Raw genomic sequence first — 1,029,491 nt, forward strand, 5'->3', positions numbered from 1 at the left:
CAAGCTGATGTCTCCTAATTCCCTCGTCTATATTTCACAACTGACATTAAAGTGGTAATCCTTTCTTGTGGGGAAAAAGGCCTTCTTCCCAGTTGTGTCTTACAGAGTTCCTATAAATTCCAATTAAGGTTACAGGCTCCCTTGTGATTTTGGGAAATTTATGATGCACCCTAGTGACTCTAGCACTCGGATGGTTATGGTCATAGTTCTTTCTGCTCCTTCCTGCAAATCTACTCTTGTCCAGCTAATTGTCTAGATAGGGAAACACATATACCCCCAAATTTGCAAAGCTATGCATCGACCACAGCTAAACAGTGAAAACACTCACAAAGGTGATGAAAGGCCAAAAGGGCGAGACAAATTACTGGTAGTGGTGTTTCTCTAATATAAATAGGAGATACTTCTCTTAACTTGAATATATCACGCTGTGAGTATGTGCATGCTTAAGTGCAGAGTACAGAACCAGTCTCTATCAGGGATGTAAGGTATTAAAGTTGCCTAGAGAAACCATTAGAATCTTTCCCAAAATAGAAATTGTTCAAAAACCTTAAGGCTAGGATGGGACAAAATCTCCCCCCCATCTTTTTTTATCACCAAAGTTACTCAGAATAAAATCCCTGCCTTCTTATCTCTGATGGAATGGGTTGAAATACATTAGCATCTAAGAGGACCAATAGTTTCTTGGAATTTCCTAATGGTGAGAGTTTGGTCAAGAGAAATGCAGTGAGTAATATGGAGGAAATTTGAATAGATGAAGTTTGTACCTAACACTGACCATTTTTAAAGCACAACAGTCAGAGATGCCAAGGGATTTGCAAACAAATCTCTGCCTTCCTCCTGCTGGTAGGCAAGGACAGTGGAATACTGGCTTTGTTTGCCTGGAGCCAGTCAAAACACTGTCCCCACTTTTGGCTGGAGAGTAGACTGTGCAAGATCCCTGTTATACCTGCCTGGAATGAGGAGGAAGAAGATAGCTAGACCTTTAGGTTCTCCTTTGCTCCCAACTCATATACTTCATAGAGGCAGGGCTGCTATTAGACATACTGAGGCCCAAGGCAGAAATTTGGTGGAGGCCCCCAAAGCTAGCTTTTAGGATGCCCTTTTTTTTTCAACCTGTGGAATGGAGGCCCAGAGCAATTGCTCTGCCTGGAGAAAGAGGCAGCTGCGTTGGAGGTGAGCTGGAAGAGGGACCTAAGAGTCTCACAGCTCACCGTTATAAAAGAAGCTGCCTCTGTAACTATCTCCAAAGATATTCTCGCCATGACAAGGCACAGCAATAAGGGTTTCCTGAACATCATATCTGAGTTTGAAAGTCTGCTGCCGTGTTTCTCATTTACTGACCCATAACGAGCTGTTAAGAACCTATGAGTGGAATAAAGATATCATTTTGAACCAAAAGCATCCATGGTCTGGCCCTTTCTGCCTTGGGGCAGGCAAGTCTTTGAAGTCGTGGGTCTTTTACAACCAGATTCGACCACCACACTCATTGCACAACAGAGTGGTGAGGAAGTTGCTGCGTCTCAACTCCAGGGGCTTTCTGGACGCTATGCATGGAGCCCTCCTTGTGCTCTGGGTGCAAGGAAGGAGTCTCCCACACTCATCTGTATATCTTATGAATGAGCACTTTCAGAGCTTCTTTGGGAGGGTCAAGGAATTGGAGGATAATCAATGTTTTTGCCCTGGAATCTTCTCTCTCAAAGATAAACAGAATGGCCATCACCATTTCCTATATAAATTCAAAGGAGAGGTCTTCAGGTGGTGAATTTAGACGTTCATGGTGAGGAATAGAACTACTGCTAAGCAAGCAGAGTTATCTTCTTCAGTGAACTCTGAGTAAAGGATTCCAAGGGAGTGGTCTTGGTCTGAGTTTAGCAGAGGTATACCTTGGCTGAATGCATCTAGACACCAAAGTCCTCCTGTGTCTCTTGGTGAAGCTTCCTCCCCAGTACACTGGAGATTGACAGCAAGGTGGTAGACATTGACTCTAAGACCCTTCAAGGTGTCAGCACAGAGTCTCTTCCAGGCACAATAGTGATCTCAGTCTTTGGCAACACTGAATCTGAGGCACCGCATGGTCAAATACTTGTGCCATTAGGGGAGTATTGATGGGCTGGTCACAAGTCCTCTGAGCCTGTCATCTTGTCATCTGCGCGTCACTTCAAGGGTACAGGAGTACTTGGTATCTCGATGCTCCCTAAGTCTCTGCCTTACAACACAAGTCCTTGGTGTCGATGAGGAAGAGGATGAATCTTCTCTCTTCTTTGGGTGGAACTCAGTTGATGGCCTGTCCTGGTGTGTATTTTTGACACAATGTCAAAGAATGATTATTCGCTCTCAGTATTTGGTGCATCTCCTGGACCCTTCAAGACTGATACCTCTGATGCAGACATTAATGAATCGGACTTAGACACATCAAATATTTCTTACATATTCTTCATGGCCAAGAATTCCTCTTTTTGTCATCTGAGAACACAAATGGCATTGAGAAAGTTCATGACTGGGCCCAAGGCACTGCAAGCACCAATTATATGTATTCACTCCAGATATGGTCTTTAATATATATAGATTAGAAATCTTTTATGTAAATATACAATAAAGCATTCACAAGGAAAGGAAGGCATGACATCAATAACAAATGAAGCAATAAAAATTGTCATACCATTCAATTTTTTTTAAAGCTGTGAGAAAAAGCCACAGAAAAATGAAATAACTCAAATTTTAAGAAGGCTCAACTGGGACACCCCAAGTTTCAAAAGGGGCCTGACTGAGTGGACACAGAAAAAAAAAAGACCCCCCCCCCCCCCCCCCACTGTCAAAAATCCTAACTAGGATACTTACAGGAAAAAGTTAAATTTGAAAGAGGTCTTCATAACATTGAAGGATGAAAAGGTTTGTCAAGTTTAGATCACAAGAAGAGTACAGCAGGAGATGTCCGTTAAGATCCATAGATAAAACAAGACTGAGGAGGTCCAGCAGAATAATGTGTTGTGAACGATATGCATGCATGAAACCGATTCATAAAAGCTTCTAGACTAATTTAAACTTTAGAGGCTTCTTTGCCTGGGCTTTGTCAGATGAAATTACCTATCCTTAAGGTTTGTCCTTGGAGGAAACATAGCACACCTATGAAACACCGATTTGCAGAAGTGATTCTCAATCTTTAGTCTGGGGCACAACTAGCCAATCAGGTTTTTAGGATTTCCACAACAAAAAAACCATGAGATAGATTTGAATGCACTGGCTGTATTGTACGCAAATCTCATGCACATTTATTATGGATATCCTAAAAATCTGTCTGGTTGGGTGTGCCCCAAAGACAGGGGATGAGAACCACTGATTTAGAGTATAAGCAAAGTCTATGCATTATGGGCAAATTCAGAAATGGCACTCAAAATTAGGCATCAGGAAAAGTCCACACCAAGCATTATTCTATAAAGGGCAGCTCTGGAGCTCAGCACCCTCTATAGAACAGGATTTAGAACGGATTCCTGTGACCAACTTTGGGCAAGAGGACTTTCACCTGCAGGAACCTGGTGTGTAAACCCTGGGGCACAAGTCCAGTATTCTTTAACACTGCACTTAAATTTTTGGAACACTCATGCCCCTCCCATGGCCACACCCCTTTTGGGTTGCGTGAGAGACCATTTGGACATTATAGAATAGTGTGCAAGTCAAAATTAGTGCCAATTGTCAGTAATTGATTGATAATTTATTATTTTGCACATGCATCGGCCCTGGGTGACCGTATACTGCCCTGCAATGGCAAACGTAAGCAAGTGCCTATCTTTATTGAAGCACTTGCTTACGTTTGCCATTGCAGGGCAGTATATCTGCGGGTATATGTAGGAACCTTATTGAGTGTATGAAATTCATGTATTTAAAATAGGAGATAACAGATTTACAAATAAAAACAAAGCCTAGGAAGACCTAACTTTACCTGTTTATTGATCTTTAGTTGTTGGCCATGGAAACATTCACCATACACATACAGAACTCTACTTTCTCATTTGTATTATTCCAATTTGATTTATTCTGGGATTAGCATTAAATTGTAGAGAAAGCTTCAATTATTGCAAAATACAACAGCCAGGATGATTTTCAGATCGTAAAATGTTACCACTGTTGATAAAGCTTCACTGGCTTCAAGCGCAAGCTCAAGCCATTTTTAAAGTCACTTGCCTGATATTTAAGGCTTGGCATCTGAGAAACTGATTTGATTGTTAGGCTGTTCATCTTATGCCTAAACCTTTCATTTATCATATCTTGGGCTTATTAAACTTTCCTTCAGTTAAGGGTAAACATATACATTTTAAATGACCTTTAGAGAGTTCTTCCTCTTACCAAGCCACATACATTTGGAATATCTTGCCACTGGAAATTAAACAGCAGTCATCCCACCTTTCTTTTTGCAATCATTTAAAAACTTTTTTTTTATTTTTTAATATTTGACCTAGGAAAATGTTAATTGTAAAACTGTTCTTAATTATTTTAATTCTTCAATGATTGTTTTGATCATTTTATTGTAAACTGCTTTGAAACCTTTTTGGGAATAAGCAGGTGAAAAATGCACAAGATTAGATTAGCCTAGATTATTATCTGAGCAACATTGTTTTAATGCAAACCAGGCAATGTGAAGCAATCAGAGGAGACCCAGTCTCATGTTCTTGAAATAATTGGTTTCTTGTCATTTGTAATGCATTAAAAAAAATCAATGCATATTAGCACACAATTGTCTGAAGGAAACAAATGTTAAACAGAGTGAGTCTCACACCACACAGATTTGTTCTTATAAAAAAATAAAGAGGTATCAAATCCTTGCTGGCTTTGAGTTAAAATCATAGGCTGCAGCACAGAGTTCATAAAACCAGTGCATCACAACCATACCACGAAATAAGACCCTGATGAGTATTTCTTCATTTTCGTCATACCACTGTCATATCATGATATCTGAACATTTTGGTAGTGGCAAGCTAAAAAGAAAGGAGACGTGTGTTAGTGGTATGTACATATATGTATGTATAAATTATCTTAGCATTCAGTGCATTTATATCCAGGATCCTCTAGGAACAGACCCAGTCTTGCTAAGAAATAGAACATTAAGTCATTTTGGGCCCTGTTTACTAAGCAGCGCTAAGAGTTTTTAGTGTGTGTTGAATAGCATGCGTTAAATGCTAAGTCACCCTTAGGAACATATGGGCAACTCTAGTGCATGCTAATTCTAGCACGCGCTAAAAACGCTAGTGCGGATTAGTAAACCGAGCCCTCTGTAAGACCAGAAGTGGATCAGGGCAAAGCATTTTTCCTTCTAAACAAGTTTTGTGATGCTCTACTTCTGAAGCACTTTTTTTTTTTATTTCAAATTATTTTTATTGTGATTATAAACATAGCAAGAACGAAGCAGCAAGATATAGGTACATTAATCAGATATCATTATAGAAAATATATATACGTTATACAGAAAAGCTGCAATATAAACATGATAATTTATCATATGCAGAGGAACCAACAATGGGAACTATGAAGGAAACTAACAAGGGACGAGAAGAAACCCCCAGAATAAAGTTCAGATAATCAAGTGAGGGAAATATCTCAATCCACTAATTCCCAAATGGAAGATGAAATTTAATGTGGACAAATGCAAAGTGATGCACAGTGGGAATAATAAATCACAGGTATCTGATTCTAGCGTCCACTTTAAGAGTCAACACTCAAGAAAAAGATCTAGGTGTCATTGTAGACAATATGCTAAAATCTTCTGTTCAGTGTATGGTGGCAGCCAAAAAAGCAAACAGGATGCTAGGAATTATTAGGAGAGGGATGCATGCAAAATAATACCAAAAATATTACAATGCCTCTGTATCACTCCATGGTGCAACCTCACTTTGAGTATTGTGTTCAATTCTGGTCGATGTATCTCAAAAAAGAAATAGCAGAATTAGAAAAGGTTCAAAGAAGGGTGACCAAAATGATAGAGGGGATGGAACTGCTCCCATATGAGGAAAGGCTAAAGAGATTAGGGCTCTTCAGCTTGGAAGAGAGATGGCTGAAGGGGGATATGATTGAGGTCTACAAAATCCTGAGTGGTGTGGAGTGGGTGGAGGTGAATCGATTTTTCACAAATTCAAAAAGTAGAAAGACCAGGGGACACTCAATGAAATTGCATGGAAATACTTTTAAAACAAATAGGAGGAAATATTTTTTTTACTCAAAGAATAGTTAAGCTTTGGAACTCGTTGCTGGAGGATGAGGTAACTGCAGTTATTGTATCTGGGTTTGAAAAATATTTGTACAAATTCCTGGAGGAAAAGCCCATAGTCTGTTACTGAGATGGGCAAGTCAGTTTTACAGCAAGAAGAGATATCTGATAGGCTCTATAGAAAACAGAGAACTGAGGTAGCCCCACCCAATACAGTGTAGGAACCATCATGCATGCAAAACTAGGAATGTTTTGCAGTTAAAAGGTAAGGCTGAGCTTCTGCGTGCTTGGCATGCAGGCTTTATTGGATGTCATCACCCATCTGTGCCGACATCCTAGTCTGCTTTTAAGACAACAAATACTTGTATTGCTATCTGCAGAATTAACATGCAGTAATTACTGGGCTACTGCATTGTCCTTATTTATTTTCTTCTATAGTGGTCTGTTAAATCAAAGATACTAGCTTTAAAAAAATACCAAGAACATGCCTTTTCAACTGTCAGTTCAACACTAAAGTACCTTTGCTGGAATGTAGGGGTTGGAACAGGCCTTAAGAACAGGTGCTTATATATAAGATGTTGTATAAATTATTTTCCCTTCCTTGTTCTACCCCGCTATATACTGGCTGCAACTATTACTTTGTAATTCCTGTCCCTGCGCAGCAATATTAGAGTTCAGATGTTAAAATCTCTTCTTAATGTGAACACAGCTACAAGCACCTCTACTTTGGCCAAATAAGGCTAGCATTGTCTGAAGCCTGGTATCTTAACAGCAGCCTGATTTTTATACTCCTATGGGAACACTTTTTTTTTTTTTTTTTTTACTCTTTCCAACCTAAAGGATCTTGGAAGAAATTATACACAAGGTAGAGAAGGTCCATCTGCCTACCTGTCTGAGGCAAAACACCACTCCAAAAACTTAATGAAACAGGACCAAAGTTGATGTGATGAAAAATCTGGGCATCACATATCAAGTAAAAAAAAAAAAAAGAGCCACAACAGACCTGGGGATTCAGAGAAATAAGCTTTCTCCAAGGACAAGCAGGCATAATATTCCCACATACAGTTGATGTCATCCGCAGAGCCCGGTGCGAACACTGCGAAGTGCACCATCACTTTAAATCTTTGACGCACTGACTCCATCACACGTGTGGGTGCCTTCCCAATAGAGTACAGGACCAGCAGTCTTTCACTTTTTGAGAAGAGAGCCTGTGTTTTTCTACCTCTCAGAGCGAAAACATTTGTCTTTTTGGTGCATTCCCTGTTTCAGGATACTTATTCTTTATATTTTACCTTTTTCCATAATTATTTCCCAAAGTTTACTTGGGGTTTTTTTCTGTATTTTTTTCGATTTCTGGCCCAAGGAGCCTGAGTCCTTTTCATACCCAGAAAAGCATCAACCTTTTTTGGGTATACAACTACTTGAGTTTCCCGGGCCACAGAGACTTTTGACTTAGCACTGGCCGTTTTTCTCTCCATGTCATTGAGGGTGCCAAGTGGCTTTAAGAAATGTACTCAATGGAATAGGACTATTTCAGGCACAGAACCCCATAATTAGTATTTTCAGTGCCTAGGTCGAGAGCACAGCGACATTAATTGTAACCTTTGCCAGTGCATACAAGCAAGGACCCTTTAAGCCCGCAAAGTTCAGTGTGAAAAACGTTTTGGTTCTGCATCGACATCAGCAGCTGCACTGAGCATGGCAGGGGACTCTGTACTCGACATGGAACAGGCACTGGCATCGACAGCAGGTGCACACATGCAACACCGAGAGAGTGCTCCATTGGACTCGGTGCTGTGAATGCGTAAGGACCCTACATCCTCATCATCAGGGCTGTGTGCATCGAGCGACCTGCAGCACAAGAAGCATCACCATTGTTCTTCCTCCAGGCACTCAGCCTATACTAAACACTGAAAAAACACATTGTCTTATCCTCTCTTCCCCACATAATAATTATAAACCCACAACCCTAAACACTCCTGATCATTCTCTTCCTATTTCTGATAGCCTCAAAATTTTAGGTGTTACAATTGATCGCCATCTTGCTCCCAATCCAGGAATGCATTACCTTCAAAATTTGCTCATTGGTCCACAAGATTATCTACGGTGAAACTCCAGGATATATGGTTGACTTGATAGATCTTCCAACCAGAAATAGAACTAGTGCTTCACGTACCTATTTGAACCTCCACTATCCGAGCTGCATAGGACTCAGATATAAATTAACCTATGCATCCAATTTCTCCTATTTAGGCACACAAATGTGGAATGCACTACCAAAGAATGTGAAAATGATTTACGACCATCTTAACTTCAGGAGATCATTAAAGACTTACCTGTTTTGCAAGGCCTATCCCACTGACCCTACTTAAATGCTTCAACTCTGCAACATAACATAACCTTAGATCGTATTGGACATTATATATTCCTTATTATCGTTGACCCTTATTGTACTTTATACCCTAACCTTACCTCTATTTCAATCTATATTTGTTTACCCCTACCAGACTTGGTGTTTGCCTTTACGGTATTTTGCAAGCCACATTGAGCCTGCTAATGGGTGGGAAAATGTGGGATACAAATAAACAAACAAACAAATAAATAAATAAAATACTTCCCCTACATCAACACCCTCAATGCAGGGGAAGCATCCATGCAGCAGTGACCGCTCTCCTCTCCAACTTGTTTCTCAAGAGTCTTTGAGGTCTTCCATATCTCCTACACCTGCCCAGGCTATAATGCAGGCTGAGTCCACAACGCTTTCTCAGCCAGTACAGACACCCACTCTACATGAGGAAATCCAGGCTATGCTCAAAGAGGAGTCTCTACAGGCTTACAGGGTGCTTGCACCCACATCTGCCTAGTCCTTTAATACATGGGAGAGTCACTTGCAAGGTCCCGCACACTGGCTAGAAGTTGACCATCCAGTATGGTACAAACCCAACCGATACATCCATTGACATCACCAGAGAAGCTTTCTCCAACATTGGAGACTCATCTGCCTTGAGGCAGAGCAGTACTTTGAAGAGTTAGACTCAGATCTCCCCTGGGAGGCAGAACAGGACCTCTCAGATGAGGAGTCCTATGGCATTCAATCTGATCTTTCTCCGCCACACCTCAGGAGGTGCAAGTCTCCTCCAGAAAGTATATCCTTTTCAGGTTTTGTCCGTGAAATGGCTCAAGCTATACCTTTTAAACTGGAAACCTCATTCAGATATTTTTGAAGTTCTAGATTAAGACTCTTCACCTAGGGAGGTGGTGGTCAAAAAAGCAAACAGGATGCTAGGAATTATTAAGAAAGGTATGGTGAACAAGACCGAAAATAAGTACATAAGTAATGCCACACTGGGAAAAGACCAAGGGTCCATCGAGCCCAGCATCCTGTCCACGACAGCGGCCAATCCAGGCCAAGGGCACCTGGCAAGCTTCCCAAACGTACAAACATTCTATACATGTTAATCCTGGAATTGTGGATTTTTCCCCAAGTCTATTTAGTAGTGGTTTATGGACTTGTCCTTTAGGAAACCGTCCAACCCCTTTTTAAACTCTGCTAAGCTAACCGCCTTCACCACGTTCTCCGGCAACGAATTCCAGAGTTTAATTATGCGTTGGGTGAAGAAAATTTTTCTCTAATTTGTTTTAAATTTACTACACTGTAGTTTCATCGCATGCCCCCTAGTCCTAGTATTTTTGGAAAGTGTGAACAGACGTTTCACATCCATCTGTTTCACTCCATTCATTATTTTATCATGTCTCCCCTCAGCCATCTCTTCTCCAAGCTGAAAAGCCCTAGCCTCCTTAGTCTTTCTTCATAGGGAAGTCGTCCCATCCCCGCTATCATTTTAGTCGTTATTTGCTGCACCTTTTCCAATTCTACTATATCTTTCTTGAGATGCGGCAACCAGAATTAAACACAATACTCAAGGTGCGGTCACACCATGGAGTGATACAACAGCATTATAACATCCTCACACCTGTTTTCCATACCTTTCCTAATAATACCCAACATTCTATTCGCTTTCCTAGAAGCAGCAGCACACTGAGCAGGTTTCAGAGTATTATCGACGACGACACCCAGATCCCTTTCTTGGTCTGTAACTCCTAACGTGGAACCTTGCATGACATAGCTATAATTCGGGTTCTTTTTTCCCCACATGCATCACCTTGCACTTGCTCACATTAAACGTCATCTGCCATTTAGCCGCCCAGTCTCGTAAGGTCCTTCTGTAATTTTTCACAATCCTGTCACGAGTTAACGACTTTGAATAACTGTGTCGTCACCAAATTTAATTACCTCACTAGTTACTCCCATCTCTAAATCATTTATAAATATATTAAAAAGCAGCAGTCCTAGCACAGACCCCTGAGGAACCCCACTAACTACCCTTCTCCATTGTGAATACTGCCCATTTAACCCCACTTCTGTTTCCTATCCTACAATGTCTCTGTATCGCTCGATGGAGCAACCTCACACCTTGAGTACTCTGCTCAGTTCTGGTCACCATCTCTCAAAAATTATATAGCAGAATTAGAAAAGGTTCAAAGAAGAGTAACCACAATGATAAAGGAGATGAGCTCCTCTAATATAAGGAAAGGCAAAAGAGGTTAGGGCTCTTCAGCTTGGAAAAGAGACGAATGAGGGGAGATATGATGGAGGTCTACAAAATCCTGAATGATGTAGAACATGTAGAAGTAAACCAATTTTTTACTCATTCCAAAAGTACAAAGACTAAGGGACACTCAAGGAAGTTGCTTGGAAATACTTTTAAAACAAATAAGAGGAAATATTTTTTCACTCAAAGAAAAGATAAGCTCTGGAACTCTTTGCCGGAGGATGTAGTAACAGTGGTTTGTGTATCTGAGTTTAGAAAAGGTTTGGAGAGGTTTCTGGAGGAAAAGTCTATAGTCTGCTACAGACAGACAAGGGGAAGCAGCTGCTTGCCCTGGGATTGGTAGCATGGAGTGTTGCCATGATTTGGGTTTCTGCCAGGTACTTGTGACCTGGCTTGGCCATGTTTGGAAAACAGGATACTGGGCTAGATGGACCACTGGTCTGGCCCAGTATGGTTACTCATGTTCTTATTACTGGCTCCCTCCATTCTATTTTTTTTTGTTACATTTGTACCCCGCACTTTCCCACTCATGGCAGGCTCAATGCAGCTTAAATGGGGCAATGGAGGGTTAAGAGACTTGCCCAGAGTCACAAGGAACTGCCTGTGCCTGAAGTGGGAATCAAACTCAGTTCCCCAGGACCAAAGTCCACCACCCTAACCACTAGGCCACTCCTCATACTCTACTAAAAAAAACTGGCAGACTCTACTAAACAGTTCACATTGTGTCAAGGTAATGTATAGGATTCAGAAATGTACAGGGCTTGAGAAAACACAGGTCTCATGCTTCTGCTCCTCCAGGTAGAGAAGCGAGAACAGACTCGTTTGGAACTTTCCAAGCATCAATGCTAACCAACCTCATAGTAGATCATCAACTTTATTCCACAATTTACTTAAAATCTCTCATACAAAGTACTCTTATTCTTTGTGGAATTAATTCTTTTCATTTGATAAACAAGAGGAGTTCCATAAGCTACCCAGAAAGCTTCTCGACTGTCAAATATTTCACAAGGCAGGCCTTCGATGTCTCTTCACATATCTCCACCTTAGCAGTAGCAATGGGACTATTTTCCTGGCTTGGGGTCTCTGACCTTGAATCTGCAAGGAGTGTTTAGTGACAAAGTTGAGCAGGTGGCAGATCTATTAAAAAAACACACAGATACGATAAACACTGTCCAGGCCTCAAACTTCTACCATTACTTCTGCTAGAAGATTTCCAGAAGGATATCGACGCTCAAACTACTATATATCTAAGCAATGTTCCACACCTACTCGTCCTTCACCTCAGAGGGTTACAGCCCAAATGCCCATGTCCAAGATGAGCAATGGGGTCAAAAATCCAATGCCCTGTCTACTCCTTCCTAGAGAGCATTGCCACAATACAGTTTTCCGTGCCAACTGACCCACCTGTCAGAGTCTCAGTCTCTTTCAACAGAGGCAGCCTCTCATAACCTCCGACCGGTGGGTGTTACACAACATTCAGTATGGCTACGCTCTGCATTGCCAAAAAAGACCCCCCCCCCCCCCCGACCACCCATTAAGAGAGTCTCGCTTCAAAACCCTCCAAAATGAAATTATTTCAGGAGGAGCTCTCAGCCCTCCATTGACAAAATAGAACTAGTTCCTCCGCTGGACAGGGGTCAAGGGTTCTACTCCAGATTTTTCTAATTCCAAAAAAAACAGGGGAGTATGTTCAATTCTAGATCTGCAAGACCTGAACAAATTTCTCCTCAAGGAGAAGTTTTGCATGGTATCTCTGGGGTCACTACTTCCCATGATACAACTTAACGATTGGCTTTGCTTGCTAGACCTCAAGGAAACACACACACACATACCTACCTATTCTACCTGCACACAAAGTTTCTCTGATTCTGCTGTGCAGCTCTGCACTATCATTACAAGATCTTGCAGTTTGGCTTGGCCTCGGCTCGAGCCTTCCCGAAGTGTCTAGTAGTGGTGACTGCAATGCTTCGAAGGTGGGGCACACTTGTCTTCCCCTACTTGGACGATTGGTTAATCAAAGCGGCCTCTCAGGAGTCTGCAACATTTCCATATAATCAGCGGTAAGACTCTAGAATTCCTCAGATTTGTCATCAACTACCCCAAATCACATCTTCAGTCAGTACAGACCTGACAGTTCATAGGGCCTCTCCATGATACAGCCCAATGTCGAGTATTCCTTCATCAACCGAAGGCGACCAATATATTACATCTCACAACTCGGGTATTCAAGTTAACTCATATCTACTCGTCAGATGCTCCGCCTTCTCGGTCACATGACTTCAATAGTCCATATCTGTTCGAAAAGGCATATCCTAATGATCCAACTTAATCACCTGAATCCAGCGACTCAAGTAAACCCAGGCTTGTTTTGAACTTAGTGAACTTTATATAACTTCCCTCTCTATATTTCCTATTGTGTCTGTACATATCTATTTCATTTGTAATACATTGCTCTATATTTGTTTATTGACCAGAGGAGGCTTTCGCCCCACGGCGCTATGTAAGCCACATTGAGCCTGCAAATAGGTGGGAAAATGTGGGGAACAAATGTAATATATATATATATATATATATATATATATATATATATATATATATATATCTACTATAATAAAATGCACCCTCAACGTTCTGAGGACACTGACGTCACTGCAGGCACTCAGACACCGGTTCATAAGTTCATGGTGGTGAAGCCAGAACACTCACCATGTCTCCATGCCCCGCCCTCGCGTCACATGTGATGACGTTGAGGGCGGAACATGTACACAACCACGCAAACCCTACTCCTCCCCTTCCAACGAATCGCAGCCGCCGAGGACGTGCCCATCACCCTGCCCCTTTTATGCCATCGTTCCGCCCCTTTAACGCTAGCACCCGCCCCCAGTCGCCCCCTCTTCCCCCCCATCACCTCCCCTCCCCTCCCCTTACGCTACTATCCCTGGTGGTCTAGAGGTACCTGTTCGCTCGGGGCAGGAAAGAAAGAGCCCCCGCTTTCCTGCCCGGAGCGCTGCTGCTAGCTGCTCTGCTGCATCCTCTGTGAGTTGGGCTCTCCGCGTTTCAAAATGGCCACCAAGAGTTGAAGCAGCCTCGCGAGATTTCAACTCTCGCGGCCATTTTGAAACGCCGAGAGCCAGACTCGCACAGGATGCAGCAGGGCAGCTACCAGCAGCGCTACGGGCAGGAAAGAGGGTTCTCTTTCTTTCCTGCCCTGAGCGAACAGGTACCTCTACACCACCACGGATACTAGCGTAAGGGGAGGGGAAGGGAGTCCCGTGTCCGCTAGCGCCTGTTTCATAACACGCAGAAACGGGCCTTTTTTACTAATATAAACACCATTGGCTAGTCTTCATTTCCGGATTCTTCCTTGGGCACTCTCCTCTCAATGGTCCCAAGTCAAATTCAAATTACTCCATAGCTACACCACTCTCTGAAAGTGGTGGATGGTGTCCCACAATCTCAACCGAGGACTTACGTTCCAAACTCCTCCACATAAAAGTCCTCACCACAGATGCTTTGATGACTTTTGGGGAGAACTCCTAGATGGTCTCCACACACAGGGTTCTTGGTCCCTGCACTAGCAACGACATCTCAACCTCCTGGAATTGTGAGCTGTTTGGAACACACTGAAAACCTTTGATAACCATATTCTCAATCAGGTAATATTAATTCAAACAGACAAACAAGTAGCAATGTATTACCTGAATAGGGAGGAACTGGGTTTTACCTCCTCTGTTGACAAGCAATCCAGATTTGGTCAAATTCTCGAAACATCTTTATAACTAGCCGGCAAACAGAATACTGTAGCAAACTGAGCAGGGTCCTTCAACCTCATGAATGGTCCCTGAACACCTCAGTCACTTGTTAAATATTCCAACAGTGGGAGACCCCAATGATAGACCTCTTTGCTTTTTCTCAGAACAAGCTTCGCAACTTCTATTCCAGACTCTACACTCCCAACCGTGTAGCTCCAGATGCCTTCTTGCTCCACTGGGGAATGGATCTTCTATGGGCCTTTCCTCCCACTGCCTCTCAAACTGCGTAGAGATCAAGGAACTATAATTCTAATTGCTTTCTATTGACCTTGTCAAATCTGGTTCCCTCTTCTCCTAGCATTGATGCCCAGGGGACTCCTTTTCCAATCCTAACACAGAAAGAGGTATCCCTCCTTCATCCTCACTCTCTGGCTCGGTACCTGATGACAGATTTCTGTTCATACATTCCTCACTCACTCTCTCAGATATTTCTTGCCTCTAGGGAACCTTCCACAAGAAAATGTTACCATTTAAAGTGGAAAAGATTCGCTCTCTGGTGTTCAGCTACAGTGGTGGAAATAAGTATTTGATCCCTTGCTGATTTTGTAAGTTTGCCCACTGACAAAGACATGAGCAGCCCATAATTGAAGGGTAGGTTATTGGTAACAGTGAGAGATAGCACATCACAAATTAAATCCGGAAAATCACATTGTGGAAAGTATATGAATTTATTTGCATTCTGCAGAGGGAAATAAGTATTTGATCCCCCACCAACCAGTAAGAGATCTGGCCCCTACAGACCAGGTAGATGCTCCAAATCAACTCGTTACCTGCATGACAGACAGCTGTCGGCAATGGTCACCTGTATGAAAGACACCTGTCTACAGACTCAGTGAATCAGTCAGACTCTAACCTCTACAAAATGGCCAAGAGCAAGGAGCTGTCTAAGGATGTCAGGGACAAGATCATACACCTGCACAAGGCTGGAATGGGCTACAAAACCATCAGTAAGACGCTGGGCGAGAAGGAGACAACTGTTGGTGCCATAGTAAGAAAATGGAAGAAGTACAAAATGACTGTCAATCGACAAAGATCTGGGGCTCCACGCAAAATCTCACCTCGTGGGGTATCCTTGATCATGAGGAAGGTTAGAAATCAGCCTACAACTACAAGGGGGGAACTTGTCAATGATCTCAAGGCAGCTGGGACCACTGTCACCACGAAAACCATTGGTAACACATTACGACATAACGGATTGCAATCCTGCAGTGCCCGCAAGGTCCCCCTGCTCCGGAAGGCACATGTGACGGCCCGTCTGAAGTTTGCCAGTGAACACCTGGATGATGCCGAGAGTGATTGGGAGAAGGTGCTGTGGTCAGATGAGACAAAAATTGAGCTCTTTGGCATGAACTCAACTCGCCGTGTTTGGAGGAAGAGAAATGCTGCCTATGACCCAAAGAACACCGTCCCCACTGTCAAGCATGGAGGTGGACATGTTATGTTTTGGGGGTGTTTCTCTGCTAAGGGCACAGAACTACTTCACCGCATCAATGGGAGAATGGATGGGGCCATGTACCGTACAATTCTGAGTGACAACCTCCTTCCCTCCGCCAGGGCCTTAAAAATGGGTCGTGGCTGGGTCTTCCAGCACGACAATGACCCAAAACATACAGCCAAGGCAACAAAGGAGTGGCTCAGGAAGAAGCACATTAGGGTCATGGAGTGGCCTAGCCAGTCACCAGACCTTAATCCCATTGAAAACTTATGGAGGGAGCTGAAGCTGCGAGTTGCCAAGCGACAGCCCAGAACTCTTAATGATTTAGAGATGATCTGCAAAGAGAAGTGGACCAAAATTCCTCCTGACATGTGTGCAAACCTCATCATCAACTACAGAAGACGTCTGACCGCTGTGCTTGCCAACAAGGGTTTTGCCACCAAGTATTAGGTCTTGTTTGCCAGAGGGATTAAATACTTATTTCCCTCTGCAGAATGCAAATAAATTCATATACTTTCCACAATGTGATTTTCCGGATTTAATTTGTGATGTGCTATCTCTCACTGTTACCAATAACCTACCCTTCAATTATGGGCTGCTCATGTCTTTGTCAGTGGGCAAACTTACAAAATCAGCAAGGGATCAAATACTTATTTCCACCACTGTAGGTCACTCAACCCTACTACAAGCTCTCTACCTACCCTTATGGAGTACCTCCTCCATCTCTCAGATTCTGATCTCAAAACTAACTCAGAGTGCATTTGAACATCTTCAGTGCTTTTCATTTCTGAGGATGTTGATAATAGTGAGATTCATGAAAGATTTATTTCATAACAAACCTCCTACCAAACCTCCGGTGGCACGGGATCTCAATATCATTCTCACTGAAACCTCCAATTGACCACTTTGTTCTTATTCTCTCAAGTTCTTCATATATAAGGTGGTATTTTTAATAGCTTACTTCTGCCAGAAGAGTCAGTACGTTTCACACTCTTGTGGCGGACCCATCTTACACCAGGTTCTACCATGACAGGGTTTGTCCTCCGAACCCACTCAAAATTCCTACCTAAAATGATTTCTGAGTTCTATCTAAACCAATCCATTATAATACCCGTCTTCTTCCCTAAACGTACTCTCATCCTGGAGAAGCAGCACTGCATACCTTAATCTGCAAGCGTGCTCTAGCATACTACCTAGAACGAACAAAACCTCACTGAAAGTCCTTGCAGCTTTTTGTATCCTTTGACCCTAACAAGTTGGAAATTCCCATCACCAAACATACAATCTCTAGTTGACTAGCTATCTCCTCTACACGTGTACACAGGCTGAACTGATCCTCTATAGCCAGTCACCGCTCACAATGTGAGAGATATGGCAGCTTCAGAAGCCCATTTCCGCTCTGCCTCTATTCAAGACACTTGCAATGTGGCTATGAGATCTTCTATCCACAGCTTCACTGCTCACTGTTTTAAGCAGCATTCTAGGCAGGATAGCCAGTTTGGACAAGCAGTCCTGCAAAATCTTTTTACTACTTAAAATCCAAATCTGCCTTCCATTTCATCATCTCCTTAGTTACAGAATAGATGTTTATTATGAGTCTGGTAGCCAGTGAGTCCCATGTGTGAGAATATTCTGCCTGCTTGTCCTCAGAGAAAGCTAAGATCATCCAACAGCTGCCAGCTCTGGCCACTACTCCCCACTGCCCAGTAAAAGTCTCAATCTTCATTAAGCCTGTTCCATTCTTCCTGTGATGCATTCCTGCCCTCAATCTGTCATCAAGCTAAACTTCTAAGTTGTACTGCTACAAGAGGGAATGGTAGGAGGGAAAGTGTGTCTGCTTTAGCTTGAGGTGGTCTATGGAGAACCCCCATTATAGGTAAGCAACCATGCTTTCTCCATAGACAGAGAAATGCTTATATTAATATTCTTTATGGGAAGCAACCAATTAAAAGAATTACAGGTGGATGAAGGATGATCTATCATGCAAAAAGGTTAAAGAACAGTTTGACCATTCGATCTGGAACATGTGTCCAGACAATAATGTTTGGTTAAGTATGCAGAGAAGTCCACGTGGCTGCCCTGCAAATACAAATCTCAGCAATAGGGGCAAACCTGATATTTACTTGCAATGTCCATTAGGAATGAACACCAATTTCACTTGGAGTAAGGATGATTGTTGGCAACAAAAGGGAATAGAACCAGGCAAAGACGCATTCCAAACCACTTGATTTTAACCTGTGCATTACTGGCTCTAACAAAAAATTATTTCAGGTTCCAAAGTATTTATTATTAGCAGGTGAAGGACACAGACATGGGGACAACAATGGCTCTAGATCTGGCTAATTTATATGTTGGGAATTTTAAGCAAGAACATATAGAATCCAACTCTTTCTCTGGCCATATTAAGATATCTCAGAGATACATTGATGATATCTTCATCTTATGGCAAGGAGATTCTGACACTCTTATACTATTTCATGAGTGGCTCAACACAAGCGACTCCAATTTGAAGTTCATTTTTTGGATCTCACCATTACCAAGAACAACTATTTTTTTTTAAACAACTATATACAGGAAACCAACGGATAGGAACGCATTTTTACAGTTTTCAAGTTACCATAATCAGAGTCTGAAAAACAATTTGCCACGTTGTCATTTTCTTCAATTATGTCATATAGGTTCTAATTTTGATGACTTCAATGATCAAGCTAAGATCATGAGTGAAAAATTTCTTACAATGGGTTATCCATTCAAACATGTTCAAGCAGGATATATTAAGGCCTTGGAGGAAGATAGAGACACATTTCTTCAGCAAGCTACCATCCGAGGCACACCAGATATAGTGTGCACTTTCAGATATTTTTTTTCTTGCTAAACACATACAACATTCTATTCGGTGACATTGGCATATCTTAGAAGGTTTGAATGCTTCAAAAGTAAGATCATTGCTTATGCAAGGAACAAGAACCTGAAGGAATATTTGGTTCCATCAACATTACCTGAAGTTATCACACCATCCTCCGATCCCATTCTAGGGCATCGTAGATGTGGACGATGCAGCGTTTGCAGCCTAAAAATATCTGTCTTCGTTCATCCCAAGACTCAAGTATTATTTGCAGCATACCCTGGACTGTAATACTTCTTCTGTTATTTACATCATTCAATGTCCCTGTTCACTACTCTATATTGGTAAAACAATAAGAACTATCAAAACAAGGCTCATTGAGCTTTGTAATTGCATCAACAGAAAAACAGAAAGTGCACCTTTAGTTTGTCATTGGTATGAAACGAAACATACCACTGCAGATCTGAAATTTCTTATATTTAAAACCTTTAAACAGAATTGGAGAAGAGGGAATATGGACAATATCCTCCTTTGAGAGGAACAAAAATCTATCTTTGATTTAAACACTCTTATCCCCAAAGGGTTAAACAGTGAAATAGATTTTCATCCCTTTCTGTAATAATACACATATTAGATCTCCATTCTCAACACCTTTGAGATATATTTTCCAACATCCTCATCTACGAGGAATAAATAAATCAATTTTGATTAAAATACTGTCAACCTCTCATGATCAAACAGTGAAATAGATTTTCATCGTGTTCTGTGACACCACCACACGTTATTTTTTTTCAGGAGAATTTATCCAGTCATGATTAACATTCTCAATATCTTTAGTATATTTTAAGTTTATCATATCTCTTAAAGTTTGGTGTATTTAGCTTCATTAAGTATGCATATGGGCACAACAAACTTTTTTTTGAGTTGTTTTACAACACATTTTTCATGGCATATGTCTATCAGATATATATACTCTTGCTTATTGTGTAATTGTATTCTATCCCTAAGTTTATTATATTATATATAAACATTTTTACTAAAAACATTTGTTTTATGTTTGCCTTTTTTGTTGAGCTCCAAGACAAAATTTTATGAATTTTTGTTTTACTATATCACATTTGTTACTCAATTTTGACATCCATATTAAGTATGTCATTCTGATCCTGATACATATACTTTTCACCCCTTCTTCTGATGGAATACATCTTTACACGTGGTCCTTATCCATTATTTACATTGTAAATGGGACACTTCTTGATTATAGTTTAAACACTTAAGACTTTTTAGCGTTCCTTTAAAAGTACATTGAAAACAGCAGTTTCTCTTTTGAAATATATGTACATCTTTTGGTCCATTAATCTACATTAACTGCACATGTCATACCATCATGTGATGCCACTTTGTACTTTCTTTTTTCAATTGTATGGTGCACATTAAGTTTTGTCATTCAAGCTGTGCATATTTCGAATATATATTTTTTTTCATCTCACTACAGACGCAAGTGTTTATCTTATTTTATCATGTGGTCAGTTTTATTGCTTTGTTTAGTTTGTATTACGTTACTGCTCACAATGAGGAAATGACATCATTGTCTCTATATGTCATTTTTGGCACCATTCTATACTTTAAAAAGGCGATATCCCGACCACAATTCATTTTCATTTGATTCAACAGCTACACGACCAGAGGACATACAGATTTTTCATTACTTATCCACGGTCTTTTTCAAGGATCATATAGAGGTTTATTTATTTTACTTTTAGCCGCTTCGGTTTCTTTATGCTTCAGTGTATATTTCACATTATTGGAGGTCCATACATATTTTTGCATTTGTAGCTTTTTTATTTCAACAGAAGACACGGTCTTTTAGTGTTTGCCATGTGATAGGGTAGATATATTATTATTTGGATTTTTGTTTTTAGTTTATTGTAGCCTCATCACAAACTTTCATGTTGCCTTTATAATGCCTTTTCGCTTTTTGGATCGGCAAGCACTTTGTCTTTTGATATCAGTTTTTCTTTCCGATACTTATATGTTCGCTGTGTATGGGATACTTTTTGATTTACAGCTCACATATTCTTAAGGTTTTTGTAGTGCTCCCTTTAAAAGTGCATTGAGAACAGTATTTTATCTTTTTTTTTTTTTTAATATAAATATATGTATTGCTGTTGGTCCATTTATCTGTATAATTGTGAGTCATGCTACTGTTTGATGCCACTCTGTATTTTTTCATGGGGTTCATCACTTGTGTTTTGCATATTCTGAATATCCTTTTAATTTATATTTTACATCTAGTTCTAGTATTTATTTCTCCCCATTGGCGCAAGAGGTTACCTCATTTTACTGTATAGTCAGTTTTATTACTTCGTTTAGTTTTTATTACACTACTGGTCATAATGAGGAAATGAAATTTTGATACATCATTTTTGGTGATTTTGGAGACAATTTATACTTTCAAAAGGAGATACCCTAAGCACAATTTATTTCTACTTTGCTCATTAGTCACATGATTAGAGTACACACAGTTCTTCTATCCATAATCTATGGTCTTTTTCAAGGTAAGACCATATAGAAGTTTCTTACTACACTTGCGGCCGTCAGTTTCTCTATGCTTCTGTATACATTATCAAAGGTTTACACATAACTTTGTATTTGGAGCCCTTTTGTTTTAATGGAAGACTGGGTCTCGCAGCGTTTACTGTGTGATGAGGCACATATTTTATCATTTGGACTCTGTTTAGTCAATTATAGCTTTATCCTTACTTTTATACTGTATTTGAAATGCATTTTTGTTTTGTTTTTTAGATCAGATAGCTCTTCCTGTCTTTTGATATCAGCTTTCCCTTCTGACAGCATTTTTGTTTTTACTTGTAATTATTTTAAGTTTCGTTATTAATGTCACTTTTGCAAGACTTATTTAGACCACTTATGATCAGCATTCTGTTTATAATGAGGTATCGTCTGACCACAGCAATATAACCCTCTGCACGTTATTTCCATTCTTTCCAAGTATTACACGTTATATATATATATATATATATATATATGAGGCATAGAGGGTTTTAAACCAATATATGCAGAGTGCACAATTTGTATTGCCAATTACTCATAGAGCTGAATTGTTTACTATCAGGCTTATTTTCGAAAGTGATCGCCAGCGATCTTCCGACATAAATCGGGAGATGGCCGGCGATCTCGCAAAAGCAGCAAAATTGGTATAATCGAAAGCTGCTTTTTTGACACCATCGCCGCTTTCCCGTCGCCACGCCGGTGAAAGTTCAAGGGGGCGTGTCGAAGGCGAAGCAAAGGCATGGGCGGGCATGGCTACCAGATGGTCGGCTTTTGCGGATAATGGAAAAAAAAGCGGCATTAATCAGTATTTTGCCGCTTTTACTTGGTCCTTTTATTTTCACGACCAAGCTTCAAAAAGGTGCCCGAACTGACCAGATGACCACCGAAGGGAATGGGGGATGACCTCCCCGTACTCCCCCAGTGGTCACCAACCCCCTCCCACACTAAAACAATAAAAATAAAAACCTTTTTTGCCAGCCTCTATGCCAGCCTCAAATGTCATACCCAGCTCCCTGGAACAGTTTATGTTGGTTGCAGTGGACTTCAGGCAGGTGGACCCAGGCCCACCCCCTCCTACCTGTTACACTTGTGGTGGTAAGTGTTGAGCCCTCCAAACCCCCCCCCAAAACCCACTCTACCCACATGTAGGTGCCCCCCTTCACCCATAAGGACTATGGCAGTGGTGTAGAGTTGTGGGGAGTGGGTTTTGGGGGGGGGGGGATTTGGGGGGGCTCAGCACCCAAGGGAAGGGAGCTATGCACCTGGGAGGTATTTGTATATATTTTTTTTTTATTTTTAGAAGTGCCCCCTAGGGTGTCCGGTTGGCGTCCTGGCATGTCAGGGGGACCAGTGCACTAAAAATGCTGGATCCTCCCACGACCAAATGCCTTGGATGTCACCAGGTTGGAGATCACTGGCATTTTTTTCCATTATCGCTGAAAAAAAAAAAAAACGGCCATCTCAAACCCGGAGAACTCTGGCATTTGGCCGGGCTAAACTGTATTATTGAAAAAAAAGATGGCCGGCCATCTTTTTCGATAATACGGTTCCGGCCAGCTGTAGCACCGCGGGCGATCTATATTAGCCCTCTCCTCAAGTCACTTCACTGGCTTTCTATTCGTTTCCGCATAGTCTTGCCTGCCCGCTGCCGGTGCTGACCCTCCCCCGCTGCCGGATCTCTCTTCAAAATGGCCACCCAGACTTACAAGGGCGGCCTCCAAGACTTCAGCAGAAGTCTTGGCAGCCATTTTGAAGAGCAATCCTGTAGCGGGGGAGGGTCAGCGCCGGCAGGCAAGACTGGGGATCTTTCCTGCCTGCTCCGAAGAATTTGCTGGACAACCTGGGTGGCTGGAGGGGGGGCAGGGGAGAGAAGAGAGTCACTGGACATGGGTGGAGGGGGGGTCAGGAGGAGAGGAGGGTCCGCTGGACATGGGTGGCTGGAGGGGGGGCAAGGGGAGGAGGGTCGCTCAGCGGGGGAGGATCAGCGCCGGCAGCGGGCAGGCAAGACTGGGGATCTTTCCTGCCTGCCCCGAATTCACTGGACAACCAGGGACCGGGTGGTTGCCTTCTTCAGGTGCTCGGGGGAGGGGGGGGAGAGGACAGCTGGCTCGCCCTCAAGAACTGGCTCGCACCCGACATCCAGATCCACAACTTGAGGGCCTCCTTCCGCACCCTGCTGCACCGCCACTGCCCCAACCTAATGTGGGTACCGACTGAGAAAGGGAAGGGGAATTGCTGTAAGAGTGAACCCCACACGGGGAAGTGGGGTAGGGCTGTGGCACCTCTGCTCTGATCGACTCCAAGCATCTTTCCCCCAAATAGTAGTAGTAGTAGTAAATACTGACCAAGTTCTGAGATGTGAGGGGGGTGGGAGGGGGTCCTGAGACAAAGAGGGGAGGGAGGGGGGGTCTTGCGATGCGAGGGGGAGGGGGTAGGGGTGAGGAGGCCAGGGGAGAATGCAGAGTTGATGCACATGTGGGGGGGGGGGGGGGGGGGAGAGCAACGGACAGAGGAGAATTGCTGCACCACCATGGATGGAAGAGGCAGGGAAGAGATGCTGCACATGGATGCAGCACAGAGGACGTTTGCTGCATATGGATGAATGCAGGGGACAGAGCATAATTGGTGCACATGGGACACACACTCACTCACTCTCTCACTCCTAACATTTCCCTTAAAAACAAATTGCCATTAGAGGACAACCTTGCTAGCGCCTGTTTCATTTCTTTCAAAAACGGGCCTTTTTTTACTAGTTTGTTATAAATGGGTACAGCAAAGAAATGCAGATATAGGTCTAAACTTACAAAACATTTTCCCCCATAGATGCAAAAAAACAGAATTCAAATATGGACACTTGTTTTATTTTTTAATCTTTCCTGCTACAGAACTCAACTGCATCCAATTTAAAAAACATTCTGGAGTAGGGTTTCTCAAACCTGACTCCAGAATTAGCCAATTTCCTACTATATTCATAATAAATATGCAAATGTTTGCATGTACAGGTTCCAATGTATGCAAACTTCTTATGCATATTTAATGTGAACATGCTGGCTGTTAACTTGACATATTTTGGAAGCTCTGCTCTAGAGGATTAAAAGACCAAGTTAGAATAAATATATCATTTAAGCCCTATTAAGCTGCACTCTAGGGCTGAATGGTTACTACTGTATATAATTTTCAGAGCCAGAGTTCCTACACAGGATGCAATTAAGAACCGACAGTTACTTCACTTACTGCTGTTGCACCCTGGGTTGTGTAATAGCAAAAGGGACAGAGAAAGAAATGTCTAAACCTAGAAAGAGACAGATTAGACAAAGAGGACAAGAAAAGCTTAGGGTTCCTTTTACTAAGCCACGGTAGCGATTCCCACATGGCAAATGCAATGAAGCCTATAGGAATTGAAGCGGCTTCATCGCATTTGCCATGTCAGGAATCACTGCCATGGCTTAGTAAAAGGAACCCTTAATTAGTACTAGACAAGATACAGCAAGTTAGGCCACACAAACCTCTGCTTCACATAACAGTGCTGGGAATTTTTCTTGTAGTATGCTTTATTTTAAAAGTAGTAGTGAAGTGTTTCACAAAATGCAAAATCTTATTACAAATAGTACACCTTTAATCTGAAAACAGTTCAAATACATAAAAATCCAGGAAATTCATTAGTACAAATTCTTCTGCCATAGTTAACAAAATCACCAAATTTCTCTGTGTGAATTTGTTTTCAATACACAAAATATGAAGTTGATATTAAAAAGCATCCCCAAAAATAATTCTGGGGGATCTTCTCATATTTAACTACCACTCAGTCCTTCCTTACAACAAAATGGGATAAGACCTCAAAACAGTAAAATGCCCACAATTTTCTGTGCATTTACAGAAACTCAAACATTGCTTCAGTAAAGTTATTGTTCTACCTTGCTTCCTCAAAGTTGAAGCTTTCCCTTTTTTCTTTTCCAGTGGAAGGCTAGTACAGAGACCCATCCGGTTCATGCTACAAGTTCATGCTACAAGTTGCTGCTATGGCAGAAAAAAAAAAAAATCTAAATTGCTGGATAAAACCAAGAAGGTTAGATTGCGAACAGGAAACGACACGAGCCTATCTAGCCCATCATGCGGGCTGAAGCCAGTAAGGCGGAGCTTGACACAGTTTTAAGTTCACCCAAAACAATGGCAGATGCTATTGAAAAAATAAGACTGCCGATGTGTGGTCCATTTCTAAACAGTTTAAAGCTGTTCCAGCTGGATAGGCAGTGCCTTAAAGTGGAGGAGAAGGGATTTTTTTTGACAGCTCTTTTATTTATTTCAAAGCTTCCTATACCTAGATCACGAACAGCATGAACGCCACAGAATCCTGGGCATCAGTCTTCAAGCTGAAACTGAACAGGGAAAAAACAAACACAAGGCCTCATACTGTCATCCCCACACAATACTGAACACTTCACAACCATCAACACCTTGGGCTCATCTCTCCCAATCTCAGACAACCTGAAAATCCTAGGAATCACCATATACACCGTGACATATCACTTGAAAACCAGGCCAAAGCCACTACAAAGAAAATGTTCCACACAATGTGGAAACTAAATACTTTCCAAGAAATATATTCTGTAACATGAACCAAACTATGGTTCTGGCCCACGTGGATTATTGCAATGGAATCTACGTGGGGTGCAAGGACAAAATCTTACAGAAACTATAAACAGCCTAACCAGACTACTGTATAATAATAAATGAACAGAAAATGAACTAATTTTTTGTCACCAAATTAATCCCAAATACCTAACGAGCCTACCTGACCCAATTATCCCAAACACTTAACGTTCTTGCCTGAGACAAATATAAAAACACATAAAGCCTGTCATAGTCAAGACATCTGTTAATCTGATAGGTTTGTTCACTTTGTTTTGGGTGTACAGAGATGACAGCTGCGAAGGGAAGGCGGGGCTTAACCGGCTTCAACTTTTTGACGCCATGCCGTCTCCTGTTTTCTATCTAACCTTCTTGGATAAAACTGCCAAAAAATGAAATTGCAATTTCACTGCGCCTAAACAACCTTTGTCATTTACATTTAACCATGAGTTACATAAAAGTGAACCTATGCAGTTAACAAAAGGAAAAACAAGGCTAGTCAGTCTTCAAAACTATTGTTACTATTGAAAAGGCAAATGTAGGATTGAGAATTGTCAGTACATCTTTGTAAGCTGGTATTCTTTCAAAGACTGGTTTAAAGCTATTATCGTTTGACTGCTGTGAAATTAAGAGAGCAAGCCTTAATCCTTCTTACTCTACATTTAAAAAGAAAACACATCTATAACAAAAACAAACAAACAAAAAAAAAACCTTGCACAACACTAATGACTCATGCACGCAACAGCTAACTCCAGCTTGGCTAAAACCTCAGCTCTGTTACAAAGTTTCATACTAGTTTCATTTCCAAGCAAATCCCTGCCCCCACCCCCCCTTAAAAAAGGTGTATCCCCTCACTGATTATGTTTAATTTTAGGCTTCACATGCCAAAAGTTTTACATTTACTAAATCAGTGAGTTTGAAGTGGCATATGAAAGCTATTGTTACTTCTGTAAAGTGTAACCCACCCCAAACTTATTTAGGCCAGCTATCCTACATGAGATGCTATTTCAGAAGATTGCCTTTACATTAACAGTACTAAGCCAATAAATCAGCTCAAGAAAACAAACATTTTCACATTAACAGTTAAAGATTATTTTGCCTTGAAGCCTAAAATTTAGTATAGAGCCACATTTAGACATTATATAATTTCAAATGCACATCTTAATTTTTTACATTAATAGAACAATAACCGTTAAGCACAGGGTACAATCAAATACTTACAAAAACTGAAGACCAAATGCCAAGCTCTGTATCATATTCCAAAGTGGACAGAACAAGCAAAGTTTAACCGATTAAGATAACTACCACCAGGTACAGCAAAAAAGAAATATTGAAAATGCACTTAGCACTGAAGAGAGCAAGAGAAAAATGAAATGCACCTGGGTGGGAACCTTTCTAAAAACGACCATGCTTTAGATACTACTTCCTTCTTTTAGACTGTGATAATTCCACCAACAACAAACAGGGGATTACAAAGGCAACTGCTGCAAACAAACTGACATAACCTAGGTAAGCTTCTGAGATGTCAGACATTTGCAAAACTGGTCTGTTGTACAATTGTATTTTAATAAATGTGGAATCATAATAGAACATTTGATAAAAATAAATATTGAATTACTTCACACATCATGATAATCAAAGTCCATAATAAGTTTTATGATGCTCTGAGTACAGTAGAGGCTGCTTGAGGACAGATGTAAAAGCAGTGAGAATAAAAAAAATTCCATCAATGTTGTACTTTACAGATTATCATAATGTTTTACAAGAATAACAGGCACCAGAAATTTCAAAATCTACAAATAGGTATAAAGTCTATTACAAAAAAGGCACCAAGTTTAATGAAATTCTCACATCAACAGAAGGTAAGAGGTATGTGAAACCAGATATTCACAATTTGTTTAGAAATATCAATAAGCCCTAATTACTCTGATCAAAAATTCATAAGATGATAATGTTTGGGAAGGCTAAACTACAAACCTTCCTTTTGCTATATCTATAGTAAAATTAATTGAAATGCTGAAGAATCATCAATATTTCAAAACTATTACTAGCATTCTGACAAGGTATACTGTGGTCAAACATCAACCACAACAAGAACTTGTTACATTAGAAAGAGGACTAAAGTGAAAAAGGTCTGAGCAATTCAATTGGATAGTATACAAACGGAGACAAACTGCAGTACCGTATTTGGAATAAATATCCATTCATTATAGAGGTTTTTTGATTCACATTTTAAGTAATTCTAGCACAGGAAGCTTTACGAACACTCCTGGATAACTTACTGGTTACTTCATACCATCCTCTAGCACCATAACAGTTTAGTATTTTAATTGCATTATTTTCATACAGGTTTTTTTTTATATGATAGGCTGTATTATACATGAATGTTGATAATGTTTAATTATTGATTTGCAGTACAATATAAACCATGGTGGTATAACACATTGAATGGAATATATAAAAATGGTAGAAATCAGTTTCTCACTTCTCCCTTCTAAAAGGCTTTCTAGGTGAGATGTACAATGTCACTAGGGAGCTATCACCAAATCAGTCATGCCTGTATCTTTTCAACAGATCTTTTTACTAGTTGCATGCTTTTCACAACTTGATTTGCTGATCAAACCAACATTTTCCTGCCCAATTCCCTCCTTGATGCCAGAAAACATTTTGCTATCCAGCATTACAAATTTTGATTCTGGTATCAACACAGTAAACATGGGAAGGGGTAACTGAAAAAAAAATGTATAAGCATGACTAACAATATATAGTGGGGTGAACAGTAACTAGCTAGGACTCTTTGGAATACTACTGAATCGCAAAAAGCCTGCTGGAAACTACGCAGATGTCCCTCTTCCTATCTGCTATCATTTAAATTGGTTTTCGGATACCTGGAATATCTTAAGCTACCATCTACCTAAAGTAAAATCAAACATTTTTATGAACTACATCAAAAGCTCCATATTTGGAGGATTATATCAGACTAATACAGTGCTAAACATTTTGGGACCTCACACTGCTCAGCAGCTTAGACTAGTTTCAATTCAGAAATTTCTATTAGCTCCATCTAATTTGCTTACGAAGAGCACTGAAGGTTAAACAATGTGAAATTGATTTGTAATTAAGCAGGTCAAAAAGAGTCTATGTACAGTTCGCCAGGTATAAAGTTACAGACTTAACATAGTGTTTGAAGTCAGATAGTATGATTTGACAAAAGAACACGAAGACAACCAGAATTAAACATTTGATCTACACAATTGAGCCATCCTTGCTTTGAGCTGGAATCATCACTGGGATAGCTCCCATTCGACTTAGATTAGGAGCAGCTACCTTTGCTGGCGTCTGACTGGGAGGTCTTTCCAACTCTTCATTTAGTACTTTGTTGTACAATGCCTTGGTATATCCTTCCATATTAGAGGGAGACACTGAACCCAGAGAGGAGTGATTGCTGCCAATGTAACTGTGAGCTGTTGAAGTACGGCTCTTTGGGGGAGCCACATCTTCTCTGAAATGCAATTCAAAAACAAAATCAGATTAAGTATTGGGGGAGAAAAAAGCCTTAACACTATTAATGAAATAACTTCATCTAAATATGTATATTTTGGAACAGACATTTAAATGCCACCAGGGTACAAAAGTATAGGAGTTAGGACTCTCAATTAATAGGAAGCTCTGAAACAAGGTGGGAGGGAGAGTCATCGCAGAATGAGTAGAAAAGGGAGTACACTCAGGAATAATCTTAGGAAATAATTTTTTTTATAAAACAAGTGGTGGATATATGAAACTTCTCAGTGGGAAAACATTAATCTGTTGTCCACAAAAAAGTACAATTTAAGAAGTTTTGCATTTTTGTCTGAAAAGTTAATATTTCAAAGTTGTACAAGTTTCAATATTATCCTGAGATGATTAAGAAACTGTGATATATCCAAACTAGGTGGAGCAATGGTATCCATAGCCCCTTCATCATTATGTGTTTGTCTGGTTCTCCTTGGAATATAATAAAGATTATCTACAGTGAAATTGTCCACCTGTGGATATAACAGTATTTCTTTAGTTTTTTTTTTTTTTTAAGAATTCCAAGGGTGCCAGATTATGGCGCACATTTTCAAAGCCGATGGGATGACTCAAAATGTCCAAAAATCTGTCCATGTACCCAAATTTTCCAAATCATTATTTTCGAAAGGCAGAATTTGGACATCCTACAAGGGATGTCCAACAGTGATAATCAAATCGGAAGAAAAAGGGCATCCAAAGTTAGACCTGTTCAATCACATCCAGGGTATAAAAAGGTGCCCCGATTGGTGTATCTGACCACTGAAGGAATTAAGAAAGCAATTTTCAACCTTTTTCATCTCATGGCACACTTACAAGGTGCAAAAATTGTCAAGGCACGCCACCAGAATCTAACCCATACCCGCCCGTCCCCGCTAAGATCCATTCCATCCCTGCAAATAATGTCCTCCATCCCCACCCATACCTGTAACCTTCAGTAGTAGTTATTTCATTTACTTATGCTACTGAAATACATTAGCGCACCAATATACCTGCTACTGGGAAACTGGAGCAGGAAAGATTGTTATAGCTTTACCAGACTCCATCTACCAGAAGAATCCTTCACCTCAGTTGCAGATGCAACATGACTCTCACCTGATAAAAAATAGGGGAACTGCAAAAAACATGCAGACAAAATTGAAAGCAGAGATACCGACTCTACATGTTGTGCAACACCAGAAAAATAGAAAAATGCATGTCCTCCTGTACCGAGCAAAATAAAGCAGACAGATATAAATTCTCAACACATGCATAATTCAATCACTAACTGAAAATAAAATCATTATTCCTACCATTGTGGTCTGGTATTATTATTCCAATCATCTTGTTCCCAATCTTTGATCTGCTTTCTTCTGTCTGTGCTCTTAATTCTGTTTCCAGGGCCCTCCTTTCCATTTGCAATTTCTTCTCACCTCCTGCCCTATGTCTGTTTGGCATTGATCTTTCACATTCAAGTTTTCATCAATTTCTCTGCCCTCTTCTCAAATCTATCTGTTTTCCCTTTCTCTTCCCTTCATGTGCAGTTTCCTCTCCACCTCTCTTCCCTTATGTGCAGCATGTCTCCCCGCCTTCTCTTCTCATTATGTGCAGCATGTCTCCCCTCTTTCCTTATACGTGCAAAATTTCACTCATTTTCCGCTGTGGTATTCTCTCCTCCTCCTTTCCCTGCAGGTCCTGGAAGCTCTCTACTTCTCCCTGCCCCCCCCCCCCCCCCCCCCCACCAAGTCCAGCACCTCTTTCCCTCTCTCTTCTCTGTCTTCCATGCCCAACACCTCTCTCCCTCCCCTGGATGCCCTCCCTCCTGGCCCCCACGAAGAACCTCTCTCCCTCTTTGACCCCTTGTGTCAGTCTTCAAAATTATTTCCCAGGTTTGCGTTTCCATTTCTTCTCGCTTCTCTTTCTTCTTTCCTTCTCTACAGCTATCTGACACTGATCTGTTTTTTTTTCTACTTTTTCTCTTCTCTGCCTTTATAATTACTTATTTGATTTTACCCTAATTCTCTCTCTCACCCTCTTTGTAGTCTTCTCCTTTTTACTTTTAATCTGCCTACCGTTTTTTAAAATCTCCCTCCTCATCCCCTCTCCAGCATTCTCCTTGTTCCCTTAGTCTCGAGGTCTAGTCCTCCATTTCATAGTAACATAGTAGATCACCAGCAGATAAAGACCTGAACAATCATCCAGTCCTGCTCAATATGCTCTGTGCATTCCTCTCAATCCTCACCTACCCTGCACCTCATCTCCTCTCGGCTCAGCTCCATACCCTGTCTCTCCGTTCTTCTCTTGCCTCCACACTATGCTTTTAATTTCTTACTCTCTACCTCACTCATACTGCCTCTTGTAACCAGGCGCCCCTCTTGTGCAGCCAAGGATAGAACAATCTCCTCCAGCCACAGGCTCCCGGGTACAATGAAGAAATAGATGTCCACCAGCAACTTTCAATCTTAAGGACTTTTATTCCATGCAGGTTTCTAGTACACAGTTCCAACAGCAGCATAGCACATACCAGGATTCAATACAGGCTTTCAGGCTTCAGTCTGGGCTCTTTATCCAGTGCACAATAAACAGTAATTCAATTCCCAATACAAACAGTTATTTCAGTTCATCATCACAGTTCAGTCACCAAGCAGCAGTTTCTACCTTCTATCCTCTTTACCTTCAGGAGAGTTCAATATTTTAGGGACTCCTTCTACCCAAGGGTTTTCCCTTGCATCAGCTTCACAGTGAATTCAATACTTTTGGGACTTCCTCTCACCCAAGGAATTTCAGCCCGCTTCAGTACTTTAGGGACCTCCTGCCCAAGGGTTTTCAGCCTGCAACTCCTTCTCCTCCTTCTGCTTCTCTCTCCTGAACTGAACTCCACTCCTGGGACTCCTTCCCACCTGCCTAATCAATCCCTGGCCTCAGCTACCACCACCAATCATTCTCCTTCTATTAGCTTCCCCACACCCATACCAGCTGAGTTGAGCATTAAACTAATGAGACCAATGATGAGCTCCTGCCCACAGGGTTTCCTAACTCTCTTTCCGCCTAGTGGCAGCCGCTCTACACAACCTGCCAGCTTACACCCATGTCTTCCCAGATTGCAGCTAGGAGTCCAGTCCGGGTTCTTCATCTCCCCCTCTGGACCTCCTGCCTGCAATGCCTTCTGGGACTTGTATTTCAGACTGAAACTGCCTTAACCCAACTATCCTGGAGGTGACTTTATCACACTCTCTTTCACCACCTTTTTAATCCCATTTCCACTTCCACTCAATCCTTTCAGAGATCTATCATCCCCTTCCTCCAATATCCCTCCTCATGACCCCCATCCCTTTTCAATGCCTCTCATCCTCTCTCCTGTCTACCAGGTCATTTACATGTCTCGGCCTCCCCCCTCCCCCACAGTTCATCCCCTCTCTTACACCCCCTCCCATTTCACACCCTCTCTCTTACCATCCCATCATTTCACACCCTCACTCTTACCAATTATGCCAGATCCTCATTATTCCCTCAAGTCTCTCTCCATCTCTCTCCCCCCCACAAAAACACTCAACTCAATCCCTAGTTCCCAGTCATTGTCCTCCGATTCCCTAGCCCTCCCATCTTCTGCTCTTTCCAGGGTCTCCAGTCCTTTTGACATTTTTTCTCTCTCCATGTTCACCATCATTCCCTCTGCATCCTGTTCTCTATAGCACCTGCCTACTGTGTCCCCACTCCTCCATGTCCCTGCCCCTTCTACTGCCCAGCTCTTTCCCCTCATACCAAGGACAGGCATCTATGTTGATTTTTTTCTGTTCTCTGTTCCATCTAGCGACTTTCCCCACTCTTCCCTCCTGTTCACCTGCCTTCCAACCTTAGCATCTCTCTCTCCTTTCCTCCCATTAATCCAGCCTCTCCCCCACTGTTTTATCCAATCTCTCTCATCTCCAGGTCACCTCCCCCTCTCCAGCATCTCTCTCCTTCCCTCCTCGTCAGGCATATTTGTTTCCCTGCCCATCCTGTACTTTTCTGCTCAGCTGATGGACAACATTTTTCTCCACTCTCCCCCTAAGTTCAAGCATCTTCCACCTATGCAGCCCCCCCCCCTCCCAGAACCAGTATCTTCTATCCTTGCCCTCTCCCTTCCCCGGCATCTTCCACCCAACTGACACCCCCAACCCCAGAGCAGGCCAGCATCTTCCACTTGTACCCGCACCTCCCCGAACCATATTTCACCCTTGCCCCCCCCCCCACCCTGAATTGGCATCTTACACCTGGGCTCCACCAAGAACCAGGCACCTTGCACCACACACGCACCGCCCAAGGTCCAGCAACTATTTCTATGCCTCTCTTCCTCTCCATGACGCTTCTCCACGACGCTCTTCCAACTTTCTTGTTCCGTACAAGCACCATCAGCAATCCAGGAAGGCCCCTCCCTGAAGCTGTTTTCTGCAGCTTCCGCCTATATGGGAACAGGAAGTTGCGTCAGAGGAGGTGGGAGCTGCAGAAAGAAAGCTTCCAAGATCGGCCTGCCTTGATTGCCGACACTGCTGGTAATGAATGAGAAGGCTTAAAGAGTGCTGGGGGAGGAGGAAATGAAGGTAAAATTATGTATCATACCTGATAATTTTCTTTCCATTAATCATAGCTGATCAATCCATAGACTGGTGGGTTGTGTCCATCTACCAGCAGGTGGAGATAGAGAGCAAAGCTTTTGCCTCCCTATATGTGGTCATGTGCTGCCGGAAACTCCTCAGTATGTCGATATCCAAGCTCCATCCGCAGGACTCAGCACTTAGAGAATTACACCCACAAAGGGACACTCTGCCCAGCTCACCACCGCCGAAACAGGGGAGGGGAATTAACCCAGCTCATCCCCACACCAGTGGGGGAGGGGAATCCGTCCAGCTCATCCCCGCGGAGCGGGGGAGGGACACCACCCCGCCGATGCGGGGGGATCTGGCTTATCCTGCAACCTCAACCGCGGGAGGAGCTGACTGACCCTAACACCGCCGAAGCGGGAGGGGTACAAAGCTGCCCTACAGCCGCACAAAGCGGGAGGGAGCGCCGGCAGAATTTATGTCTCAATCCAGCCCCGAAAAACGGAGGGGAGAGGAATGCAGCAGCTCACTGTAACACAAACTCGTCTCAACTCTTGAAGAATCCAATTGAAAAAACTTGAACACGAAGTCCTCCTGAACAGGAACTGAAGACTAAATTTGAATCTAAAATGCAACCAGAATATAAACAGTACAGATATCTGGGAGGGGCTATGGATTGATCAGCTATGATTAATGGAAAGAAAATTATCAGGTATGATACATAATTTTACCTTCCATATCATCATGCTGATCAATCCATAGACTGGTGGGATGTACCAAAGCAGTACTCACCCAGGGCGGGACATTGAAATCCCTGACCGCAACACTGAAGCTCCAAACCGGGCCTCCGCCCGAGCAGCCACAGTCAAGCGGTAATGCCTGGAGAAGGTATGGGCCGATGCCCAAGTTGCCGCCTTGCAAATTTCTTCCAAGGAGACGGACCCGGCCTCTGCCATCGAGGCCGCCTGAGCTCTAGTGGAGTGAGCCTTCAGCTGGATAGGCGGCACCTTCCCCGCGGCCACATAAGCCGCTGCAATGGCTTCCTTGACCCATCTTGCCACTGTAGGCTTAGCAGCCTGCAGACCCTTACGAGGACCTGCAAACAGGACAAACAGATGATCCGATTTCCGGAAATCATTGGTCACTTCCAAGTATCTGATGATGACTCGTCTCACATCCAGATATTTGAGAGCAGAGAATTCCTCTGGGTAGTCCTCCCTATGAAAGGAAGGGAGACAGAGCTGCTGATTCACATGGAAGCGAGAAACAATCTTGGGCAGGAAGGAAGGCACTGTGCGAATAGTCACTCCTGCCTCAGTGAACTGCAGAAAAGGCTCTCGACATGAGAGTGCCTGGAGCTCGGAAACTCTTCTGGCTGAAGTGATAGCCACCAAAAAGACTGCTTTCAACGTCAGGTCTTTCAGAGATGCCCTCAACAAGGGTTCAAAAGGCGGCTTCTGCAAGGCTCTTAGCACCAGGTTGAGATTCCACACAGGCACCACTGAGCGCAGAGGAGGGCGCAGGTGATTAACTCCCTTGAGAAAACGTACCACATCTGGCTGCGAACCCAGGGAAGCACCCTTCAGGTGGCCCCTGAAACAAGCCAGAGCCGCTACCTGGACTTTAAGGGAACTGAGCGACAGGCCTTTCTCCAGACCTTCTTGCAGGAACGCCAGCACTGAAGAAATTGGAGCAGTGAAGGGAGAAAGTGAGCCTGCTTCACACCACGCTGCAAAGGTACGCCAAACCCTGGCGTAAGCAGTAGAAGTAGAGCGCTTCCTCGCTCTCAGCATAGTGGCGATGACCTTGTCTGAGAAGCCCTTCTTCCTCAGACGCTGCCGCTCAATAGCCAGGCCGTAAGACCAAAGGGGGAGGGATCCTCCATCACCACAGGACCCTGATGCAACAGGCCCTGCTCCACTGGCAGCCGCAGAGGGTCGTCCATGAGAGCCTGATCAAGACCGCATACCAGGGACGTCTGGGCCAGTCTGGACCCACCAGGATTATCCGGCCCGGATGCTTTGCCACCCGGTCTAGCACCCTGCCCAACATGGGCCAGGGCGGGAACACATAGAGAAGCTCTTGTGTCGGCCACTGTTGGAGAAGAGCATCTACTCCCAGAGATCGAGGGTCCCGTCCTCTGCTGAAAAAGCGCGGCACTTGGCAATTGGCCGATGACGCCATCAGATCTATGCTCGGCTGGCCCCAGCGCTTCGTGATGTCCAAGAACGCCTGAGCCGATAACTGCCACTCTCCAGGATCCAAGGTATGGCGACTGAGAAAGTCCGCCTTGACATTCATGACTCCGGCAATGTGGGCCGCTGACAGCTGTTCCAGGTTCGCTTCCGCCCACTGGCATAGATTCATGGCTTCCTTGGCTAGAGGGGCGCTCTTGGTACCTCCCTGGCGGTTGACATAGGCCACAGCCGTGGCATTGTCCGACAGGACCCGTACTGGCTTCAACGCCAGTACCGGAACTCCAAAAGCGCCAACCGAATGGCTCTGAGTTCCAGGAGGTTGATAGACCACTTTGCCTCTGCAGGAGACCAGAGCCCCTGCGCTGTCCTTCCCATGCAGTGGGCTCCCCAGCCCGTCAAAGAGGCGTCCGTCGTGACGACAATCCACTCCGGGGTCACAAGAGGCATCCCTGCAGACAACTTGTCTGTCTTCAGTCACCAGCTCAGCGCCTTGCGCACTGCTGGGTCCAAGGGAAGGCGCACAGCATAATCCTCCGACACCGGAGTCCAGCGCTGCAGCAGAGAGTGTTGTAGTGGTCTCATATGAGCCCTGGCCCAGGGCACTACTTCCATCGTGGCCGTCATAGAGCCCAACAGCTGCACATAGTCCCAAGCCCGAAGAGGAGAGGCTACTAGGAACTGGTCCACCTGAGCCTGAAGTTTGACAATCCGATTGTCCGGCAGGAACACTCTGCCCACTTGGGTGTCGAATCGAACTCCCAGATACTCCAGGGACTGAGTCGGGCGCAGCTGGCTTTTCTCCCAGTTGATGATCCACCCCAGGGAGCTCAAAAGAGCAATCACCCAGTCCACAGCTTTGCCGCACTCTGCATAAGAGGGGACTCGGATCAACCAGTCGTCCAGATAAGGATGGACTTGTACTCCTTCCTTTCGCAGGAAGGCCGCGATGACCACCATTACTTTGGAGAAGGTACGCGGAGCAGTAGCCAACCCGAACGGGAGGGCTCTGAACTGGAAGTGTCGGCCCAGGACTGCAAAACGCAGAAAGCGTTGATGAGGAGGCCAGATGGGAATATGCAAGTACGCTTACTTGATGTCCAAGGATGCCAGGAACTCCCCTGCCTTCACTGCCGCTATAACAGAGCGGAGAGTCTCCATGCGAAAGTGCCGAACTTTCAAGGCCCGATTGACCCCTTTGAGGTCGAGGATAGGCCGTACAGAACCTCCTTTCTTTGGTACCACAAAGTAAATGGAGTAACGTCCCTTGCCAAGCTGATTTTCTGGCACCGGAACGACCGCGCCCAGGCGGATCAGATTGTCCAAGGTCTGCTGCACTGCCACAGCTTTGACCGGAGACTTGCAGGGAGAGAGTACAAACCCGTCTCTTAAGGGTCGGCAGAATTCTAGCTTGTAGCCGTCTCTGATGACTTCCAGCACCCAAGCGTCTGAAGTTACCCTGGTCCACTCGCCCAGAAACGAGGACAGCCGTCCTCCAATCTGCACTGGGCCATGGACCAGGACCCCGTCATTGGGTACGAGACCCTGGGGGAGGACCGGAGGGCGCACCTCCGGGACGGCGGTCTCTGCGAAAGGAATGCTGCTTGGGGGGAGAAGTTCCTCTTGAAGGAAGAGGGGGCAGAGGAGCCCGACTTGCCCGGGCGATACCGACGGGCTTCCTGAAACCGTCCTCTGGAGATACCGGGGCGAGCACTGGCCCAAGACCTGACCTCTGGTAACCTCTTGCCCTTAGACGTGCCGAGATCGGTCACAATTTTGTCCAGCTCGACCCCAAAGAGCAGCTTGCCTTTAAAAGGCAACTTAGCCAGGCGGGACTTAGAGGCGTGGTCCGCAGACCAATGTTTCAGCCAAAGCCACCGCCGCGCAGAGACTGTCTGAGCCATACCTTTAGCCAAGGCTCTCAAGACATCATACAGTAAATCTGCCAAATAAGCCAAGCCCGATTCCAGGGCCGGCCAATCAGCCCTCAAGGAAGGATCCGAGGGGGAAGCCCGCTGCACAATCGTCAGGCACGCCCTGGCCATGTAGGAGCCGCAAACTGAGGCCTGCAAACTTAAGGCAGCCGCCTCGAAGGACGACCTTAAGGCCGCCTCCAATCTTCTGTCTTGGGCGTCCTTTAGGGCCATGCCACCTTCCACCGGCAACGCCGTTTTCTTAGTCACCGCAGTGATTAAAGAATCCACGGTAGGCCAAAGAAAGGCCTCCCGTTCACTTTCAGGCAAAGGATAGAGGCGGGACATAGCCCTAGCCACTTTGAGGCTCGCTTCCGGGACATCCCATTGAGCCGAAATTAAGGTGTGCATGGCATCATGCACGTGGAAGGTTCTAGGCGGGCGCTTCGTCCCCAGCATAATTGCGGAGCCAACAGGGGCTGAGGGAGAGACGTCCTCTAGAGAGGAAATCTTCAAAATGCTCATGGCCTGCACTAACAGGTTGGGCAAATCCTCTGAGCGAAAGATCCGCGCTGCAGAGGGGTCATCCGCTCCATCCGAGCGGGAATCCGTCTCCTCCAAGGAATCCCCAAAGGACCGTTGGGAGAACTCAGATATGCTGCCCCCATCTACATCAGAGGAAACAGAGTCCTCCAAGGCCTGGGAATCCACCCGAGGGCGTTTACTTCCGGGGGCCTCAACCCCTTTATCGGACAAGGGAGAAGGGACAGCGTTTTGCATAAGGAAGGCCTAATGCAGCAGCAAAATAAACTCTGGGGAGAAACCCCCCAGACTGTGCACTTCAGCAGCCTGGGCCCACAGCCCTAGACGCACCCTCAACCGGCGCTCGCAAGAGCGGGGGAGCAATATGCTGCGCATCCAAGATGGCGTCCGGCGCGACACTCCACGAAGGAGCCGCGCGGGAAGAACGGCGCTTAACTTTAGCCGCTTTTTTGCCGTCGCCCAAATCAAGGGCGGCCATGGCATTAACGTCTTCCAGCTCAAGGGCGGCCCAAGAAGAAGCCGTCCGAGCAGAGTGGCCGGCCAAGATGGCGGAGGCGAGCAGCGGGGGATGGGCGTTTATGGCGGGAAAAACCGCCGCACCGGAGGAAGACCCGGGACACTGACCGGCCTCCGAACTGACACCCAACAAGGGCGAATCAGACTTTAAGACCCCCGCATCCCCGCTAGAAGCGCACACGCGGTCCGGGGAGCGATTCTTCGCGCCCTCGCCCTCCGACGCCATAGGCCACGTGGAGATCGATCGGGGAACCCCCTGCCCGCTATAAAAAGGTAAAAATTACCTGCTTCTCGCTCCGAGCTGTAACGACCTGGTGTCCCAGTGAGTAGCTGCAATAAACGTTTAAATAAACGTCGAAATAAACGCCCTTAAGGATGCCCAAAAATTTTTTTTTTTTTAACGGAGCCAGCGGGAGGGGGGAGAAAAGGAGGGACCTGGCGCCACCAGGTTTGCACTTGCTCAAGAAGAGCCCTCAACCCCAGGTACTCAACAAAACCTAAAAATTAGGCTTGGAGACCTAGCCAGAGCTGCTGCTGTGTGTGACCACCACCTGCTGAGATAGAGAACATACTGAGGAGTTTCCGGCAGCACATGACCACATATAGGGAGGCAAAAGGATTGCTCTCTATCTCCACCTGCTGGTAGACAGACACAACCCACCAGTCTATGGATTGATCAGCATGATGATATGGAATAATAAGTTGGCAGACCTTGGTGGTGGTGGGGGCACGGGTGAAAGATGTCAGGTCAGGCGGTGGGGGGCTTGCGGCATGAGTGGGAGATGCAGTATATTTCTGTAAATGGGATCCTCATGGGATCCCTGTGACACACCTGGGAAGCAGCCACAGTACACTGGTTGAAAAATGCTGGATTAAGGCATGACCCTTCCTTAATCCCTCAGTGGTTACTGTCCCCCTCCCTCACCCCTGAAAGCGACACCAGAAAAGGAAAATAGGCCCCCTGACATCATCAGGTATTATACGCATTCTGAACACAGCAGCAAGCAGGTCTGGAGGACAGGCCAGTGGTCAGTGCAGTGGACTGCAAATCAGGGGACCCAGGTTCAAATCCCACCTCAAATTCTATTTTACCTTTAATTGTGAGTCCTCTACTGTACCTAAGTATTAAGAACACCTGCAAGCCTGAGATGGTTAAAGTCAGGTAAAAGTAGGCATTTCCGTGTCTCTGGAGGGCTCACCATTTAAAATAAGAGTTGCAGTGCAATATAAACCTGGGTGCCCTGGATTAAAGTCCACTGCACTGACCACCAGGCTGGCCCTCTGCTCTGCAGGGACATGTGTGTGGCCATTTTGGAAAATGGCTGCCAAACGTTCTTGTCCCTGTTTTTTTGGCATTCATAATTTGGAGACTATTTTGGAAAATGGCTGCGAGATGGACTTTTTTTTTTTTACATTATGAGTGGGACATCCCAATTCTAAATGAACATTCTTTTGAAAATGCCCCTCAATATGTTTTAGGAAAATTAAGATAATGCAAATTTTTAGCATGCACTGAATTTTCTAGCCATCACAACCTATTATGTATCACTAAAGAATCCTTAGCAACCAAAGCAGCTGCAGCAGCCTGCAAAGTATTAACTTGTAGTTCTTAGAAACTCGAGATTTATTTATTTATATTTGTTGCATTTGTATCCCACATTTTCCCACCTATTTGCAGGCTCAATGTGGCTTACAATGTTCCGTTATGGCATTCGCCATTCCAGAGTAAAGATATAGTTGGTGTTACATAGAGAATAGAATGACATAATAGAATTAAGCAAACAGGCATAGAAAGAACCAGTCAAGATGTAGGGTAAGTGGTGATGTGTTACAGTTACAATTATTGATCATTGTGGTATGTCTTGTTGAAGAGATAGGTCTTCAGGGATTTATGAAAGTTGATTAGTTCATAAATTGTTTTTAAGTTACGTGGCAATGCATTCCACAACTGTGTGCTCATGTAGGAAAAGCTGGACGCGTGTGTTAGTCTGTATTTTAGTCCTTTGCAGCTGGGGAAGTGTAGGTTAAGGAATGTGCAGGCTGATCTTTTAGCATTTCTGGGTGGCAAGTCAATAAGGTCTAACATGTAGGCCGGGGCATCTCCGTGGATGATTTTATGAACTAGAGTGCAGATCTTGAACGCGATACGTTCTTTAAGTGGAAGCCAGTGTAGCTTTTCTCTTAGGGGTTTAGCGCTTTTGTATTTTGTTTTTCCAAATATGAATCTGGCTGCAGTGTTCTGGGCTGTTTAAGTTTCTTGATGATTTGTTCTTTACAGCCGACAGAGTGCATTGCAGTAATCTAGGTGACTCAGTACCATTGATTGTACCAGGTTGCGAAAAATGGCCCTTGGGAAGAAAGGTTTTACTCTTAAGATCTATCATCCTCCTATCCTGATAGCATCTTAACGTTTTTTTTTTTTTCAGAAAAACCACATAGCTAAAAGGTTAGGGCGGTGGTGGCCTGAGACAAGAGAATGACACGGGGATAGGGACAGAGCCTGTGGGGTGGGGATGGGGACAAGCTTTCCCTATCCCCGTTGTCACTCTCTAAAAGCATGAGACTAGCCTTAAACAGGCTGTTCCAACTAGATCAGCATCTATAAAAAGATGTAAAAACAAACATCTTTGGCAACGGAATTCAATGATAAAAAAAAAACTGCTGAAGCTGCTTTTGGGTTTAAATGAAGCACAGTTAAATGGTATTGCTTGTGTCTTGTCTGCCTTTGAGGTAGCAACAAGAGTGTTCTGCTGATCAGATTCCTACCATCTGCAACGCCCATCCATCACATGCCCAGTTGTCGTCTCCAACATTCTCATCTGCAAATCTGTAAGAATTTTGTGAATAGCACTACCATGCTTTCCAGAGGGGCGAGGAAGGAAAGAGGAATTTAATTAGAGGATGCCCCACATTTCTGTGCTGAGCTCATCCTACTCCAAAGGAAATTGAATGGTTGCAGGTATTTCCCATACAAAAATCAGCGAAGTAGGTGGAGGCTCTCCTTTTCTGGAGCAAATGGGTTGAACGAAAACCAGTGGACTCCTCCTGTTCAGTGAAATCCACTGATCTGTAGAGGGACACCCAGAAGCAAACCAGACTCCATGCCAGAAAAATATTCTGGAGAAGTCAGAATATGGACCTGGCTGGCAGACAAGATCTCTATGAAGACATCTGTTTTAATTTGGGGGGGGGGGGGGGGGGGGGAGAGACATCTACACCTCCACGCAGACTGATGAACATGTGCAACTTCCTGCTTGAGCTACCTAGATATGAGCCGATGCACCTCCATGTATTGCCACTAATATGAGACTACAGACAGTACATTGGTATCTAAAATGTGTTGTACTAGAGCTGGCTTTAGTGGCAATGCCAAGGCAAGGAATTGAGGCAGGCACCAGCACAACAGCCTCGTCTCCAAATCCTCCTTAAGGAAGATAGTGTAGCCCACAGAAGGTATAGTATTGATTTCTTGGGTCACCTCAGAGGATGACAAACTAACTTATCTTGAATTAAGTTTTATAAAGTGAATGCTACATACCTGTAGAAGGGATTCTCCGAGGACAGCAGGCTGATTGTTCTCACTGATGGGTGACGTCCACGGCAGCCCCTCCAATCGGAGACTTCACTAGCAAAGGCCTTTGCTAGCTCTCGTGCGCCCATGCGCACCGCGTATGCGCGGCCGTCTTCCCGCCCGAACCGGCTCGTGTTCGTCAGTCCCGTATATAGCACGACAAAGACAAGGGAAGACAACTCCAAAGGAGAGGCGGGCGGGTTTGTGAGAACAATCAGCCTGCTGTCCTCGGAGAATACCTTCTACAGGTATGTAGCATTCGCTTTCTCCGAGGACAAGCAGGCTGCTTGTTCTCACTGATGGGGTATCCCTAGCCCCCAGGCTCACTCAAAACAACAAACATGGTCAATTGGGCCTCGCAATGGCGAGGACATAACTGAGATTGACCTAAAAACTTATCCAACTAACAGAGAGTGTAGCCTGGAACAGAATAAAACATGGGCCTAGGGGGGTGGAGTTGGATTCTAAACCCTGAACAGATTCTGAAGCACTGACTGCCCAAACTGTCACGTCGGGTATCCTGCTGCAGGCAGTAATGAGATGTGAATGTGTGGACAGATGACCACGTCGCAGCTTTGCAGATCTCTTCAATAGTGGCTGACTTCAAGTGGGCCACTGACGCAGCCATGGCTCTGACATTGTGAGCCGTGACATGACCCTCAAGAGCCAGCCCAGCCTGGGCGTAAGTGAAGGAAATGCAATCTGCTAGCCAATTGGATATGGTGCGTTTCCCCACAGCCACTCCCCTCCTGTTGGGATCAAAAGAAAAACAATTGGGCGGACTGTCTGTTGGGCTGTGTCCGCTCCAGATAGAAGGCCAATGCTCTTTTGCACTCCAATGTGTGCAGCTGACGTTCAGCAGGGCAGGAATGAGGACGGGGAAAAAATGTTGGCAAGACAATTGACTGGTTCAGATGGAACTCTGACACTACCTTCGGCAAGAACTTAGGGTGAGTGCGGAGGTCTACTCTATTATGATGAAATCTGGTGTAAGGGGCCTGGGCTACCAGGGCCTGAAGCTCACTGACTCTATGAGCTGAAGTAACTGCCACCAAGAAAATGACCTTCCAGGTCAAGTACTTCAGATGGCAGGAGTTCAGTGGCTCAAAAGGAGGTTTCATCAGCTGGGTGAGAACAACATTGAGATCCCATGACACTGTAGGAGGTTTGACGGGGGGCTTTGACAAAAGCAAACCTCTCATGAAGCGAACAACTAAAGGCTGTCCTGAGATCGGCTTACCTTCCACACGGTAATGGTATGCACTGATTGCGCTAAGGTGAACCCTTACAGAGTTGGTCTTGAGACCAGACTCAGACAAGTGCAGAAGGTAGTCAAGCAGGGTCTGTGTAGGACAAGAGCGAGGATCTAAGGCCTTGCTGTCACACCAGACGGCAAACCTCCTCCATAAAAAGAAGTAACTCATCTTAGTGGAATCTTTTCTGGAAGCAAGACACGGGAGACACCCTCTGACAGACCCAAAGAGGCAAAGTCTACGCTCTCAACATCCAGGCCGTGAGAGCCAGAGACTGGAGGTTGGGATGCAGAAGCGCCCCTTCGTCCTGTGTGATGAGGGTCGGAAAAACACTCCAATCTCCACGGTTCTTCGGAGGACAACTCCAGAAGAAGAGGGAACCAGATCTGACGCGGCCAAAAGGGAGCTATCAGAATCATGGTGCCCCGGTCTTGTTTGAGTTTCAACAAAGTCTTCCCCACCAGAGGTATGGGAGGATAAGCATACAGCAGACCTTCCCCCTAATCCAGGAGGAAGGCATCCGATGCCAGTCGACCGTGGGCCTGAAGTCTGGAACAGAACTGAGGGACCTTGTGGTTGGCTCGAGATGCGAAGAGATCTACCAAGGGGGTGCCCCACACTTGGAAGATCTGGCGCACTACACCGGAATTGAGCGACCACTCGTGAGGTTGCATAATCCTGCTCAACCTGTCGGCCAGACTATTGTTTACGCCTGCCAGATATGTGGCTTGGAGCCACATGCTGTAACGGCGAGCCCAGAGCCACATGCTGACGGCTTCCTGACACAGGGGGCGAGATCCGGTGCCCCCCTGCTGGTTGATGTAATACATGGCAACCTGGTTGTCTGTCTGAATTTGGATAATTTGATGGGACAGCCGATCTCTGAAAGCCTTCAGAGCGTTCCAGACCGCTCGTAACTCCGGGAGATTGATCTGCAGATCACGTTCCTGGAGGGACCAGCTTCCTTGGGTGTGAAGTCCATCGACATGAGCTCCCCACCCCAGGAGAGACGCATCCGTAGTCAGCACCTTTTGTGGCTGAGGAATTTGGAAGGGGCGTCCCAGAGTCAAATTGGCCCAAATCGTCCACCAGCAAAGGGATTTGAGAAAACTCGTGGACAGGTGGATCACGTCCTCTAGATCCCCAGCAGCCTGAAACCACTGGGAAGCTAGGGTCCATTGAGCAGATCGCATGTGAAGACGAGCCATGGGAGTCACATGGACTGTGGAGGCCATGTGGCTAAGCAATCTCAACATCTGCCGAGCTGTGATCTGCTGGGACGCTCACACCCGGGAGACGGACAGCAGATTGTTGGCCCTTGTCTCCGGGAGATAGGCACAAGCCGTCCGAGAATCCAGCAGAGCTCCAATGAATTCGAGTCTCTGTACTGGGAGAAGGTGGGACTTTGGGTAATTTATCACAAACCCTAGTAGCTCCAGGAGTCGAATAGTCATCTGCATGGACTGTAGAGCTCCTGCCTCGGAAGTGTTCTTCACCAGCCAATCGTCAAGATAAGGGAACACGTGCACTCCGAGCCTGCGAAGCGCTGCTGCTACCACAGCTAGGCACTTCGTGAACACTCTGGGCGCAGAGGCGAGCCCAAAGGGTAGCACACAGTACTGGAAGTGACGTGATCCCAGACGAAATCGAAGATACTGTCTGTGAGCTGGCAGTATCGGGATGTGTGTATAAGCATCCTTTAAGTCCAGAGAGCATAGCCAATCATTTTGCTGAATCATGGGAAGAAGGGTGCCCAGGGAAAGCATCCTGAACTTTTCCTTGACCAGATATTTGTTCAGGGCCCTTAGGTCTAGGATGGGACACATCCCCCCTTTTTTCTTTTCCACAAGGAAGTACCTGGAATAGAATCCCAGCCCTTCTTGCCCCGGTGGCATGGGCTCGACCGCATTGGCACTGAGAAGGGCGGAGAGTTCCTCTGCAAGTACCTGCGTGTGCTGGAAGCTGAAGGACTGAGCTCCCGGTGGACAATTTGGAGGCATGGCGGCCAAATTGAGAGTGTATCCTTGCCGGACTATTTGGAGAACCCACTGGTCGGAGGTTATGAGAGGTCACCTTTGGTGAAAAACTTTCAACCTCGCCTCGACCGGCAGATCGTCCGGCACGGACACTTTGACATCGGCTATGCTCTGCTGGAGCCAGTCAAAAGCTCGCCCCCTGCTTTTGCTGGGGAGCTGTGGGGCCTTGCCGAGGTGCACGCTGCTGACGAGAGCGAGCGCGCTGGGGCTTAGCCTGGGCCGCAGGCTGTCGAGAGGGAGGATTGTACCTACGCTTACCAGAAGAGTAGGGAACAGCCTTCCTTCCCCCATAAAAATGTCTACCTGAAGAGGTAGATGCTGAAGGCTGCCGGCGGGAGAATTTGTCGAAAGCGTTATCCCGCTGGTGGAGCTGCTCTACCACCTGTTCGACTTTTTCTCCAAAAATGTTGTCCGCTCGGCAAGGGGAGTCCGCAATCCGCTGCTGGATTCTATTCTCTAGGTCAGAGGCACGCAGCCATGAGAGTCTGCGCATCACCACACCTTGAGCAGCGGCCCTGGACGCAACATCAAAGGAATCATATACCCCTCTGGCCAGGAATTTTCTGCACGCCTTCAGCTGCCTGACCACCTCTTGAAACGGCTTGGCTTGCTCAGAAGGGAGCTTGTCCACCAAGCCCGCCAACTGCCGCACATTGTTCCACATGTGGATGCTCGTGTAGAGCTGGGTAGGACTGAATCTTGGCCACGAGCATAGAAGATTGGTAGGCCTTCCTCCCAAAGGAGTCTAAGGTTCTAGAGTCCTTGCCCGGGGGCGCCGAAGCATGCTCCCTAGAACTCTTAGCCTTCTTTACGGCCAGATCCACCACACCAGAGTCGTGAGGCAACTGACTGCGCATCAGCTCTGGGTCCCCATGGATCCGATACTGGGATTCGACCTTCTTGGGAATGTGGGGGTTAGAGGCTTGGTCCAGTTCGCCAGCAATGTCTTTTTTAGGACATGATGCATGGGTACTGTGGACGCTTCCTTAGGTGGAGAAGGATATTCCAGGAGCTCAAACATTTCAGCCCTGGGCTCATCCTCCACAACCACCGGGAAGGGGATGGCCGTAGACATCTCCCGGACAAAGGCCGCGAAAGACAGACTCTCGGGAGGAGAAAGCTGCCTTTCAGGGGAGGGAGTGGGATCAGAAGGAAGGCCATCAGACTCCTCGTCAGAGAAATATCTGATGTCCTCCTCCTCCTCCCACGAGGCCTCACCATCGGTATCAGACACAAGTTCATGAACCTGTGTCTGAAGCCGTGCCCGACTCGACTCTGTGGAAACGCCGAGAGGTAGACTCCCTCGCTAGCACCGGCGAAGCTCCCTCCACCGACGTCGTCGGGGAGTCTTCCTGGGAGGCGGCCGCAACCGGTATCAATGTCGGAGACCTCACCCCGGGCAAAGGGCCAGCCGTCGCCTCGCTCGGTGGTACCGGTGGCGCAAGCACCCCCGGTACCGGAGGAGAAGGGCGCAACAGCTCTCCCAGAATCTCTGGAAGAACGGCCCGGAGACTCTCGTGCAGAGCGGCTGTAGAGAAAGACTGGGAAGGCGATGCAGGCGTCGAGGTCAGAGTCTGTTCCGGGCTGTCCAAGGTGGAGCGCATCGACACCTCCTGAACAGAGGGTGAACGATCCTCCCGGTGCCGATGCCTACTGGGTGCCGACTCCCTCGGCGACCCAGAGCTCTCGGTACCGAGGCGGGAAGGAGACCGGTGTCGATGCTTCTTTGATTTCTTCAAACGAAGCATGTCACCGGAGCTTCCCGGTACTGAGGAGGAGGACGTAAAATCCAACAGTCTCTTCCTCGGGGCCGAGGCAGGTCGCAGGAGCCCTCAGGGCAGGAGGAGACCCACCCGAAGGCTCACCGTCACCAGCAGGGGAATGGACAGCCCTCACCTGCACTCCAGTCGAAGCACCACCGTCCGACGACATCAGCAACAGTGGAGGTCCCGGTACCACCGACGTCGACGCAGCCTTCCGATGTCTCGGTACTGACGATGCAGAGGGTCGAAGCCTCAATGCCGTCGATGCCGAGGTCGAAGACTTCAATGCTGTCGAAGTCGATGCACTCGATACGTCCTGTGCTGTTGTCGACGAAGAGCCCGAGAACAAAACGTTCCACTGGGCCAATCTCGCTACCTGAGTCCTCTTTTGTAAAAGAGCACAAAGACTGCAGGGCCTGCGGGCGGTGCCCAGCCCCCAGACACTGAAGACACGAAGCGTGCCTATCAGTGAGCGAGATTACCCGGGCGCACTGGGTGCACTTCTTGAAGCCGCTGGGAGACTTCGATGACATGGGTGGAAAAATCACGCCGGCGAAATCAAAATTCGCGATGATGACGAAAGGCACCAAAAATAAGGGAGAGAAAACCCGTACCGAGGCCAAAAAGACTGATCCCGAAAAGCGAAAGGAAACTTACGCTGGGGGAAAAGCTGGACACATGGGAAGGGACAAGACCAAAAGGTCTCTCCTTTTTTTTTTTTTTTTTTTAGCGAAATGAATACGCGCGAGGGTCAACTTGAGGGGCATGAAACGGCGGCAAAACACGACTGTCCCGAGCGCGGACAAAAGAAGACTGACGAACACGAGCCGGTTCGGGCGGGAAGACGGCCGCGCATTCACGCGCGAGAGCTAGCAAAGGCCTTTGCTAGTGAAGTTTCCGATTGGAAGGGCTGCCGTGGACGTCACCCATCAGTGAGAACAAGCAGCCTGCTTGTCCTCGGAGAAAATCCATTACATAAACACTCAAGTTGCAAAATTCATCTTATACATATGTATACTGATGCTGCTTTTTTGGCATTTTCTGATGTATGTGGCATCAAATAGACATGTTTCTTTAGTAGCATTATATTTATTTTATAAAGGTCCAGCATCAACCGAGCCTTTAATACTGGCATAGTTTTAAACAGATGAATTTATATATGTTTTCCCACCTAACACACTTATACAAAGTTATCCTCTACATCTAGATGTTCTACTTCACAAAGATTCCCCACCCCCCCCACCCCCCAAAGAAAAAAAAAACTATGCAGAAAATGGACTTTACCGGATCTCATGCGGTACTTCTTTTTCATATTTTTTCTCCTTCTGCTTTCTACAGCAGCAAAAGATGATGACACCCAGCAAGACCAGACCCAGCAGGGTTCCTATCACAGCGCCAGCAATTGCACCAGCTGTGTTCGAGGCTGAAATTGCAGAATGACATTAATTTTAAAATTACAAAGGCTCAGCAAGTTGGTAAAATACACATCTATAGAAGTTCTCTATTGATAAATATTTTATGTAAATAAAAGTGTCAAGACTTAAAATCTGTCTAGATAGTATTGTATTTTTTTCAATGCAATACCAGTCATTCCTTCCAATTAAGGGTCCTAATGAACTTTGTGAATGTCTAATTCTCTTTTCATAAGAAAGATAAAATTAATCCTTACCTGACAATTTTCCTTTCCATTAGTCCCAACAGATCAATCCAGGGACGAATTGGTTATGTCCCTCTACCAGCAAGTGGAGATAGAGAGAACTTCAGAGGTTTGCTATATGTGGACCTGTGCAGCTACCTTAACCTCAGTATTGTTGTTACCAAAGCACTGGGAGAAGAAAAAGAAAATCAACATGTACGCCTCTATAAAGCCTTTGTAGGCTCCTCCTCCACTGTTACAGTGGGAGTGAACTACCGGAGTGGTGAATTGCAGCATGCTGGTTCTCCTCCCCCCCCCCTTTTTTTTGTGATTTACAACAAAGAACAAATGACGGAATTTATGGACAAGAAACAGGAAGAAACAGCCCCTAATCAACAGGGAAAACTACTCAGCCAAGAGCAACAAAGGGTGGGCCTCTGGATTGATCTGTTGGGACTAATGGAAAGAAAATTAATCAGGCAAGAACTAATTTTACCTTCCATAGCGTCCCGCAGATCAATCCAGAGACGAGTGGGATGTACCAAAGTAGTCCCCAAGTAGGGTGGGATCTCCAAGACAGGCTAAGGCTTGACTGCCAATGCCGGACACCGAGACAGGGGCAGGAGGAGACATGAGACCCCAAGAAGACTAGTCATCTCAAAATGGAGCAAAAGCTCCCTTTAGGGCTAAGAAAAAAGGGACACCAACTAGAGTCATGAGAAAGGAGGCAGACCCAGCCACCAGACGTAATAAAAGTCTCTGCAACTAGAGACCTCAAGCCAAATGAACGAGAAAGGGTGACACCCAGCGACTAAGGAAGTCCCAAACTCCTGAGACGGAACCACCATACATCTTCAAATTGTGGAAGAAAGCCCAGCTTCCGACAGCCAAAGAAGTTGCATTGTCCTGTAAATGACAAAGCTTCGACAGCCAATGTAAGAGCAAAGCCCAGGAAGGCTCAAGAGCCAGAGACCGATCCAGCTGGAATGACAGCAGCGACAACTGCTGTGCTAACCTGTATAAGGCCAGGCACAGTGGCCAGAACTGCGGAGCAGGACAGTTAGAGAAGGCATCATGCTCGAGAGCTGGAGAAAATACCTGGCTCACAGCCAGAAAGATTAAAAGTCATCAGTCAACTATCTCGAATGGAGAGAGAGAACTCACAGCCCTACTTTCCATGAGGAGACCAAGACCCAACATCCAATACTAGAACCACAGCCATAGATGGCTTCTAGTGCAACATCCAGCAAGAAGTCTAGGCTTGCCTGCCAGAGACAGAGCTAGGCTCGACAGCCAACACTGGAGCTAGGCTCAAAAGGAAAAAGGGAGCTTAGTTCACTGCTAGAGAAAGAGGCAGGCTTGAGCAACAGAGACATATTCTGGCTAGACTGGTACAGACTGAACCAGGCCTGACCTCCAGAAACAGGGAAGGACTGAGAACTAGAAGCAGAGCTGGACTCCCAGGAATCAGATCAATTTGCAACCTGCCGAAACGGACCAGGTACCACCTGGAACAGCTGAGCAAGCTCAACCCTGGAATGGATTAATGGTCAGTCTCCAGAGCTGGAAGTACAGAAGCCTCCTGAGACACGGAGCCAGGCTCATTGCTCAAGACGGAACCAGGCTATGTGCTCCAAACAGAGCGAAGAGTGGCAGCCAAGGACAGAAGGAGATATACAGCTGTGAGCAGACTCGGTCCAGTAGCCATAGATGGTAAAGCCTCAGCATCCAGCACCAGAGAAAGGGCTGGCCGGAACACAGCCAGGCCCGACATCCAAAGACGGAGCAAGCCTCCACGTCGAAAGGCGAGCAAGACAGATCAACCTTGGCACACTGCAGGGAAATGAGAAACTGATAGGGCTCCCATGCCACCAAAAACAATGTTGCCACATAAAGTGGCGAACAAGGAAGCTGGCCACCTTCACAATACAGCCCCCCCAGCAAGCTACAGGAGGAGTAAACTCATCTGTAACATACCAGGAAGCTTCCAAGAAGCAGCCTACCAGCAAGTCAGCAAATGCCACTACAGGGATGCTCCACACTAGGACAAAGTATACTGCCAGTCCAAAGCCTGCAAGGTTCAGGCACTCATCATATAGAATGTACTGCTGGTACACAGGGAACCAAGATGCTGCCAACTGCAGCTACAGGAATGCTACCATGCATTCCTAAAGATGCTATAATTCCAAGGTGTAAATTACGTTGCTAGACCAGAGTCCTCCAAAGGTTGGCACTCTCAGCCCACAAAATGCTGGAACCACATGGGTACCAAGATACTGTTCCAAAAAGGAGAGAAAAAGAGAGCTGTCAAAACCCAATGTAAGAGACAGGGCAGTAAGCTTAAAGCCACCAGAAGACCTTATGGATAACATAGGAAGACATGCCAATACCCAATATCCCGCAAAGTAAAGAAGAGAGAGAGAGAGAGAGAGAGAGAGAGAGAGAGAGAGAGAGAGAGAGAGAGAAAAGACAGATGTAACTGTTCACTGAGAAAAAATACCCACTGACCCAACACCACAATCTCTCCCACAGCATGGCTGACACCCTGCTGTGCCATCCATGAGCCGGAAACCGGTAATGATCTCATGGACACTGCATGTGGAACTAATGTGGCAAATTCCACAGCACTGAAGAAAAAACACTGCCCGCAGAGCCAGCCAGGAACAGGGTAACGCAGCACCCCTAGACAGGGAATGCCAAAAATCCTATTTCCACCATCTAATCAGTCGCCACTGCGCAGGCAGACTTGTCCCTGAAAGGCAGGAGGAACAAAAAAAAAAAGGCGGGACCTATTACAGAATAAGCATACAGGCCATGGCTCAAAGTCATCAAGCCCCAACCAGAGGGTAAAAAAAGGACACCTGAATAAGCACGGGAACCAGATATCTGTCGCAGAGTGCCACAGCGTCCCTGCAACTATTGAGCTGGAGGGACATCAGTGAAGAATAGCATCTTATAGAAATGGAGCCGAAGCATGCGAAAAAACAAAAAGATGGTGGTTGTTAGCGAATGACAGCCACGGAGCCCGCCAAACAAAAGCAAGCTCCCCCCACCAACTGGCATGGCAGTCTCTCCCAGACCAGCACATCAAATTGTCCAACTAAAATGCAACCTTGAACCACATGCGGTGATAAGGAACCACACTGGCAGCGCAGCTCACCATAAATCAGAGATGGAGGAAGGTCAAATGGCACTCCCCAGGAGAACAGTGCACTGTTGCTAAAAAAAAAAAAAAAAATATTGAGCACCACCGAAGCGAGGCAGGGGAATTGGAAGCTCGCCTGCCCACACTCCCATAGTCTCAACCCTGTTCCAAAAGGACAAAAAAAAAAAAAAAAAAAAAAAGATATGGCACAATAGGCGCAAAATGACCGCCAGGAAGGAGGCCCGCCTAAGAACCGCCATGACCCCTCCCGTTGGTCCAGGGGAAGAGGCTGGGGTCTAAAGAAGCAGGAAATGCGTAGGGAGCAGTCCCAAACTGCTGCACCAGTAAGCCAGGAAAAGAGTCAAGGGCACTGACTGTAGGAGAAGCCATAGAAAGCTAGTGCCTGCATTCAAAGCTTCCAGGCACCCAGACAAGCACTTGATAACTTTCCCTTTGTTTTTTTTTTTTCTTGTGAGGCAGGAGAGCACACAACCAGGGTCTATGTAGAGCACAGTCAGAATGGCACCAGACAGGAGGGCACAGGAGGAGACGGGGGGAGGGGAGGGACCTGGCTCCACCAGGCGTACCCCTAACAGGCAGCCAAATAAGGCTAAGACCCCCAGTTCAACTAGGTCTGAGAGAACAGACTAGGAGCAAATCAATCCTCAGAGCTGTACAAGATATGTCCATCCACCTGCTGAGAGGTTAAGGTAGCTGTACATGTCCACATATAGCAAACCTCTAAAGTTCTCTATCTCCACAAACTGGTAGAGGGACATAACTCACTCGTCTCTGGATTGATCTGTGGGACGCTATGGAAACATATCAAGATGTAAAGTTTTTCCCTACAAAAACTAAATAGCATATTTAGCTACTAAAATCTCAATGGTTGCCAAAATTCTTCATACAGAATCAGAAATATTTACAGGATGTGGCAATTTTTTTGCAGTTCTCAGCAACTGCTATGTAAAATTTCTCAATGAAATTCATAATTAGGGCCCTTGTTTACAAAGGCACGCTAACTGGGTAGACTCCCATAGGAATATTATGGGCATCTACACAGTTACTGCGCGTGCTAATTTTTAGCATGTGCTAAAAACGCTATAGCACCTTTGTAAACAACATTTAATCATCATAAGTTATGTTGATGTTACTGACATGTTAGTGTTACTACCTAGTGATTTGAACGTTAAAATCATTCAAGCTAAAACAGAGTAAAATAACATCATTCAAATAACACAATTAACAATGTGTCAGAATGTTGCAGTATCTGAATTCTCAAAGCATCCACTCCGAGCTTTAACAAAGGCCGTCAGTCATTTTAGGAAGTTAACAGTCTTGTCGATTGGTCCCTGTGGCAAGCTGTCCCAGATAATCTGCAGTGCTTCCTTGCCTATGACTGTCATTCAGATCTGAGTGCTTTTAAAGAAATTATCTGTAGATCATATCAAATACAGCTTTTTTTTTTTTCCAAATGGTAGTTTACATTGCAAGATACTTCGTATTGAAAAGCAAAACATCTAATATTCCATAATCAGTAAAGCGAGGTTACTTACCTGTAGCAGGTATTCTCTGAGGACAGCAGGCTGATTGTTCTCACTGATGGTAACATCCGACGGCAGCCCCATCTGGAAATCTTCCTAGCAACAAAGCTTGCTAGAGCCCTCGCGCGCACACCGCGCATGCGCGGCCATCTTCCCACCCATCGCAAGCGTGCCGGCTTAGTCAATTTACAAAGCAAAGACAAGGGAAGAGACAACTCCAAAGGGGAGGTGGGAGGGTTTGTGAGAACAATCAGCCTGCTGTCCTCGGAGAATACCTGCAACAGGTAAGTAACCTCACTTTCTCCGAGGATAAGCAGGCTGCTTGTTCTCACTGATGGGGTATCCCTAGCCCCCAGGCTCACTCAAAACAACAAAGGGTCAATTGGGCCTCGCAACGGCGAGGACATAACAAGAATTGATCTACGAAGAAACAACTGAGAGTGCAGCCTGGAACAGAATAAAAATGGGCCTAGGGGGTTGGAGTTGGATTCTAAACCCCAAACAGATTCTGCAGCACCGACTGCCCGAACCGACTGTCGCGTTGGGTATCCTGCTGAAGGAAGTAATGAGATGTGAATGTGTGGACTGATGACCACGTCGCAGCCTTGCAAATCTCTTGACAGTGGCGGACTTCAAGTGGGCCACTGACGCTGCCATGGCTCGAACACTATGAGCAGTAACATGACCCTCAAGAGTCAGCACAGCTTGGGCTTAAGTGAAGGAAATGCAATCAGCTAGCCAATTGGAAATGGTGCGTTTCCCGACAGCCACTCCCCTTCTGTTGGGATCAAAAGAAACAAACAATTGGGCGGACTGTCTGTTGGGCTGTGTCCGCTCCAGATAGAAGGCCAATGCTCTTTTGCACTCCAATGTGTGCAGCTGACGTTCAACAGGGCAGGAATGAGGACGGGGAAAAAATGTTGGCAAGACAATTGACTGGATCAGATGGAACTCAGACACCACCTTTGGCAAGAACTTAGGGTGAGTGCGAAGGACTACTCTGTTATGATGAAATTTGGTATATGGAGCATGAGCCACCAAGGCTTGAAGCTCACTGACTCTACGAGCTGAAGTAACAGCCACCAAGAAAATGACCTTCCAGGTCAAGTATTTCAGTTGGCAGGAATTCAGTGGCTCACAAGGAGGTTTAATCAGCTGGGTGAGAATGACATTGAGATCCCATGACACTGGTGGAGGTCTGACAGGGGGCTTCGACAAAAGCAAACCTCTCATGAAGCGAACAACTAAAGGCTGTCCTGAGATAGGCTTACCTTCCACACGGTAATGATAAGCACTGATTGCACTAAGATGAACTCTTACTGAGTTGGTCTTGAGACCAGACTCTGACAAGTGCAGAAGGTATTCAAGCAGGGTCTGTGTAGGACAACAGCGAGGATCTAGAGCCTTGCTGTCACACCAGATGGCAAACCTCCTCCACTTAAAAGAGTAACACCTCTTCGTGGAATCTTTTCTGGAAGCAAGACTCGGGAGACACCCTCAGAAAGACCCAAGGAGGCGAAGTCTACGCTCTCAACATCCAGGCCATGAGAGCCAGGGACCGGAGGTTGGGATGCAGAAGCGCCCCCTCGTTCTGGGTGATGAGGGTTGGAAAACACTCCAATCCCCACGGTTCTTCAGAGGACAACTCCAGAAGAAGAGGGAACCAAATCTGACGCGGCCAGAAGGGAGCGATCAGAATCATGGTGCCGCGATCCTGCTTGAGTTTCAGCAAAGTCTTCCCCACTAAAGGTATGGGAGGATATGCATACAGGAGGCCCTTCCCCCAGTGGAGGAGAAAGGCATCTGACGCTAGTCTGCCGTGGCCCTGAAGTCTGGAACAGAACTGAGGGACCTTGTGATTGATCTGAGTGGCAAAGAGATCCACCAAGGGTGTGCCCCACGCTTGGAAAATCTGGCCTACCACTCTCGAGTTGAGTGACCACTCATGAGGTTGCATTATCCTGCTCAACCTGTCGGCCAAACTGTTGTTTCTCCAAGCAACATATCTGGCAGGCGTAAACATGCCGTACCGGCGAGCCCAAAGCCACATCTGTACGGCTTCCTGACACAGGGGGTGAGATCCAGTAAACACCTGCTTGCTGATGTAATACATGGCAACCTGATTGTCTGAATTTGAATAATTTGATTGGCCAGCCGATCTCTGAAAGCCCTTAGCGCGTTCCAGACCGCTCGCAACTCCAGGAGGTTGATCTGAAGAACTGTTTCCTGGAGAGACTAACTTCCTTGAGTGTGAAGCCTATCGACATGGGTTCCCCACCCCAGAAGGGACGCATCCGTTGTCAGCACTTTTTGTGGCTGAGGAACTTGGAAGGGGCGTCCCAAGGTCAAATTGGATCCAATTGTCCACCAATGCAGGGAATTGTGGAAAAACTGTGGACAGCTGGATTGCGTCCTCTAGATCCCCCGCAGCTTGATACCACTGGGAAGCTAGGGTCCATTGAGCTGAACTCATGTGAAGACGGGCCATGCGAGTCTCATGGAGGCCATATGGCCTAGGAGTCTCAACATCTACCGAGCTGTGATCTGCTGAGACACTCTGACCCTGGAAACGAGGGACAGAAGATTTTCTGCCCTCACCTCGGGAAGGTAGGCATGAGCCATCTTTGAGTCCAGCAGAGCTCCTATGAATTCTAGTTGCTGAACTGGAAGAAGGTGGGATTTTGGGTAATTTATAACAAACCCTAGTAGCTCCAAGAGTTGAATAGTCATTTGCATGGACTGTAGAGCTCCTGCCTTCAAAGTGTTCTTCACCAGCCAATCGTCGAGATAAGGGAACAAATGCACTCCCAGTCTGCGTAGCGACGCTGCTACAACTGCCAGGCATTTTGTAAATACCCTGGGCGCAGAAGCGAGCCCAAAGGGTAGCACACAATACTGAAAGTGCTGTGTTCCCAGTCGGAATCGAAGATACTGTCTGAGCTGGCAGTACTGGGATGTGTGTATAAGCATTCTTTAAGTCCAGAGAACATAGCCAATCGTTTTCCTGAATCATGGGAAGAAGGGTGCCCAGCGAAAGCATCCTGAACTTTTTTCGGACTAGATATTTGTTCAGGGCCCTTAGGTCTAGGATGGGACACATCCCCCCCCCCCCCTGTTTTCTTTTGCACAAGGAAGTACCTGGAACAGAATACCAGCCCTTCTTGCCCCGGTGGAACGGGCTCGACCGCATTGGCGCTGAGAAGGGCGGATAGTTCCTCTGCAAGTACCTGCCTGTGCTGGGAGCTGAAGGACTGAGCTGCCGGTGGACAATTTGGAGGTTTTGATATCAAATGGAGGGAGTATCATAGCCGGACTATTTGGAGAACCCACCGATCAGAAGTTACGAGAGGCCACCTTTGGTGACAAAAATTTTAATCTCCCTCTGACCAGCAGATCGTCCGGCACAAACACATTTATAGCGGCTATGCTCGCCTGGAGCCAGTCAAAAGCCCATCCCTTGCTTTTGCTGGGGGAGTTGCAGGGGCCTGTTGAGGCGCACGCTGTTCACATAAACGAGCGCGCTGGGGCTTAGTCTGAGCAGGCTGTCAGGAAGGTGGATTGTACCTATGTTTATTGTAAGTGTAGGGAGCATTCCTCCTTCCCCCGTAAAACCGTCTACCTGATGAGGTAGATGCTGAAGGCACCTGGTGGGAGAGCTTGACGAGGGCGGTTTCCCGCTGGTGGAGCTGCTCTACCACTTGCTCGACCTTCTCACCGAAAATGTTATCCCCCCGGCAAGGAGCGTCCGCAATCCGCTGCTGGACTCGATTCTCCAGGTCAGAGGCACTCAGCCATGAGAGTCTGCGCATCACTATACCTTGAGCAGCTGCCCTGGTCGCAACATCAAAAGAGTCGTAAGCACCCCTGGATAGGAATTTACAACACGCCTTCAGTTGCCTGACCACCTCCTGAAAAGGCTTGGCCTGTTCCGAAGAGAGCTTATCGACCAAGTCCGCCAGTTGCTTCACATTATTCCGCATGTTGATGCTCTTGTAGAGCTGGTACGACAGGATCTTGGACACGAGCATAGCGGAATGATAGGCTTTCCTCTCCAAAAGAGTCCAGAGTCCTAGACTCCCGCCCCGGTGGCCCCCGAGGCGTAATCCCTAGAACTCTTGGCCCTCTTGAGAGCGGAATCCACAACCGCAGAGTCATGAGACAACTGGGTCTTCATCAACTCCAGGTCCCCGTGAATCCAATACTGGGACTCTGCCTTCTTGGCAATGGTGGGATTAGTTAACGGTTTCATCCAGTTCGCCATCAATGTCTGCTTAAGGACATTATGAAGAGGAACGGTGGATGACTCCTTAGGTGGCGAAGGATAGTCAAGGACTGCGAAAATATCGGCCCTGGGCTCATCCTCAGTTACCACAGGGAAGGGAATGGCCGTAGACATTTCCCGCACAAAGGAAGAGAATGAAACTCTCCGGGGGAGAAAGCTTTCTCTCTGGCAAAGGAGTAGGATCAGAAGGGAGACCACAAGAATCCTCGTCAGAGAAATATCTTGGGTCCTCCTCTGCCTCCCACTCGGTATCGGACACTAGTTCCCTGACTGCAGTCTGAAGCAGGGCCCGTCTCGATGCCGAGGAGCGATGTCCTCGATGATGGTGTCGAGAAGTGGACTCCCGCGCCGTCGGCGATGAAGCTCCCTCCATCGATGGGGAATCAACTTGGGTGGCAGCCGAGTCGAAGACCTCACCACAGGCGTGGAGCCAGCCGCCGCATCTATCGACGGTACCGATGATGCAAGCACCACCGGTACCGGAACAGACGGTCACAGCAGCCCTTCCAGAATCCCTGGAAGAATGGCTCGGAGGCGCTCATCTAGAGTGTCTGTCGAGCAAGGCTGTGGAATCGGTACAGGAGATGGAGCCAGAATCTGTCTGGGGCAAGGAGGCGGATCGGGCTGTCCAGAGAGGGGCGAATCGACACCTCCTGTATGGAGAGTGAGCGGTCCTCCTGGCGTCGACGCGTTACGGGTGCCAAATCTTTCGGCACCCCGGAGCTCTCAGTACCGTGACGGGAAGGCGACCGATGATGATGCTTCTTCGCCTTCGCTCGAAGCACGTATCTGTACCCCCCCCCGGTACCGACGAGGACATGGAATCCAAACGTCTCCTCGGGGTCGGGTCCAAAAGAGGTCGGTTCCGGTGGGCCTGCACCGCAGGAACCCCCGAGGCAGGGAGACCCACTCGATGGCTCACTGCTGCCAGCGTGGGATGGTCTCTGGACAGCCATTACCTGCGCTCCTGACGTCGATGCACTCTCCGGTGCCGACATCGACACCACCGCCGCCGATCTCGGTGCCGACGCCGAAGGACCGGGCAAAGCTCAGAACAGGCGTTCCCACTGAGCTAATCTTGACGCCTGTGTCCGCTTTTTGAGGCTAAGACACAATAATGTACAGGCGTCAGGGCGATGACCAGCCCCAAGGCACTGAATACACGAAGCGTGTGGGTCAGTGACTGAGATTGCCCGGCTACACCGAGTGCACTTCTTGAAGCCACTGGCAATCCTTGATGTCATCGACGGAAAAATAGCGGCAGCGAAATCAAAACCCGCGATGGTGCCAAAAAGGGCACAAAAAAAAGGGGAAAAACCCCGTACGGGCGGCCAAAAGGGCCAAACACGAAAACGAAAGAAAACTTACAAGGATAAACTAAGAGATAAAGGAAAGTAAGTTTTTGAAGTTTGTTTTTGTTTTTTGAAAAAGAAGAGGTCAACACGAGCTGACCCGAAGAAAAAAACGAAAAAATTGGCGAAACGCTGAAGCGTTGACAAGGGCTCTCTTCTGTGGGGCGCAGAGCAACCGAAAAACAGCCGCTCTGACCGTGGAAAAAAAAGAGACTAAGCCGGCACGCTCGCGACGGGCGGGAAGATGGCCGCGCATGCGTGGTGCATGCACGTGGGCTCTAGCAAGCTTTGCTGCTAGGAAGATTTCCAGACCTGGGGCTGCCGTCGGATGTCACCCATCAGTGAGAACAAGCAGCCTGCTTGTCCTCGGAGAATTATTTTTTCTTCAAACCATTTGAGAAAATGTCATGTTGTAAAACATTTAACTTAATTTCATCAAAAACAAGCCTCAACTACCCAAGAGAAAGTGGTAGACTTTTTAACAAACCCTACAGTGGGTTATAATATCCTTGGCTTCCCTCATTGACCAGAAAAAACAGAAATGGAGAACTCCCAGTAGGGAGAAAAAGCCAGTCTATTAATCAGTTTTACAGTGTAAACATCTTTGAACATGTGAAAACTGCTGGGCAGTCAAGCTAAAAAAAAAAAAAAAATCTAACTTCACCATGTTTAAAGACATTCCATTTCACTCAGTACATAAATGTAGATAGCAACAACAAATGACTGGAAAATTTCATGTTGAAATTCCATGCGGTTGCTGAGAATATAGAAAAAAAAAAAAAAAAAACTAAGAGTGGTACTTTTTTTTTTGGCCTCACCCTGTACACATACTGAAAAAGGGTCATTTTGCTTCTGGTACTGGGGAGTGACCTTGGCATTCTTAGAGTTGCAGGATGTGCTCAGATAAGGAAGATTCTCTCAGTGCTTCTCAAAACTTTCAGTGTGATGCAATATTTGAGCACCACAGAAGGACTTTTGAGTTCTGACTTACCAACTCATAAATCACCTGCTAGGAAATCAGGGTCATCTCCTGGAGGCTCAAAATAGCAGCAAATACTATATTTGTATTTTTTGCTTATTTACAATAAAGATTGGAAACTTAAAATACATTTTTTTTTTTAAAGTTGAAGCGAGATTTGAACCTAGGTCCCTTGGTTTACACTCCACTGCAGTAATCACTAGGCGGCTCCTCTACTTTGCATGGACGTTTGTATGGTCATTTTCAAAGAATGCTGCCAGATAGACATCCATGTCCCTTACTCCCCCATGAAAACCAACATACCCGTTTTAGGGTGTTCATAAGATATGCATTACTTTCACATTAGTCACATTTTTGTTTGCTATGGTTGTTTATATACTACTGTGGAGGTAGAGGTTGTTAGATTTAAAACAGGCATGCTATATATGGTACAGAGCCACAACAGCTTATCATCTATAATGGTATCCAGGAATGCTTCATCTGCTGCTAGACTCAGCCATAGAATATAGCCTGGTGGACACTTTCTTGGAACTACAGAGAAGCAACTACATCTGGTTTTGCTTCCAAAGGATATATAACAAAAGCAGAGCTGGTTCCGTTCATTTTCTCCATGGTAAAACTCAGCAGTAAATTTAAGGCAATAAGGTTGACAGTAGGGGGTTACGTTTAATATTTTCCCACATTTCGCTGCCTTTACGGTAAAACTACTTTCAATCTTACCTCTCATACATAATTTAAAAACAAAACAAAACAAAAAAAAAACATACTCGGTAGGGAGGGAAAGGGTGGGGATATATTACATTTTGGGGGAGGGAAGTAAAAAAAAATGGTGACCTACTGTTGTAATCTGTTTTGCCTCATCTTTCAAGACAATTTTCTTTGATGTTTCGTGATGTATGCTTACCTGTTTTTTTGTATTGATGATGTTCACCAATAAAAAAAAAGGTTTAAATAAAAAATAAAAAAAACAAATACTTACGGGGAACAACATTCAGAACTAAAGAACACTCATCGTGGCCTACTCTGTTCTGAACTGAACATCTGTAAGTGCCCGAGTACTCCTGAGAAGCATTCTTCATAGTAAGGACACCGATGCTTGAATCTAAGTAGTGAAGGAAAAAAATAATATGTTCATGTAGACTAATATGCTCATTTTCAAAGCACGTCTCAAAAGGCTGAAATGTCCAAATCCTGATTTTGCAAAGGCAGAATAGGTCATCGAACACTGCAGTATGTCCAAATAGCAAAAGGCCATGTTTTGAGTGGGACAAGGGAGGGTCAAACCCAGATGTCCAACAGCGATTACCAAAGGGGAAGAAACGTCCATATCTAAAAAGGACATAACTTATTTAGACCTGGTGTTTGGCACATTCAGGTTACAGAAAGGATCTGTGGTTGAGCAGCTGTCAACTGGCGGGATTAAGGTACAACACCTCTTTAATGCCTCAATGGTTGCTGCCCCCACCTCTTCCCTGAAAGTGAAACCGGAAGAGGATACCAGGTTCTATGACAGTTTCAGGTACGGGCATTCTTAACAGAGCAGGAACCAGGTCTGAGGAGTAACCTAGTAATTACTGCAGTGGACTGTAAACCAAGGGACCCAGGTTCAATCCCACTTCAACTTTAATGCAATGGTTCTATATACTATATTTGTATTTTTTTGCTTATTTACAATAAAGATTGGAAACTTGAAATACAATTTTTTTTTTTTTTAAGTTGAAGAGGGATTTGAACCTAGGTCCACTCCACTGCAGTAATCACTAGGCTGCTCCTCTACTTTGCATGGACGTTTGTATGGTCATTTTTAAAGAATGCTGCCAGATAGACGTCCATGTCCCTTACTCCCCCATTCATAATTTGGATGTTCCAGTTTGTAAAATGGATGTTCATGATAGACATTTCCAGCATATGGATGTGTCTCGCATATTTTCAAGCAGGAAATCTTGATGTATTTCCTGTTCACAAATACTTGCGAGATGGACATTTGTTTGGGACAGCACTATTCTGACTTGGATGACCTTTCAAAAATGCCCCTCCACATGTTTTTGAATTTAGGCAAAAATACTAGGTCATTCAAATATAGAACTTAGAACTATGTATAAAAGGGCCAATGTTCAACTGCAGGGGGAAGTACATGTGCACAGGAAGTGGCAGAAGTCCTCGGAGTTTGGCTAGGTCAGAGGAGGGAAAGGATAAACTATATTTAAAAAAAAAAAAAAAAGTAACTATTTCAAAAGAAAAGGTACCAGCAAAAAAGGTCTGCAGGCACTTTCCCTTTTAAAGTTGTCTCAGACAGAAAGCATGCACATATATGCCCTTTGAAAACTGGCGCAAAGCCCATGGGTAAAAAGGACCTGCAGACACTGCATCATTGTGGACAGTTTTGAAAACTGCCTTCTTATGTTTCTGTAGTAACTTGTATCAAATCAGGCTCTTACTGAACTCAAAAGCATCCATGCAGTCACCCACAAGGCAACTGTTCTGGCACTGTATGTCCGCTGTGAGAACCACATGAAAAATTCTGAGTAGATATGTATACATTGAACAATGCCATTACTACCATTCCCTAATCCAGCTGCATAAAGAGGGACATAAATGATTTAACATTTAAATACATTTACCTGGGTAGCAGTACCTGCTACTTGGATAAGTGCCACTGACTGAGGCCAACCACCGATTTTCAGTAGCATTATCTAAATGAAGCCGCTGAAAATCATTGCAGACTGCCCCAGCACTATGAGAACAGTGCTGGGGTGGTCTGTAGCTAGAGCAAGGTAAGCCGTAATTATCCAACAAAAAGGCTGTGCTAATGTTATTCAGCTAGCTATCTGGATAGTAGGCTGAATATCTTCACTATCCAGATAGCGCTGGCACTGACATCCTATCCAGATACTGGAGATGAATATCTGGATTTATTTGAACCATGGTGGTGAAGAGAAGAAAGACAATACAAAGAGGAGGCACCAAATCATAGAAAGTTAACATAGAACATACAAAGCAACTGGAAGATAAAAAGCAATTTTAACTCCTAAACCTAGAGCTTCAACTGTCCCCTATCCCTGATATGTCCTGTCTGTCCTAACCCTTATCCCTTACTTGTCCTGTCATAATTAGATTGTAAGCTCTATTGAGCAGGGACTGTCTCTCCATGTTAAAGTGTGACGCACTGCGTACATCCGGTAGCGCTATAGAAATAAGTAGTAGTAGTAATTATCTTTTTGTACAATGCTTTGAATGAATTTCTTCAAAAAGGCAGTAAATAAATCCTAATAAATAAGTGTCCTAAACAAATAATATTGTATTTATTTGTTGCATTTGTATCCCACATTATCCCACCTTTTTGCAGGCTCAATGTGGCTTACAATACATCATGGATAGTGGGAAAGAGAAAAGAGTAGATATTTGGTGTTACAGAAGGATTTGGGTTATATGGTAGTGGAATACCTGATAGTAAGATAACAAAAGGCATTATTAACATTTCTGGATACATGTGGGAGTTTCACATTTTGGTCTTTGTGGTATATCTTGTCGAAGAAATGGGTCTTTAGTAGTTTACAGAAGCTGGTCAGTTCAGAGGTCACTTTTAGGTTGAGTGGCAATGCGTTCCATAATTGCGTGCTCATATAGGAAAAGGTTGATGCATGCATTAATTTGTATTTTAGGCCTTTGCAGTTGGGGAAATAAATTAAGGAATGTGCGAGATGATTTTTTAGCATTCCTGAGTGGTAGGTCTATCAGGTCTGACATGTAGGCTGGGGCATCGCCATGGATGATTTTATGTACTAGGGTACATATTTTGAACGTGATGCGCTCTTTGAGTGGGAGCCAGTGTAGCTTGTCTCGTAGGGGTTTTGCACTTTCGTATTTTGATTTTCCAAATATGAGTCTGGCTGCCGTGTTCTGGGCTGTTTGGAGTTTTTTTGAGTTTTGCTCTTTGCAGCCAGCGTAGAGTGAGTTGCAGTAATCTAGATGACTGAGTACTAATGATTGTACCAGATTACGGAAAACAGTCATATAGTAACATAGTAGATGACGGCAGAAAAAGACCTGCATGGTCCATCCAGTCTGCCCAAGATAAACTCATATGTGTATACCTTACCTTGAATTTGTACCTGTCTTTTTCAGGGCACAGACCATATAAGTCTGCCCAGCAGTATTTCCCGCCTCCCAACCACCAGTCCCGCCTCCCATCACCGGCTCTGGTACAGACCGTATAAGTCTGCCCTCCCCTATCCTAGCCTCTCAACCACCAACCCCTCTTCCCCCCACCTGCTCCGCCACCCAATTTCAGCTAAGCTTCTGAGGATCCATTCCTTCTGCAAAGGATTCCTTTATGCATATCCCACGCATGTTTGAATTCCGTTACCGTTTTCATCTCCACCACCTCCCGCGAGAGGGCATTCCAAGCGTCCACCACCCTCTCTGTGAAAAAATACTTCCTGACATCTTTCCTGAGTCTGCCCCCCTTCAATCTCATTTCATGTCCTCTCGTTCTACTGCCTTCCCATCTCCGGAAAAGATTGGTTTGCGGATTAATACCTTTCAAATATTTGAACGTCTGTATCATATCACCCCTGTTCCTCCTTTCCTCCAGGGTATACATGTTCAGGTCAGCAAGTCTCTCTTCATACTTCTTGGAACGCAAATCCCATACCATTCTCGTAGCTTTTCTTTGCACTGCTTCCATTTTTTTTTTTTAACATCCTTCGCAAGGTACGGCCTCCAAAACTGAACACAATACTCCAGGTGGGGCCTCACCAACGTCTTTATACAGGGGCATTAAAACCTCCTTTCTTCTGCTGGTCACTCCTCTCTCTATACAGCCTAGCACTCTTCTAGCTATGGCCACCGCCTTGTCGCACCGTTTCGTCGCCTTCAGGTCCTCAGATACTATCACCCCAAGATCCCTCTCCCCGTCCGTGCCTATCAGACTCTCCCCGCCTAACACATACGTCTCCCTTGGATTTCTACTCCCTAAGTGCATCACTTTGCATTTCTTCGCATTGAATTTTAATTGCCAAACGTTAGACCATTCTTCTAGCTTCTTCAGATCTTTTTTTCATGTTTTCCACTCCCTCTGGGGTGTCCACTCTGTTGCCAATTGGTCATCAGCTCATACCTTCTCACAACATTACCGCTTGGATGTGGCTTGGGAAGAATGGTCTTACTGTTTTTAATTTCCACATTGAATGGAACATCTTTTTGGTTGTGTTTTTCGTGTGATTCTCAAGTGTTAGGTGCCGATCAATGGTAACTCCAAGAATTTTCAGTGTTTCCGAAATTGGTAGATTTAATTTTGGTGTGTTGATGGTGGGTAAATTTGCTCGTGTTGAGTATTAGACATGGTAAAATTATGTATCATACCTGATAATTTTCTTTCCCTTAATCATAGCCGATCAATCCATAGACTGGTGGGTTGTGTCCATCTACCAGCAGGTGGAGATAGAGAGCAATCTTTTGCCTCCCTATATGTGGTCATGTGCTGCCGGAAATTCCCCAGTATGTCGATATCAAAGCTCCATCCACAGGACTCAGCACTTAGAGAATTACACCCACAAAGAGACACTCTGCCCAGCTCACCACCACCGAAGCGGGGGAGGGGAAATATTCCAGCGCACCACCGCCGGGGCGGTGGGCGGGAAACCACACCTGCCGATGCGGGGGGAACTGGCTTATCCTGCTACCGCAACTGCGGGAGGAGCTGGCTTACCCTAACACCGCCGAAGCGGAAGGGATACAAAGCAACCCTACAGCCGCCCGAAGCGGGAGGGAGCGCCGGCATAATTTAGTTATCAATCCAGCCACCGCCGAAACGGGGGGAGAAGAAGCAGCAGCTCACTGTAACACAAAATCGTCTCAACTCGAAGAGACTTCAATTGGAAGAACTTGAACACGAAGTCCTCATGAACAGGAAATGAAGACTGAACTTGAACCTGAAATATAACCATAACACAAACAATACAGATATCTGGGAGGGGCTATGGATTGATCGGCTATGATTAAGGGAAAGAAAATTATCAGGTATGATACATAATTTTACCTTCCCTATCATCAAGCCGATCAATCCATAGACTGGTGGGATGTACCGAAGCAGTACTCACCCAGGGCGGGACATGGAAATCCCTGAACGTAACACTGAAGCCCCAAACTGGGCCTCGGCCCGAGCAGCCACATCCAAGCGGTAATGTCGTGAGAAGGTATGAGCCGACGACCAAGTAGCCGCTCTGCAAATCTCTTCCAAGGAGACAGATCTGGACTCCGCCATCGAGGCTGCTTGTGCTCTAGTACAGTGTGCCTTCAGCTGAATAGGCGGAATCTTCCCTGCTGCCACATAAGCTGCCGCGATCGACTCCTTGACCCAACGTGCCACCGTAGGCTTAGATGCCTGCAGACCCTTACGAGGGCCTGCGAACAGCACGAACAGGTGATCCGACTTCCGGAAATCATTGGTCACTTCCAAGTATCTGATGATGACCCGTCTAACATCCAGGTATTTGAGTGCAGGGTACTCCTCTGGGTAATCCTCCCTACGAAAGGAGGGTAGGTCAAGCTGCTGATTCACATGGAATCGAGAAACAGTCTTGGGCAGGAAGGAAGGCACTGGGCGAATCGATACTCCTGCTTCAGTGAATCGCAGGAACGGCTCTCTACACGAGAGCGCCTGGAGCTCGGAAACTCTTCTGGCTGATGTGATAGCCACCAGGAAGACCACTTTTTTTTTTTTTTTTAATTCTTTATTTATCCTTTTAAACATTTTACAAGCGTTTATACTTGAACAAGAAAAACAGATTAATTTGGTTTACAAAGGAAATTTCTTACAAGAAGTTAAAAGAAAAAACATCTTATCTTAGACCACCATAACGGGGGGAGTATGCCGATAACTCGGAAGAGATTACAAAAAAATAGTAAATAATAAAGTAAGGCTTAACGGATATTACCACTGTAAATCTTCATTACTTTCCCTAGGATTAATACTAATTGGCTTCAAACAGCTTTCATAATATTTTTTTGTGCGATAAATTGTTTTAAATGATCCGGTACAAAGAAAACATATTTTACATCCAAATATTTTATAATGCATTTACACGGATAGTTTAAATTAAAGGAGGCCCCCAATGTCAAAACAGCAGGTCGTAACAGCAAAAATTCCTTTCTTTTTATTTGTGTAACTTTAGTGACGTCTGGGAAAACCCAGATTTTTCCCCCATAAAAAGGGTTTTGCAAATTTCTTAAAGCCAGTTTTCTCACCAGCTCCAAGTCCTGTTGAAACACAAATGATTCCAAAAGGGTTTGCCTATCGGATATAGAGGTCAAAGAGGTTTCCAAAAGTTCTGAAACATTTAAATCACTTTGCGGAATCTGTGGCTCATTGTTTGTTCTTTTTGATGGTAAATAATAAATTTTATTCAAAGGTGGAATATTATCAGAGGTAAACTTTAAGTTTTCCACCAAATATCTTTTAAAAATATCCATAGGTGAATACACTGATATCCTTGGGAAATTTAACAATCGAAGATTCAATCTTCGGTTGAAATTTTCAAAGTATTCAAGCCTATTGTGAATTAGTGTATTGTCCTGTATCAGCTTGACAGTTGTTTCTTTCATTTTGGTGGAATCAATATTCAAAAGATTTATTTGCTCATTGACCTCAGTTTTCATTGTAGTAAATGCAGTATTTAAAGTCTGTACCTTTTCAGTCAGTAGGTCAATCTTGCTAGTTGAAGTCCTCACCGTATTATCCAAACGTTGGAGCACCTCCCATATCGTCTCCAGCGTTACCTTTGCATTCGAGGCCTTAGATGTTATAGGTCTCTCCTGTAGAGCAATTATGCCCTCTGGCTCAGATGGCAGGGAAGCCCCGGCAAACGAACCGACTTTCTGGCCCAACGGTGGGGCGCTTACTCCGACTTCCGGTAGCGGCAATCCACCCTCGAAGTCGAGCGTCGCCGGTTGCAAAGGAGGAAAAAGAGTTGGAGGAGACAACGACGTGTCTATACCCAAGATTTTGGCGTCTCCTACCGCCGTAATATCAGCAGGACCTCCAATCTGCCGAACAGTGGAATGTCGCATCAGGAACTGGTCAAGCTTCTGCTGGACGGGCGTTGATGTTAGCCCCGACTGGGCCGCCGGTCTAACGGTCCCCTTTCTCTTAGTATGCGGCATCTTATAGGTATGAAGAAGAAAAATCTTTAAAACGAAAAACCCCAAGAGTAGTTTCGATCTCCAGCAGCGTGAGCTAGTCACCGATGCAGACAGATGGTACCGCCGCCATCTTGCTCCGCCCCCCACCCTGTGTTAGGACAATTTTGACTTTGAAAGAGTCAGGCTTAGCTGCCTCGCTCTCTCCGACAAAGCACTGCCTTACAAGTACAAAATAAACCATAACACAGAACCCAGGAAGACCACTTTCAACGTCAGATCCTTCAGCGATGCCCTTGGCAAGGGCTCGAAGGGTGGCTTCTGCAAGGTCCGCAGCACCAGATTGAGATTCCACGTAGGCACTATCGAGTGAAGAGGGGGGCGCAGGTGATTAACTCCTTTGAGAAAGCGTACCACATCTGGCTGTGAAGCCAGGGAAGCCCCCTTCAGGCGACACCTGAAGCAGGCTAGAGCCGCCACCTGGACTTTCAGCGAACTGAGCGACAGGCCTTTCTCCAGTCCCTCTTGCAGGAACGCCAACACTGAAGATATTGGAGCAGTGAAGGGCGATACAGAGGCTGCCTCGCACCACGACGCAAAGGTACGCCAAACCCTGGCGTAAGTGGCAGAAGTAGAGCGCTTCCTCGCTCTCAGCATAGTGGCGATGACCCTGTCTGAGAAGCCCTTCTTTCTCAGCCGCTTCCGCTCAAGAGCCAGGCCGCAAGACCAAAGGGGGAGGGATCCTCCATCACCACGGGACCCTGATGTAAGAGGCCCCGCTCCGCTGGCAGCCGCAGAGGGCCGCCCACCGAGAGTCTGACTAAGTCCGCATACCAGGGACGTCTGGGCCAATCCGGCCCCACCAGGATCACCCGGGCCCGGATGCTTTGCCACCCGGCCTAGCACCCTGCCCATCATGGGCCAGGGCGGGAACACGTAGAGAAGCTCCTGTGCCGGCCACTGCTGGAGAAGAGCATCGACTCCCAGAGATCAAGGGTCCCGTCCTCTGCTGAAAAAACGCGGCACTTGGCAATTGGCCGAGGATGCCATCAGATCCAGGCTCAGCCGGCCCCAGCGTTTCGTGATGTCCAAGAACGCCCGAGCAGACAGTTGCCACTCTCCAGGATCCAAGGTATGGCGACTGAGGAAGTCCGCCTTGACGCTCATGACTCCCGCAATGTGGGCCGCCGACAGCTGTTCCAGATTCGCTTCCACCCACAGGCATAGCTTCATGGCCTCCTGGCTAGAGGGGCGCTCCTGGTACCTCCCTGGCGATTGACATAGGCCACAGCTGTGGCATTGTCCGACAGGACCCATACAGGCCTCAGCACCAGTGCCGGGAGAAACTCTAGAAGCGCCAACCGAATGGCTCGGAGTTCCAGGAGGTTGATGGACCATTTTGTCTCTGCAGGGGACCAGAGCCCCTGCGCTGTCCGTCCCAGGCAGTGGGCTCCCCAGCCCATCAAGCAGGCGTCCGTCGTGACGACAACCCATTCTGGGGTCGTAAGAGGCATTCCTGCAGACAGCTTGCCTGGCCTCAGCCACCAGCTCAGCGCCTTCCGCACCGCTGGATCCAAAGGAAGGCGTACGGCGTAGTCCTCCGAGACTGGAGTCCACCGCCGCAGAACAGAGTACTGTAGTGGTCTCATATGAGCCCTGGCCCAGGGCACTACCTCCATTGTGGCCGTCATGGAGCCCAACAGCTGCACATAGCCCCAAGCCCGAAGAGTAGAGGAGGCTAGGAACTGGTCCACCTGTCGAATCGAACCCCCAGGTACTCCAGGGACTGAGTCGGGCGCAGCTGGCTTTTCTCCCAGTTGATGACCCATCCCAGGGAGCTCAGAAGAGCAGTGACCCTCTGTCTGTAGCTCTCCCGCACTCCGCGTAGGAAGGGGCTCGGATCAGCCAGTTGTCCAGATAGGGATGGACTTGCACTTCCTACTTGCGGAGGTAGGCCGCGATGACCACCATTACTTTGGAGAAGGTCCGCGGAGCCGTAGCCAACCCGAACGGGAGGGCTCTGAACTGGAAGTGTCGGCCCAGCACTGCAAAGCGCAGAAAGCGCTGATGAGGCCTATGTCAAATCGCCAGGGAGGTACCAGGAGCGCCCCCCTAGCCAGGGAGGCCATGAAGTTATGCCAGTGGGCAGAGGCGAATCTGGACCAGCTGTCAGCGGCTCACATTGCGGGAGTCCCGAATGTCGAGGCGGACTTTCTCAGTCGCCATACCTTGGATCCCAGAGAGTGGCAACTGTCTGGGTGTTCTTGGAGATCACGAAGCGCTGGGGCATGCCGACATTGGATCTGATGGCGACCTCGGCCAATTGCCAAGTGCTGCGGTTCTTCAGCAGAGGACGGGACCCTCGATCTCTGGGGGTCGATGCTCTTCTCCAGCAGTGGCCAGTACAGGAGCTTCTCTACGTGTTTCGCCTTGGCCTATGCTGGGCAGAATTCTCGGCCGGGTGGCGAAACACCCAGGCCGGGTGGTCCTGATGGGTCCAGACTGGAGGCGCCCTTGGTATGCGGACCTGATCCGGCTTTCCGTAGACAATCCTCTGCGGCTTCCAGCGGAGCGGGGCCTCTTACATCAGGGTCCCGTGGTGATGGAGGATCCTTCCCCCTTTGGTCTTACGGCCTGGCTCTTGAGTGGAAGTGGCTGAAGAAGAGCTTCTCGGACAAGGTCATCGCCACTATGCTGAGAGCACGGAAGCGCTCTACTTCTACTATGCCAGGGTATGGAGTACCTTTGTATCATGGTGCGAGGCAGGATCCCTGTCGCCCTTCACGGCGCCAATTGCTTCAGTGTTGGCGTTCCTGCAAGAAGGTCTGGAGAAAGGCCTGTCGCTCAGCTCTCTTAAGGTCCAGGTAGCGGCTCTAGCTTGCTTCAGGAGTCACCTGAAGGGTGCTTCCCTGGCTTCTCAGCCAGATGTGGTGCGTTTTCTCAAAGGGGTTATCACCTATGCCCTCCTCTGCACTCGATAGTGCCTACGTGGAATCTCAATCTGGTGCTGCGGGCCTTGCAGAAGCTGCCCTTTGAGCCATTATCGCGGCTGTCTCTGAAGGACCTGACGTTGAAAGCGGTCTTTGTGGTGGCAATTGCATCAGCCAGGAGGGTTTCCAAGCTCCAGGCGCTCTCGTGTAGAGAGCCGTTCCTGCGGTTCACGGAGGCAGGAGTGTCTATTCGCCCAGTGCCTTCCTTCCTGCCCAAGATTGTTTCTCGCTTCCTTGTGAAACAGCAGCTTTGTCTACCCTCCTTCCGTAGGGAGGTTTATCCAGAGGAGTATCGTGCTCTCAAATGCCTGGATGTTAGACGGGTTAACATCAGATACTTGGAAGTGACCAACGATTTCCGGAAGTTGGATCACCTGTTCGTGCTGTTCGCGGGCCCCCGTAGGGGTCTGCAGGCATCTAAACCTACCGTGGCACGTTGGGTCAAGGAAACGATTGCGGCGGCTTATGTGGCCGCAGGGAAGGGGCCGCCTATCCAGCTGAAGGCTCATTCTACTAGAGCACAGGCGGCTTCGATGGCAGAGTCCAAGTCTGTTTCCTTGGAGGAGATTTGCAGATCGCCGACTTGGGCGTCAGCTCATATCTTCTTACGGCATTATCGCTTGGACGTGGCAGCACGGGCCGAGGCCCAGTTTGGAGCTTCAGTGTTGCGTTCTGGGATTTCCATGTCCCGCCCTGGGTGAGTACTGCTTGGGTACATCCCACCAGTCTATGGATTGATCTGCTTGATGATATGGAAGGTAAAATTATGTATCATACCTGATAATTTTCTTTCCATTAATCATAGCAGATCAATCCATAGTCCCTCACAGATATCTGTACTATTTGTTCTAGTTCAGTTATATTTCAGGTTCAAGTTTAGACTTCAGTTCCTGTTCAGGAGGACTTCGAGTTTAAGTTCTTCCACTTGGATTTCCCTGGAGTTGGGACGACTTTGTGTTACAGTGAGCTGCTGCTGCTTCTTCCCCCCCCCCCCCCCCCCCCCCCCCGTCTTGGCGAATGGTTAAGGTTTCTGACAGGGCAGCTCTGTTGGTATGCCAGTGTCTCCTACCCTTGCAGGCAGCAAGTTGCAGCTTTGTGATGTCTTTGATACGACCTTTGCAGAACTATATACACCTCCTGTTCTTGCCCTGCCACCAAATTGCTATGCCATAGTTCCTCCTCTGCTTTCATGTAAACTGCCACTTTAGTTTAATGATATGATATGCTGAGTTACATTTAGAATGTCTAAGCAACATCTAGCCTCTCCTTCTGCCATTAAGGTCTTGCAGTTCTTTCTTTGGCATCTTAGAATATGTAGCACCTGTAGTCAGCACTGGCACTGCTTGTGTAGAGAACCATAAATTGCTATATATGCAAAAGAGCTTTTGTCTTTATTTTTAGGTAAGGTTGTAATTTTATTTAAAAGGGCAGAGTTCCATGAAGTCCTAAATAGTCAAGGAAAATACTAGAGTGTTTGACATCAGTTGTCCAAAGATATAAAAGGTAAATATCAAAGTTATAAAAAATAATAATAATTACACTTTATTTGCATAAATAATATAACACATGAAGCATGGTGGCTTGCCAGAAGTCCAAAGTTGTTGCTTTATAACAAGTCTGTCTGCTTTTAGTACATCATTGTCATACCATATATGATAGCCGACGTTTTTCAGTGTGATGCCTGCCTCATGGGCCTTATAAAAGCTTAGTCTCATAATGAGACCAGTGCAGCATGCCATAAGCCAAAGAAGAACCAAAGAAACCCTATAAAATGACAAGTATAAAAAAAAAGAAAATAAAAATAAGGTGTTCACCAAACTGACCATATACATTACCACCAGATTCACTCTCAAAAATGCATATGTCAATTGCTGAACAGAAAAGCAGTGTTTCAGATGGAGAAAAAAATTATATATACAATTCATGCCAAATTAATTAGGCTGCCTGAAAGTGCAAGTGTCACAGTATACCCATTTATTAAACACATACAGACAGATGATTATTGATCATTTTGATAGTTCTGGAGGTGACTTTATGAGCAGGTGTGTTATTTGCCAAAGTTTTCTAATTTGTCATTTTAGCATATCCATTGTTTTTAGCTCCGTTTATGCAAATCTTTTATATAAAACTTTTCAGAGGCTGTTATGCAGAAGAGATTAGCATATGCATTTTCTGAGACTGTATCTGGTGGTAATGTATATGGTCACCTTAGCTATTTTTAGTTTTACTTTTTGAATTGGTTTTATTTTGTTTATTTTTGTTCATTCTGTAGGGTTTATTTGCTTCTCCTGTGGTATATGGTGTACTGCCATGATGCTATAATACCGAGCTTTTACAATGCCTTTGAAACAAGCATCATACCGAAATATGTTGTACAACGTAATAACTGTCCATAGTCAATTATCTTATGTGGCAGCCCCATTTGGACAAATGATTTAAAGTGTGTAACGATCTACATCCCATTCAAACAAGACCTAAAAGAAATTTCCAACATCAACCAAAGTCTACATATCATGCACTCTTGGGCGGATGCCTTTAAGTTAAAACTCAATGCAGAAAAAACCCATTCCCTATCATCAAGCCGATCAATCCATAGGCTGGTGGGTTGTGTCCATCTACCAGCAGGTGGAGAGAGAGAGCAATCTTTTGCCTCCCTATATGTGGTCATGTGTTGCCGGAAATTCCCCAGTATGTTCTCTATCTCAGCAGGTGTGTGGTCACACAGCAGCAGCTCTGGCTAGGTCTCCAAGCCTAATTGTTTAGGTTTTGTTGAGTACCTGGGGTTGAGGGCTCTTCGTGAGCAAGTGCAAACCTGGTGGTGCCAGGTCCCTCCTTTTCTCCCCCCTCCTGCTGGCTCCGTTAAAAAAAAAAAAAAATTTTAAACGTTCAAAAAGGACGTCCATTTGCAGCTGCTCACTGGAACAAGTCGTCGCTGCTCGGAGCAAGAAGCAGGTAATTTTTACCTTTTATTAGCGGGCAGGGGGTTCCCCGAACGGTCTCCACGTGGCTATGGCCTCGGATGGCAAGGGCGCGAAAAGACGCTCCCCGGAGCGCGTTTGCGCGCCTAGCGGGGGGCTCGCAGGTAGTCGCCCTTTTTGGGCGCCCTTTCGGACCCGGGAGAGTTCACCGGTTTTTTCTCCGGCGCGCCGGCCTTTCCCGCCTTAGGCGCCCATCCCCTGCTGGCCGCCCTTCCGGTCGTGACCGGCCACGCGGCTCGGTCGGCTTCTTCTTGTGCCGCCCTTGAGATGGGAGACGTTAACAGCTTGGTCGCCCTTGAATCGGGCGACAGTAAGAAGTCGGCGAAATTAAAACACCCTTCTTCCCGCGCGGCTCCTTCTCGGAGTTTCATGCCGGATGCCATTTTGGACGCGCAACACACCTCCCCCGCTACTGGGAGCGCAGATGGAGGGCGCCTCTAGGGCCGCGGCACAGGCTGCAGAAATGCACAGACTGGGGGGTTTCTCCCCTGAGTTCATTTTGCTGCTGCATCAGGCCTTTCTTATGCAGAACACTGCCCCTGCTCACCCCTCTGATCGGGGTGATGAGGCCTCTATGCTTAAGCGCCCTAGGGTGGATCTTCCACCCTCGGGGGACTCGGTCTCCTCGGATGTGGATGACGGCAGCGTGTCTGAGTTCTCCCAGAGATCCTTAGCGGAATCTATGGAGGAGACTGATCCTCGCTCGGATGGAGCGGACAACCCCTCTGCAGCGCGGCTTTTTCGCTCAGAGGATTTGCCCAATCTGCTTGTGCAGGCCATGAGCATTTTGAAGATTGCCTCTCCGGAGGAAGGCTCTCTCTCAGCCTCTACTGGCTCCGCCATTATGCTGGGAACGAAGCGCCCGCCTAGAACCTTCCACGTTCATGAAGCCATGCAGACCTTAATTTCAGCACAATGGGATGCCCCTGAGGCGAGCCTGAAAGTAGCCAGGGCTATGTCCCATCTGTACCCCTTACCTGAGGGGGAACGGGAAGCCTTTGTCTGGCCCACGGTAGATTCCTTAATCACTGCTGTGACTAAGAAAACGGTGCTGCCGGTGGAAGGTGGCACTGCCCTGAAGGACGCCCAGGACAGGAGAATGGAGGCGGCCTTAAGGTCATTCTTTGAGGCGGCCGCTCTGAGTTTGCAAGCCTCGGTTTGCGGCTCCTACGTTTTCAAGAAGCCTGTCGGTATCGCCCGGGCAAGTCGGGCTCCTCCTCCTCCTTCAAGCAGAGGTTCTCCCTGAAGCAGCATTCCTTTCACAGCGACCGCCACTCAGGAGGTTCTTCCTCCAGTCCTCCCCCAGGATCTCGTACCCGACGGGGCCCTGGTCCACTTGCCCAGAAAATAGAACAGCCTTCCTCCTATCTGCTCTGGGCCATGGACCAGGGCCCCGTCGTTGGGTACGAGATCCTGGGGGAGGACCGGAGGAAGAACCTCCTGAGCGGCGGTTGCTGCGAAAGGAATGCTGCTTCAGGGAGAACCTCTGCTTGAAGGAGGAGGAGGAGCCCGACTTGCCCGGGCGATACCGACGGGCTTCTTGAAAACGGCCCTTAGAGGAACCAGGGCGAGCACTGCTGGCCCTTGCCTTGACCTCCGGCAACCTCTTGCCTTTAGAACTGCCAAGATCCGTCACAATCTTGTCCAGCTCATCCCCAAAGAGCAGCTTGCCCTTAAAAGGCAATTTGATTAAGCGGGATTTGGAGGCATGGTCAGCTGACCAATGCTTAAGCCATAGCCATCAACGGGCAGAGACTGTCTGAGACATACCTTTAGCCGAGGCTCTCAAAACATCATACAGCAAGTCTGCCAAGTAAGCCAAGCCCGACTCCAGGACTGGCCAATCCGCCCTCAAGGAAGGATCCGAGGGGGAGGCCCGCTGCACCACCATCAGGCATGCCCTGGCCACATAGAAGTCGCAAACCAAGGCCTGCAAACTCAAGGCTGCCGCTTCAAAGGCTAACTTTAAGGCCGCTTCCAATTTCCTGTCCTGTGAATCCTTAAGGGTAGAGCCACCTTCCACCGGCAAAGCCGTCTTTTTTGTCACAGCAGTGATTAGAGAGTCCACTCCCGGCCAGCGCAAGACCTCCTGTTCACCCTCTGGCAGAGGGTACAGACGAGTCATGGCCCTGGCTACCGAGGCTTGCCTCAGGAGAATCCCATTGAGCCGAAATTAGAGTTCATATGGCTTCATGGATGTGGAAGGTCCTGGAAGGGCGCTTGGTTCCCAAAATAATAGCGGAACCCGCCAAGGTTGAAGGACGGCCTTCCTCCGGAGAGGAAATACTCAAGATGCTCATAGCCTGAACTAACAGGTTAGGCAATTCCTGTGAGCGAAAAAGCCGCGCTGCAGAAGGGTCATCTCCCCCATCAGGGCGAGGATCAGCCTCCTCCAAAGAATCCCCAAGGGACCTTTGGGAGAACTCAGAAACGCTGTCCTCATCTACATCAGAGGAGACAGAGTCCCCCAAGACCTGAAGATCTACCCGAGGGCGCTTGATCAGGGAAGCCTCTTCCCCCATATCTGACAGGGGAGCAGGAGCAGCGTTTTGCAGTTGAAAGGCCTGATGCAGCAACAAAATAAACTTGGGAGAGAAACCCCCGTTTGTGCACGTCTGCAACCTGGGCCACAGCCCTAGAGGAACTCTCAACCTCCACTCCATAGAGCGGGGGAGAGGCGTGCTGCGTATCCAAAATGGTGTCCGGCGCATCACTCCATGAAGGAGCCACACGGGAAGCATGGCGCTTAAACTTCGCCATCTTCTTACTGCCACCCAACTCAAAGGCGGCCATACCAGAAGCCGTCCGAGCTGCATGGGCGGCCGACGTTGGAAGGGCAGACATTGGGGGATGGGCACCTAAGGCGGGAAAGGCTGCCGACGCCCCTGCGGAGGAAAAACCGGTTAAATCAGCAAAGTCTGGAAGGGCGCCCAAAAAAGGCTTCTCTGCCTCCGATCCCCGCACCTCCCCACTAGCCGCGCAATCGCGGTCCGGGGAGCGATTTTTCGCGCCCTTACCATCCGACGCCATGATCCACGAGGGAAACGTTCGGGGAACCTCCTGCCTGCTAGGAAAAGGTAAAATTACCTGCTTCTTGCTCCGAGCTGCAACGAGTTGTGTCCAAGTGAGCAGCTGCAAGTAAAATCTTTTCTGCTTCAAGATTAAGTTGTTTTTTTTTAACGGAGCCAGCGGGAGGGGGGAGAAAAGGAGGGACCTGGCACCACCAGGTTTGCACTTGCTCACGAAGAGCCCTCAACCCCAGGTACTCAACAAAGCCTAAGTAAATAGGCGTGGACACCAACCCAGAGCTGCTGCGTGACCACACACCTGCTAGATAGAGAGAATACTGGATTTCCTGGTATCACATGACCACATATACAGAGGCAAAAGATTGCTCTCTATCTTCACCTGCTGGTAGATGGACACAGCCCACCAGTCTATGGATTGATCTGCCCACCTTGCTTTATTGGTTCAGATGCTAATTCTCTCTCATGTGGACTACAGCAATGTGCAGTATTGGGGTTTGTTATTCAAGTTAATGAATAAACTCCAACTTATTCAAAACAACGCTGCTTGGTTGATCTACAGATTAAAGAAATTTGATACGGTCACTTCATTCCTTTCGGCACTGCATTGGCTTCCAATACGTAAGAGGGTTATATTTAAATCAATTTGTTTACTATTTCAAGTTATACATGGATTTACTTCAGAGGTGTTGATTAATATTAAAGACTCTTTTTTGTCACTCTGAATATGGTTCTCTGTTATTTTGCCCTCCTAGCTCTAAGTTTACAGGTTTCTTGTTTATTACAATCTTGCTATCCTGCACATCAAGTAGTATATCTATGCAACTTACAATTCTAAACGCCCCCCCCCCCCCAAAAAAAAAAAAGGAAGAGGAGAAAAGCATGGGGAAAATAGCAGGAGGGAGAAAACTACAATAAATGATAGGAAAGATGGGGTTTCAGAAGGGACAGGGGAAGGATGGCAAGTCTATACTGGCCAGCAGGCCCATCCCACACAGACAGTCGTGAGAGAGTATAAAAGCATCCTCGAAAAGGAAAGTTTTGAGATCCATTTTGAAATATTTTTTGAGGAAGTTTGTGATCTAAGGTAAAGGGGCATAGCATTCCATAAGGTGGGGCCTGCAACTGAAAAACATAATTGTGTGTAGAACGAATGATATGGCAGAAAGAAGGCTGGTAAGTCTCACGTTGGTGGTAGGAAAAATAATGGAGTCGCTGCTGAAAGAAAGGATAGTTAACTTTCTAGAAGACAACGGGTTACAGGCCCCGAGGCAACATGGCAGATGTGATCTACTTGGATTTCAGCAAAGCCTTTGATACGGTCCCCCACAGAAGACTAGTGAATAAGCTGAAAGGGCTGAACTTAGGACCGAAAGTGGAACTGGATAGAAAACTGGTTGACCAACAGGTGGCAGAGGGTGGTGGTAAATGGAATCCGCTCAGAGGAAAGGATGGTGAGCAGTGGGATTCCTCAGGGGTCAGTGCTGGGGCCCATTTTGTTTAATATATTTGTGAGAGATATTGCTGAAGGGTTGGAAGGAAAGGTTTGCCTTTTTGCGGATGACACGAAGATGGCCAATAGAGTGGATACCCTGGAGGGAGTAGAAACGATGAGAATGGATCTCCAAAATGGTCGAGGGTCTGGCCAGTTAACATTTAATCCCAAGAAGCGCAGAGTGATGCATTTGGGGTGTAGAAACCCAAAAGAGAGATACCAAATAGGAGGGGAGAGATTAGCACACTCGACTCGGGAAAGAGACCTTAGGGTGTTGGTGTCAGACAATATGAAGGTGAAGAAACAATATGACAAGGCGATGGCTGTGGCTAGAAGGATGCTAGGCTGCATAGAGAGGGGTATAACCAGCAGAAGAAAGGAGGTGTTGATGCCCCTCTACAGGTCGTTGGTGAGGCCCCACTTGGAGTATTGTGTTCAGTTTCGGAGGCCATATCTGGCTAAAGATGTAGAAAGACTGGAAGCGGTGCAAAGAAAAGCTATGAAAATGGTATGGGATTTGCGTTGCAAACCGTACAAGGAGAGACTTGCCGACCTGAACATTTATACCTTGGAGAAAAGGAGAAACAGGGGTGACATGATACAGACATTCAAATATTTGAAAGGTATTAATCCGCATACGAACCTTTTCCGGAGACGGAAAGCTGGTAGAACTAGAGGACATGAATTGAGGTTGCGGGAGGCAGACTCAGGAGTAATGTCAGGAAGTATTTTTTCACGGAGAGGGTGGTAGATACGTGGAATGCCCTCTCGCGGGAGGTGGTGGAGATGAAAACAGAAATGGAATTCAAACATGTGTGGGATAAACACAAAGGAATCCTGTTTAGAAGGAATGGATCTATGGAATCTTAGCGGACATTGGGTGGTGACGTCGGTATTTGGAGAATACAACCGGTGCAGGGCGAACTTCTATGGTCAGTGCCCTGAGAAAAGCAGGGACAAATCAAACTCGGATATACATATAAAGTATTACATACCATGTAAAATGAGTTTATCTTGTTGGGCAGACTGGATGGACCATTCAGGTCTTTATCTGCCGTCATTTACTATGTTACTATAAGGCACAACCAGAAGATGTTGGGATGAACGAAGTGCATAAGAGGGATTGTATGGAGACAGAGCATATGCCAAAAAGGAAGGAGATTTGGAATTTTTAATTTTGAATACAAGGAGAATTTTATAGGTGACTATGTGCTACTGGTAAAGCGAAGGTATTTATCTGTAGCAGGTATTCTCCGAGGACAGCAGGCTGATTGTTCTCACATGTGGGTTGACGTACACATCGGCAAAGGAATCAGCATTTTGCCAGCAAAATAAAGTTTTGCTAGAGTCCAACTTCCGCAAACTACTGAAGACTCATCTCTTCAATTAGGCATACCACACAGACCGACTGTGAATCCTTCAGTAAGGCATACCACACAGACCAACGACTGTGAATCCTTCAGTAAGGCATACCACACAGACCAACGACTGTGAATCCTTCAGTAAGGCATACCACACAGACCAACGACTGTGAATCCTTCAATAAGGCATACCACACAGACCACGACTGTGAATCCTCTATATAGATCCAGAATTGTTTTATATTATCTGCTTGTTATTCTAATTCCATGCTTTTTCATTACCATGTTACCAAGATCCTTCTGTAACTACTAAAAGCTATTTCTTATATACCTCCATTATTTATGATAATTGTAAGCCACATTGAGCCTGCAAAGAGGTGGGAAAATGTGGGATACAAATGCAATAAAGTTTAATCAAAAAGCATAGAAGCAAACAAACAACAACTTCAAAGGGGAGGTGGGCTGGTTTGTGAGAACAATCAGCCTGCTTGTTCTCACATGTGGGGTATCCCTAGCACCCAGGCTCACTCAAAACAATGAACATTGGTCAATTGGGCCTCGCACCGGCGAGGACATAACATAGATTGACCTGAAACCATAAACAACTAACAGAGTGCAGCCTGGAACAGAACAAAAATGGGTCTAGGGGGGTGGAGTTGGATTCTAAACCCTGAACAGATTCTGCAGCACTGACTGCCCAAACCGACTGTCGCGTCGGGTATCCTGCTGAAGGCAGTAGTGAGATGTGAATGTGTGGACTGATGACCACGTCGTAGCCTTGCAAATCTCCTCAATGGAGGCTGACTTTAAGTGACCCACTGACGCATGGCTCTAACATTATGAGCCGTGACACGGCCCTCTAAAGACAGCCCAGCTTGGGCATAAGTGAAGGCAATGCAATCTGCTAGCCAATTGGAGATTGTGCGTTTTCCGATGGCGACTCCCCTCCTGTTGGGATCGAAAGAAACAAACAAACAAACAACTGGGCGAACTGTCTGAAGGGCTTCGTCCGCTCCACGTAAAAGGCCAATGCTCTCTTGCAGTCCAAGGTATGCAAACTGCTTTCGCCAGGGCGGGTATGAGGACAGGGAAAGAATGTTGGCAAGACAATTGACTGGTTCAGATGGAACTCTGACACACCTTCGGCGGGAACTTAGGATGCGTGCTGAGGACTACTCTGTTATGATGAAATTTGGTATATGGAGCATGAGCCACCAAGGCTTGAAGCTCACTGACTCTTTGAGCTGAACTAACAGCCACCAAGAAAACGACCTTCCAGGTCAAGTACTTCAGATGGCAGGAATTCAGTAGCTCAAAAGGAGCTTTCATCAGTTGGGTGAGAATGACGTTGAGATCCCATGACACTGGTGAAGGTCTGACCGGAGGCTTTGACAAAAGCAAAACAACAACTAAAGGTTGTCCTGAGATAGGCTTATCCTCTACACGGCGATAAGAACTAATCGCACTGAGGTGAACTCTCACGGAGTTGGTCTTGAGACCAGACTCTGACAAGTGTAGAAGGTATTCAAGCAGGGTCTGTGTAGGAGAAGAAGATCTAGGGCCTTGCTGTCACACCAGACGGCAAACCTCCTCCATTTGAAAAAGTAACACCTCTTTGTGGAATCTTTCCTGGAAGCAAGCAAGACACGGGAGACACCCTCCGAAAGGCCTAAAGAGGCAACTTCTAAGTTCTCAACATCCAGGCCGTGAGAGCCAGAGACTGGAGGTTGGGATGTAGAAGCAACCCCTCGTTCTGGGTGATGAAGGTTGGAAAACACTCCAATCTCCACGGTTCTTCGGAGGACAACTCCAGAAGAAGAGGAAACCAGATCTCAGGGGGCCAGAAAGGTGCAATCAGAATCATGGTTCCGCGGTCTTGCCTGAGTTTCAGCAGAGCTTTCCCTACTAGAGGTATGGGAGGATACGCATACAGAAGGGCCTGTTCCCCAATGTAGGAGGGAAGGCATCTGACGCTAGTCTGTCATGGGCCTGAAGCCTGGTACAGAACTGAGGGACTTTGTGATTTGAGTGGCAAAAAGATCCACCGAGGGGGTGCCCCACGCTCGGAAGATCTTGTGGACAACGCCCATGTTTAGCGACCACTCGTGAGGTTGCATGATCCTGCTCAACCTATCGGCCAGACTGTTATTTATGCCTGCCAGATACGTACCTTGGAGAAACATGCCGTGACTGCACGCCCAAAGCCACATCCGGACGGCTTCCTGACACAGAGGGAGAGATCCGGCGCCCCCCTGCTTGTTGGTGTAATACATAGCAACCTGATTGTCTGTCTGAATTAGAATGATTTGGTTGGACAGTCGATCTCTGAAAGCCGTGAGACCGTTCCAGATCACTCGCAATTCCAGGAGGTTGATCTGAAGACCTTTTTCCTGAAAGGACCAAGCTCCTTGAGTGTGAAGTCCATCTGCATGGGCTCCCCACCCCAGGGGAGATGAATCCGTCGTCAGCACTTTTTGTGGCTCAGGAATTTGGAATGGATGTCCCGAGGTCAAATTGGATCGAATGGTCCATCACTGAAGGGAACTGCAAAAATCGGCGGAGAGATGGATCACATCCTCTATATTTCCTGCATAGCAGTAGGCCTCGAGACAGGTGGAGACCCACTCAATGTCTCACTGCTCCCAGCGCAATGTGGTCGTTCGACAGCCATTACCTGCGCTCTCGAAGTTGATGCTTCCTTCGACGTCGCCGACCTCGGTACCGATGTCGATGCCGACATCAAAGGACCGGGCTGATCAGCAAAAACTTTTTCCCGTTGAGCCTCCCAAGACACTTGGGTCTGTTTTTTCATTAAAGGACACAGCTTACAAGCAGCTGGAAGGTGATCGGGAGCAAGGCACTGGAGACATCACGAGTGGGGGGTCAGTACCCGAGATGGTCCGGTTACAGCGTGCACAACGCTTGAAGCCGCTGGGTGTCCTCGATGACATGGACAGAAAAATGGTGGCTGCGAAATTAAAAGACTCGATGCCAATAAAAAGGCACAAAAAGGAAACAAAATCCGGCCGCGGTGAAAAAAGAAGGAAACAAAACTCCAATAGTAAAAAACTAAAGAAAATAAGGGAGAATAAACTACTTCTATAATTCTAATTTTTTTTTTTTTAAGTTTGTGAAAACAAGAAAAAAAAAAAAAAAGTGAAGAAGCGAAAAACGCCGCAAAACGTCTCCTGAGCCAAAAAGGAACACAGCTTAACACCGTGTCTCTTCAGACGCGGATAAAAAGAAACTGCCTATGTCACGCTCATGCCAGAAGCCGTTCGCGCATGCGCAGTATGCTCTGCCCGCGTACCGGAGCGTTCTAGAGAGTTCTTTGTCTTGCTCTACAAATTTTGCTGGTCTCCTGGGCCGTTGCAGACGATGACCCAATCGCGAGAACAAGCAGCCTGCTAGTCCTCGGAGAATAAACAAATCAGAGTACGGTAAAATTAGGTCTTACCTGATAATTTTCTTTCCTTTAGCTGCACAAGATGAATCCAGTAACTGGTGGGTTGTGTCTGTCTACCAGCAGGTGGAGACAGAGAACTAAACTGTAGCGAGTGATACTGGATGACCAGCCCCTCCATTAGCTAGTATATCTATCTCCAGCAGATGGTGGACGGCTCTTCACCAGCTCCTGGATGGCGAGTTTGTCTCTATCTGTTGAAGAGGGGTGTGGGTGGAAATGCCTGGTAGGGATTGCCCCTTAATGCTTAAAGGGAGACAGTGTGGGTAGCAAGGTTTTTGATCTCTCACATTTCTCTGCAGTTTCTTCAACTTAGTGGCTGGATACAGAAGCACCATGGCTAGGTTCCTTCTGCTTTGTGTTTGATATCCTTGGAAAGTCCCAGGATGGGCTTTTGGTGTGGCAGTACACAGACAGGGTTGAGTGCCCCCTCCTCTGAGGTCTGGTAGGCCTAGCGTTCACTGGCTGGGACTAGTGGATATTAATACAGCTCACGCAGCGCAGAGGAAGATGGTTTTAGCAGACCTACTTGGAACCTAGCAGCCTTCAACCACAGGACAACTCATGCGTCAGGCATTCTAGAGGTTAAGTGAACTAAGGCAGACCAACGGTATAGATTATGCAGAGCAGATTTGTTTTCTTGTTGTGTCCCCCCTACCCCCACCGCCGATCATGGTGGGTTGAAACTTAAGCAACTGGGTACGGTACCATTCAGACTCCTCCCCTCTGGCAGGGAATTGGACTGGACTGGTTCCCTCTATGCTACCCTTCTCAGGAGTCCTGTGCTCAGAAGCTGAGGCGTGCCCTTCTCATGTTTCATAGATGATTTTATTTCAAAAGACGTTTACTAATCGGTAATGGCTAAGATTTGCAGCCCTGGATAGTATGACACCCTTGCTCTATATTCCTGTGCTCCTTAAAAAAAAAACAAAAAACCTGATGTTCTTTTCTATTTTAAGTTTTAAATTTGTACACCACCCTGTTATGCTCTGCAGCAAGAGCAGTATATTAACGTTTATTAAACCTAAACCTAAGGATATTGTGATAATGATTCTTGGAGTTTGGGCTCTGATAGAGGCTCCAACTCTGTTTGCTTTTGGAATTCCCTTTTAAAAATTCCAGACTCCGTTCCTTTTATCTTGCTGCACCTCACACCTGGAATAAAATTCCCGAGCCTGTATGTCTAGCCCCCTCTTTGGCCGTTTTCATGTCCAAACTTAAAGCCCACCTCTTTACCACTGCTTTTGACTCCTAACCACTGCTCACTTGCCCTGTCCTTTTATCCTCACCTCTTTATTCCCTTACCCTTAATTGTTCTGTCTCCTCTCTTATCTAAATTGTAAGCTCTTTGAGCAGGGACTGTCTTTTTGTGTATGGTGTACAGTGCTGCGTATGCCTTGTAGTGCTATAGAAATGATAAGTAGTAGTAGTAGTAATCTACCTGTTGTTGCTGAAGCAGGAAGCTTCCGGGTGCCAGTGAGTTTCTCCCAGGTGTATGTTAAAGGAAATGTGCCTTCTTTAGATGCACACATCAGTTTAAGGTCCCTTCCAATCTCTTGTGCTCCATCAATGTGACACTTTGTCTGTGCTGGCTTAACTAATATAAAAAAAATTGCATTCGAGAATTAATTTCATTAATACAAAGCAATAATCACAGACTTTTGTTGTGTAATAGTTCATTTCCATGAAAATCTTTGCACTGGGATAGCACACTAAATTAAACTGTTTAAATTTTTATGACCAGTATTCTTTTGATACTGAAACTGCAGAAAACTGCCCCCATTTTTTTAAACTAAAAATTTCTAAACTCTGCATTTTGACTTATCACTACATACTACAGCAGTTTTTGTATACTGTGCATCTATCCAAAGATAATGGATTTAAATAAAACTATGTTGGTTTTACTTTAGCTGATGCTTACTCAGCACTTTCAGCGTGATCTTCCTTGACTTCATGCTTGGCGGTTTTCTTACTCTACATTCATATACGCCAGCATCTGTGGACTTCAAATTCAAAATCTCCACTGAAGCATCACCAGATGTGGGATCTGTAGAGGTGAAGAATGCTCGACCTTTGAATTGTCCATCCTGGGGATAAGTCTGATCATTAGAAAACAGAAGTATCTGAAAGAGAAAGGGCAAAGTTTTTTTTTCCTTTTTTTCTAGGCAACTATTAAACTTGATACACATGGAACTAACCAGTTCTCATGTCCCTACTACCAAGTATTTGCAGAGTGCATTAATTAAATGCAGCTTCTTCCCACTTGATACAGCCTTTTTGAAATATTAATTTTTGGGAAACAAAGCTATTCCATAGAATGCAAAGTCTTCTATCTCTCTATATAATAATTTGTCCACCTGCACCCTTGGGTGGCTGGCTGGCTGGGTTCATAACAGCATGCAAATGAGCTTACATCTGCTCGACTTCAGCATTCTGAGGGAAGGAAAGGAAAGGGAAGGCTGGAGGCGACGCGAGCAGAGCCTGCTACTTTCACTGCCGCTGCTGCGACCTGAGGTAAAATTAACGTTGTAAAGGCAGGGTGGCAGGAAGTAAAAGAGGGCTGTTGCGGGAGACGAGGGCAGGCAGGTGAGGGCCAGGGTTGAACGCGACCTTGGGTGATTAAAGGGGAGCAGGTGGGGGCTGGGGCGAGTCACTGGACATGGATGGGATGAGAAGGGAGAATCACTGGACATGGAGGGGAGGGCAGGGGAGAGAGGTGAAATCGCTTAGACGAGAGTCACCGGACATGGATGGGATGGGAGGGCAGAGGAGAAATCGCTTAGACAATAGCCTTCCTAAGGCCCGTTTCATTGTTCGCGAAACGGGCTTTTCTGCTGGTATGACCATAATTCTGTAATCTGGCAGAACCTTACTGCTTAATACCATCCATTCTCCTTTCTTAGCAACAGATAAAAAGGATTAAAAACAAAAACAAACATCCAACAATAAAGCAGTCTTGAAAAATGTACAAGCAACATAACATACAGCTTATTAGCTAAGGTTTTCAATAGGTTGGAAATAAGCTTCTTGCATCCCTAATAAGCAGGATGTAAAATACAGTCTTGTTGGGCAGATTGGATGGACCATATAGGTCTTTATCTGCTGTCATTTACTATGTTACAGGTGATATTTATGAATGATTTGTAAAACTGGAGGGGTCAGGGTCAGAGAAAGGTGACAGGGATAAGCATTTGGCTATTTATTTTTAAGTGTTCCTACGAAATAAGTTATGAATGCAATGGAAAGTTATTTTGTAAGCCTGGTAGCTAGTGAGTCCCATATGTGAGAATATTATGCATGCTTGTCCTTGGAGAAAGCTAAGCTACTTACCTGTATAGCAGGTGTTTTCCAAGGGTAGCAGGCATATATTCACCCAGCTCCTGAACCAAATTGCTGAGGCCATTCCAAAAAGAGAAATGTGCCTCAAAGGGGTAACCCGACCACGCAGGCCTTGGAAGTGACAACCGCCACACACGCCCACAGCCAGAACTGATGCCTCGCGGAGAGCGTCAATGACATGCCTGTGGCTGAACCACTAAGAATGATGTACACAGTGGTCATCAGACAGGCTAAGCCCGCCTCCATCCAGGCAGCCCGGGGACTGCCCTGGGAAAAGGGACCGCTGATGACACTGTAAACAGGTCTGTGCCACCAAAGGGCCAAAAATAGAAGCCTGCAGCTCAAAACAGTCACCTCAAGGTGCACTGCAAAGCCCATTTCAGCTTCCTATCTAGCAGATCCCTCAAGGCAAGGCCGCCAACCACCGGGAGAGTATTGTAGGTGACTGCAGACACAGAGCCCAACTTAGGTAAGGGAACATCTCCTCCTTCTGGCACCAGAGAAAAAAAGAACGAGCCACGGTCCTCCTAAACTGTAGGCCTGTGTCAGACGCACTCCACACTGCGGCAAGCAGAACTTGAATGCCCAGGTGAATGGGGGAAACACCCTGAACGGACCCCTGAGGCCCTTCATAAGGCTAGCCGCCTGACTACCTTCCGGAAACTCCCCAAGGGAGCAGGGCAATTGCCTCTGAAATCAGGGGAGCCACCTCCTAGCAGCCCAACTGCAGCGAAATCCGAGACTAAGTCGCAATGCCCTGGGAACAGGCAGGGAGATCCCCCATCTCCTCTCTTTCTCGCCGGAACTGCCAGGCCCGCTGGAGAAGAGGCTCCTAGCCCCAGCCCAAGGCTTTGTGGTCCTGACGAAGGCTCCCCCTCCCCCCCCGTGAAGGGACCCCGACCGACACAGCCGGCAGCGAGGGAGCTTCACTTCTGCAGAAAAACAAAATGGCCGCCATTCCCACCTCTTTCTGAGGCGACGCGCCGAGGCCCTGCATCGGGGACCAAAGTCAAAAGAAAAGTGCTGCTGTGACCGAGCGTGCCCTGTATGTGCGAGCCCTGAATCAGCTCCTCCACTCGAAAACCGGACTGCACACTGTGCAGCGGTCCAAGAAGGAACACCGCCCACTGCTCCTAGCAGCCCGATGACGGGCAGCAGGTCGCACTCTAAGCGGGGGATGCCATGGCCAGGGACTGCCGCTGCGTGGGAAAACATGTGTGCACCGCGCTACCCACCCGATTAATTTTTTTATAGAATCAGATGATTAGGCAGTTTCTGTCTTAGGAGGAATCACAGTCTGATTGTCAGCCAAAGACCTAAAAGAAGCAGTAGTGAGATTTGCACCAGGCTCCCCTGGTTCTCACTCCACTGATCAAATCACTAAAATTGCTCCTCCACTTCCTCCATGTTTTTTTTTTTGTAGCACCGACACGCTGTGCTCCCATCGATGTCCCAAGGCCTGAAGCACAGCAAAAAGGACCCACCACCCTGGGTCGACGCTACCCGGGGACACAGTCACCACCCCACCCCCACCCCCCGCCACAGCAGGGCACGGCAGCAGCACCGGCCTGCCAGACTCACTGTGTTGTCTGTGGCGACTCATCTTCTGAGCAGACTGGTTGCTGAGCAGGCTCTCACACAGAAGAAAAAAAAGAGGGACAAGGCGCAGAACACCCCAGGGGGAAGGCATGACAGGGACCCAGCACCACCAGGTGCTGCTCAACTGCTCACTCTGCTCAACTGGGAACCAGTTGACCAACTGGACCAGGAGCAAGGCCTCATAACAAGAGACAGAGGAAAGTCTGCCCATCTACCTGCTGGAGATAGAAGATACTGAGGAGCTGAGCTGCTAGCAGGGAGCTATGTAGTGGTGCTCAGTTCTGTATTTTCTATCTCCACTTGCTGGTCGATGGACATAACTACCCACTCGTCCTGGAATAGTGGGAATGAAAGTAATGGAAATACTCATTACTGAAGGTGCCCTCCGGTCCCACCCCCCCCAACAGAAGAACCTGGAGGCTTCAGGCAGCATTGGCTCACAACACTCACCCTTCCAAACTGCCTTTCTGCTTAGTTTTGTTTTTTGTTAGAGAGGAAGGCAACCTGATAGAGGAGGCGGAAGCCAGGAACAGGGAGGGGGAGAGACAGGGCCTAGCACAACTGGGGGTTCCTTGGAGCAGGGCAGCACAGTCACAAAACCCCCAACTCAATTGTACTCGGGTCAGGAGACAGAGGCTAAACAGATAAATTCAAGAATTGTCGTCTGACACGTTTCCCACCAGCTGAGATAAAGGAAATACTGAGATGACACCACACACCAAGGCTTAGGGTACAGTAAAACTGTTTACTGGTGGATGGGCATGACCCACAAGTCCTGGATTGATCTGTTGCTACGCTAACCAAATTCCCATTTAGAACAAAAAAACAAACAAACAAAAAAAAACATAGTACTAGCAGAACTAAACCTTGCCTATGGGAATAAACGTTAATAGAAAGCTGTTAAAACTTACTGGTTGTTCAAGACCACCAGATGGCGAAAAGGTCCAATCAATACCGAGCTGACCTGTATCGGCAGGTGAAACAGTGAACTGGCAAGCCAAAGTAACTCGTTCCCCTTGAGAGCTTTCAAGCACAGTGTCCTCAGTTGGATTTAACTCTAGTGCTCCTGCTGGGCCTGTAAAATAAGACAAAAACTTGGAGTGTTTTTGTTTTGTTTTTTTAAAGAAAATCAATAAAAAAAAAAAAATCAATAATAAAAAAAAGTTTAGTCACATGGACACACAAAAACATACACTACATAAGTTAATACACAGTCTGAGCTTGATTGATTGCGCATTGTAGTAGGTTGAATATCAGTACAGCTAACGCTCCCATGGTTTCCCACTGTATGACACAATCACAGTTTTTCTCAGTTGAGATGGTTTATCATCGAACAAATATCTGAACTTATCAAGGTGACGGAGCTTTCTAATTTTGTTATGTGAACAGTATTGGCTCTAACTTCAAGCTGTTCAACCAAGTGGTTAAAACAGTGCATATTTTCTAGCAAAAGTGCTGGTACTCAAATGCCAGGCCACCCTTCAGGGGGTGGGGTGATCACTAAGGGACCCACCCCACAATAGCCAGGCCCCCTGCAACCAGTCACAGAATCTATGACAAGGCAGAATTGGTGTGTAGAGCTTGAGATCTTTCATTAAAACTTGGGGACCATGGGTCAATTTTTGCAGACAATGGAAAAGGTGCCGGTACTCAGTACCCCCAAGTACCGCCTCAAAAAAAGCCCTGGGTTTAAATGAATGCATTGACTGAACATAAGAATAGCCATACTGGGTCAGACCAATGGTCTAGCTAGCCCAGTATCTTGCTTCTAGCAGTGACAACCCAGTTCACAAGTACCTGCCAGAAATCCAATTAGTAGAAACATTCCATGCTACTAATTCCGGGGCAAGCAGGTTTGACAGTGCTCGTTTCTTATTTTCTTCATTCGGATCCTCTTTCAATTCTTTGAAGGATGTTCTTTTGGCTCTAAAAGCCTCTTTCACTTCACTTTTTAATCGAACTGGCTGTCATTTGCTCTTCTTTCCACCCTTGTTAATAAGTGGAATACATCTGGTCTGGGCTTCCAAAAGGAGAAATTAGATCTTACCTGCTAATTTGCTTTCCTTTAGTCCCTCTGGGCCAGCCCAGAATGACTTATGGGTTGTGCACGCCTTCTAACAGGTGGAGACTGACACTTAGCAAATTGTAGAATGCTTCTCAGCTGCATAACTGATAGGTTCTAAATACCGAGTTGCAATTTTTTTTTTTTACTTATGTTTATTCAACATCTCAGGTACATCATCGAGCCTCAGGCTCTAAACACATTACAACTTGTCTTTTCTGAGCATTTTCTTTCCAAGCAATTTTTTTTATTTGCATTTATAATATACAAAGTCAGAAATACAACTTTGAAAGGAAATAAAGTTAAATGTGCCAATTAACATCATTAACCATCATAAAGAAACACATTAAGGAAATAAAAATGAAAACTTGCTAACAGCACAAGCTAGACATTAGTTAAATAGGAACAAACATAACAGTTAGTCCACAAGTTAAGAGGGGGGAGCTAAGGAAAGCTCCATGAGGAAATGGAGAAAACAAGGATCAATATAGGAAAAAGAGCAGTACCCTGCAGATAAACATAAAATAACCCACCATCTAGGATACACTTGAAGCTACAGAAACCCCCTCACCACCATCCAACAAGAACAATAATTGGGCAAGTTCACAGAAAATATATCTTTTTCCCTTCATAGGTATCAAAACATTTACAATGAAACCACAACTGAAAAACTGCCCCTAACGAAAGCGTAACTTGTCTATATGGCTCTCTCTTAAGTTGCATCCATCTTGATATTCTTAAGCCTAAAGTAAAGTCGTAACCCCATCTCCTTATCCTGTAAAAAAAAAAAAAAAAAGTAGCACTTCCAGATACTTCTACTTGTGATGATGCTTAATACTCACAAAAAAAGTTCAAATCCTTCCCATCACTTTCTAATTCAGGTGCAATACATTTAACAAACAGTAAATCTTCTGAATAGGAGGAATACTAGTGGCTGGTATTGTCAAAAATTGTTATCAGGAAATTTTTTTAAGAGAGTTCCTGTGGAGCCAACAATCTAGAAACTGGAAAATTAAAAAAAAACTTAAATTCAAACTTATTTTGGTTCTCCAAATTCTTAGTCTCTCTCAAAAATAAATGTTGCGCCACTATATTCTTAACTTCAAAGAGGATTTTTCCATCTGCTCTAACCTGGAAGAGTGCTGTTGAACCAGTATCTCAAGGGTATGCAGCTTAGTTGATGAATTTAAAGGAACAGTCACAAAATTTACACATGCCAAGTAAAGGTTCTCCATAGCTGAACACAGGGTCTCCATAGGTACTGTCATTGGTTTCTTCAGTGGCTTGAGGGGGTGGGGGAGTCCTATGGCCAGAATCTCCTTGGCTCTCCTGTTGCTCCACGCTCTCACCATTGCAGGCTCACCACTGCCCCCCGGCTTGCCAAACGTCTCATGATGCCGGCACCGACACTGCCAACACTCTGGGTCTTAACTGCAAGGCCAGCCGCAACTCACTGGAAACATTTCCAGGACCCTCCAATTCATGAACTAAGGACACCGACAGCAAACCTGGACAAGGAAAGGGGGAACAAGGTCCTCCAGGGCTCAGTGAAATATCGCCGTCCAAGCCAGGCTCTTCCTCAAGCCCGGCAGTGGATGCAGTCAGAACTGTGGGGGTGGTAAACAATGCCATTACCGTCTGATAAGGAGATGAAGTCACAGGAACAGTTGGAGAGAAAACCCTCCTCTTCTCAGAGGCATAGGAAAGCAAAAATTAAGTAAATCAAGAAAAGAAAAAAAAAAACACACCAAGAAAGCAGGAGCCCTCATCTACACGTCCTGCTCAAACGCCATCTTGGTTCCAATTCCAATCCATTTTAGAGCGATTTGTAGTGCACGTACTGCCTCAGATGAAGTTGGAACAAAACGGGAAAATTAGGTTCTTACCTTGGTAAATTTCTTTCCTTTAGTCACAGCAGATGAATCCATTAACTGATGGGTTGTATCCGCCTACCAGCAGGTGGAGATAGAGAACACTGAAAAACCATAGTGCCTCTTGGATGGCTAGCCCCCAACTGCCTTCAGTATTTGAGATTTCCAAAGCAGAGTGAACCATAAAGGTATAGTAACACAAACTTTCCTCACAGCGAACAAACGCCCCAGAACAGGAGCAACAAAGGAGGGACGATCTCAACCTCCTGTAGTAGAACAGCATGTAGAAATTCTGAGAACTGTTTTCCAACTTCTCCCAATGCGATTTATATCTGCATGAAAGATCTGAACAAAAAAAACAAAGTCAGACAGGGAGGAATCATGGATTCATCTGCTGTGACTAAAGGAAAGAAAATTACCAAGGTAAGAACCTAATTTCCCCTTCCTTGTCATCAGCAGCAGATCAATCCATTAACTGATGGGATGTAGAAAAACAATCCCTACTTAGGGTGGGAACAGGCCACACCACGAGCCAATACTTGAGCTCCAAAAATAGCATCCTGCTTCACTGCAACATCCAGCCTGTAATGCCGGGCAAAAGAGAGCTGAGAAGCCCAAGTAGCCGCACTACATATCTCTTGAAGAGAGAGTGCACCCTTTTCAGCCCAAAAGAAGGAAATCGCTCTCGTGGAATGCGCCTCAAACGCTTCAGGCGGAGACCGACCTGAAAGCAGATACGCAGAAAAAATGACTTCCTTGAGCCAACGGGCTATGCTGGACCTCCACGCCGAGGACCTGACAACAAGACAAAAAGGTGATCAGAAGTCCTAAAGTCATTTGACATCTGAAGATACTGCAACAGCGCTCTGCGGACATCCAAAAGATGTAACTGCCCAAAGGAGTCTGGAAACTCTTCCCTAGAAAAGGAAGGAAGGAAGAAAAAATAGGCTGGTTCAGGTGAAACGCTGAAACCACTTTAGGCAGGAAGGAAGGCACCGTACGTACCGTCACTCCGGACTCCGAGAATTGGAGAAAGGAGTCCTGACAGGACAGTGCCTGCAGTTCAGACACGCGTCTAGCCGATGTAATGGCCACCAAAAAGACTGTCTTGAGAGTCACATCCTTCTCCGAAGCTCGCTTAAGCGGCTCGAAGGGCGAACACTGGAGAGCCTTCAACACCAGCCCCAGGTTCCAGGCTGGACAGGGCAACCGGACAGGAGGACGGAGCCAAAGCACCCCTAGGAAATTGGGCAATGTCCGGATGAGCAGCCACGGACAAGCCAGCGACTTTCCCTCGACAGCATGATAATGCTGCCACTTGCACCCGCAGGGAATTGTAAGCCGGGCCTTTTTGTAAGCCCTCCTGCAAAAAGTCCAGCACTGTCGAGACTGTAGCCCGCGTGGGTGTGATCGCCTTTGAAACACCCCACGCCTCAAATTTGCGCCAGATCCGAGCATAAGCTGCGGAGGTGGACCACTTGCGGGCCTGCAAGACAGTGGAGATGACCTTGTTAGAGTAGCCCTTGTCTCTCAATTGCGCCCTCTCAATAGCCAGGCCGTAAGACCAAATCGGCAGGGGTCCTCCATAGACACCGGAACAGGTTCGGCACTATGGGGCAAATGCACCGGAGCGTCCACCAACATCCAGCGGAGATCCACGGACGCCTTGGCCAATCTGGAGCGATGATAATCACCAGACCTCGGTGCTGACGAATCCACAGTAGGACTCGCCCTATCAAGGGCCAAGGAGGGAACACATATAGGAGGCCCGAGGGCCAGGGTTGAGCCAGAGCATCCAACCCCGCCGAGTGAGGATATAGTAACATAGTAACATAGTAGATGACGGCAGAAAAAGACCTGCACGGTCCATCCAGTCTGCCCAACAAGATAAACTCACATGTGAAACTTTTTGTGTATACCTTACCTTGATTTATACCTGTCCTTTTCAGGGCACAGACCGTATAAGTCTGCCCAGCACTATCCCCGCCTCCCAACCACCAGCCCCGCCTCCCACCACCAGTTCTGGCACAGACCGTATAAGTCTGCCCAACACTATCCCCGCCTCCCAACCACTGGCTCTGGCACAGACCGTATAAGTCTGCCCAGCACCATCTCCACCTCCCGCCACCGGCTCTGCCACCCAATCTCGGCTAAGCTCCTTAGGATCCATTCCTTCTGGATTCCTTTATGTTTATCCCACGCATGTTTGAATTCCGTTACCGTTTACACCACTTCCCACGGGAGGGCATTCCAAGCATCCACTACTCTCTCCGTGAAAAAATACTTCCTGACATTTTTCTTGAGTCTGCCCCCCTTCAATCTCATTTCATGTCCTCTCGTTCTACTGCCTTCGCATCTCTGGAAAAGGTTCGTTTGCAGATTAATACCTTTCAAATATTTGAACGTCTGTATCATATCACCCGTTTCTCCTTTCCTCCAGAGCATACATGTTCATACGTCTTGTAACGCAAATCCCATACCATTCCCGTAGCTTTTCTTTGCACCGCTTCAATCCTTTTTACATCCTTAACAAGATACGGCCTCCAAAACTGAACACAATACTCCAGGTGGGGCCTCACCAACGACTTATACAGGGGCATCAACACCCCCTTTCCTCTGCTGGTCACACCTCTCTCTATACAGCCTAACAACCTTCTAGCTACGGCCACCGCCTTGTCACTGTTTCGTCGCCTTCAAATCCTCAGATACTATCACCCCAAGATTCCTCTCCCCATCCGTACCTATCAGACTCTCCCCGCCTAACACATACGTCTCCCGTGGATTTCTACTCCCTAAGTGCATCACTTTGCATTTCTTCGCATTGAATTTTAATTGCCAAACCTTAGACCATTCTTCTAGCTTCCGTAGGTCCTTTTTCATGTTTTCCACTCCCTCCGGGGTGTCCACTCTGTTACAGATCTTAGTATCATCCGCAAATAGGCAAACTTTACCTTCTAACCCTTCGGCAATGTCACTCACAAATGAACGGATCTCTCCTTCTGCTGAAAAAGCGAGGTACTTTGGCGTTTGAACTCGACACCATTAGATCCATTCCAGGAGTCCCCCATTTGGCACAAATCTGAAGAAAAACTTCTGCCAGTTCCCATTCCGCCGGGTCGATTTGGTGCCTGCTGAGAAAATTGGCTTGCACGTTGCTCTGACCTGCTATGTGGGCAGCCGACAAAAGCTACAGGTGTAGCTTGGCCCAGTGGCAAATCTGTGCGGCCTCCGCAGCCAGGGCCCTGCACTGAGTGCCTCCCTGACGATTTATGTATGCCACCACTGTCGTGTTGTCTGACTGAACCCGGACAGCAAGCCCCTTCAGAGTCTTTTGAAAGGCCATTAGAGCCTGAAATATTGCTCTCAGTTCCAAGCGATTGATGGACCACCCCCGCTTCCACAGGTGTCCACAGACCCTGAGCATAGCTTCCCTGGCAATGCGCTCCCCAGCTGACAAGGCTGACATCTGTTATCACCAGGCACCAAGAAGGAAGCGCAAGAGGCATTCCTTAGCGCAGCATCCTGTCGGAGAGCCACCACTCCAGACTGAGCTGGGCCGCAGGGAGCAACGTTAGTCTGCGCTGATATTCCTGGGACATTGGAGACCATTGTTGAAGCAGGGCAATCTGCAGAGGCCTCCATATGCGCTCTCGCCCAAGGAACCACCTCCAAGGTGGCCGTCATCGACCCCAGTAGCTGGACAAAGTCTCAAGCTCGCGGGCAAGGCATCCGCAGGAGCAGACGAACCTGATTCTGAAGCTTGCACCGCCTTTGGTCAGGGAGAAAGACAAACCCGAGGCCGTGTCAAACCGGACCCCCAAATACTCGAGAGATTGAGAGGGAGTCGGGTGATTTTTGGGTATATTGACCACCCAGCCTAGCGCCTGCAGGACTGTCACCACTCTGGCCGTGGCAAGACGACTTTCGGTTGCTGAATCCGCTCTGATGAGCCAGTCGTCGAGATAAGGGTGAACTCTGATACCCTCTCGCCTGAGACAGGCAGCTACAACCACCATTACCTTGGAAAAGGTACAGGGAGCTGTGGCTAGGCCGAAAGGCAAGGCCTAAAACTGGAAATGCTTTCCCAACACCGTAAACTGGAGGAACCGCTGGTGTGGCCAGATAGGAATGTGCAAATAAGTTTCTTTTAGGTCCAGAGACGCGAGAAACTCTCCTGGCTGTACCACCGCAATGACAGAGGGCAGGGTTTCTATGTGGAAATGTCGTACTCTGAGAGCCTCGTTGACTCTCCGTAAGTCAAGGATCTGTCTGAAAGACCCGCCTTTTCGAGGCACAATAAAATTAATGGAATAGCGGCCGCAGCCGCGTTCAGCAGGAGGCACTGGGATCACCGCCCCGAGGTGCAGCAAGACTGGTAAGGTCTCCCCTACCGCCGCCCGTTTTACAGCAGTGCCGCATCGGGACTCCAAAAACACGTCTCTCACCGGGCACCGAATTCCAGTCCTTCTCTGAACAGGTCCAAGACCCACTGATCTGAGGTAATCTTGGTCCACTCCTCTAGAAAGAGGAAAAGACGTCCTCCCATTGCAGGCAATGAGGAGTGGACCGGCGTCCCATCATTGTGGAGGACGCCCCTGATCTCCTAGTCTTAAATTGGCCCCTGCGGAACGTTTGTCCGAGTGAAAGGAGTTCCTCTGCTGAAAATGGGCACGTTGAGAAAACCCAGCAGAGCACCCCGGGCGATACCTGCGAGCTTCATGGAAGCGAGGTCTGGAAGAGGAGGTAAACACAGAACCCTTGGAACAAGGCCTCGGCCTATCCTCAGGTAACCTCTGGGGTTTAGATTCCCCCAGGTCTTTCACAATCTTCTCCAATTCCTATCCAAATAACAGGATGCCCCGAAAGGGTAGCCTCACCAGCCTTTGCTTAGAAGCCATGTCAGCCACCCAATGCCGTAGTCAAATAAGGCGGCGGGCGGACACCACCACAGACATCTGTTTAGCCGAAACTCTGACCAGATATAAAGTGCGTCAGCCAAAAATGATAGGGCCGACTCCATCCGCGGGGCAACCTCAGAAAGGGGGCCTGCACCAGCGGCGGGCTGTTCGACCGCCTGCTGTAGCCAGAAAATACATGCCCGGGCTGCATAGGAACTGCAAATAGACGCCCTCAAGGCAAGGCCCGCAATTTCAAAGGACCGCTTCAACGCGGACTCCAGCCACCGGTCCTGCATGTCCTTCAAAGTGACCCCTCCCTCTACTGGGAGGGTGGTCTGTCATCACCGTGACTAATGCATCCCCAAAGGGGCCAAGTGCTCCTCACGCAGAGGGTAAAGCTGACCCATAGCCCTGGCCACTTTCAAAGGCCCATCGGGGTCAGACCACTGAGCTGAAATAAGCTCTTGGATGGAGTCATGCACAGGAAAGGCCCGAGTAGGCTTCTTAGTACTCGCCATCCTAAGATTAACAGAGGAGGCGTTGCCTTCAGCAGGATCATCAATCGAGAGGGCCTGCAAGGCATCAGAAATGAGAGCTGGCAGCTCGTCACGGTGGAAAATCCGGACCGCATTGGGATCATCCAAATCCAGTGGCAAACATGCACCCTCCTATGGATCATCCGTCCCTGAGGGCCTGTCAGATCTCTCAGACTCTCCACAGCCCGACCACCGGGGGGGGGGGGGGGGGGGAACGATATGCGCCACTTTCAGACAGGAAATTTACCCATCTATGTTTAGTGTGTTTCCAACGCTCGGGGAAGGAAATAACTTCTGAAGTCATCCCCGGGGCATCAACACCCAGAGGGAAGCCAGGAGGCAACGCAGTGTCAGACACCTGCGGCAGAGCTCTTTTCAGCATAAAAGCCTTAAGCATTAAAAGCACAAACTCAGGGGAGAAAAACTCACCCTGACCTTCCACCTCCGAATTAGGAGAAACGGATGTAGAAGCTCCTCTGGCAGCCTCTAAATGAGGCGTCCCCCTGCACTCAGACTCCTCCGCAACTGCGAGGGTCGAGACATGCGGTGCTTCCAAAATGGTGCCCACTGCCAGCTCCATCGAGCGGGAAGAAACATCGCTCAGCATGCTCATACTATCGTGAGCGTCTAAGGAGCACGTTTTACACAGCCCCGTTGCTGATTTGCGTTTACCACAACGGGAGTAGCGCTTAACTCCTTCAGCAGCCATCGCCCGACAGGATGGGAATACAGCAATAAAATGGCAGCTTCGCGCCAAAACTTACCCCGATCGGAACGGCATCCGCGGGACCTCCCCGGAGGACCTGGGCACCACTCTCACTACTACTACTACTTAACATTTCTAGAGCGCTACTAGCACCTCAAAGGACCAAGTCAACGAGCTCCGGCCAAGCCGCACAGAACCAGAATCACTGGGAAAAGCCTCAGAACAGCCACACAGTAAAAGCGCGCGCTCTTTTTTTTTTTTTTTTACGCTGTGAGGAAAGTTGGAGGCAGGCAGCGACAGAGGGACTGCGGGAGGCGGGGGGAATGGGTAAGGCAGGGAAAGGGCAAACCTATATGCCTTCAAAGTGGGCACCACCAGCCACAACACCCCTGCTCAACTGGCAAAGCACAGGAGCCACCCCAGGCAGTCTGAAATCCAGGAGCTGATCCAGCTACGTCCACACCTGCTGAGAGATAGAGAAATACTCAAGGCAGTTGGTTTTTCAGTGTTCTCTATCTCCATCTGCTGGTAGGCGGATACAACCCATCAGTTAATGGATTCATCTGCTGCTGATGACAAGGAACATTCACTTCAGGTTAACTTGAGTGCCTCATCTTCATCTAAGTGTTGTCTACAAATTGATGTGAATTTACTGACTTGATAATTTCAGCATCATTTAGGTCATAAGTGCTGTGGGGCAAGTTTCTTCACATTCATTGTCCTTGAGTATCTACATAAGTTATTTTAAACTTCTCATCTATTCAACATCAGGTTTTCCCCAACTCTCCTGAAAAACCTTTCAAAATCGCTGCTGTCATTTGAATCATATACATCATATGCTGCTCGGCCAAATGTCTCCTAAAGTTCTGTCATCCAGCGATGGCTTATTGTTTTGGAACTTATTAAACTCCACGTGTCAGCACCAATGTAAAAGAAGTCTTTTATAGATAGAATTCTCAGAAGTCTGAAACAGATTCATTGTTGTCCAACACGTGTATCACCAGCACTGCTTAAATATGGAAATGACTCCTTGGTCCAATGGTTGGATCCAGAAGGTTGTAATTTTGGGCAGATATTCAACCCTAACTTTGCCATTTCAGAATATCAGATTTTCAAGTGATGCGGTGGGTAGGACAATTATCCATGAGCAGTATTGACTTCCCTTCCAGATGCCTAGCCTGCAAATGTTTTCAAACAAAAGGAACAAAATCATTCTAGAACCAGTCCTGGAAAATTTTAAATCATCCACAAATTTCTGGAACCAATATACAAAAAAGGTAATGATTTCATGATAACACAATGACATTTTTGGCATTTCCCAATGCACAGGAGGTGTAAGTTTGTGGCTGCCTGTTGCATTGACACAGAACAAGATGGTCAACCACTTGCTTATATCCTTCTTTGTGGTCATCTTTCAACACTAGTGTTTTATCTAGCAACATTTTATAGAATATTTTGGTGTCATCAGCATTGTAGACCTGTCTTTTCGTGTAACTCCCAACCTCAAAACTTTCAGTTTCTGTTGGTAGGATCGAGCAGCTTGCTCATCTGATATTTTTTTGCCCGCAATCTCTACTTGAGATATCCTGTGCCTTCACTGCCATCTCCATAGCCAACCATCTTTGAATTGACTGGACTCACCATTCAGCTCTCAGTTGAAATTCTCTGCTTGCATGCATATCATACACCCAGAGACTGGAATGCCTTTTTGTTGTTGTTGCTGCTGTTGCATGAACCACATAAACAGAGCAGAATCCAAAATACTGCACGTTTTCGTTTCGCATTCTTTGTTGATTTTGTGCAGGTAATCCGTGGTCTCTGGTCGATTTTTCAAACATCTGCGCAAAGCTGATTCTGCAACATCAATGTCTCTGGAGACGTTTGCTTGCGTTTCACCATCATCAATGCACTGTATTGCTCTTAGTTTCTCTTCCAATGTATACAATTTTCACTTCGATGAACTACCTACCATTTTCAAGAGCTATGAGCTGGAACTGTGCATCTGTCACGTGAGCTGAAGTGCGCATCAACAATGAAAGCTGGAACCATGTGTCAACCATGTATTTTATACTTACCTTGTACAGTGTAATCTAGCAATATAATCTAGTAAAAGATACACAAGTTCCTGGAGCCATACTTGCTACTGCGTTGTAACCAAACTCGCATTATAACATACTTGCTACCATGTTATAACTGAACTCACATTATAACGGTGCATGTTATGACGAGGGTACAGTGTATTTACAAGAATGCAATATAACCAAAAATGAAGACAATTAGGATTAATTGTGTAGAAGATAAAATTAGTCCTCACCTGATAATTTTCATTCTATTAGTCCCATTACAATCCAAAGAATTATGGGTTATGTCCCTCTGCCAGCAGGTGGCGATAGAGAGAACTTCAGAAGTTTACTATATGTCAGTAGTTCCCAAACCAGGTCCTGAAGGCACCCAAGCCAGTCAGGTTTTCAGAATATCCACAATGAATATTCATGAGATATATTTGCATGCAGTGGAGGTAGTGCGTGCATTCTGGAAGAAAATGCTACCCCCGTAATGGCGGATTCTGTACCATAGAGTGGCCAGCCGAAGATATTGCCTCCCTCAGCCAATGGTCACTGCGGCTCTCAAAACCAGATCTCCTTCCTTGCGACCAGCATGAAGACAGAATGAGGCTATGCCAGAAGTCATTTCTGCTCAGCAGGTCAGAAATCCGATGATCCCACTGCAGTTTCAATGTTTCGTAAGGAGGTGTCACCTTCCTGTATACTTAAAGCTCTCCAGGCTCTGAATATGTCTTCTTCTGATCCTCCCCCAGCTGCATCTGCTGATCTTAAAATGGTGAGCACTATGTTTCAGTCTTTTCCAGTGCACATGGGATATGCAGGAAGTAATTTCTGCTCAGTGGGTCACCCCAGAGACATTGCCCTGCTACACCAGCATCTGCTAATCTAAAAATGGTGAGCCAGCGTGGCTTTGAAAGCTCCATTACCTTCCTGAGGTCCTAAGCAAAGCGTGAAACAAAGATTTGACCAATGGAACTCACTGGTTACTTCCCAATGCTATGTTATGTTCCGCTAAGTTCAAAAGAGATCTAAGTGGATTACAAACAGTAAGTCCTTCTTCAGGAGAATTTACAATTGCGTATCTAATACATTGAAACTAAAAATTCTCACCAATTGCACACCTCAAATATTACAGTTGCATACCTAATATATTGAAACTTAAAGGCATCTCTCTCATCAACATATAGTCAAATACTAAAAAACATCTTTCTCAAACAAAAAAGACTAACGCTTTCCTGAAGGAATAGTATTGTTATTCTTTGAATTTCTAAAGGCAGTCCATTCCAAAGCCTGATGTAAAAAGGAATGCTCTAGCACGGATTTCTTCTGAACACCCTTAAAAGACACAGGCAGCCAACGTAGTTCCTTCAACAGTGGGGATGCTCTTTCATACTTTCCCAGGCTGTAAATCAATCTTGCTGCTGTATTCTGCAGAAATTGAATTTTTTTTGTAAAAGATTTTTAGTAAGATCCCCAAAAAGCGAGTTACAATAATTAAGTATGGAATCAGAATTGCCTGTGCCACTGTTCTAAAGTTATCCAGGTGTAATTTAGATCGAATTGCTTTCAGCTGCCGTAATCGGGAAATTTCACATGTGGTTCAAAAGTTAAGCCTGAATCAACTATGACTCCCAACTCTTGGGAGTGTGTTATGTCTGGGAACGTGAGCCCTTGTGCCCTGACTGAGCATGGCGAAGATGGAGTGACACCGCACTTGGTCAGACAGCCAGACAACCCCTAGCTTCACCTGGGAAGCGACCGCCGTTCCCTGGGAGTTGAGCCCCCAGGTGCTGGCGGCCACCAGGACTTCCAGAACCGGCGGGGTTGCACGGCCACTGACCCGACAGGCAGGGAGAGCAGACACCATCCAGGAGTAAAGGAATAAGCAGCGCAGCAAATAGTCAGAGAAACAGTCCGAGGTCTAGGCAGGCAGCAACACAGCGCGTAGTCAGGCAACAATCCAGGGTCTGGTACACAGGAATCACAGGAAAAAAGATAGCCGGCTGTAGAACACAGACGTAGACCACGACCTCTAAGCACTAGAAGCCGAAGCATGGAAGAACTGGTGGCAGGGCTTTAAATAGTGTAGGAATTAGGCTCAAACATGTGCAGCTGTTCCAAGATGGCTGCCCCATCAGAGGAGATGCTCTACGCCCAAATATGGGCTTCCTTCCTGAAACTGCCCAACTTCAAGATGGCTGCCATAACCCGAGTCGCCCATCTCCAAGATGGCCACCGCATCCTCGAATGCCCATACCCTGCGCAAGCAGGCTGCACCTCTGGAGGAGTGTAACAGAGTGGTCCTCATTTATTCTTTGCTTCGGTCTTCACCGAGAAAGACGTGGAAAAATTATGTCTTACCTGATAATTCTCTTTCCTTTAGTCCTACCAGATCAGTCCAGACCAATGGATTATGTCCATCCACCAGCAGAAGGAGACAGAGAAAAAATAGTTCCAAGTAATTTGCCCCCTAAAGGGTATCGTGCATCCTGAATGGTCAGTATTTCAAATAGCCAAGCAATGGTGAACATGACATCTATAGCACTTTCGGTATCCTTTGCCATAATCAGGGAACCCACTGGGCCTGAGCTGCAACATGTAGTGTGGCTCGTATCCAACTGACAGAAATTTTGTGGAGTTAGGAAATCCATGCAGACCTGTAAAATGAAGAGTGGCTTATACTCAACTGACATGGATTATTTCACTGAGACAGGAGATGTGGCTTGAGCCATAGCCTGTAGTGTCGCTTATACAGCTATTTCACAGAGACAGGAGATGTGGCTTGAGCCATAGCCTGTAGTGTCGCTTATACAGCTATTTCACAGAGACAGGAGATGTGGCTTGAGCCATAGCCTGTAGTGTCGCTTATACAGCTATTTCACAGAGACAGGAGATGTGGCTTGAGCCATAGCCTGTAGTGTCGCTTATACAGCTATTTCACAGAGACAGGAGATATGGCTTGAGCCATAGCCTGTAGTGTCGCTTATACAGCTATTTCAGAGACAGGAGATATGGCTTGAGCCATAGCCTGTAGTGTCGCTTATACAGCTATTTCACAGAGACAGGAGATATAGCTTGAGCCATAGCCTGTAGTGTCGCTTATACAGCTATTTCACAGAGACAGGAGATATGGCTTGAACTATAACTTGTAGTGTGGAGCCAAAACTTGTAGTGTGGCTCGTACTCAACTGACCTACAGATAGCTCACTGAGACAGGAGACAGATGACCTAAGAACACTCAATATTGTAAATCCAAGAAATGACCTCCACACACAATATAAATCAAGGAAAAAACAAAGAGGGACGGCTTCTGGACTGGTCTGATAGGACTAAAGGAAAGAAAATTATCAGGTAAGACATAATTTTTCCTTCCTTTTCATCTCTACCAGACAAGTCCAGATAAATGGGATGTAGCAAAGCAGTCCTCCAAATAGGGTGGGACTATCAGAGAAAAGTGGACATGTTATAGAGAAACTAAGCCAGGAACCTTGATGGCCAAGACCACTGTGAGCCAAAATGAGAATGTGTAGGGCAGGAAAACCACAGCAATCCTGGAACGGTGGGCTCTGCCCAGAGACAGAGTAGAGATGCCGCCCATGCAAGCAGCACACTCCTGGTGCCTCCTTGCCTGTTCTCAGTGCGCTGTTGCACTGTCTGAGAGAACATGCACCGGATGACTCCGTAGAAGAACTAGAAACTCCCAGAGCACTAAGCAAATAGCCCGCAGCTCCAGCCAGTTGATGGACCAAGTTGTCTCTGTTAATATGGGACATGCTGGACATGAACCATAGAACAGGCCTTGACATGAAGCCTGATAAGTTGTATGCTGAGCTAGGCCTCAAAAAGGTCAAAAGTTCAGTCATTGAGAAGCAAGTTACCAAGTGTGACGTGTTTTCTTCTAAGTGCTTGCAAAGCAAGCTAAGAGAGGAACTGAAGACAATCTGCCTAGCAACAGAAATATGATTTACTAGTAAAAAAGGCCCGTTTCGACACAAATAAAATGGGAGCTAGCAAGGTTTTCCTCGGCTCCCCTGCAGCCACCCGTGTCCAGCGACCCTCCTCTCTCCCCTGCCTCCCCTCCAGTCACCCATGTCCAGCGACCCTCCTCTCTTCCCTGCCCCCCCCCCCTCCAGCCACCCATGTCCAGCGACCCTCCTCTGGACATGGATCAGCTGTGAGGCATGTTTTTTTTTTTTCCTCCCAGGTTCTGAAGTTGACATCATAATGGCTACGGTGATGTCAGCCTGATCTACAGAGCCATCCTAACCAACTCGGAATGAGCCACGGTCCCAGGCAAGTCAGAACGTTGGAGGTGAGAATTATTATAGAGGATAGCCTTTATGTTGATAGTAAGGGGAAATTTTGGGTAGCTACAATTTAGTAATCCACAGATGGTCAGAGAGAAAACAGAACTATGGTTACTGGAATATGTTGCAAGTGTGAATGACCTTGGTTATGACCGTAATGACCATAATGTTAAGCAAGATTACTGTAAATGTGAAATTATAAGTTTTCAGTAAATGAGTGCTGATAATTGCTGATAACATAGAAAATCACTAATTGCACAAGAATTTTGTATCTATGATGAGAAGACATATGATTAGTATCTATGATTAAAAAGCATGTGATCTGAGAGGTATAAAAGTAACAGTTGTAATCTGCAATAGCTAGAGAAGCAATGACAGTGGAAACACTCTTTGCGGCCCGGTTACACTCTCATATGAGAATTGCTTATGGACCATATCAATTGACTTTACTGATTAATTGTATGCTGATTCTTAGATCGGAAAGTTTTAATAAATGCTTATTCTAATATTATACTAGCCTTCTGTGTCTGTCTCTCCTTTTTTTTATAACATTTAAAATATTGCACTAGCTGGAATGTTAGATACTTCTGGTTAGATAAGATTTATATTTGTATATGTTGAAGAAGAGTAGACAGACTAATCCTACAAATTTACATCTCCACTGGGCACCAGGTCCCCTGGGCCATCTGGTTGAGGCAATGAGGCCCCCCAACCTGACAGGCATGCATCTGTTGTCACAACCATCCAGTCTGAGTCGTTAGAGGAACACCCTTGTGTAGGTTCTCATGGATGAACCGCCAGTGGATCGCTGCATTGAGGCGTGAAGTCCTCCGAGAAGGGAGAACACTGACTGAGCAGGTACAGCTGAAGTGGTCACATACGACTTCTTGTCCACACAACCACATCCAGGGTGGACACCATTGATCCCAACACCTGCCCGTGGTGTCGGATTCTGAAGTAAACTGCGTAATTAGCTATGCAGCCATAGACTGTGAGCTGGCGGTAGGGACACTGTCCCTGCCCGAGTATCAAATGAGATGCCCAGGTACTCCAGAGACTGAGAAAGATGCAGGTGGCATTTGGGAAAATTGATCACCCAGCCGAGCAACTGAAGATTGACCACCTGGTCTGTTGCCTGAAGACTCTGCTTGTAAGACGACGCCCAAATGAGCCAATCGTTCAAGTAGGTTTCCATGCAAAAATGGCAAATCCGCAAAGCCTTGTTTACGTACTCGAGGTCCAGAACAGGACAGAGCACCACCCTTTTTGGGTAGTATGAAGTATATTGAGTAATGGACTTCTCCAAATTCCGACGAGGGTACTGGGCGAACTGCCCCTAGTTGCTGCAAGTCTTCCAGCGGTTTCCCGAACCGCCTTCACTTTGGCAGGGCACCTCCAGGAAAAAAAAAAAAAATAAAAATAAATCAGCCAATGGGCATGCGAATTTGAGCTAGTAGCCGTTCCGGATGACCTCCAAAACCCATTCATCGGAAGTTACCCTGGTCCATTCCCTTAAGAATTGAGACAGCCATCCCCCGATAACCAGTAGGGGATGGACCAGGGCCCCATCATTGGGAAGATCTAATCGCGGGCTGTGTGCTGGAGACTAAGGCCGTGGAACAGCGTTAACTGCAAAAAGCTGTAGTTTCTGTGAAAAATGAGACTTCTGGAAGGATCAGGCATGTCCAGGGCAGTAGCACCTTGTCTCCCTTAACCACGAGTGGGACATTCCTGCCCGCGAGACCGCCTTGGGTTTATCTTCTGGCAGACGCTGCTCTTTGGAGTCACCCAGCACTTTAACAATCTTTTCTAGATCTTCTCCGAAGAGAAATTTCCCCCAGAATGGCAGCCTTGCCAGGCGGGATTTGGAGGCTACATCCGCCACCCAATGCCGCTACCATATCTAACGTCACGCCGTGACTGCCAGCAAAACCTCTTTGGCTGACATTCGCAGCAGATCATAACGAAGATCCACCAAGTATGCCAGCCCAGATTCCAGTACCGCCAAAAAGCTAATAAGCTCCTCTGTTGAGGCGGCTTTCTGAACCCATGACAGGCACACACGGGCCGCATACTATCCACACACTGAAGCCTGGAGACAGTGCTGCCACCTCAAACAAAAGCTTGAGGGAGGAATCCAGCTTCCAGTCCTATGGGTTCTTAAGAACCGTACCACCCTCTATTGGCAATGTGGTCTTTTTGATGACCGCTGTAATCAAACAAACAAACAAAAAAAAAAAAATCAACTGTGGGCAGTTTGAGGGACTCCAAGTCCACTGCCGGGAATAAACAGAGGCGCCCCATCACCCGTGCCACCTTTAAACCACTGTCCAACGTGTCCCACTGTACTGAAATGAGGACTCATTGCCTCATGAATATGAAAAGATCTGGAGGAGCATTTCGTCGCGGACATGATGGGGATGGTGCCAGGAAAGAGCATCCTCTGAACCTGACGAGTTGTCAAGGTCCAAAACTTCCACTCGAGGGTGCTTGGGCATGAGAGGCTGAGAAGAGGAGGAAGGCGGCCCTGGAGGAGAGGGCAGGGAATCAGCACCCTGAGGACCTCCTGCCCATTTTTAAAAGAAGGCTTTGTGCATTAAAAGCACAAATTCCGGTCAGAAAGGAATATCCTCGGTCCCAGAATCCCCCAAGGAATCCTCTCTGCAGCCGGGGTCTGAATTTGCTGAAGCCTGCTCTGTAGGAGGCTGCCCCGGTGCCACATGCGGGGCCAAGCGTGGCGTGACAGCAAAGATGGCGCCCACTGGTGCCCGCGGCAGGGACTGCCGAGACGCCTGTCAAAACATGACCCGGCATTTCACTACAGTCCCCTGACTGAACAGAACCCAGAGTGAGTAGTTTGTCCAGTGTGCCCTGCCACACACGATTCGCATTCCCCAGATGCTGCTCTCTAGCTCCCACACTGGGAGCAGCATTTCACAGATTCAGATGGAGCAGACATAAGGCCGACTGGTACTACCCGAACAAGTAGCCCCTGGTGATCCTCAGTCTGCTTTTTTTTTTTCTCAAAATTCTCCCTGTGAGCTTACCTCAGCACAGCTGCTGAGACTGCTGGCTCAGACAGACCAGGGCACCCAGCCCAAGAAAGGCAGAGGGGATGTTGGGGGGAGGAAGGAAAGGAGAGGCCCGGCTCCACCAGGTGTACACCAATATCCCAAACCAGGGAACCTCAACCTCTATCCAGGCTCAACTGGGTCCAAATGAAGCGCCAGGACCAGATCAATCCAGGGCTGCACAGCTATGACCCTTCACCTGCTAGACAGAAATAACACCGAGATTGAGCTGGCTGCACATGACCACATATAGCAAACCTCTGAAGTTCTCTATCACCACCTGCTAGTAGTGGGACATAACCAGTGGTGTGCTGGAGCAGGCTCTCACAGGCTTGCAAGAGCCGGTTGTTAAGTTTTTAAGAATTTTGGGAGCCGGTTGTTAAAGTAGGGCCCTCCATGGCTACTTTAACAACTGGCTCCCAAACTTTGGGCTTGGCCCCCCTGCTGAATTATCTTTTACTTTGCTGGTGGGGATGCTGAGCCCTGCCAGCCAAGTAAATAGACTACTGCTGCTCCCCGTTCCTTGTTTCCAGCATGCTGCTCAGAGCAAGACATTGGGAGTGGTGGCAGTCCATTTATTGGCTGCCAGCAAAGGTATGCCTAGCGTGCCCGCACGAAGGGAGGGAGGAGAGAGAGGCAAGTGTTGCTCCCCCCCCCCCCCCCCCTGGCCACCCCTGGCCCTTCCAACTGCAGAGCTGGTTATGTCCAGAGAAAGAGCCTGTTAAAAATTTACCAGCACACCCCTGGACATAACCCATAAGTCTCTGGACTGATCTGTGGGACACTATGGAAGTTGGCATTTACACATGTAATTGGCACATAAATATTACCACCCCACCTTATAGATTAGGGGAGATATGGTATACAGTATGGATGTAAAGAGGATTTATAATGTACTTAATACAGCAATTTAGTAAAATTTTTAATTTTGTGGTGCCCAATTCCCCAGAGAGTATATAAATGTTTCTCTGAGGTAGGGCTGTCATTTTCTTTGATCCATGGCAGTGCCTGAATCTTCTCACTGCAAATTACTCTTAACATGAAAACTATGCTGTAGGTCTCAAATCACATCCAGATAAAAAACTTGAAACTACAATTAAATCACATTTTCAAACTATTATCTAAAGGATTTCTGAATAAAGCTAGCATTGTTCTGTAATGTTTCAAAGGCTTCAAACTAGACAAATAACAATACAAAAAGTTTTCACTGTTAAGCAGTATTCACAGGCTTTGGTTACAATTCTCAAAATTGGCATGAACTTTAAACCAAAATTTTTTTTTTTAAGCAGTGAACAATTCTTTGCAGATTAAGAAGCAATGTTTACATTAATTTAAATACATTGCAGGAAGGATTACTTATCTCTAGCTTCATTGCTACTGAGAGACCAGACCATTCAACTACACTGTTTAACATTGTGTGATCAGAGTTGCTATTTCTTAGACTGCACCAGTGCTCTATTTGAAGCATGTATTTTACAATTTATTACACTTTTGACTTGGAGAAAGTTGCTCACTAATACACAACTCAATATGCATTGATAACATTTAATACTACTAAATTAATAATTTGTGTTAGTGTAATCCATTCTGCAACCTGACATGCAAGTCCACAATTATTTAAGCTTGCTTAAGTATGACTCAATACAGTGGTGGGGGCTTAACTTCCAAGAATAGGCATTTTTACACGTTTCACATCCTAAGACATCTGAATAATTTGCTTATATTTATTTGTTAGACAATATTATTCTGTCATATAGCTATATAACATGTTTCATCTCTGAATAATTAACACATATGTGTTGTAAACAATAAAAATATCACTTCAACAAGAAACAGCCAGTCATCTAAATGAAGGTGACTTCTGTGCTACTGAAGATGCACTTTACCTTTAATTTTACAGCAAAATCTATGCAAACTAGAAATGGCTTTTAAGACTATTAGTACATATTTAGTGGCTGTAGTTTGTCCTCTGATATTTGTTTCAGCACAAGGGTTATGGACTGTTAGATATTATTCAATGATTTAAGACGATGCTTTCTGGCCATCGTGCAAAAGATTAAAACAAAACAAAAAAAGTTGCTGAAGTTTCTTACGTGTATATACTGCTTAGAACATTACACTGACGTTACATAATGTTTAACATAAAACAATTTTTATTGAAGAAATAACAGCGCAACAATCTTAAAAGAATTCTCAATTTGCTCCATCCCCATCCCCTTTTAACCAATTGCTATCAGCTGTACCAGCGAAAGTACCAAACTGCTAGTTATAAATTACTCTTTCGGGAAGCTCGTCCTGCACACTAAACAGAAACACTATAGGATTATCTACTCGTTTGATCAAATGACGTCATTCGTCTGATGTATAATTTTCCTCTCGGTGCCTAGAGATTACCAGGGCAGCACATTACTATTTAGTTTTACAAGTATTATTTCATAATAAATATTTGAGGTAGCGTAGATTTAAACTCAGTATCTCCAAAGGTAAAACCCAATGGCTTGCACAAAATCCAAAAGTCATACTAATAATTCTTTGTTTTCTTTGTTGGAAGAAAGACTGCAATGGAAAAGAGCCTCACTGCTATGGCAGACTCATCCAGATGCCCTCTCTAGAATACAAACGCCGTTCAAAGTTGCAAGTTTTTAATCCCATGTCCCTCCCCCGCTTCATCCTCTTGCATTTACGAGAAACAAACTCCACAGATACAAAAAAAAAACAAAAACCCATACATCGACAATCTCAAAGTCTGAACGAGTCAAGCACCCCACCGCTTTTTACTAGAGGCAGAAAAGCGCTTTAAACGTTAACACAAAAGGAAGGTTACAAAAATAAACATTTTTAGTGTGACTGATCACGGAGATCTCTTGCTCCGAAAGCTTTATGGTGGTGGAGAGAAGGATCAGGTTCAGAAACGAGCCAGGGGAAGAGAGAAAATGGGCTTTAAATAACCAGAAAGAAAGAGACAAAACCGAGGCAGGAGAGGTAAATTCTCTCCCCCTCCCCCCAACTCACACAACAATGAGTGAGAAATCCACACACGAAAAAAAAGAAAAGAATTTAGGTGCATCCCTTCATTCTTCCTCCCTCACACCCTGGGACAAGGAAATGAAATGAAATAAAGCGGTCTCCCTCCCTCTTCCAAAGAACACATAGGGCCTCGCCCCACAGTGGCCCGAAGAAGCACTCCCCATCCCCGCCTCCCACCACTCACTTTGGCAAAGCAGCAGCGCTACAGTCACGGAGACCCAGGTGATTGCATCCATAGCGAGCACACTCCCCGCGGACACAGAACCGAGAACTGGGCATAAAGCGCCCTGCGGACCGACGCTGAGAAAAAGCGACGACTACCAGCAGCAGCACCTCACACAACGGTCAGTGCCTTTCGCAGAGCTCGTGCCGTGCCAGCCAGCAGGTGAACGGCTACGTCACTTCCGGCTGCCTTTGTAGTGCCCTGGTCGGCTCTGCTGCTCCGCCTTTACAATTCTCCGTCCCTGCTCGCCTCTCACCCTTCACCTCGCCTCCCTCACTCTCTTTCTCCCTTATCGAAGACGCCACCGAAGATAAATTACCCCCCTCCCATCATAGGGAACTTTCAGATAAACAGCATGTGGCCTCGGACTCGCACAGGGTGAGGAAGGACTAAAATTTCATAATAGGAAAGGGGGTGAGCTAAGGCATAAACTTACTCTCTCCCTGCCAAATAATATTTGTAAGTCTGCCCTCTTTGACAGAGTTAGCAACTTTTTTAACTCAGTAAACTGACTTAAGTTCTTTTGTGGCTAAAGTGTTATTTTATTTATATTGCTTTTCCCAAAATTCCTCTGATAGGAGATTTTTGCAATACAAATTTATCATCATGGGTCTCCTGCTTTTAGAAAGATATTAGCGGTCTGCAAGTATTCACTTGTGTCAAAAAGCCAAACTTCATCATATTGTGGCTTTGAAAGCATATTTCAAGCCTTACTTTTATTATTATTAGAAAACATTTTTAAAATCCAGAGGTGCTATCACAAATTTCTGGTTGAGCTCTGTGAAGTTGATTACTTTCCCCTGCCCTATTCTGGTTAACCCAAACTTTGCCACCACTGGTAGGCTTCATTAATTATTCCTGAGATAAAATCTTTATTATACAGATGGCCATTGATCTTGTATGTTTCCATCTTCTCAACAAGTGGCCCTTTGGATTCTTTCCCGATTGTCATGGTCAATTTAGTGAATGGTCAAAGTGATCATTTTTCTGCTACTAGGTCTTTTGGTAGCCAAATTCAGTATAATAGGGATACCCCCCCCCCCCCCCCTGCTATTTCCTGCTCTGTTTCAAGGAGGTTTAATTGATAGGAGATAGCATCATGTGACAAGGCTGAAGCCATCTTCACCCAAGGAGGTTTAATTGTTTCCCTATGCAGCTGCTGCCATTTTGATACACAAAAAATACATTACTTTGTATGGCGGCAAGTTCCATCTACTGGCTTCAGGCCAGATAATGGGCCAAGCACGCTCCTGCCATCTCCTGTAAATTAAACATCCTTGCTCTGTTTTACCCCATATCTTTGATGGCCCCCTGGTCTGTGCTGGAGGAAATGTGGGCAATGGGGTACCTATTACTATATACAATGTAGCTTATATTGTGATTGACTGGTATCTGCTAAGTATGAAACAATTCAAGACCTATGTGGTGGGAATGTCTATTTCTCCAGGAGTATTGGGATAAAGTGTTGAATATGATAAGGGAGATTTTAGGGGTCCAAGTGATTAAAGACTACAAATGTATACTCAATAGCCTAGGGCAGGGTAGATCTGAAAAAAGAGCAAAAGGTGATTGATTTCTGTATGGTTGCATCAAGGCTAAGGTAGCCAGATGCTGGAAACCACAATATGTCTTCACTTGGAGAAGTGGTCTGCAAATTAGATGATATTTCTAAAATGGCTAGGTTTACCTTGTTCCTATCAAAAGAAGTGCTGCTCCATTTATTCATTTGATATATTGTTTGCAACATCACAATTAGTGTGCTACCATAATGCATCACATATGACATAATATAGTTGATAAAAATATCAAGCATAATACATCAAGCAATATATTAATTGATACAGTGAACAATAAGATGGGTGCATGTAGCATTTGTTCATAGGAGTTTGTATTTCAAAATATATATATATGAATCCTTGCAGGATCTTGATTAGTCCAGTATTCTCTTGTGTTCATGACCATACAAGTTAGACCATTTAGTTGCAGCATCCTCCTCTCAAGGGTTGCTTCAGTGGTACAGCCTGCTCCTTAGAGAGTGGTGTGGTTCCAGTGTTGGACAGTACTGAGGTTTTACACACCCCTTTGCTTGCCATTTATTCAAGGGTGGAGAATGTACCACACACTCGGGAGTTCCAATTCTTACATCAAAAAATAGCCCCCTACTACTATGATCTTCTGCCCCTGCTTAGGTTGTTTGCAGTCAATTAAGGGTTAGCTGTTATAGTAATTCAATCCAAATTCAATTCAAAGTTGGTCTTATATACCGCTAAAATTCCCATTAAGTGTTCAGTGTGGTTTACAAACAGTTGGAAGACATCAGTTAGAGACAGACTTTAGGAAATCGCATAGAGGGTTGAGAGAGGTGATAACAGAGGGATTAGATGGGGTAGGTAGCTGATGAGAGGATTTATAGCTTGATGCTGTGAAGGAAGATCAGGGAGGGGTTTTTGGGAAAAGAAATGTTTTCAGCTCCCTCCTAAAGCTGAGGTAGATGTTGTCTGTTTTAATGTCAATTGGAAGTAGGTTCCAGATTGAGGTACCGGCTACAGAGAATAGCGAGTTGAAGGTCTTATGGAATCTGAAGCCCTTGAATGCCAGAGAGGATAGGAATAATTGCTCTCTGTCGCTTGGACTGGACCAGATGTAGTGGTGTTATACTAATCAGCAGGCTTGATGCTATGTAGGATCTGAAAGATAATGCAGGCAGCTTTGAACTTAATTCTGTCCACTACAGGGAGCCAGTGTAGTTTAGTAAGGTAAGCAGAGACACTGTACTGTCTGTTTAGTCTGAAAATGTGTCTTGCCACAGTGGGTTCTGCTATTTGAAGTTTCCTTAGGTAGTGTGATCTAATGCCGAGGAAAAGAATGTTACAGTAGACAATGTGTGGCAAGACCAACATTTGGACCAGGAGCGTGAAAGCATTCTGGTTGAACTGTGACCTTATTAGTCGGAGCTGTCTCATTTTGAACAGGGTCACTTTCCAGAGATGGTTAATGTGGGAGGAGAATGTCAGTGATGTCAAGATGTATGCTAAGCACTCTGGCCTCGAACTTGACCGTGAGTACTGTGTCTTCGCCTACTGAAACTGAAGGAGGTATCCTGACTCCAGGATTTCAGAACCATAGGATTTTGTTTTTTTTGTGGATTAAGTTTTAATTTATTTGTCAAGGCCCAATCTTAAATGGTGTTGAAACCCTTTGTGATGGATTGGGTGTGGTCTTGTTCTTGATTTTGTAGTATGCAAGAACAGTAGAATGTCGTCGGTATAGGACAGTAAGAGTTCACCGAGACCCAGATATAGAGAGCCCAATGAGGACATAAAGAAGTTGAAAAGAATGGGTGAGAGAGGAGAGCCCTGTGGTACTTCGCATCCCGGGATCCAGTATTGTGAGATGTGTTGGTTTTACTTGACAGAGTAACTCCTTTTGGTTAGGAACTCGCTGAACCATTTGAAGACAGGGTCAGATATGCCTATTTGATCGAGCCACTCAAGCAACATGGTGTGATCAACAGCATCAAAAGCTGCAGAATGTCAAATTAGAGAAGAACTACCTGGCCTCCCCTACAGAGATGTTGTCTGATGTATGTGGTCATGGTGTGCAGTAGGGTTTCCATGCTGTGTGCAGTTCTAACTCTGAATTCTGACTGGTGTAGTATTGAAAATCTTTTTATATATGTAGTAAATTGCCTGCTGAGATAGGTTTCTAAGATCTTAATGAACAGGGGTATGCTAGCTACTGGCCAGTAGTTCGCAGTCAGGGATGTGTCTAGGCCAGAGCCCTTCAGCAAGGGGGGTGAGGACTATTTTACCCATATCTGGAGGGAGAGAGTCAATCCCTAAGAGATCATTGAGTCTAGCGGTCAGCCATTGAATGACCTCAGTAGGGATGAATGAGAATAGGGAAGTGGGGCAGTAGTCGATGAGCGAGATCATTTTAGCAGAAGGGATTTCACTTCTTTCTGTGATAGTGGATGAAAGGAAGACCAGGATAGGTCTGACAAGGTCCCCTGTCTGGAGCATGTATTGGATTTTGGGTGAGAGTTCAAAGTCGGTTTCAAATATATGCTTGGAGTTGCCTTGGACATGTCGGCTCTAATTAGATTGATCTTGCTGGTGAAGTAATCTGCTAATTCGTGGGAGGTTGGAGTAGGTTGCTGATAATTGGGGGTGGACTTGGTATTTGTTAAGTTTCTTACTAGGGCAAACAACTTGTTGTTGTCAGTGCTCCCCTGACCTACCAGGCTGCTGTAGTAGTTTCATTTGGCAGCTGTTACCTTCAATTTGTACTGCCGGAAATTGTGTTGCCAATTTGCTCTGTCTTCAAGCATTCATCTTTTTCTTCATTGTTTCTCTGAGTGTCGACATTCTCGCTTCAGTCCTTGGTATAACAGAATGATTTGACAGTGCAGGGTTGGGTTCCGGGGTGGGAGGGCGATAGTGGCTTTTAACTCTGACCAGAAGCAGGTTGGAATTATTTTGCCTTTAGTGATTATCAGTTTGCTAGGTTTGTGTTTAGGGATGTTTGAGAGACAAACATTAATAGTGAAGTCGAGTTGGAAGTGGTCTGACCAGGGAATGGCTTGCCATTTGCATGAGTCTATCAGACTACTGAGGTAGGAAGCTATATGGAGGGGCATAATCGAACAGGGTGGGAGGGGGTTAGTGACCACTGGGGGAGTAAGGGGAGGTCATCCCCAATTCCCTCCGGTGGTCATCTGGTCAGTTCAGGCACCTTTCTGAGGCTTGGTCGCAAGAAAAAATGGACCAAGTAAAGTCGGCCAAGTGCTTGTCAGGGACGCCCTTCTTTTTTCCATTATCGGCCGAGGATGCCCATTTGTTAAGCACGCCCTAGTCCCACCTTTGCTATGCTTCCAACACGCCCCTGTGAACTTTGGTCGTCCCCGCAACGGAAAGCAGTTGAGGGCGCCCAAAATTGGCTTTCGATTATGCCTGGGAGAAGGATGCCCATCTCCCGATTTGTGTCAAAAGATGGGCGCTGTTCTCTTTCGAAAGTAAGCCTGAAAGTCAAGTATATGACCATGCTCATGGGTTGCGCAATTGGAGAGCAGTTTGAGGTTGCTTGTGTCCAGAAATGATTTAAAGTTCCTGACCGCAGCGTCATCATCATTCGCTAGATGTAGGTTTAGGTTGCCTAGTGTTTTTGAGAATTGGGTGAGTGTGAACAAAATAGTCTCCGTTAGGAGGTCTTCTGTTCTATGCCAAGAGCCTGGAGGATGGTACAAGAGGAGAAGCCCAATCTGGACTGCAAGGTTTGAGTCATCATTGAATTTGCATAGCATGTACTCCAGATCAGGCGATTTTTGCAAAGAGACTAGGGTGACCCATAGGAAAGAAGAAGAAAGGAGGAGAAAAAAAACCCTGAAAAACAAAATGTACTGCAAAAACTTGCTGTCTTCTTAAATTGTAGCTGCATCAATTCCTAACCTGTTATTAATTCTGTCAGGGTTTGCTGGTCCACAGAGCTTCAGGTTGATGTCAGGCAGGTTTGTTCAGGCTAGGGAAACCGTATGACAGGGTTTCCCTGGTCATGTCCTCCTGTCGGGCATCCGGGTGGTTTTCTTAATTGTTACTGTTCTTCCAGGTTTCTGGCAAAGCAATGCTCAGTCATAGACATACATGTACACACGAGTAGAGGTCACAGTCGTGGTCACCTGATCTACTGGCATGTGCGTGTGGCTAAATCAGCTTGTGCAGCAAAGATCCTCATGCACGCCAGCAGCCATAGTCAAGAACAAAGAGAGGAGGTCGGTGTTGCATTGGACTTCAGCCAGGTCTCAGGAAAGTCTGTCATCACAAGTCCTAGTCCTCCTGTTGTTCTGTCACTTGTCACCTGCTGCAACACACACACCAGCAAAGGTAGCAACCGTATTATTTTTTGTGTCCTCTTTTTTGTCTCAACAAATATGGTAACCCTAGTTCAGGCCGTCCAAGAAAGCCTTAGCCACCACTTTATTCATTAATGTCACCATCTAGAGGGGCATGCATGCTACACAAGTAGCTTAGCTAGGAAGGACAGGGCAAATCTTACTTCCCTCCGATGCAGCTCAGTACAGTAAGGCGATAACTCTTTTCTTTGTGCAGCTAAGTGGGCAGGAAAACATTAAACAACAAAGGTTTTTCATCCTCATATTCCAAATACCCCTGTTTTCGGTGTGCTTTTAGTATGTGCTCTTTATCCATCCAATTCATGTATCATGTGATAGCCATGCAGGATCTGTTATCTCCATTTCCTTTTGCTCTAATTCTATGTTCTCTTTCACAGTGAAATGCAGTATAATACAGTCTCGATTATCCAATCTTCATTAATCCGACAATCTGGCATATCAGACAGACCTAAGGCGGTTTTATGACAGAAGACAGCATGAGCCTATCTGGCCCATTCGTAGGCTGAAGCTACTGTGTGACCCCAAATATTTGAAGTGTGAGGTTTCTCTTCCTGTTTTCCGGCTTCACACACTGTGAGGAAGCCATGTTTTTGATCTGAGATCGTGCTTCTCTGCAAGCAAACTTTGTAGTGCAACTGATATTTCTTCATGCACCCCTCATCTGAGTTAAGAAGCATGAGGCTTCTCTTCCATTAAGTTGAGACCCTGCTTTACAGCATGGCAGGGGTGTAGCCATGGGTGGGCCCAAGTGGGCCCAGGCCCACCCATTTCCACCTAAGACCCACCCAAAAATAGTGGATCGCAATCGCAACTGTAGTTGTGGCTGAGCTGAATCTTCTTTTCCCTCCCTTACCCCCACTGCAAAGCATGTAGTTTAAGGGCGCCGGCCGGTAGCAATTCACAGAGAACCACTCCGGAGCCTTCCCTCTGTGGGTGAGATGAATCTTCTTTTCCCTCCCTCACCCCTGCCGCAAAGCGTCTAGTTTAAATTAAGTTATATTCTAGGTATATACTCAATAATTGGTTGCAATTTGTATAGCATACAATCTCTTCAACAATCGATGTGTTTAAATTATCAATCTTTATTAAATGTTTAAATCAAATTATAATGTCATCTATATTTTAAAACCTTTTCACACAAACCACCAATCACATCTCACTCTTACTCCCATTCACACTAAACAAAATAGCTTCATCTCTATTAAACATTCTAAAAATCAAATACAATTCTTATATTCATGTTCCTCTAAAGTCATCACCTGAAGCTACAATTCAATAGTCACTCTTCTTCAGGCCACGGTCCGTTTTCCCAAAAGGGTTAACAATTTAATTTTCAAGTTATCATCCACACTTCTTATAAGTCAGAAATCATATCTGCTCATGTACTCCAATTAATCTTCAGTATATGAAGATTAATATGCTTTATACTTCTTCCAAAGTCAGTTTCAAAATTTACTCCTCTTGAGACACCAGACTATAGCTCTAGGAGCTAATCCACTTCCTTATTCTTCTGTTATTTTTCACTTCCTTACATCAGATCGATACTAACTCGAGGATCACATGATAATCTCACCACTTCAATCAGTAAACTTTAACTTGATAGTGTTTTTTTTCTGTTGCAGTAATATATCCATCTCACCATCCAGACCCTACACGTACGTGTTTCGCTCCGTAGAGCATCTTCAGGGGTCATATATTATAAATGAACAGCAATACATAATTATCTATCTTATCCCTTACTTATACATTTAAAAATACAAACATCATCATGCCTTCCGGCTACCTCAGGTTGTTGGGCACTCGAACATCAGTTGCTAATGAAGGTAACATATCATAGTAACATAGTAGATGACGGCAGAAAAAGACCTACACGGTCCATCCAGTCTGCCCAACAAGATAAACTCATATGTGCTACTTTTTGTGTATACCTTGATTTGTACCTGTCCTCTTCAGGGCACAGACCGTATAAGTCTGCCCAGCACTATCCCCGCCTCCCACCACGCCTAAGAAGGACACCCACGCATGCTTACAGCTAACAACAGGATCTCAGTATTTAAACACCATCAATTATATGCTGAGCCACTCTATTTCTTTATTAAGGCCATTAGGAATCACTGTGTTCCACCTGAATATTAGGCATTGTTCTTTTCTCAATAACATTAAAAGGACATTACCTCCTCTTTCAGATTGTACTTGAGTCAATACTACAAAATGTAACTCATCTATATTGTGTTCCTTTAATTGCCAATGAGACACTATGGGGGCTTCTGTGCGACCAGTACGTAGATTGCTCAAATGTTGGGCAATCCGTTTTAATTTTCCGTGTGGTCTGGCCTATATGCCAAAAAACACACGGACACTGAATCCCTTAGACACAATTCATTGTGTTGCAATCTGTGTATCCCATTATATATATATTTTTTTATTTGTACCCTGCGCTTTCCCACTCATGGCAGTCTCAATGTGACTTAGGTACTTATTTGTACCTGGGGCAATGGAGGGTTAAGTGACTTGCCCAGAGTCACAAGGAGCAGCCTGTGCCTTCAGTGGGAATCAAACCCAGTTCCCCAGGACCAAAGTCCACCACTCTAACCACTAGGCCACTCCTCCTGCTCATTAGTATATGGGATAATAATTTCTTGAACTTGCAATGCATATTTACAATATACATAATGATTGCACACATCATGACCATAACCCTCTGAACTATTCTGTTGTATTGTATTTCTATTTGGATTCAAATGTTCCCCCAAATTAACTCCTCGAGAAAAAGCAAATCTTGGGGTGTTTTTAAACATATGTATGCCCAAAATTGACATACATACGACAGAGACTCGGTTTCCAGCGTCGTTTATGTTTTCAGTAGCAGATGGATTTGAAGCGCCCTTCCTGAAGCAGCCACAAGGTTGGTGAAACAAGGCGCTCTTGTTGGAGGGTCGGCGTTTTTTTGTCGGATGAATAATTTTTGTAAGGCTCCGGAGCCTTTGGGGGATTTTTGATTGCCAGCATTTTCAACAAGATAACAATACAGGTTTCTTTGGAAGCTTCCTTGCTGGGATTAAGCTAAGTAAAAAAGTTTTCATTTGTATACTTGGCAAGTGGGTTACTAAGAGGCTCATTTTCAAAGCACTTAGCCTCCCAAAGTTCCATAGAAACCTATGGAACTTAGCCTCCCAAAGTGCTTTGAAAATATGCCTATCTGTTTACTAGGCAAGAGTGGGTAGGTTTAGGTTTACCCTTGCTGTTTTAGTTCTCTTGTTGTTTTGGGGTTTTTTTTTTTCTCCCGAGGGGTCTCCTTATAGGTAGTCTGTTTCTGGGCTGGGGTCTGTTTGGGTTAGTTTGGTTTTTGGTGTTCCTTTGATAGATTTTTATAAGAGGGAAAGAGAGTTTTTCATCCCACGCGATTTTCTCATACAAAATGAGTTTTTGCGCCTGGGCTTTTTTTCTCTTTTTCCTCCTTAGTAGGAACCTATGATAGTAACCTACTCCTGTGTATACAAGGTGTGGTGTGTACTTCGGTATGGTCCCTTGTTTGGAGGTTTGAGGTTCCATTTGCTAGATAAGTTCTGCAAAGCTTGGAGTCTTCTCCATTATTTTAAAGGGACACCTTCAAACTAACTATATTTGTATATCAAAATAATTAACTCTGCCATATCCTTCAGGAACTTTACTTTCAATGCTGATAAAGGTAGCATGTCAAGTAACTTTTCAATCATCTGCACCGCCTCCCCTTGTGGGATGTTGGTGTATAAAGCCGTGACATCTAATGTTACTAAACAAATTTGGGCATCATCCGGCATTCGTATTTGTTGTAATAACTCTAATAAATGGCCCAAATCTCGTACGTATGATTTTATATTTCGTAAACATGGATGGAGGTGAAAGTCAAGATACTGAGAGTGAGGCTCAAACAGTGATTCACACCCCGATACTATCGGGCGGCCCGGGTTTTTTTTAAAGATTTTTATGAATTTTTGGGGTGAAATAAATCACCGGTATTTTAGGGTACTGCTTGAATAAATACTGAAATTCACGGATAGCTTCAGAAGATGGAATTATTTCTTTCTTTAATAACATATACACCTGTTGTTGAAAGTGTTTAGCAGGATCTTCATGTAGTAACCTATAAAATGTTGTATCCCCCAACTGTTCTTGAGCTAAGGTGCAGTTAAGGGCTCACGTGCTAATGTGAAAATTAGCACAAGGCCATTATTGCAAAAATGGAAAATGTGGCCATTTTACAGCCATGCTAAAAGTGGCCTCAATGCATGGGAACCCCATGCGCTAGTCATAGTGCAGGCCATGTTTTAGCATAGCTTAGTAAAAGGACCCTTGGACCCCTTAAGAAAAAAAGTTTTTAAAGGTACCTTCTAACAGAAGTTGGGCCGAGTACTTTCTCTCCAGCGCCTCCGTAGCTCCTGAGCTCCCAAGGGGCCCCTTCGGGCATGCACCTCTGGTTATACGCCTGCAACCGCTCGCCACAAAAGCGTCTGGTTTAAATGGAAAGAGAGCAGCACAATAAGATAACATCAGACGCCACCCTTTAGCCAATGGATCTCTCAGGCAAACCTCCCAGATGCAGTACTTTGGATCTCAGATAATCTCTCTCACTGCTTCCTATAATACTAATTTAAAAGGGGTTGGGGGAGAAGGATATGATGTGAAAAAATGTCACTTTGTTTCTCCCCGCCCCCCCCCCCCCCCCCACACACACACACTTAGATATTTCTGTCTAGAGATGCCACTGGCTAGGGGGGAGAGAGATTTGGAGGAGGGACTAAGGAGGATGAGTAGCTGGAAGAAGGGATTGAAAGGGTAGACAGATACTGGTGGGAAGTGCTGGAGAGAGAGAGAGGCTGATGAAGAAGAATGGTGGGGGTGGGGGAGAGTGGGAGAGAGAGGTGAGGTGGGGCTTGGTGTGGAAGAGAAAGAAAAAGATTAAAGAATAAAGACTTGGGGAGAGGAATAAGACTGGTAGGGACAGGATGGTGGTTCCTAAACCTTTTGGGTGTTAGAAAGGGGTCCAAAAAGTTGGGAACCCCTGGTTTAGGTGACACAGCAGACAAATGACTGGCACTGAACTGAAATATAAAAGAAAGGAATGATTACCCTGAGGAAAATTGAACAGGAAAGAGTTGGGTGTGGTTGCTGACACATAATTATCAAAACAGTCAGTCCAGTGTGTGCAACAGTGCTTAATAAAGTGAATCAGATGCTGGAGGCATCAAAAAGAGACCTTGATTTAAAGCAATGTATTCTGTTCCTTTACAAAGCAATTTGATTTAGGGGAAAGGATTTGATATATCACCTTTCTGTAGTTACAATCAAAGTGGTTTATGTATTATATACAAGTACTTATTTTGTACCTGGGGCAATAGAGGGTTAATTGAGTTATCCAGAGTCACAGGGAGCTGCAGTAGGAATTGAACCTAGTTCTCCTGGTTCTTAGACTGCTGCACTAACCACTAGGCTACTCCTCTACTCCATTTAAAAGTAATTTATAATCTACTGACCCTGCTGTGCAGAACACCAACTTCTGGGTATCAGGCAATGTGGACATGGGATAGGACTTGTAAGAACTCTTACAAGGGCGGCCTCCAAGACTACAGCAGAAGTCTCGCGAGTCCGCCATTGGAAGTCTCGGCGGCCATTTTGAACAGCCATCCAGCAGCGGGGGAGGGTCAGCGACAGCAGCGGGCAGGCAGGAGCGGGGATCTTTCCTGCCTGCCACGAAGAATTCGCTACACAACCTGGGTGGCTGGAGGGGAGGCAGGTGAGAGAGCAGGGTCGTTGGACATGGGTGGCTGGAGGGGGGGCAGGGGGAGAGCGAGGGGGTGAGGGGGGTCCTGAGACCAGAGAGGTGGGAGTGGAAAGGGGTCCTCAGACCATAAAGGGGGGAAGGGGTCCTGAGAGAGGGGGTGGGGGCACACACTCACTCACTGTCTCTCACATACACTGTCTATCACACTATCTCTCTGTCACACACACAGACACTCTGTCTCTCACACACACTCTCACACAAACGCACACACACACACTCTGTCTCTCATGCTCTCTCTTACACACACACTCCATTTCTCACACAAACACTCTCTCAAACATACACTCAGAGGAAAACCTTGCTAGCGCCTGTTTCATTTCTGACAGAAACAGGCCTTTTTTACTAGTAGTATATAACTGTAAGAAGGCATTAATAGGGGAGGGGAATGGGTGAGGCTGACATTTTTGCACTTGACTTTCAGAATAGTGTCATTTACACACATAACTGTCGCACTTAGGTGCTAACATTTATGCCAGCCATAGACTTGTGTAAATGTTAACATGTAAAAGGGAATGGGATTATATTGCCTTCCTGTGGTACCTGGGGCAGTGGAAGGTTAAGAGACTTGCCCAGAGTCATAAGGAGCTGCAGTGTGAATCAAAACTCGGTTCCCCTGTTTCTCAGGCAGCTGTATTAACCACTAGGCTACTCCTCCACTCCATGTAGGGGTGTTGATACCAACTTATGCTAGTATTCTGTATTTTGCCAAAAATATAAAAAGAACAAAAAAAAAATGTCCATACAAAAATTAGTGAAAACTCACAAAAACACAGTAGGTAATCAACACTTCTCTAAGAATATATGTGCCTATCACACTCAACAACAAAACAAATTATTTGTTAAGCTGTTTTTTTATTTTGATTATTCACGAAAGGAGGGAAAAAGGCCTCTGCTGACAAGACTACTCATCTGCAGTGAAAGCACAGCATAGTTATTTATTTATTTGGATTTTGGTCGCATCTTTTTCAGTAGTAGGTCAAGGTGAGCTATATTCAGGTACACTGGGATATGAGAAGTTAAAGCAGATTTAAAAGCTCTCCCTGGGTAGAATTGAATTTGATGGTGATGTGCCTATTGAAAAATGAAAATATGATTCTTTATGAAGTTTCAAATGTTTTGGAAGATTATTAATATTTGGAGGTTTTGGGCCAATGATTGGTCCTTCCTGGGATCAAGATCCCGCAGTTTCAGGTTGACTGAAGAATATGATTGCACAAAAGTAATGTGCTCATTTCACTGCAGATGCCTTTTTTTTTCCTTTTATGAATAATTAAAATAAAAAAATAGCCTAACAAGTAAAGAAACACATGCAAACATTTTTTGGTTGTTGTTGAGCATGATAGGCACATATATTGTAAACCCCCAGGGGCACTCATGTGGGCTGAGGCCCTCTAGTGGCTCTTGTCCCAGCTCACCTGTTCTCCACTAGGCCTCACTAGCCCTTGGCTTTACAGCAGCAAGTCAGAAGCTTGCAAGCACCAACCTCAATAGCCTGGGCTCCTTTCTCACTCAGGGTGACTGCTGGGCCATGCCTTCCTCCTACTGGAAATCCTTTCCCGTTATGTCCACCATGCCCCGGTCACTCCTCTGGTTCACGGACAGTGACCCACCGCACTTCCCCTGGGACTATAACTCGGATTCTCCAGCCTTCACCAATATGCAAATGAGGCAGTCATCAAGTGCAAATTCAATTTACTAGTACTTGGCTTCAGTCTTGTAGGAACAACTTCTTTACAAATATTACTCTCTTACAAGTTGCCTCTACTGAGCCCACTCCCTTGGGTAGACCTGGGTCTCAGTTTAAACAGCCTCCACCCCGGGACAGGACTTTCTTCATTCACCACAACTTTACCGTCCTGTTCTCCACCCTACGGCTGTTAGTCCATTTCACATAAGTCATAAGTCCATCAATAACATAGCCTGGGAAGTATCTTCACTTTCCCCTGCTGTCCTCAGCCCTCAGTCAGTCCAGGTCCCTCCATCTCCTCCTCCAGGCAATCTCCTCCAGCAAGCTTCAGGCTCTCCAGCTTCCTATCTCTTCGGTAGGTACTGTTTAAATAGGGCTGATAATAGGCAGTGGTGTGCTGGAGCCGGCTCGCAAGAGCCGGTTGTTAATCTTTCTACCGACTTGCGAGCCGGTTGTTAAATATTGCGAGCCGGTTCTGGCTCTCCTCCCTCCCTCCAGATCTGGTTCCTCACCGACTCCTTGTTCTTTTAATTTTTCGGGGCAGGCAGTCTTGCCTGCCCGCTGCCAGCTGCCAATTCGTGCTTTAAAAATGGCCGCCGAGACTTCCAGAGGCGGCCTCGCGAGACTTCTGCTGAAGTCTCTGCGGCTATTTTGAAATGCGAATCGGCAGCGGGGGAGAGTCAGCGCTGGCAGCGGGCAGGCAAGACTGCCTGCCCCAAAGAATTAGAAGGACAAGGAGTCGGTGAGGGACCGGATCCGGAGGGAGGAGAATTCGCTGACAACTTGGGAGGGGGTGGCAGGGGAGAGAAGGGAGTTGCTGGGCATGGGTGGAGGGAGGGGAGAGAACTAAGGGTTGCGCTGGGTATGGGTGCATGCAGGGCAGGGGAGAGGAGGGTCACTGTTGGACATGGGTAGATGGAGGGCAGGGGAAAGGAGGGTCACTGGGTATGGGTGCATGCAGGGGAGAGGAGAGGAGGGTCACTGCTGGACATGGGTGGATGGAGGGCAGGGGAGAGGAAGGTCACTGCTGGATATGGGTGGATGAGGGCAGGGGAGAGGAAGGTCACTGCTGGACATGGGTGGATGGAGGGCAGGGGAGAGGAGGGGAGAGAGAAGAAATGCTGGGCATGGATGGAGGAGAGGGAAGAGTGAGGAAGGAGATGATTTGAGGGGAAAGGAAGAGAGGAGAAAAACTGCACATGGATGAAGAAAATAGGCAGAAGCTGAGGACCAGGAAGAAGAAAGGAGGAAAGGAAAGAAATAAATGGAAAGGAAGCCCTGGAAACGGAGTTAAGAGGACAGATAGCAGCAGAATCGGATACTGGGCCAGCATGATCAGAAAAACAGTCACCAGACAACAAAGGTAGAAAAAAATCCTGGGCCCCTCCTCCTAGTTCTGGAAGAGTCCAGGACCTTCTGGGTGCCTTCTCTTAAAGGAGGATCCTCTGCTACAGGTACTCCCTGGTCCCCATGTTCAGTCCTTGGCTGGAGCTCCCTCTACTGCCCCCCTCAGGTCATTACCCTGATGTCCAATGGGAGCTCCCTCTAGGGACCATATCCTGGTATTTCCCCTGTTTCTGGTAGGAGAGCGCCCTCTGGCGGCCTCCTCAGGGTAGGGCAACCACTGTGTTTATCACAATATTCTTAGAGGATTGTTGATTTCCCACTGTGTTTTATTTATTTTATTTTGTTACATTTGTACCCCGCGCTTTCCCACTCATGGCAGGCTCAATGCGGCTTACATATTGTATACAGATACTTATTTGTACCTGGGGCAATGAAGAGTTAAGTGACTTGCCCAGAGTCACAAAGAGCTGCCTGTGCCTGAAGTGGGAATCAAACTCAGCTCCTCAGTTCCCCAGGACCAAAGTCCACCACCCTAACCATTACAGAATATGCTCATGGCCCACATAGAGTGGGTGCCTAAATTGTGGTGCCCAATCATAGAATTGCCCCCTAAAGGGCTGGATTTTGGTTCCTATTTTATATGTGTCTATGCTGCTTTTAATATTAAAATGAGTATTAAAATATTAATATGAGTATTAAAACATACTGAAGTATCTCTACAACTTTTAAAGATTTGATATGATAGAGTAAGAAGGACAGCTTATATAAAATGTATGCTTTAAGATTTGGACTAATGGTGATTTATGGCTCAGATATACTCGGTGTAAATTGCTATGGTCACTGAGTCAAGCCTTCTGAAGGAGATATATGTTGAAGGGGATTGAGAATACTCCTTTGGATTTTGAGACAACAGTGCTGATAACTTGGAACTGCATTTATAAAATGGGCATCTTTTTTTGACTGCTCATTTAAGCATTGTGTTACATAATCAAGCCCAAAGTGATTTTTTAAAGTTTATTAAGACTTGATATATATCGCACAATCTAAGGGCCCTGTATATGAAGATACACTAGTGTTTTTAGTGCAAGCCAAAACTTAGCGTGTTCTAACCATGTGGATGCCCATAATATTCCTATGGGTGTCTACATGTTAGCACACACTGATTTTTTAGCATGTACTAAAAATGATAGCATGCCTTTGTAAACAAGGCCCTAATTCAGGTTTAAGCAGTTTACACACAATAAACTGAGATAAAAGATTGTAACACCAATATTAAAAGAAATAGAAACAGTTAAAAATACCAATCATACAGAACAAAACATTATGTTGAATAATATTTATTACTGTGCAAGAAGCATTACAACTGTGAAACTTGATATACTTCAGGTACAATATCTGACCTGCTTGTAAGAAAGAGCTGAACGGGATAGACAAGTTCCTTTAACCACATACGAAATGACAAGGAAATTCATATATTTACTTAGGGTCGCATATGGCAGCAGTAGCCAAATATTCTCTAGTCGGATCATATTACACTTAAAAACATTTCGACATTATTTTCTTTGTGAAAATCAGGCAGTTAAATAGTTAAAAAAAAAAGTACAAGGGTTAATTTGCCAATGTCAATCAACAAGGAAATGTACTCAGTATCATGTACTTTGCAAACAGTTATAGCTTGGTTACGGACATGGTAGAAACTTCATTCACACCTGAAGTTATATTGGCTGTTCTTATCACTGGTCCAAGAAAAGACATTTTTTGGTTAATTATTAATTTGCGTGTAACCAAAACAAGTTAAGTTAAAGCTACAGTATTAGCAAATACCTTTCCTTTTTTAAAGAAAACCTTGCACAGGCAAACGGGGAACAAATTTAAATGGAAAAAATATTTTATATTGAGATTCCACCTAATTTGTCTTATTTATTTATTTATTGCATTTGTATCCCACATTTTCCCACCTATTTGCGGGTTCAGTGTGGCTTACAATACTTTGTGAAGGATGGAAATACAGTGTTACAGTACGATTATGGGTTACATTGTGAGGAGTTATAGGAAGACATAGTCAAGTCAAAATTCGTTAGGGCATGGAAACCATGTGAAGTTATAGTGGGGAAAAGATAAGGCGATAGATCAGATTCAAAAGAACATAGAGTATAACATTTTATTTGTGGGTGGAGTATGAAGTGTGGTGACAATACGGGTAAGAGAAGTTCAGAAGGGAGTGTATTGATGCATTTCTATTAGTATGTATGGACTTCATGTGTTTTGATCCTTGCAATAAATTTTCTCGAAGGGATGAGTCTTCAATTGTTTGCGGAAGTCGGTTAATTCGTAGATCATTTTCAGGTTGCGTGGTAGTGTATTCCAGAACTGCGTGCTCATATAGGAGAAGGTTGATGCATGCAGTACTTTGTATTTTATGCCTTTGCAATTAGGGAAGTGGAGATTGAGGAAAGTTCTGGATGATCTTTTAGCGTTTCTGGGTGGCAGGTCTATTAAGTCAGACATGTATGCAGGAGCTTCACCGTGGATGATTTTGTGAACCAAGGTGCATACCTTAAAGGTGATACGTTCCTTGAGTGGGAGCCAGTGTAGTTTCTCACACAAGGGTTTTGCGCTTTCGTATTTTGGTTTTCCGAAAATGAGTCTGGCTGCTGTATTCTGGGCTGTTTGAAGTTTCCTCAGTATTTGTTCTTTGCAGCCTACGTATAGTGAGTTGCAATAGTCTAGGTGGCTGAGTACGAGTGATTGCACTAGGCTGCGGAATACGGACCTTGGGAAGAATGGTTTTATTCTTTTCAGTTTCCACATGGAGTAAAACATCTTTTTGGTTGTGTTATTCGCGTGAGTCTCCAGTGTTAGGTGGCGGTCAATAGTGACTCCGAGGATTTTTAAAGTTTCAGCGATTGGCAGATTTAGTTTAGGTGTGTTGATAGCGGTAAATTTGTTCGTGTTGTATTGGGAGGTAAGTACAAGGCATTGAGTTTTCTCTGCGTTCAGTTTCAGTCAGAATGCATCTGCCCAGGTATTCATGATGTATAGGCTTTGGTTGATTTCATTGGAGATTTCATTAATGTCTTGTTTGAAAGGGAGTCATCATTAAGTTGAAGATGGTTGGCGAGAGGGGGGGATCCCTGCGGCACTCCACATTCAGGTGTCCATGCGGTAGACGTCCATGCTCCTTTATCAATACTAGGACTAGGGGGCATGCGATGAAGCTACAAAGTAGTAAATTTAAAGCAAATCTGAGAAAATATTTCTTCACTCAATGTGTAATTATACTCTGGAATTCGTTGCCAGAGAATGTGGTAAAGACGGTTACTTAGCAGAGTTTAAAAAAAGGTTTGGACGGCTTCCTAAAGGAAAAGTCCATAGACCATTATTAAAACGAACTTGGGGAAAATCCACTGCTTATTTCTGGGATATGCAGCATAAAATGTATTGAGCTTTTTTGGGATCTTGCCAGGTATTTGTGACCTAGATTGGCCACTGTTGGAAACAGGATGCTTGGCTTGATGGACCTTTGGTCTGTCCCAGTATGGCAATACTTATGTAAGACTGCCATGTTTAATTTTCATTAAAGAAGGCAGGGGCATCAAAATCTTTTATCCTTGCTCTGCATAAGTCCTTTGAAGGACCTGAGGTGGCAGTCAGCTCTGTGTTCTTGATTGCTTCCTTCCTTTCATTGCACATTTTGGAAGCTTATTGAACCAAGGATCTGACTTTCCCTGTACTTCTATACCTGCTCTCCTACCTCTGCTGCCCTCAGCTTGTTGTGTAGATGTAGTAGACTGGAAGCAAAGTATATTTTATAGAGAGGATAAGAGCCATAACAATCAAATACACTGGGTATGTAAGGAATATTAAATGGTGTGCTTCCAGTGCCAGCTTAATTATTAGGTAAGACTAGGCAGTTGCCTAGGTCAGCACCTTCTAGGCAGTAGTAAAGGGCAGCTGCAGTCAAAGCAAGACAATAGATCCTGACAGCCACACAAACAGCTTTTCAAAATTGCCCTCATTGAAGATACATTTACGAGACAGCACCTGGCCACGGAAGGAACATGGGCAAGTATATTGTGTCTATTTTATGAAGGCCACATAATGCACCAGTTTACCTTTTATACAAATGCCTACCAAAATCAGTTGCAGAAAGTTACACTTGTTCCAAGAGCGGAGTAATTTTGTTCATGTATGTGCTAGAAAGAATCAACTTAAGTGCTAATCTCATCCCTACTCTACCCATTCTCAGTCCTCAGGAATGCCAATGTATATAACACATGAAAGTAGGCACTATATTATAAGGGACTTGAGCATTTAAAACTGTATTTTACATGCTCACGTGGGCTTGTATAAAATTACACGGGGTATAGAGGTTCAAAGGTTCATATTTATTTGATATACCACCCTTAAAGGAATATCCAAGCGGTTTATAACAAAAACAATAAAATTAATAAAGGACAAATAAAGGAGAGAGGGGATATGAATACAACAAAAGAGGCCTAGGTTACAGTGAATCATTTAATAGCATTAGAAGGGAAGGGTAGGAAAGTAATACCTAAGACACAAAAGGTAGGGAGGAAATGAAGCAGCAAAACATAAACAAAGTGAAGGGTGTCTCCCAGGGCTACTGGCAGCAATATTACTAATAAAAGGCCAGCTCAGCTAAAATAAAAGCATCAGTTGCTAGGATCAAATACTTTGGCAAAATAATGGACCTTCAGATGGATTTTAAAAGTCTTAAAAGAGGGTTCCGGTCTCAATGTCAGAGAAGTGGAATTCCAGAGGGAAGGGGTAACCACTGAAAAACAAGTTGTTCTGATGAGATGAGAGCGAACCTGAAGATGTGTAGGAACAGCCATAAGGTGTCATTGAGATGAGCGTAAAATATGGAGTGTAGGGAATAAGCAATCTGTAAAGAAAGTGGGGCAAACCTGAATGAAAGATTTGATGGGTCAGAGTAAGCATTTTAAATGTGGCATTAGATGGGCAGCCAGTGTTCTGATTTTAGTAAGGGTGTAACAGTGTCACATCTTTTTTGCCCCATGAAATAATTTAACTGATGTATTTTGAATTCATTCAAGTCAGCAGATTCAATATAATGGAAGACCATGAAAGAGAGAACGGCAATAATCAAGACGGAGATTACTAATGAAAGGACCAGCAAACAAAAGGAGCTAACATCAAAACAATGAACGAGTTGCATGAATCTGTTTTAAGATTTAAAAAAAAGATTTCTGTACAAGAGCATAAATATGATTAGAAAACATGAGGAGGCTGTCAAATATAATGTTTAATATTTTTATGTTTTTCTTCAATGGGATAGTTAGTCCATAGAGTCCCTTTTACAAAGGCATGCTGAAAAATGGCCTGCAGTAGTGTAGACACGTGTTTTGGGTGCGTTCAGAATCATTTTTCAGTTCACATGTAAAAAAAGCCTTTTTAAATTTTTGACGAAAATGGATGTGCGACAAAATGAAAATTGCCACGCGCCTGTTTTGGGTCTGAGACCTTACCACCAGCCATTGACCTAGCGGTAAAGTCTCACACGGTAACCGGGCGGTAATGACCTATTCGCGTCAAATGCCACTTGGTGCGCGTCCAAAAAGAAAAATTATTTTTTTGACGCGCATATCGGACACATTCAAAAAATGAAATAACCACAAGAGCCACTTGGTAGCTGGGTGGTAACTCCGTTTTGGTGCACGTTGGGCGCGCGTAGACGCTTAAGCGGCTTAGTAAAAGAGGTCCCTAAAAGAAAGAAGATGTGGTAAATTAGAAGAACCAAACAATGGAAACAATATAGAAACAGTTTTGGAAACATAGAGTTTCAGGGTTTTTAGCACAAAGCCAGTCTACAACTTTATGCAGTTTTGCTGATATCTCATCAATATATTGTGCTGCACAAAACTCTAAAAATGAAGCTGAACATCATCTGCATATATATAAAATGTAATTCCCTAATGTTTGAATAAAAGCACCAATGGTGAAAGAAAGATATTGAAAATAATTAGACCCAATAGAGAGCCTTGTGGAAATCTACAACTGAGATGGATAGTATCAGAAAAGTATTTGACCATTGGACCTGAAAAGTTCTATCCTTAAGACAGGATTTAAACTAGGAGAGAACATTCACCGTAATCCCTAAAATTTCTAAGTGCCAAAGAAGGGCATCAAGTTTTGAATTAAGATCTAAAGAGACTAGGAGAACTTCTCTTCCACCGTCTAAATTATGGTGAATGAAATCAGAAAGCGCCAAAAGAATATGTTCCATACATAAGTGCCGACGAAAACCTGTCTTGTCTTACATAGGTGTAGTGCATTAGTTTTATCAGGGAAAACCTGAAGCAGATGCGTAAGAATTTTTTCTGTAACCTTAAATAAGAAAGGGAGCTGTGTGACAGGACGGTGGTTTAGAGGGTCAGAAGAATTACATGGGGAAAAATGGTGGCAAGTTTCCATATAGTAGGGAAGGTTCCAGTGGAAAGACTAGTAACAATTATGTAAGGAATATAGGCTATGAAGGATGTAACAAGTAGTAGTTTTAGAAAGTATAATATTTAAACATGCCATCCAACTGTGTGTTTTTACAGGATTATTCTGGGAGGGGTGATGTGATAATCATAACTGTTTAATTTATGAACATCTTGGGGGCAGGTGCTCAGAGGCTTGAAAAATAATTGAGGGTGCCACAAGATTGAAGGTTTACCTAGGATACTGAATACCCTTGTACAAGCCCTATGCCTACTAGGTAATGAAGGAGCTCTCTTAAACATTTAGGTCAGTATTATGTTTATCAGTAGCCACTAAACCTGTGAGGGGGAAGTTGTCAAGCTGCGTTAGGGCAATAACCTGCATTATGTGCCCCTTAACATGATTTAAAGGGCTCTAATGCAGGTTATCTTGCCCATTGCAATGTTAGTTATGTCACCATAAGGTAGGGGGTAATTTTACTATACTGGACATATCAGGCATTGAAGTCGTGACCCAATATGATTAGGCTGCATCTTAAAGGCTGCATGGTACTGTCCCTTGGTCATCACCCCTACCCCTCCAATCATCGCTCCATCATCTCCCTGATCTGAATCTCAACTCCCCCAATCCAAAGTCCCAATTTCTAAAAGACCACACGACCTCCATGGGCCCACTGGAAAATCCCTGGTGGTGAGGTGGGCCCCTAGGCAGGAACAATCCCCCGTCACTCTTGCCCCTGCCAATGTCTTCTGACAAAATGGCAAGCCCTAGCAGTAGTCTCACAGTACTAGCACTAAGGGCAATCTTTCCTTATATGGGGCTTCGGATTGGGGGGGGGGGGGTTGGGGTGATGATCAGGGGTGGGAGGGAGAGCACTGTGGCCCCTTTAAAATATGGCCAGAGAGCATTGGGCTGCCATTTTACCATGGTAGTCTTCAACCTACAGTACTAAGATACCACAGTTTGGTGACTCCCATGGTATATCAAGGTCTGATAAAAGCTTGTCTTTAACCACACCTTGATAACTTTCCCCCAAAGTGCCTTATCCATGAATTTTCAGCAGCAGTATTCATGTAGTGCAGCTGAAAATTCTTACATACCATTTCATCACTATGCAGATAGTGCAGGAGCAGCACAACTTCATTCCACCCAACTGTATGGATAGTCAGTGATATTCAGCTGCATCTGCATAACTAAGCATATTAATTTAGGCCAACAAACAGATTTACCTAAACGTAACTGCTTAGCTACATGGATAATGGCTGAATATCACTTCTAAAACAAAAAATTGGTGCTGAACGATATACTATATTGAGCATTCCAGGATCAGTGCCGTTCCCTCACTGTGTCCCACCCTCGCAGAAATAAGCAGTTACATCAGAGGGCAGGAAACAGCGAGGGAAGGGCCGATGCGACAAAGCGATTTGCTTCTTTTACACGCAGAGCAAACGCAAGGTACTGTGCTGGGCCGCCGCTTCACAGATTTTTTTTTTAAAGGCTGGGTGCCGGGTGGCAGGAGAAGAGGGTCGTCTGTCGACAGAGCTGGTAGGCAGGTGGGGACTACGGTGCAGGGGAGCACCCTCCCCACTTGTTGACACCCAGGGTGAACCGCCCCCACCACCCCGCCCTTGGTACGCCACTGAAATACGTTAAAAAGCAGCAGTCTCAGCACAGACATAACTTTGTGTCATCAGCAAATTTAATTAGCTCACTAGTTACTCCCATCTCTAGGTCATTTATAAATATGTTAAAAAGCAGCGGTCCCAGCACAGACCCATGGGGAACCCCAATATCTACCCTTCTCCATTGAGAATACTGACCATTTAACCCTACTGTCTGTTTTCTATCTTTTAACCAGTTTTTAAACCACAATAGGACACTACCTCCTATCCCATGATTCTCCAATTTCCTCTGGAGTCTTTCATGAGGTGCTTTGTCAAATGCCTTTTGAAAATCCAGATACACAATATCGACTGGTTCACCTTTGTCCACATGTTTGTTCACCCCTTCAAGGAAATGTAATAGATTGGTAAGGCAAGATTTCCCTTCATTATATCCATGTTGGCTATTGTCTCATTAATCCATGCTTTTGAATTTGCTCAGTAATTTTGTTTTTATAATAGTCTCTGCTATTTTGTCTGGCACCGTCGTGAGGCTCACCAGTCTATAATTCCCAGATCTCCTCTGGAACCTTTTTTAAAAATCGGCGTTACATTGGGCACCCTCCAATCTTCCAGAACCATGCTTGAATTTAAAGATAAACTACATACTACTAACAATAGTTCTGCAAGTTCATTTTTCAATTCTATCAGTACTCGGGGATGAATACCATTCGGTCCAGAAGATTTGCTACTTTTCAATTTGTGAAATTACACTATCACATCCTCCAGGTGTACAGAGATAGAACCCAGCCACACCTCCTAAAGGGAGGCTGGGCACAACCGGGCCGATGGCCTGCGAGGACAGGGAGGGAGGGGGAGGGGAGGGCGCAGGGAAAGATAGAAAGGGAGATAAGCAGGCAAAAGGTTAATGCGAGGAAGGGGAGGGGAGGGGAGGGGCGGAGAGAAAGGAAAGGGAAATGAAGGGAAGGGGGAGTTTCTTTGGAATCGGGACAGCAAGGAGAGAGCAGCGCTGACGCCAGGGGGTACACAGCAACATAGCAGTAACAGTACTAACTGAGAGGCTGATAACGAGGTCAGAAAGACCTCTTGCAAAGTGATAAGCATAAGCAACAGTAGGGCTGCATAGTGGCAGCAGGAAAATGTGGACAGCGTGTCTCCTGGCTTAGGCAGCCGGGGGGCCAGAACGCTGTTTTTGATATTATGGGTGGGCATCCTTAAGCGGGATGCACCAGGAGTCTACGGGTGCTGGTAATTGGCACAGGGGACGCACAGGCTGCTTGGGCGGCAACCTGTGGGCCATACTAAGCATTTGTGAAACCCAAAGCTGTGCACCCCAAGTTATTAAGAGATGATAAAATGAAGTTATGTGGTTGTAACAATAATTATGTTGTAATATGTTATAATGTTGTTTTGAATTGTAATGTAAAACGTTCCTGACTGCAGCCAAAATAAATCCAACCTTCTTTAAGATGCTTAGTGTACATGTTCTAACTTGTTAAACTGTTATTAAGTCAATGGTACTTAATTTCCTTTTTTATTGTTATATCCAAATTAATAAAAATGATTGAACAAAAAAAAAAAAAGATGCTTTTTGGTGTGGTGTTTGCGAGCGAGGCGGAGCAAGTGCCGAGTGCACGAGTTGTGAGATTTTGTTCAGTTTCTCTGACTCATCAGCTCTGAATACTATTTCTGACACCTATATGTCTCCTAAATCTTCCTCAGTGAAGACCAAAGCAAAGATTTCATTTAATCTTTCCGCTATGCTTTGTCTTCCCTGAGTGTCCCATTTACCCCTCAGTCATCTAGCGGTCCAACCGATTCTTTTGCCAGCTTCTTACTTTTAATATACCTAAAATAAATTTTACTATATGTTTTTGCCTCCAACACAATCCTTTATTTCAAAGTCCCTCTTTGCCTTCCTTATCAGCGCTTTGCATTTGACTTGCCATTCCTTATTTTGTTTCTTATTATTTTTTACGACCAAGGCAAATAAGGTGCAAGGATATTGGGCACTCTAGGTGGACCTTCAGCCTTACACATCCCAAATGAACTTTTAGGCCCCTAATCTGTTCTCCCCCCTCTCAGGACATCATTCTTTTAATGATTAAACTTTGTTGTGTGTGTATGTCACACACATAACTCACAATTGCCTACCCTTCCTGCAGATAAAAGTACACATTGATGGTTCTTTGAGTCTGTGTGACTGTCAGGATCTATTGTTTTACTTTGACTGGAGCTGCTCTTTGCTGCCTCCGCTTCCCCAGAAGCTGCAGCCCTAGGCAACCACCTAGTCTTGCCTAATAGTTAAGCCAGCCCTGGACATTTCACACCTGGTTGGACACTGTCCAGCAGCTACCTGTCACATAAAAGAAACTGATTTCAGGCACTTGTATTTAATTGACAGAGAAAGCTGAATGGAATAAAAATAAACAAAAAAAAAAAAGAAAGGCAAAATTGAAAAGGAAAAAATACAGTTCCCACAAGCAAGTTATTTTTGTATGTGTTCCTTTTCCTGTTTCATCATTGTTGGTTTCTGCTGTGCTGATCATTTATTGCATTTGTATCCCACATTTTCTCACCTCTTTGCAGGCTCAATGTGGCTTACAATACATCATGAATAGTGGAAAGATAAAAGAAAATATACATTTAGTATTATAGAAGGGTTTAGAGTAACATGATAACTAAAAACATGATGGTAGTTTAACAAGCAAATGTTGTAAGGCAATTCTGGATATACGTTTAGGAGTTCATATTTGTTGATCTTTGTGGTGTGCCTTGTTGAAGAGATGTGTCTTCAGTAGTTTGCAGAAGTTAGTTAGTTCATCGATCGTTTTTAAGTTGCGTGGCAGTGCGTTCCAGAATTGTGTGCTCAGGTAGGAGAAGGTTGACGCATGCGTTAGTTTGTATTTTAACTTGCTGAATTGAAACCATGTTTCTTTTGCTGTCTTTATGCTACAACTAAGTGAGAAAATGACCAGAACAAGATGGATTTCTCCCCTACAGAAACATGCACACAAGTTCTGATTATGTGTCTATGGAAAAACTCCTCTTTCAGCTTCTCTCATGCAGTCCTCCTGTCTCTCCTCTTTTAATGGTATCTGTACCATGCTCACTCCTTGCAGACTGGCAGGTTTTCACTTCTTAAACTCCATTTTTGCTCCCATAGTAACGTCTTCCAGATTCTCTCATGAAGATCAATAACACCAACAAAAGGAGAAAGGAGACTTGGACAAGTTAATATTTTGAGGAAAACAGTACTGATGGGCAGTAAGAGCTCCTGATTCTTGCTAGGAACTACTGCTCCCTTACTGTAATGTTGCTTTGCTGCTTCCTTAATCATCACAGTAAAAGAGCTGACTCTTTGCATATTTCTGGTTGTTTTCTTTAAGCTTCCTCCTCATTATTCTTTGCCAAGTGTATGATTCCTCAACCTTTGATTAAGTGTTTATGAGGTAAACATAGGTAAGCATTACTCAATTTGACCTTATCACCACAATGAGGGAAGAAGAAAGCAGCAGAATAGAGCCTAAGTGCAGTGTGACCCAGCTGGGCTGTTGGTTTTGCCTCTTTACACTGGTGTCTTGCTACTGGAGCTCCCTAACCATAAGAACTTTTCCCAGCAAAGTAATTCATCCAACAATTACAGTTTTGAGAAATTGCCTTACTGGTTTATTTGGGAGGCTGCCATTTGCACTGAATCAAAACTGAAATGAACGACTCTGCAAAGACAATAAAACAACCTTAATTATAGGTTGACGTGAACTAACCACACTGAAATGCCTGACCACAGAGATGTGTACAGTCCTGTACAGACTTTGGCAGTAAACATATCTTTTTTATCTCTCTTAAAATAAGTTCTTTACTCCAGGAATTATATGACACCGTGATAAAGCTACTTATGACAGCTACTGGTGTTAATATATCACTTGTTTATAAAGATGTGGTTTTGGTGGGCTAGTGTTTTCAGTGCATGCTAAAAATAAGTGTGCGCTAAATGCTAGAGACACCCATATATTCTAGCGTTTAATATGTGCTAATCATTAGCGTGTGCTAAAAACGCTAGTGCACCTTTGTAAAAGACACCCTGTGTTTCCATTTTTAAACATTGGAGGGATATCAATGTTTATAGGGATATTAATATTGAGGCTTGATAAATATCAGCAGGTTTTTTCTTAAGAGTTGATATATGTTTTGAGTTAGTTCTCTGACTTTTCCTATTTCACGGATCACCTCTCATTATCTAAAATCTCTACTACTATTTTAGGGGCCCTTTTACAAAGTCACGGTAGAGCTACCACAGCAGTGGTGCGTGGCAAATCAGCCCTACCACTGGTCTACTGCAAGAGCCCAGTGATGACTCTGGTGTGTACTGCATGCCATTTCCGGTGGTCGTAATTTTTTTTTCGTTGGGGCTTATGCGATGGTAATCGGGCAGCGCCGCATGCTGTCCAGTTGCTGCTAGGTTAGTGCAGAAGCCCTTACTGCCTCCTAAATAGGAGATGGAAATGGATACCCCATGAAATTGCCACACGGCAAGTGCTTAACTTACCTCATGGCCATTTCCTTTTTTAAAAAAAATCCTTTTACCCGATGCTGTAAAAGGGAGCCTCAGTGCGCAGCTTGATAAAAGGACCCCTTATATTATTAATATTTTCTTTGAACCTAGTTTTTCCTTTTGAATGGAGAATTTCATTTCAAGATGTATTATCAGGCTTATTTTCGAAAGAGAAGGGCGCCCATCTTTCGACACAAATTGGAAGATGGGCGTCCTTCTCCCAGGGTCGCCCAAATCGGCATAATCGAAAGCCGATTTTGGGCGTCCTCAACTACTTTCTGTTGCGGGGACGACCAAAGTTCCCGGGGGCGTGTCGGAAGCATAGCGAAGGCGGGACTGGGGCGCGCCTAACACATGGGCGTCCTTGACCGATAATGGAAAAAAGAAGGGCGACTACTTGGTCCATTTTTTTTACAACCAAGCCTCAAAAAGATGCCCGAACTGACAAGATGACCACCAGAGGGAATCGGGGATGACCTCCCCTTACTCCCTCAGTGGTCACCAACCCCCTCCCACCCTAAAAAAACTTTTAAAATATTTTTTGCCAGCCTCAGATGTCATACCTAGCTCCATCACAGCAGTATGCAGGTCCCTGGAGCAGTTTTAGTTGGTGCAGTGCACTTCAGGTAGGCGGACCCAGGCACACCCCTCCCACCTGTTACACTTGTGGTGGTAAATGTGAGCCCTCCAAAACCCACCAGAAACCCACTGTACCCACATCTAGGTGCCCCCCTTCACCCGTAAGGGCTATGGTAGTGGTGTACAGTTGTGGGTCGTGGATTTTGGGGGGGGATTTGGGGGGCTCAGAACCCAAGGTAAGGGAGCTATGTATCTGGGAGCAATTTATGAAGTCCACTGCAGTGCCCCCTAGGGTGCCCGGTTGGTGTCCTGGCATGTCAGGGGGACCAGTGCACTACGAATGCTGGCTCTTCCCATGACCAAAGGGCTTGCATTTGGTAGTTTCTGAGATGGGCGTCCTTGGTTTCCTTTATCACCAAAAATCAAAAACGACCAAGTCTAGGGACGACCATCTCTAAGGACGACCTAAATTTCAGGAATCGGGCATCCCCGACCGTATTATCGAAAAGAAAGATGGACGTCCATCTTGTTTCAATAATACAGGTTTCCCCGCCCCTCCATCGGGACGTTTTGCTAGGACGTCCTCAGCAAAACCTGGGCGTCCCTTTCGATTATGCCCCTCTATGCCAGCTAACTGCTTTTACCACATCCTCTGATAGTCCATTCCAGAGCTTAATTATGTTTTTACTCTCATGATTGTATAGATGTCTGTCATATCTTCCCTCATCTGCCCCTTCTTCAAGCTTAAGAACCCTAGCCTCTTTAGCCTTTTCGCATAGGGGAGATGTTTCTTTCCCTTTATCATTTTGGTTGTCCTTCTCTGTACCTCTTCTAATTCCCCTGTATCTTTTTTGAGATGTGGTCAGCAGAATTGTACAAAATACTCATGTTGTGGTCACGCAAAGTTAAAAGTAGAGAGCCATGAAGCAATGGCTCAAGTGAGTCAGTAGTTACAAATGCTAGGCAGGGTCATAAACAAGCTGGAAACAATGTCAAGCTTGGAATAGTTGGATGCCTGTTTCAGTGCAAGACAGGGCGAAGTATTTCAGCATACAACGGAGAGGGTCAAAGTACATAGCACATGCAGTCCAGAAAGAAGCACAAAGGTATCTCAAGAATGAAACAGGTGTGTTTTATTAAAGACCCGACACAAGCCATGTTTCAGCGTAACTAATGCCTGCCTCAGGGGTCAATTCTACCAAGCAACACTGAGTGCATGAGTTTTAGCTCAAAATGTAGTGGTGTAAACACAGTAAAAATCCACTCTGAAGGACAAAGAAATGCCTGATGCGGAGCAAAATGCCAAGAAACTGCGCCAGGTATTTATTTGTTTTTTCTTCAGAGCGGACTTTTACTGTGTTTATGCCACTACATTTTGAGCTATGCTACATTTTTCAGATGTGCATATCGGACATGCACCAAAAATAAAATTACCGCAAGAAGCACGTGGTAGTTGGGGCGGTAACTCCATTTTGGTGCGCGTAGACGCTTACACGGCTTAGTAAAAGGGCCCCTAGAATTCAATAGATGCAGGAGAGCAGTGCCAGCATTGCTTGGTAGCTGCACATTCTGAATCTCATCAAGGACATGGACCTAGAGACACCAGACAAGGTTGTGCTCAAGTCCAAGTTCTTTATTTCTTGATATACTGCATATCAAAGAATTTATATCTAAGCGGTTTACAGTCCAATACTATAATATTAAAGTTAAAATGAACATAAATTAAAACAGAAATAAGTTATATAATCTAGTAGAGGAAATAATAGGGATAGAATTGCTTCAACTGTGTAGCCAAATCTGAAATCTGCCGTTACCTGCACCCTCTGCTACAGATAAGTGTCTAGTGCTTAAAGACTTTTTAAATAAACATGTTTTAAGACCTATCTTGAATTTATGATGTTAACATCAGGCCCATTATGCTAAAAATAGTAGAACGGATTGTATCAAATACTATGTGGCAAAAAGGAACCTCCAAAAGTCTTTGTTGACTTGAGTGAAGGGTTCTAGTAGATGAATATGGTATTAAGAGCCTAAACAAAAATAGCAATAAACCAGCAGTTTGGATTTTGTACATCAACATTAGGATTTTATTTGAGATCCACAGGGAAATTAAAACCTGCTTTTTCAAACTTAGGTTCAACATCTATTTACTACCTCTGCGCTTAGAATTCTCATTCACTCTTTAGTAATTCCCCATCTAGACTATTTCAATTCTTTACTTTATGGTTCTAAATCCCAAGATCTTCACAGACTACAATTAGTTCAGAACTCAGCTGTACGTTTACTCACTAATTCCTGTAAAACTGATCATGGTACATCATTGCTTTATTCTGATGATTGGCTTCCACTTTCCCATCGTATCATTTATAAAGTGCTCTTATTGACAGAGAAAATTTACCATTCTGGACTAGCTCTTTATCTCTCTCGTTGTCTAATACCATATGTACCAGCAAGATCCCTACATTCATCACAGCATAGTCATCTCCGTCTACTGACTCATCAACAAATCTGTTTGGAGACACAGAAGCTCATTGTCAAAGCACATAGACTTAAAATTTTCAGTGTCAATGGACCTTTTTCTGGAATATGCTTCTTTTGCACCATCATCTGGAATCCTGTCACAATTTAAAGTGGAATTAAAAACATTTTTACTTTCAGATGCATACAACAATTGTTAGTACCACAAATTACAATATGTAAGAGTACACAGTAGCTAGGAATCTGTTGTTCCTCCCCTTAATCTTATCTATTCTATTCTATTGCTATTCCTATATCTCCTTCTTTACTGCTCTTTATTTGTCCTATTAGTTTTAGAGTTCTTTCAGAACTTTTATTTTAATTTTAAATTGTAAACCACCTAGATGATTATCGATGTGCGGTATATAACATTTTTATAACATTTGGAAACCAGTGTTTCTATCTGAGTACATGGGTAACATGATATATATATATTTTTTTGCCCCCAGAATTAGTTTCACTGCAGTATTCTGTGTTAATTGTAGTCTTCTGGTAGCAAGCTGATGAAAAACTTGAAACAAAGAATTACAATAATCCATATGTCCTAGAACAACAACTTGAAGCAATGTACATAAGAATTTATGATCAAAGAAGGAACAGACTGAGCAAAGTTTCCTTAATTTGTTTTCTAGTATGATACCTAAGATTCTCAATGAACTGACAATCTGATCATTCATACCTGAGATAATGAGAGGAGTAGGCAATGTAACTTCTCCTGTTTGAGTAAACATCAATGTTCTAGTTTTTTCTGGATTAAGTTTCAACCTGTGCTGGTGTAGCCATTCAGTAACCTTGTTAAGTTTTTCATTTTTTTTTATTAATGCAATGATCTGTGGAGAAATAGATTCCATGGCAACCACAACTGAACGTTGTCTGTGTAGACGAAAGAGGTGACATCAAGTGCCTGTATTAGAGATGCTAAAGGAGCCACAAATATGTTAAACAGAAGGACTGCCAAGACTGATCTCTGAGGGACACCACAGGAACTAGCATAGGATGGAGAAGTGGAATTATTCTAGAATGTAATATTAATCCTAGCAGAAAGATAGGCATGGAACCATGTCAGAAATGTTCCTTGCACTCTTATGTTTTGCAGCCATTTCTAGTAGAGTATGATCCATGAGACCAAAGACTGCAATATGATCCAATGATATTAAGGGGCCCTTTTACTAAGTCGCGTAAGCGTCTACACGTGCCCAACGCGTGCCAAAATGGCGTTACCGCCCAGCTACTATGTGGCTCTTGTGGTAATTTAATTTTGGGCGCGTGTCCGCTATGCGAATTCGGAAAAATAATTTTTAGTTTTGGATGTGTGTATCGGACGCACACCAAGTGGCATTTGACACATATAGGTCATTACCGCCCAGTTACCGTGTGAGTCTTTACCGCTAGGTCAATGGCTGGCAGTAAGGTCTCAGACCCAAAATGGACATGCACCAATTTTGATTTTGCCGCACATCCATTTTCGTCAACATTTTTTTAAAGGCATTTTTGCAGGCGCACTGAAAAATGGATCTGTGCATGCCCAAATCACGTGCCTACACTACCGCAGGCCATTTTTCAGCACACCTTAGTAAAAGGACCCCTTAGAATCTAAATTAGTTCAAATGAAAGTTGTGATGCCCAAGAGAGTAGTTTCTGTACAGTGATAAGCTCAAAGGCAAGTTTGGTTTGGATGTGTATAACATTTGTGCATTCTAAATAATTAGTAAGTTGATTGGCAACAGTACTTTCAGTGGTTATGGATACAAATGGCAAATTTGCTATTGGAGAATAATTTGTAATGTCAACTGGACCTTTTGATTTATCTTTCATTCTGGTACCTCTCCCAGTTCAAGTGAAGATCATACTATGAAAAAACAAAATCAACTTTTTTTAAAGTACTTGTGAAGGTAGAGGATTGTGAGGGGCACTAGACAAATAAAGCGTCTTTATGAATTGTTGAGTAGTTATATTGTAGGATTGTAGGACTCTTAAATGAGGTAAACATTCTGTGAGAAGCCCCTATGAGAGATGTTCTATAGGAATCCTGTGAAGAACATGATAATTGCGATAAGGAAATATATTGGGTCACATTAATAACAGACTATAATGTCTTGATATTACGTTCAAAATAGGAAAACAAACTGTTTGCAGAAGGAAGATGATTGAAAGATATTTTCACTGGAATATTAGTAAGTGAATGAAGAATTTAGCAGAGCTTGAAGCAGAAGAAATCTGTTCTGAATAATATATTTGTTTAATCGATTTTAGTGTGGTCCTATATATATGTGCTTGGGCCAGTATTTAGCTGGCAGCAGTCAGCGTTTTTTAAAGGCTGCCCATTGTTGGCTACACTGGAACTTATGCGGGTGCCGGCCAATATTCAACCAAGGCCTGCATAAGATAGTTATGTGGGCCCCAGCTGAATATTGCTGGCACCTGCATGACTTTTAAAATCCTTTTATTAGCCCTCCAAGTCACCTCCTGCCTCCATGAAAGAGTGCCCCTCCTGTTCTGCATCCCCCAGCTCGCTACATTAAGAACCCCTCCTACCCCCTCAGAATGGCCCCCACCCAGAACATCCTCCCAATCTCCTCAGTCTTGATAGGTCCCTTGGGCCTACTCAGATCCCTGGTGGTCAAGTGGGGGCAATGAGGCCAGGAATGAACCCCACTTGCTCCTGTCCCTAGCAGCAGCATTCTCAAAATGGCTGTCACAACCTCTTGTTCTACTGGGGGAAGGGGAAATGGAAGAAGGAGGCTGTTTGGGGGAGCGGCAGGGGGCTTGAAGGGCTCAAGAAAAGGATTTGAAAGTTATGCAGATGCTGGCCAATATTCAGTGTCAGTACCTGCATAGCTAACTGGCTGAATTTAGGACAGCTTTTGAGTTGTCCTGAATTTGCCTGGTTATCTATACAGGTGCCAGTACCCTCATAACTGTCGACTCCTCCCCAATACCGTCTCCTGTACCTTCCCTGCCTGACCTGCCCATTTTCTACATGTGCAGTCAGTGCTATTGTTCTGCGGTACTGCCCGGTTAAGTGCTGCTGAATATCAGTGGTTGGGCGTCTCTCCTGCCCACTTAAATCGCTTTCAATATTGGGCAGGCTATTTGTAAGTGTGCATAGGGTTTGGCTTTTATTCTACAGTCACTCCTTATGACTCGGCTGAGTTTTAAAAAGAGACAATTCAAGAGTGTACCATGGTCTCCATTCGTACACTTGCACTGTATTATTTTCACTGGGGCAACTATATCCAAAATGGTTTGTAAAGAACTGTGCCAAGTATACATTTTTTCTTCCAGAGATAAGCTAGAAAAATCCTTAAGGTTCATAATTTTTAGCATAGCCTAATGATTTTGATGTAATGGAATGTATATGTCACGGTTGTGCCCTGGTTTCAGGCTCTCAGTCATCTCGCCCCCCTGGTGGCCAGGCCTGGTGGCTGCATTGGATTGTCTGTGTGCTGTTTCCTGTTCCAGACTTCAGCCCAGTCCAGTCCGGATCTTCCGGCCTGCCAGACTTGCTTGTCTTGTTTGAGCCTGCACAGCACCTGTAGCTGCCTGGTGATTGCTGCAGCTGAATCTCAGCTGCTGCTGGGCTTATTAGCCATTTGGAAACTCTCTGCTTGGCCTTTGCATCGCCTAAGGCCCTGGCTTGTTGGTGCTTGTTGCACTTCTGCCTAGCTTGGTTTTTATTTTAGTTCCTTGTCTGATGCTAGTTAGTCTGTGTGTAGTTTAGCTTAGGGTTTGTTTGTTTCCTAGACTTGTTCCTTGTCTGTCTTTTGTGTTTAGTTTCTGTTTGTCTGTGTTTCTTGTTCAGTGGCTGCTTGGCAGCTTTCAGTTCTGTCTCTTATCTATCAGTGTTTTTCCCTGTTTCAGTGGCTGCTTGCAGCTTTCGGTTCTGTCTCTTGTCTACCAGTGTTTGTTCCCTGTTTCAGTGGCTGCTTGCAGCTTTCAGTTCTGTCCCTTGTCTGTCTGAGAGTCCTAGTCTAGTATTCTGCCTAGCCTCCCTGTGTGTTCTAGTCCCTGTGTGTATCCTGCTGGTATCCAGTTTCGGCTCTGTCCGGTAAGTCCTGCCAGCCACCTGCACTCAGGGGCTCAACTCCTGAGGAACGGTGGTCAAGCGCAGGTGAAGTCTCTGCCTGTCCCAGCTTGTTTGCCTCTGCTGCAACTCCAGTCCGGGGTTCCAGTCCTGTTCTGCCTAGTCTCCGGTGTGGGGTCGTTTTGCCTGCCATTGCTGCTCCTCGGCAGTGGCCCAAGGGCTCACGATCCTAGTTCCTGTGTTTTGGAAAACATGACAGTATATCCCTTATATGGTAATCATTTTCCCCCAGATTCTATATAGCGCACCTAGAGATCTGCGTTGAAATCCAAGCATATTCTATAACAATACGTGTAACTTAATTGGCTTAACAAGCTAATCAGCATTGATAACAGCTCTTAACAAGCAATAAGGAGCACTAATTGGCAATAATTACAATTACGCGCACAACTCGCTAAGTGCATTCTGTAACGCAGTGCGCCTAACTTCTAACACGTGCAGGGAAAAAGGGGCATGGTTATAGGTGGGGAAATGGGCGTTTCTTGGGTGTTCCAAAATTTACATGTGTAGTTATAGGTATGGCCCTGTGCGCCTAAATCTACGCACTGGGATTTATGCCAAGTTTTCGTTGGTGTAAATGAAGGTGCGTAGTTTTTGAAAAACTGTATAATCAGATTGCCTTCTTAGATCAATAGGTAATTCATTCCAGTGTCTAGCTGCCAAATAAGCAAATGTGATGTATACACAGAAGAAACAAATCTTCTCAAGAGTAAGGAATGTAGGACAAAACAGCAATGATGACTCAAAAAGTAATGGATGACGCTCCAGAGGAAAATTGTTTATTAAAGGTGAAAAAGACTCAACACAGCTGTGTTTTGGCTGACTAGGCCTGCATCAGGAGTCTCTTGTGTTCACTAAGATCATCCACTAAGTATATTTATCGCCATCAGTATAATGATGCAACAGGTTACATAAGTTTTGCCATTCTAGGAAAGACCAAAGGTCCATCAAGCCCAGAATCCTGTTTCCAACAGTGGCCAATCCAGGTCACAAGTACCTGGCAAGATCCCAAAAAGTACAAAACATTTTATACTGCTTATTCCAGAAATAGTGGATTTTCCCCAAGTCCTTTAATAATGGTTTATGGACTTTTCCTTTAGGAAGCCGTCCAAACTTTTTAAAACTCCGCTGAGCTAACCGCCTTTACCACATTCTCTGGCAACGAATTCCAGAGTTTAATTACACGTTGAGTGAAGAAACTTTTTCTCCAATTCATTTTCAATTTGCTACATTGTAGCTTCATCGCATGCCCCCTAGTCCTAGTATTTTTGGAAAGCGTAAACAGATGCTTCACATCCACCCGTTCAACTCCACTCATAATTTTATAGACCTCTATCATATCTCCCCTCAGCCGCCTTTTCTCCATGCTGAAGAGCCCTAGGCGCTTTAGCCTTTCCTCATAGGGAAGTCATCCCATCCCCTTTATCATTTTCGTCGCCCTTCTCTGCACCTTTTCTAATTCCACTATATCTTTTTTGAGATGTGGTGACCAGAATTGAATACAATATTCAAGGTGCGGTCGCACCATGGAGCAATACAAAGGCATTATAACATCCTCATTTTTGTTTTTTATTCCTTTCCTAATAATACCTAACATTCTATTTGCTTTCTTAGCTGCAGCAGCACACTGAGCAGAAGGTTTCAACGTATCATCAACAACGACCCTAGATCCCTTTCTTGGTCTGTGACTCAACGTGGAACCTTGCATGACAGCTATAATTTGGGTTCCTCTTTCCCATATGCATCACTTTGCACTTGGTCACATTAAACATCATCTGCCATTTAGACGCCCAGTCTCCCAGTCTCGTAAGGTCCTCTTGTAATTTTTCACAATCCTCCCACGATTTAACGACTTTAAATAACTTTGTGTCATCAGCAAATTTAATTAGCTCACTAGTTACTCCCATCTCTAGGTCATTTATAAAAATGTTAAAAAGCAGCGGTCCCAGCACAGACCCCTGGGGAACCCCAATATCTACCCTTCTCCATTGAGAATACTGACCATTTAACCCTACTCTCTGTTTTCTATCTTTTAACCAGTTTTTAAACCAGAATAGGACACTACCTCCTATCCCATGATTCTCCAATTTCCTCTGGAGTCTTTCATGAGGTACTTTGTCAAATGCCTTTTGAAAATCCAGATACACAATATCGACTGGTTCACCTTTGTCCACATGTTTGTTCACCCCTTCAAGGAAATATAATAGATTGGTAAGGCAAGATTTCCCTTCATTATATCCATGTTGGCTTTGTCTCATTAATTCATGCTTTTGAATATGCTCAGTAATTTTGTTCTTTATAATAGTCTCTACCATTTTGCCCGGCACCAACGTCACACTCACCGGTCTGTAATTTCCCGAATCTCCTCTGGAACCTTTTTAAAAAATCAGCGTTACATTGGCCACCCTCCAATCTTCCGGTACCACACTCGATTTTAAGGATAAATTACATATTACTAACAATAGCTCCGCAAGCTCACTTTTCAGTTCTATCAGTACTCTGGGATGAATACCATCCGGTCCAGGAGATTTCCTACTCTTCAATTTGTAGAACTGCCCCATTACATCCTCCAGTACTGGCCTTCCGACAACCACCCAACTTATCACACAAGCTAATCAGAAGTAAACTTCCATCACAGACTGAAAAGGAACAGAAGGGCACACGTCCCTGTAATTTATCCAGTTGCAAACTATGCCAAAATATTTCACAGGACCCCACAGTTACCCACAAAGGAAAGATATTCAACATAAAGGGATCTTTCACTTGCTCATCTTCCAATGTGGTATATATCATTCAGTGTAAAAAATGTAACGAAGGATGCTATATTGGAGAAACAGGCCAGATGCTTAAGACAAGATTCAATTTGCATAGACATCACATGAACAATACAGCCATTAGGGCCCCCACCCCGGTGGGACAGCACTTCACAGAACCAGGACACTGTACCAGTGATTTCACAGTGAGAATACTGAAAGGTAACTTTAAAACCATACAAGAACGTAAGACCTTTGAAGTCAGAATGATTGAATATTTTAACACCCAACAGAAAGGACTTAACAAGGACCTGGGGTTCCTAGCCCATTATAAACCATAAAGTTGTATGTCTCTGTTGATCACCCCACCCCTCACCTACCCACACCCATCCTGTTAGAATATCAATGATATGCTTTGATGTCCCCATGCATACCTCCGACCCACCCCCATCCTCCCACCCTGTCAGACTGTCATAGTAATGCTTGAATGTTTTCACTTATATACACTGTCAGCTAGCACATTTGCTTATTTCCGATCTGACGAAGAAGGGCAACCTTCGAAAGCTAATCAAGAAATGTATTAAGTTATGTCCAATAAAAAAGGTATCTTATTTTCTTTTCCATGTTTTATTTTGTTTGATTTCTATTGATAACCTTAAGAGTGGACTAACACGGCTACCACACTCCTCCCTTCTCTGAGAAAGAAACTCTATTGAAAGTCTGGAGGGGAGGCCTGTTTTAATTTAGAAACCTCTGAATCAGTAAGCCATGTTTTAGTGAGGCATAGAGTATCAAGGCAATTGTCCAGGATGAGATTCTTAATATAGCAGGCTTTGCTGTAAATAGCATGGACATTGATAAGACCTATAAGAAGTGAAGAGTAGTGAGGTGTTTTGTGATAACATGATGAATTGTTGAGGAGAAGCAAAGGGGTCCTTTTACTAAGGTGTGCTGAAAAATGGCTTGCAGTAGTGTAGGCATGGGTTTTGGGCACGCGGCAGTCCATTTTTCAGCACAGCTGTAAAAAAGCCCTTTTTTCATATTTTTGCTGAAAATGGACGTGCGGCAAAATGAAAATTGCCGCACGTCCATTTGGGTCTGAGACCTTACCGCTAGCCACTGACCTAGCAGTGAAGTCTAAAACGGTAACCGGGCAGTAATGACCTATATGTGCCAAATGCCACAGCACACATAGCTGACACACACCAGAAAATAAAAAATATTTTTCAGGCGTGCATAGCAGATGCGCGCCAAAAATGAAGTTACCACAAGGGCCACGTGGTAGCTGTGCAGTAACTCCATTTTGTCACATGGTGGGCGTGCGTAGATGCTTGGGCGGCTTAGTAAAAGGGCCCCAAAGATCAAATTAGGCTTCCAAGATGGTATGTTTAAACAACGTCTTCATCTGGGAAGGGGGGGGGGGGAGATTTTTTCCAGCTCAAAAATAGGGGCTGGTAAAAATCTGCATGAAGCACCCTTTATACAATAGCACATAGGACTACATTCTATATATGTTGCCTGAAAATTCCGTGTGGAAAAAAATACACCTAGGCATATTCTGTAAAGTATGCCTACATTTATAGAATAGGCTTAAATTTCCACGCAGTATATAAAGTATCGTCAAGCACCTCTCCACACAACCAATTGTAGTTGCAGCCATTTATGCCATGTTTTACTTGGCGTAAATTCTAATGCCTAAATTAGGCACAGAGTGGGTGCATTCTGTAATAACATGCACAGAGTTTAGAAACGCCTATGCCCTGCCCATGGCCTCGTCCCCTTTCCAACTTTGTGACCTAGAATTTAGGTGCACCACGTTAGCTCATATACTTGGCGAGTTGTGCATGTAAATCTTAATTAATTGATTTATTTGTAGCATTTATACCCCGCTCTTTCCCGCTCAATAGCAGGTTCAGTGCGGCTTACAGAGTATGGTACAAAGTATCACAGAGACAGTGCAAAGTATGTTACAATGTATCACAGAGGTAATACAAAGTATGGTACAATGTATCACAGAGATAACACAGCTATATAGAGTGGGACAATAGTAAAAGATGTGGGGAAAGAATTGGAGTGTTGGGTAGTACTGGTGGTGTGGTCTAGGTTCGAGGATTAAATTGGGTCATTTGGGTAGGCTTGTATGAAGAGGTAAGTCTTCAGCAGCTTTCAGAAGGGTTAGGTGTTCATTGGTTTTTCGGATATGTCTAGGTAAGGCGTTCCAGAGTTGGCTGCCTATAACAGAGAAGTTGGATGCGTATCATGATTTGCCAAAAATGAGTCTGGCTGCTGTGTTTTGGCCGGTTTGGAGTTTTTTCATGATTTGGGCTTTGCAACCGATGAAGATGTTGTTGCAGTAGTTGGCATGGGTAAGTACTGTGGATTGTGCTAGATTGCGGAAAGTTTTCTGTGGGAGGAATGGTTTAACTCTTTTCAGAATCCACATCAGGTTGAACATCTTCTTCGTCGTGGCTTTTGCATGAGTTTCTAAAGTTAGGTGTTTGTCTAATGTTACTCCTAGGATTTTTAGTTTGTCAGATATTGGGATTGTAACGTCAGGGGTGTTCAGGGTGGTTGGGAGCAGAGTATAATGTTGTGATGAAAGGATTAGGCACTGAGTTTTTTCTTTGTTCAATTTCATCTTGAAGGCGTTGGCCCAGGAAGCTAGGATGTTCATGGCAGTGATTATTTTCTTCGAGATTTCTGTAAGGTTGGATTGGAAGGGGAGGAATATTGTGACGTCATCAGCGTAGATGAAGGGATTTAGGCCAGACTTGGATAGGGATTTGGCCAGAGGGATCATCATGAGGTTAAAGAGGATCGGGGAAAGGGGTGAGCCTTGGGGGACTCCGCATTTTGATGGCCACGCAGGCAATATTGATGAGGTTGATTTGACCTGGTAAGATCTGGAGGTGATAAAACTTTTTATCCACTTAATGATGTTTCCGCCGATCCCTAGTCTGTCCAGTAGTTTTGTAAGAATATCATGGTCTACCATGTCAAATGCGCTGGATAGGTCGAACTGCAATAGAAGTATTTTGTTACCAATTGAAATTTCTTGTTTGAATTGGATACCAGGATAAGTAATACTGTTTCTGTGTTGTGTGCAGTTCGAAAGCCCGATTGTGATTCATGTAGTATGGAGAACTTTTGTATAAATTCGTTAAGTTGGGAGGTCACTCTTTTCCGTCAATTTGGTCAGAAGAGGGATGGAGGCTACAGGTCGATTAGTTGGTGATGTCATTCGCTGGTTTCTTGGGGTTTTTCGGTATTGGTGTGAGTAGAATATTGCCGTGTTCGGCGGGGAAGGAGCCTTGTTGGAGTAGGAAATTTAAAGTGGATGGTGAGATCTGTAATGAATCGTTCTGGGGCGTTTTTCATAAGATAGTTGGGGCAAGGATCTAGGTGGCAGTGAGACTTGGAGAGTTTGGATAGTGCTGAGGAGACTTCTTTGGTGTTGAGGGGGGCGAAATTTGTCCAAAAGCGATCTGCTGGGATCTCTTCAGAGTCTGGGTCCAGTTCGTCAAGGAAAATGTCAATATTGGTGTCATCATGGGGAATTGAGTTGCCAATGCCTCAAGGCTGCCGCGCTTTTTTTTTTTTTTTTTTTAAACATTTCTCGTCCTTAGCGCCGTTAGCGCTTCTTCTTTTTGTAGCGCCGGCCCTGCTGCTCAACAGGAAAAGCAGCAGTGGCCAGCAATGGGTGCTGGCGCTGGCGCTGGGCGGGCCTGGACTGAAATTGGGTGGTGGGTGGTGGGTGGTGGGTGGTGGGTGGTGGGTGGGCCCACCCGTAGCTACGCCCCTGGTGTAGTATGTTCTCTTGGCTCGTTTTTTTTTTGTTACATTTGTACCCCGCGCTTTCCCACTCATGGCAGGCTCAATGCGGCTTACATGGGGCAATGGAGGGTTAAGTGACTTGCCCAGAGTCACAAGGAGCTGCCTGTGCCTGAAGTGGGAATCAAACTCAGTTCCTCAGTTCCCGAGGACCAAAGCCCACCACCCTAACCACTAGGCCATTCCTCCACTCTTATGTCATTCTTATATTTCTTTTGTGTTTGTTTCCACACTTTCAAGGTGATATCATCTTTTGATTTGTTCCAGGTTTTTTCAAGTTTCCTGGTTTCTTTTTTCAGTTTTTTTAGTTCTTCGTTGAACCATGGAGAGGATTTTTTCTTTATGTTTAGGGTTTTGGAGTGTAGCGGAGCAATTTCATCTAGAATGAGTTTGCATCTGTGGTCCCAATCTGCAAGGAAGTGGTTTGAGTTTGGGTCTATCGACCAATTGTTGTTGTAGACAAGTTTCCAGAAGGTTTCCTTTTCGATTCGTCCTCTGGTTTTAATTGTTGTGGGTTCCTGTGGTTTGGGTTGATCTTTTTTCCGCCAGTGTACTAATAGGGTAGCTTTGTGGTGTTCGGACCAGGGAGAGGCAACCCAGTGGATGTCTGATAGTAGGATGTTTTGATCTGTAGAATGTTTGTGTGTGATGATATCAAGTGACTGGCCTTTATTATGTGTACCGTGTTTCCCCGAAAAAAAGACATCCTCCGAAAATAAGACCTAGTAGCGATTTTGCTACATTTGTAAATATAAGGCCTCCCCCCCCCCCCCCCCGAAAATAAGACCTAGCAAACTTTTTTTTTGCAGCAGGGCCGCCGAGAGCCGGACAAGACCGCCCCCGCCCCCCCACCCGAGGTGGCCCCCCCACCTGAGGTGGCCCCCCCACCTGAGGTCGCTGGGCCCCCCCTCCACCCGCCCTCCGTCACTCTGGAACTAACTTTAAACTCCTTTCACCTTCGCAACGCAAGTTCCCAGCAGCAAGCAGCAGCAAGGCAGACCTCTCCTTCCTTCCATGCCCCGCCCTCGCCTGACGTTACGGTACGTCAGGCGAGGGCGGGGCATGGAAGGAAGGAGAGGTCTGCCCTGCTGCTGCTTGCTGCTGGGAACTTGCGTTGCGAAGGTGAAAGGAGTTTAAGGTTAGTTCCGGAGTGACGGAGGGCGGGTGGAGGGTGCGGGGTGACCTCGGGTGGGGGGGCGACCACGATCCCAGAAAAATAAGACATCCCCCCCCAAAATAAGACCTAGTGCTTTTTGGCGAGGATAAATTAATATAAGACAGTGTCTTATATTCGGGGAAACACGGTAGGTACTATCGGAGGAAGGTTGAAATCACATAGTTGGAGGAAGTCTATTCAATGACAACTAGTGCTGATAATTGCTTGTTAACATCCAATTAACAGCACTGATTAGCTAATTAACCAATTAAGTTACATGCATTTTTATAGAATACACTTCAGTTTCTGTGTGGAAATTAAGGCACTGTATATAGAATCACACAACGAAGGCGCCGGAGTCGACCGGCGCTGAAGAGGACTCTTCGGCTGGCGGGGATTGGGGACCCCCGCCAGCAAACAAGGTACCTGATGATGCGGCGGCGGGGCAGGGGACAGGTGGCAGCGGGGGGGGGGGGGTCAAATTTAGAGGGGCCAGGGTATAATCTGTGGGTGCCCATGCCCCCGTGGCCCCATGTAGCTACGCCCCTGGTGTCAATTAACTCTAATGCTAATAATTGGTTGTTAGCACCCAGTTATCTAATTAGTTTACTTGCCCATTTGGGATCCGCACTGAAATTTGGTCATCCAGCTTTTGGCGACCCATATAGAATCCGAGGACTGGTGCAAACTCGTAACATATTCAGCTTCCCCTTTTTTTTTTCTAACCATTGCCCTTAGTGTTATGATTATTGCAAAGTGGCCCACGGCATCATTACCTCTCTTTCTCAGCTTGGGGCCCTTTTACTAAGCAGCGGTAAGCCCACCAGTCTGGACCTACTGCTGGCCCAACACAGGCACTAGTGGTAGTTGCACCCCCAGCGCGTGGCATTTTCAGCACTAGCAAAAATATTCAAAAAATATTTCCGCAGGGGGCTACCGATGGGCTAGTGCGGGAGCCCTTACTGCCACCTCAGTGGCTGGCAGTAAGTGCTCCCTGCCGCATGGTCACGAGGTAAGAGCAATCTTACCACATGGCCATGTTTTTTTATGGCCTTTTTACTCGCTGCAGTAAAAAGGGCCTCAGTGTATGGCAAAAATGGCCCCCACCGCTAGCGCAGGGCCCTTTATACTGCAGCTTAGAAACTGGCCCCTTTCTGAATTAACTGCTCCATGAAGCTGTTATTTATTTCAACTAGAGACAGCCTTAATCCTTTTAATGCTTAGTTATATGTAGATAGTCACAAACTGCGCTTAATCAAAGTTCTCTTCTAAATATTTATAATGCACTTGAGATAAATGCACAATTATTATAGATGTATTAATTATATGTGAAGAGATTTTAATTATATATTCAACCCATAATGTAGTTATACACTTGGCATATAGCCAAAAAAAAGTGATGTGCTGCAAATTCTGCTAGGTGGAATCTGATAAAGATGGTGTACTTAAAAAATTTGATTATAGCATATTTAATAATCTGAAATGCAGATTCTGAATGACAGAGGAATAGTAGGTTTCACTGATCAGCGTAAAGCTCATTTAAGGATTTCTCCAGCCTCTTCAGTCAGCATATCTTATAATTCTTTTTCACTTTTTTCATTTTTGGTGTATACTAGATCCATAGTAGCCTCAGTGCACACTTCAAAATTAGGCATAGTAGTAAAAACTAGTTGGCCTATCCAGTCTGCCCAGTTATTCTGGTCTATACTTCTAAAGATGCATTCCAGCTGCCAGCCAAACAGACTGATCATAGGAAATCATTCTCTGTTCAAGTCAGTTCTTCTTATCTTCTGATAATTGATCAAACGTCCTTCTTAAAAGGCCCAATATTATCCCAAGAATCAACAAAAATCCATGGGTAAGTAAATGATGCATTTGCAAACCAGGAATTCATAGCTTGCTGTAAATATTAGCCTCAAAGTTAACTATATACCTCTGTTTTAACTTTGGAGACACTGTGATTTAGAGACCCCTTTGCTCTAGGACCCTTCCTTCCTTCCTGGGACAAAGAGCCATGAACGAAGATACCCTAAGACAGGGTTTTGGGGCATCCAGAGACAGGGACCTTCTGCCCTGAGCACTCCAAGCCAGGACACATCTGTTTTAGGCACCTCAATACAAGAAAGCCTTTAGAACAGTCAGCCCCTAATGTACCTGCTCGCCCTAAGGAACCAGTAATACTTACCTGATTCAGGGAAGCACCCTCCTGGGTTCCATTACTCCACCACCATCTTGGAAAATGTTTGTGGTTTGGCTGTTATCAGTGCACCTGCCCTTGTCAGCCACATTATTGGTAGCAGAAGAAGAAGAACCTAGGAGGACACTTTGCCAAACCAGGGGCCCCCGCGTAAGCGTCTATGCGCATCCAATGCACGCCAAAATGGAGTTACCGCCCGACTATCGCATGGCTCTTGTGGTAATTTCAGTTTTGGTGCGCATCCGAAAAATATTTTTTATTTTTGGATGCGCGCCAAGTGGCATTTGACGCGCATAGGTCATTACCACCCAGATTCTTTACCAGTAGGTCAATGGCTGGCGGTAAGGTCTCAGACCCAAAATAGACGTGCGGCAATTTTCATTTTGCCACATGTCCATTTTCGGCAAAAAGAAAAGAGGCCTTTTTTACAGGCATACTGAAAAATGGATTGCCTCGCACCCAAAACCCGTGCCTACACTACCGCAAACCATTTTTCAGTGGGCTTTTTTAAAAGGACCCCCCAAGTAAATATTGCTGTTCCTTCAAGGTAAGCTAGTTCTTTGGTCACTTTCTGGTCAGAGATTCCCCCTGTGCTGAGGTGCTCAAGCCAAGACTACCCTTCTCTATGGGGCTTAGGCCAGGGCTACCATAGGGTCTGGGTGCAGTGGGAATTCCATGCTGATGTTTAAAAAAAAAAAAATGTCTTATTGACATCCATTGAAATCAATAGGAACTTAAAACTTGACTTCATCTTCAGAGGTTTTATTTCACCTCCAGTGGTTAAAGAAAGTTTCAGAGCTATCAAGGAAGTAATTCCATATGCAGGGCATCAGCATTAATTTCTACGGTAACTGTGCTAAGATTAGGGTAATAGTTTACTTTCAGTTTAGCACAATTTTTTTAATGCACTACAGTCCTTGCTACTGCAGAACTAAGGGGTCCTTTTACTAAGGCGCGCAGGCCTACGCGCGTCCAACGCATGCCAAAGTGGAACTACCGCCGGGCAGTAATTCCATTTTGTATGCGCGTCGAAAAGACGCAGTAGAAAATATTTTCTATTTTCTACCGTGTGGTGCTTACCCGGCGGTAATCAGTAGTTTACGTGCGCTGGCCGCTTATCACCTGGTTAGTGCGTGAGGCCTTACCGCTAAGTCAATGGGCGGCAGTAAGATCTCAGGCCAAAAATGGACATGCTCTAGTTTTAATTTTACCACACGTCCATTTTTAGCCACAAAAAAAATGCCTTTTTCCAGGTGCACTGAAAAAATGACCTGCACGCGTACAAAACATGTGCCTACACCAGCGCAGGCCACTTTTCGGCGTGCCTTAGTAAAAGAGCCACTAATTGTAGTGCACAAAAATCAGTGCTAAACTGGAAGTAAACAGTTGCACTAATACATTTGGCCTTGGTTTGATAGAAATCAGAAGAGACAAAGCACCCCCTAGTGTCTGCTAGCTAAATATAAGAATAAACATCTATTAAAATAGCATTTCAACACACAGCTGCTTAGAGAGAGAGCCATTAACAAAATATTGTCCAGAATACTGTAAAATATAATAAAACTAGTAAAAAAGGCCCGTTTCTGACACAAATGAAACGGGCACTAGCAAGGTTTTCCTCGGCTCCCCTGCAGCCACCCATGTCCAGCGACCCTCCTCTCCCCCTGCAGCCACCCATGTCCAGCGACCCTCCTCTCCCCCTGCACCCACTGCAGCCACCTATGCCCAGCGAACCTCCTCTCTCCCCTGCCCCCCTCCTGCCACCCATGTCCAGCGACCCTCCTCTCCCCTTGCACCCACTGCAGCCACCCATATCCAGCGAACCTCCTCTCTCCCCTGCTCCCCTCCTGCCACCCATGTTCAGTGTCCCTCCTCTCTCCCCTGCCTCCCCTGCAGCCACCCATGTCCAGCGACCCTCCTCTCTCCCCTGCCCCCCCTCCAGCCACCCATGTCCAGCGACCCTCCTCTGGACATGGATCAGCTGTGAGGCATGTTCCCCCCCCCCCCGGGTTCTGAAGTTGACATCATAATGGCTACGGTGATGTCAGCCTGATCTACGGAGCCTAGCAGACCAACTTGGAATGAGCCACGGTCCCAGGCAAGTCAGAACGTTGGAGGTGAGAATTATTATATAGGATGTCTGATCTGTATATAATTTGCTATGATCGTCTGCTGATTACAGTCCAATAATGATATTTTCATTGGATTTTTGGGTGATTTACTGGTTGATTTTGTTGTCTGAGGGGCCCTTTTTCTAAGCCATGGTAGGGCTAATGCACGGGTAGCGAGCACCAAATTGACACTACTGCCGGGGTTAGCTCCAAAGTTGGTGCGTGCTGTTTCCCCCAGTAGAAAATAATTTTCTATTTTCTACCACAAGGGGGCGTACCCATCTGTAATTGTCAGTACAGTCACATTAATACGTGCTGCCTTATTAGTACACGAGTAGCACATGATCCCTTTCCACCAAGTAAATAGGTGGCATTAAAGGCTCAGATAGTAAATAGCTGTGCGCTACTTTTCATATTAGCGCACAGCCATTTACTGCCCCATTAAAAAAAGGTCTTTTTTTCCAGCCATGGTAAAAAATGTCCCAGCACATGCTAATTTCACTTGTTCAATCTAGTGCAGGCCACTTTTTACCGCAGCTTAGTAAAAGAGCCCCTTTGAATCTACTCTCAGTATCATACCAAAAATTGCCCCTTAATCTTAATTGAATATGAAATGTAATTAAAATGTATTTCTTATATGACAGATAATGATGGAAATGTTCTTTATGTTTTATATGGGCAAGCACAGATCACATACACGACCTTATTCTATAAAGGTTATGCTCCAAAATAGATTGTGCTCGTAATTTAGGAGCATAAATTTAGGAGTATAACCTTTATGGAATAAGGCCCACAGTACTCTGAACAATGCCTCATATCTGTACAGGCAAAAGTACTTGTGCAGTGTAACAGTGTTGTACTTTTACCCACTTTGAAACCTGCACATGATCTTATTCTGTTGTTGTGAAAAGGGAGGTTACCAGGGGTGAAGGAAGCTATAGAGAATGACTCTATCCACATGATTGCTTTTTATACTCTTATCATTTACCCTTACAGTAGCATAATCTATAATACAATATGTTAACGTGAAATACTAAAAAATGTGATATAATATGGGGAGCAATTTTCAAACTGCCAGTATTGGATGAATTCTGTGGATACTTTCTATTACATGTGTTTTACCCTCACTAAGGGCCCTGTTTACTAAGCCACGCTATAGCCATGCTATAGGCACGCTAGTCTTTTTAGCACATGCTAAAAATTAGTGTGCGATAGCGTTAGATACATCCATAGGAATATATGGGTGTCTCTAGCATTTAGCACATGCTAATTTTAGCATTCACTAAAAACACTAGCACACCTTCATAATCAGGGCCCTAAATGACTTTGGAGATCTTTTACAAAGGCGCAGGAGGGCTAACGCATGGGTAGCACGTGCCCAATCAGCACTACCACTGGGGTAGCGCTTGTGCCTGGCAGTAATTCTGAGTTTGGCATGCGCGGTAGAAAATAATAATGTTGGAGCATGCTGCATGGTTACCACACAGATGGTGCGGGAGCCCTTACTGCAAGGTCAATGGCTGCAATTGATCTAATGGTAAGGTAAATAGGCCCGCGCTAGTTGTATTATTAGCGCACACCCATTTTCCGGCCCATTAAAAATATTCTTTTTCCCAGCCATGGTAAAAAATGGCCCAGTACACGCCTAAAAGACATGCCCACACTACTGCAGGCCACTTTTTACCACGGCTTTGTAAAAGGACCCCTCTGAATTTTCCTAGTACCTTTCCAAAGATTAAATATCAATTGGTCGATATTCAGCAGGAATTAACTGGGCAGGAGCAACTCTATTTGGTTAACTCCTGCTGGCTGAGTCTGGGGGAGATATTCATAGCACTTAAGACATAAGCATCGCCACACTGGGACAGACCAAAGGTCCATCTAGCCCAGCACCCTGTCTCCGACAATGTCCAATCCAGGTCACAATCACCCGACAAGATCCACGGAGCAAGCATTTTGTACTGCTTGTCCCAGGAATAGTGGATTTTTCCCTACGTCCATTTAATAACATTCTATGGCCTTTTCCTTCAGGAAACCAAAACTTTCTTAAACTCTGCTAAGCTAACCGCCTTAACCACATTCTCCGGCAATGAATTCCAGAGTGCCACTGAATGTCTGCACAGTAGTGTCCGGTTAGTATCGGAGCAGAGCAAAGGTGGAGCATGGAGTTATCCAGGCACCTCCAGTATTTAGTGCAAGTACCTGAATAACTATCCAGACAGGTTGGCCTGTCCAGAAAGGGTGGTAGAGGCGTGGAATAGGCTCCCGGTGGAGGTGGTGGAGTCGAGGACTGTTCCAGAATTTAAAAAGGCATGGGGATAAGCATGTGGGATCGCTTAGGAACAGGAAGAATTAGGGGTTACAGAGGATGGGCAGACTGGATGGGTCATATGGCCTTTATCTGCCGTCATGTTTCTATGTTTCTAAATAGTTATCTGGGTATTTATTTACGGTTCATTTCTACCCCACATTTTCCCACAAATGCAGACACAATGTGGCTTCCATGAATTACAAAAGTGAAGAGATACAGCACATGAGTTTAGCAGTAGAATAAGGATAAAACGTTAACAGCAATTAGGATGACTAAACAGCAGAGTCACTAATGGAATACACTTGTTCAAAAAGGTACGTTTTCAGCAGCTTCTTGAAAAGAGGGTGGTCAGCTTGCGACTTTAGGTACAGGGGAAGAGCGTTCCAGGTCTTCGGGCTGGAGTAGTGGAAAGTGGAAGCAAAAAGAAGCTTGTATTTAACACCCCGGCAAGATGGATAATGGAATTGTAAAAAGGTGCGTGCTGTAGTGATGGCATTTCTAGGTGGGAGATCTATTAGAGGAATCATATGTTCCGGAGCTAAGCCATAGATTATTTTATGTGTCAAAGTACAGAAATTGAATGCAATTCGTTCTCTCACAGGTAGCCAGTGTAGGTTGAAACGTAGGGGCTGCGCAGAAACCCAGCGCGGCTTGCCCAAGATGAGTCTTGCAGCAGTATTCTGGGCAGTCTGGAATTTCCTCAGTAGATGTTCCTGGCAGCCTGCATAAATCCCACTGCAGTAGTCCAGGTGAGACAGAACTAGCCAGTGCACGAGAGTGCGGAAGAGCTCTCTGGTGAGACAAAACCTAACACGCCGCAGCCTCCACATAGCATAGAACATCCATTTGGTGACCACTTGCACTTGCGGATCCAGGTGCAAGTGAGGGTCCAGTTCAACACCCAGAAGTTTAAGGCTCTGTGAAATAGGGAGGGTCTGGTCTTTAATGACAAGGGAGCTGGTGGAAAATCTGGCATGGACGGATGAAAGCACAAGACACTGAGTTTTGTCTTTGTTGATCTTAAACCGGAATACCTCGGCCCAACGTTCCAAGACAGAAAAACTCACTTCGATCAGATCTGTGATTTCATCTAATGAGGTATGGAAGGGGATGGAGATGGTTATGTCATCTGCGTAGATAAATGGTTTCAGGCCTAGGTTTGCTAGTGCGGTGGCAAGGGGAAACAGCATGGTATTGAATAGCGTTGGAGAAAGGGGCGAACCTTGGGGAACCCCACAAGAAGCTTTCCAAGGTGCAGAATGATCTGGAGTGCCAAATATTAGTAGTACTTTATTTTCTGTTTCCTCGAACTTAACAACTAAACCTGCAGCTAAGGAGAAGGAATTTGATTCCTTCAGCTGAGTTTGGTTCTTTATTTTCATTCTAAAATTGCTGCTTGTAGATCATCATTTATTATACCACAATTGCAGAAAATTGAGACATTCAATACCTCCTTTGGAAACTGAAATCTTCCAGACAGAATTCCTTCCAAATTCCAACGTTATTTTCTTTAACACAGTTTCTTAGCACTGTGGGATCCTTTTACTAAGGTGCTCTGAAAAATGGCCTGCGGTAGTGTAGATGAGTGTTTTGGGCGCGCATACAATCATTTTTCAGCGCACCTGCAAAAAATGCCTTTTTAACATTTTTGCTGTAAATGGACATGTGGCAAAATGAAAATTGCCGCGCATCCATTTTGGGTCTGAGACCTTTCCACCAGCCATTGACCTAGCGGTAAAGTCTCACACTGTAACCGGGTGGTAATAACCTACGTTTGTCAAATGCTACTTGGCGCATGGCCAATACACACGTCCGAAAGGACGTGCGTATCAGATGTGCCAAAAATGAAATTGCCGCAAGAGCCATACGGTAGCTGGGTGGTAACTCCATTTTGGCGTGCATTGGGCGCACATAGATGCTTACGCGGCTTAGTAAAAGGGCCCCTATGAATCTAGTTCACTTGATTCTGTGTCTTCTAAATGGTTAAAAAAATTCTTCACTGTGTCTATTTCCATTTGTCCATATGATGATGTTCAATAATTTATCATTGGGTACGATCCCATTACGTTGGATAAAGTCTAACGTACGACCACTTTTGTTAAAAGCAACACTTGATCCTTTGATATTCGCAAATTGTAGACCTTCATTGTATTTGAGTATTCTCTCTAAGGAGCCCTTTTTCAAAGCTGTGGGAGGGCTAACGTGCAGGTAGTGAGCGCCAAATTGGCACGACCGCCGGAGTAGCGTGTGCTCCCGGCGATAATTCTGAGTTTGGTGCGTGCCAAATCCTGCGGTAGAAAATATTTTTCTATTTTCCTGGCGGTAATCGGCAGTGTGGCCACATTGGCGCACGCTGCATGGTTACCATGCGGGAAGCGTGTGAGCCCTTACCACTAAGTCAACGGTAAGAGCTCAGGCTGTAAATAGACGCGCTCAAGTTTTAATTTTTGCCCACACCCATTTCCTGGCCCATTGAAAAATGACTTTTTTCCCAGCCTTGGTAAAATGTGGCCCAGCATGCGCCCAAAAGACGTGCCCACACAGACCACTTTGTACCATGGCTTTGTAAAAGGACCCCTAAATTAACAGAAAAAGTGGTATTCCTTCAATTGACAACTTTTGTTGCACATAATCTTATTCGTCACCTTCGACAGTCAGGTTTTAGGTCAACGAAACAATGATTACATCAATATTGAATGAAGTCCATGCTATTTTAGACAAAAGGAATTTAAGTCTAGCTGTTTTGTTATATTTAACCCACAACAATCCTTACTGTATTTTCAATTATATATATTTAACCTTTTAAATTTTAGTGGACCATTGTGCTCAGGAGAACCATTATGTTTTGCTCATCTAGATCAGGACAAATGGTCTGAAAAATACAAATCGACAGACAAGCGAAACATAGCTATGTTGGTAAAGGGTTCTCCTGAGCACAGCATAGTAGTTCTTTGCGTAATTACTTCCAATGATGATTCCAAAAAGGATGTGAGGTCCATACCATCTCCAGCTTGGTCTGGAGGAATATTATCAGGAAATTTCCCCGTGACCAGCAAATACTGGGCTCGAGTTATAGGTGGTAAAGAGTCACCTGACATCCCCAGGATTTCAATCAAATATTTCTTAACCATGTCCATTGGTGAAATCAAGGGCGACCTGGGAAAGTTGAGCAGTCTCAAATTATGTCTCCTACCTTGATTTTCCAAATACTCCAACTGGCGATATGTAAAATTCTTTTCCTTAATTGAAACTGTACTCAACAACTCCAACATCTGAATTTTATTCTCCAAAGAATTTATTTTAGAAGATTGCTGGGCGGTTTCCTGTGCTTGGAGAAGAGCAGCCTCAGATAAATGTTTAGTATTTTTCAAAGTCAGATTTTTTAAAGAAGTATGCATATCAGATGTAAGGTCCCAAAGTGACTCCAATGTCACAACGGTAGGTTTGACAAAAACCCGAGTAGTTACATCAGGAGTAGTAGAACTAGATATCTGGTAAGGAGTACTCACAGTTTGTTGAGGTAAAATTTGTTCTGCACTTTGTATTATCTCCTGACCAAACATCAAATCCTTGGCTGCCTTGGAAGCGTGCCCTCCCTGCTCACCTGGTTCATAATGGCCGGGGTCAGGACATACCATGGCAGCATTACTTCCTGGTTGTGGTGGTGCCATTCGTAAGACAGGGCTTAAAGAAGCCCCACCTACACTGCTAACCGACGCAAGGGTGTCGGTTCCAATAGAAGGAGAAGACGCCTGAATGGGTCCGGCAGAAATTCCATATCTGTCGAGGGTCATCTGCATCAGAGCCTGGGTTACAGTGGGGGTTGAGGGAAACTCCTGCACCTTCCCTCTCCTCTTCCCCATAACTGAGGCACAAGGAGCCGCTTCAGTGAGTGACTCGCGGTAGGGTCTGGAAGCTGCCGGTGTGACTAACCGTCACTGCGCCATCTTGGATCTCATCCAGAAGAGTGAGTCTTATGAGAACTACTAGTATGATGTTGGGATTTTTTGCTTAATTTCGATCTATCCTTCTGATTAATATTGGACTCATTTAATTAACAATTGAAGTCAGTATATTTAACAGCAGTATTTGATCTTTTAGGTCATTTTTTGTTGCTAAGGGGCCCTTTTACTAAGCTGCGCCGATAAATGGACTGCGCTAGTGTAGGCACGCGCAGATCCATTTTTCAGCATGCCTATAATAAAGGCCTTTTTAAAATTTTTGCTGAAAATGGACATGCGGCAAAATAAAAATTGGCGCTTGTCCATTTTGAGTCTGAGCCCTTCCACCAACCACTGACTTAGTGGTAAGGTCTTGCATGTTAACCATGCGGTAATCATCTACGTGCGTAGAACGATGATTACTACCCAGTTTCTGCCACACCCCAGCATGCGTGTCAAACATGAAATTACCGCAAGGGCTACACGGTAGCTGGGCGGTAATTCCAAATTGGCTCGCATTGGGTGCGTGTAGGCGCCTATGTGGCTTAGTAAAAGGGCCCATCAGACATTTATCTATTTTTTAAAATAGATCATTCTACAGTTTCAATGTTTCATTCAATATTCCCAGAACTGAGGAGGCACTCTGTGAAGACACAGATACGAAAAGCTCTGTACATCGTGCACATACAGTACACAACTCTAGAAGACTTTGTTTACTTTTTTCTTTCAGCCACCTATCTGGTGGGACTAATGTCCTGCTGTGTTAATATCCAGTTGATACAGGTAAACAACTTGACTTTTTCTTCAACACTTTATTTTCATAATTCCTCTGAAAAGGGGAACTAAGGGGCCCTTTTACTAAGCCTTGTAGGTGCCTATGAGGCTCATTTTCAAAGCACTTAGCCTCCCAAAGTTCCATAGAAACCTATGGAACATAGCCTCCCAAAGTGCTTTGAAAATATGCCTCCATGTGTGCCCAAAACGTGCCAATTTAGAGTTACCACCCAGCTACCGCATGGCCCGTTCGGTAGTATAATTTTTTTACGTGTGCCCGCTACGCAAGTCAGAAAATATATTTTATTTTCTGGTGCGTGGCGAAAATCAGTTGGTAACTCCGACTTGACGCATGTAGGCAATTACCGCACGGTTAACATGAGAGACCTCACCGCTAAGTCAATGGCTGGCGGTAAGGTCTCAGACCCAAAATGGGTGCACAGCAATTTTTATTTTGCCGCACGTCCATTTTCGGCAAAAATTTTTAAAAGGCATTTTTTGCAGGCACGCTGAAAAATAGATCGCGCGCCCAAAACTCACGTCTACATTACCGCAGGCACTTTTCAGGTCACTTTAGTAAAAGGACCCCTAAGCACTCATGATTTGATCCCACTACTAGATAGGTAGGATGAAGTGATTTTGATCTAAAATATACCCCAGTTTCTGGGGAAAGCCGGGACAAAGTCTGCAGCCCTGTGCAAGATCAGAAGAAAGCTGCATAGGGGTTTCAGAATAAGTTCATGGCCTCACAGCTTACAATGAATATATATACATTTTTGGCGGGGGGGGGGGGGGGGATCAGAATATAAAATAGGGGGAAATTGTGAATGAAGCTCATGGCACCATATTCCATCCATGGTTCTGATTGAACTACAAGTTCAAATAAACAGGGGAAAATTGCTGTTCAGCAAAAAGAGAAATGGAGGGCTATTAAATAAAACCAGGACTGGGCCAACCTGTTTATTTTGGAGTCCAATTTCCCAATGAAAGCACTTATTACTAACACAGTGAAATCTCTATTTTTAAAATTGTGGTTGCTTTGCCGACTGAAACCATTCTTAAATCCTGACAACGTTTATGCAGTCTTTCAAATGATGACCATTTCCCACTTTGACTTCTGCAATACTCTCTCTGTTGTTGTCTAATGTTCTTTTCAGATTACAAAAAATGCTGCAGCTTGAGTATGACTGGGGCCAATTGTAATACCTCTATTAAGAACTTTACATTGGTCACCTATTGCCTTTCATATAACATTTTAAATATTTAGAATTAGTTTATCAGTCACTATCCAGTGAAGCTCCCATTCCCATTGCTGTGTTATTAAAATTATTATCCACCTAGAGCACTACGCTCAGAGAACAGATGCTTTTTGGATGTCCCATCACATTTTCAAGTGGTCCTTTTAGTAAGCTGCAGCAAAACATGGCCTGCAGTAGTGTGGGCGCATGTTTTTGGCGCACGCTAGTCCAGTTTTTGCCACATCTGGAAAAAGGGGCTTTTTTTTCAATGTGCCGGGAAAGCCTGCGGTAGAATTGAAATCAGCGTGCGCCTATTTACAGCCTGAGCCCTTAATGCCACCCATCTAGCGGTAAGGGCTTACGCGCTACACATGCAGTGACCGGTCAGCGTGCACCAACTGTCGATTAAAGTCGGAAATGCCGCATGTGGTAGAAAAAAAAAATTATCCCGGCAGTATGGGCATATGCATACATGTCAGACCTTACTGATTTACCACCTAGGAATGCTAAAAGATCAGCACGCACATTCTTGAGACTTCACTTCCCTAGCTGTAAAGGTCTAAAATACAAACTAGTACATGCGTCCTGCTTTTCTTACATTGGCACGCAGTTGTGGAATGCATTACCACTTGATCTGAAAAATATTCACGACCTTATCAACTTTCAAAAATCATTAAAGACTTTCCTTTTTAACAAGACTTACCATAATAGGATCTCTAGCACATCACTATTTACTTGATAACCTGTCTATTTCCTGATTTATTGAATTGATTATATCCATTATGTTACACTTGTTCTTTATGTAACCAATTGTTTATCTGCTCTTGATTGGCGCTTGTTATGATGTATTATTATAAGCCACATTGAGTCTGCAAATAGGTGGGAAAATGTGGGATACAAATGCAACAAATAAATAAATAAATGTGAAATTACTACTGGGGGGGGGGGGGGGGGGGATACTGCGCTAGCCTGGTAGTAGTCTCATTTTGGTGTGTGCTGCACGTGCATAGAGCCTACCACACCTTTGTAAAAGGGCTCCCAAGTGTGGTTATGTGAAACCTGGGGTCATATTTTTTCAGTGATAGTTCCTACCTTGTGGAGCCCAATACTGACTGAGCTATGTTTAAGGGTCCTTTTACTAAGGTGCGCTGAAAAATGGCTTGCGGTAGAGTATCAGATCATACTCTTCAGGTGTTCAAAACAATCTGTAAATATAGCGTGCCTTAGATGTAAAATTTTTCACAGCTTATATAAACATTCTATCCCATCTATCAATTGACCTCAGCGATGTTCATTGCCACCTACAAATAACTTATGTAGCAATGCTAATAACATCCATCATCTTCATAGGTCAGCTTCAACATTTTCAGCTTTTTAAATTCTTCAATATAAATTTTTGCGGTAGAGTAGGCATGGGTTTTGGGTGTGCTCCTGTAACAAAGCCCTTTTAAAATTTTTGCTGAAAATGGATGTGCGGCAAAATGAAAATTGCCGCGGGTCCAGTTTGGGTCTGAGACCTTACCACCAGCCATTGACTAGAGGTAAAGTCTCACATGGTAACAAGGCGGTGATGACCTACAAGCGCCAAATGCCACTTGGCGTGCGTAGCTGATGCGCGCCAGAAAACAGAAAATATTTTTAGTGGACGTGCACCAAAAATGAAATTACCATACAGGCCATGCAGTAGCCATGCAATAATTCCATTTTGGCACATGTTGGGCACACGTAGACGCTTACGCGGCTTAGTAAAAGGACCCCTTAATGTCTAACATATTCGATTTTAGAAAACACTATAAAACATTTCTTCTCCACTGTTTAATTAGTTACAGACAGCTAGAGGATTGATAAATATTTCTTAATAATGATAGAATGATATTTAGCTCACTGTAAGTCAAGTCTGGATAACTCAAGCTAAGCTTTAGTGAAACACCCCCCAGAGTGTCTGAAGATTAATGGATATCTCAATTTATTATTAGCCTATGGCTGTCCTTGTATATATCATTGTGATGGTCTTTATACTTGTTTTATTTCATGATTTGTTTTTAACTTTGGTTTTACATTTAAAGTTTCATGTTGATCATGTCTTAACATTTTCTTTAATATCGTCATGTCATTTTCATATTTTGGATATGTGTATTCCCTTGTAAGCTGCACTTTTCTAAGTGCTCTGGGAATTCTATAGAGGGGAAAATACTTAGCTTACTCTCCCTAATTGGGGATCCCTGTCTCTGCTACTATATGATATATATCTATCTATCTATCTATCATATAGTATCATATAGTAGCAGAGACAGGGATCCCCAATTAGGGAGAGTAAGCTAAGTATTTTCCCCTCTATAGAATTCCCGGAGCACTTAGAAAAGCTGGGTCAAAGCAGCAGGCCTCATAAGTATAATGCTCAAGAGCAGGGAAGGAATACCTACAAATGGGTACCCATAAAGGATCGTGAGAATTTTTCATCCTGGGGAAGGGGTAGGAGGAGCAATACAGGCCAATAAGAAACCATGACCAAAAGGTCCAATCGGGGAAGGCTAGACTAAGAGGTAAAGTTTATAAGGGCCATCTACCCTGGATTCATTATCTTCCAATGAGCTGTTGTGTAAGCATGCCTCTCTGGAGAGGCACGCTTATACAACAGCTCTTTGGAAGATAATGAATATTATCATATAAGGAGTTCCTGAAGAAGATATTCGAAACCCTGCAGAGTCGGACCTGTTATTACTTTACTCTGAAGGATACAATCAGTCAGCAGTTAAGAATCAAGTTGGGACGATTGGAGTGAGGTCCAATGAGACCTATATTGTTGGATTACGTCTTGTTGAAAGAAATAAGTTACGGAGACATCACAGCTGACATAGAGGATACGGAGGTCAGCTCTTCCCAATAATTTAGGAGGCAGTGGATCATTGACAAGGATTGTACCCATTGAGGATTCTCCTGACTACATATATGCTAAGTGCCTTTTTGATTACTTGGCTCTGTAGTAATCTTAATAGCCAGCAATACTATAGATGTTCTCAAACATCTGACTTCCTAACAAACTAGCATAACTTGCTAGGTAGATCTAGCTTATTGTATCACAGTTTCAAATTAGGTGCTGCTTCATTTTTCTGTGACCTAAAGTATGACATTATCCGTAGCCTAAACATGAAAGGCAGCCAACATGCTGAAGCCCCAGGAGATGGGAAATAATTGTTTAAATAAATAAAGCACTGCTAGACAGCAAAGCAGCTTAATAGAGCACAATGACTCACTCTGCTTGAAGAAGCAGCATTGAAAATGGAGCAACTGTCTGACCAATATTCAAAGCGAGTTAACTGACTAGAAACAGCTGCCAACTGGTTAACCTGCTTGGTCGTGGCTATCCAGTCATTTTCAGCAGCACTTAAGCAGTCATCCTCACTGAAAATGACCGATTAGCGATGAACTTATAGCCAGTGGCAGAGTGCGGTCAGGTCCCGATATTCAGACCTAACTGTCCAAGTTTAGCGCATAAATAGCTGTCCTGTCTTTATGTACTAATCTATGACCAGTTACGTCTGAATATTAACTGGTCATGTGCTAGCAGGCTTTAAACAAAACTGGAAATTCACCTCTGAAGCCCACACAAGGTCAAACACTGAATTTGTGATTTTAGCGTCAGTGGTGGAAAAAAACGCTATTTGCCGCCGGCTGAATATCAGCTGGTTTGTATTACAGAGTCATGCAAGTGCAACTTTAGTCGACTTGAATGAGTGTAAATATGAGCAGCAGTGGCAATCAAGGCTTCAACCCTAGGAAGACAAAGAAATACAAATTAACAGTGTGTATGCATTTAATAAATAAATGACATAGAAATGAATAATGCAGCAACAGCAAGATGTGCAGGTCAGTTTTATTTAGACTTGCTATCCTTTTAGCTAGTAGTTGTAATACTCCCTGTTGCCACTGGGGTGTGCCAGCTCTCCAGATATGGCTCATGGCAGGTGTTCTTCAGGCTGGGAAATGCTTTTGTTTTTGATGAGGAGTGAAGGTCTTAAAAGCATCCTTTCTTTGGTGTTGGGGCTCTGCTAGATGTTCTCTTCTTGTAAAAATGCCCTAGTTTTGGACACAAACAGCATACTAATGGGTGTGAGACTCATAAAAATAAAAGCAAGTAATGCTGCTCTCCATTTTCAAAGCAGCACCATTAACAAACATATTCTCTATGAAATTTCAGTTAAATAAAATTGCTAGATAACAGTTCTAGTTGGAATCTTCCCCATTTATTGTCTTGTATATTGCTTGGTTGTCTTGTGTCCTGTTTTGGGTTTATACCTAGGTTTCCTTCCTCATTGTCTTTGATATTGTTTCCTTTTTATATTTTTCGTTTGGAACATGTGGAAATAAGGGTTAGCTTCCAAGCTGTAGGTGGTACCTTTTTATTGGACTAACATAACGTATCTTTGACAATCTTTTCAGAGTTATTATTCTTTCATCATTGGGTCAGTGAAGAAACAACGCAGTAACACTGGGTTTAAATAATAGAAACTCTCCTAGGTCTTAGGTTGTCTGCATATGTTAGTACAGTTCAGTGAATGGGTGTGTGTTGGGGAGGATGAGGGATAGAAAGAGGTGATGAGATAGTAACATTTTACAGTTCAAAGGTCCTATGTTTGATAATGGTTGAGAAAGCCAATGTCCCTATTGAGTCCTTTTGTCTTAGGGGTCCTTTTACTTATCCGCAGTAGCATTTTTAGCTCGTGGTAGTAATTAGCTAGCAATAAATGCTGAGACGTCCATAGGAATATAATGGGCATCTTGGCGTTTACTGCCAGCTGATTTTTACCATGAGTTAAAAACGCTACAGCGGCTTAGAAAAAGACCCCCTTAGTCTCAAAATCTTTGAAGATTCTAATTTTGAAAGTTTTCTATTCCTGTGTGCTCCTGAAGTCTCCATGAAGAACCTTTATTGTGAGGTCATTAAGGGAGTGATTTTCTTTTGAGAAATGTTCACCTGCTGAGCTGTATTTCTGTTCTTTTCTGTAATAGTTTGTTATGTCAATGAAGATCAATATCGGGCTCATTTTCGAAAGAGAAGGACGTCCATCTTTCAACACAAATCGGAACGTCCTTCTCACAGAAACGTCCAAATCGATATAATCGAAACCCGATTTTGGACGTCTCCAACTGCAGTCAGTCGCAAGGACGTCCAAATTTCAAGGGGGCATGAAGGCATAGCAAAGGCAGGACTTGGGCGTGCCTAACACTTGGACGTCTTTGACCCATAATCGAAAAAAGCAAGGACGTCCCTGATGAACACTTGAACGTTTTCACCCGGATGTGTTTTTATTACGACTAAGGCACAAAAAGATGCCCGAAATGACCAGATGACCACAGGGGAGAATTGGGGATGACCTGCCATTACTCCCCCAGTATTCACTAACCCCCTCCCACCCTCAAAAAAACATCTTTAAAAATATGTCATGCCAGCCTCAGATGTCATACTCAGATCCATGACAGCGCATGCAGGTCCCAGGAGCAGTTTTAGTGGGTACTGTAGTGCACTTCAGACACGCAGACGCAGGCCCATACCCCCCTACCTGTTACATTTGTGGAGGAAACAGCGAGCTCTCCAACACCCACCACAAATCCACTATACCCATATATATAGGTGCCCCCCTTCACCCGTAAGGGCTATGGTAGTGGTGTACAGTTGTGGGTAGTGGGTTTTGAGGGGCTCAGCACATAAGGTAAGGGAGCTATGTTCCTGGGAGCATTTTATGATGTCCAATGCAGTGCCCCCTAGGGTGCCCAGTTGGTGTCCTGGCATGTCAGGGGGCCCAGTGCATTACAAATGCTGGCTCCCCCCATGTCCAAATGGCTTGCATTTGGACGTTTTGACATGGATGTCTTTGGTTTCGAAAATTGCCAAAAGAAAGACATCCGTGTCTAGGGACGTCCAAATTTAAGGATTGGACGTCTGATGGTATTTTCAAAACGAAAGATGGACGTCCATCTTTTTTTGAAAATACGGATTTCCCCACCCCTGGATTTGGACATTTTGCAAAGACGTCCAAATTGCAACTTGGATGTTTCTTTCGAAAATGCCCCTCCATGTGTCCTTAACGCCAAGAATCTTGGTGCTTGGTGCAACATATATAATGACATTTCCTTCTCAATGTCATGTGTTATATCTTGGTAAGAACTATTTTTTCTTTGAACCCAAACAACTGTTGAGTGTTTTGGGTGGCTCAAGAAGGAACAGTAGCTTTGATGGAAGTTGGTGGCATGTAGCTAGCTGCAGTATCAATGCCTCTATCAGCTCTCTGTTATAATGTTATTTCTGATATTATTAGTGCTAGATAGAAATTGTCTAGTTATTTCCTTGGTTTCCCCAGTATCATGGGCTAAAAGTTGTATTTTTGTTTTTTCTTTTCTTTGTATTATTACAGATTTTTTTGATAAAGTTATTTATTTGATTGTTATATAAATTATTTCTTAAATAAAAAAATTAACTTGTTTCTCCAAGGTAGCATCCCTCTTCACATTTTTTGCATTTTATCATATATCCTATATTCATAGAGAATCATGAATGTGAGCATTTTAATTTTGAATGTCTTTCCCATGTGAGTACCTGTGATATGTGCTGGTATAATTTGCAATGTGGTATCTTGCAAGGTTTTGTGATATTTTCTTCTATTTCAGATTCTCTTTGGAGTTTACTCCTTATAAGGTTGTTTCAGGTTATGTGGTTGGTGGAAGGTTAGAATTGGGAGGTGGGAACTATTTCTTTGAAAAATTCATCTTCCAGAAATAGGAGTTGAGGATCTTTTATAATTTTCTTTAGGTTTTCTGGTTCTGGATTATATGTTATTATACAAGCAACTCATGTTCCATGGTTTTCCTTTCCTTGTAGGTTCTAGGTGTTTTTAGTGAGGATACAGTTTCCTTGGAAATGATTTTGGGGTGATAGCCCTTTTGTTTAAAGAATTCTGTATATCTTTATTCCTATACAGATCAAATTTGGTGGGATCTTGTAGTTTAGCTGTATGTAATGCATTTTTTATGTGTGGAGGATGGAAACTGGAGCTAGGAAGGTAGTTACATCTGTCAGCTGGTTTCCTGTGTACTGATGTTTGAAATAGAGTGTTGTAGCCTAACGTAAAGTTTAATGTCAGCAAATAAACTGTGATTCAAATTCATATCAATTATATTTTGAGATACAAGTAACAAGGTATTGTTTTTAATCAAGATCCTGGTCTCACAATGCTGTGGCCAAAGGCTGCAATATTTGGCTCTTGCTATGAAATAACTGGGTATCCAGGGCTGGTGCAAGAATATTAGGTGCCTTAGGTAAACCTTCAGCCTTGCTCTATACCCGCTTCCCCACCAACGTGCTCTCCAACCTACCCAATCCCTGAATACCCCTCTTCCTGATCCAATCCCTTTGTTTTCACTCTCCGCATTCCCCCAGTTCATTCCCTTTGTCTTTAATGTCTCCCTGTCCAACTGGTCCCTGAGTTTCCACATTCTCTCCCAATCCCAAACTCCCTCGTCTTTTCCTGAGTCTTCAATCCTCCATTGCCATTTATTTATTTATTTCTGCATTTGTACCGCACCAGTGGCGTAGCCAGATCTGACATTTTGGGCGGGCCCAGAGCTAATATGGGTGGGCACTATGGGCCTAATATTCAAAATTATTTAACCAGCCAGGAACAGCTCCTGGCCAGTTAAATAGCATTTTAGCACATAATCATGGATATTCAGCAGGAGATAACCGTCGTCTCCTGCTGAATATCCACGTTTAGCAGCTAGCCACTAACTGGCTATCCACCTTATAATTGAAAGAGAAAAACGCCTAGATTTCGACCCAAATCGGGAGATAGACGTTTATCTCACAAAAACGAATAAATCGGTATAATAGAAAGCCGATTTTGGACGTTTTCAACTGCACTCCATCGCGGAAGTGTACAAAGTTGACGGGGCGTGTCGGAGGCATGGCGAAGGTAGAACTAGGGCGTGGTTATCGGCCGAGGAGAGATGGGCGCCTTTCGCCGATAATGGAAAAAAAGTATGCGTTTGTAGCTAGAATTTAGGGCACTTTTCCTGGACCCTGTTTTTTCACGAATAAGGCCCCAAAAAGTGCCCTAAATGACCAGATTACCACCAGAGGGAATCGGGGATGACCTCCCCTGACTTTCCCAGTGGTCACTAACCCCCTCTCACCACAAAAAATGATGTTTCACAACTTTTTATTTTCACCCTCAAATGTCATACCCACCAGTAGTATGCAGGTCCCTGGAGCAGTTGTTAGGGGGTGCAGTGGACTTCAGGCAGGTGGACCCAGGCCCATCCCCCCCTACCTGTTACAATTGTGCTGCTTAATGCTTAGTCGTCCAACCCCCCCAAACCCACTGTACTCACATGTAGGTGCCCCCCTTCACCCCTTAGGGCTATAGTAATGGTGTAGACTTGTGGGCAGTGGGTTTGAGGGGGATTTGGGGGGCTCAACACACAAGGGAAGGGTGCTATGCACCTGGGAGCTCTTTTACCTTTTTTTTTGTTTTTCTAAAAGTGCCCCCTAGGGTGCCCGGTTAGTGTCCTGGCATGTGAGGGGGACCAGTGCACTACGAATCCTGGCCCCTCCCACGAACAAATGCCTTGGACTTATTCGTTTTTGAGCTGGGCGCTTTCATTTTCCATTATCACTGAAAAACAAAAACGCCCAGCTCACAAATTGTCGAAAATACGGTTCGGTCCGCCCCTTCACAGACCCGTTCTCGGAGATAAATGCCCAAGGAGATAGACGTTTTCGTTCAATTATGCCCCTCTATATCATGCAATATAGTTGGCTAGGCACGGGTATTCAGTGCCAAACCAAGTATGTTTAGCGGTTAGGCCGCATAAATAGCAGGCCTATCTTTAATCGCTAAGCACTTAATGGGTTAGCACTGAATATTGACTTAACTAGTTAAGTTGCCACAGTCAAAAATGAAACTGGATATTCTATGCCAGATGCCGGAAATGGCTGGAATTGAATATCTGGGTTTAACACTGAAGATCAGGGGGTCTGTATATAGGTATGTTTCTTGGGATAGTACTAAATAATGCCTTAGAGTACACGTGATGACGGATTTCTAAATAAATAATCTGCCCAAAAACTGTCCTGCATCAACATAAACCACATACATACTTAATGGAAACACTGACATTTTAAAATATAATTACATTATCCCATAACTTAAACTTGACCAGTCTACTATAATGAAAATACCCTGCAAAATAATTATAGCAATGGCACATATCCTTCAAACTTTGCTTTATAGCAAATGTTCATGTTGATGGCGCACTGAAATTTGCAGTCTGTGGCAGAACTAAAAAAAAGCCCAAATATAATTTATTTTCTTTTTTTAAAAGGGAAGTAAGGGAATATAAACTGCTCTCAACAGAATTTACTTTCATTTCAATATCAATTCATTTACACATGTTAATAAATTTACATTTTTCACAAATGTTAACCTTAGTCTACACTTCAACACATCAAAAACTGCATGAAGCAAAGCCCAGATTTCTCACTGATGAAATAAGCAAAATCACACTGTCAACATCAAGATTTTTTTCCCCACCTATTGTGGAATCTGTAGCATACAAAACGTTTCCTCTTACAGCTTTCCATAGGAAAAATATATTCAAATTCTGGGAGCACCTCAATAATAGCAACACAAAGTTCCTTCACTGCCAGATACTGAAGTAACACTAAATCCTGCGAAGAAGCTTCTCAGAGCCTATGCTGCAAACCTTAACAACAACAATTCTGAACTCACAAATACCAATGACAGTATCTTTAAAAAGGAAGCAGTGAATATAAACAACAGCGCCAGACAAGTCAGACTGATATAGATCCCGACACTAACCACATGCCAGCAGAATCTATCAGTCACATGCAGAACACAGATCAACCCTGATCAATTACAGAATACAGGACCAAAATTTTGAAATTATCCCTACCCTCCCCCCCCATTCATCCCTGTAGCCTAACATCAGCCCTACCCTTCCCTTACGCCCTCCATCCATATAACCCAGCATCAGCTCTAACCTTTCCTACCCCCACCCCTCCCTATAACTAGTGCCAGCCCTACCCTATCCCGTACCCCATTGTCCGGCATCAACCCTACTCTTCCCTACCCCATCCCCCACCCAGAAACACACTAGCATTAAACGCTTTTTTTTTTTAACATCCTGGATACTGCACAGCCCATCTCCACCCAAAAACCCACAATGTATTAAATGCAAAACTTTATTTTTTAACCTGGGCAATGCAGACAGAGCCCATCCCCACTCAAAAGACCACCAGCATTACACAAAACAACTTTTACCTGGGTTTGAGCTTCCCTGCAGAGGTCTACCAATACCACCCCTGATGAGGCCCAAGATCACCTGGTGCAAAGTGCAGCCTGGAGAGGAGGCCCAACAAGATCACCAAGCTGATTCCTACACTGCGCCCGATTTCTCCAGCACTGCTTACCGCTCCGATTTTGCCCTTTGCAGCAGCAGGTTTTCACCAGCCCACAGTCCTGGAGTTCAATGCTGTGCTTAGTTATGACAGCTTGGAGGGAGACCGGTTGACACGGGGTCACTAGGCAGGCATCAGCATCATCCCACTGCACTGCAGAATTGACCGCAAGCTAGGGATGGCGGATCCTGACGTACGCGGCGCTGCACGGCCGCGGCCATGTCATCTGCCGAAGCAGGTCCCGGTTGACCCGCCCCAATGCCTGACTCCCAATGCCAACGGACTTCCAGTAAAGAATAAAGATAGGACTCGGAGGCGCTGCGGGAGAGCTGCTGCTGTGCTGCTTGTTTGCTGGACCGACTCCCAGAGGCTGCCTTGCACGTCTGCATGTGATGTGACTGCAGCTGTGATTGGCGGTCAAAGAAACTGGGTGGGCTTTAGCTGAGTTTGGGTGGGCTAGGCCCACCCGTAGCTACGCCCCTGTACCGCACATTTTCCAATCAAGTTGTTGATTCAATATGGCTTACGGTTTACTTTGGTTGAACACGTTACATTTCCATTTGGAATAGGCACGTGCCATTTTCAGTTTCTTTTAGTGATCAAGCATCATGGTTAGTGATCAAGCATCAGGTTAGTTATGTGGGTTCATCGAAGAAGAATTTTCTGAAACAGTTGGCTTTCAGGTGCTTTAGGAAGGTTATGCAGTCATTTTTATGTTAGGACTTTCAGTAATGCGTTCCATATCTTGGGGCAAATGTATGTGAAGCTGGTGGAGTATGGAGATTTGTATTTTAGGCCTTGGCATCTGGGAAAGTGTAGAGTAAGGTAGGTTCTTGCACTTTTTATTGTTTTGCACTTAGATAGATCTATTAGGCTTGTCGTGTATTCCTGTGCAAGACCAAAGATTATTCTATAGGCTAGAGTGCACATCTTGAAAGACGTATGTGCTTTGATGGGTAGCCAGTGTAGGTTTTAGAGCAGTGGTTTTACACTTTCTAATCGATTCTTGACGAATTTTAGTCTTGCAGCTGTATTTTGTGCTGTTTGCAGTTTCTTTAATAATTGTTCCTTGCATCAGGGATAAATTCCATTACAGTAGTCAGCGTGGGCGAGGACCATGGATTGGACTAGAATGCAGAATACATCTCTCGGAAAGTAGTTCTTTATGCATTCAGTTTTCATATGGCTTGGAAACTTTTTTTATAGTGTTTGATATTTGTTTTTTGAAGGATAGGTTGTGATCTATGGTGACTCCTAAGATTTTTAGGTTGTCAGTTATTGAGAGGGATGTGACCATGAATTGATGGGAAATTATTGGTATTGTGAGGTGATGTGAGTATCAGGCAGTGTGTTTTTTCCTTGTTCAATTTAAGTTTCTATAGCAGGGATAAAGATGAGTTTATCTTCTCTTGATAGAACCTGGTAGTCAAGAAACCTAGGAGCCATTCGAGCACCTTCCTTCCAATGCCAATTTTGTCAAGTATTCTTTTGAGGATTGGTGGTCAAATTGTGGTAGGAGAATGTGCCATGTGTGATCTCCTTTTTGAGGTTGGCCAAAAATGGTGAATTTGTTGATGGATTTAGTTGGTTGGTTGCTATGCCTTCCATTATTTTAGTCGTTAAAGGTATGGGATGCGACTGGTCTGTAGTTCGAGAGATCACTGATGTTTTTTTTGGTGGCCTTCGGGATTGGTGTGAACATTATATTGCCTTTTTCCTTTGGGAAACGGCTTTCCTGAAACATGTAGTTCAGGTGTGAGGTGAGCTGGTCTATGAATCAGTCCAGGGCTGCTTTTAGTGTATGATTGAGAACTGTGTCTAACATGCAGCAGCTGAGGAGAATTTTCTTAACCTTTGTGCTACTGTCTTGTTTGTAAGTTATGTGAAGGTGGTCCACGTTCTGTCCGCTGGGGCTTCTTCTGTAGGGTGATTGAGTTCGTCTGTGTGAGGGTTTCTAAATTGGTGTTGTCTTGCGTTAGGTTTTTCCTTAGGTTGAGGATCTTCTCTTCAAAGAATCTGGCGAGTTTGTTTGCTGATGGCGGATCTTCGTGCGCTGTCATCAAAGGTTTAATGTTTATTAGATTATTGTATAATTGTTTTGGATCTTTGTAGTCTGAACCTATGTGTTTTGTATAGAATTTCATTCTAGCCTGTCTAATTTTGATTTTGTACCCGTTTTGTGCTTCCTTCCACGCAGTTTTGCTAGTTTCATTTTTGTATTTTGTCCATGCTCGTTCTAGTCTTCTGCAATGGGTTTTGGCCATCTTTAGTTCTTCATCATACCATAGTAGTGCTTTGCGCCTCTGTCTGGTTTTTGTTTTCATAGGGGCTACTGAGTCCAGTATGTTTGTGCTCTTTTTATTCCATTCTGATAGATATATTTCCGTGTTAGTTGTTGGTGACCATTGGTTTTTGTATATTGCTGTCCAGAATTTGGTTGCATCAATCTTTCCTCGTGATTTGTATGTTATTAGTGTTTGTATGGTATTAGTGTTTGTGTTGTTTGGGCTTTGTGTTCTTTCCAGTAAAGAGCCATGTCCTGCTTGAAGTGATTAAACCAGGGAATTTTCTGTCCATTTGTTTTTGTATTTTATGTTGTTTTATCTGTATTTTATTGTGAATGTTCTGCTGTAAACCGCTTAGTAGTTAAGCGGGGTATAAAATTTTTAAATAATAAAAAATAAATTTCAGGTTTTCTATTTTGAAATTGTTGTCTTGTGAGAATCTGTAGGCTAATAGGTCAATGGCATGGCCTTTGATGTGGGTTTTATTCACTAGCAGTCACTAGTATTCCCACAGTTCGAGGAATTTGTTGCATTCTTTGGAGCTGTCTATTGTCTGGTCATCCTATTAGTAGGGTATTGGGGTTCGCTATACATGTGTTTGAGATGAAATCCATGAAGGTTATTTGAGCTACTTTCCAATTTCCTGGGGATCTGTAGAGTAGGATGCAGCACCATTAATTATGTAGCATTGGGTAATGAGGCGATTTTCAGTTGCAATGTTATAAATTCTGCTATGGCTTCGGCCGTTAGAAAGGACCTGTAGATCACAGCAATTCCTCCGCCTGTTTTCCCATTTCTGGTCCAATGTAGGATTTTATAGCCTGGTGGGCATAGGTCCAGTATAATCGGGTCTTCTTTGTCATGGATCCATGTTTTGTTGAGGAAGGCCAAGTCTTCATCGGTTATCCAATCCTTTATTGTTTCTATTTGGTTTACCACCGATCTAGCATTAACATAGCCCCTATCACCCCTATTTCACCACTATCCCCATAGATTCTCCTACCTGCCCCCTGAGCTGCTCTCTCTTTCGTCTTTTCTTGTACATGCTCTCATACTCTAACCCTGAGGCTTCTGCTGCACGGGTACCTCTCCATCCTGTGTGTGTGAGAGAAGAGAAGCATTAGCTGCAGCACAAGGCGGTTTGAAGTGCCAGACCCAATCTCATATAGAGTCTGCTGTAAAGCCCCACAAGTGGCATCTGATGAGCATGGGGCATCAGTAGTGGCTCACCTTATGTCAGATTTATAGTGACGTGATCATTCACACCCCCTAGCCCATTAGGAAGCAGGTCAAGAAGCAGCCTGATAATGCTGGCACAAAGGTCTCCCAATTGTTTTCCCCCAAGTTGTTCATCTAATGGATAAGCTGATCCTGTGGGTATCCCATGGAAGATCAAGGGCATGTAAGGAGTGGAGGAATAGCCTAGTGGTTAGAGCACCAGTCTTGACATCCAGAGACAGCTGGTTCAAATCCCACTGCTACTCCTTGTGATCTTGGGAAAGTCACTTAACCCTCCATTGCCTCAGGTACAAAATTAGATTGTGAGCCCTCCAGGGACAGAGAAATACCCAGTGTACCTGAATATAACTCACCTTGAGCTTCTCGCACAATTTAAATTAAATAAAATTTAAAAAAACAGCAAACCAGTTTACACACACACACACACACACTGAAGGAAGAGAATGACACCACATCTGACTCTTCTAATCAGAGACTGAATCATAATTCAGGACCCAGGTGGCAGAGGAGGAGAAATGGGGTTACAGTCAGTCAGTAGGGAGAAGGGATGAAGAGGTGATTCATAGGTTTGTGAGAGAGAGGACAGGCATAGAGGGGATATGAGAAAAGAAATCCTCCCTTCATCCATCCTTGATCTTTATTTCCTCTTAGTCCTGGAGTGGAATAGAATATTTCTGTTTGTAGCCCTAAGAGTAATCTGGAGAATTCAGAAGCCTAGCTTTCAGGAGCTTTACCTGCTTTGGATCAAGCAGAAGCTGACGACCTGATGAAGGTAGTATAATTCCCAAAAGGTAGCCAAGAAGTGTTTTAAGTTAGTTCAACAAAAAGGTATCATCATTTTGTTACCCTTTATGTTCTCATATTTATGCAGCCTAACACGGTGGCCATGCTACTTTATGCAAAATGACAATACAAACTATTCGTGCTGCCCTACTCTGTCAGGTTTTGGTTCTAATTCTATTGACATCTACTCCTAACAAAATCCAGTCAAGGTCTCTATGAAGTTCAGTTTCCATCACTTGATCTGAGGAGTCCAGAAATCATTTATCGAAGACCAATATCAAATTAATTCAACCAAGAATTCTTTATATGTGTTCTACTAAGTGAACTGGATACAGTAGATTTGAATGCAAAAACCTCTATACTGTCACTATGGCATTCGAGTCTTTACCGTTATAGCTTACTGCAGCTAAACATGGCAAGGTGTCTTTTTACAGGTCCTTCTCCCTCGATTTGTGAATCATAAAAAAGTGTTTGGAAAATGGGAACTAATTGGAGGTACTTCTGTAAGGAGCTACCTAGTTTTAAGCAGCAAGAATGTGCGTAAATGCCAATATTCAAGTCACTTATACATGTATGTGGACACATGCATAAATGGCCCTTTTGTGGCTATACAGTATTCTGTAAGTATGCACCAAATCGCAATGGTGCATATGTCGCAGTTGGGCAATCACATTGGAGTAGTTTGGGTAGAGCATGGTGCACACATTATGGAGGGCATTCCATAAATGTTGTCCGAGATTTTGGCACCGGAAAAAAATCAGTGGAGAGCGCTATTCTATGAATGGTGCTCCGGGGTGAGTGCTGTTTATAGAATAGCGTTTAGAGCCCATTTCCACACCAAAATTGGAGCACCGATATTTACACCAGCTGAAATCTGGTATAAATGCTGGTGCCCAACTCCGGGCATTTTGGTGCAGAAATGGGGCTATTCTATAACCACATATTCAACTTTTAGGAATGCCCCTGCCACTTCCCTGGCCATGTCCCCTTGTGAGTTGCGTGCTAGAGGATTTAAGTGCACAGGGTTTATAGTATAGGGCATGAGGAGATGGATGCGCAAATTTCAATTATTGCCAATTAACTGCAATAATTGATGACATCGATTAATTGCAATTAATTCGCTCGTATACTAGTTAATTTTTCCATGGATCTTCGATCCATGTGCAAATTTCAGTGCCAAAATCCCAGGGTCATATATAGAATCCGGGGATATGTGCATAGATTCTGAAATCTTAAAATCTGTGCATGTTCTTTCAAACTCTAGATGAGAGTAGGGTTACCATATGGCTCCAGAAAAAGGAGGACCGATTGAGCCAGTCTGGGTTTTACTTCCATTCCTTTCAATGGAAGCAAAACCCAGACTGGATCAATGTGTCCTCCTTTTTCTCGAGCAAACAAAAAAAACCAACAAAAGTGGAGAAACTAGATCCGCTATGTGGATAAAAATAAAAAAAGTCCTTTTAACTTTCTTTTAATAAAGCATTTTGATTACTCGCCTCCATGGTGTCTTGGAAGTGTCATGTTGATCTCGCTACTTTTTTGCTGTTCTCCTTTTTCTAGAGCCATATGGTAACCCTAGGTGAGAACATTTACACCAGTTCTGTGGCTGGTGTAAATTTCGCCAACTGCAAAGAAGGCGCATATAAGGTGGCTTACGCTAGTGTACTATAAATGCAGTACCATAAATAAGCACCAAGGGCCAGATTCTATATATGGTGCCTAAAAAATCCATGTGGAAAACATTTCCGCCTAAGCATATTCTATATGTAAGTGTATTCTATAAACAGCTCCTAGATTTAGGCATGGTATGTAAAATAGGTTTAGTTGATATCCCAGCACCTCCATTTGCACCAGTGAAAATATGGCGCATAGATTTAGGCGCAGAGGGCCATATTCCATAACAAGGCACATAAATTTCAGAACACCCACGAAATGTCCATTTCCCCACCCATAACACACCCCTTTTCCCCTGCGCACATTGGAAGTTAGGTGCACTGCGTTACAGAATACGCTTAGGGAGTTGTGCGCATAAATTCTAATTATTGCCAATTAGTGCTCATTATTGCTTGTTAAGTGCTGTTATCAGTGCTGATTAGCTTAAACCAATTAAGTCACCTACATTGTTATAGAATACGCCTGGATTTTGACACGGATCTCTAGGTACGCTATATAGAATCTGGGGGCAAATACCCACATATGCAGTGCCATAGTGAGGGTGGCTGCCTCCCGGGGCGGTTCGCCGCTGCGCACCCCCCCCCCCCCCGGCGCCTTCCCCCCCCCCCCCCCCCCCCGAGTGCATTCTTACCAGTGGCGTAGGAGGGGGTGCGGGCGGGAGGGCCGGTCCGCCCTGAGTGCACGTCGCTGGGAGCTGCATCGGCTTCGCTGGTTCCCTGCTCTCTCTGCCCCGGGGCAGAGGGAGCAGGGAGCCAGCGGAGCCGACACCCTCCCAGCAGTGTGCACCTGGGGCGGACCGCCCCTCCCGCCCCCCCTTCCTACGCCACTGCACATATGTTACAGAATAGTAGCACATACGCTGGTAATAGGTGCCACAAATTAGCACTATTCTGTAACATATGCAGATGTGTATATGCAAGCAGGATGTACACAAGGGTGGTGCATAGGTGGGATCACCAGATTCGCTCGTAATTCACAGAATAGTGTAAGTCACTGCAACATGGCATCAACACTTAGGCCTGCCATTGACATGGTGTAAATGATTGTGGGTACTTATTGACGTTTATCTCCCTCCCTATTTTGTATCCTATAGTGGCACGTACCTGCATATTTGCTGTTGTAGAAAATCACTTGGTGCTGTTATTTCTGGTCCCCTTTGCAGAATTGTCTCCTATGCCATAATGGGGTGAATTCTATATATGGCCCTGAAAAAATTGGCGCAGAAAAAAGCGCTATGCTATAAACCATGCTTAAAGTTAGGTGTGGTTTATGGAGTGGTGCTTACGCCCGGACTCACACCTAACTTTAGGTTCAGACATTTGCGCCAACTGAAACGTGATACAAATGTATGCAGTTAAGTTGGCCATATATCTCCCATATTCTATAACAACACGCGTAAATGCTAGGAATGGCCCTGTTCCACCCATGACTCTCCCATTTTCATACCTCTTTTTTGTACTTGCGCATAAAATTTAGATGTGGATCCCACGCCTAAATTTATGCACATAAGTTCCAATTAAATCTAATTAGTGCCGTTAATTGTTAAAAAGCCAATTATTGGCACTAATTAGCTCATTCAATTAAATTGCTTGCAATTTTTGGAGAGTCTTAGGGGGAATGTGTATTTTTGTTTAAATATATTTACTGCTGTAATTGTCTATTGCCTATGTCCAAATTGTTGTATGCCACCTTGGGTGAATTTTTTAAAAAAGATGATAAATAAATCCTAATAAATATACTTAAATCCAACTAAATAAATAAATTATATAAAGAAAAGTAGATGTCTACTGTACTTTATAGAATAGGCTTCAAATAGGTGCTTTCTTAATGCCTAAATCTAGGTGCCCCTTATCAGGCGAGATTCAATTAATGGCACCCAAAGTTAGGTGCCAGGATGACCTGCGTTAAGCTAATATTCTGAACAGGGTGGTCTACACAGAGCATCCTTTATAGAATACTAGCTTAGTGTGCATTTCGTGTCTAATCTTGGGTAAGAACATATATGCCTGCAAAGGGCTGGTGAAAATGCTGGCACCCAATACTGGCAGTTAGATGCACAAATGCAGGCATTCTATAACATCGCACCTAATGTTTGGGAATGCCTCCGACCAGGGGCGTAGCCAGACTTCAGCGGGAGGGCGGTCCGGAGCCCGAGGTGAGGGGGCACATTTTAGCCCCCCGCCACTTTTGACCCTCCCCCCAGCGCCCCTCCCTTTTCGACCTCCCCTGCCCCCCGCCGCCGTCAGGTACCTGTGCTGGCGGGGGGTCCCCAATCCCCGCCAGCTGAAGTCCTTTCAGTGCTGGTCTCTGGGCCGGAGCGTTGCTGCAGCTGATCTGGATGGAAGGATTCTGTTTCTGTGTGAGTCATCCTGCACGTTCCTACGTGCAGTGCATGTAGGAACGTGCAGGATGTCAGGATGACTCACACAGAAACAGCAATTAACAAGCAATAGTGAGCACTAATTTGCAATAATTATAATTTATGTGCACAACTCACCAAGTGTACAGAAGTGTATTCTGTAATGAACTGCCCCTAAATTCTAATGTGTGCAGTTCAAAAGGGACATGGTTATAGGTGGAGAAATGGGCATTTTGTGGGCATTCCAAAATTTACATGCATGGTTATAGAATATGGCCGTTTGTGCATAAAGCTATGCACAGGGATTTACACCACATTTTTGTTGGTGTAAATGGAGGCACATAGTTTTAGGCTCTTGGATATCAACTAAGTGTATTCTATATACTGTGTCTAATGCCAGTTGGTGCTTATACAATACACTTAAGCACGTTTACCACGTAAATTTGTAGGCGCCATATATATTATCCCTGTGTTTTCCACTGTTCCATTCCCTGCCTGTCTCAATCTGAAACTGAGTCATCTTTGCACTGTATTTTTTCCTCTTGAATTATTGTAAGCCACATTGCGCCTGCCCATGTGGGAAAATGTGGGGTACAAATGCACCAAAATAAATAAATAAGTTTTAAGGTTCAGAGCAGATAACAATCTTAAAAGGGGATTATGCAATGTTAATAAAAACAGTGAATAAAATTATTGTAACAAAAATGTTCTAAGCAAATATGATTTCAAACATTTCCAGAACTGAAGATAGGAAGAACATAAACGGATTTCTTTTCCCTTCCCTTGTTCTCTGTCCCTCTCCCTGCTCTCCTATCACTGATTACTAAGATTTATTTCCACCCACGAAAAGGACTAAATAAATCAACCGATTGTCCAACCCATGCAGCATATGCAGAATTATGCAAGCACTCTGTGTGTGTGTCAGGGGCGTAGCTATGGGGAGCATGGGGGCCTGGGCCCCTGCAAATTTCATCCAGGCCCCTGGTTTGGCTGATGGGGGTCCCCAACCCCAGCCAGCCAAAGCCTTCTTCAGTATGGTCTCTGGTGCAGCTGTGTTCGCTGCCTGCCTCCTGCTCTTCTTTCTTCTTGCTCCTCCTGTGCATGCTGACGCTGGCGGGGGTTGGAGACCCCCGCCAGCAAAGGTATTTGTTTGTGAGGGGGATAGGTGAGGCAGTGGGGGGGGGGGGGGCGAGGAGGTGAGGTGAGATGAGGCATGGCGGTGGGGGGGGGGGAGAGGCAGGGCGGCACTCAAAATGTGCCCCAACCTTGGGCTCTGGCCCCCTCCCACCGTGAGGTCTGGCTACGCCCCTGGTGTGTGTGTGTGTATGTATGCATGTGTGCGTTCTTATTCAAATTACATAAGACTTCAGAAAATTAAAAAGCAAACAATTTCTCACTAAAACGGTCCTAGTTCAAGGGACCGTGGACGAGGACTGCATTTGATTTGAAAACCTAGTTCTAATATGGAGAGATCTTTGGTTTTTAGGTGCTTTATTTTGTTTCACTCCCACTCAGGCGTTTGTTATCTTTTCATAACAAAATTCTTGTCTCCTTTAGTGTCGCCTCTGTGAAGGCGCACAGTCCCACACTTGCTGGAAAAGACACTGTCCTGTTTCTTTGAGCAGGAAAATGCAAGAAATACTTGTCTTGACTCAGACTATTTCATTTTGCGTGGGCACGAATAGTAAGCATCTTCTCACTGGTATGTTATTTCTGGATAGATGCACTTTGTGATGTTTTTCTTTGGAGCTGGGGGAGGGAGAAACATATTTTCATTGTCTGTGGGCAGTTGCATGGATCTCCTGCCTGTGTGGTGTGCATGCTAATGAACAACTGGGAGCAAGCCAATAAATCCTTCTTATTGATACAAAATAGAAAAATATTGTTGTGAGCTCTGTACGCTGGCAAAATTTAAATCCTTTACAGACTACGCCCTGAAAGCATACTGTGCTTGTTCAGTTGGGATTTCAGATGGTGCTGAATAAATAAATAAAGAAGGTTTAATTGGTGTGTTCCATGCTGCATTCTTTGGTTAGTTGTTGGAAGGGAGCTAAGGAACAGAGCTATACAGACGTACGGTCACAAACAGATTATGCATCGAGAACTAGCTTACTGGCTCTGTCCATTGAATACATGTGTCTGTTTGAGCATCCTACTATTTGAGCAGTCCACATTCTTATTCATGGCATCGCTTCCTGCCAACCCTGCAAAGTCAGCCTCTCAGACATGGCCTACTAAAGAAGGGTTGTGATCCTCACATGACTTGATCAATATGCTGGGGGAAGATGTGTGCATGGTGTAGTAAGATGGTAATGCAAAGGGAAAAAGGAAACAACATTGAACAAACCAAACACAGCATATTACCTTATAGCAGCGATTGCCACTGTGTTTCACACATTGAGCTAATGTGTTTTAGTAGATTCCATACCTACCACTCAGTTTGTCTAGTGATTAAATAGATTAGAGGTTCCTGCTGTGAGGCTATGACACTCAATGAAATGATGAAGAGGATGAGAAAGTAAGCAAGAGGGAATGGATGGGGGGAGCAAGGACTAGGATGACTTCCCTCTAATGGAACCTGATCCCACAGGATGTGAGGGTAATAATTCTTCTCAGCTGTAGCACAACAATGGACAGCATGGCCCCACCCACAAGAAAATGCCGCCCTTTCTGAAAACAAGCAAGCAGAGGGGCTATTTTTCCGTTTACGTTAATCAAAGCTAAATAATGACTGCAATATTACAGGTATGTTTGCCCAGTCTCCAAAAGCTTCTCAGTGCTGAAATAATAGATTGTTAGATGCCAAAATGCAGGGTCACGTTCTGTTTACAGTTTTATGCACTGTGAAAATCTGGCAGAATCTGTGAATTAATTTTTCCTTTGTATCAGCAGAGTCTTGTAACAGCTATGTTTGCTGCCTTTTAAAGCAAGGGCTGGACATATTTGTCTAGTACATGATTTTAATTATATATTTTTAGTCTCAGACATTACTAGCTGGCACCATTTTTCTTCTCTTGATTTTAAATAGTAAAACTGTGAAAATGGAACTCTGAGCCTTTTCAAAGCTCTGAACAAGCTGCCATGGCAAACAGTCTGTTCTCAACTGAGACACGAAATTGCAAAACACAAGTATAAGGTATGGAACAAAGAGCTTTCCAGTAACTGGGAGCCTTAATAACCTCCAAATCACATTCAGATTACATTAAAAAGGAATAACCCTCTTCATGTCACTTCCTACTATATCATTGTACCCATGAGTTGATTCTAGGTGACACTAGGAATAGATGGTTTTAGTGTTAAACTAAGGTTGTATAATGATGGGTGTGCAAACCTAGTCTACCCCTCTCCACCACCACCACAACAACCAGTGTGACTGAGCAAAATAAAATAATATTATTATTCCAGAAGTTTTTTGGGAGTTGAGGCGATGAGGACAGGAATTTGAATCCCACAGAGAATTCTGCAAGAGAGGCATGCCACAGAAAGCTTTTAGGAAGAAAAAAAAAGAGATTTTAGATTGGCTATCTTGAAGACTGGATTAGGTCTCCACATCCCTTATGGTAGGGGTGTGCAACCATATTTCTCAAGGGCCACAAGCCGGTCAGGTTTTCAAGAATTCCACATCAAATATGTATGTGATTGATTTGCATGTACTGCTTCATTGTATGCAGATAGATCTCATGCATATTCATTGCAGAAATATTGTAAACCCAACTGGGTTTGGCCCTTGAGGACCACGGTTGCCCACTCCTGCCTTATGGGGTTGTATGTTCCAAAGACTGGCTTGATGAGTGGCAATAACTCAGGATAGTTTGCACTATGAAAGCTGAAGATCACAAGCTTAGGAAATTTTACTGTGACCACTGGTGGGCACACATTGTGGGTTTTTACTCAGAAGCCAGCTTAGTAGCTAAGCTTAGCATTCATACTGGAATGTTCTGGGCTTAGAAGTTGTAAGGCCAGCAACCATCAGATAAGACACCAAATCAAAAGTTAAGCTTGGGGATGTTTTTTAAATGTGTAAAGAAACTAGTCTGTTGCATAGATTTGGATTTGATTATTTTCTTTTTCCAAGGCAAACTTGAGTTAACAGTCTTACAGTCTAATTGTACCTGAGGTAATGGAGGAAGAAGCATGATAAGGTACATCAGTGGGAGAGGCAAGATTTGAATCCTGGCTTCATCTTGGTCTCGGCTTACTACTTGAACAATTAGACTGCACCTCCACATCCATCATGCAGCTGTATGACAAATAGATAGACTTGATGAGTGGAAGCAACCCAGGCCCTCCAGAAGCATCATGATTGCCACACAAAAGGCAAATTGCACCAGGCTGTTACTCCACAGTCATTTTATCTCATTTCTCAGGCACAGCACTCCATGGAGTCCAATGGAAATGGTTTTTCTGCTAATACACTAGATTGGTATGAAAATGTATGTTTGTAAGTAAATAATGAGAAGTGCAGTTTCAGTTGCATCATGCAGTCTCAGGCTCAAAACACATTGGGGTAAATCTTCAGCTGGCGGTGATGAGCAATTTTTTAACTGCCAACTTTATGCTTGGATAGTCCATGCCGGGGCCATATCTGGGCAATGGCACTGAATATCCGAGTACATGTGGATGGAAGACACTTATCCAGTCAAGGCCAATTTGACTGGTTACCTTATGTATTTAAGTGCTGAATATTGGCACTTAACCACATACGTCCTGACTCCACCCCCAGACAGCCCACAATATAGCCAGTTTTCGTTTAGGCAGTTAGAGGGGATATTTAGTGGGACTATCTAGTTAAGTGACTCTGAATATCCCTGGATTGCCCCGCATAAGCAATTTATCTGTTGCATTGCCTGGTTAAATCACCTTGACTATTGACCCCGTTATTCTGCTGCCAAAACGGATTGACTGGGCTTTAAATGAGTCAATAATCCACCATGTACCTTATCCCGCTGTTTTCCTTAATCTTTGCGTACTCACCTCGCACTTGGGTATGCTTGTAATTTCTTTTCTGCTGTCCTAAAATTGTGATGTCTGACTCTTTGTGTTTTTTGAAAATAGTAATAATTATCATTTTTTTAATAGCACTATCGGATGTGCACCATGCTATACTGCATTCAGGTACAGTGGTTCCCTACCCAAACAGCACATAATGGAAGTTGGTATATGAGGCAGGTGGCTTACCCAAGATCACAAGAAGCATCAGTGGCAGACACAGAATTGAAAACCTGAATTGCAGCCTACTGCTCTAAACACTAGGCCACTTCCTCTTCTGCATTTACAAGAATGTAGAGAGCATGTTAAGGTGGTACTGTATATATAAAAAGGTGCATGGCATGACACATGGAAAACCTTAAAGCCTCTTCCTTTTCTCTTTAATGGCAGACTGTGTTGAAAACTGCAGTGTTAAGATGAACCACACCTAGAGCAGTTCCAAATAATGTGTGAGGAATTGTTGCTAAACTAACCACATTTGCAAGTCCTAAACTGAGCCATATTTATTCAGCCTTTTTATCTCACAACTAATTTTTGGAAGTGCTAACAAAAGGACACCATTGCTCATGGTTTACGTGGAGGGGCATAATCGGAAGGGAAGCCCAAGTTTTGTTGAGGACGTCCTTGCAAAACGTCCCGATGGAGGGGCGGGGAAACCCGTATTATCGAAACAAGATGGACGTCCATCTTTCATTTCGATAATATGGTCGGGGACGCCCAAATCTTGAAATTTTGGTTGTCCTTAGAAATGGTCGTCCCTAGACTTGGTCGTTTCTGATTTTCGGTGATAATGGTAACCAAGGACACCTGTCTCAGAAATGACCAAATGCAAGCCCTTTGGTCATGGGAGGAGCCATCATTTGTAGTGCACTGGTCCCCCTGACATGCTAGTATACCAACCGGGTACATAGCTCCCTTGCCTTGTCTGCTGAGGCCCCCCAACCCCCCCCCCCCCTAAAACCCACTACCCTCAACTGTACACCACTACTATAGCCCTTATGGGTGAAGGGGGCACCTAGATGTGGGTACAGTGGGTTTCTGGTGGGTTTTGAAGGGCTCGTTGTTTCCTCCACAAATGTAACAGGTAGGGAGGGGGATGGGCCTGGGTCCGCCTGCCTGAAGTGCACTGCAGTACCCACTAAAACTGCTCCAGGTACCTGCATACTACTGTGATGGACCTGAGTATGACTTCTGAGGCTGGCAAAAAATATTTTGAAAGATGTTTTTTGAGGGTGAGAGGGGGTTAGTGACCATGGGGGGAGTAAGGGGACGTGATCCCTGATTCTCTCCGGTGGTCATCTGGTCATTTTGGCCACCTTTTTGTGGCTTGGTCATAAGAAAAACAGGACCAGGTAAAGTCATCTAAGTGCTCGTCAGGGACGCCCTTTTTTTCCATTATGAGTCGAGGACGTCCATGTGTTAGGCACGCCCAAGTCCCACCTTCGCTACACCTCCAATATGCCCCCTTGAACTTTGGCCATCCCTGTGACGGAAAGCAGTTGGGGATGTCCAAAATCAGGGGCGTGTCAAGATGGCGGCGTAGTCAGTCGGTCTGAAAAACGCTCTTGTTAAACTGGGGATTAAAATTGTTTTTCCCCAAGAGATTTCACAATATGCCGCATACGAAACGTAAGGGGATGGTGAGACAGGTGCCCCCCCCCTTCACAACCTCCTCACCTATCCAGCCGAGCATCGAGAGTTTTCTTACCGGGACCTCCCAAACACCGAGGGGAACGGATCCCATTGTGGAGATATCCAGAGAAGGGGAATCACCACGGGGAGAGGAAATTTCCCTCTCACCACCAACATTGTTATTCCCTCCATGCCCGGCTTCAACAGCAGCTCTAGAAGTGATCCAATCCGCTGCCGGAAGTGCAACGGGAGGGTTGCAAAGCGAGGGACTGGAGCTGCTGCAAAAGACACCGGAGAAAATTTCAGAGATAAATCTGGAGAAGATTTGGCTGATGCTGAATGAAAGAAACTTAACTCTACAAAAATCATCAGGTGAAGTAGTAGCTCTTAATACTAAATTTGAAGATTTTAAATTAATGCTGGATTCTGTTAAACAAGAGCTAGCATTAAAAGTTTCAAACTTACAAGATAATGTTGAAAAACTACAAGAATTTAAAAATACTGTGGTTAAAGATAATACTGATCTACGCCGAAAAATTGAACAGATGGAAAATTTCAATCGACGATTAAACTTTAGACTTCTGAATTTCCCTAAACTCCCAGGGAATACCTCAATGGAACTATTTAAGAGATATTTAAATGAAAATCTGAAAATACCGCTAGAAGCTATACCTCCAATTAATAAAATATACTATATTGCAAATCCCAGGAAGAAACAGGAAAAAACGAGCGAAGCAAGTGATATAAACCTTGATTTGAACAATTTAACAGCTTTATTGGAACAATCTTTAGATAATACAACAGAAAGAACTACTCTTATAGTTTCATTCGTATTTGAACAAAATGTTAATTCAGTAATGAAACTGTACTTTAAAAATGTTAATACCCTTTTTGGAGGAGAAAAAAGTGTGGATATATCCTGATGTAACAAAACAAACACAACAGAAAAGAAAAGTTTTCTAGCTACGAGGAAAAGGACAATGGAAGTGGGGGGGATCCTTTTTCTTAGCTTAGCCATGTAAATGTATAGTAAAGTTGGGAAATACGAAATGTGTTTTTCATTCACCAGATCAGCTAAAGTCATTCCTAGATATGAAACAACTGAAATAACATCTTAATTTATAAAGAAGGAGGTATACGCAGCATTGCCTTTAAAAACTAGTGTATAGTAATCTTCTCTTTTCATTCACCACCCCCAATATTGTGGTCTGAGAAAGTGTAACATATTTAGTTTGAAATTTAACATTAGCTGAAAATTTCTCTTTGTTTAATTCTTGAAGTGGGATTTCAACAGTTGTATTTAACTTAAGCTAATTGTAAAGAAATATTTTTCCTTTTTATTCTTTGAAATTCTTGGCTGTATTTCTTTGACAAGAAGAATTCTCGTTAAATATTTTGAAACAAATAAAAAAAAAGGGATGTCCAAAATCGGCTTTCGATTATACCGATTTGGACGACTCTGTGAGAAGGACGCCCATTTTCCGATTTGTGTTGAAAGATAGGCGTCCTTTTCTTTCGAAAATGAGCCTGATAGTCATTATTTATTCAGATGTAGTTATAACGGCAGTGTCCTTGAAGCTTGTACAAGCTTGTTGACCTCCAGCCAACACTTGCTTCTTGCTTACCCTTGCATTAGATTTGGCACGTTTTAATGTGGAAAGGAAATTGTGCCAGTACCAAAGGAAGGAAGTGGAAAAGTTGCATAACAGAAACACCATCCATCATGATCCGAGTGCAGTTGTGATCAACTATATAGAGGTAATGGGGGGCTGGTATCTTTTCCTCTGAGTTATTTACACTCGACAGTATTTAATTATGTTTTTTTATGTGACTCACTTGTGAAATGGGTACAATAGCACATTATACGTTCTAGGCTGAACTGTTCTTTAATTACAGTGTAGCAACCTTCAAGCAATCAATACCTCCCTTCCTTTGGGAAGCAACTTTTGATATTTATATCTCATAAATGAAAACCTGAATGAACATGACATTTAATAGTGCAGATCCCCCTCCCGCTGCAGTAGGGTTTTCAATGTAACTGAGATTTTGGAAATCGTTGACATTTCACGTTATCTGAAAATAATTTTCTGTGACTTATGTCTACACCATATTGTAAACATTTACATTATTTATATAGCAAACAATCAATGGTTTTGCTAATTTAATTTGTAAGTATCTCTGTTTCTTCCTCTCTCTTCCACTCTCTGAAACATTTGTGCAAGATGCTTAGCTTTGGCTAACCTATTTCTGGTTCCTGAGTTATACATCAAGCATAACAGGGATGATTCAGAGCAAGATAGGGTCAGAGGTGGGATAGAAGACAGAGTGGTGTAGGCTGTCTTCATCAGACACACATGAATTTCATTCAGGGTCATCTGAGTTTACTTTTCTTCTTGATTTTTTGTGGATAGGAGTGGAGTGGCAGAAAGGTGTGTCATTATTTTATCCAAATGAGTGAGAGCTGAAAAAGTCTTATTTTAAGCGACAATTAATTCTTAGGTTTGAGAAGAGATGTGATGATAAGAAGAAGCCCATGTGATCTCTAAAGCTCAAAACATCATCATCTTTAGATAATTTTCATATTGGTCCAGTAAAATAATTGTTTAACCTGCAAGGAATCTTTAGATAAATGTTTGGCTTTCAATGAAATCCTTTGTAAGCAGCTGTACGTTTTACTAGACCACCATAGAAAGTATTTATATGTGATGGCCATGAGCTCTTGAGACCATTTAATTCCTTATTTTCAGCTGTGACTTCTGTAGAGTGGTGCTTTGTTCACTGTGAAAAACCGTACACATTTTAGATAAACTGTTACTTTATTTAGAGACCGATATAACATTTTTGAACTGTTTAGCATTTTCAATAACAATTTTTTCAGCACTTCCTATACTTTTGAGCTGAATCTGCTTAGCACATGATCTGTGATTCTAGGTTGGCCAGGGCTGGAGATTCAATGCAGATAGCATTCACAGCCTCTGGAGGGGAGGGGGTCCTAGTCATTATACATCAACACCACCTTATTTGTAGGTACCAGGTCATAATGCACATCAGCAGAGTCTTGTATCAGCCCTCAGCCAAGGCCTGTTGTTGCAATGGTTGGGCTAGGTGAGTTGGAAGGGGATATAAAATGCACAGGGCGGAAAAAATTGCAGGGGAATTGTGAGCGAAGGCTAATGTTACCAGATCCCAGCTCAGGCCCAATTAAAAGAAGTAGTTAATAGAATAACATGTTTATTGCCAAATAACACTTGTTAAAAGGCAAAATCATATTTTACTTGCCCTTAATGCACCTTTTTGTAGTGCATAAAAAAAATCATTATTATGCAAAATTAATGCATTTAACTTTGCCTGCTGCATTATTCATAGAAAGTTCTCCCAGGGAGCCTCTTAAGGGGCTAGTTCCAAGGACAGATTGCATCCCCTGATTATTACCCTTCAGGCCCCAGCATGCCTTTTAGAAAAAACCCTCTACCTCCCAGTCTCCCCCTAGTAGCTACCAAGGGTTTTCCTGGTGGCTAGTGGGTGGGCAGAAGCGATCCTCAGGTGCTACTGCCTCATCATTTTCCAGGTTCAATATGGTGCTGCTCAACCCCTTATTTGGCAGTCTGACCCCTGGAGACTACTAGAGTTGTACTGAATAGCATATTTTACTATGTAGCTGAGTACGAATAATGAAAAATATTATTCGGCTGAATACGAATAATGGGCATTGAGATTTAACATAAAAAATAATAAAAGAAGCAACCTGAAATCAGAAATCATGTGTTTATGTCAGTAGGATTTAGCACAATAGAGCCCCGAATTATTTGTATTCAAATATATACTACTATTTGGCTGAATATGAATAATGTATTTGAGGTGGAATTGAATACGAATATTCAGTACAGCCCTAGCAATTACCGGTAGGAACTGATTGGCATCATTTTAAACTTAGGAACTGTTGAAGCAACTGCCCATCCACTAACCAACAGGGAAATATATGATAAGTGCAGCAGGGAATTGGAGGAGCAGTGGGAGGGAGAAGGGAAGGGAGTTGTCTAAGGAGGCTATTAGGGTAGTGGGTTCTTTATCTAAAAGAATTGTTGGGAAGGAGATTGCAATTGGGCTGTGTGTGGGTGAACAGTTGTGTTCAGGGAGGTGAGGAGTTATTTGATCAAACTGGCCCCTTTAAAAGATAGCAGGCCTGACTAAGGGGTTCTGCAAAATGGCCTGCGGTAGTGTAGCCGCATGTTTTGGGTGCACGCAGATCCATTTTTCAGCGTGCCTATAAAAAAGGCCTTTTTAAAATTTTTGTCGAAAATGGATGTTTGGCAAAATAAAAATTGCTGCACGTCCATTTTGGGTCTGAGACCTTACCGCCAGCCATTGACTTAGCAGTAAGGTCTCATGCAGTAACCGGGCAGTAATGACCTATGCGTGTCAAATGCCACGATGCACGTAGCTGACATGCTTCAGAAAATAAAACTTATTTTTCGGACACGTGTAGCGGGCGCGTGTCAAAAATGAAATTACCGCAAGAGCCACGCAGTAGCCGGGCGGTAACTCCAAATTGATGCACATTGGGCGCATGTAGGCGCCTACGCGGCTTAGTAAAAGGGCCTCTTAGGGCCTCAACAAAGAAGCCGGCAGATCCAGAGATAAAATCCACACAATGACTTTATCAAACCTGACTTGGTCCACGTTTCATACACACAGAGGTTGCTTTAGGGATACAAAACTAAAAATAACCATAAAAAATATATATACATAATACAATCAACAAAACAAAAAATATGCAAAGTGTGAAGGATCCAAATGGTGGAGTTGAGTGCACTTACAGCATTAAGAGAGACTTTTAAAACAGAATACATGCACATATATGGAATATATGAAATCATGCTTAAAAGAATTATTTTTATAAATATCCATGACATGTAATAGAAGAAAGAGAATAGTCTGTAATATGACAATTAGAAAAGCCAGGCATGTTTCAAAAAAACGTTCTTAAAGTATGTTAAAGGGCTATAGTGTGAAAACAATATAAAAAAGTGATTATAAAAAATGTAAGTGAAAGATAATTCTACATACCAACAGTTTAAAACAAGATGAACTGAGTTGAGCTTATTAAAGAAAAAAAATTGGAATGGTGATGATATAAATACAACCAGTTTGGTATAATGCTTTGCTATGAAATCTGATTCCCAATTTTCCATACACAGTATTTTGTTTGAAGCTGACTGTAATCTTTCTGTTTAAATCTCCTTGTCAGGAATGAGGCCCCAAATGGTAAAATAAACAATCTGTTGGATTGTTATGGATGGTATATTGGACTCAAATGACTTTGTCACATCTTAAGGCAAGCAGGCAAAGATTTCCTGCCTGATTTTCATTACAGTTAATTGTCTTTGTGCCTTTTCTAAGAATTGAAAGAGATTCCTACATGCCGCCATCTGAAATGCTGCTTCGAAAATCAGTGTGTAATTAGCATTAAAAACTTAATCAGACCTTTTGCTAACTATACTTCTTTCATGCTTTGAGGAGTCTGGCAAGAGCTGGCTTAGGCAGGGCTTCTCAGTTTTCAGGTCATTTTTTTCCCGTCAACCTGATTTACAGCTTGAACTGCAGCAAGGAATGAAAAGCTTATAACATGCAGTGGAAAAACCCATCTTCCAGACTGTGAAGCAGAGACACGTTGCCAGTATGCTGACTGACAGCAGAACCATTGGCAGCCTCAGAACCTCAACTCAGATAGGACAAACACTATTGAATTTACGTAAATTTAGGATTCTTAACATTACTGTCTTCAATGTACTTGAGTCTTCTAAGGGAAATCTAGGCTAGTGGCTTGCTGCTAACATGGTAAACGAACGTAGTTCAATTTTTAGAACTATTAACTTCTCAGTCTGTTGACAATGTTTGCTAGACTGCTGCTAATCAGGGCTTGCATAGCTGTCTCTGCCTGGTTCTGGTGGGATATGACACACTGAGGCAGGCTGGTTTGGCCTCCCTTGTATCCATTGCTCCGCTTTCTGTAGGAAAAGCAGAACTAGACATGCAGTGGGGGCAAAACCAGGATTGGGTCAACATTCAAAGGGTTAACATGAATTAGATGGCAACTGTACTATGTGCAGATTGCAAGGAATGCTGGCCCTTAAGATTTGATTTTATGAATACTTAAAGCATGATATTCAGTTGTGGTGATAAGTAGCTGGTAAGCTGCTTACAGCCGTGGGCCGAATTAACACCAGATATTCAATTGCAGGGCATGTCCAGCCTCCGGCATGGAATATCCAGGTTAGTGCAGCAACCTGGAAGTTAACCAGGCACCGGACAATATTGAGATCAGTGCCCAGTGGGTAGTTAGAACAGGGTTTTTGCTGGCATAACTTTATCCACTTAGGGGCCCTTTTACTAAGCCACGTAGGCACGTACACGCATCCTACATATGTCAGTTTTGAACTACCACCTGGCTACTGTATGGCAAGGGCGGTAATTCCATTTTCTACATGCACCCACTATGTGCCCCGGAAAATTTCTGCATGCGGCGCTAACTGGGCAGTAATTGGCATTGTACGTGGGCTGACGATTACCACTCAGTTAACGTGTGAGGCCTTACCGCTATGTCAATGGCTGGTGGTAAGGTCTCAGGCCCAAAATGGACACGTGCCAATTTACATTTGGCTGCACGTCCATTGTCGGCCAAAAAAAGGCCTTTTTTGCAGGTGCGCTGAAAAATACAGGCCATTTTTCAGCTCACCTTAGTAAAAAGGACCCATGAATTAACTGGTAAGAAGACAGAATAGTGCCTCTAACCAACTAAGTAGCCCCTGGACCACCCCTACCTAGCCAGTTAGGAAATTGCTGGTTAGAGCTGAGATTAAGCAGCATTACAAGGTTAAGTGACACTGAAGATCAGGAACCGGCCAGCTCAGAGAGGTTAAACCTGGCAGGAGCCTCTCCTGCCCAGTTAAACCCCTTGGAATATTGCTTCATATACATCTCTAGTGATTGAAACAGTGTTGATTATATAAAAATAACATATTGCAAATCCTAGCATGTCAAATGAACTGTTTTCTTTGGTGCTGTAGGGTGTCAGTCTTCTAATTTAGAAGCTACTACAGGATTCTAGTAGCTATATCAGTCCTGGAGAAAACTGGAATCTCTGTAAGTTGTGACAACCTTTTATTTCACCAGGAAAGTGTTGATGATGAGGTTATACTTGGGCTTTGGAAACCATGTAAATCGCTTTCTCAGTCAAATTTCTACGGATGTTGTTCCAAGAACAAATACTACTACTTGCAAGGACAGTACACAAGGGAGCTTTGAATTTGATTTTTCTTCGTTTATGGAAGTCATCAAGATAACAAACTCTTAGGAAATTATCACTTGTATGTTATGTATTATCACTTGTATATTATGTATTATCATTTTATTTACCCTAACTACCTGTTATTCTTGTACATTAATTGTAACAATATGCTGAACCTCTTACTCTGTTAATGGTGATGCCATTGCTATATAATGTAAGCCATATTGAGCCTGCAAATAGGTGGGAAAATGTGGGATACAAATGCAGCAAATAAATAAATAAATCATGGAAATAGTGAACGGGTAAGGCATAGTGTTCATTTTCTCAGCATGTTGTGGTACTGCAGGCCTTGCTTGATTTCATTTAGATGCTCCCTATGTTGCTAATTGATTAGCTATCTATTACAAATCTAAGTGAGAAGTCAAAAGCATAAGAAATGTGATACTGCACATTACATTCATTTAGAAATTTTTTTAAATCATTGATTGGAATTAGAAATTATCAGTGCTTTTTTTGTAGAAAAAAAGGTGCCAGTACTCATTATGGGCGGGGTCATCACATATGGCTCCACCCCTATGTGCAGATTTTCTCCTCTCTTCCTTTCCCCTCATCTCATCTCTCACTCTTCCCTTCCCTTCCTTCCATCCATGTCCAGCATTTCTTCTCTCTCCCTTCCCTCTCCTCCATCCATGTCCTGCAACCCTCCTCTCACCTTCCCCTCTCACCTGCCCCCCCTCCATCAACCCATGTCTAGCGATTCCCTTGGCTCCCCTGCCCCCCTCCAGCCATCCATACCCACCCAGCGATTCCCTTGGCTCCCCTGTCCCCCCTCCAGCCATCTATACCCACCCAGCAATTCCCTTGGCTCCCCTGTCCCCCCCTCCAGCCATCTATACCCACCCCGCAATTCCCTTCGCTCCCCTGTCCCCCCCTCCAGCCCTCCATACCCATCCCGCGATTCCCTTGGCTCCTCTGCCCCCCTCCAGCCATCTATACCCACCCCGCGATTCCCTTGGCTCCCCTGTCCCCCCTCCAGCCATCTATACCCACCCAGCGATTCCTTTGGCTCCCCTGTCCCCCCCCTCCGGCCCTCTATACCCACCCAGCGATTCCCTTGGCTCCCCTGTCCCTCCCTCTAGCCCTCCATACCCACCCCGTGATTCCCTTGGCTCCCCTGCCCCCCCCTCCAGCCATCTATACCCACCCAGCGATTCCCTTGGCTCCCCTGCCCCCCCCTCCAGCCATCTATACCCACCCAGCGATTCCCTTGGCTCCCCTGCCCCCCCTCCAGCCATCTATACCCACCCAGCAATTCCCTTGGCTCCCTGTCCCCCCCCCTCCAGCCATCTATACCCACCCCGCAACTCCCTTCGCTCCTCTGCCCCCCTTCCAGCCATCCCGTGATTCCCTTCGCTCCCCTGCCCCCACCAGCCATGCATCCCCACCCCGTGATTCCCTTCGCTCCCCTGCCCGGCATCTATACCCACTCCGCAATTCTCCTTGATCCCCTGCCTCCGTTGCAGCTGCCATAGTGAAAGGCCGTCAGCCTTCCCTTCGTTTCCTGTCATGTCCCGCCCTTGCACAATGACGTCAGAAGAAGGCGGGGCAGGGGAGCGGATGGGGGGGGGGGAAGGTGCCGGTACGCTGTACCGTTGCGTACCGGCACAAAAAAAGCACTGGAAATTATGCTAGCCATATGCCTTGATTTGAAGAAAAGAAAGGAGATCAAAAACTAAGCTTTGTTTTACATTTGAAAACAAAATGAGGCTTCATACAAAAACCTTTATTTCAAAAAGACTTTCTTAAAGAATATAGGAATCTTAAGCAAGTACAGTGTTCCATTTGCTAGATAATCATAGTTTAATAGTTCACCATCACTTGGGAATACATGCTGTAAACATGTTTCGATAGCAGTGATGGCTTTTTCTTTTAAACTGAACTTCTTAAATACATTGATGGAAGAAATATGAGGCTGTACATCTCTTCTACCTGAAAGCAATCCAGATCCTGAAAGCTCTCAAGCCCCTGGAGTCAGGATGTGGGATAGGATTTGCCATTAAATGTATTGGAATCTGGCCATCAAACACATGATCAAAACTCTTCAAGAGAACCACATAGAAAAATGCAGCTGAGACTCCAAAGCAGAAAACCCTTTAATTGCATTTATGGACCCTATTTTTTAAAGGGTTTCTCTTCATTCTGTGCTTGCGGCTAAACTGTTTAGAAAAGAGAGCCAGCAGAATGTCCCAAAGATTGAAGAAAGTCTTATTAATACATCTCCTGATGGCTGGATGTACGAGGCAAGGCAGGGGAACTTCATTGGGTCATCTGGCAACAAAAGGATGTTTCAGTTTTCTATTAAAAGTTGACATTTGCTATAAAACAAAAAGATAGACGCCTCAGGATTTTAAGTGGTTGTTAACGAAGCATATGTAGGTGGTATTTCTCAAGTCTTCCCTTCTGAAATATCTAAGTCTAATAAACTGCACCGTAGTATAAATCCCTGCAAATGGAAGAGAACAATCTGCCAGATTCTTTGTATTGCATGTAGCATTCCGTGCCTAAATCTAAACATTTTCCTTAACAATGCACATAACTTAATTGGCTTAAAAAGCCAATCAGTGTCGTTAACAAGCAATAATGAGCCCTAATTGGCAGTAGTTAGAATTTACACGCATATCTCACTAAGCATATTCTGTAACTCAGAGCACCTAAATTCTAATGTGCGGATCCAAAAGGGGCATGGCTATGGGCGGGGAAATGGACATTTTGTAGGCGTTCACAAATTTACACACATTGTTATAGAATATGACCCAGTATGCATAAATCTATGCACAGGGATTTACATCATATTTTCATTGGATGCATGTAGTTTTAGGTGCTGGCATATCAACGAGGCATATTCTATATATTGCACTTAAATCTTAGGTGAAAATTATTTCAATGCAGAATTTCCAGGCTCAATTTATAGAGTCCCTCGTGCACAATAAAAAATGTTAGCACGCCTATAGCGCAACTTAGTAAACAGGGCCCTTAGCTCCTAGTGTACCTGTATAGAATATAGTATAGTGTATAGTGTACCTGTATATGTAGGAGAGACACATTTATTAAAGCCATTTACAATAATCCTACCCTTACTCTACCAACTCAAAAACCCTCACAAAACACCAGGGGCCTGACATTAAGTCCGCAGCGGTAAGAGGCTTGTAAGCTGCTTACAGACGTGGGCTGAAATAACCCTGGATAATCAATGTCTGGGCATTTCCAGCTTTCGGTGTTAAATATCCCAGTATCTGCGGTCACCTGGAAGTTAACCGAACCGCAACTAGTACTCAGACCAGTGCCCAGTTTACTTGGAGGATAAAGTTAGAACAGCTTTTTAAAATCTTATCTGTGCCAAAAAATGTTGTAAGCTGTGTACACAGATAATTATTTTTATTGTTAATATTCATGTGTGATAGTATGAAAATATAGTAATGTTGTTGGATTTTTGAAATTCTTGGATATTTGGAATTATCTTCAGTTTATTTTGATCCAGTTTGGAGTAGGGTCATATTGGGGATTTTGGTGTAATAAATCCAGAATCTGGTTTTTGAAGCAGTGGTTTTCTCCATGTTTTGGAGTTTTTACACTGCTGTTTTTCCAGGTTCTGAGGAGCCAATGATGAGGTGTCCATTAAGGGTTGTTTAAAGGTTTATAACTTTCCACAGACAGTTGAAACTCTGTTAGTTTAAAAATTTCACTATTTCAAAATGACCTTTCCTAAATTGGTTCTTGGCAAACATTATATTAGGATTGTTTGATACTTTGCTATCCATTATTGAAATTTCTTATTCATTGATATGCATATGTCATCACATACACACATAATTGCCACTGAATTCTAGCTGGCTGCTTATAGAATTACACCTGTAGAGCATGGGCGTAGCCAGACAGCAGATTTTGGGTGGGCCTAGGCAAGAAGTGGGTGGGCACCAAGTGTTCTCCCCCTCCCACCCAAAAAATATCTCAGCTGGTGGAAAAATGCTTCTCTCCACCTTGGCAGTCTGCAGCAGGCAGGCGCTGAAAACTGAGAATGTGCAGGTGCCGGTATCGTGGAGAGTAACGTTTTCGTTACCATCAGGGGGGAAGTCTTCAGCTAGCAGACATTTGAGGCATATTTTCAAAGCACTTTGGGAGGCTAAGTTCCATAGGTTTCTATGGAACTTTGGGAGGCTAAGTGCTTTGAAAATGAGCCCAATTGGGATCCCCACCAGCTACTGCTAAATGTGTATTACTGTTGGGTGGGCCTGAGCCCTATGTGGGTGGGCCCTGGCCCACCCCAGCCCACCTGTGGCTACGCCACTGCTGTAGAGGGCAATTGTATAAGAAGGCACCTATTTTTAGATGCCAAGAATGTACCTCTTTAGGTGCCTACTTTTCTTTATAGAATACTAGCATAACTGGTTAAATACACACAAGCACTTACACCAGCCATAGAGCTGGTGTAAATGTTTGAACTACACTGGCTCCCAATCAAAGAACGTATTGCGTTCAAAATCTGCACCCTGGTTCATAAAATCATCTACGGCAATGCCCCGGGATACATGACAGACCTCATAGACCTACCAACCAGAAACACAACTAGATCAACATGAACATACCTAAATCACCACCCAAGCTGCAAAGGATTCAAATACAAATCAACCTACACATTCAGCTTCTCTTACATAAGCACGCAACTATGGAATGCATTACCAATCGCCATGAAAACAACATACGATCACCTAACCTTCCGGAAACTCCTAAAGACTAACCTGTTCAAAAAGGCATACCCCAACGATCCAGTCTAAATGCCTCAACCCCACAACACAACAATATAAAAGTTCGTACTGGACATAACCCAACTCTCCCTCCATCTTAAGCCCAATGTGTCTTTCACACTGATCATTACTCTGTCATAACCTCTACTGTACTATGTAAGCCACATTGAGCCTGCAAATAGGTGGGAAAATGTGGGATACAAATATAATAAATAAATAAACCTAGATTAGAGAAGTACACGAGCCTATGCAATTTTCAATCAGAGGTTCAAAGCCTTGTTTCATCCAGTTTCGATTGTTATAATGGACTACTTTTGGGGATTCATAAAACTCAAATATGAGCCATACAGGTGGCCCAAAATTCGGTTGCCAGGGTCAAAACTGGTTGTAATCGTTGTGAGCAAATTTCATCACTTTTAAGAAGACTACACTGCCTCCCTATCAAATACCGAATACAATTTACGATCATTTGTATGATTTCCAAAATAATAATGGGACAGGTTTCTAAGGTTTTAGCTGCAAAGCTCCATATATATCAGCCAATACGTTTACTGAGATCAGCAGATTAATATATATTAGATGTTCCATCACACCGTATGATAAAATGAAAAATTTCCGCTGAGACTGAGAAGGATTCGGGACATGGAAGAGTTTAAAAGAGAATTAAAAATTCTTCGCTTTGTACAGGCATATGAGGTGGCTGATTGACTTAAGTACATGCAAGTTTGTGTTTGGTACTGCAGTTACTGACTTTTATGGGTCATTTTTATATATTTAAAGCTCATATTTTTGTATGTATTATGTGATTTTTATATTATGAATATATGATCTGTGATCCATCTAGAACTTTTGGATTGTGCGGAATATAAAATAAATAAAATAAAGCTCACTCATGTGAACATCCACCTTCAAAGTATGCACCATGAAAGACTGGCACATACTTACAGAACAGCATGTAGCCAGATTATTGTGAATTATGTGCATACTTGCAGCCTAAATCTAGGTGGCGCCTTGATTTACCCCTGTAAAGCTTCAGAATTGCTCAATGCGTTATCCATTTTATTAGCTAAAGATAATTCCAAACCTGCTGTAATATCCCACAGAGATTCCATTGCCACTGCTGGTAGTTTCACCAACCCCAGAATATGCCAGGATAAAGTTGAGCCTATAGCTTTTGCTGTCTCAACACTAACACTGGATGTCTCCTTGGTTGCTTCTTTGGTTTCAGCGATGTACTGACTTGGATATCCTTATTCTGGATGTCCTTTCTTAAATGCTGATCCAGCCTTCCCGAGCCCATACGTCATGCGCCCTCCCTGCCCATCTTCAAGTCCTTACTCAAAGCCCATCTCTTCTCCCTTGCTTTTGGCGCATAACCACCTTCCCCACTCATGATACCTACACTGACTACATAGTTTGTAACCTTTAGATTGTAAGCTCTTTTGAGCAGGGACGGTCCTTCCCCATGTTAAACTTGTACAGCGCTGCGTAACCCTGGCAGCGCTATAGAAATGCTAAGTAGTAGTAGTAGTAGTGTCTTTATAAAATAACACCTAATTAGTTGCCTACTTGCCCTCTTAAACCAGGCATCTTCATAGAGGATTTGGGTTCAGATGTTATAGTTTAGCAATACGTTTATTGCATCCTTATTGTGCTTGTTTATTCCACCCTTCATCTGTGAAATGGATTTTGAAATTGAAAGCTTTTTTCCCAAGTGGAAATAAATACATGAAATCAAGAAAAATATTATGTAAGAAGCTGGAGCCGTGCATGGATTTTATTAGGGATAAACGACAGGCCTTGGAACTGATCCCTGGGTAATCACTCAGGATTTTATGCAGATAGGATGGCTCACTCCTTTCTTGTGCACTGTACTAATTCGGTTATATTTGATGAGACCTCCCAACAGCCCCAACTTTAACCTCATCAATCAACCATGGTGCCAAATCTGCTATTTTAGGAGTCTGATCTTAAGGGTGCCATTTACTGAATCCAGCTCTATGTGCAAATAGTGCACTGTCTTTAAGGAAACTGCATATAATAAGCTGGAGTCAGTAAACAGTGCTCAAAGAGGTCCTTTTACAATGGAGCAATAGTGCATTAAATATGCATGTGATAAATGCTAGAGACATCCATATTCCTATGGGCATCTCTAGCGTTTAGCGTGCATTAGCGCGTCTTTGTAAAAGGACCCCAAAATTTGGTGTCAGAAAAAAATCAGCGCTAAGCATGATCCTATAAAAGGTACATGCCTTTTATTGAATCATGTTTAGCGCCGATTCCCACCAAATGTACGCCTGCTGAAACCTGGTGTAAATGCTGGCACCCAAGTTAGGCACCCTGAAGCCATATTCTATAATTGCGCATGCAGCTTTTTGGAATGCCCCTGGCACACTCATGGCCATGCCACCTTTTGAGTTTTATGGTAGTAGAAGCAAGCACCATGTTGCACATGCAGATTTGAATGATTGCCAATTAACATCAATTATTGGTTGTTATCTATAGTTAAGGGCTTGCTACTCAATTAGTTTTCACAAGCATCTTGGGCACGCAAATCTGGGTGCCATATATAGAATCCAGGGGTATGTGTACATGGTGCTCATTCTTAACAACATTCATTTGAAACAAAAAAAAATTGTAAAAAACGAAATGAAACATTTCTGGGTGCCATCCCTGTTCTGGAGACCTCATTTTCAAAAGGGTATAAACAGGATGGAGTCACTCCAGAGGGAGGACACTAAAATGGTTTAAGAAACCATGGGACAAGTACAGAGAATCTTTGATAGAGAAGAAGGGATTGTAGAGCTTTGTTATGGGTAGGCCATATGGGTTTTTATCTGCTGTCCTCATCTATGTTTTCTATTTCTCTAAGTCATCATAATTTCAACAGTTTTCCATCTTAGAGCTGATGATGTAGAGTAGCAGGAATGGTAATACAGTAGGGCACAGGGGCGTAGCCAGACCTTACGGTGGGAGGGGGCCAGAGACCGAGGTTGGGGGCACTTTTTGAGTGCCGCCTCACCGCCCTGCCTACCTCGCTTCGCTTCGCCCCCCCCCCCCCCCCGCCACTGCCTCGCACCTCCTCACACCCCCCTCGCCTCGCAAATACCTTTTCTGGTGGGGTTCCCCAACCCCCACCAGTCGAAGCCTTCTTCAGGGCCCTTCTCTGGCGCAGCCACGTGCCTGACCTGCCCTGCTCTTCTTTCTTCTTGCTCCTCCTGTCCTGTGGACGCTGACACTCCTAGCAATAAAAAGGTTTGAACTACTGCTTGGTTGCAGCCTGGCTCAGTTTTGAGAGTCTATGAGATCAGGATTTGTGCAAGGGTATTGGACAACATAGTCAAAACTTCAGTCTTCCTCCCCTCCCCCAATAATTTTGAAAATGTAAATTGTACATTAGTACAAATACCAAATTCGTACTTTTTTGTGTGGATGGACATATCCACACAAATTTATCTGGACAATTATCATTATGGCAGCACATAGATAAATTTGTCGGCACACCCTTACCATGTCTCTGGTTCTCTCCCCCTTCAAGTCTAAGTAACTTTGTCCACACATCAATTTTTTAGGGACATAATTATCTGGACAAAGGGAACACAAGGGAAGGATAATACAATTCATACTTACTTTGGATCAGAGTTAAAGTTTTGTCCAGTTCTTAAATGTATCATTTTTACACAAAAGTTTGACCACAGAGGCTTTTGTTAGAGTTATTTTTCCATTATGTGTTTCCCATCTTGAAGCTGCAGAGAATTGAAGCCAGTGCTGTTCTGAAACTGCAGATGTTTCACTTTTTGACTAAAAATTAAATCTGGCTCAAAGATTTGGAAGTACTTCCAAAGTGCTTCTCCCTATTAAGATATTCAGTGGGTCAGGGCTATAACTGGGCTGAACCTTCTCCAAACTAGAGCTGAAAATTGTGCCATTTCTAATCCAAATGTAATCACTGGAAAGGATCCCTGAAAATCATGGAAAATAACAGGCCTCGATATAATCTGTGACTTTTTGGCATTTTTCGTTTGATTTTCAGTTTTCTTGTTTTTACTAACACAACCCTGCCCACTGGAAAATTTGGGAAAAGCCCAGTTTAGGGGATAGAATCAATATTATAATCATTGAGGGGTCCTTTTACTAAGCTGCGGTAAAAGGGGGCTTACACTAGCATCAGTGCATGTTTTTCACGTGCACTGAGGACCCCTTTTACCGAAGAGGGTAAAAGACTATATTTAAAAAAAAAGAAATGGCTGTGTTGTAAGTGAACCACTTGCCGAATGGCCATTTTGGGGGGGAGCACTTACCACCACCCATTGAGGTGGTGGTAAGGGCTCCACGCTAACCCGGCAGTAGGCACCGGTGCTACAAAAATAGAAAATACTTTTGTAGCACCAGAAATGGCATTGCTGGGGGTAGGAACTACAACCGGGCTCCTGCGGTAGCCCAGCAGTAGTTCTGGATTGGCACACGGCAAGCCCCTTGCCACACGCCAACAAAAGGCCCCTGAATGCATTCCCCCCCCCCCCCCCCCCAGCTCATAAGAGCATAAGAATAACCATACTGGGACAAACTGATGGGCCATCCAGCCCAGCATCCTGCTTCCAACAGTGGCCAGTCCAGGTATTACAAATACTTGGCAGTATCCTAAAGAGTAGCAAGATTCCATGCCACCAGTCCCAGGGAAAAGTAGTGGTTTTTCTCTTGTCTATCTTAATAGCAGTTTATAGACTTTTCCTCCAGGAACTTATAAGTACATAAGTAATGCCATACTGGGAAAAGACCAAGAGGCATATTTTCAAAGCACTTTGGGAGGCTAAGTTCCATAGGTTTCTATGGAACTTTGGGAGGCTAAGTGCTTTGAAAATGAGCCTGCAAGGGTCCATCGAGCCCAGCATCCTGTCCACGACAGCGGCCAATCCAGGCCAAGGGCACCTGGCAAGCTTCCCAAACGTACAAACATTCTATACATGTTATTCCTGGAATTGTGGATTTTTCCAAGTCTGTTTAGTAGCGGTTTATGGACTTGTCCTTTAGGAAACCGTCCAACCCCTTTTTATACTCAAAATGCTTCACATCCACCTGTTCCACTCCACTCATTATTTTATATACCTCTATCATGTCTCCCCTCAGCCGTCTCTTCTCCAAGCTGAATAGCCCTAGCCTCCTTAGTCTTTCTTCATAGGGAAGTCGTCCCATCCCCGCTATCATTTTAGTCGCCCTTCGCTGCACCTTTTCCAATTCTACTATATCTTTCTTGAGATGCGGCGACCAGAATTGAACACAATACTCAAGGTGCGGTCGCACCATGGAGCGATACAACGGCATTATAACATCCTCACACCTGTTTTCCATACCTTTCCTAATAATAACCAACATTCTATTCGCTTTCCTAGCCGCAGCAGCACACTGAGCAGAAGGTTTCAGTGTATTATCGACGACGACACCCAGATCCCTTTCTTGGTCCGTAACTCCTAACGTGGAACCTTGCATGACGTAGCTATAATTCGGGTTCTTTTTTCCCACATGCATCACCTTGCACTTGCTCACATTAAACGTCATCTGCCATTTAGCCGCCCAGTCTCCCAGTCTCGTAAGGTCCTCTTGTAATTTTTCACAATCCTGTCGCGATTTAACGACTTTGAATAACTTTGAGGCATATTTTCAAAGCACTTTGGGAGGCTAACTTCCATAGGTTTCTATGGAACTTTGGGAGGCTAAGTGCTTTGAAAATGAGCCTCAGAGTGTCATCAGCAAATTTAATTTCCTCGCTAGTTACTCCCATCTCTAAATCATTTATAAATATATTAAAAAGCAGCGGTTCTAGCACAGACCCCTGAAGAACCCCACTAACTACCCTTCTCCATTGTGAATACTGTCCAAACATTTTTTTTAAACATAGATACACTAACCCCCTAATTCTATAAAAGTCACTAAAAAGTATGTGTGCAAATTTGTACATGTGCCCAATTAGCACACACAATTTACTTGAATAACGAGCTAATTAGTGCCAATAATTGGCTTAACAAGCAATTATTGGCAGTAATTAGATTGAATTGGGATATACATGTATAAATTTAGGCATTGGATCTGTCTGCAAATTCAGAAAGAGGGCATGGAAACAGGAGGGTCATGGGTGGAACACAGGCATTCCTAACATTTACATATGTTGTTATAGAATGAGGAGGATACGCACCTAATGCAGGCGTGAACATTTGCACCATGTTTCAGTTGGTGCAAGTGGCTATGTCTAAAGTTAGGCTTGATTCCCAGGCATAAGCACTATTCTACAAACTGTGCCTAACTTTAAGCACGGCTTATAAAATAATGCTTTTTTTCAGCGCTGCCTTTTTTGGTGCCATATATAGAATTCACCCCTAAATGCTTGTATCACATCTAATCAAAGCACAAAGCAGCATAAGTAACTGAAAAGACCACATTGGAGAAGTGGCAGTTCGGAGATGGGAAGGGGTACGATTCTACTAAAAGGTTAAGAGACAAAGAAACAAATGGGGTTCACACTCTCCACAGGAACGGAACACAACAGTAAAGGGGTGGAAAGGACCCAAAATCAAATGATCAGTCAACCACACAAGGGTAAGATGCTCCAAAAGAACCCTTTATTCAGACCCAACACGGTCCGTGTTTCGGCTAGAACAGCCTTCTTCAGGGGTCAATCTATTGGTGTTCAATAATATATTGATTGATTGATTGATTGATTGATGGAGCATTTAGATATCTTGGCGAGCTTTTTGTATAATGTGCTGCCGGAACAAATGCCTAATTTTACCCTCTTTTATCTTAGAACTTCTAGTTCCAATTTTTCTTAGTAAAGTAGGACAATAAGCCCAGAAATGCAGTGAGGCTAAAAACAGGACTGACTCAGCCTACGCCTTATGACATGGAGTTTTTTTGGCAACTTTAGCAAGTATTGCTGCAAAGCTCCAGGCTAGCAATCCATAGCAAATCTTAAACTGGGTAAGGCAAGGGCTTAAAATGGATGAAACAGAGGTTTTAGGATAGCTGGAGGTAGTTATAGTAATATCCACCATGCAAAATGTAAAACTGATTCTAATGGCCTTATTCAGAAAAGGTTTTTCCACAGACACAGTATGGGAAAACATTCTGAGTTTTGTAGTCTCTTATTCATGTCTGGGATAATGAATGTCAAAGGCCATGGCCGTTTACAGAGGGCTGATGTCATTTCTTGGCTGGAAACAGCATCGGGAAGAAACTCCAGCTGAACATTTGCATTAAAAATGGCCAGGAAACAAAAGATTTGCTTGGAGATTGACTGTGATAGAATAGGAGTTTCTTGATTATCATTGTGGATGTATGCATGCCACACTCTTGCTGTAAGTAGGGCATTAACAATCATAAGGGCCTATAAAAAGGAAATGCAATAGAATACCTGTTATGCTTAGTGGTCAGGACCAAATAATGGGTATTTCCTATGTGCCACAAGATTTTTTTCCCATGTAGTCAGTCTTTGGATAAAAGGTGCTCTGTTTTACAAGAAGTATTCTGTCAATAATCTTCAAATTCAAGGATAGCTCAAGGCAATCTGCTGCTTGAGGTGAGTGATGAGATAGAGGGGGGTGGAGTGTGCCACTCAGTGCTCTAGTGATGGGGGGGGGGGGGGAGTTCCCTCAGAGTTTCAGTGGGTGATCTCTCTTCAGAGCTTTAGTCATGGATTGGTGTGTGGAGTGAATGGGTGGATATCTGGAGTAGAAGAGTTAGGGGCTAGGTTGTGTTGGACAAATGGAATGTGTGGGGTGTGTAGGGTGGTACCTGGGATAACAGTAGAGGTTATAGGGGGGTGTCTGGGGTGGAGGAGCAGCGTTGTATGTGTGTTGCAGGGGGGGGGGGGAGGTGGCACATACTGCACTTGTCTGTAGCAGTGTTGCTGCAGTGCCTCTTTATTTTGTTTTTAATGATCTCATCCAGCCCATCTGCAGGAGCAGTGCTTAAGCGAATCATCTTCTGCTCCTCTTTGCACCTGCTCTCACCCCTGACTGCCTTAATGATAGAACGGCTGCTGTTCAAATTAAACAGAGCAAATCATCACACACACTGCCTCCAAGTGACCTGCTTGGATAGGGTGCTGAATTGCACTTACCACCTTAAGCATAGCACTAAGAAATCTACATAGGTTGGTGAAAAATGATCAACATTATATATATGAGGGGGTACTTGGGGGTACTGAGTACCAGCACCTTTTCCACTGTCTGCTAAAATTGACCCATGGACTCCAAGCTTTAATGAAAGAGCTCAGGCTCTACACAACAATTCTGCCTTGTCATAGATTCTGTGACTGGTTGCAGGAGGCCTGGCTATTGTGGGTGGATTCCTCAGTGATCACCCCCACCCTTGAAGGGTGGCCTGACATTTGAGTACTGACATCTTTTTTGCTAGAAAAGATGCACTGTATACGAGTATATACCCAGTCAAGGGTGAAAGGATAAATATAGCATAGTCATTGCTAAGGATCAGTAATAATTACAATCAAACGCACATGATGAAGTAGAAAGGAAAGCATAAGTATTAACCTGCATGATTAATAGTTGAACAATAGCTGCAATGCTGAGAAAAAGTTGTCTTGTATTTTAGTACAGTTTATACTCAAAACATAATGTAAACCCCGATCATAGAGAATTTACAGTTACACCAATGGTAAGCTGCTCCAGGTTTGATGCAGCAAAGCAGCCCTACACAGTGACACTTCTACAACATGCTTGACAGTCAAGATGTTCTTATTTTGGAAGGTAGTGTTTGTTTATTGGCAAAGAAAATATTTGTTGCAACCAAAATGTTCAATTTTTGACTCATCTGCCCAGAGAACATTATTCCACAAGTCTTGTGGGTCTTCAGATGCTCTTTGGAAAACCTGAGGTAGGCAGCAATATTCCAGTCAATATTCAGCTAGTAATGGTCGGAGATTTTTTTAAATGTGATGACCATCACTGGCTGTTCAGTAGCCTGCCATAGCCAGGCACTGGCATTGAATATCAGGGTCTCACGGACATGTGCTGGCCACTGGAACTTATGGGGGCCCTACTTGATATTTAGCTGGAACCTGCTTAAGATAATTATGCAGGTCCTAGCTGAATATTTACTAGATCCGCATAAAGAGATCAGTAATTCTAAGCCCCCCTTGTGCCCCCCCCGAATAGAAGACTCCTTCACCCTCCTACCTGTAGGGCATCCCTGGGCCTACTTTACACTTCCTGGTGGTCTAGTGGGGTAGGATGGCAGGGATAAACCCCACTTGCTCCTGCCCCTGGTGGCTCCAGCTTTAAAATGGCCATGATGACCGCTAGCAATAGTCTTGTAGTATTACTGCTAGAGGTCAGCCTTCCAAATGTGCCATTGACCCTGTATCATTTTAAGGAAGCCCTCTTTGGACTGACTCTATCCCCCACCCCCAGTATTCAGCTGGCAGTGGTGAGCATTTTGTTGCCTGCCATTGGCGTTATTCCCAGATATTCGGCACTGAATATCCAGGGTTTTTTGAGCCGACCAATACATAGCCAGTTAAGTCAATATTCAGCCTCCCGCTGCATAAGCCAAACCACTTAAAGATAGGACTGCTGTTTATGCGGCCCAATTTGAGTGGTTTACTTATGTGGTGAGGGACTGAATACCAGCACTTAACATGACACCAATGAGTTAGATGCTAACTGGTCATTTTTACAGGATATGACTGGATAGCCGTGAACAAGCGATTTAACCAGGCGACAGCCATTTCCGGCAAGTTAAATCATTTTGAATATCAGTCGGTATCTTTTTCCAGATATTTTCTTCAGAAATGGACATAGTATTATAAATGAAGTCTCACCAATGCCCTGTAGAGAAGCAGTGTTACCTCCTTTTTTCTATGGCTTATACCCCTCTCTCTTCATCCTAACATCCCTTTGACTTTGGTCACCTCATTATCATTGACTTGCTATCTTTAGATTTTCAGTCATGATCACTACAAGATATTTCTCATGGTTGATGCACATTAGTAATGTTTCAGCATCCTATCATGTTCTTAAATGTGGTTTCTGGTCTTTAAGGGAATAATTTCAGAATAGCTTACCTAGGTTTGGAGGTCAAAAATTTGCCTTTTTAAAGCTTATTTTTATAAAGACATGTATGCATTTTGAGAATAATTCTATAAGAAGGCACCTAGAATTTGGCATGAGGAAAGTACCTATTTGAAGCCTATTCTATAAAGAATAGAATAAAGAAGATATGCAAATTTGGAGGACCAGGGAGTGAGAGAAATATCAATTTTGATCATTTACATCTGCTGTCTTTTGTCACGGCTTGGGGTAGGTGAGCCTTTGGGCTGCAGTCGGTTTTATGCTGCCTACCCAACCCGAAGGCTAGGCAGGCCCCAGCTGGTGGCAGGTGAGTCACATCCCGGCAAAGACCAGACCAGAGAGTAGCTCGTAAAAGAGCCCTTGGAGGCTGATCTGCAAAATATAGGCCAGGAATAGCTGTTAAAAGAGCCCTTGGGGGCACCCCGACAAGTCAGGGCGAAGAGTGGCTCTTAAGAGAGCCCTTTGGGGTTGACTGACAGAGTCAAAGCCAGGGAATAACTGGAACCAGGTTAAAGCCACAGTGGAAGACACAGACAGCAACAAGCCTGGGACAAGGCTGAAGGGACAGACTGGAACAAGGCTGAAGGCACGAACTGGACCAAGGCTGCAATTCACTCTAGATCAGGCAATGTGGTGGAGAACCGTGCTGGAGGAAGGCTTCTGCTGGCAGGGCTTGGGAACCCTTGCCAGCCAAACCAGAGGCCCCAAAGCCTTGTGTCTGCTCCTCCCCAGCCTCTAAGGGAGGCCCAGCACTGGATTTTTCTCTCTCCTGCTCCTTTCAGGAAGCGATCATCCGGGTCCTTTCAAGAGCAGGAGAGAGACAGACCCTGGCATCAGGCCCTCCTTGGAGGCCAGACCCATTGGAATCTTGCCTTCCCCCCCTCTCAACGGCCCTGTCTGGAAGCACTGTGGGCAGCAGAGCCAAATTTTCAATAGCTTCCTATCTACATTCACTTTTACTTTTAGATGGATATTTCATTTGCTATTTCTTTAGGTGTTGCCTTCAGATATCAAAATTCTGGTAAATCTTAAATCTCAGCCTCTCCAAATCAACAGTCTGGTGATACCGCTGGAGTATAGTACCAGCAAAGGTGTCCCCCTTTTGCTTTTTTGATATACTGCCACAAATTAAATGCCACCCTTCTGCTAAATGTGTCTTTCCATGTTCTTAATTTTTTTGTAGTACACTATGGGCTTCTTTTACAAAGCCACACTAGCAATTCCCATGCGGCAATTGAGAGGAAGCCCATAGGAATTGAATGGGCTTCCTCTCATTTGCCACACCAAGAATCGACAGTGCGGCTTTTCAAAAGAGGCCCTATGTTTTTGTAATTGATCAAAAGGCAGTATAAAAAGGTCATGAATAAACTAATCAAAGCTGAAGTACTGTAAGAATGGGGCCTTCCGAAATATGTCTATCCCTGAGAAGAAGAGGATAAATATCCCTAGCCTTTCCTCAGTTTTGTATCTTTCATGGCTCCCCTAGGTGCCCTGGCCTCTGCTCCCTAGGATTTCCAATGCAAAGTCCATCGACCATAATAACAACATAATCTCTTTATAAGGAATCCTTTCAGGGAATTTAAAATCATTAGTCATTTTGTGTGTGCCAGACCAGGACATCAAGGTGCAATGATATTATTGAGAATGAAGAAGCCTTTGCGACAATTGTTTCGGTGGTATTTTTTTTTTTTTTATGAGCTGGAAGTGTTTGGAATGCTTTCTCACTCTATGGAGATAAAGAATGTTGTCCCTCAATGTGGGCATTTTGATGCCAAAATTTGTCTGAATTTAAAACAGGGGCTTATGAGCTACATATCCCCTATACTTTATTCAGACATTTTCTGTGTGAGAGGGATTATTGTATTTTTAATTGCTATAAGAACATTTCAAAAATATAAGCAGCTCTGGGTGGCTGTGATTGTAAAAAAATGGCTGTTCTTCAGTGTCCTAAGCAGTGGCGTAGCCACAGGTGGGCCAGGGTGGGCCATTGCCCACCCACTTAGGGCTCAGGCCCACCCAACAATAGCACATTTAGCGGTAGCTGGTGGAGATCCCAAGCTCTGTCCGCTGAACACTTTCCCCTGATAGTAACAAAATTCTACTCTCCACAATACTGGCACCTGCGTATGCTCAGTTTTCAGCGCATACCTGCTGCAGACTGCCAGCTGAGATATTTTTTTGGGTGGGGTGGGGGGGGGGGGGGAGAACATTTGGTGCCCACCCACTTCTTACCTAGGCCCACCCAAAATCTGTTGTCTGGCTACACCCCTGGTCCTAAGCCTGAGATATGACTGCTTCAGTAGACAGCCACATAGGAGTATTTACACATATGTCTGTATCATATCTTCCTTGTCCCTTCTTTCCTCTAGGGTATGTATATTTAGGTCTCTTCTAATAGGTCTTCTGGTACAAACCCGATACCATTTTTGTTGCCTTGCTGTAAACTGCTTCAAATCTTTTTATATGCTTAGCAAAATATAGCCTCCAAAACTGAACACAGTACTCCAAGTGGGTCCTCACCAGTGACTTGTACAGGGGCATTAATATCTTCTTTCTTCTCCTGGTTATGCCTCTTTCTGTGCAGCCCATCCTCCTTCTGCCTTTGGTGCCACTGCCGTGTCACACTGTTTTTCCACCTCGAGTTTCTCGGTCATTATCATCCCGAGGTCCTTTCCCTGGTCTGTACGCATCAACCTCTCTCTTCCTACTGCATACAGCTCCTTTGGATTTCTACATCCAAAAGGCATCACTTTATATTTCTTCACATTAAAGCTTAACTATCAAGCATTAACCCATAATCGAAAAAAGCAGGGACGTCCATGATGAACACTTGGACGTTTTCATCTGGATGTATTTTTTTTTTTATAAATAAGGCACAAAAAGGTGCCCGAAATGACCAGATGACCACCAGAGAGAATCGGGGATGACCTCCCGTTACTCCCCCAGTGGTCACTAACCCCCTCCCACCCTCAAAAACATCTTTCAAAATATTTCGTGCCAGCCTCAGATGTCATACTCAGGTCCATGACAGCGCATGAAGGTCCCAGGAGCAGTTTTAGTGGGTACTACAGTACACTTCAGGCAGGCAGACCCAGGCCCATACCCCCCCTACCTGTTACATTTGTGGAGGAACAGTGAGCTCTACAAAACCCACCACAAACCCACTGTACCCACATCTTGGTGCCCCCCTTCACCCGTAAGGGCTTTGGTAGTGGTGTACAGTTGTGGGTAGTGGGTTTTGGGGGGCTCAGCACACAAGGTAAGGGAGCTATGTTCCTGGGAGCATTTTATGAAGTTCACTGCAGTGCCCCCTAGGGTGCCCGGTTGGTGCCCTGGCATGTCAGGGGGACCAGTGCACTAGAAATGCTGGCTCCTCTCACGTCCAAATGGCTTGCATTTGGACGTTTTTAACTTGAACGTCTTTGCTTTCGAAAATCGCCGAAAGTCAGAGACGTCCAAATCTAAAGATTTGGACATCCCTGACGGTATTTTCGAAACGAAAGATGGACGTCCATCTTTTTTTGAAAATACGGTTTTCCCCAGCCCTGGATCTGGACGTTTTATAAAGATGTCCAAATCGCAACTTGGACGTTTCTTTCGAAAATGCCCCTCTTTGTCTCATTAATCCATGCTTATGTATATGCTCTGTAATTTTGTTCTTTCTAAAGCACACAGTCCTGGAAAGCACTACCCATGGCGCTGAAAACCATAACCAATCTAACAAGCTTTCGCAAAGCCCTGAAAACACATCTCTTCAACAGAGCCTATAAAAGTCACCCTCAATGAAACAAATCATTCCTTAAACTACCCAAGTACACCTAAGACACCTCTCACACGACCTTACCTAACACCTTTCCATCTGAATTCCTCTTTCACCTCAGCCTATGATTGACTGTCTTTTCTTTTTTTTGTTTTTTGTCTTCAAATCATGTAACAACGTTTTCATTTCCATACTCTGTAAGCCACATTGAGCCTGCAAAAAGGTGGGAAAATGTGGGGTACAAATATAATAAATAAATAAATAATAATAGTCTCTACCATTTTTCTTGGCAGTTTTTGGGTGCCTTCTAAATATTCTGAGGTGTTTTTTTTAGTGCACATGGTGCAAAGATTCTACAGGCTGTATGAAGGACTGTGAAAGTAAGGAGGAAAAAAGTCAGATAAAGAGAATATTTCCATATAAGTATACTTTCTTCTTCTTTTGAGTTTCTGAACTTCCATCATTAGTTGTGAAGCAGCCTGAAAACCTTGACTGTCTCCAGGTACCAACAAGTTAAATTTATAATCAGTTTTATACCTTTCTAGCTGTTCCCAGTGGAAAATGTTGGATGTTCAGTGAAAAAAAAAATCTGTTCCAGTTAATTACATATAGCTTTAGCTGTAATTTGTAATTATACAAATTAAAAAAATGAATCCAGGTAGTTTTCAATACCACACTGAGTAGTAGGTTGCACAAGGGTCTGTTATCCTCCTCTAGTAAAAGGGATCATTTGTGGACTGAAAAGTAGGTTCATCCAGAGGTCACAGAGCACATGTAACTTGAGTAAATCAAGGCTATCATTTAAAAAATGAAAAGTACAGGAAGGGAAAGATTAACTTAAAACGTAAATACTTGTTAAACAAAGAAAACCTTGAAAACTTCACTTAATCTATTACTAAGACCAAAACCTTTGACTTAAATTGAATATCGTCCATAAAAAAATGTACCAGTCTGGTTGAATTACTAGAATCTCTTCAGCTTCGTTTTACAGACCATAACATTTGCAAGAGCATAAGAACATTAGACAAGCCATGCAGAGTGAGACCAAGGTTCATCGAGCCCAGCATCCTATCTCTGGCAAGTACCTGGCAGCTCACTTTGACAAGTCATCATTCCTCTATGATGCACTTTAATGTACACATAATCAATTAAAATTGCATTGGAGTAATGTATAAATAATCTGAACAGTATTAGGAAATGCTGCTGGAAACCAGAATAGAGGCATGGTCACAAAGAGGGGCATAATCAAACGGGGTGCCCAAGTTTTCCTGAGGACATCCTCGCAGGACGTCCCGCGAATGGGCAGGGAAACCCATATTATCGAAACAAGATGGGTGGCCATCTTTCATTTCGATAATACGGTCGGGGATGCCCAAATCTCAACATTTAGGTCGACCTTAGAGATGATCGTCTTTAGAGATGGTCGTCCCCGGTTTTTGGCGATAATAGAAACTGAGGACGCCCATCTCAGAAACAACCAAATCCAAGCCATTTGGTCGTGGAGGAGCCAGCATTCGTAGTGCACTGGTCCCCCTGACATGCCAGGACACCAACCGGGCACCCTAGGGGGCACTGCAGTGGACTTCAGGAAAAAGCTCCCAGGTGCATAGCTCCCTTACCTTGTGTGCTGAGCCCCCCAACCCCCCCCAAACCCACTCCCCACAACTGTACACCACTACCATAGCCCTTAGGGATGAAGGGGGCACCTACATGTGAGTACAGTGGGTTTGTGGTGGGTTTTGGAGGGCTCACATTTACCACCACAAGTGTAATAGGTAGGGGGGGATGGGTCTGGGTCCACCTGTCTGAAGTGCACTGCAGTACCCACTAAAACTGCTCCAGGGACCTGCATACTTCTGTCATGGAGCTGGGTATGATATTTGAGGCTGGAAAAATATTTTAACTTTTTTTTTGAGGGTGGGAGGGGGTTAGTGACCACTGAGAGAGTAGGGGGAGGTCATCCCTGATTCCCTCCAGTGGTCATCTGGTCATTTAGGGCACATTTTGTGGCTTGGTCATAAAAAAAAGGACCAAGTAAAGTCGTCCAAGTGTTCGCGAGGGACGTCCTTCTTTTTTCCATTATCGGCCGAGGATACCCATGTGTTAAGCACGCCCAGTGGTGTGCTGGAGCAGTTGTTAAACTTTCTACTGACTTGCAAGCCGGTTGTTAAAAATCGCGAGCTGGCTCTGGCTCTCCTCCCTCCTCCCTCCCTCCGGATCCGGTCCCTCACCGACTCCTGGCTTGTCCTTCTAATTCTTTGGGGCAGGCAATCTTGCCTGCCCGCTGCCAGCTGACTCTCCCCAGCTGCCGATTTGCGCTTTAAAAATGGCCACCGAGACTTCCAGAGGTGGCCTCGCGAGACTTCTGCTGAAGTCTCGGCGGCAATTTTGAAGCGCGAACCGGCAGTGGCGGAGAGTCAGCGCTAGCAGCAGGCAGGTATGACTGCCTGCCCTGAAGAATTAGAAGAACAAGGAGTCGGTGAGGGACCGGATCCAGAGGGAGGGAGGAGAATTCACTGAACAACTCGGGAGGGGGTGACAGGGGAGAGAAGGGAGTCGCTGGGCATGGGTGGATGGAGGAGAGAGAACTAAGGGTCATGCTGGGTATGGGTGCATGCATGCAGGGCAGGGGAGAGGAGGGTCACTGCTAGACATGGGTGGATGGAGGGCAGGGGAGAGGAGGGGAGAGAGAAGAAATGCTGGACATGGATGGAGGGGAGGGAAGAGTGAGGAAGGAGATGAGATGAGGGGAAAGGAAGAGAGGAGAAAAACTGCACATGGATGAAGAAAATAGGCAGAAGCTGAGGACCAGAAATGAAGACGAAAGGAGGAAAGGACAGAAATAAATGGAAAGGAAGCCCTGGAAACGGAGTTAAGAGGACAGATAGCAGCAGAATCGGATACTGGGCCAGCATGATCAGAAAAACATTCACCAGACAACAAAGGTAGAAAAAAATCATTTTATTTTCATTATTTATTTATTTATTCAATTTGTATCACACGTTTTCCCACCTCTTTGCAGGCTCAATGTGGCTTACAATACATCATGGATAGTGGAAGTAAGAAGAGAATAGATATTTGGTATTACAGAAGGATTTGGGCTGCATGGTAATAGAATACATGATAGAATATAACAAAAGGCATTATAAACATTTCTGGATATATGTGGGGAGTTTCACATGTGTTGATCTCTGTGGTATATCTTGTCAAAGAGATGGGTCTTTAGTGGTTTTCGGAAGTTGGTCAGTTCATAGTTTGCTTTTAGGTTGCGTGGCAGCACGTTCCAGAATTGCGTGCTCATATAGGAAAAGGTTGATGCGTGCATTAATTTGTATTTTAGACCTTTACAGTTGGGGAAATGGAGATTAAGGAATGTGCGAGATGATTTTTTAGCATTCCTGGGTGGTAGGTCTATCAGGTCTGACATGTAGGCTGGGGCATCACCATGGATGATTTTGTGAACTAGGGTACATACTTTAAACATGATGCGTTCTTTGAGTGGGAGCCAGTGTAGCTTCTCTCGTAGGTGTTTTGCACTTTCGTATTTTGGTTTTCTGACTATGAGTCTGGCTGCCGTGTTCTGGGTTGCAATAGTCTAGATGACTGTACTAGATTACGCAAGACGGTCCTTGGGAAGAATGGTCTTACTCTTTTTAATTTCCACATTGAATGGAACATCTTTTTGGTTGTGTTTTTCCCTTGATTTTCAAGTGTTAGATGCCGATCGATGGTAACTCCAAGGATTTTTAGGGTTTCCAAGATTGGTAGGTTTAGTTTTGGTGTATTGATGGTGGTAAATTTGTTTGTATTGTGTTGAGAGGTGAGTATTAGGCATTGGGTTTTTTCTGCATTAAGTTTCAACTGAAATGCATCTGCCCACGAGTGGCTGATGCATTTGGCTGATTTCGTTGAGAATTTCTTTTAAGTCTTGTTTGAATGGGATGTAGATCGTTACATCATCAGCCTATATGTATGGGTTGAGGTTTTGGTTTGATAGTAGCTTGGCCAAGGGTATCATCATTAGGTTGAAAATGGTTGGTGAAAGGGGGGATCCCTGTGGGACTCCACATTCAGGTGTCCATGTGGCTGATGTAATCGAATTTGATGTCACTTGATATGAGCGTGTGGTAAGGAATCCCTTAAACCAATTAAGAATGTTGCCTCCGATACCGAAGTATTCAAGGATGTGTAGTAAAATTCCATGATCAACCATGTCGAAGGCGCTTGACATATCGAATTGTAGTAGTAGTATGTTCTTGCCGGTTGCAATCATTTGTTTGAATTTAGTCATGAGCATAACTAGTACTGTTTCAGTACTGTGATTAGAAAGAAATCCTGACTGGGAGTCGTGTAGTATTGAGAACTTGTTTATATAGTCTGTGAGTTGTTTGGTCACTATCCCTTCTGTTATTTTGGTTATTAAGGGAATGGATGCTACTGGTCTGTAGTTGGTTAGTTCACTCGCATTTTTCTTTGCATCTTTGGGTATGGGGGTGAGTAGAATGTTTCCTTTCCCTTTGGGAAGAGTCCATTTTGTAGCATGAAATTCACATGTATCGTTAGGTCTGTTATAAATTGTTGAGGGGCCAATTTCATGAGGTTATTTGGGCATATATCTAGTTTGCAATGAGATTCGGCGAATCTTTTAAGCGTTTGGGCGATGAGTTCTTCCGGTAGCATCTCGAATTCAGTCCAAATCCTATCTGCTGGGTATACTTCAGGGTTTGGGTCTAGGCAGTCTAAGAGTGTAGTGTATTTGATGGGGCTGACAGGTATTATAAATCGTAGTTGCACGATTTTCTCTTTGAAGTACTTCGTGAGGTTGTCAGCTCCTGGTGTGTCTTTGCTGTTGTTCGTGACTGGTGTGGTGTTTAGTAGTTTATTCACGATTTGAAAGAGTTTGTTTGAGTCCTTGTAGTTTGGTCCAATTTCTGTTTTGTAGTATAGTCTTTTGGTTTGTCTTATGGTGTATTTATATTTTCTTCGGAGTTGTTTCCAAGCGTTAAGTATGGGATCACCTTTCTTTTTGTGTCGAAAGATGGGCGCCCTTCTCTTTCGAAAATAAGCCTGAAATTGTTCCAAAGTTTTTATAACATTCTACTGGATAATCATCCTGTAGCCGTTGGCTATTTTAAAGACGTTGACTTTCACAGGCTATATCTAACCCAAATATTCAGTGCCAGGGCCATGTCCGAGCACCAGCATTAAATATCCAGAACAGCCACTGACCTGGTAGTTATGCCGATGCCAATCAGTATTCGGTGCCAACACCCGTATAGCTAGGAGGGCCAAGCATAGGCGTAGTTTGACTGGTTCATTTGGGGGGCAAAGGATGGGGCAGAGCATATTAGCATATTCATTTGCATATATACATATGCAAATGATATGCTAATATGGAGGAAGGAAGGAAGGGAAAAAGAGCTGGCTTTTTTGGGGGAATAACCATAATGAATATGTATGAGATATCAAGCCAGCTCTTTCTCCTTTCCTTCCTTCTTTCCTCCTTACCCAGCACTCCCTCTTCCACTCCAGTAGTATTTCCCCACCCCCTTTCCCATACCATGCCAGTGTTGACCTTAGAAATGCATAAGCTCTATATGTAGATCCTTCAAGAGGTAGTGTGTCATGATTTAGGCTCTACACCCTTTCTGATGTTTTGGTGCCACCTCAGTAAAGCCAACACACAATCTCTCCACTGCAATACAGTATACACAAACTTGTGCAAAAACACACTCATAACCTTACTAAACCATAACAGCACTAATTCCAAGGACAGGACGAGCTGCAACCTTATGCGTGAAAAGGCAGAACTGTAATTACACCAGGCTCTAAAACACCAATACACTACCTCGTGAAAAACACATGACACAAGGAACTAGAAAGCAAAAAATATGAAGGCAAAATACTGAACTGGAAAGTTAACTAAAGAAGTCAGACTCAACATGCAGCAATACCAGAAAAATTGAAACTTACATGCAAAATTTCACAGATACACATTTCAAAAAGCTGACATATTCCAATTAATAAATTCTGAATAAAATACTTTTTTCTACCTTTGTTGTCTGATCATTTAGTTTTTCTATTCGCTTTGGTCCCAGTGTCTTCTGTTTTATGCAGTGTCTTCTTTCCATTTGATATCCCATTTAATAGATTCAAAATAAAATACTTTTTTGTACCTTTGTTGTCTGGACATTTTACTGTTCCATCATGCTGGTTCCAGTTTCCTTTTTTCCTGTCTTTCTGCTAATTCTCCTTCAACTGCTTGCTGTCCATTTGTATTTTCTCTTCTCTCCTGTCTTATTCCATTCCTTCACTACACCTACCTTTGACACATTATTTCTTTTTTAGCTGTTTCCTCTGTTTTTTTTTCTTTGCTGCCTCTCTGTTCACTTAAATTTCACCCTCGTCCTCATCCTTCTCCTTTTTAGTTTTCAGCTATCAAATTCCATTTCCTTCTCTCACCCACTAGCTGCCCCATTCCTCTTCTCAGTCCTTCCTCCAACCTTCCATTTCCTTTCATCTTTAATCAACTCTCCATTACCACATTTCTGCCCCCCCCCCCCCCATCATTATCATCCTCTCATTTGTTTCTTTCCCACCTCCCCTTTGGCCTCTCCCAAATAGTTCCACCATTTGCAGCATCTTCCTCCCTCCAACCTTCTAGCCCAGCACGCCTGCTCCCTTTCTCCCCTTGTAGCCTAATATCTCCCTGTCCCTTCCACACACACATCCACACCCCAGCATCTTCCAGCCCCCCCCCCCCTCCCTGTGGTCCAGCATTTCTTCCTCTCTCTCTCCCCTCCCTCCAATTGTCCAGCATTTCTCCCTCACTCCCTTCTGTCCCTGGATCCACAATCTCCCTCTTTTTCTCTTTCCCCTCTAATGTATATCTATCCCTCCCTCTCATCCATCCCCATGTACAACCTCTCTTCCCTCCTTCTTCTCTCCCACTGCCCACATCACTCTCAGTATCTCCCTTCCTTGCACCCTGGGCCCAACATCTATCTCTTTCGTTCTCTTCCTTCCCCTTTTAGCATCCCTCCCATCCCCATACAGCATCTCTCTCTGTCTCCCTCCCTCCCACTTCCATGTGCCAACATTTCCCCTTTTCTCTTGCTGTCCCTCCCTCCTCCTCCACATCCAGCATTATTTCTCCCTCTCTCTCCCCCATGCATCTCCCCCCACCAACATTCCCCACCTCTCTCGCTCACCTCTACCTAGCATTACCCCATCACCCCAACAGTGCTCCTGTGACTGTCTCTCCCTGCCACCAGCCAGCATGCTGCCTTGGTCTTCCCCGCCGGTGCTGCCTCGGTCCCTGACTCCCTGCAGCATTTTTGTCTTCACCCGTCCTGTACCCGTCGCCGTCAGCGCTGCCATTCATTCTCTCACAGGCAGCCTCGTTCCCGCTCCCCTTTGCCGCGTCCACTCCTCCGGCTCTCTCTGATGCACTTCCTGTTAAACAGGAAGTGCAAGTGCATCAGAGAGAGCCGGAGGAGTGGACGCGGCAAAGGGGAGCGGGAACGAGGCTGCCTGTGAGAGAATGAATGGCAGCGCTGACGGCGACGGGTACAGGACGGGTGAAGACAAAAATGCTGCAGGGAGTCAGGGACCGAGGCAGCGCCAGCGGGGAAGACACAATTAAGCCCCGCCAGTTCGCCGGTGCGACTTGTTTGGGGGGGGCAATGCCCCCCCTCGCCCCCCCCCAATCTACGCCCATGGGGCCAAGATAGGTCTGACTTTTGAGCTCTGCTTATAATCCTTGCTAGATTACAGTAGATGATGGCAGAAAAAGACCACATAACGCACAGAAGACCTCTTTTACCAAGCCACGCTAGCCGCTCCCGGTGCGGTAATGCCAACAAAGCCCATTCACTTTGAATGGGCTCTGTTGGCAATGCCACGTGGGAACTAATAGTGCAGCTTGATAAAAGACGCCCAGAGTTTGTTTATCAATAAGAAGGCTGTAACTAAAGTTTAAGTTTAGGGCCCTGTTTACAAAGGTGCACTAGTGTTTTTAGCATGCACTAAAATTAGCATGTACTAAACACTAGAGACACCCATATATTCCTATGAGTGTCTCTAGCGTTAGCGTGTGCTAGAAACGCTAGTGTGCCTATAACGTGGCTTAGTAAACAGGGCGCTAAGTTTAATGAAAGTCTTTATAAACTGCTTTTCAACAAGGCCAGCAGAGCAGTTTGCAATAATAAAGACAATACAACAATTGCATTGTACAGAAAATGATATGTGTATAGTAGAACAGTGACATAGCGTTCATTTTTATTCTTAATCAAATATATTGTGACATTTGTTAATTGGTAGTATGCCTGTAATTTTCTGATTTGGAAATGATTTTAACTACTGTTTTATCTTTTAGGGCTTCCTAACTATTAACTTCAATAGTATAATCAGGCTTGGAGGACAAAGAATAAAGAAATACTTTCTCTAATCTGGTAAGAACTATATTATATCAACACCTTTTAGAAAAGGATGCTAATAAATGCTAATGTTATTAGAATAGGGTTTATTGCTCTGTGAGCAGCTTATAAGCAAGAATACTGGAAACTTAGCAAAGAAAATATGATTAACCTTGCACCACCATTGAACTGCTGCTGAAATCATGTATTACTGACATATCTTTCCTTGTTCACTGCTCTTCTATATTCTCAGTTCCCAAGCCACTCTTTTCATGGGTACTCCAGAATTCTATTTTAGGTCCCAGTCTCTTCAATGTATTCCTCTCTCCAGTTGCTTTGTTAATTCAGGGGACCTTTTACTAAGGTGCGCTGAAAAATGGCCTGCGCTGGTGTAGATTATTATTATTATTAGCATTTGTATAGCGCTACCAGATGCACACAGCACTGAACACCTGACACAGAGAGACAGTCCCTGCTCAATAGAGCTTACAATCTAAAATAATACAGACAGACAAGACAAGACAATTAAGGGCGAGGGAAGTACTGGGTGAGAAGGAACAAGGGGGGGAGGCAAATGAGTAGTGGCTAGGAACAAAAAGCAGCAGTGAAAAGGTGGGTTTTCAGCATAGATTTGAAAACAGGTAGAGATGGAGCTAGACGTACAGGCTCAGGAAGTTTATTCCAGGCATAAGGTGCCGCGAGAGAAAAGGAACGAAGCCTGGCGCTAGCAGTGGAGGAGAAGGGGGACGACAAGAGAGATTTGTCCAGTGAGTGGAGGTCACAGGGAGGAATGTAGGGAGAGATGAGAGTGGAGTGGTAATGGGGAGCTGCAGAATGGATGCATTTAAAGGTCAGTAAGAGAAGTTTGAACTGTATATGGAAGTGGACAGGGAGCCAGTGAAGTGACTTGAGGAGTGGGCTAGTGTGGGTATAACGATTTTGGCAGAAAATAAGCCGTGCTGTAGATGTGTGTATTTGACACGCGCAGATCTATTTTTCAGCGGACCTGCAAAAAAGGCCTCTCTTTTTTTTTGGCTGAAAATGGACACGTGGTAAAATGAAAATTGGCGCGCATCCATTTTGGGCCTGAGACCTTACTACCATCCATTGACTTAGCAGTAAGGTTTCACGTGTTAACCGGGTGGCAATCGCCAGCGCACGTACAATGCCAATTACTGCCTGGTTAGCGCTGCGCACCGGAAAGTTTTCCGGCGTGCATAAAAAATGAAATGACCTCCCAGGCCATGCGGTAGCTGGGCGGTAGTTCAAAATTGATGCACGTAGGACGCGTGTATGCGCCTATGCAACTTAGTAAAAGGGCCCTTCAATCATTTAGATTCACCTTCTTTATTTACGCTGATTGATATACAGATTCTTACACCCTTGGACTCTCACCCACTTACACTGTGGCTGCAGATTTGGACAAGATTGCAGACTGGCTATGTGCAAACCAGATAAAACATATTCCCTCTAATCTGATGTAGTTATCTTTTCCACTGATTCCCCTCCCCTTCCTCTCTCTTAGCATTCATTGTGTGGTTAGTCCTCTTAAAGATTCTGAAAAAATTTTGGGGGGGGGTCATATTCAACAACACATTTTCCTTTTGCAAACAGATCTCTAACATCATTAGAAAGAGCTTCGTTACCCTGAGGCAGACGTGCTCCGTTTATCCAATGCTTGAACCTTCTTCCCTTAGGACCCTCCTTCTTGCCCTTGTCTCAAAAGTAGACTACTGTAATTCCCTAAATCATGGTCTGCTATGCACTCAAATTAGAAGACTACAGTTGGTCCAAAATACAGCCATTAACTACTGCAGTGATTTTCAACCTTTCATCTCACGGCACATATACAAAGTGCAAAAATTGTCAAGGCACATTCCTTCTAAGATCCATTCCATCCCACCCATCTCTGCAAGTAATCTCCTCCATGCCCACTCATACCTGTAACCTTCATAAGTAGTTATTTCATTTAATTATGCTACTGAAATACATTAGAGCAACCATATATAACTCCTACTGGGAAACTAGAACAAGATGCACTGTTTCAGATTCCTAAACAGACACCACAGGTCAGCAGCAGAATCCTTCACCTCAGCTGCAGATGTAAAACAGACACATCTGATACAAAATAGGGAACCGCAAAAAGCATGCAAAAACTGAAACCAGAGATACCAGACTGCATGTTGTGCAACACCAGAGAAATAGAAAGAAAAGCATATCCTCCTGTACTGTGCAAAATAAAGAAAACAGATATAACTTTCAGAAACTGATACATTCCAATCACTACATTATAATTAACAATCAAATATAAAACCAATAATTGAAAATAAGGTCATACCTTTTTGACTGTCTTTCAGAGGACAAACCACCTTTCTGGTCAGGTTCTACCCTGACCTGAGGAAGGAGGTTTTGGCCTCTGAAAGTGCTAGCTAACGAATGTATTTAGTCCAGTGAAAAGATATCACTTTATTTTCTGTTTTTTGCTTTATTTTAATTTATTAACCTTTAAAGTGGACTTATGTTGCTACAACACTACTTCATCCTAAATTTAAAATAACATTTTTTCTACCTTTGTTGTCTGGATATTTAATTTTTCTAATCGTGTAGGTCCCAGTCTCTGGTTACAGCTTTCCTGTCTTCTCTTAGCTGTCTTTCCAGGGTCTTGTCATGGCTCCGCTGTGGCCCCAGCCTCAACCCTGATGGACTTGCTGAAGCAGCCTGTATTGTGGCATCCTGTCAGTGTTCCACACCTGTGCACACCCTCATAGGGTGTGCACCCCACCGCAGCTCGCTGGATATAGGGCTAGCGGCTGGTTTTCAGGGGGTGTGCATCTGGGCATCATCAGGGGCCTGAGTGCTTTTAAGGGAGCTCAGTCCCGCCTTGAGTGCCTTCACATCTGGTTCCTGCTGGTTCTTGTTTTGCCAAGTCCAGCTTGTCTTCTGGTTCCTGCTTTGCCAAGTCCGCTTGTCTCCTGGTTCCTGCTTTGCCAAGTCTAGCTTGTCTCCTGGTTCCTGCTTTGACAAGTTCTGCTTGTGGCCTGGTTCCTGTCTTGTAAGCTCTTTGAGCAGGGACTGTCTTTCTTCTATGTTTGTCCAGCACTGCGTATGCCTTGTAGCGCTATAGAAATGCTAAATAGTAGTAGTAGTAGTTGTCAGGCCTAAATGTTCTAGGATAAAGGGCCCAGGTATGTGGACAGATCATTAGCGTTATCACATACATAAATATAGTCTGATTCTGCATTTTGGCTGTTCTAGTGGTAGAGATACTGCTGTACCTATGGAGAGAAAGATAAACAGTTTTACTTTCTAGCTGGAAAAATATTTCCTTACAAAGGTGAAGCAACTGTAGGCAAGACAGTGTTGAAAACAAAATTGGAAGCAAAGATGAAATGGTGAACTTGACTCATTATCTCTGCCAAAAATTTCAAGTGTGATGTATTCTTCTGAAAATTATTTTCTGCATGTAAATTTAAAAAAAGAAATTGTTGATGCAAGCTTTGCTGAATACTGAGGAATTTCCAAAACCTCATATTTTTCATGTTTCATACAGAAATTTTTCCTTTATAGTATAGAAGCCCTCAGTTTCTGCTTGCTAAAATCAGCTCAGCAGAGACCTCTAGTGATTCTACGAGGTAGTGACCTTTTGACTTAGAATGCTCACATCTATCTTCCCCTTGACTCTGCCGTCCCACAAGGTTCTACTCTTTCCCCCACCCTTTTCAACATCTTTCTAGCGCCACTTCTCACCCCTAATCAGGAGCATGGCTGTGTACTATTTTGCTATACAGATGATATACAGATCCTGTACTGTGTCGCCAACCCCACTTCGCCCCTACATTCTCTTAACACTTGTCTCAGTCAAGTCTCTCCATGGTTTAAAGCCAACTCTTTTTGAACACCACTAAATGTAAAGCCATTCTTTTCCCAAACCCAAATGTATCCTCTCCCCCCTTCCCCTTAGTCATAATCAGATGATTCCTTTCAAAGAATCGGTTAAAATACTCAGGGTCATCTTTGATTCAGAACTTACATTCACGTCACAGATCAATGCCATCTTCCATTCCTCATTTTTTGCCTTGTACTATATTTGCTCCCTCTGCCCCCTTCTGCTTGATCTGGTTATTTCATGTCTTGATTACTGTAATTCCCTCTATACTGATCTTCCCTTACACTCCTTGAAAAGACTTCATCTTATTCAACCTTCTGCTATTAAACTTCTTCACAGTGCACATCATTTTGATCATGTCATTTCCCTCCTTCGCTCTGAACATTGGCTCTCTGTTTCTGCCCGTATCAAATTCAACTTCTTCTGCTTGTCTTTAAGGGCTGCCTTCCTATAGCTTCAGCCTATATTACCAAACTACTGAGCCATATCTCATGGGAAACTGCCTTCAGCCACCTTAGTCCCAATTTATGGAATTCTCTTCCTCTTCACCTCAGGCCCCAAACATCACTTTCTACCTTTAAAACACTACTCAAAATTCATCTGTCTATTGATAGCTTTGGATCATATCCAACCTGACCACTCTGTGTTCCCTAAGTAGCATTCTCACCTGTTTCTCTTTCCCTGGTATCCCTCTACCCTCTTCTATAACTTCAGCTTTAGATTGCATAGTATCCTCATTGGGTTTTATGCAGTATATCACAAACGATGAATGAATGAATGAATAAATAAATAACTAGGAGGAGACACCCTTTGGGGGGATACTGTGTTGGTATAAATACTAACCCCAATGGGAGTAGCCTTGTCTTTGGCTCCTGCTCCCTGTCCATTGTACCGAGGCTTGACTCTTACCTCCCAGTCTAAATTTATACTGACTTAAATGAAGAGATCCTACCTGTACAGAAGTAAGGAAGAAAGAGTAATAATGTCAAGCCTGAAGAAACATGAGGGGACCAGAGGAAGGCCCTAGGAGAAGAAACTGGAGGACAGAGAACCTTAGTAGCAGTGTGCCCATCAGGAAAGGGACCACCTACAAGAACATTGTACCTGAAGGATCAGAGAGCCCTTCTACTGGATAGAGACTGACTTAGAAGCTCTCCTCTGGAGAATGGGTCAAAAGAGAATAAAGCTGTAAAGAACATCTTCCAAGAACCTTTACCAAAGCAGAGAGTTCATAAGGAAGCCTACTAAAGACTCTGAGTGTTAGAAATAAATGGGACAACTTCTGAGCATTAGCTATATACAGTCATGTAGTTTCAGTTTCATTCAAGTTTCAGAAATGCAACTTCTGGCCTGCACTGACTTATTGGATGAAAGGATAGTGCTGAGAGACTTGGATTACTGTGCCAACCAGCCTCCCAGCTCTTGCTGGTCCTGGCCCTGATCTCCCTACAAACTCTTAAATGTACTAAAAGTAACCCATGCTGATTGTCACCAGGCAAGCAAAGGTTACAATAATTTATGGCAAAGACATTTCTAGATTATGTAAAGCTTGTGTTATTTTGCAAAGCTTTTCGATAAAAAATATATATTTTTTATTTTTGCATGCTTTTTATCAAATTTTACACTCCAAAACTAAACTGAATGAAACAGAAACAATTATCAAGGAAAAAGAATAATTATTAAAGAAAACATGTCTCGTACTTTCACCCACTATTCAGGGTCAAGAAAAGGAGAATTTACAATTCAGGAAGTTAGAAAAACAAAAAGAAGAGTTGGGAGGTATCTGAGGCAAGCTGATTAAGCTAATTCAACTGGACTGCTCAACCAACAGTAACAGGATTTCCCCTAGCATTCAAAAATTCTATAAGTTGGCTTGGTTCCAAAAATATAAAATGCTTCCCACTATAATCAACAAAACAACTAAGGAAATCTCAGCAAAAAAATTCCCCTCCAAAGCTAGAACTCTCAGCTTTTAATGTGAAGAAATTCCTTCTTTCGGCCTGGGTCAAACAAGAAAGAACAGGAAAAATGCAAACAACAGATCCAAGAAACAACACCTTCAAATGTCTTAAGTAACAAATTGCGGTCTGGCTCACACATAAAAAATAACTAAAAGAGTAGATTTCCAGTAATTGGCTCCATATAACTTCCCAGGAACTCAGTCAGATTCAAAGTAACCAAGTGAGGCACTTGCTGGTTACTAACCTCTTCAGAATTATCTCCACAGTCAAAGATAAATAAATGGCTCTTGAAATAGGAAGAAGAATTTTGGCTGATAAACCCAACACTTCCCACAAGTATCTTTTCACCACAGACTCTAATGGTGACTTAGGGAAATTCAAAAATCTAAGATTATTCCTCCTAGATTGATTTTCTAAATATTCCAGTCTTTGTTGGATTGCATTCTGTTCTTTAACTTGATCCAAATTAAAATTCCTCGTTTTAGATAGCTGTGTTTCAACTTGTTCTAATCTGGAGGCTTGATGATCCTGTGAATGAGTCTGTAACACAAGCTGGGAGGAAATACCATCAAATTTCTTTGAAAACTGTGTAGACAATAGCTGATGGGAATTACTGAAACCTTGGAGAGCTTCCCAGAGTGTTTCCATGTTTATGACCGCAGGTCTCACCAAACCTCGTAAGGGACTAGGAGGACTCTGTGTTGCAACAGTCACTACAGGAGAGAGTGAGAAAAATTCTCCTGGGCACTAACTTCTCCGTTCTCAAGAGGGGAGAATGCCACCAGTGAAAACTTTTCCTCAGTTGCAGCTACTCTCTGGATGTCCGACCTCAGCCATACAATACTACTGCCACCAAAAACAGTTCTGGGTTTTGGGGGTGCCAGTCACATAATGGGGCTGAAAAATGCTCCTTCCAAAAATTTGGCTCTGCTGATCCTCCAGAGTCACCCTTACTCTTGGACACCAGTGCTCATAGTTAGAGCCCACAGTCCTCGAGTGTAGCCTGGACCACCTGGAGAGATGATTCAGACACTAAGTCTGGACCTTCCCTTTCCTCTTACCCATAATTTCCTATTCACAGCCTCTCGGTTGCAGATCTTGTTCATGCACTATCCTTCAAGATACCATCTTGAACCTCTCCCTTGCAATTGATTAATAGGCTAAAGAGGTTGAAGCTAAACATGCACTTTCTTTCTCTGTGAATAAAAATGCAGGGCCTGCTATTCAGCCCACGGTGGTTAGTGGTTTTTAAGCTGCTATTAGCCATGGGCTGAATTAAGATCAGATATTCATTGCCAAGCCATATCTGGGCCCCAGCATTGAATATCTAGGTAAGTGCAGTCACCCAGAAGTTAACCAGGCACCAGTCGAAAGACTGGTTCCCAGCCTTTTTGCTTTACTAACTTTGGGATCCTTTTAGAAAGGTGCGCTAGCATTTTTAGTGCGTGCTAAAAATAAGCACACGCTAAAAGTTAGAGTTGCGAATATATTTCTATGGGTGGCTCTAGCGTTTAGCACATGCTAATGATTAGCGTGCACTAAAACTACTAGCACACCTTTGTAAAAGGACCCTTTTATCTGCTTACTTAATTGGTTAGTAGACTCAAAATCACTGCTAACCACTTAAGTGCTAGCTCCACCCAAGCTCTGTTTAAGTGCAGCTGAAGATTAGTAGATAGATAGCTCACCAGGGTTTAATTGGTCAGGAGTCTCTCCTGCCTGGTTAAACCCTTTTGAATCAGGCCCACAGTTTCTGCATAAGCAAAAATAAATGTCTGAATGAACAAATCCACAAAAAGAAAAGTAAGAAACAGAAGCAACAAAACTGACATGAAAAAGAGAATTTTAAAAGCAAGTGAAGAAAGTCACTAGCAGCTCAGTGGATCTGACAGTAATTAAGTATTCTGTCTAAGTAAATGATGTCGACATTGGCCTAAGAGATCTATAGTGACATTCATTTGTACAAAGTGCAGAGAAAACAGACAGAAATGTAGCTGAAGTTCAACTAGACCTCAAATGGTGAATTATCATGTAAGACAATTCCAAGGAGTAAATGGGTTACCGGGCTATTAGAGTATAATGGAAAGAAAAAGGAATCAGATGTAACTTTCATTTGTTTTCATGTGCTCAATAATGTGGTTGCTGTGTTAGTCCACTTAAATACGTAAAAATAAAAGTCCATTATCAGGTTAGTGGTTATTCCACCATAATACATTTGTGACTAACTTTGAAGTTAAAGAAAGAAAGAAAATATAACTCTTGAAAACTAGTCACAAGCATCTTAAGTTATGAAAAAACTATCCTTCATGTATATCCCAGCTGTCCACTCTTATCTTGTAGCTTGTCTTATAATTGTATTGTATTGCCTTGTGTGTTTTATGTTATATGGTAATATTTTTATGTTGTTAATGATGTCTGTAATCAGATTTGTAAATCGCCATGATGAACTTCTTTTGTCAGAATGACAGTCAAGCAAATAATAATGGCCCAGTAGTCAGCATTATTTGAAGTGCTGACCATGGTGGATAGATTTGAGACTGAGTATCCAGCTTTGTAATGGGATAGGGGTAATGGGACACTGTCATACCGGGGTACAAATTATATCGTAGTGATAGGGTAGATCGAATTGATGGAGGAGTAGCATTGTATATTAATGAAAGCCTTGAATGAAATAGATTGAAAATTCTGCAGGAAACAAAACATCTTGGAATCACTATGGATTGAAATTCCATGTGTAAAGGGGAAAAGGACAGTGATAGGAGTGTACTACCGTCCACCTGGCCAGGATAAACAGACGGATGCAGAAATGTTAAAGGAAATTAGGGACGCAAACAAACTGGGCAACACAATAATAATGGGTGATTTCAATTACCCCGATATTGACTGGGTAAATGTAACATCAGGGCATGCTAGGGAGGTAAAATAGTGGAGCATATGATCTGGTGTAGGAGGTAATGGTGCTGGGACTGCTTGATAACAGTGATCATAATATGATCAGATTTGATATTAGCTTTGAAGTATACATAGGAAATCAAATACGTTAGCATTTAACTTTAAAAAAGGAGACTATGATAAAATGAGAAGAACGGTGAAAAATAAAATTAGAAGAGCGGCTGCGAGGGTCAAAAATTTACATCAGGTGTGGATGCTGTTCAAAAACACCATCCTGGAAGCCCAGGCCAAATATATTCCACGTACTAAAAAAGAGGACGGAAGACCAAACGACAGCCGGCATGGTTAAAAAGTGAGGCAAAGGAAGCTAATAGAGCTAAAAGAAAATCCTTCAGAAAATGGAAGAAGGAACTGACTGAAAATAATAAGAAACCGCATAAGAAATGTCAAGTCAAATGCAAAGTGCTGATAAGAATGCTAAGAGGGACTTCTAAAAAAAGATTGCGTTAGAGGCAAAAACACATAGTAAAATTTTTTTTTAGGTATATTAAAATCAGGAAGCCGGCAAAAGAATTGGTTGAACTAGATAACTGAGGGGTAAAAGGGGCGATCAGGGAAGACAAAACCATAGCGGAGAAATTAAATGAATTCTTTGCTTCAGTCTTCACCGAGGAAGATTTGGGAGAGATACCTGTGCCAGAAATGATATTTGAAGCTGACGAGTCGGAGAAACTGAATGAATTCTCTATAAACATGGAGGATGTAATGGGGCAGTTCTACAAATTGAAGAGTAGCAAATCTCCTGGACTGGATGGTATTCATCCCAGAGTACTAATAGAACTGAAAAATGAGTTTGCAAAGCTATTGTTAGTAATATGTAATTTATCCTTAAAATTGAGTGTGGTACCGGAAGATTGGAGGGTGTCCAATGTAACGCCGATTTTTTAAAAAGGTTCCAGACAAAGTCCGGGAAATTATAGACTGGTGAGTCTGACGTCGGTGCCAGGCAAAATGGTAGAGACTATTATAAAGTACAAAATTACAGAGCATATTCAAAAGCATGGATTAATGAGACAAAGACAACATGGATTTAGTGAAGGGAAATCTTGCCTCACCAATCTATTACATTTCTTTGAAGGGGTGAACAAACGTGGATAAAGGTGAGCCGGTTGATATTGATATTATCTGGATTTTCAGAAGGTGTTTGACAAAGTGCCTCATGAAAGACTCCAGAGGAAATTGGAGAGTCATGGGATAGGAGGTACTGTCCTATTGTGGATTAAAAATTGGTTAAAAGATAGAAAACAAAGAGTTAGGATTAAATGGTCTGTATTCTCAACGGAGAAAGGGTAGTTAGTGGGGTTCCACAGGGTTCTGTGCTAGGACTGCTGCTTTTTAACATATTTATAAATGATCTAGAGATGGGAGTAACTAGTGAGGTAATTAAATTTGCTGATGACACAAAGTTATTTAAAGTTGTTAAATCGCGGGAGGATTGTGAAAAATTAAAAGAGGACCTTACGAGACTGGGAGACTGGGCATCTAAATGGCAGATGTCTTTTAATGTGAGCAAGTGCAAAGTGATGCATGTGGGAAAGAGGAACCCGAATTATTGCTACGTCATGCATGGGTCCACGTTAGGAGTCACTGACCAAGAAAGGGATCTAGGTGTCATCATTGATGATACGTTGAAACCTTCCACTCAGTGTGCTGCTGTGGCTATGAAAGCAAATAGAATGTTAGGTATTATTAGGAAAGGAATGGAAAACAAAAATGAGGATATTATAATGCCTTTGTATCGCTCCATGGTGCGGCTGCACCTCAAATATTGTGTTCAATTATGGTCGCCGCATCTCAAAAAAGATATAGTGGAATTAGAAAAGATGAAGAGAAGGGCGACGAAAATGATAAAGGGGATGGGACGACTTCCCTATGAGGAAAGGTTAAAGCGCCTAGGGCTCTTCAGCTTGGAGAAAAGGCGGCTGAGGGGAGATATGATAGAGGTCTATAAAATGATGAGTGGAGCTGAATGGGTAGACGTGAAGCATCTGTTTACACCTTCCAAAAATACTAGGACTAGGGGGCATGCGATGAAGCTACAAAGTAGTAAATTCAAAACAAATTGAAGAAAATGTTTCTTCACTCAACGTGTAATGAAACTCTGGAATTCGTTGCCAAAGAATGTGGTAAAGGCGGTTAGCTTAGCAGAGTTTTAAAAAGGTTTGGACGGCTTCCTAAAGAAAAACGGACCACCCTGATACAAACTGGAGAGTGCTGTGGCAGTCTGTGCTTATATTCAGTGATCTTCTTCATAAAGTGTATACATAAATATGTATACTCTGGAAGAAAGGCAGGAGAGGACAGATATGATAGAGATGTTTAAATACCTACATGGCATAAATGCACAGGAGGCGAGTCTCTTCCAACTGAATGGAAGCTCTGCAACGAGGGTACATAGGATGAAGGTAAAAGGGGACAGACTCAGGAGTAACCTGAGGAAATACTTCTTCACAGAAAGGGTGGTGAATTCGTGTAACAGCCTCCCGGTGGAATTGGTGGAGATAAAAAACAATATCTAAATTCAAGAAAGTTTGGGACAAATACATAGGATCTCTAAGGGAGTGACAGGGAGAGTGGATGGCATGGACTGGCACATTGGATAGGTCATATGGTCTTTATCTGCCTGCATTTTTCTACGTTCTATGTTCCTTTCTGAAAAGGGGAATACACATTTATTTGTTATCTCCATCCTAGATCTGTTCAAAACATGCCCAGATCACACCCCTTGCCATATGCATGTTTTTGAATTTTAGACTTGTATATCCTGGCTTTGTAAAATCAGGATGTAGATGTGTATGCAATATACATGCCTAAATGCTGAGTTACACATGCCTAGAAAACAAATAAGGTACTTAGGTGTGAGCACTTATACCAGCCATAAAGCTGCTATAAGTAGTAGTGCCTAAATGCTGCAGATATTCACATAACTTATGTATTCTATAAGTTATGCTTATTAGTTTGATCCTCTGCCCATGCTCCAAGCTTTGCAAGTGTGTACAACCCCTTAATTATATGTGCTATATAAGTTACATGAATATTTACAGAATAGCCCTTAGGTGGAATTTTGGCAGTTAAGTGCATATACACACACATGCATAAATGCCATTATTCTAGAGGCCGACCAAATTTCAGTTTTGGTTTCTGTTATGGTGTCAGATTTGGCCCCAAATCCTCTTTCTGCCCGGTTTTGGTTTCAGCTGAAAGGCTATGTCCAGGGTTTTGGTTTTAGCTGAAACTGACTGTGTTGGTGGAAGCTGAAAATTTGTGCTTTGTCCTATTTGCCTCCCTCTTTTCCCCTCCCTTCCAAAAAGAATAAAAAAGCACATTGATGGTGCTGAATTGGAGGACTGTATGCTCTGAAAAATTACAATCAAGAGCAATACATTTCTCAAATTATCTTCTAATGTATAAACTTAATTTCATTGTAATGGTTCCCTACTAACACTTTAAGCTGACCAGTACTTGTGCTTGAAAACAATCACTAGAAATTCCTTTTTCACAGAATCTAGCTTCTGTACGTGACAAGTTTGATTAAAACACTGCATCTTCATCATTCCCAGAACACCAGAGAACACTGATGAAATCCACACAGTCACACAACTCAAGCCAAAGAAGTGGAAGTAGCCAACCAAAATGTTCAGGGTGACCAAAGTTTATTCTCCAAATTAAATCTTGAAAGAATAACCCAACAGCGGCCATGTTTTGAGAAATACAGTCTTCGTCGGGGGTATCTCTGAAAACAGCAAGCACTATGTTGTCATATTTGTGTTGTCAAAATAGTAGTCTTATTGAGGAAGTATTATGCCGTGCTGCACCTCAATAAGAATACTATTGTGACAACATGATTATGACAACATAGTGCTTGCTGTTTTCAGAGATACCCCCGACGAAGACTGTATTTGTCAAAACATGGCCGCTGTTGGGTTATTCTTTCAAGATTTAATTTGGAGAATAAACTTTGGTCACCCTGAACATTTTGGTTGGCTACTTCCACTTCTTTGGCTTGAGTTGTGTGACTGTGTGGATTTCATCAGTGTTCTCTGGTGTTCTGGGAATGATGAAGATGCAGTGTTTTAATCAAACTTGTCACGTACAGAAGCTAGATTCTGTGAAAAAGGAATTTCCAGTGATTGTTTTCAAGCACAAGTACTGGTCAGCTTAAAGTGTTAGTAGGGAACCATTACAATGAAATTAAGTTTATACATTAGAAGATAATTTGAGAAATGTATTGCTCTTGATTGTAATTTTTCAGAGCATACAGTCCTCCAATTCAGCACCATCAATGTGCTTTTTTATTCTGTATTAACATAGTAACATAGTAACTGACGGCAGTTAAAGACCTGTATGGTCCATCCAGTCTGCCCAACAAGATAAACTCATTAAACATGGTATGTGATACTTTATATGTATACCTGAGTTTAATTTGTTCTTGCCATTTTCAGGGCACTGACTGTAGAAGTATGCCCACTGTTCTTGTACTAAAAGTTCTGAAGCCCTTTAAAATTTACACTCTAGCCCATCCATATCTATTCAGTCACGATCAGGACACAGACCGTAGAAGTCTGCCCAGCACTAGTTTTGCTTCCCAGTTACCAGTGTTGCCACCCAATCTCCACTAAGATTCCATGGATCCATTCCTTCTAAACAGGATTCCTCCCACGCATGTTTGAATTCCATTACCATTTTCATCTCTACCATCTCCTGATCGTGCATCAGGCTGGTATAATGTCCACAGTGTAGGCCAGTGTCTGGATTCCTTTACCCTGTTTTAAAAAGAATCTATATCATGCTTGTCCTTAGTCAGTTTTATAATTAAATACAAAATGAGAAAATCTCAATGCTACTTTTTCTAGTGCACAATTTGAGTAAGCATAAAAAGCTGGTCATCATGATTTTATTTTACACATTCTAACAAAGTTTCTATCTCAGAGGATATTTAACTACAGGTGCATTGACTTGGGTACCTAACGTGCTAGACTTGTTGCAAAGTCCTTGTTAAAATGACTCTCCCAGATGTCAGCAGTGCTTGCAGTTCCTGGGACAGGAGGGTAATAATCTCCTGTCTGATTAGCAGAGAGCTCCCGACTGCAAGCTCTGACAACTCCCAGTGGGCCTCATTGGTTCACATTCACACAACCAAACTTTTCGATTTTGGTTTCAGCTGAAATCAGGTGATAAGTTTCAGCTGCAGCTTCAGTTTCAGCCGAAAGTATTTAGACAGTTTTGGTAACAGTTGTGGTTTCGGCTGAAACTGAAAAAAAGCAGTTTCAGTCGGCCTCTACATTATTCTGAACAATTATTCATGTAATTAGCACGTACATGTTAGCGCCTGTCATAGAATTTCCCCTAAGAAGTAAATGTGTGTTATTCTGTTAGTACATATTAGTATCTACCCCCCCCCCCCCCACACACACACACACACACCTCTGTATTCTAAATGAGAGCCTTCTAGTGGGAACCTGAGGTGCAAATAATGCATTACTGTATGCTGCTGTTTTGAGTGTGTTTTGTATGATCTGAAGCTGTGACAGCTCTAGTCAGCTGCAATACTCCTTCCCATGATACAGCATGGCATCCTCTACAGATCTGAATGAGGTTTGCTTCCATGTGCAAACTAGCTGGAAAGAATGTAGCACTATGAATCAGCCAACTGAGCTTCCAGCTTTTCTGCTCCCTCTTACTATTGCAGCAACAGAAATGCAATGTAGTGGGCCCAGATGGGACAAAGAAATGAAGCCTTGGATCAGAGGAAGCAAATCCCCCCCCCCCCCCCCCCATTTACAAAGCCGCACTAGCGGCTGCCAGTGCGGTAATGCCGACACAGCCCATTCTTTGAATGGGCTGTGTTGGCATTGCCACGCAGCTTTGTAAACTGGGAGGGGGGGGGGGTGTTATGTCCAATAATAAAATTTGTTTCCTTCGATCCAAGGCTCTGCTTCTTCCCATCTGGGCTCACTACACTGCATTTCTGCTGCTGTTTCATTTGTGCTGCTGTTTCCCTCTGGTCTGCTCTTCCCTCTTACTGCTAGACTTTAGTTTATATTAGTACCATTATTCCCCGGAGTTTGTGACCAAAATGATAAAGGGGATGGAACTCCTCCCATATGAGGAAAAGCTAAAAAGGTTAGGGCTCTTCAGATTGAAAAAGAGACGGCTGAGGGCAAATACTGTATGATTGAGGTCTATAAAATCCTGAGTGGTGTAGAACGAGTAGAAGTGAATCAATTTTTCACTCTTTCAAAAAGTACAAAGGCCAGGGGACACTTGATGAAATTACATGGAAGTGCTTTTAAAACAAATAGGAGGAAATATTTTTTCACTCAAAGAATAGTTAAGCTCTGGAACTCACTGCTAGAGGATGTAGTAACTGCAGTTAGCATATTTGGGTTTAAAAAAGACTTGGGCAAGTTCCTGGAGTAAAAGTCCATAGTCTGTTATTGAGATAGACATTGGGTAGCCACTGCTTGCCCCAGGATTGGTAGCATGGAATGTTGCTACTACTTGGGTTTCTTCCAGGTACTTGTGACCTGAATTAGCCACTGTTGGAAGCAGGATACTGGGTTAGATGGACCATTGGTCTGACCCAGTATGGCTATTCTAATGTTCTTATGAGTTCCACTGTAGTACTGAATTTTTTTTCCCTTTATGAAAGAGAATGCAGGGTTAGAGGTATCGTATGTGCTACTCATGGCAGCCCTGAGTCAGGAGGAGGTCCTCCTGTAGAAAGATGATAACAGTGAGGGAAATGGCAATTGGCTTGAATCATGGGGAAAGGAACTAACAGCAAATAGTGGGAAACATAGCTTAGCTTCATTCCATTGTTCAAATAAATCTCCAAGAAGTGAGCAGACGGAAGTAAAGCAGGTGTAAAAACAAAACATGACCTTAGTGACTTATTTGGGGGAACTGTAGCTTTGTTTTGGGTAGCTTTAATATGACTCCATATAGTTCATTTTGTCAGGGTCATTTCCCCTATGGTCCTGTGGAATATGCTGATAATACTTTGATATAAGTGTTACTGCACATAATGAAAACAATAAATATAATACATTCATCTTCTGGTACACCCAAGCAGTGCTAACTGCATATGTGCATGTTGTACTGAAGAATGAATGAAATTAAAAGGGAGGTTAGGCTTCCTCTTCCATCCTCAATAAAGTTGCATGAACTTGAACTTGAGCCAATAGGATGACTACAATTTTAGGAACCGTAATATCACTCAAGACTAGGAGTTCATAGTAATTGACCACAAATTAACGGCATATAACTATAGTAACCACAGTAAATAGATTTTGTAAACTAGGGGGCAATTCTCTAACTTGGTGCGACTCCAGTGAGGCGAGCCAATTCTGTAACAGCATCTGTGCTGCCAAGAATACTAAGAAGAGTCCCTTTAATCAGTCCAATATTATTGGATGCTCAGGATATTAAAGATCATTTTAATTGCAATCAATGTTCCTATTCTCCAAAATTCTATAAATGGTGCCTTAAGTTGTGCGCACTAATTTGGCTGCATGGCCAAATTGTGTGCCCGATTTAATTAACAAGCCAATCAGCACCAATAATTGGTACTTAACAACCAATTAGTGGCACTAATTGGCTTTAATTAGAGTTTACACGCACAACTTTCTAGGCATATTCTGTAATAGGGGTGTGCATAATTTCTGAAGTGTGCAGCCGAAAAGGGGGCATGGCCATGGGCAGGGAAATGGGCAGGTTGTGAACATTTCAAAAAACTATGCGCACTATTATGGAATATGCCCGATCTGCACCTAAGTTAGGTGCAGGTATTTAGGCCTGGTTTTAGGTGGCCTAAATGGGTGTGCCTAAATTTTAGTCACAAGAACTGCGCATGAGCATAGTCTATAAACTACGCCTAACCTTAAGTGTAGTTTACAAAATCGCACTAAGCGCGTGTTTTTTTGGCACTGATTTTTAAGGCACCATTTACAGAATTTGGTCCATTGTCAATATTCTGTGGTAACAGATAGGATTATAGATCCTAGTTCTGGTAAACTATTCATACTGAAATCATACACCAATTGCACTGCTCAACAGGTAGTATATGGTATTCTGTGCCCATGTGGGCTTTTGTATATTGGCCAAATGAGATGTAAAATCAAATTACATATAGCAGAGCATTTAAGTAATTTGAGAAATAATCATTGGGAGGCCCCATTAGTGCAGCATTGGACTGCTTTTAACCATTTAGCAGGGAATTTGCGGTTTGTAGATTTACTGCAGGTTCAGCTGCCACAGTTGGGGGGGGGAAGAAGGGAAAATTTCAACAATTTTGGTATTTAAGAACAAAGGTTAACTTATCAATGGAATACCATTTATCCTTATAGCCTGAATAAGGAAATAGAATTGGCAAGTGGTTCAGCAGGGACTAATAGGCTTGTTTAACAAAAAAGGGGGGGAATGCCTTGCATACCCAGGTACATCATGAGTTCCGCGCATGCTTTGTCGTCATTCAGTTTTGAGTGTGTGAGAGTGTGCCATGTTGGAAATCCCATTCCAGAGGTGCAATGAGGTAATAAATAGTGGAATTAATATAGTAGTAATTATTTTTGGTGAATAGTATTTGATGTGTACAAGTGTTCTTGTGAAAATTGTAGTTTTGGTTTTCTAATGGATGTATTTTGTATGTTGTAGTCTTGCCTGCTGATGATGCATCTTATGTGAAACATTGACCCATGTCAAGAGCAAGACAAATCAGATAAGGAAAATATTGTATTTGGAGAGATTGTTTGATTTTATTTCACACAATCACTATTCCTGCTGAGATATGAGATGGACATTCTTTATTATACTGATTGTATAAACTTCCATCAAAATGTTCACAGAGTATGTAGTTGTAGCACTACAGTGGTGCTTTTCATGCAGCGGGTTGTAGTATTTATGGGATTGGACAAGAATTTTGAAAAGCATATCCATTAAAGGTTATTTATTATTCAAAGATGCAGCAATCTCAATGTTTTGAATATTATGAGGATAAGGTTGCCAGAAATCCAGGACTGGCTTAAAATCTCCTTCCTGGAACTTGGAAGCTCTGGGGCTCCTCTGGAACCATGTAATAACGAGCCCCAAATCCAGTTACCAGGTATCACCCTTAAGCAGGGGTCATGACCGCCTCCAACCTGGAGGCTGTGAACACCATCTCTACATGATCCCCAGATTTAGCTGACTCAAGGAGGAAAAAGTCCAACAAGGGTTTATGATACAGGGTCCATCTGCATTTCCACAAAGCCAGCCAACCCACAGTTTTTAATAAGACCCTCTTTATTCTCCGTTTCCCTCACTGAGCATGTAGCCCCTTATAGGTCACCTTTTATATACCTACCGCAATGTCTATAACACACAAAGGAATGAACTGGAATGCAGAAGTCTTTACCTCTTCCTGATGCAATTCAGAGAAGCTTCTTTGGAGTGGAGAAGTAGGCTAATGGTTAGAGCAGCAGTCTGAAAACCAGGGAAGCCCAGTTCATATCCCATTGCAGCTATTTGTGAACTTAGGCAATTCACTTAGGGGCCCTTTTACTAAAGGGTTGCCATGTGGCAACCCAGTACTACCTCTGGCCTAATGAGAGTGCTGGCGGTAGTTTCACCCCCAAAGCAGCACTTTTACGGTGCTAGCAAAAATATTCAAAATTATTTCCGCAGGGGGTTACCCTTTGGTAATCGCTGCCTGGTTACTGCCTGGTTAGCATGGAGCCTTTACCGCCACCTCAATGGGTGGCGGTAAGTGCTCCCCCAAAATGGCCATGCTAAAGTGCGACCCTACCACACGGCCATTTCATTTTTGGTTATTTTCACCTGCTGTGGTAAAAGCGGCCCTGGCGAGCGACAAAAATGGCTGCCACCACTAGCGCAGGGCCCCTTTTACTGCTGCTTAGTAAAAGGGCCCTTTCACCCTCCGTTGCCTCAAGTACACATTTAGATTGTGAGCCATACAGGGACAAGAAAATAGCTACTGTACTTGACTATACCTCAGCTTAAGCAACAAATGTAAAAAGTATGAGCCAAATCCACATAAATGAAAACATATTAATGGTATTAATTATATATAATCCAGGGCATAAAGTAAAATGGAAAGCTAAATAATTCAAAGCTGTAAAGTCATACATAATCTCATGTGCATACAGTTTACTTCACTGAAAATCTTCTATCTAATCAATTATATCCATCCAATACTTTTAAGTGTCTATCTTGGAATAGAAATTACATTTATAGTATGTAGTTTCTTTTCACCCATAGAGGTTCCCTTTATACCTGAAGCATAATACATGCAGACAATTTTTTAATGCAAATTTGGAGTTTTGTAATCAGAAAGCAAGGATCATATTCTTGTTACTGCCCATTATAGTCTGACAAAGGAACCCGCGGAGACAGAATGAGAGAGCAATGCTTTCAAGGACAAATGAATAGTCAGTGAAAGAAAGCTCTCGACATTCCTAACTACTAGACCTTACCTCTCCTCTGCAATTTGGTTATTGACCCATATCTCCAAGTTAACCTTATCAAAAGTTAATGGAACTGGTTGTTTTCCTTCAGATAAATACTATTTACTGAGGAGCCATGGCACAAGATAAACATATACACATGGATTCTATGTAGTCGCCTAGCGTTCCACGCTGAAATCCAAGTGTATTCTATAACAACATGCGTAACTTAATCAGTATTGTTAAACAGCACTTAACAAGCAATAATGAGCACTAATTGGCAATAATTAGAATTTACGCGCAAAACTCCATAAGCATATTCTGTATCACACTGCACCCAAATTTTAATGTGTGCAAAAAGGGGCATGGTTATAGATGGGGAAATGGGTGTTTCATGGCCGTTCCAAAATTTACACACATTCTTACGGAATATGGCCCTTTGCATCTAAATCTATGAGCCAGGATTTATGCCACATTTTCGTTGGTGTAAATGGATGCGCATAGTGTGGTAGGATATCGACTAAGCATATTCTATATACTGTGCCTAAATCTAGGCAATGCTTCTAGAATACGCTTAGATGGAAATGTTTTCCATGCAGATTTTTTAAGCACCATATGTAGAATTTGGCCCATAATACCTGTGTGCAGGTTTACACAGTCACTGTATGGTACACATGCCTTAAATATTAATAAAATAATACCTGGCTCTTTTCTGTGTTTTATATGAGCAGATTAGAATTAATATAGTAAGCAGTTAGTTCTAACAATGTGCAAACTAAATTCATTGAGTAAAACAAGCATAGACTTTAACAAAATACCTAGCTGTAAAGCTTTTTACTTAATATCCTTTCAACCAATGAAAATATTTCTGTTTGTGTTAGAAAATAAGCCAAGTAGAAAGGTCATTATATTGTGTCTGCTGCTTTCAACTCTAATATGGGAGCCTCATTTATCAGTACAAGGAAAAATCAATACCCTTTAAATTACCCTGGATTCTGAGAATAAAGGGCTTTTACCTATCTACATGGAGGTGATTTAGACTGAGCATGCGGTACTATACAATATTGTTTTACTAAAGCCCTTAGGTTCACTTCAATACTTCTTAATTTTGTTGTTGAGACTTGGCCTATTTGGGAAACAAATGAACACTGAAGGTTATCATGGTTTCATGACAGCATTTAACTCTTTACTTCATCAACTGTCTCTGTTCTGTCAGTGAAACCTGTCTATAGTCTTTTCCTCCCATGATGGAAGACTAAATGAGGGGCTCATTTTCAAAACAAAAAAAAAACATCCAGAAACATCATAAAGAGGTAGATGGATGTTTTTCTCTCAAAAACATCCATGTTGCAATTTTTGAAACTCTGATTTTAGACATTTTTCTCCACAGTTCATCCAAACTTCAAAAGGGCGTGTTGGGGGCATGTTTTAGGTGGGACATGGACGGCACCAAAAGATAGAGGTTTTTCTACAGTAATGAAACAAAACAAAAATGTCTAGGGCCAAAATTAAGCCTTTTTGGCTAGACCTGTTTCAATCATGAATAAGTGACCAAAAGGTGCCCTAAATGACCAAATGACTACTGAAGGGATTAAGGCATAACCCCCTTACTCCCCAGTGGTCACAGACCCCCTCCCAGTCCCCTAAGATTTGTCAGTGACAGTACATACCAGGCTCTATGACAGCTTCAGATATAATGACCATTCTTTGAGCAGCAGAAAGGTCCCAAGGGTAGCCTAGTGGTCAGTGCAGTGGACTGTAGAGAATGGGGCACAGGCCCATATCCCACTCTAACTGGTACATGAGTGGTAGAACATGTGAGCCCTCTAAAACCCATTAAATATCTACAGTACCTATATATAGGTGACACCTGCAAGCTGAGAGCTATTGTAGTGGTGTACAGTGAGGTACAGTAGCTTTTTCTCTGTTACCATACAATATAAGGGGGTTATGGTGAGATGAATACCTGGGACCTTTTATATGAAGCCCACTGCAGTGCCCCCTGGACTGCCCCACTGCTCTGCTGGGATGTCTGTGTGGCCAATCTACTAAGAATGATGTCCCCCAGATATCCCAATGCTGGTTTTGGGGCATTTTTATGATTTTCAGTTTTATTTAATGGTATATATCTTCATATGGGAAGCTTTCAAATAAAAAAGCTAAAAATTAAATTTTAAATGAATTGGAGAAAATATTTCTTCGCGCAACGTGTAATTAAACTCTGGAACTCATTGCCAGAGAATGTAGTAAAAACAGTTAGCTTAGCGGGTTTTAAAAAGTTTGGATAGCTTCCTAAAAGAAAAGTCCATAAGCCATTATTAAAATGAACTTGGGTAAAATCCACTGCTTATTTCTAGGATAAGCAGCATAAAATGTATTGTACTGTTCTGGGATCTTGCCACTGTTGGAAACAGAATACTGGGCTTGATGGACTTTCGGCCTGTCCCAATATGGCAATATTTATGTACTTATTTAAAAAGAAAAACGCACATGTAGTCAAAAGCATTTCTCATTGTTAGTACATTTGATGATCAAGACAAAAGGTGGTCTCCCTATATTTGTTGTGCATCATGTGCACTTAATCTGAGATCTTGGATCTAGGGGCAGACTGATCATATGGGCAACCAAGCTGTACCTGAGGGCCCAGGAGCTGTAGGGAGCCCAGTGCTTCCCTCCCAAATAATAAAGCATCTCCTGTTCCTCCCAATTGGCTCCATACTCTCCTGTGTCACGGGATAGTATCTATTTGGGAAGCTGCATAAACAACAGCCACAAACCATGGCAGTACCTGTCAGTGTACTGATCCCCTCTGTACTCTTCTGAGGGTGGCCCAGACAGAAGAAAACGGTCATGGCCAGTCCCACCCCCAAGTGTGCATCAGAGGGGAGCAGGACCTGCTGAACTATGCAGATGAGTTTGTTAGTTGAAATCTGGGATGAGAAGGGGAGCACGGGGGGGGGGGGCAATGATCTTTACTGACTGGAGGCCCAGATCACTGTCAGTCCACTCCTGTTTGGATCAGAAGTTCACGGCCAACCATGCCATTTGCTGTCCCAATGTTAAGGAGACAGCAAATGGCATGGTTCTCCCACAGCTGAAGAAGACCCCCAATTCTTTACCTCAAAAGTCAAGCGGCTTCGATGTCAGGTGCTCTCTCTCCTTTAGGATCTCCACAGATGACCCCTGACAAACTAATAATCCCTTCTCTTCTCCTACCAACGAGGTCCTTAACCCACTCAACTCCCCAACAGCCCTTTCCTGTTCTGTCCCTGCAACTCCAATACCCACTGTCCCCTCCGTACCTGCTCAGCTTTGGGTATCATTTACATTGCCTAGCCTCACAAGAATCGTTAGTGTAGCACATTCCATGGTAACTTTTCCTTCTTAGTCTCTTTGGACATTTCATCAGCCTTCAACCTCATTTATCACGATGTTTTGCAGTTCAGCATACAGCGCTGTGGCAGTGTACAGCGCTGCATACATCTAGTAGTGCAATAGAAATGATAAGTAGTAGTAGTAGTAGAGTTAGGCATCACGGTACTGTATTATCATGGTTCAAATCATTACTTAAGTACCGTACCTTCACAAAGTTCGGTCTGGATCTCCCTCCTTTTCAACATCTTTCTGAGTCCCATAATGACACTAATAGAAGATCATGGTATCTATGCCTTCTGCTATGCTGATGATACTCTGCTTCTTCAGTACACCAATCCTGTCTCTCCTGATGTCTCTAGACCTGGTATTGTACTGGCTTCAGTTTTTACATGGCTCAATCAAGACCAGCTTATTCTCAACCCTACAAAAACCAAAGCCTGTTGATCACAGATAGTCCCTCTTTCCCCCATCCTTATCTTTAAGATTACTCGATACCCCCATTACATTAGTTCATCTCTTTAAATATCTTGGTATCAATTCATGACCAAGAACTTTCCTTCAACCAAAAGGTTAGCACTCTACTTACTTTCTCTCTCTCTCCAGCAATTTAGAATAGTTCATTCCTACCTGGATAAATCTTCACAAATGACCCATCTCTTCACCCTCCTCTTGTCACGCCTGGATTACTGTAACATGATTTATTCTGGTTTCCCACCATATGTCATTCAGCATCTCCAATCAGTTCAAAATACAGCTCTTCGGATCCTTTCTCATGCCTGCCTATTTGATCATGCCACACTCTTTCTTATCCACCATCACTGGCTTGCCATCACCTCCCATATTCAGTTTAAGATATTAACCTTTACTCATAAAGCTTTACATACAGGTATCCCTGCTTACCTCTCTACATTAATCACCTCTTATGTACCATCAATGATCAGTGACTCCACATTCCAACCTTACATTAGGCTCGATACGACTCCTCTAGAATTCAAGCATTTTATTGTACTGCTCCCTCTCTGCAACTCACTTCCAGCTGCAATACATTTGAAACCTTTCTATCCTAAGTTCAGATCTTTGAACACTTATTTATTTTTGCAAGCCTTTGGTACACAGGCAGGCAGTACTGAGACCTTGGGGGTCCACTGAATTCTGTAATCTCTTTCCTTCTGCTGACTGTAATTCTAATGTGTTCTGACTACCCTTAGCTGAATGCGTATATTGATGGAATGTAGTGCCTTACTAGTCTCTAAACTTTCAACTACCTGCTTTCCTATATTATAATGGCATTCATTTCCACCTACTCCTATATTTTTTTATGTTTCAACATTTTTTATTGATGGGTCAACCAAAGATATACAACCATTAAACTTCCAATACATTACATCAATTCTTCCAACATACATTGGTGTAAGCTATGTATAGTCTACCATCAACAAGTTTTCCATATTTTCTACCCCCCCCCCCCCCGTCCTCCCCTTTCCCCTTCCTCCCCCCCCCCAGCCCCATCAGGAACGGACTCACTTATAATCAGGTTATCTGGAAACAAATCACAAATGGTTGAGCAATAAACTTTTTCCTCATGGGCTCAGCCCTTGTATATATTGACCCCATATTTGCATGAAGATTTTTTTTCCGTTTTGGGTTGCCTCTCGCCTCTCTAGCTTCCCAGGTTGCCATTTCATGTATTTGGTTCCGCCAATGCCAATATGCAGGTGGATCCTGGGATATCCATTTTTGTACTATGGCCTTACGAGCTATCAGGCAGACCTTACGGCACCACAGCCTAGGTCCTTTCGCCTGTGAGTTAAACGCAGACTGTGTGTCCAGCACATAATGGTCCCATGTCCCCCCTGCCAGTCCCTGTACCGTTTTAATCAGGAAGCGTTGAATTTGCCTCCAGAATGCACGAATGCTCGGGCAAGCCCAAAAGGCATGAAATAATGTGGGAGCTACATTGTCATATTTAGCGCATTTCGCATCCCTGGTAGGATTCATATGTCCCCATTGTTGCCCGGAGATATAGGCTCGCATTGTCACTCTATATCCGCTCTCTCTGAGCCTCTCGTCTGTGGTGAGCTTCAGAATGCGTCTCAACGTAGCCTCGACATCCCAGTTCCTCAAGTGCCCCCTCGAGTCTTGTTCCCACTTGTGTTTAATGTATCCTAAGTCTTTGGTGGGGCCCCTTTTCTCCAGTGCACGTTTTACAATGGACACTGTCATTCCTACCATCTCCAGGGCCTGAAAAAAAGTTTGTATCTGAGTGCCAATTTTCGATCGTAGTGTCGTTTGGTTAAGGCTCAAAATGTAATGTTTGACTTGCACATATGCAAAGTAGTCCCCCCATGCGTTTCCTATCTTATTTTGTAAATCCTTGAATTTGATAATGTCCCCCTCTCTACTGAGCAAATGTTCCACCTTAGTGATTCCCTGCTTCTCCCACCTATCGCCTATATATTTTTTTTAATTCATACACTGCATTGCTACTGCTTTAGGAAAAGTGATACATTAAACCTAATAAACCATAAACCATGTTACAGACTGTTATTTCTGTCTGACAAATATTTTAGGCTTTTCTTCCAAAACCAAAATGTCAGTTTCATATCCTAATCTGCCATTGGTTTGAGACCAGTGCCACATGATGACAGTCTTCCTGTGCTGAAACCACCAGACAAGTATACCTTAGACATTGATGCTGACAAAGCCAAGATGAGTCACTGGGCTTTGACAGCGAAAATAATCCAGCTTTTCAGCCATCGCAATCAAACAAACCTCATCTAATAGCTCAATTTGAATGAAATGACTTGGACAGTGAAGCATGTATTTCAGTCAAACCTTACGTGACAGAAATATTGCAAAGTTATATTTTGATTCAGGGTTGTAAATTCTACTGGATTAACCCAAATCTGTTTTAGAAACAAATATTTTCCTGAGATTTGTTCTCCAGTGAAATTAGACGCATGGGCTAAAGCTTGGCAATTAAGCTTTAATGCAAAAAAAAAAAAATGCAGTGCAGAAATCGAAAAGAATTGAGGAGAAAGGCTGATGTGCACAGACCAGGAGAGGGACCTCAGGGTGATAGTGTATGAAGATCTCAAAGTGGCCAAAGCCAAAAGGATGCTAGGCTGCATAAAGAGAAGCATAACCAGCAGACGGGAAGAGGTGTCACCATGTTATATACATCACTGATGAGGCCCCACTTGGAGTACTGTGTTCAGTTTTGGAGGCCGTGTCTTACTAGGGATTTAAAAAGACTTGAAGTGCTTCAGAGGACTTTTAGCTTATTTGAAAACGTTTTATACTGCCTTACATCTTTGGTTAAAGGAAAATCAAACAGATGCTGATCAAAATGGTATGGAGTCTGCACCAAAAGATATATGAGAAAGGACTTGAAGACCTGAATATGTAATAACCTAGAGGAGAGGAGAGACAGAAGATATATGATACGGATGTTTAAATACTTGAAAACTATTAAAGAGCAAACAAATCTTTTTTCAAAGATGGAGAAGCTATAGAATTAGAGGGCATGAAATGAAGCGGCAAGGAGGTAAGCTACGAAGCGACAAAGGGTGGTAAGTACTTGGAACGCCCTCCCAGTGGAGGTGGTGGGGAGGAAATCGGTGATGGGATTCACAAAGGTGTGGGATAAACACAGAATACCTATCTAGCGAAAGGATGAGATCAAAACAACACAAATGACTTTCACGGTTCAAAAAAGACATAGAGGAGTGTAATGCAGCAGGTACAATCCTAAACAGAGGCAGGCAGAAGGTAAACTGCATATTCTGAACAGAGCAGCTGGTATGGCTCAAGCCAAAACTAGATGAGCCATGTTTCTCTTTACCTGTCATCTGTTACTACGTTACAATAATCAGCAATACAATTTATTATGACAAAAATAAAACATTTACATTAAAACAATATATAATAAAGTAAATCCCACCCTTATATTAATGACAGTCATAGCCCAGATTACATCCAATCTTTAAAAAACTTAATCTTAGAGCTTATTCATAAATAAAAGTCTTTCAAAGCTTACCTTCACTGACAAAAGCTGAAACAAACTTAGAAACTTCTTTCCTTTTCCTCTTTCTGTGGACTGACTCCTCCTCACAGCTTCTACTCCAGGATCATCCCTGCATCATCTGTGAAAAATCTTCCCTTCTTTACTCTATTCTCACAGTCAGGAACTAGAAATCTTTCTTCCCTTTTGCATCCAGAAATTTATCTGTCTGGCCTGCACCACATGAAATAAATAAATAAAACAAACTTAGGAGGGATATCTGAGTACAATAGGTACATTCCTGAAGCATAAATGGGCGAGTGGATTACTGCCCACTGGGACTCCAGTCAGTTAGGTACTTGACTCCTAATAGGACCTTGTATTGAGTAGATCACTCATTCCAATCCTGGAATGCTGGCCCTACCCAAGCAGATTTTCAGAACTAGAAACTCTCACCACCTACTCTGGGGACAACTTCATCCTGGGTCTCACACACCATAGGTATTATTAGGAAAGGAATGGAAAACAAAAATGAGGACGTTATAATGCCTCTGTATCGCTCCATGGTGCGACCACACCTCGAATATTGTGTTCAATTCTGGTCGCTGCATCTCAAAAAAGGTATAGTGGAATTAGAAAAGGTGCAAAGAAGGGCGACGAAAATGATAAAGGGGATGGGACAATTTCCCTATGAGGAAAGACTAAAGTGGCTAGGGCTCTTCAGCTTGGAGAAAAGGCGACTGAGGGGAGATAGATACAGGTCTTTAAAATAATGAATGGAGTTGAACAGGTAGACGTGAAGTGTCTGTTTACGCTTTCCAAAAATACTAGGACTAGGGGGCATGTGATGAAGCTACAATGTAGTAAATTTTAAAACGAATCAGAGAAAATGTTTCTTCACTCAACGTGTAATTAAACTCTGAAATTTGTTGTCAGAAAATGTGGTAAAGGCAGTTAGATTAGCAGAGTTTAAAAAAGATTTGGACAGCTTCCTAAAGGAAAAGTCCATAGACCATTATTAAATTAGACTTGGGGAAAATCCACTATTTCTGGGATAAGCAGTATAAAATGTTTTGTACTTTTTTGGGATCTTGCCAGGTATTTGTGACCTGGATTGGCCACTGTTGGAGACAGGATGCTGGGCTTGCTGGACCTTTGGTCTTTCCCAGTATGGGAATTTTCTTCCACTTTTCCTCTGCTCTGCCCAGTTTTATTTCCAGGGCCCAATCTCTCAAGGCCTACAGTTCTGAATTCTTGAACCTAGACCAGTTTGGTACGTTAAGGCCTGCCAACAAAAAGCCTGCATGCAATGAGGTAGGTAAGTCCAGGACTGGATCAACCCTGTTGGGCGAATCTGGATCTAGTTGGCAACCCTAGTGGTACCCTTGTAGCACAGAAACACATTCAGCTACCAAACACTGACTTAATAATTGAGGAACACATTATGACATCACTAAGGTATTTTAATGGTCCTCTGTGCTCTTTCTGGTTATTAGTGTTAATTATGACTATTGTAACACTGAGGAATTCTGTGGCTCACCAGTCTGTGCTGTGTGACTCCTTCCTACATCTCCCTGCCCCACTTACATTTGACATGCTGTTACAGATCTCCATATGTTTCTGTACTTTGTTATCAATTTTCAGGGTAGAGCTGAAGACTCTCTTTATCCCATAATGTATTCATGAAATCTTTACTACGCAGAATGTTAGGACTGTAGGTGTTATATTAAATGGATTACTTCCCATGGTTAGGCTACAAAGTACTTAAAGCAAACAAAATATGAAAATGCATACTTTTCAATAGCTAGCCAACAATTCAACGCCCAGATGTGATACAGTCATTGCTGACACACCAGTGAATATCCCTTATGCTCTGTAATAAACTGTACAAAAGGCCTTTGTTGCCTTATGTCTGAAAATATTGTTCTTCTTATCTATTCATAAGCATTCTACAGCAGAATCAGTTTGACAGATTTGTCTAGAATATAACATCAACCTCTTATTGTGGCTCCGGAAAAAGACTTGTTAAAAGATTAAAGGCTTTTTTTGTATTCCACTTTCTACCCTCATTGGCCAGAAACCCTGAGTTGCCATCAGCTTGTTTGCCTTAACAATGGAATGTTCTAATTTAAGTTATGAGCGGAGCAATCAGGCAGGTCACATCATACTTAAAAATCTTAGCAGAGGATGGTGCATTGCACTGATGCATCGAATAAACAAAGAATCTTTGTTATAGTTCAGAGCCTTGACTATAGATTTCAGTAACTTATGAAAAGCAGTTGCAATTTCGTCTTTATTTGCAACACCTAACCTTCATCTGTGGTTATGAATAAATTGTTTTATATAGTAATTAGTGCAGAAGTCTGCTAACGCTGTAGGTGTTGGTAAGGTTGTGATACCTCTTATTAGGCGCCATGAACTTTATTCCAAGTGTATGTCAACTGCCAAGAACACAAAAATCCTTTCAAATATGACTGTAAACACAGCAAATTAGAAATTGTAGCTCCTGTGACAGCTGTTTTATTAGTGGGAAAAGAAAGTGGATCACTAAAAGTTGAACTTAAAATGGTTTTATTAAAATAGCCCGATATAGCCACGTTTCGCCCATTTCAGGGGCTGCATCAGGAGATAAAACTGAAATATAGTATAAAACAGCTACAATTTGTGTAACTGTTAGAAGAATAACATATATATATAAAGTTGAAATTAAAACAATAAACATATATAAAATTGAAGATAATAAGAACTCAGATCTTAAATCACAAACATATTTAAAGGACTCAAATTTAGGTTTCTTAATGATGTAGCACTGAAACCATTCTGGCTTCTGTCCTCAGTGAATTACTGTCTCATTTAGCTAGTCATTTTGTTACTTTAGCAATATCACTTGATCTTTCTGCGGTGTTCACTCTTGCTTTCTCAACTCGATTCTCTGGGGGTTACCCAAACTGTCTTACATTGGTTTAAATCTTTTCTGTCGGGTTGTTCCTTTTGAGTTACTTTTAATCACTGCTCTTCTACTGAAAATTCTCTAACGTGGGGTCCACCAGGGTTCTGTACTCTCCCCTCTTCTCTTTAATAAGTTTACCTTAGAGAGAGGAAGTGACATCACGCTACTGAATGGAGCAGTGAGAACGAAGCTCCCGCTGATCAGCACTAAAAAAAGCATTTAAGTAGCGATCCTTACCCCTCCAATCGGCTGAAAAGCATAGCGACTGACTGGTGAATAAGAACGAAATCAAATGATGTCGCAAGCGAAGGCAAAACTGCCGGACCTAGCAGCGTTCTCATATCAGCAACAGAAAGGGAGAACGGAACAAAATGGCGCTCACAGCACGAGGGAAGAACATGAAAACACAGAGCGAGCACGCGAAGAGCCTTCAAATGAAAGAATGGAGGTAGAACCAGAAATATGGGCGAAGCTCTGCACATGGTTTCAAGAGATTAAAACGGACCTCAAAGAAGTGCGAAGGGACTTTGCCCAACTGAGCGCGGAGCTGCGAGGGGAAATAACTGAGCTAGGAAATCGAGTCCTGGAGGTAGAGAATGAGCAAGAGGAGCAGGGAGAAGCGATAAAAGCTATGGAGCAACAATTGGAAGAGAGGAAAAATGAAGCTAGATACCTCATAGACAAAGTGGAGGACCTAGAGAATAGAAGCAGACGCTCCAATATAAGAATTCGGGGGATACCTGAGGTACCTGAATTTAACAATTGTGAAGAGGTGGTGAGATCCATTGCAGCGCAATTATTATCTAATGAATCTGAATGCTATGATAAAACAACCATAAGCATTGAACGTGCCCATAGGGCATTGGGTGTACGAAGACAAAACCAGCCGAAAGATATAGTGGCATGCTTTACAAAATTTACAGTGAAAGAAGCAGTGATGAAGAAGGCAAGAGGGGCGGCCCCTATAACTTGGGAGAGCTACCCGATTGAATTATACCAGGACATATCAGCACTAACCCTTAAACGAAGGGGAGAACTCCGTCCGTTGACTGCACAGCTGAGAGACGAAGGAATATCATATAAATGGCAGTACCCATTTGCCCTAACCTTTTTTCAAGAGGGAAAGCAAAGGAGAGTGGCGTCAATTGAGGAAGCGCAGGAGTATCTGAAGCGAAGGGAGACGGCAGAGGATCCTCCACAAGATGGGCAAGGAGCGGTAGTCTGCCCACCAAAACCTAAATGGCAAAGGGTATCACAAGGCCGAGGGCGCCTCCGACGACAACTATCGGGCAAGCAAGTGCATTCACGAACGGGAAAATGAGATGGACAACAGAATGACTGGATGATCGATCACTGGAACAGGTTGGCAAAGTACTATATCAATAGGAGGGGAAGGAGAAGTCACTAGAGCGAGCTGTGAGACGGGAGATGACATCACTCCTCTCAGCTAGAGGCATGGGCCCAAAGGAGAATGGGTCATGCCCTTTGTGTGAAAGGGGGGGAAGGGGGGGGGGTCTAGAGGGGAGTATCTGGTGGTTGCTGACTAGGCTAGCTTATAGGGGAAAGAAATGTATAACATGTTTCAATGTGTGACATGGAATGTTAAGGGCCTCAATTCGCCCATTAAGCGTAAGCGCATATATACAGAACTGTTAAAAATGAAAGGTGATATAATTATGCTGCAAGAAACGCATGTAAAAAAATGTCATGAGAAAATGTTAGCCTACAAAAGATATCCAGTAATGTACCACGCTGCGAACAGGCAACATCATAAAAAGGGAGGAGTGTTGGTGGCCTTTTCAGATAAACTGCCATGGCGCATTATTAAAACAGTAGAAGATAAGGGAGGCAGATATCTTATGGTGATAGCCTCGCTGTATAATACTCAATATACATTTATGACAGTGTATGCACCCAATGAAGGGCAAGGTAAATTTATAGAAGAAATTGAAACAGTGATACAAGAAAACATGCAAGGCCAATTATTATTGGGTGGGGATTTCAATCTGACCCTGAACCCGATGATGGATAATTCAAAAGGGGAGGCGGGATATGCTAGAAAAGATAGAGAAAAGATCTCCAGTTTTATGCATAGATGGGGTCTAATAGACTTATGGAGGGTGTCACACATGCAGGAAAAAGACTATACATACTATTCAGCACCGCATAATTCATACTCAAGGATTGATCTCTGGCTTGGGGATGGGCTGGTGACCAGAGCTATAAAAAAAATATCAATAGGCATTCGTATATGGTCTGACCATGCTCCAGTCCAGCTGACTATTGGGAGTGGACACTCAGAGGGAGGTAGAAAGTACTGGAGGCTGGATGAAGCTCTATTACATGACCCAGAGACTGTGGGAAAGGTGGAACAATACATAAAAGATTACATTGAGATTAATGACGTGGCAGAAGTCCGCCCAGAGAGCCTTTGGGAGGGGTTAAAGGTGGTATTGAGAGGGCAGCTGATCTCCCTCAGGGCCCACTTAACTAAACAAAAAGCAGCCAAAGAGAGAGAACTTAGAAAGGGGATAGCCCAGCTAGAGCAGCAACATAAGGCGAAACCTGAAGATAAAAATCTCCAGAATGAACTTCATAAATATAAAATGCAGCTTAATGAGCTGCAGATGGCAGAAATGGCGAGTCAATTGCAACAAGTCCAACAGGAGCAATATGAGCTGGGGGATAAAGCAAGTAGATTGCTAGCAAACAAGCTGAAAAAGCAGATGACACGAAACCATATTCATAGTATTAAAACACAACAAGGCCAGGCAGTCACAGAAACAGGGGATATACAAGAGACATTCCATAATTTTTACACAAGCCTCTATAAATCAGAAGTGGACGCTACAGCTGGGGAGATAACTACATATTTACAGGGGGTAGAGCTACCACAATTGACACAGGGAGAAAGAGAGCGCTTATCGGAGCCAATAGGAATAGAAGAGATAAAGGAAGCAATTAAAAATTTACCACATGCCAAGGCTCCAGGGCCTGATGGGTATCCCGCAAGATTTTATAAGCTATATGCATCCCTGTTGGCCCCACTATTGTGGAGACTGTTTCTGGCGTATGATCAGACACAAGAGTTGCCCTATACATGGCAGCTGGCGGCAGTAACTCTTCTGCTTAAGCCGGGGAAGGACCCACAAGAATGTGGGTCATATAGACCTATCTCCCTACTAAATGTAGATTATAAAATATTTACAAAAATACTAGCCAGCAGACTGCAGGTGATGATGCCCAGACTGGTACATGAGGATCAAGTGGGATTTATTGCAGGGCGGCAGGCATATGACAATACTAGGTGCTTACAACATCTCATTCAGCAGGTCGGGGATGAACAGGTACCGGCAGTTGTTCTCTCGGTGGACGCGGAAAAGGCGTTCGACCGAGTAGAATGGCCTTTTCTCTTTGCGACACTTGAGAAGATTGGAGTGGGGGGGCGGTTTCTAAAATGGCTGCAGATCTTATATCAGGCTCCCCTGGCGATTTTGAAAGTAAATGGGTCTTATTCTGAGCCAATACATCTTAAGAGAGGTACTAGACAAGGATGTGCAGTGTCACCATTGCTGTTCGCACTAACAATGGAGCCATTAGCATGCACTATCAGAAGGGAGGAAGGAGTTAAGGGGATAATGCGTGGGAAAAGGGAACATAAACTAATGTTATTTGCAGACGACATCCTGATGACGCTGACAAGCCCAGATACTTCCATAAAGCAGGCTATAGAGATAATGAAACAATATGGGGCACAATCGGGCTTTAAGGTAAATATTAATAAAACAGAGATTCTAAATCTCACAGTACCGAAGCAGGAGGTAGTACGGCTTAAAGCTGAGCTCCCATTTATATGGGCCAATAAGTCTATAAGGTATCTCGGAATACAGATAACTCCTAAGTTGGAGGAATTGTATGAGGCCAATTATCCTCAGAAAGTGAAAGAACTATTTGATGAACTGGATAGATGGGAAGGTTTAAATATATCCTGGACGGGGCGCATTAATGCGATAAAAATGATTATTCTACCAAAGATCCTATATCTTTTTATGGCATTACCCATCCCTATCCCACAAAGCTTTTTCAAGCACTTAAACAGAAAATTGTTTGCTTTTATATGGCGGAAGAGACCACCGAGGGTGAAACGCAATATTATGTACCAACCAAAAGAGAGAGGAGGGATGGGAGTGCCTAACTTCCTATTATACTATCAGGCTGCCCAATTAAGAATTTTAGCCGATTGGCACCCGGCGGTTACCAAGAAATGGCTGCACTGGGAAAGAGCATGGATGGGAATGAGAGAAATAGGAGACATTCTATGGTCAACGGAAAAGGAGCTTGGGAGTTTTGGTAGAAGGGTACCCATAGGAATTAGGCACATTCTAACCACATGGCATCAAATTAGGAGGAAATGGTTTCCGGAAAGAAAATACTTTCACAAGACAGGAATAGGTAGGGCTCCTGGGTTTCCGCTTGGAGGGTCAGAAATTAGTTATAAACATTGGGCACGTGCAGGGCTCTACACTTTAGGTCAATTATGGGATGAGGACAAAATGGTAGACTTTCCAATATTGCAGGAGGAATACGGGCTGCAAGCCAGAGATCAAGTCTATTACTGTTGTATCCGTAATTATATCCTTAGCAAGGCACGAGAGGAGTTGGAACTGGGAAAAACATCTTTAGAAAATGCATTAGAGAAGGGCGGGGGCAAAGGGAGCATATCGCGTCTATATCTAGCTTTGTTAAGTCATACTGACCCCCAAACAATATATGTGAATAGATGGGAAACAGCATTGCAAACTACAATAACTAAAGAATGCTGGAAGAGAGGATATAGGTATCTCTTTAAACCATCTTTGGCTCAGAGTGCAATCGAGAATGGATATAAGATATATTACTGGTGGTATTATACGCCAGAAAGATTGCATCGTATATATCCAGAGGTATCGGCAGACTGTTGGCGAAATTGTGGAGAGAAGGGAACATTTATGCACATCTGGTGGGAATGTCCCAGAATAATGGAATACTGGAAGACAGTTATCTCAACAATTTCTAAAGTGATTCAGCAACCCTTCCCATGCAAGCCCGAAAATTGTTTGCTCCATATCAAACCGGGCTCAACGACGGGGGTACAGCATAAGCTGGCGACACAATATCTGGTCGCGGCAAAAATTGCTATAGCACGAAATTGGAAAAAACAACAGTCGCCGGATATGCAAAAAGTACTGCAGAGAGTGGACTTTCTGTATCAAATGGCCAAACTGACAGCTATCAGAAGAGGAAGAATGAGACTCTTTGGCAAATTATGGCAGTCCTATGAACAATTTAAAGAACAGCAAGAAGCACCACCATGATACGGGAGGGGGGGAGGGTGGAGGGGGAGGGTGGGACGGGAAGGTATAGGGATAGTTTCAGATGTTAGACAAGTAAATCAAGCATGATATGTAATGTTGTTTTATTATCTGTCTTTGTTTTGTAATATAAGATAAATCTATACCAATAAAAAAAAAAAAAAAAAGTGGAAAAAAAAAATAAGTTTACCTTATTCCCAGTTTCTCAGATTCTGCAGGATTTGTGACAATGACAGGACCTTCATAGACCAGGCTAGGGTTCCTCATTATTGGAAAGAGGTTACCCGATGGGAGTAGTTAAGAAGGATTTTTGAAGAGCAAAATATAATGACAGGGAATTGCTTTTATCACATGACAGAAATAAAGATCAACAAGATGAGGATGAAGTGGACACTTTTGTCCTCAGATATTCGAAGGGAGGGGAAGAGGTGGCAAGAATACTCAGGCGCAACTGGGACATTATGCAGACCCACAAACTGTTTAGCCAGCACCGGTTACATATAGCTTTTTCCAGAAATCGTAATTTAAAAGAACGTTTGAGCCCAGCAGATTTGCCTGTCAAGAGACACCCGAGGGACGTGACTGGTAGACATGTGAAATGTGTTAGATGTAGAATGTGTGACATTATGGATGAATGTGAGGAGTTTGTGAATCCTGTAGATCACAAGCAATATTGCCTCAAATCACACACCAATTGTCAATCCACTCACATGGTATACATATTAAGATGTCCATGTAACAAGCTATATGTTGGGAAGACGAAGAGAACCTTGCAAGTCCGTCTAGTAGAGCACAAATCATGCATATCTACCAACAAACTGGGAGCTCCTTTAGTTCTGCACTACAAAGAAACCAGCCACTCTTTCAATGATCTCTGTTGTTTCGTCATACAGCAGGTTGGACCCTCTTCTTGCAGAGGTGATCAAGATTGTAGATTGACACAATGTGAGCAGCGCTGGATACATGTCCTGCAATCCTTGGCACTACAGGGATTAAACTCCTCAGTGGAGTGGACTGAATTTCTTTAAATTAAATCGGACAGGGAAGAGAGTTAGTTGCCAGCGTGGATTAGTTTGTCCTCTCGGAGATATCGTACTGCATCAAGATCAGCTGATCGACGCACACCTCCTTAAAGTTAGTTTAAAAGAAGATGCCATTTTGAGTGGGCTGGTGGGTCCCGCTGTAGGAACACGAAACGAGACTGATAAGTAAGAGTGGTAGCGTGGTAAGGTCAAGCTGACAAAGTTGGTTTATGTTGAAATACCTTTGACTCAGTTTTGTCTTTTTCAGAAGCGTCTTGATTCCTCCCTTGAAAAAGCTGGTGGAGCGAAACAGGTCCCCGTCGGGAGTCATTTGAAGAGACGTTTGACAAGTATCAGTTAAGTCACATCACTTTTCTTATGCCTATAATGTTACCATAATCGGAGTACAAGAGGAGGTTTTTTTAGGTCTATGATGAGCTCAGCCTACATTGAGGGGCATAATCGAACGCAAATGCCCATCTCCATGGGCGTCTATCTCCGAGAACAGGTACGTGAAGGGGCGGGACAAACCGTATTTTCAAAAAAAATGAGCGTCCATCTTTTTTCTAATAATACGGTTTGTGCCAGCCAAATGCATCGGATTTGTGCAGATTTCAGCTGGGCGGTATCGTTTTTCAGCGATAATGGAAACCGAAGGCGCCCAGGTCAAAAATGAACAAATCCAAGGCATTGGGTCGTGGGAGGGGCCAGGATTCGTAGTGCACTGGTCCCCCCCCCCCCCCCCACATGGCAGGACACCAACCTGGCACCCTAGGGGGCACTTGTAACAATTAAAAAAAAGTTAACTACCTCTGAAGTCCATAGCTCCCTTCCCTTGGGTGCTGAGCCCCCAAATCTGCCCTAAAACCCACTCCCCACAACTCTACACCATTACCATAGCACTTATGGCTGAAGGGGGGCACCTAGATGTGGGTACAGTGGGTTTTGGGGGCGGTTTGGAGCGCTCCCATTTTCCACCACAAGTGTGACAGGTAGAGGGGGATGGGCTTGGGTCCACTTGCCTGAAGTCCACTGCACTCACTAACAACTGCTCCAGGGACCTGCATACTGCTGTGATGGAGCTGGGTATGACATTTGAGGCTGGCATACAGGCTGGAAAAAAAAAGTTTTTAAAGTTATTTTTTTGTGGGTGGGAGGGGGTTAGTGACCACTGGGGGAGTCAGGGGTGGTCATCCCCGATTCCCTCCGGTGCTCATCTGGTCATTTAGGGCACTTTTTGGGACTTGTTCGTGAAAAAAAAGGTCCAAAAAAGTAACCCAAATTCGCGCTAAAAACGCCTTTCATTTTTCGATTATCGGCCGAGGACGCCCATCTCTCCTCGGCTGATAAACACGCCCCAGTCCCGCCTTCACCACACCTCCGACACGCCCCCATCAACTTTGGCCGTTTCCACGACAGATTGCAATTGGAGACGCCCCAAATTGGCTTTCAATTATACCGATTTGGGCGCCCACGGGAAAAAGACGCCCATCTCCCGATTTGGGTCATATGGGCGTTTTTCTCTTTCGAAAATAAGGCGGATTGTGCCCTATGACTTATCAATGTGTCTTGGCATCTGGGTTTTTTCAGACCTTTTCCTCCTTGAACAAAAAAAACTAAATTATCGAGTAAGGAATTCTTTCAACACATGTGGAAGGTTACTTGCAGTTCTATATTTTCATTTACATCCAGTATTCTGCAAGGGGTTTTTGATACCATTTAACAAAAAATATGTCATAAAGGGGCCCTTTTACTAAGCTGCGCTAAACAGTGGCCTGTGGCATCAGTGCTGTGGGGATTTCCTGTGCACTAAGGCTGCATTTCCCGTGCGCTATGGCTATAAATGGCCACATTTCCCAGTTCTTCAATTAATGGCCATGTACTAATTTACCAATTAGCACATGGCCATTAGTGCATGAGCCCTTACTGACACCGATTTATTTGGTAGTAAGGGCTCCAATACTATCCATGTGCTAATCAGTTAGCCAGCGGCAATACAGCAGTGCTAAACAATTAGTGCTGGGCACACCTACTCTCCACTCCCAAACACCCCCCAATGCTATAAAATATTTTCTATTTTTTAGCGCGTAGGTAGTGCATGCTGAACACAAAAATACCACAGGATGCCTGAACGTGCCCCGTGGTAGTGGATTTTAACCTATAGTAATAACACATTAGTGCTTACTGCAGCTTAGTAAAAAGGATCCAAAATGGATTATATGACTCTCAATCAAAGCAGTGGCGTACTTAAGGCGGGGTGGTGGGGGCGGTCCGTCCCGGGTGCACGCTGCTGGAGGCGTGCAGAGAGCAGCCGTGTGGCTGTCGGCTCCGCTGGTTCCCTGCTCCCTCTGCCCCCGAAACAGGTTACTTCCTGTTCCGGAGCAGAGGGAGCAGGGAACCAGTGGAACCGACAGCCATGCGGCTGCTCCTAGCAGGTAAGAATGCACCGGGGGGGGGGGGGGGCTTGGGTGATACGCTGGGGGGGGGGGGGTCGTGCTGCACCCGGTGGGGGGGGGGGTGCACAGTGGCAATCTGCCCTGGGTGACAGCCGACCAAGGATTGCCATTGAATCAAAGGGCCCTGTTTACTAAGTTGCGCTATAGGTGCGCTAACATTTTTAGCGCATGCTAAAAATTAGCGCACGCTAATGCTAGAGACACCCATAGAAATATGAGTGTCACTAATTTTTAGTGCGCGCTAAAAATGCTTGCGCACCTTAGTAAACAGGGCCCAAGTCTTTAATGTTATCACTAATTGAGTCCTTTCTTAAATACAAAAATTCTATTAATGCAATCTAATCTGGCATTCATAATACCACTAATTCCTCTATGGGTCTGAAGCAGTGTACAGAAAAAAACATTATCTAAAATATACAATAAAGGTACGCACAAATAAATAAATACAGGTTATACAATGTATCCAAAAATACACAAAACCTATTTAAACTGAACTGGTACAAACTACACAAGTTACATAATGCAGCCACAAAATCTTTTAAACTGAATTTATAATCAAATAAAAAGGTTTTAATAAAAACAATTAAATAAGAAGGTTTGAAGATTCTTGCGAAATGACCGATGAAGCAGTAAATAAATCTATGGGGTTTACTGAAGGTTGTGAAGAGCTTGTGGGGGAGGTTATAAGATCGATGGGAGGTATACAGCTGAGGTCTTGTTCGGAGATAAGATTTAGTACCTGATCTAGATTTCCAGCTCCTATCTCGGAAGATTTTATTTATATCTCTTACAAAAATACTGCCCAATGGTCCCTATCGGATGTGGTCCCAGCAGGCCTAATAAAGGAAGGTAAGAAGGATTTAGCCTCTTTTTTGTTAAATATAGTGAATACTTCATTGTAGGAAGGAGTGTTTCCTAATAATTTACAGAATGCTGTAGTTTTGTTACATTCCTAAAGTTAAAACTGGTGTGCAATATGATGGGACCTAGATCTTTTCTTCCATTTGTAGGTGGCTCGATTGAGACTCAGTAATTGACAGATTATTTGGAGATGAATGGGAAAGCAGGCTTCTGAAAAGGGTATACTGCAGGGACAACTTTGGTGGCTCTGGTACACAAAAAGCATTAGGAGATACTCTTTGACCTAATGAAGAGAGGATAAATTCCAAAAGCTTGCAAAGATACATAAATTAATCCAATAAAACAGCATCGCCAACAGCTTGCTTGCTGACCTTCTTAAAATTTATTTTAAACATTTAGTTTCAAATAAGTTTTACAAAACCAGAACACTACATCAACGAGTTTAATTTGGATAAGAGGGAGGAAGGAGCCATTAATGCCTTGGATTTAATGGCAGCTTTTGGATACTGTTAACTAGGAGATTTTGTTGGCTAGATTGTAGTGTGGAACTTACTCCCCTTGCTAGGTTCAGCTCAGTTTTAATGGGCAGAACTCAGCAGGTGTACTGGCTTTGGCTGAGGTACAGAAGGATCTAATTTGTCACCCGTTTAGTTTCATGTATATTTGCAGACCGGCTAAGATGATTCAGGTTGCTGATCTATTATATTATATTCTCACATGATGTGTGGACTTGCATTTGAATCCCAGCCAAAATAAGGATCAAGTGGAGCTACTGCCTGCATTTCCATGTCTTTGTGCACACTTCAAATGAGCAGATTCACTCCAATCACCAATAAATTAGCAGAAAGATTTATTTCTCAGACAGTCACAGAACAAAATATACTGCAACAAAAAGAATTCCCAAGTCCTGGCATTTGAAAGAATAGTGCCCTTCACTCCCCTCCCCGTCTTTTCATGGATTTTTACAGGAAATCCTGAAGTCATTAAACAAGCAAAACTTCAGATTCTTAAGACAGGAAAAAGGAAAATAAAAATTATAGCTTCTGGCCAGCAGACAAAAAAAGAGAGAGTACTTCCCTTCAGAGTTCATTCAGTGCAATGTCTGCTTCAGTTACAGAGGGGGTCTTTTACTAAAGCTTAGCTTGAGTTATCTGCAGCAGGGCCCATTTTATTCCTATGAGCGCCGCTTCACATAATTCAAGCTTCACTTTAGTAAAAGACCCCCCCCCCCCCCCCCCAGAGTTTTTCAATCCATCCACAACAGTGTCTTTACCTTCTATACAAGAGTCCTTGGAGCTGAGGGAAGTTAGTCCTCCCCTTCCCCTCACATTTGCACCTGCTTATACCTCAGTGTATGGCTTTCACTTTTCCATTCCAGAAAAATTAAAAATCAGCTCTAGCATTCTCTTACTTCTTCCCTCCTCATCAATACTCGGGGGGTGGGGAGAAAGACAAGGAACAGGTTGGGAAGGCTTCCACTCACTGCAAACAATATACTACTACTAATAGCATTTATATACTTTAGTAGGTATATCTTCTGGCTTTCCTTAGCTACTGGGCTCAAACAAGAAGAGGAAAAAAATTCAAATTTCAGTAGCCAGTTTCCTCACAATCTATATTTGTGTCTTCATCTGGGTTGCTAGACATTTCCTCTCTGGTGTCTATTTTCATTCTCTCAAAGTCTTCCTCTATATGCTGGAGCAGGTGAACCAGAGTGCTCTTGGACATTTCACCGTTCTCTTTGCTGGGCTGCATCATGGACTGCTTATGAGCTCATTGGAATTCATTTACCGTGCCCTCTCCTTTGGTTGCTAGGAACTGCTAAATCAAAGTTTTCTACATTGGAGAAGAAACTGCACTCCCTTCAAGGATCACATCCTAGTTCCAACAACTGCCTATAGGGACTTGCTCCCAATTCCTCTTCCCTGAATCACAGGAATTGCTGATCTCATTGTTTACATCTCTCTGCCTTCTTGGGACATCCTGATTGGCATTGGCATTTTTTATATGATGTCTATGTAGATCATATGAAAAATGCCAATGCCAACCAGGATGTCACCTTTGTGAGACAGCACTTTAAAAAACCGGAACACTGCATCACTGATTTTATGGTAAGAATACTAAAAGGAAACTAAAACAATCCAGGAGCGTAAGACCTTTGAAGTCAAAATGATTAAATATTTTGACACCCACCAGACAGGACTTAACTAAGATCTGGATTTCTAACCCATTATAAACCATAAAATTCTATTGCTTTGTCACCTTCTTATCTACAATCCATCTCTCCCTGCCTCTCATCCACCCAGCTCCCCCTGTTTCTCACCTAACCCACCCCACCCTCTTCCTGTGAGACTGTCATTGGAATGCTTTTGTGTTTCACTTATATATACTAATATTTATCAACATTTGCTTATTTCTGATCTGAAAAAGAAGGGTTACCTTCGAAAACTAATCAAAAAATGTATTAAATTAGTCCAATAAAAAAGGTATCATCTCATTTTCTTTTCTTTGCTTTAATTTTATTTCTATTTATTACCTTTAAAAGCGGACTAACACAGCTACCACATTACTTTACTAAAGGTTTAAAATAAATTTTAAGATAGTCAACAAGGAAGCTATAGGCGATGCTGTTTTATTGGATTAATATATATATCTTTGCAAACTATTGGGAGTTATCCTTTCTTCATTACGTCAAAGAGTATCTCCTAGTGCTGTTTGAGAGGGTTTGTAATCCCCAGTTAGGTTGGGATTACTGAGAGAATAGGTCCCTAGAGAGTCACTGGAGGGAGTGACTGGGAGGTCCCTGGGTGGGAGGAGGCCCGGCCCAAGGGGAGTGTACAAGGAGAGGGATAGTGCCCTGCTCTGTAGAGTGAGAGCTCTGGAAGGAGTTTGGGAGAAAATAAAAAGGGAAGAGAAGAGCGGGAAAAGGTGTTTGGTTACTTGCAAGCCCCTGCCAAGTGATCCAAAGAAGAAGAAGGGGGATCCTGAAATGCCACATTTAAATTGGACTAGAAATAAGGACCAGTTGTTGCCCCACTTACAACAAGTGGCGAAGGACTCAGACCTTCGGTTGGATTGGGGAGTCTGGCTCGTAAGCAGGGTTCCAGGCAGGACGTAGTCTGCTCAAGGCTGGGGTGTCACCCTATGAGGTACACCTGTGAAAGGATGACAGCCATAAGGGACTGTGCCTGGAGGTAGCGGTGGAGAGGAGAACAGCCCTGGGGTTACATCTGATGAACTGGATAGGTATGAACAGAGGTGCTTGTGACTATGTGAATAGCCCTGACAAAAAGAAAAGAATCCCCTGTATATACACCCGAGAAGAAAGTGGTGTAGGTGTTTCTCCCGGAACAGCAGAAGCATGAGACTGGTTTCAATAAGTGTTTATATAAGTGACTGAAGTGGAGAATCATTGAAGTTGCAAACTGCCTGTTGCAAAAGTTAAAATAAAGTTGAGTTGTTAGTAGATCCTTCAGAGTGCAGTGTGGTTCCTGGACTGAAGAACTAAGTGGAACCCAGAACTGGACAAGTGTCTCCCCACCCCCCCAGATCGCTATTCTGGACTATTGACCCACTCCCAGCTCGACAGTAAGTGGACTGGAACTGATGTGTGTGGTAACAGTGGGCCGAGTGTGAGTGGAAACTGTGAAGTTTGTTTTGTGTGGCCCAGGGCCAAAGCCAGCACACAGGTGAAACCTGTTCCGAATGCTGACTTAACCATTAGATAGATTGCAGTCGTTGTTTTGAGAACCTGAGAAGGGAAGAAAAAAGAGACCAGGCAGCCTAAGCTAAGTTTATAAAATTCATAGCATTGATTACTCTGTGGAGGTTTTTGCTGATGATGATGGTCCTGCTCCTGTAAGACAGTTTACGAAGTCTAGGAGCTTCTCGAGGCTTTTCCTCCAGTAACGTTCTGTGTGCTGACTTGCATTTACAAAAAGAGAACCCCACATATTTATTGTGCAAACTTAATCAATTAAGCCAGTTAAGTGCATAGCAGTTTAAGATAGGCCTTCTATTTATGTAGCCTATTTTAACCGGTTTGGCGCTGAATATCTGCACCTAACCGGCTATGTCATGCAATACAGCTGGTTAGCAGCTAACCGTGAATATTCATCTAGAGATAATTGGTTATCTCCCACTGAATATTCACGGTTAAATAGTTTTGAATATCAGCCAGACTGTCCCCACAGGATAGCACTCTCTAGTGGTATACTCCTTTAGAAGGAAGGTTCCAAGGTTACAGATTTCTTGGTCCGAAATATTTTTCCACTTTCTCCAATGTAAAGAACAAAACAGGAGAGAAAAAAAATCCCACCTACTCTGGGGCATAGTTAAGTTTTATGAATATCCACTCTACTTTAATCAGTGAAAACAAAAACCAACATTGATTTGTGTTTTCAGAGCAGCTAGCCCCCACTGCTGCTCTAACCCAAAGTGTTCTGAAACACATTTCACAATTATAGTCCCCCTGCGAGCAGTGTGAAAAGGGGAAAAATGCAGGTATATTTCTCAGTTCTAACTAGTCCATAAGGCTTCCTGCTATAGGGTCGTACAGTTTATGTTTACGCTTATTACAATCTCGATACAGCATCTTTTTATACGTGTTCAAAATGATTTACAAATCCAATGCTAAAAAAAATAAAAAGATTTATATTAAAAAATAAAATCATTAAAGAGGGGTACAAAGAAGAGAAAGAAAAGAAAAAATAGTTATGGAACTGCAGAAATTTAAACAATCAACTACAAGGAAAAGAAAAAAAAATGTGTTTTTAACCGAGATTGGCTGCTTTTAAGTCCTGTACTCAGAGTACAGCTGCTCAAGCTTTGCTTTTCATCCATCTAGTCTGGGCTTTAGTCTCTCACTGGAGGTCAGGCACACAATCTCTGACATAGACTCCCCAGCTCCTCTAAGCCTAAAATGCCCAACCCAAATCAGTTCCTCATCAAGGCTGGCTTTAAACCTTGTACATTCTCTTTCCTCTCTATTGGATGTATGAGAGTACAAAGTATGGATCCGCCATCCACTGCGACATTCAACACACACTGTTGGAAAGCCTCACACATAGGCTGTCTTAAAAGAGAGAAAGAACCCTCAAGCAAAAACAGAATCTCTCTCAGTGTCTGCTTCCTGGAATTCTGTATCTTCTTCTTCTTCTGTATAGCTTCTGGACGGATCATATGCAGGCTGTGAATACATGCTCTCCTCCAGTTCCTTTGGATCATACAGGCCAAGCAGGATAACATTCTCAGCCACCATTTCCTTCTGCCTTCTTGGCTTTAACTCATACTGACTATATTCCCATGGAACTCTCCAGCCACACCCTCCACCTCTCTCTCTCTCTCTCTCTCTCTCCTCCCAAATTGGTAGTCATTACTCTTCTAGGATTGGGCCACAAGCTCCCTAAACCACAGGAGCCGGCTTTGTGGGTGCTGTGGGTGCTTGAGCACCCCCAATATTGAGGGAATTCCTTGTATGTATCCAGGTGTTCCCTCCACCTATTGTCTCTCCTGCCTGTTCCCTTTGTCACAATATACTTTAAAAATATTAAACACTGCACAAAGAGAGCAATTTCCAGAAATCATTAATTTGGTTATATGGCTGTCTATTTTCCTTAAAGGTAAAAGTACAGGCTTATGGTTCTTTGATTTTATGTGAACGATAAGGCCTTTTGTTTTACTTTGATTGCAGCTGCTATTTGCTGTCTTCTTAGGCAACACCTAGCCTGCTTTAATGTTTCAACAAAAGCCCTTTCAAATAGTACTAGGACTAGAAGACACTCCTTGAAGCTGATTGGTAGAAGGCTTAACACAAATTAACATAACATAGCAACACAATGGATCAATATGTAGGGTTACCAGGGCAGTGCCTGCATCGCAGTGCAGATTACTTTCTCCATATTTTTGTTGTTATTTTGGGCTGCTTGTTCGTGCCATGCAGTCAGGTTACTTTCTCCATACCTTTGTTTATGGGGTTTGTACCTGCCACACGGTACACGTTATTTTCTCCATGTCTTCTTAGGATAAACACAATAGTCATTTCACAGATGTACTTAAGGTGCTCTATTCTTGGTTTCCTTCCTCTTGCCCTTTAGGAATCGTCTGTGTTTATCCCACTCCTTTTTGAATTCCAGCACTGTTTTTGCATCCACCACCCCCTTCAGGAAGGCATTCCAGGCATTCTTTCTGTGAAGAAATATTTCATGAGGTTCATTTTGATTCTGCCTCCCTGTGGCCTCATATCATGCCCTCTAGTTCTAGAGCGTCCCCTTATTTGAAAAAGGCTTGTTTGTACTGTAGTACTTTTCAAATATTTATATTTCAATGATTTTTATTGACAACAAATGTAAATAAACCATAACATCTGAGTAACTGGTCCCACTTCTCCCTTGTTGTCATACGTTATATGTTATGATCCCCACCCTCTCCCCCCATCTCCCCCCTCCAGAGTCCGAAAAGTCCAAAAAGTCCTCCATTCTTCTCTTGTGATAAAACATCATAACTTCCTACCCCCCACCCCCTCCAATCCCTGTGTTTTCTAGTACATCTACTTGTCAAATATTTAAAAATCTATATCATCTTTCTTCTGGTCTTCCTCTACATATTTAGGATCTCCAGTCTTTTTTCATAGGTTTTCTGGTGGAAACCTCCTAACTATTTTGATCACCTTGTACCGACTCCAGCCTCTTTATGCCCTTAGCAAGTTACAGCCTCCAAAACTGTATTCTAAATGAGGCCTTATTAGTGTCTTGTACAGGGGCATTATCACCTCCTCCTTCTTGCTAGTTCTGTCTCCCTCTATGCAGCCTAGCATCCTTCCGCTTTGGACACTACCTTTTTACATTATTTTATCTCCTTAAGATCCTCAGACACTATCACTGAAGATTTTTGTCCTGGTCTGTGTACATCAGCCTCTCCCTCGCATACAACTCCAACTCCAACTGAAGTGCAACACACGGGACTTCTTTTCTTTAATGGTTAACTGCCAATTTTGACCAGTCTTCTAGTTTTTGTAGATCTCATTTTGCATAATCCCTCTGGGTTGTCCACTCTGTTACAGATTTTCCATTCTAACACTTCGGCAATATTGCTGACAAAGACATTGAACAGAGTCAGCCCCAGGAAGAAAGCATTTTTAAAAAACTCAACACAGAATTAAGCTATGTAATTCGTTGCCAGAAGATGTGGTCTATGCCCCTGGCATACTTGGGTTTAAAAGAGACTTGAACAAGTTCCTGTATGAAAGGTCCATAAATAATTATTAGAAATATAGAAACATGGAAAATGACAGCAGATAAAGACCATATCCAGTCTGCCCATCCATCTATATTAATTTCTATTATACATCAAAAATCCTCTTTGCTTGTTCCATGCTTTCTTGAATTCAGATACATCCTTATTCACTAGAAGGCTACTCCACACATCCATCACCCTTTCCGTAAAGAAGTATTTCCTTAGATTACTTCTGAGTCTATTCCCTTTCACTTTTAACCTATGACCCCCTCGTTCATTTCAAAGAGACCCACCTCCAGTGCATTCACATCATGGAGAAATTTAAACATCTCTATCGTATCTCCCCTCTCCTGCCTTTCTTCCAAGTATGCATGTTGAGGTCTTAAGTATGTTCCCATATGCTTTTTCTATACAAAAAAGTTAAAAAAAAACACTCTACCAATGTTGTTAAAGAGGGATATCACTTAGGGCTTTTTTTACTAAGCCACGCTAGCGATTCGCACCTGACAAATGAGAGGAAGCCCACAGGAATTGAATGGGCTTCCTCTCATTTACCGCACAGGAATCACTAGTGTGGCTTTGAAAAAAAGAAGCCCTTAATCCTTTAACCTTGTATTTTTACATTTTTAACCTTTTTTTGTTTGTCCAAAAATATTTTGTCCAAAACAAACTGTGTCTAACAATCAAGCAACATTAAACAGCACTTATTGCATTTATGCTGAGCAAATTTCTCATACCCAAAATAGACGCGCGGCAATTTTGATTTTGCTGCACATCCATTTTCGGCAAAAAAAGAGGTCTTTTTTACAGGTGTGCTAAAAAAAATGGATCGGCATGCACCCAAAACCCGCGCCTACACTACCACAAGCCATTTTTCAGCACGCCTTTGTAAAATGACCCCTTAGGAAACAGGATGCTAGGTTGTATGAATCTTTGGTCTGACTCAATATGGCAGTACGTATGTACTTATATATGACATACTGGCACCCTCCTTCCAATCCTGGCATGACCATCTCTTAAAGGACCCTAAAGCCCCATAAGAGCTCCCCCTCCCCACTCCATTTTAAAATGTTCTGGAGAACAGCGAGGCAACCCTCACCAATAGCACTTTGATTGCAGCTGCTATTTACTGTCTTCTTAGGCAACCACCTAGCCTGCTTAATGGTTCAACAAGCCCTTTCAAATAGTACTAGGACTAGGAGACACCCATAAATTTTAAAAAGGCACTGGCGCCTAAGCCCCATTCCTGGGCCTGAACATCCACCTCCTTTTACCACAAATTCCTCTTTGTTTGGAAAGTCCGAATCTTCCTCAGGTTTAACCCTAAATCTTTGTGCTCCTTAGAAGAAGGAAGGATCTCTACTTTCTCTTGCCTTGTTCATGCCATTTTTCAAAATGGTGATGGTTGATCCCAGGAGCTCCTATGCTTCACATATGAGAGACAAATGTGTAATCACAGAACAGTAAATTAGCCTACATATTTGAGAGTTTCTTGTGATCCCTGGGCCCCTCATCAGATGAGTTAAAAATTAAGCATGATAATATCTCCCTATATTAGAGGCAGGCAACTCCAGTCCTTCATTGCCATGAGCTGGTTGGTTTTTTTCAGGGCATGTACCCTGGGCGGTCAGTGACTCAGATGTTCGGGAAGGCTAAAGGGTGACGGGGCTGTGGCATGGTGATATGAGATGTGGTGGTCCAATTTAAAATCCTTGTGCATCACATTCAGCCTTGTGTCAGCAGTAAAGGCACAGTGGGTGCATTTTTGAACACAGCTACCTCTCTCCCCCCCACCTAGTAACTCTGTTACTGATGGTATTATACACACTGAACACTCCAGGTAGTTTTGTGCCAAAAAATACCAAAGTAATACACAGAAATAATACAACATATTAAACAAAACAATATTTACAGCATTCTGGAAATATATGAAGATGCTTTAACACTTGGTTCCCAGTCAGCCGTAGCTCCCAAGTCCAGCATCTTCCTGTTGGCCATGGGAACAGTGAGCTACATTGAGCTACAATTGTGAATGGCATGAGCTAAATTCAAATCCAAAATCTAGTATTAGGTATAATGTGAAGTAATACAAAACCTTAAAGTCACGCAGAACCAATAAAGCAAATATACCATACCATAATAAGACTTCCAGAAGTCACACAACAAGGGCCCAAATAGGAACAAGTAATGCTGTAAACGTATCAGGGGACACAAGAACATTAATATACTGTACCTACTAAACAAACTGGATTAGTACAGATTAATTCTACACAGACATTCAATACAAATGGCCTCTTTTACAAAAGCAGAACACAGATAGAACCTTACCAAGTATGGGACAACTAACTAAAAACTGAAAATAGAAATACGTACACAAAAATTAAACTGAAACCCTAAGAAGCTGGACTCTGCATACATTGTACCACAGAGAACTAGAAACAATGATGCATTTCCTTCTGTACTGTGCAAGATATAAAGATTGCAGATGTAAATTTTAAAACGTTTGCATTCCACTCACTGAATTAAAAATTTATACATAAAAATAAAACAAATAACAGAAAATAAGGTTATACTTTTTAATGGACTAATTTTTGATTAGTCTTCAGAAGTTTTGGCCTGTTATCGTTTTATATTTATTTATCAACTTTAATATAGACTAACACGGCTTCCACATTATTTCACCCTAAATTTAAAAATAAAATTCTTTTTTCTACCTTTGTTGCCTGGCCATTTAATTTTTCAAATTATAGGTGGCACTCTCTGGTTACTGTTTCCCTATCTTCTCTTAATTCGTTCCAGGGTTTCCTATCCATTTGTCATTTTTCTCTCTCCTCGTATCTTCTTCACCTCTTCCACATCCATCTCTGACATTGATATTTTCTATTCGACTTTCTTCTATTTTACTGTCTCTGTGTCCACTCAGATTTTATTCACGCTCAATTTACAGTCTTCAATCCACCTACAGCTTTCCATTTCTTTTCCTCAGCCAGGTCCTCCCATTCTGCTTCTCTTATTCCCTAGTCTTTCACTAACTGTTCCCTCTCTGCCTCTCTCTCTCTCTCTGCCCGTGCCCCAACCATAGATCTAATCTCTCTCTCTTTCTCTCTCTCTCTCTCCTCTCTTGTCCCCCCCCCCCCCCACTGCAGCCATCCAGGATCTCCTCTGTTTCTCTCTCTTTTGCCCCCACCCAACATTACCCCCCCCCCTCTCTCTCCCCCTGGCTCTACAACCAACATCACCTATCTCTCTCCACCCCTCATAGTGCTTTTCTCTTATGAGTCCCATCCCTCATCATCGTCCCATCTCATCCCTTCACTCACTGATACCTCTGTTGGGCCGCTGCCTGCCTGTGGTGGAAGAACAAATAGGAAAAGTGATCTGGAGGAAGAGAGAGATGAGAAAAGCTGGAAGTGGTGTGCACAGGGCTCTGGCCCTGCACATGATTTAATTTTCTTTGCAGCCTCCGAGTTGCAGAGACAATCACTGTTCCTAATTGTTATTGCCACAGCGGACTTGTGAAGGGTGAGGAAGTTAGTGTTTGGGGTTGGGATGGCTTAGCCTTCCCAAGTCTTGTATACAGGGCACATGTGGCATCCACAATGAATATATATGAAATATAATGGTGGCAATGCATGCAAATATTCAACAGGAATATACAACGTAGGCATCTTGAAAACCCAATCACTTGCAGAATTTGAAGATCAGATTTTCCTATCACTGCCCTATATAATAGTGATTTTCTTGTATATTCAGACATCACACTTACCCTATTTTGAATTGATCTAGTAGACAATAAAGTTGTAATAAAAAATTATGGGGTCAATATTCAAAGGCATTTACCAGGTAGGAGTGGCTCCTACCTAGTGTGGGTAAGAGGCATATTCAGCAGCACCGACCTGCTATATTTTCTGACCACCTAGGCACTATCCAGATGGTGCAAGGGTTGTCCGTGAATGGAGGTTTGGTGGTGCCAGAAATGAAACGGTTAGCAGTGATACTCTGCCCCACTCCTCAAATAACTAAGGGGGGGGGGAGGAAAGCTGTCGTAGGTGCTATTCAGATAAACTATCCTGCTAGTGGCTGAATATCACCACTATCCGGACAGTGCTGCCAGCTCACCGCTCTTTCCGGATATTCAGTAGCAGTAACTATCCAGGTAGTGCCTCTAAATATTCAGATTTTTTTTTTTGCTTGCACCGACTGGCATTTAAAATACATTGATTACTGCAGACAATAAGGGGGGGTGCATTATTTTCAGAACAGCATAAAATTTCAAATTAATGACAGTACCATACCTGATTTTATACCGTACCTGATTTTAGCCTAGCTTTTAGGGAATATGCCTGGAGTGCTGCTCAGCTTGGAAAAATGGGACAGCAGGGCAGGGTGAAGTTCCACTTTATGTCAGAAGAGTGCAGTAGTAACCAGATTTGGAAAATTGAGGCCATGTGTTCCCCGAACAGACTGTTAAGTGTACTTTACTGTTCCAGTGAACCGGATGTTTCAGGTGAAATTTACTTCCTGTTTCAACAAAGAAGAAAAAGGGATATTGGATTCAGATTCCCAGCTCCTGCAATGACACTTATGGTGGTGTATACTACAGAATTTATTGCACATATTTCTGTAATGTGCAATGTCACAAATTTTGTATCAAACATACTGCCTGAAAGAAAATCCAACAAGACACTTGCTTTTAAACCAGTTGGAGACAGGTGGAATACTTCTGTGGAATGAATGCATATCATTGCTTCTGCAGTTACTTAAAACTTGGCAAGAAACAGAACTTTCTGTATCCTGAAATTTGCGCTGTTCCTATATGAATGTGACATGTTTGCAGTTTGCATGGTGATTCATTATTCTCCCAGACTTTGTGTAAGAATACACGTACAAGGTCTCTGTATAATGTAAAAAAGGGCAACTCATGAGGAGAGGGAGAGAAACAGGTCCTGTAGCGCTTTCAAAACCAGTCCATTTATCTGTAAACATAATCGTCCCAATTCAGTTTATAAAAAAACATGAGATAAGCACATTTATAAAATCGGGCCCCCTCATCTACAAAATAACAAAATGCTACTCCAAGTGGGATTTCATAAAAATGTACACTTGGAACTGAATTTTAAAGTGTGCTCGGTTTATAAATATGTAAACCGCGTCATCTATAATTGGATGTCAAGTTAAAGGAGTTAAAGCAAACCTAAATTAGCTGCAGATGTAAGTTTGTATTGAGATGAAATAAGACTTTTGCTAACACGGTTTCAAAGATCAATTTATGCAGGTAGGATTATGTCTGAATCTATGTATGAAATGTTTAATCTTTGAAACATGTAGTTCATGATGCCTCTGATCCTTTACTTGGTGAATTTAGAATACTCTTAATTGAGGATAGAAAGTAAAAAAAAAAACAGATGTCCATATTTTGTGAATTATTTATTTTTAAAAAGAAAAAAAAAACCTTTCCATATTGTGTTTTAGCACCTTTTGAGTAAGGGATTTGGATTTAGCTGATGCCTTTCTCACTAGTTCAAGTAGAGTCCATTTTCAAGCCAAGAGCCACTGAGGTCAGAAGCATCCACAAATTGTTCCTGCCCAACCTACCTACCTGGGAGACCTACAGTAGGGGCCAAGGGTAAGGTTCTTAGGGTGGGAATATATTTGGAACATGGACTGTGGGTTGGGAAGTAGTTGGAAAATAGGATCAATTGTGGGGGGAGGGTTGATTAGGTGATTTGCAGGGGTGGGACATGATCTTTCCATGAATAATGCAGCTTGCAAAGCTTCAATGAAGTTGCATTATTCATTTTACATAATGAGCTGCTTTGCATGCATTTGAATGTATTACATCTCATTATTAGTTAATTAGCCCTAATAGCTTCCTTCACCTCACTTTTTAACCACGCCGGCTGTCTTTTGGACTTCCATCTTTCTTTTCTAATTCATGGAATATGTTTGGCCTGGGCTTCCAGGATGGTATTTTTGAATAGCATCCACGCCTGTTGTACAGTTTTTACCCTCTCAGTTGCCCCTCTAAGTTTTTTCTTAACCGTTCTTCTCATTTTATCATAGTCTCCTTTTTTAAAGTTAAACGCTAACGTATTTGACTTCCTATGTATAGTTACTTCAAAGCTAATTTCAAATCTGATCATATTATGATCACTGTTATCAAGCGGCCCCAGTACCATAATGTTCCTCACCAGATCATGCGCTCCACTAAGGACCAAGTCTAGAATTTTTCCTTCTCTCATCAGCTCCTGCACCTCATAAATAGCTGCCTTATCTTTATGTGCTAGCCCAGTGTCAGTTAACTATGAATATTGACTCAGGCATGCGCTAGCAGGCTGCCTGCACAGGGCCTGGCTTTGAATTTTTGGTTTTAGTGCTGGCGGCAGACAAAAAAACGCTGTCTGTCCGCCGCCAGCTGAATATCGGCTGGATTGACTTTAACTGATAGAGCACTGACAGCACTGTACAAACCAAAATGTTATCTATTCCCAATACTGATGTATACCTTCTTACAAGCGCAGCTGGTAGTTTTTCATCTAACTTCCTTTACAGACAGAGGCCTATCATTTCTGGTTCTTCAGGGCAAAACTCCTATTCTACTTGGGACCTCAGCAGAAGCATCTGCTGCCTTTATAAATACTTTGCTCCCTTTTGACCTAGCCAGGTCAGTATTGGAATGTAAGTCACTTTTGCCTGCTGGTAAATTCAGACTAAGACCATCTGACTTTCCTTGAAGTCCTATGTGAGGGAAGGAGGAATGGAATCATGACGGTAGAACAAATTATGGAGAGAATGGTTTCCTTGTGCTTAGATTTTTAACATATCTATTTATTTTTAAATGTATTTTTAACATGTGGTTTAATCCTTTTGCTTTGTCCATTGTTGTAATATAGTTGTGTCACCAACAGGACTGTGTGGTAGGGCATTCATCCCTGAAAACAGAAAAGAAGAGAAAACTGCTACAAATCAAGGCACAGAGCAAAAATGAAAGCAGGGAAGATTAATACAATTTCAACTCACGGGTAAATTGTATTGGTCCTCCCCTACTCCCCCCCCCCCCCCACGCTGTCTATTAAAATGTTCTATTACATATTGTGTCAACATTGTAAGTAGTATACTATGCCAAACTTTGTATTGTTATTTGAATATTTTTACTGCTGTATTTGTTTATTGCTAATGTTTGATTTATTCTTCCTATACACTACCTTGAGTGAATTCTTTCAAAACGGCGGTAAATAAATCCTAATAAATAAATAAATACATTTTTGCTCAGGGCATTCATCCCCGCCATTATCTCAAACTGTACAGATTCTCCATCTAAGCCAATGGTTCTCAACCCAGTCATCAGGACATACCTAGCAAGTCAGGTTTTCAGGATACCCAAAATGAATGTGCATGGGATAGATTTACATACAATGCATATTTTTCTCATTCCTATTCATTATGGGTATCCTGAAAACCTGACTGGTTGGGTGTGGCCTGAGAACTGGGTGGAGAGACCCTGATCTAAGCCAAGAAGGGACCATTTTCATTTTATAGCTCAGGCTAAACTTCCGCCTGTGTCTTGGCTAAAAGGCTAAAAGCAAAACAGAAGGAGGTGAGGAAGACGTTACTCTGTGGTTCCTTTTAGAATGGTTAGAATATTTTGGAGGAAATGTTTATTGGTGTGAATTAGCTCAGCAGAATTCTTACTGACCTCAGTCTATATTGGGATTCTCAACCCATTTCTTGGGATGCACCCATCCTGTCGGGTTTTCAGGATATCCAAAATGAATATCTATGAGTTAAAATTGCAGGCACTGCCTCCATTGTGTGGTGTGCCCCGACCTGAGGACTAAGTTGAGAACCCCTGGTCTACACTATACTTAAGGGTCCTTTTACTAAGCCCACCGCAGGTTTACCGCACGCCAATCTAGAGCTACTGTCAGCCGAACATGGGTGCCAGTGGTAGTTTCACCCTCAGTGTGCTACATTTTCAGTGCTAGCACAAATATTCAAAAAATATTTATGCTGCCTGGTTACCACCGGGTTAGCGTGGGAGCCCTGATCGCCACCTCAATGTGAGAGGAGGAGGAGTGACACTGGACCCTGCAGAAAGAGGTTGGAAGGAGAGAGAGGTATGCTGCCATGCAAGCCATTGGGGGGGGGGCAATTCCCCCCTCGTCCCCCCCAAACTATGGCCATGCTGAAAGGACAGAGCTGCACTAATTTCCAAGCTTGCCCTGGTTGCAGATTGGTTACTCAAGAATAAATTAAAATTGAACCTGAGAAAACCAGGGGCTTAATATTCTTGAGAAAAGATTCAGAAGCATTTATACACCCCATTACTATTGTAGGTGCCCCAGTACTCTTCATCACATCAAAACTTCTAGGTGTGATTATCAAATCAGACTTATTGATTAAAGTAGGCACCTGCTTTTCTTTATAGAACAGGCTCTCAGTAAGTGCCCTTTAACCTCCTAACTCTAGTTGACCCTTTATTTATTTATTTGGATTTTGCTCACACCTTTTTCAGTTGTAGTTCAAGGTGAGTTACATTCAGGTACACTGGGTATTTCCCTGTCCCTGGAGGGTTCACAATCTAATTTTGTACCTGAGGCAATAAGGATTATGTGACTTATCAAAGATCACAAGGAGCCCTCCATGTATGAAAATGAGCTTGCAGCTTTATCACTCTATACCATGGGTCCTCAACCCAGACCTGAGGACTCACCCAACTAGTCAGGTTTTCAGGATACCTACAATGAATGTGCATGAGATAAATTTGTATACACAGCCTCCACTGCATACACATCTATCTCATACATATTCATGGTGGGTATGCTGAAAACCTGACTAGCTAGGTGTGTCGTGAGAACTGGGTTGAGAGCCCCTGCTCTATAGGAACTGGACACATGAATACTCTATTTAAGGTGTGAGTATCCGTGATATTCATTTATTATATTTAAGTGTGTTTTTGTGTGTGTGCAGGCACATTCTGAACAGATCTGCATACCTCTTCTCAATTTTGTATTCTGTAGATTTCTCATGTCAGCAGAGTCTGTCTAGTACTCCACGTGTCAAGGAGATGGATTACATCTGCAGTGCCTGAATTTCTCTCCCTTATATAGATATATGTAAATATATAGATAAAGATATACACGTGCATGTTTAAGCTCATGGATAATAGATTTCTAGCCATTGCAGTGGAGCACATTCTGCATTAATGCCATGCATTTGGTGTAGAGATGACACCAAATGCTATTGTTTTGGGGATGAATATTTCCTGCCTCATACTCAATGCATGGCATTTCTAAACCTTTATTTATCCTTGGCAAAAGATTAGAATGGACATTAGACATCAAAGCTGTTCACTTTCGGAAATGTAGAGTACAGTTTGAACTGTCTGTTCTTTCTCATGTTATCCTTAATATAACCAATTATTTGTGACATAAAATGAAAAAGGGAAAATAAATAGATTAACGTACCACTCTTACTCTACCGGAAGCTGAAGGTTTGCAGTATCAAAGACACTATGAAGAACAATATAGTGCATTATAGTTTGTTTTTTCTGTGCCTATGTTGTTTGAAAGTTTTCCAATCTTGAAATGTCATAAAGATGATCACTAAGGGCCTGCATAAAGTTAATTCTTCCTTTTGCAAACAGAAACCTAGTCTTGCCCAACGGTCAGAAGTGTTGGCCAAGAGCCAGGATATCTGGGATTCTGTTCCTACTTCTCCCCATGATGCTCTCTGTGGTCCTGGGCAAAACATATCACCGCCCTTGCCTCAGATACCAACTTAGGCTCTCGTTTACTCACCTGCATTAATTTAAGTGCATTGTTAAGTTATTAGGCTTGCATTAATTTACATGTATTGTTAACGTGGTGGTAAATGGGAGCATTAGACATAGGCTCTCCTAAGTAGGAAAATACAGTACCGCCCCGTAACTCACCCTGAGCTCAGAGTTGGAAAGGTAAATAATCAAACCTATAAAAAATAGCTTACTACATGTTGCCAAAACTTAAGCCATGGGATTCTGTGAACCATTTTCATGGTGGCCATAATGTAAGATCAGCGTCTGGTTTGAAATATGCTTTTGTGCATGAACAGGAAAGCATTTGAGAAACGATGTGTAAAGATGAGGACATCATTTTGTTTGGCACTTTTCTACTAATTAAACTTTAAGTGGACGAGTAATCTAGTGATTAGAACAATGGCCTACAAACCAGGGAAAAACAAGCGGAAGAAATCCAGAAAGACCAGACTGAAACCACAGATGGTAAGAGCACCAAGGAAATTTTATTGGGACCCTACATGGTCTGTGTTTCGGCCAAAAAGGCCTTCTTCAGGGGTCTTCAAATTGACATATACGGGTGTTCCTCCAAAAATAATCACGAAATGAGACAATCACTGGTGCTGTCCGAACGGAACATAGACATTAGAGTCTGTGAAACCAGGGAAGCCAGGACTCAGATCCCACTTTCCCCACCAACAATTTTTTGGGGCAATTCTATAACAGGGTGTCCATATTTAGGCACCCAGAGAGCATATGGTAGCTGCCTATTCTATAAAGACAAGTAGGCACCTATTTTCCTGTAGAAAATACCAGAGTATCCTGTTAGCTGTTCATCTATGTGCGTAGATACAGTCACTTAATGGTAGCCCTAGAGCTGGTATAAGTGTTAGCACCTAAATGCTGTAGATATGCACATAACTTACACCGGCCGATATTCAGCACTATTTAACTGGCCAGGAATGGCTCCTGGCTAGTTAAATAGTGCTAAGCCGGTTAAGCGCTAATATTCAGCTCTAGATAGCTGGGTATCTCTGCTGAATATTAGCACTTAGCACTTATTCCCTAATTCTACAAAAGTCATGAAAAATTGTGCATGCAAATATAGGCGTACGCCTGATTTGTGTGTGCAATTTAATGGAATAACAAGCCAATTTGTGCCTGTAATTGGCTTTTTTTAGCAAGCAAATATTGTCACTAATTAGATTTAATTGGAACTTACGGTCAGCGCTGAATATTAACTTGGCCAGTTAAGTTTAAGCCAGCCAACTCCTACCTCCAGATATTCAATGCTGTTCACTGGAAATGGCCCGGCATTGAATAACTGGGCTCAGCGTCCATCGGAGCACTTAACCAGCCTGCCTCCCATGGGCCGAATATCAGCCAAATAGTGTTCTACAAGTCACACATGTGATTGTGAGCCCCGCCTACACTCTGACCTGGCCATGCTCACTTGAACACCTACCCTGCAAATATATGCTAAGCAGGCTATGCACTCCTTACAGGTTTGAACAAATTCCTGGAGAAAAAGTCCATAGTTGCTATTGAGGCAGACATGGGAAGCAACTGCCCGGGATTTGTAGTATGGAGCGTTGCCACGATTTGGGTTTCTGCCAGGTACTTGTGACCTGGCTTGGCCACTGTTTGGAAAACAGGATACTGGGCTAGATGGACTATTGGTCTGACCCAGCATGGCTACTCTTATGTTCTTATGAATAGCACTTTGGTGGCATATTTGCATTTATATGGGAAATGCTAGTATTCTAAATATTAATGCGCGTAATATGCATGTAAATGTTAGCACCTATTTTATAGACTTGACCTATTTGTGGCCTTCAGCAAGTCACTTTTCACCTTCCATTGCCTCAAATACAAACTTATAATCTCATGTATTGTTTGTATTACAGTACGTTATTCAATGAAAGTCCAAGTATTCTGTTTGAAGGCTGTTTCCTAAGGGCTAGATTTACTAAAATGCTGTACCGCATTAACATCATTAGAAAATTGGTCATGTTGTATACAATGAGCTCTGCAGTAAATAATGCACATTAATGCAGTAGAGCACTTTAGTAATCTGGTTCTAGTGGAGTAACAGTTGTTTTAAATGCTAGTCTTTTTACTACCACCCCAAATTACCCAAATTACTATGTACCAACCACCCACAATTTGAGGTAAGACTAAGGAAGGCCACGTATGAGAAAAGCAATTTAGTTTATTTTTTCCTAAGTACAAATACAATCAATAGTTTCTCATGGGAGAACAGCCGCTGCTACACATAAGTGTTCTCTGCCACTGTTTCTCCAAAGTAATGTTCTGATTCAACTGCTTATATATCCTTTATTTTCACATAGGTTTAACAAATTATCTTCTTGAAAGATCATTCTGTTTTCTTTCAATACCATCCGCTTTTTCTCTGTCATTAAACCACATATTTCTGTCTGTTGTAATTGCCCCTTTCCCACGCTTGCTTGCACGCAAGAATGTCTTATCAGATCATGAGTCTCCGGCTCACACAGCTTTTGCCTTTTTTCAAAGTGCACTTTCGCTCTGTTTCAAGGTGCACACCCATGCTCATTATCTACATAGTGCACCTATATATGGGTGCCGAGAAGGGCCAGATAGGTGTCTACTTATCTTTATAGAATATTAGCAGAACTGGGTATAACATGTATATGCACAGGTGTAAATACTTATGCCAACCATAGAGCATAAGTGTGCCTAAATGTTGGTGGTACATGCCAGGGCCGCCCTACTCAGGCCACAGCTGCCGCCACTCCTTACCTTCCTGCGTCTGCTCCTCCCTTGGTCTGTCACTCTCCTGTTCCCTTTGTGCTGGGACCCAGAATATCATGTTAACGCAATCACCCGAGTCCCGACATACAGGAGCAGGAGAAAGACAGACCGAGGGAGAAGAACCTTCTGCTTGCCTCGGGAAGCCTTGCCAGTGCCGGGCCTCCCTTGAAAGCCGGACCCAAGGAATCTTGTTCCCCCCTGCCTCCCCCACCTTCGGCGGCCCTGGTACGTGCATCACCTGAGTGAATGGACAACATGAAGAGGGATCTGCAAAAGTTAGAAGAATGGTCTAACATTTGGTAGTTAAAATTTAATGAGAAAAAAACACAGAGTGATGTGCTTGCAGAGTAGAAATCCAAGGGAGCCATATGTGCTAGGAGGTGAGAGGCTAATGTTTATACTTGTTTCACACTTGATATATTGCCTTTCTGTAGATACAGTCAAAGTGGTTTACATATATTATTTTGTGCAGGTACTCTCCTGTCTCTAATGGGCTCACAATCTAAGGTTATTTGTACCTGGGCAATGGAGAGTTAAGTGACTTGCCCAGGGTCACAAGGAGCTGCAACTAGAATTGAACCCAGTTCCCCAGGATCTCAACCCATTGCATAACCATTAGACTACTCCTCCACTCCTCCTATAATATTCACAGACAGGGAGAGGGACCTTGGGGTGATAGTGTCTGAGGATTTGAAGGTGACAAAACAGTGTGACAAGGTGGTGGCTGTATTCAGATGGCTGCTAGGCTACACAGAGAAAGGCATATAGAAAAGAGGTGTTGATGCCCCTGTTCAAGTCATGGGTGAGTCCCCATTTGAAGTATTATGTTCAGTTTTGGAAGCTGTATCTTGCTACGGATATAAAAAGGCTTGACGCAGTTCAGAGTAAGGTGACTTAAATGATATGGGGCTTGTGTCAAAAGATGTACGAAAAAAGACTGGAAGACCTGAATATATATACCCTAGAGGAAAGACAGGATAAGGGAGATATGAAACAGACGTTTATGTACTTGAAAGGTATTAATATAGAAACAAATCTTTTTCAGAGAAGGGGAAATGATAAAAGTAGAGAACATGAATTGCAAGAGTGTTCAGTGCCTGGACTGCCCTCCTGAGGGAGGTGGTGGAGACAAAAATGGTGACGGAATTCAAAAAGGTATGGGATTAACACAGAGGACCCCTAATTAGAAAATGTATGGTATCAAAAAACAAAACTTAAATGACCGAGTGTGTGTGATGTGTTGAGTGGTGCTTAGTTGGCGATTCTGGCCGTGAAGAACTAAGGCCAGTACTGGGCAGACAGCTGCGGTCTATGTCCCATATATGGAAAGACAGTTTAGGATGTGCTGGAGAGGGCTTCGACAGCAACTCCAGTAGTTGGAACGTGAGGACATTAGTAGTGAAAAGGATGTGGTGAACACTGCAGCTAGTACAACTGTTGTGTTCCTTGTTGGCGCCTCTGTATTTTAAGCCGTAGAAGAGAAAAACGAGTGGAAATACAATTTCAAGAGATCAAACCAAGAAAAGAGGTGAAATGCTCCGAAAAACTTTATTGAGGACCCAACACGGTCCGTGTTTCGGTTTTTTAAAACAGTGATGCATGCTGGAGTAATTAGTTACTTTGATTACTGCAAAGCGATCTATGTTGGCCTGCCTGAAAGGGTTATCATTCAGTAAAGGGTATGATACATACCTGTAGCAGTTGTTCTCCGAGGACAGCAGGCTGATTGTTCTCACGACTGGGTGACGTCCGCGGCAGCCCCCACCAACCGGAAAGAAGCTTCGCGGGACGGTCGGCACGCAGGGCACGCCCACCGCGCATGCGCGGCCGTCTTCCCGCCCGTGCGCGACCGCTCCCGCCAGTTGAATGACTAGCAAAAAGATGAAACACACAACTCCAAAGGGGAGGAGGGAGGGTAGGTGAGAACAATCAGCCTGCTGTCCTCGGAGAACAACTGCTACAGGTATGTATCATACCCTTTCTCCGAGGACAAGCAGGCTGCTTGTTCTCACGACTGGGGTATCCCTAGCTCTCAGGCTCACTCAAAACAAGAACCCAGGTCAATGGAACCTCGCAACGGCGAGGGTATAACAGAGATTGACCTACGAAGAACAACTAACTGAGAGTGCAGCCTGACCAGAATAAATTCGGGTCCTGGAGGGTGGAGTTGGATTTACACCCCAAACAGATTCTGCAGCACCGACTGCCCGAACCGACTGTCGCGTCGGGTATCCTGCTGGAGGCAGTAATGAGATGTGAATGTGTGGACAGATGACCACGTCGCAGCCTTGCAGATCTCTTCAATAGTGGCTGACTTCAAGTGGGCCACCGACGCTGCCATGGCTCTGACACTATGAGCCGTGACATGACCCTCAAGAGTCAGCCCAGCCTGGGCGTAAGTGAAGGAAATGCAATCTGCTAGCCAATTGGAGATGGTGCGTTTCCCGACAGCGACCCCTAGCCTGTTAGGGTCGAAAGAAATAAACAATTGGGCGGACTGTCTGTTGGGCTGTGTCCGCTCCAAGTAGAAGGCCAATGCTCTCTTGCAGTCCAATGTGTGCAACTGACGTTCAGCAGGGCGGGTATGCGGCCTGGGGAAGAATGTTGGCAAGACAATTGACTGGTTAAGATGGAACTCCGACACCACCTTCGGCAGGAACTTTGGGTGGGTGCGGAGCACTACTCTGTTGTGATGAAATTTGGTATATGGAGCATGAGCTACCAGGGCTTGAAGCTCACTGACCCTACGAGCTGAAGTAACTGCCACCAAGAAAATGACCTTCCAGGTCAAGTACTTCAGATGGCAGGTATTCAGTGACTCAAAAGGAGGTTTCATCAGCTGGGTGAGGACGACGTTGAGATCCCATGACACTGTAGGAGGCTTGATAGGGGGCTTTGACAAAAGCAAGCCTCTCATGAATCGAACTACTAAAGGCTCTCCAGAGATGGCTTTACCTTCCACACGATAATGGTAAGCACTAATCGCACTAAGGTGATTCCTTACTGAGTTGGTCTTGAGGCCAGACTCTGATAAGTGCAGAAGGTATTCAAGCAGGTTCTGTGCAGGGCAAGAACGAGGTTCTAGGGCCATGCTCTCACACCACACGACAAACCTCCTCCACTTGAAAAAGTAACTCTTTTTAGTGGAATCCTTCCTAGAGGCAAGCAGGACCCGGGAGACACCCTCAGACAGACCCAACGCAGTGAAGTCTACGCCCTCAACATCCAGGCCGTGAGAGCCAGAGACTGAAGGTTGGGGTGCAGCAACGCTCCGTCGTTCTGCGAAATGAGAGTCGGAAAACACTCCAATCTCCACGGTTCTTTGGAGGACAACTCCAGAAGAAGAGGGAACCAGATCTGACGGGCCCAAAAGGGCGCGATCAGAATCATGGTGCCGCGGTCTTGCTTGAGCTTCAGTAAGGTCTTCCCCACCAAAGGTATGGGAGGATAAGCATACAGGAGGCCGGTCCCCCAATGGAGGAGAAAGGCATCCGACGCTAGCCTGCCGTGTGCCTGAAGTCTGGAACAGAACAGAGGCAGCTTGTGGTTGGCCTGAGAGGCGAAAAGGTCCACCGAGGGGGTGCCCCACGCTCGGAAGATCTTGCGTACCACTCTGGCATGGAGCGACCACTCGTGCGGTTGCATGACTCTGCTCAGTCTGTCGGCCAGACTGTTGTTTACGCCTGCCAGGTATGTGGCTTGGAGGAGCATGCCGAACCGACACGCCCAACGCCACATCCCGACGGCCTCCTGGCACAGGGGGCGAGATCCGGTGCCCCCCTGCTTGTTGACGTAATACATTGCAACCTGATTGTCTGTCCGAATTTGGATAATTTGGCAGGACAGCCGATCTCTGAAAGCCTTCAGTGCGTTCCAGATCGCTCGGAGCTCCAGGAGGTTGATCTGCAGATCCTTTTCCTGGAGGGACCACAGACCCTGGGTGTGAAGCCCATCGACATGGGCTCCCCACCCCAGGCGAGATGCATCCGTCGTCAGCACTTTCGTGGGCTGCGGAATTTGGAATGGACGTCCCAGGGTCAAATTGGTCCGGATGGTCCACCAGAGCAGTGAAGTGCGGCAACTGGTGGAGAGGCGGATGACATCTTCTAGATTCCCGGTGGCTTGGAACCACTGGGAAGCTAGGGTCCATTGAGCAGATCTCATGTGAAGACGAGCCATGGGAGTCACATGAACTGTGGAGGCCATATGACCCAGAAGTCTCAACATCTGCCGAGCTGTGATCTGCTGAGACGCTCTGGTCTGCGAAGCCAGGGCCAAGAGATTGGTGGCCCTCGCTTCGGGAAGGTAGGCCTGAGCCGTCTGGGAATTCAGCAGCGCTCCTATGAATTCCAGGGACTGAGTTGGCTGGAGATGGGACTTTGGGTAATTTATCACAAACCCCAGCAGCTCCAGAAGTTGAATAGTGTACTGCATGGACCAGAGGGCTCCTGCCTCCGAGGTGTTCTTGACCAGCCAATCGTCGAGATATGGGAACACGTGCACTCCCAGCTTGCGTAGGTAGGCCGCTACCACCACGAGGCACTTTGTAAACACTCGTGGGGCAGAGGCGAGCCCAAAGGGCAGCACACAATACTGAAAGTGCCGTGCGCCCAGGCGGAATCTGAGATACTGTCTGTGAGCTGGCAGTATCGGGATGTGAGTGTATGCGTCCTTTAAATCCAGGGAACATAGCCAATCGTTTTTCTGAATCATTGGCAGAAGGGTGCCCAAGGAAAGCATCCTGAACTTTTCTTTGACCAGGAATTTGTTCAGGCCTCTCAGGTCTAGGATGGGACGCATCCCCCCTGTTTTCTTTTCCACAAGGAAGTACCTGGAATAGAATCCCTGCCCTTCCTGCCCGGGTGGTACGGGCTCGACCGCATTGGCGCTGAGAAGGGCGGAGAGTTCCTCTGCAAGTACCTGCTTGTGATGGGAGCTGAAAGACTGAGCTCCCGGAGGACAATTTGGAGGCAGGGAGGCCAAATTCAGGGCGTATCCGCACCGCACTATTTGGAGAACCCACTGGTCGGAGGTTATGAGAGGCCACCTTTGGTGAAAGAATTTTAACCTCCCTCCTACCGGCAGGTCGTCCGGTACGGACACTTGTAGGGCGGCTATGTTCCCATGGATCCAGTCAAAAGCCCGTCCCCGGCTTTTGCTGTGGAGGCGCAGGGGGCTGCTTAGGCGCACGCTGTTGACGAGAACAAGCGCGCTCGGACTGTCCCTGTGCCTGACGAGGCCTTCGGGCCGGCTGGTTGTACCTACGCTTTGCAAAAGAATAGGGTGCAGCCTGCCGGGCCCGGGAAAAACGCCCGCCCGTGGGGGCGGGTGCTGAAGGCGCCCGGTGGGAGAGCTTGTCGAGAGCGGTTTCCCGCTGATGCAGTTGGTCAACCATCTGCTCGACCTTCTCACCAAAAATGTTATCCCCCCGGCAAGGGACGTCAGCCAGTCTCTGCTGGGTGCGGTTGTCCAGGTCAGAGGCACGCAGCCATGAGAGCCTGCGCATCACTATACCTTGGGCCGCAGCACGAGATGCCACGTCACAGGTGTCAAAAATCCCCCTGGACAGGAACTTTCTGCACGCCTTCAGCTGCCTGACCACCTCCTGATAAGGCCTGGACTGCTCCGGCGGGAGCTTGTCGACCAGGTCCGCCAGCTGTTGCACATTGGTCCGCATGTGGATGCTCATATAGAGCAGGTAGGATTGGATGCGGGTCACGAGCATGGAGGATTGGTAGGCCTTCCTCCCAAACGAGTCCAGAGTGCGAGACTCCCGCCCCGGGGGCGCCGAGGCGGTATCCCTCGAACTCCGTGCCCTCTTGAGAGCAGAATCCACGACCGCTGAGTCATGGGGCAACTGGGGCCGCATGAGCTCTGGGTCAGAGTGGATCCTGTACTGGGACTCTGCTTTCTTGGGAATGGTGGGGTTAGTTAATGGTCGCACCCAGTTCCGAAGCAGCGTCTCCTTCAGGACATTGTGCAGCGGTACCGTGGAGGACTCTCTAGGTGGTGATGGATAGTCGAGGACCTCGAGCATCTCGGCCCTCGGCTCTTCCACAGAGACCACGGGAAAGGGAATGCTGATAGACATATCAAAGGAGGCAAAGGAGAGACTCTCAGGAGGTGAGAGCTTCCTCTCCGGTGACGGCGTGGGGTCCGAGGGAAGGCCCGTAGACTCCTCGGAGGAGAAATATCTCGGGTCCTCCTCTTCCCCCCACGAGTCCTCGTCCTCGGTATCGGACATTAGCTCATGTAGCTGAGTCCGGTACCGGGCCCGGCTCGACGTCGAGGCACCGAGGTCTCGGTGTCGTCGAGCGGTGGACTCCCGCGCCGGCGGGGACGGAGCTCCCTCCATCGACGTCGATGGGGACTCCACCTGCGTGGCGGTCGAGACCGGCACCGCAAGCGGCGGCGGTGTCGACAGCCCCGGCGCCGGGCTAGAGCTCGCCGGCGCCACAGTCATCGGCGCCGGGGGCGCAAGCACCCCCGACGCCGGCACAGCCTGGCGCATCAGCCCTTCCAGGATCCCCGGAAGGATGGCTCTGAGGCACTCGTCCAGGCCCGCTGCCGGGAAAGGCGGTGGGGCCGGTAAGGGTGTCGGTGCCAGAAGCTGTTGGGAGCCAGGAGACGGCACCGAGGTGCCGGAACCCCGACGCGTCGGTACCTCCACAACCGACGGAGACCTCTCCTCTCGATGATGACGCTTCGGCGTCGACTCCTCTTCAGGATGCACCGAGGGCGTCCGGTGACGGCGCTTCTTATCCTTTTTCCGATGCACGTCACCGGCGCCGGAGGGCATGGAGGAGGAGGAGGTCGATCCCCCTCGGTCTCGAGGTACCGGGTCAGACAGGGTTCGGTCCCGTGGCTCACGAGCTGAGGGAGTGACCGGGGCCGACTGCCCACGCGGCCTCTCAACCCCACTCTCACCGGCGGACCGGCGGGCCGACGGGACCTGTTCTCCTGGGGTCGCTGCCATCGGTGCCGATGTCTCGGGCATCGATACCGGTACCGAAGAACCGGCCTTCGATACCGATGCCGTCGAGGTCGACGTCGAGGGGCCGGCGCAAGTTCCAAAAAGACGGTCCCGCAGAACTTGCCTCGCAACCTGAGTCCGTTTCCGGAGACCGAGACACAAAGCACACGACTTGAGATTGTGCTCCGGCCCGAGGCACTGGAGGCACCAAGCATGGGTGTCGGTCTGCGAGATCGGCCGGCCGCAGCGACCACACTTTTTAAATCCACTCGGGACCTTCGAGGACATCGACGGAAAAATCGCGTCGGCGAAGTCAAAGTCGGCAATGGCTAAAATCACACCACGAAAAAATTAACCGACCGAGCGGCCGCTAGGCCGCAACGTGGCGTCCCCGCTAGAAGCGAGGGAAAAGGGGAGCGCGTGCTCCACACGCGCAAAATTCTTTTTTTTTTTTTTTTTTAACAATACAAAAGAAAAAGAAGGAAACCGAACGGTAATCCAAAAGCGACGATCCGCGTAAACGCGGTCGAAAAATCCGGCGGCTGAACAGAGAGAGAGGCAAACGCACAACTCTCTCCAGTCGCGGAAAAAAAGGAACTGGCGGGAGCGGTCGCGCACGGGCGGGAAGACGGCCGCGCATGCGCGGTGGGCGTGCCCTGCGTGCCGACCGTCCCGCGAAGCTTCTTTCCGGTTGGTGGGGGCTGCCGCGGACGTCACCCAGTCGTGAGAACAAGCAGCCTGCTTGTCCTCGGAGAACAGTTCATACAGAATTTAATGGCATAATGGCTAGGAGTTCCCACAAAGATAGGATTTTGCCAAATACTCTGGTCCCTATACTGGATTCCTTCAGAAACCAGAATTACATGTAATCTGTTCTGTATGGTCTTTTGGTCATTGCATGATACAGGGCCTGGGTATCTATAAAGAAAAATGAATAGGTATGTGCCCTCTTGGGCTTTGTGTTCTGGCGTGATATTGAATTAGATCATCTTTGGACTGAATGAATGTCGACTTGTTAGCATCAGGAAGCAAGTTTTTGGTGGAGCTGCTTCAGATTATTGAATAAATTGTCTAGAAAGCAGAAGCCTGACTTTGAGGATCAAAACAAGATCTTCTGCATAGCCATGCACACAGCTGAGCCACCGGGCTAACCTTACAATTAAACTGTTAAGGATAAAATGTATTTTTGGAAGCAGGTAAGTGCTTGACCTGGTACGTTCTTTTGGAATGTTTATGGTTTCATCCTTCTTATGTTACAGCTCTTATTATAACTTGGAGATTCACATAACAACTTTACCCTGCAGTTGGGAAAATGCTTGTATTCTGTATTCTAAATTAGTATCTTGCATGAGTCAGATGAACAGTCTATGTACTTTCAAAACCTTGGACTTGATCTCCTAGGAAAACCACTTGAAATAAGAGCATTCAGTAATAGCTTGTTGTAGTGCTGGATAATGCCCCAATGAAAGGGAAATCTCTTCATACTTTTATTATTTCCAACTGGCAATTGCTTGTAATTGCAATTGACAGTGATTGCTGCAGGGAGCATATCTTAACCCTATTTACCAAGTCATACATCTAGACGAGGTCTTAGAATACTTGGGGGGGGGGGGGGGGGGATAATTCTATAAAGTATGTGCTAACATTTAAGTGCTGATTATGCATGCAAATCATTAGAATAATGGCACTTACATGCTTATGTATATGTGTATATGCCAGAATTCCACTTAAGTGCTATTCTGTAAGTAAACACATTTCTTACACAGGGGCCCTTTTACTAAGTGTTGGTAAACACAACGTGGGCTTACCGCTCGCTATTCCAGAACTATATAGTTCCTACCTGCTGCGCATGTCATTCCGGCACTACAGCACCAGTATTTACCTGGCAGTAATCGGGAAGTGTTGTGCACTGCCTCGTTACTGCCAAGTTAGCGTGGGAGCCCTTACTGCCATCTCAATGGGTGGCGGTAAGTTTTCCTCCCTCCAAATGGCTGTGCAGCAAGTGGTTCACTTACCACACAGCCATTTCTTGCCCACAGAAGAAGACAACCTTTTACCCGCTGCATTAAAAGAGGATCTCAGCATGTGTCAAAAACACACACTGATGCTAGCGCAGGCCCCCATAGTGGGCTAGATTCTAAAAGAAATCGGTGCTGAAAAAACCCATTTCAGCAGTTTTTTAAAGCCTACATTTACATGCGGAGCACCTTTATTCTATAATTACACAAGTAACTCAAAACCACCCCCGATCTGCCCTAAAACGCCCATGACCCTCCCATTTCTGCATCCCTTTTATGGGCCATGCCTACATTTATGCACTTAAGTCCCAATTAAATTTAATTAGTGCCAATAATTGCTTGTTAAAAAGCCAATTATTGGCACTCATGGGCTCGTTATTCTACTAAATTGCAAGCGCAAATCAGGATTGTGCTTAAATTTGCACACACAATTTTTGGCGACTTTTGTAGAATTAGGGGGAGTGTGTATTTTACAGATTGGCATATACATAGTAAAAGTCTGGGCATAGTATGGGTGGGACTCACACTTAGGCAGGTAACTTAGGGGCCCTTTTACAAAGCAGGTGGTAAGCCCACTGCAAGCTTACCATGTAGCAATCCAGAACTACCACTGGCCAGAAATGCCATGCACTGGGGGTGGAACTACCGGTAGTTCCATCCCCAGTTCAGGCAATTCCGACACTAGCAGAAATATTTGAAAAATATTTCCCCAGGGGGTTACCTGGTGGTAATTGGGCAGCGCCGCATGCTAGCTGGTTACTGCCGGGTTAGCGCGTGAGCTGTTAACGTCACCTCAGTGGGGTGGAAGGAAGTGCTCCCCCTGCATGGCCATGCGGTAAGTGCAGTCTTATTGCATGACCATTTCTTTTTTAGGCCTTTTTACCCACTGTGGTAAAAAGGGCCTCAGCGTGTGGCAAAAACGGCCACCACCACTAGCTCAGGACCCGTTTTACCGCAGCTCAGTAAAAGGGCCCCATATAGAGTACTATAAGTTACAGCATTTAGGTGAAAACACTTATAACAGCTCTATGATGAATAAATGCTTGCACCTAAGTTATATAGAATCTTAAACTCTTGAAAGAGATACAAAAATCACTAAACTAAATAGCTCTTTCCCTTCTGTGAGATACAACCACGGGGCGAAGAAACACTATAACAAAGGTTATAGATGTCGACCCTCAGTATCATTAGAAACGACTAAGGCACTTCCAGTGCTTCATGTGATAACAGCAATTGCAGGACTCAATTAGAAATCCTACTCGCTGACACATTAGTCTTTGTTATTCACATCCCCAGGTTCCACTAAACAAAGTATGTCAAATCGCACTCTGTGATGTATAAATTAAAAACAATCAGTGTTCAAACAATACACCCAACTAAATAACAAAACATAGTGGAGGACTGGCCTAGTGGTTAGAGCACCAGTCTTGCAATCCAGAGGTGGCCAGTTCAAATCCCACTGCTACTCCTTGTGATCTTGGGCAAGTCACTTAACCCTCCATTGCCTCAGGTACAAACTTAGATTGTGAGCCCGCCTGGGACAGAGAAATATCCAGTGTACCTGAATGTAACTTACCTTGAGCTACTACTGAAAAAGGTGTGAGCAAAAATCTAAAATAAAAAAAATACAATATTCATATATAAATACTTGAATCAAATCAATAAATAAGCACATTTTAAAATTATTTATTTATTAGGATTTATTTACCGCCTTTTTGAAGTAATTCACTCAAGGCGGTGTACAGCAAGAATAAATCAAACATGAGCAAATAGCAATACAAAGTATGGCTTAGTATACTACTTACAATGTCAACACAAAACATAATAGAACATTTTAATTGACAGTGAAGGGTATAAGCAAAGATGGAAACATTTAGATAGGTAAGAGAGTAAGAAGAGTTAGAAAGTAAGGCAATTAATTTAAAGAAAGTTGCACATGAGTTCAGAGAGAAGGTAAAGCAAGTTATGATTTTTAGTGTACTGGACTGTTGTAATGTTGTGTACTTGGGCCTGTCTAATTTTTGTTTGCAGGAATTGCAAATGGTTCAGAACTCAGCTGCACAGCTGGTGTCTGGCCTTTCACTGTTTGATCATGTATCTCCTTTGTTGCGACAGCTGCGTTGGTTGCTAGTGACACAGAGGATTAAATTTAAGCTGCTACTGTTTGTCCATCAGGGACTATATCATGACTGTCCTTGTTATTTGCACACTATCCTCCAGCGGTATGTACCATCAAGGATATTGCATTCAGTGGACGCTTGTTTATTGTCAGCGCCAGATTTGAGGCATTTGCGTCTGCAAATGACTAGAACTGGTACCCCTTCTGTGGCCGGACCTTTGTCATGGAACAAGTTAAGTTTCCCTTGGCGCTGAAGTCTCAACAGAACATCACATCTTTCAAACTGATCTTGAAACGTCATCTCTTGGATCACCCTACTGACCTGTAACATCTTTTGGTATCTATGTTGCTGTATTCATGCTGTGCTAGTTCTAGTGTGACTGAGTAATTTGTATTTTAGATTGTGTATGTTAGGTTGTTACCTGCCTTGGACAAAGGCAGGTTATAAATAAATAAACATAATTAAACTGATACTTCAAAGGTATTTACCTATTTTATTAATACAGCTTTCTACGAAATTTATATTTGTTAGAAAGCAAAGTTGAAGAATATATGCCATTGTAGTAATTATTTTGCAGGATACTGTGATGTGTGCTGAGATGTTGACCATACACAATTCTACTATAATGGCAAAGTTATAGGAAAATGCTACTATATTTAAAAATGCCAGTGTTTCTAAAATTTCCATAAGTATGTTTAGGTTTTATGTTGATGCAGGACAGACTGTTTACTTACAAATCCATCATCGTAAACTCCATGACATTATTTAGGAGAAAACAAGAGTTACTCACACCTATATGCCTTGTGCCCTCCCATGTTAACTCTGGGCCCCCCAAAAAAACAAAAAATATTTGGTTACGCTACTGGTATACAAATGCTAGAAATCTAAAAAAAAAAGATGGGAGATGTAAAATATATAGCACTGAAGGAAGACGTAGACATAATTGGAAGGACAACAAATGGGACAATTTGATACCAAGCTACCAACTAATTGCAATGATAGATCAAATTGGTGGAGGAGTAGCACTATCCCTCGGATTCTATATAGCATGCCTAGAGATCCGTGCCATAATCCATAACTTAATTGGCTTAACAAGCTAATCAGTGTTGATAACAGCTCTTAACAATAATGAGCACTAATTGGCAATAATTAGAATTTACATGCACAACTCACCATCCGCATTCTGTAATGCAGTGTGCCTAAGTTCTAATGCATGCAGGCAAAAGGGGCATGATTATGGGCAAGGAAATGAACATTTCGTGGGTGTTCTGAAATTTATACACTGTGAACTGGTCACCCTTCCAAGACCTGGCCAGGGCTGACCCTGCTTAGCTTCCTTCACAAACTTTCACCAACACCAGGCTTCTTATAACCAAAGGTTTTATTAGTTGCCATTTAACATAATCTTCAGGGCTTATTTATTCTTTAACTCAAACATTTCTTCTTCAATTCAAACCGAACAAAAAGGCATTACTCAGGAGTCTTCTAATTAAACCCTTTCCAGACTTAAAGCAGTTCCTCAAACGTTCACAGTTCAGTCAAACAAAAGCATTTACTTTTCATTTAAAGACTTTCTCAGATGGTAGTGCAGCTGTCACCTTTTCAGCAGAGAGTTTCAAATGTCCACAGAGTTCAGCCAGTACCTTCAAGGGGATCCTCTTCTCTCTTCTCTTTCCTTTCCAAACTCAGGTAGGTATAAGGTGGTTAATTAGCTTCTCCACCCCTAACGGTTCTTCCCCTTACTTCCAGGCAGGATCTAGCCCATAACAACTTCCACCTGTTTCCACCCCAGGACTCTCCCTGGTCCTAGCAACCTCCACCTGGACATTCCCCCTACTGGCTCCCTCTAGTGACTCCTCAATAATGACATGGCCTCGACATTTTCCCCTCATTTCTATGGGACCAGCGCCCTCTAGTGGCGTATCCAGGATAGGACAGCCCCTTATTCTTCACAACACGTAGTTATAGGATATGGCCAAATGCGCCTAAATCTACACGCCAGGATTTACACCATGTTTTCACTGGTGTAAATGGAGGTGCATAGATTAAGGTACTGATATATCAACTAAGTATATTCTATATACCTTGCCTAAATGTAGGTGCCGCATATAGAATATGCTTAGTTGGCATTAATTTCTGTGCTGATTTTTAAGGCGCCATATATAGAATCTCCTCCTATATATTAAAGAGGTCATTGAGTCAAAAAAAAAAAAAAATTATGCAGGAAACAAAATGTATTGTAGAATCTTTCGGAATAGTAATTCAGAGTGTGAAGGAGAAGAGAATAGAAATGGGAGATTCCACAGCTTGCCTGGCCAGATGAACACATTATAAATTAGGGACATTGACTAATTTGGCAACACAGTTTGTCTCCCCATTGAAACTTCCTTAAGATGAACTGAATTGTTTTCCATGTGTTTTGAATTAAAGGTTGTGGAATATTTTGTTTTGTTGTGGGTTTTTTTTTTTTTACCAGTGATCAATAATCCAGAATGAGAAACTGTTAGCGGGTTTGTTGGTATTTTTTCACTGAGGTATTTTCTCCACAAATATTTTGAATGTTTTGATTTTACAGACTGTTTTAGTGGGTTCACGCATGTGGAAGCCCTCCAATACAAGTACTTTGAGCAGGTAACATAATTTGATTTCAATTACCCCAATATACTGTAGATTGAGTAAATGGCACATCGAGACATTCCAGGGAGGTAAAGTCTCTAGATGAAGTAAATGATAGCTTCCTGGAAGAGCTGATTCAGGAACCAACAAAGGGGGAGAAATTTTAGACCTTACAGAAATACAGAATTTGGTGAGAAATTTATATGACTGCTCTAAGTTTAATAAATTTGTTTGTATTGTAACTATATACCTCTCTTGATTTGTAGACTCCTGAAGCAGGCGTTTTTTCGCCGAAACATGGCTCCGTGTCAAGTGTTTTTTACTTTTATTCAATAAAACAGTTTGATTACTCACCCCCCCCCCCCCCCCAAGGTGTCTTGGGAGTGTCATGTTGATCTCACTACTCTTTTGCTGTTCCTCTATTTACTAGATATATCACATTTAGTGGAGTATCATCAAAGCGATTTACAAACTTTAAGGAGCTACAAAAGGAAATATATGGGTTCTTTTACTAATCTGCAGTAAAAAGTGGCCTTAGTGCATCCTTATGTGGGTCATTCCTGCACGCCATGCTATTAATATGTAACCTATCGCTAAAATTGTCCATAGTACCTGAGGATTGGAGGGTGGCCAATGTGATGCCGATTTTTAAAGAGTTCTAGGGATGATCCGGGAAATTGCAGACCGGTAAACCTGATGTCGGTTCCGGGCAAAATAGTGGAAACTATTTTAAAGAATAAAATTACAGAACACATAGACAAACATAGTTTAATGGGACAGAGCCAGCATGGATTCAGCCAAGGGAAGTCTTGCCTCACCAATTTGCTTCATTTCTTTGAAGTTATGAATAAACACATGGACAAAGGTGAGCCGGTTGATGTAGTGTATCTAGATTGATAAAGTTCCTCATGTGAAACTCCTGAGAAAATGAAAGAGTCATAGGATAGGAGGCAAGGTTCTGGTGTGGATTAGGAATTGGTTATTGGACAGAAAACAGAGAGAAGGGTTAAATGGTCATTTCTCTTAATAGAAGAGTGTGAACAGTGGAGTGCTGCAGAGATCTGTACTGAGACCGGTGCTATTTAACATATTTATAAATGATATGGAAATCGGAACGATGAGTGAGGTTGTTAAATTTGCAGATGACACAAAGCTATTCAAGGTTGTTAAAACACATGTGGACTGTGAAATATTGCACGAAGACATTAGGAAATTGGAAGACTGGACATCCAAATGGCATATGAAATTTAATGTGGACAAATGCAAAGTGTTGCACTTTGGAAAGAATAATCCAAATTGTAGTTACCTTAGGCTAGGGTCCACCTTGGGGGTCAGCACTCAAGAAAAGATTTAGGTGTCATTGTACATAATACACTGAAATCTTCTGCAAGTGTGCGGCGGCGGCCAAAAAAGCAAACAGGATGCTAGGAATTATTAGGAAAAGGATGATGAATAAGACTGAAAATATCACTCCATGGTGCGACCACACCTTGATTATTGCGTTCAGTTCTGGTTGCAGTATCTCAAAAAAGATATAGCGGAATTAGAAAAAGTTCAAAGAAGAGTGACCAAAATGATAAATGGGAGGAAACTCCACTCATATGAGGAAAGGCTAAAGAGGTTTGGGTTCTTCAGCTTGGAAAACAGACAGCTGAGGGGGGATATGATTAAGGTCTATAAAATCCTGAGTGGTGTAGAACGGGTAGAAGTGAATCGATTTTTCACTCTTTCAAAAAGCACAAAGACCAGGGGACACTCAATGAAATTACATGGAAATACATTTAAAACAAATGGAAATATTTTTTCACTAAAAGAATAGTTAAGCTCTGGAACTTGTTGCCGGAGGATATAGTAACAACGGTTAGCGTATCTGGGTTTAGAAAAGGTTTGGACAAGTTACTGGATGAAAAGTCTATAGTCTGTTATTGAGATAGACATGAGGGAAGCCACTGCTTGCCCCGGGATTGGTAGCATGGAATGTTGCTACTAACTGGGTTTCTGCCAGGTACATGTGACCTGGACTGGCCACTGTTGGAAACAGGATACTGGGCTAGATGGACCATTGGTCTGACCCAGTATGGCTATTCTTATGTCCTTATGTTCTTACATATGGAATCAAGGGGTTAATCAAATAAACAGTTTGATTGGTCAGCAAATCCTTAAAAACTGTTGTTAAAATCTTCTAATGAATTTTACATTTAGAAGGGTAATGTGATTAAATTTATACGTGTAACGGACAATCCTCATGGGTGGTATTTTGAGCTAATTGCCAACATTTCAATGAGTAAGCAGGTGCACGTGCTAACAGGGTATTACCATAGTCTAAAAATGTCTGATGACTGAAACATAAACCAGAGATAGAAGGTCCATATCCTCTAAATATGGATGTAGCACCAATTCCTCCATAAATAAAAGAAACAAGTTTTGACCACTGGTGAAATATGTAATTGAAATGTTAAGTGAGGATCAAAGGCAATACATAGGATTTATATAGAATTCTGTGGTAGCGTGGGTGGTGGTTGGGCATAGAACCTTCAAAGATACAGACACTCAAGAGGGTTGCAGGTAAAACAAAATACTTTATATTCAAAAGGGAAAACAAAGCCTGTTCCCTTCAAAGGGATAATGAATTGAGAATCCAAGTCTCTTTCAGTTCATGTAGTTTTATGTCCTTGTTTTGTCTTCATGATTAACTAAACTGTCTTTCTCTTCACAATTACTCAATCAGGCCTGGTTCTGGCCTAGCCTCGAGGATTAGAATTTCCTCAGATCAAAGGAAAAATTCCCTACCTTGGCAGTCTTCTGTTACTTCATACAAATATTGTGGAGGCATAGGCAGAAGACAGCTCCTACCTTCCCTGGAACTTTGGGCACTGCAACCCCACTTGGAACACCTTTGGAGGATCCCTTTCTCCATACTCATGGCCTCCTTGTTCTGTTCCCCCACTAGGGATTTTAACTTGCTCTCTGCCTGAGCCTCTCTCTCCTGACGCAGCAGTCTAGCTAACATTCCTTTAAGGTGGCCCGGTGAGGGAGTTCTCTTAAGGGGACTGAGTTTACCCCATCCACTCTCTCCTGAATTCATAAGTAGAACTGGTAAGCTTCAGCTTATGTTTAATAAGCCAATCTGCTCACACATTCAAACATTTATTTATTTTTGATAGAACAGATGACAAAAGATTGATATAACACACCAGTTAAATGCCATCTGCATAATAGTATGCACTGATCCCATGATCTTGTACAAGGGTAGCTAAAGGTCCTACAAAAATATTGAACAAAACTAGTATCAGAATTGATCAGAGATCACAGCTATGATCATCAGGAATCAAAAAGCATCACAAAAGAGTGATTGGTTAGAAAGAGTGAAACCACTTAAGAGTTTACATCAAGCATGGATGTTGTTTAAAAATATCCTCTTGGAAGCCCAGTCAAAAAAAGGTGGAAAGAAGGCCAAATGATTGCTAGCATAGTTAAAAGATGAGATAAAAGAGGCTATGACAGCCAAAAGAACATCTTGCAAAAATTGGAAAATGGATGCAAATGAAAAAAAGCACTGGCATATTAGATGCAAAAGGATTGATAAAGTAAGCAAAAAGAAAATGTGAAAAGAAGCTTGCCATAGAGGTAAAAACTCATAATAAAACTCTTTCAGGTAAATCTGAAGGAGTGTGTGAGGGAGTTGATTGGACCATTAGATGATCACGGAGTAAAAGAAGCACTCAGCGAGGACAAGGCCACCGCTAAGAGACTAAAAACCCCCATTTTATGTAGAACATTGAGATCAGATTTCAAATGTCCAGGGCAGGTTGTGCTCAATTTTACAGGAGAATCAAACTTCTGTGTACACTATTGATAGTTGATATGAAGCTTTGTTTGTGACATCTTCAATTTTAAATATTTTATTTTCCTCCAGGGCAATTATATGGGGATTATTTTCCAGTAACTGAGGCTACTTTATTGCATGGAATGAGGTTAGAAAATACAGTTTTGTTGGGTGACCTTAATTTGCATATAGATCAATTTGATGTTGATATGATCTCTATCCAAAATATAGAACAGGAAAAGTTCTCTACGATGACGAATCACAGAAGGCAAAAGTAGAGACTAATAGACGATTCACCACTGGAGACGTGAGTCCAACAGTCTTTATTATATCAGAGATAACGACCCGACACAGGCCGTGTTTCGACGCTAAAAAGCGTCTGCATCAGGGGTCAATAAATACACCAAGTAATGAATGCAAAACGAAGAGTCCTACTTATATATGTGTTGTCAACTCACTGATCACGTAGCACCAAACAGAATATGCTGGATCCAGCATATTCTGTTTGGTGCTACGTGATCAGTGAGTTGACAACACATATACAAGTAGGACTCTTCGTTTTGCATTCATTACTTGGTGTATTTATTGACCCCTGATGCAGACGCTTTTTAGCGTCGAAACACGGCCTGTGTCGGGTCGTTATCTCTGATATAATAAAGACTGTTGGACTCACGTCTCCAGTGGTGAATCGTCTATTAGTCTCTACTTTTGCCTTCTGTGATATGATCTCTATGACTTTCTATGTATTTTTATCACCATTAGGATGGTTCCAAGTGGTATGCAATTCTACGCATGCCCTTGGTCATACATTAGATTTGATAAGTGATTCTCTGAGTGTGAGTAATTACCATACTGTGGTTTAGACTTTTGTGTTTCCATTGATTATTGTAATTTTTTGCTATAGGGGCTCCATGCTATAGATTTGTACAAAATGCAGCTGCCCACTTAATTTCAAGGGTTTCTTGTAATTATCACATTTTCCCAGTGTTAATACAATTGCATTGGCTTCCCATTCAATTGAGGGTACATTTTAAACTTATGAATTTTATTTTTAAAGCTCTTTATGATGATACTCCTGTATGTATTGCTGCCTCCCTGAAGATTTACACACTGACTCAATCTTTGTGCTCTGCTGATAAATGCTTCCTTGATGCACATTAGATTGGAAGGATATACAGACTCTCTTTTCAAGGTTGCAGGCCCCACATTGTGGAATACACTGCCCCAGAGTTCACACTTGATGCAATCTTTGCTTACAGGAGTAGCCTAATGGTTACTGTTGTAGCCTGAGAGCCAGGGGAACTGGGTTCAATTCTCACTACAGCTCCTTGTGACTCTGGGCAAGTTCTTAACCCTCCATTGCCCCAGTACAAAACAAGTACCTGTATATAATATGTAAACCTGTTTGATTGTAACCACAGAAAGGTGGTATATCAAATCATCCCCTTAACCTCTCCCTTTACATTTTGAAGACAGTTTAAAGCACTTTTTCCCATCAAACCTTTTCCTGTGGATGATAGTGCAGGTTTTAAAATAATTATTTTAGCAGAGCCGTACGATTGTGGGTTGTTGATTGTTTTCTGTTTCACTTGTATGTATTTATATATTTTAATATGTAGTCATGTAATTTTAATTGTAGGTTTCTTTGTATGCCACCTAGTTTTGTAGATTGTGCAGTATAAAAGAAATTTGTAAATAAATAAGTAAAATATATGTTTTCAGTTGCAACTCCCTGTTTATGGAATAGTCTCTGGTTGACTTATCCCAGGAATAAATTATGGTGTGTTTTGTAAAATGATTAAAGCTTAGCTTTTCCCTACCTAGGCAGGATGCGATAGGTACTTGATGTTATCTTAGCATGAGAGTTAAGAATATATATTTTTTGTTATTGTTGTGGTTTCTTGTACTATATTATTATATTTTTATTTAGTACATCTCTTTTGGCAATCCTAGTGCTTCAAGAAGGCTCTCTATAAAAATGTCAAATAAATAAATAAATAAATACAAGAAATTGCTTTCCACATGTGCAATTAACTCCATCTATTTTTAAAAGATTTTCAGGCATGAGATCCAGCAAATTGAGTTTTAGTTTACTGAGGGGCCCTTTTACGAAGCTGCGTAGGTGCCTATGCATGCTCAACACATGTCAATTTGGAGTTACCGCCCAGCTATCATGAGGCCTGTGCAGTAATTTCATTTTTGATGTGCGTCCGCTATGCACCTCAGAAAATATATTTTATTTATTTTCTGGTGCATGGCAAAACACGAGCAGTAACTCTGACTGGACTTGATGCGCATAGGTGATTACCGCACGGTTAACATGAGAGACCTTACCGCTAAGTGAATGGCTGGCAGTAAGGTCTCAGATCCAAAACGGACATGCACCAATTTTTATTTTGCCGCACGTACATTTTTGGCAAAAATTTTAAAAAGGCCTTTTTTACAGGCACGCTGAAAAATGGATCTGCGCGCGCCCAAAACACGCACCTACACTAGTGCAGCCCATTTTTCAGCATGCCTTAGTAAAAGGACCCCTTAAATTTGGGGGCATAATATTGTTACAATTTTCTGTGTAGTCTGTATATCATTCCTGTGATATTCATTATTCTTTATTATAGCATTGTTTAATTTATTGCCAGTTTCATTATACTTTGGATCATTGAAATACAAACTGTTTCTGCTAGGTCGCTATAAATCCCATGTTTCACAGAAAGGCAACAAATTAGTCACATCATTCTGACATCTTCTGTAGGATAACCTTTTTATCACATCCAAATGATCTCATCATAATGTTGGAATGAACAGGATTTCATTTGCTAATGACTCAGAAAGTTGGGAAAAATGGATCTCTATGATATATTACTCTTCCTAACACTGAAAAATTCATATGGAAGACTTCTGGGCACTGATGTCTGTTTGAGGGTCTTTACTAAAGCGCGCTCACATTTTTGGTGCGCGCTAAAATTGTGGGCATGCTAAACATTAGAGACGCCAATGCATTCCTAAGAACGTCTCTAACGTTTAGTGCACACACAATTTTAGCGCATTCTAAAAACATGGGTGCACCTTAGTAAAAGACACCGCTATTGGTACAGCTCAAGCTGTTATAGTAGATGATGGCAGAAAAAGAACTGCACGGTCCATCCAGTCTGGCCAACAAGATAAACTCATATGTGCTACTTTTTGTGTATACCTGACCTTGATTTGTTTCTGCCATTTTCAGGGCACAGACCGTAGAAGTCTGCCCAGCACTAGCCCTGCCTCCCAACCACTAGCCCCGCCTCCCACCACTGGCATGACAAACCATGGAAGAAGATCAGAGAAAGCCATGTAGAAAATGAGAAGCATTATGATGACGATCAATGCTGGGAGTTATTTTTTAATGGCAAGGGTATGGGAGCTGTTGCAATAGTGATAAGGAGCTCTGAGTTTTCCCTTAAGGGCCCTTTTACTAAGCCACATAAATGTTTACACGCGTGGTTCTTGCAGTAATTTCATTTTTGGCGCGCGTCTGACACACGCATCTGAAAATTTTATTTTCAGGAGCGCGTATTGGACGCGCGCCAAATGGCATTTGACACGCATAGGTCATTACTGCCCAGTTACCGCGTGAGTCTTTACCATTAGGTCGATGGCTGGCGGTAAGTTCTCAGACCCAAAATGGGCGTGCGGCAATTTTCATTTTGCCGCATGTCCATTTTCAGCAAAAATGTAAAAAAGGCATTTTTTTACAGGTGCGCTGAAAAATGATTCTTCGCGTACCCAAAACACGCGTCTTCACTACTGCAGGCCATTTTTCAGTCATCTTTGTAAAAGGACACCTCAGTATCTGTTGTGCCTCTGAATGTTGGTCATGTTTTGAATAAATCGTTCCTTCCTTCTAAATTGCTTACAGAGCATGCACTTTTCAAGACTGGCAGGATTTGGACAGACCTGATGCTGTAAAAACTTTCACCAAGAATAGATGGGATTAAGGGGAACTATTCATTCTGTAATTTGTTATAAATGGAAACTGTCCCAGTTCATTGCCTTAATCCTGAGCTCAAACCAGATATTTTTGTTCACATGAAGCAATTCTGTGCCATCTTCTTTTAATCTTTGCCTCCTGCCCCAGCCTCTGCACAGCACTATCTGTAAGTTTATTTTTTCTACTTAACTTGTTTAAAAACTGCAACATTTACAATGACTGGATGCTGTGATAAGCTATTGGCCAGCCAAAGGGATTTAGTCCAAAAACAATATCTGTTTGTGTGATGAAGCCTTAGAATGTGAGAAATTGGGAAACATTTAACAGCTAAACGATTTTCTCTCTCTGTGTATGTGTATCTATTAATATTGTATGCCAGAACAGATGGACAGAGGTATCCTACTAAGAAAATCAATGTTAAGCTTTTAGGAAAAGAAGAAAGAATTTCACAGCATTTGAAAAGATCCGTATTTATAAATTCATGTCTGCAGTGTTTAATTTTTATTTTTATAGAAAAGGTCTTTCCTTATACTGTGCTAGAGGCTTTGTTAAGGAAAGTAAGTCACATTTATATCATTTTCTCAACAGAGAAAACCATTCCACTTTTGCCAGTCACACCAAGGTTATTTCTGGATTAATATCAGGCCTAATGCTTATTTCCCATACAAGAAGAGTTCATATGACAGAAGACATAGAACTGGTCGATCTTCTGTACTAATGTATCATAGGTTGATTTACTAGAAGCGAAACTCGGCCACAGTCAAGGCAACACATTGAATTGAATGGTGCTTGTTTAAGCAAAAAAATACTTGAGATTCATGTTGAGTTTCATAAGAGATGGAAACCAAGGGCCTCTTTTACTAAGCTGTGTAAGCGTCTACGCGCGCCCAACGTGCATCAAAATGAACTTACCATCTGACTACCGCGTGACTCTTGCGGTGTTTTCATTTTTGGTGCGCATCCGCTATGCACGTTTGAAAAATATTTTTTATTTTCTGGCACACATCCAGCATCTGACCGCATAGGTCGTTACTGCACAGATTCCTTACCGCTAGGTCTATGGCTGGTGGTAAGGTCAGACATTCAAAATGGACGTGCGGAAATTTTGATTTTTCTGCACGTCCATTTTTGGGGGGAAAAGGCATTTTTGGTATGTGCGCGCACCCAAAACCCACGCCTACACTACCGCACACCACTTTTTACCGTGGCTTAGTAAAAGGACCCCCTGGATTTGAGTGAGCATTTGGGGGCTAAGCTTCTTCATGACGTCAGTAGTGTTCGTCATTTAAAAGGATTACCAAACGTTGTTAGGAGCAGCAGGATTTATCATTTTCAGTCATCCACAGTTCACTGAGAAAATGGTTAAATACATGTTTGTTGGACTACTTTTTTGATTTTTCATAAATCTTGTGCTCTTTTGGTGAGAATCGCAGAGCGAAAAGAAAATCAGCAGAAATGAGTTACTGCATAGCCCTATCATATATTTGGTTTTGGTTAATCCAGCTTCCAACATGTGGTACATATGGATGTGAAGGACTAGCAGTGGGTGTTAATAACATTGTACTTTATAAAAAATAACGATTTTTATGACATCCAGTTTGTTTTCCACTAGTGGCATTCTCTTATGTGATATGTATTAAGTACAGGGTATTTACATAAAAGATTACACTATGTAAATATGTTTGAATTATTTTATGTTTAAGTATAAGTGAGAGTGGGATGTTTGACCACGGAAATTCAAATCCTGGAGACAAGAATCTTAAAAAGCTTGTTTATTGATGAAAAGACTCGACACAACTGTTGTGTTTCGGCCGTCAGGCCTGCATCAGGAGTCTTGCTCAATAACGTGTCGTTTATTGAGTCTCAGACGCCAGGAAGAACAGCTGATATGTGCAGTAGGTAGCACGTGATATGATGATCTGTTGTATTTTATGTTTATATTTAATTTCCTGTGATGAGGTTGTATAAGATCTTCAAAGCTAGCCAACTTTATCCCTGCAAACAGATAATCGGACAATTAAAGCTAAGTGACTACTTTCTTTGACCAAAGTGTGCACACTTAAGATTGAACAATACACAGAAACATAGGAATAGAGAGAAGAAAGATATAGGGAGTAAAAAAAAAGAATCTACTTACCCGATTGGAATCCTGTTGGAAGTTGTGTGCTTTTGAATCTGGAAGACAAAAAGGAGTAACAACGCATCATGTTCTTGACAAAAAAAACTCTATATTAACTGAATTAGTTTAGGTCAGTGTTTAATGAAAATAGTTATACTTATCTGAAACTGTTTCTATGATGTTATTTGGAGGGGCATAATCGAACGTCGCCGGTGAAATAGGTCGCCGGCAATCTATTTTGGCAGCGGCGCAACAGCTGGACGGAACCGTATTTTTTAAAAAGATGGCCGGCCATCTTTTTTTTCGATAATACGGTTTAGCCCGGCCAAATGCCAGAGTTCGCCGGGTTTGAGATCGCAGGTTTTGTTTTTCAGTGATAATGGAAAAAAATGCCGGCCATCTCAAACCCGGCGAAATCCAAGGCGTTTGGTCATGGGAGGTGCCAGCATTTGTCGTGCACTGGTCCCCCTGACATGCCAGGACACCAACCGGGCACCCTAGGGGGCACTTCTAAAAATGTTTTAAAAATACAAATAGCTCCCAGGTGCATAGCTCCCTTACCTTGGGTGCTGAGCCCCCCCAAATCCCCCCCAAACCCCACTCCCCACAACTCTACACCATTACCATAGCCCTTATGGGTGAAGGGGGGCACCTACATGTGGGTACAGTGGGTTTTGGTGGGGGGGGGGGGTTGGAGGGCTCAACACTTAGCACCACTAGTGTAACAGGTGGGGGGGGGGATGGACCTGGGTCTGCCTGCCTGAAGTGCACTGCACCCATTAAAAACTGCTCCAGGGACTTGCATACTGCTGTCAGGGAGCTGGGTATGACAGTTGAGGCTGGCATAGAGGCTGGCAAAAAAGTGTTTTATTTTTTTAGTGTGGGATGGGGTTGGTGACCACTGGGGGAATATGGAGAGGTCATCCCCCATTCCCTCCGGTGGTCATCTGGTCAATTGGGGCACTTTTTTGAGGCTTAGTCATGAAATTTAAAGGACCAAGTAAACCCGGCAAAATACTGATTAACGCCGCTTTTTTTTTAAATTATCCGCAAAGGCTGGCCATCTGGTAGCCACGCCCATGCCCGCCCATGTCCCGCCTTCGCTTGGCCACCAAAACACCCCCTTGAACTTTCGCCGGTGCAGCGACGGGAAAGCTGTGAGGTGTCAAAAACGCCGCTTTCAATTATACCGATTTCGCCGCTTTTGCAAGATCGCCGGCCATCTCCTGATTTATGTTGGAAGATCGCCGGCGATCACTTTCGAAAATAAGCCTGTTGTTGTCAGAATGCTAAAGTTCAGGAAGACAAATGTACAAATTGATATTTGTTTGGCTGAATAAGAATTATATTTTCTTGATTTTTTAATTATTAGTGTGATAATAAATAAATGTTTAATGTTAAGTTCCCTACATGGTGTCGAGTTTACTGGGAAACTCATTACCTCCGGCATTGACTTACCAATATCCATTTTCTTAAATTGTAATACCATCTCTCCAACATCAAGGGGCACACAAAACAAAAGCACTGAGTATGGATTACAGTGTGTTCTCATTATTCACGATGGTATGGTTCTTGGAAGACTTCGCGAACTGCAAAATTGCAAATACCGAACCATTGCCCCTATCAGAAAAAAGAGTTTAGGTTCCTGCTCTGGAAACCCTATAGGATTGGTAATTTGCAATTTCCTGGATGCTTGGTGGACATTCCCAGAAGCAAACACCAAAATGAGAAAAGCAAAAGTGAAAGCAAAGAAGACTGTTTTGAAACACACATATCCACGAATATGTCAACAATGTGGCACAAATAGCCCATAGTGGTCTCAAAGAACGTCACCACGGATAAGCAAAATCACGAAGACCAAAATTACAAATAGTGAGAACACACTGTTTATTGTACTGGCAAAATAGCAGTCTGAATAAAACAGAACCATTGGTGTAGCAAGGAATGAATGGACCCTGGGCAGAAAAATTAAGATTCCCCCCTCCCCCCATAACACTATCTCTCCCAAGGTAGTGGGGGGCAGGGGGGGAGTAGAGGAGAAAGCCCTTCAAAGCTGCAGTTAAATCCTGCAAAAAGCAAACACATTCCAGACCTATATAGAAAACCTGTCTTAGTAATAGAAATAGAAACTGAAATGTATATCAGAGATGCACATTTCCTAAAACTGACAGATTACAATTAATAAATTCAGAAAAAATACTTTTTTCAGCCTTTGTTGTTTCTCTTTTCTGCTTTTCTTAACTCTCTTTCCAAAGTATCCTGTCATTTTGATATTTCTTCTATCTCCGTCTTCTATTTTTCATCCCTATCCCCATCCTCCCCTCATATTCAGCACTTGCCCTCTCAGTGTCCCTATTCCTCCCTTGTGTCCAGCATCTCTTCTCTTGTCCCTGTCCCTCTGCTTATCCAATTTATTGCCTCTCTCTTCCCCTCCTTCCACACTTCCCACCCCAGGCACTGCCCCCAGGTCCCAGCATTTTTCTACCCCCTCCTCCCTTGGGGCACTCAATTCTCAACAAGCAGCCAGCAGAGGCAGTGAGGTAAACACGGCCTTTCCACTGCTGCATCCCACCTCTCTGATGTCATTTCCTGTAAGCCAGACATGGCAATGGAAAGGCTCTGGCAGCTGTTTACCTCACTGCCTCTGCCGGCTGCTTGTTTCAGATTTCAAGGGCCTGGGTGGGGACACTGGACCGGTTGCCAGTGCAAAAATAGGTGGTCCCCCTACTATTGGGCAGTCCTGGTCATTTCGTTGGGCTCGCTCAGTGGTAGCTACACCCCTGAACAGAACAACTTATACTTGGGGTTTTCAATAGGTGCTCCTCTTCATGTTAGTTTATTTTTTAAGTGCAAGTCATTATTATAACTACTGTCCATATGATCAATGCAATAATACAATTTATACATTTTTAATGCAAACGGAAAGCAGAGTATCCTTATCCTAATGCAAGCAGCTGATATTGTGCAACAACTGTATCACTAGGGTTTGAAATGGGTTTTGAAAATTCTGCTAAGCTGGGTACCTGATAGCAGTACTTGGTAGACAGTAACAAACTCATTAAATTAGCAATACTAGACAAGTATGAAATATTCACTACTGATTAATTCATTACCATGTTTTGCATAATGAAAAATATCAGGCATGAAACTAAAAACACATTTTATTTTATCAGTGTAGTGCTATCCTTCAGTTGCTACAGGATTGCTAAACAAAATTTTATCCTTTCAGGGGATGTTTATCGATATTTAACTGCACAGAATATAGGTATCTGTGCATAATAGTTTGCTATTGAAGATCACCCACACAGTTCTGTCTCTTCTAGGCTCTCAGCACTGAGAATGAAGGGAGAGGAGCAAAACTGGGATACTAGGGGAGTCTCTCCATTCTGTTGCAGCTTGGAGCTGGCTAGGGCCCTCGGAGGAGTCTGCCTCTTCTCTGTCAGCCAGACAGCAATGGTCCACTGCTTTTATTCATTACCCAGAATGTAAGGCACTAAATTTAACAAGGAACACACTCAGCGGGAATTTATTGGTCTTTTGCAGTGTGATTGCAAAGTGGGATATATGGATATAGATTCCAGTTACTGCTGACACCCAAATAAGGCGAACAAAGCCTGAGTCTGATTATTCATGGTCATATGTATGAGAAGGAAAAACAAACTAAGAAATGTATACATACACATTCATAGGTTCACTTCTATGGAAAAAATGACCAAAGCAAAATTTAAAAAAAAATCCAAATACATTGTAATAATATTACAAGATAGACACATCAGAACATGTAGTAGGCAATGCAAAGATATTCAGCACAAAGGCAGGCCAAGACAGGAACAATACATCAGAAATGATTCAGGTGAAGATAGATTGCATTCAAAGAGAAAATAACAAGCTGTGATCAAAATGTAGCTGATAAAGAACTGTTCGGTTATAGCGTATATAATCTCTGTCTGTCTGTCTGTCTCTCTCTGACAGACTGTGTCAGACTGATTGGCTGACTGCCTAGCATAGCATCTGAAATATTAGCATAACAGCTATTTTCTGGTGTAGCCAAACTTAGAATAGCATAGCATTCGTGATTAGTCCACTAATTGTGTCATATGTAACAAGATTTAATATTAGAGGTAGCACTTATTTATTTAAAAAAGCATTGCAAATACATTATTGCAACCAGTCTTGGGTTTCTATTGTATTTGTCTCAGGGGATCTGTTTGTTTACAGAAAATAATGGGCTGATCAATAAGGCATGGCTGTCTGGCTAGACATGGTCAAAAAATGCATCGTAAAATTGGATAGAATAGTGGTCATCATTACAAATCTTATATGCTATAAAGATGCTGAATAATATCAGTTTTGGAAATGTACATGTTAAATACAGGGCTCAATGTAAATAAAGAAAATATTAAACTATATTTTGGGAGAATTTCAGAAACTGTAAAGTGTGAACAGATATGTTTTTTGTGAGAACACCTCACACAGTAAGTGACTTGATTCCACCATTTTAACCAACAGAGAAAGGTGACCTATGCTGGAGAGGATGTAGGTGCTATGTAGTCAGACTGATTCTGTGCTTCCTGGCACACTCCTCCCTTCTATGTGGAGAAAACTGTGCCCTTGGCAAAAATAATATTATGCTATGTAGAGAAGAAATACCTGCAGCATACAGCTGATTCTGTGGGATTGCAATAAATTGGATTGGATTGGGTAGCCATGATTTGTGGGAGACAACTCCTTAGAGGATACTAACCGCACACAGAGGATAACAGTAAAACCACAGAGCAGAAAGGAAGAAAGCTTTCCTTAGCTTGCTGTTAAAAACATGGATTAGTGGCTCTGATCATTTTTATTTTCTTTTGCTTTCCCCTCCCTTTTCTTCAGTTTTGTGTCCTCATCATGGCCACTTCAGTTGTCCTGGACATGAGGTGGAAACTTTACGCCAGGACTTCCCAAACGTGTCCTGGAAACTCCACAGCTAATCAGGTTTTCAGAATATCCACAATGAATATGCATGACATACATTCACATACAATGGTGTATTGCCACACTGGGACTGACCAAAGGTCCATCAAGCCCAGCATCCTGTTTCCAACAATAGCCAATCCAGGTCTCAAATACCTGGCAAGATCCCAAAAAAGTATGAAACATTTTATGCTGCATATCCCAGAAATAAGCAGTGGATTTTCCCCAAGTCCATTTTAATAATGGTCTATGGACTTTTCCTTTAGGAAGCCATCCAGACCTTTTTAAACCCCGCTAAGCTAACCACCTTTACCACATTCTCTGGCAATGAATTCCAGAGTTTAATTACACATTGAGTGAAGAAAAGGTTTCTTCAATTCATATTAAATTTACTACTTTGTAGCTTTATTGCATGCCCCATAGTCCTAATATTTTTGGATATCTTAAAAATCTGACCCAGCATAGTTTTGGGAAGTCCTACATTAGGCTCACCATGCCTATGCCAGCAGGGATCCTCCTTCCTCCTGGGTCCGAGCACATCCTTTTATGTTATGCCTGTATAGTCTCATGCTTTAATATGCAGAGCTGGATCATTGGTAAATGGTAGTTTTAATGAGACAAAGGGTTTATTTTATTTTGAGTGGACCTTTTGGAAAATGGAGAAGAAAGTGACTTGCTAAGTCTAATTTTCTGGCTTTTATATCTAGGGCCGTTTACTAAGCTGCACTATAGGTGTGCTAGTGTTTTTAGTGTGCGCTAATGCTAGAGACACTCTTAGGAATATAGCACGCCTTACAGGGCCCCTAGAGTAAGAATGAGTACCCAGTGAAGAATAATAATTAAATTAAAATCTTATTCATATGTCACTATTCTGGGGCCTTTCTCCTTTTATTAAAATAAAACTTTTTTTGTAATTTTGTTGCATTGGAATGGCTTCTGGAATACGCAAGACTACAGATAATTGGATTGTAAAATCCATGTATTTGGAGATCATTGATGTGCCAAGGGGATAATCTGCTCTATTTATTGCTCTCAAAAGCCATGTAGAAAGTGCAAGTGTATTTGAAACAGAATAGATTAGATGGGTCTCCTAGGAGTTTTTATTCTGTCTGCAGATCATTGGAATGTTCGAAAACTATTTCAAGTGAATCAGAGTTGAAGGTGTGTAATCTTTAGAACAGTTGACTGCATAGAATCAATGTCTGGCAAAACATATCAGAAAGAACATTTTGCTATCTACATTAAGGGTAATTCTATTAGTGCCTAAAAAAAAAGGTTTCTGTGACACACAAGATCTGCGTATTTCACAGTATTTGGGCAAAACAGTTTGACATTCCACCATCAGAAATAATACTCTACAGCAGTATAGTGAGATGCTGTTTCACCATTGGATTTTCACTAAGAGTTATATTTTATAGCAATCAAGACCCCTAAAGCAGGTGATTCGCCAAAACACAGACCATATCCGGCCACTCAAACATCATTGTGATGCTGACACATTCCTAAATGTTCACTGTGCTTCTTTGGATAATTTGGTTTGGATTTTGTACTTTGGATTCCCTCTCTTCTTTCCTATTGTCTAAAGATAGGTACCAGTTGTGAATATAAATTACAGAATAATAGCACTCACATGCATGATTGGCACCACTAATTGGCATTTAAGCCTATAAGTTCTAGGCACTATTCTGTAACATACGTGCCAATGTCAACTAGTGCTTAAGTTCAAGGGGGGGTGTAAACATGGGCTGAGTTTGGGTGGGTCATGGGTGTGACTCTGGAATATGTGCGTAACTTCTAGTGTACTATAAGTTATAGGTGCTTCAGGGCACAGTTAGGTGCCAACAGTTACAACTGCCATTGACTTAGTGTAATTCAGCATTGGTGCGCTTAAAGTTAAGGTCCAACAGTTACACCAATATTCTATAATGGCGTCTTAGCACCAAGAAGCCATTATAGAATTGGCACTATGCGTATGGCATTGAGGTGCCTAAATCTGTGTGCCAATTTATAGAATTGCCACCATTATGCTTTCTGCAATTTTCCATGTAACATATTGGTTTGCATGATTATCCATGAGAGGCAAGCTCTACGGTATTATGATTAATTGATGAGTGGGTTGTGATTTGTGGAAGAAAATTAAAAACAATTGCGGGTGTTTTCTCAAAGGATCATCTTCCCGCATACAGCTCCACTTCATCCTGCCATGCCCCCTGGCTACTTCCCACTTTCAATTGTAAGGCAGCTTATTGGTGCTAGCTCTAGAAAGAGTGTGAGATCAAAGACATTGGGCAGATTTCTGAGATCTCCATATGGTCTGGTGCTTCCAGTCATGGGATAATGGGGTTATTACAGTCTTTCTCGATATATATATACTTCTCTCCAACTCAATCAACTATAGTTGTTTGTTGTTAAAACTGTGAATAAGCAAACATGGTTCAGAAACTGTGTACAATTATCTCATATACCTAGGACGAAGGAGATTTGAATATGTTTGAATTTAGAAACATTTTGCTAGAGTATTTGTATGGAGTTGAGGTAGTGAGAGCTGCCACTATGTGGTTTGTCTTTTTTAGAGGCCTGCATCTGGGAGGTGGAGTAGGGTGATCACATGTCTGACTCAAAGCTAGCACTACGCAATGTTCTACAAAGTTCTTTAATTTCCATGTAAGCACTTGTCTGGCTTCCCTGGGTAAATCTTCAGATCACTGGTATGATTTTTCTACTGATAGCCTTCAAGTATATTTTTCTTTGGATGGGGATCATGCTACCAGTCTCGTTAGAGTGTCCACTGCTGTAAAAGCCATAAATAAATGGATCATAGAAAAATGGCTGAAACTCAACAATATACAAATGGAAGTATTAAAATAGGGCTGCCAGGGTCAAGGCAATTGGCTTTGTTGTCATAGTTTGACGGTGTATCTGTGGCAGTGAAGGACCAAATTCAATATCTAAACATTCAGATTCATTTTGTATGGACAATCTAACATTTAGCAGATCTTGCTTTTCCTAGCTGTGACTCATTTAACACTTGCTGGAGAAGAAAATCTAGTTGATGCAAAATACCATATTGTGGAATATATAGCTGGAAGAAAGGATGACCCCTGTCTTGGCCATGTTACTCTGACTCCCTACCACATTTTGGATGCTTCATAAAGTGTTATACTTTGTTTTTAAGGCACTTAGACATTTCTGTGGTTGGGTATTAAAGCAGTGGCATTAACGAAAGGGAAACTTGTTATTGCTTCAGGCAAAGAGAGACTTTGAAAAGAAGGTCACCTTGGAAGCAAAAACACATAATAAAGACTTTTTTAGGTACATTAGAAGCAAGAAGCCAGTAAAAGAATCAGTTGGACCGTTAGATGCCCAAGGAATAAAAGGGGAACTCATGGAAGACAAGGCCACATCAACGAGACTAAGGGGCTCATTTTCAAAACAAAGAAAAGTCCAAAAAAGTCATAAGCTGGTAGATGGACATTTTTCTCTCAAAAACGTCCAAGTTGTGATGTTCGACACTCTGATTTTAGAAGTTTTTCTCCACAGTTTGTCCAAATTTCAAGGGGTTATGTTGGGAACGTATTTTATGCGGCACCTGGACGGGACATGAGTGGAACCAAAAGAGAGACCTTTTTCTGCAAAAATGAAAACGTCAAGGGACAAAATTAAGACTTTTGACTAGACTTGTTTTAATCATGTATGAGTGACCAAAAGGTGCCCTAATTGACCAAATGACCACTGGAGGGATTAAAGCTTACCCCCTCCCACACCCCTAAGATTTGACAGTACATACCAGGCTCTATGACAGCTTCAAATATGACCATTCTTGTTAAAGCAGCAGACAGGTCCCAGAAGTAGCCTAGTGGTCTGTGCAGTGGACTGTAGAGAAGGAAGCCTAGGCCCATATCCCACTCTAACTGGTACACTTGTACCAAAAACCACTAAATACCTACTGTACCTACATATAGGTTACACCTGCAAGCTTGAGGGCCATTGTAGTGGAATACAGTGAGGTACAGTAGGCTTTTCTCTGTTCCTGGAGAGCTCACCATACTATTTAAGGGGGTTATGTGGGTAGAGGGAGGGGACTGGGGGGGGGGCATGACTGACAGACAATGTCAAGATCATCGGCTACAGGGTCAATCACTGTATTCAGCTGCTTATTGCATCACATGACCTCGTAGTGCTGTTTGTGGTAGCGTGATGTCGATAAATTACTTGACAAAGGAAGTACGGGCCTGGTAGGGAGACGGGGGGGCTATAAAGCACAAGGCCCCTGGTCTGGATATGTAGCTGTACAAAGTATCAAAGGCCCAGTATGCAAGGTGTTGACATATGTTTCCGAAAATGTTCCCCACCAACTAGTTGGGTAGTTACACAAGGGGAGTCGGGGAGAGGGTGGGGAGGGGGGGAATGTTCAATATTGATGATAGTCGATGTTGGGATCGGATGTTATGTTCTTTATCATAGATGTATGGCAATGTAAAGGAGAGTCTTTTGTTATAGCATCAATAAAAAATGGTGGAAACACGAAGATAAGGGGGAGGGGGTGGGCGAGGGGAGAAAAGGTTTAAAAGATTGATGATAGACCTCAGCATTGTTAGGTGAGCTTGGGAAGATTTGTTGGAAGCATTTTGTGTATCCCAGGCCACGGTTGTGATAATCATTGTTTACCATCAATAAAAATGTTGAAACATAAGGGGGTTATGTGGTGAGATGTGTTCCTGGGACCTTTTATGTGAAGTCCATTGTAGTGCTCTCTAGACTGCCCCACTGCTCTGCTGGGATGTCTGTATGGCCAGCCTACTAAGAATGATGGCCCCCAGACATCCTAATGGCTGTTTTTTGGGCATTTTAATCTTTGACATTTTTTTCCAAAATGATCCCAAAAGAAAAATGCACTAAGCACAAAACAACTAGAAAAAGGCAATTTTCAAACAAGAAAGATAGAACTTCTTCAGGTTTGAAAATTATGTTCACCACACGATTTTTCGATGTTCTTAGCAAAGTGTCCGAAATCAGACTTGGATATTTTATCAAAAATATCCCTCCATTTGAATTCTTTGCTTCAGTCTTTACTGAGGAAGATGTAGGGGTGACACCTGTTTCTGAGGAACTAAAACAAATCTCTGTAAACCTGGAAGAATTAATGAGGCAATCTGACAAACTAAAGAGTAGCAAATCACCTGGTATACATCCCAGAGTACTGATGGAAATGAAAAATTAACTTACAGAGCTATTATTAGTAATATGTAATATATCTTTAAAATTGAGCTTGGTACCGGAAGATTGAAGAGTGGCCAATGTAATGTCAGGAAATTATAGATGGATGAGTCTGACATTGGTGCTAGGCAAAATGGTAGAGATTATTATAAAGAACAAAATTACTGAGTATATAAATAGGCATTGATTAATGGGACAAAGCCAATATGGGGTTTGACAATGGAAATCTTGCCTCACAAATCTGCTACAATTCTTTGAAGGGGTGAACAAGCATGTGGATAAAGGTGAGCCCTTCTTCCGCCAATTTAGTGAAAGGTTTAGTTTGTAGTGATTGGTCCATGGAGTTTCTGACCATTTAGTATCAGTTATTATTAGGTTTTGGTCTGTGGACAGTTTATAAGAGATGAGGTCAAGTGTGTGCCCTTTGGTGTGGGTTGCTTGCATGTGTGGCCATTTAAGGTCCCATAAGTGGAGGAATTCCTTGCATTCTTGAGCATTGGCAGAGTTTGGGTCTTCTAGGTGGAGGTTGATATCTCCTAGTATTAGTATGTTAGAATTGGATGCACAGGTGTTTGAGATGAAGTCCATGAAATTTGACTGGCTATCGTTCCAGTTGCCTGGTGATCTGTAAAATAAGATACAATTCAGGTGATCAAGCAGGGATTTGTTATGCATTCTGATTGAGGCAATTTCAAATTGGGGTGTTATGGATTCGGCAGTGGTTTTGGTTGTAAAGTGGGATCGATAGATTAGTGCTATGCTTCCGCCTCTCTCTTCTTTTCTGGTCCAGTGAGTAATTTTGTATCCTGGAGGGCATAGGTCAAGGATTATGGGGTCCTTTTGATCATGGATCCAGGTTTCGTTGATGAAGATTAGATCAAGGTTTCTGACGTGATCCAGTCAGTTACTGTTGTTTTATTTACGATGGATCTGGCGTTGATGTAACCTACTTGGATTTTTTGGTATGGGGCTTCTATGTTTAGGGTAGTGTGGATTTTTGTTAGTTGTCGTTTTTTTGTTTGTGTGTGTTTGGTTTGATCTTTCTTTCTGTTCTGTTGATGTTGTCCACGTGTTAATGTTATTCCTTTGTTATGGTTGTTGTCAGTTTGTTGAGGTGAGGGGTATTTGGCCAGTCTTTGGTGGTTACATAGTACTGGTATGATGTTATTTTCTGCGAGTGGGATGGATACTGTTAGATGGATCAGTAATAGAGAGTAGATAGCTAGGAGTATTTTGACGATGATCATTTTGGATACGTTCGGTTTGGCTGCTAGTAAGCCGTGTTCGAATGGGAGGGCGATAGTTTTGGGTGAGATTCGTTCTTTGGGTTGTCTCCATCAGCTACTTGCTACCACTGTAGGGAGTCGGTATCGTTGGGTATGCATTGGCACATCAGAACACTCCTGAGTTTCTTTCTTAGCTATGGCTTGTTTTATTGGGTTGGCACATATAGTTTACTCACAGTTAGATGTCTAAAATGGTTACTCCAGGGTGCAGAGGCTCCGTGGTTCTGAGTGCTGTCTGTATCTGGAGAGATATTGTAGTGCAGTCGGACAGTGTTCCTGTGAGTTGAGGTAGCTCGTGGTTGTGTGTATGGAGAGTGCAGTATCACATCCGGGGGATGCTGGATGTGTGGGTACCACAGATGCTGGCACTAAAACCAGTGGCGGGGGGTAGAGTCGGGGGTAGTTTGTGGCCCCAGGTCACCGTCATTCCTGTGTGCCGGGTTCCATTTACCCGACTCTGGGCCGCCTTCACCTCTCTATTGTCGTTGATCCCAGTGGCACCACCATCTTGGGCGGTTCACTCTGTGATCTGGCAAGCGGGAGGTCAGGCCAGCGCACGGCCAATGCCAGGTGGACCCACACGGCGACAGCGGGTCACTCTCCACGTGCACTGGACTTTGTGCGGGTGGGAGCGCCGCCCACTACTCCGCCGTCAGCTGCTCTGCCGTCCGCTCCTCCACTGCCCGCTACTCCGCCGTCCGTCGATGCAGAGCTTCTACCGGGCACGTCCTCACGATCAGGGCGTCATTGCTTTCCCAGCCTTTGCCCAGCTCCCTCCATCACGACCTGAATTAGGCCGGGCTGTGTCCGCTGTGTGGTCTCCTGTCTGGCGGGTGGGAGGTCGGGGCGGCGCACAGCCAGCGCCAGTTGGACCCATGCGGCACCCGATTCACCCATCCGGGAGCAGTCCAGGAGCCGTCCGATGCTCTGCCTGAGCTCACCCTCGGTAAGCAGGGCAGTGCCGTGGTTCTGGACAGGAGGGGCTACGGTTGGTACTTGTCGGGGGCGGTGGCTGCCCTCCTGGCAGGATGCCCGTGGAAGGACCCGAGCTCGACGGCGGCCTCCTCTCCGTCGAGGCGAGGCTGGTGGTCCAGCCGGACAGCAGTTGACCGTTGGTCCGTTGTCCACCGAGCCCATGAGAGCTGATCGATCCGCTCCTGGTCGTCAATAGGCTACCTCGGGCTGGCCAACAACCGGAATTCAGCCTGGACTCCAGCCGAGCCCGAGCAGATCTGCTGGCAGAATTCAGCCCAGGTCGCCGGAGCTAGCTGCTCGCCAACTCCTTAAACAGCGGCCATCTTAACAAAATATAAGAATCGTTTCATCCCCTTAATCATTTTAGTTGCCTATCTCTGTATCTGTTTTAATTCTACTACATCTTTTTCTTATATATTATAATGTAAACTTCCTTATTGTGCCTTTAGCTTGAAAGACAGTGTATCAAATTATTCATTAAACTACACTAAAGCTTTTCTCTCTCTTCTCTCCTTTTTATCCTTTTTCCCCTCCCCTCCCCACCTTATCTGCACTTTTTAATTATTCCCTTCCTGCAGGGGCCTAATTAGATTTTATATTTAGTGGAAAGTGCTCCCTACAACCCCATAGTACAATACTGTATGCCTTACTTTCCCTTAATCCAGCCTTTTGTTTCCCTCCTTTTTTCGGTAGGCTTTTTCCCACCCTCCCTAGTCATTTCCCCTCATCTACACCCCATCCCTTCACAGCTCCCCAACTCTCACTCCTCCACATCACGTGAGACTTCCCTTCACTGGCAGGCTCAGCATGCCTCATGGTAAGCTATTTTTTTGCTACGGTAAGCATGCGTTTGTGCTTACTGCAGCTTTGTCAAAGGACCCCTTAGACTGTTAGTTCTTTTGGGACAGGGAAATACCCAGAGAACCAAAATGTAACTCTCCTTGAACTACCACTGGAAAGACATGAGTCAAATACTAAGGGGCCCTTTTACTAAGCCATGGCAAAAAGTGACCTGCGGCAGTGCGCGCGCGTCTTTTAAGTGTGCGGCGGGCCAGTTTTTGCCACTTTGTAGAAAAAGGGTATTTTTAAGGGGTCGAAAAATGGATGTGCAGCAAAATAAAAACCAGCGCATGTCCATTTTCGGCCTAAGACCTTACCACTGCCCATTGATTTAGCAGTAAGGTCTTACACGCTACCCGGGCAGTAGGCATACAGAACACACCCACTGCCGTTTACCGCAAGGTAAGCACCATGCAGTAGAAAACAGAAAATATTTTCTACCGTTTGTTTTTGACATGCGCCAAATTCAGAATTACTGCCCGGGGCACGCGGTAGCCCGGCAGTAATGCTGATTTGGCAAGCGTTGGATGCATGTATGGCCTTATACGCCTTTGTAAAAGAGACCCTAAACAAATAAAAATGGACTGTGCACTGCAGTTGGACACATTTTCTGTGTGGATACCGTATGACGTTACTCAAAGCAGCTGTAAATGCAAATGGGCACTTTTTCCAGGATACACCTGTATTGCTATTCTAAAATATACGGGATGCACATACCTCTTGAAGGCCTGGCTTGAACATGCCTTCTTCAAATCTGTGCATGCCATTGGCCTATTCATCTAAGTAGGATCTTTTCTAAAATCACTACTTGTACATGAATAGCAGTTTATACTTGTAAATAATTCTTCTAAAACAGACTCCTTAGAACCAGATTTAGGACCGTTAATTGCAGGGTTGCAGAAGCAGTTCTGGTGCATGCGTTCTTGCTCAAGGTTCTCCCTGCAATGACTAGACCAGGTATGTTTTGGTGGGGGAGAAAAAAATCTCCAGGGAGTTACACAAATGAGTCATGGTTACAGGTCTCAGCCCTGGTTCTGACTGAGCTGGAAGTATAAAGGAGCAAGCAGAATCTGCCAAGTCCCAATTCTTCCCCCCCCCCCCCCCCCAAAAAAAAAAACAAAGAAAGAAAGAACGAGAAACCTGATATGGAATGTAATGGGGAGCTTTTCCCCTCCTGGACCATGGCCCTACCAAAACTCTGCTCAGTAACCAACACAATATAAACTACAGAGCTTGTGTGCCCCCTCCAACCCCCCACCCTCCAAAAAAGATCTGCTCCCCCACCACCGAGAAACCTTATATAAATATTGAAATTCCTTAGTGCAAGCAGAACCACCTTCATTGTCCTTCTCCGCGATATTTAGATCACTAACAGCAGGATTGTGCCTTTGCTGTTACATATATACTGCACAAGCCACGTTATCAGTATCTATTTCCATTTGGTGAAACTTGGCTAAAGCTATGGTGGGCTGGGAGCGGGGAGTTCACCCCATATGATGCACTGCGGCCTGCTGTGGCAGGGGAAGAACCAGCCACCAGCCACAATCGATCCTCCTCACAGCGAGCGGCAGAGGGGTTAAGAAGTTTTCATCTGTGACCCTGAAATTGAAGCCAGCCCTAGGTCATATTAACGTCCCAGTCACAGGAAAATGAACCTGTGAGACAGAATCTAATTATCTGCTAAACCGAAAGCTGGTCTCAGTTCAATAACTTACGACAGAGCTGGCAGCCAGATAGAGTGTTGCCATAGCAACACTGAAGGGGAAAAAAAAAATCTCCTGACTGCAGCAAGAGGAGACTGTAACCCTCAGTATGCTGCCACCGTCTGATCTCGACAAAAGCTGATGCTAAGTTAGAACTAAATGCTGCTAGAAACGTCTACCCCATTTAATGTCTCTGATCATTATGGACATGCAAAATGCAATTATAAAGGTGCGATGTGCTAAAATAAAAGGTAGCAGCTACTTAACTGTGGATTAATTTTAGAGTGAAGAATATCACAGTTCTGTCAGCTTTAACTGAGGCGTGTGGGTGCCTTCTGGTGTCTGCCTCATACTAGAACAAACACATTATATCTGTAAAGCGATCTCCCTCAAATTATTGGTTACAGCAGTGCTTCTCAACACCTGTCCTTGTGATCCCTTAAAATGTCTGCTTTTCAGAATAGTCCAGTATAAATATGCTTGAGATATATTTGGCCTGATTTCTACAATAATAAATATATATATATATATATATATATATATATATATATATTTTTTTTTTTTTTTTTTTAAACAGCAATATTTTGGCTACTCTAGCAACCAGACCTACCGGATGGAAGGGGAGGGAGGGAACCAATTAGTTAAATGAAATGGTGGTTGCCCTTTTATTTAAAAAAAAAAAAAAAGGTGGGGGGGGGGGGAAGGACTGAGCCAAAACTGATTTAATATAGTAATTGTAAGCTCTTTGAACAGGGACTGTCTTTGTATATGGTGTACAGCGCTGCGTATGCCTTGTAGTGCTATAGAAATCATAGTAGTAGTAGTAATTAACATTCAAAATAATTATAATATATATTTTATTTGTACTTTCAGTAGCATGTGTAATTTTTGGTCGCTCTTTTGTGCCAGGATCTCCTCTCTATTTCTAGCTTGGCTGCCTGCGATGAGTTCTTAGTACTTAGCACAGAGCCAGGTGGGCATTAGACCTTTCTTGCAGAGGCAGTCCACTATCCATTGTCCTGATTTGCTGTGAGATTACAGAGCACAGGTGCAAAGTATACATTAGAAATAGCTTTCAGGTTTAGAGCTCTACATCAACATTCTTGCTGTCTAGCTGCTTCTGTTCACTTGTTACCAGAGTCCTTGATGTAGAGCGTTTCTTGGTTTCTAACCATTTGCCAGCCCACTGTCAACCCTTCAATCTCTCTCAGACCTTTCTCCCTCCTCCTCCACCAACCAAGGAAGAAGGAAAGACAAGTGGTTCATTGTTGATGAAAAATGCAGCCAGTTTCTTCAAAGAAAGAGTACTGGTATCTAACAGCCTTTACATTACATACACAGAAATGGAAGTCTGTTGTTTAAGTGGTCAGTGGCATACCTAGCGTATTTGACACCCAGGCCAAGCATTTTTAACACCCCCTCCTCTATATGAAAATATTATTTTTAGTAATAATCCACGAGTCACACAACAAGGCTGTACCTAGGAAAGGCAGCATCTTAAACACTGCAGTGCGCACTAGAACATCAATACACCCATTGTAAAACTAAACAAGACATTAGTAAAAATGATCCTGCGAACAGAAAACCATGTCTTTTTCACAAATATAGAACACTGATACATCCTCACCAAGTATAGAATAAGTAACCACAAACTAAAATTAAACAACCCCCAAGAGGCCAGATTCCGCATACAATGCAACACCACAGAAACAGTGATGCATGTCCCCTAGTACTGTACAAAATATAAAGATAACAGACATAAATTTGAAAAACTGACAAATACCAATCACCACTTTACAAATTAACAAATAGAAATAAAACAAAAAATAGAAAATAAGATAATACAATTTTATTGGACTAATACATTTTTCAATTAGCTTTCAGAGACCAAAACCTCCTTCCTCAGGTCAGTGCAGTATACTGCTGTTACAGTCCTGTCCTAAGGATGGAGGTTTTGGTCTCTGAAAGCTAGTCAAAAATGTATTAAAATTAGTCCAACAAAAAGATCACCTTATTTTAAATTTCTATTTATCACCACAGCTACAATACTACTTTAAACCAAATAATTACATCTTTTTTTTATACCTTTGTTGTCTCTGGTTTCTGCTTTCCTCGTCTTCTCTTTCCTGTCTCCCTTCCATCCATTCAGCATCTCCTCTCTTTCTCTCTCCCTTTCATCCAGTGTCTGTCTGCTTTCTCTCCCCCCTTTCCATATGGTGTCTGCCAGCTTTCTCTTTCCCTTCCATCCACTGCCTGACTTTTCTTTCCCTTCTATCCAGCATGTGCCTCCCTCTCTCCATTTTACATGATGCATTCCAGCATCTCCCCCTCTCTCCATCTTTCTCTCTCCACTCTCTGTTCCCCATCCATATCCATCTTCTGCTTATCTCTATTTGACTTTTTTTCTCTCCGTGTCCACTGTCATTCTCTCTTACTCCCTCTCTCTCTCCTATCCATAACCTCCCCTCTGTGTCTCTGTCCCTATTCCCCCATGTTCAGCATTTGCTCTCTGTGTCCCCATCCCTTCCCTTGTTCTTCACCCTTCTTTCTCCCTCTCTCCTGCACTCCAAACTCAGGGCCAGTATCTCTCTCCCCTGCTTCATAGTACTGTATCTCGTTCTCCCCCTCCCCTGATCCAGCTTTTCCCCAATCTCCTCTCCCTCATGCATCCCACCTTTCTCTTCCCTCCCCTTCTTGCTTCCCTTAGATTTAGCATCACTCTCACTCCTTTCTCCACCCCTTTTTCCCAGTCCCCTGCCATTGCTTTCCTTCCTCTCTCCACCACCCATTCCCCTTAGGTCTGGTATCGCTGTCTCCACCCCCTCTTCCCCTTAGATGTGGCATCACATCACATCCTCCTCTCTCCACCCCCCCTTTCCCTTTGGGCTGGCTGGCTGGCTGGTTGGCAGGCATCGCTCCCCCACCCTGGACTAGTGTGGTATCGCTCTGCCCCTCCTCACTCCACGCCCACTCCGCTCCTGCATGCCTCCAAGCTTCCAGGCCAGCCAGCAGCGTCTCAGCAATGAAAGTGCTGCCTTCTGCCTGCCCTGGAAGCAACCTCTATACAGCTTCCCGTGTAGGCGGGACGTTGTCCAGAGAAGGCTTCCGGGGCTGGCCGAAAGCAGCGCTTACATTGCCGATGCTGCCAGAAGTCTCAAAGTTTAAAATCCTGCAGAGTTGGCCAGGCAAGGAGCAAGGAGGTGAGAGGAATACCGCACTAGTTGGGGATGGGGGTAGGACACCCATGCAGTGCAGCACCGCACTAGGGTGGAGGGGGGGGGGGGGAGACGGCAGCACTGCACCAGTCGGGGGGAGAGGAAGATATCCATGGCAGCACCCCCTCACAACCTGCACCCGGAGCAGTCCGCCCTCACCACGCCACTGAAAGTGGTTACCTGAATTTTCTTTTCACTGATACAAAATATAATCAGAATGGACTCTGTTTACAAAAGGCTTTCTCCCATTGTGTGGATAGGGAAATGTCTTTAAAAATTGAACTCTTTTTCATAATTAATGGATTTCTAACACTATGTAATATTCATGGCTTAATTTGTAGACAAAAAGGAAGTGGAACTGGGGGTGGGGCCAGGGCAGGAAGTGAACTTATTCCTACTTCCTTTGTGGATAAAAAGGGAACTGGTATGTGCATATACTTGGAAAATTCATATATTTAATTTAAAAAAATGTTATTAAAGAATATCACCCACAACAGTACAAATCTGCAACAAAATCAGTGCTTTTATCAACATTTACACATTTGATACCATAGTGCCTGAGAAATTTTTGGCAGCTGGGTGGCATAAAGGAGTAGTATCCTGCAATGGCAAAAGGAAGCAAATGTCTGTTTTTACTGAAGAATTTGCTTCTTTTTGCCATGAGGGCAGAGCAGCTGGATTGGGGGCAGAGGAATGCTTAAATTTCCACCGCACTGCATATTTCCCAAAACTAATATATTCCAGTTTATAAATTCAGAATAAAACCACTTTTTCCCTACCTTTGTTGTGTGGGCATTTTATTTTTCCAATCATGTTGTCCCAGTGAGCTTCCCTCTTCTGCTTTCCTGTCTGCCTTCTACCAATTTTCTCTATTTATGCTTTCTTCTCACTCCTCCTGTCTTCTTCTATTCCCTCACATCTGTCTCTGACATATTTATATTTCCTTTTTAGCTCTTTCCTCACTTTTTTTTGCCTTTCTGTCTAGTCAGATTTCATCCTCTTTCTCACCCACCAGTTCTCCAACTCCTTCTTTTTACTTTTCACATACCTATCAACTTTCCATCTCCTTCTCTCAGTCTCTAGCTCTACCATTTCCAATCTCAATTCCTCCCCATTCTCCTGTTCCCTTCTGTCACTCCTCATTACCACATTTTTACCCTCTGTACTCACCAGTCTCCTCTCACTCATCTCCTTGACAACCCCTCGTGACCTCTCCCACATGGTTCCAGCATGATCAGCATTTCCCTGCTATCCACCTTTGAAGCTCAGCACCTCGTCTCTCTCCTTCTATTCACCCCCCATACTGTTGTAACCCAACAGCTAATCTCGCTCTCCTCTCCGCTCCCACCCTTAGAGCCCATCTTCTCTCTCTCTACCCCTACTCTTGTAGCCAAACATCTTCCCTCTCCAACCCCTCCCCTGTATTTGTAGCATATCATCTCCCTGTCCCCTCTTCATTCCAAACCCCAACAGTGCAGCTTTTCTCTTTTCTGGCCAACAATGTAGCTTCTCCATTTTTCTATCTTCTTCCCCCCATAGTCAGCACCCCCTCTCTATCCCTTTCTTCTCCTTCCCTTCATAGTCCTTCCTCCCCATCTCCCATTCTTCTCCTCTCCCCCAATAGTCAGCATCTCTCCACTCCTTCCCACTTCATATCTAGAATCCTGCTGTCTCTTCCCTCCCCTTGTCCTCATTATGCCCTCCCCTCCCTGTCTAGCATTTTATCTCCCCCCTCCACCAGTGGTCCAAAATTTCTCCTTCCTCACCCCACCCATTGATCTAGCTTTTCTCCTTCTTCTTCCCTCCCCCCCCCCCCCCCACTGGTCCAGCTTTTCTCCTTCTTTCCTCCATCCACCGCTGGTCAAGCGTTTACTCATTCTTTACCTCCCACCTACCAATGTTCCAGCCTTTACTCCTTCTTTAGCCACCCTAACCCACCCACCAACCAACCAACCTTCTCCCTCACCCCAACCACGTGTCCAGCTTTTCTCCTTCTTTACCCCACCAACCAACCATTGGTCCAGTTTTGATCCTTCTCCCCCCCCCCCACACCCACCTTTGGTCCAGCTTTTCTCTTTCATTACCTCACCAACCAACCAATCATTGGTCCAGCTTTGCTCCTCCATCCATCCACCATTGGTTCAGCTTTTCTCCTTCTCCACCCTCCCCACCCACCAACCAACCATTGGTCCAGCTTTTCTCCTTCTGCCCCTCCCTAACCACCATTGGTCTAACATTTCTTCTCCTACCTACCTAATACCCACAACCCATCCACCATTGGTCCAGTTTTTCTTCTTCTCCCCCAACCCCACCCCATCCATCATTAGTCCATCTCTTCTGCCCCCCCCCATTGATCCTGCATTTCTTCTTCCCTCCCCCCACAGTCCAGTTTCTCTCCCTTTTTCTCCTTCTCTAATTCGCAATGGCATCCCTCCCCTCCCATATCTTTCCAAAGCTATCTTCTTGTTCTAGAGGTTACCGATGGCAAGCAGTGATTCACAATGTACTGCTTGTGCCAACATCAGAGCCTTCTGATTCAACTTCCTGTTTCTGCATAAGTGGGAAAGTCAGATGGAAGGCTCTGATGTTGGCACAAGTAGTGCATTGTGAATCACTGCTCACTGCCGGTAACCTCAAAAACAAGAAGGCAGCTTTGAAAAGGTATGAGGGAGAGAGGGATGCCATTGCACATTAAAGAAGGAGCAAAAGGGAGAGTAGATTGACTGCGGGAGGGGGGAGGGGAAGAAGCCATAGGTGGTGATGTCACTTCCTAAGCCCAATGAAGTGCTGGAATTGTGTTCCGCTCAGTTCCAGTACGAATTAAGCCCTGGTAATACTATCAAAAATCAGAACTAGAGAAACTGTAAAGTTTCAGCTGTCTAAGGTTAACAGCATGGTTACAGTAGAGGGTAGTGGTAGACTCCAAATTAAAGCTGTAGGTTTTGGCATTTAATTAAGAAGTCATGAGATACAGTAATTCAGATCAGTGGTTTCACAGTAAGATGCAGTTCATAAGTCATTTCCATGGCTATGATATCTCCTGTGTTACTTGGCAGGCTCCGGTCATACTGTAGCCAAAAGCACATGTTCCAGTGCTTGGGGTTTGCAGAATTTGGGAGCATAGCAGAGGTGGAATGCACAGCTGGATCAGGAAAAGAACATATTATCCAGACTATCAGCTAGACAGAAGACACTCATTCCCCTTGGATACAAGAGCGTGTTGCAATCTAAGTGCTCATTTTGTTTATGAACTTCATGGTGAAGTCATAGAAAAAAAGTGACATTCATAGGTACCCTGTTGATCAACTGGTAGGCTATTGGGCATGATTAGTCTTGATACATTTTTGTGGGATAGGAAATGTTGCAAGCAAAGATTGCCATAATCTTTTTTTTTTTAATTCTTACACAAGGCATACATATTTATGAACATTTGTAATTTTATATATATGCTTAGGAATTCCCTGAAGCCACTGGAAAATTCATGGCTTCATTTTGGGCGATATGTCTATGGTTTAACCATGCTACTTTTGACTAAGGCAATGGATGGAAGGAGATGGTGTTTCTGTAAATAGAATGAAACCAACCAGAGTAAAGGGTGCAGAGAAAATTCAAGAGACTCACTCAAAACACCTCTACTGCTGACCATCTTTGTTCTGACTGAAAAATGTCCAGGTAATAGGAAAATAGATATTGCATTCAAAAGAATAACATGAAACTATTTTTTCATCTTGTACAATACTCTCCCCCTTCACAGTTTAGAACAGATTATAGAATGGTTACTATCAGTTTGTAACACATTTAGTTTATTTTATCTTGAAATTATTGTAATGTTGGAGATGTTCCCAGTGGATCAGATGAATTTTCTTGTCTAGCACTCTTAAGGACCTTTTATTAAAGCTTAGCATGTGCTAAATGCTGTACATTCTATTTTATATATATGGGCCATATGGCACTTAGGACATGCTAATATGTGCTTGAGCCTTAGTAACAGGGCCCCTTAGAAACTTGGGATGATGCTGCGCTAGGCATTCTAATGGAGAAAGCAACCATTCAGTGAATGATAGGCTTTCCTTACTGGCTTAGCTAAGACAGCAGTTTTTATTTTTAACCTCAAAGGTAAAATATTTGGTAGGGAGCTATAGGGATGCAAGTTCAAATCCAGACATATCTAGCTGTAAAAATGAATGCACTCCACCAGCAATAGTGATACAATCAAACACAAGTTGAGTCTTCAAGCACAAAGCAGTGGCAGATATACACAAGTGGAAACATGGCCTGGAGTAGCCGAATGGTTAGTGCAGTGGGCTAAGAACCTGGGGAACTGGGTTCTATTCCCACTGCAGCGTCTTGTGACCCTGGGCAAGTCACTTAACCCTCCATTGCCCCACATACAAAAGCAGATTGTGAGCCAAATAGAGACAGAGAAGGTACATGCATGAAATACGCAAACTGCGTTGGTTGTACCACAGAAAGGCAGCATATCAAGTTCATGACCCTTTATGCACTTACTGTATATGGAAAATTGGAGGGGGTGGATTTCAGCTTAAGTTTTCCTCTGTTAAAAACAAAGTAATGCAAACCAGGAAAAAATGTTCTTCATGTCTCAAGACAACTGCCATATAACACAACTGATGACAAAATCCTGGTTTGAATGTGGATCTTTATAATTAATAAAAATGTTGTTTCAAATAGTTCCAACCACTGGTCATGACTTTGAACTAGGAATCAATGGCATGTATAGAGTTTTTCCACCTAGCCAGCATGTTGGCAATAAGCAGTTAATGGAAATATAGGGTGCTGGTTTGCTGCCGATTCTTACACATCACTGCAGAACTACAGATACAGATTGATTAAATCTACCCTTTGTTTCTAGGCTCTCACTGAAAGAAATAAAGAGCTTGCAGTTGTGCATTGCACAGCAGTCTTTCACTCGTTCTACTTAAATATAAAACAGTGGTATTTTTCACCTGCTCTATAACTATCAGGGCGTAGGTTGCAGCCACATTAGTATGAAGGATAAATATCAAAGCTTTGATTAATATATGGGAAAGCATATGAAATTCTCTTCAACCACTTAGAACATAGGTGCGTATGTGTGTGTGTCGGGGGGAGTATATATTTATGTGTATTGTATCTGTACATGTATGTTTGTCTGCTGGGATACAGATTACCTATATACCAGATCACCTCTCTCTGTGACTAGAGCTGCCTTCTCATTGGCTCGATCCTACACAGTAGTGTAGTCATGGGTGGGCCAGGGTGGAGACCCATCCACTTTGGGATCAGGCCCACCCAAAATTTTTGCCTTCTTACCATAGGCATCTGGTATAAGAGGCTTGGGGAAGTTAAGCTTCCCCAACCATGACCTTCCACTGTCATCCCAACTGCTGCCGCTGCTGATGCTTCTCCATACCAGGGGTGTAGCTAGGTGGGGCCATGGGGGCATGGGCCCCCACAGATTAAGCCCTGGCCTCCTCTACTTTGGATCCCCTTCCTGCCGCCAGGTACCTTTGCTGGTGGGGGTCCCCAACCCCCGCCAGCCAAAGTCTTCTTCAGCGCTGGTTGACTCTGTTTCTGACTCCTGACGTCCTGTGTGCACATCCTGCATGGGGCTACATACAGTAAAAGTACCTGGCAGCAGCAATGGGGGAGGGTTGGTGGTGGTGGTGGGGGGAGTCGGCAGCTGGGGGAGGCAGGCTAAACTGTGCCCCCTCACCTCGCGCTCTGGACCCCCCTCCCACCAAGGTCTGGCTACTCCCCTGCTCCATACCCACAGAAACAGTGGTAAGACAATCACCGGGCTGCAGTCTGCCAGTCTCCATGGATGTAGCTGCCATTCAAAAGTCACTCCTGATTCTACCTCTTTGACCCCCAGATCAAGGCAATTTTTACTAGAACTTCCTGTTCTCTGAAAAACTTGCTTCTTGTGGATTATTTATACCTGTGAGATATGTGAGTGCCTTTATCTTATTTCCCCTCTCCTATGCATATTTAGGGGTCCTTTTACCAAGCTGCGGGGAAAAAGGGCCCTGCGCTAGTGACGGGGGCCGTTTTCCCCACATGCCAAGGCCCTTTTTACCATAGCAGGTAAAAAGCCTCCAGACACACATGGCCATGTGGTAAAAGAACTCTTACCTCGTGGCCATATGACGGGGAGCCCTTACTGCCATCCACTGAGGTGGCGATTAGGGCTCCCGCGCTAACCCAGCTGTAACCGGGCAGTATGCGGCGATGCCCGATTACCACCGGCTTGCCATCGTGCAAGCCATGTCCAGGGGTTTTCTTTTTCCCCTAGAAATGGCGCATACTCAGGGCAGGACTACTGCCAGCAGCCACATTGGGCCGGCGGTAGTCCCAGAAGAGCGAGCGGCAAGCCTGCGTTGGTCTTACCGCCGCTCTGTAAAAGGGCCCCTTAGGTACTTAAATTTTATCTCATATAGTGCTGATAGCTGACTGGACTTGGTAAACTGGCCTAATGCAGTATATCACAGATATATTTATTGTCCCCTCAACTTCAAAAACAGGCATAAACTTGAAGGAGAATAAGAGTTATCTCAGGTGACAGGTTGCAAACAGTCCAAAATGGTCAGCAGATAGCGTGCACAACAATGTCAATTTATACATTTTGCTACTGTAACTAGAGGCAGAGCCAGGAAAGACGTGACTTTGATGAGTTGAATGAATACATATCAGTTACAAGGTTCAGATGCTTTTCTGTGTGTCTCGCAAGCAGCTCTAAACTATGTGAATATAAAAGGCACAGTTGGTTTCTGTAGTATGTCACTGTACTATTTTGCAGCAGCTCATTGCATCAGAAATCCTTTAAAAATATTTTCAAGTAATAATTTCAATCTACATACTCATCCCTCTGTTCTGAAAGATGGATTTCAGCAGTAAATGCTTTCATGTCATGCTATATACATATATACAGGAGTTCTTTCTTACCACATATTGTACTGTTAATTTAACTTTAATCCATATTTAATAAGAACATAAGAATAGCCATACTGGCTCAGACCAAAGGTCCATCTAGCCCAGTGTCCTGTTTACAACAGTGGCCAATCCAGGTCACAAGTACCTGGTAGAAACCCAAATAGTAACAACATTCCATGCTGCCAATCCCAGACTATGGACTTTTCCTCCAGGAACTTGTCTAAACCTCCAAACCTAACTAACTTTAAACTCTGATATGCTAACTACTGTCACTGCATCCTCTGGCAATAAGTTCCAGAGCTTAACTATTCTTTGAGTGAAAAATATTTCCTCCTATTTCTTTTAAAAGTATTTCCATGTAATTTCATTGAGCATCCCCTAGTCTTTGTACTTTTTGCAAGAGTAAAAAATTGATTCACTTTTACCCATTCTACACCACTCAAGATTTTGAAGACTTCAATCATCTCTCTCCTCAGCTGTCTTTTCCAAGCTGTAGAACCCTAACCTCTTCAGTCTTACCTCATATGAAAGGAGTTCCATCTCCTTTATCATTTTGGTCACTCTTCTTTGAACCTCTTCTAATTCCGCTGTATCTTTTTTGAGATATGGCGAGCAGACTTGAAGGCAATACTCAAGGTGAGGTCACACCATGGAGTGATACAGAGGCATTATATTCTTCTTATTATTATTTACCATCCCTTTTCTAATAATTCCTAGCATCCTGTTTACTTTTTTGGTTACCACCACACTCTGGGCAGAAGATTTCCGCATATTGTCTACAAGGTCAACTAGATCTTTTTCTTGGGTGCTGACTCCCAAGGTGGACCCTAGTATCAGGTAACTATGATTTGGATTATTCTTCCCAATGTGCTTTGCTTTAGTCCACATTAAATATGTTAAATAGCACTGGTCGCAGTACAGATCACTATGGCATTCCACTATTCATCCTCCTCCATTGAGAAAAATGGCCATTTAAACCTACCCTCTGTTTTCTGTCCAATAACTAATTCCTAATCCACAACAAGCATTGCCCTTTACTCTTTAATTTTCCCATTACTCTTTAATTTTCTTGGGAGTCTTTCATGAAGAACTTTGTCAAAAGCTTTCTAGATACAGTACATCAATCGGTTCTCCTTTATCGATATGTTTATTCACACCTCCAATGAAAAAAAAAGCAAATTTATGAGGCAAGACTTCCCTGGGCTGAATCCTTGCTGACTCTGCCCCATTGAACCATGTTTGTCTGTGTGTTCTATAAATTTATTCTTTATAATAGTTTACACTATTTTGCCTGGCACTGAAGTCAGGCTTACCAGTCTGTAATTTCCCAAACCACCCCTGGAACCCTTTTTAAAAAATCAGCATTACATTGGCCACCCTCCAATCTTCAGGTACTATGGACAGTTTTAACAAAAGGCTACAAATCACTAAAAACAGATCAGCAATTTCATGTTTGAATTCTTTCAGTACCCTAGGGTGCATGCCATTTGGTCCATGTAATTTACTGCTCTTTAATTTGTCAATTTGACTCAGTACGTCTCCCAGGTTCACCACGATTGCTTTCAGTTCCTCCGCATTGTCATCCTTGAAAACTATTTCTGGTACCTGTAGATCTCTTAGATTTTCTTCAGTAAAGACCAAGGCAAAGAATTCATTCAGTCTGTCCTTTATGGCTTTGTCCTCCCTGAGGGGCCCTTTTACAAAGGCGCAGGAGGGCCTACGCACGTACGGAACGTGCCAAGTCAGCACTACCACCCAGCATGCCAAATCCCACAGTAGAAAATACAGTACCTGGCAGTAAACAGCAGTTGGCGTGCGCTGCATGCTTACCGCAGGGGTAGCGCATGAGACCTTACTGCTAGGTCAATGGGTGGCAGTAAGGTCTCAGGCTGAAAATGGACACATTCTGGTTTCAATTTTAGTGCATGTTCATTTTCCAGCCCCTTTCCCTAGATGCAGAAAAAAATGGCCCAGGTAACGCTCAAAAGATGCCCTTACACTACCACAGGGCACTTTTTACCGTGGCTTAGTAAAAGGACCCCTGAGTGCTCCTTTTGCTCTTACAGGATCTACTGTCACGCAGACTCCCTCACAGGATTTCTGCTTCTGATGTACCTGAAAAAGTTGTTACTGTGAGTTTTTGCCTCTGCAGAAAGTTTCTGTTCATATTATCTTTTAGTCTTATTTATGAATACTTTGCATCTGACTTGCCAGTGTTTATGTTGCTTATTTTGTTCATTCGGGTCCATTTTCTAATCTTTGAAGGATGTTCTTTTGACTCTAATAGCCATTTTCATTTCACCTTTTAACCATGCTAGCTGTCGTTTGCTCTTCTTTCCAGCTTTGTAAATACGTGGAATACATCTGGTCTGGACTTCCAAGATGCTATTTTTAAACAACGTCCATGCCTTATTTAAAGTCCTAACCTTTGCAGCTGAAGCTTATAGGTGTTTTTTTTAAACTATTTTCCTCATTTTAATATAGTCATCCTTTTGAAAATTAAATGCTACTACAATAGATTTCCTTTGTGACTTCACTCCAGATATTAGCTCAAATTTGATCATGTTATGATCATGGTTTCCCAGCGGACTTTGGGCGTTTCTAAAACTGCATCAACCTTGACTAGTTACCTGTATTCATTTTCCTGATTTTATGTATTAGACAGTTCCCTTCTTGTTTTTGGCAAGACAGTATTTTCCTCTCTATTTTTATCTTTATTTTTTCATTACTGTTTGTTTTTTTCGTTGAGACAGTTTCCAGTTTCCCCCAATGGGTCTGTGCAGAAGCCATAGTCATTTTACAGTTTTGTTCCTTTGTCACCATCTGCAGTTTTGCCTTTTTGCACTTTGTCTGGTGGTTTGGTAGTTTTTTTGGTGAGATAGTCACCTTTTTTTGTTCCTTTTGTTTTCTGATGTGCCGGTTTCCAGTTCTTTCCTCACCCGGTCTGTGCAGTAGCCTTCACTGTCTGTAGTTTTGTTTCTCTGTTGTCACACTTCTCCTAACCCTGCTGGTTCTGGTTCCTCTGTCTTTTTGTAGCTCTGGTTTTCCATTTTATTAGCGCCCGGTCCATAGTTTCATGTGTTTTAGTTAGTTGTGTTGTTTTTTTCTCTTGTGCCTCCCTTTCTTTGCCATTTTCTACCAATGATCTTTGAGTAGTTTATATATTTTTTAACTTCATTTTCATTCTTACCATGACACGTTTGATATGTTCTTTTCGTACACTGGTGTATAAAGCTAATGTTGCCTGCAGTTTGTCATGCCATTATCGGGCTGTATTTTTACATTCACTACAGTCTTGCTTTCAATACTATGTAGTTTATTTCTAAATGGCACTTTGTCTTTGTCCCCTTCTTCTTTAGGAGTTTTATTAAGATACTTTCTGTCCATTTTCAAGTGGTACTCTGTCTCTAATCTCATTTCATTTGAGTTTTAGTTATTTGTGCCTCCAGTATGTATAGAGCTTCCATAGATTTCTTTAACTATCAGGTCATTTCTTTCAGACTCCATAGAATGTAGAGAAGTTTGACTTGTACACTATACAGGTACAGCTCTATGTAATCACACATAGGACTATTGACCCTTTGCTTATACTACATATTGTTCCCGGTTTTTACACTCATATGCTATTTTAAATAGTCTGCATATTCAATTTCACCCTAGATATATACATTTGTATTTTGTAGCATGGTTTCAACCTTGTACTTAAATTTATGCAGTCTCTATTTTTAATGAATTTAATCTTTGTAATCTCTTAGGATTACATTATATTTTATTAGTGTACTTTAATGGTCCTTACATTGAAATTATTTTCATCTTGTTTATGGGTTCTTTTTATGAGCCTTTACATACATTATATTTTATAAGCCTTATGTTAGATGCACGTAATTTATATATTTTTATGTTTATTTTTTACATTTGGTTTTATAATATTTCAGATTTTTTGAATTGGTTATAAAGTTTTTTGTAAGGTGTCATTATTATATTTATTTTTATCATTGGTTGCTTTTATATTAGTTGGTTAAGTATATGCTGTTCTGTATTATTTAGGGACTCCTGAGGCAGGCCCTTGCGGCCTAAACACAATTTGTGTCAAGTCCATTACATATTTTTGAATAAACCTCCAGATGTGAACTCTTTGAGTCCGTTGGATGTTTTTTCTACATCATCCTTTGTGTCACCTTTGCTGTATTTGCCTGCTTGTATTGACCTGTGCGGAGGTTTTTTGTTCTTCTGTGCTTGTTGATTCCCAGCGGACCCAACACCATTAATTCTTGTACTATGCCCTGCATTCCGCTATAGACTAGATCGAAAATAGCTTCCCCTCTTGTTGGTTTCTGGACCAGCTACTTCAGGCGGCAGTCATTATGTCTAGGAAATTTACCTCCCTAGCTCTCCCTGATGTAATATTTATCCAGTCAATATTGGGGTAATTGAAATCATCCATTATTATACTGTTGCCCAATTTGCCATCTTTCCTAATTTCATTAAACATTTCTTAAATCTGTCTGTTCTGACCTGGCGAATTATAGTGCAACTCTACCACTGTACTGCTTCCCTTCACACATGGAATTTCTATCTATACGGATTCCACTCTGCTATCTGTTTCATATAGAATGTTTATTTTGTTTGACTCAATTCCCCCTTTAACATATAGTGCAACCCCCCCCCCCTCCATTTTGATCCACTCTATCATTGTGATATAATTTGTACCCTATCCCATTGATTGTCCTCCTTCTACCAGGTCTCTGAGATGCGTATTATATCTACATAAGTACATAAGTAATGCCGCACTGGGACAGACAAGCCCAGCATACTGTTTCCAACAGTGGCCAATCCAGGTCATAAATACCTGGCAAGATCCCCAAAATGTTCAATACATTTTATGCTGCTTACAGTGGGGGAAATAAGTATTTGATCCCTTGCTGATTTTGTAAGTTTGCCCACTGACAAAGACATGAGCAGCCCATAATTGAAGGGTAGGTTATTGGTAACAGTGAGAGATAGCACATCACAAATTAAATCCGGAAAATCACATTGTGGAAAGTATATGAATTTATTTGCATTCTGCAGAGGGAAATAAGTATTTGATCCCCCACCAACCAGTAAGAGATCTGGCCCCTACAGACCAGGTAGATGCTCCAAATCAACTCGTTACCTGCATGACAGACAGCTGTCGGCAATGGTCACCTGTATGAAAGACACCTGTCCACAGACTCAGTGAATCAGTCAGACTCTAACCTCTACAAAATGGCCAAGAGCAAGGAGCTGTCTAAGGATGTCAGGGACAAGATCATACACCTGCACAAGGCTGGAATGGGCTACAAAACCATCAGTAAGACGCTGGGCGAGAAGGAGACAACTGTTGGTGCCATAGTAAGAAAATGGAAGAAGTACAAAATGACTGTCAATCGACAAAGATCTGGGGCTCCACGCAAAATCTCACCTCGTGGGGTATCCTTGATCATGAGGAAGGTTAGAAATCAGCCTACAACTACAAGGGGGGAACTTGTCAATGATCTCAAGGCAGCTGGGACCACTGTCACCACGAAAACCATTGGTAACACATTACGACATAACGGATTGCAATCCTGCAGTGCCCGCAAGGTCCCCCTGCTCCGGAAGGCACATGTGACGGCCCGTCTGAAGTTTGCCAGTGAACACCTGGATGATGCCGAGAGTGATTGGGAGAAGGTGATGTGGTCAGATGAGACAAAAATTGAGCTCTTTGGCATGAACTCAACTCGCCGTGTTTGGAGGAAGAGAAATGCTGCCTATGACCCAAAGAACACCGTCCCCACTGTCAAGCATGGAGGTGGAAATGTTATGTTTTGGGGGTGTTTCTCTGCTAAGGGCACAGGACTACTTCACCGCATCAATGGGAGAATGGATGGGGCCATGTACCGTACAATTCTGAGTGACAACCTCCTTCCCTCCGCCAGGGCCTTAAAAATGGGTCGTGGCTGGGTCTTCCAGCACGACAATGACCCAAAACACACAGCCAAGGCAACAAAGGAGTGGCTCAGGAAGAAGCACATTAGGGTCATGGAGTGGCCTAGCCAGTCACCAGACCTTAATCCCATTGAAAACTTATGGAGGGAGCTGAAGATGCGAGTTGCCAAGCGACAGCCCAGAACTCTTAATGATTTAGAGATGATCTGCAAAGAGGAGTGGACCAAAATTCCTCCTGACATGTGTGCAAACCTCATCATCAACTACAGAAGACGTCTGACCGCTGTGCTTGCCAACAAGGGTTTTGCCACCAAGTATTAGGTCTTGTTTGCCAGAGGGATTAAATACTTATTTCCCTCTGCAGAATGCAAATAAATTCATATACTTTCCACAATGTGATTTTCCGGATTTAATTTGTGATGTGCTATCTCTCACTGTTACCAATAACCTACCCTTCAATTATGGGCTGCTCATGTCTTTGTCAGTGGGCAAACTTACAAAATCAGCAAGGGATCAAATACTTATTTCCCCCACTGTATCCCAGAAATAAGCAGTGCATTTTCCCCAAGTCAATTTAATAATGGTCTATGGACTTTTCCTTTAGGAAGCCGTCCAGATCTTTTTTAAACCCCGCTAAGCTAACCGCCTTTTACCACATTCTCTGGCAACGAATTCCAGAATGTAATTACACATCGAGTGAACAAAGATCTTCTCCAATTCATTTTAAATCTACTACTTTGTAGCTTCATCGCATGCCCCCTAGTCCTAGTATTTTTGGAAAGAGTAAACAAACGATTCACGTCTACCCGTTCCACTCCAATCATTATTTTATAGACCTCTAACATATCTTCCCTCAGCCATCTTTTATCTAAGCTGAAGATCCCTATCCGCCTAGCAAACAAACCCTTTGAAGCTACCTCTTCATTTAGCGTTATATACTCTAACTCTTCCATCCTATTTTTTTTAGGCTTCTAGCATTGTGGTTTTTTTTTCTTGCATCTACAAGCTGCTTAGAAGTTGATGGGAATAATTTGCATCCTTTACTCTGCTCTCTATTCTATTCTGTGACTTCTATTATGCTTTTAACCTCGCAGTCAAATCGGATTACAAAGGCAAAGAGAAATCCCATCCAGATATAGTTCGCCATAAAATCAACAATCCAGTCATTTAAAAATTATCAACATATATCATCAAAAAATAATTACTTTAAAACAGAATTCTGAAGAGAAAATAAATTCATTTTTAGAGCCTTTTGAAAAAATGTTTACAGATAAAATGTTCCATATTTTAGCTCCTTGAAATGCAAATGAACATTCCCACGTAGACTTCAAATGCATATTCTTTAAGGATGTCAATTAATGTTTTTGAACTTCTTAAGTGATTTCTATGAGCTAGAAACAGAATTTCTGAATTTGCACCATACTCTTATAAACTAAACAGGCTACTAAATTGAGGGTCCCTTTTACAAAGCATTTTTATCGCATGGTAAAAATTAGTGTTTGCTAATTGTGCAGCATTTGCATGGTTAGAATGTGATCATTTTTAGCATGTGCTAAAAACGCTAGTGCACCTTTGTAAGAGACCCCCTGAATGCGAGATTCTAATCTCAACCAGTGTACGTTGTTCAAAAGAGGACTAACTTCACTAAACTTGCCTAATTTAAAAATAAACCTAGCAGATGTGTTCTGTAACAGCTTGAGTCTCCTCATTTGTTGTTTATTTATACTACAGTATAAAGAATTACAGTAGTCTAATAATGGCATTAGAATTACTTGAATTATTCGAAATCCACAAGGGCTCAAGGATGCTCTAATTGTTCTCAATTTCTGTAAATGAAAAATAATTTCCTTACTAAATTATTAATTTGAAATTCATAAGAGAACGTGGAGTCAAGAATTATGCCAAGCACTCTTGACTTAATATCAAATTTTAAGGATGTGCCTGATCAAAATACTATTATCTCTGAAGAAACCTTCTGCTGATCTCCAAACCTAACTAACTTTGTTTTTTGCATGTTAAGTTTGAGATAGTTAACTGAAGCCCAGTTCTCCACTGTCTTTATATGGGGCCCTGTTTACTAAGCCACACTAAGGGTGTGCTAGCATTTTTAGCACACACTAATGATTAGTACACGCTAAATACTAAGTCATCAATAGAAACATGGGCCCATAATGTTTTAACAATTAAAACGTACTTTCCAAAGAATTTTGTGCAAGACACAAGACGAAGATATCGTCAGCATATGATAATGAGAATATATTTAAAGATGGTAAATATCCACCCAGATGACTCATGTGGAGGGGCATAATCGAACGGGGCACCCAAGTTTTCATGAGGGTGTCCTTGCAGGACGGCCCCGCGAAGGGGCGGGGAAACCCATATTATCGAAACAAGATGGGTATCCATCTTTCGTTTCAATAATACGGTCGGGGATGCCCAAATCCAGTGGTGTTCCTAGGGGGGCTGGCACCCGGGGCGGATCGCCGATTCGCCCCACCCCCCGGGTGCAGCGCCCCCCCCGAAGCAGCGCGGACCCCCCCAGCGAAAGGACCCCCCCATGAAGGAACCCCCCCGCCAAGTGCACGCCGCCGGAGGGGGGGTGCCGCACGCGCCTGTCCTCCGTTGTTCCATGCTTCTTCTCTGCCCCGGAACAGGAATCCGGGGCAGAGAAGAAGCATGGAACAACGGAGGGCAGGCGTGCGTGGCACTCCCCCCCCCCCCGGCGGCGTGCACCTGGGGCGGACTGCACCCACCGCCCCCCTAGGAACGCCACTGCCCAAATCTCAACATTTAGGTCGACCTTAGAGATGGTCGACCTAAATGTTAGAGATGGTCGTCCCTGGTTTTCGGCGATAATGGAAACCGAGGACGCCCATCTCAAAAACGACCAAATCATTGCCCATTGGTCATGGGAGGAGCCAGAATTTGTAGTGCACTGGTCCCCCTGACATGCCAGGACACCAACCGGGCACCGTAGGGGGCACTGCAGTGGACTTCACAAATTGCTCCCAGGTGCTTAGCTCCCTTACCTTGGGTGCTAAGCCCCCCAAAACCCACTACCCACAACTGTACACCACTACCATAGCCCTACGGGGTGAAGGGGGTACCTACATGTGGGTACAGTGGGTTTTGGAGGGCTCACATTTACCTTGGGTGCTAAGCCCTCCAAAACCCACTACCCACAACTGTACACCACTACCATAGCCCTACGGGGTGAAGGGGGTACCTACATGTGGGTACAGTGGGTTTTGGGTGGGTTTTGGAGGGCTCACATTTACCACCACAAGTGTAACAGGTGGGGGGGATGGGCCTGGGTCCGCCTGGCTGAAGTGCACTGCACCCACTAAAACTGCTCCAGGGACCTGCATACTGCTGTCATGGAGCTGGGCATGACATTTGAGGCTGGCAAAAAATATAAAAATTTAGGGTGGGAGGGGGTTGGTGACAACTGGGGGAGTAAGGGGAGGTCATCCCCGATTCCCTCTGGTGGTCATCTGGTTAGTTCAGGCACCTTTTCACGGCTTGGTTGCAAGAAAAAATGGACCAAATAAAGTCGGCCAAGTGCTCATCAGGGATGCCCTTCTTTTTTCCATTATTGGCCGAGGATGCCCATCTTTTAATCACGCCCCAGTCCCGCCTTCGCTACGGTGCCAACACACCCCCGTGAACTTTGGATGTCCCCGTGACAGAAAGCAGTTGAGGACGCCCAAAATTGGCTTTCGATTATGCTGATTTGGGTGACCCTGAGAGAAGGACGCCCATCTCCCGATTTATGTCAGAAGATGGGTGCCCTTCTCTTTCGAAAATAAGCCTGATAGACATTCCATGACCAAAGTAATGGAAGGCATAACGGCCAACCAGTTAGTTGACTATATAAATAAATTCTCAATATTACACAACTCCCAATCAGGCTTCAGGCCTCATTAAGTGCACTAGATGTAATCTACTTGGATTTCAGCAAAGCCTTTGATATGGTCCCCTACAGAAGACTCGTGAATAAGCTGAAAGGGCTGAACTTAGGACCGAAAGTGGTGAACCGGATAAGAAACTGGTTGACTGACAGGTGGCAGAGGATGGTGGTAAATGGAATCCGCTCGGAGGAAAGGAAGGTGAACAGTGGAGTTCCTCAGGGGTTGGTGCTGGGGCCTATTCTGTATAATATATTTGTGAGAGATATTGCTGAAGGGTTGGAAGGAAATGTTTGCCTTTTTGTGGATGACACAAAGATAGCCAATAGAGTGGATACCCTGGAGAGAGTAGAAATGATGAGAAGGGATTTCCAAAAGTTAGAAGAATGGTCGAGGGACTGTCTGTTAAAATTTAATCAAAAGGGGATAATGAAAGAAAAATTTTGATTTTAAACACGATGCACTAATCACAGGGTGATATGGAGTATACTCAGACCGCACATCTATTCAGCCAAGATAAGTGAAGATAGTTATGTTTTTAAAATTATTTGAAGATTATCAGCATAAGACATAATCTATCTAGCTGAGTCAGCACAAGATATGTTATAACAGCTAAGCTTGGATAGGAAAGAAGGGTATGTGCTGTGATGTTTGGCGGCTGAGTACCTAATCCATAATACATGGTTGAAAAGGCACTACAGCATTACTGAGCACTGCAAGTTAAAAAATAAAAAATGATTGAATATATCGTTTTGATATACACTGGACATTCTGGTGTAATTGATATATATTATTAAAACAACCAACACCAGGTCATATTGATTGGATCCCTAATTGATAAACTGTTAGAATTTAATGCCAAGAAGTGCAGAGTGATGCATTTGGATGCAGAAACCTGAAAGAGAGATACCGAATAGGAGGGGAGAGATTAGTAAGCTCGACTCAGGAGAGACCTTGGGGTGTTGGTGTCCAAGGATCTGAAGGTGAAGAAACAATGTGACAAGGTGATGGCTGTGGCCAGAAGGATGCTAGGCTGCATAGAGAAGGGTATAACCAGTAGAAGAAAGGAGGTGTTGATGCCCCTTTACAAGTCGTTGGTGAGGCCCCACTTGGAGCATTGTGTTCAGTTTTGGAAGCTGTATCTTGCTAAAGATGTACAAAGACTGGAAGCAGTGCAAAGAAAAGCTAGGAAAATGGTATGGGTTTGCATTGCAAACCGTACGAGGAGAGACTTGCCGACCTGAACATGTATACCTTGGAGGAAAGGAGAAACAGGGGTGACATGATATAGATGTTCAAATATTTTTTGAAAGGTATTAATCCGCAAACAAACCTTTTCCAGAGATGGGAAGGTGGTAGAACTAGAGGACATGAATTGAGGTTGAAGGGGGGCAGACTCAGGAGTCATATCAGGAAGTATTTTTTCACGAAAAGGGTGGTAGATACGTGGAAGGGAGGTGGTGGAGATAAAAATGGTAATGGAATTTAAACGCGTGGGATAAGGGCAGGGAGCTTCCTGGTCCCTGCTCTTCCTCCTTCGCTGTTAAGATCCATTTTGGAGTTGAACTCTCCACTTGCGTATCTTGATATTAAACCTAGACCCCTGAGGCAGGCGTTGTTTACGCCGAAACACAGCCCATGTCGGGTCTTATCTCAAAAAAGGACTCCTGTTGTATTAGTCTTGAAGGCCCAATTGTGCTTTTTTTTCTTTGTATGCTTTTTGTGTATACTGTATTACCCTCTCTAGTTGCTTTGTGATTAATTTTAGATTTAAAATAATTAGCAAGCTTATTTACAGAAGGCTGTATTCTGAGTTCTGTCTTTGCAAATGAATTCTGTATATATTTTAAATAGTGTCTTAAGAAGAATTATCAGCTTCTTGTATTTTCCTCTAATGCCTTTTATACTTTCTAAAAGTTAAACACTTTAGGCTTTCTTTCATCATTGTTGAAACTTCTCTATTGGGATTCCCTAAATGTCCTGTTTCAATAGTATCATTAAAGGATAGTTGACACCTTCATATTAGGCAGGCAAGTGACCAGGCGATCCTCTTGTCCAACAGCAACCCAATCACCTACATGCCTAATGATCGAATCACCAATTACAACAGCTGTTCTAACCCTTCCATCCTGGGCAGAAGATCCTGGAGACATGTCCTTGGTGTAAGAGGATTTTGCATCCCCTGGTGGGCAGGTCCTGGCTACAAGATTACTTCCTACTTCACCAGGTTTCTAGGTGCTATATAATAAATATATACAACAAAAGATTAATCTCAAAAACAAAATGTGCTCATATATCCAAAAATAACATATGCAATTAAAATAAAAACTTTGAGATGACTAAGTGTGGGAGGTCTAAGTGCCTCTGAACAAAATCCAAGTTTTTCCAGCAACCTGTCAAACAATCAAGTCTTCCCTAAGTAACAAATATGACACATATAACTTAAGTTTAGCTGGCAAACTATTTCATAAGTGTAGTGTGGATCCAGAGATGTTTCTATAATAGAGGCCAATTTCAATTCTTTCACTAAACTTTGGCTAGTGGCTGATCAGACTACAAATTTCAATTTATTTAACAAATTTCTATCCCAGAATATCTATAAAAATCTAAGCATTATCAACAAACAATAATACAACTTAAAACATACTAAAACAAACAAGAGCCATCATAAATCTTTTAAAATAATAAAATGAAAAGATAAAGCAAAACAAAATAATTCAATGCACAAAGCTTGCTGGAACAGATACACTTTTAGTTGCTTTCTAAACAAAAGAATTGAAGTTGACTGCTTGAAATTTAAAGAAAGATTATTCCATAAAATTGGACCTCCAACTAAAAACATCTGAGCACAATCTACATCTAAACAGACTTGGTGAAAGGAAGGAATGCAATGCTCCTGTAGGACGATAAATTTTCAAACTGGATGCAATACTTAGAGGTTCATCATTACTGAGAGTCCTAAAAACTAATGTTAAAACCTTAAAAAATACCCTAGATAATGGGCAGCCAATGGAGGTCCTGTAATATAGGAGTTATGTGAGCAAAATGTGAAACACCTCAAATTATCCCAGCAGCTGTGTTTTGAAGCACTCTGGTATCTTGTCACAAACGAAAGCAAATGTTAGGACCAATATCATGTAAAATTTTAAAATGTTTAAAAAGTAATACTTAGGTCAGCAGAGGCAAAGTAATACTATTTAAAAAAAAAAGGCACAACTCTTGCCCATTGTTTACCCTCAGAATAGCCTCTGTTCTATAACAACTGAAGGCAGTTAAGTGACGTGGAGAGCATAATCGAATGGGGCGCCCAAGTATTCCTGAGTCTGTCCTCGCAGGATATCCCGCGAAGGGGCGGGGAAACCCATATTATCGAAACAAGATGGGCGGGCATCTTTCATTTCGATAATACGGTCAGGGACGCCCAAATCTCAACATTTAGGTCAACCTTAGACCTTGAAATGTAGCCTTCCCTCTGTGTGTGTGTGTGTGTGGGGGGGGGGGGGGCAGTTGAGGACGTCCATGCCTTTATTATGCCTCCGCTGACACACACATACCTCCTCCCCCCCCCCCCCCCACTGGGACGGCCAAATTTCAAGGGAGTGGAATAGAGGAGTGGAGGAGTGGCCTAGTGGTTAGAGCACTGGTCTTGCAATCCAGAGGTAGCCAGTTCAAATCCTACTACTGCCACTTGTGTTCCAAAATCCAAATAAATAAAGGGGGTGTCAGAGGCATAGCAAAGGCATGGACATCCTTCTCACAGGGACGGAGGCATAGCAAAGGACATCCTTCACCCATACTCCAAAACTTAAAGACAAAAGTTTTTTTTTTTCGGGGTGGGAGGTGGTTAGTGACCACTGGGGGAGTCAGGGGAGGTCATCCACGATTCCCTCCGGTGGTCATCTGGTCATTTAGGGCACATTTTTGTGGCTTGGTCGTAAAAGAAAAAGGACCAAGTAAAGTCGGCCAAGTGTTCGTCAGGGACACCCTTCTTTTTTCCATTATTGCTTGAGGACACCCATCTGTTAGGCATGCCCCAGTCCCGCCTTCACTACGCCTCCGACATAACCCCTGGAACTTTGGTCATCCCTGCAACGGGAAGCAGTTGGGGACGCCCAAAATCGGCTTTCAATTATGTTGATTTGGGCGACCCTGAGAGAAGGATGCCCATCTCCCGATTTGTGTCGAAAGATGGGCGCCCTTCTCTTTCAAAAATAAGCCTGATAGTAGAAAGTTGCAAAGGGACAGAAATTTCACACATCCTCAATGGAATCTAACTCATATCCACTCGTACCTGCTAAGATCCAGCCAATCTCCACCCATCCCACAATTAATCTCCTCTATTGCTACCTGTACCTGCAAGAGTCAACAATATTATTTACTTGCTCACAGCCCTCTTTATCCTCCCTACCCCAACAGCTTCCTGTGTTTTTTGGATGGTATTCACGATTTATAGAAACAGAGAAACATGATGGCAGATAAAGGCCAAATGGCTCATCCAGACTGCCCATCCTCTGTAACCCCTAACTCTTCCTTTTCCTAAACAATCCCATGTGCTTATCCCATGCCTTCTTAAATTCTGACACAGTTCTCGACTCCACAACCTCCTCTGGGAGGCCATTCCACGCTTCCATCACCTTTTCTGTGAAATAATACTTTCTTAGATTACTCCTAAGCCTATTCCCTCTTAACTTCATCGTATTCCCCCCTCGTTCCAGAGTTTTCCTTCAGTTGAAAAAGTCTCACTTCCTGTACACTAATGCCCTTGAGATATTTAAATGTCTTTATCATACCTCCTCTCTTCCTCCTCTCTTGCAGCGTATACATTTTGAGGTTCATAAACCTGTCCCTATATTTTTTGTGTTCAAGACTGCTCAACCAATGAGTGTTCCAAGCCTCAGTCTGGTGTTCTGGCTGCTTCTCTGGGCGTTCCAAGCCTGATTCTGGAGTCACCAGAAATTTTGACTACACTCCCACTGGAATCCCATGGCAACTTCTTCCATCCCCCTGGGAAACCTGCAATATCCATTCCTCTGCAGCTCACTACTTCTTAGACAGACCCAAGTCAAGAAAGATTACAGTAATCAAGATTGGGAAAGAGAGGCAGCATGAACTGCTTGTTTCAGATCAGAGTTTTTCAAACAGTACAGATGTTAACCATTCAAAAAACTAAAAAACATACTGTTATTTTAAAGAAAACAAATCCAGTTTGATTTTTGTTACCTAAGGTCAGCTATAAACTTTTCAGATAATGATGAAAATGAACCATTTTGGAAGCTTTCAAAATTATTTATAAAAAGACTCCTTCCAGGTAAGGTGCTGTTCCCTTTTGTGTTAGAAATACAGATACTCCCTAATTCTATAAATTTGCATGCCAAACTTCACACTTTGAGTGCAAAATTGCATGATAAGTGATAAAATGAGATCAGTTATGTATGTATCTCAATTGATGTTAACTAGCAATAATAGTATTCTATTAAATGTGGGGCAAAATCCATAGCCCACAACTGCAAGGGGGTGTAGACTGTTGATAGGCATGGATGAGTCAATGGCATTCCCAGGACTTGTGTGCACCTTATAGAATACATGCAATTACATGCTTAACTGCCTACAGCTAGATGTGAGCTCTTACTCCAGCCTTTGAACTGGCATAAGTGCTCACACCTGAAGTTAGGCACGTAAATGAAGACTTATGCTAGTACTAGCCGTTAAGCCCGTTAAAACAGGCGAGTATTGGTATGTTCTATTTTGATGTCTAACTCCTTCTCTCCCAGCTCCAAGGCCCCATTCCCTCCCCTCCCAGCTGCAAGGCCCCCGCCCTCCCTCCTTCCCTGCCAGCTCCAAGGCCCTCTGTCCCTCCCTCCCAGCTCCAAGGCCCCCCCCTCCTCCAAGGCTTCCCTCCGTCCCTCCCTCCCAGCTCCAAGGCCCCAGTCCCTCCCCCCTCCCAGCTCCAAGGCCCCCTGCCCTCCCTCCCAGGTCCAAGGCCCCATTCCCTCCCAGCTCCAAGGGCCCCCTCCATCCCTCCCTCCCAGCCAGGTCCAAGGCCCCCTCTGTCCATCCCTCCCAGCTCCAAGGCCCCCCTCCTTCTGACCTCCCATGTCCAGCATCTTCCCTCCTTCCCTGCCAGCTCCAAGGCCCTCTGTCCCTCCCAGCCAGCTCCAAGGCCCCCCTCTGTCCCTCCCTCCCAGCCAGCTCCAAGGCAATCGCTCCCAGCTCCAAGGCCCCCACACTTCCTCCCAGTTCCAAGGCCCCCCTCCGTCCCTCCCTCCCTCCCAGCCAGCTCCAAGGCCCCCCTCCCTCCATCCCTCCCAGCTCCAAGGCTCCCCTCCTTCTGAGACCTCCCATGTCCAGCATTTCTCCTGCCCTTCCCTCCCTCCCAAGGTCGCCGCCGCCCCCCCTCCACCCGGGCCAGGCCCTCTCCTCTCCATTAAACATACAGCGCCTCACCTCCGAAACCGCAGCAGGCAGATCACCTCCCATCAGCCTTCCTTCCCTGCCTGTGTCCCGCCCTCGTGTGACGTAACGTCGGCGAGGGTGGGACACAGGCAGGGAAGGCCGACAGGAGCTGATCTGCCTGCTGCGGTTTCGGCACTGTAAGTTCAATGGAGAAGAGAGGGCCCGGCCCGGGTGGAGGGGGGGCTGGTGGTGACCTCGGGGGGGGGGGGGGGGGGAGCAGTAGTGGCGACCTGGGGGGAGCGGTAGCAACTTTGGCGGTTCCCTCCCTCCCCTTCTGTGTGGTGCACACCTCAGCGCAGTTTACCTCTCTGTTCCATCATCACGTCTTGACGCGGGGGTTGGGACAGAGAGGGAAGTCTCTACTGCGCATTTGCAGGTGAGTTGGTCACTTGCCATTTATATGTTTGATTCTATGATGGCAAGTCCATGCAAAACTACTATTATAGAACTGGCACTTAGGACTAGATTCAGTAAATGGTGCCCAAATGTGGGTGCCAAAAATAAGGGCTGTTCTATAAATGGCGCTCCAAGTTGGACACTGTTTATAGCAGTGGTTCCCAAACCTGGTCCTGGTGGCACCCCAGTCAGTCAGGTTATCCACAATGAATATTCCTGAGAAAATTTTGCATGCTCTGGAGGCAGTGCATGCAAACCTCTCCATGAATATTCATTATGGACAGAGCTGGCGTTAGGGGTGGGGGCAAACAGGGCCGCTGCCCTGAGCCCTACAACTCCAGGGGGCCCTCACAGTCCATCATTTCTTCCTATTCTCGCCACCCCATCTAAGGTCTCTTTCCCTTCCCCTCACCTTCCTTGTCTAATTTAAATCATGTTTATGTTCACAGGAGGTTGCCAACATGGCAGTGATTCTGCTCTGGCAATGTTCCTCTGCACGTTCCACCCCTTCTGATGCAACTTCCTGTTTTCAGCTTGGGGGTAATGCAGCAGAGAAACAGCATTGGGACAGACGCAGGCAGCATATCAGAATTGCTTCCGCACTGGTGACCTCCAGGGAAAGTGAGATGAAGGAAAGGAGACCTTAGATGGTGTGAGAAGAAGGGGAAGAGATAGCAGACCAAAGGGGCCCCCTGGAGCTGTTTTAAAGTAGATGGGGAGGCTTTGAGAGATAGGGGGACTTACCATACAGTTTGGGGAAGGGATGGAGGAAGAATTGATGGGCCCAGTAACAGAGAGGAAGAGAGATGGTGGACAATGGGGTAGAAGGAAGAGAGAGAGAGAGAGAGATGTTGGACCCAGGGGTGGCCCAACCTCTGTGAATGCTTGATTTGTTCTGCATGTGTGAAAACTGAGCATGCATGGAGGGCCCAGCAGTGGTAGCAGCAGCTTGAGGATGTAGCCACTAGCTGGAGAGCGCTGGCTGCTGGACCAGAGGTGGTGGTCTTTAGCTGGCACATAGGACTACCATATGTCAGGTTTTACCTGGATAGGTCCTCTTTTTGAGGACACGGCGGGGCAATTGGGAGAGTTTTGTCAGCCTGTCCGTCAGTTGAAATATTTATAATTGGTATTTTTTGAATAATTGGGCATCAATTTTTACACTATCCACGCAGAACATATGGTATGTGTTTCTATTTTGTGCAGACAAAAAAAGTCAGCAAATTATTTGTTTTAGACTCGCATAATACATTTACTTTCAGCAGCCATTTTGAATCAGCGCTGGAAGAAAGACAGTCTGCAGATGCGCCGGGCAGGAAAAAGGGGGCTCTTTCCTGCCTCAAAGAGGTCACTAGACCACCAGGGCACCACACTAAGGTAAAGGAGGGGGGACAGTGAATGGAGTCATGTGGGTGGCGGGAGGCTAGAAAATTGGGGAAGGGATCTACATGGGGGATAAGAGAGGAAATCTGGATTTTTTTGGGGGGGGGGTCAAAGGGGTTTAGGGTGGGGTGGGGTGTGACAGGGGGCAGGGCATATGCGTTTTTTCTTAGGGCAACTATAGTAACCCTACTGGCATAGCTTGGGGATCCCTGAGCCCAAAGTGGGGGGACCCAAGTCTCCTATGACGATGCCATTGATTGTGTTCAATACAAAAGAAAGTGCATTTCTGTTATTTCTAGTGTTGCAGTACTTGTCAAGTTTAACTTCTTGGGGGTTCCCAGTTCGGTTTTGATGTTCCTATTTCTAATCCCTTGTTCTGGATTTGGTGAAAGTCTGTGTTTCTTGTGTGAAGTCATTTACAATTGTTTTATGTGTGGTAGTAACAGTGAATGGGGAGACTGGGGGAGGGGGGGGCCCCAGCATGTCTAAAATCAGCCCTGATTGTGGATATCCTGAAAACCTGACTGGCTGGGGTACCTCCAGGACTGGGTTTGGGAGGAAGTAGTTTTCTTTGAAGAAATACTGGTTCTGTATTCAGGCCACAGGCTGCAGAATCCATATTGTTTCAGATAAGATGGTTGAGGCCTAACCAGGCCTCAGGCTTACCAAAGGTGAGAAAAAGGAAAAATACTCCTACAGCTGAACTAGTTTATAGAATAACGTGTATCACCAGGATCTGTGCCCAACTTTTGGGTGTCAGGATTTACACCAACCGAAACCTGGTGCACTTTCTCACATGTAAATTAGGCGTGGATCCACTGAATTCTATAACACCGTGCACACCTTTAGTGAACGCCCCTGACCCTCCTGTGGCCATGCCTCCTTTTCAGTTAGTCGCTTAAAAATTTGCATGTGAATCGTTATAGAATAGCACCTAGCAAGATGTATTCACAAATTCAAAGTGTTGCCAATTGCCAATAATTGTTTGCACCCAATTATTTATGCTAATTGGTTCATTACTCCAATTTGCACAAGCACATTGGACACACCAAATTTGTGCACTTTTTATAGATGCTGGGGGATAGTGCTGAAATGTTTGGCACATAACGTTAGGCAACCTTTCTTGAATTTACCCCTTATATAAAATTCTTCTTTGTATCTCTCATACTTTGTACTCTTCTGTTCTAAAAATGAATACGAGATGCATAAACAGACTGCACTCTTTGCTGTGAGTGTATTAAAACTTTGTACTCAGAGCACATTCTCTTTGCAGTTCCATCAATATTTTTATTTGATATTCTGTGTAGCATAGGGACTCTAGAGAATTCAAATTAGCATTCTAAAGGGACACAGTTTCCATTGCCTTGAGGGGAGCACATTAGTCTGTCTATCACAAAAACACTGATAGTTAACTTGTTTCTTTATTACATATAGGCCCACCACTTGAAATATCTTACCTTAAATTAACATTTGACAGGAAAGAAACCAAAGTACATTATAAGGGCAGCTTTTTGTCTACGATATAATCACACCATATACCATAGTGTTTCATACCATTAATAGAATAACATAAAAATAACATAGAGTGCCTGAGCTACATGACTAAAGAATAAGAATCCATTTTTCAACCAGAGCTAAAACTCTGCAAAACATAGTGACCCTCCCCCCCCCCCCCCCCCCCCCCCCCCCGGCTGGTTTTGTATAAAAAACTTACAGTATGTGCAAAATGTAGAATGGTGAAAAGGCTGCAAAAGAAGAAAGAGGTGAAGCATTTGCCCGAGATTGTGCAATGAAATCGATTTCCATTCTTTTACTCTTCTTGAAAATGTCAAGGTGTCAGCCTTGGCCATTACCAGACTGTGATTTATAGTTGAGACAAAGTGATAATACTCAGGTGACTGTCTGGAACTGTGCTGCAGTGTCTGGAAACACTGGCATATGACATCCACCCCTCTCTCTTAACCAACCTTCCACTGCTTACTGAAGCTGGGTTGCATTCATCCAACACATCTTTTTTTTTTCCTTGATAAGGAAATAAAATACAGGCGCAGAAGTTTCAGCTGACTAGTGGAAATAAACTAGACATTGGAGAAGGGAAAAGATACAGCATATCTGAGGAATAAATTATTTAAAAAAAAAATGAAACTATTTCTGATAAACAGATCCCATTCCCTTTAAGGCTGCATTTGAGACATAAGAGAATGGAGGCTGTTTCTAACATTAAAAATGATTTTAAATAAGGCATTATGATAATTGCTCAAAGTGATTGGGAGTGCTGAATTACACTGTCAGTTGAAATCATATTTAAAGCATTGGCATTTTTGGAATAATTGTGTATCAATTTTTACCACTATCCACGCAGAGCATATGGTATTTGTTTCTATTTTGTGCAGAAAGAAAAAAATAAGTCAGCAAACAAGTTATTTGTTTTAGACTCACAGAATCCATTTCTGCCTAACTTTCAATGGTCTTCATGCGGCCAGTGTACTAGTGACTATAAAATGAAAGGGCTGAAAGTGACCTTATGAGGTCACCTAGTCCCTTCCTCTCCCTTCAGGCGTGCATATGCATGAGATTTGGCATGCACTTCCTCCTCAGTATGCAAATTTCTCTCATGCATATTTATTGTGGATGTTCTGAAAAACCAACTGGCTGGGGTGTGCCCCATGGACTGGGTTGAGAAGCGCTGCCCTATGCATGACACACAGCCTAAAGCCCTAGTCTTCACTCCCAGTTCTCGAGGATCACCAATGGTTGGGCTGTCAGGATATCACTAATGAATATGCATGAGAGATTTGCATGCTCACTACCTCCACTGTACGCAAAATCTCTTCATATATATTCATTAGGGACAGCCAGAAAACCTAACATGTTGGCGGACCTAAAGGACTGGCAGTGAATACCAAGTGCCTAAAAATATTGATTTGAGGAGTGAGAAAAGGAAACCCAAGATTGCCAGATGGCTCCATATTTCATCGTGAGACTGCTCCTGTTCTGTTTTTCCCCACTGCACACAAAGCCTTGTAGCTCCAGTTTTCCCTATTAAACATCAAGTCCATGCTTGCAATGGAATAAAGCCAGGAATGGACCAACCTGCTTAGAAAAATGAAAAATAAAAATAAAATAAATTTGGAGACAGCTGGCACCTTCAGGGCAGTTCAGCACTACAAGCATGAGATGGCTTGAACAAGTAAACCCAGTACCTTTGGGTTTCATAATTAAAGGTCCTGCAGGGAGGAATGGAAATGCACATTCACATTACGCTATTATAGAAGCAAGAAGAAAACAGAAGCTGAGGCGAGGGAAAGAAAGGGAGAACAGAGACCAAAAATTTCTTTGGGGTTATTTATTCATTTATGCAAAATAAAGTGCCAACAACAATGGTGGAAAATAGACATCTCCCAGTAACATCAATATTTGTATGGAGATGAGTGGATGGAAAAGCACTAGATTTTGCTCTTTGATGCAGGCACTGAGATAATGCTGACTGAGCAGACAATATCCTATTTTGGATATGTATCAGTAATTATTATTTTGCTACACATAGATATGTAGTTTGGACAGTACTTACTTTCTAAAGCAGGAATCCTCAAATCCAGTCCTTGAATTGCATACCCAAGTCTGGTTTTCAGGATTTCCACAATGAATATGTATGAGATTTATTTGCATGCAATGGAAGCAGTGAATGCAAAGAGATCTCATACGCATTAATTGGAAATCCTGAAAATCAGGCTGGATTTGAGAGCCCCTATTCTAAAGAATCAGTCATTTCATTGCTGTATGATTAGAAACTTCTTATACCTTACAAAGAAAGATAGATGCCCCTTTAATATATATATATATTGTATATATATATATATATATATATATGTGTGTGTGTGTGTATACATACACACACTATATAAAAATAAAAAAAACCCATTGTCTGATACCGATTTCATTGGGAGATTTGTTTGTTTGATACCATACTTAACTCTTTAAACTGCTATTAATATGTGCCGTGGATCCTACATCAGTGAAATGTCACTTATGACAAGATGACTAATTCCTAGTTCCTAAATAAACAGAAAAAGAATACTGAACAGCAGTACAGCAAAACCTGTGCTATGTGAATGTGAGAAGAACCTGCCAGATGCCTGCATGATCCTAACAAATTAAAAGCAGGATGAGGAGGCAGTTTGTCACTATTAGCATGTAAGCTCTTTGAGGCTGGGAACCTTGTAATCAAAGGATTTGTCTAATGCAATCTGTAATCCTAGACAATGGGATACCAATTATTTCATCAATAATAAATATAATCACTGCATTATTAATGTCATAACACAATGGGCCATGATGGAAGCCAATACTTGATAAATGTGTTTACCTATTCTGCATGAAGGGGAAACCTTTCAACCACATTTTGCTTCTTCTTAGCTCCCAATTGAAAACGCCAGTTTATTTAAGACCGCTTTGCTTTCCTGTAACCCTTGATTTGCCAGGCAGTTTTTCCACCTATTACTATTTCATATTTTGGATTTGGCAAACATCACCTCTCGTTGCCTCTTTTGCACACAGCTGCGTTTAGGGATGACTGAGTCTCAATGTGCAGGATGTAAGTGAACTAAAGAACCATATAAGCAAATCAAAACCCAGGGAAATTAGCTCCTACAGAAATTTTTGCTGCACCAAATATTTAAGTGGTGTTTTTTTTGTTTGTTTTTTTTTAGGAGGGGAGAGTTGCAAGTTAGTTACCCCTTTATAATCTGGATATCACATGCCATCAGAAATGTACCTCTCCAACAAAATGCTAGTTGTCACCAGCAAACAGACATCAAGCACCTGCAGTCAGAGAGAGGTTTAAGGTGGTAATCCTTTCTTACTCTTCCCCCCAGTGATTAATCTTTGTTATTGTCTCCAGAGACAACAAACATTGCTTTTATTTAGCATTCTTGAATGCTATCACTCCCAGAGTATTTGACAAGGACTCTAGTCTCTTACCACTGGTCCTAGGAGCCAACTTTTCAAAATGATTGGGGGTACTAAACCCAATGAAAATTACCCCGTCCTTGGTCAAGAGTCAAAACATTTGTTCAATATTGGGGGTGCTTAAGCACCCAGAGAGGTGGCCCCTATGCCTCTGGTAACCCCAAATTACTAAACTACAGTAGTAAAGACCATTATTATCAAAACATTTAGGGGCTTAAAGGTGTGGAGTTTTATTGAATTTCATTCAACAAATGTATATGTAATTTCTGTCAGAGAAGGAGAAATGTGTTATCTTTGCACTTACCCAGATTGTTTATAAAATTATTTCTTTAACTAGTACAACAGGCCCGTTTCTGACACAAATGAAACGGACGCTAGCAAGGTTTTCCTCGGAGTGTGTATGTTTGAGAGAGAGAATGAGTGAGAGTGTGTGTGTGTTTGTGTCAGAGTGTATGTGTTCTTTCCGAGCACTCTACCAAAACCCTCATCCACACCCTTGTCACCTCTCGTTTAGACTACTGCAATCTGCTTCTTGCTGGCCTCCCACTTAGTCACCTCTCCCCTCTCCAGTCGGTTCAAAACTCTGCTGCCCGTCTCATCTTCCGCCAGGGTCGCTTTACTCATACTACCCCTCTCCTCAAGACCCTTCACTGGCTCCCTATCCGTTTTCGCATCCTGTTCAAACTTCTTCTACTAACCTATAAATGTATTCACTCTGCTGCTCCCCAGTATCTCTCCACACTCGTCCTTCCCTACACCCCTTCCCGTGCACTCCGCTCCATGGATAAATCCTTCTTATCTGTTCCCTTCTCCACTACTGCCAACTCCAGACTTCGCGCCTTCTGTCTCGCTGCACCCTACGCCTGGAATAAACTTCCTGAGCCCCTACGTCTTGCCCCATCCTTGGCCACCTTTAAATCTAGACTGAAAACCCACCTCTTTAACATTGCTTTTGACTCGTAACCACTCGCCTCCACCTACCCTCCTCTCTTCCTTCCCGTTCACATTAATTGATTTGATTTGCTTACTTTATTTATTTTTTGTCTATTAGATTGTAAGCTCTTTGAGCAGGGACTGTCTTTCTTCTATGTTTGTACAGCGCTGCGTATGCCTTGTAGCGCTATAGAAATGCTAAATAGTAGTAGTAGTAGTAGTGTGTATGTGAGAGACAGTGTGTGTGTGTGTGTGGGGGGGGGGGTCTCCGAGTTCCATGACTCCCTCCTTCCCTCCTTCTCTCTCCTCTGAGTTCCAGGCCCCCCTTCCGTCCGAGGTGCAGACCCCCCTTCTCCTCCCCTCCGAGTTCTTGGCCCCCCCCTTCCCTCTGAGTTCCATGCCCCCCTCCCTCTCCTCCCCAGCGTGTTCCATGCCCCCCTTTCCTTGGAGTGTGTATGTTTGAGAGAGAGAGTGTGTGGGTGAGAGATGGAGTGTGTATGTGAGAGAATGAGTGAGAGAAAGAGAGACAGAGTGTGTGTGTGTGTGTCAGAGAGTGAGAGTGTGTGAGAGACAGTCTGTGTGTGAGAGTGTATGTGAGAGACAGAGAGTGAGTGTGTGTGAGAAAGTGAAGTCTTCAAGCCTTGAAGCATTCGTGCGCTCTGTAAGGCTCCATCTCCTCAATTGACGACACGTAGTTCCGGAACGTTGCAGGAATGCTTCAAGGCTTGAAGGCTTCACTTTCTTGGCTTCAGAATGTTGGAGGTGTGTTTTATTATATAGGAAGTCCAGATGTTTCACAAGTGCTGGAAAATAAGGTTGTTATAAATGGTCACATGCAATGGTGTAAATTCCACCCAAGCAGCCCTGCAGTGTAGAGGCTCAGGGAAGGAGAGCGCCCCTTTATGACCATTCCAGTATATTCCAAGGTGGATCTCCTAGCTCTGGTGGGGGGGGGGGGCCTTTCCAATATTTTGCTAATGTGAACTTTTGCCACCGGTCACATGAATCAAACTGTGCCATTACTGAATGCAAGCAGAGGTGGGAAACCAGCTTTAAAGTAGCTGACACCTGATCTAATAATTTGCTGCATAATAGCTATACAGGTTGTAAACAGCCAGTGGCAAGGGAATAGAAAAGGCACAGAGAAAGAGGAAAAGAAAGGGAATCAGGCAAGGGTTAAAGAAGCTGGTATAAAACAGTGATTTTCCTTTTTTTTTTATATCAAGGAAATGTAGAAGCAGGCTGGCGCGTGAGGCTGGTTGGGTGATCCTTCATCTCCAGTACAGTGAGCACGCCCGCATCAGCGGCAGACAGCAGCTAATGTATGCGTCTGGCTCAGTCTGCCCAACCAGAGAATTGTTCATATCGCTCCTCCTTTTTGTATTCAGCGCACATCCTTTCCTTACCCTCTGTGGTGGAAAGGGATTTTTTTTTTTTTTTTTTTGCTTTTGAGCTGTAGTATGATCTGATTATCTATAACCACACATTGTGCAACATGAAATACAATATAAGACACAGCTGCAGTGTAAAGTTTAGTGTGTATGTGTGTATAGGTATACTGTAATATATGCATTAGCATACGTCTAGAATATGTATTAAAGAAAGAATGTGTGTTTAGTAAACAGAATACAGACAGAATATCTTGTGCACAGTGTATAAAACACACACAGTATAGTTTGCAGCAATGTTTAAATATGCTACTTCTGTATAATGCTGCTTATTGTATTCACTTGTTTGTGCAACATTAAACAAACACATTGGAAGGCTGCATCCAGTGTTTCTAGGTTCATCACATAATTGTGACATTTAAATCAATGGAATGTTTGCATGGGAAATAACACTAAATGGGGGGGGGGGGGGGAAGAGGTGAGCAGCAAAACTCTATTTAATTTAGTATTATATCATTGTGATGTTTCTACACTTCCTTGCTTATATGGGGAAGTACAGAAAGCCACCTGTTCTACCAGGTTAGAACCAATCATGCTAAATATAATTATGCTCTGATATGATGCAGTTAATATATAAAGTATTTGTCCTTAAGCAGTATATTTGATGAATATTAATATCTGAGGCACTCCTGGGTTATTTGAGCATTCAGCAATTTATTGATTGCATGTAAAGTATAAGTACACAATTTTTAAACAGCATCAATCTTTGTGTTGTGGTAATAGGGTGGAGAATGGTTTATAAAAGGTGAAACCCCAGCTGTGTTCTGAAATCTCCACATATACAGTTCAAACATATTTAACTATAGCTTTAAACAGATTCCTCATCAACATTTGAATTCCGACAATGATAGATTTCATTGTAATTTACGAAGAAAATAATTATAGCTAAATTAACTAATATCCTTTTTCCTTAATGAAAGAAATAATGAACACTTTAGGATTACCAAATGAACTGTAGCCTGGGATTACATCATTTTAAAACAAGATTGCTGAATTTTTTTCGGCAGGGGTGGGGTTGCTCTCTCGATACTAACATAAATGTAGACTGGGTCTCTGATAGACTAGTAAGAAACAATTTCATATTCTAAGGCATAAAATCAGTCAGTTTTTCCTTATAATTAATTCTATTTGTTGGCACACCAGCTATGACAAGACAGGGTGTCTGAAACAAATCAAATCATTAATGGTTTAATCACCTTTTGCAACACTGACTGGTCTATCCTTTACTCATTGGCAATAACACTGCATTGGTACTAAAGCTAATTTAACAAATCTGTAGATAAGGCAAAGTACTACTGCACATAGCTATAATTATGCCGCAAGTTAATAAAATTCTCAAGATCAGATTAGCTGAGAGAACACAAGGACTAACTTGTTACTGGGATGGAGAAAAAGTTAGGGTTAAAAAAAAAAAGGAAAAAAAAATAGCAAATGAACCAATCAGTAGAGTCATATGTACAAAGTCATCACAGTATTAGAGATCCTTCTCCCAAGTTCCTTTCTGAAATCATGTTATAAAATCTGATGACACCACATGTGAGAATCAGCAAGTTTTACAGCACTTAAAAGATAAATCAAATGATGACAGCAGAGGAGTAGTACTCTGGTCTTTTTGAAGATCTAGCAAGAAATCTCTTCTTTGCTCCTAACAAACCGAACATCCTTAGGCCTCAAATGCATATGGAAACAGTGCATCAACAACAGCCATTACCCGAATAATACTGCATATGTGAAGACTGCGCCGAGCTGGAACTGTTCTCTGTGAATGCTCCACCAACAACAGATTCTGGAAGAGTATCCATTGGCAATTTAAATTTTCAATGCACGCCTGCACTTTTTACCAAGCTCAAATCAAAGCACTTTGGCAAGATATGCTTACTGAAAACTGTTATCATTTGGCTGCTACATGTCCACTACTTACATACGATCTTAAGTGATCATATGGCTGATAGTGTATTTTGGACTCAAGAAAGTTCCTTCTCTCAGAGACTTTCTGCCTTTTATTGTGCTCGTGCCGTAGTGAAACAATCAGTAAAAGTCCACAGCAGCTGCCGGTTCCCCTCCGCCTAGGTCCCAAGAGCCTAACTTGTGATCACTGCTAGAAAATCCTCACAAGTTAGGGTCTCAGGGACTAGGAAAAGTCCAATAAATTCTGGTAGAAATCTTCCTCCGCCAATCTGGAGAAACTGGATGCCCACTGTTACACTCTGTGCTCCTTTAACGAAATGTTTCAAACAGGGAGCTGGAGAATTGAAAACAAAATATATACACATTTTTGTAAAGAAGATAAAAACAGTTAATTCACCAGGCACTTTTTGTTTCTTAAAATACAATTCCAACATTTAGGAAAACATGAAGAAAATCATGCACACAAATCTGTATAAGTATATGTTTGTGTATACACACACACACACACACAGACACACACACACACACAGAAGCATATACATTATACACATATTCTTTCATCATAAATAAAAAGTATATATTGTACAAAGCAAAGATGAAAAAAAAATAGGTTAAAAACTGTCTTGTTGCATTCTCTTCTCCACGGTGCTCTTAAAGATCAATTGCTCAATTCCAGCTCCATTCTTCCATTTGCTCATTATATCAGTAGTCCAGCTGGTAAGGTGGGCCCCTATGGTAGATCGCATTCTAAGCACAATCCCAAGCATGGAATTTTAATAAACTTCTGTTTGGGGGATTTTGGTTCCTTATTTTGTTTCCTCTCTCTTTTTACTCTCTTCTCTCTCACCAGCCAAATTTTAATCCAGCTGCACGCAGAAGTTAAAGGCACTTTCCCTTGTAATCTCTACACCTTATCTCCCCCTCCCCCCCCCCCAAATACAGCATCAAACAGTTATTCTGAGCCAAATTTTAACACATACAACTTTCAAACACCCTCCAAACAGACAAGGAAACAAAGAAAAGATTTTACGGCCATTAATAGGCACCTTTCTTTTTTTTTTTTTTTGTAAAAGCACTGATGTTCCTTCTTGCGTGTCCACATTCGTTTGCCTTCTGGTGTTTTGCTTTTGGTTGTTTCTTTTTTTCATAATGCCTCATTTGTGGAACAAAAGGAAGAACATTTCCCACTTTTGGAAGGATCCATGGAGTGTCTTCACAGCAGCAAAATCAGAAGGATCACAACTGATCCGACATTTGGAGCAGAATCCCATGTATAAACCTGGTGCACTTCATGAGTTAGTTCAGCTTTTATGAGGGGAGAAAGAAAGAAAGAAAGAAAGAAAAACAATGAATTAGAACAGGTGAACTAACTAGCCACCTTCTAGTGAACTGCAGGACAGAGCTGTGCTGTAAACAAATGTAAGGAAAAAAAAAAGCCCATGCAATGTGTCAATTTCAGGTTATAGTACAGTTCACGACAGGATCTAATGGTATACAGTAATCATTTCTTTTCATTTCATGCGCAGTCATAAATTAGCCATGTTTCAACAGCAAATATTTCATGGAAATCCCCTCCAAAGCCCCGACTTTCTCAGATTTTCAATCTAAGCCTTTTCTTAACTTAGTATTATTTTACAAGCTGTTTTCTGATCTTAGCTTTCAAGAAGGTAATTAGAATGAAAAATGTTTCCTCTCTATAAATATGACATTAACATAACTTTACCCCCTCCCCCACTGCTTAGACCCATCCTCCTTAGGGAATATATCTGAAGCTCTGAAAATTGAATTCGGTCAGAATTTCGCTGCTGTTAGACGTACCTTGGCTTCTGACTGACTCTTCCATGCATGCACACACACACACACAGACACACACATGCGCACAGACACATCTACACATGCACACATAAAAGAAGGCAAGGCAGAGCTGCAGGTGCTGACTCAGAGCGCTTCTGAGTGAGAGGAGGGGGTTACATCGAATGGTAATCACACTGCACTCATCATTAACACTAACTCACTCTTGAGCATCCTCCTACTTCCAGGACATTCTGGGCTACAGTGCATGATGCTGTCACGCCAGCCTGTGCAGGTCAGACATCTGGGAAGGGGGGGGGGGGGGGGGGGAAAAAACTCCCATCCAGGTTTCCCTAAGAACTGCCATCATCTCTTCACAAGGTCCTTCTTCTTATTTTTCACCTTTCCACTTCCTCTGTTGCCGTGTCTCATATTTGACATCTTTCCGGAAGAAAATGTCTTGTCTTGCAAGGAACCCGTTGGTCCTCTCTTCGCCACCCATTCCAACTCAAAGCTCCTCTGCCACACCCACCCATTTCTTTTCTTCTTTTCCCAATCAATAGAACAGCTTTCCAACCTCAGTAAGGAAAACAGGCTCAGACACTGAGACTTTCATCCTCAATCCTCCGCCTAGAGAATAGCAGGCGACCCAGGCAGACATGTGATGCAGGAAGAAATACTGCCAACGATTCTTTCACAGTCTTAAGAGTTCATTCTACGGCTTATATGACCCCCCCCAACCTTATTGAATAAGTACTGGTGGATAGAATGCCTCAGAGCAGCACAGCACACAGACAATGCAATGATCAAGCTTATTTTTCACTAAGAATTCCTGAAAACAAACAAAAAAAATTGCCATTTAAAATCCACAAAATTACTTTGGCATATTATTAACTACATACTTGCCTTACAGGAATTCTATGATTTAAGACAAGTCTGTGCCGGGGTCTGAATTACTAATACAATCCAAATCAAACAAAAATCAATATCTAAATGTTAATCCTATTAATGCATGTGCAAGAAAGACTAGTTGCAGTGGGTGTTTGTAATTATACCCCTGTCTTATCTATTCCTATTTTACCATCTATAGCTGCTTTAGAGTTGAAAGTACAGAGGTCTATTAACTGCAATGCAGTCATGTCTTTGTACCATGCAGCAAACTTCTGCTAAACTGAGGGCATGCATTAGACCTGTTGTTTACATACAACAGAGTCTGACAAACCTGCACCCTTTCCTTCTTATGTTAGAAGTCTTTTTGGGTAGCTCTTCAAGTCAAGAATGAGCCATTGTTACTTTGTGCAAAGAAAATCACAAGAGTGAAATCTGGACACCCCCCCCCCCCTTCCAAAAAAAAGCCCAAAACAAAACCCAGCAAGCCAAAACATAAAGGTGTAGAAACCTGGTGCTTATTCAAATAGATGGATCCCAGTGTGTAATGTGGCACTGGAGCATTAACAAAGAAAGCAACTGGGCAGTGACCCATTTGCCAAAGCAACTTACAACCCATCTCAGACAAATGCAGCGGACAGCAGCATATCAGAATCAGCACATTCCAAATTAGCAAAATTACATTACTTACTGCCAAGCTCGACAGTGAAATCGAGGACAAAAGAATTCAACAAAGAGGCATTGAGGTGCACCATGTGGGCAACACAAGAATGCAAGACAACCACTACCCATGCATCAGCCAATTAGAATAATACTGAAATCAGTTGGGGAAATTCAAAAACATTTATTATTCCTGCAGACTCACAGCATTTGTCTAAGCATTTGCTGGGATATAAACCAAATTAACACATGCCTAATGTGGTATAAAATACTCATCACAAAGGACAGTCTGTGATATATGTTGGCTTCCGACTCCTTGATATGCAATGGACTGGTCACTGCATCTTAATTTCCTTTTGCTTAGATCCATCCTTTATTTATAAATATTTTGCTGCTACAGTGTCTCTACCCATCAGCTTTTCTTTCCCCCCACTTGGTACAGTTCCCCAGAAATCCCTGGACATATTAATGTGACTTTGCTATGGCTACTGAGGTGAAAAAAGTCTACCATTTTAATAATTGAATGTGTGCTTCCAGCAAACTGCCTGCTGATACCACTGCTCTGTGGACTGCCTTCAACAGCAAGCATTGCTAGAGCGGTCAATTGGAGACAATAGATAGAAAAATATTAACCACTTCTTTCTTACTCCAATGTGAATCTTTTCTCTGTTTTGCTCTCGTTTTCTATTCTCTACAGTAGTAAAAAGCTGTTTAACATAATGCAGCTGAAGCCACTCGAGAGAAAGCATGGGTTGAACAGAACACAATGAGCAACTGTATCTTTCACATGTATATACGTATACAGATATCTATCTATCTTATGCACTCCAGGTTCAAGTGCCATGATGGCTTCAGTTGGAACCACCTTTGAGGTCAATGGGTATGCAGACAAGATTCAGTCAATAGCAAGCTGAAATGAGATGTCGTAATCAATCAGCTCAATTACCACAGGCATAGATCTGGCCTGAACGTTTTGCTCAATTTTTTTTCTCTTTCAATTATTAACCCTTATAGATCCTTAAGTGTGGGTTCAGATCTGCGACTGCCCTCCTACAGAGGACAATCATATTTAAGCTTATTTCCTTTCCTGGTTTAAATAAATAACATTAAGCTAAAATAATACAATTAAAAAAAAACTTTATAAATGTTTGCACGTGGTTATGCAGCAAGAGTTTAAATGAGGGGGAAGGGGTGAATTTTTGTCACAGAGTCAATGCGCTAATCTTCAGTTTCAGCTGATGGAAGGGAACCAAAGCTGTTCACCTTTCTTTAAATGTCCAATTAGTTACTTGTATGTCCCTTGATCAAAACTGTTATGAGATGGAATTAAAATGCCATCGCAAGTCGGTGTAAATAATAAGATAACTCACATTCACAGAACTGCTATTAGGCTATAAGGGGGTCCTTTACTAAGGCACACTCACGTTTCGCTAAAATTGGGCACGCGCTAAATGTTAGAGATGCCCATAGGAATGCATTGGCATCTCTAATGTTTAGCACGTGTGCCTAATTTTAGCGTGAGCTAAACACGTGAGCGAGCCTTAGTAAAAGGGGGTCTAAATGATCCTCAGCGCTATGTATATCTTCAGGAGGTGACCAACGTATCTACAAGCAGGAAGAATAATTGTGATAGGTCGAGAGGAAGCAAACTTCAGTCTCAAGATGGTTCAGAATTGCCTCTACTCTCTATTCTGAACAGCCAAGCTAAAGTAATTAGCTTGGCTATGAGAGCTGTCTTCATGCTATGGAACCAGAAAGGCTTCGTGGTGCAAATTCCATGAAAAGGCCGAAGGCAGGGAGGAACCTCTACGTCAAGTAATCAAAGCAAGCAAGAGCAGAGGCTGACCAAAGGACGGATCCAACACTGGAGACGTTGTGCAGTAATTCTTTAATCGTAGCTGGTACAATAGGACCCGACACGGTCCATGTCAGGGGTCAGGTAGTAATTTCTTGGAATACCTATGTACTTTAAAATGGAACAAGATGACAGCTCAGAAGAATGTAGTACAGAAAAGGCAGCCGTGAGGCATGTGCGCAAAAAAAGTGGTAAACGATGCTATCCCCCAGTTGGGTCTTATACCTGACCTCTGATGTAGGCACTTTATTGCGCAGAAACACGGACTCTTTCGGGTTCTATTGTACCAGCTACGATTAAAGTATTACTGCACAACATCTCCAGTGTTGGATCTGTCTTGTGGTCAGCCTCTACTCTTGCTTGTTTTGTGCAAATTCCAAGGCCATCCGCTAGGACACTGCAAAGTTCTGCATACCAGACTGAAGGCACCACAAAAGAGGGACTTTCCCTTTATGTTTCTGTGCAATGCTGCTGTTTAGTAGAGGCAGCTGTAGAAGTGGTAGCATTGACCCTTCACAAGTTTACATTCAAGAATTAACCAAACATATATATATGCTTGTTATGGCATAATATGTTTTACAGTACCTAATTCCCGGTAAGCTTTCTTTCTGCCTAATGGTTTGAGCAGTAGGTTGTGTACCATGGGAGCCAGGGTTCAAATCCCACTGCTGCTCCTTGTGATCTGGGCGAGTCACTTAACTCTCCTTTGCCTCAGGTGCAGACAGACTGAAAGCCCTCCAGGGACAGGGTAAATAACTATTATACTTGGGTGTAACTCACCTTCAGCTACTACTGAAAAAGGTGAGACCTAAATCGAAAATCCCTTCCCTTTCTTGACTATATATGTGTACATAGGCAGACTCAGGTCGCTATTTAAACTCTGAGGTTGGCATGTCTTTTAAACACTGACCATGGTGTTTAAAAATATTCCCAGTTAGTCTGTGCTTGCTGTTATCTAGATAATGGCAGTGAATATAGGTTATGCAGCTGTCTGCTGGTGCTATCCAGATAAAGGCAACATTCAGCACTGCTGTCCGGATAACATAGGACAGGCACTGAATTGTCTTCACTATCCGGATAATCTCCTTCTCTAGCCTTGCTCTGCCCCTGCACTCCATGGAACGCACAGGGACAGTCTGTAATGATTTTCAGATAATGGCACTGAAAATTAATGGATGGTCCTAGTTAGTGGCATTTATATGGCTAGCTGGATAAGGGATTTTGAATATCGGGCTGTTTATATATATTCCACACTCCTTGTACTTTATCTGCTTTACTTCAGCGCCTGTATCATATGTTAATTATTTGTCCCCTGGCCTGGGGCGTCAGCATCAGCCAAAACGGAGTCCAACAGTTCCAAAATGTTTTTGTGATCAATGGCTTTCGGGCTCTCAGACTCGTTCTCTCGGTACGTAGCAGGTGGATCATCTGCCCACTCCATTGGGATACCGTAGGGCCTTCCACCGACAGCCATGCCAGTAAAATTGTTTTCCTCGCCACCATTATAGCTCTTGAAACAAATGCTCGGCATCCCCTTGGAAGGTATCCGGATAGTCGTGGGTGGCCGAACAAAAGCTTGACTTCTACTTGCCAATGTATAGCCCAGATAGCGGCAATCTGCTGAGTCAACACTTTCCAAAACGTTCCAATTCGTGGGCAGCCCCAAAACATATGCCCTAATGTTGCTCCTTCGGCTTTACATTTGGGGCATGCTCCATCCGGCGACAGTCCCATATGGAACGCTCGTCTAGGAGAGATGTATGCTCTCATTGTGAACTTGAACTGTAATTCCCAGTAGTTTGTTTAAATCTGTATTCTTGCGGTATCCAAGTAGGTGTTCCTGCACCATTGCTGCAGTGACTTCCAACCCCAGCTCCGTACTCCACAGGTTCGATAATGTCTCAAAATCTAGCTCTTTTGCCATGTCCTTTAAATGTCTGTGGTAGTACGTCAGCGGGACTTTCTGTTGTGCTCCCAATGAGAGTGCCAACCCCAGCTCTTCCTGCACATCTTCTGCCAAGGCTTCTTGCGGGAGGCTGGCTATATAATGCTTTAGTTGGTAGTAGTGGAACCAATCTAATGAGCTTAGAGAGAACTGGGCTTTGAGTTTCTCCCATGGTTTAATCTTTCCCTCCTCATCTATCGCCTGCAACAGGTACTCCAGTCCCTTGTCCCTCCAGCGTACAAAAGCTGCATGGTTCTGTCCTGGTAGGAAGTCCGGATTGCCCCCGATTGGCAGATAAGGAGTTGCACGGGTTGAAAATCTATGGTGCCAGCAAAGCCAGCGCCACACCACTTGCGCCGCTGGCAGAAGCTGCGCTGTAACCAGCAAACTGGTTTCTCTTTTGCTTCTCCTGTGCAGCAAGTAGCTAATATGTCTCTGTTCCATCTCTTTCAATTCAAGGTGGGAGGGGTAAAATATTGTGTGAGCCTTAGCCAATCATTCAAGTGTCTCAAGCCGCTTGCAATTGTCATGTAGCATAAATTCAACAGTCCTAAGCCCCCGTATTCCACCGGCAGGTGGAGGGTGGACAGCGCTATCCTTGGTTTTTTCTTTGCCCACAAGAAGGTCTGCAAAGTCTTGTTAAGCCTCTTTTTCTCCGCCTTGGACAGGTATAAAGGTAAGGTCTGAAACACATACAGCCATCTGGGCACTATCACCATGTTATACAGGGCTATCCTACCCAGAAGTGATATAGGGTGTCCTTGCCACATTTGCAGGCTCAGTCTTGTATCATTCAACAGGTTTCACACATTCCAATCATACATTTGTGGGAGTTCTCGAGGGATTGTAACTCCCAGATATTTTATTGCCTCTGTCTCCCACTCTATGGGCAATGTCAGCCTTTGCCTGACGGCATCTCCCTGTAGTACCTCCAAGGTCCCAGATTTTTGGATATTCAGTGTGTAGCCCGTGAGGGTCTCATATTCCTCTACCACCCTTAGTATCCTAGGTATTGACTGCTCGGGCTTTTGGGTTATCACAAGGAGATCATCAGCAAATGCCAGAGCCTTAACCATGCCTCCCGCCAGAGTCACCCCATTCACCCCCTCATCCGCCCACAAAGCGCGGAGTAAAGGCTCCATTGCCAAAACAAAGAGGAGGGGCGAGAACGGGCATCCCTGCCTAGTTCCTTGCCGGATTTCAAAGGGGTCTCCTTTTACTCGCTGTTTATATATATAAAAATGATTGCAACACAAAACCTATTTCTCAGAAAGATCAAATTCAAATTGCAAGTTACATTTATACATATACAATCACAATCTACATAAAAACAAGAACAAAAACCCATCCATACCCCACCAATCATCTTCTTCAAAACTTCATCAGTACAGGAGTCTAGGTACCATCAAACACTTCCTCATATAGGGCCTTTTTTTCTTATGGAAGGTCTCCAAAATAAATTCCGTGTGTACCTCCAAAGGGAGCCCTTTCCATAAAACACAGAAAATGCTGTGGCCGAAGCAGATGTTAAGTTTGCCTCCATAGCCTTCACCAATAAAAAAATTCTCAGCATGTAAAGAGCCACAAGGCACTTATTCCCCCACTAATTTCTGCAGACATAAGGTCCAAATCTATGAACCACTCAAAATATTAAAATCAATACCTCAGATGTCACCCTTTCCACAACTGAGAGCCCGTGAAGGGCCTTAAGATGCAGAGTAACATGTTCAAACCAATGGCACCCCCATGACCCACCTGCTACTGAATTCTGCACTAACTATAAGTCTCTCATAGTAGGTCCTGGAAAACCAACAAAAACAGCATTACAATCAAACATATAAACGGCGAGTGACCGACTCACTCGCAAATGCGCAGTACAGACTTCCCTCTCTGTCCTGCCCCCGCGTCAATACGTGATGACGGGGGCAGGACAGAGAAGGAAACTGCGCAAAGCCACCGAGGTCGCTACCGCTCCCCCCCGCCCGAGGTTGCCGCTACTGTTCCCCTACCCAGTGTCGTCGTCGCCGCCGCCAGCCCTCCACCCGGCCCATGCCCTCTCTCCACTACTGAACTTACATCCATTTGCCGGAACGCAGCACGCACATCAGCTGAGCTGCCGTCCGCCTTCCTTCCCTGCGTGTGCCCCGCCCTCGCTGACGTTACGTCACACGAGGGTGGGACACAGGCAGAGAAGGAAGGCCGATGGCAGCTCAGCTGATCTGCCCTGCTGCGTTCCGGCGAATGGATGTAAGTTCAGTAGCGGAGAGAGGACCTGGGCTGGGTGGAGGGCTGACGGCGGCAACTCTGGGGGTGGGGAACGGAAGCGGCGGCTCCGGGGGTGGGGGGGAACGGTAGCGGCGACCTCGCGGGGGGCAGCGTTGACCTACGAAAACCCCAATACCAGCCCGTTTTAATGGCTCAACGGCTAGTAATCTAATAAAACAAGACACAGCAAAACCAAGTCTCTTCACTGGCTCCCTGTCCGCTTCCGTATACAGTTCAAACTTCTCTTACTGACCTTTAAATGCATCCACTCTATGACTCCTCGTTACCTCTCCTTTCTCCCTACATTCCTCCCCATGAACTTTGCTCTCTGAGCAAGTCTCTCTTGTCGTCCCCCTTCTCCTCCATCGCTAACTCCAGACTTCGTTCCTTTTATTTTGCTGCACCTTATGCCTGGAACCGTCTTCCTAAGCCCATATGTCTAGCTCCATCTCTACCTGTTTTTAAATCTATGCTGAAGGCTCACCTTTTCACTGCTGCCTTTGGCTCCTAGCCGCTACTCATTTGCCCTCCTCCTCCCCTATTCCTCTTTACCCTGTAATTCCCTTGCCCGTAATGTCTTGTCTGTCTGTTTTACCTAGATTGTAAGCTCTTTGAGCAGGGACTGTCTCTCTATGTCAAATATTCAGTGCTGTGTGCGTCTGGTAGCGCTATATAAATGCTATTAGTAGTAGTAGTAGAAATCCACTCTTGATAGCGATTGCAGCTTAAAAATGCCACCAGTGAAATTTAGACCAGTAACTAGTTTTTAGTTTAAGTGCTTTGTACAAAATAAATTCATGGCTTGAAGCTGTTTTCAGACTGATTACTCCTGGTTTTGGCATCTTTAGTTAGATTTCTGACAGGTCTGTCAGTGATTTCTTTGTGGGAAGCTACACTGCAAAACAGGAGACCAAAAGTATTGGCTGTGGTTGTGAGTTATTTCAACCCAACACATGGATAATTAGACACCCATAGGGCACCAGGTAGGATCCTATTTATTTATTTAGATTTTGCTCACACCTTTTTCAGTAGTAGCTCAAGGTGAGTTACATTCAGGTACTCTGGATATTTCTCTGTCCCAGGAGGGCTCACAATCTAAGTTTGTACCTGAGGCAATGGAGGGTTAAGTGACTTGCCCAAGATCACAAGGAGCAGCAGTGGGATTTGAACCGGCCACCTCTGGATTGCAAGACCGGTGCTCTAACCACTAGGACACTCCTCCACATGAAGGAACATAGTCATCTAACTTTCCTTTACAGAATGTTAGCATAACAGCAAAAATATGCACCTATAATTTAGGCATGAGCAATTGCGCATGTAAATGGGAGTCCTGCTCATCCATCACCAAGACTCTGCCTATGTGTACACCTACCTGTAAAATACACGCTAAGAGAGATTACAGAATAGCACTTACGTGGAATTTTGGCATGTATGTTACCTGCACACATATGTAGATATATGCCATTAAATCTCATGATTAACGAGTATAATGTAAATGTTAGTGCATACTTTTTAGAATTATCCCCTAATTGTCCTGCACTGAACTCCACAGTTTACGCCACACAATGGTACAGCTTTGAAATTAATCAGGTATTTCTGGCTAATGTGCAGGTCAGTAAATCACGTTTTAGTATCAGAAGATTCTCTTAAAGAAAAGCAAAGGTATTGCAAAATCAAACTGATCTTCATCCATTCAAGTTCTGTATTCCTTTCTCTCACACAAGTTATAATTTTTACAGTGGTATCAGAATAGGACATCCTCTCTTTGCTTTAAAGGACCACCCTATTTTCAGGAGGGGCCATTTCCAGACTGGACTCATCAATAAGTTTCTTTGTTTTTCCAGCAATCCAGATGTGGTATGAAATAATGAATAACTGAGAAGTGTCAGTTTGAATCCCCCTGTTGCCAGATCATTAAATTTAGATCAGACAAAATGTCTGTATAAGGCTAGTATTTTTGGATGGTCATTCAGACAAGAAGTTAATTCACCTAAATCCAGACATCATATTCAACAGTGTTCTTACACATTAAGAAGGGCATTTTCAATATGATCCGATTTTAGACGTTTAGCAGAAAATGTCCAAAAATCCATGGCCATTTTCAAGCCAGATAAAGGTCCAACTTTTTCTGTTTCAAAAATGGTCATTTGCTAGATGTTTTTGTGCTGTGTGTCTATCTTTCTGGACTATTTTAGAAAAACAAACAAACCCCCAAACAGTCCATGGGAAAAACGCACAAAGCCACTGGGATGTATGGGGGGCCAGCATTCTTAGTAGACTGGCCACACAGAGATCCCAGCAGAACAGTGGGGCACTGCACTGGACTTCACATAAAAGGTTCCAGGCACACATCTCACCATTACCCCCTTATATTGTATGGTAAGCCCTCCAAAACCTACCAAAAACCTATAGTTCCCAACTGTATACCACTACAATAGCCCTTATGTCTGCAGGTGTCACTTATATGTGGGTAAAATAGGGTTTTGGAGGGCTCACACTTTCCACCACAAGTATAACAGAGTGGGATACGGGCCTGGGTCCCCTTCTCTACAGTACACTGCACTGATCATTAGTCTACTCCAGGGACCTGCTTGCTACTCTAGTGGTTAGTGCAGTTTGTTTGTTACATTTGTACCCCGCGCTTTCCCACTCATGGCAGGCTCAATGCGGCTTACATGGGGCAGTGGAGGGTTAAGTGACTTGCCCAGAGTCAAGGAGCTGCCTGTGCCGGGAATCAAACTCAGTTCCTCAGTTCCCCAGGACCAAAGTTCACCACCCTAACCACTAGGCCACTCCTCCACTCTCCTGGCCTCAGAACCTGGGGAACTGGGTTTAATTCCCACTGCAAGTCACTTAACCCTCCACTGCCCCAGATACAAAATAAGTATCTACTATAATAAAACTCACCCTCAACGTTCTGAAGACAACGTTCTGAAGTCACTCAGTCACTCACTGAAGGGTTCATGGATTCATGGTGGTGAAGCCAGAACACTGACCATGTCTCTCTGCCCCGCCCTCACATGACGGACCAATCAGAAAAAACACACTCAACATTCTGAAACACAAAGGACCATCACAACACCGTTCCCAGGCAACACTAGGCAACGTAAGACGGACCAATCAGAGGAAACTACGTGACAATAAGGGAGGAGCATTCCCCAGCAGAATGGCTCATTATCTGTGCAGCACGGAGAGCACAGAACCACCGCTGGAACGAGAGAGGAATATTCCTGCTGTGGGTATGTGCAAAAATAGACCGGGGGAGGGGGGGGGGGATTTTTAAATGCCTAATGCCAGTACTGAAGAGTGCCAGAGGGCCTATAGCACAGACTATATTTGGGATCGCTTGACATGGAGTCAGAGGAGCCGGAAAACAACGTGCCCGTCACCATCTGGGACGTGGGCGAACAGGACAAGCTGCGGGCCCAGCTGGAAGGATTACCCGCGGCCCAGCCAGCAGCAAACAGCGACCAAGGAAGGGGGAGGAGTAGGGAAACACGCGGAGCGTGTTTCCCTTCTCCTTCCCTGCCCAGGAATCGCTGGAGACTAGCTGCCAAACTAACGAAACAACTGCACACCGACGCACCACCTCCATCATTCGAAAGGCATCCACTCTTCCTTCAATAGAAATGCAAACTAATAATACAAAACAAACAAAGAATACATGGTTTCTCAGGCGGCTGCAGGTAACTCCCCACCCCCTTCCTCTTCCCCTTTTGCCGAAGCGGCCAAGGATGTGCCCAACCATCCCCAGCCTCAGGCAAGCTGTCTCCCACCTCAGGGATTCCCCGAGCACCCGGAAAAAGACGGCGCTGATTCCTGCAGCGCATAAATGTTCCAGCATTCCCTTGCAGCCGGCCTGAAATGGACCAAACATATCGGATCACCCCCCGACGGCCCGAGACCGTGCTCTTCTCCCTTCCGCCAACTTAAAACAACCATCCCCGTCCTCAGGCAAGCCATCACCCACCTCCAGGATGCCCAGAACCCCAGCCCAATGGAAAAAGATGGCGCTGCTTCCAACAGCACATTTCTCTTCCAGCATTCCCCTACAGCAGCCCTGAAACGGCCAAAAAATACCGACAGACAAAGAACGTGCTCCTCTACCTTCCGCCCATCTAAAACAACACTGCTGCCTCAGCACAACACAAAAAAATAAATAAATAAAAAAACAACACTCAACAAAGGCTGACCCCCCTACAACCACATTTACATTTCACCAACAGAAAGACCCCCCTCCACAAACCTCCTTGACAGACAAAACCACACACACACAATACAACAGAAACACACCCTCAAAGCCACACACCAATCCAACCCACTTTGCCAGCACAGCACATCCCCCAACCCCCAAGCAAAAAACAAAATAAAACAAAAAAAGACACACATGAACAACCTGCACACACACCGCACCCTCACACACTCACACACACACACAAAATAACTCTGTGACACATACACACACGCACACAAAAAAAAAACCACATGCTAGCGCCCGTTTCATTGGTTTCGGAAACGGGCCTTTTTTACTAGTTTGTATATAATACGTAAACTGCTTTGATTGTAACCACAGAAAGGCAGTGCATCAAGTCCCATCCCATCCCCTAACAGGACTGGCCACAACATCTGAAGCTCTCACAGAGGCTGGAATGTACTGAATCTCTCACATATTTTCTTTTGTGTGTGTGTGTGTGTGGGGGGGGGGGGGGGGGGGGGTCATGCCTTCATCCCTCCAGTGGCCATCTGGTCATCTAGGGCACTTTTTTTGAGACAGTCATGATTGAAACAGGTATAGACCAAAACGTCTTAACTTTTAGCCCTGGATATTTTTGTTTTGTTCAGTTATGGCAGAAATACATCCAAGTTTTGGGAATGCTCAGATTTTGCCCCAACATGCTCCCTTGTGATTTGGATTAACGGCATTGAAAACCATCTTAAAAAAGAGTTGGAAAAACAAACATCCATCTGCCACATTGTGCCGCTTTTTGGACGTTTTTCTGTTTAGAAAATGAGCCCCTAAATCTATCTCAAAACCAAGTAAGAGAAAACAACATTAATTCTTACGGAAAACCATTCTAAAAATAAAAGTCCACATACTGAATGTAATTTCTAGAAAGAAGGAATGTGACACACAGACATACACACCCTTAACAGCTATGTAACACACAGGACTGTAAATGAATTTGCAGAATGGACAATGCTTGTAGCCAGTACTGCTCCTGCTACTACTACTAATTTCTATAGCGCTGTACACATTATATGCAGGTACGTTTTCTGTTCCTAGAGGGCTCACAATCTAAGTTTTTGTACCTGGGGCAAGAGAGGGTTAGGTGACTTGCCCAAGGTCACAAGGAGCTGCAGTGGGAATCAAACCCAGGTCACCAGGATCAAACCCCACTGCACTAACCATTAGGCTACTTCTCCACTCCACTGGTGGGAAAAATGAATTATTTAGAGATCACTATTCAAAATATCTACTACCTTGCTAAAACCAGGTTTTACGCGTTTAAAATACCTCACCACTTACCAAGTTAAATTTATGTAGGTAAAATTGATACCTGCAAACATTTAGCTGGATAAGAAAGGGGCTAGACCAGTGATGGCGAACCTATGACACGCGTGCCAGAGGGGGCACGCAGAGCCCTCTCCCTTGGCACGCGCGCCAGTCGCTGGTCCGCTCCGCCCACTCTCCCTTCCTCCGAGTACCAGGCCGGCCTCCCTCCCTCCCACCAAGCACCACGCCGCTTGCCCTCGCTCCCTCCCTCTTCCAAACAAGCATCAGCCCGCCCATCCTCCCTCCCTCCCAGCACCACCCCCCCTCCTCCTCCTCTGAAATTGAAAAAACGTACTGGGTTAAGGCAGCGTCGGCAGCGGCAACGAAAAGCGTAGTCTTCACTCGGCACGCTTCCCTTCTGTCTCGCTCTCAAGCTCTGCGGTCTCTGAAAGGTTCGCCATCACTGGGCTAGACTGAGGCATTCCCAGACAGGCTTTTGAAATTGTCAGGTGACACAATATGCACTTTTCAATATTGACTTCTTTGTAACCAGGGGCGTAGCCACGGGCGGGTCTGGACGGGCCCAGGCCCAGTCACTTTCCCTCCAGGCCTTCCCATCCAACATCCTGCTGCTGTCGCTGCCTTTTCTCCCTCGGCTCTGCCGGGTCCGGGAAGCAGCATTCAGCAGTGTTGCTTGCCTGCCTTCCTATATAATAATTCTCACCTCCAACGTTCCATGCTTGGGACCGTGGCTCCCTGGCTGCAAGTGGTCTGCGAGGCAGACACGCACGGCCTACTCCTCCTACTGCCTCGGAATCAGCTGTCACCCCCCCCTCCGCGCTATGGCCCCCTCGAAACCCACCCCCTCCCGCGAACCTGTCGATCCCCCCCCCCCCGCCGGAACGCCGAAAACTGCCGCCGCCGTTGTTGTGCTACCTTCCCTTCCCGTAGGTTGTTCAATCATCTTCTTAGAAAGTGTAAGCAAAGAATTACAACTACATATATCCCATACCCATGTGTAATAAGAAACCTGTACTGATGTGTAAATCATACTCTCTGTTCTGGAAATTTCCAGTGATAGTGGTACCCTTGTCTCAAAAACAGGTTAGGAACAAAGAAATGTTTTTTTGTTATTAGGAAAGAGTGATTACTAGAATGAGCCCCATATATGACAAAGTACTTTTCTGTAATGGTAATCTTGCCCCCTCTTTCTTTATGCTTCTCTGTCTTACAGAACTGCATAATGTGCTTGTAGGTACTGGATTTCCAAAAATACAAGTGTAATTTAATATACAGGATGGATAAATACTGTGGCTCATATGGGCCAACGGACGTGATGCATTTCTTGGACAATAGCAGTAATATTTTCCAAATCTTCTTGTTTGAGAGGTTATGATAATATCTCATTACCATCTAAAAGGGTGGTAAATAAGATATGAACAAAAAAAGGCAGATCTTCCTGCATAAAATACAGTCCAGAAACTGTATTTGGGGTTGAACTAGCAAAGATGAAACACAAATTTTATTTACATATATAACAAGTTTAGAACAATTTTATAAAAAAAACATTTTCCAGACCTGTGTCAGTGCATGGATTAAGCCCTTGATGTAGGAACACAAACACATCAGGCAGAAAAAAAAACATTTTTACTAAAAGGGCTATTGGACGCTGGCCTAGAAAGGCTTTTATCTTTTAAATACTATTTTTATAAAATTGTTCTAAATTTGTTATATATGTAAATAAAATTTGTGTTTAGTCATTGCTAGTTCAACCCTGCTCTGTTTTTTTGGTTGGTACATAAGGTATGTTCAACTAATAACAGAGGAAGATGTACTGAGCCAAATTGACAAGTTAAAAAATGATAAATCACCGGACCGGATGGCATACATGCCAGGGTAATGAAAGAACTCAAACATGAAATTGCTGATTTGTAGCCTGTCATTAAAATCATCCATAGTACCTGGGTTCCAGGGGTGATCTGGGAAATACAGACCGGTAAGCCTAACTTCAGTACCAGGGAAAATAGTGGAAACTATTTTAAAAAATAAAATTACAGAACACATAGATAAATATGGTTTAATGGGAAAGAGTCAGCATGGGTTCAGCCAAGGGACGCCTTGTCTCACCAATTTGCTTACTACTACTACTATTTAGCATTTCTATAGCGCTACAAGGCATACGCAGTGCTGCACAAACATAGAAGAAAGACAGTCCCTGCTCAAAGAGCTTACAATCTAATAGACAAAAAATAAATAAAGTAAGCAAATCAAATCAATTAATGTGAACGGGAAGGAAGAGAGGAGGGTAGGTGGAGGCGAGTGGTTACAAGTGGTTACGAGTCAAAAGCAATGTTAAAGAGGTGGGCTTTCAGTCTAGATTTAAAGGTGGCCACGGATGGGGCAAGACATAGGGGCTCAGGAAGTTTATTCCAGGCGTAGGGTGCAGCGAGACAGAAAGCGCGAAGTCTGGAGTTGGCAGTAGTGGAGAAGGGAACAGATAAGAAGGATTTATCCATGGAGCGGAGTGCACGGGAAGGGGTGTAGGGAAGGACGAGTGTGGAGAGATATTGGGGAGCAGCAGAGTGAGTACATTTATAGGTTAGTAGAAGAAGTTTGAACAGGATGCGAAAACGGATAGGGAGCCAGTGAAGGGTCTTGAGGAGAGGGGTAGTATGAGTAAAGCGACCCTGGCGGAAGACGAGACGGGCAGCAGAGTTTTGAACCGACTGGAGGGGGGAGAGGTGACTAAGTGGGAGGCCAGCAAGAAGCAGATTGCAGTAGTCTAAACGAGAGGTGACAAGGGTGTGGATGAGGGTTTTGGTAGAGTGCTCGGAAAGAAAGGGGCGGATTTTACGGATGTTGTAAAGAAAGAAACGACAGGTCTTGGCAATCTGCTGGATATGAGCAGAGAAGGAGAGAGAAGAGTCAAAGATGACCCCAAGGTTTCGAGCTGAGGAGACGGAGAATGAGAGAGCCATCAACAGAAATAGAAAACGGGGGGAGCGGGGAGGTGGGTTTGGGGGGGAAAATGAGAAGCTCGGTTTTGGTCATATTTAATTTCAGGTGGCATTGAGACATCCAGACAGCAATGTCAGACAAGCACGCTGAAACTTTGGTTTGGATGCAAGGTGAGATATCAAGGTGCCCCCTCCCCCAACTCCCCCTTCATTATCTCCTCAGACCCTTGCTGAATGAACACATGAACATGTGGATAAAAGTGAGTCGGTTGATGTAGTGTATCTGAATTTTCAGAAAGCTTTTGACAAAGTTCCTTACAAGAGACTTCTTAGAAAATTAGGAAGCAATGGGATAGGAGGCAATGTCCTTCTGTAGATTATTGGACAGAAAACAGAGGGTAGGGTTAAATGGCTATTTTTCTCAACGAAGGAGGGTGAACAGTGGAGTGACGCAGGGATCTATACTGGAACTGGTGCTATTTAACATATTTATAAATGATTTTCATATTTATAAATGATTTGGAAAACGGAAAGACAAGTGAGGTGATTAAATTTGCAGATAACACAAAACTATTCAAAGTTGTTAAAACACATAGGAATTGTGAAAAATTGCAGGAAGACCTTAGAAAACTGGAAGATTGGGTTTCCAAATGGCAGATGAAATTTAATATGGACAAATTCAAAGTGATGCACATTGGGAAGAATAATCCGAATCATAGTTACCTGATGCTAGGGTCCACCTTAGGAGTCAGCACTCAAGAAAAATATCTAGGTGTCATTGTAGACAATACGCTGAAATCTTCTCCCCAGTGTGTGGTGGCAGTCAAAAAAAAGCAAATACGATGCTAGGAATTATTAGGAAAGGGATGCAAAATAAGACCAAGAATATTATAATGCTTTTATATTGCTCCACAGTGCAACCTCATCTTGAGTACTGTGTTCAACTCTGGTCACCATGTCTCAAAAAAGATATAGTGGAATTAGAAAAGGTTAAAGAAGAGCGACCAAAATGATAAAGGGGATGGAACTCCTATATGAGGAAAGGCTAAAGAGGTTACGGATCTTCAGCTTGGAAAAGAGATGGCTGAGGGGGAATATGACTGAGGTCTTATAAAACCCTGCGTGGTGTAGAACGGGTAGAAGTGAATCAATTTTTCACTCTTTCAAAAAGTACATAGACCAGGGAACAGTCAATGAAATTACATGGAAATACTTTTAAAAAATAGGAGGAAATATGTTTTCACGTAAACAAACAGTTAAGCTCTGAACTCGCTGCCGGAGGATGCAGTAACAGCGGTTAGCATATCTGGGTTTAAAAAAAGGGTTGGATAAGTTCCTGGAGGAAAATTCCATAATCTGTTATTGAGATGGACATGGGGGAAGCCACTGCTTGCTCTGGGATTGGAAGCATGGGTTGTTGCTACTAATTGGGTTTCTGCCAGGTACTTGTGACCTGGATTCGCCACTGTTGGAAGAAGGATACTGGGCTAGATGGACCATTAGTCTGACCCAGTATGGCTATTCTTATGTTCTTATGAGAAGCAGATAAACCAAAGTTCAAATACCACTTTTGTGACTGACACTTGTGACTTTGGGCAAGCCACTTTTTCTCTCATGCCGCAGGTATGTGGACATTCAGTAGCATTATAAAATAAGTACTATTGCTATAATTATAACACTCTTTGAAATCTAATGCTAAATTAGGGCCATGTGTACAAAAAAAGCCATAAATATTACTGTTTCAGGCTGGGTTGGTGATTAATACTTCAGACTATTCAGGGAATTTCCTTCTAATCAATTTCCTTGTTAAATGTTTTTCTATTTTCAGTTTACTTTGAAAAGGAATTGGGCTCCTGTCAAGAGATTGATCATCACAATAAATTTAGTCACAAAAAATTTCAAAGTTGCAAAACCTCCACCTTCCACTACAGCTTCCAAGTATTTTGAATATTGCAAAATTCCTCTACCACTTTTGACTGACTTTAGAATGTTGCTTCTCTGGATCAGTAGCATTTCCAAGGGTGGGCAGGGACCCACCTGCTTTAGGCTCAGGTCCATTCAGCAGTGATGCACCCTTGCAGTAGAAAGTGTGAGAATTGAGTACACGCAGGGTGGGTAATGCAGTGTTTTGTTTTGTTTGGGGGGGGGGGGTGTAATGCATTATGATATGCTGCCTTTATGTGGTACAACCAAATTGGTTCTCATATTATACTTTCAGTGTGAAGTAATTTCTCTGTCCCTAGTGGACTTGCGCGCATGCTGTCATCAACCTTCGTGCTTAACAGCAGGTAATTCTGGGTGCTTTTGAAGGAGGTCTTCAGCTAGCAGAGTTTGGGGATCTTCGCAAAAGATCAGGTATTTTTATTGTAAGTTGAGTTGAGGGGGTCATGGGGTGGGATAGGGTGGAGAAGACATTTGACAATCACCCAGAATTGGCTGTCTGGCTATGCTACTGCTCTGGATGAATGATTATGCAATAATATTTCATTAGAGATGGGAGGGGCAGTACGGTCTGGCTGAGTGCAATTGCCTGCTACATAAGTCCTATTACAGATTATAGTAGGTTTAGTCTAAGTGAGAGAAGCAAAGTCATAAAAGAAAAGACAGTCCTAGTACTGTTTCGCTTAAAACTACACAGCAGCAACAAAATATACAGCACTACTCAATAATGCTAGCAAAGATGTGATTCTGCTACTCTGCGCTTTCTACAAGTCTTTCTCCAGGAATTAAATTCTTTATTTTTTTGTGTTACTCAATAGCATAGTGCAAAAACAAGTTGTTCCTTTGCCTGTGGTTCTCCCTTCCTGTGCTAGAATTTCACTTTGGCTTTCTGACATTTTGTGTACTTGCAGAGATGCCTTGTTTACAGTCCTTCATGCTGTAGATTTCATGCAGGGCACACAGTTGTTTAAAGGATGTGTTTTCATGACAAAAATCCCACCTTTTAACCTCTCTGGGTTCTTCTTGGAAATGCTATTTTGCAATGTTCCCCCTCACCCCCTGTCAAAAAAAAATGGACTGAAAAACCAATGTGTTGGAACAATATTTAATAGTGCATTTGTTCATCCACATGCAAAGTCTATGCATACCTAAACACCCATAGACATCCAAGGTTAAAGCCTTCATGGTATTCCTGTGCTCTCTCCTCTTTTCCCCCCTCCCTCTCTCTTCTTTTAATCAATTGCATTGATTTTTGCAAGGGTCAAAGGGTATACCTTCATCGATCAAAGAGAACAGCCTGACACAGCGAAAGAGTCTGTCAATTCCAGACAGATCAATCCCACCTTTGTCTTCTTTTGATACATTGGGGATATCCTAAATCACCCAAGACTTCACAAGCATCACTCAGAGGGTTATAATGCTTCAGTGAAAAGAAAACGAAAAAAGGCCTTGAAAAAGAGAGAGCATCTTAAGTTGCTGCTTCCTATTTTCAGAGGTTTAGCCAGTGAAACAAACTGGGAATAAACCTTTTGGAAACAGGGTTCTCTTCTCTATAATTCAGACGCTGGTTGACTGCCTATTGGCTAACTAGCTGCATTTTATTTCTGACTTGGAACAGTGTGTGTTTTATGAAATTTGGCTAGCTCATCTTGCTATTTGCAAGATCTTATAAAAGCAGATAAGAGTTTAAAAAAAAAAGGGTTTTTGCAAAATATGTTTTGAAATGACATCACAGTTAGAACAGAATCAAGTCATTATTTTCTTTGCCGTTCTAGCCCAGGGCTAAGCAATTGTGGGCCTTGAGTGCTGCAAGCTGGTTATGTTTTCAAGATATCCGTATGAAACATTTGTGAGATGCATTTGCAAGCAGTGCCCTATATTTTATGAAAATGCATCTCATGCATACTCATTGTGGATATATTGAACACCTGACTGGCTGGTAGCACTTGAGATTGCAATTGCCTACTCCTGTTCTAGTGTTTACCTAATGAGCTCCTTATGAGCGAGGTTAGTTGCCAGTCCCAAGCCAAGATAATATGAGTGTTGACAGGAGTTGATCCACTGCTGTAAAAGCATAAAACAAGATAATGGTAGGGAGGTCAAGGAAAGACATACTGGATCAGTCATCACCTGGGTCATCAGGACCGCGCTCTACAGCCTTTGGGACTAGGGGCTATAATGATAAATGCACTACTGAGTCCCAAAGTGAAGAAGAAATTTAGAATGATAGGAGGAAAGAGAAAAAAAGGAATCACCATCAGAGGATGAAAATGTTTCCAATTTACCAAACTGGAAACTGCAATCTATTAAAGAATGGACAGAAGAAATTTAGATATGATATGGTTGGTCTGTGTGAAGTGAGATGAAAAGGAAGAGGCGAAATGAATGGTGGAAAGACAATATGGTCAGATGGACAAAAGCATGAGTATGGAAGAAATATTTTTTCATTCAATGAATAGTTAAGCTCTGAAACTCTTTGCCAGAGGATGTAGGAACAGCAGTTAGCATATCTGGGTTTTGAGAGAGGTTTGGACAAGTTCCTGGAGAGAAAGTCCATAGTGAGACAGACATGGGGAAGCTACTGCTTGCCCTGGGATTGGTAGCATGGAATGTTGCTACTAATTGGGTTTCTGCCAGGTATTTGTGACCAGGCTTGGTCACTATTGGAAACAGGATACTGGGCTAGATGGACCATTGGTCTGACCCAATATGGCTATTTTTATGTTATGGTACTAAGAAAGAGAGCAGCATGGGTGCTGATAGGACAGAATCTGATAAGTGAAAGAGTGATGCAAGCTAGATTCTGAAGTAATCCAAGTAACATGACAGTGATCACTGCATATGCACCAATCAATGAATGTTGAGCAGATGTGAAATTCATTATTGGAGACTGTTATGCAAAGACTGGAAAGGATAACACTGGCTATGAGGATGTAATGAGAAAATATGGACTTGTGGTGGGAGGAATGAAAATGGTGAATGGCTTCTGGACTTTGCAAACACCAAATTTCAAGGTACAGGAAAGCAAAAGTGGATATAGAAATCACCAAATGGCCAGAGGATGAATATAATCACTTAATTCTTGTTGAAAAGAAGCTCACCAACTGCAGACATTGAAAGGAGAAATTAGGTCTTACCTGATAATTTTCTTTCCATTAGTCACTTTCCCTATTCCAGAACTTAAGGGAATAGTTGTATCCATCAACCAGCAGGTGGAGATAGAGAACTGAAAATTGAGCTGAGACATCTTGGCATCCCAGTCTAGCTCTTCAGTATTTACTTAAACAGTAAGAATAAACACAATAACCTTAAACAACTCGCTAACCTAACACTAACTGTATGAGCAAACATGTGTGGACCTCTCTCATCTCTGGACAACTTGTAGAGAACAGGAGATATGCAAGAAGCGCCATGCAAGGTGACAGTCATTATCAGACCCAGTACTTCACACTGTCTAAACATCTCAGAAACCTCGGGCGGGCCTCAGGAAAAGTGGAAAGACTAATGGAAAGAAAATGATCAAGTAAGACCTAGCTGCGTCCAGTGGAATTCCTGGTTTTCATGCACTGCAACACCCCGACGCCAGCCTGCAGGTCCCACAGTGGGAACACCACTTAACTGCCTCCGCGGTAGTCACCATTCATCCCCACTGGCACAAGTGTAGTACAATGCAGTCCCAAGTGGTGAGTCAGGATCCCTCCCCCTGCACCAATTAGAACTTGCAGCTGTCCAAGCGATACTGAGTTAAACTTTAATTGGACTTACTACTTCCAGCTGAAGTTCATAGTCTCCACAAATCTTAGCCCAGATGAGAAAGGATCACGCTCTCCAGTAAACCTCTTTCCTTCTCCCTTTTTATTTTTTAAGGTTGTTGTGCTGGAAGAGGAGAGCTCCATAGGGGAGAGGTGGAGGGAGGGAAGATGTAAATTCATGGGGCACCTGCAAAGCTCAACTGAGGACCAGTTGACCAACTGGACCAGGAGCAAAGCACTCTGAGCCAAAGGCTGAAAACTGTGCCCATCCACCTGCTGGACATAGAAGGAGCTGGACTGGATGCCAAGAGAGAGAGAGAGAGAGAGATCTCAGCTCAGTTTTAGGTGGTTGATGGACACAATTATTCCCACAGGTTCTGGAATATGGGTAAGATGTGTAATGGAATATCAAGATACAGCTGAATTAAAAAGAAGCAGAAAAGGATGGCATGAGAGCCACAATGTATGACAGGATCAAATTACAAGAAAAAAAGTAGTAAGGAAGTGTGTCAAAATGGAGGACAACATAGGCAAGGCAAACAAAGTAACAGAGGTACTACAAGAAGTAGTGGCCAGAATAGAAGATGAAAGAACAACGAGAAAGCAGCGGATAAACAATAAAACACCGAGGTCGGTGGAAGAAAGGAGAAAAGTAATGAGAAGAGTTGGAGCTGAACCAACAATGGTGGAGGAGTACAAGGAGTTATATAAAGTCATTAAAAAAATTGCGAGATTAGGTGGATTGAATACTAGCATGATGCAACAGGGGACGACTGGAAGTTGTAAGACATAAGAAGTGATGAAGTAGATTAAGAACCCTAAAGGGAGACATCAAAAGACAAATCAGGAAAAATTCTCACAGATGGGCCGAATACATTGAAGAGCTCTATAAAGATATGAGCACTTATGGCAGAAGTGCCTTGGAGAAGCTCAAGAAAATAGATGGCAGGCTAAAGGAAGGGAGCAGAGAAGATAGCGTACTAAAGTCAGAAGAAGAAAAAGAAATCAGGAAGCTGAAAAACAACAAAAGCTATAGAATTGATGAGATACCTGCAGAATTAATACAGGAGGATCTTGGGTACTCAAGGAAGTATGGAAAATCTGTAATGACATTTGGGAAACAGGCAAATGGCCAAAAGATTGGTGTAGATCCATTCTGGTGGCACTACTAAAAAAAAGGGAGATTTGATGAACTGTGTAAACTACAGAACAATAGTCTAATTCCACACTTATGCAAAATAATGTTGAACATCAATCAATGTAGGAGAGATTGAGAAATACACATAAAAGGAGACTTGAGTGAGCAATGAGGAGGTTTTAGGAAAAAAACAGTACTGCTCAGCAGATATTGATGTTTCCACTAAATGCTAAGAAAATATAAAAACAAACCCTTTACCACTGTTTCATAGACTAGAAGAAGGTTTTCTATTCAATATAACATGAGAGACTGTGGGGATCACTGACAAATACAGAGACACCAGATAAATTGATCAGGGCAACAACAAATTTGTACAAAATGTTAGAGATGGTTACAAAGACCAAGAATGAATTGAGTACATGGGTATGAGCAACAATAGACAATACAAAGGTGATCCATTGTCCTTGCTATTAATTTGTATCAATTCTGGAAAAAATGAAGTGCAAGAGCATGCAGGTGTGGTGATAAAGGGAAGGCTCATTAAGAATTTTGTGATTTGCAAACAATATTGATCTGCTGATGGAAGAGGAGGACCACATGTAAATGCAACTGACAGAAATATATCAGGCTGGCGAAGACTTTGGGATTCACATCAACAGAGATAAGATAAAAGTGATGGTGATGGGTAATGACGTTAAGATATAAGTATTCATAGAAGGTGAGATATTTGAACATTTAGACCGATTTGTATACCTAGAAAATGTGATAACCAAAGATAACAAGGGAATACAAAGGAGAATCAGAATAGCGAGTAGTGCTTGAGAGAGCCTGACCACAATATGGAAGAACAAGAGCATTAACACAATTCCCAAACCATGAATACTGGATGCATATATGATGTCTACATTGCTACACACATGCAAGTCTTTGACTCTTAAAAAATAATAAAGTGCTACAGGAGAATAAGGAGAATAAGCTGGAGGGATACAGTGAGCAACAGAAAGATCAAGAGGATCTGTATTTGAAAGTAAGTCTATCATATTGCTCCTCTTCTGCCATTGTTTCAAAGTATACATACTGAGATCTTTAAGTCTGTCCCCATAAGTTTTACGATGAAGACTGCTGACCATTTTAGTAGCTGCCCTCCAGAACTGTACACAATATTATAAATGAGGTCTCACCAGAGGCTGTATAAGTACTGTGCATTATCACCTCCTTTTTCCTGCTGCCTATTCCTCTCCCTATGTACCCAAGCATCCTTTTGGCTTTTGCTGTTGCCTTTTCTTTTTTTTTTTCACTTTAAATATTTTTATTAATGAAGCAACTTACAACATTCAAGACAGTACAGATAATGCCAAGTTGTCCTAAAATATTAGACATCCATATAACAGAAAAGAACAAAACAACAACCCAGTCACCCTTATGGTGAAAATTGAACTATCAACTCCCAATCACTATAAACAAGGGTCTACACCCTCAGCTCTGTCCTACCCCCTTAAATTTGTTCAAGCATATAATTGCCTCACTTCCCCCTCTAGCCCTCCTCTTCCGTTCCTCCCTTCCCTACCACCCCCCTCCCTCCCTTCCTCTCCCCAACTACCACCCGTTCCTATCAAAGTTTGATTGTCCTCACCCATTCTTGCAGTCAAGACCATCCTCTCTTGCGCCTTAGCTCCCCATCTCTACGGTATGCCGTTAAGCGCTCCATAGCTATGAGTTGTTCTAATTTTGCATTCCAATTCCCCAAGGAAGGAGGGCCAGTAACTCGCCACTTCTGAGCTATCAGGCATTTTGCTGCCGCCAGACCCCAACATAACATTTTGCTCCATTCCCATGAGTCACTGTCATTATACATCCCCAGCAAGTACACCCGTGGACTACACACCATGGAATCTCCAAACATTCTTACCAATGCTTTCATCACCGCCTCCCAAAATGGTATCAACCGGGGGCAGGACCACCAAATGTGCAGAAATGAGCCCTTGTCTTTACCACATCTCCAGCACCGGTCAGAAGCATTAGGGTACATACCCCTAATTCTCTCAGGAGTGTAATACCACCTCAATTTGCTGTTGCCTTTTCTACCTGTTTGGCCACCTTAAGATCATCACATATGATCACACTCAAAGTCTCACCCCTCAACTGTACTGTTCCCTTGGGTTTTTGCATTAAATCTTAGCTGCCAAATTCTGGACCATTCTCCTCATATTAACCACACCATCAGGGGTGTCTACCCCATTGCACATTTTGATATCATCCACAAAGAAGCAAATCTTACCAGACAGCCCTTCCGCAATATTTACAAAAATGTTAAAAAGAACTAGTCTAAGAACCGATCCTTGGCGGCACACCACTTTTAATATCCCTTTTCTCAGCAAGAGTTCCATTTACCATAATCTTCCACTCGACCAGCTCCTAAACCCAGTTACTCACTTCAGGGCCCATACCAAGGGCACTCAATTTATTTAAAAGTCACTTATGCGGAACTATGTCAAAGGCTTTGCTAAAATCTAAGTAGTCCACCATCCATAAATTTAAGGGGGTAGGACAGAGCTGAGGGTGTAGACCCTTGTTTATAGTGATTGGGAGTTGATAGTTCAATTTTCCGCATTTTTAGGTATAACTTGTCTGGAATGTTTTTACGTTTGGGGAGCGTGCCAGGTGCCCTTGACCTGGATTGGCCACTGTCGGTGACAGGATGCTGGGCTAGATGGACCTTTGGTCTTTCCCAGTATGGCACTACTTATGTACTTATGTACATTGCTGTCCCTCAAGCCAACTCTCAGGTCACCCAGTCAAAGAAAACAATCTGATCTGTTTGACAAGACCTGTCTCTGGTAAAATATGCTGAAGTAGGACATTAGTATATGTCACAATAACACAAATGACCCACATACATTTTTAACGTGGAAGGAGTTAATGTTACCTCTAGAGATATAGTTAAAATTTGGCCTTATAATCATGTGGTAACGCTGGCAACTCCTCTTTCCATAATTTTCCTCTCCCTTCCCCTAGTTAAATTAAATTCCAAATTAATGCTTTAATGTGGAATTTAATGTGCGCTAGTGCCAGAAATATGAATTATCCAGTAAATAGGCCTCTATGCCTGCTAGAAAATTTTGATAAATCAACATACTGCTGCAAATGGTGACAACTTCATGCATTTAAAAATGTTTGTATACTTACAGAGATATGAACATTTTCCCATATGTACAATTCAATCACCGCATCTGTTTTCTGTAATATGCATTATGTTTCAACATACTACCAAAGGTGTATAAACCAAATGAACATATTTTTCTTCTTTGTTTACGTCGGAGGGGCCTATTTATGCAATTAACACACATTAACAGTTAATGCTGGTGCAAACTAACAACTCAGTGCCTTAACCATTAATGCATGGTAATTTCCAAGCAGGTGTGCTAACTGCATGACACTGATATTCAATTTTCACACAGCTTTAAAAAAAAAAAAAAAATCCCCTCCAAAAATATAAAACAAACTTTTCTCTGCATAAACTAATCGGCTAAATGCTGGGTATTCCTCCAACAGTTAACATGAAGGCTTGCAAGTTAATTTTGGGCCCTGTTTACTAATGCACGCTAGCATTTTTTGCGCACGCTAATGCTAGAGAAACCCATATATTCCTATGGGTGTCTCTAGTGTTAGCTCTTGCTAATTTTTAGCACATGCTAAAAACGCTAGCGCGGCTTAGTAAACAGGGCCCTTTGTCTTTTAACCAACAGTAACTGTAAAATCTTACCACACCTTAGCAAAACAGGGTCTAAATAATAACAGTTGGGGATTTTGTTCCATTCAGAACACGTCTTACCTTTCCCTTTACAGCCATTATTAACACATTGATTATATTTTGTAAAATAAAGTCTGTTTTATCCTTTTATTATGCTAATTTAATATAAGAACATAAGAGCTACAAAACTGCGTAAGATCAAAGACCCAGCCAGCCTAACACCCTGTCTCTGACAGTGTCAAGCTATGGGCTCTTAAAAAAAAAAGGCGTAAGGGCAGGGAATGTGCTACCATACTGTATTAATTCTAGTAGCCATTTTTTGGGAGGGGGGAGGGGAGGACATCCTTGTCAGTTCTGTTAAATTGCTGTATGTGATCTGTCTTCCATAAAAAATTATTCAACACACACACCAATCTAATATTCCAAGCAGAAAACAAATAAGAAATTAAAAGACAAACATCATTAAAATCAAGTATAACAATCAAATAAAATATTTAAAAAATCAGTTAAGTACAGATCTACATAGCAATAGATATAACGGATTCCTAAACTAAAATCTAAAACTGCAACAAAACCGGCTCTAATGAAAAACAAAAAATAAATTCTAAAGTTGAAATAAACCACCTCTGGTCATCTTCTAAAAAAAAAATTCAAATCAGCCTACAAACATACTTGTGAATCTATCAATCAAAGGCTTTAATGAATAAAAAGACCTTTAGCTGTCTAATCTCTTTTTGAATCCAGTTACACTATTTAGCTCCACAACATCATTTGGAAATGAGTTCCAAAAGCGGACCATACAATGTGTAGAGAATCACTTCCTTTTGTTTATTTTCATCCAGTCTAAGTTCTTGTAAGACAGTGGATAGCAGCATCATATATAGTTTTACTTTCTACCAGGGAAGAAAGCTAGTACCACTGTCAATATCATTGTCAATGCAGCAAGGATGTAGGAGCGGGAGGTAATGGTGCTGGGGCCGCTTGATAACAGTGATCATAATATGATCGGATTTGAAATTAGCTTTGAAGTAAGTATACATAGGAAATCAAATACGTTAGCGTTTAACTTTAAAAAAGGAGACCATGATAAAATAAGAAGAACAGTGAAAAATAAACTTAGAGGAGCGGCTGTGAGGGTCAAAAATTTACATCAGGCGAGGATGCTGTTCAAAAACACCATCCTGGAAGCCTAGGCCAAATATATTCCGCGTATTAAAAAAGGAGGATGGAAGACCAAGCGACAGCTGGAATGGTTAAAAAGTGAGGTGAAGGAAGCTATTACAGCTAAAAGAAAATCCTTCAGAAAATGGAAGAAGGAACTGACTGAAAATAATAAGAAACAGCATAAGGAATGTCAAGTCGAATGCAAAGCGCTGATAAGGAAGGCTAAGAGGGACTTCGAAAAAAAGATTGCGTTGGAGGCAAAAACACATAGTAAATTTTTTTTTAGTTATATTAAAAGCAGGAAGCCGGCAAAAGAATCGGTTGGACCGCTAGATGACCGAGGAGTAAAAGGGGCGATCAGGGAAGACAAAGCTATAGCAGAGAGATTAAATGAATTCTTTACTTCGGTCTTCACCGAGGAAGATTTGGGTGGGATACCGGTACCAGAAATGGTATTCGAAGCTGACGAGTCAGAGAAACTTAATGAATTCTACAAACTGAAGAGTAGCAAATCTCCTGGACCAGATGGTATTCATCCCAGAGTACTGATAGAACTGAAAAATGAACTTGCGGAGCTATTGTTAGTAATATGTAATTTATCCTTAAAATCGAGTGTGGTACCAGAAGATTGGAAGGTGGTCAATGTAACGCCGATTTTTAAAAAAGGTTCCAGAGGAGATCCAGGAAATTATACACTGGTGAGTCTGACGTCAGTGCTGGGCAAAATAGTAGAGACTATTATAAAGAAAAAAATTACAGAGCATATTCAAAAGCATGGATTAATGAGACAAAGTCAACATGGATTTAGTGAAGGGAAATCTTGCCTCACCAATCTACTACATTTCTTTGAAGGGGTGAACAAACATGTGGATAAAGGTGAGCCGGCCGATATTGTGTATCTGGATTTTCAGAGGGCGTTTGACAAAGTACCTCATGAAAGACTCCAGAGGAAATTGGATGGGATAGGAGGTAGTGTTCTATTGTGGATTAAAAACTGGTTAAAAGATAGAAAACAGAAAGTAGGGTTAAATAGTCAGTATTCTCAATGGAGAAAGGTAGTTAATGGGGTTCCCCAGAGGTCTATGCTGGGACCGCTGCTTTTTAACATATTTATAAATGACCTAGAGATGGGAGTAAATAGTGAGGTAATTACATTTGCTGATGACATGTGGAGGGGCATCTCTCTCCTCCCCTTCCTCTCCAAAATACTTGAACGCGCCATCCACAGTCGCTGCACTGATTTTCTCTCCTCTCATGCCATCCTAGATCCACTTCAATCCGGCTTTCGCCCCCTACACTCGACAGAAACAGCTCTCTCTAAAGTCTGCAACGACCTGCTCCTCGCCAAATCCAGAGGCCACTATTCCATCCTCATCCTCCTCGATCTATCCGCTGCGTTTGACACTGTCAATCATGACTTACTTCTTACCACATTGTCCTCTTTTGGGTTCCAAGGCTCTGTCCTCTCCTGGTTCTCCTCTTATCTCTCCCACCGCACCTTCAGAGTACACTCTCATGGATCCTCCTCCACTCCCATCCCACTATCTGTTGGAGTTACCCAGGGATCTGTCCTTGGACCGCTTCTCTTCTCAATCTACACCTCCTCCCTAGGCTCACTGATCTCATCTCATGGTTTTCAGTATCATCTTTATGCTGATGACACCCAGATATATCTCTCCACACCAGACATCACCATGGAGACCCAGGCCAAGGTATCGGCCTGCTTATCTGACATTGCTGCCTGGATGTCCAACCGCCACCTGAAGCTAAACATGGCCAAAACCGAGCTCCTCGTCTTTCCACTCAAACCCACCTCTCCTCTTCCTCCACTCTCTATCTCAGTTGATAACACCCTCATCCTCCCCGTCCCATCTGCCCACAACCTCGGAGTCATCTTCGACTCCTCCCTCTCCTTCTCTGCCCATATCCAACAGACTGCCAAGACCTGTCGCTTCTTCCTCTTCAACATCAGCAAAATTCGCCCTTTCCTATCTGAGCACACCACACGAACTCTTGTCCAAGCTCTCATTACCTCTCGCCTTGACTACTGCAACTTGCTCCTCACCGGCCTCCCACTCAGCCATCTATCCCCCCTTCAATCTGTCCAGAACGCTGCCGCACGTCTTATATTCCGCCAGAACCGATATACTCACATCACCCCTCTCCTCAAGTCACTTCACTGGCTTCCGATCAGATACTGCTTTCAGTTCAAGATTCTCCTCCTTACCTACAAATGCACCCGGTCTACTGCTCCTCACTACCTCTCTACCCTCATCTCCCCCTATGTTCCCGCCCGTAACCTCCGCTCCCAGGACAAATCCCTCCTTTCAGTTACCTTCTCCACCACTGCCAACTCCAGGCTCTGCTCATTCTGCCTTGCCTCACCCTATGCCTGGAACAATCTTCCTCAACCCCTACGCCAATGCCCCCTCCCTACCCATCTTCAAATCTCTGCTTAAAGCTCACCTCTTCAATGCTGCTTTCGGCACCTAACCTTCCGTGAAATATAGCATGCCCTATTAGTCGGACTCTACACTTGTCTTTGACTGGACACTTGTCTCTAGATTGTACACCTGTCTTTTAGATTGTAAGCTCCTTGAGCAGGGACTGTCCTTCTATGTTTGAATTGTACAGCGCTGCGTAACCCTGGTAGCACTTTAGAAATGTTAAATAGTAGTAGTAGTAGTAGCATTATCTAACGAGGTGCCCAAGTTTTCCTGAGGACGTCCTCGCAGGACATTCTGCGAAGGGGCGGGGAAACCCGTATTATCGAAACAAGATGGGCGGCCATCTTTCGTTTCGATAATATGGTCGGGGATGCCCAAACCTCAACATTTAGGTTGACCTTAGAGATGGTCGTCCCGGTTTTCGGCGATAATGGAAACCGAGAACGCCCATCACAGAAATGACCAAATCCAAGCCCTTTGGTCGTGGGAGGAGCCGGCACTCGTAGTGCACTGGTTCCCCTCACATGCCAGGACACCAACTGGGCACCCTAGGGGGCACTGCAGTGGACTTCACAAATTGCTCCCAGGTACATAGCTCCCTTACCTTGTGTGCTGAGCCCCCCAAAACACACTCCCTACAACTGTACAAAACTATCATAACCCTAAGGGGTGAAGGGGGGCACCTACATGTGGGTACAGTGGGTTTCTGGTGGGTTTTTGAAGGGCTCACATTTACCACCACAAGTGTAACAGGTGGGGAGGATGGGCCTGGGTCTGCCTGCCTGAAGTGCACTGCAGTACCCACAAAAACTGCTCCAGGGACCTGCATACTGCTGTGATGGACCTGAGTATGACATTTGAGGCTGGCAAAAAATATTTTTAAAGTTTTTTTTTAGGGTGGGAGGGGGTTAGTGACCACTGGGGGAGTAGGGAGAGGTCATCCTTAATTCCCTCTGGTGGTCATCTGGTCAGTTCGGGCTCCTTTTTGAGGCTTGGTCACAAGAAAAAATGGACCAAGTAAAGTTGGCCAAGTGCTCGTCAGGGACGCCCTTCTTTTTATCATTATCAGCCGAGGATACCCATGTGTTAAGCACGCCCCAGTCCTGCCTTGGCTATGCTTCCGACACGCCCCCATGAACTTTGGTCGTCCCCGCGACGGAAAGCAGTTGAGGACGCCCAAAATCAGCTTTCGATTATGCCGATTTGGGTAACCCTGGGAGAAGGACGCCCATCTTCCAAATGGTGTCGAAAGATGGGAGACTGGGTGTCTAAATGGCAGATGCGTTTAATGTGAGCAAGTGCAAAGTGATGCATGTGGGGAAAAAGGAACCCAAATTATAGCTACGTCATGCAAGCTTCCACGTTAGGAGTCACACACCAAGAAAGGGATCTAGATGTTGTCGATGATATGTTGAAACCTTCTGCTCAGTATGCTGCTGCGGCTAAGAAAGCAAATAGAATGTTAAGTATTACTAGGAAAGGAATGGAAAACAAAAATGAGGATGTAATAATGCCTTTGTATCACTCCATGGTGCGACCACACCTCGAATATTGTGTTTAATTCTGGTCGCCGCATCTCAAAAAAGATATAGTGGAATTAGAAAAGGTACAGAGAAGGGTGACGAAATTGAAAGGGGATGGGAGGACTTCCCTATGAGGAAAGGCTAAAGCGGCTAGGGTTCTTCAGCTTGGAGAAAAGGCGGCTGAGGGGAGATATGATAGAGGTCTATAAAATAATGAGTGGAGTTGAACGGGTAGATGTGAAGCATCTGTTTACGCTTTCCAAAAATACTAGGACTAGGGGGCATGCGATGAAGCTACAATGTAGTAAATTTAAAACGAATCAGAGAAAAGTTTTCTTTACTCAACGTGTAATTAAACTCTGGAATTCGTTGCCAGAGAATGTGGTAAAGGCGGTTAGCTTAGCGGAGTTTAAAAAAGGTTTGGACGGCTTCCTAAAGGAAAAGTCCATAGACCGTTATTGAATGGACTTGGGGAAAATCCACTATTTCTGGGATAAGCAGTATAAAATGTTTTGTACTTTTTTGGGATCTTGCCAGGTATTTGTGACCTGGATTGGCCACTGTTGGAAACAGGATGCTGGCCTTGATGGACCTTTGGTCTTTCCCAGTATGGCAATACTTATGGACTACTCAGTCCAAGGTCCTGCAGGAGTAAAGAAGCTTGATGACTGAAGACACAGTGGGAGAGTAATCCAATTACCCCTGTGGGCTTGGTGAGCTAAAGCCGAAAGAGCTTACTGGGAGAAGCTGAGACAGCGACTATTTGGAGTTCCCTCATGGGTTCATGTAATCCTGAGAGTGAAGAGGAAGGAGCTGGGGAGTGGAGAATTCTGTGATAAGTTTTGCAAGCTAGATGGGTGAATCCTGGATGTAGAAGAGGAGAGAAGAGTATGTTGCAGTGTCTTGCAGGTCAGAAGAGCAGTTTTTTTTTTTTTTTTTTTTACTGTGAGAGGGATGCAAAGATGAGGACTCCTGCCAGAGGAGAAGGAAGATCTTGGAGTCAAACTGGTGAAGAGAAATTCCTTTTTGTTTGTGAAGATAAAAGTTTTTGTTTTTTTTTTAATTAGAATTTTAAATATACATCCAAATAAAAGGATAGGAAATGATAAGAAATAGGAAAAGAGGAAACAATCACAATTACTAACCAAAGAAATATAGACTGTATCAGCCCACATCCAAGAGGGAAGACCTGAAAATACAAAGGAACCAAACATAAGGAAAAAGGATGAAAATACCATATCATAATTCCTTAAACTTGAGATATTTTATATTTAGAACCCCTTTGTTTTACTGTTCCAAATTTTTTTTATTCTGCTTTAAATCAACCAGAAAAGCTCTATTTTTATGAACAGCCTCAACTTGGCCTGGACCGTAACTCAGTTTGGGCAAGCAAAAGAGACTGTTTTCAAAACACGTAACCAGGGGGCATCTAATGCAGGGACAACAGCACTTCAGGAGATCAAGATCGACATGAAGACTCCAAGTAGCCTAAAAGTGGAATGAAGGCCCCAGGAAAGGGAGAGGGACAATTAGCAAAAACAACCCCAAGTCACTGGAAGACACCAACACTGTCTCCCTCTATGCACACCATAACCCATGGATACTGCTGGTAGAGACAGGCTGCAAGGGACCTACTACCAGGGGCGTAGCCAGAGACCAAATACTGGATGGGCCTGGGCCCAAGATGGGTGGGCAGAAGAACTCCGCCCTGTCCCACAAGTGATTTGGTCTCTCCCTCTCTCGCCTGCATGCCATATGGTCTCTCAAACATCCCCCTCCCCCATACCTTTTAAAGAGCAGATTTTCACTGGCAGCAAGCAGCAAATAATACACACTGCTCATGTTGGATCCACAGCCTTCCCTCTGATGCAAATTCCTGTTTCCACATAGGCGGGAAGACATCAGAGGGAAGGCTGGTATGTAGGAAGGACAGGAATTTTCAGCTGGTGGGGCTTGGGAATCCCTGTCTGATACTTCATAGGTGTGCTGGAGCCCAAAGTAGGTGGGCCTGGGCCCATCCAGGCCCACCCTTGGCCATGCCACTGTCTGCTACAGGAGCACACATCCCAAAAACCTCTTGACCCACAAGTATTCAGGCTGTTATTCAGTGTTACTGTTGGAAGCCAGCACTCCCTTCCTATGAATTTGTGGCCCTAGCACTTATATCACAGCAGCCCATGTGGCAGGGAGGAGGAATCCAGACAATTAAAGAAGAAATAAAATCGAGTTCTACACAGTGGCCTATGTCATTGAGGGTAGCAAACATCTGTTTTTTTCCAAAATTTCCACCAAAGATCATCATAAAATGTATGTGAACCAAGAGCATATTAATTTGCATAATATAACTATTTGTGGTCCTGGAAGCCTGGAGTTTTGGTCTGGTGGAGGAGTAGCCTAGTGGTTAGTGCAGTGGACTTTGACCCTGGGGAACTGAGTTCGATTCCCACTGCAGCTCCTCATGACTCGGGGCAAGTCACTTAACCCTCCATTGCCCCTGGTACAAAATAAGTACCTGAAGTACCTGAATATATGTAAACCGCTTTGAATGTAGTTGCAAAAACCTCAGAAAGGCGGTATATCAAGTCCTATTTCCCTTCCCTTTCTCATACTGTACAGCATGTAAAACAAAAACAGAAACTGCTCTTCCAGTAATCACAAAGCAAAAAGAAAGACTAGCAAGGCAGAAAACACATCTGTTAAATGCTAAAGATCTTTAAACAGCCCTCAGTTACTTCAGTGGAAATGCAACCATTCAGAGGAGTTTCGAATAAGTCAGTTTGTCCGGGTCATTTTGCAAAAAAAAAGGTGCAGAAGACAGTCCCATAAACACTTTCACTCTCCACACAATGGTTAAACAAAGAGTTCTCTCTCTAGCCATTTAATCTGCTAATTTATTTTTTCAACCATTGCATAAATCGAAACACAGCTGTAACCAATGACTTGTAGATCGGGTTCTCTGCCAGCTGGAGTTTGTTCTGCTGAAGCAGCAAGATTTTTGCATTGTTCACTTCTGTACATCTGGAGAAATCATTTGGGTTCAAAGGTTACAAGAAAAGCTCTTTAAATAAACTCAACCAAGAGTGAATCCCAGCTCAAGCATCTAGAAAATCCACTTGAAGTTTTATGAAATTGCTCATTCTAAGAAAGCCAAAAGCAGAATACGGTAACATTCACTGTGATTTTTTCATCTTTTACCTTGCATCTGCATTTTGTGAATCTCTCTCTTTGCACTCTGCTAGGAATTTTCACAAGAGCAATGATTTTTTATTTTGTTGACATTTTGTTTTTGTAAATAATTTCTTTAAGTCAAGTCATCTTCAGGCTTGCTTCAATGCTGACTTAGCACACGCAAGAAAAAACATTGTTCACTGCATTGTCAAATATGTTGGAAATGCAGACAGCTATACATAGAATTTACTCACAAAGGGAGAAAAGCAAAAGAATGTATTATAACCAACAAAATGGGAAATATGTTATATACCTTTTGAATGAGTACGGCTAGTATGGAGTTTAAACAAAGTGCTCAAAATATGCTTCAGAACAAAAACAATCAGCTTGGAAATCAAAATGTCCTTGACATTTTCTGTTCTATAGAATAAACTGGAGGGAAACACTGACTGCTGAAAGATAATGAAGTAGACTGGGAGAATTTAGGAATAGCAAATAAAGGTAAATGTTGGATGTCAATTGATTGCTTTTCGATTCATTTTCAGTACAAAAATGCTTTGGGTTTTCATTTTCATTATTCAATGTCTGTGGCAAAGCTGTTCAGCAAGTAGAGGCCCTGCCAACATTGGATTTTATGCCATGTTCTAGACTGAGCTTATATATAACTAGTAAAACATGCCTGTTTCAGGCGCAAATGAAACGGGCGCTAGCAAGGTTTTCCTCCCAAACCCCCCCTCCCTGCTCACCCCTTCGGCGTTGTGAAGGCACTGACCGCCATTGTTGCGGACCTCGTCAACGCACGCCAACGCCACCTTCAATGTGCTGAGTCGTTGGTTGTGAAGCCACCTACGCCATTGCTCCGCCCTCGACATCATCACGTTTGACGCGAGGGCGGGGCCCCAACACAGTGATTTCGGTGGCTTCACCACCACGAACCTTTCGAACCAGAAGGAAGTGCCCGGAGGAACTGACAGTGACGTCAGTGTCCTCAGAACTTTGAGGGTGAGTTTTATTATATAGGATAGTAACAAAGGGGTCATTTTACAAAGGAGCGTGCTAAAAATAAGCTTGCAATAAAGCGAATGCTACATACCTACCTGTAGAAGGTATTCTCCGAGGACAGCAGGCTGATTGTTCTCACTGCTGGGTGACGTCCACGGCAGCCCCCTCCAATCGGAATCTTCACTAGCAAAGGCCTTTGCTAGCCCTCGAGTGCCCATGCGCACCACGCATGCGCGACCGTCTTCCCGCCCGAACCGGCTCGTGTTCGTCAGTCCCGTATATAGTAAGACAAAGACAAGGGAAGACACAACTCCAAAGGGGAGGCGGGCGGGTTTGTGAGAACAATCAGCCTGCTGTCCTTGGAGAATACCTTCTACAGGTATGTAGCATTCGTTTTCTCTGAGGACAAGCAGGCTGCTTGTTCTCACTGATGGGGTATCCCTAGCCCCCAGGCTCACTCAAAACAACAAACATGGTCAATTGGGCCTCGCAACGGCGAGGACATAACTGAGATTGACCTAACTACTTATCCAACTAACTGAGAGTGTAGCCTGGAACAGAATAAACATGGGCCTAGGGGGGTGGTGTTGGATTCTAAACCCCGAACAGATTCTGAAGCACTGACTGCCCGAACCGACTGTCGCGTCGGGTATCCTGCTGCAGGCAGTAATGAGATGTGAATGAGTGGACAGATGACCACGTCGCAGCTTTGCAAATCTCTTCAATAGTGGCTGACTTCAAGTGGGCCACAGACGCTGCCATGGCTCTAACATTATGAGCCGTGACATGACCCTCAAGAGCCAGCCCAGCCTGGGCGTAAGTGAAGGAAATGCAATCTGCTAGCCAATTGGAAATGGTGCGTTTCCCCACAGCCACTCCCCTCCTGTTGGGATCAAAAGAAACAAACAATTGGGCGGACTGTCTGTTGGGCTGTGTCCGCTCCAGATAGAAGGCCAATGCTCTTTTGCAGTCCAATGTGTGCAGCTGACGTTCAGCAGGGCAGGAATGCGGACGGGGAAAGAATGTTGGCAAGACAATTGACTGGTTCAGATGCAACTCCGACACTACCTTCGGCAAGAACTTAGGGTGAGTGCGGAGGACTACTCTATTATGATGAAATTTGGTGTAAGGGGCCTGGGCTACCAGGGCCTGAAGCTCACTGACTCTACGAGCTGAAGTAACTGCCACCAAGAAAATGACCTTCCAGGTCAAGTACTTCAGTTGGCAGGAGTTCAGTGGCTCAAAAGGAGGTTTCATCAGCTGGGTGAGAACGACATTGAGATCCCATGACACTGTAGGAGGTTTGACGGGGGGCTTTGACAAAAGCAAACCTCTCATGAAGCGAACAACTAAAGGCTGTCCTGAGATCGGCTTACCTTCCACACGGTAATGGTATGCACTGATTGCGCTAAGATGAACCCTTACAGAGTTGGTCTTGAGACCAGACTCAGACAAGTGCAGAAGGTATTCAAGCAGGGTCTGTGTAGGACAGGAGCGAGGATCTAAGGCCTTGCTGTCACACCAGACGGCAAACCTCCTCCATAAAAAGAAGTAACTCCTCTTAGTGGAATCTTTTCTGGAAGCAAGCAAGACACCCTCCGACAGATCCAAAGAGGCAAAGTCTACGCTCTCAACATCCAGGCTGTGAGAGCCAGAGACTGGAGGCTGGGATGCAGAAGCGCCCCTTCGTTCTGTGTGATGAGGGTCGGAAAACACTCCAATCTCCATGGTTCTTCGGAGGACAACTCCAGAAGGAGAGGGAACCAGATCTGACGCAGCCAAAAAGGAGCAATCAGAATCATGGTGCCTCGGTCTTGCTTGAGTTTCAACAAAGTCTTCCCCACCAGAGGTATGGGAGGATAAGCATACAGCAGGCCTTCCCCCCAATCCAGGAGGAAGGCATCCGATGCCAGTCTGCCGTGGGCCTGAAGTCTGGAACAGAACTGAGGGACCTTGTGGTTGGCTCGAGATGCAAAGAGATCTACCAAGGGGGTGCCCCACACCTGGAAGATCTGGCGCACTACTTTGGAGTTGAGCGGCCACTCGTGAGGTTGCATAATCCTGCTCAACCTGTCGGCCAGACTGTTGTTTACGCCTGCCAGATATGTGGCTTGGAGCAACATGCCATAACGGCGAGCCCACAGCCACATGCTGACGGCCTCCTGACACAGGGGGCGAGATCCGGTGCCCCCCCTGCTTGTTGATGTAATACATGGCAACCTGGTTGTCTGTCTGAATTTGGATAATTTGGTGGGACAGCCGATCTCTGAAAGCCTTCAGAGCGTTCCAGACCGCTTGTAACTCCAGGAGATTGATCTGCAGATCGCGTTCCTGGAGGGACCAGCTTCCCTGGGTGTGAAACCCATCAACATGAGCTCCCCACCCCAGGAGAGACGCATCCGTAGTCAGCACTTTTTGTGGCTGAGGAATTTGGAAAGGACATCCCAGAGTCAAATTGGACCAAATCGTCCACCAATACAGGGATTTGAGAAAACTCGTGGACAGGTGGATCACGTCTTCTAGATCCCCACCAGCTTGAAACCACTGGGAAGCTAGGGTCCATTGAGCAGATCGCATGTGAAGACGAGCCATGGGAGTCACATGAACTGTGGAGGCCATGTGGCCAAGCAATCTCAACATCTGCCGAGCTGTGATCTGCTGGGACGCTTGTACTCGGGAGACGAGGGACAACAGATTGTTGGCCCTTGTCTCCGGAAGATAGGCACGAGCCGTCCGAGAATCCAGCAGAGCTCCTATGAATTCGAGTCTCTGTACTGGGAGAAGATGGGACTTTGGATAATTTATCACAAACCCCAGTAGTTCCAGGAGTCGAACAGTCATCTGCATGGACTGTAGAGCTCCTGCCTCGGATGTGTTCTTCACCAGCCAATCATCGAGATAAGGGAACACATGCACTCCCAGTCTGCGAAGCGCTGCTGCTACTACAGCCAGGCACTTTGTGAACACCCTGGGCGCAGAGGCGAGCCCAAAGGGTAGCACACAGTACTGGAAGTGACGTGTGTCCAGCTGAAATCGCAGATACTGCCTGTGAGCTGGCAATATCGGGATGTGTGTGTAGGCGTCCAAGTCCAGAGAGCATAGCCAATCGTTTTCCTGAATCATGGGAAGAAGGGTGCCCAGGGAAAGCATCCTGAACTTTTCCTTGAACAGATATTTGTTCAGGGCCCTTAGGTCTAGGATGGGACGCATCCCCCCTGTTTTCTTTTCCACAAGGAAGTACCTGGAATAGAATCTCAGCCCTTCTTGCCCGGATGGCACGGGCTCGACCGCATTGGCGCTGAGAAGGGCGGAGAGTTCCTCTGCAAGTACCTGCTTGTGCTGGAAGCTGTAAGACTGAGCTCCCGGTGGGCAATTTGGAGGCTTCGAGGCCAAATTCAGGGTGTATCCTTGCCGGACTATTTGCAGAACCCAACGGTCGGAGGTTATAAGAGGCCACCTTTGGTGAAAAACTTTCAACCTCCCCCCGACCGGTAGATTGCCCGTCACGGATACGTTGATGTCGGCTATGCTCTGCTGGAGCCAGTCAAAAGCTCGTCCCCTGCTTTTGCTGGGGAGCCGCAGGGCCTTGCTGAGGCGCACGCTGCTGACGATAGCGAGCGAGCGAGCGCTGGGGCTTAGCCTGGGCCGCAGGCTGACGAGAGGGAGGATTGTACCTATGCTTACCAAAAGAGTAGGGAACAGTCCTCCTTCCCCCATAAAAATCATGAAGACGCATAACATTATGGGAGGTAATTCATGCAAGTTAATTATCCTTTAGGTTACCAGATGTCCACGATTATTGGGGATTATCCACAATTTCAGACTCATATCCCTGACTCCTTCCTATTCGGCAACTTTCTTTCCCCGATCTTATTGATGGGGACAGAGATGAAATGTTGTAATCTGGCACTGCCCCGCCTGCTTTCCCCACTTGGCCCAGCATCTCCCTCTCTTGATGCTAACTTCCTGAAGTCAGCCCCTCCCTTTGTGGATCCTTTTCATTTGCTCCGGTGTCAGCATTAGAAAGTATAGCAACCTGATATGGATGTTCCTCTCAAGCACACTACACACCTCTGCCTGGTCCTGCTCCCTCCAACGCAATTTTCTGTTGACATAGGGGCGGGACCCAGCAGAGACATGCAGCATATTTGTGCGGAGGCTCTGCATTGCACCATTGTATATTTTAATGCAGACACTGGAGCAAATGGGACGTTTGAGGTAAGGGGCGGGCAGGGGAAAGGAGAGTTAAATGGGCAATATTCTCAATGGAGAACAGTAGATAGTGGGGGGTTCTGCAGGGGTCTGAGCTGGGACCACTGCTTTTAACATATTTATAAATAATCTAGTGAGGTAATTAAATTTGCTGTCAACACAATATTATTCAAAGTTGTTAAATTGCAAGAGGATTGTAAAAAATTACAAGAGGATCTTACGAGACTGGGAGACTGGGCATCCAGATGACAGATAACGTTTAATGTGAGCAAGTGCAAAGTGATGTTGGAAAGAGGAACCTGAACTATAGCTACATGATGCAAGGCTCCACATTAGGAGTCACCAACTAGGAAAGGGATCTAGGTGTCATTGTTGATGATACGTTGAAACCCTCTGCTCAATGTGCGGTGGCGGCAGCTGAGAAAGCACATAGAATGTTAGGAATTATTAGGAAAGAAATGGAAAACAAAAATGAGGCCATTATAATGCCTTTGTATTGCTCCATGGTGCAACTGCACCTCGAATACTGCGTGCAATTCTGGTCAATGCATCTAAAAAAAAAAAGATATAGTGGAATTAGAAAAGGTACAGAGAAGGGCGATGAAAGTGATAAAGGGGATGGGACGACTTCCCTATGAGGAAAGACTAGAGCAGCTGGGGCTCTTCAGCTTGGAGAAAAGACAGCTGAGAGAAGATATGATAGAAGTCTATAAAATAGTGAGTGGAGTGGAACGGGTAGAATGAATCACTTGTTACTCTTTCCAAAAATACTAGGACTAGGGGCACGCAATGAAGCTAGAAAGTAGTAAATTTAAAACAAATTGGAGAAAATATTTCTTCACTTAATGCGTAATTAAACTCTGGAATTCATTGCCAGAGAATGTGGTAAAAACTGTTACCTTAGCAGGGCTTAAAAAAGGTTTGGATAGCTTCCAGTCCATAAGCCATTATTAAGATGGACCTGGGGGGAAAAGTCACTGCTTATTTCTAGCATAAGCAGCATAAAATGTATTGCACTGTTTTAGGATTTTAACAGGTACTTGTAACCTGGATTGGCCACTGTTGGAAACAGGATGCTGGGCTTGATGGACCTTTGGATCTGTCACAGTATGGAAATGCGTATGTTCTTTGAGAATTAAAGATGTTGGACTCGAAAAGGGAGGAGAGAGAAGTGAAAGTGCTGGACTGGGTCCAGCAGTGGAGATAAGTGAAGATGGCTGGGTTTACTGGAAGAGCAGGATAGAGAGAGAGATGGAGATGACTGAACTGGAAGAGAGGAATTGAGAGAAAGAAGTGGAGAAAACTGGCCTAGAAGTGGGGAATGAGATGAAGGTAGAAATGGCTGAATTGGTAGGACAGAAGAGAGAGAAGTGGAGACGGCTAAATTGGAAGGGGAAAAGTAGAAAGAGAAGCAGAGACGGCTCAGCCTGCTTCTTATGACATGGTGGTGTCTAGTCACTTTACACAATTTTTAACTAGGGTCCAAGCTGTCTGCAGCACTAACGTTTTTTAGCTGTGGTAGCTACAACCTCAGTGATTTCAACTCAGAACTACTGAGTTGCTGTAGCCAACGGCTGTAGAAGGAAATTTGTGCAACCAGATTGGAAATCACGTTGGACATTAAGCCTTGCTAAAAACTCTACATAAGCATGGGAAAACAGACTTTTTAAATGACCAAATAGCATAATCTGTCCTAGTTTTATGGCCATTGCATATTGCATCTTCAATTTTTCTAATTAAAGTAATCTTATACTGTATGTGCTTAAATGCCATGGGATAAAAGGAGGACTGGTTTAACTTGTCAGGATGACATGGAGTCACTTGGTAACCCTATTAAGGGGCAGCAACTATCACACACAGAATTACTGAACATGCACACTTATAATATTTGAATATAAATTCCAGAATTGCAACCTATACATCTTTTACAGAATATGATGTAAGAGATCTGCCGGTACCAGAAATGGTTTCACGGGTGATGATGTGGAGGAACTGAAAAAAATCTCAGAGAACCTGGGAGATGTACGGAGCCAAACTGACACATTAAAGAGTAGTAAATCACCTGGACTGGATGGCATACATCCTAGGGTACTCAAAGAACTCAAGCATGAAATTGCTGATCTGTTGTTAGTAATATGTAATAAGGAGAAGGAAAAAACCTCCACAGATGGAGCAAACCAAAAGTCAATCAAACAGTGGAGTCAATGGATAAAAATTGAACCAGACGATTCTTTATTGGACTCAGCAGCTGTAAATGAGGGTAAACCCAACACAGCCATGTTTTGGCATATGAATATGCCTGCGTCAGGGGTAATGCCTCTACAAGTGAAAATAATTTATATAAATAGACAATAATAGAAAGAAACATAAAATCTAATAACTACATGTTTAAACACCAGAAAAATATGAATACACAACATAAATTGATAATCTACATAAATCATTGATAAAATAATTCTTAAAAAAAGATAGAAAATTATAATACATAAAATTCCATGAAAAGGAAACATGCTCAGTTCAACCAAAAAACATACATTATTAAAATTGAAGCTGTAACGATGGGTCAAAAACACTGGTTCTAATTTCAATAATATACTTGAGAACAACTTTAGTGATGTTCAGTGAGTAAAAATCCTCTTAAAATAAAAAAAGGCTACAAAAAAAAGGTGGTGGTATATTTTTACTACCTAAAATGTGAATACTGATCGTCATCATAAAACAAAGTATCAATATTTTGCTTCATGATGACAATCTAATATCAGTATGAGACACAAAGAATGCGATGTGCTATACAAAATAGTTGTATCTTAATATCGCAGCATACTTCACAATACATTTCCATAAACTTAATAATGCTATGATTAGGGGCATAGCTACGATACAGCGAATCCGGCAAATTGCCCAGGGCCACTCAACGGTAGGAGCTGCCTGCTACACCACTCCTCTTTTTATTCCTCCCAGTCCACAGGTTAGGCATGCTCCCTTCCTTCCCTACACCTCACCTAACACCTTCCTCAACCACTGCCCTACAAACTTATAGCCGAAGAAGAGGGGTAAAGGGCATTAAAAGGGACATTAACTGTGAGAAGGGCAAAGCAACTGAACAGTGGAATGAAGGCCCCCAGGCATGGGAAGATGGGCAAAGAAGCACAAACTGTAATGTAGACACCAAGTCATTGGAAGAGAGTCAAAGGGTAAAGTGAAACAAACAATGTCATGGAGAGCTCAAGACACCAGGAAAGGGGCAATGCAGCACTAATACTGGCAGGAACAAGATGAGCAAAATACCACCAACAATGGCCGAAGACCCCAAGACAACAGGAAAGGGGTAAAGTGCCACCAAATTGGAATGGAAAACTCAAAACAACATGGAAATTCAAAACACCGGGAGAGGGGAAAACACCAACAATATTGACAGGAAGACCCTGAAGGAATGAGGACAAAATGTTTGGGCACTGGTGTTCATTGTAGGGGGGAGACAACCTCAAAGATATGGCCCTTGGGTTCAGGGGGTAAGTCAGCATTCTAAGTGTCATCAACACTCAAGGTCTTCTGAGGTACTGGGTACATAAAATTTGTTAGTTTAGGAAATGCTTCCTTGAGGGCACCTCAAGGAAGGCTAGGAGGTGAAGAATCATTTCCTGTATCTACTGTGGAGGGAGGACATGAAAGAGTAGCAGGGCAGTTGATCACACTGGGCAGCAACAGAGTGGCTCTAGCAACATAACAGCAGGGTAGTGGCACTCAACCAAGAAGGTATATTCGCCTCATCCACTTATGCAGCTGGTTCTAAAAATGCTAATATGCATTAAACACACACACGTGTGTGTATGTGTAGTATAATTTGCCATATTTACTGCATTGATGTAAACACTGAATTATGGATTTATTGTTGACATGAAAAATTACCAATGTGATAAACAGTGCAATGTAAGAGTAAGAGCAATTTATAAAATGCATTTATCTCAAGATTTCAAAATCAAAACCTAGGGCATTCAAGTTCTCATCTATCTTTTTTTTTTTTTTTTTAAATGGCTATTTGCTAGATGCTTTTATGCTCATCTTTTTGGTCTATTTTCGGAAAAAAAAATGTCCAAGTGAAAAATGAACAAAATCAAGCCACTGGGATATAGGAGGAGCCAGTAATCTTAGTAGGCTGGCCACACAGACATCCCAGGAGAGCAATGGGGCACCCTAGGGGGCAATGCAGTGGACCAATAATTATGCTCCCAGGTATACATCTCACCATTGCTCCCTTGTCTAATGAACCCCTCAAACCCACTACTCCCAACTGTACACTACTACAATAGCCCTTATGGGTGAAGGAAGCACCTATGTGGGTACAGTGGGTTTCTGGTGAGTTTTGGAGGGCTCACAGTTTCTATCACAAGTGTAACAGGTAGGGGGAGGCATGGGCCTGGCTCCACCTGTCAGCAGTGCACTGCACCCACCACTAGACTACTCCAGGGACCTGTATGCTGCTCTAATAGATCCGAGTATAACATCTGAGGCTGGCACAGAGCCTAAGTAATGTTTTTAATCACTTTTGTGAGGGGTGGGAGGGGGGTTAGTAACCATCGGGAGCGTAAGGGGAGGTCATCCCCAATTCCCTCCAGTTGTTTGTGGCTTATTCACTAATAAAACAGGTCTAGACCAAAACATCCAACTTATAGCCCTGGATGTTTTTGTTTTGTTCCATTATGGCAGAAAAACATCTAAGTGTTAGGAACGCCTAGATCCTGCCCATAGCATGTCTCTGACACAACCCCTCATGAACACACTTCTGACGGACTTCATGGAAAAACATCTAAAAACTATTTTCAAAAACACCAATTTGGGCGTTTTTGTGAGGAAAAACCTCCAAATGCAGATTTATGCTACTCTATGGATGTTTTTCTCTTTTGAAAATGAGCCCCATAGTCTCCCAAAGAGCACCGTTCCATGTTTTTACTGGAATGATCATTACAATATTGTAGGATCTTCAGGAAAATATGGCAAGCGTTGAAAAGACTTACTTTAGGAGTTTGGAAATACGTTTCAAACCCATTTTAACCTGCACAATGAACTCCTGCCATAGTTAATGACATACACTGGAACTTGGTTGTCAGGTAGTTACATGAGATTTGTCCTATTCTGTAGGTTCAAGACTCAGAACAGCTCAAGTTACTCCCATCCAAAAGGGAGATTTTGGATTAGTTCAGAATTTCTAACAACCCCATCCTGCAGTACTGATTTCAAGTGGTAGAATCTGGGACTGCAAATAGCTTACTGCTTTGGGATGTAAGTTCAAAACGAGAATTGGCCAGCTTGGTGGCTCTGAAGGGTTACTGGTGAAGGAAAATTTCATATATGTACACAAACAGCCCGACACAGGCCGTGTTTCACCCAACAAATTAATAAATTAAATATGACATCAAGATCCCACAGTTATAATAGCTAAAGACATGAATAAATGAGTATGCCACGTAAAAATATAAATACAAATATTAAAGGTTGCATATATATATAAAATGTAAAATGAAATAAATCCTGCAGTTATAATGACTAAATAAAACTGGATACTCTATACAGAAGGCTGTTAGCTATGAATGACTACTATGTTGTCTAAATGTACATAACATAAATAAATAGTAGTCATTCATAGCTAACAGCCTTCTGTATAGAGTATCCAGTTTTATTTAGTCATTATAACTGCAGGATTTATTTCGTTTTACATTTTATATATATATGCAACCTTTAATATTTGTATTTATATTTTTACGTGGCATACTCATTTATTTATTCATGTATTTAGCTATTATAACTGTGGGATCTTGATGTCATTTAATTTATTCACTCATTTAGTCACTATAACTGTGAGATATTGATGTCATACCTCATTTTTTAGTACATATTTTACTTTTTATACTGATGTGCATTTTAATGCATAATATGAATATATACACACATATATATGTAACCTCTGACGACATGTGTTTTTAATGTGTAGATTTTTTATTTGTTATATTATTTTTCTTGTAGCCCCTGAAGCAGCCCTGTTGGGCGAAACACGGCCTGTGTCGGGCTGTTTGTGTACATATATTTTAAATAGTTTTTACTAATAAACTACGGTTTTCCTGTTAACGATCTGCTTCGTTTATTTTCCATCTTGGAGCTTGCAGACCGTCTGCCTTTGTGTTTTCTTGGAAAATTTCATATGACAGTGCTTTAACACCTTCTGCCCTTCTATATTTTATGGACAGCCTCAATAACTATTATGACTTTCATAAACAATTAATACATTCTATGTTAGTGTACAAAAGAGATTCACAACATAGTTAAGTAGGAGGGTAAATAATTTGCTTGAAAAATTAACTGCCCCAAGGTAAAGCCATCTTTTGTGCCTAAAGTTAATTACCATCTAATTTGCTAGAGACAGAAAACATTTACTGCAAGCTTTCCTGGAAGAAGGGAAAAAAAAAAAGATCTGTTGCGCTTGGAAACTACCTGGAAACCCCCTCAAAGTGCCTTAGCTGTTTGACAAAAAAAAAAGAACAAGGATTTCAGACTTAACTTCTAGCTATGTTTGAAATAGCAGGTACACGAAATGCACTGTGGTAGCAATATTCCGATGGCAGCGATTAGCATTCAGCTGACCGCTGCTGGTGGTTAAACCAAGATATTCAATACTGGTCCATGTCTGCGCTTCAACACTGAATACCTGGTTTTGCGGAGATGGCCAACACATAGCAGATTAAGACCGATATTCAGTACTCAACAAGTGGTCCTATTTATGCAGTTAACCTGCTGAATAGCCAGTTTGCAGTTCGGTGCTGTTTATTTTCAGCATCACTACCCAGTTAAGTGCCGCTGGAAATTAGTGGTTAGCCCCAAACATGCGATTTCTGGCTGGTTAAATCGCTTTGAATATCGACCTCAATGTCTTCATATTTTTTCCCCATGCTATGCTACTTGTATGTTACCATGTATGTAGGTATACCGTTATCTGTTCTACGTATGCATTACCAATTGTAATTCTATTACCCGTTAATGGCAACCGCCATTACGGCAAATGTAAGCTACATTGAGCCTGCAAATTGGTGGGAAAATGTGGGATACAAATGCTACAAATAATAATAATAATACAATAAAACATTGAACAACAACTATGAAAAAATAATACATGTTCTGGTATGCTCAGGTCTTGAGCATGAGCAGATGTTCAAGGCCCCGACCGGCCCTGCTTGCAGTTACTTTTGTGTCAGCGTCCAGGCTTACCAGTAAGAGAAATGCCGGTCACCGCATGGGGGGTGGGGGAGATGTTCTGACTTGACTATAAGCTGAGACCCCAATTTTTGGGCCCCAAAATCTTGGCTTATAGTCGAGTATATGTGGCATGTTGGTTTTCAACTTGTTTAGCAAAAAAGGTGTATGTGCATCATTTATTACAGCCCTCACCAGCTCTTCAGGTGCTTGTGCTGAGGTCCTGCTTTCTATAAGTCTCTACGACACCTGTGTAGGGTTTTGCTGACGACCAACATAGCAATGTCCTTGGTTTACTTAGAAGACTCTAAGCAGAAGCAACGTTTTAAGCAGAACTACCACAAAAATGTTTTTCTTATTCATTTTCACATAATTTTATAGTATCTTTAATTGATTCTTCTCTGTCTGCTTTGTTTACATCTCTTTTTATATTCTAAAAACATGCTTGGGATTTTTATTTTTTTATTTGGATTTATCTCACAGCATTTTTAGAAGGTAGCTGAAGGTGAGTTACATTTACGTACACTAGATATCTCCCTGTCCCCCTGGAGGACTTACAATCTGAGGAAATGAATGATTAAGTGGCTTTCCTAGTTGTCACAGCCCAATGCTATAACCACTCACTGTATATTCTTTTCCTACTCTCAGATGAGCACATGCATTTCCTGACTACAAAGAGTGGCCCAGCCTATCCCAACACAGGAGTGCCTACAAGAACCATGGCATCAAGAAGGTGGGGGTAAGTGCTTATGGCTGCCCTTACCTAGGGTGCTCTATACCTCAGCGATTGTCCTGCTCTTGTCCCCCAGGTCATTGTGGGAGGTGGGCTCACTTTGATAGGTCATAGAGCTTGAAGAGTCTGCTGTGTTACTAATTCCTATTTGTACAGTATTTCATGGATTATATGATGCTCATTTGGCAGCACAAGCAGAGAAAGGTGGACTACTACTACTACTTATCATTTCTATAGTGCTACCAGACGTATGCAGCGCTTCACACTTGAACATGGAGAAACAGTCCCTGCTCAATAGAGCTTACAATCTAATTATGACAGACAGACAGGACAAGTAAGGGATAAGGGTTAGGACAGACAGGACATATCAGGGATAGGGGACAGTTGAAGGTTTAGGTGTTAAAAGCAGCATTGAAGAGGTGGGTTTTTAGCCTAGATTTGAAGATGGCCAGAGATGAGGCATGGCATACTTGCTCAGGAAGTTTATTCCAGGCATACAGTGCAGCAAGATAGAAGGAACGGAGTCTGGAGTTAGCGGTGGAGGAGAAGGGTGCAGATAAGAGAGATTTGCCCAGTGAGCGGAGTTCCCGGGGAGCAGTGTAAGGAGAGATGAGAGTGGAGAGGTACTGAGGAGCTGCAGAGTGAATGCATTTGTAAGTCAGTAAGAGGAGTTTGAACTGAATGCGGAAACGGATAGGGAGCCAATGAAGTGACTTGAGGAGAGGGCTAATATGAGCATAACGACACTGGTGGAATATTAGTCGTGCAGCAGAATTTTGAACAGATTGAAGAGGAGAGAGATGGCTTAGTGGGAGACCTGTGAGAAGCAAGTTGCAGTAGTCTAAGCGGGAGGTGATAAGAGTGTGGATGAGGGTTCTGGTTGCATACTCAGAAAGGAAAGGGCGAATTTTGGTGATGTTATAGAGGAAAAAATGACAGGTTTTAGCAGTCAGTTGAATATGTGAAGCGAAGGAGAGAAAGGAGTCGAAGATGACCCCAAGGTTATGTGCTGATGAGATGGGAAGGATGAGCGTATTATCCACAGAAATAGAGAAAGGGGGGAGAGGAGAGATCGGTTTAGGTGTAAAGATAAGAAGCTCAGTCTTGGTCATGTTTAGCTTCAGATGGCGGTGAAACATCCAGGCAGCAATGTCAGACAGGCATGCTGAAACTTTGGCCTGCATACCTGCTGAGATTTCTGGTGTAGACAGGTAGATCAGGGAGTCGTCGGTGTAAAGATGATACTGAAAACCATGGGATGAGATCAGAGTACCAAGCGAAGAAGTATAGATGGAGAAGAGGTCCCAGGACAGATCCCTGAGGTACACCAACTGACAATGGGATAGAGGAGGAGGAGGATCCACCAGAGTATACGCTAAAAATATGTTTGGAGAGATAAGAAGAAAACCAAGAAAGAACAGAGCCTTGAAAACCAAGAGAGGATAGCGTATCGAGGAGTAAGCTGTGCCAAAAGCAGCAGATAGATCAAGAAGGATGAGGATAGAATAAAGCTCTTTGGATCTGGCCTGGAGCAGGTCGTTGGAGACTTTAGCAAGCGCCGTTTTGGTTGAATGACGGGGGCGAAAGCCAGATTGAAGTGGATAAGGAATTGCTTTAGATGATAGGAAGTCGAGGCAACGATGGTGAACAGCACGTTCAAGCATATTGGATAGGAAAGGGAGGAGGGAGATGGGGCAATAGTTGGAGGGACAGGTAGGGTCCAATGAGGGGTGGTGTTACTAGGCATGTTTGAAGGCATCGGGAACAGTCGCAGTGGAAAGTGAAAGATTTAGGATATGACAGATGAAAGGGATGACAGTGGGTGAGATAGTGTTGAGTAGATGAGTGGGAATAGGGTCAGAGGAGCAGGTGGTTAGTTTTGAGGAGAGAAGGAGTGTAGTTTCGTCTTCAGTGATTTCAGGAAAGGAAGAAAAGGAGGCGGGGGTTGGGGGGTTGAGAGAATGGACTATCAGGTATTTTTCAGTAACAGAAATTATTTCCTTCCTCATCAGGCAGCCCCTTTCATACACTGTTAGCCTTTTCAATGTCAATTACTACACCAAAAGCTATTAATACCATTGGTATTTTGCTCCCTCTCAGTGCCTGGCTTTCCTCCATGCTTCCTCTAGTGACACCACTTGCAATGCATGATGGGAGTTCAGGTGTCTTTGAAACAGCAGCTATGTGCACAATTTCTTTTCGCTCCCTTCCTGTCCCCTTCCCTTCATCTCTGTAAAGCCTTTCCTCCCTCTTCTCTTTACCTCAAACCATTTGCAGACCAAACGACAGCCGGCGTGGTTAAAAAGTGAGGTGAAGGACGCTATTAGAGCTAAAAGAAAATCCTTCAGAAAATGGAAGAAGGAACTGACTAAAAATAATAAGAAACAGCATAAGGAATGTCAAGTCAAATGCAAAGCGCTGATCAGGAAGGCTAAGAGGGACTTCGAAAAAAAGATTGCGTTGGAGGCAAAAACACATAGTAAAATTTTTTTTTAGGTATATTAAAAGCAAAAAGCCGGCAAAACAATCGGTTGGACCACTAGATGACCAAGGAGTAAAAGAAGCGATCAGGGAAGACAAAGCCGTAGCGGAGAGATTAAATGAATTCTTTGCTTCGGTCTTCACCGAGGAAGATTTATACCGGTGCCAGAAATGGTATTCGAAGCTGATGAGTCGGAGAAACTTAATGAATTCTCTGTAAAACTGGAGGACGTAATGGGGCAATTCTACAAACTGAAGAGTAGCAAATCTCCTGGAACGGATGGTATTCATCCCTGAGTACTGATAGAACTGAAAAATGAGCTTGCGGAGCTATTGTTAGTAATATGTAATTTATCCTTAAAATCGAGCATGGTACCGGAAGATTGGAGGGTGGCCAATGTAACGCCGATTTTTAAAAAAGGTTCCAGAGGCGATCCAGGAAATTATAGACCAGTGAGTCTGATGTCAGTGCCAGGCAAAATGGTAGAGACTATTATAAAGGACAAAATCACAGAGATTATTCAAAAGCATGGATTAACGAGACAAATTCAACATGGATTTAGTGAAGGAAAATCTTGCCTCAACAATCTACTGCATTTCTTTGAAGGGGTGAACAAATGTGGATAAAGGTGAGCCGGTTGATATTGTGTATCTGGATTTTCAGAAGGCGTCTGACAAAGCACCTCATGAAAGACTCCAGAGGAAATTGGAGAGTCATGGGACAGGAGGTAGTGTTCTATTGTGGATTAAAAACTGGTTAAAAGATAGAAAACAGAGAGTAGGGTTAAATGGTCGATATTCTCAATGGAAAAGGGTAGTTAGTGGGGTTCCCCAGGGCTCTGTGCTGGGACCGCTGCTTTTTAACATATTTATAAATGACCTAGAGATGGGAGTAATTAGTGAGGTAATTAAATTTGCTGACACAAAGTTATTCAAAGTCATTAAATCGCGGGAGGATTGTGAAAAGTAAGGATGTTATAATGCCTTTGTATCGCTCCATGGTGCAACTGCACCTCGAATATTGTGTTCAATTCTGCTCGCCGCATCTCAAAAAAGATATAGTGGAATTAGAAAAGGTACAGAGAAGGGCGACGAAAATGGTAAAGGGAATGGGACGACTTCCCTATGAGGAAAGGCTAAAGCGGCTAGGGCTCTTCAGCTTGGAGAAAAGGCAGCTGAGGGGAGATATGATAGAGGTCTATAAAATAATGAGTGGAGTTGAACGGGTAGATGTGAAGCGTCTGTTCACGCTTTCCAAAAATACTAGGACTAGGGGGCATGCGATGAAGCTACAATGTAGTAAATTTAAAACGAATCGGAGAAAATTTTTTTTACTCAACGTGTAATTGAACTCTGGAATTTGTTGCCAGAGAATGTGGTAAAGGCGGCTTCCTAAACGAAAAGTCCATAGACCATTATTAAATGGACTTGGGGAAAATCCACTATTTCCGGGATAAGCAGTATAAAATGTTTTGTACTTTTTTGGGAGCTTGCCAGGTATTTGTGACCTGGATTGGCCACTGTTGGAAACAGGATGCTGGGCTTGATGGACCTTTGGTCTTTCCTAGTATGGCAATACTTATGTACCTTCACCCATGTGCAGTCCCCTCCTCCCTTCCATCCATGTGCAGCTGTCTTCCCTTCTCTTACCCTCCTCCTCTATTCATGTCCAACATCTCCCTACTTTTTTCTTCCATCACCTATTTACAGCATCTCTCACAACACCCATCCCCCTTTAGGTCTGGCATTCCTTCCTACCTCCCTTCTCCTGCTCCTTCCCATGATCATCCAACCATTCATGTGCTGCTTGATTTTTAAATATTTTTTTTCATAAAGTCTGTGGTGTCTTATATGAAACCAATATTGGCACACACCCAGAGGAAATATCTGGACTTATAGAAGGAAATTCTGCACAAGACAAATAGCTTCAAACAAGAAACCAAACACACTCTGATCAAATTAAAAACAAAAAACATCAACAAACAGCTATCACCTGGAGCTCTTCTGATCACAATGGAAGTAGAATCACTACATTCCCTATGCAGATGGCATAGCTGCTTGTGATAAATTCCTAAAATCATCACACAATTTTTACGTAAACTTCATTGGTTACCAGTACAATACAGAGCCAAATTTAAAAATCTATGTTTGACCTTCAAGGCCCTTAAAGGAAATGGCCCAAAGTATTCTCCCTCTGCACACCATGAAGGTCACAAAAGTCCTCCCAAGAAGTATCCCTAACCACACCCTGTCCAAAGGACATCACACGATGTGATACCTGCAAGTGAGCTTTCTCTGGAGTAGTCCCACACTTTGGAATGAACTCCCTAAAAGGCTTCGCTTAACACAAGACTATTTCTACTTCAGGAAGAAGGTGAAAGCTTGGCTCTTCAACCAGGCCTTTAATGGAAGTAGTAAATGATACCAGCTACACATACTATAGCAGGACATGTTTATCCACTCCTACCCTAGCTAAGATAATATTCAAGCACCTTTCTGACCTTATTTGCAATCTTCTTTAAAACTAGTCTTTTATTTTTGTATTCCTGTTACTCTATTTTATCTATGTGTTCTATCTTTGCTTACACCCTATGCTGTATATTAAAATATTTTTAGTGTGTTGACATTGTAATATAGCATAGGACATACTTTGTATTGTTTGAATATTTTTACTGATGTAATTGTCTATTGCTTATGTTTGACTTATTTTTGCTGTACACTGCCTTGAGTGAATTCCTTTAAAAGGCGGATAATATATCCTAATAAATAAATAACCTGGACCTATTATAAAATTAATCAAATTCACTCTAACTCAACTATTTCTGCTTCAATAATGATATCTATCTTCAAATCATGGGCACTCCTGTAGACACCGCAATATGCAAACCTTTTCATTGCAGAACTAGAAGGGACATTTTTGAAACCCCTTAAATACTACCGTTATAATGATAACATTTTTATGGTTTGGACTGAGGAAGAACAGACTCTCAAAACAATTTTACAGTTTTCAATGCATACCATCCTTCAATGATATTCAAAATTGACTACTCCACAGAAAAAGTCAACTTTCTATACACCAGTTTTTTTTTAATCAACAATGGCTATACACAAACAACTAAACACAGGAAACCAACTGACAGATGCAGCTACCTCCACAACTCTAGCTTCCAACCTTCACATACAAAAAAGTCCATTATACACAAAGACGCCACATGATACCATTTTATAAGTTCTGAGCCAAACGACAGCAATAAGCACCTCAAATCCTGACTGAATATGTCAAACAAAAAGGCTACAACTCTTAAAATAATCTCCAAGAAGATTGTCTCTTATTATTAAAAAAAATCTGAAATAATTTATAGCAGTACAAAGAAAAGAAACCACAGAGTTCCTCTTGTATCCAGAGCAGGAACAACTGAGAAGAGTCATAAAATATCTATAACCACTGCTCTTTGACTCTTCTCAGTCATAACCACTGCTCCAGAAGGATGATTCCCACCTCCACCAATGCTGGCCTTCTGACAACTATCTAATTTGAACGGTACTAATATGGAAGGTCACACTGCATAGGTCTTTACACTCCTATTGTATCTGATACCAAACATTCCCCAATATTTCTTCACACTACTTTATTTCATGTTATATGCGTAGTGGAAGTCGTCACGATTCTATTAAATGTTGTTTACATTATTATTTATTTATTAACCAAAACTCTTTCAATAAATGTATAAAAAAAAAATCACAAAGCTAACCAAGATGACACCTCTGTGGGAGAGCACTTTGCAAGACAAGAGCACTGTATCAATGACTGTATCAATGGTCAGAATACTAAAAGAAAACTTTAAAACTATCTAGGAATGTAAGGCTTTTGAAATTAAAATGATAAAATATCTTGACACCCACCAGACAGGACAAGATCTGGGTTTCCTATCATGTTATAAACCATAAAAATTATACTACTCTGTCATCTGCTGATCATACATCCATCTCTTCCTGTTTCTCAGTAAGCCCCACCCCTACCCTATGAGACTGTCATTGGAACGCTTTTATGTTTCACTTACATATTCTGATATTTATCATCGTTTGCACATTTCTGACCTGAAGGTAATGCCTACAACCTCTAGTCAAAATTATATTGTTAGTCCAATAAAAAGGTATCAATTTATCTTTTTTATGTTTTGCTTTATTTCTAATTATTATCATTAAACATGTACTAACATGGCTACCACACCAATTTATCCAAGATGATTTTCTTGATAAATTGTCTCTTCCTAAAATTCTTACTTGAGAAACCACCATCCTATTTTCCTGTTACATTTTAGATTATAAAATTCTCACAAAAATCCTTGCCCTTCAAATGGAAGGGGTCATTCATCATTTAATAACACAGGACCATGTGGAATTCCATAAAATTCAATACAGGGCTGATCATGCCAAATTTTCTCAGATTATTCAGTATGCAAAATTCCTCCCTAATTCTAGACTGTCATTAGACTCAGAGAAGACTTCTAATAGAGTTGAATGGATATATTTGTTCCATACTCTTCGGAAGTTTGTGTTTCTCTTAGAATATATTAGTTTGATCCAAACTTTTATCATGCACCACATACCTGCAGATATGCCAATAAATTGACTTTGATACTTTTAATCTTGATTAGAGTGCTTGTCAAGGATTTCCCCTTTTTTATTCAATTTAGCTCTTGTTATTTGCTGTTCTCCAGGTAGAGAAAATAACTGGGATGCATTGCTCAATTTAATTGTCTATATTATCAGCACATGCAGATGATATTCTATTGTATTTATCCATCCCTGCCACTTCACTGCTTCCAGATAAATTTATAACCCTGGTGTCAGGTTCTCTGGTTCAGAGCCCGTGGGGCCGGGCTCTGGAGCAAATGTGAGCCCTTGGGCTGCTGCCGAGGAGCGGCAGCAGCAGGCAAAAGCCCCCAACCAACACTGGGCAAGCACACCGGCAAGGACTGCAGGCACCGCCCAGCGAGCCGGAACATAAGGACTGGAATCCCCCGGACTGGAGAACACTGGACTGGCACACACCGGACTGGAACACACACTGGACCGGAACACACTGGACTGGAGCACACCGGACTGGAGCACACACAGGACCAGAACACACTGGACTGGAGCACACCGGACTGGTCCGTACAGCTTCACCTGCAATTAGCCACTGCCCCCCCCAAGGGTTGAGCCCTTGGGTTCGAGTGGCCGGCAGGACTTACCGGATACCGGATGACACAGGGACAAGGACTGAAAACAGAAGTACTCCTAAATCCTAAACTGACCTAAGTGCTCCCAAGCCCTAAACCAACAGAACTGTTCCTAACAGTAAACTAACAAAAGGACTTCTTAAGCCCTATACTAACAGGAGTGCCCCTAGGCACTGACTTAACAGGAGTGCCTCTCACAGCACCAAAAGGAAAAGCAGGGGAGTTACAAGGGAAAGGCAGGGAAGCTAAACACATAAGCTAATAAAGGTGCTTGCAAAGCACCAAACACAAACAGCAAAGACTGCAATGCTCCCAAAAGCACAAACACCAGAAGTACTTCTAACAGCCAAATCTGCAGTGTTCCTAACACCAAACCCTGAAGTACTTCTATCAGCAACAGAGCTTCCAAAGCCCTACACACAGCAATGCTTCCAAAGCACCAAGAGGAAAAAGCAGGGGAACCACAAGGGAAAAGCAGGAAAGCTAAACACACAGTCACAAGTGCACACTGCACTAACCCTAACCTGGACCTAAAGCAAGTAGCCAAAAGCAAACGTTGCAAAGGCCCTGAAGGGAAGAACACCACTTCCTCATCAAGGCCCTCCCTAATGATGTCACACTCCCTAGACCCAGGCAGACAGCACAATGAAACCCAGAGAGGCCCAACCCACACCAATGCAGCACCGTGAAGCCAGTACACCCAGAGAGAGGTAGAGCTAACTCAGTCCACTCACACAGCTGCAGTATAGTGAAACAATTAGAGCCATGCTGCTGGGAGCTGCCAGCATAGAGAGACAGAGCTAGCTCAGAAAGGACAGACACAGGAAACAGAAGCCAGCTAAGAAGCTGACCACCAGGAAAAAGGTAAGTTTGAGAGGGGTTCTGACCACAATCATAACACCTGGCAGGATATAAAGTTAAGTGGGATAAATCAGAAGCTCCCCTACCCAATATGCATTTCACTTGCTCAAATCTGACGGATCTTCCCATGCACTGGGAGGATTTCTGTTAAAAAATAAAAAAGGCATGATGAGTGTGGGCATTCTAGAAGAGCCTAGATTTGTTTTTTCAGTGTAAACCATTTCCAAGCCTTGGACATGAAGTTTCACGTTTTTATAAGTTATGGTGTATAGCTCAACACCTATTTCTATTTTAGCCAAAACATAGTCTATGGATTTGGGCACCACTCCAGAAGAAGGACTGAGCTGTTGTTTTTTTTGCTGTTGTTTATTTATTGTATTTGTATCCCACATTTTCCCACCTATTTGCAAGCTCAATGTGGCTTACAGAGTCCTGTTGTGACATTATCATACCAGGGTAGCAGATACAATTAGTGAAATACAGAAATTAAGTCAGCAAAAAAGAAGGGAGTTAGGTGGGTGAGTATAGAGGTAGACTTTCTTAACTGGTTGGGCTGGCGAAGTAATTTAGTAAGGCTATGGGTTTTCTTTGTAGGCCTTGTTGAAGAGGTATGTCTTCAGAGATTTATGAAAGTTGGTTATAGACTTTAAAACCTTGCCGGTCTCCCACTGTACTCCAATCACTGTATTTTACTGCTCGTTGGTTGCATTGGATACCTGCTTACATGCTACAGTTACTACTTTCTAAACAAGATTAGAATAAAGTGAACCATCGTGTCTGCTCTCAAAAATACAATGTATATAGTGGTGAAAGATCTTAAAAAAAACAATCAGAGGGTGTTGTCCAGTTGTAATCATTGCAATTATTTCAAAATCTGTAGTCTAATTGAAGGCACAGGCTGTGATAGATCTTCCTGAAACTGCAGTGTGATTCCTCCAATTCTGATCCTTTTGAAAAGCCCTTTGAAATAGAAAGGGCTCACAGAGTACTGTTGTGCGTAGTTCACAACATGAAGTACCCACATCCAAGCGATACACAGCTTTTGTTGATCCTATGTGTTGTAAAAACAAGGCTCCAATTATATATGAAGGCAAAAAGATCTTATTTTTAGCTGACCTTGCTAAAACTAGTCACATAAAATTCTTGGCTCTTAATCCACAAGCTTAAAGAAATAGGAGCAAAATATGGGATATCATATCCCACACATATGCTAGTAACTTGGAATAATGCTACCACCATATGTGAGGTCTCCAGGGATCTCAAAAAGTTCATCCAATCAGCACAATTCTCTAGTCATGAAAAACATTTGTCCCTCGAGTCACACTTTCATATATGCAAATCTTAATATCTTGTAAAAGCATACCATTTATTATGCAGTATACTTTGATATACCTATCATTAATACTTCATTAATAATTAGCTTTCCAACAGATTAATATGGCGTTCCTAAGCTCAGGGACTGTGGAGCTACATTTGTTCTATCATATCCATGTTTCCTCTATTTTGCTGTATAATTTCTTTTTATTGTATTTGTGTTCATCCCCCTACCCCCAACACTTTATTTTTATTCTTCTTATATGACAGCTACTTTTTCCTGGGCCCAGATCCACTGTATTTTGTATCTGTTTTATCCTGGGGGGGGGGGGCAGTTGGCCCCCCAGGACAGGTTTGAGAACCACTGGTCTAGATAACATTGATAACTAGCTGACAACTGCTTACCACTGAACCCTTCAAAGTCGACAGCAATGTGGATCAGAGATATATCTCCACTCTCCTACAGCTGGCTCTGAATCTAGGGGGTGTACCTATTTCACTTGTCAAACAGTTCAAGTATCTAGGAGTGATTATTGATCAAAAAATGCTTTTGGGTACTTAGGCAATTTCATGCTGTATGTTTTCCTAGATCTATGTAGGCCTAATCCATTGCCAATTAAAGCATATGCAGGCATGCAGAATACAGTGATTAGAATCCTTTGTTAATCCAAACACTATAACCAAATCACTGCATTCTTAATGCAACACTACTGGCTTCTCATCCAATATAGCACTGGTCTTCATTAATTTTTAAGTTGGGGCCACTTTGAATCTAAATGAGCTGAAGGAGAGATGCCAAATATCTTCCTATGCAAGGCCTCGACATTGAAGGCAGGTTGGTGGGGTGGATGTCATTAACACACACTGATCAGCAAACTTTTTATTGTGTGTATCCTCAAGGAGGTCAGCATTTCTAAATGCATTCTCTATGTCTACTGCCATTCGAAGCGATTTGAAGAATTTTGGTCTTTGTTGGATGGGGAGGAACAAGAAGTTATCAGCAAGACATAATCTTCTGCTCAAAAAGATGTTGAGTGGTAGTCGGGCCAACAAGACAGTAAAAGTGCACATCGCCATGCTTCTTCTGCTCCCACCTCACAACTGGACTCCAATTTGCCTTCCTTGATGGTGGATTCCCATACGAGTATGACAAAACGAGAAGTTCCGTGTGAACTTAAACAATATTTTTCAGAGATCTGTGATGAGATTAAGTCTACCAAGGAGGAAATCCTGGAGCACACAGATGCTATCAGTGCTCACTTGCGTGAGCTGGGAAGCTGCGTGGAAGACTTGGAAGCTAAGGTGAAAGAGCAAGCAGATTCCTTATCTACTTCCCAGTCACGAGTTACTCAACGCTCTACACAATATGATGACATGTTATATAAACTGGAGAATTTAGAAAATTGTGGGTGCAGGAAAACCCTATGATTTCAAAGTGTGCCCAAGGGGGCTGCAACGGAAGATGTTCCCACAATACTGTGCTCTCTTTGTTCTCAGCTCCTGGGTCTGGAGGATGACCTTGCTTCTACAGAGCTGGAAAGAGCCTATCGATCCCTCGGTAAACCCCAAGACAACCAGCCTAGAGATATAATAGCGAGGTTCGTGAAGTTTGCTGACAAACAGCAGCTGTTGTGAGCATGCCAAGCTCTGCATTTGGTTTTTAACAACTGTGGATCTCAGCTTGTCAAGACCTCTGTGTACTTTAAATCTGTGGCAGAATATGAAGCCCGTGTTAGACATTTTAAGCAAAGGAGTCCTTGATTTTTGGGTTCTTGACCTTCATTACTAAGTTCTGTTTTCAACTTGCTGTAAATCATCTGCTTTGTTATATGTCTCTTACAAGCCGTAAAGCCTGTTACAACGGGCGACATTTCTGTTGTATGTAATGTAATGAAATAGCCAAACGGGCAATATGTTTTATTTCTGAAATGTAAAGAGAGAGAGAGTGTGTTTGTGAGAGAGACAGAGAATGTGTGTGTGTGTGTGTGTGCATGTGTGTGTGAGAGTGAGTGTGTGAGACAAAGTGTGTGTGTGTGCGTCTGTGTGCAAGAGAGTGAGTGTGAGAGAGTTAAGAGAGAGATTGAGAGTGTGTATATGTGTGTGCGTGTCAGAGAGACAGAGAGTGTGTGTGCGTCTGTGTGCAAGAGAGTGAGAGTTGAGAGACAGAATGTGTATATGTGTGAGCGTGTGAGACAGACAGCGAAAGTGTGTGTGTGTGCGTCTGTGTGCAAGAGAGTGAGAGTTGAGAGACAGAATGTGTATATGTGTGAGCGTGTAAGACAGACAGCGAAAGTGTGTGTGTGTGTGCAAGAGAGTGAGAGTTGAGAGACAGAATGTGTATATGTGTGAGCGTGTAAGACAGACAGCGAAAGTGTGTGTGTGTGTGCAAGAGAGTGAGAGTTGAGAGACAGAATGTGTATATGTGTGAGCGTGTGAGACAGACAGCGAAAGTGTGTGTGTGTGCATCTGTGTGAAAGAGTGTGTGAGAGTGAGTTGAGAGAGAGTGTGCCTCCCCTGTAGCCAGCCAGCGATTCTCCTCTCTCCCCTGCACCCCCTCTGCAGCTACCCAGCGAGTCTCCTCTGTCCCCTGCCCCCCCTCTCCAGCCACCCAGCGATTCTCCTCTGTCCCCTGCCCCCCCTCTCCAGCCACCCAGCAATTCTCCTCTGTCCCCTGCCCCCCCCCCCCCGTAGCCAGCCAGCAATTATCCTCTCTCCCCTGCCCCCCCCAGGCAACCACTGATTCTCCGTCGCTCCTTTGAAAGCCCTGCCTGTCTGTAGCCTTCCCTTCGAGTTCGTTCCCTCTGAGTCCCGCCTTCTGACATCATTTCCTCTTTCCGCGAGGGCAGGACTCTGAGGGAACGACCTGGAAGGGAAGGCTACAGATGGGCAGGGCTTTCAAAGGAGTGATGGAGACTCGGTGGGTGCCTGGAGGGGGGGGGGGGCAGGGGAGAGAGGAGAATCGCTGGGTGGCAATGACGGACCGGGCAGGTGAGTTGGGCGTTTGTTACAGACCGTCATTGATCCGCTGGTCCTGCCTCTATGTGCCGCTGTTACTGCCTCTAACAACGTCTAGACTCGGGATAGATCTGTGACCACATCGGCCACTCTTCATTTGTATGGTAGGATGTTTTGTCTCTAGGTATAATTCTGGTGAGATGTTCTGGAGTCACAGCTTGTTCAGGAGATTTAATATAGCTTTAGGACTTGTATAGATGTAGTGGGGGGGGGGGGCAGGGGGTTGTTTGATGCTGTGCTTGAGGTCCTCCAGTGACCCATTCAGGTGCCTTTAGGCATCTGACTGGTGAGTGATGTATGTCTGTGAGGGGTTGGAGGGAGGGAAGATGGGTGGGCTTCCGCGAGCAGTAGGTGTGTTTTGGGGTCAGGGCAGGTTTAGACAAGAGGGATGGTGTGGGATCTGGATAGAGGGCATTATAAGATTATGTGGTAAGCTATTTTGTTATGTGTGCTGACTTAAAGGTTCTAACCTATAATATCAAAGGCTTGAACTCATCTAACAAAAGATAATTCCTGTTTAAAGAGATGCTTCGATTAAAACTGCATGTGCTATTTTTACAGGAAAGTGTGACCATGAGAAGTTCCTCTCTCATCCTTAGTATTCTCATGTTTTCTGTGCCTCTGCAGTTGATGCTCCCAAAAAATAGGGAGTGACCATCTTAATACATGCTTCAGTTCAGGTACAGTTTTTAAAAATTAAGAGAAACCTGGAGGGGGGGGGGGGGGTATCTTTTTTCTCCATCTTTTGTTAGGTCATTCTGAAATTACACTAGCCGCTTTATATGCTTCAAATGAACATCAAGAGTTACTCTTTGTAAACGTCTTATCTGCCTTACTGGCCTTTACTCAGGGTAAATTATGGCAGAGAATTTTAATGCTATCATGCAACCCACAATTGATCGTACAGCTATAGCATTGGGTACAGACCATAAAATGTTGCAGGTCTTGGGAAATTTGGTTTGTGACTTAGGCTTGACATTTGGCACCTGAACTACCCCAAAACTCGATACTATAATTTTTCTCCTATACTCATGGATCTTATTCTAGATTAGATTATAAGACTGCCAGACAGTGGGGGATATTCGGGTATTGGTAATATCACTATTTCTGATCACGCCCCGGTTTGGGTTAATATTCCTTCCCTCAGAAAAGACAGGTACAGACGGTGGATATTGAACAATCCTTTGTTGCAGTAATAGGTGGTTTACATAGTTTATAGAGCTACCATTAGGGATTACTTGGAATTTAATTTGCATTCAGGCCCCTCCCTGGGTATAGTTTGGAATGTGTTAAAAGTGGTGACTAGAGGATATTTTCTTAAGAAGGCCAGTTAGTGCAATCATGCCCAATGCTCTCTCTCAGGTGGCTTGCTGCCTCTCCCAAATTTGTCAACTGGAGAAGTGCCACAAAGGCTTGGGATCTGCTACAATCTTGAGAGAACTTCAAATGGCTAAATTGCATCTTGATAGTATATATAATGAGAATTTGCAGTTTGTAAATCTTAATTTCAGACAGACACATTATGAGCATAGCAGTAAGCATGAACGGTCCCTTATCTGTCAAACTTTGCAGATTTCAGGCTAATAGAACTATCCTGAAGGTGCAAGATGGGATGGGCCAATCTTTAGTTAAAGCCTCCCCGATTCGCCATTCGGCCTAATGCTATCAATATCTACTTGACAGCTCATGCCCTTCCAATGCTGATCACAAAAGGTGCAGAGAAGGGCGACGACAATGATAAAGGGGATGGGACGACTTCCCAATGAGGAAAGGTTAAAGTGGCTGAGGCTCTTCAGCTTGGAGAAAAGATGGCTGAGGGGAGATATGATAGAGGTCTACAAAATAATGAGTGGAGTGGAACGGGTAGATGTGAAGTGTCTGTTTACGCTTTCCAAAAATACTAGGACTAGGGGGCATGCGATGAAGCTACAAAGTAGTAAATTTAAAAAGAATCAGAGAAAATGTTTCTTCACTCAACGTGTAATTCAACTCTGGAATTCGTTGCCGGAGGATGTGGTGGAGGCAGTTAGATTGGCAGGATTTAAAAAAGGTTTGGACGGCTTCCTAAAGGAAAAGTCTATAGACCATTATTACATTGGACTTGGGGAAAATCCACCATTTCTGGAATAAGCAGCATAAAATGTTTTGTACTTTTTTGGGGATCTTGTCAGGTATTTGTGACCTGGATTGGCCACTGTTGGAAACAGGATGCTGGGTTTGATGGACCTTTGGTCTGTCCCACTATGGCATTACTTATGTATTTAGAGAGACCTACAACAGCCAAGGAGATCCAGAGAGTTATTAAAGATTTACCAACGGGTAAGACCTCAGGCCTAGATGGTCTTATAAATGAATCTTATAAGAACTTTGTGGGTGAGTTCTTTAACGTTGTCCCCCATACTCTTTTTGACAAAGACCACTGACCAATTTAATAGCCATCCTCTGAATCATCTTCATCCTGTTTATATATTTTTGAAGGTGCAGTCTCCAGAATTGTACACAGTACTCTAAATGAGGTCTCACCAGAGACTTATATAGAGGTATTATCACCTTTCCTGCTGACCTTTCCTCTCCCTATGCACTCAAGCATCCTTCACTGTTGTCTTTTCTACCTGTTTGGCCACCTTAAGATCATCACATACAATCACACTCAAGTCCCACTCCTATTTTATGCTCAAAAGTACTTTACTCCCTAAACTGCACTGCTCCCTTGGGTTTCTGTAAGTCAAATGCATGACCCTATGTTTTTTAGCAATACAACTTAGCTGCCAAATTCTGGACCATTCTTCAAGTTTTGCTAGGTCTTTCCTCGTGTTATCCACACCAACAGCAGTGTCTACCCTATTGTAGATTTTGGTATCATCCTCAAAGAGGCAAACCTTATCAGACAGCCCTTCCGCAATTTTGCTTATAAATAACTGGACCAAGAACTGAACCTTCTGGAATACCACTAGTAACATCCTTTTCCTCAGAGTATGCTCCATTTACCACTACCCATGGTCGCCTTGCACTCAACCAGTTACTAACCCAGTTAGTCACTTTAGGGCCCATACTAAGGGCACTTAGTTTATTTATGTCATCTATGCAGAACTGTGCCAAAGGCTTTACTAAAATCGAAGTACTCCATATCCAGCACTTTACTTCGGTCCAACTTGCCGGTCACACTGTCAAAGAAATTAATAAGATTTGACTGATAAGGCCTGTCACTAGCTTACTCAGTGTGTAAAAGCGGTTAGCATTGATGGGTTTAAAAAAAGGGTTGGACAAGTTCCTACAAGAAAAGTCCATAAATCATTATTAAGGTGGACTTGGGGAAAATCTACTGCTTATTCCTGGGACCAGAAGCATGAAACCTTTTACTCCTTTGGATCGCCACATACTTGTGACCTGGATTGGCCTCTGCCTGAAAACAACAGGATACTGGGCTTGATGGACCTTTGGTCTGTTCCAGTATGGTGATGCTTATGTACGTATGATGTTGGGGGTCTGTAAATGTATAATTTTCATACATTACTTCTAAACAATAGTAGAGAAAGTCACTGGCACTGTATGCTAGCTGCGGTTTGTCAAAATAAGATAATTTAAGAATGCTTATTGGAACTCATACAGTACACTGCCACTTTATTTTTTCCTATGTTTTTAATTCCATGGTTTAATAAAAGTAATGTTAAATGGAGTGGTAGATTGTAGCAGGATGGTCTAGTCCTGTGGCATTAAATACTTTGCCTTTGCATCAACTTTTATGGCCAATAAAAACTAGGTTTATGGCGCAGTATTTTTTTTTTTATTTTTTTTTATTATTATATATTTTATTTAACATCCATCTATTTAAACAATAAATGTTGGATACAGAAATATAATAATTTCACAACTTAATGGAAAAAATTAGTTTCATTTAGACCACAACTTAAGACAAAATACAAGGCAAAAATATTAGGAAAAAGAAAACAAATAAGAGCAGGATCAAAAAAAAGGCAATCCGCAGCCAGACTTCAGCGAGTTCTCACACCCTATTGGGTTACCTGGGTCGAACATTCTACACTTTCTTTAGAAATCAAAAATTCCTTCAATTTCTTGGGATCCATAAACATATATGTAACAGAATTTAATGTTATTATACAACGACAAGGAAAAACTAATTTAAACAATCCTCCCAGAGCTAAAATTTTGGATTTTAAACCGAGAAACTCTCGCCGACGGGCTTGAGTCTCCCTATTCAAATCTGGAAAAATTCGAATGGCTTGCCCAAGAAATTTACTGTTCAAAAATTTAAAATAAAGCTTAAAAATATTTGTTTTGTCCATTTCCAGTGCAAATGAAACGATAAGAGTAGTTCTTTCCGTAATTAATTCCAATGAGTTTTCTAGAAACTCTGTAATATTAAGTTCTGGTTGCTGTGACTGAGGATTCAGCGGATTCACTGTTCTCCCGGTTATGTACTGTGTTCGGGTAATAGGCGGAAATCCCTCTGCTGGTATACCCAGAATTTCTCTGAAATATTTTCTCAACATGTCCATAGCTGGGATTAATGGCGACTTGGGAAAATTAATAAACCTCAAATTATTTTTTTTCCCCTGATTCTCAAAAAATTCTAGCTTGCGTGCCAGAATCTCTCTGTCCTTCGCCACATTTCCCGCAAAGTTTTTTAAAGTGGAAAGTTCAGTTCTCAAAGATTCAATTTGCACTACTTGGGTTTGAAAATTATCCACAAGTTGATTTTGCTGGTGTTTTAATTTATCAATATCTTGTGAAAAGTCACGAGTTACCTGAGAAAGCATGGCGTTCATTCCCTGGATAACATCCCATAGGGCATCTAAAGTCACTACTTTGGGCTTTTTTACCTCCAATAATACCGGAGTAGTTCCCATCGGAGAAGGGGTAGAAGTCACCAAACCCCTTTGCTGTTCCGCTCCGATTGGGGAAAGACCACCGTCGAGGCCTCCTGAGGGCAGGGAAATATCGACCACTTCGGACGTTCCATCCGCTCTCACCGTCGGGGTCACTCTACTTCCTGGTTGTGGAGGATTGATGTTCCCGGGTGGACTAAGCGAAACCGCCTCCTCACTGATCTCCAGCGATGTTGTTGCGGAGCGTTCTGTAGCGGGTTGCCGCATGATCAGTGGCTGAACCCCGAATTGTTCCAGAACCGTTTGTCGCGAGGGGGGAACACTCCCAGGGAGTAAAGAGGCCGACGCCCTGGGTTTTCCTTTCCGCTTCCCCATGTCCTGCACGAGGGAACGAACCTCCTAACGATCAAGGGCCTGGTAAGTCAGGAGCTCAGACACCTGCGTCTGCTCTGATCGGCCATCTTGCCTCTATATCTATGGCGCAGTATTTAGATGAGACTGAAGCAAGCAGACAGTTCATAGCTATGGATTATTTCACTGAAAACACCCCTTAGCTACAATACTAAAGTACATAACATGAGGTTCTAGTATATACCTGTTTGGATACACAATGAAGTATGAATTGAACATTTCAGGTTTGTAAAATAAGAAATGTGTCACACTTATAAAAGCAGGCATGTAAATGTCAAATTGGTATGTGTTTTATAATAACTTTCTGTGTGCTAGTTGAGATATTCTTATTAAGACCATAGCCTTCTTACCCAAACAAGAATATTAACATTCACAAGAAAGTAAAAGGCTCCATGCATGACTCCCATAAACCTATGATGTACATATGAAGCGATACAGCAATGCCCAGTTCAAGTGGTGCCAGTTAGCTGCACTTTCCGCCACTAAATTTGGGATAAAAATGGTGACACAAGAAAACGGATTTGCTTCTTATGATCTCCCATCGAAAATGTCTATCCCAAGTCTATCTGACTAATAAGTTTTGACAAACGTTTCCTTTAGGAACTTGTTCAAACCTCTTTTGAATCCTTTATGCTATCTGCACAGATTCCAATGCTTAATTATGTGTTGCATTAAAAAACCCAAACTTTTTCTATGATTTGTTTTCAAGCTGCTGGTCACTAGTTTCATTGAGTGTCCTCTTGGTTTTGTGTAGTTTGAAAGGTTAGACAACTGTTCCATCCCAATCATAAAGCGAATGCTACATACCTGTAGAAGGTATTCTCCGAGGACAGCAGGCTGATTGTTCTCACTGATGGGTGACGTCCACGGCAGCCCCTCCAATCGGAATCCTTACTAGCAAAGTCCTTTGCTAGTCCTCGCGCACCCGCGCGCACCGCGCATGCGCGGCCGTCTTCCCGCCCGAAACCGGCTCGAGCCGGCCAGTCCAGTATGTAGCAATACAAATACAAGGGAAGACACAACTCCAAAGGGGAGGCGGGCGGGTTTGTGAGAACAATCAGCCTGCTGTCCTCGGAGAATACCTTCTACAGGTATGTAGCATTCGCTTTCTCCGAGGACAAGCAGGCTGCTTGTTCTCACTGATGGGGTATCCCTAGCCCCCAGGCTCACTCAAAACAACAACCATGGTCAATTGGGCCTCGCAACGGCGAGGACATAACTAAGATTGACCTAAAAAATTTACCAACTAACTGAGAGTGCAGCCTGGAACAGAACAAACAGGGCCCTCGGGGGGTGGAGTTGGATCCTAAAGCCCAAACAGGTTCTGAAGAACTGACTGCCCGAACCGACTGTCGCGTCGGGTATCCTGCTGCAGGCAGTAATGAGATGTGAATGTGTGGACAGATGACCACGTCGCAGCTTTGCAAATTTCTTCAATGGAGGCTGACTTCAAGTGGGCTACCGACGCAGCCATGGCTCTAACATTATGAGCCGTGACATGACCCTCAAGAGCCAGCCCCGCCTGGGCGTAAGTGAAGGAAATGCAATCTGCTAGCCAATTGGATATGGTGCGTTTCCCTACAGCCACTCCCCTCCTATTGGGATCAAAAGAAACAAACAATTGGGCGGACTGTCTGTGGGGCTGTGTCCGCTCCAGATAGAAGGCCAATGCTCTCTTGCAGTCCAATGTGTGCAGCTGACGTTCAGCAGGGCAGGAATGAGGACGGGGAAAGAATGTTGGCAAGACAATTGACTGGTTCAGATGGAACTCCGACACGACCTTTGGCAAGAACTTAGGGTGAGTGCGGAGGACTACTCTGTTATGATGAAATTTGGTGTAAGGGGCCTGGGCTACCAGGGCCTGAAGCTCACTGACTCTACGAGCTGAAGTAACTGCCACCAAGAAAATGACCTTCCAGGTCAAGTACTTCAGATGGCAGGAATTCAGTGGCTCAAAAGGAGGTTTCATCAGCTGGGTGAGAACGACATTGAGATCCCATGACACTGTAGGAGGCTTGACAGGGGGCTTTGACAAAAGCAAACCTCTCATGAAGCGAACAACTAAAGGCTGTCCTGAGATCGGCTTACCTTCCACATGGTAATGGTATGCACTGATTGCGCTAAGGTGAACTCTTACAGAGTTGGTCTTGAGACCAGACTCAGACAAGTGCAGAAGGTATTCAAGCAGGGTCTGTGTAGGACAAGAGCGAGGAGCTAGGGCCTTGCTGTCACACCAGACGGCAAACCTCCTCCACAGAAAGAAGTAACTCCTCTTAGTGGAATCTTTCCTGGAAGCAAGCAAGACGCGGGAGACACCCTCTGACAGACCCAAAGAGGCAAAGTCTACGCTCTCAACATCCAGGCCGTGAGAGCCAGGGACCGGAGGCTGGGATGCAGAAGAGCCCCTTCGTCCTGCGTGATGAGGGTCGGAAAACACTCCAATCTCCACGGTTCTTCGGAGGATAACTCCAGAAGAAGAGGGAACCAGATCTGACGCGGCCAAAAAGGAGCAATCAGAATCATGGTGCCTCGGTCTTGCTTGAGTTTCAACAAAGTCTTCCCCACCAGAGGAATGGGAGGATAAGCATACAGCAGGCCCCCCCCCCCCAAATCCAGGAGGAAGGCATCCGATGCCAGTCTGCCGGGGGCCTGAAGCTTGGAACAGAACTGAGGGACTTTGTGGTTCACTCGAGATGCGAAGAGATCCACCAAGGGGGTGCCCCACGCTTGGAAGATCTGGCGCACCACTCTGGAGTTGAGCGACCACTCGTGAGGTTGCATAATCCTGCTCAGTCTGTCGGCCAGACTGTTGTTTACGCCTGCCAGATATGTGGCTTGGAGCACCATGCCGAGACGGCGAGCCCAGAGCCACATGCTGACGGCTTCCTGACACAGGGGGCGAGATCCGGTGCCCCCCTGCTTGTTGACATAGTACATGGCAACCTGGTTGTCTGTCTGAATTTGGATAATTTGATGGGACAGCCGATCTCTGAAAGCCTTCAGAGCGTTCCAGATCGCTCGCAACTCCAGGAGATTGATCTGTAGACCGCGTTCCTGGAGGGACCAGCTTCCTTGGGTGTGAAGCCCATCGACATGAGCTCCCCATCCCAGGAGAGACGCATCCGTGGTCAGCACTTTTTGTGGCTGAGGAATTTGGAAAGGACGTCCCAGAGTCAGATTGGACCGAATCGTCCACCAATACAGGGATTCGAGAAAACTCGTGGACAGGTGGATCACGTCTTCTAGATCCCCAGCAGCTTGAAACCACTGGGAAGCTAGGGTCCATTGAGCAGATCTCATGTGAAGGCGGGCCATGGGAGTCACATGAACTGTGGAGGCCATGTGGCCCAGCAATCTCAACATCTGCCGAGCTGTGATCTGCTGGGACGCTCGCACCCGCGAGACGAGGGACAACAAGTTGTTGGCTCTCGTCTCTGGGAGATAGGCGCGAGCCGTCCGAGAATCCAGCAGAGCTCCTATGAATTTGAGTCTCTGCACTGGGAGAAGATGGGACTTTGGGTAATTTATTACAAACCCCAGTAGCTCCAGGAGGCGAATAGTCATCTGCATGGACTGCAGGGCTCCTGCCTCGGACGTGTTCTTCACCAGCCAATCGTCGAGATGTGGGAACACGTGCACCCCCAGCCTGCGAAGTGCCGCTGCTACTACAGCCAGGCACTTTGTGAACACCCTGGGCGCAGAGGCGAGCCCAAAGGGTAGCACACAGTAATGGAAGTGACGTGTGCCCAGCTGAAATCGCAGATACTGTCTGTGAGCTGGCAGTATCGGGATGTGTGTGTAGGCATCCTTCAAGTCCAGAGAGCATAGCCAATCGTTTTCCTGAATCATGGGAAGAAGGGTGCCCAGGGAAAGCATCCTGAACTTTTCTTTGACCAGATATTTGTTCAGGGCCCTTAGGTCTAGGATGGGACGCATCCCCCCTGTTTTCTTTTCCACAAGGAAGTACCTGGAATAGAATCCCAGCCCTTCTTGCCCGGATGTCACGGGCTCGACCGCATTGGCGCTGAGAAGGGCGGAGAGTTCCTCTGCAAGTACCTGCTTGTGCTGGAAGCTGTAAGACTGAGCTCCCGGTGCACAATTTGGAGGTTTTGAGGCCAAATTGAGGGTGTATCCTTGCCGGACTATTTGCAGAACCCACTGATCGGAGGTTATGAGAGGCCACCTTTGGTGAAAAACTTTCAACCTCCCTCCGACTGGCAGGTCGCCCGGCACTGACACTTGGATGTCGGCTATGTTCTGCTGGAGCCAGTCAAAAGCTCGCCCCTTGCTTTTGCTGGGGAGCCGCGGGGCCTTGCTGAGGCGCACACTGCTGACGAGAGCGAGCGCGCTGGGGCTTAGCCTGGGCCGCAGGCTGTCGAGAAGGGGGATTGTACCTACGCTTGCCAGAAGAGTAGGGAACAGTCCTCCTTCCCCCAAAAAATCTTCTACCTGTAGAGGTAGATGCTGAAGGCTGCCGGCGGGAGAACTTGTCGAATGCGGTATCCCGCTGGTGGAGATGCTCTACCACCTGCTCGACCTTCTCTCCAAAAATATTGTCCGCACGGCAAGGCGAGTCCGCAATCCGCTGCTGGAGTCTATTCTCCAGGTCGGAGGCACGCAGCCATGAGAGCCTGCGCATCACCACACCTTGAGCAGCAGCCCTGGACGCAACATCAAAGGTGTCATACACCCCTCTGGCCAGGAATTTTCTGCACGCCTTCAGCTGCCTGACCACCTCCTGAAAAGGCTTGGCTTGCTCAGGGGGGAGAGCATCAACCAAGCCCGCCAACTGCCGCACATTGTTCCGCATGTGTATGCTCGTGTAGAGCTGGTAAGACTGGATTTTGGCCACGAGCATAGAGGAATGGTAGGCCTTCCTCCCAAAGGAGTCTAAGGTTCTAGAGTCTTTGCCCGGGGGCGCCGAAGCATGCTCCCTAGAACTCTTAGCCTTCTTTAGGGCCAGATCCACAACTCCAGAGTCGTGAGGCAACTGAGTGCGCATCAGCTCTGGGTCCCCATGGATCCGGTACTGGGACTCGATCTTCTTGGGGATGTGGGGATTACTTAGTGGCTTGGTCCAGTTCGCAAGCAATGTCTTTTTCAGGACATGGTGCAAGGGAACAGTGGACGCTTCCTTAGGTGGAGAAGGATAGTCCAGGAGCTCAAACATTTCAGCCCTGGGCTCGTCCTCCACAACCACCGGGAAGGGGATGGCCGTAGACATCTCCCGGACAAAGGAAGCAAAAGACAGACTCTCGGGAGGAGAAAGCTGTCTTTCAGGAGAGGGAGTGGGATCGGAAGGAAGACCCTCAGACTCCTCGTCAGAGAAATATCTGGGGTCTTCTTCCTCTTCCCACGAGGCCTCACCCTCGGTGTCAGACACAAGTTCACGGACCTGTGTCTGCAACCTCGCCCGGCTCGACTCCGTGGAGCCACGTCCACGATGGGGGCGTCGAGAGGTAGACTCCCTCGCCCGCATCGGCGAAGCTCCCTCCGCCGACGTAGTCGGGGAGCCCTCCTGGGAGGTGGCCGCAGTCGGCACCGCACGCGGTACCGACGTCGGGGACCTCACCCCGGGTGATGGGCCAGCCGGCGCCACGCTCGACGGTACCGGAGGCGCAAGCACCGCCGGTACCGGAGGGGTAGGGCGCAACAGCTCTCCCAGAATCTCTGGGAGAACGGCCCGGAGGCTCTCGTTCAGAGCGGCTGCAGAGAAAGGCATGGAGGTCGATGCAGGCGTCGACGTCAGAACCTGTTCCGGGCGTGGAGGCTGTTCCGGGCTGTCCAGAGTGGAGCGCATCGACACCTCCTGAACAAAGGGTGAGCGGTCCTCTCGGTGCCGATGCCTGCTGGGTGCCGACTCCCTCGGCGACCCAGAGCTCTCGGTGCCGACGCGGGGAGGTGACCGGTGTCGATGCTTCTTCGATTTCTTCCGAAGCATGTCACCGGAGCTCCCCGGCACCGACGAGGAGGACGTAGAATCCAGCCGTCGCTTCCTCGGGGCCGAGGTCGAAGGAGGTCGATCTCGGGGGGGCTGTACCGCAGGAGCCCTCAGGGTAGGGGGAGACCCACCCGAAGGCTCACCGCCACCAGCAGGGGAATGGACAGCCCTCACCTGCACTCCTGACGATGCACCACCGTCCGACGACATCAGCAGACGAGGTCCCGGTACCACCGACGTCGATGCAGCTATCCGATGTCTCGGCGCCGATGCAGAGGGCCGATGCCTCGATGCACTGGCAGCCGAGGATGAAGGTCTGGACGCTGACGTCGATGCACTCGATGCCCCCGGTGCCGATGCCGACGAAGAGCCCGAGAACAAAACGTTCCACTGGGCCAATCTCGCTACCTGAGTCCGCCTTTGTAACAGGGAACACAGACTACAGTTCTGAGGACGGTGCTCGGCCCCCAGACACTGAAGACACGACGAGTGCCTATCAGTGAGCGAGATTACCCGGGCGCACTGGGTGCACTTCTTGAAGCCGCTGGAAGGCTTCGATGTCATGGGCGGAAAAATCACGCCGGCGAAATCAAAATCCGAAATGACGAATTTGAGCACCAAAAACTTTGAGGGAGAAAATCTCGACCGAGGCCGAAAAGAGGTCTACCCTGACGACGAAAGAAAACTTACCGGGGCAAAGACTGGAAGTACGGGAAGGGGCAAACGAAACCCAAGGGGGTTTGCGGAGTACTTTCCGAACTATTTTGGAACTTTTCCGAAGAAAAAACACGTCGATTAAACAACGGACGCGCGAGGTCGACTCTCCGGGGCTCGACACGGCAAAAAACACAGCCGTACCGAGTGCGGACAAAAGAAGACTGGCCGGCTCGAGCCAGTTTCGGGCGGGAAGACGGCCGCGCATGCGCGGTGCGCGCGGGTGCGCGAGGACTAGCAAAGGACTTTGCTAGTAAGGATTCCGATTGGAGGGGCTGCCGTGGACGTCACCCATCAGTGAGAACAAGCAGCCTGCTTGTCCTCGGAGAATTTTATAAACGTCTATCTCCTCTGTTGTTTTTACATGGTAAAATAGTAGATGATGGCAAATAAAGACTTGCGTGGTCCATCTAGCCTGCCTTCCTCCAAGCTGTGTAGTCTATCTTCATAAGAGAGATGCTCTGGAGACAGATTTATCAGGCAGTGTCAGGGGCGGGAAAGGGTGCTAGAGAGTAGGGAACCAGTTGGATGGTCTTGGTGGTCAAAGAAATCATGTTGGTGAGAAGCCAGGCCTATCAGGAGATTGCTCTGCCCCCTTCTGTTATTGGTTGCCAGTATTTTCAACATAAAGACCCATCTCCCCATTGCTGTTTGAGAAAGACAAACCTGGCTGTGGACAGTGGGGAGCCCTACAGGTCAACAGAAGTTGTGTTAGTGAGCGGCTGATCTTGTCAGGGGGCTGCTCCACCCCTTCTATCATCAGTTGCCAGAATTTTGTTTTATATAAAGACCCAGTCTCCCTATGGTAGGCTGAATGCATGTGGTCATGCAACCAAAGGAGCACATTCTGCCTGTTATTTTTTTAATTGTTTGAATTTGCATTTAAGATATACACCAAAGAAAAAGTCTTAACAAGGAAATAAATGTAAGATACGGCATCAAAGAAAAAACTTAGGGCCTCTTATCAAGCCGCGCTAGCGCCTCCTGGTGTGGTACTGCTGACAAAGCCCATTCACTTTGAATGGGCTCAGTCAGCATTGCTGAAATCTCGCACCTATTCAGATTTCCTTCATTATAAATTCATGCTATCCTTCTTCCAGTCCTCCCTATTCCTTGCCAAACAGGACTACTACACCCAATTGACCAATTCTCTCAGCTCCAACCCTCGTCGTCTCTTCGCCACCCTTAACTCCCTCCTCAAAGTACCCTCTGCTCCCCCCCTCACTCTCTCCTCAATCACTGGCTGACTACTTCCGCGACAAGGTGCAAAAGATCAACCTTGAATTCACTACCAAGCCACCTCCTCTTCTTCTCTCTTCAACCCTCTCCCTCAACAAACCAACCAACTCTTTCTCCTCCTTTCCTGATATCACCGAGGAAGAAACCGCCCACTTTCTTTCCTCCTCGAAATGCACAACTTATTCCTCTGATCCCATCCCCACCAATTTACTTAACACCCTCTCTCCTACTGTCACCCCTCCATCTGTCATATCCTCAACCTCTCTCTCTCCACAGCAACTGTCCCTGACACCTTCAAGCATGCCGTAGTCACACCTCTCCTCAAAAAACCATCACTTGACCCTACCTGTCCCTCCAACTACCGCCCCATCTCCCTCATACCCTTCCTCTCCAAAATACTTGAGCGCGCCGGTCACAGCCGCTGCCTTGATTTCCTCTCCTCTCAGGCCCTCCTCGATCCACTTCAATCCGGTTTCCGCCCTCTACACTCGACAGAAACAGCACTCTCTAAAGTCTGTAATGACCTGTTCCTTGCCAAATCTAGAGGCCACTACTCCATCCTTATCCTCCTCGATCTATCCGCCGCTTTTGACACTGTCAATCATGATTTACTGCTTGCCTCACTGTCCTCATTTGGGTTCCAGGGCTCTGTCCTCTCCTGGTTCTCCTCCTATCTCTCCCACCGCACCTTCAAAGTACACACTCATGGTTCTTCCTCCACCCCCATCCCGCTCTCTGTCGGAGTTCCCCAGGGATCTGTCCTTGGACCCCTTCTTTTTTCAATCTATACCTCTTCCCTGGGCTCACTGATCTCATCTCATGGCTTCCAGTATCATCTTTATGCTGATGACACCCAGCTTTATCTCTCCACACCAGACATCACCGTGGAGACCCAGACCAAGGTATCGGCCTGCTTAGCCGACATTGCTGCATGGATGTCCAACCGCCACCTGAAACTGAACATGTCTAAGACCGAGCTTATCGTCTTTCCACCAAAACCCACCTCTCCTCTTCCTCCGCTCACGATCTCAGTTGATAACACCCTCATCCTCCCCGTCTCATCTGCCCGCAAACTTGGAGTCATCTTCGACTCCTCCCTCTCATTCTCGGCGCATATCCAGCAGACAGCCAAGACCTGTCGCTTCTTCCTCTTTAACATCGCCCTTTCCTGTCTGAGCACACCACACAAACTCTCATCCATGCTCTCATTACCTCTCGCCTTGACTACTGCAACCTTCTCCTCACTGGCCTCCAACTTAGCCATCTATCCCCCCTTCAATCCATTCAGAACTCTGCTGCATGTCTTATATTCCGCCTGAACCGATATACTCATATCACCCCTCTCCTCAGGTCACTTCACTGGCTTCCGATCAGATACCGCATACAGTTCAAGCTTCTCACCTGCAAATGCACTCAGTCTGCAGCCCCTCATTACCTCTCCACCCTCATCTCCCCCTACGTTCCCGCCCGGAACCTCTGCTCTCAGGACAAATCCCTCCTCTCAGTACCCTTCTCCACCACCGCCAACTCCAGGCTCCGCCCATTCTGCCTCGCCTCACCCTATGCGTGGAATCAACTTTCTGAGCCCCTACGCCTAGCCCCCTCCCTACCCATCTTCAAATCCTTGCTCAAAGCCCACCTCTTCAATGTTGCCTTTGGCACCTAACCTTTATACCTTTCAGGAAATCTAGACTGCCCCAATTTGACTGCCCCTACTTGACTGACTGTACATTTGTCCATTAGATTGTAAGCTCTTTGAGCAGGGACTGTCCTTCTATGTTAACTTGTACAGCGCTGCGTAACCCTAGTAGCACTTTAGAAATGTTAAATAATAGTAGTAGTAGTAGTGTGGGAACCGTTAGTGGGACTTGAGGCCCTTAAATTCTTTGGGCTTCAATTAGACCATATTAAAGAGAGGACAATTTAGAATTATCAGAGGAAGTTGAACTAGCAAGAATCAGCATAGGAAAAAGCAGTGAGTAAACCCTAATATACTTATAGCACAAAACAACATTAGAGGTACACCCCAAATGCTTATGGTACAGTTGAAGAAACCCTCTCCCTTCTAAAAAAAATTGAAGCTGAGAAGATTCATAGAAAATATAAATATTCTTCTAAGTAAACCAAACATTTACACAGATATCTTAATTGAAACCTAGCACCAAGGGAAATAACGCCATTTATATAAAAAAAAAAAATTCTTCCTTCTCTGTTGTGTCCATTTAGATATGTCAGGGAAGAAGGAGATCTTCCCACCCATAAAATTTATATCAGTGTCTCTGAAGAAAAAATGCAACAGAGCCTCTATCTTGTTGAAAAACAAAAACCACTAGCAGGGTGGATCTAGAAATTACTTCATCAGTTAAGCTTTCCAAAATATCAGTTTTAGTCAAGCTATTTGATGATACATCAACATGTGATTGTCTCTCAAGCGAGCTAGTACGATGTTTAGGTATAGGTGGTAATCCAGAGTCTTCATATTTACATTTTCCTCTAGCGCTAAAGATAAGTGTTCATTTTACACTTAGTTCCAATATTTTGTGAAGTAACAATTGAATGGAACCATTATATCTGTCACTATTGTGGAAATATTAAATCTGCCACTACAGTAAAAAAAATTTTTCTGTTAAATCTGTTAGTGAGCAATGATTAATATGTTTTCTAGGAGGTTTTTTTTAGAGCCAATGATGAACAGAGGATCAGTTTAAGATCCGTTTTAGCTCCAATAGACAGACATATTGTCCAGGAGCTCTGTGAGGCTCTTTTTCCTCCATATTATAACTCCAATGTAATACACTGATTTTTTTGTATCATTCTAGTGTAAGGAAAATGTAGTATTTTGATATTTGTTATGCATATACATGTGAGCACTTTAGGGATGGCTACAGGGCACTATGTGCTGGAACACATTGGAGCCGACTCTGTGGGTGCTTGAGCACCCCCAATATTGAGAAAAATTCCTTGTTTCTGTTCAGGGAGGGGTCATTTCCATTGGGCTTAGCACCCCCAATAATTTTGAAAAGTTGGCTCCTATGCTGGAACATGTAATGAGATCTTATCTGTTGAAAATGCCATAAAGTTTTTTTTTTATTTTGGTGGCATTCTGCCATCTTGCAGAAAACATTTAAACCATCTCTATCATAAGCCTCTTTAAAACCTGAATCTTTAATTACATTGCATTAAAATAATTCTCCGAGGACAAGCAGGCTGCTTGTTCTCACTGATGGGGGTGACGTCCACGGCAGCCCCTCCAATCGGAAACTTCTCTAGCAAAGTCCTTTGCTAGTCCTCGCGCGCCCGCGCGCACCGCGCATGCGCAGCCGTCTTCCCGCCCGAAACCGGCTCGAGCCGGCCAGTCTTCTTTTGTCCGCACTCGGTATGGTCGTGTTTCGCCGTGTCGAGCCCCGGAAAGTCGACCTCGCGCGTCCAAATTTATTTTGACGTGTTTTTTTCTTCGGAAAAGTCTTTAAAAGTGTCGGGAAGTGCTCCGGAAACCCCCCCCCCCCCGGGTTTCGTGCCAACCCCTTCCCGTACTTCCAGCTTTTTGCCCCGATAAGTTTTCTTTCGTCGTCGGGGTAGGCCTCTTTTCGGCCTCGGTCGAGATTTTCTCCCTTAAAAATTTTTGGTGCTCTTTTTCCGTCATTTCGGATTTTGATTTCGCCGGCGTGATTTTTCCGCCCATGACATCGAAGCCTTCCAGCGGCTTCAAGAAGTGCACCCAGTGCGCCCGGATAATCTCGCTCACTGATAGACACTCGTCGTGTCTTCAGTGTCTGGGGGCCGAGCACCGCCCTCAGAACTGTAGTCTGTGTTCCCTGCTTCAAAGGCGGACTCAGGTAGCGAGATTAGCCCAGTGGAACGTGTTGTTCTCGGGCTCTTCGTCGGCATCGGCACCGGGATCTTCGAGTGCATCGACGTCGTCAGCGTCCAGACCATCTTCCTCGGCCGCCACTGCATCGAGTGCATCGAGGCATCGGCCCTCTGCATCGGCGCCAAGGTATCGGGCGACTGCATCGACGTCGGTGGTACCGGGACCTCGTCTGCTGATGTCGTCGGACGGTGGTGCATCGTCAGGAGTGCAGGTGAGGGCTGTCCATTCCCCTGCTGGTGGCGGTGAGCCTTCGGGTGGGTCTCCTCCTACCCTGAGGGCTCCTGCGGTACAGCCCCCCCGAGACCGACCTCCTTCGGCCTCGGCCCCGAGGAAGCGACGGCTGGATTCTACGTCCTCCTCGTCGGTGCCGGGGAGCTCCGGTGACATGCTTCGGAAGAAGTCGAAGAAGCATCGACACCGGTCCCCTCCCCGCGTCGGCACCGAGAGCTCTGGGTCGCCGAGGGAGTCGGCACCCAGCAGGCATCGGCACAGAGAGGACCGCTCACCCTCTGTTCAGGAGGTGTCGATGCGCTCCACTCTGGACAGCCCGGAACAGCCTCCTCGCCAGGAACAGGTTCTGACGTCGACGCCTGCATCGACCTCTTTGCCTTTCTCTGCAGCCGCTCTGAACGAGAGCCTCCGGGCCATTCTCCCAGAGATTCTGGGAGAGCTGTTGTGCCCTACCCCTCCGGTACCGGCGGTGCTTGCGCCTCCGGTACCGTCGAGCGTGGCGCCGGCTGGCCCATCGTCCGGGGTGAGGTCCCCGACGTCGGTACCGCATGCGGTGCCGACTGCGGCCACCTCCCAGGAGGGCTCCCCGACTACGTCGGCGGAGGGAGCTTCGCCGATGCGGGCGAGGGAGTCTACCTCTCGACGCCCCCATCGTGGACGTGGCTCCACGGAGTCGAGCCGGGCGAGGTTGCAGACACAGGTTCGTGAACTTGTGTCTGACACCGAGGGTGAGGCCTCGTGGGAGCAAGAGGAAGACCCCAGATATTTCTCGGACGAGGAGTCTGAGGGTCTTCCTTCTGATCCTACTCCCTCTCCTGAAAGGCAGCTTTCTCCTCCTGAGAGTCTGTCTTTCGCTTCCTTTGTCCGGGAGATGTCTACGGCCATCCCCTTCCCGGTGGTTGTGGAGGACGAGCCCAGGGCTGAAATGTTTGAGCTCCTGGACTATCCTTCTCCACCTAAGGAAGCGTCCACTGTTCCCTTGCACCATGTCCTAAAAAAGACATTGCTTGCGAACTGGACCAAGCCACTAAGTAATCCCCACATTCCCAAGAAGATCGAGTCCCAGTACCGGATCCATGGGGACCCAGAGCTGATGCGCACCCAGTTGCCTCATGACTCTGGAGTTGTGGATTTGGCCCTAAAGAAGGCTAAGAGTTCTAGGGAGCATGCTTCGGCGCCCCCGGGCAAAGACCCTAGAACCTTAGACTCCTTTGGGAGGAAGGCCTACCATTCTTCTATGCTCGTGGCCAAAATTCAGTCGTACCAGCTCTACACGAGCATACATATGCGGAACAATGTGCGGCAGTTGGCGGGCTTGGTTGATGCTCTTCCCCCTGAGCAGGCCAAGCCTTTTCAGGAGGTGGTCAGGCAGCTGAAGGCGTGCAGAAAATTCCTGGCCAGAGGGGTGTATGACACCTTTGATGTTGCGTCCAGGGCCGCTGCTCATGGTGTGGTGATGCGCAGGCTCTCATGGCTGCGTGCCGCCGACCTGGAGAATAGACTCCAGCAGCGGATTGCGGACTCGCCTTGCCGTGCGGATAACATTTTTGGAGAGAAGGTCGAACAGGTGGTAGAGCATCTCCATCAGCGGGACACCGCATTCGACAAGTTCTCCCGCCGGCAGCCTTCAGCATCTACCTCTACAGGTAGAAGATTTTTTTGGGGAAGGAAGACTGTTCCCTATGCTTCTGGTAAGCGTAGGTACAATCCTCCTTCTCGACAGCCTGCGGCCCAGGCTAAGCCCCAGCGCGCTCGCTCTCGTCAGCAGCGTGCGCCTCAGCAAGGCCCCGCGGCTCCCCAGCAAAAGCAAGGGGCGAGCTTTTGACTGGCTCCAGCAGAGCATAGCCGACATCCAAGTGTCAGTGCCGGGCGACCTGCCAGTCGGGGGGAGGTTGAAAGCTTTTCACCAAAGGTGGCCTCTCATAACCTCCGACCAGTGGGTTCTTCAAATAGTCCGGCAAGGATACACCCTCAATTTGGCCTCAAAACCTCCAAATTGTCCACCGGGAGCTCAGTCTTACAGCTTCCAGCACAGGCAGGTACTTGCAGAGGAACTCTCCGCCCTTCTCAGCGCCAATGCGGTCGAGCCCGTGACATCCGGGCAAGAAGGGCTGGGATTCTATTCCAGGTACTTCCTTGTGGAAAAGAAAACAGGGGGGATGCGTCCCATCCTAGACCTAAGGGCCCTGAACAAATATCTGGTCAAAGAAAAGTTCAGGATGCTTTCCCTGGGCACCCTTCTCCCCATGATTCAGCAAAACGATTGGCTATGCTCTCTGGACTTGAAGGATGCCTACACACACATCCCGATACTGCCAGCTCACAGACAGTATCTGCGATTTCAGTTGGGCACACGCCACTTCCAGTACTGTGTGCTACCCTTTGGGCTCGCCTCTGCGCCCAGGGTGTTCACAAAGTGCCTAGCTGTGGTAGCAGCGGCACTTCGCAGGCTGGGGGTGCACGTGTTCCCATATCTCGACGATTGGCTGGTGAAGAACACATCCGAGGCAGGAGCCCTGCAGTCCATGCAGATGACTATTCGCCTCCTGGAGCTACTGGGGTTTGTGATAAATTATCCAAAGTCCCATCTTCTCCCAGTGCAGAAACTCGAATTCATAGGAGCTCTGCTGGATTCTCGGACGGCTCGTGCCTATCTCCCAGAGACGAGAGCCAACAACTTGTTGTCCCTCGTCTCGCGGGTGCGAGCGTCCCAGCAGATCACAGCTCGGCAGATGTTGAGATTGCTGGGCCACATGGCCTCCACAGTTCATGTGACTCCCATGGCCCGCCTTCACATGAGATCTGCTCAATGGACCCTAGCCTCCCAGTGGTATCAGGCTGCTGGGGGTCTAGAAGACGTGATCCACCTGTCCACGAGTTTTCTCGAATCCCTGTATTGGTGGACAATCTGGTCCAATTTGACTCTGGGACGTCCTTTCCAAATTCCTCAGCCACAAAAAGTGCTGACAACGGATGCGTCTCTCCTGGGGTGGGGAGCTCATGTGGATGGGCTTCACACCCAAGGAAGCTGGTCCCTCCAGGAACGCGATCTGCAGATCAATCTTCTGGAGTTGCGAGCGATCTGGAACGCTCTGAAGGCTTTCAGAGATCGGCTGTCCCACCAAATTATCCAAATTCAGACAGACAACCAGGTTGCCATGTATTACGTCAACAAGCAGGGGGGCACCGGATCTCGCCCCCTGTGTCAGGAAGCCGTCAGCATGTGGCTCTGGGCTCGCCGTCTCGGCATGGTGCTCCAAGCCACATACCTGGCAGGCGTAAACAACAGTCTGGCCGACAGGTTGAGCAGGATTATGCAACCTCACGAGTGGTCGCTCAATTCTCGCGTGGTGCGACAGATCTTCCAGGTGTGGGGCACCCCCTTGGTGGATCTCTTCGCATCTCAAGTGAACCACAAAGTCCCTCAGTTCTGTTCCAGGCTTCAGGCCCACGGCAGACTGGCATCGGATGCCTTCCTCCTGCACTGGGGGGAGGGTCTGCTGTATGCTTATCCTCCCATACCTCTGGTGGGGAAGACTTTGTTGAAACTCAAGCAAGACCGAGGCACCATGATTCTGATTGCTCCCTTTTGGCCGCGTCAGATCTGGTTCCCTCTTCTTCTGGAGTTGTTCTCCGAAGAACCGTGGAGATTGGAGTGTTTTCCGACCCTCATCACTCAGGACGAAGGGGCACTTCTGCATCCCAACCTCCAGTCTCTGGCTCTCACGGCCTGGATGTTGAGGGCGTAGACTTTGCCTCTTTGGGTCTGTCAGAGGGTGTCTCCCGCATCTTGCTTGCTTCCAGGAAAGATTCCACTAAGAGGAGTTAATTCTTACAATGGAGGAGGTTTGCCGTCTGGTGTGACAGCAAGGCCCTAGATCCTCGCTCTTGTCCTACACAGACCCTGCTTGAATACCTTCTGCACTTGTCTGAGTCTGGTCTCAAGACCAACTCGGTAAGGGTTCACCTTAGTGCGATCAGTGCATACCATTACCGTGTGGAAGGTAAGCCGATCTCGGGACAGCCTTTAGTTGTTCGCTTCATGAGAGGTTTGCTTTTGTCAAAGCCCCCTGTCAAGCCTCCTACAGTGTCATGGGATCTCAATGTCGTTCTCACCCAGCTGATGAAACCTCCTTTTGAGCCACTGAATTCCTGTCATCTGAAGTACTTGACTTGGAAGGTCATTTTCTTGGTGGCAGTTACTTCAGCTCGTAGAGTCAGTGAGCTTCAGGCCCTGGTAGCCCAGGCCCCTTACACCAAATTTCATCATAACAGAGTAGTCCTCCGCACTCACCCTAAGTTCCTGCCAAAGGTTGTGTCGGAGTTCCATCTGAACCAGTCAATTGTCTTGCCAACATTCTTTCCCCGTCCTCATTCCTGCCCTGCTGAACGTCAGCTGCACACATTGGACTGCAAAAGAGCATTGGCCTTCTATCTGGAGCGGACACAGCCCCACAGACAGTCCGCCCAATTGTTTGTTTCTTTTGATCCCAATAGGAGGGGAGTGGCTGTAGGGAAACGCACCATTTCCAATTGGCTAGCAGATTGCATTTCCTTCCCTTACGCCCAGGCGGGGCTGGCTCTTGAGGGTCATGTCACGGCTCATAATGTTAGAGCCACGGCTGCGTCGGTAGCCCACTTGAAGTCAGCCTCTATTGAAGAAATTTGCAAAGCTGCGACGTGGTCATCTGTCCACACATTCACATCTCATTACTGCCTGCAGCAGGATACCCGACGCGACAGTCGGTTCGGGCAGTCAGTTCTTCAGAACCTGTTTGGGCTTTAGGATCCAACTCCACCCCCCGAGGGCCCTGTTTGTTCTGTTCCAGGCTGCACTCTCAGTTAGTTGGTAAATTTTTTAGGTCAATCTCAGTTATGTCCTCGCCGTTGCGAGGCCCAATTGACCATGGTTGTTGTTTTGAGTGAGCCTGGGGGCTAGGGATACCCCATCAGTGAGAACAAGCAGCCTGCTTGTCCTCGGAGAAAGCGAATGCTACATACCTGTAGAAGGTATTCTCCGAGGACAGCAGGCCGATTGTTCTCACAAACCCGCCCGCCTCCCCGTTGGAGTTGTGTCTTCCCTTGAAGTGTATTGTCTTGCTACATACTGGACTGGCCGGCTCGAGCCGGTTTCGGGCGGGAAGACGGCCGCGCATGCGCGGTGCGCGCGGGCGCGCGAGGACTAGCAAAGGACTTTGCTAGAGAAGTTTCCGATTGGAGGGGCTGCCGTGGACGTCACCCCCATCAGTGAGAACAATCAGCCTGCTGTCCTCGGAGAATACCTTCTACAGGTATGTAGCATTCGCTTTACACTGACCAACTTTTCTTCACTGAAATTAACAAAAACATACAAACTATCATTTATCAAGCAGACTGAATATTTTACTTCTGATTAAAAAAAGAAAACTAAACTCAACCAATATCCTTAACATACAAAACCTTCAGCACAACCTGCTACCTTTGACAGCTTCATGCTACGAAAGAGAAATTTATTCACAACTATATCCATAAAATTCCCACTACAGTTTAGAGGGATAGTAATGAAAGATGTACTGTACCTTTTATTGGTAAAACAGCTATAAGACAAAATACTCTTTTATACGTTTATCTGAATACATTTCAATATGGGGATGATAGGCAAGTGGAGGATACAGCCTTGTATGTTCAATGTTTAATGAAAAGCTTACATACATTGTGCTATGAATGTTTTTGAATGTCTGAGAAGTATATACTTGTAATAATTAAATACTCACCTCAATCTTGGTAACAACTAGCGTCACAAAATATACTACAGCAATGCTGTGTCTATGATGATAGTTATTACATCAATGTCAACATGGACCAACCAGATACAGGAAGTTGTTTTGGAATACTTGCACAGCCTTTTCACATGTAGACAGTGACACGACACATGTACAGTGGGGGAAATAAGTATTTGATCCCTTGCTGATTTTGTAAGTTTGCCCACTGACAAAGACATGAGCAGCCCATAATTGAAGGGTAGGTTATTGGTAACAGTGAGAGATAGCACATCACAAATTTAATCCGGAAAATCACATTGTGGAAAGTATATGAATTTATTTGCATTCTGCAGAGGGAAATAAGTATTTGATCCCCCACCAACCAGTAAGAGATCTGGCCCCTACAGACCAGGTAGATGCTCCAAATCAACTCGTTACCTGCATGACAGACAGCTGTCGGCAATGGTCACCTGTATGAAAGACACCTGTCCACAGACTCAGTGAATCAGTCAGACTCTAACCTCTACAAAATGGCCAAGAGCAAGGAGCTGTCTAAGGATGTCAGGGACAAGATCATACACCTGCACAAGGCTGGAATGGGCTACAAAACCATCAGTAAGACGCTGGGCGAGAAGGAGACAACTGTTGGTGCCATAGTAAGAAAATGGAAGAAGTACAAAATGACTGTCAATCGACAAAGATCTGGGGCTCCACGCAAAATCTCACCTCGTGGGGTATCCTTGATCATGAGGAAGGTTAGAAATCAGCCTACAACTACAAGGGGGGAACTTGTCAATGATCTCAAGGCAGCTGGGACCACTGTCACCACGAAAACCATTGGTAACACATTACGACATAACGGATTGCAATCCTGCAGTGCCCGCAAGGTCCCCCTGCTCCGGAAGGCACATGTGACGGCCCGTCTGAAGTTTGCCAGTGAACACCTGGATGATGCCGAGAGTGATTGGGAGAAGGTGCTGTGGTCAGATGAGACAAAAATTGAGCTCTTTGGCATGAACTCAACTCGCCGTGTTTGGAGGAAGAGAAATGCTGCCTATGACCCAAAGAACACCGTCCCCACTGTCAAGCATGGAGGTGGAAATGTTATGTTTTGGGGGTGTTTCTCTGCTAAGGGCACAGGACTACTTCACCGCATCAATGGGAGAATGGATGGGGCCATGTACCGTACAATTCTGAGTGACAACCTCCTTCCCTCCGCCAGGGCCTTAAAAATGGGTCGTGGCTGGGTCTTCCAGCACGACAATGACCCAAAACATACAGCCAAGGCAACAAAGGAGTGGCTCAGGAAGAAGCACATTAGGGTCATGGAGTGGCCTAGCCAGTCACCAGACCTTAATCCCATTGAAAACTTATGGAGGGAGCTGAAGCTGCGAGTTGCCAAGCGACAGCCCAGAACTCTTAATGATTTAGAGATGATCTGCAAAGAGGAGTGGACCAAAATTCCTCCTGACATGTGTGCAAACCTCATCATCAACTACAGAAGACGTCTGACCGCTGTGCTTGCCAACAAGGGTTTTGCTACCAAGTATTAGGTCTTGTTTGCCAGAGGGATTAAATACTTATTTCCCTCTGCAGAATGCAAATAAATTCATATACTTTCCACAATGTGATTTTCCGGATTTAATTTGTGATGTGCTATCTCTCACTGTTACCAATAACCTACCCTTCAATTATGGGCTGCTCATGTCTTTGTCAGTGGGCAAACTTACAAAATCAGCAAGGGATCAAATACTTATTTCCACCACTGTAAATGACTGATGTACACAGCTATTTTAGAAAGCTGCTATTTACATATTAGATCTGCAGCATGCAGAGTTTCCAAGGGGGCATGTTTTGGGTGGGCTTGAAAAGCATGCACATCTCCGACTTTCCAAAGGCAATGCACATATACTTAGAAACAAATCTTGGACACTGGCATTCACATTCTATCCAAAGCAGACAGAAATAATAGCTAACGGCTCATTTGGGCATAGGGTTTTGCATAAGGCACCTGTGCTTACCCTGTTTCCCCGAAAATAAGACAGTGTCTTATATTAATTTTTACTCCCAAAGAAGCGCTAGGTCTTATTTTCAGAGGATGTCTTATTTTCGGGGAAACACGGTAACATGATTGGATTGTTGCAGTTCTTTACTCCAAGGCTTACCTCAATATCAGCTGCAGAGGCTACAAGCTGTTCAAAATACCGTACTACAGTAAAATTGCAGCTTCTTAGAGAAAATGGCCACTGCAACATTTAGCACAGCTCAGGCTGCTGAACATCTGTGGGGAAGGGCAGCGGCGGCTTGACTTCAGCCTTTCCCTTCAATGTCCTGCCCTCGCGGAAACAGGAAATACCTCATCAGAAGAAGGCGGGACACTGATGGGAGAGACTGGACTCGAGCTGCCGCAGCAACTTAAAATAGCAGCTGAGCTTTAAACGCAGGGTGGCGTGTCCGGAACGGAATTGAAGGTAATATGTCGGGGAGCTGAGGTCGGGCTCAGCCGGGGGGCAGGAGGCGGAAGATACAATTTGGAGCTAGGTCTTACTTTCAGGGAAGGCCTTATATTTAGCAATTCAGCAAAACCTCTACTAGGTCTTATTTTCAGGGAAACAGGGTACTTCAGCAATGTTTACAGCTACCTTAAAAAAATCAGGTTTGTCACTTGGGGTCCTTTCACTAAATTGTGCTAAGCAGTTATGCAAGAATTACTGTTCACTCTTGTATAGTAATAGCAACATTAATTCACGTTAACTGCATGCTGTATTATGGGGCACGAACTTGGGGTGTTTGAGTGTAGAATGAACGTGGACTGCACACTGCAGTTTCTGTACTTACCGCCTATTCAAGAAGAAGTATTAAGTGCATCCATGCTAAATGCAAACCATCTTAACGTGCACCAAAGAACATGTCAGTTTAGTAACTGCATAAGACATGTTGGACACCCCCCCAACAATTACCATGTAGCCGCTCTGTTTATAATGCATTACATTTTGCTGTTAAAGTGACACCACATTTGAGTTAAAGGGCCCATTAGCTATCCAGTTTTGTAAAATCCAGCACTTACATGCATAGGTTCAAAAATTTGTATGTACACATTCAAAGCCCCAAGTGATGCCATTCTTTGTATTAAATGTGTTCCTTTCTAAAATGGCTGTTCCCATGCTGTCTGGTATCTGCTACAATCTACATGTGCACTTTTTGACATCTTTATATGCATTTTGCACTATGCACATCCCAACCTGGTTGCCCCTATTCTTACCTAGAAACCCTACCTAAAATTGGGTTGAAATGTGTGTCATACTGTTCCAAACATGGCTGCTTCCAGCGATTCAACGGAATTGCTGGGAGATGCAAAAGGATGTATTTTTAATCAAAATTCTTTTATTTGCCATGTATGCTTATAAAATACTGCACAGCGCATGGTAAAAAGGGGTTTCTTATATCAAATTCATCAGCATATTTAGTACTGATTTTTGATTTAAGGGTTTCTGTCAGATTTCACACTTGTATCTCTGGAAACGTATTGAAGAAATCAACTACCTTGTTTCCCAAGGAAAATAACTCACATTAACATTATCGGTTTTTGTCTCATCTAGAATATTATTATTAACATCTGTATAACGCTGCCAGACGCACGCAATGCTGAACATCCAACATAGAGACAGTCCCTGCTCAAAAGAGCTTACAATCTAAAAATAAGACAGACAGACAAAACAATTACGGAAAAGGGAAGTACTAGGTGAGAAGGAACAAGGGGAGGGCAAATATAAACTGCATTGAACCCTGGAAAGGGGATATTAGTGGTATATGAGAATTGATTTGATTTGAAATCAAGTTTAGTTGAAGCACCAATTAAGGCAACACTGCAAAATAAGACTAGTATCAAAGCAATGATAAACCTGCATATTTTGCACATATTTAGCATTTTCCTTTGAACATATGAGATGATAGTACTTCTAGTCAGACTATCACCTCTGCTTTGGCCTTTGTCCTTAAAGGTGCATAACTGAAGCTGAGATTTGTCTTTGGAGGGTTGTCAGCAAACAAAAAAAAAACAAGGAATCAATATAGTTGTGCTAGCAAGTAATTCACTTTCTCTGTGTATTCTTCTGTAGGTATACATGTAATAAATAATATTCCGTATCTTTTGGTTGCTAATTTTAGAATGTAATGATTCTACATGGAAACACCTAGTCAGACATGGTGTTATTTACTTCTAAGGGCTGGTCACTGTGGGACTTGAACCAGGGATGGCTGGGGCTGGAAGGCAAACATGCAAATATATCTCATGCATATTCATTGTGGGTATCCTGAAAACCTGACTGGCTAGGTGTGTCCCGAGGACTGGGTTGAGAACCCCTGATCCAAACATATACACACACACACACACACACATATATTTCAAATACCAGCCTATACCAGGGGTAGGCAACTCCGGTCCTCGAGAGCCGCAGGCAGGTCAGGTTTTCAGGATATCCACAATGAATATGCAAGAGATAGATTTGCATACCATGGAGGCAGTGCTTGCAAATCTATCTCCTGCATATTCATTGTGGATATCCTGAAAACCTGACCTGCCTGCGGCTCTCGAGGACCGGAGTTGCCTACCCCTGGCCTATACAAAGCAATATGACGAGCCACAGGCACAGGACTTCTTTACTGTTGAGACTAGATTGTTAATTGCACGGGGCACACGTTTAGCTTATTATAACAAGAACCAGCTTTATGCCAATTTGACTAAAATAGAGATAGTAACCTTTTGCCTCCAAGCAGCTAAGCAGAAATTAAATGTCACTTGGGAATGAATCCTATTAGCTAATCATCTGAATCCTATCTATTTAGGGATGACATTAAACTGAACACTTTCTTGCATGTAGAAGTAAAGAAGAAAAGGAAAAGTCAATGCCTACAACAACCACCTGTGAAAACTTTTTATCACAAAGGGGGAGCCAAGCAAGCTCTTATTTTGCGGTGGTTCCACTATTTAATAATTTATTGGTGTAGTATGTTTGTGATGCACATCTATAACACATTTTGAGTTCCTGTTTTCCTGTGATGTACATCTTACTTGGGGCTGCTCTAATGGCTTCCATATATGTGGGTAAGAAAAGTAGAAAGCAAGGAGCACCTATTAATTTCCAGACATCTTAGAAGACCTGTACAAAGAAGTATCTTATTGCAGCAATGGAAAGAGCCATCGCTAAAGTATAAATATAGAACATCTAGTTGTGACTAGGACATATTAAAAAGAGAGAGATATTCTTTGGACAGTTTTTATGTTATATTCAATGTAAGGTATCACAACCTGCAAAGAATTCAATGTGAATTATGAACGGTTATTCTCTGAAGGCTGAATTAGCCTTGAAAATTAAATTTTAGCTCTTGGCCACTATTTGTATAAATAGTTTCCTACGACTAACCTGAAATGCCAAGGGGGGGGGGGTATTTATTTCTAGATCTTCTGATTTTAAGCAATAAATACCCCAATTAAAATAGATGCCTATTGGAAAACACTGGAAAAATACACTTCCCCTAGTACACATTCTCCTAGTTTGTCTTGTATCAATATATTTGATTATACTAGAAAAGATATCCAGCAAATAAAACACTGATTTTTTTTGTACCCTTAAAAAATGTCCAATTAGCTGGAATATAAACACCTGTTTCTAATATACAAATACCCAAAAAAAAGAAGCCCTAAGTATGCCTCTTAGCAAAAGTAGATGAAATTATAGTCCAGTGTTGATGATTATGAACATACTTTGACGGCTGAAGAAAACTTTAGAAATTAGAGAAAAAGGAGCTTAGCAGAGCATGCAAAGTTTCTTCTCATCTTAATTTTGTTTTAAATTGTGAACTTTACGAGAGAGAGATCGTGTGTAGAAGTTAGCTGTCGGTCAGGTCAGCCCCCCACCCCTTTCTCAGTAGCTCCTCACAGCACTGGCACGGATTCAGCAGCTCTTCCTCGTGCTTGCTCGCAGCGGCTCCCTCTCCCTTGCCTCACCCAAAGCCTCTGTAACAGGAAGTTCCAGCCCCTCTAAAAGAACTTCCTGTTAGAGAGAGTGGCTTGGAGCATGCAAAAGACAGGGGGTCTACCGGAGGGGTAAGGTCCTGGAAGAAAACAAAATAGGAGAGAGACTTGGCAAAGTTATCTTTTAACTTGCGTTAAAAAGTTTAACGTGAGTTAAACATTTAACGCGACTACCCGAAATGGCATCCGCCTTTACAGCAAACGTAAGCCACATTGAGCCTGCAAATTGGTGGGAAATGTGGGATACAAATGCTACAAATAATTATTACAATTCAGCTTGAAAGAAAATTGATTATGACATGTCAACTCTATACCAATATGATGATTTTTCTAGCTCAAATTCCAAAAGCGTTATGTTCACCTAGCACTGCAACATGTAAACAGGCCTGTTTCCTAAGGAAAAAAAACCCAAGACATGTTTAACTTTTTTCAGTGCAATTTTGAAAAAGGAATATGGTTTATATGGAACTTTAGAGTAAGGATTCCCAAACATTTGAAGGGCAACACAGGAAATTTCATATCACTAAGAGGGCAGGGGTGGGGTCTTCTCCTGAAATTTGCTAAGATGAAAGGGGGAGATGTCTGACTCTTTTGATGGATCTGAAATGCTGGGAAAGGGTGGAGACAGAGGGTTCCCAGGGGTGTGACAGAGGGTCAGTAATATGTCTAGACTTCTTGGAAGTTGGCAACTGTGCCATACACTCAGAAACCCTGTGCCTTGCCCATGTAGTTTAGTGTCCTGTTGTGTTTGTGTAGGGCACATTCCTTTATACCCCTTTCTCAACCCCCTTTCCCTTCCCTCTCATTCATACCCCCCTTTCCCATTACTGTTAGTCACCCCTCTCCCACCGTGACATCTTTTTGATTGCCTAATGGCAGGGTTTTTACCTCTCTGTCAGAAGCTTTCTTTTTTGGTAAAAGTTTGAATACATCCTGGCTTCACCACTGTGGCTCTTTTCTTTGATACAGGTCCAGCTAGCTCTTCTGCTGGCATAGCCTAAGAAAACTTGCATACTTTTCTGCTGCTGTTGTGTACCATTTTGATATTCAGGGGCCATTTAACCAAACTGCGGTAAAAAGTAGCCCTTAGCACGCTCTTACGCGGGTCATTCCCGTGCAGTAAAACCATTTCTACTACAGATGTAAAATGGCAGATTTTCCTATTTCCCTTATTAATGGCCACGTGCTAATTTTCCCATTAGAGTGTGAGCCCCCTACCGCCAACTATTATATAGGCAGTAAGGGCTCATGTGCTAAGCACATGGCACTATCGCTGTGCTAACCAATTAGTGCAGAACATGCCTACTCTCCGCCCCCAGTGCTAAAAAGTAAATTTTATTCTTTAGACGCATGGGTAGCACACACTGATCCCAAAATTACCGTGAGGCACCTCAGCGTGCCCTGTGGTAAGGCTTTTTATTTTTGAGGCGGTAAGCATGCGTTAGTGCTTACTGCCAGGGCCACCAAGAGACTGAGCCAGGCCTGGGGCAGGGCTGCTGCAGCCTCCCCCCCCCCCTCACAGGGCCGTTGCTGCCGCTCTCCCCGGAACACCACATAGCCAGACCACAAAAATTGGGAGGGGCAGGCCTGGAGCCCAAGTGTGTGTGTGTGTGTGTGGGGCACATTTTGACCCACTTCCCTGCCCGCCACTGCAACTCCACATACTTTGGCTGACGGGGATCCCCAAGCCCCGCCAGCAGAAGCCTTCCTCCAGCGCTGCCTGCACTGCAGCTGCTTTTCCCCTCATGTCGCACATGCTCAAAGAATGTCCGATTAGCTGGAATAGAAACACTTATGTATCTAATATACAGTGCTGTAGCGAGGGTGCCTGACACCCGGGGCGGATCGCCGCTGCACCCCCCCCCCCGGGTGAAGGGCACGGCGCCCCCCCCTCCCCGAAACGCACCCTACCTTTCAGCGGGGGGCAGGCGGGAGGGCCGATCCGCCTCCAGTGCACGTCACTGGGAGCTACATCGGCTCTGCTGCTTCCCTGCTTTCTCTGCCCCGGAACAGGAAGTAACCTGTTCGGGGGCAGAAAGAGCAGGGAACCAACGAGCCGACACCCCCCCCAGCGTGTGCACCCGGGGCGGACCGCCCCACCGCCCCCCTTCCTACGCCACTGCTAAGAAAAAAAGCCCTATGTATGTGACGTGAGGGGAAAACCCCAACTGAAGGGCAGACAATGCGGAAGAGAACAGCGCTGGAGGAAGACTTCTGCTGGTGGGACTTGGGGATCTCTGTCAGCAAAACCAGAGGCCCCGAAGCCGTGTGTCTGATCCTCCCCAGCCTCTAAGGTGGGCCCAGCACCAAAGTTTTTTCTCTCCTGTTCCTGTCGGGATGTGATCACCCAGGTCCCGTCAGGAGCAGGGAGGATTGCCCCCCCCCCCCCCCCTCGGTGGTTCTCCTTACTACAGTTTATTCCTGCTACTATCAAACTCTATTTCTGTGGATAACACTCTCATCCTCCCTGTCTCATCAGCTCGTAACCTTGGGGTCATCTTCGACTCCTCTCTCTCCTTCTCTGCACGTATTCAGCAGACTGTAACAACCTGTCATTTCTTTCTCTATAATATCACCAAAATTTGCCCTTTCCTTTCTGCGCACACCACCAGAACCCTTATCCACACTCTTATCACCTCTTGCTTACACTATTGCAACTTGCTTCTCACAGGTCTCCCACTTAGCCATCTCTCGCCTCTTCAATCTGTTCAAAATTCTGCTGCACGACTTATATTCCGTCAGTGTCGCTATGCTCATATTAGCCCTCTCCTCAAGTCACTTCACTGGCTCCCTATCCGTTTCCGCATACAGTTCAAACTTCTCTTATTGACTTACAAGCGCATTCACTCTGCAGCTCCTCAGTACCTGTCCACTCTTACCTCTCCCTATATTTCTCCCCGGGAACTCCGTTCACTGGGTAAATCTCTCTTATCTGCACCCTTCTCCTCCACTGCTAAATCCAGACTCCATCCCTTTTATCTTGTTGCACCATATGTCTGGAATAGACTCCCTGAGCCGGTACGTCAAGCTCATCTCTGGCCGTCTTCAAATCTAGGCTAAAAGCCCACCTTTTTGATGCTGCTTTTAACTCCTAACCCTTACTCGCTTGTTAAGTACCTGTATTTTATCCCCACCTTTCTTATTCACTTAGCTCTTATTTGTCCTGTTTGTCTGTCCTAATTAGATTGTAAGCTCTGCCGAGCAGGGACTGTCTCTTCATGTTCAAGTGTACAGCGAAATGTATGTCTTGTAGCACTATAGAAATGATAAAGTAGTAGTAGTTTACACCTGATTAAGGCTGGGAAAGCTGAAACACAGCCAGTGTTGAGTGTATAAGTGCATCTAGGACTGTGTCTATACTGGTTTGTATCAAGATAGAATATACAGCAATCAATAAAGACACTATTTTTATCATCTTGGATCATCTTGATACTTCATCCTTACTATTTCTCTGGGATTTTGCTTTTGCATTTGAGTGGGAGCACTGGTTTTCTCTTTGTTTTGGACTACATAAAATGGTAGCAAGCCCAGAAGAAAAACAACTAGACAGATCTGTTAGTTCTTACCTGCTGTCAGCTATTATGGTTTATTAACATGCTTTCAGTGCATGAGGATTTATTTTTAATTTCAAAATAGTTGAGAGAGCTCCTATCTGTTATCTAATTCTTCAACAAAGTACAACATGTGGATCCAGATTCAATATCTCCATATTCTTAACACATTTTGTAAGAAAACAGACCTTGGATGATTTTTTTACTAGAAGTGACTGTTTTAATGGCATCATGATCTCTCACAAAAAACCTGTTAAGGTTATGTTTTATGAAATGCGAAATGTGGCACCTATATGCAACACATTTAAATGTGCATTATATCCCCTTTCAGTATGATCTGTGGATAATCTTTCCTCCAACTTGGAAATTAGGAACACTGGGTTAAAAGACTGAAGTGAAACAGGCCATGTAGCATAGTAGCTAAAGTGATTGCAGGAATATGGACCATGAGGAAGTGCAGTGTTCTCTCTGCATGGTTCTAATAGCAAAACTATAATTTTTAAGAAGGGTTCACTTCCAGAAAGAAATTATTAAAAACCCCATTAAAAACCTCATTTTGAAAATGAGCCCCTTTGTTAGGACATAGTAACAAACTTGGCTACTATGTCCTAACAAACTAAGGGGCTCATTTTCAAAACAAAAAAACATCCAAAAAAGTCTTAAGGTGGTTGATGGATGTTTTTCTCTCAAAATCACCCAATTTGTGATTTTCGACAAATTGTTTTTTGTTTTTTTTTTTAGATTTTAGATGTTTTTCTGCACACTTTGTCCAAATTTCAAGGGGGCAGGTTGGGGGTAGGATCTGGGTGGCAGCAAAAGATAGACGTTTTTCTACAATAATGAAACAAAATAAAAATGTCTAGGGCCAAAATTAAGACTTTTTGGGTAGACCTGTTACAATCACAAATAAGTGATCAAAAGGGAAAAGGAAATGGGACTTGATATACCGCCGTTCTGAGGTTTTTGCAACTACATTCAAAGCGGTTTACATATATTCAGGTACTTATTTTGTACCAGGGGCAATGGAGGGTTAAGTGACTTGCCCAGAGTCACAAGGAGCTGCAATGGGAATCGAACTCAGTTTCCCAGGATCAAAGTCCACTGCACTAACCACTAGGCTACTCCTCCACTCCAAGGTGTCCTAAATGACCAAATGACCACTGGAGGGATTAAGCCATAACCCCCTTATTTCCCCAGTAGTCACAGACCCCCTCACACTTCCCCTTTGATGTGACAGTGACAGCATATACCAGGCTCTATGACAGCTTCAGATATGTTGGCCATTTTTGTTACAGCAGCAGGCAGGTCCCAGAACAGCCTAGTGGTCGATGCAGTGGACTGTAGAGAAGGGGACCCAGGCCCATATCTTACTCTAACGGGTACACTTACGGTGGAACATGCAAGCCTTCCTAAAAACACTAAATACCTACTGTATCTACATATAGGTGACACCTACAAGCTTGAGGGCCACTGTAGTAGTGTACAGTGAGGTACAGTAGGTTCTTCTCTGTTCCTAGATAAGGGGGTTCTGGTGAGATGTGTACCTGGGATCTTTTATGTGAAGTCCACTTCAGTGCCCTTAGACTGCCCCACTGCTCTTCTGGGATGTCTGTGTGGCCAGTCTACTAAGAATGATGGCCCCCAGACATTCCAAATGGCAAGTTTTGGGTGTTTTTTTCTTGGACTTCTTTTGTTTTTCCAAAATGGTCCCAAAAGAAAAATATAGTGAGCACAAAACATCTACAAAAAAAAAGCAATTTTCAAACTGTAAAGATAGACTTTTCAGATTTGAAAATGGCTATGTTAGCCACTTGATTTTTGGATATTTTTAGCAAAACATCCAAAATCAGACTTAGGTGTTTTATCAAAAATACCCCTTTAAATTTATATTGGTTACATCTACATGAACTTCAGTCTATGTTCTAAGTGGTCTGCATTTCCAGATTATAATAGCATATATCTTCCATAAGAAACGTGAATAAAAATGTGTAAACATTAACGTTAGATTTATCAAAAATATTTCAATAAGTAAGCTCTGAGTCATCAGAGTTTGTAATATCAGTTTAGTTCATAATAAATTACTGTCTGCTACCTGAAATTAGAAACTTGAATTTTAGAATATTAAAATACTCTTACTCAAGGGACCTCTGTGTACTTTAATAGAAAGTGATTATTATGTTTGATAACTTGCATATTAGAGGTCACCACTGTGATATCTTTGTCACAGAAATGTTCACCTATTTGAGAAATAAGAAACTGGTGAGTACAAAAGCCAGACACAAGCCAAAATGTAAATATTTAAGAAAGATTCACTTATGCAGAGTGTGAGGTCTGTAATTAGACTTGCTTCTCAGCCCATGTCTTCTTTGCCTTTCCTGTTTCCTCAATACTTCTCTCATAAGATCTCTTTAGACACGACAGGGCATATATTAAAGCTTGACCAAAATTATAGACTCATCAGTGAAATGAGCGTGGAGACAGGATGGCATTTTTTCTGATTAAACAACAGGACCAAATACCTGTACATACACAATTACATTTTTGGTATACACTAATGGCACCCAACGTTAAGCACCGGGAACATCTGTGCCAAGTGCCAACTCTATAAATATATGTCATTTAGTGCTAAGTAATCTTTACTTAGCGCAGATTCTTGTGCTTAACTTTGGGCACGAGAACTTATGCCGGCTGAAGCCTAGTGTAAATACTGTCATACAAAAAACGGCAGTTGGGCAACCAAATGACCCTATTCTATACAACTGAGCCTAAATTTTGGGAATGCCCCTGACCTGCCCATGCCCCCCCTCTTTTAAGTTGCATGCGAGCCAAATTGGCACACAGTCTTATAGAATAGTAGATCCATGCATAAGTCCTAATTAGTGTCAATGTCAATAATTTATTGCTAATGGTTCATTAACTAATTAATATATGAGCAGATCTGGGATCAGTGCCCACATTTGGGTGACATTCACAGAATCTGGGGGTAAGCCCATTTTACATAAAAGGCTAAGGGAGGGACTGGATAGTCAAAATTCTCCCAGTATTTTACAAAAGGCTCTGCCAAATGCAAAGCCTTTTGCAAAATACTTATAAGGATGTTATCAAATACACATGTACCTGCTGGCAATATAGTGGGAGCAATCGTCTCACAAACCCATACACAAAGAGTGGCATTATTCAGCATCTTCCACATATAGATGCCAGCGATTAGAAGTGGAAGTGAAGTTTTTCAACATCTCCATGTATACTGCAAGTGTGAGCAACTGTACGTACAGGGGCCTTAGTTCAGACAAAGATATGTATAAGTGGAGCCAATTATGGAATAAGGCCCCTAAAAGATGATATTTCACATTTTCAAGATAAAAAAAAATCTCAAGGGGCAAACCACAATTACTCCTAATTTGCTTATTCGAGCAGTGGCCGAAACCATCAATATGAGAAAACTTATACCTGCGTCAGAGATGGTGGAAAAGCAGGAAGGGCAACTGAAATTCCCATTGTAAAATGGAAACTATACATCTGGGGCCCGATATTCAAAACGATTTAACTGGGCAGGAGAGGTTCCTTCCCAGTTAAACCACTTCTGATCACCTATGAGCTGACAATCAGTAGCACTTAACTGGAGAGTGCCACAGAATATCATCACAGACCACCCCTGCTCTGTCCGGTTAGTGCTGGGGTGGTCCATGGGTGGAGCTGGGACCTCACTGGTAAGTGACCATATGGTAGCCCCTCCCTCCCAACCCACATGTATCTTAAAGCAGCCTAAGAACCTGCTTGGTGGCTCGGAAATGTATTTTGCAAAATTGGATATCCCCAGAACCACCAGCTTACTGGCATTGGAGGAACCAAATACACGTGTTAGCACTGTGGGAAGCCAGAGGGGCTAAGGGTTCCTTGAAATGGAAAAGGATCTTTTTGCAAGTATGGACCCCATAAGTTCATAGTTTGAGCCCCTGCGGGTGTAGCCTGCTTCTTGACTGGTTATAGGTGCAGGAAAGGAGACAGGTTGGAACTCCTGTGTTTAACCCTGAGTATCAGACGAGGGGAGGGGGAGGGAGCCCGCCTAGTCTATCAGAACCCAAGACCGGGGGGGGGGGGGGGGGGGGGAGAAAGGGAAGGGGTTAGGGGGACAGTCTAAGTATAGAAATGCTAAATAGTAGTAGTAGTAGTAGTAAGTGGAGGGGGGGGGGGGGAGGATGAGAGGGGGGGGGGGGTAAAATGTTAAAATCCTGGTGACAAGCTGTATGTATTGTAATTTGTGGAATCACCCTGTGGTATTATGTTGCTGTTTGTTAAGGTTGGTCACTTAATAAAAAAGGTGAAACATAAAGCAGCCTAAGAACCCCTGCCCACCCCCATAGGCCCCCCAGGCCTATCTGTACATACCTGGTGGTCCAGTGGGTCCTAAAGGCAGGAGCGATGCCCACTAGCAAGCACCACAAGGCTGCCGCTAATAGTCGTGGCAGCCATTTTACACTGACTGCCACAATGGGCAGGAGCGAGTGGGCATCACTCCTGCCCACTGGATCACCAGGTATGTACAGGCCTCTGGGTATGGGGCCTCAGGCTGTTTTAAGATACATGCGAGATGGGAGGAGGGGGACTGGGGTCATGGGGAAGGACCTGGGCTAATATTCTTTTTCCCCGTGTTCTGAATGCAGATTTAGCCCCAGATATTCAATGCCAGGCCATGTCCAGGCACCGACATTTAATATCCAGGGCTAAATAAACTTAATGAAGCTGCTGGGGCTTATGCAGTTCACAAGTCACGTTAGGGCACTTGCTTATTTTGCATTACAATCTAACCCATGGCGACAAATGTCATTGTGGTATTTTGGGTCAAACAGGGTTAGGGCAATTTAAGTCATGTTAAGGTCCAAATAATGCAACTTAAGGCCCTAACACCTAATAGTGCTTGATGAATTCTCCACACAATATTTAACTTTGGAAAGCCAGATGCAGGCCATGTTAACAGAGTATTCAATGTTTAAAAAAAACTAAGACGGATTCGTTACTGTTTCTACAGAGATAATTTTAGATTATTGGTGCAATCCTTGGTCCTATCTCAAATGGACTATTGTAATATGGTATATGTGGGTTGTACTGAGGATATATGAATGAAATTACAAATTATTCAAAATGTGGTAGACTTAGTTTTTTAATTTCAAACCCTCCTGTTTACAAAGCCGCGCTAGCGGCTGCTGGTACGCTAATGCAGACACAGCCCATTGCCATGCGGCTTTGTAAATGGGGGGGGGGGGGGGGGGGGGGAGAATGAGAAGGTAACAATGCTTTAATATTAAGTTGCGTGGCAGTCAGGGGAATTTTTTTAAACTGTGTACCTTGGTTTCCTTGATTATTCATGAAGAAGCCCCCGAGTATATGAGTAGTATGATTATTGTTCTAATTATAGAAAGCAAAGAATAGTATGAAATTATATGAAATTGATGTTTCCTAACCCAAAAGGGGTTAGCTATAAAGATATACACACTCGGTTACTTTCCCGTATTTAGCAGCAAAATGGTGGAACATTATTCCAATACAAGATGTATTTCTTGTAAGACGACACTGCACAATGCCCTTAAAACTTATTTCAGAAATATGTTATAGGTATTAATTGATTTTAGGAGGTTTTTTTAGAATGGTTATTTTAAGGTATTTTATGTCCATGGATTGTTTGGATTATTTTGTTTGTAATTCCTGGTTATGACCAGTTCTCTTAAAATATATAAATCCCACTGAACTCCTAACTGGGGCATGTTAGTGATTCAAAAATTTTTAAAGTAAAGTAAAAACATACAGCTATTAACAAAATAGACACATAATTAAAATGAAATGACAGTATATTTTCAATCTATAAACAGATAATGGATAGAATGTGATATAAACAAGTGTGAATCTTATAAAAAAGTGTATGATCTTCTCCTTGATTTAATCCACATGATATTGACATTATTAAATTTGTTGTGTAAAATTGCAGTTCAACCCTTAAGAGTAATGTGATATCTCAACCCTTCCGTGATGGATGTGGTATGGAATCAACAAAAAAATCGGAAATCAAAGCTAAGTTTTTTTATCAAGAGTGAATGTCCCACTAACAGTTTGTCTGATATGCCCCTTTAAATGGCACTTAAATGTTTAATTTACCCACTATTAAATTGCTGCTCTGTTTTTCCTACATATAAAAAGCTGCATGGGCAGATGGCTAAATAAACCACTTTTTCCACTTTGAAAAGTGTCTTATTTCATAAACCTTTCCTGTTGTGGGGTAAGTAAATGACCATCTTTAATACCGTCTTCTGATAAACCGGCTTTGCTAAAGTGGAAGGTGCTAGCATGCCCTTCAGATTTCTGTCTCTATATGCCAATAGTAAATCACTTGTGGAAAAAAAATGTTCTATACCTTGGATGAGGTGCCAATGTCTATTCAGGATCCCAACTATATCTTTAGATAAATGATTAAATGCTAAGGTACATATTACCCTTTCTTCATTTTTCTTATTACTAGGTTGCAAAAGTGACTTTCTGTTTGTACATTCTGCTCTCTTCTATCCATCTCTAATACACCACTTTTGGATAACCCCTCTCTAAAAAACAAAAAAAAACCCCACTTTCACCCATAGTTTCTGAGGGATTTCTAAAATCAGCATAATCTGAGCATAATCTTAACTCTTAAAAACTGGCTATAAGGCAGATTCTTTATGATTACTTGTTTAGCTGAAATTTATTTCACAATGTAATATCCCTGATGCAACACTATATTGGGGCAAAACATGGCCATGTTGGGCTGCGATTTTGAATTTGTCTCCAAGGGCCCTGTTTAAAAAGGGGTGTTAGCGTTCATTAGTGCATGCTGTGTAGGTGCCCACAGGAATACTGTGGGCGTCTACAGTTAGCATGTGCTGATTAATGCTAACGCGCCTTTGTAAACAGGGCCCCAAGTGTTTTAGTATATGTTATGAACTTTTACCTATCTGTCTTTCTATGGTTTGTACTGTTGGTCTACTGTGGTTTTAAGCCTATGAAGTCTCCAGGACAGTTTTAAGTAGTTCTGGTTTATTACGAGTCAAATAGACTATGCAGGTTTCCATTTAGACAGATGTGTAGAAAATTTGTGGTTGAATATCACTAAAAAAAAAAAAAAAGGACCCAAGGTACAGAACAGAACGTGTAGAGGACTTTATTATCTTACTAGGATAAAAGGCCCATTTCGGAAACCAATGAAACGGGCGCTAGCAAGGTATTGCCTTTCGGCAATTAATGTTTTGAAAGGGATTGTTAGACTAAATGTGTTCTCACCCTCCCTCCCTCCGAGTTGCAGGGCCGTTCCCTCCCTCCGTCCCTCCGAGTTGCAGGGCCGTCTCCCCCTCCCTCCGTCCGAGTTCCAGGGTCGTCGCCTCCCTCCCAGTTCCAGGGTCCCCCCCCCCCGCCTCCCTCCGAGTTGCAGCAGCTGTTGATACTCCTTACTTTTTTAATGGTCGTCGTTCTCTTAGGTCGGTGATGCGTCTGACGTAACGTTTCGTGGCGTACCAACGGGTGAGCGATGCGATTCGGCGAGTGTCAGTGCTCTGCCCTCGACGTCATCACGTTGTGACGCGAGGGAGGGGCAGACACTCATGGGCAAACAGCGATCTACACAACTACAGCTTCCGGCTTCACTAGAACATTGGAGGTGCGTTTTATATAGTGAGATAGATGCAAAATGCCCAACATGGCCATGTTTCAAAACTTTTTTGTCAGTAGCGTAACATTTATGAGTTCATGTAAAGAATCTAGTATCTGTACACAAACAGGTAGGCAAACTCTATTGATAAGACCATATGTTCTCAAAAGAGACTTTTCTACATTATATAAAATAGCTAACTTGTTAATGGTTTGGTTTATATCAAAGCAACAGCAAAACTGCAACATCCTGAGACATTTGTGTGATTTTTTTTTTCTAACTAGTACACAAATCTATTTTTATAAAATTCATGTCTACTGTGTTGTATCACTAGGCCACTGGTCATCATTGCTCATGCTTTTAGCTGCCAGTCAGGTCCAGTTACCAAGTTAACCCAATAAAGGTTCTTAAATTACAACTCCTGGTCCTTAAACGATATATGTTCAGATGTAATATATGCATAGTCATTGTGGCTATCCTGAAAAGCAGATCTGGTTAGGAGGCACTTGGATATGGGATGAGATTCAAGGCACTACATGATTGGCAATACTAGGTGATAATAGTTTGAAACACTTAATTCAGAAGAGCTGTCTTCATTTAACTGTCTCTATTCAGGTCCTTACAGTAAAGGTGGATATCCTACTGAACAGAACCCTAACATGAGAGCAGAAATTCAATATATTTTATGATACCATACACACAGGTGATCATGCACAAGCATTATAAGACAATAATATAAATGAAGGTTTGAAAATGCCACAAAGATCAAAGGCCTTGATGGTTCTGATCATCATCAACCCTAAGGGGTCCTTTTACTAAGCTGTGTTAAAATTTGTGTGGGGCTTAATCATTTGGTAATTGCAAATTTAACATGGCAACCAGTGAGGGCATTCTCAGCATTTGTCATGATAGGTGCCGCATTAAATTTTCAGACAGCAGGCACTAATTGCTTCCATGCTATTTAGGAGACAGTAAGGGGTCCCACGCTAACTGCAAAAGTGGCAATTAGTATGCATTATTTGCAACACACTAATCACAAAATACCTTCTATGTCCATTCTCTGCCTGTGACATGTACCTAACGTAAAAACCACTTAACGCATGGTTTCCTGCAGATTAACTGCAAAACTAGTGCAAAGACCCTTAATGCAACTGTGCACTAGCAGTTACTGAGCGGTAAAACAAACATTAACCCCTAGATTCTATAAAGGTCACCAAACTTTATGTGCGCAATTCAACTGGTTAACAACCAATTAACTCAGTAATTGGAAGCTATCAATTACTGGTGTTAATTGGCATTGAGATTTGCACGTGCAACTAGCTGCATGCTATTCTGTAACAAAGGCCACCCCAAATTTCATACTGCACAACCTGAGTGGGCATGGTCACAGTAGGGGCATTCCAAAAATTTGTGCGCTGCATTATGGACTTCTGCAGAAGTGCACCCAACTTGCACGCCAGGATTTACGCTAGATTTCAGCTGGCAAAAGTCCTTGCGCAAAATGTTGGGCATGGGAATCAGCACTCTGTGCTATTCTAAACAGAGCACTCATCCCGGAGTGCCCTTTATACAGCAGAATAGCGCCGAGCGCTGATTTTTCCTGGCGCCTAATTTTCGACACCATTTACTGAATCCGGCCCTAAGTGCCTAATACGGTTTAGAATAAAGTGCTGATAAGTCTACACCCCCCAAAAAAATAAGGTAATGTGACCACTGCTCTCTTTATCCTTCTTAAAATGCTGCTATGCAGATTTCTTCATAGAGTTCACGTTTCCAAATTTCAGCCTGCTTTACTTTACAGGATTAAGAAACACATATTTCTGCAACAGTGTTAGTTTATACACGAAACTTATAAAAAAATGAATAATGTAGTGCCAGAAATTGTATGACCAGCTGACCTTTTTTTTTTTGGTAAACATATTGTATTAATGGTTAAAAGTTAAGAATTACATGCTTAGCCAAAAAACAAACAGCATAACTTTCAGCAGAAACTGCAAAAAAACATTCTTCCAAAATCCAGGTGTTCTCTGTCTGCTTTATGGAATCTGGTACTTCTTCTAATTAACAGCGAATCTATATTAAATAGTCAGATTTATTTGTGCTAACAAATGCTTAAAGCAGGTGACAGTTGTAACATAAAGCAACTGGGAGATGTACAATACTTGGAGATTTTATTTAGCAAGAGTAATGTAAATCTTGTTTTAGATTTGAAGCTGCATTTATTTTTTTTTATTATTAGAGATTCGTTATGAGGATATTGAAGCACAGCATTTGCTCAGTTGGAAGAAAATATCCACTGCAAATTCCTGCCTATTTAAGTCACGGTGAGAAACATAACATAGGGGCATATTTACTAAGGTTCATTAAGCAGTTTGCATGGGTTCTAGTGCACGCTTTTAGTGCTAGCCTGTGCTAATATCTGCTATGCTTTAGAACAGCTGGTATGATATAAGTCCCATGCTAACTGCTTAGAGTAGGATGGGGAGGAGACTGGACGAGGTACAGGCAGAGATTGGGTATAGAATGCACACAGAATGCAGCACACTAACTTGCAAATGTGCCATTAAGGTGGGGTCACCTAATGCTACTTCAAAAGGTGCTATAAGATATTTCAAAACATATGGCTACAATTACTTATTTCAAACAGTACAACATAAACATCCTATCCAATGAAGCTTCTTTCCATTCTGTGTCAACGGACAAAATCTTTAAGTAGGAAGCATAACATTATGTACTTTGTAGAAAGACATGGGACAATTATTGGATGCACAAAGTAGATCTTGTAATTAATACCTAGCAGATAGACACCAAGAAAGAAGAAATATATTTAACAATCATAGGGCTCTCAGGATTATGTTTTTGGTCTGCACTATAACTTATGCTATGATAGTGGCATAACAAAATTAGTTAAGGGAAAGGAAAGACCTACAAAGCACAGTTGGGTATGAAATGCTTTAGAGGCCGTTCTGGCTTGGATTCCTGTTTTTAACTTTTTATATGCAAGAAAAAGTTAAGATAATTGTCTAAAGGAGCACCTTAGAACTGATATTTTTAGAACTACCTACATAAGAAATCTAATTTCTTCCAATACTAACTAAACAGTTCCTTCTCTAGTTTGGTTACATTGTTGTAAATATATATATATATATATATATATATATAATTACATCTATATCTGTATCTATATTTCTATGTATATTTTTAGCAGTGTGTATTCTTTACTGAATGTATTGCTATTCTGAAATAGTGAAGATAACCTGAGAACTGAAATAAATGATGAAATATATTGAACGGAGAATATGTTGTTGAGTATTATATGCCATTAAAACCACTTCACTATCTGAAATTATACCATTTAAATCCTGAGCAGGTTACCTAGGTAGGAAAAAGGATGTGCAGTCACTATGTGGAAAGAGTATTTTCCAAAAGGCTTGCCTAACAGAGTTTTGCAAAATACCTACATGGCAAACATACGTAGTTGGTAGCATGTACAGTGGAACAGCCATTATAGAAAGAAAAAGTTTTTTTTAAAAAGTGGCCTGACTTGGTGCTTTGAATGTGTTAAGTAGCAGCACTTACTTGTTTAAGAGCTGATTCTGCAAACTGTGGATGTTAGTGCTGCCACTTACATGTTCAGTGCCAAATTTAACAAAACTGGATGACCACAAAGTCAGTTAAGGAGCAATCTCCAAAACTCAGATTTATTATTTTTATTTTTTAAGGTAGTTTTTATTCACCAAAGAGGCAGCCACAATTGCCCCTCAATCATTCCTTTAAAACCTAAGTACAAACGAGCAGTTGGCTAATGTATACAATTTGGAGCAGGTATAAATACTGATGGGCAAGTTTTAAAAATACATGTATTTCCATTAGGAAATACATGTGTACTTTTTAGATCCACTCAAACCACACCCCTTCAAAATAGTGCATGCCACGTTCATACATGTGTAAAAAAGAAGCACTTTTAAAAGGGTCACTTTCACGAGCAAATGCCATATAATCCCTCTAAAATGGCCTCCGTATACAGAATTTATAGTACAATTGCCAATCATCAACATTTCAATATCATCATACATCAGAACTGCTCAGCATCCCTGTGGTCTACAAACAACAATTCTACATGCTAGAGAGCAAGGCCTGGCTTTCACCTGATCATATAAAATGGATGCTGCATTCCCTGATGGGTCAAGTGTGCTCCAAGGAAAGCTAGAAGGTTGTACAGTTAACTCCCAGGATGTAACTCTAAACCATACAACCTACTACCTCAACCCGGATGCACACAGCTTCCAGCGCTGTCCAGTCTTTCTTCAGGTCTTCAAACATGGCTGACACGAGTTCAGAAGCTCTGTTTTGATCAGGTTTTCACATGTGAAAGATAACGGACCCAAGATATCACACATTTCATTAGGTGCAGTATTTTACATTTACCTTTACTTTAAATGATATAGCCCCATCCTTCAGTCATTTCTATATTTTTTCTAGCCAGAAAGCCTTGTTGGCAGACTCAAGGCTTACTCTGTAAAGTGACATTTTGATAAGGCAATCAAATAAATCTAACTGTACAATCATAATTTGTTTTGATCTTGTTCTACTGAAATAAGGAATCCTTATTACTCCCCATAATCGCTAATAAAATATATGGCACATTTTGTAATTCATGCTTGCCAACTGAAAAAAAATTCATGCCCACAGTCATAAGGCACAGCATTTCAATTTAACAGTACCTAAAATTTAGTTAACAGTTAATGATGGAATCATTTCAAAGATAAATTTGAAAATAACTTTTTTTAAAAAATACTGTTGAATGATGCTGAAAGAAGTAATAAGGACACCATGAATAACTCTCATACATTAAAAAGGCCATACCATAGTCTGGAATGTCAAAGGACATTTTGACACACAACTTTCCGCCAGATCACCAGACTGACACAGACCCATAGAAGCGAGCTTGTGTGGGTTCAAGTCACCACAAGATCGGATCTACGGGTTTATGACAGCTGGCAGAATACCAACATTATCTTTCATCTGAAGTATGTTTTACAGGCATAGGACAAAGACATGGTAAGTCATTATCTGTGATACTAAATAGTCCGAAATATTTTACTTTATAACCCTTGCATCAAACTAAAGTTTAGATTAATAAAATCCCACTTCCTTCTGGTGAGGTCTGTTGCCAAACACCTCAAGGCCCACATCATTCTTGCCTCAAAAAAAAAATAACCTCTCAATAAAATAGAATAATTTCAGTGGCAAATATTACCTAATTGTACAAGATTATCAATAAATATATATTTCAGTAGGAATTGAAACAATGAAAGATAATCAACTGTACTTAACTACTGAATTACAAATGTCATTAAAATGAACAACAAGCTCACAAAACAATGAATATAAGAGCTGAGTCAATTCTAAGCAGATACCAGGGCCAGGAGCTGAATGTCTTCAAACATTAAGACAGAAAGAAGACAACCTCTCCTTCAATACACCCTAAAATTGTCTTTTTTCTCCAATTACTTATGAAACAAATTATATTAATCTGGTAAGTGGGAGTGATGGATCACAAAATCTTTCTGCATAATTATTTCTCTGTTTTTCATAAATATATGAAATCCTAACACATTTCAATTGAATCCCCAGTACATTATTACATGATAAACAAAGATTATTATTTTGGCCCTTTTTACAGTGCATGTCCTCCTCTAATATGTCAGAGAGAATCTCCATAAATAAATTCTATTATTAAATACTAACAAAAATTCTCACACCCCTTGAAGAAATATTTTATATATGTATGCATGTGGTTAGCAGGCACCTTGGATTAACAAAATATGCATGTTGCAAAAACCCCTCTATTTTAATCTCTACTGAAAACACAACTGAAACTTTAAAAGCAATAATTTAATCATTAAATAGATAGGGTATTTCATATATTGTTCGACAAGCCAGTCAAAAGGATACCAAATACCTTGTTGAATGATCAAAACCTAAACTAATCTAATTTGTTCAGTTTAAACAAATTCTTTGAAATGTAAACTTAATTTTGACATACATAATTTTTACCTATTCGCTATTTCTGGTACATATGTTGTAAAGTACAGTAGCATATAGATAATTTAGAACTTAGATGTTTTTATTATAGTTTTGCATTCATTAGTCTCACAATATAAAAGTTCATTTTTGATAAACAAGGTTTCTTAATCGTTTTTCAGACACTCAGCAATGCTACGTTTTTTTTCGATTTAAGACAAGATACATTATTTTCTAAGTTTGTATTCTTTTGTTTGAGTTCTTCTTGAGTTAGCAAAGTGCTAAGTAATAATAATACTAATAAAAAAATTACTTATGACTAAAGCTTTCTAAGAAATCCCTGTCAATACAATACTCTGCATTACCTTTGCAGAATTCTGCCTCTGGGGCCATTCCTGGTGTCTGCTTCAGTTTTAGTTGTTCTTCAAGTCCTGAACACAACCAGTAAAAGAAATCGTTAAAACTTTCTTCCACGATTGGGTAGAAGATAAAACACAGTATGAACAGTCACTATTAGAACAGAGCCAGATCACTCCTAATAACCCTTTCAGGGCCACTTGGAAAATATACTGTAATTATCATCTATATTGTAAGCTATTTATAAGTAATTATTCTTAGAAACACATACTCTGTGGTATGAGATAACCTTGTGTATTTCAAACCAATCATGAGACCAATAAAAATATTATTGCCAAAAGGTAAATGCAATTTTATTGGAGAAATGACTACCTTTTCAAAGTTATTGCCAACATTATCCTTGGACAGGGCATATTTTTTAAGAATGCCATTTACTAGGCAAAGAGACAAGACTTGGTTTCTTCGTGTGAGAACAAACTTCTTTAACCATAATCCACCTGGAGAATGTGTCATAAAACTGCATGCTTGGAAAGCATATATGCAAGATACAACAGGTACACAGTTTCACTAATATTTTCCCACAATTCACTGCTCAAAAACAGTAAAATAAAATGCTAACATCCTTAACCTTTGAACGCCAACTTATTTTCCGACATGCCATACCGCTAACTAATAATGTATGTGCAGCGATAGCAAATAAAATTAAGCAGAAACATTTAAAAAATTAGGTTACAGGAATAATGAGGCATCTCCATAATTCATATTTTTGGTGACTGCATGAACAGACCACTTTTTTTGCTTAGAATCTAATTCTAATATTTGGGAAACAAATCAATCTGGTCATTCTGGAGTTTGTATTGTTCCAAGTTGTACAGTAATCTATTTTTAGCAGGTAAAACAAAAGCTAAGAAAAGACATGCTATAATGCGCTAAACTTCTGGTAACTTTCTATGCACTTTAACGAAAGGCTGTTAACAACAATCGGTCCCTTACCTATCTCCCTACAAAATGTCCTAGTGACACATGATTTTGTAGTACCTTTTATAACTTGTCTTTTCCCCCTACTTCCTTTGCAAATAGTTTTTTTTTATTAGAATTTGTTTTCAAATAATGAAAGCATAAACGTATACATAAAACCTGTAATTTTATTAAACAGAGGTAGGTTTGAAACTTCACTTTTTAAACATTAACAGACTGACTTAAAGCACATTGTAGAAATGACAAAGTTGCCAAGCAAGTTCGAAAAATAACTTTTGTCTGCATTTTATCAAACAAGAAAAAGTTGAATGCAGAGTAGTTTCTTCCTTTGAGGCTCTGCAAAATTAGTAGATACTGTGGCAATTGCATCAATAATTTACACAGTTTTAGCATCTTTTGATTTAGGCAAATGTTATCATTTATTTTTTAAAAACAGCATTAGAGTGAACACATGAAGCAAACTATTAATCAGAAAAAGTGGGTGCAAGATATTACATGATAGCAAAACTGTACAGCAAGGGCTCCAGTGTCAAACAGCAGAGTTAGAAAGAAACAAAAAGCTTATACCTGAAATAAACGGCTATGAATTCATCCACTGCAAGGTATTGCTGTTTGAGCCACAACGAGATAGGCAAGACTTTTCAAAAGTTAAAAAAAAAATAAAACAAAATTTACTGAGAAATGTAAGCTAGAGCTGTTTTGAGCAGATTTAGCACATCTTGGTGTCTCTGTGCTGCACTTAAAAAAATATGCTGGGGAGGGGGGTTATTTTGGAATAAGAGCAATATATATGTATATACAGAGAGAAAGAGAGAGAGGGAGAGAAAGAGAGGATTTTTGCTCAACACTCTGGCATGTAGGACATATCTAAGGTCTTTTTCTTCTGAGATTCCTGTTATTTCTAAAAAACTGGACGAGAATACCTGCCTTCGCCCTTTTTTCCATCACTCCCCGCCCCCTCCCCTGTTCTTCTCGGAATTCCAAGCACAAAGCACTGCGCCAAAGCTGTACCAATCCTCGCCGCGACTGCCTTGCATGATGGTGAAGAAGCTGGGATAGACCGGCAAAACAAAACAAAAAAAATTCACCCCAGCCTGTGCTGATTTTATAAACGTGGACAACACAAATCTGTCGAAGCAATGGGGTTGAAGAGGCAGTGTGCCAGGTTCCTGCACTATGCAGCGATGATCTCATGCTCACTGCTGTCACCCCGTTTGCCCATTTCGAATGCCTGTCCATCAGCAAAAACTTTTATTCCACAGAAACTGAAAGAGGCTGGTGTTAAACAGCAGATTATCAGTGAAGAGAGCACGTAGTTTTGAGATTTACTTATTAAAGCTTAACATTCTGCTTGCATTTTCTTTTTTTTCGCTCTCTTTTTTCCCCCGTTATATAAAGATAAGCAGCAGAATTTATCAGGCATGAAAGGGACAGCCTCCTGGTGGCCTGCCAAAAAAGCCAGAATAAAGGCGAAGTTGTACTTCAAAGCTGAAATGCTTGCTGAGTCTGGCTAAAGTGAAGTATTAAGATCCGCCATTTTCCATGCCATGTAAGAAAAAGAGGGGAGGATAAAGAAATAAAAGTCAGAACGGGTGCAGCTTTCCAATCTTCCCCTGGCACCATTGCAAAATCTCAGCCGTAAGGTCACATGATCCTTTGCCAAGTGTGGAGCAGATTCCCATAAAACCATTCTGCTGATACTGCAAAGGCAGCTATTGTCTGGTTCATACCCAGAGCTCAGCCCACTCTTCATTGAATTAGCTGGGAAAAAAAATGCATCACCTTTGGGGGTTGGGAGTCATGGAAACGTCTACCTGGCAAGCTGCCCACTTTTTTCTGCCCATCAACCAGAGCTGAAATTGTACTGCCTAATGTAATGATAAGTAGGAATGTGAAGAGCTGTCCAAAGTGAATCTGATTCTGGCGGTGCCCGTTTCACTTCCACAGCAAACTCTCTCTTCTCTTGCCATTTTAGCAGAAAATAAAATGAGCTTGTCTGCTGAATGCAGCACTTAAATGCTCTTGCAGGGTTTCTCTGAAACTTTACTTCTTAACACACTCTAATAGTTACCAAACTAAAAGTCTTAGTATAAAACAGTAAGTAGCCTGTATAAAAACAGAACGCTCTGGTATCAGTTTTCTGTTCTGTGCACACACTGCTTAGTTTTAAATAACAGATGCTAAAAGTTTTTGCTTTTTATGTTGCTCTCTCCCCTCGCGTTTACACAGCATTTATTAAAGGAAAGCTGTAAAACAGTGCCTATGGAGAAGGAAGACCTGAACAGAGAGGTTCCTCATAATACAGGATATGCTGAAGATAGGACTCTTAAGTGGGAAGCTGCTGAGCCGTGAAATGATGCCCCTCCCAGCTGCCATATTTCTACAGAGCAGCTGAAAAGAGCATTAAAAAAGAAAACCAAAACTTTATTTACTGCTCTATTCTGTGCATATACAATTATCAACTTCTTCAAGCATGCATGTCTCGATTACAATTTAAATGTACTACCATGGGGACCACCTCCTAAAATAGAAGAATGCACCTCTCTAGTCTGTATGTAATGGAAAAACAATCCATAAAGAAAACTATTTCCAGAGTTCCTCATCCACTCTGTTTTTCACAGTTATCCATCAGAGCTAATATCCAGGCTTGTGGATTATATTAACCTGCATAGTTGTTGCACTTTTCAGTAGCCTCCCAGCACAATTTTGTAAAGACAGTTAACGCTGAGATGATATATTTTTTTTTAAAAAAGAAACATGCTAGTGATGCTCAAGGAAGTCTGGGGGTCTTCTGTTGTTTGAGGAGAATTTCTGCTATACTATGGCCATTATTTTAGAAACATAGCCACATGTAAATAACAGCATTAAAGGGTATAGTTTTTAAGCTGTATTATGGCCCTTATGTATGTTATTGCCTCCTAACACGTTTAAAGGCATTAATGTCCATTATAGTACGGTAGTGCACAATATTAGGTACTGTATGAAACATAGTAAAGAGATACAGAGCAAGAAAATGCTTGCAAAACAACTCATTACGAATGTAAATCAAATAATGTGGCTTGTGCACTTGGCAATTTTTTTCCATCCCAAGAGCATCAGGCTGCAAATTTGCAGCCTGATGCTCCCAGGATACTTCTTGAAGGGGGCACCCAGAAGTATTCTCTCTCTTCCTTCTCCTTTCCCCAAAGTTCCCTCTTTTGGTAGAACCCCCAATTCCACCCCTTGTAGGCCCCCCCCCCCAAAGCCTGAGCACGTTCCAACTTGGATATTTCAATTTCGATCTCTACTTTCTATGTAAAACAGGACTGCACAGGTCTGATTTAATCAAGTTTTTATTCCTATGATAAAAGCAAAGGTAAAAAGTTTAGTAAATCTTTCTTTTCCCTTCCATTTAGCACTCGGTGAGTGTTTGTACATTTACATTGTGGGCACAGAACTGTTGGCATAGCTCAATACATTTTCAATGTTTTAAAATAAATAATGGGAATAGTTAGAAAATCAGAAGGGGGGGGGGGGAACAAAAGTGAACATACATACAGTTTTATTTACTGGTGTGGTGCATGTTTGCACTCTACAGCCTGGTACTTTACACAGTAAGGGTCCTGTTTACTATAAGCCAAGCTAGAGGCTCGCTAAAAGTTAGCGCACGGCAACGCTAGAGATGCCCACATATTCCTCTGGCATCTCTAGCGTTTAGCAAGCGCTAATTTTAGTGCGACTAAAAACGCCAGTAAACATTAGTAAACAGGGCCCTAAAAGTCATACAACCGAGTTACACCTACAATGCAAAAGACTAAAAAAAAACCCCAATAAACTATAATTCACAAATAAAATTGGCTAGAGATCTTTAGTAAAATTATAAATGACAATGAAAATAGATCTCAACAACTTTTCTCGATTGTGAATTCACTTACTGGAGGGAAACAATCTACTTCAGTTACACATATTCCATCACCAGAATGTTTGGGAGATTTTCTTTAGTTTATAATTTACACTCTAATACTTAGGGCTGAAAACTGACAGCTGTAAGCCAACTGTGAGATTGGACCCTTTCCCTACAGCCCAAATGTGTTGTTTTTAGCCATGTTCTTTAATTTTATTCTCCAAAGCAGATTATAATATCAAGAAATCCAACTGCCTCCTTAATCCTATTCCTACAAATTACCTAGACATGGGCTCCTTCCATTTCTACTTCAGAAGGTAAATCAAAGCCCAACTACAGGATGGGTTCCCTCGCTTTGGAAACAGTCTTGTGTTCATCCTATATTTAAATCTGTGAAGTTTGACTCATCTAATGTTCAAATTGCAGACCAATTTCTCATTTATGTTTTCCAGCCAAGATACTAGAACAAAAACAAACTGTACTTACACACTTGACGAATTTTATTGAAAACACAAATATTTTGCACCCCAGTCAACTGAACTTTCAGACTGGCCACGGTAGAGAGACAATTTTGACATCCTTTTTAAGTGAAACCCATGAACTTCTTGATAATGGATATATTGCTTTAGCTATCTCGTTGGATCTGGCATCAGCATTTGACTTAGTCGATCATGAGCTTAAGATTCAAAGGCTTAATGTCATTGGAATCTCAGCTAAGGCCTTGTCTTGCTTTCCCTCCTTTTTAAAAAGTAGAACTTTTGTGGTATCTTTTGGCTCAGCAATTTCCAGAAAATATTATTCAACATGTGGGGAACCGCAGGGCTCAGCCCTATCATCTGTCTTATTTAACATCTTTATTAGCCCTTTAATTTCTATTATACAGGAATTTGGCATCAATGTATACTGCAACACAGATGACATTTTACTGGTAGCTAAGGTAGATTCTCTTTCTCCAAATCTGTCTACAATTCAAGAATGCTCATCTGAAATATTGTACTGACTAGAGCAACATTGGTTATTCTTAAATATTGATAAAACAATAACCTGTTAGATTACTGGCCAACATGACTGACCTACTGTAACTCCAACTGTTCAGTAGGTCTAGTACACCAGTGGATAGTTTTAGAAACTTAGGTGTCATTATAGATTTGAAATTAAACTCTGATGAGCAGGTCTCAGCTCTTATCATGAAGGGCTTTTATATTTTAAGGTTATTACGTTCTGTAGAACACTTCTTTGATGAGAAATCACTTTATTCCCTAGTCCATGCCCTTCTTATTTCTCAGCTAGATTATGGTAATTTCATTTATACAGGACTTTTTCCATTGGTTGCTAATATCCTTTAGAATTAATTACAAATTGTTAACTTTAGCGCATAAAGCTTATTATGAATAATAACCTTCTTACTTTACTTACTAATCAACTAATTGTTCCATAAACTCCAACTAGGGTTTTAAGATTAAAAGACCATAGAATGACCATGCCTTGCTTAGCTAGATCTCATCGGAAAGCAACCCAGAACAGGGCTTTTTTTTTTTTTTTGGTTTGCGTCACTATTATGGAATTATCTTCAAGAGCTATTTGGGCTGAGGCAAATTTAACTAAATTTAAAATCCTATTGAAAACTTTCTTTTTTACCCAAGCTTGTGATATCTAATGGTATGGAGAGGGAAGAATTTACTAACAGAATTGCAATTTATAGTTTTGTTATAGAAAGTTTTCTTTTTAACTAGGATAGATTTTTCTTGAATGCTTGTGATAGGCTTTCCTTTCGAGATTCATTGAGGTCCTTTCATTTATTTTATTTTTAATTTATTTAAATGTAAACTTTGTTCTTACAAAAGCCTAGTGGTATGTAAAGTTTTAATAAACAAATAGTATATAGTATAAATACAAGGCTCAAACATTTAATTACTATCAAAGATAAATTATGCCTTTAGAAAATGGTGAAAAAAATCTAGAATGATTTGTAAAACAGCATCAGATAATCATGTGCTGAAACCTAAATGCAGGCATTGCAAACTATTGACAACTGTGCAAACTCAGGTAGCTAGAATATACACCATGTTAGCAACAGGGTCATTTGAACATACAGTAAGAGAAAAAAATTGAACATTATCACTTTCCTATATTGAAAGCAAAGTCTATAGATTTATAGGTGTCCTACAATAGTTTAAGTGTAATATAGCAATGTGAGGACGTGTGGTACAGATTTCAGCATATTTCCCAAGTTCTCAATACAGTTACTGTTTGGACCCATGCCTCAACACACCTGGGGTATTTGCCAAAAAACTGTTCAATGCTACTTTGAGTGCTGTTGCTTTACATGATGTGATGGGGTTACTAAAGACCCTAGTGTTTTCTGCCCTGTAACAGCAGAAGGAAGTCAGTCTGTTTATGCTCAAAATTAAGTGCCTAACTGTAATCTAGGAAATACTGTAATCTAGGAAGTACTGAAGCAAATCGGAGGCCTATGTTTTCTGCTATTATGAATTGTATAGTCAGTCAATGAAGGAATGTGGAGGAGTACGGTACCAAGTATTCAGTGATACACACTGAAGGCCATGTCAGGCATACAAGAGGGGGTCTGCTCAGAAATGAAATGATCACTAAGAAGTTAGGTAAATAACACAGTATAGTCCTATCATTCAGTAGGTTTTGGGTAGAATTTTGTTTTCCTCAAAAGTGTGTGAAGATGAGGGTCATATATTGACCTCTTCAATCTACCTCTTGACTGATTTTCACTAGCTACTCATGTCTGGCCTGTATCATTTTATGCACCTTCTGCCAAAATAGGTAGTGTTAAAGGGCATCACTCATTAGTGAAGGGCAGTTAGCATGGGTTATGCTACTAATCAGTATAAGAACATTTCTTCTTATTACGGTGCTGTGTGTAGCTGGGTTTTCTCTGTGGTCCCTTCAAAGCCTCTTGATCTCTCACTTTTCTTTCCTCCTGCTAGTAAAAAGCCAATTCCATATTACAGAAACTTTGAAGGTGGTTTATTTAACTGAATACTTTGCACTACTAGTTCAGCTTGCACTTTTGTTACTTCCATCTCACAGCTGGGAATTCTTCTGTCTTATCTCAGTGTTTCACTCTCAGGGTTGGTTTCGGGGACACCCTTCTTTCCAGTCAAAAGATCCTGGAACCCCCCCCCCCCCCCCCCCCCCCCCGGGTGATGAATCTCTTTCCTGGCTGAAGAGATCCCGGGTCTGTCCCACCAGTATGTATGGATTATTTAGAATTACTATATTGCCAGAACTGACAGGCAGTGCTAGGTAGTGTACAATGCAAAAAACAATCAGAAAAGAACTACAATATTTACAGGATAACAAAAAAAAATCCCAAAACAAACAAAAAACCCCACCTCATACATACATATTAGACTTCTGCATAGTCCATTTAGGATCACCAATACTTCAGAGGCAAAAGGCTGTTTTATTGCTGCTTAGGAGAGATGGGAGGACAACACTGTAGCCTCTTTAAGATGCAGCCCACGAACACCGGGCCATGCTTTTAGGCCTGATGCTCCTGGGATGGTAAAATAACTCCAGCTTTTTGCTGGGGCTCCATTTCCAGCTATAACATGACTTGCAATGTTCACTACAAGTTGCTTTATAGAATTTAAATAGTAACAAGATGCTTTATGTGTATTTGCATGTTTTGCATTTCATTACCATTTAGCCTGCTATTGCTGCATCATTTATTTATTTACTAGTAAATAAGGCCCGTTTCTGACACAAATGAAAAGGGGCGCCAGGAAGGTTTTCTTGGGAGTGTGTATGTTTGAGAGAGTGTGTGTGAGAGTGACTGTGTAAGAGAGAGTGAATGTGCGAGTGTGTGTGTGTGTGTGACAGAGAGAGAGAGTGAGTCTGGGTGCGAGTGTGTCTGTGAGAGAGTGTGTGTGTGAGAATGAGAGTGTGTGTGAGTGCGTATGTGAGACACAGTGACTGTGAGAGAGTGTGTTTCATACAGATACACTGTGTGTCAGAGAGTGTGTGTGTGTGAGAGAATGTGTGTGATTGTCCTCTCTTCCCTGCCCCCCTCCAGCCACCCAGCGATTCTGCTCTCTCCCCTGCCCCCCAGCGATTATCCTGTGTCCCTTGCCCCCCCCTCCAGCCACCCAGCGTTCTCCTGTATCCCCTGCCCCCCTCAAGCCATGCAGTGATTCTCCTCTCTCCCCTGCCCCCCCTCCAGCCACCCAGCGATTCTGCTCTCTCCCCTGGCCCCCCCTCCAGCCACCCAGCGATTCTCGTCTCCCCTGCCCCGCCCTCCAGCCACCCAGCGATTCTCCTGTATCCCTTGCCCCCCCCTCCAGCCACCCAGCGATTCGCCTGTATCCCCTGCCCCCCCTTGAGCCATGCAGTGATTCTGCTCTCTCCCCTGCCCCCCTCCAGGCACCCAGCGATTCTGTTCTCTCCCCTGCACCCCCCCAGGCTCCCAGCGATTCTGCTCTCTCCCCTGCCCCCCTTCAGCCACCCAGCGATTCTGCTCTCTCCCCTGCCCCCCCTCCAGCCACCCAGCGATTCTGCACTCTCCCCTGCCCCCCCTCCAACCACCCAGCGATAAGTTCCTCATACCTTTACTAAACTTTGAACATATCTCTACTATAATAAAAAGCACCTGCAACATTGTGAAGCTGACTCCGTGGGAAGGGTTAATTGACTCCTGGCGTGTGATTACCCGCCCTCGACGTCATGACGTTTTGACGCGAGGGCGGGGCAGAGAGACATGGGCAGAGAGAGATGTCTACACCGTTACGAACTCACGAACACTTGAGTGAAGCCACGGAGCTTCAGAACGTTGTAGGTGCTTTTTATTACAGTAGATTTGTTACATTTGTATCCCACATTTCCCCACCTATTTGTAGGCTCAATGTGGCTTACATAGTACTGGAGAGGCGTTTCCAGACTCCGGTGTAAACAAATACAAAGTGGTGATGTGGTAAGATAAAGTACATGTCACACAGCCACATTAGTGCCCTTTAACACAAGTCAAGGAGCAAATAAAGCAACTTAGAGCCCTAACACAGCTTGATAACTTCCCCTTGTTGATAGAATTCACGTTGCCCAGATGGGGAAATGCCCCATTCTGGAATTCTTCAATTCACTCTCCTCACACAGTAATGCTGACTTAATGACCATGTCCCCTATATTCTCCCACATGTCTATACAATTAAAGGATGCTGTTCAAACACTGGAGGCAGAGTAAGGACTTGCCAATGTTGTTGAAATGATGCTGCTATTTGCACAGCTTTAGTGGAATATGGAAGAATACATGTCAATCATGAATCCTTTGCCTTGTTATTATATCTTAATTCGCTCTGTGCAGAGTCTAAGCTGCTTTTACTATACTAAAAAGCCCCATTCTCTGCCTTCTAGCTTTTCCTCATATTTTCACCTTTAGATCTCATCAAGCTATAACACAGAATATGACAGCAGATCAGAATCCATCTAGTTTGCCCAGTTTTTTTCATTGGGAGACACTTAATCATCTGACTTTTTACCTTCACTTCCTTGCAATTAAGGAACCTCTATTATCCTAAGCTTTCTTGAATTCTGTTACTGATTTTGCTTTTACCCCTTTCTACAAAAAAAATAAAAATAATATATTTCTTAAATACATTGCAGCTATATCTATCTACCCTCTTCTACACACACGTTAGTACCTTAAAAATATAAACAAATTACTACTAAGCATTAATATATTTACTAAATGAAAGCTGAAAAAAAACCTCCCAACACATCGGTAATATTTGGCAAGCAGCCCAGACAAAAATATAGCCAGTCACAATCAGCAACTCTATTCTTAATCCACATTATGTTTCAGGAAAGGGTGGGTTTCTGTAGGTTACAGGAAAACTAATACAGCACAACCCTCTCTTGGATTAGTGTTTCTGAACAGGTTTGTTTTTACATATACAATGACAGGAATGAACCTCACTCATAAATCAGCTTAGGTTTATATATATTTATTACTTTATATACTGCCTTTAGTAAAAGATTATGTTGGGATTTTGCCAGGTACTTGTGACCTGGATTTGTCACTGTTGGAAACAGGATACTGGGTTTCATTGACTTTCAGTCTGCCCATATGGTGATGCTTATGTATTTATGTACTAATGTCAAACTCCCAATTTACTGTGAATGATCCTCAATACTTGCCTTGTGCCACAGGGTTCTTCTTTCTGGAGTTCATAAGGTGTGATATATACAAGCAATATTGCTTTTTAAAATCAAGCATCAGATATAACTGGACCATTTTCTGAATCTTCTGGTCATACTTTCTTGGTCTTCCATTGCTTTTCTCAATATTACTACTACTTATTATTTCTATAGAGCTACTAGACGTACACAGCACTGTACACTGGATATGAAGAGAGAGTCCCTGCTCGACAGAGCTTACAATTTAATTAGGACAAACAGGGGATAAGGGAATTACTACAGTAGGAATGGGTACAGAACAAGTGAATAAGGGGTTAGGAGTTAAAAGCAGCAATAAGAGGAGTTTGAACTGTATAAGGAAACAGATAGAGCGCCATCGGGAGAGGAGTCGAAGATGACCCCAACGTTACGAGCTGATGAGACAGGGAGGATGAGAGCGTTATCCACAGAGACAGAGAATGGGGAAGAGGAGAGGTTGGTTTAGGGGGACAGATAAGAAGCTTAGTCTTGGTCGTGTTTATTTTCAGATGGCGGTGAGACATCCAGGCAGCAATGTCAGACAGGCAGGCTGATACTTTGGCTTGGATTTCTGCTGAAATCTCTGGTGTGGAGAGGTAGATCTGGGAGTCATCAACATAAAGGTGATACTGAAAACCATGGGATGAGATCAGAGGACCAAAGGAAGAAGTATAGATGGAGAAAAGAAGAGCTCCCAGGACAGATCTCTGAGGTACATCAACTGATAGCGGGATAGAAATGGAAGCGGATCCACCAGAGTATACACTAGAAGTACAATGGAGGAGAGAAGAAGAAAACCAGGAAAGAACAGAGCCCTGAAATCCAAGTGAAGACAGTGTATCAAGGAGTAGGCAGTGATCAACAGTGTCAAAAGCAGCAGATAAATCAAGAAGGATTAGGCTAGAATAAAGACCTGAGGATAGAATAAAGACCTTTGGATCTGGCCAGGAACAAGTCATTGGAGACTTTAGCAAGCACCATTTCAGTAGAATGAAGAGGGCAAAAGCCAGATTGAAGTGGATCAAGAATAGCTTGAGATGAAAGAAAGTCAAGACAATGGGGTGAACAGCATGTTAAAGCATTTTGGATAGGAAAGGGAGGAGGGAGATGGGGCTATAATGATGTTCTCTTTTTCTATATGTAGTACACACTAGTTGCTTGGGACTGACAGTTCTAACAGTAATGCCACTCTTGGTTTCTCCTTTACCACAATGTAGAGTTTTCTAGTGTGGATCTTCTGACTGGCCGGAATAGGAATGTCCTAGGTGATCACAAAACTTAATTCTCTGTAAAGTTGCCAAGTCATGATCTCAATATTTTTCTGATACATCCATGTTAACACTGGCCCAGTTGTATGAAACTCATTACACATAATCACAGGCTGTGCAAAGAACAATTGGATGCAAAGACAACAGAAATAACAAAATAATGAAAGCCGTTTTCTAAATGCCCAGCAACTTGAAGATTTAATACACTGAGTTCAACAATGCACATCAACTTTCACAGCATGATTAACATTATTTTGATTATTATTTGTTGCATTTGTATCCCACATTTCCCCACCTATTTGCAGGCTCAATGTGGCTTACATAGTACCATTAAGGCGTTTGCCCAGTCGGCTGTTAACAAATACAAGGTTGTATAGTGATCGAATGAGGTATGTGTGGAGGGTCGGAAGGGATGAAGATTGTGTGTTGTCTAGTATGATCATTAGGCATGCTATGTTTTGGGGGAAGAGGTTTACGTAGGATCGTTGGGGTAGGCTTTTATGAAGAGGTTGGTTTTTAGTGATTTCCTGAAGTTCAGGTGGTCATGGATTGTTTTCACAGCTTTTGGGAGGCCATTCCATAGTTGTGCGCTTATGTAGGAGAAGCCAGATGCGTAGGTTGTTTTGTATTTCAATCCTCTGCAATTTGGGTAGTGTAAGTTTAGGTATGATCTTGCAGATTAGTTTATAGATCATATTTTCTTATCTTAAAATCCCCTTTAGTAGTGATTTAATTGAATTTAATGACATACCTCCCCCCTCCCTCATTTACTAAGCCGCGCGGCAATGTTGACATAGCCCATTCAAAGTGAATGAGCTGTGTCAGCATTAGTGCGCGGCTTAGGGGTGTATTAGTAAAATGTAATTTTTGAATACCTTGACTTCAGTAGAATTCCAGCACTTAGCACCGACTACATTTTAACAACTATTTTTTCACAAACTAGATGTGATCTTGATAAATTAATCCAATTTAAAAACACTATTTGGTATCAGAGTACTAAATTAACTATTTATGAATGGCAGAACATTGCTCTTGGGAGTTGTGATGAAAAAAGTTATATATACATTTCTTGGACGCAAAACATTAATTTCCTATCTAGAAATAGACAATCTCCAGTTTACGCCTGGTTGCTACAGGTAACAATAACATCATCCAATATTTCTATACTGCAAAATTCTTCAAAAGAAGTTTACTGCGGTTTACAGACACAAGAGATTGGAAACAATCATTCCAAGAATACAAATTAAAAACAACAGTCTAATACAATGTTAAAATTTAAACAATCAACTGATATCAGAAAGTTTTCAATTTTTTTCTAAAAGAATAATCTTTAATTTTACATATATTGGCCGGCAAAGTTTTCCAGAGTTTAGCAGCTGGAAATGCCTAGGTTGAATTAAATATACTCATGTATATTTTGCCTTTGAAACTAGGGGCCCTGTTTACTAAGCCGCGTACCTTAGTAACCAGGACCCTAGATATGTCAAATATTAACTGTGTTCTTAATATTTGAGCTCTAGAAAAAGAAGAAATAAGAACAGGATACATATACTGTGGTGCATTACCACTAAAATCTTAAATAAACAATAAAATTTAAATAAGATTCTACTTTCAATTGGCAGCCAATGGAGGCAAAGTAGATACGGAATAATTATCTGTCCTAGACAAAGAAAAAAATCAAACCTATAGCAGTGTTTTATGATCTTTTTATGATTGCTTTTGAGCAATCTAAATAAATAACATTGCAGTAATCAAGTTACGATAGCAACAAAGCTTGAACAAACAGCCGGTAGTCTTATATTCTAAAAAACATTTGTGAATTCTCCTCAGTTTCCCTATTAAATAGAAAGCTTTCTTAGTTAATAGATTAACCTGAGAGTCAAAAAAAACATGCCAAAAAACATTATATCTAGAATCTTAAGTGAGGAAAGAAGTTTATTTTCAGTATCTCCAATCAGAATTGAGTGATCTATCCCACTTTCACTTTTTCTATTAACATAACTTTCGTTTTCTCCTTATTTAATTTTAACTGATGTTGAAACATCCAATTTTCGATCAAATTTATGCTATGCTGTATTCTTATTTTAGCCGATTCCGAGGAAGTTAAAATAGGAATGAGGACAGTTATATCATCTGCATTAATATAAGTATTGAAATTATCACTTTCCAAATATTTACCTAATGAATGAAGAAAAACATTTAAAAGGATGGGTGATAACGGGGATTCCTGTGGGACACCACATACACTGTTCCATTAGGTTTACAGTTCTTTATTCTTACTGACCCTGAACGACCTCTTGAGGAAGCCTCTAAACCAATTTAAGACATTCCCCCCAATCCACCTAACAGAAAGTTAAAGATATCACTTGACAGATCAAATCATAAAATCAGTGCTTTTATTCCCTCAATTAACAAGTTTTTATATTGTTCATTAAAGATCCAATAATGGCTACTGTACTGTATTGGGATCGAAAACCTGAGTTGAATGCAGAATTTCAAATGAGTTCAAGGAATGGAACGTTGATTATGCAGCAATACTCTCCAATAATTTGACAAAAAAGGGGACTGAGGCAATTGGTCTATAACTGGAAACTACATGTTGTGGAAGTTTAGAATCTTTCATAATAGGTGTGAGAATTAGCTCATTCGGAATACACCTGATGACAATGAAGCTTGAAATCATGAAAGTATAAAGGATTTAAATTCTTTTGGAGCAGTCTTCATCAAATAAGGACAGTTATCCAGACTACAGTAAGACATTGAATATTTCTTAAATTTAAAAAAAATAGGATTTTCAATCTCTTAAAAATTCAACTAACAAATGATCTGCTGCTATCCTTGACCCCAAATAAACATTCGAATAAGGTAAGTTAGCAGAGGATCCAAATAGATTTTTCAAAAGTTGAACTTTCTCCTGAAAGAAATCAGCTAGCTGATGGTTTCATAGAAGAGTCCTGAGTCGTATTAGTAACCTCTGTCAATAGACTCTATTCCTATCATTTTAGCATAAAAACCTTTTCTAGCTTCAGTAACACTATGTTTATAAATAGAAACATTCTTCCTCCAGATAGACCTCTTTTCTGCAAATCTCAGCACACAACTGGAAAAACAGTAAAAGTACTGTGTCGATATACAATGACACTCACAAGCAAAAATGACAGAAAACACTTATAACAAAGGAGCCAAACACAGGGAATGTATCACTTCATACATGTAGCATTCATCTATTTATCAATTCATGCATCCAATTATCCATCAGCTACCATTCTCTCTCTCCATCCATCTACAACTTCATGCATCATTCATCAATCCACATACCAATCTATTCGTCTATCCTTGCACCATATATTTATATCTATATCACTATTAAAAAAAAAAGTAAACATTATTTTTACACCAAGAGATATTCTTATCCCTAGCACTGAGGCTTTCAACCCAGCCAGTCAGGGTTTTCAGGATATCATCATTGAATTCAATGGGGAAATCCTGAAAACCCCAACTGGCTAGGTGTGTCCTGAGGACTGGGTTGAAAACCCCTGCCTTTAGCAGAATGGAAACCACACCACCCTCCATCCTTCCTCAACAGAATTATAATTAAGGGAGACATTTTCAGTCTCGTTATAGAGCCTATGAGATCATTAATATTTTTGAGTTGTAGCACTTTTCTAAGATTCTTTATAACAATTAGTCTCATTATACCAAAAAGAGAGAAATGCCCCATGATGTTTCTCTTTGAAAATGAACTGGTTTGCATACTACAGATACAAAAGTATCACAGACTTTGCATCTGCATTGTTGTAGTGCTAAGCATATGCCAAAAACCATGCCTGGTGATTCAAAGTGAAATTATAGTGCACAGTTTTCCTCCCCAACTTCATCCCTCCTCCTTTTCCCTGCCAGTAAATGTGTGCATATTGTGAAACAGAATGGATATCCTTTAGTTGTACAGAGGAGGACCAATTTTTAAACGCCAGTCACTTGCTTAAAAAGCTGTGAAAACTGCCCTCTAAGAGGATAGATCTAAAGCAGTGCATAGCCTAACAAAGGCACAACATCCCCCAAATTCTATAAAATTTGCTAAAAATTGCACACACAAATTTGGGTATGCACAATTTAATTGAACAAGTCAATTAGGGCCTTCGAGGTAGGAGGAGCAGTTGCACCATCCGTACTCTTCCCATCTTCTTCCCGGCAACACCCCCCTTACACACACAGAATCATCACCCCTGTAGAAGGTGTAGCCACAACTCCCAAAATTCTGCAAATCCCAGCCCCAATGGAAAGGCAGCAACACACTCCCAGGACCCTGACAGACAGCAGCCTGCTTCCAGCGGTTCAACAAAGGAAGACCAGACGTAGCAGCGGCAGCGGCAGAAGCACCACCACCATCACTATATGAAAAGGTGCTACAGCCCCAGAGCCTTAAAGAATCACACGCACTACAAGAAACCCAGAGCCACACAAATGTTGCCATTACCCATGCTGCATGAGTGCCTACCTGCTCCCTACCAAGGAGGTTTAATAAGATAGCACTGAAATCACAATACAGCATTGCAAATAATAAAGCAAGCTCTGGAGCACTGACAAAAACATTTTCAATATAACCCTCTCCCCCCCTCCTTCACAGACCCTTCAAAAACTTCCCAACTCACAACCCCTCCAATCCCCTCCTAACAGAAAGAATGAAAAACCGAGGATGTTTAATGGTTTGCTATTGTTTTCAATAGAATTTGCTATTGTTTTGGATAAACCAATGTGGTGGCAAGCTCCGACCACTGGCTTCAACCCAGATAATGGGCCAGACAGGCTAATGTCGTCTCCTGTCATTAAACCTCCTTGACTTGTTCCAAGCTCTCTTGAATTCAGATATTAGATGTAAAACTAATTATTTCACCTCTCAGCCATGTCTTAAACGCTTCCCATATTGATATATATGATGGTACAGAGTCTTTGTTATTAGCAAAGAATTCAGACGTTTTTTGGGAAATGTGTTGCAGAAATGCTGAATCCAAGAGCAGAGAAGTATTGAGTCTCCAAAAAGAAGATTTTGCTTTATTAAAAGACCAATTGAAATCACAAGATATTGCTGCATGATCAGAGATTGATATTTCATGTAGCTGTGCAGCAGATAGCATAGGGATCAAGTCTTTAGTGCCCAAAAAATAGTCAATTCTTGAATAAGTTTGGTATGGGGGCGGAGAAAAAGGAGTAGTCTCTAGACGTTGGATAGATTAATCTCCATAAATCAGACCATCCATTGGATTACATAAATGTATTCAGTGAGTTTCGAACTTTGAGTTTAGCAGGTCTACAGTTTGAAGATCTGTCCATATAAGGATCAATTGGAAAATTAAATTCTCCTCCAATTATAGTGTGACAAGTAAGAGCATTTGATCCAGAGGTATTAATTTTGTGGAAAAAAGTAGGATCATCAATATTTGGAGCATAAACATTGATTAATATTAAAGGTTTGCCCTCTAAAGATCCTTCCAACCTAGACCATCTGCCTTCATTACCATTAATATGAGAAATTAGTTGGAAGGGCAAGGATTTTCTAGTAAGTGTGATAACGCCATTTTTACGACCATTTGCTGGACTTACAAAGCATTGATCAAACCATTTACCTAAAAGTTTGGAATCTTCTTGTGCATCTAGATGAGTTTCTTGCAAGAAACAAATAACAGAATTTTTCCTTTTCAGGTAAAGTAGGAGTTTCTTACGCTTGATGGGATTAGTGATCCCTTTAATATTAAGGGATAATATCCGTAGTTTCATCATTGGTAATATATAAGCTCTGCATCCAGTTGAACAGTTCAATGTAGATATGCATGAAGAGAAGACTGCAAATGATTGACAGGCATAAAATCCTCAAAAATGCAAAAAAAATCAATGAATATAACAAAATAAAGGCTGATCTTAATACGTGAAGACAGACAAAAAAGCAACACTGGGCCTTCAAGACTGGGACGAAGAGGACCTTAATCCGTGAAGAAAATGAAGTCAAAAAGTCCATTTGCTCCATGGATAGGGAGAGTGAAAACCAATTATGGGGAACATGCGTCCAGATCAGACACAAAGAAAGAGCTTAAGCCAGCATAAAGTAATATGATAGCACTTAAAACAGCAATGTGAAGTTAACTTTAGAAAGCCATCAGAGAGAGAGCTAACACATGGTGTCAGAGGAATCTTTATTAAGAAACTCTGATACTTCAGCAGGATCATTACATTGTTTAATATTAACCACGCTATCCCATGGTTATCAGAGGAGAGTCTTTGTCAAGAAATTTTTTTAGCTCAGCAGAATCGTTATAATGTTTAGTATCATTTTGAAAGGTTACCCTCATAGTTGCAGGATACAAAAGACCATATTGTGCACCAATAGCTTTAAGTTTAGGGCGCATGAAATATCTTCATTTTTTTTGCAGTGGGCTTGGAGAAATCCGCCATTAGAAGAATTTTCGCTCCAGCGAACATCAAAGGAGATTTTGAACAAGTAGCCTTCAGTAGGAACATTAACTGATCATGTCGAAGAAATTTAGCGACTATAGGTTGTGGATAGTTTTTCCCAATAGGCCGCGACGTGATGCAGTGAGCACGTTCTATTTGAAAACTTATGTTGGTTGAAAGAGCAGCGATTTTCAGAAAGAACAAATTCAAAAACTGAATCATGTCCTTACCCTCTGTTTGTTCAGGTACCCCTAATATTCGGATATTATTCCTTCTCGTTTGATTAGATAGATCCTCTAACTCCCGCTGCATGAGATCAATTTTGTTTATCTTACGGTTCATTTCCTGATGAAGTTCGTCATGCGCAGACATGTGGTCTTCAAGAAACTCAATTCTGGCATTGAACTGAGTTAGTTGAGTAGAAATTGAGATTAATTTTGACTTAATTTCAGAAGTGTTGAGATTTTGTTGCATTAGGATATGTAACGCTTTAATGTCATCTGCAAGGAGCTCAACCTTATCGTGTGGTAATGGCGACTGCAGGGCCTTCTCGGGCGAAGAAGATCAGTTTTGTTTCTTTTAGAGGCTGAATTAGTGAAGAAGAGCCTTCATTCCTATTAGAGTTTGACGACATCCTACTAGAATGGCTTTTCCAGCGTCAAAAAGAGGTATTAAGCTGTTGAATCGTAATATTAGAAAGAAAGCTGGCAGGAGAGAAAGCTCTACACGTCCATACTTGAAGTCACGTGACACCCCTCCATTTGGCATTTTACATGAATAATTTCCGTATTATTTTGAGCCTCTATTTTGCCAGCTTATTGATGTGTGGAAACAATAATTTAGTAAGTTCAGTTACAGCCTCCTATAACATTTCCAAGCTAATCACAGAAGGGTGGGAGACAAACACATTAGGTAAAGTCAAACCTGAACTGTTACCAGGAGCCTGTAGATCTGGAGCACCAGCTTGTTCTTTTTGAGTGTTCAGGCATTGTAGCTGATAGTTCTGCCGATACCACCCCTCTACAGGCTCAGACTCCTTCCAGAATCATCTCAGCCACTACTCCTCATGGGCTAGGAACTGAGGCAGCTACTTCCACTGACTAATGCGCTAACACCGAGCACGGCACAAGTCATTGGTAATGGGGAACTCTGGGCCTGCAGGTGCTTCGGGGGTACTCTATGATCTGGATTCAGAGTGACATCTCCAATAGATGAACCAGATGCTCATTCTGTCAGTATCATCAATGCTGGAGTTATCCCAGACTGTTCAGCTTCAATGTGAAACCAAACAATAAATGGCACCAGATGAAGAGGAGGCTATAGGATGCAAAATCGCACCCCGTTGCCATTCCTTGTGCTTTCACATAGCAAGGTAATGGAACAAAAAAATAAGGTTGTACTCAGAGGTTAGTTAGAAAGGCCATCTTGGATCCAATATAAAATCAGATTAAGGCAACAAAATGTCCTGGTAAAGTAAGGTCCAGATGTGAGGAATGTCAGTAGAGAAAGATCAATGAAACGTAATTTGTTAAATAAAATAGTAGTTTAGAACTCAGGATCTTAACTATAGTACAGTATGGCAACCCATTTGTAAACTTTGGGTTCAGGGTATCGCATCGTAATGCAGTTAGCGTTTAATTTTATAAGAAACTTGAATGTATGGAATAAGGGGTAAATGCATATACAAAGTACATTAACAGAGACAGGACACTTCGATGCTGCTCGTGCTAACATTCACCTCCCAGTTATGCGAGTAAAGGTTTAGAATACTATTATATATGCATGCATGTGTGTATGTACACTAGTATATGCATGATATGCGTCCAAGTACAATTCTCTATCAACAGGCAATTATGCCTGTTAATTATGCACAGTTTGCAGTTGAATAGACACATGGGTGGAGTATGAATCAGGTACAAAATTTCAGAAAGAACTTCTAGAATACTATAAGTTACATGTGTATGTAAGTTACATGTGTATCTCAAACACAGGTGTACAAACTTACACCAGCTCTATGGCAGCTGTTAAGTGCTTGTGCCAAAGCACATAAGTGTGTGTATATACCCAGTTATGCTAGTATTCCATAGAGGAAAGTAGGCGCCATTATAGAATATTTCCAATCAAATGCCCAATTATAGAATAACCCTTTATTTGTTTAATCTTGTGGAAGGATTTCATACTATGTCAGGCAAAGATTTCAGGGTAGAGCTTTTTCTGCGACAGGAACGGGTTAACAGAAACACACAGTTCCTAACAGTTTACATTTATAAAACAGGCAGTTGGCAGGAAGAGTTCTGTAATTTAACTTCTTAAATTTATTATACTTGCTGGCAACTGAAATAACCTTGCTATGTTAATAAGTGGAAAACTTATTTTAACCATTTCATGAACATAAAATGACTTTCTCGCTGTAATTCTTTTATAAGTACATAAGTATTGCCATACTGGGAAAGACCAAAGGTCCATCAAGCCCAGCATCCTGTTTCCAACAGTGGCCAATCCAGGTCACAAATACCTGGCAAGATCTCAAAAAAGTACAAAACATTCTATACTGCTTATCCCAGAAATAGTGGATTTTCCCCAAGTTCATTTAATAATGGTCTATGGACCTTTCCTTTAGGAAGCCGTCCAAACTTTTTTAAAACTCTGCTAAGCTAACCACCTTTACCACATTCTCTGTAAACAAATTCCAGAGTTTAATTACACATTGAGTGAAGAAACATTTTCTCCGATTCGTTTTAAATTTACTACATTGTAGCTTCATTGCATGCCCCCTAGTCCTAGTATTTTTGCAAAGCATAAACAGACGCTTCACATCTACCCGTTCAACTCCACTCATTATTTTATAGACCTCTATCATATCTCCTCTCAGCCACCTTTTCTCCAAGCTGAAGAGCCCTAGTCACTTTAGCCTTTCCTCATAGGGAAGTCGTCCCATCCCCTTTATCATTTTCGTCGCCCTTCTCTGCACCTTTTCTACTATATCTTTTTTGAGATGTGGCGACCCGACTTGAACACAATATTCTAGGTGCGGTCGCACCATGGAGCGATACAAAGGCATTATAACATACTCATTTTTGTTTTATATTCCATTCCTAATAATACCTAACATTCTATTTGCTTTCTTAGCCACAGCGGCACACTGAGCAAAAGGTTTCAACATATCATCAACGACAACACCTAGATCCCTTTCTTGGTCGGTGACTCCTAACGTGGAACCTTGCATGACGTAGCTATATTTCGGATTCCTCTTTCCCACATGCATCACTTTGCACTTGCTCACATTAAACATCATCTGCCATTTAGATGCTCAGTCTCGTAAGGTCCTCTTGTAATTTTTCACAATCCTCCAGTGATTTAACGACTTTGAATAACTTTGGGTCATCAGCAAATTTAATTACCTCACTAGTTACTCCCATCTCTAGGTCATTTATAAATATGTTAAAAAGCAGCGGTCCCAGCACAGACCCCTGGGGGAACCCCACTAACTACCCTTCTCCATTGAGAATACTGACCATTTAACCCTACTCTCTGTTTTCTATCTTTTAACCAGTTTTTAATCCACAATAGAACACTACCTCCTATCCCATGACTCCCCAATTTCCTCTGGAGTCTTTCATGAGGTACTTTGTCAAACTCCTTCTGAAAATCCAGATACACAATATTGACTGACTCACCTTTATCCACATGTTTGTTCACCCCTTCAAAGAAATGTAGTAGATAGGTGAGGCAAGATTTCCCTTCACTAAATGCATGTTGACTTTGTCTCATTAATCCATGCTTTTGAATATGCTCTGTAATTTTGTTCTTTATAATAGTCTCTACCATTTTGCCCAGCACCGATGTCAGACTCACTGGTCTATAATTTCACGGATCTCCTGTGGAACCTTTTTAAAAAAATCGGCGTTACATTGGCCACCCTCCTATCTTCTGGTACCACGCTCGATTTTAAGGATAAATTACATATTACTAACGATAGCTCTGCAAAAGCTCATTTTTCAGTTCTATCAGTACTCTGGGATGAATACCATCTGGTCCAGGAGATTTGCTACCCTTCAGTTTGTAGAACTGCCCCATTACATCCTCCAGGTTTACAGAGAATTCAATAAGTTTCTCCGACTCGTCAGCTTCAAATATCATTTCCGGCACCGGTATCCCACACAAATCTTCCTCAGTGAAGACCGAAGCAAAGAATTCATTTAATCTCTCCACTACGGCTTTGTCTTCCCTGATCGCCCCTTTTACTCCTAGGTCAAGCGGTCCAATCGATTGTTTTGCCAGCTTCCTGCTTTTAATATACCTAAAACAAATTTTACTATGTGTTTTTGCCTTCAACGCAATCTTTTTTTCGAAGTCCCTCTTAGCCTTCCTTATCAGCGCTTTGCATTTGACTCGACATTCCTTATGCTGTTTCTTATTATTTTCAGTCGGTTCCTTCTTCCATTTTCTGAAGGATTTTCTTTTAGCTCCAATAGCTTCCTTCGCCTCACTTTTTAACCAAGCCGGTTGTCGTTTGGTCTTCCGTCCTCCTTTGGCCTGGGCTTCCAGGATGATGTTTTTGAACAGCATAGACGCCTGATGTAAATTTTTGACCCTCGCAGTCACTCCTCAGTTTTTTTTTCACCGTTCTTCTCATTTTATCATAGTCTCCTTTTTTAAAGTTAAACGCTAACGTATTTGATTTCCTATGCATACTTACTTCAAAGCTAATATCAAATCCGATCATATTATGATCACTGTTATCAAGCGGCCCCAGCACCATTACCTCCCGCACCAGATCATGCGCTCCACTAAGGACTAGGTCTAGAATTTTTCCTTCTCTCGTCGGCTCTTGTACCAGCTGCTCCATAAAGCTGTCTTTGATTTCATCAAGGAATTTTTCCTCCCTAGCGTGCCCCAATGTTACATTTACCCATTCAATATCGGGGTAATTGAAATCACCCATTATTATTGTGTTGCCTAGTTTGTTTGCTTCCCTAATTTCCTTGAACATTTCTGCATCCGTCTGTTCATCCTGGCCAGGCGGACGGTAGTACACTCCTATCATTATCCTTTTCCCCTTTACACATGGAATTTCAATCCTCAGTGATTCCAAGAAGTGTTTTGTTTCCTGCAGAATTTTCAATCTATTTGATTCAAGGCTTTCATTAATATACAGTGCTACCCCTCCACCAATTCGATCCACCCTATCACTACGATATAATTTGTACCCTGGTATGACAGTGTCCCACTGGTTATCCTCCTTCCACCAGGTCTCAGAGATGCCTATTATATCTAATTTTCATTTAGTGCAATATATCCTAACTCTCCCATCTTATTTCTTAGGCTCCTGGCATTCGCATATAGACATTTCAAAGTTTGTTTGTTGTTCCTATTTACATAATGCTTAGTACTTGACAGTATTAATTTGCAATCATTTGTCTGATTTTTATTTAAGGACATCTGATCTACTATGGTCTCTTTTTGCAACCTCACTATCAGGATACCCTATCTTCCCTGTCTTGGTGATATCTCTGAAAGATGCCTTATCCCAAACCATGCGCTTTTGAGCGACTGTCGGCCTTCCCCCCATTTCTAGTTTAAAAGCTGCTCTATCTCCTTTTTAAATGCCGATGCCAGCAGCCTGGTCCCACCCTGGTTAAGGTGGAGCCCAGGTAGTTAGATAGCAGTTTTGATATAAGAAAACATGATTTACAAAAATATGTGAACACAAGATACATAAGAGTCTGCATTTGGTGAAAAATATCAGGCAAGGTATCAGGAAGAGGGGAAACCATGCTAGCACGGGAGGCACAGGAGGCAGACAAGAACCTAGAGCTTCGGGAACAAACATGAGGAGACAATGCGCACCTTCTATGAGAAGAGAGTCCGGACAGTGATACACCAGCAGTTAAATGGACACCAGGGGTGGAGTGGAAGACACCAAGGACTGTGATAAAAACTTGCGATGTCACCACACACTAGGATATGCCCGCTTGCTCTGCACTTGTTCTGTGGGAATAACACCCCGCCATCTCGCCTAACTAGGAGCCACTGGCAACCCCGCCCCAGCTGGACCCCCAGGTAACATGCCTGCCCCAGGCCCCCATGTGAGGAACGTGACAACTTGCATTGTGGATTTTTACTCTACTTGCTCTTCTCAGAACTTATCTTTTGTTATTCTTGTATACTAGAGCTACTCAAATGGTGGACTACAGAGCTTCTGCATGTGGACTTGGTCTTTTTGGCTCTGATGCATAAGCAGGGGTTGTCTGACCCCCTACCTGTATCTGATCCCCTCCCTACCTTACAGTGTTTCTCTGGAAATGGCAATGGCAGCAATTCACACAGGCCATCTGCCTGAGCCTGTCCTTTGCTGCATCCCACCCCCTTCTGACCTAACTTCCTGCTTCTGCAAGGGCAGGATGCAGCAGAGAGCAGGCTCCAAAGCTCGGGCACACAGCCTGTGTGAATTGCTGCCATTGTCATTTACAGTGAAAGGCCTTAATGTGGGGGGAGGGGCAGTCAGATACAGGGGGAATGCCGCACCCGGGGCAGGAGAGGAGGGTGAGATAGAAAGATATGTTGGACAGTGGCTGTGCAGGAAGGAGGGAAAAGAGATGGAATGAGGAATTGGAGCCAGAGGAGGGTGGAGGGGAAGAGAGGGAAGGAAGCCAGATGGAGAAATGTTGGACCTGTTGGCAGAGAGGAGGAAGAAAGAGATATTGGACAGTGGTTGGACAGGGAGGGATGAGGATAGATCTTGGACCCAGGGTGGAGTCATGAGGTGCATGCAGTAGTTTGTGGTCCCTGGGTTTCTGACAGCTGACGTATCTGGACTCCCACTCACTGTACCTCTTGCTGTTTATCAAACACATGCCACAGCCTGGATCCGGGAGTAGGCTACCTGAACTACATCACTGAAGGAGGAAGATAGGAATAACTAAGTACAGCATCTTTTCACCCTTTCCATGGAATGATCCCACCCCTTCTCAGTATATGGCTCTTGGAAGCTAATGAGATGCAGCAGAGCTAGTGCTGCAGTGCTGGCCAAGAGCCTTAGAGATCTATTGGACGCATGTGCTACGAGCAACCACTCTGGTAGAGGGCATCCCATCCTACCCTGAAGTCAGAGCAGGATGATGACTATGAAAACTGACCTACCTAACGATATGATGGACAGTATGAGGTAGAAATTCAGACTATCCAGCTGACACACTGGAGGTAATGTTATAACTGAGTGCCTGGTAGCAGCCTATTCTATAAAGAAATAAAAATGCCTACTTCCCTTTATAGAATTCTGCATTACAGTGAAATATGCACCTGTATGTTAGGGGTTACCCGTTAGACAAGCCACAGAACTAGCAAGTGTGTGCCTAAGATCTAGTGTTATGCGCATAATTTAGAGTATTCTGTAAGTTATGCGTGTGCACGTCTTGCCCAGCCCAGGCTCTGCCTACATGCATTGTCCACCTGTAAAATAAATGCTGTGCAAGATACATGTGTATTTACAGAACAGTGTTTAGGAAGAATTTTAGCATTTATATAGGTACATGCACACACATGCATGTATAAGCCATTATTCTAATGGTTTATGCGCCCGATGGGTGCATAACTTAGTTTGTACTTTATAGAACTGCTCTCATTGTGGGCTATCCAAGGTTAAGGGGAGATACACAACATGTATTGAAAAGGTTGAAACCTCTTCCAAAACCTGTCCCATTCCTTGACTTTGTATGAAGTGCAAGAGAGTAAAGGGAAACATTACTACTACAACTATTCTGTTATTTGTCAGTATTAACCTCGCATTAATATGAAAAATCTCTATTCACTTATCCAGATGACAATAGCTGTAAATTGTAAAATGCCCCTCAAATCAAAGTGTTAATATGAGACACTTAAGTTGTTGTTCTATTCTTGCTCTAGGATGCATCATTTATGTGCTCAGCTTGCTGGTTAAGAATCACTTTTTTAGTGCCACAGAAAAATTAAATACACAACTTGGTATGTTTTCTTTCTAGACCTAGTATCAGAAAATAGCAGTAACAAACAATGATCTTCCTATTTCTCAATCAAAAAGGATCTGGAGCCTTAGATTCCATCTGCATTGTACGATACCAAGTGTATTAAAAAGACAGTGCTCCTTTCAGTTAGATGCACCCTTTAGTGTTAAAAGCATGACAAATTGAGAATTTTACTGGCGCAGATTTGATTATAGACCCATAAATGAAATCTTGGTCCATCCATGGAAAAACAGCTTTGCTTGATAGATCTGACTTGCCAAAAATGCAGATGAGGATACCCTTGAAGTACCATTAGATGCCTTAATGTTGTTACATATAAATGAATATTCATTCTTTGTAATATACCACCAGAAATCATTTTAAGACCTATATAGGCTTACAGAACTTCTAAGGTTCCCTATAACAAAATTACAAGGTTAAGCTTGTAGATGAAGAAGCAGATGTGAACCCTTCTACCCTAATTTGGAATCAAAACTAATACTGGAATTAATTTTCAGGAAAATATAAAACCACAGTGTATTATAAATATTTCTGAGGTAACATAGTAACATAGTAGATGACGGCAGAAAAAGACCTGCACGGTCCATCCAGTCTGCCCAACAAGACAACTCATATGTGCTACTTTTTGTGTATACCCTACTTTGATTTGTACCTGTGCTCTTCAGGGCACAGACCGTATAAGTCTGCCCAGCACTAGCCCCGCCTCCCAACCACTGGCTCTGGCACAGACCGTATATATTTATATATTTACCGTTATAAAATCTTTTCCATAAGGTATGTCTTCCCCTTGCCAGTCGCAGTGCCCTGCAGTCTCGCTACTGTGTCCTGGCCTCTTAGGTTGGGTCACATTGATGTTCTGCTTTCCACGCTCACCCAACAAACAGGCGCTCATTTCTGAAGCAGACATCTCAAAATGGCCAAAAAAAAAAAGGTCCAAATTGCAATTTTTGAAAGGTAGAATTTGGACATTTTCCACTGTTCGTCCAAATAGCAAGGGGGCATGCTGGAGACATGTTTTGGGCAGGACTAGGAAGGGCCCAAAATGAGGACATTTTTTTGGCAACAATGGAATGGGAAGAAACGTCCAAGGCAAAAAAGGAGGACATTTTTATCTCTTTTTCAATCACATCCAGAGTACAAAAAAGTACCCTGATTGAGCAACTGACCACTGGAGGGATGACAGAATAAACTCCTCCATCTCAGTGATTACTGCCCCCCCCCCCCCCAAGTGAAAGTGACCATGGATACCAGGCTCTATGACATCTTCAGGTATTATGGCCATTCCTAACACAGCAACAAGCAAGTTTACAAATATGCGAGTCCTCCTGGAACACAGAAATATCTACTGAACCTAATCTTATAAGGCACCTGCAAACGTGATGGCTATTGTAGTGGTGTACCTTTTAGTACACTAGGTTTTTATCTGTTCCTGGAAGGCTCACAATAACATATAAAGGAATTAAGGTGGGATTAGCACCTGGGTCCCATTCTTTAAAGTCCACTGTAGAAGATGACTGAATTTCGGGTTTAGTTATGGTGCTGAATCTGTCCCAAAATCCTTTTTCTGTACGGTTTTGGTTTCAGCTTCAGACAAAAACTGAGTGTGTGTTCGATGGAAGCCAAAAATGTGTGTTTTGTCCTGTTTGTCTCCCTCTCCTCCAAAAAGGAGTTGCCTCTCCCCCCTGCCCACCTCGGGCCTATCTTACAATCCCTGGCAGTCAAGGGGTATAGTCAGGGCAGGAGTGGTCCCCAGTCGCTCCTGCCCTTGCTGGCTCTGCTCTCAGAATGGCTGCCTTGACCTCTAGTGGCAATCTTGCGGACTGCTGCAAAAGGTCACGGAAGCCATTTTAAGAGCAGAGCTGACATCGGCAACAGCGACTGGGGATAACTTCTGCCCTGAATATACCACCAGGGATTGCAAGATAAGTCTGTTGGGGGGAGGAGAGGGAGGTGAGGGAAGCTGCTTTTTGTATTCTTTTTTGTGTAATGTGACTACAAGTAATGCAGTTATGATATTGCATAGTAGTTTACATGGTAAACACAGTGCTCCAAATAAATACTTTTGATACAAAACTTTAGCAGGAATTTAAGTCTGTAAATTTGGGATGATAAGCTTACTTAGGAATTAGCCTCTCTGTGGAAATATGACATCAGCTGTCACTCCAAATGAGGTGCAAAGAAAAGAACTGTAGCTTTTAGTTTCTGTTTTCATTTGCTGAGGTCCATGTGTACAGAGGCAATTTTGCTTGGAGTTAAAATATGGTCTTTTATTATTTAAATTATTACTAACTGGGTGATTCTAAACAATTTCCAGGCTCTGTTGGGTAAGATGAAGATGAAGGTTTTAATCAAAATTGTGACATCCTGAGGCTAGATTCTATGAGAAAGGAACCTGCAGTGATTGTTTTTAAGTCCAAGTACTACTGGTCAGCTTACAGTGTTAGTAGGGAAATGATATTACAATGAAAAGGAGTTTATATATTACTAACTAATTGATTGCAATTTTTCAGAGCATACCACATTCAGCGACATCTATGTGCTTTTTTATTCTGGAGTATGCATCAGGCTGGTATGATGTCCGCATTGTAGACCAGTGTCTGGACTGCTTTACCCTATTTTAGTAAGAATCTATATTATGCTTGTCCTTAACCAGTTTTACAACTAAATACAAAACAGGAAACATCTCAATGCTATGTTCTTTTCTTACCTGTGAACAGTTTGGGTAAGCATAAAAAGCTGGTAATCATTAAGTAGTACATGTATTATATATATATGTTCTGGTCATCTTTTGTTTTAAACTAAAATTTTGGAGTAACTGTTGCTTTTAATATATGATGCTAGTACCTAATAATCTTCTTGTAGTTTAGATTTTTGAACAAAAATGTTTTCTTATCCTTTTTGCATATATGTGTATATATTTGTTCACTTGTTTTTAATTACTTTTAATATTTTGTTAATTTTAAATGTAATATTTTAGTATTTGCTTTCTCTATAATAGATTTGTATATATATATATTTTTTAGACTCCTGAGGCAGGTACTTTTGCCGAAACATGGTGCCGTGTAGAGTCTTTTGATAAATAAACCTCGTGCTTGATATTATCTCTTTTGTGTTTTTGGAACTGTCTTGTTGGTAGAACTATTCCCCTGATACTAGAAATGTACATCTCTATTATCTTACATTTCAGTTTTTATTTCTCTGGTATAATTGCTAGATCTGATTTCTTGAGATTTCCAGTTCAGTGTTTTGCATTCATATCTCTATTATTGATCTGGGGGTCCCTTGTTTCGTATTTGTTGAGGGGTTGCCTGTGTTTTGCACATGTACAGCGCTGCGTACATCTAGTAGCGCTATAGAAATGATAAGTAGTAATAATGTAGTTTCTGTGTACAGATGTTGTAGCAGTCCATTTTGATCTGTTTTCTCACTAGGTGGTGTACTAATGTTTTAGGGCCACTTTTTCACGGGTAAGGCTGTTGCTATGAGTCCAGGGAATTGGTACTGCTATATTACGATAAAGTTCAGACGGTGTTTTTGCACAAGTTCCTGAATAGTGGTTTGCAGTGGAGAGACTGTATGTTAGCCTGATGTGACATCAAAACTGTAATATAAGTTTAGTTTGTCTGTCATAAGGTACCACAGTAGAAACAAAGAGGAGTCAATCTACTGCAGCAGAACAGACAACCAAACAGCAGCAGCGATCCAAGGAAGGACAAACACAGACTTGGTGGTTACTGACTTTTGGAATTGGACAAGCGCTTTTTCTATGCAAATGTTGTTGGCTGCATTCTTTTACTTTTGACATTGGACCTCATTTTTCTTTTAAATGCAACAGGGTATTGCAGTATATGCTTTAAATCTGTGAATGTATCGTGGAAACCTGCGTGACCCCTGATGATGTTTTTTCCAAAACTTGGCCAGGTTGGGTCCTGTTTCTATTAAATTTGACAGTTGAATAAACTCTTGTTGTGTTTGTCCTTCCTTGGATCGCTGCTGCTGTTTGGTTGTCTGTCATAAGGTACCACCTGCCTCTACCTTGTTTATTCTGTGGTATGTTTTCTAAATCCAATAACAAGTTTGAAAAATATAAGTACTGCCATACTGGGAAAGACCAAAGGTCCATCGAACCCAGCATCCTGTTTCCAAAAGTGGCCAATCCAGGTCACAAATACCCGGCAAGATCTCAAAAATGTACAAAACATTTTATACTGCTTATCCCAGAAATAGTGGATTTTCCCCAAGTCCATTTAATAATGGTCTATGGACTTTTCCTTTAGGAAGCCGTCCAAACCTTTTTTAAACTCTGCTAAGCTAACCACCTTTACCACATTCTCTGCAAATGAATTCCAGAGTTTAATTACACAATGAGTGAAGAAACATTTTCTCTGATTCGTTTTAAATTTACTACATTGTAGCTTCATCGCATGCCCCCTAGTCCTAGTATTTTTGGAAAGTGTGAACAGAGGCTTCACATCTACCCATTCAACTGCACTCATTATTTTATAGACCTCTATCATATCTCCCCTCATCCGCCTTTTCTCCAAGCTGAAGAGCCCTAGCCACTTTAGCCTTTCCTCATAGGGAAGTCATCCCATCCCCTTTATCATTTTCATCGCCCTTCTCTGCACCTTTTCTAATTCCACTATATCTTTTCTGAGATGCGGCGACCAGAATTGAACACAATATTCTAGGTGCGGTCTCACCATGGAGCGATACAAAGGCATTATAATATCCTCATTTTTGTTTTCCATTCCTTTCCTAATAATACCTAACATTCTATTTGCTTTCTTAGCCGCAGCAGCACACTGAGCAGAAGGTTTCAACGTATCATCAACAACGACACCTAGATCCCTTTCTTGGTCTGTGACTCAACGTGGAACCTTGCATGACATAGCTATAATTCGGGTTCCTCTTTCCCACATGCATCACTTTGCACTTGCTCACATTAAACATCATCTGCCATTTAGACGCCCAGTCTCCCAGTCTCGTAAGGTCCTCTTGTAATTTTTCACAATCCTCCCACGATTTAACGGCTTTGAATAACTTTGTGTCATCAGCAAATGTAATTACCTCACTAGTTATTCCCATCTCTAGGTCATTTATAAATATGTTAAAAAGCAGCGGTCCCAGCACAGACCCCTGGGGAACCCCACCAACTACCCTTCTCCATTGAGAATACTGACCATTTATCCCTACTCTCTGTTTTCTATCTTTTAACCAGTTTTTAATCCACAATAGAACACTACCTCCTATCCCATGACTCTCCAATTTCCTCTGGAGTCTTTCATGAGGTACTTTGTCAAACGCCTTCTGGAAATCCAGATACACAATATCAACCAGCTCACCTTTATCCACCTTTTGTAGTGCTTCTTTTATCTGCATTATATATTCATAGAAAATTAGCCTCTTTCTGTTAAGCAGAGTTTGTGAAATAATCATAGAACATGTCTACATATGGCAATGTCATCTTCTGAGATGGTAACACTAGTGTGGACAGTTAGTTGGAGAAGAGTGGGGCGGGGAAAGGGTGAAACAGTAGGTCTAGCAAGGGACTTGGGAAGGAGCATAGGTAGGGCAAGGGGAGGGGTATGGGGCAGGTGTCAGGTTTTCGCTGTTAAGAAGTTGGCAACTCTAGTTTAGCAGAGGACTGATGACTGCAAGCTCTGAATCCCCAGTGGGTCTCACTGGTTCACACTCATACAACCAATCTTTAATTTTCAGTTTCAACTGAAACCAAGCGATAAGCTTTGGCTGCAGTTTCAGTTTAGGCTGAAACTGTTTAGACAGTTCAATAGCAGTTTCAGCAGAAACTGAAAAAAGCAATTTCGGTCAGCCACAAGTCCACTGCGCTGACCACTAGGCTGCCCCACTGCTCTGCAGGGACATCTGTGTGGCTATTTTTGTACAAATGATGCCAGGCAGATTTTTTTTGTGACTGCTTTGGCGTTCATATTTTGGATGTTTCATTTTGGAAAATAGCTCTCCTTCTCATGTATTTTCAACCAGGAAATCCCAACATTTTTCCTGTTTGAAAATGATTGTGAGATGGATGGGCTTTTTTGGATGTTATCAGCAGGACATCCCAATTACTTGGACATTCTTTCAAAAATGCCCTTCAGTCTCTCACCTGTCTCTGGTAACATTTCTTCATAGGTCCTTTGCCCAGTGATGCCTTCCCATGTTATCCGGTGAGGTAAAGCTCTTACCATTTTCCTTGCTAAAAATATTTGAACACCTTAAACTTTGATCTGTGATTGTCCCACAGCCAATGGACTCTCGTCTAATCTACTAAAGCAACAGCTTTGATTCTCAAGGCAAATAAAAGTCTGAGTTTTTCTTTATACTTTGGCAGTCTGGAAAGTCTTATCATGGCACCCTTCTGTCTCTCTCTAGATATTTCATTTATCATGAAGATCCAAATGAACTATTTTGTTGATTTTCCCTGCAGAAAGATATGATATGTGTGGGGGGTACTGAAACCCACATGGGTAGGGGACTGGTTTGCACTGAAACAGTCTTTTAAAACTGCAATATATTACTGAAATACTCAGTAATTTGTTCGCATGACATGGGTAGCAGTATTATAAAACCTGAAACCCTTGCATAACAGTGCTTTCTAATTTTCTCCCAGTGTGATATGAAGGACTTTAATTGGTACATGGACTTTACAATTGCCTTCCAATGGTGTTATTTCAGGGACATAATTTAAATTTGAGACTCTAGCAACCATAGCTGTATTGAAACATTTAGAGAAAGATTCCTCATTTTTCATTTTCTTGACTCAATGCCATCCTTTGTGGTGTAGCCCAGTGATGTAATTACCTGACTAGAGAAACACAAAATCAATGTTTTTATTTTAAATATTTGCTATTATGAAAGCTGTCTTACAGACTGGAGAAAGGCCTTTACCATAGATGGCAGAGTGTATGAATCTAAAGCACTGTGATAAACATGCTGGGATTGTGTTTGGAAGTAGCATGCCATTTAATTACTATAATTTGTGAAACAGTGCCCTTGGTAGCAAACTCATCGTCAGCTGAATGTGCACAACTTTAGGTAGACCTAAGAAGGATTAACAACAATTATATTGGTAGCATAATCTGTTACTAAACAGATTATAACAAAATTTTAACTGTTTTTACCTTTTTCTCAACTGCTTGACTGTGAAGTTCTTTTGACACAAGGAGTTAAAAATCATAGCTACCTAGCTAATAACCCTGTTTCATCATCTAGTATTTCATTATATTAATATTCTAAAATGGGAACGATTCTAGCTCTGCATGTCTAGTACTGTATAGGTAGAAAACTTCAAAGCTTTGGACGATGTGAACGTGTGCAAATTAATGCTATCCTCTAAGTCAAATATAGAATGATATCTGTATTTTGTAAATCAAACAGATGTAGAGTATCTTTACTCCTCCGTTCAAGTAAAATCATCATATAATTCACTGCATACATCTGGACACACTAAACCCAGGAAAATATACGGGCTTCCTTGCACTGTTACATAGTTTGTTTTAAATAACTGGATTATCCAAGAGTAAATTGTGGAGAAGTGGTCTAACGGTTAGAGCACTGGTCTTGATATCCAGAGGTGGCCAGTTCAAATCTCAATGCTGCTCCTTGTGATCTCGGGCAAGTCATTTAACCCTCCACTGCCTCAGGCACAAACTTAGAGCCCTATTTACTAAGCCTCGTTAATATTTTTAACACACATTAACCATGTACACGCATTAACTGTGCACGCGCCTACAATATCCCTATAGGCACCCACGCAGCGCAAGTGCTAATTGTAGCATTAAAAATGTTAACGTGTCTTAGTAAACAGGCCCTTAGATTATGAGCCCTCCAAGGACGGGGAAATTACCCAGTGTACCTGAATGTAACTCACCTTGAGGTACTACTGAAAACAGGTGTGAGCAAAATCCAAAACAAATACATAAATTGAAACATTATTTTGATGAAAATGGAAACCAAGGCAAGATAACGGGGCAATTACATCAAACATCTAGGAGAGTATGCATTTGAAAAGCGAGTACTGAGGTCCTTTTCTCCTATAACATGTTAGGCACAAAGGACTATTATATCTCACCTGTAACAGCACCATTAATGAAGAAAAAGAGGTGTTCTTTCTACATTTGGGATTGTATATATGACTGTAGCCAGTAATTTTATCAAGGTAATGTTTAAATAAGCTTGAATAGGTGAAACTTAGTATAACTATAATAATAAATATTTGCTCTGAGGACCAGAAATAAATAGAAGGAAGAAGAGTGAAGTCTGTTGATTTGGTTGAACTTGTAATACTGTGGCCCAGGGGAAATTTGCGCTTACGGGTAATCTTTAGACAAGTGCACCAGGGAGTAAACAAAGATCTGTCAGGATAGAACTACAAAAGCTGCCAAGTACAAAGGTAGTCAACCTTGTCCATGATGTTATGAAGATTTTGGCATAGACCTGTGACTCACCATGATGTTTTGAGGAGGTCTAAAACAGTAGCAGGAACAGACTCAACAACAGATGACCTAGGTGATCACACAATTCCTCTTAGATTGTCTTATGACCTGGACCCGCAGAAAACAACAAGTGGAGAAGCTGGAAAACAAAACAAAACTTTATTGAAACTAAGTTTAAAAGACCAACCCCTGGATTCTATATAGTGCATTTAGATTTAGGTGCCAAAATTGGCGCGGATTAACACAGCGCGTAAGTTAATTGGCTTAACAAGCTAATGAGCGCCGATATCAGCATTTAACAATAATGAGCACTAATTGGCACCGATTAGAATTTAGACGCACAACTCACTAAGCATATTCTGTAATAATATGTGCCAAACTTCTAATGCGCAGGCAAAAAGGGGTGGGGAAATGGGCGCTTCATGGGCATTCCAATTAGGTGCCTAGTTATAGAATATGGCCTAGTGCACCTAAATCTGCACGTAGGGATCTACACCAAGTTTTCGTTGGTGTAAACGAAAGTGCGTAGACTTAGGCACTGAAACGTCAACCAAGCGTATTCTATAATCAGCACCTAAATCTAGGCACCGATTATAGAATATGTTTAGTCGGCACCGATTTCTGTGTTGATTATTTTTAGGCACCATATATAGAATCTCGTTCCAAATAATTAAAAAGTGCTCGATGTCGAAGTTGCAGCTATTGCCTGCTTCAGGAGTATTAAAATTCACATGTTTTGTTATGGCCTTTCTGCTTGTTGTTTCCTGTGTGCTCTGCATGGGATTCACCTTTCTTTTTTTCTTGCTGTTGTGTACTAAACTCTCAGGATACAGGTCCATGAGCATATACTTCCCTTAGAGAAAGGTGTGGGAGAATAGAAACAGAGAAAACGATGGCTCTCCGTAGCTTTATTCTACTGTTGTGATTTTGAAAATTAATTTTCACTTTCAACCACTTTGAATTTAATTTCATAAAGTATCAGCAGTGTGTGAGGTATGTTCTACATGAAAATGGCTTTTATAAAATTGTGTGAAGATATACGCACCTATATAATATGTAAACCTCTTTGGTTGTACCACAGAAAGGCGGTATATCAAATCCATGACTGTTTGACCCTTTATAAAGACCATATGGCGTATCGAGTCTGCACATCCATACCATCTACAATCTCTTCCTCTCCCTTGTACTCTCTTTAATTCAGATAGTCTTTTGTCGCCACCACCTCCATCAAAAGACTGTTCTAGGAATCCACCACCCTTTTTGTAAAGAAGTATTTACTTAGATTACTCCTCAGTCAATCCCCTTTACATAAGTACTGCCACACTGGGACAGACCAAAGGTCCATCAATCCCAGTATCCTGTTTCCAACAGCGGCCAATCCAGGTCACAAATACCTGGCAAGATCCCAGAAAAGCTCAATACTTTTTATGATGCTTATCCCAGAAATAAGCAGTGGATTTTCCCCAAGTCAATTTAATAATGGTCTATGGACTTTTCCTTTAGGAAGCCATCCAGACCCTTTTTAAACCCCACTAAGCTAACTGCCTTTACCACATTCTCTGGCAACGAATTCCAGAGTTAATTACATGTTGAGTGAAGAAAACGTTTCTCCAATTCATATTAAATCTACTACTTTGTAGCTTCATCGCATGCCCCCTTAGTCCTAGTATTTTTGAAAAGAGTAAATAAACAATTCACGTCTACCCATTCCACTCATTATTTTATAGATCTCTATCATATCTCCCCTCAGCCGTCTCTTCTCCAAGCTGAGGAGCCCTAGATGCTTCAGCTTTTCCTCATACGGAAGTCGTCCCATCTCCTTTATCATTTTTGTCACCCTTCTCTGTACCTTGTCCAATTCTACTATATCTTTTTTTGAGATGCGGCGACCAGAATTGAGCACAATATTCGAGTTGCGGTCGCACCACGGACTGATACAAAGGCATTATAACGTCCTCACTTTTGTTTTCCATTCCTTTCCTAATAATATCTAACATTCTACTTGCTTTCTTAGCTGCCGCAGAACACTGAGCAGAGCACTTCCATGTATCATTAACAGCGACGCCGAGATCCCTTTCTTTCATCTTCATCCTACGCCCCCTCATTCCAGAACTTCTTTTTAATTGAAAGAGACATTTCAAATGACAGATTATGCCATGGGGATAAGAAATGTCTCTATCCTATTTCCCTTCTCCCACCTTTCTTCTAAAGTATGGATAAATGGTGAAACTGGAAAGTGACCAAATGGAAAAGAAATGAGAAGTGGCAGGTTTCCTAAAGGACTATGTCCCAACAGTTAGTACATAAATTAGCATGAGCTAAATGTTAGCACATGGCAGCAGCATAGTTATTGCACAGACATGAAACTTAGCACATTATGGAATGGCGAGAGATAGAAGAGTTATGGAAGAGGAATGGGCATGGACTGCACCTTGTAGACAGCACATGGAAACTTATTAAGTGCTGTCACGGCTGCAGATAGCATGGATGCACTGAGGTAGCAATAAGTGCATCCATACTCTCAGTCAATGCATTTCACACATGATAAAGGTTTTTCCTCAGCTGTAACTACTTAAGAAGATGCTGGGAACACCCCAAGGAGGTCCGATTGACAGAAGGCAGCATCACGTGACAAGGATGAAGTCATCTACACCCAAGGAGATTTCATTGCTTCCCTATGAAGGCATCTTACATTTCTTTGTATGGCAGTAAGTTCTGCTTACTGGCTTCAACTTGGATAATGGGCCAAGCATGCTCCCATCGTCTTCTGTCAATTAAACCTCCTTGGAACACCCCAACAGTTACTGCTGAGGCTTTGCTGTTACTGCACAGTAATTTGGGCACTTACCATAAGCTAACTGCAAAACTTGACTGCATCTTAGTAAAAGGGCCCTATAGAGTTTGATTGCTGGTTTTAGAGCTGTTCATAAGTAGTAAGGTGTTTTCATCCCACATTATGCATTTCTCACAAAAAGCTGAATAGCAGATTCTTATTACAGGTCTTCTGAATGCAATACTTTGGGTCCAATTTTATAGTTCATAGATGAAAAATGCCCAATATTCATCAGAGGCATAATTAACTATATACACCTTCTTTTTAATCACGATTACTGTGGGTTTGGTGGAGTAATTTTATAAAGTCACTTAGCTGCCTGTCTTTATACAAGAGGCATCTACTTAGCCTTCGCACATAGGCAACCTGTTAGAAAATTATAAAAGATGTTTCATAAAAGGTGTATTTGTTAATCCCGTAACATACTCTTACCTGTTAAATCCTGGTGGCAAATCCACAAAAATATGTAACAGTATAATCTGGAAAAGAAAGAGCATCTTCCTATTAACAAACTCGTATTCTGTAGAGATAATAGCATAACTGCCTTTTTTTTTGGCACATTTGAATTATAAAAACCAAGACAAGCAAACTCCCTCTATGTACATTTTCCCTCCCACCCTCTGAAGTTGGACTTGATCAGTCTGCCATTGTCTTATATGGCACACTATTGAATAGGAGTAGAATCTGATGCGGAACAGGCCATTTTTATTATAGTAATACTGAAAAAAGCTATTGCATAGTTTTCACATCTTTCTTCCTTGTGTAAGATTGTTACTAGAACAAAATTGATGTGGTTTTACAATTTATAATCCATCCTGAGCAGAGAATTGTGATTGCAATGTTAGTCTACTTATATATGTCAACAACCAAGCTATAGGTTAAACATTATTTAATCCAATAACAAGGTATCTTTGACAAGCTTTCAAGAGTTATCTTCTCTTTATTAGGTCAGAGGTTCCCAAACCTGATTCTGGAGGCACCCCAGCCACACAGGTTTTCAGGATATCCATATTAAATATACATGAGAGAGATCTGCATGCAGTGGAGACAGTGAATGCAAATATCTCTCATGAATATTCATTATGGATATCCCAAAAACCTGACTGGCTGGGGTGCCTCCAGGACCAGGCTTGGGAACCATGGTATTAGGTCAATGTCCACTGACCTGATGAAGCAAGGATAACACACTCTAGCTTGTAAAAGATATATTTAGTTCATTAAAAAGTTATCACATACAACTTGGCTGCTGACCCTTATTTCCACACATCCTGGATTTAACATATGGTGCCCAAAATAGTGCACCAAAATTTGGCACACGTTAGGCATATTCCATAATTGCACATGCAACTTAATTGACAAATGAGCAGTTAAATGGCAATAATTAGGCGCTAACAATTATTGGCACTATCTGGCAACAATTTGATTTTATATGTGCAACTTTGTAGTTGACATTCTATAAAGACGCACATGTAAATTTAACATGTGGCTTTGAAAAGGGGGTGTGGCCATGGGAGGGACATGGGCAGGTCAGAGGCATTCCTAGCATTTGCGTGCAGTGTTATAGGACAGATTATGCCTAATTTAGGCACGAGGATTTTTCCAGGTTTCAGCAGGATGCAGATCCTGGTGCTAGTCTATAACAGCGCCCAACTTTGGGTGCCGTTTATAGAATAGCACTTAGTGCTCATTTTTTGGCACCTAAATTTGGTACTATTTATAAAATTTAGTCCATAATGTGTAAACAAATTGCTAGTTGTCTTAATCAGAAAAAAGGTTCATCTACATCCAAGGGCCTAGACTCCTGCGTAGGTCTACTAGGGAGGTAACTAGGTTCCAGCAACCAGCTACCTACCTCCTTATGAAAAAACAAAACAGTTTCCCAGCTCCGAGGTCTATGTGGAACCACAGAAATCCCTTATGGTATCTACCCACACAGTTCAAAGGTCCAAGAAACAGTGGCAGTGGTCCAGGAAAGGAGGAGAAAACCAAGGGTTCACATAAATTATTATTGAAGAATGACCCTACTTGGCCACGTTTCAGCAACGGCCTTCATCAGGGTCAACACAGTCTTCGATGTGAACTCAATAGGGACACAAATGCATAAACAATCCCCCGGATTCTATATACAGCGACTAGATTTTCATGTGTAAATCCAGGTGGATTCCATAACAACGTGCATAACAATTGGCTCAACAAGCTAATCAGTGTTGTTAATAGCACTTAACAAGCAATAACATTAATTGGCATTACAATTTATGCACACAAATCCCTAAGCATAGTCTGTAATGCAGTGCGCCTAAAGTTTAATGCACATGGGTAAAAAGAGGCGTGGTTATGGACATTTCATGGGCATTCCAAAATTTATGATTTTTGTTATAGAATATGACCCAGTGCGTGTTGCACAGGGATTTATGCCAGGTTTTCCTTGCTATAAATGCCTGTGCATAGTTTTAGTCACAGTGAGGTCCACCTAGGCGTATTCTATATACAGCGCATAAATCTAAGCTTTGCTTAATAGAATACGCCTAGGTGGAAATGTTTACCATGTGGATTTTTTAGGCATGATATATAGAATCCCCCCAATGTCTTTTAAAACCGGAACAATTCTCTAAGCTGAACTGCGTGTGACTGTTAGGCAGCAAAAGCCTAAATCTCTTACTATCTTCAATATTCTTTTCTGACTCTATATCTAAATCTAGAAATTACACCTTAATATTTCTTTCTTCTACCTCTTTCACAATGCTACGATTTACAAAAGCAATTCCTACATGTGCGTAATATTCACTTAAAATGAATGATATAAGTACATAAGTATTGCCATACTGGGACAGACCAAAGGTCAATCAAGCCCAGCATCCTGTTTCCAACAGTGGCCAAGCCAGGTCACAAATATCTGGCAAAATCCCAAAAAAGTACAATTTATGCTGTTTATCCCAGAAATAAGCAGTGGATTTTCCCCAAGTCCATTTTAATAATGGTCTATGGATTTTTCCTTTAGGAAGCCATCCAAACCTTTTTTAAACCCCGCTAAGCTAACCACCTTTACCACATTCTCTAGCAATGAATTCCAGAGTTTAATTACACATTGAGTGATGAAAATTTTTCTCTGTAAATTTACTACTTTGTAGCTTCATTGAATGTCCCCTAGACCTAGTATTTTTGTAAGATGGGGAAAAAGTAATCAATCAGTTGATACACAAATACAAGTGTGGAAAGCATGCAGAGCATGGCTCAATAATGCTCTTCAAAAGCACTATATATGTATGTGGATGAATGTATGTCTGTGGTACCTGTGGGTTGATGGATGTGGGGGGTATGCATGCATATGGTGTCAGAAAATGACTGAAAAATGCCGTACTGCAGCAGAAACTTCTGCCTGAAATTCAGGATATTTCTGAGTATTTTAGTTTTCAACAGGATGGAGCTCCAACACAACAAACTCACAAAACAGTTGAGCTCTTAATTAATAAAACCCCAGAATTCATTGAGCCAACAGCTCAACAGTGGCAAAGACTTCGTGAATGTGTCAAGGTTGGAGGACACAAATTATGAATTAACTAAGGGGAAAAAACCCATTACAATAATGTATTTTCAAAGGTCATAACAAATGTTTTAAAAAATTGCAAAGTATTAAGGGGACCCGCTTTGTCTGGACACCATATACACGTACATGTGTAAATGTGAAGGCAGTTTGTGAGGCAGTGGGCTAGTAGCAGGAGATACTATAACAGGGTGGAAGCAGTTTCTGGGATAATATGGGGTAGTCTGAGGTGTGCAGCAGTTTGGACTTGTGTATTAGGGCAGTCTGCAGGGAAGTATTGTTTTCGGAAGAGGGCAGTTTGCAGGGTGGTGGGGCAGTGCAGGGGGCAGTTTTTAGGGGGTGTGGCAGTCAGGATTTGGGTGTGAGGGCACTGTGGGGTGGTAGAGTAGTTGTAGGGGTAGTTTTTAGAGGTAGGGCATTTTGGGGGGTAGTGGGGCAGTTGTGGGGTAGAACGGGGATGGGGACAGTTTAGAGGAGTGGGAATAGTAGACAACAGCACGACGCAGTTTGAAAGGAGGAACTGTTGAACTGTAGTGTTAAACTGTATGTAAGCTTGCATGATATACCAACTGGAACTCCTTTTCCCATAGAAATACACTGGACCATTTCTTTGGGGGTGGGATTATTTCTTTGGAACCTCTGGCCCATTTTCAAACGTTTTTCCAAACAGTTTTACCCAAAATGCCAAGTTTTATCCCCATTCCATTTACAGCAGCTGGAAACTCCTGCTCCCACTGAAATGAAACGAGCCATTTGGGGTGAGGTGGAGGCTTATTTCTCTGGATTCTCGGTCCACATTTGTCCATTTTTGAACATGATGTATCTTTTTACTGGTTTTTCCTTATGTGCCAAATTTCACACCATTCCATTAAATTTCTGGAGATTTACCTTGCCCCCAGACAGACATCTTTGGCTCTTTTTTATATAATCCCTTTCAACTTCTGTTGGGTTGGAAAGAATAACTATTTTAATACACACACAAACCTTGAACATTTGTAAAAACAGTGCCTTTTATTTACTTTGCCATATTTTCATTATCTTCTCATTTATTTGTGCCAAGTCACAGGGTGGGCTGTACTCAACATACACAAAAGTTAACCATAAAAAAAGTAACACCAAGATAACCCTAACTCACACACAACACTCTTCTCACAAAACCCCCTACCAACCACTAACACATACTCAACTACCCTCCTGCAAACAAAATGTTTTCAATTATTTCTGGAAGGTAAGCAATGTTGATAATTGCTGCCATATGGGAACTTTGGACACTAATGGGTTAAACTGAATTCCCTTCAAAACAGGCAGCCAATGGAGCTCAGTTTATCCAGGAACTATGCTCCCTAACATTAACACCCTAGCAGTTACATTCTGCAATAACTGAAGTCACTTTAAAATTTCTCCCAGAACTCCAAATACAGAAGTATCATGAGTTGTTCTCCCTACAGAAATGTTTTCTTATTGGAAACTTCTAAGCCTTTGCAGGGCACTGTATGTATAAATGAGCCTGAACCATATCCATTATGCAAGATGATTAGGCATTTACTGCTGGATAGGGTGCTTAACGAACCAGACAATTATAGTGGACATTGCTTGTTTATTAATTATCAGTACATCATGAGAAAATTAATAACATGGTCGCTGCTAATAAGTATTGAGAGCCGTGTCCTAACCAAAAATCCTGCCTTTCCTTTCTCAGCTGTTTCTTTCTATGCATTATTTGGTTGGTAAATCTGTGGTGCATAATGTTAAACACTGGGTTGGTCCCTCGGCATTTCATTTTATGAAGTCAATTACATCAGTACCAACTGCAACAGAGTAATAATTCTTTAATATGTTTAGAACATGTTTTAGACATTTCATTACATAGTAAACATAGTAGATGACGGCAGAAAAAGACCTGCACGATCCATCCAGTCTGCCCAAGAAGATAAATTCATATGTGCTACTTTTTTATTTGTACTGTCCTCTTCAGTGCACAGACCGTATAAGTCTGGCCAGCCCTATCCCCGCCTCCCAACTACCAACCCCGCCTCCCAACCACCAGCTCTGGCACAGACCCTATAAGTCTGCCCAGCACTATCCCCGCCTCCCAACTACCAGTCCCGCCTTCCACCACCAGCTCTGGCACAGACCGTATAAGTCTGCCCAGCACTATCCCTGCCTCCCACCACCGGCTCTGGCACAGACCATATAAGTCTGCCCAGCACTAGTCCCGCCTCCCAACCACCAATCCCAGCACAGACCGTATAAGTCTGCCCAGCACTAGCCCCGCCTCCCAACCACCAGCTCTGCCACCCATTCTTACATAGCAGGAAAGTAGAGCACCACATTTCTGAAACTCTGAATGTTCTGAAAGCCTAAACACTCTCCCCCGATATTCAAAAGCATTTAATAGGCCAGGATCGGCACTTGGCCAATTAAATGCTCCATAAGTGGCTATCTCGTGATAGTCAGAGGGGGATGGCTGGCTATCTCCCGCTGAATATCACTGGTTAGCGGCTAGCAGATAGCTGGTTATATTGGCAGACATAACCGTCTATCCACCGATTTTCAGCCCCACTTTAATACCTATATTTGGCTGCGTCAATATGTGGGATATATTTGCCCAGTTAGAAGATAACCAGCTAAGTCTGAATATCAACATATTCAATGCTGGTCAGCAGAAATAGCCCGACACTAAACATCCAGGTTTAGCAGAGACCGTGGGAGTTGGCTGGGATAACTCCCACGGTCTGAATATTGGCCCTCCTTACTTTAGAATTACACCAGTTTCACTATTCAAGTAGATTGTGAATGTGAAAGTCACTGTAACTAAATTCACCAATAGGCCAGTACATGACTATGCCCTATTACAACAGTGGGATCATGCAACAGAATAGCAGTTAGCTGTTGCAATAATATGGTAAAACAGAGCCACACAGTGGGTTAAGGTGAAGGGAAATAATACCAGGGTTGTATAGTAACTAACTAAATGTAACTATTTACTGTATAAGTAGAAGTTTTGTTACTTTTATTTGTAAAGAAGTACAGGATAACATTTTTTTTTACTCTTACTGAAGTAATAATTTTGCCAATTTTTTTACTACTTTTACTCAATTACATCTGATACTTGCAGGTAAAAGTAAAAAGTAAAAGCGAAAGGGAGATGCAAATGACGATTCGTCAGTAAACCAAATGAAATAGCAAAACTGGGAACATGATTTTGTTATTGCAAAACTTGGATGTAACAAAAGAGAGGGAACAAAGTACAAACTAAAGTCCAAACAAAAAAACAGCACCACGGGCCTTTAAAAATGGAACACAGTTCTTTAATGAATGAGCCTTGACAAAAAGACCCGACACGGGCCGTGTTTCGGTGACTAGCACCTGCGTCAGGGGTCACAGTGATGACGTGGAAAACTTGGGGAATAACTCGAATATATTCCTCTACAATATATTATTCCTTACCCCACGTCTCATGTAGTAAAAGCTACAAAGCACCAAGGCACTTTCACTTTCTGTATCAAAATGGATGTACAGAAAGTGAAAGTGCCTTGGTGCTTTGTAGCTTTTACTACATGAGACGTGGGGTAAGGAATAATATATATTGTAGAGGAATATATTCGAGTTATTCCCCAAGTTTTCCACGTCATCACTGTGACCCCTGACGCAGGTGCTAGTCACCGAAACACGGCCCGTGTCGGGTCTTTTTGTCAAGGCTCATTCATTAAAGAACTGTGTTCCATTTTTAAAGGCCCGTGGTGCTGTTTTTTTGTTTGGTTTTTGTTATTGCAAAACTTGAAATGAAATAAAAGTGGGAGGGCGACCAAGGATTCCAAAGACTTAATGCCGAATGCTTTTGAGAACTATTTGATGAAGGCAATTCCTCAACAAAGGGAGGTCTTTAGAAAGACCGTTGTGAAGGTGAGCGTACTTCGTTGTCTCCTCTGACACAACGCTTGTATAGAATGCTGCAATAAGCTAGTTCTCAAAAGCATTCGGCATTAAGTCTTTGGAATCCTTGGTCGCCCTCCCACTTTTATTTCATTTCTTGTTGTTGTCCGTGGGGCATCTAGAGTTCTCCGCCTTGTGGCGGATATTTTTTCTCTCTCGTTATTGCAAAACTTGTCATGCAAATAATAGATCATAACTTAAATTTTGCTGTTCAGTGAGTATAACCTATAAGAGCAGTGGAGTTGTCTGCGTTTGTTGAACTGGTTACTGGTCTCCAGTCAAACAGAACAGTGATGAGTTGGGTCACTTTAAAATGTAGATGAAGCTGAAACTGGTAGTAGTTCTTGGGAAATAGACATATTTGTCTCTACCACAACAGACTGCTCGTCATCCCATGTGAAATGTTATATTGGGTTAACTGTCCACTGGATTGATAAAGACTCTTTAGTAAGGAAGTCTGCTTGTCTGGCCTTGATTGAAGGGTTTCCACTCATTTGACGTTCTTGCATCAATTCTCAAAAATATTCAGTTTGCCATCAGATGAAAATTTGTTAGAACAACAACAGACAATGATTCCAATTTTGTGAAAGCCTTCCTTGTAACTGCACAGCATGACAATGAAGATAAAGATGAAGATGCAAGTGATGAATTAGACAGCACATCTTCTAATGCTGATGATAATGAAGTATTCTTTGCTATATAGAAGTCAAGTGTTTCAGAGATTCCCTTGACCGTAACATGCAGACCCAATCAATACATCAGTAATATTGCAACCTGTCTTGATTTGAATGAACTTTTTATCAGACTGAACAATTCACTTTCTGGTAGTGTAGCTGTTGAACCTTTTTAGCTGAACTGGATTAATGACTCACAAGCCATTTTCAAACATTTAGTTTTACTAAAAGCAAAGTGGATTGAACTGTAGAACAATACAGTTGATGGAATAAAAACAGTAATAGTTGCATTTATTGTAGTTGTGATACTTTTTACTCAAAAAGTATTAGGCAATAATTTTTTTTTACTTTTTAAATTTAAGTACATTTTTCAATGTGTTCACTGTACTTTTTACTTTTACTTAAGTATTAAAATATACATTTATTTTTACTTTTACTTAAGTACTTTGAACACTGAATAATGTTTATTAAAGGTATCAGGGTAGGGAGTTCTGTTCAATTCATAAGTGTGGAAGAAAGTAAACGCAAAACTAGTCTTAAAATGTAAAAAATGCCCTCTTGTTCCCTGCTTCTGCAGAGCCACAGTGTACACTACTATCTCTCAGCAAGGCAGCATATTCCACTTGATTTTTAGCAATAACATAGACTGGCCGAGTCAAAGATACAAGTCTGCAAGGTCCCAAGCTGAACTTGGCTTAGTCTACTGTTGTGGCTGCATTTCATACATACATTATGTGGTGGATGCATATACAGTCGGGCATTGCTGCTTCTCTCTGGGCCTACTTAACCTAGCTATACCCCAAGCTTTTATACTTCCTGGACCAGTTCCACTGGGCGAGACTTTTAATGTGGTTCTGCCACTGTGAGGGAGTGTCATTAACAGGGAGTGGTAGCATTCTATAGAATCCCTCACAGATATACAGTTCACTATTGACTCTGCTCAGTAATGTTTTACATGCTGCCGGGACTTGGATAAAATGCAGTAAAAGCAGTATAAGATGTCATTCAGCACACACAGCATTAGTTCAGTCACAAACATCCACTACAGCAGGTTCCAAATTCTTCTCATTCAAACACTACAATGGAGAGCATGAATTATGATCTATCTCAGCTATAAAGCAGAGAGGAATCTTAAGTAATCAGCATCAGTTCAACAAAGACCCTAAAAGGAAAAAAATGGGATCTGAAACCTTCTAACCTGCTTAAGGGCTATCATTTGTCCTGTAGTTCATTTTTGAAAAGTGTGTGTTTTATTGGACACTGGACTAACGGAGACCTGCAGTAACTGTGGGGATGGGGACAGAGCTTGCGGGGATGGGGCAGGGACAGATTCAGCGGGGATGGAGACAAACATAGTTCCTGTGCCATTTTCTACTTTGAAACCTGTTAATGAACTGGACTGTTATTTATGTTTGAGTGATGCAGACAACAATATTTTGTTTTTTTGGAAAGATGCTGGCCACAACTAGCAAAATTTGCATGAGGGATCCTGTACATCTTGCTACCAGCACATCTTCTAAGAGTACATCTTCTATTGCAGGAAGGACTGTGGAAGGCAGGAGAGCTAGACTTAATCCTGAGACTGCTGATGACTTCTTATCCATTCACAGATGAAAAAATCATAACAGTGCTACATAGGGCATATAGAACGGGTTGTAGTTTGTACCCCTGGACATTTTAACAGGGTGGATTAGGATTCCTTGGGGTAGTAGAAATCAGCTATTGTTGGAGTTGGAAGGGTAGAGGGTTATTATAGCTGCTCACCGTTGTTTTCTATTTGTAATTTATACACAATAGTTGCACAGCATATTGTTCCTTTCTATACTGTAATAAAAAGATTTAAATTAAAATCATAATTGTTTGAGGCTTCTGCAGATGAGGACAGAGCCCATGAGGATGGAGCGGGGACAGAACCTGCGGGGACAGGGCGGGGACGGAGACAGGGCCTGTGGGGACGGGGCCAAACTTTGTCCCTGTGCCATTCTCTACTAACAATGGATGTGCAAATCTCTGCACTGATTTGCATAGTTTTGCCAAGTTCAATTTGATGTTTCCTATAGCAGGAAGACATGGCTACCCTTATCCATGAATGAATATCAGTAAACTAACCTAATCTAACAGTCTTTTTGAGTGCAAGTATAACTGAGGCTAAGTGATAGTGTCTTTTCGACTTTCTGCTCAATTACGATATGAAATCTAAAATTAATAGTAGAAAATAAGAGGACCTACAAAATAGATAAAAAAAAAAGGAGAGAGCAGAGTTCCTGATTTGCATTGTAAACCACTTTGATAGTTCCCCATAAAGTGGTATACCAAGCTTAATAAAAACTTGAAACTTTATTGTGGCCTGCCCCAAATATGATTTAAAACTTTCTATACCACCCAATTCAGAAATACGATTTACAAAACAAACTAAAATCAAACAATTTTTGGAAAGGAATGCCATGTTAGCTAGGAAAAGCAGTCACACTAGAGCAGTCACATACTAAGGGATAGGAGCATATATGTATAAATGTACATGGAGAAGTTGGTGGTTGGTGACAGGAGGAAAAACTCCGATGATGACTTCAGGATGTGCCTTCATATGCCACATTAAACAAATAGGATAAGAAGGTATGTTCTAAACACTTTATATAACTCAGAGTGTAAGAGTAATGGAGGACAGTTCCATAAAGAAGAGCCAACAAAGAAGGCGAACTGGCGGGTGGATTCATAGAACGCACTCTTTCAGCCTGGTAATACTAACTGGTGATCGTTTAAGGAACGAAGACGGTTGCAGTCGCTTCAAAATACTGCTGCATGGCTGCTTTTGCAGAAGAGCTAAGATGACCACATACAACCCTTATCAAAATATTTGCACTGGTTTGTTAAAAGGTCAGGTTAAGTTCAAACATATTTGTTTAGTTTTTAAGTTAGTGACTGGAGAAGGTCCATGTTATCTGAAAAATAAATTGCTCCCATATATTTCAGTGACCTCTTAGGTTTTCACAGCAACTGTTGGTACAAGTGTCTGATAAAGTTTGACTAGACTACACACGGCATGTGACAAACCTACATTTGCCAATGTGATACTTCTGTTGTGAAATTTGAATGCTCTTCAACCCTAGCAGGAGGAGTTTCTCAAATTTTAGAAAGAAATTCCCAGGACTAGTTATTTGATCAACTCTTGTAATCTTGAAATCTGTTAGCTTTGTCTGAGATACTGTTGACTGATTTACTGCTGGGAATTACAGATGTAGCTTAATGGATTTTAAGATTTGGGTGAGGTACTGTTTAAAAGAATACTATATTCTTGCTTTGAATTTATTTTAGAATAAATAAATAAATATATAACTAGTAACCTTTCAGACAACTTACCATTTTTGGCTATTGTACTGTACTATATCATTAAACTTGTTTTTAAAGATGCTTTATCACTGTCCTAGGAAATGCACTAAATATGTACTAATCAACATGATTCATTAAAAGGAAATGACCAAAAACTGTTTCTACAATTTTATCTTTATGCGTTTTTTATCATACAAGCATCGACTGATTTACAGAAGCATAAATGGAGGATGAAGAAAACATAATATCGAGAGATATACATGTCACCCCTAAGATATAAATCATCCTCCCCTCCACTACACCATAATAATTGGGGGGGGGGGGGGGGGGGGGAGGAAAAGTGAAGTTATCTAACAAAAACAATTTTTTATATTAAACACATAGGCACTGGTGCAACTCCTTCCAGGAAAACATTTAATCATTGTCCTTCATAACTTCACCATGAGAAGTTGATACTACCAGCTTCTTAACATCTAAAAAGACACGTAAATACTCTGGATCAAAGAAAAGATATCTACTTTCTCTTACTCAACACCCTCACTTATCACACCTACCACTGCAATTTCCCCACCTCTAGCTGTCTGTTCGTCTGTCCAATTTAGATTGTAAGCTCTGTTGAGCAGGGACTGTCTTTTCATGTTAATTTGTACAGCGCTGCGTAAGTCTAGTAGCGCTACAGAAATGTTTAATAGTAGTAGTAGTACTTTCTAAATATTTAATACCACACTCACACGTTTACTGAAGAAGTAGTAGCTATTGCCAGGGTTTCCTGGAGCAAGGCAAGAAACAACTTGCATCTATCCTGTGTAAAACAAGCTACATCCGGATATATACATATTCTTTTGTCTAATGAAAGAAACATTTGCTTTCTTAAAGTAAAAGTGCAGAAGCATGTTCATATTCTGTTCAAATATAAAACATACTCCTATAGGAATTCTGTATGAAAATTTTAAAAATTCTGCCTAATGTATTTGTAATATTTTTGTCCTTCTTTCCTTTTCCTTCCTCAAGCTTCAGCCTCCTCAGTTGTCTCTCCCTCTGACTCCAACACTCTGTCTGCCCCCAAGGTTTTCTCACATATGCAGTACTCCCACCTTTCATTCTTTCTTTTCCCAGGCACACACCCCTCCTCTCATTTTCCTTTCCCTCCAGGCATGTCCCCTACCTCAGTCTTTTTCCTCTCCAGCTTGACCCCCCCCCCCCCTCCCCACCAGTAGCACACTCAGGTTGCTCTACCACCAACTCCACCCTCTGGCACAATCTCAACTTGATCTGCTGCCTCTCCCATCCACATGGTGCACAATCAGCATATTAGGCTGCAGCAGCTATTGCCATGGCACTTTCACAGTTTTATCAGCGCAGCCCCCCCCCCCCCCCCCAGTATTCACCATGCACACTCAAGCTTTCCCTGAGGCTTTCTCTACTCTTCCATCCCCATCACATACTCATCTTGCTCTTCCTATCCCTACAGCACAAACTCAACCTTGCTCTCTCCCTCCCTTTGTATCTCCTCCCCAGCCTGTTTCAGTGACCCTTACCCCTCTGTGGTACTCACTTACTTGAGCTTGGATCTGCCTTCCCTCCCTGCTTCATCTGCATGCCAAGAGCACAACTGCACATCGGACTGCCTCCTTCTATGCCACCCTAGACTTGACAGTTCATATGAACCAAGCAGGCCTCTGTACCGTCCCCCATTTCAAATGAACAGTCTGGAGTAGGCAGCGTGATGTGCAGCTGTTCATTTCCTCCTCTTTTGACAGGCGATCTCTGCAGGGCTGAAGAGGAGAGACTGAAGAGTGTCGCTGATGCCTATGTAGAATTCTGTACAATTAATGGAGAAGTCTGCATAGGTGGGGACATCTGTGTAAATTCTTCAATGCACAGAATTCCCCACAGTAAACCAGCAGTGTGGCCCTTCCCTGAATCTCCAAGGTAGATGACTCCAAAATAGCCAAGACATTTATATGTTTTAAACTGCAAATTTTTCCTTCCCCAGGCAGATCATCATAATGGCTCTAAAATTTTGCAACCTTAAATGTTCACTAGCTTAATAAAAACATCTTTAGACACACACACAACCCATCACTCTCCTGCCCGACTGCTCACCTCAACCTGCCTGTCTTCCAGCCCAGCTACCTACCCCCATAAACACCTCAGTTTCTACTTATGGCCCCCCTTCACATTCTATTCCTCGCCCTATCCCTCCCTAATCTTTTCACCCTCCCACCGCTGTATACCACACGAACTCACTGCCCATCCATGTCCTCTCCTGTCCTGCTCACTACTGCAGTACCCTACCTACCCCATCCCCCACCACCTCACCATCCCTACTGTCCTCCTCCTCCTTCCTAGCTCTCAACCTCCAACACCTCCTTCCTGCCATGAACCCTTCCCCATTCCTTCTAAGCGCACCCCCTCTTCGTTGCCTTCGTCGCCCTACTTCCCCCACCCTTCTCCGCTCTCTCTTGCTCCTCCTGAAATCCGCGGGAGACATCAATCCCAACCCAGGTCCCCCACACATGTCCTCGTCCTCGTCTCATCTATGCAAACGCTCCCGCGATATCTCCAATCTCATCTCCATTCCCCTCCTCCCCCCTTCCTCCCTTCCCTTCTCGTGTGCCCTGTGGAATGTCCGCTCAATCTGCAACAAACTTACCTTCACCCACGATCTCTTCATCTCCCATTCCCTTCAACTGCTTGCCCTAACCGAAACCTGGTTCACCCCCGACGACTCTGCCTCAGTCGCGGCCCTATGCCACGGAGGCTATCCTTTCTCCCATTCGCCCCGCCCAGTTGGCCGCGGTGGCGGCGTTGCTCTACTACTTTCACCCTCCTGCAGTTTTCAACCCCTCCTCCTACCACAGTCTCACTGCTTCTCATCCTTTGAAGTCCACTCCATCTGTCTATTCTACCCGCTGCCACTCAGAGTTGCAGTCATTTACCGCCCCCCTGATAAGTCCCTCCCTTACTTCCTTACCGACTTCGATGCCTGGCTCTCCGTTTTTCTTGAGCCCTCATCCCCATCCCTCATTCTTGGTGACTTCAACATACACACTGATAACCCATCCGACTCATACGCTTCTCAATTCCTCACTCTAACCTCCTCCTTCAACCTTCAACTGAGCTCCACCACACCCACTCACAAATCTGGTCACTGTCTTGATCTCGTCCTCTCTTCTATCTGCTCACCCTCCAATTTCTGCGCCTCAGCTCTTCCTCTCTCTGACTATCACCTGATCACATTCACACTTCATCACCCTCTCCCTCAGTCCCGCCCAACACTAACCACTACTTCCAGGAATCTCCAGGCTGTTGACCCCCCCATCTTATCCTCTAGTATCTCTGATCTCCTCCCGTCCATCATGTCCCCCGAGTCTGTCGACAAGGCTGTCTCCGCTTACAATGCCACTCTCTCCTCTGCCCTAGACACCCTCGCACCGTCCGTTTCCCGTCCCACAAGGCGCACTAATCCCCAGCCCTGGCTTAACCCCTGCACCCGATACCTTCGCTCCTGCACCCGATCGGCTGAACGCCTATGGAGGAAATCTCGCACCCTTACTGATTTCATTCACTACAAATTCATGCTATCCTCCTTCCAGTCCTCCCTATTCCTTGCCAAACAGGACTATTACACCCATTTGACTAATTCCCTCAGCTCTAACCCTCGTCGTCTCTTCGCCACCCTCAACTCCCTCCTCAAAGTGCCCTCCGCTCCCACCCCCCCCTCACTCTCTCCTCAATCACTGGCTGACTACTTCAGCGACAAGGTCCAGAAGATCAACCTCGAATTCACCACTAAACCTTCTCCTCCTCTTCATCCCATAACCCACTCCCTCAACCAACCAACCCAGGCCTCCTTCTCCTCTTTTCCTGATATCACCGAAGAGGAAACCGCCCATCTTCTCTCCTCCTCGAAATGCACCACCTGTTCCTCTGACCCCATCCCCACCAACTTACTTAACACCATCTCTCCTACTATCACCGCCCCCATCTGTCATATCCTCAACCTCTCTCTCTCCACTGCAACTGTCCCTGACACCTTCAAGCGTGCTGTAGTCACACCACTCCTCAAAAAACCATCACTTGACCCTACCTGTCCCTCCAACTACTACCCCATTTCCCTCCTACCCTTCCTCTCCAAAATACTTGAACGCGCAGTTCACAGCCATTGCCTTGACTTTCTCTCCTCTCATGCCATCCTCGATCCGCTTCAATCTGGCTTTCGCCCACTTCACTCGACAGAAACGGCACTAAGTCTGCAATGACCTGTTCCTCGCCAAATCCAAAGGTCATTACTCCATCCTCATCGACCTATCCGCCGCTTTTGACACTGTCAATCACAACTTACTTCTCGACACACTGTCCTCTTTTGGGTTCCAGGGCTCCGTCCTCTCCTGGTTCTCCTCTTATCTCTCCCATCGTACCTTCAGAGTTCTCTCTCATAGTTCGTCCTCCACCCCTATCCTGCTCTCTGTTGGAGTCCCTCAGGGATCTGTCCTTGGACCCCTTCTTTTTTCAATCTACACCTCTTCCCTGGGCTCCCTGATCTCATCTCATGGCTTCCACTATCATCTGTATGCTGACGACACCCAGCTTTATCTCTCCACACCAGACATCACTGCGGAAACCCAGGCCAAAGTATCAGCCTGCTTATCCGACATTGCTGACTGGATGACCAACCGCCACCTGAAACTGAACATGGCCAAGACCGAACTTCTTGTTTTCCCACACAAACCCACTTCTCCTCTCCCTCCACTCTTTATCTCGGTTGATAACACCCTCATCGTCCCCATCTCATTTGCCCGCAACCTCGGTGTCATCTTCGACTCCTCCCTCTCCTTCTCTGCGCATATCCAGCAGATAGCCAAGACCTGTCGCTTCTTCTTTTATAACATTAGCAGAATTCGCCCTTTCCTCTCGGAGCACACCACCCGAACTCTCATCCACTCTCTCATTACCTCTCGCCTTGACTACTGCAACCTACTCCTCACTGGTCTCCCACTTAGCCATCTATCCCCCCTTCAGTCCGTTCAGAACTCTGCTGCATGCCATATCTTCCGCCTGGACCGACACACTCATATCACCCCTCTCCTCAAGTCACTTCACTGGCTTCCGATCAGGTACTGCATTCAGTTCAAGCTTCTGCTACTAACCTACAAATGCACTCGATCTGCAGCCCCTCCTTACCTCTCAACCCTCATCTCCCCTTACGTTCCTACCCGTAACCTCCGCTCTCAGGACAAATCCCTCCTTTCAGTACCCTTCTCCACCACCGCCAACTCCAGGCTCCACCCTTTCTGCCTCGCCTCACCCCAGGCGTGGAACGGACTCCCTGAGCCCATACGCCAGGCCCCCTCTCCCTGCCCATCTTCAAATCATTGCTCAAAGCCCACCTCTTCAATGTTGCCTTCGGCACCTAACCACTACACCTCTACTCAGGAAATCTTGACTGCCCCAACTTGACATTTCGTTCTTTAGATTGTAAGCTCCTCTGAGCAGGGACCGTCCTTCTTTGTTAACTTGTACAGCGCTGCGTAACCCTAGTAGCGCACTAGAAATGTTAAGTAGTAGTAGTCGTAGTTGGTTTTTATTAAATAATTGGTGGGGTACTCAACTTCTATTTTCTTAATTAACTATAAAATTAAAAAAAATTACTTGTATACAGTCCAGAACTGAGTGACTGCCTGACTAAAAACTCAGGATTGGGTTGAAAAACTACAAACTTTGTCTGAACCAAGTAAAACTGTAAAATAGTGACATACTGAACATCAAAAATCCCTTTTGGAAACTGTGAACTCACCCTTAAATCACTAGCCAGGAACCTTGGGATACAGTTGGACTCAACACTTACACTGATCCCCTAAACCCAAACATTTATGAGTTGCCTCTCTCCATATACTGAGAAGACGAGTCTTCTTACAGTACTTCACACCATGATATCATCAAGATTGGATTACTGTAATGCACTTTACACCAATATGACTAGCTCCAACTGATTCAGAATGCCACAGCACAAATGATTGAGGTTTTCTGCAAAACCTTCTTTGGCTACCAGACTACAGAAGATAAGAATCACTAACATAAGGAAAACTTGAACGTCAAGTCAGAAAAAGTGCAGGAAAATTATCTCAGCTAGAGCTGAGTGGATAAGCAAGTCCTCTTACAATACATAATATTAGTCCTTTTCTGTGTGACTAGCTGGTCAGTTGCTTCTTCCATAAAAGGCTTGCAAGAAAAGTAACGCTTTCACCTGCTTCCAGAAGTAGAGGCAGTCTTGAACTTGGTGAAGCCTTTCTGGGAGTTCATTCTGGAGTGTGGGGGCTACTCCAGAGAAGGTTTGTTGGCAGGTGTCGCATCATGTGATTTCCTTTGAAGAGGGTGTGGTTAAGGACACTGTTTGGGAGGACTTGCGTGATTTTGGAAGTGCATAAATAAATGATTTTTAACTTGTGTGCAGCAACTGGCTAGCATCTCTCCCTCCTGCGCTTGGGTCCAGTTCCAACATCTCTTCTCCCCAGCGCCTCACAGGGTTCTCCATAGGATGCAGCAGGTCGCAGCTAAGACAACACTGAAAGCTGCCCCTTTAGCCAGTGGAAACTTTCCTCTGCTGCGTCCCGCTGCTCAGAGAGGCAGCTTTCAGCGTTGTCTCAGCGGTGACCTGCTGCAGCCTTTTGAGCACCTGACGGGCAGGTGAGGAGCTGGGGGGAGAAGAGATGCTGCAACTGGATCTGGGCAGAGGGGGGTTGGGTGGGGAGAAATGCTAAGTGCTGTCTTGGCTGCAACTCGCTGCAGCCTTTAGAGGACCCGGCGGGCAGGTGAGGAGCTTTGGGGGAGGCGGGGAGAAGGGAGAGAAGTGTCTGTAATCAAGTGAAGTGTGTGTAACAAAATTACAGATTTATCTCTACATTAAAATTATCAGTCCAAATTGAAACAAAAATTAACATCTCATTCATTATATCATCGCTATGTGTTCAAATTAAACATCTATAGCTTTTTCTGCAAGTGTAATTTTTTCGTTGAAGTTTCTACTTTGCCTGTTCAGGGCTGTAACTGTTTAAACTAGGTTTTGCATGATTTTCAGAGATTTGATGGGATTTGATGCTGATTAAGTTCTTTTTTTGGATATTTTTATGCTGATTTAAAAATATAAAGGCATATATGTGCTGAAATAGAAAAAGGGATACAACTAAATTATTTTTTAAAGGTTGTAAATCTTTGCTGTATAAGGCACATATTTAGATACAGGTATGCATTATACAGCAGAGATATCCACCCTTTAAAAATTCATTCAATTGTACTCCTCTTGTCTGTTTCAGCATATGTATGCCAAAATTGGATATGCCTGAAGGAAAAATAATTCTTGTGTGCTGTATGCTTGTGAAGAGCTGGGGGGGGGGGGGGGGGGAGAGAGAGAAGCTTTTCTGAGGGGGTAGGGGGAGTATAAGCATTTTGGTTATCCTCACTGGGACCTTACAAGAACTATGCTCTTCCAGCTCATCTTCAGAAATCTTTTATACTTCAAATGTGTGAACTTTAATTTCCATCCCTAAACATTAACAGTAAAAGGATTATAAATAATTTGCCATCTGATAGGAACGATGCTTTGGGGGAAAATTTTCCAGACTATTTTGGGACAAGTATCTGGGGTCTTTATACAAAGGTTTAAAGAGAAAGTATGGGGCTTTTTTACAAAAGCATGGTAAGCTGTACAAGCACGTGCCAAAATGACATTACCACCAGGCCAGCGCCCCCCCTGGTGGTAATTTCAGATTTGGCACGCGTCCATACATTGGGACAAATAAATTCTTTATTTTCTACCGTGTGTGGTGTTTCCAGTGTTCATCGGCAATTGACACGTGGTGTTTCCAGCCTTAATCGGCAATTGGTATGCACTGACGGTTAAGGGCTCGGGCCATAAATTGTGCTGGTTTCAATTTTACCTAGCCCTTTTCCCGGCCCTTTGAAAATAAACCTTTTTCCCAGACGCGGTAAAACTGGCTTGGCGTGCGCCAAAAACAAGAACACACACTACCACAGGCACCTTAGTAAAAGGACTCCTATTTGAGCTGTCACTTGATGCATGGTGCCGTACAAAGTACAAGCAGAGATCTGCGCCAACATTTTCCCAACATTCACTCTCTTCCATTTGCTGAAAGTGCTATTAAGATGTTTTAATGTATATTTTGTAGACATTGTAAGTAGCATCCTGTGCCATAATGTTATTTGAATATCATTACTGCAGTAATTATTGTCTAGGTCTGGGTTATACTTGCTGCATTCCACCTTGGGTAAATTTCTTCAAAAAGGAAGTAAATAAATCCTAATAAATAAATACATTATAAGCTAGTAACAAAAAAACTGAACTACTGCGTGTAGGAGAAGAGCATGTGAGAACCTTCTTCCTGACAAATTATGACAGTGGCCTCAATATAATAAGCCAAGCATTAGAATGCTTTGCTACGCTTCTGCACACAGTGTTGTAAAGCACACACTAGAAAATCTTTTACTCCTGATGCAGTAAACTCATGGAATGCATATTACACTGGAGTTAAAAGTGTGTTGACTGCAAAAGCAGCACACACCACCACCATGGTAATATCCAGTGACTCACTACATCACAAGAAGAATGTCTCCCTTCCCATCAGAAATAACAGGGCAAATGAGATGCAAAATCTAATACGGCAGAAAAAACAGCAGATCAGACAGGGGGTCTCTTTCTCCAAAGTTTATTCACTGTGGGGGTCTTTTACAAAGGTGTGCTAGTGTTTTTACAGCATGCTAAATGCTAGAGACGCCCACAGAAATATATGGGCGCCTCTAGCGTTTAGCACATGCTTATTTTTAAAGCATGCTAAAAATGCTAGTGCGCCTTTGTAAAAGGGGCCCTATCTATTCTAGTGAATAAATTGCGGACAAAGGAACCCTTGTCTGATCTGCTGTTTCTTACACCCTACTGGATTTTGCAGATAGTTTGCCCTGTTGTTTCTTTGGACCATCATTGTTGGACATTTTAGGACCTTCACTGAAAGGAAAGGGCTAGTCTGTGTGTTTTATCTGTTCTAGTGAAAGAGGCCCCCTGCATGATCTGTTGGAGCAAGAACTGGCTACTCACAGACACGAAGGAAGCCATTTTCAAAAATGCTAGACTGAGTCCCTCTACCTCAACCTGAAAAAATTCCCTAGTCCCCCTGGACCAGGATTATGAGGACAGAGAGGAAGAGAATTTCGGTTTTGGTTATGTTGCCGAAACGGGCCCCAAATTTTCTGCCCAGTTTCTGTTTCGGCCAAAAGGCCATGGCCATGGTTTCAGCCAAAACTGACCAAGTGTTTTTGGTGGAAGCTGAAAATTTGTGCTTTGTCCTGTATCTCCCTCCCTCCCCCTTCCCTCCAAACAGGAGCTGTTTTCCCCCCTGCCTGCCTTGTAGGTGCACCCCTCGGGCTACCTTACAATCCCTAGCAGTCTAGGGGTGTAGTTAGGGTAGGAGTCATTCCTGTCTCAGTGATTCCTATCCATGTTGGCTCTGCTCTCAGTCATGGCAGCTACGTTGAGAGTAGAGCTGAAATGAGCAAGAGCGCCTGGACCTTGTGGTCTAGTGGTGGACTACACCACTAGACACAAGGTATTGTAAAGTAGTCTGGGGGGCTAGGAGGGCTAATCTCTGCATTTTTTTGTGTGTGTAATGTGATTATAAGTAATGCAGTTATGATCTTGCACAGTAGTTTTTATGGTATATACAGTGGTGGAAATAAGTATTTGATCCCTTGCTGATTTTGTAAGTTTGCCCACTGACAAAGACATGAGCAGCCCATAATTGAAGGGTAGGTTATTGGTAACAGTGAGAGATAGCACATCACAAATTAAATCCGGAAAATCACATTGTGGAAAGTATATGAATTTATTTGCATTCTGCAGAGGGAAATAAGTATTTAATCCCTCTGGCAAACAAGACCTAATACTTGGTGGCAAAACCCTTGCTGGCAAGCACAGCGGTCAGACGTCTTCTGTAGTTGATGATGAGGTTTGCACACATGTCAGGAGGAATTTTGGTCCACTCCTCTTTGCAGATCATCTCTAAATCATTAAGAGTTCTGGGCTGTCGCTTGGCAACTCGCAGCTTCAGCTCCCTCCATAAGTTTTCAATGGGATTAAGGTCTGGTGACTGGCTAGGCCACTCCATGACCCTAATGTGCTTCTTCCTGAGCCACTCCTTTGTTGCCTTGGCTGTATGTTTTGGGTCATTGTCGTGCTGGAAGACCCAGCCACGACCCATTTTTAAGGCCCTGGCGGAGGGAAGGAGGTTGTCACTCAGAATTGTACGGTACATGGCCCCATCCATTCTCCCATTGATGCGGTGAAGTAGTCCTGTGCCCTTAGCAGAGAAACACCCCCAAAACATAACATTTCCACCTCCATGCTTGACAGTGGGGACGGTGTTCTTTGGGTCATAGGCAGCATTTCTCTTCCTCCAAACACGGCGAGTTGAGTTCATGCCAAAGAGCTCAATTTTTGTCTCATCTGACCACAGCACCTTCTCCCAATCACTCTCGGCATCATCCAGGTGTTCACTGGCAAACTTCAGACGGGCCGTCACATGTGCCTTCCGGAGCAGGGGGACCTTGCGGGCACTGCAGGATTGCAATCCGTTATGTCGTAATGTGTTACCAATGGTTTTCGTGGTGACAGTGGTCCCAGCTGCCTTGAGATCATTGACAAGTTCCCCCCTTGTAGTTGTAGGCTGATTTCTAACCTTCCTCATGATCAAGGATACCCCACGAGGTGAGATTTTGCGTGGAGCCCCAGATCTTTGTCGATTGACAGTCATTTTGTACTTCTTCCATTTTCTTACTATGGCACCAACAGTTGTCTCCTTCTCGCCCAGCGTCTTACTGATGGTTTTGTAGCCCATTCCAGCCTTGTGCAGGTGTATGATCTTGTCCCTGACATCCTTAGACAGCTCCTTGCTCTTGGCCATTTTGTAGAGGTTAGAGTCTGACTGATTCACTGAGTCTGTGGACAGGTGTCTTTCATACAGGTGACCATTGCCGACAGCTGTCTGTCATGCAGGTAACGAGTTGATTTGGAGCATCTACCTGGTCTGTAGGGGCCAGATCTCTTACTGGTTGGTGGGGGATCAAATACTTATTTCCCTCTGCAGAATGCAAATAAATTCATATACTTTCCACAATGTGATTTTCCGGATTTAATTTGTGATGTGCTATCTCTCACTGTTACCAATAACCTACCCTTCAATTATGGGCTGCTCATGTCTTTGTCAGTGGGCAAACTTACAAAATCAGCAAGGGATCAAATACTTATTTCCACCACTGTAGCGTGTTCCAAATGAATGCTTTTGATACAAAAATTTAGCAGGAATTTAAGTCCAAGGAGTTCTTTTACTAAAGCTTAGCTCACGTTATCTGCAGCAGGGCCCACAGGAATAAAATGGGCCCTGCTGCAGATAACACGAGCTAAGCTTTAGTAAATTTGGGGTGATAACTACTTAGGAATTAGCCTCTCTGTGGAGATATGACACAAGCTGTCGCTCCAAATGCGGCGCAAAATCAGCCACTGTAAAAGCACTGTGGCTTTAATTTCAGGTTTAATTAGCTGAGGTTTGTGTGTGCCGAGGTTATTTTGCTTGGAGGTAAAATACGGTCTTTCATTAATTAAATGATATATATTCTGGATTTGATATCATTTGGGTGATTTCAAAGAATTTCTAGGCTATGCTGGGTATGAAGAAGATGCAGCATTTTAATCAAATTTGTGGCGTGCAGAAGCTAGATTCTATAAGAAAGGAATCTGCAGTGATTGTTTTCAAGCACATGAACTGGTCAGCTTATACTGTTAGTAAGGAATTGATATTACGATGAAAGGAAGTTTATATATTAGAAAATAATTTGAGAAATGTATTGCTCTTGATTGTAATTTTTCAGAACATACAGTCTTCTCATTCAGTAACATCAATGTGCTTTTTTTTCTGGATTGTGCATCAGGCAGGTATAATGTCTGCAGTGTAGATCAATGTCTGGACTCCTTTACCCTATTTTAGTAAAAATCTGTATCATTTTAATGTTTTAACTAAATACAAAACAGGAAACATCTCAATACTACTTTCTCTTGTTACATGTGCACAATTTGAGCAAGCATAAAAAGCTGGTAATCAAGATTTTTTTTGACATTTTCTCACAAAAGTCCTGTCTCAGAAGACACTTAGGCCCTCATGATCAAAAGCCCCGCGCTGTTCCAAACAGCGCTCTAAAATAGCACTGGAACAGCGTGGGGCTTTACCGCACCGATGATCAGAGATAATGCATGCAAATTTAAGCAGCGCAATTAACTCTGATCATCGGGTAGAAGTGCAGGTGAATTGTGCCTGAGCAAGCGCTCAGCACAATCCTCCCGCACTTGTTTGACACGTTTGGGCAGTCAAAAGCCCAATGTCAAACACCCTGCCCCGAGGCCCGAGCAACGGGGGCTGGAGGTCCGGTGGACCTCCAGCTCCCCCGACGGTCTCACCCCCCCAGGTTCAGGGAGGGCTGGAGATCCGGTGGGTCTCCAGCCCCCCCCCCCCCCAGCGTTGTCTGAGCAATCCCTGGTGGTCCAGCGTAAGGACAGCCCCCTCCCGGCCGCCCTACCGTAGTTGGAGGAGGGACGCAGCCTGCCTCCCTCCTCTTGGTTGACGACACAGCAAAATGGCGGCGCCCAGCACCGGACCTCCAACCCACCCCATCTCTCACTGGGTGGGAGGGTGGAAGAGGGTTTTGCCGGCAGCCACTAGACCACCAGGGACCAATTTTGGGGGGTTTGGGGGGGGGGGCTGGAGACCCACTGGATCTCCAGCCCTCCCTGAACCTGGGGGGGTGGGATCGTCGGGGGGACCGGAGGTCCACCGGACCTCCAAGCCCCCTGTTGGCAGCCTGGCAGGTTTGCTTTGGGTGGAAACGGGGGCCTGTCAGCATGCAACTGGTGGACTATAAATTTAAATTTTCTCAGGATCTATATATATAAAACTCACCCGCAACGTTCTATTGTCTGACGTAACTGAAGCCAAGGTTCATAAGTGCAAAGCTCTGAAGCCACGAAAAACACCCTCGCGTCAAACGTTATGATGTTGAGGGCGGAGCAATTCACTCACATCGACGGCGGCCAGGGCGGCGCAATGGCGTCACTGACGACGAAGGTGCGTTGGGTGGGGGGGGCCACAGTCACACATCAACGGCAACCACGGCGGCACAATGGCGAAGGTGCGATGGGTGGGGGGGCCAGAGGAAAGCCTTGCTAGCGCCCGTTTCATTGGCTCCAGAAATGGGCCTTTTTTTACTAGTTTTCAAAAAAATCCTGTAGTTCTTTGATTTTAGCATCAAAGGAGAAGAACCGGAACCCCACAACATGCAAAGGCAAATACAGTAGGGCTGACCAACAAATAGGAGAGGAGACCTGGTTGGTATAGAGGTCCGATTTAATCTGATAAAGGACGTGTATACCAACCAGGTTTCCTCTCCATTCGTTGGTCAGCCCGACTGCATTAATTTTTGTTCTTCTGATTTAATGCATACTGTTTTATAGAACTATCTGTGAGTTGGTCTAGGGATAATCCAACATGAGTAGCATGCTGTAAAGAATAATGAGAAATTTATTTATTTAGTTTTTAATGGGCCTGTTCAGGCATTTTATTTTGTTGTTGTTTTAATGTGTCTCATTGTATTTTGTCATATCATTCACAGCTTGAATATTCACTGCAGTTCCTCTGGAATGCAACAAATTACTCACAAATAGGTCCTGAGGTGATTGACCTTCACCAAGGTTATTCACTTCCAGGTCAGTCCAATCACTATTTCTCCCACCATCACCTAGTACAAACCCAGGGGGGAAACAATCGTATTCTTTCCTTATCAATAGCTTACAAGGGAATACTACCAGACTCAGCAGCACATTCTCAAACATACAATAATGTACTAGCTTTCCAAGGGCACATTAAAACAGTTATTATGCTAATATACTGATTACTACCAACATCATTCAGGTTAGCAAGACGACTCTGAAAACAAACCCAGCTATTCTTTTGGACTATTGGGGTACGAAACACAGATTTATACTCACAGCTCCAACAAAGAAATAATTGACAGCGTGATACTATGGAAACTAAACATTTTTTTAAAATAATTGGACAGGAGATGGAGGAGTTTGGACTAAGCAATGAGCAACTGGAAAAGTAAATGTTTCGGCATCATTTCATACTTGGCTGGTGTTGATTCCAGAGTCATTTTGTGGTTGTACTGAAAATGTATACTGCTGTGACCTATATGTAGGAAAGAGAATATAATATATTCTACATCTCAGAGTATAATGTGACGCAGGGTAGCAAAAAAAATTTTGTTTAATGTATTTGATATGTATAAATTCATTAGAATTATGAAATGGAAAAAAAAGGATTTCTGAAAAAGCTGTGAAAGGCAATTCTACGAGCTGACACCTGGTCAATGCATCATACATTAAAGAACAGCCCAAACTAGAAGCCGAGGACCATACCCTGATGTAGCCAAGGTGAAACATGGCCCATGTTCACAGCTGGTCCATCAGAAAATTATAATAAGTGGTATTGAGCTTATATATAAAATGAAAGACAAAGAAAAATTAAAAAAAAAAAAGAAAAGAGTTTGATATTACAATGAAGGAGTTATAAATGGTAATCAATAAATAGTGACCAATGAGGAAGCAAGCAAACCTCAGGTTGGATGGTCCCAGGGGCGTAGCCAGACACCTAATTTTGGGTGGGCCTGGGCCCAAGATGGGTGGGCAGAAGAACTTCACCTTGTCCCACAAATGATTTGGTCTCTCCCTCTCTCACCTGCATGCCATATGGTCTTCTCAAACATCCCCCCTCACCCGTATACCTTTTAAATAGCAGATTTTCACTTTCAGCGAGCAGCAACAAATACACACTGCTCATGTTGGCCCCACAGCCTTCCCTCCGATACAACTTCCTGTTTCCGCATAGGCGGGAATACATCAGAGGGAAGGCTGTGGGGTCGGTGGGAGCAGTATGTAAGTCGATGCTTGTTGCAGGCAAAGATCTGCTATTTACAACGTATGCAGGAGGAACAGTTGTTGGGCGTTTTCGGCTGATGGGGCTTGGGGATCTCTGCCAGCCACATCATAGGTGTGCTGCTACTGGGTGGGCCTGAGCCCACCCAGGCCCACCCTTGGCTACGCCATGTGAAAAAAGTTGCCACTGAGGTCCAGAAGACTGTCAGATGGTATGGTGTTGTGATAATTGAGTTTTTAGTGTTGAATGATATATGGTATATCCCTAAATTTAGATGTTTGCTCATAGAATTGTAGAAAATCAAAAAACCAACATTTCCCATTCTGAAAAATAACTAGTTGGGATGGGTGCCATATTCCTGCTTGAATTCCCCTAGCAATAAGGGATTGTTTGTAGTTCCAAAGTTCCTTTCTCCTTCACTGCTTAAGTCTGAGAAAATTCAGAGGTTCAGTGCTTCTGCTGCCGATTGCAAAATGTGGTCAACTTCAAGGTAACAAAGCAATTCAACAATGAATGCTCTCGGGGGGAGGTTAATATCTGGCTTAGGTCGTACTTCATAGTGGGCCCTCTGCAGTTCATACAATGGCTGGGCCAGAGAGTTGGGGAAACACTTTAGCAACACATTCTGAATGAAAGGTAAGACAGAGTTCCCCTCAGCTCCCTCTGGTATACTGTAGATGCGAAGATTCCACCTTGGTATTCAAGAACTGAACTTTTTTGCACCTTGGTATTCAAGAATTGCCATGAGGTCTGCATTCACGTATTGTGCTACTTCTACCTCGTGGATGTGCTCCTCCATATTTTCTACCCACTCAGTTATTTCTTCCAAGCATTGTTCCAGCTTGTGAACTACCAGTTTCATGATTTCTAGTTTAGCAGTTTTAAATTCTTCCAACACCAGAACTAGAGCGTCATCCAGAGGGCGTTCAGTGGGTTTCAACAGCAGGGTTTTCTACACTGGCATCACATTTCCAGCTGCGGATGCACCTCCAACTTCCCCTGGTTATGTGACCTTGTGTGCTTCCCCTTAAGGACGCAAGGCATGTTATCGACTCAGAGCAGACTAGTAAACGCTTCAAATCTCACCCGAATTCAGGCCTTCGATGACACTTTAACAGAGGGCAGGGAGAAGGAATTGCAGAGCTCTGTTACATGCATCTGCTCAGCATGAAGGCTACACCAGAAGTCTTTGAAAAATGAATTTGATATTACAATGAATGAGTTATAAATGCTAATCAATAAACAAAGACCGATAAGGAAGAAAGCAAAACGCTAGTTGAGTTGTGTGCATGAAAGAAATTGCCACTGAGGTCCAGAAGACTGTTAGATCGTATGGTGTTGGGTGATATATGGCATATTTTTGAATGACCCTCACTATTGAAATTAAGTTGGACTGTGTATTGATGCACCTAAATTTCGGGGTCTTTAGTGCGCCAAGTTTATAGAATAGTATCCCTTATCCCCCAGATTCGATACAGCATACCTATAGTTCCACACCAAAATCCAAGTGGATTCTATAACTGTGTACATAATTTAATTGGCTAACAAGCCAATCAGCGTTAATGGCACTTAAGCAATAATGAGCACTAATTGACAATGATTAGAATTTACGCGCACAAATAGCTAAGCATAGCCTGTAATGCACTGCACCTAAATTTTAATGCACACAGGCAAAAAGGGGTTATAGGTGGGGAAATGGGCTTTTTGTGGGCGTTCCAACATATACACACGTAATTATACAAAATGGCTCAGTGCACCTAAATCTATGCACCAGGATTTACGCCATGTTTTCACTGGTGTAAATGGACGCATGTAGTTTTAGGTGCTGAGAAACCAACTATGCATACTCTATATACTGCACCTAAATCTAGGCGCCACTTATAGAATATGCTTAGGTGGAAATGTTTTCCATGCGGATTTTGTAGGTGTCATATATAGAATCCCCCTCTAGGCATGCGAATGGTGCCAATAATTGGCACTACTTTATAAACAGTGCACGTAACTTTCTTACCTCCCTGTTTACAAAGCCGCGTGGCAATGCCGACTCAGCCCATTCAAAATGAATGGGCTGTGTCAGCGTTAGCGCATCATCAGCTGCAAATGTAGCTTTGTAAATAGGGGGGTTAGTGAGCAACTGTCAGCAGGGTGTACACATGGGCATGTTGCCAAGCGATGTGCGCAGTTCAAAGAATACTATCATTTGCACGCATTGCATAATACATTTAGAGGCATCCACTTACGTCAGCCATTGACCTGTTGTAAGCAGGCATGCCTAACTTTTGGCACACCAATAAGGTTTCACGCTAATATTCTAGAATGGCTTAGGTGCGCTCTTAAGTCATTACATAATTTGTATAAGTGCGCCCCTATGTGGCATCTAAAATGAGATGCCAATTTATAGAATTGCCGCCATAATTAACAGATCAAATAAGAAGTATCCAATCATGGAAATTTTACTGCATAAAGCTAAGCTCAACATCAGCCCATTCAAATTAGTTGCATAAATAATTATAGCAATATAGTACCAATAAGAGCTGGCCAAAATTAAGTCTGTGGAGGTCAGTGTTTTTTTACAATGCTGACTGCTGCAGGCAAAATTAGTCCTGGATATTCAATGCTGGGTCATGTCCAGGCATTGGCACTGAATATCCAGGCCTAATTCAGGATAAGGAAGCCACTGGGGCTTATATGGGTTCTGGCTGATATTCAGACATTTATGTGGGCGCCACCTGAATAATAGCCAGGACCCACATAAGGGATGCAGGTTGGTGCTCTCTGCTCCTCTAAACCTCCCCCCCTCCTGGCATACCTTTTATAATGGGTGGTCCAGTGGAGTTTTTATGGGCAGCTGTGACACCCACTTATTCCCGCTCATTGCAACTGCTAGTGCAACATGGCTGCTGCGACCTTTAGTGAAATACATCTGCATGTATTGGGAACCCACTGTATGAACTCTCATGCATATTCGTTGTGGTGACCCTGAAAACCTGACTAGCTAGATGGACCTCCAAGAGAGAGTAGCAGCACCAGATCTCACTACCACTACTTCCACCACCCATATTCAGAAACAGATGAGATCAATATTCAGCTCCAGTCACCCTTTACCTTATAAATGTATAGCTGGCCATTTAGTTATGCATATTTTCAGCAGCAGATATTCGTATCAGTGCTGCTTTGAAAAGTCACATCTAAGTTTAAACACCCATTTATACATTTAAAAATTATGCTTGCTCTTTACCCACTGGCACTCTTATCTGGGGGCATGTGCATTTATGTACAAACCTCAGCTGTTCAAAACAGTTTCTTTTTCTGATGCATGTAATAGGTATAGGCAGCCTTACCTTTGAAAGTGCAAATGAGATAGAATAGACAACAGGTTGATGACCTATATAACAAGAATCAGAAAACCTGTCAACAACAGAGAAAGACGGAAGAGCAATACCATAAAGAAGGGGTGCTATCTACTCTCTTGCACTGAGTATAATTATCTCTCAGTTGGTGAGAGGTTATATGTGTGTGCTTGATGCAAAGAGCTCCTAGCTCACAGAGAGCCAGTCCATTCTCTGAGAGCTCCTAGCTCTCAGAGAACGAGTCCGTTCTCTTGAAACTAGCGTAGCAGACTTGGAGAAGCCGAGGGAAACAGAGAGGTACAAAAAAAGAGGCCTACAGGGACGTTACAGAGAAGTCCCACCTCCAGTTTGGCAGCCCCTGTGCTGCCTTGGAGGAGGGAGGTCTTCTAAAAAGGAGAGCGTCACCCTGGTGAAGCTGGAAGTAATCTTGTAGCCAAGACCAGCCGCCCACCAATGGATGCAATATTCTCTCGCACCGAGGATGCGTCGCCAGGAGCTTCTGCCCAGGAGGAAAGGGTTAGGATGGCTGTTGTAGATGGTGATTCGATTATTAGGCATGTAGATAGCTGGGTGGCTGGTGGACATCTGGGGTGCCTGGTCACTTAGAGGCTAACAAACTGGGGAACACAATAATAATGGGTGATTTCAATTACCCCAATATTGACTGGGTAAATGTAACATTAAGAAATGCTAGGGAGGTAAACTTCATGTATGAAATCAAGGACTGCTTTATGGAGCAGCTGGTATAGGAGCCAACAAGAGGAGGAAAAATTCTAGACCTAGTCCTTAGTGGAGCGCATGATCTGATGCAGGAAGTAATAGTGCTGGGGCAGCTTGATAATAGTGATCATAATATGGTCAGATTTGATACCAGCTCTGGAGTAATTATACACAGGAAATCCAATACATTAGCATTTAACTTTTAAAAAGGAGAAGAACGGTGAAAAAAAAAACTTAGAGGGGCAACTGCAAAGATCAAAAATTTACATCAGGCGTGGATGCTGTTCAAAAATACCATCCTGGAATCCCAGGCCACTTATATTCCATGTATTAAAAAAGGAGGAAGGAAGGCCAACCGACAGCTGGCATGGATAAAAAGCGAGATAAAGGAAGCTGTTAGAGCTAAAAGAAAATCTTTCAGAAAATGGAAGAAGGATCTGACTGAAAATATGAAGAAACTGCATAAGGAATGGCAAATCAAATGCAAAGCACTGATAAGGAAGACAAAGAGGGACTCTGAAAAAAAGATTATGTTGGAGGCAAAAATCACATAGTAAAAACGTTTTTAGGTATATTAAAAGCAAGAAGCCGGCAAAAGAATCAGCTGGACCGCTAGATGACCGATGGGTAAAAAGGGCAATCAGAGAAGACAAAGCCATAGTGGACAGATTAAATGAATTCTTTCCTTTGATCTTCAGCGAGGAAGATTTGGTAGAGATACATACCGGTGCCTGAAATGGTATTCAAAGCTGACAAGTCAGAGAAACTAAATAAAATCTCTATAAACATGGAGGATGTAATAGCACAATTTGACAAACTGAAGAGTAGCAAATTGTCTAGACTAGATGGTATTCATCCCAGAGTACTGACAGAATTGAAAAATGAACTTTTAGAACTACTGTTAGTAATATGTAATTTATCTTTAAAATCAAGCATAGTACCAGAGGATTGGAGGGTGGCCAATGTAACGCTGATTTTTTAACAAAAAGGTTCCAGAGCTGATCTGGGAAATTATAGGCTGGTGAGCCTGATGTCGGTGCTGGGCAAAATGGTAGGGACTATTATTAAGAACAAAAGTACAGAGTATATTCAAAAGTATGGATTAATGAGACAAAGCCAAAATGGATTTAGTGAAGGGAAATCTTGCCTCACCAATCTAATAAATTCCTTTGAAGGGTGAATAAACATGTGGATAAAGGTGAGCTGATTGATATTGTGTATCAGGATTTGACAAAGTACCTCATGAAAGGCTCCAGAGGCAACTGGAGAGTCAAGGGATAGGAGGTAGTGTTCTATTGTGGATTAAAAACTGCTTAAAAGATAGAAAACAGAGAGTATTCTCAATGGAGAAGGGTAGATAGTGGGGTTCTCCAGGAGCCTGTGCTGGGAACGCTGCTTTTTAACATATTTATAAATGATCTAGAGATGGTAGTAACTAGTGAGGTAATTAAATTTGCTGATGACACAAAGTTTTTCAAAGTTGTTAAATCGCAAGACGATTATGAAAAATTACAAGAGGATCTTACGAGACTGGGCATCCAAATGGCAGATGACGTTTAATGTGTGCAAGTGCAAAGTGATGCATGTAGGAAAAAAAGAACCTGACCTATAGTTACGTGATGCAAGGTTCCAAATTAGGAGTCACCAACCAGGAAAGGGATCTAGGTGTCATACCTTCTTCTCAGTGTGCGGCGGTGGCTATGAAAGCAAACAGAATGTTAGGTATTATTAGGAACAGAATGGAAAACAAAAATGAGGACATTATAATGCCTTTGTATCGCTTCATGGTGCGACTGCACCTTGAATACTGTGTGCTATTCTGGTCACTGCATCTCAAAAAAGATATAGTGAAATTAGAAAAGGTACACAGAAGGGTGATGAAAATGATATGGGAAAGGCTAAAGCATCTAGGGTTCATGAGCCTGGAGAAAAGACGGCTGAGAGGAGATATGATAGAGGTCTATAAAATAATGAGTGGAGTGGAACAGGTAGACGTGAATCGCTTGCTTATTCTTTCCAAAAATACTAGGACTAGGGGGCATGCAATGAAGCTACAAAGTAGTAAATTTAAAACAAATCAAAGAAAATATTTCTTCACTCACCATTTAATTAAACTCTGGACTTCATTGACAGAATGTAGTAAAAGCAGTTAGTTTAGTGGGCTTTAAAAAAAAGGTTTGGATAGCTTCCTAAAAAAAAAAAAAAAGTCCATAAGCCATTATTAAGATGGACTTGGGGAAAATCCACTTCTTATTTCTTGGATAAGCAGCATAAAATGTATTGCACTGTTTTGGGATCTTGGTGGAAATAAAAAGAACAGATCAGTGGTAGATGTACACAAACTTTAATAGTAGAGTTGCAAACCCAGACACAGGCCGTGTTTTGCCCACGAGGGCTGCATCAGGGGCTACAAAATAATAAACAAAATTACAAATATAAAAACATTAAAATTATAACACAAATTGATAACAATTGATTAAAAAAAAAATTCTACTTAATTAATATAATACCAGGATGAGACAAATGAATATAACCATACCATGACAGGAAACCTAAATGTAATCATCCCATGACAGGAAAACTAAAATACAATATGGAACCAACAGGTGTATATAAAATACATTTACATAAATCATACATAAGGATAATACTGAAAACTATGGGGGTCTTACTAAAGCTTAGCTAGAGCTATATAATAAAATGCTAATGGGACACATACCTATGTTGTGATACTCACTGTCAACAACTTGTAAAAGAGTGTGTATACTATTCTCCAACATAGAGCACTACATAAATAAAAAAAACGGGTAAAAAGGAATAATGTAGTAGAAAATAAAAAATAATAAAAAATGAAAATTTAATCACTCACTTAAAAGCTAAATGTCAGCTGCATAATAGAAAAAAACCCAGCAAAATAACAATTCAAAATGCCAAGGTTAAATCTGAAAGTCAGAGGACAGTATAGATGTAAAACCAGCACAAGCTCAATTCTAAACCCTAAGGTAGAATCTGAAAGTGAAAAAAAAAAGTAAAACACCAAAATGATGTGCTAACCTGATGGGTCAACAAAAAATGGCACCATAAAATCAAACCCTTCTCCAAAAAGGAAAGTAAGTGAAGAGGGAATACAAAGGAGTGGAGGAGTGGCCTAGTGGTTAGAGTGCTGGACTTTGGTCCTGGGGAACTGGGTTCGATTCCCACTGCAGGCACAGGCAGCTCCTTGTGACTCTGGGCAAGTCACTTAACCCTCCATTGCCCCAGGTACAAATAAGTGCCTAAGCTGCATTGAGCCTGCCATGAGTGGGAAAGCGCGGGGTACAAATAAAAAAAAAAAAAAAAAAAGATAGCAAACCATGCTTAAAAGATATGACAGCATACAAAACCGCACCTATATCACTGGAAAGAAACTTATGACGAATATAATGTAACATATATGTGTACTGGGGGGGGTCAAAGTATCATAAAAAGGGCGCTAAACTCGTAAAATGAAAACAGGATGAATTGCCAAATACAAAGAATAAAAATGATAATATCCATCAGCAAAATAGTAGAGACCCACTGCATAATCGTGCCACAAATGCTATGCACGACAATTTAGGTTTCTATGCTGCACTGATCAATGTAACTCATGTTTGTGTCTATGCACTGCCCCGCTTTCAAAATCAGTTTTCTGGTTCCTATCCACTATATTTTATTTTATTTTTTCATTCCAAATCAAACACAGTATGTGTCAAGATGTAGACTTAGGGCTATGTTCCAAGCGCTTGAATGGAAAGCCTTACTCATTAAAGAAGCCTCTGTTTGCTGCTCATGATCAAAATATTTTTACCTGCCTCTAGACAAGTAGGAATAGGACAGATAAGAAAACAGCTATGAACTGTCCAACCAATACTGAAATAAAGCACCACCACCAATCCCCTGCCCTTGTACGTTTAAATGCAGCTGTAAGGCCTCAAAAACCTAGGGTAGATACAAAATGTTCAGTGGTGCAGCCATCAAAAATGAGAGTAACTGTTCTCCATGTGTTGCTCTGACTCGAGCATAGGAAACATCCAAGATAAAAAGCATATTTTGGACAGACATGAACTGAAAAGAAATGTCCAGTTGACACGCAGGAGGAGGAAGAGAAGAAAAGCGCTAAAAATAAACATAGTTTTTAAATGCTGAGGTCCCAGCAACATTGCATGAGGGTTGGTTCAGTCTGCAATTAACAATGAAAAAAAATGCTTGTATGCCAAATTTCTTGAAATGTCAATCACGTACAGAAATAACTCCGCCTGTGAAATTATTCTCATAGCTCGAGTTCCAAACCACGCTCTCAAAACCAGAAGGGCTGACCAAGTCTTCAGAAGGGAATGCTAACGCCTATTGATACAGAGCACAGAAGAGCTACACAGCAGGTCAAACTGGGTAAAATAACGTTCATTATAACAATAAGATCTACCCTGCATTATGATGCCATTTTAAACTCTGCCAGAATGTTTTTTCTTTAAATTCAGGTTTTATGCTCTGCTGTGGCCAGTTAAAACACTCTCCAGATAAATTATAGCTGCTCTTTTGACCTGAATATAAAAGGGCCTTTTTCCAACCAATTGGAGTCAAGTTTTCTAGACAGGATGCCAAATCAAGGTCCCAAGGGACCAAGAATGATGGATGGAATCTTAAAGAATTACAGCAGGACACCATATGTGATTTTTGTACTAGAATTCATTAAACATTTAAAGTTAGAACCTAATATTCTAAAACAATGCAACACGATAAGCATTGCCTTGTAAAACTGAGACTTTTGTTATACCTCAGGTTCTCCTGTGACTCTGGGCAAGTGAGTAGAGGAGTAGCCTAATGGTTAGTGCAGTGGCCTGAGAATCAGGGGAACTGAGTTCAATTACCACTGCAGCTTCTTGTGACTATGGGCAAAATAAGTACTTGCATATAATAAATATGTAAACCACCTTGATTGTAACCACAGAAAGGTGGTTTATCAAATCCCATCCCCTCTCAGGGATAGTCTGGCCATACTGAATATACTCAGCTTGCAAGTTAAAAATTCTACAATTACTAGTTATCTCATTCTTTGCACTATTGTGCTTCAGAACAAAATGTATCTTAAACCTTCCCCGCTGTAAAAAAAAAAAAAAGGTGCAGGCTGGCCAGATTCTTAACTCATCATTAGTTAAGTTGTTTTTTTCAAAGGAAAATACAATGGCACTTGAATTCCATTAAATTCTGTGCTTCCCCTTCATCAGTTAATGTTCTGGAAGGGTAAAGGACATACTCACTTAACTACCTATGCTCCCTTTTACGTTTTTTGATTAGTTATGGTGCCTAGAATACAAAGGAGCACTTGAAGGTGACTCTCAGATCAGGATAAAGAAGTCATAGCAGGAGCATTAATCAAAGTGGGAAATTGCTATTTATTTTAAGATCATTTTACCTAGTTCAATGTAACAAGTTTTATTGCTTCCTGAAAAGCCTCTCTTCCAGTGGCATAGCCAACATCGAGCAAGCCAAGCAAACAGTCCAGGGCCACCCAATGGTAGGGACTGCCTGTTGTAAGTGACATCTAATCCTTGTTGTTCTCCTCTCTGTCCCCCACTCTCTGGCATCACTCGTAAGAACATAAGAATAGCCATATACTGGGTGAGACCAACGGTTCATCGAGCCAAGTATCCTGTTTTCCAAACAGTGGCCAGGCCAGGTCACAAGTACCTGGCAGAAACCTAAATCGTGGCAACACTCCATAACATACTACAAATCCCAGGGCAGGCAGTAGCTTTCCCATGTCTGTCTCAATAGCATACTATGGACTTTCCCTCCATGAACTTGTCCAAACCTCTCTTAAACCCAGATACACTAACTACTGTTACCATATCCTCCGGCAAAGAGTTCCAGGGCTTAACTATTCATTGAGTGGAAAAATATTTCCTCCTGTAATAAAAGTATTTCCATGTAACTTCCTCAAGTGTCCCCTAGTCTTTGTACTCATACAACAGGAGTTCCATCCCCTTTATCACTGAAGAAAGGCTAAAGAGGTTAGGGCTCTTCAGCTTGGAAAGGAGACGGATGAGGGAAGATATTATTGAGGTCTACAAAATCCTGAGTGGTGTAGAATGAATAGAAGTAAATCAATTTTTTACTCATTCCAAAAGTACAAAGACTAGATGACACTCGAGGAAGTAACATGGAAATACTTTTAAAACAAATAGGTGGAAATATTTTTTCACTCAACAAAGAGTTAAGCTCTGAAACTCTTTGCCAGAGGATGTGGTAACAGCAATTAATGTATCTGGGTTTAAAAAAGGTTTGGACAAATTCCTGGAAGAAAAGTCCATAGTCTCTCTCTCTTCTTCTCCATCCCCCCCACCCTCAAGTCTGGCATCTCACTCTAGCTCCCTCACCCCTCTGTGGTCCTCCAAACTCATGACAGCAGAGGCACTGACAAACAGGCTGCCTCTAGCTGGGCCCGCCATGGCCTGTCCTCAAGCCGCATTTCTGTCTCCTCTGATGGGACACTGCAGAGGTAAGGCCTTGGCAGGGCCGTCTGAAGACAGCTTGTGCTGCTTGCATGTTTGGAGGACTGTGGAAGGTGGGGGTCCAGAGAGACACTGGATTCTCGGGCAGTGGGGGGAGTGGAGTTAAATAAAGGGAGAGATAGAAGGATGTGGAATTTCCTTGGTGAGGAAGAGATGCCGGACCTTGAAGGAAACAGCGGGAAGAGAGAAAGAAAAAGAGACCCGGATCAAAAGAGGGATGATATATGTGAGTGTGAGAGAGAGACAGAGAGAGACAGAGAGAGAGAGAGAGAGAGACAGACAGAGAGAAGAAGTGGGACAAATGCTGGGCCACTGGAGGGAAGGGGAAAGAGATGCCGGATTATAGAAGGAGAGGGATCGGTATGACAGAGATGCTGGCCCTGGGGTCAGAAGTGCAGGAGGAAAGAAGTTGGACAAGGGAAGAGAACAGGATACAGAAAACAGATGATTGGCATGGAGGGAGCATAGAGAGAGGGACACAGAAGAGAGATACTGATTATGAGGAGAGGAGAGGGAAAGGAATACAGAAGGGAGTTGTTGGTCAGAATGGATAACGGATATAGAGGGAAAATGGATGGTAGAGAGAAGAAATATCAAAAGGACAGGAAGCTTGGGAAAAGTGTTAAGTTTTACAAAACTTTCTCGTAACTGGAAGATTGAGTTACCTACCCATGTCTGCTTCTTAAGCTTGTGCTTTGCAAGGTAGCAGAGAAAGAGCTCCATAAAGAGTATTAAAAGAGTGGCTCATCTTTCCTTATTACTGAAGGGTTGATTAAAACAGTTAACACGCTTCAGATGTTGCACATTGATTCTAAAGAGGATACCTTCCATTTAAAGGGACATACATTATTCAAAATAAACCTAGTTAGAACTAGTTTGTACTGTAACACTGAAACATTGTTGTCTGTGCTACCTAACACATGCTTATTTAAACTGGTATCTGAATAGGTGATTATTGCAAACCTGTGGGCCAACAGCAATTACCTGAAATCTATGTTATGATTGTATTACTTTTAATCTAAGATTTGTTTCACTACTGTAGGTTAGCAAGAATATGTGGCACATTATTTGAATGTTAAAATAATACTTTTATCCTACTTTCCTAAGGGAAAAATGTTTATGTGATTACTGTATATGCATTTTTTTTCCATAATATGTGAGGGGTTCCAACAAAACCCTGACACAAGTAGTTTTTTTGAGATGTACCACTTGGTAGATATGCGAGAATCCTAGCAAGCAAGCTCCTTGCATTGTTTGGAACTGTGATTGGATTATTTTCTGGTGGTCTTCTCACTCCCAAAGTTACAAGAACTAGAAAGGATCAGCCTAGCAATATTAAGAGCAGTTAGACATGAAGGGGCCCTTTTACTAAGGTGTGTATTACTAAGGTGTGTACAAGCTGTTAAAATTTATGAATTAGCACACATCAACTGCTACCACACAAGCGCATCAACTGAGGTTACACTCATTAACTAATGTTATGCTGTTTAATGAGTGCAAATTTGTATCTTAAACACTTGTTGTTACAAGGGGCAGAAAAAGGGTGGTGAATGGGCAGAGACTGCATATTACAGTTAGCATGTAGTACCTAATGCACACTGTCACTTTTGCTGTTACAGCGGGTTTACTTAGTGCCTCCATGCTAAATGCATCCAAATTTGGGTGCACTAATGACGTTTTCAGTGTGATAATTGCAGATGACATGCTGGGCACACCCCTAACAATTACTGCACAGCCTTTACACATACCTATTTTCATTTTTGCTGTTAAGAGCAAAAACGTAACACATTTTACTAAAAGATCTCCAGTCACGATGTAGTTGGGAAGAGCGGATAACTTTAAAAAGGAAATGAATGCTTAAGGATCCAAGTTTTTAAAACATCTATTCTTTGCCAAAGGATGGGATATGGGCAGTATTACATTACATTTAGGACTTATATTCCATCAATACCTTAATAGTTCAAAGCAGATCACAAAATAAACCGACCAGCAAGTCCAGAGATATACAACAATACTAATAGCAACAATGTTCTTAATTATGAACCATCAATTATCAGCCAAGCCATAAGCATGGGAAAAAAAGATTTCAATTTTTTCCTAAAATGCAAATTGCCACACATTAAAAGAATGCATTTTGAAATACTAAGACTAAAAAATGGATCATCTCTATTCAATTAATTTTTTGCTTTTCTTTTCCTTAATATTGATAACTTGCAGGAAAGCAGGCTGCACATGATTTAGTATGAAAACAGAATTCAAATGTATGGACAAAGGAAAACTTTTTTTCACTTCTCTCTCTTTAGACCTGTGATCTGAACATTCATATAAATGTATTTCGTTGTTTAATTGTATTCTTCAAAACTCTCTCTTCGTGCTTTCTAGAGTAGTTTCTTCAATTTTCCTGGCATGCTGGGGACCACCACATTAGTTTCATAACATCATGGCGTTTTCAGGGTTCTGGCCATACTGGAGAAGTCTACCTTGCAATTAACTTGAAGCTATATTTTTGTCAAATGCATTTTTCAATTGATTTCATTAATTATGTACTGCTTCCCCAGGTATAAACAATACAGCAATTAGAAAACTGATAGCTTCTTAGGTGTGACAGCATTAAATTTAAGCCCAGAATATATCAAAGGGATCATGAAAATGACAAAGGCTTCTCCTGCATGGCTGGGATCTTGGATGAAATTTGCTTGCCTGTACAAAAAAATGAATGCCATCAAAAGAAAGCTGCCTTAAGGAAGCTACAGAAGGAATTCCATAGGCGTGGTTTGACTGTTTCATTTGGAGGGGGGGAAACAAAGGAAAGGGTGGGGCATATTAGCATATTCATTTGCATATATGTATACGCAAATTATGCTAATATGGAGGAAAGAAGGAAAGGAGCAAGAGCTGGCTTTACCCAGCATTCCCTCTTCCTCTCCAGTAGTATTTCCCCACCCCCTTTCCCATACCACAGATGCACATTTCCAAAAGCTGACATATTCCAATTAATAAATTCTGAATAAAATACTTTTTTCTACCTTTGTTGTCTGATCATTTCATTTTTCTATTCGCTTTGGTCCCAGTGTCTTCTTTCCATTTGATATTTTTTCACTCACCATGTCCACCATCCTCCTGCGTCCTTATGCGTCCAGTCTACCATCTGTAGCCCTGTCCCTATCCTTCCTCCAGTTTCAGTATCTGCCCTCAAAGTGTTCCGATCCAGCCCTTAAATGCATCAGTTTCCTCTCCATCCATATCCAACATTTCTCCTCACTCCCCTCCCCTCCATCCATCCATGTGCATCTACTTCCTCTGTCTTCCATCCCCTCCATCAATGTCCAGCAGTTCTCCTCTCTCCCTTCCCCTCCATCCGTGTGCATATCCTTCCTTTGTCTTTCCTTCCCTCCATCCTTGTCCAACATTTCTCTTCTCTTAACTGCCCTCCACTCCATCCACGGCCAGCATTTCTCCTCTCTTCCCTCCCCTCCATCCATGTGCATCTGCTTCCTGACTTCCCTCCCCTCCATCCATCCATTCGTCCAGCAACTCTACATTCTCTCCTGCCCTCTCCTCCATCCACCCATATCCAGCAATTCTCCTCTCTCCCCTGACCTCCCCTCCATCCATGTCCAGCAACTCTCCAATTTCCCCTGCCCTCTCCTCCATCCATCTCCAGCAAATTTCCTCTCTCACCTTTTCCCTCCATCCATCCATGCCCAGCAATTCTCCTCCTTCCCCTGCCCTCCGCTCCATCCAGCAACTCTCCATTCTCCCCTGCCCTCTCCTCCATCCATCCATCTCCAGCAAATTTCCTCTCTCCCCTTTTCCCTCCATCAATCCATGCCCAGCAATTCTCCTCCTTCCCCTGCCCTCCGCTCCATCCAGCAACTCTCTATTCTCCCCTGCCCTCTCCTCCATCCATCCATCTCCAGCAAATTTCCTCTCTCCCCTGTCCCCTCCATAAATCCCTGTTGTTCAGCAATTCTCCTCTCTCCCCTGACCATCCTGTTTCTGTCCATCCCCCTTCTATCCAGCGCCTCCCCCTCTCTCCTCCTTCGCAGCATCCCCCACGACAACATGGATGCAGCAGCTCACAGGTAGGAGAAAGGCATCTGACGCTAGTCTGTCGTGGATGAAGGCTGGAACAAAACTGAGGGACCTTGTGATTGATTTGAGTGGCAAAAAGATCCACTGAGGGGGTGCCCCATGCTCGGAAGATCTTGTGGGCTATGCCCATGTTCAGAGACCACTCATGAGGTTGCATTATCCTGCTCAGTCTGTCAGCCAGACTGTTGTTTACGCCTGCCAGATAAGTGGCTTGGAGAAACATGCAGTGATGACAAGCCCAAAGACACATCTGGACAGCTTCCTGACACAGAGGGCAAGATCCGGTGCCCCCCTGCTTGTTGGTGTAACACACGGCAACCTGATTGTCTGCTTGAATCAAGATGATTTGATTGGAGAGCCGATCTCTGAAAGCCTTTAGAGTGTTCCAGATCGCTCATAACTCCAGGAGGTTGATCTGAAGACCTTTTTCCTGAAAGGACCAGGCTCTTTGAGTGTGAAGCCCATCTACATGAGCTCCCCACCCCAGGAGGAATAAATCCGTCGTCAGCACTTTTTGTGGCTGAGGAATTTGGAATGGACGTCCCAAGGTCAAATTGGATCGAATTGTTCACCAGTGAAGGGAATTCCGGAAGTCGGTGGACAGCTGGATCACATCCTCTAGATCCCCTGCAGCTTGATACCACTGGGAAGCTAGGGTCCATTGAGCTGATCTCATATGTAGATGTGCCATGGGAGTTACATGAACTGTGGAGACCATGTGCCCCAGGAGTCTCAACATCTGCCGAGCCGTGATCTATTGAGATTCTCGAACTATGGACACCAGGGACAGAAGGTTGTCTGCCCTTGCCTCGGGAAGATAAGCTCGAGCTGTCTTTGTATTCAACAGAGCTCCAATTAATTCCAACTTTTGAACTGGGGTGAGATGGGACTTGGAGTCATGTATTTATTTGTTACATTTGTATCCCACATTTTCCCATCTATTTGTAGGCTCAATGTGGCTTACATAGTACCGGAGAGGTTTTTGCAGACTCCGGTGAGAACAAATACAAAGTGATGTTATGGTAAGATAAAGTTCACGTGGCATGGCCACATTGGGGAAATGTACATCGGAAGAGTTGAGTATTGTCCATTACGCCCTTTAGTTTAATTGATCACGAACCGCCCTTTAGTTTAATTGATCACGAACCCCAGTAGCTCTAGCACCTGAATAGTCATTCGCATGGACTGTAGAGCGCCTCTCTCCGATGTGCTCTTCACCAGCCAATCGTCGAGATAAGGGAACACATGCAGTCCTAGTCTGTGAAGTGGCGCTGCAACTACTGCCAGGCACTTTGTAAACACTCTGGGCGCAGACACCAGACCAAAGGGCAGTACACGGTACTGAAAGTGCTGTGTTCCCAGCCGAAATCAAAGATACCTCCTGTGAGCTGGAAGTATCGAGAAGTGTGTGTAAGCATCCTTTAAGTCCAGAGACCACAGCCAATTGTTTTCCTGAATCATGGGAAGAAGGGTGCCCAGGGAAACCATCCTGAACTTTTCTCGGACAAGAAACTTGTTCAGGGCCCTTAGGTCTAGGATGGGGCACATCCTCCCTGTCTTTTTCTGCACAAGGAAGTACCTGGAATAGAATCCCAGCCCTTTTTCCCCTGGTGGAATGGGTTTGACTGCTTGGGCCTTTAGAAGGGTGGACAGTTCCTCTGCAAGTACCTGTTTGTGCTGGGAGCTGTAAGAATGAGCTCCCGGTGGGCAATTTAGAGGTTTGGATTCCAGATTGAGGGTGTATCCTGACCGGACTATTTGAAGAACCCACCTGTCTGTTATGAGAGGCCACCTTTGGTGAAAAAATATCAACCTCCCCCCGACCGGCAAGTCGTCCGGTTCGAACACTTTTACTGAGGCTATGCTTAACTGGAGCCAGTCAAAAGCCCGTCCCCTGCTTTTGCTGGGGAGCAGCTGGGGCCTTAGACACATGCTGTTGACGAGAACGAGTACGCTGGGGCTGGGGCTGAGCCTGGGCAGGCTGTTGAGAAGTAGGAGTGTACCTACGCCTAGCATAGGAATAGGGAGCACTCCTCTTCCCCCCAAAAAAACCTCCTAGATGAGGAAGTAGTAGCAGAAGACGCCCGGTGGGAGAGAGAATCCATAGCATCATTATGCTTCTTGATCTGATCAACAAGATCCTCTACTTTCTCATCAAAAAGGTTGTCCCTCCGGCAAGGAACATCCGCCATTCGCTGCTGGACCGAATGGTCCAGGTCAGAGAAACGCAGCCATGAGAGTCTGTGCATCAAGCCTGGATGCTACATCGAAAGTATCGAATGTACCCCTGGCCAGGAATTTGACACGCTTTCTGCTGCCTGATCACCTGGCAAAAAGGCTTGGCTTGTTCCGGAGGGAGTGCATCAACCAAGCTAGATAGTTGCCTCACCAAGTTCCGCAAGTATACGCTCGTGAAGAGCTGGTATGATTGAATTTTGGCGGCGAGCATAGTGGCCTAATACGTCTTCCTCCCAAAAGAATCAAGAGTCCTAGCTTATCTGCCTGGGGGCGCCGAAGCATAGTCCCTAGTACTCCTGGCTCTCTTGAGGGCAGAGTCCACCACCATAGATTTGTGGGGCAACTAAGACCTCATCAATCCAGGTTCACCGTGGATCTGTTACTGGGATTCAGCTTTCTTCGGGATCACAGGGCCAGACAAAGGGACCGACCAATAACTGTTACAGCCTCTTTAGGTGGAGAAGAATAGTCCAGGACTTCGTTTCATCTCAGCCCTGGGCTCATCCTCTACCTCCACAGGGAAGGGAATAGCCGTAGCCATTTCCTGGACAAAAGAGGAAAATCATAGACTCTCCGGTGGAGATAGTCTCCTCTCTGGTGGAGGTGAAGGTTCAAAGGGAATTCCATAGGACTCATCAGAAGAAAAGTACCTGGGATCTTCCTCTAACTCCCACGAACGCTCGTGTTCAGTATTGGATAAGACCTCTCTTAAGGTACTCCGAGACTGAGCCTGCCTCAATGCCCGCGAGGCTGACGCCCGCACGGACTACGGCAAAGCTTCCTCAACTGACATTGAAGGGGAGTCAACCTGGGTGGCAGTTGACGCCGATGCCATAAGCAGCACCGGGACTGGGGACCTCACCGCAGGAGAAGGGCCAGACACCGCTGCAGCAGACGGTATGGAAGGCGCAAGCACCCCGACACCAAAGTTGACTGACGTAGCAGTCCTTCTAGAAGTTCTGGAAACAAGGCCCGGGTGCGCTCGTCGAGAGCTGCCATCGAAGAAGGCTGTGGGGTCGGTGGATCAGGCGGTGTCAGAATCTGTCGAGGCTCGGGAGCAGGTACTGGGCTGCTAGGAAACCGACACATCGGCACCTCCTGTATAGAGGGGGAGCGATCCTCTCGACGCCGAAGCTTCTCAGGTGCCGACTCTCTCGACGCCCCGGAACTCCCGACACTGTGAGTTGAAGGAGAACGATGACTGTGCTTCTTCGCCTTCGTTCGACGCTCGTCATCGAGACTCCTCGGTACCGATGAGGATGTGGAATCCTCACGTCTCCTCGGGGCCGGGTCCAACGAAGGTCAATCCTGGGGGGGCCTGCATAACAGGAGGCCTCGAGGCAGGTGGAGACCCACTCGACGCCTCACTGCTCCCAGCGCGAGTTGGTCTCTCAGCAGCCATTACCTCTGCTCCCGAAGTCGATGCTCCTCTCGATGTTGACACCGATGTCGAAGGACCGGACTGAGCCCCAAAAAGCTTTTCTCGTTGGGCTTCTCAAGACGCTTGGGTCCGTTTCTTCATACGAAGACACAGACTACCAGCGGCTGGGCTATGGTCGGGCCCAAGGCACTGGATACACCAGGCTTGGGTATCGGTACCTGAGATGGACCGGTTGCACCGAGTACAACGTTTGAAGCCGCTGGGTGTCTTTGATGACAAGGAAGGAAAAACGGCTTTGGTGAAATCAAAAGATGCGACTGTGCCTTTGAAAAGAAAAAAAAGGACACAAAAGAAAGGGAAGAACCCGATCACATTGAAAAAGAAAGAAAAAAAAGTTTAAAAAGGGACTAAACTAAAGGAAAAAATACGGGTTATTATTATTTTTTTAGAAGAAAAATGACGAGAAATAAAACTAAAACAAGAAAAAAATATTTTTAATTGTCAGAGACTCTCTTTCCTGGGCCTAACGAAGAGAACAGGAAAAAACCCTGTCACCTCGTCGCGGACAAGAAAAAACTGAAGGGGCACGCTCGCACTACGGGCGGGAAGTTGTCCGTGCATGCGCGGTGCGCGCTGTTCACACACCAGAAGACTCTGGCAAAACATTTCTTTTTTGCTTGCAAAAATTTGCTGCTTCCTGGGCCGACACAGACGTCGACCCATGTGTGAGAAGCAGCAGCCTGCTTGTCCTCGGAGAATCAGAAATAACATAAATCTTATTGGAAAACAAGAAAAACATCCTTTTGCAAGCTACAGTTTACCTCCTGAGAGCCTGCTAAGCCTAATTTATAAAGTTTGCCTTTTTGGGGGTGATTCTATACATGGCGCCTAAAAAATCCACACGGAATACATTTTCACCTAAGCATATTCTATAAGGTGCCTAGACTTAGGTATGGTACATAGAATATGCTTAGTTGATATCCCAGTGCCTAAAACTATGCGCCTCCATTTACACCAAAAATGTGGCGCGTAGATTTCGGCGCATTGGGCCATATTCTATAACTATGCGCCCATGAAACACCTATTTCCCCACCCCTTTTTGGCTGTGTGTGTTAGAAGTTAGGTACACTGCATTACAGAATACGCTTACCGAGTTGTAAGTGTAAATTCTCATTATTGCTTAAGAGCTGTTATCAACGCTGATTGGCTTGTTAAGCCAATTAAGTTAAACATATTGTTAAGGAATATGCTTGATTTCGGTGCGGATCTCTAGACGCACTATATAGAATCTAGGGGTTTGGGGGCCATTCTATAACTGGGTGCCTAGCTAAGTGGGTATTTGCAGAACAGTGCTTAGGTGGCATGGTTATACGCTAGTATGAACATTAGTGTGTGTAACATGCCTTGAGCATACATGTTAACACCTATTTTATAGAATTGTCCTATTTATATCTGAAAATCCCATGGCTGTATTAGAACTGACCTTTAGAAAGTGCATTCTACAGCTTAAAGCACAAAACAGTCAAGAGAACTCTTCAACCTTATAGGTTGTGAACGATGGTATATCAAAAAATACACTGTACATGGAAAAACAGGCTGGAATTCTTATTTTGCTACTGACTGTGTCACACTTGGTAGTTTCTTTACCTGTACCACTGCAGACTTATTTTTGCAACTATGTAAATAAATCCTTATAAATAAACACAGATCTTGCTTGTTACAGCATCATATAATGAGCTCAACATAGCTGTAGTGTCCTAGCTGTACCTCTCAAATGGTATTAGACTTCAGGACAGAGTGGAGGAGTGGCCTAGTAGTTAGGGTGGTAGACTTTGGTCTTGGGGAACTGAGGAACTGAGTTCAATTCTCACTTCAGGCACAGGCAGCGCCTTGTGACTCTGGGCAAGTCACTTAACCCTCCATTGCCCCATGTAAGCCACATTGAGCCTGCCATGAGTGGGAAAGTGCGGGGTACAAATGTAACAAAAAAACCCCAAAACATTTATACAGGTGCCTCACAGTGTGTATTTAACTCATTTACTTTACAGCTAAAGCAGAGAGGACAAATATTAATTTGAGTTTTGTGATCCTTAATCCTAACTTTAATAAGAACATAAGCATTGCCATACTAGGACAGACCGAAGATCCATCAAGCCCATTATCCTGTTTCCAACAGTGGCCAATCCAGGTCACAAGTACCTGCAAGATCCCAGGACAGTAAAACAGATTTTATGCTGCTTATCCTAGAAATAAGCACTGGATTTTCCCAAGTCAATTTTAATAATGGGCTTATGGACTTTTCTTTTAGGAAATTATCCAAACCTATTTTAAACCCTGCTAAGCTGACTGCTTTTACCACATTTTTTGGAAAAGAATTTCAGAGTTTAATTATACATTGAGTGAAGAAATATTTTTCCCTTGAGAAAATTTGATACCATACTCAGCTTACAGATCAGCAGGGTACCTGGCTCTATGCAAATTCTTTGCATCCAGAATGGGGTATGTGTGGCCTGCACTATGAAAGTGACAGTGCTTCTACAGGTCTACGGCTTCCAACCATCTGTAGATGCATTGCAATGGAGCAGCAACAAAGAAAAGCTTTTCTCATAGTTTACAAAATCACCTCAAAGAGAACCAAATGCTCAGCTGTGTGTGTAAGCGTTCTTTCAATTGAAAAAAAATGCCTGTTCTCCAATATACTGGATAGGATTGTGGTGATCATGTAAAGGAAGCCAACCACCTATGCTTTCAATTGATTTTCATTAAATACTGTATTATGTTACTTGCTATTTACCACCAAGCTCTGCTACATTACAAATAACCTTGCGAAAACATATACTCTACAGAAACATAATCATACTCTACACAAGCAATCAACTTACCAGAGGGGATATCACGGTGATTCCTCCATTTGTAAAACTGTCAAGTTTGTTTCTGAAAGTGAAGATACACAGAATAGACATTAACAGGTTTAATTACTAGAATTGATTAAACTATTATATTGCATGTTCAGAACATTAGCCAAGAACCCCCCCCCCCCCCCCCAAGAAAATCTAGAGCGGATGTATCAAAACAAAAAGTAGAAAATTACGTAAACTTACACGTCACCGCCACTTTTTGCAAAGAGAATTAAAACCAGAAGGAAGTAATTATTTGAGCCTGAACCATCCTGGCGTAGAGAAGTCAAGTTTTACCAAAAAGACAAACTCATCAGGAACTAATGTGGTTTCAACCAAAGACAAATTTTTACAATGGCTAAATCATTTCAGTTGTCTGGATCTGGATTGGTCAGACATTAGGTTAGGAGGCAATTCTGTAACTTGGTGCCTTGATTTAGGTATTAGAATGGGATGCATGTAGTACCGATGCTATAATGGCACTTAGGTGTACATAAGTCATTATAGAGTACTACAGCAAACCAGCACTAGCAAGCTAAAACTTAGGCATGACCCCTTACACCATGTCAATGGCAGGTGTAAATGGACACACCTAAGTGCACCAAGTGATGCATGTAACATAGTAAATAATGGTGCATCCAGTCTGCGCAACAAGATACACTCATAGCATATGCATGATGCGATATTAGTAACTAATAGCATTCCATAAGTTATGTGATGCGATATTAGTAACTAATAGCATTCCATAATTTATGTGATGCGATATTAGTAACTAATAGCATTCCATAAGTTATGTGATGCGATATTAGTAACTAATAGCATTCCATAATTTATGTGATGCGATATTAGTAACTAATAGCATTCCATAAGTTACGTGTGCTACTTGGCGCCAAGCCCGTGGTCTGCCCTACTCTTCCCACATTTATGCCCACCTTGGAGTTATGCACTATCACCCAGATTCTACATAGTGCACCTAGAGATCTGTGCCAAAATCCAAGCGGATTCTATAACAATGTGTGTAACTTAACAAGCTAATGAGCACCGATAACAGTACTTAACAAGCAATAATAAGCTCTAACTGGCACTAATTAGAATTTACACGCAGAACTCGCTAAGCATATTGTGTAACAAAGTGCGCCGAACTTCTAACGTGTGCAGGCAAAAAAGGGGCATGTTATGGGTGGGGAAATGGTTGTTCCGAAATTTAAGTGTTTAGTTATAGAATATGGCCCAGTGTGCGTAAATCTATGCGCTGGGATTTACACCATGTTTTCACGGGTATAAATGGATGCACGTAGTTCTAGGTGCTCAGATATCAGCTAAGCATATTCTATAATCGGCGCCTAAATCTAGGTGCCAATTATAGAATAAACCAGCACCGATTTTTTAGGCACCATATATAGAATCTTCCCCAATAGCACTTAAGTTATGTTATGTTATACAGGACTTATTGTCTACAAATACCATTGCATAGTTCATTGCAGATCACGGATCAAAACAAAATGAGACATAAGCCTTAAGAATTAACAAACTGTCATAAATGAAGACCGTAATCATAACCACAAAAAATACATCATACATAACTCCTATCAATCAAAATATTTGTGAAAGAGTCGTTTTAAGAACTTTAAGAAATGCTTGAAAATTTCCAAGTCTACGTATTTCTAACGGTAAAGAATTCCATAACAAAGAAATTAGAAAATTGAGAAGAATTAAATAGCTTCTTAAACATTATTAAACGAACCACTGGAAAGTTCAATAGCATACAATCATGAGTTTTCATAATGCTATTCGAATCAGCATGCAGAAGCTACTACTACTTAACATTTCTAGAGCGCTACTAGGGTTACGCAGCGCTGTACAATTTAACAAAGAGAGACAGTCCCTGCTCAAAGAGCTTACAATCTAATAGCTGTACAAGACTATATAAATATGATGGTGCAACACTGTATATGATCTTAAACACAACTGTAAATAACTTAAACCTAGCTCTGGCCTCAAACGGTAACCAATGCAACTTGTCATGTAAAGGGGTGGCTGATGTAAATCTGTCTACTGAGAATATCAGGCCTGGTGCCATATTCTGAACGAACTGCAGGTGTTTTCCAAGCATCTCTGAGCAAACATTATATATGATATTACAATAATCTAATCATGATAAGGTTAAGGCCTGAACTAATAATCTAAACTTGACAAGGTCAAAATAATTTCAAATTGTTCTCAGTTTCTTTAATCTATAGAATGATTTTTTAGTTACAGATTTTACATGGTTAAAGAATGTTAATAAACTGTCAATCTCCAGTCCCAAGATTCTGGAACAGAAATCAAACGAAAAAGTATTTGTTCCAAGAGAAAACTGCAAAGGGAATCAAACAAGCTAACCAAAGAAAAAAATGTTTTTTTTCTGGATATAATTTGAGTCTATTACTTAAAACCCAGTCATCGATGACCTGTACATACATTCCCAACTCTTTCAATGTGTTGTTCCAATCTTCCTTTATAGAATAGTGCCTTGTATACTTATGTGCGAGAACATGAATTACAGGCGCCTTGATGTGCATCAACGGCGTAGCTCTAGGTGCAAGCTTATGGAATTGCCCCATTACTCTTTATTAGCCCTGTATATGGTTTGTTCACAGAGGACAATTTTATATAACAGGCAAAATGACTGTACTGAAAACTGCCCTCCTCAAGTGCAGCTAAAAGTGCAGGCAGATTCCGTAAGGGAGTAGACTAACAACAACAAGCAAAAAAACCCCAGACGATCCTATACATATCTTTAAGATGGCAAGGAATTACGTCATGTGCACATTCAGTATTCAAATACAATGCAATGTGCAGAGGCTACAGAAGATATAGACAACCGGCATCTGCTGGACAAATGTGAGTAGTAAGGCAAGATGAAGGAAGTAAAATGGATGGTAGAGAGGGCAACCTGAGTAAATCGAACAACGTTCTATACACCAGTGAGACTTCTTGGAAGTAGTCCCCACACTCTGGAGGAGTAGCCTAGTGTTTAATGCAGTAGACTTTGATCCTGGGGAACTGAGTTCGATTCCCACTGCAGCTCCTTGTGACTCTGGGCAAGTCACTTAACCCTCCATTGCCCCTGGTACAAAATAAGTACCTGGATATATGTAAACCGCTTTGAATGTAGTTGCAAAAACCTCAGAAAGGCAGTATATCAAGTCCCAATTCCCTTTCCCGGAGGGGCTGTGCCTAATTCAAGGCTATTTGTACTTCGGGAGGCAGGTGGGAGTCTGGCAACTGACTATACACTTAACTCTGCCTCTGGACTAGCTTGCCACACATCCTGTAACTAAAACCAGTTTCTCGTACTTTATTCAGCTGTACATATAATTTGCCTTCATCTTAGCCACCCATCTATTTATCCTGATCACTTTATCTTATCCAGCTTGCCCATTTATATATCTCAACTGCAATTGTCTCCTCGACTGCCTATTAAGATGCCTTAATGCATCGTACTAATTTTATGAGCATCGTATTGCTATTTGACTGCTCTAATGAATGCCTATTCAGGTTTGTTTTTGCACTGTGCAGAGGTGGTGTTTATCATATCTATGTTATTGGAATGTCTATTTATTTATTAGGATTTATTTATTGAATTTTTAAAGAAATTCACTCATGTGTACATATTGAGGTGTTTAGTTTGTATTGTGCTTTGGATAAAACAAAAGAGAGGGAATGAAGTACAAACTAAAGTCCAAACAAAAAAACAGCACCACGAGCCTTTAAAAATGGAACACAGGATGGGGGAAGGAGTCAAGATGGCGGCCCATGCTCTAGACTCCGCGGTCTCATGAGCTGAAACTCTGGTGCTTAACTTTTCTACTTACCATTATGCTGCATATGAAGAGGAAGGGGGTGGTAAAGGGTCTACTACCGCCGGCCCGAGTACCTACCCCCGGTCAGCTCCTGCGTTTTGTCTCTAGCACCCCAGTAAACGCCGGTGAGAGGAATCCTGCGTGTGGATTTGTTGAAGGCGTGACATCTCCCTTAGGAGCTGAGACATCTTTGTCCCCACTGGATCTTAACCCGCCGCTTTGCCCTGCAAGCCTTCGGACGAGCGAGGACACGATGGAACCGGAAGTCGGCGACTAGAGGCCCTCAGACGGTGATGCTCTACCCCAGGAAGCAGATGGTACGAACAAGGAGCTTGTTGCTCCACAAGCGGTCACTCTACAAACTATCTAGTCGGCTCTTCAACAACTTACTGCTGCGATTACAAAAACTTCGCAAGATATGGCTTTACTGGTAAATAAAATAGACTCTAACTTTAGCTCTTGAAAATGTAAAAACTGACTCTTCTACTCAGAAATCGGAAATCTCTTCTCTGAAAATGGTAACAGATGCCCTGATAAAGGACAAAATTAAAGTTTCCTTAAAGTTGGAACACCTAGAAAATTACAATAGACAATTAAATTTGCGGTTCTTAAATTTTCCTGCCTCAATTGGAATTTTACCAATTGATTTTTAAAAAAATATTTGCTTGAAGTTTTGGCTTACCCCCAAACCGCAATTCCACCAATTAATAAAATCTAATATCTGCCTGACTCAAAAAATTCTAAGGTGAATCCAATAGAAAATAATTGTACAGCTGAACTGAATTTACAAGACATATCTGCTTTGTTGGAAGAATCAACATCAGAAGTAACTACACGAAAGACTCTTTTGGTGTCATTTGTCTTTGAACAGGACATGAACGCTTTACTAAGACTGTATTTTAAAAATTCCCACAAAACATTTTGTGGTCAAAAGATCTGGATCTTTCCGGATGTGATTAGATCTACACAAGATTGTAGAAAAGCTTTTCTTACTTATAGAGAAGAGGTTAAAGCAATGGGAGCTACTTTTTTGCTGGCATATCCATGTAAATGCTGTATTAAATACTTGGGAAATAAATACATTTTTTTGAGTCAGATCAGCTAAAATTGTTCATAGAAAGTAAAAAGCTGCCCAGATAGTGTGTGTTGAGTAATTAAGAGATATATGTATATTACTGGGGGTCTTGAGCCAGGCCATTCATCCTTAAGTAATGTTACCTGTTTTTCTCCTTGAATTACTTTCTCCTCTCCTAATCTGGATTGTGGTCTAAGAAAGCAAGACTTTCTAAATTGTTTATTTTACTTTATTGAAGAATGCTAAGGCTAATATTTGTTAGTATTCGGAAAAAAATTATTCTTTTTTCTTTGTTTGTATTATTAGCATAGCAATCTCTGTAACAATTGCTGCTGCTTTGCCATTTATAAGTATTATCTTGTAAATTACAAAAAGTTAATAAAGAATATAATTTAAAAAAATGGAATACAGTTCTTTAATGAATGAGCCTTGACAAAAAGACCCGACGCGGGCCGTGTTTTGGTGACTAGCACCTGCGTCAGGGGTCACAGTGATGACATGGAAAACTTGGGGAATAACTCGAATATATTCCTCTACAATATATTATTCCTTACCCCACGTCTCATATAGTAAAAGCTTACAAAGCAACAAGGCACTTTCACTTTCTATATCCAAACGTTTGGATCTTTCTATATTCAAACGTTGGATATAGAAAGTGAAAGTGCCTTGTTGCTTTGTAGCTTTTACTATATGAGACGTGGGGTAAGGAATAATATATTATAGAGGAATATATTCGATTTATTCCCCAAGTTTTCCACGTCATCACTGTGACCCCTGACGCAGGTGCTAGTCACCAATACATGGCCCGTGTCGGGTCTTTTTGTCAAGGCTCATTCATTAAATAACTGTGTTCCATTTTTAAAGGCCCGTGGTGCTGTTTTTTTGTTTAGTTTGTATTGTGCTGCCATCATGAATACTATGTCTGTTATATGAATGCCTATCATTTGTACTCTGCTGTCATTTACCATAATTTTTATATGATTTTCTCCTGTGCAGTGTAATTGTATATTTCTGATACTATATCATGTTAATCCTATTTCTAGGATTCAGTTTGGCTTCTCCGAATTTACATTATTGATTGTATGTATGATTATATTTGATCATTTCACTATTGTTATGTTAACAAAGTTCTAAGTTTTACCCCAAGATGTACCTGCTGTACACTGCCCTTGGTGACTCGAAAAGGTGGTTAATAAATCCTAACAAACAAAAATGGAAACATATGATTAACGACCAAATGATTTCACATCAGACATCTTGCTATGTTTTTTCATCCAGTTTTGCTAAATGTGCACCTGGGTTCTTAATCGCCCACCATATCGCTGATCTGGACTGACATTTGGATTTAATCTTATCATGTGTGGCCAATCTTCATAGACAAAATGGTTATGGCCAACGCATTCTCTTTTGTAGTCTCTGAGGAGTAGCACATAAATTACAATAACATCCTTACAATGGATTTTTGTTTTCATTGAAAAGGCAGTGAAAATAACTTACGTGGCTAGACCACACTATGTGGCCCCTCTGCACTTACATTCATCACAATGTAAGTCTCACTGTACTAATAAACTAGAAAAGACACTACATGGGAATCAAAGGTCGCAATTTTATTGACCAAAAATGAGTAAACCTGAACTTCATCTACATAGGCTCACAGTGAAACTACTGTCTCCGTAGGCATTCGATGCACTCCAAACAAGGTCTCCCATCACCATGCCACCCAACTTTCAGGCAACTTTTAGTCCAAATGCTGACATGTTAAAGCCTTTGCTTTCCCTCACCAAGAAATCACTATCAGGTGGTTCCCATTCACCACAGATGTATCCCCGTACTGACTGGCCATTTTAACAATGCTATTCATGATGCCACTCAGCTTGGGTATTCCACATCCTCCTCCCCATCTGCAACAGTACTAAAATGAGAACAAAGACGGAGAGCGGGAAATGTTAAAGAGTTACTTTAAAGAAGTTTTGGATATTAGTGATGAACATATTCCACCTATGGTACAGGTTTTTTACATTCCTGGAAAAACAGAAGGAATCAACAGAATCGAGACTTTCAAAATATTCAAGTGTTAGATGTTTCGGCTTTGCTAGAAAGCTCTGACACAGAGCAAATAACAGCATCCACTTTACTAGCTATGTTTGCGTTAACCTCGGATAAGGTCTGGATATTAAAGAAATTCTTTCAGAAAAAAGAAAAAACTTTCAAAGGATTACAAACACGTGTATTTCCAGATCTGTCGAGGGATACGCAAAAGCGTAGACAAAAGTTTTTGCAATTGAAACAGGAGACACTCCAGCTAGGAGCAACTTTTTACTTAAAATATCCCTGTAAATGTTTGGTTACCTATCAATCAGTAAAATATGTGTATTTTGATCCCACTCAACTGGTCTCCTTTATAACATCTAAAAGATCTCTTTAGTAAAAATTTAACTGAGTTTGTATATGAATAAGTCTCGAATTAAGTTGTATGTTACTTTATTTCCTTTATGTCTGACTTAATAGACCTACCACCTAAGAATGCCAAAAGATCATCCGGCAAATTCCTTGATCTGCACTTCCCCAGTTGCAAGGGAATGAAATACAAATTAATGCATGCGTCAAACTTCACCTACTTGAGCAAACAGTTATGGAATGCATTGCCGAGCAACTTGGAATCGATATACGAAATAGCGAACTTCCGCGCACTACTGAAGACCCATCTCTTTGAAAGAGCATACCAAAAAGATCAACCCAAGTGAATATGCACAACTCGCCTATTTAATTTTAGAACTGTCTCCTAATATCTGCTTGTATACTACTACTTCGCTTTTCTTATCATGCTGACCAAGAACATGCAATAATAAATGTTTATTACTAACATTCTTCCACTACTCATGATGTATTGTAAGCCACTTTGAGCCTGCAAAGAGGTGGGATAAGGTGGGATACAAATGCAACAAATAAATAAATAAAATAAATAAATATATCTCCAGTAGTCGGGAAATTGGATTCCTTTTGTGGACTTAATGAATGCTAATAGAAAAGTTTGTATTATTTTTTTTCCTTTTTTTTAAGGAAATGTTTCCTTAGGCTTATAATATTGTATTAGCAGAATTTTCCTATCAAGTGAAATAACTTGTTATATGTTTATGAATAACTATAAATAAATAATAAATAAATAAAATGAAAACAAAATTTCAACTCCAGAGAAATGGTGGTATGGTTGCCATTTAAACTGAAGCAATAAAAATGTGGGGAGCAGCTATTCACTATTCTCTTCATACCTGCACTGTGCACCATTCCCACAATCTTGCTAATCTGCGGTCCAAGGACAGATAACAAGCTGCAGATCGCCCTGCATGACTTGAGCTGGAAAGGATTCTAGACCTAGTCCTTAGTGGAGCGAATGATTTGGTGCGGGAGGTAATGGTGCTGGGGCCGCTTGATAACAGTTATCATACATAATATGATCGGATTTGATATTAGCTTTGAAGTAAGTATAAATAGGAAATCAAATATATAAGCGTTTAACTTTAAAAAAGGAAACTATGATAAAATTAGAAGAACGGTGAAAAGAAAACTTAGAGGAGCGACTGCGAGGGTCAAAATTTTACATCAGGCGTGGATGCTGTTCAAAAACACCATCCTGAAAGCCCATGCCAAATATATTCCGTGTATTAAAAAAGGAGGACGGAAGACCAAACGACAGCCGACGTGGTTAAATAGTGAGGTGAAGGAAGCTATTAGAGCTAAAAGAAAATCCTTCAGAAAATGGAAGAAGGAACCGACTGAAAATAATAAGAAACAGCATAAGGAATGTCAAGTCAAATGCAAAGCGATGATAAGGAAAGCTAAGAGGGACTTCGAAAAAAAAAGATTGCGTTGGAGGCAAAAACACATAGTAAAACCTTTTTTAGGTATATTAAAAGCAGGAAGCTGGCAAAAGAATCAGTTGGATCGCTAGATGACCGAGTAAAAGGGGCGATCAGGGAAGACAAAGCCGCTGCGGAGAGATTAAATGAATTCTTTGCTTCGGTCTTCATCGAGGAAGATTTGGATGGGATACCGGTGCCGGAAATGGTATTTGAAGCTGACGAGTCGGAGAAACTTAATGAATTCTCTGTAAACCTGGAGGATGTAATGAGGCAGTTCTACAAACTGAAGAGTAGCAAATCTCCTGGACCGGATGGTATTCATCCCAGAATACTGATAGAAATGAAAAATGAGCTTGCGGAGCTATTCTTAGAAATAGGCAATTTATCCTTAAAATCGAGCGTGGTACCAGAAGATTGGAGGGTGACCAATGTAACGCCGATTTTTAAAAAAGGTTCCAGAGTAGATCCGGGAAATTATAGACTGGCGAATCTGACGTCGGTGCCGGTCAAAATGGTAGCGACTATCATTAAGAACTAAACTACAGAGCATATTCAAAAGCATGGATTAATGACACAAAGTCAACATGGATTTAGACAAGGGAAATCTTGCCTCACCAATCTACTACATTTCTTTGAAGGGGTGAACAAACATGTGGATAAAGGTGAGCCGGTTGATATTGTGTATCTGGATTTTGCGAAGGCGTTTGGCAAAGTACCTCATGAAAGACTCCAGAGGAAATTGGAGAGTCATGGAATAGGAGGTAGTGTTCTATTGCGGATTAAAAACTGGTTAAAAGAAAACAGAGAGTAGGGTTAAATGGACAGTATTCTCAATGGAGAAGGGTAGTTAGTGGGGTTCCCCAGGGCTCTGTGCTGGGACCCCTGCTTTTTAACATATTTATAAATGACCTAGAGATGGGAGTAACTAGTGAGGTAATTAAATTTGCTGATGACACAAAGTTATTCAAAGTCGTTAAATCGCGGGAGGATTGTGAAAAATTACAAGAGGACCTTACGAGACTGGGAGACTGGACATCTAAATACTACTACTACTACTTAACATTTCTAAAGCGCTACTATGGTTACGTAGCGCTGTACAATTTAATATAGAAGGACAGTCCTTGCTCAAAGAGCTTACAATCTAAAGGACACGTGAACAGTCAGTCTGATTGGGGCAGTCTGGATTTCCTGAAAGAGTTAGGTGCCGAACGCAGCATTGAAGAGGTAGGCTTTAAGCAAAGACTTGAAGATGGGCAGGGAGGGGGCTTGGCGTAAGGGCTCGGGAAGGTTGTTTCAAGCATAGGGTGAGGCGAGGCAGAATCAGCAGAGCCTGGAGTTGGCGGTGGTGGAGAAGGGTAATCAGAGGAGGGATTTGTCCTGTGAATGGAGGTTTCGGGCAGGAACGTAAGGGGAGATGAGGGTAGAGAGGTAGTGAGGGGCAGCAGACTGAGTGCATTTGTAGGTAAGAAGGAGAAGCTTGAACTAAATGGCAGATGACGTTTAATGTGAGCAAGTGCAAAGTGATGCATGTGGGAAAGAGGAACCCAAATTATAGCTATGTCATGCAAGGTTCCACATTAGGAGTCACGGACCAAGAAAGGGATCTAGGTGTCGTCGTTGATACGTTGAAACCTTCTGCTCAGTGTGCTGCTCCGGCTAACAAATAAAATAGAATGTTAGGTATTATTAGGAAAGGAATGGAAAACAAAAATGAGGATGTTATAATGCCTTTGTATCGCTCCATGGTGCGACCGCACCTCAAATATTGTGTTTAATTCTGGTCGCCACACCTCAAAAAAGATATAGTGGAATTAGAAAAGGTGCAGAGAAGGGCGATGAAAATGATAAAGGGGAAGGAACGACTTCCCTATGAGGAAAGGCTAAAGCGGCTAGGGCTCTTCAGAAAAGGCGGCTGAGGGGAGATATGATAGAGATCTATAAAATAATGAGTGGAGTTGAACGGGTAGATGTGAAGCATCTGTTCACGCTTTCCAAAAATACTAGGACTAGGGGGCATGCGATGAAGCTACAATGTAGTAAATTTAAAACGAATCGGAGACAAGTTTTCTTCACTTAACGTGTAATTAAACTCTGGAATTCGTTGCCAGAGAATGCGGTAAAGGTGGTTAGCTTAGCGGAGTTTAAAAAAGGTTTGGATGGCTTCCTAAAGGAAAAGTCCATAGACCGTTATTAAATGAACTTGGGGAAAATCCACTATTTCTGGGATAAGCAGTATAAAATGTTTTGTATATTTTTGGGATCGTGTCTGGTATTTAAGACCTGGATTGGCCACTGTTGAAAACAGGATGCTAGGCTCGATGGACCTTTGGTCTTTCCTAGTATGGCAACAGCCACCTTGCTAATTGCCATACCATTTGGGGAGTAAGTCAGGCACCTATGTTGCAGTGGAGGTACCCCAGGCCACAGCCTAGTCTGGCCATCGAGAAAAGTTACAAGCAGAGATGATCATAGCAGCAATTTTAAATACTAATGAAAGTAAAGTTTTGGAGATGGAGAGAGATTCCTGGGTATTATAACATAAGTAGAACACAGAAAATCACTTATCTGGGCATTTAAGCCATATCATACCTGGGACCAGGAAGGAACCATTTCCCCCCATCTGTATACAAATGGCAACAGATACACTCTGCTTTTGTCTCCCCTTGGATTAAGAATATGTAAACTTTTTTTTAAGTTTGCAAATTAATTTGATAGACTGCCACAGAAAGTTCATGGTTTGTCAAATTAGCTCAGCAAACTTACAAAAAATAATAAAAGCTATTGCACCTTCCCTGGATAGACTCTCTTTAATCATGGGATCTGTAGAACTCAGATTAAATGTGCTATCTAATTAGAGAATGTGTGTGAAATGTATTGGATTTTCCCAAGATTTGATGGAAACGTTTTCACCAATTATCTCAAGTGAAATTAAGGAAACTCTGAAAACTTTGTTAACTTCAAGGCTAAAATTCACAGACATAGACGTCGGGAAATTCTGAAGTTGAACTCCATGGACCTCTGCATGGCAGGCCATCATGAAAAACCTGATTGGGTCATCTCTGTACTTCCTGTTTTCTCTACTGTTCCCTGAGATTGATAGAATTGTGCACAAAATATGCCATTAATTTAGGACTGTATATAGTTCTTATTGTCATAATTTAGGCAACTATATTCATGTGATATAATTATGTAGGAGCCAACCTTATGAGTGTTTCATTCCTGGCTCTCTTACATAGTATAATTATGTCACAATACAAGAAAAAGTATTAAGTCTTTGAAACTGAGTTATGTGGAGGGACATTTTCGAAAGGGATGTCTAAGTTTTGATTTGGATGTCCTCGCAAAATGTCACGATTCAGGGGCAGGGAAAACAGTATTTTCGAAACAAGATGGACGTCCATCTTTTGGTTTGAAAATATCATCAGGGACGTCCAAATCCTTAAATTTGGTCATCCCTAGATTTAGTCGTCCCTAGACATGGACGTTTCTGATTTTCGGCAATAATAGAAACCAAGGACGTCCATCTCAGAAACGAACAAATGCAAGCCATTTGGTCGTGGGAGGAGCCAGCATTTGTAGTGCACTGGTCCCCCTGTCATGCCAGGACACCAACCGGGCACCCTAGGGGGCAATGCAGTGGACTTCATAAATTGCTCCCAGGTACATAGCTCCCTTACCTTGTGTGCTGAGCCCCCCAAAACCCACTTCCCACAACTGTACACCACTACCATAGCCCTTACGGGTGAAGGGGGGCACCTAGATGTGGGTACAGTGGGTTTGTGGTGGGTTTTGGAGGGCTCGCTGTTTCCTCCACAAACATAACAAGTAGGGGGGGACGGGGACCTGCATACTACTGTCACGGATCTGAGTATAACATCTGAGGCTGGCACAAAATATTTTGAAAGATTTTTTTGAGGGTGGGAGGGGGTTAGTGACCACTGGGGGAGTAACGGGAGGTCATTCCCGATTCTCTCCGGTGGTCATCTGGTCATTTCGGGCACCTTTTTGTGCCTTAGTCGTAAGAAAAGCAGGTCCGGGTGAAAATGTCCAAGTGCTCGTCAGGGACGTCCTTGTTTTTTTCAATTATGGGTCAAGGACGTCCAAGTGTAAAGCACGCCCAAGTCACGCCTTCGCTATGCCTCCGCCACGCCCCTTGAACTTTGGCTGTCCCTGCAACGGAGTGCAATTGGGGACGTCTAAAATCGGCTTTCGATTATAGCAATTTGGATATTTCTGTGAGGACGTCCATCTTCTGATTTGTGTCGAAAGATGGACTTCCTCCTCTTTTGAAAATGAGCCCGATTGTCTACCCAAAAGTCAAGTTCTTAAAATTCATATGCAGCAAACTGTATATTTCCATCATATTATAAACTAGAAATATTGCAATTTTAGTAAGGGCATATTTTAAGTCAAGGTTTTGGGGCTCGTTTCTAAATGAAGCAGCTACAAAGACTTAGTACATTTTCTTGGATTGTGATACAATTATAGAACAGAAACTCACTATGAGTGGAGGAGTAGCCTAGTGGTTGGTGCAGCGGGCTTTGATCCTAGTGAACTGGGTTCAACTCCCAGTGCAGCTCCTTGTGACTCTGGACAAGTCACTTAACCCTCCATTCCACCAGGTACAAAATAAGTACCTGTATATATAATATGTAAACCACAGAAAGGCAGTATGTCAAGTCCCATCCATCCCCTTTCCCTAAGACAGTCATTCCCAACCCAGTCCTTGGGGCACACCTAGTCTCTTCAGGTTTTCAGGATATCCAGAATGAATATTCATGAGTTAGATTTGAATGCACTGCATCAGTTGTATGCAAATGGATCTCATGCATAGGGATATCCTAAAAACCCGATGGGACTAGGTGTGACCTAAGGATTGGGTTGGGAATGTCTGTCCTAAGAGCTGCCACAGAACCAAAAATAGATCATGAAAATAGTAATAACATCTTTTTCTATGTATTGAAAACAACAGAAATTATGTCACTAGGCAATAATAGAGTACTATGGATGATATAGAACAGATATATCTTCACACACTGTAAAGACAGCAGAATAGATACCTACAAAAAAGAACAAATATGGAGTGAGAAAAGCTAGACAGGGAATCTTAATTTTTATGGGAAAAGCAATAACTACAACAGGATTCTCTTTCCTCTGGAAGTGTAAATTTGCTTTAAGGAACAAGCCTGAGAATTAAAAGAATGTTTGTAGGAACCCATGTACACAGCCTGCATATGCCACACCAATGGCTAGGGCAGGCTAAGAGAGACAGCTGACCAAGTGCATCCCTGAAAAGGACACAGAATGATCACGAAACTTCAGCTATCTTACCCATTAATTCAGAAACAATTCTAGGAAGGCACTTAATGCAGTGTATCACTCTTAGGTAACAGCACCAGACAGTGACACTGAAATCCATAAAAGATCAATGGTGGAATGCACCATTCTAATGAGCCATCATTCACAAAAACCTGCCCGGATGCATCAAGGACTCTCCTTCAAGAAAATCGGTAAGTCTAGGACGATGGGTAAGAATTATAAGTACATAAGCATCACCATGCTGGGACAGACCAAGGGGTCCATCGAGCCCAGCACCCTGTCACCGACAGCGGCCAAAAAAACAAGCAATTTGTCCCACCCATCCTAGAAATACTGTATTATTCCCTCGTCCCTTCAATAACATTCTATGGCTTTTTCCTCCAGGAAGCCGTCCAATCCTTTTTAGAAGTCCACTAAGTTAACCTCCTTAACCACCTTTTCCGGCAGCGAATTCCATAGTTTAACTACGCGTTGAGTGATGAAAGATTTCCTCCGATTCGTTTTAAATTTACCATACTGCAGCTTCATCGCATGCCCCCTTGTCCTAGTATTTTTGGAAAGCGTAAACAGACGCTCCACATCGACCCGTTCCATTCCACTCATTATCTTACAGATCTCTATCATATCTCTCCTCAGCTGCCTTTTCTCCAAGCTGAAGAGCCCCAGCCCCTTCAGCCTATCCTAATAGGGAAGTTGTCCCATCCCCTGTATCATCTTTGTCGCTCTTCTCTGCACCTTTTCCAATTCCACTATGTCTTTTTTGAGGTGCGGCGACCAGAATTGAACACAATACTCGAGGTGCTACCTATTGCAGACGTTAGAAGGCATAAATTCACTCTGGTCTTATTGAACTAATAACTACACAGACTCCAGTTTGTTGAATGTAGCAGACTTCTGCAGAAAACATCAACATATATTAACAATGGGTAGAGGAATATTGCCTTGAACTACAAAGCAAAAGAGGACAAATCATGAGATGCAAGTTCAAACCCCCTATAACATGGGTTAGTTTTTTACCTCACCATGGACATGTGAATTGGCGTATCTGTATAAGCAACAATTTTAGATAGTGTGCTACTTACACACATTCATCTTGAGTTACTAACATGCACTACCATGTTAACATGAGTTATTAATAATTAGGGCTGGGGTGAGGGGTGTTCTGTTGTGGTAAAGGGATTATCCCAATACAGATGGACTACTGTCTTGGCAGTGGGACTAACAACATTTGGCCAAGCTGCTGAACAGGACAAAGGTAATTTGGTATTAGGTGGGAGTAGTGAGGGGACAGGTATGACTTGATGGACAAGGAGAGATGATGAGGAAAGCTGAACAAAGGGTTAAAATAGCGAGAATTTGTAGGAGGAAGATGGTTGCTAAGGGAAATTTGTGCTGGGATCGGTCAGTTGTGGTTGTGCAGAATGGGCAGTAAACAGGCAGGAAGTTGTGCTATGTGGAGAATTTGGGGTTTTTAGACAGGTGGTGGAGGTGTATGGGTGGTAGGAGTTGAGCTGTGAAAACTCAGGTTTGGTTTTGAAAGGTGGAGGCAGGGGGTTTTGCTATTTTAAACTTAATTTTGCTTTTGCCATTTTTCTATTTTCATTTTATTTACTTGCCTTTTGTATCAGGTCTTGGGCGTTTTTGGCAGCTCGGATCTAATCATGTTCTTGGTATACGTGTATAAAAAATAGGCATATAGACACATGGCACCTACTTTTAGCACTGTATACACACAAATTCAATCCATAGGTTTCACTTCTATGCTGATAACATCTTGTTACTTTTCTCTACTAGCCCTTTCAACCCTGATTACCAGCTCACTTCAACATTGTCTTCATGCTATTTCTTCCTGGCTCTCTGCTCACCAACTTTACTTAATGCACAGAAAACCTTTGCATGCTGGTTATGGGAAGGTTGTCTATTGCCTCCACCCCTCTAACTCTCTGCGTACCTCTATTCAGCCAGTTAACTCTTTCTGATATTTGATAGTCATATTTGACTCTCATCTCACTTTCACTTAGCAAATCTCCCACTTAGCCAAAACCAGTTTTCTAGTCCTCCAACAATTATGGTCAGTCCGATGGTACTTCAAGCAAGAGATTTTCATTCCCTTGTCCTTTCACTGTTACTAACTAGACTACTGCAACATAATCTACTTTGGTTGCTCGCACACATGCCTCAAGAGACTTAAATCTATACAACACACTGATATAAGATTAGTAGGTCATTAATTGGATCATGTATCTCCTTATTCCAGAAATTTCATTGGCTCCCTGTTGAGAAACAAATCATTTTCAAGTTACTCACACTGGAATTCACACTAGCACTCAAAGCCCACAGATTAGGTCTTCCAGATTACCTAGCATAACTGACCATTCCATATTATTTGGCTCATCTTATGCGGGTGATTAATGATCATCTTGTTCTCCCAAGCCCAAAAACTGGCCAGTTAGAATTTACTAGACATCATGCCTATTTCTTTGCAGCTCCTTTTCATTGGAATTCTCTAACCATTCACGCTGAATTGTCCTTCAAACATTTCAAGACTGCTAAAAAAAAACTGGCTCTTTAATCAAGCCTTTAATGTCTGTCTCGTCAGCTCGTAACCTTGGGGTCATCTTCGACTCCTCCCTCTCCTTCTCTGCACATATTCAGCAGACTGCTAAAACCTGTTGTTTCTTTCTCTATAATATCACCAAAATTCGTCCTTTCCTTTCTGAGCACACTACCAGAACCCTCATCCACACTCTTATCACCTCTCGCTTAGACTATTGCAACTTGCTTCTCACAGGTCTCCCACTTAGCCATCTCTCTCCTCTTCAATCTGTTCAAAATTCTGCTGCACGATTAATATTCCGCCAGTGTTGTTATGCTCATATTAGCCCTCTCCTCAAGTCACTTCACTGGCTTCCTATCTGTTTCCGCATACAGTTCAAACTCCTCTTATTGACCTATAAGTGCATTCACTCTGCAGCTCCTCAGTACCTCTCCACTCTCATTACATTCCTCCCCAGGAACTCTGTTCACTGGGTAAATCTCTTTTATCTGCACCCTTATCCTCCACCGCTAACTCCAGACTCCGTTCCATTTATCTTGCTGCACCATATGCCTGGAATAGACTTCCTGAGCCGGTACGTCAAGCTCCATCTCTGGCCGTCTTCAAATCTAAGCTAAAAGCCCACCTTTTTGATGCTGCTTTTAACTCCTAACCCTTATTCAAATGTTCAGAACCCTTATTTTATCATCCTCACTTTAATATTCCCTTATCTCTTGTTTGTCCTGTTTGTCTGTCCTAATTAGATTGTAAGCTCTGTCGAGGAGGGACTGTCTCTTCATGTTCAAGTGTACAGCGCTGCGTACGTGTAGTAGCGCTATAGAAATGATAAGTAGTAGTAATGTTCCCCAATTCACTATAGATTTTCTTCCTCACCCCTTTTGTTTTCTATGACCCTTCCTATTAGCTGCTCTATAGCTTATCCCTCCTTTTTATGTGTGTATGATTTATTCCTTTCCTATTTATATTGTAGTTCCTTTCTGTCTATTTATGTACTCTTAGTTTTATAAACCGCTCAGGTCTGAAAGTTAGGTTGAGCGGTATAATGAATTCTAATAAACTATTCCCAGGGATGGAGAACGGATGTCCTAGGGATGGAGAACGGATGTTGATTTATAAAACATGTACATATGAGCCTGTTCTTACTGGTACATACATGCAGACTAACATCTGCCTCTGAGCAAGGGTAAATCACCAGAAATCTCAGCCGAAATCCTAAAAGCCCATCTTTTTGATGCAGCTTTTAACTCTTAACCCTTATTCACTTGTTCATAACCCTTATTTTATCATTCTCACTTTAATATTCCCTTATCTCTTGTTTGTCCTGTTTGTCTGTCCTAATTAGATTGTACTCTCTGTCGAGGAGGGACTGTCTCTTCATGTTCAAGTGTACAGCTCTGAGTACGTCTAGTAGTGCTTTAGAAATGATAAGTAGTAGTAGTAAATGTGTGTGCCTGCTTTCCCTGATGCAGTTTTTAAAAAGCACACAGGAGCATAATGTTGCCTTTATAAAATAAACGAAACATAAGCACCTATGTGTTTTGTTAGTCTAGGGGCCCTATTATATGATTACCTCCAACTCATCTTAAATGAGTATGTAAAGTATATGCATTGGCTATGTGAATACATTTTTGAGATTTAAATTTAATTTAAAAGGTTCACCACAATTGATTCTATTATCTTGGCCAGAAAACGCAAATTAGCAATTGGTTTATAGTTGTCACAGCCAGTAGGATCACCCTTCACATTTTTTAATGAGGGACGAAGACTTACATACTTCAAATCTGTTGAATAATAACCCTCCTCATTAAGCATCATTGACTAGACTGGTAAGCCAGACACACAGCTTCATAGGCACTGTCTTAAACAATCAAGGAGGACAAGGACCTAGATCACACTGACCCCTAGCAAATTTACAACAGTTGCTTTCAGACGTTCATCAAACAAAATCATGGCAAAACGAACACAGCTGGAATATCATACAGATTCCAATTTCCAATACCACTTTGATTAGCAGAGGGATTCTTAACCTTTTTTCGGTTCCTGCACCCCTTTAACTGATCAATGAAACCCTCGAACCCTCTTCCTTAACCATGTATCCACTATTGACTACCGACTGCTAAGTCACTGTTAGCCGCCAATGATGCTAACTTCTAATATGTCACTAAAATTACAGTAGTACACAGTGATACTACCAAACAAGACACATTTAAAGCTACCAAGCTATATAAATTGTATATAATATTGTTGAATAAAATGACTATTTACAAATGATACATACTAGATTTCAAGAGATTCTTCTCTACACCCCGTTTTGACCTCTTCAGGCATCCATGGCTAAGAACTCCTGTATTTGCAGTAATTTTAATGTGCATCATTGATTTTCTATCCTAACCAAGTTACTCCCACCCCATAACACCACTTTTTATTTTTTTTTATTGTGGCTAAAAGTGTGCACATTGTGAAGGTATGCTCATTTTTAGGCAGCTGAAAATTCACTTAGCCACTCTACCCACACAACCCTTGTTTAAAGCTTTGAGACTGTATTTGTAAATAGGCTGCATGCAATATTGTTATAAAATGTTAATCCCACATACAATTAGATTTTTAAAAATTCATTCCCAGTTATCAAGTTAGAATGTACAATCATTCGCTCAAATATTTCATGACACCAAATTGGAAGTTACAGAGTCTGTAATGCAGCATGCTAACATTGCTCAAGCCAGTCACCCTGTAATTCAGAAACAAAAATTTCAGAATTGCAAGTAACACCAGTTTTCAGTGCCAGTTTCAGAGAGGGTTAAACACAGAATAAGGTGAAAAAAAATATATGTGTTTGGCATTGTCAGGACCCCAAGGAAAATGAACCAAAGGAGATTCTCTACTGAATGTGCTATAGTGGATAAAATATCCATTTTAGTACTCCATTGAGAGGTGAGAACATGAATGAATCTTTAATTCTCTTACTGAATATGCAATATCATCATTAAACTTTATCAAAGCATACTAAAGTAAGCAGAATTATCTGTTATTTGCAATACAGTAACTTGCTGGATTAAACAGAAAACTTTGATACTGGTGTAAATGAGTCTCAACTTCCCATCTGATAGTTGTGTAGACACTAGACGCAAACTGAGATTTTTCATTAAACAAAAATATCAACTTCTTCAGATGAAAACCCCCCACCACTGTGCTAAGTTAACATTTATGATGCCATCCACTTTGAACTGGATTACGCCCAGAAAAGGAGAAAATAAACATTTTTAACAGGGCTGCATTTCAATTAAAATTTTAATCGCGATCACATGATTAAAGGTATGTTATTTATTTTGTTTTGTTCTCACTGCAGCTCCTTGTGATTCTGGGCAAGTCGCATAACCCTCAAGTGCCCTGAGTCACAAGGAGTTGCAGGGGGAACAAAAATAAATAAATAACATGCCATTAATTGTGTGATTAATCATGATTACAAACTGTAATCAAAATGCAGCTCTAAACAAATTAAATAAAAAGTAATGTAAATATAATACAAAATATAAACTGAAAAATTACAAATTAAAGAATCTAAAACAGCACGCAGAATAGCCATGAACAGCTTTATAATGTTCACAGCCTACTTCTGAAATGCAACCCTAATTTTTAAATTCATTTTTAACAGAAGATATGGAATTGTAAATGCTATCTGTAAAACTAAACAAAGGACCGATTCCTAGCACCGAAAAGATGCCTTCCATCTACTTCTTATCAAATAAAGGGTTTTTTTGATGCTAGACATTAGAATAAAAAGAAAATGAATACCACCTCTTTCATGGACAAGAAATTAAAACAAATTAGTACGTTTCAGACAATAAACTCCTAATTCTTTAATCTTGGCAACTAAATGTAAGCACAGTTTGCATACAGAGATTATACAACACTAGCATTTATGCACGAAACTGTTGCAGTTATACACACAAGTGTGAGTTGGTTGCTAAATTATTATATAAAACTTAAGTGTGCAACTTCTATAGCGCATTAACTGCAAGAGGCTGTGTACAGGGTGGGTCCCACATTTAGGTGCATAACTTACAGAATACTACAAGCTGAGCATGTAAGAGCAGCATTTAGACAAGTGCATTTATGCTTGCCACAGAGCTGCATAATTGGGCACCTCTAAATGTAGGCATGTTAATGCTTACTTGCACAAGTATTCTGTAAATGAAATTATGTGCATAACTGCTGATATAGAATACACTGTCAGTCCGCATAAATTGAGTGCCAAAGATTTGGCAACTTATACAGACAGATTTGGCCCCTAAGGGGTAATATTAGGAAGCTTTTTCAGCAAAAACCTATTTTACTTGTGGGAAATGGTTTTTACACATTGCACAACTGAATACACTCTTAAAAGGTGCATGTGCTGAAAAATCACATATACGTTTATGCACCCCTTGTGAAGATGTTCCTGGAGTTGTACTTTGAAAAGAGCTTGGATGAATCAAGATGTATGCACATATTTTATAAAATACACAGGTACACGCATTGAGTAAATGTACCTGTGTATTTTAGAGCATCTTTAGAGCAGGTGTTTGTGTATGAGAATTTTCAGGCTACTGGGGTTGGTTCTGAATGTTTTATAAAGGCACACAGGCATCTTTATAAAATAACAGCAATCAAAACCACTCGAATATTCAACACTAAATATAAGATGTATATGGACTGTCAAATATAAGAATTCCACCCTATTTATTAAAAATAATATAATCGTATAGCCCAAGTGAGTAGTGATTGAATATTCAAGGAAAAAAATATTTTTTTCTTCTACAAAAACAACTATTGTCTAGCTTGAAATTAAATAAAAAAATCACCACTTATTGTAATGTGAAAACTCTGGTGAATCAGCAGCACCAGCTGGACACCTGTTTGACCACATTTTGGATTTGCATTTATAAAACAGGCACCTTTTCCCAACTTTCACAAAGTTATAAACTTACTCCATTGCTGGTGTTCTTTTAATGTTATCATGTACTTTTCAGACAGAAAGCTGAACTTAAGATCCTTATCTTCCAACATTCACCCCTCCACTTTGTACCTTAGCAAGAATGCCAAATGTAACACTCATACTTTGTTCTTAATGTTGACCAATTTCACCCCTGCATTTGCAATGCTCACATAATGAAAATCAGAATTTTGTGGCTCAGTATACATCAATACAAAAAAAACAGCACCACGGGCCTTTAAAAATGGAACACAGTTCTTTAATGAATGAGCCTTGACAAAAAGACCCGACACGGGCCGTGTTTCGGTGACTAGCACCTGCGTCAGGGGTCACAGTGATGACGTGGAAAACTTGGGGAATAACTCGAATATATTCCTCTACAATATATTATTCCTTACCCCACGTCTCATGTATACAGAAAGTGAAAGTGCCTTGGTGCTTTGTAGCTTTTACTACATGAGACGTGGGGTAAGGAATAATATATTGTAGAGGAATATATTCGAGTTATTCCCCAAGTTTTCCACGTCATCACTGTGACCCCTGACGCAGGTGCTAGTCACCAAAACACGGCCCGTGTCGGGTCTTCTTGTCAAGGCTCATTCATTAAAGAACTGTGTTCCATTTTTAAAGGCCCGTGGTGCTGTTTCTTTTGTTTGGACTTTAGTTTGTACTTTGTTCCCTCTCTTTTGTTATATCTCAGTATACATCAATAACATTCTGAATAACCGTGACTAGTGTGGCATAATTAATAATGCATTCCAAACCCAGGAGGCTCTTGAAGATTTCTAGATTTCACCTACGATTTTTCATCCCTTTCCCACCAACTTTACTTCATGTACCACATCTGTTCTAAAGCATTAAATTCCAAGTGCAAGAAGATTCCAGGCCACAGATTTACATAGGAGCAGAAAAAAAATACCTACCCTGTATTTATTTATAATTTTTTAGATCCAGCTTCTCCATTTGGGTAGCACACTTAAAGCAGTAAACCAAAGGCTACCTTTAGGATACTGGTTTTCACAAGTGTGACCTTAAAATATGCTACATGTTGATTCAATGTAAAGTAAAATATAAAATGAAATGGATTCTCTTGAGGAATGGTCAGTGTAACAAAAGTATTCCATTTCAAAGGTTGGTGGGTTAAAAAGCCTTCTCATTTTTAATGAAGATTTTATGTTACCTGTTGATTTTATTTCCTGAACAGTGAAGTGCTCTGTTGGAATGAGCTTGAAACTGTTAACATTAATACATTAATTTTATGACTTTCTTCATGAATAACCACCACAAAACCATAACGCTGATGGTTGACACTTTAGAGGGTCCCCTTGATCAAGACCTTTTAACATAGAGATAAATGGTTTTCATAGCTTGTACAATTTAATTTGTTACAGCTGCTTATGGAACACAAAATTGGTTTCTCATTTCTCGTGCTTGTGTGTGTGGAAACCTTTCATTTCCCTTGTATTTTCTGGGATGATCGTATTTTCAAGTGTTGAGTCATTTTCTTTTGCTTTGCGAGACTTACAAACTTAAAATCTTAGTGTAGGTGTTAGAAAAGAAACAAACTCTAATGCCTCCCTCTTTTTGCAGTTCATGAAAAATTCAAATCCTTAGATTAAGTCTATACACCTCTTTCAAATACCACATGTTTTACAAACTGGACGTGCTAAAACCTTCATATTAAGTACTGTACACACAGGAACTTCTAGAAACTTCGCTTACTTACACAGGCTAAGTTCGAAGCAGATGACAGAGCTTTATGTAAAATACCCTTTGCACAGTATATTGAAGGTGATACATATGCCTCTGGTTTTGCAAATGGCACATGCTGAATCTGTAATCAATAGGCTGGTTTCAATGCAAGTTACTTCCAAGTAGCAGATGGGAGGGCAATAATTCTTGTCTAAGGAGAAATGCATCAGAAGAAAAGTGAAATATTTTGGGACTGTATAAAATCGCTCTGGCAGCTCACAGATGTGATTTCTAATCACGAAAGAAAGAATGCTCCAGGATTTTGCAGACAACTTTTACCACTGGCTAGTTGATTTGGGCAAACGGCCAAAATCATGTGGAAACAAAAATCCTCATTACCAGTTCATAGTCAACTTCAGGACTATCAAAACCTGTGACCCAGAGCACTGAATCTAAAGAAGAAAATAAAAAACTTTTAGGCAACTCATGGACTTTTTAGGATAACAAACATCTTTATTATTGCTCTGTGGATCTTTATAATTTTTGAACAACATAGTAGACAACCTTTAAAATCACATTGCTATTTTATGCATTTCAAGTATCAAAGCTGAATGCTCTTTTTGTTTCACTGCAAGCTCAGCATCTATTTGTATCTGACAGAGATTCTTACAGAAAATACGGCAGGTAGATAAAGGGTAACAAAAACGACTAAACAGATCAGCAAATATGTCATCAACTGAAATTACACTTAATTAATCTGTCACTTAGAATAAAGACACCAGAAAGATTATTACACCATTGTTCAAACTACAAATTAAAAAAAAGTCTCCAGACATCAAAAAGTCATGCTTATTTAAGTTTAAGCAGTTAGATTAATAAGAATTTACTGCACAACTCTCAGATAAGTGTAGATTTGCTGCAGCGCCTTACCTAAAGTGCATGCCTGGCTTTTACGTGGATTGAAAAGTTTCCTAAGTCGAAAGGCATTCTTTTAGAGACCATGAAGGTCCTTTGTACAAATCCGCACTGTAACAGACTCCTGTCCATAACACACTGAGAACAGGATTCCTCAGCTCCCAAGTTAAAAAAAAAAAAATTCCTACTGCACAATTAGCAGTCGAGGTTACACAATATGAAATTCATCTTAAAGAGAAGTGAGATATGGGGGTGGGAGGGAACCCAAGCATTTTAGAGAAACTAAAGAAATAAAAAGTAGGGCGGGTGCGGTCAGATGTTAGGCTCTCCCTGAGAAAAAGGGGCCTAGGCTGGACTAGTAGTGAAATGCTAGCTGAAGCTTACTGGGAAAAGAGCCAACAGAACGACTTTGTTTCACCCAGCTGCCAATCTCTCCCGAAGCAGTGCACCAGACTAAACACTGACACTATTTTAACTCAAATCAGGCTTCAGCAGCTGTTTGATTTCCGGCTCTGAGCTGTGCACCGGGGCCACGATGACTTCGCAAAGCACAAATGATAAAGCCAAGCCTGTCGTTGCTAAAATATGGCCATATTTCAAGCTGACATTTAGGAGCGTGTTTTTTTTTTTTAATTCTGTTTTGCTTTTTAAACCCAACTCTGGACTTGGGGTGGGGGGAGGGGTGGGGGGAATGATGAGATTACAGCCCTGGGAAACAGTGTGCACTTCCATTCAAGTAACAATCCTGTAGTGAAAGGGCATTGAAGAAAGAAAAAGGCACATGGAAAACAGAATGAACTACTCCATTATACTGTAACTGTAACCCGTGTCATGACAAAGACTCGCTGTTTTTCATTGTTTTTATTTTCTGTAATATGTTTTTAAAGTACATTTAATTCAATATATTTTGTTTAAAAATAGTTAAAATAACTAAATTCCAAAACCTCCCATTTAGATGTGATTCTCAACACTAGACATGGAATGAACGCTGACCTGGCAGTAAGAAGAAAGGTACAGCACATCTTGCCAGCAAATTCGGTGGTGGGGGGAGAGGGGAATACAAGCGTGAGCTAACTCATTTGTGTGTGGTCAGCATTTAGTTAAGCACCAGATTGCTTATGTACAATAGTACAATTTCTTTGGACCACACTCCCTTCCCACTCATATAAAGACTGACTACATGGTGTCAGACAGAGCTTCTGAAGAATAGAATGTTACTGGCCACCATTTTGTAGCTTAACTGAGGTCACAAAATGGTGGAGAGGCTAGCCATAGACACTGCAAAGCTTCTTGTATCTCATATTTCTCCTCAAGTGGGCGCACTTTAGTAATGCCTTACTGCACTTCCCATTAGTTTAAAACTAGAGGGGGCACAATTAAAAATCATTTTAGTAAAGGAAAATTTCCTACATGTTGCCACTGCTTCTCATTCAAATACTATAGGATAGAGAAGAGTTGTCATGTTATCCAGTTCCAGAGGAAGATTTTCAGCTAGTTCTGGATTTCTAACAACCTCATCTGGTGCATTGATTTCAATGGGTAGAATCAAGGACTGCAAATACCAGGGGAAGAGGGGAAATGGGACTTGATATACCGCTTTTCTGTGGTATTTTGCAACTACATTCAAAGTGGTTTACATGTATACAGGTACTTATTTTGTACCTGGGGCAATGGAGGGTTAAGTGACTTGCCCACAGTCACAAGGAGCTGCAGTGGGAATCGAATCCAGTTCCCCAGGATCAAAGTCCGCTGCACTAACCACTAGGCTACTCCTCCACTCTCTGGAATGCAAATTCAAAACCAGGACTGGTCAAAATGCCTCCCTCCTGGAACTGGGAGCTCTGAAAGACCGTAAACAGATAAATATTAAAAAGAGAAGGGTTGACCAAAACATATAGGTAAGGTACAGTCATGTTTTACGTTGATTACCTTTTACCCTTCCAGAGCTGCCAAGTCTCCCGCTTTCACGGGTCATCTCCCACACTCACGCCGGGATCTCCTGCTAAACAGCCTCCATTTCCAGTGACAGCAGGAAATGCTTTCAATTAAACAATATCTCCTGCTGCCACTGATCTCGCGGCAGCAGGGGATGATGTTTTATGAAGGAGTCTCCTGCTGTCGCAGGAAAGGGAGGCTGCTTCTGGTGCTCCTGGCTGCAAATCATGGTGTGCTGATGCACAGCAGGGGAGGTTATGGGCGGGCTTGGCAAAGTAGCGAGAGGTTCTGTGTGGAGTTATGGGCATGCTGGGTGGAGCTATGGGAAGAGTGGGGTGGAGCTATGGGCAGGCCGGGCAGGCCCTAAATCTCCCACTCAGAAGGCTGGCCCCCTTAGCAGTCCTGCTCTTCACAAAGCAGATTTTAGGGATGGAATTGTTTAGAACAGTTTCCCAGTTAAACATAAAACAAGGAAAACAGACTACAGTGATTAGATGACATTTGAAAGGTAGAGAAAGGCAGAGCATTTATCATGCAAATAATTACTCCTGAAAGGGACTATGGCATGCCTTATGCGTTTCGCTTCGAAGCTAGGGTAATAAAGGGCATTAAAGTGCACACATCTCCCAGGAGACAGCTCAGTACTTGATGCACAAAGGACTCTTACATGCAAATAAAAGTGCACAGAAAATAAAGTGTGCCCACATTAGCGCCCTTCCATTTAAATGGTACACAAAGGCAGGCATTAGCTATTAGCTCAATGCAGAGAAGTGTGCACAAACCTCTACGGCGTAAAATACACTTAATTATTATTATTCAATGGAGGAAATTTAGCTCTTGGTATGTAGCAGAGTAGAGAGTTAGTTCACATTTCTGGTGCAACGTGTTTGTGAAATGTGCCAAACCGGTTTCTCTGCTAAACTGCATGATTTACCTGTAATTCCTTTTTCTGGATTACCTACCTCTCCTTGGTGAAGGATAGAGCTACAACAAGAGGAGATAGATAGGGATGTGACATACAAAGTGTCACGACTTGGGGCAAGCTCTTGGGCCGCAGCTGAGTTGACGCTACCTAGCCAAACCGAGGGTCGACTAGGCCCAAACTGGCAGTGGCCGAGATACCTGGGCAAGGCTGGAGCTTGTAGACAGGGCTGGAAATGGAAGAAAGGGCTGGAGCAAGGCAGGACGCAGGGCTGGAACATAGAGCAGGAGCAGGGCTACAAGAAGACAGGCAGGAAAAGGAGACAAACTGGAACAAGGCTGCAACACAAAGCAGACAACTTTAGGAAACCTGTTGCAAAGGCACTGGCTAGGAGACAAGAACTTCCTTACATATCAAATTGTAAGAGGGCGTTGACTAATGTCATCACTTCCTGAGCTATAAAGGAAGTGCTGGGTTTCAGGAAGTAAACAGATCCTTCTTGGCATGGAATGCTGCTGGAGACTACAGAGAATAGGTAAAGGGTGTGACAGTACCCCCCCCCCCTCCTCCAAAAGCCTCCTCCCTAGACCCGTATTTTCAGGTTTGAGGGAATAAAGATGCTGACAATGTCTTATAAGTGCAGCGGCATTAACACTGATAGCAGGTTTCCACGTATTCTCCTTATTCTTCTGACATCTAGAATGTCTTAAGTATCCTGTAGACTTGAAGTTGCATGTCCCATGCAAAGTCCGCTTCCTTGACCGCTTGGGGTCTGGACTTCTCTCCTGGGGTACAATGATCTGGGACACAGCAATAATCTTTGCAGGATCCAAGTTGGGTAGGAATTCTAAGATGGAAGGCTTGCCATGGGGCAAATCCAATATGGGCAGGGTTAGCTGAGGTTAGACAGACATTAAGCAAGACTGAGAACAGGTTGGGCCCCAGCTTAGAATGTCACCAGAGTGTCACTCAATACAAGGTTCATGTTTCTGCAACCTTTGAAGCCTCAAAATGACCTGATGGACAGATCTGGGGAGTACATGAAATTCTATCGTATGTTGATGCTGAGAACCCACCTGAAGGGAAATAGGTTGAGTAATAGCCCGCAGATGCCCTGGCAGCAAATCTCCATAGACCGAGGAAATGCAAAGGGGTTCTCTAATGGGATTCACAGAAATGTCACACTGGCATATTAGCTATTCGTTCACAAAGTTTTCGGCTGTGCCAGAATCAAAGAGAGCTCACACTATGATCTGTTTCTTGTCTGACAGAAGGGTGACGGAGAGTACAGAGGGAAGTCAGAACAACTCTGGAAGGACCTAGGGACATCTCCCCCACAACTCCTAGGTCTGGAAGTGTTCCTGGTTTCTTGGGACATCACTTAGTATAATGATCGCTTAGCATAATGTTCCAGGTCTACACAGTATAGACAAGAAATTTTGCACTCTCCGACACCTTTTCTCTTCCTCCAAAAGGAGTATGGGGTTTTCTTCCGCCAGGAGGGCAGGAGAAGCTGGCATCCGTGAATCTGTGAGATCCTGAAACTGGAGCATCAACCATGTAGAGCAGCATTTACCTCCACATTCCTTAGCCCTCTATTGAAAGCAGATGTCCACCTCAATACAGGAAACCAGGTAATCCAAACTGGTGGGGAAATTCCATTCCGCTAGTTCATTCTTAATGTGGCCTGCCAGGTCATGCCAAAAGAGGGCCACCTTGGACTCCTGATTTCACTGCAGTTCAAAAACCAGGGTCCAGAACTGAATGGAATACTAGCCCACAGTAAGGGCCCCTTGTTGCAAGTGCAGGGGCTCAGAAGCTGAGGAAAGACACTCCGGCTCATCAAATACCTGCTGGAAGAATGCAAGGAAGGCAGCCAAGTTGGACATAAGTGGGCCATTCTGCTCCCACAGGGGAAAGGCCTAAGCCAATGCTTGCCTAAAAAGGAGAGAGACAATAAAGGTAATCTTGACTTGAACTGAAAGAAAGCTAGAGGGCTATAGTTCAAAGTTCATCAAACACTGGTTAATAAATCCTTGGCATGCCTTGGGGTTCCCATCAAAGCACTGTGGTGCCGAGAGTTGAGGCAGAGATACCGCATAAGCTGGAAGTGGCACCGCTGGAGCGGATCCTGAAGGTAGGTTAGGACCTGGAGGACCTGTAATTTGTTATCGCCGCAAGTTGAGCACTGAGCCCCCTGAAGGGTTTCTGTAATCTTCAGAAGTAGAGTCCATTGGTGCTGGAGCTCCTTGGCAAAGTCCTGGAGGTGGTCCATGCGGCTGATCAGGTCCGGAACAGAATCAAAAGGTTGCTGCAGCTGCAAGGTGGGTGGACTCACCCAAGCTCATGGACTTTGCAAACTGTCATGACTCAGGGCGAGCCCTTGGGCTGCAGCCGAGTTGACACTACCTACACAACCCGAGGGCTGGCTAGACCTGACTGGTGGCAGGCAAGACACCTGGGCAAGGCTGGACTAAAGACAGGGCTGAAGCTTGGAATCAGGGCTGAAGCAGGGCTAGAACAAGACAGGTAGGAGCAGGAGAAAAACTGGAACAAGGTTGCAACACACACTAGACAACTCTAGGAGACCTGTTGCAAAGGCACTGACTGGGAGACAGGAACTGCCTTTAAAACTATCAAACAGGAAGTGATGAAATCAGACAGTGCGTTCTTGTAGAGCTATAAAGGAATACTGGGTTTCCAGGAAGTAAACGAATAGATCCATCTTGCATGGAATGCTGCTGGAGACCACAGAGAACAGGTGAGGGGCGACACAAAGAAGGCGGTAGGAAGAGGACCCTGAGGACAAAACTGCAGGGATTTCTAGAGACAGATGTAGTGCACAGGTGCAGGTTGATTTCGGGCGATTTTATGCCGTTATGATAACATCTGGAATCCCTTCATAGCTCACAGGAAAAAAACATCTGGATTGCACCTTTACTGTTAGTGAAACAGACCAGCTCTTCCCACACATTTTAAGTCATGTTCTATAGTGGCATCGTTTCATGGAATATGCACAACTTTATGTGCAAATATTATATAAAGGCGCATTACTTTTCTTCACTGCACTCAATTTATGATTTGTGTGAAAAAAACAGTGCAAGGAAACCCATACACAATGACTACCATGAGTTTGGTATATTTTTTTTTTTACACTGCTGTAATTTGTACAATTCTAGTTTACTGCATCAGAAGTGTGATTTAAAAAAAAAAATACATATTAAGAAAAAAATGTGCTGGTTTTCAGTGTGTATTCTTTAATATGCAGTTCATTATAATGGTCTTCAAGAGAGGAGTTTCTTTATAGGGTGCCTCCAGTTCTACAATTTCATCAAGAACACTATAAAGGGTTCTCAGGAAAAATGTCTTTTTAAAGTATCATTTCAAGCTGATTGACTCAAAGTCAGCACACTAAATCTACAAATATATTTTTAGATTTAATTTTCTCCATGTATTTGATTGCCTGTGCCCTAGATGCCTTTTCCCTTCATGTGGGGCATGCCCAGGAGCTGTTTTGAACACTGCAGAGTTCTCCAATACACTAAAGAAGGACCTGAAGCCCCAGTAGTATGAGGGCAGCAGTAAGAGAAAGCCACATTACTGGGTCATGTTTAATGGAAAATGTTCATCCTCTAGGTATGCCTGAATTACAGGACCCGAGGCAACATGGTTTCACTAGAGGCAGGTTTTGTCAGACAAATCTGATTAATTTCTTTGACTGGGTGATCAGAAACTTGGATCGAGCGAGAGCGCTAGATGTGGTGTATTTAGATTTAAGCAAAGCTTTTGACATAGTTTTGCATAGCTGACAAATAAGCTAAGTGACCTCAGTATGGACCAGGGGTGGGTGGACAGTGATCCAGCCCCTGGGCAGCCCCCTGCTGCTGCCCCACCCCACCTTTTTTCCCAGCACCCCCCTGCACGCTACAGCCCCCCAAGCCCATGCTGAAGAGCCCTGGTGGTTTAGTGGTCCCTTCAGGGGTGTGGGCAGGAAAGAACCCCATTCTTTCCTGCCCCCTCCCCTGCTTCTTCCTAATGACTGCCGAGACTTTCTACAGCAGCCATTTGGAAGACGCAGCAGTGTTGAACATTCGGACAGAGCAGCACAGCGGACAGGAAAGGGTAGGGTTCTTTCCTGCTCCCAAAGAGGCACTAGACCACCAGGGCCCTTCAAAGTAGACCTGGGGAGGGCTGTAGTGTGCAGTGGGGGGAGGGAGTATTGGGTCCCTTGGACCCTTGAGCACTGCCCAGTTGTATGGTCAGTCCACCTCTGGTATGGGCTCTACAGTGATTGACTGGGTTAGGAACTGGTTCAATGGAAGGCAACAGAGTAGTGGTAAATGGAGCTCATTCTGAGGAAAAGGATGTTATCAGTGGTGTGCCACAAGGTTCAGTTTTTGGGCCTGTTCTTTTTAACATTTTTGTAAGCGATATTGCTGAAGGGCTGTTTGGTAAGGTTTCCCTTTTTGTGTACGATACCAAAATCTGTAATATGGTAGACAACACGAGGAAGGACTTAGGGAAGCTAGAGGAATAGTCTGGAATTTGGCAGCTTAGATTTAATGCTAAAAAATACAGGGTCATGCATTTGGGCTGCAAAAACCTGAGGAAACAGTATAGTTTTAGGGGTGAAGAACTTGTGCACGAAAGAGGAAAGGATTTGGGTGTGATCATATGCGATAATCTTAAGGTGGCCAAGCAGGTAGAAAAGGTGATGGCAAAAGCTAGAAGGATGCTCAAGTACGTCGGGAGAGGAATGGCCAGTAGGAAAAAGGAGGTGATGATGCCTCTGTAGAAGAGTCTGGTGAGACCTCATTTAGTATTACTGTGTACAATTCTGGGGACTGCACATTCAAAAAGATATAAACAGGATGGAGTTGGTCCAGAGGGCGACTACTAAAATGGTCAGTGGTCTTCGTCATAAAGCATATGAGGACAGACAAATGGGAAAATTAGGTTCTTACCTTGGTAATTTTCTTTCCTTTAATCATAGCAGATGAAGCCATTACGTATGGGTTGTGTCCATCAACCAGCAGGGGGAGATAGAGAGCACTCAAATTTCACAGTGCCACATGGTCAGCTAGTTCCACTGCCTCTTCAGTATTTGAAGCTTCCAAAGCAGTATAACAAACCGCAATGGGAATAACATGAACATTCCTCACAGTGAACGACTGCCCCATAACAAGGGCATGAACTCAAAAGGAGGGAATGAACACATCCTCCTGGAGGGAATAAACTCGTCCTCCTCTTTATATTTATGGAGGGAATACACACATCCTCCTGGAGGGAATGAACTCAACCTCCTACACATGAACTGGAGGGAATGAACTCATCCTCCTATAAGTGAACAAGAATCCTGAAGACTGTTTTCCAACTTTCTCCCAAGGAAGAATTAGAACTTCAGGAAACAAGAACAGATTCACAGCATACAGACAATCATACAGGGAGGGCTCATGGCTTCATCTGCTATGACTAAAGGAAAGAAAATTACCAAGGTAAGAACCTAATTTTCCCTTCCTTGTCATCAAGCAGATGAAGCCATTACGTATGGGATGTATCAAAGCAATCCCTATATAGGGTGGGAACAAGTCACACCACGCGCTAGCACTTGTGCTCCAAAATGCGCATCCCTCCTAGTAGCCATATCCAGCCTGTAATGTCGGGCAAACGAGAGCTTAGAAGCCCATGTTGCTGCACTGCAAATCTCATGAAGAGAGAGTGCTCCAGTTTCAGCCCAAGAGGAAGAAATCGCTCTTGTAGAATGTGCCTTAAAGGCTATAGGTGGAGGCCGGCCGGCAAGCAGATAAGCTGAAAAGATAGCTTCTTTGAGCCAGCGGGCAATTATGGCTTTAGACGCTGGAGACCCTCTGCGAGAACCTGATAGTAAAACAAACAAATGATCACAGGTCCTGAAAGAATTAGTAACTCGCAGATACTGCAACAGAGTCCTGCGCACATCCAACAGGTGCAACTGCCCAAAGGATTCTGGAAACTCCTCCTTAACAAAAGAGGGTAGAAAAATAGGCTGGTTTAGGTGAAACGCTGAAACCACCTTAGACATGAAGGAAGGCATGGTACGAACCGTGACCCCGGACTCTGAAAATTGCAGAAATGGGTCTCGACAGGACAGCGCCTGGAGTTCTGACATCCGTCTCGCCGAAGTAATGGCCACCAGAAAAACGGCCTTTAGTGTCAAATCTTTCTCTGAAGCTCGCCGTAGCGGCTCAAAAGGAGAACCCTGCAGAGCCTTCAAAACTAGCCCCAGGTTCCAAGCTGGACAAGGTGCCCGCACGGGAGGACGGAGCCAAAGCACCCCTCTAAGAAACCGTGCCACATCTGGATGAGCAGCTAAAGAAACACCTGCAACCTTACCATGAAGGAAGGCCAATGCTGCCACTTGCACCCGCAGGGAATTATAGGCCAAGCCTTTTTGTACACCATCCTGCAAAAAGTCCAGAATCGGCGAGACAGAAGCCCACATGGGTGTGATCGCTTTTGAAACACACCAAGCCTCAAACTGGCGCCAGATCCTGGCATAAGCCACAGAAGTGGACCACTTGCGGGCCTGCAGGAGAGTGAAAATAACATTATTGGAATAGCCTTTGCCTCTCAATTGCGCCCTCTCAATAGCCATGCCGTAAGACCAAAACGGCAGGCGTCCTCCATGGCCACCGGTCCCTGCGACAACAGGTTCGGTACCAGAGGTAAAGGAAGGGGAGCCTCCACTACCATCTGTCGGAGGTCTGCAGATGGGCCAATCCGGGGCGATGAGAACCACTTCTCCTGGGTGAAGCCGAATCCACAGGAGCACACGCCCTATCAAGGGCCACGGAAGGAACACATACCAGAGGCCCAGAGGCCAGGGTTGAGCCAAGGCATCCAACCCGGCTGAGCGAGGATCTCTCCGTCTGTTGAAAAGCACGGGACTTTGGCAGTTGAGCTTCTCGCCATAAGATCCATTACGGGCTTGCCTCATTTGGCACATATCTGCAGGAATACTTCCTCTGCTAGTTCCCATTCCGCTGGATCGATTTGATGCCTGCTTAGATAATTGGCTTGCACGTTGCTCTGACCTGCAATGTGAGCTGCCGACAGAAACTGTAGATGCAGCTCAGCCCAGTGACAAATCTGTTCGGCCTGCGTGGCCAGCGCTCTGCACTGAGTGCCGCCTTGTCGGTTTATGTAGGCCACTGTTGTCGTGTTGTCCGACATCACTCTGACAGCCAATCCTTCCAGGGTCACTTGAAAGGCCAGAAGCGCCTGAAACACCGCTTTCAACTCTAGGCGATTGATGGACCACTCCGACTCGTCGGGTGTCCAAAGACCCTGGGCATGCTTCCCCTTGCAATGTGTGCCCCAGCCCTTCAAGCTGGCATCTGTCACCACTAGGCACCAATCGGGGAGCACCAGCGGCATTCCTCGCCGCAGAATGCTGTCTGAGAGCCACCACTCCATGTTGAGTCGGGCCGCAGGGAGCCAAGAGAATCTGCATTGATAATCCTGAGATACTGGAGACCATCGTTGAAGCAGGGAATACTGCAGAGGTCTCAGGTGCGCTCTCGCCCAGGGCACCAAATCCAAGGTGGCCATCATTGATCCCAACAGCTGGACAATGTCCCAAGCTCGCGGGCGGGGCATCCTCAGGAGCAGACGGACCTGATTCTGAAGCTTACACCGCCTTTGCTCGGGTAGGAATACATATCCCGAGTCTGTGTCGAACCGTGCTCCCAAATATTCTAGAGATTGCGAGGGGGTCAGGTGACTTTTGGCTACATTGACGACCCAGCCCAGAGATTGCAGTACTGAGACCACTCTGGCTGTAGCTTGGTGGCTCTCTGTTGCGGAGTCCACTCTGATGAGCCAGTTGTCTAGGTACGGGTGAACCCGGATACCTTCTTGCCTGAGAAAAGCAGCTACTACCACCATTACCTTGGAAAAGGTTTGGGGAGCTGTGGCGAGGCCAAAAGGCAAGGCCCACAACTAGAAATGTTTTCCCATCACCGCAATCCGCAGAAACTTCTGGTGCGGGGGCCAAATTGGAATGTGCAAATAAGCTTCTTTCAGGTCCAGAGACGTGAGAAACTCTCCTGGCTGTACCGCCACACTGACGGAGCGCAGGGTTTCCATGTGAAAATGCCGCTCTCTTAGGGACTTGTTTAATTCTTTTAAGTCCAGAATAGGGCAAAAAGACCCACCTTTTCGTGGCACCACAAAGTAAATGGAGTAGCGGCCGCAGCCGAAATCGGCGGGAGGCACCGGGGGAAACCGCCCCAATGTGAATCAAGCCTTGTAAGGTCTCCTCTACCGCCGCCCGTTTGGCGGCAGAACCGCATCGGGACTCCACAAACACGTCTCTTATCGGGGCATTGAATTCTATTCGGTATCCTTCTCTGATCAGGTCCAAGACCCACTGATCCGAGGTAATCTTGGCCCACTCCTCGAGAAAGAGGGAAAGACGTCCTCCTATAATAGGAATTGAGGAGAGGGCCGGCGCACCCTCATTGAGAGGGTTGCCCTTAAACTCCAGGTCTTGAGCCTGCTGCTGCGGAACGTTTGTCCGAGCGAAAGGAGTTCCTCTGCTGAAAACCGGCCACGAGAAGTGGACCCAGCAGAATGCCCCGGGCGGTACCTTCTAGCTTCACGGAAGCGAGGTCTATAAGAGGAGTGAACCGCCTGACCCTTGGAGGGAGGCCGCGGCCTATCCTCGGGTAAGCGCTGGGGTTTAGCATCTCCCAGGCCTTTCACAATTTTCTCCAACTCCTCACCAAACAGGAGAAGGCCTTGAAAGGGCAACTTCACCAACCTTTGCTTAGAGGCCATGTCCGCCGCCCAATGCCGTAGCCACCACTGCTACAGCCATTTGTTTAGCTGAAGCTCTGACAATATCATAAAGGGCGTCAGCCAAAAAGGACAAGGCTGACTCCATTCGCGGAGCCACTTCAGACATGGGCTCCGCTCCATCACCGGGCTGTTCCACTGCCTGTTGCAACCACGCCAGGCAGGCTCCAGCAGCATAACAACTGCATGCAGACACCCGAATAGTAAGACCAGCAATTTCAAAGGACCGTTTAAGTGCTGATTCCAGTCTACGGTCTTGCATGTCCTTCAGGGCAACACCTCCTTCAACCGGGAGGGTAGTTCTCTTTGTCACAGCTGTGACTAGGGCATCCACCTTAGGCATTGCAAAGCGAACCAAATGCTCCTCACTCAGACAGAATAATTGCCCCATAGCCCTGGAAACTTTCAAAGGTCCTTCGGGGTCAGCCCATTGAGCTGAAATAAGCTCTTGGATGGAGTCATGCAAAGGAAAGGCACGAGCAGGCTTTTTGGTACTTGCCATCCTCGGATTTCCAGAGGAGGCCACGCCACTCCCAGGATCTTCAATAGAGAGGACCTGTAAGACAATCTGAAATAGCGCTGGCAGCTCTTTGGCCAGCCTCAATTCGAAGGCCCCCTCCGGTCTCCAGACCCTCCGCCTCAGCGGGGGTCGCACCATGTGGTGCTTTCAAAATGGCGCCCACTGCCAGCTCCACCAAGCGGGAAGAATCATCGCTCGCCATGCTCGGGCCGGCTCTTACGCCTGAACAGCACGTTTTACAGAGCCCCGCTGCTGATCTGCGCTTGCCATACTTGGAACAGCACTTAACACTCTCTGCAGCCATCGCTGAAAAATGGCGGAAAATTCAAAATGGCGGCTTCGCACCAAAAACGTCCCGATCGCGGGCCCTCCCCGGAGGAGTCAGAAAACACTCTTACCTCACTGGACCGAGTATACAAGCTACGGTCACGCTGTAGAAACTGAAGAAAACCTCTTGCTTTTTTTTTTTTTTTTAACGCTGTGAGGAAAGTAGAGAAAACAGCAAAAGAGGCAATCAAATCAACTCCAGAGGTACAGAACAGTGGGAAAGGCAGGGAAAGGCGAACCAATGTGCCTGCATCCACCAAGTATAGAGTGGGAAAGAGCAGGGAAAAGTGAAACTAATGTGCTCACATCCACTGGGGGGATGGGTAAGGCAGGGAAAGGGCTAACCTATGTGCCTTTAAAGTGAAGCTGCTATAGCCTCTAACACCCCGGCTAACAACTGGCAAGCCAGGAGCCACCCCCAGGCAGACTTTTTAAGGAGATTGATCAAGCTGCAACCACCCTGCTTGGGGAGATAGAGAATACTGAAGAGGCAGTGGTGCTAGCTGACCATGTGGCACTGTGAAATTTGAGTGCTCTCTATCTCCCCCTGCTGGTTGATGGACACAACCCATACGTAATGGCTTCACCTGCTTGATGACAAGGAAAAAGTATTTATATACTGTTAAGACCTAAGCAGTTTACAGGATCATTTGCAGGTACTGGGTCTGTCCCTAGTGGGCTCCTAGTCTAAGCAGTACATTGTACTACTGTTGTACCTGAGGCAATGGAGGATTAAATGACTTGCCCAGGGCCACAAGGAGCTGCAGAAGGAATCTGCTGACCATCAGGAAGTGGGAATTGAACCCATTAGGCCACTCCTCCACTCCAATATGTATATTTTGGAAGAAAGGCGGGAGAGGGGAGATATGATAGAGACATTTAAATATCTATGCAGCATAAATGCACAGGAGGCGAGACTCTTTCAATTGAAAAGAGGATCTGGAATAAGGGGGCTCAGGATGTAGGTGAAAGGGGATAGCCTCACAAGTAACCTGAGGAAACAGTTCTTCATGGAACGGCCTCCCAGTTGAAGTGGTGGAGAAGAAAACAGTACCTGAATTCAAGAGAACTTGGGACAAGTAAATAGGACCTCTAAGGGAGTGACAGAGAGAGTAGATGGCATGGATCAGCAGACTGGATAGGCCATATGATCTTTATCTGCCTACATTTTTCTCTCTCTGTTTGGTTCCACATTTTAGTCATTGAATAAGAGCAAACTGGGAGAATCACATGCTCTACTGCAAGCATCTTCACTATTCTGTGCATAAGGGCCAAATGAACCCTGGCTGCCTGCGTAGAGACCTGAACTCTGGGGATTGCATCAAATGTCACACCATCCCATCAGCTTGGTTTCTACTGGTACATAAATCATCTATGAGAGGATGTGGAATATTCCTCAGCAATGAAATGTTTGAAATCGTCTTCAAATAAATGGGGTCTAAGTCTAACTTACAATCTTTCAAAAAAAATGTTTGTATGCTTCTATAGCCCACAAAGATCCTTTATCCTACTGAGGGAATTCTGCACTACTGCACATTGCAGAATTTCCACAAAATTCCCTTTCTGTGCAAAATTCAAAACAGGGACTAGGAAGAATTGCTGCTCTCCATCCGTCCCTTTGCCCCTTCCCAGAATGAGGGCATACATCCTCCATTCACTGTCCCCTCCCCCAACTTCCTTCCTACTTGCCTCTTCCATTCTACACACCCCACAAGCACTCCCAGTCTAAAGGCCTCCCTAAGCCTGGCACTGATTACCACCAGTTGAGAAGGAGGGTGGCTGCATATCGAATCACATCCTCTTCCTCTGGTGCTGAATGCAAACTTTGAACTGCGAAGCTCCAAGTTGTGTCCAGTGTGGTTCAAACATTGCTTTCAGCAGTAAAGTTGAAGAGGAGGAGGATGTGACCCAATATGCAGCCTCTTTTCTCCACTCTGCTGATTGTGATTAGGGCTGGGCCGAAGGTGTTGCAGATGTACGTGCATAGAGGTGCTGCGTTAGGGAAGAGAGTAGAAGGTAAGGAAGAAGCTTCTAAAGGTGGGTGAAAATCTGGGTGTCTGTGCTGGGGTGCAGAAAGAGCCCATATGAAGGAAGAGATTTGGGTGTCTGTGTGCCAGGAGTGGAGAGGCGGCTGCAAGAAGGGATAGATTTAAGTGTTTGTGTGTCAGGAGGGGTAAGGAAGGCTGCAGGTGGGGAGAGAGCTAGGTATCAGTGGTGATCCATGGGGCACGTTTGGTCATGTGCAGAGACCCGCTGTGGGACCTCATTTGCATAAGTTGGATGGGGCTGAAAGGGGACTATATACTTCCTATTAAGTTTAGGATACAGTTAAAAGTACTGGTCCTCATATTTAAAGTTTAATACGTAATTGTTTCACAGGATTTTGCCACCCTCACTATACATTACTGTCTGCCCCATTCACTTCTCCCACTGGATGACTACTGTTTGGTGCTTCCCAGACCAGTACTCGCCCACTATCCCCCAAATTCTACAACAGGCCACCTAAGTTAGGCACCAAATGCACACATAAGTTAAAGAGTACTAGCACTAGGCATGTGCTCAGCAGTATTCTATAACTTTGGCATGCAATGGCCTTAGCACATAAACAGGGTGCTCATAAGGAGGGGGGGCATAGGTGGGGCATGAGCCTGTGCTTCTATGTTCTACCCCAGTACTTCTCCCTAGAGTCAAAATTTTAGGGCTCATTCTGGATAGCTCCCTCACGTTCATCAACCATATTTCCTCAGTCATGAAAACGTTTAACAAATTACATATGATCCATTCCATCCGTTCCCTCCTGGACTCCGCTGCTCTAAACATTCTTCACCACTCACTCGTCCTCAGCTGGATTGATTACTGTAACTCTTTGAACTTAGGGATCAGGGCTAAAGACCTCCATCGGCTCCAGATCATTCAAAACACATCTCTAAAGCTTCTCACTAGCCATAAAAAATACAACCACGTTACCTCACTCCTAAAAGAAACCCATTGGCTCCCTGTCTCCCACACTGTCTTGTTCAAGCTCCTCTTTCTGGTTTATAAAGTCCATACCACTGGTCATCCCTCATTGTGTATCTGGATTTTCAGAAGGTTTTTGACAAAGTACCTCATGAAAGACTCCAGAGGAAATTGGAGAGTCATGGGATAGGAGGTAGTGTTCTATTGTACATTAAAAACTGGTTAAAAGATAGAAAACAGAGAGTAGGGTTAAATGGTCAGTATTCTCAATGGAGACGGGTAGTTAGTGGGGCTCCCCAGGGCTCTGTGCTCGGACTGCTGCTGTTTTAACATATTTATAAATGACCTAGAGATGGGAGTAACTAGTGAGGTAATTGAATTTACTGATGACACAAAGTTATTCAAAGTTGTTAAATCGCGGGAGGATTGTGAAAAATTACAATAGGACCTTATGAGACTGGGAGACTGGGCGTCTAAATGGCAGATGATGTTTAATGTGAGCAAGTGCAAAGTGATGCATGTGGGAAAGAGGAACCCGAATTATAGCTATGTCATGCAAGGTTCCACGTTGAGTCACAGACCAAGAAAGGGATCTAGGTGTCGTTGTTGATGATACGTTGAAACCTTCTGCTCAGTGTGCTGCTGCGGCTAAGAAAGCAAATAGAATGTTAGGTATTATTAGGAAAGGAATGGAAAACAAAAATGAGGATATTATAATGCCTTTGTATCGCTCCATGGTGAGACCGCACCTAGAATATTGTGTTCAATTCTGGTCGCCGCATCTCAAAAAAAGATATAGTGGAATTAGGAAGGGTGCAGAGAAGGGCGATGAAAATGATAAAGGGGGTGAGACGGACTTCCCTATGAGGAATGGCTAAAGCGGCTAGGGCTCTTCAGCTTGGAGAAAAGGCGGCTGAGGGGAGATATGATAGAGGTCTATAAAATAACGAGTGGGTAGATGTGAAGCATCTGTTTACGCTTTCCAAAAATACTAGGACTAGGGGGCATGTGATGAAGCTACAATGTAGCAAATTAAAACGAATCGGAGAAAAAGTTTCTTCATTCAACATGTAATTAAACTCTGGAATTTGTTGCCAGAGAATGTGGTAAATGCGGTTAGCTTAGCAGAGTTTAAAAAAAGGTTTGGATGGCTTCCTAAAGGAAAAGTCCATAGACCGTTATTAAATGGACTTGGGGAAAATCCACTATTTCTGGGATAAGCAGTATAAAATGTTTTGTACTTTTTTGGGATCTTGTCAGGTATTTGTGACCTTAATCGGCCACTGTTGAAAACAGGATGCCGGGCTTGATGGACCTTTGGTCTTTCCCAGTATGGCAATACTTATGTACATTCCTGCATCAGTACCTCATCCCCTACGGTCTGTCCTGTAAACTATGCTCCCAGCAGCAGAATAAACTCGTTATCTTATCTTTTCATGAGACCTCTATCTCTATCAGGCACTCTATCTTTTCTGCAGAAGGCCCAGAGCTCTGGAATGCGTTACCCTTACACCTCACGCTTTTCAAGGCTGCATTAAAGACCCACTTATTTCAGACTGCATATCCCCAATTGTTTGCCCTCAAGGGAGTCCTGGATGTCACAGTAACCCTTTTGTGTTTTCCATGCCCCTTCTTTTCTATCAATATTGTAGTTCTTTCCCCCCCCCCAGCTTTTCAGTCATCGTGGTTTTTATCGTTTCCCGTTTGCTTTCACTTTTAGATTGCAAGCCGCCCAGACATTTATTTGATGGGCGGGATAGTACATTTCCAAACAAATTTGAACCTTGAATCCCACTCACACACGTAGCATAGAGAATACTGTTTTGTGTTTAAGTGCCGCATTTACGAACACATACTTATACCTGCTATTAATGTGGCGCACCTAAATGTTGATACCAACGTGCTAGTATTCTATAATGAAAATTACACATGCAATTGCCAGTACAGAATAGGCTCACATCCTGCATCAAGTGGCACCTAACTTGTGGCACTTTACAGAATTGCCCCTATGAGTTTACTCGCCATGCTTTATAGAACAGCCTTTCCTTATCGATTTGAGCTGAACTCTCTCTCAGGAAGTTTAAAACAGCCCTAAAGACGTTTCTTCTTCACCAGGCATTTAGAGAATTGGCCTGCAGACATACTGTACTTGTGGAGCCAGTCCTTTGGTTTATCTTGACTGATTGTTTATTAGATTTGCTCTGAAAGACTCTGAAGGATGAACTGAATGCCACTACGGCAACTGTGCTAATGTGACCGGTTCTCTTTGTTTTGTTCTGGTTACGAGCGTGATTTTATCTGATTGGTCTATCCTAGTTTATATTGGTGTTCCTTTCCTCTCTTGTTAAGTTTGTACACTGCTTTGGCCTGCCCAACAGAAAAGATGGTACACTAAATTTTAATAAAGTACAATTGGTCAATCAAAGGCTAGCCCTTCTGGGTGCCTCTGTGCTGGGTGGGGGGGGGGGGGGGGAGCAGAGAGAAAGATGGGAAGGTGTATTGAGGGGGATGGAATTCAGCTACATAGGATATATGTCATGGGGAGTGCTCATTGAAAAAAAAAAAGCTGTAAGAGATGTATGGTAGAGGTGGAGAGAGAGAGAGAGAGAGAGAGAGAGACAGTGTGAGTGAGTGAGTGTGAGTGAGTGTGAGTGTGCACCAGGGAAGCAGGGTTGATAAAGCTATAGGTGTGAAAGAACTGGGGAGAAAACAGATTACAGAAAGAGAGGCTACAGTGAAAAAGTTATTTTGTAAAATCTATGGGGCATCTGTGCTGGGGATAGATATGAGGAACAGAACAAGGAGCGTTTGATGGGGAGGGGAGAGTTTTAGATAGAGCTATGAGAATGTGTGCACGCCCAAGCAGGGTTTGAGAAAGATAGACAGAAAAACTAGGGGTTTTACTAGGGTAGTGTTTCTCAACCAAGTCCTCAGAGCACAACCACCCAGTCAGGTTTTTCAGGATACCCACAATGAATATGCATTAGACATTTCATGCATATTTATAGTGGGTATCCTGAAAACTCAACGGATGTGTCCTGAAGGTTGGGTTAAGAACCACTGTGCTAGGGGAAAGGAAGACAAAAAGTGGGGGGTGTCTACCCTGAAAAGGAGGCAGAGAATATTGGGAACTGAACCTGTCAGGGGGAGGGAGATCAAGCCCACAAGGGGGTTCAAACTAGTTTCAAGTGATAATATTGGGAAGGATCAATGCAGAATAAGAAGAAAGCTTGGTGGTGGTGGTGGGGAGCTGGGCAAGCCTCGGACATGAAAGAGCCTCGTCTTTATGATGGAGGAACTCTACACAAAAAAGATTTACAAAAACAGAACTTTGTATATATTTTTTAAAACTGTGTGCAGAATTCCTCCCAGGAGTACTTTAATACTAGAATGATCTTTTAGATATACAGATTGTCCAAATTTAACAGTGGTTTGATTTTGAACTTAATGAGTTATGATCTTAGCTGAAGTTGGTTTCAAAGCAGGAAGTAAAGAAATTGAGAGTAATTTTACAAGACGTCACCTAGGTAGGAGTCAAAGTAGAATGCCCATTTTGAGACTGTTTTATGAAGCCTCACAAAAGCTGCACAATTGCAACTAAAATGCACCTGCACACATTTACAACTGCTCGGGGGTGGATGTAAATGTAAAGTACACCCATATATGCATATTTTATAAACTATGTGGTATTATGTAATCTTATAGTGGGGAAGTGAAATAATTAAGACATCATAACTCATTACTTCTCCTGTTATTTTCTTCGTAAATATCAATCATTCATCCACCTCATCGTTCAATAATTTTTATTGATGACTTAGGTCAATATACACTTCAAATATACTTTGTACAAAGAGAACTGTCTCCGTTGCTATCAAAGTTTAACATATGCCCCACTTCCCACCATACAAGACCCCTCCATATCCACCTCTTCAAAGGTCCAAATAACTTTTCAGTATTTTTTCATTATATCCCTGGTTATATTCATTTAACTCTATGCAGATAACAGAAGCACTTAGCTTAAGATCAGAAGGTCCACCTCCCTCCCTTATAAACTGCGCATACACTTCATGAGTCTGACCTTGTTCCATACAAACTACACCCCTGAGCAGGTGCCTTCTTGTCACTGTTTGAACTTTTAAACACATAACCTAGGGTCATTTTATAAGAGGCCTCTTACGTGCATGAAAATGGGTTTGTAAGTCAAAAATCCTTCATAAAATTCCACCCCTTGAGTCCCTGCATTTAAAGGCTGATTCATTAATGTATGCTACCTGTTGGCACAATGTTAGTAGTGAACCGACCCCAGTAGAAATGATGAGAGTTGTGGTAAGAAACATATAACATAATTCAGTGACTTAAGCAATTAATTATAATTTATCAAAAAAGATTTCTTCAGACTTTGACCGTCAAACAAAAGAGAGGAGGCAGGGGAAGGTCGTCGAATGCACCAATCTGCCGTTTTTTTTTCAGGATATCTATAATGAATATGTATGAGATGCATTTGCATGCAATGGAGACAGTGTAATTATTTTTAAAACCTGAGTGGCTTGCAGCCAGGGCTAGTGGATATAGTACTGCAAGTTACAAAAAGTTCAAGTTTTCTTTCAGCCACTGACCCTGTGTGAAATTCACCTTGTTTTCCTGTGCCTCTGAAACACAGCTAAAGCAAGTGTTTGCCTTAATCTGTTCACAGTTTTTTTTCTACAACAAATTGTTTTTAAACACATTATTTCTAGTTCTTTGTTTCCCAAGAAGCAGGAAAGCATGACCACTAAACTTACTGCAGGGAAAAACAATCTAAATGTGATCTTTTAAAGCCTGGCATGACAGTTTATCTTCTTTGTAGTTGCTAATTTTTATTTTCTAAGAGAACTGTCTTGGAATGTAAAATCTTCCTAAACTTACAACATGAAATATATAAAACCATTTGTGGAAAATAAGAATATATTTACTATCCATCCACTGAAGATGGAAGGTTAATCATCTGTAATGAAAAACGCTTATATGCAGATCTGTCAGTTTAGATTTTTTTCGCATCTGAAGAATTGCCCACATCAGACTTCTGTGGTATTTAAGTTCATTTTAAATTCATGGTAAATGTCCACACAAGTATTTTACAACATATGCAACCAGTTAAAACAGTAATCTTAATCCATTAAAAAAAAGTTCACAATCTGAAAAATGGCCACAAAGGATTAAGGCTGATTGGCCAACACTGAAAGAAAATTTATGTGACTGCTGGCCAATTTAGGGCCTGTACTACTGCTGCTTTCAGCAGTTTTTCACAGCACCCCACACATCAAACCCTGAAAAGGCCACATATATTATGGACTTGATTCAGTAAACAGCGCCCAAATTTGGGTGCAAAAAAAAATGCTCGCTGAGCACTATTCTATAAATGGCACTCCGAGTTGGGCGCCATTTATAGAATAGAGCACTGTGCCAGGATCTGCAAGCAACTTTGGACTCAAGATTTACACCAACTGAAACCTGGTGTAAATCCTGACACGTAAATGAGGCGCAGATCTCTCAAGTTCTATAATACTACAGACATTTTTAGTAAATACCCCTGACCTGCCCATGCCCCTCATATGGCCATGCCTCCTTTTCAGTTGCGTGCTAAACTATTTCCATGCACATCTGTATAGAGTAACGCTTATCAAAATGAATGCACAAATGTAAATTGTTGCTAATGCCAATAATTGTTAGAATCCAATTATTGGCGCTAATTGGCTTGTAACTCAAACTGCACACACAAATCGGGTATGTGCCCAACTTGGAGCACCATTCGTAGAATCTAAGGGTAAGTGTTAGCAAAGGAAAAATGGGCCTATTGAATTGGATAAATTTATGGTCTTCTTTACTAAGCATTCTTCTTACAAACACAACAATGGAAAAAAACCTTAAGCAAATAGACCTTGGAGTATTTTTTTTTTTTTTTGGGGGGGGGGGGGGGGGGTCATAAAGTTCCTATAAATGATATGTCTTTGCACTTTCTGTATAGTGTAAATATTTGATGGGCAGGGGGAAAAATGTTTCATTTTCTTGTCATTGTCAATGTTTCTTTTTCTTTTTAAAATTTTAGTTATATCTTTTCATCATTTATATTATACCTCTCACCAAAGCATTTGTCCCTGCTTCTTTTCCTTGGCTCCAACCTTCCAACTGCCACCCACAAGTCCATTCCCCTCCACCTGTGACAGCTCTGAGTTGTCTACCCTTTTCTTTACTCACTGGTGGGATGGGTTCTGAGAGTTGTCTAAAGCCTTCACTTCCTCTTCATCCACCAGTGGGATGCCCCCGACAGCTTCTCTTAGCCATCAGTTCCAGCATTACACAAACTTTCTTAAATCTGTGGGCCACCATATTCTGACTGTTGAGCTTATGACTCACATGCTCAGAGATCAGGAGCTGCCAGCCTGCAAGTTTTAAAAATGCTCATGGTGCATCACCGACGACGTGGATAACACCAACATTTTTTGTTTTGTTTAGTAATTAAGCATCAAAAAGGAGAAAAGGTCCCCTACTAAATTTCTTTGGAATGTAGCAGAGAAAGCATTTATACCGATATTCTCCTTTTGAGGAATATGTAACCCTCCCAACAACAGACACTTGTGTTTAGAACCATTCAGACTGTTATGACTCCTGATGCAAGTAGTTGCACCAAAACACAGAACTGTGTCAAATCCTTCTTCTGAACTCCTACTGTTTTGGGGAATTTGTTTTACATAGACTTTTTTCTTTTTGGTTCTCCCCTACTCCCTTTTCTCTTGTTTCATTTTGTGCCATTTCAGTGGAGAAAAAAATAAACCAAAAACAAACAAAAAAAGATGAGCAGTGTTTTTCCATGTTTTAAATGGTTGCACATACCTAAAAAATATTGAAATATCTGAAGAGGAAAGATTCAGTTTTGCCCTGCAAAAGGCCATAAGGACTCTATTTCACAAGTGATTACAAAAATCTCCTTACCTCTACAGCCTCAATGGAAAGTCTGGTGCCATAATCCACAGAATAATCTACAAAGAATGTAAAACTCAACTGCAGAAGTTATAGCTAGCAGGTAAAAATTAGGAAAGGTTATCTCCTGTGTTTGCATTTACAGAAATTAATTATTTTATATGCATACACTACTTACCAAAAATTGCTTGTAAGATCACACTGAGAGGTGTTCATAGAGGCAAGCGTGCCGAAAGTCAAAGAAGCTCCTTGTAGACCCCCTAGTTACACTGTGGAAAACAAGACCAGAAACAAAATTAAAACACCTACAGTTATACAGTAGACTCCCTGGAATACAATTTCTTTAGAAATTAGTTTAATACATATAAGAATGCAATTCAACTGCAAACACCGAACATCAACAGGATTTGTGTTCAGCTTTTTTAAATGGTAAAATAGGAAGGCCGAGACAAATCAACAGGACACAAATTGAAAAGACCAGAACTCTCATACAATAATGGAGAATATAAGGGATAGTTCTGCAAGTTAATGTCCTAGTGGATAGGATAATCTAGCAGGGGAATTAACTAGCAAGGCAATACAGTAAAAGGAACTTTCTATCTTTTGACCCAGTGGTTTCTTCCTGATGCTTTACGCTTCTAGCTCAGTTGGACTTCCTTGCAAACTCAATGAATCCAGACATTCAAGTGCAAGACCTTAGCTGGGGGACATGCATCAAGGCAGCTTCTGGAACTATGCAATAATTTGCTCTAAATGTGGCCACTGGGTGTTGCCATTGTGTGATGACCAATTCCCTCTTTTTCTCTTTCCCAGGAAAGCTACATCCACAGCCCTGATCAAATTGGAGAGTGAATAGTCTGAATCTGGAACTAAATTCAGGTCTCCTCATACAGAAGTGCACTACCCCTCAAGCCACCAAGCTACCAATAATTGAATCATTTGGGGGTGGGGTTAAAAGAAAGCTGTAGATCTGCATGGTAAGGAAATATTTCCTATATGCATAAAAATATGCAAATGTTCTGCAAAACTGACAAATATACCCACACTTTAGCCACTGAAGAATTCAGAATTACTGTCCAGCCTTATGTTCTTTCCATATTTGACTATCATAATATTCTCTATGAAGGTTGCTTGAAAGATCTTATGACTTGGTTACAAACATTGCGGAATACTGTAGCCCACTTATACCAAGTGAGTAGATTTGATTCTGCTACTCCTCTTTTGTGGTTTACATTAGCTACTCTATTTAAGTTGGGATGTTTCATTTTTAAATTATTATATGAAACATCCCCGCCTTATGTGTCCAATGATTTTATTCTTGTCTACTGATCGCTCTTCCTGGACAAAAACCAGTTACAATTAAATTTTCTTAGTGCAAAAGGTTTACAGAGCAAAACCATGCACTATCGTTTCTTTATCGATCAGCTCCATTTCAGAATATTCTGCCTTCAGAAACCAATCCGACTAGTAGCTTAAAACTTCTGTTTCAGAAACATTTAAAATTGTGAACACAGATTGGAGTGAAAAGTCTATTTTTATAAATATCTTATATTCTAAATATACATCCTAGTTATTCTATTGCAATCTGCCTTGAACTTTCAAGGTCTAGACAGAATATAAGAATTTGTATTGTATTGTATTGCAGTAGAAAAGCAACTAGAAGCAGAGGGAAATGGCCAAACCTGTTTGTTTGTTACATTTGTACCCCGCGCTTTCCCACTCATGGCAGGCTCAATGCGGCTTACATATACAGGTACTTATTTGTACCTGGGGCAATGGAGGGTTAAGTGACTTGCCCAGAGTCACAAGGAGCTGCCTGTGCCTGAAGTGGGAATTGAACTCAGTTCCCCAGTTCCCTAGGACCAGAGTCCACCACCCTAACCACTAGGCCACACCTGCCTTATCTGTTACAGCTTGCAAGCTGTCAAAAGCATTTCCAACAGCATGCAACTGGTCCTTGGCATCCTAGTAAACCTCAGAGCAAATTTTGCCCTTCCCATCATTCTCAACAAAAATGTTCCCATTGAATGCAATGGTGGAAGCATGTTACCATATACATTTTTTTCAAATTCTATTAAGGCGAGATGCCTAGAAATTTGCTGCATTGGTTAGCCAGCCTTATATGGAAACAGAAACTTTTGAATCTGGAATAGATGATCCTTTCCTGTGAATAAAACATTATCCTTGTCTGTTGATTATGTCCAGTTCCAAAATGGTTGCAGGACACAAAGAGAAATCAACATCAGTGCATAATTTATTAATAAGAGTAACTCTCAAAACCCATAAAGCAGAAAAGATAAAACATTTTGAAATTTCTAAACCAAATGATGACATGTCCGATGTTTACAGTATCTTTCATTTAATGAGAATCCCAACCACCAGAAAACACAACAGGCACAAAAGCTTCCTCATCCTGTGTGTACACTCTCTGGCAATTTCTACTATCATCTGCTTTATATACCACCTGTCTAGACACAGAGTATCACTGCTCCCTGCATCTAAAGCACCACTGATGGAATTAACCATAATGATTGTAAGGTGATACAGCTCTGTGAAAGTGTGTGACTGTTGAATGACTTAACCGTTGTCAGGGATCGCCCTCCACTGCCTATGCCATCTGTGCTGTACTGCTAAGTACACACCCGTGCCAAAAGAAACCACATACAAGATTCACTGTCTTCACTTTCAGAAAAAAAAAATAGGCAAACTCTTCTGTCAACTCACTTCCACTCTTCACCAGATGGTGCTTATGGTAAACACAAAGCTGTCATAATAATAAAAGTATATAGCTATACCTCCATCCCAAATATTTATTAGCAGTTGTGTCAACCAAGAGAGCCATGGGCAAAGCACCATTTTAACTTATGATTAAGAAGGAAAGTCACATACCTAACTAGAAATGCAAGATAAGAAGATGGTCTGGTGCTCTAGTACTGTATTTTATTATTTGCAGTTATGAGGAGTTTTTTTTATGTGCTGTGCCTTCTGAGTGCATTCTCGATATAGCCAGTGTAATCTTGTATCTTTGGTTTCGTGTGACGTCTTTGCAAACTGACTTGCAGACCTTTTTCATCTCCTAACACGCACGGGTGTTGATAAATGTTGGAAAACTTGACATGATCTGATAAATTTTGGCACATATTTTGCAAAGTTTATTCACACCAACAGAAAAGCACAGAGTACTTTCACTCAACTACAGATGCTCATGGTGTAAAAGATGAGACTCAAAAATGAACTCGACATGGCCGTGTTTCGGCAGTGATGCCTGTATCAAGAGTCAGTCCAATACTGTCATGAAATTATATTGTAGTGAGCCTCTACTTGTGCTCAAACCTTCTATATAATATCGATGAGGTATGTATTGGTGACTATGCTGTCAGTGCGGAATGCAATCAAATCACGTTGAGCCCGTTTTCAAGAACGCAGGGTTCCTTGCCTTTTTATTTTGACAATATGTCCTCACTGTTCTGTTTGTCAGAAGACATGAGGTTTTCCTTCTTCTCTACAGTTTTCTTTCTGTTCGTCACACACAACACAATGCAGTAACACAATTTAAAACTCAAGGTTACAAATTTTCTCTGTATTTCTGTTTGGTTTCACTTTCACTAAAACAGATTATAATGTAGCAATGTTTCCCCTTAAGAAATAGCAAGACCATAAATTTCTACTTCTTTTGGCAAATTTGAGCGTAAAATGGAAATTATGTTGTGCTGCAAAGATGAAAGAACCTGGCGTTAAATACTCTTTTTTTCTATTTCACATTTTCATGGATTGATTTTGATTCATCTGACTTATCACAGATTCATTAAAGTCTTCAGGAAGTCAGCGTGTAAATTTTCTAACTCTTCAGAACTAGGTGAACATGTGCAAACAATTGCACCTGGGCAGGCTCAATCACATATGTTGCTAACTGGGTTTATCTGAGTTCATCCACAAGCTGTGCCAGTTTGATTTAGGATTAGCAGTTACTTTTGTTGCTCAGGACAGACTGATCCAAGCCTAATTCTACCTTCTTGTATGCCTAGATTGTTCTAAATCACTAATGCTCACTTTATCAGTTTATCCTGTGCTAACAGTGAAATTACTGCAGAACACATTAACACAGTTTCACTGTACCCTGTTAGCGTGCATTAATCACACATTAAGGGCTTAATGTCCTTTAGCAAAAGGGCCCCTACGAGACACATAGTACCAAAAGAAAACAGACCAGCTGTTACAAAGATAGAATCAAACAAGACTGCAGAGAAAATGAGGAGAATCAACAAACTTGGAGAACTGGAATGGATGGGAAAGTCACAGTTGAGGTTGTGGGTTGAGACTGGCTGGGATGGGGAAACTAGAGAGGGTATATTGGGAGAAGAAAGAATATGAGTAAGATGAGTTCCAGAAAGGGGAAGGAGTACAGAAAAGGTGGACAAGACAAGAGGGTTAAGAGTTTGGGAAGCAGACCATTTTAGTTTTCCAAGTCACTCTGTCTGCACCTGAGCATATTTAGAGAATGACACCCTCTCCCTGTCAATGCCCAGGGTAATGGCTTCTTCACCTCACATTGCAGGGGTTCCCCCCACCCCCAAATATCTCCACTTGAAAAATATAGTGAAGATCACCGTCTTAGTATAACTTGTAAACTATGGAACTCGGATTCTCCACTGCAGTGGCAAATTAGCAAACAAAAGGAGGAAAGTTTGAAAAAAAAAAAAAAAACTGAAAGGGAACTTGAAAGCTTTTGTTTTCCACCATTTCTCCTGTGGCACATTTTTAAAACTCACGGTTTCAAACTTCACATAAGTATACAAATACATTACTAGAAACTGCCAATGGTTAAAGTCAAGTTGAAAAATGATTATTCATCATTCACTAAAAATAAGCTTGAGTAGGTACTGCAATTTCTTTTAATCGTATTTTCATCAAAGCCATAAGAAGACAGAGTCCATCATTTGCTTTCTTTCACAGAACGACACTTAAAAATAAAATAATCCACATTTTTTTGAAAAGCTGTAATGTATGTACAAACACAGGTATTTAACTTTCCCAAAGCATGGTATGTAAAGCCTATAAAACTGACAGAGCAGTTTAAATTGGAAGGGGGGGGGGGGGGGGGGGGGGGGGGGGGGGGAGGAGGTTCTTCAATTCCAATCCTGACAGAGCTGCAAAACAGGTCTTTTTTTTATTAGCAAATAGTGCTCATAAGTAGCTACTTGGGGATCATGAATATCATACCTCCAAGGATCCTAGTTGGCACGTCATTTGGAGACATCTTTGTAAACTGCTATGATGGCACATTTGAATGGCAACACTAAATCAATAAATATCACCGTCACCACAACTGACTTTGCTCACTAGACCATGTTGCACAGGAGAAGCCTGTGCTGCAGTCAGGTTCTCCCACTTGTGTGATCTGATCTCTGTGCAATCACGTAACAGCATGGCAGATTCTTAGGTCTCATGCTGAAAGTCAGTGAAAATCATTTCACATCAGCGAGGGACATGGAGACACCAAAGTCTATTTCCATGTTTGGATGGTAGAAGGTCTATGTGACCTACAGAGCATTATACCAATTTGTATAAAACATCATTCATATCATCTTGATTCTGAACTCCATCTCTCACCTGGATGTTTTCTCAAGGATGGAGCTTGGTAATTTGTCAGTCAGAGTAAAAGTGACTTGTTAAATTTAAGAAATACATTTTAATTTCTCAAATACAAATACAATCAAATATTGGGTCAGTTGGCCTGTGTTTGCCATCATCTGCACTGTAGATCCAATAAAATGCAGACACCAAGGTTCCAAGTAAAATCAGCCTTATAACTGGTCTACAGTGCAATATGTAATAACAGACAGAAACAGGGTCCAACCTCTGATTGCATTATAAGTAGTCCCATAATATATTAAGATATATTATATGAGGTCTACATATTATTTTTCACCAGATCTTCTATCATGATGAACTAAACCTCACCCAGGGAAAAAATACCAAATTAATAGGTGGGATTTAGAAGGACAGTTCTAAATTGCCAACCTCCTACCCATCTACTCTAGACAACACTGAATTTACTGCAGTATTTCATTCCTTTTTTTTTTTGGTTCTCGATAACCCCTTTCCATGCCCCTCTTAAAATACAACAAGCCTTGTTTTAATGAGAATTATAACTTCCATTACAAGATTTAGATTGGCATATTCTTCTGCCATTAAGGGGGTTAATTCTGTAACAGTGCCCCTATATTTGGGTACCTACTTTCCTTTATAGAATACTAGCGTAACTGGGTATATATGCTCATATGCAGAAGCACATACACCTGCCATACAGCTGCTCTAAGGGACCCTTTTACAAAGCGGCGGTAGAGCTACGGCGTGTGTAGCGCATGACAAATCAATAGTACCAACCAGTTAGCACGCCCACCCAGTGGTAATTTCAAAATTGGTGTGTGCTGTTTCCTGCAGTAGAAAATATTTTCTATTTTCTACCATAGGGGTGTTACCGGCGGTAACTGGCAGCGCAGCCATATTGGCATGTGTTGCAAGAGTACCGGGCATATAGCATGTGAGCCCTTACCGCTAGGTCAACAGATGGCGGTAAGGGCTCCAAAAGTAAAGAGCTGCACGCTACTTTTAATTTTAGCGCGCGGCTATTTACTGACCCCATTAAAAAAAGCCTTTTTTCCACAGCTGCGGTAAAAATGGCCAACCGCACTCCAAAAACATAAGTATTGCCATATTGGGAAAGACCAAAGGTCCATTGAGCCCAGCATCCTGTTTCCAACAGTGGCCAATCCAGGTCACAAATACCCAGCAAGATCCCAAAAATGTACAAAACATTTTATACTGCTTATCCGAGAAATAGTGAATTTTTCCCAAGTCCATTTAATAATGATCTATGGACTTTTCCTTTAGGAAGCTGTCCAAACCTTTTTTAAACTCTGCTAAGCTAACCGCCTTTACCACATTCCCTGGCAACGAATTCCAGAGTTTAATTACATGTTGAGTGAAGAAACATTTTCTCCAATTCGTTTTAAATTTACTACATTGTAGCTTCATTGCATGCCTACACTACCACAGGCCACTTTTTACCGTGGCTTAATGGCAGAGATACATGTCTACCTTATTAGACTATGCACATGAATGTGAATCCCACCCACACTCTGCCCAGACTTTGCCTATATGTATGCCCATCTATCAAATATGTCCTATGTGATATACATATATTTACAGAATAGTGCTTAGGTGTAATTTTTTTTTCACTAAGAAGACCGAAGTGGGAGAGAAAGAAAGAACCTCCGCCCTGACGAAGTTGCGAAACCTGGCCAAGTCGGTTGAGGTTCCTGACGCCTTGTGCTTTGCTGCCAGTTAAGTAAATGAATATGCGTAGAACTGCACTGCTGCAATTCAGAAATGGGTTGTGAATAACAAACAGGACATCTTTGAAGAATAGAGCACTAAAAAATTAGAAAATATATTTAAAAAATACACATCACAGGATCAATGACGATTTGCACCTGGTTGCCAGAAAACTGTGCGTTAAGCAGTCATGTTGCATGAATTCTGAAAATCCTTCATAACATATAAATATATGACATAGAAGTGGATTTGTGACTGGGATGGGTTTGATGGTATAGGTGGAATTTTTGGCATTTATGCATGTATGTGCTCATACTCTAAACACCTACATATGTAATTGGTGCATAATTGTTAGTCCCTATTTTATAGGATTACCCCATAATGAACTTTAGAGAGTACTAAATGTAGAAATCTTTCTTAAATGGATTAACTGGGCAAGAGAGATGAGAAAGGAATGCAAACGGAAACAGTATATACATGTACTAGTTAAAAAGGCCCGTTTCTGACACAAATGAAACAGGCGCTAGCAAGGTTTTCCTTGGAGTGTGTATGTTTGAGAGAGTGTATGTGAGAGTGACTGTGTGTGAGAGAGAGAGTGAATGTGCGAGTGTGTGTGAGAGAGAGAGTGAGTCTGGGTGCGAGTGTGTCTGTGAGAGAGAGTGTGTGTGTGTGAGAGAATGAGAGTGTGTGCAAGTGCGTATGTGAGACACAGTGTGAGAGAGAGAGAGAGAGAGAGTGTGTTTCACACAGATACAGTGTGTGCGAGAGTGTGTGAGACACAGACTCTCTGTGTGCGAGAGTGTATGAGTGACTGTGTGACACATAGAGAGAGTGAATGTGATACAGTGTGAGACAGAGTGTGTGAGAGACAGTGTGTGAGAGTGCGAGAGAGAAAGACATTGTCTCTCACACACTCTCTCTCATAGTCAGAGTGTGTGTGTGGCGTAGCCACAGGTGGGCCTGGGTGGGCCAGGGCCCACCCACTTAGGGTTCAGGCCCACACAACAGTAGCACATGTTTAGTGGTAGCTGGTGGGGATCCCCAGCTCCACCAGCTGAAGACCTCCCCCTGATGGTAAAGAAAACGCTACTCTCCTTGATACTGGCACCTGCGCATTCTCAGTCTTCAGCGCATGCCTGCTGCAGACTGTCAAGGTGGAAAGAAGCGTTTTCTCGCCAGCTGAGATAATTTTTTGTGGTGGTGCTGCGTGTGTGTGGGTTCTTGCCTAGGTCCACCCAAAATCTGTTGTCTGGCTACGCCCCTGGTGTGTGTAACAGAGATACCTCCCTCCCCCCCTCTGGTATCAGGCCCCCCCTCTCTCTCTGGTGTCTGAGCGTTACTGTGCAGGACGCTGAGTTCTGGCTGTGCTTCAAGGAACTGACCAATCCTATTTAATAGAATGCACCTTCAACATTCTGAAACTGAGAAACCTCATGTGGTTGGTCACTTCTGCTTGTGACGAACCCGGAAGTACGTGATGTCAATTCAGGAGATGGATAGAGAGAGCAGGAATGCCTCAGCCATGCAGTCAGCTTCAGAATGTTGGAGGTGCGTTTTATTATATAGGATAATAGACAGTACATACTTTCTGATGCTTACACTCTAATATGACAGACAAATGGATAAGAAACAAACACATAAGGAAGGCTATTTCAGAACTATTCTACAGAGTGGAGGAGTGGCCAAAGGGTTAGTGCAGCTCCTTGTGGCCCTTGGCAAGTCACTTAACTCTCCATTGCCCCAGGTACAAAATAAGCACCTGTATATAATATGTAAACCATTGACTGAAACCACAGAAAGGCAGTATATCAAATCTCATCCCCTTTTCTTTATCTACATTCCTAAATAGTGGTTTTTATACATGTAAATAGAAATTTTACAATAACCCTCTTTACATGTGTAAATGCTGAGGGATGCATAGATTTTTTTTTTCTGATTTGCCCATCAGTATTTATACCTGTTGCCAGGCACACATAACTGTCAGCTACCTGATGGTTTAGACATGGGGTTTTCTCCACCAGTGATTGAGGGAACAACTGTGCTTACTTCAGTGGTGTCTATAAAAATTATTTCACTTGGCTCCTCTTGTTATGTGCAGTCTTTTGAAATCTGGCAAAAATACATTTATGCAAGTTGTGGGGCCAACAGTTATATGTGTATAACCCGAGTGATGCCGCACTTTATTTCACACAAAAAAACACACTGAAAAGAGTCTCTCGCTGTACATGCAACCACTAGCAAAGCCAAGTTTACTTACCAGTATCCTTATACATATTTTACAAAAGCCTCCATGTTCACCAGAGCCTTCTATAAGCTACTAGGTAAACTGTAAACATCCCAATCTGGATACACCAATTCCTACCTAGACTTACTATGTACAATGGGGCCTAAGGCCAATTGCATGGCGTGAAGCCTAAACTGATGAATTAAAGCCAGTCGGTGGTGGTGGTGGTAGGCACAAAAGTGAAAAGTATAGAAAAAAGGAGCTTAAAACATTTCCTAAATGCCTATATGTAAGCCTGCTATTTCTCAACATTTAAAAAAAATTTCTATTTATTAACACATTTCAAGAACCTTTGAACACAGAAATGATACGTTTTCAACATATTTCATCAAACTCACCCACCAAGCAAATGCAGCAACAAGTATTTTTTAGATCACTACATAGAATACAGAAATGATAATAAAGAGGGATTGGAGTATATCTCTTTGGAAAAGAAAGACAAGACGACACACACCTATAATACACCTATAATACTCAAAACCGTAAATATCCTAATTATGAAGGAACTACAAAAGGAATAACTGGACAAGTCCTAGCCGCTACAAATTTATGAATTTGATTAGGGTCATTACGTAGAGAGGTGTGGTAGCCGTGTTAGTCCACTCTTAAGGTTATCAATAGAAATCAAACAAAATAAAACATGGAAAAGAAAATAAGATGATACCTTTTTTATTGGACATAACTTAATACATTTCTTGATTAGCTTTCGAAGGTTGCCCTTCTTCGTCAGATCGGAAATAAGCAAATGTGGTAGCAGATAGTATATATAAGTGAAACATCCAAGCATTACTTGGACAGTCTGACAGGGTGGGAGGTATGCATGGGGACATCAAAGCATTTCATTGATATTCTAACAGGATGGGTGTGGGTAGGTGAGAGGGGGGTGATAAACAGAGAAATACAATTTTATGGTTTATAATGGGCTAGAAAACCCAGATCCTTTTTTAAGTCCTGTTTGTTGGGTGTCAAAATATTCAATCATTCTGACTTCAAAGGTCTTACGTTCCTGTATTGTTTTAAAGTTACCTTTCAGGATCCTTACTATGAAATCACTGGTGCAGTGTCCTGGTCTTGTAAAATGCTGGCCCACCGGGGTGGGAACCTGAATGGCACTGGCTATCTTCATGTGATGTCTGTGCAGATTAAATCTTGTCTTAAGCATCTGGCCTGTTTCTCCAATATAGCATCCTTCGTTACATTTTTTACACTGAATGATATATACCACATTGGAAAATGAGCATGTGAAAGATTCCTTTATGTTGAATATTTTTCCTTTGTGAATGATTGTGGGGTCCTGTGAAATGTTTTGGCATAGCTTGCAGCTGGATATATTACAGGGAAATGTGCCCTTCTTTTCCTTTTCAGTCTGTGTTGGGAGTTTACTTCTGATTAGCTTGTGTTTTAAGTTGGGTGGCTGTCGGAAGGCCAGTACTGGTGGGGATGGGAATATCTCTTTCAGTAATTCATCTTCCTGGAGTAGAGGCTGTAGGTCTCTTATGATTTTCCTCAGTTTCTCCAGCTCTGGGTTGTATGTCACTACAAGGGGGATTCTGTCTGTGGCTTTTTTTTCTTTGTACTGTAGCAGATTTTCCCTGGTGTTTTGAGGGAGGAGGCAATATTCTTGGAGATTATTTTGGGGTTGTAGCCTGTTTGAAGGATGCAGTCAGGGTTTCAAGGTGTCTGTCTCTATCCCCTGGGTCCGAGCAGATACGGTGGTATCTTGTGGCTTGGCTGTAAATAATGGATCTTTTTGTATGTGAAGGATGGAAGCTGGAGTTGTGGAGGTAGCTGCGTCTGTGGGTTTCTTGTATAAAGATGTTTGTATACAGCCATCACTGATTGAGACTGTGGTGTCCAAAAAATTCACTTTTTCTGGGAAGTAGTCAATTTTGAATCCGATTGTACGATGGTATGTATTGAAGGAATAGTAAAATTGTTTCAGAGTTTCTTCCCCTTCCTTCCAAATCATAAAAATGTCATCGATGTACCGGTAGTATTTTAGAGGTTTGGTCTAGCATGTATTCAGAAATGTCTCTTCCAGCTCAGCCATAAAAAGGTTTGCATATTGGGGTGCTGTCCTGGTGTCCATTGCAGTGCCCATTATTTGTAGATAGATGATATTGTTAAAGCGGAAGTAGTTGCGAGTTAAAATAAATTTGATTAATTTTGTAATAGTTTCTGGTGAGTATTGATGGTCCAGTGTGGATGTTTTTAGAAGGCTCCCACATGCAGCTATGCCATCCGCATGTGGAATGTTGCTGTATAGTGATTCTACATCCATCGTGACCAGAAGGATGTTTGGTGGTAATTGCTAGATATTTTTCAATTTATTCAGAAAGTCTGTGGTGTCTTGTATGAAGCTGTTAGTTTTGTGTATGAGAGGTTTCAGAATTCCCTCTATGAATCCAGATATTTCCTCCGTGAGTGTGCCAATTACCTGATATGATTGGTCTGCCAGGGTTTCCAGGTTTGTGGATTTTGGATAGCATGCAGAATGTGCCCACAGAAGGCTGGTTTGGTATGAGTTTCTTCAAATGAGACTGTGCTTGTGTAGGAAATGTTTTGATAAGGTCTTTTAGCTGTTTTGTATAATCCTGTGTGGGGTCCTCAGTTAGTTTCCTGTAGTATTTATTGTCTGAGAGCTGTCTGTGCCCCTCTTCAATGTATTTTTGTGTGTCCATAATTACCACTGCACCTCCTTTGTCTGCGGGTTTGATGATAATGCGTTCGTTAGTTTGTAGAGTTCTTATGGCCGCTCTTTCTGGTGGGGTAAGATTGTACAGAATTCTCTTTTGTTTGTTGGAAAGTTGGGGTTTTACCCTATGTCTGAAACTTTCTATGTAATTATTAGGGTCACTGAAATCCTCACCTCTAGCAAACTCCCATAAGTAATGCCATCCCAATGCAGCTAAAAAGGCCTATGCCTAACCTAGGGCACAGGCCTTTTTGGAACAAGCCGAGTTGGTTCATACCCCCTGAAGAAGCCGTTCAGGGTGAAACCTAGATCCAAGTCAGGAGTTATTTGGGGGAAAAATGCCCTGTTACTATCTTTGATGGATGGATGGATGCATAATGTGAGAGACTGTATTGTAATAATTGATTGTTTCATCACATTTGGAATGGGACTGGACCCTTCAGCAAGATAAGTACTGATATAAAAGTCTTTTGCATATTCAATACTAAATTAGTTACCACTCTCAGTAGTGGAAGACACTGAATGTGCGATGATACATAACAGTAGCTATATTGATTGGTGCTTACACTAATAAAGTCATATATGATTTCTGAGCACATTACATATATATATATATTTTTTTTTTTAATGTATTACTATGGTATTATTGTTGAATGTATTACTATGGTATTATTGTTGAATGTATTTATATATACCTGGGACAGATTTGTGGAAGTTACATACAGGTGGACTCCCGTTGGTGATATATATTCAAAAATTGGCATCAGAAAAAAATTGGTGCTAAGCATAATTGTGTAAAGGGTGGGCTTTACAGAATCATGCATAGTACCGATCTCCACACATAACTTTTGACTTCAGACTTATGCCTGCTGAAACCTGGTGTAAATGCTGGTGCCCAAGTTAGGCGTGCTGGAGCAGTATTCTGTAAGAACACGTGTAACTTGTAAGAACACCCCTGCCTCTCCCATGGCCACGTCCCCTTTTGAGTTACATGCCATACTTTATAGAATTAACAAGGCACTATAGGCACTTAAACAGTGAAGGGAGCTAACCATTATATCAACCACAATTATGTTCTGCTTCTCCAATATTTCTCAACCTGACTACCATAATATAAGGTCGAGAAATATTGGAGAAGCAGAGCATAATTGTGGTTGATATACTTTACAGATTAGCATGCAGCTAGATGTGTGTAAATTTTAATGGATGCCAATTAATGTCAATAATTGGTTGTTGGCACCCAATTATTGATAACTAGTAAAAAAAAAAAAAAAAGGCCCGTTTCTGACACAAATGAAATGGGCGCTAGCAAGGTTTTCCTCAGAGTGTGTATATGTTTGAGAGAGTGTGTGTGAGAGTGACTGTGTGAGAGTGTGAATGTGCGAGTGTGTGTGTGTGACAGAGAGAGAATGAGACTGGGTGCAAGTGTGTCTGTGAGAGAGAGAGCCTTGTGTGAGAATGAGAGTGTGTGCCAGGGGCCCCCTCTCCCTCCCAGTTCCAGGGTCGTCGGCCCCCCTCCCCCCATGTTCCAGGGTCATGCCCTCCCTTCCTCCGAGTTTCAGGGTCCCTCCCTCCTTTCCTCCGTCTTACCCCTGTCCAGGCGGCGCCATTGAGGAACACGGAGCCTGGGCTGCCGTAGCCACGCAGCGCGCGCCTCCAGCACATGCAGGCTGGGCTGTTTTGCTATTTTCTTTGGCGCTCCGCGTCACAGCTGGCCTCACACTGGCTCGGCCCTGACTCGTCCAGATTCGCCACTCCTGTCATCGCGGCTCCTCCCCTCTTCCCTCTGCTAGCCAATCTGGTGTCTCCTTTCCCTCGTCTCCTCCTTCCGGCCTGATGTGCCCCGCACCCCAGGTCAGCCCCACCCCCAGGGGTGTGGCCACAATGGCAACGGTGACGTCAGCCAGGGCTTCGGAGTCACGTTGGAGGTGAGAACTATTATATAGGATTGGCTTGTTAGCCAATTTGCATGTGCATCTTGGGTATGAAATTTAGGCGCACAAATGTAAGCAAAAAAAAAAAAAAAATATATATATATATATAAAGTTTGAGGGAGTATGTCCAGGTTTATCAAACATTTATTGGAATTAAGTTTGCATGATGGTTGATCTACAACTTACATTATGGGAATGGAACTTGATATATCGCTTTTCTATGGTTTTTGCAACTACATTCAAAGCGGTTTGCATAGTGTATACAGATACTTATTTGTACCTGGGGCAATGGAGAGTTAAGTGACTTGCCCAGAGTCACAAGGAGCTGCAGTGGGAATGAAACCCAGTCCTCCAGGATCAAAGTCCGCTGCACTAACTATTAGGCTACTCCTCCACTCCAAGCACGGACATAGTTCCTGCTTTTCTTCATGGTAATTATAACTAAGTTCATGCTTGTCATGGGGGTGACTGATCAGCTTCTCCTGAAATAGCAGTGCCAGTCAGCACGACAATATCCACTGTAAATTCTCTTTTGGCCAATATACATCTCCCACATGATCTGATAAATGATGCCTCAGTCACATCGGCTACATGTGCTCTCTGCATAACACATGTTCGGCCTTGATGGTTTGAACAGTATAATTCTGTCCTTGTAGATTATGCTACCTATTGTTTACAAAAGACTTGCCCTTGATTTTATTTGGAGCATTAAAATTTACTGATTAATTTCATTATAAAATATAATATTTTTATTTCAGAATTGGCTCTCTGCAATTCAGGATTAGTAGCATTATCTGGAAACATTAAAATGATATAATAAGTTCATCTTTTTAAAAATTATTTCGTAATAAATAACCTTTAGGGATAAGGTACTATTCTGCAAAACTATTTTAAAATTCTGAATAGGACTGCTGCATCTATGCATAATTAACTATGTCTTTTCCATGTGGATAATTATGCTGTATATGTATCTTTTTTATGTTTAAATTATGTGCCTATTTTATTCATATCTTGTAGCCCAATTGTTTGACAAAACATTAAAGAAATTCAGAGCAGTCAATTCCTAATTTTCTACTGTCAGAGCACTTAAGCTAGAACAATGTTTTCAAACTTTGACTGCAAGCAGATAAAATTTTAAAGTAAGGAATAAAGATAATTGCCTTTTCCATAAAAGTTTGCTCATAGGCTGTTTCTTAAACATTCTTCATATTGCGTCAGTCAAACTGTGCAATGAAACAGATTATGTGCTGAAAATGAAGGGACCAAAATCTCCAACAAGCCGAATTAAACACTAGAAAAAAGTATGCGGTCACTTAGGCTGTGGTAGAAGTGGCCTTAGCGTGCTCTTATGCTGGTTTTTCCCATATGTTCAGGCCACGGTACGGCCATTTTTACTGTGGACAAAAAATGGCCTGTTTTCCATTTTTCTTCTTAATAGCCATGAGCGTGCAGCCATTAAAAAAAATTTACCACAAGAGAAAAATTGACACCTATTTTGTAGGTGGTAAGGGCTCATGCGCTACTCTTGCACTAGTCCTGCGCTGAGTTAGCATGCAATAATACAGTTGCGCTAACTGATTAATGCAGAAACATCCACTCTGCACCCCCAACACGGAAAAATTACACATATATTTAGTATGCGGTATGTGCACACAGATTAGAAACTTACCACAGAATATCTGAGCATGCCCCATGGTAAACCTTTTTAAGATGCAGTAAGCACACACTAACGCTTACCGCAGCTTAATACAAGGATCCCTTAGGGAATTATTTAGTAACCTTTAACGCATATTAACAGGCCTTACAATAGATTTGTGATTAACGGCACTAGAAAGCCTCATTAGTAAGTAACCCATTGATGAAAAATGCTCATGCACATAACAGCATATGATGTACTTATCTAGCATAAAATAAAAGTTGTCATCAGACAAAAGACAGACCTGAGATAACCCGAGACATCCATAACATAGCTGACACAGCTACAGGATGCCTCCCTTCCCTACTTTCTAACCCTCCCCCCCCCCCCCCCCCCCCCCCCAAAGCTGCCCAACACTTGGAATTGCTCAGGTGATGATGCCAACAACCAAGTGTCCCTCGGGTTAGCAGTGCCATTTATTCTCATTGCTCTCCATTTTCCTGGTATGTGGAAACCATTAGGGCATATTGGGGGGGGGGGGGGGGGGGGGGGAGTTCACAATAGGAAGAAGAAAGGCAGAGAGGTTTTTCCCTTTGTCACAGCTGGAACATTTCCTCAACATCCCTTCACCCTGGATCAATCAGGGACAAGCCACCCTTCATTTTAGAACAAGTATGTAGCTTTGCTCTGGCTTCTACTATCCATGCTACTGTTAGGCAAAGAGGCAGCTTGGGGCTCTCTGTAAACCAGTTAGATGTGCCTCCAGGGTTGGGAAACAACATAGGTGGCTGGTTTTCCATGTATTAGCTTCCCTCTCAGAGAGAAAGCATTTTGTCACAGTATCCTCCATTTCTAATTTCATATTAAGGATATAAATATCATTTATAAAGATAGCTGTTTAAGTTAGTGACATTTAAGGAGCTAAGTATTTGTACACCACATACCTAGAACAGTACCTTCAGGCTGGCTCTTGATGCATCGACATTCTCTGTGTGGGAAGCTGCACAGAATACTGGAACGGAGAACCCAGAAGTCAGCTATGGGTCAAATTAAGCAGGTGTTCAGTTGATACTATCATGGTGGGGGGGGGGGGATTGTATAAACGGCACTTGAAAATAGGCCACACGGAAGCAGTGGAGATAAAAAATTTAACAGTCACACTAGGTAGCACTCTAAAGATAAAAAGGTCTTTATTGAGAAAAATCCCTTCATAGGACTCAACACGGACTGTGTTTCGGCACCGCTGCCTGCATCAGAAGTCCATGTAAATCTGAATCATTTAGCGTTTTTGTTTGGTGATCCCAAAGCACCATGTTTTTTTTGCTTACATTCATTTATATTAGATGATAGAGATTTTACATGGACTCCTGATGCAGTCCGTGTCGAGTCCTGTGAATACATTTTTCTCAATAAAGGCCATTTTATCTTTGGAGCGCTACCCAGTGCGATTGTTTCCGTGTGGACTTTGTTGTGGAGATCTTTCTTCTCTCTCTTTGCTTGAAAATGGGCAGCAGAAATGTTTGGCACTAAGCGGTATTCTATAAAGGGTGCATGCCCTTTAGAGGATGCATCTAAGCGCCAGTTTCCATGCTCAACTTTGGGTGCCAGACATATCCTACTGAAACCTGGTGTAAATCCTGGTGCCCAAGTTGGGCACGGAGATCCATTATTCTATAACATTGTGTGCAACCTTTTGGAAAATCCATGACCTGTCCACACCCCTCCCATGGCCACACTCCCTTTTGGGTTGTACGCTATGGGATTTAGGCGTCCAACATTACAGAATAGCACACAGCCAGATATGTGTGCAAATTTAAATTGGTTCCCCATTATCAATAATCGGTTAGCATCCAATTATTGATGGTCAGCAGCTTGTTAGTCAATTAAGTTGCACGCGCATCTCAGAAGTGTCCAAATCTGGGTACCATATATAGAATCTGGGGGATAGCGTATAAGGTATTTAAATGACTAATGGTAGGGTTTCTGCCAGGTACTTGTGACCTGGCTTGGCCATTGTTTGGAAAACAGGATACTGGGCTAGATGGACCACTGGTCTGACCCAGTATGGCTACTCTTACATTATGTTCTTAGGCCTATTATCATTTAATTGTTTAATACATCACATCTCTACTTCATATTATGACCCCCTTTGAAAGCAAAAATAGTGTTTGCTTCCTGTTTTCTAACATTATCAACTTAATAGAATGTTCGGTTTTAGCTTCAAGGAACCTAACTTGGTGAGAACATAGGATGTTGATACCTTCTGGCACAAATTAAAGTGCTACTTTAGATAAAAAAGCATGGACAGACCAAAAGAATAATGGTCTGCTTTTAACAGCAATAATCTCATACCTCCCCCCCCCATGCACACACATAGACAACCTCCTCCATCACCCCCATCTTTACTAGTTGCTGATGCTCTAACTAGAAGGCATTTTTTTAAAATAGAAATAGTAAAAATTAGGGATGTGCAAAGGACAAACATTTTCAGTTCGGCTCCCCCTCCCCTTTATTTTCAGACACTTTTTGGGTCCATTCCATGCATTTGTTTTAATAAAAAAATGTTTTAAAAATCTTAAAAAGGTAATGGAATTCAAACATGCGTGGGATAAACAAAGAAATCCTGTTCAGAAGGAATGGATCCTCAGAAGCTTAGCCAAGATTAGGTGGCAGAGCCGGTGGGGGGAGGCGGGGCTGGTGGTTGGGAGGTGGGGCTAGTGCTGGGTAAGACTTCTACAGTCTGTGTCCTGAAAACGGCAGATCAAAATCAAGGTAAGGTATACACAAAAAGTAGCACATATCAGTTTATCTTGTTGGGCAGACTGGATGGACCGTGGTCTTTTTCTGTCATCATCTACTATGTTATATGTTAATATGTACTATTTGACTTAATGAACTATAATTTGAGGGTTATCATGCAATAAATCAATTCAGCTCATATAAAAAATTTTATGGCAAGCTTATGAGCCAAATACACACAAAAATAAAAATATATCATGCTACAACCAAAAGTTTTATGAGGATCAGCCACTCGGTTCAAAGGAATACTGACTCCTGGAGAGAGAAAACAGAACACCAAAACTCACACAAGGAGGCATCAGGCAGATTTCTTTAAGGAATTTGAGCACTGGTGACAACAGCTATTATATCACGTTGTGAGGAGATGATATATATTATTTATTTATTTGGATTTTGCTCAAACTTTTTCAGCAATAGCCCAAGGTGAGTTATATTTAGATACACTGGGTATTTCCCTCTCTCTGGAGGGCTCACAATCTAAGTTGGTACCTCAGGCAATGGAGGGTTAAGTGACTTGCCCAAGATCACAAGGAGCAGTAGTGGGATTTGAACCAGCCGTCTGGATGTCAAGCCTGGTGCTCTAACCACTAGGCCACTCCTCCACTCCAAGAAAGGCCTGCCATTCAGTCCATTTGCTGTGACTTCAGGCAGAAAACAAAAGGTAAGAAGAATTGCTCTTTTTCTCTGTAGTGATATCAATGGTTGGAGCATGGCTAGTAACGTCCCGCTCCCTGTAGTATAGATGTGCACATCATAATTTTAGTGAAAAGGCCACATGATGAAAAGGAAATAAAGGCAAGTGAGAGGAAATAAGACTAGCTGTATACTCTACTAGGGGTAGGAAGTTTCTTCAGACTGCTCAAGCTCTAGTTATACACCTGCTGAGCTACAGAGCACTCCTCCAGTCAGGGCAGATTAACCTTTTTGTGGGCTGTAGGCAACAAGCTCATTGGGCCCTCCATCATCATATCACTATATTTTAAAACTGCAACAAACAGGGTCCCATGTGGTTTTGACTGGGAAGGAAAACCAGTGGAGGTGGTGGCAACGGGTAAAACATGCTGCTCACCAGCTCCTCTTGCTGGTTGGAATGCAAATTACAGTCAGTGGGAAGAACAGACAAACCTTTGCAAGCAACATGGCTTTGGCTCCCCTGCCCTGACTCTTCCTTCTGTTAGCAACTGATTTATCAGGGCAAAATCCTACTCTGGGAGCTACTGAATTAGCACATCTGAGACAGGACCTTCTCAATGTCTGTAAGTACATGCCTAGTTTGTCCATACCTTAATAGTGCCCTGTCATCAGCCCTATTGAGTACAGACCGCAAATTTTCATATTGTCTGTGCAAGGAATTTGGCAGGACTTTAGCGAAAGCATAGACCGAGGAAAGTAAACTGTGATTTAAAGAACTAGCGAGTTCCTATAAATGTCAGGTTACCACCGCCAGACACAAATACTACTCAGATCAGATTAGTAATGTCCCGAATACCAAGAAACTTTTTTCTATCCTCTCTGACCTCACCACTCCATCTGACCTGCAATATGACATCAGCTCTCTCAGTAGGAGACCTAAGCCTCCCATTTCTCTTCCAAAATTGCTTCATTGTGTCCTTCTGTAGATGATGCTGCTTTTGTGGGGGGGGGGGGGGGGGGGGGGGGGGGAGAAGTCCCTATCGTACTCTGACCCACATTTATCAGCCCCTTTAGTGTCGGGGGTAGTCAAGCTATTCAGACATGCATCATGGTAACAGGATATGCAGTCCCTTTTGGCTTCCCCTCAGTTAATGCCTAGTACTCAGGTCTTGCTATCTACTACAGCATTTCAGCCTCCATCATCTGCACTGGTGAACATGCTCCACACGCAGTTCAGGCTACCACAGCCCCAATGGACCCCATACCAGTTTCCATGATAAAAACAGTTTGCTACCTTCTTTCTTCCTTATATCACCCACATGGTACAAACAAGCATTGCAGAGTACCTGGTGCCATCTGTGTGGAAACTAGCTACCCTATGACCTAAATTGAAAGATAAGGACCTAGTGAGCAGTTATAGACTGATTGCACAACTTCCGTTCGTTGCCAAGGTAACTGAATGAGTTATTATGGATTTCCTCACTGATTTTATAGAATCCCATCAAGTATTATAACCTCACCAGACCGGTTTTCGTCCACATCATAATAAAGAAACAGCTATGTTAGGGCTGATGTTGCCATTCAGTCAAAGTTGGCCAACACATGATCAGCCATTCTGACTTGACAGCAGCTTTTGATATGATAGATCATTAGCTGCTCCTATCCCGGTTGGCTAACATTGGGATAGTACCTCAAGTACTTCATTGGTTTCACTCATATTTGACCGATAGGTGATATCAAGTTCTCTAGTGCAATGATTTCTCTGAACCTTTTGAGCTTCCTTCAGGAGTTCTCCAGTAGATCCCTCATCATTGGCAGTAATCGGAACAAAATTACTTCAAAGTGAATCTTAGCTTAAGAGTGCACAAATTAGTTCTTAACACCCAGAAAACACATGAACAAGTTTTTAGTATGACCTAACATCTTTCTAGTTCATGGTCATTATGGCTGGGGGCAGTTACACTTCAGGTAAGGTCCTGGGGGTCCTGGGGAAGAGGGTCTTGTTGGACTACAAACTTTCCTTCCATGCACACATCTCTCATGTGGCTAAGACCAGTTTTTTTTTCATTTACGACGTATTCGGTCAGTGAAGCACTTAATCACTCAAGATGCACTACGCATCCTTCTCCATGCTTTTGTGGTGACCCGTATTATTGCAATGCCCTGCAAAACGACTGCAGCTTATGCAAAAACACTGCGGTAAAACTATTATATGATGCTCGTAAATTTGATCATATGACGCTTCTGCTGAGGCATGAGCACTGGCTTCCTGTGGAATCCCGAATCAGATATAAAAGTTTGCTTTTGATTTTTAAGGTGTTGTACTCAGGATCCCCAACTTTTTTGTTCTCTTTACTGATGCACTATGTACCTTCTAGAACTTTATGTTCTAGCCAACAGAAACTACTGGCAGTGCCTGTGTTCAGGAGGTACCATTAAGTACACTTCAAGTACCAATCTGGGGTGAACAAACATGTTGACAAAGGTGAGCCGGTTGATATTGTGTATCTGGATTTTCAGAAGGCGTTTGACAAAGTATCTCATGAAAGACTCCAGAGGAAATTGGAGAGTCATGGGATAGGAGGTACTGTCCTATTGTGGATTAAAAACAGGTTAAAAGATAGAAAACAGAGAGTAGGGTTAAATGGTCAGTATTCTCAATTGAGAAGGGTAGTTAGTGGGGTTCCCCAGGGGTCTGTGCTGGGACCGCTGCTTTTAAACATATTTATAAATGACCTAGAGATAGGAGTAGCTAGTGAGGTAATTACATTTGTTGACGACACAAAGTTATTCAACGTCGTTAAATTGCGGAAGGATTGTGAAAACTTACAAGAGGACCTTACGAGACTGGAAGACTGGGTGTCTAAATGGCAGATGACATTTAATGTGAGCAAGTGCAAAGTGATGCATGTGGGAAAGAGGAACCCAAATTATAGCTGCGTCATTGCAAGGTTCCACGTTAGGAGTCACTGACCAAGAAATGGATCTAGGTGTCATCATTGATACGTTGAAACCTTCTGCTCAGTGTGTGGCAGCGGCTAAGAAAGCAAATAGAATTTTAGGTATTATTAAGAAAGGAATGGAAAACAAAAATGAGGATGTTATAATGCCTTTGTACCGCTCCATGGTGTGACCGCACCTCGAATATTGTGTTTAATTCTGGTTGCTGCATCTCAAAAAAGACAGTGGAATTAGAAAAGATGCAGAGAAGGGCGAAGAAAATGATAAAGGGGATGGGACGACTTCCCTATGAGGAAAGCAAAAGTGGCTAGGGCTCTTCAGCTTGGAGAAAAGACGGCTGAGGGAAGATATGATAGAGGTCTATAAAATAATGAGTGGAGTGGAACGGGTAGACGTGAAGAGTCTGTTTAAGCTTTCCAAAAATACTAGGACTAGGGGCATGCGATGAAGCTACAAAGCAGTAAATTTAAAACAAATTGGAGAAACCTTTTCTTCACTCAACGTGTAATTAAACTCTGAATTTGTTGCCAGAGAATGTGGTAAAGGTGGTTAACTTAGCAGAGTTTTAAAAAGGTTTGGATGGCTTCCTAAAGGAAAAGTCCATAGACCATTATTAAATTGGATTTGGGGAAAATCCACTATTTCTGGGATAAGCAGCATAAAATGCTTTGTACTTTTTGGGATCTCGCCAGGTATTTGTGACCTGGATTGGCCACTGTTGGAAACAGGATGCTGGGTTTGATGGACCTTTGGTCTGTCCCAGTATGGCAATACTTATGTACTTATCTAGTTTGAGCAGGGCAAAAATTTATGTGTATCTTCTCCATTTCACAAAAGGAATATACATCTTTGGGGAAAAATATCTCTGATAGATTTTACAGCAGCTCAGAGCCACGCATAAATTTTAATCAAGTGCACGTTTCAGCCAGGACTTTACACAAGGGATTAAAAGGAATCATTGTCCTTAATTTACAGTTGTTCATTTCCACTCCAAAATGAAAACAAATCAAAATTGCGGCCTCACTACTTAATTGGTGGCACTTCCATGGATTGGTTTGTAAAACTGGGCAGCTGCACAAGGAAGCTATGTCGCTTACAAGTGGAAGTTGCAAATCTGGGACATCCAGGTGTCACAAAAATGCTCCAATTGAGCAGCGCTCTACTTGAGAGATTAAGGGAGGTCACCCCCTTAATCCCCCAGTGATTGATGTGTGTGTCTCCCCCCCCCCCCCCCCCCCCCCCCCCCCACACACACAAAAAAGCAAAACTGGTGAGGGATACCAGGCTCTGTGACAGCTTCGGGAAATATGACGACTCATGTTTCTAAAATGGCTCATATAGACATTATGTTCCTACACATGCACAGCTATGTTACCACATTATAACATGGATGCTCAAGTGCTCCAACATAGACGCCCACCACTGTTCCCTCTAAGCTGAGCAGTCATCCTCCACATACAGCCCTGACAGATTTTCAATAGTTAAGGACAGGAAAGTTCTGCAGGACACCAAGGAACCTGCCTGCTCCTTGCGAATGAAAACACAATATTGAAGCCCCACCCGCTACTGGCAGGACTGTTGTTGGAGGACTCCCACTCATCTTTGAGGGAACAGTGACACCCACGTACCTATTTTGCACCATTAACATTTTAGATATCTATTTTTCTAAAATGGATGTCCATGCCACACATAACCAGTGCATGAATGTCCACTTCTCCATTTTTCAACAGATTATGTTGGAAGATCATGCTCTAAGAAACTGGTAGAACTTCAGATATCCTAACTTGCACATCTAATTTTTGACTGCAATGTCCTTTCCAAAACGCCACTCTATACTTTTAATGGCTGCCACTGCAATCATCAGAACCACTCAGGAAATGTACCAACTCCTTGCCTAGAATCATGCCAGACGGCACTGCTTGCAAGGCATACACCTCTCCATAGTGTCACTCTGCACAACCTCAAGATAAAGAATGAAACAGCAGCTCTGTGGCTGGCAGACAAGAACAACAAACTGTAAATTTTAATTTAAATGTTGAAAAGTGCTCGGGATGACATATATGCAGTATATTTCTGAGCTGGTATTTTTCCACTCACACACTGTATGCTTCACCATATATGTCACCCCCTTGCCAGCCTCTGTCAAGCCTTGCTTAAAGTGATCCCTACATGCTGCAGTTTCATGTAGTTATTTTTCAGTCATGGTTGCCATTTAACAAACTCCCTTTTCTTCCATTTCAGTTGCAGTACACCAAGTGCTACTTTCTCCACAAGATGGCAGATGACTACAGCTGAATACAGTACACATGCTCTGTTTAGACCATTCCCTTGTAAAGAGAATGATGTTATTTTCTGGGCTGGACAGTTTTATAAATAAAAAGAATTTCTGGTCTGAACATGCAGAGCTGATTCCTTTTCTCCCCAAACCAGACTATATAGCTGTACTTGGACACAGGGGCGTATCTGAACTACGGCGGTAGGGGGGGGGGGGGCAGGGCCAGAGTGAGGGGGCACATTATAGCCCCCCCCCCCCGCCGCCGCCATTGCCGATCCCCCTCCCCCCAGCCGCTGCCATTGCCAACCCTCCCCCTCCGTTGCTCGCCTACCTTCGCTGGCGGGGGACCCCAACCCCCGCCAGCCGAGGTCCGCGTCCTCCTGCCGCTGCCGGCTGCCTTTAAAAGAATTCCGTCAGCTGGCGGGGGAACCCCAACCCCCGCCAGCCAAGCCGAGGTCCTTTCAGCGCCAGCTTCAGTGGAAAAATGAAAGGACCTCAGCAGCCGGCAGCGGCAGGAGGACGCGGACCTCGGCTGGCGGGGGTTGGGGTCCCCCGCCAGCGAAGGTAGGCGAGCAACGGAGGGGGAGAGTTGGCAGCGGTAGGGGGGTCCAGGGCGAAATCTGCGGGGGCCCAGGCCCCTGAGGCCCCACGCAGATACGCCCCTGCTTGGACAATATTAAGCTATGCCGAACGTGCTTGAAGACAAATTAGACCTGGTGTGTGCAATCTTTACACACAGAGGGCCGATTTACAATATTATGTAATGTCGGAACCAGAAATGCACAGAACTCAGCAGACCTTCTGTGATATATAAGTGAGTCATTGGTTCTCAGTCCTGATCCTGGAGGTACCCCAGAGTCAGGTTTTCAGGATACCCACAATGAATATCCATAAGACAGATGTGCATGCACTGCCTCCAAGGTAAATGGAAAGGTAATTCCTTTACAGAATTGCCATCTGGAGTCTATTCTATAACAGAAAATAAACGCCAACTTTCCTTGATAGAACACTAGTGTAACTGGTTTAAATGCTCTCTACCTAGATTGTTAAATATGTGCTTAAATTACAGTATTCTATAAGTTTTGCACATTCACACTTCCACCCTGCACCCAGACTTCACCTATGTGTACACCCCTCCTTCAAACTATGCCCCATTGCATTTAGGCACTATCACAAAGAATAACGTGTAGCCAGAAGATTGACATAGACATGCTTATATGCCAATGATCACTAATGTAAGTTCTTCATGCTTAAATATTGGCCCCTCGTTATAAAAATTACCTCTATAATGTGTACTTAATTCTATGAAAAATACTGGGTCAAGAAGACAATGAGGAGGTGATCAGTGTACTTGGCCCACAATTTGCAAACCTAATGCACTTCTACTCAACTTGAAATATTTACAGCAAGCCATATTTTCCCTTCTGACAGCTGTGGCACAGGAACGGCAAAATTATTCGTGTTGCAAGAAAAAAAAACTGTTCCCTGGTGCTTTGCCATAAACATCTGTCTACGCTAAGAATAAACTAATTATAAAGCACACATTTATAGCAGAACTGTATTATGAGAAAAGGTAGAGACATTTACAGTTCACCCAATTCTATATAAGTCACTATATACCACGCCTAAATTTCTGCGCGGAAATCAAAGCATATTCTGTACCAATGTACATACCTTAATTGGTTAACTAGCTAATCAGTGCTGTTAATTGGATGTTAAGTAATTGTCAGCACTAATTGGCATTAAAATTTACATGCACAACTCACTAAATGTATTCTATAACATGGTACTCATAAATTCTAAGTTGCATATTTGAAAAGGGGACGCAGCCATGGGCAGGGCATATGCATTTCTAAGATCTATGTGCATTATTATAGAATACACCTGCTCTGCCCCTAATTTAGACACAGGTATTTATGCCAAATAAAACATGGCCTAAATGGACATGACCAAATTTGGTAAGAGGCGAGGCGCTCAGTGTATTCTATATACCATGCAGAAATTTAAGACTTTAAGAGTATATTGAGAATATATTTTTTAATCGCTCAGATTTTTATGGTGCTATATATAGAATTTAGCCCAATATGTCTATCCCAATTATGAAAAGTGTATGGCTTTCTATCCTTCAACTAAATAAAATGTAAAGTTTTGTTAAAAAAAATGTATATATACAGAAATATATATACACACACATATACATACACACACAAAACCGGGCTCTCACACTCTCACAAAACTGCAGTGAATGCTAGGATGTTCTGGCCTCGATTCTATGGAACTTCTGGAGCTATCTAAGGAGATTCCTGGACCTCAGTATTTTTCCCCCTTGTAGCTACATGCTAGTGCTGGTTTTGGGAGCTCCATCCTGAAGAATTTCACTCCTTTTTATTTGTTTCTACGTATTATTTACAAAAAAAAAAAGTCGCAGAAGAGAGCCACATCCCAAGGATCTCTCCCCTACCATCTCACATGCAGGAGATATATTTGTAAGGCGAATATATCACTCCATGTTTAAGATAAGCTTAGACAGACCTATTTTTAGCCCACTTCATGTAGTCTAGCTTTTCTTAGGAAACTTTATATAGAAATCAGAACTATATCTCTCTGCATGGAATGGGGTAAATCCCGGAACAACCCCATGTCAAGAGGGATAGGCCAAGCAATTCAGCACCCTCAGCATATAGCAAGTTGGTTACCTGCATACCCATACATCAGAGCACTATATGAAATCTGTTAATTAAACCAATGACCCATCAACCTCCCCCCTCCCCCCCAATTCTTGACATGTAAGAGAGGTTGTCAAGAACACCAGTTACTTACTAAAAAAAAGGGGGGGCTGAACGGATGAAAAAATATTAAATCAGATTTGCACAGATATAACAGGGGAATTAAGAATAAGTAGCAAGTGAAATGATTAGTTGATATACCATGACATATACTTGCAATGTCAGTTATCAAAAAATTTGAATACCTAAAGATAAACACTACTACTACTACTTATCATTTCTATAGCGCTACAAGGCATACGCAGCGCTGTACACCATACCCAAAAGACAGTCCCTGCTCAAAGAGCTTACAATCTAGATAAGACAATTAAGGGTAAGGGAGTAAAGAAGTGAGGAAAAAGGACAGGGTGAGTTAGGAGTCAAAAGCAGTGGTAAAGAGGTGGGATTTGAGTTTGGACTTGAAAACGGCTAAAGACGGGGCTAGACGTGCAGACTCGGGAAGTCTATTCCAGGCGTGAGGTACAGCGAGACAAAAGGAACAGAGTCTTGAATTAGCAGTAGAGGAGAAAGGGACGTATAAGAGAGATATATCTGCAGAACGGAGTGCTCGAGGGGGAACGTAGGGGGGAGACAAGAATGGAGAGGTACTGGGGAACGGCAGAGTGAATGCACTTAAACAGTAAGGTCACCATCTATGCTTTTTACAACACAGAAAAAAAAAGCAGCGTGAGCGCTCATAAAAATACAAGATAAAAACACAAATTTATTAAAATAATAAATACCTAGTAACATAGCAGATGACAACAGATAAAGACCTGTACGGTCCACACAGTCTGCCCAACAAGATAAACTCATTACATATGGTATGTGATACTGCATATGTATACCTGGTCTTGATTTTTTTCCTTGCCATTTTCAGGGCTTAAGTTTGTCCAGCACTGCTCTTGTTCTAAAATTTCTGAAGTTAACATCAAAGCCCCTGACAAGCTCTACTCCAGCCCATCCAAATCTATTCAGCCACAATCGGAGAGCACAGATCATAGAAGTCTGCCCAACACTGGCCTTGTTCTCCATCTTCTGAAGCCGAATCTGAATCTATCCAGCCACGATCAGGGCACAGACTGTAGAAGTCTGCCCAGTACTGGTTTTGCATCCCAATTACCGGTGTTGCTTCCTTATCTCCGCTAAGCTTCTTTGGATCCATTCCCTCTAAACAGGATTCCTTTCTGTTTATCCCACGCATTTTTGAATTCTGTTACTGTTTTCATCACTGCCATCCTCTGTCGCCTGTTGGTCAACCAGTTTCCTATCCAGTACACCACTCTGGGTCCTAAACTCAGTCCTCTCAGATTATTCATGAGTCTTTTGTGAGGCACCATATCAAAGAATTTGCTGAAATCCAAGTAGATTACATCTAGGGCATATCCTTCATTTAGTTCTTTGGTCACCTAGTCAAAGAAGTGAATAAGATTCATTTGGCAGGATTTTCTTTTGGTGAAGCCATGTTGCCTCGGATCCTGAAACCCGCTGCCTTCTAAAAAGTTAACTATCCTTTACTTCCAGTGACTCCATTATTTTTCCTACCACCGAAATAAGGCTTATCAGCCAGTACTTTCCCACTTCTTCCCTGACTCCGCTTTTGTGAATAGGGACATCAACTCACCTCCAGTCCTGAGGAACGTCTCCCATCTCTAAAGATCTATTAAATAAATCCTTAAGAGGTCCCACCAGGAATTCTCTGAGCTCCCTCAGTATCCTTTATAAAGACTGTATTATATACTGTGGTTGTGTGATTTGTGGAACTGTATCCAAAGCAAGCAAATGGTTTACGTTAAGTAAACACCTGCAGACACATGATGATATGAGCTTACTAAGAATAGATTTTTAACATTTCACTCCTGGTGCAGGCATATGCCAAAACATGAGTACATTGAGTTTGATATGATCATATTATGTACGTATTTCTGGACAGTCAGTTGTGGTTTTATTCCACTGTATGCATGGAATCTTTGGACATCTAATCCTGTTTTTAGTAGGAGAAGCAGACCTGCAAATCCAAGTATACGGGGGGGGGGGGGGGGGGGGGGGGAGGGAGAGAGAGATTTGGCAGAACAGGAGCATATGTAACCATGACTGGAGCAGAACATCCCAAAACAATGGCACCAGCTGGTTACTCTACAAACTGATGATTTCAAATAATAGGGATCATAATGCTCAAGTAACAGTATTATAAATTTCAATAGCAATTTGTTGCTCTTTCATCTTACTTACCTTAAAGTAACATATAGAGCAGGTCTTATTACTTATGCCAGATGCTTAACACAAGCCTAGACTTTTATTCTCATTTTTGGCACAGTGACGATCCAGTCACTTAGTTTAATCTAGTCCGGCATCCAGAAACAGCACCTGGAAGACAGAGGATCAAATGCGAATGTTAATACCAAGTAAAATAAACATACAGAATACTACATGATTCAGGCCTTACCTATAAGGCATTTGTGTTTTGACTCAACCCCCCCAATCCCAGCGCATAATGGTAGTTGTAATATTACTTGCAAAAGTACCAGAACACTATTATCTGGCAGTCTGAAAGACAGGATGAGCTTTGGCAGAGACAGGTGAGGGCTAACGATCAATAGATAATGCATTTGATACACTGCCTTTCTATGGTATAACCAAAAACAGCAGGGACTGATCAGTGTTAACAGTACACATTCCCACCATGATGTTCAGGCTTTCATTCATTTTCGCAACTAGAAGCAATTTTATTCACTGGCAAAAGATTATTTAAAAATGCTTATTTTTTACCTTTTGTGACCATGTATATTTATTTGTGTAATAAATCATGTAACCAACTATAATACCAGACAGTATTATTTTTGATTACACGGGACAAGAATATCAAGTGAAATATAGCAGATACGTATTTGTCATAAGTACATAAGTATTGCCATACTGGGAAAGACCAAAGGTCCATCAAGCCCAGAATCCTGTTTCCAACAATGGCCAATCCAGATCACAAATACCTGGCAAGATCCCAAAAAGTACAAAACATTTTATACTGCTTATCCCAGAAATAGTGGATTTTCCCCAAGTCCATTTAATAACGGTCTATGGACTTTTCCTTTAGGAAGCCGTCCAAAGCTTTTTAAAATTACATAAGTACATAAGTAATGCCATACTGGGAAAAGACCAAGGGTCCATCGAGCCCAGCATCCTGTCCGCTAATTGGATGCTAACAACCAATTTTTGAAGTTAACTGGCAGTCAATAAAATTTGAGTATGCATCTGGCTGCACGCTATTCCACATAGCATATTGCCTAACTCTTACTAGCGAGTAACTCGAGGGGTCGTAGCCACACACGTCAGGAGCATTCTGAAAAATTGCATGCATAATTATAGAATACAGCCTCAGAACCTGGGCACCAGCATTTACACCAGGTTTCACAGGTGTAAGTCTGGTGCCTAAAGTCAGGCATGGGCATCGGTGTTAAGTGTAATTCTATAAAGGTCGTGCACTGTTTATAGAATCACGCTTAGTAAAGATATTTTTCCGACATCCTCTCCTTGTGGGCAATTCTGTAATAGGGTGTCTCCAATTAGGTGCACTGGCAATGCATGATAGGAGCACATTCCACGAGAACACCTGGGCACTCAGGTGTCATTGAAAATTACTGATATAAACTGGTATCAGTGCACTTAACATTTAGGTGCCTGCAACTACACCAGCTATAAACCAAGCTGTAACTGTGGATGCCTAAATGCGGCTACAACTTGACTAACTTGCACAATTTTGTAAGTTACAAGCATAACTGAGAACCCTGCCCATGTTCTACTCACATGTAGGTCCCCTTGTAGTTATGCATTTTCCCACTTACACACACCCTTACAAAATAGTACTTAAGCATCTATATGTTTCTTTTTTTTGTGCATTTACGTGTTCAAAGGGGCATGTGACAGTGCCCTTCACACCTACGTGCTCAGCACAAATAGCAGGTAAACCAAGAAATTTGGGCTGGATGGAGGAGATGAGAGTGGGAGAAATGAAGCCCCCAAACCTCCAGATGTTGCCAGAGATAGGGGGCTGAAGAGAAGCAAGAATTATGAGAGATAGATGCACGTATCCCCCTTATCTACCTCCATTAGCAGCTGGTACACACAAGCTTCCAGATATCAATGAAACAGTGGTACAGCAAATGCAGCAACTCTGCCCATACTGCTTGCTTGCCTGCTAACAAATTCCAGCACTGTCATGTATAAAGTGTGTTCCAACAAGGGCTTATTAAAAACTGCTGAAAACTTGGAAGAAATTATTGCTGACCTGCAATGATCTTTCCCCCACTTCTCCTCACAATGCAGCCCTCCTTTCCAGTCTGGTAAATTACCCAATCAGAGAGCAAGTAATTTGCTGATGGTAGCCCCAAGCTGCTGTGTGATTGGAGAATGACTGACAATGAAGGGAGGTCGAGAGGAAAGTGATTTGCTACATTATCTATTTTTCTCCTCCTCCTGTCTCCACCCCTTTACTGAAGGTCTGTTTCAGATGACAGAGCAAATATTTTACTGAAATTTCCTTCAAGATTTTAATTTTTAAATACATGGATGATGAGCACCTATTCTTTTAAACCTATAGCAATGAGATTTATCTTTTTTTGTATATTACTATCAGCAGAAAAATGTCCATCAGATGGAAAGGTATCTGATAGACTTGAAAACAGCACATGGAATTCTTTGCGCCCAAAGTAGTATTGTAAATTTTCAAGAGAAAATTACCCAGGCAGTATGAGTTTGAAAATTTGCTAACACTTGCTTCAGTAAAGAAGCACCCACATACAGTATTCTGATATCTTGCCCTGTTAAATCTGCATAGAGAAACTATGCATATGCCTGAATATTCAGTGCACACACATACTTTTCTCCTCCAATTAAATTAGCACCCTTCCTCCCACAGAATTCCTACATTTACAAGGGCTAAATATAGCCAGCTAGAAATTAGGAAGCTATAGCTAGCTAAATAGATCCATTCGAAAATTGCTTTCCACATATCCAATAAATAGATAATCTTTTAAAATCGGGATAGGAGCTGCAATACATTTTTAAACAGTTATATCTTATTTTATATATCCCATCAAATCAAACCACTGCCTTTCTGGGGAATGTTCCTTATTTATAGTTGCAAAAGCAAAGGAAGAACCCAAGGAATTAGATATTTCTACATGCCTTTTGTCTTGCTTTTAGGCATCTGTGGCCAGAGCATGCTCCAAGGTCTCATGAGAAAGTTTCAAGAGCCACCATTTATCTGTCTAGAGCCAAGACTGTTTGGCTCTGGTTTCCAAAGATGGGGTTACGCTGCCTGTCATTTTAGCCGATGGTAAGGATAAAAACAGAAATGTTTTGAAATGGATGTGCATCACAGATAAGCAGACTTTATAGATTCGTAGTGTCCTCTAAATTCATAATTCGACAACTTATTATTCTCTCACCCACCTACCATTCTACCAGCCAATCAAAAAATATTGTTCAGTATGCCCACAACAGCAGAAACATCAAAATAGGCTTTCTGCCTCAGATGGCTCTTTCAGTTATCATCATCTTTGGACTAATACCTTATAGGTATAACTGGGACAAGATCACACACAGAGAAGCCTTATTCCCCTCCAACATCCTCTTGGCAATTATTAATTTCAATTCAGGACTAGAAGAGCTAAAAGGCTTGTAATTTCCTGCAAAAGCATTCTCTGTATTGAGAACAATATTCACTCTAGTCAGCTCCTACCGCCAAGATCTCAACTTGCTCAGAGAAACTTGCTTACAATACTCTGTATTTAAAGGTTTTGTATAAACAAATTATTACCTAGGGTGCCAAGAACTTAATGCATGGATCTGAAGTGGAAAAGGACAGGTTGCAAAGTTTCCGATACAGAAGTTATCATTCTGTACGGATTATATACAAAATCACTTTGGCTTCTTAGTTATAAGATTATAAATAATCTTCAAATCGGCCAGATTTCTAATGAAAACTGAATGTCGCATCTATGAAGTAAAAGGTATACTGGAGTGGCCAACGTAAGGAGAAGCATTGAGGCTAACTACACACACTAATAAGTGTATCTGCTAAAATTACATTCAAATATCTTTTTTTTTTAATTTGAGAGTTTCTAAACAGTAACCCAGCTGAAAGTACTTTGGGACTGTGTAGGAGGAAGATTTTTGTTTTCCATTCTTTTTATGTGCTCATCTGCTTTGCTCATGTTTTGCACAGAAAGCACTTTAGATTTGAACATTGCAAAGTAATCCAGGTACATCAAATTTTTCATAAGCAGGAGCAGTATAAAGACAACATAAGTCTGCAAACGGTTAATATGATGGGGTCATAAGATAATAAATTCAAATAAATTCTAGGTTTTGCCACAAGGTGCCAGCCCAGCAAATAAATGGCTTTTTCTTAACACAAAAAAATTGAATAGCTTCTCTAAACATCTAATGTACAGACTTGCTGACACTGAATGCATTTAGCTGTGTATTATTTCCTCCCTAAAAATGACTGCAGTTAAAAAAGAAAAAAAACTGATCCAAAAAAAGGACAGAAGTACACATGAAAACTTTTGCTTAAAACACCATGCTTTCCGGTTACAACTCTGATGACCCCTCCAAATGTGCATTAACACTGTATCACTACCTTTATTTTTCACAATGCAAGCAAATGATTTGACCAGGAACTTTTTAGTGTTCTACTAGAATCAAAGTTTTTTTGTGGTAGTCTAATTAACCATAAATCAAAGATGGTATCCCTTCAATAGACACAAAAGGTAGGGTATACACTGAAATACTGCAGAAAGAAATATATTTTTCAGCCTCAACAGAACAGAAGTAAAATTATACTTACGAGAAGATGAACTTTATAAATAATTTTCACTGATTAAACCTCATCGAGGACATATTAACAAATACCTTGTTTTATTTGTCCAATCATCCAAAATGATATAGTAGAAATTGTTTATGCATACTACAAAATTGTTGTAATGTCTAGAGCAACAGTCCTTAATCCCTCAATTCAGATACAGTGTCTCATATACAAACATATACAACATCTGCGTTCTGTTCTTGTAAAACATGATTTTATTGAAAGGTATTTTTATTAAATAAACGTTGCAATATGATCAGGACAAAAAAAATCTCTTTCTGGTGAACAAGTCTACAACATAAAAGACAAAAATGTCAAACATCTATTTCTTTCGGAGAAAGGTTTCTTTAAATTACTGCACAATGGAGAGAAAAATCCAATTGCGACACATAAAGGAAGTCAGAAAAGAAGTAGCAGCGAAGGGTACACTTCTAGAGGGTAATGGTTATAACACTGACAAATTCACTGCACTCACATCTCTGCTAGAGCGAAAGGAGGTCAGTTTGTGTGAAAGGGTTGGCACTGATGTTAGCAGTCAGCTCTCTGCATTCTCCTTTGTGAGAATATGTCTCTAACATTAATGACATGCAAAAGGAAAAAAAAAATAAAAATAAAAAAAGGACAAATCAAGAGCCAAGTGGGGGAAAAAAACCACCATGAAAACTCTGGGAGGAGTATAAGGTCAGAGAAATAGAAATTCATTACTTTCATGCTCTATCAGGTTTCTGCTAACGGCACGATTAGAAAGAAATGCAAAATCTTATTTTAACTGGCATTCAAACGAAAGCTACACTAACATAAAGGTCTGGGGCCCTGCCCCAAAAACCTTGACCCTTGACCTCCTCACCATCAAAAGAGTGTGAGTGGAGCAAATCCAGGATAGCATATGAATGTTTGATGGAACATTTCTAGTCTTCTAGGTCTGGGGTAAAGGAAATAAAAAGATGGACTATATTCTGAAATCTTGCAATTGCTTCTTAAGAGTCATGTGACATGTGTGTGTGTGTGTGTGTGTGTGTGTGTACGTGCACTAACAGCCATGTGCTTGTGTATCATTTCACTCTGAAATCTGAAAAAAAAAAAGTGTGCGGATTTCATCTCAACCTGCCTTGGTTTACAATGCATGACATAGCCTGCGAGGGAGCATGAGAACCGTCTCCTTTGAAAAGCAAGGTCCTCATACTTGGCCTGTAACCATGGAAGCAGATGCTTTTTTCGCCTACCTCTCTGCAGCCACGAGCTGTTCCCTATTGTTGAAAGGGGTACGCCTTGGCTTTTCTTCATCCCGACCGAACTTGCCTCTTCTTCAAAGGGCACGATACAGCAGGTCATTGGTCTAGACTGCTTGCATGGTCCAGAGAATAGCCTTGATGTAACCCTTGCTCCGTCTGTGCCACACCACCAGCCGTGCAACTGCAGACTGTAGGGGGACATTGGAGATCTGTATTTGAAAAGCGGTCCATCCGATTTTGCCATTGTGCCTTTTCACTCATCGATCGAAAGAATATCGAACCTTCTGTCGTTGCATGTGTGAAATAGATAGCTTAGCAAGCACTTTTCTACCCAGACTCGTGTGCTGGGCCAAACAAATCATCTTCTCACTATCTTCCCAAGTATTTCTCTTTGGAATGTATTCATTTCTTATTTACTTTAATGAATTATGGACTCATTTTAAAACCAACGTCATGATGACTGGTTAAATTACTTGACTTCAGCCAACATGACCTGATGTCCACGTTAAGGTTGGAAAAATGCATTCAGTTCTTTTTTGATAAGGTGATATTAGCTCATTGAATAGGCTTGAAATGGAAGAAAAACAGTTTTGCAGCTCAAAAGTTGGTAAATGTCTATTTAAAATTATTTTAAATTAATCTTTAAAAAGTAAGAGGTAAGCATTAAAAAGACCATCGATATGTAGAAAGGTAAAACATGGAATGTCGCTATATGTAAAAAAATACTGCAAAATTTCGTTGGCTAAAACTATTTCATTGCTAAGTTTTTGAACAGTTTTCTTTTTTTTTTTTTTTTTTCATTTTTATGGTAGTCATAAATCATTACATAGTACAGTCTAAAGGCACAATTATTTTTATAAAAAACGCTTCAATTCAGTGCTTTTTCTTCTTCTCCTCCTCCCCCTCATAAATAGTATGAGCTGCTAACAAACATACGATGTTTGTTAATACATTAATATTAAGCACAAAACTCTGCTCAAAATTAATGTAGATGCATAATTCACGGAACAGTTAACTGCTTTGTGAAAGATACTGCAAACGATCAGAAAAAATAAATCTGAAAAACTGATCTGCTAAAAAAGTATGAATCCAGAAATTAAGGTATAGCCAAGTTTTAATTCATCTATAAAACGTGCACTGTCTTTGGAACAAATAATCTTGCAGCTGTCAACACCTGCTAATTCTGAAACAAGCCTGCCTGTGCAGTACTGCTTCAGAATGCTCCTCATCCAATACTGTTTCTACATAATATTAGTATGTGTATATATATTTTTGAGCAAATAGTCTGTCAGACTCCACTGGCTGCCTGTTTTTCTCTAATTGTCACAAATAAAGGGAAGGTACACCAAGTAATACAGAAAGTTATCGTGACAGATGAAACAGAATGCACAGTTGCTCTTTTTATCCCGTTTTCTAAGTAGCAGAGGATTATTCCAAGCTAATTCTGACAGCTGCGTACGTATGCTCTGACTTTAAATACACAAGGAAAGGCTGCAGGCCGGCACCAGTACGATACTGCCGAAGAGTGGTTTTGTTATACAGGAAATTAAAACCAAAGGATCTGAAGACCGAGTAAGGAAAAAAAAAATCTGTCCAAAACTTTGCAGTCAGGATTATCCGGTGAGATTGTGATAAGTGAATTAACAGTAACCTTGTATTACACACTAGGAAAAACCTATTTGGCTGCCAAAAAGGTCCCCCAGTAATTTAATGTTCCTAAAATCATGCTACCCACATACAATGTACTTATTTTAAACCTTTTTTAACAGATGCAGATAAATGCTGTTACAAAAAACTTATTTGGGAAACATTTATAAACTGCTCAGAACATGAATGCACATTATTTTGCATTTAAGATCATTATCTTACATCTTAATTTTATAAGGCAGCATAATATATCTGGAAATATTTTTATAAAATGAATTGAAAGGTTGAGGAGTCTGTCATTTGTATTTGTGTAAGAATAACATGTAAATATAATCTTTACTTGCTGGTTGTAAATTGTTTTTTTTTTACATTAGAAAAACAACCAGTTCTCATATATTTTACTAAAAGATACATCTGCTTTATTGTTCCCATTAAATTTATCATTCCTGAGATTCAAAAGATTCTATGATTACATTTCATACAAAAATTATATCTACCAAGTTTTGTCATTGGGGGGGGGGGGGGGGGGTAGAAACAAGAAATTCAGAGAAATACCTATCCACTTTAAAATACAATAGGATTTGCTATCAGAGATACTCTTTTTTTGCAAACTGTATTTTGCTAAATGGAAAATAATATTCAAATATTCAAGCAAGATATAATTCTTAATTTAGAAAGTTATACATGCCCGTAAAAAAATGTGTTTGCTTTATATATTAATATGAACTTTGTAACATACATGGAAATGCATGTAACTGTCCATATTTCAAGGTCTGTGTACAATCATGTAAAATACAAAATAAATATATTGCTTCACTGTAGACATCATAAATTCAATGGTTTTTATATAGCACACATCTTGTGTTTTGAAGCATGACTTATTCTTAGCAAAGTTATATAATTAAAACATTTCAAGGTATAGCTGTTGATGCTGTGTTTTATCTTAAAACAAGCAAGGAACATGTTTTGATTATTTATTAGTGATACACATAGGTCATACAGAATACTGGTTCATTCGAAAAAAATTTCACTTTGCTTTCATTTTTATGCCTATTGATAGTGTTTAAAGATTATTAGGTATTTAATCTGAGACCAAGCAGATTTCAATCTGCCAGTCTGGGATGATTTTCACACACCTTAAAAATATTATATACATCATGAGTAGTTTCTTATTAATATTGCTATTTTTTGTAATTGTATTTCAAAATATTGAGAAGCCTAATAAAACGGAACACAATGCTTTAATTTACAAGAACACAATCTAAAGATAGCAAGTGACTTCTAGTATTGTGCTGCAGTTATCATCCAGTCTGAGGCTATGAAATACTCCAGAAGAACCATTTTGAAAACACAAAAATGGAGTTAAATCAAAAGCACCAACAGGGATGGAGGGAGACAAATCATATCAAACATTTGCAAACTTACTGGAAGCTGTTAACTGTATAGCAATATCAAACAAAAATCTGTGTGCTTATTGTTGTCAATTCAGGTCATAATAAAAGGGAATTTGGAAAGGAACAGTAGTTCTTTAACGTACCAGTCACTCTACTTATTATAAATGATCTGTAAAGCTAAAGTCTAATAATAGATCTGATATTATTGCTAGAATTTTAGAATAAAATTGAATTGTGTAGATCATCATTATTTTAAAGTTTATTTAACTAAGCTGTCCATGCTGTGAACATGTTAGCTGAAGTCATCACTGGGGAAACACTGAATTTATAACTATTTACACCATAAACAATGATTCTAAGCTAGCCAGCTATTCACAAGGAAAAAGAACCCCACCACCAACGTGAAACATTAAATGTCCTCTTATCTACTATATTTTCATTTCTTAAGTTTATTTCCTCTTATTTATAGCCCATATGAAAAGAATAGATTTTAGCAACCTAGAATTCATAAATTCCAAAACAGCCATGTAGTAGCTAAATACAACTATGTTACACTGTTACCGAAAGCACATATTCACTTCTTACTGCAGTGCTAAGTGCCTATTGCCGATATATCTATGATTCAGAATAGGGATGTGCACAGGGCAAAAATCTTTTAGTCTTGGCTCCTCTTTCAGTTTGTTTGGGATTTATAATCCAATTTTTGGACTTTTTTGTTGGTTCATATATCCATGTTAATAAAGAATTTTTCACACACATTAGAAATTTTTAATGCATGGTGATCAACAATGCAATTTCTTTCTTAAGTTAAGGTACACTAAGTCACCATGCCCTACATATTTTAAGGCACACTAACAAACTACACTAACGAACGTACATCCCTAGAACACAAATTATAAATCAGGCATTCAACAGTTAACACAAATAATTATTTCATATTCCTACTGAAAACTAACAACCTAACTAAAATCAGAATCAAGGTTAATTAGGTATGCGTCTCTATCTCTGGCAAATTTGGCTTGCTTGGATTCTGTTACAATAATTCATGTTTATTTCCATTTCTCTACATTATTCATTGTTTTTCAATCTTTAGGTCTAGTTCCAGGTGATCCACCAGGACAACGCACAAAGAACAAGGCAGTTCAGGAGGCAGCACCAAGACTGACTACAGAAGACCAGGCTTTGATTCCAACAGACAGGCTGGATCAGAGTCACAGCCGCCACATACTGTGTGAAGAAATGCCACCCTGGTGTGAACAAAGGGTTTAAAATGGAGTCAAGAAGCATGCAAGCTCAAAGTCTTAAGCTCTTCCTGTGAATTGTTCTACCACAACCTGCAGGATATCAAGTGGGCTGGAAAGAATAGAGAGTTTGGGGGAACTACAAAAGAGCAATGTGAGCAGCAAAAAAATAAACAAAAAAATAAAGGTGTGGGGCTCATGCATGTGTGCGTTTGCACAAAACACCGCTCCAAAAGAAATACCAATGTTTGATTTGAAGGTTCAGAAAATACACCATTACGAGGAACCCCAGTACATTTCCAGCCAGGTCTGCCTTTTGTTCCTCAATAGCAACCACTGACAACCCAAGTGATTCATTTTACAGCTCTCAAAATATGGCAAAAGAAATTAGAACAATCACTATTCCCAATTAAAAAAAAGGACAAATCCTAGGTGACATCAGCTATCTAATCACTTGGAACAGATTAAACAGTTTTTGTAGCTTTATGGAACTCTCATTACCATTTTTTTTTTAATATAAATTGTTAGACCCTTTCCCTAGTGGCAGAAAGGCTTCCTTCTGCAATACATTTTGCTTTTCAAATGCACAGCAAAAGCAGAGCACTCATCTGAAAAGAATAACAATTATTCTTCACTATACAAACTGGTGCTAAAATTAAAGGTAGTTCTGGGTAACACAGAATAGCACTCTACGCAGCCTTTTATCTTACAGTATTTCCAATTGAGGGGTCAGTGAATACAAGGTATTAGAAACCAACATTTTGAACATCATTGGCTTTGTTATGGATTTCTTTATTATTCTGTTCCATAATTAAAAGTGAAGACAATACTATCCTAGGTAATATGGTAACTAATATATTTAATAAGTGCGATGCATTAAACAAAGGCTGACGTAGACGGACATGACCTGTTTTCTCAATGACATACTGTGCTCAGCCAAAATCTATATGCATTACTGGACTCTTGTAGGTGTGTTCATAGGACAGGAAAAGAAACTTCTCAGGTGGAAGATAAAACAACAACAGGACGCTTACGGTAAGAGGGTAACCAGGCACCTATTTCAAGCTAATGCTATTGATAATAAAAAAAAAATTAAAAAGGAGGCATCTACTTTTCTTTATAGAATCCTAGCACAAATGACAGAAACCACATTTCAGCCGCAATTATAACCAGTATAAATGACTGTGCCTAGATGTTAGCCAATATTCTGTAACTTACATGTGAGCTCCTCCAACGTTCTGCTCAAACTCTGCCCATGCACACACCCACTGGCAAAGTACAAGTCATCAAAATACGACAGGTACTTTTCCCACTAGTCGGTATTCTATAAAAGAGGTCACTTATAAACATTCCTGCCGCCTAGAACTACATGGCTCCTTATAAAATTACTCCCTCTTGTCTTCACTGCACTAGATGTCCAATAACTGTTATTGTCCTGAAGGAACTCATTTTGAAGCAGATGGACATCTCAAAATGGCCAAAAAATGTCAATCGCCCGAAAATGTCCAAATCGCTGTTTTTGAAAGGCAGAATTTGGATGTTTTCCACTGCAATTCATTCAAATTGCAAGGGGGCATGCTGGAAGCGTGTTTTGGGCGGGACTAGGGAGGGTCCAAAATTAGGACATCTTTCAGAGATAATGGAATAGGAAGAAACCTCCAAGGCGAAAAAGAACTTTCTAGTAGATCTGTTTCAACCATGCCCAGGGTACAAAAAGGTGCCCTGATGGAGCAGAGCTAACTACTGGAGGGATGAAGGCATAACCCTTTTATCTCCCAGTGGCTACTGAACTCCTCCCCTAAGAAGTGAAAGTGACAGAGGATACCAGGCTCTTCGACTGGAATGGTGATAATAACTGAAGCTAATAGAGCAGCAAGCAAGTGTAAGGAGTAGCCTAGTGATCAGTGCAGCAGATTTTGAACAATGGGACCCAAGAGTGATTCCCACTTTAACTCTTATTTCTATACAAATGTCAGAGCCCTCCTGGAACATAGAAATACTTCCTGTACCTGATTTTATAAGGCACCTGCAAGCGTGATGGCTATTATGGTGGTGTACCTTTAGGTACAGTAGGTTTTTATCTGTTCCTAGATGACTCACAACAACATATAAAGGAATTAAGGTGGGATTAGTACCTGGGTCCCGTTGTTTCAAGTCCAGTGCACTGACCACTAGGCTTCTCCTCTGCTCTGCAGTGACATGTGTGTGGCCAATGTTGTACAAATGTCAGACAGATGTTTTTGTGCCTGCTTTTTTGGCGCTCATATTTTGGACATTTCATTTTGGAAAATGGCTGTTCATTTTGGACATTTTCAGTGCAAGAACATCCTACTCATGTATTTTCAAAGAGGAAATTCCAACATTTTTCCTCTTTGAAAATGGTCGTGAGGTGGACATTTTTTTTTTTATTTGGATGTTATGAGAGCAGGACGCTCAGTTCTGACTTGGGCATTCTTTCAAAAATGCTCCTCTAAAGAAACTTCAAGCAATTCTAAATACAGCCGCTAGACTGGTTTATAAAGTTTCTACATTTGACAGGGGATCTCCACTGCTCATCACACTACATTGGCTTCCTATTAAAGTCATGATCATTTTCAAATCATGCACATTCATTTACAAGATAACATATGGGTTGGCTCCAGACTACATGTTGGGCTTGACAGACCTTCCCACTCGCAACGCATTACCAAGTACAAGGGATTAGCTTATTCTACACTTCCTTAGCTACAAAAATATCAAATATAAATCTGTACTAACTAGGGATGTCTCTCATTTAGGCACCAAATGGTGGAATTCTATTCCAAGTAAAGACATAGCAACAGTTACTTGACCTTCCACAATTTTCTGAAGGCCTTCCTTTTCAATAAGTTCTTACATTAATTGTCTAATGTAATTGTTTTTTTTAATTGCAATAGTTCATCTCGCCTAAGTTGCCTATCAACCATGTTTCGGTAACTCTTTGTTTCCATCGTTGTATTTTTTATTCTAATTTGTATATAATGTTTACTATTGTAAGCCACATTGAACTGAATAGTGAAATTTGGATAATGTGGGATATAAGTATCAATAAATAAATAAGTTTCAGAAACCGCTAGCAAAAATCAAGGCAAGAACATTTTAAGTCCAATTCTGCATACGCCATCTAGGAGAAAAGGAAATGTATAAGCTGGGAGACTCCCAGCTTATAGAGTAGTTACAAAAGGCCCACTAAATGTGGGACACACGAACACAATGCACAACATCCAGCAGAAACATACACTTTACAAAGGAACACATTCAGAAAACGAGTGGTATCACTCGTGGTTCTCAATGTGTGTCAACACTTACACATGGAATTAGTGATCTAGCAACCAGCATATATAGGCACTATCACTCTAAAGTGTAAATGCTGAATTTTACAAAACTGGATGTCCACAGAGAGCCAAGTTAAAGCTTGGGGTTATAAAACTCTCAGTTCTCTGGCACTGAAAACCACCTCAAAACCACAGAGGTACACCTTATGGACTCCCTACCCTCACTCCTCCAAACCTCAGATCTGAATGAACAATTAGCTGATATTCAGTAAAACAGACAGTGGGAAGTAGACCACGAACCAGGAGAATATTCTTAGATGTAAAATGAGTTTACTGATCAAAGACTCAACACAGTAACTGTGTTTTGGCTGTAGGCCTGCTTCAGGAGTCTTTACGGGTGTATACAAGTCTTCAATATAGAGAGCACCTAAGTAAATGGTGCTTTAAAGAGGTCTTGAGAAAGACCGTTCTTAGATATAGTGATAAACATTTGGTGGGTACTCGATTACATAGCTGAATGCCAAGATCTGAGATTTGGAGGAGTGAAGGTCGGGAATAATCAGGTATGCTGGATGGGTTTCTGTGGAACTTGGCTGCCTGAAAGTGAAGGAAAAAATTTTAAGGTAAGTATTTTCCTATTCACTTACTGATGATTACTCTGATACAGTCCTTACCTAGTTTCAGGAATTTCTGAAAAAACAAAGTTATTGTGTTATGAAAAATGGTAAAAAATCTAAATCCTGGGTTCCATTATGCGGGATACCTCAAAGTTCATCGTTTTCACCAACTTTATTTAATATAGCTATGAGTACTGTGAGCACTACTGCTTTACCATCAGGTGCTTGTTTGCTTTCATATGTTGATATCTTTCTGAAACTACAGCTTTAACTTATTCTGTGGTGTCATCGTGTATTAACAATCTAAAGTCCTGTGCCACCAGGCACATACTAATGCTCAACACAGATAAGAATAAAATTGTCTGGTTTAGCAATACCATATCTACAATCCCAGCTGAGATTCCTTTAGGTTCATCCCAGCTACTACCGGTGGACAAGGGTTCTAGGGGTTTTGATTCAACCCTCTCATTTGAACCTCAAATCAGTAATCTGAAAAAAAAGGTGTTCTTTAAACTAATTCGCCAGAAAATTCAATGTTCTTTAAATTAAGACAGATTAGGACAAGTCGAGCCTTTTTGATACTAAACATTTTGCCCCAGTAGTACAATCTCACATATTAGCATAATTAGATTACTCTAAGTAGTTGTATGTTGGTCTCCCAAAAAAAACAACTAAATAGATTACAGCACTTACAGAACACTGCCGCAAAGTCAATTTTCTGTTGTAGTAAATTTGATAAGACTATTCCACTGCTGTTAGATCTACATTGGTTGCCAGGATTATTTTTAAGCTACCCTGTATAGTCTTTAAATCATATCATAGTCTGACTCCTGTCATACTGTATGACTTGCGCTATCACTCTTCTGCCTAGCTACCTCTAAAATTTAAAAAAATAGCAATACTCTTAATTTCCTCCAGTTTATCATCTAGTTTCTAAGAAACATTATGAAAGAACCTATTCTTATCAGGCAGCAAATTATTGGAGATCTCTTCCGATTGAATTAAGACTCAATCATTTCTATATGTCCTTTTGGAAAAGCCTTAAAACCTGATTACTAAATATTTATCTACTAAATCTGATTATTTAATGTATAATGGCTAGATTGTTGTTACTGATCTGTAATTACGCTAATTTAATTATGACTTCATACAATTTTATTGTAAACTGCTTTGGACCCTTACAGGAATTTAGCAGTATAGAAAATTCTAATTAGATTAGATAGGATGTGAGTTGGAAATTGCTTTAAATCAGGCCTAGGGAATTCAATATGATTGGGAATATTTCTGCCACATTTTCTTGGGGCCCTGCTTACTAAGCCGCGCTGTATGCACGCTAACTTTTTAGCACACGCTAACAATAGAGACATCCATTATATTCCTATGGGTGCCTCTAGCGTTAGCGCGCACTAAAAAGTATGCGCGCCTACAGCGCAGCTTAGTAAACAGGGCCCTTGGTTTCTTTGTATTTGAGCATTTTCTGTTTCACCACACAATGTACCAAGTAATCAGCCAGCACTGATGATTTTATTATGTATCTTGTTTTCACATTCTTCTCCTTTATCACTAGAGTCCTGTTTCCTTGAATCAAGTCAGCTATCAGCTGGAATGGGAATGTCCCTGGTGATCATAACCTCTTCATTCTCCACAATTCTTCCCGAAGAGAATGGGCAGCAGAACATCTTTTTGACTGCAGGGGCCAAAGAAATCCATCTCCACCCCTGTCCCCAAGCTCTCTAGTTGCTAATGCTGTGTTGGGCAAGATATTGGCCATTCTGTGCTCTCTCTCCTATGTAGATGTGCACCAGAAGACTAAAGTAAAGGTTCACTCATTCACTTTCAGGTCATGAGAAAGCTCAAGTACAGTTTGGGTTCCAAATATGTTAGTTAGTAAGAAAGGACTGGGGCCAGAGGAGTTGGTCCCACATTACATTTCTATCGCCCTCCCATGTCTTTCTATTTTTCTTTCCCTAACCATAACAAAATCCCTTTGAGCCACACACAGCCATTTTGTTTTTCTAAAACTACCAGACTTTCCTAAAACAATACAATGAGCCACTTTAAGCTTGAATAGAGGATGCATGAGGTCTAAGCTAAACTGCATTACACAACTGAATGCTTTTAAACAGGACTCGTTTGTTATGTCTGTACATTTTTCCATTATAAAATTATAATCAGTCTGCATTAAGATATCTATTTTAGCACCTCAGAGCTCTTACCTGCTACAGGGTCAATATTTTATTCCTTATGACTGAGCACATATATTTTGTATTATGTTTTCCTCCAGTTCTGAGTCTGGGGGTGTTGGAGGGGAGGAGAAATTCTAAGTGAGCCAGGCCCCAAATAGGTTTCTTTCATCAACTGTCAACCACGGTACTTTACTACAGTGGAAATACTTTGTGCTAAACAAAGATGTAGCTTCATAAACATCCTGGTGTTATAATTTGTATTCTATAATTATATAAGTTTGACAAATAATTCTCTTGTTTATATAAAACTTCTCAAATAATCTCCTTGAAGTAAAACAAATGCCATATATTTGAAACCAGGAACAGGCAAATACAGAACTATGATAGTCATTTGGTTCTCTCTGAAAGGCAAAGAAACAACACCAGGTTTGCAAACTTTCTTACAGTATTTATACACAGTGGATGGGATTCAGTAAATAGAACCCACAGCTTGGTGCCAGGATGATTCACGCTAAACTAAAGGTCTGTAAAGGGTGCCCTACATGGAACAACCTTTAGAGAACAGTGCGCATTTTGCATCTAACTTTGGGTACAAGCATTTATGCATGCCAAAGGCTGATGTAAATGCTCGTGCCCAACGGAAGCGGTTAGGCTCGCAAATCAAGTATTCTATAACATTGTGCCTAATTTCTGGGAACGCCTCCGACCTGCCCATGCCTCTCCCATGTCCATGCCCCCTTTAGAGCTGCATGCTATGAAATGTTTTGTCTAAATTTCATAGCATGCAGCTCAAAAGGGGGCATGGACATGGGAGAGGCATGGGCAGGTCGGAGGCGTTCTCAGAAATTAGGCACGATGTTATAGAATACTTGATTTGCACGCCTAACCGCTTCTGTTGGGCACGAGTATTTACATCAGCCTTTGCCATGCATAAATACTTGTAGAATAGGTTGTAGAATAGATCTGCACATAGTAACATAGTAAATGACGGCAGATAAAGACTTGTACGGTCCATCCAGTTTGCCCAACAAGATAAACTCATAACTCCTAATTACTGCCAATTAAGTGCTTGTTAATGCCAATAATTGGTTATTACCTAATTTGTTTAAATATGCGTCCAACTTTAGGCAACCTATACAGAATCCAGCGGAGTATGGGAGAGGGCAGGACTGCCCTGGTGGTTAAAAGTAATAGACTGGGAAAGCAGGAGACCATGTTCATATCCTACTTTTCTCACTGATAGTCTCTTTGACCTTGACATATTATTTTATCTCCTGTTACCCTAAGAATCCACACCTAGCTTGTAAGGTCATTCAGAAAGGAACTTACAGTTGATATATATCATTTGTTTTACAGTGTAGAACACTGTATAAATGCAGAAATTAATTCCTAGCCGAGATGTAACTTTCACCGAAATTCTAATTTAGCCCTGGTTACAGCAAGAAAAGTGGATTTGGATGTTTTACTGGGTTGCATTATAAAGAAATGTGAAAAACATCTGGCCACTAAAGTAATTTAAAAATATTTGCGTTGAGAAACAATATTACATTTTCTAAAGCACCATAGGCCCCTTTATTAAGTGCATTAAGTTAATACAACGAGCTGACACGTAACACATGCTAATTCATGTGGGGAATAGGCGTGGACTGCACTTTGCAGTTAACACATGGTAACATACTGCACTTTACCTGTTACAGCAATAGATAACACAGATCAAATAACACTATTTCAATGTGCAGCATGTGACATGCACTTCTTTAACCTAGGCAACCACATTGATGCAAAAGTTACATGAATAAATACATCTATGGACACCAACTTGAAGAACACAGACAAAAACCCAACTTAAAAGAATATTGTGAATACACTTTACTCCCCCCAAGATACCCCGCACAGAAAAGCGCTTTTCACAAATTTCCACACCCAACAAACACCAGCTGAAACATAATCGACCACAAAGCAAAACAGACACTACACCCCTCCACTCACCAAATCAAGGAAATGGGTTACACACAACGGCTGGTCTACTATCTGATAATAACCTGGCTAATTTATCATCAGACATATGCCTTCAATGGAGGTCAAAACATATCAATTCTGCTAACAACTAGAGCCTGAACAAGAACAACCACCGCGATAGGTCTCCCTGCAAACACCCGACAACAAAACAACCACCACCAATCAAAAAGGAGCTTTGAACAATGATGACAATGGGCTCAAATGTCAACTAGTTCGAATAGACTGAGTAAAACAGCATACCGGTTCTACATTGCCAATACCTGTTGGTTATATCAATGCAAGGTCCACAGTAAACAAAACAGAAACCATCAGAGACTGATTAGAGGAAGAACAACTGGGGCTACTCTTTATATCCAAAACATGACTAAGATCCCTTGATGACCCGGTGATTATGGACACATGACCACCAGGATTCAAACTCTCACACCAAACCCGGACCACTAAGAGAGGAGATGGTATCGCCATCCTCTATGAATCCTTCCTTAACCTCGAAATCACATCTGACCTTACAACCCACCTCTCTGGAGACAATGACTTGCAAACTCAATAACCACATACTCCAGGGAAACATTTGTTTTACCCTATTCTATCGCCCACCTGGTAAGTGGACAGATGCACAGGATGATTTCATGGAATTTCTCTCAAACACCTGCACTCACAACAATAGGGTGGTTCTACTGGGCGACACTAACTTACACCTGGACTGTCAAAGTGATAGGGAAATCTAGAACTTAATGGATTTCCTGGAAATGGGGAACGTCCAACATCCAACTACTGAATCACCCACAACAAAGGGCACCAACTAGACATGCTAGCCAACAGACTTGAGAACCATCATGAGATGAAAATCCGAGATGCCCTTTGGTCACCAACCCCATGGTCAGACCATTATAACCTAACATTAAATTCTACAATGCCCGACCCAACACTGAGAAATGAAGAGGAAAAATCAACACAAACTAATTCTGGCACAACATACACCAAAGCAGTGAATCTATGGGACAAGAGCCATACAATACTGGACAAACTAGCACCTGAGAAGTTGAAAAATCACCACAGCCCTGGTTCAACCAGGAAGTATTGCAGATGAAAAAAGCATGCAGAAGACCTGAGAGGAAATGGATTCGCCACAAATCTGATGAAAGCAAAGCACAATGGCCCAAAATGATCCAAAATACAAATCTGATAACAGGAAAGCCAAAGCTAAGTATTATGAAGTCAAGGTGGGAGGTCATCAACTAAACTTTTAAGAACTCTTTGGACACATGGGATTTGACAGCGGACAACAGACATCCCTTGGCCCAGGAGCTGGACAACTACTTTGAACAGAAAATCTCCACCATCAAAAGAGGCCTACCCACCCCCACGATCAACATAGGAGAACACCTAGACATGAGAAGAAGCACTGAGGACCCATTGCCAGTAGACAGAACATGGACAACCTTCAGACGTCTTTCCACCAACATGGTTAGAAATCTTTGTGATTAGATACACCAAATCACAATGCCTACTAGAGACCTGTCCAAATTTCCTGCTAAAGAATGCCCCAAATGCATTCATACATTGCTTAACGAAATACATCGCATCCATGTTTCACCAGGGCCAATTCCCAAAGAAGAAAGGAGGCATCATCCTAACCTCCATCCCAAAAAACAAGAAGATCACACGAGATGTAGTTTTCAACTACAGATCTGTGGCTTCCATCCCCCTACTTACCAAGGTAATGGAAGGCACAGCCACAAAACAACGCGTGGAATATATGACACACTTCCATACTGCACAGCTCTCAATCGGGCTTCTGCCCAAACCAAAGCACAGAAATCGTTCTAACATTTCTGATGCCAGAACTGAGAAAAGAGATCAGCATGGATCAGAGAGTCATGATCCTCCAATTTGACATCATCAGCATTTGACCTGGTAGACAATGGGTTGTTATTAAACATGCTAGACTACATAGGAATTGGGGGCAAGGTTCTATCCTGGTCTGAGGGATTCCTGGGCAGCAGATCCTACAAAGTGAAGATGCCAGGATCCCTATCGGCGGAATGGATTCCAGACTGTGAAGTGCCTCAAGGTTCCCTATCTCTCCATCATTATTTAACATTCAGATGGCCCCCTCGGGCCACAAACTAGAAGTGAATGGCTTTAAACCATACATATACATAGATGATGTAACCATATGCAACCCCTTTGCTAATGACATCATGAGTGCTCTAAGAGAAATAAAATGGGCATTTGACCTGATGGAAACCTGGGCCATGATCTTCAAGCTAAAACTCAACAGAGAAAAAAAACAAAGTTCATGGCGATAACCAACCCTTCCAAACCAATACTAAGCAACAAAATTCATACCGACCAAACGGAATACACTCTAGAGACCAACATCAAAGTGCTAGGTATACTGACTGACCAACATCTAACACTAGAGCAGTAAGTATCAACCTTAAGGTCAAAAATATTCGGATCCCTATGGAAACTACTACGACAGAGTATATTTTTCAAAATCCACTTTCCACAGTCTAGTCCAAAGTTTTGTTCTGTCCGAGATAGACTACTTCAATGCTGTTTATGCGGGATGCACAGAATACATACTCAAAAAACTACAAACAGCACAAAATACCTCTGCATGACTAATAAGCGGCACATCCAAATATGACCACGCAACACCACTGCTGTGATATCTACCAATAAGAGCAAGAATAATCTTCAAAATTTGCACTTTCGTCTATCAGATTGTATGCCACCGTACCAAACTACACGATGTCACTAGCAGAATTACATCCAACCTTTAAGGAGGACTTGAAAGACTACGTCATCATATGCACACACACACCACAAGCTGTAAAGGATGGTCTGCAAATATGCACACACCACAAGCTTCCTTTTCAATGCGGCAATATGGTGGAATGCACTGTCCAAGGACACACAACATGACATCACCTACGAGTCAACCCAACTTGTATTTGTATATCTGATTAGTTTAATTTAAGCCACACAGAACTCCCAACTCGGACATGTGTGGAATATAAATCCAATAAAGTAAGTAAAGTACTAGCACTTTTGCATGCATGTGCCCACATAACTGGTAGCAGGGAGAATAAGTACTATTCTGCAAATATCTGCATAACTTACACAGTGTATATTTGCAAGGTTGGTGGTGGGGGGGGGGGGGGGGGGGGGGGGGCAATGACACAGGTGCAGAGCATTGGCTGGTTATAGGCAGGGCTCCCACTTATGTGGGTTAAAGGCAGTGCTTATCAATCTTTTTGTGGCTTTGCCCATATGAATGCACCCAAATTGTGATCTTCCTGCCCATATATGCAGAATAATGATGCACTTATGGAAAGCCCACCCCAATCATAACCACAAATGTGGGTTTTGCGACCCCATTTGAGGTCCCGAACCACAAACGGGGAAACTCTGCTTTAAGTTACATGTGTCTATGGCGCATTTAGTCCCCCGCACTTACTGGGGCTATATGGCTGGTGTAACTGCAAGTGCTTAAATATTAGCCGTACTGATTTCAGGTTACGCTAGTATTCTATTCTGAAACCTAGACGGCTACCATGTGGCCTCAGGGCACTTAAATAGAGATGCCCAGTTACAGAATTGCTTCCTAAGTGCATCCACCTTATCTGCAATGCAGGTAACACAGCTAAGTATAGTTTCTCTGTGTTAACTATATAGGAAGACGCTAGGGATGACACCAACAGTTACTGCAGAGGCAAAGTAGATATGTGTTAATTTTTGCAACTAATGCAGGGTAACAACAAATTGTTAACACACTTTAATAGCAGGGCCTTTGTACTTTAAAATTCTGACTGAATTATAATATAAAAAAACTTAGAGCCCTGTTTACTAAGCTGCGCTTGAGGGTCATTAGCATTTTTAGCATGGCCTGTGTAGACGCCCATAATATTCCGGGTGTCTACGCGGCTAGCATGCGTTAAATTTTAGCGCACATTAAAAAACACTAGCACACCTTAGTAAACAGGGCCCTTTGCCTCATCCCACTCGTTTCCTATTCCTGCTATATTTATTCCCTCCTCTACTCCCAAAAAGTGCTTAGCTGAAATGGATAAAGTGCAACCTAGGAATTTATGCATAAACTATCCATCAGATTTCTGTCTTAACTGAATGACACCAGAATGAAATCGATAAAATGTAAACCATAGACAGCTTTGCATTTCCACACTCACTTATTCTCCCCTCTCTTACTTCCATTGCCATCGTGATGAGAGAGCATAAACAAGGGACTGCGGTTAAGCAAGCAGTCTCTTATATGAATAAGCATGTCAGGGAAAAAAAACCCCAAAGAAAACAATAAAACCTATACTGCTGGATCAGGCAAAAAAAAGCCAAAAGGTCAACGCAAACACAATTAAACATGTTTTTGATCAAGAAAAATGCAATGGGAGTGTGGTGGGGGAACTAGAAGGTAAAAATAACTCATACAATTGTATTTCTTGCTCTAATTTAAATCCAAACCCCGCATGCCCCCCCCCCCCCCTCAAATCCAGCACCAGCAAAAGTCCTTCAAGAATTTCATGTTCAGCAGTCAGACAAGCAGCCAGGGCGACCTCCTGGATGAAATCAACAAATTATACAATGAAGACAGTCCAGCTGCACTTTTCCTATGACAATGGATTATTGATAAACCCCCATCACTGTGCTGAATACATACGGCTGACGGTTCTAACCTAGACCTTTCTTGAAAAGCTTTGGCAATGCCCAGCAGTCAATGGCAAGGAGGAGAAAAACAAAGAAAGAGGCTGCTCAACTAACCCAGTAGAGGCAGACTGACCCAGCATTATTTCTAAGTTTGTGCATGCATAAGGCATGTTTACCAATTTTCACTACACACTGCAGCTATAGAAAAAATACCTCCTGGTTTGATTTGGTAAATTAGACAGCCTACCTTGTGCCAAAGTTAACATGGCACTTTCAACTTAAAAGCTACAATATATTTGAGCCAGGTAGTTAATCCAAATCAAGTGTTGCACACACCCAAGTATGTTCTTTCAACAATTAGCAAACTGCTAAATAGGTCTAAAGCTTATCAATGAAGGACTAAGCAAGGTTTCAGTAAGATGCTAGGAAAGCTTCTTCTCCAACATAAAATATTTAAAGTTAGTGTGTGGTCCTCATTTAGTCCTACAATTTTTAAAGATGATCGTGGAAGATGTGTGTTTCTCAATTTGAAACAGCTTTTAAAGAATTCTGAAGGCTGTTTACCAAAGAACAGAATGGGTGTCAATTTTCAAACTGTCTACATTAGGTCAAAGACTATGCCTACTTTTTATCTCCTGGGAATCACACCAGTTCTCAAGATGAAAATATGTGTATTTTTTTTGCTCTGAAGCATGCTCTGGGTTAAAAGCTGGTGTGGTCCACATGCACTTACTTGCAGGTAGAATTTTTCAGGAAAAGTGCACAAAGATTAGAAAATATAAGGCATGGGCAAACTTTTCCTTCCCAACCCAAAAAATATTCTCAAGAACACAAGGCCAGATTTACAAATAAAATAGACAAGATACAAGCTTAGGATCTCAGATTTCACTTAAACAATAAATAAATAAATAATACATAATGGAAATGACAATGTAAAAGGGAAAATTAGGTTCTTATCGTGATAATTTTCTTTCCTTTAGTCATAGCAGATGCAGCCATTACAGATGGGATGTGTCCATCAACCAGCAGAGGGAGATAGAGAGCACACTTTTTTCAGTGCCTCATACCAGCTTGCTCCACTGCCTCTCTTCAGTATTTGAAGCTTCCAAAGCAGTATGGCAAACTGCAATGGGAATAACATGAGCTTTCCTCACAGCGAACGATGGCCCTACAACAAAGGGCATTAACTCAGAATGGAGGGGGAGGAGGGCATAAACTCATCCTCCACTGAGACATAACTGGAGGGAGTAAACTCATCCTCCTGGAGGGAATAAACTCATCCTCCAAAACATGAAACTGGAGGGAATTAAGTCATCCTCCTTTAATTGAACAAGAATCCTGAAGACTGTTTTCCGACTTTCTCCCAAGGACGGAACCTCCAGGAAACACTAACAGAATCTGAAATAGATTTACAGCAGATAGCATCAGACAGGGAGGGATCATGGCTGCATCTGCTATGACTAAAGGAAAGAAAATTATCACGGTAAGAACCTAATTTTCCCTTCCTTGTCATCAAGCAGATGCAGCCATTACAGATGGGATGTATCAAAGCAATCCCTAGATAGGGTGGGAACAAGCCACACCACGTGCCAGCACTTGCGCTCCAAAATGTGCGTCCCAGCCTGTAATGTCGGGCAAAAGAGAGCTTAGAAGCCTATGTTGCTGCACTACAAATCTCTTGAAGAGAGAGTGCACCAGTTTCAGCCCAAGAAGAGGAAATTCCTCTAGTGGAATGCGCCTTAAAGGCATCAGGCGGAGGCCGGCCGGCCGGCCGGCAAGCAAATAAGCTGAAAAGATAGATTCTTTAAGCCAGCGGGCAATAGTGGCTTTAGACGCTGGAGACCCTCTGTGAGGACCTGATAGCAAAACAAACAGATGATCAGAGGTCCTGAAAGAGTTAGTAACTCGCAGATACTGCAGCAGAGTCCTGCGCACGTCCAACAGGTGCAATTGCCCAAAAGGTTCTGGAAACTCCTCCTCGACAAAGGAGGGCAAGAAAACAGGTTGGTTTAGGTGAAATGCTGAAACCACCTTAGGCCAGAAGGAAGGCACGGTCCGAACCATGACCTCGGACTCTGAAAACTGCAGAAAAGGGTCTCTACAGGACAGCGCCTGGAGCTCTGACACCCGTCTCGCCGAAGTAATGGCCACTAACAAGACGGCCTTCAGTGTCAAATCTTTCTCTGAAGCACACCGAAGCGGTTCAAACGGAGCACCCTGAAGGGCCTTCAGCACTAGCCCCAGGTTCCAAGCTGGACAAGGTGCACGCACGGGAGGACGGAGCCGAAGCACCCCTCTGAGAAACCGTGTCACATCCGGGCAAGCAACCAGAGAGAGACCAGCGACTTTCCCTCGAAAACATGCTAAGGCTGCCACTTGAACACACAGGGAATTATAGGCCAAGCCTTTTTGTATACCATCCTGCAAAAAGTCAAGTATCGGCGAGACAGTAGCCCGCATGGGTGTGATCGCTTTATAAGCACAACAAGCCTCAAATTGGCGCCAAATCCTGGCATAAGCCACGGAAGTGGAACGCTTGCAGGCCTGAAGGAGAGTGGAAATGACTTTACTGGAATATCCCTTGTCTCTTAATTGCGCCCTCTCAATAGCCATGCCATAAGACCAAAGCGGCAGGCGTCCTCCATGGTCACCGGGCCCTGTGACAACAGGTTCGGTACCAGAGGTAACGGCAGGGGAGCCTCCACCAGCATCTGCCGGAGGTCCGCATACCACGGCCTCCTGGGCGAATCCGGGGCAATGAGAACCACCTCTCCTTGATGTAGGCGAATCTGCAGGAGTACTCGCCCTATCAAGGGCCAAGGAGGGAACACATACAGGAGGGCCCTGAGGCCAGGGTTGAGCCAAGGCATCCAACCCTGCCGAGCGAGGACCTCTCCGTCTGCTGTAGAAGCACGGGACTTTGGCATTTGTGCTTGACGCCATAAGATCCATTATGGGCTTTCCCCATTTGGCACATATCTGCAGGAATACTTCGTCTGCAAGTTCCCACTCCGCTGGGTCGATTTGATTCCTGCTCAGATAATTGGCTTGCACGTTGCACTGACCTGCAATACGAGCTGCTGACAGAAACTGCAGATGAAGCTTGGCCCAGTGACAAATCTGCGTGGCCTGCGCTGCTAGTGCAATGCACTGAGTGCCTCCTTGGCGATTTATGTAGGCCACTGCTGTCGTGTTGTCCGACAGAACTCTGACAGCCAATCCTTCCAGAGTCAATTGAAAGGCCAGAAGCGCATGGAAAATCGCTTTCAACTCCAAGCGATTGATGGACCACTCCGACTCCTCGGGTGTCCAAAGACCCTGGGTATGCCTTCCCCGGCAATGTGCACCCCAGCCTTTCAGACTGGCATCTGTCACCACTAGGCACCAATCGGGGAGCGCCAGCGGCATTCCTCGCCGCAGCATGCTGTCTGAGAGCCACCACTCCATGCTGAGTCGGGCCGCAGGGAGCCAAGAGAGTCTGCATCGGTAATCCTGAGATACAGGAGACCATCTTTGGAGTAGAGCATACTGTAGAGGTCTCAGGTGCGCTCTCGCCCAGGGCACAAGTTCCATGGTGGCCGTCATTGATCCAAGCAGCTGGACAATGTCCCAAGCTCGCGGGCAGGGCATCCTCAGGAGCAAACGGACCTGATTCTGAAGCTTGCACTGCCTTTGCTCGGGTAGGTACACATACCCCGAGGCTGTGTTGAACCTGGCCCCCAAATATTCTAGAGACTGCGAGGGGGTCAAGTGACTTTTGGCCAAATTGACGACCCAGCCCAGAGATTGAAGTACTGAGACCACTCTGGCTGTTACATGCTGACTCTCTGCAGCAGAGTTTGCTCGAATGAGCCAGTCGTCCAGGTACGAGTGAACCCAAATACCCTCTCGCCTTAGAAAGGCAGCTACTACCACCATAACCTTTGAAAAGGTGCAGGGAGCTGTGGCGAGGCCAAAAGGCAAGGCCCGGAACTGGAAATGCTTTCCCATCACCGCAAACCTCAGAAACATCTGGTGCGGGGGCTAAATTGGAATGTGCAAGTAAGCTTCTTTCAGGTCTAGAGACGTGAGAAACTCTCCTGGCTGAACCGCCGCAATGACGGAGCGCAGGGTTTCCATGTGAAAATGCCGCACTCTCAGGGACTTGTTTAATTCTTTTAAGTCCAGAATAGGGCGAAAAGACCCTCCTTTTCGTGGCACCACAAAGTAGATGGAGTAGTGGCCGCAGCCGTGTTCGGCGGGAGGTACCAGGGACACAGCCCCTATCTGAATCAGACCTTGTAAAGTCTCCTCTACCGCCGCCCGTTTGGCGGCAGAACCGCATCGGGACTCCACAAACACGTCTCTTACAGGGGCGTCGAATTTTATTCTGTAACCGTCTCTGATCAGGTCCAAGACCCACTGATCTGAGGAAATGTTGGCCCACTCCTCGGCAAAGAGGGAAAGACGTCCTCCGATGACAGGACTCAAGGAGGGGGCCGGCGCACCATCATTGAGAGGGTCGCCCCTGAACTCCAGGCCTTGAGCCAGTGGCTATGGAACGTTTGTCCGAGCGAAAGGAGTTCCTCTGCTTAAAACGGGCACGAGAAGTGAACCCAGCAGAACGCCTCGGGCGGTACCTTCGAGCTTCACGGAAGCGAGGTCTGTAAGAGGAGTGGACCGCCGCACCCTTAGAGGAAGGCCGAGGCCTATCTTCGGGCAAGCGCTGGGATTTAGCCTCACCCAGGCCCTTCACAATTTTCTCCAACTCCTCACCAAACAGGAGAAGGCCTTGATGGGCAACTTCACCAACCTTTGCTTAGAGGCCATGGCCGCCGCCCAATGCCGTAGCCAAAGAAGACGGCGAGCCGCCACTGCTAATGCAATGTGTTTAGCCGAAGCTCTGACAATATCATAAAGGGCGTCAGCAAGAAAGGACAAGGCCGACTCCATCCGCGGAGCCACATCTGAAAAGGGCTCCTCTCCATCACCGGGCTGTTCCACTGCCTGTTGCAACCAAGCCAGGCAGGCTCTAGCAGCATAACAACTGCATGCAGACGCCCGAATAGTGAGACCTGCAATTTCAAATGACCGTTTAAGTGCTGATTCCAGTCTACGGTCTTGAATATCCTTCAGTGCAACACCTCCTTCAACAGGGAGGGTAGTTCTCTTTGTCACAGCTGTGACTAGGGCATCCACTTTAGGCATAGCAAAGCGAGCCATATGCTCCTCACTCACAGGGTATAATTGCCCCACAGCCCTGGAAACTTTCAAAGGTCCCTCGAGGTCAGCCCATTGAGCCGAAATAAGCTCTTGGATGGAGTCATGCAAAGGAAAGGCTCGAGCAGGCTTTTTGGTACTAGCCATCCTAGGATTCACAGAGGAGGCTGTGCCACTGGCAGGGTTCTCAATAGAGAGAGCCTGCAGGGCATCAGAAATAAGCGCTGGCAGCTCATCACGGTGGAAAATCCTCACCGCGGAGGGATCGTCCAGATCCTGAGTCACTTCTGCACCAGACTATGGCTCCTCAGATCATGAAGGCCTGCCAGAGTCCTCCGAATCCTCGCAGCCCGACCACGGGGGGGGGGGGGGGGGGGATGCAGGTGCAGCACTCTCTGAAGGGGAATGAGCCCTTCTGCGCTTCATATTCTGCCAATTATCAGGGAATAACGCCTCAGAGGGCATACCCAGGCTAGAATCCACCGGGGAGGGGGGGGGGCATTAGAAGAGACCCATATCAGCCTCACTCTGAGGCCTCCCCCCCGGGCTCAGGACTCTCCGTCTCAGCGGAGGTTGCGCCATGTGGTAAATTCAAAATGGCGCCCGCTGCCAGCTCAGAGCGCGAAGTATCGCCACTCGCCATGCTCGGGCCGGCTCTAACGTCTGTACAGCACGATTTACAGAGCCCCGCTGCTGATCTGCGCTTGCCACACTTGGAACAGCGCTTTACTGTCTCCGCAGCCATCGCCGAAAACGGCGGTAAAATTCAAAATGGCGGTTCGCACCAAAATCGCCCCGATCGCGGGCCCACCCCGGAGGAGTCAGAAAACACTCTTACCTCACTGGACCGAGTATCACAGCTCCGGTCCCACAGAAAAAGGCAAGGAAAAACCTCTGTTCCAGCGTCTAAGCGCTTTTTTTTTTTTTTTAACGCTGTGAGGAAAGCAGAGGTAAATAGAACTCCGGAGGCTCTGGTGAGTGGGAAAGGCAGGGAAAGGGCGAACCTATGTGCCTGCATCCACTGTTGGTGGGGAAGGACAGGGAAAGCTAAGCAATGTGTCCACATCCACGGAGGTATGGGTAAGGCAGGGAAAGGGCGAACCTATGTGCCTTTAAAGTGAAGCTGCTATAGCCTCCAACACCCCTGCTAACAACTGGCAAAAGCACAGGAGCAACCTCCAGGCAGATTTTAGATGGAGCTCGAAGAAGCTGCAGCCACTCTTGCTAGGGGAGATAGAGAATACTGAAGAGAGGCAGTGGAGCAAGCTAGTATGAGGCACTGAAAAATGTGTGCTCTCTATCTCCCTCTGCTGGTTGATGGACACAACCCATCTGTAATGGCTGCATTTGCTTGATGACAAGGAAGAAGTTAATTTGTGATACTTGTTTCTATGGGAACTTAATTCCACCATTTAGAACCCAAATAACTGAATCCAGCAGTGTAAACAGACTTATAAAATACGTTTTTGCAAATAGGTAGATGCAGAAGTGGATTCACATTTCTGGTTGATAACTCAATCAAGTCTAATATATATTCAGACCAGGGGCGTATCTGCGTGGGGCCTCAGGGGCCTGGGCCCCCGCAGATTTCGCCCTGGACCCCCCTACCGCTGCCAACCCTCCCCCTCCGTTGCTCGCCTACCTTCGCTGGCGGGGGACCCCAACCCCCGCCAGCCGAGGTCCGCGTCCTCCTGCCGCTGCCGGCTGCCTTTGGTCCTTTAATTCTTCCATTGAAGCTGGCGCCGACGAAAGTTTCTTTTGAGTCTGACGTCGCTGCACGTTGTACGTGCAGGACGTCAGACTCAGAAATTGTTTCTGAGTCTGACGTCCTGCACGTACAACGTGCAACGTGCAGCGACGTCAGATTCAAAAGAAACTTTTTCGTCGGCGCCAGCTTCAATGGAAGAATGAAAGGACCAAAGGCAGCCGGCAGCGGCAGGAGGACGCGGACCTCGGCTGGCGGGGGTTGGGGTCCCCCGCCAGCGAAGGTAGGCGAGCAACGGAGGGGGAGGGTTAGCAATGGCAGCGGCTGGGGGGAGGGGGATCGGCAATGGCGGCGGCGGCGGCGGCGGGGGGGGGGGGGGCTATAATGTGCCCCCCCTCTCTGGCCCTGGCCCCCCCTACCGCCGCAGTTCAGATACGCCCCTGATTCAGACATGCCAAACAATATTTTGAAAATTAAAGCACTAGTTTTGAAAATTAATCTTGCCCTAATTGGAAGCCAATGTAATATTACAAGCAGTGGGATTGCCCTTTCATATTTTGATATTCTGTATATCAAATGAGCTGCTGTGGCTTGAATGGTCTGCAGTGATTTTAGTACTTCTTTACACCTTACCTACACTACATTACAGTAGTCTAGCTGGGATAAGATCGATTGTACTAACTGGCAAAATAATTGTCTTAGGAAGTAATCTCTAAGCCTTTTCATTTTCCATATATAAAGTTTTGAAAGTTACGTGCTACATGAATAAAATACTTTCTACAATTTGTTTTCAATCTGCTGTTCATTCATTTCCTGGAGTGTCCCCGTGTTTTTGTATTTTTGACAGGTTAAACGAGCATTCCTTATCTAATCATTCCACCCCAATCAATTTCTAAACGTCTACCCTTATCAGTCGTCTTTTCTCCAAACTGAAAAGGCCTAATCTGTTTAACCTCATAAGGGAGATGATCCATCTTATCAATCATTTTTGTTGCCCTTCTCTGAACCTTTTCTAGTTGCACTATATCCTTTTTGATATGGGGAGACTAGAATTGAACACAATACTCAAGGTGTGGACGCAGCAGGGACCTATACAGAGGCATAATGATATTCTCAGCACAGTTTTCCAGTCATTATCAGATAATCCTTAACATGTTTTGCCTTTTTTTTTACGCAGTCATGGCATACTGGGCTGAATATTTGTACAGCGCTGCGTAAGTCTAGTAGCGCTATAGAAATGTTTAATAGTAGTAGTAGTAGTAATATTTCAAATTATTATCCACAATGGCTCCAATATCTTTTTCTACAGTGATGACTTAACTCAGAATCCAAATTTAGACTCTTAGTTGGAATTATTTTTCCTTATGTACATTACTTTGCATTTATTCACATTAAATTTGCCTGTCATTGAGATGCCCAATCTTCTAGTCCCATAAGATCCCTCTGCAAAACCTCACAACTTCTGCAAACCTGATCACGTCATTCATCATTCTTATCTCTAGATCATTTATGAGTATACTAAACAGTGAGGTCCCACTGGTGACCCTTTTCCATGTGGATAATTGACCAGTCTTAACTCTATTTTCTGTCTTTTAGCCAGTTTGCAATCCACGAAATATAGGCTCCTATCCATGACACTTAATCGTCTAAGGAATCCCTCATAAGAGTATAAGAAAATAATAACTGCCATACTGGATTAGACCAAAGACCATCTAGCCCAGCATACTGTTTACAACAATGACCAATACGGGGTCACACACGTACCTGGCAGGGTCCCAAAAAGTAGCAAGATTCCAATATAACTTACATTTATAAGCAATGGCTTTCCCCAAGTCTACTTAATGGTTTATAGACTTCCAGGAATTTGTTCAAATCTTTTTTTAAACCCAAAAAGGCTAACTACTTTTATATACTTTAACATTGCTGTTGACTCGTAACCACTCGCCTCCACCTACCCTCCTCTCTTCCTTCCGGTTCACATTAATTGATTTGATTACTTTATTTATTTTTTGTCTATTAGATTGTAAGCTCTTTGAGCAGGGACTGCCTTTCTTCTATGTTTGTGCAGCGCTGCGTATGCCTTGTAGCGCTATAGAAATGCTAAATAGTAGTAGTAGTAGTATATACCCTCCACCACCACACAAGTAGTCTCTGAAATTTCTATAATGCTTTCAAGGACTTCTGCTGTTTAAGCAGCTATGTAGGCTCTATTTTGCTGTTGTGACGTACTTACAGTACGCGTAAGTGGTTTCACACTGATTCCTTGTTATATATGACTACCTATTTGGTTTTATATTGCCGTGTTTGACCCTTTTATGTCCTTGAAAGCATTATAGAAATTTCAGAGTACTTGTGTGGTGTTATGTGAAATTCTCGCTGCACAGATTTACAAATTTTTATATACCCTCCAGCAAAAGGTTCAGAGCTTACCTATGCACTGAAAGAAAAAATTCTCCAATTTGTTTTACAGGGACTACTTAGAAACTTCATGGCATGTTCCCTAGTCTCTGTACTTTCTGAAAAAGGAAACAAATTGTGTTTACCCATTTCACTCCACTCAGGATTTTATAGACCTCTAATATATCTCCCCTCAGCTGTCTTCTCTAAACAAAGAGCCCTAACCTCCCTAGTCGTTCTTCATACGAGAGTCATCCCATACCCTTAATCATTTTAGTCACCCTTCTCTGTACCTTTTCTAATTCTGCTTTTTTTTTTAAGATGGGGTGATCAGAACTGCACTCAAAACTCAACGTGTGGTCACACAATATGCAAACATTTTATTTATTTTTTTGTTCTCTATTCTTTTTTGAGTAGTTCTTAAATTGTTTCCTTTTTTAGGTTGCCACCATACAACGAGCGAAGATTTCAACATGTTGCCCAAGAGATTCTTATCCTAATTGTAATGCTATTTACCTGGGTATACCTAAATATGCTTTGAAAAAGTTGTCAAGAATTCAGAATATTGCAGCATGAATGGTGACCCATTAAAAAAGAAAACCTTTGAACGAATCATGTTTAGCTCACCAAGAGTGTGGGCACGGGGAACAAAAGAGGAGAAGCTATTTCTGAGTAAGTCTTGCATTTTGGGGAAGAAATGCATACTGAATCATTGGTTAATGGACATACCGCCCTCCTACTGGTATTGGAGGAATAAACTGCATGCGCTTATGATGTGGGAGGCCAGAGGTGCGCGATTTACTCCCAAAAGAAGGAAACATTTCATAAAAATTTGGACAGCATATCTGAACGTAGTGGCGCCCAGAGTTAGAAGTCAGGTATTGAATGAGTTGAATGGGTATGACTGTGGAGATAAGAGCGAATGGTGAAGTAGGGAGAAGTACTGGGGGGAGGGAGAGGAAGGGGTGGGAAGGAAGAGGAGGGGGGACGATGCTGAGACATACATCGTCGACAACTGTTCATATGGGGACTGGTTTAGCCTTTAAGGGTGTTGATGTGAACAATAAAGCTGTATGACTCATGTAAAAGGTGGAGATGCTAGACGTAGGGTTATAAGAAACAAGGCCCTAGGCAGCCGGTTGTGCTTTTAATCTACTGCCTCATGAGGAAGAGTTTTTCTTAATCTCAATACCTTGAGCGATATATCCTACGGAGGGTAGCACTGATTGAAGTTGGTTTTGTTCATAGCTTGAGGGGGGGAGGGGGGGAACAAAAAGTAAAATGTTAACAAGCTGATTTGAAGTAATACATTGATCTTTGATTGGATACCTTTCATTGTATAACATGTACAACTGTTGTTGTTCTCAATAAAAAAGATTTAAACATAAAAAAGAAAACCTCTGGGAGAAGGTTGCTCCTTTGCTTTATGCATTGCATTGGTTGCACATGGAAATTTAGATTATGTTTAAAATTGTGCTTGGCTTTTATGGTCTTGTGGGGACAAAGACATTTTTATTTGGGGGTCAATATAAGGATTTATGAACCACAGATGAGGATGTGGTCTAACAGCTCTGGCAATTTGGCTCTAATACCAGCCAGAGTCTCTAGGCTGCTTAGGATGAGGGCTTTTCAGGGAACCCCTGAAGACCTGAAACTCTTTCAGGATTATCTAAGTTTTAGGAAACAACTTAAGACGTGGTTGTTTGTTGACTTTCTTTACTGTTGAATTTTGTGGTTTTATAGTTGTTGAATCCTGAATTCAGGAAGGGTTCTGGAGGGTGTTAGGGTGGATTATACATGTATCCCACTCTGTACAGTTTTTGATTCAAAGTGGAAGGCTATAATTACAGGTATTAAATTAAAATTAATGTGGAACCTAGCATGGAGTAAACATTATTTGGCTTATTCTTCTCTAGGCGAATCACTTTGTGCTTGTCAACAGTATATTTACATTTCATTTGCCTTTGAGAAGCCTGCTCTTCTAGCCTCCCAAGGTCCACTTGCAGTCTCTGACAATCCATGTGCAATTCAACTTCTTTCAATAATTTTTTGCCATCTGTAAATTTGATCGTCTCACTTGTCATTTCCAGATTATTTATAAAGGGGTCGATATTGAAAAAGGATTTAACTGGAAAGGAGAGGCTCTTGCTTCTAGCTTCTAGCTGGCGAAATCCTGCTAAGCTGACCATGCTCAGATATTTAGAGGTACATAGCTGAATAGTGCCAATGAATATCCCCTCTGACCAAAAAAGCACTAACCCCCAGATTCTAAATATGGTACCCAAATTCAGATGCCAAAATTTGCGCATGGATTGAAGATGCACGTGAAAATTAATTAGCTAACAATAAACTGATGTTAATCATTGCGATTAATTGGCATTAGATTTAGCATTTGCATCTTCCCATGTTATTCTATAACTCCGCACATCTAAATCCCCTAGCACACAACTGAAAAGAGGCGTGGTAGGAGTGTTCCAAAAAGCTGCATGTGGCACTATAGAATACCCCCCTTCCTGCACCCAAATACTAAGAGTTAGGCACTAGCACTTATACCAGGTTTCAGCTGGTGTAAATACCAGCACCCAAATTTGGCGTACGAATGGGTTCTGAGAGCACTCAACTTGGTGTGCTCCATGCCAATTTTTCAGGCGCCCAAATTTGGGCACCATTTATTGAATCCAGGCCTAACTGGCTAGGTTAAGGGTGATCCAGAGGCACAGCCAGAACCTAAAACAGTCAGCGGTGATATTCTGCCCGCTAACCAGGTAAGTGAATGGATAAAATTAGAATAGCTGAAAGGCTGGAGTAATGTTATCCACCAAGTTAACCGGTCACCGGTCTCAACATTGCTTGGTACCCAGTTAACTTCTGGGTTGCCGAACTAACTTGGGCAGTCAGTGCTGATATTGAGACTGGTCACCAGTTATCTCCACGGATAATGTTAGAACAGTTTTTCAGCTGTCATAGCTTCACCCAGTCACTTAACCGGTTAGTAGACTGAATACTACTGCCCCTTGACACCCCTAACCTAGTCGGTTAGTGGTCTGTTGGTCAGAGGATATATTCAGTTTAATAATGCTGAATATCCGAGCATGGTCTTTCCTGCCTGGTTAAACCCTTTTGAATATTGACCCCTTTATAAATACTCTGGAATACAGAATTACAAGTTGCTTACCACCATGGACTGAATATCAAACCCAAATACTGGAGTACCATAGATGCCTCCAATAGGCATCTGGCTTCTTCACTTTGTAGGATCTGCTGCTCAGGAATCCCTCTTGTTCCACTGAGTAGATTGGCTAGTTAATCCTACTCTCTATTTGCTATCTTTTAACCAGTTCCCAGTCCACAACAGGCCAAATCAAAGAGTCTGATATCAGACATACATAGTAGTATGGTGAGGAACACTTTACTGATAAACTACCCAGTATGGCCATGTTTTGACATATGCATCAGGAGCAAAAATCTTTAAAATAACTATTTTTCTTGAATTAAGTCTGCCATAGATACATTAGTTTTAAATTATAACTATTGTATGCTTGTTTTGCGTCTACGTACAGTATGGAGTGTCAGATTTTTTAATGATTTGGATTTTTATGATTTTTATATGAACGTTTATTATTTATATTTTACACATAAATATATGCCCCTGATGCAGGAATATGCTGAAACATGGCTGTGTTGGACAACAGAAACATATAGCAGTATGGTAAAAAATACTTTATTGATAAACTGCCTCTTTGTTTTGGCCTTTCTTCTACTAGGTGCTGGCTTCTTTTAGTTTATTAAAATTTGATATACCAACCAGCTTTAACGGATCACGGTGGTTTACAATAAAATAAAATATAATAGAAAACAAACAGGAAAAAAACTCCATATATCACAAAGAAAACACAAAACTCATCCACAATGAAGAATCATTCATCCTCTTTAAAAGAAGAAAAAAATTAATTGCTTGCAATATATTCACATCATGTCTCACAGACTCATCAATATATTTTTTTCTCAACTCCAGGAGAAATATGAAACGCTATTGAGCAAAAAAAAAAAAAAGATGTTTTAAATAAAAAGTCTTGAATTTCTTAAAATTAATTTCCTGATGAATCAGTTTAGAAAGATTATTCCACAACACAGGAGCAAACAAACAGAAAGTGCTTGAACAAGTAGACTCTCAACGGGCTTTAAGAAATATGTGGCATCACCATCCTATAATCCTGCAAAGATCTTAATGTCCTTGCAGGAGTATATGGAATAGCTAAACTGCACAAATAAGATGGAGAACGCTCATAAGCAGCTTTATGTGCCAGGGTTAAGATTTTAAATGAAACAGAATATCGAACTGGCAACCAATTATATTTTATAAACAGAGGAGTTACATGATCATATTTGCAAAAATTACCAATAATTCTCAAAGCTGTATTCTGTAACATTTGCAAATGCTTAACACTAATATTTGCTATACTAGCATATGCCATATTACCATAATCAAGGTGTGAAATGAGAAAATCATGAATTAGTGTATACACCTGCCTCATCAAAATGTTTAACAACCCATAATTGATGCAATACAAAAAAAAAAACCTTTTTAACTAATGATGATATTTGCTCCTGAAATGTTAAATTTATAATCAAAAATAATCCTTAAGTAACGAAAACTGTCTTCCCCAGTCCACAACAATTCATTCCTGCTATTTCATGGATTTTTAACTTCCTCAGGAGTCTTTCAAAAGGGACTTTGTCAAAAGCTTTCTGAAAATCTAGATATACTGTAATCAACTGCCTCACCTTTATCCACGTTTCATGCCTTCAAAAAAATGTGGCAAATTGGTGAGGCAAGACTCCGCTTAAAATACAATGCAATACAATATTTATTCTTATATTCCGCTGAATACCAAAAGTAGTTCTAAGAGGATCCCAATAAAGAAGCTAGAGGCTGCTTGGACATACAATAGAACACAGTAAAATACATACAACAATAATAATCATCCTAGGGATGCAGGTGTTCAGGCCTTGAGTGTTGGCAAATAGGTCAGGTCTTCATAATATCCCTGATAAAATATGCATAAGATAGATCTGCACAGATACTACCTGACTGTATGCAAATCAATTTTATGCATATTCATTTGGGACAGATTTTATGTGCAAAGGTTTTGAACATTTTTTGCATGGTCCTAGGTGTTTTACCTGTTTTTACTTGTTATCCACTTTGAACTCATTGAGAATTAGTTGAATACAAGAAAAGATTGTAATAGCCTGAAAACCTGACCTGTTTATGGCCCTCGAGGCTTGAACGCCTGCATCCCTGGTCTATGAACACATTTACACCTGCTGAAAAACTACTGCAAACATGTACACTATGTCTGTATTCGCATATTTTATAAATACATGCATCTATTGCAACTCCACTCCTGCTCCACCCATACTACGCCTCCAGGAAAGCTGATATGTGGTATGCATATAAGCATGCACAGCCTTGTAACGGTACATACTTTATACATATTGGGCTTTACTCTGTATGTATATGCTGATGACAGTATAGATACTACTAGTTCACAGGACATTCAGAATCTTGCTTCAAAATTAGACAGGCTTGTGAGTTGGCATAATGCCTCCAGGAAAGCTGATATGTGGTATGCATATAAGCATGCACAGCCTTGTAACGGTACATACTTTATACATATTGGGCTTTACTCTGTATGTATATGCTGATGACAGTATAGATACTACTAGTTCACAGGACATTCAGAATCTTGCTTCAAAATTAGACAGGCTTGTGAGTTGGCATAATGCACATAATTTAGGGCCCTGTTTACTAAACAGCGCTAAGGGCGTGCTAGCATTTTTAGCACATGATAAACAGCACAAGCTAAACGCTAAAGACACCCATAAGAATATATGGGTGTCTCTAGCATTTAGTGTGCGCTAATTTTAAGCATGCACTAAAAACGCTAGCACATATTAGTAAACAGGGCCCTTAGTCTTGAATTCAGAAAAGAATTGTAGAATCTTGTTCGCAAGGACTGGCTCCCCTGAGTTGAAAGCTTGTTGGGCAGACTGGATGGACCGTACAGGTCTTTATCTGCCGTCATTTACTGTGTGTTACTGTGTGAAAGCTCCACTATTTATGGCAGGTAGTAAAATTACTTTTGGCCCGACGGTTAATATTTTTCATACTCGGATTTCTAATGAAATTCAGCTGAGTTTCTACAAATTACGATTGATATAGTCTGTTCAGAACCTTTTTTTTGTTTCTGTACTTCATGTCTTAATACACTCCTTTGTAATCACTCAATTTAATTATTGTAATGCTCTTTATAATGGTATGTGTACACTAGAGAGCAAATGGTTAGAGACAGTGCAAAATATGGCAGTGACGTATGACCATGTTACTCCTCTCTTGAAAATTGAGCACTGGCTCTCTAACACTCATAGGATTAGTTTCAAAATTCTTTGTTTAATTCAACATACAGGCATTCCACTTTATTTACCTTGATTGTAGATTCCTGATACACCTATGTGATCACTCAGATCAAGTTCACAAAACCAACTGATAGTTCCATCATTTCGGATTTTCAGTTTGGAACGAACTAGGATGTTTAGTGTGGCTGGACCGCTTCTCTTCAATACAATACCTTTGTACCTGCAACTGGATGAGTCACTGCACATGTTTAAAATACAACTTAAATCTCTTTTGTTTCAGGATGCTTTTGGAGTTTAGTTTGTTAAATCTTCTTTTCTTTTTTTTTTTTTTAATAATCTCCCAGCTGCTCGTTGGCCTGTCGGTTGGGCTAGACTGATGAGCATTGGATACAGCTGTTTATACATTATGTGAGTGGAGGAGTAGCCTAGTGGTTAGTGCAATGGACTTTGATCCTGGGGAACTGAGTCCTATTCCCACTGCAGCTCCTTGTGACTTTGGGCAAGTCACTTAACCCTCCATTGCCCCTGGTACAAAATAAGTACCTGAGTATATATAAACCGCTTTGAATGTAGTTGCAAAAACCTCAGAAAGGCGGTCAAGTCCCATTTCCCTTTCCCCTTTATCCTTTAGGTATGTTTCCTTTTTTGAATCTATAATTTGTGACATTTTTGTTCTTTTCTATTTTATTATAGCATTCTTTTCATTTTTATCTTATATTGAATTGCAAATTACTCAGGTCATTCCTATGGGCGATATATCAAATTTTTAAAAAACTTGGAAACCTGTATGGAAGAAACTTTTTAAGACATTTCATCTGACTGAGCTTCAGTACACATTCAAAGGATTGGCTTTTCTTGCAAGCCTAGATTTATAACTTTATTAGATTGTTTACTGTTTTGAATAATAATGTTATATCAGCACCTAGCAGTATTCAGGTTCCAAGACATCTGGTATTTTTTCTGTGCTCTGCCTTTTACTTACTGTATATACTTATGTATATCTTACGTATAAGTCGAAGGAAGTTTTAGGACTAAAAATGGACAAAACTTCTGTGATCCCTGTATATGTCGAGGCTCCATTACAGGTTATTAGAACCAAAAGAACATCCTTCAAAGAATTGAAAAAGGATTCAAATGAAGACAATAAGAAGCAACATAAGCAGTGTCAAGCTAGATGCAAAGCACTAATAAAGAAGGCTAAAAGAAAATATGAAGAAAAACTTGTTGTGGAGACAAAAACTCATAGTAAAACATTTTTCAGGTACATCGGAAGCAGAAAGCCTATGAGGGAATCCATGGGACAGTTAGATCATAAAGGAGCAAAAGAGGTACTCAGGGAGGACGAGGCCATAGTGGAAAGAGTGAATGAATTCTTTGCTTCGGAAGAAGATGTACGAGATCTACCTGTACCAGAAATGGTTTTCAAGGGTGATGATGAGAAGGAACTGAAAGAAATCTCGGTGAACTTGGAAGACATACTGAGCCAAACTGACAAGTTAGAGTGATAAATCACCAAGATCAGATGGCATACACACCAGGATACTGAAAGAACTCAAACATAAAATTGCTGATCTGTTAGTGATCTGTAACTTGTTAAAATTGCACGTAGTACCTGAAGATTGGAGGGTGGTCAATGTAACGTTGATTTTTTTAAAGGGTTCCAGGGATGATCCTGGAAATTACAGAACAGTAAGCCTGACTTCAGTGCTGAGGAAAACAGTGGAAACTATCATAAAGAATAAAATTATGGAACATATAAACAAACATAATTTAATGGGACAGAGTCATCAAGGATTCAGCCAAGGGAAGTCTTGCCTCACCAATTTGCTTCATTTCTTTGAAGGCATAAATAAACATATGGATAAAGGTGAGCCGGTTGATATGGAGGCATATTTTCACCAGCACTTAGCCTTCCAAAATTCCATAAATTTCTATGGAACTTTGGAAGGCTAAGTGCTTTGAAAATGAACCCCTGTATAGTGTATCTAGATTTTCAGAAAGTTTTTGAAAAAGTTCCTCATGAGAGACTCCTGAGAAAAATCAGTCATGGGATAGGAGACAATGTGGCAATGTCCTTCTGTGGATTAGGAATTGATTACTGGACACAAAACAGAGGGTAGAAATAATTGGTCATTTTTCTCAATGGAGGAGGGTGAATAGTGGAGTGCCACATGGATCTGTACTAGCACTGGTGCTATTTTACATATTTATAAATGATCTGGAAAACGGAACGAGTGAGGTGATTAAATTCAAAGAACTATTCAAAGTTGTTGAAACACATGTGGATTGTGAAAAATTGCAGGAAGACAATGAAATTTAATATGGACAAATGAAAAGTGATGCACATTGGGAAGAATAATTCAAATCACAGTTACTTGATATTAGGGTCCACCTTAGGAGTCAGCACTCAAGAAAAAGATCTAGGTGTCACTGCAGACGATATGCTGAAATCTTGTGCCCAGTGTGTGGCAGCGGCCAAAAAATCAAACAGGATGCTAAGAACTATTAGGAAAGGGATGCAAAAAGATCAAGAATATCTTAACGCGATTTCCAAGATGGCGCTTTGAACACACGCACCTGAGTGAGCTCCGAGGGGACGCTGCAGATCGCTGTTTCTCGCGGGTCCCTCGACTCATCGGTATCAATGGGGAAGCGTAGGGGGAAGGTAAAGGAGCTCCCCTCGGCTCCTGGATCATCATCAGCGTTGAAACAATCGATTCTGCAATACCCCAGGACGCAACCAGGACCCTCTGTGCACATCGACTCCTACTGCAGCCGCCGACGCACTGACGTCGATGGGAAGCGGAGACGGGGCTTCCCTGAGCCCCAGGGAACGCAGGGTGCCACCACAACCGGGGAGTGAGATATTCACAGCAGCCCAAGCAGATACGGTCACCAAAGAGGCGAATCCGGAACTGTTAGAGGGGAGGACTGCAGTGAATCGGAGCGGGACCCAGGATCAGGCGTTTTTGGCCCAACTGGACTTAAAGGTATTGCCACAGAATATTGTGTCTAAGCTCTCTCGTACTGAGGCCCCGCCGCACCCCCCATTACCAACTGGTGGAATAATTAAACCCACAACTGTGACACTTGAGTCACTGTGGGATATGGTATTTAACACTCACTCCTCGATGCAAAATATGCTGAAAGAAAATACTAATGATATTAGAACTCTTTCGGATGCCGTTCTGATACAGGCTCAAGTGACTGCACAGCAGTCCGTTAATATTGAAAGAGTGGATACTAAAATTCAAGAAATGGGGACTTTGGAATCCGCTTTGGTTAAAGATAACAACTTTTTGCACAAACGTTTGGAATACCTGGAAAACCAGGCTCGAACACTTAACCTTCGGTTCCTTAATTTCCCCAAATCTCCTTTAATTTCCCCAATGGAGATGGTGAAAAAATATATGATTGATATTCTAGGAATGGATAAAGACTCATTGCCTCCCATAACTCGGGCCTATTACATCTGGAATACTAGGGGGACATTGGGAGATCCCCCCATACGAGGGATGGGTGAAGAAATGAATCTTACTGCCTTCCTGGAAAGTTCGTTGGAAGTGGTTACCCATAGGACGACTATGCTGGTCACTTTTGTGTTGGAACCAGACCGGAATGCTGTATTAAGACTTTCCCTAAGGCATTTAGAAAGACTGTTTATGAGTTCCAAGGTTAGAATTTTTCCTGACTTATCTAGGCCAATGCAAATGAGACGCAGGGCCTTTTTGGAACTGCGCCCCAGAGTCGAGGCCATGAGTGCAAATTTTGTACTACGTTTTCCTTGTATATGTAATGTAACGCTTGAGGGTAAACAATTTCAATTTGTGGACCCTAAACAGCTTAAAGATTTCTTAGATGCTAGAGTTGAAGTGAATGTTGTATGCCCTCCTACATAGCAGGCTGGAATCTGAACACAGAGGTAGCAATTGTGAAATAACTCAATATTCCTGTTATAATTTTTTTTATCTCCTTTCTTGGAATCAATTTCTCTTTAAGTGTGGAGGAAAAAAATTGTTCTTATTGTTTCCTTATATTTTTGAGCTAAATGTTTTTCTTTTTATTGAATTGAATGTGAATTGCATAGTCACATTGTTTTGTGAATTATTAAAAATACTAATAAATAAAAAATAAATAAATAAAAATAAAAAAAGATCTTATTGCCTCTGTATAGCTCCATGGTGCAACCTCACTTTGAGTACTGCATTCAATTCTGGTCGCAGTATCTCAAAAACAGATATAGCAGAATTAGAAATGGTTCAAAGAAGAGCGACCAAAATGATAAAGGGGATGAACTCCTTCCATATAAGGGAAAGGCTAAAGAGGTTAGACTGCCCCAACCCAACATTCCTTTAACAGTATAAACTATTTATCATATTACAACTACAACATTAAATTGTCTCATAATTTAATTATATTGCAGCATTAGAATCATCCTGTATATCAAACACAGTAGCACATTCCTATTATAAATCCAAATATAACACACTTACCTGACATTTTCTTGACAAGACACCTGGCACGTGGGACCATATAAAATTCTGGAACCCAAGGGCTAAACAACCAAAGAAGCCGACACTTAAAACTGCAGTGGGGAGGGGGCAATATGGCTGCTAACTAGGCACCACACTCTGATCTTCTCTGTTGCTGTCTTTTTGTTCTTCATCTTTCCTCACAGACAATTTCCTAACAACCAGAAGTAAAGAGAAGTCTTCTCAAATAACATTTTATGGATCAATTTTATCAACTAAGGTGTCCTTTTACTAAGGTGCTGAAAAATGGCCTGCGTGGTGCAGACTTGTGTATTGGACACGCGCAGGTCCATTTTTTAGCGCGCCTGCAAAAAAGGCCCTTTTTTGGCCAAAAATGGACGTGCAGCAAAATAAAAATTGGCACAAGTTCGTTTTGGGCCTGAGACCTTACCACCACCCACTGACCTAGCGGTAAAGTTTCATGCATTAACTGAGAGGTAATGGTCTACATGCGTACAATGCCGATTACCGCTCAGCTAGTGCCGCAAACTGGAAATTTTCCGGCTTGCTTACAGGGCGCACGTAAAAAAATGAAATTACCACCCAGGCCACGTGGTAGCCGGACGGTAGTTCGAAACTGGCGTGTATACATGCCTACGTGGCTTAGTAAAAGTGCCCCTAAGTGGTTTCAAGTGCTGTCCAGGTTCCGAGCCCTCCTGCAGATCAAGATGGAGAAAGAACAACCACTGGTTCAGTTGGAGGGAAAAGTATCCATGAAACTCATGATACTCTTGCCACTGGCATCATAAGGTTCAAGGATACTACTTCCTCCAGATGATTAGGCTCAATCAAAGAATGATTAGGTTTTGCCAGGGGTAGGTATAGACCTAACTGGTGTAGAGCACGAAGGGATAAGGTTTCCAAGTTCCTCCAAGCGTACTGCCAGTATTGTGATTGGAGCAGGGGGATATATGGAATCGCAGGTAAGGAGTATGGGAAAAGAAAAGGCATAAGATTTGTGGCACAAGTTTTCTTCTTTACAGAAGCCGCCTACTATTACTTTAGGTTGTATCAATCCCTTTCTTTGAAATTACAAATTGATGGCAACCCAGTTTCAGGATTCCTTGGTGACTGTGTAGCCCTTAGATAATAAGTTTGTGGAGACAAAACATTTGGAAGAGGTTGAAACTGCTACTAAGCAAACTACAGATCATGAGGTTGCACTTACAAAGAATAGCTCTGTTCTATTCAGGTAATTCTGTAACTGGGCACCCCCATTTCAGCACCAATTGAGCTGAATATCCACACCCATGAGGGTAAGTGTATGTTTTATTGCCTTTAGGCAATTTCATGTAGTCAGCCCTTACTTGGATAAGAAGTCACAAATGGCTCTCTTATATGTTACACTTCTGAGAATGAGAATCAAAACACAGTTCCCTCCATATGTTAGTACATAGCACTACCACTGAGCCAAAGTGGTCCTGGGAACCCATAATTGATCAAATGAACCCTTGAGGTTCCTTTATTACCAAACCAAATTTAATTCCTGAACATTGAGCGAAATGCTGTGTTCTAAATGAGAGTGTCATTCTCTCCGCTTCATGGAATGTAATACAGAAAAACAAGCTGGACTGCTATCAGCTAGCTATATGACAGTTTGTTCAATGACAATTAGGGCTGTAATTTTTTCCTGGCAAATTTTGGATAAGGTCATGCTGTAAAAATGTCAAAACCCAAGATAGGCTTAGCAATACAATCCCAAAAAGTGGCTTAGATTGTTTCATGATAAAACTATCTTTACTTCACAGCACATCTAAAACAACACAGCTTAAAAAGGGATAATAATGAAAGTAACAGACCTACAGCATCACTGGTGATTTGTAACTCCTAGGGATTTCCAAGTTTTCTTGATTGTGATCCGCACAGAACTGAAAGGTGTTTGTGGAGTAAAAGAACTATAATGGCCCTAGCCCAGCAGTTGCCAGATTGTGGGCTGCAACCCCAAATGAGGTCACAAAATCCTCATTTGGGGTTGAGACCACAGGTGCCAAACAAACAAAAACAAAAAAAAAAAAACAAAGTGGCATCTTTGGGAGAGTTACTGCAAAAGGGCTGTGGGTTAAGATTTGCCTCTTTGCAGATGATACAAAACTCTGTAATGGGGAGACACCCATGATGGTGTGGACAGCTAGAAAAATGGTCCAGAAAATGGCAACTAAGATTTTAATGCAAAAAAATGCAGGATCATGCACTTGTACTTCTGTCCTCAAAAGAAGAGTGGGACCTGGGGGGGGGGGGGGGTGATCGTTTCTGACAATCTTAAGGTGGCCAAATAGGTAGAACAGGAGATGGCCAAAGTGCTGATAACTGGGTGCTAATAATCAATTATCGGTGCTACTTGGCAATAATTTGAATTTAAGCGCACATCTTGCTATGCGCTATTATATACAGACTAGTAAAAAAGGCCCATTTCTGGAACGAATGAAACGGGCGCTAGCAAGGTTTTCCTGGGAGTGTGTATGTTTGAGAGAGAGAGCCAGAGCGAATGTGCGGGTGTGTGACAGAGTGAGACTGTCTGTGTGACAGTGTGTGTGTGTGAGAATGAGAGTGTGTGACAGGGCCCCCTCCCCTGTTCCTAATGCCCCTCACCCCGTTCCCTCCCCTCCTTTTCCTCCTCCTTCCCACACTTTGGGTTCCTTAAGGCTTTCAAAAGTCTATGTACCTCCGTGGCCCTAACGCCCAGTATCCGGATACCCCACCGCTTTCCTCCTCACCCCACCCCCAAGATGTAATACTTTCACGTACTTCATTTTTTAATAAAAGTGTCCTATCTACCCTGTGTACAAATGCCCGGCATTCAGATTGTGTTCCTCTCATAAATTTTCATTTTTTTCATTCATTCAGAACTTCCCCCCCCCCCCCCCCCCCCCCCCCCCCCCCCCCCCCCCCCCCTCCGAACACTTTTGGTTCCTTCAGTCTTTTAAAACTCTCCTATGTACCCTGTGTGCTAATGGCCAGCATTCAGATTGTTCCCAAATGTTCATGTCTTTCAGTGGTTCAGAACTCCCCCCCTCCCCCATTTAACACTTTCGGTTCCTTCAGTCTTTTAAAACTCTCCTATCAACCCTGTGTCCTAATGGCCAGCACTCAGATTGTTTTGCTTTGCCAAATTGTCTGTCACTGATGTCACTGAGGTCAGAGCATGCCTGCCTAGCAGACCACTTCCGGCAGGCACAGTCCCAAGCACATCCTGTTGGAGGTGAGAATTATTATACAGATGTGTGCGTAAATTCTTGTGCCTTATTCAAAAAGGGGTATTGCTAAGGGAGGAGCATGGGCAGGTCACGGGCATTCCAGGGATTTGTGTGCATTGTTACAGAACATGCTAGATCCGTGCCTAATTTAGGCATGGGCATTTACACCAGGTTTCAGCTACATGATGCAAGGTTCTATATTAGTAGTCACTGCCCAGGAAAAAGATCTAGGTGTCATCACTGATAATATGTTGAAACCCTCTGCTCAGTGTGCAGCAGCGACTAAGCAAGCAAATAGAATAGGAATTATTACAAAAAGAATAGAAAACAAAAATGAGAATGCCTTTGTATCACTCCATGATGCAACTGCACCTCGAATACTGTACACAATTCTGGTCACCGCATCTCAAAAAAAAGATATAGTGGAATTAGAAAAGGTACAGTGAGGGTGACAAAAATGATAAAGGGAATGGGATGGCTTCCCTATGAGGAAATGCTTGAGCGACTAGGGCTCTTTGGCTTGGAGAAGATACGGCTGAGGGGAGAAATGATAGAGGTCTATAAAATATTAAGTAGAGTGGTACTATAGAGGTAAATCACTTGTTTATTCTTTCCAAAAATACTAGGACTAGGGGGCAATTAAGCTACTATGTAGTAAATTTAAAACATACCAGAGAAAATATTTCTTTACTCAACGTTCAATTAAACTCTGGAATTCTTTGCCACAGAATGTGGTAAAAGCAGTAAGCTTAGCAGGATTTTAAAAAAGGTTTGGATAATTTCCTAAAAGAAAAGACCATAAACCACTAATAAATGGACTTGGCAAGATCTCAAAAGAGTTAAACAGATTTTATGCTGCTTATCCTAAAAATAGTGTGACCTGGTTTGGTCACCATTGGAAACAAGATATTGGGTTTGATGGACCTTTGGTTTGTCCCAGTATGAAAACGCTTATGTTCTTGTGCTCCACCACCTCTACTGGAAGGGTGTTTCAAGCATCCACTACACTCTCTGTGAAAAATGATTTCCTGACATTTCCCCTAAATCTACTGTCCTGCAACCTCCATTCATGTCCTCTAGTTCTACTGCCTCCACATCTCTGGAAGAGGTTTGTTTGTATATTAATACTTTTCAAGTACTTAAATGCCTATATCATATCTCCTCTCTCCTTTTTACCAGTGCAGAGGTTCTCACAATGAATATGCATGAAACAGATTTACATACAATGGAGGTAGTGCATGCACATTCATTGTGGGTATCCTGAGAACCTGACCAGTGTGTTCCAAGGACAGGGTTGAGAACCTCTGCTCTAGTGTAAACATATTTGGGTCTTCCAGTTTCATGCCATAGTAACATAGTAGATGACGGCAGAAAAAGACCTGCATGGTCCATCCAGTCTGCCCAACAAGATAAACTCATATGTGCTACTTTTTGTGTATTCCTTACCTTGATTTGTATCTGTCATTTTCAGGGCACAGACTGTATAAGTCTGCCCAGCACTATCCTCGCCTCCCAACCACCAGCCCTGCCTCCCACCACCGGCTCTGCCACCTAATCTCAGCTAAGCTTCTGAGGATCCATTCCCTCGGAACAGGATTCCTTTATGTTTATCCCACGCATGTTTGAATTCCATTACCGTTTTCCTCTCCACCACCTCCCGCAGGAGAGCATTCCAAGCATCCACCACTCTCTCCGTGAAAAAATACTTCCTGACATTTTTCTTGAGTCTGCCCCCCTTCAATCTCGTATCGTGCCCTCTAGTTCTACCACCTTCCCATCTACGGAAAAGGTTTGTTTGCAGATTAATACCTTTCAGATATTTGAACATCTGTATCATATCACCCCTGTTTCTCCTTTCCTCCAGGGTATACATGTTCAGGTCAGCAAGTCTCTCCTCATACGTCTTATGATGCAAACCCTATACCATTTTTGTCACCTTCATCTGGACTACCTCATGTCTTTGGTTGGGGCCTCACCAACAACTTGTACAGGAGGGCATCAACACCTCCTTTTTCTGGTGTTTATGCCTCTAGATGCAGCTTGGGATTCTTCTGGTTACAGTCACTTGTCATGTTGTTTTGCTGTTTTGAGATCCTCTGACACTACCACCCCAAAGTCTCTCTTCTGCTCCATACATACCAATCTCTCGCCCCCTACCACATACTGCTGTTTTGGATTTTTACAACCCCAAGTGCACTTTTTCGCATTAAATTACGTCTGTATGATGAGCTAGATAACCATTTTATTTACCAAACATGAGACCATTTTTCTAATTTTTGTAGATCCTTATAAAGAACAAAATTACAGAGCATAAACATAAGCATAGATAAATGAGACAAAGCCAACATGGATTTAGTGAAGGGAAATCCTGGTGGACATAAATCTAGGATTATGGGGTCTTTGAGGTCGTGGATCCAGGTTTCGGTGATGAATAGGTCAAGATTGTCTGTAGTGATCCAATCTGTTATGATCTCTGTTTTGTTTACTACTGATCTGGCGTTTATGTATCCCATTTGGATTGAAGAGTAAGGTTTGGTTTGGGACATAGATGTGTTGATTTTTATTAATTGCCTGTTTTCTTGGTACCTGTTTTTGTTGTGTCCTTTTCCTTTCTGGTGGTCATTCCGTGTGTATTTGTTTTTCCTTTTAGTTGGTTGTTGTTCCTTTGGTCTGGTGATTTGTGAATGGGTTGTCTGTAGGGCTTGTATGCTGTGGGTAGATTGTTGTTTATGTTGGGAGTGGTGTAGGAAGTAAATTAACATGAGCAGTTTGTTGGTGTTCACTTTGGTTATGTTTCGTGGTGTTTGTTTGTGCCAAGTGGTGTTAGTGAGTATGAATTTGTATAAACATCAAACCGTGTTAGCTTTAGTCATAGTCAGAATCAACAGTGTGAACATTGAGCAATGAGTAAGTGTAGTTTTAGGCAGTATCTGCACTAAGCAATTTTAACATCAAGCGGTAATAACATTAAGCAGTGTCAGCGTCAAGCAAGCATAGTCAAGCAGTATCAGCGACAGACGTTATCAACGTCAGCAGTTTCAATATTAAGCTATGACAGTATTAGACAGTGTCAACATAGACCTGTGTCAACATTGAGCAGTTAAACCTGTAAAGCATTTAAGCAATTAAAGGAAGTTTTTCAATATATTGCAAGGTATGTATAAGGCTTTTAAAGTCTGTAAAACATTTAAGCTATTAAAGGAACTCTTACAACATGAGCATATTAAACATTTGAGGCATGTGGTGAGAATTTTTAAAGCATTTAAAGAAAGTCTTACAACATGTTATGGATCATCTCCAGCTGCTAGTGATTAGTCGTTCTTCCTTTCATCCTGATCGCATACAGGGTGTCAATCAACGGGTCACGCTGTTCTCCTGGGTTGTGTCGAGACGTTTGCAGAGTCGATTCCCTGGGAGTATCGCTGGACTTGTTGTGCTTTATTCGGTTGCTTTATTCGGGATGGGACTAAGTTGTTCTCGATAGCCTCCACGTGGGTCCCCACGTGGTCGGATCTAGGGCTTTGAGATGCTGAATTCAGGCTGTGCTGCAGTCGGGCTCTGGTTCTTGTCCCCCCAAGTCGGCACCTCATGGTGAACCCTGGGGAGGGTTCGGAGCTCCTCGGTATTCAATCTTCGTTGTCCGCTGTCGGTCCTTTCTATCCGGGATTGCTTGCTCCCACTTAAAGAACGCATCACGTTCAAAATATACACCCTAGTTCACAAAATTATTCATGGAGATGCCCCAGCCTACATGTCAGACCTGATAGACTTACCACCCAGGAACGCTAAAAAATCATCCCGTACATTTCTCAACCTTCACTTAGTAACATAGTAGATGACGGCAGAAAAAGACCTGCATGGTCCATCCAGTCTGCCCAACAAGATAAACTCATATGTGTATACCTTACCTTGATTTGTACCTGCCTTTTTCAGGGCACAGACCGTACAAGTCTGCCCAGCAGTATTTCCCGCCTCCCAACCACCAGTCCCGCCTCCCATCTCCGGCTCTGGCACAGACCGTATAAGTCTGCCCTCCACTATCCTCGCCTCCCAACTACCAACCTCTCTTCCCCCACCTGCTCCGCCACCCAATTTTGGCTAAGCTTCTGAGGATCCACTTAACTGTAAAGGTCTAAAATACAAACTAACACATGCGGCAACCTTTTCCTACTTGAGTACACAATTCTGGAACGCGCTGCTGCGCAACTTAAAAATGATCTAACTTCCGCAAACTACTGAAGACCCATCTTTTTAATAAGGCATACCACAAAGATCAACAAATGTGAACTCCTCCATACATATCCAGTACTGTCTTATAATACTTGCTTGTTATACTAATATCATGCTTTTTCATTATCATGCTAGCCAAGTTCTTCCATAATACTAAATGTCTATTTTATTATATATTTCCATTATTCATGATATATTGTAAGCCACATTGAGCCTGCAAAGAGGTGGGAAAATGTGGGATACAAATGCAATAAATAAATAAATAAAAATAAACTTAAGCCTGCTAAGTTTATTTATAAGCTCCATATGAGGAACCTTGTCAATGGCCTCACTGAAATCCAAGTAGACTACTTCTAACGTGTGTCCACTATCAAGTTCTCTGGATCACCCAAATAAATCAGATTAGTTTGCTACAATTTTCCTTTGATAAAACAGATCTTGTAACCCACTGCATTCCAGGAAATTCACTATCCTTTCCTTGGGAAGCACCTCCATTATCTTTCCAACCACAGAAGTAAGACTTACTAACCTGTATTTCCCATATCATCTTTGTCTCCGTTTTTGTGAAGCCACATCTGTTCTCCTTCAAACCCATGGAGTGTCCTTCATCTCTACGGAATTATTAACCACATCTTGAAGAAAACTTCCCAGAAGCTCTCTGAGCTTCCTCAAGATTCTGGGATGAATGCCATCTGGATCCATAACTTTGTCCACTTTCAGTTTTTCAAGTTGTTCAATAAACACTTTCTTCTGTGAATGGTGTGATATCTACTTGATTCTCATACATACCTTTATCGGCCGACCAAGGTCCTACTCCAGAATTTTCTTCCGTGAAGGTAAGTTTTTGCTAAGCATGTCCAATGTTTTCCTCATCACTCTCCACATAGCAGATCACAGCACATTTCAGTCTTACAATTCTGTTTGTAGCCTTCCTCTATATTCACTAATATACCTGAGAAAAATCTTTTCACCATTCTTTATGTTTTTAGAAATTTGTTCTTCCACCTGAGCCTTTGCCAGCCGTATTTCTCTCTTTGCTTCTTTCAGTTTTATCCAGTCTATGTTCTTCTTCTTGCATTTTTTTGTACTTGATAAACTCCACCTCTTTCTCCTTTATTTTGTTGCCACTTGTTTGGAGAACCATATGAGTTTCCTTTTTCTCTTTCTCTTGTTTTTCTTCCTTACATAAGGATCTGTTGCCTACTTTATAGCTCCTTTCAGTCTGAACCACTGTTCTTATAGCCTTCTATCCTATCAGCTCTTTCTTCGGGTACTCTCCCATTTTACCAAAGTCAGCATGTTTAAAATCCAGGACTTTGAGCTTTGTGTGTCTGCACTCCACTTTAGCTCTTACATCAAACCTTACAGTATGATGATCACTACTGCTCAGGTGGGCATCCACCTGGACACACTGAGGCATATTTTCAAAGCACTTAGCCTTCCAAAGTTCCATAGAAACCTATGGAACTTTGGAAGGCTAAGTGCTTTGAAAATATGCCTAACTATCTTCATTTGTGAGCTCAAAACCAAGTGTTGCCCCTCTCCCCAAGGGTTCCATCACCATTTGTCTGAGAAGTGTACTTTGAAAAGCATCCATCCATGACCTCTCTACTTTCTGATTCAGCATACCTTCCAATTTGCATCTAGCAGGTGCAGCTACCTCCACAACTCCAGCTTCCATCCTTCACATACAAAAAGATCCATCATTTACAGCCAAGCCACAAGATACCACCGTATCTGCTCTGACCCAGGGGACAGAGACAGACACCTTAAAAGCCTGACTGCATCCTTCAAACAGAAAGGCTACAACCCCAAAATAATCTCCAAGAATATTGCCTCCTCCCTCAAAACACCCAGGGAGAATCTGCTACAGTACAACGAGAAAAAATTCACAGACAGAATCCCCCTTGTAGTGACATACAATCCAGAGCTGCAAAAACTGAGGAAAATCATAAGAGATCTACAACCTATACACCAGGAGGATGAATTACTACTACTACTACTACTACTATTTAGCATTTCTAAGAGATATTCCCATCCCCACCAGTACTGGCCTTCCGACAGCCACCCAACTTAAAACACAAGCTAATCAGAAGTAAACTTCCATCACAGACTGAAAAGGAACAGAAGGGCACACTTCCCTGTAATTTATCCAGTTGCAAACTATGCCAAAATATTTCACAGGACCCCAAAGTCATCCACAAAGGAAAGATATTCAACATAAAGGGATCGCTCACTTGCTCATCTTCCAATGTGGTATATATATCATTCAGTGTAAAAAATGTAACGAAGGATGCTATATTGGAGAAACAGGCCAGATGCTTAAGACAAGATTCAATTTACATAGACATCACATGAACAATACTGGTGCCAGTAGGGTTCCCACGCCTGTTGGTCAACATTTTACAGGACCAGGACACTGTACCAGTGACTTCACAGTGAGAATCCTCAAAGGTAACTTTAAAACCATACAAGAACGTAAGACCTTGGAAGTCAGAATGATTGAATATTTTAACACCCAACAGAAAGGACTTAACAAGGATCTGGGGTTCCTAGCCCATTATAAACCATAAAGCTGTATGTCTCTGTTGATCACCCTCCCCTCACCTATCCACACCCATCCTGTTAGAATATCAATGATATGCTTTGATGTCCCCATGCATACCTCCTACCCACCCCCATCCTCCCACCCTGTCAGACTGTCATAGTAATGCTTGAATGTTTTCACTTATATACACTGTCAGCTAGCACATTTGCTTATTTCCGATCTGAGGAAGAAGGGAGACCTTCGAAAGCTAATCAAGAAATGTATTAAGTTATGTCCAATAAAAAAGGTATCATCTTATTTTCTTTTCCATGTTTTATTTTGTTTGATTTCTATTGATAACATCTAGCAGGTTGAAATCTCCTAGCAACAGCACATTTCATACTCTCTTCATTCCTAACCTTTGGATATCTATGACCAAATCTTTGTCCAACTTATCTGATTGTGTAGGAAGTCTGTAGATGACACCCATGTGAATGGAGGTTCCACCTTCTCTTTCCATGACACTAAATATGCTTCTTCCTCTCATCAGGTCCCCTTCATTTCAGCCCCATCTACTTTTTGCTAATACTGCTCGCATTCTTGATTTTGGGTTTGGTGGGGTGACTTCCGGAGTTCACCTGCTTCCATTTTATCACCCCAAACCTTCTTGTTTAAATACCTAGAAATGCATTGTCTGTATTTTTCACTAAGGATTCTTTTTTCTACCACAGTAAAATGTAGACTTCACAGGAAAACAGAAGAAACCTCTATGGAGAAACAAGGCACAACACAGAGTAGAGGGTCACTCACGACTCTCAAGACGAGAGTAATAGATTATTGAGGCACCACAATGAAACATGACATTTGTACCAAAATAATGGCCTTTGTATTAAGAAAAGAAAGCAAGAAATACATTCGAAAGTGCTATGAAGAAAGCAAAGGGCAAATTGATGACTGAAAAAGCACTAAAGGTTTAAAACAGTTGACATAATTTGTAAAATATCTTCACTGCATGAAAAATACTCTTTTACCATTTGCTTTTATCAAAAGTTCTAAACATTAGTAAAAACATTTTTCCTGTATTCTATTTGTCTAACTGTGATAATTACAGACTCTAATTGCTATGATTGACGATAGTCAATATGATAATCTGAATAAGAACAAACAGATAAAGAGAGAAGTGGTTTATCAGACAGTTAACCAACGTGGCCACATTTCGACCACAGGCTGCGTCAGGGGTTAAAACTAAAACTAAAAACATACATACAAAATTTGAATAACAAATAATTACTTAAATTCAATACATAAATTTTTAATAACATAAATACTTAAATACAATGAATAAAATACATACATAGGACAGGTATAGTATAATATGTGCATAGAAAGAATAAAATGATAAATATACACATTAAATATATGCATAAGTGCTCCATGCAGTGTATCGGTACCAGCACAAAACCACTAAGCTATATAATGGTACTAATATACTGCATGAAATACTTAAGCATGTATTTAATATGTATATTTATCATTTTATTCTTCCTATGCACGTCATCACACTGTATATACCTGTCCTATGTAAGTATTTTATGTCCTTTAAGCTGATTTATTTTATTCATTGTATTTAAGTATTTATGTTATTAAAAATGTATGTATGTTTTATTTTTAGTTTTAACTCCTGATGAAGCCACATCGGGTAACTGTCTAATAAACCACTTCTCTTTTTATCACTAATCTGCTAATTCTTATTGATGAGTTATTTTGAGGGCAGATTCAAGCCTCTTTTTATTTATTTTTATTTCAGTATGATAATCTGGCCACAGTGGTACCTTGCCAGAGTGTGAAACTGGCCATGTCCTGGAGATACCCCAAAAGAGGCAATTGCAAAATTCTTCCACAGAGCCTTAGTGATGATACAGCATCTTTGCTACCACCTGTCACTGTTCTGTACAACATGAAGCTACAGCAGAAATTCTAAAACGTGAGAAACTCAATTCTGGGCCTTGACTCACATGGAAGTACACTGCCCATTTATTAAAAATGGAAGGCAAAATTCCATTTCTACTGCAGCTATCAACCCTTTAAGTCAGTGGTTCTCAATCCAGTTCTCAGGGCACACATAGGCAGTCAAGTTTTCATGATATCCACAGTGAACATGCATGACAGAAATTTGCATACACTGCCTCCCATTGTATACAGATCTTTCATGCATCTTCTGAAAACCAGATTGTCCAGAGGTATACGGAGGATTGGTTGAGAACCTCTCTCTAGGTTCATTTATAGGATTTTTCAAACAGACTAGAAAAATAGCCATTGATTATACAAAGAAGTAATTCCCCAACCATTCTGCCTTTTCCGTAACCATTTCTGAAACCACATATGTCTGTTTTAAGGGTATCTCACATCAGGATATATTATTTTGGATGTCAACTATAGAACTTCATTATAATTTCATTCACTAAAAGGCTTCAAAAATATTTGCTCTGAAACTGAGACTATAATATGTATCCACCAAAATTACTTCTTTTCCTTTCCATTTATGTACATCTCTGTCTCTAATTCAGTTCCAGGAAACAAACATTCAATGGCAGTTTTGTATCATCTGCTATTACTCTGTCATTTTTGCAAGAGGCAGTGCAAAAAAAAAAAAAGAAAAAAAAAAGATCATAGGGCCTATTTACTAAGTTCAGTTCCATGGATATTAATACACACTAACTCCTTCATTCTGTATCTTAGGGGTCCTTTTACAATGGCGCTAGTATTTTTAGGGCACACTATATGCTAGAGACACCCATATATTCCCTATGGGCATCGCTAGCTTTTAGCATGAGCTAATCATTAGCATGCACTAAAAAGGCTAGCGAGCCTTTGTAAAAGGACCCCTTAGTGCCTAAATATAAATATCATTTGCACACTAAGATTATAGAATTATTAGCACTTATGCACCTGAATGTATGCGTGTAGGTGCTACATGTGCGCTCAACAGAATTCTATAATGAGAGTATTCAAATCGCATAGCACACAAATACAAGGGGGGGTATTCACAAGAGGAGGTTATGGGCGGAGCATGGGCATGTCAATTTTACATGCATAAATTAGAGCACACTGTCATTTATGTGCTAAAGTGCTATATTTAGGTGTACGCATTTACACCTGCCATTGATATAGTATAAGCGAGTGCCTAAATGTTGGCATACAATGCTAACTTACACTAATATTCTATAATGGAATCTGGACACCAAGAAACATTATAGAATTTGTGTTCAGCATGTTGCATTTTGGTGCACTTCATAGATTTGCCCCTAAATACTTAGGGCTCGATTCTATATATGCCGCCAAAATAAATTGGCTGAAAAAACCCCCAACTTAAGTGGTATTCTACAAGCTACATCTAAAGTTCAGCACAGTTTACAGAATTAATGCTTAAGCGGAGAGTCGCACACAAATTTAAGTGCCACCATTTGCACCAATGAAAACATGGTGCAAATGCTGTGCCTAAATTCACCTGCAGAGAACTGTTATCCTACAATTACGTGTGTAACTCAAAACCACACCCCCGATACGCCTGAAATGCCCATGTTCCTCCTATTTCTGCACTTTCTTTTCCGGGCCGTGTGTAAATTTTAGGCATGGATCCCGCACCAAAGTTTACCTGCATAAGTCTCAATTAAATTTAATTAGTGCCAATAGCTTGTTAAAAAGCCAATTATCGGCTCGTTATTTTATTAAATTGCACGTAAGTTTTAGCAAATTTTATAGCATCAGGGGTTTAGTGTATTTAGAATTCATAAATGCACCCACGTTGCTACTGCGAGTTATGTCCCACATCAAACACCTACCATGGAATTTTAAGTTGATACAAGCAAAGGACTTAGACAAATACAGTAAGGGGAGCACTAAACCGTGACACATTAGTGACAGACAATGCAGAAGCTATTAATGTGCTTTACATTAGACTAATATGTGGTAGCATTACTGTGGCATCTATTTCCATGTGCCAGGTATACCTTTCTTTTACCTCCAAACATTACTGCAGAGGTTTTGCCATGAACAAATTACATCTTAATGGTAAAATCTTACTGCTGGTTAGTAAATAGCCCTCTGTAAGTTTATTGTCCAATTCTGGAGGACACTTTCTGAAGAACTGGATTCATTAACTAGAGCACATCGCACTGAAATCTCTTCATTTACCAAATGCTAGACTAGGATGAGAATCTTGCAAGTCAACAGTAATCCCATACAGCTCATCCATCAAAGATGGACCCCCAGGACAGAGGAACCATGATTTCTTTTACCAACAGCATGCATATAGAAAATATTATTAATAATGCTACATAAAAGCAGCTAGGGATGTTTCTGAAATTGATAGAGTAATTTGGAAAAAGTTAATCCAACTGTTTTTCTTTGCTAAATTAAATTTTCACTGAAAATAGATAAATAACACTTTAATTATTTAAAGAGCACAACCAATCTGCCCTATTATTACCATCATTACAATATTTGTAAAATCTCATTAGGATACCTGCATAGATACACACATACAAAAGCTGTATCCATGACCCATTTGGAATATTTACAAAATGAACAAAAAAGCATGAAAAGGCCAGTTTCAATTAATGAGACTAGGGTGAGGCATATGCAATAATGCAAGTCTGTCATCAATTATATACAATTAGCTTCAAATTAACAGTAAAATGGAGGGGGGGGGAGGAAGGTAACCTTTACAAAGCTAACAAAATCTTTTAATGAAATGCAATTTTTGGGCATGTGCGGTATCTGAACTACTTTATATGGTGTCAAAACACTTGCCAAGTATATTAGGTAATGATGAATGAAATTGGCAAATAACAGAAGTGAGCAGCTTGCAATAAAGACTGATAAATGATCTTCCATCTGAATGACAATAAATTCTTGATTCAATTAAATGCATAACTCTGCAACTTTTAGGCTGTTAAGAACAGATCTTGAAAAATATGGCTCCCATGTATGGTTTTTCATCTCTGGGTCCCTTGCTAAAATCAATAGAAATCTCTGTCCAGGAGTTTAAAGGTTCAGCAATAGAAAAGGCGAGATAGCTCCATGAAAGAGATACCAGTACTATTGTGACCCTAAGAGATATTTGAATATCCTATGAAGTCAGGCTTCCATTGAAAAGTTTGCCTTCCTCCCCCCCCCCCCCCCCCAGCTGTTGCCCCTTTCATCACAGATGCCCTTTTCTCCAGCTGCATCGACACTGGTGACTGCATCACCTACTGTCACCAGTGAAGAGCAAGGCCAGAGCTGTGTACCTATCAGACCCAGATTATGCAGCCCATCTGTCCAGAAATTCCGGGCTGCTCCTCAAAACATGACTGAAACAAGCCACAAAATGTTTACTTCGGATTGCTCTCTCAGGAATAGCCTCTGCAGTCTTATGAGAGAAAAAAAAAAAACCTAACAAACAGCGTACCAGAATCCTGATTAATATGATCAAGAATACACAACAAAATGTTAACATAACAAAACTTGCATAGCATTGCATACATAAAAATCAGTTTAAAAAGCCAGAAAATTCATTACAAAAATGAATGCAGCAGCCACGTCAGGCTACATGAAGAAAATGGAAGTCAGACTGTATTCTCTATAATGTCTTTCAGCTGTACTTTAAGAGCTCTGCTTCATTCATGAAGCCATGCTCATTACTAATCCGATGAGGAAAACACAGCTTTCAAGACTTATTCCAAAACTAACAAGACCAACCTTACCAGGTCCACTTCCATGCTAACCCCGTCTTAAATGACAAAAAAAAATCATTTTAAGACGACTATAAAATGTTAGATGTATTTTCATGTAGTAATATATACTTATGGATTCTGTAAGTAACGTTTTTACAGAACACTTCTGAGGCATATAATTTCATCAGAATCCATATCTATTAAAAACCTACACAACGAACAAAAAAAAAATAAACTTGAGGTGCTTGCAGTTCAAATGAGCTTTCTAAAGGCTCTTAGCTACAAGGATATAAGATCCCTCTCTGGGGAGAGCGCTTGAAACTCTCCTTCAGTGCCTTTGTGCAGACTGCTGGAATGCACCTAGTTTTCAGTTCTTTCTTTGTGTCTGGGGCTCTGGCCTCACAGGCAGTGTCTTAAGCCAGGCAGGGTCAGGGCAAACAGAGAGCTGCATTCATGGACAGATCAAGTTTATGTGAGAATCTGCTCCTTCTGGTGCCCTCAATTTCCATATGAATTGTTAATAAAATCTCAACCTGAAAGCGCATGATCCTGTCAGTGAGGAAGTCATGCAGAGAATCCTTCAGCTTGTGGAAGGGGGTGGGGGAAAAATTGCTTTATCTTTTTCACTCTCCTTCTGCATTCGTGGGAATTAAGCCATGTAAGCCCTCCCAAACGCACCCCCTCCCTTCCTTTCCTTCTAGCCCAATCCCCCATCACAACACCTGTCTGCCTAAGAGACTGCCATAACCAGACACAAAAGAAGCATATTAGGACATCCAGAGCAAAGACATAACCACAATAGCCTCACCTGCCTAGCAGTTGGCTACGGAAGGCACCTTCAGCCAAATGGAAACACTGAAATGAACTTCAAAACCGTAAGCGTCAACCAGCAGAAATTGAGGGAGCTGAAAACTTTTCCACAGAATTGTTGACACAGCATGAACTAGAAAGGCACAGATAATAAAAAGGTCATACATAAAAAAAAGAACCCATACCCTAATTAACTTGGTCTTCCCCATCAAAATACAGGAACAAGGAGAGAAGCTTGCGGCTGCTGCTGGCATCTTGCATGCATCTCCTGGCCATGCCGCGCTCTCACTGGGCCTCTTGTTTCCTCTGCCTTTGCTCCTTGTAAACTGTTTTAATATCGAACGCTTTCAGAGGGATGGGCTGATGAACGAAAACATGAATTTCCTGCTTGCCCTTTAAAGGTGGGTTAAAAGGGGTGCCAGTAATCAATTACAAGAATAAAAGGAGGCGGCGGCGGCAAAGGGGCTTACGAGTCTAACCAGGGAAGGCTGAAGATTCTTTTGCAATCTCCATCTATCAGGAAATAATATCTGTGAAAACACAAACTGCAGAGGATATTCAATGTAGTCACCCACCATGCTTCCCTTTTTATACATGGTCTATGAGTTAGCACATCACCTTCAGAGATGACATGATGCTTTCAGTCAATGTAAACTAGGCTAGAAGTTTGCACGTCTCTCCATCCCTGTTGCCTGTATCAGACCCAGCAAGTTGCAAAAGATTATTTCCCCTTGATTTACTACTCTTTCATCCATTACCGGCACTCTCTCCCTCTCTCACCTCATATGACCATATTTAGTCTTCCTAGGCTGGAAAACTTGACAACTATCAACTTATAGTGCTGTGGATTTGCCAATCTCTGTTAATCCTGTTATTTAAAGTAGTAAAATATAAATACACCATCAGTATCTGTTTTCACACAGAAAGACAATACATGAGGTCTTGACACATTTTTTTTTTTTGGGGGGGGGGTGTTTGGGAAAGGGTGCAAGGTCCTACTAATTGTAGGCAAAGTTCTGCTCACTATTAGGTAGAAGCACATTAGAATATCCAAAATAAATCTAGGCTAAACAATACATTCCTGCATGGCCCGCAGTATAGCGAAGATACTTACCTGTAGCAGGTATTCTCTGAGGACAGCAGGCTGATTGTTCTCACGTGTGTGTGGGTCGACGTCCGTGTTGGCCCAGGAATTGGCATTTTGCAACCAAAATACAAAAAACGTTTTGCCAGAGTCTTCTGGCGTGCGTGTAGCGCGGACCGATTTCCCGCCCGTCGCATCGATTCCCTCAGTTAAATCAAAAAACATAAAAAGAAGCAAATAACTCCAAAGGGGAGGTTGGCGGGTTTGTGAGAACAATCAGCCTGCTGTCCTCGGAGAATACCTGCTACAGGTAAGCATCTTGCTTTCTCCGAGGGCAAGCAGGCTGCTTGTTCTCACATGTGGGGGTATCCCTAGCAGCCAGGCTCACTCAACAAACATTGGTCAACTGGCCCTCACAATGGCGAGGACATAATTTAGATTGACCTGAAACCATAAACAGCTAACTGAGAGTGCAGCCTGGAACAGAACAAAAATGGGTCTAGGGGGTGGAGTTGGATTCTAAACCCCGAACAGATTCTGTAGCACTGACTGCCCAAACCGACTGTCGCGTCGGGTATCCTGCTGAAGGCAGTAGCGAGATGTGAATGTGTGGACCGATGACCACGTTGCAGCCTTGCAAATCTCTTCAATGAAGGCTGACTTTAAGTGAGCCACTGACGCAGCCATGGCTGTAACATTATGAGCTGTGACTTTTCCTGATATCACCGAAGAGGAAACCGCCCATCTCCTCTCCTCCTCGAAATCCACCACCTGTTCCTCAGACCCCATCCCCACCAACCTACTTAGCACCATCGCTCCTACTATCACCCCCACCATCTGTCATATCCTCAACCTCTCTCTCTCCACTGCAACTGTCCCGGACACCTTCAAGCATGCTGTGGTCACACCACTCCTCAAAAAACCATCTCTTGACCCTACCTGTCCCTCCAACTACCGCCCCATTTCCCTCCTACCCTTCCTCTCCAAGATACTTGAACGCGCCGTTCACAGCCGCTGCATTGATTTTCTCTCCTCTCATGCCATCCTCGATCCGCTTCAATCCGGCTTTCGCCCCCTACACTCGACAGAAACAGCACTATCTAAAGTCTGCAATGACCTGTTCCTCGCCAAATCCAAAGGTCACTACTCCATCCTCATCCTCCTCGACCTATCCGCCGCTTTTGACACTGTCAATCACAAACTACTTCTTGACACACTGTCCTCCTTTGGGTTCCAGGGCTCTGTCCTCTCCTGGTTCTCCTCTTATCTCTCCCATCATACCTTCAGAGTACACTCTCATGGTTCACCCTCCTCCCCTATCCCACTCTCTGTTGGAGTTCCTCAGGGATCTGTCCTTGGGCCCCTTCTTTTTTCAATCTACACCTCTTCCTTAGGCTCCCTGATCTCTTCTCATGGTTTCCACTATCATCTTTATGCTGACGACACCCAGCTTTCCACACCAGAAATCACTGCGGAAACCCAGGCCAAGGTATCGGCCTGCTTATCCGACATTGCCGCCTGGATGTCCAACCGCCACCTGAAACTGAACATGGCCAAGACTGACCTTATTGTTTTCCCACCCAAACCCACTTCTCCTCTCCCTTCACTCTCTATCTCAGTTGATAACACCCTCATCATCCCCGTCTCATCTGCCCGCAACCTCGGTGTCATCTTCGACTCTTCCCTCTCCTTCTCTGCGCATATCCAGCAGATAGCCAAGACCTGTCGCTTCTTCCTCTACAACATTAGCAAAATTCGCCCCTTCCTCTCTGAGCACACCACCCGAACTCTCATCCACTCTCTCATTACCTCTCGCCTTGACTACTGCAACCTACTCCTCACCGGCCTCCCACTTAGCCACCTATCCCCCCTTCAGTCCATCCAGAACTCTGCCGCATGTCTTATTTTCCGCCTTGACCGATATACTCATATCACCCCTCTCCTCAAGTCATTTTACTGGCTTCCGATCAGATACCGCACACAGTTCAAGCTTCTCCTACTAACCTACAAATGCACTCGATCTGCAGCCCCTCCTTACCTCTCTACCCTCATCTCCCCTTACGTCCCTACCCGTAACCTCCGCTCTCAAGACAAATCCCTCCTTTCATTACTGTTCTCCACCACCGCCAACTCTAGGCTCCGTCCTTTCTGCCTCGCCTCACCCCATGCTTGGAACAAACTCCCTGAGCACATACGCCAGGCCCCCTCCCTACCCATCTTCAAACCATTGCTCAAAGCTCACCTCTTCAATGTCGCCTTCGGCACCTAATCACAACACCTCTACTCAGGAAATCGAGACTACCCCAACTTGACATTTCGTCCCTTAGATTGTAAGCTCTTCTGAGCAGGGACCGTCCTTAGTTATTAATTTGTACAGCGCTGCGTAACCCTAGTAGCGCTCTAGAAATGTTAAGTAGTAGTAGTAGTAGACATGGCCCTCTAGAGTCAGCCCAGCTTGGGCGTAAGTGAAGGAAATGCAATCTGCTAGCCAATTCGAAATTGTGCGTTTTCCGATGGCGACTCCCCTCCTGTTGGGATCGAAAGAAACAAACAACTGGGCAGACTGTCTGAAGGGCTTTGTCTGCTCCACGTAACAGGCAAATACTCTCTTCCAGTCCAAGGTATGTAAACTGCTTTCGCCAGGGCGGGTATGAGGACGGGAAAAGAATGTTGGCAAGACAATTGACTGGTTCAAATGGAACTCCGACACCACCTTTGGAAGGAACCTAGGGTGGGCGCGGATATATTTGATATATGGTGCATGTACTACCAAGGCCTGAAGCTCACTGACCCTACGAGCTGAAGTAACAGCCACCAAGAAAATGACCGTCCAGGTCAAGTACTTCAGATGGCAGGTATTCAGTGGCTCAAAAGGAGCTTTCATCAGCTGAGTGAGAACGATGTTGAGATCCCATGACACTGGTGAAGGTTTGAAAGGGGGCTTTGACAAACGCAAACCTCTCATGAAGCTAAAGGCTGTCCAGAGATAGGCTTACCCTCTACACAGAGATGAAAAGCACTAATCGCACTAAGGTGAACTCTTACTGAGTTGGTATTCAAGTAGGGTCTGTGTAGGACAAGAAAGAGGATCAAGGGCCTTGCTGTCACACCAGACTGCAAACGTCCTCCATTTGAAAGAGTAACACCTGTTCGTGGAATCTTTTCTGGAAGCAAGCAAGACTCAGGAGACACCCACTGAAAGACCCAAGGAGGCGAATTCTAAGCTCTCAACATCCAGGCCGTGAGATCCAGAGACTGGAGGTCAGAAGAAGAGGGAACCAAATCTTACGCGGCCAGAAGGGTGCAATCAGGATCATTGTTCCGCAGTCTTGCTTGAGTTTCAGCAAAGTCTTCCCTACTAGAGGTATGGGAGAATACACATACAGAAGGCCTGTCCCCCAATGTAGGAGAAAGCCATCTGATGCTAGTCTGTCGTGGGCCTAAAGCCTGGAACAGAACTGAGGGACCTTGTGATTGATCTGAGTGGCAAAAAGATCCACCGAGGGGGTGCCTCACGCTCGGAAGATCTTACGGACTACGCCCATGTTCAGTGACGACTCGTGAGGTTGTATTATCCTGTTCAACCTGTCGGCCAGACTGTTTACGCCTGCCAGATAAGTGGCTTGGAGAAACATGCCGTGACGGCGAGCCCAAAGCCACATCTGGATGGCCTCTTGACACAGAGGGCGAGATCCGGTGCCCCCCTGCTTGTTGGTGTAAAACCTGATTGTCTGTCTGAATTAAGATTACTCGGTTGGACAGCCGATCTCGGAAAGCCTTTAGAGCGTTCCAGATCGCTCTAAATTCCAGGTTGATCTGCAGACCTTTTTCCTGAAAGGACCAGGCTCCCTGAATGTGGAGCCCATCTATATGAGCTCTTTATCCCAGGAGAGATGCATCCGTCGTCAGCACTTTTTGTGGCTGAGGAACTTGGAATGGTCGCCCCATGGCCAAATTGGATCGAATTGTCCACCACTGAAGAGAATTCCGAAAGTCGGATTACATCCTCTAGATACCCCGTAGCTTGAAACCACTGGGAAGCTAGGGTCCATTGAGCTGATCTCATATGTAGACGTGCCATGGGCGTTACATGAACTGTGGAGGCCATGTGCCCCAGAAGTCTCAACAACTGCCGAGCCGTGACCTGCTGAGACGCTCGAACCACGGACACCAGGGACAGAAGGTTGTCCGCCCTTGCCTTGGGGAGATAAGCTCGAGCTGTCTGAGTGTTCAGCAGAGCTCCAAAATTTTTGGACTGGGGTGAGATGGGACTTGGGATAATTTATGGCGAACCCCAGTAGCTCCAGAACCTGAATAGTCATTCGCAAGAACTCCAGAGCACCTTTCTTCAAGGTGCTCTTCACCAGCCAATCGTCGAGATAAGGAAACACATGCACTCCCAGTCTGCGTAGTGACGCTGCTACTATAGCTAGGTATTTTGTAAACACTCTGGGTGCAGACACCAGACCAAAAGGCAGTACACGGTACTGAAAGTGCTGTGTTCCCAGCCGAAACCCAAGATACTTCCTGTGAGGTGGAAGTATGAAAATGTGTGTGTAAGCATCCTTTAAGTCTAGAAAGCATAGCCAATCGTTCTCTTGAATCATGGGAAGAAGGGTGCCCAGGGAAACCATCCTGAACTTTTCTTGAATAAGAAATTTGTTCAGGGTCCTTAGGTCTAGGATGGGATGCATCCCCCTGTTTTCTTTTGCACAAGGAAGTACCTGGAATAGAATCCCAGCCCTTCTTCCCCTAGTGGAACGGGTTCAACCGCTTGGGCCTGTAAAAGGGCGGAGAGTTCCTTTGCAAGTACCTGCTTGTGCTGGGAGCTGTAGGACTGAGCTCCCAGTGGGCAATTTGGAGGCTTGGATTCCAGATTGAGGGTGTATCCTAACCGGACTATTTGAAGAACCCACCAGTCGGAGTTAAGAGGCCACCTTTGGAGAAAAAACATTAACCTCCCCCCAACGGGCAAATCGTCCGGTACGGACACGTTTACTGAGGCTATGCTGAACTGGAGCCAGTCAAAAGCCCGTCCCTTGCTTTTGCTGGGGAGCCGAAGTAGCCTTAGGTGCACGCTGTTGACGAGAACGAGCGCGCTGGGGCTCAGCCTGGGCAGGCTGCCGAGAAGTAGAAGTGTACCTGCGCCTAGCATAGGAATAGGGAGCACTCCTCTTCCCTCCAAAAAACCTCCTAGATGAGGAGGTAGTAGCAGAAGACGCCCAGCGGGAGGGAGAATTCATAGCATCATTGTGCTTCTTGATCTGGTCAACAAGATCCTCTACGTTCTCACCAAAAAAGTTATCCCCCCAACAAGGAACATCCGCCACCTGCTGCTGGACCGAATGATCCAGGTCAGAGACACGCAGCCATGAGCCTCTGCGCATCACTATACCTTGGGCAGCGATCCTAGATGCTACATAAAAAGTGTTCAACGTACCCCTGGCCAGGAATTTTTGACACACCTTCTGCTGTCTGACCACCTGGCGAAAAGGCTCGGCCTGCTCCAGAGGGAGCGCATCAAACAAGCTGGACAGTTGCCTCACCAAGTTCCGCAAGTGGACAATCGTGAAGAGCTGGTATGTCTGGATTTTGGCAGCGAGCATAGCGGCCTGATAAGTCTTCCTCCCAAAAGAGTCCAAGGTTCTAGATTCTCTGCCTGGGGGTGCCGAAGTATAGTCTCTAGTGCTGTTGGCTCTTTTGAGGACGGAGACCACCACTATGGAATTGTGAGGTAGCTGAGACCTCATCAATCCAGGTTCACTGTGGATCCGATATTAGGATTCAGCTTTTTTCAGGATCACGGGATTAGACAGAGGGAACGACCAGTTTTGCATAAGGACTTCCTTCAGTACATTATGTAAAGGAGCCGTTGCAGCCTCTCTAGGTGGAGAAGGATAATCCATGACCTCGAGCATCTCAGCCCTGGGATCATCCTCAACCTCCATAAGGAAGGGAATAGCTGCAGCCATTTCCCAGACAAAGGAGGTGGAGAAAGCCTCCTTTCTGGTGGAGGGGAAGGTTAAGAGGGAATCCCATAGGACTCATCAGGAGAACAGCACCTGGGATCTTCCTCTTCCTCCCACGAACGCTCATCTTCAGTATTGGACAAGACATCCCTCAGAACAGTCCGAAACTGAGCCTGCCTCAACGCCGAGAAACGACATCCTCGATGGCAGTACCAAGAAGTCGATGCCCGCCTGGACTGCGGTGAAGTTTCGTCCACCAATGTCGAACGGGAGTCGACCTGGGTGGCAGCCGAGGTTGGGGACCTCACCACAGGCGAAGGGCCAGATGCTGCTGCAGCAGACAGTACGGAAGGTGCAAGCACCCCCGACACCGAAGCAAACTGGCACAGTAATCCTTCCAGAAGCTCTGGAAGCAGGGCCCTGATGTGCTCGTCGAGAGCCACCATCGGACAAGGTTGCGGGGTCGGTAAAGGAGCCGGTGACAGAATCTGTCGAGGCTTGGGAGCAGGTACCGGGCTGCCAGAAAACCAACGCATCGGCACCTCCTGAATAGAGGGGGAGTGATCCTCTTGGCGCCGACGCTTCTCGGGTGCAGATTCCCTCGACGCCCCGGAGCTCCTGGCACCATATGTCGAAGGAGAACGATGACAGTGCTTCTTCGCCTTCACTCTACGCCCAGTGTGCGCCCAAAAGACATGTTCGCATTACCGCAGGCCACTTTTTACCACGGGTTAAGTAAAAAGACCCCAGAGAGTCTGTTTATGAGACCCATATAACCTGAGCACTATGTCTTGATGGTAAAGAATCCGGGCGGTAATGACCTACACACGCCCAAAAATAAAAAAAATATTTTTCAGACGCGAATATTGGACACACACCAAAAATGAAATTACTGCAAAAGCCACGCGGTAATCAGGTGGTAACTCCATTCTGGCATGAGTTGGGTGCACGTAGACGCTTACGCGGCTTAGTAAAAGGGCCCCTTAGAGATTTATTCTCCCCCTATTAAGACAATCACTCCGGTATTCTTTTTGTTTATCAAGGTAACAAGCATTACACATAAATACATTAACCAAATAAGGAATACATTTATAAAGGGTACCAAGATTAAGAGAGCAGGAAGGTACCTATTTTGGTGCTATTTTATAAATGCACATTGGCACCCATGTGACATTACGCCTACTGGAGAACATGTGTAAATGTTAGCATATACTTACATCAATATCCTATATAATAATTCTCACCTCCAAAGTTCTAATGTGCCTGGAACCATGGCTCCCTCGGAGGTGGTCTGCTAGGCAGTTTAGAATGCACTGATGTCAGTGATGTCACTGACAGTTGATTCCAAGGCAAGGGGAGAAGTAGGGAAACACGCGGAGCGCGTTTCCCTACTCCTCCCCCTGCCTGGGAAACAGCTGTCAGTGCCCCCCCCTCGGCGCAACACCCAAGCCCCTGCCCTGCAAACCCACGAGCCAGGCAGGAGGAGGAGTAGGGAAACTACTCCTCCCCCTGTCTACCAATCAGCTCTCAGTGCCCCCCCTCGACGCATCACCCAAGACCCTCCCCCCGGCACATCACCAAAGCCCCTACCCCCCCTCTCGGGCACATCAACTCCCTCGCCACCCGCAGCCGCCAATACTAACACTGTCCGGCCGCTGCTGCTTCTTCTGTGGAGCAGCAGCGGCCGGTACAAAAAGAAAAAAGCCAAAAAAAGATTTTTAACCTGAAACGCGGCTCCGTAGACAGCCATCTGGCATTGGCTGTCGTCACTGCAGCCGCTCCTCCTCTCCCCTCCACGTCACTGCCCCTGCAGGAAGACCCCGGAGGAGTGCAGCAACGTCAGAGGGGAGAGGAGGAGCGGCTGCAGAGATGACAGCCAATGCCAGATGGCTGTCTACGGAGCCATGTTTCAGGTTTAAAATCTTTTTTGGGGGCTTTTTTTTTGTACCGGCCACTGCTGCTCAACAGGAGACGCAGCAGCGTTAGTATTGGCAGCTGCGGGTGGCGAGGGGGTTGATGTGCCCGAGGGGGGGGGGGGTAGGGGCTTGGGTGATGCGCTGGGGGGGGTAGGGGTTTGGGTGATGCGCCAAGGGAGGAGGGGAGGGTCGCTGGACATGGGTGGCTGCAGGGAGAGAGGAGGGTCGCTGGACAGGGGTGGCTGCGGGGGGGGGGGGGCAGGGAAGAGGGAGGTGGGGAGGGTGTCCTAAGACCAGTTGGGTGGCTGCAGGGGAGGGCAGGGGAGACAGAAGGGACATTGCAGGGGGGGTCAGGGGGAGAGGAGGGTCACTGGACATGGGTGGCTGCAGGGGGGGGGCAGGGGAGAGAGGTGGGTCACTGGACATGGGTGGCTACAGGGGGGGGCAAGGGGAAAGGAGAGGAGGGTCGTTGGACATGGGTGGCAGCAGGGGGTCAGGGGAGAGGAGAGTCGCTGGACATGGGTGGCTGCAGGTGGAGCAGGGGGGAGAGAAAAGCCGCTGCACATGCGTGGCTGCAGGGACAGAGGAGGGTTGGTGGGGAGGGGGTCCTGAGACCAGATGGGGGCTTTTTTTTTGTACCGGCCACTGCTGCTCAACAGGAGACGCAGCAGCATTAGTATTGGCAGCTGCGGTTGGCGAGGGGGTTGATGTGCCCGAGGGGGGGGGGGGAGGGGCTTGGGTGATGCACTGGGGGGGTAGGGGTTTGGGTGATGCGCCAAGGGAGGAGGGGAGGGTCGCTGGACATGGGTGGCTGCAGGGAGAGAGGAGGGTCACTGGACAGGGGTGGCTGCGGGGGGGGGGGGCAGGGAAGAGGGAGGTGGGGAGGGGGTCCTAAGACCAGATGGGTGGCTGCAGGGGAGGGCAGGGGAGACAGAAGGGACGCTGCAGGGGGGGTCAGGGGGAGAGGAGGGTCACTGGACATGGGTGGCTGCAGGGGGGGGCAGGGGAGAGGTGGGTCGCTGGACATGGGTGGCTACAGGGGGGGCAAGGGGAAAGGAGAGGAGGGTCGTTGGACATGGGTGGCAGCAGGGGGTCAGGGGAGAGGAGAGTCGCTGGACATGGGTGGCTGCAGGTGGAGCAGGGGGGAGAGAAAAGCCGCTGCACATGCGTGGCTGCAGGGACAGAGGAGGGTTGGTGGGGAGGGGGTCCTGAGACCAGATGGGTGGCTGCAGGGGGGCAGGGGAGACAGGAAGGACGCTGCAGGGGGGGATTACCTTGCTAGCGCCCGTTTCATTGCCTACCGAAACGGGCCTTTTATACTAGTAATTCAATAATTGGCTAGGACTTAATTTTAATGTCCACCGTAATAATTTAAGACCTTATTGTTTTCTTGATTCTAATATCACTTTATTTACTTCTCTTAGTTATATCTAGGAGGAAAATACTTCAGATGCTTTAAATTCATATCCTCTACTTTTACTGGTGTCCTTCTTAACACCTATTACAGAGCTATTTTGTGCAACATCATTAGTCAAAAACCTCCTTCCTTCTGTTCTTTTATTCTTTAAATATTGTGTTTGTGTAATTTTTTTCTTTTAAAATTTCTTAATTTTATCACACTTTCTCTCAATATGGTAACAAATGCTACTTAGCTTTAACCCGGCTCTATGGAGCTTCTCCGTTTCACTGCTTGTAGCTTTGTCAGGAACTGCCAGTTTTATGCTACCTCTCCGCTACTGCCCGGTACTTACACACATTAATTGCGACTCCACTCATGATCCACCTGAATTCTACCCCTTTGTGTGCCTATTATAAAAGTATGTACTGGTTTGCGCTGTACATACTGTTAGGCATGGCCTAATTACAACAGCCCATTTACACATCTAGAACAGAATTTTAAGTGTGAAAATAGTTTATAAAATTATTCTCAAGGTGGTCAACCACAGGCTTTGACAATGGAGGAGAAAAGCAAATAGGGACAGTATAGTGAAAATATGCAGTGCTTAATGGCCACAGAGTTAGAAACACTTGCACCTTGTTTCAAAGTCAAACACAGTCATGTGTGTGGTGCTTAAAGAACACACTGGTAAAGAAGATTTTGTGAATTTCAGTTTTATGCTCGTTGAAAAGCTATGGCACAGAAAACAAAACTGCACTTTATTTTATTACAATGTGAAAAAATCCACAGGAAAGCCACATGTGAGCAGAAGTGGGAATAAGCAAGTACTGCAATATATAGGAAAATATTAGGGTATTTGAAATCTCTGAGGAAGAATCAGCTCTATCAAATATGCATTTACTATTTATTTCAAGCTTGCCATTCTACTGTTTCAGGAAGGGTATACAGCACAGGAACACATGACTGAAATATAGAGTTGTTCCTTCAAGGATGGATGAACCCTACTGCTAGCTGGCTAAGATCTCACGCTTTGGGGCTCTGTCTTTTCATTTCTAAAATTTGGCTGAAGGGCAAATAACCAAATACATCTTTGTCTTATGCTCAGCTCCCAACTAAGATTAACGATCTTATAGGTCAGAGGTCTGATTGTCAACTGGAAAGCCTAAGAGTTGCAAAGAGTTGAATTTTCATTTTAGTGTGTCATCTGTAAAATGTCTGCTTTGTTATAATAAAAGCTATTTGACTGGGTGACAAAAGAACTGGATTGAGGGCATGCACTGGATGTGGTCTACTTAGATTTCAGCAAAGCCTTTGATACTGTTCCTCATAGGAGGCTTATGAATAAACTGAAAAGCTTGAGGATAGAACCCAAGGTGGTGAACTGGATCAGAAATTAGTTGACTGGTAAGCAACAGGGGTGGTGGTAATTGGTATTCCCTCACAAGAAAGAAAGGTAGTAGTGGAGTGCCTCAGGGATCCGTATTGGGGCCGATTCTGTTCAATATATTTGTGAGTGATCTTGTCAAAAGCTTAGAAGGAAACGTATACCTTTTGGGGGATGAGATGGAATGGAATGGAAATGGGACTTGATATACCGCCTTTCTGAGGTTTTTGCAACTACATTCAACGCAGTTTACATATATTCAGGTACTTATTTTATACCAGGGGCAATGGAGGGTTAAGTGACTTGCCCAGAGTCACAAGGAGCTGCAGTGGGAATCAAACTCAGTTCCCCAGGCTCAAAGTCCACTGCACTAACCACTAGGCTACAGAATGGAAAGCATTAAAAGTGATTTACAAAAATTAGAAACTGAAGTCATGTTTGGCAGTTATGTTTAATGTGAAGAACCCTTTTAACAGCCATGTAAGCTTATTATACTTCACTCTCTCTCCCCATTTCTCCCATTAGTCTTTGTTGTTCTAGATTCATCCCTCCATTTCCATGCAGCCATGATTCTAGCAGCGTTTAATAATCTTTGTATTAAACTTACCCTCTACACTGTTGCTTTATTTCTGGCACCTGCCCCAGTTAAAAAAAAAAATGGATCCAATGCCAGTGGTGATCCTGTTATCCTCTCAATCCGAACCCTTATCCCCTCCCAAAACTCCTTTATCCTCCAATATCCCCCCCCCATACCACTTCCAACACTAGCTTATTTGGAGTTTCCCCATCCTAAATAACTGTAGTGGGGTTGGCTATATTCAGTTTACCATTCTAAATTGTGGTTGCTTATGGCAAATGAGCATTGATGTATTTATATATTGCTTCCCATTCTTTCTGAACTAGTGGTATTTCCCACCCATCATCCAATACTTGTTTGTGATTTTTCGCTCTGATCCCCTCCTCTTTCATTACTTACCCATATAATCTAGAGAGAAGTCCCTTATAATTCCCTTTTCAAACAGCATAACTTCCACCAAGCCTCCTTCCTCACACAGCCATCATCGCCATACACCCAAAACAAAGCAAATCTATGAGCTGTGCATCCACATTTTCTTTATTGTTGGTAGCATTTTATTTAATCTCATTTATATTTTCAAATATACCAACTTATACAGCATATGGAGTGGAGGAGTTGCCTAGTGGTTAGGGTGGTGGACTTTGGTCCTGGGGAACTGAGGAACTGAGTTCAATTCCCGGCACAGGCAGCTCCTTGTGACTCTGGGCAAGTCACTTAACCCTCTATTGCCCGCCGCATTGAGCCTGCCATGAGTGGGAAAGCGCGGGGTACAAATGTAACAAAAATAAAATACACAGAGGAAATATACTAACGAATAACTTTTCATAGGTAGAGTAGTAATTTGTTTATAAATTGTAATCAATGTGTCATTTGGAGGAGATGGTTAATGGCAAGGGCTGGGCAGGTCAGGAGCTGGGAAGGAGGAGATTACTTGCAGCTGGGATGGGTGGGGATGGGTTAGATTCCTGTGAGTACGGGCAGGGGCAGGTTAGATTTCTGTCCCCGTGCAACTTTCTAGTTTGGGATCCATAAAATATCATTGTGTTAAATCCGGGGTCGTGTTATATCAGAGTCAATGGAACGAACACAAATGAAGCAAAAATGGATCTGTTGCAAAAGATATTTTTGCTACAAACCAAAGCATTCACACAGCATTGAGCATTATGGTTGAATTACTATATATACATTACTGAAACATACAATACTGTACATTATTGTACTGTACTAGTACAGAAACGTATCTAGTGTGGTCTGTTTTCTTAATGCAAACTGTTGGCTTCTTGAAAAATCAAGAATGTTTTGTAGCTGTAAAATTTTGATGCTGTCCACATCCTGAGTTTCTATCCATCTCAAACTTGCCTCAAGATGTTCTAAAACCTCCAAAACTTTTGGTGGAAGAGAAGGAACATCGTCATCATCTTTCTCATCATTAGCGTTGTCTGATGGTGTGGTGTGACTTTTCGTTGCACATTTGCACAATTTCTTCATCACATGCTTGTAAGAGGGGCACTCACTATCAACTGAAACCCAGTTCAGGATTTTTTAATGCATATGTTCAATTTTTTTTAATGCCTCTTTAGCTAACTGCATGTCCTCTGGAAAAAAGCCCCCCCAAATTTCTTCTTAGGCATCATCCTCCTCATCAATTGTCGATGAAGGGAATACGGATCCAAACCCGTTATCCAGCATCATTCAATTAAAGTTGCCGAGATGGCAAACCAGGCCTTTCCACTGAGGTGACAAACCTCCTTTAGGTTGAGTGATGCCAGTACTGCGTCAACTGTGGCAATGTTATCTGCCACCACCCTCTTAATCAATTCACATTGGTAGTTTGATTTAAACACTGAAATAATGCCCTGGGGTCCAGGGCCGCATTGAAAGAATCTACCCAAGGTTGTTTTCACACCGGCACTGGGTGCAGCAAAGCCACATTGAAAGATTCCACCCAAACTTGTTTTCACGCCAGCACAGACACAGCTCACCCATGGGTGGGCCCAGGCCCACCCAGGCATAGCTAGACATTGGTTGGAATGGTTTTCATGCAAGGCTGAGGGCAGGCTCCACCCTAGCTTAGCTAGACATTGGCTGGAGTCATTTTCAAGCAGGTGCAGAGAGAGGGCATTGTTGACAGAGGAAACATAAGTTAAAAATAGGAGCCAAGCCATGATCACGTTATAAGCGGATTCCGTTAACGTGGGGAACGTTATAACGGGGTTCCACTGTATTATATCTATCTTTTCATTTAATGCAATATATTCTAACTCTCCTATCTCCTTTCTTAGGCTTCTGGTATTTGCATACTGACATTTCAAACAATATTTATTGTTTCTATTTACAACTTGCTCAGCAGTTAACAGTGATCATTTGCCATCTTTAAAATCTGTCTGTTCTTTATTTAAAGATACCAGGTCTATCATGGTGTCTATTGCAAATTTGCTATCAAGCTGTCCTATCTTCCCTGTTTTGGTGATATCTTTAAAGATACCTTGTTACAAACCATGTGCTTTTGAGCGACACCTCAGCCTTCCCTCAGTTTGTAGTTTAAAAGCTGTTCTATTTCGTTTTTAGATGTTGATGCCAGTAGTCTGGTTCCACCCTGGTTAAGGTAGAGACCATCCTACCGGAATAGGCTCCTCTTCCCTAGAACGTTGCCCAGTTTTAAAACCTTCCTCCTGCACCATCACCTCATCCACGCATTGAGACTCCGGAGTTCTGCATGCTTAGTATATCTAGCCCATAAACTGTATGCTGTTTAAGACAGGAATATACTTACAGTACCTTAATATGACTCACCTGAACTTGGGTTTGGAAAAAGCAAGTAATTAAACCTTTAAAAAAAAAGAAATTCCAACATACTTGGAAGACAAAAGTTAAAGTTAGAATGGAGTAAACAGGACCAGAAAGAATAAAATATAATTAGTTATTTAGAATGAATGTCAAAACAGCCTTAGGCAGATACAAATCAAATCTACATAAAATGAGGTATCAATAGACCTAAGAGAATCTTAAAGATCTTGTGGCATAATACTATGAACAATAAAGCTCAGTGCTCCTCTAAAGACATCCATACTTTATTTTTTGGCAGTACCCTTTAGATCCGAGAGCACAGATGTAAACCAGGGTCAGCAAGACTGTGTGGGCAGATAATGTGATTTCCAGGGCAAGATAAAATGCAGGGGAAGAAAGTACAGCAATGGAAAACGGACAATGCTACATTCCCCAGGGCACTGGTGTGAACTGCTGGAGTCTCTGTAACAAGAGCCAAGTCTTGATACTGCTCAGGGAGTGGGAGGATGAAAAGACTTTGAGAAGTCTCAAAACCAATCAGATGTTCCTTTGTGGATCGAGGTGGCAAAAATGCCCCCCAAAAACTGAACTGGAAATGCTATTTTTTTTTAAACAGATATCTTATAGTGAAGTAATGATAATTCTAAACTGAGAATATATGCCAGAAAAATTAACAGATTTTTTTCAACAGCACAGGAAGACCAGGAATTTATTTCATGCTCCAACGAAGAGAAGATGGGGATAATACTGACCAGACTTGCACAGTAATAAAACAACTTCTTAGCAAGTGATTATCACGCAACTGAGAGTGGACTTAGATGCAGTGTGCAAAGCCTCTAGAACACCAGGCAGACATGTGAGTGGATATGTATTGACAATGTGTTCCACTGTCTGGCTGACCCCATAGATTAGTGCAGATCACCTCAGAAGCTCCAGTGCAATTCCGGCTAATGCACCCTGGCCACAGCTCAACCAAAATTAGTCTAGCTATGAGAATAATCAACATGAAAGGTCAAAACCAGGCTGCTGACTTGCGTGTGTTTGTGGTCAACCATTTTTTGCACCACAGACTGTATATAGATCTAGATTTAGAAGGTGAACCCAGAATGGATTTCTCAATAGCAGGCATCCTGAAGGGGGGGGGGTCCATAAATGTTAGTGTGAAATGAAAGCTCTAGAGTTTCTTGCATCCAAGACAGTAAACTGGCTACGGTGCTACAACATTACAACACTCTGTAAGCCACATTGAGCCTGCAAAAAGGTGGGATAATGTGGGGTACAAATGCAATAAATAATAAACAAACAAACAAACAAACAAACAAACAAACAAACATTAAAGATCTGATGTAATATTATGTACCACTGGTAGTCACTAGGTAACAGTGTGTCACAAATGATCTGCCTTGTGGAATTTAGCTGTGTTTCTACAAAATACACAGGTGCAGACTGGGTTTAGTCTACTGCACAGTACTCTAGCACTGAGTAACCAAGCACCAGAGTGCTCGTTTTCATGGTCTTTACAGATGCACCCCAGTTTTTCCAGGCAGTTTTAAGATCAAGTTGTTAAATGAATTTAGTTTACAGCCAACTCCAAGGTCTCCAACATCCTCTCCAAAGGAGCTCATACAATATGACACCTACCAGTGAGCCTTCTCAAGATAGCCCCCACACTCTGGAACACACTCCCAGAAAGGCTTGTGTTAGGCAAAGCCTTTCTCTACTTCAGGAAACAGGTGAAAGCCTGGTTCTTCTCTCAAGCCTTTAATGGAAATGGCAGCTAACTAGCTAGTGAGACACATAGGGCTAGATTCTATATATGGCCCCGTAAAAAAAATCGGTGCCCGATAAAACTGCCTAGTCATATTCTATGAATGACGCCTAAAGTAGGCATGGTTTATAGAATATGCCTAGTGGTGGTCCATGCAACAAAATTTAGTCGTGGGTATTTATGCCAAGTAAAACTAAATTAGGCTTCTACTGGGTGTATGCTCTAACAGCGAACGTAGATTTTTGAACTGCCCATTCCACACCCTTTTCGGTTCTGCGTCTTAGATTTACACACACTTTACAGAATACGCTTAACAAGTTGTGTGCGTAAATTCTAATGCCAATTAGTGTCAATTAATTGTAAAGTGGCAATTATTGGTGCTGATTGGCTTGATAAGATAATTTGTGCACGCAAATCAGAATATGATCTGATTTGAGCATGCAACTCCAGTTGCACTATATAGAATCCGGGGGATAAGGACCAACACTGACTGCAAATACTACCTGACTTGCTTACTACACTTACCACCTCTGACTACAATTTTTCCTCAAAATAGTCCCCCCTTACCATCTATTTCAATTCCCTTTACTCTAACTAACTTATCTCTACATTTCACCTCTATCTGTCTCCTTTGCTGTCCATTAAGATGTTTTAATGTGTATTGTTATGACCTTGTAAGTAACGAACTATGATATAATGTGCACTATTATTTGAATATTTTTTTACCATTGCAATTGTTTGTTACCTATTTCTAGTTTATACTTGCTGTACACTGCTTTGGGTGAATTTCTTTACAAAGGCCGTAAAATAAACCCTACCAAATTTCAATAACCAATTTTTAAAAGCAAGGGGGTGGGTTCTAATTTAACCCAGGTTTACAGTGTGGTATTTGACCAAGAAAAAGGTAATATGCACATTTTTTGTGTTGTATTTACATGATATAGATAAAGCACTAAAGGAACTGTTTTGCTGTAACTTGGACTAAATTGCCAGATTTGGCAGTACTGTTGAACAGTGGTCATATGCCTGCAAGTCAAGGAATATGTCATCTGCATAAATGAATTTTCTATACTGAATAGCTGGTAAATTGTTGGTATATAAATTGAAAACAGCTGGTCCTCCTCTACTGCAGGATTTGGCACGCGCCAAACTCAGAATAACCGCCAGGTGCAAGCGCTAGCCCGGTGGTAGTGCCGATTTGGCATGAGTTAACCATGTGTTAGCCCTCCTGCACCGTAGTAAAAGGGCCCCTATATCAGTGGTTCTCAACCTTTCTTCTGCTGTGACACACTTTGCAGACAAGTGTTCGTGTACGTGACACACATACACTGCTGAACAAAGTATGCCTAAATATTACATTGTTTAATTTTTAAGCTTAGACTGAATTTGCCTATCCCATAAGAAACTGAATAATAAGGAATGAAAAGTTGTATGCAACACATCAGTCCCAGATTTCTCACTTTTCATACAACAAACACATATATATTCACATTCTGATGTCACCCCAGTAACAGCAACACAAAATCCCTCCACTGCCAGATACTGTGAAGCAACAGAAAAAAACCTGCAAATATGCTACTCAGAAATTATATAGCAAATGGAACCTACGGACAGATCTGCAACATGTTAATCAGCAGTTATTATTGAAGGTAGTGGGGAAGCAGAAATAGGGATCAGTTACAGGGAATTCAAGAACCAGACTCTAAAGATTGCTGGTCTTCCCAGCTTGCAGGCACTGATGGCTGTAAAGTGGAGGAGTGGCCTAGTGGTTAGAGGTGGCCAGTTCAAATCCCACTGCTGCTCCTTGTGATCTTGGGTAAGTCACTTAACACTCCATTGCCTCAGGTACAAACTTAGATTGTGAGCCCTCCTGGGACAGAAAAATATCCAGAGTACCTGAATGTAACTCACCTTGAGCTACTACTGAAAAGGTGTGAGCAAAATATAAATAAATACATAAATGAAACCCAGGCTTGATGTCTACATCAAATGTTTTGTGACACACCTCCCATCTCTTGGGCACTCGCCAGTGTGTCCCAACACACTAGTTGAGAACCACTTCAAAAACCATATACTACAAGGCAATGTTTTTTTTTTAAGGACTTCGAAGCAGAATTCTGCAAAAAATAATTTCTTACATGTTCCTAGCCGTGATAACATTCAAGAAATGAGAAAAAAAACAAAACAAAACAAAAACTCTCTCCTACAGCAGCATCAGAATTTAAAGGGTCCCCCAAGGGAGAATCAAGACATTGGTCACCCAATGGCCTCCTCCACCAGCCTCAATCCAGGTCTAGAATATAGGCATTCACTGGCCATATCCCAAGTGGGCAGGTAAGGGGCGTTACAAAGGGCGGAGTCAGATTATACACCTGCACAGCTCTCTGGGCATGTACAACTGCACAGAAAATGATTCTAACTTTGCCCAGTTAGCAGTGCGGATGATGGCATTCAATATCAGACAGCATTAGCATAGCTTTGTGGCCTCCTCCCATCCCAAGCCCCACAACACCCCCTTGGGCCTACTGGTCCTAGTGGTCTTTGGTGTAGAAATGAACCACATTTGCTCCTGCCCCTCACGAATCCTAAATGAAAATGACCACAGTGACATCTCATAGTACTACCATTTAAAAAAGGCTTGGACAAGTTTCTACAAAAAAAAGTCCAAAAGCCACTGCTTAGTTATAGGATAAGCAGCATAAAATCTGTTTTTATTCTTTTAGGATCTTGCTAGGTACTTGCAACCTGGATTGGCTAGTGTTGGAAACAGAATACTAGGTTTGATGGAACTTCGGTCTGTCCGAGTATGGCAATGATTATGTTCTTACTGTGAGACTATCACTAGGGTTGCACCAGTCATTTCTGCAGCTCTTAAGCATTAGCTATCTGCTAGCATCACCAGGGCATTTACTTCTAGGCTGCAATGAGGTTAAACAACGTCCCTTCCACATACTGCTTACAGAGCCATGACTAGAACCACCCTTAGCCAGAGAGCCTTCCACTCACAGTGAGATCCCACAAGTCTCTAGTGTCACAAGTACAAGCTGGGAGGGCTCCCTGAACACAGAAGGGTATGAGAAATAGATGAGCAAACGTCCGCTAGTCCCAGAAGAATGGACGATGAAGAAGCAGACACGATTAAAGGTAGATAAAAAGCTTTTATTATAGAAAGTTGAATAAAAAGACACCTGACATGTTTTTCCCAGCAGGGCTGCTTCTGGGGCGATACTTATACTAAAACATATAAAACCAAAAATTAGCATAAAATAAACACACACATAAGTAGCGAACATAAACCAACATGAAAGCACTAAAAAAGTTCAATAAAATCCTCCAAAATACTCAATTTGAAAAAAAGAAGGGCATATTGCTTGCTTTTATTACCCTATATGGAAGCTTTAGTTTTCTTTGTAGCCACTATATATATTTATTTATTTTTTTATTTTTAATAAAGAGCGTTTTCCATTTGTGGATAATGTTTTCATGCTGCCAGTCATCCTGTTTCTGCTATTTTTAATCACAATTTTTTTTTTGTTCCATTTGCGGGTTTTTTTTTTTAATATGTGATAGTCAGGAAAGTAGTGCCCTTGAAGAATAAACCCTTCTTTTTTCAAAATGAGCATTTTTGAGAATTTCATTTAACTTTTTTCTGATCGCAGACACTTTGTTTTTGCCAGTTTTAATCACAATTTTTTATGGTTTCATTTATAGATACGTATATATATGTATATATATATATATATATATATTTTTTTTTTTTACATATGCAAGTCAGGAAAGTGTGCCCTTCTAAAATATGTCTTTTTTTCTTTTCAGAAGTGAGTTTTTCAAGGTTTTATTAAGTTTTGTTTTCAACAGATAAAATAGTAGAAACTATTATAAAGAATAAAATTAGTGAACACATAATAAACTTGGTTTAATGGGACAGAGGTCAGCATGGGTTCATCCAAGAGAAGTCCTGCTTCACCAATTTGCTTCATTTTTTTGAAGGCATGAATAAACATGTGGATAAAGGTGAGCCGGTTGATACAGTGTATCTAGATTTTCAGAAAGCTTTTGACAAAGTTCCTCATGAGAGACTCCTGAGTCATGGGATAGGAGGCAATGTTCTGGTGTGGATTAGGAATTGGTTATTGGACAGAAAACAGAAATGGTCATTTCTCTCAATAGAGGAGAGTGAATAGTGGAGTGCCGCAGGGATCAGTACTGGGACTGGTGCTATTTAACATATTTATAAATGATATGGAAATCGGAACGATGAGTAAAATATTAAATTTGCAGATGACACAAAACTATTTAAAGCTGTTAAAACACATCAAGATTGTGAAAAATTGCAGAGAGGTGTGGTAGCCGTTAGTCCACTTTTAAAGTTAATCAATAGAAATCAAACAAAATAAAACATGGAAAAGAAAATAAGATGATACCTTTTTTATTGGACATAACTTAATACATTTCTTGATTAGCTTTCGAAGGTTGCCCTTCTTCCTCAGATCGGAAATAAGCAAATGTTGGTAGATGACAGTATATATAAATGAAACATCAAAGCATTTCAGTGACAATCTAACAGGATGGGGGTGGGTAGGTGAGAGACAGGGAGATATAAATGAAGACAGGAGGGTGTCAAAGCAATACAATTTTATGGTTTATAATGGGCTAGAAAACCCAGATCTTTGTCCTGTCTGGTGGGTGTCAAAATATTTAATCATTCTGACTTCAAAGGTCTTACGTTCCTGTATTGTTTTAAAGTTCCCTTTTAGGATTCGTACCATGAAATCACTGGTACAGTGTTCTGGTTTTGTAAAGTGCTGCCCCACAGGCGTGACATCTTTATTGGTACTAGCATTTTTCATATGGTGTCTATGTAAATTAAATCTCTTCTTTAGCATCTGACTTGTTTCTCCAATGTAGCAGCCTTCATTGCATTTTTCACACTGAATGATATATACCATATTGGAAGATGAGCACGTGAAAGATTCCTTAATGTTGAATATTTTTCCTTTGTGAATGACCGTGGGGTCCCGTGAAATATTTTGGCATAGTTTGCAGCTGGATATATTGCAAGGATGTGTGCCATTCTTTTCTTTTTGAGTCTGTGTTGGGAGCTTACTTCTAATTAGCTTGTGTTTTAAGTTGGGTGGCTGTTGGAAGGCCAGCACTGGTGGGGATGGGAATATCTCTTTCAGTAACTCATCCTCCTGGAGTAGAGGCTGCAGATCTTTTATGATTTTTCTTAATTTTTCCAGCTCTAGGTTGTATGTCACTATAAGGGGGATTCTGTCTGTGGCTTTTTTTTCTTTGTACTGTAGCAGATTTTCCCTGGGTGTTTTGAGGGAGGAGGCAATATTCTTGGAGATTATTTTGGGGTTGTAGCCTTTCTGTTCGAAGGATGCAGTCAGGATTTCAAGGTGTCTGTCTCTGGCTCCTAGGTCAGAGCAGATACGGTGGTATCTTGTGGCTTGGCTGTAAATAATGGATCTTTTTGTATGTGAAGGATGGAAGCTGGAGTTGTGGAGGTAGCTGCATTTGTCTGTGGGTTTCTTGTATATGGATGTTTGTATATAGCTATCGCTGATTGAGACTGTGGTGTCCAAAAAATGGACTTTTTCTGGGGAGAAGACCTTAGGAAACTGGAAGATTGGGAATCCAAATAGCAGATGAAATTTAATGTGGACAAATGCAAAGTGATGCACATTGGAAAGAATAATCCGAAATATAATTACATGATGCTAGGGTTCACCTTGGGGGTCAGCACACAAGAAAAAGATCTAGGTGTCGTTGCAAACAATACACTGAAATCTTCTGCTCAGTGGGTGGCGGCGGCCAAAAAAGCAATCAGAATACTAGGAATTATTAGGAAAGGGATGGTAACTAAGAACAAAAATATTATAATGGCTCTTATCGCTCCATGGTGCGACTTCACCTTGAGTACTGCGTTCAGTTTTGGTCCCCGTATCTCAAAAAATATATATAGCGGAATTAGAAAAGGTTCAAAGAGTGACCAAAATGATAAAGGGGCTGTAACTCCTCTCATACGAGGCAATACTAAAGAGATTAGGGCTCTTCAGCATGAAATGTACAAATGTACTCGATCTGCAGCCCCTCCTTACCTCTCAACCCTCATCTCCCCTTACGTTCCTACCCTTAACCTCCGCTCTCAAGACAAATCCCTCCTTTCAGTACCCTTCTCCACCACCGCCAACTCCAGGCTCCGCCCTTTCTGCCTCGCCTCACCCCACGCGTGGAACAAACTCCCCGAGCTCATAAGCCAGGCCCCCTCCCTGCCCATCTTCAAATCTCTGCTTAAAGCCCACCTCTTCACTGTCGCTTTCGGCAACTAACCTCTACACCTCTACCCAGGAAAGCTAGACTGCCCCAACTTCTAGACTGCCCCAACTTGACATTTCGTTCTTTAGATTGTAAGCTCCTCTGAGCAGTCCTTCTTTGTTTATTTTGTACAGCGCTGCGTAACCCTAGTAGCGCTCTAGAAATGTTAAGTAGTAGTAGTAGTAAAAAGAGATGGATGAAGGGAGATATGATTGAGGTCTACAAATCCTGAGTGGTGCAGAACGAGATGAAGTGAATCGATATTTTATGCATTCCAAAAGTAGAAAGACTAGGGGACACTCAAGGAAGTTACATGGAAATACTTTAAAAACAAATAGGAGGAAAAAAAACATTTCACCAATGAATAGTTGAGCTCTGGAAGTCACTGCCGGAGGATGTAGTAACAGCAGTTAGTGTATATGGGCTTAAAAAAAGGTTTGGACAAGTTCCCGGAGGAAAGGTCCACAATCTGCTATTGAGATAGACATGGGGAAGCTACTGCTTGCCTGGGATTGATAGCATTGAATGCTGCCACTATCTGGGTTTCTGCCAGGTACTTGTGACCTGGCTTGGGGACTGTTGGGGACTGTTGATCTGACCCAGTATGGCTATTCTTATGTTCTAATTGTGATTTTTAGATAATTTTAAATTGCTATATTTTGTGGTGTGTATATGCCCAGGAAGTTGCACCCTCTTAGTGCTAATAACGTTTAATATGGCTGATAAGTCATGTGACTCAGGACAGGATGCACAAAGGTCCCGTTAAGGATCCGTCTGTGTTTCCAAATTGGTAAAAATTTACCAATTTAGAAACCCAGAGGGATTCACTAAGAAAATCGCATGCAAATAAGCTGCTCGTTGCTTTTGCGACCCAGCTCATTTGCATGCGATATGCAGGAAGCAAGTCGGTGAGCTGAGCATGCGCAGAAGTCAATCGCTCTGTGTGGCTGCTCTGCGCATGATACAGACGGCTCTCATACACGCACACAAGCTGCGTCTATGATAGCAGTAGATTTACCCCTTTTATTTTTTTGGGCAAACACAGAAGTGCCTTTTTTTTTTGGATGGGCATACCTGTATTGCAGCTCCCTGCCTCCCGCTGCTGGGAAAAAGTGAGAAAAACCTCTCTGCTGCTCTCCGCTCTTCTGTGAGGAATCAGCAGCATCAGGGCTTGGTTCCACCTCCAGCTGTTCCTGCTGCTTCCTTCTATTGGCTGGCTGACATCCTAGAACGCCTATCTCCCTGAAGATGGACTCTCATTCGCTGGCTGCTGTCCCAACTCCTCCTGCCTGTAGGACTTCCCTGATGACATAACTTTAGAGCTGTGAACTGATTGGATCCGAACTTCCTGGTGTTCACTAGTTATCTGTATATTTATTTTTATGTTAAGCTTTGTTTTTATATGTTTATTAGTATATGTTATCGCCCCAGAAGCAGCCCAGCTAACTGAAACACGGCTATGCCGTGCATCTTTTTATCCGGCTTTCTACAATAAAGGCTTTTTAATATATCTTTCAATTTGTCTGCTTCTTCATCTTCCACTCCACAGAAAGGTATGTTCTCACCATTGAAAGCAAAGTCTGTCTCGCAGTGAAGCACCAAGTACAGTGGAACTCACAGCTTCATATCTCTCCAGGATGCCATCTTGGCCTCTCATTCAAAAAAACACACTAATCTATATATCCTATATAATAATTCTCACCTCCAACAGGATGTGCCTGGGACCGTGCCTGCCGGAAGTGGTCTGCTAGGCAGGCACGCACTGACCTCAGTGACAGACAATTTGGCAAAGCAAAACAATCTGAGTGCTGGCCATTAGGACACAGGGTTGATAGGAGAGTTTTAAAAGACTGAAGGAACCGAAAGTGTTAAATGGGGGGGAGGGGGGAGTTCTGAACGACTGAAAGACATGAACATTTGGGAAAGGAAAACAATCTGAATGCTGGCCATTAGGACACAGGGTAGATAGGAGAGTTTTAAAAGACTGAAGGAAACTAAAGTGTTAAACTGGAGAAGGGGGGGGGAGGAAGTTGTGAATGACTGAAAGATATGCAAATTTGGGACAGGAAAACAATCTCAATGCTGGCCATTAGCACACAGGGTACATAGGAGAGTTTTAAAAGACTGAAGGAACCAAAAGTGTTCAGGGGGGGTGGGCAAGTTCTGAATGAATGAAAGAAATGAAAATTTACGAGAGGAACATAATCTGAATGCCGGGCATTTGTACACAGGGTAGATAGGACACTTTTTTTTTAAAAAAATGAAGGATGTGAAAGTACTACATCTTGGGGGAGGGGTGAGGAAAGCGGTGGGGTATCCGGATACTGGGCGTTAGGGCCACAGGGGTGCATAGACTTTTGAAAGCCTTAAGGAATCCAAAGTGTGGGAAGGAGGAGGAAAAGGAGGGGAGGGAACGGGGTGAGGGGCATTAGGAACAGGGGAGGGGGCCCTGCCACACACTCTCATTCTCACACACACACTGTCACACAGACAGTCTAACTCTGTCACATACCCGCACATTCACTCTGGCTCTCTCTCTCAAACATACACACTTCCAGGAAAACCTTGCTAGCGCCCGTTTCATTCGTTCCAGAAACGGGCCTTTTTTACTAATTATAACATAACACACAGTCTTATATGCTGCTACAACCTTACAGTTCTAAGTGGGCTGACAAATAAGAAGCTAGGACATAACCCAGGAAAAACACTAAAATAAAAAATAACATTCTGTAATTATTTTAGTATAATACAATTTTCCTGAATAACCAGGTTTTAGTTATCTTTCTGAAATGCAAATAAGACTGAGAATTGTAGAATAAAGGTAGAATTTCTTTCCACAATTGCAAACTGAAATGCCCAAGAGCATTCTAATCAGCCAATCAGCTTTGCCATTTACTCTGAAAGCAGGATGACTTTCTGTTGCGGTTTCATATCTTTTTCAAGACCACTTATTCTCAAATGCAGATTGGCACATTTACCTTTGGATTTTTACACTCCTCACACAACATAGAAAGACTCCTGAGACAAACCTTTGGGCAGAAACACTATGCTGTGTCGAGTCTTCTATCAATAAAATTTGTCTGAATCTTCTATCAATAAATATTGTTCTCACTGAGATTTTGAAGCTTCCTTGATTTGTCACTGGAGTGCCTAGTCCACTTCCCACCGTTCTGGTTGCCTTGCATGCTCCGTGGTATTTCAGTGTTCCTCCACCTAGGTGATCTTTTCTTGCATCAAGAGGATTCTAATAAATTCATTCTTTTTTTCTCTTCAATTGCTGGATAGCAAATCAAACTGGAATTACGAAGTCTATGAATTCTATATGACATGGTGAAAACTACGTGATGATATAAATAACTTGGAAACCAGGCCTAGCAAAACTTTGTAAAGAAAACAAGCAGATTTAAACAGGATTCTTGCTTCAATTGGTAACCAGTGCAATTTAACAAAGCAAGGAGTAATCCTACCATATTTACCCAGAGAGAAAATAAGCCATACAGATGTATTTTGAACAGTTTGCATTATCTTCGACTGTTGGCAAGCACAATCTAAGTAACAAAATATTATAGTAATCCAATTGTGTCAACAATAGAGCCTGAACTACTAATTTAAATTCTTCAATCTCACAGTATTTTCGTATTAAGCGCAATCTTCTCATGAGAAAAAACAATTTCTGAGTAAGATGATTAATTTATGGTTGTAGAGGCAAAGTATTGTCTATCCATACTCCTAAAATAATTTAGAAAATTTGTGCATGCCAATGAGCAGTTTTAAGGTATCTATGTACCTTCCATGGGATAATTTTCAAAGGAAAAGTATGCGCATGCTGTCTCTTGGAAAACTGAGGTAGGTTATGCACATAACTGCTGCACAAGTTAGCATATTTTTATAACATAACAGAATACCTATGTCTAAAAAACAAAACAAAGTGTTTCAAGTGCATAGTATACCTGGCACAAAAGTGTGCAGGCAAAAAAAAATTTAGGTTCATTTTTAGATTTTGCAGAGTTTTTCCTCGATTTTTGTGCATGTGTTTCAGTTCATTTCAAACCCTCCTTAATGAGCTTTATTTATTTTATTTTTATTTTTGTTACATTTGTACCCCGCGCTTTCCCACTCATGGCAGGCTCAATGCGGCTTACATGGGGCAATGGAGGATTAAGTGACTTGCCCAGAGTCACAAGGAGCTGCCTGTGCCTGAAGTGGGAATCGAACTCAGTTCCTCAGTTCCCCAGGACCAAAGTCCACCACCCTAACCACTAGGCCACTTATACCTTTTTAACACATAAAAATCTATTATATACATAATAATTCATGTTAACATGCATTTCATTGATACTGCTACCACTAAAGGGTGTAGATATCAGCATGGGCTACAGTTAAAACATTAAGGACCCTGTTTACTAAGGTGCGCTACAGTTTTTAGCATGTGCTAACGATTAGCCCAGCTAACCACATAGATGCCCATAGGAATATTATGGGCATCTACACAGTTAGTGTGCACGCTAAAATGCTAACGTGCCTCTACAGCGGATTAGTAAACAGGGCCCTAAGAGATCTTCTACCATCTAGTGATAACATCCTGCTGAGTGTGAGGCTGTCTTGTCTGTACGCCACTTTTACCATCAGGATAGCCTGTTTGAGCTTTGCCTGCTTTGGCAGTGTGGAATTGGCCCCGCTCTTTCTCTGATCTTATCAATAGCAGCTGTGAGGTGGGATTTAAGCAGGACTACACTCAGACCTTGTGCAGCCCAGTGATAGACTCACATGCAGCAGGATGTTATCTGCCTGTGCTCTACCTTTACCATTGGGATGGCTTGCTTGAGCATTGCCTGCTTTGGCAATATGGCACTGGCCCAACCACTTCTCTGACATTAATTGGAGCCACAAGGTAGGATTTAAGGACGACTGTACTGAAGCGCGCTGCCTCAGATGTGCTGCCAAACGGGCACGTCCTGCACCTTAGTGCACACACTTAACCCCCAGATTCTATATATCAGTGATGGCGAACCTTTCAGAGACCAAGTGCCCAAAGAGCAACCCAAAATCTAATTATTCATCGCGAAGTGCCGGTATTCATTATGGGCGGGGTCACCACATATGACTCCACCCCTATAACAGCCACACCCCCTTACACCAGCCATGGCGCATATAAACAGACATCATTGAAAATATTATACTAGTATAGGAGAAAAAAATAACATGATTTTCTTTCATTATAAATCATTTCTGTAAGATTTTTTTTTTTTTGTTACATTTGTACCCCGTGCTTTTCCACTCATGGCAGGCTCAATGCGGCTTACATGGGGCAATGGAGGGTTAAGTGACTTGCCCAGAGTCACAAGGAGCTGCCTGTGCCTGAAGTGGGAATCGAACTCAGTTCTCCAGGACCAAAGTCCGCCACCCTAACCACTAGGCCACTCCTCCACTCCAGCTCCAGTATACTCAGTGCAAAATAAGACAGCAGATGTAAATTCTCAAATTGGACATATTCCAAACACTAAAATGAAAATAAAATGATTTTTTTTCTACCTTTGTTGTCTGGTGATTTTGTTTTTCTATCCATATTGGTCCTAGTCGCTGATTCTGCTGCTCTCTATCTGTTCTCTTAACTCAGTTTCCAGGGCTTCCTTTCCATTTATTTCTTTACTTTCCTCCTTTCTTCTTTATTTCTTGCCCTCCATCCATGTCCAGCAACCCTCCTCCCCCCTCCAGCCACAAATGTCCAGCCACCCTCCTCTCCCCTCCAGCCGCCCATGTCCAGCCACCCTCCTTCTCTCCCCTGCCCTCCCCTCCAGCCACCCTCCTCTCCCCCTGCCCTCCCCTCCAGCCACCCTCCTCTCCCCCCTGCCCTCCCAGCAGCAGGCCTCCCTCCCACCCAGCACCAGGCCTGCCACCCAAGCACCAGGCCAGTACCAGGCACCAGGCCATGCACCCACCCAGCACTCCCACCCAAGCACCAAGCCATCCACCCACCCAGCACTCCCACCTAAGCACCAGGCCGGACTCCCACCCAAGCACCAGGACTCCCTTCCTCTCACCCGCCCGGCGTCAAGCATTCCTCCCTCCCTCCCTCCCATCCGACACCAGCCTGCGCAGCCTCCATCCCTCCCTCCCTCCGAGCACGAAATTTAAAAGTTTTCCCTTGTTCGAGTTAAGGCGGCGTCAGCAGTAGCAGCGAAAAGCGTGCTACTGGCTCAGCGCGCCTCATTCAGCCTTCTGTCTCTCAAGCTCCTGTTAGGGCGGGACCAGAGACCTTGAGAGACGGAAGGCTGAAGGAGGCGCGCCGAGCCAGCAGCACGCTTTTCGCTGCTACTGCTGACGCCGCCTTAACTCGGACAAGGGAAAACTTTTAAATTTCATGCTCGGAGGGAGGGAGGGATGGAGGCCGGGCGGGCTGGTGCCGGGTGGAAGGGAGGGAGGAAGGAATGCTTGACGCCGGGTGGGTGGGAGGGATGACGGAGGGCTGGAACGGGCTGAAGCGAGTGGCGGCTCTGCGTGCCCTCTCTGGCACGCGTGCCATAGGTTCGCCATCACCGCTATATATGGTGACTAAAGTTGTGCATGCAAATCAGCGCACATAGCCAATGTGTGCACGCAACTTAACTGATTGAGCCTATCAGCGCCAATAATTGGCTAACAAGCAATTATTGGCATTAATTGGGAGTTACGCACACATTGTGTTCGGAACTCCTACAGTATGTAATTTCAAAGGGGCATGGAAAGGGATGTTTCAGCTGGCAATCCCAGAATTTACGTGCATTGTTACAGAATAGACTCGATCGGCACCTAACGTAGACACCAGCATTGAATTAATACCTGTTTTCGGCAAGCGTTACCACCAGAAACTAACATTAGGCATTGTTTATGTGCTTAGTACTATTTTATAAAAGATGCGGATCTTTTATAGAATAGTGCTCAGTGCTTACATTTTTCAGCGCCAGTTTTTCAGCACCATTTATCTAGTCCTAATGTGTAGGCAAGTTTAAAAAAAATGATTTTAATCTTTAGATTCATTGTTCTATACAGAATTCTACTTGTGGACAATATAAAATGGTTGATAATTTATTAGTTTTGTTGTTTGGAAATTGGTCTTGGCTCATTATTAAGCGAATTAGGGCCCAGGTCAATTCCCATTATACCCTAATTGTACTTTGCTACTGAAACACATACCTCACACTCGATACCCACGTGAAGAATATAACGAAAAAAATGTTCTACTCGATGTGGAAACTCAAGAGAATATAACCTTTTTTTCCAAGAAACATCTTCCGTACCCTAGTACAGTCATTAGTAATAAGTCATCTGGACTACTGTAACACTTTGTACGCAGGCTGTAAAGAACAGACCATTAAAAAACTCCAAACAGCCCAGAACACCGCAACCAGACTTTGGAAAAATTAAATACGAAAGGGCGAAACCTCTAAGAGAGAAACTACACTGGCTACCACTCAAGGAACAAATCGAGTTCAAGATCTGCACAACCGTCCACAAAATCATCTACGCAGACGCCCCACTCTATTTGTTAAACCTAGTGGACCTACCACCTAGAAACACCAAAAGATTGGCCCGCAAATTCCTCAATCTGAACTTCCCCAGCTGTAAAGGAATTAAATACAGTCATACGCTACTACTTTTGCATATAAAAGCACACAGATCTGGAACGCATTACCCATGGCCCTGAAAAATATGGATAATCTAACCAGCTTTCGCAAATCATTGAAGACACATCTCTTCAACAAAGCCTACTAAAGACATCCTTAATAAATCATTCCTCAAACTACTCAGGTGCATCAAAAACACCTCTCACAACACCTTACCTAGCACCTTGCATCTAAATCACCTACCTTCAGCTTATTATCGACTGTATTTAAGATCATGTAATGACCGCATCATAACAACACTCTGTAAGCCACATTGAGCCTGCAAAAAGGTGGGATAATGTGGGGTACAAATGCAATAAATAATAATAATAATAATAATAATAAGTAATTGCTAGGAATTGAGTGCAGAGAAAGAAATTGAATCTTAGGAATGCTACACACCTTCAAAGTTTGGCTAGAGATTATAACTATAGACAGACCTTGCCCATGTGCCTATTCCTTGTTTTAGTGTGAAAGCTAGGTCAGTATGTAAGATGGTGATACCTATTAATGGCTGGATCGCAGAGACTCAATCAAGCGTTGTTTTTATTATGGAAACCTAGTTGAGATTTGAAAATGATCCTTTATTGTTTGATTTATGCCCTTTAGAATATTGGATACTTGATAAACCACACCTTTAAAAAAAAGGGGGAGGGCTAGCGATTATTCACAAAACTTTCTTTAAAAGTGCTCTTATTAGATTCTGCACAATTACTGAGTTTGGAGATTTTGGCTTATGAGATCTCCAATTCTACTCTATCAGACAGATTAGGCTGTCTTAATTTATCGTCCACCTGGCAATTGGCTTGCAGTAGAAATGCGTTTGCGGAATTTTATTTCACATTTTGTTTTGAAATATACATTTTGTATTTTTTAGGAGATATTAATTTACATTTTGACAACAAATTCTAGAGTTTCAAAATGACTTTTCTAGAAACCTTAGGCTTAAAAATTTATGATGCACCAAGTTCCCATGACAAAGGGGCATCAGCTGGATATCTTGGCTTTTTTGTCAGACTTCTCTCAAAATCTTTATCCTGTTGATGCACACTGGTCTCCTGTAATATGGCCAGACCATTTTCTTTTGGAATTTATTTTCCTCATATAAGTATCTTAACAGTAAATATCTGATTAGAGGGAAATAAATGCTGCCAGGTTTTGGTCACTTCTAACGCCTAGATTAGATATGTCTTCCTTAAATGTAGTTAATTTTTGGAATGATATCATTCTAGATACTACTTCCCTGATATTCTTAAGAACTGATTTTCATAGAACAAATGCTCCATGGTTTAATGATAATCTACTAGTGCAAAAGAAAAAGTGGACAACTTGAATATTGTTCGAAATTGAAATAGGAGCCAGAGATCAAGTCTCTTTGGAAGTGCTCTTCAAACGTATAAGATACAAATGACAGAAACAAGAAAGAATTATTATACATCTTTGATTGGTCAGCATACATCAGGTGTGAGAAAACAAATAATAAATAAGATTAGTCAAGTAGATTCATTAACTACTCCAGATTCTGATTTATCTATCCCTCCTACTGCTGTAGCACTGGCAACATTTCTTCAGAATAAAATACTTAAATTAAGAAATCAGATTAAAATTCCCTCATCGAGCATCAGGGCCGCCGAGAGACTAGGCCGGGCCCGGGTCAAGGCCGTCCCGCCTCCGTCCCCCCTGCCTGCCTCCACGGCTCCGGGCCCCCTGCATTCAAGGCAGCAGTCGCAGATCGCCTCTCTTCTGGCCTTCCCTCCCTGTGTACCGCCCTCGATAGATGTAACTTCCAGTTTCTACGAGGGCGGGACACAGGGAGGGAAGGCCTGAAGGGAAGTGATCTGTGAATGACACTTCGAATGCAGGGGGCCCGGAGCCGAGGAGGGAGGCAGGTGAGACTGGAAACTGCAGCGCTGGTGGCCTGACCCCAGCGCCGGGCCCCCCTTGGAGGCCCGGGCTCAGGGAATTTTGTCCCCCCCTGCCCCCCCCCTCTCGGCGGCCCTGTAGAACATTATTATGGAATCAGTTATTTTAGATCTTGCAATACCTGAAGATTGTTTCTGGAAGGACTTTTCTTTACCAGTTTTTGATGATGTGCTGATATTATTGAATAAATCTATAAAATCTCATTGCAACCTGGATACATGTACAACATATATATTAAAAACTGCTACTGGTGTTTTCAAAGAATGGCTCTTTTCCATGAGCTCAGAATATCTGGAACATGGTATATTTCCAGATTCTATAGGCAATATATTACTTAATTCGATTTTAAAAAGTTCTTCTTTAGAAATTTCTGAAATGTCCAACTACAGGCCTATAGCAAATATTCTAAACTTTACTAAGATCATGGAAGGAATACTAGCTAAACAATTAGATACTTTAATGAAGACACAGTCAAGCTTTAGAAGTAGCTCCTAGATGCTTCTAGGCTCCTTATTGTCCAAAACTAGGTTCCTTTATCCAAAAGCCATCAAGCTGTTCATTTTCAGTTTGATTTGTCATCGGCCTTTGATCTTTTTGATCATACCATTTTGTGAAGTAAATTGAGTAAGTGTGAAATTACCAGAAACGTGTGGTCCTGGTTTGAAGAATTTTTGACACATAGAACATATAGGGCCCTGTTTACTAAGATGTTCTAGCATTTTTATTGTGTACTAAACATGTAGATGCCCATAGGAATATTATGGGCATCTACACGGTTAGCGCGTGCTAATGCTTAGCGCGCACTAAAAATGCTAATGCACCTCTATAGCAGCTTAGTGAACAGGGCCAACAGAGTTAAAATGGGGTCTATTTCTTCAAATATTTGGAAACCAGTATGGGTTTCTTAGCATTTAGTGTGTGCTACTCTTAAGCTTTTGTTTAAAAAAAAAAAATAATAAAAAAGCCCCTGAGGAAAGTGTTTGTTAAATTGAGTTTTCAATGTATAAAGAAATATTTTTTGCAGTAACAACTCCAATTAGTTATTCAAGCAATCATGTTATTGCTACTACTACTACTACTAATTAGCATTTCTATAGCGCTACAAAGCGTACGCAGCACTGCACAAACATAGAAGAAAGACAGTCCCTGCTCACAGAGCTTACAATCTAACAGACAAAAAATAAAGTAAGCAAATCAAATCAATTAATGTGTACGGGAAGGAGGAGAGGAGGGTAGGTGGAGGCGAGTGGTTACAAGTGGTTACGAGTCAAAAGCAATGTTAAAGAGGTGGGCTTTCAGTCTAGATTTAAAGGTGGCCAAGGATGGGGCAAGACGTAGGGGCTCAGGAAGTTTATTCCAGGCGTAGGGTGCAGTGAGACAGAAGGCGCGAAGTCTGGAGTTGGCAGTAGTGGAGAAGGAAACAGATAAGGATTTATCCATGGAGCGGAGTGCACGGGAAGGGGTGTAGGGAAGGACGGGTGTGGAAAGATACTGGGGAGCAGCAGAGTGAGTACATTTATAGGTCAGTAGAAGAAGTTTGAACAGGATGAGAAAACGGATAGGGAGCCAGTGAAGCGACTTGAGGAGAGGGGTAGTATGAGTAAAGCAACCCTGGCGGAAGATGAGACGGGCAGCAGAGTTTTGAACCGCAGAACAGCAGAAACTCGAGCCAAAGGACGAATGGGCCTGATAATATGCAAACAGTATTGAAGTATAAAAGTAAATGTCCAGGAACCATCTTCATCATTAAACCTGCACAAGCACTTTGACAAGTAGAATACAACAGTACATGGAGGGAAGGAAAAAATCTTTGAAGAGCAACAAACAAGAAAAAAAAAATCAAGTGTCAATACAAATATAGTGGGAAATCAATGTGCTAAATTTCTAAGCACACAGACTTACAAAGCTACACAGAGGGGCATTTTCGATGTGATGTCTAAGTCTGACTTTGGACGTTTTGCAAAAACTATTTAATTTTGCTTTTGACTGTGTGCAACTGTTTAAGGGTGCGCCTTTTGATGACTCAAGTTCTTATTCCTAACCCATTAATGAAATCTTAAACATTCTTAAATGTTGACAAATGTACAACATAAGAGAGCCTGAATGCCAGGTTGGCTCACAGTCCTGCCACCAGAATCCAGATGTGAACTATATCAGAACTGCAAGGGATTAACATTTTTTAAATTCTCTTTATGTATATTCTTCATTTACTAATTAAACAAAATGTCCACAATTTCAGTACTCCACAATTGCTAGTTAAATTAATTATTTCAAGGAAGGAAAACAATGGGCCTTATTCAATACAGATTTCTTCCACAGGCAGAGAATGTAAAAGATTCATGGCCCCTGGGTATTTATGCAGATCCCCATGACAAAAGCCATGTTCTCTCTCTCTCTACACCATGTTCTCTCTCTCACTCTCTACACACACTCAGTGAAGCCTCCCTGAATGTAGAACAAGAGCTAGGCAAGCAAAACTTTAAAACAATTGACACAATCCTGTTTGAAAGCTGGAAATAGTCACATGAAAAAACAAATTTTATTTACTCACAGAGGCAGGTTTATTAAAGTGTGGTCACATTTTGCACTTATTACACATAAAACTGAAAAAAAGACTGTGCACTGTTGGGGTGATGTGCCTAGCATGACTCCACGCAGCTATTTCACGGAACAGTTCTTTACCGTGCATTAAAAGGGCAATTCTTTAAAGGGGCCCTTACAATTAGGGGAATGCAGTAGAAGTCTAGCCTATTAAGGAACGAAGACGCCTACTTTCCTTTACAGAAATGCTAGCATAACTGGGCATATATGTGTGTATGTGCTTAGACGTGAGCACTTAAGCCAGCCATTAAACTGGTGTAAATGTTAGCGCCTAAGTACTGCAGATACCCCCTGTTTTACAGTATTCTGTAAGTTACACACAAGTTTGAGCCTTACTCAAATAAAACACAGTGCACTCCATTTAAGTGCACGTCGGATAAGCGCATGCTCTGTTTAACTGCATGCCATACTTCGGTCACGTTTTTGGCGCCATCAATTTCTATGGGGACAAACTTCGGTTTAGCGCACCACTGATAAGTGCAAGATTCGCTTATATGCATGGTTTAAGACCACTCCTCTGAAGGAAAGACTCAGCATAAGCGCATGCACGGAATATGGAAGCCGACTGGCATGTGACAAAGGGACGGTAAATCTGAAATCATGTTGGCTAACTGCCACAGGCAGCATAAGCGAAAGAAAGTTGTTAGAGTGTACACTGGAGTCGTTGTTGTCGCGCAATTGTAAGACTTTAACACTGGCTGAACGAATAGAAGTTCTTAAAAAATTAGAAAACAAAGTCAAGCATCTATTGCTAAAGAATATGGTGTCAATCCCAGTCAGATTTCACGTATCTTGAAGCAGAAAGATCAGCTTCTGGAAGACTGGCAAAACAATACAAATCCACACAGGAAATGAAAACGAGCGGGAAAAGCTGAGGATGTAGAAGATGCTCTTCTTCGGTGGTTTTCTCAAATCAGGAGCAGACAGTTTTCTGTCAGTGGTCCACTGCTATGGAGAAAGCTAATCAGTTAGCTGAAAGTCTTGGACTAACTGAATTCAAAGCCACTATTGGATGGCTGGAAAGATGGAAGGAGAGGAACATAAAATTCAAGAAACAGCATGGTGTAAAACAAGACGCTGATGACTTTGGTGCTGAAAATTGGGTTGTTTCAGTTCTTCCTACCATCTTGAAAAAGTTTGCACCTCGTGACATTTTCAATGCTGACGAAAACAGTCTACACTGGCGAGCAATTCCTGATGGAACACTTGCATTCAAACAAGCCGAAACTACAGGAAGTAAAACGTCGAAGAACCAACTGACGATCCTCCTTTGCTGCAATATGGATGGGAAGTGAGAAGTTGGAACCCCTCGTCATTGGAAAGAGCAAACAGCCCCGTTGCTTCAAGAATGTTAAGCAACTTCCTGTGTCATACGAGGCTAATGCAAATTCATGGATGACTGGGGAAATTTGGAAGCAGTGGCTGAAGCAGTTAGACACTAGAATGCGGGCACAAAAGCGTCAGATTTTGTTGCTTTGTGATAATTGTGCTGCACACAGTGATGATGTCAGGCTGTCTAACGTCAAGGTGGTCTTCCTGCCACCAAACACTACCTCTCTGATCCAACCTATGGATCAGGGAATAATAGCCAATTTCAAACAACATTATCGGGCTCTTGTGCTACGTCGTCTGATGAGCGTTATGGATGACCAGACTGGCAAAGATAAATGTGCTGTTGAACTGGCTCTTAATCTATCACTGCCTGGAATCATGTTACACAGGCGACCATTGTGAACTGCTACAAGCGGGCACGCTTTGTTAAGGATGTGGAGAGGGCCGAAACAGATGCAGCTGTTGCAAACGCGTCAGATGAATAGGCTATTGACATCCCAGCCGGTGTTAATGAAGAGGAGTTTCATCACTACGTAGCTGTTGATTACGATCTTCAAACAGCTGATGACAGCACTGATGTCGAGATATGCGCCTACACGCAGGCAACAACGGCTGATGATGAAACAGATGATGAAATGAGCAGCGAGGCACATGCTGACGAAATTCAACAACCTCCTGTCAGTTTTGCAAGAGTGCTGGAGAGTCTCAACACCATGCGGGCCTATCTGGAGGCCACTGGATGTCAGTGCTATGACAGTTTTTACAGTCTGGCAGATGTAGTCTATGGAACTCACAGACACAAGAGTGTACAGAGGACTATGACTGATTACTTCAAGTAAGCCTAACGTCAGTTAATGGAGACTGTATACTGTACGTATAATAAACAGTACTGTACATATGTTTATCAGATGTCAAGCTTCTTTGGGTCACAACGGTTAAGTGCATGCTCCGGTTAACTGCATGTATTTCTTTGGTCCCAGACCCTTGACTTAAGCGGATAGCACTGTATGTATTATGTAAGTTAAGTGGGTTATTTACAGAATAGAACATAAACGAAAATTTGGCAGTTAAGTGCATATTTGTGTACATACACACATAAATGCCTTTATTCTAAATATTTACACATGTAAAGGTGCACAAATGTTAGTACCTATGATATATAATGACCCCAGTAGGTCAGAGGTAGGCAACTCCGGTCCTCAAGAGCAGCAGGCAGGGCAGGTTTTCAGGATATCCACAATGAATATGCAGTAGATAGATTTGCAAGCACTGCCTCCATGGTATGCACATCTACCTCCTGCATATTCATTATGGATATCCTGAAAACCTGACCTGCCTGCGGCTCTCGAGGACTGGAACTGCCTACCTCTGCACTAGGTCATTTGCAATTAGCACAGGTGCATGCACCACCTACTTAGGATGCATAAGCAACTATAAGAAGGTGCCTAAATTTACACATTGACTGAGTGCATAAATTTATCAAATACTAGCACTTACCCAGGTAAATGTACACTTAGGCTTAAGTGCTAGCTGACCATTTAGCACTATTCTATACATGATGCTTACAGCACAGAGGGGAATTGGTGGGACCAACATTTATGCACATAATTTACAGAATGCTACAAGTTACATGCTTAAATGCCATATTTAGGTATGCCCACTTATGCCTGCCATAAGAGGGCACGCTTTAATGTAGACACATTGATGCCAATTTAAGCTAGTATTCTATGATAGATTCTTGGCACCCAGATGCTGTTACAGAATTAGTGCTCAGTGCACAGCATCTAGGCACCTAAGTTGCGGCACCCAATTACAGAATTGCCCCCTAACTACAATGTGCAGTAGAAAATGACGTGGGGGTGAGGACACATGGTTAACCACAGGGACAGGGCAGGGACAGAGCCCAATGGAACAGGGACAAACCTTGTCTCCATGTCACTCTCTAAAAGCTTGAGACTAGCCTTAAACAGGCTGTTCCAACAAGATGGAACAGCATCTATAAACTGCTAGTATCAATATGTAAAACCTTAACACAACTTAGACAACTAGCAAAGTGAATTCAGCGATGATAAACCGCAGAAGCTGCTTTTAGATTTAGATGAAGCACTGTTAAATGACATCACTTGTGTCTTGTCTGCCTTTAGTGTGGAAACAAGAGACTTGTCTGCTGATCAGACTCCTACCATCTGCAACGTCTTTGCATCAGGTGCCCAGTTGCTCAAGCATCTTACTGTTTCTGTAACAGATTCATTCATTGCTGCTGGCATCAAGGAGCATTCCAACACTTAATTGACACTTATTTTCCTGTTCATCAACTATACAGTGTTGGTTCTCTTCTACACCCACATCTGAAAGACAATCCAATTGTATTGCCAGATGATATAAAAGCACAGGCAATCTTTAGAAGGCTGTACCAAAACCAGATCAAAATGGAAGGCTCGAGTCCATCAACATCAACAACTCAGGATGCTTCACAATCCACATTCCCAGAAAGTGTCACATATGTGGAAGAGCTCCCCTCCAAAAGAATGAAAATGGATGTCAGCAGTTTTATTAGCGACTTTTAATGCCACTTTTGAAGGCTATTGATAATGAACTAGACAGTTATTTATGTTTCAGTGATGAAGATGACAATGTTTTGATTTTTTTTGGAAAATCCAACAAATGTGTTGGCCAAAGCTGGCAAAACTTGCACAGGGGATCCTGTGCATTCCTGCTACCAGCACATCTTCCAGCACATCTTCTGAGAGGCCATTTTCTATTACGGGAAAGACTGTGAAAGACAGGAGAGCTAGACTGAATCCTGAGATTGTTGATGACTTATTATTCATCCATAGATTAAAAAAAATTATAACAATGCTTTATAGGGCATATTTCTCCCCCCTAGGGCATACAGATTGGGTTGTATTCTGTGAATTTGGACTTTTTAACAGGGTGGATTAGGGTTTCTTGAGGTTGGGGTTGGAAATGTAGAAAGTGTGTGTGGGGGAGTATTTCAGTTGTTTGTTGTCATTATTTTTTTCTATTTGTGATTATAAACAGTTCATCTCCATTCTTCACCACCAATAACCCACTCATTTCTGCACGTTTTCATCACAGTGCAGGATCAGTTACCATGCACATAGGCTAACAGCCCATACTAATTTGTGCATTAAGGGGTCCTTTTACCAAGTCGTGCTAACAAGTGGTGAGTGCTGGTGTGAGCACATGGGTTTTCCATGCGCTGCAGCCACTTTTAGAGCAGTGGTAAAATGGCCGCCTTGGCATTTTTTTGCCATTTTTTGGGGGGTAATGGGCACGCGCTAAATTTCCCATTAGGACGTGGCCATTACCGCATGAGCCCTTACCACCACCTATTTAAGAGATAGTATGGAATCCGGCGCTACCCACTGTGCTAATCAGGTGGCATGCAGTAATGTGCTCGCACTACCCAATTAGCACAGGCACATCTACTCTCTACCTAAGGACATACCTCTTCTTCTGGAAAATAAAAACAAATTTCCAGCACGGGATTAGTATGCGCTAAACAGGAAACTAGCGCAGGATGCTTCAGTGCATCCCACAGTAGTGACTTTTTAGCACATAGGCTCGCATTAGGCCTATTGCGCCCTAATAAAAGGGCTCCTGCGTAGCACACTTTAGTAAATAGGCCCCATGATAATATACTGCAAAGTGAATGCAGTGCATCTTTGGGTTCCTTTTCTGTATAGACTTGTTTGAATGAAAGACCATTTATAAAGTAAATTAACAGCCAGAGTCTATAAAAGAGGAGGTGGGAGGGAAGATGGTGCCAAGTTCAGGTGTTTTTCTGTTGAGCTCCAGTGATGTGACCAACTGTGGCCTTCACAGAGTAACCACCAGAGGCAACACAAATGGTATACTTATCCTTCTTTACTGAGCTCTTCTGCCCTTCTCATCCAGTCAAACTTGCCTGGGTTTGTTATACTGGCATCCTTGAGAGAAGATGTGGAGACCTGAGTGGGGTTTGGCTGAGGGCAACCTGTCCTTAGTGATGCTGACTTTGATCAGCCCATTCTATTGTAAGGCTCCAGCAAGATCTGTAAAACAATGCTCATAGTCAACAGTACAGGAGATGATGCCTAAGCAAATGCTGGTTCTGCCAGAGAAGGGAGGTTGTTTTGGGACATTTTTGCTCCTTTGATATTGAGATAACCAGAGCACTGGAAAGCCTTGGAAACCCTCAGCATCTACTGTACAATCCTGGTTGCTTCAGCAGTTCGAGTGTATGCACTGGGTTTAAAAGCTAACGTTTTAGAATTTTTGAAACAGTCCCCAGTAACACTAGCCATTCTCTGAGAAGCACTGAGGTCCAAGAAATATACTTTCACTTTTAGACTGGATATATAGTTGTTTAAGACTTGAATACTATGCTGTAATAAGTAGGCTTATTAAGTTTGAAATATGGATGTGATTTTGGATCATTGATTTTATTGTATCTTATATTTTATTGTTCTACAGAAAGATTTATTCAATTTTATGTTTATCTCGGCTTGTTATTGAAGGATCTGGTAGTAACGTATATTTGATTTTGCTTTTGTTATTGATGTCGATTTGTCTATATATGTTTTAGCTAAGTATGTTTTTTAATTTTCTATATAATTTTATGTATTTGTAGAACCCTGATGCAGGCAGTTCACCGAAATTGGGCCAAGTCGGGTCTTTCTTCACTAAAGGCATTTTTGGGCACTGTTGTTTGTTCCTCTTTCCTTAGACCACCTTTACTGTTATTGGTTCAGCTGTTTGTTTCTGCAAAGAGTTCACTTCTGTTTCTCTACTCAAGAATAACGGAACCTGGTCAAGAAATATCTTAAAGATCAAGCAATTTAATTTAAAAGCTGTCCTGCAAGTATTCGGAGACCTATGTAATTTACAATGGAGTTACTTTCTCAAACATTCCTGTTTAACACTCTGGCAGCAGTGTTTTGAAGGGTTTGCAATTTAAGCATAAGTTTTCTAGAACAGCCCAAATAAAGGCAATTGCAATAAACAAGTTGTGTCAAAATACAAGCTTGGATTAACATTTGGAATTGGTTTTGATGGAACCAATATTGGACCCTTCGGAGCTGTCTCAAGTTCCAAAACACCTTTTTAATCAAAGCACTAACTTGATATTCCATTGCAAAAGATGGATCAAGATGAATCCCTAACACTTTCAAAGAGGACTCAAAAAACTAAAGGAAGATCTCCAATTTGTATTCCTTTGCTTAAGTAGGTAAAGCTGCTCCTATCCAGAGTAGTTTAGTTTCTTGCCTATTCAGCTTCAAATTAATATGCCCAGAACAATCAGGTGTAGACGATGGAAGAGCAATAAGAAGAGTAATGTCAGCAGCATTGCTATAATAATATATGCTTAAATTAGCTAAGGTTTTGCCCAAAGATCTCATAGATGTTGAGCAAAACAGGAGATAGCAGGGAGCCCTGTGGAACACCACAATTCGTTGGCCATGAACTAGATAAACTCACCTTAATTTTAACTCTATAGACTCTATTGCACAGAAAACTTCTAAACCATCCTAGTACTGAGCCTGCAATTTCAAACTCACCTAACATTTCCTGTAACAATGTATGATCCACCAAATCAGAAGTTGATGTTAAGTCAAATAGCTGCTTGCTGACCTTTAGCCATAAGTGATCGAGCATCAGATACTAAGCATCTCAGTACTGCAGAAGCCAAACTTTAAAAAATATCAAGTATATCTTACTTCTCTAGATAGTGGGACAGATGACTACCCACGTAACCTTCCAAAATGTTAGTGAATGATAGAATATTTGCATGTTAACAATATTTAATAATACACCATTGTCAATATTTGGATTCTTAGGAATAGGTGTAAACAATATGTCATCCAAAAACAAAGATTGATTGATTTAAGAGCACAGGGTTCACACAAGATAGAAGCTTCTGAGAACTTTGTGAAGTCTATACAATTTAAATGAGTGAAATTATCAAAGTCCCCTAGTATATCAACTGGAGACGTGCTTAGGAGATATTGTTTGGAGGTTCTGCATGTGCCCAAGGAAGCTTTACTCCCTTTTCCCTCGAGTTTATTCTTTGGATTCTGGTCAGCAGAGACCAGTAGCTGGAGGTTAAGAGGCATCAGCAGACAGTTTGGATCTGACAGGTATGTTGGAAAAAATCACATAATGAGATAGTGACCAAATTTCTCTTAATATTTCTGCTTTTATACTGAAAGTAGACAAGAATCAGATCATGATATCTTGTATAAAACTTCAGAGGCAATTCTGGAAGCATAAAACTTTATGTCCCCAAAAAGACTCCCCTAGAGCCACTCAGTTGAAATGTAAGGGCTTTCTGATCATGCAGTTTCAAGTGGTGACACAGAGGGCTTCTTTTTTTCTAGTTTAATGGATGCTTGCTAATTATGTCTCATGTATGAAGTTTAACTCTCCTTGGCTTATTTTTTTTCTTCTCTTCCTTAAGGACACATTCTCCCAACCTCCTGAGAGCTTCCTTGGGCCCCAGCCTCTTTCATTATTATTGGGGCCAGTATAATTTCTAGGGTTTTTTAAATTGAATATTTCAGGCATGTCTTCATCAATTTCACTACTGGAGAATATAATTTTGAAAATGCATAAATAAAAAACAGCTACCACATTATTGCACATTAATGCTGTTATGTTACTGGGTCCTGATAACACGTGTTAACGTGGCAGCATAGGCTAATTAACTATAGCCACATATTATTATTATATATTTCTTAGGAACAAAATTTGTTTCTTAATAATCCAAGAATATACATTATTACAAACTGAAAATCCATGTTTCAGAATGTTTGGGGATAAAACAAACAGGGTTATGGAATTATTTTTCTTTCTCCAGCTAAATGCCAAGACTGAATCATGTCACATTATACAGTGTGATATTTAGAGTGGAATACATAACTACCCATACTTGTGATGATTCACAAGACTTTATGGAAATTTAATCATTTAATTCAAACTTGCTTCAACAGCTTGCTCAGCTCAGATGACAAATGAGCCACAGTGGAGCACAGTAGTGGCACAGGTCATATCCCAATTTTTAGGATAGAGGGTGTGCTATATAAAGATTAAAACAGGACAAGGCGTGTATCAGACAGCTAGTTCTATGCTTTATACTGAGTTATGTTGAATGGTAGAAGGCCAAAAATTGAATTTCCTTATCAACTGAAAAGTATTTAAATCTATGCATCGAACTATTTTACATATAGATTAATATTAAATATTCTGACTTAATAAAATGAACACCAAGTGAAACAATTTCTGAAATTTACTAGAACTCCTTTTATTGGACCAAAATCAGAACTATTCAAAAATATTGCACTTGAACTTTTGAGAACATACAAGTCCATTCTTCAGGCAATGTGCTAAAAAAAAAAACTGTTCAAGCATTGATCAAATTCAATAAACTTAATATGAAATTAGATATTTTCTAACTAACCCAATTATGGGTGATTATTTCAGGAACAGACATCATTGGACAAGGAGGATGGCTATTGGACAGTGAATTCAGGCTCTGGGAGAATTTTCCTAAGTGATACTTAATGGACTTTAGTTATTAGGATTTATCTATCGCCTTTTTGTTTAACCACTGAAGTGGAAAACCAGTCAACAAATTTTAAGAGTACAAGCCTAAGTCAGGAATAGCCAGTCAGACCTTTACCTGAATTGTTAATCACAAATGATATATTTCTAATATGGACATTACAGCTGACACAAGCTGTAATCGATTATATAATCAAATATTCCAGGATTAATAGTGGCAGACACCTTTCCAGGAATCTGTTTTATAATGGCTTTCTCTAAAACATTTTAAATGTAAAATAAAAGAAACCAATCATAATTTTTTAATTCTTTGGCTATGAAACAACAGTGTAATCAAAACTTTGGGGCCCATCTACAGAAGTGGGCTAATGTTAGCACATGAATCATCATACTGGCATTGAAAGTACACACTAATTCATACATTAATTGCACAGTCTGGGATGGGATGGGAAAGAGTTGCACGGGGACAGAAATTTCACCCATCCCTGCCCATACCCAATGGAATCTAACCCATACCCACCCTACCTGCTAAGATCCATTCCATCCCCACAAGTAACCACCTCCACCCCCACCTGTACCCACAGGAGTCAACGCTATTTACTCGTTTGCAGCTCTCTGTTTCTTCCCACCCCCAACAACCTCCCAGATTTTTTTGGATGGTATTCACCATTCAATCAATGAGTGTTCCAAGCCTCAGTCTGGTGTTCCAGCTGCTTCTCTAGGCATTCCAAACCTCGTTCTGGTGTTCCAATTGCCACTCTCAGTGCATGCCAAGCTTCAATCTTGAAGTCACCAGAGCTTTTGACTACATTCCTGTGGGAATCCCATGGCAACTTCTTCCATACCGCAATCCCCATTCCCATTTTGATGACTAGTGCGAAAGGGGAGGGGGGGAGAGGGTGGTTCTGGGCAGGGAATGAGTATGGAGTGTGCATTGCAATTACAGTGTTGCACTTACCAGTACGTGCATCCACACTGTCAGTATATTTACTGTGTGGTAAAGAGTTTTCCTGTACAGTAACTATTATGGGAACATGTTGAGAATGACCCCAGCCTTAGGTATTTACCACATGATAAGTGCATAACATCACCACCCTTTACTAAAGGGGCTCATTAAACATAACTGACAGAGCACATTCTGAATTGTAGCCAATTAAAAGGCACCCCAATTTTCACTGCACAATATAAACCCCAAAATATAAGCTTTTCTTTGACCCTTACAGATAAACACAGGATTTTGGATCAAGCTCTCTATGTCCATAGGAATTTCTGTTTCTCTTTTACTTAAATTATTCTAATTACACTTGGAGACCTCCTTGCAGGGCTGGTTATGGTGTTATTTCCACAAAATGACATGCAGTTGACTAGGATTCTAATTTTTAAAGGCAACAGAAGGGAGTCAAGTGATGCTGTGGCTAGCTCTAGACAAACATTAGAGCCACTCTGGGGGCTCCTTCTCTATCTCCCAACATTGGCCCTTATACATAGCAGATTTTATGACAACTTGGACCGTACAGGTCTTTATCTGCCGTCATTTACTATCTAATACCTTGTGAGGTGTGAGAATACTCTATTGACAAATATTTAACTAGAACCTCAGAACAAATGGCATCGAAGCTGCAAAAGTGTGATCGAGAGAAGGGTCAGCAGATTCCCCACCCTGAATGTCACTGCCTCTGCTGGAACCATCAATTGCCGATATAACAGCAGCAGTAGTAAAGGCAATGGAAACCAGATTCACTCCCTATCAAGCTTCAACAATTATTGGAGGATACTACTCACAGAACGGGAAAGCATGAGACTCACATGGTAGGCATGGAAGAAAGGAATTTAAAAAAACTAACCCATTCATAGGCTGAAAAGACTTGGAGGATCGGAGAATCATTCTAGTAGAGAAAATCTGAGGTTCGTGGGCATACCGTGGAGGAGTGGCCTAGTGGTTAGGGTGGTGGTACCGTGGAGGAGTGGCCTAGTGGTTAGGGTGGTGGACTTTGGTCCTGAGGAACTGAGTTCGATTCCCACTTCAGGCACAGGCAGCTCCTTATGACTCTGGGCAAGTCACTTAACCCTCCATTGCCCCAGGTACAAATAAGTACCTGTATACAATATGTAAGCCGCACTGAGCCTGCCATGAGTGGGAAAGCGCGGGGTACAATTGTAACAAAAATAAAATAAAAATACCGGAATCATTCCCAGAACAGGGACTACTTAAGGAATCAGAATGCTGGCTTGCATCAGAGTTCCCTCAGCAAAGTGTTACGGAACCATTAATGTTAGACCGAGTGCACCATATGGGCCCCAAATTTATTTATTTGTAACATTTATACCCCGCATTTTCCCACCCACTGGCAGGCTCAATGTGGCTAACATCAGTCCGTATAGGCAATCGCCAATCCGGAAAACAAAGTATGGTAAAGTGAATAGGAAGGATAGTAATTACAAGGGACGAGGGAAAAGAGGGAAGGGTAATAAGAGTACATGAGGTCCATAAATTAGTCATGTTCTAGAAATTATGGATTTAGGACGGGCCCATTAGGGTAAGCCTTTCCAAATAAGCTGGTCTTAAGAGATTTTCTGAAGCACAGATGATCATGAATACTGTCAAGTACTAAGCATGATGTAAATGAGAAGGTATACTGGTACCTACAGTGTTGATTGCTAAGATCCATCACTATTCTCACAAGGTGACCCTGTTACACCAGTACAAATCAAGGTTGGATGATTTACAGTAAAAACGGAGATCATTCAATCCAATTTGTACCAAGTTATATGAAATGTATTCTAGCAGGGCCATTGGGAAACTCATGAACATAAGAGCAGTGAAAGCCTTCTTGTAGCAGTTTGTAATCTGTTAACTCAAGAACAGGAGCTTTACTGCAAACTGACCCTCATAATATGCGTGTGCTGTGGCGTTTGAACTATAGTGTTCTTATATCTCATACCAATGCTATTCTGTTTCACCAATTTTTATACACCCTGCAAATGTAAACCAGATTGTATGGTGCGTGAATTTTCTGCGGGACATATTTACCATGGTTTGATTTGAGTTTTCTTCCACATGCTTGGTAAAGAGTTCAATTATTTAAATCGCTGAGTCTTGCCATGATGTGCATATTAATTGGGGGTAAGGGGGACCTCATAGCATGGAACACGTGGCTTGTTGTACATCTCCACATCTGTTCATGGCGGGGGGCAATGTGCGCGCTACAAGGGTTAATTAGGTTGTGGGTGTTTAATTGGGAATTGCAAGACTGAAGAGTCTTTTTATGATCTTGAACAGTAGCAATTTGATGATCTGGTATTAGGAAAGGATGTCTCTCCAGTTAAGCTAAGTACTTGAGGGACTTTATTTTGATATAAGTCATGAACTACCAGTAGCGTTTGTTGGAACTTTGGGGATTTGACATGGACATTTTTGTGTGTGGGTTTTTTTTTTAAATGACATAAAAACAGACTGTGTGGGTTTTGGCTATTTTTCTCCATTTTTTTGGTGAGCAACTTTTTTTTCTCCATTTTTTGGAGTTCTTTTGTTGCTCCCTTTTCTCTGGAGATAGATAATTTAATGAAGCAAACGATAATACCTGGGAATCCCTCTGGGAAAGACTGGCACATTTGGTCAGACCAATGCTACTTGAGCTTTGAGTCCTCATTTACCATTTATTTAGATTTTGAGATTTTTTTTATAGCCCCACACAAACAGAGTCTGGGTTAACAATCTTGCTAGCAAATTGCACGTTTCATGCTTTTTTGGGGATATTTTGAAAGTTTGTTACCTCTTATGTATGTTTTCTGGTGTTAATACACAAACATCTACAAGCGGAAATAAAGATGTTAAGATCTGATCCACTGGGTTGCTTCTACACTTGGTGGTACAGGGAAACATATTCAACCTCTTAGTGGTACCTGCCCCTAATAATTATGATCATGCCTTTTATCAGACGTTGATTTACCTCTGTTCTTCCCACTTAGCTGAGCCACTGCTTGTAACAGGTGATTTTAATCTGGCATACAATTCTCACATGAACAGGTCCAATTCTAGAACAGGTCTACACTCGGATCGCAACAAGGGCATGGTAGGCTTTTGCACAGCCTTATATCTAATATACCCAAGGCACCTGTTATATCCAGAAGATCATGACTATACCCATCTGTCTCGTGCCCATGGGTCTATGACCTGGACAGACTACATTTTAATATCTAAATTTTGGTTTAATTTGGTAATTTAAGCTGAAATAGGCCCTAAGAAGTATCAGACCCTGCCCTGATATAGTTAGACCTAGACTAAGCCCAGATGGAAATATCCAGTTTATTTACATCTTGAGCAAGATTTTCAAAACGTTTTACAAAAATAATGGGCAGATTTTACAGAACATAATGCAGTCCATATAGTAAATCTTAACAGGTTCTCAGTTTTTACCTTAAAACTACACACTAACTACCGCAGGACGTGCAAGACGTCAGACTCAGTCAGAAACCAAACAAAGGAAGAAGACTTCGGCTGGCGGGGGTTGGGGTCCCCGCCAGCAAAGGTAGCAGGCGGCGGGAGTTGAGAGGGTCACCGGCAGGGGGGGTCCAGGGCCAAATCTATGGGGGCCCAGGCCCCCTTGACCCCATAGCAGCTACGCCCCTGGACAAGACTGAAAGGAGCTATATTAAAGGCAACTAACCTTTATGTTAGAAAATTACATAAAAGTAAGAGGAAAAGAAGGCCTCTCTGGTACTCAAATGTAGTAGCTAAAACGATAAGGGTAAGGAGGCTAGCCTTCGCACATTATAAGATGACTCAGAAAGATGAAGACAGGAAAGAATACCTAAATAAGCGAAGAGAAGCTGGAAAAGCTATCAGGAAAGCGAAGCGGCAAATGGAGGAAAAGGTAGCTAATACGGTAAAATTGGGCAATAAGACCTTTTTCACGTATGTAAGTGACAAGAGGAAGTGCCATAATAGCATTGTGAGGCTCAAAGCTGAGGGAGAGAAATATGTGGAAGATGATAAGGATAAAGCTGAATTGCTTAACAATTATTTTAGCTCTGTGTTCACGAATGAAAAGGGGTAGGGCTGGCAGGTCGTGTCAGACGAATCTGTCTTCTTTGACTGGGTGACCAAACAGTCGGATGTGGGAGGGGCGCTTGATATGGTATACTTGAATTTCAGCAAAGCCTTTGACATGGTGCCACACAGGTGACTGATAAATAAATTAAGTGCCCTCAGTATGGGACCTAGAGAACTGATTGGGTTAAAATTGGTTGAATGGTAGGAAACAGAGGGTAGTGGTAAATGGAGCTTGCTCTGAAGAACAGGATGTTGTCAGTGGAGTACCGCAGGGATCGGTCCTAGGGCCGGCTCTTTTTAACGTCCTTGTGAGCGATATTGCGGAAGGGCTGTCTGGTAAGGTTTGTCTCTTTGCGGATGACATTAAACTCTGCAACAGGGTGGACACCCTGAAGAGTGTGAATGACATGAGGAAGGACCTAGCGAAAATGGAAGAATGGACCGATATTTGGCAACTAAGGTTTAATCCCAAAAAATGCAGGGTCATGCACTTGGGTCGCAAGAATCCGAGGGAACAGTACAGTATAGGGGGGTGAAGTGCTTCAGTGTACAAAGGAAGAGCGGGACTTAGTGGTGATTGTGTCTGATGACCTTAAACATTCCAAACAGGTAGAAAAAGCGACGGTCAAAGCCAGAAGGATGCTTAAAGAGGTCATGCATAAAGAGAGGCATGACCAGCAGGAAAAAGGAGGTGATAGTGCCGTTGTATAAGTCTCTGGTGAGGCCCCACTTGGAGTACTGCATGAAGTTCTGGAGACCGCACCTATGGAAAGATATAAACAGAATGGAGTCGGTCCAGAGGGTGGCTACAAAATTAGTAAGCGGTCTTGAACACAAAAATTAGAGAGACAGGTTTATGAACCTCAACATTTATACGCTGGAAGAGAGGAGGAAGAGAGGAGACATGACAGAGACGTTTAAATATCTCAAGGGCATTTGTGTACAGCAAGAGAGCCTTTTTCAAATGAAGGAGAGCTCTGGAATAAGGGTCATATGACAAAGTTAAGAGGGAATAGGCTTAGGAGTAATCTAAGGAAGTACTATTTCACAGAAAGGGTGGTGGAGGTTGTGGAGTCGACTGTTCCAGAATTTAAAAAGGCATGGGATAAGCATGTGGGATCGCTTAGGAACAGGAAGAATTAGCGGTTATAGAGGATGGGCAGACTGTATGGGTCATATGGCTTTTATCTGCCGTCATGTTTCTATGTTTCTATATTGATGACCAGCTCCAATACTGGGATACTGCAAAGGTAGTTTTATGTGGACATCTCTTATACTTGTGCTCCCAATAAATGCATAGCACAAGGTATAGTTTTGCTGCAGAGAAAATTACAGAAAGCAAAAGATGCTCTAAAGAGGCCCCTTCAGCTTTATTAAAAGACGAATACATAGCTGTACAGGCTTCTCTCAATGTTTTGTCGCAAGCCCAGATACAAAGAAAATAATAATTTATTACAAATTGTAACCAGGTACCTCTCTTGTGCAGCCAAGGATAGAACAATCTGCTCCAGTCACAGGCTCCCGGCACATGAAGAAATAGACGTCCACCAGTAACTTCAATCTTAAGGACTTTTATTCCATGCAGGTTTCTAGTACACAGTTCCAACAGCAGCATAGCACATACCAGGATTCAATACAAGCTTACAGGCTCCAGTCTGGGCTCTTTATCCAATGCACAATAAACAGTAATTCAATTCCCAAGACAAACAGTTCTTTCAGTTCAGTCACCAAGCAGCAGTTTCTACCTTCTATCCTCTTTACCTTCAGGAGAGTTCAATATTTTAGGGACTCCATCTACCCAAGGGTTTTCCCCTGCATCAGCTTCACAGTGAATTCAATACTTTTGGGACTTCCTCTCACCCAAGGAATTTCAGCCTGCTTCAGTACTTTAGGGACCTCCCTGCCCAAGGATTCTCAGCCTGCAACTGCCAGTACTTTAGGGACCGCCTTGCCCAAGGGTTTTCAGCCTGCAACTCCTTCTCCCCTTCTGCTTCTCTCTCCTGAACTGAACTCCCCTCCTGGGACTCCTTCCCACCTGCCTAATCAATCCCTGGCTTCAGCTACCACCACCAATCATTCTCCTTCCCTTAGCTTCCTCACACCCAAACCAGCTGAGTTAAGCATTAGACTAATGAGACCCATGATGAGCTCCTGCACACAGGGTTTCCCAACTCTCTTTCCGCCTAGTGGCAGCCACTCTACACAACCTGCCAGCTTACACCCATGTCTTCCCTTATTGCAGCTAGGAGTCCAGTCCTGGTTCTTCATCTCACCCTCTGGCTCCTTGCCTGCAATGCCTTCTGGGACTTGTATTTCAGACTGAAACTGCCTTAACCCAACTATCCTGGAGGTGACTTTATCACAAAATATAAATATCATAACTATGGTAATAAGCCAGAAAGGTTTTTGGCTCACTTGGTAAGGAATTGGGAAGGCTCTCGGTATATCCCTGGCCTATCAGATTCACAATATGTCCTCCACAATCAAATGGAAGATGTGGCTCGCATATTACAAACTCACTTTGAGCAACTTTATGCATATCAATCCAACACTGCAGTCCTGCAAATATTAGGCTAAGACAGTCACGGATGCCTGTTTTATCAGACTTGGCAGTAGCAAGTTTGAATGTACCAATCCAAGGGAAAGAAATACAGAATGCTATAAAATCCTTAAAAACCTTCACGGCACCAGTTACTTAGCAAGTATGTGGCTCGCTGGTAGCCTATTTTACAGCACCATTGAGGAAGGCCACCCTACTGAGGCATTGATAACATTGATGCCAAAACCCAATAAGCCCTCTGTCTGACTCTTACAGACACATTTCTCTTACCAATGCAGAACCTAAAGACTTTATTCCTTATTTTAGCTGACAGGTTGTCTGTGTACCTGTCGGCCTTGATTAGGGCTGAGCAGGTGGGTTTTTTTTTTTAAGGGATACCATTCAGTCCTAAATGTACAAAAAATTTTGATGGCAACGACTTACTGTCTGCAGAATAATGTTCCAGGAATGCTGGCCGGGTTACATATAACCAAAGCTTTTGAAGCGAATGCTACATACCTGTAGAAGGTATTCTCCGAGGACAGCAGGCTGATTGTTCTCACTGATGGGTGACGTCCACGGCAGCCCCTCCAATCGGAAACTTCACTAGCAAAGTCCTTTGCTAGCCCTCGCGCGCCCGCGCGCACCGCGCATGCGCGGCCGTCTTCCCGCCCGAAACCGGCTCGAGCCGGCCAGTCAGTATGTAGCAAGACAATACACTTCAAGGGAAGACACAACTCCAAAGGGGAGGCGGGCGGGTTGGTGAGAACAATCAGCCTGCTGTCCTCGGAGAATACCTTCTACAGGTATGTAGCATTCGCTTTCTCCGAGGACAAGCAGGCTGCTTGTTCTCACTGATGGGGTATCCCTAGCCCCCAGGCTCACTCAAAACAACAACCATGGTCAATTGGGCCTCGCAACGGCGAGGACATAACAGAGATTGACCTAAAAAATTTACCAACTAACTGGGAGTGTAGCCTGGAACAGAACAAACAGGGCCCTCGGGGGGTGGAGTTGGATCCTAAAGCCCAAACAGGTTCTGAAGAACTGACTGCCCGAACCGACTGTCGCGTCGGGTATCCTGCTGCAGGCAGTAATGGGATGTGAATGTGTGGACAGAAGCCCACGTCGCAGCTTTGCAAATTTCTTCAATGGAGGCTGACTTCAAGTGGGCTACCGACGCAGCCATGGCTCTAACATTATGAGCCGTGACATGACCCTCAAGAGCCAGCCCCGCCTGGGCGTAAGTGAAGGAAATGCAATCTGCTAGCCAATTGGATATGGTGCGTTTCCCTACAGCCACTCCCCTCCTATTGGGATCAAAAGAAACAAACAATTGGGCGGACTGTCTGTGGGGCTGTGTCCGCTCCAGGTAGAAGGCCAATGCTCTCTTGCAGTCCAATGTGTGCAGCTGACGTTCAGCAGGGCAGGAATGAGGACGGGGAAAGAATGTTGGCAAGACAATTGACTGGTTCAGATGGAACTCCGACACGACCTTTGGCAGGAACTTAGGGTGAGTGCGGAGGACTACTCTGTTGTGATGAAATTTAGTGTAAGGGGCCTGGGCTACCAGGGCCTGCAGCTCACTGACTCTACGAGCCGAAGTAACTGCCACCAAGAAAATGACCTTCCAGGTCAAGTACTTCGGATGGCATGAATCCAGTGGCTCAAAAGGAGGTTTCATCAACTGGGTGAGAACGACATTGAGATCCCATGACACTGTAGGAGGCTTGACAGGGGGCTTTGACAAAAGCAAACCTCTCATGAAGCGAACAACTAAAGGCTGTCCTGAGATCGGCTTACCTTCCACTTGGTAATGGTATGCACTGATTGCACTAAGGTGAACTCTTACGGAGTTGGTCTTCAGACCAGACTCAGACAAGTGCAGAAGGTATTCAAGCAGGGTCTGTGTAGGACAAGAGCGAGGATCTAGGGCCTTGCTGTCACACCAGACGGCAAACCTCCTCCAATGAAAGAAGTAACTTCTCTTGGTGGAGTCTTTCCTGGAAGCAAGCAAGATGCGGGAGACACCCTCTGGCAGACCCAAAGAGGCAAAGTCTACGCCCTCAACATCCAGGCCGTGAGAGCCAGGGACTGGAGGTTGGGATGCAGAAGAGCCCCCTCGTCCTGCGTGATGAGGGTCGGAAAACACTCCAATCTCCACGGTTCTTCGGAGGATAACTCCAGAAGAAGGGGGAACCAGATCTGACGCGGCCAAAAAGGAGCAATCAGAATCATGGTGCCTCGGTCTTGCTTGAGTTTCAACAAAGTCTTCCCCACCAGAGGGATGGGAGGATAAGCATACAGGAGGCCCTCCCCCCAATCCAGGAGGAAGGCATCCGACGCCAGACTGCCGTGGGCCTGAAGCCTGGAACAGAACTGAGGGACCTTGTGGTTCACTTGAGATGCGAAGAGATCCACCAGGGGGGGGCCCCACGCCTGGAAGATCTGTCGCACTACACGGGAATTGAGCGACCACTCGTGAGGTTGCATAATCCTGCTCAACCTGTCGGCCAGACTGTTGTTTACGCCTGCCAGATATGTGGCTTGGAGCACCATGCCTTGACGGCGAGCCCAGAGCCACATGCTGACGGCTTCCTGACACAGGGGGCGAGATCCGGTGCCCCCCTGCTTGTTGACATAGTACATGGCAACCTGATTGTCTGTCTGAATTTGGATAATTTGGTGGGACAGCCGATCTCTGAAAGCCTTCAGAGCGTTCCAGATCGCTCGCAACTCCAGAAGATTGATCTGTAGATCGCTTTCTTGGAGGGACCACCTTCCTTGGGTGTGAAGCCCATCGACATGAGCTCCCCATCCCAGGAGAGACGCATCCGTGGTCAGCACTTTTTGTGGCTGAGGAATTTGGAAGGGACGTCCCAGAGTCAAATTGGAGCAAATCGTCCACCAATACAGGGATTCGAGAAAACTCGTGGACAGGTGGATCACGTCCTCTAGACCCCCAGCGGCCTGATACCACTGGGAGGCTAGGGTCCATTGAGCAGATCTCATGTGAAGGCGGGCCATGGGAGTCACATGAACTGTGGAGGCCATGTGGCCCAGCAATCTCAACATCTGCCGAGCTGTGATCTGCTGGGACGCTCGCACCCGCGAGACGAGGGACAACAAGTTGTTGGCTCTCGCCTCTGGGAGATAGGCGCGAGCCGTCCGAGAATCCAGCAGGGCTCCGATGAATTCGAGTTTCTGCACTGGGAGAAGATGGGACTTTGGGTAATTTATCACAAACCCCAGTAGCTCCAGGAGGCGAATAGTCATCTGCATGGACTGCAGGGCTCCTGCCTCGGATGTGTTCTTCACCAGCCAATCGTCGAGATATGGGAACACGTGCACCCCCAGCCTGCGAAGCGCCGCTGCTACCACAGCTAGGCACTTTGTGAACACCCTGGGCGCAGAGGCGAGCCCAAAGGGTAGCACACAGTACTGGAAGTGGCGTGTGCCCAGCTGAAATCGCAGATACTGTCTGTGAGCTGGCAGTATCGGGATGTGTGTGTAGGCATCCTTCAAGTCCAGAGAGCATAGCCAATCGTTTTGCTGAATCATGGGGAGAAGGGTGCCCAGGGAAAGCATCCTGAACTTTTCTTTTACGAGATATTTGTTCAGGGCCCTTAGGTCTAGGATGGGACGCATCCCCCCTGTTTTCTTTTCCACAAGGAAGTACCTGGAATAGAATCCCAGCCCTTCTTGCCCGGATGGCACGGGCTCGACCGCATTGGCGCTGAGAAGGGCGGAGAGTTCCTCTGCAAGTACCTTCTTGTGCTGGAAGCTGTAAGACTGAGCTCCCGGTGGACAATTTGGAGGTTTTAAGGCCAAATTGAGGGTGTATCCCTGCCGGACTATTTGCAGAACCCACTGGTCGGAGGTTATGAGAGGCCACCTTTGGTGAAAAGCTTTCAACCTCCCCCCGACTGGCAGGTCGCCCGGCACGGACACTTGGATGTCGGCTATGCTCTGCTGGAGCCAGTCAAAAGCTCGCCCCTTGCTTTTGCTGGGGAGCCGCGGGGCCTTGCTGAGGCGCACGCTGCTGACGAGAGCGAGCGCGCTGGGGCTTAGCCTGGGCCACAGGCTGTCGGGAAGGAGGATTGTACCTACGCTTGCCAGAAGTATAGGGAACAGTCTTCCTTCCCCCGAAAAATCGTCTACCTGTAGAGGTAGAAGCTGAAGGCTGCCGGCGGGCGAACTTGTCGAATGCGGTGTCCCGCTGGTGGAGAGACTCTACCACCTGTTCGACTTTTTCGCCAAAAATGTTGTCCGCACGGCAAGGCGAGTCCGCAATCCGCTGCTGGAGTCTATTCTCCATGTCGGCGGCACGCAACCATGAGAGCCTGCGCATCACCACACCTTGAGCAGCGGCCCTGGACGCAACATCAAAAGTGTCATAAACTCCTCTGGCCAGGAATTTTCTGCACGCCTTCAGCTGCCTGACCACCTCCTGAAAAGGCTTGGCTTGCTCGGGGGGAAGAGCATCAACCAAGCCCGCCAACTGCCGCACATTGTTCCGCATGTGGATGCTCGTGTAGAGCTGGTAAGACTGGATCTTGGACACGAGCATAGAGGAATGGTAGGCCTTCCTCCCAAAGGAGTCTAAGGTTCTAGCGTCTTTGCCCGGGGGCGCCGAAGCATGTTCCCTAGAACTCTTAGCCTTCTTTAGGGCCAGATCCACAACTCCAGAATCATGAGGCAACTGCGTGCGCATCAGCTCTGGGTCCCCATGGATCCGGTACTGGGACTCGATCTTCTTGGGGATGTGGGGATTACTTAATGGCTTGGTCCAGTTCGCAAGCAATGTCTTTTTCAGGACATGGTGCAAGGGAACAGTGGACGCTTCCTTAGGTGGAGAAGGATAGTCCAGGAGCTCAAACATTTCAGCCCTGGGCTCGTCCTCCACAACCACCGGGAAGGGGATGGCCGTAGACATCTCCCGGACAAAGGAGGCAAAGGACAGACTCTCGGGAGGAGAAAGCTGTCTCTCAGGAGAGGGAGTGGGATCAGACGGAAGGCCCTCAGACTCCTCGTCAGAGAAATATCTGGGATCTTCCTCTTCCTCCCACGAGGCCTCACCCTCGGTGTCAGACACAAGTTCACGGACCTGTGTCTGCAACCTCGCCCTGCTCGACTCTGTGGAGCCACGTCCACGATGGGGGCGTCGAGAGGTAGACTCCCTGGCCCGCATCGGCGAAGCTCCCTCCGCCGACGTAGTCGGGGAGCCTTCCTGGGAGGTGGCCGCGGTAGGCACCGCACGCGGTACCGACGTCGGGGACCTCAACCTGGGCGATGGGCCAGCCGGCGCCACGCTCGACGGTACCGGAGGCGCAAGCACCGCCGGTACCGGAGGGGTAGGGCGCAACAGCTCTCCCAGAATCTCTGGGAGAACGGCCCGGAGGCTCTCGTTTAGAGTGGCTGCGGAGAAAGGCTGAGAGGTCGATGCAGGCGTCGACGTCAGAACCTGTTCCGGGCGTGGAGGCTGTTCCGGGCTGTCCAGAGCGGAGCGCATCGACACCTCCTGAACAGAGGGTGAGCGGTCCTCTCGGTGCCGATGCCTGCTGGGTGCCGAATCCCTCGGCGACCCAGAGCTCTCGGTGCCGACACGGGGAGGAGACCGGTGTCGATGCTTCTTCGATTTCTTCCGAAGCATGTCACCGGAGCTCCCCGGCACCGACGAGGAGGACGTCGAATCCATCCGTCGCTTCCTCGGGGCCGAGACTGAAGAAGGTCGATCTCGGGGGGGCTGTACCGCAGGAGCCCTCAGGGTAGGAGGAGACCCACCCGAGGGCTCACCGCCACCAGCAGGGGAATGGACAGCCCTCACCTGCACTCCACCCGATGCACCACCGTCCGACGACATCAGCAGACGAGGTCCTGGTACCACCGACGTCGATGCAGCTATCCGATGTCTCGGCGCCGATGCAGAGGCCCGATGCCTCGATGCACTCGATGCAGGGGCGGCCGAGGAAGATGGTCTGGACGCTGACGACGTCGATGCACTCGCAGATCCCGGTGCCGATGCCGACGAAGAGCCCGAGAACAACACGTTCCACTGGGCTAGTCTCGCTACCTGAGTCCGCCTTTGAAGCAGGGAACACAGACTACAGTTCTGAGGGCGGTGCTCGGCCCCCAGACACTGAAGACACGACGAGTGTCGATCAGTGAGCGAGATAACCCGGGCGCACTGGGTGCACTTCTTGAAGCCGCTGGAAGGCTTCGATGTCATGGGCGGAAAAATCACGCCGGCGAAATCAAAAGCCGAAATGGCGAAATTTGGAGCACCAAAATTTAGAGGGAGAAAAAAATCTCGACCGAGGCCGAAAAGAGGCCTACCCCGACGACGAAAGAAAACTTACCGGGGCAAAAAAGCTAGAAGTACGGGGAGGATTTACACGAAACCCGGCGAGGGGTTTCCGGAGCACTTCCCGACTAGGACAAAGCTTTCCCGAAGGAAAAAAACATGTTCAAAACAAATTGGACGCGCGAGGTCGACTTTCCGGGGCTCGACACGGCGAAAACACGACCGTACCGAGTGCGGACAAAAGAAGACTGGCCGGCTCGAGCCGGTTTCGGGCGGGAAGACGGCCGCGCATGCGCGGTGCGCACGGGCGCGCGAGGGCTAGCAAAGGACTTTGCTAGTGAAGTTTCCGATTGGAGGGGCTGCCGTGGACGTCACCCATCAGTGAGAACAAGCAGCCTGCTTGTCCTCGGAGAACCAAGTCCACTGGACATACTTGTTTGAAACATTAATATATGTGGGCATATAAGGTTGATTTCTGCATGCTATTCATATCCTATACACTGACCTTCAGGAGTTCATAATAGTTAATTGTGTAACCACTGATGTTTTTCCCATCCACTGGGGAATACTTCAGGGTTGTCTCCCAACTCCACTGCTATTCTTGCTTTACTTAGAACCTCTGTTATGGACCCCAGAACACGATGTTGCCACACAGGGGGTTTCCATTAACCAGTGGGAAGTATTAGCATTCATAGATGATATATTACTGGTCCTTACCAATCCACAATGCTCACTTCCCAGGGCTCTGGACAGTATTTTAGCTTTTAGGAATCTATCTGGCCTTCAATTAAACTTATCAAAATCAACAAGTCTCCCTTTTCAAGACCCTGTTAGATGTGGGTGGGCAGGTAACTTTCCTTTGGGATGGGCAGACAAATCGCTTAAGTATTTGGGAGTCATCGCCTAGAATTTATGAAATTTATATGCTGATAATTGAAACGTTACTGAAGGAAACTAGATAAAAACTATGAATATGGCATTCTTACCCTCTGTCATTAATGAGTAGGATAAACTTCTACAATATGATCTTGGTGCCAAAGTGGCTGTACACCTTTCAAATGTTTCTGTTATACTTTACATCTAGTGATGAAAAACTACTTAATAAATATGTAACTAAATTAATATGGCATGGAAGAAGGGCCAGAATCCCGCTCATTAGGATGATGACTCCTAAAGATGATGGGGGATTGGATTTATTAAGTATAAAATTGTTTTCTATTGAATGTTCCATGCATCATATTAATGACTGGTATAGAGATAAATCAGATTTCTCTTAACACCTTAATAGAACAGGACTTGTGCCAGGCCATCTGGGTTATTTACAAGCTTCATCTGCTCGAATAACTCCTACTCTTAGGACTCATGCATTATATAAATCTGCACGACTAACCTGGAGGTTGCTTTGTAAATTACATGCCCTTATAAGGTGCCACCTTTTCTACTAATTCAAGGGAATAGAGACTTTCCTTTGGGATCTTTGGCTAAAGCTTTTCAAGTGCTGAAAATGAAGGGCCTCCAACATTTCTGCCAATTATACGATGAGAATGGCCACTTAATTTCCTGACTTGTGTTCAGAATTTCATTTACAGCCATCACTTTTTTTTTTATTTGCAATTGAAACATTATGCAGACTCATTGGACAGCAGAGCGCTTTCTCCGGACAGAGGCCCTCGGCTTGGATGAACAACTTAAGGTGCCTTTTGAGATATCACCATAAATACCTGCAGAGCAAGTTCCCAGAATTGGATTAGGAGCCCTTGGCTAGGATTTGGTACAGTGATTTAACTCAGGATTTTCTGGGGGAGCACCTGCAGTCATGTTTACAGGGCATACACTCCATTACTAAAAAAATATCTCATATTCGGAATAAAGGCAACAGCAGATGGACTCAGTCATACATCAAACCATTTCACACCAATGTTCATATGATTCTCCTTAGGGACGCTATGGGTGTAATGGATATGGACTGAGCACAATTTAAAAATTTAAAACTTTAAATTTTCTAACATTGTTATATTTGGTTGCTTTATGCATAGATGGTTGGTCTGATTTATCCTAAGTAATTTTATTTAGTGTTAGTAATAGAGGACTTAGGGAGTTCATTTGTAGTTTTCTTCCGTTTGATTAGAGAGTTTAGAACCTTTAAAACTAACCCCAGGTTCAAGGCCGGACACGGAGCCCGCACGGGAGGACGGAGCCGAAGCACCCCTCTGAGAAACCGTGTCACATCCGGGCAAGCAACCAGAGAGAGGCCAGCGACTTTCCCTCGAAAACATGCTAAGGCTGCCACTTGAACACACAGGGAATTATAGGCCAAGCCTTTTTGTATACCATCCTGCAAAAAGTCAAGTATCGGCGAGACAGTAGCCCGCATGGGTGTGATCGCTTTATAAGCACAACAAGCCTCAAATTGGCGCCAAATCCTGGCATAAGCCACGGAAGTGGAATGCTTGCAGGCCTGAAGGAGAGTGGAAATGACTTTACTGGAATATCCCTTGTCTCTTAATTGCGCCCTCTCAATAGCCATGCCATAAGACCAAAGCGGCAGGCGTCCTCCATGGTCACCGGGCCCTGTGACAACAGGTTCGGTACCAGAGGTAACGGCAGGGGAGCCTCCACCAGCATCTGCCGGAGGTCCGCATACCACGGCCTCCTGGGCGAATCCGGGGCAATGAGAACCACCTCTCCTTGATGTAGGCGAATCTGCAGGAGTACTCGCCCTATCAAGGGCCAAGGAGGGAACACATACAGGAGGGCCCTGAGGCCAGGGTTGAGCCAAGGCATCCAACCCTGCCGAGCGAGGACCTCTCCGTCTGCTGTAGAAGCACGGGACTTTGGCATTTGTGCTTGACGCCATAAGATCCATTATGGGCTTTCCCCATTTGGCACATATCTGCAGGAATACTTCGTCTGCAAGTTCCCACTCCGCTGGGTCGATTTGATTCCTGCTCAGATAATTGGCTTGCACGTTGCACTGACCTGCAATACGAGCTGCTGACAGAAACTGCAGATGAAGCTCGGCCCAGTGACAAATCTGCGTGGCCTGCGCTGCTAGTGCAATGCACTGAGTGCCTCCTTGGCGATTTATGTAGGCCACTGCTGTCGTGTTGTCCGACAGAACTCTGACAGCCAATCCTTCCAGAGTCAATTGAAAGGCCAGAAGCGCATGGAAAATCGCTTTCAACTCCAAGCGATTGATGGACCACTCCGACTCCTCGGGTGTCCAAAGACCCTGGGTATGCCTTCCCCGGCAATGTGCACCCCAGCCCTTCAGGCTGGCATCTGTTACCACCAGGCACCAATCGTGGAGCACTAGCGGCATTCCTTGCTGCAGCATGCTGTCTGAGAGCCACCACTCCATAATGAGCCGGGCCACAGGGAGCCACGTGAGTCTGCATTGATAATCCTGAGATAGTGGAGACCACCGCTGAAGCAGGGAACACTGCAGAGGTCTCAGGTGTACTCTCACCCAAGGCACCACTTCCGAAGTGGCCGTCATCGACCCCAACAGCTGGACTATGTCCCAAGCTCGCGGGCGAGGCATCCTCAGGAGCAGACAGACCTGTTTCTGAAGCTTGCACCGCCTTTGCTCGGGTAGGAAGACCATCCCCGAGGCTGTGTCGAACCGGACCCCCAAATATTCTAGAGATTGAGAGGGGGTCAGGTGACTTTTGGCTATATTGACGACCCAGCCCAGAGATTGCAGTACTGAGACCACTCTGGCTGTACCCTGATGACTCTCTTCTGCAGAGTCTACTCTGATAAGCCAGTCATCTAGGTACAGGTGAACCCGGATACCCTCTCACCTGAGAAAAGCAGCTACTACCACCATTACCTTGGAAAAGGTTCAGGGAGCTGTGGCGAGGCCAAAAGGGAAGGCCCGAAACTGGAAATGTTTTCCCATCACCGCAAAACGAAGAAACCTCTGGTGCGGGGGCCAAATTGGTATATGCAAGTAAGCTTCTTTCAGGTCCAGAGACGTGAGAAACTCTCCTGGCTGTACCGCTGCTATGACGGAGCGCAGGGTTTCGATATAAAAATGCCGCACATGCAGAGACTTGTTGACTTCTTTTAAGTCTAGGATAGGCCGAAAAGACCCTCCTTTTCGCGACACCACGAAGAAAATGCAGTAACGGCCAGAGCCGCATTCAGTGGGAGGCACGGGGGAAACCGCCCCTATGTGAATCAAGCCTAGCAATGTCTCCTCTACCGCTGCCCGTTTGGCAGCAGAACCGCATCAGGACTCCACAAACATGTCTCTTATCGGGGCATTGAATTCTATCCTGTAGCCTTCTCTGATCAGGTCCAAGACCCACTGATCTGAGGTAATCTTGGCCTACTCCTCGAGAAAGAGGGAAAGTCGTCCTCCTATCACAGGAATCGAGGAGGGGGCCGGCACACCATCATTGAGAAGGTCGCCCTTGAACTCCAGGTCTTGAGCCTGCTACTGCGGAATGTTTGTCAGAGCGAAAGCAGTTCCTCTGCTGAAAATGGACACGCGAAGTGAACCCAGCAGAACGCCCCGGGCGGTACCTTCTAGCTTCATGGAAGCGAGGTCTGTAAGAGGAGGGGACCGCATGACCCTTGGAAGAAGGCCGCGACCTATCCTTGGGTAAGCGCTGGGGTTTGGCATCCCCCAGGCCTTTCACAATTTTCTCCAACTCCTCACCAAACAGGAGAAGGCCTTGAAAGGGCAACTTCACCAACCTTTGCTTAGAGGCCATGTCAGCTGCCCAATGCCGTAGCCACAGAAGACGGCGAGCCGCCACCGCTACAGCCATCTGTTTAGCCGAAGCTCTGACCAGATCATAAAGGGTGTCAGCCAAGAATGACAAGGCTGACTCCATCCGCGGTGCCACCTCCATAAGGGGCTCTGCTCCATCTCCGGGCTGTTCCACTGTCTGTTGTAACCAAGCGAGGGAGGCTCGGGCAGCGTAGCAGCTGCATGCAGACGCCCGTAAGGATAGGCCTGAAATTTCAAAAGACCGTCTCATAGCTGCCTCCAGGCGACGGTCCTGCATGTCCTTCAGGGCAACTCCTCCTTCCACTGCGAGGGTAGTTTTCTTTGTCACAGCCGTGACTAGGACATCCACTTTAGGCACTGCTAGGCGCGCCACATGCTCCTCACTTAGAGGTTATAATTGCCCCATAGCCCTAGTGACTTTCAAAGGCCCCTCAGGGTCAGCCCATTGAGCCCTGATAAGCTCTTGGATGGAGTCATGCAAAGGAAAGGCTCGAGCAGGCTTCTTAGTACTTGCCATCCTCGGATTACCGGAGGAGGTCTCAGTACTCCCAGGGTCTTCTATAGAGAGGACCTGCAAGGCATCAGTAATAAGCGCTGGCAGGTCATCGCGGTGGAAAATCCTCACCGCAAAAGGATCATCTGGATTCGGTGGCAATCCTGCACCTTCTTCTGGCTCTCCAGACCACGAAGGCCTGCCAGACCCCTCAGAGTCCTCACATCCCGACCACTGGGGGGGGGGGGGGGCGCCACTCTCTGAAGGGGAATCCACCGTTATGCGCTTGTCCTGCGGCCATCTGTCAGGGGAAAACGCGCCTGATGGTAATCCAAGGCCAGACTCCACTGGAGGGGGATACAGAAAGCAGGGCCGCAGAGAGCTCTTTTTAACAGGTATGCATTATGTAGCAATAAAACAAATTCAGGGGAAAATGGCTCACCCTGGCCTCTTGGTTCCAGTCCGGGGGAAACAGCTCTTTTATTAGCCTCTACAGGAGGCGCCCCTCCAGGCTCAAACCCCTCCGCCTCAGCGGAGGTCGTGCCATGGTGTTCCAAAATGGCGCCCGCTGCCAGCTCCACGGAGCGGAAAGGAACATCGCTCGCCATGCTCGGGCCGGCTCTACCTTCTGAAAAGCACGCCTTACAGAGCCCCGCTGCAGATTTGCGCTTGCCACAAACGGAACAGCGCTTAACTTTCTCAGCAGCCATCTCCGAAAACGGCGGAAATTCAAAATGGCGGATTCGCGCCAAAATCAACCCAAACGGGGGCCCCTCCCCGGAGGAGCTACAAAATGCGCTTACCTCACCAGACCGAGTCTCCGGTCACGCTGCACAATCAGAAGAAAACCTCTTTTCTGGGATTGCAGCGCCAAAGCGCGACGCAACTTTTTTTCTTTTTTTAACGCTGTGAGGAAAGTTTGAGGCAACAGCAAAAGAGGCAAATTTCCAACTCCAGAGGATCAGTAGCGCGGGAAAGGCAGGGAAAGGGCGAACCTATGTGCCTAAAACCACAGCGTGGGCAAAGACAGGGACAGGGCTTGCCTATTTGTCTACTTCCACATCAGGGGCTGGGTAAGGCAGGGATAGGGCTAACCTATTTGCCTTTAAAGTGTGTACCATCAGCCACAACACCCCTGCTACAACTGGCAAAAGCATAGGAGCCACCTCCGGCAGATTTTCTGAAGGAGCTTGAATAAGCTGCAACCACCCTGCTGGGGAGATAGAGAATACTGAAGAGGCAGATGGAGCTAGCTGGCCATGAGGCACTATGATTTTTCAGTGCTATCTCCCCCTGCTGGTTGATGGACACAACCCACTCGTAATGGATTCATTTGTTTGATGACAAGGAACATGTTTTTGTTCTTCATGGTAGAAACAACATATAGAAGTTCAAACCATGTTACCTCCTATCTATGGGACCCATTTACTAAAGGCAATTAAGCCTTAACACATACCTAACGTGAGAAAATATTTACTGCAACATCCATGAAAGCATTTGGCAGTAATTTCCCCTTTTCTGTATAATAGTCGCAAATTATTTATGTTTATATTTTTTGTGGGGGGACATGTCATGGGCAGGAAATGGATATGGAAACGTTAGTCAGCTAGCATATTCTGGGTAACACAGTAACATAGAAAATGTTGTACAGGCATAGCACGCCTGATGGAAGGAAGTGAATAGCCACCCTCATTTCCACCTTGCAAGCTGGCTTAAATATAATTTTTCCTACCGTAAGAATAAAAACTGGTGGAGACCAAGCATCTCTAAGTTTTCAGCTACTTTCACAGTTTAATATTTCAATAGAATAGAAGCTAATTGGGAAAAGGAGAAATTATAGTGTTCATGGGTGGGCCTTAATAATTGTCATTTTATCTTTCAGATTTTGGTACACATGAATTACTCCAGTACAAGTGAAAACAAATAAAACAGAAAAAAAGCACATTATAATCAGTGCAATATTGGATGTACTTAAATATCAGTTAAAAACAAGATTAAGTTAACCATCTTTAGTCCATTCCCAAAAGTCTTTTAAATGTATTATTGTATGACTTTTAATGACTGCTTATTACAAAGGCCAGCCATACAATGAGTATACTTTGCCCTTATACATTTCTTAACAGTCAATAAGATAAAGTATAAGGAAAATAAAGGTCTCCAAGCTGGGATAATATGCAAGCATAATATCACAATTTATACCTAATGGCTGCATTTCAGAAAATAAAGCACCATTTCATGTTAAAAAAATACAGTTATGTGGATAAAAATGCAAAATTTATATCGCAGGAAACTAGCCAATATACTAAAAGGTAATTAAAAATCAAAAGTTGAAATACAGGGTGATACAATAAATGTATGCTCAGGATGATATAAAGAGACAGACTCATGTATCTTCAGGCAATGGTTAAACTGTGCATCCAATCAATAATCTCTCTGTTTATACAGCATGTGTAGACAAGAAAGCAATACAGCAGTATGGCCATGCCAGTTAATTTCAAACGTGCTCCAAACACAGCAAATGTCATCTCCCATAAAATAGGGGATTGTCTCCAAACTTGTGTTTCTCTAGGTTGAGGTTGTTTTAATCCTTTGATTCTTTACCATCTTTTCCTAAAAATTCTCCCTCAACCTCTCACTTCAAATATTCCATTTATTTTTTGTCTTTCTGTAACCTGCCTGGTTCCTGCTCCTCATTGGTAGTCTGGATCCTACCTCTTCAGAGGGACAAGAAGACCTGCTCAGCATATCTGATGCAGGATTCCAATTCTTGTCTCATGGTTTTAGATTGAAATACATTCTTTTTATCCTGCAGACCAACCTCCATTATACAGCTGAGTTTTGTTTGCTATTTATTTTATCCACATTCCATCCATAACACTGACAACTCGGCAGCTCTAGAACTGCCTCGTTAGGAATTCTGAATTAACAATATACTTTATTATCAAGTCTAGTGTGAAATGTCACACAGAGATAAAACAAATCACGATGTGATATAAATATATACTTCTCTTTTCAATATGTCATAGTAATATTTAACTTAGTGAATGTACTATGTAAGCAACCCTGTCCATGCAATGTGCCATAGAAAAAAAAACCTGCGCATTTCCTCCTGTTGATCCTTTGAGTAGGTTGATACTCAAAATGATTTAACCAGTCGGTGACAGCCACTGATCAGTTATATTGCAGATAGCCGGCTATCCCCGAATATTCAGCGGGAGATAACTGGTTATCGACGCTAAATATTTGCGGCTAGTGTTTAACTGTGAGCCAGCTCTCTCAGGGGCATTCTGGGGCGGGTCAAAGTTATATCCAGATGTTCAGCGCTGACCGGGTAAGGTTAGCACAGACAGAACCACATAAATATTAGTCCCATATTTACGAGCTAGTCGGTGCCCAGTTAGTTCAGAATATCCAGTTTAACTGGGCATGTGCTAGACAGCCAGCAAAAAAAAATCGGATATTCGATGCCACTTGCTGGAAACAGCATGGCATGGAATATCTGGTGTCAGTGCTGCTGCCAGCTGAATATCGCGCCCAAAGTAGTTAAGTGATACCATTTCTCAGTACCCTCATGATATTCACATCTAGGTACAACTTCTGAGGATACAGATGCAAAGACCACAAACAAAACTATTTTTGAAGCGGAAACAACAACAAGAAAACTACTTCGGTATTTCGTAAGAATCTAGGACAGTCAATTCCATATGCCCAACAGAAACTGAGCACACGAAGTCAAAAAGTTCAATTTATCCACATATATTTGTCTCATAAGTGAAATTATCATGTAACCATAATGAAGTTCTTGATTAGGAGACAGGAATGTTGGTAAGAAAGGTAAATAAATGTTTTAAAATTTTAGACCTCGAGATGGTAATTGTATAACAGGTCACCTCGCTTGAGAAGGCAAAAAAGTGTCCACTGGTAGCCTACTTCATAAAGAAATATTGATGCTTGTGTATTAAAATACCAGCATAAATCCTACAGAAATCAAGAATAAAATAAACCTGCATGCTTTTAGACCAGCATGAGAGTAGGTGTAAATGTAGGCGCATAAAGAGTAACTCCGCTCGTGCGTTACCCAAACTCCAAGCCACGTACAAGTTCAACCACTCTTGTCATTGTTGCACATACTTGTATGTATGGGGTAATTTCATGAGACGTTTTATGCACATATACTGATGTGTGTTCAATTTCTAATGGACAGTATCTTCCATCACAGTCAACACCTATACTGAGCTAGTTCACCTTGAAATACTAAAGTGGCTTGCACTAAAATCTGGAATGGAGGAGTAGTAAAATGGTTAGAGTAGTGAGCCAAGTTCAAATCCCACTGCAGATCCTTGTGATCTCGGGCAAGTCACTTAACCCTCCATTACCTCAGATACAAACTTAGGGGTCCTTTTACAAAGCGATGGTAAGTCCAACACAGCAACCTAGCGGTAGTTCATACCCCCAGCGCATGCCATTTCCAGTGCTACAAAAATATTTATGGTGAGACCGCACCTCGAATATTGTGTTCAATTCTGGTCGCCGCATCTCAAAAAAGATATAGTGAAATTAGAAAAGGTGCTGAGAGGGGCGATAAAAATGATGCATGTGGGAAAGAGGAACCCGAATTATAGCTACGTCATGCAAAGTTCCACATTAGGAGTCACAGACCAAGAAAGAAATCTAGGTGTCGTCGTTGATGATACATTGAAACCTTCTGCTCAGCGTGCTGCTGCGGCTAAGAAAGCAAATAGTATTATTTGGAAAGGAATTGAAAACAAAAATGAGGATGTTATAATGCCTTTGTATCGCTCCATGGTGAGACCGCACCTCGAATATTGTGTTCAATTCTGGTCGCCGCATCTCAAAAAAGATATAGTGAAATTAGAAAAGGTGCTGAGAGGGGCGATAAAAATGATAAAGGGGATGGGATGACTTCCCTATGAGGGAAGTCTAAAGCGGCTAGGGCTCTTCAGCTTGGAGAAAAGGCGGCTGAGGGGAGATATGATAGAGGTCTATAAAATAATGAGTGGAGTTGAACGGGTAGATGCGAAGTGCCTGTTTACGCTTTCCAAAAATACTAGGACTAGGGGGCATGCGATGAAGCTACAATGTAGTAAATGTAAAACAAATCGGAGAAACGTTTTCTTCACTCAACGTGTAATTAAACTCTGGAATTCGTTGCAAGAGAATGTGGTAAAAGCGGTTAAGCTTAGCAGAGTTTTAAAAAAGTTTGGACGGTTTCCTAAAGGAAAAGTCCATAGACCATTATTAAATGGACTTGGGGAAAATCCACTATTTCTGGGATAAGCAGTATAAAATTGTTTTATACTTTTTTGGGATCTTGCCAGGTAGTTGTGACCTCGATTGGCCACTGTTGGAAACAGGATGCTGGGCTTGATGGACCTTTCGTCTTTCCCAGTATGGCAATACTTATGTACTTATGTACCTGGTGACAACCAGGCAGTGCCATGTGCTGCACACTAAGCACAGGAGACCTTCCAGCCACCTCAATGGGTTGTGGCAAGTACTTCCCCCCCCCCCCCCCCAAATAGCTGCGGCAAGTGTTTCACTTGCCGCATGGCCATTTCTTAAAGACCTGCTTTTTATCTGCTGCGGTAAAAGGTGGCCTCAGCGTGCGTCAAAAACATGCGCCAACACCAGCGCAGGCCCCCTTCTGCCACAACTTCGTAAAAGGACCCCTTAGATTTTAAGCCCTCCAGAGACAGGAAAATAACTATTGTATCTGAATGTAACTTGCCTTGAGCTACAACTGAAAATGGCACAAGCTAAATCCAAAATCCTGTTTTTCCCGTTAAACAACTCATAGTTAAGGTCTGCTGGACAAATACAAGTCAGTCTAAGAAATTTAGATTTTGATCTGGACAAACTTAGATTCATCAAAGAAAACTGGAAACCTAACCTTGCAAAACCAAATTCAAACCAGTATCCTACTATTTATCTACTTTGACTAAAATATCACTTCTGTCAAGAAACAAAGTGAATTTTAACATCAAAAGACAAAAACATAATACAAAAGCCACAGCCAATGTCATCTAATACCATTAGCAAAGCCAGTTCATCCTTCTAAACATTCATCTCAAATTTTCTAACAAAAAATGTTTGTCTTATCTTCTTGATACTACAGCCTGACAATGCCAAGATTGATACAATACTTCTGGAAATAGCTGCAGAAAGTTAGTGTTAAGAAAAATTCAACATCAGAAAGACTCTTGCCATGGATACAGAATTTGATGATCATGTAATTTCCTTAACTACATTAAAAATAAAAAGTATTGTGTTTCAGCAGAACATAAGTTACACAAGATCTCCACCATCTTCTGGTTCTGTTTAAAATACCAAATTCTGAAGAAAGAACTGACCCTTGACTGAAAAAAAACATTTTTAATCACATAAAATAGGCAGGAATGTTTGGAAAACAGCAAGGTCTAGTCCTGTGTCATGCAACCCTGCCCCTTTCCTTCTCCACAAATATACACAGAACTGTACAAATCTTTGATAAACTGCTTTTCATCACATTTCATACTGTACCAATCAACCTTACACTCACCAGTAACCCAAACAGTACTCAGATAATAGGGTGAACAATACTGCTAAAGCATCATCCTATTCCCTCCCAAAATGCACAAGCACAAAACGCATCACACAGCCTCCTTTGATAAAACAGGAAGAGTAGGTCTTTCCACATTAGTCCTGGGGACCCCACAGTTAGGCAGATTTTCAAGATATTCATAATGAATATACATGATATTAAATTTACATGAATTGGAGACTCAGTATAAGCAAAGTAGAATGGAGTAGCCTAATGGTTAGTGCAATGGCCTGAGAACCAGGGGAATTGGGTTTGATTCCTACTGCAGCTACGTTTAACTCTGGGCAAGTCACTTACCACTCCATTGCTCGAGTACAAAATAAGTACCTGTATGTAATACGTACACCACTTTGATTGTAACCACAGAAAGGTGGTATATCAAATCTCACACATGTTCATAGTGGATATCATGAAACCCCAACTGGCTATGGGGTTCTCAGGATGAGTTTGAGAACCCCTGCCTTATAGCTTTGCCTTGCACCGCAAGTAGTTACTCCTTTATTTTTTTCTCTACAACCTAAATCCACAATCCAATTAAAATCTTCTTGTGGTTTCACATGATATACTCTTTTATTAACAGCACTTCCTTTCATTTTCACATAGGGTGTGAGACTAATTTATTAATTATGAGCTCCTCAAAGGACATCATTATAACGGCACCTTAGAATAGTAGAATAATGAACAGAAGTGGGTATCTACATAAAGCCATATAGCATTATCCTATTAACTAGTACTTCACCATCTCTGCAGTGCAGGGTCTCATACGATTTAAGTGTAAATAAGTTACTAACATTATGATTTCTTAATGAATACCTTGTTAAGAAAAAATGATCATGTCCATCGTTTCCACTGGTCTTTAATTCTCAGCTATCAACACCCAAACTTGGCTTACAAACCATTTGCTATTTTTATGTTTATCAAAATTGGGTTAATTCAATGCATACCTTCTGGATGTGGTTTTGAATTCTTTTAATGCTGCTACACTGGATGCCATAGCACTACAGCATACAAGAATTTCTTATAAATAGACTGGAGAAGAAGCCTAACGGTTAGTACAGTGGGCTGAAAACCAGGGAACCAGGGTCGATTCACACTGTGGCTCCTTGTGACCCAGAGCAAGTCATTTAACCCTCCAGTGCCTCAGGTATAAAAGCTTAGATTTGAGCCTACTAGAGACAGAGAAACTACCTGTATGTAATATGTATGCCTCTTTGGTTATACTACAGAAAAGCAATATATCAAGAATCTAATTTAATAATAAAGGCATTGTCAGTCTAATGAACCTACCTATCCTAATTCAGTAGATTTCCACAAGTATGTATACCAGTGGTTCCCAAACCTGGTCCTGGAGGAACCCCAGCCAGTCAGGTTTTCAGGATATCCATGATGAATATTCATGAGAGAAATTTGCATGAACTGCCTCCACTTGCTTTGAAACCTCTCTCATGAATATTCATTGTGCCTATCTTGAAAACCTGAATGGTTGATTTGCCTCCAGGACCAGATTTGGAAATCACTGATGTATTATCTGTCATCATCTACTATGTTACTATATATATACATTGGTATGCAATACTGTTTTTTTAAATCCCTAGGAATGTGCCTCCCTATTCTTCTATAGACAGCAAATGTGGGGGAGCAACAAGGTTTGTGAAATCAGTGCCCATTGCAGCTTCAGAAAGGTTATTACAATAGAGATTTAATTACATTAATTGCTGAAGATTCAGTTTTGTCTTCCATTATTCTATATGTCATTCATTCAGTTCCAGTCTTTTGGGGCATAAGCATAACAGGTTTTCAGGATTTGTTTTTTGGTTAACTGCCATTGAGTTGGTATCAACTCATGGCAAACCTCTGGATCACTGCCTTGAACTGTGTTCGGGCAGCTAATCATAGAGGGGCATCCATAACTGTTATTGTACTGAACCATAACACTGCAGGTACTCCTCTGGTATATTCACAGTACATATCTATCATATATATTTTCATGCACTTAATTCAAGAACCAGATTATTATTTTTTTTTTACTATACCTGTCCTAATGAAATGAAGTGTCTATTTAAACTATACTGCCACTTTCATTGCTCCACTAAATTCTAACTGAAGAGATTCTCAGCTCTTCTGGTGAAAGAAGAAAAAGTAGGCTCTTGAGAACAAATCATGTTCTATTCTTGTCTCAAAAGGCAGCAGGCTATGAACAATTTAGCTGTGGAATCAGCACAGAGCCTTGGACAGGACTACTGCATAACAGAATAATTTCTAATGGGAGAAAATGGCTACCATAGTTTCAAAAATCCCCTAAAACCTTTTTTTCTCTATTATGTATGTCAAAGGCCAATATCTGAAGGTACTGAAAATATAAGAGGATAAGCCATTATATAAGATATTTCAAAGTTTTGCAGAAGGAGTACAGGAATGATCTTACTATAGTATGCATACTCTCTCTTCTACCCTCCTTTTAAAATTTATATCTGGCAGTTTCTTCCTCCCCCTTTGGGCCTCTAACTCAACTGAAACAGGGGCTATCTGGCATCTATAGTTTCCCAGGGATTTTTACATCCCCTCCCAACTTCCCTGTCTAAGCATCTCATTGACAGTCTTCAGTTGGGGATCATGCTACAGGGCTCCTTCCCTTCCAGTACTCTGCATTCATGGTCACTAACTCCAGTTACAAAGTATTCCTGCTGAGGATCACTGGAATTCCTTCTCCCTACTGGACATTAACACCACCACTTTGGCATTCCCAGCCTTGACCTGCCTAAGGAACAAGGCTTAATTTGAAGACAGAAACGGAGAGGGAGTGGAAGGCCCTAGGACAGGAGCAACAAGATGAGAAGGCTGTCTGGAAGGGTGGGTTTGAAGCAGAATTTCAGACTCTAGGACATAACATTTTTACGTCCTAGAGTCTGAAATGAAGCAGTGGAACCTCGTCCCAGGCTGTTCCCCTAGAAATTAAGCCCGGATAAGACGTTGACAACCCAACCCAGCATCTGAGCCCAGGTCCTCTGCATAGCTATACACAGTACTGCTATTGGGTCACTGGGCTAGCCCAAGTATTCTTTCTTTTTAAGTACAGCTGTGTGAGCTCCAGGATATTGGATTTTATATTAAGCAAAGCAAGGGAATAGAAAATCTCATTTAGGCTGCCAAGCTCACTGGGAATGAAAAGCACACAAGCCAGTTGGAAAGATTGTAGCAAGATGCCTTTTTGAACAAAGTCCTCATCTAGTTCACCTGGGCAAATGAAACCAAGTAATTATTTTGAAAATAACTTTGGAAAAGTAGGTCTGAATTAGTGCCCAATATTTCCCTGCTGAAATGACTTATAAAGTTTCCTAGTAAATTGTTCAATATCTTATTTCCAAATAAATTTGTTGAAAGAATCATATTGTATCATTTTTTCTGATCACTAATTCATAGTAAAAAAAAAAAAAAGCAAACCTATTCAAGTGACAATGTATATATAAAAGGTGAAAATCATCAGCTTATGTAAAATAAGTCTGTAAAATTCTGTTTTATTTCAGCCAAAAGATAACAGATGCTGTGGTTTGAGGATGCTAACTCATATCTCAAAAACATTTTTCTATAGTTAATATGCATGAGATATTTTCCATGTAACATGTATATACATTAAGAATATCCTGAAAACAAAACAAAACAAAACACTGATATTGTTGGGGGTGGGGAACATGAAGCTAGGGGAAGATTGAGGAGGAGAGACATAGGGATGGATGCTGGAGTAAGAAGGGGTAAAGGTTGGGTTAATGAATACAGGAGAAGGAAGTAAATGGATGATTACTGGGGGAAGGAAAAGAAGCAGGTACTAAGGACATGGGGATGCAGAAGAGCAGCAAGGGAAGCCAGAAAGAGACAAGTTCTAAGATTGGCTGGGCATTGGTAGTGTAACTGGGGACGCAAAGATCAGGCAGGATTGTGAATGAAAGCTCAGACTTGGTAAGGTGAAGAGTGAGGACCTTGAGGTTAGTTGAGAGGATAATGGGGACTAAGGAAATGACCAAGGATTTTGGGAGGACAACAAGCACTAGGTGAATGGTGAGGGGTATACCGTGAGACTAAAGGGTAATATTAAAAGCAGGAAGCCGGCAAAAGCAATGGTTGGACCACTAGATGACCAAGGGGTAAAAGGGGCAATCAGTGAAGACAAATCCATAGCGGAGAGATTAAATGAATTCTTTGCTTCGGTCTTCACCGAGGAAGATTTGGGAGAGATACCAGTGCCAGAAATGGTATTCAAAGCTGACGAGTCGGAGAAACTGAATAAAATCTCTATAAGCCTGGAGGATGTAATGGGGCAATTTAAACAAACTGAAGAGCAGCAAATCTCCTGGATCAGATGGTATCTATCCCAGAATACTGATAGAATTGAAAAATGAACTTGCGTAACTATTGTTAGTAATATGTAATTTATCTTTAAAATCGAGTGTGGTACTGGAAGATAGCAGGGTGGCCAATGTAACGCCAATTTTTAAAAAAGGTTCCAGAGGAGATCTGGGAAATTTTAGACCGGTGAGCCTGACATCGGTGCCAGGCAAAATGGTGGAGACTATAATAAAGAACAAAATTACAGAGCATATTCAAAAGAATGGATGAGACAAAGCCAACATGGATTTAGTGAAGGGAAATCGTGCCTCACCAATCTATTACATTTCTTTGAAGGAGTGAACAAACATGTGGATAAAGGTGAGCCGGTTCATACTGTGTATCTGGATTTTCAGAAGCCATTTGACAAAGTACCTCATGAAAGACTCCAGAGGAAATTGGAGAGTCATGGGATAGGAGGTAGTGTTCTATTGTGGATTAAAAACTGGTTAAAAGCTAGAAAACAGAGAGTAGGGTTACATGGTCAGTATTCTCAATGGAGAAGAGTAGTTAGTGGGGTTCTCCAGGGGTCTGTGCTGGGACTGCTGCTTTTTAGCATATTTATAAATGGCCTAGAGATGGGAGTAACTAGTGAGGTAATTAAGTTTGCAAAGTGATGTATGCGAGAAAGAGGAACCCGAATTATAGCTACGTCATGCAAGGTTCCACGTTAGGAGCCACCAACCAAGAAAGGGATCTAGGTGTCATCATTGATGATACGATGAAACCTTCTGCTCAGTGTGCTGCGGCGGCTAATACAGCAAATACAATGTTAGGTATTATTAGGAAAGGAATGGAAAACAAAAATGAGGATGTTATAATGCCTTTGTATCGCTCCATGGTGCGACCGCACCTTGAATACTGTGTTCAATTGTGGTCACCGTGTAATTAGAAAAGGTGCAGAGAAGGGTGACAAAAATGATAAAAGGGATGGGACAACTTCCCTATGAAGAAAGGCTAAAGCGACTAGGGCTCTTCAGCTTGGAGAAAAGGCAGCTGAATGGAGATATGATAGAGGACTATAAAATAATGAGTGGAGTGGAAAGCGTCTGTTTACTCTTTCCAAAAATACTAGGACTAGAGAGCATTTAATGAATCTACAAAGTAGTAAATTTAAAACGAATCGGAGAAAATTTTTCTTCACTCAATGTGTAATTAAACTCATTGCTAGAGAATGTGGTAAAGGCAGTTAGCTTAGCGGTGTTTAAAAAAAGAGGTTTGGACGGCTTCCTAAAGGAAAAGTCCATAGACCATTATTAAAATGGACTTGGGGGAAATCCACTGCTTATTTCTATAATATATAATCTACTAGTGGTAATGGCTCTGTTGTACTGTCTCTTGGTAACAATACCTTACACACTTATCAGTTGAACAAAAGAGACATGCATTTTCATCAAGTGTATACATTTTTTTCTAAAGTAGGGAAGTCTCATAAGTCGCTGAGGTTGCCATCTTTGCACTATCCCTGTTTTGCGACAGTTATAATCATCGGCTTACCTAAGCCAGACTGTCATGTGCTTGCTCAGTCACAAAGGCTTGCTTCAGGGACTTCCCATCTTCTTAGTCTGTGTGTCCTTGAGGGATGAACCATCTTTCTCTGGAAGAGTTGTCCTCTTTGTGACTGCTGTGACAAGGGCATCAATCTGGATGGCTGAAAGAGACTCTCAAAATCCTCCAGTGGGATAGGGTAAAATCTGCTCATCACTTTACCCCCTTAAGAACTGCTTCTGGCACCTCCCACTCTAGCAGCATTAATCTCTGGAAACCTGGTAGAGTGGAAAGGATCCCATCTGAAACAGGGTCCCCCTCCGTCAGAACCTCCAGCATAACTTCCACAATCCAGAGGACTTTAGTCATTTGAGCAAGCCAAATCACTGCTAACTCCTCTCCTTTCTCTGGGGAGCTACACTCAAACACTGTCCCACTCTCTCCCCTAGAAGCAGTCTCTTCCTCATCCAGGCTTCTGGCAACAGCAAAAAGGGACTACGGCATCCTAAAACGACATGCAGCCCCAGAAAAACGTACCCACATGGGGCCTCTGAAGGCCTTAAGACCACATAGGTACTTGAAGAGGCCTGAAGACCATATAGGTACTCTGCAAGAAGGCCAAAAAATGTTAAGGAAAGGGAGCTGTCATTAGGGGACCCACTGTGTGCACTAAAGAAACCTTTCTCCTGCCATCGCTTCCTAGTGTGAGACATGCAGCCATCTGGAGAAAATGCAAAGTAGGGATGCAGTAACAGTGGGACAATACACCCCAGTTGTAATACAGTGAGACTACTGCTAAGCATCATTTTGAACTCAGTGTTGGCAGTGGCAGGAGTGACAGAGGATCATTCCTGCCCTGACTACACTCTAAGCACCAGGTATTTTTCAAAGTAGGCCTGGAGGAGGGGTGCTACAGAGGATAGGTGGGAAGTTTTGGCGATTGGGGGGTCCATTGGGGCGGGAAGAAAATGGATTGAGGGGCACTAGCACTTTACTGATCCCTTCAAAGTGGCCTGGGAGCAATGCAAGCTGCATTATTTGACTTACATAGTAATTAGCTGTTTGGCTTGTATTTGTATTTTATTACTATGTATCCCATGGTACCTAATATTAAGGTGCATTATATTACTGTAACACATGTTATTGCCTTTTAACACAGGGGTTAAAGGGGAAATAACATGTTAGGGGCCATAAGGCACCTTAATAAGCACCCCGCTACACCTCATAAGCTGCATTATTCACGCAAAGTTAATGCCACCTCAAGAAGTATTGTTATTTTAATGACTCAGGAGCACTGGGCTATTCACTTGTAGCCTGATAGAATGTTTGTATGTTTGGGAAGCTTGCCAGGTGCCCTTGGCCTGGATTGGCCGCTGTCGTGGACAGGATGCTGGGCTCGATGGACCCTTGGTCTTTTCCCAGTATGGCATTACTTATGATCCTCAAGGGGGAAACTTAAAGGGGTCAGTGTATTAAAACTCCTAACCCATAATCACCCAACCAGGGATCACGTCTGTTTCTCTACTACCCACCTGGGAGACCCCTTTAAGTGCCAGGAGGAAATAGGAGTTACTTTTCTTAAAGCATCAGCCTGTTCCTTTAAAGACACCCTGGCTGCAGCAACACAAAATAGCAACAAATATTCCTAGCTTCAGCAACATAAAATCTGTAGCAGTGGTGTAGCCACCGGAGACGGGGGCCTCCCCCCATTTTTGGGTCAGGCCCCCTTCAAACCTGTAGCACCTGTTAAATGGCTGGCAAGAATGCCAAAGCCTCACCAGCCAAAGAAATTCACTGCCCGAGCAGCCCCCTGCAGTAAATAGAAAGTTAGCAGTATGTCTCCAGCCGCCAACGCCGAGACTCCTTGCAGATGATTAGTTCTTGCATGAACTGAGCATGCACGCGTTGGCATGCCACCGACTTTCACTTTGTTGCAGCAGCATGAGGGGGGCGCAGCTCGGGCAGTGAATTTCTTTAGCTGGCAGAGCTTCGGTATCCCCACCAGCAAAGGTCCTGTATGTAATATTGCTTTTATAGTATTGTGAACTGCCTACATTTGAGAAAGTAAGGTGGTATATAAAATATTTTAATAAACAAACATTTTTAATGTGTGGTGGTGGTGGGGAAATGTTTCCCCCACCCCACCCCCCATTCACCCCTGGGCCCCCAAAAAACAGAGGGCTGGTTACGTCCCTGTCTTAAATATTTGTGGTAAAATAGTGTATTTTACCACGGCTCAGATAAGTAGGGCCCAAAACGAAAAAACGTAGCACTTTACTTTATGTTCAACTTGACAGAAGAAGACTTTGATCTGAGCAGAGTATCTGTTCAATTATGTTTTTATTTGATTAGGTAAGATTTTGATTTTCGATATGCCACGTCTCATATAAAACTTACAACCTGGTTTTTGTTTGAATAAAAGAGAATAGCAAATACTTGTTTAAAAGATATATATTTTAAACAAGAAGTTCTAATCAGAACACACACAACTAAATGGACCCCCCACCCCACCACCTTCACCACTGCCTCCACCACCAAAATACCCCTCTCAGCTTCCCCTACCCTGACATCCTGAAAATCTGGCATAAGACACCGAATATAAGGGTTTCTGAGCAGAGAGGGAGAGACACTTGGACATGTCACAAGCATTCTTTTTGGAAAGCAGGCTAAGAAAAGGTTAAATACAAATAAGTCTTGAACAAAGATTGATAAACCAGCTATTTGTTCTGTATGACTTCAAAGAGCCAAATCAATTATGCGACAAAGGGGATTAAATACCTATATAAGCTCATCAAAAATGCCCTCCATTATTGTTTAATACACTGTGAATATTATCTTTTGCTTTAAATAATGAGATTCTTTCTATCTCACAACCAGAAAAATAAGAAACACTAAAATCTGAAACTATAAACATACTATTGCAACAATTTATTTTAGTAAATGTACTTCCCAATATCACAGTTAGGCCCCAGGCTACACACTCCTTCAAGTTGTTATGGCTTTTAGCTTTTGAACACCAAGCAATATTAACTTTCCTGTTATAGTTTACAGCTTTCAACCCCACCTGAAGATCTCACCTAAATCTTCTAATTACATCAATTATCTATCATTCCCCATCAGATTCTTGACATGAGGGCTAAGCACACTTAAATAAATTAATGCTTCCAATGTTAAAGACATTCAAGGCATCTATATATGAGTGATTTTTCCTCTCCAACCTCCAATTATCTAATTTGGCCTCAGCTTAAATCTCATCTTCTCATTAGGAATCCTCATCTGTTTGCAAGATAAATGAAATGAGTTAGGAAGACTGACACTTTTCCGTGTACTGTCATCAGGTTAAAACTGGGTGACTTTTGACCATATATGTCTTTAGGTTTGAAAAGAAAGAGCCTTTCTTCTTGATTAGACATAGTTAAATGATGGCCATTGCATTTTATATTGTAAAACACCCATAACAGGGGTTTTCTAAATACTGTAAATAACACTAGTATTAGCCACAGCAACCTTGTACACCTTGTTCCCACACGAATCCTTGTACCTGGTTTCACCACAACCTCACTTTTTAAATGGAGGAGTTTCTCCAGGTCTCTGTCAATGTGAAAAATGCATAAAAATAATTTAGGATTTTGTACCCCACAGAAGAATATTATCTTAATTTCTCATATCTAAGAAGCATAGTTTATGGGAAAACTAGAACCCATGGCCACTGGCCTGTAAAATCAATGCTACATGTCAAGTTTGGTTTATCAAAAACAGTGGCTAAGGCAAATTTCCGACAAAAAAACAGAAAATTTACATAACATAAATGAAAAAATGTTTTACAATGTACTGCAATTTGGAATTGGCTTTAGATAGATAGATAGATAGATAGATAGATAGATAGATAGATAGATAGATAGATAGATAGATAGATAGATAGATAGATATGTAGAAACGGGGCCAATCTAAAGAGAGGATGCTTATATGAGAAGGCCAAAACATTATCTATTTTGTAAAGGAAACACAGGCGCTTATGTGCCTTTGAAGCACAAATTTACCCCTGTTTCAAAATGTCAATTTGTCACGTACTTAAAGCATGCATATCTTCTTTTTACAAAATACAAGCATATATCACAACTTCACCCCTGCTCCACCTAAACAATGCCCTAGAATACCTACATGCAGACCCCAACAAGTAGGCTCAATATTTGCACATATGGCCACATAATTATATAAGCTCTTTTCTTTGTGAAAACATGTTTTATGCACAGAAAATGTTTTATAAAATTATCCCTTTGAAATATAATAATATATACCATTTTATTTAACCATCATCATTTCTGTTTTAAAGGCAGCTTAGTTATAAAAAAAAGCAGCTTTAAACTGAATTTATTGCTAGAAAATAATGATTTACCAAGTGTATATAAAGGATATCTTCATTTTCTATCTTGAATATGTAAGTGGCCCCTGTAACTAGAGGCCCTGTTTACAAAGGCGCATTAGCATAAATTAGCACACAATGTGTAGGCGCCCACAATATTCCTATGGGCACCTATACAGCACCCATTAATTTCCAGCATATGCTAGCACGCCTTTGTAAACAGGGCCCTAGGAGTTTTTATTTTTATTGGGTTTTATTATGTCTTGGTTCACATGTTTTGTTTTGGGGTTTGATTTTTTTTTTTTTTAAGAGATCACAACTTGTATTTCTGTATCAGTTGGTTGTTTTAAGACTTTTGGAGTATTTGTATTGTATATTTTATGATTTTGTTTTCAAAATCTTGTGTTTATAAGCTTTTGGTGCCCCCTTCCCTTTTTTGATGGATTATGGCATCATTTTATGAGTGTTATGTCTTTTTTTCATTATCTATATCAGCTTGTGCAGTATTGGTTGAAAAGATGATTAATAAGTCTCACATTAAATTAATAAGGTGCCCTTTTATCATGCTGTGTTGGACACTAATGTGCACCTGATGAAGCAATAAATGGAGTACTTCAGAACACACTCGGGTATCCTGAGGTAATGCCGCAATCAGTGCGCACTAACCGTATGCTAAAGGTTTTTTGAAGGGGCGTGTCAGGGGTGGAGACTGGGCATTCCTGCACTAACCAGTTAGTGCATCTACATTACCACACGCTAACCAGTTAGTGCACAGATAATGCAGGAGCCCTTAGCGCCTACAAAATAGGTGGCGGTAAGAGTCCCAATGGTAATTTTGAAAAATGGCTGTGCTCTAAATAACAAGGAGGGAGAAGGAGAGCAAGATCCTCACTAGTAGCAAGTGGCAAAAGAAAAGTGAGGTCCAAAACCGTAGGCCAAAGGAATCCTAAGGTAAATAATAAAGCACTTCTGTTTATTAAAGCTACAAACAATGACAAGGTCAATATTTGCAGTAGGAGAAGCACGACTCGGCATGGCTGTGTTTTAGCAGATTTGCCTGCATCAGGAACCCAGTGCACTACAGCTATATAAATAGTGCACTATATCAGTATATATAAGTTGCATGTGACTTAAATATGGCTAAAAGAATACATACATTTTGTCTATAAAGATGAATCATTAAATTAAAACTAAAACTATGGAGTGTAAATCCAAAGTTTTATTAAAAAAAAAAACCTCACATTTTAAGTAGGGACTGTGCATATATATTAAAATACAAAAGAATACACGCTATACCACTTTACACCATAATGAATTTAAAAGGTTACAGAAAGCCATACTTAAAGTTGTACATCACGAATCCCGCATTGATCATGAGTGCAGTAATGACTGCATAGAGGGCTGCTGTGCCTGAAAAATAAAGAATCTGTATGAATAGGAAGGTCTAACTAATGTTTGGTAGCTAGCATAAATGTGATCTCAGTTAAAAAGTCTAAAAAAAAAAAAAAAGTATACAACTATAAATCCAATGGCACGCAATACTTTTAGGCTAAAAAAACTGAGTAAAAATGATGGCTGATTGCTGCCAATTAAAAAAAAACAACCACCACCAAAACAACTAGAACTACATCTTTCAAGGGTGTATGGAAATATCAACTAAGGGTTACAAACAAAGAGGCATATGTATGGCAACATAAGAACACAAGAACAGCCATACTGGGTTAGACCAATGGTCCATCTTGCCCAGTATCCTGTTTCCAACAGTGTCCAATCCAGGTCACAAGTACATGACAGAAACCCAAATAGTAGCAACATTCCATGCTACCAATCCCAGGGCAAGCAGTGACTTCCTCATGTCTATCTCAATAGCAGACTATGAACTTTACCCTCTAGGATCTTGTCCAAACCTATTTTAAACCCAGACACGCTAACCGCTGTTACTACATCCTCCAGCAAAGCATTCCAAAGCTTAACTATTCGTTGCGTGAAAACATATTTCTTCCTATTTGTTTTTGTTACATCCTTGAGTGCCCCCTAGTCTTTGTACTTTTTGAACGAGTACAAAAAAAAAAGATTCACTTCTACTCGTTCTACACCACTCAGAATTCTGTAGATATCCCCCCTCAGCTGTCTCTTTGCCAAGCTGAAGAGCCCTAACCTCTTTAGCCTTTCCTCCCCTTTATCATTTTGGTCACTCTTCTTTGAACCTTTTCTAATTCCGCTATATCTTTTTTGAGATACAGCAACCAGAACTGAACACAATATTCAAGGTGAGGTGGCACCATGGAGTGGTACAAAGGCATTATAGTACTTTCAGTCCTATTTACCAACGCTTTCCTAATAATTCCTAGCATCCTGTTTGCTTTTTTGGCTGCTGCCGCACACTGGGCAGAAGATTTCAGTGTATTGTCTACACCACCACCTGGATCTTTTTCTTGGGTGCTGATTCCCAAGGTGAACCCTAACATCAGGTAACTATGATTCAGATTATTCTTCCCAATGTACATCACTTTGCATCTGTCCACATTAGATTTAATCTGCCATTTGGATGCCCAGTCTTCCAGTTTCCTAAGGTCTTCTTGCAATTTTTCACAGTCAACATTAGTGCACAACTAATAATGCAAAAAATGAAAAACTGGAGTTTTCATGTCCATGGTAAAAATGGCCTTAACATGTAAGAAAGGCCCAAACAAGTGTGCGCTAAGGCCTATTTTTATCACAGCTTAGTAAAAGGACCCCTAATTTAGCAAAAAATATGCTAACCTGTGGTATTTAATACATACATTAGAATCTATTAGTGGGGGATTGTCCCAGCAATGTCATCCTACCTTTTTGGGCTTCCAGCTCAGTTGGAATCAGTCTCTACTGGGTAATGGTGTCATTAATCCCTCATTCCCAAGTACCTGGGAATGAAGAATTAATGACCCTCTTATTTCCGCCTGCAAACTTTGTCTAGTCATAAGGAGAATAAGCTAGCGATTCCCAAACTGGGTTCCTCAAACTCTCTTCAGGGGTTCCCCAAGAAATCAGACTATAGATTCTGTCTGTATGGACATATATATGTTTACATAAATTAAGGGTTCCTCCATGTATGAAAAAATATTTTAGGGGTTCTACCAAAGTAAAAAGTTTGGGAATCACTGATCTAAGCTATCCTGAAGTCTGGCAACTAAGTGTTGCCACCAAGCAGACTATGAAGCTCATTACAGGGCCTGTAAATACTTATTCCACAGCTGACCCGGGGGGGGGGGGGGGGGAGAGGGGCGGGGGTTTAAGAAGGAGAGATCAACTGGAACTGAACCTAGGTATCCTAAACAGCAATATGAAATAACGCTGAAAAGTATTTTTTTATATGTAATGTGTTTTATGTTTTGGCTTTTTTAATTTATTTTAATATTTGATGATTATAAACCTCTTTGGATTGTAAACAAATAAAATAGAAAACACTATAATATCTATTTTCCACTGACATGACCATTTAACCTCTTGTATTTTTACAAAAGAAACATGCCTTTTACTGGAATCAACTCACTGAATTTTGGTCTGTGATATGCGACAGTCAGCAATCTGTCTCAGGGTCAGCACTGTCTTTGAAACTAATTCCACCTTATTATCCAACTCAAATTGCATTCCAATACTTCCAGTGTTACTATAGTTAGTCTGTCTTAAAAGAAGTCTGTTTTTCATTAGGTTTTTGTTGTTGGGAGTTTTTATCTTTTTTGAATTGTGAATTACTTTATAGGTAAAATCAATATCTATATACTGATAGAAGCAGGTAGAAAAGCTGCTTTAGAAAGTGGCTTTAGAGAAATGATTCATATTTTGTCTTCCCCTATTTTCACTTGTAGTAAAGATGGGTAGTGAATTCAACTTTCAAACCAACACTGTAATATTACCTTAAAATTAAGCGTCTGAACCGAGGTACAGATATAAGCAGGACATTTTTTTTTAATTCAAAAAGCCAACAGTTATTTGCTTTGCATATTTGAAATTGTATACCTAGTACCCACAGATTTAAACTAGAAAAGGGAGAAGAGAAATGGGAGAAACTTCACAAGAAAAAAAAAACAACATTCATCTATGCATGCAAAATCTGGGGGGGGGGGGGGGGGGGGGGACAAAACACTGTGGGGACTTTGGCCAATAGTGTTAAATTCAAGAATCCAGACTGAGTTCTATCATACTTTTTATGCATCTTTTGGAAGAGAACAAACTCCCTGAGCAAAAGACATACTATTTTTCAATTCTGCAAAACAGACTCTCAGGCTTTTCTTAAACAGAAACCCAGCCTTAATTTTTGTTTATTTCCTAATATACTACCTTATATCTCAAGGGACACACAAAGCAGTTTACATAGGATATTGCTTACCAAAACATGCTTTCAGAAAGCACAAATGCACTTCAGGTTATCTTAAACAAAAATGCAGTGTTTTTAGAAAGTCTAACATATACAGCCACCATTACCAAAATGAATACTCAAATTTGAGTGACAGAAGCCTAGTTGTTTCCTATCACAAGGCTCGATTCAATAGTAATACAAGCGGAGCTCTTTCTAACCAGAGTATTACTGGATTAAGATAATTAAAGGCAAAGCTGTATTCTGTTCTTGCTGCTTTCAAGCAAAAATGCAGCGTTTTTTCCTTTCTTGTTTCCGATATAAAAAAAAATAGAAACAAAATTCCACATTTAGTTTGGAAGTTTTGATATTTTTGTAAAAGCTAGAACACTAAAATCCTTTTTTTTTTTTTTTAAAGAAATTAGAATAGCAGGGTTTGGAAGCCAATTACTTTCCTGGACCAGCCTTGGCATTTTCTTAAAATACATGTGCAAAGGCAGTTTTGTTGCAACTATGCATTGTATGTGAAGTGTGAATCAAATAAAGAGCTACATATGGGACTACCGACCTTTTTACAAAGCAAATCTAGAATTAAAAAAAATTTGTGGGCCATCAAAAAAAAAAAAAAAATTATATATAGATAAATATACAAACACATACAATTTTACCTAGTGCTTAAGATGACAATTATAATTTCATCGTTCTTGTATTTATACCATAACACAATGATTATTTCTTTAAAATATTTTGCACTCACTACCTGCTTCCCCTACTAACATATTGAAATACTTTTTCCCTAATAGAAATTATACAATTTGCCTTTCTTGTTCTTTCAAGTGCAAAATAAAGCAAGCACCCACCAAAAATGCATCCTTCTGAAAAGCAGGCTTAAGGGTAAAACCTATACATACCTCTTATTTAAAACCTAAATATTTCTAACATAACTCTGTTGACAGTACTAATCTCCATTTTGTGTAATCATAACATGCCTGCTTTCCTAAAGAGCAGAACCCTGCATCAGAAAAATCTGTTTAAAAGAGTATTCCTATTAATAAAGGATGCAATTAACATTCCACAGCAATCTATCCATTTGTAAACAGCATTTCGAGGAAAATATAATCTAGGTGCAATATTTTACTGAAATGTTCTGGAATACTAGTGAACGGATTTTTTATAAAAACGAGCCCAGTCAGCAAATTCTAAACAATGTAAAATGATTGACGTTTAAATAAAATTAAAGAAAAAGCAGTGGTGCATTTCATAACAAATGGGATACTACCTAGAGAAACAACCAGCAGCAGAGAACATTTTTTACAAATCTACAAATCCATAAAAATAACATAAGCTACACCAGGACATTGTTAAATAATCAGTTGTACTTACTGTTCAACTCTGATCATGCTTTTCTGTTTAATAAAAATGAAGTGGGTCATTCCTTACCAGAGAGCTATATTTTCATGGATCAAGGTTTTACTTTTCTGTTTTGCAGCGTTATTAATTTTATGGTCCATTAAAGTCATCACAAATGTATTAAAACAAAATTAAAAGATCTGTCCAAACTGTGGGCTGTTTTTTTTTTTTTTGTTATTGAAGAAAGAATTTAGTTAACAGGGTTCAGATATCTTTTGGTTTACAGAGAAGCACAAAAAGCAGGAAAATCATATGCACCATATTTAACAAACACTGGGTAAAATTCATTAAAATTATATACATTAAATGTTGGAGAAAATTAAAATACAGTTCTCTTGAGTACAGAAATAAAGAAACGCTAAATGTTTCTTCTGTATGTATTCTTTGTTTTGCAGACATAGGAAAAATGCTGACAAATGTCTCCCAGCTATTGTACAGAAACAGTGATATTATATGCAAGGAACAGCAAGAGAGTTTTATTATAATTTTTTTTCTTTTACAGTCTTATGATCTAGCCAATTGTTCCAGAAAGGTTCAATAAAAAGCTGCAGCCGTATACCAGAAAGCAAATCAAGAGGAGAGTTTGTCTGGAAATGCAGAGACAAGCATATGGTACAAAACTGTCCTGGCCAGGCTGAGATCCTGTGTATTGAATGGGTAGGCTTTAATTACTGTTGTAAAATGGAGAACACCAAGGCATTTAAGATGTAAATCTTGTAAATCTGTTAACATCTTCACCAGGGAGGACAGAGCTAATCAAACCAGCTGTAAGCAACCTTGGGTATCTTTTGTTCTTGGAAAAATATTTGCTTCTCTCTTTTGTCTCACAAAGAGTCTGGTTGTTGCAGTATAGAAAACATTTAATTAAGCTCATTTCTAAGTTTTGTTGTTTTTTTGGAGACCCCCCCCCCCCCCCCCCCCCCCCCCGTGTGCTTATCAAAAGCCAAGCAACAAGGTAGAAAGAGAGCAGAACAAATGTCCCTCATCTCCAAAACAAGGAAACATGATCCCTCCTGCTGGCCAGGGATGGGTAGGACGTCTGGCTCTCTGGCTGGAAAGGGCTACAAGGAAAAAAATGGTCTGCAGAAACAAGGCACTTTCACAAAGGAAGGGGACGGAATTAGACAGCATCTTTCATCACTGTCTCTGTTCAATAGCTGGAAGAGTTTACAAGCAACAACTGGCTGAGCAGGTAGGCAGCCAAGGGAACATTACAATACAACTAGGTTTACTTTCTTTTTCTTAATTTAAAAAAAGGATTTATTTGGTATAGTAATAAGATCTATTGTCAATATACTTTGCCATATATATGGTGGATAATTTAAAGATATAAATCAGAAGCTCTTGTCTCTTTATTTTTGCCAGGCAGACTGGTTGGGAAGGAAGTGCAATTAAAATCATACAGCCTGTGGGGGGGGGGGGGGGGGGGGGGGGGGAGAGGGGGGGGATACACCCTTGGGAAGCCTCTCACAGGATAGCAGACAGGTATCATCCTCTCTCTGGTTCACTCTCTCCAGCCCCTGACAAGGGCTCCTGTTTTTAGAGGGGGACATCAAGTCACTGCTGGGTTGTTTTGCTTTTAACACCCTGCTCCAAGTAATAATTGTGGTGTTAGTTTGAAATGGAAGAAGCAAGGAATACATAGTTCACATACTCTTTCTGCGCATGCTGACTGCAGGAGGCTTGAATGAGCGTGTGTCATTCGCTGGCGCTAGCTTGTGGAATTCTCTCCCAGCAGACCTTAGACATGAGGGCCTCCTCAGATCACATACATGAGACCATCCTAATGGCACTGAGCAGGCTTTTGAATTTCTTCACTGAGCAGATTAAACCATATATTCAGTATAATGGAACTGTGTACCAACTGTCATACTGTTGCTGATGGCTGTTTTTTTTACTGCACTAAATAAAACATTATTTCTAATCTATTTTGTGCCTCACTGAAAACTATAGTAGCTTGGGCGTGTTACACAAGCTTTAAATATATTACAGTGCACTCGAGGAAAGAGGGGAGGGGCAATAACTCCCTAATTCTATAATCTTGCATGCACATTTCCATGCTTAGGGGCCGATGCAGAAAGCAACCGCAGGCTTAGCCGCAGGATTACCAACAGCTGAACACCAGTTCTAAGAGCCGAGCAATGTAGAGATATAATGCAGTTAAATATGTGTTCATGGAACCTTCCCATTTAACATCCTTTGTTGCCCCAAAAAGAGCTTCAGGAGAATAATTGCTTAATTTGCCTTAATAAGTTTTTAGCTTATTTTCCTCTTATTTGTATTCATGGAACCCAACATAATGTGGACCTGAGTGTTATTACATATGTTAAATAATATTTCCTTTAATAATTTGATTGTTATAACACTTTTCTGATCAAATATAAATCCTTGAAATAATGATTTAAATTTATAAAAAATAAATAAAAAAGAGAGGACATGTGCACGAGTTATAACTTGCACAGAAGACACACCCACAAGTTGTATTAATATGTATGCTGATGAGCTACTTTAGCTATTTCATATAATGCACGAGACACACTTATGCACCCATTTATAGAATAGTGCCCAAGTGTTTCTGCATAGATCTGCAAAGGGGGTGTGGCCATGGGGTGAACGGGCAGGGTTGCTCTCTTAAAATGCACGCAGTGTCACAGAATAGCACAGATCCTTACCCAACTTGCAAGCCAGGATACACCTGGTTTTAGTTGGTGTAACTCCTTGCGCCCAAAGTTGAGTGTGGATCCCGGTGCTACATGCTATTCTATAAAGAGTGCCCACGCGTTTCAGCATATATTGGCGGGGCCTTTTCTAGGCTCCTGTAATTGAGCTCCAACAGATAGAGCAGCGTTAAGGTTGGCTTTTCATTTTCTCCTTTTTTGTTGAGTGTGGTCAACACCATGAAGAATTTCGGTAACTGTCCGATATGTAACCTTTTGTTTTCACAGCGCCACTGCTGAGTCTGAAAGAGTATCCACGAATTGAGAACCCGGTGTCCCCCGAAGAAGCCTTTTGGTGAAACGGGTCCATTGGGTCTCGGTTGTCATTTGGGAGAACTACATATGCCAAGCTCAGCCAGTTAAGTTAAGCTGAATTTTTATTTACCTTGATTGATTTTTGCATGTTTGGCAGTGAGTTGTGCTGGTTAAACAGTGATTATTCTTTTTTTCTTTTCTAACTGATGCATGAGGCAAAAAAAAAAAAACATGAAAAAAAAATAATTAAATGACACAAACAATTTTTACCAACCTTTGTGGTTAGGTGGGAGTTTTTGACCAATGATTACAGAAAACAGGCATGAGACAAGGATTGTCTAATTGCCATAAGCTTGCAGCAGCAGGTCATTCCCCCCTATTTTTTGTTGAAGTGGTGTGAATCACATTCTGAGTTTTTGCTCGCTCTTTGTGTTGTACCACTGAGGTTGACTGAGTGAGTTTTCCCCTTTTTTCACATTACTGTGGTATACTTCAAGTTTTTAAGACACACACATATGTGTATTTCAACCACATACAGTTACACCTAATCCCATGCAGGTGCAAATGTATGAAGTTGCCGTATGGACAGGATTTCTGTAGATTTTGTGAAGCTATTCTTTAAAGATACATAGGTGCCTATGTTGTCTTCAAAAAAACAGCCTTAAAATAAACACATCTCTGCCCTTCCTACCTAGGAAGCCTATTCTAAAAGATACCCCAAACATTTATGAGATAATTCTATAAAGGGCACCAAAGGTTAGGTGTCAAGAAGCAGTGTGCTGTACACTAATCCCATATGAATATAAGAATAGCCATACTGAGTCAGGTCGATGGTCCATCAAAGCCCAGTATGCGCATAACTGCCCTTAGTTGAGATTCTACAAATTCCACTCACAAACCCATAGAGTGCAACTGCAAGAGAACGTGCATCTGGGAGGGGCATGTCTAGCACTTAATGCACATTATGCACCTAGTTAGCTGCAACATTTACACCAGCCATTGAGCTAGCATAGGTGCTCGTGCCTTAGATTAGGCATGTAACTCTGTATTTATGTGCTACTCCAGTGTTCTTCAATGTAAGGCCCAGGGGCCAATGGAGGCCCCTGGTGACCTCTGGGGCAGCCATCATCATCATCATTCTGGCTTTTTCTCTGCTATGCTCTGCCTGTCTACCCAAGCTCACAACAGAAAGGGAAAAGTGGATGGGAAGAAGAGCTGCATGCTTGAAGGAAAAGGAATTTCTCAAAAGATGAAGAGAACATATTTGGAAATGCTCATCTAATTCATGATACACCCAATAAAAAGTTTGAAGGCACGCTGGTGGGGCAGATGTCATCGACACACATTGGTCAGCAGTACCAAGGCCTTGCATGGGACAATATTTGGTGGCTCTCATTCAGCTCATTTGGATTCAAAGTGGCCCACACCTAAAAATGAGCAACTACCACTGCTCTAGTCTATAACAGCAATTATGCGTGTAATTACCGTTAAAGAATTTGCATTTATCCCGGCACCTAACTTTAAGAGATTACCCCCTAATTCTATAAAAAGTCACCAAAAATTGCATGTGCAATTTAACTGAATAGCAAGGTAATTAGCACCAATAATTAGCTTAACAAGCAATTATTGGCACTAATTAGATGTAATTTGAAAATTTGTGCTTAAATGGGAGGGTCATGGGCGGAATGGAGGTGTTCCTACTAGTTACACGTGTTATAAAATATAAGGGATATGCGCCCAATTTAGGTGCGGACATTTGCTCCATGTTTCAGTTGGTGCAAATGACCACGCCTAAAGTTAGGCGCAAGTCCCAGACTTAAGCGTTATTTTATAAATCGTGCCTATCTTTAAATGCAGCTTATAGAATAGAACCATATATAGAATCACCCCTAAGTGAGTTGCATTCTAAAGTTACATAATACACAAGGTGTGACCAAAATCCAAATAAATAATAATACCGCACCCAACTGGCACTTATGCATGCAACTATAATAGTTTTGAACATGCTCATATTCTATAACATTACCGTGCAAATGGCGTTTACATTTAGGCGCAAAAGGTTATAGAACGAGGTTAGAGGGTAAAGTTCGATAGTGGGATTCACACCACAGTTATACCAGTTTCCTAGTGTACAAAGCTCAAGCGATGCTGCTCATTCTTTGAGATGTCTTTTTGTAAAATGTCTGTTCGCGCTGTGTAATGCACATATTTTTCCCATGGCCTTATACATATTTCATAAAAGAATTTGCCTTTAGCGAGCGTTTTGTAAAACAGACTGTAAACTGTCAAAGTCCTGACTTGGACTTTTCCAACCTAGACGAACTATACCATAAATGGGAGGTGCTAAGTGCATCCGGGCTATCTGCAACAGTAACTGTGTGCAGTAAATTACCATGCACTAAGCACAGTCCAATTCTGTAATGCACCAACTTCCCCACTCCATAACAGGGTATGCAGTCAGCACATGAATTAGTGTGAGCTGAGATGCCAGTAATAGTTAATGTAGCTGTGCTTATTGTTACCACATGCTAACTGCTTAGCGCACATTAATGAAAGGGCCTCTAAGTAATGCTGGAACTTACTGAAGAGTGGTTTACTCTCTCTGTGACCTATTTACTCAACTGCGTTAGCTGATGGTGCTGCAATTAATGTGCATTAACAATTTACAAAGGTGTCTTAGCAGTTAACATACGGTAATTGCCACATTAAGTGCTGGATTCAGTAAATAGTGCCCAGCTCTAAAGTACTTAAGTGCATACGTATTACCATACTGGGAAAGACCAAAGGTCCATCGTGCCCAGCATCCTGTTTCCAACAGGTCACAAATAACCGGCAAGATCCCAAAAATGTACAAAATATTTTATACTGCTTATCCCAGAAATAGTGGATTTTCCCCAAGTCCATTTAATAATGGTCTATGGACTTTTCCTTTAGGAAGCCGTCCAAACCTTTTTAAAACTCCGCTAAGCTAACCGCCTTTACCACATTCGCAGGCAACGAATTCCAGAGTTTAATTACACGCTGAGTGAAGAAAACTTTTCTCCAATTCGTTTTAAATTTACTACATTGTAACTTCATCACATGCCCCCTAGTCCTAATATTTTTGGAAAGCGTGAACAGACGCTTCACATCTACCCGTTCCACTCCACTCATTATTTTATAGACCTCTATCATATCTCCCCTCAGCTGCCTTTTCTCCAAGCTGAAGAGCCCTAGCTGCTTTAGCCTTTCCTCATAGGGAAGTCGTCCCATCCCCTTTATCATTTTCGTCGCCCTTCTCTGCACCTTTTCTAATTCCACTATATCTTTATTGAGATGCGGCGACCAGAATTGAACACAATATTCCAGATGCGGTCGCACCATGGAGCGATACAAAGGCATTATAACATCCTCATTTTTGTTTTCCATTCCTTTCCTAATAATACCTAACATTCTATTTGCTTTCTTAGCTGCAGAAGCACACTGAGCAGAAGGTTTCAACGTATCATCAACGACGACACCTTGATCCCTTTCTTTGTCCGTGACTCCTAATGTGGAACCTTGCATGACATAGCTATAATTTGGGTTACTCTTTCCCACATGTATCACTTTGCACTTGCTCACATTAAATGTCATCTGCCATTTTGACTCCCAGTCTCGTAAGGTCCTCTTGTAATTTTTCACAATCCTCCAGTGATTTAATGATTTTGAATAACTTTGTGTCATCAGCAAATTTAATTACCTCACTAGTTACTCCCATCTCTAGGTCATTTATAAATATGTTAAAAAGCAGCGGTCCCAGCACAGAGCCCTGGGGAACCCCACTAACTACCCTTCTCCATTGAGAATACTGTCCATTTAACCCTACTCTCTGTTTTCTATCTTTTAACCAGTTTTTAATCCACAATAGAACACTACGGCCTATCCCATGACTCTCCAATTTCCTCTGGAGTCTTTCATGAGGTACTTTGTCAAACGCCTTCTGAAAATCCAGATACACAATATCAACTGGCTCAACTTTACCCACATGTTTGTTCACCCCTTCAAAGAAATGTAGTAATTGTTCCCTTCTCTAAATCCATGTTGACTTTATGTCATTAATCCATGCTTTTGAATATGCTCTGTAATTTTGTTCTTAATAATAGTCTCTACCATTTTGCCCGGCACCGACGTCAGACTCACCGGTCTATAATTTCCCAGATCTCCTCTGGAACCTTTTTTAAAAATTGGCGTTACATTGGCCACCCTCCAATCTTCCGGTACCATGCTTGATTTTAAGGATAAATTACATATTTCTAACAATAGCTCTGCAAGCTCATTTTTCAGTTCTATCAGTACTCTGGGATGAATACCATCCGGTCCAGGAGATTTGCTACTCTTAAGTTTGTAGAACTGCCCCATTACATCCTCCAGGTTTACAGAGAATTCATTAAGTTTCTCTGACTCGTCAGCTTCGAATACCATTTCTGGCACCGGTATCCCACCCAAATCTTCCTCAGTGAAGACCGAAGCAAAGAATTCATTTAATCTCTCCACTATGGCTTTGTCTTCCCTGATCGCCCCTTTTACTCCTCGGTCATCTAGCGGTCCAACTGATTCTTTTGCCGGCTTCCTGCTTTTAATATACCTAAAAAAAAATTTACTATGTGTTTTTGCCTCCAACGCAATCTTTTTTTCGAAGTCTCTCTTAGCTTTCCTTATCAGCGTCCCTAATTTCCTTTAACATTTCTGCATCCGTCTGTTCATCCTGGCCAGGCGGACGGTAGTACACTCCTATCATTATACTTTTCCCCTTTACACATGGAATTTCAATCCACAGTGATTCCAAGAAGTGTTTTGTTTCCTGCAGAATTTTCAATCTATTTGATTCAAGGCTCTTCTTAAAATACAATGCTACCCCTCCACCAATTCGATCCACCCTATCACTACGATATAATTTGTACCCCTGTATGACAGTGTTCCACTGGTTATCCTCCTTCCACCAGGTCTCAGAGATGCCTATTATATCCAATTTTTCATAAAGGACAATCCGGGATAAGCACTCTTCACAGAACTGCATTAAGTGTCGAGACTTGCACCAACTGAAACCAGGTATAAATCCAGGCACATGCAAGTTGAGCATGCGTCCACGGTATTCTATAATACTGCATGCAATTTTCCAAAATGCTCCTGACCCGTTCATGCCCCTCCCATGGACATGCCCTCTTTGCAGTTGCAGGCACATACACTTAGGCGTGTAAGTGTATTTCCATGCCGATCTGCTGTTTCAGCCCTGTTTCGGTGTACTGCAGCCATTAGAACACTTTTCTGCACTGAAAGATGGGTGTGCAATTAGCATCTAACTTTAGGCCCCATTTATACAATTTCCTAGTAAGGGCTAAATACAGAATGGGGTGGAGAATAAGTTAAGACTGCAACCTTCAGTTTATACATGCAAATTTACCGCTTGTTAATTATTAACATAACACACAAAGCAGCACAGTTACTGGCTGTAGGACAATGGAGTACAAGTGAGATCAACATCACATCGTTCTGCAATATGTGGGGCACTCGCCTCCTAAGGTTTGGGAAATTTGCAAGTGTGCAGAGAGTGGGCAATGTTAAACCACAATTGCTCTTCTACTACAAAGGATAAATGAAAAGTAATGTGTCCATCTCATAACTTTTGTTTAAATGAAGATATTGTCATGGATAAAAAATTGCCAAATTGTCACAGCCATTTGTCACACATTTGTGCCAACAATGGGTGGAGTTTTTTTTTTTTATTTTAATTTTATTTTTATTCAATTTATATTTTACAACTCAAAAAATAATTAGAAGGTAGAAATTGGATATTAAAAAAAATGAAGTCGCAATATACATTATTAGGCAAAATACACTTATCCTTCAACCTATATATTTAAGAAATATGGATCCAAGAAAAGGAAAAAATAAAAACAACTTGAGAAAAACTCAGAAAATAATATTACTGTTTCCCATGCAGCTCTTATGCCTATCATACAGTGAGCTATCTGGTTATTTAACTTCCACAATAACATCTTCATTTGCAACCAAAAAGTCTTCTGATTGTTTGGGTTCAAAAAATTGAAATTGTTTAGTTTAATATAATACTCTACAAAATACAAGGAAATTTTCATATATAATTCGCTCCAAGAGCTAAGGTTCTTTGGCGCAATGCCAAGAAACCCTTCCGCCTCCTCTGAGTCTCTCGAGAGAGATCGGGGTAAATTCTTATTTTAGAACCCAAAAAAGTAGCATCCAAATGTCTAAAGGAAAGTCTTAATATAGCATCCTGATCCATTTCCAGGGCAAATGAAACTAACGCAGTAGACCTCTGGGCAATAACTTCTAATGAAGACTCCAAAAAAGATGTCAAGTTCATCACATTTCCTTTGTTTGGTTGAAAATTTGTTTCTTCTGATTTTTCTTGTAGATATTGTACCCACACAATTGGAGGTAGTGACTCATTCGACATCCCCAATATATCAGCCATATATTTTTTTACCATATTAATTGGCATAATTAGAGGGGATCTTGGAAAATTAATAAACCTCAGGTTAAGTTTTCTTGTTTTATTTTCCAAATATTTAGACTTCGAAACATATAATTTCTATCCTTAATTGAGGTTTGTCCTAAAGATTCCAACAGTTGTATTTTCCCCTCTAATTGTTTAGTCTCGGAAGTTTGTTAGTCAGTTATCTGAACCTGTTGGAGGAGAGCTTCTGAAATTAACTTAATTTCAGCAGAGTTTTTAGCAGTTTGTAACTCCAAAGAGGAATGCACAATAAAAGTTAAATCCCAGAGTGACTCTAGAGTCACTACGGAAGGTTTGACCAAAGTGCCCGTTATAGAAACAGGAGGGGAAGCACTTATTATCTGATTTAGTGTACTCACAGTCCGTTTTCCTACCAAACCAGTCCTCTGCTCTTCCAGCGGATCGGTCAGGTTCCCTCGCCGCTGACTCGTTGCCCCTTCAGGAGAGCGGTTAACAGATCCTGCCTCCGCTTCCATCCCTCCTGGTTGTGGGGGAGCCGCATGCATGACGGGGCTGAAGGAAACCCTGTCTTCAGTGCTGGCCGGCTCAAAGACGCCGGCTCCGATAGCAGGGAAAGATGCCTGTCTGGGACCCCTCATTAGCCCAAACTGATCCAGCGTCGTCTGCTGCGAATGGTAGGTCATAGTAGGGGTACAGGGAATAGCCCGTTCCTTTCCTCTCCTTTTCCCCATGATTGCGTGGTCCAGGAGTTCCTTCGTAGCAGTTTTGTTGATCACAATCTGGGCGCATCTTGAACAGCAGCACACTAATCAGCCATCTTGGATCCCAGACAACAATAGATGAGTTTTTGAATTCTGTAGCAAAAGAACCGTGCATCTTGTCTCTTCAACCAGTTGTTCACAGTCCTTTCCACCTCTTCTTTCAAGTCAGATGCCTCCAAAAATATTCCTTCAATTTTAGAATAAGATGGAAATCGTATGGTGCTAAGTCTGGGCTGTATGGCGGCTGAGGTAAAACTGCGAGACCCATCTTCACAATTACCTCTCTGGTGTTTTGTGCTGTACGAGACCTTAGCACTGTCTTGTTACAACAAAATTTACTTCTTGTGTTTCCAAAATCTTTGCAATCCTTCTTTCAAAGCTTTCAGGATTGCAGCATAATGCTTTGAGGGATCCTCCGATTGTCCTTTAAGAATTCATGAACCTTTCTCATGCGAAACTCATCCATTGCTATCACAGGTCGCCCACTTCATTTTGGATCACATAAATTAGCCCTTCCCGATTCACAATCTTTACATTTTTTTAGCCCAGTGACACACAACACTTACATCAACACCATCACCACCATAAACAACTTGCACATGGCGGTGAATTTCAATTGGAAAGACACCTCCAACAGTCAGAAATTCTATCACTGCATGTTGCTTAAATCACAGTGACAAGTGCTCACTGCATGTTTCCATTTCACAAGCAATAGCAAAATGTCTTCACACACCGACACTTCTCGCCAATTGAAGTAAGGAAAAGTGAACATGTGTAGCGTATTATGCTGCTATCTGTAGATGGATTATAGAGGTGGAGACATTACTTTTCTTTTATCCCTCGTAGATAAGGCAAAGCAGTATATTATAGACCGGACATCTTCCAATTTCAATATTATGCAGCAAACATTTCAGCAATACGATTGCAAAATCATCATGAATTAAGATGTGCTGCAACTTTACGTGTTCTAATGTCTTTTTCAGATCTAAAGAACGTGTCTCCTCTTTATCATGGATCTTCTATACAAAACTTCAAGCAAAAACAGATTCTGCTTCATTTATGTAACGAGTAACTATAAAACTATGAATAAACGATGAGTTGCTTCAAATAATATGAACTGGATATACCATACAATCTAGTATGAACATGCATCTTGCATGAATCATAACCTATCATTCTGACATCTGCATGTGGTCCAACCAGTGGCACACTTTGTAACAGTACTAAACAATATGTAAAGTTACCAAATTATCTAATATTTCAGGTATACAAGCATACTTTATTTAGAAAACCACTGAGCTAGCATTCTGCATTGTTTTGAGTCCTTTTTTTAAGAATTATTTTTGTCTGAAGGCTAAAGAAATAGATAGCTGGGGCATTTGTAAACCAGTCAGGCCACTTTCCTTAGCATTTCACAGGCGTGGTGAAAGCTAGCAACAATTCAAAAGAAAAACAGATTCTGTATATATGGTTGTGGAAGCAATGGGGGGGGGGGAGGCGTGTATATAATGAGAGTGCAGCAGTGGTAGGAAAACAGTAAGGGGAAGAACGGAACAGTGACATCAAAGGGTCTGGATGGGAAATGTGTGCGCAAGTATTTGCAGGGAGGAGGACTGAAAGCAACTAAACCAGAGGGCCTTGTGGGGAGAATATATGGCGGTACTGGACAGTAGAGGTACTTATCCTTTTAACAAATTCTTCTGGGCCAAAAAACTATGCAACCTGGTCCAATCTTGTTGGGAGTATGTCACACCCACCACTGTGTTGTCCAGGGTCGGGTTAAGGGTTAAATTAAAGTCACCCCCTACTAATAAGCTACCTTCTATATTTGAGAAAGGATCACTGTAAAGTTCTCTAAAAAAAAATCTCCTTGCTCCTCATTTGGAGCATAAATATTCAGCAAAGTGAACACCTCCACTCCCAGCACCAGAACTGCCCCTCTTTGTACTGAGTCAGCCATTTAAGTTGCCAAGAATGCCTCCTTTTTATTACTATGGCTCGAGGCAAAATATAAATAAAGAAACTTCTTATGCTGGCAGTATCTTTCATGGGCTGGTAGAAGATGCATCTCCTGGATGAGAGCCACATCAGCCTGTAAACGTACCAGCTCTTTAAACATAAGCTGATGCTTCACAGGCAAATTTAAATCCTTAACATTAAGTGTTAGGAACATAAGGTCAATCATAAGTGCAAGTTCCTTTCATGGTTCCAAGTCTAGTGAAATCTCCCAAGCCTTGCTACACATCTGGGAATCAGATAAGACCTACACAGTTTTAAAGCTAAACAAAATCTCTAAAACCTCACAAAAAATTCCTCCCTTAACTCCCAATCCTCCTCACCCAGAACTCCCACAACATACCATGACACACCCAATAAACTCACAATAGGTGTGCCTAAGAGAGGAAGATACCCCCCTGCCCAACATAAAATAGAAGCCAATGCTCATACTTAGCCCATACACGTCCATTGCTAATCAACTAATCAATGTCACAACTATGATATCTGCCATTGGTCATCTCAGCCAGGTCACCATACTCAGACAACATAAGGCCCAAGGAGGCAGAGTTGCCACGAGAAGAGACCATACAGGTCACCCCACAAGGATCAAGTCATGGTGACTGGAACTGGGTGCTGCAGCGCTGTATCCGATTGCTTGTGCCGCAAGTGCCATTTACCATGTGTCACCCACTGCCATTTGGGCAGCAGAAGAATGGATAGGCTTAGTAGAGTGAGAACCCGAAGGCTCCAGAGGATCTCCCGGAAAAAGATCCTTGGCCTCTGACACTTTGCACATCTGATGTAGCTTGCCATCATTATAAAAAAAGAAGGGCAACTGGATGATGCCACTTATAGCTGATGCCTTGAGCGCAAAGGTGTCAGAGGCTGTAGATCAGAACGCTTTAAAGTAGCTGAGGCAAGATCCTGGTAAACCTCAATAGGATAAGAGTCCCACATAAAATTCTCAGTCGCAATGGCCGCATGAAAATACTTTCTCCTTAAGTTTAAAATTTTTTTAACAGGCTATCAGGTCATTAGGTCTATTAGCTCTGGAAGGCCCAAAAGCTCAGAATGCTTTCTAAAGACATACTGCTTAAGATTCCATTGTCACTTGCATCTCAGCCAGGAGGGTGTAGACAATCTTCTGCACCACCTCTTCACTATCTGTGTAGAGAGGTGTCTCTGGTAAGCTGAAGAACAGTAAGTTGCAACAGCAACAGATTTTCTAAATCTTCAAGTTTATCCCATAGTTGTTAAGTCTCCATTTGAGAGTCCCTTAATTGCTCAGCCAAAGTGCTTTCTGTCTGTGCTTGTTCATCCAATCTGGACTCAGTCTCCTCCACATGGTGTCCAAGAGCACGAATCTCTCCCCAGAGACTGAACCTAACATTGTGAGTTCTGATCTGACCACCTTCAGATCTAATTTCCTGCAACCAGTCTCGGATCTTGCTCAAAGTCGGTTAAATCAACTGGGGCTGCCTTCCAACTCATCTCTAGCTGCTGCAGAGTGATCCCCGGGGATCCACAGACTGGTGGATCGCAGCAGAGAGCTAAAATGGATGTATAATGGCTAAAGATTGCTGGGGGCTACTCAGAGTTCTTCCCGCAAGCAGCAATTGTTCTCTCATTTTCTAATGTGATATCCTCCAGGAACAGATATTTTGGGAGGGGGGCGGGGGTAAGAGTTTGTGATATTCAGGACAAGTGTCATATTGCAGTGCAGAAATGTCTCTAGCTACTAGCTATATAAGGAAATCATTCATTCCTTTACCCTGACATGGTAATTGGGGGCTCACAGGAGTTCTGCTTAGTTTTTCTTCAACATTGTTGGCTCTGGTATTCTAGGCAGATGAATTAGGTAGGTCACCACCTCTATCAATATCACCACCATCTCTCTCACTACAAGGGGTTGTTCAATGCCATCTTCACTTCTGAGACCTGCTCAAAGTACCGAGGGGATGGGGAACAGGGAAGCAACTTGATGTAACATTTCCATACATCACTCCTATTTCCTTGCATCCATGCATTTGGTACTGGTGTGCAAATTTCTGCTCCATTGTCATGCATGCTGCCAAAGTCACCGCAAAAGATTTTGGAATAAAAAGGACAAGCCAACAACTTGATGGCTCCTTTCATCATTTTTGTAATGTAAGGGAAAAGGGAAGGGATTTACTATACTGCCTTTCTGTGGTTACAATCAAAGCGATTTACATAGTACATACAGATACTTATTTTGAACCTGGGGCAATGGAGGGGTAAGTAACATGCCCAGAGTCGCAAGAAGCTGCAGTGGAAACTGAACCCAGTTCCCCCAGTTCACAGGCCATTGCACTAAATATTAGGTTACTCCTCCGACATGCAGATAACCAACATGCAGACAAACTCAAGTAGGAGTAAGCCAGAGATTTAATATCAGTAGTGCCTTGCAATATCTTCATCAATGGTTCCTTCCCATACTAAAGAGAATTTTAGTCCTAGCACTAAAAAGAAATAATTCAAATATAGTAGATGACAGCAGATAAAGACTCATTCACCCACTGAAATATAACCAATGGTAGAATGTTGCTTGGTAGACAATCTGATCATTTTATGTACTTACCCAGAAAGTTTTCAAAAGAATCTAAAGCTGCTAAAGACTTACTTACAAACCATGAGACTTACCGTGGAATCTGGAAAGACAAAAAGACAACATCCAATACAAATTCAAGTTTTGCCTCAAAACCCAAGAACACACCTTACAGTATCCAGACCTTGGACTAACATTAAGTGCTTCTGGGAGCTTTTAGTAGACTCTAAAGACACTAAAAGATGGAATATCCTTCTACACATTGAAAAATCTCCTAAGCAGTTTGAAATCACCAGTAAAACTGTTTGAATTATTTGATTGCACCATTCAAACAATTTCCATATGGGAACGAAGACGGAGGCCTATCATTAGACCAAAATCATATATAAAAGGAAAAACACTAATACAAACCCTGTACCAACAGTTCTGCCACAATCTACATCCATAGAAACTCAACCATAATTGGGTACAGAGGAGTTATGGCCCACTGATATTTGTGTGGAAGGGAAAATTAGGTTCTTACCTTGGTAATTTTCTCTTCTTTAGTCATAGCAGATGAATCCATTACGAGTGGGCTGTGTCCATCAACCAGCAGGGGGAGATAGAGAGCACTGAAAAACCATAGTGCCTCATGGCCAGCTAGCTCCATCTGCCTCTTCAGTATTTGACGCTTCCAAAGCAGTGTTACACCGCAAAGCATAACAACATGAACTTTCCTCACAGCGGATGAACGCCCCAAAACTGGAGCTATAATTCAAAGGAGGGAATGAACTCATCCTCCTGGAGGGAATGAACTCATCCTCCTGTAACTGAACAGAAATCCTGAAGACTGTTTTCCAACTTCTCCCAATGAGGGAACATATCTACAGGAAAAACTGAACATAAAAGTAACATAAATCACATAATGAACCACTGAGGGAGGGCTCATGGATTCATCTGCTATGACTAAAGGAAAGAAAATTACCAAGGTAAGAACCTAATTTTCCCTTCCTTGTCATCAAGCAGATGAATCCATTACGAGTTGGATGTATCAAAGCAATCCCTAGATAGGGTGGGAACAAGCCACACCACGCGCCAGCACTTGTGCTCCAAAATGCGCGTCTCTCCTGGCAGCCACATCCAGCCTGTAATGTCGGGCAAACGAGAGCTTAGAAGCCCAAGTAGCTGCACTACATATCTCTTGAAGAGAGAGTGCTCCAGTTTCAGCCCAAGATGAGGAAATCGCTCTTGTGGAATGTGCCTTAAAGGCTTCAAGCAGAGGCTGGCCAGATAGCAAATATGCTGAAAAGATAGCTTCTTTGAGCCAACGGGCTATAGTGGCCTTAGACGCTGGAGACCCTCTGCGCGGACCTGACAAAAGAACAAAAAAATGGTCAAAGGTCCTGAAGGCATTTGACATGCGCAGATATTGCAACAGAGCCCTTCGCACATCCAGAAGGTGCAACTGCCCATAGGCTTCTGGAAACTCCTCTTTAGAAAAGGAGTGCAGGAAAATAGGCTGGTTTAGGCGAAACGCTGAAACCACCTTAGGCATGAAGGAAGGCACCATACGTACCATTACTTCAGACTCTGAGAATTGCAGAAATGGGTCTCGACAGGACAGCGCCTGGAGCTCAGATACCCGTCTCGCCGATGTCACGGCCACCAAAAAGACCGTCTTTAAGGTCACATCCTTCTCCGAAGCTCACCTAAGCGGCTCGAAGGGCGAACACTGAAGGGCCTTTAATACTAACCCCAGGTTCCAGGCCGGACATGGGACCCGCACGGGAGGACGGAGCCGAAGCACCCCTCTAAGAAACCGTGTCACATCCGGGCAAGCAGCCAGAGAGAGGCCAGCGACTTTCTCTCGAAAACATGCTAAGGCTGCCATTTGAACACGCAGGGAATTATAGGCCAAGCCTTTTTGTAAACCATCCTGCAAAAAGTCAAGTATCGACGAGACAGAAGCCCGCATGGGTGTAATCGCTTTAGGAGTGGCCTAGTGGTTAGAGTGGTGGACTTTGGTCCTGGGGAACTGGGTTCGATTCCCACTGCAGGCACAGGCAGCTCCTTGTGACTCTGGGCAAGTCACTTAACCCTCCATTGCCCCATGTAAGCCACATTGAGCCTGCCATGAGTGGGAAAGCGCGGGGTACAAATGTAATAAAAAAAAAAATAAAAAAAAAGAAGCATACCAAGCCTCAAATTGGCGCCAAATCCTGGCTTAAGCCATGGAAGTGGAACGCTTGCGGGCCTGTAGGAGAGTGGAAATGACTTTACTGAAATATCCCTTGTCTCTCAATTGCGCCCTCTCAATAGCAATGCCGTAAGACCAAAGCGGCAGGCATCCTCCATGGTCACCGGGCCCTGTGACAACAGGTTCGGTACCAAAGGTAACGGCAGGGGATCCTCTACTAGCATCCGCCGGAGATCCGCATACCACGGCTTCCCGGGCCAATCCGGGGCAATGAGAACCACCTCTCCTTGGTGGAGCCGAACCCGCAGGAGTACTCGCCCTATCAAGGGCCACGGAGGGAACACATACAGAAGGCCCTGAGGCCAGGGTTGAGCCAAGGCATCTAACCCTGAATATTGAGGATCTCTCCATCTGCTGTAGAAGCACGGGACTTGGCATTTGTGCTTGACGCCTTAAGATCAATTACGGGCTTTCCCCATTTGGCACATATCTGCAAGTTCCCACTCCGCTGGGTCGATCTGATTCTTGCTCAGATAATCGGCTTGCACGTTGCTCTGACCTGCAATATGAGCTGCTGACAGAAACTGCAGATGAAGCTCGGCCCAGTGACAAATCTGCGCGGCCTGCGCTGCTACTACTATGCACTGAGTGCCTCCTTGGCGAATTATGTAGGCCACTGCTGTTGTGTTGTCCGACAGAACTCTGACAGCCAATCCTTCCAGGGTCAATTGAAAGGCCAGAAGCGCCTGGAAAATCGCTTTCAACTCCAAGCGATTGATGGACCACTCCGACTCCTCGGGTGTCCAAAGACCCTGGGCATGCCTTCCCCGGCAATGTGCAACCCAGCCCTTCAGGCTGGCATCTGTTACCACCATGCACCAATCGGGGAGCGCTAGCGGCATTCCTCGCCGCAGCATGCTGTCTGAGAGCCACCACTCCATACTGAGCCGGGCCGCAGGGAGCCACGTGAGTCTGCATTGATAATCCTGAGATATTGGAGATCACCGTTGAAGCAGGGAACACTGCAGAGGTCTCAGGTGCGCTCTCGCCCAAGGCACCACTTCCAAAGTGGCCATCATCGACCCCAACAGCTGGACTATGTCCCAAGCTCGCGGGCGAGGCATCCTCAGCAGACGGACCTGGTTCTGAAGCTTGCACCACCTTTGCTTGGGTAGGAAGACCATCCCCGAGGCTGTGTCGAACCGGAGCCCCAAATATTCTAGAGATTGAGAGGGGTTCAGGTGACTTTTGGCTATATTGACGACCCAGCCCAGAGATTGCAGTACTGAGACCACTCTGGCTGTAACCTGATAACTCTCTTCTACAGAGTCTGCTCTGATGAGCCAGTCTTCTAGGTATGGATGAACCCGGATACCCTCTTGCCTGAGAAAAGCAGCTACTACCACCATTACCTTGGAAAAGGTTCAGGGAGCTGTGGCGAGGCCAAAAGGGAAGACCCGAAACTGGAAATGCTTTCCCATCACCACAAAACGCAGAAACCTCTGGTGCGGGGACCAAATTGGTATGTGCAAGTAAGCTTCTTTCAGTTCCAGAGACGTGAGAAACTCTCCTGGCTGTGCCACCGCTATGACGGAGCACAGGGTTTCCATGTGAAAATGCCGCAAATTCAGAGACTTGTTGTCTTCTTTTAAGTCTAGGATAGGCGACACCACGAAGTAAATGGAGTAACGGCCAGAGCCGCATTCGGCGAGAGGAACGGGTGAAACCGCCCCTATATGAATCAAGCCTTGCAAGGTCTCCTCTACCACCGCCCGTTTGGCGGCAGAACCGCATCGGGACTCCACAAACACGTCTCTTATCGGGGCATTGCATTCTATTCTGTAGCCTTCTCTGATCATGTCCAAGACCCACTGATCTGAGGTAACCTTGGCCCACTCCTCGAGAAAGAGGGAAAGTCGTCCTCCTATCACAGGAATCAAGGAGGGGGCTGGCACACCATCATTGAGAGGGTCGCCCTTGAACGCCAGGTCTTGAGCCTGCTGCTGCGGAACGTTTGTCTGAGCGAAACGAGTTCCTCTGCTGAAAACGGGCATGCGAAGTGAACCCAGCAGAATGCCCCGAGCGGTACCTTCTAGCTTCACGGAAGCGAGGTCTGTAAGAGGAGGGAACTGCCTGACCCTTGGAAGAAGGCCTATCCTCGGGTAAGCGCTGGGTTTTGGCATCCCGTAGGCCTTTCACAATTTTCTCCAACTCCTCACCAAACAGGAGAAGGCCTTGGAAGGGCAACTTCACCAACCTTTGCTTAGAGGCCATGTCAGCTGCCCAATGCCATAGCCACAGAAGACGGCGAGCCACCGCCGCTACAGCCATCTGTTTAGTCGAAGCTCTGACCAGATCATAAAGGGCATCAGCCAAAAATGACAAGGCCGACTCCATCCGCGGTGCCACCTCCGAAAGGGGCTCTGCTCCATCTCCGGGCTGTTCCACTGCCTGTTGTAACCAAGCGAGGCAGGCTCGGGCAGCGAAGCAGCTGCATGCAGACGCCCGTAAGGATAGGCCTGAAATTTCAAAGGACTGTTTCATAGCTGCCTCCAGGCGACGGTCCTCCATGTCCTTCAGGGCAACTCCTCCTTCCACTGGGAGGGTAGTTTTCTTTGTCACAGCCGTGACTAGGGAATCCACTTTAGGCACTGCTAGGCGTGCCAAATGCTCCTCACTTAGAGGGTATAATTGCCCCATAGCCCTGGTGATTTTCAAAGGCTCCTCGGGGTCAGCCCATTGAGCCGTGATAAGCTCTTGGATGGAGTCATGCAAAGGAAAGGCTCGAGCAGGCTTCTTAGTACTTGCCATCCTCGGATTACCAGAGGAGGTCTCAGTACTCCCAGGGTCTTCTATAGAGAGGACCTGCAAGGCATCAGTAATAAGCGCTGGCAGCTCATCACGGTGGAAAATCATCACCGCGGAAGGATCATCTGGATCCGGTGGCAATCCTGCACCTTCTTCTGGCTCTCCAGACCACGAAGGCCTGCCAGACCCCTCAGTCCTCACATCCCGACCACGGGGGGGGGTTCGCCACTCTCTGAAGGGGAATCCTCCCTTCTGCGCTTGTCTTGCGGCCATCTGTCAGGGGAAAACGTGCCTGACGGTAATCCAAGGCCAGACTCCACTGGAGGGGATACAGAAAGCAGGGCCGCAGGGGACCCCGCGGAAGAGCTCTTTTTAACAGGTATGCATTATGCAGCAATAAAACAAATTCAGGGGAAAATGGCTCACCCTGGCCTCCCGGTTCCAGTACAGGGGAAACAGCTCTTTTATAAGCCTCCACACGAGACGCCCCTCCAGGCTCAAACCCCTCTGCCTCAGCGGGGATCGCGCCATGCTGTTCCAAAATGGCGCCCGCTGCCAGCTCCACGGAGCGGGAAGGAACATCGCTTGTCATGCTCGGGCCGGCTCTACCTTCTGAAAAGCACGCCTTACAGAGCCCCGCTGCAGATTTGCGCTTGCCACAAACGGAACAGCGCTTAACTTTCTTAGCCACCATCGCCGAAAGCGGCGGAAATTCAAAATGGCGGATTTGCACCAAAATTGTCCCAAACTCGGGCCCTCCCCAGAGGAGCTACAAAATGCTCTTACCTCACCAGACCGAGTCTCTGAGCTCCGGTCACGCTGCACAATCAGAAGAAAACTTTTTTTTTTTTTTTTACGCTGTGAGGAAAGTTTGAGGCAACAGCGAAAGAGGCAAATTTCCAACTCCGGAGGATCAGTAGCTTGGGAAAGGCAGGGAAAGGGCAAACCTATGTGCTTGCATCCACAGCGTGGGCAAAGACAGGGACAGGGCTTGCCTATTTGTCTATTTCCACATCGGGGGCCGGGTAAGGCAGGGAAAGGGCTAACCTATTTGCCTTTAAAGTGGGCACCATCAGCCACAACACCCCTGCTACAACTGGCAAAAGCACAGGAGCCACCCCAGGCAGATTTTCTGAAGGAGCTTGAACAAGCTGCAACCACCCTGCTGGGGAGATAGAGAATACTGAAGAGGCAGATGGAGCTAGCTGGCCGTGAGGCACTATGGTTTTTCAGTGCTCTCTATCTCCCCCTGCTGGTTGATGGACACAACCCACTCGTAATGGATTCATCTGCTTGATGACAAGGAAGTGCTAAATTTACTCATACATTGGGCGGGCAGTTTTATAAGAGCCTGGCATGGTGGATAGTGCAAGTTATAAATATTTTTAAAAAATAATACATTTCTCTGAATAAAAGCACTCATTCTCCTGTGGACGTGCACTTAATAATTCCCTTCCCTATGGAAGACTGAATGGGGGGGGGAGGGGGGAAAGAGTGATCACTGTGGTATTTTCTAATCTTAGGCAAAACGCTACACCACTGTTGTGTGCAGTATCCCAAAATAAAAGGCTCGACACATCACAACTTGCAAACAATAGATGATAAACTACAATACTGGAAGTCTATTACAACCAACTAATTAACCCCATAATAATTATTAAAGAGCCCATTTACTAACCTGTGGCAAAAGTGGCCTTAGTGTGCAATTAGCACTTTTGACGCAGCACTAAAATGACCAATTTTCCATTTTTTTGTATTAATGGTTACACCCTAATGTTGCCATTAGCATGCAGCCATTCAAAAAATTACCAAGTGAGCACTTACTGCCACCCATTTTGTAGGTGGAAAGGGCTAACAGTTAGCATGTGGCAATATGGCTGAGCTGATTAGCACAGGACCATTGCCCTGACATGCCTTCTCAAAAAAAAAAAACCTACTATTTAACTCATGGATTGGTGCACACAAAATTGGCACTTACCACAGGATGCCTCAGCGCATCCCACGGTACGCCATTTTAAAATGCATTAGGCACGCGTTAATAAAAGGGGTTCTCAAAGTAATAAAGATTTGAATACTACTCACCAGTATGGTTTTAAGGTTGGTGTTTAAGAGGTCCATAAACCCAGATTACCTGAAAAATAAAAGTAGACTCATCAAAAATGGTTAGGACTGTACGTGATATCTCTAGCCTGGATAGTTAAATGATATTTTTTGATACAGAGATATTTCAAATGAAAATCTATAAACTGATCTTTTTAAATATCCTAGGTACACATTAAAAATACGTGAACATTACACTCTTTAAACCCATATTTAAAGTGTGCATAGTCAAATTTCCAGCCTTAGCAATCTTCAACTCAACCCTGACCTGCAGGAATCATGTCTCCCAAGTTTTACTCCTTGAACAAAGGTCGGTGATGATTTATCTCATTCTTGAGTTGTGTTTCATTTAGACTCAGTCAGGTGTAAAGCAAACCTACCAAGATATAAAGTTGCGTGCATGCTTTCTCCAAAATAGTAAGGGCTTGCATATTTGTGCATTAGTCAAAAGTCAGCACCTATATCATGTGGGACTAAATTTAACAAACTATAAAGGATATATTCAAACTGTTTTAAGAGTATAGTCAAAACTGAAATTATGTTATCTATAACATTCAAAGTAATGTAAGGTTCAAGATCATTGCAAATTAGTTGAAATAAATAATGAAATATATTGAATGGTGAACTGTTCACAATTTTTGGACTGTTTTTCTGGGATGGAAATTGATTTTATTTGTAAGGCTAAAGGGATTTGAATTTAGCTCATGCCTTTCTCAATAGTTCAAGGTGAGTTACATTCAAGTACACTAGGGGTTTCCCTGTCCCCAGAGGACTTACAATATAAGGAGCATGTTTAGTAAAGGGCATTAAAAGCCCTTAACGTGCACTAATACAGGTACTGCATGACGGCATTAAGGTGTTCTGCGGTAATATACCTGGTAGCACGCATGTTGGAGAATTTTTCCAGGAGAGGCATGGCATGGAAGTGGAAACATTATCCACCTAGCACATTCTAACACACACCAACTGGATAACAGTTGAGTTAATGCTAGATTACTTAGCACCTGCTATATGGGAATCTCTAAGTGATCCAGAATTAAATCCTAGCAGATACCGTGTTCTAGTGCATGTCCTGCATAAAACATGCCCTCCAAAAGATGTGAGACTTTCAGTTAACATAAGCTAAAATCCATGCTAACTCCAAATCCTAATGCCCTTTAGTAAACATACCTCTAAGTTTATACCCAGGACAATAGAGAGTTAAGTGATTTGCCAAAGATCTAAAAGAGCAACAGTGGCATTTGAATTTGGTTTACCTGGTTCTCAGTTCACTGCTCTGGACATCAAGCCATATCCTCCTCATTAACAGCAGATCTCTCAATATAACATACATACCACTTACATCTGCACTGTTGGAAAAAAGAGTAGCAATTTAACTTTGTGAAGGAGTAGCCCAATGGTGAGCGCAGTGGGTGAGAACCTGGGGAACTGGTTAGATTCCCACTGTGGCTCTAACCCTCCATTGCCCCAGGTAATTCCCATTTTACCCACCATTGCCCTAGATTGTGAGCCCAGTAGGGACAGAGTACCTATATGTAAACTGCTTTAGTTGTACCAGAAAAAGGCAGTGTATCAAATCTATGATCCTTTCCCTATGTATAAGGTGACCAAGCTGCACCACATTAAAAGACTGATATAGTTTTGGGTTTTACCCCACTGCATACACAGAGATGTACTTCTGGTTTCCCTAAAAAATTATGCACTCATGCAATAAAGCTAAATCAAGACTAGTTTAGTCTGTTTTTGTAGCTATGGAGTTCTAAAGGATGTCCAATTCTGCCCCTTCAGGACTGCAGTCTCATTTTCAAGTTATTCTTCATGAATAGGTATGAGAAATTTTCAAACAACCAAGGTAGTATGTATGCAAATTTGTCTCATGCTTGTTCATTAGGAATATCTTTAAAAACCCTTAAGGACCAGAGTTAGATAGCCCTGAGCCACAAACAGGAGTATTTCCAAAGCCCTTAGACTTACAAAGTTCCAGCTTTGAAAATGAGCCCCAAAGTCACCTTAATTTATGTAAAGCACAACATGAACTTAAGAATGCTGAGCTAAAAGGGCAACTGTTAAGAAGCAAGGAGAAATCAACAGTTGAGTCATACTGGAAAAATATTTATGTTTGAAGTGATTCTGAACCCGAAGTAGGGTTTCCAACAACTCTGGAATCACAAAGGCGAGGCTAATTTTAGAGACCTGATTTTGCCCCACTGCACCCACAAAAATGTAGATTATATCTCCCTAACAAAAGCAAAGACACAGCTTCTTGCACACAATGGGGTAAAACCCAGAGTCAATACTGGTTCACTAAGGAAACCAATGGGAAAAATCATAACTGCAAATCCATGAGGCAAAACTATGGCTAGATTAGCTTGTTTGGTTGTCCTGTGATGAGGTAGGAACTTAATTCTAAGTACACCAAATTTTGGCACTAACTTCTTATACAACAGAAAACAAGTTATTCCATAAAACACTGCACTCACCTTTTGTGAACGCTCATATCCCCTTTTTAGCTGCATGCAATCCAATTTAGGTGCCCACTGTTATAGAATAGCACACAGTCAGATTGGCGCCCAAATCATAATCAGTGCCAAGTGCTTAACTCAAATAGTTAAATCATTGGAGCCCATTAACTACTTATTCTGGATGCCAATCTGGGATCTGCGCCCAAATCTGGGCACCCTTTATAGAATCTGGGGTATAGTTACATAAAATTACTACATGAAAGTGCTTTTATAAAAAGCCAGTAGTAGACAAGAAAGGATTGAATTTACTACATACAGGACTTTTCCAAAAGTCAACTGATAGATGTAACTCCTCCTGAGTCCCTCAGATTTCAAAACATGAGAGAAACAAGCACATCAGTTTCCAAAATCACCTCAGAACATTCTTTCAAGTTGACCTTATATTTGCATAATATTAACAGGCGAACTGACCTGTAAGTTCTCACTCTTCCCCAGTATCATGCAGAATCTTCACATTTCTGCAGGATTCCATCATTAACAAGATGAGGCACAGAAATAACTTGAAGCTCCCAAGGCAAAGGACCTTACTTTGTGAAAACTAGAATTGTGTTTGTATATTTGTTTTGCTATAACCGCATGCGCTGTCATTAACACTTCGCTTTTCACAAGTGTGATCCATAGGAGAAACCTAAGAAAAGGAAGAGGGCTCCTTTGCCAAGTGGTATTTGTCTTAGCTTAAAATATTCCTTTTATTAATTTTCTTTACAAGAGGTGGTAGCTATAACAGATAAGCCTATTCCCGCCTATGACTAATCAGCACTTTACATTTCAGAATTGAGGTCAGCTGAAATCCAAACATATATGACTTTTTATTGCATACAGGTTATGGTCAAATAAAATAAATAAGTAAAAATATATCTATGAAACAATAAATGGAGGTAATTTTAGAGAGGCTTTCTCCATCAGTTAATCAAGGTTTGGTACATGAAAAAGGCAGGTTTCTAAAATAATGCACCAGATAAACACACAAAAATATGTGCAGGGCATCACCTTTATCTTTTTTTTTTTTTCTCTCTTCTCTGAACTTCAAGTTACACAATATCTTTTGTGGCAGGGTGACCAGAACTGCAGTGAAGATGGTGCTCAATGTGTAGATACACCAGAGACCTATTCCGAGGCATAAGGCATAATATTCTCAGTTTTGTTCTCCATCCCTTTTTGAATAATCCCTAACATTCTATTTGCCTTCTTAGCAACTGTGGCACACACTGGGCTGAAATTTTCACCATATTATCCATAAAATGACATAACCTATTCCTTAGTTGAATCACCATCTAATTCATTTTAGGTTTAAGGTGACTTCTGTGCTCTCCTGCTTTGCCTAATCAAAGTTATAGGTCAGCTTGTGGGAGTACTTGACTTGGGGAAAATCCACTGCTATTTCTGGGATAAAAAGCATAAAATGTTTTTAACTTTTTTGGGATCTTGCCAGGTATTTGTGACCTGGATTGGCCACTGTCGGAATCTGGATGCTGGGCTTGATGGCCCTTTGGTCTGTTCCAGTGTGGCAACACTTATGTACTTACTCAGTAGAATCCAGCTAATAACCTGCAAGCTCAATGCCCAGATAGAAAGACCCTTACAAGGAAAAATTATGTTCTTTACCTGATAATTTTCTTTCCTTTAGTTGCAGCATATGAATCCCAAAAATGATGGGTTATGACCATCTAGCAGCAGGTGGAGATAGAGAGCACAATACAACTGAATTCTGTCTTATAGGTTGGTGAGGCTTCTGGTCAGTTAGTATTCCTCACAACAAAAGCAGAAGGAAACATTAAACAATCCACCACAACTTCTCCTGCCCCACAGGGAATAGAAACACAACAACATAATTAACGGAGCAAACTGGAAACATGAAACCGCAAACCCGAACAGAGAAATGAGCAGGTAAATAAACAGAGTGGGCTTCTGGATTCATATGCTGCGAATAAAGGAAAGAAAATTATCAGGTAAGACCATAACATTTCCTTCCTTGTGATCAGCAGCATATGAATCCAGAAACAGATGGGATGTAGCAAAGCAGTCTCTTAAATAAGTGTGGGGGGGGGGGGGCAGAAACAGCGGCAGAGAGGACCAAGGACCCAAACAACACGTCTGAATGAGCCAAGATGTTCACCTGGTAACACTTCAAGAATGTGTAATGAAACTCATGTAGCTGATCTACAAATTTCTTCCAGCAAAAAAAATCGCAAGACTCTGCCAGAAGGCAGAAAGCTGTCTCGGAGAATGAGCTTTCAACAACAAACGAGACTGTTTACCCATAAGAATATACGTGGAGGAAATGGATTCCTTAATCCACCTGGTAACTGTAGCCTTGGAAGCAGTGTGGCCTCTGTTTGGACCCCCCCCCCAAATGGATAAAAAAGATGACCTGAGCAGAAGTCATTAATACAAGATATAAATTGAATTAAAATACGCCTCACATCAAGAGAACTAAGACCTTGTACTCCCCGCAGTCCTCTTTCCTGAAGGAAGGCAGAAGCAGAGGTTGGTTAAGATGAAAAGAAGATGACTTTAGGGAAAAAGGAAGGAACTGTCCCAAAAGAGATCCTGGCCTCCATGGGGAAAAAAAAAAGAATAGGTTCCCTACAGGACAGGGCCTGCAGCTCTGAACCCATCTGGCCATAGTGACAGCCTCAAGAAACACTGCCTTTAAAGTAAGAACTTTTAGAGTGATATTCTTGAAGAGCTCAAAGTGGGCTTTTTGGAGATCTCATAGTAACAGATTTAAATTTCAGGAAGGACAATGCAGATGAACAGGAGGATTAAGATGATTAACCCCCCTTAAGGAAATGGATCACTTCCGGATGAGACCCTAAGGAAGAGCGGGACACATGGCCTCTATAGCAAGTTAAGGCTGCAACCTGAACCTTGAGGGAGTTCAGAGCTAGACCCTTTTTTAAACTGTCTTGTAAGAAGGCTAGATTGTGCAGTAAGCCAGTAGCAAAGGAAGTGATTGCTCTCTCTGCACACCATGACTCAAATAAGCATCAAACTTGAGCATAAGATGAAGTAGAACGATGCGCACTTGCAGTAAGGTAGCAATCATGCAATCTTCCTGAATTTTAACCTCTCAGTAGCCAGGCCCCGTAAGACCAAAGGGGGATGGATCCTCCATCCAAATGGGACCCTGAGACAGTACGTCCTGAAGAAGTGGAAGTCGAAACGGATCATTGACTAGGAGTTGGATCAGATCTGCATACCGTAGTCTTCTAAGCCAATCCAAGGCAATGAGAATCACCAGGCCCAGATGAAGAAAGATCTTTCAGAGGCCAGGGCTTAAATGTGTAGAAAATTCTTATATCAGTCATTTTGAAGAAGTAGAGGAGTAGCCTAATGGTTAGTAAAGTAGGCTTTGATCCTGGCAACCTGGGTTAAATTCCCACTGCAGCTCCTTGTCACCTTGGGCAAGTCATTTAACCCTCCATTGCCCGAGGTACAAAAACAGATTATGAGCCCTCCAGGGACAGAGAAAGTACCTGCATATAATGTGTACAGTGCTGCATATGTCTAGTAGTGCTATAGAAATGACTAGTAGTAGTAGTAAACTCTTTTCTTGTGCTGAAGAATCTGCAAGATCAAATGAAAAAGCTTTCTGTAACAACTCCCACTCTCCAGGATCTATAACATTACTACTAAGATGTACAGGAAGTGAGCCTTTTTCAACTGAAGGAAAACTCTGGAATGAGAGGGCATATGATGAAGTTAAGAGGGGAATGCTATCTGATGAAGTTAAGAGGGGAATGCTATCTGATGCAGCAGAGGAACCACAGAGGTTTAAAATGGACACCGGAGACTGCTGTTAAAGATTCAGCCTGAAGCCCCGCACAGCAACTTGACATGCCCACTAAGATTCCCATTGAGAAAGCAGAGAAAAAGGTACTCGCAGAGAGTCCCCAACGCTGGAAAAGTCACTAGCACTATAACTGCTGCTGATACATGCCAGTTCAGGATCAAAATGCAGCAAAAAAACAAGCTGTGGCAGACAGGGAGCCAACAGTAATTAAGAATTTAAAGGCGTATTCACCTGCAGCCAGCTGAAGGGAGAAGGTTTCTCTGCCCACAACGCTGCCACAGAGACCAAAAGTGGCCAATTTTCCTCGGCCCTTTTTTTTTAAAAATCCTGTGTGGAAGGAGAGACAGAGGGGGGGAACCTGGCACCACAATAAGGCACCAGCAGCAGCCTAAAATACTCCTAGGCTCAACTGAGCCAGAACAGGAGCAATAAATTTTGGAAAGACCAGAAGCAGATGGGGAAACTGTCCACTGCCTGCTGAAGATACAGAGATATACTAACTGACCAGAAGCCTCACCATCCTATAAAACAGATTTCAGTCGTGCTCTATATCTCCACCTGCTAGCAGATAATTATAACCCATCGTTTTCATATGCTGCTCATGACAAGGAATTCTCTTTTTCTGGCAAGGTTGCTAAAATGACTTCAAAGGGAAGAATAATCAACCTTCACTTAGAAGACCCGAACTCTATCAACGCACGAGAATGTAAGGAATTTCTCCGTTTATGCGATCTCAAATGGCCACAAATGCAAGCAACCCACATCAAAGGGCACACACTTGATCTCATCTCACACAAACTCTCAACAGACCAGAACCTAACAATAATAAATACGAAATGGACAGAGCAACCCTGGACCGACCACTACAAACTAAACATATCCCTACATTGGCGGAAGAAGGGTATACAACAAATACTAGAACACATATCCTATAGCACAAGAGGTCAAGTAGACACAAAAACATTCTGGCAACCAATATACAATAACGAATGGGCAACACAAACAGACTCCATATACTACCTCACAGAATGGGACAAAAGATGCAAAAGCATACCAGATGAAATTGCGCCCTTACGAACTAGAACCCCACACAAGCATAACTCGACACCACGGTTCAACGATGAACTGAAAAACTTAAAAAGACAAACCAGGAAACTCGAACGAGCATGGAATAAAACAAAAGATGAACATACACTCAACACATGGAAACAAATACAAAGAAAATACAAATACGCAATAAGACGGGCCAAAAGATCATACTATAAAACCAAAATAGGGACAGATTACAAAGACATGAAGAAATTATACCAACTCATGAACAAACTCCTAGACACCAACTTGGTCACTACCACGAATACGGACATCCCATCTGCAGATAAACTTGCGAATTACTTCAATGAAAAAATTGTAAACCTACGCAACACTCTACCTCAGAACAAAACCAACACTGAAAACTTCCTTAAAGAATTGGACCCAACCATTGGAGAATACTCAACAGATCGGACCTGGTTAAACTTCGCCCTCCTCACCGTCGAAACAGTTACCCAAGTGATTAGTAGGTTTTCCAACACTCACTGTAAACTAGATACCTCTCCCAGCTACCTAATGAAATCCGCCCCTGACCGCTTCATAGCAGACCTCACATCCCACCTAAATTACATGCTTCAGCAAGGCCTCTTCCCTAAGGAAAATTGCAATATCCTACTCACCCCAATACCAAAAGATACCAAGAAAAAAAAAAAAAAAGAAATCACTATCGTCCCAGTAGCATCTATTCTGTTGGTGGTCAAACTGATGGAAAGCATGGTAACCAAACAACTTACAGATTACAAAAACAAATTCTCAATATTACACGAATCACAGTCAGGCTTTCGCCCCCTCCACAGCACGGAAACAGTATTACTGACTCTTCTAGCCAAATTCAAGCAGGAAATAGCAACAGGCAAAAACATCCTTCTCCTCTAATTCGACATGTCTAGTGCATTTGACAAGGTAAACCATAATATATTAATAAGATTACTAGATAAGTTCGGGATTGGTGGAAACTTACTTAACTGGATCAAGGACTTCCTAACCACAAGAACATATCAAGTAAAATCAAATTCAAAACATATCACCACCGTGGAAAGCAGACTGTGGAGTACTGCAAGGATCGCAACTATCACCGATCCTATTCAACTTAATGATGACCCCACTTGCCAAGTCCTTATCCAACCACGGCCTTAACCCTTTCATATATGCAGACGATGTCACAATATACATTCCTTACAAAACCAAACTGACAGAAATCACCAACGAAATCAAGCTCAGCCTGAACATCATGGATTCATGGGCAAATGCATTTCAACTAAAACTCAATAAAGAAAAAACTCATTGTCTCATCCTCTCATCCCAACACAGTGCGGACATCCCCACAAGTATCAACACCCCAGATCACACCCTTCCTATCTCAGACAGCTTGAAAATCCTTGGCGTTACAATGGACCATAACTGACCACTAGAGAGCCAAGTGGCATCCACAACAAAGAAAATGTTCCACTCAATGTGGAAACTCAAACACATGAAGCAATTCTTCCCGAGGGAAATATTTTGCAACCTGATACAATCAATGGTAGTAAGCCACTTAGATTACTGCAATGGAATTTATGCGGGATGTAAAGAACAAACCTTAAAGAAACTTCAGACTGCTCAAAACACGGCAGCTAGGCTTATATTTGGTAAAACGCGATTTGAAAGCGCAAAACCCTCCGCGAAAAACTACACTGGCTCCCAATCAAAGAACGCATCACCTTCAAAATCTGCACCTTGGTTCACAAAATCATCTACAGAGAAGCCCCGAGTTACATGGCAGACTTGATCGACTTACCAATTAGAAATACATCCGAATCAACACGATCTTATCTAAATCTGCACTACCCAAGCTGCAAAGGACTTAAATACAAAACAACTTACGCATCTAGTTTTTCCTACATAAGCACACAACTGTGGAACACATTACCAAAAGCCTTGAAAATGACGTACAACCACCTAAACTTCCGGAAATCACTAAAAACCAACCTGTTTAAAAAGGCATACCCTACCGATCCAATTTAAATGTCTAATCTCTGCAACACAACCAAACTAAAGCACGTAATGGACATAACACAACTCTTCTGTTCTCCGATTCCCTAATGTGGCTGTGCCACATGAACTTGATCTTACCATAACATCACCCTGTATTTGTTCACACCGGAGCCTGCAAAGGCCTCTCCGGTACTATGTAAGCCACATTGAGCCTACAAATAGGTGGGAAAATGTGGGATACAAATGTAACAAATAAATAAAAATAAATTAAGTTGTGCACAATGATTTTCCTATTGTTTCCATTAACCATTTATAATCCCACTCCTCCTCACTTTCCTAGATGAAGCTCTCCAATTACTCATTAAGATCCATGTCCTTTATGGCTTATTCATTGTTTGAAGGGCATGATGACCCCAGCGCTTTCTAAAATCATTAGGGCTTCATTAGGGTGTTTATTTTGATTTCCTTAGCAGACTGCGATTTGCCCAGTTACATAGTGAGAAAAGCAAAGCAAGAGCAGAGACGGCCAAAGAGTGGAAGAAATGCCACAGAAGCGGTACAGTGTATATAAGACTTTCTTGAAATATGACCTGACATGGCCACGTTTCAGTGAATGTCTACATCAAAGTTCCTTAAAAACTGAAAAAAACAGGGTTAACGAATAGTAGAAGCTGAAAACACATTCCACATACAAACAGAATGTTCAAATGCATAAGATGAAACTGCAAGTATCATATCTCCCCTATCCCTTCTTTCCTGAATATACATATTCAAATCTTCGTGTCTCTTCTCATACATCTTCTGACGTAGACCCCATAGCACTTTGGGCGCTTTCCTCTGAATAACCGAGTCTTCACGTCCATGGCAAGATAACACCTTCAAAACGGAACACAATACTCCAAGTGCTATCTCACAAATTACTTGTACATGAGCACTATCACATCTTCCTTTCTTCTGATTATGATCCTTGTTATGCAGCCAAGTATCTTTCAATCCTTGGTCACTGACTTGTGACATCATCTTACCACCTTAAGTTCCTCAGATGCTATCACCCTGAGGTCAATGTCAATGTGTCATTTATATACCATTGTACCCCTTTGCAGCTTCTCACCTCTTATCTAATACAGCTTTTTTGTATTTATGCACTCCAAATGCATCACTCTACATTTCTTCACATTAAAGCATAAGTGCCAAGCAGTAGCTCAGGCTTCTACATTTTTTTAACTTCTCATGCCTTCCACTCCCTCTGGGTGTCCAATCTGAGAGGTGTCCAATCTGTTGCTAATCTTCATGATATTAGCAAAAAGGTATATTTTTCCTTCTAACCATTTGGCAACATCGCTCACAAAAATACTGAAAAGAACTGGCCCCAGGATGAATACCTGAGGCACTTCACTACTTGCCTTTCTTTCTTCTAAGAGAATTCCATTTACTAGTTAAATAGATAAAGGTTATCTTTTTATCGGACTATAGGCAATTCTTTTTGTGACCGACTTTCAAAAGCTGATATTCTTCTTTAAGTTAGAAAAGAACAAAAAAAATTACTAAAATAAGTCAGTCATAAAATGTATGCCAATGGCAGCATGAAAGAGAAAGGAAAGAGGGGAGAGTGATGGATAATCAAAATGAGAGTCAGGGTGATTTTATAATTCATAATGACTTAAGAATTTGTGGCTCTGTTTAATCCTTTTAACATCAGATGCTTTATGCTCCTGCATTTCTTTGAATTTCCCTTTCAGTATCCTGATCATAACTGTCATTGATGCTCCCCCATACAGAGGTGCTGCATTGGTCTTTTATGTTACGTTTGCTCTTGTGACTATATTAAGTTTTTAACATCTGGCTTGTTTCATCAAAGTAGCATGGCACCTCTCTTCACATTGTCTACATTCAGTAATATGCACTACATAAGAGGAACATACTCATGTTCCTCCATTTACACTGAATGTCCTTTCCAAGTAGGTCACTATGGGGTCCTACGATATCTACCTTATAGTCAGAACAAATCCCAGCAATTTGCTATTTTCTTCTTTCTAAGCTTGTTAAAACTTGATTATTGACCTTTGCTGTTTAAATATCAGCAGCAATTATAGCAAAAAGCCGTAGCAAGATGTATGGCATTTCAGGCCTCAATTTGGGCATAGCCAACACAACCCCATCATCTTCCTGTTTCTTCTTTTGCTTCTCTCTGCTGGTCTGATCACTTTCTGTTTCCTTTTACCTTCTCCTGGTCTGTCCTTCCCTCTCTCTCCAGCCTAATCACTCTGCTGCTGCCCCTCTGCTCTTCCCCATTTTGCCTATAATAATTCCAAGATCTGCCCACCCCCCCCCCCCCCCCTTTTACTTATTTCCCTGCCAGTTTACTCTCTCTCTTCCCTTAGAGGACTGGAATTCGGTTTTGGCTGTGCAGTTTCCTCGTACCGCTAACCTCAGCCCCCAAGGGGTTACCCTTGGCCGTAAGCAACTCTGGTATCACCATGGGCTTCACCTTCTCTGCCATCAGATTCGGAGGGCAAAGAACTTCTGGCGTAAGGACCGCTCCACCTTCATCTCCATCAATTTTGGTCTGTTAGTTTTACCATTCTCACCTTTCTCATCTCAGTACTCAGTCTCATTATCCTTCAAGGAAACTTTTCCAAGTTGATTCGCACCTGTCATCTTGCCTCCAGCTGGCTTCTAGCTCCCCATGTCCTCCGGCTAATGTGTTCGCTTCCCATTCTCTTCTCTTCAGAATTCCATTCCTTCAACACCCTCCTCTGCACTTCCCCCAGGTGACCACCACCCCCCCCCCCCCCCCATTCAAATCTGTCTTCCGTTCAACCCTCTACTTGGGCAACCTTTTCTCTTACCTCCATGACTCAATTAACCAAGACTTTGTCCTCTATGCATCTTACTACTTGTTCCCTTGATCCTGTTCCCTCCACCATTCCCGTCATGGTTGTCCCCTCTGGTGCTTCAGCTCATTTCACAGAGTCTGTCTCTGGGCCTTGTTTCCAAGTCTTGGAAAAAGGTGCTAGTCATCCTTCTGCTCAAGAAGCCATCTCTTGACTTGTCCATCACAGGGAACTACTGGCCAGTGTCTAATCTATGCATTCTGTCAAAAATTACAGAGTACGTGGCCTTTAATCAACTTAGGTCTCATGTGGATGACCTCCATTATTCATCCCCATCAAACAGGGATCTGCACTGCCCATAATACCCAAACCACAATTGCGCCTCTCCTAAGCGAGCTTCATTCGACTCTCTCAAGTAATATTACTCTTCTTGTCTCCTTAGATCTTTCTTCCGCTTTTGACCTTGTGGATCACTTGCTTTCTCATCTTGCTTCATTTGGATTGTTGGGTATAGTTCTCTCCTGGTTTTCTTCTTTTCTTTTGGGTTGCTCTTTTTCAGTTTCTACTCTCCCATCTCTTCCTCTGTTGATGTTCCTCTCTCTTGTGGTGTCCCACAGGATTCAATACCTTCACCACTCCTCTTCAACATCTTCCTCAATCCACTGGCCATCTTCATTCAGAGTTTCAGTATAAAATTCTTCATATATACTGATGATATTCTTTCCCTACTTCCCATTTTTAGCCTGATCTTAGCTGACTCCAATCATGTTTAGTTGTAGTTTCCCAGTGGCTTTCAGATAATCACCTTGCTCTGAACACATCTAAGATTGTCACTTGCTGGATCTACAGCCTTCTCTCTAAACCTTCATTGATCCCTTCTTTGTTTGGTTCCCCAGTCCCCACTGTCAACTCTTTTAGGTATCTTGGTGTTATTTTAGATTCTACTCTCTCCTTTGTCCCTCAGGTTTTTGCAGATCTTCAACATGGGTTCTTTTCTCTCCGCCACCTTCTTTGCTAAATTTCCCATCTTGACTATTCAAATGTTATCTACCTGGGTTTCTTGTCTCACAACTTGCAGAATGCTGCAGCCTGTTTTCTCCATAAAGCTTGCAAGACAGATTTTGCTTCTCTCCACTGGCTCCCGGTGAAGTTTCACCCCTGGTTTAAAATCTTCTTAAGCATCACTCATAAAACCCTCCACGTGGCTCCCCATCCTGTCATCATTTGTCATTCCTTATACTCCTGCCCGGTCCCTCAATTCCCATCACCTTGTCCTTCCTTCTCCCAAACAGGCTCATTACAAATCCACTCATCATTCTGCAGTTTTTTCCTAGCCCCAAAACTCTGGAACAACCCCCCGCCCTAAGGTCCTAACTTTCCTACCCCCGTTTTACATCAATGCTAAAAACCCAGTTTTTCACTCTCGCTTTCGGCTTTCTCTCTCAGGAGACCTAGTGCTGAGTCCTGGATTTCCTGCACAGAAGCAGCTATTTATTTGGTATGTTTGCTGTTGTTACTGCATTGACTCTTTCCCATCAATTTTTGGAGTTCCTTTCCTATTTTGTTTTGATTTTTATTGTACACTTCCGCAACCTTTTGTTAGAAGTGGCGGTATATTGAACTCCTCAATAAAGAAACATGTGTCTAGGAAGCCACATTCAAAAACTAGAATTATCTCTTTTCCTGCTGCACTCTAATTTTCAGGGGTGAAAATCCCTACTTATATCCTCTGCCTTTGGGTGCTGTAATCTTAAATCCAGATCGATGCTACTTTCCTCTGTGATTCAAAAAGTGGCAAAATATAAGAAGCAGAATTACAACAAATCCTTGGAAAGTACAGTGCCATGGCAGAGTAAAAGGGGACACCCTACAGTGTCTTATTACTGAGTAGAAAACTTTTGTCAAAGAAAATAACATAGCAGTTACTAACTGTACTATGTGCAGCTTATGAATGCTACATTTCATGGTAGAATTAATCTTGAAGTCTCTGTCTTACCTTTGCAACTATAAATCCTTTAATTAAATGACTAGAATTAGCAAATCAATTAAGCCACCTCATTCCATAATGTCACCTTAAGATGCCCCTTCTGCAAAAGTGTACTTTGCTTAAAATTGTTACAGTGCAAGCTCTGTACTTCTATCTACAAGCAGTTAATTACTTAAATTAAACTTTAAAGTTTTGGACGTTAAAGTGACAAGTTGAAAACAAATTTGTAGTCCATTTTATGAGGGTAATTTTACAATAGATTGCCTATAACAAATTTTACAATGCATTTCTTTTATAAAGACATGTCCTGGAATAATTCCTAGTAGTTCACAAACGCTCCAAGGTAGTTGCAACTTCATGTACTCTGTGTGAATATATGAATATTTTATAAACTATAAGCAGGATTTTAGAAAAGACACACAAATTGGAATTGAGACATCCAGGTCAGGACATGTAAACTTCTAGTATTTTAGGACAGAATCTGCTGCTGACAGAGCGAATCTAGCTACAGACCCTGAATGAGACACGTTTGCTCCAGACGGTCTTAGCACGTAGGAACTACAGTGGTGGAAATAAGTATTTGATCCCTTGCTGATTTTGTAAGTTTGCCCACTGACAAAGACATGAGCAGCCCATAATTGAAGGGTAGGTTATTGGTAACAGTGAGAGATAGCACATCACAAATTAAATCCGGAAAATCACATTGTGGAAAGTATATGAATTTATTTGCATTCTGCAGAGGGAAATAAGTATTTGATCCCCCACCAACCAGTAAGAGATCTGGCCCCTACAGACCAGGTAGATGCTCCAAATCAACTCGTTACCTGCATGACAGACAGCTGTCGGCAATGGTCACCTGTATGAAAGACACCTGTCCACAGACTCAGTGAATCAGTCAGACTCTAACCTCTACAAAATGGCCAAGAGCAAGGAGCTGTCTAAGGATGTCAGGGACAAGATCATACACCTGCACAAGGCTGGAATGGGCTACAAAACCATCAGTAAGACGCTGGGCGAGAAGGAGACAACTGTTGGTGCCATAGTAAGAAAATGGAAGAAGTACAAAATGACTGTCAATCGACAAAGATCTGGGGCTCCACGCAAAATCTCACCTCGTGGGGTATCCTTGATCATGAGGAAGGTTAGAAATCAGCCTACAACTACAAGGGGGGAACTTGTCAATGATCTCAAGGCAGCTGGGACCACTGTCACCACGAAAACCATTGGTAACACATTACGACATAACGGATTGCAATCCTGCAGTGCCCGCAAGGTCCCCCTGCTCCGGAAGGCACATGTGACGGCCCGTCTGAAGTTTGCCAGTGAACACCTGGATGATGCCGAGAGTGATTGGGAGAAGGTGCTGTGGTCAGATGAGACAAAAATTGAGCTCTTTGGCATGAACTCAACTCGCCATGTTTGGAGGAAGAGAAATGCTGCCTATGACCCAAAGAACACCGTCCCCACTGTCAAGCATGGAGGTGGAAATGTTATGTTTTGGGGGTGTTTCTCTGCTAAGGGCACAGGACTACTTCACCGCATCAATGGGAGAATGGATGGGGCCATGTACCGTACAATTCTGAGTGACAACCTCCTTCCCTCCGCCAGGGCCTTAAAAATGGGTCGTGGCTGGGTCTTCCAGCACGACAATGACCCAAAACATACAGCCAAGGCAACAAAGGAGTGGCTCAGGAAGAAGCACATTAGGGTCATGGAGTGGCCTAGCCAGTCACCAGACCTTAATCCCATTGAAAACTTATGGAGGGAGCTGAAGATGCGAGTTGCCAAGCGACAGCCCAGAACTCTTAATGATTTAGAGATGATCTGCAAAGAGGAGTGGACCAAAATTCCTCCTGACATGTGTGCAAACCTCATCATCAACTACAGAAGACGTCTGACCGCTGTGCTTGCCAACAAGGGTTTTGCCACCAAGTATTAGGTCAGTGGGCAAACTTACAAAATCAGCAAGGGATCAAATACTTACAGTGGGGGAAATAAGTATTTGATCCCTTGCTGATTTTGTAAGTTTGCCCACTGACAAAGACATGAGCAGCCCATAATTGAAGGGTAGGTTATTGGTAACAGTGAGAGATAGCACATCACAAATTAAATCCGGAAAATCACATTGTGGAAAGTATATGAATTTATTTGCATTCTGCAGAGGGAAATAAGTATTTAATCCCTCTGGCAAACAAGACCTAATACTTGGTGGCAAAACCCTTGTTGGCAAGCACAGCGGTCAGACGTCTTCTGTAGTTGATGATGAGGTTTGCACACATGTCAGGAGGAATTTTGGTCCACTCCTCTTTGCAGATCATCTCTAAATCATTAAGAGTTCTGGGCTGTCGCTTGGCAACTCGCATCTTCAGCTCCCTCCATAAGTTTTCAATGGGATTAAGGTCTGGTGACTGGCTAGGCCACTCCATGACCCTAATGTGCTTCTTCCTGAGCCACTCCTTTGTTGCCTTGGCTGTATGTTTTGGGTCATTGTCGTGCTGGAAGACCCAGCCACGACCCATTTTTAAGGCCCTGGCGGAGGGAAGGAGGTTGTCACTCAGAATTGTATGCTACATGGCCCCATCCATTCTCCCATTGATGTGGTGAAGTAGTCCTGTGCCCTTAGCAGAGAAACACCCCCAAAACATAACATTTCCACCTCCATGCTTGACAGTGGGGACGGTGTTCTTTGGGTCATAGGCAGCATTTCTCTTCCTCCAAACACGGCGAGTTGAGTTCATGCCAAAGAGCTCAATTTTTGTCTCATCTGACCACAGCACCTTCTCCCAATCACTCTCGGCATCATCCAGGTGTTCACTGGCAAACTTCAGACGGGCCGTCACATGTGCCTTCCGGAGCAGGGGGACCTTGCGGGCACTGCAGGATTGCAATCCGTTATGTCGTAATGTGTTACCAATGGTTTTCGTGGTGACAGTGGTCCCAGCTGCCTTGAGATCATTGACAAGTTCCCCCCTTGTAGTTGTAGGCTGATTTCTAACCTTCCTCATGATCAAGGATACCCCACGAGGTGAGATTTTGCGTGGAGCCCCAGATCTTTGTCGATTGACAGTCATTTTGTACTTCTTCCATTTTCTTACTATGGCACCAACAGTTGTCTCCTTCTCGCCCAGCGTCTTACTGATGGTTTTGTAGCCCATTCCAGCCTTGTGCAGGTGTATGATCTTGTCCCTGACATCCTTAGACAGCTCCTTGCTCTTGGCCATTTTGTAGAGGTTAGAGTCTGACTGATTCACTGAGTCTGTGGACAGGTGTCTTTCATACAGGTGACCATTGCCGACAGCTGTCTGTCATGCAGGTAACGAGTTGATTTGGAGCATCTACCTGGTCTGTAGGGGCCAGATCTCTTACTGGTTGGTGGGGGATCAAATACTTATTTCCCTCTGCAGAATGCAAATAAATTCATATACTTTCCACAATGTGATTTTCCGGATTTAATTTGTGATGTGCTATCTCTCACTGTTACCAATAACCTACCCTTCAATTATGGGCTGCTCATGTCTTTGTCAGTGGGCAAACTTACAAAATCAGCAAGGGATCAAATACTTATTTCCCCCACTGTATTTCCACCACTGTATATGCTGCAGAACCACCAAACAATCCAGGCTTGCAATCAGGGCCTGCCAGCTTTGTAAGCTCCATTCCTAGGAACCATGTTGGGCGTCCTCTCAGCTACATCGACACTGGCAGTGGCATCCATGCAGAATTCCATGGGGAGCCTAGTCAGGCACATCGCCAACCCAGGTAGCTCGCAACATGGCTCGCCAAAGCCAGAGTTCTTTGACACACGACAATACCAGACCCAGGCACCATTCCCAAGACAAATCCTCAGATACAGAACAGGACTCATCTAGGAGCCAGAGCAGCTTTTTCAAGTCATCACAAAGATCCTCCAGGTTTAGGAGAAGCAAGAATTCCTATTGAAGGTATTCCAGAAACTCCTTTTCCAGACACTCCAGAATGAGCCACAAGCCATGGCACAGGACCACATCCCATTCTCACTCCAGAATTAGGCGAGGCAGTCAATCAAAGCAGAAGCAGTCACTGAAGAGAAACAGTTGCTAGAGCTCATATGATCGCACACATCAGATCGCAGCACAGAAGCCATCACCATTCCTAGCATAGCCACTGAAGCATCATTAGCTGACAACCCCAGAGGGCCAGCCCGAGGCAATGAACCCAGGCACAAAATGGCGGCGCCCAGCTCCTCCCAGTGCATCCTGGCAGGCTACCTCCCTCCTCCAACTAAGGTAGGGGGGCCGGGAGGGGGGGGGGTTCTTTTTAAGCGGCCACTGGACCACCAGGGACCATTTTCTGGGGGTTTGGGGGGCTGGAGACCCACCGGATCTCTAGCCCTCCTTGAACCTGGGGGGATGGGATCGTCGGGGGGACCGGAGGTCCGCCGGACCTTCAGCCCCCCCCCCTCCCCGGTCGCTCGCTGGGAGGGAGGGGGTTTGGCCGGCAGCCACTGCACCACCAGGGACCATTTTCTGGGGGTTTGGGAGGATGGAGACCCACCGGATCGCCAGCCCTCCCTGAACCTGGGGGGATGGGATCGTCGGGGGGACTGGAGGTCCGCCGGACCTCCAGCCCCCGTTGATCAGGGCAGGGGTAATCAGGGCCTGGTGATCCCATGGACCTCCAGCCTCTGTGTTTGACAGGTTTGGGCTTTTGACAGCCCAGACCTGTCAAACAAGTGCGAGAGGATTGTGCTGAGCACATGCTTGGCACAATTTGCCACACGTCTACCCCACGATCAGAGATAATTGCGCTGCTTAAATTTGCATGCATTATCTCTGATCATAGGTCTAATAACGCCCCGCGCTGTTCCACTGCTAGTTTAGAGCGCTGTTTGGAACAGCACGGGGCTTTTGATCATCTGCCTGCCAGTGCGCAGCCACTGTTACCCGAGCCAAGCTCATTGCATACCTAACCAAAACAGCATTAGGTGTTAACTCCGGAATCTTTTTAGGAAACAGAAAATAAGCTGGTGCCCAAGGCAAGGATAACCCCAACAATGTCTGTAATCTACAATGTATTGCTTTCCAAAAAACTCTTACTTTTACAGAGGTCCACCACATATGACCCACTGTGCCAATTTTTCTGCATCTCCTCCAACAAATGCTCGACTGCGCTGGGTAAATGCACTGAAGTCGAGTAGGTGTTAAGTACCAGCAAAATATTACCTTAACAGCATTTTCTCTAAGAGGCACATGAAGAGACACCCTCGCCGAGGCCCTTTCCAAGGTCTCCCACTCATCCTACCTCAGCTCCAGGTCCAACTCACGGCTCCAGTTCTTTCTATGAAGGGTATACACTGAAGATTTTCAGCAAACATGCTTATAAAGACACCTGAGAATGGAATGGATACAGCACCGTTCACGGAAGAGAGTGTGTATCAACAACTTTAGCTAAAGGTGGACAAAGCCATGGGACCGGACGGGATCCACCCCAGAATATTGAGGGAGCTCAGAGAGGTTCTGGCGGGTCCTCTTAAAGATTTGTTTAATAAATCCTTGGAGACGGGAGAGGTTCCGAGGGATTGGAAAACGGCAGAGGTGGTCCCTCTTCACAAAAGTGGTGATAGGGAAGAAGCTGGAAACTACAGGCCGGTAAGCCTCACTTCGGTTATTGGAAAAGTAATGGAAGCGATGCTGAAGGAAAGGATAGTGAATTTCCTGGAAGCCAATAAGTTGCAAGATCTGAGACAACATGGTTTTACCAAAGGGAAATAGTGCCAAACGAATCTCATTGAATTCTTTGATTGGGTAACTTAGAATTGAATCATCGACGTGCTATAGACGTAATCTACTTAGATTTTAGCAAAGCTGTTGACACGGTACCCCACAGGAGGCTCTTAAATAAACTCGATGGGCTGGTCCCGAAGTGGTGAACTGGATTAGGAACTGGTTGACGGACAGACGACAGAGGGTGGTGGTAAATGGAGTTCGCTCGGAGGAGGGAAAGGTGAGTAGTGGAGTGCCTCGGGGATCGGTGCTGGGGCCGATTCTGTTCAACATATTTGTGAGTGACATTGCCGAAGGGTTAGAAGGTAAAGTTTGCCTATTTGCGGATGATACTAAGATTTGCAACAGAGTGGACACCCGGGAGGGAGTGGAAAGCATGAAAAAGGATCTGAGGAAGCTAGAAGAATGGTCTAAGGTTTGGCAATTAAACTTCAATGCGAAGAAATGCAAAGTGATGCATTTAGGGAGTAGAAACCCACGAGAGACTTATGTGTTAGGCGGTGAGAGTCTGATAGGTACTGAGGGGGAGAAGGATCTTGGGGTGATAGTATCCGAGGATCTGAAGGCGACGAAACAGTGTGATAAGGCGGTGGCCGTAGCAAGAAGGTTGCTAGGCTGTATAGAGAGAGGTGTGATCAGCAGAAGAAAGGAAGTGTTGATGCCCCTGTACAAGTCGTTGGTGAGGCCCCACCTGGAGTATTGTGTTCAGTTTTGGAAGCCGTACCTTGCGAAGGATGTTAAAAAAATGGAAGCGGTGCAAAGAAAAGCTACGAGAATGGTATGGAATTTGCGTTCCAAGACGTACGAAGAGAGACTTGCTGACCTGAACATGTATACCCTGGAGGAAAGGAGGAACAGGGGTGATATGATACAGACGTTCAAATATTTGAAAGGTATTAATCCGCAAACGAATCTTTTCCGGAGATGGGAAGGCGGTAGAACGAGAGGACATGAAATGAGATTGAAGGGGGGCAGACTCAGAAAAGATGTCAGGAAGTATTTTTTCACAGAGAGGGTGGTGGACGCTTGGAATGTCCTCCCGCGGTAGGTGGTGGAGATGAAAACGGTAACAGAATTCAAACATGCGTGGGATATGCATAAAGGAATCCTGTGCAATAGGATTGGATCCTCAGCAGCTTAGCCGAAATTGGGTGGTGGAGCAGGTGGGGGAAGAGGGGTTGGTGGTTAGGAGGTGAGGATAGTGGAGGGCAGACTTATACGGTCTGTGCCAGAGCCGGTGATGGGAGGCGGGACTGGTGGTTGGGAGGCGGGAAATACTGCTGGGCAGACTTATACGGTCTATGCCCTGAAACAGGTACAAATCAAGGTAAGGATACACATATGAGTTTATCTTGTTGGGCAGACTGGATGGACTGTGCAGGTCTTTTTCTGCCGTCATCTACTATGTTATATGTTACTATGTTATATAAAGACAGGTTCAGGCCTCTCATGGACCTGGAGTCCTCAAATAAGTCCTCTCTCGTTACTAGCGAACAAATAGATTTCCACCTCAGGAAGTGAGAGATCTGGAGATAAGCATACCTGTTGTGTGTGTGTGTGTGTGAGATACATGGATATTCCTCTTTCAAAAGAGAAAATATTTGCAGAGACTCCTCCTCGAACATCTGACCCCAGGTCCTCAAGCCCTCCCTGTACCATCTAGTAAACACACCCTGTGAATTCCCCGGAGGGAAGAGAGGATTATAAACTATAGGCAACAGATGAGACAGATTACTCTCTGGACATGTGAAAAAAGTGTCCCAGTAATAAAAGGTAGTGTAAATCGATGGGCACATCCCTGATCCCAGAGACCTATGCTTTCGGGGGAGCCACACTAACGCACCCAATGGTCAGACACCCAATGAAAATTGTTCCAAATGTACCCACAACTTGTGTGGCAACGCATGGCACCACTCTATTGCTGCACACGCCTGAGCTGCCCTGTAGTACCAATAGATGTTTGGGACTCCCATCCCACCCTTTTTCCTGTCTTGATATAAGAATGATCGAGGGAGTCATGGGTGCTTACCTGCCCATGTGAAACGCATTATGCAATCTTGCAAAATAGAAAGACTCCTCCTGGGTACCTGCAATGGGAGTACTTGGAACAAGTACAGGAGACGGGGTAATACGTTCATTTTAATCGTGGCTATTCTACCAAACCAAGACAAAGTCAAATCCTCCTATCCAAATCCCGGGCCAGTGCTCTAATCACACCTGGGTAATTTGCGGAATAAAAATCCGAAAAGCACGGGGTCAACAAGACTCCCAAGTAACGTATTCCTTTCGCTGCCCAACGAAATGAAAACAAATCCTGCAGTGTACTCACTAATCTTGGTGGCAAAGTAGCGTTAAGGGCCTCTGACTTAGTCATGTTGATTTTGAATCCAGATACCACTGCATAATCATTCACAGTTTGCAGGAGATTTGGGAATGAAATGACCAGACGCGTTACAGTTGATAGATTTGTTTAAACTGCTTGCGTATCTGAGTGGTTGTGCTGAGTAGGCCCCCCTTACCGTCCTGAACTCGCACAATTGTGCGATCCACCTTTTGTTTACATAACCTTATAGCAAGAATACGCCCTGCTTTATTGGTGAATTCAAATGCACAGACCTTCTGCCTAGCTTACAGCATACTCAATTGTTCTGAATAAATGGCATTCACCTTCTGAAATGGGGAATACGCCTTTATTTTTTTAGTTTTGCCCAAACATACCCAGAGCATGCTACCTTGCCATATGTATGTTTTTTAGTTTTAAAAGACCCGGATCGACTAAGGCACCTTCACTTTGAACACTGGATTCGTATAACTACAATTTGAGATGTCTACTATACTTCATAGACCTCCGTGTGCTCCAGAACGATAAACAGCATTGAAGGGTTGGCCAGTGAACCTCAGTAATAACGCACTGTGTTTAGTTTCCTTATACACAGTGACTTACATATTTCGGTCCTCACTGGTTCTTAGCCACCACCTTCCTGTGCTGTTTGTATAGTACAAAATCTCAATAAACAAACTTATTCAATGCTTCATCAAGCTATGTTCATGCATTTTGTAATATACTCATCTTTAAAATGTAGTATTAGATCTAGTGGGTAATGAGGACCGAAATATGTAAATCACTGTGTATAAGGTATAAGTAAAAACAATGCGTTATTACTGAGGTTCACTGGCCAACCCTTCAATGCCATTTATCGTTCTGGAACACATGGAGGTTTATGAAGTGTTTTTTAGTTTTAGACATGTATATCCCATATTTGTAAAATTGGGATTTAGATGTTTATCCATTATTCTCATGGGGTTCCTCCCTCCATGGTTAGCATATCTGACCTGTGTTGTGTAATTGTACCTTGATAATCATATATGTTTTTTGTACCTGCTTTGACCTTGTGGTTATTAGGCGAGCATAAATTTGTTAAATAAAAACATCCAAATGACAGTTTATGCGTGTCTAAAATGCAAATAGCATTTCTAAAATAAGCAACCATGTGTGTAACTCACAGCTCTGTCTACACGTCACCACCTGGAAATCCTAAAAACACATTATCTTGTCACTGCATGTATTTGTACACGCATGTACAGACATGCAGTTTTGTAAAGAAAACGCTTCATAAAATTAACTCCCTATATGGATAGCATTAAGATAACCGTTACCTAAGCTGCAAGCCTTAAGACCAGTAGTAGTTGCTTTTGTCATTTAGGATAGTTTGCTTAAATAGGAGCTCCCTGCAATTACACAGCAATCAATCACCAGAGGACAAGCTGGCCATCCTATTTACACAAGCCAGACTATACAGGCCCAACACCTGGTGGGTGAAAAACAACCACCATCAAGGACTAATTGATGTGGTTTTCACTTGCTTGACATGTAAATGAGACAATGGATTTACAAGGCTGAAAACTTTAGTGCAGCAAAGGAATATAAACAACAAAGCTACAATGTCCCTTAAACAAAGTCTCTTGTTTTCTTATTTATGGCCTAAGGTATCTCTTTTAAGTGTTAAAAATGACAGGGTACAATATACAGTACTTTGTTTTGTATATTATAGTGAAAGTTCACAAAAAATGATTTTACAAATACTGACGTTATTTCTGTGTGTTGATCAGGTTTAATATTTGAAATACACAATGATCAAGCAGCAGAAGCCAAGGGTCTACAATGGCAAATGAGGGAAAATAGGGTGCAGAAAATGAAAGCATGTACAGTGAAGAAGAGCAAATGGCAAAAGGCAACACAGAATGAAGGAAACAGAGAAGATGGGGCTCCTGACAATCAGTACATCAAGAGGAGTAAACTGGTGGTGGCAGAGGTGTAATGAAATGGTTCCCCCAGTTTTGAAGGAGTAGCACTAGCAGCCTAACCTTCCCACTGTATGCAGGTCCTTTGTGACTCTGGGCAAGTCACTTAACCTTCTATTGCCAAAGGTACAAAATAACTACCTATATATAATATGTAAACGGCATTGATTGTAACCACAGAAAGGTGGTACATTAAATTTCATCCTCTTTCCCCTGAGGAGAGAATTTCAAAGCACCTAATAGTGTGCTATATACCACACTCATCTAATGTCTTATTTTTCCATATTTCAGGTAGTATATTTCCTTGCTCCCGTTGTTTTATTCCAGTAAATTCAGAACCAGTGCTGGGGATTCTGGTACCAGGAGCCTTCAATTCACAACAGAACAGTAGGGAGACCTAACATTGCAAAACCTACCCTGAAACCAGGAGTCATACATTAAGGATCCCTCCAGAACTCCTGGTGGCTATAAGTTCAGCCACCAGGAGTCACCCTTATTGACTTTGACTCTACTCCCCCCCCCCCCCCCCCCCACAATGGAGATGTAAATGACCCACACAGGGTGAATAGTGAGACGGCTGTGAGGTTGATATGGTGCACGTATGATGACATATTTAATAAAAAAACATTTTATTGATTGATTGGGATTTATTAATTGGTTTTATAAAGAGATTCACCCAAGGAGGTTTATAGCAGGTACAACTTGGCATGAAAAATACAATTTTGTTAACATAACAATAGTGAAATAATCAAACAATCATAAAAAAAATCAATGAGGTAAAGTTGGAGACAGCAAATTGAATCCTAAAAATTGGAAAACACAATTAAATAACAGAGCAATCATATAATAAAAATATGTGATAAATGACAGCAGAGTACAAATGATACATTATAATAGGTAGCATGAAGGAACATTTGTACTACAGAGATACGATCTCATTAAGTCAGCACAAAACAAATTAAACATCTTTTAAAAGGTATGCATCTGAACATTCAAATAACAGATATGATAAAACACCATCCAGTCAATATTCATTCCTGTCTCTCTCAGGCACTTTCTCAAAATGGCACTGGGTGACCCAAGACTAGTATGAATAAGAATTACTACCATGTATGAAAATGGCTCTGGCCTCAGATTGGCTGTTGCCAACAATGATGCTGAGTTGGCATGGGTTAATGTGGATAGAAGGAATAAGTGATGGTTGGTGAGTGCTTGGGGCAGATTGAGAAAGTGCTGGGGGGGAGGGGAGAGTCTGAAGTTTAAATGGTGGCACGGTCTTTTAGGCAGCAGATGGGGCTGGGTGAGGACCGATTGCTCTACTTTAGAAAAAATTACCTTTTACTTCACTTTAAAAATGAAATAAATTTCCAGTTTTGTTTTATGTGAAAAGCACATCTGTACATGTCAAGGAGAAATCTTGGACATGGCCTGGCATTGAATGTCTGAGTCTAATTCTGCCTGTGGATGTCAGTGCTTGAAGCAGGCGAGTCAGATCACAAGAGGATCACTGTTGATCACAGGGGGAAGGATACGGACACAGATGACTATAAAGGGAAGACAGGCATACTGAGAGGGCAGATATGAACATTGTGGGGGGAGGGGAAGACACAGGGACACCGAGGAGAGATGCTGGACAGAACTGATAGTGATACAGAGAAACGGCACACATGGAGAGAGAAGAAATGTCAAATAGGCAGGAGATCCTGGAAAGACAGGAAAAAGAGAAAAAAGCAGAAGAGACACAGACCAAATGGAATGGAAAAATAAAATGCTCAGATTACAAAAAGGTAGAATATTATTTTATTTTGAATTTATCAATTAGATCATGTCAGCTTTGGAAAATTTGCATCTCCGATATCTTGCATTTCTGTGTTGTTGTTTTTTCTCTAGTATTGCTATATATACAGAGTCTGACTCCTTGAGGTTTCCAATTCAGTTGTTTGCCTTCACATCTCTATCACTAGTCTGTGGTTCCTTGTTTCATATTTGTTGAGGGTCTATGTTTTGCACATGTGAGCAAGGTGTGGTGTTCTGTTAACATGTAGTTTCTGTTTAGAGATCTGTAGCAGTCCCGCCTGTTCTGTTTTCTCACTAGATATTGCATTAGTATTTTAGGCACAGTATAATATTTATGGTGCTGCCTTTTCATGGATAAGGTTGTGGCTTTTTGAGTCCTGGGAGTTAGAGCTGTTAGGCTGTAGTAAGCTTCCGAGCGTGTTTTTGCATGAGTTTGTTCTTAGTGTTTTGGCCTTATTGAGATGACTTCAAAGGTAAAATTATGACTTACCTGATAATTTTCTTTCCTTTAACGCAGCAGATGAATCCAGGAACTAGTGGGTTAAGTCCGCCTACCAGCAGGTGGAGATAAAGATAAACAAACTAAAAGCAGTGATGCCAGACGGCCAGCTCCTTCCTCAGTTAGTATGTCATTCACAAGCATATGCCAAGGCCAAAAATATGAAACCAATAACAACCAGAAACCATCCTCATGATGAAAAACAGAGAACCAAATAAGAACTTCGAAATAACTGCAACTTGATCCAGAAATTGGAATCCTTTCTGTATTCCCATATCTGTCTGAACTCTGCAAAAGAGAACCCGGAAGGAAAAAATAGCCACACTGCGCGGAAAATGAAAAAACCTTCGGCTGAACTAGGGAGGGATCCTGGATTCATCTGCTGCGTTAAAGAAAAGAAAACTATCAGGTAAGACATAATTTTACCTTCCTTATCACTTGTACCAAAGCATTCCTTAAGTAGGGTGGGAAGCCGATGCTCCCTGCGCCAACACTCCTGCCCCAAAACTCGCATCCTCCCGAGCAGACAAGTCTAGCCTGTAATGCTTCAAAAAAGTATGACGGGACGCCCAAGTAGCCGCCTGACAAATCTCTTCTAGAGATAAGGCCGACGCCTCCGCCCGAGTAGAATGCGCCTTCAGGGCCACTGTAGACGCCCGCCCTTGTAGCAGATACGCCACTCCAACGGCTTTCCTAATCCAGCGAGCAATGGAAGCCTTAGAAGCCACCTCACCTCTTTTCAATCCCGACAAGAGCACAAAGAGATGATCCGAGCGTCGAAACTCGTTAGAGATCTGCAAGTACTGAAACAAGGCTCTCCGCACGTCCAGGAAACGTAGTGAGGCAAACTTCCTCGGATAATCCTCTCTTCGAAAAGACAGAAGATAAACCGCCTGATTGACATGGAAAGCCGAAACCACTTTAGGTAGAAACGACGGCACCGTCCGGATCGACACCCCTGCTTCAGAAAACTGCAAAAAAGGATCTCTGCAAGACAAAGCCTGAATTTCAGAAATCCTCCTAGCCGAAGCAATGGCCACCAAAAACACTGTCTTACGTGTTAGATCCTTCTCAGAAATCTTATTCAACAGCTCAAACGGTGGGGCCCGGAGAGCTCAAAACCACATTCAAATGCCACGCCGGGCACGGCTGCCGCAGAGAAGGCCGAAGCCGAACAGCCCCGTGTAGGAAACGGACCACATCAGAGTGAGCTGCTAAAGAGGAACCGTCCAGTTTGCCTCTAGAACAAGCTAGCGCGGCCATCTGCACTCAAAGGGAATTATATGCCAATCCCTTTTGAAGACCTTCCTGAAGGAACTCCAGAATAACCGGAATGTCCACCCGAAAAGGCGATTCAGCACACAAAGCACACAACGCCAAGAAAGCTTTCCACACTCGCGCATACGCTGCTGAAGTAGACTGCTTCCGTGCCCCCAAAAGAGTGGCAATGACTGGTCCTAAAAATCCCTTCTTCCTCAGCTGCCGCTTCTTAATAGCCAGGCCATAAGACCAAAGCGAGAGGGATTTCCCATCTGAACTGGACCTTGATGCAGCAGATCGGGAGTCATCGGAAGTCGCAATGGTGGCTCTGAGAGTGCTCGAACGAGATCCGCATACCACAGCCATCAAAGCCAGTCTGGGGCTACTAGAACGACCAGCCCCCAATGCCGCCCTATGCGGCAAAGAACTCTCCCTATCAGAGGCCATGGAGGAAAAACATACAGTAGCTGTTGTTCTGGCCATGGCTAGAGAAGAGCGTCCAATCCTGCGGATCCTGGCTGCCATTTGCGGCTGAAGAACTGGGGAACTTTGGCATTGCAAGCCATGGCCATAAGATCCATTACTGGTCTTCCCCAACGTTGACAGATCAGCCAAAAAGCCGAGTCCGACAGAGTCCATTCCGCTGCGTCCAAAGGAGTCCGGCTGAGAAAATCCGCTTGAACACTGTCTTGACCCGCAATGTGCGCTGCCGACAGACTCTGAACATGCGCTTCCGCCCACACTAGAAGACGAGACGATTCCACTGCCAAGGGAAGACTGTGAGTGCTCCCCTGCCGATTGATATAGGACACCGTCGTGGTGTTGTCCGAGAATACACGAACTGCCTGCCCCTGCAGAAGGTCCTGAAAACTCCGCAGCGCATTCACAACTGCTCTCAACTCCAGATGATTTATCGGCCAAGTCGCTTTGAGACGGGTCCACGATCCCTGAGCTACTCGATGAAGACAATGGGCTCCCCAGCCCGCAAGGCTGGCATCCATCACAACTACCACCCAATTGGGAGACGCCAGAGAAACGCCCTTCTGCAAATTGGCTGACTGGAGCCACCACGTGAGACTGTCCCTGGCCCGGCTCGACCAAGGAAGGCGCCGTTGATAATCCAGCGACATTGGTGAACATCTGCTCAAAAGGAAATTCTGAAGAGGCCGCATGTGAGCCCTTGCCCATGGAATGACCTCCAAGGTCGCAGTCATGGAACCGAGGAGCTGAACATAGCCCCACACTCGGGGAGTGCGACAACTCAAGGTCCATACCTGAGAAAGCAATTTGATCCTTCACCCCTTGGGGAGAAACACCTTCCCCCGCTTCGTGTCAAACTGCACTCCAAGATATTCCAGACTCTGAGTAGGAACCAGATGACTCTTGTCCAGATTGACCACCCAACCTAAGGACTGCAACACCGCAATCACTCGGTCAGTGACCACTCGACTCTCCTCTGCTGTAGTCGCCCGAATCAGCCAGTCGTCGAGATATGGATGCACCCGAGTCCCCTCCTTCCACAGGAACGCCGCCACCACCACCATTACTTTGGAAAAAGTGCGTGCGGCAGTAGCCATCCCGAAAGGGCCCGAAACTGGAAGTGCTGACCAAGCACTGCAAATCGGAGAAATCACTGATGGGGCTGCCAAATGGGAATGTGTAGGTACGCTTCCCTCAAATCCTTGCCTGGTTGAACAACAGCAATAACTGCCCTCAACGTCTCCATGCGGAAGTGACGAACCCGCAAAAACTGGTTTACTTTTCCCGAGATCAAGAATAGGTCGAAAAGCCCCTCCTTTCTTTGGAACCACAAAGAAGATGGAGTACCGACGTGTGCACCTTTCAAGAGGAGGAACAGGCACAATAACCCCTATTCCTATTCTTAGCAGGTCTCACAAACACTGCAGAACCGCTGTCCTCTTGACCCACGATAAACAGCGGGACTCCAGAAAAAAATCTGATGGGAGAGAAGAATTCTAACTTGTAGCCCTCTCACACTACAGAGGACCAACTGGTCCGAAATAATTCTGGAAGAAAGAGAGAAAGCCGACCACTGATCTGCTCTCTTCCCGAGTGGACCTGCGCCCCATCATTGGGAGGATCAAGCCGGAGCCCCCTGACGAGAGGGGGGTCCAGCCAGACGTGTCTCGTTGCGAAAGGAAGAACGCTACCCAAAACAAGAACGCTGGAAGGCTGCGTTGGAGCGCCCCGGGCGATACCGTCACAGCTCCCTGAACCATGACCTCGAAGCTCCCTGCCTGGGCGTAGCCTTGGTTCTATCCTCTGGAGACGGTGATATTTGGAATCCCCCAAATCTTTAACAATCTTTTTTAGGTCTCCCCCAAAGAGTAATTTCCCTCGGAAAAGCAATTTAATAAGCCGCTGCTTAGAGGCCATATCCGTGGCCCAATGACGGAGCCACAGAAGACGTCGAGAGGAAACAGTCAAGGCCATGAGTTTGGCTGAAGCACGGACCAAAATCATACAAGGCATCCGCCAAGTACGCCAGCCCAATATCCATCAGGGGCAATTGAGGAGCATCCGACATATCCGACTCCAAAAACGAATCCATAACAGAATGTAGCCAACTGAGACAAGCTCTAGCCGCATAAGAACTACAAACAGAAACTTGAAGTGTCAAAGCGGCCACCTCAAAGGCACGTTTCAAAGAGGCCTCCAGCCGTCTGTCTTGCATATCCTTGAGTGCCACATCACCTTCCACTGGAAGAGTAGTCTTCTTAGTGACCGCAGTCACCACAGCATCCACCCTAGGTAGAGCAAACATCTCTAAACAATCCGCTGAAACCGGATACAGCCGGGCCATAGCCCTGGCCACTTTCAGCCCCCCATCCGGATCCACCCACTGGGCCGAAATCAACTCTTCAATAGCTTCTTGTACCGGAAAGGCCTTAGAAGGTCGTCTGGTACTAGCCATCTTGGGGTTGACCACCTGAGAAGCCGCAACCTCAGGGTCCTCTATATTCAGGGCTTCCAGCGCCTTAGAGATAAAGGAGGACAACTCCTCCTTATGGAAAATCCTCACAGCGGAAGAGTCTTCCGGTTGGTCAGTGAGGACACTGCCCTCCACGTCCTCTACCCCCGTCTGCTCCGAGAGAGCCACCACAGAGGGAGCTTCAGGCGGCTGTATGGAGAACCCCTCCTCAGACCCCAAAGAAAGCCTAGGCTTTTTAAGGGAGGAGAAATCCTCTGGGGAAAAACCCAAAATCTCTTGGTTACCCCCAGACCCCCTGAGAGGATCAAAGGTCGAAGCCTTCGCAGCCGCGTGAAGGGTGGGAAAGGCCCTTTTCAACAAAAACGTCTGATGGAGTAGCAAAATAAACTCTGGTGAAAACCCCTCCCCCGCAACGGAGGTCGCAGCCATGGCACCTGCACCACTGCCCACAGTGCCTGACAGCCCCCCTTACTCCCCTACCAGCGGAGAAGCTTTGCCCAAAACCGCCACCAGAGCCGGCTCCGCAACCGATCGCAAAATGGTGCGAGAATCGCCAGGCTCCGGGCAGAAAAGCACGCTCTTGGGGGGGGGGGGGGGCACCGCTCCGTCGAGTCCCGCAAAATCAGCGCAAGACACGCTGCAAAGGCCCACCGCCAAACGCCGTTTCCCGCATCGGGAACAGCGTTTTACCACCTCCGCTGCCATCGCCCGACCCCGAACCCAGCAGGACTTACCCCGGATCGGGAAAGCGCAGGCACTGACAGCTGAACCGAAGAAAAAAAAACTCTCCGACTCCACTTGAGGCAGGCTCAGACAAGCAGGCAACAGCAAACAGAACTCAGACAGCAGTAACACAAACCTGCTCTCAGCAAAAACACACTTCCCTGTGCTTCTCTGCTTCTCTTTTAAACAAAATCTATGGTTCTCTCTTTTTTTTTTTTTTAAGTGAGGAGGCAGAAACAAACAGGGAAGGAAGGAACAGCAAAAACCTGTTCAGAGGGAATTTGAGGTGCAGCAGAGACCCAGCAACTGCGTATGCTGCCAAAGGGGATACCACCAGTCCGCCACCCCTGGCTCAAACTGGCCACCGGCCCAGGAACACCCTCAGAGGCCTTGGGCCCAGGAGCTGGAGAAAAAGCCGCCCACCACCTGCTGAGATAGAGACATACTAACTGAGGAAGGAGCTGGCCGGTCTGACATCATTGCCTTTAGTTTGTTTATCTCTATCTCCACCTGCTGGTAGGCGGACTTAACCCACTTGTTCCTGGATTCATTTGCTGCAAGTGACAAGGAAACTTTAATTTTAGTCAGTCATAACAGCAAACAGGCTTTGTGAAGTAATCATAGAACGTACATACATGTGTCACTTTTTTCTTCTGAGATGGCAACCCTAGTGTGAACAGTTGGTTGTAGAGGAGCAGGGTGAGAGAATGGTGCAACAGTAGGTATGGCAAGGGACTTGAGACAGGGCATGGGTGTGGGACACGGGAGGGGGCATAGATCAGGGCAGGTGTCGGGTTTTTCTCTGTCAAAAAGTTGGAAACCCCACCCACTGTTAAGTCCCCAGTGGGAACTGAACAGAAGCAGGAGAAATGCAAAGCAGCAGCACTTGAGGCCACAGCCCCCACACATACACACTTTTACTACCTAGTACAGAATGAAAAATTTAAACCACATGGTTCAAATTTTGCTCCAAAGAGGCAGAGGAGCAGGATGGCATGATGGGCTGTAGGTGGGTAGGTGAAAGGGAAAGCAGTTGCCTCCTACCTGCTCTTTCCCTGCTACTGTGTTAAATAACTTGCTGTGCATCATCTTGAGCACATTATCAATGTGCAAATTTATAAATGTGGATAAATGAATAAAAATTTCAGTTGTTCCAAGTCTGGCTTCTAGATTTTTGGCCTAGCTCATAGATCCTAGGAAACCATGAGTGTGTTTGGAATTCTCATGCTCTGATCCAAGATGTGTGCCCAATGCTAAGGAGTCTGCAATGTGTACAACCCAAAAGGGATCATGGTCACGGCCATGGGAGAGGCATGGGTGGGTCAGGGGCATTCCTACAATTTGCATGCAGTGTTATAGAATACCGGGGATGTGCACCCAAATTAGGCACCACAAATTACACCTGGTTTCAGCAGGAATGGCACCTAAATCTGGGTGCCAAAATCAGCACTCAATGCTGTTCTATCATGGGCACTCATCTATGAATGTCCATTATAAATTAGCATTGAGAGCTGATTTTTTTAGTACCATTCATAGAATTTCCCCCATTATACCTGTGTTGAAACAGTTACATTGGCTCCTGGTGGAATTTCAAGTACAGTACAAAATTTTATCTTTGATGCATCAGGTATTGTACTCAGTGAAACCGCGGTATTTTACACAGACATTGGTGGTATATCGACCTGGAAACCAGCTACAGTCAAAACAACAATGCAGTTCGTGAATAATGGGGGGGGGGGGGGAGGGGATGGGGTTTGATATACCACCTTTATGTGGATACAATCAAAGAGGTTTACATATTATGTACAAGTGACTTATTTTTTTGTACCTGGAGCAACAGAGGGTTAAGTGACTTGCCCAGAGTCACAAGAAGCTGCAGTGAGAATTGACCCTGGTTCTCAGGCCACTCTGCACTACTCATTAGGCTATTCCTCCACCTGATGGGGTAGCAGCAACATGATATGCTGAGACTCGTGCTGCAACCTTTTCAGTGGTGGGTCCACTTTCATGGAATGTATTGCCAGGGATGTTAAGATTGTGTCACAGTACTGTGCGGTTGAAAAAGTTTTTTAAATCATAATTTTTGTATGAGCACTTTTTTATAATTTGGATCCTTTCTTTTTGGCAAGTGTTGTGCAATTTTTTTTTTTGGGGGGGGGGGTTGTGTATGGTACAGAAGACATGAAATGGTATTTATATAATTTATTTTAGTATGTATGTATTTTGTAATCTGCCTAGGCCCTAGGTTATAGGCGGACTACAAGTTTTTAAAATAAATAAAACAAGATGTTGTAACCAGGTACCTCTCTTGTGCAGCCAAGGATAGAACAATCTCCTCCAGCCACAGGCTCCCGGCACAATGAAGAAATAGATGTCCACCAGTAACTTCAATCTTAAGAACTTTTATTCCATGCAGGTTTCTAGTACACAAGTCCAATAGCAGCATAGCACATACCAGGATTCAATACAGGCTTACAGGCTTCAGTCTGGGCTCTTTATCCAGTGCACAATAAACAGTAATTCAATGCCCAAGACAAACAGTTCAGTCACCAAGCAGCAGTTTCTACCTTCTATCCTCTTTACCTTCAGGAGAGTTCAATATTTTAGGGACTCCTTCTACCCAAGGGTTTTCCCCTGCATCAGCTTCACAGGGAATTCAATACTTTTGGGACTTCCTCTCACCCAAGGAATCTCAGCCTGCTTCAGTACTTTAGGGACTTCCTCTCACCCAAGGAATCTCAGCCTGCTTCAGTACTTTAGGGACTTCCTCTCACCCAAGGAATCTCAGCCTGCTTCAGTACTTTAGGGACCTCCCTGCCCAAGGGTTTTCAGCCTGCAAATACTTCTCTCCTCTCTCCTGAACTGAACTCCACTGCTGGGACTCCTTCCCACCTGCCTAATCAATCCCTGGCTCCAGCTACCACCACCAATCATTCTCCTTCCATTAGCTTCCTCACACCCAATCCAGCTGAGTTAAGCATTAGACTAATGAGACCAATGATGAGCTCCTGCACACAGGGTTTCCTAACTCTCTTTCCACCTAGTGGCAGCCACTCTACACAACTTGCCAGCCTACACCCATGTCTTCCCTGATTGCAGCTAGGAGTCCAGTCCGGGTTCTTCATCTCCCCCTCTGGCTCCTTGCCTACAATGCCTTCTGGGACTTGTATTTCAGACTGAAACTGCCTTAACCCAACTATCCTGGAGGTGGCTTTATCACAATGTGTAACTTCGGAAATCTGTCACCATAAGAGAGAGACTCATTTATTTATTTATTTCCTTTTTTTGGGGGGGGGGGGGGGGCGGACTTCAAATTCTTCCAAGCAACATTTTAATTTTCCCTTGCTGATAAGAGGAAAGGGTGGCTAAGGGAAGGGTGGAGCAGTGGTTCGAGACAATGTACTTGTTGGGAGATTGTATAGCTAGTTCTAGTAGTAGTTCATGGTACAACCATGTGCCAGATATTGTTAAATGTTGGAGTCAGAATTCTAAAAAAAATTATTGTGGGGCGGGGAAGAGGGGAGGTCACTTTTTAAAACTAGTTTTCAGCTTTTCCTGTAGCTGATGATGGTGATACAGTAATAGTAATACTTAGTTTTTATATACCATCAAATACCAATAGCTCTAGGTGGTTTCCAGTATAAAATATCAACAATACTCAGAAAACATACAATTGATCTTTGACAATCAATAAGATTTGGACCTATCCAATATAAGATTTTAAAAGAGTGGCAAAGAATATTAACTCAATACATGCAGAAACAGGCAACTAGTGTAGAAGGTTATTATGTTGAGCCTACACACAGACCTCGCTGCAACTGTCAGTGTTCCCTTCCATATTTGCTAATTGATGAAATGTGGTTCCAGCATGGCTAATGGCATACTGAAGTCTTGGTTTAACACTGGTGGAGAGGAAGACAGTACCTAGATTCAATAAAGCACGGGACAAGAACATAGGCTCTTTCAAAGGGTGAGGAAGGGTGAGGAACAGTGAGTAGTTTGTACAAATGAACAGACTAAATAGGCCATATGGTCTATCTGCCATAATTTTTCATGTTTCTATGTTGCTATTATAAACAGCATGAGGTGAGGATCAACAGGAACAGGGCCAATAGTTAATCAGTCATCAACCTTCCACTTTCAATGGAACAAATTTCCATGGAATATCCTTGGTGGGAGACAGAGAAAACATTTTTCTAAGTTTTCAAACTTAGAAGATTTTTCCAAAGTGGTCTTTCCAAAGTACTGTAGGGATTTCTAAAATCTAAAAGCATTTTTGGAGTCCTCCGACCTATACCATAATCACTGAGCACGGTTCCTAAGTTGTACTTTTACCAAAACACTTACCTAGCTAGAATCCATGGTGGCAAACAGTGGTCTAATTACTGAATGCCATGAAATTTTGATAGTGTTTAGGAGAGTGTTACCACCATCCTCTGCTATTTATTATGATCCACCAAGACTCTGTTACGATAGGCAAGGGTATAAATGTAGTAGTAACTGCAGAAAGAACTGGGACTGCTTCTGGGTACCTGTTAAGGCACAAAGGTGCCTGAATTACCTTTATAAATTATTAGTGCCTTTTTTTGTTTCTTGACATAGGCAACCTTTATAAAAAAATGACTCCCCTCACTCCATATGCATATTTTAAAGGAAAATTAGTCAGGTAGCTTTCCCTTTAAAAATAAGTCATCAAATACACATGCACAAATGCGTGCGTGCATTCGTTCACACACTACTGTTATTCATTTGATGCCATCTCAGAATTTACCTGGCTAGATTCTTGAGGGAAAACACTACACACACCTCAGAGTGGGTAAACATGCCCACCTATTTTTCACGATCAACATTTGCTTATTTCTATTCCACCTTATCATTTGCTGAATCCCAGGCAAATTGTTTTTAATAGACCAATGGGAATAGAGGCCGTCCTGAGGATGGAGATGGGATAGGAAAAGGAAAAAACTACCTGTTGCAAGGTCCACAGATGTTTTTACCCTTGTCTACCTGTGGCAGCTAAATTTTCAGAGACACCGTATCTGAACACATTCCCTTTAATAAAAAACTACACACAGACCTTAACCACAGTAAGGCTCATAAAAATTGCTCCCCTAACGCACACCTTCTTGGTAAAATAAAAAATTTTAAGATAAAAAAAAAAGTCTTTAAAAACAGAATTTTATTTTAGAATGATATATGTCACTTTAAAAGGCTCCATACAAAATTGGCGTATATTATGTAAAGGATAAGACTAACAAAGGCATTTTAAAAAGTTTGCAGAGCCTTATACCTGCAGGAGTGCAGGTGTATTTGCTAGCACGTTCGGCGGAAAGCAGTCAGTTTACATATACACAGTGAAAAAATGAACAGCATGGATTTGTCTTCTACATTCATTCATTTATTTAATGCCTTCTATTCTGCCGGGGCAGATTACAAAACAACATACACAATAAAATCCAAACGATAAATATACACTCAAAAGCAGAACAAAAATCACTCAAAGCACACACAAATATCAACTCCATGCAGGTCTTCAAAATTTTGCAAAATTGCGCCCTGCTGCTACACAAATCTCAAATAGCCTAGCAAATTGTTCCAAATTTGTGGGCCTGCAATCAAAAAGGTAGTCTTCCGGGTACCAGCATATCTTATGGTATGCAACTTAACATCTGCTAATAATTTCAAAATTTTCAGACCACAAAGATCTTGACGGCTGATACATCTGAATCACATGTTTAAAATACCAAGTAATACAATCCGAGTACAATACTTGATGGATCAAACGTGCCACCTTGTACTGCACTAGAGTGAACCAGCAACCAATGAAGTGAGCGAAGGATCAAGCCTCAAGCCAAGATGTAACTACTAACAACTGAGCAGAAGCATTCTGTATTATCTGCAATGCATGCATATTAGATTTAGGCAAACCCAGATACCGCGCATTGCAGAAATCAATACGGGAAATCACCAAACGCTGTACCACTGACTGAAAATCACATTTTAATAACATCGGATTCAACCTAACCAGTAAATGAAGCTGGATAAACACAGTTCTAATCACATGCAGTACTTGATCCTGCATAGACAGTAGTAAAAGATCTAAAATCATGCCCAATACATGCATTCTATCCTTCACTGGCAACTCAATCTCAACTAACCTCACTGACCGGCAATGGAGCAGATTCTCATCCTTCCCAACAAACATCAATTCAGTTTAGCTGCCCCATTTTACAAACCTACATCTAGTGCCACCAATGGTTTCATTTCAGAGATGGACATAAATTACATGGGATTAAGGAGATTGATTCTCTTAATTCCTTGGGTAAAGACCTGGCTGAAATGAGCACTTAAAAAAACCCTAAACGTGACAGTGAACAGGTATAAAACCCTATCTAAATATTTTTCTCCATACGCATGCATTCCTTTTGTAAAACAGGGATGACATATGCAGATTTTAGTCCCACCCAAGCCCCACCCAAACCACGCCCCCTTGAAATCTCTATATAGCGTGGAACACAACTAAATAGTACCCCTCTGAAATTGGTTATTACATGTGTATGCGATATACAAATGTAAATGCTGGCATTTCTACACAGAAATTATGAATAAAGCTTCAAAAATAACCCCCCTAACTAGCTGTAGCACCATCTCCTTATGGAGTTCAAGTGTTTTACTCCCAATAAACATGCATTGTATACCCCTCAGTTCTTGAAACTGCTGAGTTAGATCGATAAATAAAATAGTTTAGGTAACCACAAAACAGACAGTTATGACATTCTGGATGTGCATTAATCAGGAATACAATATAATTGTTGGGTTTTATTTCAGGTAAATGTTAAAGGTAACAAACAGATTCCATGTTAAAATGTGTCAGAAAGTGATGGCCGTTAACTCTACTGAATATCACAACCTCTCCTACTATAATGGTAAAGGTATTCAAAGGGTAAAATTTTCAGTTCATTTGGGTGGGAGGGGGGGTCCCTAGATCTTTGAATGTTTTTTATCAGTATGCTCCACACATTATTTATTTGTTGCATTTGTATCGTGGGATATAATGTGGCTTACATTATGCCGTGATGGCAATCGCCATTTCTGGATAAGGAATTACAAGTGGTATTGCATTAGGTGTATAAATGGTACATTAAATTACAAAGTGGTGTTGCATAAAGTACCTGAATTACAAAGTGAATTTTAAAATTAATTAGATAATCAACTATATAATGGTCATATTCGAAACGAGAAATAACGTGGTAGTGCATAATACATTATTTTCATTAGGAGCAGCGAAGGTTATCAGTCTAGTATAAAGAGTTCAGTTGTGTCTAGTACATTTAAAGTCTGGTTATCTAGTTATTTAGGTTGGATTTTCATGGTATGCCTTCTTGAACAGGTTGGTTTTCAGTAGTTTCCGGAAGATTGTTAGGTCGTGATTTGTTTTTATGGCCTTTGGTAGTGCATTCCATAGTTGCGCGCTAGTGTAGGAGAAGCTGGAAGCATATTTGTATTTATATTTAAGTCCTTTGCAACTTTACATTTTAAAAGTTAGAACTCATTAATTGTAAGTTAACTTGCACTTATTTAATTTAGCACACACTATTGTTTAGCGAAAATTAACCAACCAAATGCAAATGCCTAACATAGTAGGAAATCTCTCAGGCTGAGTTTCAAAATGAAAGCCTGAGAAAATAAAGCGTCAACTCTTCCAACAAGAACAAAAAGCCACAGGAAGCGTACTTTTCATAAAGCTATTTTCCTGGGCAAATAAGGCTGTCTGAAAATTGCCCACACTTTCCCCAGGGTCAAAGTACATACAGGCATCACCAACACACACACTTCTACCAGCGGGAGAATGGCGGCGGGGGTTGGTTGAGGAGGTAAGAATGCACACAGTTCTGCATTTTCAAAAGCTATACAGATCATAAACCCCTGGAAAAAAGACAGGAGAAAATCTCTGCAGGTCCTTTTCCCTGAGCTACTTTTCAAGGCAAAATTTGTCCCTTTGAAAATATACCCACAGACTTTGCCCTGCCCCTTGCGTTTTCAAAATTGTCTTTTGAATGCTACAGTAATTGTGACTGCTACATAAGATTTGACCTGGTTAGCGCCGATTTTTCTAATAAGCAGAATGATGTTATGGCAACCACATAGTTCTATTCTGCAATCCACAAAATGGCCTCATGTGGTCCCCAAAAGTTCTGATATTCCACAGTACCCCCCCCCCCCCCCCCCCCCACACACACACTTTGGTAGCTTCTTGTATTGTTCCAGATGGTATTACAGCCGGCCAAGAATCCAGTTTCCTCCAGCACCAACACCGGAAGTCTTCTCTGGTAAGTATAAAAGAGGAAATAATCCTTCCTGGAAAGGGCCCTGTCACGGTTTTCTCTTATAATGCCTTCAGGTATGCAATTTAACTAATTCCATCCTGGACTATTATATTAATAATTACAGCAGCAAACAGAGGGTCAAAAAAGCTTAAGGAAAAGCGTTCCTGCGGGTTCTAGCAGGTTTGCATCTGAATTCCTTTCTGCCAAATAAAAGTTAAATATGCCTAGGATATGTTGCAAGGATTTAGCTCAAGCGTTTTTAGTAATAAGTTCAAGACAAGGTACTTCCAGGTACAGGAGGTACTAAACAGTGCAGCATGAGATTTTAAACTTTAAGACAGTACATAATTATCTGTGTTGCTCCAGTCTACATGCTCAACACTGTACAGCATAAAACAAGAGTATGTTCTTCATATCATTAACTGCCCATCACAATATTAACATTTAAACACTTCAAACTTAGCAATACTATTCTGAGTTCAGTTAAATGCCAAAATGTTTTTATAAGCTGAATTTACTAGGATATACACTTCTCTCTCCCCAAATACTAACACCGATTATGATTTTTCATAGGGACCTCTAGTTTGCAAAACTTAGAGGTGTGCCAAAAATCAAAGCTGACCCTAATAACTTTTCTTGGACACCAGCAAGAAATGCCACAGGCCACAGGCATTTCCACAGCTCAGGAACTTTGCAAAATTCAGTTAACTGTGCCCACTACCATACACGTACTGGTTGTACCTTTTAGGTATTTCTCTCAGCACATTACTAAAAGCACAGCAAAGTGCAACAGCTTCTCCAACTGCAGATCATACAAAATGAGCCAAGACCTTCAAATAATATGGAAAAAGTGATATCTTAGGACGTCCCAAGGGTTACTCTCTTGACATGCAGTTTGGAACATTTATACCAAGTACAGTGGTGCAGAAAGTGTGGGGCCTCAATTGGCCAATTGTTCAGTTTTTCATGCATGTGTCATTCTACCATTATGATTAAAAATCAAAGTTCTTAATTATATATAAATATACTATATATATTGTTTTTAACTACCATAACATAGCATCTGAAAGTCTCAAAATTGAAGATCCCAAACAGGAAAAAAACAAAACAAAATTATGTTGCACTGTATCTTAAAGAACAAAAGCAGTTTCCAATATTTTTGTGCTCATGATTTATCACTTTGAAACTAAAGGGGTCTTTTACTAAGGTGCGCTAGCCTTTAGTTCGTGCTAAAAATCTGCTGGCGCTAAACACCGAGATGTTAATGGGCATCTCTTTAGCGCCAGCTGATTTTTAGCACGTGCTAAGAACACTAGCATACCTTAGTAAAAGACCCCCTAAATGTGAAATGGCAGGAACTGCAAGGTAAAATTATTGTAATATGTATTTACTAAGGCATGCTAATGATTAGCGTGCGCTAAATGATAAGGCGCCCATAGGAATATCACCGGCACCTTATCATTTAGCGCATGCTAATCATTAGCGCGTGCTAAATCTGCTAGTGTGCTTTAGTATAAGGACTCCTAAATTTTTGGTTCAAAGTGAATTTTTATTTCCTTCAACGAAAACAGACATTTTTTTATGTAACACTATTTGGGAACTCTGACAAGCACTAATAATTTATTAACTTCAGTCAGAACTTCTAAAGACATATTTCTCAACTTGGTGTCATATTAGGTGTTGAATGTAGTAGTCTTGCTGCTAAAAGAACATCATTTTTTCTCCCATCCAAACAAAGCAGAATTTTAAAAATTCTTTTTTTTTTTAATAAAAATTGTTTACAATTCAAAGTCCACTTAATACTTTTGTTTAACCCAACAGCTCTATATAAAAGTTTCTCCACAGCCTGAAAAAAAAAATCACATCTCTTTAATCGTGCTTTTTTATTATTATTATTCTGAAACCAAACGTCTTTCACATTCACAATCACGTTACAAAATACGTATTAGTAAAGCCGGTATTAAGCTTGGCGGGGGACGCAAAGTTAAGTGTTTTTTTTACTATAACACATACATAAAAATTGCTGACCTCTCAGAAATTCGTGGAGACGCCAAACTGTTCCAACAACTTAAGACATTCTTGCCAAGAAAAAAACGTAAAGCTTTGACCTCCTGCACCAGCTAGATGGAAGTAAAACGCTCTCTCCTCTCTTTTAGGATTAAAAAAACGCTAAAAGCAGATCTGGGAAGTCTCAGGACCCCGCCAAACCCTGCTACTCTGCCAGCAATCCGGACACCCAGCACCTTTCGCAGCAGCTACGGCATATAATAATTCCAAAAAATAAGATGACCAAAAAGGTTGTGCTACAAAAGCAGCGAAGTCGAAACATAACGAGGTCTCCCTGTTCCATTACGGAGTTCTGTGCACCACATCTCAATCCATTTCCAGCTATAGGAATACCATAACCGTCCCCGTTTCATTTTTTTTTCAAGCCAATAGGTCCTGAAGTATATAGCACAATGGCCAAACAGATTTGAAATCGTCCTTCAAACACATACTTTCCCTTTATTTGTATACCGTCTTTTTTTTATGCTTATGTTTTGGCTTACAATCCGACTACACTTTAAATAATCTTAGTGGAAGCCTGCACTCACCGTAGGAAAGAGCTGCGTGGAGTTAGAGTGTGTGACTTTCTGCCCTGCTCCAGTTCAGGTTTTACCTAGAGTTGGAAGATGAAGGGGGGAGGGGGAGCTCAGACTTGGCCCACAGAGGCCCCCTTCTTCCTTCCCCCCTGATCTGTCACTCTGTGCAGCGGGCGGTCATACACTGCTTCTGCTGAAGTTGTTGTAAGACCAGAACAGTTGGCCAGGACAGGAGGAAACGTCAGTCCTTACTGCTCAGCTAAGTGAAATGAAAATAAGAACGGTCGGCCCCCTTTTCTGGTGATCAGGGTTGCTAGTCTTCCACTGTAAAGAGGAGGAGGAGGTAGGCAGAACTAAGAAAAGTCAGGGCGAGGAGACTGCGCATAATGCGGGCTCCTGGAAACTTCCTCCCTCTTTTTTTCCCCTCCTGCTAGGGCTCAGCTCTGTGCTCAGGAATGCGGAGGGAGGGCTGCAAAGAGGCCCACCGACCCGGTCTCCCTCACTCAATTACCTTGCGGCCCTTTTCTGGTGACCTAAGGTTACACAGCAGAAATGTGCAGGGTGCTCCTCCGGGAGCAGCACACTGGCTTATGAAAATGTGGCACAGAAAAGTGTTTTAAACATTTAGGCACCCCCCTCCCCGCAGACTCTCAAGCCTGGAAATAACTTTTAAATAATTACTGTTAAAACCCACAGTGTGGTGTGAATTCAGGCAGGGAAGGTTACTGAGCTTGCAAATATACCTGTATCACTATCAAATTTCCTTTGCACAAAGCTATTACTGTATATCTGCCGCCAGAGACAAGTAACAGAAATTCAAGAATACATATTATAGACGCATTATTATATAGTTGAAACATTCATACGTAGTTAAATGTACAAATTGATAAGTAATGCAGAAGATATACGTTTAATTTTCCCTTTAAAATTTAGTCTTTGATTATGTTTGACAACAGCAATGTTTCAAACTCATGAAATTCGTTAGTGATACGCAGGGCCAACATAACCATTGGACCAGATGAGGCTCTGGCCCAGGGCGATAGCAATTAAGGGTACCAAAATACCCAGCCTCTGACCTCACCTGGTCTACAGGTTAAGCCTTTTCTTTCCCCCTCCTGGTCCAGTCTCTTTCTCCCTCCTCTGTCCCTCTTGCTGTGGGTGTAGCACTGTACCCTTACCTTTCTCATTCCCCTGTTGTCCTGTAAACTTCTGGGTCTTCCCTCTGCCATATCCCGCCCACAGGAAATTGCATCAGAGGAGGCAGGATGCGACAGACCCAGGGGCTGGCCGAAGGCAGCCTGTCATACTTTTCCTGCTGCCGCCAGTGACCGACATAAAATGTACAGGACCGTGGGGTAGTGAGATTAGTGACAGAGCAGTGGCGGACCCACAGGGAGGGGAGCAGGGAGAGATGCTGAACCCACGAGGGGGGAGGGGGTGCTGGAACTGATATGATGGAGGGGGGCGGCCACTGCCAAACAAGTTGGCTCAGGGTGCCACTGTCCCTTGAGCCAACCCTGGTGATACAGTTTTTTGGTGTCAGACAAAACAGAGTTTAATTTCGTTGTAATCCTTAGAAAGCAGAGTTTACTTATGATCTCCCTAATCAACACCGCAAAGCCTCCCAAGAAGGTTAAACAAAGAAAAATATACATTAAAAAGCACTCATGGGGGCCCTTTTATTAAAGCTTAGCATGCAGTAATGAATATTAGCATGCACTAAGTGCCACATGTCCGTTAGCATGTTCTACACATTAGTAATAGGGCCCCTTAGCCTGTTGGTCATTGCTAGAACTTTACTTTCTCGTAAACCTATGCTCTAAGCCCAAAGAAAGTCAGATGTGATAAACCTTTGCACAGTGGCAGTATCGTAGCCAATGAGGTTTGACTCTCTTTACTTTAATAAACTTTTCTATATTATACATCTTCTCAGTCTTTGACATCCTTGGTCGTCCTCCCACTTTTATTTTATAAACCTCAAATACCTTAAACTTGGAAGTACGTGGGGAAGCCTGACACTCCAAAAATTAATTCAAAGATATTTTAATCTTAAAGATGGTTCTAGTGGAGATTGTGGGTGAGCTACCTTTGACAAACTGTCATAGCATATCTTTTGTTCTTCCGCCACCTAGTCATAAAACACTGCACACTGCAGCTGTGGTGTAAGCCCAAGATGGTGGTCAAGTCATCTGCAATTCACCTCTAGTTAATGGATCATACCACAGCTTTCAGAGTAGTAGGGGCTACACATGACAGGAGAGGATAGGTAAAGGGCTGATCCAAAGTACAGCTCTTACAGTAATATCTACTGACTGGACAAAGAAACAACGTTCAAAGTACCTCAAGTGAAGGAGTAGCCTAGTGGTTAGAGCACCAGTCCTGACATCTAGAGATGGCCAGTTGAAATCCCATTGCTGCTCCTTGTGATCTTGGGCAAGTCACTTAACGCTCCATTGCTTCAGGTACAAAATTACATTGGGAGCCCTCAAGGAACACAGAAATGCCCAGTGTACCTGAATGTAACAAACCTTGAGCTACTACTGAAAAAGGTGTGAGCAAAATCCAAATAAACAAATAAAACATTTTTCAGATAAATCTGTACTCCAACAATTAAAACCACATCATGTTTGAGGCTTTACTAGGGTTTGCTTTTAAAGAAAATACCACCCCCCACCCCACAAACACACACACTTCATGAAACATAGAAGGTGGACATTAAGATTTTCCCTAAATAGCACATATAGCAACAAGTTGACGACAGGGGCTAGATAACACCAGCTAGAAACAGAAATGTCTTGGAAGAAATATGAAAAAAAACAATAAGCATCCAAAAATCAGAGAGAAATTAATTAGTTTTGCGTTATAGTGAGGATTCAACATATTTTGTCCTATTGCCACTAAGGAAAAACCTGTCATGTGGTTTCATAATAATTTTTATTTTTTGCAACTAATTACAACTCTGCACCAACCCACCCTGATATAGCTGAATACCAATGCCATCCCTGGATTTTATATAAACAAACCTAAAAGCAAAATGTGCCATACTGAATGATGTGACAGTTACAGCAGCACAATGTCAACCTCGCATACTATGCATGGCTCTGAACGCATCACATCACCCTTTCCTCACTTCTCCACCAAAGAAATCTTTAAAACTGCAGATTGTAACACCCAAATTACTACTTCTTCCACATTCATCTAATAATGCGAGTCTTCATACTTGGTAGGGTATGAACAGCGGCACTTTGTAAAAGGTCTGTTACATGCCATAATGCCAAACGCAGCAAGCTATGCATACCCAACATTTTTTCATGCCAGAACAAAATTAAAATAAACAAGAGAAGAAAGCATTGATTCTTAGCATTTTTGTGCTCTGGAAAAGTTGACCTCGCTGACACAACTCGGGCACAAGTGAAGTCTTGGTAAAAATATTCACACAGCTTGGAGGAAAGGAGAAAGGGTGCAGCTCCTTTTCTGCACTGCTTCAGAAGCATAGGCCTTGAGACAGAAAAACACTATTCAAGTGGAAGAAATTGTTTAATGGTACACACCAGCCAGGGCCAGCTCAAGGAATAGTGGCACCCTGAGCCAACTTGCTTTGGCAGTGCCCCTCCCCCACCACCAAATTGCTTCCAGAACTCCCTCCCATTCTCCCACCCCCATGGGCTCAGCATCTATTGTGTCCCCCCCCCCACCCCTCAATTCCCAGTTCCCTCCTCTGTCCCTCTCCCTGTGTGTCTGGCACTGTTCCTTCACCTCTCTTGATCCCCCATGGTCCTATAAAGTTTATGTCATTCGCCACTGCCACAAACAGCAGCATGACAGGCTGCCTTCAGCCAGTCCATGAATTTTCTCTCTCCTGCATGCCATCCACAGGAAATTGCATCAAAGGAGGCAGGGCACAGCAAAGGGAAGACCCAGGAGCTGGCTGAAGGCAGTCTGTCATGCTGCTGCCACTGACGACCAATGTAAACTTTACAGGATTGCGGTGGAATGAGAGAGGAGAGGGAGCAGTGCTGTATCCACAGTTGGCGGGGGAGGGGGGAAGAAAAGGCTTAACCTGTACACCAGGTGAGGTCAGAGGCTGGGTATTTTGGCTCCCTTAAATCGCTGGATCATGGTCCAGAGCCTCATCTGGTGCAATGGTTACACTGGCCCTGATACCAGCTGTCCTGAGCTCAGGCATGCATTTGGCTATGACAAGCAGTTTATATAGTAACTAGTAAAAAAGGCCCGTTTCTGACACAAATTAAACGGGCGCTAGCAAGGTTTTCCTCGGAGTGTGTATGTTTGAGAGAGTGTATGTGAGAGTGACTGTGTGTGAGAGAGTGAGTCTGGGTGCGAGTGTGTCTGTGAGAGAGAGAGTGTGTGTGTGTGAGAATGAGAGTGTGTGCAAGTGTGTATGTGAGACAAAGTGTGAGAGAGAGTGTTTCACACAGATACAGTGTGTGCGAGACACAGACTCTGTGAGACTGAATGTATGAGATCAAGAGAGTGTGTGAGTGACTGTGTGACACATAGAGAGTGAATGTGATACAGTGTGAGACATAGAGTGTGTGAGAGACTGTGTGAGAGTGAGAGAGAAAGACATTGACTGTGAGAGAGAGAGAGTGCGTGTGTGTGACAGAGATACCTCCCCCCCCCCCCCCCCGTCTCTGGTGTCAGGCCCCCCCTCCCTCCCTCTCTCTGGTGTCAGCCCCCCCCCCCCTCTCTCTGGTGTTTGAGCATTAGTTACTGTGCAGGACGCTGAGTTATGGCTGTGCTTCAAGGAACTGACCAATCCTATTTAATACTACTACTACTACTACTATTTAACATTTCTAGAGCGCTACAAATAGAATGCAACTCCAACATTCTAAAGCCGAGAAACCTCGTATGGTTGGTCACTTCTGCTTGTGACGAACCCGGAAGTACGTGATGTCAATTCAGGAGATGGATACAGAGAGCAGGAATGCCTCAGCCAAGCAGTCAGCTTCAGAATGTTGGAGGTACGTTTTATTATATAGGATATAGCAAGGAAGGGCAAATAAAAACCCAAATTGCTTATTCAGCCTGCTGTTCAGCAATTTGCCTATTTTGGGTAAATACCCATACAGGTTCCCATATGGAACCTATCCCCCAATCCTTCTTCCCCTATGTTCAACCAGCCTTTCAAAGTACCACCACTGACTTTTATGGTTCATTGTGTTAAGGTTTTATTTCCATCCTCTTGGAGGCAATGTCTCCAAATGGGTTCCATTCTCTTGCCATTAGGGATCTTCTGTGTTTATCCCATTTATTTTTTAAATTCCTTCTTCAATCCAGCCTCCACATTTCCTCTGAGATGGCCATCCTTTCTCGAAGAACGTTTTGTGTCTCTGTTCCCAAGACTAATGCTCAGAGCTTCATATTGTGAACTCTGGTTCCAAAACATCCTTTCCATTGAGAAAGGTTTGATTCTGGTGCATTAAGACCTTTCAGACATGTAAATATTTCTGTTACTAGCCCTTTCTCTCCTCTCCTCTAGGAAATAGCATAAATTCTGCCCTTGCAGCCCCCACAGTGCAGGGGGCCCAGCAATCTCACTATGCGGCGGTAGAGACAGAGCTCATCAAACATAAAACTTACTTTTCAAAAAGTTGCTGCATCCCCTTCCTAAAGGACAGCACTCCCTGCCTTGCCTCCGACAGCCAAAGAAGTGCTTTAGTCCCTCATCTACTACTGCTGGGCTGAAGGCTCACAATATTTCTTTTGCGTCAAAATGAAAGACACTCAATATAATCCAAACAGAAAAAGAACATGTGTGGTCTTCAATATCTTTTTTGGTTGCTCAAATAAAAGGTTATTACTAACTAAACAAATTCCAGTCCAATCAGAACAAATATACATTTTGAAAGTGTTTGGTGTTGTCATCCACCAATGGACTCAAATCTAAGTGGTTGTCAGTCACTTGGGAGCCCAGTGAATTCATCAGGAAGTGCAAAAATAGCCTTACTTTTAATTTGAATCCACTCTTTTGCTAATGTAGGCGTATTGTACACCCACCTTGAACAAGTTAGCAACTGAATTTAAATTAAATTGAATTAACATAGACCTTCCAAATGGATGATAGCTCGAAACAGATTGAATTTGCTGTGTAAAGTTTTAAAGATGTGATTTTAAGAGCTGAAAGAAAACTGGGACATGCCTCATGTGGCAAATACTAAAGATTCCCATGGTAGAAAGCAAGAAGAACCATCATTTCTGTTAAAGTATTTCAGGCCCTATTTACTAAAGTGCAGTATAATTTTGCAGCTATCATACATTAATTGCAAAAATTCTGCTTTAACAGTTAGGGGTATTCCCAGCAGCTAGACAGTAGAAATAAAAGACAGCAGATAAACACCAGTACAGTCCATCCAGTCTTCACAGAAAGGTGGAAAAGGTTGTACCTGCCACTGCGTGCAAGTAACCCCCACCTCCTTGTCCATCCATGTTACCTTCCTCTATGGCTTTAAGTGTGAAAATTATTTCTCTTTTGCTTTCAGTGGAATTATTCTATACTTTTATTCCATACTATTATATTGAGATCCTCTTTGTTTATCCCATGTTTTTTTTTTTAATTCTGACACTGATTTGTTCCCACCACCCCTTGCAGAAGAGTAGTCCAAGCACCCACCACCCTTTCTGTGAAAAAGTATTTATTGTTCATTGTTTTATCTAGGTATATTCCACCTTTAAACCAAGGCAGATTACAATACAACATTTATAATAATGAAAGCTCAAATAACAAGACAACATAACAGAATAAAATCATACAGTAAAAACAAAATAAAATAAATACTAACAACATAATCCCTCTGATCTAATTATAAACAATATCCCAGCATCTGTCATGCAGAAATACAAAGTCCATTGCCAGATGTCATCTGTTTTACTGTTCTGGGATCTTTAAGGTACTTGTGACCTGGATTGGCCACTGTTGGAGACTGGATGCTGGGCTTGATGGACCTTCGGTCTGTCCCAGTATGACAACGCTTATGTTCTTATCATCCCTTTTCCCAATATAACATATGGGTCCTTTTATTAAGCTGCTTAAAAATACTACACACCTCCTCTTCATTAAAAAAAAATACAATATTTTTTTAGCATTTGGTTTGCGTGCGCAGATCCAAACTTACTGCAGGATGCTGTCAGGCATCCTGCAGAAAGTTTGGATCTGCGCACGCAAACCAAATGCTAAAAAAATATTGTATTTTTTTTTAATGAAGAGGAGGTGTGTAGTATTTTTAAATGGCCGTGCGCTAGTAGCAAAATTAGCATGTGGCCATTAATCCAAAAAAATAGAAAATCAGCCATTTTCCAGCTGCAGTAAAAATGGCCATAGTGTGGGAAAGACTCACCTAAGGGCATGCTAAGGCCACTTTTTACTGCAACTTGGTAAAGGGACCCCTTAGGCAGCATCTCCAATAGCGCCTAAAAATAAAAGAGCCTTTAACTGTTTTCTAAAACTAGTTGTATCTGTTAACCTGAACTGAACTGGGAGACGATTCAATTCTCCTGGACTAGCAATAGAAAAATTACACTGTCTGGCCTCTTTTAAAATGGGTTTTTCTAATACCTGGAATCATTAGCTACACTATCTTAAGGGTCTGGCTGGTTTATAAACTTTCAAAGCAGCAGACAAGTAATGCGGAGTATTTTGCTTCAATGCCTTATGAATCAAAAATAAAATCTTAAAATTTTAATCTTCGGGGGGTGTTGATGAAGACGGCTGCTTGAACGGGATGCTTCTGCTGGTTGAGACAGACTCCATTACCCTCAGTATTCAGCCTTACCATTCTTTGGTTTTGTAACCCTGTCTGATGTTGTTGGGATGTCTAAATGTCATAAGCAAGATCCAAATAATGGTATTCAATTACCTGCTACTAAGTGGTCCAAGTTTGACTGTGCTTCCTCATCACAAGAAAGTCAAGAGGTGACGCTGCAACATATTATGGAGAAACTCCTTAGTATGAAGGATATTCTGTCGGATAACTCTGCTGCCCTGGAAGACTTTAGAGTAGAAGTAAACAGAGCAGAGCTAGGGAGGAGGTGGCGATTCTAACACAGCAATGCACTGTAATACTGATAATTTGGCCCAAGCTCAGTGGAAGCTGAAGGTGATTGAGTTGTTGCAGAGGGAGGTGGAGGGACCTACAAATCAGACACAGAGGACAAATTTGTGCATAAGTGGAAGGAGCGGAGTGGCAGCAGCCAGTAAAGAAGAAGTTGATGCCTCGATGCTGGTTTTAAGCCTGATAGACCCTTTGAGATTGAGAGTGCACCAGTCACCATCTATACGACCGGCTGCTTCACGCTACCCTTGGCCTATTGTGGTGCAGGTGTTAAGATATTCACAAGTGGCTGAGATTTTCCAAAGGGCAAAGCTGAAGGCACCATTGCAGTATGAGGGACAGAGAAGGTCATGATTTTCTCAGACCTTAGCAAAGCAATGGGTACAGAGAAGGAAGAAGTTCTTGGCACTGCATGAGTGCATGAGGAATCTGGGGGCACAGTTTAGACTGCTACACCGAGGATTACATTGTTCAACTCTACAAGAACATTTGAGGATCTTGAAGAGCTGAAGAAGTTGAATTTGATGGTCAACTCTTGTGGCTAGAGGAGGAATTGGGGCATTTGTACTTGGACTTGTGTGGGTGTGACATAATGGGTTGGAAGCTGTGTGACTGATATGCTTGTTTTGTGGGCAGTTTAGAATATTGAGATTGAATATACTATGAGGTGCATTTTTGATAAGAAATCTAATTTTGGACGTCTTCTACAAAACGTCGAAAAATCTGAATAAGAAAGGTCATTTTCAAAAAGAAAAAAGTCTTTGTTTTCGAAAATGATGTTTCAAACAAGGTTTGCTGGGAGATTTCAATCTGCCAGATGTACAGTGGTGGAAATAAGTATTTGATCCCTTGCTGATTTTGTAAGTTTGCCCACTGACAAAGACATGAGCAGCCCATAATTGAAGGGTAGGTTATTGGTAACAGTGAGAGATAGCACATCACAAATTAAATCCGGAAAATCACATTGTGGAAAGTATATGAATTTATTTGCATTCTGCAGAGGGAAATAAGTATTTAATCCCTCTGGCAAACAAGACCTAATACTTGGTGGCAAAACCCTTGTTGGCAAGCACAGCGGTCAGACGTCTTCTGTAGTTGATGATGAGGTTTGCACACATGTCAGGAGGAATTTTGGTCCACTCCTCTTTGCAGATCATCTCTAAATCATTAAGAGTTCTGGGCTGTCGCTTGGCAACTCGCAGCTTCAGCTCCCTCCATAAGTTTTCAATGGGATTAAGGTCTGGTGACTGGCTAGGCCACTCCATGACCCTAATGTGCTTCTTCCTGAGCCACTCCTTTGTTGCCTTGGCTGTATGTTTTGGGTCATTGTCGTGCTGGAAGACCCAGCCACGACCCATTTGTAAGGCCCTGGCGGAGGGAAGGAGGTTGTCACTCAGAATTGTACGGTACATGGCCCCATCCATTCTCCCATTGATGCAGTGAAGTAGTCCTGTGCCCTTAGCAGAGAAACACCCCCAAAACATAACATTTCCACCTCCATGCTTGACAGTGGGGACGGTGTTCTTTGGGTCATAGGCAGTATTTCTCTTCCTCCAAACACGGCGAGTTGAGTTCATGCCAAAGAGCTCAATTTTTGTCTCATCTGACCACAGCACCTTCTCCCAATCACTCTCGGCATCATCCAGGTGTTCACTGGCAAACTTCAGACGGGCCGTCACATGTGCCTTCCGGAGCAGGGGGACCTTGCGGGCACTGCAGGATTGCAATCCGTTATGTCGTAATGTGTTACCAATGGTTTTCGTGGTGACAGTGGTCCCAGCTGCCTTGAGATCATTGACAAGTTCCCCCCTTGTAGTTGTAGGCTGATTTCTAACCTTCCTCATGATCAAGGATACCCCACGAGGTGAGATTTGCGTGGAACCCCAGATCTTTGTCGATTGACAGTCATTTTGTACTTCTTCCATTTTCTTACTATGGCACCAACAGTTGTCTCCTTCTCGCCCAGCGTCTTACTGATGGTTTTGTAGCCCATTCCAGCCTTGTGCAGGTGTATGATCTTGTCCCTGACATCCTTAGACAGCTCCTTGCTCTTGGCCATTTTGTAGAGGTTAGAGTCTGACTGATTCACTGAGTCTGTGGACAGGTGTCTTTCATACAGGTGACCATTGCCGACAGCTGTCTGTCATGCAGGTAACGAGTTGATTTGGAGCATCTACCTGGTCTGTAGGGGCCAGATCTCTTACTGGTTGGTGGGGGATCAAATACTTATTTCCCTCTGCAGAATGCAAATAAATTCATATACTTTCCACAATGTAATTTTCCGGATTTAATTTGTGATGTGCTATCTCTCACTGTTACCAATAACCTACCCTTCAATTATGGGCTGCTCATGTCTTTGTCAGTGGGCAAACTTACAAAATCAGCAAGGGATCAAATACTTATTTCCACCACTGTAGATTGGAAGGTTCCATCTGCGGAATCAGAAATAAGTAGAGAGATCGTGGATGCTTTTCAAAGTGCTCTGCTCAGACAAATGATGACAGAACCCACGAGGGAGGGAGCGACGCTGGATCTAGTGCTCACAAATGGGGATAGTGTGTTAAGTGTCCGAGTGGGTGCCCACCTGGGCAGCAGTGTCCATCAAACAGTTTGGTTTGATATGACAGCTGAAGTGGAGGGCGGCCACTCAAAACTCAAAGTCCTGGATTTCAAGCATGTTGACTTTAGTAAAATGGGGGAATACCTGAGGAAGGAACTGATGGGCTGGGAGGACGTACGAGAAGTGGAAGGACAGTGGTCCAGGCTGAAAGAAGCTATAATTATGGCCACAAATCTTTATGTAAGGAGAGTAAATAAAAGCAAGAGAAAAAGGAAACCGATATGGTCCTCCAAGCAAGTGGCTGAGAAAATAAAGGTTAAAGAGTTGGCGTTCCTGAAATACAGAAAAACTCAAGAAGAGGAACACGGAGAGGAATACTGAATGAAACTGAAAGAAGCCAAGAGAGATACGTCTGGCGCAAGCGGAAGAACAAATGGCTAGAAATGTAAGGAAGGGTGACAAAAATTTCTTCAAGTATATTAGTGAAAGGAGGAAGACTAAAAAGGGAATTGTGAGACTGAAAGATGCTGCAAACCGCTATGTAGATAATGATGAAGAAAAAGCAAATTTGCTAAATAGATACTTTTGTTCTGTTTTCACGGAAGAAAATCCTGGAGAAGGACCACGATTGACTGGCAAAAGTACATATGAGAATGGAGTGGATATAGCACCGTTCACGGAAGAGAATGTGTATGAACAACCTGAAAATCTAAAAGTGGACAAAGTCATGGGACCGGACGGAATCCACCCCAGGATATTGAGGGAGCTCAGAGAGGTTCTGGCGGGTCCTCTTAAAGATTTGTTTAATAAATCCTTGGAGACGGGAGAGGTTCCATGGGATTGGAGAACAGCGGATGTGGTCCCTCTTCACAAAAGTGGTGATAGGGAAGAAGCTGGAAACTACAGGCCGGTAAGCATCACTTCGGTTATTGGAAAAGTAATGGAAGCGATGCTGAAGGAAAGGATAGTGAATTTCCTGGAAGCCAATAAGTTGCAAGATCTGAGACAACATGGTTTTACCAAAGGTAAATCGTGCCAAACGAATCTCATTGAAGTTTTGACTGGGTGACCGGAGAATTGAATCATGGATGTGCTATAAACGTAATCTACTTAGATTTCAGCAAAGCTTTTGACACGGTTCCCCACAGAAGGCTCTCGAATAAACTTGGCAGGCTGAAGATAGGACCCAACGTGGTGAACTGGATTAGGAACTGTTTGACTCATACATCTTCTGGTGAAAACCCCATGCCATTTTAGTCATGTTTATCTGAACAGCTTTGAGTCTTTTCATGTCCTTGGATAGAGCCTTCAAAACTGAACACAGTACTCTAATTATGGTCTCACCAACAAGTTATATAGATGCATTATCACCTCCTTTTTTCTGATGGTTATGCCCCTCTCTATGCAGCCAAGCATCCTTCTGGCCTTGGCCATCACCTTGGCGCATTGTTTCATCACGTTAAGATCCTCAGACACTATCACCTTGAGGTGAGATCTCTATCAGGCTTATTTTCGAAAGAGAAGGGCACCCATCTTTCGACACAAATCGCTAGATGGGCGTCCTTCTCCTAGGATCGCCCAAATCGGCATAATTGAAAGCCGATTTTGGGCGTCCTCAACTGCTATCTGTCGCGGGGATGACCAAAGTTCACGGGAGCGTGTTAGAAGCGTAGCGAAGGCGGGACTGGGGTGTGCCTAACACATGGGCGTCCTCAACCAATAATGGAAAAAAGAAGGGCGTCCCTGACGAACACTTGGATGACTTTACCTGGTCCTTTTTTTTCTTACGACCAAGCCACAAAAATGTGCCGTAAATGACCAGATGACCACCGAAGGGAATCAGGGATGACCTCCCCTTACTCCCCCAGTGGTCACTAACCCCCTACCACCCTCAAAAAAAATTTTTTAAGTATTTTTCCAGCCTCTATGCCAGGCTCAAATATCATACCCAGCTCCATGACAGCAGTATGCAGGTCCCTGGAGCAGTTTTAGTGGGTGCAGTGCACTTTAGGCAGGCGAACCCAGCCCCCCCCCCCCCACCTGTTACACGTGGTGGTAAATGTGAGCCCTTCAAAACCCACCCAAAACCCACTGTACCCACATCTAGGTTCCCCCTTCACCCATAAGGGCTATGGTAGTAGTGTACAGTTGTGGGGAGTGGGTTTTGGGGGGGGGGGTGGGGGGGCTCAGCACACAAGGTAAGGGAACTATGCACCTAGGAGCAATTTATGAAATTCACTGTAGTGCCCCCTAGGGTGCCCAGTTGGTGTCTTGGCGTGTCAGGGGGACCAGTGCACTATGAATGCTGGCTCCTCTCATGACCAAATGGCTTGGATTTGGTCGTTTCCGAGATGGGCGTCCTCGGTTTCCATTATGGCCAAAAATCGGGAACAACCATCTCTAAGGTCGACCTAAATTTCGCAATTTGAGCATCCCCAACCGTATTATCGAAACGAAAGATGGACGCCCATCTTGTTTCGATAATACGGGTTTCCCCGCCCCTTCGTCGGGATGTCCTGCAAGGACATCCTCAGGAAAACTTGGGCGCCCCTTTCGATTATGCCCCTCCACGTACGTCAGCCTCTCACTTCCTAGTAGACCACTTCTCATGCTTTCCACTCCTTCTGGGGTGTCCACTCTGTTGCTAATCTTCATGTCAACCACAAAAAAACATTTTTTTTCCTTCTAACCCTTCAGCTGTTCCTTCAGTCTCCTTGAATCGACAGGCCGTTCTACATTTTTCAGGATTGCCAATGATCTTTGGAATTCTAGTCCCACTCACATTCAGTTTGAACAATCTTATCTCAAATTTCATTCTTCCATAAAAACCCACCTTTTCTTCCTGGCCTTTTCAACAGAGTCTTAACGTGATGGATAGTGGTCACCTGCATTCCCTGAACTGACAGCAGCAATCCCCAACTTATACGTTCTGTTCTCACTATCCTATCTGGAATTTGTAGTTCTTTTCATGTTTTGGTTATGATTTTATCACCTTTATTGTAAACCGCTTTGATTTTAATTTGAATGACAATATATCAAGCCGTAATAAACATAAATATAAATACTATGGCTCAAAATATCGGCCCTAGAACAGATCCCTGAGACACTCCACTACTCACCTTTCTTCTGAGTGAATTCCACTTACCACACCCTCTGTCTCCTATCAGTCAACCAATTTCTGATCCAGTTTACCACCTTGAGTCCCATCCTCAAGCTGCTCAGTTTTATGAGCCTCCTATGAGAAACGGTATCAAAAGCTTTGCTAACATCTAAGTAGACCACATTCAGCACAGACCTTGATCCAGGCCTTTTGTCACCCAGTCAAAGAAATCTATTAGTTAAGTTTGGCACAACCAACCTGTGGTAAAACCATATTGCCTCCAGGGGCATAGCCAGACCTCGGTGGGAGGGGGATCCAGAGCCCAAGGTGGAGGGGCACATTTTAGCCCGCCTCCCCCAGCCACTTTCAACCACCCCCCCCCCCCTGCTGCCGCCACCGCAAGGTACCTTTGCTGGCGGGGGTCCCTAACCCCCGCCAGCCTTAGTCTTCAGCACCGGTCTCCGGCGCGTTCGCTGATCTGTGCTGTGAGCCCTGAAGTACAGCACATCTTGCACATTCTTTTAAGTGAAACTGAGCACTTAAAGGAATGTGCAGGACGTGATGGACATCAGGACTCACAATACAGATCAGCGAACGCGATGGAGACCGGCTGAAGAAGACTAAGGCTAGCGGGGGTTGGGGACCCCCCCCAACAAAGGTACCTTGCGGCGGCGGCAGCAGGTTGAAAGTGGTGGGAGAGGGTCGGCGGGGGGGGGGGGGGGGGTCGAAAGTAGAGGGGGCCAGGACTAAATCTGTGAGGGCCCATGCCTCTGTGGCCCCACCTAGCTACGCCCCTGGTTGCCTCAGATCCTGTAATCCATTGGATTGTAGAAAGTGACTATCCTTTCCTGTTGCAGCATATCCATTATCTTTCCCATCACTGAGTTTAGACTTACTGGCCAGTGATTTCCCACCTCTTCTCTGTTACCATTTTTGTGAAGAGTGACCACATCAGCCCTTTGGAACCTAGCCCCATCTCCATGAATATATTAAAGGGGAAAAGGGATGGGATTTGATATACTGCCTTTCTGTGGTTACAATCAAAGCAGTTCACATATTATATATAGGTGCTTACTTTGTACCTGGGGCATTGGAGAGTTAAGTGACTTGCATAGAGTCACAAGGAGCTGCAATGGGAACTGATCCCAGTTCTCCTGGTTCTCAGGCCACTGCCCTAACCATTAGGCTACTCCTCCACTCCTTAGAACATCCTTAGGACCCAACAAAACCTCTCTAAGCTCCTTCAGTATCCATCAGGTCCCATGGCTTTCCCACTTTCAGTCTGCAAGTTGCTGATAAACACTATTCTGTGAATGGTGTGGTATCTATGCCATCCCCATATGTATTCTTGTCAATCATATGCAGAACTTCTCCATATGATTCTACTGTGAATATCGAACAGAAATATTTGTTGAGGATTTCTGCTTTTCCCTCATCCCTTTCCACATATTGGCCCTCAATACCTTTGAGTTTAGTAATTTCACCTCTGGCCTTCTTCCTCTCACCAATACACCTGCAAAGTGTCCTATCACCCGCTTCACATATTTACCCATTTTTTTCTGCATTTGCTTTGGCTATTCTGATTTCTCTCTTTAAAATTTCCAGCTTTATGTGGTATTCATTTTTGTGTTCTTCATTTTCTGAATGCTACTTTTTTTTTTTTTTTTGCTTTATTTTTGCAGCCTCTTTTGAGAACCATGGAGGTTCACTCTTCCTCTTGCTTTTATTTACTTTCCTTACATAAAAGTCTGCTGCCCTTTTTATAGCCCTTTCAGTTTAGACTACTGTCTTTCTACTTCCCTTATTTCCTTCTACCCTGCCAGTTCCTCTTTATACCAGGCTATAATTTGTTCAGGAAAGACAAGGTAGGAAGAAAGAGAGGGGGAGTGGAATTATATGTTAAAGATAATATCAAAGTGCCATCCATTGCCCAGCCACTAGCTGAAAATGGCTACAAGATCTTTTATAGGTGGTATTATACGTCGATGAGACTGCAAAAGTTTTACACACATATATCAACAGACTGTTGGAGGGAATGTGGAGGGAAAGGTACATTCTGGCACATTTGGTGGGAATGCCCAAAGGTTCAAACATATTGGACAAAGATCCTGGGGAAGGTGAGAGAAATGACTGAGATAGCTTATCCAAACCGAGCTGAGAACTGCCTTCTTCATATACGGCCTGAAAAGAGCCCAATACACTGTCATAAGTTGGTTATTCATGTGTTTGGGGTGGCGTAACTGGCACTGGCAAAAACATGGAAACAGAAGGAGACCCCTACCATGCAGGTGGTGGAAGGCAGACTACACTATCTGTATCAAATGTCAAAATTGACAGCAATGCGAAAGGGGCAACTCCAGAAGTTTCAAAAAATATGGGAATCATATGAACAATGGAAGGGATTGTAAGGACATAAGTTATAAGATGTCTGAGGTGGGAGGGGAGGTGGGGAGGAAAGGGGGAGAATAAAAGTTGTAAGTAAATAATTGAGTTATAAGAGGTTGATACCTTGATGTACTACACTTACAGTGGTTATGTAGCAAGATGTTGATGTATATTTCTCTTTTTTGAAAACCAATAAACAGATATTAAAAAAAAATAAAGATAATATCAAAGTGACAGAATTGCAGGACTTACGTGGTAAGGAAAAAGCAATGTGGAACAATCTGGAAAGGAGGAATGAAACATATATTTACATTGATGTGATATACAGACCTCCATCACAGACAGAAGAAGCAGTCAGAAATGTAATTGAATATATTCAAAATATAGCTGATTTTAATATGCCAGGTGCTGATTGGGGTATCCCTTTTGCAGATTTTCTATAAGTAGGGAGATACAGCAGTTGGTAATTGAACCCAAGTGGAATGGGGTCATACTGGACTTAGTGCTCATGAATGGGGAAAGTATTTCTGATTTTATAGTGGGTCATTAACTGGCATCCAGTGATCACCATATCATATAGTTCAATAGGTGTGGAGAGGGTTCATTCAAAAGTGAAGGTTCTACACTTAAAAACTAACTTTATTGAGATAGGGGATTACCTTAAGGAGCTGTTAGCCGGATGGAAACATCTGGAAGAAGTAGGAAAGCAGTGGACAAAACAGTTACTACCAAAAAGAGGAGGATTTGGAGGAAAAAGCCTCAATAAGGCTCCTTTCTTTATGGCACCTTCCTTCTTGATCAAGGAGCTATTGTTATCATCATTGGCAAAAAACCCGCCAACCTCCTTTAAACATTATGTGAATATTTTGTACTAAATATTTGTCTTTGACTGGACACTTGTCTATAGATTGTACACCTGTCTTTTAGATTGTAAGCTCCTTGAGCAGGGACTGTCCTTCTATGTTTGAATTGTACAGCGCTGCGTAACCCTGGTAGCGCTTTAGAAATGTTAAATAGTAATAGTAGTAGTAGTAGTAAGGGCAAACAATCTTTTCTAAGGAAAGTAAATAAAAAAGGAAAAGAAAGCCACTTTGGTTCTCAAAAGTAGTAGCTGAACAAGTAAGCTTTCAAAAACTACAAAAAAAAACACAGAAAGAGGAAGACAGGCAGCAATATCTGGAAAAGCTAAGAGAAGCTGGTAAAGTAGTCAGGAAGGCAGAGAAGCAAATGGAACAAAAAATAGCCAATACAGTAAAATAGGGGGTGGGGGACAGAATAAGACATTGATTAGATATGTTAGTGATAGGAGGAAGTGTAAAAGTGGCATTGTGTGACTCAAAAATGAAGGGGAAAAATATATAGAAGCTGTAATACTAAATATCTATCTTATCGTGTATTTCCACTATTCATGATGTATTGTAAGCCACATTGAGCTTGCAAAGAGGTGGGAAAATGTGGGATACAAATGCAATAAATAAATATGGATGAGGTGGAACTGCTTAATAAATATTTTTTGAGGACTGTGTTCATGAGGAGCTAGCTAAACTAAAGGTGGACAAATCGATGGGCTAGATGGCATATATCTGAGGGTACTGAAGGAATTTAGAGCAGTTCTGGCGGCTTCACTGCCTGATATTTTCAGTGCTTCTTTAGAGTTGAGAGTGGTCCTTGAAGACTGAAGAGTGGATGTGGTCCTTCTCCACAAAAGTGGAAGTAAGGAGAAGATTGGGAACTACAGGCCAGTTAATTTACTTACCACAGAGGTCAGACTAACGGAAACATTTCTAAACAGAGAATAGTGAGGTTTCTGGAATCCACTGGATTGCAGGACCCGAGGCAGCATGGTTTAGAGGCAGACAAATCTCATTCATTTCTTTGACTAGGTGATCAGAGAGTTTGATCAAGGGAGATTGCTTAGGTTTTAATGGCAAAGAGAAAAAGGAGAACAAGTCCCCCATGGAGATATAGAAAATGGAACACAGTAGGGATGACCAAAAAGAGCAAGTCTTTTTTCTATAATCCAACAGGACTCGACATGGGCCATGTTATGGTGAGCAAGCAAGCCAAACCACCACGAGGGTGGAGGTACACAAATTCCTACGAAAAGTAGAATCTGAGGAAAGGGGGAGTAGGAGGAGTAGGCTCTTGAACAACACCAGTAGGCGACGTAGGCTAGGAACAATCTCTTTATTTAAATATGAGTACATGTATTTTTACATGTATGTATTTATATATATATATATATATATATATATATATATATATATATATATATATATTCTAGCATTTCTGCAATACATTTTTTTAATATAAAATTTTTTTTATTTTAAATTTTATATGTAATTTATGTTTATCACACATTTAACGTTTTATACTTATTTTACTTTTTTTTGCATGTTTTTTTTTATTTCATAGACTCCTGAAGAAGGCGCCTGTAGCGCCGAAACACGGCTGTGCTGAGTCGAGTGTATATTTAAATAAAGAGATTTAGGGGGCACCTTAGATTCTGAGCTCACTTACAATTACCATATCAGTTCACTGATGCAGAAATGCTTTTAAATTTAAACTACTTCACTCTGTCTGCAATTTATACCAGCAATCTCCTCTGAGAATGCTTGTTAACACTCTAGTCTTACCACACTTAGACTATTGTAATTCCTTGTTTTGTGGCCTTGGGACTAACAGATCAGATATCTGCAGCTAATAGAAAATACAGCAATCAAACTGATAGCCCACACCAAGAGATAAAGAAGGCCAGAGAGCTGACTAGCAAGCAGCCGCACGTAACATGGTGGCTGCCACATGGTAGCTCCCTGGCCCGGGCCATCTTCCTGTTCCAGTTTCCCTCACCAGGGGAGTGACGTCAGAAGGTATCCCAGTGGTGATTGGCGGGGGGCCAGAAAGTGGGCGGGGCCAAGCCCGACAGCAGCAGGAGGCAATAAAGGATTGCTGCAGAGACAAGGGAGCCTCATTGGTGGTGGGTCAGCAGATCGTTTCCCCTCCCTCCCTGGGAAACCCCTCAAGGGTAACATGGGTGCGGGATACATCATCTGTGTATAAAAACAGTTGTAGAATTAACAACTCTATGCTGTTTCTGTTTAGTGGTCAGGTATGAACTCCCGATTAACTCACCACCACCTATGCAACATGATACGACCTGTTAGTTAAGTCTCCCCCTTGCAGCACAAACTCATTGTTTATGTCTAGCCAGTCTAAACTTTTATAGATATTGGTTCTTTAAGTGTATGATACTTGGGTGAATTTGTTAATGTCCAGCCTACTTCTTGTTCTTTTAGTTAATGTCGAGCCTTCGCTTGTTATCATTCCATAATTTGATGTTAGCCAACTTTGTCACAGCTGGCGGAGGCACCCGAGCCTAGGGACTGTTGGAGGTGTTGGAACAGTGAACGAAAAGGGAGTTTGGTCGCTTGAGGCAGCAACAATAACACTCACTGGTGACCGACTGAGCACCTAGCTGGCTCTAAACAGCAGGTGGTATGTTGGAGAAGGGTACAGGGCAAAGCGGAGAGATACGCGGCCACGCTGGAGGTGAGGATATAGCTAACTGCACAGGGGCGTATCTGGGATTCGGCGGTAGGGGGGGGGCCAGAGCCAGAGTGGGGGGCACATTATAGCCCCCCCCCACCGCCATTGCCACCCCCCTGCCGCCGCCTCCATTGCCACCCCCCTGCCGCCGTCACCACCACCAACATCTACCTTTGCTGGCGGGGGACCCCAACCCCCGCCAGCCGAGGTCCGCTTCCTCTAAAAATATTCGTTGAGCTGAGGTCTTTTAAAGTTGTTCATCTTCGCTCCCACTCCTCCGTGCTGCTGTTGAAACTCTCTGGAATCCAGTTTCGGAGTCTGTCTGACGTCGCTGCACGTTGTATGTGCAGGACGACGTACAACATGCAGCGACATCAGACAGACTCCGAAACTGAGTTCCAGAGAGTTTCAACAGCAGCACGGAGGAGTGGGAGTGAGGACGAACAACTTAAAAGACCTCAGCTCAACGAATATTTTTAGAGGAAGCGGACCTCGGCTGGCGGGGGTTGGGGTCCCCCGCCAGCAAGGGTAGGTGTTGGCGGCGGTTGGGGGGACCAGGGCAAAATCTGTGTGGGCCCAGGCCCCTGTGGCCCCACGCAGATACGCCCCTGACTGCCACATGGACCAGTGAGCCAGGCTCCCTAGCTGGAAAGGCATGGCCGGGAGATGAAGCCTCTACTAGGTTGGATTCAAGGCTCGGGTGCTCCCTAGGGGTGATATATTGATGTATTCAATAAAGCTGTGGCCATTTACTCCCAGAAAGAACTTGTATTCTGTTTGGTCATTGTGTGCCTTCTGTGTGGGGTGCTTTATGTATAGGGTGGGGAGCAAGAGTGTGTGCAGCCTGCCTATGTTATGACCTTGTAACTCCATTACTTCATAATGAGCACTGGCTTCCTGTATTGCTGAGAATCAGATTTAAGATCTTAACATTAATACACATTACAGGCTTTCTTATCACAGTTGTTTGTTCCTTATACCTCTGCAAGATCCATTAGATCTCTCAATCAAAACCTCCTTGAGTACCCAAACAGATAAAAGAAGGAACTACAAGATGTGTTATATTCAGCGCTGCAGGACCTTCTATGTGGAATGTCCTGCCTTTCTATTTTCAACAAGAGGCAACATTTATCCACTTTAAGAATGCTTTAAAAACTTGTAAAACCCGTTTGACTTGCAGGGTCTGGTGTGCCACAGCAGCAAGGGCTGTTTTTTTTTTTTTGTACTAATGCCTTCTTGCAACCTTCCTTTTACTGTTACAGTTCCTTCTAATACCCCTTCCCTTATAATGTGTTTTAGGATCTTTTTCTTCCTTTTTTGCATCCTTTCTTCCTCTTTATATTTATTTTATGATTTATAAACTGTTAGGATGTATTGCACGATCATCGGTATTACAAAATAAATGTGAACTTGAGATATGGTAGAAGTGTTCAAAACCTTCCATGGCATAAATGCATAGGAGATCAGTCTCTTTCAATTGAAAAAGAAGCTCTGGAAAGAGGAGGCATCGGTAGGTGAAAGGGGATAGACTCAAAGAGTAACCTAAGGAAATTCGTGGAATAGCCTCCCTGTGGAGGTAACAGAGATGAAGACTGTATCTGAATTCGAGGAAGATTTAGGTGACGATAAGGGCTCCCAAGCTAATTCGGCAGTAATCCCTTGGCATTAAAAAAAAAAAAAAATTCTGGTCATACCGGAAATGGCACATACTGGGAGTGGCACTACCACTGGCTGCCGCGTTAAGCTGGCAGTAGTGCTGGATTGGCGCACAACAAAGCGGCGGTAGCTCTGCTGCCACTTTGTAAAGGGCCCCACAGAGCCTTATGTTACCATTGTAACATTAATGGAACACTGCACTCACTTTTTTTGCAGTATTTCAAAATGTAGATTAATAAATCAGTATGCCCTCTATATTGTAAGTTGTTAGCAATGAAACTCTTTGCACTGCTATTAGTAATTTCCTTGGACCCTTCAGAACTGTCATGTACAGAAAAAAAGAGAGAAGAGGCAATGTTGGGCTGGTGGACAGGAGAGAGGGGATGTTGCTGAATGGATGGGTAAGTAGAAAGGGAGGGAAGAGAGAAGGCGATGCTGTACCTGGAAAGGGGAACGGAGATAGAGGGGGTGATGCTGGACAGGTGGGTGGGTGGATGGGTACAGAGAAAAGGCAAAGCTGGATTGGTGCTTAGGAGAGAAGGGGAGATGAATGGATGAAAGGGAGGTGAGGGAAGAGAGAAGGGGTGATGCTGGAGAGGTGGGAGAGTGGGAACAGAGAAGAGATGATGCCGGATGGGTGTAGGTGGCAAAAACAAAGGACCAATCCTGGATGGGTGGCTGAACAAGTAAGTGGGAAGGGAGAGAAAAGGAGAGGGGATGCTGAAGAATTGGTGAATGGCAGGGAGGGGAGGGAAAAGAAAAGAAAAGGGAGATGCTGGACACTGAGAATAGGGGTACTAGAAAGGTCTGATTTAGTGCCTGAGTGCTGATGTAGGAGCCAAAACAGCTAATTCAGACAACTCCAGGTCACCAGAGATTGATCTAGAACTGGAGGGCTCGATCTGTCAATTTGCTACCAGAACTTCTAAATGCCTTTATAAAATAGACTTCTAGAACCAGCCCCGGTAGTGCACAAATGCTGGCATCAATTTATATGTGCTCTGAAAAAGGACTAAACAAATGTGGGTACTCTATACATATACACCTATATTTTGTAAAATGTGCAGGTATATCTCAACCCTGCCTCAACTTTGTCCAAACTATACCCCCAGGTATGCCTATATGCAGACTGTATGTATGTTTTGCATGTGTATGTGGTTTCAAAATTTTATAAAAGCCCTTTTATGCATGTAAAACAGGCTTTGCATGCAGTAAAGCTCTATATAAAGTACCAGTCACAAGTGATCAACATCTGAAAACGTGGGCAAAATACAGAAAAAAGCTTACTTAGAGAGAACCAACGTACCATAGTAGCTAACGCCAAGCTTCATTATCAAAGATGGCACTTGAAAGTGAGGATGTATGTATTTTACTGTTGAAGTGTCATTAGTATTATACATCTTTAGGATTCTATTGTGTCTTAAGAGCCACATAATACACTTGCTCATGCTTTTATCACTGTCTTACTATCTACATACCAACCACTTTTAGAATAATAAAAAAAAAGATTATGATCTTCCGCTTTATGCCCAATTGTTTTAAGAGTCTAGAGACACATGAGTAAAGAAAGACACAAATCACCACCCTGATAAACCATATAAAATGATCTTTCCTTTGGAATTATTCAATTAGTTTTGAGAACTTAATGCTCCTTCCTCCTCCTCCTCTCGGCAGGCCTGTCTCTCAGCCACAGACTTACCACAATAAATAAATGCTAGAATTTCCCTGCACAAAAGCAGCAAGCTCCAAAAGAAGGGGGACCATGTTAAATTATTCAAAGTGCCCTTTCCTTCCTAGTTCTTTTCTACCAGTTAGATGAAGTGGGCATTTGAAGTGAATAGCAGATTATTCATAGCAGGTACAAGGTGAGCAGAAGCAGAGCCCTATTCAGGGCACTCTTAATTACATGGAAACCTTCTGGCCCAGCTGTAATTGAACTATAAATATCCCTGATGACATGTGATGTCACTACTTGTCAGTACAATAAAAACAACTGAAATTTGAATAACACAAGCTTTTTCATACTGTACGGATGCGAGCAATGCAAAGTCCTCTGTTCAACATGGCTTCGGTTCGTAAACAACTGTTTTATACACTTTTCTCCAACCTCATTCTTCAGTGAACATCTTTAGAATAAATAATTAGTGTGGGAACACTTCTCTAGCGCTATTCTCAGACTAATTGCAAAATCTGCAGAGGTGGATTTTCAAAAGTTCACAAATTCAATGGCGCTTTAATGGGCCATAAACAAAGAGATTTTCAGCCCCATGCATTAAAACACATGAAGAGTAACAGATAAGTGAACCTGTGAATGAAGATAAGTCTTTAATTGACAAGAAAATGAAGGATTAAGCTTCAGTTTCATTACAGCAATGCACCAGAGGATTCAGACCCTGGCCTGCATCAACCAGAATGCCAGAGCTTTCCCGAGGGACAGAAGACTAGATTTTCTGAAGAGATGTCAAGCTAAAAACCTAACTAATGCTGATCCATAATCTAATTTTTCTATTAAAACAATCTATATGAAACTGTGAACATTTTAATAAAAAAAATAAACCCTAATGTTGGCATTAAAGATAAAAATGGTTATAAAACATGAAAGAGCTTTGGGTCTCTCAACAACAGATACACATACTCCCCCTGATATTCAGTCCTTGGCAGTCAACGGTTTTTTTGTTTTGTTTTTTTTAAACACTGGGCACTGTGGGTTTATCACAGATATTCAGTACAGCCAGTATCCAGATACCAGCCTGTGTTAAATATCCAGGTATAACTTACCTGGCCCTACTTAGCTGGATACTGGCAAAATTTGGATCCAGTTTCCAAATAATATCACTGCTAACCAAGTAAATTCCAACTTCATCCAGGCCTCAGACTGCCCCGACACTACCTGGATATTGCCAAGATAATACTACTGAAAACCCAGATGTACTACCTGGATAATACTGCTGAAAATCTGAGCATGGACCTGGTGAATGGGATTTATCTGGGTAGGAGTTGTTCCTACCTGGATAAGTCCCCTGAGTATGAAGTCCACTATTTAGTGTTAACCAAATCTCCTAGAAATTTATGGATTTAATATTAAGGAAACCAAGTGAAAAATACAAGTAAATTCCATCAAGTCCTGCAGAAAACAGCAAATCCCTACATCAGATTTACTTTTTGGATGCAAAGCCACCCATGTCATTGCATCACGTGTCTTCAAAAATAGTAGCTGTAGACCCATGGAAGAATTTAAAATATGGGTAGTCATTCATACACATGGAAAAAGTCAAGCAGAAAGTGAATCATGCGTTGCACTTTTGAGTTTCCAGGATCTGGGGTGCTTGTATGCATACAGCGATTTGTTAACAAGACTGTCCAATGGAATTAAGTTTGAGGGCAAAAGAAATTCTCATTCCTGATTAAAATTTTCCATAAGTCCCTCTGGATAACTGTGTAACCCACGCCTCTCAGCTGGGTTAGGTTCTCTTGTTATCTCCGCCGAGAGCTGACCTTGGGGTTCAGGAGACTGGGTGTACACTACTCACTTCAGGTTTCCTCCAGATCCTGCACAGGAACCACACAGTAGCCAGGAGAGTCAAGAAAATTAACTGAACTTTATTTAACAACTGGAGCACTGCATCAGTTGTCATGGAAGTCCTAAGCACACAGCTATGATGGCAACCAGACTTGATCTTACAAAGTCACAAGAGCAGATAACCTTTCTTTCTCGGGTTATGCCTTAAGCCTGACCTGTAGCCAGAGAACACCCCGCAGTCAATTTCTCCAATGTAACATCACTACCAAACAAACAAACTACCAATGTAACATCACTACCAAATCCACAAACAAACCTTTTTCGGAGACAGGAACGCAGTAGTATTAGAGGACATGAAATGAGGTTGAAGGGGGGCAGACTCGGGAGTAATGTCAGTAAGTATTTTTTCACTGAGAGGGTGGTGGATACATGGAATGCCCTCCCGCGAGAGGTGGTGGAGATGAAAACAGTAACGGAATTCAAACATACGTGGGATAGACACAAAGGAATCCTGTTTAGAAGGAATGAATCCACTGAATCTTAGAAGATTGGGTGGCAACACTGGTAATTGGGAAGCAAAACCAGTGCTGGGCAGACTTCTATAGTCTGTGCCCTGATCGTGACTGAGTAGATATGGATGGGCTGAAGTGTAAATTTTAAAGGGCTTCGATGTTAACTTCAGATATTTTAGTACAAGAACAGTGCTGGAAAGACTTCTATGGTCTATGCCCTGAAAATGGCAAGGACAATCAAACTCGGGTATAAATATAAAGTGTCGCATACCATGAGTTTATCTTGTTGAACAGACTGGATGGACCGTACAGGTCTTTAGCTGCCGTAATTTACTATGTTAGTATACTACCATCGGAGATTTGGATCCAGCATTACCGTCCCTGCCCTTCAGGGGTCTACCCTGAAATAAATCACCAGTCACAGGCAGACAGCATCCTACCCTTGAGCCTGGTTTGCGGAAAGACTCCCCAATCTTAACCTGCAGGTCAGCTCCTCTGATGGCTCAGGAGATTAACAGCAATGACCCTGATCCTGCTCTTCTATCAGGGTTGGTTCAGCAGGTATCCCTCTCTCTTTTCACCAGGTCATTTGGTGGGGGTATAGAATTAAGTAGAGGTTACCAAGGACAAATCTTACAGCACTGTCCTTCCTTATATAGAGAGATCAACAGCTGCACCCCACACTGAGATTCCACAAATCAGAACATCCTCAAGTGTGAGATGGACTCATGACTCAGGGCTCCAATATAACAAAATGTTACAACTGCATTTCATGTTTGTCAAATTACACATATATAAAATGCAGCTCCAATCACTAGACCATGGTAGCATGGTACCCATGCTCACAGACAACCTAGGCTCAGTTTTGTTACACATGATAGGCACCTTCCTAATGGTCAATTCCTACTCCTTGGAGCTTACAAGTTAGCCAAGACAGACCAACAAGATGCACAACAAAAAGCAAAAGAATTTAAGCTAATGCCGCAAGGCAGCCCATCTTCAAACAGGAAGCCCTTAATGTAACTGAATAAAGCTGCAAGAAATCAGGAGTCTGCCCCCAAAATCTATAAAAGAAGAGCACAGAGGTGGAGGAAGTGACATCATTGACCAGTATGGCTACTTAGTGCCCTTGCTCCCACTCATTCTGAGTAAATTTGATCAATCCCCGTTCATTGGCAGTTCCCGAAGCAAAAAAAAATGCACGCTTCTCTATTGCTCAAATATATCAATGGCTTATAAGCCCAAAGCAATGCCAATGAGCGAGATGGTGAAGCCTACCACTTGCTTTGGGGCATGAGCATCTTGCGCTGTGTGACTCCAGAGCAGGAACCAGTTTCCAAAATAGATTCAGAGGTCTTGATGGCAAAACACACAGCCTATTCTTTCCCTTAGGTGCTAAACAAATATCTGAGCGAACTTCAGCAGGAAGTGAAATGTATGAGGAATGAAATTTTAGAAAAAAAAAAAAAGACACAATTCATTGTGACCTGAGAAAGCTGGGTGATCATGTGGATGATCTTGAAATTCAATTTGGAGATCACATAGAGAAGTATTTGAGTATTTGTGCCCAGGTGGAAGACTTATCGTCTAAACTGAAGGAGACAGTCTACAAACTAGATGACTTAGAAAATTGAGGCAGATGAAAAAAATCTGCATGTTTGCAATTTGCCAGAGGCAAATAGTCAGCAAGAAGACATCTTGTCAACTGTGCAAGTACTATGTAAAAAACTCCTGGGAGTCGGTGGAGAGGGCTCACAGAGCTCTAGGCCCATCTATTAATATTAAGTCCAGCGGCATTATTATACATTTTAAAACTATTCAGACCAGGAATTCTTACTGCAGCAAACAAGGCTGACATAGCTTTGGAAAAAAAACTAACAAATGTGTTAATTCTGGCTGGCAAAACATACCAGGTTATATCACTAGAAGGAGCATGGCACCTGTTGAGTGAAGCAGGTATGACATTGAATTCACTCCCACCATCAGTAGTGGCACCAGCTGTGAGGGTGAAGTTGCGATGGTGGCAATGATCACAGAGCAAGCCAAGGAGATCTAGGCCCACTCCACTCTGAACTAGAGTCTTATGCCCACTTTATTTAACCAAGTGTTTTTCACTCAAAGTGAGTTTGGAGCACAGTTTGGGACTGTTATGGCCTTATGTCTATTTCTTTGAGCCATTTTGTTGGATTTTGTATTTGGTATCGATGACTGCTTAGTGTGAATAAGGGGTGTGAATGTGGGGATTGTGTTTTCTCCTAAACATTCTGCTTCAGTAGAGGCTGGAGGATGCAATGGGACATATGCTGGTCCAGTTTTAGGTTTGATAAAACCTGGATTGGGGGTGGGGGGTACAGTAGATACCTATAGATAGAGGGATGGGAGTGGTGGGTTATTGGGGTTCTTGTTAGCACACCTCCTGCTGCCACTGGAAGGGGAGGCTGCTTGGTGGGCGTGCAGAAGACGACCCATGAAAGCAAGAATCTCCAGATGAATGTAGGAGACTCGGCAGGTCTGCATGTGTTTGGGCATCATGTGAACTTTTATGTACATACTGATATGCTGATAAAAAAAGAGGTTTCACTACTTGCCCTGGGATTGGTAGCATGGAATCTTGCTACCATTTGGGTTTCTGCCAGATACTTGTTAACTGAATTGGCCACCGTTGGAAACATGATACTGGGCTAGACAGACCATTGGTCTGACCCACTATGGCTATTCTTATATACTTATGTACTTATGGCGATTAGGGGAATAGTTGGGAAGGAGTTAGCTTTTGCTCGTATATATGCCTCCAATGAAGCTCGGGCCAATTTTTATATCAAGGTTCTGACTATTCTAATTCTTTTTCTGCAGAGTAAGTTAGTAAGGGGGGAGGGTAACTGAAATGGTATTGTGTCTCCACAGCTGGATCAATCTTGCCCCCCCCCCCCCCCCCCCCCCCCTCTGGAGAGGATATGAGGATAGTGACAGCATTGAAAGAAATGCCTGGAGTGTGGAGTGCTCTACAGATCAGGATTACATGTTCTATTCTCATTCTAGGGAGTACCTATTCTAGGCTGGACTATATATTTTTGGACAAGACCTTCCCCAACCTGGGGGGTTCTTCCCAACTTGGGTCTATTACTGTTTTGGATCACACTCCAAGTTTGATCATTCCAATCATAAGGGAAGAGGATACAAAGAAGGAATGGTCCTTAAACAATAACCAGCTACAGAATGAGTAGCTCTGTACTAAATATAGGGAAGGCTCTTATCTTAAGCACAACTTAACTTGGGCCCTTCTATAGGGACTGTATAGGATGCTTTAAAAACTGTTACCAGCAGGCTAGTCAGAAGTATATAAGGGAGGCCCTTATTTCACAGCACAAGTTGCAAATACAGCATTTACAGGTCCTGCATAAGCTGAGTCAATTCAAGTGCTCCAGCATTTGCAAGCAACTAGATTGCATTTGGGTAGATTGCAAAATACTGATATGGACTTAGCCTTTGGGGTAGCAAGTACGTATTTATGCAAGGTGCATAAATTGTAGGCGCACAAGTTGCAAGTTTATAGAGTGGTTATTTGGCTTAAGGATAATACTGAAACTTGTTTGACTCAATGTTCTTTGATCAAAGTGAGATATCAGAATTACTATCAATCTTTATTTTTAAAAAATCCTTATATTTCGGATTTTGAGATGGGGGAATATTTAGCTGGAACGTGCCTTCCCTCTCTGATTCAGACTCAGCAGACTAGCTTGAAGGGTGCTTATGACTAGGAAATTCTCCAATCAACATCTTGCTGTCCAGTAAGGCCCCTGGGCTGGATGTTTTTACTAGAGAATTTTATAAGACCTCTAACAAGGAAACAGCTCCACTTTTATGGCAAGTTTTCAATTCTGTTCTGAAGGATGAAGCATCACCCCCATCAGTGATAGAGGCCTGGATAGCTATTTTGCCTAAGCCACAAAAAGACCTACTGGAATGTCAATTGTATCAACCTATTTCAGTTTTAAATACCAATATCAAGATCTTGGCAAAGGCTATAGCTAATAGATTCTCAGTGCTCCTTCCAGATTTGATACATCATCACCAGCTGGGATTTATAGCTAGAACACAGGCCTCCTTGGATAATATCCAGAGGAAAGTGAATTTGTTACATATAGTCAAGATGAGAAATTTTTCTGGAAGTCTAATGAGTATCGATGCTGAAAAAGCATTTGATCAGATTCATTGGTCATTCCAGAGTACAAATTATATCATAGTGATAGGGTGGATCAAATTGGTACAGGGGTAGCATTGAATGTTAAGGAGGGCCTTAACCAAATAGATTGAAAATTCTACAGAAAACAAAATACATCTTCGAATCCCTATGGATTGAAATTCCATGTTTAAAGAGGGAAAGGTTGTGATAGGAGTATACTATCGTCCCCCTGGCCAGACAGATGTAGAAATATTATCAGAAATTAGGGACTGTAACAAACTGGGCAACACAATAATAATGGGTGATTTCAATTACCCAGCTAACGACTGGGTAAATGTAACATTAGGGCATGCTAGGGAGATAAAATTCCTTGATGAAATCAAGGACTGCTTTATGGAGAAGCTGGTAAGGAGCCAACAAAAGAAGGAAAAATTCTAGACCTAGTCCTTAGTGGAGCACATGATTTGGCGCAGGAGGTAATGATGATGGGACCACTTGATAATAGTGATCATAATATGATCAGATTTGATATTGGCTTTGGAGTAAGTACCCGCCCCCCCCCCCCTCTATCCTTCCAACCCCAACAACAGCTGACTTCTACTACCCCAAGAAACCGTAACCCACCATGTTAAGATATCCAGGGGAACAAAATATAACACGCTCTGTATGTCATTTGATTTTTGAATCTGTGAATGAATAATAAGGCATCAACAATCTCAGGATTCAGTCTAGCTCTCCTGTCTTCCATGATCCTTCCCACAATAGAAAAGTTCTTCTCAGAAGACGTGCCGGTAGCATGAATGCACTGGAGCCCTCGTGCAAATTTCACCAGTTTTGGCCAGCAGTTTTGCTTGTTTTTCCAAAAAATCAAAACATCATTATCTGCATTAGACAATGACATGGGGAAAGGGACAAAGTTTGTCCCGTCCCTTTGGGTTCCATCTCTGTCCCATCCCCATTCCCGTGTCTAACCATGTGTCCCCATCTCTGTCATTTTCTAGATGCTATGTTGAAACCCTCTGTTCAGTGTGCAGCAGCAGCTAAGAAAGCAAACAGAATGTAAGGAATTATTAGGAAAGAACAAAGCTGAGAATATTACAATACCTTTGTATCACTCAATGATGTGATTGCCCCTTGAATATTGTAAGCAAGCCTGGTCATTGCATTTCAACAAAGATATAACAGAATTAGAAAAAGTACAGAGAAAGGCGATGAAAATGATAAAGAGGATGGAATGACTTCTCTATGAGGAAAGGCTAGAGGCTAGGGCTCTTCAGCTTGGAAAAGAGATGGCTAAGGGGAGATATAATAGAGGTCTATAAAATACTGAGTGGAGTGGAATGGGTAGATGTAAATTGCTTGTTTACTCTTTACAAAAATACAGATCAAATTTGCAGATGATACAAAACTATTCAAGGATGTTAAAACACGTGTGGACTGTGAAATATTGCAGGAAGACCTTAGGAAATTGGAGGACTAGGTGTCCAAATGGCAGAAGAAATTTAATGTGGACAAATGCAAGGTGATGCACATTGGAAAGAATAATCCGAATCACAGTTACCTGGTGCTAGGGTCCACCTTGGGGGTCAGCGCTCAAGAAATAGATCTGGGTGTCATTGTAGATAATACACTGAACTCGTCTGCTCAGTGTGTGGCACCGGCCAAGAAAGCAAACAGGATGCTAGGAATTATTAGGAAAGGGATGGTGAATAAGATCAAAAATACTATAATGCCTTTGCATCGCTCCATGGTGCATCCGCACCTTGAGTATTGCAGTATCTCAAAAAAGATATAGCGGAATTAGAAAAGGTTAAAAGAAGAGCAACTAAAATGATAAAGGGGATGGAACTCCTCTCGTATGAGGAAAGGCTAAAGAGGTTAGGGCTCTTCAGCTTGGAAAAGAGACGGATGAGGGGGAGATATGATTGAGGTCTACAAAATCCTGAATGGTGTAGAACAAGTAGAAGTAAATCGATTTTTTACTCGTTCCAAAAGTACAAAGAATAGGGGACACAAGGAAGTTACATGGAAATACTTTTAAAACAAATAGGAGGAAATATTTTTGACTCAATGAATAGTTAAGCTCTGGAACTCTTTGCAGGAGGAGGTGGTAACAGCGGTTAGCGTATGTGGGATTAAAAACAGTTTGGACAAATTCCTGGAGGAAAAGTCCATAGTCTGCTATTGAGACAGACATGGGAAGCAACTGCTTGCCCTGGGATTTGAAGTATGGAGTGTTGCCACGATTTAGATTTCTGTCAGGTACTTGTTAACTGGCTTGACCACTTTTTGGAAAACAGGATACTGGGCTAGATGGACCATTGGTCTGACCCAGTATGGCTACTCTTGTGTTATGTTATTACTCAAGGGCATGCATTGAAGCTATTAAGTTGTAAATTTAAAACAAATCAGAGAAAATAATTTTTTACACAATGTGTAATTAAATTCTGTAATTCGTTGCCAAAGAATGTGATAAAAGTCCATAAGCCATTATTGAGATGGACTTGGGGAAATCTACTACTTATTTCTAGGATAAGCAGTATAAATCTGTTTTACTCTTTTGGGATCTTGCCTGGTACATGGAGCTAGATTGTTCACTGTTGGTAACAGGATGCTGGGCTTGATGGGCACACTATGGCAATGATTATGTTCTTAGAGGTTGGAGAATATTGTAGGACACGGATGCAAGCATTGTATTTATCAAATTATGTGTTCTCCCTGCAGGTCTCTGCCTAGTATGCTGCAAGTTCTTGTTTCCGCACAGGCGGGGCCCTGCAAGGAGAAGGTCCCGACACTGGCTGAACACGGCTTGAGGTAATCGCTGCTGGGGTCAAGGACAAAAGACTGTGAGGAAAGGGGAGGGGTAGAGAGAGAGAGAGAGAGAGATGTAGCACCTGCCATGGGCAGGCAGGAGAGAAGACAGAGGTATAGAGCTCAGGGCTGAATTTACCAATGGGCAGCTGGGCCCCCTTTTATCCAGGGGCCTGGGACAACTGCCCTTTTTGCCCACTGGTAAAAGCAGCCTTGGGCATTAGTTTTTTTCTTGTACAGTTTTGCTGTTCATACAGTTTTATATACTTGTTGGCATACTGTTCAATAAAGACCTCTGCAAATAAAAAAAAAACAAGAAAAGACGAGCACAGACTGGGGTGTGTGGGTGATGAGAGAAAGAAAGGAATTTCAAGACAAGCCATGCTGAGAACTCTATTATCTCTGTGTATTGAGAAATTCCTTTCTGCTCTCTCATAAAAGGAGAACAAGTGAGTGATCTACTCTTCCTTCACCAACTTTGGCATTAAGTTCCCCTATCTTGGTTACAATTTCTTGAGATATATAACCCCAGAAATCTAAGTGAGACAGCAAAGTTGCAATCGACTTCTGTTACCACATCCAGAACCAGGTCCTGTAGTTTTCCCCATGCTATCTCTGGAGAGGTTAAGTTGGGGGGGGGGGGGGGAGACCATGAATGAAGACCCTGGCCAGTTAGATTGTAAGCCCTTGTGGATAGGAAATACATATTGTACCAGTATGTAACTTGCCTTGAGCTTGGATTTAGAAAGGTGATTAATCAGATACAAAATCCATATCACATATTATATGCATAGTGAAGGCAAATCATCGTTCCAGGTGAGGAACTGTACAGTGTCATAAGTACGTAAGTGCATAAGTAATGCCACACTGGGAAAAGACCAAGGGTCCATCGAGCCCAGCATCCTGTCCACGACAGCAGCCAATCCAGGCCAAGGGCACCTGGCAAGCTTCCCAAACGTACAAACATTCTACAAACATGTTATTCCTGGAATTGTGGATTTTTCCCAAGTCCATTTAGTAATGGTTTATGGACTTGTCCCTTAGGAAACCGTCTAACCCCTTTTTAAACTCTGCCAAGTTAACTGCCTTCACCACGTTCTCCGGCAACGAATTCCAGAGTTTAATTATGCGTTGGGTGAAGAAACATTTTCTCCGATTTGTTTTAAATTTACTACACTGTAGTTTCATCACATGCCCCCTAGTCCTAGTATTTTTGGAAAGCGTGAACAGACGCTTCACATCCACCTGTTCCACTCCACTCATTATTTTACAGACCTCTATCATGTCTCCCCTCAGTCTCTTCTCCAAGCTGAAAAGCCCTAGCCTCCTTAGTCTTTCTTCATAGGGAAGTCGTCCCATCCCCGCTATCATTTTAGTCGCCCTTCGCTGCACCTTTTCCAATTCTACTATATCTTTCTTGAGATGCGGCGACCAGAATTGAACACAATACTCAAGGTGCGGTCGCATCATGGAGCGATACAACGGCATTATAACATCCTCATACCTGTTTTCCATACCTTTCCTAATAATACCCAACATTCTATTTGCTTTCCTAGCTGCAGCAGCACACTGAGCAGAAGGTTTCAGTGTATTATCGACGACGACACCCAGATCCCTTTCTTGGTCCATAACTCCTAACGTGGAACCTTGCATGACGTAGCTATAATTCGGGTTCTTTTTTCCCACATGCATCACCTTGCACTTGCTCACATTAAACGTCATCTGCCATTTAGCCGCACAGTTTCGTAAGGTCCTTCTGTAATTTTTCACAATCCTGTCGTGAGTTAACGACTTTGAATAACTTTGTGTCATCAGCAAATTTAATTACCTCGCTAGTTACTCCATCTCTAAATCATTTATAAATATATTAAAAAGCAGTAGTCCTAGCACAGACCCCTGAGGAACCCCACTAACTACCCTTCTCCATTGTGAATACTGCCCATTTAACCCCACTCTCTGTTTCCTATCCTTCAACCAGTTTTTAATCCACAATAGGACATTTCCTCCTATCCCATGACCCTCCATGAGGTACCCTGTCAAACGCCTTTTGAAAATCTGGATACACAATATGAACCGGCTCCCCTTTGTCCACATGTTTGTTTACTCCTTCAAAGAATTGAAGTAAATTGATCAGGCAAGATTTCCCCACACAAAAGCCGTGCTGACTTGGTCTCAGTAATCCATGTCCTTGGATGTGCTCTGTAATTTTGTTTTTGATAATGGCCTCTACCATTTTCCCCAGCACCGACGTCAGACTCACCGGTCTGTAATTTCCAGGATCTCCCCTGGAACCTTTTTAAAAAAATCGGCGTTACATTGGACACCCTCTAATCTTCCGCTACCACGCTCAATTTTAAGGATAGGTTGCATATCACTAACAGCAGCTCCGCAAGCTCATTTTTCAGTTCTATCAGTACTCTAGGATGAATACCATCTGGTCCAGGAGATTTGCTACTCTTCAGTTTGTTGAACTGCCCCATTACGTCCTCCAGGTTTACCATGAAGTCAGTAAGTTTCTCCGACTTATCCGCTTGAAATACCATTTCCGACACCGGTATCCCACCCAAATCTTCCTCGGTGAAGACCGAAGCAAAGAATTCATTCAATCTCTCCGCTATGTCTTTATCTTCCTTGATCGCCCCTTTTACCCCTCGGTCATCCAGCGGCCCAACCGATTCTTTTGCCGGCTTCCTGCTTTTAATATACCGAAAAAAAATTTTGATATGTTTTTTTGCCTCTAATGCTATCTTTTTTTCGTAATCCCTCTTGGCCTTCTTTATCTGCGCCTTGCATTTGCTTTGACACTCCTTATGCTGCTTCTTGTTATTTTCAGACGGTTCCTTCTTCCATTTTCTGACAGCGTTTCTTTTAGCCCTAATAGCTTCCTGCACCTCACTTTTCAACCACGCCGGCTGTCTTTTGGACTTCCGTTTTTCTTTTCTAATTCGTGGAATATGTTTGGCCTGGGCCTCCAGGATGGTATTTTTGAACAGATTTTACCCTCTCAGTTGCCCCCCTAAGTTTTGTTTTAACCGGTCTTCTCATTTTATCATAGTCTCCTTTTTTAAAGTTAAACGCTAACGTATTTGACTTCCTGTGTATAGTTACTGGCGAGGTGGACGGTAGTAGACTCCTATCACCGTCATTTTCCCTTTTATACATGGAATTTCAACCCACAATGATTCAAAGGTGTGATTTGTGTCCTGCTGAATTTGTAATCTATCTGAGTCAAGGCTGTCTTTGCACTTTATGACTGATATGGAATTATTTTACCAAATTCAAGTCTACAGACCAAAGGCAGGTTAAAATTGTGATGATGTTAATCCAGAAGAGTCTCAATTCATGTTTGAATAGTGTCAGAGTTTGATAGAGATCAAACCCTTGACCCTAGGGAACTGAGGCAGAGACCTGCAAGAGATCTAAGAAGGCCACTGATCAGTGATGAAGTCTGAGGTAGTTATCTGGAAGCTCCTTACTGGGCCAGCACAAGGTGAGTCCTAAGTTGAGACAACATATTTTTGCTGGTTCAACAGTCTTCTTGAAACAACACTGTACCAATGGCTGTGCGAGGGGTACAGTTACAAAGAGCACAAATATGGAGGGGTACACAAATTACTCCTAGCCCACTGTTTCCCTCATTGGCTATGGTGAAGTGATGAGGGGGGAGGGGACATAGCTTGATATTTCTTGCCTTGGAATTTGTCCTGTGGAAACTTTATTTACTTGGCCTTTACCATTGCCTAGTTCTGCACCACTGGTTCCTGGTTCCTATCCAACAGCCAGCTCCATACTGCTATCTTCTTTACTACTAGAGGTATACTGCCCTTGGAATGCATGATTACTCCCTTGTTGGAGCATGACTGGGTTTCTTTGATAGACCTGCACCTATAATTATTCCATCCTCTGTGCCTATGGGCAGAATCCTCACCATTATATAGTTCTGTAATGGTTTCTTAACCACAACATTTTACATCTACAATAGAATTGGATGCAATTATATAGAATTGGATGCCTTAAGAAACAAAGGGTTTCCAGTCTTCCTTGAATAGATATTTTGAGAACAAATCTATAAGGGGTCACCTTGTTATAGGCAGCAGGAAAACACTTAAATGGTAGCATTTTAATTATTTACGTGCATAAGTGGCCTCTTATTAAATACCAACAAGCGGAGAAACATGTGCTATGATTTGATGGTGTGTACTTTGCCAGTGGAGGTGTACATGGGCAAGGTTTGGGCAGACTGCACAAATACACATATAGGGGTGAATTCTATATATGGAACCATAAAAAATGGCACTGAAAAAAAATGTGTTTAGGGCCATTCTATAAACCTCAACTAAAGTTAGGCGCGGTTTATAGAATGCACACAGTGCCCATTCCCTCAACTAAAATTTAGGAGTGACCCTTTACGCCAACTAAAACCTGGTGTAAATGCCCACGCCTAATATAGGCATGGATCGGGCATATTCTATAAAGTATGTGCAATTTTTAGGAACGCCCATGATCTGCCCATGCCACGCCTGAGGCCATGTCTTCTTTTGAAATCCGCGTGTTAGAATTTATGCACACTACTTTAAAGAATATGCCTAGAAAGTTGCACATGTAAATTCTACTTAATTAATTAGGATTTATTTACTGTCTTTTTGAAGGAATTCACTCAAGGCAGTGTACAGCAAGAATAAGTCAAACATAAGCAATAGACAATTACAGCAGTAAAAATATTCAAACAACAATTCAAGTATGGCATAGTATGCTATATTGGAAAACTCCGGAGAGGGAAACCAAAGTACACTCAACTGGAGTGAAGAACAAAAGCATAAGGAGCCTTCAAGATAGGGGGATGTCAACTCAAATTTTATTGGACAGACCTGACACGGTTCATGTTTCAGCAAAATAGCCTGCGTCAGGGGTCTTAAACAGTACACAATGTCCACAAAATGTTTGCATAAAATTGCAGAGACACACAGCTCAAGCTGAAGATGCTAACAGATGCCAAGCAATCACAGACACAGCTGGATTATCATCTACCAAACGCATCCACTGCAATATTCACGTATTTTTCTTTGGATAATAGATTTAAATAGGCACCATGTTATATAGTTATATACAATTGCCATCCGCGCGATTCACTTTGTGAACTTTTTTCCTAATGTAGTTCATAGCTTTCAGCTTTGCAAGCATATTGGCTTCTATGCCTTTGTTAAGCTTTAGTATATATTTGTGACTTAAAGTAACAGTGATCCCCATCTTGCCTCTCTTTATATATTGGAGGTCTTTTTTTACAATCTACTTAGTAATGTTTCTTGATCATTTTTCCCTTTTTGTTTCTTTCATTATGATTATTGTTTTGGTTCTGAAGATAATGACAATTTTTGTACATTCGAAAAATGTAAGCTACATGTACACTCCTCCAACCTAAACAACAGCCCTGGGAACAATGCGCACACTTTGAGGACGCATAGTTGAAGTATTTTGTCAATGCCAGCATTAATATGAATGTCTGCAACAAATGCAGGCCATTACATTTAAATGAGCTGCTTTGTAGAGTTTTGCATATTAGCAGCTCATTTACATTTTCACCTAGTTAATGCCACATTCTCTATATTAATGACACAAGCAGTAATGCAAGTGTTTAAGAGGTTAATGCTTGTATTAACATTGTTTAGTAAATAAGCCCCTTCCTGGCCTTAGAACCAGGGGAACAGGGTTCAATCCTACTGCAGCTCCTGTGATTTTGGCAAGTCATTTAACTCTCCATTGCCTCAGGTACAAAATAAGTACCTGTATACAATATGTAAACCACTCTGATTGTAACTACAGAAAGGTGATATATCAAATCCCATACTGTCTGTATAAAACATATGTTTAATCAGGGCTCCTGAGAAGTCTTTCTAGTATATCACTGCCTGAACCGCCCTCAGATCCATAAACTGTCTTATCATCAGATTTCTTCTTATCTTTTGTTTCTATAAATTCATGCCTTCAGTACTTGCTCAAAATCTAGAAGCAAGACCTTCCCTTTCATTTGAGAAATTGTAAAGCTAATTGCCTCAAATTATTTATCAATTGTGGAAATCGCTTCCTATAATAAATCAATTTCCTTGAAGACACTTTAATTATTGTTTTCTACTAAATCAGCTTTTTTTTTTTATTTGCCTGCTAAAATCAAAGGCAAGGTATGGAAAAAATAGGATAGGAATTCAATTAGGTTTTTCTTTTTACTAATGCTTTCACATCCCAGGGCTATTTCTTTTAATATTTGTTCACTTTTGCCATGCTTTCCTTCTGCCTTCCAAGAGGTAGTTTCTGAATAACACAGTAAAACACTCAAACCAAATCAAGAGGAAAATGTAAAAATCTAATCAGATTAATCACATCCCCCTTACCCTCATACAAAAAGCAATATTTATCCCTCTTCTGGCTCTTGGAATCAACCCTCCAGAAGGTAAAAGGTGTGCAGATCTCACTCTGACATTCACATTACATTACATTATTTATTTGGATTTTGCTCCCACTTTTTTCAGTAGTAGCTCAACACTGGCAAACACTGGAGTAAGGTGTACCGGTTGGTGGGAGCAACAACTGAACTTATAACCATTATACCTCCATTGAGGAAATCTAGACTACCCCAACTTGACATTTCGTCCTTTAGATTGTAAGCTCCTTTGAGCAGGGACTGTCCTTCTTTGTTAACTGTACGGCGCTGCGTAACCCTAGTAGCGCTCTAGAAATGTTAAGTAGTAGTAGTAACATGCAAAAACTGCTCTTATTTTAGCAGAGGACTGAAACTTCAACAAATGTGTTTTATTCTATCACAAACCTAAATAAATATCACGTATTTGAACTAGCATTCTATTACATTAGTGAGTGATCAATTTTAGTATCACAAGCTTTATGTGCTGACTTTTTCCTTGCCAAGGATCTTCTCACATAGGAAAGAATGAAGACATCAAAAAATTGATCAAAGGAATAAAAATCTTTTTGCCCAAAACAGAAAAAGAATGCAATGTCTGAGCACATGATTAATGTTTATCTATTTACTGAATTTGATGGTACTTATAAAAAGAAAACAACCCACCTGGTTTATGAGAAAAGTGCACACTTCCCAAAGCCTATAAAAATAAAAAAATAATCAATTCAGCTGTGTTGCACTCATAGTGGTAACATTCTCTCTTACTTTTTATATAGTTTAAATCACTAGACAACATTCTCAAAACCACTTACTAGAGACAGTGTACTGTATATACCTATCTCTGTCGCTTGGTGAAACCTTATCTGGAGTACTTCAACCAGTTCAGGAGGGCTAACAAAATGGTATAGCCTAAACGTATCATAAGTCCAAGAAAGTAACCAGGGGATATTCAGATATCACCGGCTAAATTAGGCCCCAGTATTCAATTCCAGGCTTACAATTTAGATTGTAAGCTCTTCTGAGCAGGGACCGTCCTTAATTGTTAATTGTCCTTAATTGTTAATTTGTCCTTAATTGTTAATTGTCCTTAATTTGTACAGCGCTGCGTAACCCTAGTAGCACTCTAGAAATGTTAAGTAGTAGTAGTAGTAGTAAGTCCAGGCACTGGCAGTGAATATCGGCAGCTCAGCAGACCCCTGCAAGCCGCTGGAACTTATGTGGGTTCTGGCTGATAGGGCCCGCATAACATTTAAAAAAGTCTTCAGCCCCTCCAATCTCCCCCCCCATGCTCCGGGCCACTGAGACCAAGACTCATCCAACCACCCTTCCAACCTTCCCCCATTCAGTATAGGCTCCCGAGTATGCAAGGCTGCCACTAGAGGTCACAGCAGCTATTTTGTTGAGGCAGCCGTTAAGGGACAGGAACGAGTGAGATCTGCTACTGCCCCCATTGCCCTCGCTGGACCACCAGGGATTTTAGGTAGGACAAGGGGAGGTGCAGGAGGAGGTCTTCTTCTTGGAGGGGGGATCAGGACCTGCAGGAGGAGGGTCTTGTTCTTGGTGGGGGGGGGGGGGGATGAGGGAGAAAAGGAAACTGGAATGGTGTTGGCCAGTACCGGCAATTATATGGGTGCCCGCATAGCTAACAGGGTGAATTTAGGACTGCTTTCGAACAGTCCTAAGTTTGCCTGGTTAGCCATGTGGGTACCAGCATTGAATATTGATGGCACCCATGTAACTGCCAGCTCCTCCTAAACTCTGCCCTCCTGTACTGCCTCAGACCTGCCCACTTAAGAACATAAGAATAGCCATACTGGATCAGACCAATGGTCTATCTAGCCCAGTATCCTGCTTGCAACAGTGGCCAATCCAGGTCGCAAGTACTTGGCAGAAACCCAATTAGTAGCAACACTTCACACATGGCTGCCAATATTCAGCAGCACTGCCGGGTTAAGTGCCGCTGAATATCGGCAGTTAGGTGGCCACAAGTGACTTAAGGAGGCAGAAGCCTCTCCTGCCCACTTATATCACTTTCAATATCACGTGGTAAGACTTTAGCTGGGAAAATGCCTTTGAAAACTGCCCTCCCAAATAGGGAGCTGATATTTAAAAACACTTATGAAGTTGGAGGTGGCACCAATCAAATACTTTTTTTTTAAATCAAATTGTACTTAAACAGTTAATTTTGAACATATAAATTGTTATATTGTCAAGTTATTGTCCAAAACAGAGGCATTCCAGGGGTGGTACCACTGAGTCATATATCTGGCACTCACTGGGCTAGGAAGTGGCCTTATCCAGATAATGCCACTGAACATCATGTCTGACCATGTTGGGACCATCTGAGTAGTGCTGGGACAGGCAGGGGTGGAGCTAAGCAGAGCTAGAAGTTATCTGGGTCCTGCCAGTATTCAGTACTGGTATCTGGATAATTTTCCAGGCAAATTAGGTCAGATCCCAGTAGCTGTCCCAAGTTGCCCACATAGATATCTGGATACTGGCATTAGTACCTGGACAACTTCTAGCAGCCACCGAAGGCAGAATGTCAATCTATGGCCCTTTACCCTTTTACCTGGATATTCAGTGCCAGTATCTAAGTAAGATCCAGTGCTGAATAAAATATGCTGACCACTGGGGTTTGAATATTACAAAATTCAATTTTTGAAGAGCAAAATGTAAATCAAAAATATAATACAAGCATATAACTTTTACGCAGGACATTAAAGGAAGAGAACTAATCATTAGAATAGAATAATTAAACAAATGAAACCTCAACTGCCAGGGAGGATCTATAAAGATGACCCAACGCCAATGGCTACTATCACTAGTTTCAATGGGGTTCCAAAAAAAGGAATAGCAGAAAACAACTCCTAATGGGAGAAAAAACTGCTGTTACAAAAAAACAGACAAAAACCTCTAAAATACAAAAACATAAATATCAGTTCTCTTCATATCAATATCCATATCAAGCTAGAAAAGTCCAAAAAAATAAAAAAAACCTGTGCACAGAAAACAAATCACTTAGCTGAAAACGAAACTTCAGAGGAGCTTCAAACAGATTCAAATTGTTCACTCCAGCTGCAAGTCTCTAAAACAAATCTTGTAGCACAGAATAACAAATCCTCGACAAGGGTCCTCCTTGTTTTGAACCCTTCATCAGGAGGAATCAAAAACTATACTTCCAGCCCCATGTTTATGCTGTAATATTCAGTGGTAAATGTGTTAAGTTATATGTCTAACTTGATGGTTCAAGTGACAGGTGCCAGCAGCACCACATGAACGGATAGAAACATTGAGGGAGTCTTTTACTAAAGGATAGCTCGAGTTATCTGCAGCAGATCCCATTTTATTCCAATGGGCTCTGCTGCAGATAACTTGAGCTAACCTTTAGTAAAAGACCCCTTGAATAAGCGTATAATTTGATACTATCTTAGATGGCTTCACCACACATTTGAATATCGACCTCTAGATGTTTACCTGGATAGATTGCTCAGGTTGAAAACTGTCCCTCTCAGAGTGCCTTTTTTTGCTAAATTAAAGAAAAGCATTCTGGGGCCTAGGGTAGGGCAACGGTGGGGTGATAAGAGGTTTCTAGGCCTGGAGAGAAAAGCAGCATATGTAGGATTTATTTTCAAAACTATAGGACCTTTTTAGTAAGCTGAACTAAAAAGTGACCAGTGCTATCACTAGCACAGAACTTTCCCATGCGTTGAGGCCACTTTTAGCATGGCTGTAAAATGGCCGCATTTCCCATTTCCTCAATTTAATGGCCATGTGCTAATTTCCCCATTAGCGCAGGCCATTAGCGTGGGAGCACTTACCAATACCTATTTTCTAGGCGGTGAGGGCTCCCACGCCAATCACGCGCTAATCGGTTGGAATGTGACGATATATCTGCTCTGATTAGCGCAGAACACACCTACTCTCTGCCCCTAAACACGCCCCCAATGCTAAAAAAATAAAAAGTCTTTTTTTAGACCTTGGGAAGCAACGCAGAGGCCAAAACTCCTGCAGGATAAGTAAGCGCACCCCGAGGTAGTACTTTTTAAACTGCAGTAAGCAAGCATTAGTGCTTACCGAAGCTTAGTAAAGGGGCCCATCTCTGTACTGTTGCCCTCCCCCATCTTTCCACTGCGACTGCCCCTGCTGCCTTTAAACATGCTGTGGTCACACCTCTCCTTAAGAAGCCTTCACTTGACCCTACTTGTCCCTCTAATTACCGACCCATCTCCCTCCTTCCTTTTCTCTCCAAATTACTTGAGCGTGCTGTTCACCGCCGCTGCCTTGATTTTCTCTCCTCACATGCTATTCTTGACCCATTACAATCTGGTTTTCGCCCTCTCCACTCAACCGAAACTGCGCTTACTAAAGTCTCCAATGACCTATTACTGGCTAAATCCAGAGGTCAATATTCCATCCTCATTCTTCTTGATCTTTCCGCTGCTTTTGACACTGTCGATCACAGCATACTTCTCGATACCCTGTCCTCACTTGGATTCCAGGGCTCTGTCCTTTCCTGGTTCTCTTCCTACCTCTCCCTCCGCACCTTTAGTGTTCACTCTGGTGGATCCTCTTCTACTTCTATCCCTCTGCCTATCGGCGTACCTCAGGGTTCTGTTCTTGGTCCCCTCCTCTTTTCTATCTACACTTCTTCCCTTGGTTCATTAATCTCATCCCATGGCTTTTCCTACCATCTCTATGCTGATGATTCCCAAATCTACCTTTCTACCCCTGATATCTCACCTTGCATCCAAACCAAAGTTTCAGTGTGCTTGTCTGACATTGCTGCCTGGATATCTCAACGCCACCTGAAATTAAATATGACCAAAACCGAGCTTCTCATTTTCCCCCCCAAACCCACCTCCCCGCTCCCCCCGTTTTCTATTTCTGTTGATGGCTCTCTCATTCTCCCTGTCTCCTCAGCTCGAAACCTTGGGGTCATCTTTGACTCTTCTCTCTCCTTCTCTGCTCATATCCAGCAGACCGCCAAGACCTGTCGTTTCTTTCTTTACAACATCCGTAAAATCCGCCCCTTTCTTTCCGAGCACTCTACCAAAACCCTCATCCACACCCTTGTCACCTCTCGTCTAGACTACTGCAATCTGCTTCTTGCTGGCCTCCCACTTAGTCACCTCTCCCCTCTCCAGTCGGTTCAAAACTCTGCTGCCCGTCTCATCTTCCGCCAGGGTCACTTTACTCATACTACCCCTCTCCTCAAGACCCTTCACTGGCTCCCTATCCGTTTTCGCATCCTGTTCAAACTTCTTCTACTAACCTATAAATGTACTCACTCTGCTGCTCCCCAGTATCTCTCCACACTCGTCCTTCCCTACATCCCTTCCCGTGCACTTCGCTCCATGGATAAAGCGAATGCTACATACCTGTAGAAGGTATTCTCCGAGGACAGCAGGCTGATTGTTCTCACTGATGGGTGACGTCCACGGCAGCCCCTCCAATCGGAATCTTCACTAGCAAAGTCCTTTGCTAGCCCTCGCGCGCCCGCGCGCACCGCGCATGCGCGGACGTCTTCCCGCCCGAAACCGGCTCGAGCCGGCCAGTCCAGTATGTAGCAAGACAAAACTCTGAAGGGAAGACACAACTCCAAAGGGGAGGCGGGCGGGTTTGTGAGAACAATCAGCCTGCTGTCCTCGGAGAATACCTTCTACAGGTATGTAGCATTCGCTTTCTCCGAGGACAAGCAGGCTGCTTGTTCTCACTGATGGGGTATCCCTAGCCCCCAGGCTCACTCAAAACAACAACCAAGGTCAATTGGGCCTCGCAACGGCGAGGACATAACTGAGATTGACCTAAAAAATTTACCAACTAACTGAGAGTGCAGCCTGGAACAGAACAAACAGGGCCCTCGGGGGGTGGAGTTGGATCCTAAAGCCCAAACAGGTTCTGAAGAACTGACTGCCCGAACCGACTGTCGCGTCGGGTATCCTGCTGCAGGCAGTAATGGGATGTGAATGTGTGGACAGAAGCCCACGTCGCAGCTTTGCAAATTTCTTCAATGGAGGCTGACTTCAAGTGGGCTACCGACGCAGCCATGGCTCTAACATTATGAGCCGTGACATGACCCTCAAGAGCCAGCCCCGCCTGGGCGTAAGTGAAGGAAATGCAATCTGCTAGCCAATTGGATATGGTGCGTTTCCCTACAGCCACTCCCCTCCTATTGGGGTCAAAAGAAACAAACAATTGGGCGGACTGTCTGTGGGGCTGTGTCCGCTCCAAGTAGAAGGCCAATGCTCTCTTGCAGTCCAAAGTGTGCAGCTGACGTTCAGCAGGGCAGGAATGAGGACGGGGAAAGAATGTTGGCAAGACAATTGACTGGTTCAGATGGAACTCCGACACGACCTTTGGCAGAAACTTAGGGTGAGTACGGAGGACTACTCTGTTGTGATGAAATTTGGTGTAAGGGGCCTGGGCTACCAGGGCCTGAAGCTCACTGACTCTACGAGCTGAAGTAACTGCCACCAAGAAAATGACCTTCCAGGTCAAGTACTTCAGATGGCAGGAATTCAGTGGCTCAAAAGGAGGTTTCATCAACTGGGTGAGAACGACATTGAGATCCCATGACACTGTAGGAGGCTTGACAGGGGGCTTTGACAAAAGCAAACCTCTCATAAAGCGAACAACTAAAGGCTGTCCTGAGATCGGCTTACCTTCCACATGGTAATGGTATGCACTGATTGCACTAAGGTGAACTCTTACAGAGTTGGTCTTGAGACCAGACTCAGACAAGTGCAGAAGGTATTCAAGCAGGGTCTGTGTAGGACAAGAGCGAGGATCTAGGGCCTTGCTGTCACACCAGACGGCAAACCTCCTCCAATGAAAGAAGTAACTTCTCTTAGTGGAGTCTTTCCTGGAAGCAAGCAAGATGCGGGAGACACCCTCTGGCAGACCCAAAGAGGCAAAGTCTACGCCCTCAACATCCAGGCCGTGAGAGCCAGGGACCGGAGGTTGGGATGCAGAAGAGCCCCTTCGTCCTGCGTGATGAGGGTCGGAAAACACGCCAATCTCCACGGTTCTTCGGAGGATAACTCCAGAAGAAGAGGGAACCAGATCTGACGCGGCCAAAAAGGGGCAATCAGGATCATGGTGCCTCGGTCTTGCTTGAGTTTCAACAAAGTCTTCCCCACCAGAGGAATGGGAGGATAAGCATACAGCAGGCCCTCCCCCCAAACGAGGAGGAAGGCATCCGATGCCAGTCTGCCGGTGGCCTGAAGCCTGGAACAGAACTGAGGGACTTTGTGGTTTGCTCGAGATGCGAAGAGATCCACCAAGGGGGTGCCCCACGCTTGGAAGATCTGGCGCGCCACTCGGGAGTTGAGCGACCACTCGTGAGGTTGCATAATCCTGCTCAACCTGTCGGCCAGACTGTTGTTTACGCCTGCCAGATATGTGGCTTGGAGCACCATGCCGTTCCGGCGAGCCCAGGTCCACATGCTGACGGCTTCCTGACACAGGGGGCGAGATCCGGTGCCCCCCTGCTTGTTTACATAATACATGGCAACCTGGTTGTCTGTCTGAATTTGAATAATTTGGTGGGACAGCCGATCTCTGAAAGCCTTCAGAGCGTTCCAGATCGCTCGTAACTCCAGAAGATTGATCTGTAGATCGCGTTCCTGGAGGGACCAGCTTCCTTGAGTGTGGAGCCCATCGACATGAGCTCCCCATCCCAGGAGAGACGCATCCGTGGTCAGCACTTTTTGTGGCTGAGGAATTTGGAAGGGACGTCCCAGAGTCAAATTGGTCCAAATCGTCCACCAATACAGGGATTCGAGAAAACTCGTGGACAGGTGGATCACGTCCTCTAGACCCCCAGCGGCCTGATACCACTGGGAGGCTAGGGTCCATTGAGCAGATCTCATGTGAAGGCGGGCCATGGGAGTCACATGAACTGTGGAGGCCATGTGGCCCAGCAATCTCAACATCTGCCGAGCTGTGATCTGCTGGGACGCTCGCACCCGGGAGACGAGGGACAACAAGTTGTTGGCTCTCGTCTCTGGGAGATAGGCGCGAGCCGTCCGAGAATCCAGCAGAGCTCCTATGAATTCGAGGTTCTGCACTGGAAGAAGATGGGACTTTGGGTAATTTCTCACAAACCCCAGTAGCTCCAGAAGGCGAATAGTCATCTGCATGGACTGCAGAGCTCCTGCCTCGGACGTGCTCTTTACCAGCCAATCGTCGAGATATGGGAACACGTGTACTCCCAGCCTGCGAAGTGCCGCTGCTACCACAGCTAGGCACTTTGTGAACACCCTGGGCGCAGAGGCGAGCCCAAAGGGTAGCACACAGTACTGGAAGTGGCGTGTGCCCAACTGAAATCGCAGATACTGTCTGTGAGCTGGCAGTATCGGGATATGTGTGTAGGCATCCTTCAAGTCCAGAGAGCATAGCCAATCGTTTTGCTGAATCATGGGGAGAAGGGTGCCCAGGGAAAGCATCCTGAACTTTTCTTTTACGAGATATTTGTTCAGGGCCCTTAGGTCTAGGATGGGACGCATCCCCCCTGTTTTCTTTTCCACAAGGAAGTACCTGGAATAGAATCCCAGCCCTTCTTGCCCGGATGGCACGGGCTCGACCGCATTGGCGCTGAGAAGGGCGGAGAGTTCCTCTGCAAGTACCCTCTTGTGTTGGAAGCTGTAAGACTGAGCTCCCGGTGGACAATTTGGAGGTTTTGAGGTCAAATTGAGGGTGTACCCCTGCCGGACTATTTGCAGAACCCACTGATCGGAGGTTAAGAGAGGCCACCTTTGGTGAAAAGCTTTCAACCTCCCTCCGACTGGCAGGTCGCCCGGCACGGACACTTGGATGTCGGCTATGCTCTGCTGGAGCCAGTCAAAAGCTCGCCCCTTGCTTTTGCTGGGGAGCCGCGGGGCCTTGCTGAGTCGCACGCTGCTGACGAGAGCGAGCGCGCTGGGGCTTAGCCTGGGCCGCAGGCTGTCGGGAAGGAGGATTGTACCTACGCTTGCCAGAAGAGTAGGGAACAGTCTTCCTTCCCCCGAAAAATCGTCTACCTGTAGAGGTAGAAGCTGAAGGCTGCCGGCGGGCGAATTTGTCGAATGCGGTGTCCCGCTGGTGGAGAGACTCTACCACCTGTTCGACTTTTTCGCCAAAAATGTTGTCCGCACGGCAAGGCGAGTCCGCAATCCGCTGCTGGATTCTATTCTCCAGGTCGGCGGCACGCAGCCATGAGAGCCTGCGCATCACCACACCTTGAGCAGCGGCCCTGGACGCAACATCAAAAGTGTCATAAACTCCTCTGGCCAGGAATTTTCTGCACGCCTTCAGCTGCCTGACCACCTCCTGAAAAGGCTTGGCTTGCTCAGGGGGAAGAGCATCAACCAAGCCCGCCAACTGCCGCACATTGTTCCGCATGTGTATGCTCGTGTAGAGCTGGTAAGACTGGATCTTGGACACGAGCATAGAGGAATGGTAGGCCTTCCTCCCAAAAGAGTCTAAGGTTCTAGCGTCCTTGCCCGGGGGCGCCGAAGCATGTTCCCTAGAACTCTTAGCCTTCTTTAGGGCCAAATCCACAACTCCAGAGTCGTGAGGCAACTGAGTGCGCATCAGCTCTGGGTCCCCATGGATCCGGTACTGGGACTCGATCTTCTTGGGAATGTGGGGATTAGTTAAGGGTTTCGTCCAGTTCGCAAGCAATGTCTTTTTTAGGACATGGTGCAAGGGAACGGTGGACGCTTCCTTAGGTGGAGAAGGATAGTCCAGGAGCTCAAACATTTCAGCCCTGGGCTCGTCCTCCACAACCACCGGGAAGGGGATGGCCGTAGACATCTCCCGGACAAAGGAAGCAAAAGACAGACTCTCGGGAGGAGAAAGCTGTCTTTCAGGAGAGGGAGTGGGATCAGAAGGAAGACCCTCAGACTCCTCGTCAGAGAAATATCTAGGATCTTCCTCTTCCTCCCACGAGGCCTCACCCTCGGTGTCAGACACAAGTTCACGAACCTGTGTCTGCAACCTCGCCCTGCTCGACTCAGTGGAGCCACGTCCACGATGGGGGCGTCGAGAGGTAGACTCCCTCGCCCGCATCGGCGAAGCTCCCTCCGCCGACGTAGTCGGGGAGCCTTCCTGGGAGGTGGCCGCTGCCGGCACCGCACGCGGTACCGACGTCGGGGACCTCAACCTGGGCGATGGGCCAGCCGGCGCCACGCTCGACGGTACCGGAGGCGCAAGCACCGCCGGTACCGGAGGGGTAGGGCGCAACAGCTCTCCCAGAATCTCTGGGAGAACGGCCCGGAGGCTCTCGTTTAGAGCGGCTGCAGAGAAAGGCTGTGAGGTCGATGCAGGCGTCGACGTCAGGACCTGTTCCGGGCGAGGAGGCTGTTCCGGGCTGTCCAGAGTGGAGCGCATCGACACCTCTTGGACAGAGGGTGAGCGGTCCTCTCGGTGCCGATGCCTGCTGGGTGCCGAATCCCTCGGCGACCCAGAGCTCTCGGTGCCGACGCGGGGAGGAGACCGGTGTCGATGCTTCTTCGACTTCTTCCGAAGCATGTCACCGGAGCTCCCCGGCACCGACGAGGAGGACGTAGAATCCATCCGTCGCTTCCTCGGGGCCGAGGCCGAAGAAGGTCGGTCTCGGGGGGGCTGTACCGCAGGAGCCCTCAGGGTGGGAGGAGACCCACCCGAAGGCTCACCGCCACCAGCAGGGGAATGGACAGCCCTCACCTGCACTCCTGACGATGCACCACCGTCCGACGACATCAGCAGACGAGGTCCCGGTACCACCGGCGTCGATGCAGCTATCCGATGTCTCGGCGCCGATGCAGAGGCCCGATGCCTCGATGCACTCGATGCAAGGGCGGCCGAGGAAGATGGTCTGGACGCTGATGACGTCGATGCACTCGAAGATCCCGGTGCCGATGCCGACGAAGAGCCCGAGAACAAAACGTTCCACTGGGCTAGTCTCGCTACCTGAGTCCGCCTTTGAAGCAGGGAACACAGACTACAGTTCTGAGGGCGGTGCTCGGCCCCCAGACACTGAAGACACGACGAGTGTCGATCAGTGAGCGAGATAACCCGGGCGCACTGGGTGCACTTCTTGAAGCCGCTGGAAGGCTTCGATGTCATGGGCGGAAAAATCACGCCGGCGAAATCAAAGTCCGAAATGACGGAAAAAGAGCACCAAAAACTTTAGAGGGAGAAAATCTCGACCGAGGCCGAAAAGAGGCCTACCCCGACGACGAAAGAAAACTTATCGGGGCCAAAAGCTGGAAATACGGGGAGGATTGAAACGGAACCCGGTGGAGGGGTTCCGGAGCACTTCCCGAGTAGAAGAAAAGCTTTTCCGAAGAAAAAACACGTTCAACAATATGGACGCGCGAGGTCGACTCTCCGGGGCTCGACACGGCGAAAAATACGACCGTACCGAGTGCGGACAAAAGAAGACTGGCCGGCTCGAGCCGGTTTCGGGCGGGAAGACGGCCGCGCATGCGCGGTGCGCGAGGGCTAGCAAAGGACTTTGCTAGTGAAGATTCCGATTGGAGGGGCTGCCGTGGACGTCACCCATCAGTGAGAACAAGCAGCCTGCTTGTCCTCGGAGAAATCCTTCTTATCTGTTCCCTTCTCCACTACTGCCAACTCCAGACTTCGCGCCTTCTGTCTCGCTGCACCCTACGCCTGGAATAAACTTCCTGAGCCCCTACGTCTTGCCCCATCCTTGGCCACCTTTAAATCTAGACTGAAAGCCCACCTCTTTAACATTGCTTTTGACTCGTAACCACTTGTAACCACTCGCCTCCACCTACCCTCCTCTCTTCCTTCCCGTTCACATTAATTGATTTGATTTGGTTACTTTATTTATTTTTTGTCTATTAGATTGTAAGCTCTTTGAGCAGGGACTGTCTTTCTTCTATGTTTGTGCAGTGCTGCGTATGCCTTGTAGCGCTATAGAAATGCTAAATAGTAGTAGTAGTAGTAGTGATAGGCTGCCCAGAGATAGCACAGGTGCAAATTTATGTGGGTTCCTAATTGGTGATGGCTATATCTGTTAGGATACCTGTTGTGGTAACTTTAGAGTCACTCTGGGACGTGGTCCATGAGGTTAACTCTTCACTGCTGAAAATGCCTGGGAAAGTTTATGGTGACTTAAAAACTGTTTCTGAGACTGTTATTGCGCAAGCTCATGAAGTAGAACAACACTCTGCTAAGTTGAGAGTTTTAGATCTTAAGCTTGGTGAAGTTGAAGATTTGAGTTCTGTACTTGCAAAGGATAAACTTATTTTACATCACTAAGTTGAATATTTAGAGAACCAAGTCTGGAGGAATAACTTGCGGTTCCTAAACTTCCCCAGGTCCCCTTTAATACCACCTATTGAAATGGTGAGGAAGTATTTTATACAGGTTTTGAAGATACCACCTGAAGCTGTGCCTCCAGTGGTTAGGGTACAGCAGATTTCAACTCAAGGAACAGACTCTGGGGGAGATTTAGAGGGAAGATCTGGTAATTTAAACTTAAATTTGACACACTGGAGGTGGCAACACAGAGGTTCATGGCAGTAGTGACTTGTGCTTTAGAACCGGATTGCAATACTATATTACGGTTATATTTCCCCTATATGACCAACATAGTCTCCATCTACAGCGTACGCTTACTACTAATGTACTACACTGGGAGTTACAATATAAATTGGTCATGCGATTGTACATATCACCTCATTGTGCTTATCAAGCAAGATTTGGAACTACTGATTGTTGTCACAAGTGCGGTCACTCTGTGGCCACTTTGGGACATTTGTTTTGGACTTGTCCTCTGATCACTGGCTTTTGGCGGACTGTTGGGACGTATCTCAACTTTGGCACTCACGTTGGACTCCCAAGCCTTCTTCTTTGTTTTCTACATTGGATCTTGCTCATCCCTTTCCTAAAGGATTTACTGGCTTTGTCTGACGGGCCCTTCTTATGGGGAAACGGTGCATCCTTCGGCAGTGGCTGGAGCCTGATTGTCCTACTTTATCATATTGGAGAAACCTGATGATCACTCAAGCTACTTTTAAGCACCAGGAAGTGCATGACTTCAATACCCCAGCAGGCTGCCACTACACTATTATTTGGGACCATTAACTTCAGTGACTCGTAGTCACATCTTGAATGCTTAATCAACCTCTGCTCCTATTTGTGGCACCTACTGTTTTACCAGATCCCCAGCGTCACACCCACTGTTGTGTCTAGAATTAGGGTAGCGGGCAAGGGTTAGGGTAGGAGGGAGGATTGGTAGGGGAGGGAGGTTGGGTAGGAGAGTGATTTAAGCATCTGAGATTTGGGTTTGTTTGACTGCAACTTTGGTTAAGAGAATTGTTGTGCTTTGCAGTCTTATGTTGCTCTTATACCTTTTTTCCTTTTTCTAACAAAGATGATTTAAATATATTTCCTCTATATGAATGATTTGTTTATGGGCTCTAAGATTTGTATATTTCATGATTTAGCTCGAGATACGCAATTGAGAAGTCAGGCCTTCCTTGCTCTTCGGTCAAGGATTCTGGCCTTGGGAGCCACCTTTGTTTTGAAATTTCCTTGCATTTGTAATGTGATATTGGAGGGAAAAACTTATATTTTTGAACCATAAAACAACTGTAGATTTTCTTAAAGTAAAAGAAGAGTTGAATCTCTCTCTCTCTCTCTTTCTCTCTCTCTATCTGTTAGTAAAATGGGCAGGCTACACGTTGATACGGTGCCATCTACATGTGATGCAGCAAAATCACTGCTTCCTTGTAGAAGTTGCTGAGTTTGTGCTTCTCATTTTTATATATACATATTTGTATAATGGTTGCTCCAGCTGCACGTATACTCCTGTGTGTCCTTTTATGCATTTTACAAAAAACCTGAGTTCGTCAGAGCCTTTATAAAATAGCACCAGAATTGAACTTGTCCCAATCTGGATGTCTCAATTCCAATCTCGACGTTCTATGTAAAATGGGCCTCCACACATGGTAAAGTATAGTCATTACTAAAACTTCATTGAATAAAATTTAAACCATGCTATCAACAATCATATCTGAAAAATACCAAGGCCTGTCTTACACCAAGTGGAGGAGTGGCCTAGTGGTTAGGGTGGTGGACTTTGGTCCTGAGGAACTGAGTTCAATTCCCACTTCAGGCACAGGCAGCTCCTTGTGACTCTGGGCAAGTCACTTAACCCTCCATTGCCCCATGTAATCGCATTGAGCCTGCCATGAGTGGGAAAGTGCGGGGTACAAATGTAACAAAACAAACACCCTCCTAAAAATTAAGAACCTTTTAAAATGAACTCTTCAGCGTTTCTCTACTGTCTGCAAAGTTATGAAGCTTTTTCCCTTTTAGGCTGCAGGCCAGGACAATGAGCCTCCCCCTCCGATTATCAAAGCAAACATGAAACTCTGATTCCCTTGCTGGATGCAAAGAGGAGAAGGGAAGGAGGAGGAGGTTGAGAAACCAATGAATTTCTACATAATGAACACTGCTTCTTTTGTAATCCTTAGAAAGGGCTCACTGACGGTAGCCTGTACTTTCATTCTTTAAGCAGAAACAAATATCTATGCCATATGCTCAGACGAAAGGCTTGTTACAGGGGTTTAATATGGTACTTTATATTCTTTTAACTACAATAACTAAATCACTGGATGGTGGGAGAGGGGGGCTGATTGCTTTCTTTAATATTATCAATTTTTAATCCCCTTTAGTAAAAGGTTGCCCAGATGGAAAATAAAAATGGCTAGAAATTGCAATATATTATCAATCTCAATAGCCAGTGGGTTTTAGGTATGTCAGCACAGAGATAGAAAATAATTACCATTTAATACAACAGACACACTAACTATATTTAATGCATAGTAACATGACCTTGAATGTAGGTTACAGGGAAATGTATCATAATCATTATATTAAGAACCTGCAGCACATAACATGGATGCCATGGGTACCATGGGTACCATCAGTACCATGGGTACCAGGTATCATGGGTACCATCGGTACCATCGGTACCATGGGTGCCATTGGTACCATGGGTACCAGGTATCATGGGTAACATCGGTACCAGGTATCATGGGTGTTTGTTTGTTTTGTTACATTTGTACCCCGCGCTTTCCCACTCATGGCAGGCTCAATGCGGCTTACATGGGGCAATGGAGGGTTAAGTGACTTGCCCAGAGTCACAAGGAGCTGCCTGTGCCTGAAGTGGGAATCGAACTCAGTTCCTCAGTTCCCCAGGACCAAAGTCCACCACCCTAACCACTAGGCCACTCCTCCACTCCATGGGTGCCATCAGTACCATGGATGCCATGGGTACCATTGGTACCAGGTACCATGGGTACCAGGTATCATGGGTACCATCAGTACCATCAGTACCAGGTATCATGGGTACCATCGGTGCCATGGGTACCATCGATACCATGGGTGCCATCGGTACCATGGGTACCATTGGTCCCATCTCTGTTATGGACACGCAGGTCATCTGGCAGTCTGTATCAATTCCCCAGCATTTGCAGATTCTGCCTTAGGCTTCGGTACCATCGGGTGCCATTGGTGCTAGCGGCTCCTGCGGCACCTAGCTTTTCGCCTGGGATCAGATCCCCTTCACCGGTACTGCCTCCGGTATCGATGTAGGTAGCCTCCTGGGTCGATTCTCCTTCACTGGAGTCGCCTGGGGAGTCAACTTCTCGTCCCCGTCGTCGAGGTCACCGCGCCTCCATGTCGGACGGATTTCGGTCTGAGCTGCTCTGTCTGAGTTGTTAGCTCAATCCGATGATGCCTCATCTGATGACCATGACGGTCATGGAGTTTTCTCTGCTGAGGATTCTCTAGATCTTCTATCTGTCTCGACTTCCTCACCTTACAGCAGCTCTCCTCTCCAGAGACTTTGTATTTTTCATCTTTTATGCTGGTATTGTCTGAGGCCATTCCCTTCCTTGTGGAGATTGTGAGTCAGCCCAGGGCCCAGATGCTCGAGGTCCTGGACTATCCATCTGCCACAGTTCTTTTTCATGATACAAGACTGAATCCCAGTATCGGATCCACGGGTAATCCAGTTTCATTAGGCCTGGGGTGGTGGATTCTGCTCTCAGAACAGATAGGAGCTCTGGAAACTTGCTTCGGCACCCCCGGGGCCAGAGCATACAACCTTAGCCTCTTTTAGGAGAACGGCGTACCAGGCTGGCATGATCGCCTTCAAAATCGAGTCCTACCGGATCTTTACGAGCACTCCCACCGGAGCAGGCTAATACTTTTCACCAGCTGGTCAGGCATCACAAGGTGTGTCGCTGCTTCCTGTTCAGGGGCATTTTCGACACTTGCGATGTAACATCTAGATTTCTGCTCTGGGTATAGTGATGCGCAGACTCTCATGGCTGCGTGCCTCCACCCTGGAGGAGATGAATCAGCAGAAAATTGCAGATATTCTGTGCATCCACTTCCTCTTCTCGGAAGTTTTATAACGGGAAGAGAGTTTTTTCCTTACGCCTCAAGGGGTCGTACGTATACTCCTGCTTCTCGACAGCTGGTTCAGGCGCTGCCTCAGCACGCTCGTTCTAGTCAACAGCGTGCACCTAAGCAGGCCCCTGCAGCTCCTCAGCAAAAACCAGAGACGGGGTTTTTACTGACTCCAATTCATCATACCCACTATATAAACTGGCCATACCGGCTGTTCTGCCTGTCGGGGTCCGGTTAGGATACACTCTCAATCTGGAATCAAACCCTCTAAATTGCTCACCGGGAGCTCAACCCTTTAGCTCCCATCACAAGTAGGTTCTTGCAGAGGAACTCTCCGCCCTTCTCAGCGCCAATGCGATCGAGCCCATTCCACCAGGGCAAGAAGGGCTGGGATTCTATTCCAGGTGCTTCCTTGTGGGAAAGAAAACAGGGGGGATGCGTCCCTTCATAGACATAAGTGGCCTGAACAAATATTTGGTTCAGGATGCTTTCCTTGGGCACCCTTCTTCCCATAATTCAGGAAACCGATTGGCTATGCTCTCTGGATTTACAGGATGCTTTTACCCAATTTGTGTCCAGAGTATTTTTTTTCTAGTGCCTGGCTGTGGTTGCTGCGTCTCCACGTAGACTGGGAGTGCATGTGTTCCCTTATCCCAATGATTGGCCGTCTCAACAGATTACAGCTCAATAAATATTGAGACTTCTAAGGCACATGGCTTCCACAGTTCACGTAACTCCCATGGCACGTTTACACATTACATCCGCTCAGTGGATCCTAGCTTCCCAGTGGTATTAAGCTTCAGGGAATCTAGAGGATGTGCCCCAACTGTCTGCCAGTTTTCGGAATTTCCTTCAGTGGTGGTCAGTTTGCTCCAATTTGGTTCTGGGGCGTCCATTCCAACTTCCTCAGCCACAAAATGTGCTGACGACGGTTTCATCCCTTCTGGGGTAGGGAGCACATGTAGATGGGCTCCATACTCAAGGACCTTAGTCCCTTTAGGAAAAGCGTCTCCAGGTTAATCTCCTGGTTTTCAGTGATCGGCTATCCAACCAAATTCTTCTAATTCAAACAGGCAATCGGGTTGCGATGTCTACCTCGACAGCAAAGGGGTACTGGATCTCGCCCTCTGTGTCGGGGCACTGTGCAGATGTGGCTGTGGGCTCGCCAACACGGTATGTTTCTCCAAGCCCTTTTATCTAGCCGGCGTAAATAACAGTCTGGTCGACATGTTGAGCAGGATAATGCAGCCGCACGAGTGGTCGTTGAGCATAACTGTAGCTCGAAAGATCTTCCGGGAGTGGGGCTCCCACTCAGTGGATCTTTTTGCCACTTAGTCCAATCACAAAGTCCCTCAGTTCTGTTTCAGACTGCAAGCCCATGGCAGGCTAGCATCGGATGCCTTTCTCCTTCATTGGGGGACAGGCCCTCTGTATGCGTATCCTCCCATACCCCTGCTGGGGAAGACTTTGCTGAAACTCAAGCAAGACCAAAGGAACATGATTATGATGGCGCTGTTTTGGGCACGTCAGATCTGGTTCCCTCTTCTTCTGGAGTTATATACAGAAGAACCATGGAGATTGGAATGTTTTCCATCCCTCATTACTCAAAACGAGGGGGCGCTTCTGCATCCCAACCTCCGGTCTCTGGCTCTCACGGTCTGGATGTTAAGGGCGTAGAGTTCGCCTCCTTGGGTCTTTCTGAGGGTGTCTCCCGAGTCTTGCTTGCTTCCAGGAAAGATTCCACTAAGAGGTGTTACTCTTTTAAATGGAAGAGGTTTGCCGTCTGGTGTGACAGCAAGGTCCTAGATCCTTTTTCTTGTCCTACGCAGACCTTGCTTGAGTACCTTCTACACCTATCAGAGTCTGGTCTTAAGACTACCTCAGTAAGGGTTCACCTTAGTGCAATTAGTGCTTCTCATTGTCATGTAGAGGGTAAGCCTATCTCTGGACAGCCTTTAGTTCTTCGCTTCATGAGAGGCTTGCTTTTGTCAAAGCCCACTGTCAAACCTCCTACAGTGTCATGGGATCTCAACGTCATTCTCTCCCAACTGATGGAAGCTCCTTTCGAGCCACTGAGTCCTGCCATCTGAAGTACTTGACCTGGAAGGTCATTTTCTTGGTGGCTGTTTCCTCAGCTCGTAGGGTCAGTGAGCTTCAGGCTCTAGTGGTTCATGCTCCTTTCCTTAAATTTCATCATAACAGAGTAGTCCTCCGCACGCACTCTAAGTTCTTGCCAAAGGTGGTGTTGGAGTTTCCATCTGAACAAGTCAATTGTCTTGCCAGCATTTTTTCCTCGCCCTCATACAAGTCCTGGCGAAAGCAAACTGCACACTTTGGTCTGCAAAGGAGCGTTGGCCTTTACGTGGATCGGACAAGCTCCCACAGACAGTCCGCCCAGTTGTTTATTTCGCTTAATGCCAATAGAGGGGAGTTGCTGTCGGGAACCGCACCATTTCTAATTGGCTAGCAGATTGCATCTCCTTCGCTTTTGTCCAGGCTGGACTGACTATAGAGGGCCATGTCACGGCTCCCTTTATTAGAGCCTTGGCTGAGTCAGTGGCTCATCTAAGATAAGTCATTATTGAAGAGATCTGCTAGGCTGCGGTGTGGTCATCAGTCCACATATTCACATCTCACTACTGCCTTCAGCAGGATAGCCGACGCAACAGTCGGTTTGGGCAGTCGGGGCTGCAGAAATTGTTTGGGGTTTTAGAATCCAACTCCAACCCTCCTAGGCCCGTTTTTATTCTGTTCCAGGCTACACTCTCATTTAGATGTTTCTTCTTTTCAGGTCAATTTTTATTCTGTCCTCGCCGTTGCGAGGCTCAATTGACCACTGTTTGTTGTGTTGTGTAAGCCTGGGAGCTAGGGATACCCCACTTGTGAGAATATCAGCCTGCTTGTCTTCGGAGAAAGAGTAGTTACTTACCTGTAGCAGGTGTTCTCCGAAGACAGCAGGCTGCATATTCTCACAAACCTCCCACCTCCCCTTTTGGAGTTGTCTCCTTCATCTTTTGGATTTAACTGAGGGGTGTGTCCGTGCGGCGAGCGGGAAGATGTGTGCGTGCATGCGCGGTGCGATTGCTCGCGCGACAGAACGCCGTTGAAGAGATTTTTAGATTTTGCTTGAAAATCCTCCGGGGCCGACGTGACGTCACCCACTTGTGAGAATATGCAGCCTGCTGTCTTCGGAGAACACCTGCTACAGGTAAGTAACTACTCTTTACCTGGCTCATTCTAGATCTGGTGTGGAGACAGTGAGCAGTGCAGTGAAACTGAGTAGTCTGTGTGCATGCGCTGAGTGTTCCGCATGCTGATGGAACTCTCAGGAGAGTGACAAACAGCTCAGGCTGGCAGTTGGGACAGAGCTGTATTGGTGAGAACATGTTACTTGGAAAAGACTGGAAGAAAGTTGATGCTGGAGATCATCACCTGAAAGAAAAGGTGCCCATCGTTCAAGAGAGCCAGAGAGAGAAAACAAAGAGAGCAGCTAAGTGACTGAAGCTATTTTAAAAAGTGCACATAAGAGAAAATAGTAAAGGAAACCTGAACAATAAGTGAGAGATAACTAAAAGAAGAAAAAAAGAGTAGAGGAAAACTTACATGTTGGGATCCTTGGGGGTCTCCAGGGGTCTGAGGGACAGGAGAGGGGGAGACTTTGAAGAGTCTGGTGTTTTGTGGAATTGAATGTACTTAAATGATTTATGTAACTAATATTTATACTTATCTGAGGATGCTCTCAATGTTTCTAGAGACTAAACTGATTTGTGTTGCTAACCTGTAATTGGAATACATATTTTAAATTTGCAAGTTGATAAAATTTCATTAGCATTTAAATATAATTCACTAATAAAAATATTTTCTTTTTATTGTTAAACTCCATGGTTGGTGTTGAGTCATTTCGGGGAAACACTGTGACATATTTGGTACCATCATTTTAATACCTTGCTCTGCCACCAGGGGGGTTTACACTAGGTAATGGCATCCTTTACATATTTCTTGGTGGGGAAGGATTGAAACTATTAAAATGATGGTATCTCCTAAAATACTACTACAACTACTACTTATCACTTCTATAGCGCTGCAAGGCATACGCAGCACTGTGCACCATACATGAAAAGACAGTCCCTGTTCAAAGAGCTCACAATCTAAATAGGACAGACAAACAGACAGAACTAAGAGGTAAAGGAATTAAAGAGGTGGGGATAAAAGGGTACAGGGGAAGTGAGTAGTGGTTAGAAGTCAAAAGCAGCGTTAAAGAGGTGGGCTTTTAGCCAAACTATGTATTAAGTATGATTCCAGTCCTTTTCCAATCCTCATTTTATAAACAAATTGAAAAACTTTTGGTTACCTTCCTTTGGAAGTCTAAAATCCCTAGAATCTCCCTAAAAAAACTTAAAGCCCCAAAAGAAAAGTTTGGAGTTTTTTTCCCTGACTTTTTATTATACCATAAAGCATTTATTGTTCAACAAGGATGCTACTGGTTCCCCTCTACATTTACTTATATAGATGTCTCCTGCTTTTTTTTAATGTAGACAACCCTATAATCAGTAGTACCAAAACTTGCTTACAGAACTTAGACAAACTACTTGACATGCCCATTTTTTCTTCACTTCAGATAACTATTTGGAATAATTCTAAATTCCTCATTGATAAGAATACTTTTTTTTTTTTAACTTGGGTTAGCCGTGGAATCTGGAGTATTAGAGATCTTTGCAATGAAACCCAAAACAACTTGTTATCTTTTCAAGACCTCCAAGTTCAATTCCATCTTCCTATCACACAATACTTTCATTGGCTGCAATTGTCCCATTGTGTTAAAAAAGCGGTATATTGACAACTGCTAACTCTCAGGAGCCATCTATATATCAGCTTGCTGAATTCTTAATAAACAATGGACACATGGCCTCAACCATCTATAGGAAATTGCTTTTATCTCAATGTAAAGATAACTGTGTACTTCAAGAGTTATGGGGGAAAGACACCAATCATCAGATTCTACATTTGGTGCAAACCAAGCTATGGTTATCTCTTATTAAACCACTTGCCTCAGCAAATATCATGCAGTCAATGTTTTTCTTATATCATAGAGCTGTATGGACCCCAAGGAAAATGCACAATGCAAAATTACTAACTTCGAACTTATGCTGGCACTGTCAAGCCCATATAGGAACACTAATTCACATGATTTATGACTGTGAAAAGATAAAGCCTTCTTGGCAGTTTATTTGGAAAATCATATGTTGTATCTTTAAAATTAATATGCATCTTAATGCCTCATTAATAGTTTTCAAGTCTTGTTCTTCTGATATTCATCTACCACACCATCACAAAGTGTTATTTGACATATTAGTCACTATCGGACAGCATATGATATTAGCGAATTGGAAAAACTCGGATTTCTTAAATGAACATTTTTGGTGGCAGTCTGTTTTACTTTATTATAAGTTCGAATCGACTTCAGTGCTATCAATGAGAAGACTCTGATTTGGTCTCCTCTCAAAGACTATATTCTTACACTATAGCAGCCAATAAAATTTGGCTTAATATTATCGTTTTCATCATAATGTAATTGCCTTTTCCTATGCATAATCTCTGTATAGTACTTTACTACATATGTTTATGTATTTCACTTTCAATGAAAATACAATAAAATTTCTTGGGGAAAATAAAATCTAGCCCTAAGCACTAATTCTATAACGGCATCTGGGTGCCAAGATTCTGGTATAGAATACAAGTGTAAATCGGTATCAACACACTACATTTAGGTGCCCCCACTTACGCCAGGTCAATGGCAGGTGTAAGTGGGTGCACGTAAATGTGGCATTTGTTGTTATATTATATAATTCTTCTTTTTCGCAGATACCAAAATTGGCTCAAAGAGATTACAAAACCAATATAACCGGAAAAATAATCTGAGAGCTACAGACAGACCACACCTAAATCCCAGTAATTAAGTCATAGATATTTGCTAAATAGATACATTTTAAGCACCTATCAGAAGATTAAATAGAACATAACTTACTGTAGTTTAGTTTATTAGGACTGACTAGCAGTATACGGCAGTTCACAATATAATAAAACAAATTAGAAAAGGAAAAGAACTGCAAAAATTGACAGGAAAACAAGGGCTCAAAACACGCAAAGAAGGAAAGAATGAGAGGAGAAAATAGTGGGAGGGAACCAGTGGAAGGAAATAGCTGAGGGTGGCTAAGAATTCAGTATTCTATAAGTTATAGACAGCCATGTTCCGCTCAATGCCCCATGCATTTTCGTGCTAAGCAAGCTACTGAGTGCTCAGCTAGCAATTATGCATGTTAAGGGCCGGATTCTATAAATGGCACTCCAGATTAGGCACTGGAAAGAATTGACGCTAAGTGCTATTCTATAAAGGGTGCACACCCTTAATAGAGTGGCAGTTAAGCACGGATCTCAAGCCTAACTATGGGCGCCAGACTTACGCCAGCTGAAACCCAGTGTAAATGCTGCTCATCTTAGGCGCATTGACTCAGTATTCCATAATTACATGCACAGTAATTCTTGTAAATGAGCAGACACATAATTAGACAAGTGCTTTAGATTTAAAAAAAAAAAGATAATTAACTTTTATGTTGATAAAAAAAACCCCCAAAACTTACATTTTTGTTTTTTAAAGCCAAAACCTTCCTAAATTAGGCACAATTAAAGGAACACCCCTGATCCACCCATGACCGCGCCCATTTTTTGGACATGAGCCTAAATTTATGCACGTAAATTTTAATTAGCACCAATAACTGAGATCTCAATTATCAACGCTAAGTGGCTCATTATTCAATTAAAGTGAGCGCGTGTACAAATTTGCATGTGCCATTTTTAGCACTTTTTATAGAATTTGGGGAATAATTTGTACCTATGTAACACAGTTATAAAGTTATTACCAAGGTGGACACATAACAGAAACAAAGGGTGACATAAGCACAAGTCTGAAACTTGTGAACAGTAACTGTGTCAGTCATCAGGCTTCAGTCCTAGTTATTGTCAATTCACACATCTTTTATATATATTCACAGTTCAATTAGCTTTTAACAAATACAAACAAAATCTAACTCAAGGTACAGTACATCTTCCTCACGTCATAAATTTTCAAATCCAAGTGTGAATATACTGGAGTGTATAAGAAAGAGGAAACAAGCGCTCTGTTACACTTGGCCAAATGGTTTACCCTCTGTATTACGCAAGGAAATGACAACATTTGAAGGAACGGTTGGTTATTTGGGTAGCTGCAGAATGATAGGTTAATTTACTGTATCTTATTATATATTTTATATTTTTCATTGTGTAAACCCCTTTGATGCAATGGATATTGTTAAAGGCGTCATAGCAAACGAAATAAATGAAGTAAAATGAAATAAAAATGCACAAATGAACCAGGGCTGAAGCCTTGACAGTTGTGCTACTGCTCAGAAGTTTGTACAAATTTAGCCCCTTTTTTTGCATCTGTTCACTTTCAATAAAAACCAAGGCAATAATCAATAATCCTGATTTCTGCAGATACAATGGTATTTTACCTGAGAAGAGGGTTTGTTCAGTTTTTAGGTCTGGCAGTTTCTGCTGTTGCTGCATGCCCCCTTTATAGAATTGCACTTCGATCAGATTCCCATGCCTAACTTTAGGCACCAGACTTACACCTGCTGAAACACGATGTGATGTTGGCACCTATGTTAGGCATGCTGAGGCTGTATGCTATAATTCTGTGCACAACTTTTCAGAATGCCCTGATACGCCCTTGGTGACACCCCCTTTTGAGTCAAACACTAGTAGAGTTAGGCATCATGCCTTACAGAATAGCATGCAGCCACATGCGTCCACAAATTTTAATGAGTGCCAATTAATATCAATTAGCTTGGGTGCATGCACAAATATGGGCGCATTATTCTGAGCACCATACATAGAATCTGGGGAAAATGTCTCCTATAAAATTATCCTAGATGTGTAAAAAAACACTGATAAGAATGCTCTTGATCCGGTGTAGATGCCCACCAGGGGTAGACTGACAGGGATCTCGGCCCCTGGCCAATAAAATGGTCCTGGGCCCTCCTTCCCCAGATATAATGTTTTTCTCCCCTCCTCCCAATGCAACATCCCTCTCATTCTTTCTCCCTCCCCTCAATGCACCATCTCTTCCTCCCTCTGCAGCTCCACATCTCTGCCCCTCCCTCCGTTACCCAGGTGCAACATCTCTCCCCCCTCCTGAGGCCAACATCTCCTACTCTTTCCTCTCTGTCCCTGGATCTGACTCTCTCCCCTTGCGTTTACCTCAAAAGTCCCTTTCTCCATTCAGGGCCCTGGATGTCTGCCACTGACTGGAACCTCTCTTCCGCAGCCCAACATTGTGGAAGCAGGAAGTTACGTCACAAAGGGGTGGGCCGCAGCAGAGAGGTTCCAGTCAGCAGCAGAGAGCCAGGGCCCTGTATGGGGAAAGGGACTTTTGCGTTAAAAGGGGGGGTGAGAGAAGGGAGTGCCGGACCTGGGGACAGATGGGGAAAGTGATGTCAGACATGTGGGGAGGAGGTACTGGGCCCCCTAACTGCACTGGGCCCTCAGGCACTGCCCGATTACCGAATAGTCAGTCCGGCCCTGCAATGTAGGTGTGATTTTTGCCGCTTTTATAAAATAGTGTATATATAGATGCCTACTTGCCCTCTTAAACTAGGCACCCCCTTATAAACTACCCTCAAAGGTTCACTGCAACCTATGATTTCTATCAAGGTAAAGGGCACAACTGGGCCTTCAAGACAGACAACAGGAGTCCTTTATTGAGATCAGACCTGACACGGGCCATGTTTCGGCATAAATAACGCCTGCCTCAGAGGTCTATTGATAAAACACATACAGTACAATATAAAGTACAATATAAAACTTAAGTCAGTTATAAGTAAATAATGAATTAAAAAGAATAAAATAAAATCATCACCATGAACTATATCTTACCACAACATCACTTTGTATTTGTTCACACCAGAGTCTGCAAACGCTCTCCAGTGCCATGTAAGCCACATTGAGCCTACAAATAGGTGGGAAAATGTGGGATACAAATGTAACAAATAAAATAATAAATAAATAAAAATAAATAAATGATTTGTATGAAGGAACACATATACAACTTAATAATAAATAAATAATGAATAAAAAGAAGCAAAAAAAAAAGAAAATAAAAAAAATCAATCACCATAAACGATATGCATAAAAGAACATATATAAAATGAAATAAACATATCCATTTAAACTAAAGCTTAATTACACAGATATATTGAACACCGACATGCTTTTTGTATATACTGTATTAACCTCTCTAGTTGCTTTGTATCAAGGTAAAGGGACCATTTTCTGGCAGGGGGTGTTCAACTAGACATTTCTTCTGAAAATTAGGGGTAGTGTCAGGCTTCTTCCCTGGAAGCACTGGGTTGTGAGCCCTTGGACCACTACCGTGGAGCGGCAGTGGCAGGCAAGGTCACCTTCAAAGCAGAGACGAGGCAAGGCTGGACTGGAACCCCAGACTGGAGTTCTGCACTGGAATACACAGGACTGGAACGCACCGGATGGGTGCGCACTGGACTGGAACCCACTGGACTGGAACACAAGGGACGGGAACCCGCTGGACAGGAACACACTGGACCTAGGCTTCACCTACGCTTAGCCACCGTTCCCCAAGGGTTGAGCCCTCAGGTTCGGGCAGCCGGCAGGGCTTAAAGGAAAACCAGAACTAGCAAGCAGGAACAACAGGAATCAGGATACAGAAGTGCCCCCAGGCACCTAGGCGAAAGCAAGGCAGACAGGCAGGGAATGTCCGGGTTCCGGCAATAGTCAGGTCTGGCCACAGGCAGAGAATATTCGGGTTCAGGCAGTAGTAGGGTCAGGCAGCAGGCAGCAAATATCGGGGTTCAGGCAGTAGTCGAGTCAGGCAGCAAGTATCGGGGTTCAGGCAGTAGTTGGGTCAAGCAGCAGGCAGAGAGTAGTCAGATTGAGGCAATGGTCAGACTATGGCTGGTGCTCCAGTAGCAAGGAGTACTGGCAGCAGACAGGACTAGGGCTGAAGCTCCAGAAGCAAAGGAAAACACACATGGGAAAACCAGGAAGCTAAACACAAGAAAACTAGTAAAGCTGTACACAAGCTAACAAGCAAAGCTATGCCCAAGCTAACTAGTCATACGCTAGGAACTCACACAACAACACACAGGAGAACTAGTAAAGCTGTACACAAGCCAACAAGAAAAGCTATGCCCAAGCTACTAGTAACAAGCTAGAAACTCACACTGAACTGGACAAGGTAGCAGTGCACAGAGCACTCTAACATACCAGGGACAATGCAAAGGCTGCAGTCTCTAAGTGATTAATAAAGCCCTTCAACACCTGAGGAGCAGCTGCAACTACGGAAGCTGTCCAGGCACAAACAAGAGAGACAAGTCTGGCAGCTTGTAAGAACCGGACCGGACTGAGCTAAAGTCTGGAACGGGTAGGAACAGCAAGACAAACTATGGCAGCCACTGGCTCTGGCCACCAGCGGGTGAGAGGAGCACAAACCAAGGAGCAGGCAGAGCGCACACAGAACATAGAGAGACTTAGAATACCTAGGTGCAGCACAGAGGAGCAAACAGAGCCAGGCTGGAGACAGAGGTAGAGCTAACTCAGGCAGCACCCCCAGGTGCAGTAGAGTGGAGTAATTAGAGCCATGCTGGAAGCAGCCAGCACACAGAAGGAAAACTACTCCAGAAAGGATAGGCAGAAGCCAGCTTAGAAGCTGACCCCCAGAAATAAGGTAAGTCTGAGGGTGGTCACGGCCACAGACGTGACAGGTAAGCATTTATTGCACTATTAATTCGATTAATTTTTTTTAGGATTAATTTTTTTTTTAATCCTGACCAAAATGTTGAACTCCTCTCCATTGTCCACCATTGCTTTCTTTCCCCTGCCTATCCTATTTCACCTTGCCATATGTCACGTCCCTTACCTGTGCCGCCCTGCCCGCAGTGATGCCTCGCTCCGCGAGCAGGAGAGAGCGGGGTATCGCTGGCTACGGGCGGCGTGTTCGGGGAGTCTTGCCTGCCTCCTGGACGGTGCCGGTTCGCCGCTATGGTTCTGTGGCGGCTGGAGAGCGCCGGCCATTTTTGCAGAACCGGCGCTCACAAGTTGGAGAGTCTCTTCCGGGCGCGGGACCCGGGAGCATGGAGAACGCCCCTTCTGGGTCCGGATTGGCTGGTCGCGGCTGGACTCCGCCCTCTCTCTGTGACCAGCCTATCCAGAGCCCTGGGGCTGGTTGTAGGCTCCACCCCCCGGACAGCTGATGGTTGTCTTCCTGATGGAGGGGGCTATTTAAGTACAGACGCTGGCAGAACACTTTGCTTCGGCTTCTGCTTGTGTGGATTCCTGAGTTCTGTGTTATTGGATTGTTTACCTGCTTCGAACCTCTGTTTGGACCTGGACTTTGCTTTTGCCTGCCGCCTGCCTTGAACCTCTGTTTGGACCTGGACTTTGCTTTTGCCTGCCGCCTGCCTTGAACCTCTGTTTGGACCTGGACTTTGCTTTTGCCTGCCGCCTGTCTTGAACCTCTGTTTGGACCTGGACTTTGCTTTTGCCTGCCGCCTGTCTTGAACCTCTGTTTGGACCTGGACTTTGCTTTTGCCTGCCGCCTGCCTTGAACCTCTGTTTGGACCTGGACTTTGCTTTTGCCTGCCGCCTGCCTTGAACCTGTTTGGACCTGGACTTTGCTTTTGCCTGCCGCCTGCCTTGAACCTGTTTGGACCTGGACTTTGCTGTTGCCTCCCGCCTGCCTTGAACCTTTGTTTGGACCTGGACCTTGCCTTTTGCCATCTGTCTGCTGTCCATCCTGTGTCCAGTCCTGCCTTCCTTAGGAAGTTCCTGTCCTGATTCTCCAGGTAAGATCAGAACTGTCTGGCTGCCAGACGTTGTTTGGCACAGGGGCTCACAAATCGTGGTATAGGCCTGACACCATAACACAACTGAGGGAAGGCACTGGCATCAATCACTGTCAGAGACCCTATGAAGTGCCAGATAAAAGTTAAAATAAATGCGAGGGTGGGAAAAGATGCCAAACCTGTGTGCTGGGGGGGGGGGGGGGGGAGGTGGGGCAGTCCGGTGAGGGGTTTCCCTCATCGAGTACAAGGGCTCACAAACCTAGTTGCTGCTTTGAGACCTTACAGAAAGCCGAAGCCATGAGCCCTTGTACTCGATGAGGGAAACCCCTCACCGGGCTGTCGGTCAAAACCCCGAATTCCCCCTGTGTCTCCCACCCTTCCCCAGGGGTTGAGCCTCTGAGTGTGGGTAGCCAACAGCAGAGAAAACAAAGTCCACAGGGTTAGACCAGGCAGCAGAGAACAGAAGATCCAGGGACAGGCAGTGGTCAGTACCAGGCAGCAGACAATAGCAGATCCAGGAACAGGCAGAGGTCGGTACCAGGCAGCGGTCAGTAGCAGGTCCAGAGACAGGCAGAGGTCGATACCAGGCAGCAGTCAGTAGTAGATCCAACAGCACTGCAACTAATCAGCAAACTGAGTAGAAGCCGAAGCACGGAAGGACTGAGGGCAGAGTCTTAAATAGTGTAGAAATTAGGCCCAAACTAGCACAGCTGAAATCAAGATGGGTGCCCCCATCGGTGACACCCTACGCCCAAATATGGGCTTCCTTCCTGAAGCTGCCCTACTCCATGATGGCTGCCATAACTTAAGCTGCCCCCTACTAAGATGGCTGCCCAAACCTGGAACAAGCCCAAAACCAAGATGGCTGTCTGATTCTCAGTGCCCATACTCTGCATAGACCGGGAACGTGACAGTACCTTAGGTTTTGTTAAGCTTCAGCTACCTCATCATTCTCTGGTGGTTGAATCCGCCCTCAAAACAGTCAAGAGTTCTAGAGCCTATGCTTTGGCGCCCCGAGCAGAGAAGCTAGAACCTTGGACTTTTTTGGGCATAAGATGTTTCAGGCCTCTATGCTCATGTCCCATATACAATCTTACCAGCTCTTCACGAACATGTACTTGTGGGACTCAAGAGCACGAACTGCTGGCAGACACTCTCCCCCCAGAACAGGCCAAATCCCTTTACCAGTTGGCGAAGCAAAGAAGGTGTGTTGTAAGTTCCTGGTCAGGGTTGCCTATGACACTTTTGATGTGGCTTCCAGGATCTCTGACTCTCATGTCTGCATGGTTCAGCAGAGGTTGGTGGAGGCCCCATGCCGGAGGGATAATCCTTTTGGAGAGAAGGTTGAGGAGGTCAGTGACCAAATTAAGAAACACACTGATACCATCCATTCTCTCTCCCACCAGGTGCCTTCTGCATCTGCCTTCTCTAAGAGGTATTTTGGCAAGTCAAGGAAGGGTGCCTACTCCTCAGAGAGGTGCAGGAATGTTGCCTCCTCTTGCCCACCTCAGCAGGCTCAATCCCAGCACACTTGTTCCCATCAACAGCATGCACCTAAGGCCCCAGTAGCTCCCCAGTCGAAGCAAGGGGTGAGCATTTGACTGGCACCAGCAGCACATAGCAGCAGTAACAGTGCCTGTGCCAGATGGTCTGCCAGTTAGAGAGAGGCTGAAGTTTTCCCATGAAAGGTGGCCCCTTGTAAGGTGGGTTCTTCAAATAGTCCATCTCGGTTACACCCTGCATTAATTGCCCACTGAGAGCTCATTACTTCAGCTCTCAGCACAAGCAGGTACTTGCAGAGGAACTCTCAGCCCTTCTGATGGCTCATGCGGTCAAGCCTGTTCCACCAGGGGAAGAAGGGCAGGGATTCTATTCCAGGTACTTTCTTGTGCAAAAGAAGACAAGGAGGATGTGTCCCATCATAGACCTAAAGAACCCTGAAAGAATTCCTGGTCAAACAAAAGTTCAGGATGGTTTTCCTGGGCACCCTTCTCCCCATGATTCAGGAAAACCATTGGTTATGCTCTCTGGACTTGAGGGATGCTTACCCTCACATCCCAATACTTTCAGCTAACAGAAGTATCTACCATTTCAGCTGGGAACACAGCACTTCCAGTACCGTGTGTTGATCTTTGGCCTCATGTCAGCTCTCAGGGTATTTACCAAATGTCTAGAGGTAGTCGCAGCATCGCTATGCAGACTGGGAGTCCAGGTGTTCCTTTATCTGGACAATTGGCTGGTAAAGAGCACGTTGAAGGATGGTGCCTGGGAATCCATGCAGAGTACTATTCAGGTGCTCAAGCTACTAGGGTTTGTTTTAAACTACCCCAAGTCCCAGCTCTACCCTGTCCAACAATTGGAGTTCTTTGGAGCCCTGCTCAATATGCAGAAGTTTTGAACCTTCCTCCCAGGGCTCAGAGCAAACGCTCTAGTCACATTGGCTTCTCAGGTTCAATCCTCTCAGCAGGTACGGCTCGGCAGATGTTGAGGTTGTTGGGCCATATGGCATCCATACTTTATGTGACAGCTATGAGAACTGCCCAATGGACCCTAGCTTCTCAGTGGGAAATCTGGAAGATGTCACATGAGTGTCCCCAGAGCTAGCTCGCTCCCTGTTGTGGTGGACAATTTGATCCAATTTGACTCTGGGACTTCCATTCCAAATTCCTCAGCTGCAAAATGTGTTGATGACAGATGCATCTCGCCTAGAGTGGGAGCTTATGTAGATGGTCAAGGTGCTTGGTCTGCCCAGGAAACAGACCTCCAGATCAATCTCCTGGAGCTTCGGGCTATTTGGAATGCTCTAAAGGCTTTCAGAGATTGGCTGTCTTACCAAATTGTACGCATTCAAACAATCAGGTTGCGATGTATTACACCAACAAGTAGGGGGGCACCAGATCACGCCCTCTGTGTCAGGAGGCCATTCGAATGTGGCATTGGGCACATCAACATGGTATGCTCTTTCACGTCACATATCTGGTGGGCAAAAACAACAGACTGAGCAGGGTCATGCAACCACATGGGCATCACCTGGAAGCTCTTCCAAGCATGGAGAACCTCCTCGGTGGATCTCTTTGCCCTCAGTTCTGTTCCAGGCTCCAGGCCCATGGCAGATGCCTTCCTTCTTCACTGGGGGACAGGACTTCTGTATGTGTATCCTCCCATACCCCTCATGGGAAAGACTTTGCTGAAACTCAAGCAAGACTACGGGATCAAGATTCTGATCACTCCTTACTGGTCTCAACAGATCTGGTTCTCTCTTCTTCTGGAGTTATCTGTTGAGAGCCTAGAATTTGCTTCCATGTCTCTTCCTGAGGGTGTCTCTCGGGTCTTGCTGGCTTCCAGGAAAGATTCTACCAAGAGGTGTTACTCTTTTAAATGGAGGAGGTTTGCTAAGGCCTTAGATACTATTTCATTCCCTACACAGACTCTACTTGAATATCTTCTACATTTTTTCAAGTCTGGTCTTAAGATCAACGCTACAAGTTTTCACCACAGTGCAATTAGTTCTTATCATCAACATGTAGTGGTTAAGCCCATCTCTGTACAGCCTCTAGTTGTTCGCTTCATGAGAGTTTTGCTTTTGTCGAAGCCCACCGTCAAACCTCCACCTGTGTCATGGGACCTCAAAATCATCCTCATGTCATCTGAAGTATCTGACCTGGAAGGTCATTTTCTTGGTAGCTGTTACTTCAGTTCACAGTGTCAATGAGCTTCAGGACTTAGTGGTGGATGCACCTTATACTAAGTTTCATCACAACAGAGTAGTCCAACGCATGCACCCTAAGTTCCTGCCTAAGGTTGTGTTGGAGTTCCATATAAACCAGTTGATTGTCTTGCTAACATTCTTTCCCCAACCTCATGCCCATCCTGGCGAGAGCGCCTTGCACATCTTGGACTGCAAGCAAGCACTGGCCTTTTACTTGGAGCAGAATAAGCCTCACAGACAGTCCACCCAACTTTTTGTTTCTTTTGATCCCAACAGGATGGGGGGTTGCCATCAGGAAACACACAATCTCTAATTGACTGGCAGATTGCATTTCTTTCAGTCATGTCAAGGCTCACAATGTCAGAGCCATGGCTACGTTGGTAGCCCACTTACGGAAAGCCTCCATTGAAGAAATTTATAAAGCTGCAATGTGGTCTTCCGTCCACATATTCACATCTTACTACTGCCTTCAGTGGGAAACCAAATGCGACAGTCAGTTTGGACAGACAGTACTGCAGAATCTATTTGCGGTCTAGAATCCAACTCCACCCTCCTAGGCCCATTTTGTTCTGTTCCAGGCTGCACGCTCACACAGTTTGTATATAGTTTCAAGCTGATCTGTGTAATGTCCTTACCGTTGCAAGGGACAATTGACCTAATGTTGTTTTCGGTGAGCCTGGTAGCTAAGGATTCCCCACTTGTGAGAATTATGGTCTGCTTGTCCTTGGAGAAAGCGAAGATATTTACCTGTAGCAGCTATTCTCCAAGGACAAGCAGACCTTATATTCTCGCAATCCCTCCAACCTCCCCTTGGAGTTCTCCAGTTTTGTTTTGTTTTTTTAAACTTTTGTATGCTATAGTATTTTACTATGTACTGCGGGTACCACTCTCTCACTGTGGGTGGAAAGGCACTCACGCATGCACAGTGGAGCGTGACTCGTGCTCCACAAAGCTCTTTCAAGCTTGCAATAAGCTCTGGACTGGGTAGCATGGGTCGTGTTACCCACTTGTGCGACTATAAGGCCAGATGTCCTCAGAGAATACCTACAACAGGTAAGTATCTTCACTTTTTCAACAACCAAAAAAACCCCCAAACCCCAATTAGAATAATCCAATTAATTGATAATCAGGGTGTGTACTACTGAAGTAAAATCAGGGTCCTAGAAAAATGGTTTAAAACATCCAAGTAAAAGAAAGCTGGCAAAACATGATTGAACAACTCTTGATATGTAATCTTCAAGATTCAATTTAGAATCTAAGAGAACCATCAAAGTACAAACCACTGTAGCGGACTAACCTGTTTCAAAGAAACGGGAACCCTTGCTTGTTCATGAAAGTTAACCAGTTCACTAATACTGGAACTATCAAGTATTTACAGTGTTTAATCGGTGACACAAGTAATAGATCCAACGTTGAATTTCTTGATCTTAAAGAACCAAGAACTGATTCAGCCTCACAAAGGCAAGTCTGATAAAACTAACAATAATGGCACAGATTGCAGCTCCCAAAGAGGTCAGCGGTAAGCACTAATACGTGCTTACTGCAGCTTAAAATGCCTTACCACGGGGCGTGCTCTGGTGTCCCGTGGTAAATTTGGCATCGGTGCACACTTCCCCATGTGCTAAAAAACAGATTTTATTTTTAGAATTGGGGGCAGAGAGTCGGCGTGTTCTGTAGCGCATGAGCCCTTACCACCTACAAAATAGGTGGCAGTAGGGGCCATTCATTTAAAAAATAGAAAAAGAGGCCATTTTACCCAAGCAGAAAGAAACGGCCTTAGCACACGGGAATAACCCACATAAGCATGCACTAAAGCCAATTTTTTTTACAGTATTTGGTAAAAGGGCCCCAAACTGAGGGTTCAGCAAGAAGTTACCAGTTCTTTTAAATAAGAACTAAACACTTCTTCAGTTAAAAAAAAAAAGATCTCTCTATAGACTGCTTTGTCTTATCACCCACAAAATCATGCAGTCTGGAACAATTGCTGTGGGCAATTCACAGCCCTAGTTAGCTGTTCTGAGACAGAATCTTTTTTTTTTGCCTTTCTCACTTCTTTATTCAATAAATAGGTATAAAACAAAAGAAAATAATGTGATACCTTTTTTATTGGACTAACAATACATTTTTTGACTAGCTTTTGATGGCAATACTTTCAGGGCTGGCGCAACACAGTAAGCGGGATATGCACAGCAGGGGGCGCCAGGGGCTAACAGAAACTGCTGATGCTTACCCGTTGCATCAACCCTGGATCATGACACAGCCTTCCCTAGCTGCCCTGCTCTTTGGAATCCTTATCAGAACGACAGGAGCGTCTCTTTCACTGTTGCCGCTCTGCCTCTAGTCAAATGAGTCTGATGTGCCGGCACAGTGTGCGCCTCCGAGTCACAGATTAACTACTTCTGGTTTTATGAAACCAAAAGTAGTGAATCTGTGGCTCTGAGAAGCATGCATTGCCAGCGCACCAGATCCATTTGACTAGAGGCAGAGTGGCAGCAATTATCAAACTAGGCCCTATGCTTGCAAGTGCCCTATCCTTGCAAGTGCACTCAACGTAGCTGCCTCTGGAATGGCTGGGGATTGGGAAGTCCCAAATATGTAGCTGTGTTTTTATTGTTTTATTCTGGTGATATTTATGCAATTGTGAATGTATTGCTAAGTAAATGTAAATCAATCAATAAATAATACAATAAATACTAAGGTGGAGTGTTGAAGTGGACATATCCATGGAGTTTCCAAGGTAGAGCACCATCTTTTTCTCCCAACCCACTACCCCTTTTCCCCCAGTGTTGCTTGCAGAGATCCTGGATGCTGCGGCTGCTATACTATCACTTGTTAGTAAACCCATGACAGTGAAGGTGTGGCCCATACATCTGAAAGTGGTACAAGATCAAAGATCCAGATCCAACTGGGACTTGTAAACCAAAAGGAAGAGGCTGAATCAAATGAGGAGAGCATAATTTTCTCTGATGAATGCTCCCATAGAACTATTATTTGGAAAAGAGAAACGGAAGACTGGACCATTTTAGTGAAGTGGCAGTTGAATGAGTTGCAAACTGAGATTCATTTCATGAGTCTTGTGCTAAGCTTCAAGCCTGCTACATAGCAACAGCATTTTGCAAGGGCTATGAAACTACACGCACCATGCTTCCAGTGGGTTCTCCATCCATATCCCTGACTGAGTCCCAGTTTTATCTGGCACTAGTACTGTCTCCATGAGGAATGAGAGCATTTCTTTTTCTAGGAAATTTGTGGTTTGACCAGCCTTTGCCTGACGAGATGAAAAAACCAGTCATGGACAGAAAGACGTTTTGTTCCACTGGAAGAAACATTGACAAGCACAGACATACAAGTAGATAAGCAACGCTGTACTGGGACAGCCCAAAGAGCCATCAACAGTGGCCAATCCAGGTCACAAATACCTGGTAGGATTCCAACAGAGTGGATTTTCACCTTTACGAACTTTTCTTCCAGGAACTAGTCAAAACTTTTTTTAAACCCTATTATACAATAAATTCCACTGCTTAATTATACATTAAGTACAGAAATATTTTCTCGGATTTATTTTAGAGTATTTAATAACTTTATTGCATGCCCCCCTGTTCTTGTACTTTTGGAAAGAGTAAACAAGTGATTCACGTCTACCTATTCCACTCCACCCATTATTTTATAGACCTATATCATATCTCCTCTGCCGTCTCTAAGCTAAAGAACCTAATATCTTTAGCCCTTACTCATAGGGGAGTCATTCCACCATCTTTATCATTTTGTTCACCCTTCCCTGTACCTGTACAATTTGAAGGTTAAAGTACTTTTTGATCTACAGTACCTCTTTGTGCCAACTACATATAATGGGTGTTGCAGAGGAGAACTATGATACCTGTTTATTTGTTTATTTATTTAACACATTTATACCCCACATTTTCCCACATTGCTGCAGGCTCAATGTGGCTTACATAAATACAAATACATAAAGTAACAGAAGTATAAAGCAACAGTGAAATAAGGAGGGATGGTGATAAAAGGGTAATACAGTCGCTTATAGTAGGACGTTAATTTAGGTCCAAAGGATAGGCTTTCATAAATAAGATGGTTTTCAATGGGAGGAAGTGGTGTTTTTGGGTGTGGATTAGTGTTTTGAGGTTATGGCCTGGGTTTGACCTATGAGGCCTACTGGTATGCTTTCCCCATGCAGACACTGAGTAATGTGCTTTCTTGGAGTGTGTAAGCCAAAACTCTAGCTTGTGAGAAGCAGAGGGTAACTGCAAGTATCCAGGCAATGGCTGGCGATGATCGGAATGTCTTGATTTTTCATTTTTCTGTAAAAGTACTTGCTGTCTATTCCACCCATCCAGGAGGATATAAAAAGAAATTAAAAGTTCTTGAGTTTATAGTGACGTTGTTATAAATGTATATGTACTGTTATTGTGTAATAGCATATAAATTGGGGCTCATTTGTCTTCTGTACTGTACTGGACACAGACTTAATTGAGAGAGGCCTGTGGAAAAGGATTTGTAAAAGAGAGATTCAAGCACTGGGAATATCAGGTATCCCAGAAAGGTCATGGTGAAGTCAAGAAGTCCAGTGAATATCCAGAAAGAACCCAAAGTACACAGGAAGTGAAGAATGAAGGGGGGGATCTGAGAAGTGACTGGAAGAATGGATCTAACCTCTATTCTGCTTTGTTGTCCTTGTGTGGTCGAACCTGCACTGGAACCTGTTGCTATTGACTTTTCACTTTGAAGAACACTTAAAAGACTTTTGCTGAGATACCCTAACCTTGTCTGAGGTGTCTCCCAGAAATTTAATAGTATTTTTTGGGCCCTGCAGTTGAGAGTCCCTTCCCCCTCTCAGAGAATCCAGGCCAAGTTTTGCTGACAGTTCATGGCACTAGGAGCTGGAACGAACCGCTTTTCTTATTTGAATACTCAGAAGAGGGGGTGATAAATAGAATGCAAAAAAAAAAAGAATTACACATTTAAAATATATATTATTTAAAGTCTAGCCTGTGACCTGGTGACTTTGCTATAGGAGGCCTTGCAAGAAATCTGTGTTCGATATTGGACAGCATTAGAAGGGTGTTCAGTTTAAGAAGATTTTTACCTCACACCAGTGCACCAGCGTACCCTGCTGACTGATGAAAGAGCAGCAGCTGTATACTACAGAAAGCAAAACAAATCAATAAAAAATGTCAGAACCATAAAAAAATAGGCTGCAATGGGGGACATCAAGCAGTCATTCAGCCCATCTCCCTGCCCCCAGGCAGGATCCACTATATTCACAGAATCCTGTTTGGACTACAGCCATGGCAAGTCTGGATTTATGACAGTGGCATGAAGCCTTCAGGATGAATAATTTTAGAAAGGAATACATTGGTAGGAAACGGTGAGAATGAATAGCTGGATGTGTACTGCATCCCAGCGTTTTTAATATCCATGGAAAAATCACATAGCGGCACCGAAGTCCATGCTTTTTCTTCAAAGCAGTACCAGAAAAGTATCATTTGTAATTTTTATTTTCTATGCCCTTTTTTTAAAAAATCACTAGGCATGGGAGGGGGGGAGGGGTTGGAGGGGATTTCGCCTCCCAGGCTTTCATCACCAAGGTGCAGCCAAAAAGATTTAGAAACATGGACCTTAAATGTGTATTTCTGAACATCTTCATTTAAAACTGTATAGTACCTTCAACGATTCTCTTTCCAAAAGAAAAAAGAAAATCCTAATTTATAACACTGGGTGTTGGGGGGTGGGGTGCAGATTTCTGGCACAAGGTCTTCTGCAGATGTTAGTTCTTATGGATGGCTGTCTTGATTGCTTGTCTGAATAATGGGATATGAGTTGGCATGGAGCCAAGGGTTTTTCTTGGAGCAGAATGTATAAAGCCTTTCTTCTGAAAGCAGGCCCCCAGCAGGATAATATATTATTACACATGATTCAAATTACAGCTCTTCAGTAGGGGAGCTAGTGGCTGAATCGGGACTGCCACCCCATTGAATACTGATGATAGGGCGAAGGAATGCACCAGGCATTGAAAAGCCTTGGTCTAACCCTTCCAATTCTCCATGCTCTTTTCAAAGCGGCTGCACAGTCGATTATGCAACTGGAGTCTCATAAGTGAATTGAAGCATCCTCTGAACGTTCTACCCGAAATTCAATTCTAGGCATGCTTTTCTCTTGAAAACCTGGAGTCTGCCAGTGAACATTTATTTACACCCCTGCTAGAAAAATGCCAAGTTTGTCTTCCCATCACTTTCATTTTAAACCATTAGCAAGCTGAAGAATGAAAAGTCATTTAATATCATTATACCGTCTACAACTGCAGCATTTCATTTGCTATTCTGGGCTCTTTCAGTTTGTATTTTAAAGTCATCTGCATAATAAAATCCTTGTGCATCCCCCCTACCAAATTATTGCAGAAATTCAACAAAGTATCTTTTTTTCCCCAGCCATATTTTTGATGAATATATGCAAGGGTTTCTTTCTTTTTAACCAAATAAAACAGGCAAGTTCAGAGAATACCATGTTAACTACAGTGTAGAAATGTTGCTATAAGAAACCAAGCTTTTTTCAAAACGGAAAATATAACTATTAAAATTTACAATATTGGTCAAAGCAAGATGTCTCTACTTTTTTTTCTTTTTTAAAATGTGCCCCTGAGCAACGAGCTGCTTGTCACATTAGTACCATAAATTCTTTTGATAACAATTCTTGAATCTAGTTATTCCGGTAAATGCATGCAAATCAGGCACTCTGTGCAAGAAGCAACCAGGAGGGGTGCTGGGGTGCGGTGGAGGGAACAGGGAAAAGAAACACTTATTCAGAAATGACCTCAGTCCCATTTGTTAGTAAAATGACACGTTGGCAGAAAGTGTTGACGGATAAAATATAATGGCGGAGAAGCAGGCTCCGTAGTGACAGATGCTTGAATGAATCTTCTAAAAAAAAAACAGCGCATGCTGGAAAATGGCCAGAGTCGCATGAATTCAGAATCATAAGTGCGAGTACTCAAAATCCCTTGCTGGTATAAGTAAATAAAAAAATACATATTTGCTAATGCCAAGGCTGCTTGGAATCTCTTTAAGTTGTGTTTCTTGTAATAATCCTGAAAGGCTGTATGGAGAAAGCAGCGTGACTTAATAACGCATGCAGAGATTTTGAAATATGCAAAGTATGAATGGCCTTAATAATATAAGCTTGCCTTTTTTTTTCCTTAAGTAATGCGAAACAAAATGAGCAGTGGAGCAAAAAAAAAAATGTATATGGAACACTATGACTACCTCCAGCACATCAGCAATTATGCCGCCGCCCTTTTAAACATAGCAATTCAAATTATGCGGGCAGAATAATTAATGGAGGGACCAAATCTCATGGAAAAAAAAAAGATATGTTAAGCAAAGTTCATTACTGCATGATGTAAATGAGTTTCTCACCAGTGATGTCAGTGATTGGCTGAGCTGTGGAGCTGGTTTCGAACACTTCAGCATGGCTGGATTGGCTACTTAGCCCTCCTGCTCGGGCAGCGGCTGAGTCAGACACTTTCTGCCTCTCTCTCTTTTTCTCTCTCTCTCTTGTAGTCCTCTGAAGCAAATCTTGTTCAGCTCAGCTGTGTCTCCATAGCAGTGGCACCCTAAGAGAGTCTCCCTCCTGCTTCTCACAGCTCGGCTGTAGGGCGGTCGCTCATGTGAAACACCAACCTTTGGCATGAAGCCCAGACTCAGCTCTTCTATTCGTCTATAACACACACACACACACACACACACACACACACACACACACACACACACACACACACACACACACACACACACACACACACACACACACACACACACACACACACACACACACACACACACACACACACACACACACACACACACACACACACACACACACACACACACACACACACACACACACACACACACACACACACACACACACACACACACACACACACACACACACACACACACACACACACACACACACACACACACACAAGAAAGAAAAAGAAAAGAAAAAATAGCAGTTCCTTCATGGAATTACATGCAAATAAGGATTATTTCGCATCTCATCTACGCCTGGACTTGGGTTCTTTAAATTTTTGGACCTATCAGACTTGGATGACATAATAAGATATGATTTCAACCTGCAATAAAACACCATTCCATTAAGAGCAATGAATGAATAAATAAAATGAAAGAACACCACAAAAATCTCTTTGTTTACCTTGGTTACAGATATCTTCATTATTTTTTTCCTAAGAGCGCAACTAGATTGCTCGCTTCAATTTTTTTTAAACTATAATCGCCGGATTCCTAATTGCATTCATGTGCTTATAAGTTTTTTTTTGTCTAGATGAAGACAAGGGTGGGGAGGGTCTTAATTAGCACTATGCTTAACTATGCAAAATGAGATGGGGCATGAAAGAAATAAAAATGAAGAAAAAAACATTGTGAAGAAATAGAAAGAGGGGGGGGAGGAGAAGAAGACGACAAGAGAAAGAGGGAAATTCTGTACAGCTTTCACAGTTCAGCTGTCTGATCCCCCCCCCCCCCCCTGTAAAAAGAATGCAGTCATATCAACTTTAGCAGGCAACATAATATCCACAGGCTTTAACCTAGACAAGTCCTTTATAACCAGTCAGTGGCCAATCAGTAAAGCTGCTTTCTGCAGCAGCAAGACAATAGGTGCACTGGCCATACTGTCCTTCTAGCCCCTGGCAGCCACTCAGGCTCATTTACTGTGTAGTGAAATACACATATATCCTTAATATCCACTGAGACATTATCAAAAGTAGCCACATCCCCTGCATTTTATTCCAATTATATCTACTTTAATTGCTGCTGGCGAACCACAGCGCCATTCTTGAAAATGCTGTGCCGGCACCTCATATAAATATGCATGAGGATGGCGGCTAATTTAAATAATGAAAAAAATATGCAACAATTATTGTTTTACTCCTGACTTCATAAAGATACATGGACGGCATTGCACAATACTGTCGCCCTTCACCTCTTCTTTATTTTTCTGTACTTTTCATTAATTATTTTCTTTTATATCATTCATTACCTTTTGGGGGCAATAAACAATATAGTCTGAGAATAGTAATAACAAAAAGGCATATGAGAGCCTGGGCATATCACTTGGTATTACTGAGCAGTGACAGAAGTGCCCAGTATACAGGATTGCCCCTCCGTCAAAGCACACCGGATTCCTGCTTATTAAAAGCAAGGTGGTGACAAGTATCTCAATTATGTCTTTCTTTATGTAATCTAATTACAGGAGCCCACCCCCACCCCGTTTGATAACATGGCTTGTGAACGCACACATTTAGAACGACAAAATTGTCATTTTGCCCGGCTTGGTTAAATATAGTTGAGTATGCTGCATGGTAGGGAATCTCCGTGCTAATTTGTTTGATTTTATGCATGCAAGATTTCCATATTCATGAATGGAGTAGCTGGTATTTCTGCAGACAGAGCAGACTGGGAAGAAGCAACGCCATGTTTTAGGATATCACAGAATGTACGATACACTATTCTTACCTCTAATGAGAGTGAAGGCAAGCTTCTCTTCCTCTTTCGGGGTCTCTACAGGATCTCACTATTAAAAAAAAAAAGGTGTTCAGTCTCCTGCATATGTCAGGAAAGGGGACGTTAATGAGAACTGGGCATTAATGGTTAAAAAAATTACCATTTTATAGCTTCTTCTGGGTTTATGTTGCTACTAACTCATATTGTAAATCACAGATTCTTAAAAACGAATTCATCCACAAATAGGAAATGTTTGCAAAATAAGAGCATCTGGAAGGTTTTGCATCTCTCCCCATATTGTACTGCCTCCAGTGTTTGAAGTATGTAAAACTGGACTTTGCAAAGCTTATTTCCTGTCCTTAATAATTCCAGAATAATTATTTTATTTGCTTGTCCTGTGTCTATGCTGTATGTTCTGGAAAGTTTAATAAACCATCATAATAATAATTATAAACCATATATTAAGAACTCTATAAACTGGACAGGCCTTGTCTTCTTGTAATATAATGTCCTCTGCACAGTATTTGTAACAATATGCCAAAGTAACATTCACTCAGTAATATGCATTCTGATATTTCCACCATGTACGCTTCTTTGTCCAGTTCACTACTGCTAAGTATCTGTGCTGAGATTTCCAAGTTTAAAATATTTGCAAAACTCCAATGAAATATCATATTTGCAGAGCATCAGTACTTACCCAGCAGAACATACTGTAGGCCAGTTTCATGGATGTGCGTTCTGTTTCTATGGAAAGAGAACAACCAAGCTGCAGATTAGTTAAGAATCAGGAAAATATCAACTGACTGAGAAATCAGCAGGGCAAATGATCCATAAGATCCAAGATGGTAATGAAAACTGAGCAGATCAAATGGAAGGTAAAATAACATTTATTAAAAACATGCAAATAAACAATGCTCAAAGTGCCCAACACAGGTCGTGTTTCGCCCACACAAGGGTTGAATCAGGGGCTAAGTGGTATGGCAGATGAAGATTACCACAATAGTGGTCACAAAATACAGCAAAAAACAAAACAACAGAAGACAGTCTCCTTCAGAAATGATGAAGGCTGCCATCTTTATTTTACCATACATAAGTACATAAATATTGCCATACTGGGACAGACCAAAGGTCCATCAAGCCTAGCATCCTAGCATATTTGTGGCCAATCCAGGACACAAATACCTGGCAAGATCCCCAAAAAATACAAAACATTTTATGCTGCTTATCCCAGAAATAAGCAGTGGATTTTCCCCAAGTCCATTTTAATAATGGTCTATGGACTTTTTCTTTAGGAAGCCGTCCAAACCTTTTTTAAACCCTGCTAAGCTAACCGCCGTTACCACATTCTCTGGCAACGAATTCCAGAGTTTAATTACATGTTGAGTGAAGAAAAATTTTCTCCGATTTGTTTTAATTTTACTACTTTGTAGCTTCATCACATGCCCCCTAGTCCTAGTATTTTTGGAAAGAATAAACAGATGCTTCAAGTCTACCTGTTCCACTCCACTCGTTATTTTATAGACCTCTATCATATCTCCCCTCAGCTACCTTTTCTCTAAGCTGAAGAGCCCTAGCCACTTTACCCTTTCCTCAAAAAAAAGTCATCCCCTTTTTTTAAAATTCTTTATTTATAAATTTTTCATTTACATCCAACGACATAAATGAGGAAATATCAGAAAATACAGACAGAAGAAAAAAAACTACTTATAGCCATTTCTGGCATAAAATAGAAAGAAAACCTTTTAAATTTGTCCACAATCCGTCCCATCCCCTTTATCATTTTTGTCACCCTTCTCTGACCTTTTCTAATTCGAGTATATCTTTTTTGAATTGCACACAATATTCGAGGTGTGGTTGCACCATGGAGCTATACAAAGGCATTATAACGTCCTCATTTTTGTTTTCCATTCCTTTCCTAATAATACCTAACATTCTATTTGATCTGCTCAGTTTTAATTACCAACTGACTACAAAGGAAAATAGATTGCTTGGAAAATCTAACAATGAATTCATATTAAAATACTATGGGGTTAATTCTATAACTGGGCCAAACAATGGGACGCATTGGTACTAATTCTATTACAGTACTTAGGTGCACCTAAGTCGTATTAGACATACTAGCACAAACCCACTATGGCATTCCAAAAGTTAGCTGTGATTACGTACGCCAGGTCAAGTGAGCGCACCAAGGTGCGTCAAACAACTTGTGCAGTTTGGTGACGTACCCATGGCCCACACATGCTTCACCCATGTGTACCCCTCCTCGCAGGTACACATTATCGTGCTTAGGCACTGCCTTATAGAATAGCACCTACCCCCGGATTCTATATAGCGCAACCAGAGATCCACGCCAAAATCCAGGCGTATTCTATAACAATGCATGTAACTTAATTGGCTTAACAAACTAATTAGTGTTGATAACAGTACTTAACAAGCAATAATGAGCACTATTTGGCAAATTTACGCAAACAACTCGCTAAGCGTATTCTGTAACGCAGTGATCCTAACTTCTAAAGTGTGCAGGCAAAAAGGGGTGTTGTGGTGAAATGGGCATTTCATGGGTGTTCTGAAATGTACACACTTAGTTATAGAATATGGCCATCTGCATCTAAATCTATGTACCAGGAATTACGCCACATTTTCGTTGGTGTAAATGCAGGCGCATAGTTTTTAGGCACTGGGATATCAACTAAGTGTATTCTATATGCCATGCCTAAACCTAAGCGCCACTAACAGAATACACTTAGGTGGAAATGTTTTCCACGCAGATTTTTATTAGGTGCCATATATAGAATCTGGCCCCCTAGGGCATATATGTATGTCACTGCCAATTACTGACGCTAATGACATGCACAAGTGGTGCATTCTGCTAAGTGCCTATTTATTTATTTTTTATTTATTTATTGCATTTGTATCTCACATTACAAATGTCTAGTTAAAGTTACAATTGATCTATATTTCAGTTACCTGTTATTGTTTGCTGATTGCACGTTTTTTTTTGTTCATTGTTTCAGTGTGACAATAAACCTATTTAGTTTGTTGACTCTGCCTATCTGGACTGATAAAGAATCCTGGTGGTTTGTGTGTTGGGTCTGTGAGTGCTTTCTGGGAACTGTGGGACCACTGGGAGTGTGACCCCAGTAACCTAGAAATCACTGGGGATAATTTGAGAGTGGGAGACTCGCCCAGAGGCGGTTGTGACCCAGGCAGTGGGAGGAGAGTGCTAGTGTAGAACACAAGCAGCAGGTGCAGGTGGTTCTGGGCAGTGCTGGGGATAGACCCTCGAAGTGGCCGCAGGGTAACCCTAGGCAGGTGGCTAAGCGTTTTGTGACAGGTATGTTCCATACATCCAGGAAAATTCCTTCTTAGGTATTTACACTACTTCAAGTGAAGGATGGATGGGATTTGATATAATTCCTGTCTGTGGTTAAGATCGAAGCAGTTTATATATTATATACAGGTATATTTTCTGTCTCTCTAGTGGGCTCACAATCTAAGTTTTCTTGTTTTTTTTGTTGTACCCGCTCCAATGGAGGGTTAAGGACTTGCTCAGAGTCACAAGGAGCTGCAGCAGGAATTGAGCTCAGTTCCCCTGGGTCTCAGGCCACTGCATTAACCATTAGGATACTCCTCCACTTTTGGCTAACATGCGTGGGATAAACATAAAGGAATCCTGCTCAGAAGGAAGGGATCCCCAGAAGCTTAGCCGGTGGTGGGAGGCAGGGCTGGTGGTTGGGAGGTGGGGATAGTGCTGGGCAGACTTATATGGTCTGTGCCCTGAAAAAAACAGGTACAAATAAAGGTAAGGTATACACAAAAAATGGCACATGTGAGTTTATCTTGTTGGGCAGACTGGGTGGACCGTGCAGGTCTTTTTCTGCTGTCATCTACTATGTAACTATGTTCTCATTTGGACTGAACTTTCAAGGAAAACTTGAAGGGGAGCTGTGCTTACTTTTTCAGGTGTTCAAGACCACCACAAAATGCCAAACGTTTGAACTGAAGACCACTCCTAAATTACAGAGCTGCCAAGTGCTGCCTTTTTTTAAAATCAAATGCACATTTTCTTGTGTAAAATGGCTTTTTCTGTGTGCATCCTGCTGAATACAGGTGCTTCTGTGGCAGCACATATTTAAAAAAAGACCGCATGTTCACTGAATCTTTTCTAAAATGCTAACAGGGGCAGACTGACCATTTGGGTAGCCAGGCAATGCCCGAGGGTCCAGGGAAGTGTGTGTGTGTGTGTGTGTGGGGGGGGGGGGGGGGGTGCACAGTACTTCCTTCCCACTTGCTTGACATCTCTTTTTCTCCTCTGTCCCTGGGACCAGGACCCGGACTCCCCTTCTCTCTTCCCCTCCCCTACTCCTATCTCTGAACCTCCCCCTCCCCCCCCCCAATCCCACCTGGAGCAAGTAAACAGCTTCCAATGCAAGCGGAAAGAAGTCCACAGTTACTATCCTGAGGCCTTCTCCGCTGATACCAGAATTTCTCTCTGCCACAGCCCCCCCCCCCCCTTCTGACATAACTTCCTTCTTCTGCAAGGGAGTGTGGCAGAGGAAGGTTGGTAAGTGCAAACTCAGCTTCTTCTCCCCCTTCTTACTGCTTGGACTGGAAGCTCTTTTCTCACTCTAGATGGGGTAGGGGTTCAGAGATAGGAGTGCGGGAGAGGGAGAGAGAGAGAGAGAGGGAGGTGTCCTGGTCCTGGTGGGATGGGATGGGATTGGGGGGGGGCAATGATCCTTATTGCCCGGAGGCCCAGATCACTGTCAGTCCGCCCTAAATGCTAGTTATGTTTTTTTTTTTTGGGGGGGGGTTGCATTTAAACACATGGGCCTAAATGTCCTTTACGATGCAGACATCCTATACTAGGGTATCTATTATAGAAATAATTCTATAACAGTCCACCTATATAAAAAGTCCAAAACCTGCCTATTTGGAGCCTATCGTATAAAGGTGTGTCATCTTAAAGGAAGAGAAGGCTTTAATTATACAATTTACAGAAAAACTGGGACAAATGATTATAGCAAGATTAAAGCAGTACATAGCTGTGCTGTGTGTTCAGCACTAAGGGGTCCATTTACAAAGGTGCACTAGCATTTTTAGCACCTGCTAATAATTAACGTGCACTAAACACTAGAGACACCCATAGGCTAAAAATGTTAGCATGCCTTTATAAAAGGGGCCCTAAGTGAAGTTGCTGTATTTATTGGGCGTGACTCACTGCCCTATATATGATTGCCCCACCACACTAAAATGACATTATAAAGATGTATAAAAATTCTCATAATTGTTGGTTTATTTTGAATAGCACAGGTTATATGGCTGGAGTGCTGTAGAGGTTATTGTATAAAGGCAACATAGGTGCCCGTGGCTAGATACCGAGAACTAGCCCCAATAATGCACGACTAGCCACACAAAAATTTACACCTGCTCTAAAGAATGCGTAAATATGCATGTGGACTCTTTGGGGTAAATTCCATAAGTGGCGCTGAAAATTTTACATGCTGATCATTATTCTATACAGGGTATGCATGCGTTATAGAAAACCTCTTAGGGCATAAACAGGGCATAAATTTAAGCTCCAGCAATTGCGCCTGCTAAAACCTGGTGTAAATGCCAGCGCCTACAACAGGAGCAGTTCAGCCAAATTTTGTATTTACACGTGTAAGATTTTAGAACACTCCCAAAATGCCCCAAGCCACACACCCCCAAAATGTACACACATTAGGATTTACGCACAGATCAATTAAGCCTAATTAGCACCAATCATTGGTTGCTAGCAGTCAATTATTGGCATTGATCGGCTTATTATGCAATTAATTTGCATGTACAAATCAGCTACATATGCTGATTTGAGTGCGCAACTTAAGTCGCGGTTTACAGAATCCAGGGGCTTGAGGGTAATTCTGTACAGGGGTACCTACAACATGCTTAACTTGAGCCTATTCTCTAAAGAGAAGTAGGTGCTTACTTGTCTTTATAGAACACCAGCGCTAGGCGCAATTGCTTACAAAGGTCATAGAGCCGGTGTAGATGATTACGATTAGATTACTAAAGTATATGTGTTTATTATAGGACTCCATGCATGTACCCTGCCCATAATCTTCCTAAACTACAACCATGTGATCACCTACCTGCACACCATCACATTTTACTGAACGCATACCCAGAATATTGGCATTCACATGTGTTCCCCTTGATTCTATAAATGGGGACTAAAGACCTGCATGCAAATCAGCACACGTAGCCAATTTGCATGCGGAACTTAATTGGTTAACAAGCCAATCAGCACCGATAATTGGATGTTAACAAGCAATTATCAGTATTAATTGGAACTAATTAGGATTTATGCACCTAACTCGCTAAGCATATTCTATAAAGTGATGTATGTAAATCAGACCGCTTGGATCTAAAAAGGGGGTGTGGTCATGGAAGGGGCATGAGTGGGTTTTAGGCGTTCCCAAATTTTACATGCACTGTTACACATCCACGCCTAAATAAGACGTGGGCAAATATTTACAAGAGGTATTAGTTGGTATAAATTTTAGTCAGGAGATGGCCACTACATGTATTCTATATATGTTGGTGCCGATTTTGTAGACGCCATGTATAGAATCTAGCTCCTTATGGACTAGATCAGAGATTTTCAACCTTTTTCATCTCACAGAACACTGACAAAGCTCTAAAATTGTCAAGGCACACCATGAGATTTTTTTAAGGATATATGTCCTCTCCACCCCATTCTCGCACTGCTCTGCCCCCTCAAGCTGCTCCTCCCTTGCAAACACACTTTTGTTGGAGGTTTGTGAGAGAGAAAATTGAGAAGCAAAATGCCTAGTCTATAATATTATTTGATAAAGGCATGATAAAAATTTAAGAGCTCCTAAGAAATGAGAAAACAAAAAAACAAAGAAAAACAGGAAGAAAAATCCAGCAGGCAGCAGCAGCAGGAGAAAGAGGCTTCAACAACAGCTCCGATTGACACTTCACTTACCCCAACCCTGAGAAGAAACAATTTTTGGATATTCCTGACACTGGTACTCTGCGTATATGCAAAAACTGAGCAAGAACAGAGTACCGGCATTGGCGGTTCAGGAAGCAGCTGCTGACTGCTGAGCTGTGCTTAGGAGCCTCAAGGTGCCTTCAGGGACATTTTCATCTGGCGGGGTTTGGGGATCCCTGACAGCCACCAGAACCACTGAGAGTCCCACGGCACACCTGTAGACCATCCACGGCACAACAATGTGCCGTGGCACACTGGTTGAAAATCGCTGGACTAGATTCTATATATCATACCTTAAACATTGGCACCAAAATGAAATACACCTAGGCATAATCTATAAAGTACACCTAAATTTAGGTATATTTTATAGAATAAGCCTAAATTTCCAAGTGGTTTATAGAATTTGCTGAGCACTTCTCTGCATGACTACATTTAGGCACGGGCAATTATACTGAGTAAATTTTAGTGTAAATGCCGATGACTAAATTACATACGGACCGGGTGTATTGTATAACAATGTACATAGATTTTAGAAATGCCCATGACGCGCCCATGGCCACATCCCCTTTTCAACTACGTGACTTAGAATTTACACATATCACATTATAGAATATGCTTAAGACAGTTCTGCGCATAACTTCTAATTAATGCCAATTAGTGTCAATAATTGTTTGTTAAATGGCAATCAGCACTGATTGACTTGTTAATTAATTAAGTTGTGCATGCAAATCCAGAATATGACTAGATTTGCACACACAACTTAAGTCGTGCTATAAAGAATCTGAGGGTATGTGTGCACATGAACACAGAAATCCTAGAGTACCCCTTGCCAGTCAGGTTTTCAGGATATCCACAATGAATATGCATGAACTTGATTTGCTCCATTATATGCCAATCCTTTTCATGCATATTCATTGAGGATATCCTAAAAACCTGACTGGCAAGGGGTATTCCAAGACCGGATTTGGAAACACTCATTTTAGAGAACAAAAACAGGAAGCCAATACTTCCACAGAAAGTAAATGAAACAAAAAAAGGTGGAAGAAACCATAAACAAGCTGCAAAACAGCCAGTGGTGTTCTCTGCATTTTGGATTTGAAGAATAAATTGTGCCACTGGTCCTTTTGGAACTGTGGTTTCTTCGACCTTTTTGTTTCATTCAAGTTATTTACACATTCTTGATGCCTAATCCTTGCAACTCACCTTAAAGAATTACTCCCTATGAGGGCAATTCTATAAAGGGGCACCCAGATTTCCTTTATAGAATACTAACATAACTGTGAATGCTTAGGCAGAAGAACATAAGAATAGCCATACTGGGTCTGACCAATGGTCCATCTAGTCCAGTATCCTGCTTCCAACAGTGGCCAAGTACCTGGCAGAAATCCAATTAGTAGCAACATTCCATGCTAGCAAACCCGGGTCAAACAGTGGCTTCCCCCATGTCTATCTCAATAACAGACCATAGACGTTTCCACCAAGAACTTGTCAAAACCTTTTTTAAACCCAGATATGCTAACCGCTGTTACCACATCCTCCAGCAGCAAGTTCCGGAGCTTAATTATTCTTCGGAGTGAAAAAATAGTTCCTCCTGTTTGTTTTAAAAGTATTTCCATGTAATTTCATTGAGTGTCCCCTGGTCTTTGTACTTTTTGAAAGAGTGAAAAATCAATTCATTTCTACCCATTCTACACCACTCAGGATTTTATAGACCTCAATCATATCCTCCCTCAGCTGTCTCTTTTCCAAGCTGAACAGCCCTAACCTCTTTAGCCTTTCCCAATATGGGAGCAGTTCTATTCCCTTTATTATTTTGGTCGATCTTTGAACCTTTTCCAATTCCACTATATCTTTTTTGAGATACTGCGACCAGAACTGAATGCAATACTCAAGGACAGGTCGTGTGTATATACCAGAAAGGATTACACCCTACGTTTCTAAATATTTTATAAAATAGGGAATACATTTCAGTTTCACTTCTGCACCACCCAACTATACATCCAAAAATAACTTTGCTCGATCTTTCCAGTGTGTGCATTCACCCTCACAATTTTATAAAAGCCCTTTTCCACGTGTACACCAGGCAATATAAAATCATCATCTATGAGGAAGATTTTCAGTTGTCAGTGGTCAACACCGCCACCAGCTTTTTACCCAGATATTCAATGTCGGACCATATGCGGGCACTGGCCACTGAATAACCATGCATACGTGGCCAGATAACACATAACAGATGCTGTTCAGTGCAATATTCAACACTTAACCACATAAGGTGAACCGCATACTAACATTATCGGCTTTTGTCTTACCTAGAATGTAAACCATACTGAACCCTGGAAAGAGAATACAAGAATTGATTTGGTTTAAAGAAAGGCCTAGGTTTTGTGCAGTCCTATGTATGTGATTAAGAATGTCGGCACTTTTGGGTGAAGGTGCGTGTCATGTGCATATTACCAAGTAAGTGTAAATGTCCATTACCTCATTCTAGCTGTGGTTTAGGCTATTCATGTGGGGCTGTTTTTTTGGGTGGTGGGGGGAGTCGTCATATAATAAGTATTGACCAGAAAATAGTCACACCACTGTGAATCTATTTTTAATCTAAGGCACAGGTGTCCTTATAAAATAGGCCCAATACAGGTGCCTACTTCCCCTACCAACTGAAGCAACCTGATATAAAGTTACCCTCTTATATATATACTAGTAAAAAAGGCCCGTTTCTGACACAAATGAAACGGGCGCTAGCAAGGTTTTCCTCGGCTCCCCTGCAGCCACCCATGTCCAGCGACCCTCCTCTCCCCCTGCGCCCACTGCAGCCACTCATGTCCAGTGACCCTCCTCTCTCCCCTGCCGCTCCACCAGCCACCCATGTCCAGCGACCCCTTGCAGCCACCCATGTCCAGCAACCCTCCTCTCTCCCCTGCCCCCCTACAGCCACCCATGTCCAGCGACCCTCCTCTCTCCCCTGCCCCACCCCAGCCACCCATGTCCAGCAACCCTCCTCTGGACATGGATCAGCTGTGAGGCATGTTCCCCCCCCCCCCCCGGGTTCTGAAGTTGACATCATAATGGCTAAGGTGATGTCAGCCTGATTTACGGAGCCTAGCATACTCGGAATGAGCCACGGTCCCAGGCAGCAAGACAGAACGTTGGAGGTGAGAATTATTATATATATATATATATATATATATTGCATATGTACACACAGGGCAGGATTAAGGCATAGGCAAATAAGGAATGTGCCAAGAGCCCAAAGGTTTCAAGAACCTTTGTTAAAAATGCTTTAATCCAATTCTATCTGTGCTCTGTTTCGATAGACAGTTTCAGGTCGAATCTTTCTCCAGTTTGACGCTTCAATAAACATTTGACCATTTTTGATCCTACCTCTGGAGTGTTTCTGTGGACTTGCTGGAAGGTTACTCGTCCATCCCTACTCTTGGTTCTCTTGATTCTGCGTTTCTACATAGGATTGTTTCTTGTTTTTGCGACTGTTCTAAATGTTTGGAGGAAATGGATGATGCCATTTGTTACTGCTGTTTTGCCAGCTCATAGAGGTCAAGGGATGGCATTATCAGCCATCTGTGTCATCAGCTAGCAAAGTTCACTGGCACTCTCCAGGGGTCATTAGGCTAGCATCTAAGGTTGTATTAGCCACTGCTGTGCAGTGGAGCCCCCCACCGATGTCTTCAGGTCTTCATCGATAAACTGGATCTTCAATCTCTAACATAAATGTGAAGAAGACACAGGAAGAAATGAGCAGCCAAACAGGAGCCAGAAATTTCAGAGGCTGAGAACTTGAGAAGAGTGCCTACTTTGGGTCTGTAGTGAGAGGGAATGAGTAGGAGAAAGTTCTTACTGAGATCTTGAGAGAAGGTGGAAGAGTGGAGTGTTCATGCTGAGGTCTGAGGATCATTTTAAACCCACACACTAACACTTTGTGTGTGTGTTTAAACATGTATTTATATTATGATGGTGACCCATGGTATTTGTGAGCCCAGGGCCCACCAAAGGGTATATCCTGCTCTGTATATAAGCACACAGATATAGATATGTAGAGCTACATAATTTCTTAGATTCAGAATTGTGGGAGCAGCTGAAAGTCTTTTAGCACAAATGTTTCAACAGGAATGAAATACAAACCAAATGGAAAATAAATTGCTTAATGTTTATTTGTTCTGCCAACTGAATTATATATCTATGCATGCATATTTTTTTTATTGCTGCTGTTGCTGCTAGCTTTGCTGCTTAAAGGATAACAGTAAAAGCCTTATTGCATTATTTCAGAATTCTTCACCTATAGAGGGGCAATTCTTACTTAACCAGTTCAACCAGTCAAGAAGCAGAATTCCCCAGTGATTATTTAGTTTCTTCATTCTGGCAGCCGTGGTCACACATTCTGTAAGCCACTGCCAGGTTAAGACTTATTCCTATTGTGTCTTATTTGGTTACTAAGGCAAAATAAATATTCAACATTTTGTATCTCTTTCTAATGAAAACAATTCTTTCCCAACTGCTGCATGTAGTGTAACCTGTAAAAACCTTTTAGGATAAATTGAGTTACCATAGCAACGTCTATTTAGGGCGGCTGCTGGAGCTGAAAATTTCAAATAAATGTAGGGTTTATTTGTTATTTGTATTCTTAAATTAGATGCAGAGTAGCGAGAAGCGATTGAGAAGCTGTGCTTTTTCTGTTGATTAATGCAAGATTGGTTATGAGCCTTAGATAAGTCAGTCCCCTCTACGTCATTATTTTTATAATGTTAGGAAAATGTGCCAGCCTGATAGCTCAGATGGTAGGTCCCCAGCTTGATTCCCGAGATCACCTGGGTCTATATGGGGTGGGAAGAAACTGGGAGTTCTGGTTATTGCAGAGAAGTGATTTCTGGATGGTTGGCACAGAGGCCAATGGTTGTATGGAATGGAACAGGCTGACAAATTTTGTAAGATAGTTTGTCTCATCTCTTATTTAGGAAACACCCGAAAGCTCATATGTTTTCTACCGTTGTGGTATTGATTAATTTAGGCATGGTTTTTTTGTCTGCTATGTTTTCTGCTTTTTTTTGTAATGTAATTCCACCTGACTAGGGTGCTTCTTTTCCTTGATTGTAATCTGCAGTAAATCCAAATGGAGATATTGTGGAATATGTCACCTATAGCATAGCATAGCATATGGCCCCAAAGGGTAGTAGACTACATGGTCTCTGACTGAGGATCAGGGCTGCCGAGAGACACCGCAGGGCCCGGGGCAGAACCAGACCACTGCGTGCACCTTCCCCCCCCCCCCCCACTCATGCCACCACTCCCTCCCGCCCGCCACCTTACCTTTCTGTCTCTGCCTCCAAGGCCCAGGCCCGGCACCAGCAAGCCTCTTCCTGTCTGCCTGCTCCCACAGTCTGTTCTCTCCTGCTTCTGTCCGTGCTGGGAGTCGGGACTCTGACAATTGCATTAACGCGATATCACGCTAATGCAATCATCCAGGTCCTGGGCAGCATGCAGGAGCGGGAGAGGACAGACCTGGAAGCAGGCAGACAGGAAGACACTTGCTGAGGTCAGGCCCGGGGAATTTTTACTCCCTGCCCCCTCTCAGTGGCCCTGTTCAGGATCACCTCAGCAGTAACCCAACTAAGTATATTGGGGAGGGGGTTATAATCTAGGAGGGAAAATCCTCAAGATGTGCATATGAAGATTCAGCTCCTTCTAGGCCCAGAACAGTTCAGTGCTGGCTGAGTCGACGGGGAGCAAGAAGCCTCATGTGGGGTTAGTCTCCCCGGTTGTAAGAGGAGGGCCTGTCACTGCTTCTTCCCTGCTTGTGGTAAACATCAGAGGACGGACAGCCTGGCTTGTCTAACCTGGCCTCAAATCAGGGGACTGTTTTCATCAGATCTGAAGAATTAAAGAAGCCTGCTATGGTGACCATGGAGTCCTTGTGGGGTGCCATTCAAGGTTTGAATTCTTCCCTCTAACAGGTTACTAACTCCATCAGGGGTGAAGTTTCCGACTTGAAGCAAACTTATCAGACAGACTATCTCAGGATTTGGGTCATCATTCTGCTAAAATTGGTTCGTTAGATAATGAGCATCGCACCAGTGACTTCCAGAGAGAGAGATAATCTGGCTCGGAAGCTAGAATATCTGGATAATCACAGTAGGAGGAATAATTCCTAAATTTTCCTAAATCTCCATTACTTCCTGAATTAGATATGCTTAAGAAACATTTTTGGGAGATATTGGGAGTGCCGGCTGAGGGGTTTTCACCCATATTTAGAGCCCAATATCTATCTGGGACTTCAAGGAGCTCCTCTGTGAACCCTCAACCTGAGTTAAACCATGCTTAATTTTTGGAAAGCTCTTTGGAGGATATAACTGAACAAACTACTCTTCTAGTGACTGTTGCTCTGAAACCAGATATATTTCGCCTTTATTTTCGTTATATGAATGCAACTTTTTGGGGGTCTAAAGTTCAGATTTTTCCTAATTTAGCTAGAGACACGCAGAAAAGGAGACGTGAATTCTTGGCTTTATGGCCTAGAGTTCTCTCTCTGGGAGGTACATTTGTCTTAAAATTTTCCTGTATATGCTTGGTGTTCCTAAATGCAATTAACTATGCCTTCTTTGATTCCAAAAAGCTGCTAGAATTTATTTCTGTTAAGGAAGGTGAAAGAAATGTTTCCTTGAATGAACCCACTTGTTAGTTATATGCTGTTTAGATTGACTGTGACTGTTTGAGTCTACTCTGCTTCAATAATTGATCTTAGATTAATTATAAGTATTTTCCTTAAACATTTCCTTGTACTTTGGCTGAGGGGTCCTTTTACAAAGGCACACTGAAAAGTAGCTTCCGGTAGTGTAGGTGCGGGTTTTGGGCTCGCGCAGAATCATTTTTCAGCGTGCCTGTAAAAAAGGCCTCTTTTTTTTTTCCCATGCGTCCATTTGGGTCTCCGACCTTACCGCCAGCCATAGACCTAGCAGTAAAGAATTTGGGCGGTAAGGACCGACACGCATCTAGCATCCAAAAATATGTGCGCCAAAAATGACATTACCACAAGAGCCACACGGTAGTCGGGCGGTAAGTCCATTTTGGTGCACGTTGGGCGCACATAGGCACCTACATGGCTTAGTAAAAGGGACCCTTGGTGAATTGTGGACTAAGTTTGAGGGTACTTTTCCATTGTTTTTTCTTGTAAGTATATTTTATTTCTGATTTTGCTAATATCATTCATAAGTTTGTTCTTTGAATGTAAAACATTAACTGATACAAATAAAAAAATAACGCACTACTGCACATTTCTGTGTGGTAACTGCAGAGGACATACTGGGCATGCTCCCAATAATTATGCATTAATTAGTGCTGCTAAGGTGCATTTACTTACGTTTAATTCCCACTTAACAAGTGCTCAAGGCATGTTACAGTAAAAATTCTATAGAAATAAGACTTCTGTTCTTAGGCATTTATGGATTATAAAGTACTAGTAAAAAAGGCCCGTTTCTGACACAAATGAAACGGGCACTAGCAAGCTGTTCTTCGGCTCCCCTGCAGCCACCCATGTCCAGCGACCCTCCTCTCCCCCTGCAGCCACCCATGTCCAGCAACCCTCCTCTCCCCCTGTGCCCACTGCAGCCACCCATGTCCAGCGAACCTCAATTCTCCCCTGCCCCCCTCCTGCCACCCATGTCCAGCGACCCTCCTCTCTCCCCTGCACCCCCTGCAGCCACCCATGTCCAGCGACCCTCCTCTCTCCCCTGCCCCCCTGCAGCCACCCATGTCCAGTGACTCCCTGCCCCCCCTGCAGCCACCTATGTCCAGTGACCCTCCTCTCTCCCCTGCCCCCCCTCCTGCCACCCATGTTCAGCGACCCTCCTCTCTCCCCTGCCCCCCCCTCCAGCCACCCATGTCCAGCGACCCTCCTCTCTTCCCTGCCCCCCCAGCCACCCATGTCCAGCGACCCTCCTCTGGACATGGATCAGCTGTGAGGCATGTTTTTTTCCTCCCTGGGTTCTGAAGTTGACATCATAATGGCTATGGCGATGTCAGCCTGATCTACGGAGCCTAGCAGACCAACTCGGAATGAGCCACAGTTCCAGGCAAGTCAGAACATTGGAGGTGAGAATTATTATATAGGATGGTGTTCCTTTTCCAGCCAATCAGTAAAGGTGTGCATTCGTTTGCACACTTTTGGTTCATTTGCGTAAACTGCATCGCATTTGCAAATATTTTGACGTAGATCAATTCGGATTGCTTGTGCAAGCTGTTTTATTGTCTTAGGTACAGTATTGTAATTTAATCTACCAAGGGTGCCCTAAAAATTTGCTAAGAAAATTGCAAACAATACAAAATACTTCTGTTAGGTTCATTTTGGAGGAGTGGCCTAGTGGTTAGAGGTGGCTGGTTCAAATCCCACTGCTGCTCCTTGTGATCTTGGGCAAATCACTTAACCCTCCATTGCCTCAGGTACAATCTTAGATTGTGAGCCCTCCTGGGACAGAGAAATATTCAGAGTACCTGAACGTAACTCACCTTGAGCTACTACTGAAAAAGGTGTGAGCAAAATCTAAATAAATAAAATATATGTGCACTCTTTTTTTGCTCTACTAAACCCAGGGCTTTTTTGAGGGGGTACTTGGGGGTATTAAGTACCAGCACCTTTTCCATTGTCTGTTAAAATAGACCCATGGACCCCAAGTTTTAATGAAAGTGCTCAGGCTCTACACACCAATTCTGCCTTGTCATAGATTCTGTGACTAGTTGCAGGGAGCCTGGCTATTGTGGAATGGATCCCTCAGTGATCACCCCACTCCTGAAGGGAGGCCTGGCATTTGAGTACCGGCACCTATTTTGCTAGAAAAAAAACACACTGACTAAACCCATTAGTGATTGTAGAAACTGTAACAATTCTATTTTTCCCTTCAAACGCCTAAAGGGAAAAAAAATCAATAGTATTATTTTGTATTTCTCTTGCCTATCAAGCCGTCAAAATTTGGAAGGATCTACCAAGAGATTTACAATGCATCTCTAATTATTATATCTTTTGTCGATCTGTGAAAACTTAGGGCTCCAAAGAGGCCCTGTAGTGGTGTCTGTGCGCGGGTTTGCCGCAGGGGCGTAGCTACGGGTGGGCCTGGATGGGCCCAGGCCCACCCAGTTTAGCTTCAGGCCCGCCCAGAAGCAGATCCTTACCCTCTCCCGACTCCCACCCCTACCGCAGCGCTTCATTTAATTCTGTGGGCGCTGCTGTCACAGTCTCCCACCCCTGCGCTTACAGTTTGCTACAGCGCTGACAGCAACTCTACAGATGCGGAACCGATGTCCGACGTCCTGCTCCGGGGCCTTCCCTCTGCCGCGCTGATGTAACTTCCGGTTTACGGAGGCGGGACGCGGAAGGCCCCGAAGCAGGACGTCGGATGTCGGTGCCGCCTGCATCTGTAGAGTTGCTGTCAGCGCCGCCGCGGGGGGTGGGAGACTGTGCATTTACAGCAGTGCGGACAGAATTAAATGAAGCACTGCGGCAGGGGTGGGAGAGGGTGAGGAAGTCAGTGGGGTGCTGGGCCAGTAAGGGGAGGCTGGGAAGGGAACAGAAGGGTGCTGGACTTGCCAGGGGCAGAGGATTGGAGGGAAGGGGAGAAGTTTGGGATTTGCAGAGGGGCAGAGGGTTGGAGGGAAGGGGAGAAGTTTGGGATTTGCAGAGGGGAGGTTGGAGGGAAGGGGAGAGGTTTGGGATTTGCAGAGGGGAGGCTGGAAGGAAGGGGAGAGGTTTGGGATTTGCAGAGGGGAGGTTGGAAGGAAAGGGAGAGGTTTGGGATTTGCAGAGGGGAGGCTGAAAGGAAGGGGAGAGGTTTGGGATTTGCAGAGGGGAGGTTGGAGGGAAGGGGAGAGGTTTGGGATTTACAGAGGGAAGGTTTTGTATTTGCAGAGGGAAGGGGAGAGGTTTGGGATTTGAAGAGGGGAGGTTGGAGGGAAGAGGAGAGGTGCATGGAAAAAGAGCCAGATGCATAAGGGGAAGGAAAGATCGGAAGAGAAACTGGTTGGGGGATGGGATCAGATAGGAGAGGGACACATTGGTGTGGAGAAGGGAGAAAGGGGACATAGGTAAGTATACAGAAGGGAGATGATGGGCATTAGGTGGGAGCATGGGGACAGGGACACAAATGTGAGATGCTGTGTGGGGATGGCACATGGGCACAGAGGGGTAATGCCTGACAAGGGGGGGGGACGGGGATATGGAATAGAGATAAAATGCTGGACACTGGAGAGGGGGGTATATGGACATAGAGGGGGGGAGAGAGATACCAGACAAGGGGGAGAATAGGAACACAGAAGGGATATGCTGGGCATGGGGTGCATAGGTGAACAGAGTACATAAGTACATAAGTACATAAGTACATAAGTAGTGCCATACTGGGAAAGACCAAAGGTCCATCTAGCCCAGCATCCTGTCACCGACAGTGGCCAATCCAGGTCAAGGGCACCTGGCACGCTCCCCAAACGTAAAAACATTCCAGACAAGTTGTACCTAAAAATGAGGAATTTTTCCAGTCCATTTAATAGCGGTCTATGGACTTGTCCTTTAGGAATCTATCTAACCCCTTTTTAAACTCCGTCAAGCTAACCGCCCGTACCACGTTCTCCGGCAATGAATTCCAGAGTCTAATTACACGTTGGGTGAAGAAAAATTTTCTCCGATTCGTTTTAAATTTACCACACTGTAGCTTCAACTCATGCCCTCTAGTCCTAGTATTTTTGGATAGCGTGAACAGTCGCTTCACATCCACCCGATCCATTCCACTCATTATTTTATACACTTCTATCATATCTCCCCTCAGCCGTCTCTTCTCCAAGCTGAAAAGCCCTAGCCTTCTCAGCCTCTCTTCATAGGAAAGTCGTCCCATCCCCACTATCATTTTCGTCGCCCTTCGCTGTACCTTTTCCAATTCTACTATATCTTTTTTGAGATACGGAGACCAGTACTGAACACAATACTCCAGGTGCGGTCGCACCATGGAGCGATACAACGGCATTATAACATCCGCACACCTGGACTCCATACCCTTCTTAATAACACCCAACATTCTATTCGCTTTCCTAGCCGCAGCAGCACACTGAGCAGAAGGTTTCAGCGTATCATCGACGACGACACCCAGATCCCTTTCTTGATCCGTAACTCCTAACGCGGAACCTTGCAAGACGTAGCTATAATTCGGGTTCCTCTTACCCACATGCATCACTTTGCACTTGTCAACATTGAACTTCATCTGCCACTTGCACGCCCATTCTCCCAGTCTCGCAAGGTCCTCCTGTAATCGTTCACATTCCTCCTGCGACTTGACGACCCTGAATAATTTTGTGTCATCGGCGAATTTAATTACCTCACTAGTTATTCCCATCTCTAGGTCATTTATAAATACATTAAAAAGCAACGGACCCAGCACAGACCCCTGCGGGACCCCACTAACTACCCTCCTCCACTGAGAATACTGGCCACGCAATCCTACTCTCTGTTTCCTATCTTTCAACCAGTTCTTAATCCATAATAATACCCTACCTCCGATTCCATGACTCTGCAATTTCTTCAGGAGTCTTTCGTGCGGCACTTTGTCAAACGCCTTCTGAAAATCCAGATATACAATATCAACCGGCTCCCCATTGTCCACATGTTTGCTTACCCCCTCAAAAAAAATGCATTAGATTGGTGAGGCAAGACTTCCCTTCACTAAATCCGTGCTGACTTTGTCTCATCAGTCCATGTTTTTGTATATGCTCTGCAATTTTATTCTTAATAATAGCCTCCACCATCTTGCCCGGCACCGACGTCAGACTCACCGGTCTATAATTTCCCGGATCTCCTCTGGAACCCTTCTTAAAAATCGGAGTAACATTGGCTACCCTCCAGTCTTCCGGTACTACACTCGATTTTAGGGACAGATTGCATATTTCTAACAGTAGCTCCGCAAGTTCATTTTTTAGTTCTATTAATACTCTGGGATGAATACCATCAGGTCCCGGTGATTTACTACTCTTCAGCTTGCTGAACTGACCCATTACATCCTCCAAGGTTACAGAGAATTTGATGATGGATGAGGGGATATGAACACAGGAGAGATACTGGACAAGGAAATATAGGAAAACAGAGATGGGAGATGGATGATGGACATGAAGAAAGAAGAAATGTCAAATAGGAGACCCTGGCAAGTGAGTTAAGAGAAGAAAGAGGGAAGCAGAAACCAGAGACTGGGACCAATATGATTTGAGAAAAAATGACCAGACAACAAAAAGGTATAAAAATATTATTTTATTGTCAACGTTGTGAATATAATATGTTGGATTTGGAATGTACATCTTGCCAAAGTTGATGTTAAACATGGCTGGGGTCCAGGACAGAAATCTAGGAAAGGACCCCAAAGTCCATTACCAGGCTGCGCCTTCAGCTTCCAGCATGCAGGCTTTCTCTGGCCAAGGAACCAAGCACAATTGCCCTAGTTGCAATCCCTAACACCATCCCTGGCATGTGCCATCTTTATATTTTGCACAGGAGCAAATGCCTTTCTTTCTTGTTTCTCTAGTGTTGTACTACATGCAAGGTCTAGTTTCTTGGGGTTTCCGTTTAATTTATATTTCTAGAGTTTGTGGTCACTTATTCTGTATTTTGCATTTGTGTCTTGTGTGTGTGACTGAGGTATTCTGTTAGCATGAAGTTTCCATGTAGCATTCTGTAGTAATTTGGCTTGTTCAGCTTTCCTGATAAATGTATTTGTATTTTTGGGCCCTACTATAATATTTAAGGCACTTCTTTTTCATAGGTAGGATCTTTGTTTTTGGAAGTTAGTGTTGGCATGGTAGATTTGCTCTAGGTTCTGAGTGACTTTTTGTTTTATAGATTTTTTTTAAGTTAATTTATAATATGTCTGTAATTGAGATTACACTAGAAAACAAAATTACTTTGTATGATGAGTTTTATGGAGAATTGTCCTTGCTGTGCTCTATATCCATTGTTGGTGGAGGGCCAGGAGGTTCTCTTGATGCAGAATGTGTTTGGCTTCAATACCATATATGTGTTGGAGGACCATGGCTCAGTGGGGCTGAATAGTGTAGTCTATTGTACTTCCCTTAGCTCTCAATTGGCCTGCAGCCACTGAAGCCTGCCCTGCAACCCTCATTGAAGTTATGGAGAGAGGGGTAGGGACAGAGCATGGGTGCATCAGGTTGCTGTTTTTTCTCTTTCAAAAAAGTTGGCAACTCTAGTGCCCACCCATCCAACCTGTTGGCCCACCCAAAAATTGCCTTCTGGCTACGCCACTGGTTTGCCGCCTGCTGAGGCCCCCTTTTACCAACAGTGGTAAAAGGCTTTTATTTTTTAAAGTAAGAAAATGGCTGTGCAGTAAGTTAAACACTTTCCATGTGGCATTTCCTGGGGGAAAAAAACATTTTGATGCGCTGGAAATAGTATGAGGGAAGGAACTAGAGTCGAATTGCTTTATAGTGATTGTATAATTACCCTCTTACTTAGGAGTCCTTTTACTAAGGTGCACTGAAAAATGGGCTGCGCCAGTGTAGGTGAGTGTTTTGGGCGCATGCAGATCCATTTTTCAGCACGCCTGTAAAAAAGGCCTTTTTAAAATGTTCGCTGAAAATGGACGTGCGGCAAAATAAAAATTGGCTTAGCGCTAAGGTCTCACGCGGTAACCGTGCAGTAATCTTCTTCGCATGTAGAAAGATTACCGCTCAGTTTCCGCCGCGTGCAAGAAAATAAAAATTCTTTTCCGGCACAAGTGAAAAATGAAATTACCGCCTGGGCCACACGGTACTGCAGAAGGGGGTATGCCCGAGAAGCAGAGCAAAAATAGCACCCTAAAGCAGGTTAGGACATGAGAAACGGGCAAGAGGGTACCCTCCTTCATTCGCATGTAAACTAATTGCACCCAGATTAAGAAAATGCCTCCTGGAATAAGTAAGGTTTTAACCTATGCTGGGAGGTTACGTAGTTCTCAGACAACCATATGTCCAGTGGGAGCCCACTATAAAAAAAAAAAAGAAAGAAAAATCAAGGGCCACACTATTGAAAGCTCTTTTTTTAGATTTGACAAGCTTTAGCTAAGCTCCTTCAGTGAAGCTCTACTCACAAAATCCTTGCGTAGAGTATTATGTCTGGACTGGCCGGCACCAATGAGATGATTCTCTGAGATAATCAGCTTCTGTGTTCCTAAGGCCCTGCTTCTAGGCAGACCTAGGCAATAGCCTATGGCATCAGAATTTAGATTAACACATATAAAAAGAAGATACTTCAGAACACAAACTATACAGTATAAAGATTTTTTGCCGACATTCAGCATGTAAACGGCTAAGATAATCACATAAACAGGACAGCATTCAGCACAATTCTATCTTTATACAGTTCAACTTAATCGGTGAAGTCAGTGGTTCCCAAATCTGGTCCTGGAGGCACCTCAGCCAGTCAGGTTTTTCAGGATACCCACAATTCATGGGAGAGATTTGCATGCACAGCCTCCACTGCATGCAAATCTCTGTCATGAATATTCATCGTGGATATACTGAAAACCTGACTGACTAGGGGGCCTCCAGGATCAGGTTTGGGAACCACTGGGTTAAAGTGCTGAATATCAAACTTAGGGGTCCTTTTAGCAAGCTGCATTAAAAAGGGCCCTGCGGTAGTGGCAGGGGCCATTTTTGCCGCAACGGGTAAAAAGCCCCTAAAAAATATATGGTGTGGAGATGGCCTGCAACAAAAAGAAAGAAAATCCAAGTGCAGACCACTTTCACTGTCGCCCCACACTTGCCCCTACTTTCTAGGTACTCATACCCAATTTAACCACAATAAATGCTTTTTCTTTAAATATTTCACTGTCTACTGCTGCAGTTCCCCCAAGCTTTACCAATACTCCAATGGTCTCTCCCAAGTATCCCTTACCTCCAAAGGCTGCTGGAAAGTGTCTGTAACTTGGGATGTTGTCAGTCCTTGCCACTGGATCCTCTGGTCAGCACAGGGCTTTTCATCCTGTCTCTGGCAGACTTGACACTCCTTAGGCCTCACTGCACCTCATGCGGTCCTTCTTCAAACTCTCTATACTGGTCACCAATTTTGTCTGGTCTGGAACTCCTCTGGCTTGCCCAGGGCTAGGCTCTGCGTGTTGGCTCAGCACATCCCACTTCTGACACCAATTATAAAGATGGGTCCCTTGAGCCAACAGCCCACTCCACCTAATCACTTTTCTCAGTGCTCAACATAAATTTTATTGCAGTGTCCCATAACAAAACACATTCTTCTCATAAACCGCTAAGTTAGCTATGCAGTATCCTATCCGAGGCTTCCAACAATTCGCCCATGTGGGTCCCTTCCACCAACACAGTCCTGTAGCTTCTCACTGCCCCAGCAGTGCATTAAATGTTCCAACAAAACACAGGCACAGCTTTTTGGAGCAGATTCACAAGGCAGTACTCAGATCTTAACAGGTCTCCCACACGGCTTCTTAAGGGTTTATACAATCCAAAAGCATCTAGCACAAACAAGTCTTAGCACTATCAAAGTTCCCACACTATCTTTCCACTCTTTGTAAATAGAAATATCCGGGTATAAAACCAGCAGCAGCCCAAAAAAAACGCTGACCACCGCCAGCTGTATATTTACCCCAGATTTTTTAAAATGGATGCTCCTGTTGCACATAAATGGTGCATAGAATGTCCATTTCTCCACAAAGTTTAGAACAAGCTCTATGTCAGAAGATCTTTTCTAAAGAACTAGTGAAAATTTGTCCCAACCCGGACATTTCAATTGCGATTTATATGCCCTTTCTACAAAGCTGCTCCATTGTTAAGAGCTTCAGTACATCATCAACACTGGGATTCTGTTAGAACAGGGGTTCTCAACCCGGTCCTCAGGACACACCTAGCCAGTCAGGTTTTCAGGATACTCACAATGAATAAGTATAAGATAGATTTGCATACAATGGAGGTAGTTCATGAAAATTTATCTCAGGCATATTTATTGTGGGTATCCTGAAAACTTTACTGGTTAGGTGTGTCCCGAGGACTGGATTGAGAACCCCTGTGTTAGAAGGTAGGAATTTTCCTGACAGCAAATACCAAATTAAAATAATTTAAAAAAGATCCTAGTAACAAACCTCAGGTAATCAAATCAAAGAATGTCTTCATTAACAGCCATAATCCTACAAAACATACTTAATAAAGGAGGATATATTTGGATCACCAAATATCCTTTGAGTTATCGGACTTACAGTCTGGGCTAGAAAATCATTCCTATGTGAATTATTAATATTTACAGATAATTCTTTTGTTTTAGGTTTTGGAGGGGAAGAGCTGTAATTTTTTTAATAATCTCCCCTCACCTTCACCACAAGGAATTATCTTTTCAGGGACATTTTGTATGATATGTTTCACATGCAGGCTCATTAGAATTTTTATACAAATGAGACAGATTGGTGGGGTTGCAGACATAGGCTGAAAGAAGACCAGATGTCCATGGATCTGACCCTTTTTGGATCAACTAATGGCAAGAATAATCGGACAGACATATAAAGGATTTTCTCCCATGATAGACTGAACAGAGGTCAGATGTTAAAGGACAAGCAGTTCCTCCCTACTTACAAGAATACACTGAGCTTTGGAGCAAGCAATAATGTATTTTTTGGAGGGGTAAGTGAGGGAGAGAGAGAACGCTTCAGCTTGGTGAACCCTTGAGTTGTTCTAATTAAAGCAATTCTTTACTGAATTCAGTATTAATATTTTTGTTTGGTTTCTCTCTAGATTGAAACAATGGCCACCAATAAAAGACATTTCAAAAGCTTGTTCTGCACATAGCAAAACAATGACAGCAACTACACTGCTTAAGTAAAGCTACAGCGTTGAGTACCTCTTTAAATAGCTTACTGTCAGACTTTTGTAGACAGATTCCATCCCTAAGTGTCCCCTTCTAACAGCATAGATGCAGCAGAAATGATAACCTCTTTATCTCTGAAGATATACCATGATGAAGCACCATTTAGACACAGATCCCTCATGCTATATATATTTCACTTCACACTAGCACTCTTAATACGCCAAACTCTTTCACCATCACAAGACAACAGGACAAATACTTTGAAATAGGGATGCTGAAAACTCTGTTTCTTTGGAAACGCATTCACTAAGTTAGAGGATCTCAAATCCAGTCCTCCAAAACTGACAGTGGGTCTGATTTTCATGCTTAAAACTAAAGCAAAACTAAGCAAAATAACTGAGCTTCTGGAATAGATACGTGCAAATATGTTTCATGGGTATATATTGTGGTTGTCTTAGTTGAGGGTGGGGGAGGCTCTCAAACACTGGCCTGTAAACCATGAATCCCATTTTAGCAAAGTGGTTAAGACAAAGCATCATCGATATGGAGATGCTGGCCCGTCACCTACCCCCGGATTCTCTATAGGCCACCCAAATTTGAGCATGGATCCCAGATCCATACATAAGCTAATTAGTCAATTAGGTGCTAACAATCAATAACTGGAGTTAAGCACTTAATTGGCAGTAATTAGGAGTTATCCAGATCTGCCCAACACTTTATTTTATAACCAGTGGCGGATCCTTGTTTGGCTGCCTCCCGGGGCGGTTCACCGCTGCGCAACCCCCCCCCCCCCCAACAGGTGCAGCAGCGTCCATCCCCCCCTGGGTGCAGCACAACACCCCCCCCCCCCAGGTGCATTCTTACCTACTGGGAGCAGCCGCGCGGCTTTCAGTTCCGCTGGTTCCCTGCTCCCTTTGCCCTGGAACAGGAAGTAAACTGTTCCGGGGCAGAGGGAGCAGGGAACTAGTGGAGCCAACAGCTGCGCGGCTGCTTTCTGCACCCCTCCAGCGGCGTGCACCCAGAGCGGACCGCCCCCACCGCCCCACCCCTCGGTACATCACTGTTTATAACATCCATGCCTAAATTTCATATCAGAACTGCAAAGGGGATGTGGCCATGGGAGGGGAAATGGCGGGTCAGGGGGCGTTCCCAGAAGTAGGGGTGATGTTATAGAATAATGTAATTTACAGGCCTAACTGCCATCAGTTGGATACCAGCATTTACACCAGCCTTTGGCAGGCATTAATGTCCCTGATGAAAGACTCGTTGAAACCCGCAGAGTCGGGAGTTTCCAGGGGAAGCCAAATTTAGTTCGCAGATAGAAGTGGATAAGAGTGAAGCAGCAAGTTCAAGTATCACAGCGCAGTGAGTGAAGGAATGGCCTAGTGGTTAGGGTGGTGGACTTTGGTCCTGGGGAACTGAGTTCGATTCCCACTTCAGGCACAGGCAGCTCCCTGTGACTCTGGGCAAGTCACTTAACCCTCCAATGCCCCACATAAGCCGCATTGAGCCTGCCATGAGTGGGAAAGTGTGGGATACAAATGTAACAAAAATAAAAATTTTGGAGAGATAAGTTTACATTTTGAGTTATTTAGTTTAAGCACTATATTTATAGGCTATAGCACATAAAAAAACAAGAGTGACCCGATGAAAGAAGTGCTATGTCCATGTGGCATTAAAAAATATATTGCCGTAAACAGTGGTGGTTGCTGAGGGCACTCTATAATCTAAGCAAGAAAAAAATAAAACAGAAAAAAGAAGTAACTGATATATACATTTAAATGCTGGTAGCCTTATCTATATTTCAGTCTTGGTTTTGGTAGCTTATGCACTCAAATTTAGGCACGAAATGTGTGCTAAGCTAGTATTCTGTAAAAGATGCTCCATGCAGAGTGCCCTTTACAGAATTCTAGCTTAATGTGCATCACCCCAGTGCCTAAAGTGCCATTTATTGAACATAGTCATGTTGCGTCCCATTTTACCTTGGGTGTAGAGACTGGAGTTGAGACATTCAGTTTGGGATGTGCTCAATTCTGAAGGTATTTTAGAACAGGCTTTGCTCACACAGAGCCTTTTCCAAAATACTTGCAGGTGTGCAAATGTATTTGCCAGTACTTGCAGCAGGGGCAGCCAATTTACAAATATACATGTTGAAAAAGTGAACAGCAGCTTCCACGTGGAGCTGTCAGTTCTTACATGTGAAAGTGGCAATTTCAGAACTTCATACAAACATAAGAATAGCCTACTGGGTAAGACCAGTGGTCCATCTAGCCCAGTATCCTGTTTCCAACAGTGGCCAATCCAGGTCACAAGTGCCTGGCAGAAACCCAATTAGTAACAGCATTCCATGCTACCAATCCCAGGGCAATCAGTGGCCTCCCCTGTCTCTAGCAGACTATGGCCTTTTCCTCCAGGAACTTGTCCAAACCTTTTTTAAACCCAGATATGCCAACCACTTTTAGCACACCCTCTGGCAATGAGTTCCAGAGCTTAACTATTCCTTGAATATAAAAATATTGCCTCCTATTTGTTTTAAAAGTATTTCCATGTAATTTCATTGAGTGTCCCCTGGTGTTTGCTCTTTTGGAATGAGTGAAAAATCGATTTACTTCTACTTGTTCTACACCGCTCAGGATTTTGTAGACCTCAATCACATCCCCCCCCTCATCCATCTATTTACCAAACTGAAGATCCCTAACCTCTCTAGCCTCTCCTCATACGAGAGGAGTTCCATCTCCTTTATCATTTTGGTTGCTCTTCTTTGAACCTTTTCTAATTCCTCTATATCTTTTTTGAGATACAGCAACCAAAACTGAATGCAAGGTGCAGTCGCACCTTGGAGTGATACAGAGGCATTATAGTATTTTCGGTCTTATTCATCATCCCTTTCCTAATAATTCCTAGCATCCTGTTTGCTTTTTTGGCCACTGCTGCCAGGGGCGTAGCCAGACCTCACGGTGGGAGGGGGCTAGAGCCCGAGGTGGGGGGGCACATTTTAGTCTGCGCCCCCCACACCTCACCGCTCCCCCCTACCGCCCTGCCACACCCCACAGCAGCAAATACCTTGGCTGGCGGGGGGTCCCAACCCCCGCCAGCTGAAGCATTCTCCAGCGCCAGTCTCCAGTGCCACCACGTTCCCTGCCCTGCTCTCTCTTCCTTCTCACGTCCTGCATGCTCCTTTCAGCTGGTTGGAGACCCCTGCCAGCAAAACCAGGGGCCCAGATGAAATTTTTTTTGGGGGGGGCATGTCCCCGAGGCCCCACCTACCTACACCACTGGCTGCTGCACACTGAGCAGAAGATTTCAGCGTGTAACCAGGACTTCACCAGACCTGTCCTGGGAACTTCACATCCAGCTGAATTTTCAGGGTATCTACCATGAATATGCATGAAATGTAATTGCATACTTTGGAGATCCACCACATGCAAATTGATCTCATGTACATTCATTAAGGATATCTCGCAAACTTAATTGGCTTTGGGGTACCCAGGACAACTTTGGGATGCCCTGACCTAAATGTCAAGATTTCATAATTCAAAAAACATTCCACACAGATCTGGCAGCATTGTCTAGCTCATTCAGTCAAAATGAAGAGGAGAATGGGATAAAATAGACATGAATTTTTGATTTAGCTCACACCTTTTCAGTAGTAGTTCAAGATAAAAACAAGACTGGATCTACCCGCTGACTAAAAAAAGGGAACCAGTTGCAAACAGGTCTATATATATATATATATATATATATATATATATATATATATATATACAGTGGTGGAAATAAGTATTTGATCCCTTGCTGATTTTGTAAGTTTGCCCACTGACAAAGACATGAGCAGCCCATAATTGAAGGGTAGGTTATTGGTAACAGTGAGAGATAGCACATCACAAATTAAATCCGGAAAATCACATTGTGGAAAGTATATGAATTTATTTGCATTCTGCAGAGGGAAATAAGTATTTAATCCCTCTGGCAAACAAGACCTAATACTTGGTGGCAAAACCCTTGTTGGCAAGCACAGCGGTCAGACGTCTTCTGTAGTTGATGATGAGGTTTGCACACATGTCAGGAGGAATTTTGGTCCACTCCTCTTTGCAGATCATCTCTAAATCATTAAGAGTTCTGGGCTGTCGCTTGGCAACTCGCAGCTTCAGCTCCCTCCATAAGTTTTCAATGGGATTAAGGTCTGGTGACTGGCTAGGCCACTCCATGACCCTAATGTGCTTCTTCCTGAGCCACTCCTTTGTTGCCTTGGCTGTATGTTTTGGGTCATTGTCGTGCTGGAAGACCCAGCCACGACCCATTTTTAAGGCCCTGGCGGAGGGAAGGAGGTTGTCACTTAGAATTGTACGGTACATGGCCCCATCCATTCTCCCATTGATGCGGTGAAGTAGTCCTGTGCCCTTAGCAGAGAAACACCCCCAAAACATAACATTTCCACCTCCATGCTTGACAGTGGGGACGGTGTTCTTTGGGTCATAGGCAGCATTTCTCTTCCTCCAAACACGGCGAGTTGAGTTCATGCCAAAGAGCTCAATTTTTGTCTCATCTGACCACAGCACCTTCTCCCAATCACTCTCGGCATCATCCAGGTGTTCACTGGCAAACTTCAGACGGGCCGTCACATGTGCCTTCCGGAGCAGGGGGACCTTGCGGGCACTGCAGGATTGCAATCCGTTATGTCGTAATGTGTTACCAATGGTTTTCATGGTGACAGTGGTCCTAGCTGCCTTGAGATCATTGACAAGTTCCCCCCTTGTAGTTGTAGGCTGATTTCTAACCTTCCTCATGATCAAGGATACCCCATGAGGTGAGATTTTGCGTGGAGCCCCAGATCTTTGTCGATTGACAGTCATTTTGTACTTCTTCCATTTTCTTACTATGGCACCAACAGTTGTCTCCTTCTCGCCCAGCGTCTTACTGATGGTTTTGTAGCCCATTCCAGCCTTGTGCAGGTGTATGATCTTGTCCCTGACATCCTTAGACAGCTCCTTGCTCTTGGCCATTTTGTAGAGGTTAGAGTCTGACTGATTCACTGAGTCTGTGGACAGGTGTCTTTCATACAGGTGACCATTGCCGACAGCTGTCTGTCATGCAGGTAACGAGTTGATTTGGAGCATCTACCTGGTCTGTAGGGGCCAGATCTCTTACTGGTTGGTGGGGGATCAAATACTTATTTCCCTCTGCAGAATGCAAATAAATTCATATACTTTCCACAATGTGATTTTCCGGATTTAATTTGTGATGTGCTATCTCTCACTGTTACCAATAACCTACCCTTCAATTATGGGCTGCTCATGTCTTTGTCAGTGGGCAAACTTACAAAATCAGCAAGGGATCAAATACTTATTTCCACCACTGTATATATATGAAGCTCCTGAATAAACAATATAGTCCTGTAGTTTCTGCAAATTATTTTCACCATTTTGAATACTATCCTACAAACCCCAATGTTGTTTGATAAATTATAGATATACAGTAAACGTTATAAGATGCATATTTTAGATTCTTTGGCATACATATTTTGAGGGTTGTTTTATAAGTGTACCTGTCTTAAGAAGCCTACTTAGACAATATTTTATAAAGGCACATAGGCACTTGTGTCACTTAGAAGGGCATTTTCGAAAGGGACGTCCAAGTTGCAATTTGGACATCCTTGCAAAACGGCAAAATCCAAGGGTGGGGAAACCCATATTTTCGAAAAAAGATGGACGTCCATCTTTTGCTTCGAAAATACCGTCAGAGATGTCCAAATCCTTAAATTTGGATGTCCCTAAATTTGGACATCCCTAGACATGGACATTTCTGACTTTCGACGATTTTTGAAACCAAAGACGTCCATGTCAGAAACGGCCAAATGCAAGCCATTTGGTCATGGGAGGAGCCAGCATTTGTAGTGCACTGGTCTCCCTCACATGCCAGGACACCAACCGGGCACCCTAGGGGGCACTGAAGTGGATTTCATAAAATGCTCCCAGGTACTTAGCTCTCTTACTTTGTGTGCCAAGCCCCCCAAAACCCACTACTCCCAACTGTACACCACTACCATAGCCCTTACGGGTGAAGGGGGGCACCTAGATATGGTTACAGTGGGTTTCTGGTGGGTTTTGGAGGGCTCGCTGTTTCCTTTACAAACGTAACAGGTAGGGGGGGATGGGGCTGGGTCTGCCTGTCTGAAGTGCACTGCACCCACTAAAACTGCTCCTGGGACCTGCATGCGCTGTCATGGACCTGAGTATGACATCTGAGGCTGACATAGAGGCTAGCACGACATATTTTTAAAGATGTTTTTTGAGGGTGGGAGGGGGTTAGTGACCACTGGGGGAGTAATGGGAGGTCATCTGGTCATTTCAGGCACCTTTTTGTGCCTTATTCGTAAGAAAAGCACGTCCGGGTGAAAACGTCCAAGTGTTTGTCAGACACGTCCTTGTTTTTTTCGATTATGGGTCAAGGACATCCAAGTGTTAGGCACGCCCAAGTCCCGCCTTCGCTACACTTCCAACACGCCCCCTTGAACTTTGGCCTTCCTTGCGACGGGCTGCAGTTGGAGATGTCTAAAATCGGGTTTCGATTATACCAATTTGGACGTCCCTGGGAGGACGTCCATCTTTCGATTTATGTCAAAATATGGACATCCTTCTGTTTTGAAAATGAGCCCATTAATAAAATACTTAAAAGTCCACTGAGAAGCACTTATTCAGACAATACCAGTCTTTAGAGTCTAAAAAAAATTGCAATAAAGCTCTCCCAAAGCAAACAAAAAATTTGCTTTATATCAGATAGAGGCATACAGGTAGCTACTATTGAGCAAACCTGGCAAAAACCTGGGACTGCTCAATGGTGGAGGCTTTCTCCTCCATTCAGACCAGCATGTTGAATATCCATGCAGGGGGAGAGAATGATAGAATGAAAATAGTAGCACGGGGCCTCAGAATCCATGTACATGCTAGGCATCTGCCGGTCCTGAACCTCTGCGGTAATACTTTATTTTCTTTGAATAGCCAAGTACACTCTTGCTGTGTTCTCACCTCCCTCCTAGCCACCTCCTCCTTCCTGATTCTTGAGCTTGTTGTTGGAGTTCAGTGATTTTTACATTACATTATATTTGTAGACCGCCTGACCTACAAGTTCTAGGTGGTTTACAATAAAATATAAAGGAAAAAACAGAGACAAACCTCGGAAATTATAATTATATCAACTGAACTAAAAGGAGAACTAATCTGTTTAAAAATAATAGTCTTCAGAAGTTTCCAAAAACTGTCATAATTATTCATACCTTCCAATTTTAAAGTAAATGAGTTCTAAATATAAGGAGCCTGAGACATCATCAACTTCTTAAATAAGCCAAATCTTTTTATCCCCTTGGGAGAAGGGGTTGCAAAAGGAGAAGAATAATATGATCTTCTATTTCTCCTACTTTGGCCAGTTCTTGTTGCAGTTGCGCCACTTCTGCTTGAGTAGTTTCCATTTGGGTCTGATGGACCTGGTTCTGGTCTGTCAGCTGGCAGATCTGGAATTGGAGGTCCTTGGCCTGGTCCTACTGCCAGGGCCGTGCCTAGGGTCTCCGGCGCCCCCCTGCAGTTCCCCCCCCCGCCCCCCCCGAAAACGATCGCTACACTACCCGCCCTCTTCTCCCCAGATCCTTTTCCTTTTTTTTTTTGTTTAAATTTACCTCTGTCCGGCGGCAGTGTAGCGTTAGTGAGAAGGAGGTGGCGCTCCCCCGCCCCGACGTGTCAGTCTTCCCTTTGCTCAGTGTCCCGCCTTCTTCTGACGTAATTTCTGATGTCAGAAGAAGGCGAAACTGAGCGAAGGGAAGACTGACACGTCGGGGTGGGGGAGCGCCGCCTCCTTCTCACTAACGCTACGCTGCTGCCAGACAGAGGTAAATTTAAACAAAAAAAAAAGGAAAAGGATCTGGGGAGAAGAGGGCGAGGTAAGCATGGTGCGGCGGGGCGCCCCCCAGAGGATGGCGCCCTCCTGCCATGCTTACCTCGCTTACCATGTTGGCACGGCCCTGCCTACTGCTGCGCCAGCTCCTCTTCTGCTGCCGCCAGACACTTATCTTGCTCCTTTGCTTCCCGGACCCAAACGCTTCTCATTTGCTGAACCTGCTCAGCTGGAACAATCTGCTTCAGCAATCCCTGCAGTCCTTGAAGCATGCGATTCACTTCTGCCTTCTCCTCAAACAACTTTTCCACCAACAAAGTTGCCCCCTTTCGTTCCTCCTGAAGAATTTCACTGGCAGCTTTTAGCAGAGTTACTTGTTCAGAGATTCGGGCCATCTCCTCTTTCTGGCATTTTAGTTTCTGAGCCGACTCCTTCATTTGTCTCTCAAACGATATTTTCTCTTCAGTGAATGCCTGGTAGCTCCTCATGAGCTGTCCCTTTTCCATCTGCATTTCTTCTATGAGGAGGTTCTGCTGCTTCATCTGGTCATGTGAGCTCAGCTGAGCCACTTTCCCGTTGCACCTCTACATTCCGTGTGTGCTCTCTTGCCTCTTCTAACCCATGAAGGAGGTTATCTGCCTGTCTCTGCAGCCTCTCCATTAAATATTCCTTCAGGGGCATCTGCTCCTTCACATGGTTGACCTCTGTTGTCCTATACTTATATTCTTACTAAATTAGGCTGAATATATAAGACTTAACTAGCAACTGCAATCTGCACAGATACAAGCAGTGGTAGGAACTGCTCAAAGAAACTGATGAAAAAAGTGCTCTTGACAAAGCGACAGCAAAATAGCAGCACTCTGATGAGCAAGGAGATTGGATCCAATGGGATCAACGATTGCAATCGCCAGTTAAGCCTTATATATTCAGCCTAATTTATCAAGAATATAAGATAAGATAAAATAGGATACAAAATTATCAAGTAAAAATGTATTAAGAAAAATATGAAGTAAAAAGGACTGGTGGAGTTTTTTTTGGATCCATGACAAACGGACTCGATCAAGATAAGTAGTGATAATTCACTGCAAACCTGAAAAGGTATCAAATTGAGTATCTGAGGTCTTTTCCTCCTTTCAAGTGGAATTGTAGATTTTACAGGAATCTTTTAAGTAATTCCCTTGCAGGAGCTGTAATAGCAGAGGATTTTTGCGCAAGAGGAAGCCAAGTTTATTAGTAGTTCACCTTTTACAACATCTTTATGTCAGTGGGTGTGGCATACAAGCAGAGTGGGCATGGAAGCATTACATTTCCTGTGCTCTAACTGGCTAATGCAGAGTTAACGCGTGAGCACTAAAGCTCCAATGCCCAAAAGTAAACACGGGCGCTAGAGGCCATTAACGCCGTACTAGTGCCCGCATTTACCTGTGCAGAATGTTCAAAGGGGTCTAGCATGGGAAACAATCAGCACTCCAGGCACTAGCGCAGATAGAATGCAAATTTAGTCAAGCTCATGTAAATGAGGTCATTTTGTATTCCTCCCCAATGCTCAGGAAAGAGCCCCCAAAACAAAACTGCCTTACCGCTTGGATGTTGGAAGAATTTCCCATGATCCTCATGCTTCTGTCATGATTCTTTCTGCAACATCTGCCGGTTTTGATTGCTTTTGGAAGCAGAAGGAAGCCCATGCAAGCGCTTAAGCACTGGTCCTGAGAAACAGCAGCCCCAAGCAAAAGCACACATTGGTGTCTGTTTCCTGAATCTAAATTTAAAGCGTCCACGCTAACAAAAATAAAAATGCCCAGTGAAAGCACACATTGTTGTCCGTTTCCTGTATCGAAATATGTGTCCAAACTAAAATAAAATTAAAAGCGCTTATATTTAGGCCACATAAAACAGACACCAATGTGTGCTTCACATTTGGGTTTTACCAGACGCATGCACACAGGAGCCGAGCTTACTGTGGAACTCTTCTGCGCATGCACCAAGCACAATCCTCCCGTGCCAAAGCGCAATCCTCTCGCCAAACTCCTTAATGCTCAATGCTAGAAGCGCGTCTATATTTGCATCTCATTAGCATTGAGCATTACGGCCTTGTTCTTCTGCACTGTTCCAGCAATATTTTTATGGCGCTATTCAGAATAGCGCTGGAGTTTTGAGCATCAGGGCCTTACTGCCTCTTAAATAGGAGTCAGTAAGTGGTCCCATGTTCATTTTCAGTTGGTACCACAACTAATTGGAACACTAGCACATACACTGCAATAAACAAAATACAGGGTTACTACTACTACTACTACTTAGCATTTCTATAGCGCTGCCAGGGTTACGCAGCGCTGTACAAGTTTCCCTTCTTGATGCAGCATTGTCCTGCCCTCTATATGGCCTGGCTTGAATGTCATGCAATTTAAACCAGAGTATAACCTAATCTCATCTGATCCATCATTTGTTAGCCTCTAATTTCTTCATGGGTCTGAAGCAGTGTATGCATTTACAATATAATACAGTCAAATTACAAAATACAGACATGCACTATACTACATGAGAGTTAAGATGTACAAATAGGAATGTTACAAAATAATTACAAATATGTAGTACCTCTCAATTCAAATTAGAAACCAAGTATTCATTAAATAAGATGTTCTTCAAATATTTATAAAATAAATCATAATAGTTTTCAGATTTTAAATTCAGTGGTAAAGAATTCCAAAGACAAGCAGCCTGAAAGGAATACAATCGTTCATGATTTCTCTTAGATGTAATCATGTAACTCCTTGAATAGGCGGAAATAAAAGAGAATTATTATTCTTAAACTTAATGTTAGCTTAGAAAAAGAATAATACAACAAGTCATATACATAAAGAAAACTTTCACCTTGTAAAGATTTAAAAACTAAGCAAGATATCTTATACATTATCCTGGATTTAATTGGCAGCCAGTGTATCTCAACCAACAAATGAGTAGCCCTATCATATCTGTTATGTCCAAAATTCATCTTAGCAGCAATTGTACTCTGTCCAACTGTTTCGCAAGAAATCCAATATAGACAGAGATTGAACCATTAAAGCATAATCCCCCCTCCCACCCCGTTTACTAAGTCGAGCTTGCAGATGCTGTGCACTAATGCCACGTAACAGCTCCTAGCACAGCTCAATAAACATGGAGGAATGTTGTTTAAAAAATAAAATCGAATAGATCTCAGGTGTCTCAATTTGAAAAACATTTTTTTTTCACTAAACCTTTAATTTGAGGTTCAAATGTTAATGTAGAATCAAAAACAATTTACAAAACTTGAGAAGGGATGGTAATTCATGGGATTGATCAGTTGGGACGGCTAAAGGAATAGACTCCAAACCCTTACTAAACCACAAAATCTTTGTTTTATCAGCATTATGTTTTAGCATATGCTCAGTTGCCCAAAGTCCTATTTTAGTAATACATGTCAAAACTCCAAGATACGTCTGCCCACATTGCTGTCAGAAGCCGAATAAAAATATTATCTGCATATGACAGCATACAAGCACACCTGGGACCCAAACAATCATACTTAGTGTACTCATGATAACATTAAATAAAACTGGTGAGAGAGATGATCCCTGTGGGACCCCGCATACCAGCATCTAAGGCTTTGATTTTTCTCCCTGCTTCATTAAAGAATAACTACGATTACTTAAAAAGACTTTAAACCAGGAGAAACTGTACCTGTTATTCCAAGTTCAGCAAGCTTAGCAAGCAGAATTGAATGATCAACAGTATCGAATGTCCCAAAGATATCAAATTGGAGCAATAAAGATTCAGCATGAATACGTAAAGAAGTCCTTATTTTAGTTAACAGTACAAGGAGTAAAGATTCTGTACTACACTTACTTCTGAACCCAAATTGAGAGTTGTGAAGTAATGAAAGCTTATCCAAATAACTAGTCAGTTTGGTTCCAACAACAGCTTCCACTATTTTTGCAAACGGTGGAATGCTAGCAACTGGTCTACAGCTGGTAGGAATAGACATATCCAAGTTATTAGATTTTGGAATAGGTCTAAGTACTATAGATCCCAATTCTTCCGGAAAACAACCTAATATTAATTTAATCAAAGTAGTTATCCAGAACACAAAATAAGAAGGAACACAGTCCATAGATGTGAAGTAATTTTCGTATAAATAATTTTTGTATAAATAAAGCAACTTCCATTCCAGAAACTATATCAAAAGTAGACAAGTATCTATCCACAAAAATTTGCTTATTCTTATGATGATATAGCTTCATCTCTTTTCTCTAGCGACTACTTTGTTTCTAGTTCTTTTTGGATCTTATTTACTATGAGAAGACTCAGAACTCTTGAACCAAAATCTTCTTTAATGTAGTAATCGAAGAAGGAAAAATAACTTACAGTTTAGATGTGCTGGACAAGAATTTTTGCCTTGCAAACTAGGAGTCTGCTCTCAACCAGCTCTCTCTCCTTGCAAGAGAGAAGCTGGGAGGAATTCAACAACACACAGAGTAATGCTGTATATACTTTTATACTGCTGAAATCTTAATAGTTAGATAATAAGGCAAATTTAATAATCTAAAGCTAGATCTTCAATCACCATATAATCTATATTTCTGAGATCCAGTAAAAGAATTTTACATATAAAGATTCAACAATCTTTCAAAATCATGTGTGAATTCTGTCTTATATCTTATATCTTATTCAAAACTAATTCTCCCAAAACCTCAGTGATGTTAATCACTGCAACTTCAACTGCAGTGATATAATTAACATCAAAATCTTCATTGGTTCTTACACGTTAAACATCCTATATATTTTATATTTTTTTGAAACTTTTTTTCACTTATCTCATCTTATTTTATTGTTTTGTCGGACCCAGGGGAAAGTTGTCTGACATGCACGTTTCGCCCACACCTGGGCTGTCTCAAGGACCTTCCCCTGCAAGCACACAAGACCATATGTTAATTCCCCAGACTTCGATTCAAAATCGCCATCAGGAAGGGAAAACTTTAAAAAGAAATCTTTTAAACTTTAGAGAAAAAATATCTTCTAAACTCACCCGGTCTATTTATTAGCGTCAGCTCAGCAAAAGAAATTTAGTAGCCAAGATGGCGCCAGCGTTTTTTCATTCACATTAAATAACAGCTGATTGATGATCAATCAGCTGTTATTTAATGTGAATGAAAAAACGCTGGCGCCATCTTGGCTACTAAATTTCTTTTGCTGAGCTGACGCTAATAAAAAGACCGGGTGAGTTTAGAAGATATTTTTTCTCTAAAGTTTAAAAGATTTCTTTTTAAAGTTTTCCCTTCCTGATGGCGATTTTGAATCGAAGTCTGGGGAATTAACATATGGTCTTGTGTGCTTGCAGGGGAAGGTCCTTGAGACAGCCCAGGTGTGGGCGAAACGTGCATGTCGGACAACTTTCCCCTGGGTCCGACAAAACAATAAAATAAGATGAGATAAGTGAAAAAAAGTTTTCAAAAAAATATAAAATATATAGGATGTTTAATGTGTAAGAACCAATGAAGATTTTGATGTTAATTATATCACTGCAGTTGAAGTTGCAGTGATTAACATCACTGAGGTTTTGGGAGAATTAGTTTTGAATAAGATATAAGACAGAATTCACACATGATTTTGAAAGATTGTTGAATCTTTATATGTAAAATTCTTTTACTGGATCTCAGAAATCTTAATAGTGTCACAGTAGCTTGAAGAGGGTCATACAGCAAAGTACAGAATAAGCAGATTTAGTTCACAGAGGAGAATGCTGCAGATTAACTGTTACAGACCTTATGAAGAGAGAAGGGGGAGGCAACAAGCCCAGCATGCACTGAACAAGGCAAGCCAATAGGAAGAGTCTCATAAGACACAGGGATCTGGGACATGTGCTCAGGAAGAGTTTATTACAGAGAACTACAAGATTACAGGGATTTGTAGTTCAAAGGCACAACCTTCAATTAAAGGTACAGACAATGAATCTGTTACAGACAATGCTTAATATATATTAATTTTCAACAAAAAGACTGCCTCCATGCAAATGGGGGCAGAAGAAGCATTAGTTTCGGGTTTGCCTTGTGTTAAAAATCCTGAGGTACAACTTACTAAGCCTAAAAATTAAAGCATTTTGGTAAAAGGGTCCCTAAACTAAGTGGTACTTTATTTTACAGAATTCTGTGCTTCAATGTCTTGGAAAAGTTTTGAAAAAAGATTTTTTTACATCACGTATTATATGTATGCACACACTAATCTCCAGCTGTCTCCCAGTCTGTGTTACTAGTGTACAGAGAAGCATTTCTGATCTAGACTCTATGCACTACCTACCACACACAGCTATAAAATCACACAACTCCATTACTGAAGCATCATCACTGGCTACCTGTTGAATACTGGATTACCTACAAAATTGCATTGTTGACTTTTAAAGCCTTCAGAGTAAGTATCTCGACTATCTCTCTTGTCTTATTATCCCCTACTCACTCGATAGGGTCCTTCGCTCTTAGATGACCACTGACTAGTGGTGACAAGACCTAACCTTGCGCATCTAGAAACGACTAGACATTGTGCTTTCTTTGTCCTCTTCACCCATGTCTGGAATAATCTTCCTCCCTCTCTCTCCATAGCAATCCACAGTCAAGAGCTTTAAATCTAAATTTAAAAAATGGCTTTTCAGGCAAGACTTTGGGGTGACAGGTTGACTGAAATCAACAGCTAGAGACTAGAGACTATTTTAATTTCCCCCGTTCTCTCTTTTAAAAAAAATCTCTTTGTGTGAATGTATATTTATTTATTTATTTCACGTGCTTGATATACCACATGGGGCTTAACTAAGGCTTCCATGCGGTTTACAAAAAACAAATTAAAAATTACAAGTAAATAGAGAGAAAAAGAGAAATGAAAAGGAAAGAAGAATAAGGGAGAAAGCATGGAGGGCACACCACAGAGTGAGGAGGGGGAAAGAGGGGAGACAGAGAAGAGAAAGGCAGAAAGTCACAACAGAATGGCAAATGGGGACCTTATGAAGGAAGGGCAAATGTCATTCTGCAAAGTTGAGTTTTTAATGGTAGTTTGAAAGATGCAATGCTGGGTTGATCTCGAACCTGGTGCAGAAGCTCATTCCACAGTTTAGGACCTAAATAGCTAAAGGCAGAATCTTGAGTACTAGTGAGACTGATAAGAGAAGGTGATGGTAAAGAAAGAAGATTATAATCGGCCAATCTAAGACAACTCAAGGGAAAGTAAGGAATAAGAACCTTGTTACGATAAAGAGGGGTTAGAAGGGGACCTAGATTTATAAACCAACAGCAGAATCCTGAATTTTATACAGGATGAAATAGGAAGCCAGTGTTCAGATATCAGAAGAACAGTAACATGATCAAAGCATTGTGCATTGTGAAGTAGTTTAACTGCTGTCGATTGAATGAGTTGTAAATGCTTTATGCTCTGTAAAGGTAGACCTACAAAAAGAGAGTTACAATAGTGCAAAAGTGATACAACCAGAGCATGCATAAGTGGACGTAAGAGTGCAGCAAGAAGAATGGAGCGGACAGACCAAAGAAGATGAAGAGACAAAAAGGAAGCACAAAGAACCGAATCAATGTGAGGTTTAAAGGTTAGAGCTGAACCAAATGTAACACCCAGAATTTTGATCAAATCTTTGAAAGATAAGGTAAAATGCCATCTAGAGAAGGGGCCGGTACTGGTGAATGGTTAATGGTGAGAGGGAGAGAAAAGAATCATGTCACACTTAGCAGTATTAAGCAACAAAAGATTGGATCTGAGCCATGAGGACAGTTATTGAGGATTGTGACAGGAGATATGTCTGTGACCTATTATTAATGGAGTTTGTTTCCTTTCCAAATCTACCTTAGCCTGTGTACTGCTGTGCTCTGCTCTGGCAGCTAGAGTGGTTTAGCAAGTTCCAATAAACTGCAAACTATCATCACAAAGAAAGAAAGAAAAAAAAGGGTTCCACAGCACTGGCCACAGGAACTAGAGAATAGGACTAAATGGTCAGTTTTCCAAATGGAAGAGGGTCAACAGTGGAGTGCCTCAAGGGTCTGTGCTGGGACCCATCAATGATCCTGGAGAAAGGAACAACAAGCAAGGTGAACAAATTTGCAGATGACACAAAATTATTCTAAGTCAGGGTTTTTTCTGATCAATTAAACCTTCACACCCCTTCCTAAACCACTTGTCCACTAGTGACTACTGACAGCTTTATGTGTAACTAATTGTTAGCTGCTAACAGTGCTAACTGCTAACAAGTCTCTAAAATTACAGTAGAACACAGTTATACTACCAATAACTCTCCTAATAACTGCCTTCACTCTATCTAGAAAGTTTCAATAAATTGCCTCAGACTTCAGAACCCTTCTGTGCACCCTTTCTCACCTCTTCCCACACCCCTTGAGAGTGTGGCCACCACTTGTTAGGAACCCCTGCTCTAAGTCATGACATTTGGAGAAGGCTGCTGTGAGACTAGGAGCCTAACAGGGGCATAATTGAACGCGAACGCCGATCTCCATGGGCGTCTATCTCCGAGAACGGGTATGTGAAGGGGCGGGACAAACCGTATTTTCAAAAAAAATGGGCGTCCATCTTTTTTTCCGATAATACGGTTTGTGCCCGGCAAATGCATCGAATTTGTGCGGATTTGAGCTGGGCGGTTTCGTTTTTCAGCGATAATGGAAACCGATGGCGCCCAGCTCAAAAACAACCAAATCCAAGGCATTGGTTCGTGGGAGGGGGCCAGGATTCGTAGTGCACTGGTCCCCCTCACATGCCAGGACACCAACCGGGCACCCTAAGGGGCACTTGTAACAATTTAAAATAAAAAGTTAACTACCTCTGAAGTCCATAGCTCCCTTCCTTTGGGTGCTGAGCCCCCCAAATCCCCCCCAAAACCCACTCCCCACAACTCTACACCATTACCATAGCCCTTATGGCTAAAGGGGGGGCACCTAGATGTGGGTACAGTGGATTTTGGGGGCGGTTTGGAGCGCTCCCATTTACCACCACAAGTGTGACAGGTGGGGGGGGGGGGGTGGGCCTGGGTCCACCTGGCTGAAGTCCACTGCACCCACTAACAACTGCTCCAGGGACCTGCATACTGCTGTGATGGAGCTAGGTATGACATTTGAGGTTGGCATACAAGCTGGAAAAAAAAAGTTTTTAAAGTTGTTTTTTTGGGTGGGAGGGGGTTAGTGACCACTGGGGGAGTCAGGGGTGGTCATCCCCGATTCCCTCCGGTGGTCATCTGGTCATTTAGGGCACTTTTTTGGGATTTGTTCGTGGAAAAAAAAGGGTCCAAAAAAGTGACCCAAATTCGCACTAAAAACGCCTTTCTTTTTTCGATTATCGGCCAAGGACGCCCATCTCTCCTCACCCGATAAACACGCCCCAATCTCACCTTCACCACGCCTCCGACATGCCCCTGTCAACTTTGGCTGTTTCCGCGACAGATTGCAGTTGAAGATGCCCAAAAATTGACTTTCGATTATACCAATTTGGACGCCTACAGGAGAAAGACGCCCATCTCCCAATTTGGGTTGAAATATGGGCGTCTTTCTCTTTTGAAAATAAGCTGGTCAGGCATCGAAATGGCAGATGAAATTTAATGTGGACAAGTACAAAATGATGCACATAGGGAACTCATTAAAAACCAACTTGTTCAAAAAGGCCTACCATAATGATCCAACTTAAACACCTGAACCCTGCAACACAACAAAACTCACACCATAACTGAACAAAACTTAACTCTTTCTCGTTAATATTTAATTTACTCTGTCACTTATGAACTTTAACGCAATACCACCCTGTATTTCTCATACCGGAATTGGCGATCGCCATCACGGTACTATGTAAGCCACATTGAGCCTGCCAATAGGTAGGAAAATGTGGGATACAAGTGCAACAAATAAATAAATAAAATAAAAGTAGTCCCAGCTATATTTACAAAATGCTGGATTCCGAGTTAGGAGTCATCACCCAAGAGTCACTGTGTACATTACAATGAAATTTTCAGCCCAGTGTGTTGCAGCTGCCAAAAAAGCAAACAGAATGCTAAAGATCATTTAAAAAGGAATGGAGGAACAATGGGACATATTGGACTAGTTACGTAGCCAGACAGAAAGATTTTGGGTGGGGCTATAGAAAAAGTGAGTGGGCAGGAAGTCTCCTGTCCCTACCCTCCCCCCCAGTGACTGTCCCTTCCTCCTACTCCTACTTTAAAAAAAAATACCCGAGTTGGCTTGGGGACCCCACCTACTGAAGACCTCTCCCCAATAGTGCTAAGAGCACTGCTGCCCACCTCAGCAGTCAGCAGCAGCTTCCTGAGCCGCTGAAACCAGGCCATGCTTAGTTTTTACACATGCACTGATAACTGAGCACGCGTGGGTGTCAGTGTTGGCAGCTCAAAGAACTGCTGTTGACTGCCAAGATGGGCAGCAGTGTTCTCAGTGCCATCAGGAAGAGGTCTTCAGCTGGAAGGGCTTGGGGATCCCTGACAGCTGCTACTAAGGGCACGCCACTGCTGAGTGGGCCTAAGCCCTAAGTGAGTGGGCCCTGGCCCACCCAGCACCCACCCATGGCTACGCTTATGCATTAGACCTTTCAGATAACTGAAAGGGGTGAGGATTTTGCTGGGGGGGGGGGCAAATTCCCATCCGATAAGTACTTCCTCTACCTCTTGTCCTACAGTCCCATGCTGCTAAGGCTCTGGGGCATAGTTTGGAGAGTGATGGAGGGTTTAATTGATCAGAAGAACCCCTGACTTAGAATAATTTTATGTCATCTGCAAATGTGTTCACCTCGCTTGTTGCTCCTTTCTCCTGTGTGCAGTTCTGGTTGCTCCATATCAAAAATGATATAGGGGAACTGGAAAAGTTTGAGAGAAGGATGACACAAATGATGAAAAGGATGGAAGGCCCCTCACAAATAAACAATAACAGGTTAAGGCTTATCTACTTATAAAAGAGACAATTGAGAGGGGAAAATAACAGGAGTTTATAATCATGGGTGGAGTAGAGCTATTAAATAGGAAACAGTTATTTAACATTTCAAACAACCCTATAACAACCAGCAGATTGCAAACAATCCTAGAAATATATATTTTTTCACACAGTTCATAATTAAGCTGCAGAACCTGTTACCAGAGATTTGGTTAAGGTGTGTAACATTACAATAGTAGGGTTCAAAAGATGTTTGGACATGGTTCTGGAGGAAAAGTTCATTAAGAATGACTTGGGAAGGCTTTGGCTTACCTCTTTGAAATGAGCTTTGAGAAATCTGATCCTCTTTTCAGATCTGCTGGATACTTGTGATCCTAACCAGCCACTGAGACAGGATACTGTGGAGCTTGGTCTGACTCAGCATAGCTTTTCTTATATTCTGTGTAAGTACTTCGCCCTCTGCTGGTTGTCATAAAGAATTATTCAAGGTGCCAACTCCAACAGGAAACATTTATTTTTAAATGTATTTATTAGGATTTATTTACCATTTTTTAAGGAATGCACTCAAGAATAAATCAAACATGAGCAATAGACATTTACTGCAGGAAAAATATTTAAATAACAATATAAAGTATGGCATTGCATACTACTTACAATGTCAACACAATAGGTAATAGAACATTTTAATTGACAGTGTAGGGTATAAGCAAAGATGGAATATAGTAACATAGTAGATGACGGCAGAAAAAGACCTGCATGGTCCATCCAGTCTGCCCAAGATAAACTCATATGTGTATACCTTACCTTGAATTTGTACCTGTCTTTTTCAGGGCACAGGCCGTATAAGTAATATAGCTAGGTAAGAGAGTAAAATGAGTTAGAAAATAAGGTGACTAATTTAAAAAAAGGTGCACATGAGGTCAGAAAGATGGTTAAATATTATCTCAGCTAGGGTAGGAGTGGATAAACATATCCTGCTGCAGTATGTGCAGCCTGTGTCATTCGTGTATGTGAGTGAGACTAATAAGTTAGTTACTTCTTCCATTAAAGGCCTGGTTAAACAGCCAAGCTTTCACCTGCTTCCTGAAGTAGAGATAGTGTTGTATTAAGTGGAGCCTTTCGGGGAATGCATTCGAGCGTGGGGGCTACTCAGGAGAAGGCTCGCTTGTGGGTATCACATTGCGTAATGTCTTTTGGAAAGGGTGTGGTTAGTGATAGTCCTTGGGAGGACCTTAGTGTCCTTGGAGGCGTGTAGAGGATCATCCTATTCTTCAGGTACTCAAGACCATTTCCTTTAAGGGCCTTGAATATCATTTGGAAATTTTTTTTAACAAAAATACTTCTGTTTTATGAATATTGTTAGGGGACAAAAAAAAACCCTAGAAAGTGCAAAAAGCAGAACATAAATGTGGCACACTGTACTTCTAAAGAGATCAATCATATTAAGAATGGTAGCTATCCAGCCAGTAGCAGTGAGAGCTCTTTTTACCCACCATCAGCATTATTCCCAGATATTCATTGTCGGGCCATGTCCAGGCAGTGGCATTGAATATCCAGGCTTATGTGGCTGGCTATCTGTTGTGTGGTTAAGTGCAATATTAAGCACTTAGGGCCCCTTTTACAAAGTGGCAGGTACCCTGCCCCCAATGCATGCCATTTCCAGAGCATTGAATTTAAAACACATTTTTTGCACCAGGGGCCTACCCACTGGGGTAGCATGGGAGCCCTTACTGTTTCCTAAATAGGTGGCAGAAAACTCTCCCTCAGGAAATGACATTTACTGCACAGCCATTTCCATCCCCCACACAGAATTTCCTTTTCCCAGGCAGCGGTAAAAGAGTGCCCTCAGCATATGGCAAACCCGTGCACTGACGTCACCGCAGGACCCCTTTTACCATCTAAATGACACTGCATTACGATAGGAGAGACTTTTATGCAGTCTGATATGGCCACTTAACTTAGGGGGTCTAAGCCACAGTAGCGTTTTTAGCTCATGGTAGAAATCAGTTGGCGGTTAACATCAAGATGCCCATTATATTCCTAGGGGGTCTCAGCGTTTACCACCAGCTGATTTCTACCGTAAGCTAAAAATGCTACCGCGGCTTAATAAAAGATGCTCTTAGATGGTTAAATGCTAACTATTGGCACTTAACTGCATAAATACTGTCTCCATTCCCAGACTGCCCACAAAATAACCAGGTAATTTTAGTGGTCTGTGGTGATATTCAGAAGCACTAACTAGTAAATGCCACTGAATATCAGTGGATAGCCCTGTAGAAGCAATTGTACCAGCCAGGAGCCACTTCTGGCTAGTGAAAAGTTAAAGTAACTCCTATCCATTGCAAAATAAAAATTGTGCTATGGAAGGCATAGATATGACTTGGACTGGGATTTCTTCCACTTTTCTAACTCTTTCTCCCATATCCATTATATCTAAATAGCATGACACAAGGCCCTATATTGGTCTACAGCTGGATGAAAGCCTTGTTTATTTATTTATTATAATTTATTTACCGCTTTTTTGAAGGAATTCACTGAAGGCGGTGTACAGTAAGAATAAATGAAACGAGCAATTGACAATTACAGCAGTAAAAATATTCAAAAACAATACAAAGTATGGCATGGTATACTATTTACAATTATAACAATCCAGGGTTCAAAATTTGTTACCAGAGTACAAACTCGACAATTACATACATTAATAAAGTACTCCTTATAACATTAATTTCAACTTATTTATTAAATCACATATGCCTATGTCCTGCATACAATCCTCGGAACTCACAGTCACTCGCCGCTTTCACTCATAACATTCTATTCTGTTCACTGATCGTGATCATGTTATCACTTCTAGTCAATTAATACAAAGACCTTCATTTGGTTATTACAAAAAGCATAGAATCAACAAACATGCTTCAATCATTTACTGTACACGGATCCCCGTGCTCATATTTTAGCTGTTAAGTCCAATGGCTCAAACAAAGTCTTTGAATACAAGTTCATATCTTGTGGAAGCGTTACTTGCTCCCTTCTTTTGAGAACCGTATCCTATGAGGAACAACACAGCCAGGGAAAGGCTACTGAGGTGCCTTATACATAAACATTCACTTCAGCTGAAAGCCCTTTTAAATCCTCCAGATTCTCTGGACAAGGACCAGGACAAGATACAGACCATCAGGCAGCAATGGGAATTGATCCCAGTTCCCTAGGTCTGCAACCTGCTACACTAACCATTAGGCCACTCCTCTGCTCCACTTCACTGAAAATAATTGGGACTGTGACAAACACGTTACTCTTCCATGTGTAGTTGAGCTATTTCACATACACTCAGAAAGTCCAGTCTTCACCATGTGTTCTCCATTACCATGATTTATATGAAATTAAGGTGAATTAATGCATTTAAAGTTCAGCTGTCAGAGAATACTCTCATATAGTACCATAATTCAACCGTCAAAACACGGACTCATGCAATATTATGTTGACAATGGCCACTGACAATGTTGCAACTTATCATGTGGTTTATTTTACTTTCTGCAACCCACAAATTTTTTTTTACAAAAATTGAATGCATTAATTCTTTTGCAAATATGAAAAAAGCACCACACTTACTTTTGTCTTCCATGTTCATGGCCTCTCTGTATGATTACTATTTGGCATATGGAATATTTATTGGTCTACAATCATCATGTGACTTTTTAAATGTATCAGTTTATCTTCTACTTGCAGATATGTGGCTTTCATATAAATAACAACGATGCTGAACACATGGTGAAAATTGGATTTTCTAAGTATATATGAAACAGCTGAAGTATACCTAAAACTGAACATTCCGTCACCAGTGCAGCTATTTTTAGTGAAGCTGATTGGACTTCCTCGGGCTCTAAATTCGGAATATGAAATAAAAAGTTTTAGGAGTATATGAAAAAATATGCTAAAATTGTTTATTAGCACAATATATACAGTTTTTTTAATGACTCATGATGTGCATGTTTGACTATTCTGAAGGATAGTCAGCTACTGAGTTCTTTTTCTCCATATTAATCTAAATATCAGTGCTGCTTGGTTACATGGTTTTATTCTATATCTGGTGTTTTCCCCACCTTCTATGGGTTTTTTTTTAACCACTGGACAGGGCAGCATTCAAATGCCATTGGAGTGTCTTGTGACCTTGGGCAAGTCACTTCACCTCCGGGCACAGGGAAATACCTCCTTTGCTTGAGTGTAACTTGCCTTTAGCTACCAATGAAATGGTAAATCCATATAAATAAAGTACAGACTTATGTCTACTACAGGAAAAATGAGCACTAATGACTCCCAGCATGCATCTATCGAAGCGTACTAACCTCTATGATAGAGGCCTGGTACACTAGGACAGTGCTCATTACTGCATATAATATATGATTTGTAAAGTAATATTATGACACTGCTTGCCCCTAAAATTCATGCAAGTTAGTACAGCCTCAAGGCAACAAAAGGATTACTTGTACTTTCCACTTCTTCAGAATATATGGTGAGGATTTATTTTTATTTGCATCATTTCTGTTGTTGGACACTTTCAGTTCTTGGCTAGCCACATGAAACAATACTCAAAGCAAAGAAATACTTTATGCTGTGCCATGCCCAAAGTGATGTTTTAGTCATTTAGTTTTAAGAACACATAATTCTTCACTGAATTCTACAGCCATAAATATTTTTAGAAATACATTAAAATTAGGATCTGTCTTTCTTCTATGTTTGTGCAGCGCTGCGTATGCCTTGTAGCGCTATAGAAATGCTAAATAGTAGTAGTAGTAATTTTACAATAACTGATCACGATTACAGCAAGGTATGCAGTGACGTTTAAAACCACATTTATTGTAAAATCAGTTGACGTATAGGTATTTGCAACGACAATCCGGGTCTGTCATGCAGGGAGTCTCACTTTCCCAGTCTACGTGCCAGCTCATTTCTCAAGGGCCCTGTGCTTGTGTCTTCCATCAGCTCTTCTGTCAGCCACTTCTGGAGAAAAAGGACCAACTCTGTGAATGTCTCCAGGAGCCCTACGAACCTTAGATTGCTCCTACAGGACCTATTCTCCAGGCTGTCCAGTTTGTCTTTGCCCAATACCACTTGGGCCCCTTTAATACGGGCCTCCGTTTGCTGCAATACTGTCTTTGATGTCAGATACCTTTTCTCAGTTTCAGTAATCCAACTGGTAAAGTCCATTGTAGACTGAGATATTATTGTTAGCTGCTCAAAAATCTTCTCCAGCTTCTCCAGCTCTATTACCATCCTGCTAATTTTGTAATTAATGCTCCATTTGAGTCATCCTGCTCAGTCGCCCTGTGTGCCAACTTTGTTAACCAACACACAGCTTCTCCTTATTTTTTCCCCTGCTAGTGTGGTCATGGTATCTAGCAGTCTTGTTATAAATTTGTCCATGCACTCATAGGTACCATCTCTGTCTTTAAAGAGGCTTTTGTTATTGTGAGGTCCAATGTTGCCTGATGAGCTGGGGAAGGCCTTAGAATGAAGCTAAATTGCTGCTTCCTTCACCTAGCACAATATCCAGCTTATTTTCGAAGGAGATCGCCGGCCATCTTCCGACACAAATCGGGAAATGGCCGGTGATCTCCTGAACCCAACCAAATCGGTATAATGGAAAGCCGATTTTGGCCGGCGCCAACTGCTTTCCGTCGTGGAGCCAGCCAAACTTCAAGGCAGGGTACAGAAGGCGGGACGGGGGTGTGGTTACGAGATGGCCGGCTTTGCCTGATAATGGAAAAAAGATGGCCGGCTCTGACGAGCATTTCACCGGCTTCACTTGGTCCATTTATTTTTAGGACCAAGTCTCAAAAAAGTGCCCCAATTAACCAGATGACCACCGGAGGGAATCGAGGATCACCTCCCCTTACTCCCTCAGTGGTCACCAACCCCCTCCCACCCTAAAAAAATAAAAACAAAATTTTTTTTTGCCAGCCTCTATGCCAGCCTCAAATGTCATACCCAGCTCCTTGACAGCATTATGCAGGTCCCTGGAGCAGTATTTAGTGGGTGCAGTACACTTCAGGCAGGTGGACCCAGGCCCACCCCCCTACCTGTTACACTGGTGGTAAATGTTGAGCCCTCCAAAACCACCCAAAACCCACTGCACTCACACCTAGGTGCCCCCTTTCATCCCTTAGGGCTATGGTAGTGGTGTACAGTTGTGGGGAGTGGGTTTTGGGGGGCTCAGCACACAAGGTAAGGGAGGTATGCACCTGGGAGGAATTTTTGAAGTCCACTGCAGTGCCCCCTAGGGTGCCCGGTTGGTGTCCTGGCATGTCAGGGGGGCCAGTGCACTACAAATGCTGGCTCCTTCCACGACCAAATGCCTTGCATTTGGCCGGGTTTGAGATCGCCGGCATTAGTTTCCATTATCGCCAGAAACCGATGCCGGCCATCTCTAAAGCCGGCCCAAATGCTGACATTTGGCCGGCTCCAACCATATTATCGAAACAAAAGATAGCTGGCTATCTTTTTCAATAATACGGTTCTGCCGCCTCTTTACAGCGCCGGCCATATAGATGGCCGGCCATCTATTTGGCTGGCGCCATTCGATTATGCTCCTCCACATGACCCTGCTTCAACTATTTTACTGAACTTTACAGAACTGAACTGAGGTAGTGTAATGTATAACTTGTGACTGTGCAGCATCAAACACCTAACGCTTCATTCTCCTCCTCTGTGTCTGTGATCCCGTGAGTATAATCAGTGATTTGGAAAATAGGCATCCCAGGGCATGGGCAAACTATCCCCTTCAAATTCAACACACATAGTCTTTCCTTCCTGGGATCCACTTCCACACAGATTTTTCCTAAGAGTAATACTTCTGTATACTGTATAGGAGTGTAGCTACCACTAAGCGAGCCTGGCAAAATGCTCAAGGCTGCACAATGGTATAGGGTACCTATAATTATAATTGAACCCTTCCTCCCTTGAAGTACAGGCATCCCTCCCTTCCTCTGCCCCTCTGCAGGTCTGGCATTGCTCTAGCAACCCCCCTCCTCCAAATGTGCAGCAATGAAAACATGCTGCCACCAACCAGCCCTACTAGGGCTTTTCCTCTGCAGCAACCTGCCTCTCTGATGCAACTTCCTATGTGCAGGAGGCCACAGAGGAAAGGTCCTGGTGGGGCTAGCTGGCAGCAGCTTGTTTCCATCGCTGTTTCTTCCAGCCATCTGCCCTGACTTTGGGAACCAGTGGGAGGGGGGTTAGTCCAGGGGCGTAGCTACGGGTGGGCCTGGATGGGCCCAGGCCCACCCAGTTTAGCTTCAGGCCCGCCCAGAAGCAGATCCTTACCCTCTCCCGACTCCCACCCCTACCGCAGTGCTTCATTTAATTCTGTGGGCGCTGCTGTCACAGTCTCCCACCCCTGCGCTTACAGTTTGCTACAGCGCTGACAGCAACTCTACAGATGCGGAACCGATGTCCGACGTCCTGCTCCGGGGCCTTCCCTCTGCTGCGCTGATGTAACTTCCGGTTTACGGAGGCGGGACGCGGAAGGCCCCGAAGCAGGACGTCGGATGTCGGTGCCGCCTGCATCTGTAGAGTTGCTGTCAGCGCCGTAGGAAACTGTAAGCGCTGCCGCAGGGGGTGGGAGACTGTGCATTTACAGCAGTGCGGACAGAATTAAATGAAGCACTGCGGCAGGGGTGGGAGAGGGTGAGGAAGTCAGTGGGGTGCTGGGCCAGTAAGGGGAGGCTGGGAAGGGAACAGAAGGGTGCTGGACTTGCCAGGGGCAGAGGATTGGAGGGAAGGGGAGAAGTTTGGGATTTGCAGAGGGGCAGAGGGTTGGAGGGAAGGGGAGAAGTTTGGGATTTGCAGAGGGGAGGTTGGAGGGAAGGGGAGAGGTTTGGGATTTGCAGAGGGGAGGCTGGAAGGAAGGGGAGAGGTTTGGGATTTGCAGAGGGGAGGTTGGAAGGAAAGGGAGAGGTTTGGGATTTGCAGAGGGGAGGCTGAAAGGAAGGGGAGAGGTTTGGGATTTGCAGAGGGGAGGTTGGAGGGAAGGGGAGAGGTTTGGGATTTACAGAGGGAAGGTTTTGTATTTGCAGAGGGAAGGGGAGAGGTTTGGGATTTGAAGAGGGGAGGTTGGAGGGAAGAGGAGAGGTGCATGGAAAAAGAGCCAGATGCATAAGGGGAAGGAAAGATCGGAAGAGAAACTGGTTGGGGGATGGGATCAGATAGGAGAGGGACACATTGGTGTGGAGAAGGGAGAAAGGGGACATAGGTAAGTATACAGAAGGGAGATGATGGGCATTAGGTGGGAGCATGGGGACAGGGACACAAATGTGAGATGCTGTGTGGGGATGGCACATGGGCACAGAGGGGTAATGCCTGACAAGGGGGGGGGGACGGGGATATGGAATAGAGATAAAATGCTGGACACTGGAGAGGGGGGTATATGGACATAGAGGGGGGGAGAGAGATACCAGACAAGGGGGAGAATAGGAACACAGAAGGGATATGCTGGGCATGGGGTGCATAGGTGAACAGAGGAATGATGATGGATGAGGGGATATGAACACAGGAGAGATACTGGACAAGGAAATATAGGAAAACAGAGATGGGAGATGGATGATGGACATGAAGAAAGAAGAAATGTCAAATAGGAGACCCTGGCAAGTGAGTTAAGAGAAGAAAGAGGGAAGCAGAAACCAGAGACTGGGACCAATATGATTTGAGAAAAAATGACCAGACAACAAAAAGGTATAAAAATATTATTTTATTGTCAACGTTGTGAATATAATATGTTGGATTTGGAATGTACATCTTGCCAAAGTTGATGTTAAACATGGCTGGGGTCCAGGACAGAAATCTAGGAAAGGACCCCAAAGTCCATTACCAGGCTGCGCCTTCAGCTTCCAGCATGCAGGCTTTCTCTGGCCAAGGAACCAAGCACAATTGCCCTAGTTGCAATCCCTAACACCATCCCTGGCATGTGCCATCTTTATATTTTGCACAGGAGCAAATGCCTTTCTTTCTTGTTTCTCTAGTGTTGTACTACATGCAAGGTCTAGTTTCTTGGGGTTTCCGTTTAATTTATATTTCTAGAGTTTGTGGTCACTTATTCTGTATTTTGCATTTGTGTCTTGTGTGTGTGACTGAGGTATTCTGTTAGCATGAAGTTTCCATGTAGCATTCTGTAGTAATTTGGCTTGTTCAGCTTTCCTGATAAATGTATTTGTATTTTTGGGCCCTACTATAATATTTAAGGCACTTCTTTTTCATAGGTAGGATCTTTGTTTTTGGAAGTTAGTGTTGGCATGGTAGATTTGCTCTAGGTTCTGAGTGACTTTTTGTTTTATAGATTTTTTTTAAGTTAATTTATAATATGTCTGTAATTGAGATTACACTAGAAAACAAAATTACTTTGTATGATGAGTTTTATGGAGAATTGTCCTTGCTGTGCTCTATATCCATTGTTGGTGGAGGGCCAGGAGGTTCTCTTGATGCAGAATGTGTTTGGCTTCAATACCATATATGTGTTGGAGGACCATGGCTCAGTGGGGCTGAATAGTGCAGTCTATTGTACTTCCCTTAGCTCTCAATTGGCCTGCAGCCACTGAAGCCTGCCCTGCAACCCTCATTGAAGTTATGGGGAGAGGGGTAGGGACAGAGCATGGGTGCATCAGGTAGCTGTTTTTTCTCTTTCAAAAAAGTTGGCAACTCTAGTGCCCACCCATCCAACCTGTTGGCCCACCCAAAAATTGCCTTCTGGCTACGCCACTGGGTTAGTCTAAAGAGAGATGCTGGACCCACATGGGGGGGAGGGGGAGAGAGAAAGAGGGGAAAGAAGCTGGACCTGGGACGGGAAGCAAAGGGAAGATAGAGAGAGAAAGAGAGAGAAACCTGGAGCAAAAGAGAGAGGAAAGAGGGGAAGACGGGAGAGATGCTGGACTTGAGGGGCAGGGAGGGAAAGAAAGAAAGAAAGAAAGAAAGAAAGAAAGAAAGAAAGAAAGAAAGAAAGAAAGAAAGAAAGAAAGAAAGAAAGAAAGAAAGAGACTGGAAGACCAATGGGACAGAAGAGGATTGAGACTGGAGGGAAAGACAGAGAGATGCCAGACAATGAGGGTGGGGTGGAGGGGAATGTATTAGGAAGGGAAGAAGCTAGATATGGAGAGGGACAGGGACACAGAGAAGAGATACAGGGCATGGAGGTAGCACAGGGACAGGGACACAGAGAGGCAATGCTGGAAAGAAGGGGAGGGATAGGAACACAGAGGGGGGATGCCGGACACAGTAAGATAGGAACCCAGGTGCTGAATATGGAGGGTGCATAGGGACACTGAGAGGGCAGATACTGAATATGAGGGTAGCATAGGGACAGGGACATAGAGGAATGATGGACAGAATAGATAGGGGCACAGTGGAAAGATGGATGGTAGACATTTAAAAAGAAGAAATATCAAAAGGTCAGGAGAACCTGGAAAGACAGTTAAGAAAAAACAGAGAAAAACAGAAAAGAGACACTGGGACCAAAACAATGATCAGACAACAAAGGTAGGAAAAAGTATTTGTCTCTGAGGGGTCCTTTTACCAAGTTGTGCAGGAAAGGGCCCTGCAGTAGCAGCAAGGGACATTTTTGCTGCATGCCAGGGCCCTTTTTACCATAACGGGTAAAAAAACGACCCTAAAAAAGACATGGCCATGCAGTAAGATTATTGAGATGGCGGTAAGGGCTCTGCGGTAACCTGACAGTGCATGGCGCTGCCTGTTTACCACCACATTAGCACCATGCTATAAATTTCCCTTACGCCAGAAATAGCGAGCACTCGAGGAAGAACTACCGCTGGCAGCTGCGTTGGGCTGGCGGTGGTTCCGGGTTGCCGTGCGGCAAAGGGCCCCTGAATTTATTAATAGTTTTGGAAAATGTGCAACACTGGTATCTTGCACTTCAGTTTCTACAGTATTTCTGTTATTATGACAAGCTTTCTATAAGTCTGGAATGTGTTTGCTTTTTGCAGGGTTTGTGTACCGGAGCTCTGAAGGGATTCCTTGTCCTCTCCTCCCCCTCCTCCAGTCCCCACTTCCTTGAAAAAGATGGTGTTATAGGGGGCCCATCTTAATTTTTCACCCGGGGTCCATTTAGTCCTAGCTACTCCACAAATACTGCACTTCCTCTGTAGTCCAGTGCCTGAATAGGGCTTCTCTGTCTTTGGTCCTGTTGGAAAAGACCAAAAAACTGCTCCACTGCAAGAATAAATAACATGCAGAAGGGTGTGAAAACCTCTGGTCTAATACATTCACTTCACACTGGAGTCTTCACACAAGACAAAACAAAAAGAATCCCAAAGCAGGGCCCTAACACGCACTGATTTCAAAGGACATATTGGATGGAGGAGGAGAGAGGGGAGAAGCTGGATGGAAGATGGGAGAGAGAGGAGAGAAGCTGGATGGAAAGGGGGGAGAGAAGAGGGGAAGCTAAATGGAAGGGGGAGAAAGGGGACATGCTGGATGGAAGGGGGAGAGGAAAGAGTGAAAGACTGGGGAATAAGAGGAAGGGGAATGGAAGGGCTGGGGTGAGGGAAAAGAGATGGAAAGCTGTAGGTAGACACAGTAAATAGAGGGAAACCATATAGTAAGAATGAATGAAGAGAAGGAGAAAATAAATGGAAGAAAGCTGAGAGGAAAAGATCAATGTTGAAGATGAATGTAGTGGAGGACATGAAGACAGGAGAGAGACAAATGGGCATGAAATCCTTGCATGAGAGTTAAGGTAGAGAAAGGCAGAAAACAGAGACTGGGATCTGACTGAAAATAATAAGAAACAGCATAAGGAATGGCAAGTCAAATGCAAAGCGCTGATAAGGAAGGCAAAGAGACTTTGAAAAAAAGGTTGCATTGGAGGCAAAAACACATAGTAAAAATTCTTTTTAGGTATATTAAAAGCAAGAAGCTGGCAAAAGAATCGGTTTGTCTTTGCCCAATACCACTTGGACCCCTTTAATACGGGCCTCCATTTGCTGCAGTACTGTCTTTGATGTCAGATACCTTTTCTCATTTTCTTTAATCCACCTGGTAAAGTCCATTTTAAACTGAGATATTATTGCTAGCTGATCAAAAATCTTCTCCAGCTTCTTCAGCTCTATTACCATCCTATTAATTTTGTAATTAATGCTCCATTAAACTTTGTTTAACCAACACGCAGCTTCTCCTTATTTTTTTCCCTGCTATTGTGGTCATGGTATCTAGCAGTCTTGTTATAAATTTGTCTACTAGATGCCTTTGCACCTTTTACCCCTCGGACCGCTAGATGACTGAGGGTTAAAAGGTGCACTCAAGGAAGACAAAGCCATAGCGAAAAGATTAAATGAATTCCTTACTCGGTCTTTACCGAGGAAGATTTGGGAGAGATACCGGTGCCAGAAATGGTATTCAAAGCTGATGAGTCAGAGAAACTGAATGAAATCTCTATAAACCTGGAGGAAGTAATGGCGCAATTTGAGAAATTGAAGAGTAGTAAATTGCCTGGACCGGATGGTATTCATCCCAGAGTACTGATAGAATTGAAAAATGAGCTTGCAGAACTAGTGTTCATAATATGTAATTTACTAGTATAAAAGGCCCGTTTCGGTAGGCAATGAAACGGGCGCTAGCAAGGTAATCCCCCCCGCAGCGACCCTCCTGTCTCCCCTGCCCCCCCTGCAGCCACCCATCTGGTTTCAGGACCCCCTCCCCACCAACCCTCCTCTGCCCCTGCAGCCACGCATGTGCAGCGGCCCTCCTCTCTCCTCTGCTCCCCCTGCAGCCACCCATGTCCAGCGACTCTCCTCTCCCCTGCCCCCCTGCAGCCACCCATGTCCAGCAACCCTCCTCTCCCCCTGCAGCTACCCATGTCCAGCGACCCTCCTATCCCCTTCCCCCTTGCAGCCACCCATGTCCAACGACCCTCCTCTCCTTTCCCCTTGCCCCCCCTGTAGCCACCCATGACCAGTGACCCACCTCTCTCCCCTGCCCCCCCTGCAGCCACCCATGTCCAGCGACCATCCTCTCCCCCTGCCCCCTTGCAGCATCCCTTCTGTCTCCCCTGCCCTCCCCTGCAGCCACCCATCTGGTCTCAGGACCCCCTCCCCACCTCCCTCTCTTCCCTGTCCCCCTTGCAGCCACCCATGTCCAGCGACCCTCCCCTCCCCCTGCCCCCCTACAGCCACCCATGTCCAGTGACCCTCCCCTCCCCCCTCGGTGCACCACCCAAGCCCCTACCCCCCCAGCACATCACCCAAGCCCCTACCCCCCCTCGGGCACATCAACCCCCTTGCCACCCGCAGCTGCCAATACTAACGCTGTCCGGCCGCTGCTGCGTCTCCTGTTGAGCAGCAGCGGCTGGTACAAAAAGAAAAAAGCCAAAAAAAGATTTTAAACCTGAAACACGGCTCCATAGACAGCCATCTGGCATTGGCTGTCATCTCTGCAGCCGCTCCTCCGGGGTCTTCCTGCAGGGGCAGTGACGTGGAGGGGAGAGGAGGAGCGGCTGCAATGATGACAGCCAATGCCAGATGGCTATCTATGGAGCCACGTTTCAGGTTAAAAATCTTTTTTTGGCTTTTTTCTTTTTGTACCGGCCGCTCCTGTGGAGCAGCAGCGGCCGGACAGCATTAGTATTGGCGGCTGCGGGTGGTGAGGGAGTTGATGAGCCTGAGGGGGGGGGGTAGGGGCTTTGGTGATGCGTCGGGGAGGGGTAGGGGCTTGGGTGCTGCGCCGAGGGGGGGGGCACTGAGAGCTGATTGGTAGGCAGGGGGAGGAGTAGGGAAACATGCTCCACGTGTTTCCCTACTCCTCTCCCTGCCTGGCTTGCGGTTTTGTAGGGCAGGGGTTTGGGTGTTGCGCCGAGGGGGGGCACTGACAGCTGTTTCCCAGGCAGGGGGAGGAGTAGGGAAACACTCCTCCCCTTGCCTTGGAATCAGCTGTCAGTGACATCACTGACGTCAGTGCATTCTAAGCTGCCTAGCAGACCACCTCCGAGGGAGCCACGGTCCCAGGCACATTACAACGTTGGAGGTGAGAATTATTATATAGGATCTTTAAAATCAAGCATGGTACCAGAAGATTGGAGGGTAACCAATGTAACTCTGATTTTAAAAAAAAGGTTCCAGAGGTGATCCGGGAAATTATTTATTTATTTATTACATTTGTATCCCACATTTTCCCACCTATTTGCAGGCTGAATGTGGCTTACATAGTACCGTAAAGGCGTTCGCCAATTCTGGTATAAACAGTTACACAGTGATGTTGTGGTAGAATAAGGTTCATGTGGAACAAACATATTAGGTAATCATATAGAGGAAGAGTTACGTTATGTCCATTACGTGCTTTGGTTTTGTAGTGTTGCAGGGTTCAAGTATTTAAGTAGGGTCGGTAGCGTATGCCTTTTTGAACAGGTAAGTTTTTAGTGATTTCTGGAAGTTTAGGTAGTTATATGTTGTTTTCACAGCTTTTGGTAGACCGGTGAGCTTGATGTCAGCACCGGGCAAAATGGTAGAGACTATTATAAAGAACAAAATTACAGTGCAACAAATCCACTAATGGACATGCTGAAGCCCAGTACAATACTCAGATTGGTGTAGCAGGCATCTGGCCAATTCCACATTGAGGGGGTCTTTTACAAAGTGGGAGCAAGCCCAATGCGGGCTTACATCATGCTAAAATGGAACTACTGCCAACCCAATGAGGCAGCCAGCGGTAGCTGGCTGGAGCATGCGCCATTTCTGGCACTGCAGAATTTTTTTTCCTAGCTTGATGCTAACCCAGCAGTAATCAGGCATCACCACGTGCTGCCTGGTTACCGCCAGATTTCCGCAGGGGCCCTTACCGCCACCATAAGTGCTCCCTTACCGCATGGCCATTTTGTGGGGGGGGGGGGGGGGGTATTTTACCAGCTGTGGTAAAAAGGGCTCTGGCGCATGGGAGAAATGGCCCCCACCATTACCGCAGGGCCCTTTTCCTGCAATTTAGTAAAAGGACCCCTCACAGCATTATACTAATCCATTAACAACCTAAATAGGTCCACAGCTACCTATACGAAGCTAGCACTTTAGTTTTCCTGCTTAGTTTGTAGGGAGGGGGAACAAAGACTAGGGACATAGCCATGGAATGGGGTGGGCCAATATTTTGCATTAGCAATTAGAAAGCTTGGGAGCAGGGCCAAGGATTGGTTTGATCAACACCTGTGCCCTCTAGTAGGAAGGTCATATTAGCAGTGGGGAGAGTGTAGCGAATGCAGTACCAGCACCTGGAGCATTTGGAGGTCACCCCCCCCCCCCAATGCTTATCCAGCCTATGCCAATGGAAGCTAGTTAAATTACAAGGGATGCATATTTGTCCAAAGTTTGTTGCACAGACCTTAATGCAAAGCTATTAAAACTACACAAAAAATTCATTAAATCCCAGAAATACATGTGCAGCCGGCCTGCGATAAATTTGTATTGCTTTGTTTCAGTATTCATGTTGAAAGTTTTGGCAACACTGCAGAATTTTTCTTATATATTTTTTTCACATTGGAGACTGAGATTTCCCAGAGCAGGCGTGTCTACTGTAACATAGCTGGGACTCCTCTTCCTCTAAAGGGTTTTAACTTCTCCACATGGCAAAGTTCCCAGCCACTGTCAGTGCAATGATTAAGAGTCAAGGTTTGGAATCACAAGGACAAATGCATGTTTAACAGGTGAAAGTCACTAAAAGCAGTCTAGAAAACTGGAAGTCCATGGGTATATGTGCACCCACTAGTCTATGACATTGTAAAATATTTTTAAACAGGATTATACCTCCCTTATCTTGATGTCCTTGCTTTAAACTAGCAGTTTTTGCTATGTTTATTTATTTTATTTAAAAAGTCTTTTATCCCACACTCTCTACCAGTCTGGGCAGCATACAAAAAAAATCATACACAATACAAGTACCAAGAAAAATCCAATACAAAGAAAAAACAATAATGACATCAAATAAACAAAATCAATCAATCTGAATCAGACCAAATAATAAAAGTACTACACTATCACCAAAACGCTTGCTGGAAAAAATGCTTTTAATTGCCTTCTAAGAGTAAACAAGGACTGATTCTGCCATATATTCTGTGGTAATGTGTTCCATAATCTCAGACCTGTGAAAAACAGAGCCCCTATATTCCTCTAATTCGATATGTTTAAATGAAGGGGCATCAAGCTGGCCATGAAATATTTTAAACAAGCTCATGAAAGTAATTACACAGTGGCAAAAAGATCCATTAAGTAGAAATTCTCAATGGCCCTCATATTTTAAAACCCCTTCTGTGGTGGTCTCTAGGGATCAAGCAGCACTATTTTAGAAATAGCAACCACTGGGGTTGGAATCAGTAGGGATCATGCCTTCCCCCACCACCCTCCACAGAGTGCATTAGAGCCTCAGAGAAGGGGGGGCAGGGGCAGGGATAGCTCTTAGATTTTATTTATTTATTTATGCATTCTTGTATTGCACTATTACCCCAAAACAAGTTTTGATTCAAAGTGGCTTACAATTTACATTTTGGTGGTGTTACAATAGTGTTATGCAATGCAGAGAGGGCATCTATAGTTCGTGTGGTTATTCATAGAGTTTTTGAAGAGATAGATTTGAAGTGGAAAAGGTAGTGGCAGCTTTTGAGTTCAGTTGTAGAGTTTTGATGATATTTATTCATATAGTTTTCAAAGAGGTAGCTTTGAAAGGAAGGCGATGAAACCTTTGTGATTAGCTGTAGAATTTAAGAGGTAGGTTTTCATTTCTTTACTCAATTGGAGGAGATGCTTCTTATGGTTTTTGATATCGAGTTCCACCATTTGGAACCCAGGTAGCTAAATCCTGCTGTGTAGATAGTTTTGTAGATGGTGTTTCTGCAGTTGGGTAGATGTAGGAGTATGTAATTTCTGTTTTCTGGGCTGGCATTTCTTGAGGATAATTCAATCATGTTAAGCATATATTCGGGTGCCATTCTGAATAGTATCTTAAAGATTAGGGTGCTCACTTTGAAAAATATTCTTGCCTTGACTGGTAGCCAATGTAGTGTTTCAAACAGTGGGGTTGCTCTTTCATATTTTGATTTCTTTGAAAATCAGTCTTGCTGCCGTGTTTTGGACTGTTTGCAGTGATTTTAGTGTGCTCTTTGCACCCTACATATGCTGCATTGCAGTAGTCTAGTTGTGATAGAATCATTGATTGGACCAGTATCCGGAAAGATTGTCTAGGAAAATAGTCTCTTATTCTTCTCAGTTTCCACAGTGTTCTGAAGCATTTTGATGTTACTGCTGCTATTTGACTCTCCAGTGTTAGGTGTTTGTCAAGAATGAGTCCTAGTGTTTTTAGTTATGTTTCAATGTGGTATGTTTGTTGGTTGATTGTGAATTTTTGGAAGGATGTGGGGTTGTGTGAGCTGGATAGTACTAGGAATTTGGTTTTGTCTCTGTTCAGTTTGAGTTTGAAAGTTGTTGCCCATTCTTCCATGAGGTCCAATCGTTTTTTTATTTTGTCCTGTATGTTTCTGATATTGTTTTGGAAAGGTATGAAGATGGTGACAACATATGCATATATAAATGGGCTGAAACCCATTAATCAGGCTCTGCCATTTACTTGCCATGTTTTATATTTTAAGCATTAAAAAGAAATTTAATATTTTATTGCTAGTTATTGCAATTGTCCCTCGTCGTCTTGTATTTATACTTTTATATTTATATTTGTTTGGATTTTTATTATTATTAATTTTATCTTTCAGTGATTAAGATGTTTTTATTATTTCTTATATTCACATAGACTCCTGAAGAAGGCACTTTATGTGCTGAAACAGGGTACCTTGTAGAGTCCTTCCTCAATAAATCTCAATTTTCAAATATTGGATGTCTGCGGTCTGTTTTTTGAAGAGCCTAGTTCCATTCCCACTCCTCCTCTGCTCCTGAGACCATCCATGGGATATTGCTGTTCTTTTCCAACTTGGTGGATTTGCTGCTGCTGAAACCCATTAATTCCAGTTTTTTCCCAAGGCTTTTAGGCGTCTCGGCGTTTACCGCCAGCTGATTTCTACCACAAGCTAAAAACACTACCGCAGCTTAGTAAAAGACCCCCTTAGCCATTTATGTCCCATATTAGGGATGGGTATAGTGATGGCTCATTAGATACTTTGAGGGCAATTCTATAACAGAGCACCTATAACTAGGTGCCTAGAGGGCAGCTATGTGGCACCTATTCACTAAAGGAAAGTAGGTGCCTACTTTCCTTTATGGAAAGTAATAAGTAAAATACACACCTATAACTTAGGCATGAGCACTTATACCAGCCATAAGTGCTCACAACTAAATGCCAGACATACACGTATAACGTATAGTTGTTTATAAGTGGGTTGTGGATCATGCCGTTGATATACCTCCTTTCTGCAGTACAACCAAGATGGTTTTCATGTTATGTATAGTGAGGCAGGTAAATGCAAGTTCATGCTCTGTCCAGATTCTATCTAAGTATATACCCATCTGTCAAATACTTGATATGTAAGATATGTACATATAATGCCCCTTTACCTGGGCACTTCTGGGTCCAGGGTCCAAGTGGGCTGGAGCCCACGTGAAGGGCAGACTCTGGCGGACCCTCACTCACTTGCTCGCTTGGCTTGCGGTGACTCCACCTGGGGAAAGACGTATTAGCGGGTGATATGACCCTCTTCTCCTCCAGGAAACTCAAAAGTCAAGGGCCCAAACCACTGTGGCAGTTAAACATAGACTGTCTTGAGGGGACAGTAATAAACTGTCTAGTCCAAAATGACCACTCCATAGTCAGTAGCTTAAAACTCAGTTTATTCTTCAACCTGAAACCACAGGAACAGTCCAACTACATAATCACTCCATCAATTAGTACAATTTTTAAATAGGTTGGTTTTTTTTATATTCCCCAGAGGAACTCCTGTATTCTCCTCCCTTAGGATATATGTTACAAGGTACTCTAAACCAGGATTATTTAAGCTTTGTATAGCTCCATTCCATGCCTGTCCCCAAAGATAGTGTTCAAAAGGGTTTGCTCCTCTCTATGCTTCCAGGGTCAGACCCTCCTGGTCTAACCTCCACCTGGGGTGACATTTGCCACTCCCTGGCTCCTATCCCATGCTCCTGGGCTGGATCTCTCCACTGCCAACCCAAAGCTCTCCTTCACTGTTACTGTTTTTCTTAGAGGCAGTTCTCCTTGTTTTTAGCCAATGGATTCACTTTTTTAAAACGGGATTCCCCTTCTCCTTCTTTGGGCCACTTGGCAGGGGCTTGCATGCAAAGGAGCGTTCTGGGTAGGATTACCATATGGCTCCAGAAAAAGGAGGACAGATTGAGCCAGTCTGGGTTTTACTTCCATTGCGTTCAATGGAAGCAAAACCCAGACTGGATTAATGTGCCCTCCATTTTCTGGAACCATATGGTAACCCTAGTTCTGGGGACAAAGTCAGTATTTGGCCAGTTAAGTGTTGATAATCAGCACTTAACCAGCCAAGGTCACCACATAAATAGGATCACATAAACGTCAGTCCTGTCTTTATGCAGTACATAAATACATAAGTACATAAGTAGTGCCATACTGGGAAAGACCAAAGGTCCATCTAGCCCAGCATCCTGTCACCGACAGTGGCCAATCCAGGTCAAGGGCACCTGGCACGCTCCCCAAACGTAAAAACATTCCAGACAAGTTATACCTAAAAATGCGGAATTTTTCCAAGTCCATTTAATAGCGGTCTATGGACTTGTCCTTTAGGAATCTATCTAACCCCTTTTTAAACTCCGTCAAGCTAACCGCCCGTACCACGTTCTCCGGCAACGAATTCCAGAGTCTAATTACACGTTGGGTGAAGAAAACTTTTCTCCGATTCGTTTTAAATTTACCACACTGTAGCTTCAACTCATGCCCTCTAGTCCTAGTATTTTTGGATAGCGTGAACAGTCGCTTCACATCCACCCGATCCATTCCACTCATTATTTTATACACTTCTATCATATCTCCCCTCAGCCGTCTCTTCTCCAAGCTGAAAAGCCCTAGCCTTCTCAGCCTCTCTTCATAGGAAAGTCGTCCCATCCCCACTATCATTTTCGTCGCCCTTCGCTGTACCTTTTCCAATTCTACTATATCTTTTTTGAGATACGGAGACCAGTACTGAACACAATACTCCAGGTGCGGTCGCACCATGGAGCGATACAACGGCATTATAACATCCGCACACCTGGACTCCATACCCTTCCTAATAACACCCAACATTCTATTCGCTTTCCTAGCCGCAGCAGCACACTGAGCAGAAGGTTTCAGCGTATCATCGACGACGACACCCAGATCCCTTTCTTGATCCGTAACTCCTAACGCGGAACCTTGCAAGACTTAGCTATAATTCGGGTTCCTCTTACCCACATGCATCACTTTGCACTTGTCAACATTGAACTTCATCTGCCACTTGCACGCCCATTCTCCCAGTCTCGCAAGGTCCTCCTGTAATCGTTCACATTCCTCCTGCGACTTGACGACCCTGAATAATTTTGTGTCATCGGCGAATTTAATTACCTCACTAGTTATTCCCATCTCTAGGTCATTTATAAATACATTAAAAAGCAACGGACCCAGCACAGACCCCTGCGGGACCCCACTAACTACCCTCCTCCACTGAGAATACTGGCCACGCAATCCTACTCTCTGCTTCCTATCTTTCAACCAGTTCTTAAGCCATAATAATACCCTACCTCCGATTCCATGACTCTGCAATTTCTTCAGGAGTCTTTCGTGCGGCACTTTGTCAAACGCCTTCTGAAAATCCAGATATACAATATCAACCATAGCCAGTTAACTGCTGAATATCGTACAACTGGCTATGGTGTAACAGGCTCTGGAAAACTAGAAATTCAATGCCAGAAACCAGACATGGCCTGGCATTGAATTTCCGGACATAATGCTGATGGAGGCCAGCAAAACACTGAGTGCCATTGGCTGAATATTGACCCCTCAGAGAAAAGTACACATGCTAGTGGATCTACTTGTATCCAGTTCCAAGGAGACTAAAACGTTTTCTCCTTCAGGGACACCAGATCAGAAGCCTTATAGTACATTATCTTATTAAGGGGGTCGTTTACCAACAGTGCACGCTTCTTCCTGGCCCTCCAAAAGCAAACACATGCTTATTATTCCGGCAGTACAACCTTAGCACATCAGCACACACCAGAAGAATCTGTTCTTTTCTGAAATTTACTTTATTGAATAAATGTATCTAGTTCACTCACAGTTTGTAGATTCTCAGATGTTTGTTGCCCTAAACAGAGGTTCTCAACCCAGTCCTTGGGACACATCTAGCTAGTCAGTTTTCAGGAAATCCACAATGAATATGTATGAGATAGAGGTATTGTGTGCAGATCTCTCTCATGCATATTCATTGTGGATATCCTATAAACTTGACTGGCTTGGTGTGTCCCGAGGACTGGGTTGAGAACACCTGCAGCAGTGGGTGGAGGTGAAGTTTTGACGAGAAAAAAAAGCTTTAATGGTAGAAGTGGGAGAGTAGCTGAAGGTAGTTTCAGAGGTGAGGTACTGAGTTGTGCAGTATTGGTAAGTGGCGTATTGGAATGGCGGAGTAGCCTAGTGATTAGAGCACCAGTCTTGATATCCAGAGGTGGCCAGTTTAAATCCCAATGATGTTCCTTGTGATCTTGGGCAAGTCACTTAACTCTCTGTTGCCTTAGGCAGAACATTAGATTGTGAGCCCTCCAGGGACAGAGACATACCCAGAGTACCTGAATGTAACTCATGTTGAGCTACTACTGAAAAAGGTGTAAGCAAAATCTAATAAATATTTCTACATAAAAAAAGGCAAGTTCACTCCAGGGGCGCAGAGCAGAGAAGCACATGCTTCTGAGGTAAGATGGAAGTGCCTGATCACAGGGACAGAGGGACCAAGAAGAACACCCATGAGGTGAAGGAACCACTAGGGACAGAGTGTGAGACCAGGTTGCAGAGGAGGTCATAGTCTTTGATTAGAGATTGCTGACCCACCAGGGAAAATATAGTAGAGACCCATCAGGGAAAATATATAATCAGGAAAAAAAAACTAGTAGACAAAGGACTCAAGCTTGGCTGAAAGAAAGAGAAGGTGTTTGCAGGAGAAAAGACCATTAGTAGTAAAGCTTATACAGATAAGCAAGGGTGGTTACAGTATATATGAGACCACATTACACACAATTCATTATTCACAGACCATGGCAGATAGTGACTGCAGCACTAAAGATTCTAAGATGTGCGAATAGCATTAAATACATTTTAGAGCTATGCTATAAAGCCCAGTATTATTATTTGCCGCAAGGTCCATAGTTGCAGTGGGCCTTGTGGCAAATTATAACAGCTTTTAATAAATGGTCCCCCTAAATATTATCTTGTACAGAAAAGTCAAATTAATGTGTCCATCTTTGATATACAAAAATAGTCTTTTTTAAAGGATATGTTTAACCCTTTTTATTTCTAAGACCTTTTCACTCTCCTGCCCTGGTTTTGCTGCTGTGATAAATGACAAGATTTCAATAGGTACCCTTGAGTTTCTCTAAGGACAGACTGTAAAGTCTAAGAAGTGCTTGCACTCTACATTCCTTTTCTGACAGATTGCTTGTCAGTCTGTTAAAAGCTCTGAAAGCTTGAGGTTAGGTAAAGCCTTATAGTAGCCATTATCTAGATTAAATTGGATTTCAGTATTCTACTAATTACTCCATACTAACAAAGGGCAATCAAGTTAACATTCATTCAAGTTGAACTATTCCATGGGTTGGATAACTATCTGTTGCATGCTTTATCTTCAGTGTTGTAATGTAAAGTCAATAATTTAAAAAAAGAAAAGAAAAAAAAAGTTGAATTTAGTAATTGCAAACTAGAAAATCTTGCCAGTGCTTCCAATCAGTGTTGGGTTGGGAGCCAACCATTTGCTGATCGGCTGTTATGGTCTCATGCGTTTAGTGAATTGCCTTTCAGGATCTGACATATGAACAATTTGTTAAAAGTTCATATTGTATATAATTTTTCTGATCACTAATTCATAATCAAAATCAAATATTTATAAAATTGTTAACCTGTTCAACTGAAGATCTATGTGCACAGAAGATGAAAAACAATTCCCAGCTTACTGAAAAACATCTTCTAAATTGCTATTTTATTTCAGCAGAAAGGTACAGGTGCTATGGTTTAATGCTAGCAAATTCTATCTGAAAAACCTTTTGTTATAATTTAGGCTAGGACTGTCAAATTACAGTCTGGGACGAAGGTGGTCCCCAATGAACATGCATGAGATACAGTTTCATGCACTGTATCAGTTGTATGCAGATATCTCATGTATATTAATTAACTTTTCCTAGTAACTTTGACTACTTTTGATATTTAACAATTCTTTATTTATTTATTATTCCTTCACAAATTTAAGGAATAATAAATAAATAAAGAATTGTTAAATATCAAAAGTAGTCAAAGTTACTAGGAAAAGTTGATATATTTATTGTAACTTATTGAAGTAATTTCTCACAGGGGTAGGAGGATGAATATTAATTAGGAATATCCTAAAAAACTGATTGGTTTATAGCCCTGATGGATTTTACTTTGTTTTCTCTGATTTAGGAGGCTCATTACCAGGGCCAGCTTAACCATTGGACCAGGTAAGGCTCAGATCCAAGGCGCCGGTGATTAAGGGCACCAAAATACCTAGCCTCTGATCTCACCTGGCCTTCAGGTTGAGCCTTTTATTCCACCCCCCCCCCCCCCCAGGCTGATCTCTCCCTTTCTCCCCCCCCCCCCCCCCCCCCCCCAGGTTCAGCACTGCTCCCTCACTTCTCTCACTCTCCAGCAGTCCTGTAAAGTTTGTATCAGTTGTCAGCAGCAGCATGATAGGCTGCCTTCGGCCAGCTCCTGGGTCTTCCCTCTGCTGTGTCCTGACTCCTCTAATGCAATTTCCTGTGGGTGGGATGTGGCAGAGAGAAGACTCAGGGGCTGGCTGAAAGCAACCTGTCATGCTGCTGCAGCAGCTGCTAGTGATAGATGTAAACTTTACAGGCCCACGGGGCAGGGTGAGAGAGGTGAGGGAGCTGTTCTGGACCCATGGTGAATTAGAGACTGGACCGTGGGGAGGGGGAGATGTTGGCCCAAGGGAGAGAGAGATGCTGAACCTGCAGGGGGAGGGAGGGGGTACCAGAAGTGATGTGAGGGGGGTGGGGGTGGGAGGAGGGCCCGCCATCAAAGCAATTTGGCTCAGGGGACTACTATCCCTTGAGCCATGCTCAGGGCTTTTTTTGAGGGGGTACTTGGGGGTACTGAGTACCGGCACCTTTTCCATTGACTACTAAAATTGACCCATGGACCCCATGTTTTCATGAAGGAACTCAGACTATACACACCAATTCTGCCTTGTCATAGATTCTGTGACTGGTTGCAGAGGGCCTGGCTATTGTGGGATGAGTCCCTCAGTGATCACCCCACCCCTGAAGGGTGGCCTAGCATTTGAGTACCGGCACCTTTTTTGCTAGAAAAAACACACTGGCCATGCTCATTATCACTGTTGTGTATTACTTCTAAAGGGCTTCTAGTGTATGCAGCACTGTTTGATGAATTTTGTGCTATCGACCTGTTCACAAATTCATTAAACTGCTCTTGAAGTAGATATAACCAATGTGATATCCTTTATTTCCAAGCAACAATGCTCAGACGTTTCTTTCAATGTGATTATCCCACCAGATCTAGAGGCATACCAAAAATAGGGAACTGCAACCTACTTCATCTTTAAACTCTAGTTTAGATATTCCCAGCCATGACCTCACTATCTTAACTGTAAGCCTCCTTGACCTCCAAACCTAAGCAACCTATTATAAATCTACTCTTGTTCAGTATATACACTAGCCCCTGGATTCTATATAGTGCACCTAGAGATCCGCGCTGATATCCAAGCGTATTCTGTAACAACGAGCCTAACTTAATTGGCTTCACAAGTCAATCAGTGTTGATAGCAACACTTAACAATAATGAGCACTAATTGGCAATAATTAGAATTTGTGTGCACAACTCGCTAAGTACATTCTGTAACGTAGTGCGCCTAATTTCTAACATGCACAGTCAAAAAGGGATGTGGCTATGGGCGGGGAAATGGGTGTTTCATGGGCATTCCAAAATTTATGCACGTAGTTATAGAATATGGCCCAGTGCACCTAAATCTATGCACCGGGATTTACGCCATGTTTTCATTTGTGTAAATGGATGCAAGTAGTTTTAGCTGCTGGAATATCAACTAAGTGAATTCTATATACCGCACCTAAACCTAGGTGCAGCTTATAGAATAAGCTTAAGCGAAAATGTTTTCCGTGTGGATTTTTTAGGCCCCATATATAGAATCCCCCCATGGGGCCTATTTTCAAAACACTGAGGACAAGCAAGAGGTCTGTCAGTGCTTTTCCCTCCATTCATAGATTTCATTCATAGATTTGTAGCTTCATTGGTGACACCGCAATGCAGGTCAACTCCATTGCATAGTTACTGGTTATTATAGACAAGTATGCAGCTTGAAGGAATATTGTGTACCAGAAAGCTATCAAAGCATTAAAAAATGCCATGTAAAGCTAACTCAATAATCCATCAAGCCAACATTTTCTCTTGAAACAGTGCAAGTCTGGCCCTCTTAGAAGAATCCAGCAGTTCCTTAAAAGTAAAGCACATTCCCTGTTACCAACTCCCAGAAATATGATGTGGAGTAATCCAAGTTTATGTGGCCAGTAAGAGGGTAAGATTCAGCCCATAGCGGTCAGCAGTTTTTTAGCCACTAACAGCTTCAGGCTGAACTGAGCCCATGTCTGGGCTCTGGCATTGAATATCCAGACCAAGTGGTCACCTGGAATTTAACTGTATACCAGTCAATTTTCAAACCGGTGCTGTCCTAACTTTATCCGTTTACTTAACCGGTTATCAGTCTAAACGTTGCAGTTGACCCATTAAGCACCAACTCTGCCTAAGCTCTGTCCATGGACTTCTCCCTACCCCCCAGCACTAACCAGACAGTGAAGGGGCGGTTAGTCTGATAGTCAGCGGCAGTATCTGGTTAAGTGCTGCTGGATATCAGCGGATAGGCAGGCACAAGTGATTTAATGGGGCAGGAGCCTCTGCTGCCTGGTTAAATCGCTTTTGACATCGACCCCTAAATTTTTTTAAATTATTACATACAGGTCTTCATGTTAAGGATTCATGAATAATTATCTATGCCAGTACTTTCCTATAAAAGATAGAATTAAAGGGCCTTCTCTGGTTGTTAATGAAATTACTAGCATGCCCTTTGCTGGATATTTCTTTAGTTTAGTTGGGCGGGGGGGGGGGGGGGGGGGGGGATTTTGCTTTCTCCACAGCAGAGAAGTTTTTTTTTATTTGAGGCATAGCTCAGGCTGTGATATGTCAATATTTAATAATACCCTTAGCACAGAGCCCATTTTTAAAAATCAATGTGAAGCATTGCTCAGAAGAAAAACTGGCAGTGGCACTGCTACAAACTTCACAGAAATCAACATTTACACATCGAACATGGTATCCACTGAAATGTTCACCAAACAGATACGGAAATGTAAAGATACGGACATCAATCTGTATCTTTATATTTTGTCTTTATTGGAAGACAGACTCCAGGCTAGTTTAGTGTCAGTGCTGAAGAATGCCATGTGGAGAGACCCAGGTTCAGTTCCTGGGTCAGGTCTTCCACTCTCTTTGGTCATCTGGAGCTAGGAATACTGCTGACAGTGTTCACAGCCCCTGGGGTAAGGATACCCTGTCATTGCATAGTCTTGAAGTAAGTGATCAGCTCTCAAGTTCCATAACGAACCCTGGTATGCATTCTCCACACAGGCCTGTTATAAGACCCTTCTTCTTTATCGCCGTTATTTTCAGCTTTTCCTTCGGAGTTTGTTTCTTTACCTCTCACTGCACAGGTTTCTGTTTGGAACTCGACTCTTCAGTCAGTTCTTTCTACCATTGTTAACATTAACAGGCATATTCTCAGTGTTCTTCTCATCCCTGGTTTAGGGGTTATTTTTGTCACTTGAAACATCAGTTAAGAAGACCTGAATGAATCTGGAGAGCTACCAGTGACTCTAAGTAACGTCAGACTTTTAAAACTATTCACAAGTGTTATCGGTCAAAATAGAAAAATGCTCATTCTCAATATTATTCTGATAAGATATCAAAATCTGCGAATCATCCTCATCAATTGTTTTCCCTAATTTCAAGGTTGACTCCTTTGACTCCTAATGATGAATTTCCTACAACTCTATCGGCCCAGGATTTTTCTACATTTTTTTCCCTTGAAAGTTCAGACCTTGCGGTCACAATTCCCATCCTCTCCAATATCTACCGCTCCATCTCTTCTTAACACCCCGCATTCTCCTCCTGTATCTCCAGTTCCCATGGCAGTTTCTTCCCCATCTCATTCCCCTCCTGGGTCCTCGATTTGTCTCTTTCACCACTGGTCTCGGTTCAACATCCCATTTCTTACTCAGTTTGATAAAATACTACAAGCATCTAAGAAGACTACCTGTCCACTGGACCCTGTCTCATCTCACTGGCTCTCCCTCACTGCACACAGTCTCATTCCACTGGCACATTCTATGATCATCAACAGCCTTATCTCAAGGAAAGTACCTTCCTTTTGGAAAACTGTTTTGGTTTGTCCTCTTTTAAAAAAAAAAAAACAGAGGCTCGATCCAGCAATTCTTAGTAATTATCACCCTATTTTGAATCTGCCTTTCCTGAGTAAACGCTTAGAATGTTGTGTTTTTAGACAGCTCTCAGATCACTTTGAGTCTGCTAATATGCTCCACCCTTCTCAGTCTGGCTTTCGTCCAGGATATTCCACCGAAACAATCATTGCATCTTTGCTGATTGACTGTTACGCTGCCATTGAACAAGGTAAGTCTCTTCTTTTGATATCATTCGATCTGTCTTCTGCTTTTGATTTGGTTAGTCACTCTCTTTTGTTGTCTCATTTGTCTTCTTTGGGTCTCTCAGGTACGGTACTTCGCTCTTTCCTTACTAGTCACTCCTTTCAGGTAGCTCTTCCATCTTCTCTCTCTGACCCACAGCTTCTTACCTGTGGTGTTCCTCAGGGTTCAGTTCTTTCCCCTTTGCTCTTCAATGTCTTCCTTAGCCTACTGACATTTCTTATTCAAGAATTGCATGTGAAATGTTATATTTTTGCTGATGACAACTTATTAGTTTCTGCCCAGGATCCATATCACCCTGACTTCAGTTCTCTTCAACAATGCCTCAGTGCAGTTTCCGCTTAGCTTGTCTTTCACCATCTTCATCTTAACCCTAAAAAAACATCAGCAATTTGGCTTACTGGCCACCATTCTGCACCTTCTTCAACGCCTACTATTGATGGTGTTCTTGTCTGTTTAGCAGATACTCTATTGCTAACTGTGAAGGCAATAGAAAACTCAAGCTTACATTTCCTGTAGTTCGTGGAGTGGCATAATCGAAAGGGCCGCCCAAGTTTTCCTGAGGACGTCCTCACAGAACGTCCTGGCGAAGGGCGTATTATCAAAACAAGATGGACGTCCATCTTTCGTTTCGATAATATGGTTGGGGATGCCCAAATCGTGAAATTTAGGTCGACCTTGGAGATGGCCGTCCACGATTTTCACCGATAATGGAAACCAAGGACACCCATCTCAGAAATGACCAAATGCAAACCATTTGGTCGTGGGAGGAGCCAGCATTCGTAGTGCACTGGTCCCCCTGACATGCCAAGACACCAACAGGGCACCCTAGGGGGCACTGCAGTGGACTTCACATATTGCTCCCAGGTGCATAGCTCCCTTACCTTGTGTGCTGAGCCCCCCCCCCCAAAACTCACTCCCCACAACTGTACACCAGTACCATAGCCCTAAGGGGTGAAGGGGGCACCTAGATGTGGGTACAGTGGGCTTGTGGTGGATTTTGAAGGGCTCACATTTACCACCACAAGTGTAACAGGTGGGGGGGGGGGGATGGGCCTGGGTTCACCTGCCTGAAGTGCACTGCACCCACTAAAACAGCTCCAGGGACCTGCATACTGCTGTCATGCAGTTGGGTATGACATTTGAGGCTGGCATAGAGACTGGCAAAAAATATTTAAAAAGTTTTTTTTAGGGTGGGAGGGGGTTAGTGGCCACTGGGAGAGTAAGGGGAGGTCATCCCCGATTCCCTCCGGTGGTCATCTGGTCAGTTCAGGCACCTTTTTGAGGTTTGGTCGTAACAAAAAATGGACCAAGTAAAGTCGCCCTTCTTTTTTTCCATTATCGGTCGAGGATGCCCACGTGTTAGGCATGCCCCAGTCCCGCCTTCGTTACGCTTCCAACACGCCCCCGTGAGCTTTGGTCATCCCCGCGACAGAAAGCAGTTGAGGACGCCCAAAATTGGCTTTCAGTTATGCCCATTTGGGTGAACCTGAAGGGCGCCCATCTTCCGATTTGTGTCGAAAGATGGGCACCCTTCTCTTTTGAAAATGAGCCTGATAATTACCTTATGAAAATACCATTCCTAATCTACAGCGGAAATAATTTCAGATCTCTCCTTTACCCCCAATATTCAACTGAAGATGGTAAAAATGGTATTAAACATCCATCTATTTTGTAGAGTTAGAGTTCAAACATCCTCATAATAGGAGATATCAACTTACATCTCGAAGACGACACCTTAACAGGCACACGAGAATGTAAAGAATTTCTAAAACTTTGGGATCTACACGCACCTAACACTCAACCAACACACAAAAAAGGACACACACTAGATATCATCACACACAAATTTGATCTAGACTCAACAGACACAAGATGGGCACCAACACTTTGGTCAGATCACCATAAAGAAATGTCTTCCTTCACTGGCAAACAACAAATAGAAATGCAATCAGCAAACCTGAAGGAACAACATACACCACGAGAGGAAAAATAGATCCCACAACATTCTGGCAACAGATCTATCAAAACGAATGGCCAACGGATACAGACACCATCCAATTCCTCCAAACATGGGACGATATATGTAAAACAACATTAGACAAAATCGCCCCAATCCAAACCAGAATAACACACAGGAAAAAAACAAATTCCTGGTTTACAGAAGAACTGAAAGACCTTAAAACAAAAGTCAGGAAATTAGAACGCGCTTGGTACAAGAAGAAAGATGAACAAACACTAATTGCCTGGAAACTACTTCGGAGGAAATACAAATACACCATAAAACAGACTAAATGACTACATTACAAAACAATGATTGGACCAAACTACAAAGACACACATAAACTCTTCAACCTCGTGAATAAATTGCTAGACACCACGCCAGTTACAAACAACAACAAAGACGTACCAAGTGTAGACAACCTTGCGAAATACTTTGAAGAGAAAATTATACAACTACGACTGAAAATACCCACCAGCCCCAATGAGTACACCACACTCCTAGACTGTCTAGACCCAGAAGATGGAATATACCCAGCAGACAGAACTTGGACCGCATTTGAATTAATATCAGAAGACCTCATCTTTGAAACACTCAAAAGATTTGCCAAATCCTACTGCAAACTAGATGTATGCCCAAACAACCTCATGAACATTAGGCGTGGCTCATGGAATTCCAGTTAAGTGGGAGTTTGTGGCACCAATGTTTAGACCAACCAGAGAGGGTAATACAGCATACACAGAAAGTATACAAACAAAGAAAAAAAAAAGCAACACTGAGCTTTCAAGACTGAGACAACAGGAGTCCTTTAATAACAAGTGACCCGACACGGGCCGTGTTTCAGCGTTACACAATGCCTGCCTCAGGGGTCTAACAACAAAAAATATAGTAACATATAAATCAGAGTAATTAAATGAACAATTAAAAAAAATATATATATATATAATGAAAATTAATAATAATAATAATATTGATTAAGAATGATAGACAAGTAATTTAAAAAGAAAATATAGCATCACTATGAACAGGGTATTGCTGATATATCATCTTAGTGATGCTATATTTTCTTTTTAAATTACTTGTTCATTTAATTACTCTGATTAATATATTACTATATTTTTTCGTTGTTAGACCCCTGAGGCAGGCATTGTGTAACGCTGAAACACGGCCCATTTCGAGTCACTTGTTATTAAAGGACTCCTGTTGTCTCATTCTTGAAGGCCCAGTGTTGCTTTTTTTTTTGTTTGTATACCAATGTTTAGACACCATTTATAGAATTCACCCCATGCCACTTAAGTGTGATCAAATGATCTTACAGAATAGTACTCAGACAATTGGCTACCACTTACACATGTACCTTTATTCTTTACGTTTATGCCTGTAAATTGCGTGAAACTGCAAGCGCTCTGTAATAGAATCACTCTTCACATGCATGAATTAGTATATGCTGTCGTGTTAGTAGACTACTGGTTACTGCATCCACGCACTAACAGTTACCAGTATTAATTCATGTGCTAACTGCTTAGCATGCTTTAGTAAAAAGGGGCCCTATGGATGCAGTTTTCATGAGGTAAGGCCCATTAGTATTTTCCCCTGCAGACTTTGCATAATTCTCAAAGCACAAAACTTGCTCTTTGAAAATTGCCCAGAAAAAGTGCCTTCATGAAAAAGTGCATGAAAAACAGATATTCAGAGTTTTGAAAATGCAGAACTACACATGTTATTGTCTCCTCTGATTTAACCCCACCTTGGAGCCTGCCTCCTTTCTCCCCACTGGTAAAGTATGTGCATTGCTGATCTCCTTGCTTCCTGAAACCTGGGGAAGGGGTAGGAAATTTTCAGGTAACTTATTCACCTTGGCATATAGCTTTTTACATATTACTTTGTATGTAAACTAAGGTTGTACCAAATATGCTTATTCAATTCAGCCCCAAATACATTATTCATATTCAGCCAAATAGTGATTTAATTTTGAAATGAATAATCCGGGCTTTATAGTACCAAATCCTATTGAAATAAACACTTCATATCTGATATCACATTGCTTCTTTTAGTATTTGTTATGTTAAAGCTCAATCCCAATTATTTATATTCAGCCAAATAATATTTTTCATTATACATATTTGGCCGAATAGTAAAATATACAGTTTGGTACAGCTCTAATGTAAACACTTGGTGAAGAGGACAGAGAATCTGACTACACTAGTGCTATATTATGAATTCATACATCTATCAGCTCTCTTCCAGGCCTATAGCAGCAAGGACAGATTCTGATATTTACGTTCAATGTGCCCAGAATATTAACCATACTTTTTTGGAATAGAACTGTAAATTAGTCCAAAATATAAAATGTATGTAAAATTTTACATAATTAAAAAGGAAAAGAATGCTTAAAATAACTGTTTCAAGCCACTATAGCTTAAATTACGAGGAGAGGAAAACAACCAACCTAAGAAAAATCGAAAAGAAAAAACAATCGAAACACAATGCTATTAGGAAGAAGAGTCAATGTATCAAACATTCATTAAGCTCTATCATTCTCCCTCCCCTCCTGCAAATAGACATCTCATCCAGTCATACTAATCAACATGAAAGCATTTTTACCTTTGAGAAAATCCTCTAACTGAATTTGTTCAAGGAAAATATATCTAAACCCTTGAAAGGGGACCAAGCATTTACAGGGCACTTTTAAAAATGAAAGTAGTAAACCCGGGACTTTAATTCTTTCTTTTGAGCTGGAGCCACCTTTCATTATATCAGGGAGAGATTAATCTTTTGGCCACAAAAGGAGGCATCTTTCTTATGAAAATAAGACTTAACATTTTAATCTTATCTAATTCACTAAGGAATACAACCTAAAGTTGTCTGTAGGAATATCATCCATAGATGGCTCTAGAAAGGCTCAAAACTACAAGGAGATGTGACTACATCTAAGAGCATTTCAATATCATTTTTTTTGGTTGCTTTTTTTTTTAAGGAAACTTAGTGATGTATAACTTAGAGATGCCAATATTCATATCATCAGAAAAATTCAAAACTTCATGAAAATACATTGAAGTCATTCTCATGGAGGCATCAGACAAGTCCTAGGAAAATCCAGGAAACGACTTCTCTAGGGACTAATTCAACCTATCACACAATGCAAATATAATCAAGACAAGTAATCAAGACAACCAAGACAAGTAAGCAGAAGAAAACAAAAACTGAACATTAATCAGTAAAACAGACTTTTGCTTTTTAATATTTTAACTCCTCTCCACTATTCCCTTCACAAATATTAAACTTACATCGCTATTAGAAACAAAAGGATTTTCACATTGAATCCCACTCCTTCCATTAGACAGTTTATATTACCAGCAATCAGTGAGTGCATGCATTTGGTAACAAGTGTTGTATAACTGTTTTAAAGTAGATTTTAATCAAACAAACCTGATACCGGAGAGAGCTCTGTTTTGTGAGGCGTCTGTAAAGGTCCATGCAGCTTGCAGGAAAATCAAGCCCAGGGTCATGTCTAATGCACAGACTTTAATGCAATGAAATTCTTACACTCAGCCGCACTGATACAACTAACCACAACCATGTGGTAATGCTGAAGATATATTGATGAGCCATTAAGGCTTTTTGTCTTTCTCGGGATACAGTACAATTGATTTTTTTTCCTTTACAGAATGGGCATTGCTTTCAGTAATGGGCATGAAATACTGGGAGAGAGAAAAGAACAACAGGGTAGTTTTGCTAAGCTGCAGATTTTGGACAATGGCTTCCTGGTGTCAGTGACCCATAGCAAGCTCAAAGCTGAAAATCAGACTGCTTATGTAAACTGGTCTGGATTTTAACAAATCAGTGAACGGGGGGGGGGGGGGGGGGGGGGGGGGGGGATGCTTAGCTTCAAATGACTAGGCCAAATTCAGACTATTTTCCTAAGCAATGCTTGTCTATACATAGGCCCCCGGCCTTGCAGGCATCCTTGGGCCCAGCACTGACCTGGCTGGAGTCCCCTCGGCCAGGCTCCATCAATTTCTGAATGCATGGCACCTGGTGCCTCCACCTGAAGAAGAAGGGTGTTGGCAAGATGGAGCTTCCCTCCCTTCCCCAAAGGAAAAATCCAAAAGCAGCATGACTGAGAACAAGATTGGCTGACAATATTTATTCAGCTTTTACAACTATAGATTTACAGCTAGTACCAACAGTGCATTAAAACAGTTGCGATATTAACCTCCTTGCAGCATAATAACTATTCAAAGAACAGCAAGAATCTCTTATTCAATACATTCCTATAAAGTATCAGATAACCATTCAGACAATTTGAGGTACCAATTCCATCACAGTATTGTAAGCTGTTTCTTAGATTAGTTTGAACTTTCATTTTACTTATTAATCAGTTTTCCTCTCAAAACTTACAGAAGCTAAAGTTGAATTTTTCTACTTTTCAAAAGTTCTGTTATAAAGCACATATTGAGTATTCTTTCCTTCATCAAGGGGTGAATATTTGGAAAAAATCTTCTGATCCGAATTATATAACTTTCTTCTTATTACCATTTTTGCAAAGTTCTAAAGATGTATTTATTGAGTTAGTTACATATGTTATTATTTTAATGGGATTTAAAATATTTTTTCTCTGTCAGAGGATTCTCTTGATGTAATCTGCTTTAACTCCTGGTGATAACTACAGAATACAAGACTCTATATAGTACAGTATAGTATAGCATAGTATAGTATTTTCACCATGTCCTGTGATCAGTTGTTCCCCCTCCCCCCATTCTGCTTCCTACTATACTGCAAATCTCACCAATAGGCAGACATGCAATCGGACAGTAGTTGCTGGAAGTCTCAGAAGGATATGTGGTGCCTAGCATGGTTGTCTCTACTACTCTTTTGTTCCAGAACTCCACCTCTATGGCTAGCTGTGCCACTCTAGGCGTTGTAGCTCAGCTGCCTCTCAGTTGCTGAACCACCCTCCAGGCTGGAAAGGACCTCACTTCACGTCTCTCAGCTTTCTCCTGCTAGATTTTCCTGCTGTCTGGAAGAGGCTTTGCTCCCCTGCTGGACCTCCTTCCCACCCACCTGGAAGGGTTCCTCTCCCAGGCACCACTCAGCTACAGGACCCTGCAGCGCTGCCTGAGCTGCCTGGGGCTTTTGGACACTTCTCAGCCTCGAGACCTGGACCATGAAGTTTTACCAGAGGAGGAGGAGGAGCTGCCTAGGGCCATGTACCATTTGCCCCTCAGCCTGCTGCAGTCTCTTCTCCAGGGATATCTGCTACAGGCAGCTCTCAGGGCTTTCCTCCTTAGAAAAAGTTTCCATTGCTGCATCTTAGCTAGATCCATGACACAATAGCTATTAACTGTTTGTGAATTAAGCAAACCACAATTCACTCTTCTTTTTTAACCAAAACACTAAGTCGGGTAGAACTTAAAAAGATAAATATATAGAATCTCACTTGTCAGTTTTCTTCTGAATGTCAGTATGCTCCGAAGCCAGATACTGGGGCAAAATCCTACCTTTTCTGGTTGCGGTGAACTTAAGAGACACCTTAGGATATGAACTCTTGTAGAATACAAGTCTATGTATTCTGTTACATCATCTAGGAAGACTAGATCTTTCATTCCTTCCATGAAGGACTTTCTAACTGAAATCCATAGTAGACCATTCTCTATTGCAGGCCCCCTCTTCAGGTTCATGAGATTTGTTTCAGATCTTCCAGGTCATTACCATTAAGTACCATTCTAGTATGGGTAGCTCTGTACACATTCTTCAGTAACGACCAAAGCTAAGAATTCATGTCCTCCCTGAATGCCTCTTGATCATCTAATGGTCCAAATGACTCCCTCACAGGCTTGTTTTGATAGTATCATTCACAGATGCTTTATTCCAAACCATGCACTCTTGAGTGCTGTTGACTTTTCCCTTAGTTCTAGTGTAAAAACTGCTTATCTCTTTGCAAATATTGGCGCCAGCAGCCTGGTTCCAGCTTGGTTAAATGGAGCCCATCTTTTCCAAATGGGTCCCCCTTTTCCTGAATGTTGCTCAGTTCCTAACAAATCTAAATCCCTCCCTTCTGCCCCATTGTCATGTCCATGCATTGAGACTTCAGAGCATTGCCTTCCTCTTTGGTCCTGCATGTAAAATAGGAAACATTTCTAAGAATGCTACCTTGGAGGTTCTGGATTTCAACTCTCTACCTAAAAGCCTATTTGACTTCCAGAACCTTCTTTTCACATGTACCACATGTACCTAGATAGCTGGCTTCTCCCCAGCACTGTCTACAATCTTATTTAGTTGACATGTGGGGTCCACCACCTTTACATGTCTACCTGTTACTCAGCTATCTACATGCCTACCTGTAAATCTTTTTTCTCTGTAAATAGGAAGATAAATCATACACACAAGTGGGTGGTATCCTCTCATGGGGTGAAGACAGTAGCTTTCTCAGAGCTAAGATTTAGCTTAAAACTGTTTAGAATGTGCTCTTTCCACTCAGCACTTTAAATCTATAGGATGCTTACACATATACACATTCACCCATGCTATTAGTAATGGAATGAGGTATGCCACTTGGGCCTTAGTCATACCAACATTTTACCCAGCAGAGCTTCAGCAACTAGAGAGTTTGTTGAAGGAGCCAAGGATTGGTTCATTTGGCATCTCCAACCAAAAAGGTGTGCCATAGCCCCTGATCCATGTCACAGGAAGCTCCATTAGAACATAAGAAATACCATAGTGGGGTCAGACCTAAGGTCCATCAAGCTCAATATCCTGCCTCCAATAGTGGCCAATCCAGGCCACAAAGACCTGGCAAGATCCTAAAAGTAACTAGATTGCTTCTTCTGTACCCTCCGGGATAAGCAGTGGCCATCTCCAAATCTACTTGGTTGATAACAGTTTATGGTCGTTTCCTTTGGAAACATATCCAAGCATTTTTTTTTTGAACCCAGCTATACTAACTGCTGTTACCACATCTTCTGGCAATGAATTCTCAGAACCATCAGATGACATCACTCACTTGTCCAAGTCATCCTGCTTATCAATGGAGACTTCCCTGGATTCCTGTTTAAATAAAATATTCTGAACTGGAGCATGCACACTGTTTAATAATTATCTAGACTGTAGTCTTGGCAGTAAGCAACAATGTTAACCTTTAACGTCTCTTCATACAGGAGAGTTCAAAATTTAAATTTCTCAAAGGAAAAAGAACTTCATGTTTGAAAAAAGTATTTAATATAGCACTGTAATGAATAACAAAAAGATCCTGAAATTAAACCAAATAGATTCAATGGGCTGGTAGCCACATTCAGGTTTAAACCTGAATGGGGTCCTCTACAGCAGTGGTTCTCAACCGAGTCCTTGGGGCACTGGGTCCAAGAAGGCAGTGCATGCAAATCACTGGGGATATCCTAAACACCTGACTGGCTGGATGTGTCCCAAGGACTGGGTTGAGAACTGCTATAGAGCAATGATCTTGAAATCTAATAAACCACTAACAAGAATGAGCCAACAATATATCCTAACAGTAACAGAGTTCTTGTGTATGGCGGATGGCTGAGGCAATAAGGACATATGAAAGTTCCTTTCCCATTCAAGACAGATAAAAATATGAAATCACTTGATTGTGAAACACTAAATTTTGAACAAAAGGTGTACCAAAATTAAAAAAAACAACAACAAAAATAACAAGTTCCACCTAGAATAAGGGAAGTCTTCTTTTTGGAATGCATGTACGTATGAATATCTGTAAGAAAATCCACTCTGTCTAGGTTCTCATGTGCGCTCTGAGATATCTTGAAAAATTTGTGTGTGGATAGAACAACAAACATAAGAAGTGTTTTGGGGACACAATCAAGGACAGACATTATATTCTAATAAGCCTTCTATTCCTTTGGGGCGGGCTTAAAGGCGTAGACAATTCAATTGGTAAGCCTGACAAAAATTCATTAGAGTGGTGAAACCTCAGTTTCCTAAAGAGACCTGTTGGATTTTATTAAGCGTTGATCCAACAGATTACTCCACTCTGGGCACTATTGGTAGAGCAGAATTGTGTTGTATGGCCATTAAAGCCATCTTGAGAAAATTGAAGTTTATTTATAATTATTTGTATAGGGAATGGGTGGATTCAACCTTTCTTATGCTATCATATAGAGAGATGATTGCCAAAATTAAGGAGAAATTTGCAAGTTTTCACAAAGTGTAGGATAGATTGCTAAAGTTTTAAAAGGGTTCATGTTTTCTTGGTGTTGTGATTGAAGGTACATATCTCAAGATTGGTCAATCAATGTTCTAAAGATAGGCTTTCTCCTGAAGACTGGGCAGTAGGCGATGTAGAGTTTGGCAAAGCAATCTTATCTTCCCTATCCCACTATAACATCTTTTGTACTTATCCCCTACCGGACTTGGTGAATGCCTTTACGGTATTATGTAAGCCACATTGAGCCTGCAAATATGTGGGAAAATGTGGGATACAAATGTAAAAAATAAATAAAAATTAAAATAGAAAGGGGAACTGTATTTGTTGGAACTCCAAATTTATTTTGTGATATTTTATCTGATTAAATATTCAGGTCTTTCTTGTTCTCATTTTAAGGAGCATTTCAAAAAAGATAAATCAGTGAGCACTTTCTGTCAATGCTATGTCCGTCTGTCTGTTTCCCCCTTCATCTGTATGCCTGTATTTCTTTGCACATGTGCAGCCACACAAATATTAAGTCAGAGCAGAAAGGCAAGCACCAGTAACCGTACGGATAGTGTGGAATTCATATCCCACCATTTGACAAAAGGAGGCAAGTGGCTGTCAGCACCAAGAAATCACCCTCTCCCACAGATATATTCTTATGGAAACTAGGGACTGGTCTAAAGCCTGATGGAGCATTACTGGTCGCAGCCTGGGATGGTAAAACCATGTGGGCCATCACTGCACATTGCTCTTCAAGACTCTAAACCTCTTTCTGGCCTCTGGTAAAGGAAGTAGGACCCGGAAAAAGAACAGGTGTTGATGGACCCACATGACTTTACAACCCCATGCTGCTGTTGCTAGGGCTAGACCATCCCCTACTTTAGTAAGAATTAAGTCTATGGGGCAGGAAAGAATAGAGAAGGGAGTTGCAGGTCTTTTATTGCTGGCCTTCTTTACAGAATGGGATGATAGTTTGCTGGTCTAGATACTGGCAGTTGGCAAAAATCTACTTGGTACATTGGACAAGTCCTGCCTGCCACTTGCCTCCCTTAAAAAAATCTGTGGACAGAGAGAGAGTTTGAAGGCAGGGACAGAAAGGAGGGGAAAGAAAATTGGGAAGAGAAAAGGGAGTGAAGACTGTAAGAAGCAGGGCTTGATTTCAACCTTTATGCACCGGTACAGAGTACTGATACCTTTTTTTCTGCTTTTCAAAAGTGTCCTATCCACCCCGTTCCATTTCTCATTCAAAATCTCCCTGCTTGCTTTTTCTTTCTTTCTTTTTTTTTTTTGTTACATTTGTACCCCGCGCTTTCCCACTCATGGCAGGCTCAATGCGGCTTACATGGGGCAATGGAGGGTTAAGTGACTTGCCCAGAGTCACAAGGAGCTGCCTGTGCCGGGAATCGAACTCAACCTTTAGCCTGTGATCCTCAGATTCAGAGGCAGCCACCTTCTAGGTAGAGCTATTCTGTGCCACGTGGCTGCATCCACCCTAAGGGCAGAAAAAGCCCTAGTTACCCTGCCCCTTAAGTTTGGCCAGCAGCGATTTTCTGAGAAAAAAACAAACAAAACACTGGTAAAGAAGAAAGAATATGTCCTCAATACTCCCCTTCATGTACACATTCCACACCCTCCATACAAAAGCATACATACACTTTCTCCAAACATTCAACCCTATAACCTGCATTCACCATACTGAGCCACAATCCACCATGCTCCTCCCTCTCATGGATATGTCTGAGTCTGCCAATGGAGACTACAATTCTGGAGACAGCACCTTCAAAAAGATATAAACAGGGTGGAGTCAGTCCAGACAGCGGCTACTAAAATGCTCAGTGGTCTTCATCATAACGCATATCAGGACAGACAAAGATCTCAATATGTATTCTTTGGAAGAAAGGCGGGAGAGGGGAGATATGATAGAGACATTTAAATACTTATGTTTATGTTTATTCTACACTTGATACACCTTTCTGTAGATATGGAGGGGCATTTTCGATATAACGTCTAAGTCCAACATTGAATGTTTTGCTCAAAATGTCCAAAATTCAAGTGGTGACTATAGCCATTTTCAAAACAGAAAAACGTCAATCTTTTTTTTCTTCAAATATGGCTATTTACTAGATGTTTTTGTGTTCTGTGCATTTATCTTTTTGGTCCATTTTCGAAAAAAAAAAAAAAAAAGTTCAAGTGAAAACCACACAAAATCAAGCCATTGGTATGTAGGAGGAGCCCACATTCTTAGTAGACTGGCTACACAGACATCTCAGGAGAGCAATGGGGCACCCTAGGGGGCAATGCAGTGAACTTCCAAATAAATTGCTCCAAGGTACACTGTTGCTCCCTTGTCTGCTAAGCCCCTCAAAACCCAGCACCCCCAAATGTACACCACTACAATAGTCCTTATGGGTGAAGGGGGAACCTATATGTGGATACAGTGGGTTTGTGGTCACTTTTGGAGGGCTCACAGTTTCCACCACAAGTGTAACATGTAGGGGGAAGTATAAGCCTGGGTCCACCTGTCTGCAGTGCACTGCACCCAACACCAGACTACTTCGGGGACCTGCATGCTGCTCTAATGGACCTGAGTATTTATTAAATTTATTTATTTATTAGGATTTACCACCTTTTTGAAGGAATTCACTCAAGGCAGTGTATAGTAAGAATAGATCAAACATGAGCAATAGACAGTTACAGCAATAAAATTATTCAAGTAACAATACAAAGTATGGCATAGCATACTACTTATAATAACATCTGAGGCTGGCATAGAGGCTGGTAAGTAATGTTTTTAATCAATTTTTTTTATTTGGGGGGGGGGGGAGTTGGGAGGGGGTTAGTGACCACCAGGGGAGTAAGGGGAGGTCATCCCTGATTCCCTCCTGTGGTCATTTAGGGTACTTTTTGTGGCTTATTCGTTAATCAAACAGTTCTAGACCAAAACATCCAACTTATAGCCTCAGATGTTTTGTTTTGTTCCATTATGGCAGAAAAATGTCCAAGTGTTAGGAACGCCCAGATCCTGCCCTTAACATGCCCCAACTCCCCCCCCCCCCCCCGCCTTGTGATTTGAACACACTTCTGATGGACTTCATAGAAAAACATCTAAAAATTGGTTTCAATTTGGACGTTTTTGTAAGAAAAACATCCAAATGCAGATTTATGCCATTTTTTGGCCATTTTTCTGTTTTGAAAATGAGCGCTATAGTAAAAGCAGTTTACATATTTCTTGCAGGTACTTTACAGCATAAATGCACAGGAGGCGAATCTCTTTCAATTCAAAGGAAGGTCTGGAATGAGGATGAAGGTGAATGTTGATAGTCTCAGAAGTAACCTGAGAAAATAGTTCTTCATGGAAAGGGTGGTGAATTTGTGGAATGGCCTCCAGGTGGAAGTGGTGGAGACAAAAACAGTATCTGAATTCAAGAGAGCTTGGGACAAGTACATAGGATCTCTAAGGATGTGATAGGGAAAGTAGATGGCATAGATGGGCAAACTGGATATGCCACATGGTCTTTATCCATCTACATCTTTCTCTGTTTCTATGTACTATTGTGTGACACTGTAAGCAGAAATAGAAAGGGTATGCCATTTCTAAGAGCGAGATAGAAGGCCAGGCCATGCCTAAGAGTGAGAATGAAGGCCAAAGAGTAAGATTTTTCAGGTGATAAGCGTTTCATTGCTTTGCCAATGAAAGAAGCAACACAAAATACGTAGCCTTTTTTGTTTTAATGCCTCTGAAAGAATATAGAGAAGAAATGGTATAAACACAATTTTTAAAAGAATTTGCCCAGGTATCAAAATAGTTAACTGAGTAAATTACAGTATCTAGCTAAAAATTTCCCTCAACTTTGGTGGCAATTCTATAAAAGTTAGGCACCATTCACAAGCACAGATCAACATCAGGCTGCCCAAAAGCCAGGAACACACTCAGTGATACTCTATAATGGGAAAACATGCAGCATGTTGTGTATATGTATATGCCCAGAATGGGGGAATGTTTGAAGCGGAGAGTGGACGTGTGTTGGGTGGGGACCAGCAGTCAAGCATGCAGGATGTATTCTACAAATGTTTGGCATACAGATGTCATGCAAAAGATGCGCCCAAATGTACATCTCCTATGAATAGTGACTAATCGGCAGAGATGATGACTTTTGGACCTAGAGCATTTTTTTCGTGCTTTGTGCTGCTGGTTGCCATCTCATTGCATGGTCAGGCCTCATTCTTCCTCTAACTAGCTATCTTTCTGCTCTCACATAACCCTAAATAGTGCCATTAACACCAACTCAGCTCAATTTTGTCCCTTTTTACCAAATCTACTTGACACAACAAGGCACACTGCCTTCTTCCATTTCAATCCCCACAAATGAACCCCCCCTTCTTTTGTGTTGAGTAACAAATTGTGCTCAATTTAAAGCAGCGTCAAAAAAATGTATTTCTTCACCTTAGCCTTTTGGAAGGCACAAGGCTTTGGTTGGATGACTGGAGAGGCACCGGTGATATTCTTCTCCTGTCTCTTTTCTTATTAACGATTGTTTTTCATTTTCTCTTTCGATATTTGTTGTGAACCATTTTGTTTTATTTTCTTTTTGATATTGAAAGGCAGAATATATATATAAAAAAATCCAATACAATACTCATTCTAACCCTCTAAAAACCAGACCCTCCTTCCTCCTCAGTCCCATCTATCTATGCGAAATCTGGTGAGAGGGTGTGTATGTATGTACGTGCATTTGAGTGTGTTCTTCTACTGCATTTTGTCTGTGTGTCTGTATCTGGCAGGGTCTATTAAACCCTGTTTGTGTGTGTTTGTTTGTGCTGTTGTCCGTTACTGGGTGTTACTGCTGCTGGGAACTGGATGCAAGTAGTGGTGGTTACTGGGGGTGGGTACAAGTTTGAGTGGAAGTGAGTTGTTGCTACAGTGGGTGCAGGCTTGCAAGACAGAGAGAGAGAGAGAGAGAGAGAGAGAGAGAGAGAGAGAGAGAGAACAAAGGAGAAGCAAAGCCCCTACACAGAGGTAATACAACCCCAAAACACAGTTCATGGATACTATGTCTGCATAGGTTCAGATTTGATAAGGAGACAATAGTACACATGTGTAGTCAGCTGAAGGATGACCCAGAGCTCTCAGCATGGAGGGAGCAAGCCTTGCCAATTCACCTGAAGGTCACCACAATCCTAGTTTTCTTTGCCACAGGATCATTCCATTCTACCTCAGGACCACAGCTGGCATCACTCATTAGCCTTAAATCTTCTGCGTGTTGGACTGTTTATCTCTTCTTGCTTCTGATATCAGTCTAACAGCATGATTAATCGTGACTAAATTTTTTAATTGAAATGCAGCCCTAATTTTTAATGATGTGTCTTACCTTGATATCTACAGAGGGCAAGTAAAGTGGCCCTAGTGGAGCTGTGTGTTACAGGGATGGGCTGATGAATGGAGTGATCGGTGTCGGAGACAAAACAAAAATCCAATCTCCACTCCCTGTTCTTGGATTGGATAGGGAGTTTTGCTGAAAGGCTGCAATTATAGGGTTCAGCCTACAGAGGGCTGGCATGCTAAAGGAGCTAAAATAGAGGGAAAATTTGTCGCTCTCTCTACTTGAGAGGAAGGGGAGGGTTTTTTTTTCTCAGTACTGGAACAACTGCAGCTACAGGACTTGGCCAAAAGAGGGCTGAGTTTCCAAAAGAGTGAATGCAGAGTGATTTCTCGGCTCTGTGAAATCTGTAAAACCTGTTAGGGTCGCGCAGGTCATAGGTAACAGATTGGAAAATCCTAGCAGAGATCAAATTCACAGAAGTGTTTAGTGAAAATTTCCTGGGAAATAGGGACGGAAATCTCGCCCACTAAAACCCTTCAACCTCAGGGGAGGCACCAGGCACCGTACTAGGTCAGGCCCCGAACCCAGGAATGCTCAAAAAGGGTGTATTACATAGGCAAGAGTTTGTTGAGCAGTGTTTCTTACCTGCTGCTTCCCCTTCTGCTGTTTTTTTTTCTCAGCATGAATAATGACAAGTGTAAAGAGGCATTTGTGGGTTTAGGACTAAATTCTATAAATGGTGCCTAAAAAAAATCGGTGCTGAAAAAATTGTTCTTAGTGCTATTCTATAAAAGGCCGTTAAAGTTAGGTGCCCTTTATAGAATAGCGCTTAGTATTGGGAACCATGACTACATTTAGGCATGACCATTTACACCAATGAAACCTTGGCATAAATCCCCATGCCTAAATTAGGTACGGATCCCTGTTATTCTACAACAACACACATAAATTGTGGGAACGCCTCCGATCTACCCATGACCGCATCCCCTTTTTGGACCCATCCATAAAATTTATGCACATAAGTGTTTATTAAATCAAATCCACTGCTTATTTCTAGTTTTGCTGTTCTGGGATCTTGCCAGGCACTTGTGACCTGGATTGGCCACTGCTGGAAACAGGATATTGGGCTTAATGGACCTTTGGTCTGTCCCAGTATGGCAAGGCTTATGTTCTTAAGCCAATTATTGGCACTAATTGGCTCATTATTCAATTAAATTGCACACACTATTTTTAGCAACTTTTATAGAATTTGGGAGTTATTGTATAGAAGGGGAGCATGTAAATCCTGCTGTTGGAGCCACTAATGGGTGGGTTAATGCTTCCTTTGTCACAGATACAATGTAGCTCTGCCTTTTGATTGGAATGTTCCAAACCCATATAAGCTATGATGGGATGTAGGTGAGTGATGGGCTTCCCCAGCTATCCATGTCTTCAAGGGATAGGTGTCCATTTCCATTTGGGAACACACATAACTCTAAGTGTTGCTCACAAAGCCTGCGTACACAGAGTTTGGAGGGCAGCACTACAGTGAAAGAGACAACAACTGTTGGGGAAGATGGGTGTAGTGGCATTTTTATGTGAGCTTGGTGGAGACCATAGGTATGCTCTCTAGGAGTAACCCCTGTAAGACAGCACTAGGAGCTAAGCTTCACTCTTAACTTACAGAGGTTCCTTTCTTCAACCTTGCTGGTCCCATGTGTATGTTTTGACACTGCCATTTAGGTGTACCCCTATTTCACTGAAAGCCCTTTATAGATTTGCCTTTCAGGTGGCTAACAATATGTTCATGGGTACTTTGCAGCTGTAGATTTCACTCGCTTAGATTTTGAAGAGAAACTCTTTATATGATGACTCCTCCACCACCAGAGAGTCATGGAAACACACACAAAGAGGGAAAAAGGTACAGGAGGAGAAACACCCAGACTGAGATAGTTTCAGACAGAGGGGGAGAAACACAAAGATGGATAAAGACACAGATGACAGAGAGGGAGAAAAAACATATACTATCTTCTCTCTCTGACCCACTCACATACACACTTCTGCTGTTGTGCTGCTACTCACATACTCACTACTGTTGTATCATCATATAACCTTTTTGCACTTGCTTCCTGCCTTTTTCCTCAGCCTGCAACAGTCTTCTCACACAATCACTATTTGTAGCCCTTCTCAGTCATGACTGAAAATGGTAAACTCAAGAAAAATTCCCTGTTTGGACACAGTGAAGGATTCTGATCAATATTGGGGGTGCTCAGACACCTACTGTCCACACAGAACTGGTACCTGTATTTTGGTACCCTTGCTCTCCAAGACACATGCTGCTTTCACTCGCTTTGTCCATGGTTCAGCATGCCCCTCTTGAAAGCCTAGCCGGCACCTCAACCCTCTTCCTTCTTGTGTCTGCAACTTCCCTAAAGTGCTCCAACATCTGGCACTCTCCTATTGGCTATATGTTACCTCAGCCCATTGACTCCTGAGCTTCTTGTGTATGGAGTCAGTTGTGGAAATGGGATTATTGATCAGGAAGTTGAAAGGAGCTGGTTACTTCTTAAATGCTGGAGCTCTCCATGGGGCCCAGATGCATGAAGAGTTCACACAGTGGAAGAATGTAATACCACCAAATACATCTGACACACACCTAATGCATGAGACTTGGCATTTCTGTGAGAATTCCAAACCTCTTATTTATTAATGTTCATGAATGTAATTGTATTGGTATTTCAAATTTTGAAAGCTTTTCCTACTTTGCTACTTCTACCATTGCTGGTATGTGTCTAGGTAAATCCAGAAGATCACGGACTGATCCTTACACCCTACCGCCTGATAAAAAGCTGGATGCAAGGAAGCTGGACATAGTAGTAAAAGAGAAAAACGCTAGAATGCATTGACTAGTAAGTTGTCAGTCTGTGAATCATGTGGAGAAAGAGAAGATCCTTAAGTACCAAGAAATGCAATCTGAGACCAAGAAAATGTGGCAGAAGGATATAGAAATATTTTCCATCATTTTGGGTGCCACGGCCTTGATTAAAAAGAATTTTCAAGCCCACCTGGATAGGTTGCGTATCTAGAGGGAAGCTTTATTTGGCATGATGTAAGTACTATGACGAGCATTAGCAGTAAATTAAAGAAAGTGAGATTATACTCCACAGACCCTGGCTTAGGAATGAGGTTCATTACTGTCATAGTCTGCAAAAAAACAACTCATTTGGAGATATTGCCACCAAGAGAGCACATACACAGAGCAGACACACATACTTTAAAATCTGGAATACAAGTGGACTCCAGGAAGGAGGCTCTTTTTTTAAATTAAGTGGTGTGTCCTCCTGATAAGAAGCCAAATTTTGTTAACTGAGATAACATACAATAACTTCTTTAGAAGAGCCCAGTTGAATCAGACAATGGGCTCGGCTTCATCTCTCTGGCTAATCCCAATCACTTGGAAGTACCAGGCACATCCCAGTGAGGAGATTTTCCCTATAACTTATGCCCTCAACTAAGAAGTGATGATACCCAAGATCTACCTCACTAATTAGTTGAAATCTCTATCTAAACCCAGCTGTAAACCTTGACCGTATTCTCGTGGCACTTTAATAGGTTGTATAGGGGGTACAGTGTTCCTTAAAATTATGGTAAACTCTTTTGTCCTTTGGTTAAGATTTCTGAGCTACATTTCTTGATATCTGTAATGAGCTGATTAACTCTGGCAAGCCATAATTGCTTTGTCAACACATTTGGCTTCAGAATCATTACTAGGACTTACATTGACATGATTGTCAAAGTACTGTGGCAGAAGTTTCTCTATTGACATCCTAGTATAGCCTTCAGGATCTCTCACCATCCATGAAACTTGTGCAGCATGTGTATCTGGTACATTTTGTTGGATTTTGTTACATTTAATGCAAGCATCAAGAAACTGAAATGCCAAATGGCAACAGGCCACCAGAAAAAAAAAGGGTGCCTCTTCCATTTGTGAAATGATTCAACCAGAAGGGCAGTAAAGCTGCTTCATGTCACAGCTAATGGTATTGTTAACTGACAGCCAAAATCTAAGAAGCCAAGAGTTACGTAACAGAAATGTGAAGATGTTGACAGAACAGGACAAAGACTGAAGTCAATTGGGATCTGACTAATCTATGCTGCTGAAACACAGGGGCATAGAAAGGCATGTATAGCTGGGGAGGCTGCACAGGGTGCAAGGGAAGTGATGGTGTCAAAATTGCTCCCCATACATTGCCTCCCCCGCTTGGCAGCATCTCCCATTCCTCTCACTACACCTGACCCAAATGCACATACCCATCTTCTTGTAGGTGTCCGTGGATCTACCCGATACCCTGGTGGTCTAGGTTAGGGCGGGCAGCCACAGCCTCTAGCCTCTCATTTCCCTATAAAATAATTTTTTGCTACACTACTACACACGTTATAGATGACGAGACTATATAAACTATTTCATACATTCAATTGCTCTAAGTTATATACTCATAAAAGTAGACTTTCAGAAAATATAACACATATACAATATTCTGGGACAGGAAACAAGTAGATTGTGGGCAAGATTAGCACTTGTGCACATATTTTATAAGATATACACATATGCATTATTTTTAATTAGCTCATACATGTACGAAGTTACTATTGCCTTGGAGCAGGTATAACTTTGAGTAGGAGTTTGAAGTGGGCTAGTTTGCATAAGGCACATAGGGCTATATAAAATAGAAGCAACATGTGCCTCTATGTGTCTTCCTACCTAGGTACCCTGCTATAAAATTACTCCCCTCCCCAAGTCAGCAGTAACTCCCTATGTACTTCCTGTACATCTATCAGGATATCAGGATTTTCTTTTCAAACTGGAAAAGAAAAAGCAAATACACAAGGTAATACCACCATCATCTGGTTAACCTTGGGACTACAGCGTGCCCTAAGCATTTAGTGCTTGAACTACTGCTGTTAGTAGAGGAAGGTAGAAGCTATGGTTGCAAAAAACGTTAAAGCTCTGAGGCCCAATGACAAGAGATATTTGACTGTAGGCATGCCAGACATTGCAAGTAGACAAGCACCAGTCAATGAGAGACAAGAGTGAGCAGGGTTGTGGGACATCTCAATTAGGGCTTCTTCTACTAAGCTACAGTAGAAGGACTTACATGGTTCTTTCTCACATGCTAAGGTTGTTTTTATCCCAGCAGTAAAATGGCAGAGTTTCTATTTTTTTTTATTAAATGCCATGCGTTAATTTTGCCTTTAGCATGCTGCCATTAAGTCATTACCATGTTAGTACTTACCAACACCTATTTTAAAGGTGGTAAGGGCTCATACTGTAATCCTGTAGTAATCAGTTCACATGCAGTAATGCAGACATGCTAGCTAATTAGTGCAGAAACATCCGCTCTCCACCCCCCCCAGACACACCCTTCTGTGGAAAAATACAATTTATTTTTTGGTGTGCGGTTTGCATGTGCAGATTGCAAAATTACTGCCTCAGCATAGCTTCAAATATAAGCTGAGTGCAGATCTAGCATATTTTAATTGCCCTTTCCCCCCCCCCCCCCCCCCCCCCCATGGAAAGTAGTTTTTGGAAAATTTGCCATGCTCTCAGGAATCAGTCTTTTCCTAGGCATGTTTCATCCTCTCATTATTAAAGTAACAATTATCTCTGTTAAATGTAGGCAAATTATAAGCAGCAGTTTGGGCTTAATAATATATTTTGTAGTTAAATAAACCAACGAAGAAATGAAAATTTTAAAGACCCTGTTTACTAAGCCGTGCTATAGGCATGCTAGCATTTTTAGCACACTCTAATGCTAGAGACATCCATAGGAATATATGGGTGTCTGTAGCATTTAGCATATGCTAAAAACACTAACACACCTTAGTAAATAGGGCCCTAAATGAGGGAGAATATTTAGGCTTGCCTTTACCTTCACTGAGTCTGTTTTAATCAGAGTTGCTAGGGAAGAACAATTTTGGAATATTGAAGGGGATATATTGGCATTCTGCATTCAGGCAGTGCCCCCCCCCCCCCCCCCACAAGGCTTATTTCTTCCAAGCATTTACACCTGGATTCTGTACAAATTTGGACACGGATCCCAGATCTTAAGTAGTCATTTAGGTGCTAACAATCAATTATTAGAGTTTTAACAAGCACTTAACTGGCAATAATTGTGAGGTACATGCAGATCTGTCCTACGCCCAATTCTATAACATGTGTGCCTAAATTTCATAGTGTACAACACCAAAGGGGGCGTGGCTATGGGCAGGTCAGGGGTGTTCCTGGAATCAAGGTGTGATGTTATGGAAATATCTGCATTTACGTGCCTAACTGTCATCAGTTGGGCACCAACATTTACACCAGCTTTTGATGGGCATAAGTGCTTGTGCCTAAAGTTAGATGCAAAATGCACACTAAGCTAGCATTTTATAAAGCAACTAATCAAAAAAATGTTCCCAAATCTATCTATGGAAAAAATAAATGGATGGTGAAAAACCAGAGTATAATCAATCAAGGAGATAGGGAAGCTCTCAGAGTAGTAAACTCACCCAAACGAGGCGCCACGAAAGTCAATTGTGCTCTAATGGTGGATGAATTTCTCAATCACAGAACTTCTCTTAATTTTTTTAAAATTTATGAGCAAAACCACCTGTGCTCTAATAAATACGAAAATATGTATTCTGTGAACAGCACCCTTTACAGAATACTGGTTTAGTGTGGATCATCCTAGCAACTAAGTTTTGACTCCTAGCCACTACTCGCTTGCCCTGTACCCTACCTCTTTAATTCCCTTACCTCTTAATTGTTCTGTCTGTTTACCTGTCTTATTTAGATTGTAAGCTCTTTGAGCAGGGACTGTCTTTTTTTCATATATGGTGTACAGCGCTGCGTATGCCTTGTACCGCTATAGAAATGATAAGTAGTAGTAATTTTGGGTGCCATTTACTGAATTGCCCCCTTAGTGACCTTTATAGGACCCCGCAGTCATCCACAAAGGAAAGATATTCAACATAAAGGAATCTTTCACTTGCTCATCTTCCAATGTGGTATATATCATTCAGTGTAAAAAATGTAACGAAGGATGCTATATTGGAGAAACAGGCCAGATGCTTAAGACAAGATTCAATTTACATAGACATCACATGAACAATACTGGTGCCAGTAGGGCTCCCACCCCAGTTGGTCAGCATTTTACAGGACCAGGACACTGTACCAGTAACTTCACAGTGAGAATCCTGAAAGGTAACTTTAAAACCATACAAGAACGTAAGACCTTTGAAGTCAGAATGATTGAATATTTTAACATCCAACAGAAAGGACTTAACAAGGATCTGGGGTTCCTAGCCCATTATAAACCATAAAAGCTGTATTTCTCTGTTGATCACCCCACCCCTCACCTATCCACACCCATCCTGTTAGAATATCAATGATATGCTTTGATGTCCCCATGCATACCTCCTACCCACCCCCATCCTCCCACCCTGTCAGACTGTCATAGTAATGCTTGAATGTTTTCACTTATATACACTGTCAGCTAGCACATTTGCTTATTTCCGATCTGACGAAGGGCAACCTTCGAAAGCTAATCAAGAAATGTATTAAGTTATGTCCAATAAAAAAGGTATCATCTTATTTTCTTTTCCATGTTTTATTTTGTTTGATTTATAGTGAACCAACAAGATACTGGATTTTTTCCATTATGAGTTTCCTGATTCTGTGACAGACAGGTCTGTCTGTGGTTCGATGACCACTGGTCTGACCCAGCTTGGCACTTATTTTTGATATTACTCTGGAGTTTACCCTTATTTATACCTTAGACTGGGTTACTACCATGTGATAAAGTTTTCCATCTTACCCCTATTAACTGCAAAAATTTCACAGTTAACAGTTAGGGATGGTCTCAGCACTTGGGGGAAGGCAGCTGTGCCACACAGAGTAGTGGAGTACCAGTCAAGAAGAGCCGGTGTCGGCGGAATTTCCATATTCTGTTTATCATGACACTTAAGCACACCAGCTGTTTACTTGTTGCAACCCTACCTTGTTCTTCTGACGGTGGCCATATTGGAAGGATCATCTGGGCAGCAACCATCTTTGGAAGATCATCTGAGAGGCGGCCATCTTGGCAGGATCATCTGAGAGCAGCCATCTTAAGTAGCTTGTAGGGCAGCCATCTTGAGCACCTTTAGGGCGTGCCCTATGAGATCTCTTGCCTCTCAGCTGAGACCGGGATCCTTTGATTGGAGGCCTATTTAAGAGCTGGCTGGTGCCACCATCTTTGCTTCAGCTTCTATCTTGGTAGAGGTTGGTGCTCTCGTATGTGCGTTCCAATGACTGACTTTTCTACTTGCCCAGGCCCTCGGATTGACCCTGACTATTCTCTGTTTGCTGCCTGCCAAGACCCTCAGTTGACCCTGACTGTTCTCTGTTTGCTGCCTGCCCAGACCCTCGGATTGACCTAGTCCATTCCTTGTTCGCTGTCAGCCTGGTTCTGTGGAGTGTTTCATCCCTTACTGTTCTTTCCGCTTCCGTCGTGTGACCCCAATCGTATCCAGACGTCCTGGTGGCCACCTGCACCTGGGAGCTCAACTCCTGGGAACGGTGGTCGCTCCCAAGTGAAGCCCAGGGTTGTTCGGCTGCCCAACTGAGTGCGGCGTCTCCACATTCCACCGTGTTCAGTCGGAGCACAAGGGCTCACTATCAAAATCTCGACATTACTGGAGCACAACATTAACTATCAACGGTTAAAATATCTATCACATCTTAATTAGCAAGCCTCATCATGACCTATGAATATCATGAGAAATGTGCATAGGGGGATTGTCTTTGCAATATGTTTTCTGTCATTTGTACAGGCACTGAAGGGCTGCCGCAGGAACGGCCACACATGGCCCTGGGCTCCTAGGGGCCTCGTGCTTAACTGAGTCAGCTTTGCAACTGGTATCTGAATATGCACAAGATAGCCTTGCAAATAATGGAGGTAGTATACAAATGTATCTTATGCTTAATCATTGTGGATATCCTAACACCTGACTAGCTGTATTTGTACTGGGGACTGCTTTGAGAACCCCTGCTCTGGTCAATTCCCCCTGACAACTGTGACTACTAGCAGCTTCCATTGTGCAAGCAACCTTTCTTCTTGGGGTAGTGGAGGTTTAAGAAAGTACGTGATGAACTTTTTGTATGAACTCTTTGGGTACAAATATTGAGCAGTGTTATGCTAAGATGAATTCTATGGAAACAAATTTCAGATGAGAAATGTTTGGATGAAGATTGAAGTTAAAATTTCATCGATGTAGACTACATTGGTTAAAGGTAATTCTGCATTGCATTTTAAGGTGGAGGCTTTGGAAAATGAGGAAGAAGTGAGGTGAGAACAGTCCCAGAGAAGGCGAGCTCTTCATTTTTAAGAATTTGTTGGACAATTGTTTTTAAAACTTGGGGAAAGGTAGGCTTAGAATTAAATAGGTAACCACAGGGACCTTATTTTTTAATTGCTCTGCTCACTTAGCATAGGAGTTTAGGGAATAGTTTTTCTTAGCATATAAAGTCTCTGTTAGAGTTCCATAGGCTAGCATGTAAGGAGGTTTTTTTTTTTTTTTTTTACAGTTACAATTGTAATAGTATAAAACACAGCTAATAGGCACAGGGAGCCTCAGCTTAGGCTTAACATCTCTTTCAGCTCCTGCCTGCGCTTCTTCCTCTCTCCCAGATCATGTCTCCTGCCAGCAACCTTCTGCCAAACAGCCCATGCTCTGAGCTCCTCTAATTCTCACAGCCTGTGTCTACTCCTCTCCCACAGCTTAGGGTTACTATATTTACATAGACAAAAAAAGAGGACAGAAAAAATAAAAATGGTTGCTCCTTTGCTAAAGAAATATTTAATTGTTGTTAATGAACACACATCAAACAGTGACTTACTAACATTACAGCAATAGTCATTCTACTTTTCAACAACTTTCATATCCCTTTGATTGGCTTCTGAGATACGTGTGAAAGTCTTTGCATGACATATGCTTAAAATCATGCTGCATGAACAAAATTCCTTTGACAGATTCAACCAGCAGGGGAGCAGAGAGGGGATCAGTGACGCCTTTCTCTCTCTTTAGCACCCTCATGTGTCCAGACTGACTAATAAGCCAGAGATGGTTTCTCTTATTATGTGGGTAGGTGTGTTGGTCATAGGCACATAAAAGCAAGGACATTTACCTACAAATTATAAAGCCAGTGGGACATATCTGAAGATGTCTTAAAAGAGAACATATGGTAACCCTACCACAGCTCCACTATTAGTCCCTGTGCCCATCACCCAGCCTCTCTTCTCTTTACAGCTCCTTTCTCCCTCTTCCAACATTTCTTTCTCCCAGCCAGTAAACTCTTTAAATTCCCCTCACCCCTTCTTAGACCCCTTTATTCCTCTCCCAGTACTACTTTTTTTTTAAAAAAACTTAACTGCTGTAGGTATTACTTTGGTAACACACATAAAATGATCATGCCAATAGGAATCTGTCTCTGTTCCTTTTGTCAGTGTCTAATGCATTTCCTTTCTCCATTGGAAGTTGCTAGGTTACAGCAACTTCCTCATCCTCTTGTAGTCTATTAGACAGATACTCAGTGTTGCCAGGCGGGCGGTTTTCCGTGACCCGCCGCGGGCAATTTTTGCCCGCGGTGGGCTGCGGTTTTTTGGGCCGCGGGGGCGGGGCTAGCGGCATTGTGGGCAGGGTTAGTGACGTTCTAGGCGGGGCCAATGACAGGGAGGCGGGGCTGGTGACAGAAGAGGCGGGTCCGATGATGGCGGGGCGGGGTTGACGACGGCAGGGGTGTCAGGGGCGGGGTTTGACTTTGGGCGGGTTTTGGTGGGCAAAAAATTTTCCACCTCGCAACCCTGGATACAGTCAGCAGGGTTGGCAGGAGCAGTAACTAAGATACAGAAGTGCTTCCTTTGTGTGATTTCCTGTAACTCTGAAGTACAGAGCTCAATGCAACTCCCCATCTACAGACTTACAGGGAACAATTTAGGGGTGCTCAGACACTCACAGCATCTGCAGAGCTGGTGCCTATGCTTACCTTTCTATCATCAGATTCCATTTATTACCACCCTCTGCAGTCCAGGGCCAGCTTAACCTATGGACCAAGTGAGGCGCTGGCCCAGGGTGCCAAACGCCTGAGCTTACCTGGCGGCGTTGCGTGTGCAGGGAAAAAAAAGCCCCAGCAACCTCCTTCCTCTTTCTGTCTCAGGCCACCTTCCCCTATCTGCCTTTAAAGGCAGTTAAACCCTCCTGACAGCATTTCACCTAATGCTACCCACATCAACGTCCTAGCATCTTGCTTCTGCCGTGCCCCAGCCCCTCCTTTGACATAACTTCCTGTTTCCACGGGCATGGCCGAGGGAAGACACAGGGGCCAAGCCCTAATGTTTCTTCCTAAGGGGCCCTTTCACTAAGCAGCAGGAAGTCCACAGAAGGCTTGGCACCTGCCAATCTGGAACTACTGCCTGGCTACCGCAGGAACCCAGTGGAAATTCCCACCCACCTACAGCATGCCATTTCCAGCAATACAAACATGCCCTATTTCTGTAGTGCTGGAACTTAACGCAGTAATCACCAGTGGGTGGTCGTAAGAGTTCCCCATCAAAATGGCCGCAAGGTAAGTGGTTCACTTAGCGCACGGCCATTCTTTTCCCCAAAAATGAAGCCTTTTACCCGCTGAGGTAAAATGGGGCCTCAGCACGCATCAAAAACACACGCTAACATAGACCCCTTTTTACCACAGGTTAGTAAAAGGACCCAAGAGAGGTGTTCCGAATTGCTACTAGATGATAGGATTATAGAGCTTAATACAGTGCTCATCAATCTTTTGGCAGCCACTGAAAGCACATGATCCCAGCATGCACAGGCCAATGACATCCTATATAGTTCCTGCCCAAGTCACAACCCGGTTTGCAGTTGCAACTCACAGTTTGAGCTTGATAGTTGGTATGAATGGGAAGACTGGATAGGCCATAAGGTTTTTCTCTGCTGTCACTTTCTATGTTCCATCCCCTCTTATCATTTTACTATCCTTGAGATGGGGTGACCAAAACTGCAGCCAGTAGTTAAGGTATGGTAATACCATGGACCAACATACAATGATATTCTCAGTTTTGTTCTCCATCCCTTTTTGAATAATCCTCAGCATTCTACTTACTTTTCTGGTAGCTGCAGCACATTGGGCTGAAAATTCAAAATGACTAACATATTTTCCTTGACTGGTGACTCATAATTTGAAATCCAGCATTGTTTTTTTTAAGGTATTGTGATTATATTATTTTTTTTGCTGTGTGCACCAATTTGTGCTTGTCCATATTAAATTTCATTTGCCATTTAGATGCTCAGTCTTGATGGGTGGATTCTAAAAGCCCTAAATATGGATGTAATCACATATTTATTTAATCAATCAATCAATCAATCAAATAATTAAATCTGCTGCACTGATGACAATTTTGTGCCATTTGATAATCTTATCAACACATTCATAAATGATCTGTAAAAATGAGCAAACGGCACAGGGCCTAGTACAGAACCTTGGGACAGTCCAGTATTGATTTTTTTTCCCCTATCTTGAAAACTGACCAGTTAGTTCTAATCTAGCCAGGTTCCAATTCATAACAGGACATTGCCTCCTAGCCCCTGACTTTTTAATTTCCTGAGGATCACTCATGAGGGACTTTGTCAAAACGCCTTTTTGGGCTTATATAAAACTACAACTCAGGGCAGTATTAATTAATTGTAGTACAAGTAGTTTTGCAACAGATTACAGGAAAGACAAATGAATTAAAAGGAGAGATCAATATTGGTTGGTTCTGGTGTAGTGTAAGAGTCAAGTCATTATGGAGGATTCTAAGCTGAAGGGAAATGTAATATAATGCAAATATTCCACAACCATAAGCAAGTTTCAAGCAAGCTTAGCACCCCATGGATTTTATCTGCCTTACCTCCCATTTCTTGGTCATGCTTATGCTACTAATACTACCATGATGTATTTCACCAAGTTCTCAAAATTGAACAATAAATGACTCATTAATGTCCAGCACTGGTTTTTATGATAAACAAATTAGAATATGTTATCTATATTGATTTTGATTAGGTGTGTGACTGATTCACGCCTCCTGTTTCTTACTGTAAACTGATGTGCTAAAGTAGAGATGCATAGATTCAAAGACATGATAACTTTGTTAAAAATTAAGACATTATCTAATATCATTTTATCTCATCTTGCAGAACACATTCAAATTCTGTTCTGAAAAAACCCCTGCCATGGCAATCATCCTAGAATGGAAAATATGGGAATTGATGCAATCTTTGTTAGAGACTAGAATACGGGTTCTCAGAATAGTCCTCAGGATACACCCAGCCAGTTATGTTTTCAGGATACCCACAATAAATATGCAAGAGATAGATTTGCATACAATAGACATAGTGCATACAACTTTCTCATGTATATTCACTGAGGATATCTTGAAACCTTGACTGGTTAGGTGTGTCCCAAGGACTGGGTTGAGAACCAAAGGGCTAGAACATGAACTAGCAACTCTATCACTGCGTCTCAGCCATTTACTGGAGGCACATCACACGAATATGCATTAGATATATCTTAATGCAACAGACATCCAATATATGCAAATTTCTCTCATGCATATTCATTGGGAAAGTCCTGAAAACACTACTGGCTAGCCCCTGAATTCTATATATGGTGCCCAAATTTGGACACCAATTCAGGATGTGCACACAACTTAATTGGATAACAAGCCAATAACAATTGGATGCTAAGAATTGACAATTGGCACTAATCAGGATTTTTATTTTATTTTTTATTTGTTGCATCTGTATCCCACATTTTCCCACCTATTTGCAGGCTCAATGTGACTTGCATAGTACCGTAAAGGCATTTGCCAATCCGGTAGAAACAGTTACAATGTGATATTGTGGCGGGTAGGGTACACATGTTACAGGTACAATGGGGTTGAAGAGAGGAAAGGTTGTAAAGTGTCTGCTTCGAGTTTTGGTTTTGCTATCTTGCAGGTACAGTAGGGGTCAAGGAGAGGGAGGTTATGAAGTGTCCATTTCAAGCTTTGGGTGTGCTGTGTTGCAGGGTGTAGGTGTTTATGTTGGGTCAGTGAGATATGCCTTTTTGAACAGGTTGGTTTTTAGTAGTTTCTTGAAGCTTAGGTGGTCACAGGTTGTCTTCACAGCTTTTGGCAGTGCGTTCCATAGTTGCGTGCTTATATAGGAGAAGCTGGATGCGTAGGTTGCTTTTTATTTCAGTCCTTTGCAGTTTGGGTAGTGGAGGTTTAGGTATGTGCGGGATGTTTTGGTAATGTTTCTGACTGGTAGGTCTATGAGGTCTATCATGTATCCTGGGACTTGGCCGTAGATAATTTTGTGGACCAGTGTGTAGATTTTGAAGGTGATGCATTAATTGGGAGACAATGCAGTTTTTCTCGGAGGGGTTTAACACACACATCTGGCTGTGTACTATTCTATAATGCTGGGCAACCAATTGCCACAGCACACAACCCAAATGGGGGCATGGCCACAGGAAGGGCATTCTAAGTGGAGTGGAGGAGTGGCCTAGTGGTTAGGGTGGTGGACTTTGGTCCTGGGGAACTGAGTTCGATTCCCGGCACAGGCAGCTCCTTGTGACTCTGGGCAAGTCACTTAACCCTCCATTGCCCGCCGCATTGAGCCTGCCATGAGTGGGAAAGCGTGGGGTACAAATGTAGCAAAAATAAAAAATAAATAAATAAAACTTCTTAATATCAGAAAATATAGAATTGATTCTTGTGGAAAATACAGTCAAGGTCCTAGGCCAAGATAATTAGTTCAATCTTCAGCACAGACATATAGCTAGGAGATCTTACACTTTGAAGAATATAAAACTACATATAGCTGATATGAGAACCAACATACAATGAACAGCAGTATGTTCCAGCAACATTAGTATTAGCTGACTTCAGAATCCAAATCTGAGAATGAATAAAAGGGAGAGGCACTTATGTGAGCTGCCTAAATTTTTTTAATGTAAGGAGAGAAGAGCTAATAAATGCCTATATTTGCCTATTATGAATCAAACAGCTAGGATAGTCAGGCAGCACAATTAGAAAAAAAAAATCAACTAACACCAGCTGCCAAACTGGAAGAGAATTCTGGTGGGAGAAAACTGACAAATTTAAAGCAGCACAGAAACAGAAGTAGCTATAAACAGAGTCACAGAGAAATATTAGTTGCTTAAACAGCCACATAGAAATACACAAGCCAGATACCTGTGTGTGTGTTTGAACAAAACCACAGACAAAACTAGAACACTGAAATAGCTTAAATAAAAACAAGCTCACCAAATGCAGGCTGACTTCCAAAGAAGATGTTGGTGGTTCGAGGAGTGGGAAGGGAGAGGTAGAATCTCATATCTCAGCATCATAAAACAGCTGCTTTTGTAACAGTAGCTTATGCCAAAGAAGACACCCCCAACTTAACTGAAGCCCAGTTAATAAGCTGGGTCAAGAGACCAAGTCCAGGGTCAAGATGGCGTCAGGAACGGAAGTGAGGTACCTTAGCTCCTGAGACTCGAAAACGCTCTGGCGCGAGGACTGATCTTCCCGATTTTACTATGGGGAAGAGAAAGGGGAAAAAGACGGTTCCTTCCTCCGCGGTTCCGCCTTCAACCCCCGCCACTCGCCAGATGACCTTGGAGAGCTTTCGAGTGGTGCCTCTTGGAGAACAAATGCCCACTTCTATTGGCTCGGTCTCTGATGGTACCGAGCACAGCATAGAAGGAGTCCTCCTTCCTTCACTGCACCTCCGCGACCCGGAGGCGATTCTCTGCTCGTGGGGTCACGACAACCTGAGGTTCTGGATTTACCCAGACCGGTGGTACTCTTAGAGGGAGGACCTATGAGCACTTCAACCCCGGGAAAGGAAACAACATTACAGGACTCAGTGCAGGCCGCTGTTCCTGTTTCTCGGGAGATTGCAGCCACGTCTATCGGAGTTCTAAAGAGACCAGCAGTGGTAACTATGAATACACTGGGATGCCATTCAGGCAATGAACAATACTTTACTCTTGATGAATAACTCAGTTAAAAGTGATATAACGGACCTGAAACAGGCTAATCAAACATTGTTAGCTCAAACTCAGGAGCAGCAAGTTAAAATTATGAAAATAGAAGGAGAGGTTGAAAAACTACAGAATATTTCCTCAGTCTTGATTAAAGAAAGAGAAATCCAAGATAGAAAAATGGAATACCTTGATAACAATGCGCGCAGGAACAATTTGAGACTTTTGGAATTTTCCGAAATCACCATTGATAAATCCTACAGATATGCTTAAGAAATATTGTACTGAGGTATTGGGGATTCCAGTGGAGGGGTTTCCCCCCATAACGAGAACCCAATACATAACTGGTAGATCTGCTCAATTAAATGAACAACCTCAAACAGCTCCTGGCACTACATTAAATTTAACAGAATTCTTGGAGAACTCTCTCGAACTGATATCTGAAAGAACTACATTGTTGGTAACTTTTGCCCTAGAGTTTGACCGAAACAATATTCTTCGGTTATATTTTCGACATATTAACGATTCTTTCATGGGACAAAAGATTCAAGTGTTCCCAGATTTAGCAAGGGTCACACAGAAGAGGAGAAAAGAATTTCTTTTGTATAAATCTAGGGTGTTAAAATTAGGAGGCACATTGGTGCTGAGATTTCCTTGTAAATGTTGTATTTCAATTGATCTGGTGAACTATGTTTTCTTTACTCCCAAGAAGTTATTGGAGTTTATTGAATCAAGGGAAAAGGCTGTTCCTACCGTGGAGGCACTCCCTTAGTTTAAATATGCTGTACATTTGTTCCTCCCATCTGTTAGTAAATTGTTAATTTACTATAATTTTCCATTTGAACTATTTCTTAGTATCTTGACCAAATAATTGTGGACAAATTAAATAACAATTTGTTTTTCCTTATTTTTGAATGATATAAAGTATTATGTCATACATTTTATTATATTTCTGATATTTCAATGCATTTATGTTTGATGATATAAATGTCAAAACTTATAAATAAAGAATTAAAAAAAAAAAAAAGAGACCAAGTCCAGGAGGGCACCCCCAGTTTGACTGAAACACAGCTGAGAAGCTGGTTCAGGAGAAAAAGCCAAACATGCACCCCTAACTCAACTTATACTCAGCACAAAACTGGCTCAGGAACACAAAACCCCCAAAAGGGCAGTTAAAGCTCAACTGAAATTAGTCAGAAACCAAGTCAGGAGCAGGACTGTTAGATGATCATCCATCCACTTGGGAGACAGAGAAATACTGAGCATCCTATGCTGCACAATATCCTTAAGGGGAGTGGAAGAGCAGCCTAATTGTTAGTGCAGTGAGCAGAAATCCAGGGGAACTGGGTTTGTTTTCCATTGCAGCTCCTTGTGACCCTGGGCAAGTCATTTAACCCTCCACTGCTCTAGGTACAAAAACTTAAGATTATGGGCCCACCAGAGACAGAGAAAAGTACCTGCATATAATGTGTACAGCTCTGCATACATCTAGTAGTGCTATGGAAAAAGTTAGGAGTAATAGTAGAACTGTTTTCATTCTCTGTCTCCATCTGCTAGTAGATGGAACAATCCACTTATTTGGACTGGTCTGATAGGATGCGAAGGAACAGGTACATTCTACCTCTAAGATCAGTTTATTTTACCACTGTTCAAGCACTCAAGCAAATCAGACTAACATTAGTCTGATCATCATGCTTTTGTTTACAGCCAGTGTCAACTCAGGCTACCCTTTCTATCCAGAGAAGTGGTAGCTATCAGTTATTTGGCTTTAACTGTGCAAAAGACTAACCACAATTTAATTTTAGGAATATTTCATATAGTGGTTATTTTAATGTATTTTAGAATTTCTGTATAATCTTAAAAACTAAGTTAAAGATGTATAGTGACAACTTTTCATTTGTATCGGAAATTCTCTCTCTTTATAGATAGAAGCAGCTTGGTGCCACATTAGATCATTTAATACATTACCCCTCAAATTCTATAAAGGGCGCTAACAACTGGGCATGGGAGAGTCATTTTTATGTTTGTAACTAATTTAGTTAATGGTGTTAAATTGGCATTAAGTACCAATAATCAGCATCAAACACTAATTGGCATTAATTTGTAACATGTAAATGACTCACTTGCTATTCTATAAACTTGGTGCCCAATATCTATGATGCACAACTTCAAAGGGGGGTGGGAGTGGATGTGGGAGGGTCATAGGTGGGTCAGGGGCATGCCAAGCAATTAGGCGCTAAGTTATAGAATACAATTATGTGCATAACCGCCAATATTTGGGTGCAAGCATTTACATCAGCCACTGACATGACAAGTGCTCATGCTTAGTTAGATGCCAAAATACAGACGTACACTACAATTCCATAAATAGCAACTACATGCAATATTGTCATTATAGAATTGGTGCTTATTGCCCAAATTTTGGCACCTAACATTTAGCGCCCTTTACTTAATTGAGACCTACATGAGAATATAAGTACATAAAGCTATACTGGGAGAGACCAAAAAAAAATCAATCAAGCCTAGTATTCTATTTCCAACAATGGCCAATCCAGGTCACAAATACCTGGCAGAATCCCAAAGAGACACATTCCATGCTGCTTATCCCAGGCATAAGCAATGGATTTTCCCCAAGTTCACCTTAATGGTTTATGAACTTTTCTTCCAGGATTGTGTCCAAATCTTGTTATGCTAATTGCTTTTACCATATTCTCTGACAACAAATTACAGAGCTTAATCAAATGTTGAGTGCGATTTGTTTTAAATGTACATAAGCACTGTGGTACTGGGACAGACCAAGGGTCTCTAGAATCCAGCATTCTGTTTCCCATAATGGCCAATACAGGTCTCAAGTGCCTGGCAGCGACAGAAGAGTAAAATAGATAAACAGTGGATTTTCCCCAAGACCATCTTAATAATGGGGTGAAGGGGTTTACAGAACTCTGCCCCTCACCCTTAAGAACAGCTACCTTAGATAACCTGAGCCTCCTTAAGAACACTAGTCTCGCTCGGAAGTGAGCTGGGAGGAGGGGTTGAACCTAAACCAGGAATATAAGACAGGGCCTGACTGAGGTTAAGGCGGCCCAGACAGAAGAAGGAATTGAAGCCCTAGTGTGTGCCATCACCACCTATGGTTAAGAATTGTGACCTGGCCGAGGTAAGCCACTTTTGCTTCTTGATCGAGATTGACAGGCTTTGCTCTGAGGTCTGGTTGGAGCCAGACTCTAGTACTCAGAGAAGAGCAGAGAAAGACTCACAGGCTGTGTTTGGGGCAGGGCCACCCTACCAGCCACAGACTGTGTTCAGGCCTTGCCAGACTGAGGCCTGCTTAAGACTGCTTACTGTACTACAGAGGCGTTCTATCTTTTGTTCCTGGTCCTGTGACGTAACAGGCCTCAGGATTCAATTACTTGTTTTCATTTATATCCCTTTGTCTGGCTGTATTATTTCCAAGCACACCCCTCAATCCTTGCTCGGGGTGTCATATGTGGTGGCAGTGATGGGATACTGAGTGTATCTTCTCCGAGGAAGCTAGATACGTGACTTCTGGGGCACTGGGCCTATCAACACCGCTGTGCTGGGATATTGGGCAAAAGGGGTTCCTGTAGTGGATGTTGTGG

At 43.1% G+C, this 1,029,491-nt stretch overlaps 1 protein-coding gene and 1 long non-coding RNA gene across 5 annotated transcripts; both read right to left on the minus strand.

Moving 5' to 3' along the window:
• Window positions 1-578: 578 nt before the first annotated feature.
• CXADR (CXADR Ig-like cell adhesion molecule) lies at window positions 579-112,302 on the minus strand. Of its 3 annotated transcripts, XM_030204214.1 has the most exons (9): window positions 112,056-112,302; window positions 90,239-90,402; window positions 86,311-86,512; window positions 85,831-85,986; window positions 61,917-62,039; window positions 49,284-49,422; window positions 29,429-29,603; window positions 4,885-4,970; window positions 579-2,463 (listed from the first exon to the last, which is right to left on the minus strand). In XM_030204214.1, the coding sequence occupies exons 1-8, from the start codon at window positions 112,105-112,107 to the stop codon at window positions 4,923-4,925; spliced, it is 1,059 nt and encodes a 352-aa protein (XP_030060074.1). In that variant the 5' UTR covers window positions 112,108-112,302; the 3' UTR covers window positions 579-2,463; window positions 4,885-4,922. The 3 variants fall into 3 exon arrangements, with proteins under 3 accessions (XP_030060074.1, XP_030060073.1, XP_030060072.1); XM_030204213.1 differs by lacking the exon at window positions 579-2,463 and having other exon boundaries at window positions 3,929-4,970; XM_030204212.1 differs by lacking the exons at window positions 579-2,463; window positions 4,885-4,970 and having other exon boundaries at window positions 27,647-29,603; window positions 112,056-112,300.
• Window positions 112,303-360,677: 248,375 nt separating this feature from the next.
• Window positions 360,678-921,815, minus strand: LOC115470730. Of its 2 annotated transcripts, XR_003942231.1 has the most exons (11): window positions 921,584-921,815; window positions 882,780-882,813; window positions 800,929-800,977; window positions 633,443-633,577; window positions 604,069-604,159; window positions 557,184-557,235; window positions 509,889-509,935; window positions 506,636-506,762; window positions 471,414-471,479; window positions 362,998-363,256; window positions 360,678-362,285 (listed from the first exon to the last, which is right to left on the minus strand). It is a non-coding gene; the product is annotated as an uncharacterized LOC115470730 (long non-coding RNA). The 2 variants fall into 2 exon arrangements; XR_003942230.1 differs by lacking the exons at window positions 882,780-882,813; window positions 921,584-921,815 and adding an exon at window positions 843,366-843,641.
• Window positions 921,816-1,029,491: the final 107,676 nt, after the last annotated feature.

The sequence above is a fragment of the Microcaecilia unicolor genome, chromosome 5, assembly GCF_901765095.1.
Source record: "Microcaecilia unicolor chromosome 5, aMicUni1.1, whole genome shotgun sequence".
Taxonomy (NCBI): Eukaryota; Metazoa; Chordata; class Amphibia; order Gymnophiona; family Siphonopidae; genus Microcaecilia; species Microcaecilia unicolor.

What these genes read in the sequence shown, in the direction of transcription:
- CXADR (XM_030204212.1), bottom strand. Translation starts at nt 112,107, where the DNA reads ATGGATGCAATCACCTGGGTCTCCGTGACTGTAGCGCTGCTGCTTTGC. An exon ending in GATCACGCTGAAAGTGCTGA is followed by an intron (nt 85,987 to 86,310) that starts GTAAGCATCAGC and finishes TTTTTATATTAG; the next exon opens with TTAAGCCAGCACAGACAAAG. An exon ending in TCCTGCTTCAGCAACAACAG is followed by an intron (nt 62,040 to 85,830) that starts GTAGATTACTAC and finishes TTCACTACTTAG; the next exon opens with ATTCAAGCATCGGTGTCCTT.